Source organism: Balaenoptera acutorostrata, chromosome 1 (assembly GCF_949987535.1).
Source record: "Balaenoptera acutorostrata chromosome 1, mBalAcu1.1, whole genome shotgun sequence".
NCBI classification, from domain to species: Eukaryota; Metazoa; Chordata; class Mammalia; order Artiodactyla; family Balaenopteridae; genus Balaenoptera; species Balaenoptera acutorostrata.
In genome coordinates this window covers 86,132,485-87,285,917 of record NC_080064.1, presented here as the reverse complement: position 1 = coordinate 87,285,917, position 1,153,433 = coordinate 86,132,485, and the positions used below count along the sequence as shown (strand labels likewise).

The 1,153,433-nt window shown below is 35.7% G+C and overlaps 2 protein-coding genes, 1 long non-coding RNA gene and 1 pseudogene across 4 annotated transcripts; 2 read left to right on the top strand and 2 right to left on the bottom strand.

Moving 5' to 3' along the window:
- Window positions 1–203,097: 203,097 nt before the first annotated feature.
- LOC103010241 (uncharacterized) lies at window positions 203,098–289,051 on the bottom strand. The gene is made up of 4 exons (XR_449940.3): window positions 288,975–289,051; window positions 288,826–288,892; window positions 205,083–205,175; window positions 203,098–203,390 (listed from the first exon to the last, which is right to left on the bottom strand). It is a non-coding gene; the product is annotated as an uncharacterized LOC103010241 (long non-coding RNA).
- Window positions 289,052–289,184: 133 nt separating this feature from the next.
- DPYD (dihydropyrimidine dehydrogenase) lies at window positions 289,185–1,097,192 on the top strand. 2 transcript variants are annotated; one of them, XM_007169549.2, is made up of 23 exons: window positions 289,185–289,377; window positions 328,397–328,507; window positions 403,045–403,127; window positions 488,410–488,497; window positions 507,652–507,813; window positions 523,625–523,821; window positions 529,788–529,869; window positions 539,120–539,207; window positions 643,089–643,196; window positions 645,222–645,391; window positions 660,160–660,370; window positions 682,568–682,752; window positions 715,872–716,087; window positions 768,796–768,960; window positions 825,664–825,732; window positions 834,755–834,838; window positions 886,667–886,787; window positions 887,603–887,722; window positions 953,570–953,712; window positions 988,225–988,404; window positions 1,073,564–1,073,707; window positions 1,091,537–1,091,677; window positions 1,094,514–1,097,192. In XM_007169549.2, exons 1-23 carry the CDS (start codon window positions 289,339–289,341, stop codon window positions 1,094,682–1,094,684), a joined length of 3,078 nt encoding a protein of 1,025 aa, XP_007169611.1. In that variant the 5' UTR covers window positions 289,185–289,338; the 3' UTR covers window positions 1,094,685–1,097,192. The 2 variants fall into 2 exon arrangements, with proteins under 2 accessions (XP_007169611.1, XP_057407060.1); XM_057551077.1 differs by lacking the exons at window positions 825,664–825,732; window positions 834,755–834,838; window positions 886,667–886,787; ... (4 more) ...; window positions 1,091,537–1,091,677; window positions 1,094,514–1,097,192 and adding an exon at window positions 793,530–793,884.
- On the top strand, window positions 409,160–410,319 carry LOC103009659 (cytochrome c-like; annotated as a pseudogene).
- LOC130709027 (receptor activity-modifying protein 2-like) lies at window positions 570,980–577,765 on the bottom strand. Its single transcript, XM_057554438.1, has 3 exons — window positions 577,761–577,765; window positions 577,299–577,405; window positions 570,980–571,388 (listed from the first exon to the last, which is right to left on the bottom strand). The coding sequence occupies exons 1-3, from the start codon at window positions 577,763–577,765 to the stop codon at window positions 571,072–571,074; spliced, it is 429 nt and encodes a 142-aa protein (XP_057410421.1). The 3' UTR covers window positions 570,980–571,071.
- Window positions 1,097,193–1,153,433: the final 56,241 nt, after the last annotated feature.

The window sequence follows — 1,153,433 nt, the reverse complement described above, 5'->3', positions numbered from 1 at the left end:
ATCCTATTCCCTTAGAGTCAAATGGTTAAAACTAAAAAAAGTAAAAACCCTATAATGCTGATTAAGCATTGACTAGTATAAAAGCTAAGAAATTATTGGCCACACAGAAGCCCTACATGAATGATGCAAATGATTAAACACTGAACAAGTTGACTGAAAATACTATGATGTCCCATATTACAGCTGAGGGAAGTCAAGACTCTTGACCTTTCCATTTAAGAATGCTTCATATATGAAGCTCTACCTCAGTTACTGAAGCTGGGCTTCAGGGAAGGGGTAGAGAAATCAAGGAGGCTGAGAAGAGATAGGAATCACCTGAATTTCTTCTTGAGTAGTGTGGCTGCTGCCTACATTAGTTTCATACCCTGTTTGCCTCTTTCCTGAAACTCAAATGCACACAGTGGCAAAGGGATTAATAGAACCTTGAGCTGTAGCACATGAAAGTGCAGTGAAGTATGCAGGAGATCCCAATTGCCCCACCAGTGATGGAATGGAAACGTTCTTCTCCATAGGTAGTAACTACCATAGTTAGATAATTTTCATATTGCTTTCACATATCGTACGTGATTGTTATATTTCCAACACAGCTGAAATGGATATCATTAAGTACTTACCGTATGACCAAGAATACTGACAGTTATAACTTTATAAAAGGACTCCTCATGTACTTATTAAAAGAATGCTTACTTTTTCCCTCTGGGCCTAGGCAATCTAAATTTAAGTTTCCTTCTTTCCTCACTCACAATATTTTCTTATTAGAAGAAAATCTTATTTCCAATAGACCCTTCCAGTGGAAAATATGAGCTCACAATGGAAAAGACCACACTTAACATATACAGTAAATGTAGTATTCTTAAAGTTTCCAACACAAGTTGGTCTCTGTCAACAGGCCATAGAAAACAACATAGTGTTAATTAAGTTTAAAAATTCTCTTTCCATTTTAAGACTAATTAGCATATAGCACTTTCATCAGGTTTACTGAAAATTTATACTAGGGAATTAGTTTCACTGAACATTGCTTCATGACATAGAAAACCCCTCCCCCATAACTTCTCAGACATGGATTTAATTAGTTGTTATCTAATAGCAGAAACTTAGAATGTTTTAATTCCTATCACTTCTATCCCATGTTATTGACATCTAGTATTTTAGTTCTATTTTGTTTTTAAATTTCCCTCAAATTGGTCATCATGCCATAGAGTTTACCAGGATCACTCCCACTGTTGTGTTGAGAACTGACTGTAAGACATCTGAGGAGAAGCAGTCAGGGTTGGCTGTAATCAGAGAGTGAGATAATTAAACTTGAGATTATGGTGGGTTTATACCTGTTTTAATGACAACTCTAGGATATAAGTGAGAAAATTCCTGAGGTAAGATAGAAGGCAATTCCACTGAAGAAGAGGTTATTAAAGAAGAGAGAAGCCAAGGCACTAAAATAATATATTCAAATTCTCTTAGATCAAGAACTCAGAGCAGAGTAGTGTTGGAGAGAGAGACAGAAAGAGATACAGTGATCTGAAATGTTCAGGGAGTAACAGGCAACAGCTATTGAGTGCTTACAGTGAGCCAGACATGAATCTACACAAATACTGACTCTTTTAAACCTCACACAGCTCTGTGAGCTACTATTATTATCATCGTTTTCAAGCTAAGAAATTTGGCTGCAAACGACTTAAGTAATTCACCGAAGGTCACACAACTAATCAGTCAAACTCATATTTGATCCCAAGCTGTCTAGATCGCTAATTATATTCTTAACCACTCATTAGGCTTCACAGAACAAGTGAGGAATGACTCATGTGTTGTGTTAGACTGCAAAAGGGTTGGTAGCAGGTGGAATATTTGACATGAGATATAAAACTGGGTGTTCTGGGGGCTATGGGAAGACAATTGGTTTGTGTCAGTGAAGAGCAAACAATCAAGTGATGTCTGACTCCTGACTGGAATGTTCAAAAGCGGAGAGAAAGGAGTAAAGGAGAGGTGGTTAAATTGGTCAGAATGTTCTAGAGTTTTGCAGGGCAATTATGCCTAAATGTTTCTTGTGTACCAAATGATGTCCACGTACTCTAAGAGAGCCAATGTCAGGTTGACACATAGCATGCCACAGAAAACCATTCAAAGGGACTCCAGAAGGAACTGAAAGAAGAGGCAAAGAGAGCATCAGTTGTCAATGAGAATGTAAGTGAACAGTCCACAGAGCTGGGGGGGGTAGAGCTGAGTTCTCTGATTAATCCATAAAAGTACTCCAGGATAAGCTCTAAACATTCACTTAGACACAGAGAGTGATGGTGCCAGGCAAGTCAGAACTTTCCTGTCCCAGATCCTCTCATCTTTCATTCCTCCCTCCAACTCCCTTCCCAGGACACAGAAACCACAGAGTGGAAGGTGAAAAAGAAACCAATCACAATCCCTGCCCAGAACATAGGCTTGCCGCCTACAGCAGGCTTGAGCTTTGAACGAAAACTGAAGTGCTGATTATTCTATGGGAAGGTACATTATAATTTCTGAAGTAACTTAAAATGACTCTAACATTTGTTATCTAAAAGTAATTAGAAAAGACACTGACTCAAATTTACAATGAAGGTGAGGGGAAGAACTTCTCTTACCAAAATAAATAATAAAAGGACAGGGAGAGAAAACAAGAAAGATGTTACATGATTACACCCCTTGAGCCCTGCTTCTCCCTCATACTAGTTAAAGTAGTCCCTCTGCTTTCATTCTTGCCCCCTTACCATCCATCCTTCACCCAGTTACCAGAGTGAGATTTAAAACAGAAAACACACCATGACAAACTTAAATTCGGCACTGGCATTTCATTGTACTTAGAATAAAGTTCAAACTTTTTCTGTGGCCGATAAAGCCAAACATTTCATCCCTACCCGTCTCTCTGATCTCATATTCTACCACTCATTTCATCCTTTTCTAGAACTTGCTAAGTTCTTTCTCCACTTAGGCCTTTGCGCTTGCTGTTTCCATCTGCCTGGAATACTCTCTCCCAATTATCTCCATACAAGTCTTCCATGGCATTTGGTTTCTCTATTTGAAAGACTTCTCAAAGTGGCTTTCTTTAACCACTCAGGCTAAAGAAACTGTCACTGATGGTTATTCAATCTCATATCTTCCTTCATAGTACAACAGCTAGTTGAAATTATATTATTTATTTGTCCCTTGTGTCTCCCCACCTCCAAATAGAATGCAAAGATCTATAAAATCAGGGACATTTTTATCTTGATTACTCTTGCATACCCAGTACTAGAACTTTGCCCAGCACATAGTTAGTGCTCAGTACATATTATGTAAACATATATTTTGATTTCAAATGTTACATTGTATTTAACAATATTTATAATGAAAAGTTTTTATTAGAGCAGAAAACTTCTGAAAGGAGTAATATAGAAGGCATGGGAACTAGTCCTTAAGTGACAAGAAAATTGGCTGGAAATCACACCTCTGAGGCCACGTTTTGACATGACAATTACATTTGTATATCAGTCATAGTTCAATCAGAGAAGCGAAATGACTACAAACTGTGGGACAAAAGACTTATCATAGGAATTAGGCCTTCTGTTAACTGTGGGAGCAGTGGGGAAATGAATGTCTGAAAGGGAGAATTAAGAAATCAGACAAGTCACAAACCAGTCAATCTGAGAAACCAAGCATGCTTAGTCATCTAAGTAGAACTAAGTAGGGGAAGCTGATGGAAGAGTCTGGAAAGTATCTGGCGATGAGCCTGAGGTTATGAGCCCTACTGGTCAGTAAGGCAGTTGGCAAGATCAACAGTTGGCAAGAGAGCTGGATCTGAAGCAGAGGAGAGTTTATAGACAAGCTGGAACCAACCAGCTTGTCTTCACTCAGTCTGTTACCACAATTGACCATCACAACCTTCAGAGAGCCCTGGACACCATTCTCCTTCTACCACCCAAATCTCATGCAAGTACCACTTTTAGCCAACTCCAACCCATAAGGGAAGGAGATTCTGGGAAGCACAAACCCAGCTTAACCAAGTGAACAATAAAGTGACACTTCAGTGAGTTAGGACTCATTTTACTTGTAGTAAAAGAAACTCAATAGAGCATCCCAAGAGATACATTTATTGTAAAGAATATGTAGGTTTTTCTTGAAACACAGATGTAGGAAATGTTAGAAATAAGGAACTGGAAAGCCCTCTGACCATCTCTAACTCTGTTTCTCTCTGTGCGTCTTCAGTCTTTTTGCAAAAGAGCTTCTACTTCTCCTTTCATGCGGTACTAAACTTGATCTGAGTTTGCCTCACGTAGGTAAGCCACATGAAAAGCAACTGACCTCTCCTTCTCTATCTTCCACTCTCCCTCTCAATTTCAAATTCTCAGGGAAACACTTCTGGATTTACCTACATACCAACCACTAATCCAAGCAATCCTGGCCATTGAGGAGGGTTCATTAAATAAAATAGATGCCAGGAACCCATGGCTCTTCTCATGTACAAAAGGAACAGATAGTACTCAGAAAATGACAAAAGAAATGTGATAAGTATCTAAAAAGGGTGAGTACCTATTAATATGTAAATGCTGGTTTGAATATTGCATACGTGGGACAGCATTTATATATCTGATAAAATAACATGTTATGAACCTTTCTGTAGTTTTTTTTCTGCAAAATAAATAAAATTTCAAGTTTACATTTTGTACTCCTTTATATACCTAGATGGCAATTGTAAATATTTGTAATTAAAAGAGAAAAAACATAATTGGACTCCAAAATAATATAAGTACAACTGAGATTCCAAAATGGGATAGAGAGGTGAGCAGAGCTGAAGCTGCAAGCCAGATGAGCTTTTGATTCAGAAAAAGACCTAGGGCTGGAAGTTTCTGAGGGACAATGAGTACTCAAAGTGCCTTACGTTAGGAGACAGAACAGGCTTACTGCTTAAAACCAGTGGCTGTGAAGGAGCCTCTTTGTTCTAGAAAGAAATCTAAAAAAATTCTGCGTCCTGGGTTAGATATTCCATGAACATGTTGCCAGAAATATCCTCACGACAGAACCTAAAAAAATACTCTTACTGGCTTAAAGACTGGTGACATGAGGCCACCTTCTGAACCAGTGGCCCTATGAGAGGCAGGTCAAAGCAATAGGTACAGGAGAGTGAGATTTAGAGAAAGAGGGTAGTGAGAAGTAAAGAGAAAGAGAATTTCCTATTTAAATGAGCCTAAAACCCATAATTACATGAACAAAAAATAGAGTTCTTAGAAAGAACTTTGAGTCAACAAAATTAACTCAAAATTTAATGCAGACTGGAGGAAATAAAAATAATATAACAGAGTTACAAAGTGTTTTAAATGAATGAGTAAAACAAAGAAATAAATGCAAGAATAACATTTGAAAAAGAAACAAGAAATCCTGAAATCAGAAAAGTAAATGAAATACAAATTGATAAATATATGTAATAATATATATATTAGTTTCCTATTTCTGAGTAACAGATTACCACAACCTTATGGCTAAACACAACATACATTTATCACCCCACAGTATCTGTGGGTCAGAAGGCCAGGTGCAGCTTATCTACATCCTCTGCTCAGGGTCTCCCAGACTGAAATCAAAGTGTTGTCCAGGGCTATGGTCTCATCTGAGTCTTGAGAGCCTCTTCAAAGTTCATGTGGTTGTTGGCAAAATTCATTTCCTTGTGGCTATAGAAATCATGGCCACTTGCTTCTTCAAGGCCATGAGGAGAGCATCTCTGCTGCTCCCATCTCTGACCTCTGAACCCTTTTTTAAATGGCTCGACTGTTTAGGACAGGCCCAGTATAATCTCCCTTTCAATTACTGTAAAGTCAGAAGATTGGAGACTTCGATTGCATTTGCAAAATCTCTCCAACTTTGCCATTTAGGGAAACATAATGGGAATAATATTCCATCACCTTTGCCATATTCTGTTGGTTAGAAGAGAGTTACAGGTCTCACTTACACTCAAGGGGAAGGGCTTATATAAGGACATGAGTCACTGAGGGCTATCTTAGAATTCTGACTATCACAATACAAAAATAAATAGACAAATAGAAATTTTGAATTTAATATATAGCCACTGTGAAGGGATCAAAATCTAAAAAGATGGGATAAAATGTAGCCTGGATACAGGGGCAGACAGATGAGGAGAGAACAGGTGAAGTGGATGATACCACTGAAGTCTTCATCCAGAATGTAGCAGAGAGTTACAAAGGGATTAAAAAGAACAACAAAATGAAAGAGCAGTTAAGAGACATGAAGGATAGAGGAGTTTCTAATAAGAGTTCTGGATTTTTAAAGAAAGTGATGGAGACACATAATTTGAAAAGCTAATGGTGAGAATTTTTCCAAACTGAAAAAAGAAAGGAAACATCAGTCCTAAAATTCAAAGTGTCCTGGCAAGATAAATGAAAATAAAACTATACCTAAAACATCAAGGATGAAGAAATAATCTCAAAAGCTATCAGAGGGAAAAGGTAGATTATGACTAATTTTTCAGACATAATCTGACAGAATATGTATCATCAGCAGCAATAGGTAATAAATTAATATTATTAAAGTGATGGAGAAAAATAACTGTTAGCCTCAAATTTTAAAACTGGGTTATGAAGACTTTTCAGATACTCAAAGACAACAAGAGTGTAAGTTACAGATTCTCACTGAAAGAGCTGTTGGAGTGGTATTTCCCAAACTTTTTCACATGATGGCTTGCTTAGAACATCAAAATAATTGTATGTTCCATGGGGGTAAACAAACTAGGCTACCCTCAGCTGGTAACACCTGGTTACTTTCAGAGACACTGGACCATCTTGACGACTGAGATCAGTAACACCCAGTTCGTTGAAGCACACCAATTTGGAACTATTAAAGTTACACATAATGAAAGAAAATTGCATCCTGAAGAAAGGAAGAGATACTAAAAACAACAGTGAATGGATAAATTACTAAAAATGTGTTTCAAGATGTAATTAACTATTGATTTTTAAATGAAACACTTTATTAAGTATATTTTAAAAATTGTAAAACCATTGTTCTAGATAACAATACAATATGGATGCATATATACGTGTGCATGTGGTATTGGGTGAGATGTTAAAGGGAAGTGAAAGTGTACTAAGATTTCTGCAACATGTTTGGGAGGAAGAGAGAAGTACTGAATAAATTTAGGCTTTGTTAGAAGTGTTTGTATATAATCATGAATGTAAAAACAATTAAGGGAAACCTACCCTAAAATATAAATCGAATACAAATCCTGCCAACCAGCAGAAGAAATAAAAAGGAATTTTAAAATTTCTTAATGCAAAAGAAGAAGGAAAAGGAAGGGAAAGGAAATAATACCAAGAAGAAAGTATAAAATAAGATGGTAGAAATAAGTCTAAATATGCTAATCTTTACAATAAATATGAATGCATTTTTTAAAAGAGAAAGTCTAAAATAATTTCAAAACATCAAAATTGAGCTAAAAACCACTTAGAAAGTCAAAAAGAGGTGAGTAGGGAATAATTAAATGTTAATTATTATTAGCAATATTAAAATATAATTTAAAGCCGAAAACCATCATAGCAATAAAAATGGATATAACACACAAGAAAAGAGAAATCCACCCAGGAGATCTAATTATCATGTCATAAAAACAGCCTCAAAATGTCTACCTCAAAGACTGACAGAATAACAAGAAGAACTGACAAAAATATGATACATTTTAATGTAGTAATATCAGAATCTGGTAAGTCAAGCAGACTTTTAAAAAAGAGATCATCACAATAATGAGACCTAACTACATCATATATCACCTGATACAATGCATAGGGATGAGCACAGGATCACATCTGTGACGTTCTTGCTCCAAATGTATAACCTGAATTTAATCATAAAATCATCAGGAAAATCCAAAAAGAAGGTCAGTCTACAAAATAACTTCAAAAGGATTCTTCCAAAGTAAAAAGATATAGACCGGGAGAAAATATTTACAAACATTTATCTAACAAGTGACTTAGATATAGAATATACAAAGAACTTTTGAAACTCAGCAATAAGAAAACAACTCTTCAACAAAATATGCAAATAGTTGAGTATACATTTCCCCAAAGAAGATATATGGATGGCAAACAAGCACATGAAAAGAAGCTCAAAATCATTAATCATTGAGAAAATGTGAATTTAGACCAGAATGAGATATCACTACAATCCAATTTAAATGGCTAATAGTAAAAAATAAACTATGTCTAGCGCTGAGAAGGATGCGGAGTGACTGGAATTCTCATGCATTGCAGAATGAAAACAGCCACAGTGGAAAACACTTTGGCAAATTCTTTTAAAGTAAAACAAACACTTATCCCTGATATTTGCTCTAGAGAAATGAAAACGTATGTTCACACAACAACCTGTCAAGAAATGTTTATAGCAACATATTCATTATCACCCCAAAGTGGAAACAACCTAAATGTCTTTCACTGGGTTAATGGATAAACAAAGTAAGGCACATCCATACAACCGAATACTTCAGCAACAAAAAGAACGAATTATTGATACATTCAACAGTGTGGCTGAATCTCAACATGGTTGAAACAAAAAGTAGAAGAAATCAATCAACATATAATTCCATTTCTATGACTTTCTGGAAAAATTAAAAACTAGAGGAAGAAAGAACAGATCAGCTGTTGCTAGGATTTAGGAGTGGGTGGAGAACTTGACTTCATAAGGGTGACATGAGGGAACTGTCGGGGTGATGGAACTGTTCTGTACCTTGACTGTGGTGGTGGCTACAAAAGTATACGTATCTGCCAAATCTCATAAAACTGTTCAGAAAAAGTAATAATAACAAATGTACTTCATGGAAATTAAAAAGTACCTTTTACAAAAATTGTAGATGAACCAATTACCTCCATTTCAAAATCAGCACTAAACATTTAGAAGAAGAAAGTAGAGGAGAATATCTTAATGACATCATGGTTTTGATGATTCAAAAATCCTGAACCACAAAAGAAAAAATTATAAATTACATTAAAAATTTTAAACTTCTGTGCAACAGTCAAGTGACTCATTGAGAGAAAGTATTTGCAGCATCTATAAACCAAAGGTTCATATCCAAAATATATAAAAACATCTACAAATCAATAAGGAAAAGCCAAAGAACCCAGTAGAAAAGGAACAAACAAAATAAGTAGGCAATTCACAGAAAATGGAAACAAATGGCCACAAACATGAAAATATGGCTATCCCACTAATCATGAGTTAAATACAATTCAAAGCAGGACATAATTTTTTATACCTTTATGACTGACATAGCAAGACATCTGAAAATATGAAATTGTAGATCCACTAAATGTATAAGCCAGAAATTCTGGTTGTATGTATAACTCAAGAAAAGCTTTTTCACAGATGCACAATGATACATACATTCATACAATGAAATATTACAGTAGTTAAAATAAATATGTATATCAACATGGATAAACCTTAAGATCACAATACTGAACTAAATAAGTACTTACATAATGATAAATCACATATAACAATTCTCTTGCAGAGAGAGGAGGAGGAAGAAAGAGAACTGTTTGTGGATATATATCTATGCAGTTACAGTATAAAATCATGAATGAGAATCATACACTTATATTTCAGAATAATAGTTATCTGGAGTAAAAGGGAAGGAACAAGGGACAGGGAGGGACACAGAGAGGATTTTAAATGTTCCCTAGGTTTTTCATTATTTAAAAAATTCTGAAGTAAATTTGGCAAAAGGTTAGCTTTGTTAAAATTGGATGAGAGGCAGGGCTTATATTGTTATTTTGCAATAGAGATTTTTCAAAGAAATAATTCACAGAGTTGGAGTTGTACATCCCCTAAAGCTTGTTATCCTCCACATTTGAAGTCAATATATCCTTTGGGCCAGAGGTACAAAGTATAATTCTTGCATCCCAGACAGTTTATAAGACCAATATAAAGAAAGAAATAAAATATTTGATTTCCAATTATATTTTCAACCTTTAATATGGTTTCCAAATTTTTGTGTGTTTCACAATGTCCATAATTGACAGTGAATAGAATATAAACCACATGTGTGGGGAGATGTCATAAGTTTACTAATTGGAAGGCTGATCAAATATTTGGAGACTGCTACTCTAGGTAGTGATTTTTCAGATTTAGAGTACACATGTACCACCTAGGGGGAGTGTTTAACATGCAGTTCCCTGGGGGAAGCTATGAATTGAAACGCTCTATGTTTCAATTCAGTCAGTTTGGGGTTAGACCCTGAATCTACATTTTTAAAAAGCACCCCAGATGATTCTGACACAGGTTTCAAAGGACCCTATTTGAAAAACAACTGCTCTGGAACAATACTCTTACAAACAAGTATCACAAGTAAGAATGTGGCAGCTTAATTTCCTTAAATTTCTACAATAGAGTAATCTTTATGCTTCCAGTGACAGAATGTCACATTAGGCCACCTATCTTCCATTACCACTGACATCAAAAGGATATAGCTTTTAAGATAATTTCCAGACAAAGATGTGGGTTCTTGCTTTTTTTTTTTCCTTTTTTATCCTTTGAGAGAAAAAAAAAAATTCAGTGGGACTTCCTACACTATGTATGCTCTTTTCAAATATGTCCCATGGACAAAAGGTATAAATGGCATTACCCTTATTCCCTCTGCACTGTAGGCCATTGCAAACATCTCTGTTGATCCTCACAACAGTTTTGTGAGACACAAAGCCTCATGTCATTTTACAGGTGGGAATACAGAGTAACAAGAGACAGAGCAAGAATGAACATGAATCTCAGCTGAGCAGACTTTAAAAGCCATACACTGCTCCATGCTCCCCATATGCTTTCCACAGGTGTGAATAAATGTATGCACTGCTGTTCCATTATCACCAAGGAAGTACATGCAGTGTGAAAATTCTACAGAAGTTCAAAATTCCTGCAGAAAGGGGTTCAGTATGCCAGGTTCCACTTTGCAACATGCTTCTTTTAATATTCTTGGGCATACCTGGGAACAGTACTTTTTGGATCCCAAATCAAAACCACATTTATTAGGAATCAAGAGACAAGATTTGGAGTACAAGATCTTTCTCTGTGTCCTCAAATCAGCCTGTCTTGAATTAAATGGTTTGTTGGCCCTAATATTCTTAGGGTTCAGCCTGCTCTGTGGGGGAAACCAGTCCTGCACGTTTGGGTTCTCATGGCAGGACCTCGGAAGAGGACTACAGCTATGCTTATGGGCCTTTAATTATCACCATCTGGGAATTCTGAGAACAGGAGATGTATTTATCACCAAGCATTGTGGAGCATTTAATCAGACAAGGTTTTAAAGCATTTATAAATGCCATGCATAACAGATTACTTTGCTAAATGCTGGAGAGATCATGGTAAACAATACATAATCTTAAAGTTTCTTTCAGACTGTTGTTCGCGATGGATTAGAAAAATTTTCAGCCAAGACTCAGAATCCCTAAATTCTTGACCTACTACTACTACCTATGGCTGCTCTTATCTAAAGCAGCAATTTGGAGGGGAAATATTGATCAAGTGCAGCTCAGATTATTATAATTAACTGTGTCGTTATTTTTAAAAATACAATATTGGTAAACTTCACTGACTTGTATCTGCTATCTGACTCAAGGTATGAGAATAATCACTTTAAAATTGATCTTGGTGGGGGGGGATACATATATATGTAGGTATATATGTATATTATATTTATATATTACACATATTATATAATTAACAAAGCCATATCTCTGATGTGCTTTGCCCTCTAACTTACTAAGATCTGGACTAAAAGCAGTTATCCTTGATAGTTTTTTCCTATTCTCATACATACAAAATGGATCATTTTAGCATCCATGTTAAGAATGAGTATTCTCTTGTCTTGAATAAGGTACAAGTCAAGGAATTTTGCCATAAGTATAAATTTTTTAAAAATATATTTCTCTGAATAAAAGAAGTTGAAGACCCCTATCCAATAAAGCAAGTTCCAAGAGTCCAACTAAATCAAAGAACTCTTTGGGAGAAATATGGAGTGCTCAACTTAAATTTATCATCATATGCTCTTAAAGATGTGGAATAAAGCTGTAGAATTTACGGGTAACATTGCCCTTAATCAAACAAGTGAAGAGCTGTCTGCACAGAGATGGAATGTGACTACATAATTTCTTGGTCTTTGAGGGAAGAGAATCTTGTCTTCATTATCAAGCATACATGTATTTTTTTCAAATGTCATATACTACATGATAAGACAAACAATATTCTTTTTTTAAAACTGAAGTTCCTCTGGGTCCCTTTTACTGAATTTCATGATACTGTCACAGGCTGTTTTGGATTTGATCATTGGGAGAGAAGTTTCTACTGGCAAAGAAATATAGAATTTTAGAGCTAGGTCATTATGCTTTGTTTAAGCTTAGTTTTAAATATGAGCTCTTTCTGAAGAAAAATGAATTTATTTTATCTAAAATATGCATCTTATGTGCCAGAAAAGAAAGCGAAGGCAGCAAAAAAAAAGTTAAAATGTATTGTACCTGAGAGAAATTATACATCCATGTACTTAGTTTGATAAGTATATGGATTCTACAACTCACATTTTCTAACAGATTGCTTATTTTGGAATAACACTGATTGTTCATTAAGGCTGAAGCAGGAGAAAAAATAAAGACCAAAGCAGCAAGATGCTTTATATTTTATAAAGATGACCTCAGTAATCCAAGGAATTATCTGTTGGGTATGGTAAAAAGTAACAAATCTTGGAGATAAGAAGTCCACTTGCCTCCCGGCCCCATTTTTTTATTTGTACACATTGGGTACATCTATCTCCCCTAATGATTCGCATGCTTCCTTGCATGTAGGGACTACATCATACTCATCTGTATACCTGCAATAACACTTAGAAGAGTGACATGTTGAAGTTTTATGAATGATATTGTTTAAATATCATTAAACAAAATTAAGTAAAAATAAATATTTTAAATTTATTAAATAGAAAACAAAATGAGACAAAATTTACTGTGATACTTAAAGTAGAACAGTGTAAAATGAACCCAGCAGATCAATTATTATTGGCAGTGTCTACATTTATGACATAAAAAAATAACATTCAAGTATAATATCCAGTTTAAAATATTCTTGAAGATATTTGAAGTCATAATTTTGGTTTACTTTGGTGAAGCAAACATAGCTTTTTTCTTGCTAGCTTTATAACCATGTAAATCAATGGCAGTAAAAAAATTCCATTTGGAAGTTACAGTTTAGCTCTTTGGGCTTGTAAAGATCTGAATATCCTAGATGTCTTACTCAAAATAGTGTTATTAAATGCTGCCCAGTGGATGTCAGTTTTGCCTGTGTAAATGTATATTTTAAATATACATATGTATTAAATTGTTAAATCACAATTTGGAAGTTTAAATCTCACTTCTACCACAAACTTGAAAGGATGCTGTCTTACTGTGTATTGATGAGCAAAGCAGTTTATATTATATGACAAATTGATGTTTATGATTATTGGAGTTGGACATTTTGACATGCTTTTCATGTAAATAAAAACTACCTATTTCTCAAGGACGTTATGGGTGTAGAACATGTGGAATAGTGAAGAGGTTCAACAGCCTTTGAGAAGTTTATGAAAAAGAAGAAATAACTCATCATGTGCCATACACTGCATTGAATGTTTTATATAAATACCCATTATCAATTGCATATTTACACAATTCCCAGAGTTAATAATTATTATACACCATTTTATAGACATGAAAACTGAGATTAAAAGATGTAACATGAATATCCCAATGCTAGGTTGTAGATCAGGCATTTGACTCCAAGAGTTATGCTCTCTGGCTTCCGAGGCAAAGGCAAAGTTGATGTTTGTTTTCTTGTGAAATAACTAGAAAAAGCAGCAAAACATGGGATATGGAATAGGAAGAAAACTGAGCACTTTAGATGACATAATGCATGGAAATACTAGCAAAGGTTTCAGTTATGAATGCAGAAACCATGCCAAATATAATAAAAGCACAGCATACTCCTGTATCCACTGAAATTGCTTGCACAGTTCCTGTTTTAACATGGAGTACTAAGTAACAGAAGGCTAAAGGATACATCAAGTAAAAAGTGTATTTTTTAATGTGAAGTTAAAATCAAAGTATTTTACTATCATTACTGATCACACCTATCTGTCAGATTGAATTTTTTTTTTTTATTTTTCATTTGGAGTTGATACATGAAGATAAATAGCATTTAAAATTTGTTCCATGGTGTGGTTTCCTTACAGTAAGGTAAGGAAAGCAAAAGTAACATTTCCTAATTTGTATTCATTGAAAACTTATTTCTTTGTATTTACTCCTCCAGATATCTAATGAATACTTATATGTTCTTACTAGGTATTTTCATCTGATGAACTTTGCAGAGACTAACAATTGAAAAAAATATCCAGAAGGAAGAAGAAATAAAGGAGGCACTAAAGTCTATAGTTTCCTGTGTTTTTAAACCCTAATGAAGGTACACTGTATAGATGTAGTGTTTTCCATCATTAAAAAAAATAGTAATAATAAAAAGAAAACATTTTTCTGTGCTTTTAACCATTTGTAACAATATAGCTTGCTTGAGATTTCTCAATTACTTACTTCTGTTGATATTTTAATATAATGTGAAACTTTTATGTATAGTTTCCTTATACCATCTTTGGCCCTATTTTCCTGATGAAAAAATATTATTAAAGTTGGCAGATCTTGACAAATACCATATGATATCACTTATATGTAGAATCTAAAATACAGCACAAATGAGCATATCTATAAAACAGAAACAGACTCACAGACATAGAGAACAGACTTGTGGTTGCCAAGGAGGAGAGGGGGTGGGGGAGGGAAGGAATAGGAATTGCACATGCAAACTATTATATACAGGATGGATAAACAACAAGGTCCTACTGTATAGACAGGGAACTATATTCAATGTCCTGTGATAAATCATAATGGAAAAGAATATGGAAAAGAATATATATATGTATAACTGAATCACTTTGTTGTACAGCAGAAAATAACACAACATTGTAAATCAACTATGCTTCAATAAAACTTAAAAAAAAAAAAGTTGGCAGATCTTGATTCTACTAAATAGAACTTCCCTAATCCATAAATTTACAACTATTTAAAAGCAGAGGACTTTGAGAGTATGAATTTCTTTGTTTACTAGCAACTGGTTAGTTACATATGAACTGTAATGATCAGTAGGCATTTACATGGAAAAGGGTCCCAACCTGAGCATAAACACTTAACAGTTATGAATGGCCACTGGTTTCCATTAGAAAAAGTATTGTGGTCAAATAATAGATTTCATTATGGGGTGGAGAGGGAGGAACCTCAGAAGGAGAAATTCCTAATTTACATACAGTTGTTGGAAGGTGAATGTGAAAGTAGGTTGGGAACTTAAAAAATATATGCAGTCACAGTTCCTGCAATAGGTGAGATTGAGCAGTCCTTTCTGTGTCAGTTTCAAATACTTATGGTAATATCAAGAGTAAATCTGTACTATTTTATAAACATTAGAATTAGTGAGGGCATCATTGAGTATTACAAGAAAGAAACTAAGTAAAAGATCACTTTATTTGAAAAACGCGTCAATATTTTTATTTATTTATTTATTTATTAAATCAGAAGTTCATTCTTTAATCTCCTCCTTAGGAATATCAACCAGGTTCATCGAATACTACTATTATTACTACTACTATTACCACTACTGAAACAGAGCGGGACCCTGTGGGGCCCTCCCAGGCAGAAATATTTTCTGTGTCCCCCATTTCTTGTGTGTAGGAAATAGACTTCATTTAGTCAGCCTCCTTGACCTTCCCTGAGTTCCAAAGGGCATATTCAAACAGTTGCTTATCAGGGAAGGGAAGGAATGCAGAAACAAAGGAGGAGCAGTCAAGAAACAACAGTGCAGGCCTTGGGCAGGGTCCTGCTTCCTCCTCAAGGAATATACATAACAATGCCTTTGAGCTCCTCTGCAGAAACTAAGGCCCCCACCCAGGTGGTGAACAGTAACTTCAGGCTGAACACAAGATTCCTGGAACACAGCCCTGTTACCTCACCACCAACCAATCAGATGAAAGTTTGCACACAGTGGAAGATAATGAAGACTCTGATTCCCCTCCCCAAATGATTCCCCCTTTAAAAACTTTCATGGTCTAGCAGAATCTTTGGAGCTGCTTTTTGGACATGAATCCACCTTCTCCCCAGGTTGCTGGCCTCCTAAATAAAGCAACATTTCTTCTTCCAACCAACACTTGCCTCTCAAGTATTGGCTTTTGAGTGGCAAGCAGCCGAACCTGAGTTCGGTAACACTACTGCTACTACCTCTAATAAAAGTACATTACTGATTTCTTATATAATTTTTATATGGAGTAAACAGAACTCTTGGGGTGCAATTACAAATAAATATTTTTTGTCTCCCAATATTTCCATCTCAAACTCATTTTGTGGTAATAGTTCTTCTACCTCTATGTAAAACCCACAGAAATCCCCATAGTATTTCTGATCATGATCAGATGATAAAACTATTTTTAAAAACTAAGTATTATTATGTTTTAGTTTTCAGTTAACTTAATGATACTCAGCTCATCAACAGCTGAGTTGGATAGTTTGATAGGAAATTATGTGCAAGGTTTATTATTATTTCTAATATTTCTAACTTTTTTACATTTCCTTGGGTTTCTATTTTCGGGCTCTTATTTAACTTTTCAAAATTTCTCTATTAAGTTTACCTTACCAAAGGCACAGAACTTTATTACCTGTGTTCAATTTTATCTACCTGTGACTTATGATCCCATGCCAGCACCAAGAGAGCAAAACTAATTTATCAAACCTAAAACTTATACCATTTCACAATGAAGAGAACATTAAACATGACTGGTGGTGGCATTTTTATCAGAAGTTTGCATTTCATTGACCTTTCACCGTTAAAGCATAGTGTCATTTACAATGCACTTTTAAGATTTGCCCACGCATGTGAGTGGTCAGATTTTCCACCTGGGAGCACTTTTCAAATCTCAGTGTAAGAAGATAATGCCCATGTTGAGAGAGTGGTCTTGCTGAGCTGAGCCGGCAGAGATTACACTTCAGGGCTACTGAAATGACTAGAATTTGCAGGACAAGGTATCAGAGAGGTAGATGCTTTGTAAAAAGAAGCCTCAGAAGTCTGATTGAGGGTTTCTCTCATGTCATTGACTGAGGACTGAGGGTTCTTAGCTGAGAGCTAACACAAGACTACAGAGTGGCTGTTATGAAACTAAGAGCTAAATGGAGATACGGGATAGAAAAAAATATAGTTTAGGACCATCCAGAGTGATGAAATCTCACTGGGCACTTCTGGCATTCAGCTGACATATGATAAGACTATGACTTAGGATAAAGAGCTGTACCCTAGAGCAAGTGTCATGTCCTAAGTCTAAGAAAAAAACAGACCCAAAGCATAAAACTGACAAAGCATAAAACTAAGCCTGATGAGATCAAGGATACCCAATGGTAATTTAACTGCCTGCCAGAACAAAACTAAATGGCATTTAAAGGAAAATAGCGTGATTCAGCCTCATTCTGATATATCATTAAAAATGACCAATATGCATTTAAAACTTGCTAGACATATGAAGAAACAGGGAAATGTCCCTCAAATCAAAGAAAAAAAAATAACCAATAAAAATAGACTCAGAAGATAACTCAGACAATGAAATGACTAAACAAGGGCTTTAAAACTACTTTAAAAATATGTTCAAGGTCTTAAAATTAAAGATAGCCATATGAGTAAACAGTTCAGTAATGTAAGCAGAGAAATGGAAACTATGAAAAAGAATTGAGTGGAAATTCTGGAATTGAAAATACAATATCTGAAATGAAAAACAAAATCAATGGACAGGCTCAGTAGCATATTAGACAATGCAGAAATGATTACTGATTTTTAAGACAGATTAAGAAATTACCTGATCTGAAAATCATGGTAAAGAAAGACAAAAAACAAGGTAAACAGAGTTTCAGTAAGCTGTGGGTTTCTGTGTACCCACGTTTCTTGTTTGTAGGAAAAAGGCTTTCAGCCTCCTAGACATTCCCTAGCTTTCTAAGCATGAGCTGCCTATTCTCCTTGCTTGGCCCTTGCAATAAACCTTTCTCTGCTCCAAACTCTGACATTTCGGATTGTTTGGCCTCACTGTACATAGGTCACACAAACATGGGTTCAACAACAATATGAGAACTCTAACACAATGGATGAGAGTAAATGGAATATATTATTGTTAGATATTTATATTTTAGGGTAACTGGTGTAATGTTCATTTTAGTCACACTGTAGTGAGTTAAGAATGCATACTGTAATGCTTAGAGCAGTCACTGGTTAAAAAGTAAAAAGAGAAAGGAAATAGAATACAAAAAATATTCAATTTATACAAAAAGGCAAGAAGAGAAAAAATAAAGGAGATAGAAAGCAAAGGTGATAAACTTAAACTCAACCATATTAATAATTATATTAAATGTAAGTGAACTAAACAATTCGACCTAAGTCAGAGATTTTCAGACTGAATAAAAGAAACTATATGTTTTCCACAAGAGATATACTTTAAGCCAACACTTACCACATACCTATGATGTGTGGAGTATTCTGTAACACATTTACATCTCAAAAAAAAGGTACAATAATGTTATCACTTGGGGAACTTAAAATCCACTTGGGAGGCTCCTTGGTGGGGCTAATGGCAGACTCTCGGAGGGCTCACGCAAAGGAGTACTTCCCAGAACCAGAACTTCTGCTGCCAGTGGCCTTGTCCCTGTGGTGAGGCACAGCCGCCCCAGCCTCTGCAGGAGACCCTCAAACACTAGAAGTTCCCTGACGAGGGATTGAGCCCGTGACCCCTGCAGTGGAAGCATGGATTCCTAATCACTGGACCACCAGGGAAGTCCCAATAAAGTAATTTTTAAATTAAGCTGTGTGGCTGACAGGGTCTTGGTGCTCCGGCTGGGTGTCAGGCTGGAGCCTCTGAGGTGGGAGAGCTGAGTTCAGGACACTGGACCATCAGAGACCTCCTGGCCCCACATAATATCAATCAGCGAGAGCTCTCATGGAGATCTCTGTCTCAGCGTTCAGACCTAACTCCACTCAACGAGCAGTGACATCCAGTGCTGGACACACCATGCCAAACAACTAGCAAGACAGGAAAACAACCCCACCCATTAGCAGAGAGGCTGCCTAAAATCATAATAAGTTCACAGACAACCCAAAACACACCATCAGACTCAGTTCTCCTCACAAGAAAGACAAGATACAGCCTCATCCACCAGAAAAAAGGCACCAGTCCCCTCCAGCATTAATCCTACACAACCCACTAAACCTACCTTACTCACTGGGGGCAGACACCAAAAACAATGGGAACTATGAACCTGCAGCCTGCAAAAAGGAGACCCCAAACACAGTAAGTTAAGCAAAGTGAGAAGAAAGAGAAATATGCAGCAGATGAAGGAGCAAGGTAAAAACCAACCAGAGAAAACAAATGAAGAGGTAATAGGCAGTCTACCTGAAAAAGAATTCAGAGTAATGATAGTAAAGGTGATCCAAAATCTTGGAACTAGAATGGAGAAAATAAAAGAAATGTTTAACAAGGACCCAGAAGAACTAAATAGCAAACAAATAATGATGAACAACATAATAAATGAAATTTAAAATTCTCTAGAAGGAATTAATAGCAGAATAACTGAGGCAGAAGAACAGATAAGTGACCTGGAAGATAAAATACTGGAAATAACTGCCGCAGAGCTGAATAAAGAAAAAAGAATGAAAATAATTGAGGACAGTCACAGAGACTGCTGGGACAACATTAAACATACCAACATTCGAATTACAGGGGTCCCAGAAAAAGAAGAGAAAAAGAAAGGGATGAGAAAATATTTGAAGAGACTATAGTTGAAAACTTTCCTAATATGGGAAAGGAAATAATTAAGTCCAGAAAGCGCAGAGGGTCCCATACAGAATAAATCAAAGGAGAAACATCCAAAAATGCATATTAATCAAACTATCAAAAATTAAATACAATGAAAAAATATTAAAAGCAGCAAGGGAAAAGCAACAAATAACACACAAGGGAATCCCCGTAAGGTTAGCAGCTGATGTTTCAGCAGAAACTCTGCAAGCCAGAAGGGAGTGGCAGGACATATTTAAAGTGATGAAAGGGAAAAAAATACAACCAAGATTACTCTACCCAGCAAGGATCTCATTCGGATTCGATGGAGAAATTAAAACCTTTACGGACAAGCAAAAGTTAAGAGAATTCAGCACCACCAAACCAGCTTTATAACAAATGTTAAAGGAACTTCTCTAGGCAAGAAACACAAGAGAAGGAAAGGACCTACAAAAACAAACCCAAAACAATTAATAAATGGTAATAGGAACATATATATCATAATAACCTTGAACGTAAATGGATTAAATGCCCTAACCAAAAGACACAGACTGGCTGAAGGCAAACAAAAACAAGACCATATATATGCTATCTATAAGAGACACACTTCAGACCTAGGGACACATACAGACTGAAAGTGAGGGGATGGAAAAAGATATTCCATGCAACTGGAAATCAAAAGAAAGCTGGAGCAGCAATTCTCATATCAGACAAAATAGACTTTAAAATAAAGATTATTACAAGAGACAAAGAAGGACACTACATAATGATCAAGGGATCAATCCAAGAAGAAGATACAGCAATTGTAAAGATCTAAGCACTCAACATAGAAGCACCTCAATAAATAAGGCAAATGCTAACAGCCATAAAAGGGGAAATGGACAATAACACAATAATAGTAGGCGACTTTAACACCCCACTTTCACCAATGGACAGACCAACCAAAATGATAATAAATAAGGAAACACAAGGTTTAAATGACACATTAAACAAGATGGACTGCTTAACTGATATTTATAGGACATTCCATCCAAAAACAACAGAATACACTTTCTTCTCAAGTGCTCAGGGAACATTCTCCAGGATAGATCATATCTTGGGTAACAAATCAAACCTTGGTAAATTTCAGAAAGTGGAAATCGTATCAAGTATCTTTTCTGACCACAGTGCTATGAGACTAGACATCAATTACAGGAAAAAATCTGTAAAAAATACAAACACATGGAGGCTAAACAATATGCTACTAAATAACCAAGAGATCACTGAAGAAATCAAAGAGGAAATCAAAAAATACCTAGAAAGAAATGACAACGAAAACACGACGGCCCAAAACCTATGGGATGCAGCAAAAGCAGTTCTAAGAGGGAAGTTTATAGCAATACAATCCTACCTAAAGAAACAAGAAACACCTCAAATAAACAACCTAACCTTACACCTAAAGCAATGAGAGAAAGAAGAACAAAAAAACCCCAAAGTTAGCAGAAGGAAATAAATCATAAAGATCAGATCAGAAATAAATGAAAAAGAAATGAAGGAAATGATAGCAAAGATCAATAAAACTAAAAGCTGGTTATTTGAGAAGATAAACAAAATTGATAAACCATTACACAGACTCATCAAGAAAAAAAGGGAAAAGACTCAAATCAACAGAATTAGAAATGAAAAAGGAGAAGTAACAACTGACACTGCAGAAATACAAAGGATAATGAGAGATTACTACAAGCAACTATAAGGAAAAAAAAATGGAAAACCTGGAAGAAATGGAAAAATTCTTAGAAAAGCACAACCTTCCAAGACTGAACCAGGAAGAAATAGAAAATACGAACAGACCAATCACAAGCACTAAAATTGAAACTGTGATTAAAAGTCTTCCAACAGGGCTTCCCTGGTGGCGCAGTGGTTGAGAATCTGCCTGTCAATGCAGGGGACACGGGTTCGAGCCCTGGTCTGGAAAGATCCCACATGCCGCGGAGCAACTAGGCCCGTGAGCCACAACTACTGAGCCTGCGCGTCTGGAGCCTGTGCTCCACAACAACAGAGGCCGTGATAGTGAGAGGCCCACGCACCGCGATGAAGAGTGGCCTCCGCTTGCCGCAACTAGAGAAAGCCCTCACACAGAAACGAAGACCCAGCACAGCCAAAAATAAATAAATTTTAAAAAAAATCTTCCAACAAACAAAAGCCCAGGACCAAATGGCTTCACAGGTGAGTTCTATCAAACATTTAGAGAAGAGCTAACACCTATCTTTCTCAAATTCTTCCAAAACATAGCAGAGGGACGAACACTCTCAAACTCATTCTACAAGGCCACCATCACCCTGATACCAAAACCAGACAAAGATGTCACAAAAAAAGAAAACTACAGGCCAATATTACTGATGAACATAGGTGCAAAAATACTCAACAAAATACAGCAAACAGAATCCAGCAGCACATTAAAAGGATCATACACCATGATCAGGCGGGGTTTATCTCAGGAATGCAAGGATTCTTCAATATACGCAAATCAATGTGATACACCATATTAAAAAACTGAAGGAGAAAAACCATATGATCATCTCAATAGATGCAGAAAAAGCTCTTGACAAAATTCAACACCCATTCATGATAAAAACTCTCCAGAAAGTAGGCATAGAGGGAACTTACCTCAACATAATAAAGGCCATATCTGACAAACGCACAGCCAACGTCGTTCTCAATGGTGAAAAATTGAAACCATGTCCACTAAGATCAGGAACAAGATAAGGTTGCCCACTCTCACCACTAATATTCAACATAGTTTTGGAAGTTTTAGCCACAGCAATCAGAGAAGAAAAAGAAATAAAAGGAATCCAAATCAGAAAAGAAGTAAAACTGTCACTTTTTGCAGATGATATGATACTATATATAGAGAATCCTAAAGATGCTACCAGAAAACTACTAGACCTAATCAATGAATTTGGTAAAGTAGCAGGATACAAAATTAATGCACAGAAATCTCTTGCATTCTTATATACTAATGATGAAAAATCTGAAAGAGAAATTAAGGACACACTCCCATTTACCATTGCAACAAAAAGAATAAAATACCTAGGAATAAACCTACATAAGGAGAAAAAAAACCTGTATGCAGAAAACTATGACACTGAAGAAAGAAATTAAAGATGATACACACAGATGGAGAGATGTACCATGTTCTTGGATGGGAAAAATCAACATTATGAAAATGACTATACTACCCAAAGCAATCTACAGATTCAATGCAATCCCTATCAAACTACCAATGGCATTTTTCACATAACTAGAACAAAAAGTTTCACAGTTTGTATGGAAACACAAAAGACCCCGAATAGCCAGAGCAATCATGAGAAAGAAAAACGGAGCTGGAGGAATCAGGCTCCCTGACTTCAGACTATACTACAAAGCTATAGTAATCAAGACAGTATGGTAATGGCACAAAAACCGAAATATAGATCAATGGAACACGATAGAAAACCCAGAGATAAACCCACGCACATATGGTCACCTTATCTTTGATAAAGGAGGAAAGAATATACAATGGAGAAAAGACAGCCTCTTCAATAAGTGGTGCTGGGAAAACTGGACAGCTACATGTAAAAGAATTGAATTAGAACACTCCCTAACACCATACACAAAAATAAACTCAAAATGGATAAAAGACCTAAATGTAAGACAGGACATTATAAAACTCTTAGAGGAAAACATAGGAAGAATATTCTTTGACATAAATCATAATAAGGTCCTTTTTGACCCACCTCTAGAGAAATGGAAATAAAAATAAACTAAGGGGACCTAATGAAACTTAAAAACTTTTGCACAGCAAAGGAAACCATAAGCAAGATAAAAAGACAACCCTCAGAATTGGAGAAAATATTTGCAAATGAAGGAACTGACAAAGGATTAATCTCCAAAATTTGCAAGCAGCTCATGCAGCTCAATATCAAAAAAACAAACAGCCCAATCCAAAAATGGGCAGAAGACCTAAATAGACTTTTCTCCAAAGAAGATATACAGATTGACAACAAACACATGAAAGGATGCTCAATATCACTAACCATTAGAGAAATGCAAATCAAAACTACAATGAGGGGCTTCCCTGGTGCTGCAGTGGTTGAGAATCTGCCTGCCAATGCAGGGGACACGGGTTCGAGCCCTGGTCTGGGAAGATCCCACATGCCGTGGAGCAACTGGGCCCATGAGCCACAACTGCTGAGCCTGCGCATCTGGAGCCTGTGCTCCACAATAAGAGAGACTGCGACAGTGAGAGGCCCACGCACCGCAATGAAGAGTGGCCCCCGCTCGCCGCAAGTAGAGAAAGTCCTCGCACAGAAACAAAGACCCAACACAACCAAAAATAAATAAATAAATAAATAAATTTAAAACTACAATGAGGTATCACTTCACAGTGGTCAGAATAGCCATCATCAAAAAGTCTACAAACAATAAATGCTGGAGAGGGTGTGGAGAAAAGGGAACCCTCTTGCACTGTTGGTGGGAATGTAAAGTGATACAGCCACTATGGAGAATAGTATGGAGATTCTTTAAAAAACTAAAAATAGAACTACCATATGACTCAGCAATCCCACTACTGGGTATATACCCAGAGAAAACCATAATTCAACAAGTGTCAGGTACCACAATGTTCACTGGAGCACTATTTACAGTAGCCAGGACATGGAAGCAACCTAAGTGTCCCTCAACAGATGAATGGATAAAGAAGATGTGGCACATATATACAATGAATATTACTCAGCCATAAAAAGAAACAAAGTTGAGTTATTTGTAGTGAGGTGGATGGACCTAGAGACTGTCAGACAGAGTGAAGTAAGTCAGAAAGAGAAAAGCAAATACCATATGCTACACATATATATGGAATCCAAAAAAAAAAATGATTCTGATGAACCTAGGGGCAGGACAGGAATAAAGACGCAGACGTAGAGAATGGATTTGAGGACACAGGGAGGGGAAAGGGTAAGCTGAGACGAAGTGAGAGAGTGGCACTGACATATACACACTACCAAATGCAAACTAGAAAGCTAGTGGGAAGCAGCTGCATAGCACAGGGATATCAGGTCAGTGCTTTGTGATCACCTAGAGGGGTAGGATAGGGAGGGTGGGAGGGAGACACAAGAGGGAGGGGGTATGGGGATATATGTATACGTATAGCTGATTCACTCTGTTATACAGCAGAAACTAACACAACAATGTAAAGCAATTATACTCCAATGAAGATGTTAAAAAAAAATCTATTTGGGAACTGGGTAAAGGAAAAATACCATTTAGAAACACATGAAGCAATTAAACCAAACAGATTCTTCTTGAATGCCAGACACTGAGTAGTTTTTGCAATTCCCTAATGACAAATGATGTTGAACATCTTTTCATATGCTTCTATGTCATCTGTATATCTCCTTTGGTGAAGCATCTTTTTAGCTCTTTGCCCATTTTTTAATTAGTTTGTTTGCTTTTTCATCGTTGAGTTTTAAGAGCTCTTTGCAATAATTGCTGTTTTAGTTTTAATGTTTTGAAGCCTACTGGAGAAACTCACAGTACTCATAGGCATCCATTCTCTAACTCCACTTTGTTGTTTTTTGCATTATTAACAGCCTAATACGGTACAGCTACCACCAAGAAACTTTTAGTAGTACCTTTGTACGTACTAATTGTAATTTCATTGCTAATCACCCAATCATGAAGCACTAAACTCCCTGGCCTCTTCTAATAAATTTTCACTTCTCCATTGAGGAAATACTGTTTAGCCTATAGATTTTGGCTGAACAGGTACTCATGTACCGCGTACTCCCAGCCAAACAGCCCTGAAAAAGAAAAGCAGAGTAGAATTATGGCTGCGTCTGGCTGCAGCAATCATAAGAGATCTTTTTCTATAAGAAAGAGAAAGATTCACAAATGGAGCAGGAGGTTATTCACCGAGTAGCTCTTCAGCCACACATAATCCATATTTTGACGATTTCATATTTTACAAGCCCCCAAATAATACTTTAAAGTGCTTTACTTTCTATCCACATCCTTATAAATCACTCTGCTTCAAACTGCTAAAAGTGAAGGGGAAAAACACAGCAGTCGTTTTTCTAAAATTTAGCTTCTTTTTCTGGTCTGTGAGAGACTGTGGGAACTTTTCTAGGCCTCTTTAACAAAGTGTAAAAGGCAGTACAGCAAAGTTGTTAGGAGTCTAGGCTCTGAGTCAGATTGCTTGGACTCTTACCAGCTATATGACACTTGAATTGTTGTAGCCTTGAGAAAATTCCTTAAGTTCCTTAACTTCCCTATATCTCAGTTCCCTACCTCTAAAATGGAGATAATAATGGTATCTACTTCACAGAGCTAACATGAGAATTAAATTATTTAACAGTTTGTCATAGGAAGAGAATACCATTCACTATCACATATGGAAACGCTGAATTTTATCCTGAAGTGAGGAAGGTCTTTGCTGGCCAGGTACAAACTCACTGAGTAAAGCAAACTGTCAAACTTTGTTAGGAAACTTGAGAAATATTTGATTATTCTCAAGCAAGAGTTATTAACATGTGCCTTGGAAGTGTGGTTTGTGTTGTAGGTCTGGATGAGAGTCAGTGTCAGCTTTGAAAATGTATTCAAATGTACACACTGCTATATTTAAAATAGATAACCAACGAGGACCTACTGCATAGCAGAGGGAACGCTGCTCAGTATTCTCTAATAATCTAAATGGGGAAAGAATTTGAAAAAGAATAGATACATGTATATATATAATTGAATCAGTTTGCTGTACACCTGAAACTACCACAACATTTTTAATCAGCTATGCTCAATATAAAATAAAAAAATTTTTTTGAAGTATTCACTAGAGCAAGTCTACCACTGATTGGCTAACTTTGAAGGCATAACACTGTCACTAGTTGGTTGGCTTTCAAAGACATGTTAAATGAAACAAATTGTCATTTATTGATTAAATAAGTTTAAAACCAGTTCTCGTATTTACTTGTTACCATGGTTAAACTGTCAGTTTTTTTCTTACAAGCTTGAGGAATTATTTGTAACTTAGATGCCATGCACATAGAAAGCACTCAATGAACAATAGCTACCATTATGAGGGATTTCTAACTTGATTTGGTTAACAATCTACAGTTGGAAACAATGCGTCTTTAGCACATTTTTACTTCCAGGTCACAAATTTCTAATTGCTTAGGTAGAAAGTGAAGAATTTCGGAGCCTGACTTACAGCCTCTTCCAACATTCTAAGAAGTGTAGTAGTCCTATACATTGACACAGCTAGAGTTTTTATGAAGAAGTGCCTGGCTATACAAATGAATGAGCAGGAAAGAGATGGAATATTAGCCTGGGTAAGCAGTATTATGGATTAACACATGTCATATCATATTTACGTGATATCATCTACATGTACTTCATGAGGAGAGCAGGGAAGTGATTTCCTTTAGATAGTCTCCGTATAAAATGGGGTTACTCTAAACTTATCCAAGGAAAGGATTCTATGAAGCCAGAACCCAAGCTAAAGCTAAAGAGCAGATAGTGAGGCCAAACATATTATCTGTACTAAAATGTACACTATACTGTATATATTTAACATTTAATTGTATTATTATATATATTTATCATTTAATATTTACTGTAAACTTCATTCTATGAATCATGTACAAATTGAGGCTTTCCTTTTTTTTTCTTGTATACAATTTTGCAAGAACACTTGATGTAACACTTTGTGGGTTAAAAGAGGAAATTAAGCAGAGGGAAGTTAACTAAATATTTATCATATTCCAAATTCCTTGCAGCCCCTTGTACAAACCAAGCATTATCTTTCTCTTGTTGCTATTCTTTGAATTCAAATATTGAAATGCACTTTATGTATCTCTTTCAAAAGTTTTCATTAATCATCATATAACCACTAAAATGTCCATTAAGATTTTCATTTTTCAAACAGTAAGAAAGTTAAAGTCATGTGGATAGAGTTGATCTTATTTCATAAATCTGAAGAGAGTGCAGATTTTTTTCTCTTAATGTTGTAAGGAAACCTATGCATTTAATTTTGTCTTTGGAAGAACATGCCTTGAAGAATTTTTTTAAAAACTAGGGGCTTCCATTTGTTTTGCACAATAAAATATGTATAAAATTACAATTTGATATCACCAGTTGTTAGTCATCCAAAAATAATTCAACAATATTAAAAACAGAGAAATATCTTGACTCTGCAATATAGAGCAATTCTAAATAATTCTCCCCATTAACATATGTGTGTGGTGAGTGATAATGAATGTCTAAGGTGATGAAACATAACTATGATGTAGTGAGGTGTTGTCAGGATTTTTTTTTTTTTTAAATTTCCAATTAGTGTTTGGAGAGTTTTCACTACAATGTCATCAGCTACAGGCCTGTGTGAAGGCATTTTCACTGTTGACGAAACCAGGAAAATATCATGTCTTTCCAAGACTTACAGAAAGTGAGAAATGTAATGTTGCATGCAGATTTTTTCAGGATGGTAAATGACATTTTAAAAAATTAACTTTTGTTCTACTGACTTTGCATTAACTCTTATAGACCATAACTGCTGCTCATCAGAAAGATGGCACTTAATGAGAGAAAATATTTTTCCTATCCTAAATTTAAAATGTTTGCTGTTATTAAATTTAGATTTTACTAATTTATAGGTAAATTTTGTCTTGCCCCTAACAAATAGACAATATGAGGAGTTGGCATCTAATAGGTCAAGAAGAATTTCTTTCAAAATTAGCTAGCTTTTGTCCATGTCTCTCTATAGTTCAAAAGCTTGCCAGGTAGTTAAATATTGGTGATTCCTCAAATGCTATAGACCACAAACCAGACTTACAGAAAGAAAAATGAAGGTAAAATATCTCTTATTTACCAAAATAATAATGCCATAGCTATGTATACATCAATATTTCCCTCTAATCCAACAATATTAATCAAATATATAAAAATTATTGGGGGAAAACAATTTGGCAAAACCTTTCATCTTCACTCTATTTCAGGAATTATCTTTTAATTAACAGTAAGGTATTGGGCTTTATTACTTAGTTTAATATCTGAATTTTACCTCTAACCCTATTTTAATCTCCATTTCCTTTGCTACACTGCTTAGGTAAATGCTGAATACCTAAACAGTTTGTTATTCTTTAAGAATAAAATATTATTTAATGTTCAACTTGAACACGTTAGCAAAAACTCAGGGACTTCATTAGCATTTTAGATCTATTTTTTTTTAATAGATCTTTATTGGAGGATAATTGCTTCACAATACTGTGTTAGTTTCTGTTGCACAACAAAGTGAATCAGCCATATGCATACATATATCCCCATATCGCCTCCCTCAAGCCTCCCTCCCACCCTCCCTATCCCACCTCTCTAGGTCATAGCAAAGCACCGAGCTGATCTCCCTGTGCAATGCTGCTGCTTCCCACTAGCTAACTATTTTACATTCGGTAGTGTATATATGTCGATGTTACTCTCACTTCACTCCAGCTTCCCCCTCCCACCCTGTATCAAGTCCATTCTCTACGTCTATGTCTTTATTCCTGCCCTGCCACTAGGTTCGTCAGTACCTTTTTTTTTTTTAGATTCCATATATATGTGTTAGCATACAGTATTTGTTTTTCTCTTTCTGACTTACTTCACTCTGTATGACAGACTCTAGGTCCATCCACCTCACTACAAATAACTCAACTTTGTTTCTTTTTATGGCTGAGTAATATTCATTGTATATATGTGCCACATCTTCTTTATCCATTCATCTGTCGATGGACATTTAAGTTGCTTCCATGTCCTGGCTATTGTAAATAGTGCTGCAATGAACATTGTGGTACATGTCTCTTTTTGAATTATGGTTTTCTCAGGGTATATGCCCAGTAGTGGGATTACTGGGTTATATGGTAGTTCTATTTTTAGTTTTTTAAGAAACCTCCATACTCTTCTCCATAGTGGTTGTATCAATTTACATTCCCACCAACAGTGCAGGAGGTTTCCTTTTTCACCACACCCTTTCCAGCATTTATTTTTTCTAGAGTTTTTGATAATGGCCATTCTGACCAGTGTGAGGTGATACCTCATTGTAGTTTTGATTTGCATTTCTCTAATAATTAGTGATGTTGAGCATCTTTTCATGTGCCTCTTGTCCATGTGTATGTCTTCTTTGGTGAAATGCCTGTTTAGGTCTTCCACCCATTCGTATGGAAACACAAAAGTCCCCAAATAGCCAAAGCAATCTTGAGAAAGAAAAATGGAGCTGGAGGAATCAGGCTCCCTGGCTTCAGACTGTACTACAAATCTACAGTAATCAATACAGTATGGTACTGGCACAAAAACAGAAATATAGATCAATGGAACAGGATAGAAAGCCCAGAGATAAACCCATGCACATATGGTCACCTAATTTATGACAAAGGAGGTAAGAACATACAATGGAGAAAAGACAGCCTCTTCAATAAGTGGTGCTGGGATAACTGGACAGCTACATGTAAAAGAATGAAATTAGAACACTCCCTAACATCATACACAAAAATAAACTCCAAATGGATTAAAGACCTAAATGTAAGACTAGACACTATAAAACTCTTAGAGGAAAACATAGGAAAAGCAATCTTTGACATAAACCACAGCAAGATCTTTTTTGACCCACCTCCTAGAGTAATGGAAATAAAAACAGAAATAAACAAACGGGACCTAATTAAGCTTCAAAGCTTCTGTTCAGCAGAGGAAACCATAAACAAGACGAAAAGACAATCCTCAGAATGGGAGAAAGTATTTGCAAATGAAACAACAGACAAGGGATTAATCTCCAAAATATACAAACAGCTCATGGAGCTCAATATCAAAAAAACAAACAATTCAATTAGATCTACCTTTAAAGAGTACATTCAAACCCTTCAGTAAATATATACAGTATATACAGTTGCTCAGATATACTTAGCACTGAAATGCATGTGCTACACAGTCCTTTATTTCTCAGAGCTTATAGAATAGAAATTAAGAACAAACATATGCAGCTGAAATATATTTCAGCAATAAGGCAAAACAGTATACTGTTAATCAACAAATAAAAAGATATGCAACTCTTAAATATTATCATTTCTTTAAGCAGGCTAGAAAGGCAACAAGATAGAAAGGAAGGAACATGAAAGGGCTCAAATCACAGTTTTGCTTCTAAGTAGTTAACCTTTCTGGGACTCAATTTCTTGTGTACAATGCAGACGTGCATTTACATAGTTTGTGAGATTCCTTTCAGCTTGAACAATTGATCAATTGGAGTTGGGAGACTTGTAGAAGGTGTGCAAAGAAATTAGGATTTCATCTGAGTCATGAAAGTTAAGACATGATTAAAGAGAAGGAATGATGGGAAATGGGAACACAATGAACTCAATGCTGAAGATGCTATGGTCAGAAGATGATGACAAGCTGTGCTGGAATGAAAATGAAGGTGGATTGATAGAGAAAGATTGAAAGATGTTAAACGCCATGATAAGGGTTTGAACTCTTTTCCTAGACCATATAGAAACATTGAGCCGGGCAGCAATAAAATCTCTATCTTAATAACATTAATCATATGTAATGGGTTGGTTGAAGAGGGGAAGGACCAGGAAATACATGAAAAGGCAATTGCGTTTGTCTGGATAGAAAGAACTGGACTAAGGTGACAGAAATAAGAATCAACAGGGGGGCGCACTGATACCCGAAAATATTTAAGAAACAGTATGTAGGGTCTGGTGACTGGGAGGTACTGAAAGATAACAAAAAGTCAAATATACCTCCAGAGGTTCTGTTGGGGGGTGGCAGGAGGTGCATGAAAAAAGGGTAATGAAATTAAGGAAATGGGGAAAATTAACTTAGGGAAGAAAGGGAGGCTGGGGTGTTTTCAAACACCATGAGTCTTCATTTAGCTAACAGTCTCCGTCCCTATAGAAGGCAGCATTCTATGGGGAAAGCTGAGCTCTAGAAGTTAGGGGTGACTGTGGCAATTCTGAGGAGTCTTGGCAGACCTACAAGGCTGAACAAGGACTTGTAACACCTGTAGCAAAGTTTGGCTTACACATTGAAAAGAGGCCCTTATATTTCCCCTTGAACCACAATAAGAGGTATTTTTCCAGTCTAAAACTTCTTTTGACAACAATTATACTGGTAAAGTTCATTAATTTAAATCATTTTTTCATGAACATTTTCACCATAAAAAAAAAGTATCAAGTGAAAACTTGGCTGGTAGCTAACTACTTACTCTATATAGCATGTATTTTGTTAAGCTAAAATAAATCTACATAATTAAGTTTACTAGCAACTTGTGCCATTATATTTTGTCAAAACCAAGAGGTGACATGCAATTAAACTTACTTGGCTTTGTAACTTTTTCTGTTAAAATGGGTCTTTTAAACATGTCATTGGCAACTCTTTTCAGAAACAAGATTTTGAGCTTGTAGAAGCAAATGCATACTTGAGAAAATGATATTTGAGAGCACAGAATCTTATTACTTTGTCTTAATGTGACTCAGTCAATGTTTACCAGGTAGAATTTATTCAATATAGGACCATAAATGCAATTATATTCTCTTCTTATGACACTTAACTGATCCTCTTACTCGAGGAGGCCTCTGACTTAGAGATCTTATCAGCATAAATGAACTAAATCTTAACACCTGTAAGGAAGCTATTATTCCAAATTTTCATATGGATACCCCAAAGTATAAAAAGGACAGCGAGATTTTTCTAGGGAAGTTAGTGTTCTCTGTCAGGACTTACTCAACTAAATAGAATAGGTCTTGTAACCCCCTTTTATATCTTTTGTTTCCACACAAAACCTAAGCACAACTCTAAACACATAGTGAATGTTCAGTATTTAATTTGTAAGCTGAGAATTTTTAGGATTTTGTTTTTTGGCATTACCCTCTTTTTATATCCAGGGCCAAGCAGTGAGTACACAGTAGGTAAGAAGGTACAAAAGATATATTTTTGTTTTTATCTATTTTTTAATTAATTTTTACTGGAGTATAGTTGCTTTACAATGCTGTGTTAGTTTCTTGCTGTACAGCAAAGGGAATCAGTCATACGTGTACATATATCCACTCTTTTTTAGATTTCCTTCCGATTTAGGTCACCACAGAGCACTGAGTAGAGTTCCCTGTGCTATACAGTAGGTTCTCATTAGTTATCAATTTTATACATAGTATAGTATATCTGTCAGTCCCAATCTCCCAATTCATCCCCCCCTTTCTCCCTTGGTAACCATAAATTTGTTCTCTACATCTGTGACTCTATTTCTGCTTTGCAAATAAGTTCATCTCTACCATTTTTCTAGATTCCACATATAAGCAATATTATACGAAATTTGTTTTTCTCTTTCTGACTTACTTCACTCTGTATGACAGTCTCTAGGTCCATACATGTCTCTGCAAATGTCACTATTTCATTGCTTTTTATGGCTGAGTAATATTCCACTGTACATATGTACCATATCTTCTTTATCCATTCCTCTGCTGATGGACATTTAGGTTGCTTCCATGTCCTGGTTATTGTAAATAGTGTTGCAATGAACATCAGGGTGCATGAATCCCTTTGAATTATGGTTTTCTCCAGATATATGCCTAGGAGTGAGATTGCTGGGTCATACGGTAGCTCTATTTCTAGTTTTTTAAGGAACATCCATACTGTTTTCCATAGTGGCTGTACCAAGTTACATTCCCACCCACAGTGTAGGAGGTTCCCTTTTTCTCCACACCCTCTCCAGCATTTACTGTTTGTAGAATTTTTGATGATGGCCATTCTGACCAGTGTGAGGTGATACCTAATTGTAGTTTTGGTTTGCATTTCTCTAATAATTAGTGATGTTGAGCATCTTTTCATGTGTTTGTTGGCCATCTGCATGTCTTCTTTGGAGAAATGTCTATTTACTTCTTCCACCCATTTTTTGATTGGGTTGTTTTTTTCATATTGAGCTGCATGAGCTGTTTGCCTATTTTGGAGATTAATCACTTGTCAGGTGCTTCATTTGCAAATATTTTCTCCCATTCTGAGAGTTGTCTTTTGGTCTTGTTTATGGTTTCCTTTGCTATGCAAAAGCTCTTAAGTTTAATTAGGTCCCATTTGTTAATTTTTGTTTTTATTTTCATTACTCTAAGGGTGGATCAAAAAAGATCTTGCTGTGATTTATGTCAGAGTGTGCTGCCTATATTTTGATCTAAGAGTTTTATAGTATCTGGCCTTATATTTAGGTCTTTAATACATTTTGAGTTTATTTTTGTGTATGGTGTTAGGGAGTGTTCTAATTTCATTCTTTTTTTTTTTTTTTTTTAATATTTTTTTTTTATATGACTCATTTTTTTTTTTTTTAAATATTTATTTATTTATTTATTTTATTTATGGCTGTGTTGGGTCTTCGTTACTGTGCGAGGGCTTTCTCCAGTTGCGGCAAGTGGGGACCACTCTTCATCGCGGTGCGCGGGCCTCTCATCATCGCGGCCTCTCCCGTTGTGGAGCACAGGCTCCAGTCGCTCAGGCTCAGCAACTGTGGCTCACGGGCGTAGCTGCTCCGCGGCATGTGGGATCTTCCCAGACCAGGGCTCGAACCCGTGTCCCCTGCATTGGCAGGCAGACCCCCAACCACTGCGCCACCAGGGAAGCCCTAATTTCATTCTTTTACATGTAGCTGTCCGGTTTTCCCAGCACCACTTATTGAAGAGGCTGTCTTTTCTCCATTGAATATTCTTGCTTCCTTTGTCATAGATTAGGTGGCCATAGGTGCATGGGTTTATCTCTGGGTTTCTATCCTGTTCCATTGATCTATATTTCTGTTTTTGTGCCAGTACCATACTGTCTTAATTACTGTAGCTTTGTAGTATAGTCTGAAGTCAGGGAGCCTGATTCTTCCAGTTCCGTTCTTCTTCCTCAAGATTGTTTTTGCTATTTGGGGTCTCTTGTGATTCCATACAAAGTGTAAAATTTTTTGTTCTAATTCTGTGAAAAAGGCCCTTGGTAATTTGATAGGGATTGCATTGAATCTGTAGATTGCTTTGGGTATTATAGTCATTTTCACAATATTGATTTTTACAATCCAAGAACATGGTATATCTCTCCATCTGTTTGTGCTATCTCTGATTTCTTTTAAGAGTATCTTAGAGTTTTCTGACTACAGGTCTTTTGCCTCCTTAGGTAGGTTTATTCCTAGATATTTTATTCTTTTTGATGTGATGGTAAATGGGATTGTTTCCTTAATCTCTCTTTCTGGTGTTTCATTGTTAGTGCAAGAGATTTCTGTGTATTAATTTTGTATCCTGCAACTTTACCAAATTCATTGCTGAACTCTAGTAGTTTTCTGGTAGCATTTTTAGGATTTTGTATGTATAGTATCATATCATCTGCAAACAGTTACAGTTTTACTTCTTCTTTTCCAATTTGAATTCCTTTTATTTCTTTTTCTTCTCTGATAGCCGTGGCTAGGACTTCCAAAACTATGTTGAATAAAAGTGGTGACAGTGGACATCCTTGTCTTGTTCCTGATCTTAGAGTAAATGTTTTCAGTTTTTCACCAGTATGATGTTAGCTGTAGGTTTGTTGTATATGGCCTTTATTATGTTGAGGTAGATTCCCTCTAAGCCCACTTTCTGGAGAGTTTTTATCTTAAATGGGTGTTGAACTTGAACTTTTTCAAAAGTTTTTCTGCATCTATTGAGATGATCATATGGCTTTTAGTCTTCAGTTTGTTAATGTGGTATATCACATTGATTGATTTGTGTATAATGAAGAAGTCATGAATCCCTGGGATAAACCCCACTTGATCATGGTGTATGATCCTTTTAATGTGTTGTTGGAGTCTGTTTGCTTGTATTTTGTTGAGGATTTTTGTGTCTATGTTCATCAGTGATACTGGTCTGTAATTTTCTTTTTTTGTGATATCTTTGTCTGGTTTTGGTATCAGGGTGATCGTGGCCTTGTGGAATGAACTTTGGAGTGTTCCTTCCTCTTCAATTTTTTGGAAGAGTTTCAGATGGGTAGGTGTTAAGTCTTCTCTAAATGTTTGATAGAATTCCCCTGTGAAGCCATCTGGCCCTTTGCTTTTGTTTGTTGGAAGATGTTCAATTACAGTTGCAATTTCAGTGCTTGTGATTGGTCTGTTCATAGTTTCTATTTCTTCCTGGTTCAGTCTTGGACGGTTGTATCTTTCTAAGAATTTGTCCATTTCTCCTAGGTTGTCCATTTTATTGGCATATAGCTGCTTGTAGTAATCTCTTATGATCCTTTGTGTTTCTGTGGTGTCTGTTGTAGCTTCTCCTTTTCCATTTATAATTTTATTGATTTGAATCCTCTCCCCGCCCCCTTTTTCTTCTGATGAGTCTGGCTAAAGTTTTATCAATTTTGTTTATCTTCTCAAAGAACCAGCTTTTAGTTTCACTGATCTTTGCTAGTGTTTTCTTTGTTTCTATTTCATTTATTTCTGCTCTGATCTTTATGATTTCTTTCCTTCTACTAACTTTGGGTTTTGTTTGTTCTTCTTTCTCTAGTTCCTTTAGGTGTAAGGTTAGATTGTTTATTAGAGATTTTTCTTGTTTCTTGAGGTAAGATTTTATTGCTATAAACTTCCCTCTTAGAACTGCTTTTGCTGTATCCCATAGGTTTTGGATTGCCATGTTTTCACTGTCATTTGTCTCTAGGTATTTTTTGATTTCCTCAGTGATCCATTGATTATTTAGTAACATATTATTTAGCTTCTATGTGTTTGTGTTTACCATTTTTTTTTGCCCATAATTGATTTCTAATCTCGTGTTGTGGTTGGAAAAGATGCTTGATATGATTTCAATTTTCTTAAATTTACCAAAGCTTGATTTGTGACCCAAGATGTGATCTATCCTGCAGAATGTTCCATGAGCACTTGAGAAGAAAGTGTATTCTGCTACTTTCAGATGGAATGTCCTATTAATATCAATTAAGTCTATCTGGTCTAATGTGTCATTTAAGGCTTGTGTTTCCTTATTCATTTTCTGTCTGGATGATCTATGCATTGGTATAAGTAGGGTGGTAAAGTCCCCCACTATTTTTGTGTTACTGTCAATTTCTCCTTTTATGGCTGTTAGCATTTTCCTTATATACTGAGGTGTATGCACCTATGTTGGGTGCATACATATTTACAATTGTTATGTTTTCTTCTTGGATTGATCCCTTGATCATTATGTAGTGTCCTTCCTTGTCTCTTGTAACAGTCTTTATTTTAAAATCTATTTTGTCTGATATGAGTTTTGCTACTCCAGCTTTCTTTTGATTTCGATTTGGATGGAGTATCTTTTTCCATCCCCCTCACTTTCAGTTCTGTATGTGTCCCTAGGTCTGAAGTGGGTCTCTTGTAGACAGCATATATACGGGTCTTGTTTTTGTATCCATTCGGCCAGTTTGTGTCTTTCGATTAGAGCATTTAATCCATTTACATTTAAGGTAATTATTGATATGTATGTTTCTATTGCCATTTCCTTAATTGTTTTGCATTTGTTTTTGTAGGTCTTTTTCTTCTCTTTTGTTTTACACCTAAAGAAGTTCCTTTAGCATTTGTTGTAAAGCTGGTTTGGTGGTGCTGAATTCTCTTAGCTTTTGTTTGCCTGTAAAGATTTTGATTTCTCTGTCGAATCTGAATGATATCCTTGCTGGATACAGTAATCTTCATTGTACGTTTTCCCCTTTCATCACTTTAAATACATCTTGCCACTCCCTTCTGGCCTGCAGAGTTTCTGCTGAAAAATCAGATGACAACCTTATGGGGATTCCCTTGTGTGTTATTTGTTGCTTTTTCCTTGCTGCTTTTAATATTTTTTCTTTGTATTTAATTTTTGTTAGTTTGATTATCATGTGTCTCAGCATGTTCCTCCTTGGGTTTATCTTGTATAGGACTCTCTGCACTTCCTGGACTTGGTTGACTATTTCCTTTTCCATGTTCAGGAAGTTTTTGAATATAATCTCTTCAAATACTTTCTCAGACCCTTTCTCTTTCCTTTCTTCTTCTGAGACCCCTGTAATTTGAACGTTGGTGCATTTAATTTTTTCCCAGAGATCTCTGAGACTGTCCTCATTTCTTTCCATTCTTTTTTATTTATTCTGCTCCACAGCAGTTATTTCCACCATTCTATCTTTCAGCTCATTTATCCCTTCTTCTGCCTCAGTTATTCTGCTACTGATTCCTTCTAGTGTATTTTTCATTTCAGTTATGATTTTGTTCATCACTGTTTGTTTGTTCTTTAGTTTTTCTAGGTACTTATTGAACATTCCTTGTATCTTCTCAATCTGTGCCCTCATTCTATTTCTGAGATGTTGGATCATGTTTACTATCATTACTCTACATTTTTTTCAGGTAGATTGCCTATTTCCCCTTCTTTTGATCTTGTGGATTTTCACCTAGCTCCTTCATCTGGAACATATTTCTCTGTTGTCTCATTTTGTCTAACTTACTGTGTTTGTGGTCTCCTTTTTGCAGGCTGCAGTGTCATAGTTTCTCTTGCTTGTGGTGTCTGCCCCTTGGTAGGTGATGTTGGTCCAGGGGCTTGTGTAGCCTTCCTGGTGGGAGAGACTGGTGCCTGCGCTCTGGTAGATAGAACTGAGTCTTGTCCCTGTGATGGGTAGGGCCGCATGAGGGAGTGTGTTTTCGGGTGTCTGTGAGCTTAGTACAACTTTAGGCAGCCTGTCTGCTGGTGGGTGGCACTGTGTTCCTGTCTTGCTGGTTGTTTGGCCTGAGGCATCCAGCACTGGAGCTTGCAGGCAGTTGGGTGGAGCTGGGTCATGGTGCCAAGATGGGGAGCTCTGGGAGAGCTCACCAATTAATATTCCCTGGGGCCGGGACTTGGCACTCCCACCCCAGGGGCTCAGTCTCGACCCCCTGGCTGGGGACCCAAGTCCCCACAAGCCATGCACCATGGCCAAAAAAAAAAAAAAAAAACAGGAAAAGAAAACAAACAAAGCCAAGACAAATAAAAACCAAACAACAAATAAACAAAACCCAAGACAAGTAATAAAAACAGAACCAAACAAGAGGAAAAACAAATTAAAAAAACCACACAGGGCTTCCCTGGTGGCGCAGTGGTTGAGAATCTGCCTGCCAATGCAGGGGTCACGGGTTCGAGCCTTGGTCTGGGAAGATCCCACATGCCACGGAGCAACTAGGCCCGTGAGCCACAATTACTGAGCCTGCGCGTCTGGAGCCTGTGCTCCACAACAAGAGAGGCCACGATAGTGAGAGGCCCGCGCACCGTGATGAAGAGGGCCCCCACTTGCCGCAACTAGAGAAAGCCTTCGCACCGAAACGAAGATCCAACACAGCCATAAATAAATAAATTAATTAAATTAAATTAAAAAAAAAAAAGAAAACCACACAAACCAAAAAACAACAAAAAACAAACTTAAAAAATCAAACAAAAAACAGGAAAACAAAGAACCCCAAAACCGAAATAATAAAAACAAAACTAACAAAAACAAAAAAAGAACAGAAAGCAAAAAAGAAAAGCAAGCACACAAAAAAGATCCAAAAAAGAGATAAAAACAAAACAAACAAAAATCTCAGAAGAAAAAAAAAGCAAAAACAAAAAACAAGTAAACAAGCAAAAAACCCAAACAAAACAACAAAATTAAAATAAAACATAGAAAAATAAAAATGTTTTAAAAATTTAAAAATAAAATTAAACAAATAAATTAAAAAGAAATTTTCTTGCAGCCTCTGCTATCAGTGTCCTTGTGCCCACAGTGAGACACAGCCAACACCTGCCTCCCCAGGAGGCTCTCCAAGACCTCTAGAAAGGTCTCTGGACCTGCTGTGGGCACTGTGGAGGCAGTTCAGATTCTGTCCTGGCCCAACTCCCATGTGTACTTGCCCCCAAAATCCACAGCTGCTAAAGCTAGATTGATTCCAGTTGTGGGAGCACTCATCCATTCAGATATTCCACAGATGCTGGGTTTCCCAAGTCTATCATGGGGGTTTAGTCCACAGCTTGTGCAGCTGCACAGAGAGATTTCAGTTCCTCTTCCCTAATTGTACAGGCCCCGGGGCTCAGCTTTGTTTTTGGCCCCATCTCTGCATGTGGGCCACCCTCAGGCGTCTGTTCCCCACCCAGACAATAGGGGGCAAAGGTAGGACTGACTAGGGCACGCTTGCTCACTTAGGTGGGAGAGGCAAGAAACAGCGACAGATTGGGGGGGGCATGCTCCCTCAGGCAGGGGAGGGACAGGGAGGCCACACCTGGGGCTCGTGCACTCACTCCGATGCGATACCCTCTAGTGCCCACGGTGACAGAGGCCAGCAGGAGTTTGTGACACACTGGAGCATGCTCACTCTGGTGGGAGTCACTCCCAGTGCCTGCACAGGCAAGGGCTGGTGTGTGGGGATTGAGTCCGCAATGGCGGCCCTGCCCTCTGCATGACACTCAACAATGGCGCCTCACCTCTGAGGCAGACCATGCTTCCTCCAGGAGCATTCCCAGCCATGGAGCTCCTCAATCCCATTTCCTCAGGCTGTCCCTGTGCAGCTGAGCTCCTCACTTCTGTCCCTTCAGGCCGCCTCTGCACAGCCAACAACAGTCCTCTCCCTGGGTCTGCTCTCCTAATCCCATGCTGTAGCACCCAGCCCCTGCCAGCATTGGTGGACGCTGGTCTCAGGCTGGGGTGCCCAGGGCTGACTCTCCAGGATGCCCTGGCAGGCGTGGCATGCAGGCCCACTGGGACCTGCACAGCCAAAGGAGGCCTTGGCCTGGGGGAGGGGGGTGAGCCTGCTCAGATGGGCACCCCTCCCAGTGCCCACGGAGGCAGGGGCCAGTGGCAGCACCACCTTTGCATGCCACTCAACAATGGCACCCTGCTTCTATGATGGCCCAGGCCTCCTCTGCAGTTTTGTTGTGGAGCTCCCCACTCCCTTGCCTTCAGGCTGTCTCCTCACAGCCAACAGCTGTCCCCTCCCTGGGTCCACTCTCCAAACTCAACTTTCCAGCACCCAGTCCTGCTCCAGGAGACACGGGACTCAGGCTGGGGTGTGCAGGGCTGCATCACAGACTATGTACATAGGTCCTACTCTGTCCTGCCTTCCACAGACTGACTGCTGCACTCCCCTCCGATCCCCCAAAGGTCTCTCTCTATCCCAGATGATCCCCCTACCATGAGGGGGCCTCTCTGAGTGCAGGAACTCTCCTCTCCTTCAGGTTTCCCCCAGAAGTGCTGGTCCCTTCCCATTTCCTCTTTTCTTTTTTTCTTTCTTTCATCCTACCCAATTGCGTGGGGATTTTTTTTTTATCCTTTTAGGCGTCCGAGGTCCTCCACCAGTGTTCAGTGAGAACTGTTCCATTTGTAGATGTATTCTTGATGTACTTGTGAAGAGAGCCAAATTCCACATCCTCCTACTCTGCCATCTTGACTCCTCCCCCCCAAAGATATATTTTTTAATAAATGAATGAATGAACAAACTTTTCTTCTAAGATAAATTTTTCTAACCTAACTCTGTATAGTGAATACCTCAGCCCAAGAGAATGATTCTAATGGCAGAAATTAACACATTTTTGGCAGATAAGTAAGATCCTTGTTAGTTTCTATTTCCACCTCGATATAGGGTAGTGTTTGAATGTGAAATTTAATATCAACCTTGGAGTCAAAGCATCCCTTCGAAAGTTTGACATATCACTTCCCAACCCTTTCCATATTGCCCATCTGTGACTAAACATTCACAAAATAGCTGAAACTAGGATGTGGGTGGGACAAACCTTACCCACTATCTACCCCCTATCTCCTACCTGCTAACTGGTTTCAACTCTCCAAGGAGGAGACTCCAGCAAGATTACTAGTTTACTGGAGTCCTAGAATGAACTCCAACCCTTAAAACTAATGAGAATACCAGCAATTCTTCAGTAGGTGAACAGAGTAAAATAAAATGTGCTTTAGTCACAGAAGGGCCTGTTACCTCCAAAGAGAAATAGATAATACATCCAACACATGCCTAGGCTGCTGAGTTGATGAGGACTGATGCTATTCCTTAGCCTCACAGGCCATGGTCTAAATGAAGAAGGACATTGTTTTGGAGGGAGGGTCAAAGTATCCAGGATTAGTGCTAGATGACAGAGCAGATAGAGAATATTAAAGGGAGCACACTAGCATTCATTCATAATTTGTCTTCTTGCACAAATCTTCAGGAACCATGGCACCAGAAGGAGGAAACTTAATGAACTGAAAAAGCCATACCTCTAGAGGTACAACAAAATAATAATTGCCTAAAATGAGCTTCTCTCACCCAGGGGATATGTAAAACAATCCACTAGAATATAAAATAGCATGTTAGAATTTCTATTTATACTTTTTGTATAAAATATAAGAAAGTCTATATTTAATAATTTTTATTACACATCTGAATACTGATACCCACACTATGGCCATATGTCATCAGTCTCAAATCACATATAATATGCAAGTAGCCCAACATTTGTTAGCTTTCAGCACAGTGTGGCTTACTACATTTTAAAGTGATTTATGGGTCACACTGTCTTCTATAATGAATGTTCACAATTATTTGAAGATGGGGAGCATATGTAAAATTTTTTACTATATTTATGTACACTAGCTATCTTGAGACAAAAATGTATTTTTAAATATTGTCAAAATTAAAGGTTACTTATTTATATACTTAAATTTATTTATTCACATCTATCTATCCTCATCAATCTATCCAACTATTTATCTATCTATCTATGAAGGAATGTTATAAAAAAATGTATAAATGAGATACAAACTTAAAATGTTTGAAGACCATTGTTATAGAAAACAAATAGCACAAGCTTATCCTGCATTGTAACCTCATGCTGTCCTTTCAAACAAATGGGTGAAGCGTACTTCCCCTACTTAAGGGCTGTGGCAGCATCTAGTGTCAGGAGATGTGATTTTAATACAGAGGATGTAGTATATTCCTCCAGGAAAAACAAGAGCACTCAAAGGACGTGGAAGGTATGTGCTGAGTGAGGATGGAGAAAAGTAAGACATCTCATCAATGAAATGATAATGATGCTTGTGCTGGGTGATCCTCGTGGTGGCATAAAGGTTAGAGATGATTATTTCACCTATCCAGTCCTTAACCAACTCACCCCAAAAGTACTCATTTTGCTAGTCCCAGAAATGTGAAAACGAAGATGATACATCCTTAGCTTCAAGATGTTCATGGTCAATGAAGTTTGTTTGTCTAAATAAAATTATTTTATAATATCAAGATATATCTATTTCTTTAAAACCAAAATTAAAAGGTGAAAAAAATAATGGTGATCATTCAGTTTGCCTTTTCCTTTCTAAGAAAGATGATATACATATGTAATGTGCTATTTTTATAAAAGCAAATAGAAGCTTGAAATCTTTCTTATTGCATTATTTAGAAAACAAACATTAAATAATAAAAAGTAAATCAAATGAATATTATATAAAATATTTAAGTTTAAATAGAACATTTAAATTTGTATAAAATATTATATAAAATAACAAAATTGCAGAACGCATTTTTAAACACAAAAGTGTAAGAACACTAAACATCAGTTCATAAAAACAATCACTGCCTATGTTTAATATTATAAATACACAGTTAAACTGTCATATACATTTTAATATACTTTTGGCCCTCTAACCAAGATTTCAAAATGTATTCGTCCATAAGTCATGCTTTTCCTAGTACAATTTATCAAACAATCATGTTTGACATTTAATTGAGAAAATTCAAAATGGCTTTATATGTTTTGGCTATTATTAGAGTATATTAAAATGTACTTTATAATGGAATCTTGAAAAGATACTGATCTGACATAAAATCAGTTTAAAATCAGTTCTCATACATTGAAAAAGTTAGGAATAAGTTAAATATTCATAAGAAATGGTAAGAGAACTATTGCAGGTGAAAGAAGGAAGGAAGGAAGGGAGGGTGGGAGGGAGGGAGGGAGAGAGAAAGAGAGAGAGAAGGAAAGAAAGAAGGGAGGGAGGGAGGGAGGGAGGGAGGGAGGAAGGAAGGAAGGAAGGTGGGTGGGGAGGGAGGGAGGTCAGTCGGGAGGGAGGTTGGGAGGTCAGGAGGGAGGTTGGGAGGTTGCGAGGGAGGGAGGGAGGGAGGGAGGAAGGAAGGAAGATAAAGGAAGAAAGAAGAGAAAAAAGGGAAAGAGAGGGAGGGAAGGAAGGAGGGAAGGAGAAGATGAGAGAGGGAAGGAAGGAGGGAAAGGAAATAGACTAGGAATCACTGCACTGTAATGTGTTAGTAAGGGATATATGAGCCTAATGTTTATTGAACACTTTCTCAGGAAGTGCCAGTCTCTGCAATATAAACCTTTACCTAAATCAGTGGTTGCATATTTACTTGGGATCAGAAGTAGGTAAACTTTTTCCCTAAAGGCTCGTATGGTAAATATTTTGGTTGACAGGCCATATGGTGACCCAACTACTCAACTGTGCCATTGTGGTGTGAAAGCAGCCACAAACAATTCATAAACAAATGGGTGAGGCTGTGTTCCAATAAAACTTTATTGATGGACACAGAATTTGAATTTCTTACATCCCAAAATATTCTCCTTTTGATTTTTTTCCCAATGATTTAATAATATAAGAACCAATTTATCTAGCAGGAGATACAAACACAAGCATCAGGACAGGTTAGACCTCTAGACCACAATTGCCACCTCTTTTCTATGCTGTTATCTACTGTTGGAATTAGGGCATTTTTAAGATGTCCCGTCAGATGGAAAGAGACTTTCCTTCCAGAAGTTTATTTGCATGAGATATTGAGAAGCCTTATCACAGGGGGAATTTCTTCCAAAGTAAAGAAAAAAGGATTGGACAGACAAGCTTGGTCTAAGGGTAGAGGGGGAACTGATTTCAACACAATACTTTTTGATATTTGTTCACATGGCTTTGCCTCATAGGTTAACCTCTATGAACTTGTGTCTGAAATTCTCAGGAAGGGTTTAAGTGTTTAAACGAGTTTTGTTTTTTTCCCCCCTCTCTAAGAACTCTGTAAGACATCAGAGTGGAAGCAGTACTGTTCCGCTACCTAAGAGTTTACACAAAAAGGTGAATGAGATCAGCATTCTCCTCCAGTCGCCACCAAATCTGGCACTTTAGGGACTCTCAAGCAGCTGTGGTATTGTTGTGGCCTGCAAAAACAGCAGCCCATAGTGCGTAGGATGCAGAACAGGAAACAAACAGAAGGGAAGACCCTGCTTACTGCCATAAATGACAGAAATGACTGTGCTGGCATACAAACATGTGTGAGCTCTCCTGAAAGAGCAGGCCTTCCCTGGAAGGTGAGGAAAGAGGCTGGCCCTGGAAATTGGCAGTTAGGGCACAAAAAGAGAAAAAGAAGTGGCAAATATGGCTATGATCAAAATAATCCCATTTTTAACCTGTTTGCCTAAAGAAAGGTGGGATTTCTCAGTTAATCTAATCTTCGCAATAATCATGAGAAGCCAATCCTTTTTTGGCCCTAAGCTAATTCTCAAAGAAAGTAAACCTAATAACAATGGCAGCAGGTCTAGAGGGAATGCATTTTGCCCTCATCTTTTTTGTCCACAGTCCAATTTGGTACAATTTTGCTGGGACTTTTATGTGTGGAACTGAACGTATCTGTTCCAGAAATATGCTTTGGTTTTTTTGTTTGTTTGTATGTTTGTTTTTGTTTGTTTTTACCATTTTTTTTAACCTAGTTTAACAGAGAAGGTAACAATCTGAATAAATGTTTGAAGTCTCAATTACTATGGAAAAAAATTAATTTTAAGATTGATCTCAATCTTCATACAAAAAATTTAAAGCATGAGTTGCTAACTGAGCACTTACAACCCAGTACTTACTTCATCAACAACAACAAAAAGTATTTCTAAACACATTAATGATGGCATTTTACAATTCAATTTTTGGGATTCATTTCCCTTGGGTCGTCGTCTCACATTACCTAGCAGTACAGAATGCAACACTGCCACCTTTGAAGCTGTCACTCATGGGTGGCTTTCATGAACACAGCAAGAAGAAAAACTTCAGAGAATCTTTTTTTTAATTTATTGAAGTTGTGGAACGAATTCAGAAATGTGTCACTGTTTTCCAATGCTATGGGTGGATCTATTGTTTTCAGTTCTACAAACAGGTTTCAACAGAACCCCAGCCCCAGGCAAAGTTTTCTCATAGTGGTGTGGTGAGAAGTTCCTTCTGTGCCTGAGTCACCATCAAAACCCTCATTACTTTCCAGTTTACGGCAATCTTCACTATTGTTGCAGCAACGACATCTTTGCCCATCCCACTTGATTCTTAGCTTTCTTATAACTGAACTCAAATTTTTAGACTCCGACAATGTAAAATAACAACAACAACAACAATAACAACAAAAAAAAAACCCCAAACCAAGGAAATTCTTGAAGGATAAAATAATGTGGGCTTACAGAAAGTCTACTCTTTCTACGGAGGCAATTCATGTTCATAGTTTCTAGTCCAGTGGCCCTGAAGATCAATCAGCGTTTTCTTTCCACCAAGGCCCACTGTGATACCCTCAAACTCTCTGAAATTGTGGTTAACACATACAATCATGGGATTACAAACCACTTCATCCATAACAAATTTTCAATCAAAAAACACCTAACTTATTAAGTTGCATCTCCAGCTGACTTTGTATTCCATTTTCTTCCTGCATTCAGCTGGAAGCATTCACAAATAGCAAAGTATAATACTTCCCATGTTATGTGTTGCCAGGCAATCAGGGCAGAAATAATTAACACAGAAAGTGGACTGCCAGTATCCTGCTGAATGGCTCTGGAAAGAGTTCAAATATGACAAACATTCTTAGCTGTCCCTTCTGGGACACGTGCTCTGAAATAACAGTTTGAAAGGACAACTGCCAAATCCAGTTTCAAACAGTTTGACAGCACTACAGAATTTCATTCTAAAATCTGACTCAGTTTTTATTTAAAGGAGAATTCATCTATGCACACGATGTCTGTCTTTCTGTGCCTATTCCTAAAAGAACCCTTGCTCTCCTGCTGCCTCTGTTAAAGCCCAACTGCCTAATGAAGCTAATCCTGGGCACTAGATCTTTCTATAAATGTAGAATTCATACTGAATTCAAAGGGAAACCTGGGTCTGTGAAGAGCCTTGTGTCAGGCAAGCCAAGGGGATCACAGATTTTTTTTTTAATGCCCAAGCTCACTTTCTACCTAACTTTGCTCAAATAAAAACCAAGTTCGAAAGCCAATCAATTCAATAAACACCTTCCCACAGAGACATGCTCAACCAGAAGTCCCTACCACATGAAGCAATGTGATAGATATCTAAATACATTCTAAGAATCCTAGCTGAATGTATTGCAATTCAGGTCAATGCAGATTTGTTGCATACCTGTGAGGTACAAGGCCCCACGTTAAGTGCTGGAAACTCTGACAAGGACACAGCCAGCCTAAACGCTCACATAATTTTAATCTAATGGGAAAGACAGGGATGAATACAGTTTTTTCAGTGCAACATGGCAAATGCTTAAATAGAAATCTAGATAGGATGTAGCAGGCAGAGAAATCAGGAACACCTGAACCAATTTCCTTTTATAGATGCTAGTGCTGAAAGGGGCCATAGTGACTATCTGTACAGCAAGTGAGTACAACTCACTTCTAAACCAGAATACCGCTGATAAATTATCACAAATGCTGTTTAAACACTTCAGCTTAGAAAACATGGGTTCAAGTTCTGGTTCCATTCACTCTTCATTCCATACTTATTGAAATCCTGTTACGGATGCTAGGCCTGACAATCAAGGCCCCTGACTTCATGGATAGACTTTGGGGATAGAAGATATTTGGTGTGAAAGATAGCTATCTGGTTAACAGTCAAGAGTGTGTTGGGGGTTACGCAAGAGGAGGTACAGCTTTACGGTACCCCATTCTCGTTGTGCATTTGGGCATGCCTCTTTACTTCTTTTGGCTTCAACTCCTCATCCATAGCATGAAGAAGTTGGAGAATTCCACCTCTAAGGTCCCTTCCAGCCCTAAAGATACTATAATTTCAAGAGAGAGAGAGAGAGAGAGAGCTAGCTGCTTTGTGAGGAAATCCAATCTATTTGGAAATCACTGAGCTTTTCCAACAACTTGGTGTAGTTTTAAGAATATGTACCTCTGGAGCCCAAAAGATATGATTTAAAATCATAACACCACTACTTACTGGCAGTATGACCTTGGGGTGATCTGTAATTTCTCTGAGCCTCAATATCCCTGTAAAGTGGGAATAATAACAGATTGAGGTTTACCAAGATGATTTTTTAAAAAGATAATACATGTAAAGCAAGAAGCATAGTGTAGTGGTGGCACATAGGTACAAAATGCTGCTAGTTACTCTTTTCTGCATTTCTTTCCATCAGACCAAAATCAATCAACCTATCTATCTATCATCTATCTATCTATCTATCATCTATCTCTTTCTCTCTCTGTCATTGAAATTTGACATTTATTGAATTTATTGAACACTGGCATTTATTGAATGCCTATTTATTTGTCAGGCATTGTGCTAGGTGATGGAGAACAAAACAGTCAATTATTTCCTGCCCTCATAAAAGAAGTCCAATTTTTCTCTATCTGTTTACCTTTTCTAAGGTAAATCCCTTGTAGTCCTGACCTAATTCTCTAGGGTGCTCCAGGTCTTGAACTCTCAGCAATATCCTCAGTGGCCCTTAGCCATTTGCAGAAGCTGTCCATTAATGAACTGGCAGTGCTCCCACAGCAGCTCTTCCCTAGAAGGGTCAAAAGCCTTAAACCAACTTGGAAAAAATATCAAACCAACCCCGCCTTATGTAATCACAAATAAAACTTGGCTAGTTTTTGCAACCTTATAACTTAAAATTGAATCTAACTGAACAAAGTTCCCACTCTTGGATAACTTCCATCATTTAAATGTACCTCCTTTTAATGAGTGATAACTAAAATAGCCTTGCCTCTCTGAGAAACTGGGAAAAAAAATCTGTCCAAGCACTTCTACTTTTTAAGTCCTTACAGGGCTCACACCTTCTTTCTCATGTCCACCTTTGAAGTTTCTTTGTCCAAAGTTCTATTCCCTTAATTAGTTCCCAAACAGACAAAATTATCCAGATCATCTATTTTCAGTTATGGCATTTCTAATTTCCTGAAAGATTCCTCCTGAAAATATTTGTCCTGATGGGCTCTTTCAAGCTATTTCTAATTACTGAATGGATTTTTTTGACCTGAGATTTAATGGTTAGGAGTCACTCTTTCTGAGATGGCTATGGTCATGGGTGTCTTACCCTGTTTTAGAATCACAAGAGTCTTCCTGGCTATCTGGGATCGATTATCATTTCCTTCTAATGACTTGCTTTTTTTGTTTTTTGTTTGTTTGTTTGTTTTTTTATTGGTGGATTTTTTTAAATGAATACCTATGTTGGATATGTAGGCTGCCATTTGAGTCATTTTCTTCAGGCAATATCGTTTCCATTGCTTGTGGATTAATGGACAGAGTTGTTTCCTCATTCCCCTGTGGACCAGACAATCAGTGAGCTGCTCTGGTCAATGAGCCCTGATGAAGTGTGATCAGTAAATTCTCTTATCACCATAGTAACTGGTATACTCCTTAGACAGTGTCCTATCTTGGTACCTTGGGGAGAGAGCTTGATGACACATCACTATGATCTCCCTCTACATTATTAGTCTTGTTGTTTGAATCACGGTCATTGGGGACTCTGTTTAAGCAATTACAAATCCATAAAACTGTACACATCCATAGTTCTTCATTTTATCTGCAATTATATCATAAGAAAGTTTATCAGATGTTTAACTGAAGTCAATGTAGGTGATATCCAAATTCATTAGTTTAATAATATTTTACAAAAAGAAAGGAAGTGGTTTAGCTGAATTATTCTTTAAAACCCCAAGCTGGGTCTTAGTGTTTCTAAGGGCTCACAGAACATTAGTTTAATTTATATCAGAGTTTTCAGTTTCTGGTTTAATCTTGACATAAGACAGGCTTTTCTTGATTTGATTTAAAGCTTTTCTTCTCTATTTTCCCTGAAATAATCAATATAGTTAGTCCATTTTCTATTTTGTGTAGAAGCTGGTTTTCCATGTCACTTTCCAAGTCAGTGGATATCTTTGTGTGATATAACCCAATTAAATTTCTACTGAAACAATCTTAGCTGTTAGAATTCTCCATTCCAAGCCTTTAGAATCTCAATGATTTGCAAAAGAACTTAGTAGGTTAGTTGTAGGTTATTTGCCAGTTTATATGACGGAGGGCACTCACTGGCCTTTAATTGACTAATCTAATAAGGTTTAGGCCTCCAATGCATTGTTTCTCAAATAATCATTTAGCAGCCTCCCCAAACCGTATCTGTTTCTAAGACAGTGACCTTATCCAAACTCTTTCTTAAAGGCATATCTCTGTTGGATGATAAACACCCCACAGGTATCAGGAGTTCACATTTTGCATGCACAATAATGTAGGAAGTGCTATACCTAGCCAAGACTAGTGGCTTATCTACTATAAACCATAGATGGGCATTGGCAAGTTTTCAGCTTTCCACCTAACATTTTCACAATTTAAGGCAGACTCTCAGCATCACTTGAATGCACTTTTTGCAGTTTATCATTATGCAGTGCCATGTGATTTCATGTCACAGCCAAACAAAATAAATAATGGAACTTTTGCATTATTATTAGCCACAAGCATAACTCAAATGTTCTGGGACTTCACCTGCCTATGTATGGTGGATTCACAGGAGATTACATTAACATTGCCAAATAAGTTGGCTCATAATCCCAAATTTAGCCACCCTCACAATTATTTCTATGGGTCTAGGGTAGTTCATGAATGCTAATGGCATCAATCCCCTTGATGTTCCTTATCTATGGCAACTCTTGCCCTAAGAAATTTCCTTGCCAATGATGGAGTCTCTGGTATCCTCTGTGAGAAACTGTTTTTCTGCAATATTTTTAGCAAGTGCTTCCCAACGCTTCAAAAAAAATCCCTGCAGTACTCTACCGGTACCAAACTACACTGAGTTATCTTCATTCCTCGTTCCAATCTTGCAAAGGGATGCCTCACATTTAGCTGACAGCTGAGGGCTCAGCTCCAGATCTTGGGTCCAGCAGGGGGACAAAACCACCCAATCTTGTACATCTCTCTAGACTCTGATGTCCCCAAAGCTTCTGCACAAAAACAACTCCTGAAACATTCTTATTGACCCCATGCATATCAATGCATCTTAGTGGGTGGTACCAGCCCAGAGGATCATTTAGACACAATCTTATTTTATGTTCTGTCAGAACACTGTGTTTAAATGGAGAGTGCTCTTCAGCAAAATGGAGCATTGGAGAAGATGGCAAAAGGGGAATCAGTCTACCTGTTCTTCCCTTTTTTCTTCCCAGCTAGGAAGAAGCAGCTTCCTTCCAAGAATATTTAAGGGATAGTGATGCTTTGTATCTGCTTTGAAGATAAGGGTCACAGCTGGAACCATTACATGGACATCTCTTATGACTGAACCACTGTTTAGTACAGGTCTGTTTCCCAACTTCTAATGAATCCTGGCTATAGAACTGCAGAAATTCATCCAGCAGAAGACAGGACTGCACTAATGTGTGATTTGCCCATGAGTGAATCACCTTCGATAGAGTCTAAATTCCATAATTTTGTATGATGGATGCTGGAGTGTTTTGTGAGTGGGCCCTTGGAAAATCAGGATCCAATTTGGAAACATTGGTAAGGACCCTGCAAATGACTATTGTGTTCCTAAGCACACATTTGTATACTTTAAAGCAATCTCAATTACAAAGGATGACATATGTAGGATAAAGTGATAACTGGCAAAATGACAAACACCAAGACTTAATTCATTCAGGATTACATTAGCTAACTGAAATAGTATGTTTTCTAGAATAAGGTTGTAGAGATTTCTATGAAACATACCTTAGAGAAGCAGGGTAATTTTCTCACCATCAAAGGATCTGTGGCATTGATGCCCTTGTTTTCTGAACAGAGGATCAAAAATCATACACCTTGGAATGCTCTGAGACTAGTTTTCTTCAAGGCAGATTCCTTTGTTCTCTGATCACTATTGAAATCAAGGGTAGCCAAGTCAAATGACAACCAGACAGGTATCATAAATGAGTGGAAACAGTAAGGAGAGGAAGACATTCTAGCAAACCTGAAGTGGAGTCCCACCCACTCCTACTCTCTCAGGATACATTTTTAAAAAAAAAGATGAAAAGACTATGTAAGCCCAAATAAATACGCCTGCAGGCCACATCTCAGGGCTGATGCTAGCCTACTGGGTGCCTCCCTACATCACAATCAGAGGCCTTGTGCCACTCCCCGCCACACCTGTTTGCAACTTCTAAATTAAATTCATTCCTATTTCCTTCTTCTGAACCAGAGATACTCCCTAAAAGGCAGGTTATGTTCATTCATTCACACCTAAAAAGCAGGTTATGTTCATTCATTCACAACTGTGAAGCAGAAGTCATACTATATTCCTATTTTTGTAAGATTGTTTTGGGAAAATGGTAAAAAGAGTAATTAAATAAAGCTAATTATAACTAATCTATAACTCAGGGTCATTTATTCTTTTTAATCTCAAATATGAACTTCTTCATTATGTGTCTATGCAAAAATTCTAATCATTGATAAATTCAGATGTCTAGATTTACCTAGTCCAAAAACTACAAATAATTACTACACATAAAGCAGTTTGCTAGCAAGTGTTGGTTTCAGCTGCTAAATTGAAATTTCAGCAGCTATTACTATCCTTTATGATAGTAATAACAAGTCAATGGTTGCCTTCCAAATATTTTTTTAAAAGCTGAAAGGGTGAGGACTGTGTAAATGTACTTCCTAGTCTGCATATTTCACAGATTTTTAACTGGTTATTATAGCTATTGCATGTTTAAATAAATACAGAGAAGGGATGTACTCCAGGAATACAGTTATTTGACTTCACAAATAATGTAAGATTCAGATACTGTTTTTCTATTCAAAGTTAAGCCTCTTAGAAAATAGTTAAGAATAATGAAATGGTTCAGATGGCAGGATGAATTTTTAAGAAATAAGTGAATCTACCATAAATATTCATAATCATGTTAGCTTCACTTTTTAAACAATTTCCAAGATGTTAGCTTGCTACAGTGTAACTGCTGGTCAAATCAGAGGCATAAAGGTTAGGTTATGCTTCCTTCATTAATGATTTGGCTCAATGCACACAGCAGTATAATGTATTTTATGAGTGAGGGAAATGATATTGGTTTGAGAGGCCTCATGTAACAGTCATATCCTGTCCAAATATAATTTTGAAAACAATTCAGAGCCATTATGGCTCATACAGAAAGAAAGATAAAGACAGATAGCTGTATATGGGTTTTTAATAAGTAATTCACCCTGGGTCTTGAAACATCAGATTGCCAAGTAATTTTATTAATGTATAAGCATGTTGGTAAAATCATGTATTCTTTCCATTGGTTGGCTTTAGATGCTTCCAATGCAAATATTGTGTAAATGTATTGAATCCAAGATATGCAAATCAAGAAAGTAATTCATCTTTCAAGAATTTTACTTGATTATTTCACATGCCAAGGAGCATTTCTCTGGCAACAGTCTACTGACTATTTATATCTAACATTTTCCACTGGTGAAATTATGCATCTTTTGCTGAATATTGGATATTAATCGTTTTAACATATTGATCACCTCTCAGTCTTTGAGGTTAGTATCCTGTGAAACTTCTAGAGTCTTCCAAAATGAAAATGTGTGGTAAGAGACTATTGATATTATTGAACTGGTTTTTTTTCGAAGGGAAGAGTGTATGTGTTCACAAATGACAACCTAAAGCAAAGACAAAAATAAAATGTCTTAGAACCAGAAGGTTTGACCATCAATCATATTGTTGGAGCAGATTTTAGAGACACTCTTTCCATCTGGCCTGCTCTCCTCTCCTCGTGCTCCCTAAGACAGAATGGGTCTCTGGAATACGGGTTTTCTTCATCTTAACACTAGTGTTCCAATTTGGAACCTTAACATGGGCATATTAACCCTCATATTTAGCATATACATATACTCGACATCTACTCTGATAATCACCTTCAAACACAGAAAAACTATATAGATTAGTTCTCTACATTATTTATGCACATGTTTATCTTCCTCATGAAATGCAAGCACCTTTGAGGACTTTTCTGTGTCATATTTGTCTTTGATACTTTGCTTCTGCCCTGCCTCCACTCAACCCAGTCTTTCGTACATAACTAGTAATCATAATAAACTGATTTTTTGGAGTACTTCTTATGTGGCCAGATATTGTTCTAAGGATTTATATTATTTCACTCAATACTTACAACCAACTTTTGATATAGGTTATTATTATTATTATTATTATCCCCTTCATTCTACAGATGAGGATACTGACACAGTTAAGTTATAGCCCTACAGTTAGTAAACAATACAGCCAAGATTTGAAAGTTTGATTCCAGCACCTTCACGGTTAGCCAGTAAATCTGACAGCATTGACTACATTCTAAATATTGTTTAAGTAAATAACAATAATAATGGCTAAAACTTTTTTACACTTTGTATATGCCTGGGACTGTCCTAAGACATCTTTCAAAGAATTTATAAAGGTAATATTACATAATAGTTAAGAGCTCTGCTCAGGTGTGGGATGGTGTTGGTTGAAATTCCAGCTCCACTTCTCACCAAAACTGTGACCTTGGTTAGTGCTACTGCTATCCCATTTTGCAGATGAGGAAAATGAGAAATCAGAATTAAGTAACCATGGTCTAATCAAGATCAAAGGCTGGTATCACTTTACAACATCTTCTAACTATGATTATTCAGCCTAGAGCTGAACCTGTCTCCTGATGAGAAACTCCCAAGTGCTGTAAGTGGCATATGCCATCTTTAGGTAGCAGGAACTTTTGGAAGGTTCCTACTTTATTGAGCAGAAATGTTTTACCTATTGCTTCTTCCCATTAATTCTAGTTCTATTCTATTAAGTAATGACCGAGTTTTATGTGTTGGGAATGAAAATCCTAGAACCTCCAGCCTAGTTTCTTCACTAGATGCCATGCCTTTTTCAAAAATATAGCAAAATTAACACATTTTCTAATTCATGATTCTTTAAGTATTTGATAGCTTATCTTTAAAAGTATTTGGATGCTTATCTTTACCAGGGTAGACATCCCTCTTTCTTCAACCATACATATTTTGAAGTCTGACTCCCCCAATGCATTCTATAATTATTTTCTACTTACTAACCCTTGAATGACTTCTCATTGTGTTTTTCTGGCCCTGAAACTCTCCAACCTGAGTACTGCCTGTCTCTGGCTACTGGCCACTATGTTTAGCCACTATGTATTATCTGATTCTCTTATTTGATCTGTTCCTGATTGGGGTCTAAACTAAAACATGATTTTTACATCAGGAAAAAAGTAGGGACTCTCCAATATTACTTGCATAGTATCATAGAACATCAACTTTGGTGACAGATAATTAAAAGTTTTACAGTTTAACCATTTAGTTCATATATATATACATATGGTATGCATATGAATATATACATACACATATAGATATAGTTTTAAAATATGGCTGCAGGATGCAAAACTGGACTTCTAATTCAAAAATATTTTTCATATATGCCTGTCAACTTCAAGAATCTTTAGGTAGTTGTATTAACCACTGGCTGCCTCAGTTAATTGTAATTTTTTCCTGTACTTGAAAACACCCTCTTTTCCTCTCCTTTTTCCTGGTATCATCCATCCTGTCTCTTTACCAATCACTGCATCATTTCTACCTCTTCTTCAGCTGGTTTCTCTTTAATTAATCTTCAGATTTCATTGCCTATAGTTTGCCCCATGATTAATTTTCAACTTACTCTACACACTGGCCATTACTCAGTCATGCTATTTAAAAATCCATCACTATAAATTCACTCTTTTGATTCTCATTTTCAAGAGTACTTTACTAAAATGCAAGTTTTTCAGGGAGAGGAAACTGTAAAAAATCATGTCAGCTGTGAATGAGGCCATAAGATATGTTAACAGCTTAAAAGAAGGTAAAGACAAATATGGCTTGATTCACACCTCTGCCTATGGTTCTACTATCATCAAAAAATAAATAAAAAACAACCAAAAACATCTAAATGGTAATATCCTTCTACCTGTACATGCAATGAGTCCTGCTAAAATTACAACAGAATGGATTTAACATAAGATCTGTGTATCCTGACTCCTTACAAAGGAACATAGTTATTAAAGTTCTAGGAGGATTCCATGGATCCCAAGAATGGGACCAGAATTAAGTATTAGTGTCTCGGTAAAAGTGAGATTTACTTGGGACAGGGAAGCATAAGCAGGAGGAGCAACACTCTGAGAAAAACAAATCAGTAAAATTAATTTTCCATTTATGACACAAATGAGCACATAATTTGTATATTTTACATGTGCACGTTTAAGACTTGGTTTAGAATTTCCAAGCATTCACTGTACAACAGTGAGATAGATATATGATAGACATGCTAAAATCTAAAGAAACCCCAAAGCTGAGGCTGTAACCACATATGTAGCTTCCATGCACTAGGTGCTAATACTTTTTTGCGTTTTGTTTTGTTTTGTTTTTTGGTTTTCACAGTGCTCTTGATAGTGGATTTTATGGTCCAAGAGAGGAAAAATATTCACTCCAACATGTTATTGGTACTAGTAAAAAGCTCTCTTGAAAATAAATTTTCAAATTTCATCATAGCCCACAGAGAATTCCCTGCTTTGAAAGCTTGGTAGGGAGGGATAGGAAAAAAAAAAGATTATAAAAGATAAAAATATTGATTGCCTACATTGTGCCATGCAGGACAGATGCATAACCATATTACAAAAAGCAAACACTGCCAAAGTGGTACAATCTTTCTTTCTTTAAAGTGCAGCTCCAAAGCCACCTCCTCTGGAAAGCCTCACTAACTCTCCCAAGCAGAGATAGTTCAGGTTTCTCCTAGCATCCCATGGATCTCTGTCTATATCCTCACCACCAAGAGTACTTCCCACCACATGCTGTGATTTACCATAACTCGATGCATTTTAATAAACGGCTACTCACTTTTGAGCTGTTAGTCCTTCCACATTTTATACATTAGAACTACAACAAAAAAACCTACTTATTTTACTCAATAATTGAAAGTCTGTGGAGAAATTTCTAAGGAAATACTGACATGAAATATCAAAGCAAGACTGTGCTGATTTTTTTTCCCCTTAATTAACCTCTTTGGGAAGCCTCAGTCATTTTTACTTGTGCAACATAACAGATGCCCTAAATTGTGTCCCAAATTGTTGTACCTCTTTTGTCAGAAACAGAGATTCCAAAGGAGATTGATTTCACAGGAATGGAGGACAAAGGGACATATGGAGTTTCAGTGCTACATGAACTGAATGAGATGATTAACAGTGTTAGAAAGAAGATTATGGTACTAAGTGCTGTAAGTCAGACAGAGAAAGACAAACAGCATATGATATCGCTTATATGCAGAATCTTAAAAAGTTACATAAATTAACTTATTTACAAAACATAAACACAGACTTAGAGAACAAACTTATGGTTACCAGGGGGAAGGGGTGGGGTGGGAGGGCAGAGATAGATTGGGAGTTTGGTATTGACATGTACCCACTGCTTTATTTAAAATAGATAACCAACAAGGACCAACTGTATAGCACAGGGAACTTGGCTCAATATTCTGTAATAACATAAATGGGAAAAAAATTTGAAAAATAATGCATACTTGCATCGGTATAACCGAATCACTTTGCTATACACCTGTAATTAACACATCATTGTTAATCAACTATACTTCAAAATAAAATAAAACTTTCAAAAAACAATGAAAGAAGAGAAACACAAACATCTTATTTACCTCTCTCCTGGAGGTATTTTGTTCCCTATGCAAATGTGAATAACAGACATATATGATCTTAAAAGAAGTGGCAAAACTGCAAGAATACCCACAGTCAACTCATCCTACTTCTATGTGCTCAGGGTGATCATACAATGCCAGATCAACTACCTACATGTGCCCAGAGTAAAGTTGATCCTGTAGAACCTGGTCAACCATGGCTGACTCTCCAACTATGAATTTACAGTGCTCTTTAGATGTTACTGGCTTAATTTTTTCATAAAATCTAACTTTTCACTACAGAATGTTTCTCCCATTCTTTAATTTTCTGGATCTGTCCTTATGTTACAAGTACACTTATATTACATAACAACAGACTTACAAAGCAAAAATTGACTTAGCTTCTCAACCAACATTATATTTTCTAAGAAAAAATAGTTTCTTTCAAGTTATATAAGGAATTCTAGAATTTTTTAAGATTATAACTGCCTGCAATCACTCATATTAATATAACAGCAATGCTGTAAGCACAAGCATATACCATGGCAGCTCCAAAATATCATTGGGAATTATTCATTCTACAGATAAAGTGAAACTCTTATAACTGTTTAGAGAGAAGGTCTAGCAATGAATCTATGTACTTGGGAAGGGATGGGCCTGAATTTGGTACATTATGAAACACCATAGAAATGTTCTTCATTATTCAGCTAATGTTTCCTTCTTGTATCATTCCTTGCTTATTTTCCCCTAAACCAGTTAACTCCTTCCCCATATTACAGAACAATCACTGTTTCTTTCTGTCTCTGTCTCCTTCTCTCTCTTACACTCATACACACACATATTTTCTCTCATACACTCGTACATGCACACACACACATGCACAGGTTTATTGAGAGTTTGACTTTTTGTCCTATGAACAAATTAAGTGCTGCTTTCTTACATGGTTCACCACACAGGAGAGCAAAAAGCAGTTATTACTTATACCTTTAGATATATAACACTCATGGGAACTCCAGCATAGTACAAAGAATGGTGTCACAGTTGGACTATTGAATGGTATTCATGGTAACTCACCTGCCTAGACTACAGAGTATGAAACCTTGGAATTTGAAGGTACTATTAATATCATCAAACCCAAACTTCTCAATTACAGATAGGAAAGCTGAAGCCCATAAAGGTCATAGAGCACGACTAAGGTGATAATATTTCATTATAGATTGTAGAGAGATTCGAATTCTGCCAGATTCCTTTAGCAAAGGATTAATGGCATGTCCTTGAGTCATCTCTTATGGATGGCTCAGTCCAAGAAAGACTATCTTTTTGGATATTCAGCATTATTAGAGTTATTCTTTGGATTGGGTTAACATATCTTCCAAATTGTGGTTCCTAGAGCAAGAAACCCCAAAATCACTATAATGACATCACCATAAGTAATGGACGCTAAGTTCTGCTCAGCTAAATTTGGATTTGGATTTGTGGAAATTTTCAATAAGAATAATCAGTTGGGATATTATCAGCATATCTCAAAGAGGTTGTGTATGAAACAAATCACTGGGAGTACACAGTTGTAAAGCTTGTGCAGCCTTTATGGTTACCAGAATAGGCATTGGAACTTCCTTTATATTTCAAAAATTTTGTCGTTAAGTATGATGTTAGAGGAGCATGTAACCTTTTCCACCTTCCCACTTCGGGTAAGAGAAAGGATATGCAAATGTTTCAAGAATAGAATAATATTTTAAAGAAAATTTTAAAAAACACATCGACTGGAAAACATAAAGTCCAGCCCTGTTTATTTCGGGTAAATTTTTAAATTAAAATATATCTTACCAATATAAAAAAAATAAAAATAATATAGAGCCTAAGAGAAGCTGGACAGGTATCACCAGGGTCTCAAGTTCAAGAGAAGAAAACATTGCCTTAAAGCAGACAGATGGTTCAGAACCCTGGACAGTTGCCCAGTTGCTGCTGCTGCTGCTGTGGCTGTGCCTTTCTTCTCTGACCCCACCCCATCCCTCACCCCAACCAATGTGGTTCTCTTGGCTGAACAAATACTTAGCAGTTTGCAGTACATTAGGATTGCTAGAAATGGCACCTTAGTGGTCCCAAGAGAGACAGGACCAACTGTCAAATGTGTGTTAACTTTAAAGACATTCAGAAAAGCAAGATTTTTAATCACTTGAACATTTGTATACTATCTTATTTCTATCTCCATAATATTTTATATGATAGTCTAAAGAGAGAGAGATTGGCTGTATTTCCAGAAGTGCATAACAGCAGCACCAAAAAAAAAAAATTTTTTTTTTAAATTGAGACTTCCACTCTCCACAGAAAAACAGAATTCTTAATTGAAACAATCAAATAGTTTATCTTTAAATTTACTCTGCAAGATCTTTGCAAAGAAGCATTTCAGAACAAACAGCACTGAACACTTAATTGCAAGATGAAAACTATTCAAATATATTTGTTTAATTGCATATTATAGACTATATTTAGAAAAACCTATACCATCTTTTTGGGAACACATGAGAAACCACTTAAGTCTGTCAGCTGTTTTTGGTGGTAATGGTGCAGATTACATTCATGACAGAGCTTGCACCTTGAAAGAAATAAAAGATTTCAATAATCTCAGGCAACATCCATAAATCTTGTGCAAAATTCAGCAACTAAACACAGGTTAGGAGCTATGGTTTTTTTTTTTCTATTTTAAAAAGAATGCCTTATATATTTACCTAGCAAATATAGGATATGAATGACCTTCTGAACATACAGCTTCAATCACAGTAGAATTGTTATTTCAGTCAATATGTCCCTTATCTCTGCATATCTGAATGTGTCAGAAAAAAATAAAGTCACTGAACATAAGTTTTGTAAACAGAAAAATTACTGTCTTATAATTCTATGCTATATGAGTATTGTTACAATAAAGGCTTCTTTTGGTTAACTCAACTAAATATACTATTTTAGTCTAATAATACTGGGTGTGCATTTATTCCTCCTAAAATTTTTAAAATAGAATTAAAAATAATTCTCTTCATTTAAAAATAAAAGATCAATACAATTTCTTTGTATTTCATTAACTTTTTGGAGATCTGGTAGCCCATTTACTGAATTAAAAAAAAAAAAGGTGAAGAGGTTAAAGGTTTTCTGCAAGCTTTGGAGTATAGCATTAAATGAAGGAGCCTATCCTAATTCCTCTGCCCAAATCTAATTCTAGCCTCTTCAGCATTATCCAATCTACCCTAAACTGGAACAAGTCAGAACTGGGGTAAATCTGGGGAGTCCACTCCAGACTGAAAATGTCTCCAAGAGCACTCCCCAGTTCTACATCAGTCTGAGCATTCCCAAAGACCTTTAAAAGTTATGCCAGTTTTCAGGAGCAGCTTGGGTTATAACTCCCTTTCTCTACAAGAAAACCTTGAACTAATGGTCGCTCTCCAGCCAAAGGGGACATTATTTTAGAAACATAGTGATATTTTCTAATATATCTGGTAGTTTGGTCTCAACCTGAAGTTTCGGGGAGTTTAGTCAGGAATGGCTTGATTTAAGTAAAGGTGAACCTTTTCACTCAGTTGTGTCACATGACACAGAGATAAACTGCAGAGGCTTCCTTTTCACTTTTGTGTTTTGTATGTGAGAACTGTTGAACTATTCTATGACCTATGAATTTCTTTCAAGCCAGAGATGAGTGATGCGTTAGGGCAGGAGAAAAAGTTCATGTTTCCTAAACAGGATACATCTTCTTCCTTTTCTGCTCTACTGGGATAATAAGAGGGATAGCTTATGTCTGATTCTCTGTGCAGTGTATAAAGATTCCTGATTTTTCTACTGGATGATACTAGCCATCCAGTGTGCTGGCAGGACAGATCTGAAACCATTTTTCAGACAAGAAGATTGATCACAAAAGAAGCTCGATGCATTGGCCCAGGTTCAGCAATAGGTAAATCAGAGCCAGAACTTGAACTCAATGTAAGAAAGATTTGTATTATATACATTCACACTCACATTGCGATCTGTGAGGTATTCTGAAACTCATGAGACTGTGGTGAACTATACAGTCTCGTAACTTTAATTATATGCATATTTTAAAAAGTATAAATACTGAGTAAATATTCATAGTGGGCACTAGTGTAACAATAAAAAATATATAATGTAATTTAGTTCTGGGACCTCCTAGACCTGCTAGCATGAGAATCACACAGCAGTAAACGTTAAGATTTAGTTTGGAATAGTTGGCATATGATGTTAGTGAGAACAAATATGTAGGTTTCATTTCTCAGTTGGGCCAGGTGATGTAATTCAAGGAAAAGACATATTCCAGAGCTGCACGGCAATCCCAGTCAGTCAATTTAAAGATATGTGACCACAAAGGAATTTAGGTTAGAGAATACTGTTAGCTCAGTGGAGAAGAGGATAGAAGTCAGTCATTCTGCAGATTAACTTCTAAGTGTCAATATTCTCTTTTGTTTTTTCTAAAAGTTTACTCATTACTTTGGCCTGTAGGTATTGGAATAATATTATTACGTGAATTTAAGCACTTGAAGATTTCTGCTTCTTGAATTCCAAGTTCCATGATTAATAATGACATCACCAAATTCACACTAGATCTTTTTCTCAATGAATGAGTGTCAGAATACCAAAGATAAAATGAATCATGGTTTATAGCTTGCTTCTAATATCACATTTTGCATGTTTCTTGAAAATTCATAGTTAAGTCTGACAACATTCAGATAAAAATCTCTCTAATTATGCAAAATTAATGCTGGAAAATTTGGAAAGAAGAAACTGTCACTAATTCTTGACCTAACGTTAATCTTAGTTTCTCAGATGAATTGTAATAATTCATTTATTTCTTCACACCCTTCAGTTATCTAACTCAGTTTTTGCTCTGAGCCATGCTGATTTATATAGCTCTTGAAAATTATTCTGCAATGGTCTTGAAAGAGGCCACATTTTTGTACTTGATCTATCAACCAAAAAAGGTCAGGAAAATACAATTCTGGACATTGGGATTATAGGCCTTCTATAACTTTTCAGGTTTATGACTAATTTCTGGTCCTTCTGTAGGGAACCTCTTTTTTTTTTTTAACATCTTTATTGGAGTTAACATTGCTTTACAATGTTCTGTTACTTTCTGCTGTATAACAAAGTGAATCAGCTATACATATAAATATATCCCCATATCCCATCCCTCTTGCATCTCCCTCCCACACTCCCTATCCCACCTCTCTAGGTGGTCACAAAGCACGAGCTAATCTCCCCATGTGATGCAGCTGCTTCCCACTAGCTATCTATTTTACATTTCGTAGTGTATATATGTCAAAGCTACTCTCTTACTTCGTCCCAGCTTATCCTTCCCCCTCCCCGTATCCTCAAATCCATTCTCTACGTCTGCGTCTTTATTCCTGTCCTGCCCTTAGGTTCGTCAGAACCTTTTTTTTTTTTTTTAGATTCCATATATAGGTGTTACCATACGGTATTTGTTTTTCTCTTTCTGACTTACTTCACTCTCTATGACAGACTCTAGGTTCATCCACCTCACTACAAATAACTCAAATTCATTTCTTTTTATGGCTAAGTAATATTCCATTGTATGTATGTGCCACATCTTCTTTATCCATTCATCTGTCGATGGACACTTAGGTTGCTTCCATGTCCTGGCTATTGTAAACAGAGCTAAAATGAACATTGTGGTACATGACTCTTTTTGAATTATGGTTTTCTCTGGGTATATGCCCAGTAGTGGGACTGCTGGGTCATATGGTAGTTCTATTTTTAGTTTTTTAAGGAACCTCCATACTGTTCTCCATAGTGGCTGTATCAATTTACATTCTCACCAACAGTGCAAGAGGGTTTCCTTTTCTCCACACCCTCTCCAGCATGTATTGTTTGTAGATTTTTTGATGATGGCCATTCTGACCAGTGTGAGGTGATACCTCATTGTGGTTTTGATTTGCATTTCCCTAATGATTAGTGATGTTGAGCATCCTTTCATGTGTTTCTTGGCAATCTGTATATCTTTGGAGAAATGTCTATTTAGATCTTCTGCCCAGTTTTGGATTGGGCTGTTTGTTTTTTTGACATTGAGCTGTATGAGCTGCTTGTATATTTCGGAGATTAATCCTTTGTCAGCTGCTTTGTTTGCAAATATTTTCTCCCATTCTGAGGGTTGTCTTTTCAACTTGTTTATGGTTTCCTTTGCTGTGCAAACGCTTTTAAGTTTCATTAGGTCCCATTTGTTTATTTTTGGTTTTATTTCCCTTACTCTAGGAGGTGGGTCAAAAAGGATCTTGCTGTGATTTATGTCATAGAGTGTTCTGCTATGTTTTCATCTAAGAGTTTTATAGTGTCTGGCCTTACATTTAGGTCTTTAAACCATTTTGAGTTTATTTTTGTGTATGGTGTTAGGGAGTGTTCTAATTTCATTCTTTTACATGTAGCTGCCCAGTTTCCCAAGCACCAATTATTGAAGACGCTGTCTTTTCTCCATTGTATATTCTTGCCTCCTTTATCAAAGAAAAGGTGACCATATGTGCATGGGCTTATCTCTGGGCTTTCTATCCTGTTCCATTGATCTATATTTCTGTTTTTGTGCCAGTACCACACTGTCTTGATTACTGTAGTTTTGTAGTATAGTCTGAAGCCAGGGAGCCTGATTCCTCCAGCTCCGTTTTTCTTTCTCAAGATTGCTTTGGCTATTCGGGGTCTTTTGTGTTTCCATACAAATTGTGAAATTTCTTGTTCAAGTTCTTTGAAAAATGCCATTGGTAGTTTGATAGGGATTGCATTGAATCTGTAGATTGCTTTGGGTAGTATAGTCTTTTTCACAATGTTGATTCTTCCAATCCAAGAACATGGTATATCTCTCCATCTGTTTGTATCATCTTTAATTTCTTTGATCAGTGTCTTATAGTTTTCTGCATACAGGTTTATTGTCTCCTTAGGTAAGTTTATTCCTAGGTATTTTATTCTTTTTGTTGCAATGGTAAATGGGAGTGTGTCCTTAATTTCCCTTTCAGATTTTTCATGATTAGTGTATAGGAATGCAAGAGATTTCTGTGCATTAATTTTGTATCCTGCTACTTTACCAAATTCATTGATTAGCTCTAGTAGTTTTCTGGTAGCATCTTTAGGATTCTCTATGTATAGTGTCATTTCATCTGCAAACAGTGACAGCTTTACTTCTTTTCCAATTTGGATTCCTTTTATTTCTCTTTCTTCTTTGATGGCTGTGGCTAAAACTTCCAAATGTATGTTGAATAACAGTGGTGACAGTGGGCATCCTTGTCTTGTTCCTGATTTTAGAGGAAATGGTTTCAGTTTTTCACCATTGAGAACGATGTTGGCTGTGGGTTTGTCAGATATGGCCTTTATTATGTTGAAGTAAGATCCCTCTATGCCTACTTTCTGGAGAAAGTATCATAAATGGGTGTTGAATTTTGTCTAAAGCTTTTTCTGCATCTATTGAGATTATCATATGGTTTTTATCCTTTAGTTTGTTAATATGGTGTATCACATTGATTGATTTGCATATATTGAAGAATCCTTGCATTCCTGGGATAAACCACTTGATCATGGTGTATGATCCTTTTAATGTGCTGTTGGATTCTGTTTGCTAGTATTTTGCTGAGGATTTTTGCACCTATGTTCATCAGTGATATTGGTCTGTAGTTTTCTTTTTTTGTGACATCTTGGTCTGGTTTTGGTATCAGGGTGATGGTAGCCTCATAGAATGCGTTTGGGAGTGTTCCTCCCTCTGCTCTATTTTGGAAGAGTTTGAGAAGAATAGGTGTTAGCTCTTCTCTAAATATTTGATAGAATTCACCTGTGAAGCCATCTGGTCCTGGGCTTTTGTTTGTTGGAAGATTATTAATCGCAGTTTCAATTTCAGGGCTTGGGATTGGTCTGTTTATATTTTCTATTTCTTCCTGGTACAGTCTCAGAAGGTTGTGGTTTTCTAAGAATTTGTCCATTTCTTCTCGGTTTTCCATTTTATTTCCATATCGTTGTAGTAATCTCTCATGATCCTTTGTATTTCTGCAGTGTTAGTTGTTACTTTTCCTTTTTCATTTCTAATTCTGTTGATTTGAGTCTTCTCCCTTTTATTCTTGATGAGTCTGGCTACTGGTTTATCAATTTTGTTTATCTTCTCAAAGAACCAGCTTTTAGTTTTATTGATCTTTGCTATTGTTTCCTTCATTTCTTTTTCATTTATTTCTGATCTGATTTTTATGATTTTTTTCCTTCTGCTAACTTTGGGGTTTTGTTTTTCTTTCTCTAATTGCTTTAGGTGTAAGGTTAGGTTGTTTATTTGAGATGTTTCTTGTTTCTTGAGGTAGGATTGTATTGCTATAAACTTCCCTCTTAACACTGCTTTTGCTGCATTCCATAGGTTTTGGGCCATTGTGTTTTCATTGTCATTTGTTTCTAGGTATTTTTTGATTTCCTCTTTGATTTCTTCAGTCATTTCTTGGTTATTTAGTAGCGTATTGTTTAGCCTCCAGGTACATGTATTTTTTACAGTTTTTTTCCTGTAATTGATATCTAGTCACATAGCATTGTGGTTGGAAAAGATACTTCATACGATTTCAATTTTCTTAATTTTACCAAGGCTTGATTTGTGACCCAAGATATGATCTATCCTGGAGAATGTTCCATGAGCAGTTGAGAAGAAAGTGTATTCTGTTGTTTTTGGATGGAATGTCCTATAAATATCAATTAAGTCCATCGTGTTTAATGTATCATTTAAAGTTTGTGTTTCCTTATTTATTTTCATTTTGGTTGATCTGTCCACTGGTGAAAGTGGGGTGTTAAAGTCCCCTAGTATGATTGTGTTACTGTCAATTTCTCCTTTTATGGCTGTTAGCATTTGCCTTATGTATTGAGGTGCTCCTATGTTGGGTGCATATTTACAATCGTTATATCTTCTTCGTGGATTGATCCCTTGATCATTATGTAATGTCCTTCTTTGTCTCTTGTAACAGTCTTTAATTTAAAGTCTATTTTCTCTGACATGAGACTTGCTACTCCAGCTTTCTTTTGATTTCCATTTGCATGGAATATCTTTTTCCATCCCCTCACTTTCAGTCTGTATGTGTCCCTATGTCTGAAGTGGGTCTCTTGTAGACAGCATATATACGGGTCTTGTTTTTGTATCCATTCAGCCAGCCTATGTCTTTTGGTTAGAGCATTTAATCCATTTCCATTTAAGGTAATTATCGATATGTATGTTCCTATTCCCTTTTTCTTAATTGTTTTGGGTTTGTTTTTGTCGATGTTCTCCTTCTCTTGTGTTTCCTGCTTAGAGAAGTTCCTTTAGCATTTGTTGTAAAGCTGGTTTGGTGGTGCTGAATTCTCTTAACTTTTGCTTCTCTGTAAAGGTTTTAATTTCTCCATTGAATCTGAATGAGATCCTTGCTGGGTAGAATAATCTTGGTCGTAGCGTTTCCCCTTTCATCACTTTAAATATGTCCTGCCACTCCCTTCTGGCTTGCAGAGTTTCTGCTGAAAGATCAGCTGTTAACCTTATGGGGATTCCCTTGCAAGTTATTTGTTGCTTTTCCCTTGCTGCTTTTAATATTTTTTCTTTGTATTTAATTTTTGATAGTTTCCTTAATATGTGTCTTGGCGTGTTTCTCCTTGGATTTATCCTGTATAGGACTCTCTGCGCTTCCTGGACTTGATTGACTATTTTCTTTCCCATGTCAGGGAAATTTTCAACTATAATCTCTTCAAATATTTTTTCAGACTGTTTCTTTTTGTCTTCTTCTTCTGGGATTCCTATAATTTGCATGTTCATGCATTTATGTTGTCCCAGAGGTCTCTGTGACTGTCCTCAATTATTTTCATTCTTTTTTCTTTATTCAGCTCTGCGGCAGTTATTTCCACTATTTTATCTTCCAGGTCACTTATCTGTTCTTCTGCCTCAGTTATTCTGCTATTAACTCCTTCTAGAGAATTTTTAATTTCATTTATTGTGTTGTTCGTCATTGTTTGTTTGCTATTTAGTTCTTCTAGGTCCTTGCTAAACGTTTCTTCTATTCTCTCTATTCTATTTCAAAGATTTTGGATCATCTTTACCATCAGTACTCTGAATTCTTTTTCAGGTAGACTGCCTATTACCTCTTCATTTGTTTGCTCTGGTTGGTTTTTACCTTGCTCCTTCATCTGCTGCATATTTCTCTGTCTTCCCATTTTGCTTAACTTACTGTGTTTGGGATCTCCTTTTTGCAGGCTGCAGGTTTGTAGTTCCCACTGTTTTTGGTGTCTGCCCCCAGTGGGTAAGGTTGGTTCTGTGGGTTGTGTAGGCTTCCTGGTGGAGGGGACTGGTGCCTGTGTTCTGGTGGATGAGGCTGGATCTTGTCTTTCTGGTGGGCAGGACTGTGTCTAGTGGTGTGTTTTGGTGTGTCTGTGAACTTAGTATGACTTCAGGCAGCCTCTCTGCTAATGGGTGGGGTTGTTTTCCTGTCTTGCTAGTTGTTTGGCATGGGGCGTCCAGCACTGGAGCTTGCTGGCCATTGGGTGGAGCTGGGTCTTAGTGTTGAGATGGAGATCTCTGGGAGAGCTCTAGCTAATTGATATTACAATGGGCCGGGAGGTCTCTGGTGGTCCAATGTCCTGAACGCAGCTCTCCCACCTCAGGGACTCAGGCCTGACACCAGGCCGGAGCACCAAGACTCTGACAGTCACATGGCTCAGAAGAAAAGGTAGAAAAAAAGGAAGAAAGAAAAATAATGAAAAAATAAAATAAAGTAAAGTAATTAAAATTAAAAAGTAAAAAAAATTATTAAAAATAAAAAAAAGAAGAGAGCAACCAAACCAATTAACAAATCCACCAATGATAACAAGCACTAAAAACTATACTAAGATAAACATAAAAATCAGAAACAAGTCAGTCGCAGACAGCAAACCCCAAGTCTACAGTTGCTCCCAAAGTCCACTGCCTGAATTTTGGGTTGATTCGTTGTCTATTCAGGTATTCCACAGAGGCAGGGTACCTCAAGTTGATTGTGGGGATTTAATCTGCTGCTCCTGAGGCTGCACAGAGTAATTTCCCTTTCCCTTCTGTGTTTGCACAGCTCCTGGGGTTCAGCTTTGGGTTTGGCCCCACCTCTGTGTGTAGGCTGCCCTTAGGCTTCTGTTCCCACCCAGACAGGATAGGGTTAAAGCAGTGGCTGATTAGGGGGCTCTGGCTCACTCATGCTGGCGGGAGGGAGTGGTACCGTAGTTATAATTGGAATGCAGGGTGAGCCTGCGGTGGCAGAGGTCAGCTTGATGTTGCAACAGCCTGAGGCATGCTGTGTGTTCTCACAGGGAAGTTGTCCCCAGATCACGGGACCCTGGCAGTGGTGGGCTGCACAAGCTCCAGGGGGATGATAGGGGGTGTGGATAGTGACCTGTGCTTACACGCAGGATTCTTGGTGGCTGCAGCAGGTGTTAGCATTTCATGCCCGTCTCTAGTGTCCGAGCCGATAGCTGTGACTCACGTCCATCTCTGGGGCTGGTTTAGGCAGTGCTCTGCCTTCTGTGGGCAGACAAGGAAGGAATCTCCTCTCCTCATGCACCCCGAAACAATGGTCTCTTGCCTTTTAGGCAGGTCCAGAGTTTTTTGCGGACTCCCTCCCAGCTAGCAGTGGCACACTAGCCCCCTTCAGGCTGTGTTCACACAGCCAACCCCGGTCCTCTCCCTGGGATCTGACCTCCGAAGCCCAACCTCAGCTCCCAGCCCACACCTGCCCTGGCGGGTGAGCAGACAAGCCTCTCAGGCTGGTGAGTGCTGGTCAGCAGCGATCCTCTGTGTGGGAATCTCTCTGCTTTGCCCTCTGCACCCCTGTTGCTGCACTCTCCTCCGTGGCACCAAAGCTCCCGCCCCCCGCCCACCCCTGTCTCCGCCAGTGAAGGGGCTCCTTAGTGTGTGGAAACTTTTCCTCCTTCACAGCTCCCTCCCGGAGGTGCAGGTCACATCCTTATTCTTTTGTGTCTGTTTCTTCTTTTTCTTTTGCCCTACCCAGGTACATGGGGATTTTCTTGCCTTTCGGGAAGTCTGAGGTCTTCTGCCAGCATTCAGTAGGTGTTCTGTAGGAGTTGTTCCACATGTAGATGCATTTTTATTGTATTTCTCGGGATAAAGGTGATCTCCACATCTTACTGCTCCGCCATCTTGAAGGTCCACAGCAGGCACCTCTTCTTAAATCTAGTAATTCTCATACTGTTACTTATGTAATTCTTCCTACTGCTGGATATCAAGGAATCTCAAATCTTTTCATCACCTACCTTGTATGAACATATAGGCTTCCTGCTATCTAGAATTAGAAACCGATTTCTAAGACTCTGAGCATCTTCTGAATATGTCACTGTGCTTTGTGGTAATCTGTGCTCAGCTTACCTGTACCTGCAGGAGAAACTTCCTTTGTAACTGATATCCTTGATAATCACAATCAAATGTCTAAATCCTTTATGCTTTGGGGATGACTGAGCTATCCAGAGAAAACTCCAGATACTGTCTTTCCAAGATTTACCCTGGACTAATCAACTCGTAGTATCAACTGGAACCAAAGAAAAGAGAAGCAAAGATTTTTTTAAATGCCTTCTACATTGTTCAGTATTCTCAGAGAAATCTGTGCAGCCCTTTATTATCTAAACTTGGCTAATATTAATTTATGACTTTATCATTTAGCTCCATTTTTGAAATACAGAATTCACATTAAAATGTTTTCTGAGTAAAGAACACTTGCCTTCCCCAAACAAAAAACAGAAATGTTGCTTTTGGTTAGTAAATAAATTTGCTTATTCATGTGAGCCATATCATCTTTTAAAGCATCACAGCAACATTCCCCAGTTTCTGTTTTAGAATAATGTTTGTTTTTTTCCCCTTTAACATGTCATACCACGGCTTTATGACACAACAGGGTGCTTGGTTGGTGTGTTAATACCACAGTTTGAATGCAGTAAGCCATGAATTCAAAGGAGAGAAACTACAAAGGACCAGAAAGTATATTACTGGTTGAATAAAGCACATCCTGAAGTGGTAACTCAAGCTTTATTTTGTCACTTTATTAATGATACTCATTATATTATAGGGTATTATATTACATAAAAGGAATCATATGCCCCCAACTGTATATGGATAATACTGTAATTCCATCAAGGCATTCCAGCAATGCTGTAAACTACCTGAGCAAAGCCTGAATAGCTTGTTTATTAGCACCAGAACCCTGAATGGAATAGTAGCTCTCATTTTATATACATTGGGGATACATTATACACCACAATATGTATTTATGTCAGCCAGGTATACTAAATGAACACAATTAAAATGAAATTGTGTGATGAAATAATCAAGCATAACCTTATAAAGAGAATTACCACGCATCCCTTTGGAGCTCCAAATCCCTTCCCATTTCTGTCCATCAAAGAATCAGGAATGCCAGAAAGAAAAAGGAAAAATACATATTCTGCCCAAATGAGAGGAGAAGAGGAATTCCTTCCCCAAGTTAGCAACCTAAATGGCTGCTGGAGCTTACGATTTTCTCTGCTGCTTGGAGAGAACACCCAGGAGTGTGCTGGGTCTCTGCGTGCTCACTATGATACCCAAGCAAGGGGCTTGGCTTCCCTTCTGGAGACCACGGACACTTTAAAACTTTCCCCATGAAAATCTGAGACAGTTTTACCGTGTTGAAAAATAAATCACAGGACACGTTAGCAAGGACTGAGAAATAACAGCAAAGCCTTCTTTTAGTTTGGTCACAGTCTATGTTAATGCATGGAAAGTCACAGAAATAAAAGTTAACATTTACTAAATACATACAATGTCCCACACTAGGCTGAGTGCTCTCTATGCCTCACCAGATTTAATCCTACAGTGCTGTGAGTAGGCACTATTATTAACACCATTTGCCAGAAGAAGAATCTACAGCTTGAAGTGATCAATGACTGCTCTATATGCCTCACCAGATTTAATCCTACAACGCTGTGAGTAGGCACTATTACTAATGTCATTTGCCAGAAGAACCACCTACAGTTTATAGTGATTACTTAGCCTGACCAGGATTACAATGCCTGTAAGGATAAGAGTCTGGTTTTCTAGGTCAGGCTGGCTCCAAAACCACTGCACACAATCATGTCCACACAAATACTCCATGCGAATAACATTTCCTCCACTTTTCCAGAATGAAGATTTATACCAGGAGAAGGCTGCGATGTACTTTCATACCCCTACCTCTAAGCTTCCCCCGCTCATACTTGAATGGAGGGAAAATTCATATTATCATGAAATTATATTTTACCCTGTTTCACATTCCCCGAATTCTTCTTGGTTCTTTGGAGAAGCTATCCCGTAGACTCACAAAACTGAAAACAAACAATCCCTCATGGCATCTTTCTATGATCTTTGAGGGGAAAGAATGGATACTCTGATTTGGAAAATGGGGAAGAAGATTTGGAGTATAGAAGCAAAATCCGAGTGGTGAAATCCAAAATCTGTGCTGAAATTTCTGAATTTTTCAGGGAACTTAACTAAGAAGAGATACACCGTGCTTTATCCAACCAAGAATGGGCTTTTAAGATACATATACCTTAATTTAAACCAACTTCAACAAACACTAGTTATGTGGCCTTAGGAATAGTATTAATAGTTCCAAATCTCAGTTTTCTAATATGTAAACATTATCTACTTCACAATATTTTTATTAATATCATACAGTATAATTTGTAAAAAGTAACTTGTATGCGTCTGGCATGCTAAAGTTCCAAATCATTTAATTGTACAAATGGAAAGATGATAATCATAAGTATGTCTTTTATAATCGTTTTTTGTTCCACAAAAATCAGAGTTATTTATGCTGTATTATGAAGTGGAGAATTTAGTGAGGCTTCCAAGAGTAAGGATGCAGCCCTGTATTCAATGACAGGGCCTAACCTTAGTGCTAAGTTTGGTTTTGGTGCTCATCTCCTATGGGACAGAGAGTGAATTCTGATACTCCCTTGGTTTTGACCTTGAGGCACCTAGCTGTCAAGTAATAGTAGTCTGGGCAGTGGATTTTCTGCTGGCCATCACATGGAAGGCGATGACAAGCTTGGAAGGAAAGAAGGAAAAAAAGTCACCGAAAAAGAAAGATACCAGCAAACCTGGAGAGCAAGCTATATTTTACTAAACCAGGTTACCTATAACTGGTGCTGTCAAATAGAAATGTAAAGTGAGTCAAAAATCTGAGTCACATAGGTCATTTTTAAATTCTTAGTAGCCGTATTTCTAAAAAAGGAAATTTAATTTCAATAATACATTTTATTTAGTCCAGTAAATCCAAACTAGTATCATTTCCACATGTAAAATATAAAAATTATTAATGAGCTATTTTACATTCTTTTTTTACACCATGTCTTTGAAATTCAGTGTGTCTTACACTTACATCTCATCTTAATTCAGACTTGTCACATTTCAAATGCTCAATAGCCACATGTAGCAGCACAGAAATAGATAATACGTGCTCACTCACCTTTCTGCCAGTAACCTCTAGTAAGATCTCGTTGAGGTAGGAGCCTCATCTCAGATAGGGTCATAAGATGAGAGTACCCTCACCAATCCCCACTCACTGGTTTTGGAGTAATATTACCAAGGAAGTTGTGTCCTCTGAGGCCACTGAGAGGATGCTGATACTCAATCAGGGAGAAACTCCTAAGGGAAGTTAAATGTCAAAGTAAAATGTTAGATACAGGGAGATTCTTCCTCTAGAACTCTCCTGTGTGTGAGGGAGAGGGGAGTCTGAGTTCTTTTTTGGCTAAGCACGGTACGTTTCTACAGAGTGCCGTTTCATTTTGTATAATAAGAACAAATAATCTTTACATATGGCTACTTACATGCTAGGCACTGTTAATATATATACTGTATATATCAGCTCACTTAAAATATTATTTTATGAACATTTTGCTGATGATGAAACCAAGCTACAGTGAGCTCCAGGAACTTGCTCAAAATCCTATAACTAATGAGAGGTAGGCGTTGAAATTGAACCCAGTCTGTCTGGCTCCTAAACATGGCTTTATTGCCCCAGTGCCTTAGTCATGTGCTTTACTCCCTAATTAATGGCAGTGAGAGCAAAGATATCAACAGTACATGTGGTTTTAGAATAAAAATGAGATCTCCTGATCCTCGTCAGCCTGGGGTTCTAGCCTATATATTAACTTAAATGAAATCCTAGACCCTTCACTGCATCAGCACTTTTATAAGCAACTCATTTAGTTTAAACAGAATAGGCTTCCTAAATTTCTCTGCATATATTCAAGAACACAGCTGTTACATTTGGAAGATACTTGGCAGCTAATGGACAATTTCATAAAAAAAAAAAAAAGATTGGCTGAGGTGAAACTCCTTTTGTTCCTTTTCCACTTCAGTCTTTTTTATTGCCTCTTATTCTTTTCCTATACTCATGTTGTACGATTTTAAACTTTTGGTAGAACAGTTCCAAAGGCATAGAGACTAGAAATATCTTTAGTTAAAATTTTAGGGTTCCTCAAAACTGAACTGGAGAATAAGTGGGGAGTAAATGAGAGAAAGACCCATCCCCAGCTTGTTCAATGAGGCCCTGAGAAATTCATATGCATATCAGCATATGATTTTCATTTTTGTCTCCTCCTTATCCCAGACATTCACCAATGCCAACGTTTGGTAGGGGAAGGAGTTACAGAGAAAACAGCCTCTTTTCATCCGTCTACCTAATGTTCTAGATCCTTTGTGCCAATCAGTACTACTTTTCCTCTCCAAAGCTATTTATGGGGCTCAGTTAAGTGGAAAAGGAGTAGACTTAAGATCAATCAGTCACAGCTGATTTGAATCACTGTCACTTACTAATATTGTGACTTTAGGAAATTTCACGAAAACATTCTGTGGTTCAGTATGTATTGGCTAATATGGATAATAACACCTATTTCTCAAGAGGTATTGCAAAAATCAGATGTGTATAAAATGCCTAGCACAGTGCCTTAGCTACTCTTTAAGTGATAACCATTATTAATACTTTAAGGAGGCTGAGATGAAGCATTCCTCTCCAACAGATTCTTCTGGTCCAGGACTGATATTTTGAATAAATAGAATCTAGGTGTGATAAGCACCAAGAAATCGGAACAGATGCCACCCTTGGGACAGCCCTCCTGGATCATACCCACTGAACAGAAACGCTGACTTTAGAGATGCAGTCGTATGGCCTTTCAAATTAAGGTAGAAGACAAAGTAGGAAAGAAAATACAAAAACCATGTGCCAGAGTCAACGAAGAAAGTTGAGCGAGTCAGCTTCTATTCCTAGTATTCTTCCACTCCTTTCTAAGTAGATGTGAAGTCCCCTTGTGTGAGGACATAAAATAAGTACACTAAAGATACAGAAAACATTCTGTCCTATCGTCCCTTTCCATCCCAACAGGGTGTGCTAATTGCCTGACACAGACCACAGCCAAGCCGTCATCTCTCCTCTCCAGGTCTTTGGGCCCATAAATTATGTCCAGTTCTATCCCAGAACTGCTGAGTCACAGCCGCCACAGGCCTGCAGACCACACGGTCCTCTGATAAATCAGAGTAGAAATGGTAAAGCAAGGAGCTAGGGGTCATCACCCTTGCTTGAGCAAAAGCAAGAACAGTGTCCTGCTCTCTGCTGCTTCAATGAGTCACCAGAGTAGAGTGGCCATTTAGAGAACTGGGCCCTTTTCCAAGTTGAGGGGGTGTGGGGGGGTTGGGCCTCCTGTCTCACTTCTGTAGGCAGAGGCACATGGGCCCAGTTGCTGACCAGAGGAAGAATTAAGCTCTAAGTCTTTTTCACAATAAATTTTATCCAACTTTCAATTACCCACGTTACTGGATGGACACATCAGGACATACAATACAAGGTGTCTGCACCAGAGGATGGAGGCCTATGGATGAAATATTGAGAATTAAAAGGACATAATATTGGGTTCATGTAAAGATGCCAGAGTGAGGTATTATACAGTGTACTTGATTTTTCTCCCTCTACTTTGCCTTGTGTTCTAAATATGTCAAGTATAAAAACCCTTAATATGAACCAGAGTAAAGAGATTAAATTTTAAAAACCTTTTGTTCACTCAGCAAATACTGATTAAAGACCATCTATAGACCAAGAATGGAAATAAAACATGGGTATCTTCTTTAACTTCAGTACCTACTGGTGGAGGCGGATGCCTCTGTAAACGATCACAGTGAGAAATGGTATATGCTCTCATGAAGGCAACTGAAAGTAGCTCTAGGTTAGGTTATTTAAGGAGAGTGTGAACTCTGGCAAATACCACAGATTAAGGAATGGGTAATGGAAGAAAAGCCATCAGCAAAACAACAACAAAATATATTGAAAAAAGAAACTCCTCAAGAGTCCTCTTCCATCTTCAATAAATCACTTTCCCTTCTACTTTATTGGAAGATGGAAACCATCAAGGCTGATGTCCATCCACTTTTCATCCCCATACAAACAAGCTTACTGTTAGGTTCATACACCTTTTTTCTGCCCTCCTTCCACCTCAGCGGATGAGGTGATCCTCCCACCTTCACGACTACTATTCTGACTTCTGCTTCAAGCCCCTTCTGTCTCCTCAGAAACACATTTTAACCAGTTATCCCTTCTCTCTTCTCTGCTCCAACCTCTTTCCCAGCATTTTCCCACAGCTTATAAACATGCTCAAGATTCTCATCGAACAAAAGCTCTCCCTTGGGGTCATATTCCTTTCTTCATCTGTTTTCACCCAAGATACTCAAAAGTTTAGCCTACCCTGCTGACCCACCTCCTCACTGGAAGTTACCTTCTGTTTTCACCACTTTACTGAAAATGCTCTTACCAAGCTTGCCAACGACTGTCTAACTGCCAAATGCAATGGGCATTTTACAATCACTGTCTTATTAAATCTCTGCTGCATTGCCACTGTTCAGCCTCCTGTTGGTGGAATTCTCTTCTCCACTCTCTTAGCGTCCATCGCTTTAAAACTGTTGTTGTGGCTCTCCTCATGCCCCTCTGATGGCGCCTTCTCAGTTTTCCTTCCTGGGCTCTTTTCTTCCATCTGCCATTTAAATTCGATGTTCCCCCAGGGTTTTGGCTGTGCTTCTAGCTGCCTGGTCTCTCCCTGCTCCTGCCCATTTTCTAAATTCCAGATTTCCAGTTGCATCTGTGAGTTACACACCACCTTTCAACAACTGCTTTTATTTTCTAACTAAATTAGCCAGAGTCAGTTTCTGTTGCTAGGAACTGAGCATGGAGGAAATATGGCTTAATAGCAGAGTCTGGTGAAAAAGAACAGGGAATGCAGTTGCCTATGAGCACAATATGAGTAAACTGCAGCCTCAACACAAACAAGCAAACGATAAAACAAATAAATAAGCGCGTCAGGAGGTACAGTGTTCAGATTAAGTAACATGATATTTCCACCTTACTCTGCAGCAGCTGGAGTATTGTATCCAACTTGGGGCATCACACTTGAAAAAAATATATACACTTAAAATATTTACTGGATTCTACATGAAGAATCATACTATGCAATGGAAACAGAAAGATGAATAAGATCACTGACCTTTGGAAATACACTTTAGTGGAAAAAATAAATGTAAGTGCTATAACATAAGTGTAAAACAAGTGCTGGTAGCACAAAACAGGTGTAGCCAAAGCTGCCTTGAGGAACAAGAATGGTAAACATTTGAGTTGGGTATTGGGTGATGAACAAGATGTCACCAAGAGAAGAATGAAAAGGTGATCATTCCAGGCAAAGGGAATAGCAGTCAGAGGAAACTGAGATGAGAGATGGATCTGGAGTGTAAGGTAAGGGAGACAAAGATACCCCAAATGAGAAGAGAGATGAAGGGTGGTGTCTGTTCAAGAAAGGCCAGTCTATAACTTGGTCCCTAAGCCTTCACAATCTGGATATCAAAAGGCCTTGAAACTGTATCTTACAGGGGTCAAAGAAGGAAATGGGTTTATTTTATCCTGAAAAGAAGTAGAGGGGACACAGAATGTCTCCACACAACTGAAAAGCTGCCTTTTGAAAGTACAAGTATGCAAACTTTCTGCCTATATGTTTACACAATTCAAGGAAGAAATTACTAATGATCAGATCAACTCCACAACAGAATGGACTGTCTTGTAAGGCAACTGAGTTCTGTCACTTTTGGTATTCAAGCTGATCAGGAAAATTATAAATCAAATTAATTAGGTAGGAATTTAGGTTATATGAACTTTGAAGTTACTACTAATTATGAGGTTTCTACTATTTTCTGTATCAGTTTTGCTGCCAAATTATTTGTGTTCTTGGGCAGAAAGTTTTCCAATGAAAAACCATTGTGCATGTGGCTATTTCTCTTATGGTGCAGGGTCAGTAACAGTAGTCAATGAAACCTACCACTCCTCTCTCCTTTAAGGAAACATTTTTTAGTCCTCAGAACAGAACAGAGACTTCCACTCAGAGTTTTAGATCAAATCTTACTACAGTAACTTTTATCTTCATTCCATTTTAATAATCAATTACTTTCAATTTTGGCACCTTCCATCATTACTCCAACTTTGAAAAAATAAGATTAATGTATGACCATAATTGGTTCTTCCATCTCAAAGTAAGTTCCTTTACCCCTTTCTTCAATTTTTGCCCTGTATATTGTGACTTGCTTCCTTTCTTACCCAACCTATTCCTCATTTTCAGAACTGGAATTTTTACTCATCCCCATCTTCAATTTTTGGGTGAAATTACCCTTCAACCAAACCCATCTGATAAATTCCCAAACTAAATTAACCCCGTATTTTACTTTCTATACTCCTGTATCCTGTCAAAAAAAGAGTTTTCTTTTCACAACAATATCAATCGATACCACAGCATTTTCTGTGGTTGTCAGTCTTAGCTGAGTCCTCATAATGGTAATTATTTTTCTTTGGCCAACCAATATTTCCCTCAGTGGATATTCTAAACTTTCTATTTCTTCAAGACCCAACTCAACGTCTTGGCAGATGATCTTGCCTTGTACCCCACAGGCAAAGGTGAAGGCAGTTAGTCCTCATTTTCTTTCCTCAATGTTCAAAATTATTTACATGCATCTTCATCCCTACCTTTCACCAAGGCTTTTACTTTAGATTATGCTCTTAATTCCCTCCCATGTCATTATTGATCTTAAAACACTAATTAACACCTTCTTACTATATCTTATCTTTCCTCTGAACTGAGAAATTTTTTTTTGTTTTTGGAAAAAAAATGCTTTTTTTCCATTTTATATAGATCACTCAATAGGTTATAGGTCATGTGCAGAATACATCTGAGGATATAAGGTGACAGTTAAGAGGCCTTTATACTAGTTCAGGGAGGAGATTATAAAGATATGAACTAGAAAATGGTCATAGTGATGGGGAGGTTGAAAAGGTTCAACAAATAATTAAGAGATAAACTCAACATTGTAATTAATATTACACATTATAAAAAGAATATTCTGTCACTGCCACCAGCACTAAATTGACCTACGGAAACCACTGATGCTCTGTGTTACAGATACCACCACCTCCTGCAGGATGAATTCTTCACTATCTTTCTTTCCTTAGTCACTAACTTCACATTCAAAGTCCTGGACTAGCACATCTGACTGGCCAAGACAAGCTGCTTGGGAACACTGGCCCAGGAAAGCAAGTATTTGGCATTTTGAATTTATGGTTGGAGGAAAACTACCTCAACATTGGAAGACAGATTAAATCCTGGAGAGAAAATACAAATGTGACTTGTGCCATGGATTTTTTTAACATATAGGCAAAATTTTCTATCAATTCCTATTTAGTAAATTTGTCAGTTTTTACCCCCAATTTTAACTTTTTTATCTTTATGCACCTTGAATGTGTCCCAACATTTTAGTTATCCCCCCAAGCTTTAAACCACCCACACATTAAATAAAATTGCTTATCCTAACACAAGCCTCTGGCAAAATTTTACAGGGCAAAGAGAAGAACAAAGCTCTGTTAAATAAGGATAAAGACCCTCTGGTTTGAAGTTGATCTTAATCAACTCGCACCAAGAGCTCTTCAGTGGGTTGTAAGGATAACTAACTATTATCCAGCCATCTATTTTCTCTTATTCTTAACCAAGTATCTAGAACTCCTCTGACATGGATAGTATCCAACAACTAAAATCCAGGTGCACCATCTTGACAATATTCTCTTGATTTACCAAGATGGTAAAACTATCCAAAATTTGGGGGTGGGGGGGATAATTTTAGCATGGTACTTTTTCTTTTTTGGTAATGAAGAACGGAAAATGAGAATGAAAAGATGGGAAATGTTTCCTGGAGGAAATGGAAAACAGGAATAATACCATAGTACTTAATAAAGAACGTTGAACCCTGAAAGAAATTGGGCAATCCACCAACAGATAAGCAAGAGACTATATAATCTGATAATCTACCACTTTATCCATTGGCATAAAGTGCCATGAAAGAGGATGTGTCATATATAAAGTGTAGCCAGACGCCCTGGAACAAAACGTTCACCAAAAATGATTTGCCCCAAACTTACTGCTTTGAAAACCAACAGGTGTCAACTAATTCATAACTTCAGAAGGGAACCCAGAACTGCTGGCAAACAGCCCTATACCTTTAGACTCACAATTTGTCCCAACCGGGGTCCCCTGCAGCTTCAGAACTGGCACACCAGGCGATGGCTCTGTAGCAAAAGCCTTTTTCAAACTGCATATTTTTTTCAGCAGTTAAATCTGAGCTGTAACATTTGGCAGGTTTCCTTGCTAACATTTGGCAATAATTGTTTATCAAATGCTAACAAGGAATGCTGCCAAATGTAACAGCTCTGACTGAACCATCTAAAATATAATATTGAGGCAAAACTCTACAGACATGTGCTCAATCCTTTCTGACCAATCCTAGAAATAGGATCGTGTGACCTTGGTTATCAGACCTTTCTGCACCACAGCAGGGATGCACAAAGGACCAGATTCTCTTTCCTCTGCACAGTGTATTATTTCTCTTGATTTCTAAGGGGGCTCATGAGAGAGAGAGATGCCTGAAAAACACAGAGATGGAAATTTACAATAGGCTGGAGACCACATACACTATAACTTCATCAATTTGGATGCAAATTTGTGGAAGATCAGGCAACAAAATCAGGGCTAAATTACCTTTGACGGGCAAATCATTTTTCAATCATACTCATCCCCCTGACTGGTCCCCGTTAACCCTTGGAAGACCTCATGCTTGTGCACATTTGGGCCTTTTCTTCTAGCTCTCTGTGCAGTGTAGGTCTAACCTCCCTCGTCTTTGCTAATCCAAATCGTTAAAGGTCTAGCTTAAATTCCACCTCCTCTAGGAAGCCTTCCCTACTCCACCTTCACATTATTCTTTTCCTGCATTCTGTTTATTTCTGTTTTAAACCTTTATTGACCAAAGCCTTATTTGGCATGGATACTATTCCTCATTACTAGCATGTTCTGTAAGTAATTCAAGTATCTTAAATCTTACTTAACTTCCCCAGTTGGCCAGCCTACCAACCCTTTGAGGGCAGGATCTGACTGCTTCATTCTTACATTCCTAACATGGAGCTGTATAAAATTCTGTACTTATGACTTTGTAGCTAGTCTTAGAGTACAAGTTATAGAACAAATGCTTTTCAAGTGGTTTGGAAGTACTCATTTACATCCTGATATTTGATATGCTAACTCTAAAGTATGCTTAGCTATTCATCAAAATAGATCTTTTAAGAAACTTCCTCAGGTAATTTTAGCTTATGTTAGCTAAATTTAGATAGCTAGGTATATTTCAAAGGAATCAAATTGCTTTCCTTCAGAATTCTATGATTCAAACTTTTAAACATTCAGTTATCTTTTATTGCTGTTTTGTTAGGCCCTTGGAATACAAAAATAGGAAAGATACTGCCCTGTTTTTTGCTGCCCTACTCTCATACCCTCAAAAAAGTATGCTTAACAATGTCAAAATATTATTTTAATAATAAAAAACAAAATTAGTTGAGGGATAGAAATAAAATAACTCAACTTTTTTTCACATTTATGGAAGAAAGATTTTATCTAATATCTCCCCTAAAGACTCTTGAGACTATTTCCCATTTCATACAAATACACAATCACATCAAACATACACATAAGACACACATAGTGCTACAGACCAAAAGATATAGAAATTAGCCCATGGGGTAGGTAGTTAGAACAAGGAAAATCAAGGTTCTCATCTCAAGTATAGATATATGACAAAAATATTTCCAAATGCAAGATTTTGGTGTTGCAGGAAAAGCATCTAGACTCTAAGCACTCTTTATTTTGCCACTTAGTAGCTAAGAGTCATTAGATAATTTAAGTTCTCAGATATCTGGATGCCTCATACATAAAATGAGGATAATAACGCCTTCTCTAATTTATGTCAAAGACCTCTGCCAGATATTCCTTCAAATTCTACATATAAGACCAACAAATATCTTGCTTAGGAAAATAAATAAGAGGACAAGAGTTACAAGCAATTTAAGAGTCAACTAAGGACACACAATAATAATTTTTTAATCCTAGGTACTTCATTTACATGAATATTTCTGTTCCAGTCTTAATTTGTGCCCAAGGATAAGAGCAGTTTCCCCTTATCTACATATAAGGAGACACAGGTAGAGTTTTCCCCATAATATTCCAAAACATTGTTGGGCATGAGTCATCCAGAGCTGCCAGCCACATGGATGCCTGCCCTATGCCTTCTTCAACCTTAACTCTCATGGCAACCAGGCAAAAAAGTGAACCTTCACACAAAGGTTTTCAGCCCCAAAGCACCTAATTTAGGCAAGTCTGTTTGGATCAGGGCCAACAGAGACCGACTCATAATCTTGTCAAAGGTTTGGACCTACACACCCTGTGAGGTCCTTAGTGCCTCTCTAAGTTTTGCTTCCCTTCTGACCCCAACAAAGTCCAGCTGCCATTCAGGTTACAGGAAGCCATGTCGCCCTTCTGGTTGAGGAGAGTGGAGTTTGTATTAGGCAGAGGACACTTGGGAAATTGCCTTTTTTGCTACAAAAATGGCCATCACAGCTTACACAGTGCCTCTGCTCAGAAGAGCACCTCCTCGTTATTTTTTCAACAGCTGTCTCACTGAAGCATATTTTACTATTTATGTTAGCTTCCTGTAAAACATCTGAGAAAATTCAGAATAACAATGAAAAATGATTGTGTTCACAAAAATCAAGTAAATCCAATAATATTTTTGACAGAATTGATTACAATAATGTCAAACGCCCCTCTTCACTCTCTTTGAAAGTTATTTCAAACATAAAGATAAAGAAATATGTTGCCTGTCACTTGTAAATTGTGTGCTGAAATTCTAAAGAGATAATTTAAAGATTTCCAGGTAGAACGACATACTTGCTTTATTTTATTTGTCAAGGAAATATATTAGTTAGGAACTTTCTGCTCTGGAAGTTGGAACCCCACAAAAGAAGATCAGACATTTGAATTGCAATATGCATGTCTTCATGGGTCACAATTCCTGAATTGTAGAAGCTTATTTTTACACGTGATAGGAGTGGACAGGGAGGGGAACAGATATTTAGGTAACATTTCCATAAAATTTAGATTGTTGCTGCTGTTATGGTGGCACAGTTGTTAGCACAGTGGTTACGAGCATTAATGATCAGTCTTAAAAAACCTGGGATCAGAGTTCTAACTCCATCACTCACTAGCTGCGAGATTTGAGAAAGTCACCTAACCTTCTGGAGCTTGTATTTTCTCCTCTGTTAAAAGAAACAACAATAATTATCTCATTGGTGTGTAAAGTGGATAAAATGTATGTAATACATGTAAATTACTTTCATGGTATGTAGCACCTAGTAATCATTCAATAACGATAGCTATTATTATATTATTATTATTGAGTGCACTGGTAGCTACTATTGTTACTAGGTATAGTCCTCTAAACATATTCTTCTAAATCTCTTTTCTGCTTATCCCCGCTATTACTTTAATCTTATAATTACATAATACTTCTCACAGTCTATAGCCCTTCCACTTTGATTCCTTACTAAACTTTGTGAAGAAGAGTTTATATCCTTGTTTATCTTTTCATTTCCATTTTCCCCACTATATGTAAACTCCACATGAGCATGTTTTGATCATCACTGGCCCCTCAGAACCCAGCATGTATCTGCCACATAGCAAATGCTCAATACACAGTAGTTAAATAAATGAACGCACCATCATGCTTTTTACACAGACAAGAAAACTGAGGCTGTGAATAATAAATTGCTTAAAACCAAAGTCATTTCAATGCATAAGTGGAGGAGCTAAGATTTGAACATTGGTCATAATCAGAACTCCCACTCATTTCCCTGCACCTAACAGCCTTGTTGAGCCTAGAGCCGTATGTGGTAGAGCCCTAGAAACCTAACTCACAGTTTTTCCTAACAATTTTTCAAAGCACACTTTCTCTCTACAATATCCTTAATGGAATATCAAAGGGGGAAACTAGTAAATCTCAGTTAGTGGAGTCCTTTTGTACACCAACCACTGACATTCAAGCAGTTAGGCAATTATTACTGCTGGAAATCCAAAGGCCCAACCTGCGTGTTACCAGTGCTTCCATCTCCAGTGAATTTACCACCAGGGACAATAAAAAGGAAAGTAGTAAAATGGTAAAGTAAGTGTCTGATGGTTAAATGTCACAATAACAGATTTCTACAGCTTAATTTTTCTTGGGGGTGAAAGGGAATGTTCCTTGGGAAACAGTAGGGAGCAGTTGGTAGGAAAGCCAATTTATGCTTGTATATTTTACTGTCATCAATAAAAGACATTGCCTTGATCTGATTGACAAGGTATTTTATTGCATACCTCTTTTAGATACATCAAATTAAATCTTCATTTTAATAGCTTTACCTCTGGATAATAATAACAATAACATATTTTATAGTGCTAAGACATGCTTCTCACTGCTAGTACGTGGATCATCTTATGTGATATTCACAAGATTCCCACACAGGCAGAGAGAGGTATTATTTCTCCCTTTTGCCAGATGAGGTCATTGAAACAAAAGACTGAGAGACTTCCTCCAGATCACACAGACTGTGACTGAGCCAGGATGGGGGCCCGTTTCCTGACTTGCAGTCCGGTGCTCCTTCTCAGCCCTTCCAAGTCAAGTTTATACAAATAGGATTAGTAGTTCTGTTAAATTTTGACTTGGTTCTAAGCCATTTCTAATATGTCAAATGTTTGGTGTTCTTCAAAGAGCAAGGACACGAGACAGAATGCTGATTTTGCACTAGCTCTTTTTTTCTGCAGTAAATTCCACAGTTAATATCAGCAGACAGGCCACTTAATATCCTCCTCATGTTTATTTGGTAGTTTCAATATTTCTCACTCTTAATAAAATTTTATAGATTTTTAAATGAAAAACACAACACTGAGAATACTTTGGGGTCGGTCTCCAAATCTGATTAGCATCCCCAAATGAATACTTCAACTTATTTCACAGCCCAGCATTAATTGTATTTACCTTTTTCAGAGCTGGAGTGTCAAATCACTCAGGTTGTTGATGTGTGGGGTCTGCTATGCAATCACAATGGACCCGTGGAGGAATGATTGGTATGACCTGCTACTTATTAGACAACTACAGCATTTTGACATTGACCAGACCATATAAAATAATTCCAAAGAACACAGGTTTTTTTCTGGTTCTTTGCTACTTAAATATAGGATGGGGCTTCTCAGAGAAATATCTAGTTTGTCAAAATATCTACAATTCATAATCAGAAAGACAACACGATATGCTTGTGAATTTTAAAATGCCATAAAGCAATGCCTGTGAAATATGGTAAATACCTCACCTTTCTGACACAGTAGAGTTCTATTTGGACCTCTTTGTTCCATTCAAAATAGGACAGCACATGTTAACACAACCCGTCCCTGTGTTATCAATACTTTGGCTAGGCACTACATTGGGGAAACAAGATTAGAGTAGAAAGTCTGGGCCTGAAAGAAAATGTACTGTCTCTGAGGAGAAAACATTGAAACACAGAGTGCACTCAGATGCGCACAAGGGAGGATCCATCTGATGAAATATCTAGAATGTTGCTTTGTCCCTGGTCCCCCGTCCTCTGCCCCAACAAAAGTGTTTAGTATTTCACAGTACCTTTTGTTAGTCTTACCTTTCTTGCAACCTTTAAGTCCTTTAAGGAAGCCAGTGTAACCCAGAGGGATGATCTGGGTTTTAGGGTTTGATAGCTCTAGGTTTAAGTTCTACACTTTCCACTTTACAGGCTGAGAAATATTGGACAACTTATTTAAACTCTCTGTGCTCAGGCTCCTCATCTTTAAAAAGTTGCAGACATGCTTGGGGAAAGGAGTCAAGATGGCAGACTAGGAGGACAGGGAATTCGCGTCTCTGCACAACTGGGGCACCTACCAGGCACTGATGGGGGACCACAGACACCTAAGGGGACGGAGGAACCCCCAGCGACTGGGTAGCACGTGGGCCATGGTGGGGGAGTGAAGGGGAGGAGAAGTGGAGGCGGAATGGGACTGGCACCACTGAGGGGTGGCTGGGGGGGGGAAGAGATCCCACGTTGGTAGGGGGAAATTGGGGGACCACTGGGAGAGCAGAGGATCAAAAACGGAGTGTGGCCAGGTTTCCCCTGTCCACTTGGGGATCCTGGGCCTGATCCTCTGCCCACCAGGCCCCCTCCAGCCATGCAGGTCTGGAGGGAGTGGGAGGGAGGGAAGGGGGAGCCAAAGTAAAGGCTGGACCTCCGGGACCAGCACCCCTGAGGGGTGGCTGGGGGAGGGGAGGAGTTCCTACACCCAGCGGGAACCACCCACGGTTAGGGGTCCAGTGGGGATGGGGTCGATGTTGGGGGTGGGTGCGGAGGCGGAGGAATGGAAGGGAACACGGCCAGTGTTTTCCCTGTCCACTTAGGCACCAGGGAGCCTGTTGGGCTCCCAGGCCTAATCCTCTGCCCTTGGAGCCTTTATCCTGCGGTGCAGAGCCCAAGCCCCGCCCCTATACCCCCACCCAGGGCCCTACCTCTACACTTGGAGACCCCCTCTGAGACCCCCTCCAACATGCTGGGCCTAAACCCCACCCACACACCCTCACTCAGGGCCTTACCTGCAAACTCCAGAACTCCACACTCCAGAGGCCCCCTATTGGATGTGCTGCCACTCCCCTTCCACACAGGTCCTAAGCAGACGTCATGCCCCACGTTTGAACGTTGCCCTGCCTAGGCCCCACCCCACCCTAACCCCCACTAAATTCCGCCCCCCTAAACTCCGCCCCCCATAACCAAGGCTTTTTTTTTTTTTTTCCTCTTTTAGATTGGGGTTCTGTTTTACCTTGTTGTTGATTCATTGATGTTGATTCATTTACATTTTATTTTTTCTAATAAATCTTTTATTTTTTTAATTTTATTTTATTCTTTATACTTTGTTACTGTTCTGCTCCTTTTGGCTTGTTTGCTTTTTTTTTTTTTTTTTTTTTTGCCATGCCACGCTTCTTGCAGGATCTTGGCTCCCAGGCCAGAGATTGGGCCCTAGGTCCTATGGTGGGAGCTCCAAGTCTAAACTGCTAGACTAACAGAGAAGCTCAGATCCCAGGGAATATTAATCAGAGTGAGGCCTCCTGGAGGAACTCATCTCGTCACCAAGACCTGGCTCTACCCAACTGCCTGCAAACTCCAGTGCTGGATACCTCAGGCCAAATAACCAGTAAGACAGGAATACAGCCCCACCCATCAAAAAAGAAAAATGAAATGACAAAAAAATATGTTACAGATGAGGGAGCAAGGTAAAAACCTACAAGACCAAATAAATGAAGATGAAATAGGCAACCTACCTGAAAAAGAATTCAGAGTAATGACAGTAAAGATGGTCCAAAATCTCAGAAAGAGAATGGAGAAAATACAAGAAACGTGTAACAAGGATCTAGAAAAATTAAAGAGCAAACAAACAGTGATGAACAACACAATAACTGAAAATAAAAATACTCTAGAAGGAATCAATAGCAGAATAACTGAGGCAGAATGGATAAATGAGCTGGAAAATAAAATGGTGGAAATAACTGCCAGGGAGCAGAATAAAGAAAAAAGAATGAAAAGAATTGAGGACCGTCTCAGAGACCTCTGGGACAACATTAAACGCACCAACATTCAAATTATAGGGGTCCCAGAAGAAGAAGAGAAAAAGAAAGGGTCTGAGAAAATACTTGAAGAGATTGTAGTCGAAAATTTCCCTAACATGGGAAAGGAAATAGTAAATCAAGTCCAGGAAGCGCAGAGAGTTCCAACAGGATAAACCCAAAGAGAAACATGCCAAGACACATATTAATCAAAAATTAAATACAAAGAAAAATATTAAAAACAGCAAGGGAAAAGCAACAAATAAAATACAAGGGAATCCCCACAAGGTTAACCACTGATCTTTCAGCAGAAACTCTGCAAGCCAGAAGGGAGTGGCAGGACATATTTAAAGTGATGAAAGGGAAAAACCTACAACTAAGATTACTCTACCAGCAAGGAGCTCATTCAGATTCTATGGAGAAATCAAAAGCTTTACAGACAAACAAAAGCTACGAGAATTCAGCACCACCAAACCAGCTTTACAACAAATGCTAAAGTAACTGCTCTAAGTGGGAAACACAAGGGAAGAAAAAGACCCACAAAAACAAATGCAAATCAATTAAGAAAATGGTAATAGGAACACACATATCGATAATCACCTTGAATGTAAATGGGTTAAATGCTCCAACCAAAAGACACAGACTGGCTGAATGGATACAAAAATAAGACCCTTATATATGCTGTCTACAAGAAACCCACTTCATACCTAGGGACACACACAGACTGAAAGTGAGGGGATGGGAAAAGATATTCCATGCAAATGGAAATCAAAAGAAAGCTGGACTAGCAATACTCATATCAGATAAAATAGACTTTAAAATAAAGATTGTTACAAGAGATAAGGAAAGACACTACATAATGATCAAGGGATCAATCCAAGAAGAAGACATAACAATTGTAAATATATATGCACCCAACATAGGTGCACCTCAATATATAAGGAAAATGCTAACAGCCATAAAAGGGGAAATTGACAGTAACACAATAACAGTGGGGGACTTTTACCAATAGACAGATCATCCAGACAGAAAATAAATAAGGAAACACAAGCTTTAAATGACACAATAGACCAGATAGACTTAATTGATATTTTTAGGACATTTCACCTGAAAGCAGAAGAATACACTTTCTTCTCAAGTGCACACAGAACGTTCTCCAGAATAGATCACATCTTGGGTCACAAATCAAGTCTTGGAAAAGTTAAGAAAACTGAAATCAAATCAAGCATCTTTTCCAACCACAATGCTATGAGGTTAGAAATCAATTACACGAAAAAGACAGTAAAAAACACAAATATATGGAGGCTAAACAGTGTGCTGCTAAATAACCAAGAGATCACTGAAGAAATCAAAGGGGAAATCAAAAACTACCTAGAAACAAATGACAATGAAAACACGATGATCCAAAACCTATGGGTCGCAGCAAAAGCAGTTCTAAGAGGGAAGTTCATAGCAATTCAAGCTCATCTCAAGAAAAAGAAAAATCTGAAATAAAGAATTTAACCTTACACCTAAAGCAACTAGAAAAAGAAGAACAAAGAAAACCCAAAGTTAGTAGAAGGAAAGAAATCATAAATATCAGAGCAAAAAATAAATGAAATAGAAACAAAGAAAACAATAGCAAAGATGAATAAAACTAAGCTGGTTCTTTGAGAAGATAAACAAAATTGATAAATCTTTAGTCAGACTCATCAAGGAAAAAAGGGAGAGGACTCAAATCAATAAAATTAGAAATTAAAAAGGAGAGATTACAACTGACACCACAGAAATACAAAATATCATAAGAGACTACTGCAATCAACTATATGCCAATAAAATGGAAAACCTGGAAGAAATGGACAAATTCTTGGAAAAGTACAGCCTTCCAAGATTGAACCAGGAAGAATTAGAAAACATAAACAGACCTATCACAGGTAATCACGTTGAAACTGTAATTAAAAATCTTCCAACAAACAAAAGTCCAGGACCAGATAGCTTCACAGGCGAATTCTATCAAACATTTAGAGAAAAGTTAACACCTATCCTTCTTAAACTCTTCCCAAAAATTGCAGAGGGAGGAACACTCCCATTCTATGAGGCCACCATCACCCTGATACCAAAACCAGACAAAGATATCACAAAAAAAGAAAATTAGAGACCAATATCACTGATGAACATAGATGCAAAAATCCTCAACAAAATACTAGCAAACAGAATCCAACAACACATTAAAAGGATCATACACCATGATAAAGTGGGATTTATCCCAGGGATGCAAGGATTCTTCAATATACGCAAAACAATCAATGCGATACACCATATTAACGTATTAAAGAACAAAAACCATATGATCATCTCAATAGATGCAGAAAAAGCTTTTGACAAAATTCAACACCCATTTAAGATAAAAACTCTCCAGAAAGTGGGCACAGAGAGAACCCACCTCAACATAATAAAAGCCATATACAACAAACCCACAGCAAACATCAGTCTCAATGGTGAAAAACTGAAAGCATTTCCGCTAAGATCAGGAACAAGATAAGGATGTGCACTCTCGCCACTATTATTCAACATAGTTTTGGAAGTCCTAGCCACAGCAGAGAAGAAAAATAAATAAAAGGAATACAAATTGGAAAAGAAGAAGTAAACCTGTCACTGTTTGCTGATGACATGATACTATACATAGAGAATCCTAAAGATGCCACCAGAAAACTACTAGAGCTAATTAATGGATCTGGTAAGGTTGCAGGATACAAAATTAATGCACAGAAATCTCTTGCATTCCTATACACTAACAATGAAAGATCAGAAAGAGAAATTAAGGAAATATTCCCATTTACAATCGCAACAAAAAGAATAAAATACCTAGAAATACACCTACCTAAGGAGGCAAAAGTCCTGTACTCAGAAAACCTGTACTCATCAACACTGATGCAAGAAATCAAAGATAACATAAACAGATGGAGAGATGTACCATGCTCCTGGATTGGAAGAATCAATTTTGTGAAAATGACTCTCCTACCCAAAGCAATCTACAGGTTAAATGCAATCCCTATCAAATTACCAATGGCATTTTTCACAGAACTAGAACAAGAAATTTTACAATTTGTATGGAAACACAAAAGACCCCAAATAGCCAAAGCAATTTTAAGAAAGAAAAATGGAGCTGGAGGAATCAGACTCCCTGACTTCAGGCTATACTACAAAGCTACAGTAATTAAGATAGTATGGTACTGGCACAAAAACAGAAATATAGATCAATGGAACAGGATAGAAAGCCAAGAGATAAACCCACACACATATGGTCACCTGATCTTTGACAAAGGAAGCAAGAATATACAATGGAGAAAAGGCAGCCTCTTCAATAAGTGATGCTGGGGAAAACAGACAGCTACATATAAAAGAATGAAATTAGAACACACCCTAAGACCATACACAAAAAGAAACTCAAAATGGATTAAAGACCTAAGTGTAAGGCCAGACACTATAAAACTCTTAGAGGAAAACATAGGGAGAACACTCTTTGACATAAATCACAGCAAGATCCCTTTTGACCCACCTCCTAGAGTAAGGGAAATAAAAACAAAAATAAACAAATGGGACCTACTGAAACTTCAAAGCTGTTGCACAGCAAAGGAAACCATAAACAAGACGAAAAGACAACCCTCAGAATGGAAGAAAATATTTGTAAATGAAGCAACTGACAAAGAATTAATCTCCAAAATATACAAGCAGCTCATGCAGCTCAATATCACAAAAACAAACAACCCAATCCAAAAATGGGCAGAAGACCTAAATAGACATTTCTCCAAAGAAGACATACAGATGGCCAACAAATACATGAAAAGATGCTCAACATCACTAATCATTAGAGAAATACAAATCAAAACCACAATGATGTATCACCTCACACTGGTCAGAATGGCCATCATCAAAAAATCTACAAATAATAAATGCTGGGGAGGGTGTGGAGAAAAGGGAACCCTCTTGCACTGTTGGTGAGAATGTAAATTGATACAGCCACTATGGAGAACAGTATGGAGGTTCCTTAAAAAACTAAAAATAGAACTACCATATGACCCAGCAATCCCACTACTGGGCCTATACCCAGAGAAAACCATAATTCAAAAAGAGTCATGTACCACAATGTTCATTGTAGCACTAGTTACAATAGCCAGGACATGGAAGCAACCTAACTGTCCATCAACAGATGAATGGATAAAGAAGATGTGGCACATATATACAATGGAATATTACTCAGCCATAAAAAGAAATGAAGTTGAGTTATCTGTAGTGAGGTGGACGGACCTAGAGTCCGTGATACAGAGTGAAGTAAGTCAGAAAGAGAAAAACTAATAACATATGCTAATGCATATACATGGAATTTAAAAAAGCGGTACTGATGAACCTAGTGGCAGGGCAGGAATAAAGACACAGACCTAGAGAAAGGACTTGAGGGCACCGGGGGGAAGGAGAAGCTGGGATGAAGAGTAGCACTGACATATATACACTACCAAATGTAAAATGGATGGCTCATGGGAAGCACGACATAGCACAGGGAGATCAGCTCGGTGCTTTGTGACCACCTAGAGGGGTTGGATAGGGAGGGTGGGAGGGAGGCTCAAGAAGGAGGGCATATGGGTATATATGTATACATATAGCTGATTTACTTTGTTGTACAGCAACTAACACAACATTGTAAAGTATTTATACTCCAATAAAGATGTAAAAAAAAAGAAAGGTTGTTACAAAGGTATATATAGGAGAGTAGCATGCCTGATAAATGCAAACCATAGGTGCCCACTGAATGTGTGTTTCCTTACTTTCTTCTAGGACATTGTATTCTTTGTATTGCCAAATATTTTGCACCTTATCTTTGTCGTCGCTGACCCTGGCATAAAGTGTAAGGACAAGAATGCCATTAGGCATCCACGAGAGTTGAGTGTCAATTTTAACCCAAGGGGGAGGCCCTGATTAGATTAATTTGCAGATACGAATATAGGCCATTCTGTCGAGATGGTCAATTATTTCAAAAGAATGTCTTCCTTTGCAGAAGGACAGAGCCCTACCAGAAAAAATTCCCTTTCATGTTGTTCTTAGCCAGGAGCAGATGTCTGGCAATATGAAAACAGAGTGGTTATTTTCACAAATGAGATCTTTCTTTCTGCAGGCAGCATTGCAAAGCTGACTGTGGCTCATCTGAGGCTTAAAGATTACTATCTGTGCAGTGTTTTTAGCAGTATTCCTATAGTTGCATTAAAAGGCACCATGACCTCTGTAAGTGCATGGAGGATCTTCTTCAACATGCAGTTGTAAGAGCTCAGAATTCATTGCTCTTTAAACAACCAGTGGGTTCTCAACTCTACTCCTCTGGGAAATCCAATTAGCTTCTAATCATTTGCATACTGGTGATTCCTCCTCCCCGCCCCCCTTTTTTTAAACCCATAGCATTATTTTACTAATGTGAAACATATATTTAGTTTGTGGGGCCATTTTTCCTCCTGATGTTTTACATTAGTATTTATTTGGAAAAGTTTAGGTATACCCACTGCTCTTTATGGTAGTGAAGGGTTATTTTACCTGGCATTGAATATATAGTAACTTCAGGTACTTTATTAGTATATGTTATTCAATATTGCCTTTTTCATTGTTTTTCAGTCCAGATTACCTAGCGTCTGCGCAGAGTAAAGCAGTTCAAAGGCACCAGCCCTGACTCACAACCTAAGGTGTAGCTCAAGCAAGTTCATCAGCCTCCTCTTCATATACTGACTGACACTGCTGGGACACAAGGCAAATTTCTTTCCTTTTTTTTTTTTCCTCCCTTTCCCTCATTGAGCCCAGTCTCTGTCACAGTTTGGTTTATTTAGAGAAGCAAAATAGCTGTGAAAGAAACCAAGGAGCTCATGTTACATAGTCTTGATAAAAGGATACAGATAATTTACACCAAAAAAGCTAAATAAACATGAAGTCAAATCTAATTTTTACACTCTACTCATATTGTATTTCAGTTCAGAGTCCCTCAATTTTACAAATCTGGACTAACAAATACCTTTGCCATTACAATTCCTGACCCAATCCCAACTCCCCAATCTCCCACTGCCTTTGTTTTCTACTTCCATGTGTGAGTTGTAAAAATGTTTAGATTTTTAAATACTCTATGGGTTTTACCTTTAGAACTTTGAAAAGCAAAACAGTCTAAGGAGCTGACCCTGAAGGTAGAGCTGGTAACTCTAAAAAGATGCCACCCCTACCTAAAAATATCTTCCCTAAATTGCACAAAATGTTCACTTCATTTTTTTATACTGCCTGAAAGCCCAACATTCATTCATTCATTCAACAAATAATATTGAAAGCTTAACATATCCCAGGCCCTATGCAAGATACTCATTCCTTCACAGATTAAATTAATTTGGATTGATAAACCTCTTTTTTGAGATGCAAATATTGGATTTCTGGCATGGATAAACTATTTAAACTATTTCCAGCCATCTAAACATTAGTGTGAATTAATTCAATCATAACACTTTCTGCTATGTCCAACTTAGATCAGTGAGTGGTGCTGATGTGAACTGTGTTAATGAAAAGGGGAGGTGAATTAGGAATGTAGAAAACTCTGAAAAGAAGGCTGGGCTTGGGATTTAGAAAACTATTAGTATACTGGGTAAATAGGTGCCTGAGCACAAGGAGACAGGAGAAAGGTATCCAAAAAAAAAGGAGGTTAAAGTATACCAAAGCCAAACTGGCTAAACACTTTGTCCAACTCAGTCTAAGAGAGGGAAAAAAAACTCTTCTTCTTCTACCAAAACCATATGTCACTCTGTTCTTAGCATTCAGATTACAGGCTAGTACTTTTAGGGACATAACTGAATTCCTTAGAGATAGCCTAGATACTTGATCATTGTTTAATTCATTCATCAGACACTTATCTTGAACTACTTACCATGTTCTTTCTATGAGAAAATGGCTTACCAATCCAAATAACACATATGTTGTATTTTGGAATCCACTCGATTTGCTAGCTACAGAATTTTTGAAGAACAATTAAAAAGATTCTCTTGTTCATTTCTTCACTCACTAGGCCTGTGAGGGTATCAAGATAAGATCTAGGGCTTCCCTGGTGGCGCAGTGGTTGAGAATCTGCCTGCCAATGCGGGGGACACGGGTTCGAGCCCTGGTCTGGGAGGGTCCCACGTGCCGCGGAGCAGCTGGGCCCATGAGCCACAACTGCTGAGCCTGCGTGTCTGGAGCCTGTGCTCCGCAACAGGAGAGGCCACGACGGTGGGAGGCCCGCGCATCGCGATGAAGAGTGGCCCTCGCTCGCCGCAGCTGGAGAGGGCCCTCGCGCAGAAACGAAGACCCAACACAGCCAAAAATAAATAAATAAGTAAATAAAATTAAAAAAAAAAACCCAAAAACTGACTATATAAAAAAAAAAAAGATAAGATCTACATCAAGGGCATAAAGAACAATTAATTTATTTGTAACTTAGGGGCCTCTCTACAGATCACTAACCCTAAATTCATATGTACAAGTCAATAATGCCTATCAGTGAAGACTAATACATTCAAATGTCTACTTATTACTGTTTTGTGAATATTTATTTGAGTAACAGGACTTTAATTTGGAAGTTTCATCTTAGACACCAAGATACCCTAAGGGATGTATTCCAAAGAAACTGCCAGGCTATACGCAGACTTTAAAAAGGAATCTTTGAAAAGTAGTTACAAGACTCTTGAAAACCCTTTACTCCCACCAAGGATGTAAAATGGTAATGTTTTTGAAGACTGAAATAAGATTTATGAGGAGGGTCATTCTTTGGAGACAGGCCTCAGTGTGCTGAGGGGGATTGGGGGTAGGAGATGCATTCCCTTTCTCTTAAGCATGAAGAGAAGGGCTAAAATGTGTGCTCTGGTATGTATCAGCAGGAGTTTAGGAGGCACGGTGGATAGTTATCCGATATATCCCTTAGGAATCTAAAGGAAAGAGGCTCTGCTATCAATCTGAGGTGGCAAGCAGTGAAAGAGATCAATATGGGCTACACCAGTGTGACTCCATTCTACTGTTTATGAGGGCAAGGATTCATAACTGTGGTCCAGGTGAGCAAGAGCCAGCTTGGAGCCTGTGAAAATATGGCTGAAAAGGACTGTCTGGAGGGGCAAGGTAACCCCAACTGTGGTAGACCCATGAAGGGTTTTTGAGTGCAGAAGAGAATGCATCATCTAGTCCCAAATTATCCACACTTTAGGAGGCATGGTGAGAGGCTCCCAGTGGGGTTCTCTGAAGAACCTAACAAAGAGCCCATGAGAGGAGGAACCAGATTGAAACCCCCAATGCCACCTTAGGGCAGTGTCAGCCAAATAAGACCTTCTTGGCCTCTTTCTGACCCTTCCTTCCAGAACTTCAACTCTAGCAGCATCAAATATTACCATTAGTGAGGGAGAAGGAGGTAAGAAAGAAGTCGAAGTGCTGGTCTGCAAGTCGAAGTGCTGGTCTGCAACCAGCCCTTGTGAGGACAAGGCATCCCTCTAACCGTGAATAAAGTTTGAAGCTCTGATTATTACAGGAGGCCCTAGGGATTTCTAATTATTCAAGGAGAATGTGTTTGTGACTTAAAGTGGCTGCAGGGCTTTTTATTACTTAGGAGTGAATAGAAAATCTTTGGACTGCAAGACTTTTTATCCAGGGTCAGAGGAGGAACTTCTCCCCACTGAATAAGTTTTATTAGAATAGTGGGAGACAAAATAAAGTTGCTTTTGATTACATTCCATGAGTCTTGCTCACTGAACATATCAGTTATACTTACTTTTAAGACAGGAAATTGCTTAAGGGAATACATGATGATTCTTCTCAATAAACAGACTCTAATTCACAAATTTTCTAATGGTTCTTTCCTGCTAGACATTAACAGAGAAAAAAATCTGTTTGGTCATTAGCTTTAATTTAGATATAGCCTTAGAGTTACAAGGAACATCTTGAGGACAAGCAAATGGCTCTAGACTTTATTAAAACCACACTCCAATGAAACACTCTTGAAGCAGTGCCCTTTAGAAATAAATGCTGGAAATATATAAACTGCAATTCTTTCAAAATTTGTCCAACTCCAGTTGCCCTTTTTTTCCCAGCTCATCTGCATGATCTGACGCTTTCCCCCACCCACCAGTAGCCGCAAATCCCCATGAGACAGGTTCAAAGCTAGCAGCCCTAGGAGCCTACATTTTCTTCTCTGATATTCACCTCCACCCACTGTGCCCTCAAAAGACTTATTAAACATATATATTTTAAACAACAAATATAAAGCAGGCTCTGGACAGTGATACTAAGATGACTGGAACCTGCCTTCCCAGAACTACCAATCTGGAAATGGAGCTATTAAACAAGTAAATCACTACCAAAGACCAAAGAAATACAAGATGGGAACAGAAAAGCAGAGGTGATTAACTCCACTTGGAGAGGTGAGGGAAGCCATCCCAGAAGAGGTGACCATTTGATCTGAGTCTTGACAAGTGAGTAAGGGTTCATCAGGCAAAGAGCAGGCAGGATAGCACTTTAAGTATTGCATGAATGTATAACAGTGAGAAACAGCATGGGACTTCTGGGCATGGGAGAGCATTTAGAAAGTAATGAGCACACGAGATAAGTAAGTTTGGGAGACGGCAGGAATCAGATATTGACGTATATTGTACATTTTCATGGGTGGATCCTCTACCCAGAAATGAAAAGGAACCACTGAAGAATGTTCAAGCTACTAAATGCCATATTGGAAGGCGGGAGAAAGTGAATGAAGGAAGTTATAACTACTTTCCATACATGGACAACACCCAAAGCTTTCTCTTGCTCTTCTTGAACTAACAGATGTGCACCTAATATCAAAGTATCTGGGTGTTTTAGTGAAACTGCACAATAGCATCCATCTCAAGGCTAATTCAGAAAATATTCTTCCAGCTTTTGATGAAAATGTAAAGGAAGAAAATTTGGTTATTGTGCATCATATCTTTAGAAAGATAAATTCATAAAAGGTAAACACTGTTACTCTTTATAGTTCTCATGACTTTGAAACAAAGTACAGAATCAGAAACATAAAAATGCTGATAACTTTCTGCATGTGATGACATCTGTTTTAAAATATTGAGGGAGTTATATCATGTACTTTTCTTTTTTATTGTGTCTCCCTTAGTCTTATGTCTCTCCCCATTCCTCCTGCACATTGGCACTGTGATTTGTACTTTATTAGCTATTTTGTGTATGTCAATTCTTATCAATAAAGTCAAGATTATATTCTATCCTGGGTTTACAAATGTATTATTTATTCCCACACCGTTTCCTCTAGAGGACCAAAGAACATGGTTTCAAAGATGAAAGATAATATTTATAATTCTTTCATGAAACCCTTAAGAGATCACCAAAGAAAAACTTACAGACGTTTGAGTTTCATTTTCAAGTTTTCTAAAACTGTGAGTGAGTTTATTTAAGAATAAGAGTTAAATTAAGAAAAAGGTAAACTGCTTTTATTACATATTTAGTATCATAAAATATTTATTTTTTTAAGCCCTAATATATAAGACACTTAAAGGATATTTTATTCTGTGATTCTTGACATTCTCTTCAATAGCAGTTTACTATTATTATTTATAATTATATTGACCAAATAACATGTGAATGAATAAAAATAAAAGTTTATCCTATTATTTTATTTATAGCCCACAGCTTTTTTATTATAGCTCATTCTCTCAGTATAGAACTTTGTTTCTACTCACAGACAGCCTTTTGCTATTGTAACACCTCTTGTAATCATAATGATTTGCTAAATCTCTTTTCTTCAAAAGATTACAGGCATCATGAGGCCAGAATTCATATCCATCCCATTTATCCCTTTATTTCCATACCTAGTTAAGTGCCTAATGCAAGATAGGTGCTCAATAACTATTTGTTGAATGAACAAGTAGAAGAAAATTTTATTATTGCTTGTAGTAACACGTTGGTTCTTTGAAGCCTTTTCAGAATATCCATGGAAGTCATTACAACATGGAAAAACAATAAACAAAACAAAAACCCTCTAGATTCATAAAGAGCTGACATTTGAATCTAGAATGTGCTACTATCTACTGTACAAACATGGGCAAGTTAACCTGAATATCAATTTCCTTCTCTGTAAAATGCGAATAGCAATATGAAGTTCACAGGATGGTTCTGAGGATTAAATTAGATATCCACATAAAGTGGGTATTTTAGATCTCTAAAAATTCTAATCTAATCTATTTGTTCTTCTGCAGTGGCAAACGGGGAAACAATTTAAAGGGGCAGAGATGTAAGGAAAGGAAGGAAGGTGATAAAACATTTCTGTTGAGAGGATAGCTTGATATTAGTCTGAAGCATGAAAATGAAAATTCAAAAGGAATGCCATCACTGGTAGGTCTTTTACCCACGCCAACAATTCTCTCTCTCTCTCTCTCTCAGCATCATCAATATTTTCCTTTCAGATCTATTACTCTCATCACTAGATAAACCTAATAACATTCTTTCCTCATATCCCCTTCTAGCTAACATTCCATATCTCGCTTCCCCTTTTCAACACAACTTCTAGAAGGTATTTTCTTTATTGACGTGTCTCCTTTACCAAATATGATGGTCAATTTATTTCAGAGCTTACCTCAGCAACCTATTAGCAGCATTGAAAAAGCTGATCTCTCTCTCCTTCTCCTCTCTTTTAAAAATATGTGATTCAAATATCAAAATCATTTGTTTAAAAAAATTATTTATTTATTTTTTTATTTGGCTGCACTAGGTCTTCGTTGCAGCGTGCGGGATCTTTAGTTGTCGTATGCGGGAATCTTCTAGTTGCGTCATGAGGGCACTTAGTTGCGGCATGCAGGACCTAGTTCCCTGACCAGGGATCGAACCCGGGCCCCCTGCATTGGGAGTGAAGAGTCTTAACTGCTGGACCACCAGGGAAGTCTCTATCAAAATGATTTTTATTTAGTATATATTTACAACACTCACTCCCATCCCCATTCCTATCCATATGCTTCCATATCTGCCCACCATATAGTAAACACTTTTACTATTTTCTTGTATACATTTCCAATGTTTATGCACATACAACAACTGTGGGTTTTATTTCTTCCTCCCTTTACTATAGATAAGGTAGTATGCTATATATACTTTTACTTAATATTGATAATATAACATGGAATCTTTTCATACTAGTTACATAGAGAACTTCTCCTCATTCTTTTCTAGAACTGCATAATATTCCATCATGGAGATGTACTGTACGTTTCACAGCCAGCCTATTATAGATGAATCTTTTGCTATAACATAAAATGTTTCCTTGAATACTCAGTATTCATACTTTATTATTCATACATAATTCCACATTACTCTGTTATATATATAGTTTAAGTTCCTGAAAATGGGAGTACTGGGTTGAAAGATACATGCATTTGTAATTTTTATAGATATTACTAAGTCACCATCCAATACAACTGATGAGAAATAGTAGTTTTATTTTGCATTGCTCTTACTATGTCACTCCATCCTTACTGAAAAACATTCTTCACTAGGCTTTCAGAAGACAGTTCTCTCTTGATTTTCCTCCTCGGTCATTGACTAATGATTCTCTCTCTCCTTTGCTGATTTCTATGGCCCGACCTCTAAATGTTGGCATTGACTAGTGGCTCAGCCTTCCAAATCATTTTCCTCCCTAACCTTACTAATCTCTAGCTGAGCATTCAGGTTTATAGATAAGAAAACCATCTAAATATTGGCCACTTTCAAGTTTAATAATCTAGCTAGGACCTTCCTCTTGAAATCTAGACTAATGCATCCAACAGTCTACTGAATACCTCAGAACAGTATAATACATATTTCAAATATAATGTGTCCAAAATCAATTTCTGATTTTCCTTCCACACCTAAACTTTCCACATATCATGAAATGACAATGCCATTCTTTCAACTGCTTAGAAAAAAAACTATTGAGATCACCCTCAACTTCTTTCTGTCTCAAATACCCTACACACTATCTGTCATCAACTCCTTTTGGACATATTTTTTAAATAAATCCAGAAAGCAACTATTTCTCTTCACTTCTTTGTATGACCTTATCTTAAGCTACTACCATTTCCAGCCTGGTTTTTACAGTAGCCTATTGAACAGTCTTTCTCCTTCTACCACTGCCAACCTAGAATATATTTTCAGCATAGCAGCCAAAATGAATCTATTAAACCTTAAATCCAGTTGTGTCTCCTCTCTGCTCAAATTCTTGCAACAATTCCCATCATACTCAGAGAAGCCAAATCCTTCCCATGGCCTACAAGGCTCTAAATCATGGGCAACACCCTCCACCATCCTCGTTCATCTCTGACTGTATCTCCTACTCCTTCTCACTCACTTTGCTTCTGCCTCATTGGCCTTTTTATTTCCTGCTCCACAAATGCAAGCTCAGGAGCTTTTAACTTGCTGTTTTCTCTGTCTTTAATATTCTCATTCACTCACAACTCCAGCCACACAGATGGTCAGGTCACTTGCTCCATTACTTTCTGCAGTTCTCTGCCCAAATATTATCTTATCTGAGACTCTGAGATACCACTCTATAGAAATAATTACTCTGGGAGGGGTGGAGTCAAGATGGCGGCGTGAGAAGACGTGGAGTTCATGTCTCCCCACAACTGGGGCACCTGCAGGACACTGGTGTGGGATCTTGACACCCTAGATGATGGGAGGAACCCACAAACGAACTGGTAGGACGTGGGGGGACTGTGGGGGGAGGCCGGACAGGACCAGTGCCCCTGAGGGGTGGCTGTGGGGGAGGGGTTCCCACGCCTGGAGGGACCATTGGGGGCTGGGATCCAGGTGGAGCACGCCCAGAGTATCCCCTGCCCAATCGGCCAGAGAAGTCTGCCCAGCTCTTGGGCCAGGTCCTACGCCCTCAGGGGGCCCCTCTGGGCCGTGTGGGTCCTGGGGCCATAGGAGGAAGGCTGGGAGGAGAACAGGAGAGGCAGGCAGGAGGGGCCCTCCAGGACCGGAGGAGCAGAAGAGGTGCAGAGGGCGTCTGCCCTACCCACTCAAGCCCAGGAAGCCTGCTGGCTCCCAGGTGGGGTCCCCCGCCCTCTAAGACCAGAGGTGGGGGGCATGTGTGGGCCCACTCTGTTCCATTGAGCCTAAGCACCACCCCCACACCCCCCAGGGCCTTTTCCAGCCCTGTGGGTCCTAAGCATAGGCCCCACCCACCACCCAAACCTAGCCCCTGCTAGGCCCCGCCCTCCACAGCCAAGGACTTTTCCACATTTTTTTTTTTCTCCTCTTTTTTACTGTTGTGGATCTGTTTTACCTTCTGGTTGTTGTTTCATCTATATTTTTATTTTTATATTTTTTCTAACATATCTGTTAGTTTCCTACTCTAATTTTATTTTTTACTTTGTTATTTTTCTCCCTTATTTTTTTTTTTTTTTGCCACTCCATACACTATGTGGGGTCTTGGTTCACAAGCCAGGGGTAAGGCTGAAGCTCCTGTGGTGGGAGCTCCGAGTCCAAACAACTGGACTAACAGAGAACCTCAGACCCCAGGGAATATTCATCAGAGTGAGGTCTCCCAGAGGTCCTCATCTTGGCACCAAGACCCAGCTCTACCCAACAGCCTACAAACTCCAGTGATGAAAGCCTCAGGCCAAACAACCAGAAAGACAGGAACACAATTCCACTCATCAAAAAAAAAAAAAAGCAGCAAAAAAATATATCACAGATGAAGAAGCAACATAAAAACCAAGGAGACCAAATAAATGAAGAAGAAATAGGCAATCTACCCGAAAAAGAATTCAGAGTAATGATAGTATAGATGATCCAGAATCTCGGAAATAGAATGGAGGCACGGATTGAGAAAATACAAGAAATGTTTAACAAAGATCTAGAAGAACTAAAGAACAAACAAACAGAGATGAACAACACAATAACTGAAATGAAAAATACACTAGAAAGAATCAGTAACAGAATAACTGAGGCAGAAGAAATAATAAGTGAGCTGGAAGACAGAATGGTGGAAATACCTGCCGAGGAGCAGAATAAAGAAAAAAGAATGAAAAGAATTGAGAACAGTCTCCGAGACCTCTGGGACAACACTAAATGCACCAACATTTGAATTATAGGGGTCTCAGAAGAAGAAGAGAAAAAGAAAGGGTCTGAGAAAATATTTGAAGAGATTATAGTCGAAAACTTCCCTCACATGGGAGAGGAAATAGTCACCCAAGTCCAGGAAGCACAAAGAATCCCATATGGGAAAAACCCTAGGAGAAACACACCAAGACCCATATTAATCAAACTAACAAAAATTAAATTCAAAGAAAAAATGTTAAAAGCAGCAAGGGAAAAACAACAAATAACATACAAAGGAAACCCCATAAGGTTATCAGCTGACTTTTCAGCAGAAACTCTGAAGGCCAGAAGGGAGTGGCAGGATATACTTAAAGTGATGAAAGAGAAAAAAACTACAATGAAGATTACTCTACCCAGCAAGAATCTCATTCAGATTCGATGGAGAAATCAAAAGCTTTACAGACAAACAAAAGCTACGAGAATTCAGCACCACCCAACCAGCTTTACAACAAATGCTAAAGAAACTTCTCAGGGTGGGAAACATAAGAGAAGAAAAACACCCACAAAAACAAATGCAAAACAATTAAGAAAATGGTAATAGGATCATATATAATCGATAATTACCTTAAATGTGAATGGATTAAGTGCTCCAACCAAAAGACACAGACTGGCTGAATGGATACAAAAGGAAGACCCATATATATGCTGTCTACAAGAGACCCATTTCAGACCTAGGGACAAATACAGACTGAAAGTGAAGGGATGAAAAAGATATTCCATGCAAGTGGAAATCAAAAGAAAGCTGGAGTAGCAAAACTCATATCAGATAAAATAGACTTTAAGAGAAAGACTGTTACAAGAGATAAGGAAGGACAATACATAATGATCAAGGGATCAATCCAAGAAGAAGACATAACAATTGTAAATATATATGCACCCAACATAGGTGCACCTCAATATATAAGGAAAATGCTAACAGCCATAAAAGGGGAAATTGACAGTAACACAGTAACAATGGGGGACTTTAACACCCCAATTACACCAATGGACAGATCATCCAAACAGAAAATAAATAAGGAAACACAAGCTTTAAATGACACAATAGACCGGAGAGATTTAATTGATATTTATAGAACATTCCATCCGAAAGTGGCAGAATACACTTTCTTCTTAAGTGCACATGGAACATTCTCCAGAAGAGATCACATCTTGGGTCACAAATCAAGCCTTGGAAAAGTTAAGAAAATTGAAATTGTATCAAGCATCTTTTCTGACCACAATGCTATGAGACTGGAAATCAGTTACAGGAAAAAAAAACTGTAAAAAACACAAATACATGGAGGCTAAACAGTGTGCTACTAAATATCCAAGCAATCACTGAAGAAATCAAAGGAGAAATTTAAAAATACATAGAAACAAATGACAACGAAAACACAATGACCCAAAACCTATGGGATGCAGCAAAAGCAGTTCTAAGAGGGAAGTTTATAGCAATTCAATCTCACCTCAAGAAACAAGAAAAATGTCAAATAAACAATCTAACCCTACACCTAAAGAAACTAGAGAAAGAAGAACAAAGAAAACCCAAAGTCATTGAAGGAAAGAAATCATAAAGATCAGAGCAGAAATAAAAGAAATAGAAACGAAGAAAACAATAGCAAAGATCAATAAAACTAAAAGCTGGTTCACTGAGAAGATAAACAAAATTGATAAACCCTTAGACAGACTCATCAAGAAAAAAAGGGAGAGGACGCAAATCAATAAAACTAGAAATGAAAGAGGAGAAATCACAACTGACACTGCAGAAATACAAAGGATTATGAGACTACTTACAAACACCTATTGCCAATAAAATGCACAACCACAAACAAATGGACAAATTCCTGGAAAGGTACAATTTTCTAAGACTGAACCAGGAAGAATTAGAAAATAAAAACAGACCAATCACAAGCCCTGAAATTGAAACTGCAATTAAAAATCTTCCAACAAATGAAAGTCCAGGACCAGATGGCTTCACATGTGAATTCTATCAAACATTTAGAGAAGAACTAACACCGATCCTTCTCAAACTCTTCCAAAAGAATTGCAGAGGGAGAAACACTCCCAAATTCATTCTACCAAGCCACCATCACCCTGATACCAAAAGCAGAATATATCACAAAAAAAGAAAATTATAAACCAGTATCACTGATGAACATGGATGCAAAAATCCTCAACAAAATACTAGCAAACAGAATCCAATAACACATTAAAAGGATCATACACCATGATCAAGTGGGATTTATCCCAGGGATGCAAGGATTCTTCAATATACGTAAACCAATCAATGTGACCCACCATATTAAAAAATTGAAGAATAAAAACCATATGATCCTCTCAATAGATGCAGGAAAAGCTTTTGACAGAATTCAACTCACATTTATGATACAAACTCTCCAGAAAGTGAGCTTAAAGGGAAACTACCTCAACATAATAAAGGCCATATATGACAAACCCACAGCAAACATCATATTCAATGGTGAAAAACTGAAACCATTTCCACTAAGATCAGGAAGAAGACAAGGATGCCCACTCTCACCACTCTTATTCAACATAGTTTTGGAAATCCTAGCCACAGCAATCAGAGAAGAAAAAGAAATAAAAGGAATACAAATTGGAGAAGAAAAAGTGAACCTGTCACTGTTTGCTGACGACATGATATTATACACAGAAAATCCTAAAGATGCCACCAGAAAACTACTAGAGCTAATCAATGAATTTGGCAAGGTTGCAGGATACAAAATTAATGCACAGAAATCTCTGGCATTCCTATACACTAACAACAAAAAATCAGAAAGAGAAATTAAGGAAACAATCCCATTTACCATCACAACAAAAAGAATAAAATACCTAGCAATAAACCTACCTAAGAAGGCAAAAGACCTGTACTCAGAAAGCTATAAAACACTGATGAAAGATGACATAAACAGATGGAGAGATATACCATCTTCTTGGGTTGGAAGAATCAATATTGTGAAAATGACTATACTACCCAAAGCAATCTACAGATTCAATGCAATCCCTATCAAATTACCAATGGCATTTTTCACAGAATTAGAACAAAAAATTTTTCACTTTGTTTGGAATCACAAAAGACTCCAAATAGCCAAAGCAATCTTGAGAAAGAAAAACGGAGCTGGAGGAATCAGGCTCCCCAACTTCAAACTGTACTACAAAGCTACAGTAATCAAGATAGTATGGTACTGGCACAAAAACAGAAATATAGATCAATGGTACAGGATAGAAAGCCCAGAGATAAACCCACGCACACATGGCCACCTAATTTACGACAAAGGAGGCAAGAATATTCAATGGAGAAAAGACAGCCTCTTCAATAAGTGGTCCTGGGAAAACTGAACAGCTACATGTAAAAGAATGAAATTACAACACCCCCAACACAATAAACAAAAAGAAACTCTAAATGAATTAAAGACCTAAATGTAAGACCAGACACTAAAAACTCTTAGAGGAAGACATAGGAAAAACACTCTTTGACATAAACCACAGAGAGATCTTTTTTGACCCATCTCCTAGAGTAATGAAAATAAAAACAAAAATAAGCAAATGGGACCTAATGAAACTTAAAACCTTTTGCACAGCAAAGGAAACCATAAACAAGACAAAAAGATAACCCTCAGAATGGGAGAAAGTATTTGCAAATGAAACAATGGACAAAGGATTAATCTCCAAAATATATGAACTGCTCATGGAACTCAATATCAAAAAAACAAACAATCCAATTTAAAAATGGGCAGAAGACCTAAATAGACATTTCTCCAAAGAAGACATACAGATGGCCAAGAGGCACATGAAAAGATGTTCAACATCACTAATTATTAGAGAAATGCAAATCAAAACTACAATGAGGTATCACCTCACACCAGTCAGAATGGCCATTATCAAAAAAATCTAGAAACAATAAATGCTGGAAAGGGTGTGGTGAAAAGGGAACCCTCTTGCACTGTTGGTGGGAATGTAAATTGATACAAACACTATGGAGAACAGTATGGAGGTTCCTTAAAAAAGTAAAAATATAACTACCATGTGACCCAGCAATTCCACTACTGGGCATATACCCTAAGAAAACCATAATTCAAAAAGAGACATGTACCACAATGTTCACTGCAGCACTATTTACAATAGCCAGGACACAGACGCAACCTAAATGTCCACTGACAGATGAATGGATAAAGAAGATGTGGCACATGTATACAGTGGAATATTACTCGGCCATAAAAAGAAACGAAATTGAGCTATTTGTAGCGAGGTGGATGGACCTAGAGTCTGTCAAACAGAGTGAAGTAAGTCAGAAAGAGAAAAACAAATACCATATGCTAACACATATATATGTAATCTAAAAAACAAAAAATGGTTCTGATGAACCTAGGGGCAGGACAGGAATAAAGATCCAGACGTAGAGAATGGACTTGAGGACATGGAGGGGGAAGGGTAAGCTGGGATGAAGTGAGAGAGTAGCACTGACATATATACCCTACCAAATGTAAAATAGATAGCTAGTGGGAAGCAGCTGCATAGCACAGGGAGATCAGCTAGGTGATTTGTGACCACCTAGAGATGTGGGATAGGGAGGTTGGGAGGGAGGCTCAAGAGGGAGGGGATATGGGAATGTATGTGTGCATGTGGCTGATTCACTTTGTTGTGTGACAGAGGCTAGCCCAGTGTTGTGAAGCAGTTATACTCCAATAAAGATCTATTAAAAAAAAAAAAAGAAAGTTACTCCCATTCCCAGCACTCTCTATCTCCTTTATACTACTTTATTTTTATCCTTAGTATGTATCATTACCATATATATATATACATATATACATATATATATATGTATATATATATAAAATATTGTATGTTTTCCCTAAGTAAGCAATATAATAGGCTAGCAGGGGATTTTGTTTTCTCCAGTGTAGTATACACAGAATCTGGAACAGTCCCTGCCATAGAATATATGTCCGTTAAATATGAGTGGAATGAATACAATATTTTTAGAATTCAATTCCCAAGAAACCTTGTAAAGTAATGTATAGTGACACCGTTCTACAGATAAAGATACTAAAACTTAGTAAAGTTAATTAAATGGCAAAAATCACTGTTAGTAAATGGGAGTGTCTGAGTTTAGACCTAGGCCTTGTGAATCCAAAGCTAAAAAAAAAAGAGAAAATGATGGTTACAAAGAAATGTATTTCAACAATATATATGGTGGACAGAATTGTTAACAATCTAATTGTCCTAATATTAGGGAGTGTTTAAATAAACAAATATTAACTTGATTGACTATTATGGATTCATTAAAATGAGCATCATAAGAGTATGTGGCAACATGGGCAATTCTGATATATTGTTAAAATTTACATCTAGATTAGGATTACAAATGATTATGAAATTAAAATAGTATTTTTTGGCTAGAAGGATTATCAGAGAATTTCTCCTTTGTATTTGATTTCAACGATTATAAAGTGATACCTTGAGACATATATTAAGAAAATAGCAAAATCCTTAGGTCTGGTATAAATATATTGATATTAAGATAACATATTCTTCTGAATAATAATAATCTTATGAAAACCTTTAATTTTTGAAGCAAAGAATAAATGTTGAAATCATAATGTAAACATAACCTCACCATCTCACTGCACATATTGTTACAGAAAATGTCCGGCAGATATTGACTTGCAGTTACTTGACAAATTACCAACCTTAAATTGCAGGTCATGCACTATAAAAATCTTCAATGAATAATCACAATGTTATAGAATCATTTCCTTTCATATCAAAAACAGATTTTTTGCCTTCATGGTTTCGTTTAAACTAGCTTTAATTTGGCATCATTTTCTTCATCCTTTAAATTAATCCTCTATAAAATGTAATATTTCCGAGAACATAAAATAGAGCTTCAGTTGCTATTTAACTTAACACTCTAAAGTTTTCTAAACTAGCAAAAAACATGTAGTTAATTAGAAATTAGTGATGATATCTGTTGTAAATCCACAATTTTATATGTATATCTCTGTTCATATTGTTGTTAAAATATAGCAGAGTGCAGATGGTGATAACAAAACTGATATTATCTGACATAAATATATATTTGTCAGACAAATGTGCTATCTCGCTCTGTACTCTATGAAATAGAGGCATAAACTACAGAGACTTTTAATCCAATCAGCAAATGTTTTTTAGAGTTATTAATCTCTGGTAGAGAATCAAAAAATTCGAATATTTAAACAAGTTTGAAATCAGTATGCTTACATGTTCCAAAATGAATCCAATAAAATTGAGTAGAGTGCTACTTTCCCAGAACTTAGTTTTTGAAATACACATACAGGCAACAAACACAAAAACCCTAGACAAAAACTGACTCTGGCCAAATATCACCAAACCTATCTTCTTTATTTTGTCTCTCAAATAATAATGGAAAAGAGTAGGGTGATAAAATGTAGAAAGGGCTTAAATAATAATGAAAGACTACCTGAGCATCATTGCTCCATGAAACACCCCGTGTAAATGAGGTCCAAAAAAAACTAATGTTTTTCTACATCTCAAAAGCCATCCCCATTACCTGGGCTCACAATACTCTCCCTTATCACCTCCTGAGGTATCTTAAGAGAACGGTCATCCTCTCTTTCTCTTGCATCTTGGATCTTTCCTTCTCTATGGGCTCCTTCTCTGTGTCTCCAAATGTGCATGAGTCTTCCTCATTTAGAAGACAAAAATCATTTCACTTGACCTTTCTAACTCTTTTAAAATATTAATATATTCCCTTTCACAAATTTTCACATGAATCACTTGCATTTTATTCTGAATGAAAAATGCTAGTGAGATTAAGCAACATTGCATCTTTTAATTAATATATTTAACACTGGGCAAGGTAGGGGAATTTTTATATTCATTAAAGGAGTGTAGTAGACTACAAACCTCTCCTTCTTTACTTGCTTTTTTAAAGAATGAAACAATTCTCAAGGCCTCTTATCACTAAGTTTCCATTCAAACTAAAAATTGTTTGCTCATGCCTCATCTCTTCAAACACACTTCACTTTCTTTTATAAAAAGAATGCTCCTGGCTATCTTCCTGCATTTTGGAGTCTAGTTCAAGGTTGCTTTCATTACTCCTCTTTCTTTAGCTTTATCTGCCTGCAGATGCCTCCTAAAAATCACTCTTTTCCCCTTAGCATTTCCTCTTGTAGAGAACTCATCCAGTCTCATAGATTCTCATTACCAGCTCATTCTGCGAACACTAAAGAGTGCTTAATCTATGCATGTGTTGTCCTAGGCTGTGGATTCACAAATATGACTACGGCAATGCTCTTGTCCTCAAGGAGCTTAGAACTAAGTTGGGGAAAAGATTAAAAAAACAAACAAACAGTTATTCAGGCATAGCTAGGATAGTGAGCCCAGCAGAGGAGATAATGTGATATCTGAGTCATAAATGAGTAAGGGTGAGATGTTTAAACATACACACGCACACATACACACACATGCACACACACACACACACACACACATATGATATATGTAATACGTAAGGGCATTCCAGAAAGCAGAAGCAACATACAGATGATTTGAAGGTAAGTGAGAGCCTGACAAGAAAATTCTTAATTCTCTATGAGCAAAGCAGATTTCTTACACAAACTTAAACCTTTTCAGTGTTCCCTAAGACTCCACTTAAATGTCTTTTTGCCACATTAAACTCAACATGCCTAAACATACTCAAAATCAGTGATGTCGAATAGAAATATGATAGCCACATAAACAATTAAAAAACGTTTAGTATCCACGATTTAAAAAGTAAAAAGAATCATGTAAAATTAATTTTGAAGTATATTTTACTTAAACCAATATATCCAAAATATTATTTCAATGTATAATCAGTATAAAATTAAGGGAGTATTTTAAATTCCTTGTTTAAACTAATTCTTTAAAATCCAATGTGTATTTTTCAATTACAGCACACCTCATTTACATTAGCCACATTTCAACTGCTCAATAGCTACATGTGGTTAGTGGCTACCCTACTGGATAGCACAGCTCTAAGGAAACTAAAACAGTAAAATATTAGCACATGAATAAAGAAAGATGAATGAAACAAGAACAACAGAAAGTACAAATATAGACCCAAAGAAGAAATGTCAATTTGCCATATTATTAGGTGGCATCTCAAATCAGTGAGGTAGAACGAAATTTCTAACAAGTGGTACTATAACAAATAGATAGGCATCAAAAGACAACTTTGACCCTTACCAGAAAATCTCTAAATGGATTAAAGATGTAAATGTAAATGTAAGATCATAAAATTATTAGAAGAAAATATGAACAAATTTCTTTATAAGCTTGGAGGAGTAAGTTTTCTCCAATTCTGACTCAAAAAATCCAGAAACCAAGACAAAAATTAATAAGCTATATTACATTTTTTTAAAAAGCACCAGAAATAAATGCAAAAACAACGGACAAAATGGGGACAAAAATGTCAACTGATGTCAGAAACAAAGGACTGATCCATTAATAAATATAAATGGCTTCAAGATATGGAGAAGAAAAAAACCAGCAATACAATAAGAAATTAAGCAGACGGTGTGAAAAGACAGACCTCAGTAATAGGAACACAAACGGTTCTTAAGCATATTAAAATTTCTTACGTATCATATTAACAAAAATGCTGAAGTATGATGATATACTCTGTTGTCAAACTTTATGGGAAAACAGGCATTCACAAAATGCTGGTGGGAATACAAAGTGGTACATGCCTCTGGAGGGTAATTTTAAAATATTCATCAAAATTACTAACGCTTTATTCTTTAACCCACTTCTGGAACTGACTCAGATACCCTTTCACATGAACCCAATGGCAAATATACTAGGATATCATTGCAACATTACTTGTAGTAACATAAAATTGGATACAGACCAAGAGTCCTTCAATAAAGAACTGTTAAACATAAACTATGGTACATACATTCAACAGCATGCTATGCAACTACTAAAAAAGCAAACAAGCAAACAGAAAGGATGACAGTCTCTTTATAGAGACATGGAGAGAACACCAAAACATATTTTAAGTGAAAAACTCAATGTGCAGAACACACACACGTGTATGTATATGCATATGTACCTCCCAAGAGGACCCTCTTTCTCTCCAAAAATATTGCAATAAGAATATGCATATATATATATACACGTACATATATATGAAAACATATATGTATATATACATATATAATGTTATCCTTTGTATAAGAAAAGGAAGCACAAAAATGTTTGTTTTAATTCGCATATTATTTCATAAAGAAACACTGGAAGAGTGCCTACCTAAAGTGGGTAGGAGGGAATGGGGTAGATGAGGAAGGATTTATTATTTTAATTTCAAACTACGTGAATGTATCATCTATTCACAAGATAACAAAATGTCAAATATATATGTGCTTGTGTGTATTTGCATGTATGTTTGTGTGCGTGTACCCTACTTTTTGAGATAATAAGGAAATGGAAATCATTTTTGGCAACAAGGAAACTTTTACTCTAAGCCTGGCTCCTCTGCAATTTGCTATGTTATATTGCCTCCAACTTTTATTCTTGATTTCATTAAAATAAATGAATATTATATCTTTTAGCATTGTTATTATCATAATGTTATAACACTTTGGGTGATTATAACTGGAGATAAAATTAGGAATTTTAGAGTAAATGTGAGGTGAGAAGACATGAAGCAGGAAGAGGATATTTGAAAGAGTTGATGTGAACAATGGGAGAGAGTGTTGAAAAATGAAAAGAGTATATTTCTCAAAAATGTCGAGAGTCCATTTCAGGTTGGTGACCATGAATCTGCCCATGTGTGGTTTTCACTGTATTTGAGAAAGTGCATAGATAAGGTCATCCATTGTTGGCTTTGCTAGTCAGAAAAAAAGGAATATGGAAATGGAGTACAGGATTTGATTAGAGACTGGCTGAAGTTTTTTACTAGGGAAAATAAGCTGAATGGTGGAGGATGGAGAAGGAGTAGTAGAAAAGAAGAAAGGAGAGGGCCAGTGATGTCACTGAGTGAATTAGCTGTAAAGATAAAGGTAAGGATAAAGAATAAGGTATGGAAATTTTTCTTCAATGACACATCAAACATAGTGAGTTTTCTATTCTCCAAATTTCTGCACTTCCTACATCCTATACTCCAAAAGTCAGGCTTAATTTTGCTATCCCAGACTTTCTTGCTGCTCATGCGTCCTTAGTTCAAATTCTGGGTCTACCTTTGTGGCACTGGAAAAGCTAGTTAAATTTTTGTGTTTCAGATACTTCATCTATAAAAGAGAAGAAATAGTGAGCCACCTACTTGAGCTTGTTTCCATCTTTATTATTTTGAATCAAGGACCATTAAACAGTTAAAATATGATAAAATGCTTTCTTACTGGTGTAAGACAAATTCTGATTTCAGAGATGTAATGTGAAAAAAATATACACCTTGGATTTGATTCTTACTGAGTTAGTTTGTTCCTTCTCACAATGGAACCTAAGACTTCTAAATTAATATTTTTAAGACCGGATTAAAGATATAGTATAACAAAATGACAGTCCATTAATGTTTATTACCAACCCACATTCCTCCCAGAAGTTACTCTAAAACAGTGATATAAATTGGCCAAATTGTATTCACCCTGAAAGGAGGGGCAAGATATTTTCAGAGCTTCTTTAGACAATACTTATTGATAAGTATTTCTAGTAGAACAATTACCAGTTACAATGTGCACTGTATTCTTTGTGTTTATTAAACAATTGTAGCTTATTATGCCTGGTTATTATGACCCTTTATTTACGATACTGCAGAAAAATTAGGGATAATCATGTTAATATTCCCCTAGTCAAAAGCTTGTATTTAACAGAAGAACAAAATAAGGATTTGAAATCAAGTTTCTCTGTATTCTTATCTCACCTTTGTTATTTTATGTCTGTACGAATTTGGATAAATTACTAACCTCAAATCCTCAGTTTTCTAATTTGTAAAATGGGTATAATAGTACTATTTAATAGAATTGTTATAAGGATTAAATAACATTTTTGTCTATTAAGCATCTAAACACATTAGGCTTCCACGTTTGTCCCTAATCATCTACATTGCTTTCTGCCCTGACATCTCTAACAACATAAGGTTAAATAACAAAAGAATGCTTAGAAAGTTGGACCTATTACAAAACAGCTTTACAGTTACTAAGATTACTCTCCCCTACTTCTCCCTCCCCAAGCCCACACTATTTAGTCACTTCCTCTTTTCTCAATATTCCATTAAAAACAGTCTTTTTCTCTTTAGTTTATGATTGATTATCTGGGAAAGGGCTGGTAATGCTCTCTGTGAATAAGCTACATATTGAATTGAGAAGAAAATAGCTGAAAACAGTCTGAGGCAGTTCTAGTTGGCACACAAATCAATTATAGATCATCATTTAACAGAAACCAAAACACAGACACTCACTAGAGAACCAATTTTTATCCTCAACCTCTTCCTGAGAAAAATAAGAAATATATATCTATAAAAATGTCAACCTATTCCATTGACTTGTAGTAAGGGAAAAAAACTTTAAAATATCAGTATCACCATTAGAGTCAGAAATCGGTTGTCTTTATGATATGTAACCACACAAGTTCTTCTCAATAAAATAAAAATAAAACAGAAATTAGATTCTCTGCACCTTAAAGTATTATTTTATATAACATATAGATGAAAGAGAATGGTTAAGAACTTTTGGCATATCCAGTAACACAGGTTGCAAAAAAAAACGGGATGGTGCATAAATGCCTCTCGTTTCTATGCACATGCCTCTTTGCAGTATGACTCTTCTGTTCCTTCCAGCAAAAGGTAGAGTCAATTCCTCTCCCTGCTTATGGGCCTTGTGACTCACCTTAACCAGTAAAATGTGATGGGCATTATGTTATGGGAGTTCCAAGTCTATGCTTCAAGAGGCCTTCCAGCTTCCATAGTCACCTCTTTAGAAACCAAATGCCATAAAAAGAAGCCTGAGCTAGACTTCTTGATAGTTATAGGCTACAAAGAGAGAGAGAGAGAGAGGAGCGAGCCCTGTCAGCAGCCAGATGTGAGACCATCTTAGATCATTTCGTCCATTAAGCCTCCATATTACTGCATTCACAAGAGTGACCTCTAGTGAGACCCACAGAAAAGCCACCCAGCTGATCACAGCTAAAATTTCTGAACAAGAGAATGAGGAGCAAAAAAATGATTATTTCAGGATACTGAGGTTTTCGCTTTTTTAGTTTTCCTGAAAAAAAAAGTGGCATATTTTATTGATTCTCAACAAAGTTCTTCAGAAGATTAATAATAAAAGTTTGATATATATTATGAGCAATTATAACCTTTGGACACAAAGAAAGCCAGGCTGTATCAAAATGAGTTAGCCTCTTTTCTTTTGATTCATCATCCGTAACTGGCTGTACATCCTCTATTTCTAATGGAGCATGTTTTGAATTCTATTTTTCAGAGTAATGACTGGGCCAGGGAAACTAGCAAAGAACTTTGGCACTTCAGCTGTAAAATGCCCTCCTCAAATCCTCTAGAGATACTTCTCTCTCTTCCCACAGAGTTGGCCATACTCTAGTTTCTAAAGTTCCTTATTGTTGTCATAACTTCATGTCTTGTTTTGTTTTGTTTTTCCTGATCCTACTTCTCCTGAAGATGCTTCTTCAGAAAAGATTCAAAGAAGTTCAAAATTGTTGCCTAAATATCTGGCTTCTTTAAATTCCAGCCTACATCTTTACTTTCATTTGTGAAAGCAATGAAATATAAGCTAAAGAAGATACTTTTGACTCCTTTAATGCTAAATATCTGCTTTGCCAGAAGAGAGTAAAATGCCACAGCTGACGTGGGAAAACCCATGGTCCTTCTCCCTAAAATTGGTTTTAATAGCTTCAGACTGGTAGAATTCGGGGTATTTTATGTTTGAATAAACATATTTGATATGTAGTTCTGGCTAATTAATGTTGAATCGTTTCCTTGGTGAAACAGAAATTGAAACTTAGCAACCATACATTTTACTTATATCCTTGTCCTATACATATGTCACTTGGTGACATAGTGACCAAGCAGACAATTAGAAAAGAGGTCTTTACACAAATTGATAAAGAGGTTTTTTTTCCCCATTGGTATGCAAATTTATCATTGTGACAGAATCACTAGCACAGCCCACAACAATGGCCACAGCTTCCCCAAGCCACCATCATATGCAGTGATTTGCTACATAACAATAGACAACTGATATATCCACCAAGATGGAGTCAGCATATTTCAGAGAAAAGAATGTTGAAAAGAAATAAGGTAACCTGGCTTCAAGTCCTGGTTGCACCATTGATTACCCATGTAAAATTGGATAAACGTCTTAACCTCTCCAGACCACAATTTCTTCTTGTACAAACAGATTTCATTAGGCAATCTTTTGTCACCTCAGCTACAAAGTTTATGCTTCTAAGTTACTATAGCTGACAGCAATTGTAGATCCAAATCAACTGAAGCTTTGGTTTCAGAATACTGCTCATAACTGTCTAGAAAGTCCAGATTCTCACCTGCTAAAGGAAGATGACATCTGTTATCTCTTTGAGAACAATGATTCTGCCAAAAGTCTAAAGGAATCTGCTATTTTTGGAGATAGTTTCCTTTTACAAGTTGAATAAATGCAATATGATCAGGTGAATAGTACTGACCTGTATGTACAAACCTAACACGAAAGATGAACTTACAGAACTTTGTAAACTTTTCCCTATTTCAGAGCAAAATTATTTCTAAAAATCTTTCGCCATGGCAATAAATCCTCACTAGAGGAATCTGCAGAAATACAGAAATATTTACCTGAAAATGCTGCACCAGGTTTTCAGAGTTCTCATTTCTTCTTAATGTTTTCATATCGTTTATGTAGCAAGAATCAAAAATGATACATTGTGTACTAGCCAAATTCAAGTCAACTGTAGAAATCATTGAATCTACTTATTTTATAGCCCACTAAACATGAATCTAGTGCTTTGAATGTAAAAATTTTTCAAATAGACAAAACACTTGTAATTAGCCTCAGGAAACACTTATGGCATCAGTGAAAGTGCACTTTATCTGGAGTCAGATAGTCATAGTTGAGTCTACAATCTGTCTCTTAGCTGTGTAACCCTGGACAAACCACTAACCTCTCTGAGCTGTAGTTTCCTGCTCTATAAAAAAGCGATGATTCAACATCAAAAAAACAAACAACCCAATCCAAAAATGGGCAGAAGACCTAAATAGACATTTCTCCAAAGAAGATATACAGATTGCCAACAAACACATGAAAGAATGCTCAACATCATTAATCATTAGAGAAATGCAAATCACAACTACAATGAGATATCATCTCACACCGGTCAGAATGGCCGTCATCAAAAAATCTACAAACAATAAATGCTGGAGAGGGTGTGGAGAAAAGGGAACCCTCTTGCACTGTTGGTGGGAATGTAAATTGATACAGCTGCTATGGAGAACAGTATGGAGGTTCCTTAAAAACTAAAAACAGAACTACCATACGACCCAGCAATCCCACTACTGAGCATATACCCTGGGAAAACCATAATTCAAAAAGTCATGTACCACAATGTTCACTGCAGCTCTATTTGCAATAGCCAGGACATGGAAGCAACCTAAGTGTCCATCAACAGATGAATGGAAAAAGAAGATGTGGCACATATATACAATGGAATATTACTCAGCCATAAAAAGAAACAAAATTGAGTTATTTGAAGTGAGGTGGATAGACCTAGAGTCTGTCATACAGAGTGAAGTAAGTCAGAAAGAGAAAAACAGATACCGTATGCTGACACATATATATGGAATCTAAAAAAAAAAAAAATGGTCATGAAGAACCTAGGGGCAAGACGGGAATAAAGACACAGACCTACTAGAGAATGGACTTCAGGATACGGGGAGAGGGAAGGGTAATTTGGGACAAAGTGAGAGAGTGGCATGGACATATATACACTACCAAACATAAAATAGATAGCTAGTGGGAAGCAGCCGCATAGCACAGGGAGATCAGCTCGGTGCTTTGTGACCACCTAGAGGGGTGGGATAGGGAGGGTGGGAGGGAGGGAGATGCAAGAGGGAAGAGATATGGGAACATATGTATATGTATAACTGATTCACTTTGTTATAAAGCAGTAACTAACACACCGTTGTAAAGCAATTATACTCCAATAAAGATGTTTTTAAAAAAAGCGATGATGATACACCCGAATTGACTATTTCCCAAGGCTATTGTGAGTATCAAATCAGAGGATTTGATGAAAAAGGTTTTTTTTAAATGCTCTATGGCTAATACCCCAAGGAAAGGAAAAGTGAGAGGCCTAGGCAATTCTCAAATCAGTGCAATGCCTGAGGTCTGCTGTATGTACACAAAGCTGTAAGGTTCTGGATAGAAATGATTAACACCAGAAGTAGACTTTGTGTTTTCTTTTTTACCACCATTTTCTCTTGTCAATCGATTTTTTCCCATTTTTTGTTTTTCTGCCCTTTTGCTTTTCATACTATGTGACCCTCTCATCATATTCAGTAACTCAACCAACAAACATTTACTGAGCACCTAGTGAACACTGAAGGCGAAGATGGTCAAGACCCAATCTCTGGTTCTAGAAGCTCACATTCAAATGGAATGTCATACAAGCAACAACTCAACTCATCTCTCAGCAAAACAGTAATAACAAAAACATGGCCAAAACACTAAGGGAGCAGAGAGGAAGAACAACTATCCTTTCTGAGACATAGAGAAAGGATACTCTGGACCAGCCTCTCAAAGGAAGTGGCAATTGAACTATATCTTGAAAGATGAGAATTTTTCTAGGCAGACAAGGGACATTTGAGGTAGATCATAAGATCATAGCATAGGGCTTCCCTGGTGGCGCAGTGGTTGAGAATCTGCCTGCTAATGCAGGGGACACGGGTTCGAGCCCTGGTCTGGGAAGATCCCACATGCCACGGAGCAACTAGGCCTGTGAGCCACAACTACTGAGCCTGCACGTCTGGAGCCTGTGTTCCGCAACAAGAGAGGCCACGATAGTGAGAGGCCCACGCACAGTGATGAAGAGTGGCCCTCGCTTGCCGCAACTAGAGAAAGCCCTCACACAGAAACGAAGACCCAACACAGCCAAAAATAAAAATAAATAAATTTAAAAGATTTTTTTAAAAAAGTTCCTATCTTAGACTTGTTAAAAAAAAAAAAAGATCATAGCATATGCTAAGAGCTGCAATTAATTACGATAAAAAATAATTTTGAGAGCTAACATCTATCAAGCATTTGTTACATGCTAAGCAAGGAATTTTGACTCTATATTTTAAAGGAAAGGGAAGATGGTTGTTCATACTATTTAGAGTATTTCACATATCAAATATTCAATTCCTGATTTTTTAATTTACATAATATTTTGGCATATTAATGCCTCTAATTGGCACCTCAGTACCATAATGCCCGCCAATAAAAAGTTACCTCAAGGCTATGCATTTAGCAGTTTTTAAAATGCATCCTTTAGTTCAATGCAAAAGAGAGCATAATTGATGATTATTAACAAACAGAAGTAATAATTAAATAATAATGCATTTTAGGAATCTAGTCTTACTGTTTATTAGGTGTTTAATCTTTCAAAAAATTGCAAATAAAATACTAGCTATTGGAACCATATCAATTTAACTTGCTCTTTCTCTGACATCAGTGAAAGGGTATTATTTATCGCACTAAGTATATATTATAATCTTCTGTTGATAGTAAAAGATCAAAGATTACCTTCTATCAAACAGAATTATGATGCCATAACATTTTATCTTGTTACAGCTGATATCAATCACTAGGTGACAGTGAGCTGCAGAGCAGATTTTTCAGTCAATATACCTGACATGCTCAAACATCTGAAATACAGCAACCAACTTCCATGTGCTTTGTTTGTGAAAGTGAAAAACGGAGCATAAACAAATAAGTGCCTGATTGTTAATATCATATATGTTGCTCAATACCACTTGGTTTCCAAGCAATTAACTGGTGTTTTTACCTAAACTTCATCAAAGGAGAGAAAAGTCAGTGTCAATAAAACAGAAAGTGGGGCATTGTTTTAAATGGAGACATGAGAGTGGTAACATCTTCAATCACAAGATTAGGGCAAAGAACCCCTCCTGGTGTAACTCTCCGGAGACACATATATTCTCACTCTTTCATCAGAGAGCTATACAAGGCCCTGACTGAAGTCACAAATCTCCCAAGCAAATCCTCTTTCTCAAGAAGGGTCACAGCCTCTTTCCTGCATCTATTTTGAGTTATATCATGTGCTCACTCAATGGGTAATCTGGGCCAATTTTTTCCCCTCCTCATGGTTTTGTAACTGCAGAAGACTATTCTTCCCTTCTCATTATGTTAGTAGCTTTGCTTTTTAGAAAAAGATAGAGCAGGGCCCTTGAATTTTTGCAACGTTCAGTGTGCACTCAATGTTACCAAATACTTAAGCTATAGAAAGGAAAACATTGTATTTGTAAAATCTTTGTTCATCTTCATGTATAAATTTTATAGCATGCTGATTCATGTCAAAACTCAGAACTATATTCATTTGTCTTACTAGCTTCTTAATATTTCTTTAACTGGAATGACAGAAAAGAAGAGCTTTATTATAAATCCAAAACTTTAGCCTTTCTAAGTACTGACTGTATAGTAAAGAATTAGCATTTAGAATTGTTTATATTATTTAATTTAAAAACAACAGTTGTCTACTCTGTGAATCATGAAATCATTTGCTTGAATATTTTCTTTTCTCTTTTTTCCTATGTTGAAATGCTCATACAGTACATCATAGAGAATACAGCAAAACCTTCCCAAACTTGCAAAATTATTGGATGGGGACATTCATTTTTATGCAGACTATATGCATATTCATATAAAACAGTCTGAAAAATGTATCAGATATAATTAGCATGTTTATGAATCTATTTGCTCTGCTATTAACAAATTTGTAGTAACCATGGCAACTGCAACATCACAAGCATAAGTTCTATTTTTGTAATAATATGAGTACCTTTCTTAAAGCAACATTCATGCTTACATTCTACATTTTAAAATATTAAAAGAGGAGCTTTTAAAATATCATGCCATTTTTCATTACATAAGGACACATTTTATATTTTGATTTTATTTTAAATTAAAAGCTGTTTCTTTTTTGTTGTAGTGTGTGTGCCAATAATAATATTTAAGTGTAAAGGGAAAAAACATGGAATATTAGGCTCAGGTTAACACAGGTGGTTATAAGATTGTTAACTTTTACTTTTTTTTAGTTTTTTTTTTTTAATGTGGACCATTTTTAAAGTCTTTATTGAATTTGTTACAATATTGCTTCTGTTTTATGTTTTGGCTTTTTGGCCACGAGGCACGTGGGATCTTAGCTCCCCAACGAAGGATTGAACCCGCATCCCCGGCATTGGAAAGTGAAGTCTTTAACCACTGACTGCCAGGGAAGTCCTAAGATTGTTAACTTTTAAAAATTCCATTTCATTTGAAACAGAAAAAACGTAAGAGTTTTCCAATTTTTTAAAATAAAAGTCATATATGGATTTCCTATTTGACTTCTATTTAAATTTTCTTCTTCAATCTTAATAAGTATGTTTTATCAAAGTCTAAGTAGTAACATTTTTCTCCACAGCTGATTTAGGGAGGTATTTTAGTTAACACTTCTGTTAAAAGTAATTAATTGGACTATTATTTGTTTTCATCATCTAAGTACCATCACTTCTAGACATATCATCCTGGGCATTTTATGTAACCATTACAAACCTCATTTTGCTGCCCTATAAAATAGACAAAGTAATAATACCAACATTAAAGGATGGTTAAGAAGGTAAAATCTGAAAATGCCGGTATGAGGAACATACTTTGCTGTTCCTTTAAAATTACAATTCTGCCAGTACCATACTGTCTTGATTACTGTAGCTTTGTAGTATAGTCTGAAGTCAGGAAACCTGATTCCTCCAGCTCCGTTTTTCTTTCTCAAGATTGCTTTGGCTATTCGAGGTCTTTTGTGTTTCCATACAAATTGTGAAACTTTTTGTTCTAGTAATGTGAAAAATGCCAATGGTAGCTTGAAAGGGATTGCACTGAATCTGTAGATTGCTTTGGGTAGTATAGTCATTTTCACAATGTTGATTTTTCCAATCCAAGAACATGGTATATCTCTCCATCTATTTGTATCATCTTTAATTTCTTTCATCAGTGTCTTATAATTTTCTGCATACAAGTCTTTTGCCTCCTTAGGTAGGTTTATTCCTAGATATTTTATTCTTTTTGTTGCAGTAGTAAATGGGAGTGTTTTCTTAATTTCACTTTCAGATTTTTCATCATTAGTGTATAGGAATGCAAGAGATTTCTGTGCATTGATTTTGTATCCTGCTACTTTACCAAATTCATTGATTAGCTCTAGTAGCTTTCTGGTAGCATCTTTAGGATTCTGTATGTATAGTATCATGTCATCTGCAAACAGTGACAGCTTTACTTCTTCTTTTCCGATTTGGATTCCTTTTATTTCTTTTTCTTCTCTGATTGCTGTGGCTAAAAATTCCAAAACTATGTTGAATAACAGTGGTGAGAGTGGGCAACCTTGTCTTGTTCCTGATCTTAGTGAAAATGGTTTCAGTTTTTCAATGGAACAGGATAGAAAGCCCAGAGATAAACCCATGTACCTATGGTCACCTTATCTTTGAAAAAGGAGGCAAGAATATACAGTGGAGAAAAGACAGCCTCTTCAATAAGTGGTGCTGGGAAAACTGGACAGCTACATGTAAAAGAATGAAATTAGAACATTCCCTAACACCATACACAAAAATAAACTCAAAATGTATTAAAGACCTAAATGTAAGGCCACACACTATCAAACTCTTAGAGGAAAACATAGGCAGAACACTCTATGACATAAATCACAGCAAGATCCTTTCTGACCCACCTCCTAGAGAAATGGAAATAAAAACAAAAATAAACAAATGGGACCGAATGAAACTTAAAAGCTTTTGCACAGCAAAGGAAACCGTAAAGAAGACAAAACGACAACTCTCAGAATGGGAGAAAATATTTGCAAATGAAGCAACTGACAAAGGATTAATCTCCAAAATATACAGGCAGCTCATGCAGCTCAATATCACAAAAACAAACAACCCAATCCAAAAATGGGCAGAAGACCTAAATAGACATTTCTCCAAAGAAGATATACAGATTGCCAACAAACACATGAAAGAATGCTCAACATCATTAATCATTAGAGAAATGCAAATCAGAAGTACAATGAGATATCATCTCACACCGATCAGAATGGACATCATCAAAAAATCTACAAACAATAAATGCTGGAGAGGATGTGGAGAAAAGGGAAACCTCCTGCACTGTTAGTGGGAATGTAAATTGATACAGCCACTATGGAGAACAGTATGGAGGTTCCTTAAAAAACGAAAAATAGAACTACCATATGACCCAGCAATCCCACTACTGGGCATATACCCAGAGAAAACCATAATTCAAAAAGAGTCATGTACCAAAATGTTCATTGCAGCTCTATTTACAATAGCCAGGACATGGAAGCAACCTAAGTGTCCATCAACAGATGAATGGATAAAGAAGATGTGGCACATATATACAATGGAATATTACTCAGCCATAAAAATAAACGAAATTGAGTTATTTGTACTGAGGTGGCTGGACCTAGAGTCTGTCATACAGAGTGAAGTAAGTCAGAAAGAGAAAAACAAATACCATATGCTAACACTCATATATGGAAAAAAAAATAAAAAATAAAAACAAGTTCTGACGAACCTAGGGGCAAGACAGGAATAAAGACGCAGACTTAGAGAATGGACTTGAGGACACAGGGAGGGGGAAGGGTAAGCTGGGACAAAGTGAGAGAGTGGCATGGATATATATACACTACCAAATGTAAAATAGATAGCTAGTGGGAAGCAGCCGCATAGCACAGGGAGATCAGCTCGGTGCTTTGTGACCACCTAGAGGGGTGGGATAGGGAGGGTGGGAGGGAGGGAGATGCAAGAGGGAAGAGATATGGGAACATATGTATATGTATAACTGATTCACTTTGTTATAAAGCAGTAACTAACACACCGTTGTAAAGCAATTATACTCCAATAAAGATGTTTAATTAATTAATTAATTAATTAATTAATTAATTAAATTACAATTCTATATTCAGGTGTATTTTGTTACAAAAATCAAATCTAATCCTGAAATGGAATGTTTCCAATAATTCAAACCCTACAAACATCGGATTTCTGTATTTTATCAAAAAGTGGCAGAGGAATAACTGATGTCTGGAGAATTGGGATGATGATATTAGGTGAAGGGATTGTGTAAAAGCAACTCTTTCCTTTTTAAAAAAAATTCTGGCATGGCTTTAAGCCCCAAGTCAACCACTCACTGAGCCTCATTCCCTCAACTATATATGGAAGAGTAATATCTATTTCCTTAGATTTTTACATGCATAAATATAACATAAAGCAGCCATCATACTCTATGACACAATATTTGTCAATGAAAGTAGCTAATCTAATCCCCATCCTTCATTTTAAAATTGTAATATTTGTCAATGAAAGTATTTAACTTAATCCCTATCCTTCATTTAAAATTGTATAGACTTGAGAAAGTTTAGAGAGTGCTAAAGAGAAACTAAGAGGTTCAGACGAGTTTAGCCTTTCTAGCTATGTGCTCTGAAAAGAAAAAAACTGGATGGGAATTTCTCTGGTCAGAGTCTGGCGGAGCTGGGACTTGGTTGGCTTTGAGAAGAATGGCTACAATTTGAGCTGAAAAGGTAACACTGTAGCCCAGATGGAAAGGCCTTGCTCACCCTTTAGACAGAGGAAGGGCCTCAGAGTCAAACTAGAAGGTAGAAAGTGAGGGCAAACCGTAAACACAGGTCAGTGATACAGAACTCTGGCTGGCACGGGAAAGGAAAACCCAGGGCAGATAGAGTCTGTAAATCTGTAATTGTCCTCATCTACCTCATTTCTATGTTCAACACCACCATGACCATTCAGTTTAAAAATTTCAGCCCCAGTCTAACACTCCTGTTCACCCTTACTCTCCTTTGTTTTCTTCATAGGACTTACTATATTGGAATATGCTATAAAATTTACTTATTTATTGCACATAGTGTCCATCTCCACTCTCTAAGATGTAAACTCCAGAGACTTGTGGCTCTTTCTTCACTGCTGTGTCCTCAGTACCTGTCAGACCCTCAGAAAATATTTGTTGAATGAGTCTTTAGCACGGTGTTTGGCACCTTGTAAACATACAATAAAGATTGTTATTACTACCATACTTTTTCTTTTTTTATTCATTTTTTTCCTCAAATTGTCTAAAAATAGGGTCTTCCTGAAGATAAAGATAATGGGAATAATGAAGATCTACCTTATCCCTTTTAGGAGAAAGAACCTAATTTTGGTTGGATCAATGACTTAAAAAAAAAGATTTTAACATAAATACTACCCTAATCTTCAAAAATACTATAATCCATATCAGATTGGCTACAAATTAATCCATTAGATTATCTGGTCAACTAATTTAGTTGCTAAATCAAAAAATTATACCCAATTATCCAAATTGGATAATTTGCTGAGTGTCATATTTACCTACTATTGTGGATTCCATACACATTTTATCTCTTTAAGACTTGCTCTCTATTCATAAAAATAAATAATTTGAAGAGCCTCTCCCTTCCGTTGCATAATAACCTCAAGGCTGAGCTGCTTACTCTAGAGTAGGTACACATTTTAACTGATTTGTTATCATTTAGAATCTAGGGAGAAAATTAATGATGATGGTAAGTGTGATTAAGTCTAATTTATCTCAGCCAACGCAGTAGACATAAATTCTCTCTAGTCAAAGTCAACATTTGTCAAGCTGACCTACCTTGTCTTACTTTCTGTGTGTATTTCAGAGGCATAGAAATAGAAGTAATTTGCTGAGCAATAATGTAGTTAGTGATGTACTAAACAGGACTTATGATCTTCCTAATGACAGAAGATACAGGCTGTGAATAAAAAGGGGAAGGAGCACTGCCTCTGTCTTATAAAGAACTAGAAAAGTGATCATGTGGCAAGGTGCACTCCTAGTAGTTGGTGACACAGTCTAGATCAGATTGTGAGGTCAATGAAATAAGAGGACCATAAACCAGCTGGTTGTATTTTAGTAGACTACTTATAGGAAATTTAGGAAGAAAAGCTGTACTCTAGGTATATATATCAAAGAGAATGAGGAAGGTCTGGATGCTTATAGAACTATTTCAGTTCAAACAACTTATTTCAGTTGTCTCAATAGAGTTAGGCATTGGCTACAAACCACGTATCATGATGGTTGAAAAGAATTCTGTTTAGTTATGCTACACAGTCAACTGTTCTGATAAAAATATTTCAAATGCATCATGTCTCCACTTAATGTTTATTCCTTCCTTCTAGAGAAAATGTGTTGTTAAGGTTAAATTAGATAGTAATAATATAAATTGCGAATGATCAGCAGTTTCAAAAATACTGTTAACCAATGAATAATCCAAGTATGAAGGGCCTTATAGACAAGGTAGAAAAATAAGTTTGAATTCCTCTCATGCTGTGTTGAAGGCTGTCCTTTAAAACTTCTACCCCAGGAACACTCCATTTCCTATCCTCCCTTCTCCCTTGCCTTTAGATGTGACTTTGTGTCTTTTTCTCTCCCACAGAATGTCAGCAGAAGTTACTGCTATGAATAAGATATACTACTGCCAAGCCTGCCCCATAAAGTTCCCGAAACCACCCCTCCAGGTTCTTCCCTCCAACCCATGGGTAGAAATGACAATGATCTCAGGTATCATGCATTTAAGATGGTATTGTTGTTATCAACCTGGATCCTCAAATGATATTCATTCATTCATTCATTCAACAAATATATATTGAGTACTTCATATGTGCTATGTACTATATTTTTCTAATAATTTGTAAAATTGTATTTATTAATCAAAATGATTAAACTATTTCAATAAATTGAATCATGTCATCCAACAATGTGATTTTATAACATATTTAAGATGTGAGAAATGAGTGTGATAAAATTTAATCTGAAAAAATGCAAGACACAAAGCTGTCTAGATAGCATAATTCTAATTGTGTTTGATGTTATAAGGGCTGTATAGGCTTTCTCAACACCCACTCCCTTCAGTGGCAGAGTTTCAAAATCTAAAAATGACCTTTTCTATATTCGCTTGTAGCTTGGGCCCCAGATGTAATTTGGATTCCTCTTTCATTTGAAAGAGAGTTATAGAGGGAGAGGGGTAGGGTGCAAGGCACCCATTCAGCTTGCAGGTATGAATCAGGGTAGTAGCAGGGAGATGGTAGAGCCAGCAGTCAAGAGGAAAGCTTCCTAATTTTGCAGTTTCCTGATCATGGCACACACAGCAGTCCTCTTGGTTCTGCTGTGGTTTCAAGTCCCTTCTGAAAGCTTAGACTAGAAGCTTTTTTTTCAGCCCTCCAAAAACTGTGATCTTCCTATGTTCTCTAGTAAAGTGTTTCCTGCTTAAACTAGCCAAAATGGTGTGTGTGTGTGTGTGTGTGTGTGTGTGTGTGTGTGTACAGTTATTTATGAATTCTTGGATTAAAGATTTCTTAAAACAGTTTTTGAGCCTAATCCGTAAATCCTTGGCATTTATTATTATTTTGATTATATACAAAAGGCTCATTCCCCCTAAGTATGTTAACTACAAACGTAATGTCTTAATTATTTCTGAAATTATTCTTTAACCATATTGTAGTCTTATATCACTATTTTGATAATATGGAATCACTGAAAGTCTAACTTTGCTGAAAATGTTGTTACATAAAATATTTATATTCACAACATTAACTACACTCCAAAAACATGTGACTAGATGCTTTTACGCTTCTAAAGTCCTTAACCAAATATTAACAAAAAGCATTTATAGTGATTGTAAACTCCGAAGATTGGGTTTGGCATTGGCCCAGTGGAGTCAAATCAATTGAACACTCTAAATAGTTTTATTTTTTATTAAAATGATAATTTTATTAAAAATAATTTTATTTTGTTATTTTCTAAAAAGAAAATAATCCAGAAACTTTTCTAACCATGTATTTAGATATTATAGTACATAGAGTTTTTGTAATAAAATTTATTATTATTAAACAGAAACTTGTAGTGCCTAGATCATTTATGCTGTCAATCTGAGTTGAAAATGTACTGGCTATCCTAGCACAATCACAGGCAGACTTCTTAACACTTACATCATGCTGATAATATACTCGATTGGTATTTTAAAATTAGAAATACAAGAGCACATTTTCCTGTTAAAAATTGACAGGCGCCCCCAAAAGTAAATCATAATAATAACAGTAACAATAATAATGATGCTGATGACCAATTTCTTTTGAATAAGAAACAAAACCTCTGAACTACTTCTATTTCCACACTTTCTACCACCAGCTTAAAAGAACTCATGTTTTAGGGGGAAAATGCTGTAATTCATGATTATATAAAATATTGTATAGAGTTGCAACTATTCCATGTACATTTATTACAATAATTTTGTCATTTGTTTAATCATCAAATATGCATTAATTGTCTACTTTGAACCTGTCATTTTGCCCTGTACAGGTTTTACAGTGGTGAAGAAGACAGACACAGATACATGTAGCTGACAGGCTAGAGGGTAAGACAATAAACATGTAACAGGCAAATAAATATCTACTTGCAAGCTCAGAAAATCCAGACATGATGCTGCAATAAAAGGTAACAGGTCAGGATCTACTTAGATCGGGTAACCAAGAAAGGCTCTCAGGGGAGACATCATCCTAGCCAAGACCTGAAGGATGGGTAGGAGCCAACCACACAAGTATGGGAAGAAATCCTGCAAAGGGAACTGACCTTATGGATGCTCAAGAATGAGTTAGCTTGAAGTGTTTGAAGAAATAAAATGCTATGTTATTAAAATATAACAACATATATGGCTATATATGTATATTTAATACACATATATATAATATGAACTGTTAAGTTATAACACAATTGACCTATGGTGTAAAATTTTCCCCAACTCCAAAATGCTAAACTTGCATGAAGAAAGTAACTGTCCTTCTTTCTCTACACACTTACAGGATAGGCTAAATAATATTGTAGTTAAAAACAAAAACAAAATCTCAGAGTTAATTTCTTACTCTACCTGTCTCCTGGGTGTGTGAGGGATGGTAGTATGGGGAGTTGAGGGCCTTGCTCTTCATCTCCCTCACTCCAGGAGCTGGGTAAAGATAGAAGGAAAAATGCCCTGCAAAAAGTAGGGTGCATTGCACTCTGGTTCTTAATACTTCCATGGAGTAGGACACACAGCACTTTTGCTCACATTTCCTTGACCAACATAGATAATATGGTCACAACTAACTCCATGTACCCAAGGAGAATAAGAAATGTTTGGTGAACAGCACTGATAAGTCTGAATAATGGAAAGAGAAAGGGTGGGAGAGAGAAAGCTTGATTCTGATCATGTCATCAGAAAGCTCATACTTAAGAATAAAATACTAGGTTTTTCCATTTAAGGAGAAATACATAGCTCTGAAATGAGATGAATAAAAATTCTCAATACTACAAATGTACAACCTTATATTATCAAATTCTCTAATGGTCAACAGTTTAATTTAATTGTGAATTTGCTAGTTCTGTTTCATTTTAACTCTTTCTTCTTGAACTCTAGAAAACTTCAGAACTCTAAAACACCAGCAAATAAAGGTTGATAGCACCTGGAGCATATTCCCTTTCTTATTTACTTTCAATTTACTTCCATTATGTTCTTTTGAGGGAGAACAATGTCATAATCCTTGTGACACATCTGTAGTGATTAATCATCCAAATATTCTAAATGTGTTCGTTATCATTGTTGCACAAATATTTTGCAATATACAACTATCTACCTTCGAGGCATTTTTATTCTCTTCTTTCCATAAATCATTCCTTTTCTTTGATTGAAATTGCTTAGGAAAAGAAGAAGGTCACTGATTACTTGGGAATGCTTGTAAAGTACACCCTTTATTGCTCAACCAGGACCTTCTACATCCATACCCAGGAAACCAAAAGGAAAGAGATAAAGTGCATAAGACCAGTAATAGTACTCTTGGGAAAGCACCACTTCTGGAAGGAAAAAGGTCCCTTTGGAGGCTTGAGGGTGATGTAAAAGAAGGAGGTAAGAGATGGAAGTTAAAGGGCCTGAACAAAGTTACAAAATCAGAAGACACAATCATCCACATCCCCAAGAGAAAAAAAAATGAAATCAATAAAAGAAAATTAACATTACCATATCAAAAGAAGGAAGTACTCTTTTACTAATAGGCCAGCCAAACCTATCTCCTTTGTCTGCATAAAACTTACCCCTGGTCTAAGAAAATCAAACACATTTAAAATTTTTTAAAAAGATGTCCAATGATGTTCATACAAAACTACTGCACAAGGAAAATGGAAAGTGCAAATCAAAGTATTTAAGTTTATATTCTCCTTAATGAAACTGCAATAAAGCAGAAGGAGACTAAATTAAATAAACCTTAAACAAGAATTTACAAAATTAAAAAAAAATTAAATCGTAATTTATAAACTTCAAAACAGAAATGGGCAAAAAAAATAGAGATGAAGAATTGACAAACTCAGAAAGAAATGATACTTTTAAAATTATAAAAATCATGTTAGAAATAAAGGCTAAATTACAAGGTGCACAAGGGAGAATGGATTAAACAACAACAATAATAGATCATAAAGGATATTAAAGAAACGCAAACATAAAGCCATGTCAATGAAAACAAAAGAAACTGGAAAAAAAATCAGAGAAAATGTAATTGATATATAAAATAGACTATAGGACATTTATCATAGAAATGATCTGATCCCCAGAAAATTTTTTAAAAATAATGAAATATATAGTTACAATCAAAGGAAGAAATTCTGGTAATAAAAGAAGACCTGACTCATATTAAAAGGACCCACTGTGTAACTGGGAAAACTGACCCAGACAAGCTCTAATAAAACTAGTATTTTTTAGACTTTAGACTCTAAAGATGAAGAAAAACCCTCTGGGCCTAGGAAACACACACACACAACACACACACACACACACACACACACACACACACACGTACCTATCTCTCTCTCTCTCCATCAATCTAAATTGAAACAGAAAAGCAGATAAAGAAAATGTTTACAAAATGCTAATAATCAATGAACCAAGGAGAAGGATATACCGGTGTCCATTGAATTGCTCTTTCAAATTCTCTTTAGTTTAATTATTTTTTTATAGAAAGAGGAAAATCATCACTAGTAACAAAAAAGAAAACAGAATGAACAATTTTTATACAAATAATTTCCTAATTTCCTACATATCATTATTTTAATGGTTGCATAATATTCTTTATAAGGATTATTACACTTTCTTTTAACCAATAACTCTTGTCTGGCATTCAGTTTTTTTTTCAGTTGCTGCAAGTCTTCAAATTTTGAACATGAGTTAAAATTTTTTAACAAACCAAAATGAGACCAAAAACTAAAGGCTGGCAGAAAGTAATGAGACTGACTTTTAAAACAATTCCAGAGGAGATGATCTTAAAACGTGTTTTAATGATGTCAGCATGAACAAAATAAATATCAGCTTGAAAGATGAAATTATATTTGCTGTGCAAATTTCATAGTTTTTAAAAAATGTTTAAGTAAGAAAAGAACAAAAAAAGGTAAGAAGAAAAGAGAGGACTTCCCTGGTGGCACAGTGGTTGACAATTTGCCTGCCAATGCAGGGGACATGGGTTCGAGCCCTGGTCTGGGAGGATCCCACATGCCGCAGAGCAGCTGGGCCCCATGAGCCACAATTACTGAGCCTGCGCGTCTGGAGCCTGTGCTCCGCAACAAGAGAGGCCGCGATAGTGAGAGGCCCGCGCACCGCAATGAAGAGTGGCCCCCACTTGCCACAACTAGAGAAAGCCCTCGCGCAGAAACGAAGACCCAACGCAGCCATAAATAAATAAATAAGTAAATAAAAATTAAAAAAAAAAAAAGAAGAAAGGAGAAAATATACTACTTTATAGTCACACTCAAATAAACAAAAAATGGTAGAGCTGGGGATATATCTCAAAAGATATCACCACTTCCTCTCAGCTTACATTTTTTAGGGAACAAGTATATATATAAAATGTTATAATATAGGTAACATAGGCTTGCACCTAACATCTATAATATAGGTAACACACCATGTACATAATAGCTATAAAATAGGTAAAGTGTGATATATGCATAATAGCAGCCAAGAAAGTGCTGTGCAATATATTAGAAAGGAGAGAGCAATTGCTTTAAACTTTTCAGAGGATGCTCAAAGACAGTGACAGAAATAGTTTCATAAAGGAGGTGAGGCTGGGGATATGCTTGAAGTAAGAGAAGGGCTTTCCCAGGGAATTGTGGGAAAAGTCATAGAAAAAAAATTAAACAAGGCTCAGAGGCCTTTGAGAATTCTTGGGTGAATGCAGGACACAATGTATGCCAGCACATATCCATGAGCTTACTGAAAAAATATTTATTGAGCATCCAGCATGGTGAGCCTTGACTGACATGCTCAGGACTTGGAATTTGTTGTTAGAAAATAAGGAGCATTGAAGGCTTTGAAACAGCTTGTAATGGTAATGTGATGGTCATGCAGATGGTTACGTGGCAGATGAAGACCTGGTATCAGTTCAACATATGCCATACCCTGCCCTGACTTTGTACGCTTGATAGGCCCAATTAGAGTATCTCTCACACCTGTGGCAACATGGTTACTGCCTTAAAACTCATTCGCAATCAAAAGTATAATTTTTCTTACTTTATACAATTATCCCTAATGGACATTCCAAGGTTCTCCAGAGCAGTCATATGGCTGACACGCTATAAAAATGATAGAAGGATCAGCTCAAAGCTATACCATACTAAATATACAAATGAATGCTGAATAAAGGAACCAATTGTTTTCTAAATAGCCAGCTGTTGGTATAGAGTAGATTAATCATAGTGATAGATAAATGGCTGTTATTTTTTTTTTTATTTTTTATTTTTTGGGATGTTTGGCTATAAAGTCAGCTCAGTCCAAAGGTTTCTCCAGGCTCCTAAAACATTCTGGATACGGCTGACAAAGATATTAACTTTGTCATATTTCTTTGTCCCTTTCATTCTCAGGGATGAAGATAGTGTACTACATCAATAATCATGACTTTATTGGAAGTAAATGTGATTTTCTGGGTCTTCTGGAAAGTACTGTACATTTAGTTGCTGTGTTTACATGATTTCAATTTCAAACCAACCTTTGAATGAATCTCCTCTGGCTGAATTACTTTTAGTTTAGGCCTCATTTGATTTAGGCAGAGAAAGAAAAATCATGTATTGAAAGATAGAGTCAAATTTCCTGTGCACAAAAATAGAGATGTTGCCCCATTCCTCCCAAGGATTAAGTGATAAGGTGCAACAAACACTGGATCGGACCAGGGACACTTGGGTTGCAGTCTCAAGTCTGTCCCATTCATTCATTCATTCATTCACTAAATATTTATTGAACTTCCTATGTGCAAAGCACTGTCCTAGGTGTTGAAAAGAATAAGATGATATTTACTTTGGGGAGGGAATCTAACTTATTTGGACTCAGGCTTCTCAAAATTTTCTATGTGTGACTATCTGCAGTCATAAGCTTAAAATGATTTAAGGACCAAGTAGGGAATGTGTGGAACAAGGATGAGAGTATGATGGAATTGGTGGTGAGGATCTATGGTGTACTGGACAAACTATGCCTCACCTAAAGGCATTCAAATTCCATTTTTCAAAATAAAATATAATGGGGAAAAGCCACATTGCAGGCCCTATTTGGAGGGACTCTAGTTTCCCACCCTTGAACTATATGATTTCTAGGATATTCTCTGGTCCTCACATCCCTTTCATACTTTAAAACAAATGAATGAATGAGTGAATGAATGCACGAGTGAATCTATTTCCTTAGAGCTTAACTTCCATTTGGTTTTCTAGATGACCCTAATCAAATTCACATTTTTGGCAGGAGTATCTTCTTCTGAAAATTTGTTCTATGGGAATGGGAAGTAGACTTGGGGGAGGGAAGAAAATGGGAATGAAAAGGCACTGAAAACACACTTGGCCCACTTACCATATTAGCTTTAGGTGACCCTACCTATACACCCTTCTACTTCCCACTCAGCCTAAACCCAGAAGTACCATTTGAGTCAAAATTCTTGTCTTAGATTATGATTTAGGTTTGGTGCTAAAGAAGATACATTTCACAGCCTGTAAATTACTAAGGACAGTGTCTGGTACTTGTTAAGTGTTCAGTAAATGAGACTGTGAGTAGACACACAGCAATGTATGTAAGAGCCTTGCCTCAGGTCAGAACTTGGTTTGAAACCAAATCCCACTTTTTATAGATGAGTGGCCTTGAACAAGGCATTCAGTCTCCATAAGTCTCAGTCCCCTCAGAGTACCTCCACGTGGGGTTGCTGCAAGATGCAACGCATCTTACAGCGTTTCTGGGATGTGTCACGTATCCAGCACAATGCCTGGTAGCCAGCAAAAACTAAAGAAGCACTGGCCATTTTGTCAGCTTTTGTGAAGGCACTACTTATTTTTTGAAAAATTTTTATTTATCTTTTTGGAAATTGATATATAAAATGAGAGCACATTATTAAATATGCTATAAAATTATTTTAAAAGAAGGAAGCCTTATACATCACTTTAAAAATTATTACACATTGGATGTCTCTATGAAGAGTTAAATCACTGCTTTATCTTTCATAAGCCTAGTGAAAACCAAATGGCACAAGGATCAATATGAAACTTTAAAACAAATTTTTTTTTCAGACAGAAAATCTACGTCTATAGTTCAGGCACATTTTTACACATCAGTGAAAGCTCCAATCAATATTTCTGAAACTTGTTGACTGGCATAGATTTTCTTTATAGTTGGAAAATTGTCAAATGTTTAAACAAAGGGACAGAAGTTGTGCTGGTATAAAAGCAAATAATAACATTTTAAAACTCTGTCAGTAGCCAAAGTCCATCATCTTTGGTCTTATCTGAATCTAGGGAAATGTATTTGATTATTATAGGTCCTATTTGCATGCATTCAGTGTTCACATTCTATTCATTTCCTGGAAATCAAGAAAGGGCATTATATTCTTATGCGTGAAGCCTTATTTTAATCAACAAACAAGCAGCATACTACCAATATTTTTATAAACACCTATTTAAAACATAAAATTCTGTATTGGCACGTGGTACTTTTATTATTTACTGCTGTATTTTAAAGCTTGGTTACGACAGAGAAAGATTGTATGTCGTTGACTCCTTTAAGCTGAAGCTTTTTATGATGACACTAAGGGCTGCTCACCCTTTCCTCCACTCTATCCACACCAATCATTTCTGGGCCTCAAAGCAATTTCTTACATGAATAGCGTCTCTTCAACATGCTATTTACCTGAACCTTAAAACTAAACACTGATAGTAAAAATAATCTCTCAACTTTAAAAAAGAAATATCTTCGAGGTGCCATAATGATAAGGGAAGACCTCATCTCACCCCGGATTTTATTTAACTTTATTCTGAGATGCCGCTTTTCACAGCAGAAAGCATTTCTCCTTTGGCAATATTCTAAGCAAATGACTTTATTTCAATTATATAAACCATAAATAAACAGAAATAAAAGAGATTAATGAGCACCGGTACAACTGAGTGACAGTCGTTAACTACAGTTTTGCTTTATTGAAAAACCCCTCTCTGACTTTTGTTCCATTAAGATTATATCCTAATTATCTCAGTTTCATTCTGCCATTAATAACCTTATTTTCTTGGAAATAGTACTGATGGATGAGTTTTAAATCGTACTTTCACAAGTAAGGCAGAGTACAATCAAGAAAGGGGTTCCCATGTACAGTTTTGTGGGGATGGGGATACATGTGAAATGATCACTTTTCCTAAATGGTCTTACAAATCAGACTTCAGCCAAATGTGGTACTCCATTATAAGGGACAGGGGGAAAAATTGAATGTTGGAGTTCAAATTCATATAGTAATTAGAAGGGACATTTATCTCAAAATGTGGAAAACTTGACAGTAAAAAAATGACAGAAATTCAGCTCAACAGTGAATTATAAATGTCAAATTACTGGTATGCATGTAAAAAAGTATGTAGCTATTAGAAACCAGACTCTGCATTCACGTGCAGTGCTTCTGCCTTTATCAGCTTCTTATATTCCTCTAAGGTGTTCTGTCATTCACTGTCAAATTTCCAGTGTAAGATTATAAGACATATGTCAGATCAGTGTCCAAAGCTTTCCAGGTTCTGGACACACCAATGCAGTCCCATATTTTACACAATATTAAGTATATTAAATGGGAAAAGCTGCTCAGTTATTAGAAGTCAGTTACAGAGTGTACTCTAGCATGTGATATCATCTACTCTGAAGAATGCAAAGTGCAGGGGAGGGGGGAGCAGCGTGATTCTATATTGTGTGTGGACTCATGATGCTGTCAGAGTATCAGCAGGATGAACAATGAAAAGAATGTTAACTAAATTTTGATGTGCAGGAACATGTGTTTAATTTGCAAGATGCTTTGTTTAATTAAAAGGTAAATACCATTTACAATTCCTCTTGCAGACAAATTTAGAGCAGCAACAACACCTACAGAGTGTTCAAATTGCCGGCAGAATTTGTTGGATGCATTTGATCAATTAAAAGGGTACACATTTGGGGAAAAATAATTATTTTTTCCATTTGTTTTCAAATAAAAATGGCTTTATTTTCTATAAACAGATTATTCCTAATGTTTAATGCCTAGCTAAGTATGGATTTAAAGATATAAAAACTATATTATTGTGGAATCTAGAAAAATGGTATAGATGATCTTATTTGCAAAGCAGAAATAGAGACATAGTCGTAGAGAACAAAATGTATGGATACCAAGGGGGAAAGGGGTGGGGAGGGAGGGAGGAATTGGGAGACTGAGATTGATACATATACATTACTGATACTATGTATAAAATAGACAACTGATGGGAACATACTGTATAGCACAGGGATCTCTACCTAACGCACTGTGATAACCTAAATGGGAGGGAAGTCCAAAAGGGAGGGGATATCTGTATTTGTACGGCTGATTCATTTTATTGTGCAGTGAAGGCTAACACAACATTGTAAAGCAACCATACTCCAATGAAAATTAATAAAAAATAAAAAAAGAACTATATTATTATATACCTAGTGCAGAGAAAATAAACCTGAAGGCTGAAAGTTTCTCTTGTCACTCAAGCCCTACCTCAAAAGAGATTTTTTTCCCTTCCTCCCTTTTTCCTTTCCCTTCCTTCACCTTCCCTTTCCCCCTTCCTTCACCTTCCCTTTCCCCCTTCCTCCCTCTGTTCCTTCCTGCCTGCCTGCCTTCCTCCCTCCCTTCCTTCCTTCCTGTCTTTCTTTCTACAGAGAGTAGGCTCCAAAAGCTGTGTGTTTCACAAAGACCTTTTCACCCCTCCAGAAAGATAACCTCAGTCGCATCACTTGAGTGCTCCAACATAATTGTTCCATAAGCTCACTCGGATCTTAAAGCAGATCAAAAAGGTCTCAGGTCTCATGTTTTTCTTCATTTAAGATTTGCTACTTTTTTCAGTGATCCTAGAGGGGGAGTATGCTATTGCTTCTTCAGTGGGTCTGTGGGCAGAAAAGTCAGAGATTCAGAGCTCTTTACTTCCAACTTCTAGTCTCAGTAACACAGGTAATAGGGATAACAATTCAACCATTTATCTCCAATGCAACACTTCGTGCAGTTGCAGTTTAATCTTGATTACACTTGGAGGCAGAAAATAGATCAGTGATTCTCCTGAGGATATAATCTAATCATTTCCTTGGTTGATACCAACACATGACATCCAGGCAACATGAAAGAGAAATTCTGCAAGAGTTCCTTAACAGTTCACAATACAGTGAATTGGATTTGGGTGGCCCTAACTATGGAACAGTCATCCGATATTTCAGCCAGTCTTGTCTATCACATGACTAACACATAGACTGCCGAAATGCAAAACAGCCAAACTACTATTTTATTAACTAATATATTATACTATTATACTATATTATTAACTACTTTACAACTAATATGTTATATCATTGCTTTATTGGAACTGAGAACAAATACAAATTAAATTGTCAGGAAAGAGAAAAAAAGAAATTTCAGTGTGTAAACGTACTTTTCCCCCTGCTTTATCAGACAAAACTCTTTTCTCCCTACCCCATCCCCCCATTCTCCCCAATTCTAAAAGTTTGACTTTATATATTTGTCAAAAGAAAACTTCATTTCTACTAGGCAAAATATGGTAAAACCCTGCAAAAAAAAAACTGCCCCTCACTAGTGGTAAATGTGGACATGAGACAATTGGCCATGGGTCCTCATTGTTTAAACTCTGACAAGCAAAATTCTTGCAGGGGACTCAGCAGGGGAGGGATTTTAGGAAGCTGCTGTATCCTAATCATTTGATAATTTTTCATTTCAACGTCCAGTGTATGTTTTGTTTGTAATGGCCTGTTCTACTTTCTGAAAAATGTTATTTTTTATGAATCTCACAGTAATGAGACCCAGGATTTTACAGGATTCAACTTTTTATACCTTGCCCTCTCCAATTATTCCACTGGGGGGGGTGTGGAGAAGGGGGCTACTGTATATCATATTCTAAAAGGGGAAAGTTGAGCTTATCACAAAAACCAATTATAATAGACCCTGAGGCTTCTGCCTTAAACTCTCAAGCTAGTGCTCTCCTGGCCCTTTGGTTCATCTGCTAGGATAATCTAATATATATTTGAAAATGTATCTTTTTTAAAAACATCTTGTTGAATAATTTCCTCTTTGATCTCTTTATTATTTCTTTATGCTAGTTCCTGCACAAGTCCATGTTTTCTCACAGGCATGTAATCCCAAATCACAAGAAGACTCTGGAAAAGAATTACCCTTGATCCATGAATGGATCACCTGAGAGGGCCCTGCCTACGTGGTTACAGTGTGCTGTCTCCGTTTACCAATTCCCAGTCAATTAATTATTTGGCACTAAGGATACCCCCAAATTTCTTTCACAGGAAATGTGGAAGAATATTAGCATGTTTTTGCTCCCTTACACTTTATAACACATTAAAGGTATTTTTTTAAGAAAAATGTCTTTATAAAATGTCTTTATAACCGTTAAGACTGGCATTTGACTTTGTCCACAATTAAAATATACATTTCAACAAATTAAAGCCTTTTTCTGGATTGTTTTATTTTTTCCTTCTGTTGAATTTCTAATGTCTAGGACAGCTGCCAAGTTCATGGCAATAACTAGTTGTTGAATGAGTGACTGAATCTCTGACAATCAAATAAAGAAGGAACATGATGCTGTGGCAATGCACTTTTGCGTTAGAGGTTGAATACAGAAAATCTGGGTTCCAGTTCTCATTCTTCCACTAAGTAGACCGTGACCTAGAGAATTCTGAATTACTTCTTAGGACGCCAACTTATCCATCAGTAAAATAAAAGGATTAGACTAGATAATTTCAAAAAGCCCTTCAAATCTAAAAATCTGTGAGAGTGTTTTGGTACAAATTCACGCAGACAAGCAAGTTTCATTACATAACATAATAGTTCCAAACTGATATTGATACTAATGGTTTTAATGAGAGGTAGGAGAGAGAAAATTCCCAGCTTGACATTAACAATCATATTCAACTAAATTAAACCTTTGGAAAAATCACAGATCCCCAACATGACAGGAGGCCATGTGGCCAAATAATCTGCACACAAATGACTGAGAAAGATGAGACACATGGGCTGCAGTCCAATCAGTGACTTAAGGCAGTTCATCTGGCTTTTTCTGATACTTTTGAGCCCTACTGAAAATGAAGGAACCCTAAGACCATTTTATGAAGCACATTCTGTACCTGAGCTAACTTCACAACCCAGAGTAAATCAGTTCTACACAATATACTTCAGTGCATTGTAAGTGTGCCTTAAAATGTGGATGTCAGTCTAAAATCTCTTGCCAATTAATTTTATATATTTTTTGTCATTAAAGTGGCCACTCCAGAGATTTGTTTTGATATTTTTACTGTAACCATTCACAGAACAAAGAAGAAACATATGAATGGAGATGAAAAGCACCAAAACCTTGTGAGTGTTAAACTCCTTCATGAACAAAAACTAGCAGAAATGTAATGTGGAATGACTTACCTGGCGTGGGGTAAGATGGGTCTTGGGTGGGGTGAAGAAGACTAAAATTGTACTCAGGCCTTTCAGATAGCTTTTTAACTGCTTTAACTGCTTTTCAAGTAAAGCTGATGTAGTTTATTTAGCCTTTTGTGATTTTTATGTCATTTAATTCACCACTGAAAACAGCACAATTTCTACATTTGCATCCTTTCAAGTATAAAAAGGTATTCACAACTAAGCTGAAAGAAAGCTTACTTACTGAGATATATGAACTATGAGCTGTTAATGATTTACTGTTTAGCATTTTGAGAAAAACCAAGGCCCTTTCTGTGTTTGGACGATGTGGTTAAGTAGAATGGACAGAGGAGCTGGAATCAGAAAATCTCGCTTCCAGGCCTGGCTGTGCACCTTGCCAGGGTAGCTAAGTCGATTCATTCTCTCAGTTTTTTCGACTGGGAAATAGGAATAGGGAATTGATGACTAGAATTTTTTGCAACAAATACTCCCATTTTATCATTATGTTTTCTTTCCAGAAAAGATTACCTTTTCTCTTTTTTTTTTATGAAAGACAAAACTCAGACTTAAACTATTAGTTTATTACCACCTTGAATTCAATACAATAAGCATCATTTCTCAAGATCTCTCTCCCACTGCCTACTTTTCAGATCCTTACTTTCTGGTGACCACCTGTTGTCTCCTTAGTCAAATAAATAAACCTTTCTAAGCTTTACTTTCCTGATCTGTAAAATGAGAAACTATAATAGTACCTTATCCATAGGACTGTAGTGAGAATTAAATGAGATAATGAAGGTAAAGGCTGAAGCTTAGCACCTGGTAGTGAGTAGACACTCAATAACATGTTAGTTCTTATTATTATAATTGTTACTGTTATCTTCTGGGGTTCTAATCCTCTGTGACCTGCTCAGATCTCCCGGATTGTTGGATATAAAAGAGAGGTGCCAGATCCCACTCCAAATCAGCCTTACTCCCTTTCCTATTAGCAGATCAAATATTCTGTCATCCATCTGAAAATACCAGATAAAAAAACACACCATTTTAAAAGATACCCTTCTAGATCTGGCCTACTATAAACTAGTCTCAGGGACTGTCAAAATCCTTAATTTTCTCCCCCAAAGAGTGTGTGAAGAAAGTAGAAGCAAATAGTACTGATCTTTTCTTACTGGACCTATACTTATTATTTGCCTAAACTTATAAAACAAAATTTTTAAACCTTACTCCTTCTCCAAAGACAGTAAACATCCAGAGGCAACAGACACTATTGAAAGTCACAATAGTAAGACATTATGCCCATCTCTAACTCAAGGTTGCTTGAACAGAAAGAAACATTGTTATTTCTAATAACCTGTACCTAAGCACAGAAGAACCTGCCACTCAAAGCACATAGCCTATTTCAAGGTTAAACTAATTTCAAAACACCATACAGAACTAAGTTATGAATTGTCTAGATAAACAAAACAATCCCTTCCCCAGTTGTCTGGTGAGGCATGGGAGCAGGAAACAGGAAAACCCCCCAAAAGGGCTGAATCTCTCTCTTCCTTCTCAGTAAGAGGATGAAAACTTTTCTGCCCATGCTAGGACTTGGGACTGAAAATAGGACTCACGTCCAGGTATGGGAGGGAGGATTAAACTAAAGGGAATCTTTCCTCGTCTTCCCTCCTCTTTCCAATCCACAGAATTCCTGGTGTTGCCTACAACCTGCAGTATCAGTAAACATTTCCTACAACGGCTAATGAAATGCTTCCAGAAACATGCACATCAGTAGCCCTCTTCCGGACTGGTAAGTGTGGGTTTGGATGAGGGTGTGTGTGCGTGCGTGTGTGTGTCTGTCTGTCTGTGTTTGATCTTTATGTTTGCAAAACGTGCTTTCAAAAGCAGCCACGATTTATTTGGGGTGGGGTGAGTTGCCCCTTTGTCTCCCCCAGATCTCAGCCCAGAGGACCAGAGGAGGGTCAGAGAGGGGCATGGGAGAGGCTGGACTCACACTTACCTTCAAGCAGCAGACGAGGTGAGAGTGGATTTTGGCGCTTTGTTTGTTTTGTTTTATTTTCTGTTTCTTTTAACGCGTCCTCAGCGCCGGGGGCGCGGGAGGGTCGCCGCGGGGCTGGGCGGGGCGGGGCTGCGCGGCCGGGCGGCGGGAACCGGGAGCGGGTCGCCGCGCCTGCAGCGTCCGGCCAGCAGGGGGCCCCTTCGCTCTGCCTAAAGCCGCGCTGCCTCCTCGGCCGGCTCAGCCCGCGCTGCCCACGACCCCGGGAGCGCGGAGGATCTGGAAAGACGAGGAAGGCGAGGGCTTGACAGAGACCAAACGGGGTGAGCCACACAGTGGGTTTCCCCGAAAGCTCGCCTTCCTGGAGCTGCTTGACACTTGACAAACTCTGGAGGAATCGAGCGTTTTCAGGAACAGGGTCCGCGCCTCCGCTTTACTCTGGCTCCCAAGCGCCGCGGCGCCGTCTCGCTCCGGCCTCCGGCCCAGGTCGCCTTCGGCCGGGGGCAGCCTTCCCGGCGAGGGTGTGAGGGGACGAGGCGACGTCGCTGGCCGGGACGCGGGAGGCCCGAGAGAGCGCGCGGTGGGGATGCAGCGGGGGCGGGGACTCCCTGTGCCCTCGTCCCCGCGCGAACCGCACCTTGCGCTCCTGGGGCTGCAAAACGCAGGCCGCCTTAACCCAAAGAGGCAACGGTTTGTGTATCGTTGTCCGGTGTAACCACACCTTTGCTTTGGCTTCCTTTCCTCGAGCTGAGAGCCAGGGTGGAGGTGGAGTTTTCGCTCCCTTACCCTCCCCAAGGAAGCCCGGGCCCGAGCCCGCACTGGCGGGCCGCAGCTGCTGAAACTGGAGTGGATGTGGCTAAAGCGGTGCCCTCGTCCCACGCCGGGGCGTCCGGGGAAAGTGAGCCCAGCCGGGGCCCAGGGCGGCTGGCCTTCCTCCGCGGTGGCGCACTGGGCCTGGCGACCGGCGCGCTGCCCTTCGCCGCACGAGAGTTGAGCCCCGGGCCCGCCCGCGAGAACTGGCCTCCGGCGGTCTTCGGGACCCTCTCTCAAAACACCGCGAGCACTGGGACCTGCCTTTAGCTGGTCTCGGTGGAGATTAGGAAGATACTCCTATCTTTTAAGGGGTCTCTCAGATCTACCTTGTTTGGATCTGCAGCAGTAGTGATGGCCTTGAATTTGTATAAAGTTACTGCCCGAGACAACCTCTCCCCAAATGCCCTCAGGCCACACACCGCACTCCACCAAAGCTCCCACCGCTCCCACTCCATTTGCATTTGAAAACCTCTGGAAAGAAGCACTTTCAGGATGAACCTACACACACACACACACACACACACACACACACACACACACACACAGCCCGCCAACTGGAAACTGAGTTGAGTCATAGGACACAAATGAATAAGATTGCCTGGCCTTTAGCTTCTGAGGATAAGAATGTCCAATAACCCAGGATTCCGGCAATAACAGAACATTACAAGGTTTCTGTGAACCCTGTTCGGATCCTTTACAAACAATTAGAATAATAGTGATGATAGTAAGAGGAAGAGAATTGTGTTTTTCAGGGCACTTGCGGGCCATCTGTTGCCTCCTGTATGGGGAGAACTAAAAATCATTGCCCTTGATTCAGACCCGCAGGTCAAATGACACCATCTCTCTTTTCTGGACGCTAATTAAAAGCAACTCTGTCCATAGACGTTTGATAGACATTTGAATCAAAATAGTTGAAATTGTCTGGCTCAATAGCAGTGTGCTTACATATATATATATATATATATATATATATATATATATATATATATATAAAATCATGTGTAATCATATCAAATATATGATATGTATTTTGAAAGAAAAATGTCCACTCAAAGACAGCTAGAAATGTCAGCTGCAGGCAACCAGTCACTCTTCTGGCTACAACAAGTTATGCAATTAATAGTCCAACAGCCTAGTCCAAATCCTCTCTTTGCTTGGATCAAGAGTATTAATGAAATGTAGAGGCAAAGATCTTAATTTATAGATGTAGTGTCCTTTTGAAATTTACCAAGCTTTAAAAATGTAATAAAACAAGGGTAGGTTTTCAGGTTTTGTTGTTTGGTTGGTTGGTTGATTGGTTGGTTTTGTTTTTAGATTTGTTCAAAATATGACATAGTCATCCCCAGTTCCTATCCCATGTTTTGATTCCAGAGGGTCTGGAAAAAGTATCAGTGAGTAGGGTAAAAAAATCCTCCAAGAAAGCCCTGAGTCTTGCCACTATCCTTATTTAAGTCTTTTGTGTGCATTTCAGAATAGCTGTAAGACAGAAGAATGCATTTCATGTTTCTAACTACTTCAACACAATGTGGAAATAATACTTCTAACATTTGACTGGGTAAAATTCTTATTGATTGCTAATTTGGCATTAAAATTAATGATATTTTGCATAATGATATCCCATTGTTCAATAAAATATATATTTAAATAATAGGGAAATACCACTGCAGGGTTCTTTACGACTCAGTGTAAGTAGCTATATCATGACTTCGAAAATATAAAGGAATCTTCCCATAAGCCTTCTGAAATCATTCCCATAAACCTGCCCCACTTTCTAATACTGTAGAAAAGTTGACTTAATCTCTATTCTGTCAACACTAAATTTATTTCATCTTGGCGAGGTGCCTTGTTTGGAAAAGTTGATTGTAGGAGAGGAGGATAGGATGGCGGGAGCATGAACATTGAAATAACATTTCATTTTATATTCAAGAAAAACATTGTAATTGTCCTCATCATATCAGTAGTAGGAAGACTCTGAAAGGGTTTGATTCAAATGCACTTCATTGAGTCTACCAAGAGCACACTGACATCAAGTAGTAAATTACCCAGAATAATTTCTTTATCGTTGAGAAATCATAATTCCACTTCTGTTGCATTTGTTTTTAAGTTTTGCTGGAGCTTTGTGGGAAAAGGATATGAAAAGGTGAAGAAACAATATTGAGTGCATCAAGGTACTTCCTGTGTGACAACAAAGTGGGTAATCTGCTCCACCCTGCAATTCTCAGAAGGAAAACTGAAATCTTCTATCTACAAATCTCATTTCCTTTTTTTCTCAATTTACTAGCTATTTCTAAACAGTTTAAACTATGATGTAAACAAACTTAAAGTTAATAAGTGGACTCTACTTAAGTATTGGGAGAGAATGAGTAACATGACTACCATAAATTTACGAGGACTTGGCCAAATTCTGCCTGCACTTTCAGCCTAACCTGCAGGGGGCAATAGCTTGACACGAATGACAACAAAGGTTGCTGAGCTATTAGACTTGGATTTCTGACTATGACCCTGGAATGTTGTGTAGGTTGGAAAGAGTGCTTAATTAATGTATATTGAAACAAAAGATCAGGTAAATTGTTTGGTTTGTCTTCAAGCTATATTTTGAGACTAATCTAATTCATAACTGTGAGGGTTTTTTTTTTCCTTAAAGAGGTGATCAAAGTTTCAGAAGACATATTCAGCTATCTCAAGAATTATCCTAAACACTAATTGTTTACTATGAATATATGTAATTTATATTCTCAAAGGCAGCCAAATCAAAATAAACACAGCTTTCAGCATTCAAATGGATGACAAAATTAGAGGAAACGCGGCCTATTTGGACATAGATAATAAAAGAACATCACATATCTAGATAATAAACTCTATATTCCTTTTGTAATTTTAAAAATACAGATGGGTAAGTGATGGTCACTTTATTGTTTGCACTATTTTCTTTCCACATATAAACCACTAATTTTTAAAAACTGGTTTATATTTATATTTATATTTAAATATCATGATCAGCAATTAGTAAGTGATCTCTTTTATTGCCATAGTTTTTTATTAAAGATAGAATTGAATTTATTGGCTATTGGTAATCTACAGTCTCCCTCCTCCTTCTCCCCCCTGACCCCGTATCTCCACTCCCTCCCCTTCCCTATACCTCCCCCATCAGCTGATCAGGAAAGACTGGAAACAGTCCAAAAGGAATTTTGGCCAGAGGGAATAACTGTAGAATTAAAAAAGAAAACTCTCCCCATCTCCTCACTGCAATCACACTTAACGTTCATTATGTCAATTTTCAGTGATGCAAAATGTCTTGCCCAAGAGGCATCCTGATTTCAGGAAATCAAAAGGGTATCTGGCATTAAACAACATCCAGTCAATCCTGGTGGGATTAACTGGGCTGAGTTTCTATATACTGCACATGCTATAGATTTACTCTGATCACAGTAAGGGAAAAAATGATAATAGATTTTTTTTTTTTTTTTTTTAGAATTGCTGCACAGGAGTGTTGTTTCCTTTATATGGCAGAATTTAATCTTGAAAAAATCTTTTAAAACATCTTTTTTCCTCCACTGTGGTAAAGATATGGTATCTATTTTTGCATTTCTTTAAGGAAGGAAGATGGGGTTGCTTATACTGGGAAAGAAAATTTTATTCTCCAACACCCCCCCCCCATTCTACTGAACCGTTTTAGTCGACATATGTTTGTTATCAGAGAGAGGTGCTGTGAACACACAGCCATTTTCTTAGCAGCTTTTTGACTGTATGTTACCATGGTCCCACAAGGCATTGGTCCTTTCCCATTGGGAAGTCATGAATAAGAGACTATGAAGCTTGCACGTCAGATCTTCCTCAATTAATCCACCATTAGCATGTTTGGGATCCACTACTGGATGGTTAACAGCAGCTTTTGTAACTGTATGCCGACCATACCCAATTATGCTCTGCTAAAAATGAACTCTTTGCAGACCAGCCCTCTCGGGTTGTCAGTGTTTTCCGTTTTACTATTTTAACGTTTGTGTATAGTGGCAGGCGACAGATGGTGTAGATCAGATCGATTTGATTGCATTAGATGATTTTTTTTCCCCTTCCCCACTCCTTTCTGGAAGCTCGCATCAGCTGAAGGCTACCGCCTGGGACTCCTCGGAAGCGTGAGCAAGCCGCCACCATGCGAAGGCACTGGGGCACAGCCAGCGCAAGGCACCGAGGTCCCTTCCTAGGGCTTGTTAACACTGTAACCCGGCACTCCGAGGGAAGCAGCTCCCACTGCCCAGAGCCTACCTCACTGCTCATCAGATGACTCTCTGGCTTCTACACACAGTTGGAGTTCCGCTTGAAACCTGGATTTAGAGGGTAAGCTCTTCAATCGAGATGGATTTGTGACAGTTACTTTGCTATACCGCAAGACAAATCTCAGCAAACGTAAAGGATGTAGGATGTGTGGAACAGGGAGACTATGTTTACATCGATAACTGTGTTTCTTTTTGTCTGAGAACGACAGTATTATTCAGTAAGATGTGTACAGTGTTTTTCCATTGACTGTAAGAGTCGACTATCACACTCCTCCCGATTTTTTCCCTCTCCTCGGTGTTTCCCCCTTTCTACTTCAGAGGGAAAGAGAGAGGGAGAGGGAGGGAGGCAAGGGGGAGGAGGGGAGAGAGAGAAGCATTTCTGCTTTAGCTTAATTGGCTTATTTCCTCAAACCGATTGCTTTGTCGCGTTTCTTTATGTATATTTGGTCGCAAATTACCAAGCGTTTGACTGGGATGGGTGTTGGAGTGCGGGGAAAGGGTGGGAAAGTAGTGGGGATTGGCAGTCAGTCGCGGTGGCCTTGAGAGATCAAAAGGTGCTGAAAGCCCTTGCCCGCAAAACACACCTCTAGTTATTGGGGAGCTAGAGAAATGTAGATTCTAATAAACATGGCTTGCAGGAGTCGATGAACAAAGGTACTTAATGCAGACCTAAGCCTCCGTTGATATTGCTCCGCTAGCAGTATCTAAATATTCAAAAGCAAAGTGTAAGTTGATCAACAAACGCCCTGATGGTATTGGGCTTTTTTTCCCTTTTTCCGTTTTTGTGTGGAGGGTGGAGAAGGGGGGAGGGTGGATGGGTGGGGGAAATCCGACAGCTTAAGGAGGCTTGAATTGAATATGCACCCAGCGGCAGTGGTCTCGTAGGAAATGGTGTTCTCGTAAGTCAGGCTGCCCCGCGGAAGCACGAGAGAGCTTTGGTTAGAGCTCAGAGAGTCAGCTCTGCTGCGAGTGCTGCCGGCAGTCGGCCCGGGCTGAGCTGTCCACTCGTCCAGGTGCTGAAGCTGGGAGAACATTTAGGTAGGTAGGGAAAGGGCTGGCACTGACTACTTGGATAAAAAGAAAGCATATTGACTGCGTTGTTCTAGTTTCTTAAAGCGTGTGAGTCTGTGGGTCAGTGTGTGTGTGTGTGTGTGTGTGTGCTTTATTCCAATTGTGAGGAAGCAAAACTAAAGGAGATTACTCAGAAAGCATTGAAAAGCTGTGTGGGCATTTATGCTGTGATTCTGATATGCCATGTATTGTTGTGTATGTATGTATGTATATGCATATATGTATGTGTGTGTGTTTGTGTGTGTGGTGTATATATGCCTTGATAATCCTTTTTAATTCAAAAGGAATGTTCTATTTACTAAATCAAAATCTGTCTGTATAATGTGTTTCTTATTTTCCTTTTAATGTTAGTTGATTTTAAATGGAAGAGTTCAGGAACAAATGTACACTTTGCTCACAGACTATTGCATTACTTTCCCTAAGGGCTTTTGTTTCTAGGAGTTCAAGCTGAAGAGAACCTGTCAGCTTTCTGTGTGAGTGTGTGTGTGTGTGTGTGTGTGTGTGTGTGTGTGTTTGGTTGTAGCATCCCCAGAGAAAAGCTTCACTTTATAGCTATGTTAGGTAATGGCAGAAAATAGCACTTATTAATTTGTTTAATTGGCATCTGTCTTTTTGTGAAAGGTGTACTTAAAAGTCATCTGAAAATACTGTAAAATAGGCTACTAATTGGGCAATGCTGCTTTTCTTTTGAGTTATTTTAGGCATCAGGCATTATATACTGAACAGCTGTTCATAAAACCTAGAATTCATGTTGATTTTTCTATTTGTAAGTAACATGTCAGGAAAATGATGAGTTGGTGTGTTGGAGAAGTCATATATTTAAAAAATAACAGTAATAAGAGAAAACACGACCTAAATGCCTTAAATTGCAACCAGGTCAGTTAGAGATGAGTTGTGGTAGTGGGAGAGATTCTGTTATATAATTATCCCTTGATGAAGAGGTATTTGCACTTACATAATTTGAGGAATCATAACGTCTATTGCCATGTTTCCATATCCCCTCCCTGTTCCACTCACATGGATGCACTTCCATGTATTTGAGAGCAAAGGGAAAAGCAAACTGAGAACTTTCTAGTGGAACCACAACATGTCTTGGGTAGTGACGTTGCACTTGTTCATTTTATTTAGTGAACAATAAACCCCTATTATCAGAATATTCACTGCAGGATCTTAAGACAAAGCTTTTCTAGTAAGAGCCATATTGATCATCAAAGAATCACAGAGATTCTCTCTCTCTGGAAACCAAAATTACAGTCAATTTGCAAATGAGTTTTTACTGTTTTTTTTTTCTTAAAATATTTTTTTATGAAGACAGAGCTTCAAAGGTTTTTCTGGAGAGGTGTTCACAACAACTGCACAGCAATGTATTTATACTGTATATTAAAAATGTGGGCTATGGAATTACACATTGTGGTACTACAAAACGGTGCCTAAATCATAGAAACTCTACCAGCTTGTCAATTCAGTGAGTTCTGATACTATGGAAAATGAGTTTAATTATTTTGTGCTTTGAAGCTTTTTTTTTTCCTTTAAAAATCATTATGTTGTATAGCTCTAAGGCCTTCAAAGGAGAGATGCCTATTTTTGTAGATCTATAAGTATTTGATTTCAAGTAGTAAATTGAATGAGTGTTTATTTTCTGTGATCTTGGGCTTGAGAAAATGCATTTCCAAAACACACTGCTGAAAATTTCACCCATGCATGACCCTATCTTTATTTGAGCCTCACTTCTTCTTAAAGCCGTCTAGGCAAATACATTTGTAATATTTGTGTGCTTAACTATGCATGTCTCTTACAGGGCTCTCTCGCTGCCATGACACTCAATCAAAGCACCTAGAGTGGGCTGGCTGAGACCAGAGGGGGTACCAAGCAGAGCAAGGACAGACGAAGGCACTGGGAGAGCACCAGGTAAACTAAAGGTTACTTGTCACGCCCACCCTGTGCCCAAAGAGCCTTCCCACATCCTCCTTCTTCACTGGGAAGAGTGCACTCTTCTTCTGTGTTAAGTGGTTGGTTTTGTGATTTGTCTTTCAGAATTGGAGATAGAGCAGCCATTTGGATTTGGGCAGGAAGCAGCCGAGCACAGCTTTGGATCCTTCTTTAGGGAAATCGAGTTATGGATTTATGGTCCCGGTCAAGCTCAGCCCAGCCCCAGCCAGGGGCGGGCTCAGCAGCAAGAGTTCTGGTGGCGGCGGCAGTAGCAGCGGCAGCGGTAGCAGCGGCAGCAGCAGCTTGGTCCTCTGACTCTCTTCGGTGACGGGTATTCTTGGGTGGATAATACGGATTACGTTGTTATTGCTTAAGAATACGCGTAGTCGAGGAGAGTACCAGCGGCAGGCGGGCAGCGGCCGCCCCTCCCAGCCCACCAGCTGGCCTCTAAACGCCTGTGGTTGCCAAGGTAGCACTTTTTTGATCTTTTCCTTTCCTCGGTGTTTTCGCTCTGGGTCGCGTGTTAGGTGATCGCAAGACACATCCCACCAGAAGGGCTGTGTGCGCCGCGCCTCTGGTGACCGGAGCTGTAGAATGGGTGCGTGCAGAAGGGCGGGGGTCGAGGCGGAGGGGAGGGGCGGGGAAAGGATGAGGGTCTGTTCCGCGAAGCCTGCGGGGAGTTTCGGCGTCCCCGGCCTTCTAGGCTTCTCTCCCAGTTGGGGTCTGGCTGCGGGGAGAGATGCGGCCCGGGCGAATCTCGAAAGTTGGGAGTGATGGAAAGGCCTTGAGCAGTTTGGCAACGTCGCGAGTGAGGAGCTGGAGCTCAGCAGAGGGTCGCTGCGGGCTGCCTGCGCAGAAAGGGCGTGTCCGTGGGCGAAGGTGCCCCCGCAAGCCGCGGAGGCTTGTGACTTCGCGAATCCCGGGCCGGGGCGGTGCCGGAGCCCCACCCCCAGCCGTGCCCCTCCGCAGCCAGACCTGGCGGCCCGGGTGGGGAGCGGGCGGGAGACCCGGGCCCGGGTCCCCCGGAACTTCCAGACTGGAAGTGTGTTGGGTCTCTCAGGGGCCCATATTTTCTTTTCGGATTCTCCTGGAAGGGGTGGAGAATCAGCATGGGAACCGGATTGGTTGCCGTTTGGCACAGAACTGGAACCTTCCTGGAAGCGGTGGGGCAGGCAGGGACTGCTCAGTCGTCCAGTTTCTTTGGGACACCTCTTCATCGTGTCTTCCCTGCCTCTGCCGTTAGGATGAGTCTCAAACATCAACAAACCCAAGGCACGTTCCCCTTCTCAGGTCTGCTGCGATGGGACTAGAGGAAGAGAGAGCCTGTCCCTACTTCTACTTACAGTTTTTGTTTGTTTGTTTGTTTCAAATGTTAATGGACGATCAAACCCTACGGATTTGTCTAGCAGAGGAGGGGTCCTAGCGAAGAGCTAGCAACACATCTGAGGACAACCGGCGGGAGTTGAGATGCCCAAAATGGTGCTGGAAAAGATGATCCACCGGAGAAGACGCGGGCCTAGGAGGCTCCAGCTCTCAGCTCTTGTGGGCTTAAGACCACGCGGCTCTGCAACTCTCCTTTCCCTCTAGGGAGGCGCCAGGGCCTGCCCAGTGGCGGCGCTTCATAGGTGGAAGGAGAAAATGCTGGGCACTAGAACGTGCCAGGCCCCCAGAAGGTTCCACGAGGCTCAGCAAGAACCTCCTAGGACACTAAGACCAAGTTTCTTACCTGCGTGGTGGCCACTGATTGTGCACGGGCTGCGAAGACTGAATTCCTGAGAAGTCGAAGCTGCAGGAGGGGAAAAAGAGAGAGAGAGAGAGAGAAGCCTACGACGCTCTCCTTCGCGGCGCTGCCAAACCAGCTCTAAACCGAGCTACTACTCCCCAGACACCTTTTCCCTTGGGAGGACTGGCCTTTCCCGGGCGCGATGTGCATGTACCCCGATGGGTTCTTGCCCACCAGAGCAGCCCTGAGCCATGGAGACATTGAGAGCAAAGTGCCCCAGAGGAGGCAGGCGCACTCTCACACTTTCCCATGTAGAGTCTCGCCTTTCTTCCAGTATCTTGGATTCATAGTGAAGGGTACACTATGCCACTCCTCTCCCTGTCCCTATTCCTACCACACCGCATCTGATCCCACATTCAGGGTATCAGCACTCATAGCTTTTGCGCTCAGGGAAGGTTGTTTGCAAGGAAAATGAGTGGTGGCCCTTCTCAGAAGCTCCCAGGGCTGGCGATCCCGTTTTAAGAATGAGTCTAAGTAGAAAAGAAAACACAGATATTATCTTTGCACTCGAAATTCTATCACTAGCAAGAGAATTTTTAAACTGCTGTTCTTTCCTTCATCGTTCCATGAATTACCCTCTTTCTCTCGGGATTCACCAGTTGGTGATTAAGGGCTTTTAAATATTGTGATTGTTGTGTATTTAACAGAATTCAATATCAATGTCTACTGGTGCCCTTGTTTCATTAGGAAATTGGGAAAGTAGAGAGAAGCTGCATAATCCAGTAATTCGGTGATCTTTGGAAAGTTGGCCTCATGCTGGTTGGTTAAATAAGTGTATGAGATTGAAAGGCAGAAAGGGAGTTGGGAACCTAGTGACAGAGTTTGCAAGAAATGAAAGATGTAATACTCTGGCATTTGTTGAGAGAATAAGGAAGAACTTTTGAAAAATAAGCTATTTCATTCAGTTCTTTGCCACTGGTACTTTAGCTTATGATTGCAATTGCTTCATAAATGAATAATAATTTTTTAGAGTGGAATACTTTTAAATGCTAGTGACGAAATCTAGAGGAAACCTGTACTCATCTCATGGTCACAAAAAGTATTTGATATTCTTGGTTCAAGTGGTTTAACTACATATCTCATTGCTTTCTTTCCTGTGCAGAATTATTTCTTATAAAAGTTTCCATTAGGTGTCAGTCTGACTGAGCTGGTTTCTATTTAAATTTCGGAAACAAAACAAAACAAAACAAAAAAATATGGGTTTTACCATACTTGGCCTTTTTAGATAAGAAGGAAGAAAATCCCCAAAACTTTATTAAATTGAAATTGCTATAGTTAATTGTTATTGTTATAAGGCAGCTTTTTTTCTCCCTCAGAAAATAGAATTTTAAATTACATCACCACTAGCCTGTTATCACTTTTGCCCTGTTGGTATCCATAGACAAGATTAAAGAATTACAAAGTGATTGTGTATGTTTTTCATGCTAGATACAAGTGATTTTAAGTAATCATAATAGGTGGATTGTTTTTCAATTGATGTCCAAATATTAGAAGGGTATGCATCCTTTTTCTAAAATATGGTTTGCTTTACAAAGGTGATACAATTTCTACCTGAGAAAAGCATATGGATACAGCTTAGACTGTTTACTTGACAGTAGTACTTAAGGCACAGTGGACAGGGAAGGAGAAAACTTGTGAAAATTGCTTTTGTCTGCTATTTTTACCTTAATGAAGTCTGCCTAAGTACTCAAATCTTTATGAACACAATTTATAGCTTTTGATAGAAAATTTTAGTTTTCTCATTGAAATTTATATGTCTAGAACACTCAAATTTATAACATGATATTCATTAATAGGTGTAAGAAACACCATCTTGGTTGATGGTTTACTACTGAGTCTCAGGTAAGGAGATTGACAGAAACTGCGTTTTACAAAGAATTTTCCGATTTTATTTTTTGTTTGTGAATCATGTTCTGATATTTTTGCTTGAATAGAAGTGCAGGGAATGGTGGTTTTCAGGGTTAAAGATCCATTGAGGGTTGTGACAACCTCTGTGTGAATACCAAAAAAAATTATTGTGCAGATGATTCTGCCCAAGTACATTTTTAAATAAATAATCATGTCCTGGAGGCAGGATCTCTCTCCAAGTCCACTATTAGCTCTAGAATGATATGTTTCTTGGTGTTACAGCAGTGCCAGTCTAGAACTAGAACAGTACTATCAATGAATGTCCAGGCAAAGGAGAATGATGAAGTAGCATTTTGATGAGAGGAAAATTCCATAAGTCATATTACCATTTTTTAAATTATATTCCATATCAGTACTAGTAAATTTTCAAGTATAAAAATAGACATTTTTTTGTCTAGGTGGAGATGATGGGTATATTGGGGAGTATTTTGTGCTTCTATGTAGGACAGAGAAGGACTAAGGACACAGAAGCCAGTATAAGATGATCACAATTATTCACCAACTTTTCAATACTGTACAGTTTCCACTGTCACTGAATCACAGAAACGACAGGATGATGGTCTTACTCTTATAAAGTAGTGTAATCTGCATGTTAGACTTACTATTTGAAAGTAAATTTATTTGATGATAAATGTTCTCAATACAAAGAAAACATATTAATGACAATACTTGAAGAGTTTTATTATCGTATTTAGCTATTACATATAGTTATTGGTAGTTATACACCTATAAACACAAGTGCTAAACATGTTTTAAACAATGAGTTTTGTAGTACAGTTTGTCTTTCAAATGTTTTGAGATTTTCTCCTCTGGCACCTATACTTTAAATCATGACTTAGAACTCAAATTTAAATTTACAAAACATTTCATGTGAGTGTATATTATAAGCTTTTTCATTGAGAAGACATTGCAATTCATGCAAAAACTGTAAGCTAAATAGATATTATGAAATTTTAAGTTTCTTGAAATATGTTTAGTACCTGGTTGAGTTTGCTGAGTGCAGCTTGACGGTGGAACCAATGTGTCCTAATATTTATATTGTTGTCCCAGATTACAAATATGTGACTACCTAAATCTTTTACGTTCTGAGTTCTGAGTTCTCTATCCTGGTTAATAATGAGAGCTAAGTAAGACAGTCTGTTCTCCACAACCAATGAAAAGTATTATACTGTCTATACAAGTGTAAAGACAACACTTTTCATTTGCTGTGTTTGTGGAAATACCCTTTGAGATTCAGTAACAATCCATGGTATATGAAAATTTATACACATGACACCTATAGCTGAAACTAAAAGTTAAAAAAAAAGCCAAGAATAAACTATGAACTTTAAAATATTCAAAGGATTTTAAATAAGGCTTCCTGTGTTTATTTTATTAGCTTCAAAACAATACTGAACCTCAAATTTCAAACTAAAAAAACACTTATATTGCTGTAGCCTATTTACTAATACAATTCATGGTTAAAATACAGTTTATATCATAGTACACTTTTTTCAAGTTGACAAGTTACATTACAGTAGTGGCATAATTGCATAATTTGAAAGTAGTGTCTGTTTTTTAAACTTAAATAAAATGTGTGCTCTTAAGAGACACTTTCTAAAAAATGCTTTTCATAACAATGATAATTGATATTTCTTGTAATTTTTTTTTAAATTTATATCCAATACACTAGTGGAAATTAATTGTTTGAGGTCTATTTTTATCTCCATGAGCAAATGTGACCAATTTCAAGAATTGCTTCAAACAATCCCAAGATAAACTAAAGTTACTTATTGAAGATTGTTTTTGTATATCTGGTAAATATTCCATTCATTTTGGGACTTCAAGAAGAATGAATGAATGAATGAATGCCATGCCTAATATTCTATCAGAAGCATAATTGCAAAAACATCTTTTCCTTTACAATAGAAACATATTAGGATAAGACTTAACAAATATTCTAAATTATTTTATGCATAACTTCTGGGGAACTAAATTTAAGAATGGTTACTTTATGGGTCCAGTTTCATGCACAATTTGTTTTCATAACTATTATTTTAAACAGGCTTTCACAGTGTTTACAAAGACAAAGCAAATTAGAGAATTGAGGCAGTTATATGGAAAAAACTTGGATCTTGTTTTTTCCTCAATTATATGGTACTTAGTGGAAGAGAGTGCATCTTATGGTAGAAAGAACTTTGGAATAAAGGCTGGGAAATCCGATTTTGAGTACAGGTTCTGCTGTGACCTGTGACTAGCCCCAGGGCTTGCCCAGCGCTCAGGGTCTCATCCACAACGGGAGGGCTGGATTTACATCCTCTCAAGGCCCTTCTACCTCTCATGAATTCCATTTCCAAGATAACCTTTTTGTTTTGGCCTGAATTCTACTCTTTATTTTATATGTAGGTAGACGGTGAGCAAATCGATACCACAACTAAGAAAGCAGCTTTAAAAAAGACATAAATCTTTCAAAGGTATTCACCAACATATTTTGTCTTGATATCGAACAGGAAATTGTTTTTACTTAAACCATCTTTACTTAAAATTTTAAAACATGAGCACATGGAGACATTTGTGTCACTTCTTCACCCTTTGATTTTTATCTGAAGTTTCAGTGGGAAAGAAAAGCCCTGAAAGAATGACTTACCGATTCATCCTAGTGTGTTTTTGTGGGAATGCATGTATGTGTATGTCTCTATATGTATAATATTTGTGAGGCTCTCAAACCATGGATACATCTCAAAAATATTTCAAGTTAATAAGACCAAATCACAAACAACTCTTTTCAAAGTCTATGTATACAATAATAGTGGGTAAAGAATAAACATTGGGCCTTTTAAAATGTTTATTCTGTGTATAAATGTTTCTGCTATTAAATTTAATTACAATTTTTAGAGGAATGGAGAAATTACTATTTTTCATTCTGTTAAAAAGAAGAGGACTAATATTTGTCTAGGATATTTAATCCTAAAATAGCATAGCAATGGTCCAGCCTTTTAAAATATCTAGTCCAGTGTCTGGCACATGATAGTTGCTTTAAAATATTTATTAATTTAGTGAAAGCAACTATATCCTTTCAGGACATGTTAATACAGAATTTTACATTTTCTTCCATAGTTAATGTCATTTTTAAAAAATGGCTGTTGAACTAAATGTGTTTAAGTTTAATTTAATGTTAATGTAAACTCTAATTCTCAATTTGTTTAATAGTGCTTTTATTTTTTTTAATTTTTAATTGACGTATAGTTGATTTATAATGTTGTGTTAATAGTGCTTTTATTCTTTGCTAAGATAGAAAATTCATTTTCTCTGATTCTCAGATATAACTCCTAAATAATTGAAAAATCTGTGGGAACATTTCTTTTAAGCTGGTATGCTTTTTAGAATTGCAAGTAACTGTTTAATCAAGACTCATTTCATTCTATGTGAATTCTGATGTAGAAAATGTTACCTAATATATTTTATTTAATATTAAATCTATAAATACTTAGAAGAATTCATAAAATGTTAAACAAATCATAAATAGAAATTCATTTCATCCAATATAATCATTACTGTGACAGATTAATTTTCTAAGGTCAGGAACTGTGCAATATTTTTTTTTCATTATTCACTGGCAAAGCAAATTTAAATTACAAGCAAACTTAATTTATAGTTTTATTTGAAAGGTGTGACTCTCCTGGATGTTCCAAGTATAATAAATATAAGTTAACATTTTAACCACAAAAGAATACGCCCATTTTCTTAAAATTAAAATAATATGGCTTGTCAGCTATTGTTTTATCCAGATAATTTACATAATGTTTCATCCACAGTTTAATGATGGATAGGACACATCATGTCCATTTAAAACTTTGAGAATACGTTTAATAAAAGTTCTATAAAGCTTTCAAAAGCAATTGATTGCAAATAGATTTCTAGTGATAGGAGCATGAGGTTCAGAAGCCACTTACTTACACTTTAATTAAAATATCTCACATTCTTTTCTGTTGCTGGATATGGTTGTCCAAAACAGCTCTGACATTGTTTAATACTATATACTAGGACAAAGTCGAAATTCTTTACTCCAAACAGGTTTTTGTTAGTTGTGGCTGCTATATTAAGGATCAGTGTTGACATTAAATTTTTTAGACAGTTTCACATTTAGATCTGGCGACTTGTGCAGATAACAATTGGATTTGACAAGAGACAAGGGACAGTGATAGCAAGTAACCGTATTAAGGATGTGAACTGCAGAGAGGATCATGCAGTTTGGGGTGATGTGTTAAAGAAACAATAATGAAATTATTTGTGGCAGTTTTATTGGCAGATCTAATAGCTAGTACCAATGCACATTGAACAAATACCAATTTTTAGGAAACTTTACAAGAGATCTTTTTTATATAGTGTCCTTTTCCCAAAATATGGGAAGTTGACAGTACTGATTTTATATAGTGTAACTATACAGTAGGGTTTCTTTCATAGTACGCAAAAGTTCTTGCTTTTACTTAGATAGAAAGTCATGCTCTAGTATAGAACTATATAGAAATGGTATAGAATCAATTAAAATAGAAATAGCGTCTGAGTAAAATGGGCCTAACTTACAGGTAGAAAAGACATGAAATCTGGATGTTTCACAGGTCAAAGGAAAGATCATCAGTCTGAAAAGACAGACTTGTGGTAAATTAAGCCTAAGGGGAACATGGCTTTAAAAAGCCTTTTTAATCCATTTTTCTATTGGAAAAGACATATTTTATATTTGAATCCCTGCTTTAGAAATAAAGTTACCTAGGGGGATTTGTTTAAGACAGTATTAGCAATATTTCTCAGTATAAAATAGACACTTGTGTCTAAGAGTCTAGCTTTTCCTTTTCACTGCAATTTAAATTTTAGGGAGGAGGACTGTTAATTAACGATGGTAAAGTTATAGAAGATTGACACACTTGTTCTTCTCTGGCTTGGCTCTTGTGTCCAAAGACATAGCATTCCCACTTGATCATTAGTTTTCTTTTGATGTAATTATTTTCCAGTCCATTATCCACACAGAATACAAAATTTCCTGAGTCTTAGAGAAGCCTATAGTATATTCTTATGATTTTTAGTTGTCGTGATAATTTTCTATTTCAGATCCAGTTATTTGGTGTATGGTAGTACTTCTACTTTTTATACACGAAATCCTCACAACACAGGGAATCTAAGTAACTTCCCCATAAACACCCAGTTAATACTTGGAACCCATTTTCTAAGTCATCTGGATGTTTTCTTTCTAACACATCACACTAAAACTTCAATATTGAAGTTTTTCTTATAATTTTGCTTTTCCTGGTATCTGACAATAATTATATTATCCTTACTAGTCAGTGATTCATCTGATTTAACCTTTTTCAAGCTCAAATATTGTATATACAGATGTGAATGTGCGAATAGATCCTAAAGGTCTGCAGTGTGCTTATGGATAGGTTTTTTTCAAAATCTAGGAAGATTTTATAGACCAAATTAATGTTAATGCAGAAACAAACATAAATCATAATTAAAGGAACAGCTTGATCTTTTACCCAAGTTGCAATATTTCAGTAAAACAAGGAAAATTTTAATCTCAATTAAATCAGCTCAATTTAATAGGCTCCCAGATGAAAATATTGGCTGAAAGATTGGAGTGACAAATATTTGTCATGTAGCACATTCAATGGAAAATTTAAAATAAGATTAGTAAGTAACACTGACTGATTTTCACACGCCAGAACAGAAATCAAATCACATCTTTAATATACAAATTAAAATTGTATTTACTCTCTTTTATTTCAGCTTTTAAGTATTCAAAGCTATCTTGAACAAAGAAAGACAGAATGACTCTTGGATTAGAATAGAGTCAAAATAAAATTCTCAATTTTACTAAACCCTTGTCCATTGCTATTATGCTGTGTATGAAAATTATGTGGTGGGTTACCTTTAATACTAACCATTTAGGAGCCTGAGAGGGTGATTTCTCACTGTGTAGTCACCCAGCTTATCAATCAAGGAAATATACTTCTTATACTCGAAAGATGATTGTTCCCAAATCAGACCTCACTCACAGCAGTGAGAGTTCTCTTGAAAAATGCTGTAAGTAACTATTATGGTTTTAAAATTTACCAAGATAAAAATATATCTTTTGACTATTTTGTCCTCATCAAAAGGTTTTCCTTTTTCATTAACTGTAAACAATAACTGTAAATAATTATGTTCATTATTTTCTTCAATTTTTTAAAAACAAAATGTAAACATAACTCTAAGATAGATAGAAAGATAGAGTTGAAACATGGAGGGAGGGAAGCAAAGATGGAGGGAGGGAGAGAGGAAGGAAGGGAGGAGAAGAGGAAGGGAGGGAGGGGGGAGAGAGAGAAAGAGAGAGAGAAGGAGAGAGAGATTTTCTTCTGATCTATTTTGGTGCCTAGTTCAAGGTAATAAATACAGTTGCGAAACTGACTGTGAGAAGCCACACCTAAAATAATAACATTCTGTCCAAGGAAAGATGTTTTATGGATTCACGTAATTTGGTCAAGAACAGAAGGCTTTAAAATTTGTAAAGGATAGATTTTAATCCTCAAACCAGCTAATTAAGCTTCTTCTGTACAACATACAGCTTTAAGTTAACAGTAATTAATATAGGCAGCTTGGAACCTCAGGAAGCTAAAGCCAGCAAGTGCTTTTTGGTTCACTCGAGAGGATGCGGTTTGATTGCTGGCGCCAGTAAACAGGCTGGGAATTGTCAGCATTGTAATTAGCAGCAAGTTTCTGGATTCTTAGCCTGCCAGACTAGTGGGCTGATGCTTGGAGCAGTTGCCCCAGGGGAGAGAGGGAAAAATAAAGGAAGGGAATTTGAGCAACCTTGCAATGCTCTGCCAGCATATGACACTGGACCAATGTTTTTCTTGGCAAAGGTCTATTTTAAGACATCTAGCAGTGGTTTCCACAAAATATGAAACTCACCATAGCAACCAAAATGGCAAGTATCTCTAGGAAACTTTCCTTGATTGGCTATCAGGTCAAAACTGTGTTCAGAGCTATATTGCCTCCTGTGCAGCATAGGCTGTACTCTGCACAATGTGGTTATTAACAGTACGATTAAAAGGGTTAAAATCTGTTTTGGCAGCAATCCTGTAATGCTCCGCTATAAAGCCATCAAAGAAAAGGTTATGCAAACCTTATTAACCCTTCGTGTAGTACAAACAGAAGGAAACGTCAACCTTAATACCACCAAGAATCCAATCCTCAGTGCGTAAATGATAATTTAAATGTACTTTTCTTAATTCAAAACCATGCGACTGTTGTGGAGAAAGGTTGTCGGAGATTTAAATATCCAAACAGTATTTGCAAGGACTCTAAGACTAAGGGCTACATTAATAAAGTTTATGGGTAATTTATAACCCAAACGAACGAAAATTAGGCTAGCTTTTAGAACGTATTCGATAAAAGTTCGTGTGTGTATGTGTGTGGAAAATTTCACTGATCTTACAGCAGAATAGGATCTGAAACAACATATATACTTTAAGTAGCTACAGGATAAAAGTACTAAATCTACTTACCTTGTGGCCAAAGCATAATAACAAACACTTTCTCTTTAAAGCAGCTCTGCAGTATATTAATTTTACCTTCCAGTTGAAAAAGGTCAAGGTTGCTGAGCATTGCTAAAATACACATATTAATTTCTCCCAAATAAACGCTTGGAATCATATCAAGGGTATTCTTACTGTCACTTTCTACCTTTGCCAAAATACGAGGAGGCTTCAAAGAGATAAACAGGATATAGAGAGACAAACAAAATAGCTTTCTATACTGTAAAAAAAAAAGTCTCAAATGGATCAATGTGCAATTGCTGCAGGTGGATTATCAAAAGTGCCCAAGAAATGGCTGTGTAGATCTGGCACCCAGGTGTCTGGTGTTGCATTTAACGGATCTTTTGTGGGGAGAAAGATTACTCCTATTTGTTGGAGAGAGTACAGTTCTGTAATCCTCCACGACAGAATCCTTATTGGAGTAAACCAGCAACACATTTCTTACCCACTCTCCTCTAGACTCGGAGAAATTCTCCACAGTTATTCATTATATTCAGTGAAATTAGATGCCTACAGGTGGCCCCAGAATGTGCCTCCAGGCATACAACCTGCTGTAAATTTTTAAGTTACATTAACTTAGCAGTATGTTGTCTTCTAACAACAGTTCATTCAGTTTATGAGGAAAGGGAGAAGGAAGCAGAAAGAGTCTTTCGTGTTAAGCAGCATTACAGTTCTTGCCCAACCTGTTCTTTCTTTGAAGGTGGTAAAGGATATTTGCCAGAAGCAGGGCTGCTGGCATGTTTGTTAGTCGGGGCTGCGTCTCCTTATAGAGTCACATGGGCTGTCACAGCCAGCAGGCCTCAGTACTGTGTCCTGTAACTGGTGTATTGGGGGTCAGTATTAAAAATAGATGCAGAGCAGTAGGACTTTTTCTTTCATTTTTCGTTTTCTTTCTTCCTTAAAAAAAAAAAAAAAAACCTTTCAATGACTTCTGTTATTAAAGTGTTTTGTCATCAGTGGTTTTTCATATTGTGTTAGAAAAACTTAGTTCAGCTTTATCAAGGCATTTGGGTTTATCAGATATTATTGCAATTTCTCCCGTACCACACATCCTATAGGCTGTAATTGTTTTTCCTGGGCTTTTAGGTTACCAATCAGTGAGAGGAAGACAGAACTCCTTCATAACTTTTTTGTCATTGGGTTTCACACTCATTCTTTCTTTGTAATGATGTAATTGTCATTTAATGTATGCAGTTAAATCACCCTGCATATGTTAGGGTACAATTCACAGAACTGATGAAAAAACAAAGATAATATCTGAGTTAATATACTTTAAAAGCAGAAATTAAATTAACATTTCAGGTGCAATACACAGGTCTATTTAAACCTCAGAAGACCTAGTTCTAGGTTATAAAGCTTTTTCTCACAGCCACAAGCAGAACCAAATCTGGCTTTCACCATTCTAGTCTCCTTAAACCTGTAGCTTATACTACAAGTAACAGTGATAATATGTGTATTTTGAATATATGTTTTGTTTATACAGGGTCATAGCTACATTATTAAAAATGAGAAAACTTTTAAAATGTAGAAACAGGTTTTTATTGTAATGCCTGTAGCATAGACATGGGCAAAATGAATAACTTAAGGCCAATTTGGTATTTATCAAGTCATCTGCCTTAATGCAAGGATATTTAGACCATCCCACGTTTCATTTTACAGCTTCTGACGAACATGCTGATATCAAACAGATTGTATAGTCAAAAGAGCTAGGATATCTTTCAGGATAAATCAGTAAATATCTATTATGCATGTACTCTTCATGAGTCATGTATTCATGGCTGTCAACATTTATGAAGCACCTACTATGTACCTGGCATTCTTCTAAATGTTGGGGTGACATTGTCCTTAAGTCATTCATGCCCTCTAGGGCATCTCACAGTCCAGGCTCTTACGAGCTCTGTGGGGGATTCAAAAGAATGTAAAGTAACATCTTCCTTTCAAGAAATTTACAAGATTGTGGTTAATATAACAAATATTAAATTGTGTAAAAGTGAATGTTGCTATAAGCCATTACTGTTGTCTCTATTCACCAGAAAACACTTACCCATCACAGATATAATAATATTAAAAATTCTTTCTAAAAGGACTTGTATTTCTTTTCCTTAGAGTATAGACTACCTTTCAGAACCGAAGAGACCAAGGAAGCACCTGATAAGAAAAGAATTAAGTACACAATTTTTCACCTCAAAGCAATAGTTACTTTATTACCATTTCTAAGTTATTATAACACCATTTATAACTACACGTAATTATACTGTCCTAGGAAAAATTGTTAGTGTATCTATGGTTATCAGAAATTTTATTTTAGTAACTATTAAAATGATAGTGAATACATGTAATTCCCAAATCCATTAATAATCTTAGGGTCCAGAGTCAATAAATGTCTTTTGAGAATGTGATGATAGGCTTTCTCAAAGAAGGTGCTAAGAGTACAATGCTGCAGTTAAGATCAGTGGTTCTCGAAATGTGGTCTCTTGATCGGTAGTCTCAGCATCACTTGGGAACTTGTTAGAAACGCAGGCTCCCAGATGGCATCACGGGCCCACTGAATCCAAAAATCTGGAGGTGAGGGCCTGCTAGTCTGTTTTAACAAGCCTGATTCTGATGCCTGCTAGAGTTTGAGAACCACTGCTTCCTATTGATTAAAAATAATTCACAGTTAAAGTCAGGTTCTATCCAACAGTGACCCAAATATCAATAATTTAGGCTCTGTTGTAGATTTATAGTAATACTTTATTATTAATTACTAATTATAGCAGATACTTTAAATTCAAAATCAGGACTTCACCTCACTGGCAAATTCTGTAACATTTGGGAAATATTTTAGGTTCCCAAATATTCTACTTTATTTGGAGATCTATGTATATGGAACTTATATAGTACTCTTATTAGTGTTATATAATACTCTTAATAGTACTCTTATTGCTAATAGCTTTATAATTCTGATAATGCATATTGAATTGAATTTTTCCAGAATTTAAACTTTTCTTTTGATTTAAGTTACTATCATTGTATTAATTCCAACAGCTTCCCAAATTTTACTCTGGTGTTAAATTATGTCCCAGTGCAGAAGCAAGGAGAATCAGCTTCATTTTATAAAAGGCGTAAAGCATTTAATAAGTACTTTGTGTGTGTGTTATTGTCCCATGGATCATTATTAACATTTTCTCATTCATCCATGACACAAAGAATTTTTAAATTCTCATGTAAGTGAATTGCCCTGATCAAATTCTTTGAGCATTTACAAAACGTTCCAGTAAGTAATACAATAGTATAAAATAAATTTCCTAAATATGTTTATTAGAACTTCATTTGATTAAAGTTTACTTAGAATATAGATTATTGTATAATAGTAAAAATGAATGTTACTGGTTAAACAGTTAGATTATATCAGTTCTCATTATGCCGATTGGAGACTTTCATAGAACTATAATATGTTCTTAGTTTGTCAGACCACAGCTTTTTATTCAAGCTTTCATGGAAATACTAGGAATTTAAAGGCTAAAATAATGCAGCTCTAAAGTGCAGGGAATTGTTTCTGTTTATACTTTAAATTCAAATTAAAAGGACAACTAATATACTATATCGCTCTGGATTGTAAGACCTAGAATAGTTCTCTGATCCATTAAAGTTGTCTTTTGTATTTAGCACAAAAAAAATAATCTCAAACCACCTTTGAGTTAATGTTAAAGTAACCGATTGACAACATAACTGAAATTTTTCTCAGTCTAACGTCTTCCTTCTATTAATAAGACACTGTACTTGCTTATGACAAAATGTAAGTTTAGTCATATGCATTATAGGATGCCAGAATATATAATGAAGGACTAATAATAATATTTCTTAGTAAAAATACAACTGTTACTAATGTATAAAGAGAGAAGGTGTAGCCCAAATATCAAAAAATTACCTAATGGAGAATATGTATAACATTAAATAATAAATTGTGTAGTATTTTACATTATAATTTTAATGCATTAAAGTGTTCTATAATATCCTGTTTTCTCAAAATAATTTTTATAGTTGCTCCATTACTTGTCAGAATAATAGAACTTTCTGTCTCTAAAAATACATTCTGACTATGAGCAAAAGACTATAAATTCATTTTAGAATATGATCTTATTTCTTTTTCACGGTAGAGATGAGCAACGCTGTCCAGACTTAAACACTAAAGAGGGAATCTCAGTGGTGGAACAAATTATGCACACCCAGTTTAGATAGAATGACTGACCAGAGATATGTTAGAAATCCAAGTTATTCTTATGGAGGAAAAAAGAAGTCCATTATTTTGACAGTTAACATTTAAGATTAAGCACTTCAGATTATCCAGAAAGGAAAATGAAATCATTTTAGTAAGTCTGAAGTTTGATGGATTTAAATTATTTAAATTATTAAATTAAATAGACACTAATTTAAAGGTTAGTACTTCAGACCTCAAACAAAGAAGTTTTGACTGTAAAAAAGGATACAAAATAAGTACCAAGTAGCCTATCTTTAGGCAGAAAAGATACAATTTGGAAATGTCAAAAACAGCTTATTTTTCTCTTGTATTTTTATTAAATGTTTCAGTTTATTATTGGTTCTATTTCTTAAGTTATAGGGTGGATTCAGAGGTGTTCAATTATTACATTGTTGATGTTTCACACATTCTTTTTTTTTTTTTTTTTTAATTTATGGCTGTGTTGGGTCTTCGTTTCTGTGCGAGGGCTTTCTCTAGTTGTGGCAAGCGGGGACCACTCTTAATCGCGGTGCGCGGGCCTCTCACTATCGCGGCCTCTCTTGTTGCAGAGCACAGGCTCCAGACGTGCAGGCTCAGTAATTGTGGCTCACGGGCCCAGTTGCTCCGCGGCACGTGGGATCTTCCCAGACCAGGGCTTGAACCCGTGTCCCCTGCATTGGCAGGCAGATTCTCAACCACTGCGCCACCAGGGAAGCCCACACATTCTTTTTTTTATGTAGCAAATGTAACTTTAAATATTTTATAAAGGAAAAGTCAGTTTGAAAATTTTGTTAACATTGTAAAGCCCATTAGAATCTTTCTCAAATGAGTATATGGATTTACTTTTTAGCCACATCTCATTTGGCTTATTGTGGACCTATATTGCTGATAATCTCATCATTGTGGATTTATACTTAATATAAATTAGTATGTTGATAGCTGGAAACTTATCAGATGTGAGTTTATTAATTATCAACAATAAAACATTAGTGGTTTAAAATCTCTGTTCTAGCATGCTTGAAGCCTTTTGCAAAATTGACTTAGTCACATCTCGACCATTTTATTTGCAAACTGCTACCTGATGCTACTTAGAAAGTTTTTCAATATGCATATGAAAGTAGATCTATGCAGGAAATTTTAAACAATTATTCACCCGAAAACGTGTTATTTTATAGTTTTTGAACTCTAATTTTTAAATGATGTACGTTTTAAAGTTTGTAGTAAATGAAATTTCCTAAAACACTCAAATAATATTTATATAACAAACATTTTCCTGTAAAGAAGAAAACTTGAAATTTTTAGCCATGCAGGAAAAGATAACTGGAAAAAAATACTAAGGAAATAAAAGTGAAAGCACACTTTGGCCAAGTATTCAGTCCAAGTATTAAAATTAGCATGTTAAAATATGAAATATTAGGTGTAACATGTTTATTAAATCGAATTATTTCTACTACCCGTCCTTTCTGTTCTTTCTTTTTGATATATATTGATTTTAATGCCATGACTGGCTCACTAACAAGAACCAGGCCAGATCAAAATTTTAGCACTTACCTCAAATTTCATGAAAATAGAATCCAAGAATGTCATACTGCAACAAGGTCTGTTTTCTTGCGTCAAAATGAATTATTGTGCATTATAAATGATACTCCATGATGTTTTTATAATGATTCATGAAACTATGGGGCTGACATTTTAGCGCAAAGATTGCCATAGAATGCTAATAAAGCAGGAAAACTAATTTCAAAGTACTCCTAGATGATGATAAAGCAAGGTATTCAAATAATTTAAATCCTTTTCTATCACTGTGTATAATGCTTTTAAAAAAATCTATAAAAACAATCCAAAATATTTTAGTAGCTAAATTAATAGGGATTAAGAGTTTCTAATCAAAGCTAGGCCATGATAAAAGACCATCACATGATATACTTTTGCTTTTACATCTCTTAGAAAAATATGACCACTTACAAAATGTCCAGTCTTTAGGATGATTAAATATCTTAGTCTAATGTAGAAACAATTATAAAATATATCATTTATATCCTTTTAAAATTATGATCTATTTTTCTTTAAAAAAACTTTATATCAAATTTGAAATTCTGTTCTGATTTATTAACTGTTATCCTAATTTATCTTGGTTTCTTAGTCTTTAAAAAGGAATCCCACATATCTCATATACATTAGCTAAATTTATTTAAATACATTTAAAAATGTAAAATAATATTTTAAATAACCCTCACTTGTTAGTCATACTAGCTTATTTGAAAAAACTAGGCTATTGTGTTGAGGAAGCCACTATTTATTTTCAGTCAAGAGATAAAAATCCAGGTTGACTTAAAAGATTCTGAAATGATTTCCCAAAATTATATTTGGTGTATGGTGATTACTGTTTTCATTTTCCTCTCTTTAACTTTACATGTTGTTTATCAGCAGAAAGAACACATGGTAAAAATTTGTTTAGAGAAATTTGCTTTAAAAGAATTAGCTTCATTTCGATTTCTCTCCACTATTTAGTAGGAAGGACATTTATATGGATTTGTTTTTTTACATTTATTATAATACAAAATTACACTCATTTAAGGAATAAAGTTTATATTTAGGAAAGGCATTTTCTTTATTTTATTTTCATTTTCTAATATACACAATTTGCTTTCTGTGGTAGATCCATATGGCTACAGAAATTAATTATTTTGAAAAAAATACATTAAACTGTAATGTATTAAGTTCCCTTAGTAGTATATTTTTAAGAACTATTTATGAATAATTAAATGTTATTCATACATATCATACATATCTATGTATTTGATTTACATTGATTTGTAAGGATTACTGTGTTTCCAGTTTGTCTTTACTATGATTATTATATTTTTCCCCAAGGTATCTAATTTTAACCAGAAAAGTAATTTGTCAATGTGAAATTCTTGGTATAGCAAATTTAAAATTTAAACTACAAATAGAGGTGGATTGAAGTACATCTACTTAGTGTTTAATGTGATCTTAATTTCTGTGAATTTCATGCTCTCATCCCCTTCCTCTCTTTTTGCAAGTGGCCACTTTGTCATATGCTTTAACTGTAGGAGGATCAAAAAACTCTAAAACTGCCCACCATCAGCATAAAGTGAGGCATTTTGAGCTCTATTGTGCAAAATGAAAGTATAATATTCACTGCAAAGAAGACTTAGAGATCTATTATCCTGTCATTTACCTTTAAAGGCACTTCGATTTCTGGAGTAGGTTAAACAAAGGAAATTTGGAATGGATGTCTCTTTAAAATTTAGTAAAATTGGAATCCTGAGGCTTGAAGACCACTGAATACCTTCAGCCATGTTCCAGACAACACATTGCTGAAGGATAATTTGTGATGTAGCAAGCTATAAGTGTCAAAATATGTGAGCATAAAAAAAAGGGAAGCTGATTTTGTGAGTTCACTTATGTCACAGCCACCGAGGGAATGGGTTAGTACACTGAAACGTATTTCCCAGTTCTGGACATCAGTTCTGCTTCTGGCCTTGAATTTAGGATTTCCTGCTGAAGTCAAAACTAGGTTTATGCTGTCCTGAAGGGTCAGGAACAAACTAGGTTGTGATTATAGAAGCAGTATCTCTGGGATCACTCCTAAATCCTCTAATAATCCTGGGTATTGATTTGATTGATAACAGGAACCTCACAGGGTAGAATATCTCCCCTCAAGCCTCAGTCCTGATGGATTCTGGGTGCATGTATAGGGAGGACTCTATCTTTGAACTGATGATAGAATTGTTTTCAGAGTTTAATGCTGAAAGAGACTTAAATGGTCATTTGGTACTATTACTCTTATTTTAAAGATGAGAAACAGCTTTAGAGAAATCACACCTTCCAGTCTTAATATGATACTATTTTCTCCAAGAAAAGTCCTGCTGATAGTAACAACTCCAGAGTCACGGATCACGTCTAGTTCAACATGTATGGGGTTTAACCTGCCAAGTATTTGCATGATCATCTCTATAATTATCACAAAAAATTTCTTCCTCACATAGTATATCCCTAATTGTCACATTCTTTACTCAATTACTGGGTAATTTATGAAACTGATTTAATTTATAAAATATTTCTAGGCCTTTATTTGAAGTGAAAATATTGTTCAAACATAACATGACAAACATGGGGTTCTTTTGTCCTTTATGAAACATAGAAACTAGAAGGACAGCTCTATGTCCGGTTATTACTGTTAATATTTACATTAACACTAAAAATAACTGATTTTCACATCCAGCACATCTTCTCCTCGGCATTCCCATGATAGCGCATCCCCTCCTTTTCTGTGTAAATCTGATGAAGGGGCTGCCCCAGCTGTCATTTTGCACACAAAACTTCCATGCCATTTCAACAACGATCCTATTTACACAAGGACCTCAAGGTTGAACATTGAAAGAACCTAACCATTACTGAATATTGAATCATTTCCCTCCACATAAAACTGCAAATATGGTCTGAGAGCCAATTTCCCGATTACCTGGGTTGAGTAGGACTAATTACTGCTAAACTGGGTGCAGCCACGGTCTGCCACAGCAAAGCTAGATCCTTCCAATGTCAGGAGAGCTCTGCCCACCCAATGATTGTCTCATACTGTAGAATGCTGTGATTACTCATGCTTATAGTAATGATTAACTTTTAAAAGAATGCTAATTGTAAATAATCATAATAGTATACTTTATTTGAATGCCTCCCACACGGCAGGCATTGTATAAAGTATCTATTATCTCGTTTTACTTACTTCTGAAACTGTGTCAGGTGCTATTACTGACATTTTATAAATAGGAAAACTGAGTTTCATAGGGATTGTCACCTACCCAAAGCCACACAGCTAATAAGTTCAAGAGCCTAAGGGCTACTTTATATTCAGTTCCTCCCACTTCACTGCCATTTCCATGTTTTCTTAAAACAACCAGTGAAGATGAGTGACGCCTGAGAAGAGCATCAGTTTGGGAATTAGTAGAATTGAGCTCTATTTCTGCTTCGGCCATTAGCTGAAATGTGACCTTAAACCAGCACTTTGTGTCTCATTTCCTTCATCTGTAGAATTAAGTGATAGAACTAGCTGTAGCCTTCTGTGATTTTAAGTAATCTCAGAGATTTTTTTTTTTGAGAAAGAAAATTGAAAAAAAAATCATTCACAGTAATAACGCCATTGAACAATATTTCTCCAGTATTTCCCAGGTTCTCATCTGAAGAATCCTGTTCATTTAAAAAGAAGTCCGTATTCTGACCAGATCAGTGAAGCACAGAGAAAGATATGGAATTGACTTATCATGGGTCAGACTCTTACAGAGTTTGAATTTAGCATCATGCATTTATTATGCAGCATATATAAAAAAATTAAATGGATGATGTGAAGCAAGGTGGGAATTTAGTACAAGCATAAAGGATATTTACACTATGTGTGATGAAGCATAAAAATACATTTATCTCCCTCAAAAAGCAAAAATATTGTATATATTCATGTGAAACACCTCAGGCTATATCAAGAACACTATACTTAAATACTTAAATACATTTACATACTATTCAAGTACATATATTGACTTAATCATAGCAGCTCTAGGGATTCATGATAAGCTATGGAAATTGTCTATAAAAGATAAGTGAATAAAAATTAACTGTAGCACACCAGCAATTTCAGACACATATACATACCATTTTGAAAATCTGTGCTTCTGCAATGTTAACAGTTTCTTATGTATTTCTCACAATGATGCATCCATATCACATATACAGTTTCCTAAACATATTGTATTTTTCTTAGAACATCAAACATCATTATGTCCCATGTCAATTTTGTAATATTTTGAAAGAACAAAATATGGTATAGTAAGCTGACATATTTTCCTTCGTTGAAATATTCTTTTGTGTGTAAACTTTTTACAGATTTTTCTCACCATTTTCTCCTTTTCTAAAGTTGACAAAAATGTAAATGATGGCAAAGTGAAAAGAATTATCATTTCTTTCAGCAGTTATTACTCTGTGCCCTCATATTGCTATTGCATAGATATTGGCAGAATGCCACAATTTTTGTATTAGAAATAATAATAAATAATTGTTCCACAGAATTTGTAAGCACCTAGAACACTTTCTTGGAATATATGATTTTCACACACACAAAAATATGTCACTTTAGGCTATTGTGAGCTAGTAGAAATTTTGGCCAAAAAAGAAGTGTGGTTAAGTTTGATTTCACTCATTTATTTATTCAACATGTATTTATTTGAACTGCTACTGCGTGCCAGACACTATGCAAGGTGCTGGGTTTTGTTGCTAAAAAACATAAAGTTCATACTTACCTGAAGCTTCCAGAACAATAAGAGACACCAATAAGCAATTAAACCAATAGAAAGAAAAGTAATTACAAATTGTGAAAACTTCCACAAAGGAAATTAACATCTTGAGGAGACAAAGATTAACTGGAGGAAGCCAACTGAGATAAGGTGAATTTCTGAGATCCGGAAAGCCAGGAATGGAACCAATCCTTGGTGAAGAGTGTTCTAAGCTAAGGCAGGATCAAGTACAAAGACACTGAGACATATCAAAATATTTTAGGAATAAATTGTCTGCTTTGTCCTTCAGTTTCATTAATTAGCATGATTCTCAGGAAAATTCCGACTCCCTATTGAAAGATTTGCTAAAGGAAGGCATTTTTTTAAAGTTGTAGTAATTTAGAAAAATAAAGAAATTGCTCCTAAGAAACAGCTTTAAGAGTGAGGGTAGATGAAGTATTTAATATCTAAAATATTATTACTTATTGGATATTATATTTTTAAGAAACATATCCCAGAGCAAAGATCTCTGCTTGAATTTACTGTTTATAGTAGTCTATAAGATAGTTTGATGTGTTTTTATAAAACGCAAAACTTATTCTGATAATTTTCTGTCCTTAGAGGAGTAACTGTTCTTATTTGTTTCTTCTTATTTACAATGAACACATTTGAGTCCCAAAATACACACCATATTTGGGGAAGACAGAAAAAGCTAAAATTTGCTTGTCAAAAACATCTAAAAATATTTTCATGTAAACTCATTGTTTCAGAAAAAAGACGTGGACTATCTGAAAGATTGGTTTACTACACTATCCTGTCATTATATTATACACATACATGGGTGCTAGTTAGAGACTGCCTTACTTTATTTTGAAATATTTACATTGTATGATGAAAAAATAAATTAAATAATATTTAATAAAATAATTATAGATGTTTTTATGAAAATGAATTTTAATCAGTTTTACACACAAATTCATGATAATAATAACATATCTACCTAATGCCAAATCAAATTAATAAAAAGTAACAGAAAAATCAATTAAATTGGTTTTGTACACAAAATATAAGGATTTGCCTTTTTATGACTATTCTGAAATTTGTTTAGGTCTAAATGTTCTTAATTGACTAGTACAAAGTGACAAGAATTAAATACAAAGTTGAATTAGTTCACTAACTTTGCATTTCTCTATCAGATGATAATGCCATTAGTTTTAAAATAAATTAAAACTAGTATACGTCTCGTAAATCTTTAGCCTAGTACTTGAAATAGGTATCATCCAATCTTCAGATTATTTCTGACAATCCTAATTCTCATTTAAATTAATTCTAAAACATAGATATCCATTAAATGTCATTGTTCAATCAATTTTGAAATAAATTTAGAACTTAATAGGGACTAACACATCTCTTCTGAGATGAAAGAAACAGAATCCAAATCCACTTTGAAGAAGGTAAATTCTAGAGCAAGCATTTTGTGAAAGTTGAAGATATCAAGAATTTCTCAGAAAAGCTCATAAAATACAACATGTGATAATCTTAACTGGAGGCTAAAGCTTGAAAGTCGAAGCTAAATTCTGGTCCCATTATAAAGGTTATAATATAAATATTCTTTACCCAAAGAATGAATAGTCACTAGGCAAGAATCATGAACATCTTTTCCATTTTTGCATGGAAAAGAAAGAGGGAATAATTAATTCAGAAATATTTCATACATGTTTTACACAGATGAGGCAAATTGGAAAGTATGTTCCAATTTCAGTTAGGGTTTGCTTGTTAAGGTTTTAAGCCTGCTGCAAACACTTCCACTTATACAACAAATGATGTCATTAAACATGCTTCAGCAAATCTTGTGTGAAAGATAAAATAAAGCAGATATTTATGTACAGATAGTGATTCAGGAAAACATGAAGATGTATTAATCTGGAATCCAACTAACAGAGTTAGGGGGCTTTCTGTGGTTTCACATCTCCTTATGAATACCTTCTGGTACCCATCGCACTTTATTGTAATTACTGGTTCACATACCGTTTTTCCTCCTCACTAAGAGCTCCCTGCGTGATTTTCTCTAAATCACCTGTTATCTTTCCTGAATCTCCAGTAGGTATTCAGTAAACTTAAAAGGAAAGGATAAATGAATGAATGAGAATGGGAACGGTAACTGAGATGAAATTAAAATCAGCTAAGCATAAAACAGGAGTTGGTTAGAGAGAGGGGAGAGCAATTTTTTACCCCAGTCCTGTTTACAAAACCATGGAGAAATGGAGAGTGTTGAAGGATAAATTAAGAAACTATACATTTTTGGTGTTCCAAATTGCAGTAAAGATTTGGCATGTTTTGGTAAGGAGGCAGAAAAGGAGCTTGGTAAACCATGATCTTCTTTAGCACATTTATATTCACATGAGGATATACATCATAATTTCTTCACATCTTTACACTCTTGCCTCATATCACATCTTCGTGGTATCGTTATGATCTGATTCCATTTCCGCTGATTGATCCTTATAGCTCTGTGGGTCTGCCTCATTGTCGTGCAGAAGTTTAAACTCATATGCTTTGTTACTTCAATAGTTGTCCTTCAAGGAACAAAGATGTTCTGTATGTAAGGATGCTGTTTCCACTAAAATGTCATCTTAGCCAGTATAGAAGGGTAAAAATGGAAGCAATTTTGGATAACCAACAGTAAGAGTAGCCATCTGTTTCTCAGAAAGATATGAATGTGTTTTCCTGTTTCTTTCTTTAAATAATCCATAAGATTTCATTCCTAAAATCTAAGATTATGATATATTCTCCAGATAAAATTTATATTTTATGACCAAATAATTAACTTGCAAAAATCTTGGATAAACTTTAAATAACTCATCAAATATTGTCGATGGATACTACATAGAATGATCCAGTAGCCATCTGGAGACCTGTTGGATGATCGACCTACCATATTCCAGATTGAGAAAGCAATCAAAATGAGGAAAATGGGAAGAGTACCACACCAAATGGTGTTCCAGCTAAACTATACAAGTGTGGGTACACAGCAAATAGTGAATACTTTCCCCACTTGTTCAAAACCATATGGACGTGGAAAGATAGATGCAGACATCTGAGGAACACCCATTTCTTAAGAGAAAAAGAGAGAAGATAAATTAGGATACTAAAAGCTACTGTGTTAACTGACAGGAAGTCGCTGACTTAAATTTTACTAAATTCTCTGTTATCTAAAATAATTTACTTTGCAATATCATAACTATGACAATATCCCATAACCTCATAAAGTAAATGAGATAATAGAATAAAAATATTTTATAGAATATGTTGAAATACATTGAATTAATTTCAACTGCATTTATTTTTTTCAGGTCAAAATTTTTAAGAAATGCAAACACTCTAAACTTTAGGTGTTATCTAGTATTTCTTTATGGTATAAATTCCACAACTTTATACTGAGGTCATAGTTGCTTTTTAAAATTTCAGTAGAATAAAGCAATCTAAAAAAAATTTATTAAAACACCTAACATTTAGAACTTATTTGGATTATAATATTAGGTTACATACACCTACTCCTGTCATTGAGAAAAATTTTAATCGCATAGAAGCCTATAGAGAGGTTTTGTGTGTATGTGTGCAAAATATAGCAGATGATTTATTTGCTATTGTCACAAAAGGTCTTGACCAATTTCAGACAAAGCAAGGAACTATATTCTTGCATGGTTTTGACCATTGAAACATGTCAGTGCCAAGTTTACTAACTGTGCACCCAGTACAAATATTGGAAAACTCAGCCAAAACAGCAGGACTCTGAAGTACAAAGTAAATGTATGCATAAAGAGAAAATATAAGGGGCGTGTTTTGATTTTTCCTATCTATCTTAGTTACTTTTTCCTACTAAGCATTTTATTATGAAGCTGCTTGGAGTATATAGTAATATAAATGATACATATATAGAGATAACTCCAATGATAATTGAATCAATGAAACTATTTAAACCCATGTTGACTTTTGCAGAATATTTTAGCATGCAGTGCTATACTTATCTCATCTACATTGGTGTAGAATACAGGAAACAGAGAGGAGGCTTCTAGAGGTAATTTTAGAGATAGTATCTTAGAAACATGTTCAAATAGTTGTTCAAGTGCAATGCAAACAACTGAAATTCCACATTTAAGTTTGCAAGGAAGAAAGAAGTCAGAAATATGTTCTCCTCAAATATTGTCAACATTTCTTAAAACCAACACCCCTCAAACTGTAAGTAAAAATGTCAAACTCCACAGTCTTAAAATTTACTGACCAATTTATTTTTAAACTGAGACTACCTCAATTTTAACAGCATTACTATAATACTGAAAAGGTATGGAGCATTTTCTATGTGTCAGGCACAGTGCTTAGTTGAAATGGATTCTTTTATTTAATTCTCACAATCACCCTGTGGGATAGGCATTATTTTTTCCATCTTATGGATAGGAAACGGACACAGAGAGGTTAAGCAATTTGTCCAAGAGAAAACATTAGCAATGTCAGAGCAGGGCTTTAAAAAAGCAATCCGACTGAAGAGCCCTTTCAGAAATTTATTACCATGCTATGCTGCTTCCCTTAGAATGATCTACCTAAAACATTCTGGTACTCATTATTTTTAGAAATGAAGAAAACTCACAACATTTGAAAGGAGTCATATCTTTGCTTGGTAGCTAACATTAAGATTTAGTTGCTTCTAGATGAAATTTGATATAGCTGATTTTTTCCCTAAGGGTTTGGTAAAAATTAGTATGCCAGGAATTCCTGATATATGTAAATCATTTTATCAATTCAATGAAAATTAACTTTAGTGGGGTTTTTTTTGCTTATAAACTGATCAATACATTCCTAAGGTATTTTACCCTTTACATCTAGTCTTTCTTTGTAGGAGAAGTATTGATAATGCTTTAGTCTATATGAATAACTCATATTAAAGATCTGGAAAACCTATTTCAAGTATCAGTATCAGTTGAAATTCATGAAAATTAATCAAAGTATTGGCAATCATGAATATGTAAAAATTAATACTTGCCTGCTCTAAGTTTAAATGGGTGAAATCACTTATTCGAATATTAACTCTTTTTTTTTTTTTTTTTTTTTTTCAAATTATTTTCCCTTATTTATTTATTTATTTATTTATTTATTTATTTATTTATTTATTTATTCATTTTTGGCTGTGTTGGGTCTTCGGTTCGTGCGAGGGCTTTCTCTGGTTACGGCAAGTGGGGGCCAATCCTCATCGCGGTGCGGGGACCGCTCTTCATCGCGGTGCGCGGGCCTTTCACCATCGCGGCCCCTCCCGTTGCGGGGCACAGGCTCCAGACGCGCAGGCTCAGCAGTTGTGGCTCACGGGCCCAGCCGCTCCGTGGCATGTGGGATCTTCCCAGACCAGGGCTCGAACCCGTGTCCCCTGCATTAGCAGGCAGATTCTCAACCACTGCGCCACCAGGGAAGCCCCCGAATATTAACTCTTACCTTTCACTTGGAGAACTGTCTCCCAGGTATGAATGAAAAAGGCATACACAGATTGGATGTGGTAAAATTAATATTTTTATGCTAATGAAATATTATTACACTAATGAACTGAAAAATCAATTTATAAGCTACAACTCTGAAGTGATATACTTTTTTTCATTTATGGAATCTAAAGTTGAAAAACTGAAAAAGAGGAAACTACTTTGTGTCATATCTCCATACTTTAAATGGAGATGTCATAGGTCTGATATACTCTACTTCTCTACTTGTGCCTGTGTGTATATCTGCAGTTGTCATTCATGAAAGCAATTAGGGCACAGGTGTTAGACCTGATTCCTGTCTCATACCCTCATAGCCAATTCATTCTCAGCATGTAAAGTTACATAATCAATGTATTTAAGGCCTTTATTTGTCTCTTTCTGTCTCTCTCTCTCACTCTTTCTCTCAAGTTTCTATTATACATGGAAAAATATTCCCCAAGATCACATAGGGGAGAAAATTCTTACGTGTTCTATGTAACAGTCCAATTTTCCTAACCTATGAAAACCAGAAGACTGCTTTTCTTTGTGGCTTTTTCTCTTCCTGATTGTAAGGTTTATAAAATTAGCCTATTGGAGACATACATAATATACTGTAAATTATTCTTGAGACCTATTTCCTTTAATGATTAACAAATAAATGTCTTTGTGATGCTTGACTTCTGTGTCAGGCGGTATATAAATGATAAATAATGCTGTTTACACCACTTACAAAGAATATGAATACACATAACCAACATCTGCTGGCTTCATGTAGCTATACTTTGAAAAACTCTGAAATATATATTCACATTTTGAAGGTTTCTCAAATTTTCATAATTATGTATTTCCCAGTTACAGTAGTTCAAGTTCAATAGCTATTTCAGATGTCTAGTTTTAAAAAAAGGCCTTTCCCCCCATTCCACTGTAATGTTGATTTTAAAATAAATGACCAATTACTTCTAGTAGTGGAACTTATTTTTTCAAAACAGAAAGAAAAAAGCATTTGAATATTTTAAATAACCCACAGATTTTTAAATTATATGTGTGTGTGTGTGTGTGTGTATATATATATATATATTCTTTTTTAAAATCGTGGTAAGAAGACTTGACATGAGACCTACCCTCTTAACACAATTGTACATGTACAATAAAATATTGTTAACTATACATAAAATGTCCAGCAGATTGCTAGAACTTATTCATTTCACATAACTGAAACTTTATATCCATGGATTAGCAACTCTTCTTTTCTCCCTATTCCCTTCCCCTGGCAACCACCATTCTACTCTTGGCTTCTATGAGTTTGACTATTTTAGATAGCTTATATATGTGGAATCATGCAGTACTTGTCCTTCTGTGACTGACTTATTTCACTTAGCATAAGGTGTCACATATTGCAGAATTTCCTTCCTTTTGAAGGTTGAATAATATTCCATTGTATGTATATACCATATTTCTTTATCCTTTCATTTTTTTAATGGACATTTAGGTTGTTTCTACATCTTGGCTGTTGAGAATAGTGCTATAATGAACATAGAAGTGCTAATAACTCCTTGAGATGAGATCCTGATTTCAGTTCTTCTGGATAAATACCCAGAAGTGGAACTGCTGGATCATATGACAGTTCTATTTTTAACTTTTTGAGGAACTGCCTTCTGTTTTCCACAGCAGCTCTACCTTTTTACATTCCCACCAACAGTATAAGGGTTTCAATTTCTCCACATCTTCGCCAACATCATCTTTTGATTTTTTGATCATAACCATTTTAACGGATGTGAGGTGGTATCTCATTGTGGTTTTGTTCTTCATTTCCCTGATGATTACCAATGTTGAGCATATTTTAATATACCTGTTGGCCATTTGCATATCTTCTTTGGAGAAATGTCTATTCAAGTCCTTAACCCTTTATTAAAAAATTGGATTATTAGATTTTTTTGCTATGGAATTGTAGGAATTTCTTATGTATTTTGGAAATTAACCCCTTATCAGATATATGGTTTGTAAATATTTTCTCCCATTCCATATGTTCACTCTGTTGATTGTTATTCTGTAAAGACAAAAAACAAAAACAAAAAAAAACACCACAACAAAAACACCTATTAAACTAAAAACAACTGTAGTAAAGCTGCAGGATACAAAGTCAACATAAAAAATCAGTTGCATTTCTATACACTAACAGTGAACTATCCGAAAAGGAAAATGGGAAAATAGTTTCATTTACAAAAAGAATAAAAATACTTAGAAATAAACTTAACTGAGGCAATTAAAGAAGTACACTAAAAAACTACAAAACATTGATGAAAGAAATTAAGGAATGGAATCACAGAAAAATAGGGAAATATCCTGTGTTAATGGATTAGTTAATATTAATTATTATTAGTTTAATTATTATTGTTAATATTGTTAAAATGTCCATACTACTCAAAGAAATCTACAGATTCAATGCAATCCCAATCAAAATCCCAATGGCAAATTTTTATCGAAAAAGAGAAAACAATTCTAAAATTCATATGGAACCTTAAAGGACCTCAAAGAGCCAAAACAATCTTAAAAAGATTAACAAAGCTGTAGGCATCACATTTTCTGATTTCAAAATATATTACAAAGCTACAGTATGGTGCTGGCATAAAGACTGACATATCAACCATAGGAACAGAATAAAGAGCTCAGAAATGAATCCACATATATATATAGTCAACTGATCTTCCACAAGGGTACAAAGAATACATAATGATGATGGGATAATGTCTTCAGTAATGGTGTTGGGAAAACTGGATATCCGTATGCACAAGAATGAAATTGGACCCTTATCTTACACCATGCAAAAAAAAGAAAAAGACCACCTCAAGATGGGCCAATGACTTAAATGTAAGACCTGAAACTGTAAAATTCCTAGAAGAAAACATAGAGCAAAAGCTTCATGACATTGGTCTTAGCCATGATTTCACTGATATGCCACAAAAAGCACAGGCAACAAAAACAAAAATAGACAAGTGGGACTACATCAAACTATATATGTATATTCTGAACATATATATATATATATATATATATATATATAAACATATATATATTCCTAATGTATATAATATATATGTTCTTCAAAATGTAATTTAACCTGTAGTTATAGAGCACTAATGTTGTATTCATGCTTTAAGTTTGGCAAGCATGTAAAATAATATAAGATCAAATTATGTTCTCAAATATTTTAAAAGTGCATGACCTATATTACAAGGATTAGGAAAATAGGTCTTTTAACTTACCCTATAATCAAATAAAATAGCTGCCTTTTTTTTATTAACTTGAAGTAATTAAATTCAAATGTAAGATCTATAGTATGTGATATTAATAATTAGCAGGACCTATTTATAACCACTAGATCACTTTTCCTATTAATATAATTCAAATATTTTCCCACAATCTGTATTCAGCATATCTAGAGCATGTAGACATGTGCAAATATAAATTATACAATATAATTATATATTTGGAAAGAAATACACATTTCTTGAGAATTTCAAGGAGAATTGCACCAAATTAAAAGTTATGAATGTGTTGGTTTGGGACAATGAAGTTTATATTTTCATTTATTAGAGAATTGAGAAATTCTGGAGAAAGTGTAGTTTTATGGGAGTAGGGCTTCTAGGCCAGAAAATCTTCAGATTATAGTCATGACTATATTGCAAGAATAATTTATGACATAAGCTCTTTCAAAAATATGTTGATCTGCTCTAATATCACTTAGTTTGGGCTTGAAATTTAACTTTAATACGTGAGATTAACTCTTGATCCTATAAATATATGAGGTTTCTGGTTTCTTCAGAAAAGCTTTACGAAACTGATGTAGCAGTTTTAGGAACAGGAATGGAGTATGGAGAACTTTATTCCTCTCCATGATTCATGCTTTTATCTTCAAGTTCAGGGTTGTTTAACATGTTTCCTGACCTAAGTCATTTTATGTGTCGAAATAGTCATAGAGGAAAAGTTGAATCTCAGGTATGCTCGTTTGCTATTAATACTTTTAGGGTCATTGTTTCACTCATTTGGCAAGTATTTATGGAGAGTCATTTCCTGTTCTAGGGACTTTGAATCCAGATACATATAAAGTTCATGCCTTCATGTGAGCTTTAATGTGGACAATAAATAATAAGCATATGGCAATAACTCCTCAGAAAAAAATGAAGTAGGGTAAGGAGACAGAGAGTACAGATTAGGGAGTACTACCTGGCATTTGATCAGAGAACTGACTGAAATGAGAGAAAAAAAACATTTGACTTTCTGGGGGATAAGCATTCCAGAAGGAAAAACAGCAAGTGCAAGGGCCCTGAGATGGGAACATGCTTGATTCATCAGGTACTTTATTGTCTAACCCCATGTCTTGGTACCTGCTGTCTCCCTTGCCTGGAACTCCCTTCACCTCCTTTTATTGATCCTTAAGACTCAGCATCATCTCCAACGCATTTTTATAAAGCCTTCAAACTGGTGCAAATGCCCTCCCTTCTCTGCTCCTATGGTGCTTGCACAAAGCTCCAACTAATTCTTTTTCAAACATTTGCATTTTCTGTTATTGTGTCTATCTTCCTACTTGATTATTAACTCTTCAAAAGCAGGCGCTTTCTCTAATTAATTTTGGTTGTCCCAGGGCCTAGTACACTGCTCAGGATGTCACAGCCCTCAGTGTAGAAAGATAATAATATTTGGTCATAAAATTATTTATACAACCTGTTTTCCTTTCCTCGGATTGTAATTGGAAAACCTTGATTTAAGTCATATTCTCAGGCAAAAACAAATAACTAGGCCTACTTTTTTTTTTTTTTTTTTTTTTTTTTTTAGGCCTACTTTTTAGATATGTTGTCATTATGAAAGATTCCTAATCTTAAAAATCAGCATTTTTCTGGGAATCTTATATGAATAAAACAATATGTTAAAGACTATTTGTTTTGTATCAAGAGACAGAAATCACACTAAGTGGAATAAATATAAAATGTTTAAAGGAGAATCAAAAGAAGAGAGCTATTCCAGATTGAATTCTTGCTTCATCAGATTTTCATAATTAGAACAATTATCAAACTAAGAAAAATTTGTCTAGGTCTGGTATCTGTATTATTTAATATTATAATAAGAAAGCATGTAAGAACATGAAGATCATTAAAAGATAAATTAGTGGCATACATTTATAATTTATCTTTTTGAATGCATAGATACAACCTAAATTACATATATGGTTGAGTTTTGTAATTTATGCCTCTTTCAAGAAGATATTTTATTTGCATTTTTTTTTAAGTTTAGAACATTACTGCATTATCCTAAATGTTTTATTTCCTCTGGATATGAAGCACATCTGGTTGAATCATTTTGACAAAGTACTGCCTGGTAGGCTCAGAATCCAACCCAATCATATGATCATTGAACAAACGGCTACTGTATTTCTTGGATTTGATGCAAGTTTATTCTCTAGTGAGGTTGCTCTTTTCTCACTTGGCAGTGTACTGTCAGCTCTCAATTAACTGCACATCGATGCTCTGTATATACTGAATACTGCCGCCTTTCAGCTTTTTCTTCCTTCCAGGACAGCATCCGCCTCACCTCATCATCCCATTCTCCCAGACGGGCCTTCTTCTCCACCGGGTTCTCCTAACTTTATCGAAATTAAGTGAATGTTTACTCTTCTAGGCACTTTGATGTGCACTGGGGATACCCACTAATTGAAAAAAAAACATGGTCTAACCCCTTAATAAGCTAAAGTCCTAGTGATGGAGATACCAGTGTAGAGAGGAGCACATGAATGGATAATCTCATTACAATGGGAAACGTCATGAGAAGTCTGTATAGAGTGCTGAGTAGACTCAAGCAAAGATGCTCCACTCTCCTTGGCAAGGTTTCCTGGAGAAATTACCACCTGAGCTGAATCTGGAACAAATACAGCACTTAGGCATAGAGATCATTTAAGAGGGAATAAAAGGCATATGCAAAGATACAGCAGAATGAAAAGGAAAGTGAATAATCAGAGGACCATATGACCAGAAATAGCAGTCTTTAAATCCAGAAGGTGAGGAATATCTTTGGAAGGAACCTTATTTGTAACAATGCTTTATTTTAATCTCTGTTAATCCCATAATCTGCATAAATAGGCACTCAATGAGTATTTTTTTTTTGTTTGACTAAATGAAGATTAAATTGACCTTTTAGCAAACTCAGATGTGTCCAGTGTTGAAAATAAGAGAATTGGTGTTAAAGGATATACCAAAAGGGTAGTAGACTCCTGATATTTTCGATATTTGAAATCTGAAGTTTCCAAATTTATAAACAGAAACACTGCTTTCAGTGTTGGGTTATTTCAGTTGAGAAATTCTTTCACCAGAGTTTAATCACTTTTGTTTTTGACTCTCTAATCTCCTCTTCTCTTTTGAAGACCAGTTCCTTTCCACAAAGAAATAGTTGTGTTTTTTAAACCATTCTAAGTGAGATGCTTTGTATGCAGAGATGGTTAGAGAACAACAGGCAGCACTGACGCCCAGTGAGTAACTAAATTCACATACTAGCTAAGTGATTTTCTTCAAATTACCAGAGTTGAAAAGAAAATAATTCAAATTTTAAGGTTCAAAAAATGATCACAGCTTTTAAATGTCATAAACCTTTGGGGCAGTTTGTGAAGAGTCAAATTTCAAATGGTAAATCCATAAATGGTGAGACTCTAATACAAATGACAATGTTCACATTTCTGGAGTCTTCCTAGGTATTGGTTCTCCTGTTACCTACTTATCAGAATTATTAAATCTCTCAGTCTTAAAGACTGCTGAACCAGAAAGAAAAGTCTTCAATCAGTCGCCCTCCTTTTTGAGCTATCCTTGTTCATACTTCCATTAGGCTAAATATCCTAAATTAACTTAATTGCAATACCTAAAGGCAAGTTTGCAGTATGTGAAAGTGCTTTGGAAAAAAATGAAGTGCTCTAATATTACCAGGGATGCTGAAAGATGAGTGACACATCAAAGAAATTTGAGCTGGTTTTTTCATGATAATTTAAGGGACTCAAAGTCCTACTAAATCAAATCAGTCCTCTAACATATCCTCTGGTCTAAGATTCAACAAAGCACTAGGAATAGAAATTTAGTGTTACATATATTAGTCAACACAAACAATTAAACCATGATACGGTTAATTTTTTTCTCATGATGAAACTTCCTTCAAGGTCCTATAGAACTGTAAGGATTTAGAATAACTGGAAATACTATAACCTACTAGACTATTTTAATAATACTAGCATCATCATCACCAGATTGAAAAGACTAGAAAACAAAGAATTGTCAAATATGATGAAATAAAATGTTTGCCCATTTTTGTTTTGCTTGTTTATATTGTTGTTTCTAGTTACAAGGTGATATACAAATTTAATAATACCAAAATAAAGAGAATAAAAAGAAAATAGATCTTCATTCCAACCCCCTCCTCCCATCTTTCTTATAGATAATCAATATTAAAATTACATTTAACTGTGGATGCCTTATTCACTGAAATACTATTGGGCTTCTGGATTTGATTTCATACTCATCATAGGGTATCTGGATTCAAGAAGGCAAGGATTTGACCAGGAGGCGAGGATTCAAGTCTTTTGTTTCTCCATAGTCAAAAGTATTTGATTCCAAATATTTAAACGTAGGATTTTTCTATTTATACTATTTTTGTGAGTCACAGCAGCCTCAGTGACTATCTAGGAGTGTATATCTCTAACCTACACTTTAGAAGAGGTGATTTCATTTTGCATTGCAGCACACGATGCATTATTAAAAGTAACAGTTTCCTATAAACTCTTCAAATTTCCAGGCCAGTCTTCTAAGGTTACAACGACCAACAAGGGACAGGCAGGTATGGTAAATGGGTGAAATGGGTCTGCTGGAGGCTGTGCTACACTGGAAAGTACAAGTCCTTTGTAGAGGAAACAGCTGCTGTTCAGTTCCAGCCAATTGTTGCCACGTGAGAATACGGGCCCAGCGTTATCAGAGCCTCCAAATTTTCAAGAGAAGCTGTAAACCCAGAGATTCATGTAAAAAACAAATACCCTGGTGTTTAAATACTGTCTTAATTTTTTAAAAAATATTAGGCAGAACAAACAACATGTTTATGGGCCAAGTTCAGTCCACGGGCAGCCAATTTGCAATCTCTGCTATCCGTATATAAGCACAACTTTGTTCCCAGTGATTAATTTATAATTCACATGTTTGAGCATTGATCCAAATATGTCTGGGCGTGATCTCAATAATCTGGATCAATACATTTCCATCCATGTCAGCTATTTGCCAATGCTGCTCAGTTTTCATGATAAAAAGTACTTTGCCCAACTTACCTTGGTTGTGGAAACATGTTTTACTTTTCTTTTAAATCCCAACCTCATTGAAATATTCAGATAAAAGCTTGATTGAGTAAATAACCCTTTAAAAAACTCATGATGGGATGCAAGGATAAATTTTGTACAGTTCATAACAAGCTCACTCTCCAACACAAAGAGAAATAAACATTTTCTGAGGAGTTGAACATGTCACTACCTTGACCCAGTGTTTTTCAAACATTGTTTCAGGAAACCTAAAGGATCTCAATTTCCTTAGAAGCCACATCATTGAGATAACTGTAGGTTGTCATTTTAAATGTGGATTTTACTTAAAAGCGAAAAGTTTGATAATATTTGTTCATCAGATTATAGAATTAAAATTTTGATCTGTAAGGAAAAGGTTTCTATCTTCAGATCAGTGGATTCCTCAGAAGATCCATGAGCTACATGATATGGGAATGGATTTGCAAATGGTATTTTAAAAATTACTTTCATCGTATTCTTATAGGAGTTTGCAAATCAACATATGATGTTTAAAATAAATAATTATATGTGTTTAAAAGCATGGATTCTGAAGTTAGATCTACCTAAGTGGTTCATCTAGGACTAATTGCAAATTTTTAAGCCTCAGTTTGTTCATCAGTAAACTAGGGATGAAATAACATCTATTGATACCTCACTGTGTTGCAGTGAGGTCCAGATGAGATAAGCAACATAAAGGGCACAGTACAGTGCCTTACATATAGGAAGTATTCCATAAATGTTATTACTGTTGTTCTCCTTGTTATTATTGTTTAGCAAACTGAAGCTCATATAGGAAAGGCCACAAGAAATTAACATGACATTGTTTGTGAGCAAAGTGATGCTGAAGTACAAAAGGCAGAATGACTATTTCTTCTTGGATGAGTCAGTGGAGACTTCCAGAAGATGCGCCATTTGATCTGGGTCTTGAAGATGAATAGGAGTTTTATCAAGAGAAGAGGTGGGAGAAGACCTTTCCAAAGAGGGGGCAGGAACAGTCTGGGTAGATATAGAGTATTCGCAGGGATCGGAGAGCTCAGTGAATGGTGAGAAGGTTGGTACAATTTAGTCAATAGAAGCCAGGAGTGGAGAGACAGGAAATGAGGTTAGAGAAGTAGACTGGAGTTAAAATATCCAGGTGAGTGTAATTTTTAAGCAATGGGAATTCAATGAAGATTTTCAATAGGAGAATATGATCAGAATTTTAAAGGAAGATCATTCTAATGGTATTGTCTGGGATAAATTGAAGTAAGAAGGTAACTAATATATGTATGTGTTTAATATACGCCAGGAATTATATTATACAATAATTTTCTCAACAAATTTGAAATGTTCATATTATTACTTCATGTCATACATGAGAAACTGAAGCTTGGAGTAAGTAGTTCACTATCCAAGATCACATATATAGTCAGTGGTGCAGCTGTGCTTTTAATCATTTTGAAAGATTCCAAAGCCCTGTATATTCCCACTAGTCTACATGGTAGGGAAATAGGATATGAAATTATTGCCATTCATCCAGATGAGAGGTGATGTAGGACTGAAATAAGAAAGTGGCAATGAGGAATTGATATTCAGAAGCCAAAGAAAATAAGTAGACTTATATTCCGAGGAAAATAAGTAGATGATTTTTTTTTTAAAACACATTCAGTGTAAGAAAGGAAATAGAAAGCACTAGTCAAGGATAATTTAGAGGTTAGGTTATAAGACTGAGAAAGTATTAACAGAAGTGGCAACATTCAAGACCAAGAATCAAGTAGATGAACTATGATTTTTTTTTCTGGAAGTTAAAGTATAATTGGTTCAGAAAAAATTTAATTTGTGACGCATTGAGTTTTAAGTGTCTAGAGGACATCCAAAGAGAGAGGTCTAGTAAGGAGCTGGAAATACAGCTGCAGGTTAAGTGTCAGGGATGGGCAGCACACACTGTAGTTGAGGTCTTGAGGATCAGTGAGATTACCTGGGCAGAACATGCAGAGAAGAGAAGCACTGACATCATTCAGTTAGAAAGATATGTTTACATGCTTTCTTCACTATTAAAGGTCAAGGTCTTCAGGATAGTGCCTTTATTGTATGCACTTTTGAATACCTCAGAGATTTCACACTATAGTACACATAGTAATTGCTTCACAAATGTTCTTTGGATAAATGAGAAGAGAACCAAAAAGGAGAATCTAAGGAATGGGAAAAGGGAAGGGACCCAGAAAGGAAATTGAGAAAGATTGGTTAGTGATAGGATGAGAAGAGAAGGAGAAGAATGGAAGCCAAAGGAAAAGAATATTTCAAGATATAGAGAGTTGTCCCACAGATTGAAGTGCTTCAGAGAGATGAGTTGGGACAGGGACTTAAAATCAGCCATTAAATATGACAGTGGGAGAACACTGAAAAATCTGTTTCCTAATTCCCAACTGATCACTGGAACTAATTCACTGGGACTTTGGAATACATCCTTTGATGAGCTGGGAGTCAACTTGTATAAAGCAAGTTTCCAAACCCACAATTTAGCAACATAACTAGTAGTATAGATCTAGTGTAAGAAACTAACAGGCAATTAATTGTGCTGAGTTTCATTACAGGTGTCCTAATTTAAAATGTTTCCTGCTGATAGGAGAGCGTAAGTGTATATTAAAGGAAAAAAAATGAAACAAAATATATTTTCATTGTAATTCTTTAATAATTAAAACCCCCAAACACAGACATATTATTTGAGAACGCATTGATTTGCCTAAAGATTTCAAAAAATTTGTCAGTTAACATCTCACAATGAAAAATAAACTGAGAATGCAAAAATAAAGTATCACAATTCTTTGAAAAAAAAATCAGATGTCTTTGATATTTCTGTTTTTGTGTTTCATGCTTCCAATGCTTGTATCTTTCCATGACAAGCAAATAGCCATTCAGTCTGATACGAATCAGTATGCTGTTCCTGGAAAATTAAAGACTCATAAATACGCTATACCTTCCTGTAACTCAACTATTTTCATTATTCCTTCTAATCAGATGGACTTTTTGGATAATAAGTATTCAGACATATTCAGTTACGTATGATATAGTGCTGTTTTAATATTTCATTGGAATGCTTTGAGAGAAAGGCACTGAAATATAATAATAATTGCATTTGAATAGTATTGTTTTAGTGTTAAAAAAATAGTGGTAGAAAAGTAATTGTAGTTTCTTTACAAAAATCAGCATAGGTGTCCTCTAAGCATCAGACACATAACAGTGCTTTACAATTTTATTTAGACAATGTTTTATAAAGTCCAAAAGTAACAACCAAGATTTTTTTTAACAACAAGAGAATCTGACACCTCTGAAATACTGAGCAATCACTGATCAAGAACTAGCATGACCTCTTAAAGCCTGTAATAGCTAACGGGAATATAGCTATAGGCTATAGAGTTAGGGATTTAAAAATGTCAAGCAACACTAATAATTCGTGCGTCCTGGGACCATAAAGCTAGCAGCATGTCAATAATAATGGCATGCTCTTTGGAAAACAGGTACAATTAACATGCTAGTGTTTTAAGTTAAGAGAATATTACAAAACTTTTGTAAAAAAAAAAAAGATTTTCTCTGGCATAGGATGTTGCTGATTTTGTGTTTTATGTTGCTGCTACCTATTATGCCTCCTAGATATGTATCCCAAATGCAGGGCTGCACATACTGTCAGTTGACAAAGGGCCTGACATGGCATAATACCAAAATGTGTAGGCAATAAAAATAAATGTTCATATACACTACCAAATGTAAAATAGATAGCTAGTGGGAAGCAGCCGCATAGCACAGGGAGATCAGCTTGGTGCTTTGTGACCACCTAGAGGGCTGGGATAGGGAGGGTGGGAGGGAGACCCAAGAGGGATGGGATATGGGGATATATGTATACGTATAGCTGATTCACTTTGTTATACAGCAGAAACTAACACACCATTGTAAAGCAATTATACTTCAATAAAGATGTTAAAAATAAATAAATAAATGCACAAAATAAATATCAATACCTAACAAGTCATGTGTGCTAGAGGATACAAGAGATTTCACATGCAGGAAACATTTAAGAAAAGAGATGACAAAATAATGAAAGATATCTTTAAGAAGGCTACTCTTTTGTTAAAATAAAATTTGCTGAGATTTGTTATTTTTATTTTTATTATTTCAAGATAGTCTATTTTAGAAGCCACACAATGCTTAGAAGCAACACTTCGGTTCAGTGCTTTAAGAAGCTACTTGGCTCTTCAGAAACTGTCTTTTTTTTTTTTTTTTTTTTCCCATGGCCTTCACTTTTGAAAGAATCCTTAAGAAAACAGCTGCATTTGAAGAGGAAGGGAGTACCGGACACAAGAGAAACGGGAAATGGTGTTTTATTGAGCGATTTTTTTATTGCCACTCTGGGAACCAAAAAAGTGGCTACTTCTATCAAATAAGTCTCCCTCAAAAAAATCTTTAGATCAATCTTTAATGAGAAAGAGAGGGGAAAAAAAATGATATTCACCCAGGTCTCGTGTCATGCAAAAAATTCTATATCTTTTCCTAACTCATCAATATGCTCATGGTTCTTAAATTTAGTATTTGAATTAAATGCCCAAGAGCCTTGAATGACATTCACCCACCCATTAAAAGATATATAGCTCAATTATATGGCATCGATGAAATCCTTGATATGATTTGTGACCCTTTAACTAACGACATTTCCTCTAAAGTGACAAAATCGCAACAAAACATAAAAAAGGCGCGCCTCATTACAAAGGAACCCGCCATACATTATTTAAATCTTTCCCTCTGAGAGGAAGAGCTAGAATGCATACTGAGTAACTGCTACTCAACATGAAATGATTCTTTTTCATAAACTCAGAGTACTGATTTCTGACTGGTCATTATGAGAGAAACAAATACCATCTGCAAATAATAATTAGAATGTAATACTATTTAAGCTTCTAAAAAGAACATAAAATATGTATATAGAAACTCTGAAGCTAATAAAAATATAATGTAGATTACTTCAAAGCGTTTCACATTTATGTTGCTCAAGCACTAATAAAATGAAACAATATTAAATCCACTTTTCTTAAGTTCTATTTAAAAATCTCTCATTTGAATCAGGAATGGTTCAGCTCACTTGAAGTTACAGCCTGGTTTAAGAAAATTGCATTTTACTGCTCTTCTATTGATTTTTAGCAAATTTAACTCTGTCACTATCTGCTGATTCCGCTTATCTTTGAATTTAAAATGTCCACAGTATTTACCCAGCATTGAAAAATTACTGTTTCGACATATTGTATTTTTAATGCAGCTCTATTTTTTGGTTTACATAGCTAGTTTGCTACCAACAGGACACTTTGATGTCATCCTCCTTTGTAGCATACAATGAAATCTCATATCTTTCTTTAATCAGCAATGACAAGTTTACTGAGAAATAAAACCATTTCTCATTTCCTTCCTTTACCCCGACTCCTTTTTTTTTTTTTTTTCCCAGTGATCAATGTTTCAATTGCTTTGCATTTGTAGTTTTCAATAAAACTTGTATTTAGTATTACTGGGTAGTTCAAAACTTTAAAATTATTTTCAAACAAATGCAACTTCAGTTTCAAATTACCCCAAGCAGAGATATCAAATTTTAGTTTCTTATTTAGCTTACTGGTGAAAATTCTACCCAAAGATAAATATATTATTCAGTTTCTGCTATCCATAAAACCACATATATAAAATGCACATAAAATTCAAATCACAAGGCATTTGTTGAATGCTACTCCCATCAATTATGCTTTATTTGCCTATGAGTTTGCAAGTGATTTATTCAGAAGATGAGCTTGAGGGATGTTTAAATATTCTGGTAAACAATTAATGTGCATCAATCAATATAAAAACCAGAATTTTTTCTAACTCCTGTTGAATATGATATTTTTCCCTAAAATATACATTACCAAACAAAAGCTATAGATTCAGTTGCTAAGCATCCATTAAAAATGTAATAGCCACGTGTGATGAAAGTCAGATCACTATGACAAAAAATGAAATTTACATTCTTCATGCAAATTCATCCTGATATGCAGCTCTCAGCAGTGTAACTGTAGGGGTCTATTAGTAATTTTATTTTACTCATGAAAACATATAGGGTTATTAATAGGCACATATAAAAATGTCCACTTTCCTGAGATTTTAACTAAAAACCATGGCATTTTGCCTACTATTTGAATTTACTCTGGAGATTTAAAAAATTATGTTAATCAAAATAAATTTAATACCATTGGGTTGTACACTGATACATATATTTGTGTTTGTTGGTTTTGTATTGTTTTTAGCATGAAATCTTCCAGGCCACACTGCAGACCTGAATTTTTGACTCACCTATCAATTAAGGAAGAAACAGTGATGAAGGAGAAGGAAATCAGGGTTCATTCAATGCCTATCATTTATTCATTCATTCTACTTTCTTTTCAACTTGTTCCTATTGTGGACAGAATGCTGTGCCACAGCGGGCCTGGTGCCAAGTGAATTTCATACACGTTAACTTAATGCAGTCCATTCATAAACATTTTCCCTGCCTGTATTTATTCAGTGAAAAAAATGCTGAAATAAAGGTGTTAGCTGTGGTGTTTACCATGAACAAAAATCATCTCATAGCAACATTGTTCTTCCTCAGACCTCTGTTACCAGGACAAAATTGAGCTATTGTGTCTATTTCCAATTTATTCTTGCCCTAAGACCATTCTTCCATATCTGTAGTTACCAGCTTGGTGGCAATAAAACAAAACACAGTAATCATTAGTACCATGGCAAAGGTCCTTTAACAACTCTAAGACTTGGCTTTGAAATACCCTAAATGAAATTAATAAACTCCTATTAGTTTCCAAACATTTCAGACTCAAGTCCTCCAGTCAATATTGTTTATAAAAAGGCACTTAAAGTATACATTGAAATAATCTCCTCAGGAAATAATTAATTTTATAGTATATTTCGTGAGTTAAAAAGGTCTTGTTCTGTATGATTTTTAAATTATTTCTCAGTTATTATTTTCTCACCTTCTTCGGGATTTTAGAAAAACTCTCAACTCACCCTTGTTGTCTTACACTTGAAAAGGGGAAGTATTGGAAATTTTACTATACATGAAGCCAAGTGCCTCAGTTATTAGTAATAAATATACAAACCAAGTTATCAAATATATCCCAATTTGTCACCCATGAGTAAGTGATGGAATATTTTAGTATATGGGGACTGTCTGACAGTGTATTTCTGTGCTGTCAGATAGACACATCAGCTGATGAAGGGCACTCTTTCTCCATTATTAGGGGCTGAGTCTATTTTTTAAAATAAGATTCTTGTGATTATAACAATAATATCTAATTTTATGCAATTTTGAAAATGTGTAAAAGTGTAAAGAAATTTAAAAGAACACAAAGGACATTTCATTATCTCCTTAAGGACATTTCATTATGCATTTTAAATATAGTTAGAAAAATGCAGAAATAGGTACAAAATATAGTTATGCACATACATGCAGATACAATTCCTCATGAATTTATGTAATCCTTTCTTAAAGTTTGTTTTTCAATTGCCATTTTTTATTTATTTTAAAGCATTTCCCATATTATGAACAATCTTATGAACAAGTTTAATTATTTGTAATCTCTTTTCCTCAGTGTATTATAATTTATTTACCCAGTAACATTGTGTTGGATGTTTAAATTATTCCCATATTACAAATGTCACTGTCATAAAAACCTTTCAATACAACTTTTACTCAGTATTCTAGTTTTTCCTTATGACAGATCCCCAGAAATAGAATCTACTACCTAAAATGATACAAATATTTTAAGGTTCCTGATGCATTTTTGCCAAATTGATTTTTAGAATTATCAATTCATTCCCACTATCCATGTTTTAAAATGTTGATCCCACTGTCCTTATATTGTTTGTAAGTTCCAATTTCAGTAAAATGTTGCTAAATTGATAGCGGAAGTGGTATCACGTGTTGTTTAAAAGTGTATCCCCCATCATCTAAAGAGGAGGCCAGACTGCATTAAGATATAGGCTCACAGCAGATGGTGGGGTCCCACAAGTGATCTAGCCTGGCTAGAATTTCTCACTAATAAACGTGTAACTAGACTTCCAGGTGAAGCTCAGGGCCAGACAACTCTGGAATTTTACACTGCACATGTGTTGGACTTGACCTCCAAACAAATAGCCTCTTTTGGGGTAGAAAGAAAAGAACTTCCCAAATCCATAGACCAGGATGCACCCCTTTTGTCTTCGTGTCTTTAAAATATGGACTTCATATTAAAATGTACTCCTAAATTTATAGATGAAGGAGATTCTTTGGTAGATAACCAGAGACAACCTATCCATTTATGCTGTAGTAATAATTTAGTGATAATTATCTTTGCAAAATGATATCATTCAAAATAGCAGTTTTCTAAGCAGCTGGTGAATGATTTGGAAAGAACCTCATGTGATTGTCTTTAAAAACACAAAGCTTCATCTGTAACTCTACTTTGCTTTATACAGTTTTAACTATAGGAACTGGTAAAAGCATATAACAGTATCACTAATAATCAGATTTAAAAAATCAGGAAATTATTTTGACTTTTCTACTTTCTCATGAATAACATTTCACTTATTAGTCCATATATTCAGCTACTGGCATCAGTTAATAAAATGGTGAATGGAGCTACATTTCTGAAATTAAATTTTATTATCTAAACTGAACTCACCTTAACAAAAGATCATTTAGACTAATTCTATATGTTGCCAAAATAAATTCATTCAAATTGGTTACTGAATAGAGAAAACCTTAGACCTACCAAGTTCATAGAAAAGGTAGTATTGTAATTAGCTGATAGTTCAAATCAAGAATCTAAAAAAATAGCAAAGTTCATTTGACAGAGTTAGGAAATATGTTCAGTTAGTACTTGGTAAAAAACTGTTACAGAAGAATCATAACTCAGAAATGGCATAATTTATATCAATTCAAAATTGTAAAATGGCTTAATAGGAAACATTAGTTTAAATGTTCTGGAAATAAATTTAACCATCATATAAATTTATTCACGAGTGAAAGTTTTTTTGTGTGGGCATCTGGAATGTGTTTCTCTAACCAGAACTTCAGAAGTTACACATGAACAGAAAGACCTCCCCCCCCCCCGCCCCCCGCAATCTATTGGTGCCCAGGATTTAATTAATTATCAATTTGGAAAAATATGAGAGTAACAATTTCTAGATAATATGTGAGATAGCACCAACTCACCTTATTTGTTTCTCTAAATGCTATAGAATAACAATAGTGTGTACTCCCTATGTGTTTAATAATTTTGAGACATTTTTACTGTGTGTCAATTCAATGTTTGTAATAAAACTCTAATAAATAGTTGATATACTGTATAAATTTAATACATTATATGTACAATTATTGAAGATCATCAGAAATGTTATAAATATGTTAGGGATAGTTGGTATATAGTTTCACGTCCTCTGCATTTCAAAATGTTGAGGAAATGGATCCATCGTGCCCTTTAAAAATGGGAAAAATCCCATTGTTTATCCATTTGAGGCACAATACAAAAGGCACAATCAAGGGACATATATGTTGAAACCAACAGTTTCTCCAAAACTTTCTAGGAGTATGATAAAGTTCAAATGTACTTCAATAAGTTCCTTAGAAGAGATTTGATGTTGAATAGTCTTCTTAAGTCATTTCAAGTACAAGAGCTGCCATTAAGATGTCTGAGACAAATAGTTGCAGACTGGGTATTTTTCTGTAATTGTGATCCAGTTTTACACTGGTTTTAAGGTCATAAACGCTCGAAGGGTATTCCTGGTATATGATCTCAGTCTCCAACAGATGAGACTAGTCCTCATGAGTACATGTTGCAATGAGACTATTTTCAAAATTGAAGAGATTATTATGGAAGTACGAGCAGGTTAATGTGTTGGGAAATATACAAAAGATTATTAATAAAGCAGAATGAACATAGGAATCAATTGCTTAAGTGTCACAGGTTACTGACATCTTCATGGTGACATACAACTTCTTTTAGACTTCACTTGTGCTTTTAAAAGCTTTTGAAAGAAATACAATTGACTTTATCATGTGTACAGACATGATTCTTTTCCTTTGGACAACAAGGAAGACTTTTTTTTTAAATTTTCCACTATTGGACATTATTTCCAAAGTTTAAGGGCTATAGAACAAGTGGAATAGCTTTCATTTTATAGTTGTGGCAACGCTACCCAATCACAGTTGTAGAGCTGGTTATTCTTTAACTTCTCTTACACTCTTGGGGCCCTCTGCCTTCCAAGACATAAAAAGAGAAAATGAAGTTGCATTGTAGTAGAAGAGATTAAAGCTACATATAACAGTTTCTAGACAGGAAGAATTGTTAAATTTTGAACACACTGAGGGAAATTGATAAATCAATCATCTCCCCCCAACCCCCACTCTCACCTCTCTAATTGCTTTAAAGACATTTCTTTTTTTTTCTTTTTTTTTTAAGAATGAAGGGAACAAGTACTTTTTTTTTTTTTTTTAAGAATTTCACTTTTATTTATTTATTTATTTATTTATTTATTTATTTTCTATTTTTGGCTGTGTTGGGTCTTCGTTTCTGTGCGAGGGCTTTCTCTAGTTGCGGCAAGCAGGGGCCACTCTTCATCGCGGTGCGTGGGCCTCTCACTGTTGCAGCCTCTCTTGTTGCGGAGCACAGGCTCCAGACGTGCAGGCTCAGTAGTTGTGGCACACGGGATTAGTTGCTTCGCAGCATGTGGGATCTTCCCAGACCAGGGCTCGAACCCGTGTCCCCTGCATTGGCAGGCAGATTCTCAACCACTGCGCCACCAGGGAAGCCCAAGACATTTCTTTCTGAAGTTAAACTGGCTGGTATGCTTAATTCTGTTTTAGAGATTGTCATTGTTATACACAAGTTAGATGAAAAACATTATATCTTAAACTAGAAAAATAAAAGATATTTAAAATAAAGTAAATCAAGTTACATGGATATGCCACCTTACTCTTTTCTTCCAAACCACTAATAATTACCTTAGAAAAAAATTGCTAAGCAATCCAATTTGCTACTTTGAACCCCCAATTTTTTATTGAAAATTTCAGGAAAAAAGAAAAACCTGAGTCACTACAAACAGATTCGCTTATGCTAATTGCATTTATTTGAGACAAAACTCAAGTACTTACTTCTCATCATCTTCATCATTGGGGACATTGGAAGCAATCTATTCCAATAGAAAGCTGAGATATAAAATACAGAAATATTTCCTGCTAAAATTTTGGCTCAAGGAAACTGAAAAAAAGAAAAAAGGAACACGTAGTCTTTTTAGTGTTACCATCTCTTTAGAAGCAAACACAGAGCTCCCCAACAGGTATGCCAATACACCCTGATGTATGCAAACGGACTACGAGTGTGCCAGAATAGTGATGCCTGCAGCCCTCAGGGCTTCTGGGTTGGGCCTGGGGCCCAGACCTTCCCCAGCTTTCAGACTCTGCAGGAAGAAGCCTTCTTTTTGGTTTTTTTCACCCCAGTGTGCTATACAAATGCTACTTTCAATGAGTGCTATGATGTGGAAGAATTTAAGAAACCCTGTTGTACAATATACATGGTAGATGTTGATGTCGGTGGTAGTGTTGGGAATTATCCTAATTTCAATGATAAATACTTAAATGTGGGCTCATAAAACCCCTGGAAGGAAAAGAGGTAACTTCTCTTTTTAATCTACTAGTTTTTAAAATAGTTTGTGTTTGATGCAGTCATCTTCAAAACATCCCAGAAAAACATGAACAGTAAAGGAAACTATTAAATGCTTTAACTTTCTTATATTTACAGCATAGTAATTAGTAAAACTCCCTCTCACTCTAATAAACAAAACAAAAAGGATATTTATTTTGATATCCTGGCTTTCTACTTTCATAAGTCAAGTGCACCATTCCATAGACTTTAAGACCACTGCTAATAAACATCATTTTCTCGTTTTATTTTTGCAACTACAAGTGGAATTTTAGGGAAATTCCAAAAGTAAGGTAGTTCTTTTGCTTTTCGGTGGGTGTATTATCTATGTAAGAGTCTATATAATTCCCATTTAGTGGCCGATATATTTCTTCTGGTCTTTGGAAATACACTCACAGAAATCACCATGACATTCTTGGCTCTTGTTGAAAATTCTTCCATTTTCTGAAGCATCCACATCTATAAAACTCTTGATTAAAAACCAAAACGAAAAACCCCCATGCTTACTATTTTGTTTTTAGTTTTTGTATTTGCAGTTCTATTTTTATTTCAGTATGGTCTTTTATTGTATTTAGATTTAATTTAGTAGACTTCGCCTTTAGAATAATTTCCTTGTAAAAATGTAGTAATTTAATTTTAATGTTACCACAGAGAAATGAAATACCAAGAAACATAAGCCTTGACTACCGCACAGGATTTTAAAAATAGAGTAGAAAACATTGTCTGAAGGCCATCATTTTAACTCACCATACTTCATAGAAACATTAGGTGTACTAAAAAGTTGACAATGTTTGAAGACACTTTTGTTATCATAAATAAATATTTACAAGTCATTGTAGCCACCTCAAATTTCAGTTTAACATCCTGTAAAATGCAGACAAATGAACACAGTAATTTTTTTTTTTTTTTTTTTTTTTTGCATGTGTTGGGTCTTTGTTTCTGTGCAAGGGCTTTCTCTAGTTGCGGCAAGCGGGGACCACTCTTCATCGCGATGCGCGGACCTCTCACTATCGCGGCCTCTCTTGTTGGGAGCACAGGCTCCAGACGCGCAGGCTCAGTAGTTGTGGCTCACGGGCCCAGTTGCCCCGTGGCATGTGGGATCTTCCCAGAACAGGGCTCGAACCCGTGTCCCCTGCATTGGCAGGCAGATTCTCAACCACTGTGCCACCAGGGAAGCCCAACACAGTAATTTTAATGTATAGATGTTAAATGCTAATCAATATAACACTCTATTTTATAACTCATTTAATTTCACAGCTTGTGAGGTAAGAACAATTCTCCACACTTCACCATCCTGCCTCTACAGCTTGAAATATTTATAGGATTATCAATGTGAGCAGAAAAATGCCAGGTTCAAAAGATAAAAATAAGAAATACAATGTATTTTCACCTAAAATGATAGGGCATTTAATAGTCAGAGATTCGGGGCTAGGCCTAGAATGAACTCTTCATAAGAGTTCATGTAAGATATAAACAGGTTTCATAGGGTGAGAAGTTGTGCCTGATAACCTGGATCCAGCTGTTATACTTTCAGAGTTTTCAGTCAGACCAAAACCCCTCGACACTTATTTTTAACAAGGATAATGATGGCTCTTTGGGGAAGATTGTTTTCAGTTTGCATAAGAGCCAAGTGGCTATGAAAATTACTCTTAACTGGAGAGTTCTAGAGTCAAGCATGGTGAGTTGGGACAGATCACCTGGAAGAATGCTGAGATTATGTAAGTTATTGCTATATCCCAACACCTAAAACTATACCTGGCACATAATAGGTGTTCAACAAATAGTTGTTAAATTAATAAACAAATGTGGGGCTAGAGAATGATTTCCCTTAGAATCCTTGACAGTTGGTCATAACTCTCCAGATCTGGTGACCCTGGACCCAGTCATTTGTTCCCAAACTCCTCCTATCTGCATTCAGGTAAATCTCAAGTCAATTATCTGCATCTACACATGTGTAAACTGTGACCTCCATAGAATCCCAGTTCCTCAAAATTCATGGAAGGGAATGACTTTAGGGTCACATATCCCAGCTTTCCACACTGAGCAGGCATCTAGTCTCCAGATATTAACTATAACTCCAAGGTTTCTTTCCCAAACCTGCCTGGACAGGAGAATCGATTGGAGCAATTATTTTTAAAAAAATTAAAGATTCTCAAGTTTTCCTTAGCAAGTTCTAATTCCAGAAATCTTCATTTTAAAAATACACCTCAGGGCTTCCCTGGTGGCGCAGTGGTTGAGAATCTGCCTGCTAATGCAGGGGACACGGGTTCGAGCCCTGGTCTGGGAAGATCCCACATGCCGCGGAGCAGCTGGGCCCGTGAGCCACAATTGCTGAGCCTGCGCGTCTGGAGCCTGTGCCCCGCGACGGGAGGGGCCGCGATAGAGAAAGGCCCGCGCACCGCGATGAAGAGCGGTCCCCGCACCGCGATGAAGAGTGGCCCCCGCTTGCCGCAACTGGAGAAAGCCCTCGCACGAACCGAAGACCCAACACAGCCAAAAATAAAAATAAATAAATAAATAAAAATAAGAAAATCCTTAAAAAATAAAAATAAAAAAAATAAAATAAAATAAAATAAAAAAAAAATAAAAATACACCTCATTTATCCCTCCAGGGAATATGGGATTTACATATACACACTACTATATATAAAATAGATGATCAACAAGGACCTACTGTATAGCACAGGGAACTCTACTCAATATCCTGTAATAACCTATATGGGAAAAGAATATGAATAAGAATAGATATATGTGTATGTATAACTGAATCACTATGCTGTACACCTGAAACTAACACAACATTGTAAATCAACTATACTCCAATATAAAATAAAAACTAAAAAAAAAAGCAAAACCCACACACACACCCACACCTCCACCTTGGATGATTTTTATCAACAGGCCCAGTGTGTGAAATGCTTTCCTAAAGCACCCATCTGCATTTTCAAACATCTCTATTAAAAAACTTCCATGAACAAACTTGCCTGCCCAAATTTTGGCATAAGTGGGCTACAATAGACATCTATATTTATTCATTTCTGCAGGGTTTATTCAACAATATTTAATGAACATCATAAGTGGAGCACTTCAGGGAGAAAAGTGAAAAGACAGGATTTTTCATATACTCCTAGAACTAAGTATTTCCAGGTAAAATAACCCTGGAATCTTGATTCATTGTGGAGTGAAAGGCAGGCTTTGAAGAGTTCTGAGCATGAGTGTGACATAATCAGATTTGAATGTTGGAAATATCACTTTGGGAGTGAAGTCAGACATAGAGTGGGTGGGGACATTTGACTTATGTCAAGTAAGTGGTAAGAAGGTTATTTCTGTGATCCAACCAAGAGAGGATGAGAACATGCACTGGAATGAAGGCAATCCAGATAGAATGGCACAGGATTGTTTCCATCCAATTTCAGCAAACAAGAATATTAGACTAAGATAATCAATCACATTGAAAGTCATATATAAAATAAATAAATAGATATCAGCAAGTACCTAACATTGATAAGTCATGCTAGTAGTCATTGCTTCAAAAATATTAATCAAGTACTTATATGTTTGTGGTCAGGTTGGAGATATAAAAGTGTATACAGTGCATATGACACAAACCCTGCTTTCAGGGGTCCACTTTTAGCAAGAGAATCACAATGAGGCAGAGACAATTATCATAATATAGTATTTAAAAGAAGGGCTATAATGATATTATTAAAAAGTATCATCATATTAAAGAAGGGGATGCATTTAACATCTTAGAGAATATTTATGCGGGGACATATTGAATAAACGATCCTTTCAGAAACTGTCATTTCTTGAATAGTCTTCTGTAAGTTATGGAATGGTTTCATATATTTATTTACAATCCATTCTCCTTGAAAAGGAGTGGTGGGTGGCAGGGTGATATTTCTGGTCATAATCAACAGCGAGAGGCATACAACTCCAACAGTAAAATTAAATCCATAAAAAGCACAGAAGACTTCCCAGAATATTATTTACAAAAATCACCATGTTTTGGATCAAACTTCTATTTAAAATTGCTTTTCCATATTACTCTATTGAGGCTTCCTACTTAATGAGATGTCTGGCAGGGAAGATTTGGAGAACATTTATTTAAAATGCCAGAACTGCTTTCCCCTTGCTAAAATGCTAGCAAGATGCTTTGAAAGTGGCAACACATTTGCGAGACATCATTGTCAAATTTCCCCTAAAGGAAAAATGTGAATAGATAGTAAGAGAGCCGTGAATCAGATTGTCAGTGCCAAGCTATGCTATTGAATTTCCACAAACATGTTCCTAATTTTGCAGTCACTTCTCCATTTCAGGAATGAATTCCACTTTTTGAATTATTTTTTACTGATGTTTAATCTCACATGACCCTTTATCCTATCATTCATCATATTCTATCATTTGTCCTACTCCTAAATAATATGTATGTAAGCAATTAAAGCAATTTAAAGATTAGCCAATCCAGCACAAAAGTTAATAAAACAAACTTGCTTGGCCACAATCAGAATGCATTCCAAATTGAAACAGAAATAGCATACTTGGTCTGCCAGATTGGATTATCCATTGGGCTAGGTAGTCTCTCAGTGACTCTACGTATTTCTATGATAGATCTGACTGCCCTGTATTGATGTTAATTTGTTTTCACATCCACATCATCTACCTTTCTTAATAGAGTATGTAATTTTGGAGGAGTCGTACTATGTCTTTTCAACTTGGTATCTACAGAAATCCCTGGCACAAAGTTATGCTCTCGATATTGTATGATGGATGACTGATTGACTGCCTAAAATAAATTAATAAGATTCTTCTCTGTCTGACTATTTGTATTGGGCTTATGCCCTTTTACTTATATCAGTTATTCAATTTTTGGATTGGCATAAAATTTAATTTGAAATTCTTTGAACTTATATGTGAACTGAAAGCCATGATATAAAAATAAATACTATGTTATTTTTTCATTCTAAAAATGAACAAATGTATTAATCAGTTCTGAAATTCATGAATATTTAATAGAAAATATTTATCTGAGTACTTGCACACTCCTGGAATATTTTTTCAAACAGGAAGAAAAAATTACCAGCTATAAGCTTGAAAAACTGTCATGAAAAAAAAATAGAAACCTAGAATAAAACTATTTGAAAGTAAGAGAAAACAGCTGCTGACTTCCAGAAATAATATAAGTATTCAGTAATCCCTTTCCAGTATTCATCCATTTGTTCAACTGCATTTTCTTCCAGTGTTCTCTGAAGGGTAATTAGGTAAATACTTAGCATTCTCATAATAATAATAAAAAACGTATTTTGCTGCTCAGAGAAAATACACAATCTAACAAGGGAAAGAATAGTAAAGAAAAGTATAGTTATGCCAGATCTAAGGGGAGGACGAGCATAAAAGAAGCAAATAACATAATCAGCTAAGATGTCAGAATGTAAATCAGTGGAAAACATAACTGTACTTTAATCTATAAATAAGACAGTAGCCCAAGATAATTTGTACAGTCTCCCCATGATCTCTGTTATCATTTATACTGAAAATAATGCCATATGAAATGTTGTCATTTGTATATGAAGATGGTGCTATGGCCCATCAATAACAAATCTACAAAATTGTTTTGTTTTGGGAGTAGGAAAGGGTTGGCAATAAATTCATTCACACTCTCTCATCTGGTCCTCTTGTGAGCAATGGTGTACATTGGCAAGTTGAAGTTACAGCTGCAGTCGGAGAGTCTAGAACAAAACAAAACAAAAATCCAGTGAGTGAAAAATCAATCCGATTGTAATTAGTACATGAGGGAGATTGAATACCCTAGCCTGACATACTAGTACCAAGTTCTGACCAACTAAGCTCGAATATCAATATGGTATCAAATAATACAACTACATTTAATCCAGTTTTAAAAATAAACTGGTGTCATTATACCTTGATGAATTTCTAAAAGCATCCCCAGTTCCTTTTTATTGTACAGCCTTCAGCCTGTGCATTCAAAATAGAATGTCAGGCATCACTTAACGCTACAACTATGAGAAAATAAAAGGAAAATACTTTGTATGTCTCACCCTTTTTTGGTGGGGAAACACAACCCAAGTAATATTTTAAGTGGTTGGATCATATGGGCCAGGCCAATCACTGACAGGTGAGTTTGATGTCCCCACAAAATAAATGAATAGGAACCATTACATTTTTTGACTAAATGTCACCATCGGAATGTTGTAAGAAGGTGTGTTTAAATGTTAAAGTATTATCCAGCACAGGTTTTATAGCCAAGCAAAAATAAAAACTATCATAGCCAAGCAAAAATAAAAACTATCACTGACCCAGAAGCTACCCTATGCCTTGTGCTATACACGTTCCTTATATAATATATTGTGCTTGATCCTGACAATAGAACTATGTGGTAAGAATCATCTTCATTTTCAAGGTAAGAAACTAAATCTTGGAGTAAAAAACTTGTCTAGAGCCAAAGATAGTGAAAGCTTCAGAATTTGGCCAGAAAGACTTACTCCAAATACCATGATCATTTTTATTTAAAATAAAAATAATATAAATATAACCAAAAAACTTGATAGAATTCAGATAATTTGTATTATTTATACTAACAAATGGATATAACTGTTGACCTAAAAACCCAAGTGGAGAACATGGATTTTCGGAGAACCATAATTTGTGAACAAGAGTTTTATAGATATGGGACATATTGACAGAGATATCCTATTTTCTCAGTTTTTCTAGATTTATCTTAAAGACTTTGCTAGACTGGCAGAATTCCTGGGTAGTTGCAGCATTCCAGTGATTCTAATGTTTTAAGAGATGGTTATAAACCAGAAACTAAACATCTGTTAGGCTAAAAATAAAAGCATTTCTTTTGTTAATTTACCCAAGACTTTTTAAAATGCCACTATCAGCATGGCTTATCAAGACCCCTATAAAAATAGATAGCCCAGTATTCATTGTATTAACCACATGCTCCAAGTGCAATCAAAGCAATTCTAATTTACCATTCTCCATGAATTTTTTCTGTTTGAACAAACTCGGGAACATTATTTTATTTACAGATTAGGTAGGTAGCAACTGAGAAAGAGTAAAGCTACATACTATATGTATATACACATACGTGCAAACTTTCAAATATTTGATATGCATGTATGTAAGTGAATCACAGCAAAACAATAATTTCAAAAACAATTGGAAGGTTGGTTTAAAGGTTGTCCCTCTGCATTCCCAGGACCTCCTATGAATTCTACTATATTACTTACCATGTTGTACTGTCAATGCCTTTCTCCGTAACCAGAGTATGAGCTTTATAAGGTCAGAGACTGTGTCTTTTTTCTCTATGATCCCAGTGTATAATGCAGTTCCGGCATTCACTATTTACTTATTGAATAAATAAATATATAATATAAAGTAAAATATCAAATTACATAATGGCATCATAGGTTAATTCATATTTGCATCCATGGATGGATCTTTCTTCATAGTACCCTTGAATTCTTGGAAATACATCTTTAGTTCACCTAGGCACAAATTTTATAGAAGAAAGTTATATTTAATCATGTATAGATGAAATAGAATTATTACTCAAAAGCAACAGGAGCCACCTATAGTGCCCATGACAGAAGCTGAAAGGAGTTGACTTTCCTTGAATTCTAAGCAATTGTTGCATGCTGGTCCCAGGACAATAATATAAAGCCGGTAAAGTTTGTAGTTGAGGTGACCTTCACCCTCCATTTTTTGAACTTCTTTGACCTTTTGCCTCTGTTCCCAGGCATCCAGAGCCTTTGGGATGTGCTCTGACTGTCAAGACTCTGATGTTGTGGAAAAAGAGCGTAAGCTTTGCCTCCACTCGAACTAGGTAACCGTCTTGGTTGTGAGTTAATTTCTCTGACACTTAGTCCCCTCAGTGTAAATTTAGAATAATAATGATGTTCCTCTGGAAGAAAAGGTGTGGGCCTATACGAAAGGAAGCAAGTGAGAATGCTCTGTAAACTATATGACATTGAATAGATATTTAATATTATATGAAACAACCTTAAAATTGGAGAACTTCTTATGTCCTCTCTGCTCTGAAGTATCTATGACCTAAATAACTTCATTCTCTCCCCTCATCTATCAGTGCAACTGTTGGGACAAAAAATAATCTGATTGTTGTCTAAATTTTTTCACTTTAAGCTAAAATACCTGATAAACATAAAACCACCCTAGCTTGTTGATATTTTTAAAGAGGCGATTGTGAATCCAGTTATTCTAGAGGCTGCTGGGGACAAGTCCCACTTTTGTCTAATCTGATTGCTAATCCCTACCCTAATACATACAGGGGTCTGAAAGGTGGCATCCTAGAAGGAAAAGACTATTCATCTCAGTTTAAGCCTCCAACACATAAAGGATGGTAATTTAATTTCCTGAAATTTGCTTGTCTGAAAGCTTAATTGACAAACCAAGACACTAAAATAGTTTTGTATCAAATATATAGAATAGTGGTACTAACTACTAGATGACTTATGTTTCTATAGTGATTGTTAAAATTATATTTATGAAAGAAACCAAGTGTAACCACTTTAGCAATTCTAGAAAGGCATACTCTAAGAGGTAAAATTAAAATTAGGGAAAATGAGACCATTTATAATGGGTCGTTATGACTCAATAAAGATGATTATTGGTTCTGCTTAATAAAACTGTCATCTAACACAAAATAGATATTAAGCTAAATTGCATTACATTATCATTCTGTGATTGTACAAAATTCAATGCAAAGCTTTTTAAAAAAAAATAAATCCACAAGCAAAAAACACTCGATATTAACATTTTCTACCGATTTTCAAATGGTTTTAACTAAGGAAACCATATAAAGACTTTAAAAAATGTATGCTGTAAAATGCTGCTTTTTACTAGAGCAAATGACCAAACATTTATTATTTACACATTTTTTAAAGGATCTAGCTTTGATATAATACTTGATAAGGGCAGGATCAGCCTTTCTCAAATTTTTCTCCTGTTATTCAGCTTTATTCCAAAGGTCTTCTCTCCTGTCAGTTTCAACTGTCCTCTCTACTGACTAAATCATGTAGAGGAATCTTTGGTTTACCTACCTCTACTATCATTTCCAAATCTGATTACACTCAGGTAATATTTCTCTAAATACTTTCTGTACTCCCAGAATCAAAATCAAACATGTGAAAATACAGACTTCTAGACATTTTCCAAACCTACTGAATCAGGAACTCTGTGGTGAGGCCTGTAAATCTTCATTTTAAAGTTCTCCTGAAGTGTTTTTTTAATATCTCTGGTTTGAGAATCACTGTACTTGAACCACTGACAATTAGAAAGGACAACCTATCAATGCTAGCATATACTATTGCTAAGTTTATCACTTAGTTGGTTTATATTTAATCTATACTGTAAACACTTATTGAGATATACAATTTGCCAGGCTGTTTACTAGATGCTAAGGCTACTAAGATAATGATTCATCCTTTCTTGCATGCATCTTGTAGCTTAATCATAGGATTTTCCTCTCTGGAATTACTACCTCAATATTTTGGCATTATTTATTCAAGACTTAGTATAGAATCCTGAGTTCCCAGCTTCCACGAGTATAAACCAAAAAAGGTTTTCAATCAAATAAAACAATAAAGTCATTGGAATAAAACAATACTGAAAAGTATATAAAGTAGACTAGACATAGATGGAGAGAAAATGAGTGAATAGGAAGATTGAAGCATGCAAAATGCTGCACAAAGAGAGAGATGGAAAGAAAAAAAAAGACATTAAAGAGAATTTAAAAGACGTGGAGACAAAAAAGCAATCAAGAAGCTCTGACATATGTCTAATAATAATCCAAGTAAGAAATAATAGTGTTCATAGGGAGGGGGAAATAGTTGAAATGATGGCTGAAAAATATCTTGAACTGAAGACAGAAATGAGTCCTCATATCAAAAAGTTAGATAAAAAATAAAACAAATTATACTTAGTCACTTTTTGTCGTGAATTGCAGAACATCAGGGACAAAGAGAAAATCTTGGAATCAAATAGAGATAAAGGAGAAATAAGTTCCTTATTTACAAAGGAACAATCAGACTGATAACAGACCTCATCATCATTAGGAGAGGCTAGAAGAGAATGGAGTAATAACTTCAAAGGCTGAGGAAATAACATTCAAAGTAAAGTTAACACTTACAAAAGAGGGTAGAATAAAAAAGTTTAAAGACATACAATGACACACAAAGTGTGTCACTTGAAAGAAATACTAAAGGACATATTTCATTAATAAATACATAAATCCATAGAGATTTATTTATTTATTTATAAATAAATAATTTATAAAGTATAAATTAGGGAGCCACTGTGCAAATAAGTGGGTAAAGTATATTGCTAAATCTAGCTAAGTTTTAGGTAGAAATGACAATAATATTACAAACACTAAGTTTTATTGTTTAAATACAAACTAGAACTAAATGATAGATAATGCAAATCTTTCTTAACAAGAGATTTATAAAACCAGATTGTCAACAGGCAATTTTATAGCTTAAATTAATTTAAGGTGATATCAAGAGGCACTTGAATTAACATTAAATGTACAATCAAAAATCAGTTTATTTTCCTTTATATCATCATTTAAATAGCAACTTAAACTATGGATTTAAAAACAGATTTTATTGTTACTAGTTTTCCCTAAAAAGATTGTTTTGTTTTAAGCAACAATCAGTTCTGTTACATAGTTTTTAATTATTATATAATTTAGAAGGTTTCTTATGAAGTTGGATTGATGTGCTACAGATCAATTACTCTCATTTATATCGCAGCTATATTTTTTAAAAAGACACATGTTCTCTTACTTTTTTCACTGCTTAATATAGCATTTTCCCCTGAATTAAACAACAACAATAACAGCAAATTTTGAGTAACAGTTCTTGGTAAAGTCAAGGAGGTAAATTCCTTTTTTCCTCTCTAAGAGATGTTTGGCCCTGTTTGTAAGAGTTTTTTCAAGAGTACAACAAGGAAATAATATGAACTTTCATATTTAATGAGAAATTCAAAGGATAGTCTCAGTTTAGTATTTATTAAAAAAAAACTGTTGTCATGACTGACATCAATACGCTGTCAACGTCCACTAGAAGTTGTCAAACATTTGGTTGGTTCACTCAATCAGGAAAAAGATAGTTACTAAATTCACTGAAAAAATAAGTAATTGAATCATTTTGGTGTGGATAATTCTTTTTGAATCTATTTGTGTAGAAACTGTGAAAATAAATTGATTAAAATTTTCTTTTCTCTACTAATTGTTACAGAAATGCAATTTTTAGTCTTTTTTCCTAGATTTTTTTCTTCCTACATTTCCATGTAATTAAGAAAATGATCCCCTTACTTTTTTCTCTACAATTAATGGGTGCATTCTTCTTTCAGACTCCTTAATCTTATGTCCCTGATAAACAACTCTCTAGTTGTGCCACTACGACTTCCATTCCTGACTGCAGGTTGTAATTATGAAGCACGAAGATAGAAGTGTCCCTTTTATCTCTCATGATGCAGCATTAGAGGATTTTTTTTTCTGTACAATTAAAAGGCTAGAAATACACTAAAAGTGCCAACACAATTAGAAGAAAAACTACTATGAAAAATACAAACATTCTACACATAAAGTGTTCAAAAACAAACAAAAAACATCTGCTGCTAATTGGGCTACATAAAACTGAAGAAAACAGGTCAATATAGATATTGAGATCAAATGGAATCCTTCTTGCAGTAATCCAAACACATTAGTATTCTAATATATCTTAGGTAATCTATGATTTTAAAAAAAGAATATAAGGAAAGAAAGAAAACAAATTGTGGAAAATTTTAATATGTTAGAGTTATATGTGGCAGTAAGAAGCTGAATGGAAAAAGAATTGAGAAATGTTGGGAAAAAGAGAACATAAAGAAATCGTTAAGAAAAAGAGAACAGGTAAAGGGATTCCATGGTAATGAAAAGGCATTGCTCAGTTTTATTTATTTAGTTAATTAGTTAGTTATTTACCATTGTCTCAATTCATAAAACCTGGGCATTCCCAATTTTTAAAAATCAGTGATAGCTATAAATATTAAAAAGCCATTTTCTTCAAATTTGGAATAATGTTTACAATGTTACTATCTCCTGGTTAAATCTTGTACTTGTGCAACATATGTTCTAATGTGAACCTGAGATCACAGACTGCCATATCCACATTTTATAAAGAAAATTTCAGGTACTGTAATCAACTAGTTGATTATTCATTTATATTTGCTTGCAGGAAGTTAATACTGTAACTTGTCATAATACAGGAAACCTGAAAAGTATTCTAAATGCATTAAAGAAGGATTTCATCACCTATAGAGTACCTACCATATCCAGGCACTATACATTTGTTGTATCATTTATTCTCACATTGAGAGAATAAAAGACATTAAATTCTAAGTACTGTGGATTTAACTATAAGGAGGATTTTCTTATAATATGAATTGTTAATATTTTTTTTAAAAGATAGATATTTATTTTAGGTGGTTTAAGGACTTTTTTTTTTTCTGGAAGGATTTTGAACATGTGGACTTATTTAGGTCAATTTCAACCCAATAATTGTGTGTCTGACAGATTCTCAGCTGCTTTTATTAAAAAACAGATTTTCTAAATAATGACCATAGTCAAAAGTTCACCACTGTTTATAGTGTGACTTCTCAGAGCCTCACAGTCAGCATAGCATTTTGCCAAATTGAAACCATGTATGATACTCATTACTTATTAAGATGGTATTTCTTTGTAATAATTTTATAGTAAATTGCTTACTTATATAAACTTATGATTTCTGATTTAGAGCATTATTGAAGCATTTATTTTTCTTACCAAATGTAGCATTCTTTTTGAGGACAAGGATAGACTAAGCTGGACCGCAGTGAATGGTTGTGTAGGTTGCTTACTGCACAATCCTAGAGGAGCCATTCACATTGTATGCCTTGCAGATTTAAGTATTTATTACAACACTCTTCTGCTGATGGCAGTATGATGGCTTCTTCTAATAAAATTAGTTTATTATGACAAATTCCTCAAGATGGACACAAAAATGTCTTGAGGAAGAGTGTCTTTTCCAAATTGCACAACGATGCTGTATGAATTAGTGGCTGGCAGCTCTGTTAGGTCAGATTGTTCAGTGCCTGGCACAAAGGAAACACTGGGGAAGTGCTCGTATGTTCAATGAAGATAATTTTTTAAATTTATACAATATTTTATTAGTTTCACGTTTACAACATAGTGATTCGATATTTTTGTAGATTATACTCCATTTAAAGTTATTATAAAATATTCCCTGTGCTGTACATTACACCCTTGTATCTTATTTATTTTATACCTAGTAGCCTGTATTTCTTAATCCCCTTCCCCTACTTCCCCCCTCCCCCCACCCCTCTCCCCACTGGTAACCACTAGTTTGTCCTCTGTACCTGGGAGTCTGTTTCTGTTTTATTATGTTCACTATTTTGTTGTATTTTTTTAGATGCCACATATAATTGAAAACATGCAATATTTGTCTTTCTCTGACTGACTTATTTCACTAAGTATAATCCCCTCCAGGTCTGTCCATGTTGTTGCAAATGGCAAAATTTCATTCTTTTTTATGGCTAACATTCCATTGTATATATATTTACGCACAACAGCTCCTTTTCCTTTCATCTGTTGATAGATACTTAGGTTGCTTCCATATCTTGGCTATCAATGAAGATAATTTGACTACAAGAGATTTAACAACAACAACTAAACTTTACTGAGTTCTTACATATAGTATTATATGTAATACATAGGTATTTCATTGTGACTAATGTTTTAATTTTTAAAAATCCACTGAATATAAACACATCTTAAATGTAATCTGACTGCTATAATGATAAAGAAAATTAAAGCTTTGAAGATATTTTATACCCATTTGCACTATTTGTATTAAGGAACACCTTGATTAAATGTAAACTGCATCCTTAACTCTCATTTTCAATCATGGTAAATTTCCGAAGTCACCAAATGCAGTTTGTTATTAACTGGGTAGAGCATTTGATAATTGAGTGGATTACTATAAGAAAATGAGGTTTTTATGGTGGCAAACTCCCCACATATTGAGATGTCTCACTTGATAATAGGTTGGGAGAAAGAGTACCACGCAAATAATCGTTTAAAAAAGAAATTACATTTGCTCTCACAGAGGAGTGGTCAAGGAGAGGTAAAAGGCTGAGGGTGGAGTGATGAGAGTGGGGTGAAATGGACACTGTGAACCAAACCCACTTGGAAGGAAGCCAGGATCAGCCTCAAACTGAAGGCAACATCTGAAGAGAGCCTTAAAAATAGGTTTTTCCAGTAAGACAAGTCAAATAAGGCAGAGGCAGTTTAGATCCTGACATTTCTAAAATGTCTTATTCTTATGCTGCAGACCTCGATTATGCTCTCAGAACTCACTGTGTCTCCCTCTGTCTTAGCATTTGCTATTTTATACTGAAATATATATTTATAGTTTCTCCCATAGACTATGATATTCTCCAGGTCAGAAGAAATACCCCAACACCTAGCACAGAGCCTTGTATCATTGGCTTGTTGAATGAGACTGACCTTTGGTATTGCCTTCTTCACCACACCATCCATAATCCCCATTTCCACCTTCCGTTAATACCTGACATATTCCTTGTTAAAGCACTCACCACTTGGTGTTCAATTATTAATGTGTTCTTTTCCTAATTAGACTGTGAGATCCTTGAGAGAAGAGATTAGATACTATTCATTTTATGATTGTCATTGACTCGCTGGCACATAGCAGGGTTCCTGTTTTTTTGTTTGTTTTTTAATAGTAAACTATCATTAAGTATTTCACTATTACGATAAATGAGTCTGCTATAGGTAGGAGTGAGAGGAGGGAAGATGGGATAACTTTTAAGGCTGGAAAAATTTGGGGAAATTCATTGTTTGGATTAACTGATTAACAACGAGGAGCCCAGGATGACTCCTGTGTTTTGTATAACAGCATTCGCCAAGGTAAGCTCTACTAGAAGGATAAGTTGGGGAGATAATAATGAGTTGAGACATCTGTGGGACATCCAGGCATCTAGCAGAGTCAGATACATGGGTCAGTGCTCAAAAAACTGGGAACAAAGATTTAGCCCTCAGGAAGAGGCAATAAAGAATAATAACAATAAGTAACCATTAAAGCACTTTCTAAGTGCTGGTATTGTTCTAAGTGCCTTACATTTATTATCCCACTTAACACTCCCATAAATCCTGGGAGACAGGCATAACGATCCCAATTTTATAAATTAGAAACTGAGGCCCAGATCTATTAAACGGTTTACCTCGGGTCACACAGCTCCCAGCCAAGTAGGATTCAAACCCAGACAGTCTGCTTCTAAAAACCACACTTAGTAGAAATCCAGTGTGGAGATTCAGACTTTCATTCTTTCCTTTCCCATCTATGAGCTGTGTGACCTTGGTTATGTTGCCTACTCATTCTGTGCCTCAGTTTTTCATTTGCAAAATGAAGATAATACTACCTATCTCCAAAAATTGTTTGGTATACAGTAGCATTCAATCGATGATAAGTCATTATTTTTATTAGCCTATCAATGAATGTTGCAATCATGGAGGAAAAGGAGATTGGGTTAATGTGGGGAATGAGAAAATGAGAGGATCCTTGATCCTTTAAGGGGAAGTTGGATAGACAGAAGTCTACTGTGGAGGATGTGTGATCATCCCAAGGAGAAAAGGGAGGTGAGGCTTCTGGACCTGGGGCCTGGGAAGAATCTTGGAAGTCTGGTCCAGTGCAGAGGCAGTGTGTCCTCCTCTTATCAGAAGCACATTAGGTGCTGAGAGGATGAAACAGGGGGGAAGATGCCAAATCAAAAGGCTGGTATGCCATCTAAATGCAAGGTCCCAGTAAAGGGATTGAGCAAAGAAAAGTGAAGATATTCAGCTTAGATGGTAGGAGGCAAAGCTTGGAGAAGTGTCTTAAGCAGGTGTCAGGGTCTTTCTAGGATGCCTGTGACCTAGAGTGTTGGCTAGAAGACAACTCTTAAAGATAGTGGTCTTACATGAACTGAGTTTGAGAGAATAGTCAAGATAATAGGAAGGAATGAGGATGAAGCATCATCACAGAGCCAAGGGAGGAAAAAGATGTTGTGACATACGTGGGGAGCTGGGAGGTCTGAGTGAGACCACATCCTCTCCAGCATTCCCAGCTCAGTTAATTCCTGCCACAGCTTTATGAGGTAGATATTTTATTTATCCCCATTTTTTACAGTATAGAAAAAATTAGGCAACATAAATGCCAATATCTTGCCTGGGGTCACACATTTAGTGAACGCCTGAGTTGGGATTTGAACACAGGCAGTCTGGCTCAAGTCCACGTTTGTAATCATCTATTACACATTCCTTATTCCTGCCTGCTTTACTCTTTCAGGTGGCTCACTTTATTTCATCCCTTCTATATTTCTAATGATAGATAATCTCTTTATATCACTTCTCCTCCACCTCCTCCATGCCCAGCAAGCCTAGATGGGGGTGGGGGTGACACATTTTTAGTTTTTCACAAATTTCCCTCTCATAAATATATCTATACTCTGAGACTTCTCCATAGCTCCAAAGGCTTCAGGTTTTTTGACACCAGTTTCAGAATTAAAAATATTTTTTTTTCTGCATTTACCTCTATATTATTCTGAAATATTGACAGTTTTGGAGCAGAGTTAAGGTAGAGGAGGGAGGGTAGTGACACAGGAGGAACTTATTAAGAAAAAAAATTGGTTAGCATTTCAGAACTAGTTAATGAATTACTGAGTCACAAATGGTGGTGTTAAAAACAATTACTTTCTAAAATAATAAGGGTTAGATAAATAATACCACTTGGCTGCTTGGTGATATCTAAAATGTAAAACATATTCCCAAATATGTGTTATATCTGTATTTAAAGAGAGAGCAAGACAAAATAATGGAATATTAAAAACTCAGAAATGATTACATCATTTGTACCCTTTCCCTCTTTAAAGCATAAAGGATTCAAAACGCTTAATGAGCTTGAAGATCTTACCAAGGTCCAATAACTCAATACTGTTAATGATTACATAGGATGTATTAAGGATCAATAAACTCTAGAATTTAAAACAATCTGATATGAAATTACTTCTGTATAAATTAAAATTGCAATTATAAACAACCAACACATAACTGAATATTAATGTTGGTTGAATAAACAGATCACTGCATAATTAGAATAAAAGAACCAGGCATAAATTACGGTGGTTTACTTTCAGGGCTAATATTCTTTTTGAATAGTTTAATCTCAGATAATTACCTATAGATTTTAAAAGTCTAATATTCTATTAAAACTAATTCTTTTTTCTATGTATATTTTCCATTAGCCGTAGATCTATTAAGTATCAAATTCTGATGCTAGAGACAGTGAAAAGATTCATTTGGGTGGATTTTATTGTTGGGGTAAATATAGTATGTGAAAATTAATCTTGAACTAAGTTCAAAATTCCAATTTCCCCAGCCCACACTTTCTCTCTAGCTCAAAAGTTTTTAACTTTGGGTGTACTTCAAATTACCTGGAGAACGTTTAAAAATACCGTTTTACTGAATCCCACCCAGGACGATTAAATGAGTCTCCGGAGGTGGAGCGTTACTGTTTCTCATAATCTTCCCAGTGATTCCAGGGTGCATCCAGGGCTGTGACCCACCACTCTGGTTTTTTTTATTAGGTTTGATCTTAAGAGAATTCTATTGCTAGTCTGGAATGTTAGAATTTCCAGGATGAAGAGGTGGTGGGTAAAAGCTACTTCATTCATTTATTCATTCACTATGAAAACATGTATATTGAGATCCTAGAATAAAATGTTTTGTGAAGGTCTAGGGAACACGCAGACAAATAATAACCAAGCCCTAATTCTTAAGAAACTTACAGTCTATTGTAAGGGAGAAAAGACAGGGGAAATGTATCTTAAAAGTTACAGAATTTAAAAATAAGGCTAGACAAGTATACGTGGCCAAAGAGTAGAGGTTATTGAAATTTAAAAACAAGTAATTTAGAATTCTCATAAAAAATCATTGGAGGTTTCTGAACATGATCAGAGTTATGTTTTACAGGAAGAAAGTGAATATAGAGAATCAAGTTATATAATTATTTTGATATTTTAGATCAAAGTTAAATGAGAGACTAACAGCAAAAATGAGAATCCGGATGGGGAAGCAGATGTTAGGAATATTGTGAAGGCAAAATCCACACAATTTCTAAACTCAAGACATGTGGTGAGGATGGTGGGGTGGGGAGTGAGACCCCAGTGCAGTATTCCTGTCTGGTTTTCTAGGATTATGGTCCTGCTACCCAAGGAATAGGAAAGTGTGTGGAGAGAGGAGAGAAAAGCTTTTGGACGCGTTGAGTTTGAGGTGCTGGTGGCATGTCAGGTTGATCCAGTGGGCGGTGTGGAGTGAGAGAGAGTGATTTCAGGAAAATCCTCACAGAGATTAAAGTAGGGAGAGACAAGAGCTACATTCCACAGAAGATTAGAAAACTAAAGGAAAAAAAGAAAGCGGATCCTTAGGAAATACCTGCATTCCAGGGCAAAAAAGGGAAGGAGGCAAACAAATCGTCAAAGTTAAAAGAAGTCAAGGAAGCCAAAAGAAATACATTTTAAGATAAGAGTGATAAGTAATATAAAAAAGCAAAAGGTGACTCAGAATTAGTTCTGAGGAAAGGCCATGAGTTTGCTAACGAAAGAGTCTTGCTATCTACAGCTGGGGTACAGGACGCCAAACTGAAAAGTAGCTGAGGGGCGAAATGTGTGGTAAACAACAAAGCGGTGAATATTGACCGTTCTTTGAAGAATCATAATCTTTAAAAGAAAAAGATAACTTTTTAGTAGTATATGTTATATGGATATCATATTTAATTGAAGGAATAAGTCTAATTGCTACATTGCAGAGGAGTTTATGGAAAGGAGGGATTAGAATAAGTGGGAAGAAACAAAGTAAAAGGAGAAGCCAGCTCACTGACTAAACAGCATTTGACAACCACGATCTTCTCATCACATCTTTTTCTTAAAAGAGTCCTCAGCTGAGATCAACTAGTATGGCTTGATTAATACTGAACTTCAATTGGACAGGCAATTAATAGTAAGATAAAATGATAAGCCTGATGCTAGGTAGTTTGTTTGAATATTGCTAAAAATTAATGAAAGAAAGCAAAATTAAAGAATTCATACAGTTCAAAGATAAACACTTATAAACACATTACAAAGCAAAATGCAAGAATTTATAACATGGGAATATTAAACAAATTTTAGTATAAATTATTCATAGAGTCAATTAATAAAAGTATTATTAAAATACTAGAAATGTAGAGAAAATTTAATTATTTAAGACAAATTGAAACCAAAATAAAATTCTTTGGCTTTATAAATTTGTGATCTTAAGTGGAAAAGCTTCATTCAATCCATTTTGCTGTATTTTTCTAACTGATTGATAAGCTCTTGTCACATCTACGTGGTCTGGGAAATGCTGCCGAGGAAGTTATAAACTGTTTCTACACATTTTCCTCTAATTCTTTCATTTTCAAATAATTCTACCTATTGTTTGATAAACTTAAGATCTTTTTTATTACCTTTTTTCTTTCCAGGAACTGCAGTTTTTAAAATTAAGGCAGAACTGTGGTTTCGATTTTTTTTGTTTAAACATTTTCAGTTTGTCTTTACCATCTTTAATTGTATTTTATGTACTTGGAGATTCCTACACAGAGTTACTCTCTCACTTTCAATACTGTCTTATTTATATGCCATCAGAGTAGGATGATTCTTGCAATATATGTTTGCAGCAGCATGATACGTTTGCTTATATTAGGCAGTGACCACTTTAGAATTGTAGATTATTTTTTGGTTTGTCATTTTTGTAAAAATTGAACAAATAAATTGTTGATTTAATCTTATCATATAAAATATTCAGAATAAAAATAAAAATATTATACAAACAAAATTACTGGTATCTTGGTACTTCAAATTGGTGTCATAGAGTTGAATGTGAAATACCAAAAACCTGTATTGAAATCACTGCTTTGCTAATAATATCTTAGTTCTTATGTCTTAAAATAGTGGCATTCATACTTGGTGGACTTTTATAAGTGAGGCACTGTATGTTCAGTGGTTCAAATTTACATGATGCTCTATGATATTCTGTAATTTAATTATTATGACCCTAGTGTAAAGTAATAAAATTGCTAAGGTAATAAGTTGCTTATTAGGGGAAGCAATTCTTTTGCCATTCAGTTTTGTTCTTTACATTAGACTGAAATGTCAGATATCCACAGGAAAGAATACTAATACTTTAATAACTGTGTTTTTATTCTTTGAATTGTTTATGAGATTTTTAAAAATTATCATTTAAATTATTGTTTTACTTGAAGAAAATGGTTTATTAAATTATTTTGCACTTCCATTGTTTGCATTTAACATGTGACAGTAAATGATATGAATGTAAAAGCAATTCTATTTCAAGTGTTTCAGTTTTAATAATTTAAGATCATGCTTTAGGTGAGGAAAACTACAAAAAAATTAAGATTGCCTATTGTGATTTAATTTTTAGAATTTTTAATTTTATTTATTTTGTTTCTAATTTTATTTATTTTCTGACATCTATCTATCTATCTATTGGAATACCCACACATTTCACACACATATACATAGATGTTCTGACTCTACGCTTCTGCTTGAAAGTTGTGTTATGCCTAGAATAACCTAGTTTGTCCTTCCCACCTTTCCAAATCTCATTCATTCTTCAAGATACTGTACAAATCCTACCTGTTCTAAAAATTTTCCTTAATCACCATAGCATGAAATTCTCTCTCCTTCCTCTGAATGTCTTTAGTCTTTAATATTTATATCACTAATTCATTACACATGTACTTCTTCCTCGTAGTTCTTGGAATGTTACACTGCTAAAATATTTTTACTTAACTTTTATTTACAATCAACTAAATTGTAAAATTATTGAGAACAGGTTGTTTCCTGAGTAGATCTTTATCAATTTGATCTCTGATTGCCTTTTGCAAAAAATAGCAAATACAAGATAAACAAGCAATAAAATCTCCACTGCAGCTATATCTTATATGGGAAAGATATATATAGATATATGTATGTAGAGACTTTAATAACAATTAAATATAAGTTAATTCTGATTAGCCTATTACAACTTTTCAAATTTATTCTCATGTATGGCCTTATGACTGATAATAACTCGGAAAGGTGAGTTTCCTTACAGAGGAAACTGATATTTAGATGATTCTAATATGACTGCAAAGATTTGATTATTATTACTTAATTAGCTAGGCGAGCACCATAGTTAGAACTCTAGGAGTCTTCTAAACCAGTGCCTATCAAAATATCTGTAGTGATAGATGAGTTTACCACCCACTTTCAATGTCACCATTATTTTTTAATAATATAATATAAATGAATTACTAGGAAAAGAAAAACCAAAAATGTATACAAAACACAAATCTAAACTTTTTGTTATTGGATTCAACGGCCATCAAATGACTTTAACAAATAGCTGTAAAAGTTCTGACATGGTTATCCTCAATGTGCTTATCATTTTGGTTGGGTAACAAATAGCACAGGGACCAGCTCCAGTCTCTGGACTACACTTTGAGTATTGTCTATGTCAGTCATGACATATTCCTTCTAAGAGAATCATTTTCATCCAGAACATCTGCCACCTAAGTGGAGATGTTTACTCACAAGTAATCTCTGCTTCCCACCATTTCGAGCTGATTGAATTGGGACCAAAGAATAGGCTGGCTAGCAATCTATGAACTGTGGCCAGGCTTGAAAAGATGATGGGCCCTTCAGTCTTTTTGTCTCTGGATTTAGATCTAATAAGTGAAAAAATGATTTTCTATGATAGCCCAAGGTTTTGTACATGCTTAAAATATGAGCTAGCAGAAACTCTGAGTAAACTGTGAAATTTGGATTGGGGCAGAGAAGAAAGAGGAAGAAGTGAAATACAGCTGAGTCATATTAATAGTGGCTTACTAAAGATTCAAAAACGCTGATGCTGAGGTACAAAAAGCTGCCATAACTCTAGAATTGCCTTCTAACTCTAATCTCTCTTAGCCCCAGGCATGAAACAGCATTTTCTTTGAATGTCCTAAGATACAGATCCCATACTTCTTGCAATGTACATATATATCCTAGCTGGCATAAATGGGTCTAAATTATAGAAGAAACTTAGCTTATCTAAGACATAGGCCAAGGCTCTTTCCCTTATTCCAAATAAGCTCACTTCAGAAACAATAGATGCCGTATTTGAAAGGCAGGTTGTTAGTGTACCCGTCTCTAATTGGCTTCCAGTCTGCAATGAGATTGTAAGCCAAACTGGGTTGGTCTGGTGGAACTTTATGTTTGCTATCAAATATCTGTCTCCCACCTACTTATCTCCTTTTAAAATTCTTTTGTTTCCAACATATTCCCTCCAAAAGATTGCTTACAACATTTTCCATAATTAATTATAGTCTGATTTTTCTCAAGGAGGGAATCCTTTAACATTTATATTAAATTATTTCAGTAATGGATGCACCTCCACAGCTTACCTGCCCTCTGTCTGTCCTCTGATTTGCAGAACTCTTTAGAACCAGACCTCTGTCTAATGGACCAGGCATGTGCTTTTAGCTTGTATGAATCCAGACACATATCATGTGTTAGTGGCTTTTGGAACCACCCCAGAAATCAAAGGTGCAGGTTTGAGATTGAGTGCACAGTGATTCTCAAAACATGTTTTATTGCCCTGATGCTTGTTTTTTTTTCTTTTTTCAAACCAACGTGTTCAGATTATTTTTAACTCCTTAGCTACATTAAAGTAGCATACTTGCTTTGTAGTAAAGAAGTATCTTTTAGTTTAAAAATGGAAACATAACTTCTTTTATTATTCTCCAGTAAATTCTAAATTTGAAATTACTGCTAAACTAAATGGTTTATATCAGAAGGTAACAATATGGGGTATTAGATTAAAACAAACTCCATGTAATCTTATTGAGCCAGTAGGACACAGAAATAAGAGAAAATGTGTTTGAATCACAGGAAAGAAAGGATGTTGGACGGATCTGTAAAATGCTTTATGTTGTGGTATCAGCTGATTGATAGCAGCGATTCTCAGAAGGGTTCCAATATTATGCCTTTTAAAAGCTGGGGATTAGTGCAACCATGGTGAACAGCACAGCGACACTCTGGCAAAGAAAAAGGGTCAGGGCTGGCAAAATGTGGCAGGTGTCAAAATAAAAGGTTAGGCTCTGTGCCTGGGGACCCATCTGTCAGATACAAGTATGATAAGGCAATTAATGTATTTATTTATATTGCTCATGACAAATCACGTACTCCATAAAAATGGTCAATTTAAACATTCTCCACTGTTCTCTAGAAGTTAGAATTAATATAAAAATAAAATGTTCAAGACAAAAAGCAAAGTCTAATAATAAAATGGCTTGTCTATATAAATAAATAAAGGTTTGAGGAATTATAGTAGTCTACATTGCAGGATAAAAACTATTAGATATAACATCTTGACAATATAGTGATTATATTCAGGATAATACAAAATCCATATTTATGTTGCAAGATAATTTCGGTGGCATTCTTTGTAAGTTCAGCATGCTTATTATTCCATTAGGTTAGATTTCATAACCTAATAATAAAATGAAGCCCAGAAAAACTATGAGGAAATAGAAATTTAGAAATCCAAGATATGTCTTGCATTTTCTTTAAATGTTTAGTTCACAACCTTGTCATTATTAGAGCTTTCGTTCTCACTTTGTGACTAATCCTGACTCCTCTTTAATTTATCTATCATTTATTTAGCTTTCTCACTACTTCTGCTTTACAATCTGTTTAAACTAGAGTATGTTTAGATTCAATATTCATCAGTGATACATTTTTACATATAAAATAAATTATTGTAAATGTTTTAAACATCATGCTATTTTATTAGTCAATAAAAATCTAACCCATAATACTGAGAAAAATGAGATTTACTACAGTCTAAAGTTTTATGCAAAAACTGACCCCCATATTTTCCCCTGAATAAAATAAAGCTCTCAATTATCTTGTTTTAATAAGTGAAGCTCACACCTTATGGAAATACCAAAATTTGAAGAGAAACAACATATAAGTCTATAGTGTAATATGCTATATAGAGGGAAAGTTCAAGTTATTTAATTGTAGGAGGAAAAAATGCCAATATGACTATATTATTGCCAAGTTGCACATTTTTTCTGCTAAGCGATGAAATTTAACAAGTGAAGCCATTGGAATAGTAAAGAGAATCAGTTGGCTTTGGAAAGAACAGAGGTATTATATTCAATAGGTTTCTTTTCTTTATGTTGAGGCAGCATTTATGCCCTCATCAGTACTTTCCATTTATTAGAAGGATATTGGTTAAATTCTAAGTCAATGATTTTTCTCTCCAGAATTTCCTTCTAGCCCTTGACATTATTACATTATTAAACTACCTTCTATTGGTCATATGAAACTTGGCTTTCCATAGTATAACAACGTTAGAGTAGGAGTTGAGGAAGGAAAGTAAATTAAAATATATTAAACACAAACTATGTTATATTTTCTATTTAGTGTTCTGATACATGATTTACAAGTTATGTTTGAAGTTTAATTGTAATTAACCACTGCTTAAAATCGAATTCACTCATGGCTTCATTTCCTGATTCAGAGTTCAATGTTGTTCCTATTGCCGGTTTTATTTCATTTGAACCTCAATCTTCTTAATTAGCTCTGTTTCCTATCTATTTATTTTCATTTGCCTGGATGTACTTGAAAATGCATCAGGTCAAAAAAAATTCTTATTCACCATTCTGTACAACTCTTCAAAACTCTAGGGTATGCTACATGATAAAATAATAATTTCAACAGAAAATCGTGATATCACTGAATTTTGTTATGGAGTAACAAGAATAATACATCAAACAGAAGGTAAGATTTTGTTTTACTACTAGACAGTGAGAATTCTTCATTTTAAGTTTGTTCTTTTGCAGTATATGTTCTATCTTTATATGGGAAGAAAATATATAATGGGGCTCATTTTATAAAAAGAGAAATCACCTCAATTTGTACTTTTATTTTTCTACAGAAGTATATGAAAAAAATTTTTGCTGGGTATCCACTCACTTCAATTCAGCTATTTGAAGAAATTATGAAAATTCTGATGAGTTTTAAAATTCTCATTTTCTCCAGCATAGTATAAACATGTATTGGTCTATCATCACAGGTATGCTTTCATAAATTTCCTCTTACCAATCAGATAAAAATTCATACCAATTTGCAAAATTGTTTTCTTTATTTTTCTTAAAGCTTAACACATATGAGAATATTTGGGGAAAAATTCATTTTCTCATCTGTCATTCTTTCAATCCATGGTAACAGTAAATGGTATTCATGAGTATCTTAATTATTTTAACAAAGGATGAAATTCTTAGTATAAAATCTGTTATGCAAAGAAAATACTCTAGTGCAATTTTATTTCATGTTATGAAAAAAATGCTATCATTTTCAAGAGTCTTTTTGTTTACAAATCTTTGAGATGTGTTCCCACCAAACATCAAATGATGTTTTTCATCAGCATAAAATGATGTTGGATCTCATCCATTCTCAAAGCATCATCCGTACCGCCATTTCATACCCTCCATTTTTGTTCCTGCTATAGTTCCTGGTTTGTTTGTTTTTTAAACGATCAATCACTCATACCTCACAAGGTAAGTACTGTTATTATCCTCATTTACAGATGAGGATACTCTGGCATTAAAAAAGGTTAAATAATTCTTAAAATGTGAACCCATCTTATTTTACTAGTTAGACTTCTATCCATCTACTTACTTGCTCAAACAAGGAATGCCAGAATGTTGAAGAACTAAAGATCATAAGTGAGAAAGTTACACTACAAGGTAAGAAAAAATTTAATAAACTATGAAAATGAAAAAAAAGCAGCCAACATTCTGAAACAGCAAAAAAATTTGTTGGGGACCAAGTATATGGATATTAAGATGAAAAGTGGCAATGAAATATGAATAAGAAGCAACACTAGCAAAATGTGTGAAAGCTTAAGATAATGGAAAGGGAAGAATAATAGAAATGGTGATGGAAGAAGCATACAGTTTTTCTTGGCCTCTAACATATGATTATTGAATAATTCTAAGAAACTATTTCCTGTATTTGTTTCAATAAAATAGAGAATAAAGAAGTATCTATGTTTCTGGGATTAAAGATGTTGTAGACCTTCATGATCTTTTGTGACTTGTCAGGTGAATGGTTTATTATGTCAGAAGGCATTATTGTATGATGGTTTAAAGGATGGACTTTGTAGACAGCCAGGAGCTCAAATCCTGGCTCTCCAACTTCCTATTATGCTTATGATCTTGGCAGTGGAGTATCAGAGCCACCTCCTACTGGATCATGATAGCTGATTATGTGCATCTCTTCCCAACATCATGTTCACTGTCATCACACTGATAATTTGAAATCAGCCAAGTTGAGATTAGTTACATGGCAAAAATTGGCAAACCATATAAATCAGAGCTTTTACCCCCATGTGCCAGCTTATCAGCACACCCCTGGACCTTGAGAAATTCCCTAATCTTTCTGGGCTTTTAGTTTTTTTCATCTGAGAAGAAAAAATAAATACGACAGGTCCTCATAATGTTCTGCATACCTTTCCATGGATGATATATTTCACATGATGCCTGGTACTTAGTATAAACATCAATAATGGTAGCACTCTAGTAATTTAATTCAGCCTATTACATAAAACACTGAACAATTTTGCTTTTCTAACACACTAGAAAACATTTCAATTAGTACATCAAAATTCCAGGAGAGGAGGATTTGTAAAAATTATTTTACTGGCTTTACAGATGGAATGATTTCTCCTATATATTTTTAGATTTTGTAAAGAAGACAATTGCTAATACTTGTATATTTCTTCTGTACATTAGTTTAGAAAAACTTCTGCTTTCTACAGTGACTCATATAGAAGCTCAAGGGCATCTTTTGGGGTTTTAACCCACCATCCCCTAAATTAGATTAAGTCAATGGCTTTAGTTCTTCAAAACTACTTGATAAGTTAATTCAAGGACTGATGTTGGCTGTATACCCCACTGTTTGGAAAGCTCAAACAGAAAATTCTGAGCCAGAGGCCACTATGTCTATCAAGATGACAGGCTGTACGTATACCTTGAAACTTTGAAGGTAGCAACTGCAGGAAATAAGGAATTTAAGAAAAGATTAAACAGTCTAGAGATAACCCCGCTTAGTTGCTTACTTAACAACCCTCTCATCTAGGGAGTCTTCAATATGGATTTATTCTTAAGATCCTTGTTTCATTTCTCTGGCCTTGGAATATAATTCTTTGTAATGTTTTAAGATAAGCTATACCTATCCACTTTCCACTATAGTTCACAAAGTATGAAGATCATCTTATTGTTAAAAATATTAAGTTGAATTGTAATGTCCTTTAGTACTTCAAAGACTTCATGGTAGATTGTTTACAAAAATGACTAAAATAATCCCTCCTATCCCTGTCTGCACACACCTTTTGCATTATGACTTTGCTGTTCCTCTCATCAAGAGCTAAAGTTTCTCTGCTCCTTCAATCTGGGCTTTATCAGGTGGCTTGCTTTGGCCAATAAGACATCAGGAAACACGTTGAAAGTAGAGATTTGACAAGCACTTGCACATCTGGGCTTGCTGTCTTTGCTGCCCTGAGACTGACATGTGAAGAAGCTCGAGCTAGCTTCCTGGAGGATGAGAGACCACATGGGGTGGAGATGAGCCATACCAGCTAAGGTCCCCAAGATCAACCAACCTGCTAAACACCAGGCACATGAGCAAGGCCATTCTAGATTATTTAGCCTTAGATGACCTGTCTGCTAACTGGACAATCAACTTATCATCCCACAGAATCATAAGCAAAAATAGAATAGTTGTTGTTTGAAGCCAGAGGTCAGCCAACCTACAGCCCATGAGCCAAATGTAGAACACGACATGTTTTTGAAAATAAAGTTTTATTGGAACACAGCCATAGTCATTTGTTTATGTATTGTCTATTGTTGCTTTCATACTGCAATGGCAGAGTTGAATAGTTGTAACAAAGACTATATAGGCTTCAACGCCTTAAATATTTACTATCTTCCCATTGCAGAAAAAAAAATTGCTGATCCCTGTTTTAAGCCACTAAGTTTTGGGGTGGTTTGTTAAGTAGCAATAGAAAAATGACACACACTTATTTTCCATAAAAGGGAATATATCTCATTTCTTATTAAGCTAATAAAGTCCTATGCTCATGAACAAAATACATGCATTTTTTTCAGCGTCAATAATTTCTTTTATGGCAAAAACAATACCATTTCAGTTTGCATGTCTAAGGTACAGTTATGGGGACTGCTAGCTGTACACCAATATCTGTTTTTTTCCTTTTTCCATAGTAATACATTTGGCACCGGGCTTATAGCCACTCAGTCAGAGATTACATCTATGAGCCTGATTCTCAGTAGTGTGTGACCACAGGACAAAGTTGGCACTTCTGGGCTATGAATGGAAATGATGTACGCATTTACTGTGCTTTCTCCATGCTCCCATTCCCCTTCCCCTTCCATTCCCCTAACTGGAATGTACAGAAACCTGATTTACCATGCAGATAGGTAGAATGCTCTAGAGAATGGAGGAGATACAATGAAAGGAAATTTAGTCAGTTAAAAACCATGTGGAGCAGTGCCACACCCCCCAACTTGGACCATGAGTTAATGTTGGACTATTAACATGAGAGAGAAATAAACTTGAATCTTCCTTAGGCCACTGAATTCTCCTTAAGAGTCTTTTTGGCAGCAGACTAATCTTATCCTAACTAATACAATAGTTTTGTGCAATATATTTTGGTACCCAAACGATTTAGTTAGTAGAACATTGGATCTTGGGTCAAAAACTCTAGGGTACTTTGATAAATTTTGCCCCAATTTTCTGAATTGGCTAGAGGCTAGTCACATAGGAATTGTGATTTTGTTTCCCTAGATAAAAATATACAACTCCAGATAGGCTAAGCAGGAATTTTGAAAACTGACCTTACTAATTCCTATTTTTACCAAGTAAGAGGGCCACAATAACTGGTGATTGCCCTAGGCATGTGTCATTTTAGTCCCAAGAAATGCTTATATACCAACATAGTGCCTTAGGTAATATAATGGGAAATAATCAAGGTGAGTTTTTTGGCACTTGGACAGCTAGGGATAGTTCTCCTTGAAAAGACACATATACTCCATTTTGAGGCAATGAGAAGAAAACTGGGGAAGAGGATTTTAGTTACGTTCTGAATATACACTCAATGATGGCAGCCAATAAGTCTCAAACCTTAGTGTGTATGAGGGGAATTGTTAAGCATGCAAATTTTAGTTCTCTCTCTTCCTCTCCTCACACTCCCAGAGATTATGTTTCAGTAGGACCAGGAGGCTTACCTATAATCTCCATATTTAAATATTACCCTAAGTGATTCTGAGATAGGGGGTCAGTGACTCCTCTTTGGAAACCACAGCCATGACAGAAATTAAATTCACGTATTAAGAGTCAGTTCCAGGAAGTGGAGAAATCTAGATGTCGCAAATAAATTGTGGAGAAAAAGAATTAAGGTTTCCAGAAGAAAAGCTTCTAGTTTTTAAATATTCTTTCACGAACAATTTTGTTGAAAAACTAATGAGGAATAATTCTGCTGAAAAACTAATGAGGAAACTAATTACCAAACACAAGAGTAAAAAGGAAATTGACCTATTTTGCCTGTGAGCTTCCTACTCAGTGTTCAGTGTCCAGTTTAAAAGTAACCATCTTTGGAAGTTATATCAGGCCTCTGTCACGTGCCTTCATCATACTCCATAATTGCTGGATCAGAGCAAGAATCGCGTTGAGTTTAGTTGTCTAGTTGCATGTCTTCCCGAGTGGACTAAATGCTCTTTAAGGAAAGAAATTGTCTCTTTCTTGTGCACCAAGTTGCCAGAGGCTGGATGGAGGGGGAAATGGGGAGATGTTGGCCAAAGGGTACATCCTGTAATTTATAAGTTGAATGAATCCTGAGGAACCTAATGTACAGCATGGTGAGTATAGTTAATAATAGTGTGATTGTATACCTGAAATTTGCTAATAGAGTAGATCTTAGGTGTTCTCACTACAAAGAAACAGAAACAAAAACGATAACTATGTAAGATGAGAGATGTGTTAATTAGCTTGTTTGTGGTAATCATTTCACAATGTATAGCAAATCATTACATCTTACACCTTAAATATATACAATTTTGGTTTCTCAATTATACCTCAGTAAATCTGGGGCGGGGGTGGGGGGTGGGGAGGAAACACAACTGACTTAAAACATAATCCATCTCTCCAGATTATGTTTTTAACAGAATTGTTTAAAATTTAAGTAAAATATATTATTTGCCTGCTTTAAAATTCAGGTTTTATAGTTTCTGTGTATTCCAAGCATGCCAGAGAAGAAATGAAGGACACAAATACATTAGAGAAGAAAAGGAAAGAACTTGTGAAAAAAGGTACAAATGCAGCCTGAAAAGGGTGCAAGCCAGTCCCAGAAAGCAGTTAGCCAGCTGCACGAACTGGGAGAAGTCACTTAACCTCTTCTCTACCTGAATCTCATTAGTAAAATTAGGAGAAAGGATGAAATAATTTATAAGGTTGCTATTAGCTTTAAAATTTTTATGAGTTCAGAGCCTTTAAAAACTTGGCGTCTTCAAAAAAATCAGCACTGAGAATTTTTCTTCAATATTCCTTTTATCTATAATGGAAACAAGTTAAAAATAATTGGCCTAATGTTCACAAATCCATTAAATATTTACTGCTTACTCTCTTGATGACCATTTTGATTCAATATGCATGTATAAATCATCAATATTTCCAAAATTCAAAAATGTGCACTAAGGAATTTTATAGCTTCTGTGATGGCTTTGAACTAAAATATGATATACTTTCTTGTTTGTGTAAGTGTTTTTATGCTTATCATTTGTCAGTAAGCCCTAGAATCTAAGTATAATATTATATATACATGCTAAGTGCTTAGTTTATCATTATAATTTTCATCTTGAATTGCAAATTGCATAAATTTTCTAGAGTTTCTCCTTTTATTTTTTAAGTGTTAGTGTCCAGGTAACAACCAGAAAAAAAAAGGAACTTCTCCAAACCATGTGGTATGCTAACACTGAAAATAAAATGAGTGTTATTTCCCATGAGGGAAAAGTAGTTAAAGGATAAAGAGGAGATATATATAGATAAGAACATTTGCTTATACACAAATAATGTGATAATTCTACTTTATAATTCTGTACATTTTTCTTATTTTAATTGAATCTATGTCCCTGCTAGTATTTTGCTTTTTTAATAAAAAAATTATTACTGATTTTTCTTCTTAATGACATACTGCCATCTTTTTTTGTATTTACCCCAAATATTTATAGAATAATTCTCTATACTAGATGTTGTACAGTAAATATTTGTTGATTGTTGATTGATTAACATTTTAAATGCTGCTTCCAACACTTCCTTCCCATCCTCAATGTGACAAATACTGTCACTACCTACCTTCACAGCCTTCCACCCCCGCTTCTTCTAGGGACATGTGAGGCTGTTGTGGCCAATGAGACACAAGACTACATCATCTGGCAAGATTTTTTTCATACTCTTCAGACAAAGGGGAGGGATGCCTTTTCATTCAATCTTTGAATAGTCTTTTGAGAAGCTATCTGAAGCTATTGTAGCCTTCTTGTAAGGCTGGAGAGAGTAACACACATGCAGAGGATGGCAGAAAAGAGAGATTCTGAACCAACTGTGTAGTACCACCCTACATCTAAAAAAGAATTCTTGACACATGACATAATAAATTTTCCTTATTGTTTAAGGCACTTTTAGTTGGGTCTTCTGTATCTTGCAGCTGAAACTGATACACTTGTTCCTTTATTTCCAATCTCCATACATATAAACATGATATTCTTATAGAGCCTACGTAGTCTGAAATCTTAGATAAGAGTAAAATAGCACACCAGTACTATTTCCTTTGAGAAAAACACTGGTCACAGGTGTAAGCACTACCTCAACTATATAATAATAATGACAGTAGTTTACAATTATTGAGCACTTTCAATGAATAAAAAGGACATTGTACTAGGAACTTCACATATATTATTTTATATTCACAACAAATGTCTAAATTGGGGAATAACATTATCTCTATTTTTAAAATGCAGAAAATGTGGCAGCAAGATAATAAGTAACCCACAGCTAATAAGTGAATAAACTGAAGGTTTGATTGGAATCCGCTAGTTATCATTATGCTATCTCTTAATGAATATGTGTATTTAAGATATGGGGTATATATGGGTGTTTGGCAGCATTTAGGAATAAAATGAACAGACTAGCACATCACCTTGGTGTTCTCTAAGCTTATCACTCATAGCTCTGTGCACAGACTGAACTAATAATTTACAGGTATGGGAGTGGGGGGATATAGCACTGTATGTATAGCATATGTAATTCAAGGAAGAATATTTAAATGACATGTAGCAACACTAATATTTCTCTACATTAAGAAAATTTTACACGTTCACTGATAGTTTCAAAGTTATAGATAGACACACCTCTGAACACAATTAGAAAAACATGCCGTATTTCCCTGGACATACTTTATACCCCATCTATATTGAAAAAAATACTGAATTGAATTGGAAAGCAGACCATTAAGTTGAATCAGAGTTTATCATTTTAAAAATTACTCTTTTATTGACTTTGAGAATCTAGGAGACTCAGGATATAAAGTATGATTTTTTTTCTGAGTAGACCACAATTCAAGATCTACAGTGACTAAAATTTGGTATTGAAATTGTCAAAATTAATTTTCTTAAACAATTTTATCACTAACTAATGATATATCAATATTTTACTCAATAGACATGATCTTTAAGACTAATTTTTAAATTTTACATATTATTTTATAATATAATATTTGTTATATAAAATTGATATATATCAGTGAAAATATTTTATATATAAAAATCATGAAGCATGAAAATATAACAGTCATGAACCCTGCAGCCAGCTTAGGAAGTAGAATATTACCCATGTCACTGAGGCTGTACATATGCTTTCCTCCAAACCCCATCCCTCTGCCAATCCCAAAAGGTAACCAATATCTTGAATGTTGGGTTTATTGTTCCTTTGCTTTTTCAAATAGTTTCTGTTGTAGATGTATCTATTTCTAGATTTTGGAGTGTATAACATGATATTATTAACTTTGTGGTTTGCAACTTGCTTTTCTCACTCAAGGCTATGTTTCTTAGATTCACTGTCTTGCATGTAGCTATAATTTGTTTGTTTTCATGGCTACATAATTTTCCACTGAGTTCCTATATAACAGTCTCTTAATTCAGTCACTTAACAAAGAATATTTTGGGGTTTTTCCAGGTTTTAAAATTTCTATTAAAATATGTTTATTGTGTGTTCAAATTATCTCTATTTTTAAATTTCTTTCTTCTTAATGTATCAACAATTGAAAGGGTGACTGGAAGTCTCTATGATTGGAGATTTATCACTTTGCTCTTGTTTCAACCATTTTTCCTGTGTATATTTTAAAGATGTTTTATTAGGCACACACAATTTAATTATTTAGTATTTCTGATGAATTTTTTGACATGTATTTGGCCACTTTATTCCTAATTATGCTGTTTTATTCATTGAAGTTTATTTTATCAGTCTTTAATAAAACTACAGTGGGTTTTTAAAATTAATATTTGCCTGCTATATATTTTTCTATACTTCTTTCAACTTTTTCATGTCCTTATGTTTTAGTGGTGGCCATTTAGAAGAGGGACTCTAAAAGTGTCTTTTTAGTTGATGTTTAGTCCATGTCTTAAATAAACTTCCCTAGAAAATGGACCTTGAGGCAAAAGCTTATGTGCTATGACTTTCTTGGGTATGCAATCCCAGAGAAGCAGGAGTGAAGGAAAAACTGAGGATAATAAGGAGTATATTTTTGAGCTGGTCACAGCTTTGCATCACAGTTGGTTGTTAATTGTTGCAGGATATCCCAGAAGGGTTATATGTAACTATTGCATCTTGGAACAGTCCAGTGAGGGGAAGGAAAAGCAAACAATTTATTTGCAGGATCCTCTGTTTTCTTTATGCCCCATGCAGTAATAACTCCCCAGTGTCTGGGTGGTGTTAGTTGGCCCCTCCAGGTATATGCTGGGGAAGCCAGAGCCTCCAGGCATGTTATACAGCCAACGGGCAGGTGTAATGTCTTTATGTCAGTTGGTGCAACATATGAAGGCTTCTAAATTTGTGGCAATGAAGGTGGCAGTGGCAGTGGCAGTGTCCGGAGCTTCATAACTGTGCAAGGTGTGACTGTTTGCTAGAGTGTCTCTCCCTCTACCCCGTCACTAGTGAGGGAAGTGTCTGAGGTCTGGAGATGTAGGTGGTTTCAAGCAGATCTCAGGTAGTGCATAAACCAAGCCCAGTTTGGTCCATCCCTGGCACCCCTTGGATCAGCTTGCAGTCAATCTCATGTGAGTACAAGTGCCCACACTTTTTTCTCTGAGAGCCGAGGTGCAAGTCCAATCTGTTTAGGAGGTAGTGAATTGTAAGAAACTGAAAAGCTTACAGAGTTTTAGCAAATCATAGTTACAGGCCTCGTTGCTGCAGCTGGTCCAGTGCTATAATTAAAGGATTTAAGGAATAAAAAGTGCAGAGAGTAACAGAAATGCAGAGAGAAAGAAGATGGCATTATGCTAGGTTTAGAAGATTTAAAACTTGTAAGGATTCAGAAATTATATCATCTTTAGGTTTTTCTTATTTTCATCCCCCCTCCCACTAACCACATGTCAAACATTTTTCACGTATTATGGAATTGATCTTCTTAACATTTACCCCTTTATGAATACTTTTAGAATGAAAAATACATTTTTTAACTTCTCCTAAATGCAGTGAGACTGGATTTGTTGTGTAAGTTCTAAAATTGATTCTACTTATGAGTGGTCCATCATGCAGCAAAATGTCAATTAGATAACGAAGTTTCTCACTATCCTACGTGATTCTTTGAATGAGGCTATGAAGTTAAGCCACTGTAAAAAATATAAGAACAAAACGTAAAGCTGATTGTTCTAGACCCTATATAGAGTATGTATTTATATAATACAAAAGTTATTTGAAATGTTAACCAAAAAGGTTCCTAGGTACAACTTGATGGGATATAACTCAATACTGGAAGACAGAAAAGAAGGGTAAATATATTTTTAACAAGCTTACTGGAAGGTGGAGGAGCATAACATTTTATGACAAGAAGATATTCCACACCTATGTAGAAATCTTCAAACTTTGGAAGGAACAGAGGAAATAAGGAAACAAGGGAAGGGGACAAAAGGAGTGAAACCATTGGAGAATTCTGTAAAGAATTCCCCTCCTGGGTATATAGCCATAAAACAAAAACACTAATTCAAAAAGATACATGCACCCCAATGTTCATAGCAGCATTATTTACAATTGCCAAGATATGGAAGCAACTTATGTGTCCATCAGCAGATGAACAGATAAAGAATGAAATACTACTCAGCCATAAAAGTGAATGAAATTTTGCCATTTGCAGCAACATGGATGGACTTGGAGGGCATTATGCTAAGTAAAATAAGCCAGACAGAGAAAGACAAATACTGTATGATATCACTTGTACGTGGAATCTAAAAAATAGAACAAATTAGTGAATATAACAAAAAGAAGCAGACTCACAGATATAGAGAACAAACTAGCGGTTACCAGTGGGGAGAGGGAAGGGGGGAGGGGCAATTCAGGGGTAGAACTGTGTCACGTCTTTATTCCTGTCCTACCCCTGGGTTCTTCAGAACCATTTTTTGTTTCTAGATTCCATATATGTGTGTTAGCATACGGTATTTGTTTTTCTCTTTCTGACTTACTTCACTCAGTATGACGGACACTAGGTCCATCCACCTCACTACAAATAACTCAATTTCGTTTCTTTTTATGGCTGAGTAATATTCCATTGTATACATGTGTCACATCTTCTTTATCCATTCCTCAGTCGATGGACACTTAGGTTGCTTCCATGTCCTGGCTCTTGTAAATAGAGCTGCAATGAACATTGTGGTACATGACTCTTTTTGAATTATGGTTTTCTGAGGGTATATGTCCAGTAGTGGGATTGCTGGGTCATATGGTAGTTCTATTTTTAGTTTTTTAAGGAACCTCCATACTGTTCTCCATAGTGGCTGTATCAATTTACATTCCCACCAACAGTGCAAGAGGGTTCCCTTTTCCCCACATGCTCTCCAGCATTTATTGTTTGTAGATTTTTTGATGATGGCCATTCTGACTGGTGTGAGATGATACCTCATTGTAGTTTTGATTTGCATTTCTCTAATAATTAGTGATGTTGAACATTCTTTCATGTGTTTGTTGGCAATCTGTATATCTTTGGAGAAATGTCTATTTAGGTCTTCTACCCATTTTTGGATTGGGTTGTTTGTTTTTTTTATATTGAGCTGCACGAGCTGCTTGTAAATTTTGGAGATTAATCCTTTGTCAGTTGCTTTGTTTGCAAATATTTTCTCTCATTCTGAGGGTTGTCCTTTTGTCTTGTTTATGGTTTCCTTTGCTGTGCAAAAGCTTTTAAGTTTTATTAGGTCCCATTTGTTTATTTTTGTTTTTATTTCCATTTCTCTAGGAGGTGGGTCAAAAAGGATCTTGCTGTGATTTATGTCATAAAGTGCTCTGCCTATGTTTTCCTCTAAGAGTTTGATAGTGTCTGGCCTTACATTTAGGTCTTTAATCCATTTTGAGTTTATTTTTGTGTATGGTGTTAGGGAGTGTTCTAATTTCATTCTTTTACATGTAGCTGTCCAGTTTTCCCAGCACCACTTATTGAAGAGGCTGTCTTTTCTCCATTGTATATTTTTGCCTCATTTATCAAAAATAAGGTGACCATAGGTGCATGGGTCTATCTCTGGGCTTTCTATCCTGTTCCATTGATCTATATTTCTGTTTTTCTGCCAGTACTGTACTGTCTTGATTACTGTGGGTTTGTAGTATAGTCTGAAGTCAGGGAGTCTGATTCCTCCAGCTCCGTTTTTCCTTCTAATAATTGTTCTGGCTATTTGGGGTCTTTTGTGTTTCCATACAAATTGTGAAATTTTTTGTTCTAGTTCTGTGAAAAATGCCATTGGTAGTTTGATAGGGATTGCATTGAATCTGTAGATTGCTTTGGGTAGTAGAGTCATTTTCACAGTGTTGATTCTTCCAGTCCAAGAACATGGTATATCTCTCCATCTATTTGTATCATCTTTAATTTCTTTCATCAGTGTCTTATAGTTTTCTGCATACAGGTCTTTTGTCTGCTTAGGTAGGTTTATTTGTAGGTATTTTATTCTTTTTGTTGCAATAGTAAATTGGAGTGTTTCCTTAATTTCTCTTTCAGATTTTTCATCATTAGTATATAAGAATGCAAGAGATTTCTGTGCATTGATTTTGTATCCTGCTACTTTACCAAATTCATTGATTAGCTCTAGTAGTTTTCTGGTAGCATCTTTAGGAGTCTCTATGTATACTATCATGTCATCTGCAAACAGTGACAGCTTTACTTCTTTTCTGATTTTGATTCCTTTTATTTCTTTTTCTTCTTTGATTGCTGTGGCTAAAACTTTCAAAACTATGTTGAATAATAGTGGTGAGAGTGGACAACCTTGTCTTTTTCCTGATCTTAGAGGAAATGGTTTCAGTTTTTCACCATTGAGAAAGATGTTGGCTGTGGTTTGTCATATATGGCCTTTATATGTTGAGGTAAGTTCCCTCTAAGCCTACTTTCCACAGGGTTTTATCATAAATAGGTGTTGAATTTTGTCAAAAGCTTTTTCTGCATCTATAGAGATGATCATATGGTTTTTCTCCTTCAATTTGTTAATATGGTTTATCACATTGATTGATTTGCGTATATTGAATAATCCTTGCATTCCTGGGATAAACCCCACTTCATCATGGTGTATGATATTTTTAATGTGCTGTTGGATTCTGTTTGCTAGTATTTTGTTCAGGATTTTGCATCTATGTTCATCAGTGATATTGCCCTGTAGTTTTCTTTCTTTATGACATCTTTGTTTGCTTTTGCTATCAGGGTGATGGTGGCCTTGTAAAATGAGTTTGGGAGTGTTCCTCCCTCTGCTATATTTTGGGAGAGTTTGAGAAGGATAAGTGTTAGCTCTTCTCTAAATGGTCTTGGGCTTTTGTTTTTTGGAAGATTTTTAATCAGAGTCTCAGTTGCAGTGCTTGTGATTGTTCTGTTTATATATTCAATTTTTCCTAGTTCAATCTCAGAAGGTTGTGCTTTTCTAAGAATTTGTCCATTTCTTCCAGGTTGTCCATTTTATTGGCATATAGTTGCTTGTAGAAATCTCTCATGATCCGTTGTATTTCTGCAGTGTAACTTGTTACTTCTCCTTTTTCACTTCTAATTCTATTGATTTGTCTTCTCCCTTATTTTCTTGATGAGTCTGGCTAACGGTTTATCAATTTTGTTTATCTTCTCAAAGAACCAGCTTTTAGCTTTATTGATGTTTGCTATTGTTTCCTTCATTTCTTTTTAATTTATTTCTGATCTGATCTTTATGATTTCTTTCCTTCTGCTCACTTTGGGTTTTTTTTTGTTCTTCTTTGTCTAATTGCTTTAGGTGTAAGGTTAGGTTGTTTGTTTGAGATGTTTCTTGTTTCTTTTTTTTTTTTTAAGATTTATTTATTTGATTGATTGATTGATTGCTATGTTGGGTCTTCATTTCTGTGCTAGGGCTTTCTCTAGTTGCAGCAAGCGGGGGCCACTCTTCATCACGGTGCGTGGGCCTCTCACTACCGTGGTCTCTCTTTTTGCGGAGCACAGGCTCCAGACGCGCAGGCTCAGCAGTTGTGGCTCACAGGCCTAGTTGCTCCGCGGCATGTGGGATCTTCCCAGACCAGGGCTCGAACCCATGTCCCCTGCATTAGCAGGCAGACTCTCAACCACTGCACCAGCAGGGAAGCCCTGTTTCTTGTTTCTTGAGGAAGGATTATATTGCTATAAACTTCCCTCTTAGAACTGCTTTTGCTGCATCCTATAGGTTTTGTGTTGTCGTGTTTTCATTGTCATTTGTTTCTAGGTATTTTTTGATTTCCTCTTTGATTTCTACAGTGATCTCTTGGTTATTTAGTAGTGTATTGTTTAGCCTCCATGTGTTTGTATTTTTTGCAGATTTTTTCCTGTAATTGATATCTAGTCTCATAGCATTGTGGTTGGAAAAGATACTTGATACAATTTCAATTTTCTTAAATTTACCAAGGCTTGATTTGTGACCCAAGATATGATCCTGGAGAATGTTCCATGAGCACTTCAGAAGAATGTCCTGAGAAGAACTTGAAAGAATGTTCTATGAGCACTTGTTTTTGGATGGAATGTCCTATAAATATCAATTAAGTCCATCTTGTTTAATGTATCATTTAAAGTTTGTGTTTCCTTATATATTTTCACTTTGGATGATCTGTCCATTGGTGAAAGTGGGGTGTTAAAGTCCCCTACTATGATTATGTTACTGTCAATTTCCCCTTTTATGGCTGTTAGCATTTGCCTTATGTATTGAGGTGCTCCTATGTTGGGTGCATAAATATTTACAATCGTTATATCTTCTTCTTGGATTGATCCCTTGATCATTATGTAGTGTCCTTCTTTGTCTCTTGTAATAGTCTTTATGTTAAAGTCTATTTTGTCTGATTTGAGAATTGTGACTCTAGCTTTCTTTTGATTTCCATTTGCATGGAATAGCTTTTTCCATCCCCTCACTTTCAGTCTGTATGTGTCCCTAGGTCTGAAGGTCTTGTTTTTGAATCCATTCAGCCAGTCTATGTCTTTGGTTGGAGCATTTAATCTATTTACATTTATGGTAAATATTGATATGTATGTTCCTATTACTATTTGCTTAATTGTTTTGGGTTTGTTATTGTAGGTCTTTTCCTTCTCTTGTGTTTCCTGCCTAGAGAAGTCCCTTTAGCATTTGTTGTAAAGCTGGTTTGGTGGTGCTGAATTCTCTTAGCTTTTGCTTGCCTATAAAGGTTTTAATTTCTCCATCGAATCTGAATGAGATCCTTGCTGGGTAGAGTAATCTTGGTTGTAGGTTTTTCCCTTTCCTCACTTTAAATATGTCCTGCCACTCCCTTGTGGCTTGCAGAGTTTCTGCTGAAAGATCAGCTGTTAACCTTATGGGGATTTCCTGGTATGTTATTTGTTGTTTTTCCCTTGCTGGTTTTAATATTTTTTCTTTTTATTTAATTTTTGATAGTTTGATTAATATGTGTCTTGGAGTGTTTCTCATTGGTTTTATCCTGTATGGGACTCTCTGTGCCTCCTGGACTTGATTGACTATTTCCTTTCCCACGTTAGGGAAGTTTTCAACTATAATCTCTTCTAATATTTTCTCAGTCCCTTTCTTTTTCTCTTCTTCTTCTGGGATCCCTATAATTCGAATGTTGGTGTGTCTAATGTTGTCCTAGAGGTCTCTAAGACTGTCCTCAATTCTTTTCATTCTTTTTTCTTTATTCTGCTCTGCAATAGTTATTTCCACTATTTTATGTTCCGGGTCACTTTTCCGTTCTTCTGCTTCAGTTATTCTGCTATTGATTCCTTCTAGAGAATTTTTAATTTCATTTATTATGTTGTTCATCATTGTTTGCTCTTTAGTTCTTCTAGGTCCCTGTTAAACGTTTCTTATATTTTCCCCATTCTACTTCCAAGATTTTGAATCATCTTTACTATCATTACTCTTAATTCTTTTTCAGGTAGACTGCCTATTTCCTCTTCATTTGTTAGGTCTGGTGGGTTTTTAATCTTGCTCCTTCATCTGCTGTGTGTTTCTCTGTCTCCTCATTTTGCTTAACTTACTGTGTTTGGGGTCTCCTTTTCGCAGGCTGCAGGTTCGTAGTTCCCATTGTTTTTGTGTCTTCCCCCAGTGGCTAAGGTTGGTTCAGTGGGTTGTGTAGGCTTGCTGGTGGAGGGGACTGGTGCCTGTGTTCTGGTGGATGAGGCTGGATCTTTTCTTTCTGGTGGGCAGGTCCGCATCTGGTGGTGTGTTTTGGGGTGTCTGTGACCTTATTGTGATTTTAGGCAGACTCTCTGCTAATGGGTTGGGTTGTGTTCCTGTCTTGCTGGTTTTTTGGTACAGGGTGTCCAGCACTGTATCTTGCTAGTCGTTGTGTGGAGCTGGGCCTTAGCATTGAGATGGAGATCTCTGGGAGAGCTTTTGCCATTTGATATTACGTGGAGCTGGGAGGCCTCTGGTGGACCAATGTCCTGAACTCGGCTCTCCCACCTCAGAGGCACAGGCCTGACACCCGGCTGGAGCACCAAGACTGTGTCAGCCACATGGCTTGTTTTTAGGTTTCACTTCACCACAAAGCTTCATAAGGTCTGAAGACAGTGAGCTTCCTTCTTATCATGGGCTGTTTAAAGGTACATCCTTGTCAGTGCTGTCCTCTACATTTTAGCGAGTCCTACAGCTGGGCAGATGGGAACCATTAAGAAATGATGCACCTCTTGGTGTCTACCTGTATTTTTCACTTTACTCATTCTGGTGGGTGAGTAATGTTATCTCAGTCTGGTCTTAGTTTGCACTAACTTGATGATCAATTATATTAAGCATATCTTATCATATTCACTGGCCATTTGGACATCCTCCTATGTGAATTGTCTATTCAAATCATTTGCCTATTTTTCTCCTGGACTGTATGCTTTTTTCTTATTGATTTGAAGATGTTCTTAATATATTCTAGACAAAAGTCTTTTGTCAGATATCCATCTGTCTATCTATGTATGTATCATATATCTATATCTTTACCATTGTTTCTTGATTTTGATTCTATTAATGGTGTTTTTGATCAGGGGACATTCTTAATTCTATGCAGTAAACCTTACATACTTAACTTAAATATTATCCAGCTAATCATTCTTTCCTTTATGTAAACTTAATGCTGTGTCCTGATGAATAAATCTTTGCTTCCTCCAAAACCAAACAGAAAATCCATTATGCTTTTTCTTAATCTTTATTGTTTTAACTTTAATAATTTGATCTACAATCCTTCTGAAATTTACTTTTCTGTATGGCATGAGGTAGTTGTTGCATTTCTACACAGTAACAATGAAGCATCTAAAAAAAAATAAGGAAAAAAATTCCATTCACAGTAGCATCAAAAACAATAAAATACTTAGGAATAAATTTAACCAAGGAGGTGAAAGATCCATACATTGAAAACTACAAAACTTTGGTGAAACAAACTGAAGAAGAAGCAAAAAATGGAAAGATAACCATGTTCATGGATTAGGAATTAATATCTTTAAAATGTTCATACTACCCAAAGGCATCTATAGATTCAATGCAATCCCTATCAAAATTCCAGTGGCATTTTTCACAATAACAGCAAAAAAAAATCTGAAATTTGTATGGAACCACAAAAGATGTCAAATATCCAAAGCAATCCTGAGAAAGAAGAACAAAGCTGGAGGCATCACACTTCCTGATTTCAAACTATACTACAAAACTATAGTAATCAAAAGAGTATGATACTGGCATTAAAAATAAACACACTGATCAATGGAACAGAATCAAAAGCCCTTAAGGAATACTCAGTGGGGAAAGGATAGTGTCTTCAATAAATGGTGCTGGGAAAACTTGATAACCATATTCAGAAGAATGAAATTGGACCCCTATCTTACACCACTGACAAAAAATTAACTCAGAATGGTTGATTTAAACATAAGACCTGAAACTGTAAAGCTCCTAGAAGAAAGCATAGGAAAAAAGTTCCATGACATTAGTCTTTTAATGATTTCATAGATATGACATCAAAAGCACAAGCAACAAAAAAGCAAAAATTAATCAGTCAGACTACTTCAAGCTAAAAAGCTTCTGCACAGCGAAAGAAATGATCAACAAAGTGAAAAGACAACCCATGGAATGGGAGAAAATATTTGCAAATTATATATCTGAAAGGATTTAATATTCAAAATATATAAAAAACTCACACAATAGCAAAAAATAATCAATTAAAAATGGGCAGAGGAACTGAATATTAATTTTTCCAAAGAAGACATACAAATGACCAACAGTTACATGAAAAAGTACTCAACATCACTAATCATCAGAGAAATGCAAATCAAAACACAAGACATATCACTACACATGTTAGAATGGCTTTCATCAAAAAGACAAGTGATAACAAGTACTGTCAAGGACGTGCAGAAATTGGAACCCTTGTGCACTGCTGGTGGGAGTGTAAATTGGTATAGCCACTATGGAAAACCATATGGATGTTCTTTAAAAAATTAAAAACAGAACTACCATATTATCCAGCAATCCCACTTCTGGGTATATATCTAAAGGATATGAAAACAGATCCTTGAAGAGATATCTGCACTCCTGTGTTCAATGCACCATTATTCATAATAGCCAAGATATGGAAACAACAATGTGAATGATGAATGAATAAAGATGTGATCTATCTCTATCATCTATCTATCTATCTATATCTATCATCTATCTATCTATCTATCATCTATCATCTATCTATCTATCATCTATCTATATAGCACATACACAATGGAACATTATTCAACCATGAGAAAGAAGGATATACTGCCATTTGTGACAACATGGATGAAACTTGAGGGCATTATGATAACTGAAATAAGTCAGAAAAGAAAGACAAATACTGTATGGTATCACTTATATGTGGCTTCTAAAAAGGTGAACTTTTAAAATAAGATGAATAAGTTCTGGGGAACCTAATGTGCAGCATTGTGATTACAGTTAATAATACTGTATTATACACTTGAAAGTTGCTAGGAGAGTAGATTGTGAATGTTCTCACCATAAAAAAGAAATGGTAATTATGTGACGTGATGGAAGTGTTAGCTAACACTATGGCAGTAATCATTTTGCAATATATAAGTGTATCAAATCACCACATTGTACACCTTATACTCAGAAAGAATTATGTGTCAATTATATCTTAATAAAGCTGGGGGAACAACTATCATTTTTTCATATGGATATTCAATGGAACCAGTACCCCTTATTCTCCACTGTCCTGCAGTGTCATCTTTGTCATACATAAAGGGACCAGGTGAGTGTGCGTCTGTTTCTGAATTCTCATCTGTTTCTTTGGCCTATTATTTTGTCAGTACCATACCGTCTTCATTACTGCAGCTTGACAATAAGACATGGTAACTGGCACTGGAAATTCTTCCACTTTATTCTTCTACAAGATCATCTTGACTTTTTTTGGACCTTTGTATTTCTATATAAATTTTAGAATCAGCTAATCAATTTCCACCAGAAAAAAACTCTTCTGGGATTTAAGTTGGAATGCATTGAATCTATAGATCACTTATAAGGGGGAGAATAGTTATACACTATTGTATCTTCCAATTCATGAGCATATTATATCCATTCATTTATTTAGGTTTTTAATTTCTCTCAACAATGTTTTATAGTTTCTAGGATACAGAATTTACATATTCTGTTAGATTTATATCTAGATAGTTTATGTTTTATGCTATTGTAAAAGTAATCTTTTACATTTTTATTTTATATTTTCTGTAGCTGGTATATAGCTATACAGTTGATTTTTGGTATATTGACCTTGTATTTAGTAATCTTGATGAATTCACTTATAAATTTTGGTAATTTGTCCACATTTTTTTTGGATTTACCACATATGTAATTATATTGTTTATAAATAATGACAGCTTTATTTCTTCCTGTAATATGATTTTCATTTCTTTTTTTCAGATATTTTTGCACAGACTGAAACCTCCAGACACTCTTGTCCCATTCCCAAACTCTGAGGAAAGCTTTCAATAAAATGGAAGATCCCAACTGCTCCCAGCTTACACAATTCTTTTTTTTTTCATGAATTGTATTTTTATTTTTCCTTATCTATTGATATGATTGTATGTGTTTTCTCCTTTTTTTCCATTAAGGTCAATTATATTGATTTATTTTTGGTTGCTAAAACACCATTACAATTCATGGAATAAAACTGACTCATTTTAACACACTTCACTTTTTGGTGCAGGATTTCTTTTCATCTGTGTTCATGTAAAAAAATTTGTGTGATTTTAATTTTTTATAATATTTCCAGATTTTCTGGAATTATACAGCCCTCATAAAAAGAATGGGAAGTTTTTCTTCTGTTTTTTCTTTTTTTTAAATCCTCTGGAAGTGTTTCTATAGAATTGGTGTTGTTTCTTCATAAATATTTGGAAGAAGTCACTGGTGAAATCAACTTGACAGGAATTTTTTGTGTAAAATTTTCAATAATGGGTTCCATTATTAAAATAGACACAGAATTATTTAATTTTCTATTCCTTTTCCTGATGTCTTTCGCAAATTTTGTTTTTTAAGGTATCTATTCCTTTCATCTAAACTGTCAAACGTATTTGTGTAAAGTCATTCAAAACATCCTTTATTATCTTTCTAATATCGATAGAACCTATAATGACATCTCATTTTTGTTCCTGATTTTCGTAAGCTGATTTTCTCTCTCTTTTTTTTTTTAAAACTTGGTCTGTCTCCTGTCTGTGATAATCAATTTTATTATTCAAAAACAAAAGACAACTTTGCACTTCGTTGAATTTTTCTGTTGTGTGTTTGCTTTCTATTTCATCTATTTCTTTTATTTTTATTTCATTCAAACTACTTTTCTGTGTTTAATATGCTGTTCCTTTTTCTAGCTTTTTGAGATGGAAACTTTGATATTGATTATTAGCCCTTTCTTTTCCAATATAAGATGTTAAAGCTATAAACTGTCTCTAGAGAACATTGCTGTAACTAAGTTTTCATGTGCTGTATTATTATTTAGTTCCTAAGAGTTTCTTATTTCCACTGTGGTTTTGTCTTTCAAGCATGCAAACTATATTGCTTAATTTCCAAAAGTTGGAGATTCTCTAGTTATCTCTGTTATTACTTTATAGCTTAATTCAGCAGTGGCCAGAAGCCTATACTCTGTATTATTCAATTATTTGAAACTTTTTTTTGGAATTCTTTTTATTTTTATGGAACTTGCCAAGTTTAGATTTTGGTACATATTCAATATGCATTTAAAGATAATGTATATTCTATCATGATTGTATGCACTGTTCAGTTTATGCCAATAAATAATTTCCTGTGTTGTTCAGATCTATATTCTTACAATGTTTTTGTCTGTTTGTTCTATCAGCTATGAATAGTGGTGAGTTAAACTCTCTCATATGCTTTGGACTTGTTTATTTCTCTTTTTACTTGTGTCAACTTTTGCTTATATCTATCTATCTATCTATCATAATATATATTTACTATGTTAATAGGTGTATACAAATTTACAATTGTATATTCTGTTGTTGTTTTGACCTATTATTAGTATGAAATAGTTCTTTTTTCTGTATGAATTCTTCTAGTCTTAAAACCTAGTTTGTCTTATATTAATGTAATACCCAACTTCCTTTTTTGTTTTTTTAAATTAATTAATTAATTAATTAATTTTTGGCTGTGTTGGGTCTTCGTCTCTGTGCCAGGGCTTTCTCTAGTTGCGGCGAGCGGGGGCCACTCCTCATCGCGGTGCACGGACCTCTCACTATCGCGGCCTCTCTTGTTGCGGAGCACAGGCTCCAGACGCGCAGGCTCAGTAATTGTGGCTCACGGGCCCAGTTGCTCCACAGCATGTGGGATCCTCCCAGAGCAGGGCTCGAACCCATGTCCCCTGCATTGGCAGGTGGATTCTTAACCACTGCACCACCAGAGAAGCCCCCCAACTTCCTTTTGAATACATTCTCATGATATATCTTTTCATATCCTTTTACAGTCACTCTTTTTGTGCCCTTATACTTAAGACGTACTTCTAATAAGTAGCATAGTTAAGTTTTATTTTTTGTCTTTTAGTCAGAATATTTAATGCCTTTTTATTTAGTGGAGTTACTGAGGGGGTAGATAGGTATTATATAATTTGTTTTCTATATAACCCATCTGTTTTATAGTTTTATGTCCTTTCTTAACTTCTTTGGGGTTAATTATATTTTGCCATTCTATTTCCCTACTGTTTGTTAGTTCTATGTTCTTTTTTCTTCTGTGATTGCCATAGTTACTAAAATATGCATCCTTGTCTATAAATTATTGCTTTTTCACTGCTGAGATCTTGGAATGGTTTGCCTCAATTTATTCCACTCTCCCCTTTTGTGTTATTATCTTCTTCTTGGCTTTATTAAGGTATAGTTGAGATAAAAATAAAATTTTAAGATTTTTAAAGTGTGCAATGTTATGATTTATGTATACATTATGAAAATATCCTCATTGAGATAATTTTTTGTTATTATTATGATGCACTTAATTATATAACATTGTAAAGTGCTCAAGACATTAGTATTATTACTTAATATCAATATTCATTTATATTTACTCGTATACTTATCTTTTCCTTTCTTAATTATTTTTCCCTTCTGAGATTATTTTTCTTCTGTCTGTAGAACTCTATTTCTTTTCTTTTCCTTTTTTTTGGTTTAACTCTTCTAGCTACAAATTCTATCAGTCTTTATTTGTCTGAAAAACTATTTCATTGTAGTTTTGGGAGGATATTTTCTCTGAAAATAGGACTCCCTTCCAGCACTTGGAATATCATTTCATTGTTTTATGGTTTTGTTCTTTAAAGAATGATCTATCTTGTTGTTCTTTTAAGGCAATGTTTTTATTATCTTGACTGTTTTTATAACTTTACTTCTGTCTTTAGATTTAAGCAGTTTTACTATGGTGTCCTTACATGTGGTTTTGCTTATGTATAGCTTTCCCAGTTTTGGAAAAACTTCTGAACTGTATGGTAAATATCTTCCATCATTTTCTGAAAATATGTGACCATTATGTATTCAAATATTTCTGCTTCCTTATTCTCTCTCCTTATGGGAACCAGTCACATGTACATTAGATCTTTTCACTATGTCATACTTTCACTTACGTTTTTCTGGATTTTCATTTTTTCTGTGCTTCAGTCTGCATGATTTCATTAGCACACTTTGCAGTTGATCCCCCATTTAAAGTTCTCAATCTGTTATTTTATTTTTCAGTTCTAAAATCTCTATTTATTTATTTTTACATATTATAATTCACTAGTAAAATTCTTAATATTTTCACCTATTTTCTCCACCTTTCCCTCTATTTAGTTTAATATATTTATCATATTAATTAAAAGTTCTTGCCTGGTAATTTCTAATATCATTTTATCTGTTATTATCTCTCTTTTTTCAGTTTTTAATTCCTGTTTTCTTTGTCTTTTTGCATGTCTAGTAATTTATAATTGAATGTCATTCATACATACTGTAGAGTCACCTTTTGATATTATTTTCCTGCAGAGAGGGTTCATATTTTCTTTTGCCAGGCAGAAAAGTGAGGACTTAATTTAATCAGGGGGTGGACTAAGTCAGGATCAGTTGTAACTCTGGTATGATTTTTCCTAATTCTGTTTTGCTTTTCTTTTCTGCATCTATCTACTATTCCAGACTAGAGGTTAGTTTGTTCATTTGGGTTCATTTCCCTGGTAGATACTGAAATATTACTCTTGTCTACTCATTTTAACAAGGGTGCCAAAACCACAAGATATTTTTTAGAAACTATCTTCTTAGCTCTCACCTGTGTACCTTCAGAAATTGGCAAATATCCTGCAGGGAAAACTTGCCATGTGCAAAGGTCAGTTTTATGCCCCTCCTTTCTTACTAGGCTCTTAGCCCCACAGGTCCCAAATTTCATCTTTTAACCAGGTTACTACTTTTAACTGTCCCTCTGTCCAAAGTCTTGTGTCTCCCTAGTCCTCTCTGCTTCTGTAGTTCACCAGTACCTTTAAACACATTTTTTTAATTAACAGACTTTATTTTTTTAGAGAAGTTTTAGGTTTACAGGAAGATTGAGCAGAAAATACACAGAAGTCATATGCATTTTTAAAATCTCCTTCCATTGTTCTCAACAGGAATGCTGGTCTACTGCAAGATACTCTTATCATACCAACAAGCGGATGTACATTGTAAGCAATACTTCTGGAAGGGATCAATATATTAAAGAAGAAACATTAACGTAATATATACAAATTCTCCATGTTGCAAATAATATACTTATATATTTAAATGAAAGACTGGGAAAATATTTTCAGCAAATATAAAAAGGCTGACTATATTATACAAAGAGCTCATAAGTTGATAACTGGAATAATACCTCAATAACTAGCTAAAGTTTATAAAAGTTTTAATGAGAAGCTAGATTTAATAGAGTGACATTTAATTTTAAACTGATTAATTTATCAAAATAAAAATGAAAAAAAGTAGTTTTTGTCCATTAAATCAGTTCTGATAACTGGTACATATGACTTCGTAGGTATTGGACCCTGACCTTAATGCAGTTAGCTGGATTTTGCTTTAAACTGGAAAATGCTGCATTCAAATCCTGGTGCTATCACCGACCTGGCTACAAGAATACCACGATCTGAAATCCCTGCTGCTCTGCTTCAGTCCACTAGCTTATACTTAGATATTATTGGCAGAAAAAATAAGTGAGTCTGCCATATCCTCTTCAGCTATGATTTGGTTTGCTCACTACTCTCCTTAGTGCCCACCCTGTAATCAAATGAATTCCCATATGCTCTCCCTCCCCATTTCTGACTTTCTTCCCTCTCTATACCAAAGTCCTATTATTCCTATGATTAAATTACATGTGGGTTATAACAATATCCACCATTTATGACGAAGTAGTAAAATTGGCAATTTAAAACATTGATAGTGTCAGAGCAAGACTAGGCTATATTAGGAAAGCAGAAAAACATAGTGAAAGAAACTAAATGTTCAAAACTAAGAGAATGGTTAGGGAAATTATCAGTTTATATATATATTTTATCCAATCAACATTTTAGTACATATACTATTTTAAATGGCTTGCAAAAGTATTTGGAACATCATGGATATAATAAACGTATTAAAATCAAACAAAAATTAAAAAGCTTAGAGAAAATAAAATCAGAGATAAGGTTAGTACAAAAAACATGCATGGGTTTTGCACGGTTTTGGAAAAAACCTGCCTCTGTTTTTTGAGCTTCTCACAAGCCAAAGAGGAAAGAAGCAGTCAGTTATGAGACCATTGTCTGAAAGATAAAAAGTATACCAGTTGATTAGAAGCAATATGATTTGTCCTGAGATCTGAGAGAAACATCTGCCTTAGGTAAGTTCCCTCCCACCTAGATGCAATAACTAAAAAAAAAAAAAATTTTTTTTTTTGAGCAGTAAACTGCTTTTTCAAGAGAAGTTGTATACAAAACCCTGCTATTTGAAAAAATAAACTAGATTAAATGGGCCTGCTTAGATTAAGGAACTCGAAAAGATTTTCTTGGCAAAGAGAAGTCTTAGAATGAGCAAAAGGGTACAAAGCAGTGGAAAGAACATCAGCTTTCAGGTTAGGCAGACTAACCTGAACAGACACCATTTCAATCATTTAGGTCCTGAGACTGAACAAACTACTCACTTCTTTGAATTTCAGTTTCCTCAGCTTTGAAATGTAGTAATCTTTCCTTACAGGGTTGTGAAGCTTAAATAAATGAGAAAAAGTATGTAAAGTACCTGGCATACAGAATGTGCTACAAAAATATTGATTTCCTTCCTTCTTCTCTGCTTCATATTTCCAACATCTTAAATTGATTTTATTACTATTACAGATTTATGTATTAATTACTTTATAGACAAGAGCTTTTTGTAGGCCAGGGCCTATTCACTAATTAAAACTAAGCTCCTGTTACTTGTGTTAGGTGTTCTGCTAGGCACTGTACTAGGTGATGATATATGCTTGTGATTGTAAATCTTCCTTTGTGTTTGTGATTATATTCACTCTTTCATACATAATGTAAAGAGCTTGCATCTTCCTTTTTTATTGACTTGCGTTTTCTGCAGTTTGTCCCTTTTAATGGTCTTTTGCAGAGCCAGCATTTACATTTATTTACCATTCTGCTGTTTTTTCTCATTTATAAATTATTAACCTGCAATTTTATCTTTATTAATTTTTCCCTGCTTTTCTTTTACTCATTTTAAAGAATTATTTCTAACTTCTTCACTTGAGTGATTAATTCATTTTCATTCTTTCTTGTTTAATATAAGATCATTTAAGCATTCAATTTTTTTCTGAGTATAGGTATGGCAGCATCCCACCAGTTTTAAACCTGCTGTAACTATAGTTTTGATTTCATTGTGTATCTGAGTAAAGAGAATATTTTCTTCTAGATTGGCCAAATCTATTGGTTGCCCCAACATCCCAATATCTGTTATCCCCTTCTTATGTGGCGATATGTTTTTTAGCTGGGCACATGGTCACCATCCTGAAGACTACTACTTCCTAGTTGCTCTTGAAGCTAGGTGTTGCCATGTAATAGTTCCACAAGGAGATCTGAGTGAAAGTGATGGAATGATGAAGTGATATAAATGCTTACTCTGAAAATGAAAGAGTGTGCCCCCTTCTTCTCAATGTCTGAAATGCAGACATGAAGGAGAGAGGTGCTGAAGCAGCTAACTTGGACCACGATGTGGAAGCGAAAGGTTGAGGTGTGTAGAATAAGAAAGTAGAAGATGCCTGGGTCCCTGATACCAGGAGCTGCCCTATCCACCCTGATGGTTTATGATAGAATTCTTTGTGTGACAAAAATAAACTTCTAACTCATTTAAGAGCTGTTATTTTGAGGCTCTGTATCAGCAGCTATAATTATAGCATAACTAATACAGTTAATAATTTTTAGTTTCTTTGCATTGTTAACAAGGAATATAGAAAGCATAATTTCTGCCCAGAATATGTTGAGATATTTTTGGTTGCCTAATAAAATGATCAAGTTTTGTAAACATTTTCTGGATTTTGTTAGTTTTCAAAGCTATGTAACTGTATGTATGTGTGTAAGTTTCACATTATGTTTATATTTTATTCAACTACTTAATCGTATTAACACTTTCCATATTATGCTCTATAAAATACTACTTCTGCAGAATATTAATAGGTTCACCTCAAAATACAGAAGTTTAATAGTCCCTATATGCCCTGCTTCCTGTCTTTATTGTAGTGGTTAATAACACAGACTCTAAACTAGATTGTTTGAATCCTAGCTCCCCCAATTGACAGGCTGTGTGAATTTTCACAAGTTACTTAACATCACTTTCCATGTCAGTAAAGGAAAAATAACAGTACAGTACTTATAGGACTGTTCTGAGGACTGTAAGATGAATATATATTATATTGAACACAGTGTCTGGCAGAGAGTAAGCATTTTTAAAAACAGTTAGGTATTGATACATTACATATATAAGGCTCTGAGAAGTAATGAAGTAGTGGAATCTGCTTAATATTGCTTATCCTATCAGTTCCCAAACTTGAGTATGGGACACTTTGGTCTTAGCCAGTTGGGGAAAAAATGTATTCCATTGAATACTGGTTTTGGAAATATTGAACTAGATTATTCAGATCCACTGCATAATGGGAATTCTTCACCTTAACATAGGGTACATGTATGCAATTTGGGAGGTCTGTGAACCTTTTTAAATTGATAAGAGTTTTAGGTGTATATGCATGTGTACCTGTTTCTGGGGAAAAGATCCATGGAGTTTATCTTATTCTCAAATTTCTCCATAATGCATTTTATGTTTAATTAAAACAACAGAGACTAAAATAGCAAAAGTCATCTTCTACTGTTATTGTTCTTCTCTTTCTTGTTTGACTCAAGTTTATCCTCTACATCATCATTAAGCTTTTTGAGATATCAATGGATTGTTATTCTTTTAATATAATTTTTAATTTCTTTACAATTCTTTCTTATTTTAAGTCATTCCTTTACCATTTCACCTGAACATTGTCTCTCTAAATGACTTTCTTCTATTGTTTTCTAAAAAACAATGATTTCTTGCACACTTTTTTGAATGCTGATTGTTTTCTAATATTTCCTTCTGGTTCCTGCAGCAAATCACTTTCAGAAAAAAGCCCTTTCACCAGGTCAAGCAGATGCTTCTTTTCCATTGTCTTGTATTGTTATTTAATATATTCAGGTATGGTCTTTATTTTTTTGGTTTTTCTCATTATTAAAGATGATATCTAATCCCACTTCAAATGAATTGGTTTAGGTGGTGAATAAACTTACTTATTCCAACACATTTTCGAACAGTGATTCTCAATAATCTTTTCAGATATAAAGCTGATGGGGAGGATAATATATATATATATATATATAATATTATATATATATATATATATATATATATACACACACACATACATACACTCCATACATTTCACATGAAATGTGAATTTCTATCAGATTTTGCCTATTATCCCTCCTTCATTTGAGAGAACCTTTCTATACCCAAAATTGATACTCTGCTACTTCAAAATAATGCAAATATCTTTGCATAAAATATATTTGAAGTAACTCGGTTTATTAGGTTGGCATTGCTCTGACATACACACCGGACAATTACATTATAAGAAAGACAATTTTACCTTTTTATTTTTTATTTTTTTAATAGATCTTTATTGGAGTATAATTACCTCACAATACTGTGTTAGTTTCTGTTGCACAACAAAGCAAATCAGCCATTTGCATATACATGTCCCCATATCCCTTCCCTCTTGAGCCTCGATCCCATCCTCTCTATCCCACCCCTCTAGGTCATCACAAAACACTGAACCAGTCTCCATGTGCTATGCTGCTGCTTCCCACCAGCCAACTATTTTACATTCGGCAGTATATGTATGTTGATGCTACTCTCCCTTCACCCCAGCTTCGCCCTCCCACCCCATGTCCTCAAGTCCATTTTCTATGTCTGTCTCTTTATTCCTGCCCTGCAACTATGTTCATCAGTACCATTTTTTTTTTTTTTTTTTTTTAGATTTCATATATATGTGTTAGCATACGGTATTTGTTTTTCTCTTTCTGACTTACTTCACTCTATATGACAGACTCTAGGTCCATTCACATCATTACAAATAACTCAATGTCATTTCTTTTTACGGCTGGGTAATATTCCATTGTATATATGTGCCACATCTTCTTTATCCATTCATCTGTTGATGGACATTTAGGTTGGTTCCATATCCTGGCTATTGTAAATAGTGTTGCAATGAACATTGTGGTACATGTCTCTTTTTGAATTATGGTTTTCTCAGGGTATATGCCCAGTAGTGGAATTGCTGGGTCGTATGGTAGTTCTATTTTTAGTTTTTTAAGGAACCTCCATACTGTTCTCCATAGTGGCTGTATCAATTTACATTCCCACCAACAGTGCAAGAGGGTTCCCTTTTCACCACACCCTTTCCAGCATTTATTGTTTCTAGATTTTTTGATAATGGCCATTCTGACTGGCGTGAGGTGATACCTCATTGTAGTTTTGATTTGCATTTCTTTAATAATTAGTGATGTTGAGCATCTTTTCATGTGTCTTTTGGCCAACTGTATGTCTTCCTTGGTGAAATGGCTATTTAGGTCTTCTGCCCATTGTTTAACTGGATTGTTTGTTTTTTTGATATTGATCTCCATGAGCTGTTTGTATATTTTGGAGATTAATCCTTTGTCTGTTGTTTCATTTGCAAATATTTTCTCCCATTCTGAGGGTTGTCTTTTTGTCTTGTTTATGATTGCCTTTGCTGTGCAAAAGCTTTTAAGTTTTATTAAGTCCCATTTGTTTATTTTTGTTTTTATTTCCATTACTTTAGGAGGTGGCTCAGAAAAGATCTTGCTGTGGTTTATGTCAAAGAGTGTTTCTCCTATGTTTTCCTCTAAGAGTTTTATAGTGTCTGGTCTTACATATAAATCTTTAATCCATTTGGATTTTATTTTTGTGTATGTGTTAGGGAGCATTCTAATTTCATTCTTTTATATGTAGCTGTCCAATTTTCCCAGCACCACTTATTGAAGAGGCTGTCTTTTCTCCATTGTATGTTCTTGCCTCCTTTGTTGTAAATTAGGTGCCCATATGTGCGTGGGTTTATCTCTGGGCATTCTATCCTGTACTATTGATCTATATTTCTGTTTTTGTGCCAGTACCACACTGTCTTGATTACTGTAGTTTTGAAGCTACAGATTTTTGTAGCTTGAAGTCGGGGAGCCTGATTCCTCCAGCTCTGTTTTTCTTTCTCAAGATTGCTTTGGCTATTCGGGGTCTTTTGTGTTTCCATATGAATTGTAAAATTTTTTGTTCTAATTCTGTGAAGAATGCCATTGGTAGTTTGATAGGGATTGCACTGAATATGTAGGTTGCTTTGGGTAGTATAGTCATTTTCACATTATTGAATCTTCCAATACAAGAACATGGTATATTTCTCCATCTGTTTATGTCATCTTTGATTTCTTTCATCAGTGTTTTATAGTTTTCTGAGTACAAGTCTTTTGCCTCCTTAGGCAGGTTTATTCCTAGGTATTTTATTTATTCTTTTCATTGCAATGGTAAATGGGAGTGTTTTCTTAATTTCTCTCTCTGATTTTTCATTGTTGGTGTATAAGAATACCAGACATTTCTGTGCATTGATTTTGTATCCTGCAACCTTGCCAAATTCATTGATTAGTTCTAGTAGTTTTCTGGGGGCATCTTTAGGATTTTCTAGTATAGTATCATGTCATTGGCAAACAGTGACAGTTTTACTTCTTTTCCAATCTGTATTCCTTTTATTTCTTTTTCTTCTCTGATTGCTGTGGCTAGGACTTCCAAAACTATGTTGAATAAGAGTTGCGAGAGTGGACATCCTTGTCTTGTTCCTGATCTTAGTGGAAATGTTTTCAGTTTTTCACCATTGAGTATGATGCTTGCTGTGGGTTTGTCATATATGGACTTTATTATGTTGAGGTAGGTTCCCTCTATCCCCACTTTCTGAAGAGTTTTTATCATAAATCGGTGTTGAATTTTGTCAAAAGCTTTTTCTGCATCTATTGAGGTGAGCATATGGTTTTTATTCCTTAATTTGTTAATGTAATGTATCATATTGATTGATTTGCATATATTGAAGAAACCTTGCATCCCTCGGATAAATCCCACTTGATCATGGTGTATGATCCTTTTAATGCGCTGTTGGATTCTGTTTGCTAGTATTTTGTTCAGGATTTTTGCATCTATGTTCATCAGTGATATTGGTCTATAATTTTCTTTTTTTTGTGATATTTTGCCTGGTTTTGGTATCAGGGTGATGGTGGCTTTGTAGAATGAATTTGGGAGTGTTTCTCCCTCTGCAATTTTTTGGAAGAGTTTGAGAAGGATCGGTGTTAGCTCTTTTCTAAATGTTTGATAGAATTCGCCTGTGAAGCCATCTGGTCCTGGAGTTCTGTTTGTTGGAAGATTTTTAATTACGGTTTCAATTTCATTACTTGTGATAGGCCTGTTTATATTTTCTAATTCTTCCTGGTTCAGTCTTGGAAAATTTTACCTTTCCAAGAATTTGAGAAAGACAATTTTAGACAATAAATATGGATGTAAAAATGTGTAACAAATAGTAGTTACTAACATTTTTATTTCGTTTATCTGTCCTAACATCTATTTGATTGCACAATATTTTTATTTCATCTCTGCAACGTCATCTACCTCTTGCTTCCATTCATTCTGTTATTGTCCTAGTTCAGATTCTTAATACCTATCACCTGGATTATTATAGTAACTTCCTTACTTGTCTCCACACCTTCACTTTATTCTTTCCATTACCCACTACCAGAGTTTTCTTCTTAAACCAACATCTCATCATGTTACACCAGGATTTGAGTCTTGAAAGACTTTGAACAGTTTTACAGGTCTATTTAATACAATTAATACCTCTTATCCCAACATTTGAAATTCTCCATTACTACAGTCAACTTACTTTTTTTAGGCTTTTACACCACTGTACACGCTGTATGCATGCTCAGTCAGGGCAACTCCACAATCTTGCTCCATCTTCCTTACGTTAGTACCTTTGCTATACTGTTCCCTCTACATGAAAACTTAGTGTATTAAAAGCCCATTTCCTCTTCCCCAATTTTAATCTCTCCACCTTTTGTGCTCCCATGCTATTTGGTTTTAACACTTATCACATTCCACCATCTATCATAGCTGAATATAGCACTTATTATTTGTACACGTATTTGGAACATAGCAGATGATACCAGATCTTATCTTCCTTCTATAGGTGTCTCTTGGATTTCTAATAGGATTGGAAAACTTAAGATTCTTAACTATGTCTAACGATTCTCTGTCTTCTCATCATCTAACATAGTATTGTACATACATAAGTGTTAGGTTATTAATACATACTTAATGATGGTATCAGATACATTTAGTGATAGACTGGAGTAGAGCCTGAAATCCCTTCTTCTGGACGCAAGCCTCATTTGGAAATATCTGAATTTGTTTCTCTTCTATTTAGCAGCATCTTTTAAACTGAAACTAAATCACACACATCAAAATGTGTGGATTTTCTGCATCCCTGATTCTGTAATTTTCTTGTCCAATGAGTAATAAAAGTATTTTTCACACTTTTGGTTAGTTCATGGCTATCCTTACTTCTATCCCTGTTCATCTTTGACCCTCTTTCTCCTCACCCAACTCCAAGCTTGCTGTAAGCATTGCTTCTCCCATTCAGTGAAAGAACTTCTTTAATGTATATACAATACCAATTTTGAATATTTAAGGACTTTTTCTCATCTAATACATACACAACTTGGGACACTAAAATTCTCACTCAACCACAAGAAATATCATTTATTTTTCCATTTACTGTAAAACAAACAGAACACTAACCCAAATACATACCCACTCACACACACAGAGGCAACTCATTCTACCATAATTTCTTATGCTGCCTAGAAAATTCTTATTTTCAGTTTGAGTGGACATAGCTTAAGAAATACACCTCTAAATATTTCATTTAATATCTAGACACTTGTACTCTTTCTTTCATTGCTCGGGTTTATATTTTAAAAATTCATGTTCAAGAGGCATTATTGAAAAGATCAAAGCATTTGATACACAAAAAATTGCCTTCAATACTTTCCAGAAATCAGTTATTTGTACACTAGAAATATAAATATTGAGTCAAAATTTGCAAATCACATATTTGCTTCATAAAATAACCAAAAATGGCACCAACATTCATACCTCTTTACTGTGTCTAATCTGTGCAATAGAAAAATAAACCACAATTTTTATTAAATTCAAATAAGCAGCAGAAGATTCATAATTAGTGGACATGTTTGCATTTAGCATTCATTTTGAAAATATTTATTGAGCAGCTACCATTTGCCAAGCACTCTTCAGTAGAGGATGAGTGTTTCCTTAGCAAAAGGTACCAACAATTTCAGTTTAATTTAATTTTTTTAAATTTAATTTTATTTATTTATTTTTTATACAGCAGGTTCTTATTAGTTATCTGTTTTATACATATTAGTGTATATATGTCAATCCCGATCTCCCAGTTCATCCCACCACCACCACCACCCACACTGCAAATTTCAGTTTAATTTTAAAGAGAATACTTTAGTGGGAAAAATGTAATCAATAATTTGTCTCTCAACCTCAGAACAATTAAGTTGTCCCTGTTTCCAAATACCCAACTGGAGAGTTTCCAACTTGCCTACGTCTCTATTGTAGTATGAATAATGTTTCTAACTCACTAATTTTGCTGCTAATCAAACACTGAAAAGAGATTCTTTATACTTTCAGATATGCTTTGAAAAAAAGCCTTCCAACATATGCACAAGGGAATTATAAGTTCATTAGTATACAGTTTTTCAAATTGTAGATTCATGGTTCATTATGTTACCTTAGAGATAAAAATACAATTTTACACTTATATGACAGTAAAAAGAATTAGAATTAACAGCTGATTATGAGTTTTCATCTTTGAAATTAATCTACAGGCATCTAATTTAAATATCTCAAATCAAAAGCTACCTTTAATATTTTATCACAAACAATACTTAAAACCTAAATTAGATCCATTTAGAGGAATGCCTTCCAAAACCATGCAGTATCTCCAGATTTTAAAAGAATTTCCATATTTTATAGTATAGGTCCTAATGTAGACAAATCTAAAAATATATGCAGACTTTGCATTTTAGCAACATTTGCTATGCTTCTTATTTGACTCATTCTTTATTCATTTAAAGTTTGTGCCTACATATTTCAATGGGAAATGGATTATCTGTAATCCAGTGAAACAACATAACACTCTAAATCACAGAAGCACATATCACATACATTCTGGCCAAGGAAATGTCTCAAGTTGTTATTACATGTCACTAAAGCCTAAATTAGCTCCGAGACCAATCCAGGAAATTTAGCTAAATACTAAGCCCTCTAAAAAGCTTTACCTAATTTGGAAAGGCTTCCACCAAATTCTACAAAGCTGTATAGAATAGAATATTCAGGTTGTGTGTTAGAAGAAATCCTAACACAGCTCATCTTCCTAGGAATATAAATTGGACAGACCTTATGGACCTGCCTTTCTAGCACTAACTCTAGCCATAACTGGGTATTGAACACGAGGCCTGCACTTTGAAGAGTATTTGTGCATAAATGAATCTTTGGTTACAAATTTTATAAAGGTAATACATTTTAACAAGATATTTTTCTCAGTTCTTGTGATACTCCCTATGCAATTACAAATAATAATATGAAGTATAGGTATATGTTCGTAGAGGATACCTTTAAGATATTCTAAGAGATACTTTGGACTAAACTGAGAGATAGGGAGAACATTGTTCGTTTTATTTTTCATCCTGACTCAATTATTCCTTTAGAGTCCCCCTGAATTTCTTTGTCTTGAACATCTTTTTTCATTACAAGAAGACACATTCACAATTATTTAGTGACATTTAAATGTGTAAGAAAATGCTCTGCTGTTTAACGTTTGTCAAAATATGAAAAATCATGTCCAGCATAAGAGACCGAAAGAAAAATACATATATACATATACAAGCACTATAAAGTTTCTAAGGAAAGTCAACATAAACAAAATTGTTTGAGGATGAAAAAGGTTATGGTTGCAAAAAGTATACATCTCTTTATTTACAGTATCATGGAACAGCCCAGGATGATCATTGAAGTTACATGACCAAAGAATTAACTTTTTGATCAAGAAGATATGCTAGTCTTTCTAATTTGTTGTTATTATGACATTATATGAAAGTATTTGACTAAACAGCAAAAGTTCTTATTACTATTTATTGCAATTATTTTATACTTTTGTTTTAAAAAACCTCTTTTGAATACTAGAGAAAGTTTCTGAAAACACTGGATGTCAGTAAGATTTTTCATGATTTTGTTAAACCTCTCCCTCTTCTACTCTGTCCTCAGAATTGCTGCCAAATTCATAAGTTTAAAACATGGCCTAATCATGTAATTTCCTTGCTAAGTTACCTTTGGGTAATTCCTTTAAAATCCTCTTAACCCATTCAGTGTGAATCTAAACCAAGTCTTTAAGTACCCTTCTAAGATGGCAGCTTCCCCCAGGCCACTGTGCCTCATTTATCATGTCACACCTCATTTATAATGTCTGTCTTGTTCTTCTACACCTGGCTCACTCCAACTCTTTCCTTCCTATCAGTTCCGGGTACCAAAGTGGCTCGCACCTTTCTGGAATTGCTCAGGCAGGTCCAAATTTCTCCCTTGCCTGAATTACTGCAATAATTGAAAGTTATACCTTGAAGTACTATATGTGATGATACAGACAACACTCAGTAAACTAATGCCTTCCAAAAGTTCATTTATAAGCTACTTATTAGAAGATGAAAACTTATTCACTCACAAAAATGCTAAATATAATTAATATTCCATGCTATATTTTGGATAATCTAAAATGTAGCTAAAATATATTACTGATAAAAAAATGTAGTTTCTAAAACTTTCAGTGAAAAGATGTATAGTATACTCAAGACTGGAAGTCAATTATATGAGGTATTTAAAATATCCAAATTCATAGAATCAGAGTGGAAAGGTGGTAGCCAGTGGCTGGGGGGAGAGGGTAGAGGAGTTACTAACCAGTAGGCATAAAGTATTAGTTAAGCAATATGAACAAGTTCCAGAGATCTGCTGTACAACATCATACCTACAGTCAACAATATGGTATTCTACACTTAACAACTGTTAAGGAAGTACATCTCAGGTTAAGTGTTCTTACCTCAATAAAATAAAATTTAAATAAAATAAGACAAAATAAAATAAAATAAACCTGGAAGTCAAACATGCATCACTCCATCATCTATTCTTTGTACCTCCTTGGCAAACTATGCAGTGTCAGATATTCTGTAAGTGCTTTTTCTGGTCATTCATTGCCAAAACTTACTGGCTTGAAACAACTGTTTTATTTGCTTGCACGTTTGTAGTCTGGGCTGGGCTCAGCTTCTGATTCTTCTGACAGTCCTATTGCTGGTCACTTTTGTAGGTAAATTCAGCGGGCAAGTCAGCTGTGGGCAACAGGGAGGTTGAGAGGGCTAGGCATCTCTCTTTCATGTAGTCTCAGGGCCTCTCACTCTCCTCGCTGCTTCTTATGGCCTTTCTAAAAACATAGTTGAATTTCTTGTCTAGAGGGTCAAGGCTCCTATGAGTGCAAAAGTGGAAGCTGCCAGACTTTTTAAGGCTTAGGCCTGGAACTGGCACAGTCACCTTAGACCTATTCTTTTAGTTAAGCACATTGTTAGTCCAGTCCAGATTCACAGGGAAAGGACTGCACAAGGGGACAAATACCAGGAGACTAATTCATCCGGGGCCACCAATGGAATAGACCACCACATGGCTTAACCACTACTTATTGCCTTGGCTGCTGCTAATACAGAACAATGTATTCCAGGTTCTAATCACTAGGGAAAAAATGACTTCAGCATTTTGGTAACATGCAAAATTCAAGTATATGGAAAGTAAATGCTTTAGTATATACAGAATGTAACTTGGTTATACTTTTGACAAAGTTCTACTTTAACCACAACTTAAGCTATAATTCCTACCTATGGGTGTTATTGAGAAGTTTTCACTTTTTTCCATGTTAATTCATGATTTATAATGTTGAATACATTTGTGAAATACTAAGCTTTCTGAAACAACAAACCACACAATGTGAGTAAACTTGAAAAGTACTGTTTTTTTTTCTCCTCCCCAAATATTTGGTATGAAATTTGCTTCCATTTCATAATGTGGAGTTTTCTCAGAAACCAATTTACTAGAATCACATAGAAAAAAAACAACTAATCAAAGTATCCCAAATAATGAGTTTGCCAGGTTAATATTTAAAGATACCACCATTACTTGTAACATTTTAACCACATGCAAATATTAGTCCTAACAGCTTATAATGAATAACTTCAGAGTAAAGTGGACCTCCCTCTTCAAATTCCACCCTCTCCATATCTTTATGGGGGAAAAAAAGGTATGTTAGTTAGCATCTCTTGATTGCAAAACCTGACACTCAGGTAATCTACATAATGTTAGGTGGTCAGGATGAAGATACAAAATATAAATAAGGAAAACAAGATTCTCAAGTGACCCAGGGGTCGTTAAATAGAGACTATAACATATAGAGTTCCCAGAGATGACATGACTCAAGACAGCTCTAGGAAGATCATATCACCTCTCAGTCCCAGGAAGTTGTCCTTAACCACTATTTTCTTTCCATCACTTGCAAATTTTAAACTCTACCCCTCACTTTTTTCTACCTTTTGGTTTCTGCTGACTCATACGTCTGGCTGTTATTTTCATCTGGGACGCTCAATGACATTTGAGATAGGGTGTTTCTTAATTGTGCAAGACTCTTTCACACACTGCCCAATATTGACTGGGCCGCAGACAAATAAACGCCTGTAGCACACACTGTTCGTTGTTAAACCAAAAGTATCCCAACACTTCTCCAAGCTTCCCTAGAGGGTGAAATGTCTCCTACCCACTCAGGAAAGAACGACACGGGGTAATAGGAGCTTTCTGCCTCCCCTCTGGCTAACAAATGGCTAGCTGTCATAGCTTGTAACAGGTAGGAGTTTTTCCACAAATGTTGGTCGCAATTCATCATATTTATTCGATTGAATACAAATAAAGAGACCATAGTCTTAACACATAATCCAACAATAATGCTTCTAGGTATTTGCCAAACTGATTTGAAAACTACGCTCATACAAAAATCTGCACATGAAGCACAAGAAAATATGCTCAACGTCATTAGTCATTAGAGAAATGGAAATCAGAACTCCAGTAAGATACTGCTTCATACTCCTTAGATGGCTCTAATAAAAATAATGGACAACGACGAGTATTGGTGAGGACGGAGAGAAATTGAAACTTTCATACATTGCTGGTGGGAATTTAAAATGGTAAAACTGCTTTGGAAAACAGTTTGGCAGTTCCACAAAGAGTAAAACATAGAGTTAGCATATGCCTCAGCAATTCCACTCCTAGGTATAGACCCAAGAGAAATGAAAACATATGTTCATATAAAAATTGTACATAAATATTTATAGCAGTATTATTCTTAATAGCCAAAAAGTACAAACAACCCAAACGTCCATCAACGGAAGAAAGGATAAAGTATGTTATATCCATAGAATGGACTATTATTCAGACATAAAGACCAGTTAGTATTGTTACATGGTACAACATGGATGAACTTTGAAAACATTATGATAAGTTAAAGAAGTCAGAAACAAAACACAACATATTGTATGATTCCATTTATATGAAATGTCCCCAGATAGACAAAGCCACAGAGACAAAAAGTAGATTAGTGATTGCCAGGGACTGGGGGCAAGGGAGACTGTGGAGTAACTTCTAATGGATACAAGTTTTCATTTTGGGGAGCTGAGATTATTCTGGAATTAGACAGTGGTGATGATTATACAACATTGTAAATGTACTAGAAATACTTAAATATACATCTTTAAAGGATGAATTTTATGGTATGTAAATTATGTCAAAAATTTTTTTAAAGTAAGATAAAGCTAAAAATCAATATTACATATGCATGTTTACAGAAACTTTATTCATAGTCACTAAAAGTTGGAAGCAACCAAGATGTCCTTCTTTTTGTTAAACAAACTGTGGTTATCTAAATAACAGAATACTAGTCAGTGATAAAAGTAATGAGCTAGCAAGGCATACAAAAATATGCATGAATCTTAAATGCATATTACTAAGTGAAAGACGTCAGTCTGAAAAGGCTACATACTGTGTGAGTCCATCTAAACGATATTCTGGAAAAGGTAAAACTATAGAATGGGTAAACAGAGCAGTAGTTGCCAAGGGTTCCAGAAGAGGGAAGGTTTGAATAGACGAAATAAAGGAGATATTTTAGGACAATTAAACTATTCTGCATGATACTAATAGAGGATATATGACATAATGCATTTGTCAATCAATACCCATAGAACTTTACAACACCAATAGCAAACCTTAATGTATGCAAATTAAAAAGAAATTATTTAGGAAATCAAGAGACCCCAAGATAGAATGCAGACTGTGACAGAAGAATCTAACTGTATTACAAATGCGCAAAATAACCTCACTGAAGGAAGTGGGGGAACAGGTGTTAACCAAAGCAACTTTGGAAATTCGCAGAGTCTGTAAAACTAGGCAAAAGTAACTACAAAAGCAATGTATTGTTGCTTCCCACTGGATCATGGGTTAACAGTTCTGGTACTGCTATACATGTGCACTGAAATTGAACAATTAAGTAAATGGATGGTGGATGGTGGATGGTGGATGGTGGGAGTCAGTTCTCTCACTGTTGGAATAAGAGGTTACAGAAAAGCAAGGGGAGAAGGTTAGATGATCTATGTAGTAATGGATTAGAGTTGAAGACATCAGTATGAACTCACATTTAGTTTAATATAGTCACAGACAGATACATAGGAAGTATTTATAGATATTTATCTACACGAGGGTTAGTATACATACACATATTTCCTTGCTCTGTCTGCTGAGAAGGCCTAGAAGCAATGACACTCCAGTAGCAGTAAGAATACCTAGTGCCCAGATCTTGGTTTCTAATACCATTCTCCAATAAAATGAACCAGGGCTCCTTGGAGAAATCGTTGCTTCCAGACTGTGCAGGAAATACACACGATGAGCCTGCAGCATATTGTAGTGCCAGAAAGAAAATGCTAAAACACACACACACGCTGTTATAGCTGAATGTTTGTATCTCCTCCAAATTCATATGTTGAAGCCCTAATCCCCAATTTGGAGATGGAGGCTTTGAGAGATAATTAGGTTTAGAGGAAGGTGGGGCCCCCATGACGGCATTAAAATCAGAGCTTACTCTTTCTTTCTCTCTCATTCTCTCTTTCTCTTTCTCTCCCCACCATGTGAGGATAAAATAAAAAGGCAATCATCTGCAAACCAGGAAGAGGGCCCTCACTGAGGAACTGAATGAGCTGGCATCTTGTTCTTGGATTTCCCAGCCTCCAGAACTGTAAGAAATAATTTTTTTAAAAAAATTAATTAATTAATGAATTTACTTTTGGCTGTGTTGGGTCTTCATTTCTGTGCGCAGGCTTTCTCTAGTTGCGGCGAGTGGGGGCTACTCTTCATCGCGGTGTGCGGGCTTCTCATTGTCGTGGCTTCTCATTGCCGTGGCTTCTCTTGTTGTGGAGCACAGGCTCTACACGCACAGGCTCAGTAGTTGTGGCTCACGGGCCCAGTTGCTCCGCGGCATGTGGGATCTTCCCAGACCAGGGCTCGAACCCGTGTCCTCTGCATTGGCAGGCAGATTCTTAACCACTGCGCCACCAGGGAAGCCCAGAAATAAATTCTTGTTGTTTAAGCAACCCAGTCTATGGTATTCTGTTACAGCAGCCTCCTGAGTTGACTAATACTCACTCACACACACACACACACACACACACACACACACACACACACACAAATGGAATCTTAAAGCAACACAGAAGCCAACTTAAGGAGCTCTCAATGTTTAAAGCTGGAATAATTTGAGTAACAAAATAAAGTGGTACTGGATTATAACCTAAAGTATTAAATAAATATCCATGAGTCTACACTAATATAAATTAATTATTGAATAAGTAAATACATGGGAGAGAATTTTAAAAGCTTCCATGCAGAAGAATTCCAGGTAATTTATATAGATTCTCAGCCCTCAAGGAAGGGGAGCATGACTTCCCATCCTCTGTTCTTTCTGCCTATCCAAACCTACCTCTGTTTCGAAGCACAGATCAGACTCTATCTCTTTTATATACTTCTCAACCTATTCACTCTTCCCCACCAACCACTGATCTTCTTTTTTCTAAACATTAAATATAAGCTTTTATAGTGACTTCATCACTCCGTTCCCACCCCCCGCCCCCTGCAAATACAGTATGGAAAAAGAGAGAGGGAAAAAGTGTAACTTCACAGTGGAGAAACCTGACAAATACAATTTCAGCCAAATGATCAAGTTTAATATCAAAAGTGATGTCAGATTGATAGCATATACTCTTGATATTACGCAATGAGAATGGCATTTTACTTCTGTGGTCTTCCTCCCCAAAATCCTTAACCCAGTGTAATCATGAGAAAAACATCAGACAAATCTTCATTAAGGGTCATTCTACAAAATACCTAGCCAGCACTCCTCAAAACTGTTAATATCATCAAAAAAAAAAAGGATTTCTGAGAAACTACCTGAGCCAAGAAGAATCTCAGGAGACATGCCAACTAAATATAACATGGTATAGACGATGGGATCTCGCAACAATAAAAAAATTAGGTTAAAAACTAAGGAAATATGAATAAAGTTTGAACTTTAGTTAGTAATAGTGGACCTATATTGGTTCATTAACCTGACCTATGTACCGTACTAATTTCAGATGTAAATAATAATGAAAACTGGATGTGAGATACATGGGAACTCTCTGTACTACCTTTGCAACTTTTCTGTAAATCTAACATTTTTCTAAAATAAAAGGTTTATAAAAAAATAAAGAGACCATCTAGGGTCTACGTAATGTCATGTAATATTAGACTTTGATCTTTCACTATGTGCTCTTTCATATTTTTTATCAGAATTCCTGCCTAGACAGCACAGTGTCTTTGAGGACTGTTGCTCCAAAGGAAGGTCAACTTCCACTTTATCTGGCTAAGTTGTGGGGGACACTTTCCATGATCCTCAAAAGTGTGAAACTTAGCACTCGGTCTTTGCAGAAACGAGCCTTCAGCTTCTAAGACCCTACCTATTCATAGGGCCTCTACTCTGTGGAAGCTGCACTCACTTTTCTTTTTTCACACTCCTTCCCATTTCTACTCAGGACTGAGGGTTAACTCTCATTCTCACCCCACTCCCAAAACATAAGGCCTCTACTATCCCTTATCCCTGTCCTTTTCTTTCTCAAAATATGAATTAATATCTCAAAAAGGGCTTTTTCAGCCAAAAATCCCTCTACCAGAATGACAAAATAATCTATTTTTCTAACTTTGTTTAATGGGCAGGAGGATTGGAAAATAATTCCTTAGAAACAAGACAGAGCTTCCTTCCCAGGAGCCAGATGAAGGGATAGAGGGAATTCACAAGTAATTCACAATTAATGAATTAACATTCACAACTAATGAATCACCTACCCACAGTGATAGACAAAATGCTTCTTCTAAAGTAACAACCAACCAACAAATGAACAAACAGCAATAATCCCCCATTTCACTACCACCACTTCTAAAGGTATATAATAAAATTTTATTCCTAGGAACACCTGAGTCTCTAAGCAAATTTCTAAGGTTGAGAATATGATTGAGCCACACATTATTACAGGAGAAGTTTGGCTCCAGGATCCCAAATAAACACTAGACAGTCAGGATTTATTAGATAACATAGTTGCGTGGTGCAGAATATGGCCACCTTACACAGAAGAAACCAGCTATGAGTACTTGGTTAGCAGATTACAGAATATCTTGATAATTTGCTATGTATTTTTCTTTTTCCTTTCCTCATTTTTTGCCTTTCCTCTATTTATTCAGTCAGATTATAGCCTGAAATGAGGGTTGTAAAACACGAGTAAAATGAGTCAGATTTTATCTTTTTCATTTTAAAACCTGAGATCCAGGAACAAGGTTATGCTACATCATAATATTTGGGAAGAATATGTGATTAATCTCTATATTCCTCATTTTTCCTATCAAGAATGAAAGATTAGTCATTTGTGGGTTTCTAAGAAAAGAACTCGAGCTCTGCTTGTTTTGCATCCCCTCACGTTCATCCCATCCCTAACACATTCCCAATGTAGCTACCGTAGCAAAATAATGTGTTCCCTCTGTTCCATAGGCCCACAGTAGTAACTGAGAGAGAACAGGATGCTTTGGAGGCCTTGTCTTCAGGAAAGAAAAGCAAACTGTACTTACATGTGTGGACAGTGAACAAATGGATGATGGTCATCTCATCTTTTATCACAGAGAAACATGAAAATGACCGAGGACCAGGTGTCCACCCTCCTTACTAAGACGCTGGCACTTTGTCAACTGCCTAGAATTTAGAAGAAGCAACACTGTGTGAAAGGGAAAAGAAGCCTTACAAAGAACGAGATTTTGGTTTTGCCATTTGACTGATTAAGGATTCAGAATAAAAATTAAGTTCTATTAGAGAAGAATTTAAGTTATATTTCTGGTGAACCTAACTAAGTCTGAACTCTAAGGTTAGTAACTGCTACATTTTTATCAACACTTGAAAAATGGGAAGAATGCCTTTCTTGATAATCATAACTTTGAGAAATCTCTGTTAAATATAAAACTGAAGGAATTATATTGAAGGAGAAAAGTGAGGAAGATTAGTTATATAAAATATTCCATATGTTTCCTTACAGTTTTCAGCCCCTTTGCAATTAGGAGGGTAATATAACTTGTTTTGGCTATTGGACTATGAGTGGAAATGACACGTGTCATTTCGAGTTTAAGTATTTAATTGCTAAGATGAAAATTTCCTGCATCTTTTTAATGTGCTGCAGTGACTGAGGAGGCCACATGTTCCAGAAGGTACAACCAAAGTAAAGTGAAATGTCTGGCAACTAGGTCCCAGGATGACTGTATGGAGCAGAGGCTCTGGGTCAACCCACATGGGAAATGTAACATGAGTAAGACATAAACCTTTGTGGTATTAAGCCTGTGAAATTTCTGCCATCATTTGTTATTGCAGCATAACCTAACCTATACTTAATAACATTCAAAATTTAGAATAACATGAATCTACTAAATATCATATTTTGTGTTAAGTGAAAAAAATCAGGTTATAAATCAAGGTTATTAAAATAATTCCAATTGTGTAAAACAGTTGTATAAATTGACATAGATTAAAGCATTGATGGTGGAATTATGAGTGTTACATATTTTCTCCCTTACTTTTTTTTTACATTTCTATTATCACATATTCAGAAAAAATAAATTATGAATACAAAATGATCACATATCCCTCAAAACCTCACTAGTGGATTGTATATAGTCTTAGGTACCATAATAGCAAGTAGGATAATTTTCCTTTCAAATTAAAATCAAAATTTGCAGGGCACAAACTTCTGAATTTCCATAACCTGATAATTTTATTAGAACATCAATTCAAAGCTATAAGCATATGTTGAGCATTTATTCAGTGCCCAATAATGTGTCATATGTTTTCTAAGACAAAAAGAAAATATATGTCAGTTACTGGATTATTACACTCAAAATCTTACTGGGTTACAAAGACTTAACCAAGAATTGGTCCACAATGGCACATAAACATAACTCTACTTCATTCTACCAAATATATTAAATAAAGCACTGAGTTGAATGCATATGCATAATACTTCCTTGAAGCAAACTTGATATATTATGGTAAATCTCAGGCTAGACCTTAGGTGCTTAAATAGGTGGATCAAATCACAAAATATTAGAATTTGAAGACATCGTGGCAATACTGGTTAAGAAAATGGGCTGCGAATTTGGAAATATCTATGTTCAGCCTGAACCTTTGATATTTTTGGCAGTGTGACTTTGGTCACATACTTAAACTCCTGAAAGCTCAATTTCCTTTACTATAAAACAAGCATAATAATATCTCCTGAGATAGATTTAAGTATTGAATGAGATAATATACATAATGCACTCAAGGCAGTGCCTGGCATACAGTAATCTCTCAATAAAAGGTAGATATTTTTATTACTCCGTCCCACCATGTAGTTTTACTCTGGGAATAAACATAGAAGTTAAAGAATTCAGGGATTATGTAAAGTCATAAGGCTACGTGAACTCATACTATACTTGAAATGTAGTATTAAATGTACTAAATATTCCAACAAACATATGACTCTAATAAATACGGGAAAATAGGCTATGAAAGGTAATCACCATGTAGTTTTCCAACTAGGGATTCTCAGAAGCTACCCCCACCTTTTGATCTCACCTCATGACTGACACTTTCCATCTACTTTCTCCTTCATCTACTTTATTATGTCAAGGGGATGGGAGCGTCCCTGGTTATAAGCTTTCGTTGTATCCTTCATGGTTTAGAGTGGATAGTACAGCAAGTTAGGGTAGGCAGTGTCAACTAGGGGCACCAGAACTAGGGTGAGGATCCAGGTGAGATTTTGGAGTGAGAATGAGGATATGGCTCCACGGGATGTGGCTAATTAACTGTAGTGGAAGCTGGGGAAGGAGAAAATAGAGGGATAGAGAAGTTCAAGAAATATGGGAATGGTGACATTTATTCCCCCACCTATAATAGCGTTACTCATACTGGTATATTTATCATCAGGTAACTGGATACCAAGCAAGGTCAGGAATAAGAAAATAATAATCCTTAGGATTATTGGGAGATGTATCATGGAGAGGGAGAAGGAATGAGTTGAATGACTTGAAGAACTAGATTAGGTACAGAGAAAAAATGGACAACAATCCAGAAGAGGGCAACAACATGGGAAAAGGAAGACTGAAATAAATGGAGGCTGGTTTGCATTGGGGTAATGAGGATACTGCCCTAACTTTGTCCTTGTTAGTCCTTCTAATCTCAAGAATTGTCAACACTGTGGCAATTGAGAATAACAGGAATAGCTGTTTTATGACAAATAAGCTTGAGAGCACTGACACAGTTCACAACCACCTTTAGCCAGTGAAGCTACCCAACTGTGCCAGACTCAAACCAATGACCTTGAGGTGAAAAGTTCTATTGTCACAACATTTCTGATCACCAAGCTTTCCATGTTTTTTAAACTCCTTTCCTTAATATTCTACAGTGTGCTTATTTTCATGGCTATAAAGTCATCCTCAGATTTTCAGTGATATTTGCTACTATATTGCAGAGTATTTTAACTGATGTTAGTTCAAATCAATTCTGGAGAAACTTTCCAGCCAAGGGAATTGCAAGCTAGCTGGTTGACACTGGAGGTCAAATACTCCAGGGTATGTGCCTCAAATCACTTAATTCTTCACAGCAAATTAGAAATGGGACTCCAGCTGGTGCTAAAGCATAAGACAGACTTGCTGTATAAGGACAAGCTGCTGCTTGGATTTCGAGTCTTTATATTCCTAAAATAAAAAATATGAGACTCCATTTCCCTCCCCCAATCTCATTCTTTCAGAGAAAAGCTTTCTTAACAACAGCAAAAATCTGGCCAACTGATTTCAATACATAAATCTTGCCAAGGTATAAAAATAAAATATGATTTAAACAGCAACCTGTAATCTCCTGTTGACGACCAGCTGTGCCTCCTATTAGTATTAATGGAAGTTACACAGGCATAATAAGAAGGAGGGGAAAATGCCACCTTATGCTTTTTGCACACCTTAACATTTTTACAGCAAGTCTGATTACGAGGGTTTACTTGAGCAGCAATTAAACACTGATTGATTACTAAGTACAATTTGTATTCCAGGCAACATGCAAATGGCAATGAAATTCTCGGATAGGGAATGTAATAAATTCTTCTCACATCAGAGAGAGAATCACATTTTTTTAAATAGCAAATGTTTTCTTACATGCAGAAAAGAAGTTCACTGTAAGTTTTTTTTTTAATAATACAGTTTTACCCAAAGACAATAAGCCTTGATTCATTTTAGAAAGAATAAATGATATAATTTCTTCAAATTGTACTTCCCAGTTCACCTTCAGACTACATCTCTCTTTCCATTATGACAAACCATACGGATGAAAAGTGTAATATTCAGTCACAAATATACTGACTTTGGCTATAGTCACAACTATAAACAACATTTTTTTTTCCATCAGATTTTGGCACTGTGGAAATAATGTCTACGTTTAAATTGAAAGTGAAATGAAAGGCTGATTTATTAAATGTCTATCATGTGCCAGATACTATACTAGGTGTAGGCACTATAACAGAGAATAAGAAAGAAAGCAGTCTTTGATCATAGTACTCATGACATAGAAGGAGAAACTGACACTAGATGGGTATACAAAACAGATATAATGTCAGTGGGTGTGCAGCAAAGAAAAATGTTCAGTAGAAAGATATGGATGTTGATGTGTATGTCTGCCTATGTATGTCCAGGGGAAAATGACAGAAAGAGAGCATTCAGAGCTTTCCACTTGCTGTTCCCAGAGTGTGGAATATCCTCATACAACATTGTTGACTGGTCACCTGCTCAGTATCATTTTGGTATTAATCCAAGGAAAAAGACTAGGAAGAGCTAAGAAGTTGGTGTGTTGGATAAGTAGTAAGGCCAGAGTGGCTGAAGTGGTGAGAGTTGGAGAAGACTGGGAGGAGAGGAGAACAGAGATACAAGATGTTCAGATCCTGAAAGGCCTTGTAGACCATACTACGGAATTTGGATTTTACTTTAGTTTAATGAGAAGCCATTGATAGGTTTTGAACAGGGGAGTGTTATGATTTAACAATATTTTTCAATCATCGATCTAGTTGCTATATGTATGTAAGGAATACATTTTAAGTGGGTTCTCCCTTGCAACCTGCATTTTTCCTGAAAAACTGGCTCATATATAACTGTTTTCACTTCTTGACAATGGAATGTAAAAGACAAACTGCAGTTAATAGTCTTATAATCAGATGTGCTTAAAAAGAAAAGGCAGAAATGGGCAGAAGACCTAAATAGACATTTCTCCAAAGAAGATACACAGATTGCCAACAAACACACGAAAGAATGCTCAACATCATTAATCATTAGAGAAATGCAAATCAAAACTACAATGAGATATCATCTCACACCGGTCAGAATGGCCATCATCAAAAAATCTACAAACAATAAATGCTGGAGAGGGTGTGGAGAAAAGGGAACCCTCTTGCACTGTTGGTGGGAATGTAAATTGATATAGCCACTATGGAGAACAGTATGGAGGTTCCTTAAAAAACTAAAAATAGAACTACCATACGACCCAGCAATCCCACTACTGGGCATATACCCTGAGAAAACTATAATTCAAAAAGAGTCATGTACCAAAATGTTCATTGCAGCTCTATTTACAATAGCCAGGACAAGGAAGCAACCTAAGTGTCCCTCAACAGATGAACGGATAAAGAAGATGTGGCACATATATACAATGGAATATTACTCAGCCATAAACAGGAACAAAACTGAGTTATTTGTAGTGAGGTGGATGGACCTAGGGACTGTCATACAGAGTGAAGTAAGTCAGAAAGAGAAAAACAAATACCGTATGCTAACACACATATATGGAATCTAAAAAAAAAAAAAAAGAAAATGGTCAGAAGACCCTGGGGCAAGACGGGAATAAAGATGCAGACCTACTAGAGGATGGACTTGAGGATACAGGGAGGGGGAAGGGTAAGCCGGGACAAAGTGAGAGTGGCATGGACATATATACACTACCAAACGTAAAATAGATAGCTAGTGGGAAACAGCTGCATAGCACAGGGAGATCAGCTCTGTGCTTTGTGACCACCTAGAGGGGTGGGATAGTGAGGGTGGGAGGGAGGGAGATGCAAGCGGGAAGAGATATGAGGACATATTTATATGTATAGCTGATTCACTTTGTTATAAAGCAGAAACTGACACACCATTGTAAAGCAATTATACTCTAATAAAGATGTTTAAAAAAAAAAAAGAAAAGGCAGAAATTGTTACAGTTTAGGTTATTGTTATGAATGGCAGGGAGAGATGGAAGAAAAGTAAGGAAAGAGCTATGATGTCTATAAAACAAAAATTTAGAAAAGACTACTTGAGATCTTGTTGTCCAGTAGCTTACTTTTCGGGGAAGGATGGTTGTTTATGTTCTTTGTGCGGATTTCCAGTATAAAGACTTCATATCTTCCTTAGTAATTTGTTCTAATATTTCATCACTTTGGCATAGAGGTTATTTTCCTTATAGGCAATTAAACTCTTTGATAATTTATTAATTCATTTCTTGATCTGATGTCAAAATAGAAAACTGCTCGCTATTCTTATCAAAAACCTATTTAAATGAATCATTTATTCAAATTTAGCAAGCTTTATCTTCTCTAGGCTGAATGATCTCACATTCCTTCATCTTTCTCTACTTTTATTGCTTTAGCCAATTTTTTTCTTATTCTCAGAACAATCTATTTTAAAGTGTGAATTGCTTTTTGTATCATTGCATCATATGAGTTGTTTTGAGATTTGTGTTGTATGCTTAGTAATTCAGCTTAGTGCAAATGATGGGAGAAAGATGACAATAGAGCTTATCACCTAGGCATGGATTTACTATATGTATCAACCACAAATACATGTATTTACATAGGATGTAGTTGATACATATAGTTACATATGTAACTTATATGTTTGATTCTTACTGTAGCACAGAAAAGTCACCATTTATCATAATATCATTCCCCAAACATCAGGATTATTGTAGGTCACAGGTAGACTAGACTAGACTAGACTAGACTAGAATAGATAGATACATAGTTAGGAAGATAGGTGGATTCTGTAGGAGAATATAGGCTACTATTACACTATTTCAAGATGAAACACATACTGAATGAAGGAGTCCTAGGCAAGAATCCAGGATATGCCTGGATTCAGTCTTGAGAAGATACACAGTTAATTTTACTAAGCCTCTTTTCTTTTCACTGTGATAATTAATATGAAGTTTAGCATAGTAGACACTTTAAAAGTTAGTACCATTCTCCTTGAAGAAAACTAAAAATGCACTTTTTAAATTCCAATGCATTTACAACAAACAAACAAACCCACACATTTCTAACATTGTCTTATCAATAATAACTTCTACACACACACAAAAAAAGTAATCAGAAATTCCCATAAAATACATGAGCATCAGTTTCTCTATCTTTAAATTCTGATTGCTGTGATGATTAAATCGGAAATTATATGTAATGTTCTAGGCATACAGTAGCTGATCAATAAGGCAGGTATTTTTATTAGTCCTAAGCAAAATTAATGACTAAGCATGCATGGTTCAACAGAGGACACCACACAGCAATCGATGGTAGTTAAGGCTAGTACAGATGGGAAGGTGGCTCTGTCCACACATTCTAGTCATTCATTACCCAGCAACAACAAGTGTGGGCCAGGAATATCTTTCCCTAGAACAATAGTGCATGCCAAGATCCTAACTGTTCAATACAATTTCTCAGAAAGAAACATTTGGTGGCCTTTAAATAGAAAGCATGATGCCAAAAGGATGCTTTTGGGTCCATATTTTTTAATCTCCAAATTGCAAATAGTGGTGTTGAAAAATGTTTCTCGACTGAAAGATATATTCTTTAGGGGGCCAAAGTCAATCCTGAAATATGTTAATGTTTTTATATCCCAATGATGGCGCTGAGGGGGACAAAAAAATAATCTAAAACCCTTAAAAAACAAACTTTTGTGTGTGTGTAACACAGATGGTTGGAATAAATTATGGGACTCAATAAAAAGCAGTTCAATTTACTTAGTTTTAAAATCCATTTGAACATTTATCAAAGATCACATTGTGAAATGTATTTGCGCTACTTGGAAGAGTCATGCTAATCAGTATCCCTCACCTTCCCACTCCTCTGATTGAAAAAAAAAAAAAGGAAAAGAATAAGATGATATTTAAAAGAATTTCTTTCAATTGAAGTTCAAAACAAGATAGTTGAATTTATGATTTCAGTGATGACTAACCTTAAGCAATAAATCTCAACAGTATACTGAGTGATAAAATATATCTATATACACACAGACATGTCACAAACATGTAATTATTAGTGCTTCTAAAAGAGTGTTAAAATACTTTAGGAACGATTATCCTGCCTATGATACAAACTGTTGTTGGGTAGGAAGAAATTTTCCTCTACCTTTCTAGGTTCTTCTGGCTGGTCTAAGAATTAAATTGACATGAGACAGATTAACAAGAGAAAATCAAACAAAAATTTAATAACATGCATACATGGGAGAGACCCAGAAAAACTGAATAACTCGCCAAAATGGCTGAAGCCCTCACCATAAACACCATCTTCAGCTAAAGACAAAAGAGGGATAAATTGGAAGATTGGGATTGACATATACACACTACTATATATAAAATTGATAACTAATAAGGACCTGCTGAATAGCACAGGGAACTCTACTCAATACTCTGTAATGGTCTATATGGGAAAAGAATCTGAAAAAGAGTGGATATATGTATTTGTATAATAGATTCACTTTGCTGTACACCTGAAACTAACACAATATTGTAAGTCAATTATACCTCAATAAAAATTTAAAAAATAAGAGGATATTGAGGGTGGGAGAGTCAGTTTGGGGAGGTATCAGGAAAAACATAGTAAACAAGGGTGATTGCGATGCAGATTCAAGTCACTGCTTTCTCTGCTGATAAGAGTTTCTAGATATTTGGTCATCCTCCTCTCAGGCACAGAAAGACACACTTAAAATGGAGATTCCTCTTACAAATTATGTTTCTTCCAAAAGGGCAACTCCTATGTGGTTTTCAGAGCCCTTTCATGTCTGCTGTTTCTCAGAAAATAACCAGTTTAAAACAATTAATATGCCAAAGAGACATATTTTGGGCTGGCAAATGCTGCTCCCCAACACTACCAAATAATTGTTCTCTAGCATTCTGCAAATTAGATGCAATTTTTTTTTAAAGCATAATTTGATAACATTTTCAATAGATGGAGAAGGGATTGCTCAGGACACTTGAAAAAACAAAACTAATGAAACTCTTTGAATGTGTTTAAGACATGAAATAAGAAAATGGAAATATTTTCCAATTTATTTACTTTATACAGGTGACTATACTTATCAAATATTGCCAAGTAAGTTGCTAAGACAAGAATGAGAACAGGAAACATGTTTCAGAGTAAGCTTCTAGCTTGGAGTTTCTCTGATTGCCATACATGATAAATTTCAACTTTTAAATGTATAAGGATGCACTGGGGCAAGTGCTACTGGGAAAATATGCAAATATGCTGATTTTTAATCCATTTGTTTGTTCAATCAACACATATCTGAGTGCATCTACTTATTTCTAGACACTATGTAAGCTAAGGATTCAAAGATTAACAAGACATAGTCCTTGCTCTTGAACAATTCTCTCTGGTGGGTGAGACAGACTCATAAATGTATAATATTCAATGTTAAATGCTAATACAGAAGTATGAAAAGGTGAAAGGGGACTATCATATACTAGCTGTATCATGCATTCAGGCAAAATATTTGTTAAGCATATACAGTGTGCTAGGTAGTAGTCCAGATACTGAGGGTACAGCAGTGAACAAAACAACTTTACAGAACTTAAGGTAGATGATGAATGGACACATAATTAATTAAAGCAAATAGAATGCTAGTTTGCAGTAAAGCAGGAAAGGGGGTATGGTGAATGTGAGAAATGGGAGCTGCAGTTTTAATTAGGTAGTCAGAATAGACCTTACCAAAAAGGTGAATTTTACATAGATGCTTGAAGCTGATGAGGGGCTAGTTGTTAGAATATCTGGTAGAATATCACTGCAGGCAGAGGGAACAGCAAATGGAAAGGCCTATCTGGATAGAGTTGGAGTGAACAAGAACAGCAGGAATTAGGGGGAGAGAGGAATCAAACAGCTAGATCATGCATGCCTTATAGGGCACTGTAAATTTTACTGAGTAAATTGGGAAGCCGTGAAGGGTTTGGAGCAAAAGACTGATGTAATTATTACTTTCTAGATTAAATAAATCAATACATTCAATCAATTATTTTGTAATAGGACATTATTCAAATATTCAGATTATTATGTCTAGTTAGATGAGGCTTAAGTAGTGTTCACTATTTGCCAGTTTCTGGCAAACTTAAAAAATAACTTAAAAAATTGTAGCCAGGACTATGATATTAATAATTCTACTTGCCAGTTTCTATAACTCTTAAAAAATTTTCATCCAGAAATACAATATGAATGATTATTTTCATAGAATGGACTGTAGAATATTATCGACACTTTTGGTATTCAGTTTTTCATATAAAATACTTCATATGAAAATTACAGAGTGCCTAACGTGTCAAGCATCATGGAAGGAGTAAGGAAGGTCTTCCTTGCATGCACATATACAAATTTATAAGAGGTATATGTGCTTGTGTATTTGCTCATGATGCAATAGAGTTTTTAAAATAACTTTTACTTTTTCCTATAATTAACTAATATGTGTTTGTTACTTATCCATGTATATTCAGACCATATAATTTCATATGTTCTTTGATATATTGTCAGTACCTTTCACTGTGGGTAAAATTCTACAACCCCAGTTCTCAAGACTGCATAAGATTTAACTGTATCCATTCAATACAGTTATCAATCTGTCACCTTTTGTAGGACATTTATGTTGTTACCTTTTTGTTTTTGCATAAACAACATTGGAATGAACCATATTTTTAGGTAAATTTTGCATGGAAGCATAACTTTTTTTTAAGATAAAAATATAAGAAAGGAAGTTGCTGGGACAAAGATAATGCACATGTTTAAAATTTGGGTATGTACTGCTAAACTGCTGTAACTATACACCGTAAGAAATTTTTACTCATTATAGAGTCTTATGAATCCATTAATTTTCCTATGCCTTGATCACTCCTTAAATTTTCTTTGCCAGTCTGATAGGTGAAAAATCATATCTCATTATCATTTAATTGGCATTTCTTTGATTACTACCTTGGTTGATACAATTTCACTTATTTATCATCTGGTTGTATTCTTTGTTTTTTTGTGAATGGCCCATTAATGCCCTTTATTTATTCATTTATTACTAGAAATCTTTTCCTCTCAGCCTTTCTGTATGCTGTCAAGTTTAGAGAGAGTAATAATTAATATTAATTCCAACATATTTATGTATGTACTATTACTAGGTACCGTGTTAGGCATGAAGAATGAAAAGATAAGACACACTCAATATTAAGAAGGACCTCACAATATAGAGGAGGTGGTGATCATGAAAACAAGCCAAGGAACAAGAATAGCCTGTCATTCATTATTCAGAAGATTAAAAATGGATCTTTATAGTTTCATGTTGGAAAATAGGAAGGTAGCCACTGATTGAGAGACAGAATTCCTTCTGGGGTTTAGGTTTTTCTTTCTAGACTTTGATTAAAACCATAGAGATCTGTTTCATTTTTTTGATTCCACATATAAGTGATAACATACAGTATTTGTTTTTCTCTGTCTGACATTTCACTAAGCATAATGCCCTCCAAATCTCTCCATGTTACTGCAAATGGCAAAATTTCATTCCTTTTTTATGGCTGAGCAGTATTCCATTGTGTATATATATATCACATCTTCTTTATTCATTCATATGATGATGGGCACTTAGGCCACTTCCATATTTGGCTACTGTAAATAATGTTGCTGTGAACCTTGGGGTACATATATATTTTTGACTTTGTGTTTTCATTCTCTTCAGATATATACCCAGAAGTGGAATTGTTGGACCATATGGTAGTTTTATTTTTAAGTTTTTGAGGAACCTTCATACTGTACTCCATAGTGGCTGTACCAATTTACATTCCCACCAACACTGTACAAGCTTTCCCTTTTCTCCACATCCTCACCAACATATGCTATTTGTGATTTTTTTGATGATAACCATTCTGACAGGTGTGAGGTGATTTCTCATTGTGATTTTGATTTGCATTTCGTTGATGATTAGTGATGTTGAGCATCTTTTCATGTGCCTGTTGGCAATCTGTATGTCTTCTTTGGAAAAATGCCTATTCAGGCCTTCTGCCCATTTTAAAATCAAGTTGTTTGTTTGTTTGTTTATTTGTTTTTTTGATATTGAGTTGTATGAGTTGTTTATATTTTTTGGATATTAACCCCTCATCAGTCATATCATTTGCAAATATTTTCTCCCAGTAAGTAAGTTTTCTTTTCATTTTGTTGATAGTTTCCCTAGCTGTGCAAACGTTTTTAAGTTTAATTAGGTTCCAAGTGTTTATATTTGCTTTTGTTTTCTTTGCCTTAGGAGACAGATCCAAAAAAATATTGATTTATGTCAAAGAGTGTTCTGCCTATGTTTTCCTCTAGGAGTTTTATGGTTTCCTGTCTTACATTTAGGTCTTTAATATATTTTGATTTTATTTTTGTATATGATGTGAGAAAATGTTCTAATTTCATTCTTTTACATATAGCTGCCCAGTTTTCCCAGCTCAATGCATTGAAGAGACTGTATTTTCACCATTATATCTTTCCCCCTCCTTTGTTGTAGACAAACTGACCATAAATGAGTGAGGTTATTTCTGGGCTCTCTATTCTGTTCCACTAATCTATGTGCTTGTTTTTGGGCCACTACCATACTGCCTTGATTACTGTAGCTTTGTAGTATAGTCTAAAGTCAGGGAGTGTGATACTTCTTGCTCTGTTCATCTTTCTCAAGATTGTTTTTGCTATTTGGAATCTCCAGTGTTTCCACACAAATTTTAAAATTATTTGTTCTAGCTCTGTGAAAAATGCCATTGGTATTTTGATAGGGATTACACTGAATCTGTAGATTGTTTTGGGTAGTATAAATATTTTAACAATGTTAATTCTTTCAACACATGAACACAGTATATCTTTCCATCTATTTGTGTTGTCTACAATTTCTTTCATCAGTGTCTTATAGTTTTACGAGTACAGGTCTTTTACCTCTTTTGTTAGACTTATTCCTAGGCATTTTATTCTTTATTAAGCAATTATAAATAGGACTGTTTCCTTAATTTTTCTTTCTGATAGTTTGTTTTTAGTGTATAGAAATGCAACAGATTTCTGCTTATTAATTTTGTATCATGCAACTGTACCAAATTCACTGATGAACTCTAGTAGTTTTTTGGTGGCATCTTTAGAATTTTCTATGGTATCATGTCATGTGCACACAGTGACAGTCTTACTTCTTCCTTTCCAATTTGGACTATTTTTATTTCTTTTTCTTGTTTGAGTGTTGTGGCTAGGACTTCCACTGTTATGTTGAGTAAAAGTAGTGAGACTGGGCATCCCTGTCATATTCTTGATCTTAGAGGAAATGCTGTCAGCTTTTCACTGTGGGGTATGACATTAGCTGTGAGCTTACCATGTATGGTCTTTATTATGCCAAGGTATGTTTCCTTTACACAGACTTTGTGAAGTTTTTTTTTTTATCATAAATGGATATTTAATTTTGTGAAAAGCTTTTTCTGCATCTATTGAAATGACTGTATAGTTTTTATTCTTCAGTTTGTTAATGTGGTGTATCACATTGATTGATCTGCAGATACTGAACCATCCTTGCATCCCTGGGATAAATCCCACTTTATCATGGAGTAAGAACCTTTTAATGTATTGTTGGACTTGGTTTGCTAATATTTTGTTGAGGATTTTTGCATCTATGTTCATCAGTGATGTTGACCTGTAATTTTTTTTGTGTGTGTGATATTTTTGTCTGGTTTTAGTATCAGAGTAATGCTGGCCTTGCAGAATGAGTTTGGAAGTATTCCTTCCTCTGTAATTTTTTGGAATAATTTGAGAAGGATAGGTGTTAACTCTTCTGTGCATGTTTGGTAGAATTGACCTGTGAAGCCATCTGGCCCTGGACTTTTGGGGAAGTTTTTAAAATTACTGATTCAATTTAATTACCGTAATTCGTCTGTTCGTATTTCCTATTTCTTTCTTTTTTGGTATTGGAAGATGGTACATTTCTAGGAATTTGTTCATTTCTTCTAGGTTCTTCAATTTATTGGAGTATAATTGTTTGTAGTAATCTCTTATGATCCTTTGTATTTCTGTGATGTCTGTTGTAACTTCTCCTTTTTCATTTCTGATTTATTGATTTAGGCCTTCTCTGTTTTTTCTTGGTGAGTCTGGCTCAAGGTTTATCAATATTGTTTACCTTTTTAAAGAACCAGCTTAGTTTCACTGATCTTTTCTATTGTATTTTTAGTCTTTATTTCCTTTATTTCTGCTCTGATGTTTATGATTTCTTTCCTTCTACTATCTTTGGATTTTGTTTGTTCTTCTAGTTCCTTAGGTGTAAGATTAGGTTGTTTACTTGAGGTTTTTCATATTTCCTTGGGTAGGCTTGTATCACTATAAACTTCCCTCTTAAAAGTGCTTTTGCTGCATCCCATAGATTATCCATTGTTGTGTTTTTGTTTTCATTTGCCTCCAGGTTTTTAAAAATTTCTTCTTTGATTTCTTCAGTAATCCATTAATCGTTCAGTAGCATATTGTTTAGCTTCCACGTGTTTGTCTTTATTTGCAGTTTTTTTTTCTTGTCATTGATTTCAAGTCTCATGGAACTGTGACTGGAAAACATGCTTGATATGATTTCAATTTTCTTAAATTAACCGAGGCTTGTACTGTGGCCTAACATGTGTTCTGTCCTGGAGAATGTTCCATATGCACTTGAAAAGAACGCATATTATGCTGCTTTTGGATAGAATGTTATCTATATATCTATTAAGTCCACCTGCTCTAATGTGTTATTTAAGGCCAGTGTTTCCTTATTGGTTTTCTGTATGGATGATCCGTCCATTGATGCAACTGGGGAGTTAAATTCCCCTACTATTATTGTGTTACTGTCAATTTCTCCCTTAATGTCTGTTAATATTTGCTTTATGTATTTAGGTGCTCTTATGTTCGGTGCATATATGTTTAAAATTGCTACATGTTCTTGGATTGATTCCTTAATCATTACGTAATGTCCTTCTTTGTCTCTGTTACAGTCTTTATTTTAAAGTCTATTTAGTCTGATATAAGTATTGCTACCCCAGCTTTCTTTTGATTTACATTTGAATGGAATACTTTTTCCCCATCCTCTCACTTTTAGTCTGTATATGTCTTTAGATCTGAAATGAGTCCCTTGTAGGCAGCATATTACATGGGTTATTTTTTTTGGTCTCCATTCAGCCCCTCTATATCTTTGATTGGAGCATTCAGTTTATTTACATTTAAAGTAATTATTGATAGGTATGTACTTATTGCCATTTTGCTAATTGTTTGAGGGTTGTTTTTATAGTTCTTTATTGTTCCTTTCTTCTTATTTTGTTCTTTTCCCTTGTGTCTTGATGACTATCTTTAATGTTGTTTGAATTCATTTCTTTTTCAGTGTGTATGTATTACAGATATATATATATATATGATTGTTTTAAGTTGCTGATCTAATTTCAAATGCATTTTAACAACCCTGCATTTTTACTCCTCACCCCCTCACTACTACTGTTTTTGACATCATATTTTACATCTTTTTGTTTTGTGTATCCCTTAACTTCCTATTGCAGATATAGATGATTTTATTACTTTTGTCTTTTAACCTTCTTACTAGCTTTGTATGTGGTGGATTTACTACCTTTAGTGTATATTTGCCTTTACCAATGAGCTTTGTCCGTTTGTAATTTTCATGTTTCTAGTTGTGGCCTTTTCTTTTTCCCTTAGAGAAGTCTCTTTACTGTTTCTTGTAAAGCTGGTGCTGAACTCTTTCTCCTTTTGCTTGTCTGTAAAACTTTTGATTTCTCCATCAAATCTGAAAGAAAGCCTTGCCAGGTAAAGTATTCTTAGTTGTAGGTTTTCCCCTTTATCACTTTAAATATATCATGCCACTTCCTTCTGGCCTGCAGAGTTTCTGCTGAAAAGTCAGCTGATAGCCTTCTGAGAGTTCCCTTGTACATAACTCATTGCTTTTCCCTTGATGCTTTTTAATAATCTAGCCTCTGTCTTTAATTTTTGCTTTGTCATTTTAATTACAATGTACCTTGGTGTGGTCCTCTTTGGATTGATCTTGTTTGGGACTCTCTGTGCTTCCTGGACCTGGAGGTCTGTTTACATTCCCAGGCTAGGGAAGTTTTCAGCTATTAAACCTTCAAATACATTCTCTGCCCCTTTTTCTCTCTCTCTTCTCCTGGGACCACTATAAGGTGAACATTTCTATGTTTTATGTTGTCCTAGAGGTCTTGTAAACTGTCCTTCTTTCTTTTCATTCTTTTTTCTTTTTTTTGTTCAGCTTCAGTGATTTCCACTACTCTTGTCTTCCAGCTCACTGTTCCATTCCTCTGTATCATTTCATCTACTGTTGATTCCTTGTAGTGTATTTTTCATTTCAATTATTATATTCTTCACCTCTGTTTGGTTCTTCTTTATATTTTCTAACTCTTTGCTAAAAACCTCTGACTTCTCACTTTGTTCATCCATTCTTCTCCTGAGATCTTTGACCATCTTCACAATCATTATTTTGAACTCTTTATCTGGTAGACTGCCTATCTAGCTCCACTTCACTTAGTTCTTCTGGAGTTTTATCTTGTTCCTTTGTCACTTCATTTTGCCTAAGTTGCTGTTTTTATCTCTATGTATCTGATAGGTTGGTTACGCTTCCTGACCTGGGAAAAGTGGCCTTTTTTGAAGATGTTCTCTGAGTCCCAGCAATGCACTCCCTTCTCTCTGGTCACTGCAGCTATATGTTCTAGGGGTACCCCCTCTGTTGGCTGCATGGGTACTTCTGTTGTGGTTGGCTGTGGGTGGCTGCTGTCAGTCTGGTTGGTTGCTAGGCCCTGCTTTGTGTGGAAGCTGATGGCCACTCTTTGGTGGGGCCAAGTTGTGAAGCAGCTGACTGTGGAATCCCGGGGAGGGGGCCAGGGTCCCAGGGCTAGTGCTGGCTCACTGGTGAGCAGAACCAGGTTCTGGGGTGGGTGGTTGCAGGGTTAGGGTTTCCAGAGCTAGTGTTGGCCTGCTGGTGGGTGGGAACAGATCCTGACATCACTGGCTATGGGTTCTGTGGTGTCCCAAAGCTGGTGCTTGCCTTTTGGTGAGTGGGGCTGGATCCTGGGGCAGAATCAATGTAACAAAACAGAAAAAGACTCACAGATATAGAGAACAAACTAGTAGTTACCAGTGGGAAGAGGGAAAGGTGGAGGGGAAAAATAGAGCTAGAAGATTAAGAAGTACAAACTAGTATGTATAAAATAAATAAGCTACAAAGATATATTATATAGCATATGGAATATAGTCAATATTTTATAATAACTTCGAATGGAGTATAATCTCTAAAAATTTTGAATCATTATGTTGTACCTCTGAAACAACTAATATAATATTATAAATCAACTACACCTCAATTATAAAGAAAATAGAGGGACTTCCCTAGTTGGGCAGTGGTTAAGAATCCACCGGCTAATGCAGGGGACATGGGTTTGATTCCTGGTCCAGGAAGATCCCACATGCCATGGAGCAACTAAGCCCGTGCGCCACAACTACTGAAGCCTGCGCACCTAGAGCTCGTGCTCCGCAACAAGAGAAGCCACTGCAATGAGAAGCCCGTGCACCGCAACGAAGAGCAGCCCCTGCTCACTGCAACTAGAGAATGCCTGTGCGCAGCAATGAAGACCCAACACAGCCAAAAAATAAATAAATTAATTTTAAAAAAGAAAAAAGTTTAAAAAATTAAGAAAAAAAAGAAAATAGAGATCTGCTTTTTAATTATTAGAAAATAATAGATGACAATGACATTAATACATGGTAGGAAACTCACTATTTTGGTTTCTATGACCATGGTGACTATCAGCCAGGCTAACATGTGGAGGAAATGACTGAGCCCATCCCCAGAAATCACTTGCCTTGGTTGATTTTCACATATTTACCCAAGTGAGTATATGAATATGCAATTACACATACACTGCAATCAGAGTGATACTTCAAAATACATATTTGATCATGTCATTCCACTGCTTTAAAAAACTTCCATTACTTCTCATTTCTTATAGGATAATATTCAAAATCCTAAACTAAGATTAAAACACCGCAGTCCATTCTTGTTTCTACTGCCTCACTCTGGGACACTTTACCCCTAGCTTCCTGATCTGCAGATATCAGAGCCTTCTTTCCCTTCCATTAGGATACCATTGTTCTTGTAGTCTTTGCAGAGATTATTTCCTTGCCTGGAATGCTTTTGATCTCTTCTTTTTTGCCTTCTTAACTTCTACTGTCCTTCAGAAATTAGCAGCAAGGTCATTTACTCAAGGTGTCCTTCACTGATTTCCCAGTCCTTCTGATATAACAGTTCTCTATATTTTCCTTGATATTGTTATTCAGAGTAAATATTATATTTTTGTGTGATTACTTGACAAATGTTTATCTCTCTAACTCACCTGCAAGCTGCATAAGCAGACTTCATTTCTTTTTTGCTTACCATGGTATCTCTAATGTTATTCACTATACCTAGTATGTATTAGGCATATAGTTATTTGTGGTATAAATAAATATATGAACAAATATAGGAATATCTCAGAATACTGAAATAAATGATGAGACTTTATGATATGAGTCAATTTTTTTTTATGTCCAGACACGTGGATAATTAAGTACATTTTACATGCAATATATTTTATCAGTGAAATAATATACAGTGGTGATAATGCATCTTAGGTCCCCTGGGAAGTGGACCTAAGATAGAAATGTGCATGCAGGAAGTTTATTTATTAGGAATTGCTATCTGGATGAGGACCTGTGGGAGTGGAGAATGAAGCAGGATGGACAGAGGGAGAAGTTGAACTCTTGGCAATTCCAACAAATGTCTCAGATGATCCCTCCAGGGACCTCTGAAGTTGGGATGGCCCCTCAAAGATATCTTGAATTTAGGCAAGTGTCAAAGCTTTATGGTCCCACATCAATCAGTTACTGGATGTGCATTACCTGAGGAAGAGGAATGACCCTTAAGTGAATAGCTCTCTTTAGCCAGGGGCAATTTCCGAAGAGTGACTCAGCGAAGTCACTCTTCCACCAACATGCCCAGCAGCTGTGAGAATGAGTACCTTAGTCTTAACCTGCAGGGAAGGGTGGGAACCTGTGAGGCACATCAGACATCCACTGCAGTTGACCAAAAGAAACACTGAATAATTTCAGTAAGGTTCTGTCTCAATCCCAAATATAAACACACTTGAAACTATGAAAGAGTAAAATCTCAGCAAGAAAACCAAGAGACAGCTATTAACTGCCAGCTGCTGGGATTATGGTAAGTTTTGATTGTGAGAGACAAGCAACAAGCCTGAGAAAAAGGCCTCGAGGTAATGACAGAAATTCAGGGAATATTCGTTCTAGAGGATATTTTTTCCCTAGTTTAAGTCAGCTAAGTCTATAAACCTCTAACTCACACTGCATTTTACCCCAAATCATTCATAGTCAACCATACCCCAATGGTGTATTTCTGGAATATGAGCATTGGAGAATATATCTTTAAACATTTAACGTGTAACACCGCATGGTGTTTTGCAATGGACAAAATACTATCACATATTTTGTCATTTAACTCTCATAATAATCCCATTCATTTAAATCACTTACTCAAAATCACTATGTGACAGTATGAGTTTTTGAACTAGTGGCTTAATTTTTGTGATGGCAAGGATATTGTCTTTACTATACACTGAGGTATCACTAATGCCTATCTCAGGGCCTGAAACAATAGCATTCAATAAGTAATCATTGAATAAATTTCTGACAGGAATTTATATTTTCTCTTTGTTATCTGTGATTTTTATGGCATTACATAATATATATGCATATATGTAGCACCCACATGTGTGTATGCATGTGCACATGCAGGCTTATAAAGGATACATGGCATATGCAGCTGAATAAATTATACCATGTTTATTCCATAAAATAGGACTAATATATACATTATTACCTTTTTGAGCAGGAATACTTGATATATTTGAGCCCAACTGAATTTTAGTCATTATCCTCTTGGTCAGTTTGGATAGGAGTTAATCTGGCCTTAGAAAATCAGATGGGGGGAAGAAAGGTTTCATGCTAAATCAAAGGCTCTGACTTTTTGGGAGAAAATCGTCTTCCAAAGAATGTTTTAAAAATTGCTTAATTCTAGACTAAAGAGGGGAAATAAAAGCATATGGAAATCTAAATTTTTATTGTGTTTCCAAAATCGTGGTACTGAATAACTTTCCAGAAATGAAAGATGACTCATAAGCCTTCCTTCTGACTATGGTAATAATAATAATCTTCATTTGTGTAATGTAAATTATTAGGCTGAGATGCATTTTGGTAAATTTTTACACTATTAGATATGCTGTCCCTCTAAAGCCTACAAAAAATTAATGTGGAACACCTGATATTTGACTGTGCTTCCAGACGGAGGGACAGCTTGACAAGTGCCATCATAGTTTACAACTTTGAAAAAGTGTAGCGTGAATGCATTTACAGTAAGCTTTAAACAGCTTGGATTATTTACAGGTACAACTGTGCTTAATGTGGAATTTCAATGGATTTAAAATATTACTAGATTCCATCACTGATAATGGAGTATAGGTGTGGCATGTGAGCAATGTGATTATATGCCTTAATTAAATATCTCAGAATAGGATACATCTGTTTGGTGAGATTGAGAGGATGGTAGAATAACATTTAAATTTTCTATTTGATTATTGAGCATCACTGAAGAAGCTCTCACCTTTGGAAAGACGGCATATTTGGGGCTTTTATCCTCTACGGTGGTTTAGGAGAATAGTAATCACATAAAATCAAAATGGAGATATAGTGTCTAACTCTTAAGGATAATGTGGACAACTAAAGTATGGATTGCTAACTGATAAGATTTGTATTAGTGTGCAACCTAAAACAACACATAAATCCATATCTCTGGTGGTCAGGAAATTGACTATTGAAACTTTCTGGTTAAACTGGAGAAGGAATCATGCATATTAAAATTATATATATCATATTATATACATATCATATGTGGATAAATGCACACATGTGTATATCTTTTTCTCTCCTTCTAATTATGTGTATATGTATGTATGATATATGTATGCATATATAAAAAATATCTCCAAGAAAGAGGATATAGATGACTTTGGTGGTGCGTAAGGTATGGTTGTAGGACGATGAAGGAAATCAGACTTTGGAATATTACTCCATGAAAAGAAAAGTAGTTAGTTTGACACATTTTAACTAGAAAATCATTGATAGATACTATGATTTTACTTCCCAGGAATAAGTGGAACATTGAGAAGAATATATGGTAAAGTGAAACTGTAAAGTAAAACTAAAGTTTCTAAAATGAATTGCTTACTGCATAAACTAACTTCAGGATTTACTGAGTTCATTCAGTCACCTAGTATTCCTGGTCTCATGTTTCAGTCCTGGCCTAGAAACTGAATATTCAGTAGGCTACCAAGCCAGATGTGGACCCTCCCTTCCTGGTTTACATTCTAAATAGAAGACAGATATTAAACAAATCACACTCAAATAAATATGCAAATAAAATCTGACAGGGCTATGGAGACAAAAATAGGGTGCCCTGAAAGAGAACAACAGAGACAGGGTGGGTCTAATTTTGTTGGTGGTGGGGATAGGTCAGGGAAGGTTTCTCTGAAACCTAAAGTACAAGTAGAATGGAGGACATGTGTAAAGGGAGAAAAGTGGTTGGAGAACGGGAAGATTACTTTGTGGCTGGAAAATAATGACTCATGGCAAGAGTAGCCCTAGGTGAGGTTGGAGAAGAGGGGAAGAGCAGGTTATTCAGAGGTCACCATGGAGTTTGTATTTTATTCTGAATACAGTGGGAACCACTGAAAGATTTATGCTCTGTGTGTGTGTGTGTGTGTGTGTGTGTGTGTGATGAGCCAATCGATACTTTTTAAAGCTCAATCTGGAGGGAAGAGGGGTAAGAGTAGAAGCTGCAGTACCAGCAGCTTGGATCTTGGTGGATGCAGTGAAGATGGAGAAATAAAGAAATGTTCCAAGATGTATTTAGGAGGTTGAATCCTGAGAGCTTGGGATGCATTAAATCTGGGAGAAAAGGGGAGTCAAGAATAGTCCAAGGTTTCTATGTAACTTTTTACTTTCTTTTAATATACTATTAGATTTAAGAAAAATGTATCCAGCCTCAATCCAGGTTCTGGACGGTAATCTGATGGTTTGTTTAAAGTAGTCTTCCCAACCACTCAAGGTAGTGAACACTCACACCCCAGTTATTCTGTCCTAGTCCTCTAATCTTCCAAGCAGGCATCTCAGACCCCTATTAGTTTGCTCACTTCCTTACCCTGAGTAAAATTTCCATGAGACTGATGTGTCTTCTTGAAGATTATGGGCAGAGCACCTAACACAGTGTTTGGTAATTGAAAATGTTTACTAAATATCTGTTGAATGAATGAAAATGTTTAATAAATATTTGTTGAAAGAATAATGATAAAGAGGAAATACTAGAATCCAAGGTGCTCACTATCTAGCCAAGAGGACTAAGAAGTGTGATAAAAACCTTAACAGAAGTAAGCAGGACGAGTTACAGGAGAAGAGAGGACGATGGAGGGAGAAAGGAGGGACGTCTGGAGTACAGATACACTCAAAGATGAGGAGACTATTTTCTGGATTGAGACCGTCTCTAAATGAAATCGTTCCCCTCTCCCCAGCAAGCTCTAGAACAAAACATGAAGAACAATTCTTCAAAAGAGCTTCACATTTTAGAATAATTTTTTAAAACAGACATTAGAACGGACTGCCCTGCAAAAATACAACCTTGATTTTGTACCACCTACAGGACTTGCTACTTGCAGCTTCTGTCTGTAGAAATTTTTGCTCACTTCCATCCCGGGCCCCCTTTCTCTTCGCCCCCGCCCCCAGGGACTGTCAATTCTCAGAAGACCACTGCCCTTGCCTGCTCCCGCCTATTTGTTGGATGGCCTGAGGAACATTTACTACTACCTTATCCCTGAGGAATTCTGAAGATGCAGCTGCCCATAAGACAATGTTTCTGCATCTCGCAGGGCTCCTGCGGAAGGAGAGAAAAGGAGTAATTAGTTACTTAGAGCGCCGACTGTTTTTACCCTTAATCACATCTGGCCCCTACGTACCTAGCTCAGCCTTTAACAGTTTACACAGCAAAGGCCAGTCCCCAGAGCGAGCGCTCTCTCCCTCCCTTCCTTCCGCGAGTAGAAGGAAAACAAGCTGCTAAGCTGGGGGGCGGAGGCGGGAGACGGGGGGCGGGCTCCTTCCCGCCACTCGGCCCACGGTTCGGCGCGCTGGGAACCGCGGGGCCGAGCGCGCAGCCCCGCCCCGGGGGCGTCACCGCCCGGCGCCCGCCCCGTCCCCGCGCCGCCTGCCTTCTGCTTTCCGTATCCACAGGCGCTCGGGAAAGCTGTTGCTTTGGTCTCCGGCTGGAGCCTGAGGACGCGGGGAGGGTTCGTCTGTAGGAGACTCCAGGCTGTGGGCAACGCCATGGCCGCTGTGCTAAGCAAGGACGTGGTGGACATCGAGGTACCGACTGCGCGCGGGCTCGCCTAGGGAGGGCGGGGGACGCAGCTGGCGGGTGCCCGGAAGGCCGCCACGGCCACCGCAGGGCCGGGGAAAGTGGGAGAGGCGGGAAACTTTGCCTCCGCGGGAGGTCTGCGGGGGAGGCGGAGGAGCGAGGACCCAGAGACCCGTGTGGGCTGGCAGGGAGGGAAGTGCGGGGCCCGCGACGGTAGGGGTGTTCTTTGGCTTGGGACCTGGCTGTTTACTTCGGAGTGGGGGTTAAAGAAGTCCCTGAGTGGCAGTGACTGAAGAACCACGAGTGTTCGAGAGAGATGGATTTTCTCAAAGGAGCGCTCATGTCTCACGCAGTCTATCCCGCACCTTCCCCTTTGCCCCTGTAAGCGTTCCGCGTTTCCAGACACCTCCAGTCTGCTGCCCCACCTCCAGTCGCGGAATTCTGCATATTTGCAAAGTATAGAAATAAAGATCTGTGTGTCAGCTAGAGCAGCCCCTGCTAGCCTTAGTATTGCTTATGAAAATAACATAGGGAAGAATGGGATAAGGTATTGAAAGCATGAAAAATACAGTGCCTTCAGAAATACGAAATAAACTGTATTTTCCTCTCGTCAGCAGTTTTTGATTCTCTCTTGCACTCTGTTTCTGTAAAAATGTCATCTTTCTTCCTGTGAATAAAGTCCTCCCTGAAATACATGACCATTTCCTTTGACTTCTCCCTAAGACCTTTATGTATGCGATGAGACAGATATAATAACAAACAGTGATTTTAGACGTAGTAACCCAATGTCGGCACGTTTGAGCTAAAATAAACTGCTTTGTAGTTTTTTGTTGTGTTTTGTTTGGGGCTTTTAAAAATTTGAGTCTCCTACGCTGGTAAAACGTGTGTATTTGCACGCCTGTGTTTTCCCTAGAATGAAAAAATTTTCCTTTCCTCAGTCCTTTCAGTGGCTTAAGTAAAAATTTAAAACCACCTGTTTGCAGAAGAGCTGCTTTTTGCCATTGTGTTGCCACTGTGTTATCTCTGTCAGTGATTGAAGGAACTTTGTGTTCTGTTTGGGGGATGGTAGTAGTGTTTTCTCCAGATTCCATACATTGGTTTGAAAAATCCACTCTAGTAATAAAAGCCAAAGTATATTATGTGGACATGTCTACTTAATTTACTTGTGGTTTCTCTTGTGGATAGTTTACTTTTTCATATTGATCAATATGATATATTTAACCCAACATTTATTCATGCACAGGGTAAAAGATACTTGATTTACGTCATTGTCCTTTTTGGTCCTTGTTACTTTGACTTCACCAAATGCCCCCTCTGCACCCCCCCCCCCCCCCCGCCTTTTGAAGCGAAGTCAAATAGTAAGTTTCTGACAGTGTTAGGCAGTAGTGATGTACTGATTTCAGAGATAAGAATGTCAGAGGGCAGATGGCTTTTGGCTTTTGAATTTATCTGTATCTCTTTTGCAGTTGTCCATGAAATCAGTTCATAACCATATTACACTAAGGAAAAAGATGCCAGTGAAACATTAACGACCAGCTTAATTTCTTGAATTGTTTCAACTAAGACCATTTAAGAAAGTCAAACCCTCACATTTACTCCCCTTAATCTAAACTTAGTTGGCTTGATATTACTTGTGATATAGAATAGTGGCATTCAAGCTTTTTCACCTTTTATGTAGTTCATATATGCACCACACTTTAATCAGTAACATCTTTCATCATGCATGGGAATTTTCTTTTCCCTCAAAGTAATACCCACGATTCAGGAGCTAGAGTACCATGAAAGGGTGTGAAATTAATCATTAAAATATAATGCAGTGAGGAAAAAATACATTAAATCTAGAGGAACACATCCAAGCATAGATGTCTCAGGTGATCCTATTGACTCACCAAAGCTCATTTTTTTTTTTTTTTGGAAGAGTCAGAATGAATTATGAAGGTTCAATTTTCTGTCAAATTTGAATGTATACATTGGATTTGCCTTTTTTGAATGAATTCTTTAAAATCATTGTCTAGAGATTGATCTGCTTGTGACCATTGCCTTGTCTCAAATATGTGGAGAAGCATGTAATCTTTAAAAAAAATTATCTGTATAAAACAGTAAGTGTTCAGTTGATAAATATGAAAAGAACAGAAGGTGATGGTGACAACCCGCTATGATAGTGACTTAATTTTCTCCTTAAGCTACCTATAGAACCTCAGTTTTCAGTGAAGCAGCCAAGAAATATTTTTGTTTCTGGGGACAAAAGTTACTGAGGTTTACAAAGTTGTTTTGTGTGCTCACTCCATATTTCTAGCCTCAATCCAATAGCGCATCAGGGTTTGAAGGGTTGGGAGCGTAAAAAACAGTCAGAAGGTCACCAGACTCCAAAACTGAAATATCCCTGGGCTGGAAGATAGGCATAGCAAGGATGCATTAGTAGGTAATAGATACTAGGCAATAGAATCTAGCTCATACACTAAAAAATTATTGTAGTAATGGTAGCAGATGTATGAGAAGTCAGACATTTTTCCAGACCTATTAATGTGGTTCAGGGCCTGGGATCTGGAGCAAACTGCCTGTGGTTGAGGTCTATTTCTACCCCTTTTTAGACAGGTGACTTTGTTTAGGTTACGTAGCTTCTCTGTGTCACATCTGCACAATCTGCTAAGTAAGGAAAATAATCATAGACAAGATAATAAACAAGATATAAAATAGACAAGATATAAACATAGACAAGATGTCAAATTAATAAATAAATGTCACAACTTCACATCTTGTTAGGAAAAGGACAAAGCATGTTAAAAAATAAAAATATAGAACAACTATCTTAGGAAAATCACTGCCTGTGAAATAACTACTATTTTAAAGTTCATTAATGGTAGCTATATACTTTTAAAAGTTATTTTGCTTTGTGGGCTTACTTTTTGAATATAGCTAAATTTTGTCAAGAATGACTTTTGAATACAAATTCTCCTGGAAAGGTTTCAAGAAAGGTGAGTATCAGACATTGATCACTTTCCCTGACCTCAGCAATACCTTCACAATAATTCATTTAGTTTGAACTGACAACTGGTCTGTTGTCAATATCTGCACTTTTAAAAGCAAGTAAGAATGATTTTGGAAGAGTTCACTTTTGTTTAATGTCTTGTTCCCCTCCACAGACATGGGCAATTGAGAATTTACTGTAAAAGTATAGCAGAATGAAAATGTATGCAGGTACAGTGAGCTTTTAATTAATTCTTTGGATATTAGTAATTTTGGTAAGTATTTATAGCTGAACTAAATTGCTGTCTACCTCTTTACTGTTTCCACAATCCCAAGTCAAGGTCTATTCTTAGAATTATCAGTTAATGACTCATAAGGGGTTATAAACTCATTTCAAATTTATCTTGAATAAAAAAAGGATTTCACTCCAATGTCCACAAAATCATAATGCTTTTAGAGTTATATAGAAATGGTTTCTGAATTACCGATACTGTGACTTGTATTCATTTGAGAAGATAATCTAGAATTTTCTGTGTTTATTAATTGAGAAAATAAGATAATAAAATGATGGCTTTGGAAAATGGCAGTATAATGGAAACAACTTGGAGAAAGTAAATTTTCAGGAGAATTTTGAAAAAAGGCTTCTGAATTGGTAGAGATGGCAAAAGATATTTCAGTATGCCCTTTATCATAACTGCTTTTGCCCCTGGGGAGGGAGGTGGTTCATAGATCCAAAGGAGAGAATAAGGATTCAACTTTGCAGAAGTTATGGGTTACTTATTTATTTATTTAAACTTAAATGTTTTTTACTGCATCCGTTTTTGTCTCCTTCCTTTTATTGATTGGGCACAACAAATCTCTGGGAATGCTATCTTGACTTGCCAAGGCTTTTGAAGCATTAAAAAAAATTTTTTTTAAAAATTTGTTTTGTGAGTTTGAGTTGTTAAAAATGTTATTGTTCTCCTTATTTTAAGCTGTCCCGTGGACAATACTTAATTTTATTTTGAAGTATTTCTCCTTTCTAAGGAACTTAGCTGGGCAGTAGAAATGTGTCTGATTATGTGATTTGGAAAGTTACTCCAAATTTGGAGAGTTATTCCAATGATAGCTCCTTGCAGTTTTAAGGTACTACACATTCCTATAGTTAAGAATGGTTATATATGTATTTCATTACAGTTTTTTTTTTTCTTCTTTTTTTTTTTTTTTTCATTACAGTTTTAAAAAAAAATTTACCTCCTACACATGAGGTAGATGGCTAGTTTCAGTGGTTTAATTAAAAACTGTGAGATTAATGACTAATGATGAATCTATCACAGGGAGATTTTTAGATTGGATCTGCTTAATCTTAATCATAGCAGGTAGTGTTGACTGATTGCCTAATTGTTAAAATGTGCTAAAATTCAGTAGTCTCCTTTCTTACATTCTAGAAGGAAAACCCAGTTTTGGAAAGCTCTACATTTACAGTAAGGAATTAGTAAGAATACCAAGAAGATCTCTAGTCAGAATGCTGAGATAATTGGATGATCATTAAGCAATCATATCTTTCCTAAACTGTTGGAATACAGCATTTTACCAAACTCTGTATATAAACAAGCAACAACACAAGAGCTGAAAAATAGACCTTCCAATAAGGTAAACATGTGTGGTCACTGTGGGAGAATTCTAGTAATCAGCATAAAGTTAAGTCACAAAATTAGAAACACTAAAATTGAAGACAATGAGACTAAAAAAAAAATTGTCATGAAATAATGTGACAAAGGAACTGTAAGAGATTTGATATAGTCTAGGCTTCAATGTGGCTAAAGAGATTGAAAAGTAGAATTGGCCAATTTGCTTTTCTGCCTCTTAGCTAAATGGACACAATGATAAATAGGAGGACGAAATCTTCAGTCCTTAAAACTGTAAGGAAAGTTCTGGTCATTTATATCCTGCCTTAATTAAAAAATATTTAATAAGGCATTCTAAGGTTATAAATTTATCTGTAATCAGGATTTTGATTTTCAGATGTGACATGTTTGCCTTCTGGACTTCATTTGCTCTTAATCCTCCATGTTAAGACAGAAGGTATTTTTTGGCCTCAAACATCAATAATGTGGGTGTTCACAGATATCCTGGAGCCAATTATACTACTGATAACTCTTAATAGGATTATGTCTTTCCTGTGGTTTATAATTATTACTGCTTCCATTGCTTTTAATTAAAATGTTATACTAGTAGATATGAAACATCTGTGTTTAACTCAACATATAACTTCTTTCAGACTCTTCACCACACTTATCTATATATTGATGTTAGGAACTCATTATTTTTGTTTAAAAATTTTTATTTTGTATTTCACAAAATCAAGCTTCATTTCATGGTTAGTTTGAAAAATAAACCAAAACAAACAAACAAAAATTGTGTTAAAACAGTCCTGAATCCTGGCACTATTATTTTTTATTTGTGTGATCGTGGTCAAGTTGTTTCCTGGACTATCATTTCATCCTCTGTCAGTTGGTTTTAATCTTAATTTATTTCATGCAATAAATTAAGGATTTAATTTATTAACTTTAATTTTATTTAATAAATAAGGATTAATTGGAGTCATGTACATATAATGCCTTAGACAGTATCTGTCACTTAACATATGTGCTTTTTGAAAGGTAGTAGTTATTGTAAATGTTATTATTGCATATATCATCTGTGTTATGTAAATGTCATTTGGCTAGAATGTTTTTCAACTCCAAGAATTAACTAGTGGTATCAAAAGCTGTTAAAATACGTGAAGAAAGGGAGACTTAATGAAGTTAAAAGAATTATGAGTGAGGCTTATTACAGATTAAAAAATGTTGCAGACATGACTTATGAGAAAATTCCTGAATTCTTTTGGTCAGTATTACCAATGAGATGGGGGAGTTTTTAAAATTCAGGTCAAATTAAAGAGACCCTCTTCATTTTGAGTTTTATTTCTATTTAAAAAATATTTTTAATACCCACTGTATTACCAACCCTCTAGTGTAAGCTGCAGGAGATTCAAAGGAAGTATGTGGCACAGGCTTTGTCTATATAGAATTATCCACATCTAATTCTCTGGGGAATAAGACTCAGATTCAGCATTCACTGTTCTCCTACCCCCTAACCCTTGCTGTTTTACTGCAGTGTACATATGGATTGATTTTCTGGTGTTTTTCTGAGTGTTTTTGTGACTAGATCAGGCCCAAGCATTTGTGAAAATGATTTCTTGGCATTCTCAATGATATGTAGAAGGGATTGGTGTTATCCTTTTCTGAAAAGAAATCCCTATACAATTATTTTAAGAAAAAGTGTCCAACTCCATATCTCTTTGTGTAAACTGGACTAAACTTATAGTTTCTCTAAGTGAGCATATTAGCTTCAAAGGAAGTTTCTTTCTGGACTTCTAAGCATTCCTGCACACACTATATTTGTATTTATAACTTTTTTAATTCCTAGGAAGGAGGGAATTGGAGATCAATCTATTTTGCACCAGGAAAAGGTAAAGTGTGCCCTTTCTAAAGGATGACTCAGATAATAAACTTTTTATATTAGGTTATAGTAATTTAATTTCTTTGAGGATTTCAGCTTGGTTGTGTAATAGCATTCTCACTATCTTCTACCTCTATCATAATAATTAAAGAGACAATCCGTGTCCGTACCTCCCAGGTGCTTGGAAATTGATATTATGAGTACTTAGGAATGTCCCCTTGAGGCACTCCTGGCTAGGCCACTTTGAAGAAAAATCTCTTCATCAATAATGAAGCCCTGAGGGCCACTTCTCAGGGGACCCACACAAAATTACATGTCAACTCCAGGCCTGATTTATACAGATGGTGCTCAAGGATGGAGCCTGACTGCACTTCTCCCTCCCCCAATATTTTATTACCTACCACTCTCTGCTGATCCTCCCCATGCCCTTCCCCACTTTCACCTCTCTCCCAAGACTTCATCCTCCAGTTTTCAACTTGTTTTACCTACTGAAGATTGACTCATCTAAGTAGATCTGTTTGTTTAGTCTTTGTGAAATCCTTTGAATGATATTAAAAATTGACCATAGTAGCATGTTAAAACTTTAGAAATGTTAGTATGTTTAATTAAAGGCCAAGAGGAAATCTTCAGCAAAACAATAGAAGATAATGTGTATTTACTATATGTTAATTAAGATAAGTATCCTGGGATAGGGGCCAAGCCTGGGGATATTTTTGCTCCATAAGTGAGATCCCTTGCTGTCTGACCTTGTGGAAATCATTCAACCACTGTGAAGAGTTTGCTGATTCCTCAATGAGTTTGCTATTGATCAGTCTTTTACAGATGGTTTGATACAATATGGCAATGGTGAAATCGTTTGGAAACGTGACCTACTGGGTAATCATATTAAGGAAATGCAAGGTAGTGGTGTAGAGCTACTGTATTTTACATGCTAGGTAGGATTAAGTGCACCATTTATACCAGCTATATGGATTTGATATACTTATTCACCTGATTTTTAAACTTTATTCATGCTTGCCTGCTTCCTTTTCTTTTTTAATCAAATGAATGAGTTAAGTCTAAATCTCTCCTGAGCACACAGAAAAAGTCCGATCCTTCTTTATATGTCTGGAGTTCTGTGAGGGTGATCTGGAATTAATAAATTCATATTTTTGTGTGTCTGTAGAGTGATGCTGTATTTAACTAGGAATTAAGACCAGAGATTCCAGAAAGGAATCAGTTTTTCCAGTGTGCTTTTTGATTGATAACTGTCAGTGGAAACTAGAGTACGGATAGTGGATCCCCAGCCCCACAGAAATTCAAGTTACCTTTCTCTGACTCTTTGCACCACAGTGTCCTCAAAGCTTTGGGAATCTTCTTCCAAATGTTCTTCCATGACAGATTTTGGGGAGTGCTGGTGAAAAGTTTGAAATCCTTGGTAATTCAAAGAAGAAAAAGTCACTCAGTTCTCTTCACAGATCCTTAGGATTAAAGCATAACAACATTCACAGCAAAATACTCTTTTTTGGGGGGTTACTTTTCATTAATTTTTAAAAATTTCTCTAACTTAATTTTAATTATTTTTAATGATCATTACAGAAGATTTAAAAGATGCAAAAAAAAGTGAAAAGAAGATCCCAAACATACAGTCACACCACATGAAACAGTCATGCTGATAGTAATTTAGTATTTTCCTATACATGAGGTGTTTTTCCCTAAATAGTTTAATCATGTATAATATTCATTTAGGTATAGTTGATTTACAATATTGTATTAGTTTCAGGTGTATAACATAGTGATTCAAAGTTTTTATAGATTATACTCCATTTAAAGTTATTATAAAATATTGGCTATATTCCCTGTGCTGTATAATATAACCTTGTAGCTTATTTATTTTACACATAGTATTTTGTATCTCTTCATCCCCTACCCTTATCTTGCCCCTTTCTGATTCCTTCTCCCTACTGGTAACCACTAGTTCTCTGTATCAGTGAGTATGTTTCTTTTTTTGTTATTTTCATTCATTTGCTGTGTTTTATTTTATTTTTTGATTCCACATGTAAGTGATAGCACACAGTACTTGTCTTTCTCTGTCTGACTTATTTCACTAAGCATGATACCCTCAAGGTCCATCCATGTCATTGCAAATGGAAAAATTGGCAAAATTTCATTTTCTGTTTTGGCTGAGTAATATTCCATTATACACACACATGCACGCACACATGCACACACACACGTGTGTGCACGGCCCCACCCACCAGCAAGCAGGCTGCCTTAAGACCCCCTGAACCCACAGCCTCCCCTGGGCATGGCCCTGTCCATCAGAGGGCCTAAGACTTGATGCCACACACCAGGGAGCAGGCACTAGAACTGGGACACCCCAGCGCCCTTCAACCAGAGACTCAAGGACCCAGCTCTTTCCTCCCGTGGACAGGTACTAGTTCCAGAACCCCCTGGGTCCCACCCCACCCACCAGTATGTGGACACCAGTCCCAGGTCAGTTGCTCCTGGCAGCCTGCCATGGCAGGACCCAGCTCACTTACCAGCAGGCCACCACCAGCACTGGGACCCAGTGGGCCCTGATCCCTCCTACCAGCAGGCTAACACCAGCTCTGAGAAACCTTGGGCCCCTCAGCCAGCCACCCCAGGGCTGGCCACTCACCAGTGGGTTAACACAAGCCTTGGGACACCCTGGGGCCCTGCAGTCAGAGACCCTGGGACTTGGCTCTGCCCAACAGTGAGCTGGCACTAGCCCTGGGACCCCATGGGCCCTGGACCTACCTACCAGTGTCCAGCACAAGCCTCAGGCCCCGCCAACCCTGGCCCCACCTACCAGCAGGCCAATATCAGTTCTGAGATATCTTGGACTCCTCAGCCAGCTGCCCTGATTTCCAGCTTCACTCACCAGCACACCAGCACCAGGTTTGGGACACCCAGAAACCCACAGCCTGCCATGTCAGGAACCCGCACCACAAACTAGCAGACTGACACTAGATCCAGGAACCTTAGCTCTGCATCCACCCACTCCAGAGCCCAGCTCTGCCTACCACTGAGCCAGTACTAGTCCCAGGACCCCCTGGGGTTCCACAGCCAGCTGTCTTGTGACCCAGTGCTGCCAACCAGTAGCCAGCAGCATCTGCACAAGGCAAGGCCTGGCAACCAACTGGACGAAGGGCTGGCCACGCCTACCAGGCCATCCACAGTAGTCAGCCTGCCACAACAGAAGTACCCATTGCAGCCTTCATAGAGGCACCACTAATGCATATAGCTCTGCTGATCAGAGGGGAATATACTGCTGGGATGCATAAGGCATCTCCTACAGAAGGCCACTTTTCCCAGGTCAGGAAACATAACCAAGCTACCAGATACATAGAAATAAATACAGCAACTTAGGCAAAATGAGGTGAGAGAGGAAAACGTTCCAAACAAAGGAGCAACGTAAAACCCCAGAAGAAAAACTAAGTGAAGAGATAGACAGTCTTCCAGATAAAGAGTTCAAAGTAATGATTGTGAAGATGATCAAAGAACTTGAGAGAAGAATGGATGAACAAAGTGAGAAGTCAGAGGTTTATAACAAAGAGTTAGAAAATATAAAGAACAAAATAGAGGTGAAGAATACAATAATTGAAATGAAAAATAACACTAGAAGGAATCAACAGTAAATGAAATGATACAGAGGAACAAATCAGTGAGCTGGAAGACAGAGTAGTGGAAATCACTGAAGCTGAACAGAAAAAAGAGAAAAGAATGAAAAGAAATGAGGACAGTTTAAGAGACCTCTAGGACAACATCAAGCTCACTGATATTCCCATTATAGTGGTCCCAGAAGAAGAGAGAGAGAAAGGGAAGAGAACACGTTTGAAGGTATCATAGGTGAAAACTTCCCTAGCCTGGGAAAGTAAACAGACATCCAGGTCCAGGAAACACAGAGAGTCCCAAATAGGATCAACCCAAAGAGGACCACATGAAGACACACTGTAATTACAATGGCAAAAATTAAAGATAGAGAATATTAAAAGCAATGAGGGAAAAGCAACGAGTTATGTAGAAGGGAACTCCCATAGGCTATCAACTAACTTTTCTGCAGAAACACTGCAGGCATAATATATTTAAAGTGATGAAGGGGAAAACCTACAACCAAGAATACTCTACCCAGCAAGGCTTTCATTCAGATTTGATGGAGAAATCAAAAGTTTTTACAGACAAGCAAAGGAAAAAGAGTTCAGCACCACCAAACCAGCTTTACAAGAAACGTTAAAGAGAGTTCTCTAAGGGAATAAGAAAAGGCCAAAGTTAGAAACATGAAAATTATGAAAGGAAAAAGCTCATTGGGGAAGGCAAGTCCACCACATACAAAGCTAGTAAGAAGGTTAAAAGACAAAAGTAGTAAAATCATCTATATCTGCAATAGGATACACAAAACAAAAAGATGTAAAACATGATGTCAAAAACAGTAGTAGTGAGGGGGTGGGGAGTAAAAATGCAGGGTCGTTAAAATGCATTTGAAATTAAGAGATCAGCAACTTAATCATATATATATATATATATATATTGCTATATATAAACCTCATATTAACCACAGACCAAAAATCTATAATACATACACACATGAAAAAGAGAAGGAATCATGTATAATTTTATATTTGCTTTTTTTTGTCCTGTCAGAAGTATTTCCCTACATTCTTACTAACTTTTTAAAAGGCAGCATGATTCTCTGGGAGTGGAGATACCAAAGTTTATTGAAAACATTTATTATCAGACATTTGTTTTTAGTGTGGTTATTAAAAATAATGCTTCAGGGCTTCCCTGGTGGCGCAGTAGTTGAGAATCTGCCTGCCAGCGCAGGGGACACGGGTTCGAGCCCTGGTCTGGGAGGATCCCACGTGCCATGGAGCAACTGGGCCCGTGAGCCACAATTACTGAGCCTGCGCGTCTGGAGCCTGTGCTCCGCAACAAGAGAGGCCGCAATAGTGAGAGGCCCGCACACCGCGATGAAGAGTGGCCCCCGCTTGCCACAACTGGAGAAAGCCCTCACACAGAAACAAAGACCCAACACAGCCATAAATAAATAAAAATAAAATAAATTAAAAAAAAAAGCTTCAACAAAATTCTTAAAATGTTGTAAATATACTTGAGAGGGTGGCTTTAATGATTTATAGTGCATTTCAGTTCTGCCCTTCTAACCTACAGTGATTCAACTGAATTAAGCATCTTTAAAAAGTATTTTTTAAATGGAAAAGTGTCTCATTATTGGGTACAAAGACAGAAAGGACAAAATGGAATTGGAACCAATCACCCATTTGCCTCATCCTCCCACCACTGACACAAGGCTGTGGAACACTCAGGCATCTGGATGTCCTTTCCTTTGATGTGGATATGACTTGATTTGCACTCAGTCCTGATCTGATGCTTATTTCTAGATTGTGGCTTTACTGCCTGATGATGGTTCCTTATTTTTTCTGCCCTGGGAGAACAGGATGAGTAAGGTTGGGTCTCAAGTTGTTATCTTGAATGAATAAATCTCAGGATGTGATTGCAAATGAATAAATGTAACACCAACTGCAGATGTCCCAACATGTGACCAAGGATGGAAACTTTTACATTGTAGCCCCACTTTCAAAATCACTCTGTCAGGCCAGATTCTCAAAGGATTCTTTCACCTTAGGTCTTTACATCAGAAGAATGAGTAGTGTGTGTGTGTGTGTGTGTGTGTGTGTGTGTGTGTGTACACACAAGCACATGTATGTTTGCAATTTTTTCCTTTTTCTTTTCCTCATAGTACTTAGGAAGAGGAAAGGGGCAGTTAGTGTAACTACTTTTGCCTCAACACAGTTTTCTCACATGACAAATTTAATAAAGCAAAACTTTTTTTTTTGTCTTAGATGTGTTAACCAAAATAACTTTTTAAAAAACATTTTCTTTTCTTTATTTTTATTTTTCAATTTTTTTAATCTTTTGGCTGTGCCTCGTGGCATGTGAGATCTTAATTCCCCGACCAGAGATCCAACCTGTACCCCCTGCCTTGGAAGCATGGAGTCTTAACCACTGGACTGCTAGGGAAGACCCAAAATAACTTTGATTCATGCTTCATTTTAAAGCTAAAATTTACTTGCAACCTGAACTCTGAACATTGGTATGCTTAAGCCTCTATATTTTTTGAAAGAGATAAAAACATTTGTAGAAGAAAATTCTCATATGTTCATGAATATTACTGCCCATCACCCCTTCATGCCAAAACTAGACAGTAATAAACAAAACTTTAAAATATTTTTATACATGTTAAGATCATATTATCATGAAAGGATTCTAGAAGAGAAATTATCCACTGCAGGTATGACTGTTTTAAGGATTTGAAATATTTTTGAGTTGTACAAATTCATATGGCTGCTATCAGTGTATGAATGTGTATGAAATGATACCCTTTGAAGGTTAATATTGATTTTTAATTTTTAAATAAACAATTTGATGAAAACTCCTGTCTGATTAGTTCAATTTGCATTTATTTGAATATTGTAAGTTTGAACATTTTTCCACATTTTAAAATAGTTTGCATTTTCTTTTAAACAAATTATGTTAACAGAATTTTAATGTAATAATAAAATAAGAGAAAATAAGAAATACAAATAAGAACAGTAGAAATATCACTGATTTTAAGAAAATTAAGTGCTAATGAATTACAAAATCAGAACAAAACTAATGCTATTTTGGGAACATACCATCCACTAAAACTACCCTCAGATAAATTCAGAAACGGCAATAGATCAGTAGACTTAACCTATTAAAATATTTATTGGTAATATGTAATGGATCATTATTATTTATTTTAATTGTAATGAAAGGGTAGCATGGATTAGTGATTAAGAGTATAGGCTGTGGAATGAAAGCACTAGTGTTTGTATCCTAGCTCTGCCACTTACTAGTTTTTGACCTTAGCAAATAACTTTAACTTTCTGTTTGTTTCCTTGCCTGAAAAATCGGGGCAGTAATAGTACCTATATCATAAGATTGTTGTATGGTTGAAGGAAATAGTGCATATTCAGTACTACATATTTTTAATAGTTCTAACGCATAGCAACTGTGTAATTAATGTCAGCTTTTAAAATATTAATAATGGCTACTAATTATTGTTTTGACTCCAATGGACTTTGTATCTCTGAATATGTTGTTTTGATATTTTAAAAACACAGAAATTTACTTTTTTTGTTTTGTCCATTTAAAAATATTTATAAATTTCTTACTGTGTGCTAGGCACTGGTCTAGATTTCAGAAACACATCTGCAAACAAGACCAGAAAGATTTCTGCTCTCAATAAAATTGCATTACAGTAGACGAATAACAGACAGTAAAAAAGCTTTAAAATGTGTGGTAGTTTTAGACAGTATGACGAGTTTTGGTAAAAATAAACCAGAATAAAATGATGCAGAATGACTAGTAGAGCCTTCTTTACATGCAGCAGTCAGAGCAGGCTTCCTTATGGTGGTGACTTTTGAACTCAAACCTGAAAGATCAGAAGTCTGCCATGGCTTTTGAGTTAAAAAAAGAAAGCAAATCAAAGAGGTAGATAGAACTTAGTTTGAAGAGCAAAAAGAAGTAACCGGTGTGAGGGAGATACAGGTGTTGTATCTAATGGCATTAAGTTTGAAATCCCTATTTGATGTGAAAGTGAAGATATCAAATAGGCAGCTGGAAATAAGCATTTGAAGATCAGTGAAGCAGTCCTAGTGGAGATAGATATTGGAGAATTATGGGGCTAAGACCACTTAGAGACAGTGGAGCTGGACAAGGGGCTGAGGAGTCTCTGGTATCACAGAGACCAGGGAAAGAGGAAGGATGTGTTAAAGTCAGCTGTCTTTATTGCTATTGAGAGGGTAAGATGAGGGCATAAAGGTTCTTTAGTTTGTTAACATGGAGAAATTGTGAGCTTGACAATAGCTAGCTTGGAGAAAGGAGCCAATAAGAGTGGACTGAGAAGAGAACAGAATATAAGGAAGTGATAGTATGACAAGTGAAAACTGGGGAAAAATTCTGCTGTAAAGAGGAACATGGAAATGGGGAAGTAGCTGGAAGGGGATAAAAGCATATACACATGTTAATGGAAGAGGTCCAGTGGAAAGAGACACCAGTGTTGAATACATAGGAGGGATAATTACATGTATGAAAGGATTCTTTTGGTGAGAGGGAATAGGATTGATAATATAAGCATTGGAGTAGAAGAAAAGGTAGAGAGGTGGTATATTGGGTGGTGGGAAATTGAGGTAGTTCCCATCTGATGGTTTTTATTTTCTCAATAAGCGTATGATGCAAGATCGTTAACTGAGGCTAAGAGGAAAATGGAATATAGATTTGAAGAACAGATGAAAGTATGAATAGATTTTCTGCAGAGTGGGAGAATGAAAACAATAAGAAAGTACAGTAGGATTGTTAGTCAGTGTTTGTTTTCCATTTGGAATTTGTCAAAAATTTAACATGAGAACAGTGAACATAATTGGGAATTCTCCAGCCACTTTTAGCTGCTTGGGTAGCTAGAGAACGTAGTTAAAGGGCTTAATTGGGTTCAGATTTGCCTGGGCAATGAAGTTGATGTGAGAGAGTTTGGGAAGGGAGTTAAGGGTGTTTTGAAGACGAGGGAAGTCAGAATACCAGGGGTGCACTCAGTGGATTGGCAGTCTCAATAAGGTCAAAGAATTTTTGTAAGGAGGCAGAGTATAAGAGGTGAAGATTAGAGTGGTGTGTTTGAAATAATGCTTTTGGAGGTGGTGCAATAATTAATAACAACAAGGCTAAGGGAGACTGGTGGCTGAAGTGATGTGGAAGAAAAAAAAATTGTTGGTGAGACTGTTGAGTAAGAGGCAGATGCTGGATGATCTAAGTGGCTGTTGAAGTCACTGGACTGCTGAAAAGAATGGAGGGTATGGAAAGAAAACTCCATGTTAAATTTTCACTGAATTTGGGCAGAGGGTGGTGTGGTGACCCAGGGGTTGGTAGATGACAGGAACACAGAGTTATAAGGAGGAGAATACAGAGGAAAGATGATGTGAAGATACATGAGGAAAGATGGCCATATGACTATGGAGGCCGAGATTGGAGTGATGCATCTGTAAACGCCAGAGCCTCCAAGAGACAACCTACAGGTTTCAGAGGAAATTTGGCCAGTTGACACTTTAATTTCAGACTTATAGGCCTTAGAAATGTGAGCCTGTTGTTTTAAGCCACCCAGTTTGTGGTATTTTTTAATGGCAACCCTAGCAGATGAATACAGATTTTAATATGAATTGCAAAAAAGCTGGGATATTTGTGGAAGGAAGCAAGGGAAGGAAGGATGAGATTTTGGAAGTAGATATAGTAAGGCTAGGGGTAACTAAAGTTTGTAAAAGAGAAGATCTTTATTCACATTCTTAGTTTAAGGAAGTAATTAGGGTTAAATATCATAATATATTTTAGAGAACCCTACATATGCTATTAAAGTCCTAGTTCTGCCACTGTATAGCTTTGTCAAATTAAGCTCATATCCTCCGTATCTATAAAATGGAGATCATGATCATTGTCCTGTCTACCTCATACTATTATTGATTGGAACAAATGAATTAAGAACAAATGCATCTGGAAGCTGATATTATCACGAAGTTCTTTAACTTACAGACATGTACAGTCCTTGTATGAGGGGAAAATATGTTTATTATCAAATATGATAAAGAACCAAATATATACATTCTAAAATCTACACTAAAAATTAAATATGTATTTTTCCAAAGCTAAAGTTACCAACAAGGTATATACCTTCATTCAGTTTTATAAGTAATTGTTAAGTATCTGCTATATCCTAAGCACTACATTAAGGACCATGTGGGAACTGGCTAAAAAGATAAATGCGTCTTCCCTCAATGAGCTTATGACATCAGAATGGAATTTGAAGCAAATTCACAAATAAGTATAAATCAGGACAGAAAATGAAAAGTGCTTGGGTGTGATGGTTCAGAATTATGGTGTTAGAATTAAAGTATGCATGTTATAAATCCACATTCATGCAGCTTGGTGATTTAGTTTTACACTATTTTCATTTTATTAAATAAATGATAATAAAGAGATTCATGTAAGTTGTGTTATAATCTTCTCCCACTTTCACTCCAATCTCCTGTCATTCAGGGGCCAAAAATGAGTTAGGTGTCTGTTTCTAGGGACAGGTAGAGGAGGGCTCTCCTGGCTGAAATGGGTCAGGTGTAAGACAGGTGTAAGTACAGGAGCTGGCAGTGTTAGAGTTAAGAAGGGTGAATGTGGGTCTGTGTACTCACAGTACTTCTTTCCTCCCTGCCTTACTTAAAAACATGTTTCCAGCCTTACAAAGATATATTAGTTTCAGAAATGATAAAACCAAGGGCATAGAAAGGTTAAATGGTTTGACTAAAGTCAGTAGTGAACTAGAAACTAAAATCTATGAATATGAGCCCAGTTTTACATTGCTCTTTATTCAGACATTAAAATACATGACATGAAAATGAGGAGTCAAAGAAGTACAGGAGTGGGAAGTCCTTCAAACGTTACCTCATTTTTTCCCACTGTATGCATTCACAAAATTTCTCAATAAGATGTTTTATATTCAGTTCTTCAAGGAGTCCTTCACATGTGTAAATGAAACAAGGTATGAATGGCTTCTAATCCACAGGCCAGATGGTTGCAGTGGAGGGGAGCTGATGGGGTTTCATCAATCACTTCTCAACATGGTGTCAACTGACCAGTTTTGCCCTTTGCCAGGCTGTGTTGATCTCTGACAGGACACAGTCTTTAATTGTTGGAGAAATTAGGAAAAATAGGCAAAATGGACTGCAGAACTGGAATTGGCTTTGGGATTCTATATATATATATATTTTTTTTTGTTTAGTTTCTATACATTTAGACATTTGTTATAAAACATTCACTGGATCCCTTGACTGAAGGACATTATTCTTTTGCAATTCTGCTTTATAACAGTGATGATGCCACTGTCAAGACAATCAGTTCATATTTGAGAATTAGAAAAAAATCGTTACAAGGCTATGATCTGTGGTTAATTTATATAAGCCTAACATTGCCTCTTTTGCATCTTTAGTACTAATACAATTTTGAATTAATTATGCTACAATGGCAAATACTTAGAGTTGCATATTGTGTAATTGTAATTTACTCTACAATGTTCAAAACAAAGCAATTTGTCTAGTTCTCAGTTAATCTGAAAATGAAATAAATCAGGAGTCTATGTAAATATTTCATTTCTCAATTTTAAAATAGTATACCTCCATATAAACCTGTGGTTTAAAAATACAACCTTTGGGTTTGATAACTTTTACTCTTTGAGTCAACTTTTCTGGGGATATTAAATTACATTGGCTAGTTATGCAAATGCTCATGCTATTACTCAAGCTCACCAGTGCCTTTTAATATCCATGGGAACTACTTTGGATTAATATGGAACTTTGAGTTCTTTCCATATTATTCAGGTACTGTCACTGAAATGTTCTGATTACCTTGCTGCCCAGTGAATCCTGTGGAATAATCTCTGAATTATCTCATTGTTTTAATAAAGGTATCTTTAAATGTAATTTAATTAGTGTAACAAATGGACAAAATAAAAATAAAATATAAAGAAAAGCTTTTAAGGAAATCAGTGGTGCTCTTTATTATTCCTCCCAGTGATAGGCTGGTAAACAACTGATTGGGAGTGGAGAGAGGGGGACGGGGAGCAGGGAAGCCATGATTTGTAGTGTTTGCTGATTACCGGGGGTAAATACATCCTCCACAGCAGGTTTTACACCCTAAAAACATGAAGTTGGGAAAAAATGTTAACTGTAGGCTCTCCAGTACCTGCTGGAGCTGGGTCCAGCACAAACAACACTGACTTCTCTGCAGCTCTCTCCATCTTCTCTCCATTCCTTTTCTACAGGCAACAGTTTTAGCTGTTCCTGCTTTTAATTTACCCACTAGTATAATTCATCTGTCACATTTTTGGACATTTTTTGTCTTGTCGGCTATTTGCCTAGCAGTTTTGGAAAAGTACAGTTTTTTAAAAGACCACCTAAAGGTTAAATTAAGATTTTAAAACACTAAATATTTGGATCTCTGGGTTCCTCTAGTAGAGTTGAAACTAATTTAAATTACCAAATAGTGGGCTAGAAAGTGAAAAACAGTGAAATGTAAGATAGTTCCAAGAAAAGTTTTCCAAGGAATAATTTAAAAAAGATATTAGTGAACCTAAAGATATTGCTATGTTAATAATAGAATTAATGTAATAACATAGGACATTTCTACAGCCTTGCTCATATTAGATATTGCTTTGCTAGTCTAGTATGTTTTGCCTATTTCAAGATTCTGGTTATGGCAGAAGCTCTACTTTGGAACTGATTCATGAATTGTGAGAAACACCATTTTTTTATATACTTAAAAGTTGTCAAATGCTTCAGTTCCATAACCTGTATTTTTAGGAGGGTTAAATTTAATTTTATTTAAAACTTTTCTAACCTTTTCCAATAAAAATTATTATGTTCAATGTAAAAAAAAAACAGCAAAAGAAGTCTGAGATATCTCATTCTCTGTGATAATGTTAAACAGATCATTTCTAGTACTTCAGGTTTTTATTTCACTTCATAGTAAATACTACAAGAGATGTATTAATCATCCAGCCTTTGCTTCCTTAAATCTTAACAAGTGTGTAAATAGCACAAATGTTGCTCACAATCAATTTTGTTATGTAATTATGTAGCAATCTTGTTAATTTCCATCACAGAGTCTTCCATTAAGTCAAATCCTCGTCTATGCCAACATAATAACCTTAATTACAAGTTAATATCCATCATTTTTGAGGAAAATGTTTATACCTTTGAATAAGTGTAAATGCCAGGAAGGCTTATAGAAAGTATGTGGACCTATACAGTGATGGAATTGCCTTTTATCAAACACCTGGAAGTTACTACAGTTATTTAGGTTGAAATAGAGAGTAATAGATGATTGTTTCCTAGTAGTATGCCTCATTTTAGAAAAGTCTTAAAAGGTAAATGGTTCTGTTTAGTATACTCTTTTTACTAAATATTCTATGACTAAAATAAATCTCACTAGAAGCTGAATGCTACTAATTTGATAAAATTATTACTCATTACACAGCAATGTAATTCTGCTTAAAATTTATTTTCAGTTATGAATCTGTAAAATGACAGCTGAAGTGCAAGAAGCTTTGTATTGAAAGTGACAGTGATAATTTACTCATCTTGAGATGAATAGTATTTCAGTGGCAATGGAAAACTTTTAATGCTTAAAGAATTATTTTAAATATGGGGATCATGTGATCTTTCCTGTGGAAACAAAAGAAGCCTAGTTTTATCCAAAAAATCTGAAACACTGAACTTCTGACCTATTATGCCTCTCTCTGGTCTTATTATTTATACAGCTCTTGATTGTTGTTCCATTTCTGCTTTTATATATACTTCCAGTCAGAAGTGTGGTCAGAGGCAATGTAAAATAGTGGATAACTCAAAATGTTTTGTAGCTTCTTTGTAGTAATATTTTTATATGCATATGGTAAGGTAGTGGAATCAGGAGACTTGGTCCTAATCTTGACTGCCTTTAACTTGGGTTGTCCTTCCTAGGTTCATCTGTAAATGGAGGTCCCTTACGGCTCTAACACTCTGAGGTGCAATTCAATTCATTGTGAGCCTCATTTATGTTATATCTATACAAGGTGCTGAAGATACTGAGATGAGTCATAGCCAGTCATTATAGTCGATATGCTCAAGTCTCGTTGGGCAGACAGGCACATAAGTAGACTTTTTTTTTTTACAGTGTAGATTTCAGTTGGAACACATGATCTAATAATATATGTAAAAAATTTTATACACTGAAAGTGTTAAGCATATAATTTCTATTATAATGGAAGTAGTGTTACTTGGCATTTCTAAGTTGTAAATTGTATTTTTGGTACCAGAGCATCTGTGATTTCTTCACAATTAAGGAAAGATCTTAGCTTTTCAGATAAGATGTCTGGACTTAATTCAAATTCAACAATTGAAAGGCACTGGTAACATGCTGTATTTCACTGTCAGTTTTTTTAGTCTATGTGTCATTTGTAAGATAACACCAGTACTCAAGTGATGTGTCAAAAAGAATTGAACACTTTTTCCTAAGCCAGTTCTGTATCCCAATTTTTATTTTCTGTGGTTACCCTTTCTCTTATAATCACAAATTCTTGACATGGGAGATACACTTATTTTTCTCTCTCTTACAGCTTGCATTCATTGTCATCACCTCCTTCCAGAGTTTCCTTAACAATATTTCTAAGATTTGCCTCTTTCTTTTCATTTAACCTCGAAACAGGTAATCAATGTATACCAGTTAGTTTGTTAGATGCTGTGGCTAACAGACAGATAACAGATTTTTCTTTAAGTCTGACTTATTCATGTCTTATTTACATTGTTATATGTCCTAATACAAAACTCATTTCATTATTTACAATGAATATACAGCAATCTTTGAGTTACATACATTAAAAATAAATATGAAGCTAATATTATTCCTGCCCATGGAGGAAGTAGAGTAGTGATTAACAGTATAGAATCTGAAGACACTCTGCCACTTTCTGGGCAAGTTACTTAACCTCCTTGTGATTTTGTTTCCTCATCTATAAACTGGCAATAATAATAGTAATGGCATCATAGGATCAACTTGAAAAGCACTTAGAATGGTGCCTCGTGTACTGGAAGCTCCCATTTAACATCAGCTATTATAAACAGTCGTCCAATGTAAGAACATTAGAAAAATGTGCCTAAGTATTTCTACAAAGAAGAAACGTTATAAAATTTTGAGAAAGAGGAGTTAAGCTGTCTTCTTGTTTGAAATATATATTAGGCTGAGAATAAATTCTGAAATTAAGTCCAAAAATATTGATAGAGACAGTATATCTTGGGAGCACAGAGTGTGTAATCTACCACAGCCTGGTAAGTTGGGTTTAACATGGCTTGGTTCGAGTGTGGATTGAAGGCAGGGAGTGCGCAAAGGATGGTTATGGAAGGTTTCCAGAAAACAGTGTACGAAGGAACATTGGGTAAATTTTTATTCACGTCATCGTGCCATATTGTAAAAAATTCATGTCAGTTAAAATGGAGAAACCTATTAGCAGTCAATCAATGGAGATTAAAATGAATCTTTTTTTTTTTTTTCTGTGCTGGCACAACAAAGTTTCTATTGATCATTTTTTGAAATGAGTAATTTTTGGTTTAGGATTTTTGACGTGGTGATGGATTTCAAGAAAAATACTAACTTATGCTGATGTGATTTCCCATTTTTCTTTTAAGTACATAAGCCAAATGCTTTCATTTTGATGTTTATATATATTCTGGCTCCAAATAGTTTGCTTGTTGATGGGACTATCAGTGCTTCCCACACCTAGTTGGCCACCAGAATCACCTCGGGCACTGTAAGAACCAGTTTATGAGGCATATTATAGAAAAAATTAATAAAAGTGTCTTAAACAAGACAGTGATTTATTTCTTCCTCATGTAAAGCATCCCAGAGACACATAGTGCAGGGCATGCAGCACCTTTTTCTTGTCAGCAGGCTTCTGTCTTTACACTCTGATATCCTCAAGTCCACCTCATTGTTCAGTTTGGAAGTTAGAGCTCCAAAAGGATGGAGGAAGGGGAAAAGAAGGGTGCACCCCTCCCTTTAATGAGACTTCCTAAAAGACCCACACTTCTAAATACTTCTTACTGGCTGACACTTAGTTGAATATATGAGTGGAGAAATCACTTTGTTGCCATTTAGAGAATTTTTCTTTGTTTTTTTGTCAAGATGCTTTAGAAAGTTAAGTTGTGTGGGAGAGAGTGACCGTTAAAATATGGTACTCTTGTCTCTACTTCCACTTCTGCTCAAGGTCGAGTAAAAGGGAATGAGTTTACATTTTGTGTCAGGGGTCCCCAAGACCACTCTCAGACTCATTGATTCACTAGAGGTATTCACAGAACTCAGAAGTTATTATATTCATGATTACAGTTTATTACATGAAAGATATATTAAAATCAACAAAGAGAAAAGGAACATAGGTCAAATCCAGAGGAAACCAGGCACAAGCATTCAGCTGTCCTCTCTCAGTGGAGTTATGTGGGACATGCTTAATTCCCCCAACCACAATGTGTAACCACATGTGTGAAGTGTTGCCAACCAAGGGCACTGACACAGGCCTTAGTGTTCACAGTTTTTATTTGTCATTAGTCACAGAGGCATATAGTGCTACATGGCTGACTTCAGTTTCTCAAGCACCAGACCCCCAGAGAAAAAGCAGATGTTCATCATTAATCACACTGTAAGCTTAAACTATCTAGTCAGGTTAGTGTAGCATGGCCCAAGGCCTTAGGCATATAAAAGTACTCTGATCAGAGCATTCCCAGCTTGGTTCCCAGGAGTGGGTCAAGGGCCACTTCTGAAAATAGTCCTTTTCTGGTACTGTGCAGGATTTGAGCAACTCAGGCCTACTGAATGAACCCGTTCCTGCATACATTCCCACCTGACAGTAAAAAACAAATGAAGCGTATGAAACCATGGTTTTTAATAAACTAGCTATCAGGCAACAAAAGATTCTGATCCCTGAGAGACAGATAACAAAGGAGGAGAGCCCCCAATATTTGCCCAGCTTACTCTCTTGAGAGAGTTTATAAGCTTCAGCTCAGGAAGTGGGAACCCACCCAGGGCCTGTGGACTCTGGGGAGACCAAGGCCATTGGAGTTTGTAGCACAGAGTAACAGAGGAGAGTGCTTCTCAGAGGGAAACCTGGAGCTCTGCAGGGGGCCTCCCCCTGAGTCTTCCACAGAGGAATGATCAGCCCATGAATGTGAGAAAAGTGACCCAAAGCTGGGTAAAGAACAATCTGAGAGAACTAGAGGGAACAGTACCTGACATTTACACTGGTCTAGGAAGAATGCCTGCTCCTACCAGCCAGACTGGAACACTTCATGATTCATAGGGCATTGGGCACTTGCCTCAGTAGTGGAAAATAATTAACCCTAAACTAAATGCTGCTCAGATACCACCTCACAAATCTTAATAGCAAGACCCAAGAGGATCAAACGATTTCCACATAACTATGTCTTACAACAAAACTCAAGAATATTAATAGGAATACAAAAACATCCCAACAAGGTGCAATCCACAATACCTGGCATCCAATTAAACATTACTAGACATTTTTGAAAAGAAGTAGGAAAATACAACCCATAATGAGGATAAAAATGAATGAATTGAAACAAACTCAGAACTGACACAGATGTTAGAATTAGTAGAGGACATTAAAATAGTTATAACATGTTCTATGTGTTCAAAAAGTTAAGTAGAGGCACAGAAGATAAGACAGAAGTGTGAAATTGAACTTATAGAAATAACTACAATATCTATGATGAAAGATACACTGGATAAGATGAAACACTGATTAGATAGTGCAGAAGAAAAGATAGTGAACTTAGGACATAGCAATAGTAAATATCTGAAATGAAGCATAGAGAGAAAAAAAACATGAGCTGCAAGTTGTGGGACAGCTTCAAATGGCCTAATATATATGCGTACATGGAATCCCCTAAGGAGAGGAGTGGTGATGGGATGAGAAATCAGAAGAAAATTTGAGAAAATAAATCCATAGGTCCAAAAAGCCCAATGAAGCCAAGCAGAAGAAATATGAAGAAAATCACACAAAGACACATCATAATCAAATTGCTGAAAACCAGTTATAAGGAGAAAATCTTCAAAGCAGACAAAAAAACAGGCAAACTAGGTACAGAAGAACAATGATAGGGTAAACAGATTTCTTCTTGGAAACCATGCAAGTGAGAAGACAGCAGAGCTACATATTTAAAGTACTGGGAAAAACACACAACTCTCAACCTAGAATTCTATACCCAGTGAAATCAGCATTTGAAAACTAAGGTGAAAAAAACTTTTTCAGACAAAAGCTGAAAGAATGTATCAGCAGCAAACCTGCACTGTAAGAAATGTGAAAGGAAGTCACGTCCTTCAGACAAGGAAAATGATATCAGGCAGAAATATTGATTTACACAAAGGAATACAAAACTGCAAAAATGGTAACTGCATGGGTAAATATATGGTTTTTACTTATTTAAAGGTCATTAAAAGGTAATTATTTAAATGAAAACTATGTAGTGTGGGGTTTATAATATATATAAAAGTAAAATGCAACATGGATAAAACATTGAAAACATTGTGTAAAACGAAAGAAAGCAGTTACAAAAGACCATATATTGTGTGATTCTGTTTATATGACACGTCTGGAATAGGGGAATCCATAGTGAGAAAACAAATAATCCAATTAAAAAGGCAGATGCAAATAGACGTTTCTCAAAGAAGTCATACAAATGGCTAATAGGTATATGAAAAGGTGCTCAACACCTCTAATCATCAGTGAAATGAAAATTAAAACCACAATGAGAGCCTACCTCACACTGTTAGGGCTGTTATCAGAAAGACGAAAGATAATGAGTGCTGGTGAGAATGTGGAGAAAAGGGAACTCTTGTGCACTGTTTTTGGGATTGTAAATTGGTACAGCGATTAGGGAAAAGAGTGTGAGATTTCCTCAAAAAATTAAAAATGGAACTACCACATGATCAGCAATCCCCCTTCTGGGTATGTATTCGAAGGACAGAAATCAGTATCAGAAGAGAAGATACTTGCACTCCCATGTTCATTGCAGCACTAGTCAAAATAGTCAAGATACAGAAACAACTCAAGTGTCCATCAATGGACGAGTAAATAACTAAAATGGAGTACACACACACACAGGAATATTCAGCCATAAAAATGAAGGAAATTCTCTCATTTGCAATGTCATGGATGAACCTGGAGGACATTGTGCTAAGTGAAATAAGCTGGGCACAGAAAGGCAAAAATAGGGGCTGGGAGGTGGGGGAAATGGAGAGATGATTGTCAAAGGGTACGAAGTTTCAGTTATGCAGAGTGAACACGTTCTAGAAATCTGATACGTACAGCGTGGTGACCATAGTTAATCTGTATTACTTGACATTTACTGAGAGTAGACCTAAAATGTTCTTTCCCCCCCCCCCCCCACAAAAGGTAACTGTAAGGGGATGGGTACTTTAATTAGCTCGATTGTGGTAACATTTCATGATGTATATGTATATTAGAACAACATTGTATACCTTAAATATATATATAATTTTATAATCTCAATTATACTGCAGTGAAGCTGGGAAAAAAGAACAGATAAATCGGTAGTCAAGAAGTAGATTAATGATTGCCTGAATCTGGGAGTTTGGGGGAAATGGAAAGTGACTGCTAATGGGTATGGATTTTTTTGGGGAGGGGGAATTGATGCAGTGTTCTAAAATTGATTATGATGATGGCTGCACAACTCTGTGAACATACTAAAAGCCATTAAATTGTATACTTTAAATGGGTAAACTGTGGTAAGTGAATTATATCTCAATAAAGCTATTATAAAAATTACTTGAAAAGTTAAAAAAAGGTGAAAAATATGAAAAAAAAGTAAAATGTATGACAACAGTAGCACAAAGAGAAATACTGGGCAACTTGTTCGTCATCAGAGAGTTGACAAGAGCTTTTCTATTAGTGATAGGAGCAGAAAATTATTTCAATGAAGACCCAGTGGGTGACTGAACATTTTTTAACTGGAAATATACATGCATTCCTCTGTGAAGTGTTTATGCCCTTTTTGTATTTATCTTTTAGCATTTTCTTGTTTTCTTAATAATTTGTGTGAGCCTTGTATATGTTATAGATTAATGCTTTGTCATATTTCTTTGATAAATTTGATATAGTTTAATAAGTGTTTGGAATAAGATTTCTGAGTTAGGATGGGAAATCAAATATTAATATCTAAAGTCCATTCCAACTCTAATGTACTAAATCCTAGAGACCCTGAGAAGATGCAGAGAGTTAATTTTATTTATTCCTGAAAGGAAACCAGTTTAGGTCACGTAGTATTTAATTACAACTGAAGAGTAGTAAAAGAGGCTTCATTTCTTCATATCTTAATTTAGGTTTAAATCAAAAGTATTTAAAGTGAGATATTTATGCCCCTAGTTGGAATTGCTAGATCATGTTTGTTAAAGAATTGAGATATCTTGATCTGACTTCATACTGCATATTTTCCATTAGCTAATACTACTTTTTATAATAAATGGAGATCATTCTCTTAGGCACTCAAACAAAGGTCATTAAGAATACAAGATATCACTTAAGAGAAGGGGCTTAGATAGTAATTATATCCATGAATTTTATATTAATTAAAATAGTTATTTAATACACAAAATTATATCTTTCTCATGGAACTGATCTTATTTCATATATAAATTTGATTTTTCCTCCTTTTAAAAACTTTTCATAATTTTTTCTCCACATCAGTAAGTATTTTTTTAAACACGATTTATAAGTATGTATATTACTCAACTGTAGACAGACCATAATTTAACTTTTCTCTTCTTGCCAGGTATTTTCCAGGTTTTTGTTGTTATAAACAAGAAATCATACTTTCTTTTAAGAGGATCTCCTTTTTATTTTAAAGATTACAAGGGAAGCACTTCAGAAATACACTTCAAATCTAGCCTTTCCTAGACTCACCTTCTGGGCTGACTTAGCACCATGCATTGCTCTATGAACATACTTAGACCACTTTATTTTTATTTTTTTGTGTCTACTTCGTCCAGTGGTCTGCATCTTCTTTTGTCGTAGGGACCACATCTACCATATGTTGGAGATGTCTGTGTTGTGTAATAAAATCCAAAATTTTGACCCTAGAACATGTTCAAAGTGGATAACAAGTAATTCATTTGTTTTCTTGTCAGAACTTGTTGCTGGTGTTATATTACCACAGATTGCAAGGTTCAGTTCAAAGTGTTTCCCTGCTGCTTCAGCAAGTGAGTTGCACGATTAAACCTTCCAATGAAAGCAGGAAAACACTGACCTCCCATTTTGGAGCAGTTAATGATTATATGGCTTAAAAATCTTTGTAAGTGCTGACAGATACTGAATGGTGTTCTTTGTCCTCTGCAATAGAATGAACACTAAGAAGAAAACAAAATTCTGTTTGTTTTGCCATCATTAAAGTTCGTTCTCCAGTGGAAGTTTTTTGCTGCTTTTTATGACTGTTTTGCTAAAGAACTTTTCTTATTAACAATTTTTTGCATAATTTTACTAATGAAAAATTATGCTTGGTTTTGAGGACAGGAGGATATATAAACTATATCATTGCTTTTGAGGGTTTTACTGAACAGTTTGATGAGAGGGCATATATATTAATAATTACTTAATATCCTATCTGATGTGTCCAATGACAGTGGCAATAGGTTATCTAGAAGTTCATGGATGTGATCTAAATAGAGGCAGGGACAGTTCTTCTTAATTTTTGGAGGAAATAGTTCTTAGTTCTTAAAGGAAAGTTAGCATTTAAACTAACATAAAGTGGCTGCATCCTAGACAGGAAGTGATGTGAGCAGAGGTGTGGATGTAGGATTGTACATAGACTCAATAAGCAACAAATAGGTGAGAGTGGAAGTAGGTTGGAGTGGTAAGTGGTACCAGATTGAATAACAAAGTGATAATTTTTATTGGCACTAGGTATGTAACAGGGAGACATTCAAGCTTTGTGGTGTGTCTATGTGTGGGTACCAGATTGAATAGCAAGGTGATAGCTTTATTGGCATTATGTATGTAATGGGGAGACATTTAAGCTTTGTGGTGTGTATATGTGTGTGTGCATGTGCATTTATATGTGTGTAGGATGTCTGTTATATAGGAAAGAGAGAAAGTACAGAATTGAGGTGAATAGTTTAATTGGGAGAGTATTATTATATCATGATCCAAGTATACTGTAATAGGATCTGTAATAGTTTGTAGAAATAGGTGAAATAGGAAATACAGAGGATGAGCCAAATGTAAATAACATTGGCATTGTGTGGGTTTAAGGAACAAAAGAAATAGTAGTTACAGATTGACCGCATGTGAAGTTCAATTTACTGGAGAAGTGGTGGTATTATTGACAGAACTCAAGTGGAGTTAAAAAGTTGGGTGAAAAAGACAATACATTGTTTTTTGATGTGAAGAAACTGAGATAATGATGGAACATGCAAGTGGGTTATTTGGCATTCAGTGAAGTAGATAACTGTAGATCAAGACAGAGAGAGATCTCAGGGTTTGGAATATAGATATAAGACTCAGCTGCAGAAAAGAAATCATCAATAAAGGGGCATGCAGAAGAGGTCTAAGGACCCTTAATTGTGGTCAAGAGGGCAATGGAAGTCACAAAAGTAAAGGCAGTGAATAGAAAGAGATGCCTTAAAACTCTGATACCAGAGAAACCAAAGACGATGAATTTCTGGATAGAAGAGCAAATCAACAGTATTGAATATGGCATAAAAGTCATGGAGAGTTGAGAAGTAAACTAAAGCTTATAGCATAATTAAAAAAAACGTTTTCAAAAGTTGCATTTTCTTGATTTTAAATAGTTCAACTCCCAAACTCACCACATCGTTGCCTCACACTTATCCTTCTCAAATTCTTACTGACCCCCTCCTGGATCGGGTGGATCCCAGCTGGGTTCTTTCCTTGCCTGGTGCTGCTTGCACCAACTGAAGGGGAGCAGGTTCGGCACAGCAGAGCAGGAAACTTTATTTGTTGATTAAGGAATGAGGAAGGGAAAGCTCCGTGTTCTACTGAACCCTTCTCCCTCAGGGAGGGAGGCGAGAAACTTTTAAGGGCTAACAGGTGAGTATGCCATCAGAATTTGGGAAAGGGGCGGCAATTTCCAGAAACAACCAGAGCATGAGTAGTCCTTTGGGCTTCTTTGCACGCAGCACAAACTGTGTCTCGCAAAGTGCAAGCCCCCTCTTTGGACGGAGATCTTAGCATGGTAATGAGGCAAAGGCAACTTGTGGACACTTTGGGTCTTGTCTGCACAGGCGCTGCCCTCGTGGTTGGCTGGAACCGGTTCAGGGCGGTTGACTGTCTTGGCGCTTTCTGGCTGGGGCTGGTTCAACGGTTTTGCCTTAGTTTTTGTTAAGCAAGCACAGTTGTGGGGATAGACTAGGGGATGGTGGGGCGGAAAAAAGGAAGAAAGTAGGTTAGTCTCTGCACAGGTGTGGATCTCTTCCTGGTGGCAAAAAGAAAATGTATCTTATGATAATTCTTCATGTTAATAAAATCAAGAAATTAATAGATCACTTAAAAATAATTTTAGTTTTTATTTCTGTTATAAATCACTGGCTAGCCCATATATGTTTCCTTTTAGCTGTTAACCATATAAATGAAGGGCAACTAGTCAATCCTTGATTTATTACGATTTTGTGAACCTGAAAATCATGCTACTTGCTCAATTTAGTTAATTAAAAAAAAAAAATCTAAACTCAGCCAAGGTCATACTCTCTTCTTTCCCCTTAAATCTTGTTTTCTAGCTTTTCCATTGGCTCTCCAGTATTGCTTTATTTTTAGCATGCTGGCATACACTTAGCCTCTCTTGAACTAAAATGACCCTTTGTCTTGTAAACACAGCTCTTTTGAGAAACAATGTATCTTATACACAAAAGTTAATAGATTAAAGGTAAATTGTAATAGTTTTCATATTACTTAAAAAGACTCAAAGGCTGATTTTTGAGGCCAAAAAATTTCTGTAAAGCAAGTTTTGAGATAAAGTTACTAATTTTTCTTGAATATAAAAAAGTATAAATTCTAGAATATGAATTTTCTTAATTATCAGTGAACTGGTGAATATCTTTTGGTAATGTAATAATTCTCTTTAATTCTCTTTGTGCATAATTTTGAGATTCTGTGTATACATTCATATATATATATACAACTCTTGCTAATGTAAGATACTATTTTAGCATGAATTTTTATAGTTATGCCTTTTCCAAATATTGGTTTTTATTTAAATATATAATGCAGGGATACTTTGCAATAATATATTAAATAGAAAATAGTTTATAAAGTAGTGAAAGTTTTAAATAAAATGGGTATAGTACAGGTTCTCATCTTTTTTATTTTTTTAAACTTTGGGTTTATTTATTTATTTATTTATTTATTTACGGCTGTGTTGGGTCTTCGTTTCTGTGCGAGGGCTTTCTCTAGTTGCGGCAAGTGGGGGCCACTCTTCATCGCGGTGCGCGGGCCTCTCATTATCGCGGCCTCTCTTGTTGCAGAGCACAGGCTCCAGATGCGCAAGCTCAGTAATTGTGGCTCACGGGCCTAGCTGCTCCGTGGCATGTGGGATCCTCCCAGACCAGGGCTCGAACCAGTGTCCCCTGCATTGGCAGGCAGATTCTCAACCACTGCGCCACCAGGGAAGCCCTTTTTATATTTTTGATACCACTTTATAAGGGTTTTCATGTGACACTTTGTTTTCAATTCCTGTGATGAAAATATATAAACAGTACATAACTAGGTATATATGCTATTCAAATGGTTAAAGGAATAAAGGAAGATACATAATTAATGGCTAGTATTAATTTCTTTGTCAATATTGTTTTTATTTATTAAAATTTAAGCTATACCATGTAATATCTCTTTAGTTTAATCTGAAGTTTCTTCTTGATAAAATAAAAGTGTAGACTCAATGTAGTACCACTGCAATCTTAAGAGAAAAATATCTTTTAAGTTGATGCCCAGGATTAACAGCATTTGCATTGTTCCACAGATAGTAGAATCCTTTACATGGCTGTTACGGACTGAATGTTTGTGTCCCCCTTAAATTTTATGTGTTGAAGCCCTAACTCTCAATGTGATAGTATTTAGAGACAGGGCCTTCTCGGAACTGTGAGAAAGAAATGTCTGTGAGATTCTTTTATAGCAGTCCAAGCTGACTAATACAGTGTCTAAGTCAGAATCAGTCACCACCTTTGGTATGCTCTGTTCTGTATTAAGAATTAGGAGATTAATATCAGATGTATAAGTTATGGATCCTGTGTTTGAGTTCTTAATCTTTTCTGAAAGACATTAAAAGACGTTTTTCAATTAGGGAGCACTTAGGTGCCTAATGTGTGGTGTGTATTCTGTAAGTGAAGGAGAGTGCATACTGGACCCTGCAAAGGCAGACAGCAGCTTCACGTGTCAGACCTTTGCTTGTTGAATAGGAGAGTGACATGATGAATGCAATGTTTTAAGATACATAAACTATTTTATTTGTGTTCACTATTGGTTCAGTAGAAATAGATCAAATTTCCCAGGCATGGAATTCCCAGAGTGACTAGCATTCTGAAGGGGTTCATTCACTTCCAGTTGATGAGTTTTTTGATGTTTTATAAATTCATCACTTTTGACTTGCCCTGTCTTTCTTGGGAAGGAAATGTAATGTGAGTTCACCTAAACATGTTGCAACCAAAGGTCCATGAGTTATATAGAGTTGTATGTATTATAAAATGATATCTACATTGCTATATACATGTACTGGATTTTAAAAATCTGTAATTGAATTTCATGACCCTTCCATTTTAATTTGTGAAGAGCATGTTGCATTTTCAGGCAATGTGCCTTTGAAATTGCAGGCTTAGGGCAAAGATAAGTTCAGAGACCAAAGATTTGGTTTCACCTGGGATACATCTCTACTTACAGTCTCATTTATAGTTATCTTTTCACCTGTTGCCTTCATCTGTTTCTATATTCCTGTATGATTCATATATACATATGTATTCAAAATTAACAATACAAGAATATGAATATAAATGGGTTGAGTGGAGTCTAAAATCTAGTCCCATCATATACTAATTGATAACATGTATTAAGCACTTTCTGCATGCACCATTCTAAGTTTTATATGTCATTTTATTTAATCCTCAAAACAACCCTATGGGGTAGGTACTATTACTAATGACCATTTTACAGTTGAAGAAGTAGAGGGACTGAGAGTTTAAGTAACCAGCAAAAATAGTAGAGCTAAAATCTAAGCCCAAATTTAATCTGAAACACTATGCATATTGCTTAGTAAATATTTAATACAATGAAAGTTGTAAAATTTAGGACTGTTAGAGACTCCATCCTTCATCAATTATGTATTAACTGCAGTGACTTAGTCATTGTGCATAAAGGAAAAAATGTTCTTTGCATAGAGCTAGTAAAATGAAAAATATGGAAGATAAGTTATTTGGAAAGGTAGTCCAACCTAAAGGAAAAGAAATCTGAGCCTGGACAAAGAATGAAAGTGCATTAAGAATAATTAGATTTCTTGACCGGGACTGATTACCATGGTTTTCCAAGGTTTTCAGACTTCAAGGTTATTTATATCTCAAGTGTGGGTGCAAGGTGCAAAATGGAGGCTGCATTCTCTCCTCTTCAGCTCCCAACCCAGCTGGAGTTCTGAGCTTATCCAAGAACCAAAGACACCTTTGTAAATTCCTAAGTTACTTACTTAAACTTGCCTTATACTGTGACTAGTGATAGACATAGGAAAGGGTAGGGTAATTGGCTGAGATTGGGGCCTGTAAGCAAGAGACTGTTAAGCAAATGAGTACTGAAAAGTTCAGTTCTCCATTGATGAACATTTGTTAGATTGTTACCTGGATGAAGCAAGAGATACTTAGCAAAAGCATTAAGCAATAGTTGTTTCTGTTTTTCTGTTAGCTGAGAATATTTCTAGAGGAAAAGAATGGCAGCACAATACAATGTTTTGTTGAAATCAAGATAGTTATACCGAATTATGAAAAAATGAGAAAAGCATGTTTTAAATTTTACTTATTTTTTACCTGATGCAATGGAAAGTAGGAGACCGTTATAGAGAACTCAGGATAAGTTATCAGAGACAAAATTTAAGCATAATTTAAATAAGACAAAATCTAATTCATTAAGTTCAGCCTGTAAATAAAAAATGTCAGTGTATGTGTATTATGTTAATGGGTCAGTAAGCAATGACCAGTACTGAAGAGGAAACATTTGCTTATAATTTAAAATGCAAAGGATGAAAGGAGCTTAATGGTGCATTATGTTTTAATAATCGATATTGTGATATAAAACAAAGCTGTGTTTTTAGAAAGAGAATATGTTGGCCAAGTGGTTTTCTGCAATTGGAATTCACGCTCTCAGTACTCAGTTCCAGTATTTTTGGGCTAAGACTTAATGCTTTTATTTGTGAAGTGAGGGCCTGTGATTGTAGTCAATATGGGCTCCTCTTTGTGTTCTCTGTGGCAGTACAGAAGGATGCTCCTCAGATGCACAATTCTAGTTTGTGTGTTGTGGCGTTCCAGCTGCTTCCCAGAATAGCACTGACAGACAGCACAGTGACAACGCATGCCTCTGATTTGATCTCATGTGTAAATCTGTCTCTGGATCATATTCTATCATTTCTTAACCTAAATAAAATTAGTACAATGAAATTTTCTCAAATTCTGTTTTTTGTCTTTAGAATCACCAGTACATTTTGATTGTGTTACTGAAAATGGGAAAGCCAAAGGCCAAATTCTTTGCATGGGAGAAAATCTCCCTTTATAAGCAATATGCCTTATATCTGAAGGGGTTAATGGGCCTCTTATAGTGCTCAATTTATCCAGAGAGGGGACCCCGTGACCCTTTTAGGACCTGGCTTTGGTCATTTCTTAGGAAGAACACAATTTAGAACTCTCCTGTATTATTCTGCCAGCTGCTTAGTTATTGATGATATTGACTTTTAGTTTTAAAAAGTCTTGCTTTGGAAAATTGTTTTTAACAGCTCTCAACCACTCATGTCTTGTATTTTTATTTTATATCACTTTTCATTTGGGATATTATTAAGTCAAATCCTTGGTAACCATTCTCCACAATCCAATTTATTTTTAGCCAAGATCCATTGAATTCAACTCACTGCCTTTTTGCAAAAGGTTAACCCAATATTTCATGTTGTGTTATACTTTCTACTTATGCTGTGTAAAAGAAAAGTTACTGTGATAAGCAGCCAATAAGTTGCATTCAGAATATTTATTCTCAAAGTTACATTACTATGCCGACATAGATAAACATAATCATTTATCACAATATGGATTGTGGAAGTAAAAACTAAATGAAATACAGCCATCTTTCTTGCATATTACCCAGTTTTTTTTTTCCTTTAAATGTTGGCCACAATAACTACCTTTAAAAAATGTCATCTTTTTATTTATCAGTTTGAATTAATGTGTGAGATTAGTAATGGTTCAGGTTGAATAACTAAAAGAAAACTGCATCTATTTGATAATAAGAAAGTGTTTTCAACTTTTTTTGTATAAAAATGAGATTACTTATGTTTTCTTTCTTTTTTTAAATAAATTTATTTATTTTTGGCTGTATTGGGTCTTCGTCGCTGCTAGTGGGCTTTCTCTAGTTGCAGTGAGCGGGCTTCTCATTGTGGTGGCTTCTCTTGTTGCGGAGCATGGGCTCTAGGCGCACGGGCTTCAGTAGTTGTGGCACGCGGGCTCAATAGTAGTGGCTCGTGGGCTCTAGAGCGCAGACTCAGTAGTTGTGGCGCACGGGCTTAGTTGCTCCACGGCATGTGGGATCTTCCCGGACCAGGGCTCGAACCCGTGTCCCCTGCATTAGCAGGTGGATTCTTAACCACTGCACCGCCAGGGGAGCCCACTTATGTTTTCTAATGTTGGCTCTTATTACTAGGTTGCTTTGGCATTATTTCATCATAAGGAATACACTGTTTAAAACTCATAGCTCTATTGTTCGTTTGTTGTCCAGAACACAGACATCTAAATTGATAGATTGAAGAAATATCATGTATATCATATATAGCAATTACTAAAGGTAATCTTCATTTATACTGGGATAATAAAATAAATCCCAATGATGTTTATTAGAATGAATGCAGTATACAGTGAAATCCACTGAATGTAGAATATGTGTTTATTATTATTATTATTATTTGGTAACAGACTTATTGAGATATAATTCACATACTGTACAATTTACCTGTATAAAGTGTAGAATTCAAAGGCTTTTAGTGTATTCATAGCTGTGCTGCTATCACCACAATCAATTTTCATCATCCGCAAAGAAACCATATACCCTTTAGCAGTAATGTTGCATTTGCCCCTAATCCCCCAGCCCCTGGCACCCACAGTCTACTTTCTGTCTCTATAGCTTTGCCTATTTTGGACATTGTGTATAAACAGAATCATACAATATGTGTTATTTTGTAACTGACTCCTCTCAGCACAATGTTTACTATGTTCATGTAAGCTGTTTGTGAATTTCCCAGATTTCTTTCTGTTATTGATATCTGTTTCGATTCCATTGTGGTTGGAGAACTACTTTGTATGATTTTAATCCTTTAAAATTTATTAAGGCTTGTTTTATGGCCTAGCATCTGGTCTGTCATAGAGAATGTTTTGTGTACACTTGAGAAGAATGTATATTCTGTTGTTGGGTGGAGTGTGGTTATAGATATCTATTAGGTCTAGTTGGTTTACAATATACTTCAAATCTATTTCCTTTTTGTTCTTCTGCCTTCAGTATAGGATTCTTGGTTGACAATTTTTTTCTTTTAGTACCTTGTAAATGTTATCCTTCTACTTTCAGACATTTATTGTTCCTGATGAGAAGTCAACCATTAAACTTATTGGAGTTCCCTTGTACATATGAGTATTTTTCTCTTGCTGTTTTCAAGATTTTCTCTTTGGTGTTGACTTTTAGCATTTTTACCAATGTGCCTATGTGTGGATCTTTTTGCTTTTATCCTACTTCAAATTTCTTGAGCTTATTGGATATATATTTTAATGTTTTTTCTGTCTTTTTTTTAAATCAAAATTTTAGTCATTTTACTCCTTTTACTTTTTTCTCCTCCTTTCTTTCCTCTCCTTCTGATATCCTGCTACAATATTTTGGGGTACTTAGTGGTGTACCACATATCTTTAAGGCTCTGTTAATTTAAAAAAAATTATTTTTTCTCTTTGTTTGTTGGATTGCATAATCTCTCTTGAGTTCTCTTAAAATTTGCTGATTCTTTCTTCTACAAGTTAAAATATACTATTGAGCCCCTCTAGCAAACTTTTCATTTCAGTTATTGTAGTTTATTATCTCCAGAATTTTTAAAATAATTTCTATCTCTGTATGAATATTCTCTGTTTGATGAGATGTTGTTACTATACCTTCCTTATAATGGCTGATTTGAAGTTTTTATTAAATCTTATACCTGGAACCTCTGAAAGGCAATTTCTGTTATCTGTTTTTTTTCTTGCATGGATCACATAATCCTGCTTCTTTGAATGTCTTATAATTTTTTTTTTATTAAAAGCTGAACATTTCAGGTAATATAGCAATTCAGGATACTAATTTCCCTCTCCCCCACCCCAGGGATGGGGACTTGTTGTTGTTTGCATATTTGTTTAGTGATTTGGTGGACTACTTTAGGGAAGTCTATTTCCCTCAAGGTGTGAACCTCCGATAGCACTCGTGTAGGGTGAAGTCGTGGGTGTGTGCCCAGTAACTCTGGGATGACAGTGGTTTTAGTGGGACTCTCTGTGTCTTCTCTTTGGATTTCTTTGTTAAACTATCCACCTCTGTTGGTATCACAGCCAGCTCTTAGTCTCTATTGATTGCTAGTTGATTGCTCTGCTGTTTTTGACAATGCCCTGGGATATAAATTGCTCCACAGTGTGATTCAGTTAAATTTGGGCCCCTTTGCAGGGGTAGTTTTCAGGTGAGTCTTTGTGGCTTCTTGTGGCCCTACAGGAGCTGTTAGCTATTTCTTTCTGGTAAACTGTCTGCCTTATGATTTACTTTATTGCTCTCATGAAGCTACCAGTTTTGTCTTAATTGTTTGGCATCAAAATCTTTATTGTTTTTGAGACTACCGTTAGGCTTGAACTTCCTATGTATTTTTTTTTTTTTATGTTTTGCTTATCTCTTTTAAATTTTATTTATTTATTTATTTATGGCTGTGTTGTATCTTCGTTTCTGTGCGAGGGCTTTCTCCAGTTGTGGCAAGTGGGGGCCACTCTTCATTGCCGTGCGCGGGCCTCTCACCATCGCGGCCTCTCTTGTTGCAGAGCACCGGCTCCAGATGCGCAGGCTCAGTAATTGTGGCTCACGGGCCCAGCTGCTCCGTGGCATGTGGGATCTTCTGGGACCAGGGCTCGAACCCGTGTCCCCTGCATCGGCAGGCGGATTCCCAACCACTGCGCCACCAGGGAAGCCCTTCCTATGTATTAATTCAAATACAGTCACTTCTTCTGGGGAGATCCGTCTGTTCTTATGGCCTGCCTCTTTCTCTGGGAAAAATCTCTGAGCCACAGCTCCAGATCTAGGGGTGGTTACAGTGGCCTGCTTCTCACAGAGTGACACTCCTGCTTTTATGAGCAGGGCCCTGGTATAGGCAGGAACCTCTGATCTCAGTTTGCTTCTCTTGGTTTGCTAACTCTAAACCATGAGTGAGCTGAGATGATGGTGATCAGGACCCCATTGTTACTGGTATGTTTGCTCCTGAAGTAGAGCCTCTGCTCTATGAGTGGGGGCTGGGTGAAGCAAAGGAGCTCCTGACTTCTCAGCTGCACTTTCTGGTATTTAGTTGCTGCATAGCTGGTAGAGTAGGGAGAGGGGATGAGAAATGTTCATGTCCTGCCTCTCTCTGGGAGACACCACAGCCTCAGCTAGAGGCTGGGGGCAGAGGGAGCTCTGTGTTCTTGGCTGTACTCACCTGAGGTAGAATTTCCGTCAGGCTGAACTGGGAACGTGGAGGCTGGGGGCAGACTGCACTTCAAATGCCACAGACCCTCGCCATTCTTACCAAGTTTTAGATTTTTCCTGAATAAATGTTTCTTCATTTGCTCTTTGGCTTTATGACAATTTCTGGAGATTTCAAAGGATTCTCAGTTTTACTAATTTTTATCAGTTATATTGTTCTGCTGGGGAGTTGATCTGCAGAGGTCCTCATGTGATTGTTCTGGAAGACTCCTAGTGGTTATGTTTTAAAGCATTGCTTAAGACAGGGATTTGGAATTAATTCTTTATTCAGTTACTCAGGTGCTGCTTTACATGTGTGGTTAGAAAGGTTTTCTCTTCTACTTTATACCTCACAAAGTCACAGTAAAATATATTGATTTCATCTTTGGGTGAATTCACATGTAAGCCCAACACTCAGAAGAACTGAGTTCTGATTCATTCCCTTCCACATATTAATTGTGAGATCTTGAACAGGTTACTTAACCACCCTGAATTTATTTGATCATCCAAGATTTGGGGATAATAGTAGCTGTTTGTAAGTTAAATTAAATAATACGTTTGAAAGCAATTGGTAAAACTCTAAAAACTTAAGGTAGAGAGTATTATTACTACTTTAAATCAAATCTGGAATGAAGTGCCTCTCTTTTCATTCTCATGTAAGAATACTAATTATAAAATTTATCTTAAAGAGTTATTTGTTATATTTCACATGTTTTTGAACTCTGTATTATCATTAATAAATATTTTTATAAAGTCAGCTGGGATATCACCTAGTAAATAATTACTTTAGATAAGTTTGTTGTGGAATTACAATAGTAGAAGGGAAAAACAACATTTTTAATATATGTCTTTGGGGTATGTGTGGGGAATCTTAAAATAAAATTTGATTTTTTAAAATGCCAACATATTTACACTTGCTTACACTTTGTTTATACTGTCTTCAGAGTATCCTGGCTTTAAATCCTCGAACACAATCTCATGCAACTCTCCATTCCACTTTGGCCAAGAAATTAGCCAAGAAACATTGGAAAAGAAATCCTGATAAGAACTGCTTTGTAAGTACCACTGATACATGAGTTTATGCTGAAAATTATCTCATTCTACACACTGTAAGACCAGATTTTATATGTAGTTAGAAACATAATTAAATATGTGTAAAGTACAGCTGTGATTTTTTTCTTATTTTAAATATTTTATATTTGAATAATCTCAAAAGTGTGTTTAACTTTGATGCTTAAAAAATCTGTTGAAATAGTTTAAAATCATATAAATTTAGTTTGGTGCCAAAATTTATTTTCTTAAAAATCTATAAAAACCTCTTAAAATCATTTTGTAATGACACAATGATACAGAAGAGTTTCAAAGTTATAAATATAATTCAGTTGAACAGGGGTATACTAATATATACAAACTGTTGTAAAATATGCTTTGGGGGAACATTTGAACATTAGGTATTCAATATGAACATCTCATAGTTCCAGGTGAGGTACAGGTGCAAAAATCTGAGATTACTGATTGCTAGAATGTTATTTAATTGGGCCCATGAAATGATTACTGGGCTGGGATTGTTAGGCCATAAATGAGGATTAAGTACAACCTTGAAGGCAATTTTAAAATGCTGTCTTAGGGGGTATAAATCTTTAAATTTGGGAAAGCAATTTCCTTTTTACCTGATTTCCCAAAATTAATTTTCTCAAAGTAACTAGTGAGCTAATTAATAGTATTAGCTTATTTAACATTAGCTCTTTTGGTACCTTGTGTATATATTCTGTTTAATACAATGATTTTAATTTATTTTTATGCACTTCTTTCCTCCATATAAACTCTTCGAGGATAGGAATTGAGGGTATGTACTCATGTGCATTTGTTTTTATCTGATTTTTAATCTTTCTGTCACTGACCAACCAGCAAAGTTTTTTGAGTAAAAAAAGAGAAATAGAAATACGGAGAAACAACATGACTTGAGATGATAACACAGCCACTTACTAGCAGATCTGGATTTGAAATTCAGTTTTCCTTGCTCCGGCTTTGTGAGCTTTGCATTCTACTATGACATTTCTAGTAGAGGTCTCTGGAAGGACACTAATGTGGTCCAAATTAGATCAAGGAATAGATCAACTATCAGTCATGTTCCTGTATAATGATGTGAACAATTGAAGGACACTGAAAAAAGAATCACGTAATTTTCAGACTTAGAATGTCTTTAAAGATTATCAAGTCCAACTCTCTCATTTTAAATGTGATCCAGATAAATTAGATTAAATTAGATAAATCTCTAAGGTCCTCTTTATAGATTATTAAACTGTTTATTTAGAAAGAGAGGCTTTCTCTATTATTATTATTGTTATTGTTGTTATTTTATAAAAATTAGCATTTTCATTCCGTAATGTTAGCCTGTAAACTGAGTGGTGCATATTGGGTTGGCCAAAAAGTTCATTCGGGTTTTTCCATAAGGTGTTAACAGAAAACTCGGATGAACTTTTTGGCCAGTCCAATATTATCATATTTTTTGTAACTGGCAAAGATACAGTGAGAAGTGTTTTTCTCCATTGAATATATATTGGCACAAATTCCTAGAAAAGCAATTTGACAGTATCTTTGGCAATATCTTTGACAATATTTGTTAATACCTGTGTTAGTTTGCTAGGGCTGCCATAACGAAGTACCACAGACTGGGTGGCCTAAAGAACAGTTTATTTTCTCAGTGCCCTGGAGGCTAGGAATCTGAGATCAAGGTGTCAGCAGGGACGATTTATTCTGAGGCCTCTCTCTGGATTGCAGCTGGCTGTCTTTTCTCTGTGTCTTCACATGGTCTTCACTCTGTACTTGTCCAAATTTCCTCTTACAATGACACCAATATCTCAGATAAGATCCACTCTGATGACCTCATTTTAATTACCTTTTTAAAGGCTGTCTCCAAATGTCTCCAAATACAGTTACATTCTGAGTTACTGGGGGTTAGGACTTCAATAAATTAATTTGAGGGGATATACATACAGTTCAGTCCATAATAATACCTTTAAATTATCAAACACTTACACCCAGTAATTCATCTCCTAGTAAACTATCCTAAGGAAAGAATTAGGAATGTAGGTAAATAATTAAATAGAAAGAAGATCATCCCAAAATTATTTATTTGTAGAGAAAAATGTGGGGGAAAAAACCTACTGAATTCCAACCATTGGGTTATGGTTAAGTGAATTGGGGCAGATCTATTCAGTGGTAAATTGTGCAACCATTAATATTACTTTTGAAATAATTAATAATCTGAAAAAATACTTACAATCTATATTATATGAACAAGGCACGAAACAGCACTGTATTTAAGAATGATTGTATGCACTTTTACACAACCACACTTATATACATATTCACAAAGAAAAAAAGAATGAAATGTTAATAGTAATTAATATTTGTTTTCTTAGCACTTTTGTATATTTCAAATTTTCTATAATGAGCAAGTGTTAGAGGAAAAATAAAAGCTTTAAATATATGTTAAAATAATCTCAATTTATAACAGCAGATATATTGCTCTGGATGTAAACCATTTTGAAAACTCTATGTGATACACTGGATTAACGAAGAACAGTGAAATAACATTCCCAAGGGGAAATATGGAGCTAGAGTTGAAAGTTATCCTCAGTGTCATTAAAGAATGCATTTTTTTCCCTTTTCATTATTATTCTCTTTGTGCATGAAGAATTGAATAAAAGTATCACCACAAGATATGATTTATTTTTTAATTGATAAGTTTTCATACTTGAGTTTTATAATCACTAATCTAAACTAACAAGCCTTACAGGTAAAACAAACATAAGAAGATTCTGAAAGGTGAAGAGAAGGCCAACCAGCTAGGGATATGGACCTGAAACATGACACAGTGATGAGTTCCCTGGGTTTTCTTTTATCTGCCTTGGAGCTGAAGAAATTGGAAAACCAGAAATGCTAACTGATACACACACACATGCACATGCACACACACACACGCACATGCACACACACACACACACACACACACACACACATACACAGATCTCAACAAAGTCTGCTCTCTCTAGCCAAAATACCAGGAAAGGAACAGTCTAGCAACAGAAGACTTTTCGACAGTAACTGCTTTAATCTAGCCAAACACAACAAAAAAAAATTGTGACCTTATCCCAATGCATTCATAAAGGCCGAGTGGGAGCCTAGACTTCCATCTTGTGATGAGAGGATGAGATGCTCCAATCCTTCTGCTGGGTGAAAGAGTAGGGAGGCAGGACTTTCATACCCACTAGCTAGCCGGTAACCAAGGCAGCCCACATCCCCAGTCACCCTCTCTGGTGTCAGTGGTGAGACCACTGAACTTCTACCCCTATCAAGAAGAGAAGACCTGGGGTGAGGCTGAAAAATACCCCAAAAGGAAATAATAGCTAAAAACTTCCCAAATTTAACAAGAGACATAAATCTACAGATTCAAAAGCCTCTGTGAAACACAAAGGAATCCATAGCAAGACGTATCATAATTAACCTCCTGAGAACTAAAAAGAAAGACAGTATCTTAGAAGAAGCCAGCCCGCTTGCCTCAAGGTAAGGACAGCTCCTATGGGCAGTTGTGTTCCAGATCCTTGCCCTGGAGCTTTGACTAAGACTAGACACTATCACTGACAAATGCTTGCTCAGCATTTTTTTTTTTCCTTACCCTGCTTCACCCCTCGTGTATTGGTGTTTCCTGAAGAGCACTCACTGCATAATCACGTGAACCCAAATCCCTGTTTCAAATTTTGCTTTTAGGGAAAACGAACTTTAAATTGCTAAATTAAGAGCCAAATCTTGGCCTGTATCAGCAGTACTTGACATAGGCAGTCACTCTCTTCTTCCTGAAATATTTTTTTCACTTGACTTCCAGGATATCAGACCCCCTGGTGTTCTTCTTTCCTTATTGGTATCTCCTTCTCACTCAGCGTATTTGTTGGTTATTCCTCATCTTCTCACCCTTAAATATCAGAGTGCCCAGGGCTCAGATCTTTCTTTCTCTCTTTAGAGACTCACTAAGTTGGTGATCACATTTTGTCTCCTCATTTTAAATACCATATATAGACAGATGGCTCCTGCATTTATATCTCTTGCCTGGACCACTTTCTTAAATTCTAGTCCTCTATAACCAAGTGCCTAATGAATACCTCCACTTGAATGTCTAATCGCCATTTCAGTGTACACATACTGAAAATCCAAATTACGATCTTACCTCCAAAATGTATTATTCCTGGAGTCATGTCCATCCACCCTTTCTCTGAGAGCAAAATACTGAGTCCTCGATTTTGTTATTTCTCTCACCTTCCGTACCTAAGTAGAAGATCCTTTTGGCTTCAAATATATCTAGAATCTGATTATTTCTCACCACTTCTACCACTACCAACCTTTCTAAGCCATCACCATTATCTTTCATCTGGATTATTTCAGTTGCTTTGTAATGGTTTCCATGCTTATGCCCTTTCCTGGTAGAGTCTCTTCATAATAATTCATCTGAGAAATCCTTTTAATATTCCTGTGCTCAGAATCTTTCAGTGGTTTTCCAGCTTACTTGGAGTTTGCATAATTTCCTTTGTACAGTTGTCACCTCAGCAAGGTCTTCTCCAGCCACCCTATTTAAAACTCTAACCTGCCACCCTACCAAGCTCTCTTTAGACTTCTTTGCTTAATTTTTTTTATAGCACTCATCACTGATATACTCTTTTTTTTTTACTCACTGATTTGTTTATTGTCATTTTTTTCCCACTAGTATATAAAATCCAGGAGGGCAGGGATTTCTGTTTTGTTCGTCATATGTTTTGTTTCTTAAGCTATGTCCCCAGCTTCATGAACCCTTGGTGCTTACTAAAGATCTGTTGAATGAATATGACCCCTCTTTTACATAGTCCTTACATACTCGACATAAGGATCACATATTTTCTTGTATGGTGCTATACAGTTTCCAGAGTACCTTTGCATATTCCATTTGATTTTTACCATGATGTGAATGGACAACCCAGATTTGTTTCCTCATTGTACTGATCTGTTTCCTCATTTTACTGACTATGCTGAAAATGTTAAATTATTTACTTAAACTCATTGAAATTACTTAGTGTTGGAGCCGTATCTAGAATTCTGGTTATCTGAATCTAGTGTGTCCTTTCCAGTGTATTACCTGGCCTCCTTAAAAAACACGAATAAGATGATTAGAAAATAGATACGTTAAAGTTAAGGAAAATGTAGATTGTAGTGGTGGTCACATTTGTGACCAGTAATCTTACATCATTTCTGAAGGCAGCCAAAGAGCTCATTTTGATCCAACTCCCCAACTACCAAATAGAAAGGCTTTACTTATTTGTGTTTATTTTGTTTTATTTTCTAATGATTTTGCTTTGGCTTTACAATTCTCTGTTTTGGTTTGACTCAGATAATTACTGCCTTATCATTCTTAGCATATCTGCATGGGGCTGTGGTTTGGGTTTATTAGGGTAGAGTCCTCTCTGTCTCTCTCTCTTTCCACTTTGGTCCTTGAAGCAACCGTATGTCAGGCACTGTATTGAATGCCACTCAAAGGTGAATAAAATATGCAAAATAAGTAGTCTAAAATTGTCTATTAAATTACATCACATTTACTTTTAATAAACAAATATTTGTTTATAGGCTTTTTAGAAAATAGGCATCTGTTTTGGCCTGTAGAAGTACCCTAAGAACGGCAATTCTGAAATTTTTTACCCAGGAATTTCTTTCCTTGCCAAGTTAATACCATTCTAGTAATAATTAGAAATTCTGAATTCAGTAGGGAATTTAAACTGGCAAATGTGTTTTTACTGGTTAATGAAGCACGAAGAAGTTATTTCCAGTATCTTTTAAGCAGGTGTTCCATAACTGCTGTTTATTTTTGCCATTTTTGAAAATGTTGAACTGTCTTAATTACATAAATATTTTGTGCTCATTTTCCGTTAGCAATTTTTAAAGAGCAGAAAATGTTACAAATCAGAAAACTTATCCTGGGTGAAAATAAAAAGGAAAGGCAATTAAAGACAGCCAATTATTTGACATGTTTTGAGAATTTTAGCTAATTTGTTTTAAACACATGGCACGTAGTAGGTGCTCAAAGTAAAATAATGCAAATAAAAATAAACCATAGTGTATATTAAGAATTTGCTGACTGCAGTTATATTTCAAAGTGCTTTCTATGAAGTAACTCTTTTTAGCCTCAGAACCACCCTGTGAGGTAGGTATTATATTTTATCTCCATTCACAGATGAGGGAAGCTTAAGAAACCTGTCTAAGAGTCCACAACTAAATGGTAGAACTAGAGGCTGAATCCATGCAGTCTGGTACCAGAACTCTTTAAGTAGACTATTTAAAATAAGTAAATAAAAATAAATCACTGACCTTTTTTCTTCTAGGAAGTGACTAAAGTAATATATAGGTTTTGGTAATCATTTTTTTTCCCCTGGGTGAGCTTCACAATCTTAGTCACTACTTTGTTTCTACATTTATTGCCTGTTTACAATGGGCCAGGCATTGTGCCGCTTAGCACTCTGGAATAAAAATGAATATGATGTAGGCCCTGCCACGAAGGTCTCACATTCTTTAGAAGAAGAAAGAAATACCAACGTATAGTCCTCTTTCAAAGGACGAACGCTGAAGGAATTTTAATTATCAGTATGAGTTGGTCAGATTTGCCTTGAGATGAATCAGTCTAACTTTCAGTATGGAAGATGGGTTCAAGGAGAAGGATGGGAGGCCAGGTCTCTGGGACTGATGTGCAAGGCTGGAAGACAAATCATGGAGACCAGGGGCAGGGGGCATGTAGGAGAGAGGATAAGCTTGAATATATTTAGGAGGTGTCTTAGTCTGTTTGGGCTGCTATAACAAAAATATCACAGACTGGGTGGCTTAAACAACAAACATTTACTTCTTATACTTTTGGAGGCTGGGAAGTCCAAGATCGAGGCACCGGAAGATTTAGTATCTGGTGAGGGCCTGCTTCCTCATTCATAGATGGCTTTTTGCTGTGCCCTCACATGGCAGAAGGGATGAGAGAGCTCTCTGGAGCCTCTTTTATAAGCACTAATCCCATTCATGAGGGCTCCACCCTCATAACCTAAAAGCCTCGCAAAGGCCCTACCTCCTAATACCATCACAATGAGAGTTAGGATTTCAGCATGTGAACTTTGACGGGACACAAACATTTAGTCCATAACAAGAGGTAAAATAAATATGACTTGGGAGTTGACTTCATGTGTATGCTTAATTGTTCATAGGATAAATTGAGAGAAATCGTGAATTCAATTTGGGATCTTTTGAGTTTCTTGTACCTGTGGGTCATCCTGTTTAGTTTAAAGGTTGAAGCTCAGTAACGGGGTCAGGAATGCAGATGAAGAGTTTTGAATAATCAGAATATATGTGGGTAATTAAAAGCCTGTGGGCAGAGTTACCCAGGAAGGGTGTGTGGAGTGGGAAGAGTATGGAGGTTAGACTTTGGGCAGGGATTAGGGAGAGAGGAGTTAGACACTGGCCTCAGGTGAAAAGTGTAAAGGAGGCACCAAAAGACTCAATAATCAAGGTAAATAATACAAAAATATGAATCATACAAAATATATAAATAATACAAAAAATATAAAATGTGTATATGGAAGCACACTTCTTTCCTTTTGCCTCAGGCTCCATTGTGGCTCAGCTTGGCACTGAGCACCAGGCAAGGGCAGGCAGAGATGAGAATTCAGCCAAGAAGTGCTATGATGGGTGAGATGAGAACCAGAGGAGCATAGTGGGAGAGTTCCTACAAAGAAGGAGAGATCAGTGTGCTTTTCCTCTAATACCGGAATACCGAATGTGGCTATTTTTTCTACTTCGGAAATTATCCTTCTAGCTTGCCTTATCTGCTGAGTCCATTTTTCCCTCTCAATTTTACATGACTATTAAGAGATGAAATCCACGTAGTTAATAAAGTTATTAGTCAACCAGTCTCATTCAGAGGGTTGCCCGGCTACTTGGCTCTGTTAAACTTGACATAGAATGCAGGTCCCAATATTGGTACATATCAAATTCACAATATGAATTTTTATTTTTAAGCTCCAAAATTAAATGAGCCTTTGACCAGATTCACAGTAAGAAAGCAATCCTATTCTGCCCTGGCCTCTTCTTACACCACAGTTTAAAACAACTTCTCAAGCTTGAGCTTTCTTTCCTGATTGCTGACAATAGCTTTCTTCCAAAAATAGACTCAATGCCTGAAGGAGTTTCTGGAATTAAAAAAAATAACCAAAACCAAGATTCTTTACAGCTTAATGCCTTCTTCAATAGTTGAAAAATACATGGTTTGTATACATAATACTAATATCAGACTAGAAAGTCAGGCATGCAGGAAATAAAACCTCCTTTATTTTCCTATAACTGAACTTAATATTTATTTTGAACTTCTCTAAGAGTAGAAGTTTAGTCACTGTCACTTTCAGAATTCTCTTTTCCCTGTTTGTCCCCCCACTCCCCCTTATTTCTCTGAGCTAATATCTGAGTTTCTGGGGATTTGGTGGCAAGTGTGATAGGTGAGCTGAGCCCTGCTGACTCTTCATGACATCTTTCTTCTAATAACCATCACGGGGAATGTGGAGTCATCCTTCATTCCCATTCACCAGGTCCCTTCCTGTCCCTCACCTCTCTTCTACTTTGAAGTCACTCTCGAACACATGACAGTCATTCTAATGTTCTTCTCGACACAGGGGCTTGGGGAACTTCACGGTTTAGTCACCTTTTCCCAGGGCTTCATCTAGTTAGTAGTGGGTGACAGGTTCTCCAAGCTCATGATTTCCACGCACCTGGCTAGGGTTTGTCATTCCCCCTGTCTCCAGCCTGAGGAACTGAGCTTCTTTCTCTGGATCGACCATTATTCCTGGACCCTTCCCTTTCCTTTTGATCCTCATTTTGTTTTTCCATTCTTAAAATATTTATATAGTTTAGATGGGAAGGTAAGAGTGGAGGATAAAATTTGCTTTTAACTCCTCACACATATCCTCCTAAATCCACACTGTCAATCACCCAAGTTCTTCCAGTTTCCTTGAAAACTTGACTTCTGAAATCCGAAGTCTCACAGAAAATCTTTGTGTCGCTGCTTTCTGCACTTACATTCTTCTCTTTAAGAAATGAAAACCAGTGGCCTAGCTGCCTGACATGTGTAAACTTTAGGAGGAAGGAGACAAAAATTACAGTAAAACATCCCCTATCCCACAAAGTCTGATTTTGAATTTGGATTTAACAGAATCAGTGATTATCTCCCATCCTCCATCCAGCAGAGTATCAAATGAGGTCTCTTGGGGTGGGAAGTTGGGGTAGGGTAAGTTCCTACTTTGGGTCAGAGAGACTAAGAAAGAAGGGCTAGGCCAGGCAAAGCCATTCAGAACCCTGTGTTGGGAAGCTGAGATAGTAATTGCAGGACTCTGAGAGTGAGTGTCTCCTTAAATTTTGTGACATAGACACCTCACTTACGTCACCATAGTACTGACCCTGAAAACTGCTGCCAACCAAAGGCTTGCACTGTGCCGGAGGTACCAGCATGCCTTGGGACCCAGCAATGTCCCCATGAGTGTTTAAACTTGGGTAGCAACTGCCAACCTGCAGCAGGGACTCAGATGGATTTGGATGGCACAGGTGGCCCCAGAAATCCTAGCTGGCTCACTGGGTGGGCTTCCCTGGTCCTTACATTAATTTCCCAGTAATGCTACTGCATATATTATCGGATTTTTTGGAATCATTAATCTGGTATGGTTTTACAATTTATATTTTAAGAACAGTTATCCTGCTGCATTTGTTGAGAACATTGTAATGGATTAGAAAAATAAGTTTGTTTTTAAATAGGTATATCTTAAGTGATCTTTATTGGACAATCTCTTCCATACTTCTAACAAAGGTTAGAAGTTATTACTGTATAAATTTAGTAATTAACTTTATGTGTGTGTTAGTATAGACATTAACTAGAAAAAATAATCCTTTAAAGAAAATGCAAGTTTAAAAGTTCAGCAGAGGGAAAATTTTACAGAGTTAAAATGTACTGTGAGGGCTTCCCTGGTGGCGCAGTGGTTGAGAATCTGCCTGCTGATGCAGGGGACACGGGTTCGAGCCCTGGTCTGGGAAGATCCCACATGCCACGGAGCAGCTGGGCCCGTGAGCCACAATTGCTGAGCCTGCGCGTCTGGAGCCTGTGCCCCGCGACGGGAGGGGCCGCGATAGAGAAAGGCCCGCGCACCGCGATGAAGAGCGGTCCCCGCACCGCGATGAAGAGTGGCCCCCGCTTGCCGCAACTGGAGAAAGCCCTCGCACGAACCGAAGACCCAACACAGCCAAAAATAAATAAATAAATAAATAAATAAATAAATAAGAAAATCCTTTAAAAAAAAAAAATGTACTGTGAAATGTGACTGCCTAAAAATCCTGTTGTCAGAATATACAACTTTAAGAAGAACAGGGATTCTGAGCCTGAACTCTTGCTGCATGGTCATTTAGACATAATGTAAACGGTGGAATTTTGAAATTGGGATGGGGTCTTCAGTTATATGAATTTTGACATATAACCAGTATTTATTTTAATATAGTAGCATACTGCTTATGTGAAGGGCATTTTTGGTAGAAGTCTTAAAGTCTAGTTACAAATTTCTAAAGGAGAATTTTGGGCAATCTCAATTTCTTTAATAATACAAAGTAGACTCTGTACTTAAAGTATGAAATCATTGATTGGTTTCCATTGTCTGTATATGAATTATGAACTCCAAAGAGCATCTTCTGAACATTTTTGGGCATTGATCCAATGGCTAGAAATAAGGTACTTTTTGTAGCATTGACCTCTCTTAGATAATTAATATGTTGCATCACGTTTTTCCATATTTATACAACACTGATCTTGGTTGGCCTCGGCCTGCAGCGGCTTGAAGCAGGGTTTCTGTTCCTGGCCAGAGATTAAGGTTGGGTCATGGCAGTGAGAGCACCGAATTCTAGCCACTAGACCAGTGGTCAGCGACAAGGCCCTGGCCCTTCGACTTTGCAGAAAAGAATTCCCACAAAGACGGAAAGTAGTGACACAAGTGAAGTGTTTATTAGGAGAAAAAAAAGAGTACAGTACGTGTGGATAGACACATGGGCGGACTCAGAGAGAGGGTTGCGCCCTCGTGGTAGTTTAAATCGCTTTTATGGGGCATTTCTTCCAGGTTTCCCTTGGCCAATCATTTTGATTTGCCTGGCTCAGAATCCATATTTGGTATATCTCAGGATCCTCCCGTGTGTGCACGCATCTCTCAGCCAAGATGGATTCCACTGAAGAGACCTATGGGTAGCTTGACATAACTCCCCTTTTGACCTCCAAGGAGCTTTCTGGTCGGGAAGGTCTCCTTGACTTCAAGAATGAGAAATATATGGTCTCTTATCTTCTATCTGGGCAGGGCCCAGCCTCCTCTCTCGATTGTCCTGCTATTCTCATCTTGGGGTATCCACAGGGGACAAACTCCAATTGCTTACCCTGGGTGGGGGGGCGCCCATCTACCTCCTGCCTGAACACTACTATAGATAAATTATTTTACTAAATACTCATAGTATATTTGCTTGAAATCTGAGTTGTACAGTTTAATTAATTACCAAATATTTTTTTTTTTTTAAAGGATTTTCTTATTTATTTATTTATTTATTTATTTATTTTTGGCTGTGTTGGGTCTTCGGTTCGTGCGAGGGCTTTCTCCAGTTGCGGCAAGCGGGGGCCACTCTTCATCGCGGTGCGGGGACCGCCCTTCATCGCGGTGCGGGGACCGCCCTTCATCGCGGTGCGCGGGCCTTTCTCTATCGCGGCCCCTCCCGTCGCGGGGCACAGGCTCCAGACGCGCAGGCTCAGCAATTGTGGCTCACGGGCCCAGCTGCTCCGTGGCATGTGGGATCTTCCCAGACCAGGGCTCGAACCCGTGTCCCCTGCATTAGCAGGCAGATTCTCAACCACTGCGCCACCAGGGAAGCCCTAATTACCAAATATTAATGGAAGGCCAAATATGTGCCAACCACTGTGAAAAGTGGGGAAAGGGACAGATGCTTTTCCTGCCCTGACAGCTTACAGTCATTCGAACAGGCATTAAACTCATTCACAACCAAGTGTTGTGAGTATTGCCATCCATGGGACTTATAGCTGAAGTATGTAACCTAGTCTCAGGATTTAGGGTTAGAAAACAAAATTCTGTTTTCTCTCTTGAGAAAACAGAATTTAAGTTGAAAATGTAGATGAAGGAAGGAAAGAAGAAGAAGGATCCCACCAGAGTACAGACTGTATATTGCAGACACTTAAGATGAGGGAGGATATTGAACTAACGATATTGATACTTTAACAGTTTTAGTGCTGCATGGCTGTGTAGAATATGGGGGAAGTACCAAGTGATAAGACAGAAGAGATCAGAGGGGAGTAGTACAAGTAACAATAACAGTAAGGATATTAATAATTACATTTATTGAAAAGTTCTGTATTCTGATTCTTTCACTGAGAGAAGTGCATGCCATCTCATTAAGAAAGCACACTCTGCTACCTGCTAGAATTTGAAATTTTGCCATGTATTAGGTTCTGTCTTTGAAAGTATGTGTTTTCTTGGCACTTTATTCCACACATAGAATTAGAATAGTATTGTCAGAGATTTATTCTCCAGGCAAAATATGTAATAAAATGTTAATTGACTAAAAAGAAGAAAAGTGTTAACTCTTGATTTCCTGAGGCTGTTACAAGAAAGCTTTGCTTTAATTATTGATTTCAGAATGATCACAACTTTCTCCACATCCATGTGACACACAAATTAAACTCATTTGTAATTGTCAGCCATCAGCCCTGTTACTTTCATTTTGCTCTTCTTTAGTTTGAAATTTTATAATAGTTAAGTGGGAGTGAAATTTTATAGTAGTTAAGTGGCAGTTCTTGTTGTTGTTGTTTTTAACCAACTTTACTGTTAATTAGAATGGAGTGTAGTTATCTAGTCAGGGTTTAAATTGAACTGGAAAAAACTTTCCTCTGAGTAAGGTGTGTTTCAGTTAGCTTTATTAGCAAAAGAAAGAAATCTTTCCCTTTAAAGCTAGCTGCCTTATCTTTGAGGTTGGCTTTTTATGAAAGAAGACAGTGGAACCTGAAGGGATGACTTATCAGCAGAAAGGTTGGTTTAAGAGTGAGTTACAGAGATACACTAATTGGGTTCAATTATTGGTTCTGCCATTTACTACCTATGTGCCCTTGAGTAAATTCCTTAATCTCTTCCTGCCTCCATTTCCTCTTCTGTAAAATGAGGGTAATAATAGCATCTACCTGATATAGTTGTTGTTAGGATTAAGTGAGTCAATTTGCATACTGTACTTAAAACACTTCCTGGCATATATATAATCCTCTATAACTGTCATTGTTTAGCATTGATGGGTTGATGCTCCCAGGTCTGTTTCTGTTACTACATATGTAGGTCCATAATGATAGTGGGTACAGAACAGAGTAACTAAATATGGAAAGAATGTGGAAGGGTAATAAGCAGGAAGATATTAAGGACGGTAATGGAAAACAGAGCAGACATTTCCTGTATTGCCCAGAAATTTCTTAGCAGCAAGTTGTGTGTGTGTGTGTGTGTGTGTGTGTGTGTGTGTGTGTGTGAGAGAGAGAGAGAGAGAGAGAGGGAAACAACAGAGGTACCAGATTTTCTGAGCACTGCCTAATATATGCATGAAGTTGGAATGAATTATCTTCCTGTGAATTTTTTTACCATACTTTGCACTCTCCAAAAAGCTTCAACGTGACACCTTGGTCCTGCCCAGTTTCACCAGTCTATAGCTCTTCGTTGTCATGGGGATCTCGCCCTGGCCAATGCTCTGTTGTGTGAGCCCCTGTAGGGAACTAAGTGCTAACCTGAAATGTTTCTCTTCCCTTAAAATGGCCGAGAGTGAAACATTTCCTCTAACCATTTGACAAGGAAGTTTCTCTTTGGAGAAGTTGTTCATATAGATTACATATTAGTCCAGGAATATTGAGAAGGGAATCCAAAAGATCTGAAACCAAACTGATTTGGTTTGTTTATATAGAAATTCTTTGCATAGTCATAAATACTAAACTGGAATTATATGATGTATTGTAGGTCAATAAGTAGTATATAATAAAGCAGATGTGTTAAGACTATGTCTATAAAAACAGGATATGTATATTTTAAAAGATATTAATGAAGCATAATACTGTATTTGCAAATAAGAAATAACTTTGCATATGGGAAAATAGAGTGCTCTGAACTAAAGAAATCAGCTAAATTGTCTTTAGAGCCTAATGGTATATTTTACCTTTGCAAAACATTTATTTGGTGCTCATAACAAATAAATATGCGAGTTTTGCTGTTTTCCGAATGGGCATACAATGGCAGCTGTCTTTCTAATCGCTCCCCTATTCAAACACTAATCGGTGGAACCCACGTAGAATGCTAGGCGCCTGAATAGGTAGACAATGGCAGCAGCGTTTTTAATCACAGTCCTATTCAAGCACTAATCGGAGTGATGATTAAGGGACATTAGAGGGAGCACTTTGACATCTGATCCTTTGAACTGACGTCTGTGCAGGCTGCACTCCACAGAGCTCACTCGGCCAGACTGATTTCCTTAAATAAAGTGCAGTGATTTCCAATGTAGGAAATATTACATTAGAGCCTATTGAAATGATTAGGAATTGAGGAGCTTTTCTTTTAGTGAGGATTTGGTGCATGCCGTATACTCACAAAGCTAGAACATTAATATTGCATGCACTCTGGGTATCAGGGACTATAGAGAAATAGCTTGAAAAAGATCCTCCTCTAGTCACACACTTACAATTGAATATGAACAGAGATGTGAAACTCTGCTGTCATAGTCCTCCATTATGGAAGTTTATTTGGATTTTTATATAACTCAGTCAAGATCGGAACATCCTAACTGCATTGCACTTTTTTGTTTTCTTTAGACCAGGGTATTTTAGTGTTACCTCTTTTGAGTTGCTTTAATAACAACAAAAACAAAAATTGTGTTATATCCTATGCATGGTTATACTTTGATTCAGTAGTCTTTGATAAGACAGAATGGAATATTTCTTTTTTTAGTCTCTCAGAATTTCTAATATCTATTTAAATTTTACTAACCTATTCTCCAGAACATTACGCAGGATTGATCCTGAAAACATTAGTATCTATTCAAGATTTGCAGATTGGATCAGTGGTTAACATTTCAACATCAACATTTGAAGATGTAGCTCCAAATATCTGTATATTTCTATATCTATCTATCATCTATCTATCCATATTTATAATTTATGTAAAAGAGAAAAAATTTTTCTTCTATCTTCTTATGTTCAATATATGAGGTCTATGAATTAAACTGGCAAAAAAACATTAATAGAAGAAAAGGTGTACACATTTTATTTGATGTTAACAGTTTATGTCCATGAAGCTTTCATAGATAAGAAGTGAAGACTCAAAGAAGCAGTTAGACTCATGGGCTTATATACCATTTTAACAAAGGGCAGTATATTGTAGAGAAGTGACCAAAGGAAAACGGATTTGACTTCTAGGGGTGGTTAGTTGTGGGAAGGTAAGTATGTGGGGGAAACTAATGGCTGATAGGACTTATTTTAGTAAGGTTTGTTTTTGCATCTTTGTGTCAGCTTTCTGTCTCCAGTGATAAGGGTTGTTCTTCAGGAGAAGGGAGGAGGAACGCATTCAGGAAGGGAAGTTTATGTCCTGCTTTTAGACAGATAGTGGAGGACAAAGAGCTCTTTCTGCACTTGCTTTTTCTTAATTGCCTTCAGCTCAAAATAATCTTTAAAAATTGAGTAAAGTAGCATATTTTGGGATAGCATACTCTGATTGCCTTCATGTACAACCTCTTAGGATTGAGTTCCCTATAGTTTTTGTGTTCCTTAGTTATAGGATTCTTTTCTACAAGAGGCAAATATTTATCATAAATTCGGGAATAAATATGACTGTGGTGTATACTTTTGAGGGTATCTGCCCCCCAATTCACAGGTGCATAGGTGTGGGCCCTTGAAACTATACTTGCACCATCTGACTCTGACCCCAATTCTGGGGTCAGATTCTGAATCTGACTGAGAAAACTCACCCAACCCAGGAAAAGCAGATTCTGTCTTAGAAATCTGGGACAAGAGATAACATTTCATTCTAGGTTGTTTCAGTAGAAAAAAAAAAATGAAACCTGGGTGTTGTGGGGTGGCCATTTTCCACCTGCCAATTATATTAAAAGCAGAAAAAGCCAGTCTAAAGAGAGAGAAGATTGAGGCAAATGTAGATAAAAAAGCTGCCTGGGTTACTCATGGCTTTTCATCAGGAGAGTTTTGCAATTTTGTGTTTTGTGAGATACTCTTGTATCCAAATATAGTCTTCTTTTTTTGGCTTAAACTACCTAAAGCAGATTTTAGGTATAGACAACCAAAAAATCCTAAGGGGCACAGTGGTATATATCAAATTCTAATGACTTAGAAAAGCGTGTTTTAGTTTTAGGGAATATGTGAAAATTATAATTAAGTAGGAAAGGAAAAACAGAGTAAGGGGTAAGGATAGTTAAATTTTATGTGTTGGGTGAAGCAGTAGAGTGTAATGTAATCAGCTCCCACTTAGAGACAGACTGCCTGGGTACAAATCATGTCTCTGCATTTACTAACTTGACCTTGGGTACTATTCTTCACTTCTATCAGCTAGCTCTAGTTTCCTTCAATAAAAAATGGAAATACTAATAATTATAGCAATCTAATTAAATTATTTTGAGGAGTAAATGAACTAATGAATTTTAAAAGGGTATAATACAAAGCTTAGCACATGGTAAATGCTCGCTAAATGGTGTGTTATTTTATTATTTTATTTTTATGTGCATATGGGGAATGTCTCAGGGTCAGATGATAAAACATTTATCTAGGATTTCTTACATCTTCAGTCATAATTTACAGATAGTAAAAATTGAGTAAAGTGATAATACATTTATTTATCCTAAGTGTGACTTTTTTTCAAATGTCATATACTTTTTAAAAAATTGAGGTAAAATTGGCTTGTAACATTATATAAGTTTCAGGTGTACAACATTGTAATTCTACATCTTTATACACTACAAAGTGATCACCACCAAAGGTCTAGTTACCACTCATCACCATACAGTTGACCCGCTTCATCCATTTGGGTATTTGGTAAACAAATCCAGGTTGATATAACTATATGATTTTCATGATTAAATAGACCCTTTATCATAAACTCTCTCAGTGTTCCTTATTCTATAAGAGACAAAATGTATACAGATGTAGTATTCTTTGTTTATTTCCATGTTACATGAAGTAATTGTAGTTGGTTATTTTGGATTACTTCCATTTTTTCCTCCCTGAGCTCCAGTAAGAATACAGATAGCATTTATGGTATACTTTTGCCCTTATTATCTATTCGTTCATCCTATCTATTTTCTATCCATTTGCTTTTAGGTTTATTATGTTTCATTTTAAATTGCCTCTCATGTGTTTTGAGAATTGGAATCTATATCTATACCTCTATATTAACCTATCTATCTCTTTATCTCTAAATCTATATCTATATGCCTTCTTTTTAAAATTATACTCTCTGGCTTTAAAGCCAGCAGCTTTGTAACCTACAAATCAACAAGTAATCTACCCAAATCATTTCCCCACAGCACTGCCTAAGAAAGTTTGACAGTGTGGTTGTTTTTCTTGCACATATTTGGAATAACTTTTCTATCATATTTGGGTTCTTGCCATATTTTGGTTTAGTAGGGGAGGATTTAAAAGAGTGAGTAAAAGGAAGAGGGCCAGGAGGTCCAGCAAGGAGAACAGATTTTTGAATGTGGAATATGCATAGTATGTTTGGGAGGCAAAAATCCAGTAGATAATTCAGGCTCCAGAAGGGATTCATGCCTGAGAGCAACAGAAGAAGAGTTTTGGAAGGAAGGGTGGAGGTGAAAATGTCTAGAAAAGAATGTCTAGAAAAGAAGACTGGATTGAGCTTGTGAAAAAAAATTAAGTACACTTTAGGGATTTGGATGTTTTTCTTAGGGCAGGAAACTCATGATTTTGACTAAGATACTACCATCATAAAAGTAATGTTTTAAAATTAATGAGTAATCTTTAGAATGTTAATTTGGAACTTACTTTTTAGTTAGGGGCATCAGTAAAGGTGGGAGTTATGTGAATAAAGAGAATGGGATTAAAGATTCTTCAGATATTGTGAAAATTATTTAGGAAGAATGAACAGCACTCTTTGTTGGATGAAAAAATTAAATAAAATGCCATTCATCATTCATTAAATACATATTGAGTACCATAGTTGGGATATAAGAAGGTATCCATACTCGTATTAGGGAGAAACAGGCAGCAATGGCATGTAGCACTGATGTACGGTGGGAAATACCAGCTATGGTGCCATCTTGGCCCATTGTTCTCCCAGCTGGCATAGTGCCTGGCATATAGTAGGCACTCAACGATTGCTAGCTCTTATATTCATCCTTGATAGATTTTTCTATCACTGTTGCTGATTTTTTCTCTTATTATTGCTCTTATTATAGACATACAGTGGTAAAGTCACTTCTTGCTAATTACTGGTAATGTTACACGTTCTGTGGTTCTGGCTGTACCAGAATTGCTTCTAGGCAGAGATGAAAAAAAAAAGAAAAAACAAGTGGAAGAGAAGATAACTTCACTCCAACCCAGAAAAAGGCTGAAAGAACTTATCAAACCTCAAACTTTGGGTATATATTGGACAAGTTATCTTCGATGCAAGGTTTAGACTTTATCAGATGTATACTAAGCTTTGTTAGATTAAATATCATAGCTTGTAATTTTTTCACGGAAAGTGTTCTTTTGAACACTCTTACTTATCTCCTCTATAAAAGCATTATTCCTTTTTACTGCATTTATCTTATACCTTCTTGGAAAAACAGTTCATAGTATATTTTGTCCAGCACTGAAACATTGCTTGCTTTGTGATGAATGTCATCATAGTAACCTAGTTTTAATCTTTTGAGTGGGAAATATTATGAATCAATTGAACAAATATGGGGGCTTCCCTGGTGGCACAGTGGTTGAGAATCTGCCTGTTAATGCAGGGGACATGGGTTCAAGCCCTGGTCTGGGAAGATCCCACATGCCACGGAGCAACTAGGCCCGTGAGCCACAATTACTGAGCCTGCGCGTCTGGAGCCTGTGCTCCGCAACAAGAGAGGCCACGATAGTGAGAGGCCCGCGCACCGCAATGAAGAGTGGCCCCCGCTTGCCACAACTAGAGTAAGCCCTCACACAGAAACAAAGACCCAACACAGCAATAAAATAAAAATAAATAAATAAATAAATAAGCAGGGCTTCCCTGGTGGCGCTGTGGTTGAGAGTCTGCCTGCCAGTGCAGGGGACACGGGTTCGAGCCCTGGTCTGGGAGGATCCCGCATGCCGCGGAGCGGCTGGGCCCGTGAGCCACAGTTACTGAGCCTGTGCGTCTGGAGCCTGTGGTCCGCAGCAAGTGAGGCCGCGGTGGTAAGAGGCCCGCGCGCTGCGATGAAGGGTGGCCCCCGCTTGCCACAACTGGGGAGAGCCCTCGCGCAGGAGCGAGGACCCAACACAGCCATAAATAAATAAATAAAATAAATTAAAAAAAAAAAATAAGCAAATATGGTTAAGAAAATATATAAAAAAAAAAATTGAACAAATATTTAATCCCTCAAACAGAAATAAATAGAAATGGTGGCATTTCAGTCTTCTTTTCATTCATTCAACAAACCGGGTTTGGACCAATGGTAGAAAGATGAAGAGTACAGGTCAAAATAAAAACAATTATATTTTTAAGATAAATCTTGAATAGATATTCTAAAGCATAGAAAAATTCTAGAACATTGGATAATGTTGGACATTCTATAAGTATTTGAGAACTAAATAACTGGATAATTATAGAAGTTACCTTTGCCAGGAGGGAATACGATGAATAACCGGAGAAGATGATGGGTCATTTGAGTCTTGAAGATGCAGTGGGCCTTTAACCAGGCAGGAAAGAGAAGGGGAAAAGGAAGCAATACAAGCAGAAGAAGAGCATGTGTAGCCTCATAGATTTATAAAACAGTGACATATTTTCAATGAACTGCAGATAACTATAGTATTACCAGAATAGACAGGATAATAAGGACCAGCATATGAAGGCCTTTAAATGTATATTACTATGCACCCTTTTAGAAGAAGAAATTAAACAACACCTACTTAATTTTCACAATAATTCAGTGATGTAAGTGCTAGAGTTATCCCTATTTAAAGGTGAGGGGACTGAGAATTATAGGTGTTAAGTTCCTTGTCCAAGTCATGTAGCTAGTAAGTAAACTGTTAACACCTAGGGATGAAACTGGACATCTGCAAGTCCTAGCACACTCCAGAATATATAAAAATATGTTTATATTTTTGCAAGAAGAAAGTAAATGTTTGGAATATTTTTGTACTAAACTGAAACAAGATAGGAACAGTTGTTACGTTTACCCACCTTTTTTTAGTTGTTTTCATTACCAATATATCATTAGGCAAGTTTTACTGGGTTTGCCCAAAATTCAAATCAAGTTTTCCAAAGAAACTAATTTGCAAAAGAGTGATCTAATTATACTCAGCAGCTTGATATATCTGACAGAAAATTGTCTCAAAGCAATAATGTTATTGTACTGTCATAAGGGCAGTAACTTTAAGAAAAATTAAAATATTTTATTATTAATTTAAAAATAGATATTTTAATAATGGGAATAAACATCTAGAAAGCTACATGTGAAAGATCAGTAAAATTCAGTAATGCTGAAAACAGTGCTGAAGTGCTGAAAACAGTAATGTTGACGAAAGAAAAAAATTTTTCTGAGATTTGCCTTGTATTTGAGTCTTTCATTGGAACTGTTAACACAGTGTTGGCATCAGAAAAGAATCCAGACAGAATATATACTCAATAAATCATTTTAAAACTATCATAAATAATATCAAGATAGCAGTTCCAGTTTGCATTTATAGAATATTTTCCTCCAAGGAACTCAAAACACTTGACATTTATCTTACCACCTTGGTGAAGTATTTCTATGGTAGGTATTATTGTTCTATCATTCCTCTTAAGAGAAAATACATAGAAAGTGTCAGGAGTTGTTTTTTTTTAACAGTTACCTAAACTTTTTTCTTTTTAATAGCCAAATAAGTCTCAGTAAAAGATAACTTTATCCACTTAATTCCTCTGGCCAAAAATATTGAATTCTTGATTTCTTATTTTCTCCACACATCATATCTAGTCTGTTAAAAAATTAGCTTTCCCTTCAAAATATATACAGAAAAGACAACTTCTCACCTTCTCCACCTCACGGGAGCTTCATCTATATTGTGATCTGTGGGTGTGGTTTCTCTTAGAATTATGTGTACAACTGCACAACCATACCTGGTCTTCTGGCTGTTACCCTGGCCTGGACATTTGTTTGGCTCAGGCAAGAATACAAATAGAGGCCCACATCTCATATATCTGAATATTTACAAGCTATTATGCAAGACAAAAAAGTGTTAAAAAATCATATTCTAGCATCCAACTTTAACAAATACATGTTCATAATGATAAAGTTGAAAAATATGTTTTTTGTTTTTTGTTTTTTTTAAAGATCTTATGTGGCCAATTTACTAGTTTTTAAAAAAAAAAAATTAATTAATTAATTTATTTTTGGCTGTGTTGTGTCTTCGTTTCTGTGCAAGGGCTTTCTCTAGTTGTGGCAAGTGGGGGCCACTCTTCATCGCGGTGCGCGGGCCTCTCACTATCGTGGCCTCTCTTGTTGCGGAGCACAGGCTCCAGTCGCGCAGGCTCAGTAGTTGTGGCTCACGGGCCTAGTTGCTCCGCGGCATGTGGGATCTTCCCAGACCAGGGCTCGAACCCGTGTCCCCTGCATTGGCAGGCAGATTCTCAACCACTGCGCCACCAGGGACGCCCGAAAAATATGGTTTTTATACATGGCTGTTCTGTTGGTGGGCTGGTGATGCTTAGGTGAGTAATAAAGTAAACGTGTATAGTTTATAAAACTGCTATATTTATATTATGAAATTTATTTTTTCTTGCCTTTGTTTCAGCAGAAACAAACTGTGTTGTGATAATTGAACATGCCATATAATTTGTATTCTAGTGGCAATAATGTTTTAAAGGATTAAAATATAATGGAATTTATTCAAAATATACCAAGTTGAATATATTTCATTAAAATATAAATTAAAGTAAATATTTAAACATTTACAAACTATTTTCATATATTTAAAACTTTTTTTCTAAAATATTCACATTATTTATTAAAATGGTATAATAAAATAATATAAACAAAATCATTCAATGAAGTAAAACAATTTATAATTATTAAATATCAAAATATTAAAAACAAATATTTAACTGAAGTTGGAATTTATATTGAACTTTTTTGTAAATGTTATCAAATATTAGTATTTGATAAAAATAAATCAATTTGAATATAAGCTTTAGTTTTCATGTCTGTGGTACTATAAAGAATCATGTTTCACATATTATATCTAGATCTATATATGCGTACAAACTTAACAGTAATATGGATTGTTTAATATTACTAGTTAACCTCTGGCTGCCACGTGCAGATTTTGTAAGGATTGTGTGGGGGAGGAAAAACACATTCCTTTCCAGGCCCTGGGCCACACTTAGCTCGTGTTCTTTGTAGATATCTCTGGTGACAGTGCTCCTTCTGGACCAGGCCCTTTATAAAAATTTTTAATTGGCAGTTAAGGGGAGGAGGTTAAAAACTCTTCCTGAACCTTTTGTTTCTTTAAAGCAGTCAGCCTAAAATAATCCTCAAGCCAAAGAAACACATTTTGGGGTGGCAAATTTTGTTTCCCTACAATTACAATAACGTGTTCCTGGAATTATGAATTAGAAGATGGAAAGAATCAAGTCAGTGGACTCTTGGCACTCCTAGAAAATGATACAAGAAGCATCGAATTTATGTTATCCGTAAGGAAGGACTTTAATTCTCTGTTGTATATTTAAAGGCTTCTGCAACTCAAATCCTCCCTTCATTCCAAAGCACTTTTTATCTCATATGTCAGTAATGACATACCCACACTTATTCATTTTATTCTCTCTTTTTGAAGGCGATAGGTTGGAAGATGTAGAGAAGTGTTCTCTGGAGCCTCCATGGTTTAGAACTTTTTGGGTTCTAAACCCTTAAAATGGTTTAGAACCCTTTTAGGGTTTAGAACTGTGTCAGCACCTAATATCAGTTTCAGAATGATAGAAGCAGGCATTTGTTCTTTAATAAATGTATTATGGGTATATATGTTTGAGAGATAGAGGTTCTCCAATGTGACCATCTCTTGCCCAGATCTAAAGCAATATTGAACTTAGGTATTCTCCTATATGGTCTCCTTGTTTTCCCCTTTTCCTCAGACTTTTAAAACAAACAAACAAAACCTTAAAAAACCCATATTATTATTATCTTGAAACATAAAATACAGCATGTCTTCTCATTGTCTTCCCATCACAATCGAGATAAAATACAGTCTTGTACAATCTGCAACACTACCCTTCTTACTCCAACTTCTGTTGTTCTCCCAATGACTTACTCTGGAAGGAAGACTTGATTTTTAAAGGAATTTTTAGGTTCACAGGAAAATTGAGGGGAAGGTACAGAAATTTTCCATATACGTACTACCTCCCAAACATGCATAGCCTCTCCCATTATCAGCATCTCTCACCAGAGCGGTACATTTAACCGCTTTAAAAATCCTCTATGCTCTGCCTGTTCATCGTTCTCCTCCCCTAGACCCCTGGCAACCACTGAACTTTTTACTGTCTCCTTAGTTTTGCCTTTTCCAGAATGTCATATAGTAGGAATCATACAGCCTGTAGCTTTTTCAGATTGGCTTCTTTGACTTTTTTTATGCATTTAAGATTCCTGCATGCCTTTTCATGGCTTGATAGCTAATTTCTTTTTGGTGCTGAGTAATATTCCATTGCCTGTATGTACCATAGTTTATTTATCGATTCATCTACTTAAGGACATTTTGGCTGCTTCCAGGTTTTGGCAATTAAGAATAAAGCTGCCATACATATCCATGTGCAAGTTTGTGTGTGAACATAATTTTTCAACTTCTTTGGGTAGATACCAAGGGGTGTGATAGCTGGAGCATATGGTAAAAGTACGTTTAGTTTTGTAAGAAACTGCTAAATTGTCTCCCAAAGTGGTTGTATCATTTTGCATTCCCACCAGCAATGAATGAGAGTTTCTGTTGCTCTACATCCTTGCCAGCATTTGGTGTTGCATAGTTTAGTCATTCTAATAGTTATGTATGGTATCTCATTGTTGTTTTAATTTGCATTTCCCTGATGACATATGATATGGAACGTCTTTTCATAAGCTTATTTGCCATCTATATATCTTCTTTGGTGAAGTGTTTGTTAAGATCTTTGACCCATTTTAAAATCAGGATGTTTGCTTTCTCATTGTGAGTTTTAAGAATTCTTTTTATATTTTGGATAATGGTACTTTCTCAGATAAATCTTTTGCAAATATCTTCTCCCTGTCTGAGGCTTGCTTTCCCATTCTCTTGACATTATCTTTTCAGAGAAGAAGCTTTTACTTTTAATGATGTCCAAATTATCAGTTATTTCTTCATAAGTGCCTTTGGTGTTGTATCTAAAGAGCCATTGCCATACCCAAGGATCATCTAGGTTTTCTCTATGTTATCTTCTAGTTTTATAGTTTTTCTTATATTTAGGTCTGTGATTAGTTTGAATTAATTTTTCTGAAAGGTGTAAGGTCTATGCCTAGATTATTTTTTAATTTTTTTTTTTCATGTAGATGTCCAGTTTTTCCAGCACCCTTTGATGAAAAGACTGTCTTTGCACCATTGTATTGCCTTTGCTCTCTTGTCAAAGAACAGTTTGTGTGGGTCTAGTTCTGGGCTCTCTGTTCTGTACCATTGATCTATTTATCTTTTTTTTTTTTTTTTTGGCAGTACCACACTGTATTGATTACTGTAATTTTATGGTAAGTCTTGAAATTGGTTACTGTCTGTCTTCCAACTTTGTTCTTCTTCTCCAATATTGTGTTGGGTATTGGGGGGTCTTTTGCCTTTCTATGTAAACTTTAGAATCAGTTTGTCAGTATCCATAAAATAACTTGCTGAGATTTAGACTTGGATTACATTTAATCTATAGATCAAGTTAAGAAGAAATGACGCCTTGACAATGTTGAGCCTTTCTATATAGGATCATTTATTTATCTCCATTTATTTAGTTCCTCTTTGATTTCATTCATTAGAGTTTTGTAGTTTTCCTTGTATAGATCTTGTACATATTTTATTAGATTTATACCTAAGTATTTCACTTTTTGGGCTGCTGATGTAAGTGACAGTGTGTTTTTAATTTCAAATTCCCTTTGTTCAAGTATAGAGGAAAGCAGTTGACTTTTATTAACCTTGTGCTCTGCAAGCTTGCTATAATAGCTTATTATTTTCAGGAGTGTTTTGGTAGATTCTTTCCAATTTTCTACATAGACAGTAATATCATCTGTGAACAAAGACAGCATTATTTTCTCCTTCCCAGTCTGTTTACCTTTTATTTTCCTATTTCATTAGCTAGAACTTTCATTACGATGTTGGAAAGGAGTGGTGAGAGGAAGTGGTTTAGAGGGGATATCTTTGACTTGCACCCAATCTTAGTGGGAAAGCTACAAGTTTCTCACCATTAGGTATGTTGGCTGTAGATTTTTTGTAGATATCCATTACCCAGTTGAGGAAGTTCTCCTCTGTTTCTAATTTACCAAGAGGTTTGTTTATTTGTTTGTTTTTTTTATTGTGAATGAGTATTTGATTTTGTCAAATACTTTTTCTGCATTTATTGATATGATTGTGTGATTTTTCTTTTTTAGCCTGTTGATGGATTGTATTAATTTTTGAATGTTGGATCAGACTTGCGTATCTGGAATAAGTCCTACTTGGTCATGATGTATAATTCTTATTATACATTGTTGGATTTGATTTGCCAATATTTTGTTGAGGATTTTTGCATCTATGTTCATCAGAATGTTGGTCTATAGTTTTCTTTTTTAATAATGTCTTTGTCTTGTTTTGGTATTAGGGTAATGCTGGCCTCAGAATGAGTTAGGAAGTATTTTCTCTGCTTCAGAGGATAACTCTGAAAAAGGTTGTAGTGAATAGGTATAATTTCTTCCTTATATGTTTGGTAGAATTCACCAGGGGATAGAATTCACCCTCTGGGCCTAGTGCTTTCTGTTTTGAAAGGTTATTGATTATTGATTCAATTTTGTTAATAAGTATAGTCCTATTCAGATTGTCTGTTTCTTTGTGTGTGAGTTTTGGCAGCTTGTGTCTTTCAAGATATTGGTCCATTTCATCTAGATCATCAAATTTGTGGGCATAGAGTTGTTTTTAGTATTCCTTTATTATCCTTTTCATGTACATAGGATCTGTAGTGATGTCCCCTCTTTGATTTCTGATGTTAGTAATTTGTGCCCTCTGTCTTTTTTTCTTAGTTAGCTTGGCTAGAGGCTTACCCATTTTACTGATGTCCTGAAAGAACCAGCTTTTGGTTTAATTGATTTTCTTTATTGATTTCCTGTTTTCAATTTTATTAATTCCTCTCATTCTCTAATTTTGCTTAATTTGCTCTTCTTTTTCTAGTTTCCTAAGGTGGACGTTTAGGTTATTGATTTTAGATCTTCTTTTCTAATATATGTATTTAATACTATAAATTTCCTTCTAAGCACTGCTTTCACTGCATTCCATAAATTTTGGTAAGTCGTATTTTCATTTTTATTTAGTTCAACATATTTTAAACTTCTCTTGAGATTTCTTTGACCCATATGTTATTTAAAAGTGTGTTATTAAATCTCCATGTATTTTACAATTTTCCAGTTGTTTTTCTGTTACTAATTTCTAGTATAATTACACTGTGTTCTGAGAGCAGACACTGTATGTTTTGTATTCTTTTAAATCTGTTAGGTGTGTCTTATGGCCCAGAATGTGTTCTGTGTTGGTGAATGTTCCATGTGAGCTTGAGAAAAATGTGCATTCTCCTGTTGTTAGATATAGTCTATAGATGTCAATTATGTCCAGTCGATTGATGTAGTTGTTGAGTTCAACTATATTATTGCTTTTTCTGCCTGTTGGATCTGTCCATTTCTGATGAGGGGTGTTAAAGTCTCCAATTATGATAGTAGATTCATCTATTTCTCTTTGCAATTCTGTAAGTTTTTATGCTGACTTAGTTTGACATGCTGTTGTTAAGCATGTACACATTAAGGGTTTTTATGTCTTTCTGGAGAATTGACCCCTTTATCATCGTGTAATGCCCTTCTTTTTATTTTTTTATTTTTCTAATGATTCTTCCCTTCACGTTAATGAACACATCCGTTCCTTCACACGTTTACTTTATTTATTTAGAGAATTTAAGTTCTACTCTTTTAGCAAATTTCAATTATACGTTACAGCGTTATCAGTTACACTCACCATGTTATACATGAGATGGTCAGACCTTATTCATCTTATAATTGAAAGTTTGTACTCTTTACTAACCCATGGCAACCACTTTTTTTACTCTCTATTTCTATGAGTTTGACCTTTTTTTTTTAGATTCCACATATAAGTTATATACCATGTGGCATTTGTCGTTCTCTGTCTGGCTTCCTTTACTTACCATAATGACCTCCAGGTTCATCCATGTTTTTGCAAGTGACAGGATTTCCTTCTTTTCAAAGGCTGAATAATATTCCACTGTATATATACATATACCACATTGTTTTTCTCCATTCATCCATCACTTGACACTTAGGTTGTTTCCATACCTTTGCTAGTGTGAATAATGCTGCCACGAACATGAGAGTACAGATATCTCTTTGAGATAATGATTTCATTTCCTTTGAATATACATCCAAATGTGGGATTGCTGGGTCATATCGTAGTTCTAGTTTTAATATCTTGAGGAACCTCCATATGTTCTCAATATAGTGGTATCAGTTTATATTCCCACCAACAGTATACAAGGGTTCCCTTTTTTCCACATCCTCCCCAGCATTTATTATCTTTGTCTTTTTGAAAATAGACATCCTAACAGGTGTGAGGTGATATTTCATTGTAGTTTTGATTTGCATTTCCCTCATGATTAGTGATGTTGATCACCTTTTCATGTACATATTGGCCATTTGTATGCCTTTGGAAAAATGTCTAAGTCCTATGCCCATTTTTAAATTGGCTTATTTTTGCTATTGAGTTGTGTGTGTCCCTTGTATATTTTGGATATTAACTCCTTATTAGATATGTGGTTTGTAAATATTTTCTCCCATTTCATAGGCTGCCTTTTTATTTTGTTGATGGTTTCCTTTGCTGTGCAGAAGCTTTTTAGTTAGATGTAGTCCCCCGCTTATTTATTTTTGCTTTTGTTGCTTTTGCTTTTGGTGTCAGATCCAAAAAGTCTTTCCAAGACCAATGTCAAGAAGTTTTTCTCCTCTGTTTTCTTCTAGGAGTTTTACAGTTTTAGGTCTTATGTTTAAGTCTTAATCAATTTGGAGTTGATTTTTATGTATGGTGTAAGATAGGGGTCAGGTTTCATTCTTTTGCATGTGGCTTCTTTTTCTATGATAATTTTCCTTGCTTTGAAGTCTGCTCTCTCTCAAGTTAATTTATCTACTCTTGCAGGTAAATCTGACAATATTTTGGGGGCTTCCCTATGATTGGGTTCCCTGGAATTTTTCACTCTCAGACTTGTTCACATTGAGCATGCAACAATTTACCAATTACAGTTCAGCTATACCTACCCTGGCACTGGTTCCCGTGGCAATTTCCTCTCCTTAGTCTTTACACAGGTACGCTCTGACTCCCTGTATGCACCTGTCTGTCCAATCTTGGGGAAAACACTTTGCTCTGCGTCCTCCCCTCTTTTACAAGCCCAAGAAAAGCTGTTGATTTTTCAGTTTGTTCAGGCTTTTTACTTGTTGTTAGGTTGCAGTAGTGACTTCCAGGCTCTTTACATGCAGAACCAGGAACTGGAAGTCCGTGTCTCCTTAATTTTTCATGAAACATCATACAGCTTCCTGCTTCATGGCATTTACACTATCTTCATTTTTTTTTTTTGTCTGAAATACTCCTTCCCAGATATCTGCATAGCACACTCTCTTAACTTCCTTCAGATCTCTGCTCATATGTAATGTAATTAGAAAGATCTTTCTTGAGACTGAAAGTCACATAGCAACGTCTCCCATCCCAGCATTTCTTATTATCTCTAACCACTCTTAAGTTTCCTGTATAGCATTTATTATCATCTACATATTTGCTGGTTTATTTGTTTATTGACTTTCTCCCTCTCTAGAATTTAAATTTCTTGAGGGCAGTGGCTCAGTCAGTTTTGTTCACAACTATATCCTCAGGACCAAGACAAATACTTGTCAAAAGTATATACACAGATTAATGAAACAAAGATTCTAGAAACGAGTCCATGTTATTATCTCAAATCTAATTAATGACACAAAAAAAATAAAGTCACACATGTATCAAAATTGAAGTTCACATTTAAAGTTTGGTTTTTCAAATTCATCTGCTTCTTTGAACACCAGTATTTTCATGTTGTATCCATCTTGAGGTGGATTGGAATTAGAAATATTTAGCCCCCAGTGGGCTCGATAAATTGTTTTCTCTAACCATCTAACTGTATCTTTTAGTGAGCAAAATGATTCTCAATTTCTATAAGTAAATATAATACAGCTGTCATCCTGGCTTTTAACTGAAAAGACTGTTTTAGGTCATAAGAAGAGAAATATCACATAGCTTATATCTTTGGATTGTTATGATGAGAAGTTTTTATTTTGTCTGGAATTATTCTGTATAAAGGACTTGAAGAGGAGCATATTATGCTTTTTCTATGGTGCCCAAATGAAATCAGTAATAATGTTTCTTACCCTGATGCACTTAAGACCTGGACATTTTATGAAATTGTGAGATCCTTCGAGGCATACTTTGTAATATTGTTTATAGGTTAAAATTTCACAAACAGAATAATCTAGCTGAGGAGAGCACCACTACTGCAGATAGGCCAGTTTTCCCATCATTACAAATTGAGTAATCATTTAGTATAGCACTTCCCAACCTTTTTCTTTATTTTTCTTTTGTTTTAGAACACACATAGAAATATTTGCATGCCACACTGAGATACCAGGGAGTATTTGGAGGTGTATAAATGGGGCTTGGTAAATGAGTTAGTTACATTTCCCTATATAAGTTAATTTATGTAAATAAAAATATGTATATATAAGTAAATATATGAAATAAATATGTCATTATATAAAACATAAATATATATAAAGAATATAATGTAATGTAGTAAAAATCAAGTACAGAAAGAAGATATTAAGTATTTATAATTTATAATTTATAAAAACAACCTTTCAAATAGGATATTTTTGAAATTATTAAGATCAGAAAGTTAACAGAACGACCTGTATAGTTTTCAAATATATTTTCAAGTGTGGTAAATTTTGAATGTGTACAATGACTCAGTTTTTATCCATATAAAAAATGTTATCACTTTACATCCATCAGTATGTCCTGCCACACCTCTAACCCATTCGCAAAAAGCCGGTTAAGAAGCTCCCTTATGGAAGTCACACTGAGAGGCCACAACATGTGTGATTACTCTACATTTGCCCTCCTGTGGCATCTGTTGATTGAAACAATCAAAGGTGACAAGGTGGTTTGGAAAGTGAATGGAAAAATAAAAATTATTTTATATGTACTTTTGGAAATGCTTGTTGAGGTTCATCCTAGTTTTAAGGAAGGAAGTTTTCTATCTGTGCCGTGTAACTACATGGATTCCCATGTCTTCTATTATAACATCAGAGATGATTTGAGCTGCTTGATGATAGGGTTTGTGTCTTAGTCATCTTTGGTTCTTCTATGTCTGTATAACCACTTATAGCTCAATAATGAATAATTTAAAAAGGCAGCCCTATGTATGCTAGTTTAAAATGTGTGTCAGTGTTGATATTTTAAATTATTTTAGATCCTTGTTTATATAAGTCTTATTTTTAAAAACCTGGGGTTTTAGGCAGAGACATTATGGTCATGGTTTGACCAGAATAACTGTTTCTTAAAAAAAGCTTATTGGTATGCCCATATACAGTTCTCCCAATTACACATTCCCAAATATTGTCGCTTAACTGTAAAAAAAAAAAAGCTTTAAAACAGGAGTGCCAGTTACCACATTATAATATGGTCAAGTATTTTATAATTTTATAACTAATTTTAAAAGTAAAAGCAATGTACTTATATTGGTATGATATAGGTGAAATTTCTGGGTTACTTTTGCAATAAATTTAAGTATAACAAAATAAATGCAATGTTATTGACTCATGCTCATTTGAAATCTATCTCTTAATGCTATAACACACTTTATTATTATTTATTATTAACTTTCAGCAAATATTTATTATTATTATAAATATTATTAACTTTCAGCAAATATTTCTTGACAGTAAATAGTGGAGAGAATGGAACTATGTAGATAATCAAAGAGTGAGGGAGGATGGCAAGAAAGAGACAGAAAAAAAAATAGAATGAAGAAATGGTAGTGATGGAAATGCTATGATAATTTTCCATTATATAAATGAACGAATATCCAGTCATCAATAAATTATGAATTTTAGGTCTCAATATTTCTTATTCTTTGGAATAAATGTTTTTAAATATCTGCAGAAATATTTTGATATTTTCAAAGGTATTGTCCTAGAACAACCAAAACCACAGAGATATACAAGCTTGAGTACACTCCTGGAGAGAAATATTAAATGCATTTCATGTATTTCAGTGGACAAGCTTACTCTGCTTGTTAAAGCTGTTTGTTTTTCTTTTCTTTTTACCTCCAAATAATAGGCAGGCAAATCTTTCTCCTCACCAACTAGTGTCAATAAGTAATTTTATACTGTTGAATTCTCAAAGCTCCTGGTGAGAATGTCCAGAAGCCTATGGAAGACGCTCATTTTGAGTGCAGTACACATTTTTCCCCCTCTACCTCTGCAGCAGTATTTCCTCTTCCACATGCAAACACATAGCCTAGGCTTGTCATTTTAAAAAAATTAGTTGAAGTATATATTATAACTAGAGGTATTCACAGATGTAACCAGCTACATCTCCTTCCCTCATCCAGACCTCAAAATCACTGCCTATTCTCTGGAAATGCCAAGCACTCATTTCTCTTTTACTCCTAAACCCTCCACTTCCGCTGCTTGAACGAAATCACTCTCATCAAGGTCACAAATGGCCTCTGTGTTGCTAAGTTCAGTGAACATATTTCCAATCATTTTTCTTACTAGAACTCTCTGTATAATTTGATATATGTATCAAATTCTATCTATCTATCTATCATCTATCTATCTATCATCTATCTATCTATCATCTATCTATCTATCTATCTATCTATCTATCTATCTATCATCTATCTATCTATCTATCAACATCTTCACCTTGGATACACCACTGGAACGTTAGTTGCAAAATAAAACAATATTTTTGAAATCAGTTCCACTTATCTCTGTCTAAGCAGTCTTCCATTTATTTGATCAAGGACCTAAGATAATCTCACACTATTCAAATACTTTCACTAAATTCAATCTTGTCCTCAGGTCTCAGCTAAGATTTTATATCTTCTGGAAAACCTTCTCTGATTACTTCCTGGCCTCCCAACACCATGAACCTACCTCCAGTATAGCCCACCTTCCCTCCTTTCTGCTATCCCTTATTTTCTTTCCCTTTCTTCATTCAATCAACTAATCTGTTGAGGACTTATTAATTCTCTGGCACTGCTATAAGCATTTAGAATACAACTAGACAAAAATCTTTTCTTCATGGAACTCTCATTCTTGTCAGGGAGACAGACAATAAAAACTTACAAACAAGTAAATTATATTATACTATTAAGAAATTTCTTACACTGTGTTTACATTGCTGCTTTACTTGTCACTCTTCCCAATGATACTATAAGTTCTTATACCTACTAAGTGCCTAGCATCTTACTAGGTGCTTAAAAGTTTTTATTCAGTCTAAGATCTGCCTTTCCCACTAATTGGTGAGTTCTTTTCCCAAATTAGCCTAGCCTCCATTCCCATATTCCAGGGTCTTATACAAATTAACTTTAGACTAATGTCACTTTCATGCTTTGCTAGGACCCTAAAGAGAAGTTCTCTTTGAACAGATCTATACTACTGTGTTACATGCATTATTATTTTCCTTTTATTACAGTTTGGGGGTTTACTTGTTTATTGATTGCATTCCAGAAACTTAGTGTTATATATACTTTTATGTAACATTAGAACTTATACTGTTATACTGGATTTATCTTCAGGTTATAGACTTTTAGAAGAGTCTGCTGTTAGTTGCTACATATAAAACAGATTTTACCTGATTCCTGGGCAGTACATATTGATCTATTTCATTAATTTTAATGGCTACATAATATTCTATTATATACATATGTAATTACGTATCTGATCATCCTTTTTTATTTTTATTTTTTAAAATTAGTTAATTTATTTTTGGCTGCGTTGGGTCTTCATTGCTGTGTGCAGGCTTTCTCTAGTTGTGGCGAGCAGGGGCTACTCTCCGTTGTGGTGTGCAGGCTTCTCATTGCAGTGGCTTCTCTTGTTGCAGAGCATGGGCTCTAGGCGCGTGGGCTTCAGTAGTTGTGGCACATGGGCTCAGTAGTTGTGGCTTGCGGGCTCTAGAGCACAGGCTCAGTAGTTGTGGCAGACAGACTTAGTTGCTCCGCGGCATGTGGGATCTTCCCGGACCAGGGATCAAACCTGTGTCCCTTGCATTGGCAGGTGGATTCTTTACCACTGCGCCACCAGGGAAGTCCCTGATCACCCTTTTTTAAAAGACTTTTAGTACTTCCCAGTTCTATACCATTACAAACCACGTTGTAGTGAAGCTCCTTCTTTCTACCTTCTTTTTGCATATCTGCACATTTCTTTTTGGCCACACCATGGGGCATGTGGGACCTTAGTTCCCTAACCAGGGAACCTGTGCCCCCTGCATTGAGAGCACGGAGTCTTAACCACTGGACTGCCAGGGAAGTCCCTCTGCATGTTTCTATAGTATAGATTCCTAGAAATGAAATTGCTCGTTCAAACAATGAATGCTGACAAATTTTCCTCCAGAAAGGGTTTACCAGTTTATACGCCCCCAAAAGTGTAGCTGCTGTTTCCCTTTCTTCTTTACGGATCTTTCCTGTGTGTGTGTGTATGTGTGTGTTTAATTTTCGTATCCTCTGTTGATCATATAGCATTTCTTTATGAGAGGAAGGGAAGTTTGCCCTTGAATCTGTAGCCTAGCTCATGTGTCTCTGCTGGATGCCCTCGTAGCATGCCACATCACATTTTATCCTTATTACTAATATCACTACTATTTTATTTCACTTTTTTACTATCACTCTGGTTTTTTAAAGTCATAACTTCTTGACTTAAATATATCATTAAGATTAAAAAATAGTAATTACAGCTTGGATAGGTCTTTAGTACAATAAGTCTCCTACATACAAACGAGTTCCATTCTGAGAGTGCATTTGTAAATCCAGTTTGTTCATAAGTCCAACAAAGTTAGCCTAGGTACCCAACTAATACAATTGGCTATATAGTACTGTACTGTAATAGGTTTATAATATTTTTCACACAAATAATACATAAAAAGCAAACACAAAAAGTAAACATTTTTAATCTTACAGTACAGCACCTTGAAAAAGTGCAGTACTACAGTACAACAGCTGGCATACAGGGACTGGCATCAAGTGAACAGGTAAGAAGAGTTACTGACCAGAGGAGGGAGGGGAGGTGGGAGATGGTAGAGCTGAAGGATCGTCTGCAATAGGAGATGGAGAGAAAGCCGAAATTTCACTCACGTGTGATGTTGATGGCACAGGTTCTGGTTCTTTGCTGGATTCAATTCTGTCTACCTCCTGAAAAAATGATCCAGGGATGTCTGGGTAGTAGCTCTTTTTTTCTCATCATGGATGACACGGTAGCACTGGATTGCATTCTGAATGGCTGCTGCAACCTTCGTGTACCATTCTACATTCGGGTCCTGTGCCACAAAAACTAACAGTGCCTCCTCAAAGGAAGAAAATCCCCTTGCCATTTCCTGCGTTGTGAGTCTCTTCAGTTCTTCAGTTACTTCTTCCTCTTGTGTCTCTTCTCTCCGTCCTTCTCTGGGCCTCCAGTTCCATTAGGTCTTCATTAGTAAGCTCCTCGTGTTGCACACCAAGGAGTTCAATGCTACAGGAACCTGTGACGTCTACCATCTTTTTGCCTCGCTCCACTCTCAATTATTTTCACTTTTGTTTCCATCGTTATCGCTCGGCGCTTCTTGGCAGGACCAGCTACATCACTGCTGCTTTTACACTTGCTTCTAGACATCCTGGGCTTGAAATAAAGGTACTGTACTACTGTGCTCTATACAGTACTGTACCGTAAAGTACACAAAAGCACAACCACTCGTAGAGGATGCATGCACGTGACAATGTATGCCAGACACGTGAACTAACTTACGTGATTGGACGTGCGAAGGCATGTTCGTGTCTTTGAAAGTTGGCAACTTGAAGGTTCATATGTAGGGGACTTACTGTATGGAGTTCTTTCATTTTACTTATTTAAAACAAGTTTTTTTTTTTTTTTAATTATAGTTTTACCTAATAGCTGTTCAGGATAATGGTTGGCGCTTTTGTCCAAATGATCGTATTTTTCTTGTTATGTTATCATTTTCTCATTATGCTGCATTGTAGTGAGAATGCCTGTATAAAAATTGCTTTTTAGAATTGACTGTAACATATTATTTTAAATTTGTGTAATGTTAGGTTATTAGTTTTTAATGTCCTAAGAACAACTGAAAGTAAATGTATCCCCTAATTATGGGATATCATGTGAAATTTGGTATATGTTTATTAATTTAAACTTGTTAGCTGTGTTATTTAAACAATACTATCAGGTCTCTGTTTAAATGGGACTGAATGCATGGTGAGTACAATTTAGTTAGGGAAGATGAGCAGTAATTAAATAGATAAAATTTTGGGTACTATAAATATATTGTGGTGAATGTAAGTAGAGGGAAATGAGAGGAAGTGACTAGACAGGGAATTTAGGTTGGATGACCTCTGAAGAGGTAGCATTCAAGTTAGGCAGCCATATATTTTATTATGTGTTGAAACTCAATTTAAAATTTTTGCTTTGTATTTTATCTGTTAGTATATTATTGTCGCTGTTTTATTTTTGTTTGCTTATTAATACATTTTTGTGCATGCTTTTATCTTAAAACGTTCGTTTGTTTCTGGCTTTGTTTTGTTTTGTTTCTCCTAAGTAGTATAGATTTGGATTTAATTACAGTTCAAGGTGAAAAACTGTCTATTATTGGTGAATGCAAATGATCATAAATGATAAATTTGTTAAATGCCTTCTATTATTTGGTTTTAAAATCTTTTTACTGTTTTCTACATTTTAGTGCATATACTGAGCTATGTTTACCTCTATCTTCTGCAATAATTTGGTAGGAAAATTTCCTTTATTGGAAAAAAAGGGTACTTTAATAACTATATTTAAGCTGACATTGTTCTAACTTTAAAAGTCAATAATTGAATAGTAGTAAGGATGTTAGTATCTTAAAAGTGTTTTCTAGCTATAAATAAGATATTTTAAAATACGACCTCATAAAAATATTTAGAATTTCTATTGTCTTCCATAATTATGAAAATCTAAGGCTATCTCATTTAATCTGCCAGAGAGAAATTTTAAAAAAAGATTAAATTGTTATGAATACTGGTATTAATAGTGGAACATATCTTTGTCATTTATGTCTTTCTTCTGTTTACCAGTGAGTTGATATACAGTGAAAGAAAGGTTTTGCGTAGTATACTAAGGAGACAGAAAGGGAAGGAATCCTTGTTACTGCTCTTTGTTAAAAAGGGCAGTGAATAATGTTGCTAGACCATACAACAGTCCCATAGAGAGCATTTTATTTTAACCTGTTAATTTTTTGGTTTAGAAAGAGTACTGCTTAGGGTCATTTGGGTAATAGGCAAGAAGATATAAAGCTGCAGAATAAAACAAAGATAACAAAAAAATAAATTGCTTGATATTTTCAAAAACAGAGAAGTAAATGGTCCAAAAGGGAGAGAATGATTAAAAATTACCAGTGGAAAATAAACATAAGAAAAAAAAACAAGTAGAAATTAGAAAAACAGAAATAATATCAAACATTAACTATAGGTCACTGTAAATTCATAGAACTATAATACATGTATTTTCATTCAAAATTAGAACTAGTCACATAATATTTGTCAAATACATTCTGCATTTGGCATTAAAGATTTCAAGTATATATTCATTAAGCATATATTATGACTAATATTAAAATTGTTTTGACAGTAGTGTAGATTTGATACTTCTTAATTGAAGTACTAGACAGTAATGTCTGTTTTTCTTTCCCAGAGCCTAGATGTTTAGGTAGTTTAATATTTTTAAATCAAAGTTTATTTTGGTAAACATACTAGTTTCGCCAATACATTAAATTTGATCGCTGGTTACAGAATAAAGTTCAAGTTTCAGATGTCTCTATGGCAGGATTTCCCTTGTAAAACTCTTACTACAGCTAATGTTAGGGAAGACTTGTAAAACAGCAAAACAAAAGTACTGTCTTTATATTATCTAGAAACAGAAGAAAACAAGCAATGTACCCACAAAATTCACTTTTCAATAAAATTCATTTATAAAACATTATCCTAAGAATTGTAGTCCTATCAAGTTTCCATAATCACTTAAATAATAGCTATAAAAAAAAGGAAAAAAAATCACATTTATTTTTGAAGAAAGACAAAAATACTTGCCTGTGTTTCTGGATTATTTTAGTGGATTTAAAAACAAAAATACTGTAATTACACTACCTACAAATTGAATAAGATGGAAGCAATTTACATATGATTCACATTTAAATAACACACAGTATAAAACATTTTCCTATGGATTATAATCCTATCAAACTTTCATTTGAGCCATTGTATAACCACTTAATAGTACAAAAAACAAAAAAAGTGAGAGAGAGAAAAAAATTCCTTTAGTAAAGGGAAAAACAAAGCATCTTGCTATGGTTCTGGATCTTCAGAAACAGACTCATGGGAAGGTGAGATGAACTAGGAAATTAACTTATTTCCATTTTCAGGCTATGTGATTAGAAGACAAAATTCAGTGCTTGGTATACAGACCTTTCTTGTTGTCAGGGGAGGATGTACTGAGTGAGGGAGTTTCTTCAGGGGAGTGGATTCTTCAGGAAGTTCATCTTCACTTTACAGAATTGGGGGAAGGTCAAGGGTTTCTCTTAATACCTGCCCCTGAGTATCTGTCTGTAACATCTCACTTTTAACAGAAAGACTTAGACCACCAGAGTCTGGACCAGCAACTCCATGTCAAGTGGGAGAGTTGAGCCCAAAGAAAGCCCAAAACACCTGCCAGTGCAGGGTCAGTTTTGCTGTTATGGAGGACCTGCTCTGTCAGGAAGGAGTTGCCTTGATGGAAGGGCCTGCTCATGTGGCTCTAACCCTGGGACAGGAGCACGTGGCACCTGGTCCATTCTGGATTTGAAACTCTGCAGCTGCAGAACACCACAGCTTGATGCTCCTCCTTTTCCAGAGATCTGTTCATCCAGAGCATTTCCAGGTAGTCCTCCTTGGTTTCTGCTAAGTGCCCCACTTGGAGTATTGAGGATGTTAGGATACTTTTCAGAATATTTAAATTCTTAATAATTTGTCTAATGTGTAGGCATTTTGTTTTCTTATGACATCAGAGTTTCTCTCAGCCAACAGATCTCGCAATCTATTATCTGAGTTTTTTTCTGATGGAAGATAAGCTGCCTTTGATAATAGCCAATGATATTTTTTGAAATTATTTCTAAAAGACTTTTGGCAATAATTTTATAGATGTCTATCTCTTTACATGTGTAGCTGATCTTTTCATCTCTGTTGGGAAGTTTCCCCTCCGTCTTTATGGAATAAATTCACTCTAAATTGGATACTTTGTGAAAATGCATTTTTTTTTTTTTTGATTCAGTTCAGGAAAAACTTGAAGTTTCCACCAGAGCTTTTGCTTCTACCTTTCATTGTGTGTGTGTGTGTGTGTGTGTGTGTGTGTGTGTGTGTGTGTGTTTTCTGACTGCAATGAAGCTTTGACAGTTTGGAAACTTTTGATATAACCTTTAAGTACATAAATTCTGCTATCTTCTTCAGTTAGCTTAGTTAGCATTTATTTATTTTTATTGAACTGTTAAATAAGTAACTTATCCATTCATCTGTTGATGGACATTTAAGTTCTTTCATGTCCTGGCTATTGTAGATAGTGCTGCAGTGAACATTGTGGTACATGACATTGAATTATATCTCTTTTTGAATATACTGGGTATATGCCCAGTACTGGGGTTGCTGGGTCGTATGGTAGTTCTATTTTTAGTTTTTTAAGGAACCTCCATACTGTTTTCCATAGAGGCTGTATCAATTTACGTTCCCACCAACCATGCAGGAGGGTTCCCTTTACACCACACCCTTTCCAGCATTTATTGTTTCTAGATTTTTTGATGATGGCCATTCTGACCAGTGTGAGGTGATACCTCATTGTGGTTTTCATTTGCATTTCTCTAATGATTAGTGATGTTGAACATCTTCTCATGTGTTTGTTGGCAGTCTGTATGTCTTCTTTGGAGAAATGTCTGTTTAGGTCTTCTGCCCATTTTTCAATTGAGTTGTTTGTTTTTTTGATATTGAGCTGCATGAGCTGCTTGTAAATTTTGGAGATGAATCCTTTGTCAGTTGCTTCGTTTGCAAATACTTTCTCCCATTCTGAGTGTTGTCTTTTCAGCTTGTTAATGGTTTCCTTTGCTGTGCAAAAGCTTTTAAGTTTCATTAGGTCCCATTTATTTTTGTTTTTATTTCCATTACTCTAGGAGTTGGGTCAAAAAGGATCTTGCTGTGATTTAGGTCATGAGTGTTCTGCCTATGTTTTCCTCTAAGAGTTTTATAGTGTCTGGCCTTACATTTAGGTCTTAAATCCATTTTAAGTTTATTTTTGTGTATGGTGTTAGGAAATGTTCTAATTTCATTCTTTTACATGTAGCTGTCCAGTTTTCCCAGCACCAGTTATTGAAGAGGCTATTTTTCTGCATTGTATATTCTTGCCTCCTTTGTCAAAGATGAGGTGACCATAGGTGCATGGGTTTATCTCTGGGCTTTCTATCCTGTTCCATTGATGTGGCACATATATATATATATACACACACAATGGAATATTATTCAGCCATAAAAAGGAATGAAATTGAGTTATTTGTAGTGAGGTGGATGGACCTAGAGCCTGTCATACAGAGTGAAGTAAGTCAGAAAGAGAAAAACAAATACCGTATGCTAATGCACATATATATGGAATCTAAACAAACGGTACTGATGAACCTAGTGGCAAGGCAGGAATAAAGATGCAGATGTAGAGAATGGACTTGAGGACATGGAGGGGGAAGGAGAAGCTGGGACTAAGTGAGAGAGTAGCACTGATGTATATACACTACCAAATGTAAAATGGGTGGCTAGTGGGAAGCTGCTGCATAGCACAGGGAGATCAACTCGATGCTTTGTGACGAGCTAGAGGGATGGGATAGGGAGGGTAGGAGGGAGGCTCAAGAGGGAGGGGTTATGGGGTTATATATATACATATAGCTGATTCACTTTGTTGTACAGCAGAAACTAGCACAACATTGTAAAGCAATTGTACTCCAATAAAGATGTGAAAAAAAATAAATAACTTAGCTGCATCAATTAATTTCTTCAAAATGACTTTTAATTCATCTTCTAAGAGGGCTCAGTTTTCTAATGCATTCTTTATTTTAATTAAAGTTTAGTTGACTTACAATATTGTATTAGTTTCAGATGTATAACATAGTAATTCGATATTTTTATAGAGTATATGCTGTACAAAGTTACTGAAAATATTGACTGTATTTCCTTAATCCCCGTCCCCCCGGAAACAACTGCTTTGCTCTCTGTGTCCATGAATCTGTTTCTGTTTTATGCTTGTTCATTTGTTTTATTTTTTAGATTCCACATATAAGTGGAAACACACATTATTTGTCCTTCTTTGTCTGACTTGTTTCACTAAGCATAATACCCTTCAGGTCCATCCATGTTGTCACAAATGGCAAAATTACATTCTTTTTATGGCTGAGTAATATTCCAGTGTGTGTGTGTGTGTGTGTGTGTGTGTGTGTGTGTGTGTGTATCACATCTTCTTTATCCATTCATCTGTTGATGGACACTTAGGATGCATTATTTATATTCAGTTTCGAGTTCCCACCATCTATGTTATCTTCTCCAAGAGCAGTAGCCCAATCCCTCAACTTTAGCTAGTGTTCACCCAAGGCTTGATCTTTCTTTATCTTTTAGAATTCATTTCATACACACTTTAGAGTTTTCTAACATTTTATTTTGTTTAATATGTTTGTTCCCTTTCCCTTTTCCATTCTCTGGCTTCTTGTGAAAGTAGTTTTGTACTTCCCTCAAAAATGAAATTGTTATCCAGTGCACTGCTTTTAGTGTTATCTGAAGTCGTTCTTAATTCTTCTGATGTATTTTGAAGGCTGTTTTGGTTGCAGCTACGTGAAATTGGCTGTGTTTTGATGTGTCTTCTAAAGACTGAAACTTTCTTGGAAATTCAGCTCCCAGCTTAACTTATTCTAAACATTTAGATTTTTCTTATTTTGGCTCTTTTCTAAAAGGAACTTTCTACCTGTCTATTAAAGATTTATAAGTTTGCGTATTTCTAATGATTTGTTCCTGAATCTGGCTTCTGTTAAAGTTGATTCTAGTCCTCCAAATTCTTTTTGAAGCCCTCTGATTCTTTTTGAATCAGATTAATTTTCTTAAAAATTTGTTCTTTTCTCCAGAATGTTTGCCCAGAACCAAACATTGTAATTAGGAATGTTTTTCCATCCATCTTTATTATTTCTTCTTATTATTCTTTTATGGTTATAAATGTTTTTATTTTTGTGAGGATAAGGCATTTACTTCCATGTGGCCTGGTTTATTCTTATAACTGCTGCTTTTTTTTTTTTTTTGAAGATAGTTTCATAAAGCACAGCAGCACTGGAAAATGGAAGTAGACTCTATGCTAACTACTCAATATTAGATAAGTCATGTGACTCGTGTGTTATCTGATGATCTCTTATTATCTGAAGACATCCTTCATGTCACCCTTCTAATAAAAGTGTATCTGAAGATAATTGAAGATGGTGTGTAATGTATTTTGAAAGAAAAATTAAATGTTAAATAAATTTTGCCTGTTTGTTTATACAGTTTAGTAGATTTATTAAACATTTTAATTCAGATAGTGTTCTAGTTTAGACTCTAGGCCAGGTGTGGTGTAGTATGTCTCATACTTGGATAGGAAAAAATCAGCCTTGAGGTTGTACTCAGCAATTTTTATATAGGTTGCTGCCCATCAGATGTGCCCCCATTTGGCAGCAGAATCTTAATTATTCTTTTCAGAGTGATTCACCTAGTTCAGAAATTTAAGTATGATAATGCCCAAGGAGTTTATTGATCAAAAATTTTGAAGACTGCACATGACTAAACTAATAGCATAGAAGTTCCTGAAGAGTTGAACTAAATATAAATCAATCGTTAATTAATCCAGTAAGTGGATATTGAGCACCTACTATCGATCAAACACTGGGTTATGCATGAACTTTTATACACAGAAGAATGTTTAGTCAAGTGAGGGAGAGAAACCCGTTAATAAAGGACTTTAATACAAGAGAAATAACCAGACAGACAGATACCCAAGTGCTGGAAAGCACTTCTGAAGCATTAACCCAGAATGGGATTAATGGGTTTTAGGGAGATATGCCTGTAGGTGTTGTCAAGATACAAAGAATGCACTGTGGGGTCTGGGTATTGACAGCCAATTGGTTCTCATTAATAAATTGGTAAACTATTTCTGAAGGAAATATATGGGACCAGTTCTTCCTAACTTTCAGTGTGCCAGTTTGTTAGTTTATAATGAGGAAAGTAACTCTTCCATGTATCAGAACACTAGAAAGGAACTCCGTTAAAAGCCAAATAATAATCAGAATATTACTATGTGAGCATCAGATCGATTGAATTTCAGTAAGATGAATAGCAAGTTGCCATTCTGCAAAGCAATTTCACAATGGAGATGACCTTTTTAGAAAATGCAGGTGTTCAGTGCTCATTGGCTACAACTCCACTCTTACAATTTGGATAACATCATCATTAATAAATAATAATAATTATTATAATGCATTACATGTATTATACTGTGTTCCACTTTAAAGATGGGGAAACTGAGGTTTAGAAAATTACTAGCCCTGTAAAAAAAAAAAAAAAAGAAAAGAAAATTACTAGCTCTGTAATATTAGGGAGGTTATTTCCACTATCTGGTGCTCAGTTTCCTCATCTATAAAATGAGGATGATATTAATATATACTAATCTTAATAATACTAACATATAATAATAATATTGTTAGCAAATGTGACACCCTATATATGGCACATAACAAACACTATGTAAGCCATAGTAACACTTAGTCGGTATTATTATAACTAAGAGAAAGCAGAAAGAAAATTAAAACAGAGAATTAGTTTTTAATGTGAGAATTTCTGATTTTAAGAATCTAGCTAATAATAGTTTAGTCTCTAATGTTGATCCTTGAATATTTGTTAAAAGTGGCCTAATTTCCACTTCATTTCTCCATTCCTTCATTTGGTTTTCTTCAGTCATCATATAACTGTACTTCCTGACTGGTTCAGACATGCAAGATTTAACAGCTCAGTTTCTTTCAGGTGTTCAGTCCTGGTTTACCTGAATCAAGCACAAACACACACACACATAGACATCAATTCTTATTTATGGTGCTTTACAATTACAGAAAGCTTTCATATTTATTTGTCCAGCTCCCAATTATTTTTTTTTTCTTGCTGCTGGCACCATTAGCCACTGTGAAATTTATAAAAGTAGGTATGGTCTGGTTTGATATTTGCAGAATTTTGGGGACTAGGGTTGAATATCTAATTTTGATTTAAGGTCAGAAACTTTCTGTAAAACAGTGTAAATATATGGATATCTGAAAAAGACTACATAAGGGAGGGAGGTCCAAATGTCCTTGCATATTTAAATTATAATTACTCTTTCTTGAATTTCCATCATAGTATATTACCATTCAAGAATTTCACCTTTGACCTTGACCTTATATGTAGTATCTACACTTAGGTGATTTATATATACGTCATAGTTTATAGGTGAAAGGAATAATAAGTGAGGTGATATACTACACTACCTTAAAAATAAGGAGGATCCTAATTAGACCTCATCATAGCGAATACTTTTCATTACTTTGTTTGAATGAGAATATTAAATAAAGTGTAACAGAAATGACATATATATGGGAATTAGGCAAGTGATAATTTGTGTTCCAAAATTATAACTTGTTAGAGACATTATATTTTAAAAAATTTAATTAAGATGTCCTTCTCTATATATCTTTTCTATTACTATAGATATGACAGTTTCCTTTGTCAAATATTACTCTTTGAGCATCATTGCTTTGTCAAATGATAAAACAGTGATATACTTAACTTAGGAAAGACGTTAAAGTTCTATTCTGTGTTTTACATAAATTATGTTGTTTTATTTTATTACATAGACAATTTATGAAAAAAGAGAACAGTGTATTTTTCCCTTTCATTTGCAAATTAGTAAGGAATCATGGGAGATATATTCTAAAAATGGACATATATTTTAAAAATCATTATTGATTTGATTTTAATATATCATTTATAGAGGAACAGTTGGTAGAGTTATAGTTATAAGCAATGAAATACAAAAATCATCTAGCCTGGTGGTTTTTAGTAGGCACTTTGCATGATTAAATTAAGTTGGAAAAAATTGGAGACTTAATTCTATAGATGACATTATTGGTAGTTTTATTTTCCCTATGATCTCATGTATTTCTTATCTCTCATGGTTGCACAGCACCCCTCATATTATTCCTCTTCTCATTTTTCCTTTTATTCAGTCACCCTAGTATTCTGAGGCTGATTTTCTTAGAGATTTAAAGCCAGATTCTGGTGTGAAAATCCATTTGTGTTAAAGAATTCGTATGAAATAAAAGGACTATTGAATCAAAGCACAAAATAGTTCATTAAGAAGCATTGTAGAAGTGAAAAGTGTCCTAATAAAGAGTTTTAAACTTCATTTTCATAACTAAAATTTTAGTTAACCTTAATTTACTTCCTTAATTAATACTACTTTGCAAGTTAAGTAACAGAGAAACTGGAAATTTAACCTGCATTTTACCATTTGTAAGAGAGGTACAAAAATATTCTATACCAGTTGTAATCGTGCATGACTTTAATCAGATATTTGGAGACCTATTTCAATTGCCTGCAGTGTTAGCTATTCAAACTCAAAATATTCTGTAAGATTCCCTTATAACTTGAGAATCAGATGACTCATTTTCCTTAGACAGCTTAGCTTGTGCAATTTTAGCTGTGGAGAATGAGCTGTCCATTACTCTTTATCACCATTCTCTGCTGAGTGCATTTGCTCTTTCTTCCTTTCCATTGCTTGTGTTTGTTTATCTAATTTGGATTATTAGCATGCCATAATAGTCTATAATTTTTTCCCCTCAGTCATTTACTTCTCAGACAGGAAATTTCTTAGTGCTCCTGAGGGCAACAACATGTGATTTTTTTTGTTTTTGTTAAAGGAAAGTCACAAAATTAAAGGTTTGGAAGAGACTCAGGTCTTTAGGAAAAGCTTTATTCAAGCATTGCTACAGAATATTTGCCCATATTTTTTCCTGCAAATATGCATAAAAGGAGATAGAACTGATCATTGCAATCTTTATATTCATCAGGTTTGTTTCTTTAATTTTTAATATAACTATTATAATGCTTTGAGAATTATAAAAGATCATTCTTTTCTTGTTTGTGGAATGCTTAGAGTGTAGTGCAGGTCCTGGTACCATACGTGTAAGGTTCAAATCTGAGCGCTGTCAGTTGCTACCCAGGAAATCTTAGGCAACAAGTTATTTAACCTCTTTGCCTCACTTTCCTCATCTGAAACAACAAATTTAGTAATGGCTCTTTTGTAATTCTTTTAAACCCTACCCTCTGTTGTAGGGTTTAAAAGAATTAGAACAATGCCTGATACAGAGCAAGAATTCAGTAAAAGTTAGCTATTAAAGAATTTTTGATAGCGTTAGAGAATTTTAGGAAATATACATAGACAGAGCAGAGCAAAGTGGAATGAATCACTTGAAATCCTACCCCTCAAAAATAAAGTCACAAACATTTTGGTGTGTTGTTTCAGTCTTAGTTAATACTTCTATATTTTTATTAAATATGGGATTATATAGATACCTCTTAGTTTATAACCTCGTTTTGTTCACTTTAAATGGAAAATTTACATATTATTTTATCACATATCATACTACATATTATTTAAATGCTTCTAGTACCACAGTAATATGATAATTTATGTATTCAGTGCCCTAAAGCTGAACATGCAATTTTTATACAGGTTTTGTTTTGTTTTGTTTTACTTTTTTGCTACTGTCAACAATGCCTCAATGGTATTGATATAAAGGCCCTGATTTCACATATTTACATATTTAAGATTATTTCCTTAAAATATACTGTATAAGAAATTTCTCTCACATCTAATCTTCAATTGTTAGTTATAACTTAAAGCAAACTGAAACTGATTACATTTCAAATGTTTGGAAACGTTTAACTCATAATCTCATAATACACAGAAAAAAGTCCTTAATCTTTCCTCATTGTTTTCCTCTGAAAACTCTTTGATTTTTTTTTTTTTTTTTAAAGATTTATTTATTTTTATTGATTAATTGATTGATTGATTGCTATGTTGGGTCTTCGTTTCTGTGCTAGGGCTTTCTCCAGTTGTGGCAAGCGGGGGCCACTCTTCATCACGGTGCGCGGGCCTCTCACTGTCACGGCCTCTCTTGTTGCGGAGAACAGGCTCCAGACGCGCAGGCTCAGTAATTGTGGCTCACGGGCCCAGCCGCTCTGCGGCATGTGGGATCTTCCCAGACCAGGACTCGAACCCGTGTCCCCTGCATTAGCAGGCAGATTCTCAACCACTGCGCCACCAGGGAAGCCCCACTCTTTGATTTTTTATTTGAGCTTCTCCAAAACAAACATAGCACTCAAGATGCTGAGTAATGGTGATGGTACAGAGGGATATAACACTTGCTGTTAATTATACAATACCGTTTTATAACTATGATATGAATAACACTGATTCATATCTAATTAGGCATAATTGTATAATTAGTAATTTCATATATTTGTAGATTTTTTAAAAAGACAATTTAAATGTGTATTATACACATATATTGTAAGTGTTCATATAATAATATTGTTTGATATTTATATGCTATATACACACAAAATAAAACTTTTTAAATTAGATCTGCTGCCCTAATAATGTAAAATATAATTGCATGTCACAGCCCAACCTCCTATCTCCTCTACAATGACACTTCACACATCCTCTTAAAGGATGAACTGTTTTGGATTTATTTTATTTTATCTATTCAATATGACATTTTAGGAGAATAGTCACCATTTTTAAAAGTTCTTAAACAGAAATGATATTTTCTTATTGTTAAATAGAGAATACGAAAAAGAATATGTATAACTGAGTCACTTTGCTGTACAGCAGAAATTAAACACAGCATTGTAAATCAGCTATATTTCAATAAGATATTAGAAGAATGCAGATAAACAGTACCTTAAAAAAAACAAAATATGGTGTATATATACAATGGAATATTACTCAGCCATAAAAATAATGAAATAATGCCATTTGCAGCAACATGGATGGACCTAGAGACTATCGTACTAAGTAAGTCAGAAACAGAAAAACAAATACCATATGATGTCACTTGTATGTGGAATCTAAAATATGACATAAATGAACTTCCATGAAACAGAAACAGACTCACAGACATAGAACACAGGCTTGTGGTTGCCAAGGAGGAGGTGGGTAGGGGAACGATAGATTGGGAGTTTGGGATTAGCAGATGCAAACTATTGTGTATAGAATGGATAAACAACAAGGTCCTACTGTATAGCACAGGGAGCTATATTCAATATCCTGTGATAAACCATAATGGAAAAGAATGTATATATATAATATATATATATATATATATATATATATATATATATATATATATATAAAACTGAATAACTGAATATATATATATATATATAACTGAATAACTTTGCTGTACAGCAGAAACTAACGCAACATTGTAAATCAACTATACTTCAATAAAATAATTTAAAAAAGAGAAAAAAATAGAGAAATGTCTTAAAGTTTTCCATTGATATTGACTATTTAAAAAATGTTTTGAATGCTTTGTTTCCATCTCAGTTTAATGTTACTGTATCTTCTTTGCAGATTTTACTATTTATCAATATAAAACAATCTTTTTCTTTGCATTTGCCTGGCCCATCCTATTATTTATAATTGTCATTTGATATAGAGGTATATCTTGTTATTTTTTATTCTGAGAATGTCTTTTAATAGAGAAGCTTAACCATTTTACATTTATGTTTAATTGGTATATTTGGACTTGCATTCAAATGCTATCTTAATCCCTACCCTACCCTCATCACATCTATGATATTTCTCTTTCTTTCTTCCTTTTTTGCTGAAATTTTAATCTTTTCCTTTAGACTAATAAATCATACACTGTATATTGATTCTATAAGTGTATAATATTAAATTTTTAACATATTTGAATTAATTGACTTCTCTATCACAATCAGTAAATACCAGAGTCAATAAATGGAGTGAGACTCTCTTTCATCCCTTCATTTAATCTGATAAATATAGCATGCTTTTATTTCCTGCCTAATGATCCTTTTTATTATTTTGTTAGGATAAACTTGTGTTTTAAATCTGTTTTATTTTTAAAGTACTATGAGACTTTTCAGAATAATTTATTTTTACTAAGCTTCATAGGTATGTTAAGGACACATTTTACCAATTGCTTATGTTTTTTTACACTTTTATCCCTCACTTATCTTTAGTTTTTACACTACATCTTTTTTTTTGGTACTTAAGAAATAAAATAAGTAGAGAGAGTTCTTGTCTGAATAATTATTTGAGATTCTTTTTTGTAGCATTTGTATTCTTAGTTTTCAACAGTCACTGCATCCCAAAAGTATTTGGTTGTTCCTGGGAAGAAAATTATTTATTTATTTATTTATTGGCCATGCTGTGCAGCTTGCAGAATCTTAATTCCCTGACTAGGGATCGAGCCTTGCCCCCCAGCAGTGGAAGTGTGGAGTCCTAACCACTGGACCGCCAGAGAATTCCCCAAAATAATTTATATTGAGGAAAAATATACAGTTCAGTGTCAAACATGTTCTAAATACCTAGCAGTAAGTTGGAAATACAGCACTGATTCTTAGTGAAAGATGAGCAGTGCAAGTCAGACCTGAGGGTGGCTAACTAAAAATGATGACTGGGACAGCCATTCATCCCTCCCTTTTGTTCATCATATTTAATTCCACAAGCTAAAAGGTAAATTATCTGTTGTGCAGTTTTTTAGAAATCTACACTTCTTGATGAATACGTATTTTATAGAAGCACATGATGAACTAATATTTTAAGAAGTTAAAAAATTAGTAAATGAGGAATAATGATTTAAAAAGAGAACAGAAAATATTATGTGATGATTTTCTTATGCTTTTAAGACAATGATGCTAAATAAGTATCTCCCTGTGAAGGGTTCATGTTGTAATTCCAATGAATTACAAACTCCTTACCACGGTTTAACAAGATTCTTTATGATCTGGATCCTGTCTACCTCTCCTGTTTTAAGTTCTACCATTATGCACTTTATCAAACTTTAAGGAACACTGTTTCATTTACTTGAAATTAGCCAAGTTCATAGCCATCTAAGGGTCTTTGCAATTCCTTTTTCCTGTATCATGACCTTAGAAACTAGGCCTTCCCTGACCATTCTGTTTGTACTAGGTCCACATCTCCCTCACTATCGCATTACCTTCCTTTCTTTCCCTAAAGCATTTAACAGTATTTGAGGCTATCAGTGTTAAATGTTGACATTCGAAGTGTGTATTTTACTATATTTTAAATAGATATTTGAAATATATATTTGTATCATCTCTCCCCTCCTTTAAAATGTAAACTTTATGAGGACAGAGAGCTAGAATATTCAGAATAAATTCTAAAAGTACTATTAATTTATTTCTAGTAAATCCATACCAATAAAATTCATAAAATGATTTATGTATGCAAATAATATGGAGTGTCTATTTCAGAGTATTACTCACTCAGTTAATGAACATTTGACTTTTTAAGGAGAGAAGTGCAGCTATCATTTAATCTAGTTAATACACAAAGCAAGGTCAGCCTGATAGTATGCTATAAGTGTTTAGAAAATCAATTTTACATCTCCAACTTAGCTGAGGAAATAAAAGTTCTTATGCAGCAGATATCATATTGTTCACAGGGGGATTGTCAGAGGCTCCATAAATAATGGATTTGGGGAAGACAGTGGAATTATTCAAATCTACCATGTAATGGCACATGGGTGTCACTTTTTACTCTGTTTTGTTTTGTCTTAAAATTGTATTCAGTTTACATGTAATTGGCTTGTGCTGAGAAAAATTATGATAAAACTCTACGGAATGTACTGAAGGGAAACATTATTTGCTATGAGGGAAAATAACTTCTTCCAGTAAATCTGTATGTTCTAGTGGGTCAATGTCATTTTAATTCCTAAGAACATCTAGATTGGGCTGCTGGAGAGGGAGTTATTGCTGTAGTAAGAAGCTGTAAAGCAACATTTTGTTGATTATGTTCAAAATTGGTTAAATGCATAGAACAAGTTGTCCAGTTTTGAGCCCTATTAATAAGAAGGAAAGTTGAGAAATGCAGTGGATTCCTGAGATAAGCATGTGTATAACTTGAGAGTTGAAAACAAATCAGAATGATGAAGCAAGGCTAAAGCATTGGATTGTTCAATCTTGAGACTATAAGAATAGGGAGTTAATAACAGTCTTTAAGGATGAAGAGTTCTTACAAAAGAAAGATGACTAGCTGTTTTCCATCTTCAGTGAGAACAGAACAAGAGGATGGAGTTTAACAAATATTTATTGGACATCTCCATTGAGTGCAGAACAAGAGGATGGGACGCGTAAGGACTTTAGATTAGAACTAAAGAATATCCTAAGAGTGAAGATTTTAATTCCTTGAGAGGTGGTGAAGTTTGTTTTTTGGAAGTCTTTTAAACAATATAGATTTTCACTTCATAACTACCAATAGGCAGTAGTTTCAATTCAGTTCAACAAACATTTATTGCATTTTCAAGGCCCCCTCCAGTTCAGTGGTCTCAGCAGCAATCTGTCAGTGAATACAATATTGAGCAGATCTTTGTAGAACTAGTAATATATAAGCTATTTAAGATAATACCATAATCATGTTAATTATGATAATAATAATTTAGTGAAATTAGTAAAAGGTATTAATAGTATCATTTGGTGGAGAGTTATACCAAGTAAGCTCCTATATGAATTGTAGGATATGTTTAAGTGTATGTATGTAATATATGTGTATGTAATATGTATAAAATGCTTAATTTAAGAATTAAGATATTTGGACTATTTAAATATATAGATGTCTTCTGATAGAAATAACTAAATAATATATTAGTGAGAGAGGAAATTATCTTGAATTGCAGTTTAGTATGATTTTCCTTAAAAAAGTACATTTGAGAATTAAGCCCTAAAATAAGTTTTTCATCTTTGCAATTTTAACATATTCACTGACAATTTTATTATACTTGTTATTCTGTTAATGATTGCAGCCAACATTTAATTATTCTAACAAGGATGGCAAGATATCTACTCAGTTTATCAAGTTGAAATATTTAATATGCTTAATAGAAATATTACTTTATAATAATTTAAATAATACATTACTTTATGTATTACTAATAGTCATTAAAGAAAAATTAAGATATGCTTATCATCTTCCCCTGTGAAGCAAGTCAGTTTTTAAGAACTGTATCAATAAAGTAGTGCTTTTCAAAGGAGCTCCTGCATACTAGAGAAGGTCTGGGCCTTTAGCCCAGGGGAAATGTCTATAAAGTCTCTTTTGTTTAATTTTAGTATTTATGCAAATTTTTAATTCTACATCTAATATGGTTTTAATTCATTCATTGAATGCCTATTATGGTCAGGCACTGCTTGATGCCCTGCGAACACAGCAGTGAACAAAATATAGGAAAATACCTTCTCTTGTGGAAATTGCATTCTAGTTTGATAAAATTAACAGCAAACAAAATAAGTAAAATATGTAGTATGTCAGATTACTTTAAGATTTGTTCATTTTGACATTAAAATATTTGAATTGCTTATGCCAAGGAACAATATTTTTCCCCAGGTATTCCTTTGGATAGTCAGTAGGATGCTGTTTCAATGATCCTATCAATGTCAGGAAGCTGGTTTAATTAAGAAGTACTTATATCACATGTTCATTTCAGCAACGTGGTGATTATCATTCTTTTTTAGCCTTCCCAGCATTGGCGATTGCACACAGTCATGTGGGGGCGAGATGCCATCACTTTCTTTTCCTCACTGCTTACTAAGTACCTCCAGATAATCACTAATAAGTGAGATCCAGAATCAAGTCAAAGAGGCAGTGCAGTGCAATATTTCCAGGCTGTGTTGACGGAAATTTTGATAAGTATATTTTTTGATGACAAGTTAAGCCACTTGTGGTTTATGATAGTGTGGTTTATGATGGGATGAAAGGGATAAAAGGGTCACTAATCTTTTGGTCCATCTTCTCTTGTCTCTGTGATAATCTCATAAAAGGACTGATTCAGGGAAAAACGATGACTGATAATGCCATTAATTTAAAAACTGATACTGTAATTTTCATCACATGTAAATTATCTGAGCCTTGCAATCTGCATAATCAACTCTCTTCATTCAATTTTCAAATTTCATTTTCATTGCAGCATTTTGGTCATGTACCATAAATAGACTGTTTTCCTTATAATTTTTTAATGAATCATGCCCAAACTTGTAAGAATGTTTAAATAGACCAAATTTGCAAATCTCCATATTAGAGTGAGCAATGAATTTAAGTTGATTTACCTTATTTCAGTTTTTAACCTCTGACAGAGCATCATATTCCTTCATGATGAAAATTTCTTGGACCAACGCTTGTCTCCAGTGAAGTGCAGCAGAGAAAACTATACACATTCTTGTCTATTTCATTAAAAATTATCTAAAATTACAGTTATTGATACTTCAAACTTTTAAATACGTAAAACTACCTGTTTTTCTACTCAAACCAGTCAGGAAAAAAGAAGCAAACTCATGGAGACAAAGTATAAACTGAGAATGTGGCTATAGCTCCTGGAGCATTCAAAGTAGCTATAGTAGCAGGTGAATCTCCTTGCTTTTCATGGATTTGGCATCATTGTACACGTGACTCCATTCATTTTTTTCTAATTAAATACAATATTTTAAAATAATAATAAAAAGAAATAAAAGGAAAAGACTCAAATAGCCTAGTGAAATTTTCTTCACAGATTATTTTATCTTTAAATGTTTGGAAAATGAACATACCGTCATAAATAATGGTGAAATGGTGAACATGGAAAAATTAAGGAAATTAGTGAAGTTCATGCTTTCATCTAAGAAAAATACAGTATTTGGTTAACCTCTATTCTCAACTAGTTATTCAGATGTCATTTGAATATATTAAATTTTATGATTTAAACATAAATAACAACCCTATTTTCTGCTTGGATGCTTCTTTCTGATACAAAGCAGATCCAACCAAAATCTTACAGCCCTGGGTTTCAAAAATTTATTCCCATTTCCATCAGATAAGTGTGGAGGAATTCTCTTTTCTTTTTCTCTGTTATGAATTGTTATAAATACTTTATAATTTTCAATATTTTATGATTGTTTCCTATGTTATTTCTTTTAATGTTATAAATTTTCCTCTAAAAATCCATTTTAGCTGCATTTTATAGATTTTATTTATTGTGTTTTTCATCGTTGCTTGGTTCCTCTTTAGTTCTTCTACGTCCTTGTTAAATGTTTCTTGCATTTTGTCTATTCTATTTCCAAGATTTTGGATCATCCTTACTACTATCATTATTCTGAATTCTTTTTCAGGTAGACTACCTATTTCCTCTTCATTTGTTAGGTCTGGTGTGTTTTGACCCTGCTCCTTCATCTGCTGTGTGTTTTTCTGTCTTCTCATTTTGCTTATCTTACTGTCTTTGGGGTCTCCTTTTCACAGGCTGCAGGTTCGTAGTTCCCGTTGTTTTTGGTATCTGTCCCCAGTGGCTAAGGTTGGTTCAGTGGGTTGTGTAGGCTTCCTGGTGGAGGGGACTAGTGCCTGTGTTCTGGTGGATGGGGCTGGATGTTGTCTTTCTGGTGGGCACGTCCACGTCTGGTGGTGTGTTTTGGGGTGTCTGTGGCCTTATTATGATTTTAGGCAGCCTCTCTGCTAATGGATGGGGCTGTGTTCCTGTCTTGCTAGTTGTTTGGCATAGGGTGTCCAGCACTGTAGCTTGCTGGTCGTTGAGTGAAGCTGGGTCTTGATGTTGAGATGGAGAGCTCTGGGAGATTTTCGCTGTTTGGTATTACGTGGAGCTGGGAGGTCTCTTGTGGACCAGTGTCCTGAAGTTGGCTCTCCCACCTCAGAGGCACCGCCCTGATGCCTGGCTGGAGCACCAAGAGTTTCTTGCCTTTTGGGAGGTCTGACGTCTTCTGCCAGCATTCAGTGGGTGTTCTGTAGGAGCAGTTCCACGTGTAGATGTATTTCTCATGTATCTGTGGGAAGGAAGGTGATCTCCGCGTCTGACTCTTCCGCCAAATTGCCCCGAGTCCCCATTTTATAGATTTTATGTCATTTTTTGTCATTGCTTTTAATATACTTTAAAAACAAGCAACAAAATAACAAGGAATGATTGTGTGGCAAAATGTACCCTAAACTAGTCAAATAGGAGCAATTGTCTGGGAATATATTTATAACATAAATGATTAAGAAAAATGTCAAAGGATATGAATAGGCAGTATCTAAAAGAGACAGTATAAACAGCCAGTAAACACATGAAAGGATGCTCAACCTCATTAGGAGTCAGGTAAATGTAAAATGATTTCCAGTCTTAAGTTGGCAAACGTGTAGGAGATTAATAATATCTAGCATTAGCAAAGTTGCAGGTAACTAAGCGCTTTCATACACTACTAGTGAGTTGTGAATTGGTACAAAATTTTGGTGAAAAATCTAGTAATATATATTAAAATGAAAAAAAAAAGTCCTAACATTTCCACTACGAAAAAGTTTATCCCACAATAAGAAAAATTATCATCACCCATGTACAGTGGTACGTATTATAGTATTATTTGTAGCAATAAAATGCTAGGATAAAAAGTACATTTCTATCATTAATAAAATTGCTAAAAATATGGAACTTGATGTAGTTTTTGGAATTTTAGAGACATTTATTGATCTGGTAGGATATCTACATATTCATGTTTTGTGAAAAAAAATTGCTGACTTTTTAAAAAGGTGAACTTTATTGGAAAACACCCGCCCACCCCACCCCGCCCCCACACAGGAAAACTACAGCATAAAGTATATTTTTCTGTGAGCATGGAAAACTCTATAGAAAGATAGTAATTGTGCTTAAAATGACTAGTACAGAGGATTAGAATAGACTTTAATATGGGGTAGATTATTATTTTTTATATAACTGTATTTTTTTCCAATTTTACAAGGAAAATATATTAATTTTACAATTGAACATCTAATTATTAAATAAAATTTGAAATTAAAGAAAAATTAAACTTAAAAATGCTAATTCACTTAAGCACAATTTTAAACTTGTTTTTTATATTGGGGAGTATACTGAGAAAGGATTGAAGCTTGATAATGTGTATTACTAAAACATTTTTAAGGAAGTTGTTATGGAAAATGTTGATGTATTTTGTGGGAAAGAGTTTTGTCTATTGGTTGGTTTAATTGATGAAGAAAAAAGCCTGGTTTCGAAGGTTACAAACTTATTTTTCAGAAAATTGAATCATGGGAGTCTGCTGAAATCATTGGTTCTAGCTGCTACACTCCTTTTTGGGCTAGCAATGGTCCTGTTAATTTGGTGTGACTGCAGAGTTTATAATGTTAAATTCAGCAATAATACTCAATTTCCATTATTTACCAGTTATTTAGTGCACATAACTATTTTCCACTCTGAGATTTCATGGAAAAGACATAGTATTGGATAACATGGAAAATGTGACTATTGATTATAGTTGACTGGCAAAATTTCAAAATTTTTCCCAAAATATCTTTCATGAAATTAATGTTTCAGGAAAATATACCCTTTTTTTCACCTGTCTTTGAATACCCACAACTTTCAGCCACATGCCTTTAACTATTACATCCAGCCATTTTGAAAAGTTATAGCATTGATGTATTCAGAGAACTGGAACTTTTATCTTTGCTAATTCTAAAATGCTTGATATGGTGAGAAATACACCAAAAATACTTCCTGGTATTTAGCTATTAATTAAGTATAAAGATAACAATCTAAGACTTTGGTTTTTATTATGGTTACTAAGCTTATGTCAAAATTCCATCTTTTAGTCTAATTTGCTTAATCAGAAAAAAATCAAAACACACCTGTAATTTATGATTATTGGATGAAAAGGAGAGCACTTATTTTTCATTTCATACCTCCTGAAATGAAGGTTATATTTTTTTACAAGAAAGATAGAAAAATCATATATTAACAGATGATAAGAAACTTGACACATATTTCAGATACACAGATACTATGTTTCATGTGTTTCTAGTGTTGAAATTAAAAGGATATATGTCTTAGAATTTCTACTCAAATGTATACCTCTATGTGCCTACTATCTGCTATGTTAGATTTTTAATCAATCAATATTTTAAAAAAATTGTTAACACATTCAAGTGTTTAGTTCCTGAGGATGGAGTGTTCATGAGCACTGAATTTATACTTTCCATATTGATCCACTTATTACTGATACTTAAAATTTTAGAACTGATAATCACTTACTATTCTGGGCAATATAAATTATTTAATCAGTTCCAAACTTTTGAAATAATTGTCTGATGTTTTAGAAACCAGAAACAAAAATTATAATAGGAGTTTAGACTATAATATATTGCTGCAAGGATAATTATTAAGGGAAAACACAGCTGACATTTTCTGATTTATGCACACAATCAGAGATGGAGTCCAAGGACTGTGACATAATTATCTTCATGCTAACAATTTTTGTAAATCTCTTGACGGAATTTTAGCTAATTTTAAAATGCCTTCTGAAGATTAGCACTTAAAATTGTTAGGGAAAATAGCACAATTTATTAGCAAGGGTATAATTGTAAACCTTCTAAATACTCATTGTGAATATCATTTAGACAGTAACTCCTGCTTTAGCAGCTGGTATATAAGACACCAGTTTATGGAGTCTTGAAACAACAGAGAGTGGAATCTAATTAAAGAGGATTACATGCCAACGAAAAATTATTAAAAACAGACTAATAGACAATTGTTATGAATTTAGAAGTCTCTGCCAACTTCTCTTTTTGATACAAATTTATGTAAGTAACTGTCAAGTAAAAACCTTTATTTCTTCAAAACCAAAAGGATATTAGAAGGCTTTATTTTTGTGACTTAAAAATTATTGCTTTTCTGAATTTTAACTTAACACAAGAACTTAAATGATTCTATTAAACTTTTCTCACATATTTAAAATGCACGTGTGCCTTTAAAGATACATGATTAGAAATACTATTTTAGGGTCTTTTGTTTGATTGATATCTATCTAGTACCAAGAATTCCATGTTTATAGAGAAATCTTAGGCATATGTTTTTGTAAACAAAAATCAGTTAATCAATTTACTGTTTATGGAGACTTATGTTGGATCGGATTGCATATTTTTTTTTTGTAATGTACATTTAACATTTTTGATGCACTGAAGATTGTTAAATTTAAGTACTTCCAGTACTGAATTACTCCTTCCTGTTTGAATTGACTCACTTTGCTGCGATCTCAAGGGTTTTATTCCAAACAAGAGAATGAGATAGCTTAAAATGATACATAGCCAACTTTTAATTATTTTTTAATAGAATTTTAAAGTAAGTGGTCCTTCCCAGCACTGGAGAAAAGACTATGTTCACGTATGTTCACATCTGTGAGTTTACCTGATGTCTAACTTTACATCGTACATGCTATGTATGGTACTGTTGTAATACATCATGCGTTGCATTACGCAGCCATATGGTCTGTAGACATTTGTAGATTTTGACCAAAGTAAACATATTAAAGATTAAGTGCTAAACATTGAGAATAATGTGTTTTCTATGTAATTAAGTGCATGAATAAGCAGATTGGATTCAGCAAATGAGACACTTGTTTAAGATTTTTAAAGTGGATGATATTCCTAAAAACAATCCTTCACGTGAAAAACTTAACTATCTAAAATTGTCTTTGAGATGTAGAAAAATACCACTGATGTCAGAGTAGTAATAATGGAATTATTCCACTACCCCAACACTGTCAACCTTGACCTCAAACTTTTCCTCATCTGCTGAGATATCCCTATTCTGGAAAGAACACCCACTGCTTCTGAGATAAGCTACCCAAGGACAAGGGATTGTTTAATTTTAAAGCCTCCAGATTATATCAAATTTTTAATTTTGAATAGGCTTAAGATCCTATATAGAGCAACTGTGTACCTCTGCCATTCTAGTGGTGGTAATTAATTTAGTGGGGGCATACTGATGTTAGTAAAACTATTAGTAAATAGTTTATTTTCAAGCTTCCACATGACAAAGGTAAATAGCTGTTGGATCATGTGGTTGATGGGCATTTTAATGTAGATTACTCAGACTGGTATTGATCCTTCTCTATGATAACAAATCAGCCAGTATATGAAGTGCTTGGTACCATGAATTTATTAGTATTAAGAAAATGAATTTAATTTTTTGATTTGGTAGAAATACCTTTTATAGAAATTAACTCATAAATGTATAACACTTGAAGAGTTGTCTTTTGGGAAAGTTCTGATCTTCTTGGAATTAGGTTTTTCTTATTGGCCTCATTTAGCATAGCAGGACTCAAAATATCTACCAGAGGGTTATTTGAAGGTATACAAAGTTCTGTCATTTATTTGAAGTTCATAGCAAGGAACTGCCGAAAGGGAGCTAATTCATGGTGAACTGTGATCTGCATGCACTCCAGTGCTAAAGAGGTATTTAAATAGGAGCGCACATACCCAAGCTTAGGAGACAAATAAGGTGATCAAAGCTTCCATTCCTTCTGTAGCTTTCTGTCCATCTTCCACCGTATCACTGAACACAGGAAGGTCCAGTTTGGCCAGTAAGCTTTTGCCGTTCATCAAAAAAATATACACCCATGCTATTTAGTAGATATCATAGGCTGAACTGGATGAGAGTGCTGTAAATGAGCTAGGATTTGAAGCAACGTCTTGAGAAAAATGATACAAATGTAGATTATGATTTGTAATCCAAATTTTTTCCCTATTTTCTTATTCTTAGCCGGCATATTCTATAAACACCATCAGTTTCTAGTACTTTCAGGGCTTTTTAGGTTTTGTTCTGCTTTCTTGTTTTTTTTCCCCTCCATTTTAGCAATTTATTAAGTACTTAATTGGAAGTCCTTGTTTTCTTACTATAGTGACTTGCAAATAGTTTTCTTTTTGATTTTTTTTTTTTTTGGCACCACAAAGAACATTTTGTTGTGACTTACGAGTATGTACAGGAAAAATTATCTTAAAAAGTTTGGGAGATTCAACTGGCAGATAGACTTGTTTGGGTTAGCTATACCCAAATGTCCATTAGGAGTACTTATCTCTAGAATCACAGGAGAAGATGAGTTATAAAGCTCAACAAGGGCAGTGTCTATTCATGTCCAGTAAAGCACTGGTAATGATCTCTTTGTGGAATGCAAGAATACTCTATGCTGTCTCTTTTGAAGTAACACTTTTTAAAGTCTGATTTCTTTTCATTAGAATCTATGCTCACTAACCAACATTGATTTTTATTTGCCATTCCATATTGAATTTCCTGAAAGTTAAATTTCACTGTTTATGTTATCATAATAGTCTGGTCCATGTAACAGTTTCATGTAATAAATGACTGCATTTGCACTGTAATTTGGTATCTCTGTTTCATTTAACTTGGTTAATGTGAGACAAAATATGAAAGGCAGACTGACAAAATTAGCTGTTAGTCTGCAAGACTGAATAACCAAATTTGGACCATGAGGTAGTTGTCAAGATAAGGCTACAATGGAAGGCCTCTTGGAGGAAAGATAGCTAGCTGCCTTCACTGACATCATTTTGCACTTTTAATTGAAGCTAGCATCTGATTCATGTATGTGAAAGTTCCTAGACCATCCATTCAACAAGCCTTTAATGGTTAACTACTATGTGGAAATGTAGTAGCAAATAAATTAATAAAAAAATCCTCTTGCCTTCATAAATAGTCAATATTTATAAATAAAAAACAACCACTTGCCTTTATGAATACAGTCAGTATTTTTAAAATACCATAACATGTGATATAATGTTAGGTCTAATAAATGTTATGAAGAAGAATAGTAAAGTAGGGAAAGGCGGCAGAGAGAGTGAAGATAAATTCATTTTTAGGGACAGTGGTTAGGGGAGATGTTTCTAAAGAAGTGCCATTTAAATAGAGACCTGAACGAAATGAGAGAGTAAACCATGTGAATATTTGGCAGAAGAACATTTCAGGCAGAGGGAACAGCATGTGCAAAGGCCCTGAGGAGAAGAAGGGGTGCTTTTGTGTAGAAGGAACAGCAAGGAGGCACTGTCACGGGAGCAAATTGAGTTCAGGAAGCCTGGTAGCAAATGAGATCGGTCCTATCAAACAGAGCTTGAAGGTGAGCAAACTTCGCAGTTGAAGTAGTAGATTTTCATTATTTAAATTGCTCTTTGAAAGGCTATTCCCCCTCAAGATTAGGTGAATACGTAAATAATAATGACTTCTAAAAAGCAAATATTAAGGTTTGTATAGCGATTTGAGATTGGCAGTGTCTGGCACATAGTACTCCACAATATTTTTTGAAATAATGATAATTGTTTTTCATTTGGTTATCCTGTAAACCAAGTGAGATTCATTCAAAATCTAACCATACGGGGACTTCCCTGGTGGTCCAGTGGTAAAGAATCCACCTTCCAATGCAGGGGATGCGGGTTCGATCCCTGGTCAGGGAACTAAGATCCCACATGCCTCAGGGCAACTAAGCCTGTGTGCCACAACTACTGAGCTCGAGTGCCTCAACCAGAGAGCCCGCGTGCCACAGACTACAGAGCCCACGCTCCCTAGAGCCCGCGCGCCCTCAACTAGAGAAGAGAAAAAAACCCACACGCCACAACTAGAGAGAAGCCTGTGAGCTGCAACTAAGAGCCCGCGTGCTGCAACGAAGACCCGAAACAGGCAAATAAGTAAATAAATAAATATTAAAAAAAAAATAGAATCCAAAAAAGACAAAATATAACCATACGTTATGTAAAGGACTATGTAGTAACTTGAATAAAAAATTAAGATTAAAAAGTAAATACTCAATCTTGAATTTTGTTTACCTCCTTTAGATATAGGAATTAATGCTCAGCAGGTAGGATTCTGCAGCAGAACTGTTTAATTTTTGCTCACCTTGGGAAAGTACTAAAATACTACTTAATTCTTACCATGGATAAGAGTTAAAATTTAAAATACTTAAAGGTAATTGTAGCTAAAATACATTTTGACTTAGACTATGAGCCTGGAAATGAGATTTATTCTATCCATTTAAAAATGTATAGCACTATTTGAACAGTGCTTTCTTGTTTAGAGCATATTTTCACATACATGATCTCATTTAATTTTTCCTCACGACACTTTGAAGTGTGTGTCATTACTTTTATCATTTTCATTGATATCGTCATTTCATGAGGAAATATTTGCAGATTGAGATGTTAAGCATTTTCCTAAGAACATATAAACAGTTTACTTGCAAAGCTGGAACTTAAAAACAGATTTCCTGTCTCCACAGCTCCTACGTCTCCTACTATATTATATTCTATTTCACTGTGACTCATACGAGATTCTCCTAGACAGGCCTTGATTGTAAGCTAGCCACCATTAGTGAAATGACATTAGCTAAACATGATTATGTCTTAATGTTCACTGAAAGGATTAGACTAGTTAAGACATACCGAAGGGAAAAGCAATTATCTATTGAAATATGAAACTCTGGATTAGAACTGGAAATCGTATATTGATATTATAATATTCATCTGGAATTTAAAAAATCTGAATATAGTTATTATTTCTTACTTCACTCATAAAGAACTTCAGTGGGGCTAGTTTTGAGGCTTTTTCTGAGTGCCAAGATTTAAAACGTAACATTTTACTGGAAGAGTAAGTTCATCTAATTGACTCATTCTTTGGAGGAACTTAGACCTTAGGAATTTCTGACTTCATGAGAAACATAGGCATTGGTATTAACTTTTCCCTGTTTACCTTACTGCCTAAAGAAAATCATTAAATTAATCAATGCTAAATTACCTTAGAGTTGTAGCTTTATAGCTTGGAGTGTGCTGTTTTACGTAAATTGTTCAGATTTTGAAATGTAAATTTATAATTGCCTCCATAAAACTTGTGACCTCGGTGGTGTTAATTCCCTGTGGGTCCTGCAGGCTTCCAGTCATCTGAGATTTGTAATGATCGCATTAATATGCAAGGATTCTTCCACTGGATGTGGGACATACTTGCCTGATAATAGTTTCCTTATTGAATTATTGAATTGAAATTGTGTTTTTGAACATGAAGAGGTTTTTTTTTTTTTTTTTTTTTTAAACCTTTGTATCCCCAGTGACTACCGTGGTGTATCTGGCACCTATTAGAATCTAAATAAATATTGAATGAATGAATGAGTGAATGACTTGCTTTCATTTTAGCTTGGCAACAGGATTGACTTTTGCAACATATTTTTTATGAGTAATATGAATACTTAAACTTAAGCATCATTATCAAACAATAGAAATTTGCCAGCTATTGGACCCCTTGCTTCTCAATGTACTTGGACATTATATTTGTAACTTTCATTTCTATGTCATCTAGGTCCATTACAAAATCATTCTTCCTCATATTAAAATTTGGTGCGCATAGACATAGGGCCATAGATGGGCTTCAGGGGATCCACTGGCTCATTGAAATTGTATGTAGCATATTGTATGTATATGCATATGAATTTTTTGTGAATATTTAATTTTTTAAGAGGAAAGGATCATGATTTTCATTATATTCTCATAGAGATCTTATGATCAAAAAGTTAAAAATCTTCTTTTTCCCATAAAGACTGTATTGATTTTACTTTATTACTCATTAGAATCACTTGGGAGACATGAAAAATGCACTTTTTTCTACCTCACTCCATAATGTCTGATCCATTAGGATTATGGTGGGGTTCATGGATACTCTTCCTCTTCCTCCTCTTTATTCTTTTCCTTTGCTTCCTCCATTTATTGAAAACCTTCTATTTGTTTGGTGTACTAAGTGATTTACATGTATTATTTAATTTTGATGGCAGTGCTAGAAGGTTCAAGTATATTTTGCTTAGGATAAACTGAGTGTCCTGCCTAAGGACCTATAACTAGTAGGCAGTAATGCTGAGGTCTGAGGCTAGAGCCAATTCCACTACCTTTGCCCTCTCGCCCCTCCTCAGCCCCCCTTAATCTGGAAAATTTTGCCTCATTTCAAAGACATGTTTAGAAGTCATTAACTCATAGACATCTCTGCTCTAGGAGAGTTAATTCCTCTCTCTTCTCTATATTATCACTGGATTGTTATCAATATGGGGGTCTTTTCTTATTTACCTTTATATCCCTGATGCTTAGTATGATGCCTAACAGTAGATTTTCAAGTTTTTTTTTTCTGAATTGAAATTTAATTGATTAACTTCAGCTTTTGTTATTTAGTAATTATGAGACTAAAGTTCTAGTAGCTGTGCCATTAACTCTCTGTGACCTTAATAATATAAAACTGTTTCCTCATTTATTAAAATTAATTTACTAATTTAAAAAAATTAGGTTACTATGTAAATTTTAGATCCAATCTATTTAGTTCTAGTTATTGTGATTATTTCATAAAGGAAATGCTGTCCTAATAGAAATTAAATTATATGGTAATACCATCAATTCTTTTGTTTAATAATGTAATTTGCTGGATTTTTTGCTTCTTTCCTGCCCCATCCAGCATGTGAATCACTAGATACTTGGTTGAATTTGTTATTGTTTGGTTTAGTTTAAGCAAAGATACTTCAGTGATCGTGTTTAAATTTCTCAGCATTCAGAGATCTTCTTGTGTGTTACTTTGCCTCCATGTTGCTGTTGATATTTTACTCATTTGTTTTATCATACTTTTATACAATCCTTAATACAGATGAGATATTAAAACACTGTAAAATCTATCACAGTTGAAACCCTAGACCTTCTCTCAACCCATGGGGATTCATTTGGCAGGAGGCCACCAAAACCAGTTCTTTTTGATGCTTAGTTTCTAGTTTCTACTTTAATTGCTGCCAAAATCTGAGCACTTGGGAATTTAATTGCTCATTATATTTGTCACAGTGGTGTCACAGACCCAAATAAAGACTGTTGCATGCAAAATATTTATGGGTATTAATTTTGCCTAAACATCTGTATATTGGATTCCTTATTTTTCTACCTTGTAAAGTATAGCACATCCAGAAAGAAATAAAACAGTATTCTGTACAAACTTATGCCCCACTTTATTAGTAAACTATTACCATCCAATCCAGTTATCTAAATTTAACAACAAACATGTAGAGGAGGACCTATGCAGAACTTTATTATATTCACTTTATTCAGTTTACTATTTTGAAGCAGTCTCTGCGGGATTTGAGTCTGGCTCTGAGGACAGACTCCTTGGGTTCAAATCCCTGCTTTATCCCTTACTAGGTATATGACCTTAGGCAAGTTATCTTAATCTCCCTGTGCCTGTTTCCTCAGTTGTAAAGTATGGATCTCAATGGTTGTTGTGCAGATTAAATGGGTAAAGTTCCTAGAAAAGTGTCTAACACAGAGTAAGTCCTTCATGTTATTAGCTAGTTTACTATTAATATAATTCATCTTTATACGCCAAAAAACTATAACATTTACCTTGGTCGCTGATATGGATTTCCAGTTTCCTACTAATTAAGTAGAGATAACATTTGCCTGTTGTAGCCAATGGAATGTCTGGTCAGCACTAAATTCAATACTTTTCATGTCCTTCCATTTTTTCTGTGTGTTCCCACTTTCTTGCTCCATGGTATTTAGGCTAATAGGCCTGTTTTTTGTTCCAGTGTTTTATTACTAATCACTGATTTTTCTTGTTCTTGTACTTGCTAATCTGAGGAGTAGTTTGTTCATTCATTCTCTCCCTGTGTCCCCTTTTCCTTTTTAGTTACCCTTTGCCTTTCCCTTCCTTCTTTCCTACAAAATAGATTGTCTGTCTTGCATCTGCTGTGATGGTTGCAGCTCTCTCATGCAATTATCTTGGTCAAGGGAAATTACGAGGCACTTGAAAGATAGGAAGTATCAGTCATCACCACGGGTGAGTTCATTTTTAGAATTGTTTGAAAGTTTTTTACACCCTGGAAAGTCCCCTATGCCTTACTTATACCTGAAATTGTATTCTGGGATAATCCTACACTAACATATAGAATCCCCTTGAAACAGGAGGGAAGGGGGCAGGGCACAGCCTTTAAAATAATGACATAGCCATAGGACATTACAAAAAATGGTTAAAACCAACTAGGTACAAGATGGTGGATGATTTGGCTTCCAGGGTACCTTGAGCCTCATTAAACGTTCACTGTAATACATTAGCATGCTAAATGACACATGCACTAGCGCCATGACAGTTCTGAGCCCAACTATAAAAGGTCAAAAAGTGGGTGGTGGCTCAATTCCTGGAAATCCCCACCCCAGCCCCAAAATAATTGGAATAATCCTCCCACTCATTAGCCTATGAAATTACCCAGCAAGTAAAAGCTAACCACCTCATATTTCGGGGCCTCTTGCCTTCTAAGATGGCCCACACTCTGCCTGTGGAGTGTTTCTTTCTTAATAAATCCACTTCTTACCTATCACTTTGTCTTTCACTGAATTCTTTCTGCGACAAGAACATCAAGAACCTGAGCTTCATTAAGTCCTGAGACCAGGTGTGTGATCTCAATTAAAAGACCGTGGGTTCAAGTCCCAATCTGGGTTTAGGCCAGGTTTGAGTCCTGGCATATGGCTTCAAGTCCCAATCTGAGCTACATGGTGTCACCCTGTAATGAACAGCGTATTAAGTTATTTGTTATTTAACATAAGTTTATAATTTTTCTCAGATCCGTACTCATATGAACTGGGCTGAGAATAGACTTTGATAGGAAGACATTGGCTCCATTTCACTTACAGTTGTCCCTAATGTTAGGAAAATGTTACTGATGGTGGACATGAGACTGAGTCTCCCTGCCTCTCATCTAAAGCATCTGATGCTTAATTTTATTTATGGAGAGGATGAGCAGATAAAAATGTTAGTTGCTTGAGATGTTTATCTCATTCTGGGAAAAGACTAACATTTGTCTTAATTTAAATTTAACTCTTGTATCTCTTCTTTGGTACTTTCATATATTGTTCTTGAAAAAAAAATCTTGGATTTGATTTTTTCAGGACACAGGTATTTTTGGTGAAGGTAACAGACTGTTTAAATGTTTACAAGACTTATTTCCTCTATTGTTCTGTTGGGCACAATAAGTTTTGTGCAGACTCAGGGAGTGTGAAACATGGAGCATTCTTTCCTTTTCTGTTATTCAATACTCATTTTGGGTTCCCATTCCACTTCATGGTAAAATATGTCATTTTAAGCACTTCCAGATAAAATCACTATTAAATTTGAGGCTTCTCATCATTAAAATGAAGAAATACCTTCAGATGCTCTGGAACACTTTATCTCTCAGTCAACTCTGATATCTTTGCCTGTCCTCAATTCCTGGAGCCATAGTGAGCTCAGTGGGGCCACTTAAGGCTTCTGTGTCCAATTTTTCTCTCACTCTGTCTGCAGAAGAATGTTGTTATCTCCTATCTCTGTGGCTGGAAAAGCTAGATAATCAAGCAGTCTTTCCACCCTATTGTTTATGTATGCTAGGGATAGGCCTTTAAAAACTCAAAATCCAGTAATCTTGTTTGTTTCTTCTTTAATGTCCTTCACGAACTTGTTTCTCTGCAGCAGTGGAGACCAAAATAAAGTTTAAAAATACAATGCAGGTAGCAAAGAGGAGGAAAGTGATGAGGGATTTCAGGACCAAAAGAAAAAACAGACAAACAAGAAAGTATATGTATTTTTTCTTTACGCTCTCAATTTACCACATAGAAGGGAGGCAGATGCATTTTTCTGTAGTAGCATCTAGACTCGTTTGAGATTCTGAAACCATCTGTATAATTTTTAAAAATATAAATCTTAAAGAGTAAAATTTCCACAAGAATTCTGTTTTGAAAAGGTTGTCTACACATGGATTTTACTGTGAATTGACCTTTTCCAAAAATTGATCAGATTAACATTCACTTTTTTGAAATGATTTATAAATTATAAGAAAGAAAAAAGCTTATTTTTTATTTTTGCTTTCTACATTTTATTATACAGTTTTTCCCAAGGGACTCAGAAATGGATATTGGGATGAAAAGAGGTTTTTGTGGACTGCATCGGTGTTTGCTCTTGATTCTAAGCTGCTGTGTCACACGGTTGTAGCAGGCTGCCTTAAATATTTGTTATCTATGACTTTGTTTTGCCGTGGGCATTATTGCTCTGGTCTAGGGAGTTACTTTAAATGGCTAAATTGAGATCTTAAAATTCTCTCTTAATTACAGTAGCGCGACTTTCTAGCCTTTCCATTGGTTTTAATGATTAAATCTCACATTTCCTATAGGTAGTGTGTGAGAAGACAGTACCCTAACTGAAGACAGTTGTTCTTAAATAAAGAGATTCAGATATAACGTTATTTGATTTTGTTAATCTCTGTTGGTAAAATCAAAGTTTCTAAGATTTTCTTGAAAACCAACCATACAAAACAAAAATACCTTGTCAAGGTACAGATTTATTTCTATTAAATGACTCCATTTAGCAAACACATTTGTATTTATATATGTGTGTGTATCTGTGTATATATTTATGTATATCCAAAGTAGGAGATATATTAAAAATGAAAAATATGCCCCAAACAATTAAATAGAAATATCTATTTCCACATCTGATTTGTAAACCACCTGTGGGGAAGTGATAGGTGCTGTTTTCCATATCAAGAGTCAGTAAAGTTTGAAAGAATAAGGTTATGAAACCTTTTTACAACTTAAGATTTAAATGTAAGACTCTTAGCAGTGATTCATCTAAATTGATGGGGTTGGGTTTATGGCAAACCTAGAAAAAAATAAGTATAATTATACGACCACAGGCAAAACATGCATTGTTTTCCATTAACAGTTAAATTCGGGAAAAGAATGAGATATAGAATCAGTAATCCTGAATTTTAGTATTGACTCTACCATAGTCACATAATTTGAATATATTTTAGATGAAAACAATTTGAGTTAGATGGGAAATTAGTTGGAATGAATAATCCCAGTCAATGAATATTTATTTTTTCTTAATACTTTTTAAGCTTTTATTTCATTTTTAGCCATCTATTCTTGTTTTATGTTTATAATGGCATTAGCAACAAACAACCAAACCAAACCAAAAAGGAATTAGCTAAATAAATAATAGCACATGGGTGCAGTAGAATATTATGCAACTCTAAAAATTGTATTGCGAAGTCTGTTTAGAATCATGAATAAATACTAGTCATCTGTTATTAAGTTTAAATATATGAAAGTTAAAAACAGTACATTCCAAATATTATATACCTAGTAATTGTGTTTGGGTCTTTTCAGGTATTCGCTTAGCCCAAGTGGCACTATTTGAGTATCAGTTGTTCACATTAAGCTATATTGTAGGTTGAATATAGCAAATAAAGGTAACTGATTTTATTATATGACTTTATTTTCGTTTACTGCTTTGTGTACATCCTTATACCTCTTTTTGGGTGTGCAAAAGTAAAGAAAGCAAACTGATTGGAAACTTCTTTTGGACAATTTGAAATATTAAAACTTTCATGAACTCATTGGCAAATAATCAGAGGAAGCAGAAATCTTAATTAGTCAAGTGCATATTTAATAGAAAAAATAAATATTGGAAAAGTCAAGTCCTATCTTATATTAAATTTCTTTTGCTAGCAATTATTTTGTTGTATTATATTTTACAAAAATAGCATATTCAGCATAGAATATACAAATACTTCCAAAATCTTTTAAAAAACTCTTAATTTTTAAAATCTTGAAGTCAAAAAGAAATATAAACCTATAACTGAAACTTTGGAAAATATTGAAAACTATAAGTAAAAAAAAAACCCTTGTTTATTCAACATTTTGAGATAATCTGAGTTACTATTTCATTTCTAGGTCTTTTTTGGCTTTGCTTGTTTTGTTTTCCAAAATTGTAATCATATCATACAACATATTCAATTTTATAGTGTCTTTTTAAAAAACTTACACAATGTCATACAAACATTGGCTAACTCTATCTAAACAGCATTTGTAATTAATGCATAATATCCCTCAAATTTAAAGTGCTTTATTTAACCATTCTTTTATTGTTGAAAATTTAGGATCCCCCCCAATATTTCACTGTCATAAAAATGCTGCATTGAACATCTATGAACATAAAGCTTCTAAAAAATATTATTATTTCCATAGAAATATTTGAAAGGGCACTATAATCTGTTCAGTGTAAAATTTATATTTGTCCCCCCCCCTCTTTTTTTTCCTGAATAAAGAAAGGAAAACTCTGCTTTCTGCCTTAGAGGTCCAGACTAATTGTTATCCCAGAAGTAATGGGAAAGTGTTCTTCAAAGGCCATCTAATTCAAATAATTTAGTTATTCATCTTTGCAATTATAGTCATATAAATGTCATTCTTTAAGACTATCACTGTATAGAGAAAAAGTTCATAATTTAGTTAATGAAGTATCAAAAATTTATCAGGGTAAGTTACAGGAATTGGATCTTTAGTACAGAATTTTAGTAAATAATAAAATGTTATTTTATTATTATTAGCTGGTAGCTAACACTTACTGTGTCAGATACTTTGAACTTCTTGATCTGCATTCTTTAACTGTAGTGATATATTACTGCATTATGATCCCTTCACCAGAATTTGAACTCTCTTCTAAAAGCTTTTTATTGCAGTATTACATATGGAAAACTCAACACATCTTAAGTATTCAGTTCCATGAATTTTCACAAAATGAATTAAACTGTGCCCTAGAAGACCCTCTTCTGTCTCCTGTAGTCACTATCCACTAATTTCCAACACCTTGATTAGTTTTACCTACTTTTAAAATAGTAGCTTTATTGAGATATATTCACATACCATAAGGTTCACTCATTTAAAGTGCATATAATTCAGTGGTTTTTAGTATATTCACAGTGTTGTGCATTGATCGCCACTAATTTCAGAACTTTCATGTCCCCAAAGAGAAACCCTGTTGCCATTAGCAATAATTCCTTCCCTCTCTGCAGCCCCTGGCAACCACGAATCTCCTGTCTCTATGGATATGCCTGTATTCAACATTTTATGTAAATGAATTGATACAATGTGACCTTTTGTATCTGGCTTTTTCACTTAGCATAACGTTTTCAAAGCTCATCATGTATCAGAACTTACCTTTTCATGGCTGAATAGTATATCATTATATTGGTATACCATATTTGCTTATCCATTCATCATTTTATTGACTTGCATTTTTTCTACTTTTTATCTGTTATGAATAATGCTGCTATGAACATTTGTGTATATATATATATATATATATATATATATATGTGGATATATGTCTTGATAACTGTAGGTTTATAGTCATTTTTGAAATCAGGAAGTGTTAGGCCTTCAACTCTGCACTTCTGTTTTTAAGAAGGTTTTGGCTATTCTGGGTCCCTTCTATTTTCATATGAATTTTAGAATCAGCTTATCAAAATCTGCACAAAAAATATAAAGTCAGCTGGGATTTTGACAGGAATCGCATTGAAACTTCAGATTAATTTAGGGAGTAGTGCCACCTTAACAATATTGTCTTCTAATTCATGAACATGGGATGTCTTAGCATTTATTTTGGTCTTCTTTAATTTTTGTCGTGATGTTTTGTACTTTTCAGTACACAAGTCTTATGCTTCTTTTGTTAAAGTTATTAAGTAGTATTCTATTTTTTATGTTCTTATAAATGGAATTGTTTTCTTACTTTTATTGTTGAACTATTCACTGTAGCTTTGCTTATTTTTGTTTCCAAGTTATTTTTTTAAAGGTAATTTTAAAAACATTTATTTATTTAATTTATTTTTGGCTGCGTTGGGTCTTCATTGCTGTGCGCAGGCTTTCTCTAGTTGCGGTGAGCGGGGTCTACTCTTCGTTGTGGCGCACGGGCTTCTCATTGCGGTGGCTTCTCCTGTTAAGGAGCACGGGCTCTAGGCACCCGGGCTTCAGGAGTTGTGGCTCGTGGGCTCGAGTGCAGGCTCAGTAGTTGTGGCACATGGGCTTAGTCACTCCGCAGCATGTGAGATCTTCCCGAACCAGGGCTCGAACCCGTGTCCCCTGCATTGGCAGGTGGATTCTTAACCACTGTGCCACCAGGGACGCCCAGCTTTGCTTATTTTTGAAATTCATGTAAGTGGAATAATTTTCCTGTGTGATCTTTTGTGTGTCAACTTATTTAATACTATGGCTGTGAGATAATCCATGTTATTCCACATAGATGTAGTTTGTTCATTCTCATTGCTATGTATTTTCCATTGTAGTAATATAACACAGTTCATTTATATATTCCATCTTTATGTGCATTTGACTTGTTTCCAGTCTGGGGAAATTTGGATAGTGCTACAATTAACATTCTTGTATACGACTTTAGGCGAACATATTATATATTTGTTCTGGGTGTATTCCAAGACATGAATGCTCAGCTTTTGAAAGTGCTACCAAAAAGCTTTATCAAGTGGTTTTAACAATTTACAGTTCCACCAGCAGTGCTGCAGTTGCTTTTTATACTATAAAAACACACTTTTGTATCATCTATCTTTTTCATTTTACACATTTTCAAAGTGTGTAGTGATGTTTCATTTTTAAAATTTGCATCTTTCTCATGACTAATGTTGTTGAGCATGTTTTTTTAAATTAGTTATTTGTATAGTCTCTGTTATATAGTGTTTATATAAGTCTTTTGCCCATTTTATATTGAATTGTCTGTTTTTTTTTCATATTTACTTGTAGGAGTTCTTTACTTATTATAGATATAAGTAATTAAAACAGTGTGATACTGGCAAAAATATAGGAAATTGAGCAGTTGGCCATTATGGACTCCAGAAACAGACCCTATGTATACTGTGTCTTACTTTATGGAAAAGATGAATTAAAGTGGGGAAATGATGGCCTTTTCAATAAATAGTACTGATTTAACTGCTGACCTGTATGGTGTGATTTTCTATTATACACCATATACAAATATCAATCCCAGATGAATTACACATCTAAATGTGAAATGCAAAGTAATAAAGCTTTGTGGAAAAAGTATAGGAAAATAAATTTATAACCTTGAGGAAATCAAAGATTTCTTAAACAGGACACAAATAGCACTAACCATAAATTAAAGCAATAATAAATTGGGCCTCTTTAAAAATAAGAAATTCTCTTTATGAAAAGATACTGTTAAAAAGTGAAAAGACAAGACACAGAGCAGGAGACATTTGCAACTTACATATCCAAAAAAGGACTTTTATTCAGAATTCAAATTATTTTAGATACATTTTGCTAATTTTCAAGATTTTCATTGTAAAACATATAACTGTGTTAAAAAGGATCTTTGCCTTAATTTGGCTGATCTAAAAAGATATCAAGGTAAGATAATGGTATATATAACAATGGGTTTTAAATCAATGAATTCTTACACATTGGAAATTATTAATCTAAATTCTGTATTTTTGTGAAATCCAGCATACTTATTTACAATTTAAAATAGAACCATTAATGTTTAAATTTTTATTATTTAGTTTTACTGTCTGTTAAATTAACTAAAATGCTAAATCCAATTATTTTATTACCTAAATACATGAAATCTAATGTGCCAAAAGATTCATATGGATACATTTTTTAGGCTAAAATTTAATCCTATATATTATGTTCTGATAACTTATTAGGGTCATGTGAGATTAAGTTAGTTTTACATATTAAAGCATAATTAAAATTAAAAAAAAAAACTCTTAGAAAATTCAGTCTAGTAATGCTAAGAGCCTGATGTAATGTCACATTTTTTTTTTTTTTTTTTTAGAACTTTTTTTTTTTTTAATTTTATTTATTTATGGCTGTGTTGGGTCTTCGTTTCTGTGCGAGGGCTTTCTCTAGTTGCGGCAAGCGGGGGCCACTCTTCATCGCGGTGCGCGGGCCTCTCACTATCGCGGCCTCTCCTGTTGCGGAGCACAGGCTCCAGACGCGCAGGCTCAGCAATTGTGGCTCACGGGTCTAGTCGCTCCGCGGCATGTGGGATCTTCCCAGACCAGGGCTCGAACCCGTGTCCCCTGCATTAGCAGGCAGATTCTCAACCACTGCGCCACCAGGGAAGCCCCTAATGTCACATTTTTAATGATTGGACTTATTTATTTTCAAATACAGATACATATATATATATATATTTGTGAACAATTTGTATATAACTGTTATTTAAAGATCTAATTTTAAAATTTTGATTTCAAAATGTTTGAACTTTTATTATTATATTATGCCTGGGCTTTATCTTTCCATATCAGTAAATACTAATATTTTAGAACTGGGTATTTATCATATACAATTTATTGTGATTTCAAACTTTATTGACTTTCTTTTGAATTCCAGTTGGCTTTGATATACTTGAGATTATTTTAGAGAACTAATTTTTAAACCTCAAAACTCTAGAAGTTGTACTACTTTTATATAATATTCATTTCTTCTATTTACCCAATTTTGAAAAATTGATAAGAAGACTTCTGTGACAGCTGTATCATAAAACGTTGTTATTTTGTTACTGTTGAATTCACACTGTCAATGTTAATGAATCCTACCCAATTAAAATGGTGTGCATATTTTTGAGTCCATGATCAATATAATCAATTATATTTTACATAATTGCATAGATATAATTTTATCTCAGGATGTTGGAGAATTAATGCATTTTTCTAATATGTTGCAGAATTGCGAGAAGCTGGAGAATAATTTTGATGACATCAAGCACACGACTCTTGGTGAGCGAGGAGCTCTCCGAGAAGCAATGAGGTAAGTCTGGGTCACCATAGCAACAGTCACAGATGTGGTAAAGAAAAAGTCATTCTTCATTATTGGGGGAACAAATGAGTTCATTGCCACCATTCAGCTCTGTTCTCTAAGGTATTAATTTGTCAGTGGAGAGACTTCCCTTGAGGCTGTACTTTGGTTTTGAAGCTGCATAAATGTTAAGCCTCAGTGCACAGTAAAAAATGTAAATGTTTAATTTGTTACTTAAAATGCTTAAGGGGTGTCTTGTTTTATATTTATTCTAAACTGTGTGATTGAATGGAAATGTTGTTCATCTACATTCTGCCTGTATAAAAAAATAAATAGTACAATGGTGTTTTAACTGAGTAGTATTTTCTCCTAATTAATATTTAATTAAAATATTTTATAGGATTATACCATAGTATTTTTAAACCGATATACGTTTTCATACTATTATAAAGCATACAGATTAACTTTTTTTCAAATACAGCAGTCTGTAATGAACCTGATGGGTTTTCTTTTTTTTCCTTTTTAACATTACTATTTCTGAATATTTTTCTGAAATCTCCCTAAACTTAATACCTTTTTAATAACTTTTAGGAAGCAGTCTTTAAATCCATCTGATCAGAGTCAATGAAGGCTTTTACTAGACATTGAAAATGTGTGAAGAATAAAACTTAGCATCCTTACAGCTGGAGAAATGACAACAAATGATGTTAATCTTAAAAGTTCTGAGCTTGAACCTTTGAGTGGGATAATTTCCAATATATTTGTGCAGAAATAGTATATTTGCCTTGATTTAGCCTGTGGAACTAAAATTGATTTTTAAAATATATCTCCTTCTATCCATGCTCATTTTTTAAGGGCTAAAATTAAGGCTAAAGAAAAAATTTTAAATAGGAGAAAGGATAAACCTATGAAGCTCCCTAGAAGGGTATTTTGGGCACAATTTTTTTATTGCTGGCACACAGTTACCATATACTTTAGTCTAGAAGCTGCTCTCATTTAGTGACCTCCCTTTTACCATGCAAGCAGCAGGGGAAAGTAATTAAATTTAATAGAAGCTGCCCTCATTTTGAAGCCACTTCTATTTAAAACCACAGGGGGAGGTAATTAAATTTAATGGAAACAGTAGCTTCTACACAAAGATACATGGTACTTCTATATAGATGATTATGATGTCACAAAAAGAGGAATAATATATTACTAGTACTGAGAAATTACCAGCTGGAGCAAGTGAGCCTATTTTATTGTTAATGTCTTTACTAATAAAAAAGAGGGAAAAATAAAACTGAGTCCACAATAGAGAATTTGTATCTATATACAATGCAAGTGGACATTCTCAGAAAGTTAAAGTTATTGAAAATAGTCGTAAATATAAAATAAAGAGTAAAATGTATCGTGGAAAAGGCCAATGCAGAAGTTATGACTGAACTGCTGTTTTTCAATATATTCTTTATCCTCTACCTGAGGTATAAATTGAAAACATCATTTTTGTAAATGTTTATTATAATAACTTTGAATATGTTAACCATAACATCAACATTTATTTAGAACTGTACAGTTATTCTCTGTATCTTTATATCTATTCAGTTTGAAGTAAACCCATAGACCCACAGGAAGACAAAGAGAATGCCAGCTCTGAAGCTTTGAATAAAAGGCCAAAAACATAGAAAGAATTGCAAAGGGGCAATGTGAATGAAAATGGATGTGAGTGAGGGAAATACAATGAACAAGGGAAGGATGTAATTAGTATAGAAAATTCATCATCAAGAAAAAAAACAAATTGAATTATGGGAGAACTGTGTTGGAAGAGATTATTAAATTCTGCCAAATTTTGTAATACTTGCCATTTTTGAAAATTCTGCTTTTTAAAAAGTAGAGATGAATTAATGAGAAAAACAAGTATTACCTGATTGGAGTAACCTCTCAACCACCCATGCTATGAGATAAAGCAATAGGCTAGATAATTTAAATCAGCATTTAATCATATGGCTGTGTAATGTACTTTGTTTACATTGGCAGCATATTTTACACATACATACACATACTCATAATCTTTAGATGCACTAAACACAACTAAATAATCTTGTTACCAAAAGCATTCAACAGTTTAGTGTACTGTGGGCCTAGCACTTTTTTAAAAACTTCTGGTTTTTGCCTTTAGAAAATACAGCAGGAACTCATTCTTTATATGTGAGACTATGGAAGCATGTAAACAGAAAGTTATAATGTTATGTGACTAATAGAATAAAAGGAGAATGCATCAAGGGGCAAAAATTAATTGTTCTCTCATCTATGATCATTTTTTTTTGTCTTTCATGAAGAGTGTCAAATCAAAGAAAACCATGGAGAGGATAAGAAATTTGATCTAGGCCTTGAATATGGCCAGTTTTACAGGTAGAGGGAAAGGTATTGAACAAAAGTGCAAGATGTATTTCAAGAACAGTAAAATGGTCTGATGTAAAGCAAATTTTTTTCAAGCTTTTTTGAATGTATGTTTTCCTGCAAAACTCACATAGGCAGAATTATTTGGTAGTATCTCTCCTTATATGCCAAGAATCCTTGGGTATAAATAAAGCAATACGAGGTTGGCAGGGATGGTGGGAACTATTCAGAATTTCAGAGTGTGAGAGGGGGCAGTGGGAGACAGGTCTGAATAATTTGCCAACAATTTCAGTTAGCTCAGGGGCTGGTCTCAGGAGGCTTGTTGGAAATGTGTTTGTTACCATATTCTAGAGGTCAGTTACATAGAGTCTAGCTTGCCATGATAGATACTTTAAATTACTTCAAGGAGTGATTGTGGTTTTTAAGGAAGGGGATGACAGAATTAAATATATTGATAAAACTATGAAGATTATTTTACAGCTTTTTAGAATTCTAATAGGGTAAGAAAATACAATGTGGGGATAGATACGATCATTCATTTATTTAATAAACATTTATTGTGTTTCTGTAATACACCAGGTAATGGGGTTACAGATATGAATGAGAGAATCTCTGCCCTCAAGGGGCTAATGGCCTAGTTGGGGAGACAGATACAAAAATCAAATGCCTGATGTGAAGCCTCAGAGCCCCAGTACTTGAGTTGTTTCCCTGGTCCCCAAAATGCCATGGCATATTTTCTCTTGGTCCGTGGGCGTGACATAGCTTGGCTATGGAACATCCTTTTTTTCTCACTAACTTAACCTCTGCAGCAGCCCTCAGGTGGCTCCGGGCACCCACAGTGGTACCCTCCTCCTGAGTATGTCTGTAGTCTGGAGAAATTGGAGCAAAACTGGACTGAATCTGAAGAGTGACGTTTTGTGGCTGCTGTGTTTGGGCCTTATCATCAAGTTGGGCATTACCTCCTTATTTATTAAGGTTCTACTACTGCTATGAGCTTAGAACAAAAAAGAGAGGTCTCTGCCCTTGCTCAATTCTCTGTCATCTCATCCAATCCCTGTTCGTGGGCAGTCTTTGCCATGCAGTCTTGGACCTGTTCTTTCATCAGTGTCCCAGCTCAGGAATCATTTTAGACCACTCCGGTGCTTCTTCCTGATCCCAGATGTGAGGATCTAATCCTGGATGTGAGGACCTGTGGCCGGCTGTTTAAAATGTGTAAGGGGCTACAGCCTACTCTGGAATGTGCTGGCTAAATGAAACAAGTATTTTATTAGGTTTTAACTCATACCCAGACTGGGAGAAAATAATTCAAAAGTTCGTTTTGGCAGTAGAGTGGAGGGTACAGTGGAGGAAATGAGAGATCTAGAGGAATCAGTGACCCCACTAAGATAAAGGTAGAAGGGTATAGAGGTCAACAGAGTAGAGTGTGTTTGAGAAATTTAGAAATATTTAGAAGGTAGATCTGATGAGACTCTGTGACTTAATAGCCTCAATATATGAAAAACTTGATTTAATCTCTGTTGCTCTGTTTAAAACCTTTTAAAGTTTTCTTATGCTTTCAGAATAAAGTCTAATTTATTTGTGTATCCTACTAGATAGTAAATCTCATGAGGATAGGAGGATTGCTATTTTGCTCTCCTTTGTATTCTTAGCCTTACCATAGTATTAGCATATTAGGTGCTTAATAATTATCTGTTGAATTATTGATAAAGATAAAAAATAAGAAGAAGGACATTTATCAAGGGCAAGTCAAAAAATTTTTTTCACTTTGTATGCAACTTTTTTTTCCTTTCCAGTTTTATTGAGATACAATTGACATACAGTACTGTGTAAGTTTAAACTCAAATGTTTTTATTTTGAGTATTTGGATATACATTAATTGAGATAGGGAAAGAGAAAAGAAGAAGAGGATTAAGTAAGACGATTTTAGTTTTCAGATGAATTTGAGATAGCTATGGTAAACTCATGTGTAAATTTGCAGTAGGCAAAGGAAAATACAACTCTGCAACTCAGGAAAAAGACTGGAGGTTGCAGACTGGGATTTGTTAAGTATTTTGATATTTGTAGCCATGGGAAAGCATCTGATTTCGAATGATAGTGCATGGAATCAGAAAGGAGGAGAGTCTAACCAGATGCCTAAGAAAATACTTGATTTAGGAAAATGTGTGTCAGAGAGAAACGTATTTGGGGATTTAAAAATTTTAAATAACTTTCTCCAACAGAATAAATTGGGACTCTGATATGGTGTGTCTGAGCACTTGAACTGTGGCTAGTGTAACTGAAGAACTGAATGTTTAATTTTATTTAATTTTTATTATTTTAAATGTAAATTGTTACATGTGGTTAGTGGCTATGGTTTGGACAGCAACGCCCCAGAGGGATGTTTTTGAGTTGCTAACATGAAATTCACCTTTCTCTCACGGATGGAATTATCATCAAGGGAGAGTCTAGGGTAAGGCTAAACCACGTTCACACACATCACACATACACATCATGCACACTCTCAAGAAATGAAGAGTTAAACTGGATTCAGAACATAGTAATGGATATAAAACCAAAATTAACAAATATGATATGGACGAGACAGGTGACTATTATTTTCTAAAGACATGACTTGTATGTAGAAATCTCTATGGAATTAACAACAAAAACACTCTAGAAATTTATAAAAGAATCTAGTAATGTGGTCAGTTTTAAGATAAAGATGGAAATTTGTGAACTTTTCTGTGTATTACCTATTCTATGAAGATCCTATGAGGTAGTTACATTAGAGTACACCAATCATCCAGAACGTGTTGAATTGCTCGGCAAGTGGTATAAGAGGCAGTTGTTTTGCTGTTTAGAAAAAAGAAATCACCTTATATTTTCACCTCATGGGTGTTAAAGGAAGTTTCGTGTATATTAAAGAGCTAAAGTAAATAAATGAGACAGCCACAGTCCAATAAACTATGAAAGTGACTATCTCTGAGGTTTGGATGGGGAAAGAGATAATAATCCAAAAAGTAGTTGAGGAAATAACTAAGATTTGACTGCATTAAAAAAGCTTCTGTATATGGAAAAAAATCACAAAATTTAAAGACAACATCAGTGTTCTGTATTGCCATGTGTGTAAGAGATTCAAAAATATTTAGGAGCTCAGTGGTTAATTGGCAAAGTATGATTAAGAAACCCTTAAAATATTCAACTCTAATGGCAAGCAAAATATAAATTACATAAAAAGTACTAATTCTTGGGCTTCCCTGGTGGCGCAGTGGTTGAGAATCTGCCTGCTAATGCAGGGGACACGGGTTCGAGCCCTGGTCTGGGAAGATCCCACATGCCACGGAGCAGCTGGGCCCGTGAGCCACAACTACTGAGCCTGCGCGTCTGGAGCCTGTGCCCCGCAACGGGAGGGGCCGCAATAGTGAAAGGCCCGCGCACCGCGATGAAGAGCGGTCCCCGCACCGCGATGAAGAGTGGCCCCCACTTGCCGCAACTAGAGAAAGCCCTCGCACGAACCGAAGACCCAACACAGCCAAAAATAAAAAAATAAATAAATAAATAAAGTAGAAAAAAAAAAAAAAAAAAAAAAAAAGAAGTTAATCAGGCAAATAATTTAAAAAAAAAAAAAAAAAAAAAAAAAGTACTAATTCTTGGTTATTGACGTTACTGCAGTTCAGCGAGGAGATTTTTGAGTGCTGGAGATGGAATGGTAAGAGCCATTGTCCTATTCTCAGAGATCAAGAGGAATTGAAATTACTTCTGCATTTAAGGAAAGGAGTGCACCAATAAGTACTAAGAACCTTGAAGCAAACATACCCCTTTTCATATAAATATAACTTCATGAAATATACTATGCACATGACATAGAAATTATGGACAATCTGAAACTGTTTCTCAAATTATAGAATATAACAGTAAACAAATTGAGTAAAACCTAATTGTCTACTATTAAGGAAACATTTTCATAAGAAAATGAAATTTCTAGAATATAAAATAATATGTATGGTATATCAATAAATATATATACATAATGGTAAATTGTGGCATATTTAGTTATATCTGGATATTAAAATGATCTTTAACACAGTGTTTTTGAGTGGCACGAGTATCATCATGTTCACTGAAAAATACCAGGAAACAAAATTGCATGTAGAACATGATCTCCATTGAATATAAAGAATAAAGAGAAAAAAGATAGGAATAAAATACAGCAAAATAGCTATTATATCTGGGTGGTGGGCTTACACATTTCTCAGGCTTATAATTTTCTGTTCTAAATTTTCTATAATGGGAGCATATTATGAATGATTAGAAAAATAATGAGATACATAGGCGCGGACTGGCGTGTCCTCCGGATTAGAGAGCTGGACGTTCGGCCTGTGAGTGGGAACCTCTGAGTCGTGCACGGAGAAAGAACGATTTAAAAATGGGTGATGTCGAGAAGGGCAAGAAGATTTTTGTTCAGAAGTGTGCCCAGTTCCATACTGTGGAAAAGGGAGGCAAGCACAAGACCGGGCCAAATCTCCATGGTCTGTTTGGGCGAAAGACAGGACAGGCTGTCGGATTCTCTTACACAGATGCCAACAAGAACGAAGGCATCACCTCTGGGGAGAGGAGACGCTGATGGAGTATTTGGAGAATCCCAAGAAGTACATCCCTGGAACAAAAATGATCTTTGCTGGCATTAAGAAGAAGGGAGAAAGGGCAGACTTGATAGCTTATCTCAAAAAAGCTACTAATGCGTAATCGTTGGCCACTGCCTTATTTATTATGAAACAAATGTCTCATGACTTTTTATGTGTACCATATTTAAATTGATCTCATACACTAGAATTCAGATCATGAATGGCTGATGTAATATTTCTATCCTCATTTAAATAAGATTGGCTTGTGGCTAAATAAATATGGTCAGCTTTTTGAATTTTGATAGTAATTCTGGTTCAATAAGTACTATCACTGTTTTCCCCTTCTAAAGAGATGATTAAACTTGAATAAGGAATGTTAAACTTTTCAGGGATATGGTGAATGCCTTCTCAAACCCTATAGGAGATGGGTGTTATATTTAGATTTCTATAACTGGTTATATTAATATATTTAAATATTGAGAAGCTCCCTTCACTGTCTCATAGACCAGCAAGAGTCACCTGTGTTTCAAGTTGTGTTCATTTGCCTGTTAAGGCAAGGGCTGAAGATACACTGACAATGTCCACTTTCCCTTTTTGGTCTTAACTATGCCAACTTAATTAAAATTCTCCATCTAAAAAGAAAAAAAGAAAAATAATGAAGTAAGAAGGAAAAATGGGAAGAATAAAATAAGATACAAAATCTAGGATAAGTGGCAAAAATCAGATTTTAGACTCCAACTGTGATTTTAGATAAATTAGTCTTTTTTAGTCTTACTTTTTTGTAAGATAAGATTAAAAACTTAATAGGATTGATATGCAGAACAGCAATAATGTAGGAGAGAATGCTTTGTAATTTATGAAACATTAAGAAAATGAAGATACAAAGTATTACAATGTTTGTATACATTATTTCCATTGAATGGTGTATAGTGCTTATTTCAGATAAATTACATATGTCATACATAATGGAATTGACTGGAAAACTTCGGTGTGGTCTTAGAATGTAGAATGCCAGAGGGAATATTTTTTGTTTAACTTATAGAGTCCATTGTAGTTCCATGGCTGTGTGGAAATACTGTACAGGATTTCTGAAAATGATGACATGAAAAAATTTTAAGGACAGAAAAAAATGTATCATCTCCAGGTGAAATCTCTGTCTATAGTATGATAATAGTGAATTTAGAGGTGAAATTCTCAATTTCTTTTCATTTTTTTCCCCTTATCTCTGCCAATTCAACCCTCTTATCATACCAAAGTGATTTGATTACTGTATTATATTTTGCACCTGTCATAGCCCCTGTAATAACTTCTAAACATCAAGGGGAAAAGTGGGACCTTTTTAAAAAACTTGGTGACTCTTTGTCACCTTTTTACTTCCCCAGGCAGTAGTGGGCCATGTGTAGTAGAAATAATGAAATTGGAAGGTACTTCAGTTGAATAACTTAAGAAAATGGGGTGTCAAAATCTGAAAGAAAAGTTACATATAGAATATAGTTCATTAAGAAAAAAATGTAAAAAACTATACGAAGCTTTCTGATAATGACTTTATACACAAAAATATAGATTGGTGAGATCTATGGATATACCTCTATGGTGAGAATATAAATTACATTTTAGAGTACAAACATAGCCAATTAAGGGTTAGTATTTTATTTGCAGAGCCATACATATTCAGTGAGAGCTGTTACATTTAGGTGATTAATCTAAAGATAAACTACCAGGACATTGTATCTCTGAAATCTATTCCTTTTTGCTCAGCTTTGTCACGTGTTAGGAATTCTGTCACTAGATGGTGATGTTGAGTTGCACAGTTTATGTTCTTGGCTTTTTTTCTGGTGTGTGTAATAGTAATTGTAGGTGTACCATAAACCCAGCCAAGTATCCAGAGTTAAAACTGAAAGTATAACTATGTAAATTAGGAAAATAATTTTAAGAGATACAGTACATTGTAAATATCATTTAAGTCGAAAGGTAAAAATCCTTTAAAGCTATTGCTTTACTTTAGACTCATAGACTTTGAGAGGTAGAAGGGATATAAATAGCAATCTAAACTTTTCATTGAAAGAGTGAGGTCTGAAGAGAGATTCAAAGACATTAAAAAGAAGTATTTTTCAGTTTTTCCCTTCTAGATGTGTTAGTCTATAAAGTACAACTTTAGTATCATTCCTGTGTTAATATCTAGCGGTACTGAGGGTGTTTGCCATCTGATCTAAGGGATGTGTTACTCCTGGTACCTAGATATTGTTTTAGTTGCTTATTGTTTTAGTTATATTAATTTTGCGTCCCTTGCTAAGCATAATGGTTAAACTACACTGGTATTTCTTTAACTGGTACTTCTACATGAATTGAAGTAAAAGACTGTCTCTATGAGTAATTTTGTCCATCTGAATAAGACTTGGAGATAAGAATATTACCACTATCCTACTTAACCTTACACTTGTAGATAAGTTTGTGTGTGTATGTGTATATATAATATGCAGAAATGTGTGTTTGTATATATACATATGTCCATATATATGTACTCTATCTCTATTAATTTCTGTTTTTATTTCTATCTCTATATGAATCTCCCTGTCCCAGTCAAGGAAATCTTGCAGTGTGACAGCATTTGAAATTTGGAGATCCATTTGCTTTTTAGACATATCTGTTAGAATTACAGTTTTATGCACAACTTTCAATGAAATTCTTTTATAATGGTAAAAAAAGAGGAGGGGGAAGAGAAGGCAACCTAAATATTTATGAATAGTGAATTGAATAAGTAGTTTAGAAAACAAATCTAAGGCATGAGAAAATTTGAAGTGGTGTTGAAGAGAAGTATAAAATAAATAAAATGAGAAATTATTAAAATATTTCTCATGAAAGCAGCAGGTTGTTTAATGGTATGAAAAGTAAACACAAATTGTTTAAAATCCTGAATATGTTATATAATGATCAGTGATTATATATGATTCAATATCAGTAAGATATTTTTGCTTTCAAAGTTTACAAAAATAAAGGTAATTATAAAGCCCGTGTGTGTGTATGTGTGTGTTTTAACTACATGCAAAGTTTGACCTGTGAAATTGGACGCAGAAGCAATGTGTAAGCTTTCTATTTTAATCATATTTCTTGATCCTATAATAATTATATTTCTCCAAATTTTTTTTTTTGCTAAATGAATCAGCAGGAATCTCTGGAAAACACCCCTCACCCTCCGCCCCCAGTAAGCAGGTTACAAGAGTATCCTCTTTTCTTCCATGCAGAGGAGAATATCTTGTCTTTTTCACTTCTGTTAGAGAGAGGCACATACTCTACTATGCACATAAGCACATGTGTCTGTGGTTTGTGTCACCTAACATAGAAAGAGGGCAACCAGGCTGAATATCTTCAGATTTTATAAAATATAAAGACAAAAGCACACCATCACTTTTTCTAGATAATGATGATGAAACTACTTTAATAACATTATTGAAATGCAGCTTAGAAAATGTAGATTAAGCATTAGGAAAATGCTTAATTATGTAAAAATATATGTAATTAATGGCATTTGATTATATATTCCGTGTAATTAAGTTAATGTAATTTGTGTACTATGAATACATATGTATACACACAGTTTACACATGTGTGCAAATGTGCACACATGTATGCACACACATATACATTTGGTATTATCTGTTTACTGCATAATTTAGGAGTGTTACTTTCATTCATTTCAGGGATGAGTGAAAGCAAGATTTGTCATTCAGTTTCAAATGGGCCAAAGATAATTTAATTTTTTCACTGTTCATGGGAAATAGAAGAAAAGTTCTATGTTAATTTTCACTAATGTTTAATAAAACCAAATATATATGTAATACCTGTGGATTATTTATGGATTTGGTAGCAATTGGCATATATGAATTAGGAGCTATGTTAATTTGCTGTTTTTCTCTACTTTGAACTTTAATTAGAACTTGAATGTGAGAAATGATTACCTACTTATTAATTATAAATTCTGAGAAACAACAGCACAAGTAAATCAGGCATGACTTGATACAGTTATATACTTATAAAATGCATTATCATATTCATTAATCTGAGCATTGGTTCTTTCACCCTGGTGCCCACTGTGTAACTAGACAATATTTTCTTAAAAGAAATACTTACAGAAAAAAATCAAATTAATATTGTAACTGCTATTTTATGACAACTTGATACATTTAGAACGATAAAACCAAAACAGAAAATATGTATTATTATATTAGAAGTTACTATTTAAAACAACATTAGCAACAACATAAATAAATAGTCCTTAACTAAGGTAAAGAAAATTGCATTTTTCCCTTAGTAGCAAAAGATTGTGTGTTAAAGACTGCAGAGAAAGGATACAGCTTTTGTTTTGCTACTGAAGAAAAGTACAGAGCTGTCTTACTCTAGAATGCTTATCATTTTAGATACAGACTTTGAATGAGCAGCTAATAGCTAAAATTATTTAGGAGATAAAAATTGGTACTGTGAGGATTAGCTTTAATTTTAAGTATCCATAATTGAAGTGCCACATTATGATTTTAATGTTATGATAATCTTGTTAACAAGCTGTTGTGTATATACTATCATATTTTAATGTAGTTACAAAGCTTAAGTAAACCATAAAGTAAATTGCTTTTTGAATCAGGCTTTTACAAGTGGAAAATTAGTGGTTTACATGTTTTGAATACGTATTTTGTAATTATATTTGGCATTTTCTACAACTTAAGAAGGATAATAGAATGGGTTTATAGATAATTCATTATTGTTTATAAGTACATAGGTATATTTTGTTATTGCTCATTCTAATTAATTTAGATTCATTCTGCATATAACACAATAGCTGATTCTATTTTTTTCTGTAATAGTCTTCTCTTCTAGAAGATATACATTGCAGTTTAGTTTTTCTATTTACCATTTCTCATATATCAGCACACTACATTTAAAAGAAAATTTCTACCCTTTCTTATCTATTATTTCTACAGGTTATTGTGATGTATACTGAATTCTATCCATCGAGAGTTTGTGTTTACTCTATTTTTTGGGAAAAAAAAAGTGTCTCATGCTGACAGTTGGTGAAGATAGCTAACTGGTTAGATTTACTTTTTCTGAATTTGTTGCTTCAATAAACAGAACATGGTAATTTGATAGTCTAAAGCAGAAGTAAGCAAACCGTTTATGTAGAAGTCTGGATAGTACCTTCAGCTTTCTGGGTCATATGGTCTCTAATTGGAACTATTCAGTTGTGCTGGTATAGTGCAAATGCACCCACATAGACAATATGTCATCCAACGAGTGTGGCTGCGTTGTTGTGGCTGTGTTCTAATGAAATTTTATTTATGGAAATTGGCAGCCAGCTGGATTTGTCCCATGGGTCATAGTTCACTGACCCCTGGTTAAGAGCAAACTTGACATAAACCAATTAAAATAAATTTCAAAGAATTGTTTGGTACATATATTATGAATTTGTGATTTTCTCTGATTAATAGTAAAAATACTAGGAAGCTCTTCCAATGTTATTAATAAGTGTGACTTAGAACATTTACTGAGGTGTCATATCTCCTAGTTTCTGGGCTGTTCCTTGAAATTGAATAAGTTACATTTCCTAGATTACTCATGCAAGTGAACAAGCATGATTAAGAATTAAATCGTCAGTTGCAATTGTAAAATCACCAATGTGCAGCCAACATGAGGTATCCATATCAATGCCACTGAATCAGTTAGCATTAATCTGTTATGCTTGTGGTTGAAGAACCATGTACATTATGAAACAGTATAATGTTACTCTCCGGTTTTACACTAGTTAACCACAATGAGGTACCTATGAAAATACAACATTGTGATATTATAGTTTATCAATTATTTTTATAAATGGATGAAGAATCATGGCATCTACTAAAGCACATAACATGATAGCTGATATTTATTGGAAAATAATTCATTGTGATGTGTTTTTTGTCTATTTAACTCCTTTATAAAGTTTTGTACCCATGGGACTCTCTGAGGAATTACCTCTATTTTAAAATTTAATCAATCAATATTTACTTAATAAATCAGTGAATAATGAATATATCTTTTTCTTCTAGTGCACAAAGAAGTTTTTTCTAGGATTCAGTGAGAGGCCATATGGGATACTCTGTACTCTTTTTAAAAAAATGTTCCTGATGTTTAAAATTCAGTCTTCCTAATATCTTCCAAGAAACCTCCTAAGAAATTTAGTTAATTTAGTGCATGTCCTAACTTTTAGCCCTATAGTTCTCTCCCATTTTAAGGGCCATTACTTTGGCTGGCAAATAAAAGAAATAATAGTAGTCATTTTATTTAGAAATCTTCCATAACATCAACTTCCATCAAGTTTTAGTGGAAATGGGTGTCTGTCATTGGACCTCATAGGTGATAACTTTTAGTCGATATCTGTGCTGTGTTTACAAACCAGTTATCCTGCCAGTATTTCCCTCTATCTTTGAGGAGAGTTTAGAGCAATCTTTTTTTTTTTTTTTAGATGGGTAAGAAAAATGATTTACAATAAGGTTAAATTACTTACTGGTATTATATTTGTCATTGTCATATTTTTCCTTCATATTTCATTTCTTCCTTCATCCACTTAGATGTTGCTTATAATTTCATATTCTGTAAGGGAATATTGCTTGAGACATTTCTCACCCAGGGCTAAGAACTGTGTTGAAATTTAAACAGTTTGGATGAAAAAGCTGTTTGAGGAATCAGATTTTTTCTTTTTAATAGTGAAACAAGGATAAGAAATTTTTTCATTGTAAAGAAATAAATTACTAGTTTTGACATATAGTTAAATGATTGCATATGAATAAAATATATTAAATAATTAAAAAGCATTGGGTAGCAAGTTTGAGCCAGTTAGAACCATTAATTGAAGCCTGAGAATCATTGCTTAGGTTGGGTCATTCCATTAAAATGAAAGTCTATTTTTATTTGGTAGTAATACAAGACTTGTCTTGCAATTCATATTTCTTCAGGATTATTCTGCTCACTTGAAATTTTTAGAGAATTGATTGTCCTTTCAGCACTTCCACCAAAATATTTACCTGCTTCTAAGGGTCATGATAAGTATTTTTGTCACATATATTTCTATAGATGATATAGTTATTCCAGAAAGATATCTTGACTATATCAATACTAATACATACTATTTGCAACCTATAAATATATGAGCAAGCTTAAGATTATCTAAACATGCTAAATTATTGTATGCCTCTGATTATTTATTATTTTTATCTGCTTATATGTAACAATAAATACATTTTATATATGATGTTGCATAGAAGTAGTATATTTACACAAATTTCCAAACAGTCTATTTAGGATATGAATAAATTCCTTAAGTTTTATATTTTATATCCTCATAAGTATGTAACATGGTAGATTATTTGGACTTGACTCAATCTAGGCTCATCTGTTAATGTTACAGTACTCAGGTTTTAAAATGTACTTTGGAAAGAAACCCTCAGTGTTTGAAAACATATAACTATTAAATACACACACACACATACAACATATATATCACACACAAACACACACACACACAGAGTCACACTCACATGTTCCTTGTAGCATAATTCAATTGAATATCTTTGAATGTCTTATCACATTCCAGGTTTATCTTGTGCTCAGAAGTGATTGTAGTTATCATATATGTTTCCTAAAAACAAAAGTAAGCAAGCCTTTTTCTATTCTTGATTATTCAAATCAGTGTAATTATGGGGCCTGCCAAATACCAAGTGTGGGCTGGGTGCCAGAGTCAAGGGGTGAACTGCCCTCAACCTCTGCGTTCAGAGCATAGTGCCTTGGGGTAGGACTCCCGGTAAAAGAGATGGCTTGTATAAAGTGTTTAGATAGAATCCAGCGATGTGCAGAAAATTGTGTAAGTCATTAACATGTATTTATTAATTTTAAAATCATAAGAGAAGATTGAAACAAAACCAGTGGTGAGGAGCAATGGATGAAGCTAAAAACCTAGAAATAGTCACAGTTAGGAGGTTATTGATAAGGAAACAAGTTACCATCAGCAAGGGATGATTTCCTTGTATTGGTTTTTTAAATTTCAGCTTATATACTCAGTGAGTTTTTGATCTTGACTGCTATTCTTGAAATATAGATGTATCAGGTGTTTATTTGTGGTTTTAATTAATTTCTTTAAATTAGTAACCTCAGGCTCTTTTTTATTAGATTGGAAATTAAATGGTATTAGAGTTTATTAGGACTATCTGTATCAAGAATTACAGTGAGCCTTAACATAAAATTTGAATTTCAATTTATAATTTGAGATTATAATTTAGGATAAGTTATATATATATATTTGTAACATGGTTATGTTTTCTAATAGAATTTTAAAATTTTGTGTGTATATTGGAGTGTAATTAAATATACTGATTGATAGTACAATTTATTGAATTTTAAGAATGAAGTTAGGGTAAAGAAGTCATGGTACATATATACAATGGAATATTACTCAGTCATAGAAAAGAACGAAATAATGCCACTGCAGTGACATGGATGGACCTAGAGATTGTCATACTGAGTGAAGTATGACAGTCAGACAAAGACAAATATCATTTGATATTGTTTATATGTGGAATCTAAAAAAAAATGGTACACATGAACCTATTTACAAAACAAAAATAGAGCCACAGATGTAGAAAACAAACTTATGGTTACCAAAGGGGAAAGCGGAGGGAGGGACAAATTGGGAGATTGGGATTGACATATACACACTGCTATGTATATAAAATAGATAACTAATAAGGACCTACTGTATAGCACAGGGAACTCTACTCAGTACTCTGTAATGACCTATATGGGAATAGAATCTAAAAAAGAGTAGATATATGTATGTGTATAACTGTTTCAATTTGCTGTACAACAGAAACTAACACAACATTGTAAATCAAATATACTCCAATAAAAATTAATTTTAAAAAAAGGATAATTTTAACATACTCCACTCAATAGCTTTCCTTTTAGTGTTTTTCCGAAATGAAAATTCAACACTGATCAAAAAAAAAAAAAGGAATGAAGTTATACTTTACATGCAAGAGTCTCAAATCTCATCTGTGGCATTTTAGAAGATTTGAATAAGAAAGAGGGCTTTGTTATTACACTAATTTTTTTATTGTTTTGAGCAATGTATGTATTTGTGAACTCTAGTAGCATTTATATCTAAAAGGGTGATTCTAGTATAATAGATACAAGGCCACTGAAAACACAATGACATTGAAAGTTTGTGGAGATAGCTACTCTTAGACATGGTTCAAATATTCATTAAATTCTTATTTATTTATTTATTTATTTATTTATTTATTTATGGCTGTGTTGGGTCTTTGTTTCTGTGCGAGGGCTTTCTCTAGTTGCGGCAAGCGGGGGCCACTCTTCATCGCAGTGTGCGGGCCTCTCATTATCGCGGCCTCTCTTGTTGCGGAGCACAGGCTCCAGACGCGCAGGCTCAGTATTTGTGGCTCACGGGCCCAGTTGCTCCGTGGCATGTGGGATCCTCCCAGAACCAGGGTTCGAACCCTTGGCAGGCAGATTCTCAACCACTGTGCCACCAGGGAAGCCCTAAATATTAAATTCTTAAGTGTGCAAAGCACAAGCAGGCACGAGAGTTACAATCTTGAGCAAATTTTCATGAACTTTATCATCATAGTGTAATGAGAGAAAAGGTAGGCATTTATCAAATAACCACATAAATGTATATTAAATTGTAACTAAGATAATTCTCCAAAGGAGAATTGTATTGGTAAGAGTGTAGATTATAGGATGATGTGACAAGGAAGATTCCCCAAGGGGGTTAATTGAGCTGAGCTCTGAAGAAGGGCTAGGAGGTTATAGGCTAAGAGAAAAGGTGAAGACATAAATGGGAAACCACTGTGGTGCACAGTTCTTTGGGAATATGGTGCATGAAAGGAACCTCAGCCAACCTAGACCTCTCCATTACCACTAATTCACCTTGTAGTTTACCAGAAGTCAGGCTAGCCAAACAAGTGGGTCATTCTTAACTCTTTTTATTCTTCATTTTTCTCATACTCTGCACTCTATTAGAATTCCTCAGAAAGCATTGTTTACTTCCTTTAAAAATATATTCAGAATGTTCAAACTCAGTAGTTCTGAACCTTGAATGCACATTGGAATCACCAATGAGGGCACAAGGGAAGTTTAAAAACTTCCAGTTCTTAAGCCAAACTCCAGACCAGTTAAATGAGAAGTGTGTGTGTGTGTGTGTGTGTGTGTGTGTGTGTGTGTGTGTGTGTATGTGTTGGGGAGGCTTTAGTTAGCATCAATATTTTTAAAGCATCTCAGGTGATTCCTGAATGCAGCCAAGGTTGTGGACTATACTTCCAAATGGGCTCCATAAAGTCTGTTCTCCACACAGCAGCTAGAATGACCTTATTAATTTGTCAGATCATATTTCTCCTCTGATCAAAACCCCTCATTGGCTTCCTACCTCACCTAAAGTAAAAGGGAAAATTTCTACAATTTTCCCTTTTACAAAATACCCCTTGTATTTCAGATTCTCTTGACTGCTTCTCTGACCTTATATTTTGTGACTCAGTTTCTCTCTTACTTACTTCCAGCCAATTTCTCTCTTACTTACTTCCAGCCACTTACTTACAGTGGCCTAACTATTTAGAAATTAAACAACAAATTTAAAAATAACCATGGTTCAGAGGAGAAATCACAGGGGAAATTTAAAAAATATTTTGAATAATAATGAAAATAAAACTTCAAAATATGTCAGATGCAATTAAAGCATAATTGAGGGGAAAGTTTACAGACACTCTGGAAGACAGTTTCACAGTTTATTATAAAACTAAACTACCCTTACCATTTTTACTATATTTGGAAAAAAGATTAATTGACCATAGGTGAGTGGGTTTATTTCTGGGCTTTCTATCCTGTTTCATTGATCTGCATATGTTTTTTTTGCCAGTACCATGCTGTTTTTATGACTGTAGCTTTGTAGCATAGTCTGAGATCAGGGAGCCTGATTCCTCCAGCTCTATGTTTTCTTCTCAAGATGGCTTTGGTATTTGAGGTTCTTTTGTGTTTCTATACAAAAGTAAAAATCTTTTGTTCTAGTTCTGTGAAAAATGCCACTGGTAATTTGATGGGGATTGCATTGGATATGTAGATTGCCTTGGATAGTATGATCATTTTTAAAATATCGATTCTTCCATAGTATATCTTTCCATCTGTTTGTGTCTTCTTTGATTGCTTTCATCAGTGTCATAGTTTTCAGAGTGCAGGTCTTTTGCTTTCTCAGGTAGGTTTATTCCTAGGTATTTTATTCTTTTTGATGTGATGGTAAATGGGATTGTTTCCTTAATTTATCTTTGTGATCTTTCATTGTTAGTGTATATAAATGCAACAGATTTCTGTGCATTAATTTTGTATCCTGCAACTTTACTGAATTCATCGATGAGCTCTAGTAAGTTTTCTGGTAGTGTCTTTAGGATTTTCTGTATATAGTATCATGTTGTCCACAAACAGTGACAGTTTTCCTTCTTTTCAAGTTTGGATCCCTTTTATCTCTTTTTCTTCTCTGATTGCTGTGGCTAGGATTTCCAAAACTATGTTGAATAAAAGTGGTAAGATATTGATTAATGTTAAATCAATTAATCAATTAATGGTCAATCTATGACAAAAGAGGCAAGAATATACAATGGAGAAAAGTCTCTTTAATAAGTGGTGCTGGGAAAACTGGACAGCTACATGTAAAAGAATGAAATTAGAACATTCTGTAACACCATACCCCAAAATAAATTCAAAATGGATTAAAGACCTAAGTGTAAGACTGGATGCAATAAAACTCCTAGAGGAAAACATAGGCAAGACACTCTTTGACATAAATTGCAGCAATATATTTTTGGATCTGTCTCCTAGAGTAATGGAAATAAAAACAAAAATAAACAAATGGGGCTTAATTAAACTTAAAAGTTTTTGCACAGCAAAGGAAACCATGAACAAAACAAAAAGACAACCTACAGAATGGGAGAAGATATTTGCAAATGATGTGACTGACAAGGGATTAATTTCCAAAATATACAAACAGCTCATACAGCTAAATATCAAAAAAACAAAAAACCCAATTCAAAAATGAGCAGAAGACCTAAATAGACATTCCTCCAAAGAAGACAAACAGTTGGCCAAAAGGCACATGAAAAGATGCTCAACATCACTAATTATTAGAGAAATGCAAATCAAAACTACAATGAAGTATTACCTCACACTGGTCAGAATGGCCATCATCAAAAAGTTTACATATACTAAATGCTGGAGAACGTGTGGAGAATAAGGAAACTTCCTACACTGTTGGTGGGAATGTAAATTGGTACAGCCACTATGGAGAACAGTATAGTGGTTCCTTAAAAAACTAAAAATAGAGCTCCTGTATTCCCACTCCTGGGCATATACCCAGAGAAAACCATAATTCAAAGAAATACATGCACCCCAATGTTCATAGCAACACTATTTACAATAGCCAAGACATGGAAGCAACCTAAATATCCATTGACAGATGAATGGATAAAGAAGATGTGGTATATTTATATAATTGAATATTACTCAGCCATAAAAGAATGAAATAATGCCATTTGCAGCAACATGGATAGACCTAGAGATTATCATCCTAAGTGAAGTAAGCCAGACCGAGAAAGACAAATATCATATGATATTGCTTATATGTGGAATCTAAAAGGAAAAAAAAGACACAAATGAACTTATTTCCAAAACAGAAAGAGACTCACAGACATAGAAAACAAACTTATGGTTACCAAAGGGGAAAGAGAGGTGGTGGGAGGGATAAATTAGGAGTCTGGAATTAACATATACACAGTCCTATGTATAAAATAGATAACCGTCAAGGACCTACTGTATAGCACAGGGAACTATCAATATAGTCAATATTTTGTAATAACCTGTAAGGGAAAAGAATCTAAATATGATTTTTATATATATATATATAACTGAATTGCTGTGCTGTACACTGGAAACTTACATGATATAGTAAATCAACTATACTTCAATAAAAAAATTGTTTTAAATAAATAAAAAGAAAAAAGATAATGGATGCATACATCATTCTTTTAAATAACAAAAAAGAAAAAAAGACCCAAATAAAAAGATGATCTACCTGATAAGATTCAGAACAAAGCGAGAATGTCCACTCTTAACACTCCTTTTTAATACCATATTGGAAGTCCTAAGTAATGCATAAAACAAGAAAAGGAAATAAAAGTTATACAGATTGAGAAGGTAGAAATAAAACTGTATTTGTTCACAGATGACATGATTGTCTATGTGGAAAATCTGAAAAATATTGACAAAAAACCCTTCTGATATAATAAACATTATATCAAGGTTGCAAGATACATGGTTAATATACAAAAATCAATTGTTTTTCTCATACCAACAATGAGCAATTGGAATGTGAAATTCAAAACACATTATGATTTACATTAGCAACCCCCAAAATGAAATACTTAGGTATATAAATCTAACAAAATATATATAAGATCTATATGAAGAAAACTATGAAACTCCAATGGACAAAATCAAAGAAAAACTAAATAAATGGAGAGATTCCATGTTCTTCGATAGGAAGACTCAGTTTTCTTAAGATATCAGTTCTTCCCAAGTTGATCTTTAGCTTCAATACAATCCTAGTCAAAATCCTAGCAAGTTATTTTGTGGGTATTGACAAACTGATTCTAAAGTTTATGTGGAGACGTAAAAGATCCAGAATAGCCAGTATAATATTGAAGGAGAAGAACAAAGTCAGAGAATTTACACTACCCAATTTTAAGACATTTTAGGTACAATATTGTGGTGTAGTATTGGCTATAGAACAGACAGGTAAATGGAACAGAATAGATAGCCCAGAAACAGACCCACACAAATATAGTCAACTGATCTTTGACCAAGGATCAAAGGCAATATGATGGATACAGGATAGTCTTTTCAATAAATGGGGCTGGAACAACTGGACATCCACGTGCATAAAAATGAATATAAACACAGACCTTACAGCCTTCACAAAAATTAACTCAAAGTGGATCATAGACTTAAATGTAGAATGCAAAACTAGAAAATTCCCAGAACATAGGAGAAAACATAGATGATCTTGAGTCACTGATAACTTTTAAATACAATACCAAGGCATGATCTGTGAAAGAAAGGTTGATAATCTGGACCTCATTAAAATTAAAAATTTCTCTGCAAAGACACTGCCAACAGAATAAGAAGACAAGTCACACACTGGGAAAATATTTTCAAAAGACACATTTGATAAAGGACTTTTACTCAAAATATACAATGAACTCTTAAAACTCAATGATAATAAAACAAGCAGCCTGATTAAAAAATAGGCAAAAGATCTGAACATTTTAGTGACCCTAAAGTACACTATGGACTTTGGGTGATCAAGATGTGTCAATGTTGATTTATCAATTGTAAAAGATTATGGCCAGAAAATAAAATCTCTACGATTTTAATATTTTCAAAATTGATATCTATCTCAGCATATGGTTTATGCCTAGTGAATATTTCATGTGGACTTGACAAGAAGGTTTATTCTGCAATTGTTGGGTGTAGTGTCCTATAAATGTCAGTTAGAGACAGTTGATAGTGTTATCTAGATCTTCAATATCCTTACTGATTTTTATTTATTTAAATACTTATTTTTTTCTGAGAGAGGGTTGTTAAACTCTTCTAGTATGATTTGAAATTTGTCAATTTTCTCCTTTTGTTTCTAACAGTTTTTATTTCATGCCCCATTCCCTCGTCCCTTTTTTTTTTCTGTTTGCCTTTTAGAACTTTTTAGTCTCCATAAACCTCCCACACACCACTAGAATTCTGCATATATCCAGCAGGGAGACAGACGTGTTTGTCCTCTTAATGTTCCACTTATAGCACCCCTTCCCTTGTGCCAATGATCACTAAAAGTTTTGGTAATTTCTCCTCAACTCATCTTGAGAACACTCTCCCTTCTCAAGATCTTTAGTTTGTGTAATTTTCCTTGCTTTTTCAGATCTCTGATGCCTCTGAAAATGTTTGTGGTTTATTCAGCTTTTTCTAGTTTTTGGCAATTCGAGCATCGATTGACCTACTGTGACCTACTACATTCTGTCTAGAAGTTGAAGTCCCCCTCTGTCTACCTTAACACATTGTGTTGGTTATTAAATTTATGTACTGGTTGAATATAAGCAATTACATGTCATTATAACTTTAGAGAAAAACAAATTTTGTTTTTCTTTTGTTTGTTTTATTCATTTCAAGCAGAATATTTTTTTCTTTTAATTAAAAAAATTTTCTTTTATATTGGCATACAGTTGATTTACAATGTTTTGTTAGTTTCAGTACAGCAAAGTGATTCAGTTATGCATATACATGTATCTATTCTTTTTCAGATTCTTTTCCCATTTAGGATATTACAGAATATCCTTATCCTAAATAATATCCTAATAATAGTAGAGTTCCCTGTGCTATACAGTAGGTCCTTGTTGATTATCTATTTTATATATTGTAGTGTGTACATGTCAACCCCAAATTTCTAATTTATACCTTCCCCACCCCCACCTTTCCCCTTTGGTAAGCATAAGTTTGTTTCTGAAGCCTGTGAGACTGTTTCTGTTTTGTAAATAAATTCACTTGTATCCTTTTTTAAAAATTCCACATATAAGGGATATCATATGACATTTGTCTTTGTCTGACTTACTTCACTTAGTATGATAATCTCTAGGTCCATCCATGTCGCTATAAATGGCATTATTTCATTCTTTTTTATATATGTATATACATATATCTTATATGTATATCTTTTTTTAAATATCTTTATTGGAGTATAATGGCTTTACAATGTTGTGTTAGTTTCTGCTGTATAACAAAGTGAATCAGCTGTATGTATACATATATCCCCATATCCCCTCCCTCTTGTGTCTCCTTCCCTCAAGCAGAATACTTAATCCACTTTTGTTTTTCCTATTCTCTCTAAAGTATTTTTCCTCTTGGGTCCTGTTCTCACTTTGCATTCATGCCTTTAGTGATCTCACCTACTTATTTTGCCTTTATTCGTAGTCTGTGTGTTAGTTAGTGTCTCTTAAATCTGTATTATCTGCCACGTCACTTTCTTGAACCCCAGACCCAAAGCTCTAAATGCTTATTTGACATTTCCATGTTTGTCGTGCAAAACTCAACTGCCTTAAACCAAAATTAATTTGCTTTACCTTTCAATTGGTCAGTCTTCTATACTTCCAGAGTTTTAATTTTGGCTCTGTCCCTCAGACTGACTGTAATTTTTAGTAAGCTCCTTAACTTCTATGAGCCTTATTTTTCAAAACATTTTTAATTTATATTTCATTTAAATGAATCAAAATAGAGCCCCAGGTCATTGCTTGTTTTAACAGAATATTTTAGCAAGTGTCAAGTTAGTGTTTATCTATTTTTTCAAAACCATAATAATATACATGCAGGTTATCCCAAATGTAAATGAAGTAATTCACTACTTTGATAAGAATTAGTTATTGATTGGTCTTGTCAACTCAGTTCAGTGCTCAAAAGTATAGGTTTACAAATCCTAAGAGACAAAGCTTAATTGGTTTTAATTGGGCTTTTTATATGACCACTTAAGCACTTACTTTTCCTAAAGTGACTGTTTTTACAACTAGAATATGCAACCTGTTATCTTCTAATTTCTTTAATTCCCTCTTCTTTACTCAGGAGAGAGTTCTGTTTCACTGAGTATGCTACATCTGGGTGAACACAATCAAATGCCATAGACTTTGGTGTAGGAAGAGAAATATCAGTGAGATTCTGTAGGGATAGATAATGTCAAAGACACGTTGTAGGATGTGTCTAATTAAAGTTTTATGAAGTAAATGCATTTATTTATTTTTCTTAATGAATTTGTATAACATGTTAAAATCCTCAGAAATAGTGAGTTTTGGGACAGAGCTTTAGGACATGATACCGTAGTATGTAATTTGAAAATTTATATTTAGTTTTCGTTACTATTATATTCACAAGTGTCTGTTCCTGAAGAAATTCTATGTGTGCTTTTATATAAAATAAAGTTTTTTGGTATCCTTATAATCTGATCCTCAGTAAGTGCTGATAGTACTTAAGGAACAGGTGGTATTTATATAGAGCTCCAAATTATATGTTATATCCCATTATATGCACTCCTTTTTTCCCCCTCAAAGATGTCTGCATTAAATGAGAATTAGGGTTAAGAAAAAAAGCATTTAACATATTAACAAGTTTGTTTTTTCTCTAAATAGAATGTGATAAGACTTTTCATTATTCACTAGAAATAACATTTTATTGCTGTTAGCACAACTGTTCATAAAGCTACTCCAGCTTAAAAACCTTTTAAGTGAATTTTTTACTTCATTGACAAAATTCTCTTTAACGGTGGTCTTAACATGTGGAATCCAGGGAGAGATGGAGTGGAGTTATCAAGCATTTTCTAAAGATCGTTTTTAATGCTTCTATGAAGATATTAGCACTTTCATAAAAGTTATTTATTTTGGCAAAATTAACCAAGGAACACATAATATATAAGTATCACTGAATATAACCCTAAATGATAGTCTCCAGATACAAATTTCAAGACTACTTTGTATACAAGGAGACTTTGCTTTTTAGCCTTATTTTGTTTAATAATTGAAAGGAAAAAAACAACAACTTTGTAATCTTTGAATAGTAAGATATATGGTGTTAATCATTTAAAACATTTGGAGAAGACACTTTTTTTTTTCAGAATGCTTCTTATCTCTCTATCTCTGTGTAGTCGCATTTTATAGATACTTGATATAAGTATGTGTGCCCATATTTCCATGGTCAAAAAATACATTCAATCATATTATTAGGAGCATTTGCCATTACAAGTAGTTCTAACACACCTTTTGATTAATATCTTTAAATTTTTTGTGTCGTATTATTTTTATCCCTAATATAAAATAATAATTCAGAAATCCTTATATTGTATATAAAGGAAGAGCATGAAACAAGATTATTATACTAACTCAGTGATATAAAGAAGAGTATTTCCTGTAGGGTAGTCCAATTACAAAATAGTAAAACAGTAACAAAACAAAATAAAGTGTTTTTTCTATTTGTTTCAGTAAGTTTAGCACAGCAGGAATTGTAGCATTCCTCCTGGCTGGTGTGTCAAATCTGCAGTTTGCAACATAACTGCAAATAGGAGTTATTTTAAAGACATTATATATAAGCTAATAACCTTAGCCATATAAATGAGATAATTATACAGCATTTAACATATTTAATTTGCTTTTATTGTAATAATTTCATACCTTCGGTTTGAGAAAATAATGTGTTTATTTGAAAAGAATAATAAACTAGTATGTTGAAGACAAGAACAAAACTTTGAATCATTTAAATGCTGCTTTTGCCTGTATCAAGTTTTTTGCAGATGTCTTTATACTTTACTGTATCTTGATGAGCCAGTTCAGTTTAGTTTGAGAAAAAAAATGTTACTGGTGGCGTAAATCAAACAACAACAGCAACCTTAAGGAAAACAAACAAAAAGAAAAACTGATATAGGATCCTATAGAATTTTTGAAGAAAAAACCTGAAGCCATTTCAGGGCCATACCTTGGACTATAGCCTGAGAGGGAAAAATGTGTTCATTATATAGATTTGTAGACATGTAAAACATATATTTTTTAATGGTAAAAGTTCTAGCTTTCAGAAAGATCAGTCAAGGCATGAAGGATAAGTAGACGGCTCTGACATCTGCACTAAAGAGAATATGGTCCCTAAATTAAGGATCTCACATAGTGAGTCTTGCAAAGATTAAGCTGGGAGTCTTGGTAACAGAGATATCTGAGGAATATATCTGGGACACCCAAAGGGCAACAAATGGTACTTTGAGTAGTAGAAATTGCTTCTGACTCAGTGGTTTCTTGTATATTTCTTCAAGTTCAAAGTTCTTACTGGAGCATGGATGGCCCTGAACCTGTGTGAGAATGTGCTTAGTGGTTCCTGGTAGCATGGAACATTGTATGTAAATGTGGAGACTGTAAAATGAGTTTAGACAGAAACTTTTAGTCTTGCCCTCCGACATTTAAGCAGTTTCTTATTTAGGCAGAAGAAAGATTCGTCTTAATTAAGGCTTATGTTCATAATTAAATAGTTTTAAAAACCTGAAAGAATTCACTAAGAGCCAGCTGTCAGAATTGTGCTGTATCTGACTACAAATTTATCTGGAAGGTGTTTCACTGCCAACCTTTTGGAATATGTAATCTAAACAGTGTGACTCCATGTCTTTACCTTTCAGTCATACCGCTACCCACTACAATCCGGCTTCTTTGCATCTCTTTTTCTATTAAGCATAGTGCCCTTTCTTTACAAAGTAAAAGCTCAACTCACATACTGATGTATTTTACTTTGATTTATTTTATTATTTATATCCTGCTTACTTCTAAAATAAATTAAAAGAGGATCTGTTTGCATGAAGATAAGACACTACTATTCAAATAATAAAATAAATCATGTTTATCATTTATTGCAAAGTAAACAATTAAGAAAGGCATAAACAATTTTTAAAAAATGCTAGGCAGTGAATAGTTAATATACATGGCTGAAAATTCGATTAGAGACGGAGGAGGCAAACCATAAAAAGTTTCACAGAACACAGGAATTTGCCATTCTCTATGCCCTTTGCTTCCTCTCAGTCTTCAGTTCTCTCTGAAGAACTGAAATCGTACCTTCTTAGAGACACCTTCCTTGCCTGCTATCTAAACATAACCCAAGTTACATCATCAACATTTCTTATTCATCTTTCCTAATTTATATTTCTCCTGAGAATTCACAACTATCTAATATACTGTCTATATTACTTGTTTATATTTAATGTAACTCCCTCAATAGAATAAAGCTCTATGAAGGCAGGAAGTTTTTTGTGTTTGTTCAATGTACATCCCTACCATTTAGAATTGTTCCTGGGGCATGACAGATGTTCACTATGTATCTGTTGAATGAACAATGAAGGAATTAATAATTATATTTGACATACATGCCCAAAGATAAGGACGGAGATGGGCTGTAGTGTGGAGATCTGAGAATGCAGGACATAAAGATGATAAGTATGGAGATATAGTTGAAGCCATGGAAATGAGTGTAGAATGAGACAAAAGACCACAGTAGAATCTTGAAGAACTCCAATATTAACAATTTAGGAAAGGAATGGGAAAACACAAATGAAAACAAAGGAGACTGGGGAATGACCAAAAAAGCAAGGGGAAAATATACTATTTTTAAAGTTGAAAGAAAGAGAATGCTTTAAGAGGGAGAGAGTAGACAACTTTATTGAATGCTTCTGAAAGATTAAATAGGAGGAGATCTGAAAACGTATTCTCTGGAGTGAATGGCGTGGGCATACTTAGTAACATGAGTGTATCCATGGAGAAGTAGGAGCAGAAACTAGACCAGAATAGACTGTGGAATGAATGAATAAATAAGTAGGCAGGAAGAAAATGGGGATGGTCAGTATAGGCAACAAACTTCTTTCTACTTTTTGGCTGTTCATAGGAGGAAGGAGATGTAGGATTCAGAGAAGAATGTTATTACACTGGAGTGACTAAAAATAATTAGATGCTAATAAGGAGGTTCTAGGAGATGAAAGGAGAAGAGGTGAAAATTGAAAGCATGTGACTTTAGAGACAGTAGAAGGAGATGGAATCCATTTACATTTGTGGGGATTCGCCTTTGATAGGAAGAGGACCAGAAACACCGTTATGATAAGGGGCAGAAGAAACACAGTGGTCATTGCAAGCAGGTTTAGAGAATTGGTGACAGCTCTGTTAGGGAGCACCAACTAAAGGCTTTTGTCACAAAAATAAAAAGGAAGGTTATCATGCTGAGGATAAAGGAATGGAACAGAAATGGCTTGGCAGTCAGGAGAAAAGATGAAAGTTTTCCATAGTTGTTCCGGAGAATGGAAGAATGAGAAGTTGACCAAAGGAATAGGTCCCGTTTCTGTGGAGTCTTGAGAGCTCAGATAATTGGTGACATTGGCTATATTATGGTGCTGGTTTTCTGCATGTATGTATGGTTTTCTCTGTGGGCATGAAAGTTTTCATTCAGAATATGAATTTTCTAAGAAAGGCATAATGGAAGAACTGAGAAACAAGGGGATAGGCATCTTTATAGAAGGTTCTTTAAAATCATTAAAATGGAGTTTAAGTAAAAAAGGGATGAACTAAAATAGATAAAGAAAAAATGAAGGACTCAATCATAATAGCTGTAATTTATTGCTTACTTACCTTATGCCAGGAACTTTTCTAAATACTTTATGTATGATTACTCACTTAATTCTTGTGACAATACAATGAGGTGGGTATTATTATTACTTAAATTCAAGGTATTATTCTTACATTAATTTCACAGTTAAGAGAACCATGCCTAAGGTTACACAGATAGTGAATAGCAAATCAGGGACTTGAACCATTTGATAGTCTAGTTCTGCGTGTCTTCACTTTATCTATTTTTCAACACAGAGTATAGCAGAGATCTTGAACATAAAGACCAGTAGTAACTGGGAAACTGAGCAAGCAAAATGGGAGGCTAAGAGATTCATGTTGGAATTGTGGGATTTTGAATTAGTAAATTCAGAGAGAATACACTTTAAACTGACAACAAGGTTCTAGTTTTGGCATGTGAACTTATATTTTTTCCTGCTCCATTGATCCAATGGAACAATTCAACACTCCAGGTATAAAATACTTTAGTCACACTTACTGTAGATTATATTTTTTATATATCATTTTTGAAACATAGGAGTGTTGTTGAGTCATTGAGACCCTAGTAATTTGTTACGGATTTTTAAGAAACTGGATTAAAGTATTCTCAGTGAAAACTCCATGGGAGAGCATCTTGAGGTAATAATCTCAAGAAATGGGTCAGACAGAGATAAAGACCAAAATCACAGAGTAGCAATACATGTTTATTTCACGTTATGATGGATCACATAGTTTGTACTTCACCTTTGTTATTTCAGATAACTAGCATGGACTTTCAGAAGGTATTTTTTTTTTCAGGATGAGAACTTATTCATGCAGGTATAAATTTGCCTCTAGAAGTTACTGTCATATACTCAGTAATTTCCTTGAAAATTTGCTTATTGATCACACAAATCAGGGTCACATTTTATTGTAAGGCTAGGATAATCATTTGTGATTCCTAAGAAATACTGAAGTTACTCAAATGTACAAACTTCCTGGAAACCTTATTTCAGTTGACATAATGTGCCCGACTAATCATTATATAAATCCTCTGTGCCTCAATGTTGCTTTCCATGGGTGAGGGGAGGTGTACCACTGAGGTAAAGTACGTGGGTTTCCAGGCTCACCTTGAATGGATATCAAGCTTGGCATGTATGAGGACTCTGAAGACAGCAATGTGGATGGAGTTTGGTGGAGGAAGATGAGTTCTACGACCCATTGGCTATGGAAAGGAGTATGAATTTTATTCTAAACATCAGAAGAAGGTAGTGGACACTTATAATCTCTACCCTTTTTAATAGAAAATTAAGATTCAAGAAGCTTCAGTAATTTGCAGATGAGAACTCTCTTAAGTGACAAAGCTATAACTTATACTCTTGTCTGCTTGACACCAAAATCTGTTTCTTTTCAATACCACCTTTAGTTTCTGGTACAAAGAAGATTATTCAGCAAAGGTTTTGGAACATATCCAGGCTAGGTGACATGGTAGATAAAACTTTAAGCACTGAAGTGAGTATATCTTAAGTATCAATACTTTTGATGTGTTTAATATAATATTATTATAACAACATAAACATTTAATATGATCTTTCTGTTTTTCAACACTATGCTAAATACTTTACATGGATTATCTTGTTTCTCCCTAATAATAATCCCATGAGGTAGGTACTATTATTATACCCATTTTATGTGTGAAGATACTGCGATTCAAGTGGGTCAAGAAACTTGCCCATGGTCATACACTGAATAGGTGGTAACTTCATAATAGCAAAAACTATTTCACTATTTATTAGGTTATTATGGAGAATTCTGTTAAACCATGGTTTATTAGCTTAGTTTGTGGTTAGCCTATCTGTGGTTAGTTCTTATAAAAATAAAATAAAATAAAATAATATCCTATAATTCCCATTCTCATTGATCTTTTCCAAGATATTACAGAGAGAATATCCAGAGATCTAAATTAGGAGAATAACTCTGGAGAAATAGATGTCAGGGGAGATGACTGTAAATGTCGGTTAGGACAATGTCCTTATGGGGAATATAGCCAAATAGGATTTTGAGAATATTTATTCAATTATTCAGCAAATATTGTAAACCTACTCTGTGCCAGGTACTTTGGGGAAAAAAAAAATTGGTGGGTAGGGGCCAGCCAAGCTTAATACATTTCTGTCTGTGATTTAACTTTTCTGCAGAACTTGTCAGAACCTAATAGTCCCTGAAGTTAGGCTGACAGGAGTCTATGATACGCCAAACAAAGGACTTTCTAGTAACTATTGACCTTGCATTGCATATATACGGAAAATATCACTCAGCAAAAGCTTATCATAAATATTAAGATGCAGTTATATCTCTAGGTACAGTTTGATCATATCAAAAGCAAAAATAGATTTTAAAATTGACTTACTGAACTCTGAAGAATTCATATCTGAATTTTCTATCTGAAAAATGACCAAACAGTGCCAGTCTCATGATGCTTAGTTTAGCACAGACACATAAACGTTAGCTAATCTAAACAGTGTGCTCAGCCAATTTGTCGCCGTCCTGGAATGGTATTCAGCCTACTTAGTGTTATGAAAGAAGGGGCGAGCTGGAGAATCTGCCCTTTGCCTCTGGGTTGTTAAGCCATCCAAAGCTTGGGGTGCATGGCTTTTAAAATACACATCTCTAATTCAGAATTTCTTGTGATATCATACAGTTATGCTCTTCCACTTGAGTGTATACTCTCTTCAATATTTTATGTTGAAAAAGAAAAAGTAGAAATGTAAGCTACTAGAGTTTTGGCCACATGTTCAGCTTTTCCTTCTGTGACTTTGAAGGTAGTAGACTGCAGATGTAAAAGATCTTCCTTCTTAAATGAATATCCTTAAGCAAAATAGTTTTAAAAATATGCCTAGTATCTTTGTTTATACCTAAGGGTTGCCTAGCTATCAGCTGCATGCATGCTTTTCATTGAACTGTGTATGTTTGTGTGTGTGTGTATACGTTTGGTATGGCTTCTAAAGGCATGTAATAATTTCAGGGGAGGAAAGAGAAAAGAGAGCAAGATAAATGTAATACATTTTTGTACTTTCTCCTCGTAATTTTTAAAGATAAGAAGGCTCTGTTACTAAATATGAACTGGTAATTTGATCATTACCTGCTATTCATTTGAACTAACTATAGTCAACAGATACTGGAGAGTGAACAGAGGGAACTCTTTTGGAAAGCCATGTAGTTTCTTCAAAGGTGATTGCTATGCTATGTGTATTTAGATAGAAGCTTTCCCATGTATAATCAGCTTGCTGCTGTCCATTTTGCTGCCAAATATTCCTTCCCTATGGTAGCATAATACTGTTACCAAGGGAATAGCTTATGGCCAACACTTACAGTAGTACCACAAATTAATTTCACAGTTATCAGGATATAGGATGATAACAGTAACGTGAGCTACTGTGAAATTACCATTGTACCCATGGAGTTACAGTGTAATTATTACTTTTGTGATAACTAAAAAAATAATTCATATCACTACTGCTGGATGTTTGTTCTCTCTTCTCTCTATTTCTCTGTCTCTCCCTCCTTATCTCTCTTTCCCCTTCCCTTCCTGTATTTTCCTCCTTTGTTGGTTCAGAATCTCCCTGATGTGTTTTTTCACAAGTAACAATAAAGAGTAATTTTTATACTGGCATTAAGAAAGAGTTACAGTGAATTGGGGTGAAAACTTATTTATGTGAGTCATGTCCATAATTAGGATGTTTACTATATAAGTGCTAAAACATAGATTTTCCTGGTGTATTGAGAGGATATTTTAAATTTGTGATTAGTGTGGAATGAGAAATTACAGTATTATTTTCATAGAAAATTAAATCCATATGTTGAATAGAGGAATCCATTTAATGTGATTAAAAGCCCTGAAGAAAAATGAATGTTACCTAACTTCCTTAATTAGCTGTGTAATTTGACACAATAAAAAAAAAAAAACTCCCTTAAGTGTCAATATTTATGTCTGTAAAATGGGGGATAATAATAATATCTACCTAACAGAATTGATATGTAGATTAAAAGAGAAAGTGAATTTTAAACTGTACAGTACAATAAAAGTTTTAAGATGTCACCATCATTGCTGTGTCTTTAATGGGGGCATCGATTGATGAAGTACTGTTTTTGTTAGTAGGAGAAGATTTATAGGGAGACCTTAAAATCACAACAGTAACACAGGGAAAGATCATTTTAATTGCATTTTATTAGAATAATAAGTAGTACTTCATTATATCTTGGTACAACAAAATGAGACATGCAATCATTATTTTTTTTTTTTTTTTAAAGTCTTTATTTATTTATTTATTTATTTATGGCTGTGTTGGGTCTTCGTTTCTGTGCGAGGGCTTTCTCTAGTTGTGGCAAGTGGGGGCCATCTCTTCATCGCGGTGCGCAGGCTTCTCACTATCACAGCCTCTCTTGTTGTGGAGCACAGGCTCCAGACGCGCAGGCTCAGTAATTGTGGCTCACGGGCCCAGTTGCTCCGTGGTATGTGGGATCTTCCCAGACCAGGGCTCGAACCCGTGTGCCCTGCATTGGCAGGCAGATTCTCAACCACTGCGCCACCAGGGAAGCCCCTGCAATCATTATTATAACAGTTATTTTTAATAAATAACTTCCTCAGAGAATGTAATTTCTCTTTTATACTATCTTTATTGAGCATATACATATATGAAAGAAAAGTTAAACACTCTTATGCATAGAAGTGTGTATACTATGTTCATTGTTTAAAAAAAACTGCAATGATGAATTCAAAATTTTATTTGCTATGTCAAAAAGTGAAATTGTTAAGATAAAGGTAAAAGTATATAAAGTCAAATTTATGTAGGAATATTTGTTCTGATTATTTGCTGTAATGTATACTATTCTCCATTCTACTTTAGTTTGATTTTTAATATATTTTATGTATTCTATTAGTAGGACCCACATATGACTTACAGTTAATATTTTTCACTAGATGTTCAATAGTTGATTGCATAGTTATTTATTATTCCAACACTTTAAATTATATATCCCTAGCATTTAAACAATTGATAAATGATGGAATAAAATAATATGATCATATTTGTTGTAGGTAGATACATTTGTTGAATCAGTGAATGAATTATGATGAATATATGTAGTAAGCTGCCTCCAGTTGCTGAATCTCTTTTTAGAGAGGATAGGAAAGTACAAATAGAAACTATTTTCTCTCCTATATTTTTCTGCTACCCATTTTGAAACTACTGAAGACTGATAACTTACATAAAGGAGCATGACTTTAACTGAGTTTTCTGGTTCTCTTATTCATCATCAGTTTTCTTATATTATTTTAATGACACTTATCTGTGGTGTGACATATTTGAGGCTTAGCTTCATCTTTGGTAAAATGGAGATGCTGCTGCTGAAATGCTGTGTAACTAAGTTAGAAAAAAATATATAAAAAGTATTTAGTGCAAGAAAGGCCCGCTGCAGACTGAAGAGTCAGTAGCAGTATCTTTCTCTTTTCCTCTGGGAGATGGGCAAAGTACTATGACTAAATTGGTGTCAGAAAGGTATCTCTGATTAAGGTCTTCTGATAGTATAGTCCTTCTTTGTATTTAATGGGCCTACAATGAACAATTATTAGTTGAAGTATCCTTATACTGCATTATGGCTGCATAAAAGTGTTAGCAGAAGAAGGTTCTCTTTGAGAGCTATGAAGAAGCATCAACTTATTCCCTCATTTTAAAAATACTTATAATTTTTTGAAATCAGTTTCTTAAACCCAAAATATTATGAACACTGTACTTCCTAGAGCAATTAAGAATCGAAAAGATTTTGTTTTTTTTCTCTTTTCCCATTACTAACTCCTTTTCTATATTCCTATTTCCTTGTCTTCCCCCACAATTTAACAAAAAAAGAAAGGTCTAATAAAATATTGATGTAGCTGAATATTTAATTGGACAAATTTCAGTGATCAGAATAGTTTTAGACAAGTCTATAAAATACTTGTTTTCGTGTTGTCCACAAATGTGGGATACTGATTGGAATGAATTAGTCTAGTGTAACATTTAAATATTCTTTTTCTCAAAGAAAGGGGATTTTAAAGTAGTAAAAAGAACTGTACCTGGGGCCAATTGATTCATGAGCAGACCATGATATAGTTACTAGACTTAAGCCTAGTTTCCCTGTAAGCTTTCTGCATTATCGCAAATGCAAATTTCTCACTCCTTCAAAAATGTTTAGCACAGCTATACTATAAATACACACTAGACCATAAAACTTGTTACAGTACTGCTAATGCTACAGTTGCAAAAGCAGAGTACTGTGGTTTCCAAGTTAAGTAGAGGTTTCATTGGTTTCAGTTTTATAAAAGATTTTTATTCCCTCCTGAATTATAAAGTGAATCTAGTAATTCTTAACTGGGGGAGTAGGTGTTATTACCCCTCAGGGGCCATTTGAAAACGTGGGGAGGCGTTTTTGGTTGTTGTCACAATGATGGGTGGGTGCTTTGGCATCTAATAAGAGTGCATCACAGATCTCAGACATCCCCTGTACAAAAAAGAGTTGGTCCTTACAAAATGTGAATGATGCCTCTTAAGAAACTGTGGGTATAACTAACCTGTCATATTGGGTATTTATTTATAATATATATATAACTCTTATTTAGACACTTTGGATGAACCAACTGCCTATTTCTTGACTGAATGTATAAACATTAATAAAGAAGTTGGGCTTCCCTGGTGGCGCAGTGGTTGAGAATCTGCCTGCTAATGCAGGGGACACGGGTTCGAGCCCTGGTCTGGGAAGATCCCACATGCCACGGAGCGGCTGGGCCCGTGAGCCACAATTGCTGAGCCTGCGCGTCTGGAGCCTGTGCCCCGCGACGGGAGGGGCCGCGATAGAGAAAGGCCCGCGCACCGCGATGAAGAGCGGTCCCCGCACCGCGATGAAGAGTGGCCCCCGCTTGCCGCAACTGGAGAAAGCCCTCGCACGAACCGAAGACCCAACACAGCCAAAAATAAATAAATAAATAAATAAATAAGAAAATCCTTTAAAAAAAAAAAAAAAAAAAAAGAAGTTATAAGCTCAATAGAGTAGCTTATCTATTTATAAAACATATTATGATAATTTAATAGATAATTGGAAACCTTTTGATTTCAGTTTATACTAAAGCAAAGAAGGACATTTACCGTGTGATACTTGTAGATAATCTTTAATCATGACTATAAATGTGATTAAATGATGTATCGATTTTTTTTCCTAATTGAATATTTTGAACTCAACAGAATGTCCTCTCTAGTAATTCTACTTTTCCCAATATAAATGATCATACATAAACCTAATATTTTGAAGAATTGTAAAGAAGGGTAAAGAAGAGATGTAAAGAGAGTAACAAATAATATTCAAATGATAGGTGAACATAGAAAATAATCACACTGTTTTTTACTTTTTCAACATATGTTATTATCCACATTTTGCCAAAAAAAAAAAAGAGTGTATTCAGGCAATTGCTCTGAAACAAATGTCAAAAAAGTAAGAGAACCATATAAATCACATTGTTGCAGAATATTCTATACCCTCCCTGGAAACATGGTACTTCTGTTTGAAATGCATAGATTCTGTAGAAAATCTGTTCTCTCCTGGGTCCTGATGCGGAATCCCTCCAGGCGTTGTACCATCCTTTTCAATATGTGTAAGAAAGAACTTTTAGAGACTAAAATGCTAATATCATTCCTCTCCCTCTTGTGCAAGGAGAGTGGCCTCTTCCAGCAACACCTTTTCTGTTTAAAAAGAGCATAATCCTGAAGTTGCTTGGGTCTATGAGTAGTATCTGTTTTGAGTCCAGAGTAACTTTGAGACAGAATTTATCACTTTTCTCCATCAACAGAAAGAGTTCTTTCTTAGAAATTGATAGTAAGCAGTGGATAAATTACTGAAGATTTTCTGAGGGAGGTGAGTGAAGGATTTACAACACACATCCCAGCTTCCTGTCAGTGTGGATCCTCAGTAACCTCTCCCTTCTCCAAAGGCGCACCTTCCCTCTTGCACACATCCTCAGGTACTGCTGGTGTGATTCTCTGCTCTTTGACTTGATTCTCTCCCTTGCACTATTGAAGGCCTCCCTCCTTGATTTTTCAAAGCATCCATCTCTAAGTCTATCAGAGATTTAAAGAGGTATTTTTATTAGCCATGTGTTGAAGCTTTCTTGCTAATAACTAGCTGATACCAGCTGTATTCAGAGACTGAACGTGTTGATTTGGGGGAAAGAGTTGAGTGATTTGGGGACATGGAGTCCTTTGGGAGATGTATCTAAAAAGACATATTTATGTTATACTTAATTTTGTTATTCAAATATTGCTTTTCTGAGGAATTGAGAAAATTGTGAAATAACAAAAGGAACTCAGGCCAGCATGAGATCCCATGGGCTGAGAAAGAAGTGTGGGAGGTGAGAGAAAAGCAGAAAAAAGAAATAGGGCTATTTAAAATTTTGCTTAACATCTATAATAAAAAATATGATTTATTTTCTGGGAAGAAAAACCTAAAATTCATGTTCACAAACTATTTTCCCAGAAATTAAACTACTAGAATTTACCACACAGGTTTTTGTATCCTAGTGATCAATAGTAACTATGTGAGTAATAGCTTATCATTCAGTTTTAGAAAAGAAAGAGATGCTGTTCAATGATTGATGCTCCCAGTACAGTCAGAAGCCTTATCATTAAACCATATCTCATATAAAGCATTTTTGAAGGAGGCTCAGCTTATATGGTCCTGTTATATTTGTTTCTGAAATATAATATGTGGATATCTCTTTCAAAATTTTAATACTGAATAGTTAACAAAGTATTTGTAATATTTTAAATTGGGGCTGTTATATGAATCTTTGCCAGATTCTGGATCACTGTGAATTTATTATTGAGTGAGGATACTAATGTGTCCCACCAAGGTAGGTCATTTTTTGTATTGGTTAATGTGATTCATATTCAGCCACAGGATTTTGTGTTCAACTTGAGAATAGAGCTTGTATTTTTGCCTTTGCACTATACTTCCATCTTGGGTGGAAATTCAGGGGAATTGGTTTTTTGTCCTTTACTAACTGATCATTCTTGGGAAAATTAGATTAGATTCTATAGGTCTATGAACGCAATGATTATTTTTTCCTTATTTTGTATCATTTATCCATCGTTACGTTACAAACCATCCCAAAACTTAGTGGTCTAAAACAACAGTTTACTGTTTCTTATAATTCCTTTGGCTGGACTCAGCTGGATAGTTCTGCTGTTCTTAGGTGGGCTCACTTGTGTGGTTGCAATCCTGTGGGACCTCAGTTGGCGCTGGAATACCAGAATGGTCTCACTCACATCGCTCTCCCACATGGCCTCTCATTCTCCAGTAGGCTAAACTAGCATCACATAGTGTTGCGGTTAGATTCTAAGAGAGCAAAAGTGAAAGCTGCTGGGCCCCTTAAAGCCTTGTTTCAGAACTGGTTCAGTGGCACTTCTGCCACCATCTTATTGGTCACTGGGAGTCACAAATGTAGTCCACATTCAAGAGGGAAGATCCCATCTCTTAAAGGGAGAAGTGGCATGCACATACAAGGATGGGAGGGATTGTTGGTACCCTCTGAAGAAAATCTATCACATATTATAATAAAGTACTTGTTACATTGTACTGCAATGATTATTTCAACCTTTTCATGCATATTTCCCCACTGTGGTATAATTTTTCCTAGGGGAAGACTTATTATTAAACTTTGTCTTTCAAATGTGTGCAGTAGGTGACCAATAACAGTCAATGGCAAAGTGAACTCTGTGCAGAGGTATTGATAATATCAATGTTAATGCTCACTTACATTTTAGCACTTAATGTATAAATATCTTCTATTTTCAGAAAAGAGCATTTTGAGAGTCATTAGCTCTATTTTTAAAAGTACGTTTATTACCATAGTTTTACTCAATTGAACTTGTTTGTTCAGAGTTTAGCTTTTTTTTTTTTTTTTTTAAGTAAAGGACATCATAAAAATTGCAGAAGGATCATTATTTTGAATTTTGTGGCTTAGACTTCTAGTCTTTGCCAAGAATCGTTCTTTAAAGTGTTTGCTACTTCTCTGCCTACGGGTAAGTTGAATCTTGTAAATAGACCTCTTCCTTCTTTTTCATGCATTACAGAGTAGCAGGGGAACCTTGCCATGAAAGACTGCCGCTATTCTAAATGAAGACTAGAAATGCAGGTTGACAATGTAAGCCAGCAGTTATGATATAGCATCTTGAAACTTCTTTCTTTCCAAAGTGTCATTATGATCTATTTCACTGTTTAGGATGAAGGTCTCACTTCTTCCATTTCACTTTAGATATAGATGCAATTATGACTTAACTAAGTTATGCTTTCAAATATTTATACTGCTTATATGAAGTATCCTCCTAGGAAATCTGTGAAATGAGAGAGGAGGCTTTGTTTTCTTCTTGAATTTACATATTATTTGTCTGCATATATAACTTGAAATTTTTAGTAGTTTTTTTTCTGTAATTGAACAAAATGTTCAATTTTCTCATTACTATTGTATGAAGAATAGAAGGCGGCATGAATATTTTAAGGACTGCTCTTAGTTCACAGTGACCTGTGTGTTTTTTCCCCCAAAGCCAGGGAAATAAAGCATACATTATGAAGCTGTGATTAAGTAGCCTAGAAGTTAGGAACTTCCATGCAAAAAGAGAACGATTTACCCAGTTTTCCCCCTCAGCAGTTATGCCAACATTAGCTTTTTTTTCCACCCAAATTCTTACAGGTATATGCTGTATTTCAACAAACTTTACCTTTGCAAATTTTTGCTATTTTAAAATCAAACAAAATAAGTGATAACTGCTCGCTGCCAAGATAGTGTAAATTAACTCATTGGCCTCAGAATGTGTAAATTAATAGAAGCCCTCAGAAATCACACTCTTTAGCCTAAAAAGAATGATACTCTTCAGGTGTAAACTTCTCAGGTGTCTATTCTAAGGTTCATTCAGAGACGAGCTAATAAAATGACTAATATTCATATCTCCTCAGGTAGGGACCTAATCTTGTATGAGCATATTTCCAGGATGAGGAGGATGAATATTTAATGGATGTTCCCTTGGTATAAAATAAGATAATCTCTGACAGATGGTGGTTTTAAATGAGAACATTACAGTAATTCAGAGTGGACTGGACACATTTTATCTTTCTGCTTTATAAAAAAATATTATTTGCAAGGGTGATGTCTTTTGTGTAGAAATGAAGGCTAATCACAAGTCACAAATGTAAAAATTTTTACATATTGCACTATTTTTTTTTTCATTTTTATGTTTGGAAAAGGCATGGATTTCCTTAGAAATATCATTAAATTTTGGGGGCACCAACCATCATATTTGATAGGATTGGTAAAGTAATGGTTACTAATAAACATGTTATAGAAAGAGAAGGGAATGCTTTTTAAAAAAATTGCCTTTGTTCTTTTCAGAGTAATAAGATTTAAATGCCATTCATCTTCTATGAGGTTGTCTTGAGTATTTTTGGAGAAATGCTGAGCCTTTTTTTTTTTTTTTTTTTTTTTTAATTTGGCTGAGGCATATCATTGACCTAAGATTTAGAGGCCAAATTGGGCACACATTATTTCAGTCAGGAGGCAGTGACCTATAAGGAAAGGTCATCTTTCTCTTTCAACTCACATAAAGATCAATTAATAAACACAGAGGTGTCTGATGTGCTTGAAACCCACTGAATATTTAGGTTCCCTTTGTGTTTAGAGAACTGCTATAAAAACATATGGCATGAAAGACTATTGATGGGTGGGCGTCATTGCCTAAATGAAAGCTTTGAATCACAAATGCGTGTGAGTAGTTATCTTCTTCCACTTGGAAAATACTACTCTAAATATATATTCAAAATGAATAATATGCATAGCATAAAACAGTGGCCCAAGCTGCTTCATATGATACTAGTAGAGGAAATGTGTGTTATATCTCTGGTACATACTCCAAAAGATACATATTTGATCTTTCTCATCTTCAGTAAAGCATATTAAAATATGGTAAATGTTATAACAGTAAATGTTATCACCAAGGAAATAGGCATATTAAATTAAATTAAATTAAATGTTTAATGGACTTCATGGTGTTTGAAGCTTGTTGGAAAGGCAAGTATATTTTTATTTTTCTGCTATATATTTTTCCCTTCTACAAAGTCTGAGTTAGTTATATTCTCTTTTAATGATTTTATTAAACCGCAAAACGTGAATCTAATTCTCATTACACAACAAAAATCTAACAAATGTCCTTGTGTTTACTAAAGTTAGAGCGCCATGTACATCATAGTTCTACATTATTTCCTGACACAAAAGTTACCAACACAGGAATTACTTTCCCAGCTTCTGTTGGTGTTAAAATTCCTCTGGACACACATTTTTATGTATTGGCTACCTTTATTCCTGTGTACTTAACACTGTGAAAAATGAGACATTAAGAAGAAGTTGATATAGATGACTGTCAAAATCACAGTCTCATAACAATGCTACTTTGGATAACATCTGTCAGCTTAGTCAGGTAATATGAATCCCTCGCATGTTTTTCATAGAAGTAGTTAGAAAGTATTCTGAAAGGGGAGCAAAGAGAGGGGCTGTGTTTTTTAATATAAACCATCTATGAGAAACAGTGCTTCCCTAGTGCCCTTATGAGTAAGAGGAAATATATAATCTGGTTGATTCACAGCCTATTGTATTAAATGAGAACCCCCCCCCCCCCAGAATACATTGTGTGCTCCATTTCTTGAAGACAATGGTTTAGTCTTGTAAAATTGTATATATTTACATTTTCCTTAATACACTTAGAGACTTAAGTGTATTCTCTTGTTCTGTATGTCCTTTTCCTCTAAAGAGCTTCTTCATATATCCCCTAGACCTTTTTGCCAGGGAGACTAGGTTACTGAATAGATATCTATACTTTCAAATGTTGTTATGAAAAGCTGAAAAATTGGTTTTATTTTCACTGTAAGAGTAATTTGAAAAAAAAGGAAAAGGAAAAGCATGGCTCATGCCTAAGGAAACACTATTGCTTGGAGAGATAATGATCACTGGGAATTGAGATGTCCTTAGTTTTGCTTTTATTTACTATTCCTTCTATATTGAACATTTTTTTGTCCCTTGGGGATAGAAATTCAAATGAGATCAAATATTGCACATCAGATTGGTTACACCATAAAGTGACTCATGTTCTTGTAAACTATTACTACTATTCCTAACAAAAAATGTAAGAGGATAATAAGGTCAGTGTAGTATCAGTCCTGCTGCTTAAACCACAATTATGTTTATTGTTTCTACTCTGAACTTGCCTCTCCTAAGATATCATCTGTTGCCACGGGGAGCATGATTTTATTAGAAGTATGAGGGATTGTGTGGAAAAGCTGATGTTTCCTATTACTGACATGGGGACAAGTCTGGGATTTAGGATAAAGTACTGATCTTAAGAGAGGTATGGCCTTCCATTGAACAAGTTGTCATGAGGTTCTATCTCCAGCTTTATGATCCCCAAGAAATGATGCCTTCTTATTCTTGCCTGAAAGTAAAATAGTGTAGATTCTTCCCTTGTTTATCAACATCATCCCTGGGGTAACAACCCCTTCACCTTCAACCCAAGAATGAAAGTACATCTTATTTCCTATGGTCCGAGTCCACTCGTATAAAAATATTTTTTTTAAATAAGAAGGATTTTTTTAAAATAAGATGATCAGTACATATCTATATAAAACTGAGCCATGGAGTTCTTAATATTGTAGAAGAGGCCAATCACCTATAGTCATAATTATTCAAAAATTATTTTGTCAAGATCAAAGTTTTCTATTCTGTTTTTATATTCCATAGTCTTGATTCTATAAGAACTAGGAACAGAATGTTTGAGAGACAGTTAACACAGGAACAATAAATGTTAACATTTTGTGCCTCTCCCTTACCCCACGCTCCCCCACTCTCCAAGAATTCTTGAGAATTCAAGTGCCTGTCACATCATTGCACATTTCTCTAGGATTGTGCCTTCATTATGTTGATTCACATTTTATATTTTTGAGTCACAAAGAACCATAGCAGCACCCTGATGGTACTACCAGCTGATATTCAGGGAATATATTCTAAGGCTTGATTCATACAGACAAATGCAGAAAAGGAGTTTAGTCATTTATTCTGTTTTTCAAATGTAGCCAAGGAAAATAGTTTACTCTTTATATATGACTTAAGGCAGTTGACTAATCCTGTTAATGCTAGAGTGGGTATATATACAATAGTAGTATGATTCTGTGGCCTTTTTCTGAGTGGGCATTCCCCACCTACCCCCTTGCCTTTGCACCACTTTCACTTTCTGTGCTTTTGTTGGAAGTTTTAAATGTAAATAGGCAACTGAATGAAATTGGAATGCAGCTTGGCAGGGTGGGAAGAAAAGTGTGTGCATGGCAGTGTCCGGAGCAAATGGGTAATTCCCAATGCAGATGTTCTACCTGCAGATAATCAAGAGCTCTCTGTGGTAGGCTTCCATTTTCCGGGAAAGAGGTAGCTACCAGGATGAGGACCTTCCACAGAGCATGTGCCAAGCAAGGCTGCAGTGACTGTCATCGTTTATATTGTTAACCACAGCAGCTATCTGGTGCCACAAAAGGAAATGGGATGATGGTGTGAAAAGAAAGGCGAGGTAAAACGACTTGCAAAGAAGTGAGGATTGTGGAAGTAGTAGTTATGAGTATATCTCCTACAGTGAGTTATGTAACTCACAGAAACCGGGCAGTATGAACTACACCTCCTGCATAGAACTTCTTTGTTTGCAGTGGTTTAATTGTGCATCTATTAGCGGGAGAGGATAAGGAAGAGAGAAAGTGGAAAATAGTGGCTGGGTTTCCTGCCTCAACATCTTAAGTGCCATCTTTCTGTCCCTTAAAGTTTCCTTTACAATGCATACTGAAGAGTACATTCTAGTATTTAACTTTTGTGCCTAAAAGCTTTATCAAGGGATAAAGGACTGGAATGAGACATGGGCTGGACACAAACATGAATCAGTTAGTCAAAACCCCAGTATTCTCACTTTCTGTGTGATCTTAGGTAGCTCTCTGAACCTTTGTGAGGCTCAGCTTTCTCACCTGTAGTGCTGGGTGTAAAGATGTCTATTTCTCATGAATGATGTGGTTGTTGTATTTAAATAATGTAAAATTTTAAGCATTTGAAAAGTGGATAATATTGTTAATAAAATACTGCTTATTGTTGGTTAACCACATTAAGATACGTTATTACTGGTATAGAAAAATGAGAGTTGGCTTGCTAAAATCATTTATATAATTCTTAGGCTTTATGTAGAAGAGAAGCAAACAATTTGTGTCATTAAGAAGCTTTTAGGAAATTGTTTATACTACAATTTAGTTTAGTGAGTTTAGTGAGAAATTTATGAATGCTCATGGGGATTCAGTGATCTCTATCACACCATCATTAAGACATCATACCCAATGGAGACCATTTACGATGTGATTCACATTCTTGATACAAATCATTCTCTTTCAGATTTTATAGGGTATTCTTCCTGCCCTAAACTAGACTTCAGCTATAAAAGAAATGTTTAGTGATGTTTAAGGAATGGCTCCGTGTAAATAAAAATGCATGGTATATGTTATATGATAGGTACTCAACTAATGTTTTTATGCAACCATAAGAGAATGGATGGACAAATTAACACATTCCCAGTGACACCTCAGAAATAGTGAAGCTTGAACTCTAAATATTGAATAATTATATGTCCAATTTTGTGAAAAGCATCTTATGATCTTAAAATCGTAAGTAATTTTTGGTAGCAATAATATATCACAAAATTACTAGTTTCTGATCTTTGTATAAATTAATGATTAAATCTGGCCACAGTATATTTAGAATTATTATGGTAATTTCATATAATGCATGGAAATAAAAGTCTGCAATGGAGATACAGGTGGAGGTTTAGCCCTAGCAGCACAGGTAGGACTGCTATATCATGAATAAAAATGCTTGTTTTCTGGTTTTCTGTGGCTGTGTGCTCCAAGCAGATTGCACCATTAACTGTTGTGAAAGATGGCTAGTCATGCAGCAGTCACAGTCATTCTGGACATTATTAAGCTTCTAGAATGATGTCTCTTATTTCTTCATTCTGATATTATGTTAAAGATACAGTCATATTGCCATTGTCTTTACATTTATTGTATTCTCTTAGAGATGTGGTGTTGTCTTTACCTGGAAAAGCATCCGGTATCTTTATTTTTATTTTAAAATGTCAGTGAAATTATTCTGAGAATTGAGCGACCAAGTATTTAAAGCTGAACATACGATACATGCAATACGATTTATATGAATTCTTTATTTGCCGTTTGACAAGTTGCATGTTTCCATCTGGCTTCTTTTCAGTTAAAAGAAGGGATAGAATGAGGTTTTGTAGAATACTACTTGCTTGGTAGAACTTAGAATATACCTCCTTCTGAGTTGACAGCTGTTGCAGTATGTTCAAGAAGTATCCATGATTTCTTCCCTGTGGCGTCACCAGGTGCTGCAATGCCTAGAAGAGTTAACGTGGCACTAACTTTTACAGATGTCTCCACTGGTATCCACATGTAAGAACTCTCTTGATTAAAACTTTGGGCAAACAGCAAGTCAGTAACTAAACTAAGCAATGTGTTATTGTGCACAAATTCTTTTTTAAAGTTTTGTTCCTTTGTTCATAAATTTGAAACAAAAATAGAAAAATTTAGTGAATTGTCAACTTTTTCCCTTAAAACTGTAAATCAGAGTCTTTATTACATCCTTTATTTGTTTATTCTTCATTCATAATTTAACTTCAACTGAGCATTTCATTGAAATATTTTTGTTAATAATTCTGCTTAGTTCAAAAAGAGCATGAGGGTGATTATAAAAATACAGCACAATAAGTTAATACTGTTTTTTCTAGATTCTAAGACATCACTGATTTAAAAACATCTTTTTTGAGAGAATACTACTGTATTAATTGCAATTATAAAATACAACTTGATTTCGGAAGCTTTATTGAAATAAAAATGTAGAAATTAAGTTATATAAGTAACCATTACATATCAAGCACTCAATAAATATTAGTTATCTTTAATCATTGTCTCTAATCATTATGATAATTGTGCAAAGAAGGTATTTTAACCCTAATTTATGAATGACAAATCTATAGTTTATCCTGGAGATGGAGTAATTTATCAGGATCCTACAGCTAGTACAAGTTAGAGCTGGTTCTGTTTGTTCAGCTTCCAAAATCCATACTCATTCCACAGTACCAAGTATATACGTAAAAATGAAAGTAAATGGTACTATCAGGCCAAAGTAAAAATAAGGCAGAAAAATAAGGTGTAGCCAGGAGTGATAGTAGAGTACAAAATGCATACAATGACTTCTTATATACTTGATAAATATGAACCGTAAATTCGTCTATAAGCACCTTAGGAGCTAATGCAAAAAAGGAAACAAAACCCAATACAGACATGAATCACTGGATCCATAGAGAAAAATAAGCCAGCTGCTGGATAAAAGCTTCACATTTTCTGGTACAATAGAAATTTCTACTGTGGAAACAAAAAGAGGATTCTATGTAAATTGGTACTTTAATTTGTAGTAGTAATAATACTTATTTTGCTTTACTGTAAATTTCACACAATAAAGACTTTATTCAGGTATACCGTCTTTCTTAATTTTAGTGTCTCTCTCCCCTATACTTCTAAACAGAACCACTGCAATTTTTATATCTTTTGTATATGTGTATGCAGTATGATAGATACAATAAGGGACTAAAGCTTTGGATATAACCTCTCAAACTATAATTGGAAAGTAGACTCAAAATTTAAGTCCATTGCTAGCATGCAATCAGTTATATCCTGGTCTCTTGAATTTAAAAATGCTTACATCATGTCATCAAAATCATTGTGTTATTCAAAATCTAAAAATATTATTTTAAATATAGCATTTTTCTCTCAGTCTGTTTTCAATACAGCTAGGGATTTTATTTGTTTATTTTAAATTTTATATAATTTCTGTACTTCATGATCATATTCCTGGCAAGAGTTTATTTTTAAAACAGAGTTTTCTGAAAAATTAAGATATAAAAAGAATTGTCATAAGGTGGCAGTATGTTTCAATGATAACCATCAGTATAGAAAGAGAGCTTGTTGTACCAAGTGGTTCCTTAACCAATGTTGTGCTGTACATAAAAATTCACTGTACCTAAGGGTTTTTTTGGTTTTTTTTTTTTTTTTGAGGAAAATTGAGCAGCTATTTCTTAGGGAATATGTGGGAAATTATCAAAGATACTACTCTTTTGAGTTTTACCGTTGCTAACTCCAATTTGTTAAATAGGTTTAAATATTCACTGCTGCATAAAGGGAAACCTTTCCCTTCACCCTATCTATGCCTATATACAATGACGTAACAGTGAAAAGAAATGATTTCTATTATAATCATTGACATGTTTTAGTGAGAAGTGATAACTAAGTTTACACATTTTAAGAAATATATCTTAGGTTATAGTAATTTTGAATGTTGAGAGTAATAATTATAATTTTCATTTTGGTGGTATTGAATACAGGAGTTTTTGGACATGGTTTAATAAACAGCATTCGTGTGTGGAGAAGTGATAGAAAGAGAAAGAATTTAAGCTTCTTAATGAAATGGACTAAGTTTAATTTCCTGCCTTCCTATTCATTAGCTTTGAGACATTGAGCCAGTTACTTTGTCTCTGAGATTTTTCTTCTTATTAGTAATTTGGAGATAATAATAATGTTTACTAAATAAGGCCATTGAAAGATTAAATGAGATGACGTTACTGATGTGCTTACTAAACTTTGAAATATTTTGTTAATTATTATTACAACCAAAGAAAATATTTTTTTATTTCTAAGTATTTTCTGATGTGACCTTACTTGGAGAACACATTTGAGGTTTATCACATTTAGTTGTCACATTATTATGATATGGTACATAATTGCTACTTAACCATGCTAGTCAAGCTAGAACAGCAACCGAAAAACAAAAGCATGTCTTGCTTATCGTCCCTCATTTATCAGCGCTTCAACATTTTTCACTTATTACCCATATTATGAAAGAGGTTACTAGGACATAGAGGACATGATCTCTGTCCTTAAATACCTTCCCATCTGGCTAGAAAAATAAAACTGGAAAAGAAATGGTAAGACCTGTGTTCTAGCCTCAGTTCTGCCATTAGCTAACTTTGCAATCTTGAATATGTCTCTGTGGTTCTGTTCTCTCATTTGTAAATTGAACTTGATAATCTGTAAGGTCCCTTCTGGCACTTCTATCTTAAGAACATTTCAGGCTATGAATTTGCAAATAAGTAAGCACTGAATTGCATGTTAGTGAGTGAATGTGCAGTAGATGTTCAAAGAAAGGAGAAATTAATGTGGGCTTGATGTTTGGAGTATCTTTGACACTGTTTCCAAGAAACAGATTTATAGTTGCTCATAAGCAAAGGGAAAGTCATTTTCATTACAAAGTCATTTTTTCTATATTGCAAGTGAAAAATCAGACATACATAATATGAAAAAGCCTGCCATATATAAATTTTAAAATATTAATATTTTAGATAATCTGGGTTAAAAATGAATCATTATGGATTTTCACTGCCAACTGGTAGGTGGCAAATAATGACTACCCAGGGAAGAAAAGGAAGAAAGACATATAAATAAATAATTATTAATTGTAGTTAGTAGTTTAATCATGGTAAATAGTAGCCACACTTCATGTGGTATTTAAGATAATTTCGTTAGAAGTATATAATATCTGTCAGAAAACTTGAATACTACTTTAATTAAAATTAAAATGTAGCCTTTTCCAGCCTTTATGAACTCTTAAGGAGATACACTAAAAATGTCAAACCTTACAAAAACAGTGACAACTAAGTCTGATGGACAATTTAATAGTCTTGAAGAATTACATACTACATATACATCAGAAGGAATTCCCCTAAGAAAACTTTGGCTAGGTTTCTTATTTTTATTGTGCCTGAAATTTATATCATAAAGACTGCCTGAGACTGAGGGAGGAGGATGCTTCATTGCTCTAGACTCTCGCTCCTGTCTCCACCATGCCTCCTTCCTCCTTCTACATATAGGCAGATCTTGAAAGTCCTAGAGAAACTGGATAGGAAGTCTGCAAAACTAATCAAGTCATAGGATCTTCTTTGAAAGGTAGTCCCAAGATAGTCACAGGACTTGGTCATGTGAAGCAGATGAACTCTGGTAGCAATGCCTGTAACTGTTACCCATTATCTTTTGTCTAAAAATAAGTACATAGACATGCATGCACCTTGGAAGAATTTTAGGACCTCAACAGAGTCATGAAAGCATGACTTCTATGAAAAAAGAGCAGAATACAGGAAGAGATAAGGGAGAGAAGTAGGACAGAACTGCTAAGAATCTAAAAAAAAAAAAATCCCACATTGGAGACAGTAATGAGTAGAACTAGGGCTAAAAAAATAAAATCTGTGATAAAAAGAAGAAATTTGAGCAGTTCTTAGTAATGCAGATGAAAATTATAACGTTTAACATGAGACAATCAATTATATTAAGGATAAAATGATGGCCCAATATATATGATTTCAGTGATTCACTCAAAACATTTATATTCTAGCTACATTCTAGGTATACTAGATCTCAGTCAATTCTCTAGGGATACAGCAATGAACAAAGTAAATACTGTACCTGCTCTCACAGAGCTGACATCCTGTGGAGGGATGAAGAATTATAGACATGGGGACATAGAAATATATAATACATTAGGAATGATAAATACTTTGAATAAAAAGAGCAGAGTAAGGGAATAGAGAGTAGGGGGGCAGAAATAGATGGGCCCCAAAGAGAAAGCAAAAATGTGGAAATGAGACAATAATCAGAGGCATAATAGAAGAATATTTTATTTACCTTGCAGTAATTTTCTTTTTGTTACTGTCAAATTATTGTACTGCAATAATTAAGAAAAGTTCTATCAATATCTAGGCCAAAGAAACAGATTATAAGAGGGGGAAATATCAGTCGGCTTCACACATCTTATTTTCAATTCCATATGTCAGAAGACAGTGGAGAAATTCTATCAATAGAATTTTAAGGAAAAAATATATTGTGTTTAATAGTTTTATGAAAAGCCAAGATGTTTATCTATGGTAGTGACAGAAAGATGTTCTTAAACATCAAGTGTTCAGAATATATACCGTTTAACCTATTAGGGAAAATTACTGGAAAATGTTTTGCAACTGAATGAAAACAATTGAGAAATCAAGAATTGAAGTTTAAAATATCTTGTGTACAAGTGAATGTAAAAGACAAATATTCTTGAAAGAATAGGTTTTAATGCAAACATGTCAATATAATGATGATAATTTGCATGTAAGACCCCAGACTGTAATAATGAAGAATGAGTAATTATGGAGTAGGGAAATTAAAGAAGTCAAAAATATACAATTTTACTTTTAACTGACCAGGAGAAAAATAGGTTCACTTATGCTATTAAATAGAACACAAAGAGAACAACTAGAAAAATTCAAAGTAGAATATGTGCCTTGTAAAACATTGGGGAGACCAAAAAAAAAAAAAAAAACAGGAAAATGTTATGTACTAATTAACACTGCACTATTTATAATGAGAAAACTATTAAAATTAGGATGCTTGATAGAAGCTCAATAGTAGTGAGAAATATGATAGCAGTAGGCAAAACAGTAAAAATTAATGAAGATATCAAATAAAAAATGAAAAACTGATAACTCAGTCTAAAAGCTGGTTTTTCGAAAAGATAAATCATTTATTTAGATAGAACATACCAAATGGATAAAAATAAATGCTATGAAACATAAATTGAGAATATTAGGAATGAGGAAGGAGATCTACCCATAGATGCAGAAAAATTATTAGTTATTGCCCCACCTGAGGCAGGGCAGGAGTTTGTTTTTAATATAAATGTCAAATAGCTCTTTAAAGTTGATAACCACTGATGGGTTATTAATATGTCTGTTTCCCATTTACTTTCCAACATTGGACACTTTTTAATACTTGCCAATCTGATGTGGGAAAAATTACATTTTGATTTAACTGTAAATTTTTTGATAAAATTAAGTTTAAACATTTAAAAATATCTCAAATGGATGGCCATTTGTTTTTCACAATTGCCAATTTTTAGTATTTATAGTGTTATGGTCTATTTTATCTACATACACACAAATAAATACATCCTATATGTATAGATGTATATGTGTGTGCCCATATATATTTATATTTTAGATTTTAATGTTTTAAGATGTATTAAGGATGTAATAAATAAATGTAAGAAATAGAATATTTGAATGAGACTTGTGCAGTAAATAAATTGTTACACTGAAATTTTGGATATCATATCTAATATATTTCATGTCATTGCCTATGCTTGATCTAACATTTATAAAGATTTATTTACAAGAGTATTATAAATTTTCCCAGTTTAATAAAATAGAAATGACTGTTATATTATCCAGTCATCCTAGACAGAGCCTATATCAAAAAGCTGTCATGGGGCTTCCCTGGTGGCATAGTGGTTAGGAATCCACCTGCCAGTTCAGGGTATGTGGGTTTGAGCCCTGGTCCAGGAAGATCCCACATGCCACAGAGCAGCTGGGGCCGTGGTCCACAACAAGAGAAGCCACCACAATGAGAAGCCTGCACACCACAACGAAGTGTAGCCCCTGCTTGCTGCAACTGGAGAAAGCCCACGTGCAGCAATGGAGACCCAACTCAGCCAAAAATAAATAAATAAATAAATTTATTTAAAAAAAAAAACGGTGTCATGAAAATATAGTGTGTTTTCTAGTTACTCAAAATAGTATGTTCTCATGTAAGGTGTTAGTCACTTACAATTATCTTTTTTTAAAAATTGAACTATAGTTGCCATATAATATCATGTTAATTTCAGGTGTGCAACATAGTGATTCTACATTTAAATACATTATGAAATGATCATCACTGTAAGTGTAGTAACCATCTATCACCATACAAAATTATTACACTATTATTGACTGTATTCCTTATGATGCATTTTACATCCCTGTGACATTTATTTTATAGCTGGAAGTTGGTACCCCTTAATCCCTTTCACCTATTTCAGCAACCCCCCACCTCCCTCCCCTCGGGTGACCACCAGTTTGTTCTCTGTATCTATGGGTCTGTTTCTGTTTTGTTTAGTTTGTTCATTTGTTTTGTGTTTTATATTCCACATGTGAGATCGTACAATATTTGTCTTTGTCTGACTTCTTTCACTTAGCATAATACCCTTTAGATGCATCTGTGTTGTCTCAAATGGCAAGATTTCATTATTTTTTATGGCTGAGCAATATGCCATTGAGTATATATATATACCACATCTTCTTTATCCATTCATCTATCAGTGGACACTTTGGTTGCTTCCATGTTTTGCCTATTGTAAATAATGCTGTAATGAACATAGGGGTGCTTTTTATTCCAGTGGGTATTTTTTCATTCACATGCACAACATTAATTATGCAAATATGTATTTTTGTATGTTCTAATTTGGAAAATGTTGGTACTCATAGAAAAAATGCATGCAAAAGTTTTAAAAAACTTTGGAAAAAGTTTTGTTCTTGAAAAGTTTATTAAATATATCAGTCATTTCCTTATTTACATAGCTTAAGTAATTGCATTTTATCTTTTCCTAATAGCTAAAATCAATATACACACTCATATATCATACTGCTACAAAAACATTTATTTTCATTAACTAATAGACTTTTATTAATCAACTGTTGGAAATGTAGAGTTATACTGATAATAATGTTCATATAAAGCAACTAGGGTAACGTAATCTCTGAACTCAGGCAACTGCAGTTTAGTTATGGAAGTGCAGCATGAACGTGTTAATGAGCAGTGATACTTTGCATTTACAGAGCCTCCCGCCAAAACACTCTTCCTTCCGGGTCTTCTGATAGCTGGTTTTTTAATATCATTTGGACTTACTTCAAATATTGTGTCTTAAGGGAAGCCCCAACTACCTAATCTAAATGATCCTCGCTCCTATTAGTCAATCGCTTTTTTGTGTGTGTGTTTTTTGTTTGTTTCAAAGCATTTATCAGTAGCTAAAATCATACTGATGATTAATTTGCTTACTGATTTATTCCTTTATTTTTCCCAACCTCCACTCCCACTCAAAATGGAAGGTTTAAAGTAGAAGGGTGATAACTTCTTCCTAATGTCTCCTATTTTCTGCTTTATTTCTGCAGACACTGTGTTCTTTATAAGTTATGGAGAAAAATAATGTTTGAATATTTTAAAGTTATTATCCCATGTGGAAAGAGCAGCTAATTTGTGGCAGAAGTTTGAAAATATGTGCATCTATATTTTAACAACTAAGAAATATTTCTAAATTAAGTTCACATTTGACTTCGAGATGTTTTCCACAAAATATATTGAGGGTAGTCTTGAGATCTTGTCCCACACTTTGACAGTGTTATTTTTTTTTTAATCTAAAAAATGTAATGATTTAACAGTCACAGTCTCATAATTGTTTAAAATGAACACATCATTACTCAATGACAAATGTTTTCCAACCTGGTATGTTAAATGTTGTTTTATAACTCAAATGTATGATGGAGATTATTCTTATGCTTGAAGAATGTTGGTAAAAATTGAGGAGTTTTTTTAAGGTAAAAAACCCATGATGAATTGGTTGAAACTTGCTGTTCTATTGCTTTAGAAAAATTTGTATAATTCTATCCAGCTCTTGTATTCTTTGAGCATGAAAATTGTTATACCAGAGAGTACTTCATTTCTTCCAAAAAATCTTTTTCCTTCCTGCAGAATAGTGCTAGTAAATGGAAATCAAGGCAAGACCAGCAATTTCTACCTAATTTGTAAGAATCTGGGACATTGTGTCAACAGAAAGATGAATGGCTATAGAAAGTCATTTTATAAGCTATAACCTAGTAAATGCTAATTTTTTTTGTAATTTTATTTATTTATTTATTTTTGGCTGTGTTGGGTCTTCGTTTCTGTGCGAGGGCTTTCTCCAGTTGCGGCGAGCGGGGGCCACTCTTCATCGCGGTGCGCGGGCCTCTCACTGTCGCGGCCTCTCCCGTTGCGGAGCACGAGCTCCAGACGTGCAGGCTCAGTAGCTGTGGCTCACGGGCTTAGTTGCTCCGCGGCGTGTGGGATCCTCCCAGACCAGGGCTTGAACCCGTGTCCCCTGAATTGGCAGGCAGACTCTCAACCACTGCACCACCAGGGAAGCCCCTTTTTGTAATTTTATATGAAAAACTGAATAGAGTTTTCATTTTTAAAATCTAATGCTCTTTATTTTTTATTTGGGGGAGATTATGTGATATAGTTAATATTATAAATAAATTTTATTTCTTATTTCTTTTATTACTATATGACAAATATTTATCATATCTTGATAAAATAGCTTGTATTTTGTGAAATTGGGCTAAATTTGAAAGAGCTCTCATTTAACCTTCAATAAGTGGTAGACTAATATGGACTTTTCCTTATTAGGAAAAGATGCATTTTGAAATAAATATTTGTGATTTTGGGAGTCCTACAGGCATAAAAAGTAGTTTTACTTACAGCAAAAAATGTTGAACATTTATCCCTCTTGTAGTAGGAATTTAGCTTTTGTAATTGAAATATTCCCATTTTCACACGACTGTGAAATAACTGCTTAACTGCTAAACTGCAAAGAAAATTACTAAATTTAGAATGTGAAAGGATACTTGAAATTTTTACATTATCATCACAGATCTTAATGTCTTCTAAAATGCCAATAAAAAGGATGAGTGAATTTCTTTCACTGTCAATCTATGATTTGTGGGAAATTCTTGCCTATAGAATGATGTTTGGCAATGCTTGCTTGCATAAAAAGAGTATTTAGAATCAGCGAACATAGAAATAAATGCTGATAAGAGCACACTCAGGGTAAAAGTACATTTTCTGCTTCCCAGGACTGTAGCCCGATTACAGTGAATTTTAGAATTATTATGTTTAATACACAAATATGCACACAGTATTTTTTAGAAAACTGTAGATTATGTGTCTCCTGGCATTACAAAATCTAGAACTTTTAGATATAGAAAGATGCTTGCTCAGTAATTTCCATAATTAGGAAGGGGTATATGTACATATTTGAGAGAATTCTTCTCAGATTCCCAAAACTTCAGAGGAACTGATTGCTCTTTTTCTGGGTCATTTCCTTCTTAAACTGAGCCATTATAAATTTATTCATGGAAACATTTAAGTAAAAAGTAGATATTATAATAGTGTGTTTTCTCTTAACTTTGCCAAATCGCAGCCTCTCTTTTGTGCATTGGCAGAAAGAACAAAATCATAAGATGAAAGAACCTAAAATGACCATCTGGTTCTGGCCCTATTTAAAGAGAGGACTGTGGAAATTAATTCTAGATGTTGTTAAAAATTTGGCTGGGGCTTCCCTGGTGGCGCAGTGGTTGAGAATCTGCCTGCCAATGCAGGGGACACGGGTTCAAGCCCTGGTCTGGGAAGATCCCACATGCCGCGGAGCAACTGGGCCCGTGAGCCACAACTACTGAGCCTGCGCGTCTGGAGCCTGTGCTCTGCAACAAGAGAGGCCGCGATAGTGAGAGGCCCGCGCACCGCGATGAAGAGTGGCCCCCGCTTGCCGCAACTAGAGGGAGCCCTTGCACAGAAACGAAGACCCAACACAGCCAAAAATAAATTAAAAAAAAAAAAATTTGGCTGTTATTTAGTCTGCATTTGAGATTTGTAGAGGATCATTGCATGTATCAATTAGCTATTGCTGCATAACAGGCAATCCCCAAAGTCAGTAGCTTAAAACAATAGTATTTATTATTGTACATGAGTATACTTACGCATCCCGTCAGGGCTAAGTTGTGCAGATAGCTTTGCTGATCTTGACTAAACTCTTTCACATGTCTGAGGTTGGCGGCCTGTTGGGAGGTCTGGGTAGCCTTGGCTTTTACAACTGGACTCTCCTCCCTGTGGTCACTCATGTACTAGCTACATCAGACTAGATAGGAGTTGTTCACACAGGAATGGCAGGGTTCCAGGAGAGGGGGCATAAGCATGAAAGGTCTCTTGAGGCCTAGCTTCAGAACTGGCACACGATTTGCCACATTCTCTTGGCCAAGGCAGTTCACAGCATCAGCTTAAATTCAAGGATTTGGGAAATAGATCTACCCTTTGATGAAAGGAGCTGCAAAGTCACATTGCAAAGGGTGCAGATATGGGAAGGGGTGAAGAAATTGTCCCATTTTTCTACCACTCTATTATAGACAACTTCTTGCATCAGTTACACATGTCTCTCCCCAAAGCAAAATGTCCTCACTTCCAACTCAGCACCATCAGAAATCTTGTCCAGTTCTAGTATCATGTTAATTACAGGGTCTCATAAACTACATAAAGTTCTGATGTGATTCCTCAGATGCAGCTTCAAAAAGGGGGAAAATGAGAGGCACCAAACAGTCACTGGTCCACAGTAATTCTGAAATCATGCTGGAAAAATATTATCAAGTTCCTCAACTCCAAAAATAGGAAATGTTCCTTGATTAGGTCCTGACTCTTCCCCTTGGGAGTAAGTTTCCAGTTCATTGTTCCCCATGGCCTCTTCTGAGATTGTTGCTCTGCTCTTTGTGATGTCCTTCCTAATCTGTTACTTTTCTCAGCTACTTCTGAAGAAATACTTCTCAGGTCCATTTTGGGACCACAGTAGTTTTCTTAGACTTATTCCTCTCATAGAAAGTTAGAGGCCCAGAAGATATTTTGCAATGTGAACAATTTAAATCGCTTTTATTACAAGTTGGTGGCTCTTTTACCTATGAAACTTACTATAAAATTTTGTGGACTTTCTCTATGTCTGTTATAGTTTACTCTTCACCACAAAAGCCAAACCACAATTGTTTTCCAGAAATGCTTCTCTTTATACACTTTATTATTGCTATTTTTTTTGATTTGGTGTCTGTGAGACCACACCTTAAAGATTTCTAGAAGCCCATGTCCTCGTCCTCATCTTTTCTGTCCCCACTGGACACCACTTAATTCTTTTAGAGATCTTAGCAAAGGGCCTTACAGCCTTAGCCTTGATTTGATTGTACTCTTTGGGCCTCATTTCACTTTGAAAATCTTTTGCCAGCTGGGAAGACTAGAGATGAGAAAAATTTTATTTTCAAACTTAGCTACCCTCAGCTTCACTATATTCCCTCTAAAATCGACTTGCAAATGGACAAGTACTTTCTTGGTTCACTCTTTATTAATATACGTTATATGTAGTAAGATCAACTGCCATTCCAAATATATCACCTGAAAAGTCATCTTGCCAAGGTCCATAAATTCATTAGGTATATTATAATATCTTGCTTTAGATTTACTACAGGGCACAGTGTTAAATTTGCTGCTACAAAACACAAGTCGCCATTATTTTTCCAGCATCCCTAATAATTCCAGCACCTTCCCAACCTTCACTAATAATTCTCTTGCCATTTTTCTATCTTTTGTAAGAATTTTACGCCTCTGACTACCTCCTCATTGTAGAGCTGGTGCCACATATTTTAGGTTTTTGTTATGATCGTACTGAACTTCTAGGTACAGTTTTCCTATCAATTAGCTATTGTCATATAAAAAACCGCCCCCAGCTCATTGGTTTGAACAATGTGCATATATTACTACTTACCAGACTATGGGTTGGATGGAGAGTCCAATAGATTGGCATTAAGTTTGATTGATTGGCCAGTTTTTGCACCAGTTGTTAGTATCTCCTCAAGAGTAAGGCTACAAGAATGGAGCCCATGTTGGGCAGAGCTGCAACTCCTGGCTTGGGGTCCCTCTCCTCTGCCATCACCGAGCTGCCTCTGAGCCCCAGGGCAGGGCGGCCTCACTCTGCTGCCAGATCTGGAGAGGTCCCACTGACTGAAGCCGCGACCCTCCTGGGGACCGCGGGCTGGCCGTGTGGCTGACAGGGTCTTGGTGCTCCAACTGGGTGTCAGGCCAGAGCCTCTGAGGTGAGAAAGCCTAGATCAAGACATTGGACCACCAGAGACCTCCTGACCCCACCTAATATCACTTGGAGAGAGCTCTCCCAGAGATCTCCGTCTCAGTGCTAAGACCCAGCTCCACCAAACGACCAGCAAGTTCCAGTGCTGGACACCCCATGCCAAACAACTAGCAAGACAGGAACACAACCACACCCATTAGAAGAGAGGCTGCCTAAAATCATATTAAGTTCACAGACATCCGAAAACATACCACCGGATGCGGTCCTGCCCAGCAGAAAGACAAGAGCCAGCCTCATCCACCAGAACACAGGCACAAGTCCCCTCCACCAGGAAGCCTGCACAACCCACTGAACCAACCTAAGCCGCTGGGGGCAGACACCAAAAACAATGGGAACTACAAACATGCAGCCTGCGGAAAGGAGACCCCAAACACAGTAAGTTAAGCAAAAAGAGAAGATAGAGAAATGCGTAGCAGATGAAGGAACAAGGTAAAAACTAACCAGACCAAACAAATGAAGAGGAAATAGTCAGTCTACCTGAAAAAAGAATTCAGAGTAATGATAGTAAAGATATCCAAAATCTTGGAAATACAATGGAGAAAATTTAAGAAACGTTTAACAAGGACCTAGAGGAACTAAAGAGCAAACAATGATGAACAACACAATAAATGAAATGAAAAGTTCTCTAGGAGGAATCAATAGCAGAATACCTGAGGCAAAAGAACACATAAGTGACCTGGAAGATAAAATAGTGGAAATAACTACTGCAGAGCAGAATAAAGATAAAAGAATGAAAAGAATTGAGGACAGTCTCAGAGACCTCTGGGACAACATTAAATGCACCAACATTAGAATTATAGGGGTCACAGAGAAGAAGAGAAAAAGAAAAGGTCTGAGAAAATATTTGAAGAGATTATAGTTGAAAACTTCCCTGATATGGGAAAGGAAATAGTCAAGTCCAGGAAGTGCAGAGAGTCCCATACAGGATAAATCCAGGAGAAACACACCAAGACACATATTAATCAAACTATCAAAAATTAAATACAAAGAAAAACTATTAAAAGCAGGAAGGGAAAAGCAACAAATAACATACAAGCGAATCCCCATAAATTTAACAGCTGATCTTTCAGCAGAAACTCTGCAAGCCAGAAGGGAGTGGCAGGACCTATTTAAAGTGATGAAAGGGAAAACCCTACAACAAAGATTACTCTACCCAGCAAGGATCTCATTCAGATTTGATGGAGAAATTAAAACCTTTACAGACAAGCAAAAGCTAAGAGAATTCAGCACCACTAAACCAGCTCTACAACAAATGCTAAAGGAACTTCTCTAGGCAAGAAACACAAGAGAAGGAAAAGACCTACAATAACAAACCCAAAATAATTAAGAAAATGGGAATAGGAATATACATATCGATAATTACCTTAAATGTAAATGGATTAAATGCTCCCACCAAAAGACATAGACTGGCCGAATGGATACAAAAACAAGACCCGTATATATGCTGTCTACAAGAGACCCACTTCAGACCTAGGGACACATACAGACTGAAAGTGAGGGGATGGAAAAAGATATTCCATGCAAATGGAAATCAAGAGAAAGCTGGAGTAGCAATTCTCATATCAGACAAAATAGACTTTAAAACAAAAGACTATTACAAGAGACAAAGAAGGACACTACATAATGATCAAGGGATCAATCCAAGAAGAAGATATAACAATTGTAAATATTTATGCACCCAACATAGGAGCACCTCAATACATAAGGCAAATGCTAACAGCTATAAAAAGGGAAATCGACAGTAACACAATAATAGTAGGGGATATTAACACCCCAGTTTCACCAATGGACAGATCATCCAAAATGAAAATAAATAAGGAAACACAAGCTTTAAATGATACATTAAACAAGATGGAGTTAATTGATATTTATAGGACATTCCATCCAAAAACAACACAATACACTTTCTTCTCAAGTGCTCATGGAACATTCTCTAGGATCATATCTTGGGTCACAAATCAAGCCTTGGTAAATTTAAGAAAATTGAAATCATATCAAGTATGTTTTCTGACCACAATGCTATGAGACTAGATATCAATTACAGGAAAAAAACTAAAAAATACAAACACATGGAGGCTAAACAATATGCTACTAAATAACCAAGAGATCACTGAAGAAATCAAAGAGGAAATCAAAATATACCTAGAAACAAATGACAATGAAAACACGATGGCCCAAAACCTATGGGATGCAGCAAAGAAGTTCTAAGTGGGAAGTTTATAGCAATACAATCCTACCTCAAGAAACAAGAAACATCTCAAATAAACAACCTACCCTTACACCTAAAGCAATTAGAGAAAGAAGAACAAAAACCCCCTAAAGTTAGCAGAAGGAAAGAAATCATAAAGATCAGATCAGAAATAAATGAAAAAGAAATGAAATCGATAGCAAAGATTAATGAAACTAGAAGCTGGTTCTTTGAGAAGATAAACAAAATTGATAAACGATTAGTCAGACCCATCAAGAAAAAAAGGAAGAAGACTCAAATCAACAGAATTACAAATGAAAAAGGAGAAGTAACAACTGACAGTGCAGAAATACAAAGGACCTTGAGAGATTCCTACAAGCAACTCTATGCCAATAAAATGGACAAACTGGAAGAAATGGACATATTCTTAGTAAAGCATAACCTTCTGAGACTGTATCAGGAAGAAATAGAAAATATAAACAGACCAATCACAAGCACTGATATTGAAACTGTGATTAAAAATCTTCCAACAAACAAAAGCCCAGGACCAGATCACTTCACAGGGGAATTCTCTCAAACATTTAGAGAAGAGATAACACCTATCCTTCTCAAACTCTTTCAAAATATAGCAGAGGGAGCAATGCTCCCAAACTCATTCTGTGAGGCCACCATCACCCTGATATCAAAACCAGACAAAGATGCCACAAAGAATACTACAAGCCAATATCACTGATGAACATAGATGCAAAAATCCTCAACAAAATATTAGGAAACAGAATCCAGCAGCACATTAAAAGGATCATACACCATGGTCAAGTGAGGTTTATCCCAGGAATGCAAGGATTCTTCAGTATATGCAAATCAATCTACGTGATACACGTATTAACTAATTGAAGAATAAAAACAATATGATAATCTCAATAGATGCAGAAAAAGCTTTTGACAAAATTCAACACCCATTTATGATAAAAACTCTCCAGTAGTCATAGAGGGAAGTTACCCCAACATAATAAAGGCCAGATATGACACACCCACAACCACATTGTTCTCAGTGGTGAAAAACTGAAACCATTTCCAAGATCAGGAACAAGACAAGGTTGCCCATTCTCACCACTATTATTCAACATAGGTTGGAAGTTTTAGCCACAGCAATCAGAGACGAAAAAGAACAAAGGAATCCAAATTGGAAAAGAAGAAGTAAAACTGTCACTGTTTGCAGATGACATGATTCTATACATAGAGAATCCTAAAGATGCTACCAGAAAACTACTAGAGCTAATCAATGATTTTGGTAAAGTAGCAAGATACAAAATTAATCCACAGAAATCTCTTGCATTCCTATACACTAATGATGAAAAATCTGAAAGAGAAATTAAGGAAACACTCCCATTTACCATTGCAACAAAAAGAATAAAATACTGAGGAATAAACCTAACTAAGGAGACAAAAGACCTGTATGCAGAAAAGTATAAGACATTGATGAAAGAAATTAGAGATGATACCAACAGATGGAGAGATATACCATGGTCTTGGATTGGAAGAATCAACATTGTGAAAATGTCTCTACTACCCAAAGCAATCTACAGATTCAGTGCAATCCCTATCAAATTACCAATGGCATTTTTCACAGAACTAGAACAAAAAAATATACAAATTGTATGGAAACACAAAAGTCTCTGAATAGCCAAAGCAATCTGGAGAAAGAAAAACGGAGCTGGAGGAATCAGGCTCCCTGACTGCAGACTATACTACAAAGCTACAGTAATCAAGACAGTATGGTACTGGCAGAAAAAAAGAAGTATAGAGCAGTGGAGCAGCATAGAAAACCCAGAGATAAACCCACGCACATTTGGTCAGCCTATCTTTGATAAAGGAGGCAAGAATATACACTGGAGCAAAGACAACCTCTTCAATAAGTGGTGCTGGGAAAACTGGACAGCTATATGGAAAAAATGAAATTAGAAGACTCCCTAACACCATACATAAAAAGAAACTCAAAATGGATTAAAGACCTAAGTGTAAGGCCAGACACTATAAAACTCTTAGAGAACTACATAGGCAGAACACTCTATGACATAAATCATAGCAAGATCCTTTTGACCCACCTTCTAGAGAAATGGAAATAAAAACAAAAATAAACAAATGAGACTGAATGGAACTTAAAAACTTTTGCACAGCAAAGGAAACTATAAATAAGGTGAAAAGACAGCCCTCAGAATGGGAGAAAATATTTGCAAATGAAGCAACTGACAAAGGATTAATCTCCAAAATATACAAGCAGCTCATGCAGCTCAATATCAAAAAACCAAATAACCCAATCCAATATTGGGCAGAAGACCTAAACAGATTTTTATTCAAAGAAGATATACAGATTGCCAACAAACACATGAAAAGATGCTCACCATCACTAATCATTAGAAAAATGCAAATCAAAGCTACAATGAGGCATCACCTCACCCCGTCAGAATGGCCATCATCAAAAAATCTTCACGTAACAAATGCTGGAGAGGGTGTGGAGAAAAGGGAACCCTCTTGCACTGTTGGTAGGAATGTAAATTGATACAGCCACTCTGGAGAACCGTATCAAGGTTCCTTAGAAAACTCAAAATAGAACTACTATACAACCCAGCAATCCCAGTACTGGGCATATACCCTGAGAAAACCATAATTCAAAAAGACACATATACCCCAATGTTCATGGCAGCTCTGTTTACAATAGCCAGGAAAGGGAAGCAACCTAAGTGTCCATCGACAGGTGAATGGATAAAGAAAATGTGGCACATGTATACAATGGAATATTACTCAGCCATAAAAAGAAACAAAACTGAGTTATTTGTAGTGAGGTGGATGGACCTAGAGTGTGTCATACTGAGTGAAGTAAGTCAGAAAGAGAAAAACAAATACCGTATGCTAACACATATATATGGAATCTAAAAAAAGAAAAAAAAGGTTCTGAAGAACCTAGGGGCAGAACAGGAATAAAGACGCAGATGTAGAGAATGGACTTGAGGACGCAGGGAGGGCAAGAGTAAGCTGAGATGAAGTGAGAGAGTGGCACGGACATACATACACTACCAAATGTAAAATAGATAGCTAGTGGGAAGCAGCCACATAGCACAGGGAGATCAGCTCATGGTTTGTGACCACTTAGAGGGGTGGGATAAGGAGGGTGGGAGGGAGACGTAAGAGGGAGGGGATATAGGAATATAAGTATATGTATAGCTGATTCACTTTGTTATACAGCAGAAACTAACACAACAATGTAAAGCAGTTATACTCCAATAAAGATGTTAAAGAAGACAAAAAAAGAGTAAGGCTACCAGCTACTCTCCTGTTTATATTGTAAGCCCACCTGCGAGGTGTGAGTTTTTGACTAGAGATGGAATTTGGAAATTCTTGAGTGGTATTCTTATGTGGTATTACCTGCCACAGGTGCTTGTGTTCTACAGCTGATTCTGTGTCCTTTGAGCTTGCACCTGAATTTCTCAGATGTCCTACCTTAGTGTAATGGCTGTTGAGTGTAGTGACCTTGAGGTGGTCCAATAGCCTGTCTGTAGCCACAGCCCATAAAAATGTATTAAACAAAAAATTTCTTCAGACATTTTGCTGTCATATGTTAAAATATCCAAGCAATGAAACATAATCTGCAAAAGCATTTCCTTCCCACAAACTCTATAAAGAACTCCCACAAGTTTATGACAGTGTCATATATTAGTACTTAAAACAAAAAGCAAAGAACCTCATCAGAGTGAAAGTTAAATGTTGAAGAACATTTAAATCTATCACTGAATGGTAGGGAGCTCAAGGCATTTAAACTTTTAAGCCTCAGAAAGGATGAGTCTTTTTAATGTTTTGTGGCAGGAGAATATCATTACAAAATAAATATTTAAAGAAGATTAAGGAATTCCCTGGCGGTCCAGTGGTTAGGACTCTGTGCTTACACTGCAGAGGGCACGGGTTTGATCCCTCATCGGGGAACTAACATCCTGCATGCTGCCTGGTGGGGCCAAATAAATAAATAAATAATATTAAAAAATAAATAAGGAAAATTAGCTTGGTAGTAATAGGTAGGATAGAATGGAAGAAGCAGACACAATGTGTCAAATGTGAAAAGATTAGTTCACAAAAGAATTAATCAAAAATGCTTAAACCATTAACATCTCATTGGTATATTCATTCATTCATTCATTCAACAAACACTTGTTGAATGTATAAGTTGTTGGGTACTGTGCAAAGAATGAGAGCTGCAACATGAATTAGAATTAATTTCAGTTTCAAGAAGGAGAGAATTATAAAATAAATGTATAAAATAAATCTTACGCACAAAATATGAGAAGCTATTCATAAGTCAGCATTGTAGGTCCAAATAAAGTACTATAAATATTTTTAGGAAAACCAGTCTTATTCCTAGAGTTTTATATTGTAAAGCATGGGCTAATTATGAATAGAAACTATTTTTACCTCTTTTAACCTAAAATATGAAAATACGATTTGACAGATAATTTTGTGTAAAGAGATAAAGTAAAAGTTTATTCTTTGGCTTGAAACTGCATGAAAAATGGTGGAAAGTATGCACTGATATTAATGTGAACATGTGTATGTAATGTCGCCTTTATGCTAAACCAAAATAGATGGCTGTAATCTAAATCCAGATCTCATCTTTTAAGTGTTTTGGAATTGCACAACAATTTCTGAGCTGGAAATGGGCCAAATAGTAAAAAACTGTCTCAGGAAATCTGAGTCATTTTATCTTATACTATATTTTAATTTCATAATGCTAGAATTTTATATATAAGGATAGAATAAATACCATATGCATCTAACATTTTTTCTCTTTCTATGCTTTGTTCTCTTTTCTTGTTTTTCTCTTCTTTCTTTCTGTATTCTTCCTTCTTGTTTCATTGTTACTTTTTTCACCCCTTTATCAGTTCTCTTCCTTTTTTATTCTGTTCTTTTTGTTTTTGTTTTTCCTTTTTTCTCAGCATTGTCACCTCTTTCTTCCAGTTTCTTATTCTCCTTTTCTCCCCTCTTTCTCATGCTTTCCTTCTTACCTCAACAGATTGTCAGCAGTGTTCTTATTATTTTTTATATATAGTGTTATCTTACTTTATTTTAATTCTAAATTAATAAAATATTTAGTAGCTATTAGTACAAGCAATTATGACCTGATTGGAAAAAAAAGTAAAATCCTTGAGGATGTTTTCACACACAATAAATGCATGCTAATTAGGTTGGTATGAAGCTTTACTTTCAGAGAGAAATAAGATTCATAATAGATGTTTGAATGAATATTGAGAATCTTAATATCCTATTTGGATTTTTAAATCCTCGTTTCAGATCCCTGGCATAAATCAAAATAATCGAGTTAATAAATCATGATAATTTAAAATATGCATTATCTTTTTATGATGCATTCTACTGCTATGAAAAAACTTTTAATTAATTGGCAAGATTATTGAAGTCAGTTTAACAAACTTGAGCTCCTACTATGTGTGATAAACTAGCCTAGGAAACAGAATATATTATTGGATATGATAATTAAGATCCTTTCTCTTTCTTGATTGAGGAATTCAGAGAAGTGATAGGTCAGTTTTGAGGGAGATAATAAAGAAAATCAGTCGAAGAGGTAGATTGGATGTGCTTTTGCTAGGAGGAGAAAAGTCGAGGGGAATGATAGAAGAACAAGAGGGAGAGACTTGTAAAGGTAATTTAAGAATATCATACTGTACAGTTTTAAAAAGCATTGGTTGCATGTAGGGGCAGCAAGTGGGAGATAAATGAGATGGTAGCTACATTAATTTGTTTATCTAGCATTTATTAAGCCTCTTCTATTAGCTGGGCACTGTGCTAGGTATAGAGTGATGCAGAGAGGAATAAATGTGGGCACTGCTCTGAAAGTTTTACAGACTAGAAGGGGAGACAGCTGGGTAAATAAATTATTTTAACCAAATACATAAACAGAGAAAGGTAAGACACAATGGGGGCATTGGTCTTTTCTTTCTTGGTTAATCAGGAATGTTAGAGAATGCTGTTCTTATTGGGTATTCAAGGGGATGGGGGAGTAACATTTATTAAGCACTTACTACATTACAAATATTTAGCAAGACTGTAGATATTTAATCTCCTTTTGTCCTGATAATAACTCTATGAATCCACTTGTATAGGTTCAGAAGGTGAGGCTCACAACAGTTGTGACTTGTCACATTAATAAGTGGAAAAGACAGGATTTGAACCCAGATCCATTTGACTTTTAAGATAGTACTATTTTCTATTATCATTTTTCAAGAGTCTGCACTTCATTTGACAGTTATTAGAAAATAGTATGACTGCCATGTAATAATATGATTGGAGATATCCAATCATCCTGAAAATAAATAATGCTCTGGGTAGTAGGTAGTAATAAGGCTCTATGCTAGGGGGATTGGAAGGAAAGAATGAAGATAGGAATACTTGTGGAGAAAGAATCTGAGGCCAAGAAAGAGAGGATTCAGAGAATAACTAAAGAAGTTTTGACCTAAGTAATTTTTTAAAATATGGAAACTAACTTAATCAAGTGAGAGAAAAGCTGGGGAAAATAATGTATCTCTTTCCCTTCCTTCTACTACCTATTTGCTCATGACCTCATCATGACTTGGCAGGAATATGACAGTGACCTGTTGTTCATTCTTTATACTGACACCAGAATTAGTTCCTAAAGAATCCTCTGAATAGTAATTGCCCACTCTCCGCTGTACAATGATGTTTAAACTCCTTATCCCAGAATATAAATGTATTAATCTTTTTCACTATGTGCTGCAGGTTATATGAATTCTCCAGTATCATATTACAATTGAGTAAATTTCTCTCTGACTGCATCCACTCTAGAATGTGTCCCATCTATTATACTTTCATTTCATCGACAAAACTTCCTATTTCCTGATTTTCTGTTTGGTTCTTTTCAATATCCTCCCATTTCTTTTTCATTTCTGCCTGTTTTTGTTTCATATGTTATTCTTTTGTTTTTAAGGAATGGTATTTACTACTTTTTTTTTACAGTTGAACTTTTAAAATATTTTTTTATTTTATTTTTTTAATCGGGGTATAGTTGCTTTACAATGTTGTGTTAGTTTCTGCTGTACCAGCAAAGTGAATCAGCTATGTGTATGCATATATCCCCTCTTTTTTGGATTTCCTTCCCATTTAGTTCACCACAGAGCATTGAGTAGATTTCCCTGTGCTATATACAGCAGGTTCTACTCCATTATTTTATTTTATTATGAGGATTATAAACATAGTAATCTTGAAATTTTCAGATTACTCTGTATTTTCACTTTGTAATAAATTCAATTCCTGATTACTGGCAGTCTTTTACATAAGTTTTTCATTGTCTGTTTTTAGAAATTTTGTGTGTTCGTGTATATTGAGTGATTGTTGTGCTTATTTGTTTTTCTCTTGAGGAAATGTGTTTTTCTTCCCTTCCCATGTAATAATTCCATGGTTGCCTCAATATGGATCTCATGTCTTTTATTGGTGGCTCTGGAAGTTATCCCATAGTAATATTGTGTTGATGTTGTATCTGTGGTAACCACATGAGGGGTGGCTTGACCCATGTCTTAGAATCAAGTCTGTGTTAGCTTCCTTCTGTCTCTCTTTGGCATAAAGCTTTATATGAGTCTTTATTCAAATTAGCACAACTCTCTGTTTTTCTAATTTCTTACATGGTAAAGATCCATGATTTTAAGCAGAGAGTCGTATTCCAGTCCCCCATCTCAGGTGGGGCACTTTTGGTCTCAGTTATACCAAAAGAGTTGATTCTAGACTCTCTATGCTTGCTTCAGGGCCTGGAGCCCATCAGACCTGTTGCTTCCAATCTGCTTGCTACTCTGTGTTTTTGTTTCTTTTCCTATCCATTGAGGTATCTCAGTTGTTCTTTAGGATACCTCTGCACTTTTAACATATATATATATATGGAGGGAGGGAGACGGGGAGGCAGAGAGAGAGAGAATGTCATGTGGCTATTTGAAATGAAGATGAACTTCAAATCAAAATTTTACAATGTCATTTTAACCAAAATTCTTAGAAGACTAGTAAAACTTAGTTCTAATCCAGACTATATTTCTGGACATTTTTTTCTAGCTACCGCTTCTCAGGTACCTGTTACTCTAACCTTCCTGTAGAACAGCTTTTTCAGGAACACACCATGTAGTTTTATGTTCCATGCCTTTTCTCATTCTGTTTCTTCCACCAGAATACCCCCCCCCCCGCCTTTCATTCTCTCTTTGTCACAGTCATTGTTCTTTAAGACCAGATTGATTAAAAGCCACTTTCCATAGAATACTTCCCTTGAGTCTCCCCACTATAAACTTATCACTGCTTTCTTTTTGCTTCTGGAGCATTTTGTACTATCTTTTAATTTATCTCACCATATATAGCCGTGATTAGGTGTTTAAATATTTGCTGCCCAACAGTATGGTTATTGTGTAAAGTCATGGATCACATTCTATTCATTTTTGAAACCCTGGTGTGTGTTTGTCACATGGTAGGTACTTAGAAAATGCCTGATAAATAAATATGATGTTATTGCTGAAACAAATTAGAGTCATGTCTTTTCTTAATAGCATCTCAGTTTAGGAATGTGAGTTTAATACAAATATATATGTATACACATATATATAAAAGATTATACAAGGTGGCAATACAGTATAAAAATTGTGTGTCTTACAAATATTCATCTAAAACAAAATATCATTTTTTAAAAAAAATTATATGTAGTGGTTTATATATAAAATTAACCAAAAATATAGTTTATTATTTGTCTCCTAAGAGAAATATACCAATGTTAATTTAGACAAATGCTGTTTTCCACTATTACGTAACTTGATGACTAGGAAGGAAAGGAAATATCAAAGAGAGTGGTGAGGTTATAAGAAGCCACATGAATAAATCCATTGGATTATCGAAGAATAGATAAGAATAATATTAAAAGCCAAAATGGCAGTGAAGACTCAAAATTCAGGATTTTAGCAATTTTAAGAAGTATAGACTAGAGATGGAGAGAGACAGGGTGACAGAAATAAAAAACCTGACCTAATGAGTAGTCAACAGATCTTTGGAGTTTTAGGGCCTTAGGAAAGTTAGTGAAATATTTCTGAATACCAACCCAGCAAAAGGTGTATGTCTGTGGGATTCAGTAATTCTGGCTTATAGCTTGGGCAGCAAGTAAACAAAATACAGGTCAAATGACTTAGTCCCCGAGAGGCATGCTTCAGGTAAGGTGTTGGTGGGATGAATAGGAACACCAGCAAACAGAATGTGTAAGTGAATAGATGTCTGTTTTGAATAGCTACTTGGGCTTCAGCCCTTCATGTACATTATTAAATTCTCATGATTCTAAGGTAAGTATTATCTCATTTTCGGATGGAAAAAGGTAGGCATAGAAAGATTAGGTGGCTTACCCAAGCCCCACAGCCTTCAAGTAGCAGTGACAGGATATAAGCCCATATTTTCCGGCCCCAAACTGTTTTCTTTTGATACACTTTCTAGAAAGGAGCTTGACGTTTCCTGTGCAGGAGACTAAAATGGCGTGATGAAGATAGAAATAAATGGGAACTTCAGACTGTAGTGTAGGTAGAGGCGGTCAGTTCCTAACACTTAAAAATGGAATTAAGTACCTTTCTTAAGGACTTTTTAATCCCAAATTAAGTCAGACTGCCAAGAAGTACAGGGTGGAGGAATTGGAAACGTTCTATACCCTCATCACTTAATGTAGCCGAACATTTTGGACCAGATCAAAGTTGTCAAATATTTTACCATTTTTATTACTGTGGGTTGGGTTTCTTTCAAGTTCTTCACATTACTTTTAAAATAAGGGTTTCCATGTCACTAATGAAATTTTAGGACAGGTCTCACTATTGGGTTCAAACTATGTTCCATTTATTAAAAGGTTCATTTCTCTCATTTAAAAAAATTTAGAGTTTAAAATTTTGGTGATCCTTTATTGACTCCCAAAACTGAAAACTGAATGGTGTTTATACTTTTTCTTAAGAATTTTACTCTCCTAGTCTCATAACATTTGAGAAACATGTAAAGAGGACATCAGACCATGGCCCTTTTATGTTAGAAGGCACTCAGAGACCACTTAATCATACACCCATACCTTTAAGATAAGAAAACTGAGGCCTGATCAGGTTAAATGATGTGATCAGGGTTATATAATTTGTTCATAACAGAATAGGAGCCAGGAGGCACTCTTTGTCCAGTGCTCTTTCAATGCAGAGGACAATTATGGATTAGATTCTTGAATTTGTCTTCCCCTGAGAGTTTATTTTTAGGTGTCTTTGCCTCATGACTGAATCACTTCGTGATGGGAAATGTCTATAATGAGATGATCAGTCAGGGGCAGGTGTTCCTTTTTCTTGGGTAGTGTATATTATGGGAATTCAGTAGTGCAGACAAAAGAAATGGTTAGTGCCAAGCTGTCTTTGGGGGCATTCATTTGGTAAGGCTATGCGGAAAATGATCATTTTTCTCCTAAAGAGATTGTACAATTTCCTCTTCTTGGAATCCACAGAGAAACTTTGTAAATATTATAAATATTTCCTCTGGAAGCAGATGTATGTAAGATGCCTATTTTTCAAGTTAGCTGCACCATAAATATTGTATTTTAATCTGAATTATAGCTCTCTAAATTACTTTTAAATATATGAAAAAGGGAAAGTCTTAATAAGGCAAAAATATTCATTCCTATTGATAGTAACATGAAGTAAATTACCTTGTAAAAATTTTAATTTTCTCAAGATAGAAATAATATAAGCCCTCAAAAACCAAGCAAGTGCATAGTCTTCTTTTTATTATTATTATTATTCATTTAATTATTCAGCAGACATTTTTTGAGCCCCTGGTATGGCTATCTGATGGAAGTCCCAGAATAAATCTGAAGTCTCCCAGCCCTTGTTAGTCACCCTCCCGCTCACTTCCTGTTCCAGGCACCAGCATCTTCCTTCAAAACCTCCAACCTCTGAGCCTCCTGCCATCTCACAGCATTTGCACATGTTTCCTTTGCCTTCTCCCTTCCTCTCCTCCCTTGGGGTAACTCCTACTCATCCTTGAGATGGCAGGAAGACTTCCCTGATCCCCTGGTCCCACTGCTCTATGCTATTATAATCGTTCTTCATCGTCAATGAAATGTTTGTTTGTTTAACCCTAAGCTACAGAAAGGAAGTATCTGTGTCTGTTTTATTAGCCATTATTTTCTCATGACCTTATTCCTAACAGGTGCTCAATCAATATTTTTTGAATGAATGAATGTCCCCTGAAACCTATAAGCTACTTGGGGATATAGTTAGTTTAAAAAATCATTATAGTATAGTGTGAAAAATGTGGGGATATGAAGTAAATGAATAACCTTTAAGCAGGGAAAGGAGGTAATTGAGGAAGACTTCTCAAGAGGAGATGATACCTATTCTGCATCCTGAAGGATGCCCAAGAATTTGCCAGACGAGGAATATGAGGGAGGAGTCATCCATTTTATTTTGAGGGAAAAGTAAGAGCAAAGGCAGGAAAATGGAAAGAATATGGCATGTTTAAATAAAAATATTGCTTTTGTATCAGCATTACCAAAATCAATACTGTACTGTCGTCTTATATATAGAACTTTACCAACACCTCTTCAATAAAAAAGGATTTATGCACTCACTCTACTGGGAGAACAGATTCATATTTTCCTAGCTTGTAAAGCAATTTCCTCTCCGTGGGATTGTTCGGAGAGGAAAAAATATCAAGAAGGGAACAGGTGGGACATTTCACAGCTTGAATAAAAAGGTAGTACATAAGAAAAATTATTCTCTAAAAATATTTTTGAATATAAGTTTCTCTTCTTTCTCTTTCTGTTTAAAGTAGAAAATTTAGGTGTCCTATCATATGAAATGTGTTCATGTATTGGAAAAATATCCATTCTAGATGTGGGAAATAAAAGAGGCAAAAAATTATACCTCTATCAGAGGTGCTTCCCTTGAAAAAGCAAGATTCATTTGCCTCCCTGCCTACTTTCACCAACCTAGGCTCCAGTACCTCTTTTCATTGTTGACATATAAATTTGCCTACACTAACTACCCAAATACAGAATTGGTTACTAACACAGTCTCATTAAAACTATTAATAATGAGCTAAAGAAGAGATCATTTGGAGAAACGAGGTAATGATTGCCAAGTCATTTCTAAATTTGACCCATCATGCTAGTAGGGTATCTGTAGAGATCAGTTTATTTTTGGCTTTGGGTGTGGCTGCTGTTTTCATTATAAACCTATGGATGCACATAACACATCTTACATATTTTATTTTATATAATCTTTCATGTTTACACATTCTATTTTTGTTCAATATGATACCACTTCACTTCTGTATTCCACAAACTCCCTTGAAGTGGCTTGGAAGATATTTTTTTAAATGTTTTCTACTTATCATTTATTGGGCAACATTGTTGTTGGTCCTCTTCATAATTATCTTATTTGGTTTTCACAGTAACCTGTGTGGTAGTCATTGTTTTGCAGTTTCATCATAACATTGTGCTTCCCATTAGCTGTGGAAAAACAGTGCTCATTTATTCCATTGCATTCTCCATTGTTCCTAGACAATAATGATTTACAACAGTGATTTACATCATTGAGCATTTATTATGTGGCAGACACTAAATGTGTTACATGTATTAATTTATGCAATCCTCCCTATAGTTGTATGGTGTCTAGTCTATAATTAGCAAGTTAGATGAGGAAGCTGGGGGCACAAAGTATTTAAGTAACTTTTCTAAGATCACAAAGCTAGTAAGTGATAGAGCTGGATTTAAGTCCAGAATCCATCAAACTATATTGTCTCTTATGGTACTGTGTTGTGATGAGTACCTACTGGCTGGTGTGTTGGTAAAAGAAGAGAGATCATTTGAAAGAGATTATGTGTTTGTGATTGAGGTGAATCTAAAAGTAATTGGGCAGAGAGCTCTATGCTACTTTCAGTAGACAGTAGCAAATACTTCCAGTTCCTCACTTTTTATATCTTCCTCAAGCCCTGTATTACTTGGCCTATCCACAGGACACACCTATACACATGTAGACACACACACACACACACACACATCCTAGAGAAACATATCTGTTCATTGTGTCCTTAGCATTATACTAAGAAAGAGGAGTGAACAGATTGGGCAAGTATGTACATCCCTCATCTTTCCATTACCACACCTTCGCATCATCTGAGAACGTGTATTCATTTGTCTGACTTCTCCACTGTGAGCTTCTTGAGGGCAGAACCCAAGGCTTTCTCATCTTGTTTACTCCAGAATGCAGCAGATTACAAATCCTCAGCAAATAACAAGTGCTCTATAGATATCTGTTGATTGTGAAAAAAGGGAAGGAAGGAAATGAATGAAAAAACGAAGGAAATGATGTGTTAAGATTCCATAGACCACAAACATAATTTAAGTTCTATTACTTCCACTCAAATTCTTCATTTAAATTTCTTAAATTTAATGGTGCATGTGACAAACTGTGACAGCACTGTCAGTGTTATAATGCATTTCACTAGAAGCGTAGTCAATGGAATTTTCCATTTTTATAAAAATATATGTGATTTGCCCCTAGCTTTTTATTTTGCTGTTTTTAGAGTTTAAATAATATTAAGCTGTAGGCAGCTAATTTTGATGACAATGTTCAAGATGTTATTTCTGAACATTGTGTCCTTTGGCTTCTAGGCTAATTTGTTTCAAAATATTCTGATAATGATCAGACCATCATAACATTAGTTCATTTCCAAGCAGTGCTGTTACCTGAAGCCTTGGTCCACCTTAAGATATGAATTAAATTAAGAATATTAAACATTTATATTCTTATCTGTTTTTCTCCCATATTCATTAATTTCCTGAAATTTCTGCATATTCTTCATGTGTGAAGTCAGCATTGACTCCTACGCATTAAACTCCCAAGTACTGAAATAGTGTTTAAGTCACTTCACACAAAACCTAGTGGGAAGTAATAGTGGTCTGGACAACATCTTTAACAGAAAAATTTTGGTCTTAATTATTTTTTTGCCACAATATATAATGTTCCAAATGTTATAATTATAGTGACATAATTATTTTAGGCTGGTCATGATTACAGATGTTGAATACATTTTTAGTTTATCTATTTTGACTCATAGTTGTGATATCTGTAGATTGTTTCTAATTGCTTTTATTTTGTCTATCTGGTATTTCTACTGAAAAGATTGATCTTAGTGATTTCTGTAGGTAATTTACATATAAGAAAATGCTTTGTAAAGCATAACATGATCTGCAAGTGTTATTGCTGGGTACCTCGTAAAGCAAATGAGGAATTTTGTTAGATTGCATTTGAAGCCAGCCATATATGGCATATATTGTATAATAACAACTATAACATATATGGTTTTCTTATATTATATCAGAAACTTTCTCACGTTCTCTGGGGCTCCTGGCTATCATTATGAGAAATACTGCAGAAATGAAATGATGATACCTACAGACTGGACTTTGGAGAAAGTCACACCTGGATAATAGTCCTGAATTCAGCTTTCACAACCTGTGAGGCAAGCCCTGACATCAGCATACACTATTATGATTTTAGAATGAAGTAGAAGAGAAAATTGGGAATCCCAGGACTTTAGGAAATGTCTATTAACTTAATAATCACCAGGATCACAGAAATAAGCAATAAAATATTTCAAACCTAAATCAGAGAAGAAAATTTTGTGCCTTACTATCTTTAAAATGAGAATAACAACAGTATCTACCTCATCAGGTTCTTATAAAGATATAGTGAGTTAATATTTATGTCTACCTCACTGAGTGGTTATGAATATTAAATGAGTTAACATTTATAAAACACATACAATAGTACTAGCATATAGCAACTTCTACACAAGTATTTATTAAATAAATTAAACCAAATATAAATATTTTTCATTGTAAGTATATGTTATTTACATAAGTTTGAAAGTCAGTTATTAAAATAATTTTTCCCAAACATTAAAAACAATAACTGGCATATTCCCAAAGTTCTGGTTGTCTTTTTCAGCCGATTTAAAATGAATCTATTTCCAAGCAGACCAACAACAAAGACAAGGGACCCAACCATTTTCTCACTGGAGGAGGAAATAGTAGAGAAACCACAAAATCAACTGTTATAGTCCAATGTGTTAATTACTTTGATAAAGAAATCCACAGGGTGCTCTGGGAGATCAGAATGGTAAGAACCAGGGGGCTCCATGAGAGACAGCTGAGATGAATTCTGCAGCAGGTTTGAAGTGCGGCTCTTCAGGCAAGGGACGAGCCTGTTGGAATACATAGAGGTTGAAACATGACTTGACCTGCTCGCGGAACTGCAGAGTTCTAGAGTGGGGCAGGTGTTGCAGCTGGAGCTGGAGGAATGCAATAGGCAGGGGCCAAGTTCAAAGGTCATTATATGCCAGTTCTCCCTTTAAGCAGGAGAATGTCATGATCAGATACGGGTTTTTAAAAAGATCACCAGGATTGTGTAAAACACTTGAAAAAATTTGTGCTGAACACAGTTTTCTTTTACTTGGGGTAATCAACATAGATTTAACTAAGTAAAAGGAATGAATATTTAAATTTAAATTTAATTTAAAGTGTGTTTAAAAACTTTTACTTTTAAAAAAGGAGGAGTGACATTATTTTTATGAAGTAAAACTTTTAGATAAATTTGTACGGGCTCCACACTTGAAACTGAATACTAGTTCCAACAGGAAGAAAATTCAGATATGGCATTTGCTCTCAAAATCTGTTCTTTCAGCACCTAAAGTATTGCAATCACTGTTGCACTTACAAAGAAAAAAAAAAAAAACTGAACAAAAATCTCTTTTACATGAAGTAAGTCCAGTATATTTTTAAGTCAACATCTTCCAAGTAAGTTTCAGTAAATTCTCTCCTTCGCCGGCACAGAACTTAGAACATGGTGGCTTTTTAATAAATGTATTCCTACATTCCTGCTGCACTTAGATAGCTGAGATTTGGATAAATTTAAATACTATTATTGGCAAATACCGTCTTATAATTTTAAGACCAAGTATTTTATTCAGCTGTTGTTTTAACTTAATTAATGACTCCCTCCAGCGCTTGTGCTGTCACTCACTCACTCTTTCTTTTTTTTTTTGGCCAGACCTGACCCTTTGTTCTGTTAGCTTTGTGAACCACCGGCTACTCAGAAGTATACTTCATTGTGGTCTTCCTATTAAAACCTTTAACTGGCCCCTTGTAAAACTTAAAGAGGATATGGGAGCATTGTGGGTTGGCTTTGGCCTTGGCAATTAAAATGACCAAAATGAAAATTACACAGGATAATGTGATTTTAGTTGCCAATCAACATCTAAATCTTTTTTATTTTTTATATTACATGTTTTATTTACACATTGCAAAAAATTCAAATAATATAACATTGTAAAAAGTAAAATCTATCCTAAATCTTAGTCCCCATGCACTTAAGTAGGTTTACATATTTACACAAATGTTCTTTTTTCATGGTCAATATATCCCACATATCTAGGAATTGTATTTTATTTATAGATTAAACTGTTTGACTTTGTTTCCCTTTTACATGTTTATTAGAAATCAAAGATCTGTCAATATTACTATTATTTTTTCTGAAATTGCCTGCACAAAGTCATAAAATATAAAGCTTTTTCAGTTCTGAAATTTGCTGAAAATTTTGCTTTTAGAGCATCTATGACTAATATAAATTACTTTTTTTGGTTGCCCTTCCTAAAGGGGCTTCACTGACATTAAGATAAACATACAACAGGTGTTCCAAAGTTTGAAAATATAATTTGCACAGCATATGGACATGCTACGAAAAATAATTTCTTCTTTCTAAGAAGCCTGGAAGGATTCTCAGTATAAATCAAAGAGTTTATGACACTACTGGGGAAATAGTCCAGGTGAAACAAGATTATTGAGTAGTAGGAAAGCTATAATAAAAACTGTCAGTACTGTCACCTAGTTCTCTCTAAGGTCTGTAAAGGATCAAAAGTGTATTGAGCATCATGTAACAGCTGTCTAGAATGTGAGGGGAACCACAATTGTGCTGAGCAAAATATACTGGTTTGAAAAATAATTACATATGGCTTGTTGTAGTTAAAAATGGCAGGCTAGACTATAAAATGTATTGTGAATCTTGGGTTTTTGAAAACGACTGCATGCTAACTAAACGTGTAACTGATCTTTATTATGGATGTATGTCGTCACATGTATATAAATGTATTCAAATTAAAATGGTATGTAAAATATAGGTATTTTCTTATTTGCAAACAGTTACCTAAGGAAATATTTTATTTGTGCATAGATAGCATATTTTGTCAGGACAAAGTGCTATCTTACCCTGGAGGGTAAGAAATACTTTGTCACCATCTCACCAGGTGGCAGCAATTGAAAAGGGGAAGGGAGAAATATGCCTTACACAGGCATTGAAAATACAAAAGTACTAGGAGATGTGTGGAGCAGGAATGAAGGAAAGCCTCTTTCATCGCATGGATTCTCATATTTGCTATTTGCTTTTGTTACTTACTCAACTATACATCCATAATAAAGGTCAGTTTACATTTTTAGTTAGGATATATCCATTTTTCAAAAGCACAAACTTCACAGTATACTGAGTTGCCCAACCTATCATCTTTAATTTAACTGATTTTTGGGAGAAGAGTATGTTTGCCTCATACTATTAGCATGAAGAAACAACCAGAAACCTCATGAGGAAAGGATTCCTTATCAATGGCATTGGGTCACTGATGAGATTGACATGTATTTTAGCAGTTTGATTCCTGAAGAAGTGCATTGACAGGAATTTTCCATAAACATTTGTGAGTAATACTGAGAACCAAAGATGGGTTACATAGTCTCTGCTCTGGATGAACCCATAATCTTTTTTTTTTTTTTTTAATGAATTGCATTAGGCAACAGAATTTATTTTCCTCTCATTCCTTTTATTCGTTCATTCCTCCTATATTATTGGGCAGGTAAAATGTACACGGTGTAGTAGCTGCTGTGTGGAATACGGAGAAACCACATATGCATCCATAACTTGCTCTCAATATCAAGCTCTAGTAGACTCATTGGTCCATAGTAAAATCCTACTTGTTCTTCAGTCTCCAGCATAAGTATCTTTGTTTGAGAAGGCTTCTCTGATTTTCCTGAAGTAGAACTATTTTTTCCTTCTTCTGAAATCCCATAACGAGAAAATGAAGATTTAAAGCATATATTTATGTTTGTCAGATATCCACTACGTTTAATGTATGTAAATAACTGTAAAACATTATACTGTGACTCTTCACTGACCCGCTTCATATTAAAGGAGAGAAAGCAATGCATAACTTTCAGAGCATTTTGAGAGTTATAGAGAATGCCTGTTAAATAACTAAAGAAGTACATACTATTTGGTGTAAGTGTATAATATTTAAACATTCTCACAACAAACCTCTGAAGTACAAATTATTATCTCCATTTGCATATGAGAAAACTGATCCCCAGAGAGGTTAGGTCATTTGCCTAAAGTCTTAACACCAGTACAGTGAAGTCAAGAATTAATTATGGGCAATCAAGATCCAGAGCTTGTTTCTTAACCTCTATGCTATGCTTTCTGAGGTAATACATTTAAAGGCTTTGGACAAGCAAGCACATTTGAGCACTTAGTAATTAATATTAGTGTACACATAAGTCTGGGTGTGTGCACACACACGCTCTATATATCATACCTATATGCTATGTATAATCTGGCTTGTTTATGCTGCCTATATTTAGTATAACCAAGTCTTACAAGTAACCCTATCCAGGTACATGGCTTATCACCCTCTCATTACTGCAAGACAGAGGAAGCTCTTTATGTTCTTCTTGAATCTGGCCGTCTTCTTCAATCCCTTTAATTACTCTCAATCCCCACCATCTTTAAGGTGGATAAAAAATGGTTTCCTAAGAGTGTTGCCAAGTGGACCATCCCTCCAGGACATAAAGCAGGACTTTTATCTATAGTATTCTCTGGTTTTCTTGATCAAAGTATACCTCTGTTGTAGCTGCAAATGACAGGGATAAAATTATATCATAGGTTTTAGGGCCTAGATATCTACTTGGCAGAAAAAAACATTTAATAAATACTTTGTTCTGTATTCATTGACTTTAAGTGTTTCTGTGTTATTGACATGTTTTTAAAACTTGTGAATGTGTAATATTTACTTTTTTTTTTTTTTGGCTGCACCACGTGGCATGTGTGATCTTAGTTTCCCAACTGGGGATTGAACCCATGCCCCCTGCATTGGGAGCACAGAATCTTAACCCCTCGACCACCAGGGAAATCCCTAATTACTTGTAATAGTTACAATATAATAACATTTTTTATTCCATTTCAACAATTCAGTTTGTAAGTCATGATCTTGTACTCTTCAAAAAAATTTATAGCAGAGAGAAATTGGAAATGGGGGCACTCTTCCTTCACTGCTGTAACCTACATTAGGCAAATAAACCTATTTTCTTTAGATTTTGGTATTGGTATTTAAATCTTGGCTTATTATTTAAAACTGCTATTTCTAGTATCTTAAAGCCCCAGTAGATTCTGAAAGCCTTAAGGACTGACCCCACTTCCTTTAATCATACTTGGTTCTCTTTTCATACCTAATTAGTTCTGTCTTATGCATATATGCATGATGTATGTTTATTTTCTTTCAGTGACTTCCTGCAGTTTATAATATATACAGATTCCATCACATTCTTCTTGTTCCACCTCTGTACAACAAAAACTTAAAGTCCCATTGGCTCTTGTAAGAAAGAGAAAAATCTAAGTTTAAGAGCAGCATTCTTCAGATACTCATGATGATACTCTCTTTGTGTAGTAAAATAGGACGATATGTTTGTTTAAAAATTTTCAGGAGGTAATATATACTAAGTTCTTATGGAAGTGTTTTATTTGCTTGCAGGACAATGTGTATGCAAATTTATGGCTTCTTATGCTGTTGAGGTTTCTGTAGCACACACAGTTTTTTCAAAAATAAGAACATGCTCAAAAAGTATCTTTCCAGTAGAAGTGGCTATAGCCAAAGCTGTTTAAAGCTGTAATTGAATTAGCCTTCGAAACTGTGTAATATCATAAAGCTCTAATGTTTTCATCTTGACTTGAGAAGCCTCTTGAGGAGATGGTTAAGACTACCTTCCACTTTTTTTTTTCTTAAACTAAAATTGGACTCTAGGAGAGAGGATACTATAGCCTTTTTCTAGCTGTGACTTCTCAACTGCTTTTTTCTCAGTCTTCAGATTACTCTGAGAAGGAGGCACTGGTGTTGTCAAGAGATGAGGTCAGTAAAACATCACCTTTTAAAATTTTGAGTTGTCTTCATACCTGAATGGGCTAGATGGGTGTAAGATGGTAAATATGTTCCAGTAGTTCCTTCAGCTGCCTTGGCCAGTGGTTTCATTATGCTTCTGGGAGATTTACAGAGGCTCAATATTCTCATCTATGAAGTGGACATAAAAGTGGTCTTATTAATTTTTAAGAATCGGTTATATATGAAGATCAAAAATGAGTATTATTTTTAACTTTAAGTTCCTTCATTTAACTCAAAATATGCAAAAAGTGTAAAATGCACATTTTTAGCCATTAGTATTTGAGACAAACAATTTTTTGACACAGACTATAGAAATATTGTAGAAAAGTTTTTAACTATGTTATATTCCTAGACTCATGATCATCCAACAAAATGTTTTGAGCATTGATTGTGTGAATTGTGTACTGTTCTAAATTTTGCTTCTTTTGAACTGTCTTGGAGCACCCACATGTGAATGGAAATTTCTAGTGGATAAATAGCTTTACTTAAAAATTGTTTTGTTGTTAACCTATAAAATCAAATAAATATTAAAAGCCTTAAAACATGAACATCATTGGTGGGGTTAAAAGGCAGAATGGTGCACAAGATAAAAAAATTCAGTTATTGTAAATGATGTTGCCATAGCTTTCCAGCCCAGCGGAATGTAGAAACTGGGCCAAGATGCATATTAGGAATATTCAAAGTTAGTTCCAAATACCCTTGAGCTAGTAAGAACCTGTGGTGTAATCAGAGAAGCAGAGTCAGAAAGTATATAGGAGAGGCTGTTAATGGAATACTGAGAGAAGCAGAGAGAATTATTGGAAGCTGAGAATGGCTCTTGTATATTTAATGCATCAGAACATTGGATTAGTCTCATCATGTTTTAAAGATGCCAACCAGCTTTCTTGGGTCCTTTTATTATGACAGAATCTGGGTGCAAGTGATGAAAGCTGTGGAACTCAGATATATGTATGACACTTCTAACCTCCATTTCTTGATTCACACGCCTTCCATTCAATCTGATACTCCATTCTGCCCAGTTTCAGTAGAAATGTTGCCAAGTTGGGGAAGGATATTAGACTATATATTTGCCTACACTGGTTATTATAGGGTGGAGAAGTTAGATCCTGTACCCACTGCTACACCTGAATTAGTTAGTACCTTCCAAATAAAGGTACTGAATATCAAAGATCTGAGGAAATATAACATGAATATTAAGAAAATATTTGAATTTTTTAATGTAAATACTGACTTGCCCAGTTTGATTATATAAGCTAACATAGATTATACATAACCTGATGAAACAGTGCTGACTTGATTGAACCAAAGTCTAGCAAAAAACCCAAAGCCAATGCAATGTGAGCTTTTAAGTCTTTCAAACAGATTTGTGTGATTTTTTTTAAACTGAGAAAGAAATTAATTATTATTTAAACTCATGGATTAGAAAATTCTTCAACAAGCATATGTTACTCTTCCAACTGCTATGTATGCTTAACAATAAAAGAAGCAGGCATCTGTTCTCAGATGTGTGAAGAATGAAATGCTTTAGTTCATTGCTCACTATAATGTTTTTTGGTGTCATACTACGGAGTAAAACTGTCCAGCCTCACTGATATTTGGGGAGAGGAATCATAGCTCTCTTTCCCTAGAGAAAGATCCTGGATAAATATATCTTTAATAGTTTTTGTCCTTTAAGTAGCGGTACTAAAGTTTTCATACATTTTTTATGGTGATGTTGAATCATGAAGGATTAACATTATTAAAGATTGTATATTTTGCTTTTAATGAAATCTGTAGTTATCCTGCCTATTAAATATAAAAATGAAAAAAGTTCATCATTGGTAAAAAATCTAAGACTTTTTATTGCTTTAAAAATAATTTAACGTACTCAGTATAAATGTAATTATTTGGGGATTAAAATATTACATAAATGTTTATCTGAATTAACTTTTGCCTCTTACAATGCATTTAAAAATAAACTGCACTATAAAAGAGTAACTTTGAAACATAAAAGGGGAATTAAATGACTGACGATAAAAACAAGTGTAATTTAAATGTTACTTCTAATGAAAAATTTATGTAGGACTGTGGTTTACAATAATTGTTGACATATTCCCCTAAGTACTGTGTCTGTGATTTTTCATGGTATCAATCATTTAAAGCAATTTAGGTAATAACATTCTGACATGCGTTTCTGCTATTTTATTTACACCATTTGCCTACATCATTGTAATGCAGTACCTTTCTGATTTGGTACAGTAAATGCACTCTGTAATATCTATTATGGCATGGTCAAAGGATAATTTATTGTCAAATAGAAAAATAGGTCAACACTAATGTCACTTGATGATCAACCCCCCCCAAGTTTAATAAAACATCTCCCCAGTATGCATTCCACTGCAGTGGTTGATATTTTATTAGGACTACCTGGCTATAGCAGTAGTGTAATTACTGAGCTGTCAAAGTGATAAGTGGGATTAATGGCAGCCTGATGCACTTTAGTCTGCAGAGCGCTTAGAGAATTGCAAGATGGTATTATTATCAGAGTCTGCCCATTCTGGCATATTCATGGCACCAAAGAAAAAAAGAATGCTACAATTCAGGTTTCCATTGCCCTGCCTCATTAACATCTGACATTTCCAACAGCTGTTATTTGTGAACTAGCTCAATAATAAAAGGAGAATTATTTGGTAAAGAGGCTTAATAACCACAACTAAAACTCCTTACGTTGTCAGTGCTGTTAAGTGAATCTGTTTATGTTGAATATAAGATTTCTCTGGAAGAACAGAAAAATACACTTTGAATTAATTTGGCTCATTCATACCTGCTGACATTATAACTTTATTTTTTAATTGCCTTATTATTCAAGTTGGGTGTTAGAAAAAAGAAAAGCCGAAAACTTGTGACTTCATTAGGGATAACCAGAATCTTCTATCTATGTATCTATATCTTTATCTATCATAACAAGTATTTTTGTTGCTTTATTCTTATGGAGTGGCAAATATTTAAAAAATTGTCAAAATGACTTTTTTACAAATCAGAAGACATTTAAGGTTGCTTATTATTTTATAGCTATTTTTATTTTAGCTACTTTATTTTACCACATAATAGGAAATCCTTTCAAACCACTATTAATGTACAACATAATTTATCCATGTGAAGATAACACATATAAGTATCACCTCGTTTCAACATCAAGGACCAAATAGACCATGCTTTGTTTTCTTTTTGGATTGTTGTCCTACTGATCATACTTCCAAGAAATTCTTTTTAAACTCAGTGACAGTGTTTTAGGGGAAAAAAACCCCATAAGTATAAGAAGATAGGAATTCAACTAAATTATAAATGTGAATCTAACAATGGCATTTAGAGAAATGATAGGGGAGAGGTTTAATGACTGCATTTCAGAGAGGACAATTGATTATGAAAAGCCTTCGGTACTCATTGTGTAAAATTTAATTTAGAGAGAAGGCTAAGGGCACAAACCAGAGAGAAGAGATCAGATTTAAAAACAAGATATTAATTAGGTACTGAGAAATTGGTTCAGACAATGAAGAGGACTCTCTGACTCACAAAAGAATGACAAGGAGACCGGTATTGTTTTCTTGAAGGAAATGAACCAACGTCTTTACACATGGAAGTGGGTAGAAAATGAGCCAGCTAGTGACCTTTGTCACTGAGCAACGTGGGACTCATTCTCAGTGAAATTCTCAGAGAATTCTCGTCTTCTGACACATGTGACAATGGTATATGTTAAATTTCAGATCACCAGCTTAATTTTTCACTGCTCCCACTTTCACTTTATGCCAGACCAGATTCCATTAGTTCACCTACCCTCTCATGTTTTTTTCTCTCCAGGCCTTGGCACATACTGTTTTTATCCTTCGTCATTTTCTTGAGTGACCCTGCACTCCAAATCCCACCCTCCTTTGCTTCCCTAATGCCCACTCATTCTTCAAGAATCCCTTTAAGTGTTATTGTTCCCAATAAGCTTTGCCTGACTCTCTCCCTCCAGGACTACTGTTCCTCTTATATGCTCCCTTAGCATGCTGTTTTTACCCAAATTCACAATGACCACTCTGACTACTACAAGTGCCTTTTATATGTCTGAACTTCCTCCAAACTGCAAGTTCCATGAGAGCAGGACCATGGTGGTCTTGTTCATCACTTTTATAACCTCATATCCCAGGTTCTGCCATGTAACAAGGGCTCATTAAATATTTTTCAAATGAATACACAAATTCGTATATGAATGTACAAATTAAAGACCATTCTAACCAGTGGTTTCAGTCCTAAAGTAGTAATTATAGAACTGTGATTCTCACTGTGTGGCTTCAACCATGTTTATCAGAATCACCTTAAAGGGGTTTCCCAAAATGCAGATTCCCAGGCCATTGACTCAGACTCAGGAGGGGCTTCTCTGTGGAAATTATGACATTTATCAAGCTTCCCAGGTGGTTCTTAGGAACACTGAAGTTTCAACATGTCTCTGGTCATTTCCGCAGAAAGCAGATTCTGATACGACATTAGTATGTGGGAAGTTTATTAGAAGATCCACACCTGTACAAGAGTGAAGGAATCAGGATTGGACAGACATAGCTACAATAAAGGCTGCAGTAGATCCCTGCAGACCTGTTCCCCAAGTGGGGGCAAGGAGACTGGGCCTCTACCTCCCCTCACTGACCTGTGTTTGGAAACTGGCTGCAACTGGAAAGGGGGCATGACCTTGGTTCCGCCTGTTCTCTTCACGTGAGGGCACAGCGCTGGAGGAATAAATGCTTCAGTCTGAAAGGGGGTAGATCTGGTCTATGCGTTGAGGCATCTACTGCAAAGCCCAATTGCCATGTGAATAATGCGTAGGTTAAACGACATCAGAAAATTGGAGGAGGGAGGGAGGGAGGGAGGGATGATGGCAGGGGAAGAAGGAGGCTGGGGGGAGAGGTGGGTGGAAAAGTGGGAGGGATGAATGGAGGAAGAAAGGAATTTACACGTGGTAAAAAGAGAGACTTTACCTTTGTGTTTGTATAATAATTGTGGTCTAAAAGGCATACAAAACTTTTATCATAAAAGACTCCATTCTCTAAGCATTATCAGTGTAGTGAGGGATCCAAATAAGACTGATTTAGTAAGTGGATGGATGAATGATGTATCTTAAATAAGTATGATCTTCTTAAACTCTAGGTGGAACACCAAGAGAAAGGGCAGTTATTAGCCTCAGTGGTGCCATTTCATACACCTTAGGAGGCGTGCAAAAAGTGAAACACAAGTACTCTATGTTTATTGCTTAAAAAATTTTTGTACCTAAAAATAGTACAATTTTATTTGTTCTTACTAGACACTAACTCTGAATGGGTATAGGGTAGAGAATATATAGAATATTATCTCACTTACTTTATAGTTTCTTTAATTCAGTTATTTTATTCCCTAGATGCCTGAAATGTGCAGATGCCCCCTGTCAGAAGAGCTGTCCAACTAATCTAGATATTAAATCGTTCATCACAAGTATCTCAAACAAGGTAAATTTGGATTCAGTTCTGCAAATGAAAATTAATAACAGCCTTTGATCTTGTTCTCTATCTATTATGACCATGATTAAAGCATAAAGTTTCTCTTAGTAAATTGGGTTAAAGTATTAAAAACATGATTTCTATAGGCGTGTGAAAACGTGGGACATCTTATTAAGTCTCTCCCAGTTTGTGATATGATTGTGAAATGCGTATTCACTGTTTATTGTCTTAAAAATTAGTTCGTGTTGAAATTAATCATTTTTTAATACAAAGCATTCACTGAATAGATTTACTCTAGCTTAGGCTTGCTAAATGCTTATAGATAGGAACTGTCACTGATTATCAAAACACATTAAAATCTGTGACGTATCTTTGTTTTAAAATGTGCTTTGGTATTAACTCTGGCACATTGAAACAAATCAAGGGAATTTGTTTTAAGATTTGGAATAATTCATAGAGACTGACAGAGTTGTAACCAAAAACCCCCCAACAATTAAAAAATAGAAAACAGACGTTTATGGACATGAGTAGAAAAAAAAGGAATTTTGATCTTTCAGTTTTTGGGTTTTTTTTAAATCAATGTAAGGCTAAGCCTAATTTTTATTCACTAAGAGAATGATTTATTGATTGAATAATTAATTAATAGTATCTTTTGTTTGTGAAAGGAGCATTACAAGCTCTTAGCCAAGTATCTTATCTTTTAACTGAGCAAAAGCTGAAGAAATCTTCCCGTAAGGATGTAGCAAATCCTTCTTTTCACAGGGTTTAACACTTACGTTCTAAAATGCTGCAAAAATCCAGTTGAGTGCCCCTTCAACTACTAGGTATCTTTTAATATATAAAGATCATTTCTCAATATGTCAATGATTTAAAAAATATTGTAGGAGAAAAATTATAGATTTATATAGCTTTAGGATTTCAAAAGAATTAGAGGTTATTACTTAGGTATAGGACGTGGTATTAATCTACGTGGTCAGTTTCTTTAGGATTTGAAGTCCAGGTTGAATTTTTAGATTGAATGCTTGTGAACCCAGGGAAAATTACTTATTTCTTTACCTTCATTTATGAAAGAAAGATAGCATCTGTCTTACAGGATTATGGTATAAACTAAATAATATTTGTGTGTGAAAATCTCTAATATGGTAATTATTCAGCAAATATTTTGTTGATGTGGAATTATTAACTTCCCTATTCATTCAATATGGTAAATACTATACAAGTGATTACTTTTTTTTTTTTTAATATTTATTTATTTATTTATTTATTTATTTATGGCTGTGTTTGGTCTTCGTTTCTGTGCGAGGGCTTTCTCTAGTTGTGGCCAGCGGGGGCCACTCTTCATTGCGGTGCGCGGGCCTCTCACTATCGTGGCCTCTCTTGTTGCGGAGCACAGGCTCCAGATGCGCAGGCTCAGTAATTGTGGCTCACGGGCCTAGTTGCTCCGTGGCATGTGGGATCCTCCCAGACCAGGGCTCGAACCCGTGTCCCCTGCATTGGCAGGCGGATTCTCAACCACTGCGCCACCAGGGAAGCCCTGATTACTTTTTTTGTAGCCGGTGTTATTCATTGAACACCTACTATCTGCCAAACACAGTGACAGGCACTGGGTAAGAAAGGGTCCCTGCTATGACCTTGCCTTTTGGAAATTCATAATCTATGAGCACAGCCAGATACATTAAAAAACAAAGCAACACAAAAACCTAGCCATAATTCAATATGGTTAGTGCTGCAATCCATGCAGTTCAGGAAGAGTATTCAGCATATGAAAAAGCAGGAATATGGGTGTATACACGGCATATTTGGAGAAATATAATAAATTCAGTGTAGCTAAAATGAAGCCTAGATTACATGAAGAAGAGTGATGGGAAAGAGACCAGACAATTAGGTTGGGATTAGGTCGTGAAAATATTTTAATTCTATGCTCAATATTTGAGACTTAATTCTGTAGATAGTAGGAAATCATCAATGATTTATGTTTGTTTTGTAAATAAGATGGAATCTGAAAAGGGATACTAACTTTGTAGTATCCCAAACATTTATCATCACAGGATCTCTGTCTTGTATGTGAGAATGAATAATTTATGTGAAATGTGTGCATGAAATCTCATTTATTTAATAATAACCTCATGAGAAAAGGAGTAAAGCAAAATGTCCAAAATTTGAAGTAGAAAGTGTTTTGGCTAAAATTATATCTAAGGTAGTACTCTTGGCTTCATGCATGAGGAGATACTAGAATTATGATCCATGCTAGCTAAATTTTCCTTAGATATTCTATAATTCCATAGTGATTTTGTGATTCTAATTAGTGTATAGCACATTCATTTAAGTTCTACAAAAGTTTATTAAAAAAAGACAAAATGGGAATAACGATATTCTTTGAAAAGTTTATAAAGTGTCTAAACAAGATCAGAATCATTTCTATTTTAGGAAAAATGTTGTTTCATTAATTCTTTACTACCTAATGAAGCATTGCACTTCGGTATTTATTTAAACAAATTTCCGTATGAAGAGAAGATATTTGGAGGTATTTAATTGAAAATGTAATCTTTTGCCAGACTTTTAAGGAACTCTGTTGTAAGTAGTATTTTGTTGAAGAATCATTACAGCAATCATGAAAGGTCAGAGATTCTTGTACTTTAAAGCCTGCAGCTTTTAAGCTATTTACCAGCTGTGTACAATGTAGGCTGTCCCACATTGCTCTGCCAGTGGACTTCAAATCAGGAGGGGGGTTCTTTCCAGGTTGAGAGAGTAATTGAATCACCCAACTCAATGAACCTTGTGCCTTTTTGAGAAAAGGATGTCACTTGTGTTGTATTGTGTTAGGTTTCTGTGATTCAGTGGAGTTTAGGCCAGTACTTCCATTCTTTACTTTCTTACAAACTGGATTACAGCTCTCGTTTCCAAAGGTACACTCAATTCTGTCGTACCTCCTCAGTCAGTTTTTCTCTCCTTTGTTCGTGCAGGCTGTTGTTTGCAATTGTATCTCTCAATCGGAAGTACACATTTCAGATTAATCAAACTGTGAATACTAGGTTATAACTTTTGATAGTTTTCTTTTGAAGAAACAGTATGCATAAGGTCAATCTATAAATTTAGTGAAAAATGACTTAAAAAATGTTTCTTCGTTTCATGATGCTTTATTTCAAACAATAGTTATTTTCTCTTTCAAAATTTTATATTAAGTTGTAAAGCTTTGGTTTTTCCACAGATTTGCATATTTTACAGAATCTGTGTACTTAGATTTTGTGACTTTTATATCTAGATAAATAAATTTAATAATATACATTAGAAAAAATACTGACTAAATGACTCAATGTAAAATAAAAGACTCTTCTTTGTCATAGATTCCTATTGAAAGTAATAAGAAGTCAGAGGAGCAACACAGTTTAACCAGCAGAATTTATTGATAAATATTCTTGATAACAATATTTTTATTTAAATATGTTACCTTGATATATGTGTGTGTGTGCATATGCACACACATGCACAAAGGTTACAAAGCAGAAGTGCAATCAATAGATTTAGTCCATCCTCCTTTTGAGTTTGCTTTTCAATTTCAATGGCTAAGTGGTTTATACCCTTATCAAGTAAAATGTGGATCATTTTCAGAATAATTTTTTAAAATCGTAACCCTAATTACGTTACACCCTTGTTCAAAAAGCTTCAGTGGCTCCCCATTGCCTAGAAACTAATGTCCCAATACATAACCTATTATGTAAGCCAATTGGGCTTTCTCCCACTATTATGAAAGAGAAGTAAGCAGATGAAAAAAAAGTATTAGGAAGTCCATAATTTATTACTCAGTAATTTAAAAAATATGAATATTTTGGATACATAAAACAAAATGTAGTGATGAGATTTTAGGTTTTCTTTGGTACACAAGGCTAGTTCCCTCACTTTTATTGCCAGATGATAGTGTGAGCACCTCTATCCATCCCAAGAAAACTGACAGAAATTTACCTACCTGCCATAAGATGATGTTCAAGGGAACACAGCTTTTAAAAAGTCTATGTGGTGCTCCAAGAGGACTAACAAGCCATTATCCTTCGGAGTTAAATCCGCCATTTGGTTTAAATAAGTAGTTCTGAACTTGTCTGTCAGTTTCCCTTACAGTTGAGATGCCAGTTTTTGAGTAATGTGAAAGATGTATTTTTTTTCTAGGACTGATTGTATTCTAAATTTTACAACAAGCTAAATATTATGGGTCTGTGCCATTTGGGGACCTAATCTGAGTGGGTCTTGTGGCATAGACTAAGGTACTGTAATTCTAATTGGCCCCTCCCTATCATAATGTAATAATTCTATCCTTTTAAAACTTGATCAGTAGTATTGTTAATGCTTGATTAGCCAATATTGGATTAGCTTTATTCAAATTTTTGCCAATTTTCTTCAGTTTTTTTTCCCATGTTGAGATTTCCATGGGAAATCAGTTTACTTTTGCTTAGAATAAATACTTTAAATCTTTATTCAGTAAGGGTATGGTGTTGACCAACTCTTTTTGTTTCTGAAACTGTTTATACATTTCTTAACTCTTGAAAAATAGTTTGACTATGTATAAAATTCTGGGTTGGCAGTTATTATTTTTTTTTACCTCTCAGACAATATCATTTTAGTGTCTTTGGTCATGCATTGGTGCTATTGGAAAGTCACCAGCAGCCTAGTTATTGCTCATTTGAGAGTCATAATGTCTTTGGAGGGGAGTTGACTTAAAGATCTTTTTATCTTTAGTGTTCAACAGTTTTACAGTGATTTATCTAAGTCTGGATTTTGTTTTATTTATTTTGCTTGGTTTTCCTTGTGATTCTTGAATCTGTGGATTGATGTCTTTCATCATTTGGGGAAATTTCTCATTGTCTTTCTCCTCGCTTTATGGAGCTCTCATTAGATGTATGTTAAACATTCTTACTTTATTCTCAATGACTCAATTTATTTTTTAAACTTTCATCTGTTTTTTGGGGGTTACATCTTAGATCATTTTCTTCAATTCTACTTTCAGGTTTACTAATACTTTCTTCACCAGTTTCAAACATGTTGTTAAAATGGACCACTGAGTTTTGAATTACAATTTTATCTTTCATTTCTAGGAGTCCTTTTTTTTACATTAAAAAAAAATCTGGTAGCTTTTTATTTATTTTTCAAGCCTATCTTTAATTTTTTAAAACAGATAAAATTACTTATTTTTGTACTCTGGGAATTCCACTATCTAAAGTATTTGTGAGCCTGATTATATTGTCTGTGATGTCTACTGGCTCCACTCATAGTGTTTTGTTTCCCTGTATATTTAATATTTTTTTAATTTCCATTTTTTTTATTATTATTTTTTAACTCTGGTTGCTCATTTTCTTTGAGGCTTTATCTGTGGAAGTTCTTTGAGGACAGCAATGAAGACATGTTTCTTTAGAAGGAATTTATATTTGCTATGGTCTCAAAGGCCCTGAAAATGAAAGCCTTTTTTACCTGGTTTGATGAATGCCTTTAAGATGGTTCCACTTATTTCTCTGCTTACTGCCTTGTCATTTTCAGTCCCTGGACATGAAAGCTCATGGATGCGTTCACAGTGACTTTTTAAAACATATTTTACCTATAATTTTAACTTTTTAAATTAGAAGAGTCATAGTAGATAACTATTTCTCAATACATGTGGAAAAGTGCTATAAATATTTAAGATCTAGTGGGTAGTCTAGAATGATTGAAACCCACATTTTTATTAGTAAATACTGAAATAGTAATTGAGAAGACATATGGAAGAAACTGTTGAAAAATAAGACAAAAAGATTTGCCATCAGATATTGATACTCACTATAAAGCTACTATAGTCAACATAATATAGAGTTGGTATAGGAATGCACATTTCTGGAACTGATGAAAGTCTGTAAATAGAACCAAGTAAGTAAGAGAACATAATATATAATGAAGAGGACATTTTAATTCAGTGGAAAATGATGAGTTCTTTGAAAAGTGGTTCTGATATAATTTTTACTTTACTTTTAGAACCCTTCATCAGGCCATCTAAGATAAATTTTAGGTGGACTAAGTTTTTAAATATAAAAAGAAAAAGATTTAAGGATAATTTTGAAGCTGTGAAATATGTGAGAGAAAATTTTACTACACACATTTTAAAATGTATTTTAAAATAAAATCTAACCGAACTTGAAACAAGTGAACATTTTTTTTGCTCTGCATGTTTAGGCTAAGTGGTAACTTCTCTGTTAAATCAGAGTTCCTAAAAATTTAAATGAGAAAAAATAACCTGACCCTGTGTATGCATGGGCAAAAGTTATAAACATTAAAGAAAAGGTCATGCAAATGATTAATGACCATATTAGAGATGTCCTACTTCCACATTAGCCAGAAATATGTAAATCAAAGGGTGGGACACCAGTTTTCTCTCATCATATTTTTAAAGTTAAAAAGTTAAATAGCCTCCTATGCTATTTAGCAGAAAGGAAGCAAGAAGTCTCATACAGTAGTAATGTATTTGAAAATTTCAAATATATACAGTGTTGTACTAGCAATGCTTTGCTATCTGTTCTTCCTAGAGAAATAAAAGTATGACCATTTAATGGCACATGTACAATAGTATTTATTATACCAATCATAGCATTGTTTGAGGTAGCAAAAACTTGAGACAACTATAGTGCCATCCATCATTAGGAAAATTGCTGTATCTATTAGGTTATATTTATATTATGGAATGTTATGAGACTATGCATTATTATTATATTTGTTGATCTAGAGAGCTATCCCTATTAAATGAAAAAAGTAAGTTGCATATTAATGTGAATAGCATAACACTATCTTTAAAAAAAATTCTAATTTATATATAAGCTAAAAGTGGCATAGAAGGAAATAACTTAAACTTTAGATTCCTCAGTTGATTGAGGTTGAGGGCAGGGTAAAGAGGTTATTAACATTTTTCTTATAAATGTCCATATTATTTTACTTCTACAATGAGCATGTATATTTTTTAAAATATCTATTTATTTTATTTATTTATTTTATTTATTTTTTTGGCTGTGTTGGGTCTTAGTTGCAGCATGCAGGATCTTTTGTTGCGGCTCATGGGCTTCTCTCTCGTTGTGGCATATGGGTTTTCTCTCTGTAGTTGTGGCACAGGCTCCAAAGCGCATGGACTCTGTAGTTTGTGGCACGTGGGCTGTCACGTTGAGGTGCGTGAGCTCAGTAGTTGTGGCGTGTGGGCTTAGTTGCCCCGCAGCATGTGGGATCTTAGTTCCCTGACCAGGGATGGAACCCACGTCCCCTGCATTGGAAGGCAGATTCTTTACCACTGTACCACCAGAGAAGTCCCAGCATGTATATTTTTAATAAAAACAATAAATTAAAATTCAATAGTAAAATAAAATAAAGCTAAGGGGTTACAGAATAACGTGTGCAGGCCTTATTCTAAGTTTTTATTTTAGTATAAAGGATGAGAGAAAGAGTCAGCCTTTTTTTTTCCTAAATAACTAATAGTTCCAAATCTGTTGAATAATACATTTCCCACTATTCTGAAATGCCACATCTATCATATACTTAATTTTATATTTATTCCCCTGATAGTATATTTATTTTCAGAATATCCTAACTCTTCTCAACATGTAGAATTGGTTTTATGAAATGGAAAGAGGCTCTACAAAATAATTATTGAACACTGTGTTTGGACTCTAATAACATATTAATTTAAATTTATTAATGCAAATGTATGCTTATCTTACCTCATTCATTTATCAGTTGGTATAACATTAAATTTTCTGGAATTCAGCCTTTAATATATAGCCTCTCAGTTTTGAGTCTAGCAAATGGTAGAATGCTAAATTTACTAGTGCTAAAGACAAAAGACTATAATATTATTGTCAAAATGTCCCCTCTTTTCTAATGCATTGTACTGGAAAAGATAGATGGATGTTAAATTGTCTATTGAATCATTAATGCTTATGCAAAGTCCTGTTTCTGTTTTATAATATATGTCTTTGGGCCTTTAAAAGGTTACATTTTTACTTTTAATCGCAGCCAACACATGTAACATTAACTACTTTTCTTCGTATTCACTTCAAAAGATTAACATTTAGTTCTGAAAACCTATAACACAAAGCATTATTAGTCAATCCATTATAAAATATAAGCAATATAAAATCTAAAAGTAATATAACTAAATGAGAAAAGATATTCATGTACATATGAAACCAATTTTATATGAAACAGGTAAAGCCACACTGTGGTTGTGTGTATGTTTGGAAACATTTAAACATATGCTATTGTAAATATGTTTTAAAAATTAATTATTTTTAAAACAGAACAATGATTTATAGTCTATATATTATATGTAAATTAAACTGGAATTACGGCTTTTTTCTTTAGTATAATCCAGACAAAGAAAAATCTATATAAACACATGAGATACTACTTAGAATATTTGTCATTATTAATAAGTAAAATTCAGTGTAACAGAATCTAGACAAACGGAATTTTAATCTAACTAGCCATCCCATTATATGGAGAAGAAATTTGAAATCCAGCAAGGTTAAATGATTTATCCCAGATCACACAACCACTTGATAATGTAACTGGATTTTCCTGAGTGTGCTTTTTCTTGTGGAGTGTGCTTTTGTTTGCATCACACTACACTATTTATACGAATGAAGTATGTATATTTATGTCATTATTAAAATATAAAGAGCTAAATAAGTAACACATTTGCTATCATGACAGAGTTTTATAAGTAGTATTAATATATTGAAGAGTGGGCAAAATGTATAACACAGTAGACGTCATCTTAAAGAAATTTGGGTTTCATTTTTAGACAACTACTTTGATAAATTGAAGAATTTTAAGTAAATTATTATAATCAAAACTAATTATAATTTTGAAAGTAGTTTGGGTTTAAATTAATGCACTTGGAAAGGAGACTTTTCTGATAAATCTATTTGTACCCACTGTACAGATTGTAACTGACAGCTGGTTTTATGAGCCATATATAATAACACACTATGGTAGACACCAAAACACCCTGTCAGTTAAGAAATCTCTCATTTCTGTCAGTGAAGAGCAAACCTTCATAAAATAGTCTGACTTTATTTTGCTTGAATAGAAGAAAATAGGAGTGTTAAATTATAGTCTAGTTCTAATATCATAAGTAGTAAAATTCTGTCAAGTTATTATCATATATATGATGTTCAACAACAGTCACTGAGTTTGTTGTTTTAAATCTTGTTTGGGGTAAGATGATTTGGAGTGAGATTATTTGAGCTCTTTCTTACCTTCAGGTTTTTTTTTTTTTTATTTAGCTATTATATATATTTGTTATTGAAAATATAAATTTATTTTTAAAACTTGGCCAAAAACTTGATTGACTTGTACTTTTTTGCCCTTTTCAATAACAAAAGATTTTTAAAGAACAAAGAAACAACAACAAAACCTCCACAGTTTTTCTTTTTGTAGCCAAATATTAGTAACCAATATATTTAAATTATATCCGAGATGACACAATTCTCAATTATTTGCTGAGTAGGCAGCGCATGTGATATAGCTTTGTTTTTAGTGTAAAGCCTTTCAGAAGAGAGAGACATATGAAGTGCAACAATACATCCAGATACTAAATTTCTAGTTCAAATTTTTAGACACCAAATGCCCTTTTAGTATAGAATGTGTGTATATATTTGTTTAAGTATGAAGAATCATATTTAAGCCATATTTCTGGTTACTTTTAAAAAGATGTACAGTTTAGTTGGGTTGTAAGGAAAAATAATCTCAGTAAAAAATAAAATTTATAATATAAAATTAGAGAAAAATCTTTTAGCATTTTTATGTAGTTTATAAATAGGGGATTCTATCAATGTTAATTTTACTTCACCTTCAATAATTTCTCAAATTAAAATATTTCTATTTGCTTTCAAGTTATGTAATATTTATAAATGATACTTGTAGATTTCTACTTTCACATTTTTTTCTTAACTTTAATGATCATTCTAACATTATGATCATGACTCTAACATATGTGTTTCTATATTTGCATTGCAGTTTAGATGTAGAAAGGCATCCTATCTCCTTGAAGAAATTATATCATGAATTATGGTAAATTACTATATGCAAACTCTAGCATACACTAAATGAAATAATCTTACGTTCTACTGTTTCTTTCTGTGCTTCTTAATATCTCTCTAAGAATGAAAAAAATTATACCTTTGTAAATTTCTTACAAAATCTATTGCACATTTTATTATTTTCTCTGGATAAAGTGGGCTTTTTAGTTTTCACAACAGATATTCACATTATTTACTTTAAAATGATCATTCAAAACTGTGAAGTACTTTACACTTTTTGAATTTTACCTAAATGTTTATTTTTGATATTAAAAGATAAATGCTAATCAATTGAGTTTCTAATATTCTACTGCTTGCTTAGAGGAAAAGATTATAGATTAGACATGGTTTCTGAAATTTTAAAAAATTAATAAAAGACACATCAGAAAAATATACAACTATCATAAATTTATATTAACAAATACAGTGGTTGAAAAGGTGTAGTGCAAAGAAAGGACATACCTGCATTATACTTCCGGTTGGAAAATGGTGAAAAATTGACAAAGCTTTTTAAAGGAAATGTTATTTGAACAATGATATATGGTATGAAAAGGATACATATTGGTATAGATGATAATTGTATTCCATTTAACCAGAACAATCTAGAGCAAAAATACTGATTCTTCATGTATATCTAGTGCTTACCAAAAGACCTCTCACAGAGTAGATGCTCGTAAATACTTGATGATTAGTGAATTGAGTACATGTATACATACACACTAAGTTGTCTTAACTAACTTGGGTAATATTATATGTTCTCAGGTCAATTTAATAGAGAAAGGTGGATAGGGTGCAAAAAATTGGAGAAGTAGAAGTGACATTTTTACATTTCTATAATGTATATAAATTATTATGCCTCTACTTACATGCCTCCATGCCATTTCTTTTTTATGACTTAGTAGATTGATGATAGTTTTTCTTTCTGTACTTTTTGCTCTTTTTTGCTGTCTTCTACTTCCTAACATGGGTTTTCTTTAATAAGTGTTAAAATCTTAAACTCTTAGAATTAACATGTTAAGAAAACCTTTTTAGGGAGAAAAAGCCTAGGGGAAGGGGTGGGGACTTAAATTCATTAAATCTGCCCTATGCTCCGTAATGTACTAGGCATCTTATCTGTGTCAAGTATTTAAACAATATTTAACATAAATATGACTAATTAAGAAGGAATTTTGATCTGTATTTCTTAGGTGATGAAACTGAGGCTGAGAGATATTACATTTTCCTCCAATCATATGGTATAAGCATGATTCAAATCCAGGAGCATATGGCTCAGAAGCCCGTGTGTGTGTGTGTGTGTGTGTGTGTGTGTGTGTGTGTGCACGCACTTGAATGTGTGTTTTCTAGTTCAGCATCTCAAGGTCAGATAAAAACTTTATTTTCTACAAGAATGATTTTTTTTTTAATTTCCTTACGCATTAAGTGAGACTAAAATAAATTCATAGTTCTAAAGTCTACGCATGTAAAAATTTTGTAAAATTTAGTGTATGTGGTATGAAGGGAGGATTTTCAGAATAAAAGCATCCAAATCTATTCTTCCATCTCCATTTGTCTCTACAAGAATGTGAGTACTGTGAGGGCAGGAATTTTTGTGTATTCTGTTCGTGATATATCCCTACCTCTCCTTTGCCAAATATGTGAAGATACATAGATTGTTTATTGAGGGATGGTGAGTGCCAGAGAGATGTCCTTTTGCCTATACTTTTGTATGTGCTACTAGAGATATTTTCTATTCAACTAATGTACATCATGACACTCACCATTATATAGCTCAATCCAGAAATACAAGTAATGTTAATTCACCCTTCTCACACATGCAAACTTATTGAAGTTTAGCCCAAGTATTTTTTAAATGCAACAGATTGGAGTTTATCTTGGAAGGGTGCTTCCATCTGTGAAAACACTCATTGGAAGAAGGAAGAACACTTTAAAATAAATCCACCAGCTGTATTGATAATGCTGTAGTGACATGAAGGCCTGAATATGATAGAACTATTTGTTAAAATAGTTATACCATATGAGAGAATAGCTGGCTTGTGAGTTTTTTGTGTTTCTTGATAATGACTTTAAAAATCATTAAATTGTAGAGGGATGACACTAATGAAGTTTCAAGCTATAACTTTAAAATGAAAAAACAAAGAATAAAAGTTGAAGTTATCTTAAAATTAACTCACGTAAATGGCACAAGTTGTACCTTAGAATATGCTTTAAAAGTCTCAATGAGTAGTAGAAAATTCAGCACCGACAAAACACTGGGTAAGTTAATGGACTGGATAACAGTCAACGCCTGTTCTTTTGTGTTGAGATAAAAACAGCAAACATATCAAACATCATTTTTGTCTTTTAGATTTTTGTTTAAAGAAGGGTAAAAGTCATCATCCTTTATATATAAAATAAATCTGTGCACAAAAGATCAGATATTTATTTTCTATCCCTCCTAACATAGCCCTGTACATTTTTTCTTTCACACAGTAGAAGACTAAAATACTTGTGACTGATTGAATAACATGAAGAAACCAGTTGAAATGGTTGTGTATTTTCTAGAAGGAGACTGCTGGGTTGTCTTTAAAGTACCCTTCTAAATTTAAATTTTATAGCCTTTACTTTTAGAAAGGTTTAAGAGCTCACAGAATAGGAGTCAAAACTCTTGTTTAGAAGGAGGGCTCAAGAAATCTTCCCACTTACTATGAGAGAAATAATTGATACTGATCTTGACATTCTTGATGGGAAGAGTTGAGGAAGTGTTCACTTTCTAATAGGTTTCTGTATGTCTTTGACTCTGAGTACCCAGATCTCTACACATGGAGTTATTTACCGTTTCTTCAAAATTATTTGTAAGAGGTCGATTGCAAAGGTGACTTCTGAATAGTTGCTTTATGTTGGCTTAGCCCATTTTCAAAACCATGTTTCTATATTCTGTGATATATGCCAATGCTTTCCGTTTTTTAGGTTTAAATTGTTTCTTCTTCAAATTCCCTGTATTTCCACTCCCTTTCTGAGAATTTCCACATCATCTGTACAGTAGTCTTCCTAGTTAGTCCCGTAGTACTGTCACCCTTCTATTAAAAAACTTCAATTAAATACCAAACCTTTAAGTTGACAGAGAAGATTCTCCATAATTTGGTCCAAACACATTTTCCAGATATATCTCCTAATCATCATTTCCTAAGTGAATGAATGAACTACTCTAGCCAAACTGCCAAGTCATTATACCAAGACATATTTTGAACTTTTTTGATTATTTACTCATTTCAAGCTACAATGACTGTATGGCATTCCCTCTCATCTCTTAGGTCTGTCACCTCCAGAGTCATTTTGAATACCACCAATTTTAAAACTGATTCTAAACCTTAGCCTGAAATGACTTCTTACTCCGATAGCAAATCATTTTGATATCAGGGAACGTAAATTTGGCTTTAAAAAAAATTGTCATGGTGATGTTTTAATTTAAGAAACATTCAGTAATTCTTATTAATTTAAAAAAATTTTATAACCTCCTATAATTTTATTTTGATGTAAGGGTTACACTTGGAGTTATGAGAGTGCTGAAGAATTACTAGACAGCTTTATTATCAATGATAGGCTGTGATAGATCAGGCCCTAGTAAGTTTGACAGCAGTAGCATATCGTGAGCCATAAGTGTAATTTTAAATGTTTTATTTGTTGCATTTAAAAAAAATATGTATCTCTTTCTCTTCTTCTGTCATTTTTTTATGTGCAGTCTTGAAACTAATTTGGGCCTCATAAAACAATCGGTACTCTTGTGGAAAGATCCTTAAGTGTTTAAGTAGAGTATATTCTTTCTGCATTTTGTTTTCCTCAAATATCCTTAAAAGTTATCTGCAATTGACATTTTTTGCTATGATACTCTTTTTATATTATAAAAACTTCTAATTATGCAATAGGATTTTTTAGTCAGTGAGTCAGTAAATATTTGTTAATCAATCATGTCAGATGTTCCTGATGTGTCAAGTAAGATGAGGAAAGAATACTGACAATGACTTTGAGATTTTCTCAGCAGTAATTAACTGCTTGCTTAATTGCAGGTGCTGAGTTAGTGGATCAATGGGTTTAAGTAGGAACTAAAGAAGTTTGCTTAGGAATAGACCAATTAATTTTAAGTTCGTAACTGTTCATTATGAACAGTTTGTTTAATGTTTACCACTATTAGGCAAAATTATCCAAAACCAGACCAACGACCAATGAGATAAGTCTGTATTTGTTTACCATTATCATACTAAAGCATTTTGTAAGTAAATGCAAGGTGACACCTAAGTATTATTTAATTTTTAGGAAAAAGAACTATTAATTTGTAACATTAATTAAAATTTTAGACTGCAAATTTACATCTTTACTTTTAGATTTGTGTACAGTAGAGATGCAAATTATTTCCATTCAATAGAAAATATAACTCCAAAAGTTATGTTTTATTGCCTATTAGGATATTGTCCAGTTTTGCATCTAATTTAGCAGTCTTATTCAAATATCCCTTTATTAAAAAATTTTATTTTCTACAAGAATGATTTTTTTATTGCCTTACACATTGCCTATATAATTCCCAGTCCTGTAAGTGTACTTTTTAAAATAACAGCTTTATTGAGATATAATTCATATCCCATACAATTTGCCAATGTAAAGTGCACAGTTCAGTGATGGTGAATAAATTTGCAGAGTTACAATCGTTACCACAATCAAATTGAGCATATTTTTATCATCCCAAAATGAAACTGTATACCCATTAGCAGCTGTTTTCCATTTCTTTTCAGACCCCCAGTCATAGGCAATTATCAATCTGCTTTGTCTCTTTAGTTTTGCCTATTCTACATATTTTCTATAAATGGAATCATATAATATGTAGTGTTTTGTGAATGGCTTCTTTCACTTAGCATAATATTTTCAAGGTTCAGCCATGTCGTAGCATTTATCATTACTTCATTACTTTTTATTGCCAAATAACGTCGATTATATGGATATACATTTTTTTTAGCCTTTCATCAGTTGATGGCCAGTTGAGTTGTTTTCATTTTAGCCATTAGGAATAGTACTGCTATGGACATTAGTGTACAAAGTTTTGCATAGATATATGTTGTGAATTTTCTTGGGTGTACACCGAAGAGTGAAATTGCTGAATCTCATGGTAACTTTACTTTTAAAACTTATGAGGAACTGCCAAACTATTTTTTAAAGCAGCTACATCATTTTACAATCCCATCAGTAGCTTATGAGAGTTTCAATTTCTTCACATCCTTGCCAACACTTTTCATTGTATGTCTTTTCAACTATAGCCCACTAAGCAGGTGAAAAGTGATATTACATTGTCATTTTGACTAGCATTTCTCTGATAGATGATGTTGAGCGTCATTTCTTATGCTTGTTGGCCATTTGTATGTTTTGGAGAAATGTTTATACTAATACTTTGCTCGTTTTAATTGGCTGTTTGTTTGTTATTAGTGAGTTGTAGATATTCTTCACATATTCAAGATGCAAATTTCTTATTATGTATGGTTTTCCTGTTCAGGTTTTCTTTTAACTTTTCTGATGGCGTCCTTTTAATTTTGATGAAATCCAATTTATCTATATTTTTGCTGTTGCTTGTGCATTGTTGTCATATCTAAAAACCATTGCCTAATCCAAGGTCATGAAGATTTGATCCTATGTTGTCTTCTAAGAGTTTTATATATTTAGCTCTAAAATTTGTATCTATCATCCATTTTTAGTTAACTTTTATGTACGGTGTAAGGTAGAGATTCAACTTAATTCTTTTGCATGTGGAATTTGGTTATTACAATATCACTTGTTGAAGAGAATGTTCTTTACCTATTGAATTGTCTTGGAACCCTTTTAAAAATCAGTTGAACATATTGGGTTGGCCAAAAAATCATTTGGGTTCCAAGTGTACTGAAGAAACATTTACATGTGTCAGATGTGACTGTTGGTTTCTAAGAAGACAAATACTCCATTGAGCAATACTCCACTGTATACTATATCTTCTTTATCCATTCATCCATCGATGGACATCCGGGTTGCCTCCACATCCCGGCTTTTGTAAATAATGCTTCTATGAACATGGGGTGCATGTAACCCTTCGAATTAATGTTTTCGTTTTCTTCAGATATATGCCCAGGAGTGGAATGGCTGAACCACATGGTAGTTCTATTTTTGGTTTTTTGAGGAACCTCCATACTGTTTTCCACAGTGGCTACACCAATTAACTTTCCCACCAACAGGGCACAATGATTTCCTTTTCCCAGACAGAGGTTTGAGGGCCTGAAATAAGGTGGTAAGCACAGAAATGGAGTGGAGAGACAGATCTGAGAATAAGAAAATATTGTTAAACCACCATGAATGCTGTTAAAACCATGCATTTAGATCTATTTTAAAATGTTTTACTCAGTTATGGAATGTCAGTTTGATTCTTTTTTAACAGATTACAATATTCTAATTATATTTTTTTTGTTTCATCTATTTTGTGTGTCTTTTTAGACTGAATTTTTATTAAAATTAATTTAAAGGTTTCATCTGCTAACTTTACTTTCTGGATCACCTGTGGGTCTGCTTCATTTATTTATTTGTTTTTCTGATTATCAAGGATTTAATTCTGTCTTTTCTTATGCCTAGAAATTTTTTATTTAGTGCTGGACATCTTATATAAGATGATTGGTGTTAAAACTTAAATAAAGACCTGGTAAAGTGCTAGGAATGCAGTAAAGAGTCAATAAATAGTAAAGATGATTGTTGTTGTTTATTATCATCAGTATTTTATATAGGAATTTATATTTATGATTGAAGTTAGTTATGGAAGCAATGTATGTGTTTTTGAAGACCTTCAAAAGTACTTTAAACAAAAGCCAAAAGAAAAATAAATGCATTTGTTTCATATTGTTAAATATATTCTACCGTCTCTTTTTTAAAAAGTATTTTTAGAGCATTTTTATATTTATTAAAAAATTGTGAAGATGGTACAGAGAATTTCCATAGAAAGTTTCACCTACTATTAACATCTAACACTGTATAGCACATTTATTACAATTAATGAAACATTATTAATATATTATTATTAGCTAAGTTTATAGTTTCTTCAGATTTCCTTTGTTTTCACCTCATGCCCTTTTTCTGATCCAGGATCCTGTCCAAAATAACAGATTACATTTAGTTGTCACATCTCCTTAGGGACCTCTTGACTGTTACAGTTTCTCAAAATTTTCCTTATTTTCGACAAAATACTTGACAGCTTTGAGGAATACTGGTCAGGCCAAATATTTTAATTTGCATTAGAGGAAAACATGCTTCTGAAATATTCAACTTATTATTTATTATTTAGTAAATGATGATGTAGTTGTATAACTTATGAACAAGTCGGGGTCCAAAAAAAAAATTTTTTTTAACGTCTTTATTGGAGTATAATTGCTTTACAACGTTGTGTTAATTTCTGCTGTATAACAAAGTGAATCAGCTATATGCATAGGTATATCCCCATATCCCCTCCCTCTTGCGTCTCCCTCCCACCCTCCTTATCCCACCCCTCTAGGTGGTCACAAAGCACTGAACTGATCTCCCTGTGCTAGGCAGCTGCTTCCCACTAGCTATCTATTTACATTGGGTAGTGTATATATGTCAATGTTACTCTCTCACTTGGTCGCAGCTTACCCTTCCCCCTCCCCGTGTCCTCAAGTCCATTCTCTACGTCTGTGTCTTTATTCCCGTCCTGCCCCGAGGTTCCTCAGAACAATTTTTTTTTTTTTTTTAGATTCCATATGTATGTGTTAGCATACAGTATTTGTTTTTCTCTTTCTGACTTCACTCTGTGTGACAGACTCTAGGTCCATCCACCTCACTACAAATAACTCAATTTCGTTTCTTTTTATGGCTGAGTAATTAATATTCCATTGTATACATGTGCCACATCTTCTTTATCCATTCATCTGTCGATGGACACTTACGTTGCTTCCATGTCCTGGCTATTGTAAATAGTGCTGCAATGAACATTGTGGTACATGACTCATGGTTTTCTCAGGGTATATACCCAGTAGTGGGATTGCTGGGTCATATGGCAGTTCTCTTTTTAGTCCAAAAATTCTTTTTTTTTAAATTTTTTTTAAAAAGTATTTATTTATTTATTTATTTATGGATGCATTGGGCCTTCATTGCTGCCCACAGGCTTTCTCTAGTTGCGGCGAGTGGGGGCTACTCTTTGTTGTGGTGCGTGGGTTTCTCATTGTGGTGGCTTCTCTTGTTGCGGAGCACGGGCTCTAGGCGCATGGACTTCAGTTGTTGTGGCTCGCGGGCTCTAGAGCGCAGGCTCAGTAGTTGTGGTGCATGGGCTTAGTTGCTCCATGGCATGTGGGATCTTCCCAGACCAGGGATCGAACCCGTGTCCCCTGCATTGGCAGGCGGATTCTTAACCACTGCGCCACCAGGAAGTCCCCAAAAATTCTTAATGAAATGTAAAGGATTCTAAGCTAATCTATAATAGTCAAATGTGTGGAAGGGAGCGATTAAGGATGAACTTGTTAAGGTTTAGGCCTATATAATGAGTTTCGTCTGCATATTTGGTTAATAGGGTGTTACTGAAGGAGGATACTCAACACAGAGTGTCACAGTACATAGTATCCATGGACAGGCCAGATGAAATGAAAGGAAATAGAGCCCTGGTTGCTTTTAATTTAGTTAAATGGAGGATAACCTGGATAACCTGAGCATAATCTTTTTTTTTTTTCTTAAGGTTTAGATTTTAAGCTTGTTCAAGCAATCTACCTAACTAATCTTTGTTAAAACTGAAAAGATATTTATAGCAGGATAGAGTTAGATGCCTTGTGAAAGAAAAATAGTTACAGAACATTCATATTTTAAATTTTGACTACCAAAATTATTCACTTATTAATATGATGTATATTGAATACTCCTATATATTACTTTGCTAATAATTGCTTTATAGCTCTTGATGGTAAACAGTATTATAACCTCTGCATCTTATACATATCTTGATTTTCAATCCAGTAATCTAATAGAAAAAAAATAGGTCATAATTTGAATGTTTAAAAGGTACATTGTTACATAAGAAAATTTTATTTTATTTTATTTTTGCAGAACTATTATGGAGCTGCTAAGATGATTTTTTCTGATAACCCACTTGGTCTGACCTGTGGAATGGTATGTCCAACTTCTGATCTTTGTGTAGGTGGATGCAATTTATATGCCACTGAAGAGGGACCAATTAATATTGGTGGATTGCAACAGTTTGCTACTGAGGTATGTAAGATGTATACATTGTTCCCCCCCCCCAAAGCACAAAAATCTTAAAATAACTTTAATTCTTGATGCTTTGTTGATATCCAATATTTTTAGTGTGATATACAGGTAAAGTGTAAGTGTTTTGTGCCATAAACAGTATTTTTATTCGACAACTTGGCTTCAAAAATGGAACTTTCTAAAACCATATGTCAAATTAATTATAATCCCAGAAGGTTATTAAAATACTTTCACTGAAAATTATATAAAGTGGAGGATCTGAAAATGGGATATATTCATTAACTTGACATTGGAGTGTGGCTAGGAGCCCCCATTATGAAAAGACTATCTTGCTTAACTGATTCTTTTTCCTGAAACTGTCTTTAATCTTTACAGCTTGAAATAATGCATCAGTATTCTTCTGTAATATTTTTTGAGTAACAGAGGTTGTAGAATTATCAAACACCCTGAAACTGAATAATATTCTTTAACATTAGCTTTTGTGAATTTATGGATTAAAAGCAGGTGTGTTATTTGGATGCAAATTTATAATGAAGTAATATGAAAACATTTTGTCCCTATTTATCCTGTAAGTTTGCGCCATGTCTTTCTCTTTTATGAATCCTTTTTAAATGACTTTGATTCTCTGGGACATCTTATTCTCTCTGGGGTCTCCTTTTTGGAGTCAACTACCAGGCCAATTCCCATGTATCATTTAAATGACCAGCTTATATGGAGGTTCCAGTAAAATTTTGTAATCCTTGGTGTCCAGTTGGCTAGAATACCAAATTAAATGCCTGTCAACACTAGATTTTTAGTTAATGACTTCCCTGTCTGATTTTGTCAACTTAAATGCAATATTTTCTTTCTTTTTAGGACCCTTCCCATAGTATCCCTCAAGCTTAAATCTCACTTTGCTTTTAGTAATAAATCAGGGTTATTCCCTTCCTGCTTTCTGACAGGTTAATTCTAAGGAAGGGCTCCTGGGAATGAGAAAATAGAAACAATTTGAGGTTGTGAGTTGTTGCAATAAATTCTTGGATTTAATTTCTTTTCCTACCAAATTCAAAATTGCATTAGGCTTACCTGACCAGTGCAAGGTATGATCTTTACAACCTGAGAAAATCCTTAGTTGATGGAGAAGATTCACTTGAATTCTTCCACATTTTTCTTTGGGGACTCATTGCCTCTTCATTAAAACAGGGCAAGCTTGCAAGGATGTAGTAAGTAAAAGGTCACACAATATGTATACGAACTAAGACTGCATTTCAAAACAAGATGAGTTAAAATAATATTGTTAGTTTGTCAGTGACCTGACAACAGAGAGGGAGAAAGCGAAAGGGGGAGAGCGATAAGGAAAGGGAAGGGGGGGAGAGAGAGAGAGAGAGAGAGAGAGAGAGAGCGAGCGCGGGAGAGAGGAAACAGAGAGAGGGAGAGAAAGGGAAACACCATTCCTCTGAGAACTCCCACTTGGTTTTAGTGAGGTTACTACCACTGCTTTCCAAAGCACTCTATTTATTTAAGACATAGCATAGATTAGAATGGCATTAAGTGCATTTTAAGTGACTCATGGAATTTAGATAGGAATGTATCTTCTTATTACGTTCCATTTTTACTTTGTATTACTGTGGCTTCAAATGTATCTATCAAATCAAAAATAAAAATATCCCAGTGGAACTATATAGAAAAGCTTTCCATTCTTTTTTTTTTTTTTTTTTTTAAGTTGACTACTTAGGGCAAGTTATTTTAGAGAGTTCTGTCAAAGGGTTGTTTACTTAAATATACCCAGCTATCAAAGTTGTGAAGGTAAGCAGAAACAGACTCACAGATATAGAAAACAAACTTGTGGTTACCAAAGGGGAGAGGGAATGGGGTGGACAAATTAGGGGTATGGAATTAACAGATACAAACTACTATGTATAAAATAGATAAGCAGCAAGGATATACTATATAGCACAGGGAATTATACTCATTATCTTGTAATAACCTAAAATGGAGTATAATCTGCAAAATACTGAATCACTATGCTGTACACCTGAAACTAACACTAAATCAACTATACATCAATTAAAAAAATAAGCAAAATACAATGAACTAATTGGCTTCAAGTGAAAAGAAAAAGTATAAATATTTTAAATAATATTAAAATAAAAATATTAAATTATTAATTTATAAATAACAGTATACAAAATACTATTATTCTTTCAAACTACTAAACTATTGACATGAATACTTAAGTCAAAGTGGAACATGATGCAGATAATTTCATGTTTTGGTTGTTTGATAAAACAATGATTGATTTTTGACCTTTAAAGAAATATAAATCTATTTTTCAGCCAAATTAAGCAAAGGTTAGGAAAGCAAAGTAAAATAGTATGATATTTTTCAAAATTGTTTTTCCTATAACTTATAAGTGATTTTTAAAATATCAACTCTGTAGTCTGCCATTATCATTTAAATCCATACCTTACACCTTTCCATTTGAACATGGGCATATGATTTGGAGGGACTGTGGTAGAAAAGGAATAAATCACACAAAGGATAGCATGAGGAGAATCAGGAGACCAGCTACTCAGCTACTTTCTTTTTGCCCTGTATTGTCAATCCTTTGCTGTCCTCACATCTGCGGTGACTTTGCTTCATACACTTTTGTGTGCCTGTGGGACAAACAGGCTACAGGGTGATTCCAAATCTCTTGTGGAGGCAGTTTTTCCTAGTTCAGTTAGGTATAATAATAGTGCTTCAATAAAACAATTTTGGAAATAATAGTTTGCTGTGGATTTTCATATCAATTTCATCAGGGTCTTAAAAATTTCTCTACACAAATGTAACACTTGAAAATTTTATTTTAAAATGTGTTTGATCATTTAGTTAAATTTTAAAGAAATCATATATTTATCACATTTAATAAACCAACTACACTCTCATTACCTCTCAAATTTAACTAATGAATTGTTGCAAAAGGATAATGAAATGAGAATGCATTTTTCTACTCATTTCTAAAGTTTGAAAAACAACTATAAGTAGATAATTAGCTGCATGTCAAATCACTTCCCTTCTACTGATGTTAAAGAGTTTTAGAGACAATTTAGAAAAATTAAAATTGAAAGTCCAAGGTTCTAAAGTTTGACTGTAAATCTTAAAGTGAATGAGGTTCAGAGGATTAGTACTTAAGATTGCTGCCTCAATTATGAATTTTTAGGAATACATTAGATTATGAAATTGGTATCTAAAAACAATATCTGTTTTTCCCAGTAAATGTTTTATAAGATTATTTTAATACCCATTAAATATACTGTTTTGTGTGGCATATACTTCTTGACACTGTACTTTTAGTTTACTTTTCATATTTTCAGTTAAGAATGGAACTGACAAACGGAATTCCAGACTAAATCAGATGACTCACTGAGAACAGAATTACTCTTTAGGTTTTTCTCTAATTGTATCTCTCAGCAGGTTTTTTATATCACCTCTCATTTGTAATACCCAGTTCTTAGCCCACCATCATATACTATTTGTATACCATCATATACTATTTATATACCATCATATACTATTTGTATTTATTTCTATGTTTTATTGAGTAGGCACAGTTGAAATCAAATTGACCAGTGCTTATAATATAATAAAAAAATACACTGATATGATTCAAACAGCCAGGTATTATGAGGCTACATTAAGTAACCTAGTAAAATTACTTAAATGACATCAATATTTGTATTTTGTTAAATGCTGCAATAAATACTTTAAAGAACTGTGAATGAAGAAGGAACATGATTACTTGAGTTAGTGATTATTTTAATAGGACAAATATTATTTCTACCATATCTTCATCTTGAACATGGAGTCACTGAAAGCCTTAAACTTTTGCCTTCTACAGGTATATCAGAGGAGAATATAGACACACATACACTAATAAATAATAGAATATTGCATGTCCTCTCTCAAATAATGTTTTTTTGTGATGCATCCCATCTATCAAATAGATAAGTAGAGACGAATAAATTTAGGCGCAGTCTTCATATTAAAATCAATTATTAAGAAAAAGTACATAAACTGAAATGTGAGATTGGATATACTCTGTGTGTTATGTTGATTGCTTTATAAATCAGTTAATAAAACAAATGACCGAGATACTTTGGAGGGTGAATGAGAACATTATTGATAATTAATTCAGGGCAACAGAAACAAACCAGGACTATACCAGGAAAAGTGGCTTGTATGAACACCCAGTGTATTAAGCTCCCACTAGGTAAGGATTCAGTTAATCAAACAAACATTGATTGAACATCGATTAGAATTAAGTGTTGTTTTAGGCTGCTTCTACATACTACATGTCCTGAGAAACATTGTAGTTTCTCAGGAAATAATACAAACCAACAACGAAATTTCATAACAGACTTAATAAGGCATATGCATTTACATTAGCATCCCTGGACTAATAATCCAATCTTCATTAATTTTTTTTTGTTGTTGTTAAATTGTTTATTTGAGATTTTTCTTGTTTCTTGAGGTAGGCTTGTATAGCTATAAACTTCCCTCTTAGACTGCTTTTGCTGCATCCCATAGGTTTTGGATTGTCGTGTTTTCATCGTCATTTGTCTCTAGGTATTTTTTGATTTCCTCTTTGATTTCTTCAGTGATCTCTTGGTTATTTAGTAACGTTTAGCCTCCATGTGTTTGTGTTTTTTACGTTTTTTCCCCAGTAATTGATTTCTAATTTCATAGCGTTGTGGTCAGAAAAGATGCTTGATATGATTTCAATTTTCTTAAATTTACTGAGGCTTGATTTGTGACCCAAGATATGATCTATCCTGGAGAATGTTCCATGAGCACTTGAGAAGACAGTGTTATCTGCTGTTTTTGGATGGAATGTCCTATAAATATCAATTAAATCTACGTGGTCTATCGTGTCATTTAAAGCTTCTGTTTCCTTATTTATTTTCATTTTGGATGATCTGTCCATTGGTGTAAGTGGGGTGTTAATGTCCCCCACTATTATTGCGTTACTGTCGATTTCCTCTTTTATATCTGTTAGCAGTTGCCTTATGTATTGAGGTGCTCCTATGTTGGGTGCATATATATTTATAATTGTTATATCTTCTTCTTGGATTGATCCCTTGATCATTATGTAGTGTCCTTCCTTGTCTCTTGTAGCATTCTTTATTTTAAAGTCTATTTTATCTGATATGAGTATTGCTACTCCAGCTTTCTTTTGATTTCCATTTGCATGGAATATCTTTTTCCATCCCCTCACTTTCAGTCTGTATGTGTCCCTAGGTCGGAAATGGGTCTCTTATAGACAACAAATATATGGGTCTTGTTTTTGTATCCATTCAGCAAGCCTGTGCCTTTTGGTTGGAGCATTTAATCCATTCACGTTTAAGGTAATTATCGATATGTATGTTCCTATTACCATTTTCTTAATTGTTTTGGGTTTGTTTTTGTAGGTCCTTTTCTTCTCTTGTGTTTCCCACTTAGAGAAGTTCCTTTAGCATTTGTTGTAGAGCTGGTTTGGTGGTGCTGAATTCTCTTAGCTTTTGCTTGTCTGTAAAGCTTTTGATGTCTCCATTGAATCTGAATGAGATTCTTGCCAGGTAGAGTAATCTTGATTGTAGGTTCTTCCCTTTCATCACTTTAAGTATATCATGCCACTCCCTTCTGGCTTGTAGAGTTTCTGCTGAGAAATCAGCTGTTAACCTTATGGGAGTTCCCTTGTATGTTATTTGTCATTTTTCCCTTGCTGCTTTCAATAATTTTTCTTTGTCTTTAATTTTTGCCAATTTGATTACTATGTATCTTGGCGTGTTTCTCCTTGGGTTTATCCTGTATGGGACTCTGTACTTCCTGGACTTGGGTGGCTCTTTCCTTTCCCATATTAGGGAAGTTTTCGACTATAATCTCTTCAAATATTTTCTCTGGTCCTTTCTCTCTCTCTTCTCCTTCTGGGACCTGTATAATGTGAATGTTGTTAGGTTTAATGTTGTCCCAGAGGTCTCTTAGGCTGTCTTCATTGCTTTTCATTCTTTTTTCTTTATTCTGTTCTGCAGCAGTGAATTCCACCATTCTGTCTTTCACGTCACTTATCTGTTCTTCTGCCTCAGTTATTCTGCTATTGATTCCTTCTAGTGTAGTTTTCATTTCAGTTATTGTATTGTTCATTTCTGTTTGTTTGTTCTTTAATTCTTCTAGGTCTTTGTTAAACATTTCTTGCATCTTCTTGATATTTGCCTCCATTCTTTTTCTGAGGTCCTGGCTCATCTTCACTATCATTATTCTGAATTCTTTTTCTGGAACATTGCCTATCTCCACTTCATTTAGTTGTTTTTCTGTGGTTTTATCTTGTTCCTTCATCTGGTACTTAGCCCTCTGCCTTTTCATCTTTTCTGTCTTTCTGTGAATATGGTTTTTGTTCCACAGGCTGCAGGATTGTAGTTCTTCTTGCGTCTGCTGTCTCCCCTCTCTAATCTTCATTAATTTTTGATATTTGGTTTTGGAGGTGATTAGACCTTAGTACAAAGGATAGGATCAGGTAGGGGGAAAATGTAGCATCATAATACTCCATACTTGCATAGCACTTCAATCCTTTTTTATAATATCTCACTTAAAAAAAATCTCACTTTAAAATGTTGAAAAACAACCATTAAGACATGTAAACTAGCCAATGTTTTTCCCATTTTGGGCATGAGGAAACCAAGGATCAAAATGGTTAGAAAATCATAGTTTGTTAAGCAAACTCCTTTAGCCCTGGACAATGTTAGGTACTTTACTTAGAACTTGACTGATACTCAAAATAACCCTCTAGTTAAATGTTATCACCCTCATTTTTTTGTATGAGTAACAAGAGGCTTACACAAGTTCACATGTAATAAAGGGCCGATCCAGAGTACAAAGCATCTAATTCCCATTATTTCACAAACTGTCACTTGTCCTGCCTAGTGTTATAAGTCATTGATACAAAGTCAATGTAAACTTGGTTTTTCTGGTTGCAAGCTCACAGTGTTACACCTTGTTGACTCAGCCACAAATACCTCAGTCACTGTACCTTACAACTCACAAAATGAGGTCGCTGTACCTCATTTTCTGTTAGATATGAAGCAACTATATTAAAATAGGTTGTGTAAGACCAACACATATGGCTTAGTCATTTTCTTTATTTATATATGTTACCAGTAAGCTTTTTTGTTTCTTTTCTTCTTGCCATTGAAGGATTATTATACAGCCAGTATTCAGGTTTCATGGAGCCTGAGATGATAAACTTTGGGCTCCTTCTTTGAAGAATTACACAAAAGTACTGCTACAAATTTAAATGCAGGGCCTTGGAAGGGACCCATGCAATTGAGAGCCCTGAAGTTTAAGCTTTTATCTAAAGTTTTATATTAATAAGGAAAACCTAAGCCTGATTTTGTGATAACTGGTCTATAAATACTTTAAGAATGAGTCTAACACATTTATGATACAGTTTGGCAAACTGGTCAATAAGATCTGCTAGTTCATGTGTATAATCTAAGATATATTACCATGATAATGGATAGTAACCAATATTTATGGATAATAACCAATATTTATGGCTAATGCCTTGTGCAGTTCATCTATAAATAGAATATGGATTAGCGAATAGTTGTTAGATTTGATGACACCTCACACTTGCCTTATTGTCCCAAACTTGTATCATCTTTGAATAAAATTTCTCCATACTACTCCTATTTGAAAACAGTGTTATCAATAGTTTGTGAATACTGTTCATAGAAAAGAAAAAAAGTATTTCTGAGAGAAATAAGATGTACATGAAAGATATGCATTAAAGAGTAATAAAATCAATAGTTTGTATCAATAAAATCAAGAGGGCTGCTCTTGGGGATGCAAACACAACTAATATCTGTACAGGCTTCATTTGTGTCTCTCCTTTTGGTCTTAATGCAATGATTAATAGAAAGGAATAATGTCTTGATAAAGATTTCGGTAAATATTTGCCATTCTTTTCCAAAAATCTTTAGAAATCTATTAAACATACTTAGTGTGGGGTTGGGGGGGTGAGATGAATTGGGAGATTGGGATTGACATATATACACTCTTGATACTATGTATAAAATAGATAACTAATGAGAACCTACTATATAGCACAGGAACTCTACGCAGTGCTCTGTGGTGACCTAAATGGGAAGGAAATCCAAAAAAGAGGGGGTATATGTGTACATATAGCTGATTCACTTTGCTGTACAGTAGAAACTAACAGAACATTGTATAGCAACTATACTCCAATAAAAATTAAAAAAAAATACTCAGTGCTGGCACAATGATGAATAATTAAACTGCAGGATGGATAAATTGTTAGATGATTTTCATCGCATTTTAGTTTGTCTTAAAACTATATATTAGTATCTGGAGTTTTAACACATAACAATACGTTCAGAGATTTGGGGCAATAACATTGAAATTTACCGAAATCACATGGTTTTTAAGATTATTTGCTATTAATGTTTTTTTTGAATTTGTTTTTTATAAGTTCAAATATATATACTCTTGTGGGCACGTTACAGTGTAGAAGGATGGACTTTCATTCGTTTGAATCTTAACAACTTAAAAATGCGTAATTTTTCTCAAATATATTTGATGAGTAGTACTATAAAGTAGTACAAAGCAGTAATAGTGTATCAGCATGAATCACTTGTAAGAGCCATTATGCTGGGAGTTAAAATTTAAATACTCATTTGCTCCAAAGTGTAACAATAAATGAAATATAATAAGCACACAAGAAAAGTTAATAGCTGAACTAAAAAGGAAGATAAATACCTTTTGGGGCCAGAAATGGTATAGAAATATTCAACAGTACACAGGGGACTTGGGCCACTGTCTGCTAGGCTCTGCATAAGCAAACAATCAGGGGCTGCTGGGGAGTTTGACTGGTGTGGGATAATAAGTACCAAAAACATTATGCATCATAGAGGACTGGATTTACCTACCCCTGGTAGAAAGTTTTAAAAAAAATAGGTGCATGGCTAGGGCTTATATGAAGCTACAAAGAGAAGCAGTGAGAGCTGTGCCCCAGTGTTTTGGGCATGTGCCTAGTGGCCCAGTAACTTGCTTCTGTGTTATCTCTAAATATCACCTGGGGACTAGAGCCCTGGGCTTCCAGTTAGAGACCTGGTTCTGCAGTGGGGTAGAGGGAGAGGAGTGATGCTGGGTGGAGGCCATCACGTACTGTACATAAGAAGCAAGAGGGTAAGTGCAAAGACAGAAAACTTTCTCTCAGAATAAGTCTGGAACAAAAAGTCCAAAGCCACATTAAAAAAGCTAATGCTGCCAGTGATAATCAAAAGACTCAACCTATAGATGATTTTATCCTAATGAAACCAAATACTACCATAATCAGGCCTTTAAAATAAGTAGAAAATAATATCCATAAAAATAAGGTAAAATTATGAAAAAAACCAATGAATTTGGTATGAAAAATAGTTGATTGGAAATATTCACTGTAGTAAAAATACCAGTAAAAAGTTAAATTTAGAAATGGAATAGAAAGAGATTGGTGAAGAGCAGCCTTAAGGCAGTTATGGTAGAGAATTTTCCAAAAGAAAGGAAAGATGTAAGCCCCTCTATTAGACACACAATTATAATATTGTGAAATACCAAAGATCTCAAAAGAAGCAGCTTCCAGAAAAAGAAAAAAAAGATTACCTTAAAACCAAACAACATTTAGACTGACCCCAGACTTTTCGTCAGCATCCATAGATGTTAGAAGCCAAGAACACTTATTTAAAGGACTAAGGTAAAGAACTGTATTTCTCCCTTAACAATACAAGCATGAGTAAAGGTATTTTAAGCATTTAAAATCAAAGGTGACTTATTACTCACCTTGTTATAAGAACTGCTAAAAGTTATTCTTCAGCATGACTGACACAAACTTGGAATGAGAGGGAGATGTAAGAAATGATGTTAAGCAAATAAACCAGAAAAATATGGTGGTAAATAAAATTAACTATTGACTTTAAGGTAATGATAACAACTCATTTTGGGGTGTTAAAAAAGATAGAGATAAAATTTTATATAAAATTGACAAGGAAGGTGTTGAGGTGGGTGTGGTAGAGCACAGTTAAGGGTGCTAAGGGCCTTTAGTGTTGGGAGGAAAGAGATACTTGATATCTCTCTTCAATGTTTTAAAAACATTGAAATATCTATGTTAAAAATTAAAAGGTAATCACAAAAAATATAGAAATACCACCTGTAACTTCTAAGAAATCATAGAATCAAAGAGGGGTGGGTGGGTAGAAAACTTAATCCAGTGAGAGACAGGAAAGGAAAAATAAAAAACGAGAGAGAGAAGCAAATACAAAATATGGTAAACAGGAAACACAGAGCAGATAGTAGAAATACATACAAATATATAATTAATCATAATAACTTACATTTATTAAGTTTACTTATTAAAACATAAGTGAATTTATTATGGATTAAAAATAAATACTCCAAACAGCTATATGATGTTTAGAAGAGAAAGACCTTATCAGATAACTTGAAAATAAGGTGGTTGAAAAAAGAAATACCTTGCAGATAGTAACCAAAAAAAGTTAACGTAGTGATATTCATATGTAACAAAAGTGGAATTTTAGGGAAAGTGTACTAATAAAAATAAAGAGAAAAACAATTAATGAAAAGAAGAATAAATGTCTTAAAAATATAAAATTCATAAATTTATGTATACATTACAATATGGCCTTACTCAAAATTTGTAAGATGTTTTTGAATAAAGTTTATTAGATTGATTTAATAAATCCAGAAAGGTTCCTGTACCCAACTAATATAGAGTGAGTGCATATAGATATATATGTGTGTGTATATATATGTATATATTGTTTCCAAATAAATACATACAGACTGCATTTTTCTGCAACACAACTAAATTAGAAATCAAAAATAAAAATGTTGTCAAAATGAAGGCAATAGCAACAAATTTAAAACACACATTTGTAAATAGCTCATGGGTTAAAGAGGTTATCACAATAGAAATTATAAAATATTTAGACCTGAATGACACAATTTCCATTGACAACCTGTAAAATGTAGCCGAAGCCATTTTTACATGAAAATTTATTGTGTTAAGTGTGTATAACAGAAGAGATAAGGATTATATATAAGTAAGCAGGTTTCATTTCAAGAAGCTAGAGAGAGAGGAAACAGGTGGAGGAGGGATGTGTTGGTGGTAAATGTGGAAAAAGTAGAAGAAAGGAACTGAAAATAATAGAAAAATAATGAAATAGAAAATGAGAACAAAAATAATGATGATCTACAAAGAAAACCTGGCTCTTTGAAAATAGTTTAGTAAATGATTATCTGGCATATCACATAACGACCAGTACATTTCAATTATGGCTGCCTTCTAATTACTGTTCTTTTATTATTTTATTGATCTGCTTATAAGTAGTTAACCATTACTGCTGTTTCTAGAAAAATCATATTAAAAATCAGTTGAAACTGATAGGACGGGGGAATGATCTCTCCAGTCTACCATGTCTCCATCACTCTCTGTTGCCTCCCTGCTCTCCTTTTGTCCCCAGCAAGCTGTAGCATGGATTGCCTGACCCCCGGCACCTTTATTTTCCAACTCCAGCATTGAACACATATTTGAGTGACTAACTAGGTACTAGGAAGTGTCTGGGTGCTAAGGATACAGTGATGGACAACATAGGAATGATACTAGCCCTCAGGGAGCTTATTGCCTAGTGAGAAAGACAATAAAGCAAGCAAATTACAATGAAGTGCGTGGAGAGGGTGCAGTCAGACAATCCTGTGGGAGCCAGTAGCTAGGAACCCTAACAGATAGTCTAGCAGGGAGGGGAAGCTGAGTTGAGAAAGTGAAATTTAATCCGAATCCTGAAAGGTGTTCATCAAGTGTGGTGAAGTCGGGAGTGGGTGAGAATTCAAGGCACAGAGAACAGCATGAGCAAATTCTGAAGGCAAATGAGTGCTTGCACTGATTAGTTTGAACCTACATACGATTTTGGATCAGTAAAGTTGCTCATAACCAAAGTACACACACCTATGTTTTCTAATTGTATGTTGTCAACTTAACTATTTAATTCAGTTGTAGCCTTAAATCACAAATAGAACATATAGTTTAATCATAATAAAAATATGAACTATAATGTAGAATAATAAGTTAGGAATCAGTTCTGCTGTCTATAAAATGAGCAATCATACCTAACTTTAAAGGTTTTTAGGGCTGGAGATATAAATGTTAAGCACCTACGAGAGTGCCTTATAAAGAGAAAGCATTAATCCCGGGAGGTTATCATCATTGATTTATTCAATCTTCACAATAAATTGTTGAAGTAATTATTACTATCTTAATTTTAGAGCTGACATTTAGAGAGGTGAAATCCTCTCCACAATAACATGTGTCATTTTTTTAAGATTTGGCTAAGGCGTTATCTTTCTTCCCTTCTGGGATAACATTTCTTTCTCACCAGCTCCAACAGCACCATGTATAAAAATGAACCCTACACATGGACAGATTGCATTGTAATAATTTTTCTATATTTAAGACATATGAGTACCCTGTAACCCAGGGAACTACTTACTGGAAGGTCTGTGTTTGTCTTATTCATACTAGTATCTAGTGCATAGAAGGCACATAAAGATATTTACCAAATTAAGGTGGAAATTTAATGGAACAGAATATTCTGATTTCAAATTACACAGTATTTTTACCATGCCAGCGATGTCTCACAATAACGTCTATTTTAATAATAAGAAAAGAATGAAACAACATTTTTTAAGAATCACTAATGCATTAATAATTTTGATAACTAAAAATTTGCCATAGCGTGAAGTTTTCCTTATTTCTGATGTGTTTGAAACACAGGTCCCACTTTTGGTGTCCCTTGTTTAATTGTGGTGAAGAAACTGTCAGACAGCCCAGGAATATTTCTTTTCAAAGGATGAGTGCAGTGAATAGTATGTACTCAGTACTTCCTTTGACTTCTTTCACAAAAGGAAGCAAGTTACAAAGAAAATTACATAGAAGCGTCTCCTAGAAGGCATGTAATTTGAGGTAACTTACTTTTGGATGCACAAATAACAATCTCTCTCCATTTAAGCATTCAAAAGGTAATCAGACTGTCATATTGCTAATTAATTAACTCAAAGAAACTGAAACCAGCAAAATGAAAACCAATGTATTATTTTTATTAAGGTTCCTCTTAGACCTACACTGATGAAATAGTATCTCTTTAGAAATGACCAGAAATTATGTTTTATTCTATAATAAAATCAAGTTAAATACTTGCAAAAATATAAAAGTCTTATGGGATATGTTGAATACAACTCACCTTTTACAATATATGCTTCAACTAGTGGAGATATTCTGAAATAGCCAAGAAAACTTTGTCATGATTCCCCTATAGTTTATAGTTGCTATTGCTTGGTTAATAAGAACAAGTAGAGTAGTTGAGGAAGAAATATAGCTACCAAATATTTGTGTTTATTTCCATTAAGTACCATTTTAGAAAGTAAGAAAGATTTAAATGAGAAAAAGGGTACTCTCAAATTAGAATCGGTAAATATCTTTGCATTTACCATGTTATGTCCTTTTCCATTTAGAGAGCACTGCATAATTATTAGAAAATTATACTGTTTCTGTCTCCAGAACGTGAGGAGGCTTGGGGGAAAATTACATGACCCCTCTCTGTGTCTCAGTCTTTCCATTTTAAAAATCAGGAAAATTTCCCCCTTGCCTCAAAATAATATGAAAATTATGGGGAAAATGCTAGTAAAGTCAACATGGAGTGATGAAAGAAATGCACTTTCCAGATGAGTGAAAAGTCAGAAATCACAGGGCGATTATACAAGGAAATCTATTTAAAATGTTCCTCAAGATTATTCACTTACAAATAACCTATAAATAACCATCCTTTTGTATCACTGAGGAAGAACTGCGTGTGTTACTCATTTGTTGAAACCTATCACTGGAGTTCAGGAATTTTGAAATTCATCAAAATCTTGCTGGATGCCTACTGTGTGGTACAATTCTCCTGTGCCCTGGCATTCATTACAGATGGGAAGAGAAACCCTCAGATTAGGTTTACATGTATCAACTCATTTAATCCTCATATTAGCCCTATGAGATAGATATTATTAACCCCACTTTACAGTTTGAGGAGACTGAAGCATGGAGATGTGAAAGCACTTATTCAATACTGTACACCGTGAGAATGAGGGAAGTCACGACTCAACCCCAAGAGCATAATTTTAAAGCCAGACTTCTAAACATGTTGCTTTTGTGATGAAGTTTACAAAATTTCATCCAAATATTCAGTTCATCTGAAAAACTACCAAGGTTGATGCACCCTACTATAAAACTAAGGGGGAAAATCCAGTGCAATAATAATTTACAAATAACAGAACAAAACATTGACCCATCTTCAGTTTATGAGTCCATTTTTGTTCACCTGTTCAAATTACTGTTAAGTACATTTATTTAGTTTTCAATTTTAATTTTGAATTTTTTTCTTTTCTAAAATTTCTTTTATTTTTTTTAAACAAATTCAAGTTTCCTGGTAAAGTTCACATTCTTATGTATTTTTTGAACATGTTCATTATAGTTATTCTAAAATCTATCTTTGATAACTACACTTACTGGATTATGTATGCATATCTTTATGTTTTCTGAGTTATTGGCAGTTCTTAGTTCTTAGTTAATGAGAGGCCTGGGCTTCTTTGATCAAAAGCCAGGCCTTGTATATGAAAATTTGTAGATGTTGCAGTTGACTTATTATCCTCCACAGAAGGTTCACCCTATCATTTGGGAGGTAGACAGGAGTGAGACCTTATCACCTTCATCTAAATCAGGCTGGGTTACATGTCTACCTCTGGTTCGCCCCACTTGCAGAGTACAGCCCTCCAGAAGTTTCAGCTGTATGCTAAGGTGTTTACTAGGACTTCTTCTTCTTCAGCTACTCCTGTACTCCAGTTGTTTCTTCTGGCCTCTCAGAGTGCAGAAAGCTCCCTTCTGCTTTATAGAGATTTGTTTTGTTTATAAACACTGTGTCTCTCTAGTCCTAGAAAATTAGCTAAAATCTCTCTTTCTGTCTCTTCTGAGCTGTGGTCATCTATCTACAAGATTCCTCACTCTGCTAAGAAGTGGTGAATTCCCTCAGGGTAAAAGTAACTCCTAAACTGTCATCTCACTTCTCTGCTGTTCCCTTTTTTCTGAGATCTTGACTCCTCTAGTCAGGCTTACTTCAGAGGCTCTCCAGTGCTTCCAACATATTTTTGAAACATTATCCTTCAAAAGCTAATCTATCATAACCAGAAGCAGGTGTCATAAATTATCTACTGAATGTCTATGTGCCAGGTTTGTGTTCACTGCTGGTTATACAATGGTAACATGTTTCTAAAAATATTTAAAACAAATAGTTAATAAGTTATATGTGTGTGTTTTTATATATGACATATTCTCTGACTCAAGAACTAATGTTCCACTGACTAACATGGAAACGTGACACACATGGTAAATGGTTTCGTTAATAGCATACACAGTATGATACAGGAGCTCAGAGGAGGAGCAATTAACTTGGACCAGGGCTGGAGTAGGGAAAGCGGGTCAGGAATGCTTCCTAGAGGACCTTAGACAGGAATTTCAAAGACTGAGAAAGAGTTAGTCAAGCATAAATTGCCATTGGCTTGACCCAGTATAACTTCTAAGTATGCTAATACTTAAAATGTACTGCTTATTTCTATTAAAAGCACAAATGGATTTGAAACATTAAAAATACGTTTGAGGATGTAAAAGTTAGCTTAAAAATTTTAACCATGCCAATTGATTTCTCCGTAGGTGTTCAAAGCAATGAATATCCCACAAATCAGGAATCATTTTCTGCCTCCCCCAGAAAAAATGCCTGAAGCCTATTCTGCAAAGATTGCTCTTTTGGGTGCTGGGCCTGCAAGTATAAGTTGTGCTTCCTTCTTGGCTCGATTAGGCTACTCTGACATCACTATATTTGAAAAACAAGAATACGTTGGTGGTTTAAGGTAATGCCTACATTTATTTCATGTTCACAGTGTCAAAAATGATGGGGTAAAACGATTATGAATATTGTTGGTTCGTAATCGTATAGGAACTTCAGGCTCACAGATGGTATTTTAAGTGTTCTTTTTCCAAATGCTCAAATTTTGATTTCATTATTCACTTTAAATTTGCAGTTGGCTTTAAGCAATATTTATTTTAAAATTTCTCTGTCTAGTTCTGTGAATTTAAGAGAAATCTCAGCAAAATATTTTATGAATAGAGGAACCAATCATATGAAAGTTTATTTCAGGACTTCCCTGGCTGTCCAGCAGTTAAGACTTTGCCTTCGAATGCAGGGGGTGCGGGTTCAATCCATGGTCAGGGAGGTAAGATCACACATGCCTCGTGGCCAAAAAAACCAAAACATAAAACAGAAGCACTATTATAACAAATTCAATAAAGACTTTAAAAAAATGGTCCACATCAAAAAAATCTTTAAAAAAAAAAAAAGAAAGCTTATTTCACCCCTGTGAATCTTTCCTTTAACAGCAATATATATATGTGAAAATTATGCTAATTAGAGATGGGGAAACCAAACTCCACAGAATATAGGATGATTCATTTTGTGGTGTACACAGACGTTCTGTCCTGGTCACGTATTTTCATTCTCCAATCTCTTTAAGTTTTGCATTTGATTACAATTATGTTAGAATCTACTAAAAATGTTCCATTTTAATGTACATTTATGCAGTGTTTATCTCATAGATACCATATTATTATTTGCTATTAATCAGCATCATTATTAAACCAGGATTCAGTCACATAATCATTTATTCCCATGAAGATTCATACACTGAAATGGAAAGTATTCACTTTGTATCTGATTTTCAGAAATTCATATCAAGCTTAGAAATTGGATGGAGTTTGCTTTATTTAAAATAAATGGAACTCTATAGAATATACAATGGAGAAAAGGCAATGTCTTCAACGACTGATGTTGGGCAACCTGGACAGCTTACATGTAAATCAATGAACTTAAAACACTCACGCCATATAGAAAAATAAACTCAGAATGGTTTAAAGACCTAAATATAAGACATGACACCATAGAAGTCCTGCAAGAGAACAGAGGCAAAACATTCTCTGACATGAATCTTAGCAATATTTTCTTAGATCAGTCTCCCAAGGCAAAAGAAATAGAAACAAAAATAAGCAAATGGGACCTAATCAAACTTAAAAGCTTTTGCACAGCAAAGGAAATCATCAACAAAACAAAAAGACAACCTATGGATTCACAATAAGGAAATGGGATTTAAGTGAAATAGTTTTAGTCATAGAAAATATTTTGAGAACGTGTGTGATGTAACACAAACTTAAAGTGTGGTACCTGTAGCATAATAAACTAAAGCAAAGTTTTATCGGAGTATGAGCATCGTGCTTTAAAAAGAATGGAAGAAGGTTGTTACTGGTTAATTCCATTTAGATGAAAGAAACATGAACATACAAGAACAATTATTTTTTTAGGTTATCTGGGCATTCCACTGATTGTACTAAAGGATTTGTGGCCACAGGGAAAATTTCTTTCAAAACTTTAGATTGTTAAAAGAGCACGTATAGAGAATGAAAGTCTGTTTTTATAAGTACAACAAACTTGGGAAGTAACCGTTCCAATTAAATTCCGTCTTCTATCCTTGTATCCCCTTTCTCAACATGCAGTCTTGAGGGTAATCTCCCTCCCTTCCTCCCTCCTTCCTCCCTTCCTTCCTTCCTTCCTTTTTTATTTATTGATCTCCTACTATGTGCTAGTCATTGTCTCCGGCCCTAGAGATACAAAGGTAAATAAAGCAAAGTGCCTGTTCTCATGGGGCTTTTCTGGTAGTGGGGGGGTAGACAATAAAGCAACAATAAACCAAATATAGAGTATGTCAGGTGTTTATAAATGCATGAGGGGGTTTCAAAAATGGCAGTTTAGTGCTGTCCCTAGAGCATTTGATATATGGAATAGATAATTTTTAAAATATGGTTATCCTCTAGTCTGTACAATAAAATAATCTTCAAAGAGAATTATGTAATAATTGGTGATTATAATTATTTTTATTCACTCCCCTAAAACAGAATATTAGCAATTAAAACAAAATAATTTCAATATTAAAGGTATAGTTCACAGTTTCACTATTTTAAAGTTTAAACCCAAGTTAAAAACTTCTGGTCACACAAAATGATAGAATTGAAGTAGATTCATGTTGCTTCATGTGTTATCATTTTATCAATCACAGATCAACTGTTTAAACATTGGAATACGTAGTCTTGCAGGGGTGGAGACACACGCTGCCTATGGCCATTGGAAGGAGGAATATGCTTGTAGGTGAATCAGCATGTGCCAGTGGCTGTTTAACTGGAGTTCTCCATACTAACTGTTCTGTAGAACTCAGTTTATTAATGAATGGGTAATAAAATTGGGATTATTTAAAGCTTACACATTTTTTTAACATCTTTATTGGAGTATAATTGCTTCACCTTCGATAGCTCAGCTGGTAGAGCGGAGGACTGTAGACCTGACACATGTGGATATTTATTTTAAAAACATTTCTTACTAAAACTCTATAACAACTGTAGCCATTATTTAGAATTTAGATCCACCGAAGAGTTTTTTGGGGGTAGACAGTGTTTAGAATATCACTGACTTGTTTAGAGTTACCTGCTCATGGTGATAATACAAAAAGGCTTATTTTTGTCAGTTTTATAACTTTTTAAATCGTCTAAAAACAGTGCACCTCCTTATTGCCTGCACCTGAACTTAGTGTGTTGCTGGTAAGGGAATAGAGTACGAGTTTAGGGGTTGAGCGACTCATAGGAAGGAGTTGTCTGAGGACATATGTTGGGGTGGAGGAACCAAAGTTTAGTTTGGCATATAAAAAATTTGAGATACCCATTAGACGTCCAAGCGAATATAAAGGTCTGAAATTTAGGTTTCAGGATAAAAATGTGGGTACCATCACATATGGACGGCATTTAGAGCTCTGAAATGCGGAGGAATTTGCCTGGTATCTGGGGTGGTAGTGTTCCTACTAAAGCCTGCTGACAACCCTCTGCTCCATTGCCCATCCCCTGAACACAGCATGTACACTTTTTTTTTCCCTCCTCCCCCTTCTGTTCCTCCTCCTTATCATTTTCGTCATCTTGAGATGCCTTCACTTGTCTGAAAGCTGATCATATGTCACATTTCACCTGATGATCTCATCTTGCAATAAGCTAATTCTCCTTTGAAACACTCTCGTTCACATTTGGTATTTTATACTTGTCACGTTGTACCATGAGAGTGTGTGTGTGTGTGTATTGCCCATCTGTCTGCTGACCTCATCCATTGGTGAATATAATTGTGTCATGTTTATAACAATCAACAATTACCTCCTTATCCCCTGCCTACTTGATTATGATCAAATCTAACTCTTTTTAGTATCTCACATAACTTTTATTTCCTATAGAAGATGCTTGGAGATGTGATTCTCACACATTTATTCATAACACATGTGCTAAGTAAGTGTGGACTACAACGCTTTCAGGGCAGTATGTGATTCTAAGCGGAGCTGCTCAAGCCCTAGCAGCCTGGCATTCCATTTGCTCTGCTGGCTACCTCAGCTTTTAGAGTTATACTTCCTCCTTGCTCCGGTTTCTTCTTGCTAGGTTGAGTGTGTTCTCCTTTTTTTCTGGTCAATAGAAAAATTGTTCCTGCTTCATTAACCTGCTGTTTCAGAGCTGTATCTTAAGTTAGAACCATTGACCTAAACTAGCATCATTTTTTTTTCTTACATATCGTAGACTTCTATTCAGAGCCCATAAAGATCCCAAGTTAGAGGAAGGTACTCAGCCTCACAGTGTATCTGTCTGTATTTAGAGGCTCACCTTGCTGTGGTTGGTTTATTTAGCTGGAATTTTTGCTTTCCTGTCTAGCCTTTTGAGGACTTTCATCAGACTCCAATGTTAGTCCATTTTCAGTCTCTCTTCCGCAGACCCCCAGGCCTATCAAGATTGGGTGTCTGTTTGTGCCTACTTATAATCCATACTATTTAAGAATTTTTCTCCTTAGCCTCAGAAGGTACAGGGAGGAAAAAAAAAATATCCTCTATCCTCTTAGATCAGTAGTTGCCTTGTGAAATAAACTAACATAAGACAAATTAAGGAGAAAAACAGTGTTTATTAACACATGTATTGTACATACATGTGGGAGAACTCAGTGATGAGTCATTCAGAGAAGGGGGGTCAGAACTTCAGGTTTATGTAGCATCTTAACAAAGAATGATAAATTTGTGGAGAAATGACAAGACAAAGGAAAAGGGGTTTATGTTTTTAGGGACAGCAAACTGTGAGAAGGTAAATATATGGGAGAATCTAATGGAACATAAGAGTTATTTAGTAAGGCTTGTAATGTAAATTCCTCTTGGTGCCCATCTTTGGGCTGTTAAGGGTCTACAATTGTCTCCTGGTGATTAAGAGTTTTGCCCTTCTTGGTACAGGAAAGGAAGACACACCGTTGCGAATTTATGTACTGCTTTTTGGCAGATAATAGGGGACTGGAGAGCTTTTCTTGTATCTGTTTCTTCTTAATTGTCTTCAGCTCAAAATAATCCTGTGCCAAAGTGGCATATTTGGAGGGGCATATTCTGCTACCCTACAAAGTCAGAGTCCTGTGTGGTGCCCAGAGCATTATGATAACCGCTGAGGTAGTGTGGTTGGCCAAAGATCAGCTTAGGAGGTTTTTCTCTCTTAACCTATGCCCTAAATCACTCTTATGTATAATCTTACACCCTAACTAGATAGAAAGATCCTTTAATATATAGGGCCTTGATTTTGTACTGTTCAATACTTTGCATTTTCTATAGCACTGAGCATGGTGCCTTGCTGATTGATGTATGGAAATTAATTGAATAATCAAGTTCTTAAGTCACCAAAGAATGAAAAGACTACAGATGCACTTTGGAAGACCTTGCACTGAATGATCCAGAAAGTTCATCTTCAACAGTTATTTATGTATTTTACAAATCAATCTCTATAGTGCTTGGATATAGCTCTTTCACTGAATGTACTACATTCTGTTGTAATGATCTGTTTATATATCTTTGCTCACAAGAATGAGAGCTTATTAAAAGTGGTAATTTGGTCAAATTCACCATTAAATCACTGCAGCTAACACTGTACCTGGTACTTCGTAAATGCTTGTTGGATGAATAGATGAATGACTACATGAATTGCTATATATTCATGAACATATGTAGCCTTTTTATTGCTATAAGATATTGAAAAGTTATTTGAACTTACCTTTAATACTATGTATGAACTATTAACTCTTGAAGTGATTGTATTTGAAGACAGAAAACAGTGAGCACTGATATCATATAGGATTACTTTTTAATGACTGAATCCTTTTGGGACACATTGCTTTCATAGAAGATTGTTTTACTGTAAAAATATTCTGTAGATCACATTACAGAACTTATTCTGTAATGTCCTGAACAACATGGTAAATACAAAGTTACAGATTTGAATTTGAACAAGCTAGAGGTATAGTTATAGAATATATGTGTGTATGTATATATATGTATATGTATATATGATATGTATATTAAACACTATACTTTCAAATTTTTGTTTTTTTAAGATTTTCTTTTCTTAGGAATTTATAGAAGTGTTAGTAAATAAATCAACTAAATACTGTAATAAACTTAAAAGTATAGTCCAATTGTCTACTCACTATTTGTTTTTCATTGTTTTTATTTATTTTTGCATCAGTTTCTACTGTTTCTCTTGTAACCCATATCATATTCTGTCATGCATATAAAAATGCATATAAAAATGTGATATGATATCACATAATGTGATATGAAAATACCCTCAGAAGAGATACTTATTCCTTTAATACCGATCAATAAAGACATGTTACATTTTTTAAATTGGTGATTTTCCCACAAATGCTTCTCGTTTTTATTTTCAGTATCTCTGAAATCCCTCAGTTCCGGCTACCATATGATGTAGTAAATTTTGAGATTGAGCTTATGAAGGACCTTGGTGTAAAGGTAAGTGAAAAACATAACACTTACATGTGTATTGCTCCAAAAGAAAGGAGTAAGCTCTACACTAAAGATTAACAACAAAATGTCACACACTTTAGGAAAGAACAATTAAAAGCTACACCAGGCAGAAGCAGAAAGATGCTTCTCCTTGCTTAGGGCATTTGTCTGTCTACTGTCTGAATGCCACTAGCCTGGAAAAGGGCAATCAATAGTTCTCATCTGGCACGCCTGCATGTGATTAATTGTCTGTAAGAAACAAATTCCTAAATTGCTTTAGGGGTTCAGTGCAGCTAATAGAAGGATTTGGTTGCTTTAATCACGTTTTTTTCACGCAAGTTTTGTGCACTCTGAAACATTCGTATTTCACAATTTGGAACATAATTTCTTATAGAGGTTTATTTTATTTACTATATGCGTAATGTCAATAGTGTTACTGTGATAATCCTTTTTCAACATAAACAGTTAATCAGCAAGGTAGAAAGCAACAGCTCTGTATTTTTAATTGTTTTGTGAAATAAATATTGTGTTCTTTTAAAGATGGTCAAAAAATTAATACATTTTACTTTCGTAATATAGCTTTAGATATTCCTATTCTTTTGATTATTTAAGAGTATCAAAAAAAAAAAAAAAAAAAAAAAAAAGAGTATCATACTCTGGCTCTTCACTTGAACATATTGCTATTTTTATTTCAAAAGTTTTACCTTTCTGTAATAGCTATAAAATAATAGATTAACAGAGTACTATGATTTACATAATACATTCTGTAAGTACATATAGGAGCTGTTTTGAAAAGTGCAAACTATTCATGGCTCTTGCATTTAGAAATAAAAATTAAAATAATCAATAAAAAGGGAAACACTCAAAACAGTATTTTGTGCATTTACACTTATAATTACATCTTATTTGGCAATGGTTAGGCGATGAAACATTTACACATAATCACCAAACAAAAAATCTTATAGCAAGTATGCAGTACAGATGTGCACAACTTTATGAAAACAGAGTTCAAAAATAGTGTTCAAAATAGATTTAAGGGTGATTACTTGCTTTATATAAATATATTCTGAAAAGTTCTTTAAATGTATTTCATTTTGAATGCAAGTTCTTACCTAAATCTCATTAAATAAGAACATGATTATTGAGACTTCAAACTAATATATTAAGTGATACTTCAGATTGAAGATGAATCAAAAATTAAGACACCTCTGAATTCATCTTATAAGTAATTACAAAATTGCATTTGATTTTTACTGTACCAGATATATTGCATAAATTAGGGCATACCCATTTCTCTTACTAGGAAACTCAAAACATAATAGTAGTCAATGCACTGAGTGCCAGAAAATGTACATTTCAGCTACAATTATGCCACTTGCAAATTTTATAGTCAGATAACCTTGACAAAGTCAATTAATGTTCCTTGCCTTGGTCAATATTTGTTCAAAGGGAAAAGTATGCTACTACAATTTGTGTAAAATATAAACATATCTGCTTATATATGCCTGGAAATATATGTACTCTGGAAATGTATAGAATCTGATAGTATAGATTGCTTTTGGGAAGGTGTATGAAGGAGTTTATCACCATTTTGTACATTTGAATTTTAAACCCTATGAATTTATTAAATTATCAGGAAAGAATTAGAACCTGAATTAAAGAGAAGGTTAATACTGTCTTGTCCATCACTCTGAGGAGAGACAGTAATGAGGTTCTTTTTCAGCTTTGAGGACTTGTATCCATTGATGAAATACTTGCATCTTTTATGACTTATCAACTTTATTCATGAAAGGATATATATTTTAAAAAATGTTCTACACTTGTTACCATATTTTTCTCATCACCAAATTCTTCTTATAACCTGCCTTCCGTTTTTACCTCTCATCTAACACTGTATATTTTAAAGTCAACAATAATTTCCTGGCAATGAAATGAATTTTTCTCTGGGTTTATACTGTTTGGCTCCTGTGCAGCATGTGATATATTCTGATATGTATGCATGCATGTATCTATGCATGCATGTTTGTTCATGTATGTATGTATTTTTAGCTTTCATGATCTAGCATTATCTTGGTTATTATCTGATTTTTTTCTCTTTCTGATAGGTTTGTTTCATTTATTTGATAAATAATTATTGAGAATTTACTTTTGCCTAGAGGTGTGCTAAGGACTTGTCTAGAACCATCTTTCTTTTGAACTCCACTCCTGTAATCTTAATAGTTTAATGAAACATTTATCATCCAAATAACATACACTCATCATATATAAACTTAGTTTAATTCATCATCTTCCCTCCCAACTATGTTCTTCAGCTAAATTTCTTGTTGAGTAATTTCAATTTATTTCATATCTAATAGCTGATAGATTAGTTCTTGTTTATTCTAAGACGAATTTTTCCAGTCAAATATTGTGTCACAGGAAACCCCTCTATTTGTATGTTATATATATATATATTTTTTTCTTCCACTATTTCATTGTCACTAGTATGTTATAAAAGTGGTAATGCATGGCATCTTTTCTGATCTATGAAATAGCATTTTTATCATATTGAGTAAATGTTTTCTTTTTCTAGACTTAGAATAGTAACATTTTCTAAGTTATTTTGTTTTATTTTAACGGAGGAGGGGTGTTAAATTTTTTAATTGCCCCTTTTGAAAATCTATGTTCAGATAATGTATTGAGATATTAATCTTTGCATTTCTGGATTATATACATCTTGCATCATGTTTTATTATATCAGTACATCTAGAACTAGGTTTGTTCTATGAGTTTTTTAAGAAAAATTTCTTTTGCATTCACTTATTTATGCACTGAATATTAAAACTGTAAATACAACAGGAAATAGATTCTGTTGCTCGCTTTATAGAGTTTCAAAGCTACTGAAAGTCTGTCTTTGTTTTGCTTTATTTTTTATTTGTTATCTTTGTGAGTTTTGGTTATGCTATAGATTTTGGTTATAGAGTTATGCTAGCTTTATAGAAATAAATTTCCAAGCATTTCATTATTTTATTATTGGTAAGAATATTGTCTTGATACTTATATTTTTGCTAAATTTGAAAATTTTATCCATCTGATTTCAGTCTTTTTATGAGAAACAGAACATTGATGTTTTAAAAAAAATCTTCCACAGTCTTTCCACCTATTTTATTCTTATGCTAATTTGGTCAGTATATATTTTCCTAGAAAAAATTTCTGTTTCATTGAGACTTTTGAATTAATTAGCGTAGATTTAAACATATTATTCTAGTATACAATAAAAATACCTCATCTGTGCCTGTGATGGTATTTGCTCTCGCATCTTAAAACTTATATATTGGGCTTCCCTGATGGTGCAGTGGTTGAGAGTATGCCAATGCAGGGGACATGGGTTCGAGCCCTGGTCTGGGAAGATCCCACATGCCGCCGAGCAACTAGGCCCGTGAGCCACAATTACTGAGCCTGCGCTTCTGGAGCCTGTGCTCCGCAACAAGAGAGGCCGCAATGATGAGAGGCCTGCGCACCGTGATGAAGAGTGGCCCCCACTTGCCGCGACTAGAGAAAGCCCTGGCACAGAAACGAAGACCCAACACAGCCATAAATAAATAAATAAATAAATAAATAAATAAATAAATAAATAAAATTATATTTAAAAAAAAACATATATTGTGTGTTCTTAACTTTTTTTCTTGGTAAGACTAGATAGTGGTTTCTCTAGTTAATGTAATCTTTGAAAGAATCAGGTCTCAGAGTTTTATGTTTCCTTATTCACTAATTGCTGACTCTATTAATTCTTTCCCCCTGCTATGATTACACTTGCTTGTTATTCTTTCGCAACCTTTTGAGTTGCATACTGATTTAATTTTTATTTTTCTAGGTTGAATAATTTTTCCCTTTTAAAACAGAGTTTTTAGGATAATATTTTTATTTGCTTCTGTATTCTTGTGATAGAATTCAAATTTTAATTTTTTGCTTTACTTATCAGCAAGTTATAAGATTTTTAACTTATCAAGTATACTCTCAACTAATTTCACATCAAAGGATTTTTCCTAGTATAATAAAAATATTCTTTAGAGGAAATAGCCTCTAAGCTGTTATATTTTTATAAAACTATTTTAGAATAAAAATTTCAGCATAAACCACTGTCAATTACTTTTAACCCTAGGTGGACTTTAACAAAGTCTCCTGTGATATTTGTGTCTGAAAATGTTACCAATCTTTTAGACTAAATACTCTTTTCTTGTTTTGCAATTCAGAATTTAGGTATATATAAATATTCTTGTTTCATAGTCTTTATAATATTTCTACTGACTTTATTTTTTAAAGCTAAAAATGTAAATCCCCATTAAGATTTTATATTTTTCTAAATATGTTTAAAATATGTATATTTGTCATTTTTCAACATTTTGACAGAATTCTACTTTGATTAAACTAAATTTATAATTGCTAGGAATTTGTCTTCATAGTTTGAACAAAAATATATTTCTTTTTTATTTAGAGTTTTTTTTTTTTTTTTAAAGAATTTCACTTTTATTTATTTATTTATTTTTGGCTGTGCTGGGTCTTCATTTCTGTGCGAGGGCTTTCTCTAGTTGCGGCAAGCGGGCGCCACTCTTCATCGCGGTGCACGGGCCTCTCACTATCGCGGCCTCTGTTGTTGCAGAACACAGGCTCCAGACGCGCAGGGTCAGTAGTTGTGGCACATGGGCTTAGTTGCTCGGCGGCATGTGGGATCTTCCCAGACCAGGGCTCGAACCCGTATCCCCTGCATCGGCAGGCAGACTCTCAACCACTGTGCCACCAGGGAAGCCCTGAGATATCTTTCTTGATAAATTTTCTACATCATCTTGTTTGTCATTATGCTTATTTGCAGCAAGCATTTCCATCATTATAGGATGTTACTGAAAACTAATATGAAGTCATATTTTATGTCTACTGGAAGGCGAGAAACATGTACATTAATAGCCAACAAAATAATTTTGTGTCTAAAAAGAGCTGAATTTATTTTTTAAATTATTTTATCTTATTTTCTATGTTAGAGATTCTGGATATACTTGGTCTCTTTAGCCAAATTTTCTATGAGAAAAATGTGAAGAGCATGTACATTATTTATTATCTGTATTTTTTAATAATGGGTGTCACGTAATTTGTTTCAAAAAAGAGTTCCACACCAAAAAAGTTGTAAACCTTAATCCTACATTAAAAATATTATTATATGTATGAAGACATATTATGGATGCATAAAGAAAGTTTTTGTCAAGTCCTGGAGTAGATATTAGGTGGAACTTTGGCTCAGGGCTTATTATATTCAGCCCTTCTATTGAAATAGTAATAACTCTTACACTAAGCTTGATGTGGAGTGAATTTTATTCTGAATTTAGCTGGGATGTTTGAGTACCCAGGCATATATTATTAAAGCCATTAGAGGGAGGTTAATATATGCTATAATCCATATTTAAGAAAATCATGATGGAAAATATTACATATATGAAAAATGTGGGAGAAAAAGGAGCAAAAACACAAACAAAATGCCCATAATGTGATTTTTCTACCATCATGTATATTTAACAAATAATCTTAGGACTTCATAGTATATCAGCCACAAAATGTTTTTGATGTCGGTAGTTGTCATATAATCCCAGTTTTAGTTAAGTTTTACACGTCTTGGTCCAATTTCCTAAGGCATAATGTAAGCAAAATTTTAACATTTTGTCAAAGAATCTTTCTCCTTATTCTTTCTGAGAGTGAGTTTTTGATTTGATGGCAAATGTTTGGGGGTTTTAGGCTTTAGAAAAGGGAAATTTGACTAGATTCCCCAACATAGGGAAGAGTTCTTGTGCTTGCCACTCCACTGATTATAGTTTTTATTGCTTTGTTCTCATTTGCACCATGGAGCTACTTACTGCACAGTGATGGTTATTCACCCCCTGTCCCACAGTGTCTGGCTACAGTAAGTAAAGTCTTACTGGTCCCAGTCCCAGTAAATTAACACTAGGAGTTAAGCTACTTGTCTTTCCAGTTTTTGATACACAAAAGTATAATTCAACTTTTTTGATTCCTCTGTTGCACGCTGTTGCCTGCTAGGGTGGAAACAGACTGAGAAACGCAAAATATCTGTGCATCCTTTCTGTATGTTACAAATTCCGGGACATGTTCACTCTATCAGGGTGGAAAAATTGGGATATTTTCAATCCCGTTTGATAAATCACATAACGCCACTACTCAACTACGCACACGCACACACACATGCATGCACACAAACACTACCTCAGGAAGGATGGGGGTCTTTCTTCAATTTTTTTGCTGAGTCAATTAGTGAACCAAACCTAAAGTCAAGTATTCTGAGTATCACTTCCACTGATAGACCCATTGGCAGGGCACTCCACTGCTCAACTTTGGAAATTGTAGTATTATTCAGTTTACTAAAATTTTATTTAGAATATTTGGACCTGTAGTTTTCTTTTATGTCTAACCTTCATTACATATTGGTATTGAGGTCATTTCAAAAAATAAGCACTAGAACTTTTTATCTTTCTTTATGATCAGAAATAGTTTAATAAAAAATCTACTCTTTGAAAAATAAAATTCTAAAGCTTCATTATCCATTACTTTTAATAGCATCTAACTCTACTAACTCTAATAGTAATACCCACTATTAGATACTTAGTATTAAGTACTTTTAATAATATGTGTTTATTTAATTGTCCAGTTTATTTCATGGTATTTGATATGTTCCAGAGTTCTGAATATTAGTTATTAATCTCACCTTGGTTGTCCCCTGGTTGTAAACTTTCAAATGGTTCCTTTATCTGCCAATAAAATTAGAACTAGTATTTTAGTAAAACAAAAATGCCCCCCTATGTTATATCCAAAGTAATTTTGTCCCCCTACTTTCTCTTTCTATTCTTTGCTTTGCACTTTATACTCCAGAAACACTACATTTTCAAGTAGTTCTCCACATGCAGTATGTTGTTCTGTGCCTTTGAGGATGGTGCTGGTTCTGCCCTTCATTCTCAAGAGACGTTAGAGCATGGCTGTTACACATGCTGGTTCTGCAGTTAAATTACATATTTGACTTTCGTAAAGGTTGTCAAAGCTCTCTTGTCCCTTACTATCATCATCTGTAAAATGAGGATAAAGATAACCACCTCATAATGCTATTGTGAGGATGAAAGAAGTCCATCTATGCAGTATTTAGAAGAGAGTCTTGCACTTAGTTAGGTACTCTATGCAAGTTAGGTACAATTATTGTTTTAATGGGTAAACTTTGTTCTTCTGCTATGAAACAGCTTAGAGACTTTTGTTTTTAGGAACACGTTGACTTCAAAACTCAAAGAAACCTACCAGACATTGTGCTTCCTTATTTATAATGGTAAATGAGTGCAAAATTGCAGCAAAGTCATGTATTTTAGAGAGTATATACTGGCACATACCTGAGAAGTAGACCCCTTTACTTCACTCAAGTGGCTAGTTCCTGATCTTCATAAGGTTCATCTTCCGCCCTGTGGAGGGCAGGCATATTAAAGTCTCCGGCATACTAGCTACCCCTTGCTTATGCTGTCCACTCTGCATGACGTTCTCAGTGTAATGGATCACTATGATGTTCTGTGGTATGGCCAGATCGTTTCAGATTATATATATTATTACAGAAGAGAGTTGACATATTCCTGAGGCAAACCTGTAAATGAATATTCTTATCTTTCCCCCATGAATGTGAACTGTTTCTGATCCCTTTTCCACAGAAACATGATGAAAAGTGTGCATTCATCATATCAATGGCTACGTGCAGTGTACCTGTGGCCTTACTAATCTGCAATAATACCACATCTGTCACAGACACCGCAGTCAGGGCTACACTTTGGTCAAGCCTGCAGGAGATTACAGTCATTCTCCAGAAATCATCTAGTCTCAGCAGGGCCAGACTGGGAAATAAAACAGAAGTATAACATGGACCACCACCATCTTTCCCCATCCCACCGACTCCAGGCTATCATTGTGGTTGATTTACTCTCTCGACCAGGGTTTCAGAAGTTTTCTGGCCTTCCCAATATTATAGCTATAATAGCTCTTACTTTGCAGACCAGAGACCCAACGTGGGGATTCTTTCTACTGACATGTATAACAATTTTTATTACACACTTGGAGACTTGGGAATAACGACTAACTGGGTCTGTGATCCCCTTAGGCCCACTGTGAACCAGACTTTATCCAGGTTCCATTTTTCACCTTATCACTGTAGGTTCCCACTCTTCAGGTATCAATGTCAGTGAAGAACCTTGTCCAGTGTCCTTGAAATGTGTGATTATTCCCCTTTCTCCAGTGTATAGTCCCCTGGGTAAATGGCTATAATTCCCTTTGGAGAAGGAATAGAGGAATCATTATAGTATTTACTTGCCAGGATGTTTCAGGGTCTTTCTTTCTAGGGACCTGACCACATCTTCAGTCAGCAGATTCAAGATCTGAAAATAGGCTCATGTCTGGGAATTGAGCAAAGTACTGTGATTTTTAATAGAAGTATCTACCCTCTGACTCTTGACTTTACTCATCTTCCCTGGACAGTGTCCCCTACCAAAATCCTATCCATTTTTTAAGATGGCTTTATTGACAGGGAACTATTTTCAATATCTTACAATAAACTATAATGGAAAAGAATTAAAAAAAAGAATATAGATATACACACATATATATGTTTAACCAAATCACTTTGCTATACACCTGAAACTAACACAATATTGTAAATCAACTATACTTCAGTTTAAAAAGGGCTTTATTGAAATCCCACTACTTCTCTTTTTTCTCATCTATATGACCGCAGCCAAAATGAATTTCTCCATCCCTTGAGTTCTTGTAGACATGTGCTGATCACACTCTGTTATTTATTATACTTATTTCTATACATCTTCTGCACAGATCTTGACTGCACATTGAGGCAGAAACTGTCTCATTTATCATTTTATTCTTTAAAATGCCCCACATAGTGCCTTGAACATACTAATTAAGCTGTGAAAATCTACTGACTTGATTTTAAATACACTAGCTTTTCTTCTGTACTTAATTAAAAGGCAAAAATGCATTTAGCTATGAAGTAAAACATGTTTGTTCTATTTATATACTATTTAGTATACATAAGCCTATATACTAAAAGACAAAAATATTTTCATATCTATATATGGAATTATATATATGTGTGTATGGAGTTTTTATTATTTTCGATGTTAAAGGTTAAGGTTTTAGTCATTCAAATGCCAAAATACAGTTACCGAAATGTTTTTTCTTACAGATAATTTGTGGTAAAAGCCTCTCAGTGAATGAAATTACTCTTAGCACTTTGAAAGAAGAAGGGTACAAAGCTGTTTTCATTGGGATAGGTGAGTAGCTTACTTTAAAATATTTTTCTTTATAATATTTTTTTACTTCCTGATAATATCCAGAAGAATAACTACCTTCAGACATTTTCATGGTAGAAGTTGTGTCTGTTCAGGGAGGAGCAGACAGAAATGAATGGCCAAAGAAAATTTCCTATTTTGTAACGTGTTGTACTGCCTCACCTCATTATGGATTTACTTTGGCAAGACTGTCTTTATCTTCCCATTCTCTCACCATACTCTCATCACCAGCGAACATCTAAGAAGCAAAGTGTTTTCAAGTCATGCCACAGAAGCTCAGAATTTGGGCTTAGAAATATCTTGATGCTGTAGCTTTCTCTTTATGATCAAACAAATTGGTTAAGTTGATATTAAAGGAGAAAATTAGCTCATTTTCTTTTTCTATTTTTTTCAATATTTTCTAAAGACTTTTCATATTTGGCTGAATTTTAAAGATGTTTAATCATAGTTCTGAATGTCACATGGACAGTGTATAACTGCTAAGGCAATTAATGTATCTTATGGTTCCATATTTTGCCTAAATATCCCACATAGATTGAGTTTTCTAATACTTTTCCCTTCCACTTACTGTATACTGAGAAACCAGAAAGAGCAAATGGTTGATTTAATTTATTCTTTGTCTTATGAACTTTGTATTTATTCTCTTATATGATCATACTATGAACAATTATGGCGTATAAACTAAGTGCATCCTCATGTCTTTTAGTTTGTCTCCTCTCTAGTTCACATTCTTTGAATAGGAATGTCTAATAAACCTGCACAGAGGTGAAAACTGTTCCATCTCTTTAAGTAATCACACACTGGATAACATTTGTTTTAGGGCTCTCTTTTTTCATAGTGTGGAGTAAAATAATCAGGAATGCTTTACTGCCTACTAAATTTTCTTATCAGGACGGTATGTGTTCTCTTACTAGATAATTGATGCCAAGTCTAAGACCATCTCTGTCACTCCCTCTACTTAGATGATAAATTATGAAGAGGAAGATAAATTTTCCTGCCTTCTAGCTCCTAAATATCTGTATTGAACCTCCTTTCTTTCAGAAACTTGAGTGCCATTGTCAGCAGTATTTCCCTATGTTATCTAAGTACAATAATCATGTGTAGATACGAAGAGGAAAGAGAAAACATCTAGAGATATATTCTCTAGGTTCCATTTTTAGCGGCACTACCCTTGATTTTGGTTTTACTTTTCAACATTACATTTGTACTGAGAATTTTACTTAAAGAAATTGGGCAAGTATTTTTTAATGTGTATTCTACTAATAACCAGCAAAATTGGATCAGTAAGTTGCTGTTACTCTCAACAAATGTGTATTAAAAAATGTTTGGTTAATAATAAATGAAAAATTTAGTCAGGCAATAGCGCTGAAACATTGGCAATGTTTTCAAATAGCTATTTGAAATTCACCATTGTGGTTTCCTACAGCAGTTGTATGTAAAAGATATATTTTCTATTAATGGAGTTGTATATGCTAATGCAGTTTAGCGTATCTCTATGAACTTTGTCTACAAAGAATCTCTGTACTGAAGAGATAGGGGCCAAATAAATAACCAATACATTGAAATATCTCCAAATTAATTGCTCAAGAAGCAAATTATAACAAAATTTGGAAGAGCTGAATTTTATCACTCTGAGTGTTTTCAGCCATAGAGATATCTTCCATCTGCAAGAATCAGGAATGTTTCAGAGTTTTCTTTTCTTTTATTCCATTAAGTCCCCTTACATATGTTATTTGATAGTGCTACATCCCATTCACAATATTCCATTTGACTCTGCACTGAGGTGTGAATAAAACATTTAAAATGTGAAGTCCTTTCATATTTATGTTTCTGTGCGTTTTCATGCTGAGAAGTGAATCTTTTGACATTTTGGTGTAGTGATGTGTAGAATGCAGTTATGTTCTATTTCAGTATTTTGTATGAAACGTATACAAGAAAGTTTCATTTTGTCAAAAAAAAAGGATCTGTGTGTAGAAGACAAGTAGCCTTATTCGCCAGGAAGTATTTATTTGACACTCTTGATTGCCGAGTTGGGAATTTGTGACCTTTCTATTACCATATAACTGCCTATTACTTAGACAGCCTCACATCCTTACATGCTTTTGTTCATTCACCATGCTTCTATGTTGTAATTAAACTTCACTCACTTTGTTTATCTACTTTTTCCCACTCAGTATAGAGGAGTACATTTTGGAATAGGAAATCTACATTACTTAAGATATAGGTTTGGCCACTTTAAGAAAGGAAAATAATAGAAGCTTAAACAAGATATAAGTTTAGTTCTCTCTCATTTTAACAGTATGAACCATCCTCAACACCTAACTTCCATCTTTGGTTCTCAGGTGGCCAATATTTCCACATTCCTGCTAACAAAAATTGGAAATAAGGAAGGGAGGGGTCTCCTTTCCTTTTAAGTTTATGACCCAGAAATTGCACATATCACTTCTGTTTGTATCTTATTGTCTACATCCTTGTCACATAAACATACCTGGCAGCAAAGGATGTTGGGACATAAAGCCTTTAGCTGGGTGGACATAATGTTCCATTAAACTTCTATTTCTATAGAGAAGGGGGATAACAGATATAGAGAGAGGAAAAAAATACAGCTCTCTGCCATACATGTGCATCATCATTTGTATCTGACACATGGAATCCTTATTGAGAGAAATCAGTAAAGCAGTTAATAGCAAAGAAAAAACTCCTGGAACTTAGTGCTTGCATGCTGGTTACATAGGTCACTTAATGATAAAAGAGTATTTTCTCCTTCCGTAATTGGGAATACCGTATTATAGCTCTTCTGTAATTATAACTACTATCTCATCCTATGTTAGTTTGTCTAAAAGAAAAAAAAGTTATTTTTTAATTAAGTATGACTTATTAAGGATAGCTTTATAAAACCATTGCATTAACAGAAGTGTGTTCTCATGTTTCCTGATTTTTAGTATTGTGTATAATATTGCTGGTGAAAACTTGCTCACTTTTAGGTTTTTCCCTAACTAATTCCAGAATCCATTAAGGAAATTATCTCATTGTGTGTACATCATTGTGAGACTGAAAGAGTACGTCTCTTTACCCATGAGATGTTTAGTTTTTTCTAAGTGAAATAAAGGTAAGTGAGATAAAGCTCTGTGTCTTATTCAAACTAGATTGAGTTGTCTTTGAGATAATTGGTATTTTTTTAAAAGACTCTAAATTTTGGGTATTTTTACTGAAATAAAAGCACCGGCACAGTGTGTTACTTTCAGTATTCAGAAATAGAGTTAGAACATCCTCTGTATGAGGTTTTTTCAGAGTATTTGATGGCTTTCTTTGGTTGGTATTGAAATCAATATAATGGTTTACAACCATCATTTTTTTATTATTAAAAAATGAGCACAAAAAATAGAGAATATCAAAAAGTGTGCTGCACATTGTTGTGGTAAGTGTTACTTTGTGAAAAATGTTTTTCCATCGTATGTGTATTTGTTTTTGGTGTATGTGCTTGCACGTGCATACTGCATTATATGGAAAATGTGTTTTTAAGATGCGGCTTAATAGTCAATGCTTGAAAGCCACTGCTATACGTTGTAAAGACCCTCAAGTACTAATTGCTTTTTCCCCATAGTATGGCCAACACCTCTCAATAAGCAGCTGTTGAGTGAATTAAATAAGTATTGAGTGACTACAATGTTCTAGGTATATATTTTTTTTTAAGTTCTTTGGGTGATTATATTCTGGAGCCAATCTAAGCATCACTGTTCTAGGTGACTGAAGAATTGAATCCTTAATCTTTGCTTCAAAGGAGTCTATTTCTCTTCCCATTTCTGATTGTCCATTTTATGGTACTTTACCTCTTATATTCTCACAAAACATGGCAGTGATGAAAAGGCTAATAAGCAAGCATGTCAGGGAAAGAACATCCACTAAGACACCCTCAGAAAAATGGTAATACTTTATAGATTCTTCTGGCAAAGTATTTTTTTTTCTGAATTTTTGTTTTTAATACTTGAGAGGGGGAAGAAATTACGGGGTGAATACCAGTAAAATCCATAATTACAGTCACAGTAGATACAAAGGAAGCAGAGGCTGCAGGAAGATATTATAGAGCTGAATAGTCTCTGTCTCACCACTATATGCTTTACTTGTGTTGACTCTTGAATTCACTTCTCACTATCACTATTCGCCTCTCTTCATGTTACTAGGCTACTCCTTAGCCTCCTAACCAGTCTCTTTGGCCACTGTTAACCACACAACAGAAATAGTGATCTTTCTAAAATTAGATCTCATCATGTCATTTCCTCATTTAAATCGCCCCTACCCCCCACCCAATTAGCTCCCTATTTCCTTCAGGATACAGGAAAAACTCCTTAAAATAAGACTTTCAAGGCTCTTTATGATTTATTCACAACTTATGTCTTTAGTCACTTATAAAATTGGGTGTTGCAAACATTTGAAATGTTTTCACTTTTACCTCATCTCAATTTTTTTAACTTGGTTTTTGGACCTGGTGTTGCTTGGACCCAGAACTGTCATTATTTTCATATTTGAGTTCTTCCATATCCTTTTTTCTACTTCATGGAATTCTCTCTACTTGTGACGATCCACTCCCTACCTTCACTCTTTAGCCTGGATGAATGAAGCCACTTCCTTACCACCAATCCTCACACCATTATGTCCCTGTTCCCTCTCTGGATGTTCAGATCAGATTTTAGCACTTATTTCCATGTATTATAATTGACTGGTTACATGTTTGTTTCTGCTAGTAGAAGTTAAACTCTTGTAGGCTGAAGAGTCTGTCTGCCTTACTCACTGATAAATCTTCAGTGTATAGTGTAGTCCCTGGCACATAGTAGAAAGTCTATAAATATTTTTAAATTATTGATTTTAATGCAACTGTTTTGACTATTTGCCAAAATAAATTGATAGGATGTTAAAATATGTTGGCAATTCTGGAGTATTATAATATTAACCAAACACAAGGGGAAATAGCTACTACATAATTTTAAAGTTGGCATTACACTATAAATGAAATAAACAAGTAGGAATAGTGATATGACTGGTGGTGATAATGCTAGTAGTAGCAGTATTAGCTAATATATTCCATTCTCAATTTTTAATATAATTTATGCCATTAACTTTTAAAATGGCCCTTGAGGTAGATATTATTAACTCTATTTTATGGATAAGAAATAAAGATTAAGCAAAGTTAGAGAAAACAAGTAAATGGCCAACAAAACATGGAAAGTGAGTTATATAGAGAATGTAGGAAAAATGTAATAAATGCAAACATCCATACTTCGACATAAAAAGTTGTTTCAGGGGAACCTACAAGGTGGTGGATGTGTAAGACATGAAGATCACCTTCCTCCCCACAAATACATCAAAAATACATCTACATGTGGAACAACTCCTACAGAACACCTACTGAATGCTGGCAGCAGACTTCAGACTTCCCAAAAGGCAAGAAACTCCTCACGTACCTGGGTAGGGCAAAAGAAAAAAGAAAAAACAGAAACAAAAGAATAGGGACGGGACCTGCACCTCGGGGAGGGAGCTGTGAATGAGGAAAAGTTTCCACGCACTAGGAAGGCCCTTCATTGGTGGAGACGGGGTGGGCCAGGGAGAAGATTTGGAACCATGGAGGAGAGCGCAGCAACAGGGGTGCAGAGGGCAAAGCAGAGAGATTCCCACACAGAGGATCGGTGCCGACCAGCACTCACCAGCCTGAGAGGCTTGTCTGCTCACCTGCCAGGGCGGGCAGGGGCTGGGAGCTGGGGCTCGGGCTTCAGAGGTCAGATCCCAGGGAGAGGACTGGGGTTGGCTGCGTGAACACAGCCTGAAGGAGGCTAGTGCACCACAGCTAGCCGGGAGGGAGTCCAGGAAAATCTCTGGACCTGCGGAAGAGGCAAGAGACCATTGTTGCTGGGTACCTGAGGAGAGGGGATTCAGAGAACCACCTAAACGAGCTCCAGGGGTGGGTGTGAGCTGCGGCTATCAGCGCAGACACCAGAGATGGGCATGAAACTCTAACGCTGCTGCTGCAGCCACCAAGAAGCCTGTGTGCGAGAACAGGTCACTATCCACACCTCCCCTCCCGGGAGCCTGTGCAGCCTGCCACTGCCAGGGTCCCATGATCCAGGGACAACTTTCCCAGGAGAACACATGGCATGCCTCAGGCTGGTGCAGTGTCACGCCGGCCTCTGCCACCGCAGACTCACCCCGCATTGTGTACCCCTTCCTCCCCCCGGCCTGAGTGAGCCAGAGTCCCCGAATCAGCTGCTACTTTAACCCCATACTGTCTGGGCAGGAACAGACACCCTCAGGCAACCTACGTGCAGAGGCGGGGCCAAATCCAAAACTGAACCCCAGGAGCTGTGCGAACAAAGAAGAGAAAGGGAAATCTCTCCCAGCAGCCTCAGGAGCAGCGGATTAAATCTCCACAATCAACTTGATGTACCCTGCATCTGTGGAATACCTGAATAGACAACAAATCATCCCAAAATTGAGGCAGTGGACTTTGGGAGCAACTGTAGACTTAAGGTGTGCTTTCTGCATCTAATTTGTTTCTGGTTTTATGTTTATCTTAGTTTAATATTTAGAGCTTTTTATCACTGGTAGATTAGTTTATTGATTTGGTTGCCCTCTACCTTTTTTTTATATAGATATATGTATAGATATATTTTTTTCCTTTTTCACTTTTTGTGAGTGTGTATGTGTATGGTTCTTTGTGTGATTTTTTTTCTTTTACCATTTTGCTTTTACCATTTGCCCTAGGGTTCTGTCTTTTTTTTTTTTTTTTTTTAGTATAGAGTTTAATGCTTGTCATCATTGGTAGATATGTTTATTGGTTTGGTTGCTCTCTTCTTTCTTTTATTTAAATTAATTTTTAATTTCTTTACTTTAATATTTTTTTATTTTTTATTTTAATAACTTTATTCTTTTCCCTTTATTTATTTATTTATTTATTTATTTATTTTTCCCTTTTCTTCTGAGCCGAGTGGCTGACAGGGTCTTGGTGCTCCGGCCGGCTGTCAGGCCTGAGCCTCTGTGGTGGGAAAGCCAAGTTCAGGACATTGGTCCACCAGAGACCTCCCGGCCCCACTTAATGTCAGTCAGCGAGAGCTCTCCCAGAGATCTCTGTCTCAATGCGAAGACCCAGCCCCACTCAACGACCATCAAGCTCCAGTGCTGGACACCCCATGCCAAACAACTGGCAAGACAGGAACAGAACCCCACCCATTAGCAGAAAGGCTGCCTAAAATCATACTAAGTTCACAGAAATCCCAAAACACACCACTGTATACGGCCCTGCCCACCAGAAAGACAAGATCCACCCCCACCCACCGGAACACAGGCACCAGTCCCCTTCACCAGGCACCTACACAAGCCACTGAACCAACCTAACCCATTCGGGACAGACACCAAAAACAACAGTAATGACGAACATGCAGCCTGCGCAAAGGAGACCACAAACACACTAAGTAAAACAAAATGAGAAGACAGAGAAATATGCAGCAGATAAAGGAGCAAGGTAAAAACCCACCAGACCAAACAAATGAAGAGGAAATAGGCAGTCTACCTGAAAAGAATTCATAGTAATGATAGTAAAGATGATCCAAAATCTTGGAAATTCAATGGAGAAAATACAAGAAATGTTTAACAAGGACCTAGAAGAACTAAAGAGCAAACAAACAATGATGAACAACACAATAAATGAAATTTAAAATTCTCTAGAAGGAATCAATAGCAGAATACCTGAGGCAAAAGAACAGATAAGTGACCTAGAAGATAAAATAGAGGAGAAAACTACCACAGAGCAGAATAAAGAAAAAAAAATGAAAATAATTGAGGACAGTCTCATAGACCTCTGGGACAACATTAAACGTACCAACATTCGAATTATAGGGGTCCCAGAAGAAGAAGCGGAAAAGAAGGGACTGAAAAATATTTGAAGAGATTATAGTTGAAAACTTCCCTACTATGGGAAAGGAAATAGTTAATCAAGTCCGGGAAGCACAGGGAGTCCCATACAGGAGAAATCCAAGGAGAAACATGCCAAGACACATATTAAACTATCAAAAATTAAATACAAGGAAAAAATATTGAAAGCAGCAAGGGAAAAGCAACACATAACATACAAGGGAATCCCCATAAGGTTAACAGCTGATCTTTCAGCAGAAACTCTGCAAGCCAGAAAAGAGTGGCAGGACCTGTTTAAAGTCATGAAAGGGAAAAACCTACAACCAAGATTACTCTACCCAGCAAGGATCTCATTCAGATTTGATGGAGAAATTAAAACCTTTACAGACAAGTAAAAGCTAAGAGAATTCAGCACCACCAAACCAGCTTTACAACAAATGCTAAAGGAACTTCTCTAGGCATGAAACACAAGAGTAGCAAAAGACCTGCAATAACAAACCCAAAATAATTAAGAAAATGGGAATAGGAACATACATATCGATAATTACCTTAAATGTAAGTGGATTAAATTATCCAATCAAAAAAAGTAGACTGGCTAAATGGATACAAAAACAAGACCCATATATATGCTGTCTACAAGAGACCCACTTCAGACCTAGGGACACATACAGACTGAAAGTGAGGGGTTGGAAAAAGATATTCCATGTAAATGGAAATCAAAAGAAAGCTGGAATAGCAAGTCTCATATCAGAAAAAATAGACTTTAAATTAAAGACTATACAAGAGACAAAGAAGGACATTACATAATGATCAAGGGATCAATCCAAGAAGAAGATATAACAATTGTAAATTTTTATGCACCCAACATGGGAGCACCTCAACACATAAGGCAAATGCTAACAGCCATAAAAGGGGAAATCGACAGTAACACAATCATAGTAGGGGATATTAACACCCCACTCTCACCAATGGACAGATCATCCAAAATGAAAATAAATAAGGAAACACAAGCTTTAAATGATACATTAAACAAGATGGAATTAATTAATATTTATAGGACATTCCATCCAAAAACAACAGAATACTTTCTTCTCAAGTGCTCATGGAGCATTCCTTGGGTCACACCAAGGTATAGATCATATCTTGGGTCACAAATCAAGCCTTGGTAAATTTAAGAAAATTGAAATTGTATCAAGTATCTGTTCCAACCACAACTCTATGAGACTAGATATCAATTACAGGAAAAAAATCTGTAAAAAATACAAACACATGGAGGCTAAACAGTACATTACTAAATAACCAAGGGATCACTGAAGAAATCAAAGAGGAAATCAAAAAATACCTAGAAACAAATGACAATGAAAACATGGCGACCCAAAACGTATGGGATGCAGCAAAAGCAGTTCTAAGAGGGAAGTTTGTAGCAATACAATCCTACCTCAAGAAACAGAAACATCTCAAATAAACAACCTAAACTTACACCTGAAGATTAGAGAAAAAAGAACAAAAACACCTCAAAGTTAGCAGAAGGAAAGAAATCATAAAGATCAGATCAGAAATCAATGAAAAAGAAATGAAGGAAATGATAGCAAAGATCAGTAAAACTAAAAGCTGGTTCTTTGAGAAGATAAACAAAATTGATAAACCGTTACACAGACTCATCAAGAAAAAAAGGGAGAAGACCCAAATCAACAAAATTAGAAATGAAAAAGGAGAAGTAACAACTGACACTGCAGAAATACAAAGGATCATGAGCGATTACTACAAGCAACTATATGCCAATTAAATGGACAACCTGGAAGAAATGAACAAATTCTTAGGAAAGCACAACCTTCCGAGACGGAACCAGGAAGAAATAGAAAATATAAACAGACCAATCACAAGCACTGAAACTGAAACTGTGATTAAAAATCTTCCAACAAACAAAAACCCAGGACCAGATGGTTCACAGGCGAATTCTATCAAACATTTAGAGAAGAGTTAACACCTATCCTTCTCAAACTCTTCCAAAATATAGCAGAGAGAGGAACACTCCCAAACTCTTTCTATGAGGCCACCATCACCCTGATACCAAAACCAGAAAAAGATGTCACAAAAAAAGAAAACTACAGACCAATATCACTGATGCACATGGATGCAAAAATCCTCAACAAGATACTAGCAAACAGAATCCAACAGCACATTAAAAGGATCACATACCATGATCAAGTGGGGTTTATCCCAGGAATGCAAGGATTCTTCAGTATATGCAAATCAGTCAATGTGATAAACCATATTAACAACTGAAGGAGAAAAACCATATGATCATCTCAATAGATGCAGAAAAATCTTTCGACAAAATTCAACACCCATTTATGATAAAAACCTTCCAGAAAGTAGGCATAGAGGGAAATTACCTCAACATAATAAAGGCCATATATGACAAACCCACAGCCAACATCATTCTCAATGGTGAAGAACTGAACCAATTTCCACTAAGATGAGGAACAAGACAAGGTTGTCCACTCTCAACACTATTATTCAACATAGCTTTGGAAGTTTTAGCCACAGCAATCAGAAGAATAAGAAATAAAGGGAATCCAAATTGGAAAAGAATTAAAACTCACTGTTTGCAGATGACATGATAGTCTACATGGAGAATCCTAAAAATGCTACCAGAAAACTACTAGAGCTAATCAATGAATTTGGTAAAGTAGCAGGATACAAAATTAATGCACAGAAATCTCTTGCATTCCTATACACTAATGATGAAAAATCTGAAAGAGAAATTAAGGAAACACTCCCATTTACCACTGTAACAAAAAGAATAAAATACCTAGGAATAAACCTACCTAAGGAGACAAAAGACCTGTATGCAGAAAACTATAAGACACTGATGAAAGAAATTAAAAAGATGATAGAAACAGATCGAAGGATATACCATGTTCTTGGATTGGAAGAATCAACATTGTGAAAATGACTATACTACCCAAAGCAATCTACAGATTCAATGCAATCCCTATCAAACTACCACTGATATTTTTCACAGAACAAGAACAAAAAATTTCACAATTTGTATGGAAACACAAAAGACCCAGAGGAGCCAAAGCAATCTTGAGAAAGAAAAACGGAGCTGAAGGGATCGGGCTCCCTAACTTCAGACTATACTACAAAGCTACAGTAATCAAGACAGTATGATCCTGGCACAATAACAGAATTATAGATCAATGGAACAGGATAGAAAGCCCAGAGATAAACCCACACACATATGGTCACCTTATCTTTGATAAAGGAGGCAAGAATATACAATGGAGCAAAGACAGCCTCTTCAATAAGTGGTTCTGGGAAAACTGGACAGCTACATGTAAAAGAATGAAGTTAGAACATTCCCTAACACCATACACACAAAAAAACTCCAAATGGATTAAAGACCTAAATGTAAAGCCAGACACTATAAAACTCTTAGAGGAAAACATAGGCAGAACACTCTGTGACATAAATCACAGCAAGATCCTTTTTGACCCACCTCCTAGAGAAATGGAAATAAAAACAAAGATAAACAAATGGGACCGAATGGAACTCAAAAACGTTTGCACAACAAAGGAAACCATAAACAAGACGAAAAGACATCCCTCAAAATGGGAGAAAATATTTGCAAACAAAGCAACTGACAATGGATTAATCTCCAAAATTTACAATTAGCTCATGCAACTCAATATCAAAAACACAAACAACCCAATCCAAAAATGGGCAGAAGACCTAAATAGACATTTCTCCAAAGAAGATATACGATTACCAACAAACACATGAACGGATGCTCAACATCACTAATCATTAGAGAAATGCAAATCAAAACTACAATGAGGTATCACCTCACACCCGTCAGAATAGCCATCCTCACAAAATCTTCAAACAACAAATGCTGGAGAGGGTGTGGAGAAAAGGGAACCCTCTTACACTGTTAGTAGGAATGTAAATTGGTACAGCCACTATGGAGAACAGTATGGAGGTTCCTTAAAACACTAAAAATAGAACTACTATACAACCCAGCAATACCACAACTGGACATATACCCTGAGAAAACCATAATTCAAAAAGATACATATACCCCAATGTTCATTTCAGCTCTATGTACAATCGCCAGGACACGGAAACAACCTAAGTTTCCATTGACAGATGAATGGATAAGGAAGATGTGGCACATATATACAATGGAATGTTAGTCAGCCATACAAAGAAACGAAACTGAGTTATTTGTAGTGAGGTGGATGGACCTATTGTCTGTCATACAGAGTGAAGTAAGTCAGAAAGAGAAAAGCAAATACTGTATGCTAACACATACATATGGAATCTAAAAAAAAAAAAAAAAAAGATTCTGATGAACCTCAGGGCAGGATAGGAATAAAGACACAGACGTAGAGAATGGACTTGAGGACACGGGGAAGAGTGAGCTGGAACAAAGAGAGTGGCATTGACATATATACACTACCAAATATAAAATAGATAGCTAGTGGGAAGCAGCTGCATAGCACAGGGAGATTAGCACAGTGCTTTTGTGACCACCTAGAGGGGTGTGATAGGGAGGGGATGTAGGGATATATGTATACTTTTAGCTGATTCACTTTGTTATACAGCAGAAACTAACACAGCATTGTTAAGCAATTATACTCCAATAAAGATGTTAAAAAATACATAAAAATAAAAATTAAAAAAAATAAAAAGTTGTTCCAGATGCAATGACTGAAAATCAACAAGTTAGCTGATGACACCTGCTTACATGGAGTTGTCCAACTTAATGATCTTGAATATGGGACTTCATAATCTGCAAGAATTAGGCTTTATAGTTAGCATCACTTTTCTCATTGTTACTACCAATTGGTTTTCTCCCAGTACTGTCAGAAAAGAATGTTTTTTAAATGTGATGAAGCCCAAATATTGTCACAGTGGAAGAAGAGATAATTACAATTAAGAAAATCTATTGAGAGATTATGGTGTTAAATTTGCTATAGTGTGGCCTTTAGTTAAATCTCCTGTGCCTTCTTAGAGCCAGAATTCTTCTCTGTAAAAGTTATTCTTAATTAGCTTCTTAATCAGTAGTTTCTAAACTGTACACAATCATGTATACTTCCTATTTATTTAGAAGAAAATGAAATAGGTTTTTAGCCCACCCACTTAACTTCTGTCTACAGATAAAAACTGAAGTTGTTTAAGAACTATGCACAATTCTGAATAGATTATTTTAAAATAATAAGCCTGTCTTAATTGTAAGTGAGAAAAGGGCATGGATATTTTGCCAATCCACTTTTTAAAATTTGTAATAATGTCTAATCTAGTGTCACTTGTAAGTACTCGGGTATAATTGTGAGATGGCTCCCAAGAATTCAGAAATGAGGGAAATAGAATTCCAGCTGAGAGTTCATTAAATCATCACTTAATGAGTTCAAGCAAAGCCCCCAGAAGGAGATAAAATAGATGTAGGGCAATTAGTCTTTGATCATATTAACATATCTATGGAAAGTGCATCTTAATCTGCAGAAGCAGGTAATAGGGGCTGGTCAACTTTCCAAGCATAGAAAAGGAGAAAAAAAAAAAAGAACCTGAGGAAATATTGGCAGTGTCTCTTTAAAGGCACATGAATCAATGAACCTGTAGTTATTTGAGCCCCTATCATGAAGATACATAGTAAGTCCATTTTAAAGATCCCTAAATGTCCTTGTTCTAATTTCAAGTTCACCAAGCTGGCACTGATTCCTAAACAGTTTGATTATATTCGGAGACCATACTAATCATGTTGGTAAGAGTAATCCTGGTCCCTAGGATGGTTATCACTGCTTCTCTGAGTAATGTGATACTCTAATTTGAAGAACTCTCCACCTGAGATAACACTACATAAAATAAGCTATAAATGTCTCAAACATTTTTTGTGGCTGTCACTGCATTCAGAATAAGTCCAATTTTCTTAGTATGACTTTCAACTGGCTACCATAGCTGTCCAAATATACCCTTTTTTCCTTAAAACTATACCCCTTATTGACCTCTCCCACTACCACATCTCTAGCCATTCCTCAAAAGTAATCTGTACTTTTATAACCGCCATTATACCTTGGCTTATACTCTTTCCTTTACTGAGAAAAATTTTCACTCTTTCCCCTATGGTAAAGTCAATACATATAATATTCATCTCAAATGGTACTTCCTACATGAGACTGTCATACTCATCCTGCTGAGATAAATGTTCACTCTATGTTCACACATAGCAAAATGTTTTATATGTCATTTATAGGACTGAATTTAGTTTTCTTCTTCGTATTTTTGGTGTGTTCATATATCCACTTCTCTGCCCCATGCACAAATATGCAATATTAAAAACCTGTGAGAACTGAGATTAGTTTTTTAAATCTTTGTATTCTACAGTTTCAGCACATTTCTTGACACATAGTATATCAATACAGTTTTTTGAAGTAAAATAATTGGAAGAGTGAAAAGAAAAGAGAAATAAAGGAAAAAATGAAAAGTAACATCATAACTTATTGAGAAGTTTAAAACTATACTTGATCATTTAACCTTGTTTAAAATTCATGTACTGGGCTTCCCTGGTGGCGCAGTGGTTGAGAATCTGCCTGCCAGTGCAGGGGACATGGGTTCGAGCCCTGGTCTGGGAAGATCCCACATGCCACGGAGCAACTGGGCCCGTGAGCCACAGTTACTGAGCCTGCGCGTCTGGAGCCTGTGCTCCGCAACAAGAGAGGCCGTGATGGTGAGAGGCCCGCGCACCGCGATGAAGAGTGGTCCCCACTTGCCACAACTAGAGAAAGCCCTCGCACAGAAACGAAGACCCAACACAGTCATAAATAAATAAATAAATAAAAGAACGTGAATTTCTAAAAAAAAAAAAAAAAAAATTCATGTACTTTCCAGGCATCTTTTTTTTTTTGATGAAATGCAAAGACGTGTTCATGGTTTTGATTACCCACTCAAAGGCAATAAATTTAAAATTCTAACTGTTATAGTGAATGTCATTCTTACGCTTATGTCTATCATTACATCAAGTATTACACTGCTAAATTGAATATTAGGGTTTTTTTGAGCATTTTTGATAAAGGCAAAGCTATTTGCTTGAGGGTGTTTAATAAGTGTTTTATGATGAAGGTGGTGATACAGGAAAATCTTTTTTAAAAAATGGCTTTTTCTGCTGGTAGAATTCCTGGAATATTGTAGGTGCTCAATAAATATCTGTTGAATTAACCATTTGTTTAATTAAAACATATTGATTGCTTTCATATGGTAGTCAAAGAGGAAGTAATTTATTTAGCAAGAGGGTTATTTTAAAATATTCTGTAGTCCATGTTCTTTTTATTAAAAAATTGTAAAAGAATGTAGATTATATTTTAAAATATTGAACACATCTTTGGTTTTCTTTGGATGGAGACATGGAGGAATTTTTATTATATTTCTCTCTATATATTTCATGGAACGAAAATATATTTCACTTACTGTAGTTGCTGAAATTAAAGAAGCACCTTGTTAAAGCAGTTTTTTTAGCAGTTCCCAATGGCTTATGGCCAATGGTTACATCTTTTGATGGGTGAAAATCATCATCTGAACTTGGAAGGGGATATTATTGAACATTCACTATGGGCAACACGATGGATGTTTTTAAATGTACTAATCATCCGATAGGTATGGGTTGTCCTCTAGAAGTAGAATGTTGATGTTGAAGGATAAACTTCAGAATAATTAACAAAATTAGAAGTCACTAAGATAGTGGATATTATCATAGAAGTATTAAGTAATGCCACAGTACACAACCTCCATCCCCAACCCCCCAATTCAATGAATTTGAAATTCACAACTACATCGAACACATGTGTACAAAACATCAATGATTTCCAATTAAAGATGAGGCATACTACTAGATAGCTTTATTCATTCTACAAATTACACAACTCTGCATATCTTACCCTTTTGTAAATCACTCTATGTGAAAGTTGGTAAAGTAAGGGAGTCCATTATACACAGTGAAAGAGAGATTAATAAGAGAAGCATGAGAAATGATATGGAAATGGCAGAGTTGATGCAAGGTAGAGGAAAGTAGGCATATTTCTACATATGCTTTAGCATTCTTTCTAGAGATACTTTCTCCGTAGAATAGAAATGAGAAAATTCACAGGCTAATTTGTGTCTTATTTGTCACTTATTTCCTATTTATACAGGTTAGGCTATACCATCTTTGGCCAGCAGCACTAGATCAAATGAACTAATATTCTTTTCCATGGACTTTTAAACACCTTCTTTGACATAAATCCTTAAAAACAGTATGTTCTAAAGCAAGACGAGTACTTTGAAGAGGAGACTTCATTAAGACATTGTATTTTAAGTAATACATCTATTTTTAAAGCAATTCAATTGAAATTTATATCAAATCAGTTTTTCTCCAGATCCTGTCTTTGAATCGTTTAAGGGGCCTCCAGCAAAATCATGTTCTGAATTCCCCAAGGCTCTTTTGTATGACACAGATTTATTTAAATGAATAAGTGGAAATCAATGGGGGAGAACCTAGTTTGGTTACATTACTCTTTCTTAATTTCTTAAACTCATATTACTTCGTAATATTATTTAAGTTATATAAGGAGTTAATATATGAGGAAAACAATACTTCATGATTAATTTATAACTATTAACTCAAACAACATAAACCTTTAGAGTATATTTTTAAGCATATTTGCCATAGACATTTAAGAAAACAATTTTAAAACAAAATTTTGATTTATTTACTTTCTTATCTCAAAATATGTGAGAAACTTGATGTGTGTTATCTTCTGATTAGCCATGCGATGCCTCCTGGTGTGCAGATGGAAAGAACATTACACATCAGAGGCTCTGTTCATCAGAGGCTCTGTTCACATCCCCTACCTCCCCAAACAAAAACTTCCACGACAGAAAATTAATAGATGTTCACTTTGCTTGTGTTACTGAGATAAATTGTGCATCCAACTCTTAATTCATGTTAAATTTGGAGAAGATATTGATATTGACTTAATCAAAGATTATGTCAGTACATCTAGTTTAGTGGAAAAAAGTCATATTAAATGGAAAATTGCTTCCTTGACTCTTTAAGTTCCTATTTTGTACTTCTACTCTTCCTTTTTTTATGTACATGATGGTTTTGTTTTTTGAACCTTAATATTTATACTTTACTGATAAATTTATCAGTGCCAGATTAATGTATTTTTAAATTGACTGCAATTTAGTATCTCTATGGTTGTTTCCCTTTTACTGAAAGGAAATAGTCTTTCTTTTGTATTTTATAAAGACCATACCATAGTCAGGTGCATTGCCACTGTTCTTATTCCTTTAATCTTACCATTGGCTGATCATATTTCAAAGTATATTTTTAAACTTCTACCATATGTGCTAAGGATTATAGATTACAAAATAAATTTAAAGGGTTATGATTCATTTAGAAAAACAATAAAACTACTTTAATGCAATTAATAAGAATTGTGTACATATGAATATAATAAATATAGTAGCTAAATTTCTTGGAGTATTGGCTATATTCTTTGCATAAATTATTTTAATTATCTTGAAGTAATTTGGGATTGGTATTATTGATACTTTTGTTTCACACATACATAAATTGTGTCTAAAAGAAGTTAAGTAATTTTCTTAGTACTAGAACCTAGATTTGAATGGAGGTCCATCTGAAACCAAAGCCTTTCTCTTAACCAATACAATAAGGTGGCGTTGCTCATATATAATGGTTTAAACTTTTTAAATTCATTTTTAAAAATTGTGGTAAAATGCACATAACATAAAATGTATTGTTTTAACTATTTTTTACATGTACAGTTCAGCGACATTAAGTACATTCACTTTGTTATGCTACCATCACTACCATTCATTCACAGAACAATTTTCAACATGCAGAACTGAAACTCTATACCCATTTTTTTTTTTTTTTCCAGGCAAGGCTTTAATGGCGCTCCTGAGCAAAACCAAGTAACACATTTCTCTGCTCATTCACTGAGGTGGGGCTAGCTGGTTCCTTATATGGGGTGAGGGTAGGGGTGGGTCCAGGTGTTGAGTCTGGAGGGGTGGTTTAGGTGATTTGTCCACCCCTTTGGTGGTGTTGTGGGCAGGGGGCATGCACAGTTCTCTGATTTTGTTCTGGACCCCCTACTTTAGCTCAGAAGTGGCAGATGGGTTTTTGGTCTTTTTGTATCTTGTTGTCCATAATTTACCCCAACTGTGCATGCATGCCCATATTTTTAGTCCCTTATAGTTTCTTTGCATTTTTTTTTAACATCTTTATTGGAGTATAATTGCTTTACAATGGTGTGTTAGTTTCTGCTTTATAACAGAGTGAATCAGTTATACATATATATTTGTCCCCATCTCTTCCGGCTTGTGTCTCCCTCCCTCCCACCCTCCCTATCCCACCCCTCTAGGTGGTCACAAAGCATTGAGCTGATCTCCCTGTGCTATGCAGCTGTTTCCCACTAGCTATCTATTTTACGTTTGGTAGTGTATATATGTCCATACCACTCTCTCACTTCGTCCCAGTTTACCCTTCCCCCTCCCCATATCCTTAAGTCCATTCTCTAGTAGGTCTGTGTCTTTATTCCCGTCTTGCCACTAGGTTCTTCATGACCTTTTTTTTTTTTTCTTAGATTCCATATATATGTGTTAGCATACGGGATTTGTTTTTCTCTTTCTGACTTACTTCACTCTGTATGACAGACTCTAAGTCCATCCACCTCACTACAAATAACTCAAATTTGCTTCTTTTTATGGCTGAGTAATATTTCATTGTATATATGTGCCACATCTTCTTTATCCATTCATCTATTGATGGACACTTAGGTTGCTTCCATGTTCTGGCTATTGTAAATAGAGCTGCAATGAACATTTTGGTACATAACTCTTTTTGAATTATGGTCTTCTCAGGGTATATGCCTAGTAGTGGGATTGCTGGGTTGTATGGTAGTTCTATTTTTAGTTTTTTAAGGAACCTCCATACTGTTCTCCATAGTGGCTGTATCAATTTACATTCCCACCAACAGTGCAAGAGGGTTTCCTTTTCTCCACACCCTCTACAGCATTTATTGTTTGTAGATTTTTAAATGATGGACATTTTGACTGGTGTGAGATGATATCTTATTGTAGTTTTGATTTGCATTTCTCTAATCATTCATGATGTTGAGCATTCTTTCATGTGTTTGTTGGCAATCTGTATATCTTCTTTGGAGAAATGTCTATTTAGGTCTTCTGCCCATTTTTGGATTGGGTTGTTTGTTTTTTTGATATTGAGCTGCATGAGCTGCTTGTAAATTTTGGAGATTAATCCTTTGTCAGTTGCTTCGTTTGCAAATATTTTCTCCCATTTTGAGGGTTGTCTTTTCGTCTTGTTTATGGTTTCCTTTGCTGTACAGAAGCTTTTAAGTTTCATTAGGTCCCATTTGTTTATTTTTGTTTTTATTTCCATTTCTCTAGGAGGTGGGTCTAAAAGGATCTTGCTGTGATTTATGTCACAGAGTGTTCTGCCTATGTTTTCCTCTAAGAGTTTGATAGTGTGTGGCCTTACATTTAGGTCTTTAATCCATTTTGAGTTTATTTTTGTGTATGGTGTTAGGGAGTGTTCTAATTTCATACTTTTACATGTACCTGTCCAGTTTTCCCAGCACCACTTATTGAAGAGGCTGTCTTTTCTCCACTGTATATGCTTGCCTCCTTTATCAAAGATAAGGTGACCATATGTGCGTGGGTTTACCTCTGGTCTTTCTATCCTGTTCCATTGATCTATAATTCTGTTATTGTGCCAGTACCATACTGTCTTGATTACTGTAGCTTTGTAGTATAGTCTGCAGTCAGGGAGCCTAATTCCTCCAGCTCCGTTTTTCTTTCTCAAGATTGCTTTGGCTCTTCGGGGTCTTTTGTGTTTCCATACAAATTGTGAAGTTTTTTGTTCTAGTTCTGTGAAAAATACAAGTGGTAGTTTGATAGGGATTGCATTGAGTCTGTAGATTGCTTCCGGTAGTAGAGTCATTTTCACAATGTTGATTCTTCCAATCCAAGAACATGGTATATCTCTCCATCTATTTGTATCATCTTTAATTTCTTTCATCAGTGTCTTATAATTTTCTACATACAGGTCTTTTGTCTCCTTAGGTAGGTTTATTCCTAGGTATTTTATTCTTTTTATTCCAATGGTAAATGACTCTATACCCATTTAACAACTCCCTCTTCTCCCCTTCCGTCATTCTCTGGCAACCACCATTCTACTTTCTATGTCTATAAATTCAACTACTCTAGATACATCCTATAGGTGGAATCATACAGTATTTGTTCTTTTGTGCTGGCTTATTTAGCAAATGTCTTCCAGTTTCATCTATGTTTTAGCATGTGTCAGAATTTGCTTTATTTTTAAGGCTAAACAACTTTCCATTTTATGTATTACTGCATTTTGTTTATCCTTTCTTCTGTCAGTGGACACTAGGGTTACTTCCATCTTTTGGCTGTTTTGAACAATACTGCTATGAATGTGGGTAAATATCTTTTAGGTCCCTGCTTTCACTTAATTTTGGTATATACCCAGAAGTGGAATTGCTAGTTCATATAGTAATCCTATTCTTAATTTTTCAAGGAAATGCCATAATATTTTGCATAGTGCCTGAACCATTTTACATTTCCACCAACAGTGCACAAGGGTTTCCATTTCTCCATATGTTTGCCAACACTTGTTATTTTCTGATGTTTTGTTAGTAGCCATCGTAATGGGTATGAGGTAGTTTATAGTGATTTTTAATACTTTTATTTGCATCCTACCTATTACCAACAAAAACTTACAGTGGTAATATAGATGTAATGAATATTAAAAATATATAGGATAAGTGCAGAATTAATCGAGAAGATGGATTAACAGATAAAAACCTCTCTGAGTAAAAATGAAATTGTATTTATCTTTTTGATGTCATGAGGACCTCAATTGGATTTTAAGCCAAAAGGATGGGGAAAGAGGGCCAAATACAGCAAGAAGATCAGTTTAAAAGAGGTAAATTGGAGAGAGGAATATTAGAAGACAGAACTTAAATATCTTCTATTTGAGCTTCTATCTAGTGGGAAAAAAAGTTAAATGAGAAGTCAGCAAAATTTTTATCTAAAAAACAGCAAGTATTTTACGTTTTGTGGGCTGTAGGTCTCTGCCTTTATAGTGCAAAAGCAGGCATAGAAAAGAGTAAATGTAAACAAAAGAACACAGCTGGCTGTGTGTCAATAAAACTATATTGTAGGTGGAAGGCCAGATTTGCCCAGCAGGTTGTAGACCAAGGAATTACTTAAGAACAGTAACTGCTTATATTATCTCATAGTTTTGAGACAAGAGAAGCCTTTACCTGGACGTCCACATGCAGTGTAAATCAAGTTAACTTTTTTGTTTAATACCACCTAACTTGTTTTGAGAGTATGGACCTGTTTTTTGAATACTTTTAAGAACACCAATGTAAAACCTGTCTTTGAAGCAGAAGATGTATCCGTCACTGATTATTTTGTACTAGCACTTTAAAATAGCCGGTTGTAGGTGGGTCCCCACATTTTCGTGTTCATTAAAGCACCTGGCTTCCTCACATCTTAGTTACTATTTTAGCAAATAACTTATCTGAAAGGTGTATCCAGAAATATTTTTCTTCCTGACGCCATGCCTATATTAATTTTTTAAAAACATTACTAACATAGGTAAACCTGCTATTTTTTTTCCTCAGGTTTAATTTTTATCCTTTTAAAGTAGTCTTCAGTAAATAAGTATATGCCTAGTTTCACAATCAAAGAAAAAACAAAAACACATCCATGAATTAAAGTCGCAGCAGGAATTGAGAACTGAAATTAGTCAATTGTCTATGAAGTGATTGATGGTTCTAAGGTGTAATCTTATAAATTGTGATTCATGCTTAGTTTTATGTTTCCTCGTCAATTTTTTAAATGAATTTTTTTGGAGTATAGTTGATTTACAATGTTGTGTTAGTTTCTACTGTATCTCATCAATTTTTGATAGGTAAATAGGAAACATACACAATAAAAATCTTTGTTTTTAGGCTAGGACATGATTTATTAAATATATGTAACTTTCCTTTCTACCTTATTTTGTCCTCTCTCTCAACTCTCCATTATAATTTCTAACAATTAGCACCTGTTGATTCAACCCAGGAGTAACAAAGAGACATTCAGACCGTAATTCCTCTTATTCTTGGTACTCAGGGAAGTAAGCTGGGCATTATTTGGAACATATCCTTACATTTTTATGTAAGTGTATCCATCGTCTTATACAAAAAACAGATAAGGTGTTTGTTATGTAGCAAAGTTTATTAAAGACCATAGAAAAAGTATAACTGGTAAGGGAAAAGAGATAACATTAAACTAAATACTGAATAAGAAAAGAATGTGGATAGTGAATAGAACTTATGATTTTTCTTAACTTTAAAGACAGTAAGATCAGGTAGAAATGCAGTTTTTTTGTGCTAATTGGTGGGACAAATCGTGTTTTATTTTATTTCAATATCTGTTTGACCTACTGTAAAAATATATTGAATTCAGGACTGATTTATTCAATTTTTGTTTTTTCTTAAATTTGCGTTAAACTGGATTCAGGTTTGCCTTTATGCAACTTAGAAAAATGCCAAAACAAAAAAAGTATATGAAAACTAAAACCCAAATGCTAACCAAGATTAATAATGAAAAATCCTATTGCCATTTTTTGGAAAGTATAATCAGTTATTATTATATTGTTATTATAAAATAGAAACCTTTTGTGTATATAGACTAAAGTTATTTTCTAAAGAATACCACTCTGATATGGTCAAATAAGTAAATTTTTGGAGTTGTGTTTGCATATGTATGTTTTCCTCTGCTATTGACTGTAGAAATGCTTGATTAATGGGGGACTCTAGGGAAAGCTGAATCACTGTTATGTATCTGTGCTTTTCCCCTTTCTAATACATATTTGGTAGCTATTGACTAGAATTTCTGGTGGGAAAATTCTGGGCTACTATAGAGTGGATCATATAGGGACTAAAGAAAACTAAGTCTCTAATGATTGGTTCAACAGAGAGGTTTCCTATTAGAGTGGTATAGATTTGGCCCTAAAGCTGTCTTAGGTTTCTTTGCAACTATTTTCCACTATATTTAAATGTGTTCTTTTTTCTTCTACATATGTGTGTGTTTCTGTGTATGGTATACACATATTGCATACACACATGCACATATAAGTTATGAAACAATCCTTCTTGGTTCTGGGCAGGTTCTTTTGGGGGGGTGGTGGGGTTGTTTGTTTTGTTTTAATTCTTAGCTACCAGCCTTTTGCAATTTAACGTCAACTTTCTGAGAAATGGAAGCTTGAGGAGGATAAAGTGAGGAAAGGGTAATTTTTTCAAGGCAACATAATCTTAAGGTTATTTTCATTCTGTTGCCCCTTTTTTTCTGTGTAAGAAGAGTCAAAAAGCAGTCTAGGGGAAGCAAACCTCACTCCTAGACTTTAATAAAAGTTTTCTAAGAATCAAGACCTCTAAGAACAGGGACCAAAATGAGGCACAGATTAAAAAATGTTTTGATTCAACATCATATTAAAAAAATAGTTTTGAATAGTTTAACATATGTAGCTGTATTTTTTACTTAATTATGCCCATACAACCTGAAAATGCTATTTGAAAAATCTAATATTTATAAGTTATCTTTAGAATCCAACTCTGGCATCACTGGAAAAAATATCAACAGACATGTGCTTAAAGTATTAACAATAATAAATGACCTTCATTCTTATAATTTTTCTAATGCTAAGGCTTTCACTCCCATTATTGCTTATATTACTTCATTCAGTTGTTCATTCAGTAAATATTAAATTCCTGATAGGTGATTAATATGTCCTTGCTATCAAGAAGCTTGCAGTTTTAAGGGGAGATAAACAAACATTTCCTGATTGTTCCCCAGGTAACTCTTTCTTTCTTTCCTACAATATGTAACGTGGTGGCACAACCTCTAAACGTTGTATTCACTTACTTATATGTGTTCCTATTAATTCATCCTAGCCATTAGCCTCTATATGAAAAAGACAAATCAGGGAACGTGTAGGAGGCAGAAGATGAGGAGGACACCAGATATAGGGAATATCATCTGGAACAGCTCCATATTGTTGCTGGAGCTTTTACTGCCAGGGGTGTGTGCTAGAAAGCAGGGTCAAACAGATAGAGCCAGTCAGATTCTGTAGATGTTGCATGATATGCATGTGAGTTTAGTTTAGTTAGTGTATTTCCTTTTTACTGTGGAAGATGAAGGAATGTGATGTGAGAGGTAAGAGATGAGAAAGATTAATTTGGTGGCACTATGGAAATGGATTGGGGAAGGACAAGATCAGATACTGGGAGATTTTACATTGTACCTATTGCAATAATTCAGGTAAAATAAAATTGAGCGTCTGAAGTAGGGCTGTGAGAGCTGAGAGCAGGGAACAAATGTGAGGAAGTGTAATGAGTAGTTCTTAGCACCTGATTAGATATGGTCAGTGAAGAATAGGAGCAAGAATCAGCAAGGCGGGTGCAAAATTTAAGGAATAGCTCTAAGTCAGGATGTCTCCAACACTTCTTTTGACCAGTTGCATGGTGGTGTCAATTTACCAATAGAATAAGAGAGGGGAAGATTATGAGTTCTGATTTGACCTCTTACGTTTAGGATTCCTGTGATATCCTGGTGGAAAGATCCAGTAAGCCCTCAGGTATACCTGATTATGTCTGTAAATCAAGTGTGAAGTGTGGGCAGGAGAGGTAGATTTAGTATTACTTGCTGTATGCTCTAGCAGAAAAACTATAAGCCTTAAAGCTGGTCAAATTCAGTTATTATTCCACCATTCATGATTATTGGGAGTAATAGAAATAATGTAAGTTATTTTTTCACTGAAATTGGCATGTGGTAGGAATAAAAAAATGGCAATCATTAGTATTATCAGCTTATAGGTATTATGTGAAGCCATAGCATCAGTGGGATTACATATTTGTTCTTCATAACCGCCCTATGTGGCGTGAGAAACTAAGGCCCAGTGAAATTGTATGACTGCCCACGCTCACAGAGTGGGATATTCAGACACACTGCAATGACTATGTTCTAATTCTGTGTTTAGGGATATTATTTCAACATGACTTATTAATAGTTATTTTTAGTTCTGTTATTGTCCCATTCTTTTGACCTTAGCATAGATTAGATAACTCTCTGGTTAGAGGGATCTTTTGTGATAATAGAGAAAAAGTAAAGTTAACTCACATGAGTACTGAACTTCTGTAGCGCGATGCTAGTATTAGCTGCTGATGTACAGAGCCAATATTCTCAAACCTGGTTATTACTTGCTAAGGAGTTGACTTGGAAATACTAGAAATTTGTCATAAGTAAGTTGGAAATATTAAATAATTACATGAAAATATACCTTTTAAAAGAAAATTTTGTATAATACATGTATATTTAGAAAATAAATGAATTGGGAAAGAAAATTTTTACTTTAAAAAGCATAATCTTTCAGTCCTTAAAACAAATTTCCTTAACAAGAATTAACATAAGATAGAGTTTATAAAATTTATTGATTATTTTTTCCCTAAAGACATGTTTATCATATAAAGTGAGATGTGAGTTTACCATCCTTTTTTCAATAACCAATAAAATGCTTTTGCAAAAGAAATTCAATTTTGCCATAATTTGTTCCTGTTTAAGTTTGCTTCTTCCCTAGAGTATTCTTACTGGCTTTCTGTATTTTCTCTTTTACCAAAGTATAGTACTAGTATATGGCTTAATACATTTAGAAATTCTCTTAATTACATAACTATTAAATAGATACATCTCTAAAATTAACTTTTTGCCATCATTAGAGTTCAATGTTGTATTCCCCTAACGTCTGGCAAGAAAATATACATTATGTATTATGGAAATGTGAAATCAATCCTCACAGATTCTTTTAAGTTTTCACAATGCAGAATAACTGAACATATGGTCTCCACAAACCACTGTAGGTTGATTGGTAGAGGAAATAAAGGAGTGGGGAGGAAAATCTTGGGCAAGTTATGATCTCAGGATTTATGTTTACCCTCTTGACAAAATGAATTTGTAGTAATGAGTTGCATTAAACTCTACCTAATACTTATTACTACAGACCTAATTTATGTTAAATCAAATAAACAGATCTTTTTAAACATTGTTAATTGTTGTTGTGCTAAATTCTTTTTCCCTCAACATTGTAACTTTTTAGAATCCTGGTAACAATATATAATATTAACCACTGGCAATCATTATTTGTATTCAATTTTTAAAATTACACTGGTTTTATTTCTATTAAAAAATAACTAATTTTCCAAAAATGCTTAAACCTGCTATTAAAATCACCTACCTTTCAGCTGAAAAGTGATGTATACTTTTCTTATCAAATTGGCTTTAGCGGAGAGTTCCTTTTTATTTATAACAGGATGCTGAAAGGATTCTGGGATCCTGTGGGAATTTTTACCATGTTCCTGATCATTCCACCAACCAGTGTAGATGAGTGGCAGGACACAGCACAGGCTTGTTGATCACAGATGTGAGCTCTCCTCAAATGGTTACAATGGAAATGAACTAAAATCCTGAGCCAAGTCATTCAGAAGATTTTAAATGTCTATTAATCAGGCTAGCAAATGTTTCATGATTACTTTGTGAAGACTGTTTTGAAATGCAGCTTTTTTTTAGGGTCCTGAATCTAAGTTGTGGTAATTGCCTTTGTTGAGTGTTTTGAAAGAGCCTTAAAAGCTCTATCAGTAACTTGATAAACTTTAGAAAAGTAAGAAAAACCAGTAACTCTAGAAAGTACACTTGGTGTTTTTGAGAGTTTTTCTTATCTAATGCAAATAAATCACATCTGTCACATTGTAAATGTCAACTTTGGCTTGAGCCATCAGTGCCTAAGTGCTTTGCTAAAGTTATTTTTGAATGCCTACTATGTGTTAGAGGCCTTGCACATATGATCTCATTGGATCTCATGTAAACTGCACTATAATCCCAGGGAGCAGGTGTTCGTTACATCAAATTTAATGCTGAAGAAACTATGTCTAGGTGGAAAAGTGGCTTGCCTAAGGTCACCAAGGATCTCAAGAACTAAAGCATATATCCAAACTTTGTGGTCTTCTTACCATTCCACAGTACCCCATACAATAATCACAGGAAAGTAAGTAAAGAGTGGTAAAATGGCTTAAGGGAAAAGGAGAGGTGAGAAAGTTGTAGTTATTGCTTTAACAGAGAAATCTGAATACATTTTCTGGCAAGGCAAGAAGTAAATGGAAAACAAAAGTTTGAAATATTTAAAGAGGAGAAGGTGGGGAAGAATAAGAGACTAGAAAAGAACAGCATAGGCAGCTGTGTTAGTGTTTGAAAGTTGTAAGGATACTTTTCCTCATTGAGAGTTTGGTGATGATGGAAAAAATTCTAAGGTAGAACATGAGAGCCAAGTGAGGAGGTGGGGGAGTGGGGGAGGGAGAGAGAGAGAAGAGAAAACCTTATCTCCAGGAACACACCCAACAGAAAATGTTAAGTGGGGAAAGGAAACTCCACAGCAAAGTAGAGAAATATAGACAAAGAACATTAAAATGTTCCTTAACTACTTTTACATTTATGGGACATCTTAGCCAGTTAACTTTTATGGGGTAGAAGGAAGAAAAGAACAAAATAAAACATTTTATTGTAACAGATGGAACAAGTGGGAATGATACCTTTATTGAACATTAGTTTTATTTTTTATTTGTATTTAAAAAAAGTAATATCTCTTGAATGTATTACAATGAAATAAGTTATTATTTTTTCAATGGAATTCTAAGAGATCTACAAAATTGTTATCCCTTCAAGCATGTAAAAATAAAACCAACACACAAAGCTGGTTTGAGCCAGTTTGTCTAGCTATAAGTTTTACTCAGCTATAAATAATTAATTGCTTTGAAAAGGAGTTAATGCCATCAGGTCACTGAATAACCCCATTAGTAACTTATTATGACAAATATATTATTTTCAAAAATGCAGGAACAGTAGTATTTTAGCAAATTACTAGTCCGTAGCAAGAGCTTGTGTTTTGCTTGAGTACAGTGATGAGATCTGCCACCATGCCATTAGAGAATATTACTATTAGGAAAAATGTAGGGCATTTTGTAAGTTAAAAATTGAAGATAAATTCATCCTTAAGCATATTATGCTATGTTACTGGAGCTTTGTAGGCTCCAGTAACCTGGATGACTAAAATGAATGTACTATATGAATGATGACTATATGAATGTACAATACTCATATATGAGGAGATGGAAATGGAAGAAATGAAAGTGAATGAGGAGAGAGACAAGAGAGCAAAATAAATGTATATAAAATTCAATACAGAATGACCTAATTGAGCATTCATTCAAAAACTTGAGTTCTTATACTTTGTGCATATATTTCACTTTTAAATAATCTAAGTCATCTATAGAGCATAAGTGAAAAAAATAAGTTAAGAAGTCTTATTTGCTGACTTGAAAAATGAGGTAGTTCATTTTGAGCTAAGCCTTTAGGCCAAAACTTTAGTCAAAAGAAAAAAGTGAGTTCTGCCAAAGACTTACTTAGCCATATGTTAAAGAACAATAGTTCAATATATGTAGCAGGTACCACCCATATACTGGTGCACAAACTGTATTATGTAATATAAAAAAGATCATTGGAATCTTTCTCCCAAATCTCCAAAGTGCCAATTTACAAGCAGCCTATTTGGATGTATCTAATTATATCAAAATTTTATATTCATCCTACAGATATTCCCATGATCTCTTTTAGCAGTAAAAACATTCCAAATTTTTTAAATTTCCAGTGAATTACCACCTGGGCCTGAAATTATAGAGGCAGTAAAGCAGTAAAAGTTAGGAGCAGGGAATTCAAGGTTAGAAAGACCAGAATATAATCCCAACTCTGTCTCATATTAGCTGTGTGCCCTTGAGTAAATTCTTTTAACTTCTCATTGTTTAGGTTTCCTTATCTTTTAAATGGAAATAATAATTTGCCTCATGGGGGTTACTCTGATGATTAAGTTAATTTAGCACAGTGCTTAGTACCAAGGGCTCAGTGGTTGTTAGTATAATTTTCATTGAAATTATGGATTTCCCTTAAAATCCTTGGGATCATTAGATAGGTTAAAAAATACTTGTGAGAAAGGAAAATTAAAAAATGAAACATTAAAATTTGAGAAAAAATTGTACTTCATTAAAATTAAAAAATGCTCTTCAAATGAAATGGTAAATACTCTCTCTATATATAGAGAAAATTTGTATATTTCCTGAATATGGTAGGAATTCTTTATGGCATATAAGATAAATAGTCCAGTTTAAAAAAAAAAATGAGGCAAAAGGTTTGAACAGACAAATGAATATGTAGGACTAGCCAATAAGTATATGACAAAGATGCTAAACATCAGTAATCATTAGAGAAATGCAGATTAAAACCACAAAGGGAAACCACTTCACACCCACTAGCATGACTAAGGTAAAAAGACTAATAATACCAAAGATCGGCAAGAGTATAAAGCAACTGGAACTTTCATACATTCCTGGTTGGAGTGTAAAATGTACTTTGGAAAGCAGTTTAGTAAATTTTTATATAGTTAAACATATACCTACCCTGTGATGCCACAGCTAGATATTTAACCAAGAGAAAAAAGAACATGTCCACAACAAAGACTCCTACATGAATATTCATATTAGTCAAAAATGGGGAAAAAAACCCCACAAATGTCCATTAATAGATGAATGGATTAAACAAATTCTGGAATATTCACCAATGAAATATTACTCAGCAACAAAAGAGAATGAATTAGGGATACATGAAACAACATGGATGGATCTTGATAGACATTGTATCGAACAAAAGAAATTGTAGGTACTGCTTGTTAAGCATTCAGTAACGGGGAAAACATTGTACTTGGCTTCATGAAGACTAAAGACTCATGGGGTGTAGAGTAACATAATTTCAAAGCATCGTGGTAATGTATGTAGTGACTGAGAGTTGCCCAGTTTTGTGGGCATAGTGAGGATGCCCAACATTATCCATGGCCCTGATGAATTTAAGTGTAAGAATGTTTTTTAGGGTGGGGGAGGGGAGTCATGGATACTTACTAGAGGGAGTGGCATCTTTACTGAGTTGAAAGAATGATTAAGAGGTAGCAGGAAAAGAGAAGTTGGAGGGAGGAAGTTATTTCTGACAGAAGCCTCAAGAGAGCAAGTTTTCAGTGAACTAGCATAATAAATCCTGAGTACTTTAGTGTTGTTGGAGTGTGTGAATCTCTAATTGTTGAGTGTTTGGGTTGGAGAGTTAGGCAAGAAGCAGATCACGGAGGGCCAGCTTAGCAAGCTAAGGACCTTGGGCTGTTATTCTATTGAATGTGAAAGACGATTGAAAGGTTTTAAGCAGCATAGTCTGTATGGATGCATTTGAGAGTAACAAGACTGGACATGTGGAGGTAAGCTGGGCAATTGTTATACAATGTAGGTAAGAGGTGATTAGAGCTTGAACTTGGGCAAAAGATGAGTTAAGCAATTAATATTTAGGTCTAAAGTCTTAGGTCTTTTTCCTTATGATTTAAAATTAGGAACCTTAATGAGGACATTGGAAAACAAATGGCCACTTAGTAAGTAGCTATTAGAATTATATATACAGTCTTTTACTCTTAAATTACTGTAGCTTAGGCTTTTCAATGTTGTATTAATCTCTATGTACATAGGATAAAAATCTAACATTCTCTTAAAAGTGAAAATCATTATTTTCACCAAATAAAGCTTTATTGTCCCAGCAGTGACATTATTGAAATGATATACTTTGATCAGCATTTTCAGACTATGTAAGATTATTCTTATAATTGGTTTCAAAGCATTTTCTCATATTTATCACTTGGAATATTAAAGCTTATTAGGAAATGTGTATTTAGATATTTGAGAAGATTAATTTATAAAACTAAACATAAACATAACAACTAATTGAAATGCTTAAAAGGGCATCAACAAAAATTGAATTCTGGTATAACTAAACAAAATGTTTTCTTGATGTTGTTCTTGTGGTTTATTTGATGCAAACTGCAGGTACTGTCTGTAGAATAAAACTAATAGAATTTTATGAACAGAAATAAGCAACTAAATAACTTTTAATTTCTTTAGGTGTAGTCCTATAGGTATATTTGAACCATTAGTTGGCCTTAAAAATTTTTTAATATTTGTATGAAATTCAAAAGCATAAGCTGTATCTGTTTTAAAAATTCTTCAGGAATAATTCTAATTAGCCAATTGTTATAGTTAAATGAGAATGGTCTCTGAGAAGAGTTGAGGAAACAATCATCTTCAATATCCCCCATTAGTTGTATAATAAATATATTTCTATTTGGAATATATTATTGATGTTAATTTATTAGTTTTCTGATACCACTAGCAGAAGAAAAATGCAGTGTGAACTGAATTTTCTGGACACCTGTTGCTCCTTTGTTAGGGAACCATTTTTTATCAGATGTACCTGTGACTATAAGAAAATGGATGGTTTTTCATTTACATACAATGTATTAAAAATAAAACCAGTTGCTTAGTCTGTAATGGCAATAGGATGTGATGTCATTGATTGACAGAAGCCCCAACACTGTCAAAAAATAATTTGGTTTTATATTACATTGGCTTATATAAAATATTGACAACTTTAAGAGTCACAAGCGTGAGCCAACTCATGGGCAAGACTGTGTATGTTAGAATTTAGAAATTTAAAAATACAAATTTTAATACTTTCTAGAAGTTTTTGTAAATAAATATCTACAGTATTTGTAAATAAATATCTACAGGATCTGCAGTTGGGGTAGGAGTGAGACAAGGAAGTAGGGAGGGGAGAGACCTGCAGAAGAAAGGAGTAAGATGGCGGCTGAAGAGCTCACGCCACCCTAGGTCTGGGCTTCACTGTCTTTACTCCTCCACACCACAAGGGTGACGAGGAAGGGGATGAGGCAGATGGGGGCTATGATCATGGCCAAGAGCACATCCTCTGGGGGGTCTGAGAAGGGGGGCTGCCCCAGGGAGCAGTTGGCAAAGTGGATCTGGTGAGTCTCAAAGATGATCTGTTCCGCCCAGGGATTGGGGAAGCCCAGGCCAAACTCTTCTGCATTCCTTTCCAAGCAGTCTCGAAGGATGCTGTAAGGCCTGCTAATGAGGGCCCAGTCACACCAATCCTTTTCGATGATTTTTTTTGCCTTACGTCTTGCTTACTGGTGTGATAATTGTACAGTGAAGGTGCTAAAGAATACAGTTATGCAATGGGCTTAAGAAATTACAGTTGAACTTAAAAGTTCAAATTCATTCTTGGAATGTAGACCGAAGAGAGAAAAGTCACACCTACAAATAAATTTTCTAGTTCTATTCAGGTTATTGAAAAGAAAATAGAAAAATTTCCAAGTATTAACACAAAGTAAGATATGATACAGAAGTTCTTATTTTTATAATTAAAGTGAGACTTCTATTTGAAAATGTCAGGCTGAATACAAGCATATCCTTCTATCTTACCCTGAATTGCCACTAAAATAAAAGCAATAGAATTTTTCAAATGCCATAAACCCAGAAGAAAAAAGAGTAGGCGAGAAAACAACAATAAAACTTTAGAAGCTGAAAATCAGATGGCTATATGAGATCGGACTGAGCAGACCCTAGAAAACTGAGTCCTGAACTGGACAACAAGGAATCCACTTAAACTTTCAATATTAGTAATACCAGGCAGCTGTGAGTGTAGGAGTAAAGGAAGAGATTTGTCAAAAGTCTGTTAAAAAGCAGCTAAATCTCTTGATCCCTTGTCCACTTGGAAGAGCTTAAGAACCCCATTTGTTCAGGAGAGTAAACCCAGTGCCTAGACTAGAGGACACGAGGCAGAAGGGTACTCTAGTGAAAAAAAGGAGGATTAAGTGAATTTCTACATTTTGAGTGAGTGAATTTCTCTATAAGTTGAGAAACTTTTTATCCCTTCTCTCACTGGGCTCTCAGAGCAACTGCTTTGTAGGTAAAATATGACAGTTAGGCATGGTTGTTTGTTATATAAGATGTGTTGTTATGACTTGTAAAGAGATCAATAGCTAATGGAAAATGGTACTTTAGATTTATAAGAGAAATGGAAATACAATAACGTCAGAGCTCAAGAGATGTTGCTTTTTTGAAAAGTTCCTTCAATCTTCTAAGTCCTCATTCTTGCAGAAGAAATAATGATATTCTTTAGCAATTATTTTTCATTAAAAATTAAAGAGGAAAATGTGTCCTTATTTTGAGTTTCCTAAGCGTGCTATTCCCCCCTTTCAGCCTTATTTCCCCCCAAACAGTGAAAGCTAGATGACTCAGAAAAATATTTAAAAGTCAATATTTTTATTAATTGCCTCACAACACAAGATAACACAAGTCCATTCATATTTATCTCAAATGTGTACAATTTTTAAGTTTTGTTTTCTTGAGTGGGAGGAGATGCCAGCACTTTGTGTACTCATGTGTGTGTTACACTCATTTGATTGCTTCTTCTATAAGAAGGCTATTTTTAAATATTTTAACTTTTATTATTGAATCCCAAAGGTTTTATTTTCCTTGCCCTAGCTGAGTTTTAGGAATCAATGTGTTTAAACAAAAACAAAATTAAACTGTGACACTCCATGAGAGATTACCACTCTCACTTTGGAGCTGGGATGGCTAGATGTGTTTCAGCAGGCAACATGGAAAGAAACTCACAAAAAGCATCTTCTGAGCGCTGAAACAGCAGTCACAAATGTGTCTCGCTCTGTTTGAGGCTTAACAGAGTAGTGGAGCTGAGCTTCAGTGAGACCATGTTTTTAGCCTGTAAGGAAAAAGGGATACATATTAGTTTGTAACAAAGTGGTGTAGTAATTTTAAAAATCAAATCCATGACACTTCATTGTGGGATCACATAGGATTTTATTTTCAAAATGCCTCATTGCAAAATTAATTGTCAAGATTTTTTTCTTGGGAAATGCAAGTGTTTAATCATATTTGTGTATATTCAAGTAGAACACAATAGATAGAAAATATCCCTTTTATGGTAGCCCATATTTGATTTTGATTGATTATTTTTCAAGCTATTTTTATTATTGTTTGCTATTTAATATTTTATTTTTATAAAAGATATTTCTGATAGATAGGATAATATAGTCATCGAATTGTTTTTTCTAAAGGTATGTATTTGCTGCTCAGATCAGATAATACATATTAGTGATTCTGTACAGAAAGGTTATAAGGATATGAGGTTATAGCCTTACAAAGGCTATATAAAGGTTATAGCCTTACAAAGGTTATATAAAGGTTACAATAAGATATCTCACATAATCTTGAAAATTATATGGAAATATATATATATAGTTATTTTATTACAATTCCCAAGACTTCTTCAAATTTTAAAAAGCCAAGTAAAGAAATCTTATTCCTTTGGTACAGTTACTATTGAACATTGTTATATTGGTCAGTAAATTTTATATATTGATTGGTATAACAAAATTCCTTGAAAAAAAATAGTCTCTCCTGATGAATTGGTAAACCTTCTTTCATTAGATATTGATATCTATGTAGTTTATAATCATCTCATTTTTACTCCATTGCCAGGAAACTCAGAGTTAATGTGAGTGTTCAGTCATTGTAATTATCCAATTATTAGATTATCTCAAATATTATACTATCTCAAATACATTATGAAAGCAGGAGAATATATATTATAGGTACATATCTGTAACCTATTTGGCCTTACACAAATTTGTGAATGGCATCTCTACTTATCCCATTAATTTTTGAGATTGTTGGGTTAGTTGAGATAAGATGGGGGTTATAAACTACAGATGACACCTTGATAAGTTATTGTACATACAGATAGCACATGCACAGTATTGATCACTGCTCGACATTAAGTTCAGACTTAAATAGAGATCTGATTCTGATTTCTCTCCTCAAACACTTTTAAGCCCAAACCTACAATTTCACAGCTAAAGCCTTGTTATTTAGCATAAGGACAACATCATATGCTTATCTTTAGTTAAATGCATTTGTGTATGCAAGAATAAAATTTTAACACTATCACTTATTTTAAACCTAATACAAAAGTGTTTCAGATCCTTCCCTTGTGGGAAACTAAAACGAGAAGATAGAATGGATAGAGAAAGAAAAGGGAGGAGGGATTGATTTTATGAAAATGTAAGGACAAGAACATATCAAGGCATAAATAAGAAATTCAAATTTTGACTGCTAAAGACAACTTTTACCCATGTCCATTATTTTATTCAATTATTTGTCATATTTTTAACAATTATTATTGGTCTAGGCACTCTACTAGTCACTAACAATTCCATGATTATTTAGACATACTTCCTGGAGACTCTCATAATTTTTTTTTTTTAAAATCACTGTGCTAATGGTAGGGTGGGAGTTTTTTAGACAGAGAAGGTGAGGTAACTCCATTGCTGGCAGAGAAGATCGTGTCCACCACAACACAGGAACTTGAAAGAACGGAGTGAAATTTGAAAACTGTGGCAAGTATTGTATGATGTATTCCTAAGATTCATGCTGAAGGGTTAGAAAGTATATGACAGGGATAGGGCATGACAGCAGGGCATGAATAAATTGTTATGGGTCATATCTGAGGTTAAGAAGTTTATGGAGTTTGGATTTATTCCCAAGGCGGTGGGAGGCATCTGGATTTCTGGATTGATGACATCGGAGTCTCCATGCTTTAGGCCTCCAGGCTTAAGAGCATCACCATACCAAAAAAATTGCCGTGGTACTGTTACTCTCCCCTCTGCCCTCAAATTAATATTCTGTAAGGTTAGTTGATACCTGAGTGAAATCATGGTAACATGCTTTTCACGTCGCTTTTCTTACTGACTTTGAATCCCTCAGATCTTGATCTGAAAAAGGATCTTGCAAAAATTCACATAATTGTTATTATAAATGTACTGGAAAGGGGACCGTATCAATATGTATGGCTTTTAGCACCATACCTTAATGAGAGAAAGTTTATGAATAATCACTAATGATATTGATTCATACTGGTGAAATGAAATATTTATAAAACATTTCCTTTATGCTTAATTGGGTGGGGACTTCCCTGGTGGCACAGTGGTTAAGAATCCGCCTGCCAATGCAGGGGACACAGGTTCGAGCCCTGGTCCAGGAAGATCCCACATGCTGTGGAGCAACTAAGCCCGTGCGCCACAACTACTGAAGCTGGCGTGCCTAGAGCCCGTGCTCCACAACAAAGAGTAGCCCCCGCTCACCACAACTAGAGAAAGCCCGTGCGCAGCAATGAAGACCCAACACAGTCATAAATAAATAAATAAATTTAATTGCATGGCAGTCGCCAGTTCATTAATTTATTGTCAAATCAATTTTGGTCTTTGAGTTGGCTTTGAGTTCTTATTGTTCAAGACTTGTTAGTCAAAGAGAATGAATAACATGAGACTGTGTTTTTGAAAAGAAAATGAAAGTGATACAGAAATTCTTTTTTGTAGTATCTGTATTATTGGGCTAATTTTAAGGCAGTAAAGAAATGCAGTTTACATCAGTTGTCTGTTCTTTAGGTCGTAAGGATGTTATGGGGTGTCTCCAGTGACTCATGATCCATAAGATCATCCATAATATCTTGTATTACAAGTCGGTCCATTTTCCATAATGTGTTTCCCTAGAGAGAAAAAAATTCAGAAAGATTTTACAGTTGTCTCTTTGTTCCTGTTTCTTTTTGTAGGCTTAAAAATTACTGTGGGTAGACAAATTGCCCTTCATTGTCTTCTGAAATGATTTAAATAGCTTAAGCAAATTTTTAAAAAAGTATATCCCTGCACCTGTGTTCTAGAAATTTGATGTTAGGTATATTCATAGAAACACAGCATACATTATAAATTTATTATTTTTGTGGGTATAATTCTGAATGGATATTATGACTGCATTTATTTGCCATTTTAGATACGTAGTGTGATTTAGCTCAGGATAAAGCAATACAGAATCCAAAAAATATAATACCATTTAGGATTTTTGCTGTAAAATCTATTACACTGTAGGAGGTTTCACATTTCTAAAGTGCAAGCAGTGAGTACTGTGGGGTCAGAGACTAACCAGTGAATGAAAGTCAGAACTCAAAATGAAGTGCCTTTTCTGTTTAACACTGGGCAATGATAGAAACTGATAATGTTTGATTAATGAACGGCAGCCTTGCAGCGGGTGAAAACATCTGCAAGAAGTGATTTATTATTTCAAAGGTATTGGAAGCTTGCAGTATCTTGCAGATTTAAGTATGTGTGCCTGAGTAAAATAAATGAGATGCAACATGTGAAAAATGAAAACGCATTACTTGTAAAGGATGTGTCACAAGCAGGGTATTTTTGTTCAAGTACACTTTGTCATGGGGACTTTTAATGCTGTTCTGAATACAAATCATTTAACTGGTTCATAAAATCGCCTCAGTTGGAATTCTTGCATCTATCATCCAAGACGTAAATGAGGGTTAAACTTAATGTGGTGTAACAACATCCCTTAAATGTTCAAATTCTGCATCATATACAACTATTAAAATTGCACATGTTTTATGTATAAAGATGAATAAATTGTAGATACTTGAAAGAACAGTCCCCAAACAGAAACAAGGTTTGAAGTCTTGAGGTCTTTAACACTCATCAAATACTCTGAGTTAAGGATTTCACTGCAACTATTATAGCTAGACGTTTGAATAATCTATCATTTTATGATTGAACAATTTTTAGTTAGGTGACATGTTATATGATAAATAATAAAATGCAATGAAGGGAGTGGTACTATTTTAAGCACTGCTGTTGGAGTTCTAATGTGCTTGTGTGTTGTGTATGTGAGTGTGTGTGTGTACACACCTGGAATTATTCACTGTTGCTTAGGTAAAAATTATACCTTTTCTATAAATGTAGTTACCTTGTATTTCACATATACTAGGTAATTATTTCAGAAAATAAAATTCAAAATTCTTTCCAGTTACTAGTAACCTGATAATAGTCATAGTGGGTTAAACCCAATGAAAAACAATGTGACAATAAACTTGGAACAGTAGCAGAATTATGCCATCAGGACTACTAATTCCTTATTGTGTGGTTTGTGAGATGTATCTGCTTGTTTAACGCACCCCTAAAAGGCACTTCTGCAAAGTTGAGTGTTGTTACTATGAGGGACATGCTCTTCAGATCAACAAGATTTTTATACATGTAATCACTATCATAAGAAAAGTAACCACTATGAAAGAATTTTTTTTAGTATTATGGAACTTATTATATGTTATCCTTAATGAATTAGAAAGTAAATTGGAGCAAGGTTTATGCATCCCTTTTGCCCATGGTAGCTTTAGGACTGAACATAAACTAAATCCTTTTTAAATGTTTTATTGAATGATTGAATAAATGAAGAGATTAGTAAAGAAAATATTATTCACTGCAAATTTACTCATTCATTTAACAGGGTACTGGGGAACCTGCTTCATATCAGGCATTGGGCAGGTTCTGGAAATATAAACGTGAAGAGGACACACATAATCCCTGCTCTTAAGGAGATCCTAGGCTGATGGGAGACAAATATTAAATACAACACTTACCGCATCGTGAAACAATGTTAAAAGTGATATAATGAATTGTAAAGGACTATGAGGCTGCATTCCAAGGGGACCTACCCTGCGTGGGAGACACGGGAGGGATCATGTAAGCTGAGCGGGGAGAGAGCAAAGAAAGGAGACTAGTGGCCAGAGAGGGGAGATATCTGGATGGGGAGTGAAAGAATCAGGTCTCCATTTTTTTTTTAAACATCTTTACTGGAATAGAATTGCTGTACAATGGTGTGTTAGTTCCTGCTTTACAACAAAGTGAATCAGCTATACATATACATATATCCCCATATCCTCTCCCTCTTGCATCTCCCTCCACCCTCCCTATCCCACCCCTCTAGGTGGTCACAAAGCACCGAGCTGATCTCCCTGTGCTATGCGGCTGCTTCCCACTAGCTATCTATTTTACATTTGGTAGTGTATATATGTCCATGCCACTCTCTCACTTTGTCCCAGCTTAACCTTCCCCCTCCCTGTGTCCTAAAGTCCATTCTCTATGTCTGTTTCTTTATTCCTGTCCTGCCCCTAGGTTCTTCATAACCATTTTTTTTCTTTTTTTCAATTCCATATATAGGTGTTAGCATACGGTATTTGTTTTTCTCTTTCTGACTTACTTCACTCTGTATGACAGACTCTAAGTCCATCTACCTCACTGCAAATAACTCAATTTTGTTTCTTTCTATGGCTGAGTAACATTCCATTGTATATATGTGCCACATCTTCTTTATCCATTATCTGTCGATGGGCACTTAGGTTGCTTGCATGTCCTGGCTATTGTAAATAGAGCTTCAGTGAACATTGTGGTACATGATTCTTTTTGAATTATGGTTTTCTCAGGGTATATGCCCAGTAGTGGGATTTCTGGGTCATATGGTAGTTCTATCTTTAGTTTTATAAGGAACTTCCATACTGTTCTCCATAGTGGCTGTATCAATTTACATTCCCATCAACAGTGCAAGAGGGTCCTCTTTTCTCCACACCATCTCCAGAATGTATTGTTTGTAGATTTTTTGATGATGGCCATTCTGACTGGTGTGAGGTGATACCTCATTGTAGTTTTGATTTGCATTTCTCTAGTGATTAGTGATGTTGAGCTTTCTTTCATGTGTTTGTTGGCAATCTGTATATCTTCTTGGAGAAATGTCTGTTTAGGTCTTCTGCTCATTTTTGGATTGGGTTGTTTGTTTTTTTTGATATTGAGCTGCATGAACTGCTTATAAATTTTGGACATTAATCCTTTGTCAGTTTCTTCATTTGCAAATATTTTCTCCCATTCTGAGGGTTGTCCTTTCGTCTTATTTATGGTTTCCTTTGCTGTGCAAAAGCTTTTAAGTTTCATTAGGTCCCATTTGTTTATTTTTGTTTTTATTTCTATTTCTCTAGGAAGTGGGTCAAAAAGGATCTTGCTGTGATTTATGTCATAGAGTGTTCTTCCTATGTTTTCATCTCAGAGTTTTATAGTGTCTGGCCTTACATTTAAGTCTTTACTCCATTTTGAGTTTATTTTTGTGTATGATGTTAGGGAGTGTTCTAATTTCATTCTTTTACATGTAGCTGTCCAGTTTTCCCGGCACCACTTATTAAAGAGGCTGTCTTTTCTCCATTGTATATTCTTGCCTCCTTTATCAAAAATAAGGTGACCATATGTGCATGGGTTTATCCCTGGGCTTTCTGTCCTGTTCCATTGATCTATATTTCTGTTTTTGTGCCAGTACCATACTGTCTTGATTACTGTAGCTTTGTAGTATAGACTGAAGTCTGGGAGCCTGATTCCTCCAGCTCCCATTTTTCTTTCTCAAGATTGCTTTGGCTATTTGGGGTCTTTTTTATTTCCATACAAAGTGTGAAATTTTTTGTTCTAGTTCTGTGAAAAATGCCATTGGTAGTTCGATAGGGATTGCACTGAATCTATAGATTGCTTTGGATAATATAGTCATTTTCACAATGTTGATCCTTCCAACCCAAGAACATGATATATCTCTCCATCTGTGTGTATCATCTTTAATTTCTTTCATCAGTGTCTTATAATTTTCTGCATACAGGTCTTTTGTCTCCTTAGGTAGGTTTCCTCCTAGGTATTTTATTCTTTTTGTTGCAATGGTAAATGGGAGAGTTTCCTTAATTTCTCTTTCAGATTTTTCATCATTAGTGTATAGGAATGCAAGAGGTTTCTGTGCATTAATTTTGTATCCTGCTACTTTACCAAATTCATTGATTAGCTCTAGTAGTTTCCTGGTAGCATTTTTAGGATTCTCCATGTAGACTATCATGTCATCTGCAAACAGTGAGTTTTACTTCTTCTTTGGTGATTTGGATTCCCTTTATTTCTTATTCTTCTCTGATTGCTCTGGCTACAACTTCCAAAACTATGTTGAATAATAGTAGTGGGAGTGGGCAACCTTGTCTTGTTCCTGATCTTAGTAGAAGTGGTTTCAGTTTTTCCCCTTTGAGAATGATGTTGGCCCTGGGTTTGTCATATATGGCCTTTATTATGTTGAGGTAAGTTCCCTCTATGCCTACTTTCTGGAGAGTTTTATCATAAATGAGTATTGAATTTTGTCAAAAGCTTTTTCTGCATCTATTGAGATGATCAGATGGTTTTTATCCTTCAATTTGTTACTATGGTGCATCACATTGATTGATATGCATATATTGAAGAATCCTTGCATTCCTGGGATAAACCCCATTTGATCATGGTGTATGATCCTTTTAATGTGCTGTTGGATTCTGTTTGCTAGTATTTTGTTGAGGATTTTTGCATCTATGTTCATCAGTGATATTGGCCTGTAGTTTTCTTTCTTTGTGACATCTTTTTCTGGTTTTGGTATCAGGGTGATGGTGGCCTCGTAGAATGAGTTTGGGAGTGTTCCTCCCTCTGCTGTATTTTGGAAGAGTTTAAGAAGGATAGGTGTTAGCTCTTCTCTAAATGTTTGATAGAATTCACCTGTGAAGCCATCTGGTCCTGGGCTTTTTGGTGGAATATTTTTAATCCCAGTCTCAATTTCAGTGCTAGTGATTTGTTTGTTTATAGTTTCTATTTCTTCCTGGTTCAGTCTTGGAAGTTTGTGCTTTTCTAAGAATTTGTCCATTTCTTCCAGGTTGTCCATTTTATTGGCATATAGTTGCTTGTAGTAATCTCTCATGATCCTTTGTATTTCTGCAGTGTCAGTTGTTATTTCTCCTTTTACATTTCTAATTCTGTTAATTTGGGTCTTCTTTTTTTCTTGATGAGTCTGGCTATTGGGTTATCAATTTTATTTACCTTCTCAAAGAACCAGCTTTTAGTTTTATTTATCTTTGCTATCATTTCCTTCATTTCTTTTTCATTTATTTCTGATCTGATCTTGATGATTTCTTTCCTTCTGCTAACTTTGGGGTTTTTCTGTTCTTCTTTCTCTAATTGCTTTAGGTGTAAGATTAAGTTGTTTATTTGAGTTGTTTCTTGTTTCTTGAGTTAGGACTCTATTGCTATAAAGTTCCCTCTTAAAAATGCTTTTGCTGCATCCCATAGGTTTTGGGGTGTCCTGTTTTCATTGTCATTTGTTTCTAGGTATTTTTTTATCTCCTCTTTGATTTCTTCAGTGATCTCTGAGTTATTAAGTAGTGTATTGTTTAGCCTCCATGTGTTTGTATTTTTTACAGGTTTTTTCCTGTAGTTGATATCTAGTCTCATAACGTTTTGGTCAGAAAAGATACTTGATACGACTTCAATTTTCTTAAATTTACCAAGGCTTGATTTGTGACCCAAGATATGATCTATCCTAGAGAATGTTCCATGAGCACTTGAGAAGAAAGTGTATTCTGTTGTTTTTGGATGGAATGTCCTATAAATATTAATTAAGTCCATCTTGTTTAATGTAGCATTTAAAGCTTGTGTTTCCTTATTTATTTTCATTTTGGATGATCTGTCCATTGGTGAAAGTGGGGTGTTAAAGTCCCCTACTATGATTGTGTTACTTTTGATTTCCCCGTATATGGCTGTTAGCATTTGCCTTATGTGTTGAGGTGCTCATATGTTGGGTGCATACATATTTAGAATTGTTATATCTTCTTCTTCGATTGATCCCTTGATCATTATGTAATGTCCTTCTTTGTCTCTTATAATAGTCTTTAGTTTAAAGTCTATTTTGTCTGATATGAGAATTGCTACTCCAGCTTTCTTTTGATTTCCATTTGCATGGAATATCTTTTTTCTTCCCCTCACTTTCAGTCTGTATGTGTCCCTAGGTCTGAAGTGGGTCTCTACTTGGAGACACCATATATATGGGTCTTGTTTTTGTACCTATTCAGCCAGTCTATGTCTTTTGTTTGGAGCATTTAATCCATTTACATTTAAGGTAATCATCAATATGTGTGTTCCAAGAAAATTCCCATTTTCTTACTTGTTTTGGGTTTGTTATTTTAGGACTTATCCTCCTCTTGTTTCCTGCCTAGAGAAGTTCCTTTAGCATTTGTTATAAAGCTGATTTGATGGTGCTGAATCCTCTTAGCTTTTGCTTGTCTGTAAAGGTTTTAATTTCTCCTTCATATCTGAATGAGATCCTTGCTGGGTAGAGTAATCTTGGTTGTAGGATTTTCCCTTTCATCACTTTAAATAGGTCCTGTCACTCCCTTCTGGCTTGCAGAGTTTCTGCTGAAAGATCAGCTGTTAACCTTTCGGTGATTCCCTTGTATGTTATTTGTTGTTTTTTCCTTGCTGCTTTTAGTATTTTTTCTTTGTATTTAATTTTTGATAGTTTGATTAATATGTGTCTTGGGAGGTTTCTCCTTGGATTTATCCTGTATGGGATTCTGTGCTTCCTGGACTTGATTAACTATTTCCTTTCCCATATTAGGGAAGTTTTCAACTATTATCTCTTCAAATACTTTTCAGTCCCTTTCTTTTTCTCTTCTTCTTCTGGGACCCCTATAATTCGAATGTTGGTGCATTTAATGTTGTCCCAGAGGTCTCTGAGAGCATCCTCAATTCTTTTCATTCTTTTTTCTTTATTCTGCTCTGCAGTAGTTATTTCCACTCTTTTATCTTCCAGGTCACTTATCTGTTATTCTGCCTCAGTTATTCTGCTATTGATTCCTTCTAGAGAATTTTAAATTTCATTTATTGTGTTGTTCAACGTTGTTTGTTTGCTCTTTATTTCTTCTAGGTCCTTGTTAAACGTTTCTTGTATTTTCTCCATTCTATTTCCAAGATTTTGCATCATCTTTACTATCATTACTCTGAATTCTTTTTCAGGTATACTGACTATTTCCTCTTCATTTGTTTGGTCTGGTGGGTTTTTACCTTGCTCCTTCATCTGCTGTGTGTTTCTCTGTCTTCTCATTTTACTTAATTTACTGTGTTTGGGGTCTCCTTTTCGCAGGATGCAGGTTCATAGTTCCCCTTATTTTTGGTGTCTGCCCCCAGTGGCTATTGTTAGTTCAGTGGGTTGTGTAGGCTTCCTGGTGGAGGGGACTTGAGCCTGTGTTCTGGTGGATGAGGCTGGATCTGTCTTTCTGGTGGGCAGGTCCGCATCTGAGGGTGTGTTTTGGGGTGCCTGTGACTTTATTATGATTTTAGGCAGCCTCTCTGCTAATGGGTGTGGTTGTGTTCCTGTCTTGCTAGTTGTTTGGCATAGGGTGTCCAGCATTGTAGCTTGCTGGTCGTTGACTGGAGCTGGGTCTTAGAGTTGAGTTGGAGATCTCTGGGAGAGCTTTTTCCGCTTGACATTACTTGGAGCCAGGAGGTCTCTGGTGGACCAGTGTCTTGTACTCGGCTCTCCCACCTCAGAGGCACAGGACTGACACCTGGCTGGAGCACCAAGACCCTGTCAACCACATGGGTCATAAGAAAAGGCAGAGAAAGAAAGAAAGAAAGAAGGAAAGAAAGAAAGAAAGAAAGAGAGAGAGAGAAAGAGAGAGGGAGAGAGAGAAAGGAAGGAAGGAAGGAAAAGGAAAGAAAGTTATTAAAATAAAAAATAATTATTAAAAATAAAAGAAAATTAAAAATTAATAAAAAAAGGAAAAAAAGAAGAAAGAAAGAAGAGAACAGCCAAACCAAAAAACAAATCCAGCAATGATGACAAGCACTTAAAACTATACTAAAAAAACAAACAAACAACAAAAAAAAAACAGACAGAACCCTAGGACAAATGGTAAAAGCAAAGCTACAGAGACAAAATCACAGAAAGAAGCATACACATACACACTAATAAAAATAGAAAAAGGAAAAAAATATATATATCATTGCTCCCAAAGTCCACCACCTCAATTTGGGATGATTCCTTGTCTATTCAGGTATTCCACAGATGCAGGGTACATCAAGTTGACTGTGAACATTTAATCTGCTGCTCCTGAGGCTGCTGGGAGAAATTTCCCTTTCTCTTCTTTGTTCACACAGCTCCTGGGGTTCAGCTTTGGATTTGTCCCTGCCTCTGCGTGCAGGTCGCCTGAGGACGTCTGTTCTTCTCCCAGACAGGACGGGGTTAAAGGAGCAGCTGATTCGGGTGCTCTGGCTCACTCAGGCCAGGGAGAGGGAGGGGTATGGATGAGGCCAGCATGATGTTGCACCAGCCTGATGCACGCCGTGCGTTCTCCCAGGGAAGTTGTCCCTGGATCACGGGACCCTGGCAGTGGCGGGCTGCACAGGCTCCCGGGAGGGGAGGTGTGTAGAGTGACCTGTGCTTGCACATAGGCTTGTTGGTGGCTGCAGCAGCAGCCTTAGCGTCTCCTGCCCGTCTCTGGTGTCCACGCTGATAGCCATGGCTTGCGCCCGAGTCTGGAGGTTGTTTAGGCGGTGCTCTGAATACCCTCTCCTCGCTCACCCCGAAACAATGGTCTCTTGCCTCTTCGGCAGCTCCAGACCTTTTCCTGGACTCCCTCCCGGCTAGCTGTGGCTCACTAGGCCCCTTCAGGATGTGTTCACGCAGCCAACCCCAGTCCTCTCCCTGCGATCCGATCGAAGCCTGAGCCTCAGCTCCCAGCCCCTGCCCGCCCCGGCGGGTGAGCAGACAAGCCTCTCCGGCTGGTGAGTGCTGGTCGGCACTGATCCTCTGTGCGGGAATCTCTCCGCTTTGCCCTCCGCACCCCTGTGGCTGCGCTCTCCTCCGTGGCTCCGAAGCTTCCCCCACCCACCCACTCCCCGTCTCCGCCAGTGAAGGGCCTTCCTAGTGTGTGGAAACTTTTCCTCCTTCACAGCTCCCTCCCAGAGGTGCAGGTCCCATCCCTATTCTTTTGTCTCTGTTTTTTCTTTTTTCTTTTGCCCTACCCAGGTACGTGGGGAGGTTCTTGCCTTTTGAGAAGTCTGAGGTCTTCTGCCAGCATTCAGTAGGTGTTCTGTAGGAGTTGTTCCACATGTAGATGTATTTCTGATGTATTTGTGGGGAGGAAGGTGATCTCTACATCTTTCTCTTCCGCCATCTTGAAGGTCTCTCATGACCCTGTCATTTCTCCAGCTGTTTCAGCTCCCAGTTCCATAGTAACCAGCTGTGGATACAGCCACTTTTCATTGCTCTTCCCAAACTTCGCCCAAAAATGTGTGAGTGTAGCAGACTTTTCCAAAGTTCGGTGCTTTATTTAAATCTTTCTTCTTATATTGAGGAAAAGTTGAAACCTCCGCATCACCAGTATCAACTGCTGTTATGAAGCCACAGTGAACCGCCTCCTGTGTTCACAAAGCATCTTACAGATCTCAGCATTCTTAACACTCCTGGTTCTTCTGCCTCAGACTCTTTTGTCCACAGAGGTCACTTGGTCACAGGAGGCACGGGGCAGGTGATGGTGGTATGGACAGTGGTTTCTGAGTGCACAGGAGCGGGTGGTTTTTGGAGGGAGCTGTCCTCGGTTAAGCGGCACAAAGAGGAGACCGAGGGCAGTGGCCTCGGTCAGGAGAGGGAGGGCTGTAAGAGCAGACAGCGCCGGCTACTATCAGGTGGGCTCCATTCCGGTGGCCTCCTGCCCCACATCCCCTAAGTTTCTGATATTGGGAAGGAATGATGACCTCCCATTGCTGAGACCTTGATCCTTGGTAGGCGCATGTGGCCGCCTACAGATTTCCATTTTAAAGGAATCTCTTTGTCAGCTGTATAGAGGGAAGAGTAGAGGTGGGAAAATCATTTAAGAGGCTTTAGTAATAGGAACACAAGATCATGGCATTGATTCTGCTCTTTTCAGGAACGCAGATCTCTGCCTATTATAGTATCTCGACTTCTCCCCTGTCTCTCATTTTCTCTGTTCTCTGGGAGCATTCATGGCCTAAAAATAAGGGGCTTTTCATCATTACTGTTTGGTACCTCCCAACTCCCCCTTCTTATATTTAACTTAGAATTATTTATGAAATCTTAACTATCATTTAAATTAAACACAGGAATACTTGTCTGGCAACTAGACAGTCCCCCCAAATTTTTCTTTGTACTTTTTGCTTATTTTCAAAATTTTGACTCCCCTGAAGTGTCAAAAAAATTAAATACCATCTTTTAATTACCAAATAGTAATACATGGTTAATTGCATTGTGATCAGATTTAAATACATTACTATATGCAGCCACAAAATCATTCAAAACTGCAAAAGAAACATTATTTTTAAGTAACTTATGTGCAGACAAAATTATAACTAGAATAAGAAATATGAAGATTTAATAACAGTCATGAAAGAATTTCTATAACCTTTGTGTTTTCTAAAATTTGCTAACCTTCACTGTCAGGAATATTTTCCTCATCTTTTTTACTTATAAATCAGCTTTAAGTGGAAATAGGCATGATCATCTTGAGAGCTCCTTATGTAGCTGAAAATCTTCATTAAATTGACTTCTCCAGGCTGAATAATTACAGTTCCAATTAATTAAAGACTAAAAATTGCTTCCTCAATTAAACTGAAATATGTAGGCAAACATATGAAAATATAAGCCTTCTAGATTTAAGAGTTTTCTTAGAACTCCTTGCTAAGATGTCAAATATTAATATTGCCTAGCATCCTTAACATCAAAGAACATACAGAGGTATGTCCTTCTTTCTAATTATGTAGATATAACATATGTAAAACAAAATTAAGATCCAGGGCATACTTAGTAGGAATCTAATAAGAATTCATAATAAATATAGGTTTCTGGTTCTTCCTGTCTTTAAACTGGATCTGCAACCCTGGACAAGTCACACCCTTCCCAGGTCCCAAATGCAGGGTTGATATGATGATGAAAAGAAATGACACATGTGAAAAGTTGATAATTATCCATCAGTCTGTAATCCTTATAAATATTAATTGTTGGTACTGACATTGATTCCCACTTTTCATCTCCTATAAAACTGAGCACAGTTTCAGACTCATATAAATGACATAAGCAGACTCTATGTCCTTATGTGCGTCCTTCATAAGAAAATTTGAACACCAGCCAATCCCACATTAAGATTACTTCTTGCAAGGTTTTGTACCTTCGACTTAACATTGTGGGGCATTTTTTAGGCTGGCTGTGGGGACAGAAGGTAGCACTTGGTGATTTAAACAACTAGAAGCTAATTGTCAGTATTGAGAGATTTTCATAATGGACGAAAATTTGACAGTTTACACTTTCAGTAGGGTTTCTGTTCTAGGAAAGAATCCAGGATAACAAGAGAAAGAACCATAATTTAGGTTATTTTGTAATAAAAGTATGAAAGAAATGAATACATACAAAAGGATACCTATGTGCTTTGGGGGAGATAGTTCAGAAAGTGATTGTGGACAGTGAATATTAAATAGCTGTATTAAATAGCTATTTAAATAGTCTTTCTCCATTCCTTTCTACATATACACACATATAAAGCTGTCATCGCACAATAATTTGAACTAAATGATTTTGGGATTTAAAGAGAAAAGTTGAAGTGACTAGTACTCCATAAAATCATACAATATTTTATATATGTGTGTATATATATGTAATGTATATAATATTTTATACACACACACACACATACCGACACATATAGAAAGAGACAGAGAAATTATATAGTATAAGCCAGTCATATTGGAAATGAGAGTAAAGCCCAAAGGACTTGAGAAAGTATTGAAAGATAGAGGGTAATAAAACAAAATATCAAGAAAGACCTAATTTAAACAATCACTGTCAACAAGCAGATTATGAAATTGACCAGTCAGGAGGAATAACCAGGATGACCAATTTTCTAATGGATTTTTGTGTTTAAAGTGTGTCAATTCCCTATTGCTACGTAAGAAACAACCCCACATTTATTTGCTTATGATTCCGTGGGATGGCATTTTGATCTAGGATCAACCAGAAGTTCTGCTACACATGTTTTCAGCTGTTTTTACATGAATTGGAATCAGTTAGGAGGCTGCTTAGAGGCTGGTTGGCCTGGGCTGGGCTTCTCACATGTCTCAGGTCTCAATTGGGAAAATTGGATTTTTTTAATCTACACATTTATCCCTCTTCACATGATATCCCATCCTCTATCTCTCTTCACATGGTATCTCATCCTCAAAGAGGTTAGCCCAGTTGTTCACAAGGTAGGTTTGTTCCAAGAGAATGAATGTACAAGCTTCAAGCCTTCTTGAAGCCAAGGCTTAGAAGTCACACAGTGTTATTCTCACCCCATTATTTTGGTCAAAGCAATCGTCGCAGGATAATCCAAATGCAAGGGCAGGGTCATAGATTCCCCTTAAATTTTAAGGAGAGGAATGGCAAAGTCACTTACAATGGGTCGTGCATACAAGGATGGAAGGAGTTCTTATGGCCTTCTGTGCAAACAACCTACAATCCACAGGTAGTATGTTATATTGAGAAAACAGTAGATTTTTTTTTTCCAGGTGGTTTCTCTTTCACCATAGGCTTCCTGCATAAAAACTGTTCTATGGAGGATCTCATCTGACTGAAATGAGATAGCAGGAGTCATATGCCTATGCATAGTTCCAAAGAATCATGTATTCCAAATGATTATGATTGAAGATTCCAGAACTGTAGTGCCTGGGTTTAAACTTAGTTTTTTTATTGAATGAGTTACTCAATAACTCCTTGTTTCAGTCTTCTTTTTTTTTTTTTTTTTTTTTAATTAATTAATTAATTAATTAATTAATTAATTTATGGTTGTGTTGGGTCTTCGTTGCTGTGCGAGGGCTTTCTCTAGTTGCGGCAAGCGGGGGCCACTCTTCATCGCGGTGCGCGGGCCTCTCACTGTCACAGCCTCTCCCGTTGCGGAGCACAGGCTCCAGACGCGCAGGCTCAGCAATTGTGGCTCACGGGCCGAGTCGCTCCACGGCATGTGGGATCTTCCCAGACCAGGGCTCGAACCCGTGTCCCCTGCATTGGCAGGCAGATTCTCAACCACTGCGCCGCCAGGGAAGCCCAGTCTTCTTAACTTTAAGTCTGGAAAATAATATAACTGCCTCAAAGGATCATAGACACAATTAAATGATTTGGTACAGATAAAATGCGTAAAATAGTGCCTGGCATAAAATAAATGCTTAACATGTGTTAGCTATTGTTATATCTTAATCCCAGTTCTCCTTACAAATGGTGAAATTTTTTGTTCTAGTTCTGTGAAAAATGCCAGTGGTAGTTTAATAGGGATTGCATTGAATCTGTAGATTGCTTTGGGTAGTATAGTCATTTTCAAAAAGTTGATTCTTCCAATGCAAGAACATGGTATATCTCTCTATCTGTTTGTATCATCTTTAATTTCTTTCATCAGTGTCTTATAATTTACTGCATATAGGTCTTTTGTCTCCTTAGGTAGGTTTATTCCTAGGTATTTTATTCTTTTTGTTGCAATGGTAAATGGGAGTGTTTCCTTAATTTCTCTTTCAGATTTTTCATCGTTTGTGTATAGGAATGCAAGAGATTTCTGTGCATTAATTTTGTATCCTGCTACTTTACCAAATTCATTGATTAGCTCTAGTAGTTTTCTGGTAGCATCTTTAGGATTCTCTATGTATCGTGTCATGTCATCTGAAAATAGTGACAACTTTACTTCTTCATTTCTGATTTGGGTTCCTTTTATTTCTTTTTCTTTTCTGATTGCTGTGGCTAAAACTTCCAAAACAATGTTGAATAGTACTGGTGAGAGTGGGCAACCTTGTCTTGTTCCTGATCTTAGTGGAAATGGTTTCAGTTTTTCACCATTGAGGATAACACAAAAGACCCTGAATAGCCAAAGCAATCTTGAGAAAGAAAAACGGAGCTGGAGGAATCAGGCTCCCTGACTTCAGACTATACTACAAAGCTACAGTAATCAAGACAGTATGGTACTGGCACAAAACCAGAAATATAGATCAATAGAACAGGATAGAAAGCCCAAAGATAAACCCATGCACATATGGGCACCTTATTTTTGATAAAGGAAGCAAGAATATACAATGGAGAAAAGACAGCCTCTTTAATAAGTGGTGCCGGGAAAACTGGACAGCTACATGTAAAAGAATGAAATTAGAACACTTCCTAACACCATACACAAAAATAAATTCAAAATGGAGTAAAGAACTAAATGTAAGGCCAGACACTATCAAAATCTTAGAGGAAAATGTAGGCAGAACACTCTATGACATAAATCACAGCAAGATCCTTTTTGACCCCCCTCCTACGGAAATGGAAATAAAAACAAAAATAAACAAATGGGACCTAATGAAACTTAAAAGCTTTTGCACGGCAAATGAAACCATAAAGAAGACGAAAAGACAACCCTCAGAATGGGGGACAATATTTGCAAATGAAGAAAATGACAAAAGATTAATCTCCAAAATTTACAAGCAGCTCATGCAGCTCAATATCAAAAAAACAAACAACCCAATCCAAAAATGGGCAGAGACCTAAACAGACATTTCTCCAAAGAAGATATACAGATTGCCAACAAACACATGAAAGGATGCTCAGCACCACTAATCATTAGAGAAATGCAAATCAAAACTACAGTGAGGCATCACCTCACACACTAGTCAGAATGGCCATCATCAAAAAATCTACAAACAGTACATTCTGGAGAAGGTGCGGAGAAAAGGGAACCCTCTTGCACTGTTGATGGGAATGTAAATTGATACAGCCACTATGGAGAACAGTATGGAGGTTCCTTATAAAACTAAAGATAGAACTACCATATGACCCAGAAATCCCACTACTGGGCATATACCCTCAGAAAACCATAATTTAGAAAGAATCATGTACCACAATGTTCACTGAAGCTCTATTTACAATAGCCAGGACATGGAAGCAACTTAAGTGTCCTTCGACAGATGAATGGATAAAGAAGATGTGGCACATATATACAATGGAATATTACTCAGCCGTAAAAAGAAACAAAATTGACTTATTTGTAGTGAGGTGGATGGACCTAGAGTCTGTCATACAGAGTGAAGTAAGTCAGAAAAAGAAAAACAAATACCGTATGCTAACACATATATATGGAATCTAAAAAAAAAAAAATGGTTATGAAGAACGTAAGGGCAGGATGGGAATACAGATGCAGACCTACTAGAGAATGTACTTGAGGACATGGGGAGGGGGAAGGGTAAGCTGGGACAAAGTGAGAGAGTGGCATGGACATATATACCCTACCAAACATAAAATAGATAACTAGTGGGAAGCAGCTGCATAGTACAGGGAGATCAGCTTGGTGCTTTGTGACCACCTAGAGGGGTGGGATATGGAGGGTGGGAGAGAGGGAGATTCAAGAAAGAGGAGAGAGGAGGATATATGTGTATGTACAGCTGATTCACTTTGTTATAAAGCAGAAATTAACACCTCATTGTAGAGCAATTATACTCCAATAAAGATGTTAAAAATAAATAAATAAATAAATAAATAAAAATGAACCATTACAATACACTGAGATAAATGTAAAAAAACAAAAATCCCAGTTCTCAATAGTGAATAAAACTATATGTCCTTATGATATAAATCAATATAATCTATAGTTTTAATTCTATTTCTACCTGTTTTCTGTTACTTTTTACTTGTATAGCTACTTTCTTTCAGTAATTATGTTCTAAACTTTATTCTCAAAACACTAATTTTAACCATAATCATATAACAGAAATAAAGTTTATTCCCCAAGTATCTGGTTTCCTATCAAGCCCAAGACATAATATCTAATGAGATGATCCACAGACATTAAATTGCTTCTAAGGCTCAGCTCCCTAATTCCTTTTCTTATTACATTAACACAGTCCACAGCACCTGGCCCACTTTTACTTTAGTTTTAGATTAGTTTGCCTATAGTGCCTTAGACATTCACTCTAAACCCCAGACTGATTTCCATAGTTCTATCAAATGTTAGTTTTTCTGGATGACAGCTGCTACTTGATTGAATCCAGGATGGATCTCACCACCTAGATTCCTTACTACTATTTCTGTTAGACCTAAACTATACTGATAGTCTCAAACCATCACCTAGTAATAGCTGCAATTAAATCCAGACCTGATATTTGGTGGCCTAGTTATGATCGCAGAGTTCCTTTCAACAATAAGTTTTCATGTTTCTATGAGGCTATTGTCAAGGTGAAAGATAATGAAAATTTGATTTGGTAGTAGCAGCAGAAATGAAAATGAGAAGATGAATGAAAGAGAAAGGGCAGAGTTGACTCATCAGTAATTGGTAAAATATCAAATGTATGAATTGGAAAAAAATAGAGGAGAGTCTGAGGAGACTTTTGTTTTGGTAATCCTATTGGACATAACTTTTGTGATGATATAGTACTTGACAGTGTAATAATTTTAATATTTTATTAGGAAAACAAATACAGAGTGAATGTATATATCTTTATTTTCAGAAGTTATATAATTATACAAAGGTACTACGCAGATATAATATAGTCTGATAAGTATTTTAAGATAAACTTTCTTTGGCTTATTTAGAGAAATTATAAAGATGTAGCACTGTTGAATGAAATTATGTTCAATAGTTTATTACATATTATAATAGGCAAATTTCCCTCTTTGAAAACATGTGTGATCTTGGATTTAAAGTTTTCTGCTTTTAGTAAGAAACATACTATATAAGTATATATTAGAATAAAAACTGTATATTATACTGTTATCTTTGTTTTTCCTAGTTCTATTCATGGTATATCTCACCTCCAGGGAATTTGTCTTCTATTTCTAATCAGATAAATAATTGGGCTCTGTACTTCCCATTGTTTTGGGCGACCACATATAAAATTTGCTTAGAAAAAATATATAAACTCATGTTAAAATTTAAGAATAATATACGTCAATTTAATTTTCTTTATTTGTGAAAAGGACACCAAAATATTTAAACTTATATTTCCTAGTAAGTAAGCTCACATTTCTTCTTAAAGTCAACATCAATAATATCAAAAACATCCAAACACATTTTTTTTCAGTAAAATCAGAATATAGATATAACGTATACTCCAAAGTATTTTAGGAGCTGCCAAGAGCTGCTTAAATCAGACAAAAACTGTAGAAGAGAAAGTGAAAACAAATATTATAGAGTCAGAAGTGAGAGATCTCAGACAGCATGGCAATCTGCCCTTCTTTGCATAAATAAGTGTTGGAACTTGGGTGGGCAATGCTTGTAGGAAAAAACAAAAACAAAAAGCTCTTCCTGTACTTGATTTTGTTCAGCAAAGCAGAGTAAGTGAAATTACTCAAGGAATCCCACATAAAAAAGCTATATTTGCAGGAAGCCATCTGTGTGCGTGGCTGCAAAAAAAGAATAGAACCTTTGGGTTAATAATCTTGGAACGTTACCTTCTCTTGCTGCCTAACCACCTCTGCAGGATCATCCTCTAAATAACCAGTCTAAACGAAGTCAAAACATTAGGTAATGAGTAATAAGATATTATTCTGGCCTTAAAACATAAATACTGTAAGAAATTGTGGAAAAAAGCAAATACATTTACCAATAGATGAATCATACTCCCCAGAAACATACTGCAGTTGAACATATAAAAATAATGACTCATATTTTGCTATTTATTTAAAACAAGAAAACTTAGCGTATCATCACCTCTATGAGTGAAAGCTGTAAAGCCTAAGTGCCAGAACCAAGGCAGAAGAATAGGAGGAGCTAGAAAATGAGTTGGCAGAATATAAGAAAGATGACAAAAAACACAACATAATCCCTTAAATAAAGACAGAATGGAAGAAAAATTAATAAAGATTGCAAAGCACTGTAAAGGACATATAACATGGAAATGAGAACAGCAAAAAATGATATGGATAAAGGGAAAGAATTGAAAGAGAAAATAATAACTATAAGAAACAGTCAAAAGAGATCTAACATACACATAATTGGAGCCCTTCAGAAGAAAGCCTCTTCCTCCTCCAATGAAACAGAACAAATATTTGAAATAATAATTCAGGAAAACTTCTATGCATGAAATAAGAGATTATAAATCATACTTTGAGTGTCTTGCCAGGAAAAATTACCCTGGAGTGCTTAAGACTGTGAAATATCCTAGGAAAATTAATGGATTTTTTTTAAAGAATAAAAAAATATATATTTCGGTTATATAGGGGAAAAGATCATGTCATACTTAAGAGAAAAAATATTAGACTGGCTTCATACAACTCTGCAGCATTATTCTAGAACAGAAAACGCTGAAGCAATACCTACAAGAGAGTCAAGGAAAGAAAGTATGAGCTAAGTATTTTATTTTCAGCCAAACTGCCCTCAGGTATAAAGTCTACAGACAAACATTTTGAACATTCAAGAACTCAGGAAAGATTGTTTTCAGGAGACCATTCTTGGTGAAACTATTAGAGAATAAACTTCAGTCAATCAGAAAAGATGCTGGAAGGTGGGTCAAAAGTGTTAGTGCTACAAACATAACTGAAGAATAAATTCTAGAACAAATGTGGGGATCATGGTGATAGAACAGAATATGAATGATATGTGCTATGATAATGCTGAAATGATAAAAATAACAGAAATATGGAGGAAAAGTGGGAAACAATGTGGGGCTTTATCTTTAATAGCTAGGTAATCATTTAAAGCTGACTGAGTCAGCTTTAAAAGTAATCATTTAAAGCTGACTGAGTCAATAGAAGTATAAGTACGTTGAGCTTACGTAAGCACATTACTCTTAACGTGTAATGGAAAGGCATAAGGCTGGAAATAGTATTGACTAAAGGCCAGTGGTGGAGAATTGGTGTTAGGGGAAGAAATCTTATCATTTTTCATATTAGGGAACTACTGATGCTATCTAAAATATTAGTAGGTTGAGGGTATTGTTTTTGTAAAAATATCAAAAGAACTACCCATTTTATTTTATTTTATTTTTAACATTTTTATTGGAGTATAATTGCTTTACAATGGTGTGTTAGTTTCTGCTTTATAACAAAGTGAATCAGCTATATATATACATATATCCCCATATCTCTTCCCTCTTGCGTCTCCCTCCCTCCCACCCTCCCTATCCCACCCCTTTAAGGGGTCACAAAGCACCGAGCTGATCTCCCTGTTCTATGCTGCTGCTTCCCACATATATATGGAATCTAAAAAAAAAAAAAAAGTGGTCATGAAGAGCCTAGGGGCAAGACAGGAATAAAGATGCAGACCTACTAGAGAATGGACTTGAGGTTACGGGGAGGGTGAAGGGTAAGCTGGGACAAAGTGAGAGAGTGGCATGGACATATATACACTACCCATTTTAAATTTTTAGAAAGCAGCTGACCAAGTGGTAAAACATGTAAAAAACAGGAAAAATAACATGAAATAGGATGACTGAGCTCACCAACTATATTGACTATATCATAAAAGGCACAAAAAAAAAACGAAAACAAATCCTTTAGATTACATCTCAAATCAAGACCCAATTCTATGCTTTATTTAGTAGGTACAGCTCAAACAAAGTGAATTGGAAAGGCTGAAATAAAAGGATGATAATGTTACACCAGGTAAATGAAAACAAAAGTAAAGCAATTGTCATGATGCTAATAACAGGCAAGGTGAAATTCAGTTCAAAAGCAATAAAATGAGAAATAGGGCACTTTCTAAGACCAAATGCTGAAAATCACAATGAAGACGTAGTAGTGATGAAAATCTATCTATATAATGTTCATAACTTCTATGCCAAACCTGACAAAAATTGCCCAATTCTCCCCAAAAGAAAAAAAAATAACTATGTGCGAGTCTTACCAATCTCACTTATAAATATTAGTACAAAATATTAAATGAAATTTATCAAGCAGACTCCACCAACACATTTAAAGAATAATGCACCAGGAAAAAGGGAGGTTCATTACAGAATAGAAGCATTGTTCAACATTAGGGAAAGTTAATGATATACTATATTAATAAGTCTAAGGAGAATATGATAATTTATATCAAAATTGGGAAGTCATTTGACAGAGTTCAATAGTCATTATTGATTTTCAAAGAAAAATACTGTAAGTAGGATGAGATGGATATATTCTTAACACAAATATATATCTATCCTAATGCATTTCTAACATAGCATTTCTCTAATGGAGAAACATTCTCAGTAAACTCAGGACCAATACAATAATAATAATGTTCATTTTCATTATTGTTATTTCACATTTACTGGAAGTAGTAGTCAGAACACTTAGGGAAAAATAAGAAGATAGAGATATAAGAATTGTATTGGCTGAGAAAAAATATTTCATTCTAGATGAGTACCAAAGAAAAATCAACTGATAAACTTTCACAAACAAATTTCAGGAAAACTGGAGTTCAAAATTTGTGTACTGAGATCAGTAGCTTTTATATATGCAAACAAAAAATGATTCTAATTAACCTATTAGAAGATGTGGTGAAATGAAAGTATGTATTTATAAGAGCAACAGAAGTTAAAATATATTGTAATAAACCTAAAACATCATTAAATCTCATCAATTAAAATAATATGGTATTAGTGCATGAAAAGACAGATCAACAGAATAGATTAGAAAAACCCAGAAATGGACACAAATGCACACGGGAATTTAGTATATGTAAAAGGTGGTATTCCAAATTAGTGTGGAAAAACGAATTATTCATTACATGGTTTTGGTATAACTGGGATATCCTCTGCAATAAAGTTGGATCTATGTTTCACATCCTACACTAAGATAGAATAGCATGTTTCACAGAAAAGGAAATAAAAAATGACCCTTAAACAGTTGAAAAAATGCTGAACTTCACTCATAATAAATGAAATGCAAATTAACACTCCAATGAGATGCCATTTTATCTATTAGACTGGCAGATTGTTGATGAGGCTGTGAGAAAATAGACACTCTCATGCAATGCTTATGTAAAGCCATCAATTCCACTTCTGAGAAATTTCTTTATACATAAGAAATGATGTGTCTACTAGTTTATTAACTGCAGTACTTTTTTTTTTTTAAATTTTATAGCTACTTTATTTATTTATTTATTTATTTTTGGCTGTGTTGGGTCTTTGGTTCATGCGAGGGCTTTCTCTGGTTACGGCAAGTGGGGGCCACTCTTCATCGCGGTGCGGGGACCGCTCTTCATCGCGGTGCGCGGGCCTTTCACTATCGCGGCCCCTCCCGTTGCGGGGCACAGGCTCCAGACGCGCAGGCTCAGTAGCTGTGGCTCACGGGCCCAGCTGCTCCGTGGCATGTGGGATCTTCCCAGACCAGGGCTCGAACCCGTGTCCCCTGCATTAGCAGGCAGATTCTCAACCACTGCGCCACCAGGGAAGCCCTGCAGTACTTTTTAAAGTAGCAAAGTAATGGAAACAACCTAAATGTCCATCAGGAGAGACTAGCTAATAATCAACAAATAAATTATGGTATATTTATACAACAGAATACTAGGAAGCTTTAAAAATATTGAAGAACATCTTTATATATCAATGGGGAAATATCTCTGAGATGGATCAGTAAAGTGAAAAAAGTTGGTGTACAACAATATATGCTGTCATTTATGCAAAAAATAGGGTAATAAGAATATTTACTTGTGTATGCATGAAAATTTCATATATTCAGTGCTATCCAAAAAAGTTAAAACAGTGAAGACAATTGGGAAGAGGGACTGTTCACAATGTATGTTTCTGTATCTTATCCTTGAACTATGTGAAAGTATTACATATTCCAAAATGTAACTTTAAAATATTTTCCTTTAAAAACATGTGATAAATTTCACTCTGTAGTGCCTTATCATCTGACATATATACACAAATATTTGCAACATGTTGAGCCCTGATAACTAAGGGTAGAAAGCAATGGGAAGACCTTTTAACATGACATTTTGGTAGTTATACAAAGTTACAGTTTTGTTTATTACATCTTAGAGATGGAGGAGCTTGAGAGTTCTAGTTCAAATTTTATAGACAGTAATAATAAATATGTTTGCTGTGTTGTTCTCAATGGTAGTCTTCTTTGCAGAAAGCCACGGAAGCTAGCTCAAGTAAAAAGATTCATTGTAAGTATAGGACATGAGATGTTGCCAGGCTTTATGGGAAGTAGAAAGCATCAGGAATAGAAATAAAGCTCTTCATTTCTTGGTTGCCAAACACTCTTGTATCTGATCTCTTTTTGTTTCTGCTATTTTCATCCTCTACTTTTCTCTATAACTTTACATGTGCTTACTGTACTTGTCTCCAAAAGAAGTCCTTAACCTTCTGCATTACAGATATCAACCAAATTCCCCACTACAGACTGCGTATAGTATCTGGGTGGACTGATCAGAGGTTAGGACCTGGATTAAGCATTCATCCCCCGTCCAATCAGTTGTGTCCAAAGGAAGAATCATTTGGTTTATTCCCACTGTAAGACTTGGGACAGGCTAAGCAGTGACATATGTCTTTTATATTCCATGCGTGTGTCAGCCAGGCAGTCATAATCTTCATCTAAGAAAGACAGGGAAGCTAAAAATCACTTTTCAAATTGAAGAGGAAAAGTGAAGCATTGACTTCATAATAAACATTTTATGCTAGAAGACCAGCTACTGGGATCTATCTCTTTAAGAGGATTGACCTCTTAAAGTCATAGCAGGCAAGAATAAACAAGATATTTAGACTAACTTTCAGACCTTAGAGCTAGAGCACCAGAGTCAAGTATGAGTCACCCTTTTTTAGCTATCACTTTACTGACCTCTGTGACTTTTCCATAAAAATGACCATTTTATTCACCCAGGGAAAATTTCCATGACGCATGGCATCTGTGAAGGGTCAGGAGCCTCCAGGCAGTGACAGTTGTTGCAAATGTAGGCTGTGTCCTAACTTCTCCAAAACTACCTGGGAACCACTTACACTGGTTAGGCCATGGTGTTGGATGTTGGCCTTGTTGGCCATGGTGTTGTTATGCGACCGGTACAATTACAGACTCACATAATCTTTTAACAGAATAAATATGCCAATAAAAATACCTCTGCTAGAGGTTGAAAGCAATACTAAAAAAAAAAATCTTAAGTGCCTCAAGGGGAGTTGGAAAATGCCCTTTCTCCACCTTAGGAATTTATTTTTAAAAAACAAATCAATGAATTTGTACTCTTTAAATTCTGCAAGTCACTGTGTAACCTGACTTCATTCATATATATTTAAATATTTTGATGAGTTGTCAGTTATATATGCAGACTAGATAAAGAGATAGATTCTCTGATGATTGATTGCCTTTGGGTTGCTTCTGTTTCAATAGTTAACTCCTTTTTTGTGATATCATAAAAATACAGTTTCTGTCCCTATATTTCAATTAGGTTGAGTAGAATAAGAACAAGCTTTCACATGACTGTTGACCTTATCAGTGTCACTCAGAAATCATATCGGCTTGCAGAGGAAAGTGAAGCATCATTTAGTGATGCATACATGTGTTTGAGGATCTAATTTGGTTATATTTTTTTAATGGATCTTAAGCCTCCAGTGGGCTCCTTAAATTAACAATGAGATAATTGGAATCAATGTCATAGCTGAAAATCCTATTTCTTTGTTTACCTACCAATTATATGAAATTAAATACACAGACATACACCACTGCAACTCAAGGACCCAGCTTCATAGACTATTTGTAAGACCGCTGTCGTTTTTAATGAGACCATTGATTATTTGATATAGCACATCACTTTAATGATCATTAGGAAAGGAGATTTTTTTAAACTTTCAGAAAATTCAACTGTTTCTTATTTGTACTTTTTAAAATGCACAGTGCTTACAAATTCTTATTTCCAAAATGTCTATAATAGATAAGACAAAGACAGGATGGGAGGAAACAACCAAATAAATATGCGCAAAATAACAGTTAATGTTGAGTATAGTACGGTAGTTTTGTTCAGTGTCTGAGCCATGGGACAGCAGATAACAGAAGATGATAGAACATTATTCTTAATTCAGTACACATACATTTATTTTACGACAATAGCATTATCAATAAGGGGTAAGGAATGAGCATTTATTAAATGTTTATATATATCAATCATATACAATGACTTTTAAAATCATTGTGGCAATTCTAGAATAGACAGTCTTATTCCCATTTTATAAATGGGGAGAGCAATAGCTGCACCCTGGCCACCCTTAGCCCTTGGTCTGCAGACATGACACTAAGGATGGTATAATAACCAAAGAAGAGGCCACAGGCCCAGGAAGCAGGCTCAGGCCTTTGGTGAAAGGAATTCCATCCCGAAGCGTGGACTCCAGGTGGGCACATAGCTTAGGCTCCACAGAACACCTCACCCCTTGGAGTACAGCCAAAAAATGACTGGAACATTACCGTCTGAAATCCAGAGCCAGGAGCGCAGAGAGCCTGAGTCTGAAGGCAGTGCTGTTCCAGACCCTCTCTTCAGAAACATCACTCTCAACAGATCTCTTATGGTGCTTTGTGCCTCTTCACTTTTTTGAACACCCCATCTAAGTAAACAGAGCTTGGACTGAATACATTCTTTCTTCCTGGTTATTTGCATTTTAAGCCTTTTATCTCTACAGATTGCAAGGCTTTGTCTCCAGTTAAAGGAATTTCAGGCAATTGCAACTAGATGGAGGAGATTAGATTTGGTCCTGAGGGTTTTTCTTTGTCCCTAAAAATCCTGCTCTTGTCAGTTGTACTACACCCAGACATGAATAGGTTTTATTCTGACACTGTTCTATAAGCCTTGTGGAAGCATAAGTGCCCACTTTGGCCACCAGTGTTAAATACTGTAAAATACTCACCTACTATTTTTTTAAATTATACTTCTCTATTTTTCTATTTTATTCTTGGAACTTCAAAGACATCTGTTGGTATCTTTCATACTGTTCCCGGTGAATTTGAGGTTCTTTCTTCATTGCAAAAGAATTTGGAGACGAAGTGATAGGTAAGAAGTGTATTTATTTAGAGGGTAACACACTCTGCAGACAGAGCGTGGGCCATCTCAGAAGGTGAGAGAGAGCCTCGAAATATGGCGTGGTTAATTTTTATGGGCTGGTAATTTCATAGGCTAATGAGTGGGAGGATTATTCCAATTATTTTGGGGAAGGGGCGAGGATTTCTAGGAATTGGGCCACCGCCCACTTTTTGACCTCTTATGGTTGGCCTCAGAACTGTCAGGGCACTGGTGGGTGTGTCATTTAGCTTATGCTAATGTATTACAATGAGCATCTAATGAGGCTTAAGGTCCACTGGAAGTCTAATCTTCCATCATCTTGGACCCAGTTGGTTCTAACCAGTCTTTGTCTTGTACTATGGCTATATCATTCTTTTAAAGGTTGTCCCTGCCCCCTTTCCTCCTGCTTCAATATATTCTACCTACTTATTCCTGTTTTAGTTTTTCTTCTGCCTTGTGGATGAATTTTTCAGTATCATTTCTAATTATCTTTGTGACATCTTCAGAGCAAGAGTTATTTTTTCATTTATTGTTATTTTATTAATTGTATTTTATTTCCATTATTTTATATCAATTATTTTTTTCAAATCTGTTGTTTCATATTTAATTTCCCCCTTTTTGTACCAGAAGTTGATACTTTGTTAAGAAAAACCAATATATCATTTTCTATTCTAAGCATTCTGGACATACTTATTGTAATATTTTTGTCAGAGTGTTCCATAAAATTAGTTTATTTTTTTGTAATTCCTGTTTCACATATTGACTTAGATGGTTTTCTTTCTTAGCATTTGAATCCTTTGTAACATTTGTTTTTGCATATTCATTTGTAATAGAATTAAAAAATTTTGTGTTGGTTTACTTTTCTCTCTCTCCTCATCTATACCCTCCTTTCCCTATCCAGTGGTTTTGCAGTTTCCTAATCTGTTCCTCTAGAACTTTAGTCTTGAATCAGGTCTTTGAAGGGAATCAGAATATGCCTCCCCAAAATATGCCTTTTAGGCATAAGGATTATTTTGAATTGAAAGCAATTAAGAATCACAGATACAGGAAGAGTACTCTGCCCTCCCCTTATCTGCCTAAAAACGGGGCATAAATTTCTCTGTGTGGAAGTGCCCCTTAGTCATGCCCCTGCCCACCAGGAAAAGAAGGGAAGAGGAACTCAATGCCAAAGATTGGATTCAACACTTGAGACGAGTTTGCATAAACAGACTTTACTAAAATAACCCTTATCTTTCTTTATTTCCCTCATACAGTTCTTAGTCATTTCCCCATAATTTGTCTTCGTTGTAGCACAAACCTCCTTTCCTTTGTTAAAAGAGTATGTAAGCCCCCAAGTCAAACTGCCTCTTTGAGTTTTGCTTATTTTCTGTGAACTCTTATGCATGTAAATATTAATAAAAACCATACATCTTTTCTCCTGTTAATCTTTTATTTGTTGAATTCACAGGTCCCAGACACTGAATCTAAGGATAGAGTGAACGGTTTTCCTCCTTGACATCTTAATAATGTGTCTGGGGGCTTCTTCCCACAGTGATCTAACGTCTGAAGTGGTTGATGTCTTGGTTTGATTAATAGTGAAGAGGCTGTGTCTATGCCCAGCTATCCCCTGTAGGCTCACATTTTAAAATGTCATAGTTCCAGACGGCGTGTTGGCAATGGTTTTGGCCACTTTTCCCTGGCAGGTTAGCCCAGCCCCAGACCTAGACTTTCAGGGGAAACCTGGTTCCATATCCTTATCTCATTTTTAGTCCCCTTTACTTTATGAGGGCCTTAATATTGCTTGCTGTTTTATATTTCTGTCTCATTTTCTGGCCCAAGATGACCTTCATCTTATATTTGGCACTAAGTCTTTTCTTTTTAAAATTTACTTATTGTTGGCATATCCCATCTTGATTCATAATTCTTATTAATATGTTTGACTTCACATTTTAGATTTAGCTTTCAGATCTCTTAAATATTATCACTATCTTTTTGGAAACTCTTAATCAAAAGCATGTAATTAGCAAGAAAACCAAAGAAAGTTGTGTGGCTTCAGCAAATTTGTTAGTGTTAGAAAAGCATGCCCCACAATTTTGTGTTAGAATTACTTATATATTTTTGAAACTTGGGAAGAAGCCAGGGACATTTTTTCTTAGTAATGTGCATGTTGCCTATATCCTTAGGCTTTAAAGACCAAACTAAGAATAACCAGAAACTGCAAAAATGTTGACTGCTCTGAAACCATTTTGCACATTTCACCTTAAAAAATAGCCCATCCTCAAACTTAGGTATATAGTTTATACAAGTGAAGGTAATGACACCTGTATGTATATTAAAAATTCTGGGACTATCATTATAAGACTAATGACAGCGAGCAACTATTTTAACAATGAGCGTATCACCCAATATCTGTGTTAGTCGAAATTGTGAAAGTCACCAGCAAGATTGGGGCCATTATTTGGCTTAAAAGTTTTCCAGTGAGAGTCAAACAGGATGAATAGCAATGGACATGTATGACTTATATTCCCAGAGAGATTTTTTTTTTACATGTTGTGTGTATTAAAATATTTTGTTAATCTCATTTATGCCCAGCTTTTGAGTAGATTTGGCAGTATATCTGTATATCTGTAGTAGTATGACTAATTATCTCTATATGCATTTATCATTAAATAAACCTCACAGGAGACAGCAAGATTGTTTACTTAAGCAGTATAATACCAGGGATGGTAGATAGCTCTAGAACACAAGATTACATTGCCAGAATGGCACTATTTATTAAGCTATGATAACACTAATGTTCCTCTTTGATGTATAGCATGTGCGACTTCAGCTGAACTTGTAGAGAGCCTTAAGGATGTTTCATTGAACATTTAGTATGGCAGCCAGCCAGAATACATTTAGCCTAAGCCCAGATGATGGGCTGGTAATGAGGTAGTGATTGATGACCACAGCTTCCTTATGAAAACCTGCTTGATATGCTGGGGGGGAAATGCATTGCCAGCTCTTTTCATTTCACTCCCTGTTATATTAGTTATTTTTACTATGGAAGAAGTTACATGGTCTTGTGCTTATGTACTCTTGGCATTACTTTTAGGTTACAATTGAGTGGTGGTATGGAATTTTAGAAGTCCAACCCTGTGGCTGTATTTATGTATAATTCAAGTCTCAATTTCAAAGGGGTCTTTAAAAATCATTTCAAAAAACTATAACTGTGTTATCCATAAAATGATCTAATATTCTTATTTTGCATCTTTTAATGTTATGATTTCTCTGACTCTTTTATCCCCCTACTGTATTATAAAGATCTCTCCACAAATTTTTTTTCCTACTCGCATACCTTTAAAGAGCAAACATTTGTCCAAAATTGCAAATTGTGTTTCAAGAAAATTCCATTTTCATTTCTTTTTATATTTTAGCAGTTTGCATGTGTTTCCTTTTTCCTGAATAAAACATAGAAAAGTTATTCATTCATATCTACTTTTTTACATGAAATTCCTTCAACTTAGTTCTGAATAACAAGTTCCTTAGAAGCACATATTTTTCTGTCCATCTCTTTATTGCTTTATGCATTTGATCTCTTACTCTTTGTCAACATAAATCATTTCTCAAATTGGTTTCACATAAGTGCTTATGATTGCAAAATGCCACTTTCTAGAATGACCACTTTCATTGCCTACTGACCTGGGACAAGGTGGAGCAAGGCCCAAGACTGACATTTCACCCTTAATAAATCTTGCTTGTTGAAATGCCAGCAACAAATAGGGTTTGCTAGATTGACAAGAGAAGATAAACTATACTCTGAGCTGGCTTGATAGTGGCTGGCTGGGCTTTCAATTTTGCCGATCAGAAGAGAGTTTGTGCCTTTTCTTGACTTACAGTCTTTTGGGCTTGGAATGACTAACAGAATGCCCAGTACTCTTGATCCCACTCCCATCATTGGGGCAGCTCAGACTATGACAGTTTGAAGTGACTGGGAAATCCTTCTAGGATCCCTGTAAGCCACATTAAGTGCGGTATCAGCAAAATGAAAATCGGTAAGCCACTCTCAGAAGCCTGTTACGTACCTACCTTTTTGTTGTTGTTTCAACTACCTCCATTTCTTCAATTCTTTAAGTTATTATAGAACCTAGAATGAAACATATCAAGACAACAGGAGTATTAGTGTCCCATTGAGGTTTGGCTTATGTCTTGAAGCTTTTGACAGTACCGCCTATTGACAGGCTTTCTGAAGGGCAGGAAGCTGTATTACCACCGTAATTCTTTGCTTTGCTCCCCAAAACAAAAAAATAGTAGCAAATAGTGTTGTACCAAAGTGGAAGGCTTATGCCTTCCTATTATAGAACTTATCTTTTATTAATAAGTTGCTTAGCACTAGTACCACCAAACCATACTTTCTTACTGGAGATAAATAAACTTGTTATTTACTGGGAAAAGTTTCTAGTAACAAAAACTTGACCTGAAATGAATTATTTACAGGTTTAGAAGAAAGACTTGCTAAGTCAATGCTACAGCTAAGAAATAAGCCAACACTTTCTCCAAAACAGCTTGAAGCTGACAAAACATTAAGCTCCGAGGTCCTAGAGAAGCAGCAGTTCAGGGTCTTGTTAGCTTCAAGCGGCAGGAGAGACAATACTGGCAGAATGCTCAGAGGAAGGAACAAACCCTCCAGGAGGAGGGTGGAGGGAGCTAGAAATAGAGTGACTGAGAAGTCATGGAGAAATAGAGCAGCGTCAGATTAGACACATAAGAGATGGCATACAGAGTATTTGAAGGGACTTAGGAAGCAAACAACAAAACAAAACAGACTAAAGTAAGTGGTTAAGGAAGGAAAATGGAAATGAAATTAAATGAACCGTATGGAAAACTTTAGTACAAAATATTAAAAAGTGTTAAGTATTAGAACACTGCATTTGTAGTACATTTATATAGTGCTTTATAGCATATTTGTATTATTTTATTCAATTCTTATACCCCTGAAAATAGATTTTATTATCCCCATTTTATAGGTGTAATAATAAAATTTAAAAGATTTGTATAAATCATAGTGTTGTCTAGATTCTAATTTCTAAAACCCATTCATAGACTTTGCGGAATATATTGATCTTAAACAAAAGATTGCTAACATTTGAAATAAACTTTTGACTTTTAAGGGGAGTGGGGTGCTATTTTAAATAGAATGATCCGAAATGGCATCTCTGAGGAGAGTAATTGAATTATGTGAGGATGTGAGTCATGCTGGCTTTACTACATTTGATAAAATATGGCTGTATCAATCTAAAGTAAGGGGCCAGTATGAGATGACAGTGGAGAGGCAGGATGTACCAAAAGAAATAATGCCTCTGTGAGCCGCCTTCAAACTATCACTAATGCCCCCTAAATGCTCCGGTTACCAGACCCCCGGGATGGGATAGCTCTGAGGCAAGTGTCCTACACTGGCTCCCAGAATCCCTAACAGATCTGAGCTCATTACTCATGGGTTAACTTTTTGGAAAACGCCCTTTGTTTTCATTCTTCCCTTCCCCGACTCATGTCCTCATCCGCCAAGGATGTAATCATCTCCCAAGTAAAGTACTTACAATTGATTTGTTGTCTTAGGCTGTTTCTGGGAAAGCCCAAACCAAGTGGTAGCAACCTAAGTGGTAAAAAGATGTCAGATCTAGCATGTGACTTAGAGGTGGACAGATAGCATTTTCTGCTAGAGTAGTTATGGTCTGGGAGGAAAACAGAAAATCAAATAAATCAGTGATTTGCTTTTTTTTTGTTTTAAAGATAACTATTAACTTAAAAGGAGCAGAGATAATATCTAATGTGTGTGAGAGTTTACTAATTGTCAGGCATTCTTCTAATTCTGTTACACATGTTAAGTCAAATGAATTATGCGTATCTCCCCATCATTGGGATTCCCAGTTAAAAATTCATCCCAGGTCCTTTTGTTAGTATGTAGAGGCTGGGATTTGAACCCAGGTATCTAGTTTCAAAGTCCAAGCACACAATGCTCTTTTACATATAATACATGGCCCATAAAACAGCACAGTCATACATTAGTATTTACTAGTTCTATTTGCATATAATGAAATGAGAATCCTGAAATTTTCTCTTTTTAACCATTTTATTTTGCATATATAAATCATTTTGTAAGTCTAAGTAGGACTTGGCTATCACCTCACAAATCATGGTTGTTCTCATGTCCTAAAAATTATGAAGAGGTATTATTATTATCATTGTTGTTATTATTGGTAAGATTTCCAAGTGGTACTAGATTTCCTATAATTAACTGTTATTTGATACAATTGTTTGAGCCTATTGCTATGTGCTTGATTGCAGGACCTAAAATAGCAGGCAAAACATATATGATGCCAAAGGCATTTTTTCTTATTACTAGTTGATTTTCAAATGGCAATTTAACAATTAATGTCTGAGAATTTTTTCTCTTTGGCATACACAATAAGAGAATTACTGTGTATACTGGGTGATATCTGGGGATAGAATATGTATCAAGATGCAGGGAGGAGTGATGAATACACACTGGGCGTGAGCTAAAGCAGGATGTGGAAATAGGTTCCTGGAGTATAAATGGAGAGTATTAGAGAGCTGGGGCAATAGGGTGGGTAAATCCAGGAAGCAAGTGCTCCTGAAGATTTAGTCAATGGAAGTGACCAAAGTTTCAGAGACTTTTTCTCTCCCTTTCCTTCCATATCCAGGCAGTTTTCATATCCTAAAGAGTCTACTGCTAAATGTCTCTAAAATGGGTCCCTTTCTTATCATTCCTTAGTCCTAGCACTTGTCTTTTCCTTACTAGGTAGTTACAACTCAGCTTGCAAACTGGTCTTTCTCAGGATGGCATCCAAAGTCTTTAGTGTGGCTCAAAAGGGTCTTTATAATTTTTGCCTTTTTGAACCTAATAGTATTATAATTATAATAATGTATTTTATTTGTATATATTATATATGCTATATATATAAATATATATTATTATAATTCAATGCAATTAGCAATGTAGTGTCAAATGATAATCAGTTGATAGTGCTCAATCCCCCTAAGTCATCCAGTCTGGAAAAGATGTTCCAAAACACAGTACGTAGAGAGAAGGAAATAAGTGTTATTCACAGCAGGATTCTCTGTCATAGGCAAGATGGGGATGGGGGAACTTACAAACTTGCTGGCCCTGCAACAGACAAAAGCATAGTTGGGCCTCCAAGTGCAGTGTCATAATTGGGAAGGCGAGGGGGCATACATTCTTTGGTACCTAGAAACCTGAGGGGGACTTCCCTGGTGGTCCAGCGGTTAAATACTTCGTGCTCCCAATGCGGGGGCCCCGGGTTCGATCCCTGGTCAGGGAACTAGATCCTACATGCCGCAGCTAAGACCCGGCACAGCCAAATAAATAAATAAATATTAAACAAAACAAAACAAAACAAAAAAGAAACCTGAGAAATTGAAGAGCAGGAGGGTGATCTGGGAAGAATACCTGAAACAATGTGGCTTGCCACAGGCTGGGTCCTCACACTCTCAGTTTATAATGCAACAAGAGGTGATATGCAGGTAACAGCAGTTTACTTAACTTGGAAGCGATAATTGAAATGATTATAGTTATTAAATTATTGTTGTTAATATTTACATACGAAGTTTCATTAATGCTGGAAGGCAGTGTGCTGTAAATTAAAGTATCTAGGCTTTGGAGCCAAATCCTTGATCTGCCACTTAGTGAATATAATACCTTGGGAAGTTACTTCAACATATTTAAGCTCCAATTCCCCCTTAGATAAACTAGAAACAGTAATATATTTCACTGAGATGCTGTGGGAATTGAATGTATGTCACCTAGAAAATACCTGGCACATAATATGTATTTCAAGAATTATAGTTCCCCTCCAATCTCTTCCCTTTCTATGTCTTTTCATTTTGACAGTTGTCAAGCTAATACAGAAGGGAGACATGATAAGACTTGATCCTTCTCACCTATACAAGTCAGGCAAATACTAACAACTGATAGCAACTTAACATTGTTTTAGAAGACTATTGTTTATGTTGGAAATATATACATCATATTTAGAAACAATAGACTGAAGTAGAAATGTGAGAGAGAACACAAACCCATTTTCAGTTAGGCAGAAGTTTTCGGAGGGACTTAGAAGTCATTGCTTGCTTTTTTTCCTGTCATTTGGAGTAACCAGTTATAGGTACTGGAAGTATTCACTTCCAAATTAAATTGAGATTAAAATCATCTTAAAGTACCTGAAGTAGCTGGATATTTGCATGATATTTTTCCCATTACTTTAATAATTGTTTTCTCATGTAAATTATGTTGGTATCATTGACATTTAAAAATAATTATAACTTTGACTAGGGCTTAAAACATTTTTTCCTATTGATTTGTTTCAACAAACATTAATGAAGCACTGATAAATGCAAGACACTCTGGGCTTGGCACTGTGGGAAATATAAATTCATTAGCTTAACAAATACTTATATATTTCTTGCTATGTTTCAAGATCACAGAGAGTGAAAAATAAGAAGGAAGTGGTCTCAGACCTCACTTTGCCCACAGGCTAGTAGGTACACAGTCAAGAGGACAAGCTATTTTATCCTTGATTTTTTAAATGACCCAAAGAGGGCAATGATTTATCTGTGTTGAGGGATTTACCATCTGCCACAGCCCACATGAACTTCCTCCTCCATTTTCCCAGTTACTTTTTTTTTTTTTTTTTTAGGAATTCCTTTTATTTTTATTATTTATTTATTTATTTATTTGTGGCTGTGTTGGGTCTTCGTTTCTGTGCTAGGGCCTTCTCTAGTTGCGGCAAGCGGGGGCCACTCTTCATCGCGGTGCGCGGGCCTCTCACCATCGCGGCCTCTCCTGTTGCGGAGCACAGGCTCCAGATGCGCAGGCTCAGTAGGTGTGGCTCACGGGCCCAGTTGCTCCGCGGCACGTGGGATCTTCCCAGACCAGGGCTCGAACCCGTGTCCCCTGCATTGGCAGGAGGATTCTCAACCACTGCGCCACCAGGGAAGCCCTTCCCAGTTACTTTTAGTGATGTCGTGGTTATTGTACTAGGTTGCAAAACTTCAGAATTGAGAATTATTGTTTTATCATTATATTAATTTTCCAAGGCTACCATAACAAAGTACCACAAAGTGGGTGGCCTAAACAACAAAGTTTGTTTTCCTACAATTCTGGGAGCTAGAAGTCTGAGATCAATGTGTCAGCAGGGTTAGTTTCCTCTGAGACCTCTCTCCATAGCTTGTAGATGGCTATCTTCTCCCTGTGTCTGTCTTCACATGGTCTTCCCTTGTGTGTGTTTGTGTCTTAATTTCCTCTTCTTATAAGGATGCCAGTCTTAATGGATTAGGACCTACCCCGATGACCTTAACTTAATTTTAATTTAGTTACCTCTTTAAAGACCCTATCTCCAAATACAATCACATTTTGAAGTATTGAAGGTTAGGACTTCAACATATGAATTTTGGAGCACACAACTCAGACCATAACAATTACTGTCCTGTATATCATCTACAATTAATCTCTAATAATTCTATATCATTTTTTTCTTCTATTGTATCTGCTGTTACTCTATTTCAGATGTTTATAAACAATAATATTTTCTCTTATAGACAGGCTCTCTGTATCAGAATTTCTTCTTTCATTTCATCCCGCCAACTAAAATTATCTTCCTTAATAATTCTTTTCATTATATTGTGTCCCTGATCAAAAAACCCCTCATTAAAATGCTTCTATTGCTTAGGGCTGACTTTATGAGGTCTTGGTAACAACTGAACACTCTATGGTGCCAAATTTTTTTCCAATTATTCTGCTGTGAATCATCTCTACTCTAGGTTGGTCATTCTTTTCACTTTCTATGATAGTCCACCTTCAATAACTTGTTCTAGTTTACCTGGCTAACGTAGTGTATGCCAGGTTTCCCCACTAATAAGTTACTCTTTTGCCCCCTTTTCATACTCTTAGGAAGGAAGTCACTATGAGCAGGCCATACTTAAGAGTTGGGGAGTTATGCTCCCCTTCTTTGAGAGTAGAGTACCTACATAAATTATTTGGAATTATACTGTGTGGAGATTTGTCTATCCTTCCTGTTTATTCATTTATCTAATCATTTATTTATATAAGTATGAACTCAAGGATGCTTATTTTGTGCTTTGGGATATAATCTAATATTAAGCTATTTATTTTGTTGCTCTGATTTTTCCAGCTGTGGCCATTAGGAGTTCTGTAAGTTGGCTCCAGTGCTTCTTTGATGTATGCCCATCATCCTCTGTGTGTGTGTGTGTGTGTGTGTGTGTGTGTATGTGTTTGTGTATTTGTGTTTTAGCACTTAACTTCTGGCACTACAAGAGACTACAGGCATATCGTGTATATTTTTTGCCCTAGTCCTAGAATCAGCCATTTCTCCAAGGTCCTTTTATTAAAAACGAAGATCTCGGAGCTAAGTATGCTCATTGCTACTGCAGTGTTATTGCTTCTAGGACCTCTTAACTGACAGAGTAAGAAAATATATATGTGTATACTCACCTGTGTACATACATATATCTATAAATATATAATCATCTGTATCTATACTAAGCTGAACCTGAGTACATACTGGTGTCTCCAGCTCTAATTCATTAACACTTGGTCATTTTAGCATCTTCCCTTTATTTGCCTATATCCTCCTATGCCAACAGTGAGAAAGCTGACTCCCATCATCTGCCATTGATTTACCTAATTGTTCAATTCTAGTGTACATGTACAGTGGTATTCAAATTAACTCATATCCCTATCCTAACACATTAAATATAAAATAATATATAAGTACAGGTACATATATTTCTGTACTACTCAAAGTACCTAGAAGAGTGATAAATTTATAGTAGGTTCTCAATGTTTATGCTAAAAATAGTTAATATTTTTATTATACTCAAATTCAAATTTCTTTGATATCCAAAAGACATTCAGCTTCTTACAATGCTGACATGGCCATCATTATGAATTTAGGTACTCTTATATGGTAGGTGTATAAATTTGCCAATTATTAGATAGTTGAGTTTGAAGCAAATATGATAGTTCTCTTAATGGGATGAAAACTTCTAATTATCCAATTTCATATAAAGCTATAGTACATTTGCAAATGGGAGGCTGATTTTTTTAATTAGAAAAGATAATAAAAATAGAACCATAAAACTCTAATTAAAATGATTAGATGAAGGCAGAAGTATGAAGGAAGCCTAAAAAGCTTAGACCTCCACGTGTTGGGAGACTGAAGAATGAAAGAGCATATACTAATAAAAGTCATACACTAGTGAACAGTATACAAAGTAAATATGGATTTCTGGTCTAATATGGGAAACTGTAAGCTATTTGAAGCTTGAGTGAAATGTTTTGGCCAATTATGTTTGCCTGATTTTGAGAAGGTGATATGGAAATGGTTCTTATAACCAACGAGATGCTCTTAGTGAGAAATCTAAATATATTCAAATGGGTATGGAAACACCAATACATAGCAGAACTTTAAGATTAATGTCCTATGTATACCTTGAGATAGTGATGTAGCCAAGTAGTCCTGGAATCTGAGTGTGATCCAGGGTAATAATTGCAGGGTTCCTATATATACATATATTTTTTACTTATTCTAGGGAATTTTGCCTAACTATAACAGTAAATAAAAAACAATGACTCAATTGGTTCTCATAGCATTCAGCTATTTTATATTTTGAATCAGTCATGGCAATTACAGATGTGTGAATTTGCTTTAACTTCCCCAAATCTATTTTTCAACATGAGAAAAAGCTGTCAAATCGTATAGGCACAAATGCCACTGGCAATATTTAAAAATGCTTTAAGCCTAGAAAATAATGTTGCCATATTAAAAATATCCATTTTTAATGGATAAAAATTGCTTCCAGATTTCCTAGAAACTAAGTGAAATTTGAGTTTGTATATATGGTAAAAATACAAAAGATACCAAGACTAAGGAGGAAAACTGAAACTTTTTAAAGGAATAAAAAACATAGCTGCTCGATTTTTGATGCTGGTCAGTATTGTAAAAATATAACCAATGGTTCTAACAATATCATTAGTTAGCTTTTCTTGCATTGTTTAAAACATGGGTATGGATTGAATATATGTAACACATTTGAAAGGAAAGGAAATTATTTTTTCAGAATTCTCATGTGACATTATAAACAGTTAAGTACAAAAATGCGCTTAGAGGCTTCCCTGGTGGCACAGTGGTTAAGAATCCGCCTGCCGATGCAGGGTACACGGGTTCGAGCCCTGGTCCGGGAAGATCCCACATGCCACGGAGCAACTAAGCTCGTGTGCCACAACTACTGAGCCCGTGTGCCACAACTACTGAAGCCCTTGCGCCTAGAGCCCGTGCTCGCAACTAGAGAAGCCACCGTAATGAGAAAGCCCGTGCACCGCAACAAAAAGTAGCCCCCGCCCACCGCAACTAGAGAAAGCCCGCACGCAGCAACGAAGACCCAACGTAGCCACAAATAAGTAAATAAAATTTAAAAAAAAATTCGCTTAATTCCAATTGCATGGAAAGTAGTTAACTTGTTATCTTTACATATTACTAAATGCTAAAGGCAACTGAATCAATCAGAACACTGTATTTTATCATGCCAACCAGCATATCCATTTTGATCATAAACTGGTAGTTGTCAGTTTGATGTAAATAAGATTCTTGAATATAATTTGGTGTAAATTGTCTAGGAATAATTTTATTAAGCATCTCTAGCAATTCTAAGAGAAATGAAAATATGTTTTGACTACCTAATTGATTGGAAACCAAACAATTGATTACATTTCTATAGAAGATTAGATTTTGTACATTAACAATCTGTATAAAATAAAATAATAAAACTTCGTCAAAGTATATAATCCATATAACAACCCAGTGATGTGACACATTAGTCGGTTACAGTCTGGAGTATATCACACACCAAATATAAACAAAATAAAAATAATGAAGATAAATAAAAACATCTTCATTGAGATTACATACTAGTTGCAAAACTGAAACACAAAACTACATACTCTGATGTTTCTGGTATATTATTATTTCTTCTATGTTACCCTGCCTTATGATTTGATCTGGTTCATGGACAAAAGCTAAGCACTGGTCTACAAGCAAGGAACCCTGTGCTCCGGCTGGACTGTTCCTTTCACGGGTCAGTGACGATGGTGCCATGGTTGAAAGTGGTGCTTTTGAGGCCTGACTATCTAGATTCAAATCTATTTATTTCTGAAGTGTATGACCACCTGGGTTCAAATTCTATGTGATCCGTAGCAGTGCCACGGACAGTGTACCCATAGACTGGTACCAGTCTCTGAAGTGGTTGTTACTGGTCAATAATAACCTGGTCGATAATAACTGACAGAGTAATTTCATGTATGATGAATCAAATGGTAAAATATCAGGGCATACATTTGTATGCTTGCTATTTTTTTTTGAATTCATATTTCTTGTAATTTATTTTGATATTGTTTTACCAAAATTATTTTTTGAAATGGATTGGAATTAAAGAAGAATGGTCCCTCACCACAGAGAGTTTGAGAAACACTGATCTAGAACAGCACTAAGCAATGCTCTAATTTCCTCATCAGTGGAATGGGACAAAAAGAAAGCAGGGAAATGATTTTTATACCATTTAGGTGACAGCATTCAAAAGGGTCTACTGTAGCAGTCCCAAAATTCTTTCTCTATATACTTGCCTATTTGGTTTCTTATGCAGTTATCAAACCTACAACAGGTCTGGCTGTGGTCTGACCTATGTTTCAGTGGGACCAAGGGGCAAACAAGAACTTTTCAAGAGAAGGCAGGTTGGAACTTTTTCCTTTTTTTCATAAAAATTTATTCTTACTTCAGGGTGAGAACTGATGGTTTAATCGTACTTCTCGAACTTTAATATACATACGAATTACCTGGAGATCTGCTTCCAGCTGACTCAGTGGGTCTGGGGTGGAGGTTGGAGTTTCTGCATTTGTCACAAGCTCTAACGTGATGTAGATGCTGCAGACTTGCAGACCTTGCTTAGAGAAGCAAGGGTTTAACAAGCCTTGTTTCTCAGATACACTCTCCCACCTAAGTGTCCAGCAGCAGACACACGCCCCACTCAGAGACAGAATCTTCCTGCATATAGTCTGTAACTCTCCCTAGGTCATAAGACAAATTTCATCCTCAGCCTGGCCTCATCCTCAATAATGGTGTTTTTCACTGGACATGTAAACCACCAAAAGTTAAAGATCCAGCAAAGCTAAGGGTCTAGAAAGTCTAGTGTAAGCCTAACTTTATTTAAGTTTAAATTGTTTTTTTAATGTAACTTGCAAATATGACTGGTCTGTTCCAGTCACCGTATCTTAGTGATCTGTAAGCCTGGCAAAAGGCTTATAATTATGCCTGAAATCAATAGCCCATTGTCAATTTATTTTATTGTGGATTGGTTTAGTGTTCTTGTATAGTATTTTGTACATTTTCAAAACTGACTTCTGTGGAATCATGGTCTTGTGGTTTTGATGAAGAAAGTGTAAGCGTTGTAAACATGTACATTGTGCATTTTTTTTCTTTCTTCATAGTTAATCCTCATCTTAATATGTAGGAGTTGGGCCTTTTGATCATTTATGAATTGTGAAAGAAAGGCAGGAAGGAATGGAGGGAGGGAGGAAGGAAAGGGGCAAAGATGGAGGGAAGAAAGGAGAGAAAGAGAAAAGGAAAGAAAGAATATTTTCATAACCTTAATTTTAGAACAAATCTCTGCTCTAATAAACTTAGAAATTTTAACACAACTGTAGCATATTCATTCTTTGGGCTTTCTTTTTGTCAATAGCATTAAAATTGAAATGAAAAATTATAATTATAATATTTACTATTGTACAAATCATTCACCTAGGACATATGTATGTGTATATATATATATATTGTGTGTGTGAATCAGTTTTCTACTTATTGTGTCATCACAGTTATCCAAGCACTCTAATTTGAGCTGATACGTGAGTAGTGACAGTTATTAATATTTCTCATTCTTAGGTTTAAAATATTGCCTCGCTTGGAAATCTTGGTTCTAGTGCAACATCCAAACTATTTGTACGAATGATTAAGTGAACTATCCAGAGTCTCTGTATTATCCCTCTGGTCTCTGAATAGTAATCGGATTTTGTCTCAAAAAGATAATATTTTGAAGAAGAATTCTCTTCTTAGAATAATTTCTAATTTCATTATCCTAAAATTACATTTGGATACTTGAATGTTAAAAGAGAAAAAGGATGAATCATTCACGTACGTAGGGAGGCTTTTTTTTTTTATGACGCTGAGAAAAGTGTGAAAGTAAATGAAAAATGAACAAACAACTGAATTTACCATTCCGTCATTGGACTAGTATTTATTGAATACCTACTGTGTACTAGGCAGAAAGTATACAGACAATAACAAAGCAGGGACTTCTCCTTAAAGAATTCACACACAAAAAATTAGAGTGTAGTGTAAAGACCGATAAAATAGACTCAAACACTGGTTATAATAATAATAAAGAAGGGGGATACAAAGTGGGAACTTCATATCTCACTTTGGGGTAGGGAGTGACACTGGTCTGTAAATCTTCTCAGAGGAGTTGATTTATCATTTGCTTCTTAAAGACAAGGTAAGAAATAGCTAGACAAAGAAGGAGGGCATGGTATTCCAATCAGAGGGAATCAATAATACCTGGAGAAATGAGAAGGGATACTCTGTTCAGGGTACTATACGATGAAAGTCAAATTAGTCTATAGGGAGTGAAGTGTAGTTGTTAAAAGAATAGGAGAGATGAGACTAAAGTTCAAACAACTTGAATAGGGCCTTATATTCCATGCTAAGGAGTTAAACACGGGGGAGTCCCTGACTGTGATATGGCTAATTTTCCATTTCAGAAAATTTTCTCTGCCAGTATGGTGGGGAACGATGCCAATAAAAATGAGCTAGAAGCAGGAAGATCAGTTTGGGAGATTATTTTTGTCAGCCAGGAAAAGGTTAGGGCCTGAACTATGGTAGTGAGTTTGAGAAGGTTAACTTGAGAAATTATTAAGTGAAAAAAATAGGATTTTGTGATTTAATAAAAATGAGGTTTGATGACGAGGGAGATATTTAGGTGGATGATCCTTACTTTTCTACATATCTGATGAGCTGGATAGTTGGTGTGTACTTTGCACTACACTTTTCTTTTTTACATGAAGGTAGCCATCAATTCAGTATTGGTCATCATAGATTCTCAGCACACTGTCAGGCTCATAGTAGGTACTCTATAAATATATTTTGAATGAATGATTAGCTTATTGTTCATAAAAAGGGGAGATAGGATCAAGAGTACATTTGGGGAGGAAAATGATGGATCAAATTTTGGACATGTTGAATTTGATGTATTATTAGGCCAACCAGTGGAAAATGTTCAGTAAGTAATTGGATACATGGATATATGAATTTTTTTAAACAAGAATCATGTCTTAATCACCTCTTTTTATTCAACAGTCTTTAAATGTGTGTTAACTTGAATCATAGTTGCCAACAACATTCAACAGTATTTCAGAGTTTAGCAGCCTAAGCTAGTTCTTTTAGGCATATATGAAAAAGTTGAAATGGTTCTGAATTTTTAAAAGCCTGAAATCTTTATCTATTCATCCACTGATAGACACTTAGGTTGTTTCCGTATCTTGGCTATTTAAAAAAAAAATTTTTATTGGGGTATAGTTGATTTACAATGTTATGTTAGTTTCAGGTGTACAGCAAAGTGAATCTGTTATGCATATACATATATCCACTCTTTTTTAGCTTCTTCTCCCGCATAGGCCATTACAGAGTACTGAGTAGAGTTCCCTGTGCTATACAGTAAGTTCTTATAAGTTATCTATTTTATATATAGTAGCGTGTATGTGTCAATCCCAATCTTCCAGTTTATCCCACCACCCCCCTTACCCAGAGTAACCATAAGTTTATTTTCTACATCTGTAACTCTATTTCTGTTTTGTAAGCAAGTTCATTTGTAGACTTTTGTAGATTCCACATATAAGTGATATCATATGATATTTGTCTTTCTGTGTCTGACTTTCACTCAGTATGACAATCTCTAGGTCCATCCACGTTGCTGCAAATGGCATTATTTTGTTCTTTTTTATGGTCGAGTAATATTCCATTGTATATATGTACCACATCTTCTTTATCCATTCCTCTGTTGATGGACATTTAGGTTGCTTCCATGTCCTAGCTATTGTAAATAGTGCTGCAATGAACATTGGGGTGCATGTATCTTCTCAAATTATGGCTATTGTAAATAGTGCTGCTAGGAACATTGGAGTGTATGTATCTTTTCGAATTATGGTTTTCTCCAGGTATGTGCCCAGTAGTGGGATTGCTGGGTCATATGGTAGCTCTATTTTTAGTTTTTAAGGAACCTCCATATTGTTCTCCAGAGTGGCTGTGCCAGTTTACATTCCCACCAACAGTGCAAGAGGGTTCCCTTTTCTCCACACCCTCTCCAGCACTTACTGTTGAGAGATTTTTTGATGATGGCCATTCTGACCGTTGTGAGGTGGCTATTTTTAATAGCTGCATTGAACAGTGAAGTGCACATATCTCTTTATGATACAGATTTCATTTCCTTTGGCTATATACCCAGAAGTGGGATTTCTGGATCAAATGGTAGTACTATTTTTTTTTAATTTTTTGAGGAAGCTTTATAGTGTTTTCCCTAATGGCTGTATCAATTTACATTATTACTAATAGTGTACATTTCCTAAAGAAAACGTGATATATATGTATATATATATGAATAATATATGTATGTGTGTATATGTACACATACATATACTATCCCATTGTGTGTGTTTGCGTGTATACATATACATACACACACACACACACACACACACACACTGGGATAGTATTCAGCAGTAAAAAAAAAAGAAAGAAATTCTACCATTTGTGAGAACAAGGATGAACCTGAAGGGCATTATGCTAAGTGAAATAAGTCGATCACAGAAAGACAAATACTGTATGATCTCACTTATATATGGAACCTATAAAGGTCAAACTCATAGAACCAGAGAGTAGAATGGTGATTACCAGGGACTGAGGGGTAGGGAAAATGCGGATATGTTGGTCAAGGGGTACATGCTTTCAGTATAGGCTAGGTTCTGTGGTTCTAATGTAGAGCACGGTGACTATAGTTAGTAATACTGTATTGTATACTTGAAACTTGCTAACAGAGTAGATCTTAAGTATTTTCACCACACACACAAAACAAGCAAAAACACTTGTGTGAGATGATGGATGTATTAATTTGGTCATGATAATCATTTCATTTCATATGTTTATTAAATCATCACATTTTACACCTTAAATATATACAATTTTTATTTGTCAATTATACTTCAATAAAGTTGGGGGAAAAAAGTAGATCAAAGCCTGCCATTATAGAATAAATAAGGAAGAAATAAAAGGCAGCTTTGATTGTGGAAAGAGCATCGATGTTTGAATTAGAAGATCTCGAAGTCTTAGTTTTGCCCTTAACTAGCTTTTGGTACCCAAATATTTTAAAAGTTTGTAAGCTTCATTTTCTCACTACTAAAATGAGACAGTGAGCTCTGATGATATCTAAGGTCTCTGCAACTTATAACATTAAATAATCCTGTATATTCACACTTAAACATGGTTTTTAAAAATACATTGAAAAGTGCATGTTTTGGTGAGTAGGGAAGATGTACATTTGATTTCTTTTGGTGGGTAATCATGATGCTTTCATTGTTAATGAAAATTAAGTGGCCTGAGAATTAAGTAACTGGGTCCAGACCCCAGCTTGGTCACTTAGTTGACTATGCAGTTTTGGACAAGTCAAGCCCCTTCTGGGAGCAAATCATCCTTGAAGTACTTTTTATCTCAGTTTTATCTGGTTTTATAAAAAGTTTCTATGTTTGATTTTGCTCTGTCAAACTTATGGGGTAAATAACCTCACTGTGTTGTAAATACTATATGCTATAATATCTAATAGGTGACTCTTGATCTACTGAAAACAGAGTGAAAGTGTTAGATTATCTGGCAGAACCATTGATGTTCGATTAATTCTTCTAGCCCCAAGTCTCTGTCCCTTGTAATTCCTTAACATCTTACCTGCACCTGTGTAATTTCTCCTTTGTAAACAAAATCTCCTGGAGTTATTATCCTTTAAGAGTGAAATCTGTTTCTTGTGGGAACCCGATTTGATACACCGTGTTATAAAACTTTGTTAAAAAATTTAAATCAACTTTAAAGATTTGTCTCATTTTAAAACATTTATTATATTTTAAATCACTATATTTCAGTGCCATGAGTAGAACTTTGTAGGTGCAGTATAAAATTTCCCATAGGTCAGTTATTTGAGTATTGACTCCATGAGAGATACCGCTGGGATTATAAGTAAGATCCAGTCTCTCTGGCTCTTCATGAGCCGGAAAGTTAGAGAAAAAGATGATCCAGCAGCGAAAATTCAAAGAAAATTATAATATTGTAAGTATACACAAAAGAAAATACATTTGACCCTTAAACAGTTGGGGCGTTGGGGGGGGGCCAATCCTCCATGCAGTCAAAAATCCAGGCATAACTTTATAACTGGCCCTCGGTATCTGCAGTTCCTCTGTATCCACAGTTCCTCCGTATCTGTAGTCCCACATCCTTAGATTCAACCAAAGGTCAGATCACGTAGTACTATAGTACTTACTATTGAAAAAAAAATCTGAATATAAGTCAACCTGCCCAGTTCAAACCCATATTGTTCAAGGGTCAACTATAGAGTAACTACCACTTGTACGGTGCCCATAGTTCTGGCTCTGTGCAATTGTCCTCCGTACGTTCAAGGAATCTAATTTCATTTTCTTTTCTATACTGTGTATGGAAAAGAAAAGTAAATTTAGATTTACTTTCTAAATCTAATTTCATTTTCTTTTCTCTACTCATTATTGGTGTTAATTGACATGTAATGATACCCTCATTATTTATTTAATATAATAAAATTTATAAATTAGAATTAATTCATTATATGTTTATATTCATACCCTACCTCTTTAAAACTGTAATTTTAATTTGTAAATGTATATAAAATAAATGAACAGATTTAGACACATACTGGCAATTCAGGATTAGTAACAGTTGTTTTGGAAGTTTCACCAGCACCTATCAGCGTGCTCCTTCCTCTGTCCTCTCCTCCTGCCCTCCTTCCTCCAGGATCAACACATCTCTCCTCCTTCAGCTGACTCATCCTTCACCTCGACCTGCTACACAGGGAAAAACATATTTGCCATTTGAGACATGGTATGTAATGAAAATTTCTACATATAGCATCAAAATGCTAACATTTTGTGATTGAAACTGCCTGTTTATGTAAAACAGGTGATGAGCATTGTGTTAGAGGATGAACAATGATAAAGAATTTATTAAAGATTTTAATGACATGCACACTCTTCCCTAATTATTTTCAGAGAAGTATGATTGATTTCTATAAGCACACTGAACAGTTTGCCCCCTTGTATTATCAAGACATAAAATGTTTTTCCTTTGAAAGAGGGTTTTTCAGACAAACTTTATCAACTATTGACAACTGAAATTATGCTTTGATTGTGCAAATAGACTTTACATTAAATTAGTATATGATTTAAGACAAATTTAGATAAATTTTCCCAGAAGAGAACAATGCCTATCATATCAAGGCTGCTTAATTAATATTTATTGAAGGGAGGAAGGAATCTAGGGAAGGGGAGAAAGAAAGTAGGGGGAGAGGGAGGGAGGGAAGAAAAATGTCTGCCTAATTTGGCTTAACCTTTTTATTCTAACATTTCACATTTTAAGCAATGAAAATCTGATTCATAACATTCACTAGATTATTCAATACTCTACATTAATCAATAAAAAATGTCAAAATTAGATACAATTAGACTCTTAATGGAAAAACATTCATAACTTGTTGTCTTGCCCTTGATTTTCTCAGTATCTCAGAGAAGTGCCTGCTCATAAAAAGGAAGCTTGAGGTCAATTACAACCTTGTTTAGCACTGGAGGTGGGTGGAAGGTAGGGGGTAGAAGAAACAAACCCTATTGCCATGACATAATTTGTCCTGGGGCTTTGGAAGGCATTTTCCATATAATGATTAAAGCTTAAATTAAAGATATATTAAAACCAAAATTAAAGATGTAATTTGTTGCTTAATAAATGATATATGTTTTATAACTTCATTAAGGATGCTACCTTCCTTAATTTTTGCAGACCATGAGATTTTCAGTGAGGTGCATATTAACTGCAGAGATAATAATGTTTCTATATGTTAATAATTTTAAATGAAAAACACTTGAGCTATTTTCCAGCCACATGGGAGGAATCATTTACATCCTTAAAGGCTTATTTTACCATTAACCCCTTCATTTGAGTAGAGTGGATATCCATATGTAAAGTATTAATTCTTTTTACATTAGTGCTAATGGCAAGTATTTTAGACCCACTGGTGTGAGAGGATTAAAAGCCACAACGTTAGGCATGCACCAACATTTCTGAGATTAATCCTTGTTAGAGCAACCTAGTGGGAATATGTAACTTGATTTTCTGTTTATTGATCAGATGCTTCTTGTTTCTTTTATCATGTGAAATGAAACTCCACAGAGACAATATCATATTGCATTAATATGCTGAATTTAACGAATGCAACACAGGATTAAGTTAGTCTCTTAACCCTTTCTACTTTTAATGCCAATTACTATATAAATGCAGGTTTTAAGGAGATATCTGTGGAAATAGGATACACTCTAAATATTTGTCATTATGGCCCAAATAATAGATGAGCCATTCATGCTTTTTCTAGTTGTAAACTAATGCTTGAAAGTCATGTTAACAATAAATCTCTGGGAATATTTACTTTCATTTGGTAGAAGGAGGGATTAAGGAGTCAGTGAAGAAGAGAAGCGCTCTGAGATTTTTGTTATATATTTTGATAAGAGGCAAGGGACAACATGTCTGTGTTTTCTCATTTCTCTGTTACTCCTACCCCTACCCCATCCCACTCCACCTTGTTGCCATGTTAGCATAGAAAATATTTCCTGGCCTCTCATCCTCATGTTCACTTTAATGTGGCTAGATCCCAGGAGTGACATTCAAATATTGACTAACCAGCAAAGCATGGGCACAGACCAATCAGGAGGTACATCGGTTATAAAAGACTTGGTGATGAATGACTTGATTGTTTGGCTAAAACTTAGCCTGGCCTAGTGGTCATCTTATCCCTAATTTGTCTGGGTGTCTTAAACCATCTTGGATAATGGCAGTCAATGGATTCTTGGTGATTTCTATCCTATAGGAAGGTTATGAGATAAAGGTAGGAAAGGAGAGAGACCATTCTACCTAAAGCAGCTATACCTACTGATTCTTGTGAATGATTTTCGAGCTGGTAGAGGGGACAAGATAAGTCAATTAATTGTCTTATTTTTTTTAAAAACTTTTATTGGAGTATAGTTGATTTACAATGTTATGTTAGTTTCAGGTGTACAGCAAAGTGAATCAGTTACACATACATCTATCCACTTTTTTTTTTTTTTGGACTCTTTTCCCATATAGGCCATTACAGAGTATTGATAATGTTCCCTGTGCTATACAGCTTATTAGTGACCTATTTTATATATAGTAGTGTGTATATGTCAGTCCCAATCTCCCAATTCATCCCACCCCACCCCTTTCCTCCTTGGTATCCATACATTTCTTCTCTATGTCTGTGTCTCTATTTCTGTTTTGCAAATAAGATCATCTATAACATTTTTCTAGATTCTACATATATGTGTTAATATACGATATATGTTTTCCTCTTTCTGACTTACTTCACTCTGTATGATACTCTCTAGTGTCATACAGAATGCCATCCATGTCTCTTCAAATGACCCAATTTCATTCCTTTTTATGGCTGAGTAATATTCCATTGTATATATGTACCACATCCTCTTTATCCCTCCCCCCCAACCCTTATCACCTGGTAACCATAAGTTTGTTTTCTACATGCGTGACTCTACTTCTTTTTGTGAATGAGTTCATTTGTACCCTTTTTTTTTTTTTTTTTAGATTCCACATATAAGCCATATCATATGATATTAGTCTTTCTGTGTCTGACTTACTTCACTCAGTATGACAGTCTCTAGGTCCATCCATGTTGCTGCAAATGGCATTATTTTATGGCTGAGTAATATTCCATTGTATATATGTACCACTTCTTTATCCATTCCTCTGTCAATGGACATTTAGGTTGCTTCCATGTCCTGGCTATTGTAAATAGTGCTGCAGTGAACTTTGGGGTGCATGTATCTTCTTGAATTATGGCTGTTGTAAATAGTGCTGCAAGGAACATTGGAGTGTATGTATCTTTTTGAATTATGGTTTTCACCATTGAGAATGATGTTTGCTGTGGGTTTGTCGTATATGGCCTTTATTATGTTGAGGTAGGTTCCCTCTGTGCCCACTTTCTGGAGAGTTTTTTTATCATAAACGGGTGCTGAATTTTGTTAAAAGCTTTTCTGCATCTATTGAGATGATCATATGGTTTTTATTCTTCAATTTGTTAACATGGTGTATCACATTGATTGATTTGCATATATTGAAGAATCCTTCCGTTCCTGGCATAAATCCCACTTGGTCATGGTGTATGATCCTTTTAATGTGTTTGTGGATTCTGTTTGCTAGTATTTTGTTGAGGATTTTTGCATCTATGTTCATTAGTGATATTAGCCTGTAATTTTCTTTTTTTTGTGATATCTTTGTCTGGTTTTGGTATCAAGGTGATGGTGGGGATCAGGGTGAGCTTGGGAGTGTTCCTTCTTCTGCAGTTTTTTGGAAGAGTTTGAGAAGGATAGGTGTTTTACTTTATGATAAAGCTACAATATGTTTGTTACTAACTAATACTTCTAAACTATACATATCCATATCCATATGCAGCTAGATAAGTAGATATGGAGTTACTTGTGTACCTGTAGTTGTGAATATGTTTGCATGCATCATAATATATATTATACACACACATGTACACACATATGCAAAGTCTATCCTCAGTTAAGAAAAGTTGGGTTCTGGGACTTCCCTGGTGGTCCAGTGGGTAAGACTCCAAGCTTGGGAGGCAGGGGACCTGGGTTCAATCCCTTGTTGGGGAACTAGATCCCACATGCATGCCTCAAGTAAGAGTCCACAAGCTGCAACTAAGATCTGGTGCAGCCTAAATAAATAAATTTTTTTAAAAACCCAAAAACAAAACAAAAACAAAACAAAACAAAACAAAACAAAAAAACCAAGAGATGAGTTTTGTACATAAGCTGGCATTTACAGTAGTCAGTTTATAGCACTTTGTTTGGTCAGATAGTATAGTACTGTTAAGATATCTAAAAGAAATGTTTTTAGTTCCACAAAGCTTTCCTGAACCAGTGTTCAAGAAGTGCTACTTGATTTTGTTCTAAATGCCCTCTTTTCTGCCCCTTACCCAGCTCTGCCAGATCTGGGCTCCAAGTTTCATGCTCTTCTACCTGGATCTGGGTGTCTTTTACTTGAGCACATTGCGATTAGATTTATCATTCTATTTACCACTTGACTGGGTCTGATAGCCCCCAATTTCTTTACCATTTAAGATGCTGGCACACCCCTGAGTTCTTTCTCATTATACCATTAATTTAGCCTGGCATTAACTAGGAAAAAAATGAATGCTTGGTGGTACTACTTTCATAGAACAACTCATTAAAACTGATCAGCTTCGAGCATACCTAGAACAGAATTGGACTGAATTGGCACACTGGATAGGTTAAAATGTTACTATCCTTTTCAAATTAATAAATATTTTAACTATCTGGTTAATAGTCATTTTAAGAGACAGAATAAACATAATTTTCCATTACTAAAATTCACATAGAGGAACAGATTCCTTTACTAATTCACTTCTGTTGGCTGAGGTGGAGTCATTGTTCTTAAAATAAAAATGTCAAGATGATTCCCACTTCTGTTTTCTTGTTTTTTTTTTTTTTCCAGAGTTTTCAAGCCAATCAAAATGTCATGGATTTCATTACATCTTTAAAATCAAATGATAAAATAAATCACTCCTCCCTGGTAAACAGCACCATACCCTGCTTTGTTGGTTTTAGAATATCATTTGACTACCCCTGCCAAATTTGGGCCTTTTGAACTGATAAACAGAGAAAAGGCAGCTCCTGTGAAAGGAATCTATATTTATCCTTTACATTTTCACTAGATGCTGATATCTCTATGGGAGGAAACAGGACAAATGTACTTTTTGCCAGGACTTCATGTAAAAACCTTGTTACCTGCCATATTTCAATTTTTTCGTCTAGAAATATTTGAAATTCACTTATAAATGTGTGCTCTGAGCTGATGACTGATTGATTCACTCTTGTTTCTTCTCTGCCTAAGGCATAACATATATCCATCCATCCATCCAGTTCTTTATTCCTTCATTCAATAAACATCTATTGACCATCCCCTATGTTAGCTGGTGTTATGATTGACACTTTATGTAATTAATTTCATTTGATCCCTATAGCAGTCTTTCAAGACAAATGTTAATATCTTAATTTTGTAAATAAGAAGGCTGATGTCCAAAAGTTAAACAGCTTGCAAACGTCAGATTGTTGTCTTCTGCTCATCTTTGTTTCCTAACACAGTCCTTTTTACATAGGGAGCACTTACTGACTGTTTATTAATGAATGAATGAATGAGCCAGAATACATTTTATTATAGCTAACACCTATTTTATACCCATGAAGCACCACACATACTTCCGTGTTTGTCTGTGTTCTCTCATTTAGTCATTACAAAAGCTCTACTAAGTTCAGTGCTATTCATGACCTTATACTTGCTTTACGGATGAGGGACCTGCGGCAAAGGTGGCAAATTAATATGCTCAAGATCAAACAGCTTGGAAGGAGCAGAGCTGGGAATTGAACTGAGGCTCTGCCTCTGGGGTCCCATGTTCTTCACCACCTTGCTCTGTTTGTTTGTTTGTTTGTTTTTGTCTAGCACAGTACATGATGCATCATGAATGCTCAAAAACTGTTTACTGCAATGATGTTGGTGATGATGTGGAATGGGAATTTTTGTCTGATGTATTGAAAATGCTATTTTATAGGAACTAGGGAATTTTCAAATTACAGTTGCCTGAATTGTCCCTGTAAACTGCAAGAACACTTTATATTTACTTTAACAATTAAATATCTTATTTCTTATTTTTATAGAAAAATAAGAATATTTCTGCATTTGTTTGTAAATGTATTATCATGTATATGTATGTGCATAGAGAGAGAGAGACATGGGTATAGATATAAAGATATAAAACTAATAAACTGGTGATGTCTTTTCTTTCTCATATCAATTTGTAATTTAAAGTTCCAAAATGTAACAGTGTACCTAAATGTAGGGATTTGAAAACAACTAATCATGATTATTTTAAATGATGATTTTAGTAAAATATGCATTCTTTAATTGCTTACACATAAAGATTTTCACACAAAGAAGTCTGGCACAAAATTATAACCTTTATAAGGAAATTCAAGATAGAAAAAGTGATTCCACTTTAAATCATGTAGCAATAAGACAAATCACTATAAAGTCTGTTTCTGTAGTCAGTTGATCATATGTCCACAAAGACAGCTTTGCTTTTTAACCCATTGTGTACACATTTTTCAGTATTTAGCTCTGTTGATAGAGGACCCTGGAAGCAGTGAGGGTAATGAGGAGGAATGATAGTTTAGATGTATTCTTTCCTGGAATGCCAGTTGAATTAAATCTTTCGTTCCCACTGCAGGCATACAAATCTATACTCTCCTTTCAAGATGAATCCAGAATCAGGAGTCTGCATTCTTTTATTCTTGGTCAGGAGATTAAAATTGATCACAGACCACACAAGGGACTCGGCTGTAGTATCACAGCTCAATGCGGTTAACGAGGACAGCGCTTGCCTTCTGATCTCCTTAACTGTGCGCTTACAAGTTACAAATATTATTGATTCCAGGGGTCATCTGAGGCTGTGGGGAGGTTTTGTGACTTGACAATATTTTGCTGTTTTTTAAGGGATAAGAGCTATGAGCCTTGATAGCAACTGGAACAGGGATAGTTTAAATTTGACAAATGAAGATTTATACTTTTTTGAGCTGGCAAAATCCTTCATGTAGAAATAATGAATGAAAATTTGAGAGTTGATTTAACATAGGTCAAATGACTTGCAGTGAAAGAAGGAAAATAACGCTTTCATTATTACCCTTTCAACAAAATGAATTGATGATAGGTTTGTCATTGTAGATCTGTGCTTTAAACAAATGAATAATGCTTAGAAAATCCTTTTTACAAGACATCATTTAAATTTAAGTAGGCATAGTTTACCTAAAATCTTTGAAAATGTAGCGTAGGTGGGATATGTGAATAATTACCTGCTAATCTGTAAAGCATGTTTTTATCTTTCTTATGAATAAAATGACTGTATTAACATTCAGAAAATTTAAGGTGCCACAGATCATTGTATGCTAAATTTTCAAAGACTATGTTATGGTTCCTTTTTTTCCCCTGATAATAAAGATTATAGACTATCCTAAACATATATTCTATGTAATGGTGGAAGAAACACTGTATTTAAGAGCTTTTGCTGGATTAATTCTGGCTTTGGCACTTACTAGCTCTGAGACTTCAGAAAGCTTGTTTCACTGCCTTGAACCTCAGTTTGCTCATTTTTTAAATGGTCCTAAAGATGCCTAGCCGATAAAGCTATTGTGGAGCTCCAGTACACAAGAATTATTGTTAAGTGGCAAAACACGCTACAAACGTTAACTCAAAATATTTATTACTACTGAGCTTATATGAAGTTGAGCCTGAATTTAGGACAGGGGGTGCTGAAGAGAGCTTCTGAACTGAATTCTGTCTCCTCTCCTTCATAATCTACAGAGTACACTGGCAAGACAGCAAGTTAGAGTCACAGAAGTGTTCATCATGGCTAGAATTTACAACTATTGGATTAGATGCAATTGCTGATATTGGTTTTACATGAACCATGCTGTAAGCAGCAGAACTCAAACAGCTTAGCAGTAGACTATGACTTATTTTAAAAAACTGAAAATATTTACGATAAGAAATGACCCTAATATCATATTTCAGAAACTGAAAAAATAAAAGATCAAACATCTACTGCTCACTTCATTAAACCACAGGCATTTGGGATAGAATTCATTATTCTATGTTGACTTCAAAAAGTGTAAGATTTTTATTGATGATGTCAAGATATATGCTTTTATACCATGGTTAGAGTGGTTCAGGTGCTTTTGAGTATAATTTAATATTTGACTGTGTGTATATTGCATAGTTCATAGGGAATTTAAATAATTTCCAAAGAGCAACCCAGAATTTCAATTTGATCTCCCTGATTAATCCACCATCCACTGTTACTGTAGTTTCTTCACCTTGTAGTAGTAAAAGAGAAGATGATACTCTTGTCTATGTAATAGACTCCATTATAATGAAAATATTTTCAATTATTATTAAATTTCTTATGTCTGTATAATGCTTCGTGATTCAAGAGTTCTTGGAAAAGCTCAGGGGACGAGGTGCTAAAAGCTTCAGTTTACAGAAGTAAAAGCTAAGGTACAGAGAAATAGGCTAATTTGCTACACATCACACAGCAAGTAGGTGGGGGAACTGAGAGCAAACATAGGTGTTGCTACCTTGGCCATGTATTTCACCTGTCCGGGAGTCATTATTTGGTTTTGCTTTCAAAAGTCAGAAAATTTGTTGCAGGGTGAACCACGTATCAGTGGGCCCTTTTGTGGGATTTCCAAACCTACTAGAGGTGGAACAACAGCTCCCTAATTCAAAGCTTCAGTTTTGACGAAATTCTTTAAGAAGCCCTCCTAAAGGCAGTTTCTAATCAAACAAATATTATACAAGCTAAGCTACATCCATTTTCTGTTATTCGCTCAGAATTTAATTAATGCAGAGTTGCCATTGTTGACTAATTTTTTCTTCTTAAAAAAGCATTTTAGTATGAATATATTCTCCACTGATACTGATTCCTAGAAAGGCCTGTGATATATTGCTCTTCTAGCAAAATCTTTTCATACTTTGGCAGGCATTACCACTAGAATACCTTGCAGTGTGGGTGTCAGTATAGGGTTTATCCTGTTTCCTCTTCCTCTTCTGATTTGCCTCATTTAAATTGATTTTCATAGCTACAATACATATATTTCTATTTTGTTGTTTTTGTTCTCTTTTATGTTCTCTCTCAATAAATCTCCTTTAGTTATATTATCTCCAAAAACAACTAATTAATTAATTAATGCTTTTATTTCCAAAATTATAGTATAGTGACCTTGTACTATACTTAAAATTCAAGAAGGATGAGTCCTAAAATCAAAAGTACTCTTTAAACACCTGTTTCTTGGTACATTTTTATGCACTGGAGATATATATATATATATATATATATATATATATATATATATATATGTCTGAACTCATACCTCTCTTCTCTCCAGCATACTGCTTTCTCCTGCCTCTCCTGACTGACTGATCCCTCCTCAATTTCCATTTGGGCTCCTTTTCCTCTTTCTTCCTTTAAATGTTGATATATTATCTAGGGCTCCACTGTTGGCTTTCTTTTCCTCAGGATTAGCTCATTAGCATTGATGGCTTCCAGTACAGTCTCTTTGCTGATACTTTTCAAATCTCTTGGTCCAGACCAGATTTCTCTCATGAGCTTCAGACTTGAAATTTTCCTTGTTAATTATCTGTAGATTAACTTTACTGGCTGTCCCACGCTCCATTAAATATGTTCAAAGTGGAACAATACTGTTGCCCTGGCATCTGCTCCTCTTCCACTGTCCTGGGCCACAGTCAGGCACACCACTGTTGAGGAACCCACCAAAACAGGAAGCTGAGGCTCAGCTGTGACCCTTCCTTTCCCTCTACTCCTTTCAACCGCGAGGTGCCAAATCCAATGAAATTAACCCTTAAAGACCTTCAGGATATGTTTTTATTCTCCTGTATGTATCCCCACTGTCAGTATCTTAGTGTGAATCCTTTTTTTTTTTTTTCCCCATTAAAGTTACTGTAATAGGAGAAGAAAGTGAAAACATACCTCTAAGGAATCCAGAGGCACAGTTTCAAATCCCATATACAGAATTTCTTTGAAGTAGTAAAATTTTATTCGAAATTTGCATTTCATTCCTCAACATCTCCATTTTTGTCTTAATATAAACACCATCATTTAAAGTACTTATCTTTGATTGAAATTGTTGCCCCAGGAAAGTAGGCTGTGTTTGTACTGAGGCTGTGGACACTCCCTGCAACACCACGTTAGTGGAGGTTACTAATAATCCAAGTTGAGAAGTACAAGGTTAGTGTTCCTGTCTTACCTGGATTTATGCAGCATCCCCTTACATGATCTAGTTCCTTCATTCTCACTGCCTGCAAATCAGTTCTACATACTGCTACCAATTTGTCCTTGTTAATATACAAAGCTGACTGTATCATTTCCCTGCAGTGTTTCCTCTGGGTAAAATCCAAACTCCTTGGTGTGGCTTGCATGGCCTTTTATGGTCTGGGGCCTGCCTATCTGTCAAATTTCAAATTTTGCTATTCCTTCTCTCCTATCTGCTCCCCTGACCACACCCTAGTTTCACTGAGATTGAACTCTTACCCCTTCACACCTTTGTATATGTTGCTGATTCTTCCTCTTTCTTTTTCTACCATGGGAAACATTCATCTTTCAAGGCTGAGCATAAGTATGATTGTCACCAGCTGAGGTGAACTGTGTTTTGTTAAGGGCTCCTGTGCACTTACCTATGCATCCGTTTGTCATAGCGCTTATCTTGCTTTCTTCTATTTCTGGTTATGTGTTCTTCTCCCACTAGATTGGAAGCTATTCATCTCTGTATATCCCAAGTACCCCTGTATCCCAAGTACAGTAGGCACTCAATAGGTATTAATGAATAAGTGCTTAAATAAATGAAACATCCAAAATTTCTATTTTCATCTTATCTTAATAACAATTAAAAATCACAACTAGTATCCAAATTTGAAAGTTGAACAGGATAGACTGTAGTTTTTCTTGGCTTTTTTAAGTAAACAGAAATTTCAGATATGTAGTGGATGTGGATATGTAGTGAATATACATTGAATCTGCCAAGTTTTATATGGTTAATTACCCATATCAAAGGAAATTTCAATTGGCATTAAGTTTTTAAAATTATCTGTAGTTTTGGTGGTTGTTGTGGTGTTTTATATTAAAATTATATTAAGTATTAAGAAAGAAAAATATCAAGGAAGGTACAAGTATGAAAGTAATAGGATTTTGGAAGTTAAAATACATAAAAGCCAATTCATTTACTAGTATTTACCACATGCTAGTCACTGTGGTAAGCATTTATCATATTATTGAGATATATTATCTAAATTAATCTATGTGATTTCATAGATAAGGAAATTGAGACTTGAAATTTAAGTAACTGTGATTATGCAGGTTATACAGCCAATATACAGTGTAGTAAAAATATGAACATAGTTATGTCTGACCTCAAAACTATAACTTTATTTTACCAGACCTTAATATATTTACAAATTCTTATATAAAATGGTATTTATATACTTGTCAGGTGTGGATAATTACATTGCATTTTGGCATTTGAGACCACACTCCATGCACTTGGAATGGCAGCTGGATAAGTGGTATGGTATAGTTGAATTAATCTTAGTGAATGTGATTCTTTAACCATTTTTGAGTCACAGGCTCTGTAGGGGGTATAATGAAAGGTATGGACCCTCTGTGCACATACACAATAAAATGCACACATGTACAAAGATACGTTTTCATAGTCTTGGATTCCTTGAAAATCACAGGCAAGTTTCAGAATTTGGTTTCTAGATAATCTGCCTATTTTGTGGATGGACAAACTGAGATTCAAGGTCAACCATATGTTTCTGAAATGGTTGACCATGTCTATCCATCAAGAGTGTCTTTGGAAAGTGATTACTTTGTGGAATTTTCTGAATTCCTAGAAAAGTATTCTAATTTCAAGACTCTAACTCAGCAGTGTGTCAGTAATACTAAGCACATTCCAAGTATATTTAATCATGGAAATAATTTAATATTTTTCTTATTACATACACATTTCTTGAAAAAAATCTACTAAGTATTTTCTTGTAAGATTTTTAAAAACTACAGCAGTGACTTAGAATAAGATAAATAAATTTGCACAGAAATGTATCATTTGAGTAAAGAACAAAATGCATAATTAAAAGATAAAAGAATTATATGGTAGCAAAACCAATATCTATGATTGTGAATTGCATTTTCTACGTGTAAAATTAAGTTTCAGCAGTATAGAACTGTACTATGCTTACTTGTCCACATAACAGTTCTATAAGGAAATGCATTTTTGTAATTCTTCTAATTTTAAAGATGAGGAAACTGAGGTTTAAAATTTAATGACTTAGGCATGAGCTTATAGCTAATAGCTAAAAAGTAGAGGTCAGGAGTCCATTAGAAGTCTTTTGATTCTGAATCAGGCAGCTCTCCATTGTTTCACAGATAATGCCTGGGGAGAATCAGGTAGATGCAGAAACAAGTTTCAGCAGCTGAGAGAGTCACCAAGCACATTTGGTGCATGGTCTTTATTTTAAGGCTTGCCACTTGCTTCCTCAGACTTGTATTGTTTCACTTTGCAGAGCTCGGAAGGCCAGAGCATACTTGGGTAATTCAGAATGATTCTTAGCTTTCATTTCAGTTTTAATCCATGACCTTAACTCTTGCATTGTGTTTCACTCTTTTTATTTCAGTACTATAGCAAAGGTTAGTTTGGCTTTAAAGAAAACAGTTTAACTGCATTATCTATTATAAATGCATGTTATATTAAAATTTTTTTACATAAAGTTTTTGATATACAGAATACTTTAGCCTCACAATATAGCTGTAAAATTCATTAGAACGATTACAAATAAAGAGGTTACCAGTACATATATTTAAGAATTTACTTGAGTAAAAAATTTAGAAGTACAATTAATAAATACCTTTGAGAAAGTAACTAATACAATACAATGAATGTATGGTACATTTACTGGTGATTAACACATTAGTAATACTTTTGAGATTACGTTTTTAAAGGGGTGTTCTCCCTTCTACAGAATGTGTGTTTACGGTGGCAGCTTTAATGCTGTTTCCTGCTGTGCAGTTCAATAAAGTATGGTTTTAGGTGGTTGGTTGAGGGTTTTTTTCGTAATGTATGTCGATGGAGATAAGTGTTTTAATTACTTTTTTAATGTCTGTGCTTTTGTATTTTTCTCCTCTCTTCTCTTTTATTTCCTGCTGTTGAGATTACTGCCTCATCTCCACAGCAGGTAGCTGTAGCAAATTTGTTTTCTTTGTAAGCCTGGTAGATTTATTTTGTAATATAACTGTTCCTTTTAAGTATTTTATTATTAATGATTTCTTTACTTTAGAATATAGTATACTTACATAGTCCTAAATAGTAATTTTCTAACACCATCTAAGAATTCCAGTCATTAAGAAAAAAAAATCTTTGCCTGAGGCATATTCTTTGAACTTTTTTGCTTACCCTTACTTCATGATGTGAGGATTAAAATTTAAGGAAATTGTTTTATAACAAAAGCCAAATGAGAATGAGAAACAGAGAAAAGAGAAGGGAGGAAAACAAATAGAAAAGGCCCAAAAGATAAAGCACACTTTAATAAATAATACCAAAAATCAAAAGGATATGTATAATTTTGTGACAGAAAAAGAAAATTACATTAACATATTTTTTCTAGAAGAGAGATTTTAATGAGATCTTATTTTTATATTAAAATTAAATTTTAATTAGTAAAATAACTTCTGCTAATTACAAGAAAATTGGATTACAAAAATATAAAGAAAAATAGTTCATCTTCTTTTTTTTGGTCCAGGATTTTGTTGTTTTGGTTCCTTCATATGTCCCTTTATATAGAAAGAACAATAGATAAGGTGGATCCTGAATATAGAAGTTATTTATCAGGAAAGTAAAAAAACACTCAAGGATATTTTATCCATCTTTGAGTTCTTGGACAATATTTTATTCATTAAAATAAGGTCTCTCTCTCTCTCTCTCTCTCTATTTTTTGCAAATATGTAAAAGGAGTAAAAATTATGAGACTACAAATGCATAGTGAACCTTATTCTCATTTTGTTATATGAAATTGCTAGATATTTTATTACAGATTAAAAATCCTCTAGAAGAATTTTAACCACTTAGATTCAATTTACTTCATATGTGTTGATCTTGTGAACACATTGCTTTATTAATATGTTTATATTGTCTGTCACCCACACAAACTCTAAATTGGAGCCTGATATTAAGCTCTAATATGAAATTTTATGAACTGATCTTGTTGGTATAATAGAACTTATACATATTTTCTACATGAAATCATAAAAGCAAACTGAAATACATTTGTAACTTCATAGGAATTATTACATTTGCTTACTTTATTCTCTTCTCCAATGCTTTTAAAATTCTACTGTTTTCATAATTAAATACAAAGAGAAGATCTTAGTTCAGCGTCTCTCCGATTTTCAAAATTGTATGAGTGTTCTTTACTCCTCTTAGTTCTGGATGTCATTATTGTTATATGTTTCTGTACAGAAAAATACCTTGTGTAATGGGAAAAAATATGATTTGAGATGGTGATTTCATTCATAACATTTTTTAAAAGTCTTCACCTTGTTATGCTCTAACGAATTATGTGATCCATACAGTTAATGCTTGTGGTCACATTGAGAGAGAGAGAGACTAGACAGCAGTTATACAGAACAGATATTTAATGGGGATTTGAAAAATCAATGAAATGAATACTATTGTGATATATGGTGATCTGATTTCATATGTGTTATATTGAATCACTCCACTCTTTCTGAATTCAGTCTGAACACTCAAGAGCTAAACGCATTTACAGTGGGTTGTCAGAAAAAGATGGGGAGTTTTATTGAGAAAAGAGTCACAATAGGGCATCATTGATCTGTTCTCTTTCTAATCCATATATAGATCCTAGAATGATAACCCTTATGGCACTGTTTTCCCTTGGAAGTAAATCCTTTGAGTCATATAAGTGATCTTTAAGTGACAGATGAAGAACTTTATAATCCATTGTGAAATTGTGGAATGCTTAGGCCCTTGAAAAGAATATTTTATTTCCATATTGTAATCTCAACTGTTTGGGCTTGATATCGAAATAGTTTACTTTTTCTAGTAAGTATATAAACACATATATCCATAATACATGTATTTATGAGTTATACCTACATTTACATATCTATATACAGCCATTTAAATATCTTCTTATGATTAATTGCAGTATCTTCTGTTTGTGAAAGTGTATACTATGAATCTTTTATAATGTGAGTCTTTATTTTCCATAGTTTTTTTTTTTTTTTCATAGTTTTTATATTTTACCCAAGACAGTAATAATGACTTACATTTGAATGTTGTTTTAGATTTACCAGAGTGCTTTTATGTGCACTTTTCCACCTCATTTCAGAACAACCCTGTACATAAGTCAGAGATATCTTTGTTCCAATCAAGGCAGTTAACTCGACTTACTGTGGTAATCATCTTGCAATATATACAAATACTGAATCTTTATGTTGTACACCTGAAACTAATATATGTCAATTATACCTTAATAAAACATAATTAGATAAAATAAAGGAATTTGACAGCCACAGTATTAAAAGTAATTTTACCCAAGTACAGCTAGAAAGTGGATATAATGAGACTAGAGCCCAGTTCTACAGACTCCTAGGTCAGTGGTCTCTGAGGCAGCATTTTAACTAACTGATGCAATTTGAATGATGCCTTAACCAATAGAGAGTCTTAACCTTGCTATTTCCTGGTCTTGAAGCACGTATGGTTTGCGTCCATTGTAGTCTGTAGAATGAATGAGGTTAGAGGAATACCCTTGTCTTACCACAGCCTTTCATTCTAACCAGTCTGTCCAACACTGACCGCTTAAATGTGCAACAGTGTGAATTGTGTATATTATGGATTAGATGAACATTTAATTTATGGCTATCCGAACGTATCCTTTCATTATATCAAACAAAGGCTTTTAGGGAGAGAATGCAAATAAAAGGAAACGTTTATTTCACATCTATGCAAAGAGCTTTACATATATTGTTTTCATTTTACTCTCCTAACAACCCTATGATGAGGCCGCTGCTGCCCAGAAAGAATAATTTACTTGCCCAAGGTCAATGGCTAGTAAGAGCTAGAATGAGAATTTTAACGCAGAAAGTCCGACTTAGAGGTTTCACTCTTATTCAGTACGCTGTATTTACAAATGATAGAAATAAGTCAGTTGGCATTAAGATATTTTAAAAAGATTTAATAAACAGAAATAAAGAAAAACAATGGTTACACAGGGACATTTCTTACAAAGACACAACTGCATAGCTGTGGTAGATAGCCTCGTGTCCCTTAGTGAGAGTTTGTTTAATGAATCCATGTTTAACCTTCACATGTTAATATTCTTCCTCATGCGGCACCATTCCCCAAACCAGGCTTAGCAATGAGGACTGAGATCACACAACGTGCTTTCTTCTTTGAGAAGACAGCAAAATCTCAGACACAAAAGTACTTGGAAAAGTGAAAAACTTAGGACATTTGCCATCAACTACATTTTGCTGTGCTCAGCCAGTACACTTGAGAATAGGACATAATCAGAGGGATTTTATATGTCTACTAAAATCTTCTTATTGAAAAAGCACTCGTGTGAAATAACAGGACGGTATACCTGCAGAGAGAGTTCAGAATACTAGAACATTGCCCATTTCTGTAAGCCAGGAACCTGAGGCAGTCTCACAATGTTCTGTGCTGTCTTCTCCACTTCTGTGGGATGTGTGAAGCTGTCTCCCGTGGCATGTCTATCTGATCACCATCTTCCGCACGACGGCTTAGCTGTCATTCAAGTGAATGCCTTCAAGAATGAGAGGCGTCACACAAATTGTTGCTCAATTCAATTAACACTGAAGGAGTGGACCCAGTGAAGTAACACATGCAGACATTATAAAATCTGAGAAATTCTTAAACACGTCCTACAATAGCTATGAAGACTCAGCCTTAGAAACTTATTCCTCGTCTGTTACTTACTAGATGATAACACAAAACAGAATATTTAATATCTTGTTAATGTTAATTGAAGTTGTGCAGAACTTAATGTGAGTACAAAGAATTTACTAAATACACTGCTGTTGTTTATTCTGTAGTTGTTTCAGAGGGAGGTGCTTTGGAAACAAAGCAAAGATACAGATTTCAAAGAATATCAAATATTGAAAAATAACCAGCAGATACCCAAGGGGAATGCACTTAAGAAGGAAGACATTTTAGAGAGGAATTGGGCTAGAGAAAAGAATCGCAAAACAAAGATGCAGCCTAGGAAAGCAGCCAGTCTTTTCTCTACCACTAGATTGGAACATTCTGTGTTGTATGCGTATCCATAGCCTTACAATGAAACTAAATACATATACGTTGAATGATTACTTTAGACATCACTTGTTATGTAGCAACACATTATAACAGGGCTTAATTATAACCTCATACATGGCAAAGGCAGCATGTTGAAGTTAAAGCATACACTCTACAGCCAGACCATCTAGGTTAGAAATTGACATTACTACTTACTTGTTCTATGACCTTCAGCAAAGTTACTTAATCTTTATGTGCCTCAGTTTCCTCATATCTAAAATGCAGATAATAATGCGAGTTGTCTTATAGAGTTGTTTTGAGCATTAAATGAGTTAGTATATAAAAATCACCTACCTATATGTCAGACACTTAGAACAGTGCCTATAAGTAATCAATACATGTTAAGTTAGATTTTCTGTAGTATAAGCAACATTTTAGTTCTTTCTTTTCTTTTTGGAGAACTGGAAAATGATAATCTTTCAGTACTTCTTAAGAAGGTGTTCCTTTGTATAAATGCATGCTGAAACACCAAAAACTTCAGTAACTATTCTAGGGGAACAAAGAAACTATCTGGCCTTCTTGAAAAACAAAGAACACTATACGTATACTACCCTGAGCTGTTTTGTTTGTCAAATCTTTGTCAATTTCTCTTTATTCATAATCCTCCTTCTTCCCACTGAAAGGTGAATTAAAAAGTCATTTCAGTGTCATTTTGAAATCATCCTGGTATAGACATATACCTTATTTATTAATATACCTACTCTCAGGGAAATCTTCCTTTGATAGATGGGTATTTGCAAGTTTCATTATCTTTCATATTTCACTTAAGGTTGCTTCATTTTTCTTCTTTTGTAGCACTTTGTTTAAATTTGCTAACGTTTTAATACTTTACTTTGATTTAAGCTTTTTTCTTCCTTGCCACAAGATGTGGAATTTGAAAAAAAAATTATAAACTACAGAATAATAAACCTATCATAATATTAATAGATAGTGTTTATTGAGCATTCACTATGTGCCAGGTCCCAATGCTTTATATATATATGTATGGATAGATAGATAGATAGATATTCCTTTAAGTCGCACATCTGTGAGAGAAGAGAAATATAATTATTATCTCTGTTTTAGAAATGCAGAGGTGGAAGATCAGAGCAATTAATGAATTGTTTCAGGGCTCTCTCGAAAGATAAAGCCTTTAAGAGATATATAAAATAGATGAATAGGTAGATAGATAGATAGATAGATTGAGTGGTATGATTTATTTCAAGGAATTGGCTTTTGCAATTGTGGGAGCTGGCAAATCTAAAATCTGTAGGCCAGGCCAGCAGACAGACAGAATTTCTTCTTTCTTAAGGAAACCTCAATTTTTTTCTTAAGACCTTTGGACTGATTGGATGAAGCTTATCCAGATTATTGAGGTAATCTCCTTTACTTAAAATCAACTGATTATAGATATTAACCACATCTATAAATTGCCTTCACAGTAATACCTGGATTAGTGTTTGATTGGATAATTTGATGTGTGTACTCAGCTATGTACACATAAAACTAACAGTCATAGGAACTTACAGAAGATCACAATCAGATAAATGGGAGAGGTAGAACTCACACCAAACTCTGTCTGATGACAAAGACCCTGTTCCTAATCACCCAGCAGCATCATGGTTAGCAGAGAATAGGGTACTTCTGCCAGCTGGGCTGGACTGCCAAAGAGTATGTGAGCAGAGCTTCAGATACATGGTCCTAATAGATGATCTGCCACCCAGGTAGGGGAGAAGGGCTCCGTGGACACTGGGAATCTAAAAGTGAGCATGACTTGAGGTGTGGCTAAATAGGCTGCAGAGATAACCCAATCATAATCATCCCATCCAGTTACTGGCTCATTTTTCCTCTCCTCAAGCCAGTATCTATAGGTCAGAACATTTAGCTGGTGCCCTCTTGAACATTTACAGGGAGAATCTGACCCAGTAAATGTTAAATTCATTACAGTGATAAATGCAGAGTGGGGTGAAAGCACAGGAAACTCAGTTGTCCTTGTCAGTGTATGATTCAAGTGAAAAACTGAAGTTTAAATTTTACCAAAGCTTTTTTCTTGTGAAATAATTCTTGCAGGAGAGAAAAAGTCATCTCTATGGGTCAGGCGGTGTGTTTAATACGAATGCCTTGCATTTCTTTATATAACAGTTATTTTAGCAGTGGGTCTATAGAAAATAAGCACAGATGTAAATCTCCCTTTTACCTTAACCATGGCAAGTAATGAAAAAGTTCAGATTAGGAATTAGTAAAGGAAGGATCTTAGACTTCATTACCAGAAACTGTAAAATTCTTATCCACCACTTACATTCTCTGTGCTTTGTTTTTGATCTGTCTTGAAGGTTTTTGCTTATCATATCACCTTGAAATTGCAAAACCCTTCACATTGTTTTCCTTGTTGTGGTTTTTTAACAGGAAAATGGGAAAATGAAGTACCATAGAACATATGTAATCTCTATAGTATAGTAATATGAAAGGGGAGACAGGTCCTTATTATTTAAATATGTATTTATATATATATATATATATAAAATGATACATGTTGGTTTGACTAATCAAATGTAGCTTAAACTACAATCATCTTTTAATAGCTTTCAAGAAAAATTGTTTTGTCATTAGACTCTTCAAGTACATATTCAGCTATATTTATGTAACTGTAACCACCCCCATCTCAGTCCTTCGAAAAGAATTGCATTAATATATATAACCACACATTTATGTAATAGTTTCCATGTTACAAATAGACTAAGAGATATTCCTCCGTGTCAGAAAATGAAGAAATAAAGTTATCCCCGTTTTGTTTATAGAGAAGCCAGAGCAAAGACCAGTCAAATGACTTGCCTAACTTTCTTAGATAATTAAAATAATTTTAAAAAATGGTCTTAAAATAACCTAAAAACAAAGGGCAAATCTTTTGGGGGGAGGAAATGAAAGAGGTGCTAGACAGGAAAGAAAAATGTTTGATTTAATTTGAAGGGACAGCAGTGGTTTATTGCTGGCTACGCACTCAATCCACCAGCACCTTCAGTTTTCAGGTCAGATACAGTATCAACCTTATCGCACACAACAAAACTCATCTCCTGGGCCATGCTTTTTACTCCGTGTGTCTACCAGCAACTACCATTCGCTTTCATTTAACTATGAAATAAGCTCCTGTTTCTCTGGAATGGCCTATTGGTAGACTGAGATTTGGATAGTAAATAACATTAAACTATAAATTTCCCCCTTATGGAATTGAGATGAAAAGCTTTCCTGTAGTGGGGTGAAAGCTATCAGATTTGCTTCATTTGTAGTTTGAAAACATTTTAACCAGCTATTCATATTCTTTTCAAAATGTTGGCAATTATTTCCTAATTAGTTGATACATGCATGTTATAGAACATTTGGAAAATAAGGAAATAATTTTTAAAAACCCACAATATCCACAATCTCACCACCAGAAATGATTACAGTTCAGATTATATAGTTTATATATTTTTATAAAACTTAAATCATACTATACACAGTGTTTTATGTCCTGCTAGTTTATTTAACACTGTATTTTGACTACAATCTGTTACCACATTTTTCAAATGTTTGTTTTAATGGCTGCATTTTGTTCTGTCATGTTTTTCATCTCTTAAAGTAAAACTGGATTATTCATTCTGTTGGCATTTTGATATTCCTCCACCCTTTCTCTCCCTCTCTTATCTTTTTTTTCCACTGACCATTTTTGTACATCAAACCTTTATTTGCATGTCTTAGTATTTTCTTATGATAGATTCAAAACTGTTTTTTAGAATTAGATACCAGTTTCTACCAAATTTCTACCAAAAGAGCATAACAAATCCCATCTTTAACCTTGCCATATAGTGTAATTTTCTTAAACCCTTTACTTTTTAATAGAGGAGAAATCATATCTCATTGTTTTAACTTGCAGTTCTTAAATTACTAGGGGATTTAAGATTTTTGGTGCTTATAAACTATTTATATTTTTTGTTATCCCAATTTTTGTTACCCTTTGTTTATGCTTCTATTGAAAAGTTAATATGTTCCTCATTAAAACTGAGAAATGTCTTTATATAGAAAAGACATTTTATTTGTTAAAATATTCTTCTAGCTAATCACTTGGCATTTAATTTGTTTATAATATTTTTGAAGTGTAAAACTAGCTGAATTTTTGTGGTAAAATACTTTTTTTTCTTTCGAAATTTTTTAGTCTTTCCTCCCCCCCTACCCCCTTAGAAAGACCTTCCATATTCAGGAACTAGATAAACATATATCCATATTTTCTTTTAGGTTTTGTGATGAATTTTTTATATTTAGCACTTTAATACACCAGAAATTTATTTTTATTTATGACATGAGGAAAGAATATAACCTGATTTTCCCCTTAACACTATATGTGAGTATCCATGTTTCTGTATATGTACATGTGCACATGAATGTGTGATTTATGATGTATTCTTAGTTATGTATTAAAGGTATACTCTGAGGTCTGTTACATTGTGTTATGTACATTCTTTTATGTTAATTTGGTTATAGATTTTTTTCCTCTAAGAACCACATTATCTTAATGATTACAGCTTTCTACTTTCTTTCTAATAGTCGGTAGGAAAAGTCACTCCTCCTGCTAATGATATTTTATAAATTTTTTTACTTAGGTTTGCCAGAACCCAAAAAGGATCACATCTTCCAAGGCCTGACACAGGACCAGGGGTTTTATACATCCAAAGACTTTCTGCCACTTGTAGCCAAAAGCAGTAAAGCAGGTATCACATATTGTCTTCTGTTCCTAATGTTACCTATGTTGTTATGTGTATTATGAATGTATATTAAGTCCAGGCTCAGTAGGAAATTGTCCAGATCTCCAATGCATCCTTTTATAACACCAATGTAAAATGAAAAAAAAAATCTGATATTACTGTTAGCCAGAATCATCTATCTGTCCATCCTCCCAATCAAACATCATCATAAGGATTTTTCACTGTGTTATATACAGGTCTAAACTGCATTATGAAAAGTTGCTTCAAAATAAGAGTGCCCTTAACAAACATCAGAAGATGTTCTTAAAAGAAAAGGCAGGAACTTCACTTTGGGCACTGTTTTATTTTTTTGTTTAAAATAGGACAAGTGACCATGTCTTCCATGATTTGTATCCACACCAGCAGAAAGATTCAGTCTCTTCTTGAACCACAGTTTTATGAAATTAAAATAAAACACTTCGATGGATACCCTAATACCTAGTCTCTGTGTGAAATCACTTCACACACCAAAGGAAGAACAACTGGAAGCTATGCCTGTCCTCTGCTTTGACTGGGCTAGAGTCATCGTCTTAGTGTTAAAGAAGCTATAATATATTCCCTAAAACCCGATAGTCAAACTCCTTTAAATATATATTTTTAAAGAATTCTGGGGCTTCCCTGGTGGCGCAGTGGTTGAGAATCTGCCTGCTAATGCAGGGGACACGGGTTCGAGCCCTGGTCTGGGAAGATCCCACATGCCGAGGAGCAACTAGGCCCGTGACCCACAACTACTGAGCCTGCGCGTCTGGAGCCTGTGCTCCTCAACAAGAGAGGCCGCGATAGTGAGAGGCCCGCGCACTGCGATGAAGAGTGGCCCCCGCTTGCCACAACTAGAGAAAGCCCTCGCACAGAAACGAAGACCCAACACAGCCATAAATAAATAAATAAACAAAAAAAAAAAAAAAAAAGAATTCTGAACTTCAGATAGTCTAACATCAATTACACATGGAAAAGATAAGAATCTACATTTATTCTCCTAAAATTGAAAAAGATAAGAAACTTTCTCTCTTAGATCAATCTGTAGAACTTTACAGCTAAAGTTGTGTACCATCTTCGTCCTCTTCCTTCCAAGAGAACATGATGCTTGCTAGGGAAGATCATTGTACACATAGCATGTATTTGAGAATTACAAAAGGCTAATTATGTAATCCCAAATACAAACTCTTTCAAGCAAAATGATTACGCTATCTGTGGTGCCATTTCAAAAATTATAGTAATTTATCTTGTCAACAGTTTTATTTAATCCAATAATACAGCGCTACCTAATACATAACGAACACCTGCATTTTACTTTTTAAAGAATCTTCGTATGGGCATCAAATATTCATATAAATGCTGTTGAGAAATGTTCACTTGGAGAGTCATATTTCTCTTATTGCTCAGTTTTACAAACAAAACCAGGAAAAAAGCAGTAAAAGGGAGGAAGTTTTATTTTAACTATTTCAAGAAAATAGTTCTCAGAAATTCTTCAGTTACATAAAGGGAACATGTTCAGCATGTTAATTTTCAAAATTTACTAAATATACTATGCAGCAGGACTATATGTTAGAAATCTTATAAGATGATTTCTAAATAAAATGTTTTAATGAAATACTGCAGATTATTAACTCAGATCACAAGGATCACTTTTTTTCTTCTAACAAACAAATTTAATGACAATAAGTTAAAAATACATATCACAACTTTGACAGAGAGTTTAAATTGATTGATTCCAGTTTATTATGACCCACACTCTTCAAAATGTGTTATAGCTATCCTTCTAGAAGGAAAAAAAGAAGTTAAAGGTATTGACTATGAAATTACATGTATGAGCATATTTTTAAAGTGGGAATAAAACTGTCTTTCAATGAAGCAGAATAATTTGATAGTGACACTCCATCCTCGAAAACTGCAAGATGCAATTTTACACTGCTTTGAGTACAAGTATCTTTTGAGCTGTCATGCAGAAATGGTTTCTCTACTTGAAAATGGGGTCTTCCTTTCATCATTCAGGAATGTGTGCCTGTCACTCTCCATTGCCATCGATACGGGGAGCCGTGATTGTACTTGGAGCCGGAGACACAGCTTTCGACTGTGCAACATCCGCTTTACGTTGTGGAGCCCGCCGAGTGTTCATAGTCTTCAGAAAAGGCTTTGTTCATATAAGAGCTGTCCCTGAGGAGGTAAAGTGGAACCATCAGAAAATATGGAGTTGTCATGCAACAAATTTTAAAAGATGTAACTGTTAATGTGCAGTCTCCTAGTTTAAATCATTAGAATGTTCTTCAGATTGTGAGACGCACATTTAAAAATTTCTGGGTTACCCATAGTTGCTTTTTCTAGTACAGACATTCAAAGTAAAAGAAAATTATTTTATAATACTGATTTGGATACAATTAGAAGTTTATCTTTGTCAATACACAAGGGCTTCTTATTCTCAGGGTTAATATCTTTGAAAGGTACTGTATTTAACTAGTAACAGTGGAATGTGCTAAGTCTTGCATATCCAAATACTAGATACTCTTCACAAAATATATGGATATTAATTAGGAGAATGTGGTAATTAGAGACATTCGGAATTTTCCATAAGTCTAATTTACAAGCTGCATTCATATATATATATATATATATATATCATACTTAGTTAATTCATTCTGCTATGAAGGCAGTAGAACAAAGAGGTTTCCATTTATTTCTTAAAAGAGCTCTAACATAAGCATTATTTAGAATTAATAATTAGTTAACTTACTAAAAATGACAGATTTAAAATCATTTCATTCTAACAGGTGACTGGTGACTAATCTTGGGTGAAACATCAGCTGGGTACATGCACCACAGACTTCTCAAATTTTAACATTAAGGAAGATAATGCCTTATAAAGGGTATTAGTTCTGAGAACAAGAACCAAATGTATTTATAGAAAGATAAATTACTCATTTTATCCAAATCAGTATTATGAATTTGATTTGCTTTAGAATGCCTGAACATATTTGGAGTCTGTATTCTAGGCAAGAATTATAACTGTAGTCAATAGGTAATTTGTCACATATAGACTAACCACATTACAGATTAATCTCACTAAAATATCAGAGTCACCACTGGTTCATGACTGAGTTAAAAATGTCAACTTTATTCTCCAGGTTTTTCTCTATCCACTCTACCCTTTCAGACTTTTCCAAAATCCAAGGTGGAGATAGTCTTGTAATCATAGGAGTTTTTTCTGGAGCACCATTTTATTTTACTTATTTTTTATTTATTTATTTATTTATTTATTTAAACATGTTTATTGGAGTATAATTGCTTTACAACGGTGTGTTAGTTTCTGCTTTATAACAAAGTGAATCAGTTATACATATACATATGTCCCCATAACTCTTCCCTCTTGCGTCTCCCTCCCTTACACCCTCCCTATCCCACCCCTCTAGGTGGTCACAAAGCACCGGAGCTGATCTCCCTGTGCTATGCGGCTGCTTCCCACTAGCTATCTGTTTTATGTTTGGTAGTGTATATATGTCCATGCCACTCTCTCACTTTGTCCCAGCTTACCCTTCCCCCTCCCCGTGTCCTCAAGTCCATCCTCTAGTAGGTCTGCATCTTTATTCCCGTCTTGCCCCTCTTGCCCCTAGGTTCTTCTGACCATTTTCTTTTTTTTTTTTAGATTCCATATATATGTGTTAACATACGGTATTTGTTTTTCTCTTTCTGACTTACTTCACTCTGTATGACAGTCTCTAGGTCCATCCACCTCACTACAGATAACTCAGTTTCGTTCCTTTTTATGGCTGAGTAATATTCCATTGTATATATGTGCCTCATCTTCTTTATCCATTCATCTATTGATGGACACTTAGGTTGCTTCCATGTCCTGGCTACTGTAAATAGAGCTGCAATGAACATTTTGGTACATGACTCTTTTTGAATTATGGTTTTCTCAGGGTATATGCCCAGTAGTGGGATTGCTGGGTCGTATGGTAGTTCTATTTTTAGTTTTTTAAGGAACCCCTCCATACTGTTCTCCATAGTGGCTGTATCAATTTACATTCCCACCAACAGTGAAAGAGGGTTCCCTTTTCTCCACACCCTCTCTGCAGCACCATTTTAGGCATCAATTAGTGCAATCTTATCATGGTACAAATAAAAAGAAAACAGCTGTACTGGAGTAAAGTGACTTGCCTAAGATAAAAAAAGACAGAAGCTAATTTGATTCATCTTTGTCTCCTCATGCATAGCATAGGACCTCAGCAAATAATAAGTACTTGAGCAATATGTTTTGAACTAAATATTTTAAATCTTATTTTTCTAAATCTAAAGTCAGAGAAGTTTTCATTATGAAAGGCTGCACCTTGAAAGTTGGAAGGGAAGACACCCCTGAATGACAATGTCAGTTTACTTCATACTTTATATTATAGTCATCTTCCATTGGCAAGGGTCACTAGAAATGAGTAGTGGCTATTTCTTCTGCATAAGTAGAACACACATAGACACACAAAACGAGACCAGATAATTAATTACTTGAGAAGGTAGAAGTTTTGTTTGCTTGTTTGTTTTTTTGTTTGTTTAATCAACCCACATTTATTGAGCATCCACTGTGTATCAAGCACTGCTTTAGGCAATTGGAATACAGCAGTGAACACATCAGATAGAAATTCTTGCCCTCATGGAGCTCATACCTAGTAAGGAAAGACACTCAACCAAACAAATTGTCACATAAATGTATGTTGAACAGTGGTTAATGCAATGGAGAAAATAGTTAAAATAGGAGTAAACAAAGTGTGAATTTGGGGAGAGGGTGTGGTGGAAGAGGAGACAGGACTTGCCATTTTAAATGGGGTGGTCCAGGAATGCCTCTCTAATATGATGACTTTGGGGATAGAGATGAAAACATTGAGGGAATGTAAACATTTGGGAGAAAAAGGTTCCATATCAAGGTAAATGCATTCATCCTTGATTGAGGAAGGCTCTTGGACTTCTAGGAATAGGGGAAAAAAAAAAAAAGTCAGCGTAACTGGAACAGAGTATGAGAGCATAGTATGTGGCAGTATATGGTGAGGTCTTGTAAGTGTTCATAAGGTCTTTAGTTTTTACTGAGTGAAAGAGGAAACAACTGAACTGTTTTGAGCAGACAAACATCAAGATCTGAGTTAAATTTTAAAAGGACTGCTCTACTGATAATTGAGTACGGGGGATTGGGTCAGAAGCAGGGAGGCTATTCAGGGGCTAATTGTTAAAGCGGCTGGATTATAGGAACGAAAGGATCAGAGTCCAGGCATGGCTCAGTCAGAAGACCAAAGCTTGGTGGGATGAACTGTGTTTATCAAAGTATTGGGAGGAAGCAATGGGTTGGTGGGATAACTTGTCGTAAGCCTGCAGTTGAGCTTAGTAGAACTCAGGCGGATCTGGGGCTTAATTAAAACTAGAAGAACAAACGTTTGGATGTTTATTGTTAGCTTACAAGAAACTAAAATGTTTACATGGTCTTGAAACTACTGAGCTGTGAGCTCTATGAGAACAGTGCCTTGATCATCACTTTTTTCTTCCCCTGCCTAGCACAATCGATGCCACATAAGAAGTGTTCAACAAATAATTGTGGAATGAATGTTTTCTGGAGAGAATAAGCATCCAGGGCTTCTAGCATTAAAAAGGCTCATAGTTTCCAAGTTAGATAAATGTAATTACTTGATTTGGTATACATCAAAGAGGCCCAAGACATGGTAGTGCTAACACTTATGAAACTGGTAAGTCAATATCATGTATCTACTTCAAGATACAGGTTTTGAAAGAATGTTCTCAGACAAATTTTCAACCTATATGAAGAATTTAATATCAAACCCAATTTCTTTGTATTTCTTCTATTCCTCCTATGCTTTCTACCCCCAGTACACACAAACTGCAATCACACTGGTTTCTTTGAAGTCAATGAAGATTGACATTTAGAGTTTTTCTCAAATATGTATATTGTTTATTGGACTTTGGCTCTTTGATGGAATTTGGAAATAACATAATTTGTCTGTTGGTAAAAGGCCTTACTGTCAGGCATGTCAGCATGTATATATCCAAAGCTGTGGTCTAATTCTCAAATGATTTTTGAAGGGGGAGGGAAATACAGAACAATATAAAGTTTTCTCATCATTTAGTGGCAAATATGAATTATTACATAGGCCAGTTAGACTTAACAAGGAATTGTTACATGGTTAGTAACAAAGAACCATATAATTAGATCCAGAAATGTTTTAATCTACTAAGTTAGGAGGCACCACTGATAGATTCTGCAGTGACAAGTGCATCCCATTTCTCTAATGCAGAGGTTTTCTTACTTCAGTGTGCATCAAAATCACCTGGAGGGCTTGCTCAACACAGCTTGCTGGGCCCTAGTCCCAATTTCTGACTGAGTAGCTTTGGGATGGGCCTGAGAATGTGCATTTTTAACAAGTTCACTGGTGATGTTGAGGCTGCTGATCTGCTGCTCTAGTGTACCATCAATGTGGCTTCCAGCTGTCTAATTAGAGCCATAAGCAGTGTGGTGTTTGGGGGCACTTTCCATCTTAGTTAAGGAAGCATTAATGCTACAGGATATAAGGTTTGATGAAATGAAGATATGGAGGCATCATCAGCATATTGACGTAATTCTGATTCCAAATGTCTTTCAGTCTCCCTTGTGGCCTCACACACATGCTAAATAGGACGCTACTGACAAACTAGCACTGCTCAGCCATGGGTCCTTAGGGAAACCAGCCAATCATTCAGCACTGTCCTCTAAGAAGATGAGGGAAAATCTGTTAATAATTCCCTCCAGAACTTTCTGCAAGCTTAAATAGGTGAGATTAAATTTCACAGGATAACAGAATCCCCAAAAATGCTGGTATTAAAAGTTGTTGACAGATCAGATAGAACTGCAAGAATGCTTTAGGCAGTTGGGAATCCCTAGAAGGAGGCATGAAGGTCAGGACTCAACAGACCCTCTTGAGTTGATAAATTTAAAGGATAAGGTTAGGGAAGGACTTTGTAGTTCTTATTAATTATTACTGAGAAGAATATGGTACAAAATTTTTTAATAGCATAGTCCCACACACAGAGAACATACCAAGAATCTATTGTTCACACAGTCAATTTCCCAATGGCAGCAAAACATGACAGGTCTTTAATTCTGCTACATTTTAAACGGGCTCTCTATCTTACTCCCTAGCACCCCCTGGCTTCCCCCCTGTTTATTTGCCAAAATGATAACTGATTTAACTTTGATGATGCCTGTTTCTATGTATTTTAGCTATTCAGATGGTCAACTATTTTGATAATGCTACTTTATTATTTTTAATAATAAAATAACAGAACCAGATTGCCTGGTCTGTTAGTCAAAAATTTCTTCAACTATTATTACAACTCTGAAATAACACATCTTAGTGTGAAAAAATATACCTTTTAATTGAATCCTTCTGGTACCACACAGCATGCCCCATTATAGATCATTCATGTGGCATGATCCGTAGGTCTCCCCTCAGATATTTTTAATATCAAATAATCATGTTAAAGCTACATCCATAGATACTTTCATCATCTAAATATGGCTAGCTAAACATTTCCTACCAGTAGCTAACGTTTTCTAGTTTTTTAGTTATGAGAGATATGACCGTGGGACTATTTTTAGAAAATAAACTTTATAAGGTGGCAAATTTAATTTTACTTAGTAAGGATGATGCTTATAGCAGCTCTTCAATATTTGTCACCTGCACATCATTTCGGTTGACGTTCTCCATGGAAGGTAATCAGAGACCTGTTAGCATGGTTGGAGATATGAAGGTACCTGCAAACAAACACACACACACAATTGTCCCCAGGAACACAAAGTTAATTAATGGTAGTTAATGACTCCCTTGGTACTAAGATATTAAGTATGCCTTTAATAATTTATGATGATGTGGGAATGACATTCCAAGGATCTGTATGTGTTTACATTTTGAAAAGCCTGAAATTTCAGTGTAGTATGAGAGGTAGAATGGAACAGTCAAAAAGGAATTAACTAAAAGTTGAAGTACTTGGTTCTAGGTTATATATTCTAGTCTGATGTGCCCATCTGTAAAATCAGTGTTATAACTATGCTTCTCAGAGTTCCTTCTATTTCCCCAAGTTCTGTATTTTGAACATTTAGAGAAAGATCTGTGAATGATACGGAATCTGGACAGGAAGGCTTTATCTCTTCATAGAATGAGAGCAACTCTGTACTGAAAATTTTAGCAATATCTATAAATATTACACTTGAAACGAGTTGCAATTAATGTTTCCTCAGTCAGTTGGTGAGGTAAAATCTGCTGCACTCAAGACATGGATATCAAAGAAGCTGACAGGTGTGGTTGTCAGAATTCTACACTACATGTGATAATTCAGATGGTGAGTGGAAAAAAAGGACTGTAAGTAGGCCAGGAGCCAACAAATCCTGTGCCCATTCATGATTATATATTCTAAATGCTTAATTATTTTCAAAAATCCCAAGGGGGTGGCTGCATTGTGTTGACTTAGGAATATCTGTAGAGCCTTAGGAATATCTGTAGAGCTAAAAACTATGTACCTTTTTTTACCAACTTTCCAATGTACATATATATACTATATATGTGAAAAAAATATATATACACATACATACACACAGATTCATTAACAGTGAACATTTTAAACTGGTATCAAGTCACTATCAAACCTTATTAAATAATGATATTTTGTTATTACTCTATTAAACTTTATGTTGCTATTACTCTATTAACTTTTATGTGAAATTTAGAAGCGCCTCTCCCATTAATAATATTCATCTCAGCTTTCCAATATCTTCTTTTCTTATATATAAATTGAAAATATTAAAAATTAATTTGTATAATTTTTTAAACACATGTTTGACATGCATACAATTTAAAAGATAAAAATAAATGAAAAACACGCATGGATTAATGCAAAAACCAAAAAAAATTGTCATTCTTTTTAAAGTGATTTTTTTTCTCTTAAGAGGTGAGCTCATCCTTCAAGGTCTGCTCTAAATGTCATTTTCTCTTTGAAGCCTTCCTTAATCCCATTCTAATTAGCCTCTCCCTCCTGTGAGACCTTATATCTCTTTATGCTTCCTATATTAGAGCACTTACCGCATAGGGTAGTTATTACTTTATACTCATCCCACAAATTAAAGTGCAGTCTCCTTCAAATGGATTGGCTCATTCAACTTGGGTCTGACTGAAAGTATAGAATAGTGCTTGATCCAAGACAACAGATCAACGAAGCATGTTGAATAAAATATTTTAGGGACATTGAAAACCTTATAGGAAGACTTTAAATGAATATGAAATATTCAAAATATATAATTTATATTTATATATATACATATACCTCAAAATTACTTCTGAGAGCTTTTAAATAAGTAGTTATTTTATTTAATTATTTATATTTTAATTTAAATTTTTAAAATGTATTATATTACAATATCTACCTAGTATTAAAAGTAGATTGAAAAATGTTAATTGTTCCTGGTCTTCAGTCTCTTAAAAAATAGCTGAGAATTTTTTTAAAAAAAAGGAAAAAAAGAAATTCAACCAAGCAATGTATGAAACCAAAGGAAAAATGAATAAAAAGTTGTAGAATCAGAGAGGATTAACGAGTTGCATAAAACAGAGGATCCTGATTTGTACAGAATTTATATGAAGAGGCATTTCAAGATGGAAGAAGGTACTGCAAAGGCACCAAAGTTATGCAGAAGGTAATTTTGTGAGATACTCCAATAGCCAGGAATGCTTGACTGTAGCAAAATCTAAGATGAGGAACAATAAGAGCTAGTCAGATTTAAGAAAATGTTGTCAATCATAAATGAGTAATGTTTAAAAATACCCTCTTCTTGTTAGAAAAGATGTATTTTATGATACCTGTGCAAAGGCATTTTAAGCCTATAAATTATGCATGCATTGCATTTCTGGTTTTTGCAGCTCAGTCATGACACAAAATAGTTAAGGGGCAACTATATTAAATGTGTAGTACAACTCTCATGTGAAGAAATGTTTCCTTCTGTTCAAGATTCTTCAATTTTAAAAGCTTAAAATTAAAAGAAGCCAAATGCTTGTAACACCATAGGAGGTACTAAAAGAAGGAAACTCAACTTGTGGTTTCAGCAAACTTTTTTGCCCAAGAAAAGAATAATTGCAGAATTAGCTTGTAGATTCCAGAGAGTGGTAAGCATATCAAAATTGCTCTGCATTCCACCACAGACTGAGTCTGTATAAACCAAAAAGTACAAAATACATTAGGAAGTTTTTAGTAAATTAAAGATGAGATCAAGAGTGGATCGTCAGAGTTTACTGACTCTTTCTTTATCTTCCTTCGTCTCCTTGGTAACCAAAATAACCAGAAGATTGGATTGTGAAATCAAACTCATATGAATTAGAGATATAACTTGCATCGAGCTTTATAAATAATTTCAAGGATATAAGTAAACATGAAGTGTGGGGTAAACAAGAAGAGGTGAAGACCGCTAGTACAGTTCTCCAGGTCCCATCCTGCTGCATCAGGGTGTGCTTTTATCCAGAATAATGTAGGGTCTCTAAGTAACATTTGTAGCTCCATCACTTACACAAAAAGAAGCAGTTTTAACTATAAAACATCTCCAGTTTATACTCAGATAGCTACATAGTTTATTTGACTCTTTAGAGAGAGCCTTGCTGTATAAATCCATATTTCCCAGGTTTTGTTTACCATAGCAGTCCTAGACTAGCAGGTATATCTTGCCAAAAGCTTTACGCAGATAAGGGCTCTCCCACTTGCAAATGCTGGTTGATAGTTTGTTTTCCATTAACATGTTTACAAGGGGATTTAACCAGGTCACTTTCCTTTCTTTCTTGAGATTAACTCTTTTACTGTCCTACATCTTCCCTCACCAAAGGAAGATAATCTATTCCATACCAGAATTTCTCAGTAACTAATTCCTCCTCATCCTTCAAGATTAGTTTATGCTGTATCTTTTCCAGGCTGACCTTTCTTGACCTGCACAACTGCTGTGTAAAATGCCCTTTTATCTGTCATTAGAACAGAAGGTGTTTATATGTTATCACACAATATAATTGCAGATTTGTCTGCCTCTATGAGATTTTTGAAAGTAGGGATTATTTTATTAACTGCAGCACCTAGCACCATTTTTGTACATAATAAGTACTAAATAAATGTATGGTAAATTTATAAATTAATTGGACTCATTATGTAGTATGAATAAATTTAACAGTGATGAAATAAAAGATAATATTGTCCAGGATTATCACTGGCCAAAGCAGACTACCAGACAATTTTGATTTGAAATACCATCTCTGAGGTCCTCATGTTCATACAGAATTGATAACTTGTTAAATGTCTAGCTATTAGAGGATAATCTTTACAAAGAATATAGTTTCTTCATATCGTTTCTCAAACTTTGGCAACTAGAATTTAATGTATGCTAGTTTTGAATTCTGCTAATTATGGTTTATAACCTATGCTTACTTTGCCTATATGCAATCTAAAAATGAGTTGACATCATGCTTTTAATTATAGTGAATTAAGTTGTTTCATAATTTCCACAGTATGATGCCTGTAATATTAATCAGACCAAATCATCACATTACATAAAGTTAATCATTAAAATGATGATCATTATTGCATGTTATAGCACTCTATTTTTATTTCACTCTGCATCAACCACATATTTTCTCTGAATATGGAGATAAAAATCAAAGCTAAGAAGTGTTTTTTTTTTTCACTTTCCTCATACAGTATGAAAAGAAAGTAACAATTTGATTTATTGAACCTCAAAAATGGAACCTTATAGATGCTTTTGTCTTTTATTCCCTTGAGTAATTATTGGTGGAGAAAAAGACAAGAGATATTTGTATGTTTGCTTGATGTACCAGTTGTTCCTCATGAGAACAGGCTCCATCAAACAAGTAAATAAATACGTGTGCCATGAACAGAAGTGTCCGTATACCAAACTCTGAGCTGCTGATTATTAATGATCATTAACAAACATTAGGTATTAAAAGGCACTAACACTGACATCTGTGAACTAATTAGCACAGAAGGCTGATTAATCTGAACAATAAAATATTAAGACCCACTGCATGAGGTTAGACCACTGGTCACTTTGGTCCATCATTTTCATATGGCAGTGTAACTGACATACTGAGGAGAAGTACCATTTGCTTTCTGATTTCAAACTCACAACATAGGATGTTCTGGTCAGGTAGCATGTCTTTTGCATGCTCTGTGTTCCTTGCTTTGGGATGGATGTTTAGTAGCTGTTGACTCCACATACTACTAATTGGTTTTCCTTTTGTTAGCTTGAATGTCCTCTGGGTTTTCATATTAATCATTCATTCTGGTAAACAAAATGTTATTCAGTGTCTACTGTGTGCCAGTCATTTTGATAGATACTGATACGGCTGAAATTTACTTGATAACCTTCCATGTGGCATATCAGCTGGAGTATATCCTGATTTGCCAGGCATCTGTCTGAATGTTCATTTGTGTGTGCTTATCATTTGTTAAATATTCGAGTGTCACTCCTGGACACTGGGGATAGAAAGTTAGTAAGATATTCTTTCTGTACTTAAAGAGTTTTTTTGAAGTTTACTGTCTAACAAATAAATGTATTTAAATTCTATTTTAATTTTCCACCTTTATATCTTGAGATAATATGTTTTATGTCTGTACTATTTGCTTTAGGAAGTAGTACTTCTTTGTTCTAAACGTATCCTTCCTCTGGATTCAAGGAGTCTCCATGAACTAATTTACAATATTGGGTTCATAAGTCCATCACTTGGTTCCTGTATTTCATGATTATATAGTACCTCTAAACTTACTTAGACTAGGAAGCTTGGATTTCCTCTTCCCACTGAAGGCAGCCTTTATCCAGCCAACTCCTTACCTTTAATTTGCCTTTGGCTGGATCCTTTCCTGTTCTAATTCACCTTGTTTTGAGAGTCAACAACTGGAACCATACAAAGTCTCATTATTTCAAATATACCACAATTTCTGCCTTTGAATAAAACTGAATACCACAGGATTTTGTTCCAGCCATATCAGGATTTTAGCTAAGCTTTGCCATCTCTTAATATACCTTTGGTTTCTCTGATCCTCAGTTTCTCTTCTGTAGGAAGGAAATAATACTTCTTCCCACAAAGTGTTGGTTGTGAGGCCAGCAAGCAGCAGAGTGCCTGAGGTCGGTTGATAAATCTGTAAATCATGATGATATCCAGGGTGTTATTGGCTTTTTGAGCCACAACAGGGAGAAAAACTTGGTTTGAAGAAATACTTAAAAAATAACTAATATATAGGTGTCATATCTCCTGTGTGAAAATTAAAATGAGTTTTATATATAAAGCACTTAAAGGGTAGCTGCTATATAAGTATTTATTATTATTGTTTTTGTCTTGTCAGACAGATTTCTAAAACAGTGAAAGTAAATTCCTCTGTTGTCCACAAATAATGCAAAAGATATTTCACTTAACATATGGCTTCACTTACTTTCAATTCTCATTTTCCTAATATTCCCCTGTTGACTAAGATATATCTTATTATCTCAGTTCTTTTTTCAATATAATATCAATACTTTCCAAATAATTACATATGTTCGTCATGTCTTTCTATCTTTCCTTTAAAAGCTTTTTCCCCTCTTTTATGTAAAATGAAGAATCTAGGTACCTAATAGCAAAATAGCAGGAAGGAGTGTGATTTGTGTCTGCTGCCCAATAGTCTAATCTTAAATGTTTGAGAAAGTAAATAACATCGCAAGTTTCAAAAGCAGAATTTTAGAATAGTCTCTTTGGGGGCCAATGTATATACCTGCTGACTTCCGTGCACTGTCAGATAGCTGGCATGAATACTAAATATTTGGTATCAACCCTGGCATATATGGAAAATTATGATATGAGCTAAGGATACATTAACATATGGTTTCTTCATGTTCATAACTCTACGTAGGTTTTAGACTATAGGTTTTAGTCAAAAGCCATGGTAAGAGTACTACTAAAGCATGTTCAAGCATAAATCATTGGTAAACTTATTTTAAATTCTTAAAAGTTTTGATTTGTTTGCAGTGTTCAATTTTTGTTTCTAAATTAAATGCCAAATTTGGCAAAAAGTATGTGAGATTATCTACATATAATAGTATATACTGTCTAAGTATTCATAGTTAAGAAGAGTAGAATGGGACAAAACAGACCCTAAATCAGTCTGAGACATGCTCCCAATATGTGTACAGCCAAGTTCAGGGTTTTATTTCTGCCCTCCACAGAAAGGAGTACTATTATAAATACACATCATGTATTGATTTATTCAAACGATAAACATTTGGCATTGTTATCCAGTCAAGTTTGGCATTATCATTAAAATTTAGCATCACTTGACATTTTTGAAACACAATAACTGGTTTATTTTGAGCTATAAGGCACTGCATTATGCAAATAGGACAAAAGTGATACAGAAAACATATCATGGTATGTTTTATTTATTTTGTAATTTGAGGTATTTAAGGAATATTTTGCTTTCCAGACATCACACATTTTTATTTTGTAGAAAATTAAAGAGTAGTCCAAGTTTCTTGGGCCTTTCCATTTTTTACCTTTGTTGTTGGGCTACCTTTCTATTGGAGTCATAATCCTATTGCTAAGTGGTACTAAATAGATGGAAGAATGATTTGGGGAAAAAGTGAATTCAGAAAATGACAACTACAAATAAATTGCATTTATTTTCACCTTCTACATGTTAAGTTCTGCTTTAGGTGTTTTACATTTCTGAATTGCCTTAAACAACACCACATACCAATTAGTTAGGTATTGTTATCCCCTTTTTATATATAAGGAGCTTGAAGGTCAAAGAGATTCAGCAACTATCTCAAATAAGCAATGGAAGTGGGTTTCAAAACTGATTCAGTTCCACTTACTTCTCTTTTCCTTCTAAACTATGAGCAGTTTGAGATCCACTGTTCTGTATACTTACCACCCACACTACCCACTTATGTAGTACTTTTGCTATTGCTAACCTCTTAATTTTATAATGCAAAGTAAAATATTGTGTGATAATAGCTTAGGTAGTTCAATTTTTAAGCCATTAAAACCAGTATTCGGGCTTCCCTGGTGGCGCAGTGGTTGAGAATCTGCCTACCAATGCAGGGGACACGAGTTCGAGCCCTGGTCTGGGAAGATCCCACATGCCACGGAGCAACTAGGCCCGTGAGCCACAATTGCTGAGCCTGCGCGTCTGGAGCCTGTGCTCCGCAACACGAGAGGCCACGATAGTGAGAGGCCCGCGCACCGCGATGAAGAGTGGCCCCCACTTGCCGCAACTAGAGAAAGCCCTCGCACAGAAACGAAGACCCAACACAGCCATAAATAAATAAATAAATAAATAAAACTGTTAAAAAAAAAAAAACAACAGTATTCAAAAAATATCCTAAATAAGATGTAGACTGAAATAGCTTCATGCCAATATTTGGCAATATGTTGCATTTCTAAAATTAAAAAAAAAATTATCATCCCTTGAAGGAGTCATTTTAGATTCTTTTTCTAATTACCCCCACACTGTTATTTTAATATCCTAGATATTCTGTATATCTGTTTATAAGCTATGGCTCTATGCTTTATGTTATTTAAGAATTTTTCTTCCCCAAGAATCAATTTTGCTCCCTTATGGGCAATATTTGTCTCATGGAGAATACATGGTATAGATCACTTAAGTTCAGAGACAGCTATAATCTAAAATGACAGTAGTTCACAAAATGCCACTTCTGGACCAGCAACAAAGCATCACCTAGGAATTTGTTAGAAATGCACATCCTCAGGACTCATCCAGTCCTACAGAACTAGGAACCTTAGGGGGTGGGCCTATGTAGTGTTTTAACAAGCCCTCTAAGGTGATTCTGATGCACTGTAAAGTTTGGAACCGCTAGTTATGGATAGAGTGCTGAGAGATGGGTCCATGGCTTCAGAGCAACATTGAGCAAGTTACTCTATGGCTCAGTTTTTTCATCTTGATGTAGCCCAGATAATTCCTGGTTTGAAGCCTTACACACACAGCTTTCTCAGCCTCACTTGTCAACTGATAATCTACCTGTCTTCCATGGGGTAGGGAAAGAATAAGACTCGACACCCTCTCAACCTCTTTAGTGGGATGTTTTTACATCTTTTGAAAAAGACTACTCAACATACTGGTTAGGATCACATTACCAAATGCCTGGATTTCCTCCAAAACAGTAAGTGGAATAAATAAATATCAACATTCTGTCTTAATAGAAATCCCTTTATGGGCACGAAAACAAACAAAAACTAGGGTGTCTAATTTTATGGCACGATAAATTATGTGAGATAGGTGGAATAACTGGGAATTTGTCAAGAGGAGCATGCTTGTTTCCTGAAATTTTCGTGTATATTTTTACACGAAAAGTAAAAATAAATCTTATTTATTTCTTGGTTCTACAGAATTCCTCCAATCTATTTTCCTACCTACCATTCTAATCACTTACTTCCAGAGACTGGCTCACCCACTTTATTGACTTTTTTCCAGCTTAGATATATACAGTCTGGTAATAATAATAAGAATTTATTTTCATATAATGCAGGATTAAAAAGAGAACTTAACCTACAGAAATGAAAGCATAAAGAGACCAGGCTACTGTAGTGAGAAACCTCACACATCACCAACCGTAGGGCATGCACAACCTAAAACTTGAGAAGTATCTTGTGATGCCATGATCTATAAAATTCCACATGACAACTTCAGTCTAAGACTCTCCTGAGTCAGTGATTTATAAAATGTGAATAGCTGATAACTGAATCTCAGCTTTGGTGAAAGAAAAAACTTCACGTTTATTTAAACATTATAAGTTTTATCATGTATAATTGAATTAAAAATCAAATATTAAATAAAGAAGAAACATTTTCATGTTTTTCTCTCTTCTGTTTCATTTTAGATGGAGCTTGCGAAGGAAGAAAAATGTGAATTTTTGCCTTTCCTGTCCCCACGGAAGGTTATAGTAAAAGGCGGGAGAATTGTTGCTGTGCAGTTTGTTCGGACAGAGCAAGATGAAACTGGAAAATGGAATGAAGATGAAGATCAGATAGTCCGTCTGAAAGCCGATGTGGTCATCAGTGCCTTTGGCTCAGTTCTGAGTGATCCTAAAGGTAGAGTGCTCGGGAGCTGAAATGTGTTAGGCAATTGTCTGTTATTTTACTGCCATAATGGTTTCCAGCTTTCAGGGAATTGTTTTTTACTTGAACATTCATTTCCTTCTTCTAGTACGGAATGCAAGAAATCTTGATTTATAAGACGTAGAAATGGTTAATGTTTATAGAGAATTATTTTTAAAGTAGTGGGAATTGAGAAGAACATTAATCTTTCTTTTAAGCTTATAATCAAAATACATGTTCTACTTTGTAATAATTTTTGCCTTGTTTCCTCTATAAGAATAGCTTTTTCTTCAATTAGACCTAGAGTAAGAAAATGTGACAGATAAGTTGTAAGAGCCAATCTTCAATGATTCAAGCAAATTAGGATCTAATGAATAGTCAAAAATAGAATTCATGTTGACTACTATCTTCATGCCAAATCATCACTAGAAACATCAAAATTATCAAATTAGGAAGTTTGAACTCCTGTCATTTCATTTAAATGGCATAAATGGACATGCTAAGAAAGAACAAAATGCTTAAAAAAAAGATAATGAGAAAAGGAAATGTTTTATATAGCATTCCAAATGAATAATAAGTCAATCAACTAAGACTATTTTGTGTTGTTTTCCCCACACACAGTGTTTTTGTGGGCCATTGTATATAAAGCCTTGGTACCTTCATGCCTTCATTTTGCAAATCTTTTACCTTTTACTACACGCTGTCAAAATGACAATTAACTATTTTATTAACTAAAAGGAAAATAAAAGAAAGACGTTTCTCTAGGTCAGAGATTCATTAAGAAAAACAGTAACCAAAGAAAAAAAAATCTAAACCTGACGATTCCTATAACTTCCTACTATATCCATGCTAAAATTACATTTTGTGTCTGAAATAGAAAGAGATATATGCTTGCAAACGTGCATATTTCTGCAACAGATAAGTGAAAATTTTAACCACTCATCAAGATATTTTATCTGCAGGACATCAAACATCTTGGTATTTGGAAACATCCAGATGTTTAATGTCATCAAGATAAATGTTTTTGAATAGCTGGATGATGGCCTGAATTTGTCACTTTTCATCTAGACGTTTATGTGATATGTAGACATAGTCACAGTGTGGTTTGTTATTTGTTGATGAGTTCAGCAAGGAAAAAAAGAACAACGTATAAATTGCATTCTATTATCTAAAAAAATCATACTGTTCTTACTGCTCTGCATATGACCAAAAATTGAGTAAAAAGTTGAATCACATTTAACTTGCAATTCTGTTGATTATTTGCCTATCAAAAAATAATTTATTTTACCATCTAAATTTATGTTCCACAACTGACAACTCTAATATTAAGAAAAATATATCTTTTCCTAAGCAAACTTAAGTAGATGTGACGTAGAAGATCATAGAAAACAGCTTTCCAAAGCTTATGTTCCTGTGTGTGTGAAGAGTGAAAGATTTAACTTAGTATTTAAAATATGAAGTAGAAGAAAAGAGAATTTGATTTATTTGTGCTTATTTGACAAAGTCATTTAAGAATTTATTTGTGTATTTTATTCCAAAATTTACTTGTGTTTGTTTCTTCCAGTGCTCTACATGTGTTACGCCTTATACATTAGAGAAATCAAGGAAAAATGGTTCTTACTTTCCTTTCTTCCCCCCTCCTGCTGACTTGAAAAACAAACTGCTTGGGAAATTTTTCCTCAAATAGAATTACTTGCTTTACGAGGGCCCTTCAATATTGACATTAATAAGAGCTACTTTCAGGTTAGAGGGGAGCTGGAAGAGCTGGAATATTAAATAGCATTCATGCCTCTACTGCTTTCTAAATATATTCAATATTGTTTTTTGAATGGAAAGCATTTAAAAAATAGTAGAGAGAATCATTATTTGTTAGAAGTTGATCAAGAAGATCTTATCTAAATGGTATTTAAAATCTTAATCATTTCAAAGAAAACTTTCATGTGCACATGTATCAGGTATAGTGAAAATCAGTTTATAGGAAGCAAGTTATCGATTTGGGTAAGAAAAGAAGATATTCATGTCTCTCTCTTCTACCCTGAATATTATCCCATCTTGATACCCGTGTGATGTGATTTATGTGTGGTACCTTTGTGATTATTACATATGTGGTATGATATATTTTAATATATTTACTTATAATCTCTTTACTTAAACATCAACCTGCTTTTCTACCCTTCTTGTTCCATCCTTCCCAACCTCACTTTGCACAGGCTCCAGTGAACTTCATGCCAAACTCAGTGACATCTTTTCAGTCCATATTCTATTTTCTGCATTTGACAGTGTTAAATATTTCTTTCTGTTTGAAAAACTCTCTTCTGAGTCACTTAACCTTTCTGAGCCTCAGCTTTCTTCCTCTATAAAAAAACAATGATAATAATATATACTCTTCCTACCTCTCAGGACTGTTGTCAGAATTAAAATGAAATAATGGGAAAGTGCTTTGGAAATGAAACTGTAACACTTTATTATTGTTTATGACACTCCATTTTCTTTCTTTTTTCAAAAAAAATTATGTACTTTATTTATTTATTTTTGGCTGTGTTGGGTCTTCGTTGCTGCAAGTGGGCTTTCTCTAGTCGCGGTGAGCTGGGGCTACTCTTCATTGCGGTGCTCGGGCTTCTCATTGTGGTGGCTTCTCTTGTTGCGGAGCACGGGCTCTAGGCGCATGGGCTTCACTAGTTGCAGCACACGGGGTCAGTGGTTGCGGCTCGTAGGCTTAGTTGCTCCGCGGCATTGGGATCTTCGCGGAACAGGGCTCGAACCCGTGTCCCCTGCATTGGCAGGCGGATTCTTAACCACTGTGCCACCAGGGAAGTCCAACACTCCATTTTCTTGCTTTTTCTTTTAGTTATTCCTTTCCTACTGTCACTGACTGCTTTTCTTCCTCTAGCTTTCCAAAGTTCAGACTTTGCCCATTTCTCTTCTTAATATATTTATTCCTTCACTGAACTGATTCATTCATTCATTCATTTATTCATACATGCATTAATTCCTGTAAGAAATATTTAATGAACAACTTCTATGTGCCAAGTAATAGCTAGATTACAGTAGGCACTCTTGCACTTCTGTGTAAAATGACTCTGCAATCTCTTTCTCCACTCTCTGTGTCTCAGAAGACATTTCATCATATATTTATGCTCATGCATGTAACAATGATTTAGTGAGTTTCCAGTGAACGCCAGGTACCAAGTTGTATTCTGGAGAGTACAAAGATGAATGAGGCATTCCTTATACTTAAAAACCTCACAAACTGGTGTTGGAGGCAGACCTGCAAACAAATAGTTGTTTTATCAAGTTAAGAATACATTTAGAGAGATATGCCCAAAGTAAGGAAGGATCACCTCATCAGGTTTCCTTAAGGCAGATTTCTTCTCAAGTTCGCTATCATACCATAGTTCTCCTATCACTAAAGTCCAAAAATGGTATCCCAGATTCAGATATCTAATTCCAGTTTTACTTTTCATTAAATTCAACAATTTTACCCTACACAATAGGATGAAGCGCCTACTCCTTAGTACTTGAGAACTTCAGCAAATGATTTTATGTATACTACGTGCCTGACTTTACGTTCCACTGTTCCCTGTTGAACTGTTCCTTCCAGTATCTAATACAGGGTGAATTCCAAAGCGGTTAATTTAGAAAGTCCTTGGTGAATGCATTATGTAAATATATGCTGAAGAATTCAAGGAATGAAATAAACTTGACAGAGTACATATAAGGTACAGTGATAATTTATACTCAGCATTGTCTGATTACAATAATATTTTAAATGAAAATAGTAGTGAAATGAAATTGTAGTGTCTCAATTATATCAATAATAGGTATTTGTAAAGGTAAACTAAGTTGGGAATTTGCAGAAAATTAAATTTTTAATCTTATTTTTTTCTGATATACTGCATAACTTTTGCAAGTCCCTTAATTTGTGTGTTTCGCAAAGGAGAATATAAAATAACTTTATTTAGTATTAAGCACCCAATATATCTGTAATAAATATTTCATGTCAGAAAAATAGTAAGTGCCTCAATAGCTTAAAGAAAAGTACGTCAAATTTATAAAACAAATTTGTATAATATCCTTGGATTACAGTTGCTAATTATTTCATTGTTCCTAAGGCTTGTAACAATTATAAGTAATCATCATTATTTTATTTAATTCTATTTTATTTCTCTTTTTTTTGGATTGTAGCAGTAAGTGGGAAATAAGAACAAAAGACTCTGTATTCCACATCCCTGTGCATGGAATATATGTGTGCTTATTATGAGCACAATTTAATTGAATCCTTCATTAACTACTGTCCAAATTCTAAAGGCAGTGTGGTGTCCAATTTCTAATTTGATTGGTATGATAAAGTCTTAGCCTTGTTTAATATGTTTCCTATGAAAAACTGAGAGTGGTTCCACATTTTCAAAATTCTCATCCATTTTCTCTAAGTATGTAAGATTCCAAATCACCTCAAATTTGGATTTTAGTATTGAAGACTGATTTTAAAGGCTGTCAGTAAATTAAGCACAAGCTACCTTTAACTGGCATTTCTACTCCACAAATATTGCCCTTCACTGGAAATTATTAAACATTTATTTATTTATTTTAAAAGTGTGTATTTCATAATATAGGAAGTCTCCTCTTCTATTAAACACCAACGTCAGTGTTTATGGAATTGAATTTTCCCTCTTTTTGTTTGTTCGGACAATGTCAAGTTTAAGAGACTTTTTCCTTATTTTATTCCCTTCTCTTTCTGCTTTGAACCAAACTGCCAGTTGTGAAAGCGTGCATATCTTCACTGTTGGTTTGGAATTGATAAGGAGAATGCGTTACCATTTTCACTGACCTCACAGTTTCATTTTTCCAATGGAGGTGATAACAGTCGCCTTGTCCTCACATTCCTAGGAGATCTAGTTGACATAGTTTTATGTGTCTTTGACTATGCTTTCAGACAACTGAAGGAAGGCACTTTAGCCTATGCCATGACCTCTGTGCCTCTTTCATACACTACACCATGTCATCCTCTCATTCTTTTGAAATGTCCACTTTGAAAAGAGCTATTTTCATCTTCCAGATGTTTCCATCTTCCAGAACCTATTATAATTTATCTTCCAATTAGATTGTAAACCCCAAAAAGGCATAGACTGTGCCTTTATAGTAAGTTGTAGTCACAATAGTGGCAACATATTATTGTACCCATAATAGATGCACAATATATATTTGTGCATTTGACTTGACTTGATTCATGTTAAGATATTAATTTTATTACACCTAGTTGTTATTTGTTCCTGTTGTGGGGTCAGTTTGGTTTACTTTTCTTAGAAAGCATAAATGTTAGACAAGTAGTTCTGTTTTTCTATTGCTATTGATTTTTTCCCCTGTTTTGGCATAAATTGTTGTACTCTTTATAATCCAATAAATATGACACTAATTAGAGTCCGTCTGGTAGAGCAGCTCAGAGCAGGGGCTCTGGAGCCCGGCTACCCAGCTGGAAATCTGGCTCCCTTAGTCTCTTCATACTCCGTGGTCTTGTGGTCTTGATCTTTTAAGAGGGAAGATTATAGCATCTACCTTCTAGAGTTATTTTGAGAATAAAAAAATTAATAATATATGTAAAGCACTTAGATATATGTCAAGCACATAGTGAGCAAGCATCTCTCACATTTTAGATATTATGCTTGTGTAGCAAAGTCATATTTTAATAATTAAATTGAGTTATATTACACCCTTATGACGTTATGAATGTTGTCTAGGAGTAAAAGCATTTGAAAATTAGGACTTCATTTGGGGCCCTGCAGGCTTCGTCCACATGTCTTTATAAAATAACTGAAGCAGATGCTCTTACAATTTATGATTTTTTAAATGAGAAAATGTTTCCCATATTTGGTTACTTTTACTTACAGAAAAAAGATTACACAGCTTGTAACTGTATCACATGTTATAAAAATGTTTTATTATCAATTCTGATGATTTTCATACCACTGAGAGGAATTTTCTTTCAACTAATTTTTAGTAGTTAGAAAACTCCATTTTGGGTTTTCATAAATCAAGTACATAAAGAGCAGAGGATATGTTTAATATCTTTGTTTTTTTCCTCTTCAACATGGTAAAACTGGGCCAGATTTTTGGTTTGTTTGCTCACTTTTAAAGTGGAAAGAGAAGCACTTTAGAGGATACTAAGTTTGAGCTCTTAAGCATTTGAAAATTAGGGTATGAGATAACTAAGATCAAAAACCTTTGTTTTTGGAAGGAAAGGTAGGATGAATGGTGTGTAAAGCTGACTCAGGATCTGCGCAGCACTGCTCAGGAGAGCAAATCACAAGGTGACTGAATTCTCTGGGCATAGCAGGGAGTGCCTGGCTTTTCTTCTAGGAAAGGAGTTTATACACTTCACCCAGCGCCTACATTTTCTTCCTGCTCATCTCACTAGAGACAAGGAAACACGAAGCCCAGTTCTTTCTGAAGATTTAAGGAAACCCTCAGAAAGCAACTTGCTTCATAGCATTAGTTGCAATTAGTTCCATAAGGGAGTGAGGTTTTTTTGGGGGGGGGGCGGGGAGGGGGATGGTGGTGGAGAGGCTTTAAAACTGCTTACCAGTTCCCTCAGAAAATTATTTCAAAACCTCATGGGGTAAATAAAAGGTTCTGCCAGTACTAGCTTCAAGTGTAGTTTGATTCACTTGCCTCCTACCCTGAGAAAAGATGCAGGCCATGGGTTAGTTTGCCTTGTTCTGGCCTAAGCCAGAGCTAGAAATTGCGAGGTAGGCAAGAAATGGTGTGCATGAGACTGTGACAGTGCAGATATTCAGGAATGTTTCAAGTGGGCCCAGTTTTTCCTCAATTATTTTAGGTGTTGGGAAAAACCTAGAAAAGGTGTTTTAAACTGAGCACTGGATGAGTCAAGTGCCCAATAATAATAATTACCTGTGCTTGAAAAGACATGGCATCAGTATGTTTGATTTGTTTTTTTCCTTATTAAAATGTTACTTATATGCTGCTTCTCTAATGGAAGTGGGAACACTGAGGCATTTTAATAACCCCTTTTTTTTTTTTAACCAATATGTTTCATTTTTCAAACAATAAAGTATGTCCTTCAGAAGCCACTCATGGCACTTAGAGATTCAGCAAACTTTTCTTTGAACAATTGTCCACTCTTTGTGGCCCTCAGCTTTCATCATTCCTCTTCTGCCTTACCAAAAATAAAGAGGAAGGGGAAGGAATGGAGTACCAAGTTGAAAATGTGTCATAATTGGTCAGATTATCCCTGTTGCATGCATTTTTATAAACAGAAATGTTTACAATATAGTTTCAAAGAACAGGTTAAGGAATACTGTACTTTATTGATAGATCGGAGAACTTTTTAACTAATGACACAAATGTTAGAGGAAGGGCCTCACTAATGATTAACACAACTAAGAATGGATGAGAAAGAACTGAAAAATAAAGTTGTCAGTCCAGTGTAACTTATGGATGTGTTACAATACAGTAACTTGCGTTGAAGTTTTCCTTACATACATTTCCAAACGTGCTGGAAGGGATTTAAGAGATAATGTATTCTAGACTCCTAATTTCACAGATTTATTTGTTTAGCTAATGACTTTTTTTTTAAACATCTTTATTGAAGTATAATTGCTTTACAATGGTGTGTTAGTTTCTGCTTTATAACAAAGTGAATCAGTTATACATATGTTCCCATATCTCTTCCCTCTTGCATCTCCCTCCCACCCTCCCTATCCCACCCCTCTAGGTGGTCACAAATCACCCAGCTGATCTCCCTGTGCTATGCGGCTGGTTCCCACTAGCTACCTATTTTACATTTGGTAGTGTATATATGTCCATGGGGAGGGGGAGGGGTGAGATGTGACAGGGTGAGAGCGTGATATAGCTAATGACTTTTGATGGCCTGCTATTCCAGGCCCTGGGCTGTATTCTGGGGATAAAGTGTGGAAAAGGTGAATGCAAACTTTGCCTCCAAGAATGCAGTTTAATCAATTGTGCTGGGAGAAGTTTAGAGTCCTAGGGAAGCGCAAAACATAGTCTGAAGGTTCAGAGAAACTTCCTAGAGGAAGTGGGTTGTAAATTGAAGGCTGAGTGATGTGTAGGAGTTTCCAGGTGGAATGGGGGTGGAAGGGAGGGAGCCACGGGGAGATTATGCAACTTGCTCAACACCATACTGTTAGATTAAGTAGTCATTTTACAGTCATTTTTAAAAGCTATATTAAAAAAAACAGCATGTCTTTAGAAAGTTGTCATCAGCCTACTTATTTCATGCATGTTCTCATCTTTATAAATGAAGGTTTGAATTTTTCATTTTTATTTCTAAAATTGAACTTTTAATTTTATGATTTTTACTATTCATTCTCGCATTATTTTTCATGCAATGAACATTTTATAATATCCAAATATGTTATAGGCCCTGTCCAGGCACTGAGAATACAAGCATGAGTAAAAGAGAGTCTTTGCCTCCCAGGGACTCATAGGCTAATGAGAGAAACACGTCATATGTGTTTACATGGTAAATACATAAATTGTAGCATAATGTGCTAATTTGAGATGATATTTGGACTGGGTTTTAGGGCTTGAGTAGGAGTTTCTCTGTTAGAGGGAATATTCATACACAAAGTACAAGCTGATGAATGGCCTCAGGTGACCAGACAATAGTGAGAAAGTCTGTTTAGCTGGAGCAGACGCTGTATGGTAAGATAAGGTGGGAAGTGGGTAGGGGTAAGATGGCAGGAAATTTGGTTACAAATTTATGTGGAGTTAAGAGACTTATATGCTAAGCCAGGGGTTTTGAATTTTATCCTATAGACATCCAGGTGACAAATGAGGGGGTTTAAATATGGGAGAGATTTTTTTTTTTTAAAGAAATCTCCATTTTAATTTTTCTTTCTTTCTTTCTTTCTTTACTTATGGCTGTGTTGGGTCTTCGTTTCTGTGTGAGGGCTTTCTCTAGTTGTGGCAAGTGGGGGCCACTCTTCATCGCGGTGCGCGGCCTCTCACTATCGCGGCCTCTCTTGTTGCGGAGCACAGGCTCCAGACGCGCAGGCTCAGTAGTTGTGGCTCACGGGCCCAGCTGCTGCGCGGCATGTGGGACCTTCCCAGACCAGGGCTCGAACCCGTGTCCCCTGCATTGGCAGGCAGATTCTCAACCACTGCGCCACCAGGGAAGCCCCTGGGAGAGATTTTTATGTTAATGAGGTAATTCTGGTAGGTGATGGATCTTCCTTATCTATGCTTGGGTTTGCAGCATTTGTAATATTCTTCAAATAGTTGGGAGTTAGAAACCATGAAGTCACCTTTGAGGTGGTTCATATCAGAAGACAAGTGTGTTTCCTAGTATTGGATGCCTGAAATAAGCAAAGTTACTCACCAGTCACAGGTAAGATCCAACAATTGCAGGTCCCCTGTTGGGAAGCTGCAGCAGTAAGATTTTCAGTGTTCAGGGAGGGAGACAACCTGTGCTCAACTGGGCAGCTGCCAAGCTATAGGCTTGACAAGGGTGTGTCATGCATGACTAATTTCTTCTTCCAGATCCACTAATTATAACTACTGAATTCAGCTTTTCTAAGAGAGGTGAGTAAGATACAGAGAGACACCGCGAGTGTTATACCAATAATTGTTTCCCCACATGGAAGGAAGCATCAGGAGTGTGGAATAAGCATGTTGCTCCAAGGTGGCCTGGGATTAAGACAGAATAGTATCGATGAAACCAGTTAAAAGACTGTTTTCGTCAGTTTGCGTGGCTACTAATTAAGGCCCAGATTAAGTTAAAGGCCATAGAACTGCAGAAGAACATTCAGAATCCAAACATATTTTTTACGTAGACAGTCAGGGTTTGGTCATCTGATAAAGGGGTGGAATATGGAGTATGTAGCATGGGAATCTGATCAGATGTTCATGATGCCTACAGAACTCACAAATGCAGCAGACAGAACAGATCTGAGGGAAATGGTGATGTGTGTCATTTGGATTTGCTAATCCGTTCAACAACTGGAAATAGGACTAGAACTAAGAACATTCTGATTGAAAAGAGACATTAGGAATCATTATCTATCATTTGTCTGTCTTTTCACTGTTATAACCTAGTGCCCAGAACCGTGGTTATTCATTGATTGAATTAATGAATAAAAGCTGTTATAACTTGTACTTTAGATAACAACTTCTTAAAAGTATGATGAAAGAGGACATGTGGTATTTGGAAATCCAGAAGGATCTCACCTACCATATTATGAAGAGGAAAAAAAATCAGCTTTTGTTATTGCTGCCTTTTAGGTGGTAAATATCTTTGGAGGACATGGCATCAAGACAGTTTTAATCCATGGTTCTGTACCTTCCCCCTTTCACTAATGCATTTGGTTCCTGATGCTACCGTTTCATTTCATAACGCCTGAGTAATAAAAGATTGGTATATCCTTTGTATCGTTGGCCCAGTGATGAGAATGAATCCTTTTTTAGTCTTCCCTGTACATTGTCTGGCTTTTAACTGTATTTTAGGCAAGAAGCATTCTCAGGAAACCAATAGTAAAACTGTACATATTTTCTTAAAAATTGTCCTAATTGTCAGATTTTTTTCTGGCTGAAAGATTTATTGTCTTTCTATTATAGAATACACTGTGCAGAGTGAGGATAAAGTGGTAGGATTTAAAGCAAGTACTGGCATTTCTGCAGAGTAACCATCCAAAATAATGGAATCTTTGCACAGTTTTTCTTTGGAATTATTTTAAACGGGTGAAGGTGATGAGGAGGGAGGTCAAACTGATAACAGTGTTGAAAGTGATTTGGACTCAACATCACATCACTTGCAACTGCCTTAGACATCCATTTGAAGCACAACATGATATTTCTGTAATTATTTTACTTCCCTCTAATAACTGCATAGGAATAGGTTTGTTTCCCCAGTGAATAGCTCTGTTCAGAGCCTTCCCTTATCTTTGTTTTCCAGGTTTCACTAGTGGTTGATATCATATGCATTCTTACAGGGAGACAGTGGATAAATCAGTACTTTTCCCTCAAATCAAAGATTACATACAAGAAGTAGAGCAGTGGCATGTAACAAGTTTTGCTGGGGAAAGAAGGTAGAAAATGGACAAAATAACATAATTGTTTCAGAGAACAGAAATCTTAAAACGTAGGAAAATGTTATTCAACATAGAGTGAGTGTAATACATGTCCAGAGCTTTGTTTACCATAGCCTATTATATTTGTCTTTTAAATACTAGTTAGCTTATGGTATACTAAAGGTTTATTCTGAAACCTAATATTCTTGTGAAGTGTTAAACTACAGTAAGCTGCTGCTGTGAGATGTAAAATCAAGATGTAAAATATAGTGAAATTATAAATTTAGTAATGATGTATATTGTATACTAATGTTCTTAGTAATATGTATTTGGTATTACAGATTATTTTTAATTACTTTGCATTTGTATTCTTGGCTCAAATCACAAGATAAAAATGACAATATACCTATTTAAAATAGTCTTTGGTTAAATTAGATATTGACCTACATACATGTAAGTTGTAATTTCATCAGTTGGAAAATTACGTTGAATCATATTTAATAGATAGCCCCCCAGTATGGAAGCTACCCAATTCAAATGTAATATGCACATGTAATTTATTAGGTGTCTCGAATGTGCTGGCATTGCTGGAGGAGAAAGCCAGCACTTACTTGAACATAAATTCAGAGGTCTCGCCTAAGCTTTATATGTTCTAATGCTATCCAGTGCCAACCTTTTTTCCATGCTAGCCATTCTTATAATATTTTGTAATTATGAAGCTTTTTACATGTTTTCAAAGGACTTTCATTTACACAGCCATTTTTTCCATACAAGTGCACGAAAGAGTGTCAAGCATATTATGTTCAGTGAACATCCAATGATTTTCCAAGACCTCTGAAAAGCGTATTGACAATTCACTTTGCTTAACATGGTCCAATGTTTTCCCTGTATTTGCACACTGCTGCCAAATGAGCTACTACATCACCAGTATCATTGCATTACTCTCATAGTTTAGAATCTAAAATTATTCTCCCCTGATGGTGGGATTGAAACCAAATGCTTCAATTTAATTTTAACACCCTTCTAATCCGCCCTCCTACATACTTGTGGGACCTTATTTCCCATTCTTTCATTCTATATTTACTGAGTTTACAAGATTCTGGGTTAGTTTCTCCTGGGTTCACACACAATACATTGTCCCTGTCTACAGGAGCTTGCAGTCTAATAGAGAGGGAAAAATGCAAAATGCCATTAGATAGACTCAAGGAGAAATAGATAAACTGCTAGCATAACACACAGGGTGGAGAGATGACTTCCAGTTGTAAGCATCAAAGAAGTTTTTATGGAGGCAGTGGCACTGGTAATAGAGATGAGGACTGGGCAGGAATTAAGAGACTAGAGACGGGAAAGCACATTTCATCACAGTGAACAGGCTAGATACCTACAAGGGGTAATTCCTTTGGCTAGATCACAATGCACACAACAAGAAATAGTAAAGGTGGAGAAATGTATCATTGCTAATTCACAAAATGTTTTAGTGTTAGGCTAAAGTATCTGAATTTTATTCTAAAGTTGGTGGGTACCGGAAATCTAAAGGGCCATGTCAATAAAATATGTTCCCCTCACACACAGAGGGAAACATATAAATAATTTTGTGTCTCCTTTTTGGCTCCTGCTCTTCTCCTATTTCAAGCTATACACCTTATATACTCTAAATTATGTTAACAGTAGGACTGCAGGATAACTTATTCATATTTTAACCCTAAGTACCCAGCACAATCTCAAGGGTTCACTGAATGAATGGATAAATGGATGAATGAAGAGATGGATAAATGTTGGGATGAATAGAATGAAATGATTGCTTTATTCTAAATACTCCTACAGAAAATTCACAGTTAAGACAAAAGCATATGAAAGCAATGTTTATGTAAAGTATCACATGAAGGCCAGCAAGTCCTCCTTCTGTTGAGGGAATGGTCAGATGCTTGATACTTTCACTTGCATTGAAAATAGTAGCTTCCTCACTGGTCACCCTGCATTTACTCTTGCTTCCTTATAATCCTACCAGAATCAGCTTTATAAACAGGAATTACATCATTTCATTCCCCTGTTCCAAACCCTCTAGTGGTTTCCTACTTTATTTAGAATAAAATTCTTCCCACAGCTTATGAAGCCCTCCTTGATCAGCCCTCTGCCTATCTCTAGGCCCCCTCTCCTCTTCTCTTGCTTGCTTTCTTCCACTCACATAAAGCCTCCCTCCTACTCTTCAAGTACATCAACTTCAGCGCATTCTAACTCCTCTGTAACAGTTCCCTCTGCCTGGAATGATCTGCCTCAAGGTCTTCACATGCTGGCTCATTCTTATCCTTTGTTTTAGCTCAGATGTCATCTCATCAAAGAGCCCTCTGTGCCCCTCCATCCCCACCATGATCTTCCATTTCTCAGCCCCCTCACCTCATAACACTCTCATTGATATATCTCTCTTCATAGCCATTTTCACTATCATATAGTTCACTTACTTGTTTACCTTTTATTTTTTATCTTCTGCCAACTGAAATGTACATCCCACAAGGACAGTTCCCTTATCTATGGTTTACTACAGTGCCTACAGCTGGATTTAGTACACAGCAGACAATATTTGCTAATTGAATGAACGAATGCAAGCTAGTACCGTATTTTTTTCCTATGCAATCATTATTAAAGTCCCAGAAGAACATCCTGTATGCACTGCCTTGCTGTCTGTGCCAGATCCTTTCTCCTTAACCCCTTTTATTCTGCCTTTTGCCTTCATCATTTACCTGCACATGTCATCTTTTTACTGCTCATTGAACTCCAGATCCCCAAATCTGGTTACCTACCTTACATTTCTCTTGTATCTGACATTTCTTGAAATGATCACTTCTTGGCTGTATGGCTCAGAAACATCTTGATTCTCATGAAACTCTGATGATTCCTCTTCTGGCTTTAGTTCAGGTTGTGATTGCTGCCACTTTAAAAAATAAATGGTTCATTCTATTTTAACCCAGGTTTGTGTTCTTTCTCTAGAATTTCATCCATCATGTGACTGTATCTAATTCCAAGGTGTAGGGCCCTCTACTAAGGTCTAGGTGTTTATCTCCAAATGCCTCTGAAGGTATTCCCAGTTGGTACAGCTGTGGCGGATTTGTAGTTAGGTTCAAATCCTGAGAATGTGATCTGTGTAACTTATCTCAGTCTCAGTTTCCTCAGCTATAAAATTAAAATAATACCTATTCTGTGAAGATCCAGAGAGATAACATATACATTGCCTCATCCCAAACCAACCACATGTTCCTGGGGCACTCGATAAATGTTTGTCATTATTATCATCATGAATTCTATTGAATATAGCCTTTGTCAGTACCAAAGATAGTTCTTGACTGCATGGTAATACAACCAGTACTCTATATAAAGAAGCTGTATTTTTGAATCGTGCATTTACTTATGTGCTAAAATTGTTTAAAATAAATTCTACTGTATGTTTTAAGTTTGCACTGAAGTATGCCTACAGCCGATTGACAAGGAAAAAAAAAGTCATAAGATGGATATCAAAAAGTAACATTAATGAGCTGCTAAAGCTAAAATTACAGGAACTTATGAAATTGGTTAAACATAAAAACCATTAAACTGTTTACTGAAGCTTCACAGATATACTGCAGCTAATGAGCATTTCTGCTATTTAAATAAGCCCAAATTGAACACACATTACATGGATACATAATTAGTCATGGCAGTCAAACACACATAGACTAACTTTTAAAGCTCTATTTAGGAAATCTTTTCCATTTGATTTATTTTGTTAATTAAAATATTTTTCAGTATTCACTTATATTTTAATAATATTGTTTTCACAAGTAGTGTAATTTACTTCTGGCTTTCTATTTGTTTTTATTTATGCTTTAAATGCAGCAAATGAGGATTTTATATTAAACATTTTTTAACCCCTTTCTGTAATTATTTATATCACTTGATGGTATCATCCAGCATTTTTAAAAGTTCTTTCACTGAGAAGTATACATAAAATATTTCAGTAGCCTTTCCACTTTTTTCACTGTCTCCTAATTATTAAGAGGTATTAGGCACCCAAATGTGCATAGAATTATGATGATTATGGTCCAAATCAGATTAAAGGATGATCTATTCCTTCAAGGAGTTTGTAGTCTTAAGTAGATGGTATCATTGAATATAAATAAGCAAATCAAAGTGCAGCATTTGGGAATCCAACTGAGAATTTGAAAACAATCCCCATATATTTTCCTCAAGGACACTGACCTCCTTGAGGAGATCTCTTCCAGAGAAAATGAAATCAAATCTTCAAGGAGTTTAGTGTTTTAAATAGACAGAATTATTGCAGAGAAATAAGCAAATCAAGGTGAAGTGCTTAGCCAATTTTAATTCTGAATTGATTAGTTGGTCAGTTTAGGAAATGAGAATGAGACTCCCTATAGAATACAAGTAAAACAAAAGGAGTTGCTACAGGCTATTATTGACATCCATCTTTTGTATTTAACTTGGGGAGCCTAAGCTTGTCTTGGGCATGGAGGGAAAGAAAATTAAATCTGTACTTTTACACTGCCTGAATTCTACAAGCATATCCAAACTGAGCATTATTTAACCATAGCAGTAGGAAAGTCAAATAGTTAAATCAATCAAAAGAAATTAGCCAAGTGCCTATTCTTCTCTAATCAGTGTGTTTGTCACTGTAGAGACTTTCTTTAGAAGCTTTGGGAAGCTTTTGGAAAATACTTGGGTTTCTTCTCTACAATGAGCTGATTCTCTAATTGTGGAAATAAGACCTACAAGAAAGATAATTGCTGCCCCTCCAACCCCAATCTGCTTCATTTAAATTATTCCCATGGTTCCCAAGAGTGAAACTTTAAGAGACTGTTTTTGGTCTATTCCTGGCTTTTTCTTTCCCTCACACCAAGGGTCAGTGGCAAGGAGAGCTTTGGAGTGAGAAATAACTGGATTCATATACTGGCTTTACCACCTCTTGGCAGTATTTAGGATGCTAATACCTACCTTAAAGAGTTGTGCTGTGGTCTAAATGAGACTACTGTATGGAAATATTCAGCATCATGTCTGCCTCACACAAGGGATCAATGAATGCTGATTGCTTTCCTTAACATTCTTCATTAGGTGAGGATGATATAAATGAGATGTAAGAAGTAACTAGGAGAGAATTTCCTTTGGTTGAATTGTTAGAACATGGTAACTGACTGCATGCTGAGATAAGTGGAGAGAAAAGATTCAAAGATTATGCCAAGATTAAGATCTATTTCTAGATTTTTTTGAGAAGGAAGAATAGGAAAAAGCAGCAGTGAAGGTTAAAGAGTGATCATGGAGGCAAATGGAAAAGCGGAAAGTGTGGTGTCATTGAAGCCAAGATAAGGGACTTTTATGAGGAGGAAGTGGTCATCTGTTGAATGCTACTGAGAAATCAAGGAAGACCGTGCCACGCGTAGGGTGAGACAGTTGAGGCACCGACCTGCCCTTGCACGATCTTGAGCCTAAGGACCTTCTTAAATCTTGTTCTCTGGGTGTCTCACCCCACCCCACCCTAGTTCCTGAAGTGAGGTGATGACGGGAAGGGTCACTGCATGTGGCAATCTGGATCATCTTAGTGATAAGAGTTTCAGTGAAGCTTTGGTGGTCACAATGAGTAGGAGACGTGAAAAAGCAAGCTTACTAATAATTGTGAAATGTGAAAATCCCAGACGAAGCTTGTGAACTGGATTTTAGATGTGACCATTTAGAAGGGACAGTAAGGCATCCACATTGGAATCTCTAACAGGCAGCTAGAAGTGTCAGAATAAAAAAGCAGAAGGTAGTGTTTGAGATCATTTCCAGAGAGATGAAGTTAAAAGCACAAGACAACTATATTTTCTGACACAGAAAAGTGTAGTAGACAATATTTGAGAGCTGGGAAGAGGATGATGACATGATGAGGAGGAGCCAGATAGAGCCTAAGGACAGTTTAAAAAGAAGGAGAGTCCGGATAGAGTAGCATTCCGCAAATCAGAGAAGGAGATCAAAATTACCGTGATTCGGCTATTGGATGCTATAGAAAGGCAAAAAGAAGGAGAACTGAAGTCATGGAATTTGGTGACCGTAGAGACCATATTTTCATAAGAGGGATACACTGGAAGGAATAATTGGGTGGTAAAAAATGTACATAGTGTAAATTACTCCAGAATTTAGATAAAAGAAGATGTAAGAATGGCAGTGAGAAGAGAGAACCAGGTTAAGACCAGTTTTTCAACATAGAAGATGAGAGAGGAGAATATGAGTAAGACAATAGTCTAAAAAGAATCAGAGGTACTTGAGGTTCTGTAGGAGCAGGAAGGTACAGTATCAAGGTTGACTTCTGAGGGGTTTACAGAAAGAAAATAATGAATTGTCATTGTCCGCTCCATTGTGTTTGGTAATGGACAGCATATTGATTTGAATACTCAGAGTCAGAAGGGAGGTGTGAGAACAAAGCTCGTGCCAACCGGACTTGATATTCTTGGTTGAAGGCATTCTGTGGTTCTGTCCCCTCCTTACCCCAGGTTATTCTGTTTGTTTAAACACAGCTCTGATATCCTGGCCCTGTAATTAGAATTTATTTGCTGCTGCTGAGATTTTGCTTTCAGCTCTGATTTACTGAGATTATTGCCTCAGCTCGCCTTTTTGTTTCATTGTGCTTTGGTCCTCTTGGCTAATACGTTATGTAAAATTAAACAACAAGCACATTGATGAATTCATCTGTTTTCAAGATATCATTTTATTATAAATGTTGAAATTTTTTATTCCCCCCATTGTTTTATAGCATCTCAAACTCTCCAAAGAATACTAATAATCCTTCTTCATTATGATTTCTGTTGTATTGTTTTATTGTTTATGGAGAATTAATTTATATTTATGTACTAAAATATAACATTCTTGACATCTTTTTATGAATACTGAGAAATATACTTGTCATATGCTTGTGGGTTTCTCTTCTACATATATGACAGCACAGCTACATCAGTTTAATTGACCTTGGCAATCTGCATCTGCCAGTGATGTGTCCCTGAGGGACGGTTTCTGCAATTTTAAGCTGTGGCTTATTGAAGAACTTGTGTGTCACAATACAATTAAGTCTATATAAAAAAATCATCTCATGCATAACATTAAGTTGACTAAAAGTTCCTATTTCAAAACCATTTCTTGTTTTAAATCTACCTCAGAGTGTCTTTGTTTTTAAGTAAGCTCATTCGAACATAGTAGTGATTAAAGCAGAAAATTAACATAAATCTTGAATGTTTGGTATGAATTAAGGATGTTTTCATTCCTTTTAAAGACTGCATAAAATTCCAGGCACCATAACATTTAACACATTTCTATCCCATTTGCAGAATAATATAGACTGTGAATAAGCACATTTTGCAATTCTTTTTCAAGTTCTTTTTCTGTTCATCTATGGAACTACCAGGACATATGCTGCAGTCTCCAACAAGATTCAGTCTCATGGAAATCTGTGGGGAAACTGTGTATGATCATAACAGAAAATCCCTCTTCCCCCACCCCCATTATTTTATAAACAAGAAAGAAAATAATACAATCCTTCTATTAATATTCATTTAACACTTCATAGGCTATGGCAAGCAGTTATTTGGTTTGCAAATGTAAATATACATTTTTCATCCACTTATGCTTTCATTCCTTCCAAGCTAGATAAAGGCAAAACAGAAGATATCCTTCTGAGACTTATTTTTATTGTATTCCAAGTTAAACGTATCAGCAGAGATGTAAGAGAGCTGTGAGGAGTCCATAGAAGGATAGTTACAATGACGAGGAGGACGAAAGTCCCTCTAATAAGAAGCAGCTAAATAAATGAACTCCTTCCTGCCAAATTATGAATAAAAGCATATAGATTTTTTTCACTGAATCCTTAATTTGAGTTCTAAGTTAAATACTTTGGAGCTTTAAAAATATGATTAAGTAATAGAAATAACTACATTTCAAAAGAGTCATCGAAATCGTGAAAAGTGTTATTAGGATCCACAATCAGAATCAACAAAGTTTCAAAAAATTAATTAATCCCCTCTCTCTGTCTCTCATGTTTAAATATTGAGTCCACTGTGCCTACAGGGAAACGATCCTAATCATTTGATGTTCAAGTTGTAATGAATAGTCATTCTTGTGTTAGCTGCTTAGTGCCACTGATTGAAAACATTTCTGACCGACTAAAGCATCACTTATATTCTTATAAGCTGTCCGTGTTCTATTTTTTCAATGATCCTTTATCGTTTGGACAAAGAAAAAGTTAAAATATTAGATATTAAAATGCAAACAAATGATCTCTATTTTGATTGATGTAAGCTTTGCTATACTATTTAATAACATCATAACCAATTGCTTGATCTCTCATTTTTTCTATTTATTTCTTAAATGAAACTATGAACATGTTAAACTTGAAGCCCTCTAAAAAGAGTAGGGGGAAAATTAAATAGGTGATTTTCAAAAGGGGGCTGAGATAATTTTTGCTGTGAGAGAAAAGTTCTGTTTTGGAATACAGTGTCATAGTTATTTGATTATTTGTGAGGTTAGTTGGATGTTACAAATGATAGAAAAATTAAAAGTTTATATTCAGGTCTGACTTAAAGTTATAATTGAGTTAAATATTGAGGAAAGAAAGCACATTTTAAAAAGTAAACATGAATATGTATGAATGTTCAGAGACATAAAGTAATACAAAGTGTATCCAATGGAAAGACCCATGAGTAGAATAGTGCTTTTGAATTCACAAATAAATATTCCTAGGTTGGCTTATAGTGTTGGTGCTAAATATTTTAAGAAATGCAAGAATTACTTATTAAACTTCTAGTAACATCTCCTATTTATTGACTGAGTTAGTGATAGAGCTCTAATATTAAAGTGAATCATACCATATGCATTTGTAAATCATAAAAAAGTTATAAAGCACGTTACTCATGAACTTCAACTTAATTCAGCAAGCATTTATTCAGCACCTACTATTTAAGGTGCACTGTACTGAAGAGTAGATTCAAGTTTTGCGAGACCTGAAGCCTATATAACTTGAAGACTTTCTATAAAAAAGAACAAAATTACAAATTCAAATTTAGGCCTTGAAAGACGCCCATGCAAGTGAGGGACCCTGAAGCTTAAGCTTCAATAACTTCACAGTATATATGTCTTTGACTCTAATAGCTGCTGTGGGAAATCAAAGATAACTAAGGCATAATCCCTGCATTGCTCAAGCTTAGAGTGAAATCTGTGCTAATCTTCAAGGATATTCTTGTAAAAAAATGAGGAAAATGTATAAAAGAGCTTTGATCTAGTGAAATAATTTTGAATTCCTTCTCATTTAAAAACCATCTTTATTTCAGATCTCTATGTAGGACAAGGTTGTATCAAAGTCTTGGACAAATAAGGTCATTTCTTATATAGGAGAATTATTTTTTACCCCTTGCATGTGAGTGTGTGTGTGTGTGTGTATGTTTCTATACCATTCAATGATGGTGTGTTACAGTTACCATTATTATAATAGGTTGAATTGACGAGCCATGCTCACTATTGACGTTTTGCAACTCAGGTAACTGTCAACAGATGGTAGTGATGATCTGTTATGCAATGGGGAACAAATGCTAAAGGTCTCTTTTCATGTGACCTTTAAAGACAATAGAAAAATCTTCTCAGAATGCCATTCTGTATTGAAAATAATTACATGAATATTTAATTTTACTCTCAATGAAGGGTGAAATTGCATCAGAGGTACAAACAATAGAAGATTTTTAAAGAAAAACCTGAGCATGATGGCATTGATCCATCTACTCATCCATCCATCCATCCATCCATCCATCCATTGAATTGAGTGTCTCTTATGTTTTAAGTGCTGTATGAGGCTTGGTGGCATAGTGGTAAGCAGCATAGCATGGACACATTCTTGTTCTCATGGAACCTACAGTCTTGTGCGGAAAACACAGTCAACAGTAGTCCCTTAATAGTTTTCTAGAATTCTAATATTCTTCAAGTATTCTTCTAATATTCTACAAATATGCACCTGGGTTTATTTTTATGTTTTTTTTCTATTATTGCTCAGAAAAAAATAATTTTAGAATAACATGGTTTACATTTGGCTATTTTATTTTAAACTTAAATTATTCATCTATTCAACAACTAATTTTTGTATTCTAAGAACTTTCAATATTTTCTCCTTTTGTTTATATTGTTATATTTTCTTTTCAATTGGAGTAAAAAATAGCTCCCTTAGTCTATCTTGAGAAGCTGTGCTTAAAATTCATGATATGAATACCTGGAAAGAACATTTTATCTTAAACACTGGCTCAGTTTGCTCCATCATATATGGTACTGTCTACCTTTCTTCATTTCTTCTCTAGATCAACCCCTTAATCTAACTTAGTTTCTTTTATCTCTTTCAAATATCCAGATCGTGTGACGAGTGAGTTTCCTTTAGGTAATTTTTCTTAAAGGGACTCAACCTCTTCCTTTTCCTGACATGTTTAGATTCATTGGAACACAGCATATTTAGCAGATAATTTAAATCTCTTTTACAGAGCAATTTCCACACAGAACTAATGTTAATAGTTGCATTTGTAGATTTTTACAAAATAAAACAAATTGCTGGCTAAATGTAACTGTATTCTGGGTCCATTAAATCGCTTAACATTAAGTGTAAGTAATTTGATGGAAATGTAGAAGATGTTGTCTTGTTTTGTTCATAAAACTTGCTGTGAAAGGAAGAGATTGGCAGTTGATTCAAATTCACAATATAACTTACATCTATGTTACACAGGAATAAATTTAGGATCATACGAGTAATAACAAATTTGTGAAAATAATGGTCATGGACAAAGTTTTAGAAAATGCATTTTATAACCATTAGAATATTTAAAGGACTGTAGTCTGCCAAACTTCTTACACATAAATACCAGATCTGAAACATTGCCCAAATCTGTGGTCTTTAACACCTACATGTGAGTTTTATTTTGAATTGGTTAAGTCAGTACACTTTGAATGTGTTGTTAACTAAGATATTTCATTAACTTTCCATTTTTATGGTTCATTAAAAACAGTTGCTTGAATCCCTAGAACAATAATTACATCATAATTTTTCTTAATTTTCAAATTATTGTTATGTGATGCACAGATTAGTCATTGCCTGTTGTCTTTCACTTTTTTCCAGTAAAAGAAGCCTTGAGCCCTATAAAATTTAACAGATGGGATCTCCCAGAAGTAGATCCAGAAACTATGCAAACCAGTGAACCATGGGTGTTTGCAGGTGGTGATGTTGTTGGTATGGCTAACACTACAGTGGAATCCGTGAATGACGGAAAGCAAGCCTCTTGGTACATTCACAAATATATACAGGTAGGTGTTTGCCATCAATTTCAGTTAATTTTTTTCCAATGGATAAGTACTTCTTTATTTTTGCTACTCATTCATATGAGCATTTCTATAAGGTATATAGTAACTATATGTGCAATAGGTCAGATACATATTTGCTTGGATAAAATTTTTTAAATGTGGACTGGATAGCAGACCTGTTTAGGTGATTGAAAATTCATTTGTGCATTTCTACCAGTGGAATACTATGAAGTTATTCATCCTGTATTCAAAATATTTATCAATGCTTAAAGACATAGCTAATACATTTATCAAATCTGGATGATATGCAGTATGATATAGAATCTATATTCCTAATAATCTTGCACAGTCCAGAAAATTATGTTGTCTGTCCACATGGATCAGTGAGTTCCTATTCAATTCCTAAATTATATGCACCTAATTGAAAAGAAAACAAATATTTTAGAAATTTCAATTGTAATTATTTTTTCACTATTTACTGTTATGATACAAATGCAGAATGTAAAAATGATAAAATACAAAGTTAAACATACTCTGGTACAGTAATTTTGTGCTCTTGGGGAAAAAAGCCATATCTACTAGATTTCAGTTGTCTTACTTTTTGACAAAATGCTCTGTTCTTTTCTTGCTCTATAATTTAACTAAATGTAGACACAGTGACCTCATTGACGTAAAATGTTTCTGGAAAAGTTTGCTCTTGTAAATAAAATCCTTATTTTCCTTTCCTATTCAAGAAAGGCTCTAAATTCACGATATAATTCCTGCCTCCCTTCTTTTGGTTTCTTTGGTTGATCACATGCTAGCAAAATTCACTTTGTCTTTAATGTTTCCTTGAATATTTTTCTTCCTCTTTGTCACCACCATTTAGTCTATTCTGGTTGTTCTCTACTCTTTCTGTAATTCATCCATGACTACTTACTTACTAGGTAGGGCCTGGACTTGGTACTGATTACATCATATTTTTTATGTTGTTAGTTAACCAATCTACTCCCACCTCACCTCGGCATCTCTGAGTAGTGGGGCTTGAGATGTTGGGATCTGGGCCAGAGTGTGGTGTGGTGTCCCATAGAGGTAAAGCTCTAAGAATGGGTGTAAACCACAGCCTATTGGTTGTGCATAGAGACAAAGGAAGCAGTGTTTTGGGGAGATGATAAATCTAAAATTAAGAATTCTGTCCAAATCATTCATAAATCAAAAGGGACTAGGCTAGGAAGAAAAGGGAAAAAGGAATGCAATTTTAACAGACAGAAATCTGGGAATACAAAGGAGACATGTCGGTAGTGGTTTTGGCTCTAGTTGCTGCAGCATCTGTATTTTGGAGAGTCCATATGGCCTCAGAAATTCACAGCAGGAACAGTTCAAGACAACTACCCAGGATGGACTCCTGCTTTGGCTTTTTCACTTTTTCTGTCCCAAAACTTATCACTCTTTTAATTTTCTCATTCTACTCTTATTTCTTATTTTCATAGTGTTCTCCCAAGGCTCCCAAGTGCGTAACTCCCTAATCTGTATCTCCAGTAGGGCATTCTCTTCCATGATCCAGCTGTCTGCTAAACATCTTCACTTGTCTAAACTACATTTCAAATTCACCACTCCATTTGGATATATATCTTACCTACACTTCAAACTCACTGCTTTTAAACCAAACATGATCTTCTAAACTTGTTTCATCTCCAGTATTTAACATTTCTGATTCCCAGAGCCAAATCCTCTACATCAATGGTCCTCAAACTCTGGATTACTCAGACTAATAAAATTTTCAAAATCAATTTGGAAACCAATATAGGGCTGATTGCTTCTTGTTTTGCTGAGTAACAGCATTAAAATAAACACTCAAACACATGAAATTATAATATTTACTCGCATTTATTAACAAGAAAGTTTATGAGGAAAGTAGGAAACAGTACAGTCTCAGAATAGAGATAATTCTTAAGAAAACACAGTTGAAAGATTTATGCTAGTGTGTTCACACACCTATTTTTCTCATAAAACAGCACTGCTGTACACACCCTTATTTATGAGTTATTTATCTAAATTTTCTTTTCTTCTCTCTCTCATATATGCCTGGTCAATTCTATCCCTGTAAAGACTTTCATACACTTATTTTAATTTGCTTATTTTTTGTGTGAAATACGATTTTTGGTTGACTAGACATCTCACTGACCAGTCTGTTAACTCCTTGAAGAAATGAAAGTAGACCCAGGAGAAGGGAAAAGGCTTTTGTGCTACGCCAGATAAAACCTAGTGAAGATGTGAATTCAGTTTGCAGAAGGGAAAATGGTGGGAAGGCAGAGATGCTACAGAGATTTGAAAAGGTAAAATTGAACATAGGCAAGTGGAGAATGGCGTGTGTTATTGTTTTCTAAATATTTAAATCCATTTGTAGCTTTTAAATTAAAAGACATAGAGAATGTTTACTGTATTTTATGATGATGGTGGTTTTGTAGTGCTTCACAATTATCATTCAGAAAGATTCTTAAGGGTATTTTTTTTTTTTTTTTACTTCACTGTTATCTTTCTACTTCCCTGAATCTGATAAATGTGTGCTGATAAAAATGAGCAATCATTTTACTTAGTTGCCACTTACTCATGAAAAGAAAGACACAGACTCTTAGGTATTATGAAAAAAAAAAGTGTATGTGCTTTAAATATGTATTGCTAGGAATGATAGTGTTTAAAATATAAAAAAATTAAAAATTTGTGACCAGTAAAAGTTTTGGGTTTGGCTGAAGAATTCAGACTTGTCAAAGAAAGTATTGAATGGCATTTTAGAAATACAGTAAAAACAGAAGGTAGATAAAATCTCTGTCAGGTAAAATGAACACTTTCACTTTCCTGTGAGAGTGTTGGATACAAAGTGCTAAGCACTTATGAGACTAAAAAGGAACATATAGACAAAGTAGGATTTTTCTCTCTTTACACTGTCAGTAACTTAGTTCTGGCCTCTATCACCTCCTAAAATTGCCTGCAATTTCCCCCTGTCAAATCCAAGGCCCCTATGCTGCAGCCAGAGTCATCTTTCTAGAATACAAATTTGATCCTAATTTCCTCACTTAAACCCCTTCAGAGGCTCCTCTTTATACTCAAAATAAAGCCCAAACTCCTTAGCTTGTGATACCAATTTGAATTTCCCCCAACACATCAAGATATCTCCTACATCTGGGCCTTTTCCGACTCCACCCATTTCACCTGTCTGTATCCCGCTTGTCCTTCAGGTTTTGCTTCCTTCTCCTCTTCCAGAAACACTTTCCTTCTAGTGTGTTCTTTAGCATCCTATGTTTCCCTGATTGAAGCCTTCTTACTAGTCTGATGCTACACAAGCCAGTGGCGTGCTAGTTTACTAATATACCCTCAAAATAAAGAGCGTATTCATCATTAAATAGGAAAAAACGTAGGGATAATTTATTTTAAAGGAATTTAAAGAAGAGTTAAGGGGCTTCCCTGGTGGCGCAGTGGTTGAGAATCTGCCTGCCAATGCAGGGGACGCGGGTTCGAGCCCTGGTCTGGGAAGATCCCACATGCCGCGGAGCAACTAGGCCCGTGAGCCACAACTACTGAGCCTGCGCGTCTGGAGCCTGTGCTCGGCAACAAGAGAGGCCGCGATGAAGAGTGGCCCCCGCTTGCCGCAACTAGAGAAAGCCCTCACACAGAAACGAAGACCCAACACAGCCATAAATAAATAAATAAAAATTAAAAAAAAAAAAAGAAGAGTTAAGAAAACTAATATATTTGTTATATGTTAATTAGCACTGTAAATAACTAGTGTTTTCTTACCAATGTAGCATTAGTTTAGAAAAATTTATATAATGCCTGAAGTGTATTCATGAATGAAGGTTTATAACACCTTGTCTTATGTTATACTTTGGGGAAACATGCAACACTAGATAGTGGACTTAAAAAAATGATTTTATACATACATTATAGTATTAATTCATACATGCAATCATTGCAATTGGATATTTAGAATTTCTTTGAAATACACTTTTTCAGGTAAATGAGATTATTTAAAGACACACATGTTGGGATTTCAGTAATTCCCATAGTGATCTGAAGTGAGCTTCACTTAAATTTTATTAGTTAATTTAATCAATTACCACTTATTGAATACCAGCTGTTGGGTCTAACACTTGACTTTGAGAGGGTACCAAAGTGAATAAATGAGGAGAAGTATAATAGAGTAGTTAGAAATTTGAGCTCTGAACTAAACAGATCTGATTTCAACAATACTTTCAAACTGTATGACCTTGGGAAAGTCACTTCATTGCTCTAAGATGTGGTCTTCTTAGGGGTAAAGAAATGATTTATTAATAAAGGAGCAATAAGAAAGTTCCTACCCTTTTGGGTTTCAGGGAAGAATACATAAGGGAGTTTATGGAAAGTTCTTAGTAAAGAGTCTGAGCTATAAATATTTATTGTTTGTGAATTATTAGAGATTATTCCCTTTGGACTGTTAAAATGGTATCAGAGAAAAATTATAAAATAGGAGATTTGAATAGAAAGTCAAAGTATAGTATTTTAACAGATGAAGATTGAAAGAGGCTGTTTCAGGTCATGACAAGAACATTTTATCTAACCATTCATTTATTCATCCATATACATCCATCTGTCTATCCATGTAGTCATTCATGCATGGATTCATTCATTCATTCAGTAAGCAGTAGTTTTTTAAAATGGTACTTTACAAATAGTTATGGAAGCATACACATAATACAAAATAACAAATGTAGTAATAAAAAATGTAAAGGCACGAGGCAGTATGGAAGAGATAATGATTGATTCTGCCTGGAGGTGTGGGTATCAGGATATGGAGTGAGCAGACTTCATAAAAATCAAGATACACGTAAAGAGGGAAGATAAGAAAAACTGGAAGAATGCTGAGTGATTTGAATCGCTGGAACTTAAAGAAGCCTACTGGATAAGATTGCATAGCTTGCCCATTGTGCAAGGGCTACCCAAACAAGGGTACCAGTTGGCTGAAATCCAGACCAAGCTCCACTCACCAAACAGTGGCATCTTTTGCTGTGCTGCTTCTATTCAGAGGCAGGAGTGCCTTCCTTGAATTTTCACAAAGGTGCTTTCTGCCTGTTCCCTAAGCCTTGCACCTGTGCTACAGCTTTTTTTTTTTTTTTTTTTTCACCGAAAGGCAGTCTGGGCTAGTGGAGGCCCTGAACATGGAGACTATATAGGAAACATGGGAGAAAGGATCTGGAGTTTATTATACTGGGGTTAGAACATGATGAGAATACCCAATTTGGGAATTTAATTTGGAGTATGTAATGAGGCAGGAATGTGGTAGGAACTGTTTGAATAAAGAAGTGATAGTGTCAGATCTGGAATTTATATAGAGAGAAATATTTTTCATTTTGTCAACATTTTTCTCCTTGTAAGTCATTATTTTAAAATATTAAACTTGCCCTTCTTTAGTTGTACTAATAAGTGATCCAATATGACTTCACCTTACTTGTTCATAATACTATGATATTAGTGGAGTCCAGGCATATTTGAGTTTTCTTCTTTCACTTAAATGAGAATACTGACTATCTAAGATAATTTTGACAGTGTACCCAAAGAAAGAGTATGTAACTGAAAGAATGTCTACAGGTAAACAAAAAAATTCTATAAATTTTCAAATTTGCACTTTTACTTGTATCTTTGTAATGGATTTATTTAACTAGTGTGTGTATGTGTCTGTGTGTGTGTGTGTGTGTGTGTGTGTGCATGTATGTGGACAGGTGGATAGATAAAAAGTTCTGTAATAGGAAAAAAAAGAAATTAACCACATTAACCCATCAGCCTTTCTTCTCTAAAGGAGCTTATAATGATGTTTGAATTCAATTATTTCATCCATGTGAAATAGTTAGAGAAAAATATATATGACGTAATAGAAAGCTAAATTTACTATAACAAATAAATGCTAAATTAGTCAAGGAACAGAAATCAATGTTGACTAGAATTATTAGAGAAGACTCAGAAGAAGTAGTCCCTGATTTTTATCCTCCCTGGAACATGCCTTTTATATTCACTTGTCAACCATTGAAATAACAGCCACTAATCGTTTAGCATCTATCATACATCGTACAGTTTTTGGTTATAATGACCCTGTTAAACAGCCATCGTTATCTATGTTTCATAGCTGGAAAAAATACTTTACCAACTTTACTTTACCTACTTTACTTTAGGCTCAAATGATAAACCTATTCAAGGTCAGTGTCCTGTTAGAAATGAAGCCAAGATTTGAACACACAAATGTCTAGCTGTTAAGTTCCCCTGTACTGAACTACTTCCCTGGTACATTTCAACTCTGGAATCTTAGTTTTCTTGCCAATTAGCAGCAGTCCTTGATATCTTCCCCTACAGTATGTGTTAAAATTTAAAAATATAATAATGCAATAGAACTTCTCCTGAGAGTTCCTCTGTAGTTTGGAACTGAAATTAGAAGATTGTGATTGGAGGCTGTAGTCTGTGTATAACTTAATTCTGGTTAAAAATATACCTTAACCAGAATGATTACGTGTATAGAAAAGTTCTAGGAATTTGAACTTTCCAGAGAAAGAAAATAGAAGGGCAATTAGCTCAGTTAGTATGATTAAAGACTATTTAATTATTAATTGGAGTAAAAATTAGACATTTAATTATATAGGTAAATCCAGAACATTTATCAATGATAAATTGGTTAAATCCAGAACATTTATTTTAAAACACAGGAGTACAAAAAAGTTATCTTGTCCTATGAAACAATAATCAATAATTTTTTGGTTAGTCCGAAAAAGTTAAAATGGGGATGTATAAAAAGGATATATACATATATTAAGCATATCCTTTTATTTTAAAGCATTTAGATATTTTCTCATTTTCATTTCTCTTAAAAAAAATAAGCAGGGCCAAGATCTTTTCAATCCAGTCACTGGAGTTCTAGCATATTTCTTATCTAAACCTGTCTATAATATATAGTCTACAACTTCCATTTTTGTTTTTTAAAGTGGAGCCACATTTTCAAGGAACATACATAGCAATTTTCTGGGTTTTTATGATTGCCCTGAAGTCATTTCAGTTGTTTCTGTCACACTTAATTTGACAGCAACTGTTTTTTAGTAACTCACCTTTTTATCATATCTTTTGAAAACATTCAACTTAGTTTTCACAGAATCAACCCCCTTTCTTTTCACATTCGTATAGCTCATCGATTTATATAATTTTTATTTACACTTTGAGCCAACACAAATGGGGTAAAGAATGTACAACTGACTCTTAATAAGCACACAACTCAACAGGTAGAGTGGAAGGTTCATAGGCACACAGGAGCACCCCACCGATTACAAAGATTCAGTACTCCTTGGCCTTCCTTTGTATATCTCAGAGAGGAAAAGGAGAGAAGAAACTAGTCTAGTGAATCTGTTTGGTGTAACCAACTTGGTTAAGAGAGTGTAAAAGATGCCTAAGGTCCTACTTTACCAAAGAGGACCTTAATACCTTAATACCAAATGTTCTTTACAAAAATACAATCATTCAGAAGATTCAGCACTTACTTTGTTCTAGTACTGACAGACAAACAAAAATTTAGTCACAAAATGTAGAGGGAAAAAACGCTATATGGTATCTCACCATGCTATGCCCTTCTCTGAGAACTTGGAGATGGAATACAAGCTAAATTCTTCTAAGTCTAATCCTAGATCAGAAGTTCATTTTTCCTAAAGTAATCATGGTAGTTCTCAGAAAATGATCTTCTAAACATGAGACATTTTGTCAAATAAAGCAATCTAAATATATGGAAATTATCTCAAAAGTCACTGGTTTGATTACATCATTAGAGTGATCCTTTAGTCATGTCATTATTCTGTGATTCAGAATTCTATTTTAAATTCACTATCTCTTATATGTAACATTAAAAAAAACACAATATTTATTACTGGTAGTGGAAGGGTTTATCTAAATATACATGCTGCTGCTATGAAATCAGTTGTGGTGGTACAAAGATAAATATTGAAAGGCAAAAGACAAGAGTTATTAGTGGAAGGATAAATATGGAATGAATAGAAACTCAAATAAAGGACAGAATTTGTATAGAGCTTATTCAACTATAGGCAAGAAATGAGAAGGATAACACCTGGTTTCTTCTAGGTAGAATTCATGAGAAACTGCAAAGGGTAAGGAAAGAGGCATTGGGTCATTAAACATTAAAAAAATGTTTTGGTTACTGAGTTTACAAGTGACTTTAGGTGTCACTGAATACTTAGTTACAGAATAGTTGAAGTTAAATAGTTACAGAATATTGTTTATTGGCACAGCATTTGAGGTCAAATTTCTACAACAACAAAATGTTAATTTTGTTATTGGTTTAGTTTCAGTGTTCCTTCTATATACATGAGTTTGTCTACATGCATGTTCCCAAATGATATTCTTTTTTTTTTCTTTCTCAAACTTTACCCTTAATTAAATAAGCTGTATTCCTATAATAAGTATCCATGTTAAAGTGCCTGATACTGTTATGATTATTTCATTTATGATTATTTCTTTATGTTATACTTTCCATTTTGTCAATCCCTCCTGAAACTAATTCTTGTGGCAAAATTATCTTAGAATGTATGTACAAGATACACACATAAATATTAGAGCATCATACTAGATCTAAAATGTCTTTCCTAACCCTGTAAGATCACAGAGCACAGGTATCTTTTAAGTTTTAGTTTTCTACAGTGTTTTTTATTTATTTATTTATTTTTTTATTTATTTATGGCTGTGTTGGGTCTTCGTTTCTGTGCGAGGGCTTTCTCTAGTTGTGGCAAGTGGGGACCACTCTTCATCGCGGTGCGCAGGCCTCTCACTATCGCGGCCTCTCTTGTTGCGGAGCACAGGCTCCAGACGCGCAGGCTCAGTAATTGTGGCTCACGGGCCTAGTTGCTCCGCGGCATGTGGAATCTTCCCAGACCAGGGCTCGAACTCGTGTCCCCTGCATTGGCAGGCAGACTCTCAACCACTGCGCCACCAGGGAAGCCCTTCTACAGTGTTTTTTCAGCTCAACTTTCTACAGTGTTGTTCGGCTTCAGTGAAGCTTATATGATATTTTAGTAAAGGTTATAATGAACTTCTCTCACAGTTAATGTGATTCTACTTAGTTGTGTGTAGTATATGGGTATATTTTGAAATAGGTGTTTGTAAAGTTCTTCAGAACTATCAAATTCCTTGCATGGATGACCTGCTTCTCTACTGCTTGAGGTTTTTGTGTATTTTCTTTTGGTTTCATTGAGGCACAAAAGAATAGTTAGTTGTTGAGAGAACTAGATCTCTCAGGGGGTTAGTAATGAGATACAAAGCCTTTAACCTTTTGGTCACTAGTTCAGATCTGCCCCAGGTCAAGAGTGACAGAAAGTCATTACCATCTATCTGATGGTAGTTCAATAGGCTATGTGAAACAAATTTGTGATTTCAGTACCTAGTGGAGAAAGAGACATGCCATAGTCCCACCGTATAGTGAGTACAACATGGTAGTTGTGATTTTAGTTTGAAGAGAAAAGAGTCATCCAGTCATTGCTAAGTATTTCATTTTCTCTCTGTGAGCTGAGACTCCTCTTGGTGGATTTGTTAATGGAATGTTGTGAGAAAGCTAGGTTTGCGTTCGTGTTGTTTTGTGATTTGGGGCCATGAGATTCCCATTCCAGAGGAATCCCTATCTGTCATTGTCGCTAATAGGGTAAAATTCAGCCTCACTAAATTGACTTTTAAAAAGTGATTTCAGTCTCAGATGGTGATTAATTCAAGATTCAAAGTTACATCATTCATGTCTGCTGTTTCTTCAATGCCCTTCTGCATATATTTTTTAAATGTTTCATTTTCCTCTTTAATCATTAATTTTATCTACATTTGGACATATGACTGAACATTTAGAGAGGCCTATTCATTCTTGTGAATCTTTCACATGGGAAATACTGAGTTAACAACCAAGAATAGAAAATTGTAAGGACACTTTGAAGATGGGGAATTCAGAACTGGGCACAGTGCAGAAGGATCATTGCTATAAAGCTAATTGAATTATGTGCATTCATATCAATAAATGAAATCTTTCACCTTCTGCCATCTTTAGGATTTGAGATTATGTGAAGGATTTTATCTATCTAATACCTTTAGTGAACTGTCAGGTTATTAAAACTTTTTGATTTGGGGGTCTCTTCGAAAGGTCTCTTTCTAAAGAGAAAAAAGTCCTATGTTTATACTTGAAAGATTTATAAGATCACAGCATTTTCTTAATACTGGAATATTTACAATTTTATTTTATATTGGGGTCAATGATTTTCCAAACAGACCCACACTGTTGGATTGTTAAAATTTTAAACCTATCTCTAATAACATCTATGATGTGAAAATAAAGCCCAAAGAATGGTAGTGACAGTGCCTTATGTTTAAGATTTCTGCGCTGGACAAAGATGAACAGTTGCTAAAAAAACATGACAGTCTGGGATTTTAGAAAACAAACTTAGAAGAAATTATCTATGTCCAAGTCTCTCTTGCTTAGAAGACCTTCAGTGCCAACTTTAAATAAAAGGCACTTATCATCATCATTGCTTAAAATATCACTTTAATTCCACATCTTCAAAGGCATTCTTTTGCCCTGAAATATACCAGTGGTTTCTACAGTATCTGAAGAACTATGATTTGAGAATTAGAAATTTAAATCGCGCAGGCTTAATATTAGAGTATTTCCGTTACCCTTTGCAGGTTTTGAGGCAGCTTATTCGACCTTACAGTCTCACCAGGAAGCTAATGGGAAAGCCTTGCAGCAATCTTCACAGGAAAGTTTCCAAATGTCAAGTGTCATCTTTCCAGCTGTTAGATGAATGGGTAGCCAAGAGGCATTTATTTGGGTGTGCAGCCCCTGTGAAATCTGGGTGAGGCAGGAGAAAAGGCTATAATTTGGTGGTTAGTTTACCAGCATTGGTATAGTTGCAAATATCTTAACCAGGCAAAGGACTTCATTTGTGGTTTAATGATTGACAGCCAGCTACAGTCTTCTTCTACTTAGGGAATAAAAATGCCTTTCAAAAAAGGCATCATCAATATGTCATACTAATTTTTGAATCCTCCACTGCTTCAAATAAAAACAGGCTTATCAAGGGAGCTGGTTTCTTCTCTAAACCCTTCTCCAACTGAGAGGAGGTAAGGCTTTTCAAATGACAGCTGTATTAAAATCTTGAGGCCTATTGAAAAAGTGTCCTTTAAGATATATTTCAAACTCTTTAATTCCTGTGTTAAAAGAAAATTGGTATAAATCATTGGCCACTGTCAGGTTGAAAAACAATGACTATCAATAAAAAGACAGTTTTAAATCATAATGGATTTAGTTTGAGATAGTGATAGCCTCCGAAAAATAATATTGAAGTATGTCATGGCTAAATGCTGTTTCCATGCTAAGTTTTTCCACTTGGTCAGGATCACAGTATTGAGACGACTTCAGCCCAATTTCTCATTGGAAAACTGGACCTTTAGACTGAAAAATAATCAGAAGTGCATGTGATCTCATTTTTATCCCTTTCAATGGGAAGTAGTAAAGTTAAATTTGCTTACAGTTATTGAAAAATAAAGTCCATTTTAAGTGCTTGTAAATAAGCATACAATAAACCCTATAGTGCTATCTATAGAATTTGCCTTTGATGGTACATTCATGTTAATTTTTGGTGTATTCCCTAGCTAATGTTTAAGGTAATTATTAAGTATCAGAGACAATACTTTTTCTATTAAAAATTCAATTTTAATAATGTGTAGCTTTTTGTATATGAAGGGGGATTTATTTTTTATATCATCTATATGTTGTAAAAGGAAATCAAGGAAAAAATGAGGAATGAGCCTATATCTAATGGAGCTATCAAAACAAAACTATCTAGTTGGTGATAGGGGAAGAAAATGCCATGACTAATAAGTAATTTTAACGCCTTTTATTGACTTTGTATAAGGTTCCAAACCTTATTAAATGGCAGCATTTGACCTGAAAAGTAATTTAAAATGAAATTGTCTCCATAAAGGCAGAATATTTCCTTACCAATATAGCAGTAGATTGCTACTTCAGGCAGATAACTCAAGATTAGAATGGGTAGAAAAAATAACTCTGAAAAATCTGATCCATGCCATACAGAACCTGATCTCAGCGTGTGCTGATGTTGAATGAAAGAACTTAGCCACTGCAGTGTCACTTGGTCCAAATGGGCTATAGGTGTTAAGAATTCTATGCCATATCTTTAACACCTTAATGCCTGGAGCTGTATGGTGCTAAGGACAATATCACAGTAGAACAAAGAACTAAAAATCTTTAGTTTGCTGGGGGAAATTCAAATGCAAAATAACTCAGTTGAAAATTTTAGCTAGAATTTTATTCTCTGCATTCAGTGATTTAGTAAAGTTGACTCTTATACAAGTTGTAAAGAATCCGAGTTTGGGACTGATATGTACACATTACTATATTTAAAATAGATAACCAAAAAGGACCTACTGTATAGCACAAGGAACTCTTCTCAATATTCTGTGGTAACCTAAATGGGAAAAGAATTTGAAAAAGAGTATATACATGTCTATGTATACTGAATCACATTGCTGTACACCGGAAACTAACACGACATTGTTAATCAACTATACTCCAAAATAAAATAAAAATTAAAAAAAAGAAAATTATACTGATAAGGTGATGTAATGGAAACCTAAAAGTCAAGAGACCTGGGTTCAAGCCCTGACTTAATTATTCATTAATTCTCCCTTCAGACCTTTGGGAATGTCATATTGCCTTTTGGTTATCTCACTAATGGCTCTGAGGCAGCACAATATACTTATAGAGGTGGAATTCCCAGTTCAAAGACTTGAAACCTGTTAAAGTTTCTGGTGTGTTATCTTGTGCCTCACTATTTTCATCCATAAAAAGGACAAAATTATAATTTTTTTATGATTCTGAAACCCAAATAATACCCGTTAAAAATAAAGAATCTAATTTACTGAACACCTGCTACATGCTCATTTCCTTTTTAGGAGCTTAACATTCATGTTACACTGAAAAATTACCTCTGGAGTAACCATTTTTCCCCCATTTTACAAATTAGAAAACCTATGCTGAAGTTGGTTGAGAGAGATATGAATATCATCTGATTCAACCCCTTAATACATAGGGCAGGAAGCTGAGGAACAGACTTTGAAAGATTAAATTCAAGTTATAGGAGAATTGAATAATAGAACTATCTTCTGAAAGGGCTTTAAAATAAGTATGTTAAAGATCCTTAAAGAGATAAAGACAGCAATAAGATCCACAAAAAAGAACAGGAGAAATGTAATGCCGTCGTTAAGGTGTTGAAACTGTGTGATGGCCATGTTGGGGCTGTAGCCAAGTTTTTTTCATTCTCAGCCCTGCTGTTCATTTCAGTAACTGTCGAGCCTCTTCCTCGTGGTGTTCTCTTGGCTGAACTTTAGCTGAGCTTGTGGAAGGCAGAACACGTAGGTAAGTTCCTGCCAGTCATCAGAGAACTCTGTACCAGAGTGGGGATGAGAACAAGGGTACTGGGCTTTTGTAATCCATACAACTACCCCTCGAAATGATGTTATTTCATTTTTGGATGACTTAGCATATATTGCATAGTCACTGCCTGCAGGACAACATCCCATGGGAATGTAGCCTTCAATGTGATGTTTTGTCAGTTTTGTTCTTTATGGTATCCTCGATGCCTAGAACAACGCCTGTGTTATAGTAGGTGATTGGACAACAAACGCCTACCATATGGTAGGTACTTGATAACTGTGGTTGAAAAATTGAATGTGCTGAGGATTACAGGGCACATGAGGTTTAGGAAGTAGATTTTACAAATTCACTCGGATCATTGGTGATAAATACTACTTTCAACTGCTAAAACAGGTGGTGGGGTACAGTTAACATGGAAATGGAAGGGTGAAAATGAGCATAACGGTGTTACAATTTTTCTCGTTTGATTCCCACAACATCCTTCACAATCGTTGTTTTAAAGATGAGACAAATGAGTTTTAAAGAGACCTAACTGACTTGTTGAGGGTGGCACAATAACCTCTGAGAGACGGTACTGGTTTTCTCCCTGCATCCTATCCCCACCTTAGCCTGTATCAGAGACTTCTCCTCCCAGAAACACAGAGTTAATAGCTTAACACAAAAGAAGGGATTGCCTGATAGGTTGTTGACTTACAATTTTGAGCTTTTTATTCCAAGTCTTAATATTTAACATTGCTGCTGTCACCTTTCTTAAATGTCAGCTTCTGTTATTTACCTTCATCACTCTCACCTTGCTCATACTGACTCCTTTGTACTACATGGATTTGCTGTCAGGCACCACCTTGTGCTGGTCACCAGGCTTTTCTTACACTAGTCATTGACATCTTGTCAGCAGTGTTGCCGCATTTGCCCCTGGGCCTGTGAATATGGCAATTGTTACCTTCTTGACTGACACTTTTGAAAATTTGTCAACATGTGATTTATTATTTGGGAGGGATCCTTGGCTAACTTAGAAGCCATTTCTTAAAGTACTGTATTATCCTTTTAACTGACCCTTATGGTTGTATGAAGTAGAGGTTCTGTGTAATAGTCTACATGCTGTTTACTTTTCTAAAAATTAATTAATTAATTTTAAAATTAATTAATTTTATTGAGGTATAGTTGATTTACAATGTTGTATTAGTTTCTGGCGTACAGCAAAGTGATTCAGTTATACAAATATATATATATTCTTTTTTTTTAATTCATTTCCATGATAATTTTTTACAAGATATTGAATATAGGGCCCTGTGGTATACAGTAGGGTTTTGTTGTTCATCAGTTTTATATATAGTGATTTGTATCTACTAATCCCAAACTCCTAATTTATCCTTGTCCCCCTTTCCTCTTTGGAAACCATAAGTTTGTTTTGTATATCTGTGAGTCTGTTTCTGTTTTGTAAATAAGTTCATTTGTATTATTTTTTAGATTCCACATATAAGTGATATCATATGATATTTGTCTTTCTCTGTCTGACTCCACTCAGTATGACAATTTCTAGGTCCATTCATGTTGCTACAGATGGCATTATTTCATTCTTTTTCATGGCTGAGTAATATTCCATTATATATATACTACATCTTCCTTATCCATTCACCTGTGGATGGACATTTAGGTTGCTTCCATGTCTTGGCTATTGTAAATAGTGCCTCTATGAACATTAGGGTGCATGTATTTTTTCAAATTAGAGTTTTCTCTGGATATATGCCCAGGAGTGGAATTGCTGGATCATATGATAACTATATTATTAGCTTTTTAAGGAACTTCCATGTGGGTTTCCACAGTGGCTGCACCAATTTACATTCCCACCAAGAGTGTAGGAGGGTTCCTTTTTCTCCATACTGTCTCCAGCATTTATTTTTTGTAGACTTTTTAATGGCCATTCTGACCAATGTGAGATGATACCTCCTTGGAGTTTTGATTTGCATTTCTCTAATAATTAACATTGAGAAATTACCTATTGGTCATCTGGATGTCTTTTTTGGAGAAATGTCTGTTTAGGCCCTCTGCCCATTTTTTGATTGGGTTGTTTATTTTTTTTTGTTATTGAGCTGTATGAGCTGTTTGTATATTTTGGGAATTAATCCCTTGACAGTCTCATCATTTGCAAATATTTTTTTGCATTCCGTAGGTTGTCTTTTTGTTTTATGGTTTCCTTTGTTGTGCAAAAGCTTATAAGTTTGATTAGGTCCCACTTGTTTATTTTTGCTTTTATTTCTATTGCCTTGGGAGACTGATACATTCTGTTTTCTTAATGGATGATATTATACTTAGTAGAAGGTAGAAACCAATGTTATTGCTGTAGCTAAATTGATAAATTGGGCCATTCATTTCAAAGTCATAAAAAGGGTATACCAAAACTCTGTTGATACACACATGACCCTTTGCTCACCTCCTTCTGGTATCTGCTCAGGTGTTACTTTATTAAAGAAGCCTCTGTGGGTACCAAATGGAAAACTTCCCTGACCCCAGCCATACTATTCCCTCACCCACATATTCTGCATTCTGTTTCTGAGGAAAAACCACATTAATACACAATATTTTGGGTCCCTGGACTTAATACCAACAGGTGTGTGTAGAGGGGGAGTGGTTCTGTACACCACCAAGCAATGCTCAGGACCCCAGTTGGGTATCCTACAGTTTAACTCAATTCTGACACTATGTACCTGGGGATAAGTATAATATCCCACAGGGAAGAGGTCAATTCCACAAGACTGACACCTTCCTCCCTTCTACCACTTCAGATACCAGTCACCAAGTCCAGGTTATCACATGTGTTTCTGACTAATAGGCTATAGATTGGAGGTTCCAGCGACCCCCCTCTATCTTAGGATGCCAATCACAAGAGCAGGTTGTTATCTGTACTTCTGACAGGCTATAGATCAGATGTTCCCATGATCCCCTCCTTGGGTTCAATTAATTTCCTAGAGTGGCTCATAGAAGTCAGAGAAACATTTTACTTACTAGATCACTGGTTTATAATAAAAGGATGTAACTCAGGAACAGCCAGATGGAAGAATTATTATGTAGGGCAAGATATGGAAAAAGGGCACGGAGTTTCCATGCCTTCACCAGGCACATCACTCTCACCCAAATCTGGTGTTCCTACCTTGGAAGCTCTCCACATCCTGTTCTTTTGGATTTTTATAGAGGCTTCATTACCTAGGTATGATTGATTAAATCATTGGCCATTGGCGATTGATTGAACCTCCAGCCCCTCTCCCCTCCACTGAGGTCAGGGAGTCAGGTGGGTGGGACTGAAAGTTCCAACTTACCACAAGGTTGATTCTCCTGGCAACCAGCCCCCATCCTTTGGTTCTTTCCAAAAGTCACCTCATTGACATAGCAAAAGACACTTTCATTGTTTTCATCATTGAGGAAAGTCCAAGAGTTTTAGGAGCAATGTGCCAGAAACAGGACAAAGACCAAATATATATATCTTTCATTATGAATCACACTATCTCACACACACACACATACACACACACACACAGAGATACACTAATCTATGTTTGTGTTTGTCTCCCACCCCCTAGCCCCCATCACTCTGTATAAGATCCATGAAACTAGAAAGTGTAATTTGTTTACTGCTGTGTTCCTAGACCTGGTCACAATGTCTACCATATAGTAAGCACTTCGTAAATATTGTTGAAAAATTGAATATGCCTAGGAAACATTTTAGGTCATGGGACACATGAGATTTAGGAAGCATGTTTTACAAGTACACTTGACTCATTGGTGATTCTACATTGGGTTGCTCTATTATTCAGCTCAGGCCACCATAACAATATACCATGAAGTGGGTAGCTTAAACACCAGAAATTAATTTTCTCACAGTTCTGGAGGCTGGAAGTCTGAGATCAGGGTGCCAGCATGATTGGGTTCTGGTGAGGGTTCTCCTGGCTTGTAGATGGCCACCTTCTTGCTGTGTACTCACATGGTGGAGAGTGAGCTAGAAAAAGAGAGAGAGAGAGAGAGAGAGAGAGGGAGAGAGGAGCGCAAGTGAGCTGTGAGCTAGCTTTCCGGTGTCTCTTCCTATAAGGGCACTAATACCATTGTGAGGGCCTCACCTCCATGACCTCACGTCCTCATCTTAACCTAAGTAACCCTCAAAAGCCCAGTCTCTAAATGCCATCACTTTGGGGGTTAGGGCTTCAATATATGAATTTGGGGAGAACACAGTTCAGTCCATAGCAGTTGCTAAAAGTGCTGGTACTTGGAAATGGGAGTAAAGTTTTACATGGAAACTGAAGAATTAAAGAAAAAAAAAAAAAAACATGCCAGGTAGAGAGAAGAGTACATGCAGACCCCCAGGGAAAGTTAGAGTTTGGTGGAAGTCACATGTGACTGATATGTATATTTATATAGAGAGTGGAATAAGGTAAGTTTGGATAGGGACACAGGACCAAATCATGAAGGATCTTGTAGACTATAATAAAGAGTTTGAATATTAACAAAATGCAATGAGAAGCCAGTGAAAATTTTTAAACAATCAAGTTTATGTATTTAAAAGGCTATTCTGGTGCAAAGTAAAGAGTGGATTTCAGTAGGAGGCAAGGAAAATGGGGAAACTGGGGAAACCAGTAAGAAATAGTCCCAGTAAGAGATAATGGTGGCAGTGAAAATGGATGGAAATGCTTGGATTCATATATTTTGGAGACACTGCCATTAGATTTGCTGGTGGAAGAGAAATGGGGAATGAGAGAGAACAATATCAAGAATGATTCACAGATTTTTGGCTTAAGCTGGGTAAATGGCAGTGTCATAATAAAGTAAATGGGAAAAACTAGGGGAGGAATAGTTTTTTTTTATTGAAGAACAGAGGAATGTTTGCATGATACTACTTTAAGTTGCTTAACAGCTGGTAGTTAGGGGTGGAGGTAGGGTTTAGATGGAGAAAAAGATCACATTGATTTGAGTTAATATCATTTAATTTTGTAGCCTTATTTTGTGTTCAGGTTACAAATATCTTATTAAAAGCAATGTGAATATAGTCCTTTAAATAAGTGAATAAAATGGGATCATTATTTTTTAGAAACTTTTTTATAGACTCATATCTTTCTAAAATTTTCATTATAAATAATAATTTCTCAAAATGGAGAAATGAAATCTGATTTTATGTTATAATTATAATCACTGTACCTAGGCCTTTCCATCATGGAAACAGCTAATCCAAATTAATTTCTGCTTTGTAAGTTTTTTTCCCTCATATTTCTTCAAAGGGCAAAGTAACTGAGCTGGAGTTAATTAATGCATTAATCCAACCTATGAATTAATCTAGCTGTAAGTAGCTGCACAATGTTATTTATTCTTTGCCTTAAAATAATCTCAGAATGGATGCTTCTAGAGCAGCTGTACCCCAAGATAGGGACCATTATAGTTATATCACAATGAAATATAAATAAAATGAGTAAGTGAAAGCTGTTTGAGGATTTTAAATAGGAAGCAACAAAGTGATAGTTATTTTCTCTTTTCCAATCAAACATAACACTACCAATAGTCCTGCTTTTAGCAGTGCTTTCTTAAAAAAATCATTCTACTAAAGCAAATTAGGGAAAAAGTGAAATTGGGATACATAATTATGATGTGATTTGCTTTTCCCTCAACAGAATAACAATTATGTATGCAAATTTCTCTGTCTGTGATTCCATGACCCAGCCAGGTATAACAGAAGAATACCAGTGATAAAGAGTAATAATAAAATAATAGGTCATTGTAGTGTAGCATTGTACTTGTTTTTATTTCTATTCTCAAATGAAAGGCATTATGATTGATTGTCTCATTAATATCTGACTGGTATATACTTTTCTTTCTTTTTTGTTTTTTTAATTTGGACCTTAGATATAAGAGTCTGTTCACCAGTGTTGTTTTTTTTTTTAAATTAATTAATTAATTAATTTTATTTTTGCTGCGTTGGGTCTTCATTGTTGTGCACAGGCTTTCTCTGGTTGCTGTGAGCGGGGGCTACTCTTTGTTGCGGTGCGTGGGCTCCCCATTGCAGTGGCTTCTCTTGTTGTGGGCTCCAGGTACATGGGCTCCAGGTGCATGGGTTTCAGTAGTTGTGTCATGTGGGCTCAGTAGTTGTGACTCACGGGCTCTAGAGTGCAGGCTCAGTAGTTGTAGTAAGCACGGGCTTAGTTGCTCCGCAGCATGTGGGATCTTCCCAGACCAGGGCTCAAACCCATCTCCCCTGCGTTGGCAAGCAGATTCCTAACCACTGCACCACCAGGAAGCCCTGCTTTTCATTTTTGATAATAGATTTTTCAGTGCATGTGTACATGTGTTGTGTGTGTGTGTGTGTGCGCTTAATCAAACCATCATGAATAATTTTTAAGTCAGTTTCCTATTTTGAGGGCATTAATACTTTAGAAAAACAATGTTTATGTAAATAGGGGCAACTTGATATAATGTAGTAAGGGAAAGTTCTGAATGCAGATCTTGCTCCACCATGTATTAGCTGCTTATCTTTGGACAAGTAATTTGCTTTCTTTGAACCTCACTTTTCTCATCTTCAATGGAGAATGATGCCTAACTTGAAGAGTTGTGATCAAAAAGAGAGAATAAGTACGAAACACTTATCACTGGGCCCAGCATAAGTATTATTTGCAAATAGACAAGTATCTTGTTCATTTTGAGAATAAAGTAGTGACCTGTTTTTACAGTGGGCCTTAACATTTGGAAAATGTATTGATGGTTGTCAGAACTAATGCCTTTTAAGCAGGTAAGCACTTTTTAGAGTATGTGCCCAGCTTATTTGAAAAATGTAGACATTTAAGATGATGGTGGCTAAACTTGAATGTCTCACTTGAGAATAAGAATTAGGAGAAGAGTTAATACGGCTAAAGAAATGATTTTCAAGCTTGGATGCACAGTGCAATCTCCTGGAGAGATTTTTAAAAATTACAGTGCTTGAGTCCTACTCAGAGCAATTCTGATGTAATTAGCATGGAGTCTCTCTTGCCAAGACATCAGAATTTTAAAAAAACTCTCCAAATGTTTTAAAATGTAGAGTTAAAAATGACTGGCTAGACCTATAAAATATCAACCATTCTGGATAATGAAGCAGAGGAAGTCAATTTGCAGAGACAGAATAAACCTAGATGCACACAGAAGAGAGAGCAAGAGACAGATCCTATGGCTTTCCATGAGGATTCCCAGCCCTTCCTGGATGCCTTGCTGTTTTCCTGCTGAGTTACATGAGATACTTCTATACCCTCATAATAACCTTCTGAACCTAGTTTCTGTTACTTGGAACCAAAGGAGTCCATTTGAATCTGGAAGTTAAAAGTCATGGAGGGCCGAAAAATGTGTTATTTTAATCTGGATCCTGGCAAAATTGTGAGGTGAATTTTTATGTCACTTTGTGTGACTGAATTATGGAATACCTGTATTTACATAGGAACTTGATTGCCCAGAACAGTTATTTACCATTCCTACTAGATGGCTCTTTTGACAGCCTTTGCTAAATTCAGTAGTCTTCCAGAGGTAAGAGCTGAATGTTACTCTACATTAAAATAGTAGAATATTGGACTTTTTTAATATCTGGAATACAGTTAAGATTATTTCATCTAAACTGATTATCATCTTATGGGAACTGATGTAAAAAGAGGCTAAGTACCCATGGACAATAGTCTGATGCATTCAACAAATATTTTAAGCATCTTTCTGCTAAGTCTTATGCTTGGTGCTGAAAGTAAATTAGATGGGAGACACATACATGTAAGCAGCCAAGTAACAGAGTATGATAAGGGAATAAGTGAGCTTGTGGATAGCTGGGGAAGTTTCCTGGTGGAGATGACAGCAAGACTGACTCTTGCAGGATTAGTTGGAATTTTCAGAGCAGAAAAGCCAGGCAGGAAGTAACATTTTAGGAAAAATAAAAGTCATAATGCATAGATGCATTAATGATATTGTTTTGTTTGAGAAATTATAAGTGGTTTAATAAACTGAAGCATAAGATGTTGTGAGGGAATGGTAGTAGATGAGATTAGAAAGTGTGAAAGATGTGATTAGAAAGAGTAGGGAAAGGAAAGAGCCCAGATAACAACTGGAATTATATAGTGCTGAAGAGATTATGCTGTATTCTGCAGGTAGTGAAGCTCCTTGAAGGATTTTGTAGATGGAAATGAAATGAGGACATTTAAGTGTAACTCATATAAATTTGGGAACTCTCATGGTCTATGCATGTCATCGAGTTATTTTTTTTAGATTGAATTGTAAGTAACTAAAATCTTTTCTCAGTCTCCCCTAAAAAATTCTGAGGGGGGGGGCTTCCCTGGTGGCGCAGTGGTTGAGAGTCTGCCTGCTAATGCAGGGGACACGGGTTCGAGCCCTGGTCTGGGAAGATCCCACATGCCACGGAGCGGCTGGGCCCGTGAGCCACAATTGCTGAGCCTGCGCGTCTGGAGCCTGTGCCCCGCGACGGGGGGGGCCGCGATAGAGAAAGGCCCGCGCACCGCGATGAAGAGCGGTCCCCGCACCGCGATGAAGAGTGGCCCCCGCTTGCCGCAACTGGAGAAAGCCCTCGCACGAACCGAAGACCCAACACAGCCAAAAATAAAATAAATAAATAAATAAAATCAAGTAAAACTTAAAAAAAAAAAAAAAATTCTGAGGGGGAAAAAGCAAATTTTTACAAAAGTCATCTTTAGACATCTCTCTCATTCTCAATATCTCATATGGCTGACAATGGCTTTTATAAAAGAAGTGTTACTCTTTATTTTTACTCTCTAAAAACCTGCTGAATATTTAGTTTTTCCTTAATCTCTATTTTTACCCTTGCCCTCCATCCTGATCTCAGTTCTTTACCACTTCAGCCTCTTTTGATTATGTAGTTTTCTTTAGGTTTCTATTAAGTGCATTTTGAACAACCAGAGAGATTGTGGTGATGTCCAGATTATAAATTGATTCCTGAATTAGAGAGCAGAGAGGGGGGGAAATTTTTTAAATTCAAGTTTCTGTATTTAACCCTTTTAACTACTTTAGCAGACTCCTCAGTTTCAGAAAATAGAAGGTAAATGAGATATCCAACAAAGGACAATGAGAATGTCGAAAAGCATTGTGTATTAAAAATAATTATAAAGATATAAATAATGAGGGTTGCCTTATGGAAAAGTGATTTTATTTATCTTTGTCTCTACAAGGGGCAGAGTTGCCTTTAAGAGTAGGTATTTTATATATAATATGATATAATGTAATCTAAACATATATTTTGCAAATATTTCAAATTCTAATGGGCATACTAATTTGAATAGGTTATAGTCACTGCCCTCAAGGAGCTTATGTTCTGTTTGAAGAGAAAAGCAACATGTACTGCACAGTATGATGACTACTGAGGTACAGCCATATTTTAAATGATAAAATATCAAAGAAAAGAGTCAGCTACTTTAGACAACTATATGAAGTCTATTAAGGAAATGCCCCAGGAAGCATATTCTTGCATGAATGAGTTGAGTTTGGAAGGATGATTAGGAGCTTGATGGGTGAAGAAAGTGTTAGGTTATATTTCAGGCTAGTCGGAATACCTAAGATAATGCATGGAGACAAGTGGCAGTGTGATGAATGATCTGTGGTTTTAATTTTGTGTTCAGTTGGTTGGTTGGTAGTTTTATTTACATTTTTCTGTATGTAAGCTCCAGAGACCTTGTCTGTTTTGTTCATCACTAATTTTTTCACTTATTACAGGATAATCACTCTTCTATGTCAATACATTCTTTTTTTCTGTGTCATTCCTGATGCCAGTATAACATTCTTTGTACAGTAGTATCATTGGGGAGCTAGTCCTCATTATTCAACATCTAGGTTGTTTCTTACATTCATTATTTACTAACACTATCAGATGACTGGAAAAATAATACAGTCTGAAATTGAAAATCTGAATATCATATTCTTTAGAAGGGAATGTACGATGAGGTACATTTTGAAGGAGTTGAGTTTGAATTAACGACAAAGCATCCACATCCAAAGGTCTTGAAGTCTCTTGCAAATCTGAATTTGGAGGTTGCAATTTGGATTTGGGAGGAATTAGCCTTGTGGTGAGAGCTGAAATCTGAGATGCTTAAGTTCCCTGAGGAAGGGTGCAGAGGGGAACAAGCTTTTAAATTTCAGAAAATGAAGTGTACATTAAACCTTGAGTTGGCCTTGAGGTTGAACAGACTGGTTTGCTGTAGCACCACACTGTGGTAAAAAGTCACAAAGACAAAACCAAAATATAACCCTGTATGTACAATATGAAAAAAGACTGCCTATTACAACTAAAGATTTTAGGTTATGTCATATCTGCATATACATCAGTAGTAGTTTTGTCAATTAAATAAAGTATACATTTTTATAAGAAGGTATACTTCTCATTTGAGTTTTGTGTGTATATTGATTTTTTTATCATTTGTTTTGTTGTTTGCTTTTCGTTTTTGTTTTGAAGCTTAAGGAAAATCTTGCAGAGTCTGTCCACATCATTCCCTTTCTAAATATTAAGGCAGCAACCTTCTTAAGAATTCCAAAGCAATGCTTTATGTATTTAACACTATGTAAACTAAGAAATGCAAGTTGAACTACACAGATATATCTACGTCCTTGGGCTATTGTCTAATGCTATATAGCTATAATTATTGACAAACTAAAATTCATCTGTGAGATTGAAGAGATCAGTTATTTCAGTACAAAGCCATGAAGAAAGGAGAAAATGTAGTGTCATTCACCTCACCTAATAATGAACATGGAACCATAAGTATTTCTGCTATCATCATCAGATCAAAGATTGCCCAAAATTTCTAAGGCTCCTCAAACATGGAAGGTGCTTCTAAAATTTCCCTGGTGTTAACCAAATTGTGGTGTCAGGAAATTCTTCCATAGTCTAACCTTGAGGTTCCTTGATTCAATTTAAATTATGATTATTCAGAGCTAAGATAATCTTACCGAAGGTGTTTATTTCCTCACCTATCCCTGTACATACTCACACAGACACAGACAGACAAACACCTCAAATTAACATGACTCAGATTATCCCTCACTTCCTTATAATATACATTATAACTTTGGTCTTTGCTAATAATCCTTTTAATAGTATTGCCATCCACGTGAGAACAGAAGACATTATGCTCACAATAGGACTGCACAATATTCAGAAATGTCCCTTGAAACCCAGAACATTGTTGGCAGAAGATGCCTGCCACAGCTGAAGGCTAGATGCCATCAGGTACCTCTTTGCAGGCACCAGAGACACATTAGTCTTTCAGTTGACAAGTTTGATGCTTTTTTACATATTACGTGAACTTAACTTTACATTATAAATGGTGGAGGTCTAGAAATGATTTTTATTCAGGTCATGGCAATCTTTATCTACATAAGACACACTCCTGTAAAATTAAAGTTCTGCTCAAACAACTTTTGAGTGATGATTCACAAGGCAAAAGAGTTCTTACTTTAGAATTAACTAGACCTGTCCATTCAGTAACCACTTTGGCTGAGAAAATTCATCCTCTTTATATTTGCCAGTATTATTTGTCTTTCAGAGATAAACAGAGAGAAAGGAAGGGAGGAGGACAAGGAGAGAGACAGAGACTTTTTTTTAAACATTTTTATTGGAGTCTAATTGCTTTATAATGGTGTGTTAGTTTCTGCTTTATAACGAAGTGAATCAGTTACACATATACATATATCCCCATATCTCCTCCCTCTTGCATCTCCCTCCCTCCCACCCTCCCTATCCCACCCTTCTAGCTGGTTACAAAGCACCGAGCTGATCACCCTGTGCTATGCGACTGCTTCCCACTAGCTATCTATTTTACATTTGGTAGTGTATATATGAATATATATACACTACCACTCTGTCACTTTGTCCCAGCTTACCCTTCCCCCTACCCGTGTCCTCAAGTCCATCCTCTAGTAGGTCTGTGTCGTTATTCCCGTCTTGCCCCTAGGTTCTTCATGACCATTTTTGTTTAGATTCTATATATATGTGTTAGCATACGGTATTTGTTTTTCTCTTTCTTGACTTACTTCACTCTGTATGACAGACTCTGGGTCCATCCACCTCACTACAAATAACTCAATTTCGTTTCTTTTTATGGCTGAGTAATATTCCATTGTATATACTTGCCACGTATTCTTTATCCATTCATCTGTCGATGGACTCTTAGGTTGCTTCCAAGTCCTGGCTATTGTAAATAGAGCTACAATGAACATTGTGGTACATGACTCTTTTTGAATTATGGTTTTCTCTGGGTATATGCCCAGTAGTGGGATTGCTGGGTCGTATGGTAGTTCTTTTTGTAGTTTTTTAAGGAACCTCCTTGCTGTTCTCCATAGTGGCTGTATCAATTTACATTCCCACCAACAGTGTATGACGGTTCCCTTTTCTCCACACCCTCTCCAGCATTTATTGTATGTAGATTTTTTCATGATGGCCATTCTGACCGGTATGAGATGATATCTCATTGTAGTTTTGATTTGCATTTCTCTAATGATTAATGATGTTGAGCATTCTTTCATGTGTTTGTTGGCAATGTGTATATCTTCGTTGGAGAAATGTCTATTTAGGTCTTCTGCCCATTTTTGGACTGGATTGTTTGTTTTTTTGATATTGAGCTGCATGAGCTGCTTGTAAATTTTGGAGATTAATCTGTTGTCAGTTGCTTCATTTGCAAATATTTTCTCCCATTCTGAGGGTTGTCTTTTCGTCTTTTTTATGGTTTCCTTTGCAGTGCAAAAGCTTTTAAGTTGCATTAGGTCCCATTTGTTTATTTTTGTTTTTATTTCCAGTTCTCTAGGAGGTGGGTCAAAAAAGATCTTGCTGTGATTTAGGTCATAGATTGTTCTGCCTATGTTTTCCTCTAAGAGTTTTATAGTGGCTGGCCTTACATTTAGGTCTTTAATCCATTTTGAGTTTATTTTTGTGTATGGTGTAAGGGAGTGTTCTAATTTCATTCTTTTTACATGTAGCTGTCCAGTTTTCCCAGCACCGCTTATTGAAGAGGCTGTCTTTTCTCCATTGTATATTCTTGCCTTCTTTATCAAAGATAAGGTGACCATATGTGCGTGGGTTTATCTCTGGGCTTTCTATCCTGTTCCATTGATCTATATTTCTGTTTTTGTGCCAGTACCATACTGTCTTGATTACTGTAGCTTTGTAGTGTAGTCTGAAGTCAGGGAGCCTGATTCCTCCAGCTCCGTTTTTCTTTCTCAAGATTGCTTTTTTTATTCAGGGTCTTTTGTGTTTCCATACAAATTGTGAAATTTTTTGTTCTAGTTCTGTGAAAAATGCCAGTGGTAGTTTGATAGGGATTGCACTGAATCTGTAGATTGCTTTGGGTAGTAGAGTCATTTTCACAATGTTGATTCTTCCAATCCAAGAACATGGTATATCTCTCCATCTATTTGTATCATCTTTAATTTCTTTCATCAGTGTCTTATAATTTTCTGCATATGGGTCTTTTGTCTCCTTAGGTAGGTTTATTCCTAGATATTTTATTCTTTTTATTCCAATGGTAAATGGGAGTGTTTCCTTAATTTCTCTTTCAGATTTTTCATCATTCGTGTATAGGAATGCTAGAGATTTCTGTGCATTAATTTTGTATCCTGCTACTTTACCCAATTCACTGATCACCTCTAGTAGTTTTCTGGTAGCGTCTTTAGAATTCTCTATGTATAGTATCATGTCATCTGCAAACAGTGACAGCTTTATTTTCTTTTCCGGTTTGTATTCCTTTTATTTCTTTTTCCTCTCTGATTGCTGTGGCTAAAACTTCCAAAACTATGTTGAATAATAGTGGTGAGAGTGGGCAACCTTGTCTTCTTCCTGAACTTAGTGGAAATGGTTTCAGTTTTTCACCTTTGAGGACGATGTTGGCTGTGGGTTTGTCATATATGGCCTTTATGATGTTGAGGTACGTTCCCTCTATGCCTACTTTCTGGAGGGTTTTTATCGTAAATGGGTGTTGAATTTTGTCCAAAGCTTTCTCTGCATCTATTGAGATGATCATATGGTTTTTCTCCTCCAGTTTGTTAATATGGTGTATCACATTGATTGATTTGCGTATACTGAAGAATCCTTGCATTCCTGGGATGAACCCCACTTGATCATGGTGTATGATCCTTTTAATGTGCTGTTGGATTCTGTTTAATAGTATTTTGTTGAGGATTTTTGCATCTGTGTTCATCAGTGATATTGGTCTGTAGTTTTGTTGTTTTGTGACATTGTTTTCTGGTTTTGGTATCAGGGTGATGGTGGCCTCGTAGAATGAGTTTGGGAGTGTTCCTCCCTCTGCTATATTTTGGAAGAGTTTGAGAAGGATAGGTGTTAGCTCTGCCCTAAATGTTTGATAGAATTCTCCTGTGAAGCCATCTGGTCCTGGGCTTTTGTTTGTTGGAAGATTTTTAATCACAGTTTCAATTTCAGTGCTTGTGATTGGTCTGTTTATATTTTCTATTTCTTCCTGGCTCAGTCTCAGAAGGTTGTGCTTTTCTAATAATTTGTTCATTTCTTCCAGGTTGTCCATTTTATTGGCATATAGTTGCTTGTAGTAATCTCTCATGGTCCTTTGTATTTCTGCAGTGTCAGTCGTTACTTCTCCTTTTTCATTTCTAATTCTGTTGATTTGAGTCTTCTCCCTTTTTTTCTTGATGAGTCTGGCTAATAGTTTATCAATTTTGTTTATCTTCTCAAAAAAACAGCTTTTAGTTTTATTGATCTTTGCTATCGATTTCTTCATTTCTTTTTCATTTATTTCTGCTCTGATCTTGATGATTTCTTTCCTTCTGCTAACTTTGGGGTTTTTGTGTTCTTTCTCTAATTGCTTTAGGTGTAAGGTTAGGTAGTTTATTTGAGATGTTTCTTGTTTCTTAAGGTAGGGTTGTATTGCTATAAACTTCCCTCTTAGTAATGCTTTTGCTGCATCCCATAGGTTTTGAGTCGTCCTGTTTTCATTGTCATTTGTTTTGAGGTATTTTTTGATTTCCTCTTTGATTTCTTCTGTGATTTCTTGGTTATTAAGTAGTGTATTGTTTGGCCTCCATGTGTTTGTATTTTTTCCAGACTTTTTCCTGTAATTGATATCTAGTCTCATAGCATTGTGGTCAGAAAAGATACTTGATACGATTTCAATTTTCTTAAATTTACCAAGGCTTGATTTGTGACCCAAGATATGATCTATCCTGGAGAATGTTCCATGAGTACTTGAGAAGAAAGTATATTCTGTTGTTTTTGGATGGAATGTCCTATAAATATCAATGAAGTCCATCTTGTTTAATGTAGCATTTAAGGCTTGTGTTTCCTTATTTATAGTCATTTTGTATGATCTGTCCATTGGTGAAAGTGGGGTGTAAAACTTCCCTACTGCGATTGTGTTACTGTCGATTTCCCCTTTTATGGCTGTTAGTATTTGCCTTATGTATTGAGGTGCTCCTATGTTGGGTGCATAAATATTACCAATTGTTATATCTTCTTCTTGGATTGATCCCTTGATCATTATGTAGTGTCCTTCCTTGTCTCTTGCAGTAGTCTTTAGTTTAAAGTCTATTTTTTCTGATATGAGAATTGCTACTCCAGCTTTCTTTTGATTTCCATTTGCATGGAATATCTTTTTCCATCCCCTCAGTTTCAGTCTGTATGTGTCCCTAGGTCTGAAGTGGGTCTCTTGTAGACAGCATATATATGGGTCTTGTTTTTGTATCCATTCAGCCAGCCTCTGTCCTTTGGTTGGAGCATTTAATCCGTTTACATTTAAGGTAATTATTGATATGTATGTTCCTGTTACCATTTTCTTCTTGTTTTGGGTTTGTTATTGTAGGTCTTTTCCTTCTCTTGTGTTTCCTGCCTAGAGAAGTTCCTTTAGCATTTGTTGTAAAGCTGGCTTGGTGGTGCTGAATTCTCTTAGCTTTTGCTTGTCTGTAAAGGTTTTGATTTCTCCATCAAATCTGAATGAGATCCTTGCTGGATAGAGTAATCTTGGTTGTAGGTTTTTCCCTTTCATCACTTTAAATATGTCCTGCCACTCCCTTCTGACTTGCAGAGTTTCTGCTGAAAGATCAGCTGTTAACCTTATGGGGATTCTCTTGTATGTTATTTGTTGTTTTTCCCTTGCTGCTTTTAATATTTTTGCTTTGTATTCAATTTTTGATAGTTTGATTAATATGTGTCTTGGCGTACTTCTCCTTGGATTTATCCTGTATGGGACTCTCTGTCCTTTCTGGACTTGATTAACTATGTCCTTTCCCATATTAGGGAATTTTTCGACTATAATCTCTTCAAATATTTTCTCAGACCCTTTCTTTTTCTCTTCTTCTTCTGAGACCCCTATAATTCGAATGTTGGTGCGTTTAATATTGTCCCAGAGTTCTCTGGTAGTGTCCTCAGTTCTTTTCATTTTTTTTTTTTTTATTCTGCTCTGCAGTAGTTATTTCCACTATTTTATCTTCCAGGTCACTTATCTGTTCTTCTGCCTCAGTTATTCTGCTATTGATTCCTTCTAGAGAATTTTTAATTTCATTTATTGTGTTGTTCATGATTGTTTGTTTGCTCCTTAGTTCTTCTTGGTCCTTGTTAAACGTTTCTTGTATTTTCTGCATTCTATTTCCAAGATTTTGGATCATCTTTACTATCATTATTCTGAATTTTTTTTCAGGTACACTGCCTATTTCCTCCTCATTTCTTAGGTCTGGTGGGTTTTTTCCTTGCTCCTTCATCTGTTGTGTGTTTCTTTGTCTTCTCATTTTGCTTAACTTACTCTGTTTGAGGTCTCCTTCTCGCAGGCTGCAGGTTCATAATTCCCCTTGTTTTTGGTGTCTGCCCCCAGTGGCTAAGGTTGATTCAGTGGGTTGTGTAGGCTTCCTGGTGGAGGGGACCAATGCCTGTGTCCTGGGTCGATGAGGCTGGATCTTGTCTTTCTGGTGGGCAGGTCCATGTCTGGTGGTGTGTTTTGGGGTGTCTGTGACTTTATTATGATTTGAGGCAGCCTCTCTGCTAATGGGTGGGGTTATGTTCCTGTCTTGCTAGTTGTTTGGCATAGGGTGTCCAGCACTGTAGCTTGCTGGTCGTTGAGTGGAACTGGGTCTTGGCATTGAGATGGAGATCTCTGGGAGATTTTCACCATTTGATATTACGTGGAGCTGGGAGGTCGGTCGGTGGACCAATGTCCTGAACTTGGCTCTCCCACCTCAGAGGCACAGCCCTGACACCTGGCTGGAGCACCAAGAGCCTGGCATCCACACAGCTCAGAATAAAAGGGAGAAAGAAAAAGATTTTTTAAATAAAGTTATTATAATAAAAAACAATTATTAAAAAAAATTTTTTAAGTAATTAAAAAAAAAATAAAGAAAGAAGAGAACAACCAAACCAAAAAACAAATTCACCAATGATAACAAGTGCTGAAAACTATACTAAAAAAAAAACAGACAGATAGAACCCTAGGACAAATGGTAAAAGGAAAGCTATACAGACAAAATCACACACAGAAGCATACGCATACACCCTCACAAAAAGAGAAAAAGGGAAAAAAATATATATATATCTTGCTCCCAAAGTCCACCTCCTCAATTTGGGATGATTCGTTGTCTATACAGCTATTCCACAGATGCAGGGTACATCAAGTTGATTGTAGAGCTTTAATCCGCTGCTCCTGAGGCTGCTGGGAGAAATTTCCCTTTCTCTTCTTTGTTCGCACAGCTCCCAGGGTTCAGCTTTGGATTTGGACCCGCCTCTGTGTGTAGGTGGCCTGAGGGCGTCTGTTCTTCGCTCAGACAGGACGGGGTTAAAGGAGCAGCTGCTTCAGGCGCTCTGGCTCACTCAGGCCGGGGGGGAGGGAGGGGTACGGATGCGGGGCGAGCCTGCAGCGGCGGAGGCCGGCGTGACGTTGCACCAGCCTGAGGCGCGCCGTGCGTTCTCCCGGGGAAGTTGTCCCCGGATCATGGGACCCTGGCAGTGGCGGGCTGCACAGGCTCCTGGGAGGAGCGGTGTGGATAGTGACCTGTGCTTGCACACAGGCTTCTTGGTGGCAGCAGCAGCAGCCTTAGTGTCCCATGCCCGTCTCTGGGGTCCACGCTGATAGCCGCGGCTCGCGCCCATCTCTGGGGCTCCTTTAAGCAGCGCTCTTAATCCCCTCTCCTCGCGCACCAGGAAAAGAAGAGGCAAGAAAAAGTCTCTTGCCTCTTCGGCAGCTGCAGACTTTTTCCCGGACTCCCTCCCAGCCAGCTGTGGCGCACTAGCCCCCTTCAGGCTGTGATCATGCAGCCAACCCCAGTCCTCTCCCTGCGATCCGACCTCCGAAGCCCGAGCCTCAGCTCCCAGCCCCCGCCCGCCCCGGCGGGTGAGCAGACAAGCCTCTCGGGCTGGTGAGTGCTGGTCAGTACCAATCCTCCATGCGGGAATCTCTCCGCTTTGCCCTCCGCACCCTTGTGGCTGCGCTCTCCTCCGTGGCTCCAAAGCTTCCCCCCTCTGCCACACGCAGTGTCTGCCCGTGAAGGGGCTTCCTAGTGTGTGGAAGCCTTTCCTCCTTCACAGCTCCCTCCCACTGGTGCAGGTCCTGTCCCTATTCTTTTGTCTCTTTTATTTCTTTTTTCTTTGGCCCTACCCAAGTACGTGGGGAGTTTCTTGCCTTTTGGGAGGCCTGAGGTCTTCTGCCAGCGTTCAGTAGGTGTTCTGTAGGAGTTGTTCCAAATGTAGATGTATTTCTGATGTATTTGTGGGGAGGAAGGTGATCTCCATGTCTTACTCTTCCGCCATCTTGAAGCTTCTCTGAGACAGAGACATTTTACAAACAAAAGACCTGATGAAATGTTCAATAACCTCTGCAGTCAGAGAGACAACATTTAGCAAGCACCTACTATGTTTCAGTGGGCCATGCACTTTGTAAAGGGTTTTTTGATTGAATCTTTCCAATTATGCAAAGTTGCTTTATTACTATGTTCATTTAACAAAGGTAATTTTACAGTTTTGAGAGATTACAGTTGAAATTTCTAACTGTTTGGTACCTGTTTGGTTTCTGAAGAAAGTCCCCTCATGCACATGAATACATTACCCACTTTCCAAATTAGATGTCTCCCTGTGGCTTTTGATCTTCTGCATTTTCCAGTATCCCTAGGAGGTAGGAAATTAGGCAACCGGCATTCGTGCTGCTGTACTGAAAACGGTAAAGGAGAAAAGGAAAGGATGTGTTAGGTGGCTTTCCTAAAATCTCATAAATAGAGTGAGGTTACTGGAAATTGAATTTAGGACTCCTGACTTGCTGTTGCCTGTATCTCTGAGCACTAAAGACATTTCCACAAATTAAGTACAAAAAGGTTGGGCTAATGGGACCAAGGAGATACATTCTGAAATTATTCCCTTTTGTGTTTGAATCTCAGAATGTTTTAACTGTAGTTTTTTTGTTTATTTAATTGATATTATTTCCATTAGTACTCTCTAAACTACCTTTTAAATTAGAAAAAGATGATATTATATGAATTTGGTTCTCTGCTAACTGACTTTTGTGCTAGTTTTCATCATTCCAAACAGACCGATGTAATCTATATTAATTTAAATGCTGTGTTGAAGTGATTTTTGTAAAAGATGATATGGAAAAATCAGATGTGATACAAGAATAATTATTGGCTGTTTGTTTTTTTGCAGTCACAATATGGAGCTTCAGTTTCTGCCACGCCTGAGCTACCCCTCTTTTATACTCCTATTGATCTGGTGGACATTAGTGTGGAAATGGCTGGATTGAAGTTCACAAATCCTTTTGGTCTTGCCAGTGCGACTCCAGCTACCAGTTCATCCATGATTCGTAGAGCTTTTGAAGCTGGATGGGGCTTTGCTCTGACCAAAACTTTCTCTCTTGATAAGGTAAGAAATTATTTTTGAAGTCATGTTTCAATATCTATCATGTATTTTAATTAGGGCATAAATATTATAATGGGAAGATTTTTGTGACCAATAAATAACAGTTATTAAACTACTGGATAAAACCTATTATTACAAATGAGTCTTTAATTTCCTTCCATTCCTTCTGTCCCATGGAGGGGGAATGGCATAGAGTTTTTATTGTGTTTTGTCTAAGAAGCATCAAAAATATAAATACTACAGAGTGTCTATTTCATTGAATAATCACAAACTCACTTATTCTTATGTTGGCATTATTAATTGTTTTGTGATTTCTGGTTGTATGTGAATGAGGACATATGCCTCAACTCAAAGTTAGAGAGACAATGAATTTTATTTGCACATAATCCTGGAATCCAAGTCGTGTCAAAAAAAATCACTTATTGTAACTTACTGGTGCTGGGAATAAGATGCTTCTTGAATTTTTAAATACAGAAACCTTTCCCCAAATACAATACCTGGGTTTAATTTGACATTATGACGTTGTACTCACAATGCAAGTGGACATACTTAGTAGAAAATAAACTACATATTAAAGTTCAGATTGATTCCTTAACGTACAGAAAGCATATAAGTGAATGTTTTCAAAGTGGAATAATTTATGCAGTGGAGGGTTGCATCCTTATACGGTTTTGTATTAGAGAAAAGCAGCAAAATTTAACATTTTTAGGCCCTTTATTGATAAAATTGTAAATGCTACACCTATCGATATATTTAGTACTTACTAGTAGTTAGTAATAATTAATGTATACGAATGTGTGAATCTACTGACTGAGAAAAGAGTATCATTATTTAAATCAGCCTTATCCTTAGGCAAAGAAAATAATACACAACAAATATGCCCCATTAAGCACATTCTCTTCTTCTTTCACCTCTTACTAGGATCAATAGTTGGCATTATTATGGCTAAAACATCACAGCTGTTTTATTCTGACAGCTTTACAAGATGCTATGTGTAAGTGTGATCAAGAATATCTAGAGAATCCTCAAAAGTTAGAAAACTAGTGCATGAAAAAAAAGTTAAATATTTTTATGTTTAAATAGCTAAAGGGAGGTTTTTTTCATAAATTGGCTGAATACTTAGAAATGCTTTGGTTAAACAAAGTGTAAAAATAAACAACATATTGGATTTAGCTTTAGAATATCATTAATCAATTGTTTACAACCTTGTAGAATATTGACATTACATTTGTTTTTATTTCAATTCTTCCTTTAAGAATTACTTGGAAGCTATAATCAAATGTTTAATCCGTTGAGAAAAACTGAGTCTCTGATATCACTTAATGACTACTTTAGTTATGCTATTTAAAAAATTGTATATGTAAACAGAAATAGGGTGGCTAATCAGGTATAAGGGAAGAATTGTAGGGGAAAAAAAAGTGTTTGCTTTGAACTTCCTGTTTGCTTACAAAAATTGAATTCTGATTAATCAGAGACATCTGTCTTTACTCTGTTGGTGACATGCATTGATTTGTGAAGCTGTCTCTTTCAATAACCTAAGAGCAGTTGCCTTTATTAGGATCACCAGCAGAAATAAATGTGGGAGCTAACTTCCTTCTGAACCTCCAATTTGAATTTAATCTACCAATTCAGAAGTCTGTGATGCTGGTTCAAAAGGAGAGTTATGGACAAATGCAAATTAAAGTTGGCACATAAAATATAATGACAGGGGGTTTTAGGAAGCTCCACTTTACTTACTTTGATGGTGCGTACAACAAAATATTTGTGCAAAAACTATTTTAAATGTATTTGTGCAGATTGTAATGACATAAATAACAACGCCACCTTGGGCTTATATAATTCTATTTTCAAAAATGATTTTTTCCCGTACTTGATTTTGCAAAGTAGTCGTTTTGCTTCATAGAGATCTACTTCTTTTCGTTTTGTGTTCTTATATTGTCTCTAATTAGTGATTACATTTTTGTGAATTTATTATCGTCTTATGAGTTTTGTGCTTTCTTATTGGTGAAATATTGTAGTATAAACACATGTTTTTCACAGCCTCTTACTAAAGACATCTATTAAAGTATTATGTGTACTATACATTTGTGTGGCATTATAGCATACCAATTTGGATTAGCCTTATTACAGTTTAGTATGTGATTTCAAGAGTCTACTTAAAATGTATTAAAATTCAGAGTCTTGACATTTGAAATGTGGATGCTCTTAATATGACAAAGGTTATTCTATGGAGTTTTGTTATCATATGAAATATTAATATTTCACAATACAGTTTTGATGAAGTACAATTTGCCGAGCTTGCATATGATAAAGAAATTAAATGCCTTCCAAGGGAGTTCAGTAAAAATTAGAGCTCTGCCTGAACATCTGCTGGAAATTTTATTATCCTGTCCTACTGACAGTGTGGCCCCCTCATTGTTTTTCTAGATTGACAGCTGAATATTACACTGATTTCTGCAGCAAATGTGTTTAGGTGAACTTTGTTTCCCTTTTTTTATTTTTTTGGGGAGTTTGGAACATGCTTTGATTTTCATCCTATATATATATTTTTTATACTCTTGACATTTGTAGATGCCAGATTGAGGTCTAATATGCTGTAGCAACGAAAGACCATTGACTTACAGTGAAATGCCAGTTGATATCTCAGTAAACAGAAATATTATTATTCTTTACTGTGCAGTCTGTATAAAAGCTGTATGTGCTTTCTTTAGGGAGGCAAATGATAAGATTTTTAATGTCAAATATAAAAAGATCTATGTTTGCTCTTGTGTTAAATAACATCAAAGGTGGCTTTTATTAACTATATTTTTTCTTCCCAAATCAGACTTTCCTAGAGTGTCCCAAAATACCTAGCTTGCTTTTCTTGAGATTCTGTTTATGTGTTATAAAGACAATATTTGAAATATCATGATAAAAATATTTAAAATATAATTGTAAATTTTAATATAAATATATATTGAGTTCAAGTTTAAAAAGGTAGGGGAGAAATCAATCTGTCAAGCTTAATTAAAGCTAAAGTGTCCTGACAAACCAGAGTAATGCTCTGTTTAACCGGGAATATTAGAAATTGTTTAGATGTCACATAAAATAACCTCCTGACCTGTGTTTGCATTATACTGATAAGAAATAGATAAAACACTTTGTTTTTGCTGATTATATCATAAATTTTTTCTCATAGGTAGCCACATATTATATACTGCAAATATGGAATATCTAACTGCAGGGTGCATATATCTTCATCACTACACAGATAAACTCAGAAGTGTTTCTAACTATCATAAATCAAATTCAAACCTAAGCAGAAGTTCACTTCATTTATAAGCTATATATAGCTATTACAGTACACTTGTAATTTATTTTTAGTAAGAAAATGTCTTGAATGCATATATTTTGTTTTAATAAGTATCAAATAATTAGGTATGTAGGTGTACAAATAATGAGTCTCTCTCAACATAAAATACTGAAAACTAAAATCTGAGAAATATTTAAGGTTCTTCATTATTTCTTTGGCATCAAAGTATTGATTGTAACTGTTTCCATAAAATACAATCTTATACCACATAGCACGGTGCTTAGTGTATACAAAGAGTTTGATAAATGTTTTATAGATATTCTTTGGATAAATGAATTAGTAAATGAATACATAGATTTCTTGGCAACAGCATATTGAGTTTATTTTTCTTCCAGCCATATGAACAGACAGTTAACACATAAAAAATGGATTGTTCTGAGTATTGATCTCAATCAAGGGAGAAAAGGCCAATTTAAAATTTTCATATCCCAGGTCGCTTTTATAGTACATGTATACATGTCTAAAAATGAAAATGTCAGTGGAATTTCTAAATGCATGGATTGTGTATTAAGATTTAGGTTGTTGACTAAGCCTTTAAAATGCAGAGAATTTTTGAGAAAACGGAATAAGTATTGTACAGTATTAGGACGGGAAATAAAAATTATCTGGCCACATTATGTGTCAATAGCCCTGACAGAAGAAATGTAGCCTGTTCTTGAATGCCTTTAGTGACAGAACATGCTAGATCTTTAAGGCACTGCAGCCTGTTATAGCTATAGAAAGATCTGTTTTAGAAATGTATTCCTTTTATTGTCCCCAAATCGGCCTTCTCATAAGTTGCATCCATATTTTATAGTTCTGCCCTCGGAGACATCATGACATAAATTAATTTAACTTATTAACATAAATGAATTGTTGATTTTAAAATATGGTGTTCTTTTTTTTTTTCCTTCCAAGTAAATAAATACCGTAGAGGAAGGCCAACAAGTATGGCGAGGCAGTGCCATCTAGGGAAAAGAAATTTGACCTGGGCAACAACAGTCTCTGTCCAAAGTTGCTTCTGTATCACTATCTTGAACATGTTGTTTGAAATTGCGGGTCGTTGTTATGATTATTATTTTTATACACATTACTAACTACCATTTATCAATTACTTAGAATGTATAGATATTGCCAAATACTTTTCATAAGTTATTCATTGAATCTTCACGACATCCCTATAAGGTAGATAGTACAATTTTTTTAGATGAAATACAGCCCACCCTTGAACAACACTGGTGTTAGGAGCACCGACCCCCTGCAAAGTCGAAAATCTGCTTATAACTTTATAGTCAGCCCTCCGTATTTGTGGTTCCACATCTGCATATTGGACCAACGATGGGTCCATATAGTACTGTAGTACTTAATTATTGAAAAAAATCTGCATATAAGTGGACGCAGTTCAAGTCTGCATTGTTCCAGGATCAACTGTAATAGTCTGAGAAAGCTAAATAAGTAGCCCAGGAGTTGGAACAACAATTATTTATTCACTCAGTTATATATATTGGTAGTTTGGCTGAGCTCATGTGGGAAGTTCTTCTGCATCACATGATGTCTGCTGGGCTCATTCATGCATTTGCAGTCAGTTGGAGGGATGCCCAGGGACAGGCAAGATGGCCCCACTCATGTGTCTGGTCGGAGTTGCTGTAATTGCTGAGATGGCCAGGCCCTTTTCTCCATCTCTTCATAATCTCCCTTGTCTCTTGGTATCTCAACATCAAGGAGAGTATCTTGGGCTTGTTCACAAGGTAGCAGTGTTCTAAGAAGGCAAGACTCGAAGCTGCAAGGCCTTGCTGAGACCTCAAAAGTCACACACTGTCACTTCCACTGTACTTTCTGTGACAAAGCAAGTTACAAGGTACAATATACATGCTGTATTCAAGAAGTAGGTAAATACCATCTGCTCACTGATGGGAAGAACAGCAAAGTCATATCACAAAGGGGCATGCATACAGCATGGAAGGATTATTGCAGCTGTCTTTGTAACTTGCCCTCTGGTCACAATAATTCACATCCCTTCCACGTGCAAAATGCATCCACCCCATTCCAAGACACTCAAAATGTCATCCAATCATGATTTGGGTCTCAATGTCTATGATCTAGTGATCTGTATCAGGTCCTAACCCATATAAGGCTGTTCGGGTTCACCTTCACTTTATCCAGGATTCTGTGAAATAGAAAGACAAGTTGTCTATCTGCTATACAGCCAACATAAAATGATATGGTCATGAGAACCACAGCAGATACTCTCATTCAGGAAGAGAAGAAATGGAAGGAAAATAGCAATCACTTGTCCATTGCAATTTTGAAATTCAGTTGGGCACATGTTGTCAGGGCCCCTTGCTTAATTAAGATCCAGTTCTACTCTCTAGTAGTGCTTCCCTAATCCATTGTTCCTATCCACTATTGGCCCTAACTTCTGGGATCTTTCTTCTGTCCTCTGAGTTTTGTTTTGCTTTGTTTTGTTTAGAAATGACCACTGATGGTCCATGTTGGCAGTTGAGTAGCCTTTTTAGCCTGTTTCTGCCCATAGAAAGTTAGGAATCCCTATTCCTCGCTTTATTTTGAATTATCCCTTTTAGTCCTAGGTCATAGTGATGTCACCACAAAACTCTCTTAAAAACTTTTCAGATCTGTTAAGGGCTGACTCCATGCCCCAAAGCCACATCCATAAGTCTTTTTGAGACAGACTTCTCTTCATTTTGAATATGTCTTGCTGCTGTGACACAGTGTCCTAAAGATTCTTAGAATCGATATTGTCTACTTGAAAGAATCTACTAGGACCTGATTGAAATCTTTGTAAAGTCCTAACAAAGTATCATATAGCAACGCTCTTGATGTGATCTTTACCCCAGGGTCATTTCTTATTTGGAAAATCTTTTTCCTTCCAGGAGAGATGAAGTGTGAAGAACAGCTTTATTTTCCAACACGGCAAGTCCTAGGCTCCTTTGCTTTACTCACTCTAAGTTTGCTAGCAGTCAAATATATCCTTATTTGGCTCTTTTCTCTCTTACAGTACCTTACTATACTTGGGCAGAAACACTCAACTGACACTTCCAGCATTCTGTCTAGAGATTTCTTTAGTCAGATCCACAAATGCATTATGTACATTTTCTATCTTCTGAATGATCACCAGTGACATTCTTGCCACTTGTTCTGTCACTGCATAATACAGGCCACTCTTTTTTTTTTAACTAATTAATTAATTTTATTTATTTATTTGGCTGCGTTGGGTCTTCGTTGCTGCGCGCGGGCTTTTCTCTAGTTGCGGCGAGCGGGGGCTGCTCTTCGTTGCGGTGCGCGAGCTTCTCATTGCGGTGGCTTCTCTTGTTTGTGGAGCACGGGCTCTAGGCACACAAGCTTCAGTAGCTGTGGCACGTGCTCTCAGTAGTTGTGGCTCGTGGGCTCTAGAGTGCAGGCTCAGTAGTTGTTGCGCACAGGCTTAGTTGCTCCGCGGCATGTGGGAATCTTCCTGGAGCAGGGCTCGAACCCGTGTCCCCTGCATTGGCAGGCAGATTCTTAACCACTTCACCACCAGGGAAGTCCCAAGGCCACTCTTTTCCCAGTCTCCAATAGCAATTTTCACACTGTGTTTCAAGCCTCCACTAACATTCTTCCGGATTACTAACAGACTACTCTTGAGTTTTCAAGAGAGGCCTCTGCCTGCCTCTCAATCTGAGATCCGGTGCTGCATGTTTTCGATTTTAGGCTAGCAAATATTTCTGTATCATTTATCTGTTGCTGTATATCAAACCACCCCACAATTTAGTGGCTTAAAGCAACAAGTAATCTGCTCTTGATCCTATAGTTTGGTAATCTGGTCAGGGCTCAGTTGGGTAGGCCTTTTTTGCCCCATATGATGTTACTTATTCTCACTAGCGCATTTGTGGCCAGGTGACAGACAGCTTGGTGGCTGGCTTGTCCCTGATGGCTTCATTCACATGCTTCGGTCCTCAGACGGGACCCAGGAGCGTGGGAATGGTTCTACTCATCCAAAGGCTTAAATTTGCCATGCCAGGTTTTGAACCAAGGTCTATTTGGTCTATTTCAGGCTCTTTCCTCTCTATGATGCTGTTTCCTAATTTATCCTCACTGGACCTCATTACTTTATGTCTAAAATGAAGGCAGTTTGACTCCATCCGCGTTTGGAGTTCAGCTGAACAGGTGCACTGAGGGCCTCCCACCCCCTGCTTCAAGCAGAGTGTCACTTAGGATTTTATGTCTATTTTGTTTCTATCTACCATTTCACTGAGAGAGAGAGAGAGAGAGAGAGAGAGAGAGAGAGAGAGAGAGAAAGAAAGAGAGAGAGAGAGAGATTTATGAAAAAGCTCTGGGAATCCATTTTCATGGAAAGCCAATCTTCCTGTACCATCCTTCTCCAGCCACCCTGGCCACCCTCCTAGTCCTCCAACATGGTAGGCTCTGCCTGGAAGGCTCTGCCCTCAGCTTTTTATACAGCTACTCTTGCTTCTCATTCAGTTTTCACATCAAAAATTCTCTCCTCAGAGAATTCTTTGCTGACCACTCAAAACTCATTCTGTCTGTCCCCCATTTCCCTGGTTGTTTTATCTTCACCGTGCTTGGCACCATATGAAATTACCATGCTCTTAATCATTTATTTATTTACTTGTATATTTTCTGTTTTAGCCATTTGAAGTAAGCTTCATAAGAAGAGAGATGTTATCTTGCTTGTTTGCTACTGTATGCCCAGTGCCAAGAACCATGTCTGGCAGATAGGAAGGATGCAATACATACTTGTTAGATGAATGAATAATTATAGGATTCTAATTTAAACCACAATTCCACATGACAGCTCTTCAGTTACTTGGAGACAGCTCTCATGTCCTATCTGCAAGCCTTGTCTTTTTCCTTTTTAAATAGTCCCATTTTCCTTCCCATAATAAGGTTTGCAGACTTTTCACCGTGTCGGTTGTCGGTTCTCCCATGTGGATTTCCAGAAACTTGTTTCGATCCACATTATGTTAATGGAGAGGAAGTTGCCTACATTTGCACAAATTGCCAGCACCTATGAACCAGACAAAAATCAGGACTAACATTGTCAGGACTATAAATGCAAAAAATAATATTTAAAGGTGTTAAGAAAAATTTCACAAATATGATACATAATTATATTTTAGAGCCTAAGTAATTCTCTTTGGATTACAATACAGAAAATCACAGTTTACTCTTATAACTCCTTGTGGAAGGCCTTATGAGAAATAAAGGTCTGGATTTTTAAAAGATTATATCAAAATGAATATATTTTATTATTATTGAGCTTCTACATTACTTTATCATGGAAGTCTATGAAACAATGAATGAACAACATTCCATTGCATTATTTTCACTGCTATAGTTCTGGCTTTAAATTTAGTACATAAATAGGTTTTTTTTTTATGTGTAGTATTATTCTCCTATTGTATATCTAACTATACATTAGCTAAGGACTATAATTATTTAAACACATTCAATATAAGCTTTTCCTCTGGGAAACTTTTAACATGCTAAAACCATAAGTGATTTCTGTGTAGTAATAGTTTGATTTTCACTGGTTAGGTTCTTTAATTGTTATTTAGATGAACTGTATTCATAATTTTGACTGAATTCATAATTCATAAAATTGACTCACCCTCAGATTATAAAGAATGGGTTTTTTAAAAGGCTACAGTTCACACGTAGTAGTCTTATGGGCGATTTCATCCAAATGTTCACTTCAGGACTGTTTAGCAAGCTCTTCTCTAAAGCAAACTTGATCGCTTCAACAACAAAAGAATGTGTGTGTGCTTGCATACCCATTTGTGTGTACACTTGCAATAATGAAGCTAAGTCTTGCAAGTTAGAATACAATAAAAATACTCCCTACCTCTCCCCAAAGTTCTAAATGAATAATTTTCAAGCATGCCATGTATGCCAGGCTTAGTTTGTTCAGTAAAATATAGATTATGATGTTTCCAAACAGGTTGACATACTTCTAATATTAAACATAAATCTTTTAATTGTAACCAAAGTAGCATTTTTAACCAAGTATATTATTAAAGTTATTTAAATTGTTCTCAAATTTTTTTGCCTTCTATTTCACAATTTGGGCTAGTCGACTATGAAGGAGACCAATCAATTTTCCAATATAATTACGTCTTCACCTCTTTTCCATTTCAGGCTCTGATTTCACACTTGTTAATTAGTTAATCATTTTGGTAGAGTGGACAAGGTGAGACTCAAATAGGCTTTTTAATAATATAAATTGATGTGTACAATTTTGGTCTGGTTTAGCTGGTAACAGAACCTAACTTGTAGTGGAAAATACCTCTTATTCAGCTCCTTTTTTCTTAAGCAACTAGTGTCAAGGTTAATGGAAAATTCTCATAATTATGGCTGATGGAAATTTCCTTAGAGTATAGCCCTGCTGTTGGGAAACTGATTTTACCCTCATCCCATCTCACTTAATTTTTTTGCAGATTTTAAATTTAACTAGTTGAAAAATATCCATATTCTGGGAATGTTTGAATGATGCAGTCTTGGTTGAAATTAAGATGACTTGAAATCCATAATACCGTCCTTGGCTTTGTATTTTCTTTATTGATTTTTAACAAGATTCTAGTCATACTACATAAAGATAGTCTTTAACCTTCATTAAAAAAAAACACTTTAAATATAAAACCCAGTGATTGGCTCACTGTCAAATTTTTATTAAAGATATACCTACATTGGCTATTTTGTTATAAGAATTTATTCAGTTTTAAATTGCAGTTCTATTTGTGTTCCTTTTTCTTACGTGACTTGCGATGAGCTTCATGTTCAATATTCGTCACTTCACATTCACGACTATTTCTGAAATAAGGTGTCACTAGATGCTTAAGGAAATAACTGTTTTTTTAGAGAAACATTCAGCCAAACTTTCTTTTCATACATCAGTTACCTTTACTTACCCGACTTACCCATCTGCTTCTTTCATTTCAGCTAAATCCCTGCCCTTTTCATCCTGCTCTGCTTATTCATTTGCATGTTTTCCCACAATATCCCATATGTTTGGAACAATTTATCATTAGCTTCTGCCAAATTCACTCTATATTAAAGTTAAAATTTATCTAAAAGTGTCATAAGTGTCACTTTTAGGTATACTGACTAGACTGGATGTATTTTGAGAACTGTTGTTGTCTTTATATACACTTTTTTTTTCTCATTCACTCAAACATTTGTTAGGCACTGACCATTCATATGGTGTGCATGTGTGTGTGTGTGTGTGTGTGTGTGTTATGTGTATAAATGGTTTTTGCTCTACAAGATTTAAACTCGTTCAGAATATACAACAAAAAGATGCAGGAAGACCGACTAAATGTTGACATAAGGCAGCAGAGATTCTTAGACTAAAAATGTTACTTCAAAAGCAGTATTTTCCTCAGTTTTTTAAAAAGAAAAATAACTCCACATTTGAGCTGTATCTTTATTCTAGGCAGAAAGGATAGTACACGGACATCCATGGTCTTGAGAGTGCCAAGCATATTTAAGATTCAGCAGCTGAATCTTAAGTGAGATTCAGCATAACGCATCACAGGGTGGTATAAGTATCTGTGGCGACTATGGGAAAGGCCTGTTAGGCTCGGAATTTAAATGTGATTTTATAGGCAACAGGGAACTAAAGAGGTTTTAAGTAGAGGAATTACATAATTCAATTTGGAAGTCACTATTAATCACGATGTAACTCCCATTCACCATTTCAATAATGACTTCCACTTCCCCCCAACACAGTCTCTTTTTTCTGATTAATCCAGTCTAATCACGAGGCTTATGTTTGTATCATCTATACCTTATACTTACAATATACATCTATACTTCTCTAAACCTTCTGTAAAACAAGACGAAAATATCTGTTTTCCCTTCTTTATGGTATTCTAGTGAAGATCAGTTTGAGTTAAAAAAAGAAATTGTAAAAATGATTTTTTAACATGTGAAATACTATATCAGTAGAGCTGTCATTATTGTCACCACAATCTGCATGCCAAACTAAAATGTTAATAGTTATGTAATCATTTTTTAAAGCATAGAAAATCACTATATTTTTGCCCTTCTCATTTAAGGTCTTATCTCCACTAGTACCACCCACATCTAAGCCGCCACCATCATTTCTCACTGAAAACTATGCCAGCCTCCAAACCACAGTCTAAGTGATCTCTTACAACCTAAGTCATATCATGCCCCTCCTTTGCTTAAAACATTCTAATGGCTTTCCATAGCCCGTAAACTAAGATCCAAAATTCTTGTACAAATCGCTTTATCATCTAGCTCTTGCCTGTCTCTCAGACCTCATCTCGTTCTACTTGTACCAATTAAGCTACAGCCACAATGGCCTTTTCTAGTTTTCTCCAATGAGCCAACCTCATTGTCACCTGTTGCCTTTCACTAATTGTTCTTCTTGCCTAGAATTTTTGGGCCCTTACATTCAAAAAGAAGAAAGAAAAATATCATTGCTAATGGGGAAGTGTAAATAATATAGGAAAAAATCTATTGTAATAAGTGCTTGATGTTTATTGCAGTTTATCAGATAACAGAAAATATAGAAGACAACTGACCAATTAAACTGTGAAGGAATGGTCACATATTCTTCATTTCTGTTCCTTTCAAATAGCAGAAGATTTGTGACTTTTAAATCATTCAATAAAATTCATCTTTAATATTTCTGAAAAGCAAAAGAGATAAAGAATTGTTCTTTCTTATAGCTGTTGGAATCTCATTAGTTACCAATCATAAAATCCCCCCAAAAAGGAAAGGATTTTATAAGGATCAGAAATTGCACTGCAAAGAGCAGTGGATGTTATGTAACATACACACGGGCTCAGAGAAAAACATTTTTAAAAACGCTTTTTCATCTAAACTTAATAAGTATTAATGTAAATGTTAAAACACCAAGCTGTGATTCCTGATTTCTGAACCTGTTTATAATTCACTGAAAACTAGAAAATGCTTCCCAACTCTAGAATGCCTTCCATCAGTGTGTATGGGGTTTGTGTCTATACTGCTATTAACATTAATAGGATTTAATCGAATAGTTCTCTTACACGCAGATCAGAAAATTCACTCAAATTATTATAGGCATAGTCAATCGTGGAGCATAATTCATAGTACATGTAATTTGCAGTGTTTTACATTAAAACATGAAATAAAACATATTAAGAAGTTGCCGCTATAGCCATTTTTGGAGCAAGTACTTAAAGTATATTTAATATTGAACTTTCAGTATTAAATAAAAGACAAGTTTATAAGCAGTTCAATAATTGGACAGACTACATATTGATTTTTTCCTTTGTTGTATAATATTACCCACTTCTCCATCCAGAACCATGTCGTACCGGGTTGAAGAGTGCTAGAAACAGGGTCGCTGTTGTGTATTGGAATGTGGAGAGACGGAAAGGCTGTCACAGCAGTCAGTAAGATCTGAGAGGTGTTGACTAATTGCCTGCTAATTACACAGTAAATTGTCTAATTAAGCTGATGGTTAATTAGGGTACGCTTGCACAGCAGTCTTGTGGAATTTGTGTCTGAAGTCTGGGAAGCAGCTTGTGTAATTGGCAAACTGGTAAGGACTGGCAGAGAACATGACTGGAAAACTCATGCCAGTGGATGACAGAATAAGGATTTTTGTGGAAACAAAGGGGTTTTCATTTTTATACTGAAAGTTTTGTTTCAGTTCTGCAGCTATTCTGTAGTGAGCAATTGAGAAATACATTTGAAGCCTAGATTACGTGAGCAAAGGAAGGCTTAAAGTGTGCTTCAACATGTTAAATGTGCTGTTTGCTTGGCATTTATCAGCTCTGATACACTGTATCATATTATATTAATATACACATTGTGTTTTTACAGTTCCCCCTTTTAACATGTTATTTGGTGTTCATGTGCAAAAAAAAAAAAAATTCCACGCATTTATGGGGAAAAAATGCCTCTTTTATGAAAATATGAGAAGACAACAAATATGACTGATTAAAAGACATTTGAAGTAAGAATTTTGGGTTAATTATTTAATTTTTAATTTATGCTTCACCAAGAGCCATAAAATATTACACATACTACAGATATGTTTGGATATACTTTTAAGAAATAAAAAAATTTTATTTGTAATGGGAGAATTTCAGTTTTATTATTTATACAATTTTACCACACAAATGGCTTTTGCTTAAATTTAGTAAAATATAAGAACAGAGTACTTCAGTATTGAATTACATGTATTTCATTTCTGAATGCATGTGAGTACTGTTGGAGTTATAACTTGCAAAATGTTAGTGCCTTAAAAATAAAAGATCTAGAAGTTTGTTTTGTTGCTATTGTTGTTCTTTATAGCTGAGGAAGTATAACTTTTCATTTCAGAAAGTTATCTATGGTTGAAATACAAACATGAAAATTCTCCTTGTAAATAAACTAAACTAATCCACTGAAGAATACAGGCCCTTTATAAATGAAGTTAGGTATACACATACATCTCCCTTTTAAAAGAGACCTGAATACAAATGATTGTTTCTGCCATTTGCCTCTAGATTCCAACATTTTTGAGGATTTTGAAATAAGATTTTGCATAGAACTTTAAGTTGCAGTTGAAACAATGGCTCACAGATGCATAATAAATCTTGGATTTATACTTTTATGTTAATGAAGAAAGATAAAATTTTAAGTGTTTCAAAACAAGATTTCTGAAAGAGAAGGTCTTGATTAAATTATAGTGTCAACATTTTTTATTGCATTCTTAGCAAATAAAATGCATGTATGCCTGTGATTAGATGAATGTGTATGTTTTTTATTCTCACTGTTTTCCACGGAGGATTTGAAGTTGTGTGTATGCTATATGTTTTTAAATAGAAAGAGAGAAATACACATTATATACTCTGTAAAATATCTTTGAATTAGCATTAACCTTGGAGATATATACATGGTAAATGAAAATATTTGCTATTTTAACACAAAAGGTATTTTTCAACCTGTCTTAAAGCAGTACCTTAAAATATTAAGTCACAGATATTAATAAAAGATGTAAAATAAATTCTTTATTTCAAGGGTAAAGAAAAATCATATTCATTCCATTTGGAGTCTTAGGTTATGAAGTCTTTATAAAGAAATTATGCAAGATAGAAGAAAAGTGAATTTACCAAAGGAATACAAGGCTAAACACTGAAATTGCTTATTTAAAGGTATATCTCCTGAGGGAGAGAAATCAGATAGAGGTCAGTGTTGCAACTGCAACCATTCTACATTTTGATCTACTCAGTTTTTCATTTTATTCCTTAGAGAGTAATATGAAAAGTTTATTTATTGTAAGTGATATAAGTTTGCATAAGAAGAAATCACGTATATCTGTCTATCATTGTTGATAAAGTTTTAAAGAAGAATTTTTACAAAACACAATCTTCAAAAAAAAATTCCTCATTTACATATACATATAAATTTCAATGTTTTTTCTATTAATTCAAAAGCTAGATAATTTCCATTTATATATAGCTATCACAAGAATAAAGTATATATATGTATATCATGAGATTATGTAGTTATCTGTTGAGAACTTATAATACTTTACTTTGGTCTAAGTATATTATATAAAATATGTATATTTTATATATATATATGTGTGTGTGTGTGTTATGTAATCACAGTTTTTTTAAAAATTCTTTGGAAAGTTTTATCCCTGCAATTAAAAAAAAGAAATACAATATTTAGCAACCTTAGCTATCAACATCATTCTAGAATTCTTTTCTTTTACAATTTATATATCATAAAGTTCACTCTTTAAAAATATGTATTTCCACGTTTTTTAGTGTATTTAGTGTATTCACAGAATTGTGTAACCATCAACACTAATTAATTTCAGAGCATTTCCATCACTCCAGAATAGAAACTTTATACCTACAAGCAATGGCTCCCTATTCCCCCCACCCCCAGCCCCTGGAGACCACTAATACACATTCTATCTTCATGGATTTGACTATTTTGTACATTTTATATAAATGGAATCATACAATATGTGACCTTTTATGTCTGGTTGCTTTTACTTAGCATGATATTTTCAAGAGATCATCCATGTTGTAGCATGTATCAAAACTACATTCCTTTTTATGGATATACTAACATTTTGTTTATCCATTCATTAGTTCATGAATATTTAGAGTCTTTTTCTACTTTTTACTTATTATGAGTAGTATTTTCTTGAACATTCATGGATAAGTTTTTGAGTGGATGTATGTATTCAATTTACTTGTGAATATACCTAGGAGTAGAATTGTTGGGTAAGACGGTGACCCTATATTTAACTTTTGCTGAATCACCAAACTTTTCTCCAAAATGGCTGCACCAATTTGCAATGCCACCAGCAGTGTATGAGGTCTCTAGTTGCTTCACATACTCACCAACATTGTTGGTTGTCTTTTTTATCATAGCTATCAGAATGAGTTTGAAGTTGTTTCTCATTGTGATATTCACTTCTAGTATAATTGATAACTAAATAGTAAAAGTATGAAAGCCTAATAATTGCCTTAATATTCTTTTTTAAAATTAATTTTTATTGGAGTATAGTTGATTTTCAATGTTGTGTTAGTTTCTGCTGTACAGCAAAGTGAGTCAGTTATACCTATACATAGATCTACTCTTTTTTAGATTCTTTTCCCATATGGGTCATTACAGAGTATTGAGGAGAATTCCCTGTGCTATACAGTAGGTTCTTATTAATTATCTATTTTATATATAGTAGTGTGTATATGTCAATTTATTTACAAAACAGAAATAGAGTCACAGATGTAGAAAACAAACTTACGGTTACCCAGGGGAAAGGTGGGGGGAGGGATAAATTGGGAGATTGGGATTGCCTTACTATTCTTAATAACATATCACCATAACAACTAGTTGTCATAACTAGCAGTTAAAATAGCTGCCATTTTTCACTCTTTTCTCTTGATCTAGGAAGTGCGGTCATCAGGAAAGGCTGATCCACTTCCACTGCAGGCATGACATGAGAGCAAGTCTTTCTGAAAATTAAGAGTTTAGGGTTGGGGGTAGAAGGCAACCTGTAAAGAATAGCCAGTTTATATGGGTCCCCGGCCTTTGGGAGACAGTGTTACAGGATGTCATATATTCAAAGAGTACTCTCTTACTGTTTGGTTATTTATATAGTTCAAGGAAATGGATAAATGTTCCAAGCTATATTATGAGCATAACTTACTAAATTAGAAGCCTAAGGAGAAACATTTAATACACTCTATATAGCAAGACTAAAGAATACATTTAATACACTCTAGATAGCAAAACTAAAGAATATCACTCTAGGAATCTGGAGCAAATGTTTTTCCCTGCTCTCTGCTACCCTACTTGGTACTTTTCTCATTCTGTGCAAGAGGGGGAGGATCAATGTATTCATTCCACAAGTATTTATAAGCTACTCTATTTCCAAGTGTTGTACGTGGACCCTGAGGATAGAGTGGTGAGGAGCATGGCAAGGAACATCCAGTCTTCATGGACTTTACAGGAGCATTCTACTGGAGAAGAAATGGTATTGGCCCAACGTTGTAGACTGAGTAACGTGAACCTATATAAAATGTATAAAGGAGACTGCAGTAACAGCTTTGGTGACTGATTGCATGAAGCTAGAGATGGGGAGGGACAAGGCAAGAACGACTCCCAGATCTCTGACTTGGCAGCTGTTTATGGTTGCCCCATTCATAAAGAAATGAAGATAGGAGGAGAAAAACGTGGTTTCTGTGTTCTGTGCCAGTCACTGAAGTAGGACTTTTCAATAGCAAAAGAAAATTGTCAGTGGGTACTTTCATTCTCCAGCTATAATTACTTCAAATATTTGGAAGGAAAAGGTCACCCTGCTAGAAGAATTGCAGTTATTAAAATTGAACTGAAAATGTTAATAATTTTTCAGATGAGGTATATGTACTAATGTAGAGTTTGAAAGTTTGAACTCAATTTAATTATTCTATAATAAGATCTAAAACTAACATCTACAGGGGAAAAGTTAACAGAACAGGTTGTTAAATCAATATGATTAATTAACTTGATATAAATAACTTGAGTATTGCTATGTTTATCTGTAAATCATTTATCATGGTACCAGCTGTAAAAGAAAATCTTAATAATAATGATAATGTTGTGTGTCATCCTCCCACCCATCAGAGGTATCATGACAAATTGTTAACAAACTGTCTTAACAGCACTTCACGGATTCAAATGCTAATGTAATAATAATATAATCAATAATAATAAAATCAACAATGGAACAAATAACTTTGATGCAGCTTAGGAAGGGAAATTTATTAAAACTTTGAGTTCACAAGTGAATAAAGTACCAACACAGAACTGTTCATCCATTTAAGTCCATATCTACATTTTGACTCTTGATTTTCAATGAAGGAAAGAGGGAGCAGAGAGAAAGGCATGAGAAACATTTTTACAGTTTATTAAGATGTGGAAACTGATCGATCTCTCTCTCTCTCCTTCTGTACCTCTGTCCTTCTGTCCCTCTCCCTCTCCCTCTCTTTCCTTCTTTCTCTCCTTCTTTCTCAAATGGAGTGTTGACTATTCCCATAGAATCAGTTACCAAATCCAGAACACTCCATACACATTATCTTCCATCCCTGCTCTGACTTTCCTTGTTCAAGGCCTCATTTGTCCTCACTTAGAACGTTTCATGAACCTCTTGAAGGGTCTAATTTCCATGGTCTCTCCCAATAGAAATTAATGTGATTATTTTCAACCAAATTTATGCCCCTAAAGTATATTTGGGCATGTCACTATCCTTTCTACCTGTAGGAGAAACTTCATACTCATTACCATGTCATACAAGGCCCTCTGTCATCTCAACCCAATGTTTTCTTAGCCTTGATTTCCACTCCACCTTTTAACAAAAAGGAGGTTTAGTAACAGAGAGTCTAAGATTTTTTTAAATAGAAATGTTCCCTTTGTATATACAATTATACAATTTCCTATAATTGTATAATACAATTGTGTAATATCTTATACAATTTCTCAGACCCCATGTGTTCTTTTTATTATCCAATCTACAGAGTATGCTTGTGCACAAGATTTATAAATTGCTCACTGCTCTAGTCACACGTGCCCGAGGGCACCCTCACGTCCCCCGAAGATGCCGGGTGCTGCCTTCCCCCAGCACTTGTTCATGTGGTGAGCTTCCATCTGAAGACCCCTCCCCAGTATCTTGCCTGTGGGAAACTCAATTCAGCCTCAGGAGCCAGTTTAGATGTAACCCTCCCTGGAAACTTTCTCCTCCCTTAAAATTGCATAAACCTTTGGAATTCTAGAACTGCCTGTTTTAATAGGAAGAAGACGAAAATTGCAATGGAATTGCAACTAACACACTATGTAACCTTGTAAAATGAGGTAGGTGAACCAACTTATTAGCCAGCTCTTTTCTCTTTTACCATGCTAAATGTTTAATTAGAACATTTAAAATTTTTTAGAGTTGTCTGAGTTCCAGATTTATCTTCCTCTGAAAAAACTAGCATTGGGTATTTCTTATATATATATTATATGTCAGGAATTCTGAAAGCCACATAATTTACATTTTGTTTTTTACTACTCACAAATCACTACAGTAGATGTCATAATCCCCACTGCATGGATAAACTGAGGCTTAACAATTTTTTTCTAAATTTTTCTAAATTTTTAACCATTTTTTAAAAAATTGAAGTATAGTTCATTTACAATGTTGTGTTAGTTTCAGGTGTACAGCAAAGTGATTCAGCTATATATTCCTTTTCAGATTCTTTTCCACTATATGTTATTACAAGATATTGAATGTAGTTCCTTTTCCACTATATGTTATTACAAGCAATAGGTCCTTGTTGTTTATCTATTTTATATATAGTAGTGTGTGTATGTTAGCTTAACAGTTTCTGAGTCCCCTTGTTCTTTGTGTCTGCTACAGTCATAGTTCAGTGCCACAAACACAGCCGCCACTCAGCAAAAGCCAAATTCCCCTCTTCTGTTTTAAGTTAGGATTTTTATTCTTCCAGATGGAAATATGATGTAATTTATCATTTGATACAAACTGATCAATAATATTTTTTTCATAATTTAGCTATAGGTTGAATTTAAGTTGCTGTAGGTTTTTAGGAAAGAAATGAGAAACTTATTAAAAGATTTACTATCGGTCTCTTTTTAACTATCTTATTTTATGGGACAAGATTTCTCCCTCGTAAGTCCCACTGCTCTTGGGATCATGTTTGACTATTCATTGGTCATCATTGTTTTGTTGGTTTTATCTCTCTGGCCCTTGTTCCAGTAAGATGTTTTACACTCCATGAATTCCCAGTTCTTGGACAAAAATGACTCAACTCCAACATTCACCCAGTTTACTAGCAACGTTTTATGTTAGGTAGAGCTCATTTAAATCCAGTGCCCGCACAGGGAAGGTGATGACCCTGGACTCACACCTTTATTTCTTAACATTTTTAAACACTGCACATAATTTCAGAGGCAGCAAAAACGTTTCTTCTGAATTGAACTCCTCTGGGCTCTGGATTTCCCTGGCTTTCTTCATTGCTTATATTTTAGTTCAGTGGTATGAATAGGAAAACCGTTAGTACTAGGCGAATATCCTCTCCCTAGTGCTCTGTGCAATATTTAAAGGTGTCCTGACATTATAGATTATGCTGAAATAATAGAGCCTACTTGGTATAACATTTTGTATTCATATTTACTATAAAATGTATTGCTATAGCACATTCCTTAACTTCCTATAGAAAGAAGGTAATGTACAATAGAGAAGTGCATTCTTTAGAAACACTGAAATGAAAGTTGTTGATTTTAAAAGACATTTTGTCACAGATGAGTGAGAGAGAAAGACATCAAACCAGCAAGTCTAGCCAATCCAAGGTTTCATTCGTGCATCTCTTCTGCTTAGTGCTTTCCCCTTCGGTATCATTAGCATTTTCATTTCGAAAAATGACAGTCTGCCGTAGAAGAAGTAAAAATGTTCAACCTGTGGTTTAAATTATTGATTTTTTTTTAATATTGAAGCAGTATTTCAAATGGATTTTGTTAGAGATACTTCTGGGTGGGGGGTTTCAAAGGTAATTTGATATCCAAAAGCCTGTATATTTCAAAGACTTTTCATTCTTTGAATTTATTTAGACTCTGGTTGATGGGATAAAAATGTTTATTGTCTTCAGGGTTGTAAGTAGCAGATCATTGCTGCTTGAACTTGAGACATATCTTTGCAGGCTGTGCTCTTTGTGATTTATGCTGTGATCAACTGGCAAAATAAATCTTAATTTGGAAACAGAAGCTGCTTTTAAAATGAAGGAAAATGTACTATGATTTGCATGCATAGAAGTTCAACAGTGGTAGCTAATTTATTGTAATAAAGCATCCAAGGTGTGGTTCTGTAAGAATGGATTTTAATGAGGCTCCTCAAATTGTGTTATGCTAATAGGGGGTAGAGTGTGGCTACAGAGGTTTTCCTTAAAGTCTTTTTAAGTCTCTGACGACAGTCAACACTCCCATATGAACAGAAAATGTTTTGACAAGGAGCAGGATTACTGACTGCTGTGTGTTATGCTATGCAGGTAGTTTGCTGTTTGCAGCATGTTTCTACTTATGGAAAAAAGCTACTTAAAAAAATTACATTATATCAAAATGGCTTGATCTGCAATCATTCTACAAGTCGAAGCCTTATTGAAGTCGGTGAGGGCTTGGAGTGCAAATTTATGACCGTGTCAAGCTTAATATGTGGAAAGTTGTGTCATCTTTTGTGATGTGAAGTATCACACAGCAGTGGCATGACACAAATTTGAAATAAAACTTGATAGTCCCTCCTTGGCAAGTGGAAATGAATCAAAAATACCGTATCAGAAGAGCTCCTTTTGAGGCATTGGGACATAAAAGGGAAACCTGCTACTGAATGCTGAATACATGAGATATATCCATAATAGTCCTGTTGATGTTTCAACCAGCTTAAAAATGCATTCCCAATGGCAGTGCTACCATGAAAGTTGGGTGGAGAATCTGCTGATGTTGCAACTTTTGGGGAAAAAATATTTAATCTGAGGATGCAAAACTCTAGGATCAAATCCTTTTGTAGAGCCTACCTTCCTCTAAAAACTTGATACAGAGGAAAATATGACTGAAACAATTTATGTATTACTATGACATAGATCATCTGATTTAATCTTCATGACAGCTCTTAGAAATAAGAATGTTATATCTTTTCATATTGTTTCATAATACTGTAATTAAGGAAACAAAATCCCAAAGAAGTAAGTAAACTATTCAGGGTCACACAGCTATTAAATGGTGAAGCCAGAATTCTTAGTCAGGTTTACCTAACTCCAAAACCAATGTCTTTCTACTACACAGCACTATCTCCCCTTATTCTTAAAAAATGTTACTCTAAAAATGGCATCAAAAGAAACTTAAAAAAATAATGATGACACAGAAGAGCAGTGAGCCCTCACAATTGCACAGTATATATGATATTTAATTATTTTTTGGTTTCAGGGGCAAAGCCATTCATACCTGCTCCATTCCCCCATTCATTAGGACCTTACCCAATTGAAAACAATTCTTGTGTGTTTATATTCCAGGAGCTATGGGTTAATGTACTCACTAAATCTCCACAAGGCTATGCAGTATATATTAATATTAGTCCCATCCAGTAGATGAGGATGAGACACGGAATGGTTGCTCTAGTGAAGCTGTTAGTAAGTGGTAGAGCAGATGAGACTATCTACCATAAGGAATTGTTGTGAATAGTCACTGAGTTGATGATAGTGATGATGATGATAATGTACTAGTAAAGGTACTATAATTATCAATACTTTATAGAAAGGAAACAGAGTCACAGAAAGGTTAATGATTTGCCCAACCAACATCATGCTGTGGTGGTTGATTTGGCATAGTGATGAAAATACTAGATACATTTCTTGGCATCTAGTAAGTGGTCAAAAAATATTAAGGGTAACATTATTAAGGTGCATGTTTAGAGCAAGAATCAAAATGTTGTTGAATTATAAACTAATGAATAAAGCCCAATTCTGCTTTATTCTGATTCACCAACCAACTTTCATGGTAGCACTGCCACTGGGAATGAATTTTCAAGCTGGTTTAAACACCAACAGGACTTATTATGGATACATCTCATGTATTCAGTAGCAGGTTTCCCTTTCATGTCCCAGTTTGCTAGGGCACTCTGTGCAAGTTATTTCAACTCTAAGTTTCAGTCTCCTATTTGTAAAGTTGTTGCAATGAAATAGTAATAACTATAATTTACTGAGTTCACCCATGTGTCAAGTACATTTCTAGCAGGTAATAGAAGTAAAACCTTAACAAGTGCTGAGGGCATAGTAAGTGCTCAACAAAGGGTAACTATCATTATTGACATATTTTCTCATCTTCATGATAGTAGGAGAGGATTAACCAAGACAATGACCTCAGGTCAAGCCTGTGATGTGTCCTAGAGTAGCTCTAGCACATGTGGTTGTGATGTGAATAGACTCCTCAGGGACAGTCTGAGAATTACTGAGTTAGGATTTCCCTGACTTTGCTGTGCTAAATTCATCCAGTTTTTAGAACTGAGCTTTTGCCGTGATGTCAAAATAAGAACATAAGCCGTAATCTTTTTTTTTTGTTTCATTATATTCATTTGTTTGTTTTAGTTTTTAGATTCCACATATAAGCAATATCATACAGCATTTGTCTTTCTCTGTCTGACTCATTTCACTAAGCATAGTACCCTCCAGGTCCATTCATGTTGTTGCAAATGACAAAATTACATTCTTTTTTATGGCTGAGTAATATTCCAATATATATATATATCACATCTTCTTTATCCATTCATCTGTTACTGGATACTTAGGTTGCTTCCCTATCTTGGCTATTGTAAATAATGCTGCTATGAACATTGGGGTGCATGTATCTTTTCAAATTAGTTTTTTGAGGAACCTCCATACTATTTTCCACAGTGGCTACACCAATTTACATTACCACCAACAGTGTACAAGGGTTCTGTTTTCTCCACATCATCATCAACATTTTTTATTTGTGGTCTTTTTGATGACAGCCATTCTGACAAGTGAGAGATGATATCTCATGTGGTTTTGATTTGCATTTGTCTAATAATTAACAATGTTGAGCATCGTTTCATGTGCCTGTTGGTCATCTCTATGTCTTTTTTGGAAAAATGTCTATTCAAGTGTTCTGCCCAGTTTTTAATCGGGTTGTTTGGTTTTTGATATTTAGTTGTATGAGCGGTTTATATATTTTGGATATTAACTCTTTAGTGTAGCAAATGCCCCAAACTCATTAGTTCCTTAAAAATATATTTTTCCTCATAATAATTTCTCCTAAAAATAGGGTGTCCAATATCAGCAAGTATAAATAGTTTCACGAAGCTATGGATTGTCTTTTCAACTAAGTTTTATGTCCTCAAACAGTGGTATCGTCTAGTCAGAGCCACCGTTTTTCAGACTTTACACCTGTAGGTTCATACCAATTTGTGGTTAGCTTATGAAATAGAGATTAAATTTACAATAGGCACAAATATTCTTTTGATATATATAATCATTTAAGATGGGGACACAGGGCTTCCCTGGTGGCGCAGTGGTTGAGAATCTGCCTGCCAATGCAGGGGACACGGGTTCGAGCCCTGGTCTGGGAAGATCCCACATGCCGCGGAGCAACTGGGCCCGTGAGCCACAACTACTGAGCCTGCGCGTCTGGAGCCTGTGCTCCGCAACAAGAGAGGCCGCAACAGTGAGAGGCCCACGCACCACGATGAAGAGTGGCCCCCACTTGCCGCAACTAGAGAAAGCCCTCGCACAGAAACGAAGACCCAGCACAGCCAAAAATAAATAAATAAATAAATAAATTTATATAAAAAAAAGATGGGGACACAGATTGAGATATTAGATACAGATTTTCATAGGACCCGTTTTGAGTATCTGAAAGGGATAACAAATCTTAGTATTCATGTCATATTAAAAATTTTAATTACAGAAAATTTCAAAATGTAAAAAACATGTCCATCCCCAAGCTGCAATAATTATAAGTTCAAAGCCAACTTTCATCCATTTTTACCTCACCACTCTTCCTGTTCCCGATTATTTTGAAGTAAATATCAGTTGTTTTATGATTTAATTGGTAAATATCTCAATATATATCTCTAAAAAGACTCTCTTTTAATATGAAAACAGTACTGGAATAACAACTAAAAATAATTAACAACAATTCCTTAATATCATAAAATATCTAGTCAACTTTTGTGTTTGCTTCTAATTTTGTTTATTTGTTTACTTGAATTAGTATGTCCAAATAAGATCCCTAAATAGCAATTGTATGATATTTCTCTTCAATCTCTTTAAAATTTTCCCTCTTTAAAATTTTTTCTGTCAGTTTTTGTTAGAAAAGCCAGCTGATCTGTCCTTTAGAGTTTTTTAAAGCCTAGATTTCATTGATTGCCTCCCTGAGCTTTCATTTAAATTATCCCTAGACCCTTAGATTTATCGTAATGTGGTGGTTAGATCTAGAGGATTGATAGTGTTTGTTGTTGTTGTTTTTGTTTTGGCAAGAATATCTAGTAGGTATCTATCCTAATCTATCAGGATATACAAAATAGCCACTTTTCTCTATTGATGATGCTTGTAAGTAACTATTGGTCATCTCAAGAAATCATACATCCCAAAGAACCCAGGTTACATATGTTTTTTCCAGTGTCTCAATAGTACACTGATTTAGAAAACAAATTTTGTTATTACTCTACATGGATCTGTTAATTTATTTGTGATTGCACAAACATGATACTTTAATTCTATCTTACCTTCTTCAAATGTTAACTAGAATTCTATAAAGAGTAATTTCCTACCATGAATTATTTGGTTACACTGAGCTAGAGTTCATATAGGAGAAGCAGGATAAATGCTTTAGTTTTCTCCACTTATTTATAAGCTTTCACATGACTCTAATATGCTTGTATTTTTTGACAGCTGCCTTGTTTTTTGATGGGACAAAATGTTCTAGGCTCACTTTGCTTACTTCCTGCCCTGAAGTAGAAAGTCATTTCTCTGAGTAATCTGGTTCCACTTAATAAAAAAATAGTATTTAGAGACCATAATCTGGGTCCTGGGGCTGCCCACTGATGCTAGGTTGGTCATTGCTTCTAGGCTTTTTTAGTAGATAGCGATCTGAATATTGTTTTAGAATAAAATAAATAACGATACTTATTATTTCCAATTCCAGTTCAGAGCTACATGATTTTTAATTGACATTGTCAATGTTACATCTATACTTTCTTTCTTCTATACTATATACAGCAAAACCACTATCCCAACAAGTTTAATACCGAAAAAAAATTTGACATATATTTTATTTTGTTTTGTTTGCCATTATTTTTGTCCCACTGGAGATGTACAAATCACAGTGCTTTAAAGTAGCTGTGTTGTGTAGCACCTCTCTGTGTGGTTATGCCACTGGCTGCTTTTAAATTATGTAAAATATGTGCCTGGTCCAGAGTCAAATGTATACAAGATATAGTCAAAGAAGTCAAGTTTGTATTTCTGTTATTTCCCCCTATTCTCACTCTATTCCAATATTTACCTAGTTACAAACATAAAAATATTGATTGGAGATTTAACTGAAAATGTGTTCAGATATATTGGGAGGTTGGAGGAGGGTAAGTTTGCATGAGAGGTAATATAAAAAGAACTAAAATCTTAACTTTCGTAATGGGAAATTATAGGTGAAGGCCGAGGTGGGGGACTTTTTCTGCACAAAGGTGACTGGCCTATTCTCAGTACCCAGAAATACAAACTATTCTTTTAGTTGCTACTCCTATTATGAAAACTAAATTTGCTATCTTTGATTGCCAATAAAATAATAAAAATTCTTCCTTGTTATTGCTAATGAAACTGACCTGCACATATCCTTTATTTATCCAAACCAGTTTTTTACCCATGTGTAACCGAATCTGGTTCAGCCTTTACCTGAAGAAAAAAACAGTGGAATTTAAGTATATATTTACTATTAAAGTACTCACATGGAAACGGTATCTTTGCCTCAAGTTCTTCACCCTAAATAATCTAATGAAGTGAGTCAATATTTATAGAATTGTAGCAATCTTAAACTCTAATGGAGAAAGAAAAATATAGGTGTCTATGATGTGTGCATTGATTTTTAGCAGTTCATCCTTAGTGGAAAATGTAATTGAATGTGTGTTCAGGTGGATAACACCACTTTAAAGGAGGAATAAGGCAATTTAATGCAATGGGAAGAACTGGATACATCCACATATTAAATAACTGTATAGTTCACTGATTGACAGTGAATCTTTATATCTAGATTTTATACATATATCCCCTAGACCTTTCTCTCAACAACAGCACTGTGCTTCGTCAATTGTTGTTGACATGTAGTATCACTTTTATAACTTTCAACGTGATAGACCTTTGCTTCTCCCACCGCCCTCACCACCCCACAATAGGAGAAGGTAATGCATCTGCTTTAGTAAAAGCTATACAGAAAAAAAAAAATACTTTCAAGGCAATGATGATTTATAATCCACTATCAGTAATTTCTTTCTCTAGGAATGGGTGTGTGTTTCTTAATATATCTATGTGTGTGAATGATCATACATATACAGAGAGAGAAGGAGAAAGTGGAGCTCATACAGTTTTCTAAGAGGAACTGATAATTTAAAATACTTGTTAGATAAAAATATGTGCCAATTCAGGTATCAGTTAGATAAATGAAACAACCAAAGGAACCGTGGCTTCTTAACTTTAAAAAATAGCTTTAACTTTATCAAGATTTTAAGGTTCTAACAAGATGGTTATATTAATTTATGCGGTTTTATCTATCTGTTTATGGTCTACCTCTCAAAGTAGAATGTAAGCAAGTTCACTCATTTTTTTAAATGGCTCCCTAATTCTCATAGTATGGATTGGATATAGCAGGATTTATTCAACTATTTTTTTCTTGGTGGACATTAGGGTTTTATAAATTTATGTCACTATGAAATGTTCATATTTGGTGTTCTGGGCTATTATTTCTCTAAACTAGATTCCTATAAGGGGAATGTTGATTCAAAAGTATATGTATTATTTAATTTTGAGAAACACTGAAGATTAATTTTCAAAAATGTCCTAGCAGTTCACACACCCAATAATGTAAAAGTATCCATCTTCATCGTGAATTTCAGCATTGAATGTTATATCAATCTTTTCAACTTTTTGAATGTCAACGTTTAAAACATAAAGGTAAGCAGTTTAGCCAACAAAACAAGTTTATTTGGGAATAGCGGAGGAATTGCAATTCAGGACATGCCGACTATGGGTGAACCACAGACGTGTCTGAAGAACAAAGTAGACGAATGTTCTTTCATAGAGGAAAGGAGGGAGTTGGGAGGGGCTGTTTGAATGAAAGTTCCTTGGAGGAGAACAAGAGTTTAGGGTAGTGGCAGTTTCTCATTGGTTGAATGTGGCTGTGTCTCATTGGTTGGGCTATTGCTGGGCAAGGAGAAAATCTTGGGAGTGGTGGTGCATGAGAGCTCCCCCTTCAGGGCTTCCCAACTCCATTTAGAATAAGGTTTTCTTTACTTATTTTCACACACCATATTGCAAAATCCTATGGGTGAAAAATGGCATCTCCTGGTTATCATGTGCATTTTCCTGACTACTGGTAAATTTAAGTGTCTTTTTACATTGTTATCAATATTTACCTTCCTTCCTCTATGAAATGACTGTGCACTTCCTTTAACTATGTTTTTTCCTTTCTTTCCCCAAGCTTTATTGAGGAATAATTGACAAATATTGACTACTTTTCTATTGAGTCATATGTCTCTAACATTTTGAGGGGTGTTTTTGCACATAGAGTATAGTAATCTTTAACATAGTAGTTTTTATACCATATTTTCTTTCAGTCTACTTTTTATAACTTTTTTAAAACAAAAGTTTGCTGTTAGCAAAGTAATATGTGCCCAAGGTTAAACCTCAAATAATACTAAAAATATTTTTATGAAATTCAGCTCTTCCCTGCCCCACCTTTTCACACTGTTTTTTCTTGCTATTGCAAAGCAACTACTTTCAATATTTACCATTTTTTAGGTTTTTTAAAAAGTATGAGTCTAATGCACTTACATTGCATTTTTTTAGTTATACATTTTCTATTGACTTCCTGTTACAGTTCCTAAGAATTTCATTCTCAATTATTAATGTTTACCTTACTTTGTCTATGTAAATATTGTTCATTGTTGACTCAAGTTGTGTGTGATGATTGTTTCCTTTGACTTACAAATGTTTGTTTTACATGGATTTAATAATTACACCTTTTAAAAAAGTTTTTTTTTATATAACTCATTATTTTTTCCTATATATTTTACCTGATTTCTTACATATGCATAAGCAGTTTTTCCACAAAAAGTTCCAAAGATTCAGTCAGTTTATTCATCTTACGGAGACCACCCACTCCTGTTCTAACCTATCCTCATATCTCTGAGTCCTCAATTTACTTTATGCTACTCTCCATGTTTCCTGAATCCCATTTCTTCCTTTCTTGGTTTGAGCTCTTATTTTCCTAAAACCAGTCCTCCAGAAAGCTCCACAGAAAGGGTGTATAGTAGGTACATTTTAAAAATTCTCATTGATTTAAAATTTCTAGCTTAAAAGTTATTTCTCTTCAAAAATTTGAGGCGTTTCTCCTTGCTTTTTATCATTTAAATGCTGCTATTGGGAAATATGTTTTTCAGGCAGAAAGAAAGGAAAAGCAGGAAAGTGCAATGTCTATATCAGGAAGCAAAGCTTTTTCAGAAATTCTCAGATTACTTCTCACTGACCAGATCTATGTCAAATGGCCTCCCCTAAGTGGAAGGGAATATACAGAGGCAAGTCTTAAATTGGGCACATTTTCCCCTAAATGATATCAGGATTCTGTAAGAACAAAAATAGGACTGGGTATTAGATAGGCAGTGAACAATGTCTGCTGAATTTGGTTTTGATATAATTTTTTTTCACTTATTATTTGACATTTAAGGCTGTATTTAATTTATTTGCTGTTACAAATAATTTCTTTGCTGTGCATTATTTGTATACACGTATTTTGTATTACTTACATTTGAAATAAAATCCCAGAAATGAGATTATTGTTCAAAAAGTACATTTTATTTCACCTTCTGTTGCTAAATTCTTTCAAGTTTTCCAACGTAAACTCCATGAAGTTTCCTATTCCCTCAAGTTTTACCAATACACAGTTTTATCATTAAAATAAATTCTGATTTGATAGGTATATAATGGGGTGTCATTTAAACTTACTTCTTTGATTACTAATGAGGTAAAACATTTTTATTTTTTCTCTTTTTATTTTTCATATGAAATTTTATTTTGTCAGCTGTTTATTCATATTTTGGGGCCATTTTCCTATTAGAAGGTTCATCTTCTTCTTAGTGATTTAAAACCTTTTATAATCACACATATATTTTACTCTTCCCAGCAGCAGGTGTCTTTGGATTTGGATTGATAGTCAAGCTCAGAGACTCAGTATCAGGTTTACTTAGGTTTGAAAAAGATCTGGGACAGGTCTGTTCAGCATGCAGAGTGACAGCAGAGTGGAAGTGGCATGAGTCTCTGGCAGAGTTTCCAACATCCACAAATCATTCTGCACTGTGGACTTCCATGGTTACTATAAAAGAGGCTGCCTGGGTGAGGACTCTCAGTTCAGAGACACCATCACCTCTCGGATCCATCCGGTCTTTTTTACCTTGCTAGTTTATGGCTCTGTCAGTGGTAGGTACATCCTTTGATGTAGCTGCATCTCATCAATTAATTAATTAATGACCAAACTCAACAACAAGGTGCAGCCATCCAGTGAGTAGAGCATAACCTCAGCAGGACTCTCATTTAACTTGTATGGGATATACATTCTTTGAATTACCGTTGCAAGGAGAATTTGGCCAGAGGTCAAGTCTTTAGGCATCTCTGAGGGTAGAACAAAGGTCAGCAAACTAAGGCCCACAGGCCAAATCTGTCCCCTTGCCTAGTTTTGTAAAGTCTTCTTGGAACACAGCTACACCCATTAGTTTATATTGTCTGTGGTAGCTTTCATGGTACAATTGCAGAGTAGTTATGACTGAGACTTTTGAACCACAAAGACTGAAATATTAACTAAATAGCTCTTTACAGAAAAAATTTTGCTGACGCTGGAGCTAGAAGAAAGGCCACAACTCAGCTGTTAATCCTTTCCTTCCAATAGATGGAGTATTAATCCAAGCTCTCCATGCTGCAAACATTTTCCCATGTTTTCATTTGTATTTTTATGATTATATGGTATGGAAGTATAGATATTTTAAATTTTTAATACGTCTAGTTTGTCCTATTTATTTGTTTCTTTGTTTTCATTGCTTCTATACTTAGAAAATGTATCAACATATAAAATTGAGGTACACTGTAACATATATTTCTTCTATTTCCTCTTGTTCATTTACTTATTTTTACTTTATAAAATTTAGTGTTTATTTTGGTGTATGGCAAGTCATAATTATTTTTAGCTTATTTTTCACTAAATGATTTATCAATTGTCCTAGGACAATTGATGACTAATTCATATTTTCCCATTAATTGAATATTATAGCCTAACTATCCACCATATTCACACACATGCCCGCATATACTGGCTTCCTATTTTGCTCCATTGTTCTTTCTGTTTCTTCTTGCAGCAAAACCATACTGTTAAAATTACTGATTTTTATTATATGTGTTAATTTTACTAATATATGTTATTGCCCTTTTCTTCTTTTTACATTTCCTTAGCTATTCTCGCTACTTTATTTTTATAGGTAAAATTTGGAATCATTTTTTTTATAATTCCAAAAGTCAATCAAAGGAATTTTTATTGGAAATGCATTTTATTCATGATTTATAGAATTTATACAATAAAAATGATGTCCAAGATTTGTTATAATTATATTATATATGTTTCATTCAGGCTAAATAAAAGATTAGGAAAGATATTCAAAATGACAAAATTACGTCTGTATGCATTTTCTACATTATATACCACCATAATATTTTGTACCTAAATATGAAAAACACATATCTTATATGTTTATTATTCATTTGAGGGTTATTTATTAATTTTAACGGGAAGTAACTGGTACAGACTAATTGCCCTCTAAATTTTTACTGAATGAATGAACAGTAAATATATTCAAAATTTCTAATATACAATTACTACAAATAAAATTAATCTGTACATTATTTTAAGAAGAGAGTTGACTTAATACCTAGACACTAATCAAAGAACACCAAATATCTAAAAGTTATTAGAGATAGTCCCAGAAATTTAAAATGTGAAATAACGTCAATTGGAACTCCCGATCTATATCTAATTCGAAATATATCTTTGGTATGTTCTCATATATGTAATCAAACGTTGAAAGTATATATACCTGGGCTGTATTGGCATTTACACTTCATTGTGTTAATGTCCATATTTACACTCAGAATTTGAAATAATTATATTTCTGTTCTTTCTCCCTAAACTGCATTGTTCATCATTAGAATATTTTATTACAACTTCGACTTGTCATTTCAGTGACCTGTGATCAATACTTAACATCTGTTCAAAAATTCAGTATCTTTTTTTAGATTTGTTGAACTATAATTGATAGACAAAAAATTGCACACATTTAGTTTTTACATTTCGATCAGTTTGGACATATGCATGCACCCATGAGTGATACTATCATCACAACCGAGACACTAAACATATTCATCACCTCCAGAAATTTCCTTGTGTTTTTTGTGGATTTTTATTTTTATTTTTTGGTAAGAATACTTAACATGAGATTTATCCTCAACATATTTTAAAGTGCACAATACCATATTGTTATAACTATAGGTACAGTTTTTTACAGTGGACCTCTAAAACTTACTCATCTTGTATAACATAAACTTTATACCCATCACTAATAATCAGGGAAATTTGGACCTAAACCACAAGTAGATATTACCTCACACCTGTTAGGTTGGCTGTTATTAAAAAAACAAAATCATATAACAACTGTTGGTGAGGATGTGGAAAAAATGGAACCCTTATACACTGTTGGGTGGGAATGTGGAACTGTACAGTTGCTGTGAAAAACAGTATGGAGGTTCCTCAAAATATTAAAAACAGAACTACTATAAGGTCCAACAATCCCATTTCTGGATATATACCCAAAACAGTTGAAATCAGGATCGCAAAGGGATATCTGTGCCCCACACGTTCATTGCAACATTATCCACAATAGTCAAGATATGAAAACAATCCATATGTCCATTGACAGATGACTGGATAAAGAAAATGTAATATATACATGCAATGAAATATTAGCCTTGAAAAAGAAGAAAATTCTGCCATTTGTAACAACATAGATGAACCTAGAGGACATTACGATAGGTGAAATAAACCAGTCACAGGAGGACAAATACTGCATGATTCCACTTATGTGAGTTATCTAAAATAGTTAACTCATAGAAGCAGCGTATAGAATGGTGGTTGCCAGGGACTTGGGGGGAGAGGGAAAATTGGGAATTATTTCTCAAAAATTCAGTATTTTAATGATTTGGGGAACATTTTATCCTATTTTCTTCTCTTTTTAAGGCTATGTGAGCTAACAAGATTTGGGTAAATGTTGGGGTTTGTGATAAAACTTCTAAATCCCACCCTTAAAAATGGATGTTTATTGAAAATAGGTAACCACAAAAATGCAAACTATCAGCTGGAAGAGGATTTGCAGGTTTATTTGCTGTCATCTGCCTGTTCCATCGTTATCAATTAGTATGCTTACCAATAGGTATGTTAGTTTTGTTTTGCTTGCAGCAACTTAAGTCTAAGTGAGAAGTATATAATGGGATGTCCTACAAGATCTCAAAGACAAGAAATCAGTTCACCTAAGGAACAAAATGTAATTAAATATTGCAACCATGTCTGGACTCTCTTTAAAATGCTTGCCCCCAAATCAATCTAAAGTTGTGTATAGGGCTCCCACAACCAAGTGGATGAAGGAGAGTAAAGACAGTTCTCAGAAAAGAAGTGCTGGGTAGATAATCTAGTAGGTGTCTACTACATTATTCTCAAATACTTCAGTTAAGAGGAACTCTCTAGAGACAAATAATTGCCTCTTTAAACAGCTTTGGACGTTAGAAAGCATAGTTGAAATGCTTTTGAATAGTTTCTAATTATTGTGCATGTTATTCCTTCTTAAGGTAATTTGAGAAAAAGTCTAAACCTCCTTTATATGACTGTCCTTCAGATAAATGATCAAAGCTTTTACATATCTCTTGTTTTACCTTATCTAAGCTAAATATGCTTACTTCTTTGAATTACTCCTCATATGATATCATTTTAAGTCTCTTAACCAATTTTTGTTGTTGTTATTTTTTAATGAAAGTGTTCAGTTGCCCCAAACTGGAAGCAGTACTCTGAACAGCTCTGAAAAGAGTGGGACAATCACATCCCTTTTTCTAATACAAATTTACTATTAATATATTCACTATTTTTTTGTGTGTAGCTTCCTTTTTTTTTATAGCCATGTTGAAATAAAAGCACCATAGTATTTTATTTTTTTTCCATTGATGAACTATGCCTTTTCTATCTTGTACTTGTGTATTTGGAGTGTTAGATCCAAAATATAATTACTCATTACATGCTATTTTGCTAAATCAAGTCTATCATTCTGGCCCATCAACATCTCTTTGGAATTTGATTCTGTATCCAATATATTGGTCTCCCTTTCTGACTCTAGCTTTTTTTTTTTTTTTCTTGTCCTGTCTGGGGACTGTCCACCTTAGTCTTTATGATCTCCCTTAAAACATATTGAAGGTAGAGGCAGTGTAATTTGCGGCTGTTGGGGAAACTTTATTGATCTCATTATACACATTTGCAGAAGTGAAGTAGGCATCTCAAGCTTTGTACAAAGTTTTTTTAAAAAAGAAAACACAAAAATACACATAGCCATCAGAGAAATGACACTACAGTCTATGTAGACTCTGAAAATCTCCACCATACACTGAGAGAGAAAGGATGTGTAAAAGGCAAGTATATACAACGGACTGTTACTCAGCCATAAAAATAAACAAAATTGAGTTATTTGTAGTGAGGTGGATGGACCTAGAGTCTGTCATACAGAGTGAAGCAAGTCAGAAAGAGAAAAACAAATACCGTATGCTAACACATATATATGGAATCTAAAAAAAAGGTTCTGACGAACCTAGGGGCAGGACAGGAATAAAGATGCAGACCTAGAGAATGGACTTGAGGACACAGGGAGTGGGAAGGGCAAGCTGGGACAAAGTGAGAGAGTGGCATGGACATATATACACTACCAAATGTAAAATAGGTAGCTAGTGGGAAGCAGCCGCATAGCACAGGGAGATCAGCTCGGTGCTTTGTGACCACCTAGAGGGGTGGGATAGGGAGGGTGGGAGGGAGATGCAAGAGGGAGGAGATATGGGGATATATGTATATGTATAGCTGATTCACTTTGTTATAAAGCAGAAACTAACACACCATTGTAAAGCAATTATACTCCAATAAAGATGTTAAAAAAATAAAGGGTATGTATGACCTAGATCTTTGCCACATTGTAGCACTCACAATCTCCAGCTTAAATTCTTTCCCTTTACGAGGACAAGCAGTGTGGCATGTTATCAGGAAAACTAATTCAGAAATCTTATAATCCTTTTGTGGGTCCAATTGTGTCAGCTAACATGTGCAGCTTCAATAAATTAGCAGAAGCCCTCCTGAAGACCAGAGTTCTCCCAGTATCTTTGTGCAGGTGTACTACTCAGAGCGGTGCACAACCTCCCCAATACCCAGTATCAATTCACCAAAATAAGGTTGACATCAATATTATATCATATATATTGGAACTAGAGGAGGGTAAAGAATGTTAATGCACAGAAGACCATTGAACTATAATAAATATTTATATTTTATCACATACTGTTCCAAGTACTTTACATGTACCTTGTTTTACCTTATCCAAGATAACTTTTTGAAATGTTATCTCTAACTGTCTTCATGTTACCAATGAGGAAAGTGAAGTAGAAAGAGGTTGTAACTTGTCTAGGTACCACAGCTAGTAGGATGAAAGAATTAGGATGTGAACTAGGTAGTTTGACTTTATTCTTTTTAACCAATGCACCATACTGCTTCTTCGTATTTAAAAAAAAAAAAAAAAGCCTCTGAAATGCCAGGGGAATGGGTGCAGTAGGTTTATGGTAATCAGTATTGACCTGTGTCTCTTAATCTGGTCTCTTAGTCCATTGGAGTAATTTCTTCTAATTCCCCTCAATACCATCAGCACATTTAATAAATATGATCTCTCTATATCTGTATTCAGGTCTTTATATGGCTACCATCAGTTATTTATAAAAATGATGATCATGACTTGACTGAAAGTGGAGCCCTTTTGTTCAATATTAGAAATCCTTTTCCATGTGAATAAGCAATTATTTAAGTTTTTTTTTTTTTTTCCTAGCTCATATCCTTCATCTTATCTAAGGGAACAATCAGATACCTTACTTGCTGTGGTTCAGGTACTTGGGATCTTCCACATTTCTCTATATATTAGATTTGTAACCATTTCAAAAAAGAAATAAGATTATTTTGAAATTACTCCCATTACAAAATTGATCCAAGACATTGCAATCCAATTATAAGATCGTTATATGGTGCTGTGGTTAGTATCTACAGTCTAAGTTGTGAACTGTTAATAGAACTTAATTTTGTTATAGAAACAGAAACTTATCAATATGCTAATGAATGAAATTCAACATTCTCTTGTTTATAACTAGTATTAAACTGTGTTGCCTGTAACTACTGTTTTATTTTTGCTACCAGAAAATCAGAAATAATAACACTATTTTTAAAAAAATCAACCACAACCAAAAAAGTTTGTGAGGAAATAATGGCATTTTATTTGTGTCCTTTGTCTTTGCAATTGGAGCTTCCCCTTAGGGCTATTTTATCACACAAGTTGTACATCTGTAGGCCTGCAGTGTATAAATTACTCATTCTTTAGCCTTTGGTAATCAGAACCATGAGGTTTTATTATGTTTACATATATCAGATAAAAGGCTTCTGGAGATCTATGATGTTTGTGTAACCCTCACCTAAATTTGAAAATAATTATATGTAGTGCTATGAAACATTACAGATGTTAGCAGTGCATTTTGTTCCTAATGAGGTTGATATATTAAAAGGCCGTTCCTTTGTATCATTTTTGCAAGGACAAGTCCAACTAGTAAACATTGGTGCTGACTCTCCACAGAGGGCCATAAGGACCATGGAGCCAGCTGTGACTAATCTTGGAGTTTCCTGAAAACTTGTCAAAGTGGCCATCATTTTAAAAAATATTTTGGAAAGTATTCCTCTACACATTTATATTTTGGAATCAGTTATATATTGACCAGCTGTATTTCGTATTGCTGCTTACTGTCAAGCAGCTTAAATGTCTTAAGCCTACTAAACCTTAAGAAACAGAATCATCTTTATCTAATTATTTGTGTTTCACCCTGTAAAGCTTTGTAGGAAAATCAAAATGGTGCTTTCCCTCATCCCCATCCTTTGCTCTTCTCTTTAATCTGACCCTTTACACTTAGGACAAGGGGTCTGGAAACTATGGCCCACTGGCCAAATCTGGCCTTCTGCCTGTTTTTATACAGCCCATGAACTGAGAATGATTTTTACATTTTTAAATGTTTGGGGGGGAAACAAATCAAAGGAAGAATAATATTGTAAGTAGTGAAAATTATATGAAATGTATGTAAGTAGCAGTAAGAAATGAAATTCAGTGTCCATAAATATATTTTCATCGGAACACAGGTTGCTTTGTCATTACATTTTGTCTATGACTGCTTTCATGTGACAATGGCAGAATTGAGTAGTTGTGACAGAGATCACATTGCCCGCAAAGCCTAAAATATTTATTACCTGGCTCTTTACAATAGAAGTTTACCGACCTCTGCTCTGGACAATCTTCCTGTCCTTTGTAAGATTTTAAGCTTTCTCTCTGGACAGGTTTTTCTTCTTTCTGTACTCCACAGAGATATTTTTCAGTGCCCTCCTGTTCACTGTGAGTTCAAACATCCCTGAAGCATTGGGATATAGTAAGAAAGTAGGAAAGTATTTTATTTTTGCAAATTATTTATTTGGAGATGACTGGTCAAATGTTTGTGCTTATTGATGTGTACAAGATAAAAACTTTTAAAGACCACTGCCATATATGTATATCATAATCTGTTTTCTGTAAAATATTAAAGTATGCAGGATATTAATTGGCAATATGTGAGAAAAAGTTTCAGAGTCCTGTGGGTTTGTGAGATAATGGATTATGGAAAGGTTGGCAGATAGGTTTAGTACTGGATATCTTATGGCCTTTCATATGCTTAGGGTGAATTGTGAATCACCAAGAGGAGCTATAACTTTGATGTTTTCCCAAGGTGGTATGGTCAAAGAACTTCCCATCCATACCCAAATATCCCAGCAAGCACCCTTGGGAAATGTTTCATTTCATAGGACATTTAAGAGCATTAAATTTTATTGTATATGTGAAAGCACAGAAGATATTGTAGAGCACTATACAAATATGAGGTATCGTTTGGAGGGGCTTTTACCGGTCTTGGCACTTGGACAAGCATTTAAGTGACTGAATTAATTGCTACTTAAAATATATTCATTGTTATTATTATAGTTATTTAATTAATTAATTTTGTATATACTTAAAGTCAGAACATGATTACAGCCCAAAGGAAAACTGAGCACTGGATTGTTCCCTCTAACCATCTAATGATCTCTAAGGCTACTTCAGCAAGCTAGTGGTAGACTCTCAAATTAGTATTTTAGTCAAAGTGATGGAAGATTTTGATTGTAACATCTCTACCAGGAATCAGTTTATTTTTAGGTCAACCTGTAAGAATATTTTGTGGTTATATCCAGCATTTGCATCTGCCCACCACTTTGCTGTTATGATTTTGATTATACCATTTTCAGAATTAATAACTATTATGATTAAAGTAATTCATTAAGTAATTTAAATGGTGAAATTCTACAGTTCATGCTGTTTTCTGAAGGATGAGGGGACAAGAAAGTATATTATCTCAGAATACTGGGTTTGAACCAACTGACAAATCCATTTCTAGGGAAAGAAAAAGTTTTCCTGGACCCTCGTAGGGTCCCTGGCTGGGTTCTGAAAGTTAAACTGACAAAGACAGATTAAGAGACGAAAAGCATACACATTTTGTTGAGTTTTTACATGTACACAGAATACTTCACAAGACAATGAAGACCCAAAGAAGTGACCAGAGCTGGAAGCTTTAATACCTTTTAGACAAAGAAACAATAAATTTGTGAAGAATGGACAAGACAAAGCAGTTTGGACTAGGGGGTAGTAAGTGCTGAAGAAATAACTAGGAAGTTAAGGGTGAGTTTAACAAGGTTTGTTTGTACAGATTTCTTGGCCCCCAATTCCCCATCGCTGGTATCAGAATGTCTCCCTCCTCCAGGTACAAGAAGGGTACTTTTCACATGAAAGTTGTATAACGTGTTTCAGGAGAAAAGAGTGAGAGGAATGAGGTCAGCGTGACCTTTCTGCTTCTGCCATTTTAAACAATTTCTTCAGCTTACGGTGTTAAATATGCCAACGTGCCATATTTTGGGGTAGCACGTCCTGAAATCCATCAAAGCAAAGACTTTGCCATTCAATTTTCTTTTTTACAATAATGCCTAAAAAGTGGTCCTGATAGTTAAAATAGAGTGCTACTATGAATAACACATTCTGAAGTTCAGAATTCTCAGTTTCTTTGTTTGCTTGGTTATTTGTTCTTGTTTTATTTTATTCTAATTTGTAAAGCCTTTCCCTATGAAGCCGTATCGACCACCTTTTAAGTGTAACATGAATGATTATTCCTTATGAAACTTAAAAAAAAAAAAAAACAACTTGAAAAAACTAGAGGACACAGACAGGAAGTTTTTCAAATGTCCTTCAGTTTACTTGTTTGCATTTCCTCAGAAGAGACTGGTACAAAGCAGTTTGGAGTTTATAATAGCTGTGAAAGCATTTATTGTTCCAAGGCTAATTTTAACCTGTGATAAAGATTGCTTTTTGTATTCAATTGAATGTGATATCCAGTAATTGTTTGTCAAGGCTAAGTGCTGTAGGACATAATACATTTTTTTAAATGGTGTTTTGTAATTATAATGCAAGCATCTTTACGGCCTAATATATGAAAGAATGTTATTGAGTTGGGGTGTAATAATTATGAAAAAATAGACTTTAAACTTTATTATTTCAATTATTAAATCTCATGCTGCTTAACTTACATTTAGGGGACTTTGACTGTATGTTTGCTCAGATGAATGATTTTTTGTTAGCTGATTGGTTTCACAGATTCTTGGCAGGAATAAACTTCTTTTTTCTCCCTCATATTGCATCTTCTTATTTTAGTCAGTAGAATATTGGTGGGGAGGATTCCCTAAGATAGCCACAGCATGTGTGTGTGTTACCTAAAGTGGTTTTAATAATGAGTTTGAGATTATCCCAAAATCATAAATTTGTGTCATGGATGGAAAATGTTCAGATAGTAACATTTCTAGTCTGAAAGATTTGCATGTTGAATGTTTTATAGTTTTATGGATAAATGACTTTTTGCTATCCTAATCAGTGGTGGCTGAAAGTGATGGTAGGGATCATGTCATACAACCTCATTATTTTCTTAGAGGGACACTAGAACCAGTATTCTCTAAAATATCATACAGGGCTGTATATCAACAGAGGTGTTAAGGTTGAGGAAGAACACACCAATCTTAGAGTTTTAGATGACTTACTCTAGAATACTTCCACCATCAGGTCTGCATCCTATCATTTTTTCTTTTTCCTGCTTGATATTTTTTTTTGGTTTTTTTTTATTTTACTTTTTTTAAAACCATGAAACATAGCATGCATACCAAAAAAGTATGTGTAATTTAGATATATAGTTTAAGTAATAATAAAATGAGTTTATTATTTCTCATTTCACAAATTAAGATGTAGAATATAAGACATTTCTGTACCTTTGACTCTATGCACCCCTCCTCAGTTGCATTCCTTTCTCTTTCCTCTAGAGGTAATAACTTAGATTTTGGGATAATCACTTTCTTGCTTTTGTTTATGTTTTGCCACATATGAATCCCTAAATAGTATATTTAGTTTTGCCTGTTTTCATACTTTATATAAGTATGATCACACAGTTTATATTCTTATGCTTTTCACTTATTGTTTAATCTTCTGGTTTTCGCATTTATTTTAGTTGAATTAGCATTAGTTCATTCATTGTCACTGCCATATACTATTTGCTCATCATTCCTTTTATTTGAAAATGTCTTTATTTTATCCTAATTCTTTTTTTTAATGTTTTATTTATCTATCTATTTATTTATTTATTTATTTATTTATTTTTAATTTGGACTTCTCATTGCGGTGGCTTCTCTTGTTGCAGATCACGGGCTCTAGGCACGCAGGCTTCAGTAGTTGCAGCATGCGGGCACAGTAGTTGTGGCACGTGGGCCCTACAGGGCGTGGGCTTCAGTAGTTGTGGCACATGAGCTCAGTAGTTGTGGTACATGGGCTCTAGGGCACATGGTGTTCAGCAGTTGTGGTGCGCGGGCTCAGTAGTTGTGGCTCATGGGCTCTAGAGCGCAGGCTCAGTAGTTGTGGCGCACGGGCTTAGTTGCTCCGCGGCATGTGGGATCTTCCCGGACAGGGATCGAACCATGTCCCCTGCATTGGCAGGCAGATTCTCAACCACTGTGCCACCAGGGAAGTCCCTATCCTCACTCTTGAGTTATAATTTTGAAGGTATACAGTTATTCTCAGTCAACATTTCTTCTTTATAGAAAATAGATTACTCTCTTCTGACTTCCACTGGCACTGTCAAGGAGTGCACTATCAATCTGCTTTTCCTTGTAGGTAGTCTTTTTAACTTTGGTTCCTTTTTAAGTCTTCTCTTTGCTTTTAGTGCTTTATTTACTACAAGGTACTAATTTTATTTATTTATTTATGAAGTAAAATTGACTTACAATATTATATTAGTTTCAGGTGTACCATGTACTGATTCAATATTTTTATACATTATGGAATGATCATCATGATAAATCTAGTTACCATATGTCACCATACAAAGTTATGTTATTGACTATATCCCCTATGCTGTACATTACATATCTGTGTCTTGTCTATTTTATGACTGTAAGTTTGTACCTCTTAATCCCCTTCCCCTATTTTGCCCATCTCCCTATACCCCTTGCCTCTGGCAACCACCAGTCTGTTCTCTGTATCTGTGAGTCTGTTTCTTTTGTGTTGTTTGTTGTTTTTTAGATTTGACAAGTAAGTGAAATCATGCAGTATTTCTCCTTCTCTGTATGATATTTCACTTAGTATAGTGCCCTCTAGGTGCATCCATCTTGCTGCAAATGGCAAATTCATTCTTCTTTATGGCTGAGTAATATTTCATTGTATATACACGTCATGTCTTCTTTATCTGTTCCTCCATCAGTGGATACTTAGGTTGCTTCCATAACTTTGCTATTGTAAATAAAGCTGCAGTGAACATTGGGGTACATATATCTTTTTGAATTAGTGTTTTCATTTTCTTTGGTTAAATATCCAGAAATTGCTGGGTCATATGATAGTTCTATTTTTAATTTTATGAGGAACTTATATAGTTTTCCATTGTGGTTGTACCAATCTACATTCCCACCAACAGTGCATGAGCGTTCCTTTTCTTCACATCTTCAACAATGCTTGTTATTATTGTCTTTTTGATAATAGCCATTCTGACAGGTATGGGGTGATATGCCATTGTCATTTGATTTGCATTTCTCTGATGATTAGTGATGTTGAGCATCTTTTCATGTGTCTGTTGGCCATCCGTACACCTTCTTTGGAAAGTGTCTATTCAGGTCCTCTGCCCATTTTTTAATCAAGTTTTTTGTAATTGAATTGTATGAGTTCTTTATGTATTTTGGATATTAATCCCTTATTGGACAGGTCATTTGCAAATATCTTCTCCCATTCGGTAGGCTGCTTTTTGTTTTCTTGATGGTTTCTTTCATCTGTGCAAAACTTTTTAGTTTGATGTAGTCCCATCTGTTTATTTTTACTTTTGTTGCCCTTCCCTGAGGAGACAGATCCAGAAAAATATTGCTAAGACCAGTGTCAAAGAGCTTACTGCATATGTTTTCTTCTAGAAGTTTAATAGTTTCAGATCTTATTTAAGTCTTTAATCCATTTTGAGTCTGTTTTTTATATAGTATAAGATAGTAAGTCTAGTGTCACTATTTTGCATGTAGTTGTCCAGTTTTCCCAACATCATTTATTGAAGGGACTGTCTTTTCCCCATTGTATATTCTTGCCTTCTTTGTTGTAGATTAATTCACCATGTAGGTGTGGGTTTATTTCTGGGCTCTCTATTCTTTTCCATTGATCTAATGTGTTTTCCTGGAGTTTTTTTGGTGTTCCTGGATCTGAAGACTGACATCTTTCATTAATTCTATTAAATCTCTGACAATATATATTGAAATACTTTCTCTTCTGATTGTCCCCATTATCTTCTTGTGAACTCCAGTTAGATTTCTCCTTTAATTCTCAATCTGTGTTTCATGTCTCTTTACCTCCATCTCATTTGTCTGTGCTACCTTTCAGGTAATTTTCCCAGATATATCATCAAATTGACTACTTCTCTTCATCTATGTCTAATCTCTTATTTACCCCAAACTATTAAGGTTCTTTTTTTTTCCCAATTATTACTTTTTTATTTCTAGAAATTCTTTTTTTTATATTTTAAATTTTTATGGTAAGTTTTGAATTTCTTATTCTTTGATTATACATTCAAGCCTCTCTTTTATTTTTCAAACATACTAAACTTTTACATTCCATATTTGAAAATCTCAGTATCTGTGGGGGATTTTTGTTTTGCTTTGTTTTGTAGATTTGATTTTATAGCTTTTTCTTCCTACTGACTTTAATTTATGATGCCTTTTTTCCCCTCATTTGATTAGTAGAAATCTGTTGTGAACTCACATCCCTGGGGTAAAATTTCCTCCAGAGAGATTTTGATACTGCTTCTACTAATTATCTGAAGACACTATGGCCAAGAGCCTTTTTTTTTTTTTTTTAATAAATTTATTTATTTATTTATTTTTGGCTGTGTTGGGTCTTCGTTTCTGTGCAAGGGCTTTCTCCAGTTGCGGCGATCAGGGGCCACTCTTCATCACGGTGCGCGAGCCTCTCACTGTCACGGCCTCTCCCGTTGTGGAGCACAGACTCCAGATGCGCAGGCTCAGTAGTTGTGGCTCACGGGCTTAGTTGCTCCACGGCATGTGGGATCTTCCCAGACCAGGGCTCGAACCCATGTCCCCTGCATTGGCAGGCAGACTCCCAACCACTGCGCCACCAGGGAAGCCACTTTTAAACCAAATTTTCAACTTGTGGTTTTGGGGCCCACACAAGTTTGTATTCTTAGGAGAGATATTTTCTTTCTCATCCAATATTTAGGCTCAAATGGACACATACCCCATCATTACTCTACAGTTATTCTTTAGCTCAGAAAATGAGAGCATAACTTTTTGTTGGTGCCACCGTTATTTGGAGGCTTCTTGTCACATGACCACCATGCTTGTACCGTGACTATGTGGCTCTCTCAGATGTTTCTAAGCCATTAGAACTCAGGCTGTAGGCCACCTGGGACTGGCAGAAACCTTGAGGGCAAATATCACCCTACAAAAGGTTTGCCTTGTGGATCTCTGCTTGGTTGTCATTTCTGATCGCTGAAAAATTTCCTTATTTTGACACAGGTACAGTTGTGCATCTTTTGCTTTTGCTTTTTCATATCCTGTCAGGTATTTTTAAATGCACTATATTGTGAGGGCTTTCTCTCAATATCTTATTAATCATAATGCAAAAATGGAGAACTCCTGTCTGATTCTTTTAGATGTCCCCTTCCTTAAATAATAGCCATTTCATTTACAGTGGCTTCTCAAGTAAGACCACAGCATTTATACAAGTTTTATAAAAAGTAAAGTTTTTTTTTTAATATTTATCATTTTCAATGAAAATCCTGCCCTAATACTTGAAGATGTTTAATAATTATTAGAAGTGACTCATGCTTATACCTTCACAGCTGCTGTTTTGGGCCCTAAAAGATTTCTTCAAAGCATATCACATGATCATCTTATGAGCAGGCCAGCAGAAATTTCTAAGTTAATTACAGTTTGGCAGAGTATATCCAAAACCTCTTATCTGAACAGTGAACCCAATAATTTAATCAGTCTGTCTGCTGATTAATCACGTTCTAATCCATCTGATATCAGCACTGAAAAAGCTCTTCATCTGTTTCTTGTAAGACTTATCTCTGTGAATGCACAGCTGCTGTGAGCTATTGGTATTAATAACTTGAATAAGAGACAGAACACAATGGATTCTCAAAGCCTGCAGAAAGAAGTTTGAACTCTTTAAAACAGTCATTCAAGACTCTCTGATTTGACCTAACTCTGCAATCTTCCCATCCTAATTTCCTGTTGAGTGCCCAGCTTCAGCCCATGCACAGTTGCCTGAACTTTCACAACTTCTACTTTGTCTCTAAAGTTGGTGAATTGATGAATGAATAAATATTTATTTATCAAATACCACATGTCAGCCATGTGCTCTATTATGTCATGTAATATCCTACAGCCTCTCTGTGATATAGTGAAGCCATTTTGATAGATGAAAAAGTCAAAGAGCAAATCAAATTACTTTTTAGTGTCCTGTTTGCAAAGTTATAAACTCCTTGAAAAGGGGCAAGAGGAAAGACAAAAGGCTACAAATCTGTGACCCAGAATTTTACCAGTCAGACATGAATAAAATTCAAAAATTAAGTCTCCATATTTGTGCAGTGTGAGAAACCCAATCTTCTAGATGTCTGACACTATCCAAGAGGAGGAAGACATTTGGCCCCAGGTGTGCACTAAGAGCATGTGAGTAAAATTCCTTCCTTGACATAGACATTCAGTATATTTAGTTTCTGTTCATCATTTCCTTTTTAAGCCTAAACAGGTTCTAAATTGTTTCCCTAATTATTCTGCTGCACAATGTGCTGTTGTTTGTTTGTTTTTCCTCTTGCTCCTTCCACTCTCTTACCTTCCTTACAGAGGGTAGCCATCAGTCAGTTCTGTCCAGCCCAAGATTGAGATTAAGTGCACCCCAGGCCATTTGTGTTGACAGTCGTCAGCACACCAGCAGAATTCCCAATGTGTTCTAAAACATGAGAAGGTTTCAAAGGGTTCTTAGGACTTTGATCTTGCAAAGTTTGGGGCCACAGGAAAAAGAAATGGATTATCAAGGTTGGTTCAAGACTATGGAAAGTTTAATTTCACTAAATGATAATGATTTTGTCTTTTTGCAGCCATTTTCCAAGTTAATGACACTTTATGAATGCCCATATCGTAATTTCTTCTTTCTAAGGTGAACCTGCATAGACTAGTCCTGGGTAGAAGACTTGTTTAATAAGACTGCTTGTTCAGCTCTCAGTTACTACATCTTTGTTTACATGAGCATCTGTGTGAATCCTGATTAATTCTACCCTGCTAGATACAGTTAATTAGACAAACGGTGACTATCAAACCCAAGTTAAGCGTGTCAGAGTCTCCGCCACAGGGGTTGGTGGGCCTGAGAGATTACAAGTTTTGGGGAGAGACTATACATCTTGTAACTTGGGACCTGTCACAGACCTGTGTTCTATCATAAGAACTGAGACAGAGGAAGCCCTCTGTAGAAAGAGAAAAGAATGAAGAGATATGCAAATAGAAGCAGAGAAAAGAGACAGAGGAACATTCCTAACATTCTGGCATTATGTAATATATTTCTTTTCCTTAAAGCTCATATGCCACATCCCACTTTTAAAATTTAAGTTGTTCAAGTTGATTTATTTTTCTTGCAACTAAAATTAGTCCTAATTATTATCATATACATCAAATGTTAAATCACTAATAATTTTATTACTCATATCACATAAATACATCTAGATTCTAGTCTCATCTCTAATGCTCATTAGAGCTGTGCAACAGTGGACAAGTCACTTTAATTTCTCTAAGACCTGGTTGTAGCATTAACTGCATGATGACAGAGTTGTGAAGATCAAATAGATGATCTATGTGAAAGATCTGTGCTATACAAATCGAAATTATTATTGTTTCTGCATTTTCAACACCACTGTTTCTCTGATAAATTATTTTGTATTTGTAGGATAACATCGTTAATCTTATTTACAGTGTTTTCCATGTGGATAGACAGATTTAAAGTTCCTGATGACAAATGGGTAAATTTTGTCACTAATTTAGGTTTTTGAGTGCTATCATTGTATAAGATACTAAGATGGAAAATTTACGTATTAAGAACAAATTCTCATCCTACCCATGTCACCCCTCCAAAACAACCAAGTGGAAATTATTCTGACCATTATAAAGTTTATTTTAGGGAGTAATCAAATATTAATATACTTAGTTCATGAAGAAAATAAAATGTTAGAGGGTTCTTTCATAACAGTGGAGTTGCACTAGAAACTGGGCCACTGTTGAATTTTATTTTACTTTTTGCTATTACCAGGGTAACAGTATGCCAGATTTATAATGATGGAATCATATTATGTAACAGGATATTTGTTAGATTTATCTGTAAAGTGAGTCTACTCTTTTATGGAATAATGAATACTTAAATCCCACTTATATAGAAGATGATATCTTTTAGAGGATGATTTTTCCTGCAGTGCATTACATTTTTGAAATTCTAGTTATTAAAACCAAATAATTAAAAGATTTTTTTGGATAAAAAACAACCAATTCACAGCAGAATCTTGGAAATTAAAAAGGAACAAATATCCCTAAGATTTAAGTTGCAGGTTTTCAGGTAAACCAACAAACCTTTAGCAATAGCTTATAACAATATTCACTATGCTAGCACAAAGCTCATTAAACAGATTTCTCATTCTACCATGTGTTTCTACAGTTCAGGAATAAAGCTTCTTTGAAATTGCATATCACTAATACTTTTAGAAAGCCTTTGTTGCTCCTCCATCTCCAATTTCTCCCCCAGCATCTACCTACTCCAAAAAGTAACAAAAGTAATTGTCATAAATTATTCTCTTACTTATTTTTAATTTCATCACAGAAGTATGTTTTAGGTATCATATTCTATATTTTTTTACATCTTGCTCTTTTCACTCAACAACATATTTTTAAAATTCATCTGCTGTAGTATAGTAGCTGTGGTTCACTGTGCAAATTTTATTTTTTATTTTCAGCTACCATTTTTAGACCCCAATTCTTTTCCTAGTTTTTTACCAAGTCATCTCTGCAAAGTTTCCTTTTCCTATTCATTGAGCCCATTGTGACTATCTTACTCCAGAAGTAACCATGGAAACAGCATGGTTTTTTTGTGTGTGTTTTTTTTTTTAGGATAAGAGAGGTCAAGTAAATGAACTTAAACAAATATAATCAGCCTATTTACCATTTCAATCTCTTTACTAGTGCTGAAAAATCACTATCATCACTTCAAATGTTAAGAGGTCACTAGCACTCCATTTTATAATGGTAATTACAAAATCACATGAAGCAGTGATATCACCTAATGATTTCTTATAAATAAACATCAATTTTTTAAAAAGTCTGAATATTGCTAATGTACTGAACACTAGAACTATGGTAATTCATCTTCTTTGTTATAGAGAATAAACTCTTATCTGTTCTAACTATTCTTGAATATGTTTATTTTGTTATATTAACTCCCTTAAGCAATGCTTATATGATTTTGCTATTAAATATTAAAGCAAAATATCATCTTGTAAAATCATACTCAGATTCTAGTATTCCCAGGTCAAATGCTTTAGTAAGTTATTGCCCAATTATTGAAGCTCTAACTTTAATCAGATAACCAAGGATAATTTGTTGTATCCAAGTTTTCATTCATCTTTCACTTAATTTAAAAAGTCTAAGTCTCAAGTCAGTGGAGAAGGTTTTTGACAAAGTAGTGGTAAATATGACTGAATTTGGGAAACAAAACCTAGAATAAAATTTATATTATTGATTTATCACTGGATGACCATATTGGAATTTTGGCACTTTAGTTGAATTTGGAATATGCTGAATTTTTTAATTGCTGTGATGGTAACAATTGACTCATGGACAGTTGACAAGTTCTACACAATTAGTGGCTGTAATCTGGGCCGTTATTAAGGATCTTTTTCTTTGCTTGAGTTAAGGAGAGAGAAAACTGACCTGTAAAGAGAGGCACTACCTGTCATAAATCAACATAAATGAGTAAACAATCCCTGTCATACAATAGATAAAATTTCCCTTTGATTTGCCTTGTACTTCCTGTTGGATCTTGGTTAAAGAAATCATTGATAATCCTCCCACAGTATATTTACAGTTTAACATTGGATTATAGAAGAGGAAAATAAAACAATCCCAACATTAACAGTAAATTCAACTCACAGTACACAAAATCTCTAATGGAAGAATTTGAGGTTTTAAGGTATCACTGAGGAAGAACATTTGAAGAAAGAAGCATTTGCTTGACTGTCCTCCAATTAAATGTTGTCATCTTATTGACCCTTTTGGCTGTTGTGAGTTCTTGGCCGAATTGTTATTAGGAGGAATACTGTAAAATAGCATATGGCTTAAAATCCCTGGACTATTGAGATTTTCCTTATACAGTATAGCTGTGATTCTTCCACTCATGTCTTTTTTATTTTATGATATTAAAAAAATATCTACACATTCTATGAAGATATGGGCACAGCCTAGGGCACAGATATAAGAGGCAACTATAGTTGGTTAAGGTCCTGATAGGAAGAGATCATCTTATCAGGACTTTAACCTAAGAAATCTCTTAACCCAAGAAGTCCCCTAGGTGGCCATGGACCAGGTTAGGAATTCTTATCCACTTGAACTGGAAAAGCATAAGAGTTGGTTTATATCTGAATGGGGCCATTCTATTTGGATCCTAGAGATCAGATAAATCCAGCAACTTAGGGTCAACAGTCAGAAAGGTCTTAGAAGCTACAGGGTGATCAAGTTCAAATATGCTTTTTGTCATCAAAGATCTACAGTAGTCTAGGATGGGGAGAAGTGGAGTGATGGGCAATCTGCATCACTGCATGCTGGTATCGGGATCTAGCCATAGTGTGGGGTGGGGGACTGTATTCAAAGAAGGGGTCCCTGAGGGATCAGGGGAAGCAAGTAAATGGTCCAGTAGGAAAGGATTTAAGCAAAGAATGAGTTCCTAAAATTTGACTATAAGCCCAAACCCATTTGTTTGTTCAGCAACAGAATGAGGCCAACAACGAATACCTTATAGTTCCTGCCTCAGGACAAGACCTATTCTAGTGCCTAGGGTTCTAGTTTAGGTTCCTTCATAATACATTATTTGAAACAACAAGGACCTACTGTATAGCCCAGGGAAATATATTCAGTATCTTGCAATAACCTATAATGGAAAAGAATCTGGAAAAGTATATATACATATATATGTGTGTATATATATATACATGTATATGTGTATATATATGTATATATATGTATATGTATATATATGTATATTTGTATATCTGAATCACTTAGCTCTACACCCAAAACTAACACAACATTGTAAATCAACTGTACTTCAATTGAAAAAAAAAAAAAAACAAAGAAAAATACATTATATGAGCACTTACTAAAGGCCAGGCTAGAAGCTGGACATGTAATAGTAAACGAGATATAGTTCCTTCTCTTCAAAAGTTTACACTCTACTGAAAAGTACTGACAAGAATATAGACAATCACAATACAGAATGTAAAGAGTACCAAATGGGGAATGGTACTCTTGGTACCATTGTTATTGTTATGATGGTGTGAGTCAGAGCAGATTAAGACTTAATGGTGCTGGAGAGATCAGAAAAGATTCCTAAATAGACTGAAGTCTAAGCTAAGACCTGAAGAATGGGCAGGAGCAGGGAGTCTAACACACGAGTCAGTTTTGTTGAATAAGCAGAAAGTGCCACTTCCAATGTAGGGGTTCAGAATTAGCATCCCCAAAATGTGTCACTTTGGCATGAAGGTTACTTTGAGATAAAGGCAGTCAAGATAAAGGCAGTCAAGAGAAACTACTGCCCCTCATTTAAGTACCTAGAAGAATTTAAATTTGGGATTTTTCCCTGAAAAGAGTTATTTACCTAGGTGTCTCCATCTATTCAACAGGGCAAACATCTAGTTACCAAACATCTACTCTTCTTCTTATTGTCCTATAATGACCCTTCTGTTCTTGGAAGCCCCAGATCCCTATCTCTTTCCTTAGCTCAGGATGGCATTTATACTTCATTTAACCTTTCTGTCTCTGAACCTCTCATGTATGTGGGGACTCTGACCCTCTCATGTATGTAGGATTCCTGTACATATGAAGTTAAATTCCATTTCTCCTGTTAATCTATCTCATGTCAATTTAGTTCTTAGACCAGCCTGAAGAACCTAGAAGGGTAGAGGAAAGTTTTCTTCCTCCTCAACACAGGTCAATAAATTACAAAATGGTCATTTAAAACAGGTGCCCTTTCATTTGTGGAACTACCCATTGCCAGGGCACATGACTTGGTAAACTGAATATGGACTCTCTTCACCTCCTTGATCCAATTCTCCTGTGCAGAGCACAGACTGTGACCTAGATTGGACTTATCTAGGTGAAGAAAATTTAGAGTGGAGGGGATAGCAGAGGAAAGGAGGAACTCAAGGCTTAAATGTATGGCTCCTGAAAATTGAAACATAAGAGAAAATCAGCCTAATTTGAATGAAACATTTCTAGAATTGTTTTCTCAGACCATGACAGCATGAGAGTACCTACCTGGGTGAGCTGCACAGAAGCCACCTGCAGGTACGCATTTAAGCATTTGCCAAGGTAGAAACTGGACCCACTAGGCTTGAGCTTCCTGGAGTGACTCTACTTGTCATTTTACCCATTAAGATCGCGTAACATGGTTTCACAATAGCAAATCAAAGTAAGGCTGGTGGTATTCCTACGATTACAATAAAAGTAGAATGGCTTAATTAGTAAAACATTAACTGGCAGGATTCCTATAAGTAAAAATGTACATATTTAAGGTGGCTTATTGTAACATTTATAACATTTATTTTATAATATACTAATTCGTATGTAAAAGTGAATGTAAATTGCCAGAAATTAACATGCAATGTGAAGAAAAGTCCTTTTATCCTCTGCAACTGTAGCATTTGGCAGATTCAGGAATAAATAATCTTTTGTGGCAAGGGTATGCCTTATCAAACATATGCAGATCAGCACTAATTAATGCTAATTAAGGTTTCCTGTCTATCTAGTTGGAAAAACGTCCAAATGTTATGAAATCCAGTTAGTATGCCTATTACGCTAATTGTTTTATATGGGGTGGTTCTTAATTAAAATATGTAAATTGACCTTAATTGCTATATACTAATGGGGGTTCATGTTATCTCACTAAAAGTGACAAGATGGTGAGGAGGGGTACTTAAAGGAATAGTTCTGATAGCTCCTTAACTAAATGACCTTTACTCAAAATTAATTTTAATTGGAAGCTGGCTAAAGAAACATTTTTCTGTCTTTGTTTCTGTTTAGTTTTTAGCAATGTAAGAATGTTACTCTTCTTTGTTAATACAGCTTTAGAAGCAGTATGGATTGTTAATTACACTTAACAAGCAAGTTAATTTGACTGTTTACTGTTTATAGTTATCAGGAAGTTATTGATATCCTCATTTCAGTCTTGGGAAAAATTAGTTCTCATTGAATGTGAATTTATAGTTAGAATCATATAGGTAAGTCAACCTAGTTAGTTTGTTAGAATGTGTGTTAAAGTTTGATGAGCCAGTCTTGCTAATATGTACTCCTTAGCTGATTTATATTGAAATTACTTTTTAGAAAAAAAATTTTTTTTCTTTACAAACATTAACTCTTATTTGAGTTAAAATTTCATTGGAGGTGCTTAGATTAAATAGACTGAAATGATTTTCTTACATTTTACTTATCGCGTTTTTATTTATTATTTAATGGCAGACAAATTAAAGTGTGTATGCCCAAAACCAGTGTAAATGAATTTACATATTTTTCCACTGTGCTAACCTTACAATTATAGGAAGTAATTTAAATAAAGCTAACAAATATTTTATTTTACTTTTTCATTTGATAGTAGTTTTTTTTCAACTGTAATTTAAAATATATTAAAAATGTGAGGCAGGACTTAGTAGAATACTGTCATATGGAAATGAGCATAGAATGAAGATAACAGTTTTTCCTTTGTAGAAAGGAGACCCAATATCTTTATTCTTTCAACAGGACATAGTAACAAATGTTTCACCCAGAATCATCCGGGGGACCACCTCTGGCCCCATGTATGGCCCTGGACAAAGCTCGTTCCTGAATATTGAGCTCATCAGTGAAAAAACGGCTGCATATTGGTGTCAAAGTGTCACTGAACTAAAAGCTGACTTTCCAGACAATGTAAGTGTGATTTAACGTCTAAAACAAAAGAATTGGCATAAGTTGGTGAATGTTTATTTAAACATCCAATTCATAGGCTTATAAATATTAATGTGTATAATATATTTTATTAAAGAATCTGCCAGTTGCTTTGCTGATGCATAGAAAGATAAAAAAGAAAGAAATGCTCAAGAACTCATAAAAATGTGCACAATGTGAGGCTTTGTTATAAATGGGTGCCATGTAGATGGAAGAAGTATCTACATAAGCAGGAGGAAGAGAAATGCAATACTCATTTTATTGAGTTGGTTTTCACTGTATGTGGCTAGTATTTATGAAGGTGATGACCTTAGGAAGAAATTGCAGACTGTAAATCATTTTAAGTATAAAGCTGAGGCAGAAGCAGAATTTCTTGTATAGTTTAGATTTTTTCAGTGGGAAATAATTCACCAAATAATTTTAACACCTTTATTCTGAATGAGTCAGCTATCTTTTATAAAACGTTTTTTTTTTCTTCTAAAGTACTATACACAAACATTACAGTAATATCAGGCTTATGTATGATATTTCATTTTTTGTGGATTTTTATATATTGCCTATAGTTTCTTAGTCCACAGATAGTATTTTCTCTTCAATAATTGGTTAGTGTTGTCTTTAATGTCATTCATTCATTCTCCTCCTCCTCCCCCCAGCCCCCTTCACCGTACACACACATGCACACACACACATTTCTCTCTCTCAGTGAGCTGGTGGTGAATTGAGGTTGAAGTTTGGGGTGATGTATGTTTGCATTGTAGAAAAGATTTCAAAGACAAATGAGAACACTTCAAGTATTCTAATAATAAATATTTTAAAATCTAATGAAATTTGTGGATGTTTGCCCACAAACTGATAAATCAGGAAATTTTACTAAGGAACTTTAGCTATCACACTATCACCTAGCTCATCAAGTTTCTTTTTCTGTTTTAGAAGGCTCTAATTGTTTCAAAATTCTCTCTTATCTTGAAACAAAATATAATCACATAAGATACAATTTATCTTCCTCAATTCAACCCTTCAGATGTGAAGGGAACTATAAAGGCCATCTGAAATCTATAGCTTCTGGTCAGGAATTTTTCACTTTCTGAGCTTGATGTTGCAATTATCTGTTTGCACATTATATAATCAACTCTAGTAACAATTTTGTTGGACTATTTGTGTTTTAAAGAATCCACATGTTCTGGGAAGTTTTTCTCAGAATGACAAGGACAAAAAGTGGGCAACCATAGAAATAATTATTAATATATTTTTAAACAATCTACAGTGTTAAGTAATACTATGCTAGGTACTGAACATTCAATAAAATAATAATAAATGGTAATAAGTGTGAGCACTTACATAGTATTCACTCTGTGCTAGTTATGGTTATAAATGCTTTATATATTTTAACACTCATTTAATTTTTCAACAACTTTATAAGATAGGTAGTATTATTTTCCCCATTTCACAGATGAGGAACTGAGGCACACAGAGTTAAGTAGCATGCCCAAGGTTCACAGCTATTATACGGTGAAGCCAGAATTTGAACTTGAAATTTGATTTTAGCATCCATGCTCCTGTCTAGTAATAGTGTTCACTAGTGTACCTGCTTATATTGCAATATCATTTCAGGCTCAGTGTTACTTATATTAATGCAAAATAAGAACAGTATGAAATATTCTTTCAATAGTATTTAGATGAGCCAATGCATCTGAAAAAAATCCCTTTCTCTGGAAAATAACACCTACCAATAACTTGTCTTAAGCTCACCTGATACTTTCTACCCTCTCTTGAGGAGGAATAAGATGTAATAATAATGGCCTCCAAGAAATGACAGTAAGTAGACAAGAAAGTTGAGACAAAACCCTTGCTTTGTGATCCTACAGTCAAGCAGAAAGACTTGAACACATTTAAATGTTCTTTTCAATTTCCCTGGAAATAATTTTCTTCTCCTATAACACTTTTTCTTCTGAGAAAACAATGCAGCTTTTCTTGTTTCTAATTCTTTCACCATTTAGATTATATTCATTATTCTTTTTCTGTGTTCTTAGAATTAATTTCTAACATTTTTACTCCCCATATCAAAGATAACATTTTAAATACAATTAAAATGGCATTCCCATTTGAACCCATAGAAATAATATGTGTGCACCTAGATATTGCCATGCTGAGAGCAGAATATCCCCCACTGTTTTGGAATTACTCTGATGCCATACCCAATGAGCTGAATGAAAGAAGGTGACCCTTCCTTTTCCACGTTTAATTATCACTCTCACTGGAGTTTTCCCACATCATTCTCGAGTGTGTGGCTGCCACCTTTAATGGCGGGGATCAGATAATTCAACCTATTATGGCAGCTTCTAAGCAAGGGCTAACTTTTCTGAAAAAGGAATTGTGCCGGGGAGCATATAGTTCAGCTAACATCAGCAGCCAGTATCTTTCTTTCCAGAGAAAGTAGGCACCAGTTGACCGTGAACTAAAGGAGACAGCTGGAAGAACATGTTGAATATAAAGACATTAAGACCCCCTGAAATATATTGTAAAGGCTTGTTTCTTAACTGTCACAGAATTATACCAAAGCCTACACTTATACCAGATTTCTGCTTGGCTTTCAAGGTTTCCTTTTATTTACCTGTGAATTAAACTTGGCACACTGATCATTGTAGTGACAGTTTATTACTAAGAGTTTTGTTTTTTTTTTTCTTTCCTAAGCTGAGATTTTGCAATGCTTATTATGAAATGTATTGTGTAATTAGGGCTTACGGAAATCAATTTTAAGTGAATCCTTTAATTCTCACTGCAAAAACCTTAGACATCATATACTTTAGGCTTGCAAAAAATTTTTACCAAGAAATACGTGCTGCATTTTGTCTGAATGCACTGAATTAGCAAGCAAAGACTGGCATTTTCTATCATTTGTGGCAGCTAAAGTGAGAGTTAGGCAAAAGATAGGGATTCATCAGTGAATCAGCTGGTGAAGATAGAAAAGGGAATGATGGCTTTGTTAGAGAAATTAATAAGGGAAGAACAATTGGTATGTAAATATACTTCTATTATAAGACACCTCATTTCTACTGAAACCCATTCTCAGTTTATTACTGAGAGATCGGCATTGCACACGTTATGTTCAAAATGACTCCAAAGAAGTTGCTCTCTGTCAGCATTCTGAAGATGCTTTCCTGACCAGCAGCCTCTAAATACAGAGTTCTTAACCTTGTGTGTGTGCCATGGCCTCCATAAGCACCCTGGTGAAGCCTAAAAGCCTCTTTTAGAATACTGTTTTTCAATGCATAAAACAAAATTCATAAGGTAATAAAGGATTCCCATTATATTAAAATAAAATTCTTGAAATATTTTAAAAAAATATGATGTAGCAAAATATGTTACTCTTTAGTAAGGCACTAAAAATACAATCTAATGGCAGATCTAATACCTACTGCAGTCTTGATATAATGGTGACTCCAGCTGATACCCTGAGATAGCTGCAGCAACTCTACATCTCTATGTGATTTTCTCTGGTTTCTGTTGGTGCAAAGTCATAGGTATTGATAGTGTTACACTGGTTTGTTGCTTCATGATGGAGGAAGTGCTAAATTTCAGTGAAAGGCTAGTGAAAATAAAGATCTAATTTTTTTTTTTCCATCCAAGTTCATGAATTTTCTGTTTTCTATCAAGGGTTCTAAGGACCTCAGATTAAGAACCTGTGTCCAGCGTTTCTCAATTCTGGTTGCGTATTAGAATCTCCTAGAGAGCTTCAAAAATGGTATTTATGGTTAGGCCCTATACTAGTTGAATCATTTTAGAATTCTGGCATGGATACAGTGAACATAGATCTGTGTGTGTGTATGTAAGTATGTGTATAGATATGTATATGTGTATGTGTGTGTGTTTATATTTTTTATAAAGTTCCTCAATTGATTCTACTACATATACCATCAATGTCACTCATGAATTTTGACATATATCATTAAATATTTATAAAACTCCTATACCAGAACTATTTACTGGGAGCTGTTTATATGTGCTAAGGGTTTTATGTATCTGTGAAACAGAGATTTTCCCCATTTTACAGATGAGGGAACTGACATTTAGAGACATTGCATTAACTGTTAGTATGTAAATGTTTTGGGACTGGAAATCTTTCCATTACACCATGAAGAGGTGTTCTATTTGACCATAAAGAACCTGAGAAATTAAGAACATACATGTTACAATCCTCCCTTGTCAGCCCACTCAGATGGGCCAATTAGATTGAGCTTTCTCAACTGCAGACTGTCAAAAGAAAAAAAAAACGAACAAACAAATCTTTTCATTTGACAAAGAAAGTTCTGTCATCAGTCAATCATTATCTTGTCATTAGTTCCAGTGAAGAACACTTTATAGCTCAGCTCTTTTTGCTTTGTAGGGATGTAGGTGTCTATAGAAAACAATGCCAGTGACTCAATGTGGACCTTGGCTTGAGTTGTTACCTGGCCTCATTTTAAGTTCTGTATTTGAAAATAGGGAAGTCGAGGGACTGAGTCAGATCTAGGTATCCTCCAAGCAGGAGGATGCTCCCTACTTATTCAGTGGACATTCGTCACCCCATTACTCTTGCACAGTCTTCTTACAGGTGCCACAAAGGCTGACTCAGCAGAAGTGGTCTTCCTTTTCTTTGAAGTATGTATAATTAAGTTCAGCTAATTAGAAATAGGGGCTTGTGTTACCCATTCAGTCTGTTCAGATACATTTGTAACAAATGGAACTACAATAAATGTATTGTCAGGAAGCAATGATCAGTGTAAGTTCATTACTTTTGCTTTCTGATCACAGAGCTTACAAAGCACAAACAGCACCTTAGCTCTTCTCTCCTCGTATCCCAAAAAGGGTATTCACCAACAGAAACGTAAGAGTCTCTGCAACTGGAGGCATTCCTTCCTTGCTCCATCTGGAATTATTTGAGCTTATAAAGTCCCTGTTTCTATAAATGTCTACATATTCCCATGCTGATTTATTTTAAATAGATTAGAAAACTGCTGGATCAGGTACTAAAGGGAAGCCTAGTATATCCTCCAGGAAGCTCTTCTCTTTTTTACACCACAGCTTAAGTAATGATTTTGTAATATTGTTCGTGAATTCCAGAGGACATAGATATTTCCCAGCCTCGCTTTTTTGCTAAAATCCAGGACAATTATCTAGTGGCATTACTTTATTATTTTTTTAAAAAAAGATCTGTCTAGTTTACAAAAATCAAAATAAATCCAAAATGATTCACAATTAGCCATAGGCCAAGCACTGATTTGGTTATGCCCAACAAACCTTAAAGACCAGACCTGAAAGGATAAAAATATGTCCAAGTAATTTAATTGCAACTCAGGAAAAAGCTCAAGAATATTTATAGGAATACAAAATATCTAGTACCAAGCAAGATAAAGTTCAATGTCTGGCAACCAATTAAAAATTACCTAGTATGTAAAGAAATAGGAAAATAGTCCCAAAATAATAAAAAAAATCAATCAGTTTAAACTGATATGATGTTAAAATTAACAGGCAAGTACATTAAAACTGTTATTCCATACATTCAAAAGGCTAAGTTAAGCCATGGATGATAGATAAAAGACCTAAATCAAAATTCCAAGCATGAAAACTACAACAAAAGGGATGGAAAACACACTGCAAGTTATTATCAGCATATTGGCACTGAAGAAGAAATAATTAGTAAATTTGAAGATACAGCAATAAAAACTATCCAAAGTGAAACACACAAACACACACACACACATACACACACACACACACACACAGAGGTTGAGAGAGAGAGAGAAGAAAGTAAACATACCATTCGTGAGCTGGGAAAAATTTCAAGTGGCCTAATATGTACTGGAATTCCTGAAATTTGAAGAAATAATAGACCAGACTTTCCCAATTTTTCTTAAAACTATAAGCCTCCCACTATGCAAACAAAACAAAAACAAACAAATAAAAATAATAAACAAGAAACTTGATGAACTCCAAGCACAAGAAACATGAATAAAATTACACCAAGTTAATACATCATAATCAACTTAATTAAACCAGTGATAAAGAGAAAAACTTTAAAGCAGTCAGGGACAAAAAGCGTGTTCCATACAGAGGAACCTAACATAAGGGTTACTGCTCTGATTTGTCATCAGAAACAGTGCAGGTTACGGGCTCTGCAGCTCAGAACTGGGTCCAGCTCTGCCTCTTCACTGCGGGGACTCTGGAAAGACACCTCTTCGGTTGTCACTTCTTCTATAAACTGGGTTAGTCACAGGTAGTTCTGTTTTTAATTTGCCAAGGAGCCTCCATACTGTTTTTCCATTGAGGCTACACCGTTTTGCGTTCCCACCAGGATGAACGTTGAGGACATGCGCTGAGCGGAATAAACCAGTCCCAGAAAGACAAATCCTGCGTGATCCCACTCATATGAGCTATCTTACATGGTCTAATTCATAGACTCGAAGAGCGGAAAGATGGTGGCTAGGGGCTGAAGGGTTGGGGAGATGAGGAGTTATCATCAACGGGCAAAAAGCTTCAGGCGAAAGGCAGATGAACGAGCTCTAGAGAACCTGAGTACAGCACTGCGTCTGTAGCCAACAGCACTGCATTGTGCCCTTAAAACCGTGCTAAGAGGGTAGAGCTCATGCTAAGTGTTCTTCCAAAATACAATAACATTTTTTAAAAAATAAAGAGAGATGAGCCATCCACCCCTGGCCCTGCTGGCGCTGGGGTGATTCGTGCTCGTGGTTGGGGCACCTTTGCCCACCAGGCACACCGCACGGAGTGGGGTTCATGTCATCAGAGGGGAAAGCCTGACTGGCTCTAGGTTCTTCATCAGACTTGGACCGAGGGGCCTTTCTCTCACTGGGAAATTTCAATGCAGTTTTGGTGATTAGAGCTTGAGAGAAGCCCCTGCTCTCAGGGGTTTAGAACAGGCTTCACTGGGCAGCACACCAAGGGCCACAAGTCTGGGTCCAAATCCTGCTTCTGCTGTGAATCAGCCGTGGGGCCCTAGGCGAGTCATTTCCCTTCCTTGGTCTTGAAGACTCTTCTAGAAAAATAATGATGTCTGAGGCATATTGAGCCCTAAGCACTATGCATACATGATTTCATTACTTAATTTTCCTAAGGCCTACGAGGCAGGTACCGTGATTATCACCCCCATCTCACCATGGAGGATTCTGAGGCTGAGAGGCCCTGAGTAACTGATGAGTTACCCTCTCTGTAGAGTGTCGGCTCAGAGACAAACCCATGCTTTATTCTAGCAGGTGAGTAGATAACATTCCCATAGTCTGGGATTCTAGCCCGATCATGGAGTTAGCGTCACTGAATAGAAAATTGTCCTCCCTTGAGACAGGGTTGGTTTTTGGTAATTCACTTCGTTTCTTCCTCCCTCCCTCCCTTTTTCAGGTTTATTGAGGTATAATTTGTTATTATTGAGGTATAATTGACATGTAAAGTTGTAAGATAATTAAAGTTGTGCATTGAGGTGAAAAAAAAAAAAGAAACAGTGCAAGTTAGAGGTCATCTTTAAAGTGCTGAAAGATTTAAAAGACAAGCAAACAAAAACTGTTAACCTAGATTTCAAAATTCAGTAACATATCTTTCAGAATACAGTGAAATAAGTACTTTTTCAATCATAAAAAGATGGAAAGAATTCATCACCAGGAATCTGCACTACAGGAAATGTTAAAAGAAAATATTTAGGTTGAAGGAAAATGATGCCAGGTTGAAATATGGATCTACACAAAGGAGTAAAGAGCACCAAGATTTGTAACTACATGGGTAAATAATTCTTTAAATTATTTATTCACTTTAGAAGAGAATTGGTTGTTTAAACAAAAACATATTATAAGATAGTGTGGGGAGTTTATAACATACATGAAGGTAAAATATATGACAACAATAGTGCAAAAGTTGTGAGGAAGAAATGGAGGTATACTACTGTAAGCTTCTAAAACCTTATGTAAAGTTTTATATCCCTTGAAGGTAGACTGTGATAACTTAGAGATATATACTCTAAGCTCTATACAACCACTAAAATAATGTGACTTAGTTACAGATATAACATGAACAATAAAGGTGTAAGATAGAATTAAACAAAGTACTCACACCAAAAGAAAGTAAAATTAAACCTAACCATATCAATAGTCAAATTAAATGTAAATGGTCTAAACATCTCAATTAAAAGGCAGAGATTTTCATATTTGGTTAAAAAAAAAAACAAGATTCAACTTATGCTGCCTACAAGAAAAAACAAGTTAAAATATGAAGACACAAATAGGAGAATATTGAAGCAATGGAAGGAGATATACAATGGTAATTCTATTCAAATAAAATCTCATAATACTGATAGCAAAGTAATTGTAAAAGCAAAGAATATTATCAGGGGCAAAAAAAGATCAACTTATAATGATGAAAAAAATTCATCCAGAGTTGATAACAATCCTAAATGTTTTATGACTTAATAACAGAGCTCAAGAAACCTGAATAAAAAACGATAGAGCTGCAAGGAGCAATGGGAAAACTCAAAATTATAATTGGATATTTCCATACCTGCCTGTCAGTAATTAATAAAACAATAGAATGAGGCTGTTGAGGATTTGAAAAATGCTATCAACTTATCTAATTGAAGTTTATTGGACACACCACCCAAAGGCAACAGAATACACAGTCACTTCAAGTACATGCATAATATTTACTACAATAGGCCATATTCTGAGCCATACAAGTCTAAACAATTAAAAAAAAATTTAAATCATCCAAGGTATATACTCTGCCCACAACAGAATTAAATTTGTAATCAAAAACAGGAATGTATTTGGAAAATCCCCAAATATTTAGAAAATAAATAATATACTTCAATAACCCTCGGTTAAAAGAGAAATCACAAACAAAATTAAAAATTATTTTGAACGGAATGAAAATTAAAATACAAAATATCAAAATTTGTAGTATATCATACAAGCATTACTTGAGGGAAAATCTATAGCATCAAATACATGTATCAGAAATGAAGAAAGATCTCAAATCAATGACTACAACTTCCACCTTTAAAAACTAGAAAAAGAGAAAATTAAACCCAAAATAACATAAAGGATATAATGAAGATGAGAGGAGGAAATTGATGAAATAAATAACAGAAAAATAATAGAAAATGTCAAGGAAGGTAAAGCTGATTCCTTAAGAAGACAAATCAAATTGATAAAACTTTAGCCAGACTGATCAGGAAAAAAAAGGGAGAAGAAACATATATTACCAATATAGGGAATGAGAGAAGTAACACCACTGCAGATTTTACAGATATAAGACAGAAAATTACAGAATATTATGAACAATTTTATGCAGATAATCAACTTAGGTGAACTGGACAAATCCCTTTAAAGACACAAATTTTCAAAGTGTATTCAAGAAGCAATGGATAACGTTAAAGAAATTGAATTACTGGTTTAAAACATTTCCATGAAGAAAACTAGGAGCCCAGATGGCTTCATGAGTGAGTTTTACCAACCATTTAAGAAAGAATAATGCCAATTCTACACCTACTTTTTCAGAAAAGAAAAACAGAGGAAATACTAACTAAATCTGTAATGCCACACTTTGATATCACAACCAGATAAAGGCAGGACAAGAAAAGAAAACTATGGACCAGTGTTCCTCATTAACATAGATGCAAAAGTTCTAAACAAATTTACAAATATTAACCAACAATATATAAAGAATATAATACATCATGAACAAATGAGGTTTATTCCAGGAATTCTGGTAGGTTTAACATTTGAAAATAATATAATTCACATAAGTTGCAAACTAAATAATAACAACAACACAAACAGGAAAAAACATTTGAAGAAATTCAAAAATACTTTCCTAACTTTTAAGTAATTTCAGCAAACTAAGAATATACGAGTAATTTCTTAGCCCTCTAAAATGCATTTTAAAAAAATCCCTAGAGCTAACATTCTAGTTAATGGTAAAAGACTGAATACTTTCTTCCTAAGGGAAATAAAATAACGATATTTGCTTTTGCCATTTCTAGTACACATTGTGCTAGAGTTCCTGTACTGTTTAATAAGAGAAGACAAATAAAAGATACGCACATTGCAAAGGAAGAAGTAAAACTACCGTTATTCACAGATGACATGATTATTTATGTAGAAAATCTGACTGAATATACCAATAAAAACCACTTTATTTACAAAAGCAGGCAGCTAGCTTACAAGTTACTGTTTTCAGATTTGATTTTTTAAAGAGTTGCATTAAAATACTGTTTATCTTCATTACTAACTTTTCTTGCACTCTGTTAAATTCTGCACTCCAGGCAAATGCCTAACGACTCAACCTGGCCTTGGCCTGCCAAAATACAACTTTAAATAATAAATGAGTTTAGCAAGATTGAAGATACAAGATCAACTTTTAACTATCATTTGTACTTTTTATATACTAGCAATTAACAATTGGAAACTGAAATAAGTATATCTTATCAATATATCAATATAGCAAAAAAATGAAATAGGGATAAATTTGACATAAGATGTGAAAGACGTGAACACTGAAAACTACAATATATTACTATAGAAATTAAAGAATTAAGTAAATGGGAGGCTATATCATGTTCAGTGATCAGAAGAGTCACTATTGTTAAGATGTCAAGTAACCTCATTGATTTAAAGGTACAATGAAATTACAATCAAAATATTAACATGATTTTTTTGCAGAATTTAACAAGTTGATTCTGAAATTCATATGGAAGTATAAAGAACTTACAGTAGCCAAAATAATTTAAAAAGAACCAAATTGGAAATCTAAAACTTTCCGATTTCAAGACTTATTTTAAAACTACAGTAATTAGGATAGTGTGGTATTGGCATAAAGATAGATAGACAAATAGATTAATGGAGCAGAATAACAAGTCCAGAAAACAACCTACAAATTATTTATATGAACAAATGATTTTTGACAAAGATTCTAAAAGGAAATTCAGTGGGCAACATACAGTCTTTTCAACACATGATGCTGGTAAAATTGGGTATCCATATGCAAAAAATAAAAATAAAATAAATGACTCATGTCTGACATGACATATAAAAATTAACTCAAAATATTCATAGACCCAAATGACAAACCTAAAACTATAAAACTCCTTTAAAAAAAAAGGGGAGAAAGTTCTGTTATCTTAGGTTAGAGAAATACTGAATATTTCTTAGATGCATACCGAAAGTATAGTCTTTGAAAGAAAAAGATGATAGATGTGATTTCTTCCAAATTAAAACTTTGGTCTTCAAACCTGTTGCTAAGAAAATGAAAATACAAACTACAGACTGGGAAAAATATTTGCGAATCATGTATCTGGTAAAAGACTTGTATCCAAAATGTTTAAAGGACTTTCAAAACCCAGTAATAAGAAAGCAAACAACCCTTCCCACTTTGAGCAAAACATGTGAAGAGACACTTCACCAAAGAAGATCATGAATGACAAATAAGCACAAGAAAAGGTGCTCAACATCATTAGTCATTATAGAAATCCAAATTAAAGCCACAGTGAGATATACATCTATTAGAATGTCTAAAATTTGAAAGACTGATCATATCAAATGTTAGCAAGGATATGGAACTACAAGAACTCTCATACATTGCTAGTGGTAAAACCACTTTTGAAAATAGTTTGGTAGTTTCTTAAAAAGTTAAACATACACCTACCACATGACCCAGATAATCCACTTTTGGCTATTTACCCAAGAAACACCAAAGCATATGTCCATACAAAGACTTGTACAGAACTGTTCACAGCAGCTTTATTTGTAACAGCAAAAAACTGTGAATGACTCAAATGTCCAGCTGAATAGATCAACAAACTGTGGTGTATGTATACAATAAAATACTACTTAGTAGTAAGAAGAATGAGCTATTTGATACATACAACATGGATTAATCTCAAAAATTATGCTGAGAAAAAAAAGCCAGCCCCTCTCCCCCTCAAAAAATACATATTTTATGATAAAACTGTAGAAACTGTTAACTAATCTATAGGTATGTAAAATAGATTAATGGTTGCATCATAGACAGGGGAGGAGTTGGAGGGAGGGATTATAAAGCATCACAAGGAAATTTGGGGGCATGATAGACATATTCATTATCTTGATTGTGATGATAGTTTCAAAGTATGTAAAATTGTTAGCTTTAAATATGTGCAATTATTATATGTTATACTTTATATTATATATAGTATTTAGAGAATTATATTTCAATAAATCTGTTTTAACATATTCAATAGGTTAAATTTAAAATTATAAAAGCACTTTTCATGGGATGTGCCCTGGGAATTAATCCCAGGTTGGATTAAATGGCTAAACCCCTGTCACCCGGCTATTCAATCCCTACCCATTGCCCAAGCCACCAGTCAGTTATTACCTTCCGTGAAATTTTCTAGTGTTTTGATTGTATTCACTTTGATATGGAGACACAGGAATTAACATGAGGTTAAAAATGATGTCATGCAGTGTTAAGAAAGAAAAGAAATGTTGGGTGGTTTTTTTAAGCTTCTGCTTTGTGGGAGATTAAAATGCTAGGGCTTTATTTCATTCAGTAAAGGAAAAATCTTAAGAAAATCCATCAAAGCTTTTAGTCACTTTATATATACAAGCATTAACTGCCTGCAACATACTTTTTCTCAAATTCTCCTCCACTTTGTAATTTGTCAGGCTGCCTTTTGGGTAACAATATTTTCTCCTCAGTTTGGAAGTATAGCATCCAACACACTGAACCATGTTGAAAGAGACCCTGGGGATGGCGATGTTGCATTGAATTTAGACTCTTTCTTGGTTATATACTAGCTCATGAGAGAGGCAAAGGATACAATTTATCAATTATATATGTTTGCTGCATAACCAGACCATGTCATGAACTAAAAACAAAGCCCATACTCAAACTGCTGAAGAGGTTTGCTCAGTGGCCTCATTTACTTAATATCAATTTGGTAATATTTCACATCAGTCAGTGTTCTGTTTTTGTGGAGAAATCAGCTCTAATCATTCTTCTCTTAAAGTATTAGGGAAACTAGGAGAGAGAAAGGAGAAAGTAAAACCTCTTACTGCCCCTGACCCCTCAAGTCCCTAACTGTATCTTTTTTGATTTTTTTTATCTTGAAGGGCCCATTTAATTTATTAATTTTTTAAAAAGCACCAACGTTTTATGAGAGGCTAAAAGTTGGAGATTATTAAATAGAGGTTGTTATTTAACATAAGATACTATAGTTATGTGTGTTGCATTAACTTTGTTACAAACTACTTATTCTATTTTACTTTTTTTTTTTTTTTTTTTGCCACTGGGCATTTTATTCTTTTACACTGTACCCTACAGGGAATATTCCAGAGATTTATTTTTCACAAGGAACAAATTTCATATTTTTCCCCTTAGGTCTTCTAAGATATTTACTTAAAATTATTCTGTTTATTCTTTAAGACAGTTTTCAAAAAAATAAATACTTAGTACTATTTTAAAGGCCTATAGACTGCTCTTTAACAACTGTCTTTCTATTTCAACCATTATTTATGTTTGGGTAATTGATTCAATTTAATCAGAATTTAAAACTATATCTGTGATGCACAAATATGATCTAATTAATTGTAAACGATCTAAAAGGAGAATGGTCACGGAGGCACTGGACTTCTAATTTAATCACTAGGCAAATTTAGTACTTCATCCTTAAAATATCACAAATGAGGCAAACTTTAATAGAACAAACGTGTGTAAAATGAACCCTCTAATTTACTTAAAATTTCACTCTATGGGATGTGTCTTCATTTTAAGAATCAAAGTCATGAAAATATACATTTAAATGAGGTCCATTCATACAGGTAACTTGTGATTAGCCATTTTAATAGCAGATAGAGAAGAATTATGAATGAAATACAACAGTAAAGATATGATATTTTTGCCAGTAGCTTCTACTTTTCTACCAAGAGTGCATTTCATAACCGTGTTAAGAGAAGAGAGATTTTTAAAAAAGAAGGAAGGAAGGAAAAAAAAAAAAAAAAAACCCCACATTTTTTGGCAAGGAGCCATTTCCCAAGGCAAGCCCTGAATCTTAACAGAAGGAAAAGAAGCAAGAATTTGACAAAGAGATTTTATGAATGCAAATAACCTTGTAAGGAATACATGAATATCATCCCCATTTTGTATTAGAATCTGATATCCAGATGAAGGTAATTTCCCAAGGATATTTCTCAGACTGTTAGTGGTAAAATTTCAAATTGATGACAGAGGTCTGATGTACAAACACTCACAATAGAAAAAAAATATTACTTTTTAAAGTCAAGCTTCAGAATACTTAAAAATGTCCATGTATGATTCACTTTTTCTTTTCACCTGGATTTTCCTCCCCTTCTGGTGGAGGTGCTAAAGGGCAGAGAAATGGGAAAGGTAATCAGCCAGGGGGAAGAGAAGAAGCAAAGACCTAGATAATTCACAAACTGGAAAATGAGCTCCTAACTAATCAAGACTAGATTGTAAATAAGATAGAGAGAATTTATGCATCCCTGGTATTGGCCTGAATAGCATTTGCGCCCAGTCCAAGGAAAGTATTTGTGAATTTCACAGTTGGCTATTTTTTCTCCCTTTGAGATTTTTCCTAAGCTAATTATCTATTATGTACATGAAGCAAAGAAATAACTTATCATTAAAGTCATTTTTGACGTAGATACTTCACTTTGCATGTTGTTAAAATGCCTAGAGTATTAATAAAGAATGAGTTAACTATTAATACAGCTTCTTTGGGGAGTTTCTGATCTATATACTGATCACCCAAAAGGAAATTTTGTGTAATATTTTATTCATGAAAAATTTAGAGAAGTAACTAGATTAACTAATCTTTCCATAATAAATAATTTAATTTAACTTTGCACTGCTTTTTGCATTTTAATTTTTTCATAATGTGTCCTTTAAAATCCCCAATATTAAAATGATCAGTAACTGTTTTGTGGTTGATTTAGTTTAAATTGTAAATTTAGTTATGGCTCTTGGGTTGCAAGGTTGGGGGGGAGGTGTCAATATAGAAAATGAACACATTTATAGACTGGAAAACTTATGTATGCAATAAGTTTTTAGATGAATTATTAGAAAACAGATTGGAAATCAATGTGAAAATGACATATAACAGTAATTTTTGTTGTTACCCAGACTATAATTACACCTCAAATACTTTACATTTAACATACTTTCCTACTTACTATTCAATAAGTTTTTGTATCATGTTTTACGACTCAGAGTGTTTGCCTTATTTCTGCTTACCACCTTCCAAGACCTTCTCAGTTCAAACTCAGCTAGGATAGATACAATATAATTAGGTTGTGTCTTTGAATTTCAGGCAGGACTTCTGCTTCTAGTTAGGAGATAGAAAGCCAGGAGAGATTACACTCCCACCCTAAAAACCAGAGTAAGTCAGATAATCAGCAAGATTGGATTTTTTGTTTTTAACCCATGCAGATTAACCCAAACGAAATAAATTCCAGAAAGTGATAAGCTCTTTTTGGGAGAGAAGAGACTCTTGACTGTTTTGCTCCCTGGAGGAATGGTGGGAAGGGAAGGAAATCACAACAGAGAAACCAGTAAAGATTTAAAGAATGTTTAATGGATGTGTTTGGAGTGGTATGATGCGTGAGAACCTCAAGGAGCCCAGGCAGAGAACTTGTCAGCCATTAGCAACCAACTCTTTCCCATGTTATTTCATTGAGCTGCCTACCAGATGTGGGGCTGAGGCAGCAGAGCTCAGAGAGATCATCCTGAAGGGAATCAGGACCTTCTCCAGTTACAAGGCAGAGGCCTACTGAAGCCTGGGGTGGGGAAAGAGCCCTGAGAGAAATTCTCCAAGGCATTCTAGGCCTTCACCAGTTGTATTGCAGTAGCCCTTTTGAAGGCTTGAGGAAGGCATGCTCAGCAGAAAGATGTTCTGAAGCACGGAAGGCCAGTGTGGAAGTAGAGAGCAAAAAGAACTCCCCAGCAACACAAAAAGCTAGCAGCTGGTCTGCAGGCAGCAAGAGACATCCCATGGTTTGGAAAGTTGGTGGCTGGACTAATCATAATAAAGAGACTCTGGAGTCTTTCTGGGGCTCAGTTCCCAAGTCCTACTGAAGAGAAATTTCTAATCCAACACTCAAACGTTTGAAGCCAGTGGAGAACTAGATCTAGTAAAATCAACACAAAGCCCAGACTCAGCTTAACTACAGATTTGATCAACTCAGTCTCCTACATTAGCAGCCTCATAAGAAGGGTACACCCTTTTCTGAGATAAGTTTTATTTATTTAAGTCTCTACTGTTCTTTTACACAAACTATCAGACATACAATGAAAAGTTATAAGGTTTGAGGGAAAAAAAAAAAATGTGACCCAGGTGAAGAGAGTTTTCTTGCAAGTTGTTTGTAGAAGCATATCCAGAGATAGAATTGGAATTATCAGATAAAGACTCTAGAATTAACATGATAAATGTGCAAAAAAAAAAAAAAGGTCTAGTGGAAAAACATTCATGAAAAGATGGTAGAATTTTATCAGAGGGTTGTAAAATATTAAAAATATCCAAATAGAAATATATGAAGGATACTATTTCAGAAATGAAGAATTCATAGTATAGGTTTGAGGGAGACTGGATATAGCAGAGAGAAGAATCAGTGAAGTTGAAGACAGAGTAAAAGAAGTTACCCAAACTGAGAAAACAAAGAAGAAATATGTCACAGTGTCTGAGATCTGTGGGACAATATCAAATCCTCTAACATTCATGTAATTGAATCTTATAAAGAAATGAGAGATTCTAGCACAAGTTATCTATTCGAATAATACCATCTTACAGTGGCTTTCCTTGACTGTCATGTGGAGAGCAGTCCCCTATCACAAACTCCAATTGTACTCATTACTATCAAAATTGTTCCCTTTTTTTTATTCTACCAATATTTATTGAATATATAGTGTCATAAACTATTTTAGAATATAATATTCAACTAGAAAGTATATTTCAGTATATCAGTATATATTCAATAATATATTTGTCCCTTTTCTCACAAAACTTATTTCTTCTCTAGAGTGTGAATTTCATAAGGGTAGGGACCTTTTTTATTTTTCCTCATTTGTTCCTGAATCTCGACCTTCTAGAACAGTAGCTTGTGCATAGTGGGACTCAATTAATATATCTCAAGAAAAATGAATTTTTCTAAGGGTTAGTTCTAAGGCCCTATTTTATAGTGTCTTGCCAAAGATTGTCTGACAAAAACTCATAAGCCTGTTCTGCTATGTACTATTTCTCTTTCTTTGTTCTTTCTAACCCCCAGGCTCCAGGCTCCACTTCTACATTCTCAAAAGGATTGATTCACATAGGCACATTTTACAGATACAAAAAGGTGTACAGATGTAAACCAAAATTTTTATAAGAGGAACTAGATATGGGAGAAGGATAATAGTGCTTCTATCAATGCATATATAACTCTATCTTGTAATTATTTGCATGTAAGTCTCTGTTCCCTCCAGATCGTGGTCTCTTGGTATTCCTAGGGCCAAGGCACATGCCCAGCCAAGTTCAATTGCTTCTCTGTCATATACATCATGATATGTTATTTAATTTCATGTGGAAGTGGGCATTTCTTAAATTTTTCAATCATTTATAGAAAATCAGCCATATAATTAAAGGACTCATGCCGTGAAAGGTTTTTTTGTTTGCTTGTTTTTTTGTTTTTTTTTTTTAAAGAAAAGGCAACTGTCAAAATACTTAGTTTAAATTATTATTCTTATTTAAAAATCCATGTCCCCTAGGCCATGTTGGCCGAGTCTAACAAACAGGTGACCAAATCTGTCTAAGTCGATCAGTGATTGATTAGATAGGCTATATCAAATCACACACTTGAATTTTCCAAGGGTAATATTCCTTTCTCATAGTTCTAACTAAGGAACGTCTATGCATCTCCTGTGATGTTCTGATTTATATTAAGATTTACTTCCAATCATCACTGAAACAGCCTTCTAATCTTAGAGAGAAATCTGATGATGGTAGAAAAAAAATTGGAGTTGCCATTCTTTATCATTCTCAATAAATGTAACTGAATTGTTAAGTCATAGGGTCCTTGGATGTCAGAATCTTTGAATCACTAATTAGCAAGCATCATCTGGCTCAGTCTGTTTACTAAGGAGAAAAATGAAGTTTAGAGATATTGGTACCCAAGTCATGCAAACTGGTGTTCAGTTTGTCCACATTTATTAAGCACCTCATGCCTCTTTTCCTAAATATATGTTTTTTGGTTATTGCTAACCTTCCCTTCCCCCGACCCCCAAATAAAACACACCCAAGAGAATACTATTAAAACCCAGGTGCACATCCTTTAGACTTATATGTTGTCAGTATCTATTAGTCAGGGTATGGTAATTAACGATGACTAAATTAATTAGTAATAACTGCCCATTATTGTGCAAGTTGCTATGCTGAGTAATACCTACTTTATCACTAATGCACATCACAATTTTAAACAAAGTATTTTCCTCACTTTACAAATGTGCATACTAATCCTAAAAAAATAAGTATATTACCTAAGATAAAAGTGCTAGAAAGTAGCAAAGCCAGGAATTGAACTTCAAAGCTTTCAGTCTCACCAATATGCAACACTTACCTATAACAATATCTACTTAATCATACCTCCTGACCAGAAAGCAAAGCAAAACAAAACAAAAAGGAAGAAGGAAAAGGAAAGACAAGAAAAAGAAAAAGGAAGAAATTGCAGACCACAATGACAGATATTTCTTTGTATTTAGGTTTAAGGCAGACAAAGTTATGCTGAATTTATTTCTTATATAAAATATTTTCACCAATATAGTATTGATTTACTGAAATTTAAAAAGCATACAAGTTAATTAAGTGAAATATAAAATCAAATTATGTGAAATAAAACAAGTTATAAAGCATACCAATCTTTACAGTCATATACATAGCACAAATTGTAGTCCACATTAACTCAAATTTACCAAGATCTATATCATGTTATACCATTAATAGTCCGAGCTAAACATTTAACATTTCTCTGTATAGTTACAAAGGTGGCATAATACTTTGTATTAATTCTACCAAAATCCAAATATATGTCTAATGTCCACTTCTAAAAATGCTCACTATTTTACTAAGTTTTCCTGAACTGATATTCTGATGCCATTTGCATCCTTGTAAAATTTTCTAAATGTTTTAAAATTTTAATACTCTATTTACCAAATATTCTGTTTAGCAAAGTAAACCATTTTCTCAATCCAAATTAATACTGTAATTTAATCATAACCATATGAGCACTTTGAAAAGAAACCTTTCTTACTGGTGCTCACATGAACAGACTTAAAAACACCTAAACACACTCAGAAAAACTTAAGGACTTGATGCATTTTGAACGTGTTCATTTTCAAATTATATGAATCACTTATTTGTGTAAGTGATGTTTTCAAGTGTTTTTTAAGGACCTCAGGTAGATTTTGTTGTTGTTTAGCTTTTAGTTTTTGTTGTAGTTCCTTGGCTGGTTGATTGGATGTCTGTCTTAACTGTCTCCTATCACATGGTCCCCTTCTTATTTTAAGTAATGAGCTCAAACTCTTGAAACTTCCTTGTGTAAACAAAACCTGCTGCTTTTCTACCTCTACTGATTCCACCTTATTAATTTTGTTCTACAGTGCCTAGCACATGGTAATCACTCAAATAAATATTTGTTGGCTATTCACTTTTTGAATTGTTTTTCCTTTTCAGGTTTAGAATTTGAAGAACTATTTTTCTTTCCAAAATAATTTCAAGCAACTGATTGAAACTGAAAGTAGGGAGTCTGCATTGGTGGTGGGGGGGAGTGGGGAGAGGAGGATGAGTTAGGAAAACAATCATGGAGTGTAGGGAATAAATGAATAAATGCTGGGCCCAGTCTGCGAGAACTACAATCTTTTGCAGCTCTGTTGGCAGCTATATGACTTGGCCAAATCACAGTCTCATCCATAAACAAAGAGATGGAGTGATGCTATCACCGCCTTAAAGATACTACATGTCTGGCAATGATTTGATTAAAAAGATCTCTCACTGAGGCTGAGAAATCTTATTGTACCATATAACCTACATTGCAGTAGTATTTGTTGCAGTGGATATTGAATAATAGAAGAAAGAGCTTTTACATTTTAACTGAACCATAAATACTTAGTCATTTTTTAGGCATCTTTGAATTGCACATAAGAGAAGCCAGTGGGATCTCATGCTCAGAAAAGATATGAGATCATTCCAGAGGTGAATACATATTATTTTCTATTCCCTACTCCATTTTAGTCATATGTAATGGACTAGTTTGATGAGAGCAACATAGAAAATTACTGAGAATTTTTATATTCAGAGGTTTTTTGACTATTGGCTGAGTGGGCAAAGGGGCAGGATTAATATCCATTCCTGGAAAAAGAAATTTGAGATGGAGGTACATTTTCAGAGAGAAATTTTTTTCTTCTTGCTTCATTGGGCAAGAAAGCTTTATCTTGTCTGTGAGGTTAACTATGGGAACAGACCACTGCTGGGAGCTGGGGAACACACGGCAGAAAGAGGAAGGGAGAGAATGCTCTGTTAGTTTCCTGGCTAGACAGGTCACATTGCACTTGGGGCATGAAGATGAGGGTAAGAGTTTTAAATCAGCTGTGAAATTATTTTGGTATCTAGTGTAGAGTGAAGGATTGGGGTTATGTTTTCTTAGTAGTTTCCTAGACTAGACAAACAGGAGTTTTGTATTATAGTTTATATGTGATGAAGGTATAGATCTTTGGACACACAAAAATGTCAGTCATTTGACCAAGCAGAAATAGGAATAGGTTCATGTTGGCTCTTGAGATAATAACCAGGAAAAAAAATTGAGAAAGTCATTTTTGTCTAATTCTCAAGATTTCCAATATCAGAAAGCTTATATTTTGACTGGATTTACCAACATATAGATAATTAACTTCAAAAAACAAAGGACAAAGGCTTGGCTATATGCCTTTCCTTTTGCCTCAGAGTATTCCAAGTCAGTGGTTGTTGATAGAAATTTTCTCAAAGAATGTATTTGAGGATTAAATATGAAATAGTGCAGGATCAAAACAACTTAATTCATATATTAAATGCTGCATAAATGATGAAATTCTTCTGCCAACTCTGAATCTGAAATCTCTCATGCTATGAGAATTTGCAGGAACATCATATAAAACAAAATCCTAAGTAGTCGAAATGGCCTAAATACTGACATCTACATTATAGCTATAGTAAAGAAGACATGGGTTTTCTTTTTCAGTTAGCTGAAGCCAATAGATATAATATGTATGAAAGTGTACAGTTAAAATGCAAGTAAGGAATGAAAGTTGTAAAAAGGGGAATAATTAAAAGAATGCTGCCAAAGGTTCAAGTAAGAATGTTTTTAGAATCGAATACAGAAGGATTTGACCAGAGTTGTAGGATTGGCTTGAAGCCATAGCATGTTTGGATGAAGGCTCTTTTGTAAAATGTCAAATATACTTTTATCTCCATTGAAGTTTATCTATAATCTAAGAGCATAATCATGTGTGAAACCTTACTGATCATAGACATCTGTTTCTGTAAAATATCCCTTCTAAATTTTCCTCTGGAGTAACAAAGAACTGGATCATTATAGGAGATTAGAGTTTTCAAGAAGTTGTAGTCATAGGAGAGTATAAATTTCCAATTCCCCTTTTCTTCTGATATCTTTATAGTTTTATTTTTAGTAATAAAATATTCCTAATAATTAATAAGACAATATAATAATTCTACCTTTACTTTGAAATTGTTGCTGTCACACTGAAATATCTTGATTTGCCTAATTGTGTTCTACCAAAACGTACAAATCATCAGTTTATTAAAGATATCAGCTTAATAATCTATTGTATTGTATTGTTGTAAAGAGGAAACTAAATAGTTTTCTTTGTTTTTCTTGAGAAATATTTTGGTAACATCTAGTTATCCTGCTAATTTTAATATACACTTAATAAAAGAATTAACTATGTATGCCAAATATATACATATTTATCGTCTAGGGATTTCAAATTAATTTTATCAGTTTTTTATAATACACTACCCTAAGCATAGTCATGATATGCCCTAAAATTTTTAAGGCAGACTCATTATCTATGTAATCTATATTCAATAAACGTGGTTCAATTCTTTTAATTTATATGTTTTTTAATACAAGGAAAATTTTAAATCTGAAAAACTGGATTGGTTACTTGATGCATTGGGAACATATTAGAATAAAGATAATGTGGGATGCTGGGAATGTCCAATCTAAGAACTCTTAATTGCTTGGTTTTTATATTTTAGAAGAATCTAAGAAAAATTTAATCTTCACTAAAACAGCATTTGGAAAAGGGTTTTATTCACTGTAGGCACAAGAATTTCAAATACAATACTCAAGGGCCCACTAGGTCATATACTAATATCAGTGTCTGGAGAAGAGGAAGGCTCTTTCAAATTGATCTTATGAAGGTGACAGAAGGATCCTGGAAGAATTACTGAGCCCAAACTCAGTAATGAGTGTTATGGAGAATTTTTACTATAAGTATTTGCATAACAAATAATAAATGATGCATAGTATCATAATCAATGTTCATTTCCTCCTTTCTATAGTTCTGGTGATATAGTTTAACCACTGGGGCCAAAGAATCTTTCTTTCACAGTCTAGCAGGTCAGTTTCCACATGGTGTTTCTCTTTCTTCTCGTTCTTATCTGAGCCACATGTCTGTGTTTTCTTTGCCAGTAGTATTCTGACTACCACTCTGCTTTCACTTGTCTTTTCTACTTGTGTGATGAAAGACTCATTTCCATCTTGTCCATCCAGCAGCACCATGACTGTTTCTGAATAAACCACCCTAGCAAAAGTTCTGGAGTGTCCCCATGTAACCACTGAACACCCATTATTATAGGGACTACTTTCCCACTGGTATTTTGATTGAAAAAGTATTAAATGTTTCCCAGATATCATTTTTATTAGTTTCATGAACCACTCTGGAAGTGTTTTTTTAAAATCCTCTTTGACTATGTATTTTATTGGAATTATCTCTTATCATCAGTAGATAAAAATAAATGTAATAGTTATTATTGATATATACTAAGAAAGTTCCACAAGAAAAGACAAACAGATATGACATAGTGTTGGTTAATTAAAAAGGTACAAATCTTAGAATCAAGCTGCCTAGCTATATTTCTGGTTATATATCTGGTTTTATTACAAGCTTATAGGCAAGATTTTGTATTCATAGGTTAATAGAAAGATAAGCAACACTGTGCATATCTTGTTTTAAAGTCAGTGTCAAAGAAGATTTTCAGCACAAAGTGCCTGAAAAGAGAAAAGGACTGGAAAGTAAAGGGCACATTAAGCTGGAACCTGAAGTGACAGGGCTGTGTCACATTGCAGGAATCCTACAGTATGTCAAAGGGTTGGTGATTTAATTGTCTGAATGCATGATTTGGTGAGTCAGTTTAGACTAGAGCAAACTGGACCTGTCACTGAAATCACAATGGGCCAAAATGGACCTATTCAATCTGCCTCTCAATACCCCAAATTCTTCCTGGTTGTAAATTAGAGCTTCTGGACAATACATTAACTCATTCGGGTCACCAGGGTACTATGTCAGCTCAGTGCTCACAATTGCCCATGACCAATTCTGCACTCTCCCCAGCAGGAGGGATGCAGTGTCATTTTGTACTCTCTTCTTCAGGATAAAATCAGGTCTGAAAGGAAAGGAACAAAAGAAGTTGCTGCTTTCCTTTCACCTACCCCACTTAGCCATAATCATACTCCTCCTCCCCCTAGGCCAGATGACACACCAGACAGAAAAAGAGCTTACAGTATGGATGTGTGGTTACCTGCAGACTTGAATGAAATCAAGAATTCAGTGATGTTCAACTCCACCCTCAAGTTGAAAAAAATAGGCATATGGGCAGCATGGGAGAGCTAGAGAGTTTTCTAGCTAATTCCTTGTAAGATCATCACGGTATGGCTTCTTTTGCTGGAACCAACATTTTACTGTGGTTACTGTTTGCTTCCCTGACAGCATCTTATTCCGTTCCCTTCTGTCGGTACCATCCAGCAACACTAGTCTTCTTTTATGTATTTAAACATGGCTAGTTCTCACTGCATCTGGGTCTTGATATATGATAGTCTGTTTAGTTGAATTTGACCATTTTTCACCCCCCCAATTCCACTCATCTGTCAGATTTTCAATTGCAAGTCACTTCTATGGGTAGACATTACCTGAAAGGATTATCTATGTCAAGTGCCCATTATTTTATGTATGTATGTGTTTGTTTGGATACCGTAACAAACTACTTGCAGCACTCATCACAATTTGTAGGCATACACCATTTTATGTTCTTTGAGTGTCTCTATTCCTCACTAGACTGTAATCGTGAGGTATGTATGCTGATATCACATCTGTTTTCTTGACTATTGTATACCTAGAACCTAGCACAACTCCTGGCAAACAGTAGGTGCTCAGTGAATGAAGCACCAGAGCCTACCACCCTGTCATGTGCTAAGACTCTCTATTCTGACCTGCAGGATCTGAGGCAACGCCACTGACCTAACAACACCATGCAAGTAGGAAGTGGGATGTCTTAGACCGTGATGAGAAAAGTTTATTGTGCTTTACCCCGCCTTTAGTTTGCTGACTTCATGGCCTCCTACCACAATCCCTACTCATCAGTGGACATGTTATCAGAGGAAGTCTGCAAATGTGACCTTAATCCCCTCATTTAATATCATTTGCCCTTGTCATTTGCCCTCTATCCAGTCATTTTCATGGTGCCTTGATAAGAACTAAATAATCAAATTGTGAAAGCCTTCTTCCGTCTAATTGTAAAACTCTCCCTAATGAATGTATTATTTGTTTAAAATGTGCATTTTCTAAACTGTATCCAAATTGTGGTACTTTTCTTAATATTGTAAATTATAATTTAAAAATCAGATTTTTTTTTAGTTTATTCATAATACCACTTAGAATTAATGGTGAGGAGAATTCTATTTCTCTCCCTTTTCCCAAAGATAAAACAAGGAGTAAGAATGAATCAGAATTTCAGGAGCATTTGACTCAGAAGCAGCACTCAGTATTAACACAGAACTCCAATCCCCACTGCTTCTATGCTCTATCTCCTTGCTCCTGTCCTCAGTACTTTACATGTCTTACTATTTTAGAACCTCACCTCTTACAGAAATTCTTCCTGCTTCTGCTCTTGGAAACATTCTTCCTATTGATTCTGCCATCAGGTTTTCAAAGCTGAGGGAGAATTTCCCACCAGAGATAGCAGTTTTTAAGACCCTGCATTGTTGCCATGCTTTTTGAATAGTGTTTCCACCCTCCTGAGGAGTTGCAATAATTTCCCAGTCACTGACAATGGGCTTGTGTGGCACTTTAGGCCACAACAGTGGTTCATATCGATAAGCAGTTTGTGTCCCCCCAACCTAAGACATATACATTCTTCCACCAAGTATTATTATCCCCTGTTATATGTTAGACACTCTTGTATGCTATGGATTACACAATGAACAATAACTGACAAAACAAGTCTACCCTTGTATTTCTCTAGTTACCCAGAGATTTGAACAACCACTTGTTTCTTTTGTTTGTCTAGAAATCTTAAATTGATGCCCTCAGGAGTTTTAATGTCAGGCCTCAAACCTTTTCACATTACTCTAGGGAAAGGTAGTCTTTTTTCATGCAAATAGTCACTGTGAACCTCTTGGAAATGGAATCCTTGGTGGTTTGATATGATAGTAAACATTCTGGAGCAAACAAGATTAATGACTAACAATTTATTGAGTGCTTCTATACCAGACATAGTGCTAAAGGTTTGGCAAACTTAAAGCTCTTTTAACTCTCACAACAATCGTAAGAGTGAGGCGCTAAGATTACGTCCATTTTATAAGCTAAGGAACTTGGAGAAATGAAAGGACTTTACCAAGTACACACAGCAAATTAGTGAAGGCCCCAGGACTCACACTCATCAGACATCAGAGTCTCTGCTCTATACCAAAGAGGAAGATGAAAAAATGAGCAAGCAACAAGCCCTGCTCTCAAGTTGTTCGCCATCTGAAGGGGAGGATAAGCAAGTAAACAGGTTCAGAAAACTGTGTGCAAGGGAGAAATGCACAATGTCACATAGAGGTTGAGAGTACCGAGTGTCTAACTTTGCCAAAAGAGAGTTGGTTGGGAAGAGCCTTCCAGAGGTAGGGACTCTGGAGTGGCATCTTGAAGAATGAATAGGAGTTGACCATGTGTACAAAGGAGGAGCTGGCTTTGCTGACCAAGTAATATAGTCACATACAAGTGTGAGAAAATGGTTCACAACTGGGAACTGCAAATCGCTCAGCAGTGCTTGAGAGCTGAATACAAACGGGCAGTTTTTTGGTAGCAGGCATGATGGCTAGAGAGATGGCCCCAGACCACAGGGGCCCAATTATGAAAGCCATTTATTCTTGCCTAGGAGTTTGAACTTTATCCCAGAAAAATGGAGAACTACAGAGAGATTTTATGCAGAGAAATGGCATGATCCCGCTTACATTTTGGAAAGATCCCTGAGTAGCTCTACCGAAACTTGTTGGAAAAAGAACAAGAGTAGAGACACCAAAACCACTTAGCAAAGGAGTATTTAATAGTTCAGAAAGCAGCATGACAGAATAGAAATACCCACATGCTTCAACATTATGCACAAACCCTTTTTAACTTTCAACTCTGGAAAATTATAAGGTCCGGTCGACATCTTCAGTGTGCTGCTCAGATCCACTGTCCCCTTTCACACCATATCTGGATCTGGAAGGCTGACCTGCATCAGTGGGCCATCTTGTCCTCTGGCTTCCAGTTGGGATCAGTCAGGAGGACCAGAGAGATTGTGGAAAGGTTGGGAACTCCCTCCCTGAAGAGCCACTGTGAGGTGGCTGTGAATGCCACTAAATCTCAGCTCCTGTCTGATGGCCCTCCCTCTTCACCAGCCTTCAGGTCTTGGGATGGTAATGGCTCCCTACTGGCTCCTTTGGTATCCTCCACTGTCCCTTGTGGTTTTCCGCCACAAGCCTACCCCTTTGTAAATAGCCCTTTTATTAATCTTTACTCAAATTACCCAAATTGAGTGTGCCATCTGTTTCCTGCCAGGATTCTGATTAATAGAATATGGGAAAATAGGCATTTTCATATGCTGATAGTGGGATTAGTACACACTTTCTACAGAAGAATTTGACCACAGCAATAAAATTTTGAATGCAAGTGCCCTTTGACCGAGAAATCTCTTCATTAAGATTTTACTCAGTGGATATAATCTCCAACATATGTGTACAAAAGTAGTTTTTGTGGTATTGTTTAATGGTTTTTGAAAATTTTGAAAAAATACATAGAGGCTGATTTAATAAATATCAAAGATAATTTTGGAATTGAAGTTCAAGTTGCAGAACCATGTGCGTAATATGATCTCTTTGGTGTGAAAATGTATGTTTTTAAATAGATAAGTAACATTAATAGTGTTCATATTTGTGGAAAAAGGGCCTAAGGTAGAGAATAGAGTTAGAGGTAGGTTTTTATTCTTCATATTGCATTTTTCTAAACTGTTGCAATTATCTAAACTTTAATACAAGTTATTTTTAATTTAAAAAATTCTTTAAAGTGGGAATATTTGTGACTATGTCATAAAATTGTTGTGAGAATTAAAGCCATAATGTATCTTATGTAGCTATTAGGTACCAGCTCTATAGAAGGACCTGACATAGGTAATAAATGGGAACAACCTGGACAAGGGCAGTGGACATGAAAGAGGTGATAAATTTTAGAGGGTGTAAGAGTTGGAATTGCCAGAGATAGTGACTATTCAAGTAGCAAGTGTAGGGCTTATTGCATAAAGAAATGAAGTATTATAGAATGATTCTCAGTTCTCATTTACATAAGTGTGTATTTGATGGCTCCATTCACTAAAGTTGGAATGTAGCAGGAGACACAGATCTGGACAGGGAAATGGTGGGTTTGGTTTTGAGTACATAGTGTTTCTGGTGCCTGTTAACATATCTAGCTGGGTTGCCCACAAGGCATTTGGACAAGAACACGTCGAATGATCTCATGGCAAGTTAGCCCTCTCTTCACCCTGGAATATAATCGTCTGGGGTGGGGACGGTGGGAGTAATAGTTCAAAATCAGTTGGAAATTTCAAGAACCTTTTCTAGAATCCTTACTTCCACCTTGAACTTCTTTTCGCCTTATCAATATGTGTTCTTCCTTCCACAGTTTTTAGGCATTGAGGATGTCATTACTTCTAGGTTTTGGCTAAAACTTGTGTCCATTAATGCAATTTAATATGCATCAGCAATCTAAGATACCAAAACATCTCAGTAATTTTACAGTGCAACTGAACTGATTTCTTGCTTTCTGCTTCTTCTTATAATGTATTTTTGTACTGAGAAGATTTTCATTCTTTTCTAGTACTGTATATTTGATTGATATATTTATACTTATGATTTTTACTTTTCTTGTCATATATTCTCATGGGAAAATGTATGACACATTTAATGTAAATAATCATCTTATATCCATCTGAATTAGAACTAGAGGCAATTTTAATGCAAAACAGCAGAGGTAAACTATGTTTTGCAGAAAGCTTGCTAAAGCAAATAGCTGAATCAATACCTTATATCTGCTTTTTACATCTCTGTAATTATTAATACTTCATTCATCTAAAACCTCAGAATAATATTTTACATGCAGGTTATGTTAAAGCAAACAAAGGAAGAAGAAGAAAATTTGTTAAATTATTTACTAACCCCTTCCACAAAATATTTTTTTAAATAAAAGGATTATAGATCAGTAATGCCAAGATATTCTGTGTAGCTTGTCTTTATCAAAATAAGGAATCTTTTTATTAAGGTATCCCAGAAAGGGTAGATTTATGGATTGAAGGGAGTATGTTTAATATGTCCGTATCCATCTGGATTGACAGTTCTCACAGACATGAATTTCCCCAGAGAGACAGTGTTACTGGTGTCAGTGGATGGCATCATTTACTTCAGTGTTCCATTATTAAATTGATAACAAGATAATTCCTTTGCTTCTCAGAGACATGACAGGGTTTACAATGGTTAACACTCTTACTGCATGGGATTTGATGTTCTAGGTAGTTTTTAATAAGAAGCATATTTGTATTTCAATATTGAAAAAAATTGAAGTGAAAACACACAGTAAAATAAAATCAAAATCAGATTTACCAGGCAACAGACTATGTCTATTTAAAGAATATTCTTCTTACTATATGTAGTTTTGTTTAAAAGAAATGTAGTTCCTATACTTCCTTCAACCATTCAGTTAATGCAATTCTCCTGCTTAAAGGCATGTATTGTAATATGTTATTTGTTGAAATTGAAATTTACATATTGGATTTAATATTTGTATATAAGAAATATGTGCTAATTTTAGATAATTACAGAGGCAAAGGAGCTAGCTAATACTTTTGGGGTGTTTTATGTTTATCATTTAGAAATACAGGTGTAGTAGTAGAGATGGAGATAGGATTAGAGAAAGCGACAGAGATGGATATAGAAATAGACAAATAAATAGAAATGCTTTCCAAAAAATAGCTCAAGAATTCACTAAGGCAGCTATTATTAACCCCATGTTACAGATAAGGAAATTGAGTCTCACAGAAATTACTGACTTACCCAAGGAACTATGAAATTTACCTAAGCTCCACAGCTAATAAATGTGGAAGCCCAAGCTCTTTTCACTATGTCATGTGACATCCCTTGTAGAGTTTAGGGAAGTATGTTTCCTGTCAGTGATCAAACAGCTAACAAGAAAGGGAGACAGGAGTCAAAGATCTTTCCGAACACACCTTAGAAAATTTAAAATTAATTAATTAATCTTTAGTGGCTATATTATATTAGAGGGTGAATGTTGAGAACCAATGGTAGGAAAATACGAGTCAATAAGAAATCTTTTGGGCTTGAGATGAAGCCAGGGCCTAATTAAAGGGGGGATTCAGTGACCACCTCTCAGTTAAGGATATCCCAGAAGGTCTGGATTAATTCCATCCGAATGATGAATGGAGCAACACTTTCACATTTGTTTAAATTTGTGTGGGGTTTGCAAATAGCTTTATAGGTCATGGACCTCTAATGATTTCCAGATGGAAGTTTTTCTATTTCACCAAGAATAATGTGACGTGCTGCTAACTACCACAAGACATACGTCAAGAGAAGTTCTATGCCAGTTGCTTCAAAGTATTCTAGGATCCATTTCTGATAGGAAAATGTTGCTGTATAGCTAGAAGCTAAAACAAAATAGTGTCTTTAAAGTTAAAAATGAGGGAGGTCCAAAATTTGATACTTATGGATACGGCGAATCAGAGAGTTAAGCATTTACTCAGTCAATGATTCTGGAAGGATCTAGCACCATGAACAGTCACTAGATACATTTCCTTAACATATTCCAAATTATAGCTCTACATGAACCATTGACAAGACAAGAAGTTTCTGCACCACATTACATGAGTGATGAGTGAGAGTGACAGTCTAATGAGTGAGAGTCTAATTCATGTGAATTTAGACCTTATAGGTAGATGTAATGACACAGTTTGAAATCCTTTCAAAGCTATAAGGAACCTTCAAGATGGCAGAGGAGTAACACATGGAGATCACCTTCCTCCCCACAAATACATCAGAAATACATCTACATGTGTAACAACACCTACAGAATGCCTACTGAATGCTGGCAGAAGACCTCAGATTTCCCAAAAGGCAAGAAACTCCCCACGTACCTGGGTAGGGCAAAAGAAAAAAGGAAAAGCAGACACAAAAGAATAGGGATGGGACCTGCACCTCTGGGAGGGAGCTGTAAAGGAGGAAAAGTTTCCACACACTAGGAAGCCCCTTCGCGGGTGGAGACGAGGGATGGGCAGGAAGGAAGCTTCAGAGCCATGGAGGAAAGCGCAGCCACAGGGGTGCAGAGGGCAAAACGGAGAGATTCCCACACAGAGGATCAGTGCTGACCAGCACTCACCAGCCTGAAAGGCTTGTCTGGTCACCCGCTGGGGTGGGCTGGGAGATGAGGCTCGGGCTTCGGAGGTCAGATCCCAGGGAGAGGACTGGGGTTGGCTGCGTGAACACAGCCTGAAGGGAGCTAGTGCACCACAGCTAGCCAGGAGGGAGTCCGGGAAAAAGTCTGGACCTGCCTAAGAGGCAAGAGACCATTGTTTTGGGGTGTGCGAGGAGAGGGGATTCAGAGCACCGCCTAAACAACCTCCAGAGACAGATGGGAGCTGCAGCTACCAGTGCGGACACCAGAGATGGGCATGGAATGCTAAGGCTCCTGCTGCAGCCACCAAGAAGCCTGTGTGCAAGCACAGGTCACTATCCACACCTCCTCTCCTGGGAGCCTGTGCAGCCCACCACTGCCAGGGTCCCATGATCCAGGTACAACTTCCCCAGGAGAACACATGGCACGCCTCCGGCTGTTGCAACGTCACACTGGCCTCTGCCTCCGCAGGCTCGCCCCGCATTCCATACCCCTCCCACCCATGGCCTGAGTGAGCCAGGGCCCCCTAATCAGCTGCTCCTTTAACCCCCTCCTGTCTGGGTGAAGAACAGATGCCAGAGGGCGACCTACATGCAGAGGCAGGGCCAAATCCAAAGCTGAACCCCAGGAGCTGTGCAAACAAAGAAGAGAAAGGGAAATTTCCCCAGCAGCCTCAGGAGCAGCAGATTAAATCTCCACAATCAACTTGATGTAGCCTGCATCTGTGGAATACCTGAAGAGACAACGAATCATCCCAAAATTGAGGCGGGGGTCTTTGGGAGCAAATGTAGACTTCGGGCTTGCTTTCTGAATCTAATTTTTTTCTAGTTTTATGTTAATTTTAATTTAGTATTTAGAGCTTATTATCATTGGTAGATTTGTTTGTTGATTGGGTTGCTCTGTTCCTATTTATTTATACATATATATATATTTTTTCCTTTTTCTCTTTTTGTGAGTGTGTATGTGTACGCTTCTTTGTGTGACTTTGTCTGTATAGCTTTACTTTTACCATTTGTCCTAGGGTTCTGTCTGTCTTTTTTTGTTGCTGTTTTACTTTTTTAGTATAGTTATTAGTGCTTGTTATCATTGGTGGATTTGTTTTTTGGTTTGGTTGCTCTCTTCTTTCTTTCTTTTTTTAAATTACTTAAAAAATTTTTTTTATTTTTAATAATATATATATTTTATTTTAATAACTTTATTTTATTTTATTTCTTTTGTTCTTTTTTCTCCCTTTTCTTCTAAGCTGAGTAGCTGACAGGGTCTTGGTGCTCTGGCAGGGTGTCAGGCCTGAGATTCTGAGGTGGGAGAGCCAAGTTCAGGACATAGATCCACCAGAGACCTCCCAGCCCCACATAATATCAAATGGCGAAAGCTCTCCCAGAGATCTCCATCTCAACGCTAAGGCCCAACTCCACTCAACAAACAGCAAGCCACAGTGCTGGACGCCCTGTGCCAAACAACTAGCAAGACAGGAACACAACCCCACCCATTAGCAGAGAGGCTGCCTAAAATCATACTAAGGTCACAGACATCGCAAAACACACCACTGGATGCAGTCATGCCCACCAGTAAGACAAGATCCAGCCTCATCCACCAGAACACAGGCACCAGTCCCCTTCACCGGGAAGCCTATACAACCCACTGAACCAATCTTACCCACTGGGGGCAGACACCAAAAACAATGGGAAATACGAGCCTGCAGCCTATGAAAAGGAGACCCTAAACACAATGAGTTAAGCAAAATGAGATGACAGAGAAATACATAGCAGATGAAAGAGAAAGGTAAAAACCCACCAGACCAAACAAATGAATAGGAAATAGGCAGCCTACCTGAAAAAGAGTTCAGAGTAATGATAGTAAAGATGATCCAAAATCTTGGAAATAAAATGGAGAAAATACAAGAAACATTGAACAATGATCTAGAAGAACTAAAGAGCAAACAAACAATGATGAACATTTCAATAAATGAAATAAATGAAAAATGAAAATGAAATAAATGAATTTGAAAATAAATGAAATTGAAAATTCTCAAGAAGGAAACAATGGCAGAATAACTGAGGCAGAAGAACGGATAAGTGACTGGGAAGATAAAATAGTGGAAATAACTACCACAGAGCAGAATAAAGAAAAAAGAATGAAAAGAATTGAGGAGAGTCTCAGAGACCTCTGGGAAAACATTAAATGTACCAACATTCGAATTATAGGCGTCCCAGAAGAAGAAGAGAAAAAAAAAAAAAGGGACTGAGAAAATATTTGAAGAAATTATAGTTGAAAACTTCCCTAATATGGGAAAGGAAATAGTTAATCAAGTCCAGAGAAGCACAGAGAGTCCCATACAGGATAAATCCAAAGACAAACACGCCAAGACCCATATTAATCACACTATCAAAAATTAAATACAAAGAAAAAATATTAAAAGCAGCAAGGGAAAAGCAACAAATAACATACAAGGGAATCCCCATAAGCTAATTTTTCAGCAGAAACTCTGCAAGCCAGAAGGGAGTGGCAGGACCTATTTAAAGTGATGAAAGGGAAAAACCTACAACCAAGATTACTCTACCCAGCAAGGATCTCATTTAGGTTTGACGGAGAAATTAAAATCTTTACAGACAAGCAAAAGCTAAGAGAATTCAGCACAACCAAGCCAGCTTTGCAACAAATGCTAAAGGAACTTCTCTAAGCAGGAAACACAAGAGAAAGAAAAGACCTACAATAACAAACCCCCAACAATTGAGAAAATGGTAATAGGAACATACATATCGATAACTACCTTAAATGAAAATGGATTAAATGCTCCAACCAAAATACATAGACTGGCCGAATGGATACAAAAACATGACCCATATATATGCTGTCTACAAGAGACCCACTTCAGACCTAGGGACACATACAGACTGAAAGTGAGGGGATGGAAAAAGATATTCCATGTAAATGGAAATCAAAAGAAAGCTGAAGTAGCAATTCTCATATCAGACAAAATAGACTTTAAACTAAAGACTAGTGCAAGAGACAAGGAAGGACACTACATAATGATCAAGGGATCAATCCAAGAAGAAGATATAACAATTGTTAATATTTATGCACCCAACATAGAAGCACCTCAATACATAAGGCAAATGCTAACAGCCATAAAAGAGGAAATCGACAGCAACACAATCAGAGTAGGGGACTTTAACACCCCACTATCACCAATGGACACATCATCCAAAATGAAAATAAATAAGGAAACACAAGCTTTAAATGATACATTAAACAAGATGGACTTAATTGATATTTATAGGACATTCCATCCAAAAAGAGCAGAATACACTTCCTTCTCAAGTGCTCATGGAGCATTCTCCAGGATAGATCATACCTTGGGTCACAAATCAAGCCTTGGTAAATTTAAGAAAGTTGAAATCGTATCAAGTATCTTTTCCGACCACAACCCTGTGAGACTAGATATCAATTACAGGAAAAAATCTGTAAAAAATACAAACACATGGAGGCTAAACAATACACTACTAAATAACCAAGAGATCGCTGAAGAAATCAAAGAGGAAATCAAAAAATACCTAGAAATAAATGACAATGAAAAAACGACGACCCAAAACCTATGGGATGTAGCAAAAGGTGTTCTAAGAGGGAAGTTTATAGGAATACAATCCTACCTCAAGTAACAAGAAAAATCTCAAATAAACAACCTAAGCTTACACCTAGAGCAATTGGAGAAACAAGAGCAAAAATTCCCCAAAGTTAGCAGAAGGAAAGAAATCATAAATATCAGATCAGAAATCAATGAAAAAGAAATGAAGGAAATGATAGCAAAGATCAATAAAACTAAAAGCTGGTTCTTTGAGAAGATAAACAAAGATAAACCATTAGCCAGACTCATCAAGAAAAAAAGGGAGAAGACTCAAATCAATAGAATTAAAAATGAAAAAGGAGAAGTAACAACTGACACTGTGGAAATACAAAGGATTATGAGAGATTACTACAAGCAACTATATGCCAATAAAATGGACAACCTGGGAGAAATGAACAAATTCTTTGAAAAGCACAACCTTCTGAAACGGAACCAGGAAGAAATCGAAAATATAAACAGACCAATCACAAGCACTGAAATTGAAACTGTGATTAAAAATCTTCCAACAACAAATGTCCTGGACCAGATGGCTTCAAAGGCAAATTCTATCAAACATTTAGAGAAGATTTAACACCTATCCTTCTCAAACTCTTCCAAAATATAGCAGAGGGAGGAACACTCCCAAACTCTTTCTATGAGGGCACCATCACCCTGATACCAAAACCAGACAAAGATGTCACAAAAAAAGAAAACTACAGGCCAAGATCACTGATGAACATAGATGCAAAAATCCTCAACAAAATACCAGGAAACAGAATCCAACAGCACATTAAAAGGATCATACACCAAGATCTAGTGGGGTTTATACCAGGAATGCAATGATTCTTCAACATATGAAAATCAGTCAATGTGATACACCATATTAACAGATTGAAGGAGAAAAACCATATGATCATCTCAATAGATGCAGAAAAAGCTTCGATAAAATTCAACACCCATTTTTGATGAAAACCCTCCAGAAAGTAGGCATAGAAGGAACTTACCTCGACATAATAAAAGGCATATAAGACAAACCCACAGCCAGCATCGTTCGCAGTGGTGAAAAACTGAAAACATTTCCACTAAGATCAGGAAGAAGACAAGGTTGCCCACTCTCACCACTATTATTCAGCATAGTTTTGGAAGTCAACCACAGCAATCAGAGAAGAAAAAGAAATAAAAGGAATCAAAATCGGAAAAGAAGTAAAACTATCACTGTTTGCAGATGACATGATACTATACATAGAGAATCCTAAAGATGCTACCAGAAAACTACTAAAGCTAATCAATGCATCTGGTAATGTAGCAGGACACAAAATTAATGCACAGAAACCTGTTGCATTCCTATACACTAATGATGAAAAATCTGAAAGAGAAATTAAGGAAACACTCCCATTTGCCATTGCAACAAAAAGAATAAAATACCTAGGAAGAAACCTACCTAAGGAGACAAAAACCTGTATGCAGAAAACTATAAGACACTGATGAAAGAAATTAAAGATGATACCAACAGATGGAGAGATATACCATGTTGTTGGATTGGAAGAAATGACATTGGGAAAATGACTATACTACGCAAAGCAATCTACAGATTCAATGCAATCCCTATGAAACTACCACTGGCATTTTTCACAGAACTAGAACAAAAAATTTCACAATTTGTATGGAAACACAAAAGACCCCGAATAGCCAAAGCAATCTTGAGAAAGAAAAACGGAGCTGGAGGAATCAGGCTCCCTGACTTCAGACTATATTACAAAGCTACAGTAATCAAGACAGTATGGTACTGGCACAAAAACAGAAATATAGATCAGTGGAACAGGCTAGAAAGCCCAGAGATAAATGCAGGCACAGATGGTCACCTTATCTTTGATAAAGGAGGCAAGAATATACAATGGAGAAAAGACAGCCTCTTCAATAAGTGGTGCTGGGAAAACTGGACAGCCACATGTAAAAGGATGAAATTAGAGCGCTCCCTAACACCATACACAAAAATAAACTCAAAATGGATTAAAGACCTAAATGTAAGGCCAGACACTATCAAACTCTTAGAGGAAAACATAGGCAGAGCACTCTATGACATAAATCACAGCAAGATCCTTTTTGACCCACCTCCTAGAGAAATGGAAATAAAAACAAAAATAAACAAATGGGACCTAATAAAGCTTAAATGCTTTTGCACAGCAAAGGAAACCATAGACAAGATGAAAAGACAACCCTCAGGATGAGAGAAAATATTTGCAAATGAAGCAACTGACAAAAGATTAATCTCCAAGATATACAAGTAGCTCATGCAGCTCAGTATCAAAAAAACAAACAATGCCATCCAAAAATGGGCAGAAGACCTAGACCTAGACCTTCTCCAAAGAAGATATACAGGTTGCCAACAAACACATGAAAGGATGCTCAACGTCACTAATCATTAGAGAAATGCAAATCAAAACTACAATGAGGTATCACTTCACACAGGTCAGAATGGCCATAATAAAAGAATCTACAAACAATTAATGCTGGAGAGGGTGTGGGGAAAAGGGAACCCTCTTGCACTTTTGGTGGGAATGTAAGTTGATACAGCCACTATGGAGAACAGTATGGAGGTTCCTTAAAAAACTAAAAATAGAACTACTTTATGTCCAGCAATCCCACTACTGGGCATATACCCTGAGAAAACCATAATTCAAAAAGAGTCATGTACCACAATGTTCATTGCAGCACTATTTACAGTAGCCAGGACATGGAAGCAAGCTAAGTGTCCATCGACAGATGAATGGATAAAGAAGATGTGGCACATATATACAATGGAATATTACTCAGCCATAAAAAGAAACGAAATTGAATTATTTGCAGTGAGGTGGCTGGACCTAGAGACTGTCCTACAGAGTGAAGTAAGTCAGTAAGAGAAAAACAAATTCCGTATGCTAACACATGTATATGGAATCTAAAAAACCAAATGGTTCTGAAGAACCTAGGGACAGGATAGGAATAAAGACGCAGATGTGGAAAATGGACTTGAAGACACAGGGAGTGGGAAGGGTAAGCTGGGACAAAGTGAGAGAGTGGCATGGACATATATACACTACCAAATGTAAAATAGATAGCTAGTGGGAAGCAGCTTCATAGCACAGGGAGATCAGCTCAGTGCTTTGTGTCCCCCTAGAGAGGTGGGATAGGGAAGGTGGGAGGGAGACTCAAGAGGGAGGAGAAACAGGAATGTATGTATATGTATAGCTGATTCACTTTATTATACAGCAGAAACTAGCATACCATTGTAAAGCAATTATACTCCAATAAAGATGTTAAAAAAAAAGGAAAAAAGAAACTATAAGAAATTAGACTGCCCTCTTTTTAAAGTATCCTGTATTGTGATATGTTTTTTCAGGTTCTCAATGAAAAGTGATTTAATAGCAAGTTCTGACAAAATGGGAACTGAAAAAGTTAATGGTCCTTAAACATCAATATGACTGGATTTCTCTTTCTATACTAACCATTTCCTTCATCTTTTTTTATAGTAAGACAGGTGATATTGAATAGTTGCCATATCTACTAATCAGGAGTACAGCAAATATATGTAAGACACCCTACCTGGGAAAATAAAGCATATAAGGGTCCCTGCCATCAAAGGCGTATACACTTGGGAAGACACGACAAACATATCCAAAATAATTTAAAAGAGACTATTTTATAAAATTCATATCTTTACAAGCTGTAAATGCTACTGGAGTAAACACACACACACACACGCATACCAGATAGTGTAACTCTGTCAAAGAAAAGGGATGATGCTATAGGGATGTCAGGAAAAACTTTGTCAGTAATAAGGCATGGAAGATGCCATATTGCTGATAAGTATCTCATTGAAATATGGACAACTCAGGAAGCCTAGTGGTTTTTCTTTTTTTTTTTTTTTTAATTAATTAATTTATTTTTTTGGCTGTGTTGGGTCTTCGTTTCTGTGTGAGGGCTTTCTCTAGTTGTGGCAAGCGGGGGCTACTCTTCATCGCGGTGTGCGGGCCTCTCACTATCGTGGCCTCTCTTGTTGCGGAGCACAGGCTCCAGACACGCAGGCTCAGTAATTGTGGCTCACGGGCCCAGCCGCTCCGCGGCATGTGGGATCTTCCCAGACCAGGGCTCGAACCCGTGTCCCCTGCATTGGCAGGCAGACTCTCAACCACTGCGCCACCAGGGAAGCCCCCTAGTGGTTTTTCTTATTGTAAATGAAGTGTTGTTTCATCAAAGATGGAGATTATGGAAGGATTACCTGATTAGTTTAGTTAGGATGGATGACTGCTATAACACTAGCTTCAAAAGGAAGTCCTTGAGAAATATGTAGACTGATAGTAGTTTCCCCGTTTTTTCATTCTGCAAGTCTCCTAGAGGTTTTTTGTTTGTATGTTTTTCCTTGGAGTTGTTTTCTTCTTCCTCATAGCTTCAGGAAGGGGTAGGGTGGCTTCATAGGAAGTAAAAACAGCCATGCTACTGGCAAAGACATTTTAATTTGGTAAAAGAAAATTTAGTGAAAAGTAGGGGAAGTTGATGAGTTTCTTTAAAAAAGAATGAGATGCCTAGTTTAATAAAGATTCTTTAGAGTGATCTAAAAAATATTCATTGACTTTTTGATATTGAGCTGCATGAGCTGCTTGTATATTTTGTAGATTAATCCTTTGTCAGTTACTTCCTTTGCAAATATTTTCTCCCATTCTGAAGGTTGTCTTTTTGTCTTGTTTATGGTTTCCTTTGCTGTGCAAAAGCTTTTAAGTTTCATTACGTCCCACTTGTTTATTTTTGTTTTTATTTCCATTTCTCTAGGAGGTGGGTCAAAAAAGATCTTGCTGTGATTTATGTCATACAGAATGATGTAAGTCAGAAAGAGAAAAATAAATACCGTATTTTAACACATGTATATGGAATCTTAAAAAAAAAAAAAAAGTGGTTCTGAAGAACCTAGGGGCAGGACAGGAATAAAGACACAGACGTAGAGAATGGACTTGGGGACATGGGGAGGGGGAAGGGTAAGCTGGGACAAAGTGAGAGAGTGGCATGGACATATATACACTACCAAATGTAAAATAGATAGCTAGTGGGAAGCAGCTGCATAGCACAGGGAGATCAGCTCAGTGCTTTGTGACCACCTAGATGGGTGGGATAGGGAGGGTGGGAGGGAAACGCAAGAGGGAGAGCATATGGGGATATATGTATACTTACAGCTGCTTCACTTTGTTATACAGCAGCAACTAACACAGCAATGTAAAGCAATTATACTCCAATAAAGATCTTAAAAAATATAATCATTGACAAAGTTATTCAAGATGAAATGAACAGAGGAAGAAGCTGACACTTTAAACCAAACCAAAGGCCAAGTCAGGCAATAGAAATGCTTCAATACTGCTTGCTGTTAGCATGCATAGTAAGATACAGGTTGTGAACTAAAATACTTTGCACCTAGAGAGACTTGATTCTTAGCAGTTTTATAGATACAGCATACTCAGTGGAGAGTGATGGCTTTTCTGCAAATAAATAAGAAGGCAGTAAGAAATGGAGTGGGGCAGAGTAACTCTATATGAGAAAAAAAACACCATTGAGGCATAAGTATTTTTAAGCGATGAGCATCTTGCTCTGCCAGTTAAAAAGCCCAAGTTAATTTTCTACCATGGGTCCCTTCTGATGCACATCAGTAAAATGACACCATGAAACTGATACCAGACCAAAACTATACATGTCCTTTAATACATGAAATGTAGCCACTAATTTGCTTTGAGTGAATTTTTTCTAGCAGTTCTTAAGACCAAAGTATATGATAGCGATAATATTCCATATAATGAGGTTCTCAGAACCTATAGCTTATTGGTTAAGGTATTTTGATACAATGAGTCCTTTACCAGAAATTGCTTGTGCACTCAACCAAGGCTGGTAACCAGTTGATAAAAAGACTAATTGTAATAAATCACAATTCAATAAGAAGGACTTTGCCTAGATAGGACAAAAATTTAAGGTTAAGGATTTTTCCTTTCAATTTATAGAATGTGTGTGTGTGTGTGTGTGTGTGTGTGTGTGTGTGTGTGTGTGTGTGTGTGTGTTTGGCTGAGTAATTCAGGCTCATAGGTGGCTGGATCATTGTAGAGTTATTGGGGTGGTTGATTAAGGGGAAGTGTATGTGTATATGTATGCATATAATATATATATGATTTCTAAGCATACATATGTATATATTATTTACATAAATAATTTGGGGGAATATATTATACATTTAGCCAATGCAGTAAATATCTCTGGCTTGGCTGATTAATATCTACTGAGAAATAATACTCCAAGTCATTAGAACATATTAAAAGAGGAAAGGGATTGCTTAGCCTGATTCAAGAGGCATACCCAAGAGTATCTTGAAGGGGGAAAGGAAAAAAAAAAACTCTTGACAGTAACTTCCTACTTACTATATTGTGAATTCTTCCTAAAGAAATAATAAAAATTCATGTTACTTAAAGTATACTGAAGGAAGCATTTAATAGTATACTGTAGCAAACAGTTCTTTACTAAGCAGAAGATGGATTGGGTGACACATGAGGTCTACATTTGTATCTCTTTTCCTTCCTATCTGTCTCTCATTGAACACTTTTGTCTCAAGAAAAGAACAGCATGGTGCCCAAAGAAGCTTCCACTCAGTCTTTACAATTCTGCATTCATTCCTTTATTTAGTAAAAATGTAAGAGGTTTTTGTTTTGCTTTTATGCTTTTTGTTCCATATACAAGGCCAGGAACCATTTGCTCTTTGTTCTTGGTTGTTGAAAAATGTAGCATATGGTAAACTTTTTCACTGAATAGGCATTCATGATCATGCATGTGAAAATGCATTAGAAGAATTTATGAGACATGTGGGGACATGGGCTGCATCTGAGACTAAAATCCTCATCACGTGCTTTTATGGTATTCTACTGTGATGACTTGTTTGGTGGGGGAGGTAAGGACACCTCACTATTCCTTCGTTAACTGACAGAACAATTGGAGGTAGTTGTAAATAATTCCAAAGGTCTAAACAGGAATTTGTTTTTTAAATCAAATTATTATGGAGGCTGTTCTCTGCCACATTCTAAGTAATTAAAATAATCAGTGCTATAGTTTTTATAATGTTCTTTGAAAATATATAGTAATTATCAAAACAAAGCGTTTGATGACCCAAAATTTCAGTCTTATGCCTTTTCCCCAACTCTTAATTGTGTATACTTTTATACAGTAATTCCTAAGACATGTGTATGCTTATAAATTTATTTTTTAAATAAACTTTCAAATTGGCAAATCTTATATAGTAGGGAATATGTATAATCTACCTTTAATATAGAGGACTACAAATTCCAGCCATACAGTTACTTTATTTTGAAAGGCTACTTTTATTTGTTTTGAAAGTTTCAAAGATCATGTAATTATATGTGGGATATGGGAGAGAAAAGATTACAAAACAAACACTTCATTGCTGTTTCTTAAAAACAGCATTTATATCACATCTGTGCAATCATGAGCAAGCTGGAAAGTATGAACAATGAGCAAAAAGAACATTTAAGAGAAAAACTTCTTAATTTTTAAACTTTAAATATATTATTGTGAAAAAACATCAAATTTTAAACTCTGAAAAGGTCCTTCAGAGTTTGCTTTGGATTAGAAGTGCTAATACATTGATTATTGACAAATGTGACTTTACCTCAGCCGTTGAAATAGCTAATATTGATGTTAGAAATATTTTATGAAATAACTCACCAAAGCAAAGAAATTTGGGGATTTTTTCCCATGTGCTTAATGAGATGTATACCCTTTTCATGCATTGTAAATATTAGTGCATATGTATTATCTTAGAGGTATATAAGTACGGCTTGAATAGCATTTCTTGATTTGAATTAGGCTACTCTGCCTTTTGGTATCTTCATTTAACAGGTAATGTGAATTTAACAGGGACTTTGTTGTACACTCTGTTTTATTTTTATAGTATGCAAATAAGTTCAAAATGCCAACACATTCATTATGCTGTGTAAAGTTTATACCGGAAAGGTTCCAATCACTTTGAAAAAGATCCTGTCATTATTTCTGTCGTAAACCGCTATGCCAAGCTTCTGAGAAGGAACATTTTGAACTGAAATTTGAAATATAGATGAAACCCTAAGATGTTTACAAAATGTGGAAATATCTTTGGTTGATTCCCAAGTATCAACAGCATATTAAGGCAGGGAATCATTTATCAAAATTCAATGATACAATGAATGTTTTATTAGTTGAGTATCATTAATCATTATCCTGAAAAGTGCAGCGTGTTAGAGGGTTTGTTTCCACTGCTGTTTACCAAAGTGCCCCTTGTTGGCAGATGCAGCTCCTCCAGGTGGAGGAGGTGGAAGCACGTGAGTCCCCACGTGGAAATAGCTTCCTGTTCAGAAAGGTCTGATGAGGTGAGGGAAACTGTGGTGGGGATGGGATATGATGAAGAGGAGAAGGAAAGCAGGAAAAAAAAACTGAAGATGGCATCATTTGTGTAAACAGAGAGTGCACAGGATCATTAGTTTATTCAGTCATCTGGCTTTCCCTCAGCACCTTCTCTGTGCCTGTCTCAAGGTGGGCACTGAAGCAGGTGGTTTCATGGGGAGAAAGGTGATGACTGACTACTTACAGAAGTGCATAGGGGAAGGACAGGAGCAATGGCAATACACGTGTCTCATGCAGAGCATGGGTGAGGAGAAAAGCTTCCCGCTTTATGGTCTAAAGTGTGTGTTCTTCAGACGTCTCAGGAAAGGGGCACGGCTGCTAACCCCTCCCCTACTCTCCAGACCTTGCTCATTGCAGCACACTGCTCTATCCTTCACGTGCTACTTGTTGGCAGTATTGGCCCTCTTTGGGTCTTCCAAATAGGGAATCATACATGTCTGGGGCTCAAAGTTCTTAGAATTTTTTCTGAGTGAGTAGGAAAAAAATTTTAATCTCAATTCTGATAAAACAGTTTAAGCCAAGAAACATAATTTAATGAAAGGTGTCCTAGATATTAGTGAATTTCCTAATATTTCAGTGAAATCTAAAAATAATTTTTAAATATCTTTAAAATGTGAATCGATCTATAAAGTTTGATCCTGTGGATCTGCCTCTTTTTTTTTTAAACTGCATTAATTTACAAATATGCCCACAAGATGACACTACCAAAAGATCAAAGGAGCATATAAAGATGATGCTTTCTACCCTTTCCAATGACATATTTTTAAAAGTCTTATCAGTGGATGTTTAAAACCAAAGTGGTGGACTATTTCAAAATGTCATTGTTTGCACTCTAACTAAATTGTAGAAAATGGCAAATCTGAATATGGCATTATTCTCTTAATCATAAAAAACCATTGAATTTCACTGAAAAGTATTTAATGTCAAATATATAAAGCCATGTTATTCTCAGAATAATCCCTATGAAAAAAGTGTGGGAAGCCAAGTTATTCCCATTTTATAGATCAGGTAGCTGATGCAAAAAGACATTTAAATGACATGTTAGTATTTGATTATTCATTTCACAAGTAAGGGGCATCACCATATATGCCAGCACTGTTCTGTATCCAAAACAAAGATTCTTACTTTAGTGGAGCTTACATTTGCACTGAGGCAAGAAAGACATTAACTATATTAAATAAAATGATATAATGGAAAGTGCCATGGGAAAGAAAATAGAGCTGGGAGGGGATGGTTTGCAGTCTTAAGTGTCACTGAGGCAATGACATTTGAGCAGAGAATGGAAGGAAGTGTGGGAGAGTGCCTGTGGATGTCTAGGGGAGAATATGTAAGGTTGAAGAAGTCCCCAGAACAGAGTCAGAGTCTCCCAAGGGTGGGCAGCATGTTCCACAGTGAACTGGATTTAGGGCTTCCTATAGAATTTCTGTGAGGTAATAGCATATAGTTGGGAAAGAGTAAGTTGTTTGTTTTTAGAAGTCCCTGACTTCTTAAAAACATTGCATTTAACAAACATTTATTGCATATCAGCTATTCTTTTATGTATTTCTACACTCAACAAATATTTTGTGAGTTCCTAGTATGTGTCAGGTACATTAGTAAGCAGAACAGGCAATCCCAGCCCACAAGGGACATAGGCTGAGATGGAAGACACAGCCAACGTCCTCCAGAAGCTTACCATCCAGAACTTAAGACACAATACCACTAACTTACACAACAGGATTATCTAATTGAATATGCATTAAACGTGCAATCATAGTTAATGAGAGCAAAAGAGCTACATCTCATAAAATAATTACAATAACAGTAGTTACATAAAATTTTCATTTGGGATTTAAAATCTTTACAGAAAATGTTTCAATAATCTTTATAACGCCCATGTGTTATATGTATAGTATTGGAAGAAGCGCCCAGACTATTTAAGGTAGCGCATTATTCCATGTAATTATCTTGAGAGGTTTTTTTTAAATTAATACTTTATTTTTAACCTCTTTTTTAACCTCAAATTCCTATATCACATTTTAGTACTGTATTTATTAACCTTATTAATTTATGAAGGCATTTCATTAAATGAATATTTGTTATAGCCTCTAAATAGAAAAAGTTTAAAATTGGAATACAGATACTTTATAACATATTTCAAATCAACTCCTTTATGTGCCTTTGAAAGACTGTGTCCCTGAATGAACCACATCAATACAGGCAACATATCATGACCTTTTAAGTAAAAGAAAAATCAAATCTCATTCACAGGTTTTATGTAGGTGACACCATTTTTGTGTACAGTGAATTCAAATTTTATGACTTCAGTTGACTTACTGCAACCTCAGTGAAGGGTCAACAGTGATAGAACAACCTAAATCCAGTTAGACATCATAGGTTAAAGCCAGTGCCAAAATCATGCTATGAAGACAGTAAATGGTTTATAGGTATGGAAATATACGGTAGTCTTGGTAGTTTCATATATGAACTTTTTCTCCATTGTTGCAGCAAGTGCTATAATCTTTACAAGGATGAACTGGAAAATTTTTTTAAATTAATAAAAAATAACAAAAGGCCATCTTTCCTTCTACAGACATTTGTTAAATTCACATTAGGTGCCATTCAGTGCTGAACCAAATGATAAGAAAATGAAGGTGAATAAAAATTAGCATGTTTTCCCATTGAGTGGAGTAAGGGAAGACAATGGTATACATAAACATGCATCTGTGATATAGTGTGATAGGAACTGAGGTAGATGCATCACACTCAAATACTTAGTAAAAACAGTAATTCTGTGTCTGAGATCATTGAGGGCAGTATGATAGAAGTTAGCTCTGTGTTAGAACTTGAAGAATGAATAGGAGATATACTGTCAGAGGAGTAGGGTCAACACAGGGAAAAGAATGGAAGCCAAAAAAAGTCTGGTGGCCCGTATATATAGTGTATTCAGTTTGGTGTGTCAAGATAAGGGGCAGCAAGGTGATTTGGGGCCAAATTATAAAGAGCCAACACTACCCTGTTTTCATTCCTTAACATGTTTAGGTGGTTAGGAAACAGCGATCATCTCATTGGGTCTTTCTCACTTGATCTTCCCTTTGACTTCATGATTTCCTAGGCAGTTCAGTCTGCCTACCTAGCTTAGATGGTACTTACGGAGTCACAGTGAAATAATACATTGAGCAAGAACACAGAAATAAGGTTAGCCTCTGAAAATAAAAGTAATAAAAATTGGCACGCATTGAGTGAAATGCATCATGTATAAAGATAAACCCACATAGTTTTCTATAAATGTGTGTTTAAGGAGCAAAGAAAAATGATTCAGAGAAAATATATTATAGGTAGAGAGTTTAAGATTTATATTTACTCTTGGTAGCTGTACAACCGTGAGTACTTAACCTCTTTAAATAAGTTTTTTTCTTTCCTATCTGTAAATTGGGGCTGATAATTTCCACTTTATCATGATTAGAGATAATAATGAAATGCTTAACATAGTGCTTGACACATGCAAGTACAGAGCAAGTGCTAGTTCTTGTTGTTCTTGTTAAACTTAATAAAAGTGGTATCAGTTAGCTTTGGCTACATAACAAAACACCCCAAACTTAGTTGATTGAAGCAACTATGAATTTAGTTCACAATTCTGCATGCATGTTAGCGATTTGGGCTGAGCTAAGCTGTGTGGTTCTTCTGGTCTCAGCTGGTCTTACTCAGTCTATAGTCAACTTCCAGGTGGGCTATGTGCTGGCTGGTCCCGAGTGAACTCAGCTGGATGGTTCATCCCTGTTCCATGTGGTCTCTGATCCTTCAGCAGGCTGTACTAGCTTGATCACATGGCTAGGCGGGATTTCAAGAGAGTAAACAGAAGAGGACAAGACCTCTTCAAGCTGTGGTTTGACACTGGCACAACATCACTTCTGTGATATTCTGTGGATTAAAACAAGTCACAAAGCCCACATTCAAAAGGCAGGTAAATAAATCCCCCACTTTATCAGAGTAGCTGCACAGTTACTTTGCAAGAGGGTATGGATACAGGGAGGGGAACACTTTCTTTCAAATAGACTACCACAAGAGGGTTGAGGACACAAAATTAGCTAGAATATCTAATGTAAATTGAAAGGATAGGAAATCAATATGGTATAGTCTTGATGTAGTCAAGAGGAACTTGGAGTCAAAAGACCTGAGCTTAATCCCTGCCTCTGCTATTGATTTACTTTATGCTGGTAAAGTAAATTATCTGTGCTCATTATTCTCAATATAAGGTTTTCTAAGTTCAAAATTATTATGTGGAATAAATGAGATAATGTATGTGAAAATGTGTATTAAGTGTAAATCTGTAAACAAATATAATGGATTCTTATTCATTGATATAAAGTATACTTTATAAAATGTGAGAGGTTCTTGAACTTCTTACCTTATACCACCTACCTGTCCTTCTCATTCTCTCTGTAGAATGTAGAAATTTACTTACATTTAGATATTGTAAATGTAATGCAATACATTATTTAACTGCTTGGATTACTTGCAATGTGTGTTACTTGCACTTTCTTTTCTCAGCTACCTATTTCATTATTCCTTTGAGGAAAACATTTTTGAATACTAATTAAATATAAGGTACAATACTAGATACTAGATATATAGAGATGAAAAACTGGGCCCTGTCCCCAAAAACTTTGGTCATCTTTTGAAAGACATACAAACCACAGTTTAATACAATATAGTAAATGTTATGATAAAGACATGCAAAGGGTGCTATGGGATCTCAGAAGACAGGTGTCTGACACAGGGGAGGAGGGGTGAACAGGTAAGCCTTCCTGGGAAAGGTAACGGGCAAAAGAGGAGCAGGAATTTACTAGACAAAATAATCTAAAATTCAAAGCCAAATGCTCAGCTGATTAGAAACCATTGTTTTAACCCCTTGCCTGAATAAATCTGGTTTCAACCTATGCATCCAGCTCCATTGCCCTCGAAGTGTAGCCATTCATTTCCCCCAAAGCTAAATTGAACTCCTTGATATTCCTTAAGCAGAGCATATTCCTTAAACACAGCACCCTGTGCCTTTGTTTCTGCTGCTTACTACAACTGGAGTACTCTTGGCCTTTTCATTTCTAATCAGTTTCCAATAAATACCCATGGATGATTTCATAGTCGATTAAGAGTTCCTTTTCTCTGAGGCCTTCCCTGATTCACACAGATACAGCTAATCACTCTTTCCTTTCTGCTCTCACTGTATTCTGGTTCATACACTATAATTATTTTTGTTTCAATTTACATATGTCTCCTTTATTATTCCATATGAGCACAGGGACCGTTCCTTATTCATTCAGACAAAAGGAGTAGACATATGGTCAAGAGATTGCAGAATCCATGTTACATTCAGGAAGCAAAGTAATTCAGTGCGGTTGGAGCAAATGTCCCATTGTATTGTATAGCATATTAAAGAGTTAGATTTTATCTTGAACTTGGATTTGAAGCAGAGGTGTGATATGATCAGGTTTGTCTCTTAGATGGATCTGGCAGATGACATAGGCTGATATCAGAGATGGGGAGACTAATAAGGAAGGTACTTCAGTAATCCAGGGGAGCAGTGGTGAAGGTCTTAACTAAGACAGTCGTGATGAAGAGTCAGGAACACCTAGAAGAGATATTTGATGAGTAAACTAGAGCAGTACTTCTCAGACTATCCTGCATGTTAGAATTATCTGGAGATCCTTGACAAAGCACTGATCCCTGGGCCTAACTACATACAGATCTTGGGGTTATGTTTTTAGCTCTCCAGGTGATTTCAGTGCTCAGCCAAGTCTGAGAACCAGTGGACTAGAGAGTATTTGGTAAGTAATGGGATGTAGGCAATGAGGGAGAAATGAAGAAAGAATATCTCCTCCATGTTTTCTAACTTGGGACAAAAGGGTAGAGTATAAGTAAATTTAATGTGGGGAAAATGCAAATTCAGGGTGGAGAAATTTAAGTTTGATTTGGGGCAAGTTGAACATAGGTGCTCAAAGATAGTTGAATATGCTCTTCTTGCACTCAGGAAAAAGACACAGGTTGGAGGTGTTTACTTTGTGAATTTTCTGCATATAGGTATTCTCTGAATTCATTGTGAACATGATGTCTATGTTAAAAGAGGACCATGAGTAGAACCTGGGGACATCAACGTGGAAAAGGTGGCTAAAGGCAGGAGAGCCTGAGAAGGAATAGCAAAAATAGGAAAAATAGGGATAAAAGGAGGTATCTCCAAAGCTCATACAGAGGAGGGTCTCAGGAAGCTGGAGGTGGTTACCTGTCTCAGTGCTGGAAAGAGTTCCAGTATAGATTTGGGCTGAAAAGTATCTAATAATTTTGCCAAGGTTACAGCTGACCTAGGGTAGATCAGTTGCTAAATACAGTGGGGACGGAAACTACATAAAAACCTAGCAAGAAGTGATGAAAAGGAGAGGAAAAAACAGCAGTTACTGTAGTTCCTGAATAGTCTACAGTGGTTTTTTATTTCTTGTTCTAGTGGAAAACATCTCTGATTTTCTATGGACACTATGTGCATATTTTATAGCTTTGAACCTGACTTTTCTGTATTAAGAATAGTTGTGTAAGCAAGGTAGTTGTGGGTCCCAAAATAAGCAAAGAAAATGATAAATTTTAAAATAATATAGAAGACAGCTTTAAGAGTACTATTCTCATTTGCAACCATTAAATTAGCAGTAACCATATAAAATTTGAAGAGCTTATAAATTTTACTTTTAATGTTCTACTCTCAATGTGTACATTTCAGGAAAATTGTACCAATCTCACTTTAGTATATTTGTGCAGTGGTATAAAGAACATTTACAATTTGAATGTTGTACAATTAATTAATATTTAGTAAACATGTTTTCTTAGTTTTAAATGTCTTTGAAAATCACATGTCCCATGCTATTTTTCCTCCTCAATATAATATAATCCCAGTAGTGTTAGCAATGATTTTGTTAAATTGTTTGACAAAACCTAACTCGGCCACTTGTAATTTACAATTGTTCACCTTTGTCACTTTGCAGTTTTTCCGTACTAAAAAATTTAGGTTGTCTGGAAGCTGAATTGTTGACTGAATTTCCAATATAGTTCACAGTATGATTACAGAATACCAAATCAGTGTTTCCAACCTGTGTTCTAGGCATAGATGGTAAATATTTGGGAATTTGACAAGACGGCCTGCTGGTAACTACTTGGAAATTTTATGTTGCTCTTCACCTTAATTTCTGATGTGCAGACTTTACTGTCATTCAGATTGAAAAAATAAATACTTAATAAAATCATTTATTCCATAAGGAAATGAATTATAAAAAAAATAATTTGACTATGACTCGTGATTCTTTAATTTAAAAGTTTGGAAGGATGACAGTTGAAGCCATTTAACACTACTTTTTCTTGTTGCAGAGTAAGTGTCCTGTCGTTTTTAACCTTTGAAGTATTTTTCAGGGAGAAACAACACCCAAAATTTGATTCATAAATTATTATAGATTCATCATCACCTCTTGCCTTTTCAACAGCTTCTTCCTCTTTTCCACATCATTTCCACCGGCATAAAAACATACTCAAATATAGTCCATTTAAAAAAAAAAATATCTCACTAGACCTCCCACGGCCCTTCATCTGCTGCCTCATTGCTCTTTGAGCTAGCCCACAAAAACTATTAGAGAGCTTTGTGTATCCGTTCTCTCACTCCTTCATATTCTGTTCATTCCATCGACTCCAGTCTGACTTCTGTCTTCCCTGTTTCACCGACACCCTTCTTGTAAAGCTTACCAATGGCATCTGTACTGCCAAATCCTGTGAACACTTCTCTGTTTTCTTACACCAGCTGTCAGAAGCATTCATCCCTGTTGATTGCTCCTTACTTTTTGGAACACTTCCCTCTCTTAGCATTTTCATGTGGCTCTGGGTTAATCTTCATCTCTTTCATTTTCTCTATTTTATTCTATTCTGTTTAGAAGTCACTAAGCCAGGTAGGTTTAAATACCATTATATGTTGAAGTCTCTACAATGTTCACTTTCATCCCTAACCTCTTCAGTGAATTCTAGACTCATGTATCCAGTGGCACACTTGATGTTATCACTAATGGGATGCTTGCTAGACATTTTATATGTAATATATTAAAAATTGAACCTCTTAACAGTCCCCCACTTGTTACTGCACTATGCTTTGTTCCATCTTGGTGAAGTCTCTACGCTCCACTCAGTGGCTCAAGCCAATAATCTAGGGATCATCCTTAATTCTTTCTCTCCTCTCACCTCCTGAGTCTAACCATTGATCCGCCTTGTTGGTCTTAGCTCAGAATTCCACTTCTTGGTATCTCCATGAATATTATGCAAGCCACATTATTTCAACTCAACTGGACTCTTTGCTTTTACCCTACAGCCCCTCATTCCGTTCTCTATAAAGTAGCCAGAAGCATCTTTTGAAAATGTAAATCGGATCATTTTATCACCCTCCTTTAAACCTTTCAGTGGTCTCCTATTATACCTACAATAAAATCCAAACTCCCACAGGTTTCAGCTCCCAGAGATATGGCTACTGCCTGCTTCTCTCGTCTCCTCTTACACTCTTCTTGCCCTGTCATGGAATACCGTCTACAAAGGGCTTCTCTTTTTAAGTATATCATGCTCATTCCTACTTCAGAGTCTTTGCACATGCAGTTTTCTCTACCTGGAATGCCAATTTTCACTCAGGTCCCAATCCATTCTTCTGTGTGAGGTGCCTTCTTATCTTTTTATTTCTCAACTCAGAGAGCCCTTTACTGACCATCATCTAATGAGGCTCTGTGCACCCCTGTGATTCTCCATCTTGCTCTCCTCTATTTTTCCTTAATCTTGACCTGGAAATAGTCCTAATAATGTACTTATTTATTTATTTATTTATTTATTTATTTATGGCTGTGTTGGGTCTTCGTTTCTGTGTGAGGGCTTTCTCTAGTTGTGGCAAGTGGGGGCCACTCTTCATCGCGGTGCGCGGGCCTCTCACTATCGCGGCCTCTCTTGTTGCGGAGCACAGGCTCCAGACGCGCAGGCTCAGTAATTGTGGCTCACGGGCCTAGTTGCTCCGCGGCATGTGGGATCTTCCCAGACCAGGGCTCGAACCTGTATGCCCTGCATTGGCAGGCAGATTCTCAACCACTGCGCCACCAGGGACGCCCGATAATGTACTTTTTAAATGACTTTTTCCCTCCCTAAAAATGTAAGCTGCAGTAAGGTAGGGACTTTTCCTCTTTTGCTCATCACTTTTGAGTTACAGTTACTGGCGCATAGAAGGTCTCAAAAAATACTGGTTAAATGTTGATAAACAAAGACTCTGAATCAATATCTTAAACTCCTCTGCATGTCATCCAGTGCCTACCCCAGCAGATGCTCAGCTTCCATATTAATTGATTAACTGACATTGTTTGAATCTCTCACTAGACTGTGTATCAAAAAATGTAGGATATAGTTATGTATAGACTCATCCAATAATGTTTTAAAATTTAGCCATGAAAAACGGAGCACTTAGAAATGGCATAAATTAAATGAAAGATAGGGAAATGTTACTTGGTTTTAAAAATGTTTTATTGGGTATTCATTTCTAGTAACATTTCATGATGTTTCACAATGTAAAATACCCATCAATTCTTTTTTTTTCCACAGGAAAGAAGTAACCTATCTTCCTTTGTTTGATTAAAAACTAAGCACAGCAAAACACTGAAGGGCTTTCTAATCATCAAAGAAAAATTAAATTCTGTCTAGCGTTCTTTTAGTGTTAATGTCTTTTAGCCTGACTTTTCGAAAAATCCTAATATTTTTTAATAAAAAATAAAATAACTTGGAGTCATCATTATTCCTCTGAAATAGAGTGTTACCGTATATTTTCACAGACTATCCCTTGGTTTTAGATAAAGATTTCTAGACTTCTTAGATAATTTAACATTTGAAAATAGTGTATAAAGTTATTTTTCCCTTAAATTTACTTGACAGAAAAAAAATGCTTAGGAAGTTATTTTAAAAGTGACAATTTTAGTTTTGCATGTAGTAGTAACTGTCAAGACTGTCAGTGATAGAAAATAGAATATAACTTGGGTTTTCTTAAGCCAAAAGTGGTATTTATTGGTTCACTTGTACAGGCATGTTAGTGGTACACCTGACTTAAAAGGGGTGGAAACATCTCTCCATCTTGCATCTCTACTTTCCTCTGTCTCTGCTTTGTTTTTACCCAGTGCAGGTGGGTAGGAGTGGCAGGGTTGGGTTGGTTAAGTAAGCAGTCAGTGATTACCAGCTACTCTGAACATACCTCATTCCAGTTCAGGGACCAAAGAGGAAAAAAGCCTTTAACTCCCCAGCTCCACTGAAGGACTTTAATGAGACCAGAGTAGTTGATCACTGCGATTAACCCTGTTGGGGATATTTTCCCAGCTTTTTGGGCAGGAAGGTAAAGTCTGTTTTTAGATGATGAGGAAAGAAGGAGGTAGTGCTCGGCTGCTCAGAGCGTACAAATAAAACTTGTATCTGTTCAACATAATGCATCCCTCCCACCTGTGGTCACCCTTCCCCAATGACAGTGTGCCCCAAATCATATCTAGTCACTGCGTTCCTAGGCATTTGATGGCACCAGTGTTCTCAAAGTTCAGGAAAATTCTCTGGGTGATACTTATTTCTCTCCATCAAGCTCAAGTGTAGCGCCTCGTGATCCTCAGGCCTTATAAGGCAAATGACGATTTTAACCAATCCAGACACAATCAATATATATTTGAAGCAAAAGCAGCTTTATCAGAATAAAAATCGCCATTCAGTAAAGAGGAACTATCTTAGTCACTAGTTGAGAGCATCTGTCATATCCAGTTGTCAGTGCTAGTAAACCTTACTTCCCTGGAAGTGGCTTTCTTGGTCAGCCCGTCTGCCTACCTGGATCCTGCCCAGGAGAAGCCTCTCCCCTGTTGTCCTCCGTGGCACCCTGAGAGGGACACTGGGGAGTAGGACGCTGTGCTGATTTAGCAGCTACTTCATATTTGTACGGGAATGTGAACTCGGGGATGCTTTGTCATAACTGGAGGCATGTTTTGTTTTTGTTTTTGTTTTTTGTCTGTCTTGATTTGCTTTGAATAGTAAAACTCCCTAAAATCCTAGGTCTATTGTTTGTCTCTTTCACCACAGGAGAATTAATATCTAATGCTAAAGTCGTTTTTTAAGTCTGAATCTTTGGATCTAACCCTGCCCTTGAAGTTTTACCAACAAGCTTGGGGAGTTTTCTCCTCCCCTAAATCCTTAGGCTAACCATTTTTTAAAAAATGTTTGTTTGTTTACTTGACGTCGAGGCCACTGAAGACAATAGGAATCTGTCACCTGCCCCCAGCCTTCATCCCAATTGATTTTCTTTTCCAATGAGGTTCCCCCCCCCTTTTTTTTTCATGCAAGGATACGCACAAGATGGTATTAATCTAGTCCCAGAAGATCTGGTGTCCCCTTTGGAATTCCTCCCTGGTCTGTCTTCTACCTGGAGAGTGGGGCAGATTGTCCCCAAGATCTTAGAGCACGTGGAAATGGCAGAAAGAGCATCTATTACTGAAGATGCACAATTAGGCTAGTGACCCTTTTTTGCTTGCAAATGGGCAAGTTTGGAATTTGACTTTTCACTTTCTTTTAACCCCTAGAGAAAAGGCCAAGGATCACTCTTAGGTATTTCTCTCAAATTCTTTAAAGCTGCATCCTAACTGGACACAAAAGTTGAATCCCGAACTCTGTGCATTCTTAATTTCCCTCCTCTATTCATCATCTACTTTTACTTTTCTCTCTCTACAGAGGAAAAGTAGAATCTGTCTACAGAGGAATCTCTTTGAATATACTGTTTCTCCTGGCTTCCTTTTTTTTCCTCATTGTTCTACTTTTATCTGACTAAAGTTCTGAGATTTTTCTCAGTAACTCAGAATCAGCCTCTCAGATCTCTTGATTCTTCTTTCTTAATTGCTCCTTCTAGTTCACGAGTTCTATGTATTTTGACATCTGACCCTTTTTTCTATCGCCAAGACCAGCACTCTCAACTGCCCTGCTCACTCTTCACTCTGACTCGTATAATAATTATTTGCCAACAGTTTTCACCAATTGTTTATTTTTTTTCCCTTCTCTAACTCATGGTGTTCATTTCTGCTTAATTTTAAAAGGATGAGCTGAAAAAACAACTCTCTGTTCCTAAACCTTTAGTGCCCTCGTGCATTTATTCACTCAGTTTTACTATGTGCCAAACATCATGCCGGTTATTATAGATAAAATGATGCATGATGCAGAGCAGTCCAGGCACCCATGGAGATTACAGTCTATCAGGAGAGAAAAAATTGACCCAATCTTAAGGACAGACTTATTCAGTATTTCGAACTCTGGTATTCAGAACTCTCTTCAACGTATTTTCTGTCTTTCTCTTAATATTAAAAGCATTCATCTGACTTGTACAGCACATCTTTGTTTTGTTTTGTTTTCTAGACATACATTAAAAAGCTGTATGTGGTGAGAGCCCAGTGACTTTTAGTGGACTCTTCCACTGGACTCTGTGACTTTAGGCTTGGCGCAAACTCTTTGTGTCACAATCTCATAGTCTTTAAATGGTAGTAATAAAAAGAATTACTGACATATATTGAAGATTTACATTAGGCCAGCAAAACCTAGTGGTTAAAAGCACAGACTGTCAGTCAAATTTCTGGGTCTGAGTCCTGGCTGTGCTCTTTATTAGCTCTGTGACCTTTACATATCAGTGCCTCAGCATCTTCATCTGTAAAATGGGGAGAATACTGTTGAGAATGATTAAGTAAGTTAATAAAGTAAAATCCATTAAAACATTAGCTAGTACATCATTAGAGCCATAAAATCTTAGCAATTCAATTATCACTTTTCTAAGTAGGAAGGTACTATTGTCCATATTTAACCAGTGAGAAAACTGAATATCTTGCCCAGGGCCACACAGTTAGTGGTAGAGTCTGAGCTCTGATCTAGACATTCTGGCTTCAGAGCAGATACTAGTAAATACTACTCTTTGTAGCCTCCATTATAAGGTTACTGTAAGACTGTAGTTAAATAATCAACATTTAACAAACTCTAAAACTATAATTCACTCTGAATATGTAAGGGGTTATTATCCATACTATAATAAGATATGATTGAAGAAGACACTAATTTACTTCCTTTCCATACCTTGAAACCTTTTAGCTATACCAGTAATTATATTAATAAATATTTCTGTGTCCTTGTATAATTTAAACAACCCTTTCACATACACAAATCCGTGTAATTCCAACTATCACTTTTTGAGGTTGGCAAGGTCAGTATTATTATCTCCATTTTAAAAATGAGAATGCTGAGGATCAGAAAAGTTAAGTAACTTGCTCAAGTATTCAAAGAGAGTAAATGAGAAAGTCTCTAACGTAAGTCTGAAGCCCCAGATCTCATCCTTTGCTTCACTATAATGCCCTGCTGTTTTTTTAATGATTTCTTTCAACAGATGGAAAACTAATTTTTATAATATAGTTTATCATTATAAACATATATATATATATATATATATATATATATCATATACCCTTGTGTACAAAGGCATAACTATTTGATCTAATATTCTTTCCTTTCTCTTTTTAAAGATTGTGATTGCTAGCATCATGTGCAGTTACAACAAAAATGACTGGATGGAACTCTCCAGAAAGGCTGAGGTAATGATTTCTTTCTAGTATATTTATTTTATTTCTTCTCTTCTATTTTTATTAGTTTTAAATAAAGAGCTGTCATGAAAAATAACCCAGTAGAAGTAAAATTGAATGGAAAATGGTAACTTAAAACATTTCTATTAAAATTTGTTTACCCTATGTTTTCATTAAAATGATGGAAGTGTAAATTTAAAAGGAATCTATTCTATAAAAGTGGTCCCTTGGATTTCACACACTGCCTAAAAATCCTTTATTCTTTGAATCCATATACTCTTTATTTGCATATTAAGCAAACTGTATATTATGATGGATGCCATGATAAAATTTAATTCTACCTCTGAGAGTCTAACTTGATCTTACCTTGCCTTTAGGCAAGCTAGTTTGACAGCGAGAAAAGAAATTTTGAATATAAAACTCTTGAATATTTAAAATATAAAAGGTTCATTTAATACTATTCTAGTTTGAATACAGACATGTATAAAATGGTAGGACAGAATGCTCCTGAACGGAACACTAGTCAGCAGATTTTCTATAATATAAATTGAATCTTGCACAAATGCAAACAACTAACCATGTGCCTCAAATTTGTATTTCAAATGGAAAAATACATAATTAAAATTGTATACTTATGTCCATCGTGTTGTCATGAAAAATACTGTAGACAGCTTGAGCTGGGGTTTCTTGAAAACCTCTCAGAAATATAGAAGACTAAATCTAACAATACTTATGAACTAAGGACTCTACATTATAAAATATTATAAAGCTTTCTATAGTGTTAAAAAATATTGATTGTATATTTTATTTGGATATCGTAAACCTGCGAGGGCAAAAATTATTTCTGGGGCTTGGAGGGGTGAAATTAACATGATTAGTAATTGGCTTTATGATCTTTGTAGCTGGGTCAATTTTATACATGTATTTGCCTAATTGACCATGAAATCTTCCACAGAGCCCATGTTTGGCACGAGTTTTGCCAATTTAAAGCTTGACTATGATGAATGGCTTTATCACGCTGCTAGCTTCTCTGCCTTCTGTAGAATAAAATACTTAAAGAATTTTCTTCAGTAATGAGCATTAATTTTTAAATAAGCAAATTTTACTTTTAAAAAGTCAAAAACCTTTATACATGTAACCAACTTAAAGATATTTTTCATATTTCTCACATCCTATTCTTTAATTGTAGTTTAAAACTACAATTCGATATCATTTTCTAGGTTCTTATCGCAATCAATCAATCAATCAATAAAAGTAAAAGGGGAAGTAAGGAAGAAAAAAAAAGGAAAACATTAAAAAAAAAGAAAAAGATATGCCTTCCATTCGGTCAAAACAGTCTGTGGGATCTCTCCACAGGAAAGCAATGTACATATCAAGAAGTTCAATTCATAGATGGTGTCAATTAAAAAAAAACACTTCCCTCTAATCTTAAAATATGGACCAACTCAGGGTATAGCACATGAAGGAACTATCCCCAGGTCTTCACATCCCCCTGGAGGACAGCGATAGGCAGCATGATTCCATCACAGCTTACATGGGAGACACCCAGTAAAGCTTTGTAGAGTCAGTATTTGGTTTTGTTTCTATGAACACATGCTTCAAAACAGATTAAAACAGATTTTCTTACAATGGAAGAGCCCACATTAAAACAAATCAACAAAAACAAAAAGTGTTCAAGCCAAAGTTACTATACCACTTAGATGTACATTTCTTTCGGGGTGGTGATAATGAGGGGTAAGAAATCTGAGATAACACACCAGCTGTTGTAACAAGCCACTGCTTTTAAGTTCGGCAAATCACTTAATGTGGTGATCGGTATACTTTATATTCATGAAGTTTCTCTCCTTAGAGTAGATTAATTCTTGAATTACGCAGTAGGGAATTGAGGAAATCTGCTCTTTACTGTTATATCTGAAAACAGAAATGCACATGTGTAACAGCAGAACAGATCCAGTTGTATAAGAACATGAAAAAATAGAGACAGAAACTCTATATCAGAATGAAAATTTGCACAAGAAGGGATCATTATTAGTTGTTTCACCAGGGGTTACCATTTTATTTCACTATTTTGAATAAACATTTAAGACCACGTGGGTGGTTTAAAAAAAAAAGAACCTAGTGCATTCTTAAAATATGGTAAATTCCACTAAATGCTGTTTTTAAAAGTTAATGCACATACAGTATATCTCTTTTGTCACATGCATATTCTGGGAAATAGAACCATGTTGAACCAAACCTTCCTTTTCAGTCTATCCCTAGACTACCCACACTTTTAATGTCTTCTTTTATGCATTCCTCAACCTGGTTTTCATTTGTCTTGTCTTTTGAACACCATAAGACAGAAGCAGCCTCTGGAAAAGTTTTTACAGCTTGGTGTCAAATCAGTAGCATGGTTAGGCTCTGCTCAATTTTTTTTGGTTCAGTTATCTGATCACACATTATCCTACTTTTCTGGGACATTGATAACCTATTCCAATTCCATGCAAGGAAGATCTATGAAGCACCTACTATGTGCAGAGTCCCTGGCCAGCCAAAACAAAGGTGAATAAGGTAGAGCCTCAGCTGTGTAGATATGTTCACAGTTTAAACGTGTATACCACATTGAACCATACACAATAGTAGGTCTTAAATAGATCTTGAGCTCATTTGAATAGATTTTTGAATCCATTTCTTTCTTAATGCGCGTTAGCTTAGAAAACAGAACCTGAGTCAAAATTAATGTGAAGATGCTTCATTGAAGGATTCAATTCCAAAGCAGTAAGAGTGAGGGCGGGGAAAGGCGATAGGAAGAAGGGAAAGCAGAGAGAGCGTGGTGCATTCCAGAGCTGGCTGCCACTTCCCAAGGAGATGGAGCCAATCGCTCAGTTGTGTGGGATGGAGAGGGCTGTATGGAATTGTCCTGCCTCACAGCAGTTTAGAGGAGAAGAGGGGAGAGGGAGCTATTTACTGGTTCCTTCCTGTCTCCTGTCTCTCGTTGGTAAAGTTTTACACTACAACGCTTTACTTTCTTTTGCACTTTTGGGTTATGTGTCCTGCCCCCTTTAGGTAGCTGCTAAGGAAGTCAGATCCCACAGCATGTTGAGGGCACTGACCCTCCTGGAGCTCCCACTTTGACAGGTACAGTGGAGGCTGTGACAGAGCCCCACTCTCATCCTGAGGGAGCTGTGAGAGCTGGCAATGATGGGAGATGTAGGATAGCACTTTTTAAGCTAGTGGCAAAAGCTTGGGTGGCAATTAAAGCCATCAGATTTGAGGAGACATATAAATTAGGTGTGGCTCAATAAGCATTGCTACCATCCTAATCTAAGTTTATCTCAGGATGCCCCACTAATCTCTCCCTCAATCAATCCACAGTCTTCCCATTACCTTTCTTAAGATGCAAAACTCCTGACTTGACCTACATGGTGTGGTACCTTGCCACTTCCCCAGTGTCACCTTGGGTTTGTTCTTTACATTCCAGTCCCCGATGGCCTTCTTTTACTCCTCCAGTACATTTACACCTCATAGCCTTTGCTGTTCCCCTGGCCTGGAATATTCCCTCTTCCTCCACTTTGAGCTCCCTGACTAGTAGGTTAACCCCCTGTCCTACTCCTTCTAAGATCCTGTCCTCGGAAACTGGTTTACCATAAAGCTAATGAAGATTAAGTTTCAGAGCTCTTACTTGTACAAGCTACTTCCAAGCGCCTGTACTAATTTTCTGTTTGTCATTTTTAAATTATTTTTCATTTTTAAAGAAGTTTCCCCAAATTGTACAAACTTCAGGCTCCACCAAATCTGGGTCTACCTTTGCTTGTACCTTTTTTCTGCAGAATTTAATAAAATGGTGATTAACAGTGGTGTCATCAGCCCTGTAACCTATCTTCCTTATGACAAAGCAAACTCGGGTGGGGGGGGTTAGAGACCCCCATCTGGTTCACTGTTTAATTCCCATTTCCAAACATATGGCTTTGCCAGCCAGCAGATAATCCTCAGATATTTGTTGAGTGAAGCAAAATAGAGGCACAGAGCTGGCATACTGGCATGTGACGAACAAAAAGGAAGCAATTATACAATAAATGGGAAGAGTGCACTTTATTGGGCACCAATGAACTTGAGGTGATTAAGATCCAAAGCTGAAGATTTTAAGTCAGGGACTTGATGAGCGATTGCCAAGGGTCTGGCTGTAACTGTTCGGATGAGACAAGGAAGGCCCAGCTGAGAGGCATAGATTCCAAAACCAGGCGGCCACACTATTCCAGGCAGAGAGTCCACGTAAACCACTTTGAAGCCAGGTTCTTGTCATTTTTGACCTGGATCTGGGCTAGCAGTATTTTATAAAATTAAATAGATGTTGAAGTTAGGAAATCTCAAATAGGCTGAGGTAGAAAGCAGAGAGGCGCATTAAGAAATACGTAGGACCAGTTGGATATAAGTCCCTGAACACGAACAGTAAGCAGGACAGAATGGAATCAGGGAAGATAGACACCTAGTTGGAGACAAGAGATAGTCACAGACTTTGTGCCCAGTGGGTCCCAAGCCAGTTCAGTGTTTACCTGTGCTACGTCCACTTCAAAGTGGTTTAAGATCCCAGAAAACTTGTGTCCCCAGTTTTGGATAGTTGAGACTAGTTGGCACTGTTGCTACATAGACAGTTGGCCGTGGACCTCGCGTATTCTTTTAACAGAAGAAATTAAGAGAGAATCCAAAAAGTGTAGCTTCATGCCTCTCCACCCTGCTTGGGCTCTGATGTCCTTTGCCTTTTCCCCTGATCCATGGAAGATTTCCCTTCCCACTAGGGCTCTGATGCACTACACCAAGCCACCCTCCACGTCTGTCCTTCTCACCGTGCTTGGGCTCTGATATCCCACACTGGACCCTCGTGGCTCTTCCTTAGATCTTCCTAGTCACCTACCTTGCTCTGCCCCAACCAATGACTTTAGAACTACATTGATCGGGAAGGAAGGGAGAGGTAAGGAAAGGAGAAGGGAAAGAGCTGTGTACCCGATTTTGCTGTATATGTTGTACAAGGGTTTGTGGTTTTGCTTCCCTAGTTTCTCTGAGAGTTTTTATAAAATGATTCAGAAGATTTTAGAAATCACACTACTACCATTACTCTGAGAATTCCTTAGAATAGTTTTCTTTTTTCCCCCTGAAGTATGGATAGCTACTCTAAATTTTTTTCAGATCAAAGCTGAGGAAGGGCAAGTTGGAGATTCTAATTGGATGGATGGATGGATGGACTGAGAGACAGGTAGATAGATAGCAATTGTTTATACTTAACATAGTATTTAATGTAGTCCAGGCACTTTTCTAAGTCATTCACTTTGATTAAATTTATTTATACCTTAGAAAAGCAACCTTACGAGTTGCTTTTATTGTTTTCCACCTTCTAGAAGTGAGGAAACTGAGGCCAAAAGTTGTTAAATAATATGCCCAGACTCACACTGCTAGTATGTGGTAAAAGTGGGATTCAAACCCATGAACTCTGGCTCCATAGTCCACACTATTAACATATCATTCTACTTCATGCCGATAGATGGGTGATAGATAATATATGAAATTAGAAACAGCAAATTTTGTCACTGCCTTCACTAGATTACTTTATTGTATAATCATTTAGGTGAGGCAGAATAAACTCTGGGCTAAGTGACTAAACTAAAAAGCTTGTGACTAACAGGAGTAAGAATGCATGCCCAGTTTCAGTTAATTTAACATTTCATGCTAATTCAGCAATTAAGGCTTTTTGAATGCATATAGTTGCTTGGAAATAGAATTAACTACCTTTTAAGGTGGTGTACATCCTATGACAGAAACATTCAAGCAGAGGCCAATTGAATATTCCCCATCTCTTGGTGTTACCTTGAGCAGGATTATCTGTTTTTGAAGCCTAGATGCTCATTTCAAAGGTCTTTCCAGGTGTGTTTGGTGGGTCAGTGTTTGTATACGTGTATAACACTGGGGACATTTTTAGCAATTAGACACTGAACAGACTTTAAATTGGATAAGTGGTTTTACAAGATTTTAATATTTATTTAAAGTTTAGAAGCTTTGAGGATGTCGAGTTGTAATGTTTTGTTAACACACTGAAACAACTCCAGCCATGGAATAAGTGATTTCTAATCAGTTATGATAGTGACTAAGAATACAGGCTCTGGACTCAGAATGCTTGGGTTCAAGACCCTGCTCTCATTTACAAGCTATAGAACAATAAGTGAGTCACTTGAACTCTTTGTACTTTGGTTTTATCACTTGCAAAATGGGGATAATGGTATATCCCATTACAAAGAGCCTAGTAAAATGTCTGACATATTGTAAGTACTCAGTAAATGTTAGTTATTATTGTCTACTATGACAGCTAATTGTAAATTTGCACTTAAAATTTAGTAAATATGTATAATGTAAATATGTGTACGAATGGTACCTAAAACTTATTCCAAAATGTTGTTGAATTGATTTACTATTAATTGCTGCAATTCAACTAGCAGTCTAAAAGAAATAAAGAAGTCTAAAAGAAGTATTTGAAATAACTAAGAAATAATAAGAAAAGCACAGTATTGTGTATAATTACAATGTACAATGTTTTAATTAAGCTGGAAATTCCCACATGACATGGTTTTGAGATAGGTCATATTATCTCTGGTTTATACTTAAATAGATGGAGACAAAGAAAGTTAACTGACTTGCCCAAATTCCTCAGCAGCTCTAGGATTAGAGCTCAAGAGTTTAACAGGTTGTGCTTTGTCCGAGCTTACCACCAAACCAGCAGGAAAAAATGTAGCATGATTCATGGTAATTTTCAAATAACATGAAGCATTTTAAAATTGAATTAAAGAAACAAAAACCGTAATAAAACCATGTTAGAAAATAGGCTGAATGAGCAAATGAATTTTCACAAATGTACAGAAGAAAAAGCAGACTCACTAACGAATAAAGGTAGGTAGGAAGTCAATAAAGAAAGAACTAACTAGAATTTTTAAGTTTGTTGAGGTCCTATTTAAAATTCATGAAACAGGAAAAAATAGGCTAAAATCTTGATCGATTAGGAAGAAAAGAGAGACTTGAAGAAACTCTGTTGACCTAAAGAAAGGTTTGGTACACCTAGAAAATAATGAACTTTATTGTGATGCTATAGACATGTTATAATATTATGGGAACTGATTCAAGCTTCTGGTTTACCTTACTTAAAAGGAAATTGTGGCATTGGAGGAGTTCCAGAAGTTAGGGAAAAGGATTGTTTAGTTTATCCTCCATTCCTCAAATTAAAAAGTGTTCTATTTGTTCTTAGAGTTTTTACAGAAGACTTCTCAAAAATTCTGTGTTTCTCCAATTATTATAAGAATGCTTAGCGTGAATTTTTTTTTTCATTTTTGTAAGGCCCATTTGTATACTAATGAATTAATGAGTTAAATAAGAAAGATTCCTGTTTAATTATTAAAGTAAGACAAAATTATCTATACTTCATGTTTCTTAGCATGGACTTTTAAGAAATACAGTAAAATTGATTATCAGTTAAAAAACATAAGAGAAATAGGAGAGAGAGATTAAGAGGTACAGACTTCTAATTACAAAATAAATGAGTCATGGGTATGAAATGTACAGTATGATAAATATAGTCAGTAGTAGTGTAATATCTTTATATGGTGACAGATGGTGACTAGACTTACCACGGTAATCATTTTGTAATGTATAGAAATGTATAGAAATATTGAATCACTATGTTGTGCACTAGGAATTAGCACAGTGTTGTAGGTCAATTATACTTCAAAAATAAACAAACAAACAAACTCATAGAAAAAGAGATCAGATGTATGGTTATCAGAGTCAGGGTGTGTTGGGTGAAGGCAGTCAAAAGGCATAAACTTCTGGTTATAAGATATACAAGTATTAGGGATGTAACGTACAACTTGACTAATATAATTATCACTGCTGTCTGTCATATGTAAAGTTGTTAAGAGAGTAAACCCTAAGAGTTCTCATCACAAGGGCTTTTTTTCTTTTTCTTTTATTTGGTACCTATATGAGATAATGGATGTTCTCTACGCTTCTTGTGGTAATCATTTTGTTATGCATGTGAGTCAGATCATTATGCTGCACACCTTAAACTTATATAGTTTAAGTTTATAGCTCATATAGCTCTATGTCAGTTATATCTCAATGAAACTGGAAGAAAAAAATGAAAAATATAAAGAGCAAAACCAAGAAGAAAAAAACAGCCCGATGCATGTGTTATATGTATGTTTTACTTTTTTATATACATAGAAAAAGTAGAAAATTACACATTAAATTGTTAACATTGATTACTTTAGAGGTAGGAAATGGAAGGAGAGAAGAGAAAGACTATATTTTTCTGTACTTTGGTTTAATTTGAACTGTTACCAAAATTTTATTTTACTTTTGAATTTTTTTAAAGCAACATAGGACATAATGAATGGTGTTCCAGTTTGGGGAATTAACATGCTTGAATGCTCTGAAGCATATGAAAGCAGTATTAATGAATAATAAAAGTTAATTGATAAAAGAGGAACATTTAAAATTTTACTCAAATTCATTCCAGCTAGCCTACTACATTTTTCTTTGCACTGCTACCTCCAGTACCAATTATCCAGAATTAGTAAGATTTGTTTCTATGAAAATAGAAGCTGTGTAGGGCACAATCAATGTGATGTCAAACAGACCTGAGTTAAAATCTCTGCTGTGGCATTTGATAACCAGGTTTGTCATTTAATTCCCTTGAGCTTCAGTCTCCTCATCTGTAAAATTGGTACCCTAATAATCCAAAGATTATGAGAGTCAGAGATAACAAATATAACTCACATAGTGCAGTGAGTGTCACCTTATAAGCACTCAATAAATATTTGCTGTTGTTATTATTATTGCTGCCATACACACTCTCATTTGAGAGAGTCAGAATATACCTCACAAGGTAGCCGTGGTGCAGAAAGCAGAGTAGTTAAAATTTGGCAAATGTGACCTATGTTGAGTTATCAATGGTGAAACCTGTCAGTACACGAATAAAGCTTTGCCTTTACTTTGATTTTCCTTCCACATCTTAAAGGCTTCTGGAGCAGATGCCCTGGAGTTAAATTTATCGTGTCCACATGGCATGGGAGAAAGAGGAATGGGCCTGGCTTGCGGGCAGGTAAGGACCTCAACAGCTGCCATTATGTATGTCTGTGTGACAGAACAGGCCCTGTACGGATAGTTACTATACCTTAGGCAGGAAGATGGGAGGATCAGATGAGTGGCTTGAGACTTCCAGGTCTGCATTGTTTAAATATTTAGTGCTTAAAAAGTGGAAAATGAGAGAAGTTGAAATTACAGCAACTGTTTAGGTTTATTGAGGAAAATATCACATTATGTGCTTGACAGGAGGTAATATCATAACAAATAGTTTTTAAAAGCGCCGAAGCAGAATTAGCTGATTTCAAATGCAATGTTCTTTATTCATTCCTGATGCTGATCCAGTTTCCCTGGAGCAATATACTGTACAAAATGCATTGTTCGTAGTGATTTTGTAGTAAATGGGGCACAGCACAAATTGCATTTTACATTTTTTAGCATATGATCATTATTCCCTAACTGTGTTTTGGGAGTTGCAAAAAGACTTTAATGCTATTTTTATTTTTGGATACAATAAATGGAAACTTCATGCTAAAATACTTTGAAAAAACTAATGAATAAAATGTGGAAATATATGTTAATATGTAGAAAATATTGCATCTTTGTGTAACTAGATACAGTGTTATACGTTAAGGAACAATGTAAAAGCTTAATGCTAAAAAGGGGAGTATTTTGCATCTAATTTAGCTTTTAAGCCCAGAGGGAAATGATGTGAATTAAATAATACAAAATGTTGTAATTTATGACAAATTTCCTAGTCCTAGAAAGTTTAGTTTTATTTCCACATCTGACACAGGGCCTTGTACATAGTAGGTGCTCAATTCTTCAATTCTGTTTTTTTCAAGTCATAGAATTATTTGAATTAAACTCAGAGGCCAGAGGCCCTTAACTTGGGCAGAAATTTCTGCTTATTCAAATGAACATAGGTTGCTCTTTTCATATTAGCATTCAGGGAGGATTTTAAAGTACCTTGTAAATATTTAATTAACATTCAGAATAGATTTGTGACTTAGGAAGAAACCATTCTTTTATGGCAGCAGGAAAGGATGGCCTAGTCAAATGTTGTTCAAGTACATTCTCTATTCCACTCACAACAGATTATCCAGAAGTGTGGTAATAGAACGAGCCTCAGAATTACCTGTAGAGGAAAAATACCGTTATATTAAATCATAACTTTTATAAGTCATATGATCAGGCAGCAGTCAGTGTGTCAAGATGTGTAACTTCGTTAAAATGAGGAAGGTTCCTAAAAGGACACCTGGAGCAGGGCCTGAGGGAGTCGAGTTTCTCTCTTTACCCCTTTCCCAGTGTCTGAAACTTAGAACCAAAATATCTTTTAGTTACATGGATTAAAACAGCTATGGAAAATTTAAATCTATTGACTAATTTTTAAAAGAAAGATGTATTTTAATATATATTCCTTGCCACAAATATGACAATTATTTTGAAAATGTTGCCCAGCTTTGAGTTTATTTTTTAGAGTAGACTTTTGCTCTGGGAACACCTCTAAACTTACCCAGCTGTTAAGTGTCTTAGGTGTATCCTCTCCAGAAAGTTATTTAGCCACACAAATTTTCTCACAGCCTTTGGCTGAATGAAGATGCAAGTGCTAAAATTTTGCAGTCAGTTATCATTAAGATTTCTAAAACTCATGGAAAACATATGTTCCAAAAACCATTATATCTTAGACTATAGGAAACCTAGAACCATTTCCATTTCACTTGTTAGTTATAATCTCTAAAACTATAACCAATTCTTTCTGTTAGCCAAGTTTAGAAATTTTCTTTTGAATTATATCCTCAAATTATATAATAGGAAAATAAAGCTAATTTAATCATTTTGCTCCAACATAATTTAAATGATTACTCTGCCTCGGGACACATGAATGTTCAATATTTTAAATAGCAGGAAGGAAGAATATTAGTGCATTGAAAAAAAAATCTTTACTATAACTCTGAATTTTTAGAGTGGGCACAAAACCATCTGGGGCTTATTCATCTTTTCTTTTATTTCCTTTTTTCCTTTCTCTGACTCCTGTTCCCATTGGCTCTTCTTCCCTCCGTAAGGTTCATAGTTTTAAACACTTGCAAGTTGGTGGGATGGGGAATTTGTACTCAGTGTAGGGGGACTGAGGAGCCATTCCAATTCATTTTTCCCATCACAGTGTGATCCTGAATCCCATCTGCTGAAAGCTCCCTTTGTGCCAAGCACAGACCTGTGTGTATCGCCAGAGCCTGATAAATGTTTGCTTCATGAATGAAACAAACTGACCTTAATTCCATGGCTAGAATATTTATCCATTGGAAACACTCTCTTGTACTGTCCACATTTCTGGTGTTTCTAGAAACAATAGTGATTTTAGCTCCTTAAGATGAGGTAAGGTATCATAATACAGTATATTTTCCTCTCTAAACATCTGTTTTATTCTCCTTTATCTCAAATATTTTCTTGCAAATATCAAATAAGTGAAAAATACTGCCTTTGTACGTAAGTGCTTTTAAATTAGCTGTATATATTTAAACATATACGTATATATTTAAACTCTTTATGTTTCCATAAGTGACTAAAAATTGTGAAATATATGAATAGAAAAGGCTCTAACCTTTACAGCACAGAGACATCATATACATTTATGGAATTTATAGAAATAAATAATATCTCAAGCCGACCTTGGGAATTTGAATTGTATATTCCCTGCATGGTGAAACTTCATATAAAATCTTAAACACTTAGCATGACACTTTCTAAGTGTTTAAAGGCAGTGTCATTCTTTATTCTTTCCATCAACCATCTGTGTCACCTTGATCAAGCCACTTACTCTCCTAAAGCATCAGTTTCCATCTCTATAACATGGAATTTGAACTAGATGATCTCTAAATCCCCTCCAGCTTTAATGTTCTTTAAATGCTAACATTATAGGCAGCAGGCTAACATGAAATTTTTTAATCTACCCATAAAGAGCATTGGTAAAACAAGAACAACTAAAGAAATAAATGCATATCATGTTGTTCTTTTTAAAAACATTAACATTTTCCCTGGCCTGCATAAAAGTCAACGTTTTACTTATTGCTCAAGTAAAGGTGAAAATGTGCTCTAGTTTGGGTTGTGTATACTCCAAAGAGTCAGAGTTATATTACAACATGAAAATTTTTTCTGTCTTCTTCCTTTTGCTCATAACAATCCTCTGAAGTAGGATGAGTTATTATCCCATTTAACAAATCAAAAAATAAGAAACAAAAAAACCTGAGCTTCCATGTTTCCCAGGTCACAAAGCTGGTCAGTGGCCCCTGGGGCCTGAGCTTTAATTAGCATGTAAGCCTGAATATAGGAAAGGCACAGAGAACAGTTCCTAATAAATCAGTACTTGAATATGAGCATAAATATTATTGTTATTAATTTAAAATTAAGTGCAGGACTAAGTCAGCTCTAAAGTCACAAACAAACCTGAACCTACTATTTAGGTGTTCTGTCTCTTGGGAATAAGGAAGCTTCTCTGATGTCTTGACATTCAAATTTAAAGTTGTCTACATGCAATCTAAACCAATTTCCTGTGGCAGCATATTACTTTATAAAGGTACTTGAACTACAATAAATTCTGTAAAGTCCAGATGAAATGACACCTCTTTGAGGTCTTCTCCTTTTCTGAAATGCTAAGTGTTCATAGGGCATTGAGTGAATATTCCTCTTTTGTCCTTTTAGAATTATACTGAATATTTTTACTTCCACCCTGTAGAACCTCCTAACCTAGATTCACATAGAAGCTGAATAGACCTTGAGTAACTTTCTACTTTCTACTTTCTACTGTTGTTGTGGTTGTTTTGTTTTTGAAATTATTACCAACATTTTAAAAACAGGTGGCTGGACAAAAAAATTCTACTTCTTATGTCTCTTGCAATAAGGAAGATATGGCCACACTTGGCCTGCACTGTCATGCAGCAATGAGGAACTAGAGCTTAATTAGGCTCCTTTAACAACATATCTGGTACATGTAAACAGCAGCAAACATTTGACCAAGGATAAGTGCTCATTCGCAACATGGATTTGATCAGTATGTGCCTGTCTGGTTCAACCTTTAAGTATTGGAACCAAGCCTTCCCAGCATTTTTGCTAATCCTCTGGGTTCCTGACATTGAAGATTCTCTAGGCTGCCTTCTTCAGCCAGCAGTGCCTTTAATTCTTAGACCCTCCATCAGCTACCGAAAGAAAAATAGTTGGTGGGGGGGGGGGGCGTGGGGTATGGGATAAGTTGCCTTGTCTTCCTACCTTCCTATTTTATCTTCCACATAGCAAAAAAGGAGAGCAAGAGGAAACATGCTCCACAGGACTTTAAAATACTGGTTACGTAATCCCCATGATTTTTTTGTCCTTGCCATCAGAAAGCATACATTTTTAAAGTCTTTTCTTGAGTTACTTTTCACACCAGCTGTTTCCTTCTTTGCCTTGAGTCAATGATGTGGCACAGACTCCCAGAACTGAGAGGAACCTTGAAGATTTCCCAGTTCAGCCTCCTTATTTAGAGGACAGGAACTGGGGACTGGGAAGTGATCTAAATTACCTTAGCCTGAGGTAACCAACTAACAAGGCTCAGAGCCTGTGACGCCCTTGTCATTGACCCCCATCCGGTGTTCCGTCCAGTATTTTCTACTTTGTCATTTGGGTGTAACCAAATCTCTAGTCAACTGAATAAGTCAGTCAATTGCCCTGGAAACTTCTTACTCCGTACCTTTTTGAATACTATTATTCCCTCCGCCTGGAATTCGTATCTTTTCAACTGAAATTATTCAAATAAAAATCACCTGTCTAATTCTATTTCAAATGACATCTAATTCATTAATTGGGTATGTTTTATCAATCAAACAAATTTTCCATGAGAAAGGAAAAATAATATTTTATATATGAACAGGTTAAAGATAGAAACTAGGTACATACTCTCATTTCAGTCTATGGTGACCTAGAGATTGAATCACTGTCAATGAATTTGGATTTCTTTACCTAACAGTTCTCAGAGGCTACAGAGATGTTATTTATCTGGCCCATGGAGGATTCTCATTGTTCAGTGTTTTGGATGCCATGGTTTGGCCTTCATTGTGGGTGTGATTGCTAAATAGTGCACAACTAGCTTGGTAACAATTCCTTTGGATGGAAAATTCCAAAATGCTAGTATGTAATTGGAGAGAAGACTACTCTAGCTTTACAGGCAAAGCAGAGTCCTGAATAAAGATGGCGGTGCCACCATCATCACCTGCTACGTCTTTCTATCTCACAGCCCCCTCCATTTATTTACATACATTCTCTGCATAGAATTTCCGAGCACTGGATTATTCAACTAAAACAGTCTTAACATTAATTTTCTCATCAGGAAATACATATACAGCCCTGCTTTTTATGATGATTTAGCTAAGCAAAACAAACTAGTTTACAAGTGGTAAATCTTAAAATGTGCAGTGATCTTAAATAATTGTTGAGTTATATTAAGGTCACCTAAAGCAACACTTTGACATTTCCCTCATGATCTGTTCTGTGTCCAAATTTAATTTACATAAACTCTGTATTTTTATTTAAAAAAGAGAGAAAGGGTTTGCTTCTGTTAAAACATGCCAACGTTTTTCATAAAACACAGATTATTGCTCTTGCCCTTGCCAGACAGCAGATGTCTGTCACCAGGAAGAGAATCCAGAACTAAGTGTGAGGACCACATTGCCCCAGATGTGCTAGCACTTCCCTTAGGAAGTAAAACCGTTTTCCAGCGGCTGGGCTAACAGACCCTCTATCTCATACGCAATACAAGGTCTAGGGAACAATGACCACAGCCCTGCCTCAATCTGGTCCCCATTGAATGTCTGCGGAGGGGACAGTATAAAGATACCTCTTTTAAAGCCAAAATAGCTGACAAGTGATAGCACTTCCTATATTTCCCAGAGGGGTGAAATGCAGGAACTCAAGAGTATGAGAAATCTTAAAGGTTAGAGAAAGAAATGTGGGAGCCCCACCAGTGGTAAAATACAACAAACTCAAGTCCCAGTGACCTCTCTGACATCTCTTGGGGGAGTCTAAGGTGAGGCTTACTGTTGAGTTAAATTTTCTTTTTGATACTGATTAGGTATGTGCCCACGAGACCTCCTCTGTTTAAGGTTCTTGATTCTTCCCATCCCTTCTGACTCTAGCCCCTCTAAGAAACATGGGTGTCAAAGTGTTGCTTTGTCCTGAATGTGGTGTTTAACTTTGCTCTAATCAACATGGACGAATGTAAGTTCGGGCTAGGAAGTTGTTCTTGAGTTCTATGAGCTGACTGGCTAAACGTGGGCTAGGCTAGGTTAGCCTCAGTGGGTTGAGCCCCTGAGACGTCACAGGTTTGGAAATCACTGCACTGTAAAATAACCTCATTCCTGGAAGACAGACAAGAAACGGATGCATGGTATAAGCTTCTGCAAAAGTGACTGAAATCTGATATTACCCAAATACATTTTACTATCCTGCCTTCTTTTATTTTTCCTTTTGGCGGTATAATTTTGGAAGTGCTTTAAAATAAATTATTAACTTGGTTATGAGAAAGAGTATCTCTGATTAAAAAGAAATATTTGCTTTACACTATATTATGTTGCCTAATTTTTTATTTGATTTTAATTCCCAGACATTTGCATAGACATGGGTGCTTGGATTAGTAGACAACTACAGGAGATCTGTAAGAGGCATTTACAGAACTGCCAATATTTTGCCTTAAGCTGGTTCTCTATGAGGTTTTCAATTTTAGTTATTAATGTTGGTTAATGATATAAAAATGATCTCTTTCTTTTAAAAATAATAAATTTTAGTAGAAAGCAACACCCTTTAAATCTAACTGAGATAGTAGTTCTAGATCAGGAAGTGTCACTGTTTTTATCTAGAATAACAATCATGGGTCTGTCAGTTAAAAAAAAAATATATATATATACATACATATATATATATATATACATATATATATATGTGTATTTAGTACAAATAGGTGGACCACCCGGTGAATGGTTGCAGGAAAAACATCTAAATATGTATTTTCAAACTTAATGTGGTTTTTACTACACTCATCATGTTATAGTCCTGAAATAAAGCAGCAATAGCATTTCAAATTGTTTTAAAATCACTCTCAAATGATCACATCACAGTGAATTTGAGAGTTTTCTATATGTCTGTTGACTATAGCACAAAGATGAACCAAAAATATGTTTGACCTAAAGAGAGAGATGTGGGAATGAGGTGGGGAGAGGCTATGATCTTAGTCTGTGATATCATGCAGTTTGTATACCATAATATCACACCAGAATAAATAGGTATCAGCAGTGCAGAATAGAAACAAAAGTTGGAAACCAAAATTACTAAGATAGAAATATTGGCAATGGAATGGCAGGTCCAGTCATGGGATCCAACTAGCCTAGAATATTTGAAAGAACTGGCAAATAGGACTTGAGTCCTGCATTAAAAGGGACAAAAGACCCAGGAGTAAAAGGACACTGCATTTTGGGCTAGAAAGCAAGATTGGACCAGAAAACTAATAAGAACTCAGGAGCTAACAGACTCGGAGGCAGCAGAGTTCAAGATAAGGCAAGAGAGAGAATAATGAATAAGGCAAATCAAGGGAAGGTGTAAGAGGCACTACTTTTAAGAAGACCGTAAAATTAAGGCAACTTCTACTTCAGAGAGAAAGTTTTTACACATTTCTCGCTGGGGTAGAAGTAATCTTTTAAAGTACAATCAGTTTAAGGCTTCCAGCTGGGAGTAGGTGACCAATGTTAGGAAGGAGGCACATGGGTTTATTTGACTATAGAAGAAAATATTGCCCCTCCCCCCCCCCAGAAAAGTAAGTCAAAGAAAATAGATTTATCAAACTCATAGCATTTTACAGCCTAGGAGTACTGATTCAAAATTGAAATTTCTATGGCTTTTGTTGCCATGGTCCGGCAGTCACATTCCCAGGGAACTATTACATCCCCCATCCCCTGAAACACACGAGGTGGTCCTTATGGGGAATCACGGATTTTACACAAACATGAAGTCTGTCTTGACGTTGATTACATTGCAGAAATCTTAATGACAGTCATGTTTGGAGCTAACATTGTTTTTGTTCTTTCAAAAAAAAGTCAGTTTATCAAGTAGCAATATGATTAATTAATACATACTCTGAAAAAAAAGTTTTGTTTAAAGAGATACCAATTTAAAGCATGACTGTCAATTTTAGCCACTTTGAGATGTCTTAAATATCTTTGGTTCTTTCCTCGTATTACTTGCTATTTATTTTTTCTAGAATTGATAGGTTGGGTGTTTATTCTTCCCTCCCTATCTGTTGTTCCTGGGTGTATTCAGCTTTAAAAGTCCTCATAGATCAAAGGTAACTGCAAATTCAGTTACATTTAATGTATGTTAATCACTCATCAAAAAAGAGAATGCAGATTTTTTTCTCTTATTTGTAAAATTTCTAGTCCTCTATCAAATGAGATTTCTGTTGCCAGTTTTCCATTGCCAACATACTTCTTTTCTTGACTACACAAGAAGTTGTATGGCAACATAGGAGGCATTCCACTCCTGTTTTTTCTATAACTATGTTTTGCCTAATATGGGAGAACTTGGTATATGAAGGAACAGTTAGCTCCCTTCACGTCTAGTGTCTGTTCTCTATTCCTCTTTCCTGTGAAAGGAAAGGTCAAGGAAGGATAACTTCCTGAAAGGTCAAGGAAGGATAACTTAAGGAAAGGTCAAGGAAGGATAACTTAAGGAAGTGATATTTGATCTGATAACTAAAATATTTAGAGGATTTTTAACCAAGTGAAATGATTGGTGTGGGTTAGAGCATACCAGGCAGTGGAAACAACATGAGCAAAAGCCTTGTGGCTGAAACACCTCCTGTTGAAGGGCAAGAAATAAGAATGGGGTACTTAGAGCAGATGTGTGTGGCACAAGACGGTATTGGAGAGGAAAATATAGGTCATGCTGTCTAAGACCCCATAACCAGGCCTTGTTAAGCATTTTGATCTTATCCAAACAGCAGTGGAAAGCTAGTAAAGGGTTTCTTGAATATGTGTGTGCATATGTACATGTGCATGTGTTTGGTGAGTGGAACGGTGACAATGGTGGGGATGATAGGATTATATTTTCATTTTGAGAGAATAGAATAGAGGAGCATGAGAATGGACTTGAGAAGACCAGCTGAAATCTCTTGCAGAAAGTAGTTCAAGTAAAAAATATCAATGGTTTGTAGCTTAGATGAGGAAAATGATGGTAGAGATGGAGAAATGGATATGCCAAAGGTAAGGAGTATATTGAAGAGCAATTGAGGATGAATTGGATATGGGTTTTAAGGAAGAAACAAGTGGAAAGATAGTTCTTAGCTTTCTGTCTTCTGAAGATGGAGGAATTCTGGTATTATAAACTAAGATAGGTATATTAGCTTATGTAAGTGATGGTACAAGGTTGAAGTTGACTTCATGATTGTATGGATCCAGGAAAACAGATGATGCCTTCAGCATTCACACTCTCTCCAGCTTTCTCGTCTTTGTTCCATGGTGTAGTGAATGACTCATTCTTACCCACAACAGATAAGCATTCTTTATCCATCTGATGACCTAGCCTCAGACAAATCCATGGTTTATAATCCCAACTATCAGGGGATCTTTACTTTTCCAATCTTGAACCATGCACTGATATCTGTGATTCTGATATTTTCAATATACTTTCTCCAATCCTTATCACTAAGCTCTTATTAAAAACTTTCCTCTAAATGGAGCCATCCTTATTTTAAACAAAAACTTACATATATAAAATGTTGAATATTATATATATTAGATATTCACTCTCTCTATAGAAATGATAGATTTAGGGTAAAGTGAAATACAGTTTTCCCAATAGATAGTAAATAAGGAATTATATTTTTGAGGTGGCTACAAAGAAAGTTACCATGATATATATATATGTGTGTATATATATAATAAATATATATATATATATACACCAAGATAATAAACTCATGAAGAGTTTTTATGAACAATAGAAATTGAGCTTATTCACTTAGTGCCCATGTTATTCTAGGCAATTTGCTAGGTCTTTCTATACATGGGATCACATCCACTCCTCAATCAACTTTGAGGTAGAAGATAGAACATTATCTATATTACAGACAAAGGAACTATGGCTAGAGTGACTTGCTTTACATTGAACCCCCAAGATTAATGTTATTCTGACACATGCTATGTTCAGTAAATATTTTTTGGACAGATTAATAAAGGTATGAATGAATGAGTGAATGAATGAATGAGTGGATGAATTAAGCCTTCATACAAAGTGGTTTTTTGTGCCATTTGCATTGAGAAGATCTGGAGCAGCACATTATTTTCTCCTGTCTCCATGCCCACCACCTAATGGCAGACAGTTCTGGATTACAAATGCCTCCTGAATGTCCCCTCACACTTTATTTGAGAGCAGGTTCCGTCACTGACACCTGCCAGGCCCTGATTTAAGGTCTAACTCATGTAATCCTCACCACAACTCTATGGCATATGTACTATTATTAATTCCCATTGTACAGAGGGGAGAGTCCAGAGACTGAAAGTGTAAGTAATGTGGCAGAGTCACATAGCAAGTAAACGGCAGCATCAGGATCCAAATCCTGGGCATCTGATTCATGAACCTCTGCTCCCAACCTCAGGCACTAGTGCCCCTCAAAAAAGAATTTTAAAGAAGTAATCCCTGGCTTTACTAATCATAGAAATGGATACATATCTTAATGATGCATCTCTCTTTGAAGATAGTGCTATTTGTGGAAGTAATGAAAACTCTTCTATATAAATACTACTGAAAAGGCCATGCTCCTGAAAATGATGGGTAAAAATAATTTGAATGATCTTTATTTTTATGTCATATTTATTTTTTCTGTATCCAAGTTCATTTCTAAAAAGAAGCCCTAACAGTTCTTTTTTAAATCTCCAGACGTGATTAAAATACAGTGCAATTTTACAGCCATGAACGTTCATTTTCAAGGACTGTTTTTATTCTAAAAATCCATTTTTTTTTTTTTGTTTCAACTTAACATCATACCTCCCCTAGAGGAGGCAATATGTGATATTGGGCATTCAGAATCTACTCCTGATAGATGGTGATTATTCAGGAGAAGCTGAAGAGGGGTGAAAAAACTCCCACAGAGGTGCCCCAGAGTTAATTCGCCCTTTCTTCACAGGGTAGAGAGCACTAAATATGCAGAGCACCATCCTGACCATAAGTGGTTCTGTCCTCGCTGGCCATTCCACGGCCCTACCCCTCTACAAAGGGTGGATCATTAAGCCATCCAACGGTGGGGAGTATTTTCATATAGCTGTTGCCCTTTAGAACAGCCTGGCAGCGAGTGACCATAATAAATTATGCACTGTTCTGTGAGGCTGTGACACAATGCACTGGTGGAACAGCAGGGGTGATAGAAAATCCATTATTTGAAATTTTTGTTTCTTTTTCTTACTAGATTCCATGCTGCTCTTTTCCTGTCATCTTGATCCTTTTTTTCGTATCTATTGTTTTGAGGGTTTTGTGTCTGACAGTTCTTTTCTACTGCTGGTTTTGTCCTTTTTGTTATGTTGTTTCTGCCTTCGTGGGCTCTCCCACCCCCTTTTCTTGGTCTTGTATGTCGTGAGCCTCGTTCTTTTCTGTCACACAGTCATTTGCTTTACTTTTCTTTCTCTTTCTGCCTTATTGTCTCATATAACGCAAAAACAAATTCTCTTTTTGTTGGCATTCTTTTACATGGTGTTATGTGGTTGTCATTTTCCCTTCAGGATAGGTTCACTTTACAGTATGTGATATTCATTTTGGTTCCAAGAATCCTACACACACGTCCAGAGGAGTGCCAAGGCTGATGACAATAAAAAACAATCAAAGCAACCAGTAAGAATTGTTCTTTGAGAACAGTGCAGACCTATTTCTTCCCTGTAGATCAATTCACATAGAATCTGTATGTTTTTGTTCCTAATTTTCTGGATTATTCAGGGTGTTCATCTTTTTCCAAAAGTAGGTCTATTATTCCAAAGTGGCAATTATGTTGACACTATTCCTGGCAAATCTACCTATTTGCTTTCCCTCCATTGTTTTTCTATTGATGAACACAGCCTGAAAAGATAGTCTGGTAGTTGAAACATCCATTCATTCAATTAATTAATTAGTTATTAATTGAGCAACTATTATGTGGCAGGAATTGTGCAGGTGTTGAGGATACTGGATACCATCAGCTTTGTTTTGTATTTTTGCATTCTTTAATTAGTCATGTCCCTTATTCCCAATTTCTTTCCTCTTTCTGTGGACACCTCATATTGCTGTCTGTTTTTCTGCCTTCTCCATTTTCTCTTCCTTGATCCTTTTGGACCTAGCACTCCTATTCTTTATTTAGATTTATTTACAAAGAATTTCTGATTTTCTTCCTAAATTGGATTAGAAAGCTCAAATTTCCTTGGCAGTGAATATCCGAGAATATGCCAGATTCTTCAATCTCATTTTCGAGTTGCATTTAAAGACAAACATACACAGTATCCTCACCTCTGGTATGATTATGGATTTTTGTAATATTTGCAGTAGCTGAATTTAATTGTATTAATATGTATACTTATTAAATATTAGTGTAATTAAATAAAAATCTATAATTAAACTCTTCCTTTTGTAGCATTTAGTTCCTTGTTCCTTTTAAATGTTTTCCCCTCTGTTTGCTTTTATTTGGTTGTTTATTTTCTCTTTCTGTAAAATTACTATCTTCTAATTTGGTTTCTCCTGAATCACATTTGGTTTTCTGTTTCTATCTCTACTGTATTTTTATATTTTCATTCTCTATTTTTTTTACTTTATTGTATTCCAGGGTTATTGCTGTTTTTATTTTTTTTGTACTTGATATTTTAAATAAGAATTGCTTTAGTAGCTCAGAAAAGCTAGTTTATTGTTTTTTGCCACTTACATGATTTTCTTCTATCTCTATAATCATTTTCTTTATATTTTTCATCTCTCCACTCTTCCTCATGTCTCCAAATTTCTAGTTAAGTGTTTCCTTCATTTTATGGTTTCTTTTTCTCTTTTCTTGCCACTTTGAATTCTGCCCCTTAACTTTTTCCTATATCAGTTTTTTGGTTTTTTTTTTAAAGAAACACTGGTCCCTTTAATATCATTTTACAAATGCCATTGGAAAAACTTCTCTTATTTTTACTAATTGGCCTTCAGAGTACACTCTCAAACTTGTAATATAGTGCATTTTATGCACCCAAAAGAATAAGTCAGTTGTCCTGTCAGCTTCCAGATGCAGTAAAATGCTCGTGTTATTTTCTCATATATTTCACACTTCCATTTTTAATATTGTCTTTCTTAGTTGGGAGAAGAGGGAGGAACATATATAAAGAGCTATGAAGATGTTGTAAAAGTGAAAAGGAGATAATAAACTGAAAGTAAATAAGCAAATGTGGTAACTAGGACACTTTCATCCTTAAAGGATGCCATGGGGGAAATATTTTTGGTGACAAGATAGAAGATGAGAAGTTCAGGAAACCTCCCACAGATTTGTTCCTAAAAGCAGGGCTTTTGTAGCTGATTCCACCAAACAAAACTGACTTTTGTATTAGGTGAACCCAGTTCACCCTCTGTAGTTTTATTCATCCCATTACTAAATGGCTCAGCCTTGACTAGGCATCACTCCTGTTTTGTGTACCTTTGACATGATGTCCTAATTTTTAAAAGTCAACAGTATCAATCTCTTTTGAATCTCCTATTGCATTTTTATCAACCAGATTCCACTTATGATATAAACCATTGACTAAATGATAACATTTTTAAAATCAGCATATAAAACAATCCAAAAGGGCTTTCCTGGTGGTGCAGGGCTTGAGAATCTGCCTGCTAATGCAGGGGACACGGGTTCGAACCCTGGTTCTGGGAGGATCCCACATGCCACGGAGCAACTGGGCCCGTGAGCCACAATTACTGAGCCTGCGCGTCTGGAGCCTGTGCTCCGCAACAAGAGAGGCCGCGATAGTGAGAGGCCCGCGCACCGCGATGAAGAGTGGCACCCGCTTGCCGCAACTAGAGAAAGCCCTCACACAGAAAGGAAGACCCAACACAGCCCACATAAATAAATAAATAAATAAATAGAAACCCTTCTTTAAAAAAAAAAAAAAAAAAGGAGCTGCGTTTAAAAAAAAGTAAAAATTGGAAAAAAAAGAAAAACACAATCCAAAAATTACATCATATGTTTTCTCCTGATTTTGTGACTTATAGCACCATCAATAATTGAAGTTCAGTTCTTCCTGTGCCTTCCTGGACTGGTGTCAGTCTTAATATAAAACCTGTCATCTTTAAAAAAAAAAAAACTCTCCAAAATTAAACTATTAATTTATCAGTTAGTTTATTTGGCTGACTCCTGTACCCAAACTTTCAGATCACCTCGAATTTGTTCAAATGGAATAGTTACCTACAAAAGTTATCCAGTCTTATATGTAGATTAGTAAATATAAAATTGGCATGGGCAACACACATTCTGGTATAAGTTGTGAACATAAAAATAGAGAAAGCAGGTAAATTTAGAGGGCTATATTATTATTTTTTAAATGCTTGTATACAGTGCTACACTTCAGATTAGGAAGCTGTTTAAGTAACGTATTTTGGGCTAAATCTTATGACTTGAACATTTAATTTCTTCCTTCTCACCACCAATACCCCAGTCAGTATTATAATACAGTTTAATTTACTTTGTTAAAAAGGAGGTTTCGATTTCCTCATGACTCCCTTTCTTCTGTGGTCCCCTTCCCTGTCATTTCTACCTCTCTCTCCTGCTCTGAAGAGGAGCAGTCCCAGGTCTGAGACTACTTTCACCTCACAAGATTTAAAAAAAAAAAAAAATTCTCATGGTTTACTTTCTTTTATTTATTTAATTGTATTTTTCTTCTTTTTCTGCTTACTTAGCATTTTTCTTGTTTGAATGTGTTTTATGGTTTCTGATTCTCATAGAATCATCACTAATTTTTTTTTTTTAATTTTATTTATTTATTTATTTATTTTTGGCTGCGTTGGGTCTTCGTTTCTGTGCGAGGGCTCTCCCCAGTTGCGGCAAGTGGGGGCCACTCCCCATCGCGGTGCGCGGGCCCCTCACCATCGCGGCCTCTCTTGCTGTGGAGCACAGGCTCCAGACGCGCAGGCCCAGCAATTGTGGCTCACGGGCCCAGCCGCTCCGCGGCATGTGGGATCCTCCCAGACCAGGGCTCGAACCCGTGTCCCCTGCATTGGCAGGCAGACTCTCAACCACTGCGCCACCAAGGAAGCCCCATCATCACTAATTTTTTGATAAGAATTTGTAGGATTGGCTTACATTGCTAGCAACAAATAGCTCTTGTTTCTTTGAGAGTTTATTATATGCCAGGAAATGTGTCAACATTTTACATAGATTATATTATTTAATCCTCAAACAACCCTCTGAGCTAGTGTTACCATGTTCCTGATTTTTGCAGATAAAGGAATAGAAGCATAGAAAGGTTAAGCAATTTGTCCAAAATCCTGCAGCCAAGACATGGCCAAGCCAGGCCTCAGAGTCAGGATGTGTGACTACAGGCCTGTACACTTCACCACTACTCCATAGCTCCTCTTCTAAAGTGATGCCACGTTATATTAATTTGTTTTTAATCTTGATGTTAGAATAAGTGATTTCCTCGTTGTATCTTTCTTCATCATTAAATCTGATGAGAGCAGAACTATATCTATATGGGAGGTTTGAATCCTGTGGTGTTGACATCTTGATCCATATGCTCCTTAGCATATTTTCTTGGCTCCTTTCTGCCCACCGACCACATGAGATTAGTTTATGCATGAAAGTGACTTTTGTCCTACCTCCATTTCTAAAGTAAGTATTTTCTAAGGGCAGGTCTATATCACATTCCTTTTCATATCCTCCTCATTACCTTGTACCTTAATGGTTTCCAGATAAAGGGTCAAAATTATAAACCCTGCTGTTCAGTGCTCATCTTACAACAGATGAGTCTTCTCACAGTACAGGAGGAAAGAAGGCAAGGCATCATCCTTCCTTCAATGTAGGCCAAAGAGAGAAGTCTCAGAGTCCTTCCTAAGTGGTCTATTTTGCAAGAACGTCATTCAGCTTTACACATTTTTATTTTCTTCGTTTACTGGAATTGAGTACAAAAGAGGAAGCAGGATAACTTGGCTAAGCAGTTAACTTTATAGAATCCAAGAGTCTCATATACTTGAAAAGGTTTCATAGAATTTTTTTTTTTTTTTTAATTTTTTATTTATTTATTTATTTATTTATGGCTGTTTTGGGTCTTCGTTTCTGTGCGAGGGCTTTTCTCTAGTTGTGGCAAGCGGGTGCCACTCTTCATCGCGGTGCGCGGGCCTCTCACTATCGCGGCCTCTCTTGTTGTGGAGCACAGGCTCCAGACGTGCAGGCTCAGTAATTGTGGCTCACGGGCCTAGTTGCTCCGCGGCATGTGGGATCTTCCCAGACCAGGGCTCGAACCCGTGTCCCCTGCATTAGCAGGCAGATTCTCAACCACTGCGCCACCAGGGAAGCCCGGTTTCATAGAATTTTTAATAAATACTTCCAAAGAGCTTATGTTTTTATTTTGAATTACAATTCTACAACATTTAATCCCTTGTTATTGCTTTGTCAGACTTTTAATTGAATTATTCAAAACATGAAACAAAAGGAAAAAGTTGTAGATAGCACAGTAATATTAGCAGAATTACCAGAGTGCTGAGAATTATTAAAGAGGACATTATGTTTGTTAATCGGGCATTTAATTTTACTTCTGTTTATTGATGGAAAACATCCTCTTGGAAAGGATTTTTTCAAAAACCTTAATTGTGACAATACTGTCTTAACATCCATGAATATACTGTACAACCAAAAGCTGTTTGAAACCTAATTAGTCAAAAAGACTCATAATTTTCATTTTAACTATAGAATGGCTGACCAACATTACAGTCAGATCGGTCTTTTGTGCATAGGAAAAAGCAGCCCTTCCAAAACTAGCTTCAAAAAATGGGAAGTGTTTGGAGAAAAGATTTTAAAGTATTACAGACTATAGCAAAAAAAGAAATACCCCCCTCTCAACTCATTTTATACGGCAGGTATAACCTTGATACTGAAAGGTCAGTGTGAGAAATTGCAGGCTAATCTCACTCATGAGCATTGATACAAAATACCAGACAAAATATTAACATGTTGAATCCCACAATGCATAAAAAATGTGAATATAGCATGACACTTGGGGCTTACCTCAATAAAGCAAGGTTGGTTTAACCAAAAAAGAAAAAAATTAATTAAGGTAAATCATCACATAAACAGTTAAAAGGGAAAAAATTCATATGATCATCTCAATAGCTACAGAAAAAATGTTTGATAAAATTCAATATCTATTCATAATTTTAAAACCATCTTAGAAAACTATGAATAGGAATGAATTTCCTTAAAGTGATCTAACATGTTTGCAAAATAATTGCAATATATATTATTTTTGTAATAATATATATTGCAAACTTAATGGTAAGCATTTCTTTAAGATCAGTAGTGAAACAAGGATACCTGCTATTTGCATATCTGTCCTACATTGTACTAGATATAAAATGTCAATGCAGTAAGACTAATTAATTTTATATTATAAAATCAATTTATAATAAAATAAAAGTATAAAAATTTTAAAATAGAAGGATTAAAAAAATTAGATGATATATATCTTCTGATTATCTATAGTGAAATTCTAAACTAATCCACTGATAAATTATTAGAATTAAAAAGATTTTAGAAAGTTTCTAGGGAAAAAATCAATATGCAAACATCAATTCATTTCTATACACTAGCTACACCAAGTTAGGAATGTATTTTTTTAAACTATACACTATTGTTGCATTAAAAATATAAATAAATAGATTTAATCTAACAAAAGATGTATATAATCATTTTGTAGAAAATTTAAAAAATTTTTTTGGAAGACATTTTAAAAAGATGTAAAAAATGGATAATATCAACTTCAGGAATTAGATATTGCTATATAAAGATTTTCATTTTTTTCCAGGTAGATCTCTATGTTTATTGCAAACCCAATCAAAATCCCAGCAAAATTATTTCATTGAAATTGACCGAGTCTAAAGTTTATATGGATGACAAAAAAAAAAAAAATAGCCAAGGCATTCAATAATAATAATAATAACAAAGATCCATATAGCATTTATTCTGTTCTAAACATTGTTCTAAGCACTTAATATACATTGAGTTGGCCTTAACCACTATCAAAAATTCTTATAAAGCTATAGCTCTTAGGATAGTGGTTTTGGCACAGGTTTAGATATTCGAGCAAAGTTACAGTATAGAGAATTCATGAAAAAAACCCAAGCACATATGGAAGCTTGATTTAAGTGAGCTGTAATTGCAAACCAGTGCAAAAATATTGAACTATGAACAAAATGGTACTAGGACAATTGTTAGCAATACACAAAAATCAAATACATGTAGTTAAAGACCTAAATGTGATAGGCAAAAAACATTTACTAAAAACATTTAGAAAACAATGTTGAAGAATGTGTTATTGACCTCATGATCTGGAAGCTCTCTTTAAACAGGCAGAAAAAGCACAAATCATAAAAGAAAAGATTGATATCAAAAGATACCATGAGGAGAGTGAAAAGGCAAGATACAAACTGGGAGTAAACATTTGTTCTACAAACAATTGACAGAGGAGTAAAATTTAGAATGTATGCATTTCTTCAAATTTACAAGAAAAAGACAACTCAATAGAAAAATGGGCAAAAGAATTGAACAGCCGCTTAAGAGATAACATAAAAACTATAAACAACCAAACACCCATCCACAATAAAAAAGATAGAAAAATCTGTAATGTAGTTATACAGTGAAATACTATACAGCAATAAAAAAGATTGGTACACAGCTACATGCAAAAACATAAATGAATCCTAGGAATTTGATATTGAGCTAAAAAAGAAAGTTGCAGAAGAATAAGTAAGAAAGAATATAATTGCATGTATATATAATGGCTTGGCCAAAAAGTTCATTCGGGATTTTGTAACATCTTACAGAAAAACCTGAACAACTTTTTGGCCAACCCAATAATATAAAATCATTTAGTATTAAATTATATGTTTTTTAGGGATGTAAATGTATATGGTAAAACTAATTTTAAAAAAGCAAGGAAATGAGAAACACAATATTTTTATGTAAAAAAATATAAATAAATATTCTTTTGTATTTATTCTATTCAGATTGTCATACTGAGTGAAGTAAGTCAGAGAAAGAGAAATATGTCACTTATATGCGGAATCTTAAAAAAATGATACAAATGAATTTATTTACAAAACAGAAACAGACTCACAGACTTAGAGAACTGAACTTACAGTAACAGGTGGGGAGGGAAGGGTGGAGGGGAGGGAGAGTTAGGGAGTTTGGGATTGACATGTACACATTGCTATATTTAAAATGGATAACAGCAAGGGCCTACTGTATAGCACAGGGAACTCTGCTCGGTATTATGTAACAACCTAATTGGGAAAAGAATTTGAAAAAAAGCAGATACATTTATATGTATAACTGAATCACTTTGTTGTACAACTGAAACTAACACAACATTGTTAATCAACTATACTCCAATATAAAATAAAAAGTAAAAACAAACAAAAAGACAAATAATGAAAAAAATCCCTACGTTCAAAATCCCTGCAATGGGAAAAAAGTCTTGGGAAAAATAATTCACAGAACACCAATCCAAGTGCAAATATTTCACTGCTGCTTTTGTACTTCCATTAGGCAGGTTGCATAGTCACTAAGAGCACAGATCACAAAACTGGATTACTGGATTCAGTCTGTATGCATACAATATGCTACATAAAGCAACTGCCTTTGCATTCAATTCCTCTTCTGTGAAATGGATTAATAATAGTATTCATCCTATAGAGTTGTAGTGAAGGTTAAAATACATGTAAATATTTAGAAGAATAGAGTCTGCTTGCGTATGTAATTGCAATTAAGATTCTTGTCACTTTTCTTCCTGCTGTTTTCTACTTATCAACTAAAAGGCATTTTCTTGCATTCCCACAGTAATCATGATCCAGTACAGGATATGAGTTATGAGAGGAAGCTGATTGAGCAGCTCGGCTTTGATTCAACTTTAATTTTGAGTTGTGAATGAACATTAAAAGTATAGAAAAATGCCAAGGCTATGTCGTTGAGTGAATAGAAGAGGTGACATAACAGAGTGGACACAATTATTTCATCTCATCATTCACGCTACTAACAAAACATATGCCAGAAATATTCCTCTCTGCGTGGGTAGCAACATGGACAGCTTTAATCTTATTTTCGCCTATATGTTTTTTCTAAAGTGAGCATGCCTTATCCATATAAGCAGGAAGAAAAGAACATTAGAAAAAAAGATTTCTAGCCAATTAAGAAGAAGAGAAACAACCCAATAAAAAAATGGATCGTCAGTTCAAAGAAGCAGAATTGCAAATGGCCAGTAAACATGAAAAGATAGCCACCTCAGTAGGTCAGCGTGGAAATGCAAATTAAGGCAACACAGACACTAAATTTTTCATCAGTTAAACTGGCAAAGAGTGATAACCTTCTGTGCCGTTGTGGATGTGCGGGAAGCAGTCACTCTCACATTTTGTTAATGGGGAAGTAAATCGTACCACACTTTGAGAAAGTGTTATGCTGAATCTGAGTAAATTTCAGGGCATGCACTTTTAGGCCCAGTAATCCAATTCTAGAAATCTATCCTATAAAAATCTTAGCACATGCATAAACATGTTGAAAATAGTTCAGTGCAGCACTATTTGTAAAAACGCAAAAACTGGAAACAACTTAAATGTTCATCTTTAAGGGACTAGCACATCCATACAACAGGATGCTCTGCCAATATTAAAAAGAACGAGGTAGGTCTGTATGTTTTAATCAGGGGGAAGACGTGAACATGTCACATATATCAATGTATGTGGTGTGTGTGTGTGCGTAAACATATATATGTATATACATATATATAGAGAGAGAACAAAGCAAACGATTAAATTTTTGTTAAATAACAATAATACATAAGTATATATAGATAGGCCTATATAAACATAGGGTAAAAAAATGAAAAGAACACACACTAATGTTCCTACTGGTTAGAAACTCTGGGATTGGGAAGGGAGAAATTTTCTTTCTTCTTTTATACAATTATATAGGAACAATTGTTAATTCTTGGGTGTTTTAAAATTTCAGTCAGGTTTCAAAAGGATATTATTATGTTTGAGTGCACAGGATAGGATCCTGTAGTTAAAATAATTTCACTACCACTGTTGTTATTAAGCTATGAAATGCTATTGCATGACATTAAGTCAGGCCCGATGTTTATTCTATTCAAAGAATAAACCAGGTTTATTTGGAAATATATTGCTTCACTTCCAAAATTCCTTAGAATGATTACTAACAACCACAGGTTAACTTTTAGGAGGAGTCTCATTTTGTTTTAGAAATAATGATCTACAGTAAATTATCCTAAACTCATTTACTTGATCTAGAATTCCTGTCTATGAAATAGTCCAAAAATGACTAGTTTCCATCTAATGAGAATTATGATTTGATAGTGCTATATAACTATTTAATGATAATATATCAATAAATAATAATTAAAATTATTGGAATAATATTTTTATTTTTTTATTTTGTTTGGAATAATATTTTTAAAATAAGGTACTTGTTAAAATTTTTACAGTGGACACAGCACATGAATCTTTATTTACCATTCATAAATAGGATAAATAGGTAGTAAGTCATGATATAAATATAAGCAACTTGAAATTGTAAAGACTTGTAGACTTTTAAAATTTGCCATTGCTTTTGTGAAGATTTATAATATCTTACCAGCTATTTTTTGCCTATTTATTATAGTAAAAGGACTTTATTCTTTCATACCTACCCATGAGAGAAAGCCATCTGTAGCTTCAGCACTCATATATTAAAGAAGTTGTATGCTTTCCTTTAAAATTCCTCGTGGAAGACATAAACTTAATCAAACCTTTCTCCCCTCTAGCTGGTAACCTCTGCATGAACTAAGGGACTGAAATATTGTTTAATCATGCTACATACCACTTTTTACAGTTATGAGAAACATTATTTTGCTGCAATAGAAGCAACAAAGCAAAATGTTTTTACTCTGCGCAAAGAGAAATATATTTTTAAATTATTTATTATTTTAAATGGCTTGATTTCATATAAAACTACATTTTCCTTTTCTGTATTTCGAATATTACTTTTGGGAGAAAGGCACATTTTAAAAGGGTGATAATATACATGTAGTCTGTGGAACACAGACCCTCATACTGACTTGTGACCCAGAAGGGAACAACGTGCTAATTTCAGTTGGCAATCTTTACTTGATTCCTTCAGTCCAAACTCAACTATTATTAACCTTTGTTTGTGACAATTGAAGAGAATAATGGTTGAATTTGGGGCCTTTAATGTCACATGGAAATCAATAGCTGTAAATGGTAGTTGCCACAGTTCTAACTGATCTGTCACATTCGAACAAAAGAAGGTCTTTCTCGGTTCATAGAAGATAGCTGAGACAATTAAACACACACACACACACACACACACACACACACACACACACACACACAGGAATCTCAGAAGGCCTTTATAACATTAAGGAAATGCACTGATTCTCAGTATTTTTTATAAGGCTTTTTTTTAAGTTGTTTGGTGTTATCTTTGGTTGTTGTTGTTTTTTGTTGTTGTTGTTTTTGGAGGTGGTTTTCTTCACTTGTTTAACAGTGTTTATTAAATACCTGAAACTGTAAGTCAAATACAGGGGGTAGCAGACTTCATCCAGACCTCAAAAACTGGTCTCTGTCATAAAAATAAATTGAATTGTCCTTCTTAGAGTGGTGATGACAGTGAGTGGTGGGGTGCTAATGATAAGCCCCTTCATAAGCTGGCAAGGGCAGAAATTACAAAGGCTGCTAAATAAAAACAACTCAAGCCCCTTAGAGCAGGGCTCTGCCTCCTCCTGACAAGCCCCTTATCATGACTTCAACTCCCAACACAAATCCCTCTTAGACTTCTGCACATTCATTGGTGTTCAACTTTCGGCGCTCGGTTTTGACCTTGTCTTTACCTTTCTTACTTTTCTGGACATTTTGTGGATGAAAATTAAGGGATTTCAGTTCATGTTCCCACACATGACTTTGAGAAGCATTTGTGCCCAGTCTGAACCTAATACTGGTTAAAATCAGCTGGACATTGATTAATTCCATTAAGAACATAAGTTCACTTCTGCTTAGCATTATTAAGTTGTATGAAGTAATAAAAATGTTTCAGTGCTTTATCAGAAAGAAAAAGCTTTGGTAATTTTTTTTTCCCCATAGAATAATAACAGGTCTCCAAGTTTTATTAAGGCATAATATGGAAAATTCTTATTCACTGAAATGCCATTCTAACCATCCTTTGAAAAATTAAATTAGTTGTTCTTGGAAGTAGAAACTAGAAAGATTCACTACTACAAGAATATAGGAGATTAAAAAGAGGAGAGTAGACAAGATCATGTTTTTAACTTGCCTTTAGCAAAAGTACAATTTTTTTCTAAGCTTATAATTTTATAAGATGATTTTTCAGACTTAACATTTCCTAAAATTATTAGTTTAAGGACTCCATGCCCTTTTTAAAAAAACTATACTTCTCAGAAATAAATTCATTTACTCAAGCAGAACATAATAAGCTTCTGAGAGGCCTTTTTTCTACTTTATTTCTTCCTACTAGAGTATGAGATTCCAAACTTTGTCAAATCGGCTACCTGGAACAAAAATCAGTAGCGTGCTGTTAAACTAGCTCTCTGGAAAATGCACCCCTGATCTGTAGCATTTGTGGTTTCTGCGGTATAAATGCTCCCACTATGGCCAGTTTCAGGCTACACCTGATGTCACTGAATACAGAGTTGGCTCCAGCCCACCACTGGAATAGTTAGGCTTCATCTATGCAAGACTTAGTTCTGCAGCCGCTATGAGTACTACTAGAACACTGACCACAGAAAAAGATGTTCCAATCTTTATCAAGGAGTGAAACACAGAGTGATAAAGTGGCTGACCAAGAAACCAGCTGTTCTTATCAGATCATCATGCTTATCTGCTTTGAGATAAGGGAAATGAGAACCATTAACTTTGTAGGTAAAACAGCAAAGTCTTTAAGGTAAATTTCACCTTTTTAAATTCTAAGCCAAAAAACTCAAAATGTTTATTTTTAATGATGTAGTCTGTGTTCAGTGAAAGAATTTAGAAACTTGAAAATTCCATGGGTTCCTAAGTATACTCTATACTCAACAAATTTTTTTTTTTCTTAAATTATGCTATTCTGGGGAAGAAAAGGAAGGTTCATGAGAAAAGTCTAAACTTGTCAAGCCTTGTGCATATGGATATAAATCTGAGGATCTCTGCATCAATTTAGGGCCTTTGTAATTCAACATGACATAATTGAAGGTGTTTGTATAAGTTCAATATACATGTTTGCATGTATGTGTGGAGAGAAGGAGGGAGAGAGAACCTTGGGTTAGTTGGCCCTTTTTTTGGATGAAAATATAAACGCTTAAGCCAAATGAGGGAAATGTTGACTCGAGCCAAACCACAGGAATGATAGTACAGCTGACTCAGGGGAAAAGTGGAGACAAGAACTTGACGCCTCAGTACCCTCTCTATCTATTGAATCAGTTTCTCTCCATAGCCCAGCTTTGTTATCAGTCTCCTACAATGTCAGCAGTGGATGAAGGAGTGTGGTAGGTCATCGATTAGTGGTTGATGCGTAAATTCATTAATTTCTAGTCAAAGAACTCAGTGAATAAAACCACTATTTGCTGAGGTGTTCTTCTTGTGGCCAGTTGTATGCCCAGTGTATTCACATTGCTATCTGAGAAAAATACATGTGCTAGATTTGTTGCATAATTCTACAATTACCTATTAAATCAAGCTTGTTAACTGTATCATTCAAATTATCTACATCCTTGCTTATTTTTCAGTCAACATCTAAAAGACATCTATTAAAATCTCCAATGATCATTGTGTTTTTATATATTTTCCTATTTGTTTCCTAGGGTTGTAAGCCTTATGCTAAACTCGTGCCTTAAAGTTATGTTATATGCCTTATCTTGTTTGCTGTATAGTTTATGCATATAGTTTTGGGAATCATGTCTGTTATCACTATATAATATCACTCCTTATCTTCATCAATGCTTTTGGTCTAGATTTTCACTCAAAACTAAATTGCTCTTCCTACATTCTTTTTTGCTTTTTGTTTTTTGTTTTCTATTTTAGCTATTTGATTTGATTTTTTAAACCCAACCTGGATATTTTTTACTTTGATAAGGAATTCAGCCTACTCACACATATAGTGGTAACTGATCTATTTGATTTAATAGTTCGTATTATTTTGTGTTTACTATTTGCTTACTTTGCTGAAGTTTTCCCCCATTGTTTTATTATTTATTTATTTATTTGTTACTCTAATATGGACTTTTATTCTTCTCTTCACAATGATGTGTAAAGCAATATTTCTCAATTAGTATATCAAGTTCAATAATTATGATGTCCTTACTAGAACAGCCTGCTTGCTCATTTTACCCCTGAAGTCCTCCTCCTTCTACTTGGTTTTAGAGACGGTTAAGCTTCGGCCTGCCTTTCTTCCTCTACTTTCTTCCCTCCACAATTCCTGGGTTTCCTAAGTAGCTGAAAAAATTTAGTTGCAAGTTTTTATTAAACTTATTTAAGACATATATATATATACACACACAGACACACAGACACACACACATATATATATCTTATTTTAAGCATATAATTTTAAGAATACACATTTCTTAAGAATCCTGTCATAACTTCTATTCTAAATCTTAGTTGTAGAATTGTCATCATATAAATTAAAACAAGTTGCTTAACACTATTTCATTGTACTGTTCTTCTTTCCTCTTCTCAGAAAGTAAAGATTTGCTTCTGGTTGAATTTTTACGAGGTTGGGAGTACTTCCTTGAGTATTTTCTACAGATAAGATATCAATACATGGGTGGCATATTTTCTGAATCCCTGGATGTTGAAAACCATTGTGCTTTTTCCTTAACATTTGAGTATTATATTGGCTAGTATAAAGATTCTTGGATCATAGGCCTTTTCTTTTAATAGCATAGTCAGATAATCTTTCCTTTGTAAGAAAACTATTTTTGTTCTGGGTAGAAGAAAGAATTTTTTTCATTAGCATTGGAGGTCAGACATTTCCCCTGATTATGTCTAGGTGTGTGGCTTTTCGTAAAATTAATCCTGTCTGAGTCTTAGTGAGCCTATTCATTCAAAAGGCACAAGTCTTTCTTCAACTCAGGGAATTTTTATTCTATTATTTCCTTGATTATCACTTCTATTCCATGCTCAATTTTTCCCCATCTGGAACTCCTCTTTGCATATTATGTCACCTAGATCTTCCTCTAAGTCTCTTATTTTATTGCTAATTTTCTTTTTTTTCCCCCTTTTATTTGATCATCCAGACAACTAATTCAGTTCTCAGCAGTGGCTACACTCTTTTTCAATTTCTCTATTTGGTTTTAGAATTCTGAAAATCATTATTGTCACTTCAAGTGATTATTATTTTTATTTTCTAATTGCAGCTCCTTGAGAATGCTCATTACATGTAAATTAACATTCTTCTCTGTCTAATTCATTAGCTGTTCTTTAATAGTAGCTACTGGTTCAGCTTGACCTCCTTCCCACAACTTACAGAGTCTATGAAATAGGTAGTAATTCTCCTTTGACTTCCCTATAATGTAGGTTTTGTCACTCAAGAACAGGCCAGGATTTGAGGTTCTCTTGAGCAAGTGGAAGGTTGTGGATGATGCAGAGGTTTTGTCTTGTGAGCTAGTGATCACACACTGGCATACCTGAACCCCTTCTCTGAGAAGGTTATAAGACCAGGTCCTAAGACTCTATAGGTGAAAATAGGAAAAGGTCAGTTCCTCCTAAAATATGAATGGTTGGAGCAATTTATTCCACCTATTCCCCACCCTCCAACCCCTCCAGGTCTGTCAGCCCTAGCAGGATTATGTAGCCTCCCAGAGGACCATGTGAAATATTGACAGATGTGCAAGATTGGAGCATCACTGGCATATGTTGGCTGAGCCCTCTTCAGTGGCAAAAAAAAAAAAAAAATCTGCTGTGTTAACTTCAGACCTAGTGGGACTTCTGCTTGTCTCCCCTTCCCAAGGTTAATGAAGCCTCATACTTGCTCTCTTCTCTGGGAAGCTCAAAGCTTCTTTAGGTGTTGTGTTATTCTGGCAACTTTCTATCTTCCCAAAATCTGTCTTCACAGTTTTAAATATTGCCATCCAGTGTAAAGTTTTAATGTTATACAGTTTTTCACTTTCACAGTTATTTTGTTTGGGTTTTTTTTTTTTTACTGAGTCTAATTTTCCCAGAGTTACAGTCGAAATATCTTTTGGATTAAAATGGCAGGTCAAAATAATGGGATCATGATGTCCTACTACTTCATCTACAAAATTCTTTAATACAGTAATCGCCGTACTTAGTAAACAGTCATGGAGGGGCCACGCATTTAGAAAAGTGGAAGAAGGGAACCAAGATGTAGCTGTCAATGGAACTAAGCAGGGCCCACCTTCTGCTTGCCGATTTAGTGGTAACTCACTTCCTTTGAAGTAAACCAAGTCTTTATTTAGCCAGTGTGGCTGTCATGGGTTCAGATTCTGTTGCTGGGAGATAGTTCTTGCCCAGTATTGACACAGCCAAGCTTGTTAATATAGTTAAGTGGTATTTAGCTATTAAGCTATCCCTTGCCATTCTGCCAGACTGAGAGATTCTTGGCCATATGGTCCTTCAAAATCCTACTCAGCTCTGTATTAATTTCATTTGAGGCACTCTCTTAGCTGGAAACCAATTCCCAAAAATGTGTTGAGTCATAATTCTCCAATTCAGACTTGCCTTAGTAGTTTCTTTGCAAAAAGCCTAGGAGTTCAGCCCATCAGCTAAGATGTCTTTTAGAGGTCTTCTGCCTTAGAGCAGTGGGAGACAGTCGGGATCTCTCCTGGGAGACCTAACTGATTAAGTACCTTGTACCATAGAGTTGGGCCTGTGGGTGGTGGTTTCAGCGAGGTGCAATGAGTACTTTTCTTGGAACAGAGAGTACAACAGGAAATATTTGGTAGAGGCCTGAGGAATTCTGCCTCCTCATTGCTCTGACACTCCTGGAAATATATCTTTCTAGTCAGCATTCTCCTTTAACACAAATGTCAGATAAGAGTCCCTCCTCCTTTCCAAGACAAACCCCTCTGCTCAAGTGCTTAATCCCAAGCTCATCTACTTCTTTAATATCTCACTCTCTTCCCCATATTTATATTTTTCATTCCTCCTTCACCTTGGCCCCTTCCCCATCTCCTACGTGCATGAACAAAATCCTGAGATAAACCCTGTTCCAATCCTACCACCCTCTCAGTACACCTGTCCGTTTTTTTTTTCTTTCATCCCTTCATTTCCAGTCATCTAGAAAACTGTCTTCACTTCTTCGCCATTTATACACTCCAAACTTCTGTCTGACTTTCCTCTTACTCTAGTCAAAATACTATCAGAAATGTCACCAATAACATTTTCACAATCGTCACCTTCTTATCTCTTGCACAGAATTTGACCTTATTTAGAACCCCTTCTTGAAATTATTTCCTTTCTTTTAAAAATTGTACTTTTCTGGTTCACTTCCCATTTCTCTAAGCACTTGTTTCCCCCCTTTTCAGGTCCATTTTCATCTTGTTCCTAAGCTCGAACTCAGGTTTCCTGGCTCCTGGTTCAATTCTCTTTTCTTGACATTATTTAAATATGTTGGCGCAGTTCTTCATTCTAAAACACTTATTGAGCACCTACTAGTCAGGCTTAGAATAGTCTACAAGGTGTAATTCCAGAGACGCTTTGTAAAGGCGTACTTGCTCAAATGTATCTTTCCTACTATTGTGCCGTGGTGTCTGAACTATCCACCATCATTGTGTCATTCTATGAGGTGGAGACATTATTATGTTGTTGTTTTCTGGAGTTATCTTTTAAAATGTGGCTATTCTTTATAAGGAAAAATCATTAATCTATTTATAACTTCATGATTTAAATTTATGAAACCAGTTACCTTGAAGAGAGAGAATGAGATGTAAGACAGGACATAAGGCACTGAATAAAGAAAATAGCCTGTGGGAGTAAAGGGAGAAGGAGGTCTGGGTAGCCTCAAGTCACTAGGGTGAAGGTAGAGGAAGGGAAGAATAAAGAATATTAGAAGGAGTACACTGCGTTGTGTCTTTGCCTCAAAAAGGCATGTGTACTACTTTTAAGAGAGCAGCAACTGCACTGTTATATTTTCCAGTATGTTATTTTAAAATGTAAGAAATTTAGAGTTATCCTTGGTCCTATCTGTTGAATTCGCCAAGTGGGAGGTAATGCAAGACTGTGGGGACCCACTGGGTCAGACAGAGCTGTGGTAAATAAAGTAGGCTTTTGGGTATTGACAGCTCTACAATTAATCGACAAGGTGACATATTCCATTATTTTAAGGAGAAATGTACAGTTATCCCAAGGAGAAATAAGCATGCTATTGTATCTGAGCAGGTGACTATCTTTGACCCGCATTTTAAAGAAAGAAGGTATGAGCTACAAGTTCTCCCCCAATCATTTCTGAAGATTAAAATCACCGATCAAACTCTCTTTAAAATGTGCATGGACCCCTCTTCCCTAGATTCGTCCAGAAGTCTGGGCCCAAGGCCTGTGTGTGTGTATAACTCCACAAGTGATTCTGATGCACAGGCAGTGTTGAAAACAGCTAAGCTGGAAATTTGAGGAGCTGAGTTTGATTAGATAAAGTGCAGTAATGGAAAGAAGAGGGGAGGCTCTGCTTCTGTGTTAGGAAGCATCTTCTAATTAAATTTAGGAAGCAGCCTCTACAAAAAGCTGACAGCAGAGCTTCCTGTGCATGTTGCCAAGGAAAGCATGATGAAAAACAAAGGAAGTACCCTCTCTAGAAGCTTCTCACAGAGATAGGCAACCTGTCTTTCTTTCAAAATCTAGTTTTGATCTGATTTCCCCTCACCTGTCCACAGAACCTCCATGTCGCAACACTTATACACTCTGCTTTCCCCAGTATGCACCCCACTTTCTTGTTCCCTGCAGCACCTTCGTTTGTGTTTGGGCCACAGAACAGATTTCCTTCCACCATCTGCCCAGTCAAGCTTGTTTGTTCTCCAAGGATAGAGTCAAATATCTCTACTGACCACTGCTGCCCAAAATGACCCTTTCCTTCTCTAAACTTGGCAGCAGTTTGTGCTGCTTATCTTGTATGTTGACCTCCTGCTATGTGCTTGGTACCTGTCACATAGCTGGTAAGTGACAGATCCAGGAAAACAGAGGGTTAGCTGCCTCCAATCCCATATTCTTTTCATTATGCCATCATGCTGCCTCTAGCATCCCATACCAACCTATACTATGATTACATGCTTTGCTTCCCTCTTAGACTATAAACTACGTATGACCACAGACTGTGTGTGAAATCCCATAAAGTCTGCCATCGTTTTCAAAAATGAGTCAAAAAATGACCAAACAGCAGGAAATCAGCAGCTGGGGATATAACTTTAACCATGGCCCATGCTAACACTTGGACATTTGGAGAAGTTGCAGTTCTTAAGGTATCTTAAGTCCTAAGTTTCCATGCATTGTAGTGTCAAATTTAACACAAACTTTCAAGAAAACTCTGCACCTTCATAAAGAGTTCCATAATAAGCTGAATAAGCCAAATTTTAGCAATTACTGAAGAATCAACAAGAAATTATAGCAGAAAAGTAAATCGACAAGTGCTGAGACTTAAATATTAATGAGGGATAGGTCCCAAGACCTTCTCAAATCCCTAAGTATCACTATAATATATAATTTTCCTCATAAAAAGCAGTAAAGTGTAACTGAAATATTTAAATGATCCCTGTAGACCCTAATGATTCTATAGAAACAGAACTAAAGTCATTTATAATGCTATTAACATAAATTCTGAATTGAGCACCGGCCGAAACGTTTTCAAACATCACTTTTTCTTGTTTCCCATATAGAGCATATGGTTACTAATTTTTGCCTGAGTCACCACCAAATTTATACAGAACTTCTATTTTCTAAAAGATGCATCAATTTTATAAAACTTTCACTTTTTCCTTATTTCCGTCATGAGAATTAACAATTGGCTTTCTTTGGGGTTCACTCTACACAAAGTCTTTTGACATGTTCAAAAATTATTTTGTACTTCTAAGTATAAAAAAAAAAAAAAAAGTTCAGCCTGCACCTCAGCGTAGGTGCTAGCTAGAAAAGCTCTTAAAAGTTAGGCTTATTCCTGGCCAAGTGACTCACACGAAGCTCACAACATCATCCAAGTTTCATATAAAAATATATATTAATATTTGCTCTATGGGATCGTTCACAAAGAGTTGAGACTTCAAATGTTTAGCCTATGAATATCAGAGACTTACTATATTAAGTAGTAGTTTTAATTCTTGCTTTTTCTGTTTTTCAGTGTACATCAGTAATCATAAGGAATTTATTTATTCATTGACTCCTAACTTACAATTTATTTCCCCAGAGCTTGTGATTTATATTACTGCTTATAGTATGCCAGGACCCAATAAATGGTAAATATTTAGTCCCTGTCATATGATACATCACCACTATCATTTGTTGATGACTATCCTGAATTATATTCATGCTCAAACGTGAAGACAGGGTATTTGGCTTGGAGCAGATGAAGATGCCTTTAAGACAGAGAATCAGGCAAAATGGTCAGGTCTTCAGAGATAGAATTCTTACTTCAAAATTTTGCCTGTTTTACATTTGGTAGTGTATATATGTCCATGCCACTCTCTCACTTCGTCCCAGCTTACCCTTCCCCCTCCCCGTGTCTTCAGGTCCATTCTCTATGTCTGTGTCTTTATCACTGTCCTGCCCCTAGGTTCTTCAGAACCATTTTCTTTTTTCTTTTTTTTTTTAGATTCCATATACATTGTTAGCATACAGTATTTGTTTTTCTCTTTGTGACTTACTTCACTCTGTATGACAGACTCTAGGTCCATCCACCTCACTACAAATAACTCAATTTCGTTTCTTGAAGCAGCCACATAGCACAGGGAGATCAGCTCAGTGCTTTGTGACCACCTAGAGGGGTGGGATAGGGAGGGTGGGAGGGAGACGCAAGAGGGAGGGGATATGGGGATATATGTATATGTACAGCTGATTCACTTTGTTATACAGCAGAAACTAACACACCATTGTAAAGCAATTATACTCCAATAAAGATGTTAAAAAAAAATTGCCTATAGTGATGCTAGCCCTAGTCCTACTTTCATATTACTTCCACTATTAATATATTTACTAAATATATGTGGTTGTATATATATATATATATATATATATATATATTTATATAAGTTGTAAAGCAGAAACAGGAGAACTGGCTCAAAGACCTCATATACAGACAGGATGTGTCATCATTTTAAGGAGGCAGCTGAGACCTCAGAACGCCAAACAGCACAGCAAGGCAAGAGGGGTGTATCAAGGCCCAGACACACCAAGTGTATTCTCAGTGTTCCTAGGTACACAATCAGAGGTTAATTAACAGTGATTATCTCAGTAGCATCTCAGATGGAATAAAAAGGACCTGGAATATTAAACTTAAAGCTGAGAGAAATAAGGTATTCTTTCTTCTGATGTAAAAGTTCCTAGATAATATACACAGTACCAAGAATATTCCCTTAGTACTATGGAATTGTATTTCTCTGAACACCTGCTCTAGCATAAGCATTATGTAACTTTAAGTAGAACTTAAAGTTATTGTCTTAATAAAAGCAGGCATTCAGTTAATCTTATACTATTCTATATCTATGTCTGGAAAAGTAAAACCACCCATTCTTAAACCACTCTAAACATATGGCACTATCATTTAATTTGTAACAAAAACCAAATACCATGATGCCTTGGAGGAGTTAATTCAGTTACTTAGGTCTAGTCTTCTTTAGCCTGCCTGCCTGCCTATGTGCCTTCCTTCCTTCCTACCTTTCTCCCTTTCCTCCTTAAATCTCACTACCTAGCCATAACCCATTTTAACATGAGTGTGAACATTTGCAGTTTTAACTAGTGGTGAGTGATCTCATATAAAATATAGCAGTGTATAGTTTTGCAAGGAATTTGAATTGTACATTAAGGTTAGTGTAAGTGAATCACTGAGCTAAGAATTAGTCTAACTTTTACAAGCATTCTACCAGCTAACATCTGCATCTCAGTTTCCTGTTACTGTGTTAAACATAAAACTAGGTAATAGAAACAGGTAGTGATCATATAAAATCAACATAGTATTTGCTCTGAAGTCACATCTCATTCTAATAAAGTTTTATCTAAAGTGATGAATATTTAGTCAATGATTAGTACATCTATTGTGCCTGTTGTATATCAGTATTATGCTTGCCTCTATGGATGATATTGCATGATGAAAAAAAAAAAAAAAAAGGGTCCCCAACTTGAAACAATTCAAAATCTAGGAACAAATTTAAAAAATTAACTAAATGAAATTAAAATAATTTTAAGGTACCACAAAAGCAAAGTGATTATTTGTTTTGGTCATAGAATATACATAAACTTAAATGTGACTTCCTCAGGTTTAAACCAAGCAACCCATCTTCAGTTTACCATACCCACAGCCCCCCCACTCTTTCTCTCCTTATCTTCTTACCATGCTCTAAATTTTCTATTACCTACTTGAAATTGTGTTACGTATTTATTTCTTTTTTCCATATTGTATTTCCCAGTTGAATGAAAACTCCGTGAGAACCTTAACTTTGTCTTATTCACTTTACTTATTTACTTATTTACCCCAACAACTAAGATAGTAGTTGAATATATATTTGTTGAATGAATGGATGAATATCACCAAATAAGGAAAAGATGGTTACAACCGGTTACACAACACACAGCCCACTACTATGCAAATAAGTTGCATATGGCTGATGATGCCTTATTGTTTACTGTGGTGCAGATTTTAGTTATACAAGTTCACATCTTCATTAAGCAACAACTGTGACAATAAACGACAAGAAAATAATAAAAAAGAAAATAGACTGATCGTCTTTACAATTTCTTTAGAGCTGCTGCGAACTCATTTGTTGACATGGGGCTCAGCCTGATTTCTTTTATAAACAGGAAAATCAGTATTTATTTTCAGGTCTTCATTTTTATATCAGGATGAATTATAGGATATTTAATGTTCAAACAGTTGTCCATTTTTCCATTTCCTATTAAGAAGAGTGGAATATATGTAAAATGTTCTTTGTATATTAAGATTTTATATGTATAACTAATAATAAAATTTATACTAAAGCTCTGATTTGAAATTTTTGGAAAGTCTAAATACATTGTCAAGTGTTCTTGAAACACATAGTGTACTTTTGGTATTGCAGAAGTTATGGGAAATACCATAGAAATAAAAGATCATAGTATGTATATTCTTTTGTAAATTTGAATATGCTAATATTTAATATTGATCAAACTCACAAATATGGTATAAGATAATCTGATAGTGTATTTTTTTTAACATCTTTATTGGAGTATAATTGCTTTACAATGGTGTGTTAGTTTCTGCTGTATAACAAAGTGAATCAGCTATACATATACATATGTTCCCATATCTCTTCCCTCTTGCATCTCCCTCCCTCCCACCCTCCCTATCCCACCCCTCTAGGTGGTCACAAAGCACTGAGCTGATCTCCCTGTGCTATGCAGCTGCTTCCCACTAGCTAGCTATTTTACATTTGGTAGTGTAGAGTAAGATATTTATTTAGTGTCCCATTCATGCATGGTGACTCAAAGATATTTCTTACCCTTACCTGTTAGTAACCAGCAGAGTGCTCACCAAGCATCACTTTAATCCAGGATTAAATACTGGAAATAAAGAAAGTTAAAAGTGTACATTTGTAACTGTGATTACATCCCAAAGAGAAATATACTTGCTTTTGAATTTGCTTATAGAGAAATATACTTGCTTTTGAATTTGCTTATAATATAAGTGGCTCTTACCAGTCCAATATGGATAATTCAAAGTTAATGGCATAACCATAAAAATGAATTTATGCATACTTCAAATTGGTAGCAATTCCATATTCCAAAATATATTTTAGTTAATGCTCATTCCTATTCGTACAATTTTAACAAAATTCAGATTTACAACTATTCTTCTTCTTTTCTCTTGTTCTTAAATAGCTGTTTTAGGCTATTAAGTTCATCCTACCAAATTGCCCAAAAATCTAGGAAGTAACATTTAAAAATTGTCTCTTACTCAACTTGGGAAACGGTCTCTTTAATTTATCACACTTTAAACAAATTGTTAGCTTTAATTAAATGTGAAATAAAACAAAGATATAAACTAAAAAGCCTCTTGGTTATGAAGAACTGATGTAATAAAACTAACCTAAGAATTTATAAATGATACCTCTTTTCTGTAAGGATTGATTGCAACATAATCGCAGCAAAATTTCAGCAAATTTTAAGGAAATTTAATTGTATAAAAGTAAATATATGATTCTCAGATAATTAGCAAAAGATTACATAAGGATGCTTTATAAAAGCATGCCTGTATTTAATGTAGTTTGACCTTTTTTTTTTCCCTTAGTAGTATGTAGTCCTACTTTTTTCTAACTAATGTGTCTTTGGGAATGTGTAGCCCTATTGACATTTTAAAGTTTTTTTTTTTTATCATATTATCCAGTTACATAACAAATAATATTTATTCATTCGTCTAATAACATTTCTATTGAGCAATCCAAGTACAAGTATATATAAAATCCTAAGGAAAGATAAATGAGGAAATTAATTCTCTCAAGGGTTGGAACTAATGTGTGTGATATGAATGGGGAAGTATATTGTGGATGGAGGAAGCGTATTAACAAATTCTGGTCTGGTAGTTAAACATAAGTGGGCTAACATGACTGTTCTCAAATTACGTAGTGACGATTTTGACTGTATATCATGGTTTATATGTACAGCATAGGTTATTGTGTATTTCTTAATTATTTAGAAATGACTGTGGCCACAGTATAATAGCATTATCATTTTATCTCTTAATAGGGATATCTGTGGTATATAAGGTTCAGGAAAATCCCATTATAAATAACATTGGCTTAAATTAAACATTGTGGAGAAAGCAAATTGTACATGTGCTAACTGAGAGATCCATCTGTGAGTGAGACATGGAAGCCCTGTGTGCTCTAGGCCCGGGGCGGCGGGGGGTTCCCGGGGGGATGGGGGGGAGGCTAAAAGCTGATTGTTTGATTGTGGTTGGGCTCTCGCCTATTTTGCATCAACTGAAAAATCCAATTCTGTCTCCCTCACCAGTTGCTCCCATGATAACATATAGCAACATAAGTTTCCACTAGTGTCAGGCCCAGGTCTATTGACTATCCAGCTCTTCTAAGGGGTTATATATTCTAAATGTCTGATTTTGTTTGCTTGCTTTAAGAGAATTCATATTTTATCCATAAACACAGCACCTAGGAACAAAAACAAAGGAGTTAGGAGCACCAATCACCAGAAGAGATTTAGTTCAATGTTATTTATAATGGGAACTGGACATATCTCAAAGTGCAGAAATTGGGAAATAATTAAGTAAAATAGGGTATATCTATATGATGAAATATTTTATGAATATCAAAATAGTATTTTTAAAGAAATTGAATGACATAGGAAGTGCACGTAATATAATGAAAAAAAAAAGGATTTACAACTGTAAAAATGGTAAGAATTAACTTTTGAGGGAACTGTATTCTTACTCCAAGAAAATAGAAGGAAATAAACCTTTTTAATAGTGCTATTGTTTGGTTGTTTTATTATGAGTAATTTTTATTTTTCTTAGTCAATAATTTTTTAAATAATTTATTCAAAAAATTACTCCATGATAGTTATGAAATCATCCTTTCATAATCATGGAAAACTTTCTTAAAAATAACATTTGAAGAAAGATTTAATGCAAGGATAGTGTATAAATTATATTAAACAATTTATCTTTTTGTTCTTTCAAGGTAAACAAATATATGATTTTAATTTGTATTAAGATACGAAAGAGATTTGTGTGAATTTGTCTTCAAATGTTGTGAGAAGTGGGTCTACTGTATCTCTCACTAGGGATAACTTGATAGAAAACAAAATGTAGAATGATTTAAGGATAATTAAGTTATGATGTGTGAGAGCACTTGGTAAATCACTGTGTTGTATGTTTGTTATTTTTAATATTGCCTGAGAATGGTCTAAATAACCTCTTTGAGTCCTATCTAGGCCTGTGATTTCAATAAGATATTTAATTAACAAAGCTAATTATTTAGATCTCAGACTGTCATGGATTTCACATTGTTAGAATTCAGAGATATTGTTTAAACTATAACCGATTCCTTTAAAAATGTCATATAGTCTCCCTTACATATATGCGTTGCCTCATAACATAGCAAATGATCTTCCACTGTGTCATTAGTTCTAATTGTGATAACAATAAAATGATAATTACTCAACATATTCATTGCATACACCTTTTATGTCAAGCACAGTTCTAAGCTCTGATAGTTCAGATTAAATTTATTATTGGTTTTCTTGGGCTGTGTGTATCTATAGCTATAACTACTTAACCCATTGTATTCTGCCTCCATCCCTATTATGTTTAGCTATATGTGCCATAAGTTGCCAGTGGCTTTAAGGGGTATAATCTATTGCCTGCATTTCAGTCCTCATCCTACCTGATGTCTTTGGTGTATTTTATATCAAGAACTACATCTACATCTTCTTTATTGGAGTTTCCCTTCTTCCTTGGATTTTTCCTCATTGTTCTCTTCTCTCTCTGACATAGCAAGGGTTTCACAAGACGCCAACCACCAACTACATACTAACAACTCATGAGTCTATGATTTAGTGATCCTGTGATCCAGATTCCTATTAACTCTCAACTGGATTCTTTCAGCTAGGTGTCTTATAAGGGACCTCAAACTCAATGTATCTAAAATTCATCATTTTATTGCCAAACCTGCTTCTCTAGTATTTCCTCACTTGGGTGATGAAATTACTATTCTCCTACAATGACAAACCACAGAATTATTTTTGATTTTCATTCCCCAACTCCAATTTGTACTAATCTTGAAAGTTTTTAATATTCATCCTTAAAATGATGTTCTAGTCCACTTGAAGTTCTTGGTTTTCACTAGCACTAGGCCTTTTTTCTCTTTCAGATTGGTGTCCCTGCTTGCTCTGTATCTTATCCTACTCAACTCACAGACATATATGGAATTATATTTCTAAAACATGGATTTAACCATGTGGCTTTTCGTGTTTTCTTATTGTCTAAAGGATAAGGCACAGAATCTGTAGGAAGCTGACTCTAAACTCTAGTTGAACCATTTAACCATATCTCCTCTCCGCTCCCTTCATAAGCAATAGTTTGGAATTTTTTTTCTATTTCCCATCGCACAGGGCATTCCCATGCTTTAGAGTCTTCCTATGCATTCCTTACCCATGTGTTTCTCCACAGGCCCTAATCCAGTTGCTGCCATTTTGTGACTCTTTCAAGACTCCAGTCCGCCCTGCCACACACACACACACACACACACACACACACACACACACACTTTAGAAGTAAATAAAAGTAATCATTCTACCACTAACTTCCCACTTTGTACACACTTCAAGGAGAGCAAATTGCTTGGGGTTGTTTTTATGTCTTTTTCTTATACCAAAATGAAACCATTCATAAAGTCTTTGTGGTTAACTGCAGGATGATTGCAAATGTCCAGTAAGGTTTAGATTCAATAGCTTTTGAATTCCCACAAATACCTTACATAGCAGAGAAAGGATAAAGTAAGAAGTAACCGTGTCGCATTTGTGATTTCAACTGTTGCATGTTAAAATCTAGGAATATTAGCAACTGGAAATGTATGAGTAAAACCTTTTTGTGATGCTGGATGCTGCCTTTGCCCAATATTCTAAAAACCTAATTATATGCTGCAACATCTAGATGTTAATTACATGACCCAGTAGGGTTGACCACACTTACTATTTTTAAGTGGAAAAAAAAAAATGCAAAGTTTTAAACTAAGTTTAGCAGTTCTTTGGGTACTTCACATTTCTTGAATATTACAAAAGTAAATACTCACCTGTTTTTAATACTAATACAATTTTGTGTATCAAGCAATTTGAAGATTTTTCCCCCCATGCAAGCTTCCTAACTGTTTTATCAACCATGTAGGCTGCAGGCACCTTAGTAAAGTTGAGTTGGGATAAATGAAAGATCCTTGTCAAATTGGTAATCATGCAGGTATTCAGAGTGAAAGGGAGATCATATTTTAAATTAATTTCAGGGCCTCAGGATATTTTTTCTTATGGGCTATATTACCATTCTCTGTTTACATATCCATCTTTTAAGAACTCATAGCTACTCTTAATACATTTCAAATCAAGCTTTCCTGTACCTGGGTGATATGTATTACTTCTTTCTGCAAGGGTCTCTTGAATTATATGACATCTTGCTTATTATGACATATTCAAATGCTAAATGATTTATAGAAAAATAATGACATATACTAATCCCAAAGGCCATTTATATATTCTATTGACTTTGACCAATTTTTAGTGCCCTAAGTGATCTAATTTGACTGTATTTGAGGACAAATTAATACCTTATTTTTTTGTAATTTTCACATTTCATGGAACGTTTCAGGTTAATTATTAGGAGCTAAATAAAAAGTGTTATTTACTTATTTATTTATTACTATACACAATCCACGTAGCTAAGGACCTGCCACACCTAAAGCTCCTTTCTAAAGGGAAGTGACCAAAAGCAATATCTTGTATACAAGTTGTCACAAAAGCATGTGTCCTGGATACTTTGACCACAATTCATTGGACTAGATATTGTATCCTGAGCAAAAGGTGACCAGCTGTAATCTAAATAAAAAGAGATCAGCAGCCTTTCAGGGAGTGTGCCTGAAGGGAAGTCAGGAACAACAGGCTTAGAAAAGTGTCAGAAACCAAATGGATCCAGAGAATGGGTAGCAAGAATTGCCCAGATAATGCACAGCCTGTACCAGTGCTGTTATCTGCCACTACTGCCATTGTTGGATACTGTCAAGAGACATTGCACCACACACTACCACAAAGAAACTTCAGCCACTTTTCTGATTGTGAGATTGAAATTTTGGCTGGAGCATCAGTTGGCCATGCCTAGAATCATGTAATTGTTTCTTGGTTGCCAGAGAATAGAGAGACAAAAATTTTCTTTTCAGTGGGTTCCATAGTGGAGATAGTTTCTGTGTTCCACCAATACTTCATACAGTGGGAATTTAACAAAATAAATGGGAAGGGTGTGAAATAGGAAGGACGGCCAAAAAACAAAAACAAAAAACAAACAAAAAACAAAACAAAACAAAAAAATTATTCTGTTTTTATCTGAGGATCTTCTCTTGTGGGTTTGGTTTTGAAATATATAGATTATCTGGTGGATTGTAGAAAAACTGAATGGGAGAACCAAAAAGGCAATATAGAAAAAAAAGAAAGTGAGTAGAAGTAGAAATGGAAAAAGAGATACTGAAAAGTAAGAGCAGATTCATTAGTATCACAGAGTTTCTAATCCTAAAAGCAGTAGACACCAGCTCTTAAAGGAAAAACAAGAAAGTAAGAGCTGCTCTTTGTCACTGATTTCACTGGTGGGTCACCAGTGCTGCTGTCATCTTACTTCTCCATATATACTTGTAATAAGCCCTCAGTAATGGGGGTGGGGGGGCGGGGGTAGGCTTGCCATGGTTCCTTTCCTTGACACCTGAAAGACTTTAAAATAGACAATCCTCGGGCTTCCCTGGTGGCGCAGTGGTTGGGAGTCCGCCTGCCAGTGCAGGGGACGCGGGTTCGAGCCCTGGTCTGGGAGGATCCCACATGCCGCGGAGCAGCTAGGCCCGTGTGCCACAACTGCTGAGCCTGCGTGTCTGGAGCCTGTGCTCCGCAACAAGAGAGGCCGCGACAGTGAGGGTCCCGCGCACTGCGATGAAGAGTGGTCCCCGCTCGCCGCAACTGGAGAGAGCCCTCGCACAGAAACGAGGACCCAACACAGCCATAAATAAAAATAAATAAATAAATAATTTAAAAAAAAATAGACAATCCTCTTTTTACACACACATGTGCATACACACACACCCACACACACACACCTTATGATGTGTACTCTTATAAACCACGAGTATAAATACACTGATAAAGATTAAGTTAGGTTCAGATTGCTCAAAATTTGGGGTAAAATCTAACATCCATGAATTTTTTATCAAGAGTTTGTTAATACCACACTTACAAAAGGTCATGTTTAATATCTTCCCCATCCCACATTTTCATGCAAACATTTTTCAATAAAGTCACCCCACTTTTAGTTATCTCCAAATCCTTTTCAGCTCAAAGAGGGAAATCAGTCTAATGAGCTGGCAAAACAAACAAAGGCCTAGATATTTCTTTCTAGCTCCTCTAGCAGCAGTAGGAAGAAATCCCTTAAGGAACTGTACCAACTTGTTATGGATGAGCTCCCCTTAGCTGAAACCATTCATTGCCAAGGGATTGAGGTTTTCTCTGCTACGTTATTTAAAATTGCCTCAGCAGTTATTCCTTCTTTTTTTTTTTTTAATTTTATTTATTTATTTATTTATTTATGGCTGTGTTGGGTCTTCGTTTCTGCGCGAGGGCTTTCTCTAGTTGTGGCAAGCGGGTGCCACTCTTCATCGCGGTGCGCAGGCCTCTCACTATCGCGGCCTCTCTTGTTGCGGAGCACAGGCTCCAGACGCGCAGGCTCAGTAGTTGAGGCTCACGGGCCCAGTCGCTCCGCGGCATGTGGGACCCTCCCAGACCAGGGCTCGAACCTACGACTCCTGCATTGACAGGCAGACTCTCAACCACTGCGCCACCAGGGAAGCCCAGTTATTCCTTCTTGCTTGGATTTCATAAAGTTCCCAGGACAGAAGCATGGCTTCCCTAGACTCTCTTCATCTTAAATGTATCAGCATCATGGGTGCTCCAGGGCAGAAGGCTGTTTTACACTAGTCTCCTCCCTGTGTCGGTCAATCATTCGCACGAATAGGGGATTATAAAGATACTGAGGTTTTGTGCTTCTGGTTGTTTTCTAACTCTAGCACTCAAAAACATAGGCTAAGTGAGTAGACCAACAGATGTATAAAATATCAATTGTTACACTGCTTACACTAATGCTTTGCATTAAGAAAACAAATGACAAGCTGCCTAAAGTCTGCAAAGAATAAAAACTCCATGTTATACACTTAAATACTTACTTGCCCTTATCTAAAATGAATCCATACACAGAAGTGCAAGTGATGGCCGGCACTTCATTACCCACTGAAGCCTTTTTGGTGTGTTCTGAGCAGTGATGGAGCAGCCTGCTGAGTTTCAGTTTGGCTCAGCTGGTCCACAATTTTGAACCCCTACCGGTGGTATCAGCAAAGCATGTTCATAGCCTATTCCTCCACATATAAGATTTTTCAGGTTATGCTGAATAACTTCATTAACAGACTATGGACAGCACTTTTTCTGCATCATGGACAATACTAACCTTTGAATTCACAAATAAATAACACCCCACATATAAGGAAAGATCAAGGCATTTTGGGGGGGGGCTCAGTGTAAAGAATGCTAAAAAGAATAAGCCATTTTCAAAAATGTTTTAATGTAGAGGATTTTGAAGTGTCTTAATTTCTGTGAACTATGGCCAATGTATGGTTCTCAAAGGGCATTTTTTGCCTATGAAGACAGACATGGAGCCTGCTTCATTCTTCATTTGGGTGGGGAGAGAGATGATAAAAGGGAAGTAGAGATGGAAATATCCAGCAGAGGTGAAGGAAAATCATTGTGAAGCAGAAAGGAATGACTGCCTGTAACTGACCAATAAGTCATGGATCAAATATGGATGCAAACAGGGCACCTGCAGGCCAATTCACGCAAGCATCAGGACTCAAAGGGGTCTTATCCAGAAAGAAGTGGGCAAAGGATAAAGTCCAGAAATGCAAGAGTTCAGGCAAATAGAATGGATATGAAAGCAAAAGCTTACTTTTGAATAGAATATTAGAGACCCAACACACCTGCTGGAAGTTTCCAGATGACCTCTTCATGATGTTTTTAATGAGGTTGTTATTAATTTGTTTTATCAACAAGAGATATGGCACTGGGGTAGGCATTAGCATATGCATTGATTCCCCTGGCCATACTCCCGTGATGGGTAGACCTGGCTTTTCAGACACAGAGGTATCATCTCCTTTATCTGTAGACTTCACACAGTCATTTCCAGTGTCCCACATCACAGCAGTGACTTTTCCAACAGGTTCTGAATCAAAAGATAAAGTAGGTATCTAAACTCTCCAATGATGACTCTGAACTGTATCTGAACAGAGGACACCCAATCATTTTCTGCTACTATGTCCCTTAAAGCAGTCTTTTTCACGGGAAAAATTAGTCCTGCTTCTTGATATTGGACCCTTTCTTACCCAGAAGCATATATTGTCCATTGTTGAGTAAACTAGGCTTGATTGTTTCCAGGACCTTCCAGGAAAGCTGGGTTTAAGAGCTTTGTTAGGATTCCATTTAGCTTTCTTGAGTTTCTCTCAGTGAGATACCCTGGGGTCATTTGGGTGAGTTTCTTTTTCTTCTTTGACTTTCTTAGAATACACCCTAACCTTATCGCAGAGAGAATTAAAAAATTCAAGTAAGGAACTGAGGCCTCCAGGAATCAGACACATAGATGGAGTTAGAAGTGCAAAAGGTTTATTGGGGAGTAACACTTGTGGAAGGAATAGGGAAGAATAGGGATGAAGCAGGATTGGGGAAGGGGAGCAGTCAGACCCTGAAACAGATATGAGAAGAATCTTCACCAGCCCAACAGAGAGAGCCCTAGGGCAAAGATGGCCTACTAGAGAAATCCTGCGTTGGATAGAAATTGCTGGGCCCTTGTACCACAGTTTTGCTGTCTTGGCTGGGGCCTCCCCAAGAGGACCCCAACCTCAGCTTGAAAGCTGAAGGTGATCTGAAGGAGTGACCAGTTAGAAGTTGTCAGCTCACCACACTGTAGCAACTGGACACAAGTCTTTTCCTGAAGGAGGATCTGAGTGGTGCATGTCTGGGTCTGTCATAGTTGCTTGCTTCTACGTGTACTCCATAAGAACATTTTGGATCCTAGTTAAGTCACCTTAGTGTATTTACTCATTAGTTCTGGCGAAAGGTTATACAATTCTTCAGCAGTTCAAAAAGTTGACCCCTTAACTTGCAGAATCAGTTTCTATTTTTCTGTTTGGTCGTTTTGTTATAATTTGGGGTTCCTACAATTGAGACTCAAGGTATTTGTATAAATAAGACAGCAATAGTGCTGTGAGGAAGAGCCTCCCCAAGACACTCATTGGCTAGAATAGCACATGGAACTGTGAGCAGGAGATGTTCATTGAACAGGTACTTGTTCATTGAACAGGAACAGGTACATTGAACAGGTACTACTGAACAGGTACTTCTCCAACTTTATTGCCATGGTCAGCTGAGGCAGTGGATTTCTAGATGGGATTAAGATAGGATCAGGGTAATCTGAGGAAATCTGAATCTGCTTCCATAGGGACAAATTGTGGAGGGGAAGATTTGAAGTTTGAACCGTTTTCAGAGCTGACCTCCATCATTATATTGCCACTTGGGAATAAAGAAGTGGGCTAGTGGACCAGAGGGGATAAAGAGGGGTTAGTCATCAGGGGGATAAAAATAATGACTCAAAGAATACTTACTTCTTAAGAATTATCTAAATAGTTCATGGCAATTCTCATCCATTTGTTAAAGGTTTAAGCTTCTGAAACGAAGTGTGTGGGAATGAGGAACACTGACACTAGGAATATCAGAGGAATGGTTCGCTAGGGAGATGCTGTCTGAATGGAAGAAACAGCAGCATTAAACCATAGTCACAGGTATTTAAAGGAATGCAAGTTCCCTTTAACTGGCACAACTATGGATAGACTTCCCCACCAGGCCCCAGGGACCAAGGACTGGGACTTGAGGCAAGGTTAGGAGTGCAGACTGGAAAATCTTCAATATCCTAAAGATTTAGACAGAAAGGGCCATGGGCAGTCGAGACCTCAGGGAGTTTTTAATGGATTGCCGGGCCACAGTGGGGCACAGCTGTCTTCCAAGCAGTTCAACTAGCTGGTAGAGAACAGCAAAATTTTTTTTGTTTCCAAATTCCACTGGCTTATGGAGCAAGAACTACTAATATCCCCAGCTAATTTTGGCTCCATTGAGGGGAAGGGACAATTGTTTTCTTGCTCACTGTGGAAATCGGATCCACATTTAGGAGTTCTTCATTCTTTTGTTCAACACAGTATTTATTATCTTTAGTGTCTTAGACTCTACATGAGAGGATCAGGATAAAAGAGTAGGATATATCCCCTAAAAGACTAATAGTCTGGTAGAGACGGGGAAAAAAAAAACAACATGATTATAAAACACTGTGATAAATGAAGTAATGAAGAAACATTATGAGAGTATTTAAAAGGGAGTCATTATTTATTAATCCATCCTGTGTTGAGGTAGGATGGAAGTGATGTTATCCAAGGGACAAGAGATGAAGGACATTCTGGGCAGAGAGAGAGAAAGAAAAGCCTGAAGCAAGAATCAGAATGGAAGAGGCTACGGGGGCCTGGGGAGGAGAGAACACACAAGCAGTTAGTTCTGTGTCATCTTCAACTTAAAGCACAAGGGAAGTGGAGGAAAAAAAAAATATATATATATATATATATATATAATATTTTATATGCATATACAGATACATTGCTATTGACTTATAGCATTTTATATTCATATTATATGTTTGTTATATGCATTTCTCCCCTGGATTATGAAGTGTTTTATTTTGTTTTGTTTTTAAGAATAAGAATAGTGTATTATATATCTTTAATACCATTGTCTAACATAATGCATAGTGCCTGAAACAGTTGTCTATTAGGTTATCTTGGAACCAGTAATTTTATACTCCCAGGTTTCTTCTGAGTAAATAGAAATAAGAAAGTCAATGTTAATTTATGCAATGTGAGCTCTATCAAGTCGACAGTATTTGTTGAGTGCCTACTATGTGCTGAACTCTGTGCTACATGCTCTGAAATACTCTGAAATAAGAGAGCATATCAGGATCTCCTTTTTTATACTTAACATCCAACATACATGTTATTTATGTGCCTGGGTTGTACTTCCTAGTAGACTCTGCCCTCCTTGTCCCACTCATCTTTGTCTCCAGCATAGGCTAGTTGCAGTGCCTTGTCGTCAGTAAATAAATTTGTTAAAAGGATAGAACCCACATTGCCTAGAATGCCACTGGCTTTAATTTTTCTATTTATATTTGAACACCCTTGGAGTTATTTTAAAATTCTAAATGAAATTTGTGGTGGTATAATTTACTTATAACAGAAAAAAATACATTTAAGTATAGAATTTGATATGTGTTGACAAATGTCTACTCTCATGTAAATACCATCACAATCAAGATACAGAACATTTCCATTACCCTAAAAAATTTCCTTATGCCCTTTCCCACTTAATCTCTTTCCCATCCCCAAACCTCAGTGACAGCAACCAATGCTCTGCTTTCTGTCAGCGTAGCTTTTCCTTTGTGGAATTTCATATAAATGTAATCATGCAGCATGTACTCTTTTGTGGACTTCTTTAACTGAGAATAATGTTTCCTTGATTAAGTCCAAGTTGTTACATGATTCAGTAGTTTCGTTTTTTTTTTTTAATTGATGAATAGTATTCCGTTGTGTAGACATGCCACTTCATTCACATACGAATGGATATTTGAGTTGTTTCCAATTTGGAGCTATTTTGAAAAAGTTGCTATGAACTTTTGTGTGCAAGTCTTTGTGTGGATATATATTTTCATGTCTCTTGGATATATAACTCAGAGTAGAATTGCTGCATGGATCAGTAAGTACACATTTACCTTCAGAGGAAACTGCCAAACGGTTTTCCAAGGTGATTATGCCATCGTTAGAATTCTTAAATCAGGAAAACTGGTGCGAGAAGGACACATGCTAAAATATAAGTTAATTAAAAACATCCCCATTCTGATGCCTAGTCTTTGCATTTACTAATAATTCTACCTGGTGTAGTTAACTCTTTCTGTCTTACTTTACTGACATAGAAGGATAAATATATCACTTTTGCCTATTACTCTGAAGCTACAGCTAGTCTTACAGGTATAAATGAAGTAGAAGCCTTTTATAGTTCTAGTTTACAATTGATGGCTGCATTTTACTTTAAGGAGCAATTTTGCTAAAGAAGATGATGGTTTAGGACATGATAATGGGAAAGAAAATTAAGAAGGTGAAATAGGTACTCAGATTGATCTTCTGGACCCTAGTTCTGTCTATCAGAAAAGTGGACATAAAAATGCTAGTAGCTACTTCCTAGCATGCCATGTGAATTAAGACTTAAGAGTTCCTTAGTAGAAAACATTTCATAACTGGTAAAATTTTTCAGTGAGTTCATCGAAATGCCACCTTCTAAGAAAGCCATTTTGAAAAGAATTGTGCAGAGTGGAAATTACCAGGGAAATTGGAGAAAATGTTTCTCAAAGTCAAAAATTTCACTAGTAATTTAACTTATCAAGAAATTCTCACAATCTCATTCTCTAGTGCTTATTCCTCTGTACAGGGCATGAAATCAGTGAAATTTGATGCCCTAGGTAATTGGTGAAAATACCTGTCCTACAATGGAGAGGTCATCTAAGGGTCCTCAAAAGCAGCAGGGTGCATCATATATAGAACCCCCTTAATGTGTAACTAGAGACATGCTAGTTACTAGAATTAAAAATTATTATCTTGTGGCCCAGATAGAAAATTAAGCTTTAAAAGCAGCCAGTTTTGGACAATGGAAATTTCTGCAACAAACAATCTGCTCAGAACTACATTTTCTGCTTTCTGCTGTTGTCACTGTTGTTTGGTTTTCATAGGAATCTATTCCAGAGTGTATTAATTGCAGACAGACACAGGATTGCTCCTCATTAAAATTGTCAGAGGCCACATTTATCTCTAGTTTGCTTTTATCCTCTTCTTAGCACCTCACAAGCTTGATCTGTTACCTTCACGTCATGTAGTACCCCCAAGAACACCACGTGCTCCCCAGACCTGTCACTCATTCCTTTAAGGGCTTCACTGCTTTCTTGCTAGTAATATCACACACCTCCATCACAGGAAAACCCATTCTGCTCCATCACAGGAAAATCCATTCTGCTCCCTCACAGCTTTCTTTGGTGATCATATAAATAACAAAAGGGTTAACAGGTATTAAAGTAGTATATACACACACACACACACACACAAGCAGTTGCTGTGGGAGAGATTACAAATCATGATCATGGATGGGCATTATGAATATCTGCAGGAAGAGCCAGTAAAAAATTGGTGATACAGGTGGGCTTTTTGTGGGCTAGACACTTTAAAAGACTTGTTAAGCTGTTCTTTTTTCCGTGATTATCTACCATTTTTCTTCAGAATTTTTCCTGCTTTGTAAAGAAGTCTTAGTGAATTTCACCCTTTTAGACAGTATCTATCATAAAATATATTTGTGTTTTTCTTAAACCCAAACATAATCTATAAATTGACGGATACGTAAAGAAATAAATTGAAAATCTGCCAAGTTTTCATTTAGTCTTCTTTCATTGACACAACAAATTTTTTTGAGTGCCTACAATGTTATATGCCTAGAAGTAGAAAAGCAGTCCAGAATTGTCTTCTTTTATTTAATTTTTGTTGATGTGGATAATGTTAAAGTCTCTGTCTGAGAGGTTGTAGTAACTTTGTGTATTTCCTATTCTGAAGACTTTTTGGAGGGGAGAATTAGAAATTGTCTAAAATTTATTCATTTCAATAAGATTCTAAAAATTGGCTTGTTAGGAAGGGCAATGCCACCTGATGCTATCACTAGCAAATGAGAACGTCAAGATGCAGAAGCACTATTAATTGTTTTTAGATCTCGATCATTCATATCAAAAATGTGAGGAAATTAGGAATGTGTGAATAGTTTCCCCAAAGTATACAGGTTCATTTTTTCATGTTATTAGCCTCACCACATTTCTATTTGTATTAGAATATTCCCTATTATGCCTGTCAAACAAAACTTTGCAATTTATGGAACAGTCAATAATTTTTACAATAATGTTGGCTATAAGTTGTCTTTAAAATTCTCAGGTAATCAAATTGTGTTTCAGCTGGGTATGAGGATTAGTAAACAGCTGGTTTAACTGAGTATGAAGACAGGTAAAATATATCTGAACACCATAAACCTTACACATAGAACTATCGGAGGATTAAACTGTGGTATCTCAAAATAGCAGATGATTCAAGTAAATAAAGGTAACCAATGGACCATATTTTTTTACAAAAACTGAAAAACTCTGAACAAATTTCAAATTGTTAAACAATGTATTGAGGCATCCATTTAAAGTATTCAACTAGTGAGAATCAACAGAAAAAAGTGTGACAGATGTTCAAAGTAAACATAAAGACACGGTGGTCAATAGTATTGAAAGCCACTTAGAAACCTATATCAGATTATTAGTCTTTACTCTATTGGAACCAGATAATTTTTTTTTTTTTTAATTTTTTTTATAGCTACTTTATTTATTTATTTATTTATTTATTTTTGGCTGTGTTGGGTCTTCAGTTCGTGCGAGGGCTTTCTCTGGTTACGGCAAGTGGGGGCCACTCTTCATCGCGGTGCGGGGACCGCTCTTCATCGCGGTGCGCGGGCCTTTCACTATCGCGGCCCCTCCCGTTGCGGGGCACAGGCTCCAGACGCGCAGGCTCAGTAGCTGTGGCTCACGGGCCCAGCTGCTCCGCGGCACGTGGGATCTTCCCAGACCAGGGCCCGAACCCGTGTCCCCTGCATTAGCAGGCAGATCCTCAACCACTGCGCCACCAGGGAAGCCCCCGGAACCAGATAATATTTTAAATTTGTTTTACTAATTCTTATCAGGCTACCTTCCATGTATTATGCAATTCAAGTGATCTTTAAATTATCGGCAAATTCTACCTTAAAGAGAGCTTTCACAAAGGACATGCAATTGATGTCATCTAGAGTTACTGTCATTTCTAGGCTAAGAAGTCCCATGGAAATTCATAACTTAAAAATGAAAGTCACAAAGATGCAACTGTCTTCATAATGCCAATGCAGTGGTTATAAATATTTCATGAACATTGCATGGGCAGGGGCAGATCTCCATTTTCATGAGTTAGAATTTGTACAGCTAAGTCTCCAGATTTTACTATTCATAATACACAGTATGCCCTGTAGAGCATTCCATATAGTGCTTTTTTAATATTTATGTTTAATGAAGAAATTACTGTTCTGAAAAGAGAACAAGCCAAGTCAAAGATTTCTTGTTGAAATTATTAGTTTTGCTGAATAGCGACAATAACAATCGAAAGAAATTACCTCATCACAGTGTCTTAGCACACAAACACGTAACTTGTAGAGTAATACAAGATGACTGATCAAGATACATTAAACCTAAGTGAAAAGGTTCTTTCTAAAGGTTATAACATTAGAAATCTCATCTTAAAAGAATTCGAAAGGTTAAAATGCAAAGAGCAACTTTCTTAAATGTAAAAATATTAATTACAAATGAAATTCTTGCCTACTGTTTCATAGTTTAAATATATGCATTTTTCTGGGTGGATCTTTTATTTTTTAAAAAAAGCATTTTAACTTCCTAAGATAATATTACCAAGTTCAATAATGAATTGCTATTGCATATTTTAATGTAATTTATCAAAGCACATTATCAGTACCTGTCAGAATAAATTTTGCACTAAAAGTAATGAAAAAAAAGGACTATTGTATGTGTTGAAATCAAAGAACATTACTACTGCTAAGTTATTTTCAATGGAAAGGATAGGTGATTGCCCTCTAAATGATACTTGTCCCATGAGAAAATAGAAGCCTGAAAAATCACAAGAAACAGGGCAGGAAAACATCTATTCCTTGCTTTTAAAAATGAGCGTTTGATATTTTGTTTCATTCTTGTCATTTTGATCAATTCTTTCAAGTTGACCAATGTTGAAAAGTGCTACACAGCTCTTGGCAACATTTGCAAAAGTAAGCTAAAGTTACTGATCAGATCCTGTGTAACCTAAGGCTGAATTATCCCATATTAGCATATACTATATACCATAATTAAATTGATTAGGAAGTCACATATTTTCTTTTGAATACACTTCAACAAGACTAAGTCTTCTAATAATGAAAACAATAGACTTTAGATTTCATACCATTCACATGGGAGTCAGCTATTCAAATATTTTTGTTAGGCTTAAACCAGTGAGGTCGTTAGAAATTCTGTAATGGTTCCCAAACTTATCACCAGAAGTTTATGTTTTATTTCTGACATTATTTAACTGGAAGTGGGAAACACTTTCTTCCATTTGGTTCTTTGTAATTTTATTTTCCAAAGGCTCCCTTGAGGAATTTAACCTTTATGTGATGAATTTGCAGTTCACTTGAAGTGTGTTAACCTTAGTTCCCTAATGAGTCTAGATGTAATACTGAGGAGGAATTTGAGAAATATATCATGTTGCTCATTGTCAAGTTGGATTTGTCTTGCACATCTCCAGCTTTGCTGTTGTTCCAGCACACATTTTGATCACAATTCTTTAATTATGTTCTATATTTAACTGACCTATTTGAACAGGATCCAGAGCTGGTGCGAAACATCTGTCGCTGGGTTAGGCAAGCTGTTCAGATTCCTTTTTTTGCCAAGTTGACCCCAAATGTCACTGATATCGTAAGCATCGCCAGAGCTGCAAAGGAAGGTAAGAACCTGACTTACATCAATTGCCTCATTATGTAAGTATGGGCCTAAATTTCATAGCCATACTAAAGTATATCTTTATCCACAAATATATGTGCATATCTCTCTTTAAACTTTAAGAAAAGTATTAAATTGAGCGCTTGACCTCACAAATGTAACGGATCCATACCTATACTCAAGCTAGTAAGTGGCCCGGGAATACAAGAATATCTATCATTTTTCCTAATAAACACCTGGTTTACACACAAACAATTATGAAACGAAGCCACAGTCACAACAAACCACTCCAAAATGAATGACTTCACAATATAACAGTCCAGCAATAGCACCTGAACCTTTAATGAAACTTTTTAAAAAGATAGCTGCTTCCACAGGTGAAATTTCTTATGAGTTCCCTTTATATTTGATGGGATCTAGTACACTGCCTTAAACACACGCTCCATAAATATCTTGAATACATAAATCATACAGTCAATGCATGATTTTACAAATCATATATGCTTGTGTGCTATCCGATAGAAATTGCATCCTGATTTGTAAAGATATTGTAAATTACCTGGAAAATAACACTGAGTACAAAACATTTGGCATCCACAAATCTGTATAATAATTGGAAAAATAAAGTGGTGGTAATTAAAAATTTTTATGTCTAGCATTTTAAGTATAATTATAGGAATGAAATTAGTGAATGTATTTGAGGGGAGGAAATGTTCTCAAGAGGAAGTAGAGTGTGCATTTTTCTGGGTTGTGTGGGCTTGAATGGGTTTTAGCAATCGTCCCTTTAAGAACTGCAGAAAAGTGTTGTGTTTTTCATAGGTGGCGCAGACGGTGTTACAGCCACCAACACGGTCTCAGGTCTCATGGGATTAAAAGCCGATGGCACACCCTGGCCAGCAGTGGGCACTGGGAAACGGACTACGTATGGAGGAGTGTCCGGTAAGTGTTACCCTCTCCTTGCATGTTTGCTTCCTTGGAGGTTGGTGAAAAATCAAGAGGTCGTGTTACAAGCAAGAATATTGTGCCTTTGATGATCCCAAATTCTTATAACTCACCGCTGGTCAAAACTCCTAATAGTTACGACAGATGGAACAGATGGATCCAGTGACTGATAGCACCAGAGGAGGGTACACCAAGATAGGGTTTCATACAAATGCTATTCTCTTGCAGTCTGTGCATTACTCAGCATTTCTCATGGTCACAACTGTCTCATCATTAATTAGTAAAGGCTAATAACAAGGCCTTCTAAAAGAAGAATATAAGCACCCTGATTTTAATATCTTTTTTCATAGTCTGGGTTAGTTTCCAGTCTTCCTAGAAGTTTGAAATCTCCCTTCTTCAAAAATCTCACCTTCACAACTGTGAAATAAATCATTAAAACATTACACTTATAGCTTCAGCTGACAAGATATTTGCAGACCTCATACCTTTGCACACTTTTTCTCATCATAAAACACTTGGATTTGAAACAGAAAGAGAAGCTTTAATCCCAAAGTCCTGTTCAATATCTTTGCCCTGTGCACTCTGTTGCTGTGACAACATGAACTTGGTCTTGCAAAGACAATGCTGTGAGGTTCTTGACTGTACTGGTATGGGGATTAGTCTCCTTGGTGATAGAGACAGTGGTAAATATACATAACATAGCAGTGTCCCACTGTTCAAGAAAAGCATTGCTGAATCAGACCAAAATGTGCTTTTGGAAGAGGCTGCATAGACACAAATAAAGCTCTCTCCATGCTGAGGTATTATGTTTTGAGAGCGTGAAGTGTGCCTATGAGCCATGATTTAAAAAAAAAAAAAAAATAGTATATTCTGCTTTTAATTGAATGCCATTCCCACAATGTCAGAAAGGAAGGCTGACGAGGAGCACCTGCTCAGGGTCCAGACAGAACTCCCTTTTATCAAGAGCTATCAAACAGGGCCTTAAATATTATTGTAATGCAGAATAACATGGAGCAAGTTAGCATGTGTCTCAGAAAGAGAGTCGAGAGATTCCAGAGTTGGGCTGTAACGTGCACTATGTTTTCTGTCAGCCCATTTCAATTTTTCCAGCCTGCCATGTTGACAGCAAGAGAATAAAGGAGGTCACAGAGGGTGCTGAACATTAAAAATTAATAAAAGAACTATTGCAGTAGTATTTTATATAAGTAGCACCATTCACGTTTTCTCATTTAAGCTGCAGTTTCTGAATATTCTCCCATACCATAACTCAGTCTAATAAACTGATGGAATTACAGCATTAGAAAAAGTCTTTTGTGTTGCAGTCTTTTAAGCATACACACACTGGAAATTATAGCAGTATCTGCAAACAAGTTTAGCTGTACCTCAGGGCCCGTTAACATTTCCATAAAACTCTATTTCTAAGATTTATAAATTCATCTATAAATATTCACTTGGGTTATAAACTCAACCAAGCCTGGGTAGAACTTTCATTTTAAACAACAAAATGTCCCTAACATTTTTAAGGGTTTGTACCTCATTTCTAATAGGTTCTATATTAAGTCCCTTCACATTATAAACAATTTGTTTTGAAAATAGACTCTCTCCATATCGACAAAATTAATAGTTTTTCTCCTTTAAAGCAATGTTTGCTTTAATTTAAAAGTAATATAATCTGAAAAGCAGTTTAAACAGGCAATGATAATATATTTTAGGACAGAGTAAGTTCTATAACAAAGTACCTTCAGAATGAGTTATAGCAAAACCTAGCCTAACAAAATGTGTTAAATAAAAATGGCTTCAAATTTTAGGAGTGATGAAAATATCAAAATGGCTAAATACCATTCCTAGTTTTATCAATAATGCTGCTTCAATATAGAAAACTACACAAAATATGCCAGGTATTTTTACAAAATTTAAAAAAAATATTCCCACAGCACAGTGCTAATACTTACCCAAGTGTTCTCTCAGAACACTGGAATATCTACTTTTAGAAGAGCTGCTTGAATCATAGATTTTTTTTTTTTAAGTGAAAGCTAAAAAGAGTTCAATTTTGGATAGCCACCTGAAATACAGTACATACTTTTCATTACCAGGGAAGGCTATTTTTCTCTTTCAATACTTTCTAGCTCTCTGTCAGTCTTTTTTTTTTTTTTTTTTTTTCTCAGAATAAGATCCCTGCTATTTGAAATGAATATTTTGTTTTGTTTCAATGGGGAAATGGTGAGGAACTAGAGTAGGGCACGTGCTATAGAACAATGGTCACATTTCAGTAATGCCCTTCTTTTAAAACATATTAGCTAGTAAGGTGCAGTGACTAGCTTCAAAAACAGAACCTCAGCTAAGGAATGTCAGTTTAATTATTTCAAATATGATCAGTCTGGATTCTAGAGTATTCTAAAGCAATGTTTCTCAAACTTTGGTTCCCAATTTATGAGTGTATTATGGAATCAAGCTTAATGAACTCTGAACAAATTTTTTATTTTAATGAAATAGAACAGAAAAAACTCTCAGAAGGCTTTGCACACAGTTGGGATAAAAACGGGTCAAACATCTTTTTTTTAGTTATACATGTAATGTGCACATATATATATTTCTATACTAGGTCATGATGTAAAATGAATTTTTTATTGTGGTTAACTTCAAAAATGTCAAAGCAGATGCTAACACACTATTGTAAGGCAATTATACTTCAATAAAGATGTTTGAAAAAAAAATGTCAGAAAGCTGCTGTTTTAGAGGGAGGTCTCTTTGTTAAATAAAAGATGTCATTATGCCTGTAGAAGTCATTAAGTGACGTAACTTCTACTTGTTGAAGTTTAAAATTTGTATCAAGAGGAAGAGTTAGGACTTCATTCCAAGGTCTTATCCTCAGCTTTGTTATTTTAGAAACTGCATTTTCCAACTCACCTGTAGGTTATTGGAGTGGGGAAGGTGGTCAAACACAGGAATCAAAGTCATAGTAAAATGACTTATAAACCTAAATTTTAATTGTAGGAGAAATACCTGGCAAGATTTGTGATAACAGTAGGAGTCTATTAAAGGAGATTTCATAGTGAGAACAGTATCAAAAGAAAGCTTGTTCAGTATTCATAAGGAATATTTTCATGAAACTAGGATGACTAATTAAGCTCTCCACCATACAAGTACTTCTGTCTAAATCATTGCCTCTAAAGAATCAATATTCTCTACTTTTCTTTGGACAGTAGAAACATAATACTGTAAGTTGTTACCACCTAACTTTCTTTTTTTCTAGAATCCATGCAGAACACTTTTTAACATCAAACAGCAATTAGTTCATGTATCACTACACAGTTGAATAAATTATTGTTGTTGTTTTTTTTTTGTGGAGAAGGGGAGAAAATTCCTTGGCTTTATTTATTTGGTTAGAAGGAACACTAATCTCATCAGGAACATTATTTATAAACTCTGTCCTCAAGTGGATTACTCATTATTTTACCTAGTTTTAGTTTGGTAATTTTTTTTCTTGATTTAGTTTCAGATTTTGACACTTTTCTTGACCTTGTCCCCAAATAATAATGGTGTCTTAAGCTGGCCCCTAACTCCGTGATTACTATCACCTGTATAAATGGTGTTATCCAGCTGTGGTGGGACATTTTCACATGAAGTCCTCCCTGTAGATAAGATTCTTTTAGAGATGGTTAAAAATGAGTCCTGCATGGCATAACTAAAGATATGTCTTTCTTGCAACTGACTTCACAAGGATAACTTTTATTCACTTATAGCTGCATCGGGAGAAATAGTAATCATGCAATGGGGTAAACTCATTTGAAGGAGTTTTTGTTATTGTTCCTTATTGTGCTTTAAAAGGTTCTTTTTATTAATGGGGGATGGGCATATTCCTTAGGTTTGTTGTTATTCCGTTGTCCCGCACATATTTCGTTTGTTTTACATGAAAACACATACACACACACCCACATATAGGGAAAAGTTCTGAAATGTCTCTGCAGAAGGCACTTTGAGATGATGATAGATACTTTAGGCTCAATATAATTTACTTTCTACAAGGTTGAAAAATTAACTCGTTTTAAATTATTTTATTTGCTAAATTTGTTTTATCAAAAAAGGGAAATTCTTGTCCTCAATTTCAAATTTTAGATGTTTGAAATTATTGATTCTGTATCAACTTAGTTAAAACAGTAGAACACTATTATTACTCACTACTAATACTTATAAACTTTATACTGATTTCTGAATAATTCATCAAAAACAGAACCCATATTTTACTAATATGGGTTTACTAATATGTTTCAGGAACCCATATTTTACTAATCATGTGAAGGATATTACAGAGGTTAAGAAATGATTGTGTATTTCTCAACAAATGATAATAGTATACTCCATAAATGCTCTTACATTCTACAAATAAATGATATATGATTTGAAATCTAGCTATGTGGGCTATTGGACAATGCACACTAACTGAGCTCTTATAGTTACAAGCCTAAGGGTGTTTTCTTTGTAAAATCAACATGGGAATTACCAATAAAAGAAGGTGCAAGTTAGAAATTTGCTAGTAATTTGTAACTCTGTGACAATGTAGGGCTAGAAATGAGTACAAAGTGTATAGTTCAGAAAACTTGAGGGAATCGATGTATCAATAATGTATCAATAGTAGCTTAAAAAAGAATCTTAAGCATTGGCTCCACACTGCATATTTTATGTTTGTCTTTAAAATAGTTACTCAAGAGTTGCCGGGACTTAGCAGCATGCCCTCAGCTACTGGGCACTACATAAACACAAATCCAATGAAACCCGCTCTAAGCATAAACTTAAACTTATTTTGTTGTATTTATTAGTGACTATTGTGTAATATGGAGAAGATGACAAAACATACACTAGATTGGAAACTCAGAAGTTTCAGTTACATTTTGCTTTGAATAACTATTTTCACACATGCAAGCAACTGAAAATTTTGGTAAGATTGCTTTAAGTTCTTATACTATATGTTACAATTATATAAAAATGCAGTACTGATATTTTTTATGGGAAGTAGTTTTTAATGGGCTGGATTTTTTTATGTGTCAATCACATGATTCCTGATGCATAAAATCCTTTCAGAAAAACACACCTACTATCCGTCATAAAATTTCAGCTATCTATTGTAACCATCTTTATCAATAAGAGCTTAGATTTTAATACTGAAATATCTAAAATAATCTGTTAAAGATAATATTTAAATGAATAAAAAAGCAGTAATAAATCATGCCAAAAAGAATAATTAAAAGGAGAGCCTTCCATTTTATACTCACTTATCTATTTTCTTTTTTTATATGTACCAACATAATGCAAAAAATTCGTCTATTATTCACATATGTAAAAACATTCTTAGACTATCACAAGTTTAACTGATCAAATTCTTAAAGAACTTGTTATATAAATATATGTACTATATTTGCAGAATAGTCAAAAGTAGGCATATCAAATAAAGATGTTGAATTACAATTTTCATTATAAATTATCAGTTTAGTTGAGAGGAGCTCACCATTAGAACTATTCTCATTTAAATCATGCTTATTTGGATATATTCATGTACAGGTTGACAAAGAATCCCCTTCTGCATTATATTGCTTTTCCCGAAGCCGGAGTTTCTCACTGTTTGGCCGTCGTTGGTCTATGCAGGAGATCAGAGCCCTAATAATAGATTTTTGACAGTGAGCTCGCCTGCTACCTGCCCTACACAGATCCTCACTGCTCGTGTTTGCTTCACGGCAACAAAGCAGACAGAAGGAAAATGCCAAGTGCTGAGTTTGAGGTACAGCCTTTCCTTGGCTTGACATTTCAGCAGAATAGCAGTTTATGAGATGCATAATTTTTCATCTGGGACTCAGCTGCCATATTCATAGACGCTTACAGCTCATTGACAGACTGGAGCAAGGGCAAAGGTTTAAAGCATAGATCAAGGTCTATATTCTTTCCTTAGGTATTTTAAAATAACTGCAGATAAATGATAAAATCGAATGATGTTTAAGAGCCAAAAAATTCTTGGGTATCTGGATAGTATATATGTTTTCTTTGTTCAAAATTAGGAAAATAAAGTAATGTCTGTTACCAGCTCCTAAGAAAATATTTGATAGACTTCGTAAACTAAAGGACACTGACAAGCATATTAAGAAAACTTACCTTTGCAGCAGTGGTAATGAATTATTAAATTTCTTTCTTCTGTGTGTGTGTGTGTGTTTTCATAAAGAAAGATTTCAAGCTTGAAATTAATCAAAAAGGTTCTATTATGAAAGTAAAACTAGAGAGTATTTTGTCACTGTTTGAGCTTGAATTTAAATATTCACAGATTCATGCATATCTTCTGTACTGAAAATCAGTGTAGGTACATGTGAGTGACTGTTTAATTTAGAGCCACACATCCCTGTAAGCTTCAGGAACAGTTCACCATGTCACACTCTCATACAGAACAATGGTACAGTACATTGGATTAATTAAAGAAGACTTGCAGAGAACTGAGTTCTCAGTATGTCAAGATTTCAGTTGTATGTTAAATATTTTCTAAAGGCCAGACCCTTAAATCTCAGGGGCTGTACCAAGCAGTGAGCTGTGAATTTAACCATAGGCTAACTGCTAATGATAAGGAAAAGAGTCCTAGTTGAGGCAGCTGTAATACAGTCATTGGATTAGGCTATCAATCACTCGGCTCCCTAAGGAAAAGGGGAAGAAGACCAAACAGTGAAAAGGGAAATTAGGAAAGGAGGGCATGATTAGAATGAGATTCTTCACCATCTTTATCCATTCATCGGTTTAAATCCATAAACATTGGTCCAAACTCTCCAGCAAACTCTGACTATAAAGCTAACACATTTATTCCTAACATCTAGAGAACTATCAAAATGTCATTGGTTCTCAGTAGTTAAAGATCTTGAAACCCTCTAGAAGCAAATGCCTGATCACATAATAGAAAATAGATTAACCCTTAATTGTTGGACTTAAGATTTGTATATATGATTCCTTTATGTATCAGGATTCATGAATGTTGATAAAGGAAATATTTCTGTTTAACTTCTAAACTGTAGCCAGTTTTTACTTATGGAAGTCCTGCTGGTGAGGTGAGACTCCAGGAGATCAGTGGTTCTCAAACTTTAATGTGTACCTGGAGGACTTATTAGAATACAGATTGCTGGAGTCTTCCTCTTGAATTTCTGATACATAAGTATGGGAGGGCCTGAGAATATGCAGTGAACAGTAGATGAAGTACAGTTAGTGTCACTGAGCATTTTGGTTTGAATAACTTACTTCTCAAATAACTTAAAAGGCTTTAATCCAAGGTAAAATTAGAGAATCATGGTATTCTATAAATAAATGCAGAATCTCTGCCCACAGTTAAGTATCTGAAACAAACTGTAGTTAATAAGGTCAGAATTAATTCCTAGAAAAAGTATAGAGCACAATATTTGATGTTTCAGAATAGAAAGAATATGTCACCCCATTCCAGATTAAATGTTGATTGCAAACCATTGTTTATGTGAAGAGAATCCATTCTGAGTGCCACTAAAGACAATTTATGGATATTAGTAATCCTTTGAAGGTGTCAGAGGTAGACAAGGGTAAAAAAATTAAGCTCACGACTGTGAAATATTATGTTTTCCTTTTTGACTTTGTGCAGACACTAACATACTGAATAATAACAGTTTTCTCCCAGGACAAGCACTTAAATATCAATGAACCTAGTTACTTTCTCAGACTCTTAAAATATAGAAGACAGGGCTTCCCTGGTGGCGCAGTGGTTGAGAATCTGCCTGCTAATGCAGGGGACACGGGTTCGAGCCCTGGTCTAGGAAGATCCCACATGCCGCAGAGCAGCTGGGCCCGTGAGCCACAATTACTGAGCCTGCGCTTCTGGAGCCTGTGCTCCGCAACAAGAGAGGCCGCGATAGTGAGAGGCCCGCGCACTGCGATGAAGAGTGGCCCCCGCTTGCCACAACTAGAGAAAGCCGTCGCACAGAAACGAAGACCCAACACAGCCATAAATAAATAAATTAAAAAAAAAAAAAAGTGGGACTCCTGATATTCATCCCACTTTAAAAAAGAAAATATATAGAAGACAACAGTATTGGTAGCCTTCTGTTCTCTCTTCACTTACTTCTTTCCTGTCATCCCCATACAATGGTATCCTTTTATCAGTAAAAGGAAGGAGATAACCAATGTTGCGGAGATAAGCTATTTCAGTGTACAGTATCCCTGCTGTTTGCATGATTACACTATGCACTGAGAGTCTTCCAAAGTCATGTTTATAGCCTGTTTGCCATAATGCTCATCAACCATGGAAGCTGCCTACAGCCTTCTTGGATAGAGGCGTGTCCTGGTGTGCAGCCCAGACAATTTTGTATCATGTGAATACCTGATAAGTTCCAAGAGGTCCTTAAGTGTAGGGCATGGTAAACCTTTGAGAGACCCATGCAGTATCTGATGCATTAAAGGTACAGACTGCCAAGATGATACAGGAGTGATCGTACAGGAAGAGTTAGGATTGGAATAGAGGAGGCAAAGGAATCTGGTCAGGCCAGCTTAACCTCTTTGCTATGCTTTTGCAAAAAGTCCAGCACTTTGATTCAGTTTGGTGCAGAAAGTATACTAAGGATTCTATACATATTATGTCTGTGGTCTTCAAATTTTTATGCTCACAAATACCCCACATTTAAAAAAATTATATACCATGTACCCTTCACTCATTTTAGGTTGACCTTTACAAATTTTGGCTATAAGTTTACTTGATAGCAAAAGACAGAATTTCCCGAGTTCTGCAAATATTAATTCTTAAAATGAAATTGCTACATCATTCTTGTAAATAAACCTAATAGAGTCTAAAGACCAGTGACTTTATACTCGTCATCTTATTTAAAAATACATAAACAAGCTCTAAATAATAGTTGAAAGTTTTACATAGGTTTTTTTCCCTTGAACTAATATTTTTAATTGAACTTCTCACCAGATTTTATTCTATTTTATTCTGTTTTCATATATTTTTAAGTTGAACTTCTTTTATAAGCCCCTCTATGGAATTTGTCTTTAACAAAATATATGTCTATAACTGGACATTTATATTTTTGAAATTTCTGGGTTAAGACTTTAAATGATAAATGTTTTTTCTTTCATATTGTTAGACTTTAAAATTTATACTTTATCATAATAATATAAATGTATTATAAGTTTTGATTATTTTTCAACATGAAACTAATTTTATTGGAAATGTGTTTCTTAATGAGAAAATATGGCTTTTTAAAAAAAATCTGGTCATGTATCCATTGATGCATGTTATACCTAAAAATGCCCAGGTTCAGCATCATTCTGTCCTGCTTTTATTTGTAGATGTGAACATTGAAAGTCCTTGTTCATCTAAATAATTTTAATTTTAGAGTGGAAAGAGTTTTATAATATCATAGTCATTTCACTCAAATCTTTGGACACCTTTCATGTTATAAGCTAAACATTGCTTATTGATCTTAACCAAAAATACTTAAACAATTTGATGAGTTTCTCTTTCAGTTTTTTTTGAAGCAATAACTTAGAAGGCATCTGACTTGCAAAAATAGTTTTTACTCAATCATAGACCAATGCCAATATTTTGAATTATCATTCCATTTGGTACCCCAGAATCTTTACACCACAGGGCACTATACCATTGCAGTATTTGAGATCACTGAGAAATATGCTTTTTTTCTAAGGTGGAAAGGACTGTTGAGACATGGGAGTTGGGAACAGAAGAGCCAACATGATCTCTTGACTGTACTCTATCCCAGGCACTATAACTTAAGAAATAATACATATGGAAATATGAGATCTAGAAAGTGATTCCCTTAAAATCAATTTACCCATGGGATACATACTGCCATATGAAGTACATCACTGCGTATACATACTTTTAGGACAAGAGTGCTAGCTTATTTCATCTAATCTTCGTACAACTTTATGACAACAAAACAGTACCTTGGTTTTATTACTTTTTATGTAAACTCGACTATGTCTCTTAAAGTAGCACCAGCAATTCTGAGAAAATTTCCTTGCATGGGTTAATAAATTTCAGTATATAAGTTAATATGTGCTAATGGTGGTATCTGAACATTTATGCTGCTAGTCACTTGTGTTACTAGCAAAATTGATCAGCCTTTCTGCACTCCTCAGCCCCGGCAATTCAAAAAATGAGTAACAGCTGTGTGGAATATCCAGGCCTTTTTAATAATATGATCTTTGGGTGCCCAGCACTGTATTGAACACTCTAAGTGCATTCTTATTTAAATAACCCTATGAGGTGGATATTACTGGGCCCATTTTACAGACTTAAAGACTCAAACTCCAGATGGTTAAGCAACTTGCCAAAGTTTACATAGCCAGGACATGTCATAGTTTGGATTCAAGCTAAGATCTGTCTCCAAAGATGAACTGCTAGGCATTTTTATCAATGTCTTCATCCAAAATCTGCCACAATAAGTCTAAATGGTATAACTATGGTATACTCATTAAATTCTAATAGGCTACAGATATCACTTAGTAATCTAAAATTTATTCTACGATTTGACAGTCTGTGAACATTGTCAAAATCATGTCCCTTATTATCTATATCACTTCATCTCCACATGGGAAAACTGAGTCAAATAGGTGAATTAGGGAAAAATTCTTGAATTTATTCCAAAGAACAAAAAAAAAGACAGGAAGCATTCAGGCATTTTTCTTAAAATGTAAGCATGCAGCATTCACTTGAAATGAAACTGTCATCAATATAGCCATAAATAACCTTATTTGTTACTGGCTTAGATAAACTGTATGAGGGCTTGGTCCAACTATGATGCTGAGAACAAACTTTGGGGTCCTTCTTAATTCCTTCTTTGTAATCTTCAGTCAGTTACAAATGACCATGTATTCCTGCAATTGTCTCACCTTCTTTTTGGGCAGATCCATCTTTTTCCCCAGGAGCAGTATCGTCTCCTTTATAATTTCAACTAAGCTTGCAAAAAGCACTATTAAGTAATTCAGAGATGTCAGTTTTTCATTAAGTGGGGAGAGCGAAAAGGACATTTTGAAAGTAGTGAGGTGGGGAAGATATTGGGCCAAAAAACCTATGCTAAGCCCTTACTGAAAGGGAAAAAGTAAACTACACTATTTCTCACTTTCCCTGGTTTAAAACAAAAGAAGATAAAATATAATTAAAATAAGAAGAAGGTGAAACCCTCTTAGCATACATTGGGCATCATATGGTATGAGAAATTTTAATCAGTGTGAATTAATTTGAAAAAAAGTATATAGACGTAGTCAAGAGTCCAAGGAATATTTCTTGGACATCTTTGTTCATTTAGCACATCTGTTTAATTATTGACCTATTTAGATTATAAGCTTCTTAAAAGCAGGAGCCATTACTGTTTCTTGGTTATCTCCACCAAAATGTAGGAAAGTTAGAGGCACATTTTAGACCTGCAAGAAACACCTTTTGATTCTTAATTTTCAGCTGTGTACAATTCAGAAGGTTTTGGAGATCAGACTGTCTCTTAATCTCTGCCATCCACCTTGACTTGCTGGTGAGCTTTTTGTAACTGAGTAAGAAATTCTAATAGACTATAGGCCATCTTACTATGCACCAGACACTAAGAACTTTTCATGTGTGATGTCATTTAATCATTACAACCTGATCAGGTGGTCTCAGTTAGTGACCTGTTTTACTGAAAAAGAAACTGAGGCACAGAAATGTCAAGTAAATTCTGTAATGTCACACAGCTGATATCTAGGTATATTGGGATTCATGCTGTCTGACTCTTGATATTATGAATTTAACCACTATGTTATAGCAACTTTCCTACCCCAGCTCATTCTGTATTAATTTACTCTATTATGCTTTTGTAATATTCTTAACATATTGTAGGATGAAAGTACACAGAGACCCACTTTTGTATTTCTTTAACAACAACAAAAAAATTAGACTGAAAATAATCTATAAATATGCCACTAAGATTAATCACTGTTTAAAAAACATCACAGTAATGACAGGTCACAATTATACTGTAAGTGGTCTAGTAAACCTCTCAGTATTCCTATTAACCTCTGTGCTTCATGCATTTCTCATATTAATATACTGAGAAATAACACAAAGAAACATATGTACTTTTCAAGGCAGATGCCAAAGGTTTAATGGATCAAATTATTTCTGTGCTGGATTTTTATTCACTAGCTCCAAACATTTGGTCTTTTACTTTAGCCCAATGTTAAAATGGAATTATAAATTTCTGTCTGAAATAGTGTAAAATAAAACATAATAGAAAAGAATTGGGCTAACAATAATAGTTTGAGTAGCGGAAATATCTTTTTGCCTTGACCCTTCTAGCTCCCTAAATCCTTGTTTTAATAGCAGGTTTATACTTGATGGGGGTATGGTAACTTTTTGGTAGAAATAATGTGTGTGTGTGTGTGTGTGTATTTGCATGTTTGTTCCTTATCCATTATTCTAAATCATTCCCAAAAGACTTTTCTTTAGTTTCACCATTTTTGTATAGGTTTACAATATAGCAGGGATCACCAAAGTGTTTAGTGTGATAGTAGTCACCCAAGGAGCTTGTTAAATATGCCACTTCCTAGGCCGAGAGAGCATCTAATTCAGTAGATCTGAGGTGAGTCCAGGAATACATACTTTTCTCAACAAGAATCTCAGAGTATTCTGACACCTGTGATCTTCAGTCCCCATTTGGCACAGGGTTGGCGGGGGCATTTTAATGTGGGGAATGTCATCATTACAAGGTATAATACTTCGTATAAAAATTTGAGATGTTTGTTTTAAGGAGAATGAAGTGAACCAATATATCATTGATGGTTCAGTTTAGTCATTGATCTTTCTAATAATAATTTAGATTTTTAAATGAGTAGACCCTCAGAAGGATTCTCCAAAATTCTCACTAACATTTATGAACAAATAAAGAGTGACAAAATTCAAAGGAACAGCAAAATGTTGACTTAACTCTTAGCCAAATGTAACACTTGTCAAGCAATTTTTACTAACTTTCTATTTGGTGAGCTTTACGTATAGGTATTAAATTTGGGGTGATGGGATATATATTTAGAGGCCATTCTTTGCTACTCCTATAGGATTCCTGACCAGGTATTTCTGAGAATGTGCATATGATTGGATGTATCAAAAGAGCTGTTTTTATGATAATATTTTGGATGTTTTTTTGTTTTTCTAAACCAGGAATAGATAAAAACAGAGCCAAGAAGCACTTTCAGCACTTTTATACCTACTTTAAGGCAAGCAGTATTGCTGTTGTTCCAGTGCCCTAAGATAGATTCTAGAATGAATGAAAACTTCATATCTCTCTCTCTGTGAGGGGTGGCCAGGAGTAGCTGGAGGCAATGCCTAATGTTTAAGAGCTCTAATCCTCATAAGCTAAGATCTTCAAGTAGAATTAGACTCGAAGACTCCTAGTATCAGTTCACTGGGAATTATGTAGTTTTACATATATTCCATCTGTAAAGAGTGCCAGAGATCAAGGCAAGGAGAAAAAAATAAAACTTTCCCACTTTAGTCTCACAGACTCCCATGATCTGCTAGATTCTGCCAATTTGCCTTTGAAATGTGAACATCAATGCTGCACATACCTTTAGTCCTGAAGAGGGGATTTGCCTAACCATGCAGACAGAAAAAGCAGGGGCAATTCATGCTGGACTGAGATGAGAAGATGCAGAATGGATAGGGAAATAGTTGAGAAAAGGAAAAATAGTAAAAAAGCAAAAATACAATAGCACAAATAAAATCCACATTGCTTTTATGACAGAGAAAAGTTGAAACCATGGAAACTCAATTCAGTGTTGTGAAGGGTGGCCTTAGGAATCTCTCCAAAATGTAGACAAATAGGACAGAGAAGTCAATATCATGAAAGAGAAGGTGATGGACATACAGACAACCAAAAACGGAATTCTTGATGAAAGTAGCAGGATGGGGGTGGGGCAGCAGGTAATTAAAGAAAAAATACCAGTCACTATTCTAAGCTTACTTTCTAAATTTTAGTTTCTTTAATAGGCACTTTCCATATGTTAATTCATAATGAAAGGCATATATTTTTAAACTTTTTAAACACTTTCCTAAATTAAAAAATAAAAAAAGAATTCACTGATTACCAGAAAAATCTGTAAAGAGACTTACCTAGCACATTCTACAAAATATTTTGAATTACAAGAATAGATGGATAAAATTAGGCTAGCCACAGATATGGTCTCAAGAACACTAAATAGCAGAAGAAAATGCAGTGGCACATATTTTTAGAAGAAAGGGTAATCAAATATCCAAGTTGATATTAATGTGTGAAAATTCTCAGATATACAAGGGCTCAGAAAATATATCATTCTTTAAAAATATTATTGAAGATATATGTACTAAATAACTGAGTGATAAATTACAACAGTGGTTTTCAAATTATGGTTTCTGGACCAGCGGTAAGCATCACCTGGGAACTTATTAGAAGCACAGATTTTTCAGGGAGAACCCCAAGACTTACTAAATCAGAAATTTTGAAGTGTAGGGCCCAGCAGTCTGTTTTAACAAGCCCTCCAGGTGATTCTGATGCACACTAAAGTATGAGAACCATTGAATTAAATTATGATTCCAAGAGTTAGGAGGACATTGCATAAATGTTAAGCTTTTAAAATGTTAACCATATATGTAGGCCTAAATATTTATTGGAAATCGAGTTTCAAAATTAAATGCCTGTGTCAAAACTTAATCCTGAAAAAGAAGCCACAAATATTAACAAAATTTTAAAAGGAAAAACTTATATCTAAATTCCAGATTATTTTAACAAAGGATAATTTGTGAGAAATAACAAAAGTAGGTGGGTGGAAATTCAGGTGTGCAAATTTCTTATCCTAAATAGGAGATGTTTTTTGCTTCACTCTTGACGTAGATAATTTTAAAAACTTGAAACAGCCTTTTGAAAAACCTAAGGATAATTATTATTTGAAGTAGTGAAATTTAAAAAGGACATATACTATAAAATGCCTAGGAATAAATCTAACTAAGAGGTAAAAGACCTGTACTCGGAAAACTGTAAGACACTGATGAAAGACATTGAAGACAACACAAAAAATGGAAGGATATACCATGCTCATGGGTTGGAAGAATTAATATTTTTAAAATGGCCATGCTACCCAAGGTAATCTACAGATTCAATGCAATCTATATCAAAATACCAAGTACATTTTTCAGAGAACTAGAATAAATAATTTGGTGGAAACACAAAAGATTCCAAACAGCCAAATCAATCTTGGGAAGGAAGAACAAAGCTGAAGGTATCATGCTGCCTGGTTTCAAACTCAAAGCTATAGTCATCAAAACAATATGGTACTGGCACAGAAACAGACACATAGACCAATGGAACATAATAGAGAGCCCAGAAATGAACCCACACTTAGATGGTCAATTAATCTACAACAAAGGAGGCAAAAATATACAATGTGGAAAAGATACCCCCTTCAATAAATGGTGTTGGGAAAACTGGACAGCCACATGCAAAAGAAGCAAACTGGACTACTTTCTCATACAAAAATAAACTCAAAATGGATTAAAAACTTAAATGTAAGGCCTGAAACCATAAAACTCCTAGAAGACAACATAGGCAGTACTTTTGACATTGGTCTTAGAAATATTTTTTTGGGTATGTCTCCTCAGGCAAGGGCAAAAAAAGGGAAAACAAACAGATGGGACAACATCAAACTAAAAAGTTTTTGCACAGCAGAGGAAACTATCAACAAAACAAAAAGGCCACCTAATGAATGGGAGAAGATATTTGCAAATGATATATCTGATGAGTTTCATATGCAAATATATACAAAGAATTCATACAACTCAACATCAAGAAAACAAACAACCTGATTTAAAAATGAGCAGAGGAGCTGAATAGACATTTCTCCATAGAAGACATACAGGTGACCAATAGATACATGAAAAGATGCTCAACGTCACTAATCATCAGGGAAATGCAAATCAAAACCATAGTGAGATATCACCTCACACCTGTCAGAATGGCTATTATAAAAAAGACAACAAATTGAAAATATTGGCAAGGATGTGATGAAAAGAGAACCCTCATGTACTTTTGGTGGGAGTGTAAATTGGTGTAGCCATTATGGAAAACAGAATGGAGATTCCTGAAAAATTAAAAATAGAACTACCATATGATTCAGCAATTCCTCTCCTGGGTGTTTACCTGAAAAAAACAGAAACACTAATTCAAAAAGATATATGCTTCCCAATGTTCATAGCAGCATAATTTACAATAACCAAGATTGAAAGCAACCTAATTGCTCATCGATAGATGAATGGATAAAGAAGATGTGGTATGTATATAGGGAGTATTACTCAGCCATAAAAAATGAAATGATGCCATTTTCCACAGCATGGTTGGACCTAGAGGGTATTATGCTAAGTGAAATAAGTCAGACAGAGAAAGACAAATACTGTTTTCACTTATATGTAGAATCTAAAAAAAACAAAACAAATGAACAAACAGAAACAGATTCATAGATACAGAGAACAAACAGATGGTTACCAGAGGGGAGGGGATGGGGGAAGAGAGAAATAGGTGAAGGAGATTAACAAGTACAAACTTTCATTTATAAAATAAGTGAGTCATGGGTATGAAATGTACAGTGTGGGGAATATAGTCAATAATGTAATATCTTTGTGTGATGACAGATGGCAACTAGACTTATCATGGTGATCATTTTCTAATGTATAGAAATATCGAATCACTTTTTTTTGTGTATCAGGAGTGAACATAATGTTGTAGATCAATTATACTCCCAAAACAAAGAAGCAAACTCACTGAAAAAGAGATCAGATTTTACCAGAGGTGAGGGGTGAGGAGATGGGGAATTAGATGAAGGTGGTCAAAAGGTACAAACTCCCAGTTATAAGATAAATAAGCCCTAGGAATGTAATATACAATGTGATTAATAAAATTATACTGCTGTACGTTATATATGAAAGCTGTTAAGTAAGTAAATCTTGAGTTCTCATTACAAAGAAAAAGATTTTTTTTCTTTTTTTTTGTGTCTGTATGAGATGATGGATGTTCACTAAACTTACTGTAGTAATCATTTCATGGTGTATGTAAGTCAAATCATTATGCTGTACACAGACTTGCACAGTGCTGTATGTCAATTATATCTCAATAAAACTGGAAGGAAAGAGGACATATATACTTATTTATAATTCTTTTAATGTTTATTATCTTTAATGTTTTAGAATCTATAATTATTAGCCTCTTTCATTCCTATTATTAGTAATTTGAGCGTTATCTTTTATTTCCTTGATAATTCTACTTAGAAGTTATTAATGTTGTTGATCTTTTCAGAGAACCACCTTTTGGCTTTATTGATTTGTTCTAGCTTTTGTTCATTTTCTCTTTTCATTTCTTACCTCTATTATTTCCTTCCTTTTGCTTATCTTGGATTTAATTTGTTCCTCTTTTTCTAGATTCTTAGAATAGAAAGTGGATGTACAGATAATTGGCTTTATACTTTTTTTCTCTTTTAATATAAATATATAAAACTATAAATTTCCCTCTAAGTGTTGCTTTAGACACAGCCCACAAATGATTTACTTACTTATTATGTTTATGGTCTGCTACTACTCAGTAAAATGTAAACTTCCCAAGAGCAGAGATATTTTACTGTATTACTTACTGATATATATTCTGTTGCTGGAACAGTGGCTGGCACATAGTAGGTGCTCAATAAACACTGTTGAATGAATGAATATTAAAAATTGGGACCTGACATAAAGAATGGTGGTCTTGCAATATAATTAGAAAATAATATTTTTGAAAGTCATGTTAAGCAGTGTAGTGCTCAAAAGCACAGATTTTTAAATTAATATATTTTGACACCTTGGGAAACATTTATCTCCTGCGTTTTCTCATCTGTATAATAGGAATAAGAATAATGTTTACTTCAGAGGGTTTTTGTGATGGTTAAACTAAATGATATGTACAAAATAAATGGTTACATTTATAAGGTGCTTCCTCTTTGCCAGTACTACAAAAATAGTACCAGAATATTTCTGTAATGGAAGTTATTATGAAACTCAGCACACTAGAAAGTTGATTTTTTAAAAAGCACTAAATAAAAATTTTGGATCAGTTTCAGTTATGAATCTAAATGTACATTAATTACTAAGAAGTTAAATTCAATACTATATTAAAATATCCATCTTGACCAAAGAATAATACTCCAGGAATGCAAGGGTGGCTTAATATTATGAATATTATTTATATAATATCATAAGATTGTTACTTAATGTTGTTCTAGAAGTTATGTGTAACATACGTTACATGAAAAAAAGGGATATGAATTTTTAGAAAATATAGTTACTTATCTGGAGGTGCACTGCTCATATACCTAGGAAATGCAAAATGAAATATTAAATCTTAGAATTAATAAGAGTATAGGACAGTGTAATGACAATGGTGGCACTAAGATATTATGTAGCAGCTACCTTTTATTAAAGGGCCCCTTAGTGCCAGGAACTGAGCTAAGCAGCCTTTACAAAGAATCATTTCATAAATGAGGAAAATTGTGCCAGAGACTCAGGTTCATTTTTATTTGAGGCCAAGTCTGACTGATTCCCAAGCCTATGCTCTTGGGGCAGTAAGGCCTGCACCACACAGCAGACATACAAACATGAGTTGCTCTCTTATACACTAACATTCACACTAGCAAAAAAAAAAAAAAAACTTAAAATATTCATCCTTAACAAAGAATATATGGGGGCTGAAAGGAAGAAATAACATAACTGCAGAGCATGGAGAAGCAGATTTGAATAAATGACAAAACATAGTACACCCTTGTAGTAAAATAGGGGTCCCCAAACCCTGGGCCATAGACCAGTACCAGTCTGTGGCCTGTTGGGAACCAGGCCTCACAGCAGGAGGTGAACAGCAGGTGAGCAAGTGAAGCTTCATCTATATTTACAGCCGCTCCCCATCACTTGCATTACCCGCTGAGCTCCACCTCCTGTCAGATCAGTGGCGGCATTAGATTCTCATAGGTGCGCAAACCCTACTGTGAACTGCACATGCGAGGGATCTAGGTTGTATGCTCCTTATGGGAATCTAATGCCTGATGATCTGAGGTGGAGCTGAGGCAGTGATGCTAGTGCTGGGGAGCGGCTGCAAATACAGATTATCATTAGCAGAGAGGTTAGACTGCACAGAGACCATAATAAATCAATTGCTTCCAGACTCATCAAAACCCTATCAGTGAGTGGCAAGTGACAATTAAGCTGCATCTGGTGGCAGGCTTTATAGCGGCAAGTGAGTTGATGTACTTCAATTGAACAGCTGCATCTGGTGGCAGGCTTTAAGTCAGAATCCGACACTTATTTTAGTCTTCACGTGGCCCACGCATTATTTTATTTACCACTTCCATCCATGCCTCTTTCCTGCACTGTGCACTTGTCTCAGTCACAGTTTTGGTAAGCCCACAAGCTAACCCGAGCCAAAATAAGTAAAAAACTAATGTCGCTGGAGAGCTTCTTTGAAAAGGGGGAAAGACCCAATGATGAGACAACAGAAGACTAAGACTGCGCACAAAAAGAAAGCTGCATTTAAAAGAAAATACCAAGAGTCCTGCTTAAATTATGGGTTCGTTGAAACAGGTGATTCGCATTCTCCAAGCTCGCTTTGCATAATATGTGGCGACCGGCTATCCAATGAAGCCATGAAACATTCAAAACTGCTTCACTACATGGAGACCAAGCACCCTGCATTAAAAAACAAGCCTTTGGAGTTTTTCAAAGGGAAAAAATGTGAACACGAAGAACAGAAGCAATTATTGAAGGCCACCACTTTGTCAAATGTGTCTGCGCTGAGAGCATCATTCTTAATGGCTAACTGCATTGCTAAAGCTAAGAAGCCCTTTACTATTGGTGAAGAGTGGATCCTGCCTGCTGCTAAGGACGTTTGCCGTGAACTTTCAGGAGAGGCTGCAGTTCAAAAGGTGACATGTGCTCCTCTTTCAGCTAGCACCGTAACTAGATGAATTGATGAAATAGCAGAGGATATTGAGGCACAGTTGTTAAAGAGGATTGAGTCACCATGGTACACAATCCAGGTTGATGAGTCTACCGATGTTGACAACAAAGCAACAATGCGTGTTTTTGTTCAATATATTTTTCAGGAAGATGCGCATGAGGATTTGTTATGTGCACTTTTGTTGCCAACCAACACCACAGCTGCAGAACTATTCAAGTCTTTGAATGATTACGTATCAGGAAAACTGAATTGGTCATTTTGTGTCGGTATATGCACGGGAACAGAGCGGCTGCCATGACTGGACGGCTTTCTGGTTTCACTACTTGGGTCGAAGAGGTCACTTCTGAATGTGAGTCTAGGCACTGTGGCATCCATAGAGAAATGCTGGCTAGCTGAAAAATGTCACCTGAACTTAACAACGTTTTGCAGGATGTGATTAAAATTATCAACCACATTAAAGCACATGCCCTTAATTCACGTCTGTTGGCGCAGCTCTGTGAGGAGATGGACGCAGAGCACACACGTTTTCTCTTACACACAGAAGTGAGATGTCTTTCTAAACGTAGATCACTGGCCAGAGTTTTTGAGCTATGGGAGCCGCTCCAGAGATTTCTTTTAGAAAAACAGTCACCACTGGCAGCACATTTCAGTGACACACAATGGGTCACAAAACTTGCTTACTTGTGTGACATATTCAACCAGCTCAACGAACTCAATCTGTCACTTCAGGGGAGAACGACAACTGTGTTCAAGTAGACAGATAAAGTGGCTGCATTCAAAGTCAAACTGGAATTATGGGGGCGATGAGTGAACACTGGGGTTTTTGACATATTTCAAACATTAGCAGAGATTTTGAAAGAGACTGAGCCAGGGCCTTCTTTCTCCCAGCTGGTGCATGATCACCTATCTCAGCTTTCAGAAGACTTTGAGCATTACTTCCCAACCACAAAAGACCCCCAAACTGGGAAGGAATGGATCCGCGACCCATTTGTGAATAAGCCAGGTGAATTGACTTTGTCCGTGCTAGAAGAGGATCAACTGCTTGAGATCACAAATGACGGTGGCCTTAAAAGTATGTTTGAGACAACTTCAAATCCCCATACGTTCTGGATTAAAGTCATGGAGGAATATCCAGAGATTGCCACAAAAGCAGTGAAAAGCCTGCTTCCATTTCCAGCATCCTATCTTTGTGAAGCAGGGTTTTCTGCAGTGACAGCAACCAAAACGAGATTACGGAGTAGACTGGACATAAGCAACACACTTCGGGTGTTACTGTCTCCCATCACCCCCACATGGGACCATCTAGTTGCAGGAAAACAAGCTCAGGGCTCCCAGTGATTCTGCATGAGAATGGTGAGTTATGGTGAGTTGTATAATTATTTCATTATATATTACAATGTAATAATAATAGATATAAAGTGCACAATAAATATAATGCGCTTGAATCATCCCCAAACCATCTCCCACCCCCATCCATGGAAAAATTGTCTTCCACGAAACTGGTCCCTGGTGCCAAAAAGGCTGGGGACCGCTGTCACAAAAGACTCATTACTGTAAATATGGCATTTATTTCAAATTAAGTTGTATGTTTAATGCAATTATAGAATTACAATAAGCTTTTTTCTAAGACATACAAAACTATTTTAAAGTTCAGAAGCAAGAGAAAATAAGAAAAAAAAGTTACTAAGTAATATTTTCAACCAGAAGAAAGGTGAAAAAGGACATACACAATTGATGATACAAGACAATTGCAAAATTATGATAATTTTAAAATGTTTGCTGGCATAACAATCAATGAAAAACCAAGGAACCAAACAGAAAACCCTGAAACTCTGTATTCCAAAGAACATAACATATTATAAAAGGAGACTCTCAAGTCAATTGGGAAAAGATCTTTTATTAAACTTATAATGAATGGGTAAATTAGCTCCTTGGGAAAAATAATCTAAGTATCTCCTTTCTTCATACTATACATCAAAATAAGTTTTATATTAAAATCTAAAAGAAGAACTGTACTAGATTAAACTATTGAAAAAAGAAAAACGATAGGTGGATAGTTACCCTATTTGGGTAAATGGAAAAGAAAAGCTTTCTAAAGATGAAAGAAATGAAAAAATATCACAGTGAAGACATTGAATGTATTTGCATGTAATTTTAAACATCTATATATTTTTTAAAAGCATGAACAAAACTAAAATATGAATGTAAAAAGTGTTTGTAAGATAATAATGCAGTTCCTTCAGAACCAAGGTGCATGCCTTCTCATTAAGTGAATACCATATAATATAATAGTTCTATCCTCAACAAAAGGCTTAACAGCCAACATGCTATCACCAGTGAGTTGGCTTTCTAATGACATCCCTCAGTTTATAGCATAATATCCAGGTGTAAGTCAAAAAAGCAGCTCTTTTCTGGTCTGTCTTAAAGGTGGAGTTTTAAAGTTCTTTGAGCAAAAAAGGAAAATAAATAATAACACAAGGAAAAGAAAACTTTTAAAACTCAGTTTACAGAGACGTGCAAAGTAAAGCAGCAGTGAGCTATTTTTAAGTATCAAATTGGTAAAATATTTTAAAGGTAATACTTAATTCAAAAAATGGTGGTGAAGTAGAGATGTTGACACTCGATTGGTAGAATTGTAACTTGATATACATTTTCAAAACAAAACCTATGCCCTGTATGCCTATTTGATATCATTTAGGAATGCCCCTTAACTTAGTACTTGTGTTGGATTCTCTATTTCTGTTTCCTCCATGTTCCTCGTTCTTAGTGTAATTACTTAGCATATTTTTCTGGAACTTAGCTTGAGAACTTCCTGAGATAGTCTAAGCATACTCATAAATTTTCAGCTCATGCATATTTAAAAATATCTTTATTCTATTTTCATACTTAATAATTTGATTGAGCATAAATTTCCACATTAAAGTCATTTTTAACTAAACATTTTAAGCCATTATACTGATTTATTCTATCAGTTGAGAAATCTGATTGCAATTAATATCTGCTCTTTTAAGATTATATATATTATATATTATATTATATATATATATATATATATATATTTCCCCCCTTTCAGATCTCTTTACCCCTTGTAATCTGATTTTTGCAGTGAGGATTTTCCTTTCAATTTATTGTTTAGCTCTCAGGTCTTTTCTATCTGAAAATTTATACCTTTAGATCTAAGAAATTTTCTGGTGTTATTTTGTTATAATTTGTCTTCATTTTTCTCCAGTCTTTTTTAGTCATTCTTCTTGCTAATTTTCAAAAATCTTTTTTTCCTACTTGAATCTTACTGTTCTCTCTTTTGGGAGATTTATTATTCTATCTTTTGGGATATAATTTTATATCATTTTTAATCCCCTAACCTATTATTTTATTGGTAGTTGTATTTTAATTTTCTTAAAATTCTTTCTTGTTTTCCAATAGTTTCTTTTTCTTTTTTTAAAAAATTAATTAATTAATTTATTTATTTATTTTTGGCTGTGTTGGGTCTTCGTTTCTGTGCGAGGGCTTTCTCTAGTTGCGGCAAGTGGGGGCCACTCTTCATCGCGGTGTGCGGGCCTCTCACTATCATGGCCTCTCTTGTTGCGGAGCACAGGCTCCAGACGCGCAGGCTCAGTAATTGTGGCGCACGGGCCTAGCTGCTCTGTGGCACGTGGGATCTTCCCAGACCAGGGCTCGAGCCCGTGTCCCCTGCATTGGCAGGCAGATTCTCAACCACTGTGCCACCAGGGAAGCCCCCAATAGTTTCTTTTTTATTGCATGCTGATCTTTTGAATGCAATGCCTTATCTTACTCGTTCTAAGGATATTAACTGTTTGGTTTTTTTCTTTCAGTTTTCCTTCAATTATTATATGCTTACTATTTCCTCCTCATTATTCATTCTTTTATTTATTTTGATGATTTGTTTTGATTTCTCTAGTTCATGTAGGAGACTTTCTGAAATGTCTGGGGATCCAGGGCTCTTTTTCTTGATTTAGTTTTGAGTGTGAGACACTAAAAAGCTGACTGGAAGCTTTGAGTTTGTGAGTGAAGCTGAGCAGTTATAGAGTTTAAATGTAGAATGATTGAACAGTAAGCTGTCCTTTTTATTGGGGCTCATAAATATGGGGTCTTTTCTCTAGGAACAAATAGTTTCTTAGGAAAAGAATCCTCAAGTCTCCTATCATGGAAGTACATGTCCTCTGATATAAAAGGAAAGGAGGGTGAATGGTGGTCTCAGTGTTCAATATGCAGACTTTGATTTCATTTCCCTACTTTTCATTATCATCTCAATCACAGCCTTCCACTAGTTTTGATATCTGGTGTATCTCTAGTACACTTTCTCCATAAAGATAAATCTCTGGTCTTTAGCGGACTACTAGAAACCTGACTGCAAAGAGTGGGAGAGGGGACCTGGGGTCCTGCTGATTCTACATATCAATCTTCACATGTGTTCCCATTTTTAGTCCCTTGTGGGCCCTTCATTCCACCGCATTGCTGCGTTCCACAGTCCTGAGCCTTTCTGGGAGTTCCACACCATGCATGTTCGTAGGTTTCTACTACGTCAGTTACCACCTCTCAATTCACTTTCCAAGTTCCAAAATTTTTCATCTATAGAAGATACCTTCCTTACTCTCTTTGTCTCCATGAATCTGTGCTTTTTTTCTTTTAATATTTACTTTCTGTCATTAAGGTGGGGTTTTCAGGAAGGAGTGTATAGGTGTGGTGAATCTGCAATGTTTCATCAAAATATGTTACATTTTTAGAAAATTAAAAAACAATTCTTTGAAAATTTTCAATGTGAGAACCTTGATACTTAGAGATTCAGCATGTCACATTATATTTTAAATATAAATTCTTGCCATTCATAAGCTCAAGTTCAATGTCTACCAAGAGCTATGGAAAAATTTCTGTGAAATACCATTGTCTTATTAAGAGTGTAATGCATATGTATGTGTATGTCTGTTGTTTTGTCTGTGCGTGTGTACACATACACACATAATTAAAACTGATATGGAACTAGTAAATTTCCTTGTGCGAGGAAAATATTCTCTGCACAGAATTCAGGATTTCAGATTTCTCTAGCTTTTTGCGTCATTGCCAAATGACAGGAAACTTTTTTTTTTTTCTTAAATGATGCTTTCTTTCCAATTATGCACATCAAATTAGCCTGATTTGGTTGCCCTCATTTTCCTCTACACAGTTTTAGAGGAGAGCAACAGCAGGAAGTCGGCTTGGGGGTTAGTAATACCACCAGGTAATTCAGCATAATTGGAGTCCTGATCTGTGACTTTCTAAATCTGGGCATTGAGTTAAGAACATTGAGGAACATTTAACTAGTGCAGCTTAGTCATGTGTTGTTATATTATCAACAGCAATTGTGTATCTCTTTCCCTATCCACTCACCTTCTGGAGTTTTTGGTTGTCCTGCCCTGAATTGTAATGTGGTAAAGGGGCAGTCAAGTAGTAAATGTTAACTTTTAAAAATTGGAACCTCAAAGGACACTGCTCTGTAATAGACTGGCACACTACTTTTGGCTTTGAAGTCCCTGAGTAGGCAGACTTTCATTGACATTACACGTCATTCAAGTCGGAGGGGAATACATCTCTGAAGATGAAAAATATTAAGCCACAATCAAAGAGAAATTAATTTTCTTTTTGATCTTTGCATTTCCTGGAACAGGCTGAGTCATGAGATGAATGACAGTAAACACTTACATGGCACATTAGTCAGAGTTAGTTACATAAATTGAACTGAACAATAGCAAACTAAATACATAGATCAGCACCACCAAAAGAAAACATGTGGAAGAAAGTGCCTTACAGAGGAAACCTAGAAGGTAAGCTATCAGCCAGGAATGTTCAGTTAAATTATGAAGAAAAGATTGGTGGATTAAGAGACAATTGAGCATGATCTTGATCAGACTGCATCCAAATGCTAAACTGGCCCATTACTTGAAATCAGTTATTCATATATATTTATAATGACAGTTTTATTAAACATGTATTAATTGAATATTTATTCAAAAAGTATTCGGTCTTGCTATTTTCAGTTGCTCAGGAATATAGGACTGCACAAGGTAGATAAACTTTTTTGCTATCACAAAGGTTAACATTCTAATAGAGGAGAGAGGGAATAAATAAATAGGTAAAGAGATACCTAATGCAATATAGTGATAAGTTCTGTAAAGAAAAGATCAGAGAAGGGGCAAGGGAAGTATATAATCACAGTTTTAGAAAGTATGGTGGTCAGAAAAGGCTTGAGTTAAATGTGGGCACAAGCCATGTGTTCACCTGCAGAGGCAAGCACAGCACACAGGCCCTGCGATGGCGGAGTGCTTGGGAACAGCAGTGAGGGTATGCGATGTGAAGCAGGGTGAGCAAGGAAGAGAGTGTTTGACAATACGATGAGAGGGGGAACCAGAGGTCATGTGGGCCCTCTATGGATTTTGGATTTTATTCTAATTTTTAGGGTAGGCATATGACCTGATTTCCATTTTTAAATCAAATGTCACAGTAGCTATTCTGTGGCAGACGGAATGGAGGCAGGGAGATCATTTTGATGGCTAATGCAGGAATCCAGGCCAAAGATGACGGTGATTTAGACTAGTGAGGTAGCAATGGAAGCGATGGAGGGTGGGAATGTTGCGTTCAGGGTATATTTTATAAGTAAGTCATGCTGAGGGATTGGGTTTTGGAAATGAGAGGAAGGGAAATTATAGACGATTCCAAGTAGTTTGGGTCAAGGATCTGAATGAATAATGGTGCCACTTAAAGTGATGGAGAACCCTGAAGAAGAGCAGCTTTATGGCAGGGGAGTGGGGAAGAAGATCAGTAGTTCATTTCGGATGTGTTGGATTTACAACGTCTATTAAAAATGCAAGTGAAGATGTATAGTCACTGATTGGATATTTGATTATGAAGCTCAGGGTAAAGGAAGAGCTTAAGACATAAATAGAGCATTCGGACTGTAAACAGTGTATGGTATTTAAAAATCATGGGACCTGATGAGATACACTAGAAATGCATACAGATCAGATAAAGGAAAGAAGAGATCCAAAGACTGTTTCAACATTCTGTGATCAGGAAGAGTAGGAGGATCCAGCAAAGGAAGCTGAGAGGAGGAAGATTAGAAGGCATAGTATGGCAAGCACCATGCAATAGCTGTGCACGTGTGTGTGAATCAAGAAGAGGGGAAGTAACGCGTCAGGGAGAGGGACAAAGCAAAGGTTTCCTGGAAGAAGTAAAGATTGAGATTAATCTTCAAGGTTTTAGGCTTATAAATAATTGGCAAACTACTGTCCACCCCTCCTAGAGTCTAATTCTTGTCCCTTTTAGAGGTGTGTACATTCTTATAGGAAATACATGATGTATACTCAGATAACTCAAGTAACATTTCAGAATTTCTAGAGCACTTTCACATACTCACAGTAACCCTGTGTGGTAAATGCTTATAAGTATTGTTACCCAGAATTAATAACGTTAACAAATTTGTCCAAAGGCACAATTGAGAGTAGACCTCTTGCCTTCTGAATCCTACTTCCCTATTCTTTTCACTCCACCACCTATTGCAAGAGAAAATGTGGTGAATGCCAAAAGATCAACTCAAAGAAAGTTCTGTAGGAGCTCCCTGGAGAGAGAGCTCACTTCTCTCTGGAAGGATCAGAGAAGGTTTGTGGGAGAGGTATCATTTTTAACCAGAATTTATAAAATGGATAGAATTCCAGGATAAAAGTTGCCTTACAATGGCATCCCAGGGCCCTGCATGATTTTGTCCCAGCCAAGTCAACCTCATCTGTTGTCATTCCTTACAGCTGCCCTGGGCCATGATCAACCATGCTGAGCTACTCACACATCTACATCATGCCAAGCTCTCTCTTGCTGATACACCTACAGACATACTGCTCCCTTAGACCTAGAGGCATTCCTACCGTAAGAGCCACTCTTTCATGTATTCTTCAAGACAAAGTCCACTGTTTTCCTTATACGTCCCCAAACACTTTAGAAGCCCCTCCCCCTGAGCCCATGCATACCGTGCATCTCTCTGTCACGGTTCTATGGTATTCTACTTCTAATTTCTTGTCTGTCTTCCTTAGACTGTGAACTTCAGGAGAGAAGGACTTGCCTAGCATGTAATTGATGCTAGTCCCACATACTGGATACAGTGGTCACTAACACTGATCACTCCTTGTCCCCATGGGGCTTCTAGCATAGCAATCCTTAGTAAATGCTCATTGGACATTTAGTTATTATTATGAGGATCATTGTTAATGAGTATATGTACTTTGTTCATATAGTTCCAAATTACTTGCACTTAGATGTATGTATCTGAGCTAATGTTTATTTTACTTATTTTAAAGTAAAGTTTATTTTACTTCATTTTATTCTTTAAAGTATAAGCTTCTAAAATAAAGATTGCCTTAACTTTATGGTGTATAAAGTCTCCTGTGAGCAAAATGGGCATCCAGTAATAATTCACAGGCTCTGATGACAATAATTTAGTCTGTGCTTCCTTCAAAATAGACATTTTCTCCAACTTTACTCCTAAAATTCAACAGGAAAATTGAAAAGATTGCTTGTGAATTTGTTGTTATATGTATGTTTCATTAGACATCGTCTTATCCTTAGAATCTTATTACTAAATAATTTTGTTCCTGACCTGTACGGACTCCAAGAAACTGGGGGGCTGCAGGATTCCAAATAATGCAAATGACATATATCAGACAAGTAAGACACCTGCATTTTAATATATGTGAATTCATACAAGAAAGAGGACGAGATTGAGAGAGCTGGATAAATGTTTCACCAAAAAAAAGTAATAAACACAGAAATCCTCCAGGAAAACTGGTATGGTAATTTAATCACATATTGACAATATATATTCCTAGACAAATGCAAAAGACCTTCCAATTTATAAATAGCTTACCACCTTCCTTAGTCCTCTCCAACACTTTTTAAAGCCCCGCCGGGTAAACACTCAAAAGTAAAGATTTACACTTTAAAGCTTTAACTGCCATTTTGCAGTCACTATGGAGGTAATTGTACTGTATTAAAAAATGATATCTTGTGAGAAGGAATAGTTTATAGATGAGTATCAGTGTTGCCCCATTAGTATGTTAGTATAGTTTTTAAACTTCTGTGTTGATTTTCTGCATTCCTTTTTTTGCAAAGATTTCAGGGATCAGAAAATATTGAGTTTTAGCCTTAGCCCTGTTGCGCCCATGGCAAACCATGTTTTGAAAGGCTTGATTACGTTAGAAAATTACATTTCTTAAATTCACCTCTTTGCTGGAAACTACTAGCTAATTTGCCTTGAAACTGACTTTAATTCTGAAATTGTACATTATGAATTTAAAATATAGTCACCTATGAGTTATTTTTTGAAATAACTTATATATTTAATGAAAGGGAATATCAAGTATTTCTGTTTTTTTAATTTTGTGGTACCACATGTAAAATGCCCTTATTTCGTCAGGTAACTTTAGGGTTAAAGTCTTGCACATTGATTTTAGCTCAAATATAATTTAAAAACTAATTGTCACTCCTTCAAAACTGATGAGAAAAAGTGCACTTTGTTTATTTTACTACAACCGAAAATAAAGACCAGTGATAGACCACATGGAATTTATCTGATCTCAGAGACACCTTATAATCAGAAAGTTCAAGGTGTTTGTTGTTAAATATTCTAGAGAAATTATCCCTATAAGTCTGGTCAGAGTGATAGCTTGTAAGTAAAGTATCTTTTCCACAGTCAAAAAAGGCTTGAAATGAGTAAAGATCACTACGTCATTAATCTACTTAAAGATTAACCTTTTAAACAGCCAAGATTTGTAACATACTTGTTCTTATTCAAAGTTCAGTTGTGTTCAGCACCAAGGAAAGTTTTATGATTGAGTATATGTAATTATAGTGTATGAAGATTTAAAAATAACTCAAGGGATTGGACAAAGTTTTCCAGTAGTTAATCATTAATGAAGATCTTAAATCTGTGCTTTAAATACAGACAAAACTACTTATAATGATCTCATTAGTGCCTTATTAAGGTTATCTATTTTAGTATTTGTCAGGAGAATTCAGATGGAAATGAACTCCTTAACATATTTAGAAAGGGTTGTTGATCATTTACTCAGATAAAAGACATACTATAGCTGATTAATTGTTGTGTAAATAAAGATTCAAACTAGAAGCAACAGGATATGCTTCTAGCTAAATGTAGCCCTCTCAAAAAAAATAAGCTTCTATGCCTGTGCTCTCTGCCATCTTTTAATTTGTTTTTATTAATTTAGTCAGGAAATAATTTTAGAATGTAGTGGAAGTTGGAGAAAAAGTAGAGAAGAAGTAAACATGACTGTGAGTCGGGGTTTTTCTAGGACGTGGCGGAGTGTCAAATTGAGTTGAGACCTTTCACAGATGTTCAAAACTTGGGTTTTTAAAAGAGAAAAATGTGCTTGTTTGCCTTTGACAAAATCTGTTGCCCTAAATTCAAATTGCAGGAAACAAATCATCTTTCAAAAAGAGGCTCGCAGTTATCTCAGGGTACTGGTTTGCTCTTAAAACGAACACTGTGATATAAGGGCCAATGAAGCTACAGTTACTGATATAAAAACACTTCAGAGAGAAGAATACAATGAATGTTAAATCCTAAGAGACCATGCTTGAGATCAATTATTATTATTCAAAGTGTGGAAGTCCTTCGATTTGAACACCGTGATTCAGTCGTTCACCAAGTGGGAGAACGGGGAAAACAGACAATTATTTTGGAATGTGGTGAAGTAGAAGGCAGTGGTGAGTGGGCAATAAATTGAAAAATGGTCTGTATATTTATGCTTTAGTAATTTGTTCTCTACATTCTTTTAATCGGCATTAATGAAATTGATGCTTTCGCAGGGCTTTCAAAATATAGTATCATCAGCGTGTGGAAAATATGCAGATTTCTTGAAAAATATTGAATTTAAAAAGACAGCCTCTTTGACTTGTATTACAATTTTACCTTCAATGCACATTACCTCTTCCAAAATGATAAGAGGAGGCTATGATAAGATTACCATATCTGATTGATCTCTAAAGCCTAAAAAACCTACTTACTTAATGTTTTTCTCAGCTGGTCTTTTTCTTCTAACCCCCAAGACTATCGCTGACTGGGAATATTGAAATAAACTCCCACCTGATTTTACTTCCATGATTTCTCTCCCATCTTCTGTCTATTCTTTCTTTACACTACAGACAACTTTCTTTAATCTTCAAACTCCTTACGCCCACAAACTCATCCCTAAGCACGTTTCTAGCCTTAGTTTTTTCTGCCTGCCCACCTCCCTAGACTCAGCTGTGCTCCAGTCACAGGGAACCACTCTCTGGTCTTCAAATGCTCCCTGGTCCCCATGCTTCTTGCTTATCTCTTGCTTTTCCCCTGCCTGGGGAAATCCCAGTTTTTCTTCAGTGTGCAAACAAATCTTCTCTGGGAACTCTCTAGCTAAATTAGATGTTCCCTTCAGTGGCTTCCACATACTCTCCATGTGCTTCTGTCAAAGAAGTCAATCATTTGTGTGGTTATTATTTGTTTACATCTCGCTCTTAGTAGTCTGAAAGATCTTTTAGCGCATAAATGCTATATTGGTCAATTTTTTTTTAAATCTTCTATTAGCAAAGTCGCTGGTATGTAGTAGTAGTAGTAGATACTCAATAACAGTTTAAGGAATCAACACAAGAGACGGATATTAAGTAAAGAACAGAAATCTTCCTGACTAAAATTACTCAAAACACATAAAACAGTTTGTGAGAGAACATATATAACTAATTCCTTTAAAATGTTCAGCATAGACAGGGCTGTACTCTAGAAGAACTTAACTAGACAAAGTTTTTGTTTCTCTCACTTTTACTTCCTCTTTTAGCAGACAAATTCCCAGTGTCCATATTGCCTTTCGGTGTTTGAGCCCAACTTTTGTCTCCCAAGCCCCACCTTGAGGTAGTGATTGCCTGTATTCCAAATATTTTCTGGCGCCAAACTCACAGCAGAATTTACCTGTTCTATGTTTTATCCCCTCACAGACATCATAGCTGTCCATGTGAGTGAGCTTTGGCGTAAATGGCTTAGCTAATTAACTTCCACAGATAATGTATGTATATTTTAATTAGATTCTTCTGGAGATCTGTGATGTAACCCAAAGGAGTAGCTCATATACAAGGAGTGTCAGCACTTGGTTCAGAAATGCAAGGAGGCAGGTTTGGGGAGAGAGAAGGATCGAGGTTTAGAGTCTGTAGACATTCTTCTGCAGTAGCATTCTGTCTTTCAACACCACAATAGCATAGATCCTTGGGGAAAGTGAAACTCATTCTCCCACTCTTTATGAATTCAGACTCCTAGTGGAAGATTATTAGGTGCTTAGTGATTCTGCTGCTTCTTGCTAACTTTTCCACCCTCTTGCCTTCCTTTAAGAAATATATATGCTAGGCAATCTGCTGGAATGAAGTGAAGGAAACATGTACAGCCCCAGGCCTTCAAGGTAATGGGAATAACCTTGAAGTAAGGGAATAACTCTTGAACATTTAGAAGATAATTGCAATTGTGCTAAGTGAATGAAGAAAACTATCAATTAGATGAGCATCTCTCTCCAGTGTTTCAATATAATATCCACAGTTAGTGTTAAACACTATTTTTTGTGTAGTTCACACACTACAATTTTTGTGGATTAAGTGTCGGGTAAAGGCAGTTTATGTCCAAATACAAGGTGCCTAGGATTATAAGGCAATCCTCTATTTTGAGTGAGATGATTGAGAAAAAAAGCTTTCAGCCAATTTGAATAAATAAATTGTACAGATGTGAAGAAAATTTTCAAATACTTAATAATAATATTTAATATCATAATTTCCTTATACATACATAAAAGTACATTGTGTATAAAATAATATGTTAATTTGGAAGTAATCTTTCTCATGTTCATTTCATGAACAATCTTATTCAAACTCTCACACACACCATCAATAACAGTGATTTCTCATCAATGAAGCTACTTTTTAGTTACCCAATACAGTTTTCCTAAAGACATTTTTACTTATATCTAATATATTTGCCATAAAACAGTTTTGAAATCATATGTAATTTTGTCAGTGAAAATTTTATATCACGCTACAAATGCCAATTCACCTAAATTTTGGTCTTTTTTCCCCTTTATCATGTACAGATACATTCATGATCTTGACAACTTTTAAATTTTAAATTGATTTTTATTCTAATATCCAGCCTTTTCAGTTGTGAGGTCATTCCCCACCATGCAAGAATAATGATTAAATAATTTTAAAAATATTTGCCTGCTTATAATTCTATCAGATAAATACTGACATATCCAAAATATCATTTTAATTTGTTTCCTTTTCAAAATAAGTTTATTGGGAGAGTACAGCATAATTGAAAGACTAGCAGGGCTTGAATATAGGTAACTCTCTTCTGAGTGGGATAATTTGAGGAGTTAACAGTTCATCTTCAGTTTGAGTGCTTATGTACGGTTGAATACTTTAGCTCAGTTTAAGTGAATTATTTAACAGTGGGTTGAATTATGCCCCCCACACCCCCATATTCATGTTCACTATGAAGCCCTAGTTCCCAGTGTGTTTGGAGACAGGACATGTTAAGAAGTAATAAACTTAAATAAAGTCACAAGGGTGGTGCCCTTCTAAGAAGAGGAAGAGACACCAGAGTGCTCCTGCATGTGAGGACATAGCAAGAAGGCTGCTGACTGAAAGCCAAGAGGGGAGCCCTCCCCTCCTAAGGAATTGAATCAGTTGGCACCTTGATCTTGAACTTCCCAGACTCCAGAACTCTGAGAAATAAATTTCTACTGTTTAAGCCACTCAGTCCATGGTATTTTGGTATGGCAGCCCAACCTACCTGATTAATACAATGAGTAAGTACACATTTACAGCAGGCAAGCATTAATGGTAAAAAGCAAGTTGTCATAGAACAGCATCTGGGGGAAAAGACAGAAAATCGCTCCTCCTTTTTATGGCTAACTATGGTACCCTTGGATGGCAGAAATTACATCCATGCATTGGTCCCAGTTGAGGCTGGGAAAGGGAAGAGACTTAAGCAGTGAGTGACAAGGCTACCAGTAATATAACAAATAGTCCTCATACCAGATCATTCCAAATTGTAATAATCTCAAAGCCAATGGATTTGACACCTCCAAATTATTATCAAAACAGACATTATTGTTGAAATTTTTTATCTGGATAATAGAGAAATATGTAAAAAAGAAGGTAAAAATCAGTAATTCTATCCTCTATTCACTATTAATATATGTGTGTGCATGCATACATTATATATATGTATGTGTATACACACAAGCAATTTATATTTTATCATCGTAGAAAAACACTATATATTCAATTTTATTTGCATTCTTTTTCACTTAAAATTATATCATCATAAGTACTTTGCCATGCGATTAAAAATTATCATGATTATCATTTGTAATAGTTGCATAATATTCCTAGATTGCCTAGAATATAAGAAAAAATGACAAACACACTGAAAAGTTATTATTAGCTCAAAGATCTAGCCTTTGGAGCAAGTGGGGAGCCAGCCAGAGGTGTTGACAAGTATATTCTTCTTGAGGGACTAATGGTGACAATTCCCAAAGAAGAGACAGCTGCTGAGTCAGATTTCTCTTTGGTGCGATCCTTGTCCGGAGCACAAACATTGAGCTCCCCCAATAGCTAGTAGGGACCTTGTGCTTCGCTAACAAAGCGGACAGAAAAGCCAAAGAATGTGCCTCCATGTGACACTCAGACCTCCCAGGCTCTTCTCTCACTTTATCCTCTGAAGAATCCTAGTGAACACTTCAAGATAACAGCACCAAGATGCAGACAGGGGAAGTGGTTGTCCATGTATGCTAAATGATGAGATCAGAATTAAAGGACTCTGATGTGATGTTAAGTACAATATTCTTTCATTGACAATAAAGCTTCTCTTCAGTGGCTTAGCAGAAAGCACACTGCTGAGAAAAAGGAATCTAGCATCTGATCTTTCGGACTGGCTATGGAGTTTTGTGAGGTTGTTTTCTAACTCTGCACTTCTTCAGAGCCAACAGACATGAAATCAGATCTTAATCCTACTTATCCTCACGAAAATTAAAGAATGATCTGGAATATAATCCTTTGCAGCCTACAACTTCAGGCTGCCTTGAAGGCTTGTCCCAGCTCAGAGAGGAAAAAAAAAAAAAAATGTGTTCCCAGCTCCATCTCTCTTTTTAAATCAGCATTCGAGCTAAGATGCTGAGCTCTTCAGGAACTTTCTGCTGTGGGTCAGTTAAATTACTCTGACCTAAATAAAACTCTTGTTTCTCACTAGTCTGCTAAAGGGAGGGGCAGAACTAGATGATACAGCATTCATCTGAAATATTCACATAAAAGATGAAGAAAACTGCAAATCCACCAGAGATCCCTTGACAAGGTATAATGAAGTATTGAACTGAATTGCATGGGAAGGCCAAAGATCCAGGACCCTGAATTTCAGGCCACAGCAATGTTATTTAATCAGGTACTGGGTCACACTCCTAGAGTCTGTCTGGATGCTTCCCGTGCACTCTGTCCGTGGTGCAGAGATTTCTTCTCCTAGCAGCTGAGCATTCTGAGCACAGCAGCACTATTTTTCATTCCCTGGCTAGTATTCTCCCTTGACATCCTAAACCAAGTGGAAGTTGCTGCCTAGGGACATTTATTAATACCCTTCTGAACTCGGACAAATCATACAGATTTTATAGCACAGTATTTCTCTGAAATTCATATTCTATTAAAATTATTATGAGCTAATTCTTAGGAAACTTAGATTAAGTTCTTTATTTCTGGATATCTCCATCTTTTTTAGCTTAAAAAATCTGGTAATTGGTAATAACTTTATTCAATACTGCTATTTGTCTAAATTCATATGACTTAAAAGTAATTTTTACTTTTACTCGAAGTACAATATATTACTTTTCTCAATAAAAATGTTGTAGAATACATCTGATATGGAATGTTCAATTTATAAAATTCTGAGTGGAGGGATCAAACTTATACTATAATAAAGGAATGGGGTTTTCTTAGAAAACTGATCATCTAAGTGGAGAATACTAAATGTTCTGACTTATGAATAGATAGGTTACATGTTTGAAATTGAGCTAGTCAGTAGGTGACCTGAAATGATTAAATAAATATTGTGTTTAAAAGTTTAGTGGAAAGATTAAAATACCAGATTTATCTCAAATCAGTATTTATATTAAAAATACATTACATCATAGAAAATAGACAGTGAGGTTGTTTATACATCACAGTAACACAAATTCTGCTATGATTAAATTCCCAGAGATGGGGCTGATAATGACAAATGTTATTCTTAAAAATATTTTTGTGGGATATATTATATTTGGATGTTTAAGAGACTGATTCAATTCTTTATCCTTTAAACATATTTGTTAGAGAGCCTACCATGTGCTAGGTACTGTTCCAGACTCTTAGCAAACAACAATGAGCAGGACGGGAGGTGAGGAATAAACAATAAATAAGGATAATCTCAAATACTCCTAACTGTTATGAATACAGAAAAACTAGGTGATATAATTTTGATAGAGGAAGAAAGGGGTGGAGCTTTAAATTGGGGCTCAGAGTAGGTGCCTCTGAGAAATAACATTTGAGCTGAGACTTGTGTGAATAAAAGGTGCCAATCATGCAATCATGTGGATACTTATAGCACCAGGCAGAGGGAAGAGGGCATTCAAAGGACCTACTACCATGAGTTTAGGAATTTAAGAAACAGTAAATACTAGTGAGGCAGAAGTATGGTGAACCACAGCAAGAGTAATAGGGTGTAATTTATAGTTAGGATTCCCAGCATCCAATAAGGCAGTGTCCAAGGATAAAAGGGATAGTGAATAAAAACTGATTTGCCATTGTCATCTACTGGGGGGAAATTGAAGTGGTTTTCTAAGAAAAGACAACACACAATATAACTGAAAACCATAATGTTTTATCTTTCCCTAACTAAATCTTTGACACATGCTGGAGAGTAACGTTTCTCTAAAAACAAAAACATTTTTAGGTCCGGAAGTCTCATCATTGTTTGTATGCAAGCTTTGCGTCAATCAAGAAATCTCTGATATGTTGATAAAGACAGAGCCCAAGGTTGTAATCAACAAAACCAGGTTCAAGTCCTGGTTTAAATACTGGTAGCTTTCTGGTGCTACCTTGTGCTTACTTGATCCATCCATCTATAAAATATGATAATAGTTATGAGGGTCAATTGACATTTAGGAAACTTAAATTAGGGACAATGATGGGAAGATTTATCACTACATAAAAGCTCAAATAGAACTTAAGAATGTATCTCAGACATTTGTGTTACCTTAATAAAACAAATATGATAAATCAAAACTGTATTGTTTCAATGAATCGTCAGAGTTTTCAATTCAGAAACTTGTAGACTGAGAAGAGAAATTTGCCATTTGTGTATTAAAAATCAGCATTGTCAATCACAGCTGTCTATAGCTAACCGAAAATAGCTGGATCATGGTCTCGTTCTGGTCGTTTCAGCCTGATTCTCACTAGTGCAGCATTGATCTGATTTCATCTTTAGTCATTATTTGGGTAAAAAACTAAGATAGATGATATCAAGGCCATTTTCTGCTATGTTATAAGGACTTGACATATATAAAAATTTTGATCACCAAGTGAAGGGGGTAATTTTTCAATTATGTGAGATATACGTTTAACATTTTGTTTTTATTTTTGCCATAATCTTTGTCATACTCAATTTCATAAATGCTTTGTCGGGCTCAATAAAAGGGAAATGCAGATTGCTAACCTCTATCTATTAAACCAGAAAAGTCAGATGGGAAAGAGAAATGTATTAGTTTAGGAAAAAAATGCTAATTTTCATATCATGTTTTATTCTTAATCACCATAGAGGATGTAGGTTTTCTTCATTATAAGATTGATCCTCACTATATTTTCTTAAATGTAAAGAATAATGGCTACAGAAGTCTAGAAACCTCACAGCATCATTGTAGCGGAAGATTCTAAGTATAGAGTTACTAAATTGCAAGCCATTTGTTTTTAAGTTTGTAGGAATCATTACCCGTCATCTCATCTGTATTACATTTATTTCTCAATACAGATTAAAGTTTTTTTCACACTTTTTCCCATATTGTAATCATGGTGGGGAAATTCTATTTCAAACCTCAGATAAAAGCCTTATAGTGATTTCATGTGACAGAATTTTATCTGGGTTTCGAGAAATCCTAATAACAGCATTTACAATTCTTCTATGCAATTTCTCCTCTTCTTCTTACTGTAGAAATATGGAAAACACGTTCCTGGTTTAAAAAGCTAGAAGAAAAAAAAATCAGCAGTTTAATCTGAGTGTTAGGAAAAGGATCACAAATCCTCCTATAGTATTTTGTATTTAAGCTAGTTTCTGTAAAGGCCCCTGACATGCCCCCTGGGAGCTAAATATTGACAAGCATGCTTTGGCAATCAAGATCAAGCTTGTTGAATTAACACAGCTCAAGTCTTGCATTGACACTATAACCCAAGACTGAGAACTCTTATCTTACCCCATTTATTTTGGCTTTATAGGTGATACTGTACACTTGAATTAGGGATTTTCACTGTATCTTAAATGCTACAACTATAGATTAATTTGATTTGAGAATATACTAGTCCTTATCATTTTCACAGTGGAAATCATAAATGAAGTGGAACATTCATTGTTTTCTCTCCCAGCATGGATCCAGAATAAAACTGACTATATACCTAAGTCTGGTATCTCTTCTACTGGAAAATGTCTTATAATTTCCACCTCTTAAAAGAGAAAGAGAAATAAGAAGGTTAATATTGTCCTTTATGTATCTTCTAGGTAAAAGTTAACGCACCCCGAATTGCTAATTCTTTCGAGGCTTTAATCAAAAGTTAAGACAAAATATAAATTATAAAAGAAATAAAAGTTAATTTATGTTTCATCGTGACATTTAAAACTCAAATGGCAATTCCCAATGACAATCGTTTTTATAAAACTTAAAATTGTCTTCAAGTTTTAGAGGAAAGCATAACGCTTTTCGATCTTTTAGGAAGTTAAGGAATGAATTTTCTAGGAATAATGATGGTAGTGGCAGCGGTGGTAAGAAATAACGCACGTTGGTGGCTTACAGTGTGGCAGGTTCTATGTGGAACACTTTACACGCACTTTCCTGTTTAACCCTGGGGGGGTGGGTTTTTCCATTGGCCCCATTTAACACATGAAGAAACAGACTGAAGAGAGCTTCATGAACTCATCCAACCGTGCTCAGTGTTTCCTAAAGCTTCCTTTCATTTTCTTTCCCATGGATACACCCACAATCAAGGTAGTAACTAGATTTTTCTCCTGCCTTTACAGAGCTCATACCACAAAGGAAGAGGCATGCATGCCTGTTTGGCTGTCATTCAAGGTGATGGCTGCTAGTGCTAGAGGGAACAAGAAGGAAGGAATGTGGTGATTGGGGACGATCCAGGAGGGCCCCTCAAAGGATATAACATTTCATATGGGCCTCAAAGGAGGAATAGGAGAAGAAGGTGAAGAACATTTCAGGCAGTGAGAATAGCAAGAGAATTGACACAGAGATGGGAATAAACATGATCTCCTCAAGAAACTGCAAATAATTCAGTGTTTCAGGAGTTACTAGATGGAGGCCACATAAATGATGCAAAGAACTTACTGAGTTTAAACGTCAAATGCATACTTACCAGCTGACGACCTCTGTATCTTCACTGTGAATTGAAGATAATACTCAAAATCAGGCCTCCCAGAGCTGTTATGAGGAATAAATGAGATAGTGCATGCCGAATGCCTGGCCTACTCTTACTTCTCAATTCTAAGAACACTGTTATCTTCTCAAGTAAAATCATACCCTTCGCAGCCTTCAGAAATAATTTTGGAACCACCTTCTGAAACTAATTTTTTTAAAATAAAACAACCATTTGGCACAATTTTCCTCTTATTTTCCTCCCTCCTATAGCACGGTAGGAGAGAGATGCAAATTGATTCTTTCTTGATATATAAGTTCTTCTTTTCTCTCTTTCTCAAAGAGGGTTGTCATAACTTCATCCCCATGAGCAAGCGTCATTTAGTACTAAACTTTCCCATATTTGTGCGATTGGTTTTCTAAAATAATTTTGAATTGATGTGATTTCAAATACATATATTAATAATAAAGTATAATTATAAGGATGACATATTTAAAGTCAAAGCTGTCTATCACACTGCCCAACACATAGAGGCACCCAGTGAGTTCCCCTTCCCTTTCTCTCCCTTCACCTCTATATTAAAATCCCCTTCAAAATCTGCTCAATGCCACACAGAAAGAACTCTGTGTATTACGCCAATGTCCTGTTTGTCAAACTTCTTAGTCATCCTAGACTACATCTCTACAATCTAGCAAGCATTACTTCCCAATTTACATCTCAGTGATCATTTTACATGCTGTCTAAGGTGTAAGGTGAATGCTTATCTCCTTGTTCTGTAAAATCAGTGTGTACATTTTCACTTCCATGCCTTCCTTCAAAAACTTTCTGAAGTTTGGAATGCCTGACGTCCGCTTATCTCATTTTGTACTTTGAGGATCACTTTCTCCTAGCACATCCTGGAATTCACCAGCTCTTTAATCTCCTTTAGAACCGTCCACTGTATTTCTTTGGCATTTAGATATGTTACATTATATAGTTAGGTTCAGTCTGCAAACCCTGTCTCCAGCAAAATATAACTCAATTTAGGTAAGGGACCCACTTTCTCTATGTATTTGACACAAAATGAAGTTTTGCTTTTGAAAATAAAAATCATCATGGTTTTTACCAAAGAGCACATTCAATAAAGTATACGTATCTATTTCATAAATTGCTTAAACTTTTAACTTCATGTAATTGCAAGATGTATCACAAACATTCTTACTTCAAGTCCATACTTTTGCAGTAAATTAAAATACTCTCAAATCATGCTTTTAGTAATCATTAAAATGGGGTAGTTTTCAGATTAAATGTCCTAGAGCCACCACACCTATCCAGAGTACTTTCATATAGTTCTTGAATATATTTCTATATCTTATTTCTTATGTCAGTACAGAACACTGCCATATAAGTTTCGTTACAAAAAAGATACAGAAATCTTAAAAACTAAATATTTAGAAACTGATGTAACTAGTTATAAAACCATAATTATATGAGAGTGTTCTTTTATAACAAGAAGGCTTCACATCTGTCATCCAGTGTTTTAAAGCCTAGCATACTTCTTAGCTGACTATTTCTATTATTACCATTCTACAAGCAGCTGCCATTCTTGAAACTGATTGATGTTTAGGAATAAAGCACATTTATTACATCGTGCCCACTTCAGAGGAGTAGTCTTATAGCCTACAGCGCTTTTTGAGAAGTGATGATACCTTATATTTCTGGAACTAATCACTGCTAAAGAAAGTAAAAGGGTGAAAACATATTTTTTTTTTTCCTGTGAAGACCTTTCATTGCATTGTATGACATTCAACTATAAAATGATTATAGTGTTTTACCTGCCAAGAATGACAGTGGTGAAAGGCAGGCAACTTTATATATATGTAGAGATATGTGTACATACCTATCCATATATGCCACTGTCCAAAGCTTGTTGAGTTTTAATGCGATCAAAAATTAATGATGTTCGTATAATTGTTTTATTATTTTACTCCTTCCAAATTATTGCTGTACGGTCTTCAATCACCATTCTTTGAAGTTCTGGTCTTCTTTATACCACCTCAACTTTTTGCACTGACCTTGCCTCAGTTATGCCACTTGACCTCATCTACTGTCCTTAAGTCACTCTCTCACCTTGATTGAACACTTTGGTCCTTGGTTCATTGGTCTATCACTCCAATTTCTGCCATCATCATTAAGGGATAATCATTATAAAGTACTTAAAGATCTAGCTAGCAGATAGTAAGGGTAATAGATTTTAGCTTTCATCATCATCATCAGAAACATCAGAATCCATGTTGCTATATATTCATCAATTTCCAAAGCTATTTTTAAAATGATGTGGTAACTAATATTTGTGTAACACTTTTACTGTTTCAAAGCATTTTCAGAATTTCATTTGATTCTCACAACCACCTTATGAGGTAGGTGTTGTTAGCTTTATTTTTAGATTGCTTAAAATCCAGCTCACAGTGGCTGTTAAGAGAGGAAAGCAGAATTTATACCAAGGTTTTACGACACTAAAGTCCATAGATGGTTTTTCAACTGGACAACATTTTAGGAAGTGCTTTCCAGTAGTAGTCAACACTGTCACATCCTCTTTCAGCCCTAGGCTACTATATATAAATAAGACATTTACAGAATCCCAATTATACAGTGCACTATGCATGGCAAACCAAAACATAAATAATGGACTGTATTTCATGTTCCTAAGTAGCTCAGATGTTTTCCATCTAGATAACCTCAGGTACTCACCCAAATCCGAATTATTATCTTCTACAAACACTAAAAATTATCATAGTTAATAACATTAACCTCCCAGCCTCTTATTCTGTATATCTAATTAATCACAAGGTATAATATGATCCATCTCTTGAGTGTGACAGAACTCTTTTACCTCATTTTCTGTCTCTATAACCTTGATGTAGTCCAAGACCTGAACTTACAGATGATGAACTTAATTCTTTTTTTTAAATCATGTCTGTTTTAGCCACTATCCAATCAGAGAGCAGTGTACACTTTAAGTAACTTCGTTTCACTGCAGTTACTATTATTTTTAGTAGTTACAGTTTTTTTAGTAGCTTCCAATGGATTTTTTCAAAGCTGAAGTTAAATATGTGGAGAACAGTTAATTCCACATTTTTTTCACCAGCAAACAACCTCGTGGAACTCTTCTACAAAGATGTACTTATTGCTTAATCTCACTAGTTCGGGGTTCATTTGTTTGGATTATCTCGGATGCACAAAAATGGGTCTTCAGTCACAAAACACTATCATGATTGGTCCATGAATGGTACTCTTCTATTTGCTTATTTACTTATTAATTCATTATTTCATTAATATTATAAGTCTATGATCCCACTAACCCAATGTAAGAACTAGAATGTTGCCAATAACCGGCACTTACCTGCTCTTCCCTATCCTGTTCTCCTGTCTCACACTCAGAGATAACCACCATCCTAAATTTTATCATTATGTTTACCAAGTTCTTGTTTTTTCTTTAACTTTATCGTGTGTGTGTGTGTGTGTGTGTGTAATACACCTAAGCAATATGATATTTAATTTTGCTTGGATTTGCACTTTATACAAAGCAGATGCTACTGTATAGAGTATCTTTGGGGACTTACATTTTTTACTCCAACAGACTTAATTCTTAAATGACCTTTTAATAATCTCTTCACTTTCACTTTCATCTCCTTCTGATCCTTATTTAACACCACTACCATTTATAACTTCGAAAATACCATCTAATCTGGTGACCACTCTGCTCAAAATTCGCAGAGGCTTTCCTGCTCCTGTAAGAAAAAGTCCAAAATGCTGAGTGGAGTACAGGACCCTTCACACACTGGCCCTGTTGTAACTCTCACTGCCTTAGTTTGAGTTCTTCTGAAAGCTAACCCCGAGACAAAAACTTGGATGCAGGTTGTTTATTTGGGAGTTGATCTCAGGAAGCAGGCGTTAAGGAGGAAAGAGAGTAAGGCAAAGAAGAAGCAAAAGCCAATTAAGAGTGTTATTTTGAGATCACAGTTGCAAACTCCTGAGAAGTATAGAGACGGCAGAGGGTCTTGCTGAATTTTCCACCTGAAGGATGGAAAGCCGAAGCATTTATCCAGTGGTGCCCATCACCCCCTACTTGAAAGCTGTCCAGGGAATTTTAACTGCTTGGCACTTCTGTGGATGCAATTGCGCAGACCTGGTAGGCTTCTGCTGTGTCAGCAGCAACCCTGGGGCACAAAGAAGAAAGAAGCCTAGCAGAACTTAGAGTGGGCCTCTGCCTTCTTGGGTTAATAATAGCTGGCATGGAACTGTCCATGGCAGCAACAGTTGAAATCGGAGGTGGTTAAGGAGGTGAGATGTGGGTCACAGAGATACCTGCCACACCCTCCTTTCAGACTTGTCCCCTTCCTGTCCCTCCTAATCCATCCTTTACTCTAGGCCTTGTTACACATCTCATGTTCCGATTACTTCCAGATCTTTGACCTTTTGCTCATGCAGTTCTTTCTATCTGTGATTCCTTTGCCTGCCTTCTCTGTCTTCTAAAATGCCACTTCTCCTTTAAGATTTAGCTCGTATTATCTTAAAGATGACCCAGCAAAGTATACTACTGCACCTTCCTCTGAGCTGTCATGGTCATTTGCTCAGGTTTTTCTGGAGCCATTAGCAGGTATTACATGCTAATGTTATTTCACCACCTCCAAACATAATAGCTACTTTACAGTTAGCATTCAAGAAATGTCTGGTGATTTAATGGATGAAAATATTTGAATACTTTAAATGTGTACTTTAAATTTGTATAAAAGTTCATTTATAATTTAAACTTTGTTTTCTGGTTGAAGGTCTGAAACTTTTCTTAAACTGAGGAAAAGCTGTTAAGATATTCACACTCAGACACCATATATATATATATATATATATATATATATATATATATATATATATATTCCTTATTTTAGTCCCAGTAGTAAAAAAAAAATTTGTTCTCAATAATAATTCTTAAATATCAGGTTTCTTTATGAAAAGATAGATCTCATTCATCTAGTATATGCAATATATGATAAATAGTTATCAAAATTATACTATCGAAGTATTAGTTTATATTCTAATAATATATCAAATATAGAGATTTTAAACATATTGGTATATATTTTAATATTAACCAAATTGTCATTTGAAAAAAAATCCTACGTCTCTTTTTGTGAAATACATTTTATAACTTCTCTACACTTTAATTTTCTCTTTTGAAATGCCAGATACCCCTATAATAATCTCTCTAAGAATTTTTTTCCCCATTGTGGTATGTTAAAAGTATGTTCTTCATATGTCACAATGCCCTCTGTCTCCTGACTTCTTTTTACCAATTTTTGGCCTTGAGATTGTCAAAGGGATTGGTTGGTGTTATGGACTGAAAGTTTGTGTCCTTCCAAAATCCATATGTTGAAATCCCAACCCCCAGTGTGATGGTATTAGGAGGTAGGGCCTTTGGGAGGTGATTAAATGATGAGGGTGGCGCCCTCGTGAATGGGATTAGAGACATTATAAAAGAGACCCCAGAGAGATGTTCAGAATATGAAGTCTACTGCTATTGGGTTTGCTTGAAAATGGAAACATTTGCCAGCATTTTTGCCTTGAGGCCATAGAAACATCCTAGAGGGAAATAACTTAGTCACTATCAGAGATTCTCATTTTAACCATAGACCTTTTGTAGGACAATAAAATCTTAAAATAGGCAAAACTGAAAGAATTCATAACTATCATCAGTCATCAGTCAATACTAATATCTTATAGAAACATCATTAATTATTTGTATTTATATGTCTTATTTGCAAAGGGGAGAAATTTTCACCTATTTAGGTTGGCCCTGCCTGAAGGTGAATTGATGAACTGGACAACTTCTCAAGCTTACATAACTTCTAGACCATAACACAAAATAGTCTGCTATCCTATTTCTAAAAGGCAGCAGCCTAGCCCAGGGATGAAGTGTGGGGACTCTGGTGCTAACTGCTTGGGGTAAAATCCTGGTGCCACCACTTACTGGTTTCTCTTGGATTGGTTACTCAACCACTTTGTATCTCAATTTTCTCATCTGGAAAAAAAAAAAAAAAATGGCTGAAATAAGAGAACCCACCTCTCCAAATTGTTGTGAGGATTACATTAGTTGATATTTGTACAGCACTTAGAATGGAGCATGGCATATAAGAAGTGCTATATAAGCTTTATTATACTTATGAAACGCTTGGAAGCTTTGTTTCCTGCGGAGTTTGGGTTACATCAGACTCTTCTAATTAGTGGAGACATGAAATAGAACATATGTTTTCTTTGTAGAAATACCACCAAACAGTACATTTCATTTGCAGTTTGATGCTCAGGCATGCCTTGAAGTCTCAAAATCAGTTTAGACAAATGTGATGTCTAAATGAAGTCAATGTGGGTGATGTTGCTTACCACAAGCATAGAGCTTTTACCAGGTGTGAAGCATCAAACTTCCCATCGTACCTTCTGGTCTAGCCTCTCCAAACCAAGAGCTCTAACATTGAAACTCCAATTTTAGCCTCTGTGTCTTGGCCTCTTGACATATCTTAGCAAAGGAAATCTTTCCTTTTTGTCTGGATGAGCTTTCTTAAGTAGAAAGTGTTGAAATAAATGGCTTATGACATGTATAGTGTTGAAATAAACGTTTATTTTAACACTTCATAAGTCATGAGCCATTTATTTTAACACTTTTCACTTGAAGTGTTTAAATAATAGGTTTTATACAGGGATGTGTCATCCACTCTGTTTAATGTAAAAGTGAATATGTAAATATATCCATCTATCTAATCTGGATTTTACACCCTTTGACTGCCAAACAGCCTGGTTGCCATAGTTTCTGGAGTAACCTGAAATTAAATTTTCTGCTTTTTCTTTTTCAGCTGATAGGTAATTTGGTGATACATAAGGTGATTGGACATCAATCCATTAATGAAGAAATGGCTAAATATAGGGTTTTTTTTGTTTGTTTTTTTTTAGTAACCTGAAGAAGTGTCAGCAAAGACTAGAGTTGGCAGTGAAATGCTTTCATAACTAGAATAGCTTTTACTAGAAAACGTCAGGGTGTTTCCTTTTGTTTTTAGGACTAATAGCAACTTGTTTTCAGGGTTATTTTTGAGCACTCTTACAAATATGTAACCTAGTACAGTGCCTGGAATCATATTAGTATGAACACAAATGCTAACTGTTTGAAGTGAGGCAATGTGGAAAGCAGCACTGATTTGGGAGTCAACAGATTTGGGTGGAAACTAAGATCTTTCAGTTATTATTACAAGGGCAGGGTATTTAACCACTTTGAGCATCAAAAGTAATAGCTTCTAAGGATTTTCTGAGATTTAAATGAAACTATTTAAGTAAAAGCCTTAATAGAGTGCTTTGCACATAGTAGACAGTTCAATAAAAGATATTATTACTATTATTTCTTAATAGGAAATGGCAATTAATAAAAACAACTATAAGTACTGTGTTTTTAAAAAACTATTTCCAGTATGCACAAGTTTGTGTCTTCGTTTTTGCCAAATAATGTAGACAAAGTGATATTTTTGTAAGAGCAGGAAGAATCCAAGTGCTGTATAAGGGATTTTTTAAAATAAACTTTTTGTTCTGAAATGATTTGGGGTTTAAAGAAAAGTTGAAAATATAGTACCCAGAGTTTCCCTATACCCCTCACACAGTTTCTTTTATTTTTAATTATAAGGAGCATTTTAATTTACAAATTTACCGAAGTAATATCTTGTGATAGAAAGCATTTGTGCCAAAACCTTTATTTTGACATGCTAACAAAGAGTTTTTTGAATTGAAACAAAGGGAACAAAGTGAGATTGGAGCCTGAGAAGGTCATAAGGGAGAGAAGCCAAAAGGGGCAAAGACTAAAGGAGAAAACTTGGGACAAACCTTAGTTCTCATGAAGACTTGTCACTTTCCTGTATATAAAACAGCTCCCGACAAATCTGAGTCTGTTGGAAGAGTTAATTGAGACATGAAAGGGCAAATGTTTGCTTTTGCTTTTAGGTACTAGGAAATCTTTTAAGGAATAATTAAAATCTGAGTAGTGAGAATGCTCCAGAAAGAATACAAGCACTGGCATTCATTTTCCATTTGACATTTTCCAATGTCTATAAATGCTATTGATTTCAAATTCTAAATTATTTCACTTCTCAACACGCCTTGTAGAATTATTACAATGCTGTTTGTGTGGGCTTGTAATTATTGATTGCGGCATTATACTCTCCATAAATGTGCCATTGTGAATAATTAAACTTGTTAGCATTTTGTTTGCCTACAGTCTTTAGAGTGCTAGCCCTTTTTGGCAATCACAAATATGTTTCTCTAGTTCAGTTTGTGCTAGATATGGGACATATATTATTTTTTCTTGAAACTTTTTATAGTTTGCCATTTTAAAATTTCAAATTTCAAGAGCTGCCCTGTAACAATTTAGCTTTTAGTAAATAAGAACTCTGGGAGTCTTATGATTTGTATTTTGGAGTTTATAAATAAATGATCTTCTAGAATGCAAACAGGAGACCTTTTCCAAGCCACTTACTGCCTGTGAGCATGCCATTTCTCACACCTTTTTCTTATTGCCTAGAGTAAAACAAATATTAGTGTTAGAAAAGAGAAATACACTGTGACTGCTGGCCCTATTTACACCCATTGCAGATATACTTGAAAAGATTTGAAAGATTGGTATAGTCCTATATGATTTCTGTCAGTTTCTACACAATTACAAAGAGTCTCTGAACTCTTGAGAAAACAATATATAGCAGTTTTGGCAAAGGTTACTAAAAAAGTCTCTCCCCTTGAGGCATGGAAACCATGTTCTAGCCATGCCACTGTAGCTGGATTTAGCACATCTGTGATGCCCAATGCCCAATTCAGAATGGTCCAATGCTATTTGGAATCATTATGCACAATTTAAGCATTTGGATGATGAAACACTTACGGCAACAATATAAACTGAATGAGCATCTATGAATGAGGAAAAACATATGCATCCCATTTCTGCTTAGATACGTGCATTAGATACTGACTATATATCCTTTTTCCACCAAGTTGGTCCTGATAATAGGCTGTCTCCTTTTCATGCATGCAGAAGTTAGCTAAATGCCATTTGGCAACGAGTTGAATCATCCGGGGTTGCACACTTGCCAATTCAGTCTAAATAGCCTTGCCAGTCTACAAAGTAACGACCTCAATTTGACAAGAGCCTGAAATTTCATCAGAAAACATAAAAGATTGGAAAAGCAGCAAATAGGGAGAGGATTTTTTCATTGCAAACCCATCATAGACTTGACATAAGCTATAAGCCAAATATTCTTTAAAGATTCGGCTGGGAAGATCAGTTTATGATTACAAGGTTTTAATAGGAATAACACCCTTGAGTGCTCACTCTCTTGTTTTGGAGAGGTAAAGATATACTCAAACAGCAATTTGGGCATAAAGGGCAGAAACAGAAACTCTCATTATATGTTAACAATATTTGTGATCAGTTGATGACATTTTTGAAATTTGGCTCTGGGGTCTTAACTTCGTACAACAGTCAGCAAAGGGCCAAATTGCCTTTGCAGCTTGCTGGAGCTGTGTCCTACATGGAGCGGTGCTTACAATGCCTGGGCTAATTCAGAGGCTGTGCTTTAGATCTAGGCTCTGGCCGTAATACCTGTCTTTATATTTGCATCATTTTTATACTCCATGTTATCTTTATTCTTAACAATCAGTAATTTATCACTGACAGTGTGTATATGTTCCTGTACATGCTTATATGGGATATATACGGCTTCTTTAAAAGCACTGCTTTCAAGAAAATTTCATGGAGATTACAAGCATTGAAGAGGCCAACAATATCATAAAAAGTGCTTCTGATGGGTCATGTAGTTCTCCGGATTTCTTGTTCGTGATGTACTGCAGATATGATCTTTAGTCCTATTGACCTTTAAAATATAAGATTCACTTTCTCTTGGATGTAGTTTCTGCCCGCTAATGGGAAGATGCTCTCATATTTTATAAAATGAAGTCTTTGAGTGATCTGACCATCAAAGATTTCTTAGATGTGGATCCAACTGGGAGATGCTTACTTTTAAGATGGACATTTTTGCTACCTCTAATATGTATTTACATATTTTTTATTTTTTGAATGAAGTGTATTTACATACAGTACAATGCACAGATATTAAGTGTTCAGCTAAATTAGCACTAGCAATTGTATACATCTGTAGTAACTACAGTTTGAAATAATATAGAGTATATTTCTTTCATACCAGAAAATTCTCTTAAGACTGCTTGGCAGTCAATTCCTTCACCATATTATATATATATGTCACTGTAGATATATATAGATATTGACTATTCTTAAAGTTCATATAAATGAAATTATTCATTCTCTCTCTCTGTGATCTCTGTCTCTCTCTTTCTCACACCCCTACCACTGTGTGTGTGTGTGTGTGTGTGTGTGTGTGTGTGTGTGTGTGTGTGTGTATGTGTGTGTGTTTACTCTTTGGTCTCATTTACTCAACATAATATTTTTTATAACCATCTGTGTTGTTTCAGTATCAGTAGGCAAGTCCTTTTTATTGATGATAATTTTCACTAAATTAATTGACCACAATTTGTTTATCCATTCTCTTGTTGAAGGACATTTGGGTGGTTTCCAGTTCGGGGCTATTATAAGTAAGGCTGCAGTGAACATTCTTGTACATACACTTTTGTAGTCTTGTTTTCATTTCTCCTGGGCAAAAATCTAGGAATGAAATGGCTGAGTCATAGGATAGATGTATGTTTAATTTTTAAAGAGATTTTCAAACAATTATCCAAAGTGATTTTCTCATTTTATACTCCAACTAGCAATATATGAGAGTTCTACTTGTTCCACACTCTTGTCAACGTTTGGTGTTATCAGCCTTCTTGATTTTTACCTATTTTCTAACAAGTGTGAAATGGAGCCTTACGAAGGTTTTGATTTTATTTCCCTAAGATGGAGTACTTTTTTATGTACTGATTGCCCATTTATATGTTTTCTTTTTTGAAACGTCTGCTCAAGTTTTGCTTATTTTAGCTATGATTCATCTTGTAATTATTGTTTTATAGGAGCTTTTTATACATTTTAGATATGAGTTCTTTTTCAAATTTATGTGTATAAATATACATTTTTTCTAGACTTTGGCTTCTTTATTGATTTCTTATAAAATCCAGTTTGTCAATTTTTTAAAATTTAGTAAGTGCTTTTATTTTATTTTTTTTAACATCTTTATTGGAGTATATTTGCTTTACAATGGTGTGTTAGTTTCTGCTTTATAACAAAGTGAATCAGCTATACATATACATATATCCCCATATCTCCTCCCTCTTGCGTCTCCCTCCCACCCTCCCTATCCCACCCCTCTAGGTGGTCACAAAGCACTGAGCTGATCTCCCTCTGCTATGCGGCTGCTTCCCACTAGCTATCTATTTTACATTTGGTAGTGTATATATGTCCATGCCACTCTCTCACTTCGTCCCAGCTTACCCTTCCCCCTCCGCATGCCCTCAAATCCATTCTCTACGTCTGCGTCTTTATTCCTGTCCTGCCCCTAGGTTGTTCAAACCTTTTTTTTTTGTTTTGTTTTGTTTTTTTCTTAGATTCCATATATATGTGTTAGCATATGGTATTTGTTTTTCTCTTTCTGACTTACTTCACTCTGTCTAACAGACTCTAGGTCTATACACCTCACTACAAATAACTCAATTTTGTTTCTTTTTATGGCTGGGTAATATTCCATTGTATATATGTGCCACATCTTCTTTATCCATTCATCAGTCGATGGACAGTTAGGTTGCTTCCATGACCTGGCTATATAAATCGTGCTGCTATGAACATTGGGGTGCATGTGTCTTTTTGAATTATGGTTTTCTCAAGGTATATGCCCAGTAGTGGTATTCCTGGGTCATATGGTAGTTCTATCTTTAGTTGTTTAAGGAATCTCCATACTGTTCTCCATAGTGGCTGTATCAATTTACATTCCCACCAACAATGCAAGAGGGTTCCCTTTTCTCCACACTCTCTCCAGCATTTATTGTTTCTAGATTTTTTGATGATGGCCATTCTGATGGGTGTGAGGTGATACCTCATTGTAGTTTTGATTTGCATTTCTCTAATGAGTGATATTGAGCATCCTGTCATGTGTTTGTTGGCAATCTGTATGTCTTCTTTGGAGAAATGTCTATTTAGGTTTTCTGCCCATTTTTGGATTGGGTTTTTGTTTTTTTGATATTGAGCTGCATGAGCTGTTTGTGTATTTTGGAGATTAATTTTTTGTCAGTTGCTTCATTTGCAAATATTTTCTCCCATTCTGAGGGTTGTCTTTAGTAAGTGCTTTTAATATTCTTTCCAAAAAATCTTGCTTAACTCCAGACTACAGAGATATTCTCCTATGTTTTTCTCCTAGAAACTTTATAGTTTCAGGTTTTACATTTAGGTCTTCAGTCCATTCTGAATCTTTAAAAATTTTTTGTATGAAGTAAGATAGCAACTAAGGTTCTTTTTTTCCCCTTTTTCTTACAAATATCCAGTTGTTCCAGCACCATTTGTTAAAATGATTTTTCTTTCCCCCACTGAACTAACTTAGTGACTTGGTCAAAAATCAATTGACTTTATATGTAGGGACTATTTCTGGATTCCATCCTGTTCTATATTTTTATACTGTTATCTTGATCCTGTAGATTTATGGCAAGCCCTGAAATGAAATAGCATCCTTGAATTCTGTTTTCTTTTTCACAGTTGTTTTAGTTATTCTAGTTTATATTTTTATATAAATTTTTGAATCAGCTTATCAGTTTCTTCAAAAAGAGTTTACCAGAATTTTATTAAAGATATTTGGGTCTATATTAATGAAGGATATTGGCCTATAGTTTTATTTTCTTTCAGTGTATTTGCTGGGTTTTGGTATCAGAATTTTACTGGCCTCATAAAATGAGTTGCGAATTGTTCCTTCTTGTTCTATCTTCTGCAAGAGTTTGTGTAAGATTGGTATTATTTCTTCCTTAAGCTTGATAGAATTTACCAGTGAAGCCATCTGGGCCTGCAGTTTGCTTGGTACAAATGTTTTTTATTATGATGATGATGATGAATTCAATTTCGGTGATAGTTATGGGGTTGTTTTTTATTTTGACTTTCTGTTTTTTGTTGTCAGTTTTGGTTAGCTGTGTTTTGCTTGGAATTCGTCCATTTTATTTCAGTTGTTGAATTTATTGCATAAAGTTGTTCACAGTATTCCCTTATATTTTTATTGTTTTTAAAATCTGTTGTGATGGTACTACTTTAAGCACTTAATATGTGCTTGTCACTGTGCTACCTGCTTTACATAGATTATTTTATTTGATTTTACCTGGTTCTATTTAGGTCCAATAGATGTTCTTTCCCACTATATGGTTATCCAAATAGCTGCTGGTTTCTAACTCCCCACTTGCCTGAGGGGCATCCTTGCTTATAGTCCAAAGCCCTAAAATATCAGGGGCCACATGGATAGGCACATGTTGAGACTAGATGACCAGTTTTAGGCCCCTAGCTGCCCGCTGGCATGGTAGAAGAGGTTACCAGAGTGATGCACATCCCCAATGTCTAGTATAGTATGAGAGCTCCTCTAGGTAATACTTTGGAAGATTTTATCTGAAGTAATGTAATGTTAAATTGTTTTCCCTTTCCTAATTGCTCGATCACGTGCTCTATTTTATGCTTGCTGCAGATTTCTGCAACATTTATGATGTTTGTTAAGAGTATAAATGCATTTATGAAAATAAAAATGTGCGATACCGGTGACAGTTGTTGAATGGTTGAATGGAGCGGAACTTGTAGGCTCTTCCATTACGTAAGGTCTCTACATTGTAGAAAGAGGAATCTTACTATTTTAATTGTAACCTTTGTCTCTTCTGACTGATAAAAATCCTATTACTTTTTAAATCAGACTGAAAAGATCCTCATGATCTATATAAAGGCTATAGCTAGGGACGTGTACATAGACTATATATTCTGTTTAGTTCCCTCGGAGAAATATTTTTTATTAACAATGAAATAAATCTGGACTTCTTTCATTTTATCATATCTTTTGTTCAGACACTGTTGAAATTCATAAGAATTGAAGGATTCTTATGCCAGGTCAATGTTTTAAAAATCGTTTTTTTAAATAAAATATCATACAGAAATTTATGATGATAGCTGGGGGAGTGGGGGAGGGGCTGTCCCTCTGCTCACCAGGCGACACCTCTCCCCACCCAAATGAGTCATATACCATATCCCAACCTGAGAGGCTGCTTTAGTTTTGCTATTAACGTTGTATCTCACAAACATGAATTGTTCATTACTGTATCTGCAGTTTTGCTCACCTTGTCCCCAACCCCTGCCAGAATTTTAAATATCCTAGTTCTCAACCCCACACCTACCTATCCATCTTTGGAGAGCCCAGTTGACATCCTGCATCTCCCACAAAGCCTTCCTGAACCACTTCAGTCTCCTGGATCATCCTATCCTCTGAGTTTCAGAAATTCTTTAGTTTGCTCCACATAATCAGGATGTGGACATGCATTGCCCATGTTTTCATCACATCTATTCAGTCTCATAAGCTTGCTGAGAGGAAGTACCTTTAAGTAACTGACATAGTGCTGGGTACAAACAATACTTTTGACTAAAAATGATTTCTTGTTTTTTTACCCTATTGTAATTTAGGAAGAAATTTTATTGTCAACTAACTGAGAGAGCAATTACTAATCAGTAGAGCAAATATTAATGAGTGGAGCCTCTACTTTCCTAAGTGCCTAGTCAGTTTACAGAGAGCATTGATACTCAGAGTTCTGATCGGGTCCACCTGGAGATGTCCTCGTCCACATTAATATCTTTTAACACCTGCCAGAATGCTATCATCAAAAAGTCTACCAATAACAAATGTTGGAGAGGATGTGAAGAAAAGGGAACCCTTGTACCTGTTGGTGGGAATGTAAATCTGTGCGACCACTATGGAAAACAGTATGAAGGTTCTTCAAAAAACTAAAAATAGGACTACAGTATGATCCAGCAATTTCACTCCTGAGTACACATCTGAAGAAAACGAAAACACTAATTCAAAACGATACATGCACCCCATGTTCATAGCAGCACTATTTACAATAGCCAACATATGGAAGCAACCCAAGTGCCCATCAAGAGATGAATGGATAAAGAAGGTGAGTTATACACAATGGAATACTACTCAGCCATAAGAAAGAATGAAATTCTGCCATTTGCATCAACGTGGTTGGAGCTAGAGAATATTATACTTACTGAAATAAGTCAGACAGAGAAAGACAACTATTATATATCACTTATATCTCGAATGTATATGCAAATGAATGTATATGCAAAACAGAAACAGACTCACAGATGTAGAAAACAAATTAGTGGTTACTGATGGGGAGAGGGGCAAAATAGGGGTATGGGATTAAGAGATACAAACTACTGTGTATAAAATAGATAAGCAACAAGGATGTATTGTATAGCACAGGAAATTAACTGATTCTCTTCTGATAACTTTTAATGGACTAAAATCAGTAAAAGTACCGAATCACTGTGCTGTACCTCTGAAACTAATATAATACTGTAAGTCAACTATACTTCAATAAAAAAAAGTTAAAGCCCATTAATATCTTTGAGAGATGTCCAGCCCAGAGGAGAGAACAAAACCTCAGTGCTTGCTGTACAACCTGGGTTTCAGCAGACTCTGTGGAATGCAGCCTTATCACAAGGCCCAGAGATTTACACATGTAATTCATTGTAAAGTGAAAAAGAGAATGAGAATAAAAGGAATAGTTGGACAGTAGGGCAAGTGCTACCATGGACACCCTGACCATGGAACCACTCACAGTGTAAACAGAGTACAGAATTTCAGAGAGGAAAGAAATCATGGCTTTACAAAGAAAGAGATAATATGATCCTAGTGGATGTGGGAAATTTTTTGTTATTTTTTATGTCTTCAGAAAAATGCCCCCTTCTAATTGTCCTGGGTTCTCTAAGAGCAAAGCCTAGTTCTGGTCATCAGCATTATCATCGTCATTTTAATCTTTCTCTTTCTCCTCTTCGCATAACCATTTTTGAATAGACTGTGAGATTTTTATGTGGTATGATGACATTTGCCCTGAACATCCTTAGGCAAAATCTTATGAGATATGTTTATACACCAAGTTTGCTAAGTCTGTCATGGTTCAGAACAGAATCTCTTTAAAGAAATATGTGTATTTTTTAAACAGTCATATATTAATAGGTAAATTCATTATATTTACAAGCTTACAGTACTGCCAGAAGTACTTATGAGGGGGGAACTGAGGCATATGGTAATCTGGAAATAAAGAAAAGCCCTCAAATTCAAACCCATCAATGAATTTTATGGTCACATTGTGAACTAATTGTTTTATTGCTATAATGTGTTATTTTACTACACAACCCTGCCTTTCTTATATACATATGCTGTTTAACTTTTTTGAGCCTGAATTTCTTCATCTGTACAAGGAGGATAATGCATATGTGACCTGTGAGCATATAAATAATGTGTAAGTAACTTAGCAGAGCACCTGGTATTCAGTAGGTTCTCAACATTATTTCCTTTTAGCCGTAAAATGATATTGTCATTGCTTTTGAATTCTAGTTGTTGTTTTTTTAAAAATTTTTACTAGGGTATGGGTATAGTTGATTTGCAGTGTTGTGTTAGTTTCAGGTATACAACAAAGTGAATCAGTTATTCATATACATATATCCACTCTTTTTAAAATTCTTTTCTCGTATAGGCCATTACGGAGTATTGAGTAGAGTTCCCTGTGCTATACAGTAGGTCCTTATTAGTTATCTATTTTATATATAGTAGTGTGTATATGTCAATCCCAATCTGAAGACCAACAGCTTAAAAACTGTGACGGTCTCAGAGAGTTTTATCTCTGGTAACTCAGAAACACACTATGAGCCCTCCTCAATAGGTCTTATAATAGGGAACTGAATAACAAGGAAGAAACTGAGATTAGAACCCTGGTCCATTTTAAATGCTAAATACCATCTGAGATGTAAAAGCCATTTATAGTTTTTCCTTGATGACTCTACTTTGAAAATTTGTACCATTTTGTAAGTAAAAACACAAATACATGAAAAATGAGAGTAAGAAAAATTCCCTACTTGTTTCTTGTGTGTGGAGGTTACTGAAAAAGTAATATGATGAGTATATTTTACATATTCATAGATTCATATGATTTTAATTGACACCATCCAATTACATGAATCAATTTACAGAACTCTCCATTCTTGTTTCCAAAGAGAGTACATATGTTGTAGTATCTACTATGAAAACTAAACCAAGTTGGAAATAGCAATAATGTACTTATTTCAATAATCCTTTTTCTTTTGTCTGTGTGTCTTTCCTCTATGTTAACATGTCTGGATTTCTTTCTAAATCCGAATGTCCTCGCTGGCCATATTGAAGAATGTGCTTACTGTACTGTTTCATTAAACTGCTGTGTTATCGGGTAATTGTTTAAACATAATGCCATAGCACTATCAAAAGGAAAGGTGAACTAATGGCATTTGCAAATGTCAGGGATTATCTTAACACTTTTATTATAGTTTATGAAAAAGTAGGTTCAGGGCATTTCATGGCAATTATTTCTACAGAAATTGGTTATTTAAATAAATTGCTAATTATCTGAAGATGACAGTATTGAAAATGCTACTAATGAGTTGTTTAATAAGTGTAGCTTGTGGTGGCCACCTACAGGTTGAAAACAGAAAGAACATATAGACTAATTATGCCTAGATATCACATATGAATGCCATATATTTTTCCCTCTAGTAACAAATTCAAGGAAATTTATCTCTTCATGCCATCCTTTGAGTCTTGGAAGGTGTAGTTAGTTTCTAAGTTTTTCATAGATTATGGTTTTGTTCTAAATCAACTTTCACTTTGCTTCCATAATTATCTTTGTCCTATAATTCCTAGATACAATTATCATTATAATTGATTAACCAAACTAGATTACTTTTAGAGTGAAAGAGGATGCTGTTTATAATTACATCATGTGATTATAAATAAATATAGGTGTGATAAACTGGAACTCTCCTGGGCAAACCAGGTCATATGGTCTCCCTAGTTATACCAATTACTAACTACTATCGTTTCTATCTAGTTACTAGCCAACAATTAATATAATGCCAATATTCTTGGTTTTATCATACGTGGACAACATATCTTTATTATTTATAAAAATTATTAACTCCTCTCTCTATAACTTAATCAATATGCAAACAATTAAAATTGGGAAGAAATATAGTATTGTGGTTAAGAGATGGTATTAGGAGTCAGGTAGACCTAGATTCAAATACTGGACCCACACTGTCTAACTGAGTGATCTTGAGGGTGAGATATTTATTTCTTATGATCTCACTTACATATCTAAAAATATGAGGACAAAAAAATACCTAAAGTAATGTCACTGAGACAATGCATGAAAAAACACTTAGGAAAACACCTAGCAATTAGAAACCACTCAAAAGAGGAGTCTCTATAATGAACGTATTGCATGTTAAAATTTCACTTTAACTCATACTTAATTCTTTTATAAGTTAACTTCATCACTGGTATCTACTGGGAAACCCCAGAACATATAAAATTGCTCCTTAAAATACCATGACAAAGTTCATATTATCCTGGAATTTTGAATTGGAAGAGATCATCTAATCCAATATTTTCTATAGTACAGAGGTCTTTTTTATTGCATCCTACCTGCCACTACCTGCCAAATATCCATTTAGGTTTAAGGGATATGGGCATCCAAATGTAGCTACTGCTGTTGCTGAATTTACAACAAATTAATGATAAAGATAACAATAATAAAACCAATACTGTGTGCTTAACCATTTGTTCTAGTTGTCTTTTGAGGAAAACGTAAATGAAGCCTTTCTTTATGGTTATCCCTTAAATATTTGAAGACAACTATTGGGACTACTTTCAGCCATTTTATACACACACACATATTATTTTAAAAAATTTTTATTTCAAAATCAATCTTATTGCACCATAACAGTGGAATTAATTGTACATAATAAACTATTTATATATAATATATGTATATTATATATACATATATATATACATATGCATTTTAAGTTATGGGGAATAAAGTTTATTTTGGCAGATAATGTTAAAATTAAAGTTTCATACACTAGTAACATAACTCAACATCCTTAATTTGATATGTGTGAAACACTTTCTTGCTTTTCTGTGCTCTTCTAAATCACCATATCCTAAACTACTTCAGAAAACTGACATACTGAAATTACTGGTTTTGCTTACCCTTTGATTCCAAACAAAACTTTTCATAGGCTTTTTCCATCTCTGGGTCCATCCCGTTATGTGTGTGTACGTGTATATGTGTGTGTAGCAGGGCAGGGAGAATGAGAGGAAGAGAGAGAGAGAGAGAGAGAGAGAGAGAGAGATCATTCTATTCACCCTGTTTTGGATATATTCTAAGTTTGTTAATATTTTACTTAAAATATTGGATATAGAACCAAATGTGCTCTTCTGAATGTACAGAGGGTAGAATCATTGCACATCCCATATATAAATGTTTCACAGCACAGAATCTGAAAATGCCTATTCCTGTATTGTTTTAGAAGCATTATAAAAAATAGTCACTTTTCATTGCAGAAGTGAATCATAAACACTTTCTTAACTAAAAGAATTAAATAATTTGGACGTATAGATATCAAACTTGAAAGTTCCTCTTCAACCTGTTCCCCAGAAATAACTATTAGCAGTTTAAAACTCAACATTCTATGCATTTACATGACCACATACTAAATGTAATCATACATTTTTTACCTAAAATGGGACTACACCCTATATGTTATTCTGCTACTTGTCATTTAACACATAACATCGTATCCTAGAGATATTTCCACGTCAGTTTTAAAGGTTTCCTGTGATATCATACATACATGGATGAACTATAATTTATTTACTAGCATAACTGCTAGTGATTATTTAGGTTGTTTTCACTGTTTTGCTATAAGAAACAATATTTCAAGGAACATCTTTGTACATGTAACTTTATGTCTATGGACTAATGGATTAGATTTCTCAAAATAGAGTTTCTAGATAAGACATATACATTTAGATATTGCAATTGCATTATAAATCTAATAAGGAGTTATTCACACAAATATATGCATTTACAATCATAGACTCAAACTATAATTTTTAGAAATGAAATGACTTAGGATCTCCAAATTTAATATCTCGGAGATTAATTAACACCCCTTAAGTATTAAGTGTTTATCCCCACATGTTTATAGTGAATGCTTATTTTTCTGATCAATTTTCTCTGGCTTTGATAGTAATGTTAGCTTATATATACTATGAACCAGGCCCTGTGCCGAGTGCTTTCCACAAATTGTATCATGTAATAGTCCCCAAGTTGCTATGATATTATTGTTATTGATGTCCCTGTTTCACAGATAGGGAAAACTGATGTTCTAGGAAGCTAACTAAGGAGCTTGCTCAGAGTCACAATTGTGTAAAGTAATAGAGCAAAGACTTACACCTAATTGGTTGGACTTCAGAACCTGCGCTCTGAGCGTTAGACCACAGACGATACTGATACTGGTTTTCTTAGGGAAAGACAACGTGCAAGTGATCCTCGTCATCATTGCTGCACTGTCGTTTCTCAGTAGCAGCTGAAAAGTATGGACTCCGATAGTCACAGAGACTTGGTGTTTAAACTTTTAAACTGTGGCATAAAACAAGTTTTATTCAGCTTGAACTTCCATTTCTTCACATACGAAACAGAGATTATAGCATGTACCTGCACAGCACTCTAAGGGTTAAATCACATACTGTATGAAGCCCCAGTCTCCGTGTCAGGCTATGGAAATCACTCCAAGAACAGATGCTCAGAAAGGAAAATGGCCCCTTCTCTGGTAAATAGTATTAATTCTATTGCTTTAAAATAAAATGCCTGGCACATGCTAGGTACCAAATTATTGAATATGAATTGACTATGAATATATTGAATATGTTATGAAGCAGATAAACAGCTATAAAGATATGAAGACTCAGAAAAAATATCTTGAAATATTCAACAAAAATTAAAACGTTTTCATAAGAAAATTTTTAGCTTTTTCAGTAAACCTAAAATAACAACGTAAAATAATTGGTTTTCTTTCTCCCATTTCTCCTCTTTAGATTTCATATCTCTTGATATAACCCTGTATCCTTGTAGTACTTCAGTTTCTAGTTGAATTATGGTAATTTTCTCAGGGGACTTTAATCCATGTGTAAAGATGTATTTTTAAATAGCTGTGCTTTACATATTTATCAGTATGTTAAGTTCATTAATATTTTAAAGTTGTTTTAAAGGATAAATTTTTGGTGCTTGATTTATGTTTATTTTATAAAAATCAATCTCTCAACTCCTAAATCCTTGAAATTCTTGATTTGCTAATATTTTCTTTCTTCTGGGTGATGTTAAAACTGTTAACAATTAGACAGTCAAAGTTCAATTTCTAAGGAATTTGTTATACACTTAATTCATTATATTTTAATTAATGTAAGCAAATTAAAACTACATTTTCTTTTTGTATACACAGTGAGCATGAGTGAGTATTATAACCCAATTCTGTTTTATTGCCAGCTAGAGCCATTATCAGGGAGTTTATTGTGGACTTAGCTTTAACAATTAACTCTGTAACAGTAGCTGTCTTAGGAGTCAAATGATTAAGGAAAAAACAAACAGAATTAAACTCAATTATTCAAAATTTCAGTTATCCAAAATTAGCATATGTTCCACACTATCTTGCCCATTAAAAATGTCTTTTCTCTTCAAGGATTTAGTCACGCTAAGTAAAGCTCTGCCTCCTTCTCACCAATAAACTCAACTTCTGATGTTGTCATTAAAAGTCTTGCATATTGATTTAGTGCATGGACCTTTTGATTCTCAAGATAAAATCTTAAATATATGGATGTCTGCCTTTGAGATTTTTAGCTTTGGAGTCAGTTAATCCTACCAACATTATGACACCACTAAATGAAAGGTGCTGGAGAGGGGAAAAGGGAGAGGGAGATGTGTGTTTCTTCTAAGGGAGCAGAGGTTATAAAGTTTCATCATCCTAGGCATCATGATCTTGTCTCCAATAAAATAAAAAAAAAAGGTTTCTTTGCATTACTAAGCACACAGCAACAGCATAAAAGGCACAAAGTAAACTAAATAAATGCTCCCTCTGAAATCAATTGTCCTCCTAGGTAGTACAGGTTATAATAGCAAACATCTGTATAATCTTTATTATGTGCTAGCCCTTTATATATATTAAATAATTTAATCCTCAAAACAGCTCTAAGAAGTTATTATAATTTTATTATTTTATACATGAAAAGATTAAGAAAATTTCCCAAGATTACAGAGCTTGTAAATAGTGGAGCTAGAATTTGAACCTAAGCAGTTGGCCCTGTTGTTTCTCTGATGTAACTAATTCATCCTCAAATTCCCTTCTTTCTAGAATTTATATTAATAGTAATTATAAAATATATGATGTTTAAATGAATGTGAAGTTTTCCTAATGGGATGTGTACAGAATGAATAACTGAACTCATATTATTTACCTTGAAACTACCTCCTAAGATCATTGAGGCTGGTGTTTTGGGTATCCACCCTGGTTGACAATATGGTTACAACATAAACTGATTAACTGAGACTGACTTTTAAGCTTTTCCAATTCAGTTACAATTACCTCTTTTTTAAAAGAAGGCACAGGTGCTTAATATTTCTTGAATAGACAGATGAACAGAGGAATGGATAAATGAGGCCTGAGTAAGGAACCTAAGTCATAATACATTAATTCTTACTTGCATATCAATATGTAATACTACTACTAACGGTAGCATTTTTGAAATTGCAATTAAAGTATTTTCTTAAGAAAAAAAAATCATCGAATTCAGATTGGTTACCTTTGAATTCAACATCTCTGGCTTACTGAAATGTTTTTCTAGATCATGAATCAATCAAATGTAATGTGAAGTTTATCAAAGATCTATGAATTCAACATACTGATTTGCATTTTAGGATGTGACTATATGGAGGGCCTAGATTGATTAGATACCAAAAGTTCATTCTAGTCCCCCAGGTTTTCCGCTAGGGGGAAAACAGTTTAGTACAAATCAGGACTCTTCACAGCAATGTTGGAACTCAAAGGTCTAGTTCACTTTTTGTTTGTTTGAACCTGCAGCTTGTTTCAAAATGTGGGGATTCAGAATGGCTGACTTTCATTGGCACCTCCCACACTGTTGAAACAGAAAGGCTTGATGTAATTAATTTTCCATCAGGTTCATCTGGTTACCCCATGTAGATGAAGGCTTAATTTAAATTGCACGTTGCCTATTAATTAATTTAAGCTTATAGGATTTCATTTTTTTGATTTAAACCTTGTTGTTTCCTTTAGGATGGAGTCCACTTTTAATTCCTTGAGCTTCTCAACTGGCTTCTTCCTCCCTGGTCTTTGGTCTAAAATCATTAATTACTGTAACAGTGGCAAAGTTTTAAAAATTCTTATCTCAATAACTGTGATTCTGGAAATCTGTATGCATTTTAATTAACATATGTACAATCTCGTATGGTATTGATATATGTATTTCTTTCACACCAAAAGTTTTATTTTTATATTGAATCTATTATTTTTTCATTTCTGTCACTTTAAAACTAAAAAGAAATTTCTGTATAACAATTTAGAAAGATCCTTTTACATGCCTTCAGTTTCCTTCCAAAAACCTTTCATGGCGAATAAAAGTCATTTTTAAAATCTATTCCCCATAAAAATGCTGAGAACAGGTAGATTATATTTCATACTAAATCAATTGAGTTATAAAGAAAACCAATCAAATGGAATTTATAATGGAAATTAAAACTGAATTTACTATTACCCAGCAACAGAAGGATCCATTTCTTCATTTTTGGATCTCATTTCCTCAGAGAACATAATTACTCTTAATTTTTGAAAAGATACCTTTATTAGTTTGAAAGGTTTTCATGTTCATTAGGTAAATTAGAAAAGTTTTAAAAAAGAAGAAAAACATCAAATAGAAAATGTCTTATTGACCTAATTGAACATCTTCAAATGCCACTGAGCATTTGCTGATGTTTTTTAACACCTGTGTAATAATGTTGCCCTTTAAATGTAACTGGTTAAATTTTCAAAGCTGTGTTCTGGGATTTTGCCATTTGATGTCCATTAATATCAATTGGAATATGTGGCCAAATCCCTGTGTACCACTTTGAAATTTTACCCCTTAGTGTTAATGATAGTCTTCTAACAGTGCAGTTAGAAATAAATTATTTATCTGCTTAGCAAAAATTTCCTTTACTCTCCAGGGTCAACTAAATAAGAAAAAAAAAAGAATCCCAGTATTTCTTTATTACTTCAAAGTAGCATGTGTGTAAAGGAGCCATCAACTTAGCATATATGGAACGTATCAGTTATATTATGCCAAGATAGCTGTATGTCTGTCTAAAAGGTTTATTTAAGTTACAACTTCCCTTAAAAATGCTTTCCTCTAACTTTTACTCTTGAATTTCTTTTTAGTATAGCTAAAGATAGGTTTCTATAAATATGTGTGTGTGTATTCTTTCCATGCATTCTCCTGTCCACTATGTTAATCTTTTTTATGGTTAAAACATATAGACTAAGAAGAAGTCACTGATAAATATTTTGAAATAGAAATAGAATCTTGACGTTCAGTTTCTAATTTGCCCTAACTTATTACCTTGTATTTAAATGTCAGTTATGGAATCCTGAAGTGTCAGCATTGAATATTCTTGACTAAGAAACTCTACTATCTAGAGGAAGATTTTTTAGGTGTGGGAGTGCCAAGGAGACATTTCCACAAACGTTTTTGGTGTTGAGTGCTAAAGCATTAGTTACGCGTAAATTTAGTTTCATCTGAAATGAACAGGATAAAAAGAAAACCACCGATTTTAATGAAAGCTCTTTGTGCTTCCTTAATAGGAGCACCAATGAATACATATTGAGAATGCTGGTAAGGATGCTTGTGGTGGTGGAGGAGATGCCAAAGTACTCACCACATGAAGCTTATTTTACCCTTTGCTTGTTTTGTTGTTTGTGGAGCCCTTATTTGAGGCAATGCCACATTGTTGCACAAAAGGAACTATTTTTACTTCAGAAAATGCCTTTAAAGGACCACTGACTTATGAGTGTACATCAGAAATATCATATTATATTACTATGTTATGAGAGCATTAATTTACTCCCGATTGGGTTAACCCTTGAGAGTCTAAGCAGCCTTATACAGTGTAATCATGTAAGAAATGACCTCAGACTGTTCTGTCCATCCATACAACCTTTATTACAATTAGCAAATAATGTATTGGTAATGTTTGGTTAAATAATGTATACAAACTCAAACGCATACTCTAATTACTGAATTCTAGTAAATTCTCTTTAACTTGATTAAAATTTTCTAATGTATGAAAAATTAGATTAGGCTCACTATATTTGAGTAAAATCACTATCAGATTTTGGGAAATACATGTAAAATGCAATATGGAATCTGCAAGTTCATCAGCACCTTGCTTGTTTTTGCAGTATCTCTATTCACACCAGCTGCTTTATACTTCACGGAAACATAACAGAGCTGTATGTCTATTTATGCACTGTATGTGATTGTTTTTCTTTTACAAAATCTGCTATTCCTTGTTCTTTTTAAAACAGATGCTCAAGTGTTCCATACCATCTTTTACACATTACTGTATATCAAATTGTGATATGTATGTATTTTATGTGAGAGTTCTAGAGTTGCTATACCCACTTGCATAACATGCCTGCATGCAATAATAGCATCAAAGTGCTTAAAGTAAGTACACATCCATTTACAAATTAACATACTTTGAAACAAAGCAATGCTTGTATCTTACATACGTATATATCTTAAGTAGAGACAAAATTGAATTTTGTCTAGTACAACACTGGCATCACATGATAGTGATTATAAGGCAATATGCTCAAGTGGTCAATATACTAACCATTGATCATCCTCATTTTCTGTAGGCACAGCCATCAGACCTATTGCTTTGAGAGCTGTGACCACCATTGCTCACGCTTTGCCTGGATTTCCCATTTTGGCCACTGGTGGAATTGACTCAGCTGAAAGTGGTCTTCAGTTTCTCCACAGTGGTGCTTCGGTCCTCCAGGTAGTACTTGTGTTTGTCTGTCCCTTCACAAAACTCCGTCTAACAAATAAAGTGAAAATTATGTGACAACAAGTATGTTCTTGTAGGGTCTCTTGAGAAAGAGGCCTTGCAGGATCAAAAGGGTGGCACTCATTAAATTTCTATTACGAGTTGAGAACAAACCGGAGGTTCATTTCCTGTCCTTTTGAGGGCTTACAAACCCTCTATTTTTTTTTAACGTATTTGTTCACCTGTATGAACAAATACGTTCTAAAATAAATGAGATCACGTTCCAAAATGCATACTGTACTACTGGATAAAAACCAAATATATGAGGAACTCTGGGTAAAAGTAAAATCTTGATTGAAAAATAAAAGGGGTCAAGGGCAAGGCCAATACACAAAATCTATGCCATATGGTACTGGAGGCATTAACAAACTTGACTCTGAACTTCCTAGTAGCCAAGGCAAAGAAATCACAGCTTTCAAAATATAGAAATAAATTGGTTGTTTACCTTCTTGTGGTACAAAGCTGAGGGAAAATCATCCATTGTCTTCATAAGGTGATACTTTGAGATGTAGTACATCATACTCTTATTAGCCCTCTACAAATAACTTAGAAATTACTTAATTTTTTATTATTTATACACTTGCTTTTTATATTATAATGTTGTTCAGCATAGATGCAGTACAGTGCCTCAGCACTTTATAGCATAAGCATTTCTCTCAGGGACCAGATGGTCTGACATGACCCAGGTAAAATTTTTCATATGAGGACTAGACTGTGACCGCTGAGGTAAATCCCACTTTAATACGGCTGCTTACTACCTAACACTGATGGTAACTGGGGAGCAGAGTCTGTAGCATCACTTATATTCTCTGGCAAGAAAGTGGAGTGCAGTGTCTTGTGTTGCCAATTTAACAATCGGAATTAACATCCTGTTATGAAATATAAATTGGAAATAACATATATCAAAATGCTAATGGAGGAGGACTTCTGCTTGCAGGAAGATGGAGTAGGTGTACTTTTCCCTATGCTTCTGAGTAAGTACAATTAAAAACCTTTATATATCTAGAACGAACATAAAGAGACTCTGAAAGGTGGGGAGAAGGCAGTCTGGCTAGGAATCTCAGGGCCCAAGGCACAACACAGTGGAGAATTTCCTGGGTTTTCTTTTGGCCTCATATATCCCAGACTTGGAGCCAAAGAAGCCAGCAACCCAGAAACAACAGGTGCAGACAAAAAAACCCCTACTCTTTCTAGCCAGAGAACCAGGAAAGGGCAGCCTAGCGAGACAGAAAACTTTTAGACCATAACTGCTCTTCTCTAGCCAAACACCACAGCTAAAAACTGCAGCGCCACACCTGTCCACACAAGCAAAGGACAAGCACGGGTCTTATACTTCCAGCCTCAGGAGGCTGTAACAAGGCACCCAGCATCGCTCCTGGGCTATAATGAGCTCCCATATGTAGGAGGCATGGACTTCCACCCCACTGACAGTAATGAGGTGTCCCTTCTCCTTCCCCCCTGGGGTCTTGTCAGAGGAAGTCTAATGGAGAGTCAGGACTTTTATCACCACCCAGCGGTAACAAGGCCATTCTGTCCGCCCCATCACAGCCCCCTGGTGTCAGATGAGGCCTAGAGGGGAGCCAGAACTCCTATCTTCTCTTGGCAGTAACAAGGAGTTATGTCCCTCAAGTGTCAAAGGAGGACAAGTAAGGCATCTGGACAGTAATGAGGCAGCATCCTTGCCCTCCTCTGCCAGAATGGTATCCAAAAAAACCAGCTAAAACAAAAGGTTTAAATAAGATGAAGAGTCCCTTAGCATAATACCCCAAATGTCAGTGTTTCAATTGAAAATCACTCATCATACCAAGACCCAGGAAGACCTCAAGCTGAATGGTAAAAGACAATTAATAGATGCCAATACCAAGATAGCAATAACAGAGATTTAGAATGATCTGATAAAGATTTTTAAAGCAGACATCATAAAGTTGCTCTAAGAAGCAATTACAAACAGGCTTGAAGCAAATGGAAAATATGGAAAGTCTCAAAAAAGACATAGGTATAAAGAACCAAATGGAAATTTCAGTACTGAAAAATATAATAACAAATACAAAACTCAGTTGATGGGCTCAATGAAAGAATGGGAAGGACAAAGAAATAATCAGTGAACTAGAAGATAGAGCAGTAGAAATTAACCAATCTGAAAAACAGGGAGAAAAAAGACTGAAAGGAAAAAAATGAACAGAGTCTCAGGGAACTGTGGGAGTGTAACAAAAGTTGTAATATTCATGTTATCAGAGTGCCAGAGGAGAGGTCAAAGATGGAGGGGATGAAAAAGAAATAATGGAGACATGGGTTCAAGCCCTGGTCTGGGAAGATCCCACATGCCGCGGAGCAACTGGGCCCGTGAGCCACAACTACTGAGCCTGCACGTCTGGAGCCTGTGCTCCGCAACAAGAGAACCCGCAATAGTGAGAGGCCCGTGCACTGCGATGAAGAGTGGCCCCCGCTTGCCACAACTAGAGAAAGCCCTCGCACAGAAATGAAGACCCAACACAGCCAAAAATAAATAAATAAATTAATTAATTAATTAATTAATTAAAAAAAGAAATAATGTCTGAAAACTCCCCAAGTTTTGTAAGAGGCATAAACCTACAAGATTCAAGAAGCTGAATGCATCTCAAACATGAGAGATACAAAGAAACCCATACCAAAACACATCATCATCAAACTTCTGAAAACTAAAGACAAAAAAGGCCCTTGAAAGCAAGAAAGAAGATGACATCTTACCTATAAGGAGCAAACAATTATAATGACAATAGATTTCTCATCATCAGAAACCGTCAAGTCCAGAAAGTGAGACAAAATTTTTCAACTGTTGAAAGAAAAGAACTATCAACCCATAATCCTATTTCCTTCAAGAAGGAAAGATAAAACAAGACATTCTTAACTCAAGAAATACTAAGAATTTATTTCCAGGAAGCATAACTAAAAGAATGACTGAAGGAATTTCCTTAAGAAGAAGGGAAATGATAAAAGAAGGGACTTGTGGGCATCAGAAATGAAGGGAGAATACAGAGCAGTATCTTCAAGAAGAATCTGGAAGATAATGGATGTCTAAGCTTGAATATCACCTGAATTTATTTTCATGAACATGGAGGAATACATGAACTCAAGGATAAAAATGCATTATGAGTGGGTTCCAGAAAGGACTCCTGCTCATTTCCAGACGTGTGAACTTGGGCGAGTCACACATGAGGGGTGGAAATTGTTGACTGTCTACCATGTGCTGATTCTAGCTACTGCTAGATGCAGTATTTCCATGCCTACCTGAGAGTGAAATCATTTTATACTTCTTTGACATCATCTGAGGCTTGGAGGATGAAAGTAGTGTAGCCAAAGCCACATGACTAGTGCTAAAGCCAGAACTAAAACACTGAGTTTCTCGACTGCAAAGCCAAAGCTCTTCCAACTGGTCATACCACCTACCCCCCTCCCAGAACCTCTAAGGTGGAGTAGCAGTAATAGGCAGATCTTCCCCATCTACTCAAAGCTTCCATGTTCAGGCTACAAGTTGATTCTTAGAGTAAGGATTCAAAGAAGAGAAGAAATGTGGGAACATAGAAAAATAAATAACATGATATGTTCCAAACACAGATGTGCACTCAGTTTATGGACCCTGGTATATAAATATATAGAGTACTTTGTGTCTTCATACAAACATGTAGTGAAATAATCACTCAGATTGCAGTTTCTGCTTGGGCTCATCTTGGATCAAGAAGCAGAGACTCACTCAAACTACTTGAAGAAAATGAAGCCTCTTGTATTCTATATGTGAATGGAGACGGGAACTGCAAGAACCAATGGGACAGTTCTGGGCAGAGACCTTTTCCATCTCTTTTGTGAGCCATGTGATTTCTCCCTCAAAGGAATCTATAGCTCTGTTCAGTCCTTTGTCTCCAGGACTTACTCCTTGTTCCTGCCTCCTCTGAACTTCCGCCTAGCCCATGCTCGTCATGGACCCATTCCACATGGTGGTCTTTCAGCTCCACCTTCTACATGAAATACCTCACCAGCTTCGTATCTGTTGGCTCAGATTTTCAAAAGAGGAAATCTGTTTGGCTCAAGGTATCTTTTCATGCCAGGCCTCATCATAGAACACTGGTCACCTGATGTATTGACCAGGGTATAGGAAAAACACATTAAATATTTGTTGAATGAATTTTTTAAATGAGTATGCTTGAGTTGTCATTTTTTTAAACCAGATGATGAAGAGGGGATGAGAAGGTCAACATGGTATTAAAAAGTGGCTGCCAAAGCACTGCCCCTTCAGCTCTGGCTAGGAATGGCCCGGAAACTTTCCAGCCATGGAAAATATTGACTCCCAATTGATGTTGTTAAAAAGGTAAATTTCCACACATAGGCTTTTACTGATATAAAATTACAGATTATGTATCAATTATGTGTCATTAGCTTTAGTCACGTTTTAATTCAGCCAGAAAATATTTTTAAACCAATTTTTGCTAAAGTATGAACTAAAATCAGTATTAAGATATATTTAGGACAGTTATGAGTGGGAAAATCCTTGAATATACAATTTTGGCTTGGCATTTGAATGGGGTGGAGAATGTATAATATTTCTATCTCTCTTCCATTGTAACTGAATTTTACCCTGTTCCACTCCCTAGTCCTGGGTTAATCTAAGCTTTCATTTTCTATACTTCTGGGATGCTGAATATTATTAGAGAAATTCAGGTAACTTTGCCAATTGGATTTACTCCAAATTCACAGTGTTTAATGTCAGCTGGGCATTGGTGTGCTAGTAAGTATCAGTTTTTATTCATCTTTTAAAAAAAATTTCCCATCAAATTCCCTCTGGCAGTTGATTCAAATCTTTTTTGTACACCTCCCTCCATCATCACCCTCCCATTTCTCTGTTGCCATTTGTTCACTGGTGCTTACTGCCCACCTCATGCCCCTTCTCTGGTTCTACAATATTTCCCTTGAAGAGCTCATCTACTTACATATCTTAAGGTGGAATACTATCAAATCTATCTTTCTGTTTCTACTCAGATGTAAAGTATGTACTGACAAGATGCATTTTTTTACGAGACATAATCAGACAGATGATAATGTATTTAAATAGTGTGATGGTGCTGATATACTGGAGTTTAGAAAGAGAAGTAATAAACACAGAAATAGTGATATAAATTAAACATTTTGATTCTGATTTTCTTGATGCACATATATAAACTATGTAGGTAGGCGAGTGTACTACTGGAATAAGGATTTATTCTCGAAGTAGCAACTTCAAATTCAATTTTTAAGTGAATTTAATAACCATGACCTTCTATGTGACTTTAGAAAAAGTATTGACATTTCAAAAATGGAAAGCTAAAATTTTTTTCATAAGTTTGATAAGTGGGATAGAACATTCTTTTCTTGTTAATCAGTATGCATCACAGAGAAGCATTCATTCATTTATTCATTCAGTAAATATTTATTGAGAATCTACATGCCTAGCACTATGCTAGGAATTTGGAATACATACTTATGTGAGTAGAACAGACAAAAGTCCATTACCTCATGGGGCTTACATTCTAGTGAGGACAAAGATATAATATAATAAATATGAAACATAAGTATATTATCTGGTATGTAAGATGGTATGTGCTGTGAAAAAGGAAAAAAAAAAGAGGTCTCATTACAAACGTAGTATTTGTATAAAAAACTGAAGGCAAGGAATCAGGGAAATTTTTATTGAATTAAAATACTTAGGTTATAGCATCACTTGCTTAAATTTTTGCTAATTGAGAGTTTAACTGAAATATAAAAATCACAAGATATTTTAGACCACCTTGCAGTTTATAAATGGAAAATGCCTTTTAGGTTTCAGGCTGCATTTTAATGGGCAATTTTTTGCTTTTTGAAGTCTTACAATTTTTAGGAATGTACCATTTCTCATTGGCACTGTTTATTTCTATTACCTTATTCTACAACTTGCTTTGATGAGGATTTTAACATTTCAATGGTAAAGCATCCAATAACCCTACCTTAAAAATGCTTCAGTTAATGTTTTGTATAAAAACTAAGGAGTTAGCTAGAGAATAACTTGAATATTCCAGATCATTTCCCTGGAACAACTTTGGAGCAAAAATGACTATTACAACAGAATCAGATGCAACACTCTGGCCAAGAAGTAAGGTTCAAAACTAATTATGGGTGTGTATTCTTGGGTAGCTGCTCCTATTACTTTGTCAGTCAACCCAACTGACTTCTAATTTATTTAAGTGAACCCCAGTGTCTTTGAAATCTTATTTTTCATCTTTTTTGATAGGCTCTCATTAGTTAGAATACGCAAGTTAGATCTATAAAAATTCTAAGTGAAAATTATTATTAAATTTAAGATACCGAACACTGAAATTTATAAATACCTCTTTGTTAAATTACATTCTCAAACTCTTCATAAACTCTTGAGGTCTTAAATCTTTTGAAAGGCTACACTGAAAAAAAGAAGTTTGCTTCTGGCTGCCAATCAGTTATTCAGGAAAGGCATAAATAAACAACTTGAATAATTTCCCTTTAAAACAGTTTGAAAAGACTACTTTAATAAATTAACACTGGCTTTTTTTTAAACTTGTAGTTTAAGTTGTTTGTCCCAGATCTAGCCTTCAGAATGAATTTTATATCCCCTTCATCTGATTTAAGTACTAGTCTACAATTTCTGTTAATAAAAACTATATTTAGGGATTTCTATTGCAACCAAAACCCAGACTGAGTCAGTTGCTTTTAGTAATAGGTTTCATCACAAAATGTTCACTCTCCTCTATTGTATATAGATAGAGGATATAAGTACTATACTACCTTTTTTTTCACTGAATTACTTTGGGTTTCTATAATTTAATTTAATGATATTGCCACTACAATTCAATCTTTTAAGGACTTTGATTCAGGACATCAGAAATTATAGGAAGTTCATTCATGTACAATTATGACCTGTGCCTTCATTGAGATTGTATGGGTGGTTTTTTTTATTCCATTTCTTTTGTATGGGTTTGTCACTGAAGTTAATAGAAAATCCTGAAATACAGCAGAAAGAGGGAGTATAGTGGGCATTTGCTGTGAGTCATGGTCATGTGACAGACACTCACTAGAGTTATATAACCAAATCAATTTTTGACAATAATTAGCTGCTCTGATGGAGCTATTTCAAGCTAAATGGAATTTTTTAATGTGATCAAGAGATGTATTATTTCATTGAAACTAGAGAAAAAGAGGTAATTGAAGCAGCACGATGACACTATTTCCACATGAGTGCAGATGCGTTGTGGACATTCTCTCTTGGTCATAATGCACAGGAAGACTGCAGTGCTTCAAATATATAGATGGGGGTCTTTAGATGGTAAAAATTTTGCATACTATATTTTAAATTCTTATTGGGTAAGTGGGAAATATATTTATTCAATTATTTCTTATTTTTTATTTAATCATCATTCACTTTAAAGTCAGGCTATGATACACGAAGGAAGAATAGTTGATACCATTCAAAGTTATTTTAAATGGCATCAGAATTATTTCACATAGCTAGTTAAAATAGACACATTTTTCTTTCCACTATGTAGTTTCTTGTTTCCTAGCTTTAATGAGTGTTTCATGTACAGTGTTAAGAACAATATGCAAGTAGTTATTTTAAAAAATAGAAACCCTATATTCGCAGAATAATATATAGGAAAAAAATAGTATCCATTCAGTGAAATTCAAATTACTGTGTCAGTTATTACATTATTTTAAATTACTTTAATGGATGGTGTCTTTAATGGAAGAGGTTTTAATTTTTGAAAAGTATCTTGATTGCAGTGCAACAATGTTGTTTATAAGCAAACAGAGGAAATTAAATGGAAACCTGCTAGGCTTTCGAATGATTACACACTCGCCACTTGATAGAAAGATTAATATCTAGATTCAAAAGAAATTAATTGAAATTAAATCTAATCTTTTTGAATGACAGTTTTACTATAAGAAAAAGTAACTCTACCACACAATGACTATTTTATGTGAGAAAATAACCATGAGTTAGCCAAGATGTTTGCAGTTAGCCATATGAAATTTCTGATCTTGTATAAACTTCCTTGGCTAAATTTTTTCCTGACTCTGGCCAGATCCTTTATATTGTCTGTTCCTTTTTGCATTGTATGCAGAGCTATGGTTAATTACTAGTTTCACTAGTTTCACTTCTTCATCAAAGAATCTTCATATGTCTGACCGAAGTTTTAAACTACTATTTACCTTTTTATTCTTCAGTTTAAAAAAAAAATCCCAGTTGTTTAGATATTCTTATTTTTAGATTTTATTATTTTCTAAACATTGTGTTTTCTATGTTGGTTTTCTCTGAATCTTTCCAATTTATCAATTTATCATTTGAAATTAATTGTGATTTAACATAACTAATTTTTTAATAATCATTCCATAACTTATCCACCCAAATGACTATTAGAAATAGTCACTTGGGAGCTAATGTGTTTTCAATACCATCAGTAACTACTCTTCATACTTTGAGAATGGATCTCATTTCCTGTAAACAAAGCTAAAGAGAGCCAAGCCAAGTGAACAACGTTGGTTACTGAACTGAGTTAGGTATACAAAGTCATGAGTCTCCTTTTCTGTCAGTCCATAAACTGACTTTAATAAACTGTTCAAAAAAATGTGTAACAAAATTATTCTGAGCAGTGCCAACATCCACCAACATTATTATTTTGAAAAACCCAAACTAATTTAGCTGTGTATAATTGTGTATTTGTTTAAAAATCCACCTCAATACTTTAGAGACTCGTTTCAGTACTAAGTTAGGGTTCAGAACTCAGACTGAATAGAGAGTTATTAGAGAACGCTAAGCCATAGCAAATATATTGTAAAGAATATTAATGATGAATTACCATCTGTTTTTCAAAAAGTCCTCTCTAGTTATTAATTCATTTGGCTCTTACAAAGCTAAGGGCATATCAATAAGCATTTTTAACCCTATTTTGTAGATTTGCAAATTTGTAATTACCTTAACTTTGTTTCATCAGTTGGCTAACCGGTGTGATTAGAAATCATGTTTCCTGATTTCTACCCCATGATTTGTCTCTGCATCTCCTACCATCCATGTTATTGTGCTCAAGAAATGTTCTAGAAAATGAACAAGAATTTCAGCATTATTCACAAACACGTGAATGCATGCTCTGTCCTTGACTTATTAACTGATGATTCATTCTCAACTCTTGAACTACACCTGTGTATCATTTGTTCACCCCAGTCTTATAATTTTCCAGGTGAACTGCTTACTCCTTATTAAATAATTTATCCCTGAAGTCTTCAGTTTCCAAAATTACTTTAAATTCTAATAAATTTTCTCATGTGCTGAGTAAAGGAAATCATGAGATTTCTAGAAAGCTGGCTAACTTAGGGCTCCTGAGTTCTGTTTGGGGGAAACAGAAAAATCCAGTTGATCAAATTTTTAAGTAACATGAAATAGGAAGGCACAGTAACTTCCAATGTAGCTTCAGGAAAAGCAAGAGACACATATGTGACTCATACCATATAAGAAGATAAAGCTGGTTGTTGATAAATATAAAGTCCCATCCTTGGGAGCAAAAACTTAATTATACTCTATAATAGAGGTAACTATGGCAAAGAGAAGATTTTGTGGAAAAGCTGTGGAGGGATTTAATTCACAATAAGGTCAACAAAAATAGCATATTGATGTAGCTTCCCAGTAAACGTTGATGTGATCTTAGTTGTATTTGAGATACGATGTTTAGTAAAAGGGAGATGATGTCCTCAGTGAACTCGCATCAGATGACATCTTCGTTTATCACGTGGTGGGTGCCCACTGTGTGCCAGGCGTAGTTCTAGCCCCAAGGGTACAAGGATGTTTTCAGACAACTGGGAATGCTTTCAGGAACCTTGCATGCTAGAAGCCCCCTCAAAGGAGTGATAAGATAATCGAGCCCAGATTCGGATGAGTAAAAAAAAAAAAAGTCAGCCATGCAGAGGTCTGGGAGAAAAGTGTCCTCCTGGCAGAAGGAAGAGCAAGATCATAAATACAAAGGCCTGGCGCACAAGGGCGAGAGCAGTCTTGTCTTGTTTCAGGACAGAAAGACACAGCAGAGATGAGGCTGATAGGAGATGAAGGGGCAGTCACAGGCAGGGGCGGATCCTGTGGGGTACTGTAGGCCACGATAAAAATTTTAGATGTTATTCTCTGTTTAATGGGAAGCTATTAAAGAGTGACAAGGTCTTTACATTTTCACAGTCTGACACCATACCCCTTCTCTCTCTCCACAAATCCAGGAGCAAATAAATGCTCAGTGGGCCCTTTCTACTTTGAACTTCCAGAGCACATGGTTCCCTTTTAATTTATGGTTTTTATCCTTTGTGATTCAACTCTCCTCTCTTTTAGGGCTGCAGCCAGCCTCCCTCATCCTTGCCTTGCAAATATTTTTTTACTGTTTCCAAGGATGATGTTCCCCAAAGTGTGTTTTTATCAACACAAATCCATCACTTCTAGAAAAAAACATATCTCCCAGTACATGTTCTGTTAATGGTAGAACATCATCGTCAACTTTCTATACAACAAAAATGTTATTAAATATGAATCCAAAAATCAGACTAACACAAACCCCTTTCCAGAATCATTCAGTTCTATCACATGCTTAATATATTTGATTTTTTTCCCCAAGAGCTCAGATCAGAATAGATTGTTTGTGCCATTCTAAGTATTTCTTTTACAAGAAAAAAATGAAAGTACAGACCACAAAGATTCTAAATATGAAAATACAGACCACGAAAAGACATTTCACAGTTGGTTTCTCATAAGTGCCTACCTCCCTAAGAGCTTCAAGGCCTGACATTCCATTTTGTATTCTACTATTTTGCTTTGTATGTGCTATCCCAATTCTTCACCACTTTTCTTTTCTTTTCTTTCTTTTTTCTTTTTTTTTGGCCACGGTAACCTGGATTTATTTACATTAGAACATTCCAAAAGACATTTTACTCTGTGAATTAAAATAAATCCTACAATTTTGCAATTTGTGTATTTAACAAATTATTTTTACTTGGAGCATACTACAGAGTTAATTTTCTCCTTTGTGAGAGAAGAAATAAGTATGAAGAAGAAAATGCCTTTGTGCACTACAAATAATTGTCATACACATATGAATTTTCACCTGTCCTGTTTATTAAAAATATTGTTTTGGGTATAATATGCAGTATTTAAAATATGAACACCTAGCTCATTTCTTACGGAGTAGCCTTGGAAAAGTCTTATTTCTAACCATCTTCGAAGATTAGAAATGTGAAGATTTGTTTATTCACTTTCTGATCTTCATACAGGATGTGTCTAAGGTAGAGGAAAAGGGAGGACGACTGTTAGGCAGTAGCTGCACTACAGGACACCTAGGGCTCTGCACCAAAGACATAACTGAGCTCTGAGAACCGCCTTAAGAAGGTTAGTGGGATCTCTTCCTGGTGTGGTAAAATTAAAGCTGAACAGTTCTGCCTCATACCTCTATATCATTGTCTAATATGTGGTGTTTTGTTTATCTTGCCAACCAGTGTCTCAAGTTCCTTGCTCTCCATGCATTCAGTTAAGAAAGCCTGTTGTTGGTCCCTAGCGTGTTTCAAAAACCTTTGTTTATTCTAGTCTTGAAGATTCTTGACAGTATTTGTGTGCCTCTGTTATGTATCCAGATCTGGTTGTATTGCCATGTATATTATGGTAGTTAAGAGAAGGAGATTTGAAGTTCTACAATTCTTTGCTCAACTCCTGGACTCACCACTTTAGAAGTAAATAAATTTAAGCTAATTATTTAACCTCTGTAAACCTTGGTTTATTCATCTGTATAATAGAAGTTATAGTATCTACCTTATTGGGTTGTTGTGAGAAATATTTAATATGTTAAAGGCAGTATCACAATTCGGAGTCCCCGTATGTCTAGTGCCTCCCTCCTGCTCCAGCCTCTCTGGTCCTGCCAACCTCTTGCCATCCAGCGATGCCTGGCACATCAGGGAGGCTCCAGCACCCTGGTCCAGCTCTCAGATTGGTTGGAAAATGCATATCAACTCTTGATCGTGTTGGTCTCTCATTATAAACTCCTAGAAGAAAGAGTACCAAGATCATGTAATTTTAGTCATGTAATTGACATTTGTTAGAGGTTTTCTTGCTACAGATGATAATGATTGACCGAGGATTAAAGAATAAGCAAATAATTTGGGTGCACATTTATTTTCATAGTATTGATTAGGACTCATGCAAATAATGATTATGAAAGAAATTACAGTAAAATATCAAAGTTCTCATAGGCCTAAAACATTCTTAAAAGACTTTTATTGGAAATCACAACTATGTCTCCCATTTAGAAGTTTTAAAAAAATTAGTGATAAGTTTAAGGTGTATGAGAAGTACAGGAAATTTCTGTCAGGAAATTTCAGTCTCCAGTTCAAGTGACTCCTAATTCACAATTCAGAAACCAGGCTTAGGCCAGATGACCTTTGTATAAACTAGGAGCATGACCAAATTCAGCATTGAAATACAAGCTTATGATCAGTTCCACTCGGTAGAAGAATTTTTATCAATTGAGTTTGCCACAAACAAGAGGAAATCTGGATTCTGTCAGAAGTATTCTGTGCAGATAAGTCTTCCTCTCACATTTGCACTCCTTAAAAAAATGTGTCTGATAGAAACTGTTTACTTATATTACTTATATGTTAAAAGTTTGCTCGAGGAAGGGAAATCACATCACCAATGCTCCTAAGCAAAATGCTTTTGGGGAAAATTTTGAATATTTTATTGCAGACTATTCAACAAATTGTAATTTCAGATAGAGGACCAAATGGATTTCTGTTTTATCTAAGTTTTTAAAAAAATCATTCAAAAGCTTGGCCTTCTAGAAATATGTATCTGTGCATCATGTACGTGTTTTATGGCATCAAAGTTACAGTTCAGTAGATTTCCAAAAGCCTTTTGAGACAGAGACATGAATTTTTACAGATTCTAATTACAAGTTAGAAGTCATCTCGCTGTGGGAAGTTAAAAATGGAGACAATTAGAGAAAATTCCAGTTGAAAGAAAAATGCGTTATGGAAAAAGCAATAAAAGCACAAAAAAATAGGAAAGTAAAATCACTTCTCAGTAGTTCTTCTATGATTCAGTTGTAGATCAATAGTGTGTAGTTAATGCATTACCAGGAGAGCATTACTTTGCAATTATGGCAGGTGATCTGATCCTCTGTGTTCTGTCCATTGACCCAGATGACCTTTTGTTGAAAGAGATTCTGTGGTCATTATTTTAAATAGAGCAAGAGAAAGGCAAAACGAAAGTATAGATCACTCTCAGCTGTAGGTATCTTACACAACACAAAGTAGGAACCTTTGTAGTACAGCCCCAATAGTCACATAAGTATAATGAGCCTGAGAGTGGGCATGTCTGTTTGTGTGCAGGATGGATGTAATATGCACTGTATGATGGTGGGTAAAAATGATGCAAGGTGAAACTACAAATGCCCTGAATTAAGCATAAAATAAAAGTCTGTTTTATTACAGGTCTCTGTAATAAACCTCTACGCAGGAAGATATGAGAAACTTTGGTGCAGCCAAGTGTGTGTTTTACGATGCTTCCTTTTGAACGTGTGAGCTAAGTAGGCTGGGAGGTAGAGAGTCTGATGCCCCAAGCACGCATTCTTGAAAGCAAGTGGACCTCAGCTCTTTAGCGACCACATTCTAATCATAAAAGTGTGGCAAGAACCCAAGTGGCCTTGTCCAGAGTCGGCTACACAGGCAATGATATCAGCCTCAGAATTGCCAGCTAAGCACAGGGGACCTCAGAAGACTGCACCTTACTGATGTATGTTTCAACACAAATGAAAATGCATCAGACTGCTTAGAGTGAAGTCCTAGCTCTGCTGTTCGTTAGCTATAGGACCTTGGCTTTAATAGGTGTGTGAACTTTTTATACTTCAGTTTTGTTATCTGTAAAGTGGGGATAACAGTAATACCTACTTCATAGGATGGATGTGAGGATTAAACGTTATCACATGTAAAGCACTTCAAATAGTACCTGCAAAAAAGTACCCCACAGATGTTAGATAGGAATGATCGTCATCATCATCCCCCATTAGCATTTTTATACATTTACGAAGAATTTTAAAACAAAACTTACAGCCCTCTATTCTAGCTTTTGACTAACATGTAGCTAGTCTTAGCTCAGGTTGATTGAAAATGAGCCTGAGGGAAAGGTCAAGTGCTAATGTTTTGTTGGAAGGTAAAATCTAGGATAGTTAGAGTAAAAGAAACTAGAAATGAGACAGAGGAAGATGCTATTTGAATACAATTTAATGCGTTACTGAGTTGGCCACTGCTTCACAAGATGCAAAGAGAAGCTACAGTCAGTTGGCCACATGGACTGCCTCCAGACAGACTAGATAAACAGTGCCTTGGGGGAATTCCCTGGCGGTCCAATGGTTAGAACTCGGAGCTTTCACTGCAGTGGCCTGGGTTCAATCCCTAGTCGGGGAACTAAGATCCCGCAAGCAGCATGGAGTGGCAAGAAACAAACAAACAAACACAACTGTGCCTTGGGAAAATCCATCACAGGGAAAATGAAGAAAAAATTTATCTGCCATTCCCTTTGGCCTTCTCTCTCCCATTGGTTAAAGTTCATCCTTCTCGAGAGTTAACTCTCCCTCCTTCTGGGTTTTATCACCCTGTGAAAGCGGGCTCCTACAAACTGTAGGGTGGCCCATTGTGGCACTTCATCCAGGATTCTAATCTCTTCTACACATCTGGTTATCAAGCCTCTATATTCACAGTGACAGATAACTTATTACCTTACAAGTTATCCAGTTAAAATTATAAACAAATTCTGCCTCATATTGTGGAAAATCTACTTCCATGTATCCTTCATCCATTGGCCTTACTACTTCTTTTTAAACAGAATATATTCATCTTATTTTGTAAAAGCATAGAATTTCAAAAATGGAGAAAAACCCTGTCAGTACAGAAACAGTTAAATGTTATATTCATACTGTTAATTTCTTTGGTTATAACCATAAGTGGTAATATAGGTAAGTGAAAATAGTGTGCAATTTTATAGTAATATTTTTACCACACTATAACCTAGATCACTTCACTCCCAGGATGAGACACAGAAAGCTAAGAAGTTGGGTGCTCTCAAGTAGGAATAGCTTGCTGTGAGAGAATTAAATGGGTACCCAAAGACTTTCTGGAACCTGGAGAAATTAGGACAGCAGTGACCTAAGCATGCAGAAGTGATTCCTGCTTATACCTGGAAACCCAAGGGAAGTGCTCTGAAATGCTTTCAGTAATATTTAAAAACTGAGTAGCATGCGTGCAAAACACATTCTAAAGTTATTAATCAGAAATATACCTGATAAGAAGATGGGACTTGTGTCTCTCTGGAAAAGTGTCTAAAATGAGCATTGTAGTGATTTGAGAAGGGAGAATATCATTCTTTGGCTGTTTCTCCACTCATTCCTTGGTTGAAGCACGCAGTGATTCATTAATCATCCAAACAGTCAAGCAAAGGAAAAAAGGAATCAAAGAAACAAATATACAGGTAAAGAAAAGGGAGGAAGAAGGTCCTTATGGTCAAGTAATTGAGAACTGAATGCAACTTAATATAGGAAAACAACTTGTCTATACTAGTTTTTCATTTTTTTTCATGGATAGATACATTTTATGAATAAATGAAACCACTGCTTAAATCAGTCTAAGTCCCAATTTTTAACTGAAGTTGTCTGATAGGTCATTCTGGCCATTTGGAGTCTTACCCATTCTAATTATATGTAAGATCTTTAGTTCGATTTTTATAAAACTTGACATTCTAGTGCCTGGATATTGTGATAACTATCTTAGCCCAACATCATATAAGAAACTCTTAATGAAGAGAACATAAATAGCTTCCCAAAGCCTCACTATAATCCACAAACAGGCTATACGTACATTATAACTTTGCAAATCATAATAACAAAGCTATTATAATGCCTAATGCTTACACAGAATTTACTATGTGTCAGATACTTTTGTAAGCTATTAGTTATATTAATTCATTTACCCCTCCAGTAATCCTCTGAGATAGATATTAGCATTGTCCCCATTCTATAGATAGGAATGTTAAATAACAAGATGGTAAATGGCAAAGCTGTCATCTAAGCTCACATAATTTGGCTTAGCATCTCTGATTTTAACCACTATGCTATATTGACATTTTTGCCCACTAGAATGACTATTTTCAAAAGACAGACAGTAATAAGTGCTGGTGAGGATGTGGAGAAACTGGAAACCTCATGTATTGCTTGTGGGAATGTAAAATGGTGCAACTACTTTCGAAAACAGTTTGACAGCTCTTAGAAAGTTAAACATAAATTTACCATACAGTCCAGAAATTTCACTCCTAGGTACCTATCCAAGATAAATAAAAACGTATATCCGCACAAAGACTTGTACACAGATGGTTATGGCAGCACTGCTCCTAATACCCTCAAATTGGAGAAAATCCAGATTCACATCAGCTGACGAATGGATAAACAAAATGTGGTACGTCCAAAAAAAAAAAAAAAAATGTGGTACGTCCAATGGCATAATATTCAGCAATGAAATTAACTGATACCATAACAGCATAGGTTGTTTTAACACGTGTAAAAACATTATGCTAAGTGAAGACAAGCAGACACAAAGTACTGTACTATTTGTATTGCATAATTCTATTTATATGGAAATGATCCAAAGGGACAAATCTCTGAGGACAGAAGACAGATCAGCATTTGCCGGCAGCTTGGGGAGGAAGTGGGAGGATGACTGTAGAGGGCACATGGGAACATTTGGGTGGTGGAAATATTTTTTAATTGGGTTGGGGTGATGGCTGCACAACTCGGTAAGTTTACTAAAAATCATTGACTATTACACTTGTAATAGATAAGTTTTATGGTATTAAATTATACCTTCTTAATGCTATTTTTTTAAATGCACATACCTAGAGATAGATCGCTAGAGTACTGTATGTAACAAAATTATTAAATATAAAGGTTTGAAATCTGGATTAATAGTGATTCACAGTGAAAAACCTGGCAGGTAAACATGAGGGAAATCAATAATGCTTAGGAGTTCTACTTCTTTAATTTTACTGGGAAATGAGACATAATACTTTTTATAAGAATCCACTAATATTTATACTAATATTACGATCTCAAATGTAATCAAATTAAATAAATGTTTATGAGCCCTGCCTAACTTAAAAGTAAGCACATTCAGATGAGTCTGCCTAATCAAGGCATCCTTGGCAGAGGCATTCCTAGATTCCACAAATGTGTTCTATGCATTAAAGTATTAAAATTAGACTATTTTCCTATAAATAAACATAGATCATACTTGGTATAACTGTTTATGTCTGATGCAAGTATTTTAATTTTAAAACTCTATGTTATTTAGGAAAAGTTAAATACATCAGGGAGAGATTGGCTTTAATGGTATCGATAACTAACGCGTTGAGAACTTCAGTCATGAGATTCGCGTTTCAAGCCGTGTTAGGTCGTGGTTATAAATAATGTCCATTCATTCTCTGAAGAGTTAATGAGTATCTTATAGGTATCAGACACAGTAATAAGAAACAAACATATAAGAAAAATACCACAGGTAGTGAAAAGTGCTAGCAGAAAACTTAAAATAGAAAATAGTGACCGGGTGGCTGGATTGTCTGCTGGGGGAAGTCCTCTCTGGAGAGGTGACATTTAAGAGGAGAACTGAATGAGAAGACTACCCAGCCATATGAAAATATAGAGAAGAGCATTACAGGCAGATAAGGCAAAACCCTTAAGGCGAAAATAAAGGCATGAGTGACAAAATAAAAGGCGTGCCATTTTTTGGCATGCTCAGAAAAGGCCAATGTGGCTAGAGCATATCGGGCATTAGTAAGAGAGGTAAGCAGGAACCAGGTCATACAGGGCTTTGTCAGGTATTATATCAGGTTTTCCCATTTTTTCAAAGTGAGATAAGACGTTTCTGGTTTTAAGCAGTGTTGAAATATGATCTAATTTATATCGTAAAATAATCATTCTAGTTGTTGGGTAGGTGATTAATTTGGAGACGGTCAAGAGTGGAAGGTAAAAACTATTCCTATGGCCCAGGTGAGAGATGATGATGGACTTGAATAACAAAAAACAATGCACGTGGAGAGACATGAAGCAATTCACAATATATATTTGAAGGAGTGCAACAAGACTCGCTGAGAGATTAGAATTTTGTGGGCAGGAATCAAAAGGAATAAGGAATGATTCCTAAGTTTTGGACTATTGGAGAAGTAGGTTGTAAGGAGTGGGAAAATTAAGAATGCTATTCTGACCATAGTTAACATGCCTAGGAGACATCTCAGTGGAGATGTCAGATAGGTAGTTGCATCTCCTTTTCTCTATCCTACTTTCCAGGGATGTACCGAGCCTTCAAATGCATGTATAACCCATAAATGTATGTCTTCTCTCTCAGCTAGGATGTATATTCCTTTCCATTTCTTATGAATGCCTGGTAGTGATTAGGCACAAAGTAGATATATGGATACATGCTCGTGGGTAGATGCTGAGAAATGAATGGGTAGATGTCTCTATCAGTGAATGTTTAGAAATAGACAAAAAGCGTCTGGGTGTTGAATAGTTCAGAGGGCAGTTTCAGTTACCCCTCATCATTCTCAGATATATATATATATATATATATATATATATATATATATATATATATATATATATCTCCTGAAGCTGAGTTCTAGAAGATTATGTTAGAGGAAAAGATTAAAAGAAATGAAATTTGCATCAAATGTATATTTTTAAATAAAGTAAATAAAAAGTCTAGAAAACGTTTCCTTCCAAAGGAAAAAAAAGCCTAAATTTATTAGCCTTTGAAATCATGCTCATCCATTTTCCTAACCCATTTTCTTCAAACATTCAGGAAATATTGCTTCTCTGCTGTGTTTAAGTGGTCAGATTTCCCACACATTTAATGTTCTTGTGACTTGTGGGTCTTTTGAAAACTTTCATACCAGATTCTCCTGGTCTGAAACATACATATTCCAGTTAAACACTTAAACACCTCTCTTATCCTGTTTACTGATCCCGCCCCACAAAATCAGAGGAAAGAGAGACAGTGATGCTTGTTTGCTTCTTTTGTTTAAGCTGACAGATCTGAACCAAGAGGACCTAAAAACTTCTTGGAATTAAAAATTGGAATATGCAGATATAAACCTTCATTATCTCCGAATCAATTATGCTGTGTTTGTAAGACAAAGAAGATAGTATGTCTAAGGATCAAAATATCAACCCTGTTTCGGATAGCTGGCTTAATCCCACAGTGATAGACGTGTCAGATATTATAATATTTAGCATATTTCCTCATGTGGAAAAGGATAGGATTTCAGTTGTCATGCTTTAAGGGCATGAGCCATAATCTGATTATCATCTCCCTAAATCAATCACTACCTATGTTAACTCCATCCTAATGATACCAGATGCAGTAATATATATGAGGTGAGAGAAAAGTTCCGTGACTCATCACGGGACCTGAAAACAATGACGCAAGCTAAAAATCAGTTTAATCACTGGTGAATTCAGCATGGCCAAATACACCACACATTGCACATGCCTGGTTTTACAGAGCTAAATTAAGAATAATGTTGCATATTCATAGGGCATGATGTCTCTGAAACACACAAAGTAAATGTGAGTAATCTAAAGAGAGTTAAAAAAAAATAAGCCAGTTCTATTGCATTTTAGAGCATTATGTAATTAGGGACTGTTCCTTATAACAGCTTCAGGATGTAAGCAATAGTTTAACTCACAGTGTGACATTTTATAGATAAGACTGAAATGTAAAACACATAAAATTCACTTAACCTGCATTTACCTTATTTATCTTTTTCTTTAATTCATATACATATTCTAATTCATATTCTTAATTGATTTAAAACTTGTAGTATGTTGATATGTGGAGAGAGGATGGCAATCAGATTTTAGTTTATGTTGTCAAAGCATGACAGTTGAAATTCAGTTATTTCTTGGTCTTCACATTTTATCTTATATATTCATCTGTGTGTGATAAGCCAATTGCTTACAACATAGATGTGATAATTTTAGTCCTGGGGCTCAATGTAGTAACTTATCTTAGAAATTAATCATTATGGAAAGAAAACTCAAAAGACACTAGTTTCACATCAAGATACACAAAAACTTGAATAGTTATTCTTACCTCTGAATGAGACCCACTGTGTCATACATATAACAAGAAAGCCTTCCTGTATATAGTTCTTCATAATTCTTATCTCATTTGGTCCCGACAACATCTTTTTGAGGAGGGTTCATTCAGATAGATATAAAACAAACAGCATAATCTCAGGATGCTGCAGTCAGAAGTTGTGTTTGATAATAGAATTTGAAAAGAAACCAGAGGACTGGTTCATAAATTAGTATCTTTGAATGAAAAAATAAATGAATGAGTGGGTCATTTTTGAGTAAAAACTGTTTTGAAGAAATGATGTCATAAAACTTCTCCCTTATGATTAAAATTCATAATGATCTATTAAACACTCCTGGCTACATCCCAAGCAAATAGAGAGAAAAGGTCTTTACTGGGAAGATGCAGCAATTTTGCAGGATATATTTTAAAGGAGGGCAAATTGTTTTAAATGCCAGTGTTTCCACAAATCTGTTCAGTAGTAAATTTGATTATTTACCTTGAACTACTTAGAGTAAGTTGATGAAGTTCTGAACTTTAAATTTAAAGAATGAACTTGAAATAATCAAAGATAGAGAAAGAATTCTTTAGAATGGAAATATTGGTCCTGATCCAAGGAGCCAACTGGATATAAGAGTGATGCAGAAACAAAAAAAATTAAATAAGCGAATCCAGACACAAATGAACTTAGAGACCTTTCCCTTAGTTTCTCCTGGCTCTATTTTATCTGTTCTTCACCATGGCTAGCATCTAGATTGCTATATATAAACACTTCAACATATATGCATATATGAATGAAAATTAGTAGTTTAGAACATTGCATATTTTGGACATGATACTATAAGTTCAGTCACTGTTAAATGAGGTCTTTATAGAATAATAAATTACATGTTTATCCAGTTGTTATTAAAGGAGACTACTAGAAGAGAAAAATCAAATGACAGCTGCTATCAACATTCAGGTATCTAGAGTGGGACCACCAGATAAGTAATAATCCAAATACAGGCCAAGTTCGGCTGTGACAAACAGTAGGCTGAGTATCAAGAAGAATGCTAGAGAAGTAGAACTGCTTCTTTGCATCCTAGAAATACATTGGTATTCCCAGAAAAGAGTTAAGTGCAAAGAAATTAATGTTTAATGGTGCAGTGAATGGAACAGACTCTAAATGCAATAGAAATTGAAATAAAAATATCTTATTTTAGAGGAAGAGAAAATGAATTATTGACAGAAAATGAAAGAGAACTATGCTCATCACTGAGTGCTGTTACTCTGATACCTTTATCTTGCTTCATTCATTTATTCATTGAACAAATCACATGCCAAGCACAAATCTTTATGTGAGTGTGCAGTGATGAACAAAACAGATATAGTACCTATCCTTTTATTGTGTCTCTGAAAACTGGCGAATGAGATCCAGACAATGACACCTACCATACATGTACTTTAGGTACCGACCCAGATACTTACATATTTTATTCGCTATAGTCCTCACAAGAGTTCTATTTTAGATAGATAGATAGATAGATTCATAATATATGTATATAAAAATATATATAATACAAAATTTATTTATTTATTTATTTATTTATCCCTGTTTCCACATGAGTGATTGTAGTGGTTACAACAGAAAAGCAAGAGTACACAGTAGTTATGAGAAAGGGTCCTAGAAGCAGACTGACCCAGGATTTGAACCTTTGCTCTGCTATTTATTAGCTGTATGATCTTAGTCAAGGTCTTTAGTTCTCTGACCCTCTTTTACCCATCTGCTAATTGAAGAAAATAATACCACATTTCATGGTGTTATTGTGAAGTTTAAATGTGGTGCTACACATGAACTTGGAACGTAATACCCACTAGGTGAATTTCAAAGCACAGTAAGCCTACAGGAATTTGGGTAAAGTATAAAGAAATGATAGCTACAAAAGAACAGACTGGTAAATATGTAAAGTACATCAGATTTTTCCACCCTTAAGGGTGGTTTACAAGATTCTGGCTTACAAGATTCAGATTTGGGACAGTCCTTATTGTTTCTATTCTTCTTGAGTTCTTCTTCTGCCAAAAGACCCTTGGAGGCCAAGAGGGCCCCTTTAACCCTAGGGCTCTCTGGATCAGGTCAGCTATCCAAGGCTCCAAATTCCCACCTAAGCAGTAAAGGCCCTGTGACTTCAATCCATTGTTAAGGTTCTGAGGCCTGCATAAGTACCTGAAGGACCAGAATATTAAACCAAACCAAAAGTGACAGAGCATTTCAGAACACATTCCATGAGGATAAGCGAAGCTCTCCCTCCGATCTAAACATGGGGGAAAAACCTTCTAATAGGTAAGGAAACCATAGATCTAGGTTTGTCTAGGACAACTTTTTTTTTTTTTTAACATTGCTTTTTTTTTTTTTTTTTTTTTTAGTTAGTTAGTTAGTTAGTTATGGCTGTGTTGGATCTTCGTCTCTGCGCGAGGGCTTCCTCCAGTTGCAGCAAGCAGGGGCCACTCTTCATCGCGGTGCGCGGGCCTCTTACTATCGCGGCCTCTCTTGTTGCGGAGCACAGGCTCCAGACGCGCAGGCTCAGTAGTTGTGGCTCACGGGCCCAGTTGCTCCGCGGCATGTGGGATCCTCCCGGACCAGGGCTCGAACCCGTGTCCCCTGCATTGGCAGGCAGACTCTCAACCACTGCACCACCAGGGAAGCCCCAGGACAATTTTAATTTATGCTGATTGTCCTGGTGTTTTCATGAATAATTTCCCTGTTTACTCTCAAGTGTCATAGTTTCGATGGTAAATCATATGATCACCTCTGAGTATCCTCCTAAAACTCTCAGCCTAGAACTTTTACTGGTGTTTGTTATCTTCCTTCAGGTTAATTCTCATACTCACAAATCATAAAATATGTCCCCTTTTAGTGAGAAATGCAGAAATAAAACTGCTTGTTTGGTCATTGCATTCATTCATCTGTAACCATATTCCAGCGATCCATTTGTGGAAGCTTGAAAACCAGGCATTTTGTTTTCAGGTTCTTGGTCTTCATTAATTTAAAAAATAAAAACCTAGTATACAATTTATTTCCCTGGTCTTTCCACAAAGTCACAAACTTTGTGAGCCTCATGTTTTCTACCTGTATAGTAAAGGAATTAAGAACAAGTCTTTAATGCTCTTTGTCTTTAGGTCTTTAATGTTTAAAAAGAACACATCTTTTTAAAAATACAAACCTTTTTGCTTTGCTTCTCCAGCCTTCCATCGGTGTATACGAGTGCTTTCAGTATATTAACTTGAACATTGGTAGGGTTTTTTTCTATAGCACTTAACTCTGTAAGTATTCACTCAATCAGCTGAACTTTGTCTAACTTTTTTGTCCCAGACTATATCGGCAAATCAGTCAAGATTCTTGATTCACTGATACTAGCTACACACTACTCTCACAAATTTGTGTTTTCATCAATAATACATTAACCATAAAATCAACTACTGAATTGTGAGGGCTTTGAGTTAAGAAGTGGACAGTATTATTTGAGATGCTATTTTCACATTAATAGCGTTTTTGTCGTTGCAGGCAAATAGTCCTTTTTTCTTGGAATGATGAATGTCTGCTTATATTGTTGAATAACCACATACCTTTATCCATCTTCAAGGTCCAGAAAAAATTTTCCATGGGATAATTTGCCCAATAGACATTTCCTTTCTAGGCATCATGACTTATTCTCCTTCTGTCATCCAAACCCCATGTGGTATTTTAGTAAATGATATTGTAAGTCAAGTTTTCGCAGCTGTGTTGACTGTTGAAAAAGAGAGATTGCCTAAAATTATGGATTTTAGTCATCTGACAGCTATTGTTTGGATATTTAGTTTCCTTTTCTTGCCCCACTTGGATCATGCGAGGTGCTGAGCTTGCACAATGCTCTATGAAACCCTTGCACCACCACCTGTGTTACTGCAGAGTAATTGAAAATTACTGTGGTAACTGATGCTGCACCACAGCAATAGCCCAGGATGGTGAGATTCTTTTTTTTTAGTAGAAAAATCCTACTGCTTCTGAAACAAAAGGGACCAACCTTCCTCAAACTGCAGCCACAGCCCCTAACTGAAGAATGGGCTACATAAGACCCTGATGTGCAGAAGACTCCAGGCCTTGCCTCGGTTTTTTTTTTGTCTTGTATTTATGTCTGTGGGGAAGCATGGCCATCAACAGCAATGTCTTTGAGGAGGCAGGTAAGCACTCACCATTCTTTGGCCCTACATGTTGTGCCTGGCTTACCCATTTTATCTCTAGCCCCTCATAAAAGGCAGACAGCGGTGCTGTGTCTCTGTATGATTCTTTTCTATCATTATTTCTTGGTTCAGGTCATAACTGAGATCTGAATCCAGTTGGAGCTGACTTTGTAAAGGACGATATAAGGAAGGAGACAGAGGCAATCTCACCTGCAGGGCACATCCCTTTGACTAATCAGCCCAGGCCATCTTCAGTCAAGTTGTGTCATCAACAAAGTACAAGTGAGGGGCTTCCCTGGTGGCGCAGTGGTTGAGAATCTGCCTGCTAATGCAGGGGACACGGGTTCGAGCCCTGGTCTGGGAAGATCCCACATGCCACGGAGCAGCTGGGCCCGTGAGCCACAACTACTGAGCCTGCGCGTCTGGAGCCTGTGCCCCGCAACGGGAGGGGCCGCGATAGTGAGAGGCCCGTGCACCGCGATGAAGAGGGGTCCCTGCACCGCGATGAAGAGTGGCCCCCACTTGCCGTAACCAGAGAAAGCCCTCGCACGAACCGAAGACCCAACACAGCCAAAAATAAAGAAATAAATAAATAAAGTAGCTATAAAAAATTAAAAAAAAAAAAAAAACAAAGTACAAGTGAGAAGATCAGTCCCACAATGCTGTTCTGAATAATAGTCGAGGGCGTGGCCCATCACCTGTGCTGCCTGTAAGAAAGTACTTGGAGAATAGATGACTATATTCTGGTTGGCAAAATGTGGTCTGAATCTCAGTATAAAATACCTTGGAAACATTTTATTCTCTTTAGTCTGTCTTCAGCTGAATGTGGGTTAAGAAATTAATCAGATATAGAGAATGACCACAGATGGACGTTGAAAAATAGCCTTTCAAGCTCCATAAAATTCCTTCCTTATTGGGAAAAAAGAGGTATTCATATACTTAGAATTTGTCAGAAAATATGTAATTTAATAGGCTAGATAAGAGGATAAGGAATGTTATCGACAATGAAATAGATGACATACAAAACAAAAATTAAGTGACTCCTATACCTTTAGGATTTATCAATGAGTAGCAATTAAAGGACAACTTTGAAAAAAAATTAGTAAGCTTAACTGCTTATCCATTGGGCTTTTTCTGAACTGAACCTTCGCAAAAACAACGTCTGTGGGGCTATTTGTTTTTTGTTCTTTTTTCCCCAATCCAATTTGCTATGGTCAGAACATAGAAAACTGAACTCAAAGCCAGATTTCTTAATAGGATGGCATTTGGATAGCTATTTTACTTAGTGATCCTGTGCAGTTTAGTAGCAAAGCTGAAATAAGCCCTCTCCTTTTGGGGCAAACAAGACGGTATTCTGCTGAATGCTAGAATTTTATCGCTATGAAAAAAAAAAAAAAAGCTGCTTGAGAGACCTAAGAGTATAAAAGCATTTGAGATCTCAGAAGGAGTTTAAATCAATGCACTGCTACAGTTACAGAGCACATGAAAGAGCCTGCTGTCTCAATTGCCAGGAAACTACTTAGAAACTCTCACTTTGATTTCTTCACGTAGTCCATTACATTACTGCTAAATGCAGTATATAGGGACGTCACAACTTTGATGTTGTACAGCTCCAACAAATGGAAACTAATATGATAGAGCTACTAAGATTTGTGGTTTTATGTGGATATGCAAATATATCCCTATCTAGCTCCCTATGTACTATGTATCTCCAGGGGCTGTCTTTTCACCTATAGCTTTATAAAATCATAATTTTGGTGTTTTATTCATGAATTCTAGTAAGCAGTACCATGTTTACGTAGTACCAAAACCTCACAGGAGGATATTGTTATTCTGAATTATTACTTTAGCAGTATGTATTGTACACAGGTTTCAAAAGTACAGTGTAGTTTTATACATGTTTATCAGTACTGGTCAGAACTCAATTCAGTGAGGAATGACTGATTCCATGCCTTCGGAAGATCTGATGTTTTTAATCAGTGGGTGTGGACAGGTGGGATTGGAAACTACATTTTCATCCAACAACAGTAGAGGTCTGTTTTCCAGTTTTAGTAGTAAACCTTCAAGTAGTCCTCCAATTATTAGGATGCTTTTAAAAATCTGTGGATTTCTGCCATTATTCATTAAATAATAAATTTGAAATCATTGTTCAATAATGTGCTTCTTCTTATGAAAATTATAAATATGAGCATATTGAACCATGGAAGACACATTACAATTAAGATTTCGGAATTTAGAGAAGTAAGATAAAAGCAGAGGTCAGAAGATCTGAACCTGACCATTGACTCAACCACCTACTAATCTTTTGAGTTGGGACATTCAATGTTTAGTTTCCATTTCTTCACTCACTAAACATTTAATAACACCTTCTCTGTCTTCCTCTCCGAATTGGTGTATGGACTAAGTGATGACACTTGAAAGGCAGTGCCTTAGCCCAAAAGCTTCAGACCAGGTGGGGAGGCCAGCCCTGCCTCCACCTGTGTGACCACAGACAGTTCATTCAACCTTTCTGGACTCCTAAGCTGTGAAACAAGGAGGCTGGTCTGGAAAATGTCTAAATTCCCTTTTGTCTTTGAAAACAATAAAGCACTATGTAAAATATTGCAGGTGTTTTACATTGCTTAAACAGATTAACCCTTTATCAAAAGAGATTAGTAAAGAGAGATCATAGGATCACTTTTTTCTTCTTTTTCTGGGAAATCTTTTAAGAATTGGATGGATAATCCTCCTTATTCAGTGTTTCATCTATGATTCGTTTCATGGGAATATTCTTGAACTTCTTCCAGCCACATAAGACTCTGTTGTTAGTATATTTTGGAATGTGATAAGCATTGCAGAATTTCCATTTTTGCTTAAATGTAGTTACCCTCCAATATCCCTCTTACTAATGAATGTACAGAAACTTTGAGACTACTTTGGACTTAAATTGTAAACATGTATTTTACTTGCTTACAGTCTGGTGGCACACATTTCTGAGACCTGGAGTGTAGTTTGTCCACCTATGTGGTAAGAAATGAAAAGGAATCATTGTGATCATGGGTTCATCTGAGCTGTGTCTGATACTTCAAGATCTCTATTTAAGAACCTTGTCCTAATGAAACTTAAAAGCTTTTGCACAGCAAAGGAAACCAAAAACAAGACCAAAAGACAACCCTCAGAATGGGAGAAAATATTTGCAAATGAAGCAACTGACAAAGGATTAATCTCCAAAATTTACAAGCAGCTCAATAACAAAAAAACAAACAACCCAATCCAAAAATGGGCAGAAGACCTAAATAGACATTTCTCCAAAGAAGATATACAGATTGCCAACAAACACATGAAAGAAAGCTCAATATCATTGATCATTGGGGAGGTGCAAATCAAAACTACGATGAGATATCATCTCACACCGGACAAGATGGCCATCATCAAAAAATCTAGAAACAATAAATGCTGGCGAGGGTGTGGAGAAAAGGGAACACTCTTGCACTGTTGGTGGGAATGTAAATAGATACAGCCACTATGGAGAACAGTATGGAGGTTCCTTAAAAAACTAAAAATAGACCTACCATATGACCCAGCAATCCCACTTCTGGGCATATACCCTGAGAAAACCATAATTCAAAAAGAGTCATGTACCAAAATGTTCATTGCAGCTCTATTTACAATAGCCAGGACATGGAAGCAACCTAAGTGTCCATCATCAGATGAATGGATAAAGAAGATGTGGCACATATATACAATGGAATATTACTCAGCCATGAAAAGAAACGAAATTGAGTTATTTGTAGTGAGGTGGATGGAGTTAGAGTCTGTTATACAGAGTGAAGTAAGTCAGAAAAAGAAAAACAAATACAGTGTGCTAACACACATATATGGAATCTAAGGGAAAAAAAAAAAAGGTCATGAAGAACCTAGTGGCAAGATGGGAATAAAGCACAGACCTACTAGAGAATGGACTTGAGGATATGGGGAGGGGGAAGGGTAAGCTGGGACAAAGTGAGAGAGTGGCATGGACATATATACACTACCAAACATAAAATAGATAGCTAGTGGGAAGCAACCGCATAGCACAGGGAGATCAGCTCGGTGCTTTGTGACCACCTAGAGGGGTGGGATAGGGAGGGTGGGAGGGAGGGAGATGCAAGAGGGAAGAGATATGGGAACATATGTATATGTATAACTGATTCACTTTGTTATAAAGCAGAAACTAACACACCATTGTAAAGCAATTATACTCCAATAAAGATGTTAAAAAAAAAAAAGAAAGAAAAGAACCTTGTCACATTTTCAAAATATCATTTGAAAGAGGTGCTACTCTGTTGCACAAAAACAAGTGCCAGCCCCACAGTGTTCTATTTCTATAGAACTCTTCTTGGCCAAGTTATTTGCCTGGGATTAGTATTTTTAATCCAGTTTGAATTCTGTTTGCTAGTTTTCTAGTACATTGTCTTTTACGTTTCAAGGAGTTTGTTTTCCTTTATAGGCAAAAGTTTCCATTTTGACCTCCACCAGGCCCTTTAAGTTCTAGATTACCTGATAATAACTATGAGGTTTGATACCATTCTGTCTGAATGGTACTATAATTTCCACAGCAGTTCCACCTACATGAGGTAATTGAATCCTCACAGTAATGAATTAGCTATCATCATCCACTGTTTTCAGATTGGGAGGTGTGAGAGGAGGAGTCAAAAAGCTAAAAGACTAGCTTCGTCACACAGGTGCTGAAGGACAGAGCTGGGTCTCAGACATGTCTTCTGACAACAAGACCAGAGCTTTTTTTGAGGTCGTTACTTAACGTAAATAAAAATAATATCCGTGACCTTCTTTTACTGCATTAGACCAAAAAATTATAGATATAAAAAATTATATTCTGCCTAATTCATGCTCTAATGATTTATTCATGTTATGAAATTTATTTTTGGTGCCAATCTAGCTTACTAAGTGCTAGCTACTAGTTTATGCACTTAAATACGTTGCCTTTTACTCTCCTATGTTCTAAGTATTTAATCTCCATTTTTAAGTGAAGAAAGTTTCTCATACTTAGGCCACTAAGATGCAGTTTAAACCTGATTCTGCCAAACTTCTACATGTGTGCTCTTAACCCCTAGGCTATACTACTTGCTATGGCATAAAAACCACTCAATTAGACTTTAAGAAATAGTTCTTCAAGTCCAAGCTCTTTCCACTGTTAAAGTAAAAATATTATCCTCTCCCCTGCCTAATTCACAGTTTTATTCGGAGTATTGAAAGAAATCATGTATGTAAAGGAGATTTTTAAAATATAAATCACCATAAATAGGTAATTTACTATTAATATGGTTAATCTCATTTAATGAGAAATAATGAGAAAGGAATAGCACCCCTCAACCCTCTGTCACCTCCCAGGTATTTTAACAGTTGCTTTACATAGACAGGCTTCAATTAAATGTGGTTGCACCTAAAGTGAAAATTCAGGGCCCTGTGTCAGACCTCTAGAGGATACTGTTCGGTGGCCCCGGGAGCTTCACAGCACACCTCAAAACACGCCCAGGGGGTCACCACCTACTCAGCCCCTGCACAGGGCTGGCCCTGCTGAGAATCCAAGGGCTCCTATCTAGAACAGCTCACCGTAGGGAGAGTCACGCTTATGGAAATAATTAATGGTGGCAATGATCCTTATAATGGCACCTGATGCCCCGCTGCGAAGAAAGATAAACCAGCCTTCACCATAAAGAACTTACAAATTATACTGAGCAAACACGTTAACAGCTATTAAGAGTCCTAATCAGAGCTGTTAAACAAACAATTAAGAGATGTCATATAAAATACACCCATTTAGGAATAGCAGCTACATGTTTGGAGTTTTAAAAGGAACCATTTACCTTTGAGATAGAGATAAAGCCCTCAGTGCAGGTGAGGCAAGAGTGAGGCACCTTTCTGAGCAAAACCATTTTCTAAGCATCAAATCCCATGGACAAAGCTCTGTTCCCAGTGGTGTGCTTGCATCCTAAGTTTATTTTAGGTCTCATTACTATTTCATCAGAAAATTACTCTCGTTTTTTCAGACGTGACTTATTATTATAAGTAGTGCTGCTTTAAAGGGCCTTGAAAATGTTGCTACAGTCTAATAGTAAAAATCAAGAAATTATTTGTTTGGAAGAAATTTACTTTGCAGACAGCATTTCAGGATAAGATGAGATTCATCCCCACCAGTGCTTAAATCCTTGCTCTTCTAAGTGTAGACCAGTGACATCAGCACCACCTGGGAGCTTGTCACAAATGCAGGATCTTGGACCTCACTCCAAACCTACAGAAACAGAATCTGCATTTTAGTAAGACCCTCCGATAATATATATATATTAAAATTTTCAAAGAAATATCAGTGTGAAAGCTTCTGTTATCAGAAATTCTATCAGAAAATTAATATTTAATCTTATGGATAGTAAAAGGTAAATTACTCACTTTAGGAAGGTATATAAATAGTGTGACATTTGCTTGATGATGAAACATATCTGAAGTGGTCCCCTCTGACACCCATGCCTGACGGCGGCGTCCAGGGTTTCCAGCATATCACACCATCCCAGCCATGTTCAGTCGCCATCTGGTAGCCTCTCCTCCCGCTTCAAGTTCTGTGTCCCCTCCACATGCTCAGTGTAGCTCCCAATTATGTGAAACACTAGCACTATAGGGTAAAGTGCATACAAGAGGGTGGGAAAAGAGGGAGTCTTTTTAGTCTTTAGCCCCACATGTTCTTCCATAGTTAAAATACACAAGTCTACTTTTTGATCACTCCAGCACCACTTGGCTGAGTCTACTCCATATAAATTGTGCCGTGTTTGTGGATTAAGAGAAGTAGTGGCTCTTGTATCTTCTCATTGGAAAAGTTAGGGAGGACTGAGATTCAACTTGACTATTCATACACTGCAGGGTATCTAGAGTCCTTTTAGCACCAGGTTTTCACAGCAGTCATGAACATCCCATAAATTACATGACGTGATGTGATTTTCAAAATCTGATTTCTTATGTTCATATGGGGAACTATTTTAAGACTATAGTAAAAGTATACCCATTAACATATACTACAAAAAAAACAGAATCTCACAGTGAACAAAGAAGATTAAGTAAAGCATCAGTTGACTTTTATAGTTAAAAAAAAAAATCCTGTGGAGGAAATTATAATGATGTTCTTTATAATTGTTCTGAAAAGAAAATCAACTCTAAGAAAGTTATAACAGGCCTAATTAATGCTTAAATTGTTCCTCCTGAGAAACAAATTTTTTTATGTGATATAAATGGACTTCCTAGAAAATATTCTTGTCTGTATTTAGTGCTTATTCAATGTTCTTTCCTGCACTGTGGTAACATACAGCCCTTCACAATAGGAAATGAAAGGTTTTTATTTCTGCTTTTTGGTTTTGCCTTGTTGTTTTTACTCATAGTGTACAAGTAAGAAGTAAATAAAACAGGAGGACATTGACAATTTTTATCTAGCAGTATCAAGTTTTCAAAACAATAGTTATATTTGGGTTGAAGATAATTGATCATTTAAAATTGTATATACATGTGTTTGGGTCATGGAAAAGATAATTGTAGTTACATGAAAAGAGTTTTCCTCCGTGAATGTCTACACCTTAGTCACCTTAGACTGCACGGTCATGAATTATGCAGTATAATCCACTTTCTAACCATGTGGCCTGCCTGGGGCAAGTCTCTGCATCTCACTTCCCTCATCTGTAAAATAGGGCTAAAAATTAAACCTACCTCAGCGTTATTTTGAGGACTAAATGATATAACTTCCTTATGGAAAAACCTTAATGAACTTTTTGGACAACCCAATACATTAAAAAGTGTTTAACAGAGTGTGTGGCCCATAGTAAGAGCTCATCTCATGTTAGATATTACATTGTTTTCTTCTTACCACACCATCATTCAGCCAATTTTGACAGAAATTTAATATACAGAAGCCATTCTGTCCTATTCTGAAATATAAAATGTCCACATTCCCCTAAAACATAGCTATTTCCATCCTTATAAAAATAAGATACAAAATTCTCCCACTTATACCCCTAACTCTCCTCTTTCTCTTAATAGGAGCAAAACTTCTCATCAGAGCAGTCTGACTTCATATCGTCACATCCTCAATCCTCATCCATTCTTCAACTCGCTATAAGATGGCTTCTGCCCTGTTGCAGAGCTTCTCCCCCATAAATGCTAAAGTCTTTTGATTGGTAAATTTAACGATCACTTTTCACCTCTGATGTTACTGACCTTCGTGCAGCATTTGATGTCTTCCATGATGCTGTCTTGTATCTCTTCTGCTTAGTGTCCTTCATGGTCTTCCTTAGCCTTCCTTTTAAATGCTCATATTCCCAGAATTCCACACTTGGACTTCTTTTTCATATATATGATGAAATCACTACCACTTTTTGCTGAGAACTCTTAGGTATATATTTTTCTTGCCCTTTCTCTGTCTCTATTTACTTCCCATTCCCTATTCTGGAACCCCTTAGTGTGTTTTCAATAAATTTTCTCAACCAGCCTAGCAATAGCTAGGTATCAGGTAGTGCACTAGGCATGAGGATTACAATAAAATGTATTAATTAAAGACTCAGAAGGCTTTAAGAGAACTTGAAATAGAATATGATTTATTCTATTTTCAGGTATTTCTTCATCTACATTCATGTATGACATGGTTTTTCTTTATTGGCTGCAATCACCAGCAACTATGTTATATGCTAAGAATTTAACATCTGGGAAGATGGGATAGAAGTGAGTTTTGCTTTGCTTAGTTTTGTTTGGATGGCTGTTTCTCTGGATTGATTTGAAATATAGATGAGGAGAGGTGTTGAGTTCTATATGGTAAATTTTGAATTTGAAGTGATGATGGGCCGTATGGGCGAGGAGGTCCTACTGGCAGTTGTAAAGGAATCTCTGGAGACTATGTATGGTATCAAAATTGGAGAAGTATCTCTGTAAATAATCAACCTGGAGTGTTTCTCTAAATCCACTAAATTCAAGCTCTAACTCAAATCCTAACACAGACTCTCAAGTATATTTTTATTTGAATGATCCTAATTTCTCAGAATCAACCTTCCTTAACTCTAGAATTAAATCTCTATTTTCTAAGAAATGTCACTCACATTTAAAAAATCTCTTCTGAATTACGCATTCATTCAACATATACTTATTAAGAGCAGAATAAATGACAAACTCTGTGCTGGTCCCTGGGGATAATAAGTTGACCAAAATAAAATAGCTTCTTCCCTCCTGAAGCTTCAGTCTATTGGGGGAGGGAGCTGTCAATCAAATAACCTTGCAAGACTTAGAAGTCAAAAATATATGAGCTAAAGAAGGTCTTAACTTATTTTGGGCTCCTGGAGGCCTCCTTGAGGAAGTGATAATTCCCATGAGACTGAAGCTGGGCTGTGAGCCATATGTAGAAGGGAAAGACCTTCTAGGCAGCGAGATCTCATGAGGTCTTAAGGCAAAGAAAGAATGTGGCGAATTCGAGGGAAAGAGGAAAGATCTGGGTGACTGGAGCACAGTGAATGCAAAGGGAGACAGTGATAGATGAGGCTGAAGAGGCAGGCAGGGGTACATGAGGGCTGAGTTCATGGGTGAGCCGCACTCCAGCTCAGCAGGACCACCTCCTCGCACGAGAACCACCTCCAGGCTGCACGTCTCAATGGAGGGAGAATGAGAGAGTTAAAATGTCCATTCCCATGTTGTGCTAAATTTCACTCCTTGGAAATTCTTCTGGTTGGGCCTAATTTTTTACAGCCATACTGACTATACCTGCCATAGAGTAAACCGCACGTGTTTAAAGTGTACCGTCTGATGTTTTGAAATATGTGTATACCTGTGAGACCATCACCACATCAAGCTGATGAACGTATTCACAGTCCCTGAAAGTTTCCTGTGCCCTTTTGTAGTCCTTCCCTCCCTACCACTCCCATCCCCTCCAGGCAACAACTGACGTGTCATGCTTAGAACAGTGCCTGGCACATAAAATAAATTGTGTTGACTATGTGAAAAGTGAGACTGTTTGGAGAATTAGCTCTTAGCTTGACTTTTAGTTGGTTGCTCCACCTTTTCTAGGTATGCAGTGCTGTTCAGAATCAGGATTTCACTGTCATTCAAGACTACTGCACTGGCCTCAAAGCCTTGCTTTATCTGAAAAGCATTGAAGAGCTACAAGACTGGGACGGGCAGAGTCCAGCCACCGAGAGTCACCAGAAAGGGAAACCAGTTCCTCGCATTGCTGAACTCGTGGGAAAGGTATGTGGCCACCCCTCCTGGGTTGTCCTTGAGAACTCTGCCTTTTCCACTTTCTATTTCAGGTCTTGTTTGCCCTCCTACCATCTCACTAACAGAGGAAACACAGTGCCCATTTGATGTGATTTCTGCTGTAGAATCGTTCTGAAGGAGGCTTGATTACAACTCTATGATAGGTCTCTGAGTTACATTTTTATGAAACCAATATAACACAAGGTCATATAAAAGAAAAAGATTGAAGTTTATAGTGTAAAGTGCCTCCAAATTCTTGCTTACTGTGGTGATGACTGGCATTCTTTCCAGTGGGAGGCTGGAGATTTCTTTATTCTTTAACAAGCTCTGGAAATTATAACATTACCTTTCTATTTTCAAGACAATCAAATCACTGGAGCCCTGAATAATATGATGAAGTTTTTAAAATTAAAATCTAATCAGTATCTTTTGTAACTGCTTCTGCTATGTGGTTAAACCTGGGCTCAAAAGGTTATGTCCCAACTTTCTCACTAACTGCTATTTTCAGAGAAATATACACTACATTTACATTTTGTATAATACAGTGATTTTAACAAATCTTTTCTAAAACAACATTCAGCATTTCGCCTTTGTATTTCCTTTGTATTATTCTAAATAGATAACCATTGTCAGAAGACGTTTCTTGAGTCCTGAATGAGGGGAGGAAAAAATTATAATTCTTAGTCTTTTCAGCTTGTCACTACATCAATAATTAACTTTAAAAAAAGAGAGGCAAGTAAAAAGATTCTTTAAGGAAGAATTTAATAATTCAAATGAATTTTAACTTGAAACAGGTCACATGAAAAAGAATGGAAAACAGAAACCCTGGGTACTCTGCCTTGGATGGCAGGGTTAGGGACTCAGAAAGAATAAGAAAAACATCATATAACAATTTACATTTGGCTAGTTTTAATGGGAAATATCACTATTCCTCTCCAAACAGATAGCCAAAAATAAGGGCTTCTTGGAGAATAATGTGTATCCCTGCAAGTCCAGTGATGAAAAATAAAAGGGAGAAAGAAATAAAATCTTACAGTGTGGATTCCAGAAAAATATCGTGATGAATGACTCCATGAGTGACAATCAAACAAAAAGGCTGGGTGACATTAATATTTATAATATTATAATTAGCAAGACTGTGCCTAAGCAGCATTATTAGTGTAACTAATCATATTATCATAAACTGAGTCTGCAAGTATTTAGACAGTGAGTGTTCTTGCCTTTATCAATGACCATCAATATCCTAAAATTGTTCATAACTAAAAAAAAATTACAAATAACTTTATACTCATCCAATGTAAATGTATCAAGTCAGTTGTTTCTGACATGGTAGTTTTGATAGTTTATGACTGTCTATAAAAGCATTGTCTCAAATGTATGCAGTCACCATGCAAGCTGAAATGGAAGTAGCTGCATTGCACTGTGCCATTTTTGTCTTTAAAAGACTTCCACACTCATTTGAAAACTTACATATTCAAATACAAGATGGATAATGATGGAGACACTTGTGTCAGTGACTTAAGTGGAAATTGATTTTCTGATAGTTTGAATCTAGATTCAGACTTTATTTTAGTAAGTCCAGCCTTCATCAAAATCGTAAGTGTAATTTCCAGCATTATCATTTGTTAAAAAAAAAAGAAAAGATTTTGCCTATGTGATTATATTAGCAATTCATTTCTCAGCACTAAGTTGAGGACAAGCAGATGGTCTGGTAATAGATCTATGCTCCAGAGTCTCTGGTGAGGGCTGACATGACTCAAACAATAGGTGACTGTCCCCTTTAGGTTAATATCCCTAATAGTGAATCAAAGCACTGTGGCTTCCTAGCTGTTCCTTCCTAGTGTTGCAGGTGTGTGTGTGTGTATGTGTGTGTGTGTGTGTGTGTGTGTGTGCATCTTTGAAAATAATTCATATTATATTCTCATTAGCTAAAGAATAGGATGCTGGTTCTTACCCTGTTTTCATGCTAAAGGGACAAGAGAAGTTGCAGACCCTTTTTAGAAAGCTCCGCTGGAAGTAGCTGGCTTCTTTAGACAGGAAAAATTTGTTTGGAAAGTACAACTGTTACTCTCTTTCATCTTTCGCTCAGAGTTCAGGCTAGAATAAATTAGAGTAGAAATTTCGAAGAAACGAATTACAGTACAGTGTTTGAAGATGGAGGAAAAATGAGACTTGAGCCATGGAAACAAATTAGTTTGGCCAAATTAGTCGTGTTATCTTTCAAGTAATTAGTATATTTAATATATGTAATTAGTATATTTAATATAGTCTCCCTAATGCATACCTCACGTATAAATTGATTAAACTTCCCAAGCAATGTTTCTTCATGTGACTTTGGAAGAGCAAGAAGTCAGGCATTTATGGTTTGCTCTGGTCTTACGGTGCAAGTTGTATAAATTCGTGCCCGCAAGCATGAAAGCGGATCCCACAGGAAGAGCAGTCATCACCTCTGCTACACCACAAAGCTATTGATCTCCAACTCGTGGTGCTTAAAAACCATGTGGCATGCTTATGAAAATGTAGATTCCCAGGCTCCGCTCCTAGAGATCCTGATTTCATTGGTCAAAGGTGAGTCCAGGAATCTGCATTTTAACATCCTGATTCTGATGGAAGCATACAAGGATCCACATTGCCAAGAAGAATGAAGGCAAGAATAGCAACCGAATATAATCAGAGCTTGAGAATGGGAACAACACAAGCTTCTCTTGAGGGAGAAAACTGGTAAGAAATGATTTTGAGCTGGAAGAGAAATGAAATAGAGAGTCAGGAGAGGAAATCTGAAAAAGCAGCACACTGGGCTCTGAATGGCCAGTGGTTGAAAATACCCATTGAGGAACCAGGGGCAGGGAGTTAGTTCAGCAGCTGGGTCAAAGACATGTAAGCAAGAAGAATTGTAAGGACAGATACAGTTCTCAAAGCATGACATCCAGAGTCCACGCAGACAGTCAGCAACGAGGAAGTCTGTGAGGATAAGGAAGGGGAGGCTATTCACAGTATCATCAAAAAGGAGGTGCATCGGTAGCAAAGCACTCTTATTGTATACTCAGTTACCTTAATCTCCTCTTCTACCTGGTGAAAACCTGGCGACTTAATAAAAGTGAAGTGTTTGCTTGCTATGTACGGGACAGTGGTTACCAACAGATTTCCGAGTAAGACTGTTAGGTTTCCATGATGCTTCCTTACTTACTAGCTAAGCAACTTGGACAAGTTAATTAATCTCTCTAAATCTGTTTCTAAAACTATGAAATGTGGATAACCACAATACAAGTCCACCATCTCTCATTAACACTTCTGAAACCCAAAATGCTCTGAAACCAAATGTTTCACATAACTCATTTGGCAGCAAACCCGGCCTGAACTGATGTGAGGCTTTTATAATCTTTATTTATTACTCTTAGAGTGAACATTTACGTGTGTACTACAGAGCGACGAATGTGTTGAAGTCCAGGTTGCCACACGACATCTTGCTGTAGGTGCTAGGGAAAAGGTAGTATGTGTACCATTTTTCTTTCCTAAAGTCCAAAAAAAAATTCTGCATTTTGAGCTACGTTTGGCCCCAAGTATTTTAGATAAAGCATTGTGAAGAATACTGAAATGGGAATATAGCTGCAATTATACCTTTATCCACAAATTCTTCTTTAGAGTTGGAGACAAAGTATATATTTTAGTGACATTAGAAAGTAAACTGTTAGTATTTGGCATTTTTAGGTGTAGAAATAAGAATTATGTGGAGATTATTTGCTTGAGAAACATGAAAGAAATTGGATGCTCCAATATTAAAACAGAAAATGTTACAGTCAGAAAGCATGGGAGGAAATGCCTTCACTTCTTTGTGCCTGAGATGAAGGATTCCTAAGCAAGAGCCTTTGAAAGGGAAACAGCACAGGACAACACTACTGATTGCTTGGGCTCTGCGTTCATTTTCACGTGCTGTTCCTTACATCTGAAATGTCTTTCCAATTCACTAAAGAGTAATGAAAGCATCTGCTTCTCTTTGAGTTATCCTCTGACCTCTACACCAGAATTAATTTCTCCTTCTCTTCTTCAACCTTAGTTGCAACCAGTATCACACAGCATTTGAATTTTTGCATCTCTGTTTCTTCTACCAGACAGTCTTCTTCACCTTTGTATCCCAATTCCTGGGGACCCACTGATACTCAGAAAGGGCTTAATAAATGATGCTCAAATAAGTAACTGGGGCTTCCCTGGTGGCGCAGTGGTTGAGAATCTGCCTGCCAATGCAGGGCACACGGGTTTGAGCCCTGGTCTGGGAAGATCCCACATGCCGCGGAGCAACTAGGCCCGTGAGCCACAATTACTGAGCCTGCGCGTCTGGCTCCGCAACAAGAGAGGCCGCGACAGTGAGAGGCCCGCGCACCGCGATGAAGAGTGGCCCCCACTTGCCGCAACTAGAGAGAGCCTTCACACAGAAACGAAGACCCAACACAGCCATAAATAAAATAAATAAATAAAATAAATAACCCCCCCCCCAAAATAAGTAACTGAATGAATAAATCAATGTTGTAAGAAAACAGCTAAGTGGTAGAACTAAATATTAGTAGTCAATGACTTATCAAGCCATCACTTTTCCCATGACATCAGAAATGAAAAAATGTAAAAAGGAAAATAATAACTTTGAACTTAAAGTTCCTTTTGGTGTATAAGTCTAGTTTAGTAAAATGAAATGGAAAGAAGCCAGAGTGGAAAGAGTGAGATAGGCAAGTGAGCAACCTGCATTCCTTCTAGGATTGGCAAAATGTACCTAGAGTATAAGCTTCTTTAGGGCCTAGACCACACACTGCATGCCAGTGCCTGACCCAATGTCTACCATGTAGGAGCAACAGCATGGTAGCCGAATTGATGAATGATATATTGATCACTCTTTTCTTTTTTTTTTAAGATCTGTCTTAAATGTCACTTACTTTGTGAAGCCATCTATGACTCTCTTCCTCTGGGAAAATTGTCACTCCTTTCTCCTACAGCCCTTTGTTCATACAACTGCTATTGCAGTTATGACATTATCTTCTAGTTAACATTACTTCTTGTCCATCACTGAGCTCATTATGAGCATCTTGAAAACAGAGATCATGTCTTACTTACACTTGAGTTTTCAAGCATCTAGCACAATGCTACATGTTTATAGAATTAAGTTGCACAGACTATCTGTGGTGTCCTTATTTAGAAGGAAAAAAAGGAAGCAAATTTATAATTAAAATTCCAGCCAGGCCCTTTCAAAAATAGCAGACATTTTAGAAGAAAACAGTAAATGTGCCAAATTACTTTCAGTAGGTATTAAAATATGATGAAATACATATCAGTGATATTAATAAGTGAACATAATGTGTACTCATTAAAAAGCTTTCATTAGGATAAAATCAGAGAAACTGTCGTGGTGCTTGTATAATGACTCATAAAACAAGGCTTTATTTTGATGATAGAAACCAAAATTGGTTCATCTATATGACCAGATGCATCATTCTCATGTTTTTAAAACCGAAAGTAATATGATTTTGTAAAACTAGTGCTATCTGGTTATGGTGTTTGATATGTAGATATCTATCTATTTATTTGTCTCTGGTATATTATCCAACACAGAGAACAAAGAAGTATCCACAAGGAATATATAATGTCATAAGCATGACCATCACAAAAGTCCTAATAATAACAGTCTCAGAAGAGGAGAGTGATATCTCCTGTTTACCCACAACTTTAAAAGTTTTATGTCTTCATGCTATTTATTTTTTCATGCTTTTTATGTTTCCAAATTGAGACATAATTTACATAAAGAAAAAAGGTCTGTCTTTAAAAACACAGGTCTTAAATAAACCATTTGATGAGTTTTGACAAATGATATACCCATGCAACTCTTAATTCTATCAAGATACAGAACATTGTCAACACCTCAAAGATTCCCTTTTGCACTCTCCCAGTCATTATCTCTCCCTCCTCCTCACCACCAGAAGCAAACACAATCTAATTTCCATCAACATAGATTAGTTTGTTCATACTCTTTAGCATTGTATAATTAGAATTCCACATTGTATGTTTTTTTGTGTGTAGTTACTCTCACTCAGCACAGTGTTTCAGAGATTCATCCATGATTTGGGGAGTGTTAAGTAATTCATTTTTTTTATTGGTAAAAAATATTTTATTGTATAAATATACCACAATTTGTGTATTTATTCAAAATGACATTTGGGCTGTTTTCACTTTCCCATTATTATAAATATATCTGAAATAAGCATTCAGGCATAACTGGTTTTGTGAATACATATTTTCATTTCTCTTGAGTAAAACCCAGGAGTGTAATATCTGAGTCATAAGGTGATGTGTATGCTTTATAAGAAACCTATAAACAGATTTCCAAAGTGGTGGTACCATTTTACACTGCTACCAATTGTGGATGGGTGTTTTGGTTCTTCCAGCCAACATTTAGTATCCTCTGTCTTTTTAATTTTAGACATTTTAGTATATGCACATTGGTATGCCATTGCAATTTTAATTTTCATCTCCCTGAAAATTAATGATTTAAACACTTCTTTGTGTCCTTATTGTCCATCCATATATCTTCTTCTGTGAAGTGTCTGTTCAAATCTTTTGTCCACTTAGAAGTTGGGTTTATTTTTAATTAAACTTTAGGAGTTCTTTATATGTTCTCAGTACAAGTCCTTAGATGCAGGAAAAGCATTTGAAAAAATCCATCATTTACTCATCATAAAACCCTAAGCAATCTAGTGGGAGGAAACTTCCTCAATCTGATAAAGGGAATGTACAAAAATTCTACAGCTCATTTCATATGTAATGGCAAAAAAATAAACTTTTTCTCCTAAGATCAAGAACTAAGCGTAAATGTCTATGCTCACTACTTATATCCAGTATTATACCGGAGGTCCTAACTAGTGCAATAAGGACATGAAAAGAAAGAAATGGCATCCAGTTTGGAAACAAAGGACTAAGACTGTTTTCATTTGCAGATAGTAATATTGTGTACATAAAACATCCTAAAGAACCTATAAAAACACTATTAAAGTCAATAAATGAACTAAGCAAAGTTTCAGGACAAAAGACAATATACAAAAGTCAGTTGTATTTCTATATGAACAACAGGAACAATAAACAATCAGAAAATTAAACTTAAAAATGCCATTTACAATAGCATTTAAAAACTACAAAGTACTTAGGAACAAATTAAAATATATGCAATAGCCACCCACTGAAAACTACAAAGAATTGTCGAGAAAGATTAATGAAGAAATATCAATGGAGAGATATGTTAAGATCTCGGTTCTCTCCAAATTGATCTGTAGAGTTATGACAATCCCAATCAAAATCCCAGCACACGTTTTTGTAGAAGTTGATAAACTGATTCTAAAATTTACATTGGATTCCAAAGGTGCAAGAATAGCCAAAACAATCTTGAAAAAGAACAGACTTAGATGATTTGACCTATCTGCCTTGAAGACTTTCTATAAATCTTCAGTAATCAAGCAAGTGTGTTTTAGTGTCAGGATAGACAAATAGATCAATGGAAAGTCCAGAAGTAAACCCACACGTATACACTCAATTGATTTTTGACAAAGGCACTAAAGCAATCCAATGGAGAAAGGAAAGTCCTTTTGATAAATGGTGCTGGAATTAATGGATAACCATAGATATAGATATATATTAATGAACCTCATACTTTCCTCACACAGGACACAAAAGTAATTTTAAATATATCATAGATATAAAAGTAAAAAGTAAGACTATAAAATTTTTAAAGAAAATATAAGTAAATATATTTACTTATAAGGAAAAATTTTTAGATAGGATACAAAAAGCACTAACCATACAAGAAAAAAAAAATGATAAGTTGCACTTCAAAAGGCAAGTGCTCATCAAAAGGCAAGTTAAGGAAATGAAAATTTAAGTCACCAAATGAGAGAAAATATCCATAATACTTATATCTCACAAAGAACTTGTGACCAGAATAAATATATGTAATACTTTATGAAAGTAAACTGGATTTGAAATAATTTAATCTTATCAACAAGTACACGGAATCTTACAGTGAAAAATCCACTGTGAGGGAGCCCGTGGGCTCTTGCAGCAAACTCCCATCCATGACCACTTGCACAGCTAGCCCAGAAAAGAGAGAGAAAAAGTGATGAAAGCCATTTTCTTTCAACTTCATCTTATGGCCTCGTAGATCTTGTCCATGCTATTTTCTCTCATTGCAGCTTTGTCCCTGTGGTTATGTTTTGGGGATACATTATACAGTTAGAAAAGTTCCAGATGACATGTTACATTTCTGTCAGTTACTTGGGTAATGATTGAAATAGAAATCAATATTATTGCTTTCTATGACTGATTGCATGAGGCTAAATATTTTTTATTGTTTTAGTTCATTTCATAGAACATGGCAAAAAAAACAAAGCATCAGTTCCTGGAAATTCAAACTTTCCAAAATTACCAAATGAGCCTACTGCATAGATATTATGGGGACTTATCTACATCTCTAAATATCATCAGATGGTTTGAGTAGTATCTTAGGTAGAATGCTGAATTGCCAAGTATCCTTTAAGAATAGGGCAATCACCTGTTATAAATGGTGATTATTCCTACTTACAAGCAAAAAATGTTGGATAAGATTTGATATCCCCCTCTTGTAGTCCTGAGTGTCTCATCAGCTCATTAATGTGTAAGGATCCCACAAAGGAGTCAATGTGCTGCTGTAGTAAAAAGAGCACTGTGTTTGGAGTCCAGCAGGTCTGGGTTTGAATCCCACCTCAGTGTCTTACTACTGGGTGAACTTGGGCCAACCACATGAATCCTACAGTTCTCCTTTGCTGAAATGCCAAAGTGAGATAATGATACTGATTTCATGGGTGCTTTGTGAGGACCAGAAATCATATATATGATGTATGTAGCACATAGCAGGCATTCAATGCATGGCAGTTATTTTTATAGTTAATTCTAACATAGATAGATTGGGGTAATTTGGATATGTGATATATCTGTATCCAAAATATATGGATAACCTTAGGGTAAGCATAAACATTTGAGCAATGCTTTATGAGTGGATTTCTTCCATCTTCTGTGTAGATTTTCCAGCTGATACTCATACATTATTTTTATACATTCTCTTGGCTTTCTATTGATAACATGCCCTTATTAGGTTAGTTTTGTTTGATCTGCTTAAAAGCCTGCAACTTTGTCCTTTGAAGCACTCCCTTTCATATTCATACACACAAAAAAGCTCCTAAACAAATCAGAAATGTTTGCTTTCCAAGCAAAATGGAGATGAATTTGTTAATTTGGGGTTTGGGCAGTAAACTAGCATGAATGGTTCACCATTGGTCCTAAAATAGGTGAAAGGGAGGGGCCTACTTTGTTGCCAAATCAGAGTAACTATATCAGAATTTAATATCAACAGTTACAGGAGGTGCTGGTAGAAGTCTCTCATGTTATGGGAAGAGGTAGTTTTGCATTGCTTATAACCAGAATAGTGTGTGTCCCTATAAACCTTCCCAGCTTGTTTTCTCTCCCATCTCAGGCGTAGGTGGGTTCATTTCACAGGGGAACTCTGATATTTGGTAGCAATTACTGAGAGCACTTTGTAGAGGAGAATTCTAACTCAAAGCCAAGCGCAGCAGAGGTATGTGATCAATTGGTAATGCCTGCATGGGCACCGACACAGAAAGATGTTGCAGGACATGTATGGCTTTCCACTTCCTGGAGTGTGGAGCACTGACAGCTTGACTGGTTTAGGAATTTGGGCAGCAATGAGCTCTTGAATTTGTAACCATTATACCTACCTCGTTGCAGTCCACCACTGTGTGCCTGAAATAAAATATAAGCCATACAACATTTTTACTGTTGCCAGCATTCCATCATGCTTTTAAACATTACGATTCCCTATTTCTTCTCACTCATTAAATTGATATCTAATTGCCAAGTACAAATGAAATTATTCCCTTTGTCACTTTCATGAAAGTAAGTGGTTCAGTATAATTCCTCATACTTCATCAAATATACTACTTTAATCAGAATGCACCTCATTAATATTAATTATATACTTAGAACTTGTGTAAAAGTGCTTTTCATCTTCAACACAAGTTACCCACATTAATTCTGATGGTACTTTTAAGCCAGGAAAAAAAATTAGGATTTTTCTTGTTCTGGTGGGGACTGAGGATTTGTAAAGAAACCATTAGTATAAGCATGTAAGATAAAATCTGAATTCAAATACTATCCTTAAACTCATCTCCTATCCTCCCTCCTAAGAACTCTACAAAATCAGTGAACATTTATCGCAAACCAGTTAGCTTTGTTCCTAATCCTGATTTTATGGAATAAAGCAAAATCTCTCTCTGTAATTCTGAGCTATGCCCCTGAGATTCCCCTGAGAAAAAAATAGGTATTTGTTATATCTCTGTTTAAGCTCACTGACCACTTGAATAAACGGAGCATTATATAAAAGATATAATATTCTGGTATTAAAGGAGTCAAAGGAGTCATTTTGATAATGCAAAGAGTCAACAGAGATTCTAATTATATTCAGCTTTATGACAATTTATCCTAATCTAAGATTTGAGAAAAAAATTAAATGTCTGCTATTTGAAATTCAAAAGAAGGATGTGATTTACCCCTTCCCCAAAAACATCAAACAAGACAAATCATAGTTCTTTGGTTTTGTTTTTGTATTTTGGTTTTGGTTTTATATTTTGTATTTTTTTACCTTTGAAATTATATGCATGTAACTGCCATTGAAGAGCATTACCAAAACCCTGGAAGTTTAGGAAGGAGAGGCCAAGATATCTTCAATTGTTCTAAATAATTGGCAGTCTCCCAATTAACTAAATCCATTTAGATATCCAGATGAAATATCTATCCCTTTTCCTCTTCTCCTTAGAAACCCGATTACCCTGTTTGGTTGCCATATTGACCTAATTAACCACCTAATTTCTAAATATCCCCTCCGTTTCATGCTGTATAGATATTGGAAAGCAATCTTATTAGTGTCTAAAATCCATGCCCTATATTAGTCTGTGCTTCATGGCCACGAGTGACCCCTAGAAATGTGTTTGAGAAGATGTGACTACAACCTGCCCAGAGAACGTGACTAATGCTACATAGAGAATTCTTTGACTTGCAGCTTCAGGCTCTGTCTGTGAAGTTGCCTCATAGACTTGGAAGTGCCCTGAAGCCTTACTCCCATGCTGGCCCATCTATTGTGGATTGTTCCTGGCAAACCACGTCAAGACCGTGCCTCCTGAACCTCTGTTGCCATATATCTTTAAAGCATTTTTCTTGTCTTTCCTGCTTATCAATTTTATCCTATTTCATCTCAAACTAGAGAGCCTTCTCTAGATCCTCTGCTTTCAATTATTCTCTGCATATGCCCATTCCAACTGAGCTATAGAATGTCACCCATCATTTCAGGGCTATCAAGCCGGTTATCTTTTGGAGCCTAAATGTTACCAAATGTTACCTAAATGTTTCTTTACATTTAATATAGGTCCCAAGTGAAATTAATGAAAGTAAACATATGGCATTTGTGGTAATCCGGGCCTCCTAAGAAAATAGAATTATCCCAGGACTACTGTATACATTCTTCACTGAGATATAGAAGAAGCCTGCAAGATTATCCTTCTCTGTTCATACCCTCAGAGTTTGTGGTCAGCACTGGTGGTGCTCACTAATATTTCCTTGTTCTGTAAGAGAAGTAAACCTCCTTGCCTTTGGATGCTTCATATGACTAGGTGACTAGATCTCGTTGATGCAATGTGAGTGAAATGTGGCATGTGATTCTGAGTGGAAACATTTCACAGCTGGCACTCAATTCTCTAAATTCCCTTTCCTTTGCCATAGCACACTCTGAAGTCTCATGTTGAGAAAGTGGCAACATAAAATGGATGACCTAGACTGCTGACCACCACACTGAGGATATCCAGAGACACAACAGGCTTTTTTTATGAGTGAGAAATCAACTTATTGTGTTAAGTCACTGACATTTCAAGTATGATTATTACCAGAGTACAACCAGCCAGTGAGGATTAATACAGAATTGCAAATAACTTGTAGCTGTTGCCAGAGGACTGATAGCTCTGTAGCCCTTTGAAAATTGTAAAACGGAAGAGCTCCTCTTTAGTGACCTTCATCTTCCTTTCTGCACCTCTTTCCACGTGCTGGCAGCTGGTACCATAATGCAGTTTTCCATTACATCACTCCACCCTGGGCCTGATCTCTTGGCAAAATGCCGGAAGATACCAGATAGCCTTGTTTCCAAACCATACAGCAAAAATATTTATTCCTGCTTTGTAGCTGGTTTTAAATAGGTTATTGTGAAGAGATCCCACCATTGGCTTAATCCAACTGATGAAACTGAGCGGAGTTTATGATTTTCACCTAGCTTCTTTCTTGTTAGTAGTAAGGCCTTGGGCAACTTACATACTTTCCTCTTAGCCACCATTTCCTTGTTTATAAACTTGGGATAACAATAGGTATCCCATAGGATTGTTGAGAAAAATAAATAACAGGGTCTGAATTTTTCTTCCTTTCACAGGAAGCAAAAAGCGCTTTTCTGAAAGGAAGAATTTTTTCTTCCTTTCACAGGTCAGGTTCCAGAAAACATCATCTCTACTCATTGTCTCTCATTCCTTACTTGCTTTACTATCTCCAACCCATCAAAATTAGATTTCTATCCATCCCCACCCCCCAAATCACTAGAGCTGCTCTTTTTCAAGTTATGTGATTTAGTGATCACCAAATCCATTAATTTCCAGTCTTGTCTTTACTAGATCTTGTTACGTTCAACAATTGACCACTTCTTCCTATTAGAAATTTCTTCTTTGGTTTTTGAACACTCTTTTCTCCTGATTTCTCCCTGACTTTTTATCAAGCAAACAATTGTTAGCACCTGGTATGTGCCAGGCATTATAATGCTGCCTTCTTTAAAAGGATCACAGACTAGTGTGGAAATTAGGTAATTAAAGAGTTATTTATATAATATAGTATGATAATTACAGTGATATAGAGATATGCACAGAATAGCAGGGGTGGCAGGGCACTTGAGAATGTTTTCCAAAATAATCTGAAATTAAGGTCTAGGAAGTGTGGGAAGGCTAAGGCCCAAGCTAAGGCCGAAAGTATGGCAGAGGCTTGGGGTCAAACAACATTTCTGTGTCTGAAGAGAAGCTTCCTGGACTTAATCTTTTAGAACCCCTCCCCTTTTTGGCCCTCACATAACATTCCGCTGTCCATGGCTCTTCTGTTACTGTCTGTGCTCATCAGACCCAGAAGCCAATTTTAATCTCCTTGCTGTTATCATCCAAATTTGTACTCTCACCAAGACCCCCCTCTGGACCCCACACGCCCATCTCTCCAGCTTTCTGGTGGACTTTGCCACCCAGTAGCCCAGTTCAGTGCTCTTCCTGCAACCTAGGAATAAAACAACAGTAGTGATTATCCCTGACAATTATATAAGCACTTTATAATTTACAAAGCACTTTGGCATACATTATCTCACCAGCTGCTTCCTTAATGTAATAGCAGCAGTGGGCAGAAAACCGTGTCACTGCCAACAGCGCTTTTCTGACCTTGGTCTCCCAACCCCACCTACTAAAAACACAAGAGCAGCTGGATGGGAGATGATTAGAGGCTGGAAGCTGACCTTGTTTGGGGACCAGGGGAGTGTGACAGCAGTAGTTGCCACCTCCACCTTCTCCATCTCCGGAGGGGTGACAGAGCAAGCCAGAGGTTTCATGGCAAAGTCTAGCAGCCTGCACAGAGCAGCAAGGCTTTTCATGGGCTGCCTAAGCGCAGGCTGAGGGTGGCAGGCATCAGCTTGTGGGAGGTTAAGCACTTATCCACTCTCCCCCTACGTTTCAGATTTCTCATTTCTTACATGCATTAACTATCATTTTGAAAGTTTCAGTGGGTTAATTAAATTCTTCTAGTGTTGACGCTAAGAAAGCTGAAAGATTTTCAGCCGAGATCGACACCTACTCAAGACACAGGCTTCACTGATGTTTGTTCAGTAACACTCCAGTATGTCACAGGATTGCTGAGAGAACATCTGAGAGCTGTAATGAGCTAAAAGTCAAGTACAGGGGAAAATGTGTTCCAGACTGCTGCAGATGTTCTCAAATCAAATCATATTTCTGTGAAATGCCATATAGAATATTCAGCAGTTGAAGGATGCAACATGAAAGGACAGTTCAATTGATTTGCACTGTGTTTAAAAAATTTATTTAGCCTAAATTGTATGAAATGTGGTGGGTTTTTTTCACTTTAAATCAATTAATAAGAGATACACTTGATTCTAAGGAGCTTCAAGGATAATTTCTGTGGGCTAAGGAGGAATGCATTAACTGGTTAGGTAGGAGTCAAGGCCTAGAGCAGGCAGTAATTGAATAAAAGGAACAAGGTAGAGTCCAAGGACGGACATTCTATAGCCCCACTTCCTTGCCCCACTCCTTTTTTCTTCCATTAGTCCTTTGGCACCAAAATTGAGCAGACTTCTGTTTAATTAATTTACCAAAATTAATTTACCAAAAGCCTAATAAGCCTATCTGTGATGGTGGTACATTCTGCCCCTCCTGGAAAATCCAAAGGAAGCTTAGCAGGAGTGAGTCAAGGAAATGTTTTGGTAGATGAATCTTTTGTCATCACCAACTTATATTCCATCACACAGGTGACCTTGCACATCACCATAGTTTAGGTAGCCTGACCTGTGATTAGGAATGATATTCTCCTAAGTAAAGGACAGCACTAGGTAAGAACTGACAAACCTGGGTAAGGAAAAACAGAAAAAGCTTAGGTGACATTAAAAAGTGCAGCAAAACACCACAATGAGATACCTCTTCACACCCACTGTAATGGCTAAAATTAAAAAGACTGACAATGTCAAATGTTGGCAAGAATATGGAGCAACTAGACCTCTGTATTTTGCCCGTGGAAATATAAAATCCTACAACCACTTTGTAAAACTCTTTGGCACTTTCTTATAAGACCCAGCAGTTCTCCTCCCAGGTATTTATCAAAGAGAAATAAAAACATATCTCCTTAAAGTTTGAGGTAGATGAATTTCAAAAACATTATATTAAGAGGAAGAAGCCAGACACAAAAGAGTACTTATGAAATAATTCCCTTTATGTGGAATTTTAGTATGGGAAAAATAAATCTATGTTAGAAATTGATGCTGAAAAATTGGCCTCTGTGCACCTGATGCTGTATTGAATCTTGGAGACAGAGTTTTGTGTGAAGTAGCACAGAATAGCTTTATTGCTTTGCCAGGCAAAGGGGGACACAGCAGGCTCCTGCCCCCAAACTGTGTGGTCCAACTCCGGGGGATTTGGTGAGGAATTTTATAGCAGTGGTTCAAGGGTAGGGTTGCTGATAAGGATTAGGGTGCGTGCAGGGCCTGTATTCCTTTCATCTGTCCTCAGGTGGTTTCCTGATGAGCTTCTGTGATTCTTGAGGTTATCAAACTGTGACCTTCTCTCTGAAATGAAGAATGCTTCCTCAAGTAGTTAACATCTTCCATTCGTTGGGGGGTTTGGTTCTGCAGAAGAGCTCAAAGATATTGTTATGTGTATGCCTTGAGGCAGAAGCAGGACCCTGCCCCAAGGCTGCGCTATTGTTTTTGGACTGTTCCTCCCTTGTCTGTCTCTGTGTCCCCTCCCTTCCCTGATTAGCAACAGTTTGAACCTGCCCTTTGGAATTCAGGGAAGGTCATGGAAGCTGAAGCCTATTCCCTATAAACAAGAAATGGAGGACATAGGAAAGCTTCCGTGCCCGGGATCCCCACAGGGTCCTACTTGATTTCAAAATCACAACAGTGATAAGTAGAAATTGACTGGAAGAAGGCACAAGGGAATTTTCTGGAGTGATAACAAGGTCCTATACCTTGATTAGGGTCTTAGTTTCATGGATATATTTATTTATTCAAACTCCTCCAACTGTCTACTGTGTATTTTACTGTGTGTAAATATACATAAATACGTTAAATTAACTTTTAAAAAAGTAAACAACTAATTCTGAAAGAAACTAGACAAGAAGCATTCAGTAATATTTCTAGGGACAAAGTAAGATATATCATACAAGAAATACTAGAGACACTTTTTATGTCCAAATTACTTTAATCAGGTAGCCTTTGGGAACCTAAAACCTTATGAATTTAACTATTGGAAAAGAATAACTGGTACCTAGATAACAATCTTGGCTGGAAACCAGCTTAAAGAAAATGGATGGCTGGGGGCATAAACAAATGTATTCCCCTCTGCCAACTCCCTCTGCCAACTGGGCGTGGAATTGGAATACTTTAGGCCTTGCACATCAGGGAGGTTGGCTAGGGCTTAGAAATCTAGAAGGGGAACAACTGGCTCCTTGAGGAGTGACACAGGTAAGGGATGTGGCATCACAATGCAAATGAGAAGCTGTTTCAGAAAGATGGAAGATTTGATTAGGTTCTTTGGTAGGCCTTCAACTTCCTTTACTTTGTATGATCAGCCAGTGCCTGCAGCCTCTGTTAAGAAAAGCTGGGCTTGCCTGAGGCCACAGCTCCCAGAACAGAACCTTAAATTGATTGCTGATAGAGTGTTACATGCAGGGCTGGGCTCCTTTGCCCTAACGTCCTACCCACCCTTATACAGACAAACCCAGTGGGACATTTGTCTGGAAATTTAAGCCAAATACCTTTCTGATGCTTTAATATATGCATTGACATTTTGTCTTGTAATAGCACCATTATTAATAGATAATAAAATTATAACATTTATAGAAATAAAGACAAAACTCTTGAGGTTGAATTTCCATTCACACGTGTACATTTTGTGCATTTTGTGAGGCATTACTATGGCAAAGTTGTAAAAAGTTCAAAACTATATTTTGATGCTGGTATTTTTTTCCTTCAAGTTTCTGCTTTTGTGCTTCCTATTATCTAAGATGCATCTCCTAAAAAATTATGGCTGAAAACAAATATCACATATCTTTTCTGAATTCATAACTTTTGTGACAGGTTTGATTTTGGGTACTAACTAGAATTTATGTCTCTGCCTAGCTCAGAAGCTTTAATTTGAGTTTGGCTTTTAATCATTTAAACATATGTATATTCATTCAACAAATACTGAGTATCTGTTACATACCAGGCATTGTGGTAGATAATTGAGATTGAGTGATGAACAAGATAAACCCTTTATCATCAAGGGATGGTCAATTGCCAAAAAATAATAATAATAATAATAATAAGATAATAGTAATAAATTCATTAAATGCTTTACCTAACTATCTACACATATACATATATACATGCATTTACTTATATGTATGCACACCCTCATTTTATAAAGGTGGAAGCTGAGGCTTAAAGAGGTTTAGTTATTACTAGTGGAAGCAGGATACAAACCCAGTTCTGTTTATTGCAAAAACTGTGCCTTTAACCACTAAACTATACCTCCTTTCAACATAACTGCTATTATGATACTGGAGTTATAGAAGCAGAAAGGAACAAGTGTCCATCTCAACCTGGGAAATTAGGAGCAATTGGGAAAGGACAGATGAACTGTCTCGAGGGTGGAAAATGGTAGTATAAGCTTTATGTAAATGTCCTCATTAATTCCAATCTATACTAGGCAATGGCTGTGGCCAAATGATCACTTGTGAAAACTGCTGCATTTTTATTTATAGCAGAGAAAGAGTTACGAATCTGTTAGATAATTAATTCCATCCCCTGATAGGGTACAGGCTTCATTCTTAGCTTGTGTTTTTGGGTGCTGTTGTCTTTTAGCATAAAACCCATCAAATCTTTGTGGGTTTTGCTTTTACATTTCCTTCATCTATGACGAGAAGATTCTATTAGCAGCCCTGGCACCTTCCATTAAAGTCTACAACTTCCAACTGCCAGGAAGGGATAATGAAGTGATAAATTTAATTTGCTACCAAAATATGTAAGGCAGAGATATCTATATGAATTTATAGCGTTAGCTATGTCTTTCCTCTTAGCATTAAGAAAAGTTTTATGGCAGGTTATCAAAATCAGTGCGACAAAAACAAATTTATATGAATTTCCACACACAGAAACCAGATCTATGACTCTGTATCAGATCATGTCTTTCCCTCTCCTTAGCATTTCTAGGCTCATCAGAACTTAATCCAATGAGTTTGAAGTACTTTATTTGTTACTTGCAGGATGTCCAATAAAAACTGTTAGCCAGAGTAAGACACACCTTTTACTCATTAATATATGTACTCTGGAGTTTATAAAATACAAATCCCCTTCTCATACGCACTACTAGAGACTCTAAAGGCTACGAAGAAAGATAACAGCATCATCTGCCTATGATTGTGACAATGAGGGTGCTTCAAATTCTATGGGACACAAAATCTACTTTCACCTGATTCCTTCATTCCTGTGTCATGGTCATAAACACAATGATTCCTTAGCTTGAAAATTTTCTTACGTCTTCTCTAGACGTTAATATTCCCATTTCAAGAATTCCTTTGTTCCAATGAACTTCCTCTTACATGGTCTCATCACCCCATGTCTTGTCAGTGGGATCAGTCTTGTTATTCCAAGGGGCCAATGATGCCCCTCAACTGCACCCACTGAAGGCACAGCCTGGCTAAGCCCTGCGTCTACCATTCAGTCACATATGTGTTCATCTTATAAAACAGACAAAGCTGTTAGAGTCAGTTCATGACTTCCTAGTTACTTGCCCAAAGAAATGTAGAATTAATAATTATGATGACATGATAAAAATACTTTCAACTGGTTGCTGTGTAGTATTGTTTTGACAGCTTTGTGTGTTACCTACTTTCATCCTTATAACAATCCATGTAAGGTTTGAACCATTATCCTCTTTTTCCTGCGGAGAAAAGGGACTCAGGGAGGTTAAGAAAGTTGTACAAGTTCCCACGCTAGTACAAGCAGAGACAGCATTCTAGCCCAGGTGTATGTGCTCACAAAATCTGCACACTTGCCCACTATGCTCCACTGCCTCTACTTTTCATCCTGTGCTGAGGATGAATCATTGTTTCTAATGCTTTAGATTTGAGCTGGGTTGACAGCAGATTAAGATTCTGTTAATCTGTGGGCAAAGTGGTGAACTTTCTCCCTGCCTTCCAGTGACCTATGGTAGTGGATTGTACTGGGAATAACACGACACCTGCTTGCTCACCTGTGTTCAGTGGACTCAGGATAAATCATTACTTTTGCAGGCGCATCACCTCCTTCCCTAGGCCCTTCACTGCTGGCATCAAGATCGTTAGCCACATCGCCATCCTGCCCACTGGCCTGTTCCTCACCACGTACTCTGTTTACAGGCAAAGGTCACGAACCCATCTCTTCCTTCAGTTCTGTCTCTTTATTTTGGATTTCTTGACTTTGAGCTCCTCTACAACAGTTCCAGTTTGGGTTATGAATTTAGGTATTTGTTTATATGCATATATTTTCCCCACTAATTGCCTTAATGAATCTAGTCCTTCTTGTCTGCTGATTTATGTCTTTAAACGTGTTTGAGATAAAGAGAGCTGGTGGGTAATGGAGAAGAGAGAGCCTTCAGACAATGGGGAGGAGCCTGCAGACTTCTTTGCCCGCCCCAGCATCGGGCCTCTCCTTCAGCAGCTGCAGTGCCTGTCTAGATTTGTGTGCACGTCTGGCTGGATGCCCAGCCGAACTGTGAACACTGCCCTCTTTCTCTCTTAAGTCATCTCAATTCCATATAAAATCAGCCATCTAGGCAGTAACTGGTATTTGAATGAACTTTAGACTCTCCTATGGTACACAGTCTCCTATGTGCTTCTAGTGCCCTTCACTGGTCAGGGTACCAGGCAATGACTGATTTATGCTTAATGGTAAGCAAACCCCTACATACACTTGCCACGAACATTAGAACATTTTCATTATACTCCAGGTGAAGCTCCCATTCACGCAGTCCTTATTCAAGCATTGTGGTGCATGTCGGTCTACAGCGAACCAAAATTAAACCTACAAGTGGTGTTTGAAAGTACCCTAGATCTGTATGTGGGTACTATGCCCTAGCTTTACAATGCTTGTATATTTCCTGTGTTTACTCCTATCAGGTTCTTTCTGGAAGTCCTACAGGATACCAGGCCTTATATTCTTGGACCTAAGAAAAATTCGCAGGAAAACAATTAAAATATTTATCTACTCCTTATTTTTAATTTGACGTTACAAGGTATAGCATGCCAGAGCTCGGTGGGGTGAGGTGAAGCAGCAGCAGGATTTGGGGGTTGAGGGACGAGCTTCAAGGTTGTCTTTGAGGAGATTTCAGCATAGTGATTGTACAAAGTCAAGCGACAATCACAGGCAGAGCGTAATTGGTGTATACAAGAGTTACACCATCGGTCACCATCAGAGAGTGTTTTTGAGGTTTTTTATTTATTATGCCAAATATGTACGCCTGTTCTAATGCAGGTTAGAACAATATAACCTGATTCAGTAGTGATTAACTGCTGCAAGTTGAGAATAGAGTTCATCTAAAGAGCAAAGTATGGCAGTGTGTTTCAAAACTTAACCCCATTTGTCCAAAAAAAGAAGAAACTCTGATCATTATTACAGGCATTTGTAAGCACATTTTCATACTAAGGGTATTTCCCCCAACTGTTTTGCCTTGGAAAGAAATAGATGCTTCATCTAAGACAAAATGTAAGAAGATTGCTAATATGTAGACATTTTGATTTGGAGAGAAAAAAATAGAGTAATATGGATGGTATCCATCTCATCAGTAATATTTTTTTTAGAGCTACCAGATGAAAACGGTAGTGATCAGACCATTTCTTAGGAAAGTAAATGTAAAATTGTTAAGTGTTTACAGGGGACACACATTTGACAGAACTACTCAACTCCTATTTTGTTTCTGTCCTCTCCACTAAGAAGGATCATCTCAGTCTGGAAAGAGCAGAACAAAAATCACTAAATGGAAATTGAAACCCTGTTTTGATGTGAGCAAGTTTAGTCAGGTAGTACTTAACCACTTTAAATGCAAGTCTCCAGCCCCAGACAGATTGCATCAAGGGAACTGAGAGAGCTTGAAAATGTGATCGAACACAGTACTGGTCATCTCTGAGAAAACATCACCCCCGGGGGCAGGGCCAAAACTTTGAAGATACATTGATTTTACCAAAGGGAAAAAAATGTGAATTCTGAAAATTTCTGAATATTAAAGTTGAATCTGGCCCCCTGGAAAAAACTTGAACTCACTGGTTTTAAATATATATCTAATTGTGAAAAAAAGAAAACAATGTTCTTTTGGAAGCAGAATTTGTCTAATGCAATGCTCATGGGTAGGGGTAGGGGGAAATGAAAACTCGATAAGAACAATTCATGCCAAATGAACCTAACTTCCTTTGGATATGTTTCTAGCAAACAGATAACAATTGTTAACATTGTTCTGGTTCCTACTAAGTACTGTGTGCTGGACTGAGTGCCACATTTAAGCCACAGACCAACCTGTGAAATAGGTCTTGCTGGTGTCCCTGCTTCACAGATTAGAAGACAGTCAAGGCTAGTAAATAGCCAAGCTAGGATTTGAACCCAGACAACAGGAAATCAGAACACAAACCCGAACCAGTCCACATCCTTCTCAAAAGAGAAGAATGGCTGCTGGTAAAACGTACTTTGATTTCTGGAACTCATTTGACACTTGACTGTGATAGCCTGTTGAACACTGTAGGGGTGACTATCACAGAGCAAGATAGGTATTAATTAGGTAAGCCTCATAATATTCTTATTTCCCTAGGAAAAGCTTAACTTGCTGGTTGGAGAATATCACGCTTGTAAAACGGTTTCATATTCTCAGAGTTCCTCAGATTTACAATTAGAATCTGTGACTATGTGACTGAAAGAAAAAGTTTAAGCTTATCATGCACTATAGAAATCTGTCATCCAAACTTGAAAACATAACTCTCTCAGGATATGATCATATTGAATTAAAGTTATATATTTGTGAATATTGAATAAGAATAGTGGACCTCTGAAAGAAAGGCCTAGAATTTTTCCAGAGACTAGTAATGAAAAACTACAGACTTGTAAATTTGAGATATAACTAATTTAAAATGCAGGATGTTTAGTCATTAGTAGCTGCAATATACCTTTATGCTATTTGATATAAAAAGGACTGCTTTGCTAAACAAATTATCAGTGTAAACACATTGCAAGAAACTGTTTAACCTACTTTAGATAATTAACAGCTTTCAAGTATGCTATCAAAATGCTTATGAAAACCAACAATGTAGTTACTGTTTTAAATGAACACTTGTTAGTGGTTTCTTCCAGTGGATGTGCATTTCTTTCCCAATAATCTATAATTCAGACTTTTCACCAGCTCGAAAGAACTCTCCACACTATTCATCCAGATCAGTGAGCTTTTCATGTAGAATTTTATGGAATACAGAGAGCACCATATTCCCTGCGGATATAATTTGATCTCAGTTATGTAGTCATTGTCTCATTCTATCTGCTTCTACCAGGAAGCTTTCATGAGTTGCTTACTGACATTACTCTAGGGACTCAAAGTAATTACGTCCAAGAATTGTACAGTGTCAAGAAGTGGTAACTTACAGGAAATGGAGTGATACGGGCTTTAACTTTTAAATCTAATAGCGGGATACTAAATAAATCCAGGGAGTATATAAATATGAGGTAGATATTCCACAGAAGTGTTTATTGCACTCTTCCTATGACAGGAATAATTCTAACTTTTATCCTGCACTAAAACTCTTGATAAATATAAAATTTCCATTGGATATCTGCTGAGAAGAAAAAAAAATGCCACTCTAAAAACTTAATGTGTAAATCTGTTCTTCCATTTTTTAATAAGTCTAAACTTTTGCTATCAGAAACATTCCCATTATCTAATTTAGCGTTAATATACTCTCTAAAGTTATTGAAAACATTAGTGGTATTAAAAATTACTGAAAATAAAATATAAGGAAAATTTCCAAATGCTCAGATAATGCAGAACATAGGTAATATTCCTGTATATGCATTAAATTCTGATTTTTTTATTTTTAAACTTTAAAACACAAGTTTTAGCCCATTTGGCAAATTTCTGGATTCTTGCTTATGTCTGGAGAGTTCTCAATACAAAATGTAATTCCTGGTAGGTAATTCCTGGTACCTCTGAACTGGGAGGATAGAGAAGTTTGAAAGGAGTAGGTAGCTGGGTTGATCAGCTTCCAAAGGCTGAGGGTATAGCACAGGTAAACCACCAAGCATCTTAAGGAAACCCCAAGAGGAAAGTGATTTTTTTTTTCCCATTCAAGTGAAGACTCAGTTTTACTGTACAACTTTTTAACCTTCCACTTTTTTTTAAGAATCAAACTCTAGGAACCAGAAACAAGTGAATACCACAACTTTATCCTCTCAGCCCTGTTTCCAAAGGAGGGTGGTCCCATTCCTCTTATACTGTTCACAGTGTGTGGACTTGGTTGGTAGGTTGTTTTCTTTCTACTTGGAAAATCACTTTAACTACACATGGTTTCGATTTCATGTTGAATTTAACATTAAAAAGGAGAATACCTCTACAGATGCCAAATATATAGCTCTTTCTTGACTGGCTTAGAAATACCCTCAGATCCCTCATGATGGCAGCACCTTTCAGAAGGTGAGAGTTCTTCTTTACAGAGTCTTAATTTATTGGAACACTGATACTGCTATTTCTTATACTTGTATCAATGTAGAATAATGATGGATTTCCAGGCTCTTTTCTATGACAGAGCTTCTAACATTAAAAATGAAAGTATTCAAAGATAGTGGTGTATTAATATAGCTGGGTTGTTTGAGACATTCCCTGCAGCTGTGTATAAAAGATGCTTTATTTAAGGAAAAATCCTTGGAGAAATTAATTGATATGAGGCAGAAGTTGTTCAGCCAATTTAATCGCTAATCTGCTGTTGTTTCTAAATTGCATGAGATACAGAAGGAAGTCTGCCTGCCTCCAAATCAGCCAATTCAAGATAGGAACGCAGGATGGAATTTAACCACTATATGCTAAAATGCCTGCTTGAAATTAAATAGGCTTTGCTTGGGGTAGGGATGAGGGAGAGACTGGCCAAGTTGTTAAACATGCTAATTCATTTCTGAGGGCATTTTGCCAAGTTAACTAAAGCTATCCTGAAGCTATTTGAAGAATTAACTGGAGAACAGACAGTGACCAGGTCCAAATTTATGGTTTCAAAATTTGTTAAGAACTGGGCTTTGAAAAAAAATGAAAGCAGTAATTAAAGAAAGGCTTTTATTCAGATACCACATTATTGAATCCCAGTAATGGTACAGTCTCTTGTAGACGAACTAAATAATTTGGGTGGTACCCTTCCAACTATGACTGATTCTGTGTGTAAGGCTGTTGTGTTCTCTTTGAAATTCAGATGTTCAAAATTGGTGACAATAAGGGAAAATTCAAGTACCATTGAAATTGTAATTGAGTTTAAACCTTGGGAATTAGAGGGGGGCTGATAGAAGGGGGTAAGTCTCATGCACTCTTTCATTTCTATTTAAAGAGTTAGCTTATCTCTCAGAATCAGACACCCCATCATTTGGCCTTCAAAATTCTGCAGGACCTTTAATCTCTTATTTGTCAGGTGGTACATTAAAGAGACATCCATTTTGAACTCTCTTATCAATATTATAGAAAAGCTCCAGGGCATTGGTTCAGTTGAGGATGTATAATTAACATTCTACTATGAGTAGTGTAGAGAAAACATTCTATCTTGCATTTTCAGTATAATTTCCCAGTCACCGTATTCTAATATTCTGAATGGTTATTAGAGAAAAGTTGCATGTTATTTTTCCTTTATCACCTATTTTCACAAAATAATTTTGTTTTAATTTCATATCTTTTAAATAGAAATTATTTTAAAATCATCTTAGAAAGCCCAGCACTCTACTCTATAATAATTGTGGAGAAATTAGTTAAATATGCAATATTATAAATATAAAACTATTGGTTATCACAATAACTCTTGACCCAAATAATAAAGTGTCATTTCTTCCTCAATCTAATGGTACCAATAAGAAAAACTATGTTCTTTGCCTTTCTCCAGGATAAAAGGGAAAGAGGGAAGGAGAGAGAGAGGGAGAAAGTGAGGAAGGGAGGGAGGGAAATGAAAGGAAATCTTAGAATTTATTTAAGTGGCATAGTGACTGAATAATATTATTTTTAGTTAGTTATCTAATGGATAATTCATTCTTATAGTACTCCTGTTTAACATTCTAATAATAGATTTAAAAGGAACAAAATGCATTTCTAGTTCATTTTTGTTATTTTCCCATTTTTCCATATCCCCTTTGCTACATTTTTCTCCAAACATATTACAAATTCAGAGCCCCCAAATTTTTCCCCAACTTGCCCCCTACATAGTATTAAAATGTTATAAACCTTCAAAAATCATCTATAGTATTTATTCAGCTTAAGTTTCTCTGGGCTTCTTGAATTTGTAAATGTATGCATCTTACTAAATTTGGGCAATATTTAGTTACTATTTCTTCAAGTAGTTTTTGTGTCCCATTCTTTCTTCCCTCTTTTCTGGGACTCCAATTAAATATTTATTAGAGTTTGATATTGTTCCACAGGTCCCTGAAGTTCTTTTATTTATTTATTTTTTCAATTGTTTATTTTCTCTATTTTTCAGATTGGATAATTTCTATTGGTCTCCCTTCATGTTCACTGAATCTTTCTTCTTGTACCATCACCATTATGCTGTTAAGCCCACCTAGTGAAATTTTTTTATCTCAGATACCACATTTTTCAGTTTTAGAATGTCTTCTTGGTTTATTTTTATAGATTTTCTTTCCTGCAAGATTTCTTATCACTCATTATCATTATATATTTTTTATACCCTGAGTATAGTTATGATAGCTGCCTGAAAATCCTTGACCTCTAATTCCAATATCTGGATCATCTCAGGATTGATCTACATTGACTGCCCTTTCTCTTGAGAATTGGCACAATTTCCTGCTTTTTCATATGTCTGGTAATTTTTTATTGTTTCTGGACTGTGTGAATGATATGTTGTGGTGACTCTGGACTCTATTATTTGCTACCTAAGAGTGCTGACTTTTGTTTGTTTCAGCAGACAGTTAACTCATATGAACACAAACCCCAAGCTCTGACCCCTCTGCACTTAGTGGAAGCTGAAATATCTTTTCAGCTACTTCAGTTATTTCAGCTTTGGCTGGGCTGCTTGAAGTCCGCCAAGCACGTGCATAGCTCAGAAGTCAGCCAGAGACTTGGGTCAAGTACACATGCAGAATTCGATGCTCTCTGTAGCTTTCCCCTTTCCTAGAAATTCCCCCAGTTTCTAGATGCTTTGATGGCACTGAACTCTGGTTTCTCAACTAGTAGGACTGTGGATTTCTCTCTGAATTTTAACCTCCCTGCTTGATACCACCTGAACCCATCCTCAAGCAAAAAGAATGGTGTTATTCATTTCTTCCAAATATCAACCTCCCTTCAGTTTCTGCTTTCTTTTAATCATTCTTAAATCCCTTTGGATAACTTCGTATGTGTGTGTGTGGTGAGTTACCTGCAGAAGTTCAACACAAGGTACTTTGCCATTACCGGAAGTGGACTCTCCAAAATTCATCTCTAGTTAATGAGGAACATGAAGAATCCTCATAAAAAGAACATTCACCTAGATATAAAACTTTCTGAAATTGCGAATTTGTATAAATTGAAGACCTAAATGTTTTTTGCTATTGTTGTTTTTAAATTCTCATCCAATGTACTGCTATCTCTAAATCAGAGCAATGAATTCAGTGGTTGTGAGCAACTTGACATGATTTGTAGAAGCACAAAAGGCCCTGGGGAATTAGACTTGGTATTGCTCACTTTTAAGCTAATAAAGAGAAAACCCCACAATCAAATGCAGTGAAGGGTATAATTGGTGCAATACTGCTTGCTATCAGTGTACTTTTCAGGGTCATTTTTGTTAACTTCGGAATGAAGTAAAGCATTTTTAAGCACCCAGCGCTTCAATAAGAATATATATGGTTACCCTGAGCAGTCAAGTCCAAATACATGATGCCTGATTACTGTAGAAGCACCTATTCAACACTGCTCATTGTAAAGAATCTTATTCTCTGGTTGCAGATATATATCACCTGAAATCAAGCCATGTCTAGAAAATATATCACTTTTAGCTCCATGTACCATTAAGTGTAAATAAAATTGTCAAAAATAAAGGAGAGCTTATACACATATTACAGGTATGAGAATGCTTGTACAACTTCAAAATATATCCATCAAGAGGTGTGGGCAGTTTTCACAGAAAGTAAAATATTTCAGAAGTGATACTCCATTCTGTGCCATGGAATACATATTTCCTAAGTCTGGAGAAATTTCAAGCCTCCTTTTTTCTGTCTCATATGCTCTGGCTGGCTCCTTGTAATCATTGCTTCTTCATTCAGTCACCATGGAAATGAGAGGGACTTTGTTGTCCTGCATAGAGAACTGACTTAATAATAGGAAATTACAAATAGGGATAACTAGGCATTTGTGTTCCTCAGGGGTCAGTAATCAAACCTATCTTATTTGAGGAATAAAATCCCACATAAGTAGATAAATCTCCCCAATAAGCAAAAGGCAAGAGGATGGCAATACACTGAAAAGGGATCTCTAAAGTTATGTGAATGGGCAGAAAAGGTGACATGTGATTGAATGGGAGCAAACACTAGGTAATATAGCTTACCATCAAGAAGGGTTTGAAAGAACCACGTAAGCATTTTCATACCCCAAAGCAGAACCCTAGATTCTGAAGAAGGGAAAATCAAATCCTAATCACCCTCTTAGGCCATATGGAAGTAAGATCCTTTCTCTAATACAAAGTCTAATACAAAGAAATTCATCTCAAGTAACCACCATTTCAAATAAGTTCCATGTGTAAAAACATGAACAGTTTCCTTAAAACTTTATTTGAAATCAGTTAGGTTATTTATGTTATTTGCATGAACTAAAATTGTCTAGATAAATGCTCCTCAAAGCATGGTACATGAACCAGCGACATCAACATCACCTGGAGCTTGTTTGAAATGCAGAATCTCAGGCCCAACCCCAGATCTACTTAATCACAATCTGTATTTTAACAAGATCTCCAGGTGATTGATGTGTATGTTAAAGTTTGAGAAATACTGGTGTATATAATACAATAAAGTCATATCTCAAAGTAGGAAGGATTTTGTATGTTTCATTTAATGAAATCATTGGAAAATGAGGTCAAAAGAACAGTAAGGAAATTTGTAGATGGTTATAATTTGAGAGCCACTTTTGAATTCTCAGAAAAAGCTGACTTCTACAAAAGAATCTAAAGAGGTTACAAATAAGGACAAAGAAATGAAGCGAAACCTGGTTAAATGTAAGATATGAATCTGTGAAATAATAATGCCAAATAAGACATTTAATAGACACAATTTAGAAAACAGATTATCAGGAGACCTAGAACTGGGATGAAAATGAAGAACAAATTATAGTAAAATCAGGCTTTCAATGTATTAGGATAATAAAAACAGCTAATGCAATTTGGGGCCTCCTATCCAGAGACAAACCATGGAAGAGGCAGATAATGACTCAGGTGAAAATTCAAAGAGAATAGTTGGCCACAAAAGCAGAAAGGCTCATGCTTCATACAGGATCCAGAGAACAACAGGTTATAAAATTTGATAGATGAAAAGAGCTATGAATAGTTTAAATGATTCCAAGGTCAGACGTATGACAGCACACGGAAATATGAAATGCGAAAAGCCTTTGATTTTAGGAAGCATGAAGTTTGACGTATAGTAGTGAAATCAAACAGAAAACTATGTCCCAAATGTTACATCCCACATACCTAATAGTACCCAGCCCAAGTCTGAGTACTCATTCAGGCCAGGTAAGCCTTACCCCACACAGAAGGTAACCAGTAGAGGCCAACTTGCCACCTCACTACCAGGTCTTGAGAAAAGTTCAGTCTAATACAGCCCTAGCCTGTTCCACTTTCGTGATGACACAGGTAAAAACACATTTAACTTACCTAGGACAAGGGTACCTACTGCACAGATTACCTAGACACGTGCTCTTAACACTGTCTTCACTACGTTCTACAGCCTACAGCCAGGCCTCATTTCACCTATCGTGCCATGTTACCAAATAGTCCACAAAAAAGACAGTGCTAGAAAAGGAGTGTGGATGCAATGTAGCTGTAATTCTCTTTCCCCCCCAGCTGAACCTAAATCCTGTTCTTCTGGCTTTTAATTCTGCTCATTAGGCTCTAAACTAGTTTTGTTACAATAGCAATGCAAAAAAAAATTTTTTTTAAATAGGCTGTTATCAGCTATCATCAGATTAAGCTGCAGAGCATACTACAGGTTTGCCCTGCAAAAGAATACCTCTACTATATGAACATCAGTAGTTAAAGCACAAATAAATAAATCGCTGATTACAAAAGATTTTCTGACATTTCAGAAGGCTTCTCTGTAGGGTTTCTTTTAAAAAACGAACTCCTCTAGTGTTTTTAAGTGTTTTACAGATCATTAAGTACATGACAGAGGGGCAGTGAGAAGGGATTTCTAAATTTAATGAACTAGGAAGCACTCCAATTGAGGACAGATAAAAATAAAACAAGTTATATTTAAAATTCTACTTTATCAGTGGGAAAATACAATGAAAATCATCAAACATAAGCTTAAAAAAGTATCCATTTCTTAGTCATGCTATACCTGAGAGGGTAACAACTTGACCAAAAAAAGCTGATAGTGTTAATATCATATAGATAATTATATATATTAATATATATAAAATATCATATGTCAATATCGATTTTGTATTGTATATGTCAATATCTATTGTATGTATGCCTATCTGCATATATTATATATAATAGCATATATTATGTATAATATATAATATATTAATATCTATTAAATATGAGTGTCTGTGTATGTATATGTGATATCACACCATCATTTAATAGATACACTAATAGATATTAAATATGGGCCTCTGCATATGTATGTGTTCATATATATGTATACACAATATATGTGAGTCAGTCATCTTCTAAAAAAGTGAGAACGTCAAACTTTCTATCTTTGCTTTTAAAACCAAATTTGATACTGACACTGACCTTGCAAATCTCATTCGTCTGAATGTAATGTAGCCCAGCCGTACATTCACTACCAGCTTTTTTTTTTTCCCAAGGCATAATAGTTTTATTTGTGAATGCAAATTTATTTTGTACATGAAATATTTTACTTAACTTGAATATCTTTTATATTTTCATATATATATTTATTTATTTGGTTGCACTGGGTCTTAGTTGCGGCACGCCGGCTCCTTAGTTGTGGCATGTGAACTCTTAGTTGCGGCATGCGTGTGGGACCTCATTCCCTGACCAGGGATCAAACCGGGCCCTCTGCATTGGGAGTGTGGAGTCTTAACCACTGCACCACCAGGGAAGTCCCTTAATTTGAATATATTTTATTTATTTATTTTTTAAACACCTTTATTGGACTATAATTGCTTTACAATGGTGTGTTAGTTTCTGCTTTATAACAGAGTGAATCAGCTATACATATACATATATCCCCATATCTCCTCCCTCTTGCCTCTCCCTCCCACCCTCCCAATCCCACCCCTCTAGGTGGTCACAAAGCATTGAGCTGATCTCCCTCTGCTATGTGGCTGCTTCCCACTAGCTATCTATTTTACATTTAGTAGCATATATAAGTCCATGCCACTCTCTCACTTCGTCCCAGCTTACCCTTCCCCCTTCCCGTGTCCTCAAGTCCATTCTCTACATCTGCGTCTTTATTCCTGTCCTGCCCCTAGGTTCTTCATAACCATTTTTTTTTTTTTTTAGATTCCATATATATGTGCTGGCATATGATATTTGTTTTTCTCTTTCTGACTTACTTCACTCTGTATGACCTCATCCACCAGAACACAGGCACTACTCCCCTCCACTACCAGCTTTTAAACTCTTAAATCTCATTTAGAGATGGTTTAGGCCAGGAAATAAATCCTCCATATCCCTGGAAACTTTGGCTGAAATTGCACAGTGTAATTTCCTATAGAAAGTATTGAAAATATTTCCTATGAAGTAAATGCTTTACCAAGTTAGCATAAGGAATTTCCTGGAAATACCAGTTTAAATATCCTCAACTGCATTTTGATGGAAAACCAAGAAATCATAATTAATACTTTATCTATAAAGTTAAATCAGGCTAGAAAAAAATTAGTTCTTAAATAACTATAATGTTAATTTAATACACTTCTTTTTGATGGGGAAATGTTGAAGAGGACTTAGTAAATAATACTAGACCGATTCCAATTCAGATAATGTATGATTGTAAATCTTCTTCATGAATTAACTTTTTGCTATTAAGTTCTTCCATGGAATAGTAGAATATGTTCATCAAAATGTTTTTAATTTAAAATGCTTTTTATATCTGCTGTATTTGTTAAACATAGAACAGTAAAATAGAAAGAACAGGAATCTGAAGATCTGAATTCTGACTCTATCATTAGCTGATTGCATGGTCATAGGTAATATTTCTGAGCCTCAGTTTACTCATCTAGAGAATGGAGATAACTAAATCTTCCTCTGCTGATTTCACAGAACTGTTATAGAGAATCAAAAGAAAGTTTACACATATATATTTATTTATATCTATAATATATATTATATATGTAAGCATAATATATATATAATAAAAACATATATATAATAAAAAGCTTCTAAATGAAGTAAGGTGCTATATAAATATATATAAAGTATTTTAATGTTTTCTATAGCATTCAAATTATAAATGGAATACATTTCATAGAAGAATATTTTAAGAATGTAATGATTTTTTATTTTGAGCATAAGATAGCTGGATTTGATATCAATGTTAATTTTCCATGTATGTACTGACTTTGCTGCTTATCTCTTAACAAGAGGCCATAATCCTAGCATAGTTTTATTCTATTGACTTTATTACTTTGTCAAAGCTAGTACTTATACTTCTAGTATTTCCAGGCCAACAACAAAAACAGTTGAACATAATGCAATGAATATTGCTATGAAAAACATTTGTCATAATAATGTACTAGAATTCCAGGAAGAGGCAATATACTCTATTTGTGTGTAGTTTCTTAAAAACGGCCCTAGTTCTATTTGAAGCCAAAGAAGGACAAGATGGCTAGTGAAAAATAACAGCTCATTGTTCTGAAATAGAATAGAAAATGGGAAAGAGAAGGCCCTAGAAAGAGGCATTATATTTCAGACCACCCAGGAGTCATGAAAACAGATGACGAGGGAATGTACTTAGTTCTGGGTCCTATTTTGTATAACAAAAATAAATATTAATAAATACTCATTATCCTGAGAAAATAGCTTCTTCCTGGGTACAGAACAGAGACTGGTACTCCCCCCTCCAAATGCCAGAGTGAACTTGTATATTTCTGGTTGCCCAAGCAAATTACATCTTAACTTCATTAAAAGAATGAGCAAAATGTCATTGAGCATTTGAATGAACCTTTCATTCATTCATTCATTCAACAAATGTTTATTAAGCACCTGTTGTAAGCTAGGCTCTGTGCCAGATGTTATACTATGGTGAGTAAGATAGACTGGGCTCTGGCCCTCTTGGAGATTACAGTCAGATAATGGAGAGAAACAATTTTAATTTTTTAAAAAGTTAAAGTTTGTGATAACTATAATGAAGGAGAAAAAGGTGTGCTTAGGAAAATATGTGGAATGTGTAGCTACTTTTGTTTGGGTATCAAGAAAGGGTTCTCTGAGGGAGTGATATTTGAAATGAGATCTGAAGGATGAGAAGGAGTCAGGGAACAGCAGTCCACTGGGAGAGAAAAGCATCTGTGATTCAGTTTAACAGACTGAAAGAAGGCCTGTATGGCCAAAGTTAGAGAAAAAGGGTAAAAGTCACACCACATAGGATTAGAGAGGCTGGCAGTGACCACATCATGTGGAGCTTTATGATAAAGAATTTGGATTATATTAAGTGTGCAAGGGGAAGCTGTCAAATTGCTTTGCCCAGAAACAATGATGTTATCTAAATTTCATTTTAAATACATCATTGTGCTGCTGTGGGAAAATAGAAAATATGCAAAATCAAATCAGAGAGCTCATTAGAAGACTATTACGAGGGCCAGCTTCACGGGTGTGTGACCTGTGCAGTCTCACAACACTCCCCTCTTCAGAAGAGTTCTGCTCTTGGTTTAATGCCCTGCTCACTCCATCTTGAAGTTCTTAATGCTTTTTAAAACAATGGGCCTTGCATTTTTATTTTGCACTGGGCAGGTGGGACTGGCTGTTAGAGAAATCTAGTTACAAGACGATGTTGCCATAGACTAAGATGATAGCACTGGGGATGGAGTAAAGTAATCTGTCTTTTGCAGGTGAAATACAGTTAGAATCCAATATCATATTGCCACCAATATGAGCTTTCAGTTTGGTCCTTGTAAAGCATTTTAATTGTTTATACAACACTAACTTATAACATATATTCCATCCATTTAATAAATACTAGTTTTCAAAAGACTGCTATTTTTTGTCATCCTCTGTTAGCACATCTGCATGTTTCTATAATAGAGAGGAACTCTGAAAAGTGTGAAACATTTAGATTTACCTTTCTATTCCACTAATATCTATTGAGCCCAAAGCACATGAAAGGCTCTGTGCTGTGAACTTAGAGTGAAGCAGGTGTTATCTATTGAGAACTTATAGTTTAGTTGAAAGGTAAGATTTAAATAGCTATAATGCAAGGAAGAATATTCAAGAAGAATATAAAGAAAATATAAGCAATGCACTGTAGGGGATTCCATTTACGTAGAACAATCATTAGAAATTTTATCAAGTGTTTCTGATTATTTAACAGGTGTTCAATGATTTTTGTCATGACATCAGCATGTGGAATGATATTATTGAGACAGATATTTCCAGGGACCTCATAGTAGACATGTCCCAGTATGTAGTAAGCCATAAGATACCCCTGGTATATTTGAAGATTCCATCTAGAAGATAAATATTATTGAGGTCTTTAAAGTAAAAAATTCATAATACTTCTTATTCCCTACAAAATGAAATAGAGCTATAAGTAAAATAATTCTGAGTATTCATCATCAGAGTTGAAAAATAAAACCAGTATTTTGACCAGTAGATGCAAATCTAATGAAATTAAAAGGTGAATGAAAGCATTCTGGTTGCTGTGCAGTGTGTCTGTCTTCAGTTTAGCAAGTTACACAAACTGCAGGCAAATGTGGATGTTTTCTCTATCAGATGGTGCTCTCACCAGGGACAAGCCTAGTTTGATGACCAGACTTCAAAGCAAATATCCCAAAGGAAAACACACACATACATACACGTACACGCACACACACACACACACACACATACACCCACACCCACACACGGATACACCCCAAACAGAAGACTTGAGCAATGGAGGGATGTATTAGTGCCCCAGAGACAGAGACCTCTGGCACTGAAGAGCTTAGCTTGTCATGCATCACAGCTTTAAGACTCCAGACATTACATCCCAGGACATTTGTTACACTTTCAGGCTTCCATGATTCAACTGTGGGCAGAGCTTCTAGCTTGTATCTCCTGAGGCAAACTCGGGGCTCTGGTTTGCCTTGCGCTTATCTTCCTTTGCGGACCTGCACCTATAAAATAAAGTAGTTATGTCCCCAAAGTGCTCGCACTTTTAAACATTAAAGCAAAAGAAAATGCCTACTAGCTTAGGCTATACCAAGTCACATAGGCTCACCCTCTTGGTCCTGAGCATTCTCAAAGTAGAGCTCAAGACCGGTCTCGTGCTCTCCAATCACTGAGCCTGAGACAAGGCACAGAAGAGATGGACATGAAAACAAGATGGACTGATGGCTGAGGGCACGGAAGACATTGAGAAGATATGATGCAACTTGGGGAATATGTGCAAGTCTCACAGTAGAAATATTTCAGAAAGAATGGGAGCACTTGGATGAGCCCCATTTATCTGACTCAAATATCAATATTCTAGTTTAGGTTTTTAGGACCTCTCTCCTGCTCTTCAACTGTAGGCTTTCTCCTCCCAGCTTCTCCCGCTCCAGCCCTCTTTATATATATATATCACTGCCAGTTTACTCTTTCCAAAACTCATTTTCCTGTTCTGAGCCTTCAATGACACTGCTTGAACAATAGACGTAAGGGCTTCTTTTATTTGGCATTCAAGGCTCTTTGGGATCTCACTGCAACCTGTTACACCGATCTTACTTGTGTTACTCCTCTGCACATACAGCACCATCTCTGAGTCAAGTGGTCCTGAAACATGCCCTGCTCCTATCACAACCTCAACGTCTCGGCTTACGATGTGCAATTAATTCCCCTGACTCGATTCTCCTTGCCTAATGAAATCCTACTCATTCTTCAGGATGTCATTACCTACTTCAGGAAGCTTTGTTCATTTTTCCTCACCAGCAAGGATATTTCTCTCCTCTGAACTAAGGGACCATCTGGTTTATACCTACCTGAACATTTACTATGTGTGTACCTGTTTGTTTGAGTCACTGTGGTACTTGTCTTTAACCATCTTTCCACCCCCAGTCCTGTTTATAAACACCATGAGGACCATACTTTTATAAATTGCTGTCTCTCATAGTGCCTGCTGATCAAATAAAATGTGTTTAAATGAGTGGTTAGAAAAGAGTGGAACGGTGGATTCTTCTCCCTCTTCTGCAATTGTCTTCCAGTCATTGTACTTCTAGCCAGACTTTATGGAGAGTCCCTTAGCTGAAGGCAAAATCAAAAACAAAAACAAAACCCCTACATGTTTAATGCAGTTGGCCTAAAATAACAGAATGTGTTGTACTGCCTTTGGTCACTGTGAGTTTCTTTCACATTTACCAATCCAAAAACCTACAGTTAGGATAATCGTATAGGCCAGTTTGCCTGTGACAAACCTGGTTTTTATGCCTTCAATTGTTGATACCCCTCTCCCTTTCATTCTCAATTGAGTTCTGGTTTAGATGATAAATTATATGGTCACTCTCCCTAAGGACCATTTTTATTGACAAGTGAAAAGACTTGCCTTATACACTGTATTGGTTTTCTTAAACTGGCTAGTATGGAAGCTTCGGGTTAATCCAAAAAGGCAAACCAACAGACAGACAGACAAAAAAGCAAGAAACAGACAAACAGATACAAAACCCAGGGGAAAAAAAAAAAACCAAACAAACAAAAAACAAGCCCCAAAGCCTAAGCCATTTGAAGTAAGAAAGGATAAAACATAAGGCATCATATCATTGGGAGAGATTTTCTTATCCTTCTTTTTTTCCTTTTGTCTCCAAGGAATTCTTCATTAGACTCAGTTTAAGCTTTGAGTTTGAGGTTTTGTATCCTCCGTTGGTAAGCACACCTATTAAAAAGCAATGTATTCACGTAAACCCCCTGGCATCAGAAGGCTCTGTGTATACACTGCTAGCAGTGGACACCATGCCAGGAGAACCTGACTCCTGGTGCAAAAGGATTAAAAAAAGAAATCGAGCAATGCCAAAAAACAAAACAAAAACAAAACAAAAAAAAAAAACTACCGCATAATTCTTTTCTGTACTCTGTGGTTTGTTTTACTTAGGAAAACGGCCTGGTTTTACCCTGCAGCACGCATTCATTACTGTGATCTTTGACTGGCAGATGCACAGTAATAGGATGCATATTTTAGTGCTTATTATAATACCCTGTCCAAAAACAACTTGACAAATTTGTGATTTCGACAATATCTCATTTTGCGGGCTGCAGTGCTCTGTGATTGTCTGGCCCACGTGGCTTCCAGATTATGCATACCACCAATACTTCTCATTAAAATGGCCACAGTTCACCAGTTTCGGTAGCTTGGAACGAACTCGGAATGAATTATTATACAACAAAGAGGCTGCTGTCATGCAGAACAAAAGACAAGCAAAAGAGAGCTTTGGCTTAATGAGGCTAAGTGAGTGTCTCCCCTGCATCACAGCTACTTGACGGCCTTTGAGCATGGATTTTTTTCTCCACAGGCCAAAACCTTTGGTCTATTATTTTGTGTTTATGCACCTTGAGGCTAATATACATTTTAATATGCTGCACATGGAGAAAAAAAAAATCAGCCATTAGATTAGAACATGTGCACTCCCTGTTAAATTAATGACAACCGAACATAGAGATAAATTTAGGTTTTCATATTTAATTATAGCACACTGCAGTACGTTTAGCAAGGATAAATTGCACTATTATTATGCTTCATTTTTTTTTTGACATCTTCTCCTATTAACGGTGCACACTTGCTCCCCCACCACCAACACCCTGTACCATACTAGCATCTCTCTACGTATCATCCTTCCCTCAACATCACTGAATCTTAGCCACTACATTGAAAGGTATTTTGTTTTATTTGTTAAATTTGCTGAGAGAACGAATGCTCTTTTGGCATAACTGTAGAATGAATAAGAATGTAATTTGTAAGAAAAAATGATAACTCGTCTAAGACTACTTCAGTTGTCACTCCTCTTTGCTGCATCAGATTGCGGTGATGGACCCAAGTTCTCTCTTTATCTGATCTACCAAAGGGATAAAGCACAGCATGTGACTCCAAACAGGTGATATTTCACTATGACTCAAAAGACCTCCATTATAAAGAAGTAAGCATAGCAAGCTCAGGAAAACCCAATAACTTTGTCACTCTTTGGAACTTTTCTCTGTTGATTTTAATCTATTTGTTATAGAAATGAGAACACTTCAAGTAGTGAAAAGTTGTAGGTTAATAAATATCCAGTGGTCTTCAAAAAAATTAACAAGGCTGATAGTAGAGACTATGAATATTGCTGTTCATTCTTCCAAGGCCACCAAAGCAGGAACAGATTGTTAATACAACAGAAATGTCAAAATGGACTTTTCATGTAGAATGACCTGATAACTTTTAGTTCGTTCCATTTGTGGGCTGTGACTTTACCTTCCATGGACTGAGTGCATTTGATCCCTATTACATCTGGAACATATAGTTTAGTTTACTTCATCTACCAGTTAATAGAGTTCTGGTTGGTTGCCCAGAATATAAAAGATTCTTCTACTATATTTGTGCAAAGCAGAAAGAAAAACACTTGCCTATGTATCTACTTTAAGGAAGCATACCTATTTCTTGTCCTTCTGCTTTAAAAAGTCACTTGAATTATCAAAGGCCTTAAGATCAGAGAATATTGTTCCGAAGTCTTGAGAGTCAAACATTCAGCTCTGGGGTTCTCCTGAGACAATCGTTTATTTGACATTTGTTTCATGGTGATACATACTGGGGTTTGATGACCAGAAAAGCAAAGCAGGAATAATGATTACCGTGTAGGAAAGGTCTGTAACTGGGGATACTGCATAGACTAGAAGAATAAGTCAGCGTGTGCTGGGGGATAACTCTTCTTGATGACACAGAAAAGCAGCCTTTACACACTTATTAAGAATAACTCTGGGCTTCCCTGGTGGCGCAGTGGTTGAGAGTCTGCCTGCTAATGCAGGAGACACGGGTTCGAGCCCTGGTCTGGGAAGATCCCACATGCCACGGAGCAGCTGGGCCCGTGAGCCACAGCTGCTGAGCCTGCGCCTCTGGAGCCTGTGCCCCGCAACGGGAGGGGCCGCGATAGTGAAAGGCCCGCGCACCGCGATGAAGAGCGGTCCCCGCACCGCGATGAAGAGTGGCCCCCACTTGCCGCAACTAGAGAAAGCCCTCGCACGAACCGAAGACCCAGCACAGCCAAAAATAAATAAATAAATAAATAAATAAATAAATAAATAAATAAATAAATAAAAGAATAACTCTGCCCAAATTCTTGTAGAGTAAAATTTGCAAGATGACATATAAGAAATGGCCCTACAAAGATGGGTTGTAAATTTTCTTTTCAGAATGCTTTTTGGTTTATAATTGTACTCATCTCAGAAACTAAACCTGTGAGGTAATGAATAGCTAAGTTCCCTGGTAATATGCTATAGGAAAAAAATTCTTATGATTAAAAAGAACTCATTTTTAACCTGTGAACGCTTGACAAACTTAAATTCTAAGAAAGTACTTGTGGAATATAGATGAAGATTGTATTTGCTATTTTATAGATAGCATTATAAATGCATGCATTATATTTACTGAGTTACTGCATAGAAGGGTCTACCTAATTGCTACAGTCACTGGATCATGCTAAAATGCCTTACTCAGGAGTCTAGGTCCACTCATCCCTGAGGTTTCTTTCCACTGTGGACAAGAGAATCAGATATCTCAATCAGTAATAGTGGTCCTCAAATCACTTTTCTGGGTTTATTTACTTTGCAGTTCAAGGAATTTACTCTAATTGGTCAAGTGTTCTCAGTTCCAAATGTGCTGGCCATATTTCAGTATGTTTAAAGCAAATGCTGAGGTACCCCACTTCTTATATAACTGTTCTACCAAGCAGGATTTCAAAAATATATCTTGTTATAAACACCCTTGGTAGAATGAAAGTGACTCCTTTTTAAAATAAATATAATATTTAAAAATAATGTACACTGTACCTAGGAAATGCTCATATTAAGTTAAAAAAAAAGCAGGAAACTAAATGATATCTAAATATAATTCCAGCTTTGTTCAAAAAACGTGTATATGTGAACAGGGAAAAAAGCAATGGAGATATCTGTATATTAACTGGCATTTCTGAGAGCAGGCATTCTGGGTGATTTTGGTTTCCTTCTTTTTCTTTTCTGTATTTCCCTAATTTCCCATAGTGAACATTTATTTTTTATAGTGACAAAGTCTAAAAATGAAAGTAGTAGCTTTAGAAGGTTTTGTAGGAGTCTCTAAAGAATATTGATCAAATATTTCATCAAAATAGCCCTGGGGGGGGAAAAAAAAAATAGCCCTGGAAGAGCCAAATTTAAAAGAATCCAGACTATTCAAGTGCCAAAAAGCAAAATCAGGAAGGGCATTATTTAGCTTGTAGACTAAATTAAACTTAGTTTAGCAAAAAAAGAAAGGTTGAAGAAAAATTGTTACTTTTCTTTTATAAAAAGGATTATTATGTAAAGTTTTTTTTAAAGGAGTGCAGTTTTCTAAGTCTACCACTGAGGAAGGGAAATTAAACAAATATGAGGAAGTTAAATCTGATAGAAGTTATGAGAATAAACCATTTGAAGAGGACTGAAATAAAAATCCCTAGAATCTTTTCTTTTTCTTTTTATTTCTTTTCTCCCTTTTTTCTTTATCTCTTTATTTTTTTCTTCGGTCTTTGAGAAAAAGAGAGATTCTCATGTATCTCTAATTCTAAATGTGTAGAACTATAAGAAAGATGTGAGTTTCTTTTCCTTCCCTAATGTTATATGAAGTTTTCTTTAAAATGTATTCACCAGAATTCTCAAGTTAGTTCTTCACACTAACACCGGAAATATTTGGTGAAGTCCTACTGAAGACAGATTTATTTATCCTTAATGTGAAGTTTGATTATTTTTGACCAAAAAAATGCTCCTGTGTTCTCTGAGTGCAAGTTGATTTGAAGAACTATCTAATCTAAATTGATTCCATTTCAATATATTTTAATTTCCAATGGTATCTAAATTCCTATCCTCTCTGCATTATATAGGGATAGCTCTCAAACCTTGAGTACCTCTAAATCTAATTTAGTAGACCCTGCTTCCAAACAGCCAAGGAGGAATCCAAAGGAGCTCTTCGACCTGCCATTTGACTTGAGAGTCCCTGAGTAGTTCTCCTTTTTTTTCAGCTTTATTGAAATATAACTGACAAATAAAATTGTAAGATATTTAAAGTGTACAAGGTGATGATTTGATATTTGTATACATTGTGAAAGGATTCTCCCCCCTTAGAGTTAATTAACACATACCTCACCTCACATATTTACCTTGTTTTTGTTTTTGTTTTTTTTACTTTTGTGATAACATTTAAGTCTTACTCTCTCAGCAAATTTCAGATATACAATACAGTGTTATCAACTGTAGTCATCATTTATACATTAGATCCTCAAACTTTATTCATCTTATAACTGAGCTTGTACCCTTTCACCAACTTCTCTCAATTTCCTCCACCACCCTCCCCCCAGTCCCCGGCAACCACTTTTCTACTCTGTTTCTCTCAGTTTGTCTTTTCTTTTTCCTTTTTATTTAGAGTTCACGTGTAAGTAATACCATGCAGTATTTATCTTTTCTTGTCTGGCTTATTCCCTTTAGCATAATGCCCTCAAGCTCCATCCACTTTGTTGCAAATGGCAGAAATTCCTTCTTTTTCATGGCTGAATAATATTCCTCTGTGTGTGTGTGTGTGTGTGTGTGTGTGTGTGTGTGTGTGTGTGTGTGACACAAGTTGTTTCCATACCTTGACTATTGTGAATACTTCTGCAGTGAACATGGGAATGCATATATCTCTTCGAGAGCCACTGAGTAATTCTTAAATGTGATTTTAGAATACCCAGGATGCTGGCTTTTGGCAGGAGGTCACGGATACGCACTGCAGCTACTTAGCATAGGAGTCAATAATTCCTTACTCACCCTCAGCATATATTCTGTGATGCTTCAAAGGGAATTCAGTTCACATGGCACAGAAACCTAAGATAACTATCAAATCCCTGTTTGCCAGACATTGTTCTAGACAGTTAGGACACATCAATAAAAATAAGTCCTACCCCTGTAGAACTTATCTTCAAGAGAGAGGACATAAAAATGAACAATAAGGATAAGAAGTGGTAGTGTGTTAGGAGGCATGGCTATGTAAATGGAAGAACAGAGCAGGGTAAGGCAGTCAAAAGTATGGGAGTCAGGAGACAGGTTGCAGTTCATTGAGAAGGTGACATCTGAGCACAGTGGTGAAGGATGTGAAGAATAGGCCATATGGATGCCTGAGAGGAGATTTCCAAGCAGAAGGAACAGGTAGTGTGAAAGTCTTAAGGAACAGCAAGGAGCAGTGTGTTGGGGTAGAATGGTTGGGGGAAGTAACAGGAGACAGTGTTGGAGTAGAATGGTTGGGGAAAGTAACACGAGATAGTGTTGGAGTAGAATGGTTGGGGGAAGTAACAGGAGATAAATTCAAGGAGGTAAGGCAGAGTGGAGCAAGGGTGCCCATCTTCATGCCCTAACTTAATTCCCTTCTAACTCAGGAACCTGCTGGCCACCTTCTGTGCCCTTCCGCCCCATGGTCTCCCAAGCTTCGAAGTTCTGTCTGACGTGCATGTATAGAGCTTCCATTATGTGCCAGGAACTGTGCTAGAAAATGCAAGCACCCTCTTCCATGAAGCCAGGTCCCCACAGTAGCACTTCCCATTCCACCCTGTTTGGGATGATAATGACAAGGTTTGCAGGTGTAATATCTACTCAGAAGGGAGCTTTCCCTACCCTCCACCTGTTTGCAAACCCATGTGACTTAAGGCCCACTCTCAACTCACACTTATGTTCAGCTTTGTAGTATAACACAAAACTTAAAAATTACTTGAGATTTGGAAAAACTGATACTACAGTTTACTGAATGAGCTTCACTTTCAGAACTAGCCAGGAACATCTCTATTCTCTCTCAAACCCACTAGGTTCTTTTCTTGCTTTTGGATAAAACCCTAGGCAGACCTCAGAGCTTTTCTGGTCACTCTCATATGTTAGGATTAAACCCAGATTCTAGGGAGAGAAGTTTTAAATACCAGAAGTCCAAGATTTTTTTAAATCCATGAATAAAACCAAGTCTTTGGCTTTGGCACTGTTTCATTGTTCTGTTGCATATCTGGAGGTTGTATTATTGGGTTTTTCATGATGTTTTGACTTTTCTTTGATTCATCTTGTGATACCACTTTAACAGTAAATATTTTTATTTTTATAACTTGTTCTCAGAAGAATGAAAAGTACCTTGCAGTTTTCTAAAAATCCCATTTACTTGATCAGTTGTAATTGGGAAGATCCTGCTATAGCCTCAGAAATGAGGGAGAAGCATCTGAGGCACCAGGACCTGCTCAGCACTAATGAACCAGAGCCGGCATGGATCAAAACTGGACGAATGGAATTTCAGGATACCTAATTTGGAGGTATCTCAGGAAATTAATCTATATTTGAATAAGATTGGTGAACCCACAAAGCTTCAGAAGAAACACACAATTGTGACAGGTTTCTTTTTTTCAAAAGGACCAAACTAAATGACACAATTTCCAGATTTCTGAAAAAATGTTAAAGTGGAATCACCTTGGTATTTTATTCTGTGACTAATGTGACTATATTACTGCCCACGAGTTTTTGTTGTGAGAGTGAAATGCATCTAACCAAGTCAGCCATGTGAGTAGAATCAGTGAAAGCTAGTCACTGCTATTGCATTATAACCCATGAGTGGTCATAAAGTCAGACGGGCTCTGGGTTTCCTAAATCCCTGGAAAATGCATTGCCTTAATTAGCAGACACCAACTTGAGTTGCTCCCCCCAGAGACTCCCAATTAACTAAGCTTCTAGACTAGCATCATTAATGCTTCTCTCTTACTAGTTACTACGTATATACATATATACATACACACACACACACACGTGTGTGTGTGTGTGTATATATATATATATGTATATAAAATCAACAAACATTCTCAACACTTTGTCACCCTAAAACCCAACCCATATGAATATTTTCTGGTAGTAAAATGAGAAAGAATGAAACGAACGCAGTTTATTAAGCAAGTAATCTTAGAAGCAGCACACCACACAGTTGCTCCCAAGTTCACCAGATTATATTTGCTGCTGTTTTCAGTCACTTCTATTTATACTGCTAACCGGACGAACTCACCATGCCCTCTACTGCTTAGGAGCAATACTACCACAGTGTGTAGCACAACACAACACATCCTGGTATTCTCTAGAGATTTATTCCTGGCCATATGCTATCTTTCAGAATGCTTGTTGAACAACGTTGTTTGTCTCCCCTTGGTCACCAATGCCAGGATAAATCTGTGGAGTCATGCTGGCAGGAGAAATGGCCTCCAATCGGCAACAACAAACAAATTCCTTATTACTGACCCCGCCATCTGTTCCAATTTCCACATGCCACACTCATATAGGAACAGGTTTCAGCCAGGCCACATTCAGTGTGCAGCCGACATCCACCAGTAGGGTCAGCTTGAATACCCAGATTGCATCTGTGCTTAGTCCCATACCTAGCTAACATCCTTCCTCCACACTGGAACGTGGTTGGTGAACACTGAAAAAACCTTTGAGAGCTCCACTGCCGATAAGAAATGTGTTCACTAACATCTTGGATCAGGGATGTGTACTCAGTGAAGCCATCAGTCTCTCTGTGGGAAAGGCAAGAGTTGATGTTATGCTATGTTAAGGTGTGTACCTACCAAGACCACTCTCCCTGTAGGCAGTGAGTACAGAAGGAGTGCTGCCTGGCACATTAACTATTAGACTTTTAGAAAAAGTTGTGCAGAATAGCCAGACGTATCCCCAAGATGAAATAATTTCCTAAAGGCTCATTTTATAAAGAGGTAGATGAACCTACATGTTCTCCATTTCAGTCTCAATATTAATCAGTCTCAATATTTATCCCCACTTGCAGTGTATCTTGAATGCTCAAAGTATCACATTTGGTGACAAGGATAAAAAAAGCAGTGCTCTCAAACCGGCAATCCTAAAGTAAGCGTGCCAAGAGCACATTATGGAAAAACTGATAGAGATACAGAGCAGGCAGAGTGTCTACAGAGGAGCACAGTGAGAGCAATTGTCTTTTCCTGTTACCATTATGAGAAAGCTTACAGAAAAGTTGTTCTATTTAGTGTTGATTCCTCTGTCTGGAATTTACTGCTACACAATGAACTAAATAGTTAAGCTTCAAGAGAGATGATAAACCTGGAAGAATTACATTACTACCCAAAGTATTGGTCATTGTACAGTGATTTAAAATTTAACAACCACATTAAACACTAAGCTAAATCAATAGTAATATTTTCTGTCTCTCCAAGGCAGATGATTAAATATGCTGAAAGCATTGATGGGTTGTGTGGCATGGTATTACCTGGCACATGCGTGATTGAGGCGGGCATCTAGTAGAGTCGGCTCCGGGAAGGCACTGCCCTCTCAGCATTTTCAGAAGGCCCTCTATTCCACAGCTACAAAAAGACCCAACAACCACTACACAGAACTGTGGCACCAACAGGTGAACAATTAATCTGGTTCAAATTGAACTATTTCCTCAGCATTTGCCACATGATTCCTTAGGCTTCATGAGAAACATTAGCAGGTGATCACCTTTGGCAAATATACTTACGGAATGAAGTGGTTAGTTAGCTGAGACTTTCTCTGATATGTGTCACTTTGAAATACTATGGTGTTAGTTGTCCATTTTAGCTATTCTTTCTAGTCCAAGACAATCTAGTACGCTACTCTTTACCGGTGTTGAGGATGGCATAAACAAAGAAAGAAACCAGTTGCTTTCACCTTAGATTCCTTCCTTCTCTTCACAAATTTGATTCCTACATTCTTCCAAGGTACTCCTTAATCGCAGCATCTTCTTTTCACTGACTTTTGAAGGAATTCAGATGATTCCTCCCCGATTTGTCTGAATACTTGGTGTTTTCTTGGATTCCAGCACTACTTGTGACTTCAGTCCTGAAGGGCTGAGTATGAATTCCTGTTTTGATGGCAGGAAGTTTCCAGGGGAAAGGCCTAAGTGGGTAGGAATTAAGAATTCTAGTAGAGGATTATTAGGGTAGCCCAGTCTGGCTTAGGAAAAAATATCTATGTATCTAAAAAGGAAAGCACGTACTGTAATGGATTTGTGAGGCAATACCCATAGTAAATGAGAGCTCAGCTCAGCTGAATCTTGGTACTAAGCATGGGGCCTGCCACCCATTTTCTCATCTGTAAAATGGGAATAACAGTAATACTTACATCAAAGGTTATTGTGAAGATTGTATGAAATAATAAAACATGTTTAACACAGGGCCTGGCACAGTGAGCTCTCAGAACTTTGTTATTTGTGTCATGACTCCTAGCACTTTTAAAGCTTAGAGTTTTATGAATGAAGATTCTAATTAAGGTCATGCTTGATTTCAAACCTTAAAATGTGTGCAAGTCATTCTTATTGTGTGGATGTAGAAAGTGAATAAATGGATTGGCCTCAGATGACTCAGCTGGAGAATGAGAAGCCTTAATTCCAGTCTTGACTTTCTAATGACTTCGCATGTAACCTTTGCAAATGATATAAACTCTCTGGGCCTTGTTTTCTTAATCCCTGAAATAAAGGAACTGGACTCTGTCAAAATCCCTTCCAGTTTAAAGAGTGGTGATCCTGGATATACTCTCCCTTACATGTAGAAAATAATCATAGACCATTGTGGAGTAATTTGAAAATAACAGAAAGCCTCTGTTGGCTCAATATTTCTATTAACCCATCATTTTTTAACAAAAACTAGACATCCTCTTTTAAAAGACAGCTATCAGCCAATCAAGTTATTTATTGAGTACCTATAAGTGAAGGGTATAGAAGGTATAAAACAAGAAATCCTATCCTGCTGTAGGACCTTGAAATTTACTTGGAAAGAAAAAAAATTACCACTGTCTTTTAAAAATTAACATTTAATAAAGGTCAAAAGAGGAACACAGATAATAACTATTTCATTCATGTACCTATATGCTTTTTAAAATAGCTTATAGATTTAAAATATTTAAGATAATACCATTTTTTTTAAAATTTAAGAGTGATCAGGAATCATTTAGGAAGTAAGAAGTACTTGTATCAGAAACCAAAGATAAGCTGTACTACTGAAACAGGACACCAAGTTTAGCTTTAAACTTAATGGTAGCCAAGAAACTAAAGAAGGTCATGGGCTTTGCAGTGCTTGTGGTCTGATAAAAGGAGAAGTCTAGGTTTGCCTTAAGAGACAATATTTTGCTCTGACAGGCACTAAATATTGGGAAATTTTGTTACATGGATCCATATTGAAGAAATATTCCTTAATATAATGTACCATGCCTATAACTGCTGTTTTGTGAAAGATACAAAAATGTCCTTCAAATAACTATACCATGTCAATTCTTAGTGGAAGCTAAGGATTAGCTAAATCAACTAAGTAGAAGTGTGTGTTAGTAGAGCTAAGCTAATAACTGTAGGATTATTGCTTCATGGTGACCAAATTTAATGCTTAGAGAAACCCAGAAAAATAGTGGCTTAAGCTGCCCTTTAGGGTGATATTTTTAAATATCAATTATTTCTGAGACACTGTTTAAATAAAAAATGTACATAAGATCCTGCCTAAAAGAAGTAACCCGCTAGCTACTATTCACCTTTGTGTAAATTATTCTATCAGATCTTTTACCATGTATACTCTCAACACCGGGGTACTCTCAGCACTAGTTCTACCGAGAGGAGATAGCTGTCAAAGGCAGCATTGACATACTTCATCATTAGGCCTAAGACTTCTTTGAAAAAAAAAGGCAAAAGATTTATATGATCTGAAGAGAAACCTATGCTAGAACTTCTTTGAAAAAGCAATATTCTACTTGTCCCAGCAGAGCTGGGCAGAACTTTCTAAAAGTGTGTAGTAAAAATTCTCTGCTAAATCGGAAACCACCAGCTTCCAAAACTGGTGTCAAAATGGAAAATTCAAATAGTGAACGTCTACTTAATGTTTTAAGATTTAGCGAAATGATAACCCTTTCTAGGAAACTTTTGTTAACACAGTTTCCCCTTTTCCTCTAAAACTAGGTAAAACAATATAAATATTCGTTCAATCCTTGTAATAACCCCAGGAGATAATGACTGTTATTATTGTCATTTTATAAATGAGGAAAGTAGTGCACAAAGAGAGTAAGTAATTTGCCCCAAACTATCCAGCCTGTCAGTAGCAGCCGAGAGAACTATACTCGGCTAGTCTGGCTTCAGAATCCATGCTCACAATACTATGTGATGATACAAAATGCAGTTTTATTTTAAACAGTTCATTTACCAAAGGAAAACAAACATTTATACTCAGATTTAATGAGAAAGGTTATTTTCATTTTGGAGATAGAATAATAACTTAGTTTAAAAATTGAAGGCAATATTCTTCTCATTTCTTGAAAACTTATGATCAGCCCAGTGCCAACTCTACAAAGCTCCAGCTTGGTCAAAAGTCATTCCCTAGAAGATAAGGAAATTATCAGTGTAATGTTGCTTCCCGTAATTATCATATATTATCAATGTAATTAGCCCTTAACGAATAGTCTCTACCTATATGGAATATAATTTTTTAAATTAAAAATAGAACCTTGTATGTATAATAAGTTCTATGAATTCTATGTATCATAGAAAGTTTCATACAACAGTGGGAAAGTATTTTTTAATTAAAATGTATTACATGATAATGTATAGCAGTTACATAGAAAAAAAATCGAAAATGTCTCATACCATACACCTAAGCAAATTCCAAATGGATTAAATAGTTAGATATAAAAAACAAACCAGAGAATAGGTAGAAATTAAAACTGAATATTTATCAAACTTCTGTAGGTAATCAATTTTAAAAAGCAACAAAAAGGAAAAATATACCAACAAATAGATTTCTCTGTATGTTAGCTATAAACTTTAAAAAGTTAGAAGAAAATAAAGTATAATATCCCTGTACGTTATCACTATCGAAAAGCAATTTAAAAATAAAATAAAGGTAATACCAACAATTATAGAATCCATTTATTAATATAAATATAAATTATAATTTATAGATTTATATGCATAAATTTAAAAACCTGTGTACATAATATATAGCCTAAATTTAAAAGGCTAACAATAGATTAGGGAGAGTATAATAAATGTGGCAGAGTTACTATTTTTGTTTAATAAAAGGTTAAATTAAAATTTTAAGAAAAATTTCTTGATACCTCTATAGTCAAATACATGAACAAAAGTACAACTAATAAAGAACATAGAAAAAATTTTCAAGCCCACTGCTTTTTGAAAAAAATTAAAAGAAAGATAAGGTCTCATTTTTATATCACATAACAAATAAGCAGAAAAATTACAATTATGTATATTAAGACAATGTCAAGTATTGGTATGAAACTGGTGATCTTGTAAATATTGATAACTTTGGAAATAGTTTCAACTCTTTGGAAAAGAAATCCATAATCTAAAGCCTTTTAATTAATTCTAAGGAAATATTCCCAAATACATTTTTTAAAAATGTGCACACAAGTTCACTTCATCATTATTTAATAATCAAATAGTACTAACTATAAAAACTTGGAAGCAATATGGAAAATTGATTAAATTATGGTATATCATTAAAATAGAGTGTTTCAGTTTCTAGGCAGTGATCTGGCACACTCCACATGATAAAATGCAAAGTGAGCAAACATATTCTAACAGTAATTTTACATCATCATGACTTGCACATGGCAAAGATGGAAGGAGGACCCATAAGAATACCAATTTTAGAGCGCTGGATTTGTGTGTGTTTTTTTTCTTTTACTTTTCTCTCTGTGTCAGTTTTTTCTATAGTATTATTTTACCTTTATAATTGAAAAATATAGAAACAAGATGTTTTATGCATATTTCTTATGCTATAAAGATTTCCTGCATCTTATCCATTTCCTGTCCTAGTAAACTATACTATAGCCAAGGTAATGAACGTGGAATAGATTAATGAAATGATATATAATAGTAGTTTATCTGTAGGGGCATTTTCTATATCACTTAAGGGAAAAAGTTCTTAGCATTATAATTTTTTATTATAATGTAACAGCTCTCTCACAGATGTGTTAACCTCAATCATGATGTTCCTGTTGATGAAAGCATTAGCAGTGATTTGACTGATTGACCTAAAGAATGCTGAGATGTAAGAAAGTCTGACGAGGCTAATGAAGGAATTACATTTTGTGTGTGTGTCTTTAAAAACATCTTTAAAAACAATTTTTTTCCTCGGCTTCTTTCTCCATGTCCCTCCCAATTTTAGTTGTGTTCACTCTTAATAGCATGGTAATTGTGAAAGTCACAGAAATCTTTTCAAATGTATTTTAAATTGTAGACACCTTAGCAACCATATATCTTCATTTAAAAAGCATGTAATAAAAGATAAATAAGTGAATGAAAAGTTTTGTAATGTGAAAAATAAAATAAGGTAACCCTAGAAACTAAAATTATTCAGTTTTTAATGATCTTTCTTCACTGCTAGTCCAACTGAGCATAATATGAAAAGTGTGTTCATGGATTTCCTTCCCGTTATGACTGGATCTCTTGGCTTGCTGCAGTCTTATTCTTCAGGAGTCTATACTTTGAACTTCTCAATAGGGGCATCTTGATTTCACCTCTGTATTGAGTCATATGTGATCAGGTCATGAAAACTGACATTTGTACTGATGTTTCTTCAGATCCTATGAACATTTACACACACACACAAACACTTGTCTCTTCAGCTTCCACTGCTCTTGACCTTCTCAGTGTATTTCAGTTGTCTTGCTCTGACATATAGCAGGGACCAGCAATCCATGCTCCTTGCCCTTCTTCTTGTGTACATCCCATAACACTAACCTTTCTCAGGTGGAGGTAAGAGAAATATTGATGTCATTTTTGTGACTGCTGTTTGAGTTAGCTGATATAGTGGTGCCTGAGTATTAGTACATGCATGAAAAATACCATTCTCTTTCAGATCCTCTTTATGAGGATTATAGTAGGGAAAAATACTGCATATGTTGCCTCACTCTTTTTATGTAAAATTATGAAGTATGAGTCACTATAAATACATGAAACCCAATAATGATGAGTACCATATTATTGTGTTCAACTTTGACCAAAAGCCTATTTGGGTTCCTTCTAGTGACTGATTACATCTGACCTATAGCCTTTTTCTCTGGGATTTTTCAGTGCTTTGAAATTCTTTGGGTTCAGTCAGGAAACCCTTGAGTACCTTCTACAAATAAAGTACTATCTTATGTAGTTTGTATGAAATAGAAATTTCTAAAATATTTTTTTTCCTCAACTCTGTTCATATTTAAAACTTCTTACAATGATTTTCAAGTTATAAGTAATAACTGGATAAGTAGATGATAGATAGATGGTTAGATAGGTAGATGTTAGAAAGGGAAAAAATGAGAGGGTAGATATTAAAGTGCGAAAAATAAAATGGAAAAGGAATGGAGTTAGTAGCCATTGTCTATGAGTGGCCTTATGTTCGTTAATAAAGCATTGTTGAAAATAAGATTCTAAACTGCCTAGCAACTAATGCAAAAAGTGGAACAATCACATATACAATTCATAATACCTATAGGTATAAACCAACAGAAGTGAATGAAGCACAGCTTTTTCTGGTAAGAATCCCTCAAGAAATGTCTTTTATATCCTTACAAAGATACTGTGTTCTAGAGCCACATCCCTGATACAAATGCAATAGTGGGTTTCCTAGTGCAGAACTTCATACTGTCCTTCACTGTTGACAGTGATGAGATTTTTACAAAGGACCATCTATTTAAGTAGATCTCTAAAACTTGAATTTAGAACACCTAGAAATAAAATTTAGAAAATCTAGAAAAATTTATCCTTCAAACTATTCTCCTTGAATATTTTATTTTCATATCTGTTTGATCATCACTGAGTGTTACTAAGGCAGATCCATGCCATTTTATCTTACCTGTTACTAGAATATCTACAAGGAAGGCTGGGTCATTTAAAAATGTCAGAATATAGACCAAAAAAGTCCTCACGAGTAGAGCCAATACTTTCTGCAAAGATAATTTTAGGTCCACTTAAAACACACTGTCAAATGGGTAATGGAGATGCTGAAGAAGACAGGAAGATGCAACTAACTGGGTGCTACAGGAATTAAAGTTACAAATTCTAATTAAAAGCAGAATAAAAATGCTGCAATGGAGATGCGGTAACAATAGTGTCAGGGAGCATAGAAGGGAGACTCTTTCTAATTGGAGAAATCCAGGAATACATACGAGAGTCTTTGAGCCACATTTGACAGAGGAGCCGTATTTCAGAGGTGAAGAAGTTCAAGAGGATTTAAGGTTGAGTAGAATGTGCAGAAGACCCTGAGTGCATCCAGTGCTGCTGATGTAAAGAGTGTGTGGAGCAGTGCAATCCCAAAGTCCTCTGGGACTTAGTAGCCAGGAGGGAGGGGGCTGTTGTTTATTTAAGGGGCTATTTAAGGCTTTCTTAAAGGAACAGTCATCCTACGGTGGCATGTTGGAGGGTAATCTGAATGGGAGAGGCTAGAGTCGGAAGAGATCGATTAAGATATGACTGAAGTAGGCCATGGGAGATAAGGTCAAGGCCTGAAACTAGGGAAGAGCAAAGAAGATGGAGGTGAGAAGTGGGTAGGAGAGAACTGAGAGGAGAAATGGCTGTACTTGTAGACCAATTAGGGAGCAACGAGAAAGGTTAGAGACCATGCTAAGATTTCTAGACTCTGTGTCTCCATGATTATATGACTGTGATGAGAAAGACAAATAGGGACTCTATATCGGAGGCAGCTCAAAATTTGAATCGAGAGCTCAACAAGTGAAGCATTTTAAGAACACAAAAGGGTCTTTCAAAACAAGAATCTGTAGGCTTACAAAAATGATTATGGAAGGACAAGTTCTCCAAGAACTAACTGTGGCCTGACAAAGTCTTGGGGGGCGGGGGGCTCCAATGGGAGAGGACAGTAAAATTGTATTTGGTTTCATACCTCTGTCCACACGCTAAATTCCTCTAGATATTATTCCTAATAGATATTATTCTATAGCACACAGAATTTAAGTACCATTTAAGGAACTACTGACTTCAGTCTCCAGCAGGAAAAACAAAAAAACAAAACAAAAAACCCCTAAAAGCATCAAAGTTGGAATAGTACATTCCCAGACTTCTGTTCATTGCGGAAACAGAAGAGCTCTGATTCAGGTTGCAAGAGTCTGATATACTGCAGTGTTCCTGCCATGCAGGCAGGCAGTAATCCCTCCCCAAGTCCCGTAGGAGTACTTTACATTTTCTTCCCATCTTTCAGCTCATAAACATGTTTCTCTTCAGAACACACACCATATGCCATTGGAAAAGGGTTGTAAAGTTTTATAGATATATTTGAGAGTATTATAAGAGTATAATAAAGCAAAAGTAATGCAAAGGAATGGGAATTATTGAACAATGGAATTAAAATATTAGGTACAGATAACTCTAAGCACATCCAGCTTCTGTTTGTTTGTGCAAGTCATAAAAACCCAGAACTCTTGTTTAGTTCAAAGATATGAAACCTTTGAGGTGGGCTTTAAAAAAAATCAACAATGGCTATATTTTATTGAAAGCATATAGGCCAAGCATCAGTAAATGAGAGCTAAAGAGTGCATTTCTGTATTATCTTAAATACCATATATGAGGCTCTGAGTATTCTGAGGTGAGAAAATTTATTCTCTTTGGCACTTCCTTGGGATTTTTCCACAGCATTCCTTTTTCTGAAAGGATTAATTACATTCATTTAATTAGCATTTGTTGAGTGTCTGTACCAGTGAGAGTAGAGGAGGGTGTAGAATATAAAAATTAATTCCTATTCATAAGGAACATGTATTCCAACATGAATCAAGATTCATTCCATTCATTTATTCACTAAGCACTTATTAAATACCTACTACTATGTGCTTGATTCATGCAAGATGAGCAATACAGACCAGGTTTAATATGGCAACATAGAACATCATGTGGGGGGGGTTTAATGACTTCTATTTAATATGCTTTATCCATAATCCAAGACGTCCAAGGGAGCTTGGCCGTGAGTTGGTGTTTCAAAAAAGAGAGACAACACAGAGGTATATAAGACAAGGAAATGGCTCCAGAAATGGAAGAGTTGGAGTCAAAGGTCTCAAAAGGACCAGGAAAATGTATAGCAGGTAAATTGGAATTGGAAGGATGCCAGCAGGAAACTACAGAAGAGGCTAATTATTAGGATTTTTAACTTGATATAAGTAATAAAGCTTAATGAGGATGGGGGAAAATAGTTTGACGTTGACCTTTCCAGCAGCCTTCAAGTGGGGCTTTTTAGAAGAATCAATTACTATGTCATAAAATAATAGGAAAAGGAACAGGAACAGGATGAGAAGTATTTCTGTGGCTTTGTAGGAAAAAAAAGTTAGATACAGAAATATTGTGTAGGAAGATGAAGCAAGGCTCAACCAGATGATGAGAGATTTACAGCTCTGCTCGTAAGCTTCAATAGTCCCCTTTGTCTGCCAAAAATCTAACTCTTAGCTCAGCATTCAAGGATCTCTACTATCTAGACCCAGGCTCCCTTCTCAACATACCATCAGTATTGTTCCAATTCTTCATAAACCCTGAGCTCCAAACAGGTTTTGCCTGTGTTTACATGCTCTCTGTTTTCCTCTTTCTTCTTTGCACACATTATCTCATTGCTTGCAATGTCTTTTCTCTGTATGCCATGATGTCCAGACCCTGCACATGCTTTAAGACCTTGTTCGTGTTTAGGAAGATCTGTCTTATCTCTCCAACTGAATACATCATTTCCTTTCCCTGACACTATTCTCTACTTTGATGATAGTGTTCTTTATGCCAGTCTTTCCTTTTCTATTAGACTGTAAACTTTTTGAGGGCAACACCCAAGTATGATTTCTCTTGGAGTTCTTCTCACAACCTTGCAAAATGCCTTGTACATAAACAAAACTCAAAAATATTTGTGAATGAATAAATGATTGTCCAGGTAGAGCAAGGCAGAAAAGTTCCAAAGAAAACAGAGTATTTGAGAACATTTCAAGGTAGTATTTCCAGGAGAAACAAAGAACTGAAATGGGGAAATCATGTACAGAAAGCACATTAAAGAAAAGATGATGTTTTCACTGCCCACTCATCCTTTCATTTATTCAACAAATGTATTTGAACGCAGCTATGTGACAGGCATTGTGCTAATAATACTGCAACATTCAATCCTTGCCCTTCGAGGAATTAGCCTAGGGGGAAACTAAGGTACTCAAGGTAGCAGAGGAAATGCTCTGAATGGGTTAGTCCCAGGTGCTATAGAAGTAAGTGTTGACAGGAGTGCTTCCTAGAAGAAACGATATCAAAGCTTAGACCTAAAGAAGTAGTCTTAGTCTTCACAAGACTAAGACTAGAGAAAAGGTATACAAGACCCAGAGAACAGTATGTGCATGATGGAGAGGCATGAAACATAATGGAACATTTGGGGATTGAAAGAAGTCTAGTTTGGCTGCAGCTTAAGTATGCAAGGGGCCAGGGAGGCAAGTCAAAGCAAGTGCTTGTTTTGTTAAGATCCAGAGCTTTCAGCAAGACATTTGTATACAAATGCTTTAAAATCTACAGATAATAAAAATTACTAGGATAGAATCAGGTTTGTCAAATATTCACATTTAGAAGTTCTACTCAAGCAAATTTATCAGATTTATATATAGATATTGGTATCTAAAGAGAAGATATCCCAAACCAAATCAACTGGGAAACTTGTGCTGAAAGTGGAGAAGTAGCTACTACCTCTCAATTTCTCCAACTATTGATATTTATCACTTAAGACCACATCTGTTAAAATGAGAGCCAAAGAACAGTTCTGGAAAAAGTCTCACACATACAGTAAATTTCACTCATTGTTATCCCAAAAATTGAGAATCTCTGACAAGTCAGACAAGAGCAAGGCTAAAGTTGATCATTGTACTAGTAATCTCAAAAGGATTTATAAAACATTAATAGTATCAAAAGAAAGGAATGGTATAAATTATATCTCCACTAAGCAGAGTGAACTATTTCCAAGCATTTATAAAAAAATAATTTATTGCTCATCATGGTTTATTCTGTCATGTTCAGTAAATTAAGGCTCTTAAACCTCAGGCCTATGCAAGTATTCAGCATAGTTCTAATAAATATATGTACTAGGAAGTTATAAAACTGGAATTTCTCTTTCACACCTATGTAGATGATCTGGTATAAAACCAAAATATACTTTACTTTCTGTGGTAAAATGAGATGCTTTGATGCTTTGTCTAAGAATCAGAATGTCTAAGATGCAATACTTTTTTGGTTTGTTTGTTACAAAAAAAAAAATGAACTCATGCGGTTGAGACAGTCTTTTGAAAAAGAGATTCATCCACATAAAACAGGAGACATAGTGATACAAGTTCAGTTTCCATTCACCAACGAACCATCTTCACCTTAGATAGGAAAATGTGATTATTTTAAAATATTTCCTCTTTTCTGAAAATTTTAATCTAAGAGCTAATTTGGGAGGTTACTAGTACAGGGTCCTAAAATCATTTATTACTTCCAAAAATAAGTGGTTTATTTCTTTCTCACTAGTTAGTTTATTCTAAAAGAATCCTTTTTAAAGATTTCAAAATTAAGGTTAAAACAATATTATAGAAGTTGTGGTTTTACCTTACTGATTCATTTCCTCCAGATGTTATTTAGGATGAAACTAGAGTTTTTCTTTCACACCAAGTAGGAAAAAGTAAGGGCCCACAGATAGAAGGAGTTTCCTAAATTCATAAAACAGAGATTGTCCAGCAAATCACTAAGAGAAGAGCATGCAAACCATTCTGTTTTCTGTGTGGATGCACAGATATTTGGGACAGGAGGAGAGTAAGAGAAGGATCATACAGGATGTCCAAAGATGCAGGCAAATTTTAGTAGCATCTAGTTTTTCTCAGTGGGCTTCTATCCATGGAAACCAAATACTTTACCCCTAGTATCTGTCCAAATATGGAGGAATAAATTCCAAATGGACCATGGAAAATATATTTTCTCATCCTTGAGAGACACTGAAACAAGTTGAAGGGAATAATATAAAATGCAAAACACAAATTCTAATGTGGACATTGACCTATGGAGTCTGTGCTTGGAATATATCTAGTTCTTTAGTTTCCCTTGGCTGTCTGTTGGGAACTGTGCCTCTCTGTGTTTTTAAAATTACTGAGAAAAGTTACTAAAAGTTATAATATTAAAGCATTGTGACCCAGTTAACATGACTTTTTGCCTTTTCTCATAGCAAAGTATTAAGAGAAATAAATAAGTTAAGGTTTAGGAGAATTATTTTATTAGGGATTAAAATCTGTCTGGTCTAACTAACGATATATTAAAATGCCAGAAATATGTGCTATTTGGAGCAGGGCAGGGGGAACCATTTGCTTCAGTAAAATGATAAGGAAGGAGTTCATTATGAAATTTTTTTCTGGTTCCTACATATCAGGCATTGTGTCATTGTAAACCATAAATCCACTGATTGATCAGTGACTTTCACACAGAGATTGGAAGTATAAAATACTTCTCCCGAAGTATTTAATGAAACAAAATCCAAGGAAAAGTGAAATGCAAGAAACTCCAGCACGATTGAAAATGCAGGGATGGAACTTCACAATGGCAGACCATATTTGGCAGGGACCCAGATTCATTACTGCATATTGACTTCTATATGCTGAGGGCTCAGAACCTTCATCGTCCTGACAACTCAATAAAAGTATCCACCTAAGCCCAGCAGTGGCTTAATATGAAATAGGATGCTTAGGATGTTGTAATGTAGCTTTCTAAAAATCTGTTAAAGATTAGATAGGAAATAAAATAGAAAATTTAGGGAACAATGAAAGAATAAAAACACAAAAGTAAATATTGATATACATTCATGTATATTTTCTTGGTTAATAAGTGCTCTCATCCATTTTTAAAGCATCTAGATTTCTTATTTTCTTACATTCAAAGGACCAATAAAGAAAAATTTCATAAATAAGCTAGTATCTAAATGTGATGTCAAGGAGCATATATATTTTTCTTCATATATTTACTTTTTTTATCGGATTTAGAAAGTAGCAGAGTCCTCTGGGCTATTGAAGGTGCTATATTTCAGAAACTATTCAGTTGAATTTTTACTGGTTTTCTTAAATTCACTTGATAGTACCAATTTCAGAGGATAATAAAGGACCAAGTCGCAATGAACTGGTCAAACTGCAACCTTATTATTAGAGCCAGAATTTATTAGAAAAATAAATTTTATCTACAGGAACTGTGGTAAACTCTTTGTGTGTATATCTTAGTACTGGCTGGTATGCAAGGCAAATATGTTTCTGATATGTAAAGATACCCAGAATTTTCAGAATATTATTGTTGGCATTAAAATTTTCAGTCTATATTTTATCAACTTAAAACTGAGAGTTTTACCTTTAAAACAAATTAATATGTCAAAACCATGTTTCCCTGTTCCCTGGTCACGTGGTAGTTAACCTTCACTCTGAAGATAACGGAGGATGATCTGATCCAACTAGGTCTGAGTATAGAAAAAAGAAAAATCTGAGGGTATGGGCAATCTTATATTTAATCAGACTAATCAGAGCAATGCAATTGAGGACTAAAAAGTCAATCAATGACATTAAACAGTCACAAAATGATCATCCACTAGTCTCTTCAATAGACATACTCTTCTAGGTACAGTTTTAATGGCAATCTTCGGAAGGAAATATAAAGATAGCAAAGAGACCTAAGAGTTTTTTTCTGTTTTGTTTCTTTTCACTGAAGGGATAAAATGAGTGACATTAAGAAATATTAAAGCAACAAGGTTTTTAGAGAACAGTACATTATTTCAACAAAATTTACTTGCTTACTCTCTTCAGGCATATAGCAGGCTGACTTTTTGTATGGCATATGGTAATTCTCTGTATACATATAGGATGAAGTCAGATAAAGTTGGCTATAATGAAGGTTAAGAGGTTTGGTTTGGAAATAAAGAAGAATTTCTTAACTGTTCAGAGTACTAGAAAGATTGATGAGCAAAGTTGCAAAGTCTCTATCTGGGAGGTCTTTGAAAAGCAGATACATGACTCTATTCTAGAATATTCTTTTATCACTTAAAGATTAGAAGTTGGATGGATTTCATAGTTCTTAAGTTTTATAGTTCAGCACTCATAAATATTTATTTACTTAACTAATTATGTTTACCACAACCCCATTACCCCCACAAAAACAAAATAAAATAAAACATCCTGCCTAAAGCACAGACTTCTGAAGGAGTCTGCTCTCTCCTTAAAAGCTATTGGTGGTTCCCCAATAAAATAATACAACATATAAAACCCATCTCCAATATAATTAGCCACCGATCTTTCTAGATTTATCTCCCTTTCAGTTTCCCTACAGTAAACATGTCTGCAAGGTAAGTGGATTACGTGATTGTTATTCCTCAAGTGCATTCTGCTTCTCTTAACACCATTCCCATTACATTTAACGTCATTCGTCTCATCTCTGCCACGGAAAGCATTGCCATTCTTCAAGATTCAAGATAGTAAACCCCATGTCTTGCTCTGGACTTGAAACATAAGCTAACTTCTATACGTCAGAATCAACTTGTAGACATAGGCCAGTTGCTGTCTCCTCTGCAGTGGCTGGCATGGTACCTATACCATAGTGGCCCTCACTGAATGACTGTGCTGAAGCATGCTGGCCCGATAGCTGAAGCCTTGTATCAAACTGAAACCAGATAGGTTTGTCTCTACGATTCCCAAGTCCCAGGATCTGACTATTTATAAGCCCACACGTGGGCTAGTTCCTTGATCTGGTTTGGAGTTGGGCTTCCTCTCCTCTACCAGTCTCAGTTCTTATGGAAGTCCTGAGGGTTCTCAGAGCAATAGGTGATTTTCTTCCCAAACGTGTCCATGATGTGAGTCAGCCTCCAGGAAACCCTCTACGGCGGGCCTTGGTCTGGGGTGACAACAGAGGTGCAATGCTGCCATTCCCACACCCAAAGGACAACTTGGCAGATGCAGGCCTGTAACATTTCTTTGGGAAACGTAATCACTGAGCACATACAGTGTGCCAAACACTATGCCCTGCTCTGAGGATAATTTAGTGAACAAGCAGTCAGGGCACTTAACATTTTACCTGGAATGGAGGTAGATAATAAATAAGTAAATTATAAAGGAGGTTGAAAGTCACAAGTGCTAAGGAGAAAAAAAGAAAAAAGTTATGTAAGTGGTCTAGGTAGGGCTGGGGAATGGCAAGAGGCAGGAAAAATTCTCAGTTTAAATTGGATGTTTCGGAAGAGTCAGATTTGAACAAAGACTTGAAAAAGCAATTCCTTTGACATGAGATTCCTATTGAAAAGGCAGCAGAATCCACCTCCCTTGTGGGGTCTGCACCTCTCCCAGGCCCCACTCCTGCTCATCCCACCGTGGCCCTGATGGCTGTGCGGCGTTGAGGTGGCCTCCTTCCCCTACGACAGCGCGGCATACAGAGCGGAGTAAGTCTCTGTCTGCCGGTCGTTCTCAAGCTCATTTTACGGTGCCCTAACAGAAAACACAGTGTTGTTCATTACTAAGAACTCTCCCCAAGGATGAATCACGATTAAACAGCCCCAGTTTACTAAAATGACCAGGCTTCACCACCACATACAGACTGCAGATACCTGGCATCCCATTTCCATAGTGTTTCACAGGCATCTTTAGCAAAGCTAACAAACAATGTAGGCCCAGATTTTTTTCTCCCTAGAGACCCTCCACATTTCTCTAACTTGCTGCGCTCACATTGATTTCAAAAGGAGCTTTGCACTCACGAGAAAATCACGGAGGCCTTAGTATGTGACCCATGGTTTTTACAGCCATACTATTTTTAAAAAGGGAAGAAACTCAAAGCATTTTCACATTTTCACATTTACAGGAATTGGCTGTTTTGACAAGGGGAAGTCATGGCATAGGATTTTTTAGATAAATTAACAGAATGAAACTGCTAAATTAAAATTGCCACATTGATTTCCTTTTTAGCTCAGCTGTGCATTATATAAAAGGGTCAGAGGAAGGATTTATTATGGGCGATGAGTCTCTGTCGTCCACTAAGAGAGATCGGTGTAGAAAATAAAGTTGTCCATTTCAGACACCCTTTGTCTTCAAGGAACGCTGTGTAGGGGGCCCACGGGTGGCAGAGGCACTGAAAGGAAATGGAAATTGATAATCGGTCCTGTTAGGCTGATTCTCTGCATGTTCAATTCATATCCTTTTGAAAAGAAGAGATTAGGATGAAACCTCATTGAGGAATACACATTTTGAAGAAAATAGAAACAAAGGTTCTGCGAGGCTATTTCAGTTGGTGTCAAATGTGAGAACAAGGAGACACAAACTTATATGAAGAAAGGGCATTAACAAAATCCCCAGACAAAGAAGGAGCTAATAGCAAATATATGCAGCCGTCTTTGTGGTTGCTCACAGGAGAAGTGGTACAACTTGATTTACAAAGGACCTGGGTAATTATTTGTTACTTGGAGCCAACCCTGCTTCTCCCTCTGCAGAGGGCAGGCACTGACCATCTGCGTGTCTTAGTTTTGCTTTTGTGTGGATGAGAATTAGCCACATTTTTGTGTCTGGTAAGTATTGCACGAAGAGATGTTTGAAGCACTGGCTTTGTTTTGTTCTAAATCTTTAAACTGTTCCCTCGGCTTCGGTCAGAGGATTATTGCACATCTAACCACAAATAAATTGAAATATCAGCTGAACAGAGCGCGTGTTGCTTGCTGATGGAATAATGGACGGCAGGTGGTAGAGGGTTTTGTTTTCAGAAAAGCACAGGAGGCTAGAAGTGACAAGAGTGATTTTGTGAGAGGGCTGAAACTGTCAGGATGAAGTCATGGGGGTCAGTAGTTCCTGAGCTGACCTTTTTAAACAAACCCTGAGAAGACCTTTTACTGGATCCTCACAGCAGTAGAGTATTCATGCCAGAAAGGTTGCTCCTCCCTCTCGATACTGAGAGCTTTAACAAAAAGCCTATTTTCTATGATAGGGCCCATGTCCGTGGCTTCACTCACCGGGTAGCCCGACACTCCCTCTGCTGTCAGTGTGTGACTCGCGATCCTAACTGCTCACCTATTCCTTAACACCTTTCTTCAGCCTTTGATATCATCTCCTGTCAAATCATGGAAATCAAGGGACTGGGCCGCAAAGTGGGACACGCGGTGTGCTGATTTCCATGTCGTTGTCTTCAGCGGTCTTCTCGTGCAGGGCTGTTACACGGAACTCCTACCTGACTTCTGGGGACACACTGAAGGGATGAGATGTGTTGTCGATGGCATAAAATTGACGTCTTACTGGTTGTGAGCCAGAGTTATAGAATGCACGGCATTGGTCTTTCTTTTCAAATACTCTTCTGCTTGGCCTCTCATACGTCACTAGCAATCACAATAAATAACACACCTAGTGTGCTTTATACTGAAGGCTTTTTATTCAAAATTGCCAGGACCTGAAGGCAAGAACCTTTTGTCTCCAAAGGCTGTGAAAAACAATGAGGAGTTTTTTTGCCTTTATTACTAAATAATATTACATTATTTTTTGTGTCATGACATCTTTTTGAAATGATGATAGTTTGTCTTACATACATAAGAGGTATCCACTGGAGGAGCTGTGCTCCTTGCCCAGGTCAGTGTGCAGATAGCAGGTTCATCCCAGGTTCAAAGATCTCCAAAGCCACGAACCTAAATTTAGAAACTTCTTTTCCATTTGCAACTGGCACAGTAATTTTCTCACTAAACTTCAATCCTCAGATGACCTGGTCTAAACCACTGAAAGGTAAATTATTAAAAATAAACAAATAAGCTTTTACAAAGTTTTGAAGCAGATTCACCAGACCATAAAACTTACAATTAGTTCTGTTGTTGTTTTTGTTTTGTTTTGTTTTTCGGTTTGGCTGTATGTACTTCTCTAATATTTTGAGTAAAAAGAGAGAAATTTGGTAAAAGATCCCTTATAGAAGCCTTAATTTTTGAATCTGGCAGAAAAAAATAATTTAAACAAAGACCTAAAACCTTAATCTTCTAATCTGATTCCAGGCTCAGTATTCTTTTCAGTAGATGCTGCTGTTTCCTGGTACTTAAACAGACAGAAAACCTAATAATGTCACTCATTATTGCTGCATCTAGTTTTTGATGCCCTTGCCATCCCTACTTCTTTGCAGAAGCCAAGAAACATGGGAATCTATTTTATAATCATCTACTGCTTTCTACACATGTACATTTAAATGCTCTGTATGCTGGGAAGCCAAAGTTTCTGGCCTGAAAAAGAAATGCTGAAAAGAAAGAGTAATCTAATGTTAAAAAGAAAGAGCAGGCTTCCCTGGTGGCGCAGTGGTTGAGAATCTGCCTGCTAATGCAGGGGACACGGGTTCGCGCCCTGGTCTGGGAAGATCCCACATGCCGCAGAGCAACTAGGCCCGTGAGCCACAACTACTGAGCCTGCGCGTCTGGAGCCTGTGCTCCCAACAAGAGAGGCCGCGATAGTGAGAGGCCCGCGCACCGCGATGAAGAGTGGCCCCCGCTCGCCGCAACTAGAGAAAGCCCTTGCACAGAAACGAAGACCCAACACAGCCAAAAATAAAAAATAAATAAATAAAAATTTTAAAAAAATTAAAAAAAAGAAAGAGCATCTAGGCAGAAGGTTAAGGACAGGGGCAAAATAGAAGGGAAAAGAAAGAAGGTGTTTTCACAATAGAACCTGAAGATTATAAAGAGAGCTCAGGATGCTCAGAGAAGGGAAGGTCAGCCTGCACCAGGGGGAAATACACTGGATCTACAAGGAATATGCTCTTCTCCTGGGTGTCAGCGAGGACTGTTTGGGAAATAACCAAAATTAATTAACTAATTAATTAATTAACTAATTAATTTTTAAATGACATTTGAAAAGAAAAAGCCAATAAATAGATAAAATTACTATTAAAACTTAAAAAGGAGGAAGTAAAAATATATTCTGTAAGAATGATAACAGAAGTAACCTCAGATACAGGAGAATTAGAGAATAATGTGTTATGTATAACTCTTTGGCAATAAAATCTAGAGAGAGTAGCTAATTTCTCATCAAATATAAACAAGAAAAATTTTGAAATATGTAACCAGTTATCATCTATAGAACTGGAAAGCAAACTTTAAATTTTACCATTAAAAAGATATCAGGCAAGAGTAGTTTTGCAACTGAATAGCTGATAGTTTTGTCAGTTTCTATGTTATTTAAACAATCCCTGCTTATAGAAAGATACAGAAAACCCCCCCAATAAATTTATAAACCTTGATCAACTTTACTACTAAAACCAGATAATACTGCAATAAAAAATTATAGACCATTTTCAACTTATGAATAAAGATGCAAAATTCTAAACCAAATAATATTAAAAACTGCATCTTTGACATTACAATGATACTAAAAGTTCCAAGCAATGTATCTACACAGTGGATTAACTTTCTCCTCTAATCTCTGTATTAGCTTTCTAGAATGTGGATAAACCGCAGTATATAGGTTGAATCAGTATATGAGAAAGATGGTAACAGTGCTTGACCTAGCTTCCTTTGAGTGTCCTCTGCAATTATACTACATTAATAAAGCTTCAGCTGATGATTCTGAAGTGATCTTTTAGTGAAGACTGTTCAGGAAAAAGTAGTTCATCCATACATTCACATATACTTGAAAGCATCAGATAAATGAGTGACTCTTGATGATGATAAGGCATTTAATCAATAACGGTTTTAGTGGAGAAACCTATAGTGTTAGCACATTCAACCTGTCATTATGCTTTTTATCCCACGGGGACCTGAGTTACTTGTTCAAGCATCTGCTGGGATGGATATTAGAAGACAATAACAGTAATTCATCTTCACTACAAAATGTTGCAAGAAAGAGGTTGTGTACAGAAATGAATTCTGTGAGAAGAGCTCCCCTGCATCCATAGCAGATCCAGGGCTGTCATTTCACACCAGCTGTATGTCTCTGTGCCTCCTAAGCTGGTGTCTCAGTACAATACAGCATAGCCGCCTTTAGAAGGTATCCATGGTGCAGTCAGCCTGAGTCTCCTTGCTGAACAGTGAATCAGTGAGAGAGGGCAATGCCTAAAAAATTGTAGGTTCTCAGTAAACATTGGTGTAACTTAACTGGATTATTTAGACAGAAGATTATTCAGCTTTCAAATGACATTCGATGTCTCAGCATTTGCAGAGTTTCCATAGCTACTTTTTCTGAACTTCAATATCATATGCAATGGGAAGATTTTATTGACTCATTAATATTTTCCTTCATTTATCTTTTTTTAGATCATGTGCACATGCCCAGTTTCCCTTTTTTGCATTTGTCCTTTGCTTCCAGAGGAAGATGGATTTTAAATTACAGTTGGCTTCTCTCCATGTGTACTTATGTGTGTGTGTGTATACACATACAATATATATATATATTTATATAGTATATATTGTTATATGTTCATATACATGTTATATATGTGTGTATAGCAGGCCTTAGTGAAATACAGATACCCGTTTTTAAGTGTTTGGGAAGTAGATATCACCTTAATGGGTCTCAGTGCTTGTAAAATCTAAGCCTTCGCTGTGTCTCACCAACTGTTGTTTACGATCCTCTCTCTACTGATACCCTGTTTTTCCAGCATCAATGTATTTGCTTCTATGACCTCTAATCTATGTATAGTCTTTGTTTCATATTTTTAGAAATTGGTTTTATTATTCTAGTGAAACTTCTGTCATACTCACTGACTTCTACATAAAAAGACTGGCCTACAAAAGATATCACTAGCCAGTCAAAAGTGTTCTTTTTCAATCCACAAATGGACCCATCGACACTGAATGTGAGGATAACTCTTAGCTTGATAGCTCTTCTCAGCTCCGTTCAGTGCAGATGATACTTGCCACCAAAGATCCTTCTGGAGATGCAATATTTTTAGGCTCAGGGACATTCAGAAAACTACAGTTGTTTAGGTAGCTCAAAGTTTTATTCTGAGTGTGCGTGTAAATATTTTATTTGTACATCTATCTAAATGTATGTGTTCCTTCAGAAATATAAATTAAAAATAACTCACTCTAATAAAAGCTAGTATTAGAATTTTAATTCTTAAAAAGTTTACATTACAGTTTAATTCTTGGAGGCACATTAATTTGCCAACACCCCACATAGGACAGAAATTTAGTCATGTATTCAGAAATAAACACCTCTAACCTCAAATGTGCACAGTGCTTTGCTGAAGTGGATGAACATTTCCAATTTAATATGTATTTAACAATATTTTAGAATTTGGCCTGAGGTCTGCTTATCATATTTCTGTCTCATCATTGCTTGTGCTTTCTCCCACAACTTAGATTTGCATGGTAGCTACAGTTCTAAATTAATTTTTGAAGCTCATAGTTTTAAAAAAAGAGAACAATTTTTACCATAATGATAACTGTAATTTTATTCCCACAAAGGTTTTTATAATATTTCCCATTAGTATACCTTTTAAGACAATATTTGTTTTAATAACATTTTTCTGATTATAAAAGTAATATGTGTTCACTGTAGAAAATTAGCAAAATACATTGAGTATAAAAAAGATCACTGCTAATCTTACTACTCAGAGATCCCAACTGTGTGTGCAGGTGTGTGTATACACATACAAACAATAATTTCTCAAACTAAATTAGTATCCTACTGCATATACTGCTCTAATTCTGCTTTTTATTTCTCTTATTATGTAAGCATTTTCTATACTTCTTATAATCCTCCTGTATATGATTTTCTATTTAATGGCCATCTAGGATTTTGAGGAATGAATTCCAATTTATCCAATCCACTATTTTGCAACTTTTAAGAAATCAAAATCCATTTTGATGACAAAGCAAAGAACTTACTGCAGCCAATCTTGGCCCTCTGGGACTTTTCTCTCAAACGTGAAATGTAAGACCATATGAAAGAAGTAGGAACAGAAGGAGACCCCAAAGTCAGTACCCAGCTTTGATTCTGTGTGTTGACACGAAACATTGCTGAAGGCGCGCGAGCAGTGAGGCTCCCCAGATTGTCGTATGTGTAATAGAACCTGGACCATTGTATAACCAGTAATGGCTTCTTTGGTCATAACTCGAAGACATCTTATTTACACTAAGGTCCTTTTTTCAGCAGTGAATAGATTGCTTTTAAATTATAAACTTGGAAAGGTGAGGTAAAAAGATTACTGAGTATGAGAGATGAATGAAGAAAAGCAGTAAAGCCTGTGCAATCAGAAGGATAAGCATCACAGTTCAACTGACATAAGAGATGGATTACAATGGCTCTGAAGTGAGGGACGGTTTACTTAGGAATTTAGCAGTAATTTACATTTAAGGAATCCATTAGTGCCATCACATACACAGTTCCATCACTAGATGACTAACAGGAATGTATGGTATTTGCTTATGATTTTATTGAGTCTAATAAAATATGACATTATCTTTTTGATTCATTTTTATTCAGGGAAAACCTACTTTCCCAGGACTATTGGCTGACGTAACCACACCAGCCGTTAAATGGCATAATGATGCTGTATCTTTTGACATTGTCTTGTGTATCTTTCTCCCTGTGGCTCATTCTGTCCTAGAAAAAATATCTCCAGGGGGCTGTGCTAGAATTATTCCCTGCACTCTGATCAACAGGAGTTTCTCCTGGAAATAACTAAGTCCATCAACTGCTCAGGTATTTAGCTCATGCAAAGACATTCATAATAATTACAAGAGGTGAATTTTGCTTTTTAAAAAATGGTCAGATATCATGATTTTCTTTGAAGGAACACTATTGCATATGATCATTTCTTCTTGAACTCACATTAATCTTATTTTTAAAATGGCACTACCTACCTCTAGAGTAGCTATAGGGGGACAATAGAATTCAGGAAACAACAGATACCTATCTCAGGAGCATTCAGATCTGGACTCCACCCAAATCAGAGGCGTCCAGTGAGTTCTCCTCTCTGCCTTCTCTTTCTTTCAGATACTCACATTGTTTTTTGGGATAAAGCTGGAAATAAAACAATATTTATTCCCTGCCTTTTTCTGATGATAAGGTTTTTGTTATTGCTTTATACTTCTAAAATTTGGACGTTTATTTATAAATAGAATTTTAGGGATGATGATGTAATTTTCACACAGCATTGCTCTAGGAATAATGAAATACCATTGTTACAGCTACTAACAATGATGAGAAAGAACCTTAGAACTGCGCCAGTAAGTATTTGGGGAACATAATGCATTCCATCAATTATAAGACATGCATTTTTTTCACATTTTAATTCCTCTGAATCAGAATGTCTTGCAATTAATTGATGGCATCTTTAAATTAGCAGAATCTGAAGGTGTAAAAAGTTTTATTAATATTTTAAACAATTTATTTTGCTTATACTTTTCCTCTTATAATATGCATAATAATAATATAACATCTTAAAGGTGATTAAATACAACATTGTGCTTTTAATCTGTAATAAATAAAGATAAAATTATCCAGTACTTATAACTGGCATTCTAATACATCAACATAGACCCTCTCCCAAACTCCACTAGACAGAGAAAAACACATTCTCCTGGAATGATCTTCCATAAAAGGAAATTCAAAATCTCATCCTCATTCTGTTTAAAAAACTCACTTTCTGAAATCTAACTAATAGGCCATTGGGCCAGGATGGATTAATGAATGCTATAGATAATCCACCAAAACTCAAATTATTCATTAATATATTATTCATAAATATATTCCCAAAGCTTGATGGGTAACCAGATTAATTAATTTGTTATATACCCTTACCCTTCCTTTCTGATAGTCAACAATGAAATAAAAATCCAAAGTCAAATAGAAGAAGCAGCACAAGAACCCAGATAATCCCTAAACTGAGTAGCCACTCCTGGACAACAGAGAGCCTACTATGTTTTACATCTTTCTATAGAATTCAAAATATTGCATTAGAGTATGGATGTCATATTTATATGTGTGTGTGTATGTATGTATATACACAGTAAGCACATACCTATTTAATTTCATAGTTATATATATTAAAAAGGCTTTGACCATTATGTTCTGAAACCACTGCTAAGAAAGCAAGAATGTACATGTTGAAATCTCTTTCTGGTTTAATGGAGATGGGGGGAAAAGTTATTGGGGTTTGAAAATTTATTTTAAACAAAATCTTAAAAATACCCACTGACCTACATTTATTGAAAGAAAAAACAGTCAACTCCAAATGTAATTGTTATCTTGTCAGGTATTTATTAATAGACAGACAGCTGTCATCTTTGTTAAAATGCGCTGAGTTGACAGAATTTCATTTACATAAATGGGTAGACAGTCCTTTTCTTGCTTGTCCAACAAACTGGAGACAAAGTGTCTGCCAATGTTTTAATTTCTTTTTCATGTTCTGGTTAGAGAGTGAGAAGAATGCTTTCACTCCACAGTGTCATGAATATGATAATCTATGGAAATCACGGAAAGCAGGTACTTAAGTTAAGCATATACTGTACTATGGGATTCCCTGATGAATTCAAGTCTCTTCTGTTTAGAGAAGATGTTGTTGCCTGTGAAGTGACAGACTGCCAGATGTTCGTGAAGTAGCGCAGTAATGGGCTCAGATCTTAGGATCTTTCCCCAACCCCTACAGATGACAGCATTCACTTTAGGCTACAGAATGGGCTTGCCTTCATTCTTTAAGCACTAGTGTTTACATTTACTTCTCAACTATCAAATCTTCATTTCCTTAATTTTGCTTACTTAAACATGCGGAGCATAAAATTATATAACTATGTGAGCAATTCTTACTTTATAGAGGGTATGCAGTCTGGATGTGAAATAAACAATTTTCCACCATGTAAAACATGCTTAATCCATTGAATTTCCTTGTAAAAGATGGAAAAATAGTTTACTGGAGGGAGGGGAACGTTAATTCTAGGGTAATGGTAAGCCCATAGCAAAATATGCTAAAGCACATGTAAGATAATAATTGAAAAAACTATAATACACTGCTGGAATTTCTATAATAATGATGATGTTGAAGACAAGGACTAACATTTATTAAGTGCCTGCTATGTACAAAGCTCTAGCTTCATTTTATATACAGTGTATAAATTATATAATCCTTACTACAACCCTATGAAATATTATTCCCATTTTATGAATGAGGCAACTGAGATTTTATGAAAGTTAAGCAAAATTTGACTAGGTCAAAAACCTAGTAAATAATGGAACCAGGATTGGAAGCCAAGCTCAGTTCAAGGACTGCACTGTTTATCCTAAATATACTGCCACCCAGTACTTTCATTCACTAAGAATATACAATGAGTCAGTCAGGGTTCAAGGTTCTGGGGAAACATCAGTGAACAAAATTGATGAATGACCTATTCTGGTAGTTCATACCTTTTAGAGAGGATGGAGAAATGAACTTATTAATTAATTAATTATAGGATTATTATTAAAAGGGAGATACGCAGAGTGTGATTTGGAGGGCCTACTTTAACTGTAAAGTCCCTAAGCCTATAGGAATTTATAAGACTTGAGAAAAGCAAGACCAGTGTGCCTGCAGTATAGTGAATTAAGAGGAGAACAGTAAAAAAGAAAACTGAAGAAGTAGTCGGGGACCAGATAAATCTGCAGTCATTGTGAAGCTTATAGATTTTATTTTAAGTGTGCTGGGAAATCATTGGAGAATTTTAAGCAGAGGAGTGACCTGTTCTCATTTGTGTTTGAGATAACTGCTCTGGTTGCTATGTGGAGAATACATTATAGAAAGTCAAAAGAGAAAGCAGGCAGGTCAGTTAGGAGGCTATTGCCATGTTCACTGTGAGAGACAGTGAAGCCTTAGACTAGTGCCCTATCAATGAAGATGGTGAGGAGTGGGGAGTTTGGGGATGTGTGTTGGGGATGGAGCCTGGAGGTTTTGCTGAAGGATTAATCTACGCAGGATGGTAAGGGGAAGAAAGAAGCCAGAATAACCCTAAGGTTTTTACTTGAGCAAATGGGTGAGCAGTCACTCCATTATCTGAGATGGGAAAGATTGGAAAAGAAACCTATTTGGAGTGAAATAACAAGGAATCTACTTAAGACATGTCAATTTTTGAGATTGCTTCTCAACATTTAATTAAATATGTTAATTAAGGTGCTGGACATAAGAGTCTAGAGCTCAGTTTAAAGAATAGAACTGGAGCTATAAATTTGAAAGCCATAGTTTAAATGATATTTAAGGCCATAAGACAAGATTAAATCACTTGGAAAGAGTATGTCAACAGAGGGGGGAAAAAGAGTGGCTAGGACTGAGCCTTGGATATTCTAAGTTTCACAAAGAAAGATTTAACCAGCAAAAGAAATACAGAAGTGATGTAGGAGGAAAAGAAGGGTAGTATTTTAAGAAGGAGGGAGGGCTTATCTAGGTTGAATATTTCTGAGAGATAAAGTAAAATGAGCACAAAAATGTGGCCACGTAATTTGAGAAATAAAGGTGTTTGTTGACCTCATTACCAAAGCATTTCCATGGTTTGGAATGGAGGACAAATTCCTGAAAAGAGTATACTGAGGAGTAAATGGGAGGTGAGGGTGTGAGGACAGACACGATTAACCATTCTTAAAAGAAATCTAAAAGGCAGTAGATAAATAATACCTAGAAGTGGCTGTAGAGTCAAAGGAGTTATTTTATTTGTTTTATGTATCTGTTTTCAGGATGAGAGATTAAAGCACATCTGTGTGTTAATGGAAATACTTTTTAAAAGTGAGAGTGAATCATGGGGTGGGCAGAGATAAAAATTACAGAGGCACATTCCTTCGGATGACCAGGCAGATGTGAAATAGAGCCCTCAGTGGAGCCTTTGAAAGAACCAGGACGCTTCCCCTCATAGCAAGAAGAAAAGATGAAGGATGATAGTACAGATGAGGTGGATTTATAAAATTTAGAATACAACAATTACTTCAAAAATGTTAACCAATAATGTAATGATCTTTAACCAAGATCATCAACTAACAATGAGAAAGAGTGGCAGTTTTGTTTTTAGGAGGAGAAAGAAGGTATAAGAATGTCATTTTGTAGTGAGAAAGCTCAAGAATGACAGTGGTAACGTACCAAGGCTTATTGAGTACTTAGTGCCATTTGGGGGATGGAGAGCAGTCATATTCTCCAGCCATATTCAGTTTTCAAGTGTAAATATAGAATAGCTGGATAATTGGGTTAAATACGGGCTAAGATTTTGCCTGGTGAGTAAAGCAAAGGGTTAGAGGTTGTTGTCTGATAGGATTAGACTTTAAACAAATAATCAGGTAACTATATATCATTGAAAATTGTGATAAATGTTGTATATATTCATAGGATTATTTATTTACGTTTAATCCTATTACATGACAAACTACTAAAGACTCCCTGAGGATAGGGATCATATCTACTTTGCCCTCTGTTATATCTTCAATGCTTAGCACATAGAATGAGCCTTCCACAAGAACACATTTTATTAGATCTTTCCCTTGGTCAAATGCCAAAAACCATACAGTAATTTTAGGTGAAATAGCAGCTAAAAAGCTTGGGAAGGACATGGCCAGTCAATATAGAGGAGAAGGGGCTAAGCTTGGAGTTGGGAGACCTAGGTTTGAGTTTGCTCTGCTGCCTACTGTTATGTGGACTTGGGCATTAAGTGTTTGCCACATCTGTGGGGCCTCAAGTTTCAGCAATATTATAATAATCATGTTATTGTGGAAATTGAAATAATACACAAAAACAATTTCTAAAACCATAACCGCTATAGTTTTATGGTTTTAGAAATTTAGAGCTACGTAAGAGTTTTAGAGTTTGGTGCTAATGCTTCTTAGGACATGTGATATTCAACAATTGGCTGATGTCTGATAAAGCTCAGAAAATTATGTACTAATGGCTGGTTTCTTTGACTGCTGTCCTCATTTTGTGGTATTAGCCAATGCAAAGCATTAGGCTCATCTTTATAAAAGACTATGGCAGCCAATGGCTGGGGTAGGGGGTCAAAAGAACAGTAGCATGTACTGCATAGCCATATGGCCTTCGTAAAGGCCACAGAATCAAGTGGATTATTCTTTCCCTGAAGCTGAGTATTTGACTTAATGTGATAATTGCCTAGATTCACAATTGTTCAAAGTAAATTTTTAATAAAATAATGGTTTTTGTAACTATGGTCTATAAAATGTTTTGTTGTTTGATTTTTTTGTTATCGATAGGAAAATGAAATAGTTGGTCATTACTATTTTCTTGATAGAAAACTTTAAACAAAGAACCTGGAAAATACAAAGAAATTATTTGTGTTGAGCTCTAAGCGATTGAATCTAAATTGATTGCTGGAACTATACCTTACAATACCTTATCACTACAAATGCTATTTGTTTTTACAATTCCCTGTTATTATCAGGGATTGGTTTATGCAATATTATGGACCAGGCTAAATTTTATTTGCCTGGTCATTAGGCATTAGATCAATCCCACTCTTGCCCAGCATTGTGCATAGAGAGAATCTTTCTGAATATTTTATATGAAAAGTGTTTAGACTAGATCACTTATTGTCATCATTAAGCTGTGACCACATATGGTTAGCTGAAATTTCTTGTCAGCACAGCTTTCTGTTGATTTTAATCCTTCATTCATTCATCAAATATTTAATTAAAGCCAACTATATGTAAAGAATTAAGAGGAATGATAAAACATGTTAAAAAAGTATCCTGTTCTCAAATATTTATGATCTATTCAGAAAAATAGAAAATACATAAATAACGATATTATGGTTTAGAAAGTGATGTGGAAGAGACAGAGAGGAAAATCCAAATCTGTGGGGCAAGGATTGCCTTCAGTAGTGACCTAGGTTTGGATATGAGTCTGATATTACAGATGGGTGTTAGCTAGTGTTTTCTATTCTGTATGCAGAAGCTATTGTTTATGGAGCACTTTGCCATGCATATAAAAGATTCTTTTCCCATGTTAAATACTTCCTACTAGCATGATAATTAATTATGTTAGAAAAGTCTTTTCCTTTCAACTAAAAACTTGCCCTTACTTTTATTTTCTCTCCAATATAAATCTCCTGCTTAGGATAGAAACCCTAAAAATTGACTTTCAAAATGATGATCTTTTTTCCAGTATGTCCTGAAATGTAACCCCAAATAGTTTTGATTGGATCAAAATGTAACAGTTTTTGTCTTGTGCCACACTTTGAGGTAAGAAGGCTTAAAGCAGTCATCCAGGTGTTTACGTGTAGGGAAATATTAGGTATCATATTGAATAAATATGGAAAAGATTGATTAATCTTCTACTCTGGCTCCAAATATAGCCTGAATCCTGAATGCTTTTTTCATATTTATAGCAGTCCCATTTTCTTCATCACTCCATTTTTCTGTTTTCCTTTGCTTCCATACCATTGAATGAAGTAATTTTTATTCCATTTTCCCTTATTGGTGTTTGCCCTTGACATTCTATGCAATATTTAGCCATGAAAGCAGTAGCATTTTGAAGGTGGATTTCAAAAGCCAATTATTTCATTCAAGTCGTCCTAAAGCATTGGAAGAACTATAGCTCAGGAAGTCTTTCTTCATGTGTAGCTAGTATTTTGTGCCATTTTTATAATTCAGCAGCATACTTCATCTTTATATTGTTTATCATATTGAGCATAAATCATATTTGTATTCAATATATTAAAATAACACGGGTTCTATGCTGCTTTATAGTTTTTAAAATGGTAAAAGCTGTATTTTAGTAATCTATTAGTTCCTTCCTATTTCAAAAAATTATGAAGAGTAGGAAGGAAGAGTGGTCATTGTTATTTCTGTTTTACACAGATGACAACTGAGGCTCACAGAGGGCAGGTGATTTGTCTTAGAAACTAAGCGTCTTAGTCTCTGCATCCCAAGACAAGTGACCATTCTGTATACTGCACTGCTTTAGTAGAAGGCTCTATTTTCCCTTAACAACCTAAAATTTTGAATATACACAAATGCAGTCGAAGTGTATTTGTGTTTTAATCTTACTCACTTGGCAATTTCATGCCTGTTATCACTCATATCTACTTCTAATATGTGTGTAGTTGATTTTGTATAGAGTATGTCTCAGGTGAGTTTGTAGCTAGACATCAAACTCTGTAAAGATAATTACAGTGTAGTGTTAGTTGTGATCGTAGGAATTTCCCAATTTATACAGATTATAATAGCTTTCTCTTTAAAATTGTTTTTATTTCTGTTAATTATCTATACAGATTTCGTTATTTAATAATGAGATAAAATAGCAATGCTATCTGTGGTTGTACTGATGAAGCCTAAAACAGTTTAACTCCAACCTTAGGAGTCTGATAAACATTATTTATAATATCCATATTTTACAGCTTCAACAGATGCAGAATGTTCTATAGTTAAATAGGAGGGAAAGAGGTATATATCAATATAATTTATGACTCAATCCAACGTTTCATCCACAGACTATGTGATGCTACCTGGGCAGAAGCCCTGAGGATTTCTAACTGAATTTGAAAACAAAACAGAACGTCACACTGGAAGGAACCTTATACATTATCTGGTCCAACCTCCTCATTTTACAGATAAGAGAACTGAGACTAAGAAGGAGTCACTGCACTGCCATAGGTCACAAGGAGAGCTGACAGCAAGGCTGAGATCGGAGCCCCATCTCCCAACTCGGAAGCAAGTGCTACTTCCAATGTACCACATTATTTCCCCCAGAAAGATGCCTCCCACGGGGCGCTGCATCTTGAGAATGAAGTATATTAAATTCACATTTGGCTGCTAATCATTTTCTCAGCAGCTCTATGGTATTTCATTAACCGCTACATGTAACACTCTGGCCTTTCACCTGTATTAACTTGAGCTCATTAAACTTGAGGCCAGTAATAAACAGGACTAAACTAATACAGATATTTTGCGTGGCATGTGTTCAGCATTTTCTTTAATGATGTCTACTGTGTGAGGTGTTTTTCACTTCACAGTTTGTGGAAAAAGAAAAACAGGAAGCATAGATTTCAAGGAATGGAATATATGTGTAGTATGCTTCTTTATATCAATCAAAAATACATAAAATACTCATTTAATAAGCTTTGTAAGTACTACATCGAAATATGAATGACAGCGTAGCAGAGAGTCTAGCATCTGGCAGACAGGGATTTGAATCCTGGCTCTGCCATTTATTAATAAGAGAACTAGAGCAAGTTATTTAGCCTTTCTGAGCCTCAGTTTTCTCATCTGTAAATGGGGACAAGAACAATACCCACCTCATGGGGTTGCAATGAAGAAGAGATTAGGTACTCATGCGCTTTGCAAAGGGCTTGGTGTATAGTGATGCTCAATAAATATGCTGATTTTGATGAAGATAATAATGATGGTGCAGTTCCTTCCTGTATAGAACTTACAATCACCTCTCACTAGAGCTATTGTTGAGGAAGTTGATTTCCTTCACTTCTCCCCCCACTTCATCATCACTACAAAACACAAGCAGGAGTCCTCCAGAATGCAAGGAAAGAAAAACGAATCCTATTTCATCCCTCCCAGGTTCCCTACCACCATTGTTTTATGTTCATTTTCACTAGGGTGTAACTCTTCTGTAGTTCACAGCCTATGAAGCCACCCATGAACACACTTCCCATGTGATTTTGAAAATGTTTGAGACTCTGATTGAGCAGGGGATGGTAAGAGAGGAGGGGTCATTTGCAGAAAGATGAGCAGCAAAGAGGTAGAGACACAAGTTTGTCAGAGAGGGTTCTGTGTCAGAAAGAATGAAAGGTAGGTGGTTTCAGGCAGGAGTCCCTGTCAGAGCAGGGGTGCAGCAGCTGGTGGGTTGTGAGGGAGTGAAGATCAATGTGTACTGTTGGAGTTGGGATGTGCAGTCAGTATTGGCTCTCTATTTTCCAGAGTACTGTATAATCTTTTAAAAAATGTTATGTCATCTATTTCCCTTTTCTGCTACAATCGGAATCCCATCTCCAACATTCTGGATCATTCTCCTCTTTTTTCCAAAGCACCTACCCACAATTCATCCTTCTTTCTGCCACCACAAAGACCTGATTACATATTTTCAAATATCTGGTGTTTCCCTACACCCTGAAGAATAAAAATCCAAACTGCTTTGCCCAGAATTCAGAGCCTTTCATAGATTTCCCAGCTTTACCTGCTACTATTCCTCAGGCACGTACTCTGTTTTAGTCATGTAAGAATAAGTTCATTCTGTAGTTTCTTAATGTTTCAACCCTTTACTCATCCATTCCTTTCTCTTTTTTTCCCCCTTTCCAACACCACACACTATTTCTCCCTTTTATAATCTTTCATCACAATTTAAATTCCTCCTTCACTAAGAAGTCTCTTAGTTGGAACTAATTGCTCATTAGATCAGGGTTACATCAAACTGTGTGTGCATCTCTTCCTCTGCTTATCCCTTTCTTCCTTATAATTACCTACATAACCCAAATGTCACCTGAGATCAACCAGTCCCATCCTTCTGGATATTGCTACAAAATTCCTAGAGATTATGTTCTCTATGTCACTTCTGGCAATAAATTCCTATTCCCACTGATTTCTGAATCTCCCTCAAATCTTATCTCTCGTTGGTCTCTATTCTTTGAGCTATATGCCAATCCAACCATGAAACTCAACCCTATTTCCCTGACTTTCTTCCAAATTTCTCTCCAGGATATGTAAGTGGGTAGGAGACATTTTTAAAGTTTTAGGGGTCATAGAGGAGGATTTGGATTGCTTAAAATTGGATATTAGCGCTTCCTCGTTATAGAAGTACTCCAGTCATCACATCAGTAGGCTTTTCTCCCTCTACATCTCTCGCTTTTCCTTCTCTTCATGCACGTTCCTCTTCCCTCTCCTCTCTGCTTTCTTTTTTTTTTTTTTTAACATCTTTACTGGAGTATAATTGCTTTACAATGGTGTGTTAGTTTCTGCTTTATAACAAAGTGAATCAGCTAAACATATACATATATCCCCATATCTCTTCCCTCTTGCATCTCTGCTTCAAAATTCTTCTGTATTTCTCATGCATAGTGGTTTGACCATCTCTTTGGTTTTGTTTCTCTTCAATCATGCCATCAGGGCTTAATTTCCCGAACTCCAAGCTAAAGGTATTGCTTTAAAAGTTATCGCTTTAAGCAATGAAGTTTATTTCTTTAGAGGAATCTGCTATACATCATTTAAATGATATTTCAATATAAAACAATAACGTTCTCACCTCAGTTCCATTGAATATGAGTCAGTCTTCCTACAGGTCATAAACTGCTTTTGGAAAGAACCACCTCCTAGTTGTCTTTGCAGCTCCAGCACCTGCACAGTCCTTGGCAAAAAGCAAGTCTTAATCTCCTTCATCCTTTGCTGACATTCCATTCATGTTAGATTTTCTTCTCTTGGTTGACATTCTTCCTAACATACATCCCGACTTTATCACTTCACAACAAAATGTGCTCTGCTTCCCCTTCACGGAAGAAGCTGCTCACCCTTTGTATCTTATGAAACACGGAGCGGAGGGTCAGCAGTCTGCTGGCTCCCAGCATCTCTTCCAAAGTATCACCCTTCTCCCTCTGGTGTTTCTTCCACTTGGAGGATTTTCCTCCCCTCTCCTGACCCTCACACCTCCAACTTCACTACTTGCCAGCCGACTTTCACCCTCTCCTTCAGAACTCAGCTCGGATGTCATTTCTAGAAAAGTTCTGTCCTCTCAGCTGGGGTTAGGGGCACATTGTCATTGTTCATCTGGCATCCTGGGTCACCTGTGCCACAGCCTCTGTCTTGCAGTATTGCAATTGCTATTAACTACAGGCTCTTTAAGGAGACAGAGTGTCTTTTATATATAAATTGTAAGTGTCTTGCACTCTACAAGTGTTTTTTTTTTAATTTATGAATCACAGCTGTTGTGTAAGTATGATATAATTTTTAATTTTAAGGAACCTATTTCTGTAACTTAATTTCTTTCTGAAAGTAATTGTTTGGGATTGTCTGACATTTCAAACAACCAGCAGGATTTTTAAAATACATTCAAGATATTCATGCATGCATTCATTCAATAATTTTCCAAGTTTTGAAAAACCTATTGAGAAAAAAGCTAAGCAACAAGCCAAAAGCAAGGGGGAAAAAAAACATATTGAATACCTGTTATGTGCTGGATCAAAAACTAACCAGGACCTCAAGTGGAGAAGATGGAGGCAGAGGCGAATAGTGATAAGGCAGTGGCATAAGTGCAAGGCTAAAAAGTACCCAGAGTGCTCTGCAGCACTGCAAGGGGCCCCTAACACTGGGGACAAAGGGGAGTCAGTAAAGGACATTACTGCAATGCTGTGAATACCGAGCTGAGAGGAAAACGCCAAACGGGCGTGTACCAGGTAAAAAAGACAGGGTGGGCTCGTTGTAGCATGAGCAAACATGGAAATACAGAGCCTGGTACACAATGCAACATAAGCAGTTAAGGCTTGTGGGAATAAATTGGCAGGCATGCACTTTACAAATATTATTCCATTTAATGCTTATACCAAGCATTAAATGTATCGTGAGTTAGATACTATCATTCTCATTTCATTGATAAGGAAAATTAGTAGCAGAATGGTTAAGTAATTGGCTCATAGTCACACAGCTAATGAGTGTAAAACTGTGATTTTAATGCGAATTTGACTTCTAAATCAGTATCCTATCCACTATGCAAATGCTGGCTTTCTGCTTTCACTATGAAGCATGAGTTATCTTTGCTTTTGACTGCTATAGATGTTGCATTTTTGATCAGAAGTTGTCCACTTAAATTTATCAGGTTAAACTAAGAGTTATATTTCATTAATTTCATATATTTTGCATGTCCAACTCCAGTGTCCCAATTTGCACCACTGGGCACCACATAGTACTATGGCAATATAATGTACAGACGGTCCTTCTCTCTTTGTCTTCTTATTGTTTTCCACTGTCCAAATCTGATAATATCATGAAAAATGGCTTACTGTTATATGAGTGATTAAGTATTACAAGCCAGTTATTCATGGGGAAAACCTGAGTTTCTGAATGTAAGCCATGTGAAAGCAGATTTTGGAATAAAAATCAGGATCAAATGTAAGTAATTGATTACTGTGATAATTGAAGGAAGGGAAGAAGAAAAGTAACTGAATTCAGACAGAACAGAGCAGAGACCTCTCATGTCTGTCTCCCACACTTCCTTGCATCATGCCAAGTGCACAATGATTGAAATTAGGGTGTGCCCGGTCAGAATGGCCATCATCAAAAAATCTAGAAACAATAAATGCTGGAGAGGGTGTGGAGAAAAGGGAACCCCCTTGCACTGTTGGTGGGAATGTAAGTTGATACGGCCGCTATGGAGAACAGTATGGAGGTTCCTTAGAAAACTAAAAATAGAACTACCATACGACCCAGCAATCCCACTACTGGGCATATACCCTGAGAAAATCATAATTCAAAAAGAGTCATGTACCACAATGTTCACTGCAGCTCTATTTACAATAGCCAGGACATGGAAGCAACCTAAGTGTCCATCAACAGATGAATGGATAAAGAAGATGTGGCACATATATACAATGGAATATTACTCAGCCATAAAAAGAAACGAATTTGAGTTATTTGTAGTGAGGTGGATGGACCTAGAGTCTGTCATACAGAGTGAAGTAAGTCAGAAAGAGAAAAACAAATACCGTATGCTAACATATATATGGAATCTAAAAAAAAAAAAAAAAAAAAAAAGGTTCTGAAGAACCTAGGGGCAGGACAGGTATAAAGACGCAGACGTAGAGAATGGACTTGAGGACACAGGGAGGGGGAAGGGTAAGCTGGGACGAAGTGAGACAGGGGCATGGACATATATACACTACCAAATGTAAAATAGATAACTAGTGGGAAGCAACCGCATAGCACAGGGAGATCAGCTCGGTGCTTTGTGACCACCTAGAGAGGTGGGATAGGGAGGGTGGGAGGGAGGGAGACGCAAGAGGGAAGAGATATGGGAACATATGTATATGTATAACTGATTCACTTTGTTATAAAGCAGAAACTAACACACCATTGTAAAGCAATTATACTCCAATAAAGATGTTTAAAAAAAAAAAAAAGAAATTAGGGTGTACTAGGAACACACTCAGAGAACCCAGGTTCCCAGCCATCGTGCTCCTGCATTTTTTATTTTAGCTATCCAAGAGTACTCCGTTGCCTTTCTGAGTTTTGTTAAAGATCAACTCTTTGAAAGTTTGTTTTCTTCACTTTTCTCTTTGTTGGTCATTTGATTGAGATTAAATAGTTTTCCAAGGAGCTTTGTGTACAATGCCTTTAGATAACTGCAATAACCAGATATACTTGACATATAATTCAGCCTGACACCACCCCTTAATGAATGACAGGAGATACTTATAAAATTATTCGCAATGATAATTACACACATTACGTATGGAAATTATTCAACCTTTAATGTAGCGAAGGACAGTTCCTGGCCCAGAGTAGGCATTTGATATTGTATATGTTGAATAAATGACAAAAGATAGATAGTGTAACTAAGTCATATGTGAACGTGTTTTTGTAAAAAATATAAAATAAATTCTTAGTCGTGAAGCATACTATATCCTTTACCTCTAATTTATTCTTCAATCTGTCAGTGTATACACACAGAAATGAGACATATATATATTTGGATTTCAGGTTTATACTGAGTGCAAAATATATATACAATTTAAAATACACACAGATATATATTGCACTCAGTGTGTGTGTGTGTGTGTGTGTGTGTGTGTGTATATATTTACAGTATATGCACTATATATATACATATATATATCTTGCACTCAGTATAAACCTGAAATCATTTTATCTTTTAACTTATTACCATTTGAATATCAAAGAAATTACTTTTCTTGCCCTCATTGTTTCAAATCAGATGAGAGAGTATGATTAGGAAAATAAGAGTTGATCTCTTACAACACTATAGACCAGTGCTATTAGCCAACTTGCGGCCATTCTCATAAAAATTATGCAATTTAAACTGGAAGATACTAGTGCCTGCTTCTATTAGAAACAAGAACCCTCTTCTACTTCATAATATGCTCAATTACCTTTAGATTGATCCATGAATAAATTATACTCCAAATAGACCTCTTTACCTTAAAGCTTTGCTGGCTTAAGGTATCCTTGTTGATTCATTATGTTGTCACTTTTCTATCGGCAGTGTAATGCTTTTAATATCTGGACAGAGACAGTTTTAGTGTGAGATACTGTTATCTTTAAATGAGTAGGATTTAGCTTTTCTGGTGAGGACAAATTCATCAATGATGAATCCCTGGAGAAAGCATTGAAACAAAAATCACACCATTTCTGAGCTTTGTTCAGCTCATCAGTTACAAAGCAGCTTTCGAGAGTCCTAAAGAACTTTTTTCTTTGTTTAAGAAATATAGCATGACGCTCAAAACTGCTCTCTTTGAGTTACCGCAGGCTACAACTTTTTCTGCAAGAAAATAATGAATGAAGAGGAAAAGCTCCTGCTGCTCACCCTGTCAGGCCCTGCTGCTTCTCCTCCTGCAATAGGAAATCAATTAACTATATGTTCAGACAGAGATTTGAACTAAATGCTTTATTAATCATCGCTGATTGCACACATATACAGTGGCCTGCTCTGCCTTCACCTTCACTCTTCCTTATTTTTATTTTGCTCTGGTTTGTTCCTTTGGCAAGATCTGAACACAAACATATGCCTAAATGTAATATGTGATCCTCTGGTGCAAGGGAGAATTGATCTTTTTATTTGCAGAAAATTTAACTTTTCAAATGTTCAGTTCTCAGCTCTCCTAGAGGCATTCTAACGTGCGATATAATAATAATTTTTTAAAGGCAGTGAAATTTCTCATACTAATGCAGAAAGCAAAATGACTATGGCAGGCTTGAAGTTTTGGAACCTGGTACTACAACACTTCGGCCTCTGGGATCTCCATATGGCAGTGAGAAGCTACATGCAAATAGACCCTCTTTGATTTGGAGATAAATGGCAGAACGGCCAGGGGGCAGTCACTGATATTCTGTGTGGGTGTGCTTTCAATTTAAAGAAAACTTTGGCAACAGTTTTTTTTTTTTTTCCCACTGATTCTTCAACCCACACACAAAGAAAATCCTATAGGAATCTCTATGTTAAATTGAAAACCTCTCCTTAGGACTAGTTATAAAAGATTAGCACATTAGAATCATAGCACCTTTAGTTATGGAAAGGCTGCATTAGTTAAATATGGTAAATGTGGTCAACCATGGCAAAAAAGTTACAGAAAACATCAGGTGGTTGGTGTCTATTCAGGCTGTATTCTATTCTGAATCAAGGGATTTCCTATTATTAATTATTATTATTATTATTACCATTATTGGAACAATTTGAAATCATCACAGTTTAAATTTAACTGCTTTATTTTTCTCTGGATAAAGAATAATCTAAATGGAAAAAAATATCTCCTCTGGTCTATGTTTAAAAGAAGATAGATTAAAAAGTTCTGAGAATAATTTCTTTTGAATAATTTTACAGAACATTTAGGTGGAATGAGATAGTGTTGAGGGGTAAGGCCCCATCAAGGAATCAGGATAATGGTTCAGATTTTCATAGAGCTTGCCTTCATCACGAGGGATCTGCTAGGCCTTCATCACGAGGGATCTGCTAGGCTCAGAGGTCATGCGTTTCACACTAACAAGTCTTGATAATAATCTTCAAGGATATAAGATTAGGGTAGAGGTGTCCTTGATGTGTAAGAGAAGTGTGGGGAGATTGATATTCTGACAAGATTTATATCAAGTGGACGTGCATCACCAAAGAAAGGACCCTCGGGGCATTTCTTTGGCACCAAGGGTAATCCGTAACACCTCACCTGCCCTAGGAGAAGAATCATTTCATAATAGGACAAGCAAGCACTGTCTTTTCTACATTAAAGGGGCTTACATATGTGATAATATTGAGGATTTGTTTTATACTCTATTTTATGCTTTTTAACAAGACAGCATCACTTATTTTACGATAAAATAGATACAACATATTCATATATTTTCTCTCTCTGTCATATCATTTCATAGTACTGTAATCATTAAATATTGTAATTTAGAAAAGCATTAAAGTGCAGAGATGAAGTATATAGTTCTGGTTTAATTGTGTGTATTAATTTGGCATTCATAACATTGTTTCTATTTGCTCAACTTGTTGACATAATTACAGTAAATTGGTAATGGAAGTAACAATCTTAGATAGTTCCACATGAATATTTTCTGCTAATATAAATTTTCAGTTGCAGATTGGCCGAATTGGGACACAGTTTAAGTTTAGTTTACCTACCGTAGTGACATCTCTAAAGGACCAGAGAACTCATATTCCTAGAGTGTTATGCAACCTGGTAGGTAGAGGCCAGCGTTTTAAAACAAGTGTGATTTTTTCACCTAATTACTTGCTAGGGCAGAGATCAGGATGACCTTGGAATGCTGTAGTTTTCCAAGCCTTCATTGGCTAGGTAAATCTGCTTTATTCTGCAGGAGAGCTGGGGGTGGTGGTGGTATTTTTGCAGTCTTTGAAAAGAGACTTAGCAATTCCAGGTTCCAGGCAGACACAGAACATTTGGAATTCAGTGGTGTCTATCACCAGCAGTATATGTCAGTAAAAGTGAAGATCAAAGGTTCTAGAAGAGAAGGACAAAGTGAAGAGGAAATAATTGTAGGATAATGAATAGTGTGAGGGCATACTCGTGTTAACGTGAAACCACTTAGCATTTTTCCATGACACCCAGGTATCTTTCTAAATGAACTTTGTAAAGTACAATTGAATAACCTTGAGATTTAAAGCTCCATAATGTGATTTTGAATACTGAGGGAGTTTGTTTAAGCACTGTGATATTTCCTCTGCTTTTCATTTCTATTTTTGCCTCTTTCATGCAAAATAAACTTTATTTTCTGTGCAGAGAAATCAATATTTTTACCATTTTGTTTTTCAGCTATTCCAGTAAACTGCAATCAACATTAGTTACAATCTTTAAAGAGATGTAGTGAGAATTTGAACACAATAAAACAGAGATACAGATTTGAACTTTGGCAAAGTACCTTTGCTATTGACAAAAGCATTTGTCAGAGACCAGGCTGTGTCTATATTGTGCTAAAAACCTGATGAAGAGGAAAAAAAGCATCAATAGGTTTCACCTTCTGTCTATATGAACTAAACAAATGGTTTAACTAATAGCTATTGTTTTAAGTGAATGGTTTGGTTTACCATTGTGAATTTTATTCTGTTTAGAAATGTATTTCAATTAATATTTGTATATCTAATACATACATATTTGGTAAAGGTGTTGTGCTATTGTGTTCTTTTTAATAATTAATGGACTCTGATACATAGAAGACTATAGTGTCCAAGAATGAATGAAGACCTTGTTACAGTATACGTGAAACAGTCTCAAAACACACATTTGTTTGTTTATAATATTTGTGTTTATATCCTCACATTTTTCTCTTCGGTGAGCTAACATACTTTCTTATTTGTGTGTTTTCCTATTAGAAACTGCCAAGTTTTGGACCTTATCTTGAGCAGCGCAAGAAAATCATAGCAGAGGAAAAGATTAGACTGAAAGAACAAAATGCAACTTTTCCACCACTTGAGAGAAACCATTTTATCCCCAAAAAGCCTATTCCCACTATTAAGGTAAAGATTAAACTGTATATGTAAGTATGTCTATTTTACTGTTTACTTTGTGTTTATTTCTTGTTTAAATGTACCACTGATTTTGTTTTTAAAATATATTGAGCTTTAAAAATTCTGTCTGCAGTGACAGGATAGCCTCTTTTATTTGTATATTTTATACTTTTTAGAACACTGTCAAATATGTGTTTCATACAAATTTTGGATGTATTAAATAGGCCATAAAATATTACAGTGAATTCTTTGTCTTCTTACACTCATTTAAAAATTACTGTAATCTACAATTAAATCGAAGAGGTATCTTAGTCATACAGTACAACTAAATGATCAATATGCACCATCAATATCAACATGATACCTTACATTTTGGACAGACTTTCTCTGGTTCAGCCTTGGGAAAGCCTGTACAAATTTGGGTTTCAGGAAATTATTTTCTGGATAATATCAAAAATCATCATTAAGATGGAATTATGTGTGCATTATATTTCTTGTTTTTCTTCTTTAACTTCTTATTTTGAAAAAGATGTAGATTCACATACAGGTGTAAGAAATAATACAGAGAGGTCTCATGTACTCTTTACCCAGTTTCCCCAATGGTAGCATGTTGTAAAACTGTAATACAGCATCACAACAAGGATAATGACACAGATACAATCTACTGATCTTATTCAGATTTCCCCAGTTGTAATTCTACTCATTTGCATGTGTGAGCACACACGTGTGTTTAGTTCTGTGTCATTTCACCCCATGGGTAGGTTCCTGTGTCCACCACCACAGTCAAGATATGAGTTCCATCAGCACAAAGATCCCTCAGCTTGCCCTTTTATAGCCACACCTACTTCCTTCCTGCCCACCTCCCTCAAGATGGAATTATTTTAAAGTAATCATAATTTAAAAAAAAAGAAAAAAAGGAGTATTACAGGTCCACATTCTCTCTGAAGTCACCATCAGGGAATGTGGTTTTCAGTCACTGAAACTTACTCTTCTCCATTTAGTGACTATCTCCATTTCCTGGTTGAAGCATCAGCTGAAAAGCTTACTCTTAGGAGCGCTTTGAAATTCCTCTTTAGTAGTCAAACAGGAGTTGGAACCCTTAAAAATCCCCTCTATCTGTGAGAAAGAAGAAATGTGTCCTATGCTAAAAACAGTGGAATTTAGACGATGTTGAGAGGGCTAAGTTATTCAGAGTTCTGAAAGGAAATATGGAAGTGGCTGAACACAAATTCTACCAGCACGTGAATGCCATAATTCCAAATAAAGTGAACACTTGGGACTTTCAGCAGTATAATAGCCCCAAAGAGTCTCTTGAGCTGTTTCCTTTAAATTATTTGTGTGATACTAGAAGGATGAACTGGACACTGAAGGTAAAGAAGAAGCGAGATCCTTTGGCTCTTATACCCCCCACCCTTTGGCTATAACTAATATATGATGTGGGGTTAAGTGGGAATTGTCCCTACTTGTTTTTTCCTACTTAATTAATTTGAAATAAATGTAAGATCTCCATCTTTTCCTTATGTATACAAAATTCAAAAGAAAAATATTATTTATATTTGAAATAAAGGAAGAGCAAGGTGATTATAAAAGCATTGCGGCCTTTTGTAGGCTTCTATCCTGTCAGGGAATATATTGATAACCTAGAAGCAAAACCAAAACAGAACAAACAAAAAACCTGCTGAAGTTGAATTAAAGCTAGCCGATCACTAATCCAAATAAAATATCAAACTCAGCAGAATTAAATAAACCAAAGAAATGGGAAGTCAGGAAAGTAAGTAAACATTTTTTAAAGTCTCAAGGAGAGATGAGGAGTCTTATTAGAAATAGTACAGGCTTACATTCCTCTCCTAAATTGTTACTTCAGAGATGATCCAAATTGAAGTACCCCTGGTATTACATTACATAAGCCTCAAGACACCATTGACACCATCTTCCCATCACTAAGACCATAACAGTGCTGACATATTAAGGGGCTGCTATGGTAGATTTTTCTCAATGTCCAGTGGATTTTCCACTACCTTGTTTTTCTTCCCAGGATGTCTATACCCATTCTATAATACCTGTTGTCATTTCTAGGAATATGGTGTGTCCTGTCAGAAAGCATAATGGTAGCTGATAATGGTGAGGTTTTTCTGCAGAGAGAGGGGGAATTTTCACCAGTTATAGGTGCAACTATTTCTGGAAAATGAGGAATTACATTTGCTATGACAGTGACTGCTCATTTCATCTTGCTTTCTATAAGGCTTTATATTTCTATAGAGTGGGGCAGAGCTTATGTTTTAGAGAAAGAAGGAAGATAGAGATCTGTCCCTGTCCCAGAGATATTCGTGGTGGTATTAGATGACACTTGATCTCTAGAGCCATGATGTTGTTACCAAAAGTGAGCTCTGTGTGTGTGTATGATTGTATTTTTAATTCGAGCAGTTGTCCTCTAATAAATTCACTTTTACTCATATTCCAGTATGATTTTTCAGAGTAGGAGAGAAATTTCATCTCCTGAAAGCATCAATGGAAGTATGTAGCAACCAATAGCTCTAATATGCCAATACTGTTCCAAGTGCTATACATATTTGATCTCATTTAATCTTCACAATATCTGTGATAGGTACTATCTTTATATTCATTTTAAAGATAAGAAAATTGAGGAATTAAAAAACATTAAATAATTTGATCAAGTCACATAGTAAACAGTGGTAGAGTGGGGGATGGAGGTGAAATTGAGAATTGTTGGCTTAGGATTGAAAAGATTGGCTCATAATAGGGACCAAAATGTTTGGATCCATTCTAGAAAATATACAAAATATACCTAGAGATTGCTCATGGAAGATGAAAGTGTCAGTATAGAACAAGGAGAATAACGTTTAGTAAGGGAATTGTGACACATGGGTTTTGTCACCACTGTGCTACTAATCACTTGATTTGGGGCAAATATCTAATGAGAGATCTGTAAGAGGAGACCACTGGACAAAGAAGTCTCTTTTCCTTTCTGCTTTTCTTCCTCCTCCTGACCTTCTGTAGTTTCATTTGTTTGTTTAGTTTTGTCTCTGTTAAAAGCACAAAGATTAATCTAAAATTTACCCATAATCCTACCACCTCAACTTAATCACTATTAAAATTTAGATTTATAAAATTCTAGTTCTTTTTCTAAACCTAAATGTAATACATTAAAATAAATATAGAATACTCAAATTTTCCATATAAAAACCTCATAATTATTTATATATCACTCTAATGGTTTTATAATATTTCATAATATGAACTTATTAACTTCTAAAAATTAACCTATTGTTGAATTTTTAGGCTATTTCCAGAATTTTTTACAAATAATGCTATTATAACTATTGTTGTACAAAAATCTTTGTGTAGATCTCTTATTGTTTTCTCAAGAGAAATTGCAGGTGAAATCTTAGGGCTTTTGATACATAGTGCCAAATTGTTCTCCAGGAAGAACATGCAAATTTACATTCTGCCAAAAAATGTAAGAGAGGACTCATATTCTTAGACATCCATCAACAATAGATTTATTTTTAATTTTAACAAACATAATAGTCAAAAAAGTATTTTTTGTTTAATTTCCAGTGTCTAAATAGTAGTAAGATTGGCATGATTTTTTAATATATTTTTGACCATTTCTTCTTTTGTGAATTTGTTACTTATTTCTTTTGACCAGTTTTCTGTTGTAGTATTTATCTTTGTTTTATAGATTTTTTAAAATAAAATTTTTAAATATTGCCATTTGCCTCATAATTTGTATGATGGTGTTTTTAGATATACATACAGAAGTTTTACTTTTATGAAATCATATCTGGCAAAAGCTAGTTTTGTGTTTTCTCCCTTTCTTTATTTGCTTAGTTTAGCTTTTTCTACCTTAAGATTATATGGATTCACCCCATCTGGTTCTTTTGGAATTTACGTTTGATTATTTAATTAATCTAAAATTTGTTCTGCTCTAAAGTATCAGATATGGCTATATCTTTAATTTTTTTCACAAACAAGCAATCATTCCAAGATCTCAATATTTGCATTTTAAAGTGGCTCCTTCCATCTCTCAAGTTATGATTCAATGACAAAAAATGTATCATAAATTGCATGACTTACTTTACATTTAAATGTCCAATGTCTCAAAATTCGCCAAAACTTTTCAAGAGTGAATCAAAAATGGGTTAGACAAAGTTCTAATAAGGATGGCCAATTTCTATAAAAAGTTTCATACCTTAAGTAAACCTTTGTCTAATAAAGAAGAGTTTAACAAAAAACTTTACAAATAAAAACTTCTGACAAACTCCAAAATTCTTGGCTATAAGCCCCTCACTTGAAACCAAGACCTTAGTACTACTTTTAACATTTCTGTGAAGACAAAAATGTTTCTTCTACTACAGTGCTGATTCTTTACTTTGAAATATGTTCAACATAGTTCCTTTTTCTTCTCGACATTAACCAGATGGAAAAGGTAGCAGAAGGTGGACCTTGAGGGGAAGATTGATGAGTTTGGGTAGCAGCATGTAGCTTCACATGACAGAAGCAGGTGCAGTTTGGGGTACAATAAGAGAAAAGGGTGGAGAGAGAACATGATGATGGTGTCTGGACTCCGCTCTCTGCTCCCTTCTTTCTATATCATTTCCGTTTATGATTCATTTAAACTTTTCCTATATATCGACTCAACTATCTTCTATCCTTACCTCTTTTTTTTTTTTAAACATCTTTATTGGAGTATAATTGCTTTACAATGGTGTGTTAGTTTCTGCTTTATAACAAAGTGAATCAGGTATACATATACATATATCCCCTTATCTCCTCCCTCTTGCGTCTCCCTCCCACCCTCCCTATCCCACCCCTCTAGGTGGTCACAAAGCACCAAGCTGATCTCCCTGTGCTATGCAGCTGCTTCCCACTAGCTATCTATTTTACATTTGGTAGTGTATATATGTCCATGCCTCTGTCTCACTTCGTCCCAGCTTCCCCTTCCCCTTCCCTGTGTCCTCAAGTCCATTCTCTACATCTGCGTCTTTATACCTGTCCTGCCCCTAGGTTATTCAGAACCTTTTTTTTTTTTTTTTAGATTCCATATATATGTGTTAGCATACGGTATTTGTTTTTCTCTTTCTGACTTACTTCACTCTGTATGACAGTCTCTAGGTCCATCCACCTCACTACAAATAACTCAATTTCGTTTCTTTTTATGGCTGAGTAATATTCCATTGTACATATGTGCCACATCTTCTTTATCCATTCATCTGTCGATGGACACTTAGCTTGCTTCCGTGTCCTGGCTATTGTAAATAGAGCTGCAGTGAACATTGTGGTACATGACTCTTTTTGAATTATGATTTTCTCAGGGTATATGCCCAGTAGTGGGATTGCTGGGTCGTATGGTAGTTCTATTTTTAGTTTTCTAAGGAACCTCCATACTGTTCTCCATAGCGGCCGTATCAATTTACATTCCCACCAACAGTGCAAGGGGGTTCCCTTTTCTCCACACCCTCTCCAGGATTTATTGTTTGTAGATTTTTTGATGATGGCCATTCTGACTGGTGTGAGGTGATACCTCATTGTAGTTTTGATTTGCATTTCTCTAATGATTAATGATGTTGAGCATCCTTTCATGTGTTTGTTGGCAATCTGTATATCTTCTTTGGAGAAATGTCTATTTAGGTCTTCTGCCCATTTTTGGATTGCATCTCTACCTCTTTTTATGCTTCAAACCTGTGTCACCCACTATCTTCTGGATACCTCCACCTGGATAGTCTAAGCAAGGTGCATAAAGGCCATCGTACTTCAAACTAAACTGATTATCATTCCTTCTAAGCCTGATCTTCCTCCTGAGTCCTGTGTCTCAATGAACAGCACTCTATCTACCCTCTTACCTAAGCAGAAACCTGAAATTCGGCCTAGATTTCATCCTATGACTCATCTCACTCATGAATGGGATCATGGACATTCACCAATGTCCACCATTTTTATCTGTCATGTCTTCTTCCTCTTCTGCTCTTCCCTACTGCAAAGGTCTTAGGGAAGTTCTTTACACATTCTTTCCTGGAATTCTGAAATATTCTACAAACTGGCCTCCCACCTTCTTTTCTCATTCTTATCTAATGTATCCTCCAACAATTATGAAGTATTCTTTGTTAAATGCAAATCTGATTGTTTTACCCTTTGCTTAAAATTCCCACATCTTAACCATGATCTTAAGGTAAACTCCTTAGCATAAACATCAGACCTTCATATTTTAGCTTATCTTGGCCTAAGCAGATTCAGTGGAGTGGTGAAAAGTAGAATCCAGCAGGTGGTAAATTGAAGAGTGGATAAAGGTTTCAAAATTAAGGACAAGGCATATGGAATACTCTTTCCTGAACTTGAGAAAGATCAAAAGGAAAGTGACAAGAAGAAATGTAGTAGAGGGAAAGGTTGGTTTGTATATGTTAGGATACTCTAAGCTTGCATGTGTTTATACGCTCGGAAAGGATAGCTAAAGCTACCAGAAAGGGCATGATTAAAGAAGCTATATCCTTGGCAAATAAGGAAGGAATGGAGTCCAGACAATACATTAAGTCATCTTGGATAAGAGGTGACATATGATTTTCTACCTACTGCAATGCCATAGGCATTTAATGAAACTGAATTTGGGCTTACCAGTGTCATTTTAGTAAGTAGCCCGTGTTTGAAGAAAGTGACTGCTAGAAAGTCTTAAGAAGCTATTTCCTTCATTGAAATATGTAGCAAGGTTTATAAGATTTTAGCAGATTACATTTATGGGAAAAGAATTTCCTGAATTAAGCCTGGAACTACTCTGTTATGCTGCTTGGGTTCAAATTATGCCACTGCCATTTAGCAGCTACATGAACTCGCCTCAGTTAACTAATCTGTAAGATGGACATAATTAAAGAGTCTGCCTCATGGGATTATAAATTAGGTAGTGTGTGAAGTGCTTTTAGCCTGCACCAAACATATCCTAAATACTGTATATGTTACCTACTATTAGTTATGATGTTAGGAATGGACAGCTTGAAGGAGATAACACGTTAGGGTGACCCTCCATTTCCATATGTCCAGTAAAGTGAACTCAAGAATGTTAGTAGGAATACATAAAGCTCTGGAAGTCAACCAAGTTGGAAGTTCTGAAGAAGTCCGTATATTTTTCACGAAATCTTTATCATATACCTACCATGAGACAAGCAGTGTGCTAGGAATTGAGCATCTATAGTACAAAAAATAAAACAGACACAGCCTCTGTCCTCATGAAGCATACAGAATAGAGAAAGAAACAGGTATTAAAACAAAGAATCACACTAATAATATAAAGCTATATTTGTAATACAAATTATAAAGAAAAATACAGGATGTATGGAGTCTCTTTCATAGCAAGACCTAATTTAGATTGAAGGAGATGAGGAAGGCCTCTCTGAGGAACTGGCGTTTAAGGAACCCTGTAGACTGGGTAGTGATTAGAAGGGTAAGTGGAAAAAGGGATGTTCCCAGTGATTCATAATGTGGTCCTAGATTTGGTGAGTGGCCATGGTTATGGAAACAGAAGCAGAGGTTACATTGATGAAGTCTTGATAATTCTTCCTCTAAAATTTGATGATTCTCATTATATACTGAGGTATAAGGGACAGTAAGGAGTTGAAAATAAGGAGACTAAGATGATTAGATTTTTGATAGTCCCACTAACTGAGAGACAGAAAAATGAAAGATAATGAATCAGGGTTTTGTTCTTGGTGTTTTAGGTTTGATGAGTTGTTTAATGTGGGGTGAAAACTTTAGATTTGAGCATATTGAAATTAGTGAACTCAAGCTAATTTTGCACCTGTGCTGGATGATATAAAGAAAACAGAACTGACATGCTGACTGCCTGCGGGGTGCCAGACACAAGACAGAAGCTTCACGTATATTTTCTTCATTTCTTGCTTAACCTTAATACCCTCTGAGGGAGTAGGAAGTTCTGGGGAAGCAAATGGGAACAAGCGATCAAAAAAATAAGAGAATAACCAGAAGGAAATGATGGCGTGGAGAAAAAAAAAAGAGGAAGTCTTAAGAATGAGGAAGTGGGGCTTCCCTGGTGGCGCAGTGGTTGAGAATCTGCCTGCCAATGCAGGGGACACGGGTTCGAGCCCTGGTCTGGGAAGATCCCACATGCCACGGAGCAGTTGGGCCCGTGAGCCACAACTACTGAGCCTGCGCGTCTGGAGCCTGTGCCCCGCAGCGGGGGGGGCCGCCATAGTGAAAGGCCCGCGCACCGCGATGAAGAGTGGCCCCCACTTGCCGTAACCAGAGAAAGCCCTCGCACGAACCGAAGACCCAACACAGCCAAAAATAAATAAATAAATAAATAAAGTAGCTATAAAAAAATTAAAAAAAAAAAAAAAAGAATGAGGAAGTGGCCCACAGGTCAGAAAGCACTGCTCATCTTGGCAAGGACATCTGGTATTGTTTCATTTTGTCTTTCACGTGTAACCACTGAGATTCCAATTTCCAGTTGGCAATAATTGTCTTATTCACCCATACATCCATTTTGTCATTCATCCAACAACTATTATTGTCCACCCACTATGTTCCAGCACTGCTCTAGTCACTAGCGATTCAGTAGTGAACAAAACAAAAGCCCAGCTTTCATGGTGTCTACATTTTAGTAAGGAGAACAGACAATAAACAAATGAACGAGTGGGTACATACTATGTCAGATGGTCACAGTGCTGTGGAGAAGATACAGCAGGATTAGGAGAAAAGTAATTGCTGGAGAGGTTCATCAGGAGATGCCTGCCTGGTTAAATGGCATATGAGTAAACACTTCAAAGAGTAAGAGAGTGATCAATATAGATAAATATCGGGGGGAGAACGTTCCGTTCAGAAGGAACAGAAAATGCAAAGACCCCGAAGTAGGAAAGTCCTTGGCAGGAAACTATTGAGGCTTTTTAAAAGGAAGAATGATGTGATCTGACAAAATTTTTCAGAGGCTCATTCTGGCTGCGGTGTTGATAGTAGATCCTAGATGGGCAAGGACAGAAGCAGGAAGACTGGTTAGAAGGTTATTGTAACAATCTAGGTGGGAGATGGGCAGGAAGGAGAATAAATACTAGATAATGTCAGAAGACCTCAACTCCATTGTTCTAAATGAAATGATGTGTGTGAAAGTATTGCACGAGGCATAGTTCTATTCAAATGTAAGGCGCCACGGTTGTTGTCATTTTCGTACGAGCCCCTTGCCCCCTTGCCCATTATTTTAGACTCCATCTGGATGATGCGGCCGTGTGGTTGTTCAGTCCCCATTGAAATTAACAGCCACGTTCCCTTTAAGAGTCATTTTCTCTCTGCATGTGAATCAGACATTTCTTCTTGTGCTTTTGTTGTTTTATCGTACCACACTTACCCGTACTTCCCTCTGCTGCTTCATCATTACTTTTATGTTTTCCCGACAGTCTTTCTTCTGTTCTCCACATACCATTTCTCCATCTTCCCTTTTTCCTGAGGGCCTGGGTTATCTGTTTTCATGCTCAATATTTTCCCTGTCCACCTATCTGTTTATTTTAGCGTGTTTCTTCCCTCCTCGCTGCTGGCCTCTTTATAGATTCCTCTGTTCAATAGTTTAAACTCCGTGTCACTGCTTTGTTTATCCTCTCAGCTAGCACAGTATATTATTCCCCATCTGCTATAGAAAGGGCCCCAGTGTCCCACAAAGTTAACTAAGCCCCTCTTGTCTGAACAAGTTTTTCAGTCATGCATTCAAATTTCTAATCTACCCCCATCTTCTCTGGTTATGAGTGTGACAATATTATTTCTAAGCAAGCCATGCTCAGTAGATCTCATCTTTTGTTCTTCTTTTCTTTCAAATGCCTCAGATAAGACTTAATGGTCTGCTGCTTCAGAAGTAGGCAGTTTCAATATCAGTCATTCAGTAAGTATTTATTGAGTATTTGCTATGTGACCTTAGCAGTGTGCTAAGGACTGGGTCTACGTCCAGAGACTAACAAGGCATGGTTCAAGGCACCAGGATTTTCCTGATCTTGGTGGAGATGTAGTGCTAACATATATTTATTATGCACTCGCTGCAATCCGGGAAACTGGGAATACAACATGAATTTTAAAAAGAAAGATATCTATCCTTACGGAGCTCATAGTCTAACAAGGGAGAAAGACACATGTTAAAAATTATTTACAGTTCAATCAAATATGTACAAAATGCTCTGGGAACACAGAGGAGTGAAAGGGATTAGTTCCGCCTCGGGTAATTGTGCAAAGCTTCACAGAGATGGTGATATTTAACATGGAGTTTAATAAATTAGTGTTAATTAAGCAGAGAATTAATAATAAAAGCTAATATTTATTGAGTACTTATGAGGTTTCAGGCACTGTTCTGCGTGCTTGTGAATTAACTCATTTAATCCTCACCATAACCCTATCAGGTATCCATATTTTCCCTATTTTACTGATTAAGTAATTAATAAACAGAGAGGTTAAATAACTTGTCTAAGGTCACACAGCTAGGAAGACATGAAAACCAAGACTTGATTCCAAAATCTGGCTCTAAAACTTGGGCCTTAATCACTATCTTCTTCTGTCTCTCATGAAAGGAAAAAAAAAGGAAGGTGGCATTTCAAGCATATGAGTATGTTTGCAAAGCATAGTGTTAATACATGCTTGGAATAAATGCAGCCATGGGACCTTAAATCCAATACAAAACTCATTCTTTTGTTCAATAGGATTTCCTAGAAAGGACCAAACTGAGAGGCAGTAATGAGGAAAATAATCCAGTTTTCTTGCTCAGTCTTAACATGATGTAAAAGGGCAAGGGGATATACTGATTAAACATCTAAGGATTTCAGCTAGAGCGTCAAGAGTGGTTACTCCCAGTGTTACACTGTGACTAGGGGGTCCTTGAGAACCAGAAGTCTTCGCTAGCCAACATGGTATCCAGCTTTTCCTTGCATCCTTGGAAGCCAAAAAATGGTCTCAGAGGCTGTCAGTCCCACCGCAGGGAATAGTCTGGGGCCCTAGAGTCAGCCTGGCATCCAGTCAATTTCCTCTTCATCAATCCTACATCTGGATTTCCATTTCATAGTGACACAACATTTACCATACATATTGCCATATTGCGGAGCCGTCGCTTTTGTGAAAGAAAAAGCTTCTGAGGAAGAGGAGGGTAGTCAAAATCAGTGCTGAAGGGGAAGGGGAAGAATGAGATAAAGTAAGAAAAAGACAACTGACCTCCAGCAATAGATGTAAAGGTCTCCTTCTAAAAGATGAACCAGGACCTTCAGAAGAAGCTCCTAACACATTCCACAGGTTCACCTGTGCTAGAGAAAAGAAACCGAATAGGAAGCCGTTTTATCTCCTGGCTGAAGAGAACTGAAGTGACAGTGTGCACATTTGGCCCTGCTAAATGGGAAACGTGCTTTAGTCCCAGGCAGCATATAACAGAGATTTGAGAGTCTGCCAAGACTTATAAAGTTCCCCGAATGCTTCCCACTTCTGTTGATATATATGAGAATGAATTCTCATTCTCTTTATGAAGCCAGGAATGTATCTCTAACGTCTTTGAATTTCTGGGTAGGAAAATGAATGGTTTAGGGGCACTAGTGATGTTTTCATCTCTTCTTCCTGCTGCTTCTAGGAAGAGATATACTGCATCTCATAAGACTGGCAAGACAGTGTTGGCAGGAGACCAGTCAGCCTGATCGAGAGGTTTATTATTTCAATTGAGTTGTGAGGGGAAGGAGAAAAGTACTCATATAAAACTGTAAGGCATATTAGATACTATGGAGCATAAAAGGGATGGCACAGGAAGAAAAATAGTGGAGAATTTTCCCAGCAATTTTCAGAAGATACCAGAGAAATGGGCGGGAGGCATTAACATTCTCAGTTGTCTATATACAGACAAATAGCAGATGAAAAATTATCAAACTGCACTTTAAAACACATGAACAGAATATGGTAAAAATCAACTCTTAAGTCTTACAGGGATGTTTTGAGATGTGATTCCTGACCAGAATATGATGATGGAAAGGTATATCTTCTTTGGAATAAATAAGTCTAATGAAAGGGCTGGGCGGGGGAGCAGTATATGTCAAAAAGATATACACATGCATGGAAATCCACAAACGTGAAAGTGAAGCATGGAGGAAGCAGCTGCAGGAGAGTGAAATGAAAGGAAAACAGAAATGTTTTCGGGGACTACATCAGAGACCCCGTAACCAGATGATTAATATGGACAGGCAAGATAGAGCAGCGATGTAAGCCTTTACAGACTTCAGATGAAAATCCCACTCCACTAAAGGCAAAACATTGGCAAAATTATTGAATTGCCTTGTTGGAAATTTAATCTCACAAAGGAGAGAGAAGCAGTGAGAGACTTACTGCATTGACTTATTTCTGGTTCCTTATAAAAATCTGTTTGGGGAAAATGGCAGCTAAAAGAATCTTGAAGGAAAGTAACCATCCCATATCATCGTAGAGTCCGTTAGGCCACAGAAAGGAAGTCTGAGCTTAAATGTACAAGTATGCCACCTTTTAGTAAATCTACTTTCAGGGAGCTCAGAAACAACAATAGAAAACAATCCCGTAGTCAGAGCTCTAACCTGAACATGGTTCAAGAAGAATGAGAGGCTGTCAAATTGAAATTTGATGACATAATCTCTGAGTTTCCCGAGGAACAGGAAAAGAGTGAAGCATTTAGATAACTCAGTATGCAATGGTCATATGAGAAAATAGAGATCACATTACCAACGATGATCATAAAAGAGTAGCATCAAGATTTTAAAATGTTTCAGAAATACCAAAGCCTCAAATTATCTGAATTTGGAGAAAATATTAGGAAAAATGGAAAAGTATTTTGTCTATTAAAAGTTAAAAAAAGAAAGAGAGAATACACCCACTACTTAGGGCAGATGGTATACTGTTAACTTTTACAATTAGAACTGTTCAGCTCCTATTATCTTTGTAGCATCCCCATAAAGAATGCTCTTAGAACTGAAAAGGATAGGGAAAACATATTCGAGAGGTGAAGCCCAAGATAGGTAAGGATAAAGTAGAAACACATCACATTTAGCCTCATTAAATGTATTTAAATCCAAAGTGTCCGGCGAGAACTTGCTACTTTAAAGCCTGAGCCAGCCCACATGAAAAGAATACAGTGATCAGGGCCACAGATCTGTACTGAACCAACCTTGACTACACCCAAACCTCACCCATCTGTCTCTCAGTAACAAGCTCCCTTCCACTCCACCCTCTCTCACCCACTTCAGTTCCCAGGTCGTCGCTAGCTTTTACCCCATCTCTTGGTTTGCTTGCTTCTCTCACCTTCTCCACTAATTTACTTACTACTTTATTTCCTGAATCATGCTTTGTCTCTGCCCTCCCAACTCAGCTTATTCACGCTGAGTCCTGTTATCAGAGTTCTGCTGAATTTAAACTCAAGACTTCCCTTTCTAATTGTACAGTCACCATCCCTGTCTCCTAGCTCAGAGGACATTATATAGGATATCGAAAATAAATTGTATGCTATATTTTTGAAACTATTTTAGTATGATATTGCTGTATCACACTGCTAAAAAATAAATGGTGCTCCAGGTTCTTTAGAGAGGGAAAAGGTTGATGTGGCAAGGGGAGTGAAGAAAAGATAGAAGTAGACCAGAAAGCTTCATTAAGGATCATTAAACTTTTGACTTGAGAGCATTAGTAAAGGAAGAAATTATCAAGTGTCAGCAGAAATTCTGTGAGAACAAACCAAATTATCTCATTTCCTATTTTGATAGGTTTATTAGGCAAGCAGTGAACTTGATATAACAGATAAGAACCTGTGACATTGGTAATGGTACAGATAAGGAAATGGTAAAGTAATTAAACAGCTATGTCCAAATAATTTTGATCTGTTTTGGATAGACATCATAGTGATTGCCCACAGCACACTGTCCTTGGTCCTGGCCTTTGAATGACACTTTTTTACAGGTATCGTAAATAGTATGCTAATCAGATGTGTAGAAGACTTAAATCCAAGGACAGTTAACACACCAGATATCAATCACAACTTGAAAATACTTCAATCACCTGTAAAAAAAAATAGGCCAAAACTAAGAAATTCATACTAAGCCTAATACATTAAGTATGATGCAGCAGGGATGGGATGGGGGCCCTCTAGTTCCTCACTTTTGATCCCAAACTTTATATCAAAAAGAAATATTGACTGATCTAGTTTTAAAAAATACTTTTGATTATCCCAAACAAATAATTAATTGACAAAGATGTGATTCTAGAATTCTGTACTACTTCCCAACATTAATTTTGGGAAAACATATTTAAATCAAATGTATCACCTACACTTTAAAGAATTTGGCATCACTTTTCCCACATACACATTCACACATAAACTTTTCCACTAATCAGGGATGGTTATAGCAGATCGCGTGACCTTTGTATATCCACACCCTGCTTGGAATAATGAATGTAGGTACCCTAATCTCCACAGGTATGTGTCCAACAGGGACTAGACTAGCCATATGTGCTTTACTGATTATATGCAACTTTGAGCAAACTCCAAATTCCACAACGTGTACTCAAGGGTATTTATAAGCTGGCAGTACTACCTGAAAGCTTTGAGTTTTAAACAAATGTCCACGTTTTCTGCCACATAGAATGATAATTCATTTTCTTTGATTACTCTTTACAAAATAACTTAAAATAGTTGCCATTCTTTTACCCTCTTCCAGATTAAATATATATATATATACATAATTTTCTTAAGAACTATGATGAATGAGGGGTGATTTTTAACACCATGTGTAAATAATTTTTAGAGGCTCCAAGGACTTTGTTTTATTTAGTTTCACATTAAACAATGATGTTTTAATAGATGACAACAGCAAATCTCCAATATAGAGCAAGAGGCATATTTGATATACACAGAATGTGAATTTGCTTCCTACAATAAAATCTCTTAGAAATATGCATTGTTTCTTTGGAATAAGCCTTATAAGCTGGATGACCATCTAGGGAGTTTCCTGTTTAATCATCTTTTGAATATTTACTGATGATTTCAGTCAAGCCATGATCTAATTCAATGAAACAACTGCTTTGACTAATTTGTTTACTAGATTGAAAAATTATTTTCTATCACGTATAGTCTTTTACAGCCATAGAGTGACCTCATGCATTTACTGTCTTAAAGTATTAGAAAATATTAAACATATCCAGATACTTTGACTATGATTATTTTGTATTTAAAGAGGTACTCAAATCTTTTTGTGAATCTCATATTAACAAAAGTATTCGGTAAATCAAAAAGTAGCTGTTAGCTCATACAACTGTGTGCCTAATATTTTGCTGAATATTTAGTATATAGAAAAACTAAAGGTACATTTATTTTAACAAATATTTGAGTACCCATTATGTTTCTGAGGAGAAAGATACACAACATGAGATACAAAGATGAATAAAGCCTACTAAGAGACTGCAGATGAGGAGCTAAATGTAGAAAATATCTACAACATGAAGTAAAATTTGCTAAATAGAGAAATAACAGATGAGCCAGTAAAGCAGAGTGCTTATGATCATAGAATTTGAAGTTAGGCAGCACTGGTCTGAATCCCTGATTCATCATTTACTTAATTTTATACCCTAAATGTCAGTAATCTCATCCTCTATAAAATGTGCGAGATTTAAATGAGAAAATGCTTAAAAATTATGGCTCTGGCCTGATACATAGTAAGAACTCAAAGAAATCTGTAACCATTAGTTCCACATAATAGATAAAACACTATAGGCCATTGCATTGGTAGGAGGGGGAGAGAGAGAGAGGATGAAGAGGGGAAAAGGGCAGGAGGAAAAGATGTAGGAGACAAAGGAAGAAGAGAATGAAGAAGAGGGAGATCACATCTTCAATTTGGTTAGGAAAGGAGAAGGAAGAATTAAGGAGATTTTCATGAAGTAGTGGCATGTGAGATGTCTTTGAAGGATGGACAGGATTTTTCAAAGTGAAGATGGGAAGGAAGGGTATTCTGGACAGAGGACTCAAGATAAAATTAGGTGCCAGAGGAGTTGACTGACAAGTGTGTTCAGTGTAGGGCATGTGTCCAGTGTAGCTAAAGCACATGGTGTTTGGAAGTGAGAAATAAGACCAAAAAAGACTAGTTGGTAGAAAGCCTTAAATGCTAGACTTAAATGTGAAACTGTATTTAATTCAACAGATTTTTGAGTAAGGTAGTGAGAAAATTTAATCTGTGCTCTACAGCATAGATGAAGATGGTAACACTGCATAAGGTGGAAAGGAAAGGGAGAATACGAGGATGAGACTTATGTAGGCTCTTGTAACTACATTAGAAGTAATGGGAAATTAATTAGTAATGGTTAAAGATTATAGTAGACATGGAAAGAGGATTCAAAAGACATTGCAGATCCAGAGCTCAGAAGACTTGGCAACTGATGAGATTTAGGAGTAGGGAGAAGTCAGAGAGAAATACAGCTCTGAAATTTCAAGCCTCAGTGACTGAAGAAATCCTAACAGTGTTAATAAGACTAAGGAAATCAGAAGGAAGATCCAGTTTTGTGATGCTAATGAAAATTTCAGTGAGTGGTGAATTTGACATACCAAATTCTAATGACAATGCTCATCATGCAGCTGATAAAAGTAGATCTTAAGTTTGTGAGAGAAATTCAGAATGGAGATATTGATTTGGACATCAAGTGCCCCTCCCACAAACAGACTGTGGTATCACTGAAATTATACCTTCAACACACTGAAAAGAAGATAGTAAAGACAGTAAATTTTTGATCACCTTATTTTTTGAGAGACACACGAATGGTATATAATGATGTAAACTTTGTTTCAGTTTAAAAGCTCAAAGTAATGAGCATATTGTCACTTAGAGCTGAAATAGGGAAAAAATAGAGTAAAAAAGGGTAACCAAGGTCATAAAAAGAAGAGCAGAAAATAAGATACCATAGAGAATATAGGAAGATGACTTTAAATATGAGTCAAACCACCTTCAACACGGACCTTGAATTCAAACAAAAGATTGTCTTCTTAAAAGTTAAAAACAGAAGCAGAAAATCTTGACAGCATACTAATTTGACAAACATTGTTACATTCTTCTGTTTTGTTTTATGAAACACAGTGTTTCTTATTGTTGATGAAACATCTTCTGTGCTTCACATTTTAAGCACACTTCCAATTAATATGAAGAACAAAGCAATGTGTAACAGCATGAAAAATCTTCATGAAGAATGAAGAAAATCCTAGTTCTTTAATAGTAAAAGAGCATCTTATTTAGCTATTAAATTAACCTAATAAATTAACATAAATTAGAATTTTTAAATAATGAAATATACTCTTCAAGGCAAGACAGGTGGGTATGCTATCAAAGCACTCTTCTAAATGAAATCTAGACTCCAAATGCACTGCTGTAAATGCATAGTGTCCACATTTTTATTCCCCTCATTCCTAGCAGTCTAAAGTTTTCTAGTATCAGTGCATTACCCTTTGTCACTTTTCATTACTTTTGGATCATTCAAAGTCCAAAATTGAGAAAAAGTAAGCCACAACCACTGAAAAGGGTGTCATTTCTTCTGTCCACAGAAACACTGATTTAGATCATTTGTAGAAAACCTGTTGAATGCAATTAGTTAGGTCTTGTGTTTCTACGCTAGATATATAGAGAAAGCCCATCTTTCAGGAGACAGAAATATGTAAGCTACAATTATAAAAAGTATATCTGTGAGAACTACAATATCCAAAACCTTCTAAGTTATATAATGCAGCATTCTATAAAAACAGGGAAATTTGGACAGATATTAATCATCACATGGTAATGTTTTACAATGAACACTGTAAGTAATTCCGTGCCTATCTTTCAGGATGTGATTGGAAAAGCGCTGCAGTACCTTGGAACATTTGGTGAACTGAGCAACTTCGAGCAAGTTGTGGCTGTGATTGATGAAGAAATGTGTATCAGCTGTGGCAAATGCTACATGACCTGTAATGACTCTGGCTACCAGGTAAGAATCCTGCTGCAATTAGGCTGCTGTGAGGCATGTTTCTTCTTGGCTTTATGTAGCAGAAAGCATCTTCTGTCACAAAGTGTGGGATTCAGACCAGACGTGCCAAACATTGCTACTTAGCAGTGACATAGCTGTCTGTCCTCTCACCCTCATAACATAGTGATTTTTTTTAAAGAGAAGCCATAACTCATACTAACGATACCACCATTCAGTGCACAGTATTGTTTTAGTATCATTTCATCACTCATAAAATTGGAAGGAAAAATTCAAACAAAAAAAGAAATTCACACAATTATGGCCATGAGGAAGCATTATGCTCTCATGCAGAGGGAAAAGAACTACAATTTATTGCCATGACCCTGAAAGGACTTGCTTCCTTCTACCAAAAGAGAATGCCCTTCCATTCAGTATTGATTGAGCTTCAGTTAGAAAGAAAAAGCATTTTCCCACCAACTAGGTGGTCTGGTTGGGACCAGAAATCCTCTATAGCTGGAAGAGCCAACAAGCTGTATTCCTACCACATGAAATGATCCAGAGATTCTTCCCAGTTCATCCTTCAGCTGAGAGTCTGCCATGGAACAACAAAGAAAAAAATGGGCATTCAACTGTCTTCAGGCTAAAAACTACAGAATAATATTGTTTTCATTAAATATTTCAAGCTATAAAGAAGTATAATAAAGTAAAATAAGATCCCTTTAAGATGATTAATGAATTTTCAAAATAGAGAAAATGGCCATTGTTAAAAATTGTAGTTCATTTACCTTATTCAGCTTGGAGAAAGTTCCTATTTGCTTGTGGTACGATATTACATATTCTTCTGATCACCTAATACAGGTATGACAGACATAATTTTAATTTTTAAAAAATCTCTTCGTCCTTAATTTAACACTACTTCTATACCAAATTTTCACCCATTGTATCACTTTTTTTTTCTATCTGAGAAGTGTCTCTAACGGTTACTTTGAAAATGCTAATCATATCACATGCATTTTCATTTCCTCTTTTCTCTAATTAACCAATCAGAGATAAGTAAGGAAGTTCCGTCACTAAAATCACAGCATCAGGGTTCTAACATCTTAAATCTTAGAGGTTATGACTCCCACCTTGGAATTCTAGCCTTCGTACAATTTTTAGCAAAAATAATCTTATTAATGAGGGGAAAACATCACAATTATACATTTAAAAAGATTTTAAAAGTCCTTTGACTCTTTTGTCTCTAAAAGATAAAAAATAGAAAATCAGAATCTTCAACTGAAAAGTTTTACATGTTTGCAAATTTTCAAAGTATAAGATTTCTAAAACATAAGTATTATTTGATTTTCATCAGTTGTTTCTTGGATTTCTATTTATAAAGGGGTACATAAGGAAGAGAAATAGCTTTTACTCATTTAAACAGCCATCTGAGATGTTGTTTTACAAAACATGGCAACAATTTGTTTAGACAAATTTTCTAATAGTTTGTCATAACTACAGCTCTTGTTCAGATATATGATTGTTTCCTTAAAGATCAGAAAGTTTTTAAAAATATTAAGCAGCCTGACATAATTTACCCTAATGAGACCATTTTCATTTTTATGTGCGTAAAAGAGAAAAAAAATTATAGTTACAAGTAACCTCATTTGGGGGAGGAAAATTTTAAACATAAAAAATATTTTGAATTGGATTATATAGCATGTTGTATATGACACAGGACAAAAAAAAAAAAAAAAACAACAGAATTCAGTAATTATTTCAAAATGTAAGATTTGCAGACCTAGCCTCAAGGAGTATGTGGAGTGAGGCGGGGGCTTAATGACCCTCATAATTTTTCTCAGCCCCCTAGCTCGTCCCTCCAAATTAGTGCACCATCTGAGTAAAAACATCGAATTGTTCTGCAAGATTCCAGACAAGTCCTCAAGTCCCCTCTGCCCCCACGTAGCTACCCTGAAGTCTCCCCTAGATGGAAATTCTTGCATGTTGTTTCCACTGTTGAAATATCTCTCTTTAACAAATAATCATCGTGACTTTAAATAAAAATCTCAATTGTAAATTTCACACTAGGTATTTTCATTGCATATTATAGCTTGCTTCATGTTAAAAGAAAGGAAGGAAGGAAAGAAGGGAGGGGGGAAAATGGAATAAATTATTGAATTTCTCAAAATCCTGAGCAGTTTTAGAGCTGGAAGCCTTATCCTGGTTCTCCCAGCTGAGGAGTGTCAGGCCAGGACCGGGAAGCCAGGTGTCCAGGCTCCCACCTTTCAGTGATTTTTCCCCTTGGTGGTCGGGTAATGCCTAGAATCAGCTTGGAAATCCTCAAACCTGAAAGCTGGCACTTAAGCTAATTTTTTTTCCTATTGCCTTCTTCTAAACACTACACACATAATTTGAAATCGAAACAAGTGCATTCATTGCCCCATCTGACAGTGACACTTCTCCACTGTCGAGAACCATGAGTGTGAGAAGGGCAAGGTGTGGAAGCACCCTACCCGCCTCAGGTAGCCGACACCTACCCAGTCATGGTCAGACTGACAAGACCTACGTTCTTCTCAGAACACAGGACACTAGAGAGTTACTATTTTATGAAATATTTTCCTCACACAAAGAGAGAAAAATACCTCTAAGGAATTTTAAACATTGTGTTTCTAATTTTAAAAGCATTTCTTTTCTGTCCTTTTTTTTTTTTTTTTCCCCTTCTCCCTGGCAGCTCAACTGTTGCTATAGCTGCACCACAGTGCTGGGCGTAGTTGTCTCCAAGTGCAGCTCTCCTGCAGTGGAAAAAAACGTTGATGCTAAAATGGGGGCATTCTTGACCTTTGTGGGCAGTGACAGCAAGACTCTTTATTTCTGTTCGCAGGCTATCCAGTTTGATCCTGAAACCCACCTGCCCACCATTACTGACACTTGTACAGGCTGTACCCTGTGTCTCTCCGTCTGCCCTATTATCGACTGCATCAGAATGGTTTCCAGGACAACACTTTATGAACCAAAGAGAGGCTTGCCCTTGGCTGTGAATCCCGTGTGTTAAGGTGATTTGTGAAACAGTTGCTGTGGACCTTGAGGTCACCTACTTATGCTGATCTTTTTAATTGTGATTATTATGCTCAGCTCTTTCTAAATTCAAACAAATATATAATTTCGAAATAAAAAAAGATAATTTCTAAAGAAATTTCTAAATTTTAAAAATGGCTACTGCCAGTGACCATTCAATTAATGGTCATAAAATAGAATAATTCTTTTTTGAGGAGAGTTGTTAAATGTAACTGTGTAGCAGTTAATTGGATGTTCACCATCAGTTGTCCATTATGAAAAATATTAGCAGTTTTGTGGCAATTAATGCTACAGTTTCCAAATTGCCCTATGCTGGGCTCTGTCTTTGATTTCTAATTGTAAAAGAAGTAAGGATTTTAGAACAAAGTACAATTTAACTTATGAGCAAATGTTTCCAAGGAAACATTTTATAATTAAAAATTACATTTAATTTTAACTCTGTTTCTAAGCAAAGGTAATTAGCTCCATAAAGCTCCAATGAAGTCAAATAATAATTTACTGTGGCAGGAAAAGAAAGCCAACAAGGGTTTGGGAAACTTTTTTAAGGCCACTTCACTGAAATAACTTCTTTTTGGTGCTGGATACTGAAGGGGAGAGTATTTAGTAACCATTCATATCACGCTGTGCTATTCATCACTCACTCCTGAGATGGGTGTCCAAACGCCACCAATGAATCTACATGACATTCTTCTTTAAATATTTAAACTATGTTCCTAACAAAGTAAGACGCGTTAGGACGGAACTCTGGTTAAAACCACTCTTTTGCTGTGCACAGATCTGTTCTGCTTCTAATAGTAACCTTCATGATTAGAGCAGTTAATGTTTGAACACAACCCAGATTATACAACAGTGGGTCATGTGCTTAATTTTTCAAGAATGAAAAATATAGTATTGGAAATATATATTAAATGTGTGATACCACTTTACCAACTCTTTATTTTAGTGTTTATGTTGAATTTCCAAAGTAATTAAATAAAAAAGAAATATTTTCTGTTATTGCCAAATAATATTTTCGTATTTCTCTATTTTCATAATCAGCAAATAGCATCCTATAAATTAGTTTATCTCTTCTTTGTGGCATATTTTAATATGAATCCATAAGTAGTAAATCTTTATGTAATCATCTGTGGCATATTTCTATGACAAATGCAAGATCGAGAAAAATTAAATGTTTTATTATGCACTTTTTGAAATGCACATTTACCACAAAATCTGTATGATTGAATAATACCAAATAAAATTTTATAAAGCATTTTAAATAACACGGTCTTTTGCTATCTCTTGGTAGAGCAGTTTGGGGTTAATTCTACAGCAAATTCCATTCACAGTCAGTCATACATATCAAGCTAGTTCAAATCTAATGAAGGTGTCCTTAAGATTTCTTCACACTCTTGACTCTGATTACCCCTTCTACACAGATGTGCTAACATCTATACCTCCAAGTTGGACTTCTACCCATGTATCTGACCACTTGCTGTATTTAAGCATTTCAAACTCAATTTCAAAAGTCAAAATAGTTACCTCTCCTGCTTTTTGTCTTCCCTGCTTTCATGCAGTCCCTTACCATGTCCAACAATTTTACTCCTAAAACATTCCCCAAGTCTTTCCCCAGCTCTAAATTGTAGAAACTACCATGGTTCTTTCCTCCAATGTGTATTATCCAGCTCTTGTAATACCTCCTAACAGGCCATCCAACATGCCCTCCCACTTCTTCAGTGCTATTCTATTGATAGATTACTTGCCAACATGAATGTCCCATCATATTTCTCCACCACCATAAAAACCTCCAGATCCTTTCATGTGTTAACAAATTAAATGCAGTCTCATTAAAATGGAATTCAATACTCTCCTACTAAGAGCCTCCACTACTATTCCAAACATATGTCCTTTACATACTCTGGGCTTTAACCAAAGTTGGAAGATAATTACAGTCTTTGGAGTTTGATACCTGGCTGTCACTTAATTGCTTGTTACCTCAGACAACCAAACTGCCTAATCTATAAAATTGGTATTAAAATAGTTTCTAATTCCTAAGGTTATTGTGAGGATAAAGCAAAATAATACAGGTTAATTAAATAACTCTTATTGAATAAGTATTCAATTTTTTTTTCTCATTTAAAAACATCCTATAGTGAAGCAATTTAGAAAACAAAGATGTGTTTTGGATACAAATCATCTTCTGTCTCTTCTATTATGTATTGTTATTTTAAAATTAAAATGTTTATACTGGAACAAGTTGTAAATCTTACTGGTTCCCTTGTTAACAATGAGTTCATTAAAATCTTTAATGTGTTCACTTAAAAATATGTTTATTACTAGAGCTCATATAATCAGGTTATACTTTATAATAAACACAGAATTTCAATAATATAAAAACATTCAGTTACTAAGATCTTATCTAATATTGTCTGAAGAGACCATCAGCGGTCTATCTTGTACTACTCATGTGAGAGCCTTGTCATTACAATAAAATAACTTAAAAATTCTTCTTGACTTTGTATATTAAGAAAAAAAATTACCTGTAAATATTGTTTATATAAGTCAAACATTTTTTAATGCAGAACAAATTCTTCTACCATTGTTTTAAAACTCTGTCAACCAAAGTGACAGCAACAAACCAAAACTAAAATGTAAATAAAACATCTCATTTAAGCACACAGTAATTTGATCAGAATAGAGATTATTAGCCCCATTTCACAGATGAAAAACCAAGGCTCAAAGAGTTTATGCAATTTGCCCAAGACCATACATTGAAGAGGGCAAAGTCCATATTTAAACCCAATACTCCACTCGCCCACTACACAGCCCACAGTGCATGTTCCCCAGCTTCACTTGCACCTCCCAAACCTTCCTACAAATATGAAAAAAGTTATTCGTCTTACACACAGGTTATTAGAATCTGGATCTGCTGCTTGCCAAGTACATGAACTTGGATATGTTAACTAGACCACTGAACCTCAATTTATTCATCTGTAAAATTTCATCGGAAGATGATAGCTTTGCATTTAATACATTAGATATAATTATAATTTCTGTTGCTACTATGTATGAACATAGAAACTTCAAATACACTTTAAAGAGATAAAAGGCTACTAGCAAAAATCTACATTTGCTAGACTCAAAGTCAGACTGTCTTAGTATTAACTGGTGGTATGACTTCCTAAGCATTCATTCATCACCATAGCAATCTGGAAAAAGATATTCCAAACAGTTGGAAGATCAAGATTCTTTTAAAAAGAGAGTAGGGTAGCTAATTCTAACAAAAATGAAAGATCCCGGTAATGAAACTTAACATATATATATCCAATTACCATATTTAGAAATGAAGTTCAGCTGACTTGACTTTCAGACAATGCCCTCTCTTCCAGATTATTTTGCTAAGCAGGTATTATCTATTTTTCCACAATATGAATATTTGGAGATGCATTATTCACTTTTGGTGGTCTTAGGATGCCATTTAATGGCCTGAAGAAATTATGAAATAACCATTGTCTGAAAGGGCTAAGATACGGTCCTTAGAAATGAGCTTATTACATGGCAGGATCTGATCTACTTCTAGCCTACGAAGTTAATTCAATTAACTGGAAAGCCATTAGACATACTATTATCCACCCAGAGCTGTAACTTTTCCTCTTATCCACAGATGCATACAATTCAGCAAACTGCCTGCAGAGTGAAAATTTGGACCAGATCTTTAATGATTCTGGGAGGTTCCTGTAGTCTAGCTCTTTTTTTATTAATTAATATGGTAACATTAATTAATATAGTACCTCTTTTATTAATTAGTACAGATTTTCTGCTTAAATTTTTTTAATTACAAAATGACATTTTTAAAGTGAATAGTCCCATTCAGGTTGGAAACTTGCATGGCTAATTGTCCCTCTGAGTATGTTAGCCTTTCATTAACTGATCTATAGCATTTATAAACTCTGATATTGTCTATCATTGTTTTCATATTTACTATTCTTCTAATATGCACTATAAACTTCTGTGCCATCAAAGAAACCAAGCCATCTTGTCACTGGTAGATAGTCTATGGTAGTGAGTCATATTGATTAATGTATCTGTGCAGTTATTTATTTACAGAATTTATGTAGTGCTTTTCCATATGCTGTGTTCCGCAAGCACCAAGAGTCTTCTGTGTCCCTGCCTTCTCTATTCCACTACCATTGATGAATTCAAATTCATATACTGCTGGAAGTTTTTGAAGATTTGCATTAGTCAACATACGGGTCAAGACCTCCTCTCTTACCAATAATTTTCCTTCATGTGTTTCTGTTGAAAATAAGATCTACCTGCCTGTTACTAGTGCTGGCTTATTCATCTTTCCTGGCCTTCTATGATTTTATGGTATCCAGCTCCATGGAATCTAGGTATTTGGTCAAAGATAAAACGCCAAGTATACACACACACGCACACAAGTGTGAGAAAGACACACGTATGTTAAGACTCAATTATTGAAAAGGTTAAGTCTGCATATTTTCTTGGAGGTATAAGAACCTGAGTTAAAGATAAGAAGCTTTCAATTCAATTTATGTCTTTATGTAAGAAACTCAAAAATGCTTATTTTCTCTGTTTTAAAAGAACCTCTTTTGAGTGAAAGGGAGGGGGAGGGCTTAGGGATTTGGGACAGGACTGTAGGAAGCTAACCATAATTTTTTTTTACATTCCCCTTTTGTTTTGCAACATTTGGGAGACTACATCTTGCTCTTCCTTCATATAGGTTGTGATGTTTTGGTGGGGCTACATATGTGGTGGGGGGGGGCATGGTGTATTTAATAATGAAAGTTCGTTTTCTCTTTTGAGACTACAAGCATGAGTAATTTTTATCCTACTGCAAAGGCTTACCAACAACTATGGCCAATGACAATGCCTCCTATTCCAGTATTATTCTGAGCTAACCCTTAAAATAAAAATCTTTGAAAGTTTCCTGAAGACAAGAACATGGCAGCTTTATGCTCTCTTCTGCTAAAGACAGCAGTATAGGAGTCCAAGGACCTAGCAAAGAACGCCATAGATAAAACATCTACATTAAAGATAAGAGGAGAAAGACTGGGGACTCCAAAGTCTATGTGTCATCCCCACTTCTCTGACTTTCAAATGTGTATATCAGAGTGCTTGTTGTACAATGGATATTCAGTTACAAAGCCTAACTTTGGATGCCTAAAGTCAACTCTTATCTCCTCCTTAGTTCATCTCTTCCCATCCTTCTTCATGTATCATAGCTTTGCTCCTCGTCTAGTCACTCAGGATTGATCCAATAAAATCACAATAAGCTCTTCCTTTCCTTCCTGCCGCATATCAGTCAGGATGCTTAATTTCAAGTGACAGAAAATCCAATTCAAACTATTTTAGGAAAAGAAAGAAGGATATTATTGGCTTACATAACTAAAAACCCAGGGGTAGTATTTATTGGATCCAGAGTTTCAAATAATGGCATCAGCAGCACTCAGATTCCCTTCATCTCTCTGTTCTGCTTTCTGTGGCTTTATTTTCAGGCTCCACGTGTGACCCCCGGAGCTCTAAGTTCACATCGTCTTTGTTGTACCATAACAAATATATTGTTGCGTGATAGACAAAAATGTCCCCTCCCCAAGCTGCTTATGTCCTAATGCCTGGAACCTGTGAATTTATCATGCTACATGACAAGGGGGAGAATAAATACCAGATTGAATTAAGGTTGCTAATCAACTGACCTTAAAATAGGGAGATTATCCTAGATTATCTGGGTGAGCTGAATGTAATCACAAGAGTCCTCAGTAAGTGGAAGAGGGAGGCAGAAGAGACAGAATGTCAGTAATGCAATCGAGAAATACTCAGCTGGTCACTTAGGGCTTTAAAAATGGAAGGGGGTCACAGGCAGGGAATTCAAGCACCTCGAGAAGCTAGAAAAAGCAAGAAAATGGACTTTCCCCTAGAACCTCTAGAAAGGAAGGCAGTTCAGCCCATCTTTAGTTTTTAACCAATGGAGACACTTCTTAGACTCTGACCTCCAGAACTGTGAGATGATAAGTATTGGTGTTGCTTTCAGTAACTTAGTTTGTGATAGTTACAGCAACAATAGGAATCTCATATATTCTGCAAGGATCAAGAGCCTCTGCTGTTACCAAATTTGGGTAAACGGATGGACCAAAGAATAAAAATCAACTACAGTCTGTCCCACTGCATTCCTCCCATCCTTTGCCAGTTTTTATCAATTCTACCTCTGAAATAAGAAGTGCTTCTGTATCTTCTTCTATTCTCATTGCCCTACTTCAGGTCTTTATCAAGGGACTTAAAGATAATTTTTAAGGTCCATAATAGTTCCATGTTGCTAGAATCTAGTACCTAAGATATGAAAAAACAATTTGTCTGAAGTAGAAACTTACATGACCTTAGAAGTAAAAACAAAGCATTCATTTGTGCCCAAAAATATCAGATTACACTGATATATATAGGAGATGAGACAGGAAAATGTAGAGTCAAATATTCTCAAAAAGAAATTTAATATGATTTTTGTCTTATGTGCTAACTTTATTTTCATAAACTTCTTTTATTAAAATATAGCACACACAGAAAAGTTCACAAAAGTCATAAGTTTCAGTTTATCACACAAAGAGAACAATACTCATTTAATCCCCAACCAAGTCAAAAATCTCCCTGCATCTCTGAAATCCTCCTTGGACCTCTTCCTTTCTCCTGCAAAGTAACCACTGTCCTGACCTCTAACACCATGCTGGTTTGCCAGCATTTTATATAAATATTTTTGAACTTTATATAAATAGAACCACACAATAAGGTTTTTTTTTTTTTTTTTTTTTTTTTGGCCACACCGCACAGCATGCAGGATCTTAGTTTCCAGATGAGGGATGGAACCAGTGCCCCTGCAGTGGAAGTCTTAACCACTGGACCACCATGGAAGTCCCCCACGATATGTATTTTTTTAAATAAATTTATTCAAATTATTTAATTAATTAATTTATTTTTGGCTGTGTTGGTTCTTCGTTTCTGTGCAAGGGCTTTCTCTAGTTACGGCAAGCGGGGGCCTCTCACTATCGCGGCCTCTCTTGTTGCAGAGCACAAGCTCCAGACGCGCAGGCTCAGTAGTTGTGGCTCACGGGCCCAGTTGCTCCGTGGCATGTGGGATCTTCCCAGACCAGGGCTCGAACCCGTGTCCCCTGCATTGGCAGGCAGATTCTCAACCACTGCACCACCAGGGAAGCCCTGTATTTTTTTAAATGATTGATTTCTTTCACTCAGTATTAGCCTTTGGAGAGTCATATACGCCATTGGATGTAATGGCAATTTGACGATTTTTATTCCTGTGTAGTATTCCAGTGCATAAGTATGGCATAATTTCATATCTATGTTATTATTGAAGAAAATATTGGTCGTTGGTAGTCTTTCTTACTATTACAGATAATGCTGCTATGAAGATTCTTGTGTTTGTATTTCGGTGCATAGATGTATGCGTTTCTTTTAAGAAATAACCAGGAAGGGGATAGCTGAATCGTAGGAATTGTGTCTTTATTATTATTTGTGCTACTAAAATGTTTTGCAAAATGATTATAGCCATTTACACTTCACCAGCAGCATTCAAGTTCCTCTTCACCCTTGTTAACACTTTATATTGGAAGGAGGGGTGTTGTTAGCAATCTGATGGGTTCATAGTGGTAAATATTTAATAAACAGAAAACAAAAATCTTAATCATGAAGGAAAAAGTTGATAAAGACAACATTAAAATTAGGAGTTTCTGGGAAACTCCCACTGGTGATCCAGTGGTTAGGACTTCTTGCTTTCACTGCCGAGGGCCTGGGTTCAGTCCCTGGTTGGGGAACTAAGATCCTGCAAGCTGTGAGGCACGGCCAAAAATTTAAAAAATTTTTTAAATTTAGGGGTTTCTTTTCATCAAAAGGACCACTAAGAGTATGAACAGGTAAGTCACAGAGTGAGAAAATACATTTGCAATACATATAACTGACAAAGAACTCACTTACAAAATATTAAAACGCCTACAAATCATAAGAAAAAAACAGACCACCAATAGAGCAAATGGGCAAAAGACATAAATAGATGCCACACAAAAAGAGGATATTCTAACTGTAAACAAATGTATAAAAAGGTGCTTCAAGGTATTGAAAACTAAAATATAAGGTACAGCTCCACTAGATAGAAAAGAAACTGAAAGAATTGTGTAGTAAATAGAAAATACTGAAGCTGCTTGGCCCCTAACCAGATTGTGTAATTGAGCAGTAAATAAAATTTAGCCTACCGGTTTCATGCTGAGGCAAAATGAGAAATGAAGTTTTCTTAATCTTTATGCATTGTAAAGGATTTGTTATTTAGGAAAGGAAGTTTATTAGTTCCTGCATCAAGTGAGATTTTAATGAATGAATGACTGTCAATTTCAGAGAGTTTAGAAGATACCTTCCTTAGAGAAGATGTTCATTACTACATACAGACCCATATGGAATTTGTCGGGTGGTTGAAAATCTTAGATGGCTTGTTTGGTACAGCAACAGTAAAGAAAACCATACTTTGCATATTATCAATAGTATTGCATCAACCATTTTTACACTCAGCCAGGAGGTGTTTACAAATTAACTCTTCATTACCATGCCTTAAATAGCAGAGACAACTCCACATTCATCAAATAATAATTATTAAGGACTTTCAGGTGGTGGAGCTGTCCAAATTGTGAAATTATTGGGTCTAATTATATATACATTTAGCTTCAGATCAATTTTATCAGCAGGGAAACTGTAGAGTCTTTTGATTGCACAGACAAAGGCTTACTAAGAGTATCTCATATCATGACATATGGTGACGAGTATGGTAGCACAAAGTTTAATTACAGTGCCCTTACAGCCACTCAAACAAGAAATTTTGAGAACTTGAACTGATAAGGCAGCAATAGTGGGGTTAGAGAGGAAGGAATGGATTGAAGATATATTTAGCAGTAGAGTTGAGAACACCATAGATTTATTAATAACCAGTAGATACCGGCCACTGTGTAAAGTAATGGAAAAACACTAGAAATACACAGTAATTTTCTTCTAATAGAATGTTGATCGTGCTATTATGGAAATAATATAAATGGATCCTTAAGTCCATCTGGGAAAGACAAAGGATACTTCACAGAAGATATATACCAGGTGAACAGAATCTTGTGGACAGGTGACACGGCGTAGTGATTTAGAATGCAGATTCTGGAATCAAACTCCTTGTGCTTGAATCCTGGCTCTGCCGTTTAGATGTGTCTTCTTGTGGAAGGTACTTAATAATCTCAGCCTGTTTTCTCAGGAGAAAGGAGATGACTGATGACAACTAACATTTAACCAGTCGGCACTACATGCCAGGCACTATTCCAAACACCGTACATCCTATAATCTTTTTAACCATCACAGTCTTATGAAGTATGTACTATTATTATCATCTGTTTTAGAGCCGAGGCAACTGAGGCACAGAGCTACTAAACAATTTGTACAAGCCTCACTGCCGGTAAATAGCAGAGCTGAGATTTGAACGCATGCCGTCTAACTCCTGAATCCATGCCATCAACCAATACACCACTCTCTCAGGGATCAACTTCTCAGCACTATTGTGAGGTCAAAAGGAGATACTGCATGCAAAGTGCTTCGCTCAGTGCCTGCACGTGCAAAGTGTGTAATAAATATTAGTTTAATAATACAAAATTATAGTATAATATCAAATGTTTTTTTAAATTAGCTTTTCAGAATGGTGCCCCTGGCAGTAGGATCTGCTGGCTGGATGTTATAAAGAGTAAAAAGGAAGGAAGGAGGCAGCTGTCCTGAAACATGAGACCAGGGCCTCTATCTCCAACTTCTCTGGGTGTAGGTGGTGGCAGTGCCCATGCTCAAGGGCAGGGCTTCCTAGCACAGTCTCTTTGGGCTTGACAGGAGAGTTGGGTTCATTCCATCAACAATCACTTTCCAAGGACCAGGGATGGGCCAAGCCTTGTGGCAGGTTTCTCAGGGGATGCAAAATAAAGGAGTGGCTAAAAGTTCAGTTTCTGGAGACAGAGTTCCCAGGTTTGAATCCCAATTTTGCCACTTAGCTTTAGACTTTGGACAAGTTACCTAACTTCTCTGTGCCTCACTTCCCTTGTCTCTAAAGTGGAAAAAGAGCAAACAGACCTTATAAGGGGGCTGCTGCAGATGAAGAGAGCTGACGCACAGAGGTCCAGAGTGAGGGCTCCATGAACAAGCCCCCTGCGTGGCCCTTGCCCTCCATTCCATCCCACACTTTCGACCAGAACTGACATCCTCCCACTTCTCATCAATGCTAGAACAATTGCCCAATGAAGTGCTTTCTAAACTTCTTTATTTTTCCCTTTTTTAGCATAGAAGTTTAAAAAATGAACCCTATACCAAAATATATAAAACACCCTAATGCTTTAGCACGTGCTGTTTCCTTGTTCTGTATTGCTCTTCATACAAGGAGTAATTTTTTTTCCTTTCTTCAAAAACTAACACAAGACGTTGGGACCTCTTCTCTAGGGCATCCCCAGACACGAGAGTTAATCATTCCCTCCTGATAATATCTTTGCTCCTTATGCATCTGCCTATGAGTGCACTAAGTTGCAAGCACTTGCCATATGCATCTTTGCATTCCCAGGGCCAGGTTGAGGGCCTGGCATATTGTGGGCTGGGTACACAACAGATTATTTTTTTAACAGCTTTACTGAGGTATAATTCACATAGCATAAAATTCAGCCATTTAAAGTATAAAATTCACTAGCTATTAGTATATTCAGAGTGGTGCAACCATCACCACTATCAATTTTATCACTCCCCGAAAGAAACCCCATACCCACTAGCGGTCAGTCCCCATTCCTCTCTGCCCCAGCCTCAGGCAAACAACAATCTACTTTCTGTCTATGGATTTGCTTATTCCGGACATTTCATAAATGGAATCATAAAATATTTGGTCCTTTGTGACTGGCTTCTTTCACCTTGCATAATCTTTTCAAGTTACATCCAACTTGTAACATGTATCAATACTTCATTTTTTGTGGCTACATAATATTCCATTGTATGATATACCAATGTTCTATTTATCCATTCATCAGGTGATGGACATTTGTTTTCGTTTTTGGCTAATTAATAAAGCTGCTATAAACATTCATGTCCAAGCCTTAGCGTAGACATGTTTTCATTTTTCTTGGGTGTATACCTACGAGTGGAATTGGTGTGTCATGTAGTAACTATGTTTCACCTTTTAAGGAACTACCAGATTGCTTTCCAAAATCACTGCTGCACCATTTCACATTCCTACCAACAGTGTATGAATGTCCAGTATCTCCACATCCTCACCAACACTTGTTATTATCTGTCCTTTTGATTATAGTCATCCTAGCAAAGTGAAATGGTATCTCCTTGTGGGGTTTTTTTTTAATTAGTTTATTTATTTATTTTTGGCTGTGTTGGGTCTTCGTTTCTGTGTGAGGGCTTTCTCTAGTCGCGGCAAGTGGGGGCCACTCTTCATCGTGGTGCACAGGCCTCTCACTGTCGTGACCTCTCTTGTTGCAGAGCACAGGCTCCAGACGCGCAGGCTCAGTAGTTGTGGCTCACGGGCCTAGTTGCTCCGTGGCATGTGGGATCTTCCCAGACCAGGGCTCGAACCCGTGTCCCCTGCATTGGCAGGCAGATTCTCAACCACTGCGCCACCAGGGAAGCCCCTCTCCTTGTGGTTTTGACTTGCATTTTCCTGATAGCTTTTTGTTACACATTTTTTCTTGTGTGTATTATTTTTATCTCTGCTTTGGAGAAATGTCTATTCATATTCTCTTCTTATGTTTAATTAGGTTATTTGTCTTTTTTATACTGAGTTGTAGAGTTCCTTTTATATTCTAGATAAAAGCCCCTGCTCAGACAAACAATTGGTAAAAATTCTTTTCATTCCGTATGTTGCCTTTTCACTTTCTTGATAGTGTCCTTTGAAGCACAAAATTTTTAAAATTTTGATGATGTCCAATTTATCTACTTTATTTTGTTGCTTATATTTTTGGTGTAATATCTAAGAAACTATTACCTAATGTAAGGTCATAAAATTTACACCTATGTTTTTGTCTAAGATTTTTATATTTTTAGCTTTTACATTTAGGCTTTTGATCCATTTTGAGTTAATGTTTTTAGATGGTGTAAAGTAGGAGTCTAGCTTCATTCTGTTGCACATGGATGTCCATTTGTCCCAACACTATTTGTTGGAAAGACCATTCTTTCTCCCGTAATAAAATTTTGAATTAAATGGCATGGCTCCTCCCTTCAGGGAACTCACAGTATGATGATGGAGACTGGTAGGTACACCAGAAAATCCTATAACAATGTGTAAGCCCAGAAGAGTGCAAGGGTCAGCTGGGAATCTCTTCTTCTAGGTTTCTAAACTAAGCCCTGATATTGAACATAGAACTACTACAAACAATTGTTCTTTCTTCCTATGAGATATAGTTTAAAAAGACACCTGCATAATATCTGGATTTCTGGGGGGACACTAGTCTGTCCACCTCGTGGGAACATCAATTAGTAATCACCAAGATGCCTTTAATGACATCATCCTGGCCATTGTTAAATCGATCCATTCATTTTAAATAGGAAGCCTCCACACTTCCTTTTCCCACCCTCTGTCTCCTTCTCCATTCTGAATCAGGTGCCTGGTTTCTCTGCAGACATTGCTAAAATCACCAAACTCGGGCTTCCCTGGTGGCACAGTGGTTAAGAATCCGCCTGCCAATGCAGGGGACACAGGTTCAAGCCCTGGTCCGGGAAGATCCCACATGCCGTGGAACAACTAAGCCCATGCACCACAACTACTGAGCCTGTGCTCTAGAGCCCGCGAGCCACAACTACTGAAGCCCATGCGCCTAGAGCCTGTGCTCTGCAACAAGAGAAGCCACCGCAATGAGAAGCCCGTGCACCACAACTAAGAGTAGCCCCCGCTTGCCACAACTAGAGAAAGCCCGCAAGCAACAACGAAGACCCAACGCAGCCAAAAATAAATAAATTAATTAATTTTTAAAAAAATCACCAAACTCAATTAGGGAGAAAGGCCTGCAGGCCCTGCTTCAGGATGTCTGTCAGGGTGTCACAAAGGGTCTGGTGAAGGCCAAGAGATTGAGCAGAGTTTTTCAATCCTGGCCTCTAATTTCAGAGTCTGCACCAAGCTTCGGACTTGATACTTCTAAGACGATAAAGAAAACTTTGACATTAAATGACATTATTCATCAAAATGTTGCCATTTATCTCTCAATTACAATACATTAACAATGTACTAGTACCATTTTCTTTCCTTAATCTGACATCATGGTTATGGGTGTGAACAAATACATCTATGCAGTGTTCCATAATTATGCCTTTCCAATAAGAAAAAGAATTTGTAAATAATTTTTACTCATTGAATACTATGGAGGTTTCTAAATCCTCTAGAATTTTACCCATAAAGATCTAAAATAGTCTTTGTTACACAAAGAAGTATCCTGGGGGTTATCACTTGCTCTAACATGTGGCACCACTTTGCTGATGACCTGTGGAAGACGTGCTTGCCTTGCCAGCATCTGGCTACCTGGCAGACTCCAAAGGCAGCTGCGGAAGAAACTTCAGAGTTGCTTCTGGGTCTTCCACATAATTAGCCTGTTTATAGGCCATCTGGATTGCTTTGATTTCACCATCGCCATTTCTTTCTGTCTGAAGAATTTCTGTGTGTCTCTCCCTTTGGGACTAAAATCATTAATAAGTCCTTCCTTAGTCAGGGACACTAGCTTCTTTACTGTGTCTGGCAGCTCTCTGTCCCCCTGGATCCATCTTATTATGAAGCCCCCTACAGACCAAAGGAGGGTGGTGTTGATGCTTGAGAAGGCTGTCATCAAATTAACAGGACTCATTAGAAGGAAATTACAGATTTGGGGCTCCCCAATAGAATAGGTTTTTAGAAACCCTCATCCAAAGAATTACAAAGCGTACTTAAAGACAACTATTGCAAGAAGAGCTGAATTTTAGTGAGGACAGCTCCGATGGGGACACATGCTGAACTGTCAGCCCTGGGCTAATCAAACAGGGCTCATGTGAAATGTTCACCTGATTGGAGTATCTTCAGGCCTCACTAGGTCACTGTGTGGACCAATGAGGTCACACTGACATTACGAAATAAATGTTCACAGCCAACCCTCACCTGCAAGCCTACCTATGTCAGCCGTTTTTGAAGAGCACACCCCGCTCCCAATTTCCAACAACAACAAAAGGATTAGCACCTGTCTCCAAGGGGCCGTGTGCTCCCGCATCCTCTTGCACACCAGCACTGCTCCTGGAGACACCAGGGTCCCATCACTCTAAACCTGGATTCTGCTCCTCCGAGTTTCCACTTCATCATTAACATCCTCTTATTCACATCCTGTCAGTCCCAGAGCCAACAAAACTCTCAGTCTTCTTAGTGTGACATCAGCTCTACTTTCAGGTAAAAAGAATAAAAGCTGCCCCCACTCCTTGTATTACCTTCTGTTAAAGGGGTTCAATGAGTTGGCCCTAATATTTACGGTGCCTGGAGCAAAAGTACAAATGGAAACTGCCTTCCCAGCCTAAACCTTTCTCTCCACACTCTCTCTCTGTCCCTATCTGTCAGTGGCCTCAGACACATGCCTGTGGACACCTTAGTGCAAATATTCAGGTCAGTGGAAAAAAAAAACCCAAAAACTTCTTTTCCTCCAAAGAGCCTGTTCCACATCTCACAGGACACGTCTCATGGTAGGATCTGCCTTTGGAAAGGGGACCCAGGGAACAGGCCTGGGCAAGTCCTAGAAGTGACGGTTGGGAATTCTGGGCTCCTGAAGCATAGGCTCAAGAGCCTCTACTTGCTAGATGATTCTAATCTCAGCTCAGGCCTAGAGAAGACACCCTTATACAGGGATGTAGCAATAACACTATCGTTCTCTGAGTTTTGCTGCAAATGTCACAGAGAAGATAATGTGCTTTTGTGAGGAGGCAGTGACAGGCACTGCAGGAGCTTCCAGAAGGATAAAGCAGATGCAAGTGGAATTGCTCTGGTTGAAACAGGCCACGAATAAACGTCCTATGTGCCTTCCTCCCTTCCTTTATTTATGTATCGATATTTATTCGTTTAACAAATACCTAGTGCATATTCTAGGACTTGGTGATTTCAACATAAAGACAGACAAATCTCTGCTCACAAGCAGCTTATGGTCGCTTTCCTAAATTCTAGAGTGCCACAAGACACATTTTGAAAACCCCAGCTACCAAAGAGGAAAGGACATGGGCATTGATGTTAAACCGGGTTTGAGTTTCTGCCACTGCCACTTAGCAGCAGCAAGCTACTGGACTTGGAGAATGAGGGAAGACTGTCATATTTACTTCACAGGATTGTGGTACGAATTCTGATACCTTAAGGAGCAATTAGCATATAATAGATTTCCTTAGATGTTCCTTCTCTTCTCCCTCCCAAGTTGGTATATATAGTCTATCTGGTCCCCTTTGGGATCAAGAGACACATTTGCAGAGTGAGTGACCAGTCAGGAGTGGAGTTTGACTCCGGACCAAATGGAAGTTGTCTGCCTGTGTAGAATTCACTAATCTCTACTACAAATAATACAACACCCATATCAATGGAAAATGGACAATGAGTGAAAAATTTTGCACTTATTCCTAATAGTAAGCTGGCCTAAACATCTAGCTTGTTATTTACAAGTCCTCTTAACAGGTCTTTTTATTATTATTAATCCAGTAGCTATTTGGTGATTCCGCTGTGCCAGGGATTGTTTCAAGGACTTTTACAAATAATAACTAATTTAATCCTTGCTATGCAGAGATGGGAAACCCAAGCCTGGGAGGTGAGGTCATTCGTCCAAGGTCTCACAGCTAGAAGATGGCTTTAGTGTTTATACCCCTAAACCACCCACCACGAGCACCTTCCGTTCCCTGATCGTCCTTCTCATGCTATTGTTTTTATTAGAAAGTTCTTCTTTCTCCTCATCAGCTGTCAAATCCTGCTTATCCCCAAGCCTATATCAAATCTTACTGAGAGTGAACAAATTGGCTGCAATGGGGCCATAGAAATGATTTTGCTTGGATCAGATGGCATTAAAATTTTTACTGAGTCAACATCTTAAAATCAAAATTCACATCACGATCCTGATTTCTAAATCCTTTTGAGAACTCAGATCCAACAACCATCAGTTCTAGAGCAGGGGTTGGCATACTCCAGGAGCCACACCGAGGCAGCTTCTTTTTGTAAATAAAGTTTTACTGGAACAAAGCCACATCCATTCACTAACCGAACTGTCTATGGCTGCTGTCACGGGTAACAAGTTGCATAGTAGGGTTGCAACAGAGTTTCACAGTCACAAGTTATGACAGAGACAGTATGGCTGAAATATTTACTATCTATCTGGCACTTTCCAGGAAAGGTTTGCTGACCCCTGAGCTAAAACTAGAAGCAGCTGCCCCTTCAGGCAGGGCTCTCCAAGTGGACAGACCACCTCCACTCACCCCTCTCATTGCCTGCCTGGCCCCTGCAGATATGCAAGTGTCTTCCCTGTTTACAAGTTTCTAGAACCTCTCACCACCTCTGCTCACACCTCTCTCCCCCTCCTTTAACTAAGTCTGTCCCCAATTCTCCCCACTGTCAATCAAACCAGCCACAGTTACCTGCCCTGGTTTAGCTGCAGGAATGGTTTCGTCTTGTGTAAAGCTTGTTTGGAACATATCTCCCCTTCTTTCACACACCCCTAAGGCCTAGCGCTGTGAGGATAAAACAACAGACGCTTAGTAAATATTTTTATTTGACAAACTGTTGTCAACCTGATATACCCTAACCTTAGAAAAGAATAAAGAATACCAAAATAGATGTTTCCTTCAGGAAGAAAACCTGGAGGGGAAGATGCACATTTCCCATCTGACAACTAGGGACGTTACCCGTGTCAGCTTCTCCTAATCACCCATCCGCTCTCTGCAGGCAAAGGCAGGCAGTCTCAGGAAGGGCTGCCACCCGCCTACAAGAATGCCTCCAGGGTGGTAGCTCAGTCTTGGGGGCTTATTAGGGCACACAGCAGACTAGCTCCACATCTTGGGGTGAACTCCTATCACCTCCACTCAGAGACACAGTTCTATGAAACAGACTGTGCAATAAGAACTAGAACAGCCAAGGAGCTTGGACTCTCAAGCCTTTGGGTCAACATTTTTTCTCTCTAGCAAGGAAAACATAGGAATAAAGTAAAGGGAGTTGGTTAGATGGTTGGAATGTTCACTGACATTACTTTCTAATCGTCCAGAGCACCTGGGCTGGTAAGTCACCTCCCCTGGCCAGAGTCCCTTCCCTCCAAGGTGCTTTAATGATTTCCATCTGTGATCCCATTTCTAGGATTTCATTACTAAACAAACACCTTTCCAATTCACATTCCTTCTCTAGAATATTTAAGTACCAAGACTAGCATCTATATTTAGTCTTTCTTTAACATGACCTTATATGTCTGCTATGATTTGTTAGATACTGATAAATCTCAGAGGTAGTGTCTTATTTTCAAGATGAGTGGAAAAAAGAGGGAAGGCGTCAGCCCAGAGTGGTCTCAACGTACTAGCTACATTACTGAAGTGGGGGCAAAGTGTGGATATCTCACTACGGCAGGAGCTCTCAGCACCAAACTGAAAGCCAAAGATGGGTAGGAGCCCAAGTCTCCAATATACAAAGGCTTTATTGGAACTAGAAACGTTCGACCCACAAGGCCATATTCTAATCTCACTGGGGAGGCCACCCTTCAGATTGAATTCTGATTGTCCAAATAGTCTTTAAATTTTGACTCCTGGCTTCAAAAAAGTGGGGACGGGTTGCTTTCTCTAAGGCAAGAAGTCGCCACAGTCAGGCCGTGGTTTCAGTCTCGATGGCCTCCCTTCTCTTGGTGAGCCCACCAGGGCTGCATGGAGATGACAGATGCCTCCCCAGGAGTGGGCACTCAGAGGTAGTGGCCCAGGGAGGAATCGATGGGTCACACTGGGTCAGCTCACCCTACCAGACCAAAATGAATCTGTGAGGAGATGTAGTTCTTAATCCTTTATCCACAAAGCTTGGGGCCACACGTGTTTCCCATTTCAGAATTTCTCACATTTTAGGAAAAAATGCATATGCATATGCTGAATATCATATACATCCCTAGAAAGATGAGGGCAGCACTCCATATACGAAGTCATTAATATTTCTGCATCAGTGTATTCACTCTAAGGGCGATGACGATGTTACAATAGACTCACATCACATCAGTTCAGATTTCACCCCCAAATGAGTGCAAGTCAGGTTAATTTTACTGGCAAATGATAAGTTACTAAAAAACAAACAAACAAAAACAAAAAAAACCCAAACCCTCTTGGATATTGGAGGTTTTGTTTAGAATTGTGGGAAAAAAGATCATGGACCTGTATTTCCAAATAAAACTGTGAATTGATTCCCACTGACTCTTGACTCATCTTTGGTGCTCTCTCAGCACAGTGGGAAACATGGTCATGTCCCAGGACCTTGGCTCAGGCCAAGGTCTCCCATGACATTCTTTCCCCCCAAGATGCAAGCCTGAAAGGCTTACACCGCTTCCTTCTATCTGTTAAGTAGGACACGGTGATCTCTAATGTTTGAGGATACTTCTCTCCAGTAGGCCAATGTCAGTTCCTGATCACCCCCAAAGATGAATGCTCAGCTCTTTTCATTTTACAGACTTTACCCTAAACATTACAGAAACCAGAGAGGAGTTATCCATAATAATAATAAAAGTGGAAAATAATAGTATTAACAATAGTACTAATAGTAAAACTAATATTTATTGAGCCCGTATTAAGTGTCCTCTATTGTCCTAGTGGACTGTTTAAATAATTTGATTTAACTTCACAATAAGTCAATGACAAAGATAGTATGATTATCTTCATTTTCTAGACAAGGATATTGAGGCAATGGTAGGTTAATTAACAAAATTACAAACTTTAAAAATTCCTGTCTTTATTGACGAGATGGAACATTACAACTGGGTTAGAGTTTGGGTCTCGGTTTGTTTGTTTTTAATTGTTGAGGATAAAATTATATATCATTCTTTCTTCCCTCCAAGAATCCTCTTCTTCAATCATTAGGATTTTAAATTATGGCAGAACAATAGAGGCCACCTTTCCCCCCAAGATGGTAACTGATTTCTTCTAGGGCTTTCTGTCTTTGTGAAAACCGTTGCTGTCTCTTTCAGAGTTTTCTCATACAAATATAAGCCAGACAAAGTTCACTGTCGTCTCCAAGACTTTCTACAGTAATGCCTATCAGCTGCTGGAAGAAATTAGAAAACTTGAAAAATAAGCCTTGTTGCTTTTTAAGGAACTCTATAACCAGTCGTCCTGTAGAAGGACGAAAGAATTATCATGAAGCAGCTGGTAAAGTTTAGTAAATGTAATAGGGCAATGCATTGGCCAGATTAAGGGGTGATCTCAATTCAATTTAACACAAGTTAACAAGCAGTTCTGAATTCACCAATAATTAGACAACAGCCTTGTGTTCCCCAGAAATGCATTCCTGTCTGGAAAAGCTAAAGATTATAATGTGCATTTTCTCTATTTGCACTCCAAAAAATGTGTGTGTTTTTCTGTCTTCAAAGTTGTTACCAAATGTATCAAGGTGCATATTTCCACCCACAGGTAGTGATTTATTCTCAAAACTGAAGACAGAAGCTAAACTCAGAGGAAACTAGTGTTTGTAAAAAGTCCCTACCCTGTAGAATGCTACCATAAAATTAAAAATGCTTTAATCTCCCATCTTAAATCTTGATACTAAAAAAACCTGCCTGTTAAGTATGATCATAAAAGGAAAAATACATCCCATGACTAAAATAGTAGTCAATGATCAATTTATCCAGATAAAAAATCCTTCCACACTCCCGATTGCCTTTTCTATTTACACATGAATGACTACATAACTAGAATTTATCATCTGCTGAAAGAACATTTTCTTTATTCATATGTTTTGAGACTTCTTGCAATCACCATTTCTATTTGCCCTTATTAGAAAACGGTTCAAACGTAGTAACCAATAATGATATATCTAATATCTTGGAGTTAATGTTTCATAGGAAATGAGTTACCAGTATCATGCTGATTAGAGAGCCTGAGGATGAAATCATCCAATTTGATTATACAGATAATGACACTGGTGTCCTGATTCTAATGACTGAGGAATACATAGACAACATCTATGTAAAGAATGATCGTAGTCTTGTTAATAATTAAGACATTTAAACTGACTTGAGATCTGATCTGACCACTTCTAATAAAGAAGAAAAGGAGATAGCTCCATGCAGACATCTGGGGCCCCATTTTTATTTAAAGATGAACTCTCCTAAAAAAAAAAAATGAAAAAAATTTTATTTGCCTGATCCCTCTCCTTTTAGGAGTCATCAGTTCTGCAAAGGCCCCAGAGTAACAGCTCACTTGGTTGGGTCATTCCAAACAAAACTCTGCTATAAACTTTTCTCAGTCTTCTATCAAATTCTCATTTATTTGGGTTGTCCGCCTTCATATTTATTAAATAAGTTAAAAACAAATAAGCAAACAAGCAAAAAACCCTCTCAAATAAATGGATAGTGTATCTGAAACAATGGCACTAAAAAATGCAAGGCTCAATTTTTATCACTCCATTTCATTCATCAGTACACTTTTTTCAGGTAGCTAGTAAGTGCTAGGAATCCTGCTAGGCACAGAGAATATAGAGATTCGTCCATATACAGTATTCTGCCTTTCATTTATTCAGCTGTAAGCTACTTATTTGCAAGGTCTGTATTTAATATATAACTTGTGTTCCCAGTTCCAGGCATAGTTCCTGGCACATTGTAGGTGCTCAGTAATATTTGCTGAATGAATTCAATCAAATTTTATTGTGCACTGACTATGTCAGATACTGAGCCAGGTTCTAGGAATGCGAAGATGAAAGACACAATTAAGTTCTTGTCTGTGTTTGATAGATGTGCTTATGCTTTATTTTTACCAAAACATAATCATGTAAAAACTTCTCCTATTTAAAAGAAACCATTAAGAAAATGAAATGTCAAGCTATAGACAAGGAGAAAATATTATGTAATATTATGTAAATATTACATAAAACATTATGTAATATTGTATAATACATACATAAAACAGAACTTGTTTCCAGAAAAAAAAAATTTAATTCTTACAACTCAAGAAAAAGAGACAAATTTAAAAATGAGCAAAAGATTTGAATAGATACCAGAAAGATAAACAGATGACCAAGCACATGAAAAGATGCTCAATGTCATTAATCAACAGGTAAATACAAATAAAAACCACAGTGAGATACCTCTACACACCCACTAGAACGGCCAGTATTGAAACGAATGGCACTATTAAACTTGGTAAGACTACAGAGGAACTGGAATCTCATGCATTGAAGATGGAAATGTAAAATTGTTCAGCCACTTTGGAAAACAATTTGGCAGTTTCCTATAAAGTTAAACATACATTTACCAATCAACTGAGCAATTCTGCTCCTAGATATTTACCCAAGAGAAAAGAAAGCACGTGTCCATGCAAAGACGTGTACTTGAATGTTCATAGCAGCTTTATTAATATTAGGCAAAAACTGGAAATAACCCAAATGTCCATCAACATGTGAATAGATAAATTACTGAATAATGAAGTAGAGTAACACTCAGCAACAAAATGAAAGGATTATCGATAAAACAACATGGGGGAATCTCAAAATCTCTGTCCTGGAAGAAAAAAGCCAAACACAAAAAGCACATGTTATATGGTTTCATTGAAACTCCAGGAAAGAAAATCAAATCTATATTAATAGAAGGGAAATCAGTGGTTGCTTGGGGCCAGGGGTAGCAGTGGGATTAACTAGTAAGGGGAGCCAGTGAAAGTTTTGGGTGATGCAATATTCTTTATCTTGATTGTGACGATGGTCACATGCTAGTATGCATTAAAAAAAACCCCATCAAACTATACAATTAAAATGTGTGCATTTTATAGTACATAAATTATACATCAATAAAGTTAATTTTAAAAACTTGAATCACATTGAACATACTGTTTTTTCACCTGATAGTAACCTAAAAAGATAGCAGTAAATATTTTCTGTATCAATACATGTATGTCTCTGGCATAGTTTGTAATGGCTTCAAAACATTCCATATTGCGTCTATGCCACAATTTATTTAACTAAATTATTTAACTATGGGACATTTAATTTTTTTTTTTTTGCATTACATATAATACTATGCTGCCCACCTTTGAAAATATGAGTTAGATCTAAAATTACAAATCGGAGAGTATTAGATGGAGAAGCAAAAAGAGACATTCAAATTAAAGGAAGAAAGAGTTGTAAAATGGCACAGACATTGAGAACATATTGCCCATTTGGAAAGCTTCAAAAGATCTTTTTGGCCAGAGATGAAGATGTGCAGCATCACAGGAGATGAGAGTGAAATCACTAAGGTTCAGATCATGAAGCGCCTTCTAAGAAGGAGATTCTGCCCTTTGCAACAACAGGGATAAAACTGGAGGACACTATACTAAGCGAAATAAGCCAGACACAGAAAGAAAATACTTCAGGCTCTTACTTATATGTGTAATTTTTAAAAGTTGAAAACACAGAAGCAGAGAACAAAATGGTGGTTACCAAGGGCAGAGAGGTTGGGGAATGAGGAGATGTTGGTTGCAGGATACAAAGCTGCCACTCTGTAGGATGCATTAAGTCTAGAGATCTAGCGAACGGCCTGACTGTACTTAATAACACTGTATTATACACTTGAAATTTGCTAAGAGAATAGATTTCAGGTGCTTTCATTACCAAAAAAAAATGGTAACTATGTGAGGAGATGGATATGTTAATTAGCTTGACTGTTGTAATCTTTTCCCTATGTATAGGTACATCAAATCATCAAGTACACCTTAAATATATAGTGTTTATTTAAAAAATAAAGACAGATGAATAAATAAAGAAGTTTGGATTTTTTTTCTGAATGTAAAGGGAGACTCTCTGAAAGATTTTAAGACAAATGACACAATTTGGTTTGTGTTTTAAAAAGATCACTCTGACATCTGAGAAGACATTAAATTGGGACCCATTCAGTTATTAGAGTAATGCAGGGAAGGCACTATGAGTACCCGAGCTATAAACATGGAAGAGAGTGGAGAGAATAGTTCTGATAGAGACCCATGAGGAGCAGAGATGAGGAAGACCAAGAAAGCTAGGACATCTTCCAGGAACCAGAAGGTGGAGAGAAGAGGTTTATGAAGAAAGATGAAATATTACATGGGTCTTTATCAGAGTCCAAAATTGATCTGCAGTCCGGGGTGGATTTACTGGTGTGATTATTCAGCTAATTGAAGTGAATTCACTTTCACACAAACAACACTGATGGGCCTGGAAAAAAACTCATTCACTTATTATGTTCTGGTGAGTTTTAAAAATTGAGTTACTTTTGCTGTTGCATTGCTGTTGTTGACAGTGATATTGTTATCTCAGATATAATACATTCCTACTGACTGGCTAGATAATAATGTGTTTGATAATTACTCTGATATCCCATTTGAACATATTTTATTTTTTACAATTTCCACTCAGTAAAGGTTTTTATTTTTCCAGGAGCATATGTTTACCTTCCAGATCCCCTCTTAAGATTGAGCACAGGTAAACTTCTTTTATAAGGTTTATAATGTACAAACATATATTCCTTTTTATGCTACTTGTCTATTTATTGGATTAACTGGGAGGATTTGACGTGAAAGCTTAGGATGATATTGAAAACACATCACTTCTATTGTAGCTAAGAAAATCAGCTTTAGAACTAGAGAGACCTTGTATTGGGCATTATGTATAGACCTTTAGCTTTTTTTTATCACAGCTGTTCTTTGTTGCCATGACAACAGAATTAACCATTTCATTAATATCACTGAGAAAAGACACTTATTTATGCATGTCTGACTTCGAACCTAGTCTCTGTTCAGATTTCAAGGTCTTTGGCATGGCTATGTGCTTGTTTTTATCCCTTAATATTTTGCTTAATGCTTCACCAGGATATTTAAAGCAAAGCTTTGTATTTTTAAAGTTAAATTTCTATTAGCTACATTGGTTTGGCTGCTTTCAAAGTGTCCCCGGAGTGGCAAAACGGGCTTCAGACTCTGAAGCTGGGGAAAGCAATAGGGAAGGAAATTTAATACAAAAGAAAGCAGTTACCTGGTATAAGGAAAGTCACTTGTTTGTTTTTTCCTTCTTTTGGGCTCCACTTGGTGAAATGGGTGTTACTATAAATACTGAAGAGTAATCCCTCATCAAAATGGGTGATCCAGCTGTTTCTGTTGTTGTTGACAGCAGGTAGTGTGCTGATTGCAATTGTAATGAAAAGGCAGAAAAAAATTCCTTAGACAAGTAAAATCCATTATTTTGAAAATAATACCTGAAGAGAATAATTTTGTCCATTCTCCCAAAGCTGTGATGACTCCTTACATGTTTCTACCTAGCATTTTTTTAAAGGAAAAAAAAATGCATCTTCATATTGAACTCTCTAGAAATATTCATATTTTTAAAAACCAAAGCAAAAACTCCCTAATTAACATTAAAGTGGCTTGAGGAAGCTAACTCTTTTCTAGAAATGTACTTTAGTTAAATAAACGGAATTGTTTCCTTCAGAATTGTTATTAATCTTTTTGAATATCTATCATGTGCTAAGCAACTTTGCAAAGTGCTTTAAATGCATTATCTCATCTAATACACGAGAGAACAGCTGTGTGAAGCTGTCCCCATTTTACAGCTAAGGAAATTGAGACTCAAAAAGAGGACCTGTGCTAGATTTCACAACTAATAAGCAGGATTTGAATCTTAATCGGTCAGACCTCAAAGCCTGTGCTCGGATCTGTTAGGGCAAAGTGCTGCCCTTGGCTCTTTGTTTCTGCACATATAAATATTGTAACAACACTTAAAATATTTACATTCCCTGCAAGGCATTTTGTCCTGGAAGGGGGGGAAAATGTCTGAAGGCATATTATTCATAATAATTAAACTCATAAAACAAGAAGGCAGATTTGAACCAGTGACGTAAAATCTTTAAAAACCAAGGAAGGTTCTGTGAGGCTAGCTGCACACATAAGAAGAGTTTTGAATGCCAAATGTCAGACATTGACAAGAAAGGAAAAGACTTTGTTATAGAACACAGTGGGCGGGGTTTTTCTTTCTTTTTACCTTTTTTTTTTTTTAAAATAACAGCTTTATCGAGATGTAATTCCAATACCATACAATTCATCTAAAGTGTACAATTCAACGGTTTTTAATATATTCACAAAGTTGTGCCACCATCACCACAATCAATTTTAGAACAGTTTTATCACCTCCTGAGGAAATCCTGTGCTCATTAATAGCAGCTCTCCTTTTCTTCTCTCCCTCTCCATCCTCTCCTGTTACCCCTACTCCTAGGAAACCACTAATCTTACTTTCTATCTTTATAGGTTTGCCTATTCTGAACATTTCATGAAAATGGAATCAAACATTATGTAGCCTTTTGTGTCTGGCTTATTTCACTTAGCATAATGTTTTCAAGATTCATCCATGTTGTAGTAGGTATAAGTACTTCATTTTTTTAATAGATGAATAATATTCCATTGTATGGATAAACCACATTTTTTCCACTGATAGACATTAGGATTCTTTCCAGTTTTTTGGCTATTATGGTTATTATGAATAATACTGCTATGAACATTTGTTTGCAACTTCTTGTGTGGACATATGTTTTTATTTTTCTTGGGGCTCTTTTTGCTTTTAAGTCATTCTTATCTTCTAAAAAGATGGAGTTCGAATATCATCCGACGACAAAAGACCTCATGGAATTCTAAAGTGTAAGCCACATCAAAGCTTTACTTCTTCATTCTGTGAGTTATGGGTTAGAGACAGAGTAATTAATTCAGATAGCATTGCTCAGGATTCTTCATTGCTCATACCTTTCACAGATAGTCAACTAATTCTTTTCTAAATGACAATAATTATTTGTTAAGTTCTTTAAAACCCTAAATTTAAAAAGTACACAAAAGCATTTGCATAAAACATTATTAAAGTATCAGATAGAAATAATCCACTTATTATCTACTGCTATTATCTACTATTATCTATCTACTTATCAAAGATGAATTTTGGAATCACTACTTCGGTGAAACTAAATACTTGGAAAAATAAGACCAAAAAAGGGTGGGAGAGTGTGTGTGCTCTATTTTTCACTTTTAAGTGCTAATTTTGGAAGGATTTTCCAAGTTTCTTCTCTCCCTCTGGTGACAAAGTCAAGAACCAGCCTTCAACAGACCAAAAGGAATAATTCTGACTTCTTTTTTATTTAGTTATATGACTCTGTTAACAGATCAGAAGATTTCATAATTAGAAATAAGCACATCATTTACTTATTTTTTTATGAGAGAATATTTTAATAAAATGTAAATACAGATGAATGCATAAAGAAGATGTGGCACATATATACAATGGAATATTACTCAGCCATAAAAAGAAACAAAATTGAGTTATTTGTAGTGAGGTGGATAGACCTAGAGTCTGTCATATAGAGTGAAGTAAGTCAGAAAGAGAAAAACAAATACCGTATGCCAACACATATATATATGAAATCTAAAAAAAAAAAAAAATGGTCATGAAGAACCTAGGGGCAGGATGGGAATAAAGACGCAAACCTACTAGAGAATGGGCTTGAGGACATGGGGAGGGGGAAGGGTAAGCTGGGACATTTATTTTTTAAAAGGGGAACCATGTAGATTCTTCCTATTAGTGGGCTATTTTCTTATATTGAAGTGAAAGTTTACCTTTGGCCTGAGTTGTATAAAAGAATTATGAAAATCATAATTCATTTATAAAGTACAACGAGTCCAAAGGAAGGTTAAGAGTGGCTTCTTGGTATTTCTAAATGATGATTTGCGTGTGCCAAGCAAAGTCTTAATGTTCATTTCAGTATCCAACAGTAATTGCATCACTAATAAGGCAAATGAGGTTTTTAAACAGTTGCTTCTCATCTCTGCACAAGAGGGCAGCCTCTCACCAAAACCAAGGAAACAGTTGGGCAGAACTTTTTGTTAATTTGTATCGAGACCCCTCCAATCATAGAACTGCCAAGAAGAGCTCCCTTGCTGTGAAGAATGAAGAAATTGCGAGACAGTAAATACCACGTGCTGTCAATCCCAGAAAATAACTTCACATCTAGATCACATACAAATGTTCGCAGTTTAAGTGACATTTTGCCTTTTTGTTATGTAAATGTTTGGATTTCTTTTTTTTTTTTTTTTTTTTTTAATTTTATTTATTTATTTATTTATTTATTTATTTATTTATTTTTGGCTGTGCTGGGTCTTCGGTTCGTGCGAGGGCTTTCTCTAGTTGCGGCAAGTGGGGGCCACTCTTCATCGCGGTGCGGGGACCGCTCTTCATCGCGGTGCGCGGGCCTTTCACTATCGCGGCCCCTCCCGTTGCGGGGCACAGGCTCCAGACGCGCAGGCTCAGCAGCTGTGGCTCACGGGCCCAGCTGCTCCGCGGCATGTGGGATCCTCCCAGACCAGGGCTCGAACCCGTGTCTCCTGCATTAGCAGGCAGATTCTCAACCACTGCGCCACCAGGGAAGCCCCAATGTTTGGATTTCTTAAACTGCTGTGGACAACTAATGTGAAATTAATGCTAGAGATAAGCTATTTTTTACAACTGCTCCTAAATCGAATCACTCAACCCTTAAAGATAATATTTTATTGTCTCTCACATGAATTTTTTTTATTGGTTATCCATAATCAGATTTCAAGGTTTTAAAATCAAATTGCCAAAATCAATTCAAAATGAGTGATAATTCATATTGGAACAATTATAAATTTAAATGATAGAATACAGTAGAAGAGATTTACCAAGAAATTAAGAGAAGCCAAAAAGAGGTGCTGTAATGCACACACTTTCAGAATAATTAACCATGCTTGACAGGAAATATGTGATTTAAATGTATTATGATGGGACTCAAAATGCTATTTAAAAGGGGGTTAGAGTTAATTTGTCACACAGGAAGGTAAATGTAACTACCTTTATGTCCAAAACTTTGGATAATATTTTTGTAAAGTATAAACTTTACAAAATGTAAAGTTACAAAATCACAGTCCTTTTTTTCTATTAAAGTTTATGAAACTTTCAACTAAATATCTCACAGGAAATTACTGCCTCCAAGAATATAAAGGGTTTTATATGAAGGATGTCGATCACTTGTTCTCCATGGATACAGAGAAGCAAAGAAGCAGAAATTGTGTTAATAAAGCAGGAGAGATTTCAATTGGACACAAAGCAGGACTTCTGGACTGTCATGGTGATAAAGAAAAATGGGGGAACCTTTTCAATATTTTTCAAAGATAACTGTCAAAAAATATCCAGTGAAATGGATAGGAGATGTCTTTACTTTTATTACTTATATTTACAAAACTGAGGACGAGGCAAGGAAATTAATATATACCTAATAAAATTTCTACCATTTTATTTATTCTTCAACAAAAGCAGTCATTTCATATTAGTTCATCAGCTATTAAGGTAAACAAGTAACAACATTTCAATCTCCTTCAGGTTCAGCTTTGTAAATAGATACAAGTATGTTTCCTTGTAGACCCAGTGAAGAACTGGGCAGATACCTAACTTTCATTTTCCTCTAGATAACATTTACTGGTGGAGAACAAAAAGGATAGCCAGCGGAAAAATGTTCTTTCATTCTCACTTGCTCTACAAATTTTACTAAATTGAGAGCTCTTAAAGTGTACAGTAGGTACCAAGCACACTGCCAGTAGAAACTTAGTATCGGTTTACTGAATTATGTCTCCATAAATTGCATTATTTTTTCTGATCATTTCAGGATGAAACTCTAAGCACTATTATCATTTTCATGGATCACAGCCATACTAGAGACAGAGCTAAATCTACAGTAGAGGTGTGCTTGACTGTTTGTAGAGCCCGTTCATAATCTGCAGGAACCTACACTACTTTTCACCTGCTTTGTAGAAAATCATACTAACCACACACAGAGTCTTACTTCACTGACAGTAAACTTCATTCAACAACAAATATGTATCTAACATTTACTATGTACTGGAGAGTGAGCCAGGTGCTAGAGACATAGCCATCAATAACGTAGGCATGGTTTCCCCTCCTGGAGCTTACACTCTAGAAAAAGTAGGCAAGTTAAGTTGGAAGTTAAGCATTTCATTATTTAATTACAGTTGCAATAAGTGCTACAAGGGAGAGGTCCAGGGTGTTATGAAAGAATATCATGGTGGGCGGGTAATCACAGAACCTACTGATGGTAGAGAAAAGGCAGTAGATTTGGATGCTGTTGAGAATTGATTTTATAAACTGAGATCCAAAGGATGAGAAGGAGTAGCTAGGAAGGGAGTTAGGGGAGAGTTTGGGGGAAAAATTATATTTCAAGTATAAGGAAGACGATATGCACAGATGCAAGTCAAGGAAAAGCATGGTATCACAGAGGGAAGAAAATAAAGCCAACATGGGCAGACAGGGAGAGGGAAGGGAAGTTTTCATCGAAAGAGCAAACAAGACAAAAATGAAAGAGATGAAAGGCCAAATCAAAGTACTACCTGCTGGGGAGAGGTTCACTCCTCATTGGTCTCTCCCTTATTCAATACCAAAACTACTTTTTTGTCATTCCTCCACAGCGGATTTCTACATGCCCCACCATCTTCCTAACCGTGTGTCAGCTCCTACACTCTAGGAAAAGGGATGGATACTCTCGTGCAATTATTTTTATGGAATTTACTTGTCTATGGAAGCATCCCTTTGAGGATTTAATCATAATGTGGAACATTCTCTATCAGAGCAATGCTGAAATGGGAGGCATAAATGATGCATAATTCTTGAAAAGCCCATTGTAGGCTTGGGTCTTTATAACAAAATAAAAGCTCCATATTAAGCTATAAGGCATTACACTTCTGTAAAATATATTAAATAAATGACCAGCAAGGGTGTTTTACACAATTTATTGGTGCCCTCTGCAGTCAATGCTACATCTCATTAGTGGCTCTGTCACTCATGAAAAATGTGGCACCCATCAGCATCACTCATTAACTTAAAGCATGTGCCCACATATCAAATATATATTTTTTAATTATGGGAACATGCTATAAAGCAGATGTGCGTGTGTGCCATGAACAACAAGGACCATTCAGACCTCTCCAATCCTCTTCTGGATTTTTTTTCTTTCTACAAAAATGGTGAATGAGATACTGTTCTCATCCTTTCAAAGTTTTTTCCTCTCTACTGACTTTTTCTGCTTGCATTCATTGCAATAGTCCAGACTTTGCCAATTTTTTTTCCTTCTTGACATTTCATTTTTAATTAAAAATGACATTTTAATTAAAAGGAAACATATGTAGAATAAACAGAATAACTCACCAACAGCAGAGAGCTGGGGCTGTCCTTTCATCACAGTTTTAACCTTTCTGGCTCATGAAAGGCTATGCGGGGCTTCTCCACAAATGCTTGCCAAGGCACATTCTGGACAGAAAGAAAGGAAAAAAGAAAAATTTAAAAAGATGGTCATTGAACCAAAATCCTCCCACATTCAGAAAGCCCTAGGAATTACAGAGGGTGGAGAAGGAAGAAGGTATACCCACTCCAAACTAAATTGTTTGGGACTTTCCGGACCGGAAAAATCATTCTTTCTTCTGTTCAGAATATTAAAACTTATCACTTTGGTGAAAGACCCCAGTTTTACAACTTTTCATGTTTACAGATGGCCTGATTTGGCAATCTTAAATGTTAAGGGAATTAGAAATCTGGCAGGAGGCAAGCATAGCCAAAAGTAAAGTATTACAATTAAAACTAACCACTCTTCTTTGCGCATCCATAACTTAGGACAGTTTGTGTCTTCCAGAGCCATCTTGCCTCCTGTATCAGATCAGGTGCTCCTGGGGTCCACTATCTGTGGACGTTGACCCTCTCCCTGTAGTGATTTGATTCCTTGCACAAAAGCATATTGTGGTGTGGAAGAGATTGCGGTAAAACTGAATAAAATGACAAAGAAAGAAGCTAACAGTGGGTAAACACTGCATGAGGTGCCAGTAAGTGCTTCTCTAAACAAAAACACCAAATACCATTAATTAGCCCATGTCCTCAGAAACCAGCGTGACGATGAGACTCAATAGAGATCAACGTGGTGACCCAACTTTCACCACATTCAGTGCACATTTTTGGAAAAAGATTAAGGACATTGGGACAGACTGAAATCGGTCATGGGCAGACACTGTAACTATAACCCAGCATGAAGGAGAAAGGAAGGGAATATAACTCTGTGGCACTTACTAGATGCCAAGCAATTGATCAGTCATTCTAGTTCAAACAAGAATGCCATGGGTCAGTGTTACGGGTTGAAATGGTCCCACCAAGAAAGATATGTTAAAGTCTTAATCTCCAGGATCTCAGCATATGAATTTATTTGGAAATAAGGTCATTGCAGATGTGATTAGTTAAGTTAAAATGAGGTCATACTGGAGTAGGGTGGGCCTCTAATACAATGTAACTGGTCCTTATAAGAAGATGGCCATGTGAAGATATAGACACAGGGAGAAAACATGTGATTACAAAGACGGAGATTGGGGTTACCCAACTGCAAGCCAATGAATGCTAAAGATTGCCAGCAACCCACCAGAATCTGGAAAGAGGCAAAACTGCAGGTCTCAGAAGGAGCATGGTTCTGCTAACAACTAAATTTCTTGCTTCTAGTTTCTAAAACTGTGAGACTGCCATCCAGGTCATGGTACTTTGTTGTGGCGGCCCTAGGAAACAAACAGGTAAGTATAATTATCTTGGCGTATTATTGAGGGAAAACAAGACATAAAAAGCTAAAATATTTTCTCAAAATCCCATAGCTATTGAGAAGCCACAATCAGTCTGTCTCAAAGCATATGCTCTTCATCATATATTACAACTGGGGCAGAAAACTAAGAAGTTAAAGAGATGGGGCAAAGAAGAAAACCCCTAGAAAGGAGACTAAGAAGTAAAAAAATTGGGAAAAAATCAAGAGAGTTAGTTATCATGCAGTCCAAAGGTAGAGAGTATTTCAACAAGTAAGAAAGGGTCACGGGGCTAAATACTGCCCAAATCACACACACACACAAACAAGATTGTGGGATTTACCACAAAGTGTCCTCCGAAGAAGAGCTAGTTCAAATCTAATTAATCACAAAATGACTTTATGCTTCAAGCTGATTTGATTGCTCTGCAATGTACATCATCGACTTTGGGGGCACATAATTCTGACTTCTTAGAAATGAGTGAGCCTAGCTGATAAAGAATGAAGTGGTTTTCATGAAAATAAACAAAAAATGTCGTGAACTAAATTACATAGTGAGGAGATTGGCTTAGTTTAATTTTTTTTAAATAAACATCAGCTTTCCTGGAGCTCTTTAATTATCAAACTTGTTCCACTGTATTACCTTAAACCCTGATCAAAATGAGACAGCAATATTTTTTTTTTGGTCATTTCATAATCATCCATTAAAACAGTGGGATCATTTATGCGATCATTTAATTCTCATCCTGTCTCCCACAAGACTATGTGTCATATCCCTGGCTGCTAAGCAAAAGCTTTTCTCTTAGTCACTTAAATTTCTTTGGTTTTGCTTTTAAGCAAAGGGATTTATCAGTTTCTGGGTTTGTTTTGCTTTTGAAGCTTAGGCACTTTATCAGCTTTAGATATGCTCAATTTGTTTTTGAGCCATAGCTTCCTAGAGAGGCAAGACAATTGACTGAGTGATTTGCCTTCTATGACCAAGCAAGTTTTGGTTTTCTGACTTTTTCTCCTCCCCTGAATGGGCAAACATAAAGCCAACATGTGAATGTGAAAGTTAGATCACTTAATGGTGGTGGCATTATGCAGACGCTGCCTGATTTACTGACCTTAGGAAATAATTTTGACATAGGCCAAATCATCCTTAGTAATCCTGGAGCATCAAGACTTTGTTTAGATGTGAACTGAACTCAGTGACAATTATCCAGAAACTACCTAGGACCTCTAGTAGCATTTATTAGTGTTTGATGAAAGAATAAATCTATCTGATGGTTAAAAATTATTGCTGTGGAGAAAAATGCTAAATATATACCTTAAAGAATAAAGATTATCAAAAGCCAATCAAGAAATCATTTAATTAGTATTTTTGGCCACTCACTAAGTCTAAGCCATTGTACCAGCTGGTGAGGAAGGGAGACGTTAGGGAGAGAAGAGAAGTGCTGTATAAGGCAGCTTCTTTCCTGAAAAAGTTTAGAATTTGAGTCATCTGGGACAATTGTTAGTTTGATGCATAATGCCAGGTTATCATTAATATAATATCTTTTATAATGTATTTTAACAGTCCTATGTGTAATACTACGTACGTGTGTGTGTGTATATATATATATATATATATATATATATATATATACATATATATATATATATACCTAAAATACACACAATAGAGAACAAGAGCCTCAAAGGAATAGATTAGGAACTCTGTTCGTATTTGTATCAAAAATGCTAATCCCAGTGCCTGGCACCAAATAATTACTTAAAAAGAGTTTGTGGAAGGAATAAATGGTTGCATTAAACCATTTGTGTTCTTATTGTGATTGTTATTGTAGAAATAGAAAAGATATTAAGGATAGGTAAGTAATTGATTATCAGTTACCTCCAGGAGGGTACTAGAGACTAGTATCAATAAATCTACATCATTGTTTTTCTTCAGGTTCCACACTAAGAGCATGGTGACTCTAAGGATGCTAATAATAGCAATCTTCCCCCACAAAAACATTTCTTCCCATTTAGACTCTGTTCGTACTTTATATTCTGGAGGTTGTCTGTGGAGTTGCTACTAAATGGCTTCATTTGAGAGCATTTTTAGGCTACATAAAATGGTCCCACTCTCAAAGTGCTGAGAGCTTTTTCTGCTGAGGTGTAAGCCACAGTACAAGACTGTGAACAGTTTTTAGAAGTCATTACACAAAAATATTATAATTTTTAATACACAGTGAAATTTATAGTTTAAACTTGCCTTATACTTTCAATTTTAAGTACAAACAAAACAAATGTAATGCAGGGGAAAGTACTACTAGGATATTTGAAACCCATTCAAGACCATGCTTTTCCTCTCCACCCCTTGTAACCTTAGTCAAGTCACTTAACATGTTTCCTCATGTGTAAAACAGGATAATGACACCTATTTCACAGGATTTTTGTGAGTATTAAATGAGATGTGTGTTAAAGCTCATATTTAACTACATTTAATTCATTTAACATTTTGCTAGGCACTATGTGAAAAGTTCTCTCCTTTCTGATATGTGTAATGTGCCATTAATAAGTCAGATAGTCTCTAATGCCATTGTTTTAATGAAGCTAAGATAAAGTTACCTGAGTCATCATATATATTACCTGTTTAAGTAATATAGGAAATTACAAAAAACTAAGGCTTTTGTGTATCATAGTTAGAGTAACTGGAGATGTGTGTGTGTGTTTGTTATAAGACTTTCTTTAATGAAGGTCCAGAGTCTGAAAAATTGATAAAAATTTCTTCAGAAAACATGCAAGTGATATTGAAATGTGCCAAACATTGAAAAAATCAGCAAACTTTTCTCTTGGCTTCCCTGAAATTACTCCCTGGATTCATTTTTCTTCTCTATCTTGGTCACAAGCTCCTTTCCTTCCCTCCTTGGATTACAATAATAAGAAATAGGTCCATTGGCTAATGAAGAGCCTGAGCTAGGGAAATCACCATCGAGCCATGTTTCCTCACACCATGGTATCCAATCCCTATAACTAACAACAAATCCGTCTTTTTGACACCATGATCAAGTGGAATTTATCCCAGGGATGCAAGGATGCTTCAATATCTGCACATTGATCAATATGATATGCCACATTAACCAACTGAAGAAGTAAAATCATTTGATTATCTCAATAAATACAGAAAAAGCTTTGGGCAGAGTTAATTCATTTATGATAAAAATGTCAACAAAGTGGGTATAGAGGAAACATATCTCAACATAATAAAAGCCATATATTACAAGCCTGCAGCCAACATCATACTCCACAGTCAGAAGCTAAAATCATTTCCTCTAAGATAAGAAACAAGACAAGGATGACCACTCTTGTTACTTTTATTCAACATAGTATTGGAAGTCCTAGCCACAGCAACAAGACAAGAAAAAGAAATAAAAGGAATCCAAATTGTAAAAGAAGAAGTAAAATTGTCACTTTTTGCAGATGATGTGATACTTTATATAGAAAATACTAAAGATGCCATCAAAAACTACTAGAGCTCATCAATGAATTTGGTAAAGTTGCAAGATATGAAATTAAAATGCAGAAATTTGTTGTGTTTCTGTGCACTAACAATGAACTATCAGAAAGAAAAATTAAGAAAGCAATCCCATTTACTATTGCATTAAAAATAATTAAATATCTAGGAATAAATCTAACTAAGAAGACAAAAGACCCGTACTTGGAAAACTATAAGGCACTGATGAAAGAAATTGAAAACAACACAAACAAATGGAAAAATATGCTGTGCTCATGGTTTGGAAGAATAAATATTGGTAAAATTAACATGCTACCCAAGGCAATCTACAGATTCAATGCAATCCCTGTCAAAACACCAATGTCATTTGTCATAGAAGTGAACAAATATTCTATAAAAAACCAACACAAAAGACTTAGAATAGCCAAAAAAAGAAAAAAGAACAAAGCTGGAGGTATCACGTGCCCTGATTTCAGACTATTACAAAGCAACAGTAAACAAAACAGCATGGTATTGGCATAAAACCAGACACATAGATCAATGGAACAGAATAAAGAGCCCAGAAATAAACCCAAGTCTATATGGTCATTTAATCTATGACTAAAGGGGTAAAAATACACAATGTGGAAAAGACAGTCTCTTCAATAAATGATGCTGGGAAAACTGGACAGCTACATGCAAAAGACTCAAACTGGACTACTTTCTCACACCATATACAAAAATTAACTCAAAATGGATTAAAGACTTAAACATAAGACCTGAAACCATAAAACTCCTTGGAGAAAACATAGGCAGTATGCTCTTTGACATTGATCTTAGCAATATTTTTTGATATGTTTCTTCAATTAAGTAAACAAAAGAAAAAACAAATCAAACTAAAAAGCTTTTGCACAGCAAAAGAAACTAACAACAAAAATGAAAAGGCTGCCTACTGAATGGGAGAAGATGCATGCAAATGATGTAGCCAAAAGAGGTTAATATCCAAAATATACAAATAACTCATACAATTCAATATCAAAAAGCAACCAGATTAAAAAATGGGCCAAGGCCCTGAATAGACATTTTTCCAAAGAAAACATAGAGATGATCAACAGACACATGAAAAGATGCTTAACATCATCAAGGAAATGCAAATTGAAAACACAATGAGACGCCACCTCACACCTTTCAGAATGACTATCATCAAAAAGACAACAAATAACAAGTGTTGGCGAGGATGTGGAGAAATGAAAACCTTTGTGCACTATTGGTGGGATTGTAACTTGGTACAGCCACTATGGAAACAAAATAGAGGTTCCTCAAAACATTAAAAGTAGAACTTCCATGTATCCAGCAATTTCACTTCTGGGTATTTTCCTGAAGAAAACAAAACCACGAATTCAAATAGATATATGCAATTTTCATTGCAGCATTATTTACAATAGCCAAGATATATAAACAATCTAAGTGTCCATTGATAGATGACTTGATAAAGGAGCTGTTTTATATATATATATATATATATATACATATATATATATATATATATATATATATATATATATATATATAAAACAGAACATTACTCAGCCATAAAAAAAAGGAAATCTTGTTATTGCAACAACATGGATGGAGCTAAGTGTATTACGCTAAATGAAATAAGTCAGAGAAAGACAAATACCATATGATCTTACTTATATGTGGAATCCCAAAAAACAAGACAAAACAAAATGAAAACAGATTCATAGATACAGAGAACAAAAGGGTGTTTGCCTAAAGGGTGGGGTGTGGGGGCAGTGTGAAACAGCTGAAGAGGATTAAGATATACAAACTTCCATTTATAAAATAAATAAGGCACAGGGATATAATACACAGTTTAAAGAATATGGTCAATGCTATTGTAATAACTTTGTATGGGGACAGATGGTTACTAGACTTATCATGGTGATCATATCATAATGTACGCAAATATCAAATCACTATGTAGTACACCTGAAACTAACATAATATTGTATGTCAACTATATTTCAATAAATAAATTAAATAAAATTGTATATCCCTCCCAAGAAAGGGTGGGATGATTGCATCTTTAATCACTTTGTCTCCATCAACTCTTCCCCTCTGACAATCACTCTTACATCTATTCCATGCTTACTTTGAAAAGCTCTCTTTTTAAAAAATACCTATAACTAATCTCATCCTTGCTCCCCAGGCCCTCAATACCAAATTTCTCAAAAGAACAGGCTTCACTTACTGTCTTCACTTTTTTATGCCCTATTCTTTTTTTAAGTTTAATCAGGAAATCATGTCCATGCACTAATGCTTCCATGAACCACTCAGAAATACCATTGATGTTCTAGTTATCAAACATCTTTCTTTGCTTTTTTCACCAGTCACCCTATTTTATATCTCTGTTGCTTTTGATACCACCTTCTGTTTTGGAAAGTCCAGTCTTTTTTATGGTATCAGGAATCCAACCTTCTTCCATCTTCTGGCTCCACCCTCTTCTACAGCTTCAAAATTCTTCTCAGGAAAACACTCCATCCTAGAAGAAAAGCAAGAGAAGGTCACAGTCAGCTATCTCTGTGTGACTTTACCATCTGCGGTTCCATTTCTTCCCACGTAAACTGGGGATAACAGTAGTGCCTACATCATAGGCTTGTTGTGAGGACTAAATGAATAACTCACGTAAAGTGTTTAGAAAGGTTCCTGGCACACAAAAAAATCCTATGTAAGTGATTATTATTATTTTGCTATAATTATTCACATTCTATTATGTGTATATTAGTTCTAAGTCTTATCCCAGTTTAATTTATATCATAGTGAAATACGTACATGGCAAACTCTATTGAAAATTTCTTGAAGACTACCACAGTGTCTTATTTACATCTCTCCCTCAATGCCTTGCACATTGTAGGCTGCAAGTAATGTTATTTAATTGAATTGTTAAACTGCTTGCATTAGTAAAGTTTTACCTTGTATTTCTTTTACTTTTTATACTTCTTGCTAAATATTTCTCTTAGAGGCTCAAATGTAATTCATAAATTAGGGTTACACATAAAACTGCTGGTTCGGGCTTCCCTGGTGGTGCAGTGGTTGAGAATCTGCCTGCTAATGCAGGGGACACGGGTTCGACCCCTGGTCTGGGAAGATCCCACATGCCACGGAGCAGCTGGGCCCGTGAGCCACAACTACTGAGCCTGCGCGTCTGGAGCCTGTGCCCCGCAACGGGAGGGGCCGCGATAGTGAAAGGCCCGCGCACCGCGATGAAGAGCGGTCCCCGCACCGCGATGAAGAGTGGCCCCCACTTGCCGCAACTAGAGAAAGCCCTCGCACGAACCGAAGACCCAACACAGCCAAAAATAAATAAATAAAGTAGCTATAAAATTAAAAAAAAAAAACAAAAACAAAAAACAAAACTGCTGGTTCTTGAAACTTAAGCCCTGGATATATTTTAATCTTATTATGAAATCAAGAAGTTGTGTCAATTTTTTTCTAAGAAATTAATTCTACCTTTAGATGAGAGGTTAGCATAGTGTGGTTTCTAGACCACTGATGGCCCACAAGTGCCCTCTGAGTGGTCTTCAGGCTCATTGCTTTGCAGTTTGCAGGTTTATAATAAGACACCATCTGTGCTTTTGTTGCTGCCATGATTTCATAATCTATTTATGACGGTCAATAAAATTCAAATATTACTTCAAGGGTACACTATTCATGCCGTTAATTCTAAAATTTATTCTATTCTTATGCTGAGAGAAAGTGGGCAGATGAGGGGGTTCACTGCATTTTATATACAGCAACTGACCTGAAGATTGGTGAAGTGTGATAACCATTCCTTCAGATAGCCTCTGGGCAGGAAAGGTTGAAAACGCTTTAAGACTTTCTCACTTAATCTTTCTAATCACAAAGTAAAGGTTTACTGTTGACTAGCTGCATATAATTGGATCCTTCTCTTTGAATCAAAGACAAAAATAGATATCAGCCATCGGTAACAAAAGACAGAAACCAAAAACTGAGAGTCAGCTGAGGCTACTGATAGATTACCAAGACATGAACTGTGTTCTCAGTTCTGTAGAACCTTCCCAAATAACTCCAACTAACCAATGTCATGACTAATATTATTTATTTCCCCCATTTAAATGGAAGCCCTAGTTACTCTAGAAACCAGCTTGATAATGCATAACTTCTCCATTAGGAATATTTTTATGAAGCCCATCGTTATGAATTCATTTGCTATTCACCATAATAGCACATATCGTAATGAATTCATTTAGTATTCATGGAGATAACACAAACACCATTTAGCGACTGGTTAATGAACTGAGTGGGGCTCTTTATCCTTCCCGGGTTTTATAAGAAACAATTCTCATTTATTTAAATCATCAACTTCTTTTTCAGCTTCATTTTACATGAGCTCCCTTTTGTTCCCCAATGTCCAAGTATAATGCTGGGGTATAGAACAGCTTTCTCTGGATGACAGAAACCCAACAGCTAATAGCCAAGAGGCATGGAGTTAAGGCAATAAAGTGTAATTACATTCCAGTTCATTGCAGGCCGGTTTTGACAATTTTATCCTGAACATTTTAAATCATCAAAACAATAATACTGTTCATGAGCCAGGCTCTGAGCTAAGTTAAAAGTGTCATTTTGGGCCCATTTTACAGATTAAAAAACAAAAACAGTAAAGTACAGAAAGACTAAGTTACTTGTTCAAAACCACGTGGCAAATAAATGAAGAATCTGGGGTTCAAACCCAAGAAGTCCTACTCCAGATCCATGGCTTTCACCATGTGCTAACCCGCATGCCATCTTAGTTATCAGAGTCTCAGCAATCCTTCTGTAAAAAATAATGTTACATGTGTATCCTGCTCACTAAAGTTTTTGTTGTAAATGACCAAAACGCTCTTGAAACAATTTGCAAAATTAAAATGCGAAACCCCTTCAATAATCTATAGTAAATTACTAAATCAAAGACTGGCATGAGCCAGGAACATTCTGTGGGTAATGTGGCTTGCAATAACCAATTGTTTTTAAGTAAGGTACAAACTGAGTAATTCAGGAACAATTTTGTCCGGAGTCCATCTTCTCAATGTAAAATATGACATATTCCAAAATAAAATATGGGATATTCTCAAACAAAAGAAAAGAGAAGTATAGAGAAGAGAAAAATATCAGGCTTTACTAGCAAAATTAAGACCATAAGGGAAAGTCAGGTATGATACGGGGTACGAGTTATCACTGTAGATTTCTTCTTACCAGATAGCGTAGAATAACATCTGCAAGCCAAACAGAAATCCACATGCAAAAATTAGAGGTTGGGAGAGGAGAAAGAGCCGACGCCTCTCTCTTTGTCCACGTGCACAAATTATGAGTCGTTGATTTTACGCAGGAGATAAACAGAGACTAAGAAGGCAAGTGAATGAAATGGCCTCTGGAGGAAATGGTATCTGTTAGCGCTAAGAAGTTAGAGAAGCCAGAGGAGGGAGGAGAGTTGTTTACTAATGTATACTCTGAATTTTTCTAGAGAGGATTTGAGGTAAATATCATAAAATAGAAAAATCTGAAAACTTTGTTTTTTTTGTTTTTTTTTTTTAAATTTATTTATTTATTTATAGTTTTGTTGAGTCTTCGTTTCTGTGCGAGGGCTTTCTCTAGTTGAGGCAAGCGGGGGCCACTCTTCATCGCGGTGCACGGGCCTTTCACTGTGGGGGCCTCTCTTGTTGTGGGGCACAGGCTCCAGATGCGCAGGCTCAGTAGTTGTGGCACACGGGCTTAGTTGCTCCGTGGCATGTGGGATCTTCCCAGACCAGGGCTCGAACCCGTGTCCCCTGCATTGGCAGGCAGATTCTCAACCACTGCGCCACCAGGGAAGCCCAAAAACTTTGTTTTTTAAACACCAGGATCTGGGATAATAAAATACACATTGTAAGCTGTAAAGACAACTTCAGTTGCTAGAATTGAGATTTGAATTTGACTGTAAGTTTCCTAGATGCCAATATGAAATAGTGGAATGGCTTTCATACATGAGCCACGCTGAATAATGTAGCAGGCAATGTCCGCAATAATATATCTGAACAACTAACACAATGGTGTGATTCATAAACATTTTTCTTATAGTGTCCCTCAATGAAAGGGCTAATGGCCTCAGACACCAAAACACCTTTCAATTAAAGAGTCAGGCTGACACGGTCCATACCACTAGTATTCAGGACGGGTAAAAGCATCTAGTCTATGTCTTTTTTAATTTAGAGATGAGAAAAGAGAAAAAAATGTGTTTAATTTTTTTGTTATCTTTCTCAATCCTCATGGACTCCACATTTTGAAAGATGTAATTCCCAGAAAAAAATGTGTTTATAAATTGATTCTTTTTTCCCATTCTCTCTCTCATTAATGCAAGACATTTATAACTCCTCATCAGAGCTGCTGATAAACAGGAAGCAGACAGTTTCTCTACGCTGAGTTCACCTAATTGGAGTCAAAAGAAAAGAAACAATGAAGTGCTATTACAGATCAATTTAAGACTTCCCTCAGGCTCTTGAAATACTTAAATATCCTTAAGTATATCCAATACAGCCCTTGCTTGAGACTCACTGGATTGGGTCACAGGCAAAGGTGTGCATATACTATGTTATTGTTAGGAGAAAGAGAAAACTGGACAGTAAAGGAGAGGGGAGGAGAGGAGAGGAGATGGGACCAAAATGAAAGAGATAATAAGGAGAGAGAATAAGAAATATACAAATAGTTTCCATTTGTGGAGTGCTGATACTGTGTAGCCATGCACTAGACTAAGTGCTTTATAAATATAATCTCATTTATTCTTCAGCACCAATTAAGACATGAGGAAACTAAGGGAGAATAAAGGATAAGAAACTCGTCCAAGTCGGCACAGCAAGCATAGGGCCAGGATTTCAATTCCTGATCTGATTCCAATGTGCCTTGAAACAAGACACGATAATTTTCCCCATGAACTTTAAAAGGTGAGAAGGAAGAAATATACAAATGGATGCTTTTAACAACAAGGCCATAGGAAGGAGTCAGGGATGTGCAGGGGCAGGAAACAAGACAAAAGCTGAGCTGGCAGCCTCACTGGCCTCCAGTTACTTTTATTGTATCTCTGCCTTATAAGAAACTCGAGGTTTCCATTACAATGGGTAATTGATGGCAGATCATATGGGAATGGGCACGAGATGAAGTATACAGATAAAAATAAATATGGTAAGAGGTTTCTGAAACCTGTCTGGCTTCTTAGCTCAGCACACTTTAGATTTGTCTCCCATTTGGGGCAAAAGATCATGGCCTAGCTCCATTTCTAAAAGTCACCTCTTTGGCCCAGAAGATGTCCTGGCTTTAAATAAAAGATATGAAAGGTACTTTTCAATTTTATGTGAAATACTCCAAAGTTTAGAAAATGCAAGCAAGACACAAAATTCCATTCTTAAGGTAAACCTTTAATGGAGATATATAGGATTTTTGGAGGCGGAAGATAACAAAAATCTGTCTCTCATCTTAGTTGGGTGAAATAATTCTCTGTCTTGTTTGCTCTCCATAAAAGCCAGAGTTTCAATGGGTTTATTGTAGCATCAGTGCTGAAAAGAGCTGTCAAAGATTGCCAAAAATAGAAATAATCCTTAAATAAAATAAAAACATAGCCACTGTGCAACTTTTGATTTTGAACATCTAAAAGACAGTGAGCAGCATTGATATTTGGCTAGAAAGTTACTATAAAAAATGTAAAATCAAAGACAAGCTGACAGGATTGGAAATGTTCCACCGTGGTGAGTGTACACAGCAGTGAGAGCTGGACAGGAGCAAAGCCTTTATGTTAGGGTTGGCAGACTTCTTGGAAATCCATTCTCGGGGTTACAGAAAATCTTTTGTTCCAGAGACTTCAGATTTTTGCAGAGAGAGCTGGTGTAGGATTTGGGACTTAACCTTGGTCAAAGAGCCAAAGTAATCATTGTCTACCTTATAATCTTCCAAATCCTGATGGCTCAAAATGTAAGTGGTGAGCCCACCTTGCATCGCTCTACCTTATGGAAATATTACTCTGATGAAAAACACAAAAACTTCTGCTCACCTCTGCCTGGATGACCATTTTTTATGACGCTGGCAGGCTGACAAGCTACTCTGCTGTTATGGGCTGAGTTGTGTATCCCCCAAATCATACGGTGTGGTCCGAACACCCAGTACCTTAGGATGTGACTGCACTTGGAGATAAGGCTTTTAAGGAGGGGATTAAGAAAATGAGGCCGTTAAGGTGGCCCTAATCCAATCTGACTGGTGTCCTTATAAGAGGAAATTTGAACACACAAAAGAGACACCAGGCACGTGCAAACTCAGAGGAAATACCGTGTGAGGACACAGAAAGAAGGTGGTCATCTGTAAGCCAAGAAAAGAAGCCTCAGTAGAAACCAACCCTGCTGACACATTGATCTTGGACTTCCGGACTCCAAAACTGTGAGAAAATAAGTGTCTGTTGTGTAAGCCACCCAGTCTGTGGAGTTTTGTTATGATATCCCTCGTATGCTAATGCACGTGCTAGTCTATCTGGGGGCTTTAGGCTAGGTTGGAAGGGACAGTGGGGGTCCTCTGTCTGCCACCAACAGAGGGGTGGATGAACAGCTGGCAATCTGATCTCCCTATGCTTCTCTCTCCTTTCCTCTCCTCTCTCCCCTCTCACCACTCCGATGCTTTGCCTCACCCTCTTATTCCTTCACTAATACTCTAATAACCATTTGTTACTTTGAAAGCAAATCACTCCTTTTCCTTCCATTCTCTTATGTCTACCACTGTTCACTCTTTTGCATACAGAGAGATGCTTGTAACTTTTCCAAAAGAAAAAAATAAATCATTCCACCACTGACGAGAAAACTTTAGTTTGGATATAGGTTTCCAGCTGAACCACAAGTCATCATCTGCAGGAGGTAAAGAAAGCAATGATTTGGGGCAATTTTTTTCTCTGTTATGAGCACAAATCTAGAGGCACCATCTCTTTTCACATGTTCTTGATATAATAAAAATTAGAACAGCCACACATATGGACATACTCCCACATTTATGTTTTTCCTAGTTTATTCTTTGCTCTGTTCCTGAGGGATTTGGTAGAAATTTTTTTTTCTTGGAGTTGGCTGTGTATTTCTTGAAACATTTCCAAAAGATGCAGGGGGTAAGACCTCTAGGTTCAAACCAGCTTTAAAATATAACATAAGTCATTGCTTCTAGATCTCCCGTTCCTGTGTCTATGGTCTAGAGAACGGGGGGAGGAGAGAATGAAAGTCTCTACATGAAGGACATGGATGGGAAGAAAAACAAAGATGAATCTAACCGGAAGTTATTTTTTTCAAGGTGCAAAATCAGGAAGGTGTTGATCAGCTAGAGTCCATAACCAAGAGCCTGTGAAAGTGTGTGTGTGTGTTGGGTGTGGTGGTGGGGGATTTCCTTGAGATTGTATGCAAAATGTTTTATATGTGCAGAGATACACTGGTTGAGGATAAAGTCTACAGCTTTTGTCAGGTGCTCATAGAGGTTCCTGGCCCCCAGAGGATCTTAAGAATAAATGTTATAATGGAAAAATCATTAATCTAACACCAGTTAGTTGGGTAATCTTATGAAGGATGCATAGGCATTCTGGGACTCAGCTTACCCATCAGTAGGAATGGTAGTTACGACTTTGTCACCTTCTATCTTGAGCAGTCCATTACTATCCCTTGGTCAAAGAGTTATCCATGATCAGACAATGTTAAGGCCACTCCACTGAGTACTGAAGCCACGAATATGACTAGGATGTGCATGTGCGTGTTGGGACAGATTTTTCTATCCATAAGTGAGGAGGGGGAATTAATGACTGAGTCATAAATAATAGGAAACTTTATTAAGCGGTTGCTGTATAGCAGGCACTATGGTAGTAACATTATATGGATTTGCTCGTTTAATCAGAATAACCTTCTCAAGCAGCTTCTATTCTTACCCACATGCTGAAGGTGGTAGATCTGAGATTTAAAAGATTAAGTTGTCCAAGGTCACACAACCAGTAAGAAAGATTTTTGAACTTAGACTCTACAGCCCATACTCTTGACCAACTATATATTAATGCCTTCCAATGGCATAATGGGTAACGAGTCACAATTCTAAATGACCAAGAAGCATGCTGGATTTTCTTTCTCACAAATTATAATTCTAACATCCTATTTTCTTTTTCCTCTATGTAGAATCAGTGTCTGTGATTATGTATAAACACGCTTTGTTTCTCACCAATTTCACACCCTTCTTGCATTTTCCCCACCATATCTCATCCCTCTGTTCCCTCTCTCCCCATATATACCATCTTGTCCCTTTCAAGCTACTGAGATGGCCTACTATCACCATAAATTACTGTTTACATTTATTCAATCTTAAATTGTCCTTCGAACTTGCTGTGCAAATGCGCACATCTACTCGCACCCCCCAAAAAACTGCTACAAATTGATATTAGTGTTCCATCATCATGCTCCCAGAGTTAATGGTAGATGAAAGAGATTTTTAAATATTAACTATAAATCTAAACATAAAGTACATTTTTAAAAAGCATTAAAGCTAAAACTTTCTGCTATTCATTTTTCCAAATGATGGAGTTCAGAGCTGCATGTGCCCATCCACAGCACATTGTTTCTCACACTCACTCAAGCTGGTCAAGGGGAAAGGCTTCAATCTGACTCCCACATATTTTTTTTTAAATGGCAGATCCGGTATTTTTTTATTTATTATTTTTTAAATTGGAGTATAGTTGCTTTGCAATGTTGTGTTAGTTTCTACTGTACAGCAAAGTGAATCAGCTATATGTATACATATATCCCCTCTTTTTTGGATTTCCTTCCCATTTAGGTCACCTCAGAGCATTGAGCAGAGTTCCCTGTGCTATATAGTAGGTTATTGGTTATCTATTTTATACATAGTATCAATAGTGTATATATGTCAATCCCCATCTCCCAATTCATCCTATCCCCACCCCTGGCATCCATAAACTTGTTCTCTATGTCTGTGTCTCTATTTCTGCTTTGCAAATAAGATCGTCTATACCACTTTTAAGATTCCACATATATGCATTAGTATATGATATTTGTTTTTCTCTTTCTGACTTACTTCACTCTGTATGACAGTCTCTAGGTCCATCCATGTCTCTACAAATAACCCCATTTCATTACTTTCCATGGCTGAGTAATATTCCACTGTATACAGGTACCACATCTTCTTTATCCATTCCTCCATTGATGGACATTTAGGTTGCTTCCATGTCCTGGCTATTGTAAATAGTGCTGCAGTGAACACTGGGGTGCATGTGTCTTTTTGAATTATGGTTTTCTCTGGGTATATGCCTAGTAGTGGGATTGCTGGGTCATATGGTAGTTCTATTTTTAGTTTTTTAAGGAACCTCCATACTGTTCTCCATAGTGGTTGCATCAATTTACACTCCCACCAACGGTGCAAGTGGGTTCCATTTTCTCCACACCCTCTCCAGCATTTATTGTTTGTAGATTTTTTGATGATGGCCATTCTGACCAGTGTGAAGTGATATCTCATTGTAATATTGATTTGCATTCCTCTAATAATTAGTGATGTTGAGCATCCTTTCATGTGTTTGTTGCCCGTCTGTATGTCTTCTTTGGAGAAATGTCTATTTAGGTCTTCCATCCATTTTTTGATTGGGTTGTTTGTGTTTTGGATGTATGAACTGCATGAGCTGCTTGTAAATTTTGGAGATTAATCCTTTGTCAGTTGCTTCATTTGCAAATATTTTCTCCCATTCTGAGGGTTGTCTTTTTGTCTTATTTATGGTTTCCTTAGTTGTGCCAAAGCTTTTAAGCTTAATTAGGCCCCATTTGTTTATTTTTGTTTTTATTTTCATTACTCTAGGAGGTGGGTCAAAAAAGATCTTGCTGCTATTTACGTCAAAGAGTGTTCTGCCTATGTTTTCCTCTAAGAGTTTTATAGTGTCTTTAATCCATTTTGAGTTTATTGTTCAGTATGTTGTTAGGGAGTGTTCTAATTTCATTCTTTTACGTGTCCAGTTTTCCTAGCACCACTTATTGAAGAGGCTGTCCTGACTCGCATGTATTTTTAAATACATAAAGTCTCACACGTAAATTTCTTTTTCTCACTTAATATGAGTGAGACAGAATGAGAAACTTGTCCTTCACATCCTGATTCTTGTTCAATGCTGAAAATGTGACCCCCATAAGGTACAAGCCTTTATTACTAACATAATTCCTGAGAGCACTCTGTGTAGAAGCATCTTTTACTCAGCACAGTGACAGCAATGTAAGGCAGGTGTAGCTACACCAGTGAAATCTCCCTCTCGAAAACTACAGATTCTTCTAGGAGGGGACTCAGGCCCATGTCTCAGAATCATGTTACTTAAAATGTCATGTGTATTAATTCTATTTTGCTTATTTCATTAAAAAGCACCAGGTGGCATTAGACTATGAGGAAACCTCTGACGCGTCAGTCCATAAACTGTGCCCATCCACTTTGCTTCTGAGCTTAGTTCCCTCAGCGCAAGTCCCAGACTCCTCCAGAAGGTCATTCGGCAGGATGCCACAGCTGTGCTTTGAAGAAAGGTGCTTCTTATTTCCGTTGGCTTCCCATTACAATTTTATCTCATTCTAAACTGATATGAAAATCCAAATTAAGGTTGATATTATTTACTGTAATAACATTACTTTTGCTGAAATATTTATAATAAAAGTTTTCCAAACAGTCACTTATTTACCGGATTAACAAATTTGATTTGCACACCAATGTGTAAAGCAAGAAATAAGTTTCCAAGCCCTCTTTCCAATAGTTCTCTATAATTTAATGCTAACTTCAAGGAAATAAATTGAGTTGAGTTTTCTTTCATAACCATTCGGTAAGGGTTGTCTATCACTCCATCCCTTTTCCTGGGAACTTCTCGCTTCCTACTCCATCCACATACTTCTATGGACCTAATATGTTTTCAAATGGTCCAACCCCTCTATCCCTAGTCCCATTTTATTTGTTCCAGGGAACAAACCCTTGGGAAATTAAACCAAGTTGTGTCCATAAAATATATTGTCTTAGATTCTTGAACTGGACATGAAGAAAATGAGAAAACTGTCTCCCTTTTGTGATTAAGACGTAAAATGTAAAATGTGTAAGCTATGGTGTTTCATGTTTCCTGCCATTTGGAAAAGGCCAGTTAGCAATAAGGGAAAATGAATAAAAGGAAAAGCAGATGAGGACAAAAGATATCCAAGAGCATTAGCTTCTCTGTATTTTTCCATGACTTCACTGTTCTGTAGATCTTTGGAGATCATGACCCAATAATTTTTTTTCTTCCTTAAGTTATAGCAAGTTAAATTTCTGATGCTTGCAGCCACGTGTCCTAAATAATATTATTTTTATTAAATAGTCTTTGAAATTATATTTTGATTGTAAAACAAACAGTAATGTGTAATTAACCTGTTCTGAAAAGTAGGTATAGTCCTTTTAGGAATTGGAATCAGATTGTAAAACTGCTAGAAATCAATTCAAGAGCTTACCAAGGCGACTGATTGTAAGACTGGCTGATGTAGTTGTAGGTCAGCAGCCAGCTTCAAGTACTAAGAGGCGGCACATCCTCTTCTAAGGAGGGAAGCACTGGCAGAAATGGCCACTGTCACAGCGTCACAATTTGATGGTACAGTATAGCCATTATCATCTTCTCTTCTCTTTTTACCAAACTGAGTAGAAAGGAAACCCGGTTAATTTTATACTGCATAGTGGTTAAGAGCTTGGACTCTCAAACCAGACTTTCTGACCTCAAGTCATGACTCAGTCACTTACTAGTTGTGTTTTCTAGGCAAATTCCTTAACCTTCCTGTACCTCAGTTTCCTTAACAGTAAAATGAGGATAACAGCACATTTGTCATCAGGTTGTGATAAATGGTAAATGAGTTAACTGATACTAGTGCCTGTACATCTTTAAGCATTTAATGAATGTTAGCTATTCAATCTTAGTATTCTGTCCTTATCATGCTTATAGGTCCCCTCTAAAGTGATGATATAGGAGAGAATATTAGATTGTGAGAATGTGGACCACCTGCTGGTTGAAGGAGAAATCTGTGGTGGTCTAGAGAATCTTAGTTAAAAATTATAGGACCGTGAATGGATCTTGATTTTTGTTTATGTTGAGTTTGAATGTTTATAGTACCTTTTTCTGGGAAAGGGTCCTTTCAGAATCTACTCAAATCTCAGACCTACAAAAACATTAAGAATCCCTACCAACATAAAATAAGTCATAGAGGTTTGAACAAATTAGAGATCTTAGAGCTGAGAATACGCTACATACAAGTTTTTTAAGTCTTAATGTTTCTCTTCTATCTCAAAGAGGCTGTCAGGGTGATGATAAATAATGTTCTGTTGAGAGTTAGTAGTGGAGGGGAGGTAAGGGAAGGGAGAAAAAAGAGAAAAGAGAGGGAGCAAAGAGAAGAAGAATGTGAAAGATAGCTATTTAAATAAAGCAATTAGGCCAGCAGTTTCGGCAATTTCACTCAGTCCCTATAAATCTCAGAGAGAATTGTGGATGGAATGTGAGAAGATGAAAATCTGTTCCTTCAACCTGCCCCGGTTCTTACATGCCCCTCATCATGTGACTGTCCTTGCTCTGTTGACTCAGACTCTGGTGCTTATACATATATCCTTCTTGTGCATTATGGCCCTAAATAGATGACATCTACTGCCTCTGGTGTGCACAGAAATCTGATCTACACAACCTGGGAGAAAACTGGCAGCTCTGGATTTCCTAAGAGGGTGTCTAGGTCTTCGATAAGGCAACTTCCTGAGGTCTTCAAGAGTAATTTTGATGATATGTCTCTCACCCTTCGTGATTATATTAGAAGTTATCACTTAGAAACAGCCCACTAAGTCCTGTCTCAGAATTTAGTGTTCCACATTTGAGAATAACAAAGAATTATTGTCATGTGTTCTCTATAAGTTTATGTGCAATTATTTTCTGACCTGAGCACTGAGAAATCAGTCTAGGCCTCCCATTTCACAGCAGCAGAATGCCACCTATGTTGTTTCTTCTCCATCTCATAAATACTTGTAACACATGACTCTCATAGACTCAACAGTCCTAGCACTGATGGAACCCTTTGGGAGGAGATAAAATTATAGCACATTATTCTGTTAAGGACCTATTTGTCATTTTACATTTTGTCCTTGACATCCTGTTGTAGTAAGATCTCATGGAACATTTCTAGGAATGACTTGTCCAGTGTTTTTATTGTGATATTCATTGACAACCTAACCTCTGGCTGAGAAGCTTCTAGCACTTAAGATTTTCAAAGTTTAAACCTGAAATATCCAGTGCTCCTCATCTGGCTTTATCTCTCATTCTATAATTGATCTTAGTTTCCCTTTCATTAGTTATATCCCCAAAGCCACATACAGTACATAATGTGATAGACTCCATTGAAAATCTTTCTTCATAATATCATAGCATCAACACAGAATCTGCCCACATGTCCCAGTTCCCTTAGTCAAACTGAATACTCACCTTCTGAAGCATAAGCTTATTATTTCTGGTACTAATTTGCTTAAGAATATAGGACACAATTCATCAATATACAAATGAATTGGGAATTCATGTACTCAACCAAGAATTCACTAGTAGTGAGTCAGTGTCTTCTAACTTTTTAAAGAAAATGTTTTATAGCTAAGTATGCAGCTAAAAAACGTAAAACAAAAACTCATTAAAATCAATATTAAATTAACATGAAGCAGAAGAGTGACTTTAGAAAAGTTAACCCCGAAAGTGTGTTTTTAAGAAAAATTTATTGTTTATTTGAATATGATATTTTAAATTCATGTATAACAGAAAATTAATAGAAATGCTAGGAACAAAGTAATTTTTCAGCGCTAACATCACTTAATCACTACTGTCCATCAATAGTCCATGCAATAATACCATGCAACATTTAGCCTGACCTCTTTCCTTTATGTGTAATTATCACCAGGAAAAAGTTCTACCTGTATCAGTTAACAGTTTTAAATTACCTCTATGTGATAATTTATGTTAATAGCATAATAGCATAACAATGATGGATAATGTGTACCAACATTTACAAATTGGTGGCAATGCGTTTCAATTACAATTCTCTTCATATCTCTGATCAGCAGCAAAATCAAATTAGCAGTGCAACCATTAGTTAGTGAATTATCCTCACATGTAGAGTCTTTACTTGGACACCCTTTCATTTGCAGATCTGCTCTAGAATTCTGAGTGTAGCAAAACTGGCAGGTGAATCAACCAAATCATGCACAGTACTGCTAATGATTTTTTTTTTTGTGGGCAGGGGGAGCAAGAATGAAAATAATTAGGAGGTAGCACTGGACATCTAAAGGACTCACTGGTTCAGGCCAAAAAGAGAACGCTGTTGGTATTACTCTGGAGTGAAATGGATTGGTGATGTGGAGTGATATGGAATGAATTGAAATAAATGAACCAATGGCTCATCCATCTCCTGTGTCCTGGCCAAAGACCAAGGTGAAGTATACACGTGAGTCTCCAAGGGCAGCGTTTCAACTGGTCCTTATTGTATTAGGTTCCTTGGGAATACCAGTCACTCAGTACTACCTCAGATACTTGCAACATCTCAGAATTCAGGGGGAACCAAGACTCATTGTGAGACAGGGCTAGACCTAATAGGAGCAAATCAAAACTTTCTACTCAAAGGCATCCCTTGAAATGTCTAGTCCTTGATCAAATGCACCATCTACAGAAAATGCATTTATAGAAAATGTCCTACAACTGTGTGTGAAGCTAACAAATGATTGGCGGGTACAGCAGCACTCCTTACTCTAGGTACAATCGCCAGCCAAATGGTTTAATATAGCGAACCCTGCATTCCTTTGGAGTGGAACCCTATCTCCTTCTTAGGTAAGACTTAAAACTGTGGGTGGTACCAGTTCTGGAAACATCTATTCTATTACCACCACATGGGGTAAGAAAATCTTTATGTTCATATCTCTTACAAGTTGCAATTTTTTCATGTATTTTACACATTCAGAATATTTTTGTTGCAAAAGGAGAAAATGCGTAGCTACAATAGATTTAGGATTTTCCCCCAAATTGAGGACTCTTAGATACTCTTGCTAACAGGGCAAAGTAGCCTGAAAAACCAAGAAGTTTATGTATCATAAATCAGAGGTTTCTAGCCTCTCCTCTGGATTGACCTGATATTAAAAAATTTCCTTACTGCTACTTCTACATAAAAGCTGTCTCTCAAAGTCCATGGCCATAGTGGTTAAAAGCACTGGACATGTTTCCCCTCTACCACTTACCGTGTGACCCTAAGAAAATCACTTAACCTTGCTGTGTTTTAATATCCTCATCAGGAAATTGGGACAATAGTAATGCTACTTAATAGGATTGCTATGCTGATTAAATGGACTAACACATGTAAAGCCCTTAGAACCTGCCTAGAACATAGTACTCAGTAAATACTAGCTTATCTGTTGTTCTACCAAAGAAATACACAATATACCCAGAGCAAGAACAACTTAAATATTCCAAACCATAGCTGCATTTTAAATAAATTACTGGAAAGCTCTGGGTCCAGAGTTGCAGATAGAAGGAAAGCTCAGGTCTATGGTAGAGGAGGGGCACCAATGAATCCCTCTCTTTTGTTGTTGCTCCCAAACCCAGAGCCACTTGGAATCCAATATGGCAGCCCCTGAGAGCCTTGGTAGGAGACGATGCTCCACATGTGATAATACAGCGTTCTGAACCACCACAGGACCGAGTATAAACCAAATACACCTCGAATGACAAGCCTCTGTATCCTGACTCCATCATTCTCTAAAGACATTTAAGTCAGTGAACTGCTCTCATTCCTGGCAGATTAATACAAGCACAGTAACACATAGAGTTACTATACTGATATGCACGCATCACACACAGGTTGAAGGCTCACCATGTATTTTCATTATGTGCAAAATACATGCAGTCAGAAGCCCTTAGATTTCTTGGCTGGGAGACTTTGGAGGCCAAAATATGTCCTGAAGCTAGTGAGTTTCCATTTTTAAAGCATTATGCCTGTTGAGTAAAAGATAACATGCTTTTATACAGTCTAGGAAGTGCTGTGCACTCTGCAAACTTCCTTCATTTATTATTGCTCTAATCAGCAATCCAATGTACACAAGACCAGATTCCAAACTAAAGAATACTCCTTAGTGTCTGTGCTGCTACCTGAGGAGTTGTTATTAGGATAGAAGAAAGGTCTTGGGTTTTGAAATGCTTCTGTTTGAATTTTGGTAGTCATCGATTCTCAAACAGATAAATTTAGCATTTCTATTAATTGAAGACAAAGATTGTTATAACTGTCAAAAATAAGCAGGAGACAGATTTTGTGTTTTTATCATGTATCTTTCTGGATGTTGTGCATTGGACAGGTTTGGAGAAAACAAATCATATTTTAAAAGCCATCGCGGAACTACTAGGAGGCACAGCCGAGTTCCTGCGATGTTGCATGTGCACGCTGACAGCCCCATCCGATCTCCGAGTATTAGCTGGACCAGCTAAGTGAGTGATGCTGCATAAAGATGAGGGCTGGGGTTGTTACGAATCACAGCTACCACAATATAATTAATAACCCATTCTTGGTCCCACTCCCAGGTGGAAAGAGAAACCAAAGGGACAGAAAAAGAAAAATGTTTCAGATTCCGAAATAATGCTGGTCGTTGACAAGGTTTTGCTATGAGGAAGCTCCCCACAATCTCATCCTCCTGACGCTGGCATGCAGCCAGCTGGCATTTCTGTGGGCTACACCGAGAACCAGTGAATACCATGTGGGTGGTTGTCAACATTAGAAACAAGAAAAATAGAGAGGAAAAATGCATTGAGAGTTATAATGTCAACTTTCAGGGGCTTTTAATTTCTACCCAGATGGCACAAATATTCCTAGGTATTGGTACCCACACAGTAGGCATCCCAGAATGATAATTATAAAAGCTTTAAAGTTTCCAAAGTGCATGCACAGGCTCGACTGTGAAGGCAGGACTCTGCAGCCTGGGATCTGATGCGGTAGTGGTCAGGTGCACTGACCTTCTCACATAGCTGCTGGGGGTTTTGTTATTATTGTTGTTTTAGTTTGCACGTAGATCAGGGCCACCTGAACTAGTACAAGAGTCGAGTAAAATGGGAACACTGTGGTCTTCTCTTGACTGTGATATAACTTGTACCTGTGTGATACAGCACATGATGTGTTTACCACTATTTCTTATGTTAGAATGAAACATTCATTAGTTATATACAAATGTCAGAAGTCTGTTATGGGGCCATTTTGGCCTCTGCACCACTGGAAGATATATAGCCTGAAACAAACCTGACTTTAAGTCCAGACATACCACCTATCATGGTGCAGTTTAGGACCACTTGCATTTGATTTATTCTCATTTTTGACAGGAGGACAAATATAATACTGATATTTATACAGCTGATATTTATGGATCGCTTACTATGGGCTGAGTGTTTTTCTAGTTTCTTAATATGTCAAATTTTGTTTCTTTATATTATCACATTTAGTCCTTGAAGCCACTCTCTGCAGTTGGTACCCTTATTATCCTCACTATTGCTATTCATATTACTCAGATGAAAAAAATTCAAGAAAAATGGGGATCCAGATCACACAGCAATGAGTGATGCTACCAAAATTCTAACCCAGACAGTTTGGCTTCAGAGCTTTGGCCCTAACCACCATGTACATGGCCTCCCAAACCTCACTTCATGTGTATCTGAGATAGACAGGCAAAGAGATGAACATAGTGACCCAGAACATAAGAAGATATTTAATGAATGGTAGCTGTCAATATTAGCATACTTAACATCATTACTGCCATTATTTACTAACCTGTCTCCTATACTTTGCTCAAGCCTCTCAGAAAAGAAGACTATGTTTATTTCAAGAACAAGATAGACTCTGCAGAATCAGCAAATTAAAACAAGTCAGAAATGACAATGGACCTGTGGGCACCTCAACAGAGTGGGAGTTTTATATTATGTCAGTGATGCAGAGAAGATCGATCTACGTGCATCTACTTAGAAAGATGGCGTCCATCCCCAGTGATATGAAATAGAGCCTTTGCTTCCACTGTCATGTCTGAACACACTTGGGGAAGATGGATGTGTGAAGGAGAGGTAAATGTGGAGGTAAATAGAAGGAAAGGAGTGAGAGGTACATGCTTTAAATTTCTCCTCATCATGAAGCATGAGTATGACACAAGGACGGTAAAAACCCCAACAGACAGATGTATATGCAGGCCCAGCTCTCAAAGATGTTATTTTTAGAAGTTAAAGAGGTGGAAACAGTGGGAGGCAAGTGGCTTTTGTTAGTGTTCAATCTCTTCATTCATGTCTACTCTTCTTGTGCCTTTGTATTAAACCAGGAGGCTACAAAAGGATAGGACTTTTCTTCTCAAAATATTGACCTGGGTGGCATGCAAATTGTGTCCTCACTACTCCTTCTGTGAAGCTTGTAGGGAGTGTGGGCAGGTTTGCCTCGCTCCTTTCCTCATGGGAAACCACACAGATGTCTAAGAATTTTGTACTCAGCACCAATACATACCCTCTATGTCAACTAAATCTACTCCTACTTTTCCATTTTTCTTAGGCTTATGGTCAAGGGAAAAGGAAAATTAGTCAAGCTTCCATCCCCCATTCCAGCTGTGCATGCAGTGTTGCCAAAAGATAACTAGTGAAAAGTATACATTCTTCAAACACTTGAATTGCCAAGGACCAGCCATGCCCTGGCACATAAACACTATTTGCTGATAATGCCTACATTTTATCTCCAGTGTAGCCCTCTTTTCTGAATTTTAGGCTCACATACCTAAATGCCTACTCATCCTTTCTATTTAGGTGTCTAATAGGCATCTCAAATTTAACATGTGCAAAATAGAACTTTTGATCTCCCCCTGCAAAACTGTGTTCTTACAATCTTACCCATCTCCTTGAAAGGAATCTCCTATTTTTTAATTTAAAAAAATTATTTTACTGAAGTATAGTTAATGTACAATATTATATAAGTTACAAGTGTACAATATAGTTATTCACAAGTTTTAAAGGTTATAATCCATTTCTAGTTATTATAAAATATTGGCTATATTCCCATGTTCTCATTCTCCCATTTTTTTTTTCTACACATACAAACATGCACACCTTGGGGCTTCCCTGGTAGCGCAGTGGTTGAGAATCTGCCTGCCAATGCAGGGGACATGGGTTCGAGCCCTGGTCTGGGAAGATCCCACATGCCACGGAGCAACTGGGCCCGTGAGCCACAACTACTGAGCCTGCGCGTCTGGAGCTTGTGCTCTGCAACAAGAGAGGCCGCGATAATAAGAGGCCCGCGCACCACAATGAAGAGTGGTCCCCACTTGCCGCAAGTAGAGAAAGCCCTCGCACAGAAACGAAGACCCAACACAGCCAAAAATAAATAAATAAATAAATAAATAAAAATTAAAAAAACAAAACAAACAAAGAAAAAAAAACATACACACCTATACTACCAGTTAATAGAGGAGAATATAAATGTTAATCTAATCTGGTAAACTTAGATCCAATAGTTTAATTATTCCCTTAAGGCAGCTCAGTCTCTTTTGGTGTAACAGTCTCTTTTAAGTATTTCAAACTATCTTATCCTTGCCCTGCTATTTGTAAAAATGTTGTCAGAGTATATGGAGGAATGTAGCTAACGCAACCTAGTGCTTGCGCTAAGGAGATAGAATGTACAAATAACCCCGTGTCCTCTGTAACACGTGGTCTGGTCTGTTCTGCTCTGTGAACTTAAGTTGCAGAGGCACAGTGCTTCTATCTCACAGTTTTTTGACAGTGAGAGTCTGGTGCTCATTGCGAGAGTTCACAGTCCCAACTAAACTCATTCCCCGCATGCAGCTTGGAGTCTTTTGTTCCATGACCTCCTCATCCCAACTTCTGGCAGTCTTCTGGCCTCTCAAGGCCTCTACATCCCCACACCAGGCTAGTTTTGCTAAGCCTTACAAAGGCCAAGGAGAGCCAATGATGCTCCCTCAGCCTCATCCCTAAGAGTGACGGCACCATCATTTCTAAGCCAAGTTGGGCGGAGACCCACTGCAAAGGTTGGGATTGTTATGAGAGCCTGCATCCTCTCCCCACACCGTGCCATTAGCACTCACTTCTCAGGATCACAAAATTATTTGGGTGATTCTTAAGTTTCCTTGTGCCGATGAGAAGTGGACCCAACCAGGGGCAGGAAGAACTCCTCACTCTATCTCAGCTCACCCTTTCCCCAAATCCTCCTGGAACAGAAGAGGCCAATTTCGGGCTTCCCATTTCCTTTCCCCCCTGGCCTCCTTCCATGCCGGGGCAATGAGTCTCATGGCCTTGCTGGCTGAGGTAGAAGGGCAATCCTCTTTAAGTGATAAAAGAAACATCATGCTTAAAATCCTCTATATTTGGTCCTTGAAAAGTTAAATTGGAGACAGTAGAATGGGGAAAAAAAGTTTTATCTAGCTTAAAAAAAAAATCTAGATTTCAAAATGATCATCTAAGCACAAAGATACCATTTAGCTAATTAAAAGCTAAAGGACTCTTTCTTTTTGCATTCTTGCTACACTAGTTCTTATTCCTCAGCACCCCCCAATTGCAAGTAGGTTGACATCTTGGACTGACTGTTAAACAACCATATATTGAACACTCATTCTGTGGTCGATGTGTGTAAAGCATATGTTGTAATACAAGCTTTACATACATTATCTTTTTTAATCCTCAAAACAATCCTGAAAGGAAGGCATTTTTCTTACTCTCATTTTACAAATAAGGAAGCTGAGAGTCAAATTGGTTAAGTTGCCCAAAAGGAATATATCTATATATAAGAGCCAGAATTCAGTCTGTTTGTCTTGTGATCACTGCACTATGAATAGAATCTTTTAAAATACACCAATGAGCTATTAGTCTTTATTTTGAAAGTTCAAGGTAGTTCATTCCTCAAATTGCATTTACTTTGTATCATGAGATCATTTGTCCAAATTGTCTAATTTTTATGTTATAGATGCAAAAAATACAGGAAAGTAAGAAAAGAAGAAGGAAGAAAGAAGGGAGTGAGAGAAGGAGAGAGGGAGGGAGGGAGGAAAGGAAGGATCATCCATAGGACAATTTCCCAAAGACAATTATCTTACAAGTTCGGAAGAGTCACTACTGTGGTTTCCTGATTCTCTGTATGTGTCAGGATTTTAAAAATTGACATATGCTACACTCAGAGATTTAGATAACAAAAACTTTACTAGAGACATTGTAAGATAATAGTTAAGGCAAAGCTCTAGAGTTATATTGCTGGGTTCACATGATGATTTTGTGCTCAAGAAATGTTAGCTTTTATTGTTGTTATTACCATTGATGGTTTTCTTTGACGTGTCT

Excerpts from the sequence above, each read along its gene's own strand:
- DPYD (XM_007169549.2), top strand. The coding sequence starts at position 289,339 with ATGGCCGCTGTGCTAAGCAAGGACGTGGTGGACATCGAG. Across the intron at positions 328,508-403,044 it reads ATCCTGATAAGAACTGCTTT|AATTGCGAGAAGCTGGAGAA; the intron begins GTAAGTACCACT and ends AATATGTTGCAG. Across the intron at positions 716,088-768,795 it reads AAACTTTCTCTCTTGATAAG|GACATAGTAACAAATGTTTC; the intron begins GTAAGAAATTAT and ends TTCTTTCAACAG.
- LOC130709027 (XM_057554438.1), bottom strand. Across the intron at positions 571,389-577,298 it reads TGCAGAAGTGCCTTTTAGGG|CAAGACGTAAGGCAAAAAAA; the intron begins GTGCGTTAAACA and ends CACACCAGTAAG.